This window comes from Phasianus colchicus, chromosome 7 (assembly GCF_987193195.1).
Source record: "Phasianus colchicus chromosome 7, bPhaCol1.hap1.1, whole genome shotgun sequence".
NCBI lineage: Eukaryota > Metazoa > Chordata > Aves > Galliformes > Phasianidae > Phasianus > Phasianus colchicus.
Window position 1 is genome coordinate 34,160,913 of NC_143442.1, and position 1,095,431 is coordinate 35,256,343.

Sequence of the window (1,095,431 nt, forward strand, 5' to 3'; positions counted from 1 at the left end):
CCTTCTTTAGTCCTTGACATCAAATATCAGCAAGAGTTTATAATGGCAGCTCAAGCCACTGTTGGTTTTTGGTTTTGTTTTTAATTTTCATCACTACTAAATCCCTGTTTTCTAATGTACCAGTGCTCTTGATATTGTAATTTCTCCCCCATTCATCGCTGTTCATAATTCACAGTAATTCCTGTATATATTATACTGGGAACCATCAGGAATCATTTTGTGATGTTACTGTCTTGCTCTCAGAGGAGGTGATGTTCAGTGAGATCAGATTGCTTTTAATTTGCTTTGATAAAAAGAGTTTTTTTGAAAAATAACCTTCACTTCTATCTGCAGGTGACTTCTCCACGTGTGTGAGTGGTTGGTGGGTTACTCATTCTCATGCAAAGCCTCAACTTTTTGGACTAGAAGGACAGGCTGAAGGACAGATAGCTGCTGAAGGCTCTTGAGACTTAAGGCTGCCATGTGAATTAGCGATTATTTCCTTTTTGTTTCCTTTGCATTCCAGAAGTCTTACCTCTGTAGTCACAACCCAACCCCATTTCTCTGCCCCTGGAGAAGTCGCCCCAGCAGCCCACGTCCCCTGAATCTCTTTCTGCACTCCCCCAGAGGTGTCTGCAGAAGAGGCTGGGATTGCTGCTTCTTTCTCATTTGATTTCTGTGTTCTTTTCAGAATGGAGGTTCCTCACTGCCCTGAGACAGCCAAGAAAGGGCAGTTGACACGTGGTACACCATGCACTGTGTCACTCCTTTACTCAGATAAATGTCCCAATATCTTCAGCCCCAGAATCCATAGACTGGAGAGGTAAACATAATAACCTTTGAGAAGGAAATTTAGAAGGTAGGTTTACAGAGCAGAAGGTTGTGTTTTATGCCGAGCTTAGAGGAAATGGAAAACGATCTATCAGGAAAATGTAATAACTGGATATTTTGGTGCAGGCATTAAAAGGATCAGGTTTTAAGAAATGGCCTCCTGCATCCAGAGTATGTCTGTGTGGCACCAACAGCAATGAGGGAATTCCAGCTGTGTCACTGGAAAACTCTGAGAAAAGGTTCTGGCCTTCTTAGGTAAAAAAATAAAATAAAATAAGTAAATTGGAGCCCTATTAATGGTATGAAAAAAATGAAGAAAAGCTCAGATCTGCTTCCTAAATACTTCTCCATGCTATTCCTTGTTTCTAGTTTACTCTGTGGTCTCTTGTCTGGAGGGATGCATCTGAGTTGATGTGATGCTGCTTCAAGTATTGTCTTAGCAAGGGATCACTTTAGATAGCAAAGCAGAGGTCCACAAGGCATTGGAGGGAAGGAACTTTTTGTTTCATGCTAATTCTACAGGCAGGCAAATCCTGCCAATAACAAACCAGGAGAAAAAAAGGTTCTGGGTTAATCATTGTAAAAGCCAAAAGCTGAAAATTGAACACCCTGTCACAGACTTATGTTGGCTTCTATACAGTTTAATCTTGGCTCCAAAGTCCAGGTTACCACTGGGGGCTGTGACCACCATTGTCCCAAGGACATGAAGTGCTGAAGTTGGACTACATTTCAGGAGATGGAAAGAGAAGATTGCTCTCTTTATATATGTATATATAGATAGATAGAAGACAATGCTAAAAAGGTCAAGATTAGGGCTGATCAAGGCAAGAATCTCAAACCTCTGAAACAAAAACAGCGTAAATTTTTCAATTCTCATTTTTTACTTGACCTGCAGGCAATGTCTGCCTTGCAATGTGATTCAGAGCATCGCTTTGCTGTTTGGTTCTCTGGTATGAGCAGTGCCCAGAAGAAGCAGCAGCTAAACTCCAGGTCACTGATAGGCAGTAAGGCAAACACGTACACTGATCTTAATCAGAAGTCTGCACTGCTGTTTGTTATAAAATATACATCAAACCTCAGCTGCATGCGACATAACCCACAGTGCTGTTTTCCTTATTGCTTGGCATGATTCTCCCAGAGTGGTCTGCTCAAAAACCGTCTGCAGTGATGTACCCATAACAACTGGCTACCTCTTAGTCAATACTGAAAGTATTCATGAAATTTCCTTCTAAGAGGACCTCATTAAAGCTGCACGTGGAAAAATGGTCTGAAATTGCCATCATAATCACCACAATCAAATTATAGCGGTCTGCTTTTTTCCAAATGGTTCACAGTAGATTCAAGTTGAAGTGTGCAGGAGGCAAAGCATTGCACATGGCAATGACCTCGTGTATCTTGCTTTACAGATCAGAGAGATTTACTTTTTCTCAGCTACATGGCCCTGAATTAGCAACTACAATGGCACAAGCACCATTGCTATGGTTACTGTCACATAATGTCATCTCCTTTCTGAGGCTCCAAAGCCATTTACAGGTGTGAGAGCTCAGTCAGTAATGATTTCAGTATAGAAGTGCAATACTCTTGTCTGAGAAAGGGTGGTGAAAAAGGCAGCAGGGGTTAAACCCAAAGAAGCAAACAAAGTGGTGGAAAGCAAAGACTGGCAATGAGTACATTTCCTGCCCCACCAGAAGATATCGATCCTGCATGTTCAACGGCTTCCTTCACTCTTTAAACACTGCAGATTGTGTAATATCACGTTCTTTTTAACTTCATACTTTAAATCAGACGTCTTAGCTAAAAAGAGTTGAACAAACAAGATATATCCTCAACCTGCCTCTGTATAAAGGCCTAAAAATGTGCAGCCTGACAAGGTTTAATTTCCTTTTCTTCTGTGGGGAAAATGTGTGATCTCAGTTCTCCTGGCTTGCTGAGCCCTTCTGAGTACAAATGTAGAACCAGCATCCCTCAGGAGATTGAAAACTTTTTAGGGAACTCAAAGTGTAAGTTGAAAGGGTTTACCTTAGTTTTCTAACAAAGAAATGAAAAAGAAAAAGAGGAGCTATTTGTTTTCAGTGCAAGCTTCCTACTAAACTGTCTCCTGTTCTCATACCCAATTTCTCAGACAGGGATTGGTGCATGGAGGTCAAAATATGCTGAATCAAAGCTCTTCTGACCCTGGAAAGTTCCCTGGTCTTGCAAAAAGAACCTTCATTTTCTACTTCTGAGAAAGACCCATTAAATTGTAGTAAAATTCGCTGTGGTTGAGTCTTGATTTTGCCTCAAGTTTGAAATGGATGGCAGCTGGTGTACCTTCTTGGAGGTATTTTAGTGATGTGACTGATGCTAATTCATTATTACAGTAACCTGTGAGGAATTATGTGTCCTCCTTGCTGGGACCTTGTCTTCTTGGACCAGATTCAAGCAGATGCACTAGGAGGATTGGCCCAACAAGTCCATGAGCAGCTGAGCAACAGATGGCCAGTGTGAGATGAGCCACGTACAGGAGCGCTCTGCCTGCTGAGATGACCACTGCACAGACCGGGGCCAAACTTCTTAATTATACATGAGACATTGTTGTCTCCTTACCTGCCGCTGTTTCCTGTTACCTTCCCTTTTCCCTAAGCAAGCGCCCCCAAGTGTTGGAAAAAAGAGTGGAGTTGCTCCGATTTCGCTTCTCTTTCAGGAAAGGCAGTTTATGCTTTGCCAAGTAGTGAGTAAAGATCCTTGCTTCTCTTTCTTGCTTCTCCTTTTTTTGCTTATTTGCTTCGAGTTTCTGTGCAGCTAGTAAAAGACATCTGCCCATTAAGTGAGAGGGTAGTGTAAGCCCTATCTCCTTTCTGACTTCATGTCACTGAGCTGAAGGAGTACAGCAACATTTTGTTGTCCGCATCAACAGACGCTATTTTGCAAAGGTTCATTCAGAGGGCAGCAATAGCAAGAGCTTGAGTATCACGTTATTTGCAAGGCAGTTTTTTTGTTTGTTTTTGCCCGTTTACAACCCATGTACCTCAAGGATCACAAATCCCCTGGGCTGGCTCTTTCACCAGAATATTCAGTAGAATCTGTCATGCTTCCTTCTTTGCCTCTTTTTTTCCCTCTCCAAAGGTAATTTTGGTTTAACTCGTTTAGCTGCCTTTGTCTTTTGAGCAGAACTGATTTTGCTTTATTGCAATTGTGTGTACAAGGCTCCTAAGGGGATCCTAAAGATCCAGAGAGGCTATGTTCCTCTTTAGAAAACAAGCTGACTCCTGAAGGCTGTTATCAGGAATACCAGAAGGCCAACACTGGTGGGTGAGTGAGCTGAAAACTCAAAAAGTTAAACCACTAAGGCACTGTGTTCTCCTGTTCCTTTTCATCTGTTGTCTGACATCAAAACAAACTTGCTTTTCTAACTACCTGTACTCTCTCTGTTGTGTGGATGGGAAAAGAATTGAAGTTCCACAGTTAATGGGGATGTCTTGGAAGCTGCAGACAAACAGGAAGGCAAATAGTGATAAAGTAGATAAAATCAGTTTTATGTCAAGAAGCAACCATGCTGCAGTCGTGCTAAATTATAATTTTGAAGATAAAACCCTTAAGAACTACAAGTCTGATTTTTGCCCCCTGAAATAGCTTGGTTTCAGTTTTGTTAGCGTTGTCTAATACACTGAGTATTGCCAATGCTGAGAAAATGCCAATAAAACACAGATCATGTCCTGAGCTCTGCCTGAACCTGCTGCTGCTCCAGGACTGATGACTGATCTCTGATGTGTACCTGCAGCAGGGACTGTGACTTCACTTTCCAATAGATGGAATGTGTTTGGATATAGAGCTAGTGTAAGAGCAACAGAAAATCTCCCTTTAATAGAGTCACAATGGAGTTTTAGGATAATGGCTAGTCTTATTTGTTCCTACTTCATACAAGAACCCACACAATTGCCCATTAAGGAAGGAACTGATACTTTTAATAAAAAAACAGGCTTCTCTGCTGGAAGAAAGCAGAAAAGTATGTATTAAATAAAAGCTTAAAAACAGACCAAAAAGGACATAAGAAACCATAGTTTTACATAGTGGGATAGTTTAAACGTAAGATGTTTGTTTCATCTCTTCAGCTTCGGGAACAGTCACTGCTGGGCAATGGCAAACAGTTGGGTAATTATCTGAAATACAAAAGAGACTAAGTCTTGATTTTATTTGACACACGAGATGATGTCTGGAACTGCTCAAATTTTTGCTGTGTGGAACATGAAATACTTTCCAGGTTAAAGAAATTGTGATGGAAATATGAAATGTGCATCAATGTGTTCTGTTAACTGTTTTCAGCTAGTCATTAGCATTTTGAAGTAATACTTGATACAAATATATAAATATAGCTCTAATGTCATGAAATTGCTTAATAAACTGCAATTATTTCCTTAGCTGCTTAGCAATTTGCAACTCTCATCTCTACAGCACCTCTGAAAATAGCTAGTTTTGATTGCTCAAATATGCAGTGTAGTACCTGATGTGGGGTACTCACTGGGAAGGTTTTGATGCTGAGTTTTGCTCTTCACAAATAAGAGGAATTGGCAGAAAGTGCAAGGAGACCTGTCACCATTACAGTCTGTGCTGGACAGTACTGTCTTGCCTTTAATTAGTTGTTAGTGGAGGCAGCAGTTTGTTGACAGCACCTTTATGAGTTGACTCTCAAAACTATTTTATTAATCCTAGCACAGGTCACAGCCACCAGACATTAACTGAACTGCTGTACAGTAGAAAAGAGGAGGATAGCTACTGATAAAATAAAGATAAAAATAGAAAGCCACCCTCCCTTTGGCATTGATGGACAAAAGAAGGAAAACTGATGTCATTTACCTGGACTTGTGCAAGACCTTTGACATGATCTCGCACCACATCCTTATCTCTAAATTGGACAAATATGGATTTGAAGGCTGGGCTATTAGATGGTAAGGAATCAGATGGATGGGCTGTTGTCAATGGCTCTGTGTCCAGCTGGAGGCCCATCATGAGTGGTGTCCCTCAAGGGTTCATTCATCCTGCAACCTTTATCATCTTTATCAATGATTCAGTGGGATTGAGTGTATGCTCAGCAAGTTTGCTGACAAAACTAAGCTGAGTGGTGCAGCTGACAGAATTGAAGGAAGGGATGCCATCCAGAGAGACTAGGACAGGCTCAAAAGCATGCTGGGGTGAAAAGCTGGACACAGCTCTCCAGATGGGGCAGAGCAGAGGGGGACAGTCCCCTTCCTTGCCCTGCTGTCAACCCTCTGTTGATGCAGCCCAGGATACTGTTGGCCTTCCAAGCTGCAAGAGCACACTGCTGGCTTATGTCTAGCTTATCATCCATCAGGACCCACAGAGTCCTTCTGCACAGGGCTGCTCTCAAGCAGTTCTTTTCCCAGTCTGAGATTGCCTCAACCCACATGCTACACCTTGCACTTGGTCCTTGTAAAATCTCAATAGATTCTGTAAATGGGTTGTGCTTCTCAGGAGAGAGAAATCAGCAAAAACAGCTGATAGACATCAGTATCTTGAGCATTCAAATTTCTCTTTCCAGGATGTTGATGTTATGAGGCAAACACATAAAAGCAAGGAGCTGCCAGCACTGTGGCTGACTTTGCAACCTTTGTTTGCCCCATATGCTCCAGCAGGTGTTATGGGATCACAGAAATGTGATCTCGATGCAGTTTGGACGCTCATTGTGTCTTGCCATCGTTAGCATATGTACACACACAAGGAAGCTTTTTTATTCTTTTGCCTTCTGCCCTGAAGCCAGAGAGCAGAGAGGAGGTTTTCCCAAGCACCTGCTTTCTTCCTTCATCTTTCAGTTACAGTCTTTTCATCTGAAGACACAATAAGCAGGAATTAAAACTGCTTTTCAGCCAATCCAATCTTGTACAATAAGCTCATGAAAGAGCTAGAGCAACTTGAAGTCTCAGAGAAGAAGTTCTATGTTGGATTAAATAGATTTAATTAAGCTAAATCCTGGTGCTTATTTATTTTTCAGAAAGGAAGCAATTGTGTTCCTGTGAATGTTTAGGAGCTGGTATTTTAGTTGCTACCTGCCGAACCTTGTGTCTGGTCTGAATGTTTGCTTTATAAAACCTTATAACTTGAATACCTCACTAATTGCTCAGTTTTGGTTCCCCTTTTCATTGCATGCTATGGGATGGAAAAACTCCAATGTATATATGTTATATATTATATATAGCTATATATCATATAGTTATATATCATATAGCTATATATGATGGCGACGGTATTTGAAGTGGCATATCCCAGACATTTTACTAAACGTAAGCTCATGATTTCACACAGATTTCAGCTCCCACTAATTTGGCGCAGGAATGGGTTAAAAGAGTACGGGCACAGCGCCCAAAATGGCGCCGGCAGATTCCAACCCCAACTCTCGCGAGACGACGGCGGGAGCAGGCAGAGCCCTTGTAACGGGTGAAGGGGAGGGGCGCATATAAGCCCCGCCCTCACCCCGCCCACTTCCGGTGCGGCGGGCGGGCGGCTGAGGGAGGAGGAGGAGCCGCGCCGCCGCCCCTGCCCCGGGCCAGCCCCGGGATGGTGTTGGCCGCGGGAGCCGGGCCCTGACGCCGCGCTCAGGTAGGTGCGAACCGCCCCTTACGCTTCTGGATCTGGATTCAGACCCACCTGCGTCTCCCCGTGTGGTACCGGCCTACTAGGCCTCGGGGCTCCGGCTGGGTCTGCCTGTCCCAGGCTGAGGGGCGAGAGGGCCGGCGTTGCGGGCCTGCAGGGAGCTCGTGCAGCCCCTGCGTGCTGCGAAACTCCCCCCTCCGTTGGGCTCCGTCAGCAGAAGGGAGGGCAGCGCTGGGGCTCGGCCCCTTGGTGCTCGCCTTCTGATTGCCGCAGCTTTCTAGGACGCAGGTAGCGAGGTGCTTAATGCCCGCTGACACTGGTTTCGGTTGGACGTGTTATCTTTAGGGGGCCGTCTGCAGTTCGCAGGTTTTTCTTTTCTGTTTTTGTTATTGTTGGTTTGTTTTTAGGAGCCCGTGTCACCGTTTTCCTGTCTCTTCCCTTTTCTCTTTTTTTCCCTCCTTTCGTTAAAACCAGCTGTTGCCTTTCTTTATGGAAAAGCAGACCATTTTGTCTGCTTATTTTATTTCTCTGGGACAGTGTGAGAGGGGGAAAAAAAACACAACTGAGTCTATTTCAGCTGGGCAACCTGGATTTATGTTTGCTCCAGATTTTACTGTTTTCAGTCTGGATCTGAAATGTAAGACATGTACCTGTCAGCCTCAGAGAATTTGACCTTCTTGAGTATCCAATCAGGGAGTTGTGCTATTGGGTACTGTTGTAAAACACCTGTTTTTCCTCTCTTTTAAACCCCATTACTCATTTATCTGTTATGTTCTCCTCAACACAGAAGGTTGGAAGGGATCTTAAAGCTCATCTAATTCCAGTCCTCTACCTTGAATACCCAAGTGTCACAGCAGTTGTTTGATTTCTCCTCTTCCCCATGCTGGTACTTTGGTGCTGATGTGGTTTGTTATGAATCCCTCAGTTTTCTCACAAACCTGAAGAGCAGCCAGGCTATTTCTGCAGATATGCCAAGCAGACTGACAGGCCAGGGAAGCTTTTTCTCCCACCTGATGTCTTTACTGCACAAACTTTACTGAACAAACACAATCTGCAAAGCAACTGCTGTTGCTGTTGACCTGCTGATTTCAAGGCATGCTTAGAAAGAAAGAAGCAATGAGAGGTGTAGAGCTGGAGCTGACATAAAAATCTTGTTTCTAGTCTTGTCATATTATGTTATGCTCAGCTTCATTTCAGTAGTTCCTTCACCTGACCATTTGCATTGTGAGTATCTCAACTGACGTTGCATGATTACCTATTTTGTGTCTTGGAAACTGCTGCACCATACCTGTCCAGTCTTCTGTTCACACTAGCTCATGTAAAGACCATATGGTTAAAGGGTAAACATTACTGTTCTAGTGGTGGTGAGGCCTAAAGAGTATTGATCTTGTCAGCTGGACTTTGGTTTTGGCCACACTTCTAATAAGAATGAAACTTCTTATAAGAATGAACTGCCTTAAAGTAGGAGTAGCATCAAAATTTCCAGGCAGAGCACTTTGCTTTTAAGAATTTGGCATTCTGTCCAACTCCTGCTGTGATTGATCATCATAGTCCTCTTCTGATGTGGAGGACTGACATAGCAAAAATTTCTGCTTCAGTTACCAAATGACCACGTGTAACTTTATGGCTGTGCTGTGAAGAGTGCACTGTGTCACTGTTGGGCAGTTTAAATCTGTTCCCATTGCTGTGTGCTGCTATCTGACTCAACGCTCACTTCCCAGTGCTGCAGAGTAGTTCCAGGAAACACTCCCTTTCCTCTCTTCTTTGGATTCAAAAAGCAGTTCTGAATGCTGTTATAGGAGATACAGATGAGGATGGTGGGAGCAGGTTTTCCAGCTGTGGCAGTGGGATTCTCGCTATGATTCTTTTAGAGGAGTGATGTCAGGCAGCGATATGCTGTGGTAGATGGTCCAGTGAAACAAGGTTGTAAACAGTGATGAAAGTCTGACCTTTTGCCAGCAAAAACTGAACTTCCTCCTCGCCTGACAGGCTGCAGCTCTGTCAGTGTTTTGGTCTGAAACAAACTCTTGTTCTTCAAACACTATAGTTTGTCCGTGTCTTTAACTGCAGTCAAGTGGTCTGTTTTTTTTGACTGCTAAGAATATGGCCAGAGCTGTATAATGTGGGTCTAACTATTTTTGTACTTCCCCTTCCCTAGTGCTTTGAGTATTGGTAATTGACTTTATTCTTATGTTTGTGTTCTAGACTGAAGACAGCAGTAATGCTCACTCTTGCAAGCAAGTTGAAGCGGGATGATGGTGTCAGAGGACCCCGTGCATCCAGTCCAGCTTCTGATTCCACTCGGAGGGTGTCTGTACGAGATAAATTACTTGTTAAAGGTGAAAGGAACTTACATTTAAATTTTGTGGTTTGTAGTTTTTAGATATGTTGGCAGTGATGCAATACTAAATGTTTATAAAATGGTTTCCAGAAGCATGTTTGAATTTGCTTGTGACTTATACGTGCACTATATTATCATAGAACTGTAGGATCTTTTGAATTGGAAGGGATTCATCTAGTCCAATCCCCCTACAATGAACAGGGACACCTGCAGCTCCAAATGATGCTCAGAGCCCTGTCTAGCCTGATGCTGTATGTCTTCAGGGACGAGGCTTCCACCATCTCTCTAGGCAAACTGTTCCAGTGCCTCACCACCCTTTCTGTAAAAATATTAAAATCAAAAACCAAACCAAAAAGCACAATAACAACTTCTTCCTTATATCCAATCTAAATCTCCCCGCTTCTAGTCTGAAATCATTTCCCCTTGTCCTGTCACATCTGACTCTGCTGAAGAGTCTGTCCCCTTCCTTCATGCAACTCCCTTTTAGATACTGAAACGCTGCTCTCAAGTCTCCCCAGAGCCTTCTCTTTTCCATATTGAACAGCCCCAGCTCTCTCAGCCTCTCCCTGTAGGGAGGTGTTCCATTCTTTGGATTGATTTTGTGGCCCTTGTCTGGACGTGCTCTAACAGGTCCACGTCCCTCCTGTACTGAGGACTCCCCATCTGGACGCAGTGCTCCAGGTGAGGTGTCACAGCACAGAGAGGCAGATCCCCTCCCTCCACACTGCTTTTGATGCAGCCCAGGGTATGGTTGGCTTTGGACTGTGAAGGCACAGTGCTGGCTTGTGTCCAGTTGCTATCCACCAGCACCCCCAGGTCCTTTTCAGCTGCTCTATTCTTACATCCCCCAGCTTGTGCTGATAGTGGGTGTTGCCATGACCCAGGTGCAAGACCTTGCTCTTAGATTTATGGAAATTCATGAGATTCACTTGAGCACAGCACTCAGCCTGTCAAGGTCTCTCTGGGTGGCATCCCATCCCCTGGGTATGTCAGTCACAACAGACAGCTTGGTGTCATCTGCAGACTTGCTGAGGGTGCACCCAGTCCCACTGCTGATGTCATTGATGAAGATGTTAAAGAGCAATGGACCCTGTGCTGGTCTTGGAGGGACACAGCTTGTCAGTGATCTCCATCTGGGCACTGAGCCATTGACCACTTCTCTCTGGGTACAATCTCACAACTGGTTCCTTGTCCATCAAACAGTCTACCCATCAAATCCATATCTTTCCAGTTTGGGGAGAGAAGTATTGCCATATGTCAAATAGAGAAAATGGAGGAAAAACTGTAGTTGCTTGTGAAAAGAAAGTAAATTCTAAAAGTAACATCAGTGTTCGTGTTATTAATGATAAAGATAAAACCAATAAACTTAAAAGTTTTAAAAACAAACAAAATATGTATTGTAAATTTTTTCTTCTACCTAGAATCGCTGGCTGTTGAATTAGAAGTAGAGAATGGAAAAATAGACCCCTTGTTTTTGTAGCACTGTCTCAGGGAGGCTAATTTAGGTTGTTATATCTGTGTCTGCATTGGTGAGTAAAAAACCTCTTACTTTGTGGTAGTTCAGGGCAAATGAGGTAGTTTGTGAGGCTGTATAATTATACTATTGTACAGTGAAATTGAGGACAGCTCTTTTCTGTAGCTCAGATGATCTCTAATAAACGTCCTTAAGTGCTGGTGCTTTGCAATTACAGTGGGCCTAAAGCCTGATTTACTCCCTCTGCTACTAGTTGAGTGCTTCAATGCTTGAGCTGTACAGCTTGATCTAGTAGACAGGAATATACTGTTCAGATTGATGTTTCTGTTAAAAATGAGCCAATGTGAGTATATTGCTGGTGATGTGTAAGCTGTTAAGGTTAGGATTTGTATGAGTCAAACAAAATATTCGTGTTTTCTGGGCTTGTATCAGTGCCCTGAAGTTGCTCTGAACTATTTGGTTGAGTGGTATTACTGAGCTATTGCTTTATATGTGGCTTTTTCTAATTAGGGTAGATTCTGATGGAGGGCTGTACATTGGAGCGTGGTTTCCCTGCAGTTGCTAAGGCTTCAGTGCAGTGGGAAGTGCCTCAGGTAGACATTATGTTCCCAATTTTCTGTCAGTTATAGTTCTGTAAGGACAGAGAGTTTCAATTCACTTTAAACTCTGATGCAAAAAAAAAAAGCTTGTTTGTGACTTCTAATTTGGAAGTCTGCACTTAGCTTCAATTCTGAAGGGGGAAGGGCATCAGACAAGTGAAGTAGGCTCTTCAACCAGAATAAACTACAAAACTAAAATGCTAAATGTGTATCTTCTGAGATTTTCATTAGCCTACAAGTGCAGACCTCAGAGAAAATAGCAGTATAATGTGAATACTCTTCATGCTATACCAGAAATTGTAGTTGAAGTGACATAAAAAATTCTACTGTACCCTTAGAGCATTTGCATTTTTCACTTTTATGACTAAAACCCTGTGCATCTTTCTTCTTTTGCAGGGAAAGCAAGGAGTGTAAGCTATAGGAAATCATTACAGAAACTGTAATTGCTATTACCATTCTAAAACTAGCACAGGCTAAGTATTGAATGAGCTGAGTGCCAAACTGACAGATATTAAGAGCAGGTCACTGGCAGCATCCTCTGACGAGCGTGAGTGTTACATCATGGTCTGATTGTGTGTATCACGTGGCCCTCCAAAAGAGTTGTAGGAGCAGCTGTCAGTCTGGTTTGAATGGTTGCTGGATTGAAATGAGAACTGGTGGCAGAATTAGATCAGTTCAGTATAACTGTGCTGGGAGTGAGTGGAATATCTAGTAGCTAGACTAGCAAAGCCTTTGGGGGAATATCATCTTTTATGGTTCACTTTAGGCTGGATGAGTACTGCTATGAGTGCAAAAGTTTCTAAAACTTGCTCCAGCCACTAAAGGTCTGTCAGCCAAAGCAGCATCTGCAGTATTGGAAGCCTGGCTGGTGTGTTGTGATGGTGCTGGTATTTTCAGGACACGTTGTCTAGGTCTGCAGGAGGAGTTTGGAAGTGAAGGACTGCCTGCTGAAGGTGTGTGTGCATGGTTGGTGCTTGCATCTAGACCAGTGCAGGTGCCTTTTGCTGCTTTCTGGTATGGAACTGAAACAGCCCTTTGGGTGTGCAACTTTACAGGGCTGTGCAGGACTGGGAGCCTGTAAGAGCAGTGGTAAGGAGAACTTGTTACCAATTTTCGTTATAGGCTGGAGGCATCAAACACAGAGATTGCAGTACAGGTAAAAGGCTAAACTTGATCTCCTGGATTGAAAAGTACTCTCCCACATAAAGGAAAATAAATTCTGGTGGAGGGGGAGGCAAGAAAAGGCCCAGCATATGCTGTCCTTGTTTACCTCAGCAGTTGTGCTGAGATCTGAACAGGTTCAGTTGTACCTCTTAATAGTGTTAGTTTCCTTAACATACCTGTATCTTTTTTGGCCTCAAATTAGGCATTAACTTGTGAGACAGCAGAGCAGCAGACAGCTTGTCTGTGCATTGGCTTTCAGGGTAGTACATACATATGATGGGCTGTATTGGAAGGTTAGGTGAGGATGATTTTGGCAGGATATCCTAAATCCCACCTAGCTCTGGAAGCTGGTAATGATGTATAAACCGAGGTGTGGAAGCTATTTGCCTGCTCAAGGATGATGCTGGAGTGATGCTGTCCTATTCCCAATCCATGGAAAGCTGGCAATGGTCTGACAGATTCTGCAGGCAAATGTCTTGGCCAATTTGATTACAGGCATCATCCAGACAGTGTTGTTTTATTGTGGGGTTTTTTTTTGGTTTTGTTTTGTGTTTTTATCTGGGAGTGAAGACAGCCTTACTTGTGATGATAGGGAATCCAGTCCAGGAACGTTTTATAGGATCTCCTTGAAGAGATCCTGCTGTCCTCCATGTTTTGTGTGCACAGACTGGAATATAGATGAGTGGCATTTTGTCTGTGGGCTGGGTGGTTTGACCACAGCCATTGGTAAGTGTAGACAGTGCTTACAAACTTCTGAAAGGTAAATGTAGACCAACAGCCTAACTGGTGCAGCCTTGAAATAGGGAAGAAGTGATAATGTAGGTATGATTTTTAGCTGCTTGCAATGTATGAGAAGATCTAGGCTGGGAAGAGACCAAGTAGTTAGTGATGTGTCAAGATGTTCTGTGCCTTGAGATTGATAGTGTGGACACACAATTTTTTTTTGTGTTAAAAGAACATTAAATTCATCTCTAAGAGATGGGCTTCATCAAGTTAAGAGTAGTGGCCATATGTCTGCTCCTGCAGGATGCTCAAAGCTTTGCAGTGCTGAGCTTAATGGCAGATCCTTTCTGAAATAATGTGTGAGCCAAAGTATTATGTAAGATTAGTGTTATCTAATGAGCATGACTATGAAATTGAATTGAAAACAGCAGTCCTGCCAGGATGTCAATTGTAGCCATGTGTTCGTGTATTGATCACAAATGCACTGCAAAAAAAGCAGTTTGAGCAACTACATCTAATTATCATCCAGTTTTATCTTACTGGTGCTGTCTACCTGATTGCAAATGTCAGGTTGTAATAACTTAACTCCTGAGACATTGAGTTATGTTGTTTATTCCTCAGTCATCTTCAACGTGTCTGAATTTACAACCAGATTTAGTTAATTCGAAAATGTTTCAAGTGTATTTGTACATCCTGAAGGGAAGGGAGTGAGAAACTGATCACAGAAATGAGGTGAATGTGCTCTGTAAATAAAAATCAGGAGAATCTGTATGTTGGCTTTTTCCAAACCTTTAGGTACTGTAATATCACTTGTCATAGCGGTAGATGAGAAAATTGAGAGATGGAGAATAGAATTTCAAGAGTGCTTAGAATGTCTTCTTTTAATTCTAAGAGACATTGTTTTGAAAATGCTGCATTCATGTCTTCACATTTTTTATTTTTTTTTTATATTAAACAGGGAACAGAAGCAGAAAGAGGGGCTTTGGGGCCAAAAGCAGGGAGAAGTATGTATTGCTGTGGGTGAGAACGTTCATTTCAGTTGAGGAAATACCCCCTTTCATTCTGTGCACTTGTGCTGCAGTGGGAAGCACGTGGCTTGACACCGTGGTGAGGGTAGTAAACAAACCATCTTATATCCTGCCTTGTCGAGCTGGGGGAAGGGGAGAGAGCAGAACATCTCGATTATGGTTTGTGTTACTGAATATAACATTCACGTGGGTCTATCATAAACCATATGCCTATATGCTTGTCAGGAATGTGTTCCTATTTCTGTCCTGAGAATTGTCATGACTAGGGAGAATTGCTGTTTGTGAAATCATTTATAAATAGCTCTGGTTACTCGTGTGTAGCTTAGCTTTCATAAAGTTCTGAGAGCTGTTGCTGAGAGACGTCACCAGTTTTGCATTCAGTTTGTCCAAAGCCTGTGGTAGGTTTAAGTTCAGTCCCTGCCTTTTCACCCTTTCGGTGTAGCATCTGGAACCACTAAACTAAACCACTCCATTGGTGTTGGAGTGATGTATGCCTGTGCAGTGAGATTCTTCGTTGAGATTCTTTCTTCAGCGAGATTCTTTCACTGCTGAAGCTTCAACTTGTCTGTGTCAGCGATGAGAGCCAGTTCAGATCCAGCTGTGTGTATTGCTTCTGGTAAGTGCTTGCTGAGTTGAGAGCAGGATGCTGCAAGTACACTTGATTTAGGTGTGCTCTTGCACCTGATTGATTAAGGTTTCATGGACATCAGACTGGCTGATGGGGAGCTAGTTAGAGTCTGGGCTGCCTGCACCATGAGTGTTCCCCTGAGGAGCTCTGGCACCTCTCTGCCTTTCAGACTTCCCTGGGATAACTTACCAGCATGGTAAGAGCCCTGTGCTGCTCCTGGGTTTGCTTCTGGTTGGCAGTCAGCCTTCTTGGCTATGAGAGGGCTTGAGATGCTCTGAGGTTTCCACAGCACTGGATCAGTAGTAGCAAGCACTACTCCAAATGTTCATCATTCCTCTATCCTGCTTTCTGGATGCTTGAAGAAATACATGAAGCATTGTGCTTGCTGCAGAGGTTTGGTAAGCATGGATGCAGGAAGAGCTCTGTAGAACTGGTGAGCTTTTAATTGTGAGATCTGTTTGAATTCTGTGTCTGTCCCTTTTCCTTTATCTTAAGCTCAATTGTAATTTTCTTTGGATGCATATTTCTGAGAGTTGGTGTTCAGATCTCTTAGATGTTTTTAGCCTAAATGAATCATTGGTTTCTGTGCAGAAGAGAAAGTGAAGTGAGAAATCAGGTGGAGGGAAAAAAAAAAAAAAGCCTACAGGAAATGCAAATATACACTTAATTAGGTTTCCTAGAACTGTAAAAGGAGGGGGTGCCTTCCTGCATCTTATTCATACTCTTGTGAAAGATACAAGTAGCTGAAAGTAAGGCTTCAGTATGGTACAGGAGACAGGGAGAAAACAGTGGGCCTTCCAGAGAGGGCAGTGTGACAGAGAGGGAGTTAGGAATAAGCTTTTCTAAGTGCTACACAACTGAATAGTGTTACTTTCTTTTTTTCCAAATGAATGACCTTGAATTTCTATGCGTGGGACATAAAAGTGAATGAAAAGAAACTTGAATTTATTTTTCAATTGGAGTGCATATCCATAGCAAACAGTACTCCAGGGGAAATTTCTAACAGGCATTGAAGCAAAAAGTCTGACTGCTCTGAGAGTATTCAACAGTGCTTAGGTTTCGGGGGGAGTTGTGCAATTGGAGCTGCTGTTTCTGTCTTGATTGCTGTGCCAAGTGCATCAATTAAGGTTTCTGGGTTTTGACTTTCTTAATGCTAGTTTATGCAGACAGGAGGATGTCTTGTATGACAGTGCTCTTGAGTAGAACCTCAGTAGCTGTTCCCAAGTGTGCAGGCAGTAGTGTTGTGCTTGGAGGCTTCCCCAAAGAAGCCAATGTATAACCTGAGGATATCTGTAGCTGAAGGTGGTAAAGAACATGAGCAGGTAGGTGTGTAGAGTGCTGCACCTCCAACAGACTGTGAGCCTCTTGTGCTTGTTTTCTCCACTGAGGTGGCTGCTTCCTGATGTTGGTCTGCTCCTGTGTTTTGGCCTTCTGTATTTTAGAGCCTTGTGAGTTTGGAGGTTAGAATGATGCCACCCTTTGCAGTGGCAGTGCTCTGTGTCAGAAGCCTGGTGCTTCTCTCTTGGCAGAGCTGAGCCCTCTCATTGCAGTAGGGCAGCTTTGTCTGCAGGGCAGATGAGCCTTTTCAGTAATGAATTGTGTGGCTTAAATAGAAATTTCAAGGTAAATCTTCCGTGAGACTTAATTATATTTTAAGTGAAATTTGATTTACAGCATGGTTTAAATTAGATTTGCCAATTTGGACTTCAATGCTTTATGGTTGTATAAGTAATGGTATATTTTTTTTCTTTCAACAGAGGTTGCGGAACTTGAAGCTAATTTACCTTGTAAGTACAGCATTCAATGGCATACATTTTAAGGGGAATAGGGCTGTTGATGTGATTATTTTGACCAAAGTATGAATGCTAATGATGTGTTAACTGTGGGGCAAGCTGTGCCAAACTCTGCTGGCCTAGGTTTGAGCAGGCTTACTCTGCCCTCTCTTAAGGTGTTGCAGAGATGTAGATCCTTGCTAGTGTCCTTTGGAAGCAGCATTGGTCATTCAGTTACATGACACAACTTGGTTGCTGGTAGAGTGGGAATTTCCTTCTCATAGAACACTCTGGAGCTGAAGAGCACACTTCTTACTTTGCTCCTGTTTCTCTTCTGGTCTCACCTTATTTCAAAACCAGGAAATGCTCACTTAATAGCAGAGCAAATAGCTCAGGTCTCAGGAAACACATCAACCTGGTGCTTTTTCATTTCACATACAAGCTGTAGCCTAGTGTGCTTCTTAAATAGTAGATGTATTAACAAAAATAAGAATACTAATTAAAAAAAAATATATTCCTTAAAAAAAAAAAGGCAAGATAATGTGCTTTTAGCCCTGAAATCTTACCTGCATTATATGTTATCTCAGCATTATAGGGGTTGGAAAGGACCTCTAGATGTCCCTAAGTCTAACCCCCCCCCACTAAAGCAGGTTCCCTCAAGCAGTAGAGTCCACAAACTCTCTGGACAGCCTGTTCTAGTGCTTGGTTAGTCTGACAGTAAAAAAGTTCTTCCTTATGTTTGTATGGAACTTCCTCTGTTCCAGTTTTTGCCTGTTGCCTCTTGTTCTGTTGCTGCTTGCCACCAAAAAGAGTCTGCCCCCATCGACTTGATTCCTGCACTTTAGATGTTTGTAAACAGCAGTGAGATCCCCTTTCAGTCTTCTCTTGTCCAGACTGAACAGTCCCAGGTTGTTCAACTTTTCCTCTTATGGGAGATTGCTCCAGGTCCTTAATCATCTTTATTTCCCTCCATTGGGCCCTTTCTAGGAGATCCCTATCTGTTTTGAACTGGGGAGCCCAGAACTGGGCCTAGTGCTCCAGATGGGGCCTCACCAGGGCAGAGTAAGGGGAAAGGAGAACCTCCCTCAGCCTGCTGGCCACGTTCTTTTTAATGCAGCATGGGACACTGTTGGCCATCTTGGCCACAAGAGCACACTGATGGCTCGTGACCAACTTGGACTCCCAGGGCCTTCTCTGCAAAACTCCTCTCCAGCAGGTCAGCCCCTAATCTGTATCAATGCATGCATTTATTCCTCCTCAGCTGTAAGACTCTACACTTGCTGTTGCTGAACCTCATCAGGTTCCTTTCTGCCCAGCTCTCCAGTCTGTTCAGGTCTTGTTGAAGGCAGCACAGCCTTCTGGTATGTCAGCCAGTATCCACCCAGATCAGTGTCATCAAACGTTATGCTAAAATGGTTTATGGATGCTTTAAGATAGGTTTTGAAGAGCACAGGTTAAATGGCATATTGCTTCTATGAGCTGAGAATAGATAGTTAAAAATCATATACATGTTTTCTGATCCTTAGCTTCAGAGAGTTAGTTCTGTAACAGATAACAAAACACAAAGTCCTTCTATAAAGGGCTCCTGCAGTTCTTTGTTTGTTGCTAAGGCTGAGTATTGGTGGCAAAGCTGAGCTCTCTTTCCTCTCAAATTTTGACCAGAACAGCAGCACTCTGCCATCTCTGCATCAAAGTTACCACCCAGTCTGCTTGAGGGCAGTTCCAGAGCCTGTCACTTGCTCTACGTAACTTCCAGCCATCCGTGTTCATATTTCAGAGTAATCTAAGACACTTCCCCTGCAGGGAAAGAGGTGTGAGCTGCTTGCTGCAGTCTGAAAGCGTGCATGCAGGCTACTGCCAGGCTGTGCATTCACATAAGGGTGAACGTGCCTTGCTCTTATGCTTATCTTTCAGAGAAAAGTGGTGAATATTCTCTTTGATTATGCTGGCAGATAACCCGTAATGTGTCTGGTCTTCTCCATCTGAGGGAAGCTTTGGCCATTTTTTTCCCTCTAGGTTAGACCTCTGCTGCTTTTCCTGAGCCTCCTCTGTTTGCTAATGCCTGTAAATCCAGATCAGCTGTCAGATCTCAAAAATCAGGCTTCTCAGCATGCAGGCTGCCTGATGGGAGGAATCGGGGGGGGAAAAAACACAGAATAGAAGCAGCTAAAAGGGATAATGTGAAGCATTATCATTTTCTTTCTGTATGCTTCTCTTTCTAGGAGACAATTATAGAGATTTTTTCACAGTAGTTTTTGGTTTTGTTTGACTTCTTGCTTAGTCTCTTCTATAAGATAACGAATGAGAAATGGATTAAAATAGGATAATGTTGAGAAATGTATATCAGGGTTTGTGGCTTTTACAGTGTGAATGCATTACTGGAGTGTGTGTGCAGCTGTAGGTATTTTTATAGGCAAATGGGATCTATGTATTTTTGATGCTGTGTAGCTTCTTAGTCAAGGGAGGAAAGTACAGCCAGCTTGGATGGATTCAGAAGCTAAAGGCTGCATTATATGGATAATAATGTATGCATGGTTGTACATAGCTTCTAGTGCCAGCTTGACAGCTTTTCTCTGCCATAATCAAAAAAGACCAGCTTTGTACATGAGAAGGCAACTTAGTTTGTGTCATCAGAGGCAAACAAAGGGCTGTTATGCTGTGAATTTGCATCTGTTGAACTGCTGCTGACTACTTTCATAACAGCCCCTGCACAACTTCACAGATGGATGTTTCCTCTTCTTTTTACTCTTGTTCTTCATTCTCATTATTGTCCTTAATTTCATCTAGTTTGAGAATAAAATCATCACGTTTGCTTTTTGATGCTGCTTCACTCTTAATAAGTGTAACTGCTGACTTAGAACTCAAATAGGACAGAGATGTCTGGTAGTTGCACACACACGTTTTGAGGCAATCTTTAATGTTGCATATGGCTGCAGTATCTGTTTGATTTCTAGTCATCTGCTGATTTATGAATGGTGTAGCAGCTTCAGTTGCAATTGCACTGTCTGGAGTGGTCAGTTCTCCACATTGAAGCAATTCCTGATTGTGAAGCCTTAGGTAGGGAGAAATGCTTGCTTCACAAGTTAAAAAGTGCACATTGCCAATACAGTGTTAGTTTTTCAATTGGCTTTTTAATGTAAAATTTCTGTAATACAGTTCACCATAAGGAGCACTAATGAAATGTAGATTCTTCCTTCTCCCCCTCTTCTGTGCAAAAGCCTGAAAAAGTAATTTACTTTCCATGAGCTCATTTTTGAAGGGCTAGGGCAAGGCTCTGGCAGCCTGTTATGGGTTTGAAACTTGCTTTTGGATGGAATAAAATAGGCTGGTTGTAGCACTCAGCTAGGCTGAGAAACAGCTTTGTTCAGTGTGACAGCTGAACAGCAGCTTCACTTTTCTTTTGGGTGAGGCTGTCAGTAAAACATGCTTCTAATTGCATCTTGCAGGTATAAATCCTTTCTAGCATAGAGCTGTGGTGGCAAGACTTCCTGGAAACTGCTTGTATGATCAAGTGTTAAAGATATGTGTTCCTGTTAGGGAATCTCTAAGGAAAGGATGCTGATTCTGTATGCTGTTTTCTCAGCTTATAGCTAGCATCCATATAGATTCCTTTGTCATTTTAGAGTATGAGACAACATGGTTTAGAGAAAGGAAATCAACTTCTCCCTCTCAGCTCAAAGAAGTTGAGTTACTGCAGGTAACCTATAACTGCATGGAGAAATGACACTTAGAGTGAAAGTGTGGGAAATCACTTAACTGGAACATAGGCATTAATCAGGGTGCTAATTCAGGTGATGTGAAAGATGATATATTTGTTTTCTCAACAGTGGACAAACAGTTATCTGATGCAAATTGTTCTTTTGCTTAACAGGTACATGTAAAGTGAATTTTCCTGACCCAAACAAGCTTCATTACTTTCAGCTAACTGTAATCCCAGGTAATTTTCTAAACCTATAGCTTTTGCTTCTGTATGTGTTGCTGTGGTGGAAACACAATTCAAGGACTACAAAATATGGTAAACTTTCTAGTCAAAGACAGCTATAATGCAGTGATGTTTTCATAGGGGCAGTGGGAAAATTGGGCTGGGTTTTGAGAACTACGTTGCAATAAGATTGCTATCAAAATATAGCAAGTTTAGCAAGTATTCAAGTCTTGTTGGCTCATTTTGATTGAAAACATTTTACTGAGCCTATTTCAAGTCATATATTTGAAAAAAAAAAAAAAAGAAGCTTGGACTAAGTCTAGAGAAACTATTTTATTACAGCTCTGTTGAACTCCAGATTTATTCCTATTTATATATACAGATTGCTCGATTCTGTAGTATTTAAAAGGCAGGTGATGTAACACTGCTGGAAAACTTCAAATCTGTGCATATCTGAAGATGCCTAACAAGTGGGAGTCTCTTGGTCTTTAAAAATTCATGTGGAAGTTAAATCTTTTAATATGACTTAGTACACTGCTGGCATATTGGTCAGCAAAAACAGTCACGAAATTAATTTGAGCATTCATCTTTTCCATGTGAGATTCTTAATAGTAATCAGAAATTATGGAGTTTGCTCATATTTTGGATTAGAAAACGATGTCTGTTGTGGATGGATTTGCATGGAAGATCATCTATTTAAATGTCAGGCATGCTTTTATTGCAAATCATCTTTGAGACTGTGCAGCAGTTCAAATGAGGACACTGACACAAGCAGTGCACTGAAATGCTTTGAGTTAAAAGCATTGCAACCGAGCTCTCTTGTGCCAGCAAGTTCTTATCGGTGTAGATTTCCTGTAGATATTTATCAACAAGGATTTGCATGTCGTATGACAGTCTTTGAGACGTCTTACCTATGCAAATAACGCTTTACAGTTTGTAGGGTTAGAGGAATATTTTTGGCAGTGTCTTGATAGGAAATGACCGCTAGATGTCGGTGTTGCTTTTTCACTAGCCCGAACCGACCGGCACTTCCTTGGCAGTAGGAATCCTGGGTGGTCTTTGCTAATGAGTTCATTCGTCTGACTTCTTTTGGGTACAGAAAAATGAGTGATTTTCCTTGTCACTATGCTAAAAAAATAAAATAAAATAAGTAGAAGTGCTATTACTGAACTTTCTAACGTCTCATTCTATGCAGGAGATGTATTTGCATTTAATTAGTGAGTGTAGCCTGTTTGTAACAACTCATTGTCCTTCAGTTTAAATGATACTTGCTTGTTATGTTTTGGAAATGAGATGATTTCACAAGATCATCACAGTGCAAGTCAGGAATGTCCTCGAAGCAAAAGTGATAGACAGCTTCTTTGTACTAATTTTAAGGCATCTAAATACATAAGGTTTTTTGGTCTATTAACTGCTGTGCAAGCTGTTGCAGTTGGAAGACAATTGCTGAATGCAGTGCATGGTTTTTGTGCTAGCTTTGTTAAACGATCTCGAGAATGAGATGATCTTAATGAACATTTTGTTGCTCCCAATATAGCTGCACAGCTGAAGTGGCTGCAGTTGTAGCCTGCCCAAAGTAAACATCTATTTTCAGCTGTGCATAATTCAGGTACAGAATCTTGTGATCAGCGACAGCTTGGCACAGCTCTCTCAGTGCAGAACACAACACATACCAAGGAAATCACTGCAGTTTTCTGATTACCTTTGGAATATGCTAAATCTCAGTTTTCTCTGAGGTGACAGAGAGGCAGCAAAGTTGTTGTCTCAGAATGTTTCTGGCTCAAATGGGGAAAATTCTAGATTGGAGACAACCGTTTTTTGTAGTGCCCAAACAGCGTTGCATGAATGTGGATGGGGAGAAGGGCTGTTCTTCCTCATCCTGCCTGGAAGTGTTTCTAGCACTGCACAACCAAATTACTTCTAGAAATCTTCATCGTATAAAAATTGTTATTTTGACCTGTGCTTAAGAAGTTCTGATTCCTTTATGATATGGCAGTGCACAATGAGAGAATGTATAGCAGCACGCATTAGAAAAAGAGTAAAACAGATTTTACAGCCACAATGGATAAACTGCTTGCTACTCAGACAGATGCTGCTGCTGGAATTGTGTCATATCCTTGTGTCATATCAACCAATTTTTTCTGTCATTGAAAAATGTGCTTGTGGCACCACTTGCCTCTGTTCCTATTTTGGTATCTGTACCTTATTGGATCAAATGCTAGGGAAAATAAGGAGATGGATATTTGCAACACGGAGTCCTGCCTCTGCACTGGTATTTGAAGCACGGAATTTGAAGCTGAAAGTGAAACATAGTAATGACCTGGGCAGAGGGGAAAGGTGAGTTTAGGTGACTTATACATGACGAAGACTAGAGGAATGCATAGAGTTAATTAATGTTGTTTCCCATGCAGTTCTATAGGTTAGGGTTAGCTTGATTATTTTAGTCACATTCTTCAGGGAATTAATAAAATGCCCATTTTCTGCTTTGCATACCATAAAATGACAAATGTCAATGAGCATGGATGAGCATTTCAGTGCTTCCGATTCAAGGAGCTGATATCAAATGCACATCCTTTGTGGCCTGTCCTAATTACCTTACATTTTCTTTTAAATGTAAAATAATTTTGTATCTTCACTGTGCATTTAACCATCAGTACATCTCATGAACACAGATTAGTATTAGGCTGTTAGTAATGAAACTTGAGACTGCAGTAGGAGGAATGTTAATGTAGCTTGAAGACATAAATTTAAGCAGGAGACACAAACTGGAGCTCAGAAATATTCAATTCTTGGAAAAAATCTCCTGTAAATGGACGAGTTATGAGCTAAAACTATTTTAATTAGCTCTTTCATTTACAGTGCTTTGCTTACTATTAGCTTTGCCAGAACTTTAGTTCTTTCCAGCACTGTTACATGGCTGAAAGATCGAGGGGTTTTGAGTCTGTATGGGGGCAGAGAAGGGAATAAAACTGCAGGTATTGGAAGGGACCTTGGACTATTGTCTAATCCAGCCCCCTGCTAAAGCAGGTTCCCTAGAGTAGATTACAGTAGGAAAGCATCCAGATGGGTTTTGAATATTTCCAAAGAAAGGAACCTCCACAGCCTCCTCGGGCAGCTTGTTCCAGTGCTCTGCTGCTAGTTACAGGCCTCCAACTAGACTGCACCATTGACTGCAGCCTTCTGTGCTCTGCCAGTCAACCAGTTTTCAATCCACCTCACTGTCAACTTGTCTGTCCCACAGCTCTGAAGCTTACCTATGAGAGTGTTGTAGGAGACAGTGTCAAAACCCTTGCTGGGATTCCTGAGGGTCAGTCTTAGTAAAGTCTGAAGCAAAGCAAGCATTCAGCAACTCTTCCTTCTCAGTGTCCTCATTACCAGGCACCCACCTTGTTCACCAACAGGCTTACATTTTTCTCCAGCCTTCCTTTTGCTATTGATATATTTAAATAAGTGTTTCTTGTTGTTCTTAATCTCCCTTTCCAGTGGGCCTCAGCCTTTGCCTTCCTCATTTCATCCCCTCTAGCAGCATTACTGTGTTTCTCTCAAGTAGTCAGACTCCTTTTCTACATTTCATAGAATTTCTTCCATTTGAGGTCTTGCATGAGTCCTGTGCTCATCCATACAGGTCTCCTGCCACTTTCGTGATTTCTTACTCCTAGGTTTATACTGATTTTGAGCTTGGAAGAAGTGGTGTTTGAATGTCAATCAGTTCACATGGGCCTTCTAACCTGCACTGTTAAATGCCACGTCTGGAGTGCTCTAGGTCTTGCAGAGATTTCTCAGAAAACAAAAGTAATACAATAAGAATTTCTTGTGGCCTGTGGAACTGCTAATATGTGGTTAAAAAGTGTTTGAGCTAATCTAAAACAAGCTTTTTGCCAAGGAAAAGGAATATTCTTTCATTGTCTGGTCCTGCTGTACCTCTTGCACTAATTCCAGTTCTCGTTTCACCCATTTGTACACCAATTTGTCTCATTAATCCAGTGGGACGCACTGCAGTCTTTTTGCCATGATGATTTCATGCAGCTTTGTCTGATTTCCACCTGCACATGGTTGCTGGGAGTTCCTGCATGGGCTGGGTGAGTGTGGAGCTGCCCTGAGCTGTGTCTGCCTGATGGTGAAGAGGTGGAGAAAGTGAAGAACAACTCTTCACCCTTTTTTTTTTTTTTTTTCCTATCCCTGTGCAGTTTCTGAGCAATGTCATCAGCAGTCTTGCTGCCCGTGCTTTTAAATGAGTACCAGCTTACATGTTCCTGCAGATGGAGGCTGTGCCTGGTGTTTTCAGTGAGCAGAGATGCAGAGTGTGGCTTTTCTCTTGCTGTTCAGCTGGCAGCACTCTGACAACCTTCTGGCAAGCTGTCCTTCCCTGGAGCTGTTCTTGGGTATTTTTGTTTTTGAACAATTGGATTACACTGAAGATTGATTAAATCAGAGGATTTTCTTTGACATAAGACACATGTAGACATACCTATTTTGCATTAGCAAGGGTAGAACGTGAAGGGCTGCTGTGTGCTACACTCCAAGGCCATGGAATCCAGGAACTATTGAAATTAAGCCAATGAAAAATAACTTTCTTGTGCTGGGCTTCGTGAGCAGCCTTCACAGAGGTGCTGTTTCTCCTTTGCCTTACAGCAGCCTTATTTCTCCCTGTGCAGACATCACATTGCATGTGATAGCTTCTCATGGAAGGTTAAGGCTGGAAAAGACTTCTGAGATCATATCATCACCCCCAAGGTTGTTTTCCTCTTTGCAGCTTTCCAGCCTCTCTGTCCCAAGCCTATAGCATTGCATGGGGTTGTTGTAACCAAAGCCTGGCATTTGATTTTGTTGAACCTCATCTCATTGGCCTTAGCCTACCCAGATCCCTCTGCAGGACCTTCCTACCCTCAGACTGATCAACACTTTCAGATGACTTGGTATCATTTGCAAACTTACTGAGAATGCATCAATCCCCTCGTCCAGATCAATAAAGTGATGTTGAGAAGTGATAGCTTGAGTGCTTGTGAACCAAAGAACACTGATGGAAGACTGATCTGCATGGTTAGGACTGTAGCAGGCACTGAAGAGATTGGTATTGTTTGTTTTGTCTCTGCTCAGTGAAAGACCTGTGCATTTATTTCTTCCAGCTGTGATTTTTACAAGGAGTGGCATCACACTTGGAAACAGTGAGGATTCCTGCAACTTGGTTAAATAGATTTTACAGTGTGCTGAGTGGTGAATGAAGTGCAGTCAGCTGCATCCTGCAGGGTTGCTCAGTGGTGACTGTGCTGTTTGAGCTCCAGGTGGAGCATTGAATCATTTCTATAATGGTTCTTTCTTAAAACAACATCTTGCTTTGAGAGTCCGGCAAATCTGACAGAGAGCAGTTTCATCAAAAGGATATTTGGTGTTATTCATCTTTATGTTTTATTCTTCAGAAACGTTTTGCTTTACTGATTTTTATCTCCAGTACATTTGAATGCAAAATATAAATGCTTTGACTTTTGTATTTTTTATCCCATCAAAACTAATGCATGTGCAGTTATGTGCTGATAAAGCATAGCATCATGCCTGAGAAGTCTGCTTAATAAATTAAATGCACTTCAAAATTGAATTGGAAATGAAGGATGTATTTGAAAAATGTGTACTCTCAGGCTATTAATGTGAGATTTGCACTGGGTAGGGCTGGCAGTTCCATGCAGATGTCTATGGGATGACCAAAGGTTTGGGTGGGCTGGGTGCTGGAAGCCAGCAGTTCTAGAATGGAGGCAGCCATAAACCTGTTTGGGATGGGAAAGATCAGCCATGCTCTGTTTCCATGCTCTGGTAGCACTAGATGTGGGAAGGGGACAGGTCTAGAAGGCACCATGTCATCCCAGGTGGATTTTGGTGATTTATAGTACAAGAGCTAGAAGCATTTTGGAAGCTAGACAGATAATAAGATAATAAGAAATGTCTCTTTTTAATCTTTCTCTAAAAGACGGATTGCTTTGCCAAGCTTTCCTTTGCAACGTTGTTTTTAAAAATTGCATATTAAACAGTTGTATGAGGATAACCAACCTCTCCTGACTATCAATTCTTTGCTATGGCTGCACGATGTGATGCAGAGAACAAGAATAATGACAAAACTCTGTAGTTGCAATGCTAGACGGACACATATCAGATTGCTTGCAAGCATTTCAGCATCCAAGCATAGCCATCTCAGGAATTACAGCCTGTTATCTATTGTCTCTGGTTACATGCAACTAGATATGTTCAGAATTCATATTTTACAATTTAGCACTTTTCATAATTCAGTATTGGATCTCAGGAGAAGCAGGCAGATTTTCTTAACTGGTGCATCACCCATTGTGAGATAATTGTCAGTCAAAAGACCTGAGTTGCTTTTTTATTGTAGTACACATGCTCTTAGCACACCATTATTCCTACTGTGACAGTAATTGCTGGTGCAAGTCTGAGGGTGCTGTGGTTAAAAAGGATTTAGAATGCATTAGCAGCAAGGTGTGTATCCAGCTCTTTGTTTTTGGAGTTGGAGGCAGCTGGTGCTTTCGTGTTTGGGTATTTGGTGATGACCTGAGGCTGTTATTTGAATCTCACTAATGACAGATAATTTGTATAACATAGGATTGGTTATTTTCTCTAAGTTAACTATTTTAATATTTGTGGTTCTTCTTTTTTACTAGATGAGGGCTATTACCAAGGTGGAAAATTTCAGTTTGAAATTGAAGTTCCTGATGCCTACAATATGGTGGTAAGTATCTTATCATTGGTCTGCAGGTAGTTACATTCCCTTTCTGTATATAAGGACTTCAGAGGGAAGTTGGCAATGAGTCTAAGAGAGGGTCTTCTCTCACTTGCTAAAATACCATCAAAATATAGGACAATCTGGTTACTGGAACTCTGGTAGTGCAGCATCTGAAACCAACATTATTCCTTAAAGAAAAAAAAGCTCTGGCACAGGATGCTTGGAAGTGCAAACAGGGAGTCAGACTGTTTGGCTGAGGTTCCACTCTCATCTGTTCTCCCCTGGTAATTATTTTTGAGACCTTATCTTGATTATTCTCACCAAAAAAAAAATAGTGTCTAGAAGAGAGAATTATACAACTGAACAGAAAGAAGTCTTTGCTTTTTATTTTTATGGGGCCTTCAACTTGTGCTTATATTTCTGCTATTGGACTGCAGTGCTTAATTCCCTTTTAGAGGGTGCAGTGGAGGACATGGAAAGTGCAGAGATGGTGGCAAGCGGCCTTTGGTGCACTCCACCAATTCTGCTGGTTGTCTCCCAAACTGCTTAGCTATCTATAAAAAAAAACAACTTATTTCAATGGTAATTAAACAAGCAGCTTTTCAGAGGACATCCACGTGATAACAGTTTCTTATTATAGACAAACAGAATGCCCCAAGGAACTTGCTCTTTTTGAATATGAGAAACGTTATTGCTTTGTTTTACTCTACTAAAATTACAGACTGTGGCAAGAGAGGAGGAGGTACAATTACAATAAAAATAACTTCAGACATTGTTTTCAGAGTTTAGCAGTGTGTAGGAAGCAGACTCCAAAAATGGAAACTCCAAAAATGGAAAACAGGTGGGGCATATGTCTGGTTCTCATGAATTACTCTTGGTCTTCTGTGTTCTGATGATATGTAGGGAAATTATATTCATTTGAGCATTTAAATTGCAATAATTGCATGCAGAGGTATGAATTGTGGAAGGAAGTAAGCCTCACTTTTAGTTTGAACATTTTTGATTTTGCTTGCATTCATAACTTTTTCTTACATCTTACATCTTTTCTTACATCTGACATTTGATGTTATTATTTGAGAGGTCTTCTTTCAGAGAAGCTGAAGAATGAGTAGGAGAGGATAGCAGAGAAATGTGTCTGAGAAGACATTTGACTTGGGTTCAAATGAACCAAGGCTAAATTCAGCATCATATATGTGCAGTGGCTGAGTCGCAGCACTGTTTTTTTTTTTGCAGTATACATATATACACAAAGGAGGAGCAGCAGTCTGGAATGGAATGGCCTGAATTCTCAGACTGAGCTTGAGGAGCTCCAGTGGGGTAGAAAAGATCTGTCTCTGGGAGTGGGGGAACTGGGCAGGCATTCCAGAACATGCCTTCATAAGTTCCCTAATATTCCTGGTGCTTATAATCAAGGGGGCATGCACTATATTTTTGTAAGTGGAGGACCATAGTTATTTCTGAATCAGCTCAACTTTCCATTGTCACTGGTCTAGAGATGAACAACCCTTAGCAGTATTTTAGCTATCCAGGTATCTGAGTTAAGTGGTAGCAATCTCAGGTCCTGCACAGCTTCAGGGAATGGGTTTTGATCTTTGTACACAGCTTTTTCTCTCCTTGATTGTTTTCCTGGGAATTATTGATAAGAATAAAGAGTTTTTCTTTGGAAATCGTGAACTCTATTGCAGTTCAGTGTTTTATTCCTTTTATTTTATTATATAACCAAACCCTGGATCCTGCGTGTCCTTCTAGGTAGGTTCTTTTAGTACATCTAATGTTTGCAGTTGCTTTTTTTATAAGTTCCCTATCTAACCTCACCAGACTTCCCATGGTGACACTTTCATACACGCTATGAACATACTGTAAGCACAAAAATTGCATTCTCCTTTCAATGTGAATGAACTGTGCCATCAAAAATACCTGAAGGTGGCATTCATGGCAGAAGGGGGAACCCTCCCATATTCTCATCCATCTGACTTTTTAGTCATCATCAATAAAGCAGTTTAACCACTGTGGCATTGCTGAGTACAAGGAGAAATACACAATACGTACTCATTTAAATTTCTTCTATTATCATGTTTAAGGCATTCATGTAAACAACTCTTGCAGGAAAGGACTTGCTTCACAGTAACGAGAGCACAGGATGTTAATTTAGTTATGTTAAATTGCTAAAATTGTAACTGAAGAGGAAAAACTTGGTAAGCTTTGTGTTGCGAACAGAAATTGATGCGTTCTGTTCTGTCAGGGAAGCAAAGCACTGGAGGTAATAGTGGATCTGTGAGCATAAGGCACTGACTTGTGTCACCTAGGCTGTGCAGTCCCTCAGGGCAAAGATTCAAGGGCTTGACATGAGGAAAGGATGCTTTGGGACGAGCTCTGCTATGAATTGCTGCCTCTTGCTTGTGCCCAGAGCACGCAGCTGGTTGATCAGGCACTCCTGCATCACTGAACTGCTGTATGTGGTACTGGAAATGTTTGTGATGATTATCTGTAAGGCAGTAAAATATTATAAGGGCTCTTCCGCTATATCCGTAATTAAAACTACTTAAGCTGTTGAAGAGATGGATAATTTTAGAAGCATCTGAGCTCGAGAACAGGAAAAGGTTTTCATTTCTAATCAGTTACTGGGTGTGCAAGAGGGATTGTTCAAATAGATCTGTGCTGCATTGCGAGAGGTAATTTGTGTCACACTGCTTCTGCAGGCTGACAGGATGCATTTCACTGTGCTTTGCAGGCAGGCTAAAGAAAGGGAAGAGATCTCATCAAGGACTTGTTTTACCAAGGACTTCCTTTAAAGCAGTGTGTTTCCCAAAGAGGGGAACTCTTGGGCACTGCAGATGTGCATTTTCCTGTTGGATCATCTCAGTGATGAGATGATGTTACTGAGTTAGTAGTGCTAACATTACTAGCAGTACTACAGAACAATTTTAACATTAGAAGTGTCTTTAAACTCCCACGTTGGAAATGGGGCCTGTGTAGGTAGTTCTGGTCATCCTTTTCCTGAGGCTTCTGAGCAGACGGTCGGAGGTGATGCTTCATGCAGCCCTAAGGAAGGAAGCAGAGCTGGTCACAAGGACACCAATGCATGCACATGGTCCTCAACTAACACATCTGCTTTCCAGGGACTGTTGGGGTGAAAAGCATCCTGAAAGGAAGAATTCATCCCATACGTGACCCAAAGCTATCTCCAAAAAGGATTTGTGCGTGTCAGATCTGTTCTTCCTATAAGTATCTGATTTGGGCTGGCTGATTTTTGGAGCAATAAGAAAACCCTCCATCTTCAGAATCCACGCTTGGATCCAAACTCTTGTAATCACTCTGATTTCCCTTCTTGGCCAAGATTTTCTCAATTCTTATAGCACTGTTTTGTGGGCATCACACACAAACTGGTAGTCTTGAGCTCTTGATGTCTTTCAGACTCTGTGCAGCTTTTCCCATAAATAATGCCAATGTTCCAAATACAAAAAAAAAAAAAAAAGAATAATTAATCCTGGGAGGACTTTCCCCCCTCTAAAGTTGAAGCAACTCTGAAAAGATACTGTGCGGATGCAATGAATGGTATTGATATTAGTTATAAAGGGTTTTTCAATGGCACTGGAAGTCTTTAGAAGGTTCACACTTAATATTACCTATTCTTTGAGCTGCTGGGATGTTGTGTAGGAGGAGAAAGCAACTGGATATGATGCAGGTGTTGCAGTAGTGTCAGGAGAGCAGCATAAGTTAATTCTTAGTGTCTCCTCAAACTGTGATGCTGTTAGAAATTCTGAAATCTGTTTGGTAATACTGTCACTTGGCATTTAAAAGGCATTAAAAAAAATGCCTTTTAGGAAATAAGCTGTACGCTCACAATCATTGCATGCAGCAAACAGAAGCTTGCCAGCGTTTGTGCCTACAAGACCTCCGGGAATGTTGTTGTCACAGACATCAGAGGGAGCTGTGAAGTGGCAAGCAAATAATGGAGTGCGCAGCAAAGCCTCCGGTGCCAAGTGCTGACCTCTGTCTCTGCAGCATCTGTTCCCCAAGCACTGCTTTTTTTGGTTGATCAGCTGCCCAGAAACGAGTCAGTAAGAGAGGGGATCAATTGTTGCTGTTGGTTGTTTTTTTTTTTAAATAATAGTAATAGTAATCTATTGATTGGGGGATGTCTTGATTTAAAACAACAGCAGCAAAGAAAAAAAACACAACAATCCTTTTCTTCCTTGAGGTGCAGCTGATTGCTGCAGGACTGGGGACCTGATGCTTTAAGGACTCAAGCCTAGTTAGTGGTAAAGGTAGCAACACAAAATCAGTTTTCCAAGGTTTTTATGACCCTAGGCAGAAGTTGGAAGCTGGGAATTTAACAGCAGAGCTGCTGCTCTTAGACCTCCTCCTTGCAAGTATCTCAGCTGTGAAACAGCAGATGGAAGGGGTTGGAATGGTGAAGAACTGGATGATAGTCCCTTAGTCATGACATTAATTCTCTTTGGTGTCCTTGCTGGAAAGGATTGGTTAGACACAGCATTCCCATGTTAGCACACTTGTCACATCAGTGTGATTTGGCTTGCCAAACCAATCAGGGTCTGAAACCAAGTTCACGTCCTGGTTGATGCTTTATATCCAACCTCTGATTCAGTGAGAATAACATGGGAGAGATTGTTAGCAACATCCTTAAAGAAAAGGGACAAACTTGATAAAAGCTTGTTCTATAAAATTAAACTACGGTGAAGTCAGTTGAGAGCAGTAATGGAAGCAAGGATGGTTCCATGATAAAAACTCACAAGGGATCCGAAAACATAAGCGGCTGCTGAGAACTGCAGAAGAAAATAACTCAGATTGCTGCTGTGCCCTGTGGTGAGAGTGGATCTGCACGTTATGTCTTGCAGAGTCTGAAAAGAAGGATGAACTTACGAGCAGTGAAATAAATGGATTTTCTAAGCTTTGCTGTCACATCCGTGACCTGGAGATGGTTTGAGGCATTCGAGTGAAGCATCTCAAGGAAAGCTTGTGTGGATTTGTTGATGTAAGGAAGATTCAAAGATAGCTTGAAGCAAAAACTCAAAGGAGAATTTGGCTGAAGCTAATTTTTATGGTAGTGCTGCTGTTGTCCTCGTCTGTCTGTAAAAGGAGAAGAAGGGGAGAGAAGGAAAACCTTTATCTTACTGTCAGCAGTGGGTTTCTCTTATTCTTAGAGATAAGAAGCACTTTGGTTTGTGGTGAAAGGATAAAAGATTTGTTGCTTTTTCCACATTACAGAAAACCAAGGTGCCAATTATTTCTCTCTGAATGACTGTAGATTTGGGAGTTTCTTGTAACGGTTTAGTTTGTATTAAACTTACTTCTTCTATTCATCAGTACATTCTCTGTTGGAAGGCACGTAAGGAAAAATCTGCTCTTTTATCTGGAGTCACCAGGTGGAATAAGTACTGCTGCTTTCCTCTATTTTTTTTTGAGGCGTAATCTTTCAAAACAATACGAGGGTGTAGCTGACGCTGTCAGAGAACTTCTAAGGTGAACGTTTGTGGATTTGGAAGGTAAAAAGTCAGACTTTTCTGCATCCCACTCATTATTCAGTATTACTGCGATCCGGCACTGCCACAGGTGCCTCCTGAGGGCTGAGTGTTGAGCAGCAGTTTGTGAATGTTTATGGAGAAAAGCTGATGTCTGTGCTACGAACTGTAGATGTGCTTTGGTGATGATTTCTTTAAGTGCTGGGCAGGCATATTCTCAGTAGGTTGGTATCACGTGTGCACTCTTACCTTTTCTCCAAGGAGCTGGGCTGAGTGGATAACATCTAAATACATTCCTAAGATGATGCTGGAGGATTGAGAACAAAGCGGTGAGACAAAACACAGCATGCTGCTATGCAGATACAGCTGTTAGAGCTGTTTTCTCTCTTGACTGAAGACTTCTTGGGAAGCAGTGGGGGAAAATAGCTCCACATTTATAATAGCAGATTTAATTGAAGTTCTGAAAGGTACTGGTCTGTGTTGGTCTTACAGTATGGCTACTGTAAGAAATCATCTGCCTGATTGAAAGCTGCAAATCGTAATTTGGAGAACAGGGATGGAATAAGGTGCTGTTGCTAAGCTACCAGCATTTTTATGACCTGCTCTTTATTTACTTCACAAAACTAGAGCTGTATTTTAAGAATCCTTGTCTCAGAACTCGCCGTCTAATTCAACATTCCGGTGACCTTACCTAAAAATAAGTCAGGTAGCTTTTACATTAGCATCTTCAGTTTGGATACGACTGCCCTTCTTTATACTCCTATCCAGCTCTGAACAGGAGCTGACATGCTGAAACAGTGCTTAAGAGACTAACCTGGTTTTGTTTTGTTATCCCTGAAGGAGACGAGAGGAGAATGAATTTTCTTGTCTTTCTTTTAAATCATTTTTTCCGAGGAAAAACCCCATCATTAGTAAAGAGTAGAAGGAAGCTAAAAGGACAGAGAAAGCTGGTGTACCTCCTGCAGTTACATTGTCAGGATCTTTAACTTATGCTGTGAGCAGCAAATATATTTCCCTTTTCAGTTCTGTGATTTGTAACCGTGATTTGGCTTTATTTTGAAGAATAACACTGTAATTTGTTTTCTGTCCTGGCAGCCTCCGAAAGTAAAATGCTTGACAAGAATCTGGCATCCAAACATCACAGAGACAGGAGAAATCTGCTTAAGGTAGCAACAGCATTCTTTTTTTTTTTTTTTATCCTGATGGTCTTTCTGTGTGATGAAATGTTGTATGTAATTTTCAAGTCACTATTACTTTTGTCAATGGTTTCTAGAAATCAGACCACTATGTGACCCTTAAGAACATAGAAAACTACAGAAAGTGTTGTTCTTGCTGTGCAATAGGTGCTGGGTAGAACCTGGCTCTTCAGTTTCAGACTTTTGTTTAGGATAAAAGTGTAACATCCAATCTGGACACAACTTCTTCCCTTTCCCCCTTTCCCTCTTGCCCCCCTTCCTCCTTTTTCCCCCTTTTTCCTCTCCTCATAGGTGAATAATTTTCAGGCCCTGAGAAGGCTGAAGGCTTTGCTCTATTAATGCCTATATGAGCTTAGTGCTTGGAAACTGTTTTTCAGAAACGAAAATCTGTTTAACTTTACAGTAACTATTCTATATTTATTTATTTTCACATATAACGTCTACTGAAAGAGAGATGCTGATTATAAGAAAACAGAGTTGGGGGAACATAAGGTAGGGTATGAAGCCCAAAAGCTGACCTTTGCCAAAGGGACACAGCTACACTGCTGGCAGGTTTTTCCTGATAGTAAATGTTTCCTCTTCAAAATCAGTTCCAGAAACTTTGTGATTTCAGTGTTTCATCTTGTGTACCCAATGGTGAAATTGGCTAGAAGCTGAACATAAACAGAAGTGAGAAGCAGGACTGTCATTTCTCAAGTTAATGGGACATGAAAGAAATACTAAATGAAGCATAAGCGATGGAAATAAGTAAGATTGAAAGCTGTTCTGAAAATCCAAAACAGTTGCCACCACATGTAGCAAAGCAGTGCTTAAAAAGATCCATTTTGTGTGTTTTATATTTTAGATTTGAAATACAAGGTCCTCATGCAAACAAAGCTTTCACAGGGAAGCCTTTCTCTCTTGGTGGGCAGCTCTGGCTCATTGGTTGGTAGCAGCTGGAGAGCTGATATCAGTGTTTTTAGCCTTAGTGGTGTGCTCCATGCTTCTGAGAAGCTGGTGCCATTGGAGGGTGGTGGTGGAAACTTGGTCAATGGAGAGAACCTGGATGCTGTTAGCCAAAAGCTGAAGTAAAGGCCAGGAATAGATGAAGTGTTTAGAACCAGTGAACAGGAAATACTGGCCACCAACAGATAGGTAAAAGTTTAAGCTTTGACTATAGTGCTGTATCTTTTGAGATTAAACAAAGCCTCCTCGCACTCTTGAGGATGTTTCAGTGTGTCTGTTCTTGAAATGATTTTAATTATGTCAGACAAATGCAGTGTTGGAACATCCTAATTCTGGTTAATGAAGTGAAGTCATTTCTTTGGCGTCTGCACTCAAATGTCAGCTTTATTTGATTGTCAGATACTTAAGCACATCAAACCTTTGAAATGTCTTACCATTTAGATGGGAAATCTAAAATAACCCAGACTGCTCTATGCCTGCTATAATGGAGAATACAATCTATATATAGTACCTGCAATCAGCTTCTGTCAGAGTCTTCATATAGAAATATCTTTGGGTACTTATTAAAGCAGAAGTAATTCCTTATCAGTATTTTTCCAGCTGTTCTCTTTTGAGCATACCTTACACCACGGTGTGTAATCATTCCTAATTAAAACACAGTAAATGATTAAACTTGAGTCAAGTGTAATAGATTGGGGCACAAAAAGCATTCTTGCAGTCACTCAAATTAGATCTGGACCATACTTGTGGATGTTGCTTGGAAACACCAAGATATCTAGAAAGAATATGCTTACTACATACACCAGTTCATGATTTTCCTAATAATAAAACTTCTAATACATATCCCTGATTTTATTTTAGCTCTGTTGATGTGACTTCCCTCTCTTTGGCTTTTTTTTTTCTCCTTTGTAGCTGTGCTTGTGCTCTGTGGTGAGAACACAAAATGTGGTTTCTCTAGGCACCCTGTGCTGGGGAAGGGCTTTGGTTAGGGGCAAAATGATTGTTTGTGATCTATAGGAGGAAAGAGGGTGCTGCTCTCAGAACGGGTTATATCAGCAAATCAGAAATACAAGGCAGAGCTGCACTTATCTGTCTGCATTGCTTTCCTGCCAAAGCTCTATGAGGAATGAGTGTCTTCTTTTCAATCCTGGCTGCTGAGCATCCCCAGCTGGAGATTTGCATAGAGAGAGGCTTTGGGAGCTGCAGGGGTGTTAATGAGGTTTGGCTGGTGTTCTCAGGTGCTTGGGAGTCAGTTGATACTTGCATGCTTTTTTTTGTATGTGCTCACTTATTCTTAGCTCTTAAGCTCACTGTGGGCTGTATGGTAAAGTAAAGGGAAGTACTGCAGCAAAACTTTAAGGAGAAAAAAAAAGGCTTATAAGGTGCATTATTTCCTCAAAACCTGAAAACCTTGGCTCTTCTTTGTTCAGCATCATTTTTGCTTGTTCTTTAATAAAATGAACAAAAATAAAAGCCCAAACGTTGTTTTTTTTTTTAATGTTTTTGAGATTAGTTTTGGGTAGTATTAGTGGTAGAGGCACATTTTATCTTTTCAAAGGCACTGAAATGGGATTAGCAACGTGGTTAAGATGGGATACTTGGTTCATTCATCTTCTTTCTAGACTCTTAAAGGGAATATTAAATACTGCAAAAAACCCCCCTGCAAAATGAATAACTTTAGAGTATTTCACTTTAACCCTATCATGCTAGCAGTAGAAGCTATTGCTACAAATTCTTGTGCTTTGTTACTTTGCTGTGTGAGTTTTCAGTTTTAGATTGCTTCTTAACAGAGGAAGTCAATTCTGAAATGATGCTTACAGGAGTTTCTCAGATTATTAACTTTGCTTTCATGCACATGAGTGGGACTTCTGCTTTTCTCACTTTTTCAGCACTTGTGTTTCTTAGTTATGCTCCAGTCTCCAATACTTTTACTCCTTGTGTCTGATGATGTTTTTACCTAAGAGCTCCAGGAGGGTCCGACCGACTGAATACACCTCAACTCTTTCATCTTGTAAATGGGTCAACAGTTTCAGTGGCTTTATTACATAGCACAGTGTGCAGGTCAGGTAAAATTCATACACGTGCACGTAGGAAAGACCAGAGCTATTTCATTTTCCTATCCCTGATTTTAAGAAACTGCAGTCCTTGTACAGAAGAAAGGATGATAATAATCCTCTCTGATAAATAGATATCCCTCCAAAAAATATCCTCTTAGAGGGATTGAGATGTGCCAGATGTGGCAGGAGGCAGGACATGCTACAGAACTGCCTGCTCACCACAGATGAGCATGTTTTGAAATGGAGCACATGTGTGAGTCATGCATTCAGGGGTAAATAAAGGCTCGGTGTTGGGACTGCCATAAGGACTGCTGTCACACTTCATATACTTAAAATAATTTGATTTTTGACCAAGCTGAGCTGTGTGAAGAATGTAATTCTTGAACAACATACCGATTTTTGTGCTTTAAAAAGTCCTGATGCTAGATAGAGTGCAAAAGAGGGATGTAATACTAACATGGCAATTTCTTCCAAAGTTGTTAAAGCTTTCTGAGAAGACTTCTGACAAAGTTTCTCTAACTAGAAGTTACACTGTATAATATGTTTGTCTTTTTTTTCAGTTTATTGAGAGAACATTCAATTGATGGCACTGGCTGGGCTCCAACTAGAACATTAAAGGTACTGTTTCCTTTTAGATACATACAGCAAACTACATAATCTTCTAAAATACTTTTATGGACTTGCAAGGAGTCAGATAAATGCAGTTTGCTCTAGGAAAAACTGTTGTGTTTTTTGTCTTTCAACAAGCTGGTGGCAATACTGAAACAATTACTGTGCTAACCAAATACAGAAATGTTGTCTATTTCTAGTGTGGCTGCTTTGAGTGATAACAAGTTTTTTGTGGGATGATATGATTACAGTGACCCTGAGAAACCATTTTCAGTAAGGGTGGTCTGATTTTTTGGTGGTCTTTCTACCCAGGCAACAAATAGAAGAGCATACTGTGAGCAGGACTAACAGTAATCCATAACCCTTCCAATTTCCATTGTGTTGACAGTTCTGACAAGCCAACAGGCTGTCTTAAGAACATTTTTTCCTTGGAAGACTAAAGGGCACAATGCATTTGGGAGAAACACCATGTGGAACATAGAATTAAACTGTACTTACTGCTTTGCCTTGAATCGTGTTTCATTCCCAGTGTTGGAACTGGTGAGAAACACATCCACACTTCAGTACTGCAAAAGCAGGCTGCTCCTGCCTGTTCTAGTAATTCCAGCAGGGAAATAACTGCCTCTGCCCTGTAAGCTTGCCTCGAAGTCACATTACCCGAGTCACCAAATGTAAGTAGAATTTGCCCCTTATGAAGTCGATGGCAGTTTTGCCATCATGATTGCAGAATGGCATCTGAGGTCAGTCCCACAACAGCTGGGCAGTGTTAAAAAATTCAGAGCCGTAGTTCCTGGCTGAGATACACATCTTTTGTGACAGTCTCCCCAGGAGTGCCTCAGTGCAATGAGTGCTCTTGTCTCGATACAGAAAGCACTCCGTTGTCTGTGTGCTGCTCCATGACCTCGCTGTCAGAAGAGTCTTGCAGAGCACTGAGTAAAAATCTCTGCAGCTTTTACTAGGAAACCTGCTAGAATTTGTTCCTAAAGAGCATTAGCTAGGTCGATAATGGGTGAGCATGTCAGCTGTTTGTTTCTTTTCAAAAGCCAGATTTAGAATTTTTGTCTAACTATGAACGAGATCTGTGTCTTCCTCCTTTTAATCTCTAAAATCTCCTTATGAACTGTCTGATTTCCTGCAAAGTGGAACCAGCGTGTGTTGTTTTGTGTTTTTTAAATACTCTTTGCTTATTTTTCATCAGTAAGCATACTTTATCTTCTTTCTTACATTTCTGTTTGCAAATTAACTAAAATTGAGACATCAGGTAATTCAATACACTGCTTCTGTTCTTGTTTCTCTATTTCATTCCCAGGGAAAGTTTTTGGACTACAAATGTTTAAGCTTAAGACAATTAGAAAATTCCTATACCAGTATTACAACTTGACAAGAATGTGCATACATTCTTATCTCTTCTCTTAGCTTTATTTATGGTATCTTAGGAGGATTAAAATAGTGTTTTGTGTTAAGACTGTGGGTAGGAATAATTAGTGACACTGTATTTAACTTCCTATGCTCAGTAAGGTTAGGAAGATATGTATTAATTTTCTTTTCCGCTCTGTTCTTGCATCAGTTTACTAATTGCATGTGATTAATTTCATAGAGAAAACATCCTAGTATCTCAGTTGCCAGAAGAGTCAAATTAATGAGCTTTATGAAGCAATTTAGGGTGTTTTTACCCTCCGTAAATTAAAACCTAGCATCCCCTCTGGGTTTCATTACTCCCCATGGGCACTGAAGCACCACAAATTTCATAGCTTAAAACTTGTGAAGTTTGTCTGACTTCAGGTTTTGTTTTCAGAGGGCCCATTTTAAGCATGCAGTTTCAGTCAGCGTTCCCTCACTTGTTCTGCGATGGCTTCGTGTGGTTTTGCAATGCCACCACAGGAAGAACCTGACTTCCATGTTTTGCCTCTGTAGAAACGTGGTGATTGCATGAAGTAGCTTCAGGAAAGTCAAGCAGAAATACCCATTTAGGGATGCTGGGAAGCTGCAAGCTCCGTTTCCAGAACAGTGCTATTAAGTTTGGTTAGTCTCCAAGTGCTCAGATTCCAGACCAGTTACAGTCCTCGGATGGAACATACAGAATTGTGTAGGTTTATCTCCAAACAAGTCACTTTTCCATAGACATGAATCATTCAGTGGTAGGTTCACTATAGACCAGAACATTATGTGGAGTTATGTGGTTTTCTAGGAAGGAGCAGTGCCCAACTTTGTCAAATACTCTAAAATGCTGCCACAGTGTTTTGTTGGAGAATGCAAGAGATGTATTGGATTCTGATGACAAATACTGTCAGGTGTCACCAGTGCAGCCATTTTGCATGCATTAATAAAGCCATTTAAATAGATAACAACAACAAAAAAACCCACCCAACTTCAAAAGCCACAAACCAAGCCAGCTTTGCCTTAGGTTGCTGCTGCATCCATCTGTATGATATACTCTTAACCTTTCAGGAGGCTTTGGAAGTTTTAGATTGTCTCATCTTCCATATCCTAGTGGTGGCAGCAGAGCTCTTACATGAAAAATCCTTCAAAATATGTTACTGTGACCTTTTTAATACTTACAGTATCAAATTGGGAGCAACTTGAAGAGGCATGCAGATTGCACCTTTTGACTTTCTGAAAACAAGCCAAAAAAAAACTGTAAAAATTACCTGATAAAATGCGTTCTGGCAGCATACATAATTCATAAGGGGGAGGGGGGAATAAAAGGCTCTGTGAGTTTTGTATCCTGGCATTTTGCTTCACTTGGTCCCATCTCGTTCACAACAGAATTCTGTCGGAGTTACCAAGTGTTGAGCATGGTGCTGTCTTCCAGTTCTTCCTGTTATGGGATGTGTTTCCATGGATCACTGGGAACTGCAGCCTGTGTGCTAGTGAAGGCACTGACGTGTGTGGTCTTCCTAAATTCCTGTGTTAGATGGAGTTTTAACCCTGAAAAAGGTTATGGGTAATGTTTTAAAAGAATCTCTCTGTATATTTTTTCATCACTACTGATGCAGTTGCAAATATTTTCTTTATCCATAGAAACATTCCTGAATTCTAAATTCTTAAAAAAAAAATCTGGAAGCTTGCTCCACAGACTGTGGAGTATACAAAGAGAGATGCAGTACTTCCAGACTGATATTTCAGTGCAATCATTCATTACTTTATGAGTTAGCTGCAGGCGCTTGCTTACCTTTCTGTCTCCATGCTGTGAGGTTTTTGCATGGTTTTACTGCATACTTTCCTCTTTAAAACAGAGTATCTATGAAGTTGAGGACTGCAGAAGTTACTTCAGGTTGAGTCTCTCCAAGTAGCTTCCTTTTCTTCAGTTTCTAGGTCTGACAGTCAAAGCTGGAGCTTTCCAGGTGGAAATCAAATGCATTGTTTTAATTCATTCTGCTCTCAGATTTTCATTTCACTAAAGGTAGCAGTTTTTAAATGCCTGTTATGAACAGTGTTACTACTTTAATATCTTGCTTTTTCCACCCTCAGGAGTTTCAGTTCTGAACCCAGAATGCTGCAGCAGCTCCTGCTGCTCCTCAGCACACACCTCCTTGTGCCTGGCTCACCACGACCCAGCTGCCTGGTTAAGCCAGGCCTCCCTAGTGCTCATCAGCTTTGTCTGAAATGCTTGTTTTGACTTTGCTGTAAAATTATCTCGGGTGATTGAGCTGAAAAAAAAAAATCTACGTATTGTGATTGCCTAATTGGTTCTAAAAGTCAAGCTGTTTCTTCTGCAATTATCTCCAACAAACTATAACTGGAAATTGGTCAGTGACTGATTTATGAACCATAAAAATAATCAAGGCACTGCTGTGTAACTCTGACTCTGCAGGGCAGAGCGTGATAGTGTTAAAAACAGTATTTTAAAATGTCTGATGAATGTCCACAAGGAGAATTTGGGTGGGTTCCCTGTTCAGATGGAGCTACGGTGAGTTTCGGATAACTGGAGGACTATTTTCAGTAGGATTTTCTTGTTTACTGCTCAAATTTTCATACTTTTCAGTTCTTACCATGCTTTAAAGTGTTGTTTTTGTCATATTTTATTTCTGTCAGTAGACAGGAACAGGAGTGGGAATTCTCAAGGTTCCCTCAAACTATAGCTGTGCAAACAGTTTCTTACAGCAACCTGCAGGAAAATGGTATGTTTTCCAGGAATTCATTTCTCATATCTTCAGATAGCTGCTTTTGTTACTAAATAATCTAATCTTAAGGTCTTAAAGGCTTCAAGAATCATTTACAATAAACTGTCATTAATTGAAGTTTATTCATAAGAGGCTTACTTATTTAATTAGCGTTTATGAGTAAATGGGAAAATATCTCCTATTTGTTGTATTGGTTTTGCTTTTGTCCATGGGCAGTAAAGATACTTTGTTTGAAGTCATGCAAATGACAACCTATAATCTCGTGGAGAAATAAATGAGAGGAACTTCACTTAATATTTCCATTTACCACCCTTTAAGCAAGAAGCTGTGTAGTTCTTAAAAGCTTTGGTGTGAGCACAAAACTTTCATTCATTGTCTTAATGAAAATGGGTGGTCTGCTGTCAGGATTTTATGTAATTAGTGTAGAGGAGTATTTTCAGCAGACAATAACTGTCAGTGTCTTCAAGATGAAGGGAAGAAGAGTTAGCCTGTATGTTCTGTGCCATTCTAATTTAATTCTTACTGCTGATGGTACCTCTTTCTCAGCCAGCATTATGGTAATGCTGTTTGCTGTAATGGCAGTGGAATCACTCCTGATTTGAGTTCCACTATTGATTTATTCAAATCCCACCTTGTAATGTGTCTGCCAGCTATGTGCAAAAATCTCCAAGCACATGCTTGTAGAGGCTGCATTCCTAGATGGAATGTGTTTATCCCCAACTCTAGCACAGCCAGTAGCTGATTTCCCTTGCACCAGAACTGCTCTGCGACCTCAATCAGCACACTGAAAGAAGGACGTGGGATTCTGCTCCATAATTCAGTTTGAACTGACCACCACCAGGTCCATCAGTTCCACACAGCTCAGACCCCATGCTGCTCTGGTGAGGACATTTTTGGTTTGCCCTTGCTGTGCAAGACCGAGCTGTTCCTGGCAGCTCTGCGGGAATGCTGTGGGGCTGATTAGCACCTGGGACTGGGGAAGCTTGGCACATGGTCACTGAAAGCCAAATTGCGAGGGAGATTTTGCTCTTAGAGTGTTTTCTGAGCATCGTGGATGATCAAAATTGAGGTAGGTAGCTGTAGCTATTGCAAAAAGGCACGACTTGCCACAAGGTGCCTTTCAGTGGTTCTTGTCTCCCTCTCTGAAGGAAGTCAGCTAAAGAAAAGAGCAGTGTGAATTGCTGGATTTTCAATACCTTTGCTCCCTAAAGTGCTTAAAATGTCCATTGTTGCTGCACTTGCTTTTTCCTCTTTCTTCTCCAGCTCTAAAAATCGAATAAGCTGCAGACAAAAACTTCACGAGCCACTGAATGTGATCTCAGTGTAGATCTGACATTATTACAGTTTTCCCATAATAATCTTTAGGAAGTTCTTCTGCAAGGGGTGAACTGTATTATATTTTGATTTTATAAATCTGCTTGTCAGGGTTTATTTTCTCTCTGTACATGCCAAAAACAGTGACAAAACACAACTTGGTGTCCTCTGATAACCTTTGCTTCATAAAGGATTTGCAGCAATTTTCTTTCTCTGCATTAAATGGCTGTGGCAAAGCTAAATCTCTGCTTTAAACACAGTTGCTGTTATCGCTGGCATGTTTTGTGAGTGATTTCATAGAACAGTGTAGTACACTGTAAGTCTAATTAAACCATGCTTGTTTTCCCCAAATTGTTGATTTCTGAATATGCAATTTGTGATGACTTTAATCAGTTGAGTAGACTGGTCTCCGGAGGGCGATTGCTCCAGTGTTCGTAATCACTGTAGCGTAGTTCATTAAGAACTATTGCAGAGTTCCCCTGGGAACGATTTACAAACCATTATCTGCTTGCTCCAAGGTAAGGCTGAGGACAGATGTCAAGGAGTCAGGAGCAAAAGTGGGGGATTTCAGTGAAGTGCTCCTGCGTGCTTGGTAATTCACAGCCGTCTTCAGTCTAGGAGAGGAACAAACCATAATTGTTCCTATTTTCTTCCATCCAGTATATTTGAACACAGAAGAAATCGTTTTCCAGCTTCCTTCTGTGTTTTTTCTTTGTTTGTTTTTTGTGTGTTTGCTAACTGGAGCAGCTCATGCCATTTAAATTACTAGAGCCCTCTAAGTGAGCTGCTGTTGTTATGTTTGGGTGGGAAGAATGAGCTGGGACTGCAGGCACGTGAAAACTAAGGTGGCCCTTGGGATGGACTGAAGAATACCACCTTACTGTGGGTGAAAGTGGTGTTTTAGCTGATGCAGCAATTTAGCAAGCTAATCAGCAGTGTTACATGCAAGGTTATAGAGGAGCAGGACAGGGAGAGGCAATGTTAAACGAGAAGAGGCTCAGGGGTGACATTATCACACTCTACAGCTCTCTGAAAGGAGGTTGTGGCAAGATGGAAGTTGCCCTTTTCTCCCAAGTAACTGTGATAGGACAAGAGGGAAGGGCTCTATGTTGTGCCAAGCAAAGCTTCAGGTTGGGTATTAGGAAATATTCCTTCTCTGAAAGAGTGGAGAGCTACTGTGATAGGCTGCCCAGGGAGGTGGTGGAGTCACCATCCCTGGAGATGCTCGAGAAGAGATGTGGCACTGAGGGATGTGGTTTAGTGGGGATGGGTTGGGGTTGGACTAGATGGTCTTTTCCAACCTTAATGATTCTGTGATTCTGTTCTGTGATTCCTCACTTAAAAAACCTGCTTCTTCCCTAAGCAGTCTTCTGCCAGATATGCTGTTTATAGAATCATAGCAACATAGATAGAAAATATCTCTAAGATCACCTAGTCCAACTGTCAGCCCATCCTCACCATGCCCGCTGACTGTGCCCCTCATTGCCACATCTACCCTTTATTGAACACCTCCAGGGATGCTGAATCCACGAAGAAGTGCCTACTGTCTCTGGAATTAGAGCATGCCATGTTTTTCTAACCCTGTAGACTGGCAGTAAGATTTCTTCAGACAGTAAAAGAGCAGTGATTCACTGGGAAGAATCCAGAATGGTTGTGGAGGCACACTGAAGGGGCAGAGGGTTTATAGAACCCTAAGGAAGATGGGCTAGCATACTTGGTTCTCTAGCCTGAAGTGAAGAGAGAAGGATGCTGTGCTTGGTTAAAACTGAGAGAAGAAAGGGAATGGAGCTGGAAGACCATCTTGGGCAGGTCTGTAGGCAGGAGGGAGCAGCCCCCAGATTTCAGCACACTGTTTGCAGGTGTGCCCCTTCCTAAATGCAGTGTCCAAAGCTTGCCATGGTGTTGCATTGGACTTACTACTCAATTTTTTAAAACCTCCCATCAGACATCTGCTCGGATGGATGATCACTGCTTCTTTCATTGATCTGAACAGATTAAAGTATTTGCACATAAGAATCGTTTAGCAACGAGCTTTAATTTAATTAGTCTATTAGATCAGAAATACTCTTTGAATTTCTGAGGAAGTTGCTTTTGATTGGAAGTTCATTAGCTGCTTTTGTCTGGCTTGTTCCCTGCTTAAATTAGTGTAGTAAATATACTTTGCCTGCTGGGGGAAAACCTTCATTTACAATTTACATGTTGACTCTCTCTTCAAAAGAACTGCTGTGTGGTTGGTTTTTTTTGTGGTGTTTTTTTCTTTTATTTTTTCAGACATCCGAAAGAACAGCTAAACACTTGTCTCTGACATGGTTTCAATGGCATCGCTTTTGTAAAGAGCTTGTGAGAACTGCCACTTGTGCATATTTGGTGTCTAACTGAATTAGGACCTCCTACAAACACAAGGCTTTGAGAATCCCAGGGCTGGGGAGAGGCAATTCCAAAGGCTGTACTTAGCGTTTTGCCTCTTTGCTCTTGACCTTTCAATGTTGCTGCAGGGTAGATTTACAATTCCCTCATTTGGTATGCTGTGAATAAACCTGGGGGAAGGGATTTCAAGCAAGGGATTCACTCAAAGGCAGCACAAAAATGCCCAAGAACGAAAAGGGGCAATTGTAAAGTGTTATTTCTAAGTCTGATCTGCTGAGTTTCTTACATTGACATCATCCTGGTGTGAGAGTGTATTTCCTTCATTATATCTTCTCCCACTTTCACACTGGATTTGACCATGCACTGCTCTGCTGGGGAGGTTAATCCTTGCTCTTTGATTTGAGTATGATAGTTGAATCTTCCCAATTAACCTAGTAGTGAACTATTTAAAACCCACCACCCCATAACCACATTAAGCACGTGGAAGAAAACAGACCAAAAAAAAAAAAGCATTGTAAAGGAAATGGTCTAGCCCAGATATTCTCAATGTGAGCATGCAGATTCCTATGCTCAATTCTCCTTTTAAAGGTACTTTTTCCATAGCAGCAAAGTCTGGGGAGTGAGAAATGTGTTACAGAAGTGGAGCAACGTAAAGCTATAAGATCCTTAACATTTTAAAGGTAATCCACCCTACCTGGATCATAGAATGCCTTGGGTTGGAAGGGACCTGAAAGGTCATCTAGTTCCAACCCTCCTGCTGTGTGATGATCATTACAATTCTCTATATAGGGTTAACTTTCTGCTTTCGGAGTATTCAAGCTGGAAGTTCAGTAATGTTTGTAGCCAAGGATAATGCTTTGTTACTTTTTAAGAGAAAACAGAAGCTTAGCTTTTTTTAACGGTTAAATCTGTCAGTATCTATTGTTTGGTAGCTTGCAAATCCTTTCAGATAGTCAAGGGAACATTGAGCATTCAGGCACGTTGCTCATCTGCATGCAGCAAGCAGCTCTGCTGAAGTCAGTAGAGCAAAGTGATTATTTTTGCAGTACAACAGTGTCAAGTTCCTCAAATATTAAATACTTGCTTCACTGCCTCTCAGCTGTTCCGTCCCACTTCCCTGTCTTAATATCCTGGATTTAAATCTAGGGGCTAGCCTCAAGCTCATTACAAATAGCATTGTCCTCTAGTAGTAATTTAGCATTATTCTTTATGGAACCACGCAAGGGTATAAAATGAATCCAGCACATCATAAAACTTGCATAGGTAGAAACAGGTCAGAAGTAATATTAAGATTTTCACACCATTTGTTCAGTAATAATAATAATCTTTGTACACTTTTTGGTTGCTAGAATGGCCATAAAAATGCAAAGCACTTTGAAAAGCTATAGCCTTACAGAGGTTTTTTCTTATTTTGTTGGGAGTTTTTGGATAGAATTCTCTGCAAAGCCAGCTTGAATTAAATAATAAGTCCAGGATTCCAGAGTCTTAAAACTGTGTTTCAGCAACTGAGAATTAGGAAGCAATTTAAGTAAACTTAAAAATACGGCGTTTATTGAATGACATGGGGAATGAATAATTTGATATAAATTACATTTCTGTCTTGAGTTGCAAGACTTGTATGAGGTGCAGCTCATAACTGGAGTACTTGGATTCGATGAGGTAACTCAGGTGTGCCCCTTTTTTGTAGTTTGTGCTGCCATTGAAGATGGGAAGTACATTTGAAAGAGTCGGTCTCTGCCACACCAGATGATTTCAGAGGTGCCATTAGGAGAAGATGCAGTAACTGGAAATGCTCTGATCGTTTCAGCTGTACTAGGCAGCATTGTGTCATTAAAAGATGTGCTGAGCAGGTTATTCAAAGATCAGGATCAAAGGAGAAGGGATTCATAGGAGGCTGTTGTCATAATGCTGGCATTGTGTCTTTTACGTAGGACATAACTGGATGTCACTTTGAGGGAATGCAGATTTCCCCAAGAGTTTGCAGTAGGGTAGCTTGGTTATGTGATTTCAGAATCCTTTCTCTTGAGAGCCTTCAAACTGGTGGTGGGTGATCCCTTTGAGTCTGCTTCTGTAGTAATTGCATCTTGTTTGTTTTCTTAGTCTTTGAGGCTTGTAACTGAGGATATGGGGCTCTTATGTCACGGACCCTTCTGGAGATGCATCCCCTCAAAACAGGCTGTGCTTGATGGCACCAAATAAGGGGACATTTAGAGTCAGTTTACTCTTAACCTTCTTATTTGCAGCACTTGCAAATCCTCTCTATTCAGTTCTTTTTAAATAGATGCTTATAAGCAAGGATTGTATCTCTGTAATCATACTACACCTAAATCTCGATGCTGTCGTGACACTGATTCAAATATTTGTCTGTCATTATTTTAATTCTTTTATTTTTAAGAACAGATGGCTGAATTAAATTGTATACCCACCATTTGAACTAAGCTGTGGTGGCGTTTAAGTTGCTGTTCCTCTCCTTGGGCAGAGAAGCATCAGGAATAAGGAAAACCTGAACTTGTATTTGAATATTCAGTGTTTTGGGGTTTGGAAACTTTGACATTTCAGGCATCCATGAGATGTGGAAGATTTTCCACTATTTTGATTTAAATTAGTAAAGCTTAACTCTTAATCTTGATTTGATTTCCAGTAAGCTAATGGGCTAGTAGAAAAAGAAAGCTTGTCAGCTTGTTTGGAACACCTGAAATGCATGCCTAACTTACTCTGCTTTTCCCTTGCAGGATGTTGTCTGGGGATTAAACTCTTTATTTACTGTAAGTAAATGAATCCTTTGCATATCCATGTTCTTTCTGTCTGCCTTGTGTGGTTTCAGCCTCACCTAATGTTGTCTTTTGAGGTCTTTATCCCTTTGGCCTCAGTAGGTGTTGTACAAATATAAAATCAGTTTGTGCTTTTGTTAACTGCAGGACACGTACAGATGATCTCTAATGACCGTGATTCTGTAGATTGTTTTTCCTTTTGGTTGCAATCTATTATGGGATACTTTGATAATGAGTTATATTATCTAAGGGACCTGCTGGTCAAATTGAAGGATAAGAAGGGAAAGCATAGGCAGAGGAAGTGGGGATGGGTGCCCTGGGAAGGAGATAGGAATGCCATCCAGATGTGCAGAGATGGGATCAGGAAAGCCAAGGCGCAGCTGGAATTTAACTTTGTGAGCAATATGAAAAATAACAAGAAGATATGTTGGTCAGAAGAAAAAGGCAAAGGAGAATGTACCCTCTCTGGTAAATAAGGAGAACTGGAATGAATAGGCATTGAAAAGACTGAGGTACTCAATGAGTTCTTTACTTTGATCTTCACTGCTGGTCAGGCTTCCCACTCCTCTCATTTCCCTGAACCTCTTGGTGGGGTTTTGGGAGGAGCAGAATTCCTCCCACTGTAAGAGGAGAGGAAGTCCAAGACTGCTTCATGAGGCTGAATGTCTACAAGTCTAGGGGCTAGACGGCGTGCATTCTGAAGGAACTGGCTGATGGTTTTGCCAAGACATTCTCCAACACATTTGAAAAGTTGTCATGTGAAGTCCCTGGTGACTGGAAAAAGGGAAACATCACACTTATTCTGAAGAGAGAAAGGAAAATCCAGGGAACTACACAGGTCAGTGAGCCTCACCTCTGTACCTGGAAATATCATGGAGTAGATCCTTCTGGAAGCCACATTAGCATGCATACAAGATGAGGAAGTGCTCTGAGACAGCCAGCACAGCTTCACCAAGGGCAAGTGGTACCTGACCAATCTGGTGGCCTTCTATGATGGACTGATGGCATTGGTGGACAAGGAAGGGCTACTGATGTGATCTTGCTGGACTTGTGCGAGCGTTTTGGTATGGTCTTTATCTCTAAATTGGAGAAATGTGGATTTGAAGGCTGTTCTGTTTGGTAGATAAACAACCAGTTGGATTATTGCAGCCAGAAGGTTGTTGTCAGTGGCTTTATGTCCAGGTATAGGCTGGTAAAGAGTGGTGTCTTTGAGGGGTCTGTCTTGGGTCTGGTGCTCATTGGCATCTTTATCAGTTATGTAGACAGTGAGATTGAGTGTACCCTCAGCAAGTTTGTGGACAACACCAAGCTGAGTGATGCAGTCAACACAATAAAAGGAAGGAATGCCAGCCACGGGGACCTGAATCAGCTTGAAAAGTGGGTCCATGCAAGCTGAATGATGTTCAACAAGGCCAGGTGCAAGGTGTTACACTTGGGTCACAGCAGTGCCAGACACGTGTACTGCCTAGAAGAGCTCATTGAGAGCAGCCCTGCAGAGAGGGACTTGTGGGTCCTGATGGACGAAAAGCTGGGTATGAACCAGCAGTGTCCATTTGCAGCCTAGAAGACTGACAGTATCCTGGGATGGCAGAGCAGTGAGTGTGTTCCACGCCATCAGCAGGAGTCACGGTGCATTCCTAGAACCTCCCATGCAGACAGAGCTTGGGACTGGCTGCAGTCACCTCACTTTCACAGCTGCTAAAGGCTTCATTTGTTTAGATGGCTGTTTCAGTTGACTGATTTACAAGGTTGGAGAGCAAAGAGTAATTGTGTTTCAGTTAGTCTCCCACTGCATGTTAAGTAACCAGAAGGAAGTGCAATCCAATGGAGGTACAAAGAAGTCCCTTACACAACTGCACATAAAAATAATCTGTTGGGCAGACAGTAGCACTTGATGGTCATGCATCAGAGACCACAGGGATTTGTCATGTCCTGGAAGAGCCATGCTTTGCAGCTTGCTCTTGGATTTCCCTCCCACATTGCTTCTCCAAATCAGGCTTTGTATAGCTGGCCTTTTCAGAGGGAACTTTTGTTTCTGGAGGGAAATGTGTTTCTGTGGTCCATGCAGATTCTAATGGGGTTTTCTTGAAGAAAGTGAGTGAAGATCAATCTGAGAACAGCATAAGCCTTACACAGTGATGGTGTGTCACTGCCCTCAGAGGCCAGCCTTCAGCTGAGGAAAGTGGTCCAGTCTGCAGGCAGAGGAGGGTTTTTCTGTGATACAGCATTATTTGTGTGATGATTCATGTGTTACCTATAGCTTGGCTTTCTTTGCTCTTAACTCTGGACACTTTCACCTTCCAGAGTTATTCATTGAGATTAAACTGATGGAACTCAGATCTATTTTTGACTCTTTCTGCTCCTCGCCCTCTTGTGCCATTATCTCATGGGGTCTTTGCACTCCCTTTCCTTCTGGGTCATGTGTTTCCCATTGCATTAAGCATTCCTGTCTGTTGCTCCAATTTAGAGGGAATGAAATTGTGTTGCTCTTGTAGATGACATCAGGGAAATTCTCCCTGCTTTATCACCAGGCTGTGCGCAGCTCTAAACTTAATTATGATTCACAGTAAAATAAACCCTAATTAATGAAAATCATCAGCAACTGTGCCTCCTGAAACTCCGAATGTTCCTTCAAAGCTTGTTTTAAAACTATCTCTCTTTTCAAACAGAAATGCATCAGTGCCTGAGGAGTGTGTCGTAGGGGCTGTATGTGGCATGCAGTCAGATGAGATCGAGTGTCTTGCTGCTGTTGTCCTTTAACTGATGTTTGATTCAGTTTCAACTGTCCAACTTTGTTTACCTTTGGCAGGGATCTGTACAGAGGATGTGAGATTATAGAATCACAGAATGGCCTGGGTTGAATAGGACCACAATGCTCATCCAGTTCCAACCCCCTGCTATGTGCAGGGTCACCAACCAGCAGACCAGGCTGCCCAGAGCCACATCCAGCCTGGCCTTGAATGCCTGCAGGGATGGGGCATCTACAGCCTCCTTGGGCAACCTGTTCCAGTGCCTCACCACCCTCTGGGTGAAAAATTTCCTCCTAATATCTAACCTAAACCTCCCCTGCTAGTCTTGTTTGCTTTGCTTCTTTTTCGTGTTTATTAGCGCTGGGGAAAGTTTGGAGGAAACCCTGTAATGTTCTCTGGTTCTTTTCCAGGATCTTTTGAATTTTGACGATCCTTTGAATATTGAGGCTGCAGAACATCATTTGCGTGACAAGGTGAGTCAGTGGTTTATTTAAAGCATTTTGTTCCTTAACACACACTGTACTCTGTGATTCCCAGTCAGTCCTTTTATAGCATTTGAGCTGGTACTTAAGGCAGTAGAGTGACTCAGTCTATCAGCAACCAAATATTCAAACAAAAATAAGCTTGATCTGGGAAAGTAAACTCAGCACAGTAGTGGTATGCACCATATGCTCAAATTGTTGACCATAATGTAATCACATCCCCAGAATAGATGGTCTTTGGCTTTTTGTTTCTGAGATTTTCCCTGAAGCTGCATATGTTCTGTGGAGCAAACGATAGTGATTTTTTCTGGCACAGCTACATGAGCAGCCTTTCACTTAAAGGCCAGCAAAAAGATCCCGTCCCTCTCTATCTCTTTCAAAATGCTGCTTTTTTGTTCACAAGCCTTACATGTTGCATGCTTTTATTATTTATATTATAAGAAAATGGAGCACATTCAAAACCCAGGAGTGGAAACTTTGTTTAAAATACTCTTTATGATTTACTGATTAGTGGCCTGATGACAAGCTGTGAATGTGCACCTCTCAGCTGAGTGTGGTGATAGATAAGAACAAAAGTAATAACTTCCCCCTTACCTGGATGTCCAAAGTTGCATCACCTTCCATTATATGGATGCATACCTTAAATGTATCAAATACTGACTTGGCATATTCAGGATTGCTTATTTTAATTAAACTCTTCTTATACTTTTGGCAAAGTTAACCTTCAGTACTGAACAAAATTTCCAGGTAAATGTTGGTTTGAGGAGTTTGTTGAAGATGCAGATTTGGGCAGTATATCTTATTTAGGTTGCACGTTCATCTTCCCAGCTATTATTTGTTTCAGTAAAACCTTGTAGCTAGTCTGGTATTCATCAGTATTTGCAGGGCTGGGATGAGACAGTTAGCCTAAAGTCAGTGAAAATTGGTAGAAAACTGATCTGGAAGTGGTTTTCATTCTAGTTTTGTTATATTGTCATGGCAAATAGTGCCAGGAAACCTTCCAAGCCATAAAACACCAAGTAGTTACAGACAGCCCGAGGAACAAAAGCAGTGTGGTGAGGTGGCAGGTCAAAGCATTTTCTTAGTTTGCACTGCTATACTGAATTATTCTCTAACATCTTGCCAGGAAGGTGTCTATGTGTGCTCTTTGGGAATGGTGAGGATGCTACATACCTGCTGCTGCATGTCAAACTCAGCACTTGTTTCTTCTAACTGGCAGAAGGGAGCAGTGGTGGAGTCTAGGTAGGTTTTGTAGGGAGTGATGCTCCTATAGCATGAGCACAGTCTTCTGTCAGGTCTTCTGAGGCTTAACAGTGCTGCAAGACATCAAACCAGCTAAAGAATGGCAAAATGAAGAAATCACTATCATGCATCTCCCAGCCTCATTCAGAAACTGGAAATCTAGGGAAGCTTAACAAGGGAAGAATGCTACCTGCTTTTAAAAACCCAGCTCCCTCAGAAAAGGAGTGTTGAGTGTTCAAAATGTGTCCTCCTGCCCTAGGAAGATGGAAGCTTTTTCAGATAGCAGTTATTGAGAAAAACGTTAAAGGGAAATTGAGGTTTTTCGTCAGTCTTTAAAGCTAAAGAATGTTTTTGCACAGACTATTGTTGTGGGTTTTTTTTAACTTACTAAACTGTGGAGTAGACTCATCACAGTTATCCAGTTATGTGAAATTCATGTTCTACTGTGTTAACTTCTTTGGTGCTTTATGTAGATTTCGTCTTCGGTGAGTTTGACATATTCATTGCTGAGTTTTTGACAGGAAGTGTTGGATTATCCATTGTATGTCTTTCAAGCATCACGAAAACAAAACCAATAATGCCTGCCTAGGGTTTGCAAGGGGGAGAAATGACTGCTTTTACAGTTAGCCTCAAAAGGATGTGATTGCAGGGTGCATTTTTGTCTCCCTAGGGAATAGATGCCATGTAGCGTCTAAGCACTTCATTATAGAGTGAAACTGCTGTGGTTCTGTCCCTCTCTTAAGAAAATATTGCATTGCACAATATGATTAATATGGGAATCTTACTGAATTTTCCCTAAGTCATTTTTATGTGCATAATACAATCATACAGATAATGTATATGTGATATGCATGCATGCTGTATATACACATAGCTATGCAAATACAACCATATACAAATAGTTCTGTCTACAAAGATCTGTGTATAGCAGATATCATAAGGAAATGCTTGTGGTCATTTGGCAGTGTGGGAGTATATGGCTTGTAGAAGCCAAAACAAATGTACATTGAGTGGTCTTCTGTGGTTCTCCTGGGGGAGATGACTGTTTCACTGATGTCATTTCAAATTGCAAATCCTGAGATCCTTTCACAGACACTGAGGCTTAGTGTGGCTGCTTGGGAAGTTAACAGCTAATCTGAAGCCTGCCTCTGGTTATTTAAAACGTGGAGCTGGAGTTCGTTCAGTTCTCTAGGCTGATATTAAGTCATCAAAAATGCTTCTCTTCCTGCACATTCTCAAAGCTGTATTCGTAGTCACATCACAGATAATCAGATCTCTATTTCTGATTCTCAGAGAACAGTCATACTGTGAATGTTTGCATTATAGATCAGGCTTCAAAGGACACTTAGGATCTCTCCCTGCATAAGGAACTTCTTAACTTTTTGCATTAGGTCCATGGCTTATACTGGAGTATATAGCTGTAGCTGTTGGGAAGGCAGTCTTGCTCTAAAAAATGATGCAGAATTCAGAGCTCGAGTTCTTCAACTAATTGCTGTGAAAAATCCTGTCATATTTGACACCTGTGTTCATACAGCTTCATCTTCCAGTCTTCAGGGTATCTGTCAGCTTGAGGAAGGAGCTGTCAGCTCCTACTCAGCCACTTCCCTGCTGATTCTTTCAGCCTCTGATCATCAGGTCACTTTTAAGTTAATTCTTTAAAATGCATACAATTGTTCATGCAGCTTTGGTAATTCTACACTTCCTTGCACATTTTGTAAGATCTCAGTAACTTTTTGGAAGTTGTACAACAAACCTGGCCAGTCATCAGTATCCATTTTCCTAAATGGTGCACTGAGCTAACCTCAGTATTCAGCCCTTTACTTTTCAGCTGCAGAAGTGATTTGGAGTCCTGTGTCACAAGTGATTGCTTACACTGACAGACCTTTTCATTGCTATAGGATGCTCTCTGCCATCTTGACTGAGCTAAGTAATTATTTCTGAGATAGGACCCCATTACTCGTCTCCTTTCAGGTGGTTTCATTGCCACTGCAGCCAGTTTGATAAGGCTTCCATTTTGCTAGCTATAAGTTTGTCTTATGGCTCATCATCAAGCGATGCTGGGTGCTCCCAAAGCTTAGTCACCCACATGGTTGCTTTTTTTTTTTTTCCCCCCCCATTCCCCCTCCTTTCAGCTTGTGAGCACAGTTCCCTATTCTCTCGCAGTTCACGTCTGTGAATGCTGTCTTCCTAAGCAACCTCGTTGGTGTTGAAGGACTGCTGCTGGAATAGGTTGCCTAGTGATGTGGTTGATGCCCCATCCCTGGAGACTTTCAAGATGAGGCTGGATCAAGCCCTGAGCAACCTGACTCAGCTGTACGTATTCATTGCAGAGGAGTTGGACTATATGACCTTTAAAGGTCCCTTCCAACTCTAAGAATTCAATGATTCTACTGGTTCCTCCAAAGCCTTCTCCTTCCCAGTAAGTCCTGTTCCCTCAGCCTCCCCTTGGACCCAAACCCTTCCCAGCAGAGGTGTCCCCAGCCAGGGGCAGAGCATGTCCCACAGGCAGAGCCTTGCCTTTGGCCATTCTGAGCCTCGTGGGGCTGCTCTCAGCCCCTCCTGCAGCCCACAAACCTCCCTCTGGAGGCTGAATTTGTCCCCAGCACGTTGACTGCATCCACTTCAGTGACTGTATTTTTGTAGACCTGATCAAACTTCCACACGCAGCCACTGTTTTCAAACTTGGGTCTTCTTGAAAACACTGACTGTGGCATTTCTTTATTTCATAAAGCATTCAGTAGAATTTGTAGTTCCCCATCGCTCTTCTTTTTCCCCTCTGCTTTTGTTTAACTCTTAATTGTTTCCAGCTTGGGCAAAGTTTGCATTGTTCATTTTTTTGTGGAGCTGCTTTTTGGAACATTTGTGGTTTCCACATTACACTGCAGTTAGGTCATGATCACTGGAAGATAATCATCCCCTTTTGTTTTAGAGCTCAGTAAATCAGAATTAAAAGATGATTGATGTCATTATATAAACTAAGCAATGTTTTTCCCAGCATTTAATCTTCTCGTGCCAATAAAATCTCATCAGTTTGATAGTATGAGATTTCTTGTGGATTTTGAAGAACAATTTACTGGCTAACAAGCTGCTTTGAATTTAGCAGAGTAGTCAGTCCATGATGGATGTGGATGCCAGAGCCATTGATCGCTGGTAGAATCAGCTCCAGGGATTCCTAAACAGTGAGGAAGTGTTCATGTTTTGAGGATTTGCTGTTTTGTGTAGTGAACAAACAGAGCTGTATTGATTCACTTTCTTTCATAGCCAAACAAGCTGAATAGTAAAAGAATAGAGGTGCACCTTGTTGAATGAGCTTAGCAGTTCAGGACTCATGTATTCCTTAGCTGGAGGTGCTGTGGGCACTGCCTGCAGTTTGTTAGTTGAAATCTAGAAAATGCTTTCCACGTGTACCTCTCATGATTGTTTGCAGATCCAGTCTCAAGCCATTGCATTCACTGGGTTCCTCAAAAGTTTCCTGCCTTATATTTCCTCATAGTGTCAGCATTTGCCAAAACCATTTGAAAGCCATATGTGTGCTACCCAGCAAGAAAATTCATTACACTCCTCACGTGGCTTAGAGTATTTAGTATTTCTTCTAAATTCTGTTTAGCTTTCTTCAACTCCCATACCCTGAGTGCTAATGCTGTGTCCTATTTCCTGCTGAATTTGGTATAGTTTCAGTTGTCATCTTGCAAACTAACAAACACTCATTTGGTTTTTCTCCTGTGTGTTGGCTTTGAGTAGTTTGAAGGGAGAAGCTGCATAATATTACCACCCTGTGTTGTGTTAGTGCAGATGTGAGCACGGTGAGGCTGTGGGTGGTGCCTTTCAGCAGTGGCAGCAGTGACAGCAGACACCTCTGCTAGTGCAGATTTTGATGAGTCAAGGCATGCAGACTCCGTGCACAGCTAATACTTGTGATGATGTTGAAAGAGAGTGTTTTGTAGCTGAGATTTAACTCTGTCAAACAGTGTTGTTTTGCTCTTTGTATCAGTTGTAGCTTCCATGGAAATAAATAGGATGCACTACTTCTGGAGCAGCCTTTGTAGATGCAGCCTTAGACAATCCACGTTAACTCAGTGCGTCCCAGGGGAGCCAAGAAGTCAGACACCCATGGTTTGAAGGACTTTGTTTGACTCTTCCTTGAGAAGCAATGTCCAACAGGTAGGAGTGCAGCCTGCAGGCAGCCAGCAATTGCATCAGGAAGTCATCATTAATGCCACACATCGTGGCCCTCCCTTTGCTTGCCCCAGGCAGAAGGATCACACTTGTCACTGGAGGAAGGCTGCTGTCAGACTCGATGTAATTATTGCTGGTAACATCCAGGATGTGAAGAGGCCAGCATGCTGCTTCCAGCAGGCACTCCAGTCTGATCCCTACCTGCCTTGTTTTATTTCCTGGGAGCTTGTCAAGCTTTAAAGAACATGCAGCTGAATACCCCTACAGAAAAGTGGTCTTTTTGTCTTTTCTATCTTTTTTTTTTCCCCCAATCATATTCTGCTACTGCCAGTGAAGGGAGACTTAATTGTTCCCCTGCCTTTTCCATGGCTACACTGGTTGTGAGGCTTGTGCTGTTGTTTTGGTATTTAACGATGAAATATTTTGCATCTGTTTGTGCAGGGGATCTAGTCCAGGTTTTAGGCATCTTGGGTTTTCACTAGAGCTGCAGAATTTTGGCAGTTCTGTTGTCACTGGCTATTTCTAACCCATCTGTTTTTAGGCAACTTTATATGCTGGGATGACTGCGTTCGTGGGTTGTGTTATAACTGCACGGGTGCTGTGCATTTGTAAGAATATTAATGAGAAAATTCAAGGGAGCTGGAATGCCATGCTGTGGTTAAACTTGACTCTGGATGGTTCATGACATCCTGAGGCTGTCTTTAATAGATCATCCTGACAGTAGCAGTTCCTATTCCTGTCCAAATCACATTTTTCTGATTCTTCATAACAGTAATGCTAACACACTGGCAAAAATCCTCCAAAAGACACCAGGGACAGGATTGCCAGCCTCATCTCACCTGGGGTAACAGTATGTTTTCATGAATAAATAGACATAAATCACACAGACAGTGCTAGCAGCAGGGATGCTTGAGGCCAGGAGCTGTTGGGGCAGGTTTTTACTATCAGTTAATATCTGTTTCTCCCCCCTCCCCCCCCCCCAGAAAAGAAAATACTATTTTGCTTTTGCATTTTGTTTTAATTAAAGGCTACTCTTGGTAATAAAAAGTTTTACTTTAGGATTGTTTCTGTGGAGATGGATTCATAGTGGTCATGTTTTTATGGAATCCGAAGCTGCCCATTAGGTTTCCTCTTAATTGCCCTACATAACCTCAGTCTTTAGGAAACTAAGCTTAAAAAATGTCCTCCTCCCAGTTGCGTGCTGTCTTTGGAGGCTGTTTTAATGAGTCTTCTGAGATGAATGTTTTCCTTGAATTGCTTGAGGAAAGTCTCATCCTCACAACTGAGCACGCCAATGTAATTCCATTAGAAATAGCATTAATAATTAAAACAGCAGTAGATAACAAATCTCACTGGAGAGTTTTCTTAACTTCGTAACTGTATGCAGTTTTTTGAATTCTTAAGTAGCAAACAGTTCAGCACTTCTATAGAACAGTCGTAATGTCTCAAAGTCTTCCTTGGGCTACTGTGTGAGAACCAGGAGCACCTGAGATGTCCCTGAGGGGACATGGCTGTATATCCTGAGAATAGGAAAGTCATCAAAAGAGGAAGTAGTCAGCAAGGGGCCTGCCTGAAAATAATGGTGAAAAGGTAAGAAAACAAAGATAGATCCTAGAATATCTCTAGGCATCCCTTTGGAAATATAGTAAACTGAACTGGCTGTGTGCAGGGTCACCAACCAGCAGACCAGGCTGCCCAGAGCCACATCCAGCCTGGCCTTGAATGCCTGCAGGGATGGGGCATCCACAGCCTCCTTGGGCAACCTGTTCCAGTGCCTCACCACCTCTGTTTGAAAGTCTTTTCAGACTTCACTTTATTTCCATTCATCTAATTTGATGTATCAGAAGACTAGACCATTAGAAATGTTATCTGATGCATCCAAATGAAAAGCATGATGTAAGTGTTGACTTTTACAGTACTTGCTTTGGAGACTAAGCAGCCAAGCAGTAACACAAAAATTAAAGCTTGAGAGCTTGGAAAACAAAATCATCAGCTCTTCCTCGTGTCTTCTGGTTCAAGTTAATTCACTTAGCTGATTCATAGAATCATCATTTAACTTCTCTATGTCTCTGTCACAGCTGTTCTTTTTTTACTGTACATTTTTATGTCAGAGGCATTTTGTGAGTGAGGCATCTGTCCATGCGGACTCTTGGTGCTCAATTTATGCTGTTAAAATGGTGATGGCTTTTTGGAGATCAGAGTTTCCATACTGACAGTAACCTGTCAGGATCTCTCCCACAACTCAAACAATGTTTTTCTGCTTTTGGATGAGATTTGCATGGAAAGCCCAGCCTGCTGGAGACGCAGTGAGGACGCAGAAATCTGTGCTTGAAAAGGGATTAGAATGCCATTGAGTATTGGATGACTTCTAGCATCACCAAAGTTTGGAAACGCAGTTTAAAACCATCATTTCAGGCTCAGGAGCTGCACTGACAAAGGGAGGAACTGAAGGATGACAGGTTTTGCCTCGCCTGGTGTTCTCAGCATCGTCCCCACTTTCCTGCTCTGTTGCTCATGTCAGAAATATGTGGTATGGGAATCAGAACCCAGGAGCACAGACAAAAAAAACCCCAAACATTAGAACAAGGTCAAGACAAGCATTCTATTTTCCAAATAATTAAGAATTATGTGAAACAACTCTTTTCCTTCGATGGTGTTTCTTGAAGGCTTTGAAAGCAGTTGAAACATTTTTATTTTGCAAAATATTCAAGACCATATGCATATGGCACAAGTGAAGCACCAGCTATACATCACACAAGTTATACCCTGATTGTATCCAAATGCTGTTTCTTAGCAGGTTGCTGTGGTTCTCAGCAGCACAGTCCATAAGATTTTATTGGAAAACTGTTGTTTTTTTTTTTTCTAATGCCTTCCCCCAGTGTGTTTGTAGAAGGTAATGCTTTATTCAGTTCACCAGTGTGCTGTCTATGCCCTGTTCTCTGTGCCAGACTTGCAGCCCTTGCCAGCAGTTGCCCATCACAGCCATGCATTTTGTTGATCTTCTCCTGTGTCCCAAGTGTTTGACATGTTGTATGCAAGATGTGCTGATGATATTCGAAAAATTCTGATCATGAATTGTAATTTTTACAGTTAATGGCAGTCAAGTTGTAATTCATTAATTTTCATTTCTTAAGCTTAGTGATGGCTGAAGACAAATAGCTGGAAAATACGCCTTGGAACAGAGAAATTATTTGAAAACATTGCCTCAAAGTTCATTTTGGGCTTTCTTTAAAACATTCCTTGTTGTTAGGAGCGTGTTTGAGCAGGTGCTGGAAGAGAAACCAGGTGTGGGGTGGTTGTGCTGGGTGTTTGTATGAGCCTTTCTCAGCTCCACGTCTGGCTGCAGATGGATGTGGTGGGGAGATGGGATGCAGCGTGCCTTAGTGACTTGTGTTGTCACCTTAGTGACACAGTGCTGAGAAAAAGCCCTTGCTTTGGCTGTTTCTGAAGGCATACAGGAGTTTGACTGGTTTCTGTTTGACTGGTTTCTCTTACTGCTTCCCTGGGGCTTTGGGTGCACAGAGAGCAGAGGAGATGCTCCTTCCTCAGAGCTGGAGCTCTCCCAGAGCTGGCAGTGCTCTTCCCTGCAGCAGCAATGGGAAAAATTACCACGATGAGACAGATCTGACCAGACACCTGGGCTGCTCTTTCTGCTTGGTGTGGGAGGCTTTTCAGTCCCTGCTACCAGATCTTGTTGAAAACCTTCTTGCTAAATTATCATTTACGTGTCTGTACGATAAGCTTGACAGTTCTGTTGGGTGGAAATGCTTTCCATTAAAACTGAAATGTTTTAGTTTGTGGTTTGGCTCCTGCTAACGAGACAGTTGTGTTTCTTGGTAACTCTTCTGTTCTGGGTTGTGCTCTCTGCTTTTTCATTTAATGATATTTCCTGCATGCACAGACCAAAGCAAAGCCCCCAGGTGTGGTGAGAACATCTGACTGGATGCCCGAGTTAGAAGAAAGCATTGCAGTGACCTTATGTCCAACCTGGAAGTCATCACCACAGCATCCATTTTTGCAAATTGAGGGCTCTGAGTGCACAATGTTACAAGTTACAGCTTCTGTTAGTGTACTGTGCAGGCTTTTTCCAAACTGTGGGTCTAAGTGGGGATTTAAAAGGTCAGTGTAGTTTTGTGATCTCCCACTGCAAGCTTTACACGCTTGCCTGTAGCAAGTCAGAGTACATTGGATCCATCTTTCCAGATAGCTGAGTGCCAGCATCTGTTCTGTAGCCCCACAGTGAAAATACCCAGCTGTTAGATGTGTTCTGTTCAGGAGGTTAAAAAGTGGGCACATTCTTGTACTGTTTTTCAAGTCTGTTCTCCAAATTCTGCCTGCTAGAGTAAGGGCATAGCAAACAAAAAGCTGCAGAAGTCTTTACAATAAACCCAGATTTCATCCATCAAGCCAGCTGAGTGGAGGCTATAGGTGACCAAAGCATGGTTTCATTCCCTCTAGAATATTGGGAAAGCATCCTTATCAATTTATTAGCAGGGCAGAAGGATCAGATTAATGTTTGATATTGCTTCTAAGCTTGGAAAACAAGTAAGTTATGCTGTGCATCTCGATGTGCAAAGTGCTGGATGCCATCCAGTTCTCTTTCAATTTTAAAAGCATAGAGAACATTCAGAATCCAGGTTGAGTCTTTTAATTTTGTGTTGATCGTATAGGAGCAGTTTCAGAAAGCTAACTGTGAGCTAGCTGTCCTTCCTGTTTCAGCATGACTCATGACATTGTAGTAATTATTCTTACAAGACACGGAGATGTAATGCAGACAGAATACAGCCTACCTGACGTTCTTCTCTGTCTCCTGTATGTAAGATCAAAGTATGGAAGGGAAAGGGAAGCTCTTAGTGACATGCTGAGCTAATGCATGCTGGTGTGACCTTGCATCAGTGAATGGAGATAAGAACAAAACGTGTCTTAGCTGTTACTGGAAGGATGTAACAAGGGATCTAGCTCCAAGGTGATGATAGAATCACTGAATTTCCCAAGATGGAAGGATCATCCAGTCCAGCTCCCAAGATGGAAGGATCATCCAGTCCAGCTCCCAAGATGGAAGGATCATCCAGTCCAGCTCCCTGTGGGTAATGGAGTTGCCTGGTACTTCTCTAATTGTGCAAGACTTACAAGATCTGGCACATCAGCTTATCAGCCTCTTTCCTGCTGAGTGCTTGTCAAATTTGTGACTGACAGCTCTATGCAGCTTGCTTGAATATCAACCTTCATGCAATTTATTTTGTAATTGATTGAGAGCGAATGAGTGGCTTCCTGTTCCAAAATGACTGGAGCTCCAGATGCAGGCACACCTGTCAGGCAGAGGCAGTGTGGGAGAAATTTTGTAGGGATACATGAAGAAATTGGGTCAATCAGCATTTTCCACGTTGCTTAGAGTACCTGCTGCTGGATGTTCCTTGATGAAAGGTGGCGATTGCTTGCTCACACTTTGCAGCATCCTGAGCATGAGCCTCTGCCAGCACTTCTGGGTGGGCAGCAGACGGCTCACTTTGGCACTGTGAAGGGATATCTGACAGTATCTTTAGCTACAAACCCAAGTTTGCATGCAATTCAGTCAAGCACGCTGAATATTTGTTGAAATAGTCTGAAATTTCACTTGCTGATCTGCAGTGTGTGGAGTAAGAAAGTGGCAGATAAGCAATGCAAAAATTCTCCTGGCATCTCTTGTCAGCACTATGCCAGCACCAACCTGAAATCCTGTGTCAGGAGAGGAAAAGGAGGGCAGTGGATGGGTTACAGCTGCCAAGTGAGGTGTTGTCAGAGGGTGGCTGTTCCCTGTGGGATCCAGCCTTGTGTTGGCAGGCTTGGGCACAACCTGCAAACTCAAGCATATCATACCGTGCCAGATACGTTGTCAGCAGTGTGAATATTCAGTAACAAAATCTGTAAAGCCAGGATATTTTTGCCTTCTGGAGACTAGAAAGAGCTTTATTTCAATACTGTAGACATTCACCACGTAACGTGCAAACTTCTTTCTGTGTGATGGATCAGTCAGCAGAGCCTACAAGTCAGCTATCACATGTGAGCCTACAGCATGGTGTTGAGTGTATGGTGTGTTCATAACCCCTGTTCTTGTAGCTCTGCAGTCACATGGCTGGCTGTGACCATCAAAGTCACTACTTGTTAACATCAACTGCCCATCCAGCACCCATTAACCAAGGACCCTACTGGATTTCCTCATCAGAGAAGGCTAGCAGCTGCTGTAGGTAACAGGTTTTCTTGCATTGCTCTAGCAGTAAAGCACTGCTCTAACACTGCTGGGGTATTAGCCTATCACCCAACTAAAAATAAGTCCTTTATAACTTCCAAAGTATTACGTTGCTTGTTGCAGAAAACAACAGCTGCTTCTGATTCTTTAATATCATTGAGCATGTGAACCTAGGAGCTGAAATCCCTCTTGAAAAATAAATAGGAGTTACATTTAATAGGAGGAATAGTCAGTAAACCACGCTTGGATGTGTTTTAGAAGGTAGGAACTGAGGGAGCAGTGCCCAAGCCATTGCAAGAGAAGATGAAGTTTGCAACCAGCTGAGGAATCTGAACATGGTAGGTCTGTGAGTCCCAACAAGATGCTACTTTTCAGAACTAAAATTGGCTTAAATCATCATGGTGCTGCACAGCTGAGACTCTTGTGCTTATGTTTTACTTTCTAACCTCTTAGCAGCATTACCCCACAGTCCAGTGCATGATGTGATAAACAGAGAATGGTCAGCAATGAAGACTGAGTTCCTAACAGTAACTCACCCTCATGTCTCTCCAGCTGTTGTAAGTATTGTATTCTTCAGGCAGTCCCAGCTGTAATTCCTTGGCTGGAGGAAAATTCTGTCATGCGTGTGATGAAAGTCAATGGCTGTTATCATGAAAGAAAGACTGCCATCAGGAAGGATGGCATCCTGAGCAGGGCAGTGCAGCACACACAGCTACTGAAAAAAAGGTGAAAAAAGAAAAGTCAGTTCTTGTCTTGATCATTAGAGCAATCCATTTACATGATTAGTGTCAATTATTGTAAGTGGGGAGAGATGCAGAATTGCAGGGCCCTTCAGGTTGTTTAAAGTATTCAGATTTACTAGAGTGTAAAATTGCAGCTGGGTAGGGGGGAGGAAGGAGGATTCATCCATAAGCTAAACAATCTGGTCTTGCACCTACTGGAATATGAGATAATAGTAATTAGGTGGAGAACAAAAGCATTTCTGTGGAGCTGAGAGTAAAGGAATTACTGAGTTGACAAGCCCAACAATTTTCTCCTCCATTTTTCAATATTAAAAATTATACTTGTAACAAATTATTCCTGTCTTTGGTGCGTCACGGTACGGGTAGATGTGTCAACCTCTGCCACAATCACTTCTGAAGGATTTCTGTTTTCCCTTGAATTCTCTGATAAAAGTTGAGCATTGTTTTGGAGACTGTCACTCTAATATTCCCGCGGCAGCAGCAAAATAATTGGAAGAGATATAAAATGATGAATACTGATGATAATGAGTAAGGAGATGCTGGGAAATTGTTAGGCAGCTGGCAGGTTACACGAGAAGCTTGTGGTTTTAATTTAACTTGAAGGTAAAGGTCTTGATACAAACATGTATTTCTTCTTCCTTGCTTACATCCAGTGTAACCAAGTAAACAATTCTGAATCACATTAGGAGGTTTGTCTGTTCTGTAACAGTTCTGAGACATTTTCAGGAGGCGTTTCACAAAGCAATGGAGTTGCTGAGAGAGGCACGACCCCCTGCATGGTCTGGTCCAGCTCCTGTGCTCTAAAGTCAGCTAGGGAAGGTCACTCAGCAGGGAAGCATCCAGTGGGATGTTGTCTTCAAGGCTGGAGAGCCCACACTGGCACGCCAGGTGAGATGCCCTCGGCCCATGAGGGCACATGGAGCATGCATTTTACTTTCATCCAACTGCTGGGGAGGAGACCAGAAGGATGAAGGAACTGGAGAGAGGAGGAATATCATGGAAGCTGCATTGTGGTGGGGTGAGGAGAGTAGCAGTGATAGTTTGCAAGTCTGCAGGCAGGCAGATCTTGTTGTCTTTGCTTGCTTGGATGTATGTTTTAAAGCCCTTTCTTGATTTTTGCTGGCTATTCTCCAGCTGTGTGGGTAAGAATGTGTGGGTTGCCAATAAGCACGCTGACTAAACGAGGCTTTATTCTGGTAGAGGTAACTACCCACCAGCAATTCAGACACCAAGGGGAGTCCCATTACTTCATACTGATCACAAGATCTGCATATTTTCGCATGCATCTGTCTTTTTTCCTCTTCCTTGTTCGGCCCTATTTGAATTCATCAGCAATCAGACAGTGGTATGCAGTAATTTTTAGGGGATTTTTGCTCAACACGCTCTTTGTCAGCACCACAAGCTCTTGCACTGATGAGAGAGACTTGTGCTATTCAGATTGCTATAGTGGTAACTGAAGTCAAGGCTTTGAAACGACTGCTGCTTCATCTTGTATTATTAATTCTCAAGGAAACAGTACCATGGTTTAAAAGAAAACAAACAAAAAAAACTCAAATCATTGTTGAATTCTGTACTGTATCATAGCTGACTTTGCGGTGTCGCTCATTTCTTATCAAGAAATTACAAGGAAAAAGAAAGTGCCCACGAATTTGCTGTGGGACGTGGGGCGATGGGAGAGAGGAGTTTGAGATGATAGGAGCAGTTCTATATATACCCAAGGAAACAGTAAGGAGATACTGCTATTTGAAACTTCTTATTGTAAGAAATGTTTTGACAAACGTTATGATTAATCGTTACAACACTTCAGGAATCTCTTGGTCCTCACTGATACTTCCTCTCTGGCTGAGGTATGGCAGGAGACTTCGGGACAGCTCTCCAGATGGTTCTTCCTACAGGATGATCCCGTTAATCTTTGCCTAAAAAGTGCATATGGACATCAGTAGACTACAGCTTGACTTTCTTACTACCTTCGCCCCTTGTTTCGCTTTATTTTGTTGTCTCAGTGCCTCTGTTTTACCTGGCATCTCAGCTGGCAGTCCCTGAAATTGCTGGAGCAGATTTGTGTGTTTGAGTTGCAGTCTCTTTCAGACTTGCAGGTTCTATGGAGTGCCAAACCTTTCAGCACAGCCCTTCATCCCACAAACACAGCTGACTTGTTGAGCCAGGACAGCCGCCTCCATCCCTTGACCAGTTCCACGTACATTTTATTCTGCTGCTCTTCCAGAGAGACTCAGAAAGAGTGACCAGAATAGATCCGTGCCTCCAGGAACTCTCCAGCCTTTTGATTTGTGCATCTAAGAATTTAGGACACAAATTAGTATGTTTTTATCTTCAGCTTGTTCAGAGCTGGACTTTGTCAACGGCTCGATTGATGCAATTGGCTCTTAGCTCAAGGAAGAGCAGGCAACAGAAAGGCTGCTTGTGCTCGTCAAGACAGGGTATTGTTGCAGCTAACAAGGGGAGGCATGCCCACATCTCGCTCTCATTATGTTTGCTTCAAGCTGGCATTGTCAGACCCTCATTTTAATGTTGTTTGCATTGCAGAATATTTGAGTCAGTGCGTTGCTTAGATTAGTGCAGCCTCGTCCTTGCTGTGCTGTTTTACATCCTCGTGTTTCAGCTTCTGTTGGACTGGGATCTGCCTTTGTCCATTGTTGGGTATAAGGTTTTCCACTTAACCTCATTCCCGTGTTTAAACTGATAGCTCCACGCTGCCCCTGGACATGCTGAGATTTCTCTCGCTAATAGGAAGAAGCTGGTTCTGAACATTCTCCTCAAGAATGGTACAAAACTGTGATGTGATGGAAGAGTGAGGGCTTTATAACCTTCTTCAGGTAAAAAGAAAAAAAAAAAAGTAGCTTGCATTTATTCCTGGATACCGAGCCAAGTATCTCTGTCCCAACATTTTCTAAGAGGGGTTATGAAACGCTGAAGAATTGCTCTAATTAGATGCACCCACAAAGTCTTCCTGAGGTATTGAAGCGGGTTTTTTTGGAAGCTGCTTAATTTTTGTTGTTTGTTTTTCGTTGCTTTGATTGCAGCTGAGCTGTCTTAGTAGGAACAACAGAACCATCCCAGTCCAAACCAATCTTTGCAAAAGAGCGCACCCTGTGAGTCATTGCATTTATTTATCTCCTTGTTTACTACAGTAAATCCTTCACTTCCTTAGCACGGCCAACCTCCCTGTTTGATGGTGGTTGTGCTGAAATTGCAGTAACCATGAAGGATCTGCATTTTGTTTTCCCCCAGCATTTGTGCATTTTCCTTGGATTTCCTCCCCATTTTGTGCTTTATCCATACAGCAGCCTTGAAGCCTTCCCCTGCTGAGCATAAAGTGCATTAAGCAGTGTGTGCAAACGAGCAACGACACAACTGCTAATTGTGCTAACAGATGGAAATAGCAAAAAAGTTCCTCTGTTAATTCTAATGGTATTTACAGAAACCATTACCCACCTTTCATAACGCTTTGATTACGGATGGAGCCTCTTTCTGCCCCCCTGAAGTTGGTGAAGCTTTTGCAGATGGTTTGACTGGCTGAGGTGATGGCAGAAATGCAAAGGAAATGCAGATGTTGGAAACCTTTTGATTTATGTGTGTTAGGCAGGTAGGTGGCTTAGAAGGAAAGCTTCTGTTTCACTTTCTGCAGACAAATGTGTGGCTTTGGGAGAAGTCTGTGCTGAGCTCCCCTTCCCTGTGCCTCACTGTGTGACCAGGCCATGACTTGTGGAGGGGATGACTTGCAAAAACTCTCTTGCCAGACCCAGACAACTCCGATTTCCTCCGCTGTGGTCATTTAGCCATTAAGATCTCAGATCCTGAAGACATATCCTCTCTTGGGAGTGAGTGGCATCCTCACAGGTGGAAGTGTGCATCTGTGTAATTGGGATGATTGAGGTGATTGTTTTTCAGGGCTGTTTCCTGCAGGCAGCTCCAACAGCTGTATCAGCAAGGCTTCCAGGAGCAGAGCAGCTCTGTGCTCGCCGGTGGAAGCATAAGTTTGCCCAGGGCCACGTGGAAATGACTCAAAGCAGACCCAGGTGGTTGTTCTTGTCTTCAGCAACCTGGCTAAAGCGTAAGCATTACGAAGCAGATCAGAGTCAGAGCAAAGCCTGAGTCGCTTGGCTCTGCAGCTGTAGGACCAGAGGACTCCCAGGAGCAGAGTGAGGGCTCCTCTTTGGAAGGTGAGGGTGGTGGTGAGGCTGTGCTTGGGCTTGGACCTTCCTCTGCAGGACTCAGCTGTAGGCCCTGACCACCTCAGCAGCTTTCACCTCCTAATCCATGGCCTTTTTGAGTACTGAGCACCTCAAAGTGCTTCACTCTGCACAGTGCACATTGGCCTCCTCCCTGAGCAGCAGTCCAGCAGGTACATCAGTGCCACCACTCGCATCAATTCTGTCACCTGGCTGTGAGTGCAGCAGCCTGGGTGGAAAAAAATGTCCAAAAACTGATGCTGTGGGGACTGCACCTACTTGGTGTGAGTGTGGCGGGGACACCTGTGCTGTTTTTCACCCTCCCTTCTCTCCAAGTCCACCTTCATGCAACTGAAATGTAATCACAGGGCTCAGAAGATTTGTGAAATGATGTAGAAGCTGAGCTGTAAATAAAACAGTGCCAAGAAAATCACAGCGAGGTAGGAATATGGATTGGAACAAGGCCTGGGACTGGAGATCTTTGTGTTTCATTCAGCTCCTTTCTAAAAGAGAGTGGGAGTGCAGGGGCTGATGGGTGTGAAGACTCATTTTTTCCTACAAGATGGAAAAGAAAGGTTGCTCTACATGTGTTCTGTGCGGTTCATAGGCAAACCTACCCAGTTCTTGTGTCCTCCTCCCAAAGCACTGAGTGGGGCTGAGCAACGTGAGCAGATTGTGGCTTGGTGACTGCTAGAGCCCAGTGTTCCACTAGCATGCCTTTCAGTGAAGCCAGAAAGAGGGTCCTAACAGAAATCATTTGGGATTTAACCCTGCTCATAAACTTTGGACTAAAATAACTTTGTGTTAAAATAGTGAAGGTTTTAATTACTATTTTGTGTTATTACGTGGGTCCATATTCTTAAAAAAAAAAAACCATCTCTGAGACCACAACTTTTTCAGAAAGCTCCAAGCTTGTTGTGTTCAAACAGAAGTTCAATGAGTGCTGAACTTCGGTCTGTGCTGTAACCCAGTTTTCAGCACAATGATATTGTGAAATATGTTGTGGCTCATATATCACACTCTTCATCTGTTGATTAATTCTGCATTTCCCTTCAGCTGATTGATGCCCCAGTATGATTCTCAGCAGATGAAGCAGGGATTTGGCCAGCATTACTCATGCAGTACATACTTCCCCATGGACCCATTGTGCTCACGTACCGCTCTGACCTCCCTGCAGCTCGGGGCAAAACTGCTTTAGGTCTGCTCCAAAATGGCTTTTTGCTCATGCGTGGGTCTGAAGCAGACACTGCCACGTCGTGGGTATCCACCAGCTCTTGCTCATCTCTTGCTGTCTTCTGCTCACCTTCCAGCCCAAGCAAGACAGGGCTGCAGGTGCTGCTCGCAAGTGCAAAGCCCAGCCTTGCTTCTCCCCACCACCCCCACCCCACTGGGAAACCCATGGGCAGCACTGGCAGCCTCTTGTTCCATCTGTCAGCTATCTCGAAGCTCGTGAAGGAAACGCTGCGCCGTGAAGTTGATGAAAGGCAAATTAAAATTAGATTTCCCCTTTGAAAAGCTTTAAAAAGTATTTCCAGCACTCCCTGATGGCCTTTCAAAGCTTAATGGCTGGCTGGGGTTGCTTCTGATGGAGTGTCGTGCGCTGCAGCATCCGTGCTGCTGTAGTCAAATGTCACAGCAACCATCAGCCCTCTCCCCTTACAGTGGCCTAACAGTCCCACTGAAGGGCACGCAGCTGTCCCAGGAGGGACAAGGCAGGAGCCCAGCGGATGGGTCCCTGGCAGCAGCAGTCACCCATTCTTCTCCCTCTCAGCATCCAGATCATGGGATGCAGGACTTAGGATCAGCCTTTGTAGGGTAAAACGGGGCAGAGAGCAGCAGGGCTCTCGCCTGACATGGTGTTGGGTGCTTGCATGCACTGCCTGCACCAGCCCCGCTCCTGCAGGATCCTGTGCTCCTCTTTGTCATGCAGAATGCAGACTGCTCTGACTAATTCCTTGCTTCTGATTATTCAGTGCTGCACACGAACAGATGTGCACGTAGGAAAGCGCACACTGTTAATCAGGGACTGTTGAGCCATATGGCATGTGAAGATGGAATATTACAGCTCCGTAATGAGAACCTCCTTCACACACAGCAAGGACAGCCGTAACGCATTCTCACCAGTGCTGTCAGTTCCTTCATCTGCTGATAACATGTAAGTGAGGGCGTGGAGTCCTGGAGCACCCCTTGGCCCAGGTCCAGCTCCTGTGAGTTGAGTTCAGAGGCCCCGTCTGTCCATTTAAAAACATGGGACTCAGTCCTGAGCCACCTGTAGGTACTGTAGTTACAGTAAAGATGCAGCTGGCTCTGTTGCATGTTCAGTGGTATTTCTTGGCCATGTTCCCAGCTTGTTTTAGGGCAGCAGGCATCAGGGAGCCCTCTGTTAACCCATTCAGCTCCCAGCAAACTGGGGCCATAAACAAGAGTGTCAGCAACCCTAGATGGTTGCAAAACCAGAAAAAAAAAATGTGTTAGAAAGAGCCTTAATTTGTATTACTGTCCTGAAAGATGGGTGGTGTTGCCTCCTTGCACTGATGTGTGGAATCAGACCTGATGGTCCTTACGGGACCCTTCCAACTCAGGTTATTCTGTAATCAAGCTCCATTCCTCACTAATACAGTGAGCCCAAGTCTTAGTGTATCAGGTGCAGTGCTGTGACTGACGTGCTCTGATGCTGTCATTGCCCAAGGAGAGTCTGAGTGCTCGTTTTGCTGCTGTGAGGGATCAGCCTGTAATGCCCAGGGTGCCCACCGTGACAGCAAATGAGATTTCCAGCATGGTTTGCCATTGTGAGTAATCGTTCCAGTTTGCAGCAAAGCAAAGCAGCCCACAGCTTATCAGAGCTGAACACAAGTTCAAGGTGTCACTTATTTTTGGTGGTGTGATATTTCTGCAGACTCGAGGTACCTGGAGACAGCCTGTGGCTCAGGAGCATGTTGTTTGGAAGCAGCTCCTTCACAAACACCCCAATGTGATGCACAGCTTTCCTATCTGCCGACAGAAGATTGGAGCTGGTGTTACATCCCTTCCTTTGCACACTTTGTGTGCGTGGGGTGTCTGTGCCTGCTGAGAAGAGCCATCAGTGGTGGGTGTTCATTTCGGGTGGTAATTCTGCCTCTGCTTCTCCCCAGGAGGACTTCAGGAATAAAGTTGAAGATTACATTAAACGCTATGCGAGATGATGAAGGGCGACGGCCGGCAGGACCACGGCTTCCATGCTGCAGAGCTGTCTTTAACTTCAACAACACCAACCAGAAGAAAACCAGCCCGGACTGTACCAGTCCCGTGTCCATGTTGTACCGAAGAAGAAACCTAACTTCATAACTTGTCCATGTTAAAAGGAGAGTTCAGCATAAATACAGCAAGAAATTGTGTTCGTTGGTTGAAAAAAAAAAAAAAAAAAAAAGAAAAAAAAAAGTTGTTTGCTTACTTTTAAAATGTTTACTCTTCTGAACTGTACTGTATATCCTGTTGATGAGATATGCTTGAGAAGTTAAAAGAAATCACTATTGGAATTGTAATTACACTTTTTTTTTTTTTTTTTTTTTTTAAACCTTATGCCTCGTTTGGGGAAAAAAAAAAGACAAAAGCAAGCAGGTGGTGTGGGTTTGGAACACTTCAAGTTGGCAATAAAATGGTCTCCTGTGAACCAAATCACAATCCTGTTGCTTTTGATGAGCAGGAACCGTAGGAGCTTTGTCCAGGAGCTGCTGGAGTGAGGCAGAGCGCTCTGCACAACACGTCCTGAGCTGCAGCACTGAAATTCCCATGGTGTTTGATGTAAGTCCTTTTTTGTCACAAGTCTGGAATTTTTTACAGTGCTGTTTTCAGCTCCTGTTTGGGCCACGGTGGTTTTTTTTTGTGTGCGTGTGAAGTAGTTAAAAGAAATATAAGGCTAATCTGGAACTTAAGTGATTGTGTAGTATTAGTAAAATCCTATATATATTATATATATATATATTTCTGTGAAAAAGTAATGAAAAGGAGATTTTTTTGGTTTAAGAAATCTGCCTTTGCCTTCAGCTGGGGGTGCAGTCGGGGGGGATCAGTTACCACGACCCTCAGCAATCACTCAGCTCCATGCTGTGTGTGGGCACTTTTCTGATCCTCTGCTGATGCCCTCAGCTCCCACTGCTCACCCTGACCTCGGGGGGATTGCACAGCAGCTTTTATACATACATAAACCCAGGAATAAATGTTGGCTTGGTTTCACACGGAGCACTTGTTGTGTTGTGCAGTGGCCAGGTCTCTCAGTCCCCTCCTCCTCTGTGTGCACAGGGCAGCTGCAGCGGGTTGCAGCAGCCTTGCTGGCTACATTTCCCTCTTGCAGGTGTTACTGGAGGCCCAGAAAAGTGAGGAGATGAGATGTGTGGATGGCACCTGACAGGAGAGCCTTGTCTTTAGATAATGCAGCCTTTGTGATAATGCATTTGGAATGAAATGTGGAGCAGCACGTTCCCTGAAGCAGGAGGTGACTGTGGCAGATCTTTACTGCCAAAGAGGTGATGTCAGGGAGGGTAGGGAGGAAAGCACACACAAGCAGGGTGGAAATACTTAGTTTTCACTAGTGCCAGGGATGAACCTGAACCCCTCCGTGAGGTGGCAGGGGGCAGCAGGCCTGCAGGGGTGCTTTGGGGCTGCTCTTGACCCACACTTGGCAAGTGCCCCATTCCAGCAGCCTCCCCACTGAAATCCTCATTCAATGGGCTGAGTGTAATCCCCTAGCTCTGTTTCCCCCCTCAGCTTCCACATCTCACCTGAAGATTCCCTCCCTACACACCATGCCTCCCTCCTCTGGACTTGGTTTGGAGGTGAAGTCCTACCCTGAGCCCCCAAAGGAGACCCACAGGGACACCCAGCGGGGCAGCAGGGTGGGGGTTTGGGGACCCTCAACCCACCTGGAGCCCAGCTTCATGGAAGGGAGATGCACCAAAGACTGCCATGTGCTTTACTTCTGCATGTATTTATTTAATTAGGAAAAGCACCTAATTCCCACTGTTCACTGACCCTGGGGTACTTCCAAGGCCATCAGTGCCACTACTGGAATCACCTGCCAGTATGAAGCAGTGACCATCACCCATCTCTCCACCTGCAATCGGAGCCTGTGTGCAGGTGGGCAGGGGGAGAAGGTGCTTTTCCTGCTGATACAAAGGGTAAAACAACAACAAAAAAAAGGATAAAAAGTGAAGGTTTTATCACCCAGTCTGTGCCCTGACCCATTGTCCTTGTGGTTACGGCACGTCCCAGTGCTGTGCTGGCACCACAGGCAGGATACAGATCCCTGCCTTGGTTTTTTTTCCCCCGATTTTTCCATTTTTTCCTTTTTTCCCCCCAGTGGATGCTGTAGGCTGCCGGGAGGGAAGCAGGGAAGGTCTGAGCAGAGCTGCAGCACACTCCCATTACCCAGCGAGCAGCATCCTCACTGCCACCAGCATCCCCAGGTTGTTAACGATGGATTTAATTGGAAGCCACCACCTGGGAATGGGCCAGCAGGGGATGATGCAGCGGCACCGATGGGGCTCGGCACCCCAGGATGCTCCTTGGCCAGGCTCTCCCCTAAAAACCATCCCTAAACGATGCCCTCGCTGCGTTTGCTTCGCCACACCACCAGCGCGGTCATCAGCAGGGTGACGAGGATGGGCACCAGGATGAAGGGGCAGAGGATGCCGTTGGGGGGATCACGCAGCGCCCGGCCGGATGGGGAGCAGTTCCTGAAGTAGTGGCTGTGGACGGCGACGAAGAACTCATCCACCAAGCGGTTGGGCCAGTAGCAAGTGAGGTTCTCAGCCACCGCAACCGTGCAGTTCGTCAGCTCCCCGTAGGTGCTGCAAGACAAACAGGGCAACGGGGTGGCAACAGTGGGGGCACTTGGGTCCTCACCAGCTTCCCATCGCCAGGTGCTTCCCACAGACCCCACTAAAATGGATCCACCCAGCCCTGGATACCAACAGAAAGGTTTGTGATGTTGAGAGTGTCACTGTGCGTGTAATGAAGGTAAAATATAACAAGCAAGATAGGATATGATATTTCATAATAGAAATACAGTTGTGTGTATGTCAGAAAACACTTTCTATCAGAGAGATCGTACTTTCTGTTGTAGAAGTGTCTGTATGTGCACACAGATACTTGAGACTGGGTAGCCAGGGTCAGAAATGGAAGGTTTCTCCTTCTAGTGAGCCCACTTTTTAAAGGAAGGGGGAGGAAAATAAAAGAAGGCAAAAAACTCACTTGTACTTTCTGAAGGAAAGGGAAAGAAAACAATGTTTTCTCCTGCAAGGTTGCTGTTCAAGACAGCACATCCCACAGACACTTGGGAAGCTGGCGAGAAATAGAAATGCCTGGGGTGTATTCTTAGCAGGGTGACAGCCTGGCGGCCCCTCAGCAGCCAGAGCTGAGTGACGGCTGCAGCTGCACTGCCATGCTGGCAGTGGGGTGGTTCATCCTCCTCCGTTCCCACCACGCAGTGTGCATGTAATTTTTTATTCAAATCTGCCTTCCCAAAGTAGGTGGCAGCTCACACAGCTTCCCCAGCTCCATTTCTTCATGGAGAGGGTGCTCAGGCTGTGGGGCTGTGCAGGGCAGTACTGGATTGAGACATGTGGATGTGGCACGGATGGACGTGGCTTGGTGGATGGTTGGACCCTCTGTTCCAGAAGGCTTGCAAGCATCAAAACTCCTTGGCTTGGGGGGACATATGGAGAACAAACAATGAGGCTCTATGCCTAGAACGTCATCTCCTAAATGACCCGAGGCTCATGTTCCCACGGAGCAAATGAACTCGTGCAATTAAATTAAACACTGTTGAGTTTATCAACATTTCCTCCAAGTGCCTCAAGGATAACAAGTTTAGTAGAAGCTATTTAGAAGAAAATCAGGATGTCAGAGAGAAAGAAGCAGCTCCCTAATACAACTCTGCTTCCTGTGCTGTGGCCTCACCAAAGATCTGAAGATGGATTGCACCTCATCCAGCTCACAGGTGGCACCGAACCAGGGGGTGCACTTCCTGAGGTGCCCCTTCCTCAGTGGCAGCAGCCTCAGCCATCATGAAAACAAGAGATTTCCAATGCATACAGTGCTACAGAAAAGAATGGAATAAGGCCTAATGCTGGTCTTGCAAACCCGTTGCCTCTTTCAGGAAGGAGAGTCAGATTTTGGGGCAGATGAGGTTACCCAGAAGCAGAACATCTCCCACACAGTCTTCCCCCTCTTTCTCTCATCCATTTTATCATTGATAAAGAGGAAGGAAAACCCAAGCTGTCATTTCTGTAGGCTACATATGTGTTTACATACACATACATGCACAGAGAGGAAGATACCAATTTGGCACAGAAGAGGAGGAACGTGCAGGAAATTAACCAGAAAACTGTACGTTTGTGCAACACACTCATGGCACGTGGCAGCATCTGCTCTCCCTTTTCAGCTGCTCTCCATTTCCAGCTGCCCTCAAACCCCAGCTGTGTTGCAGGAGCTTGCTTTTGTACACTCTTCTGTCTTTCAAGAGAAAGACCATGGCACAATGTTGGATGAGAGTACAACATGCAATGTGAGCTCTGGTGAGAGCAGCCCAGGACCCCGCTTCTCATCTGCCACAGATCGCTGCTAATTCCCTGACACTGATTACGAGCAGGAGGCTCAGCAGAAGGCTGCCATGCCCTACAAATAGCATGCCAACCTCTCCTTCAAGATGCCAGGAAAAATCAACATGCGACTTCTGGATGCGAAGGGCAAACCTGCACGACAGCCTGAGCCTTTAAATACAGAGGGTGTCTCGAACTAAGGGAGCGTGGGATCTCTGGGTCTCTCTGGCCCAGCCCCTGCTCCAGCACAGATACCCAGAGCAGGGTGCCCAGCACCACATCAAGGTGGGTCTGGAAGGTGGGTCCAAGGAGGAGACCCCATAGCCTGTCTGGGTACCTGTGCCAGGGCTCTGTCACGGCACAGCACAACAAAAAAGCAGAGTGAAGTGGCACATTTGGTCCGTTGTGGAAGAAAACCCATTGCTGAACTCAATCCATCCCTAAATCTAATATGGGTGCAGGAGGTCCCTGATGTGGTACCACCCACGCTGCCCCCTAGGCTCGCCAGCCCTGACCCTGCTCTCTTTTAGGCTCATGAGGTGTTCTGGAGAGGAAGACCCACACTTACCCCATGGTCTCATCCCAGTCGCACCACAGCTGCTGCCCGATGCCCTCCATGCTGAGCTTGAAGGGTCGGAGGCAGCGCTCGCGGATCTGCCTGCCGTACTCCGCCTCATGGCACGCCGTCGCCGCGATGAAGTGATGGGCTGAAAGACAGGCCAAGGGGTCAGGCTGTGGGTCACCACCTCCCCGTACTTGCCATGGGACCAATGGCACCCAGATCTGAGCCCTGCCCTGAGCCGGTGCTTGGAGCTAAGCCCATCTGCCAGAGCACCGCAAGAAGTAAAGGCATGCCGTGCTTTTTGTTATTTTCCCCTCTCCTCAGTCATCATCAGTTCCCTTCCCCATCATCTTCAGCTACTTGTCAAAGTGCCTGATGCCTGAATCAATTATTCACAGCATGTCCTCCCAGGTAAGGCATGAATAAGAAAGGACACAGCCTTATCCTCTGCTGATCACACGGACTTCAAATTCACAGCGTTCTTGCTAAGAACCAGCAGCACAGATGGATCCTGTGTGAAGAACTCCTTACAAATCACCTGCAAGGCGCTGTGCTTCCAAACAAATACCCATCTCTGCATGCATCGTGTGCACCAGCACCAAAATTTGTGTCACCGCTGGTCTGAGCTCTGCCACAGGGTGGGGTTGGGATCAAAGGAGAAAGATGCTTCTTGTGGGCTCCACCAGTGGAATCTGGGGCATGAAGACTGCATTGGAGAAAGGGCTGCAGGGAGTGACTGTGAGCAGCGCGACTGGGCTCCCAGACGAGCTGTGTTACTGGATGAATTTGTGCAATTTTTTCTATGGAAAGCAGCAGTAATGTTACAGAGGGATCAGGCTGAAAGAAAAACCTTAGTAGGAATGATTTACTGCAGCTGGCTATAAATAATACCTTGCTCTTGGTCCCAAAGTGCCTGCCGGTGCCTTTGCAGCTACTGGAGCACATTGCAGGCAAGCATCGCATTCCAACTCTATTTTTTGCTACATGTGAATAGCTCAGTGCAAAAGCTGGAGGGGAGGGGGGTATTTTTTATTTCATTTCTGAACAAAAGAAATAATTAGCGCATGGTTTAGCTGCAGAAATGTTGGCCTTGGGAGCAACGGGCTGCGATGGCCAAAGTTGTCCATGGGAGCAATGCTGAGCACGGGGTGCAAAGGGAGAAAGCAGGGCTTGGAGAATGGGCTGAAAAGCAGGCAGGAGAGGTGCCAAGGGGAACTGGGAGCAAAGCAGGAAGCGGAGCCATGCAGAAGCAAGCAAGGCACGCAAAAGAGAGAGAGGAACTGGGGAAGAGAGAGCCGCTCTGAGAAATTCAAGAGCGATACAACATGAGGAGAAGCAGAATTTAAGAGATCTCAGCCTGGCTGCCCAAAGCCAATTAGCACAGATGAGACTGAAGACAGGTCATCCACTTGTACCAGCACAACAACTATTATTAGCGAAGCCCCAGCATTTCCTGACATCTGTTCCTGAATAACAGACACCGTGGCCACTTCCTAGAGGAAAACGCCCTAATTGGCAGCTCCACCTTGGGTGGAAAGATGAGAAGCAACCACAAGCCATACCTGAGCGGCTGCAAGCTACAGCTATCTCGTATTCAGCACAAAAATGAACTCCAGAATGAGAAAAGTTAAAGGCACAAAGAAATCAAACCAAGTGAAAACACAAGCCCAGGGAGTTTTAAGTACTTGCCAATCAAAGCAACTCAAAGGCATGGATGTGCTGAGCATGGCTGTGAGCAGCTGGGGAAGAAGTGGCGAGGCGTACAGGGAGCAGTTCAGGTCCCTCAGTTTGCTCTGCTATTAAGGAAATGCCATTAAATGAATACCCCTGTGACACCCCTGGATGGTGCTGGATGAAACACATGGAGCACGTTGCCCATGGATGCGTTAGCAATCATCCCAGCTCCGGCTGGACTGGCAGGTGTTTCTGGTGCAGAGCACTCAGGGCTGCAACAGCTGGGAGCAGAAAACAGCTGGATATTCAGCTAAAAGCTCAGAGGTCTAATTAAACCCCCAAAGGCTGCAGACCACTAAGTGACAATCGCAGCAGGGCTAGCAGTGAACAAGCACACGAATCTACAAGCCAGCAAAGCTCTGGGCTTCAAGAATTAAAATCCCACTATTTTCTCCTGAACGCTACAAAACCATACGTGAAATCATTTGCTTTCTGAACAAGCCCAAGCTGAAAGCACTCTGTTTTCCCCTTCTTGTCTGCAGGTTTGCTCTGTTGCATTGAGAATGAGCTTTGTGGCTCAAACTTAGCAGCACCAGTGAGTGCTCCCAGCACTGCAGCTAAGCCCACAGCTTCCAGCCGTCCCCACTTGCAAGCAGCTGGGCTGTGGTCTGCCTGGCGTGCCCAAACCACCCACGGCACAAACTTGTGGTGGCACCAAAACTTAGTGCAGAGATATTGCTGAGGGCTTTCTTTTCCTTTGTGGTATCAATAAGGCCCTGCAGACAGCCTTCGTCCTCAAAAGAAACCCTGGGCTGAAGCTCTGTCCCACTCAGGCACCTCTCCACAGTCAGTATCTCACAGAGCATCTCTTACAGTGGTTTTCTGTACCTGCAGCCAACTTCTCCCCACGCAAGGGATGATTCAGGTTTGCACAGAGCAGCTGAGATAGGATTTAATCCAATCCAGAGTATTGGATTAAAATTAAAACAGGACTGACTTTTTGCCTGATAGCAGCACTCCTAGATGCTGTTAGCTAATAAATAAATGGCAACAGGCATCCCTGGGCTGCTCCAGTTCCTCCCCTGACCTCAGTTCCCCACGTGGAGCAGCAGGAGAGACACGATGTTCTTGTCAGGTGCTTGTGGCTGTCAAGCACATTTCCTGGAAGTGGACTTCTCTTGGACATCCCTGGACTTGACTCCATGCAGGACAGAGCAGCAAATGCTCTTTTTCAAAAACAAAACAAAACAAAACTGATTTTAGCACATAGATAAAATAAAGACCAGATGAAGAGGGGAGGGACAGGACTATGAATCAGAAGCCAGGCACGCTGCACACCAACTCCTGGCTGACTACACACCAAAACCTGGCATGAGCAGTTAAGCTATAATTACATCCTTAATGAATAGCGTGGGCTTTTTAAAAATTATCTGCCCTGGTTAAATTATTGGAGAGAAGCACGGGTTTTCATTACTCCCAAAGACCGTGGGGTTGCAAGGAGGAGGACAGAGGAACCTGCATGCTCACCCTGCTGGGCTTTGGGGTTATTTCTACAATGGAAGCAGAGAAAAGGATGCCAAAAACACAGGAGTCACTGAGGTGCAGCATGATGATGCCATGTGGATCCAGCAGAAGGATGCTGAGGCAACCTGTGCCTGTGTGTGTGTGTCAGGAGGAGGGTCAGCACCACAGGGAGAGATGCTGGAGGTTGGTTTGGGGACAGCAGTGCTCTGATCACGTTGCTTGGCTTCCCAAAGCATTTGTCTGCGTTAAGCTGGGTGCGTTCTGCTGTGCACAACTAGAGGCTGCTTTATTGAACTACCTTTGAGATCTAAAAAAATGGCTCCCGGACACACGTTACTCACTCAGCTGAGCACACAGCCTACAAAGAACAAAATAAATAAATATAAAAATCCATCAGAGCAAAGCAAAATAAACAGCTCCAGTGTCTTGCTGATGCATTCATCCCAGGCTGCAAAGAATTACGGCTCGCCTAAATACTTTCAACATGCATTTTCCCAGCTAGAGAACAATTTATTTCACTTTTTAAGACAGGTTTCTTGATGCAGGCTATTTTTCCCTTCTAGTTGAATAACGCACTTCTCTCCTGCTCACCCACACAAAGCACAGACAGCTTCCCACCAAGCCTTACCTAAAAAGATGTGGCAATGCTGACACTGATGGCACGGTGACCCAGCAGAGCACGAAGCAGGTTTGAGCCCAGGCTCACTACTGCCTTCTTGCATATGGAGGCTAACTTCTCTCCTCATGAATAGGAAGCTTCAAGTCCCCCCTGTTCCAGGACCTAATGCAGTCAAATGTTGCAGTAACCCTGCAAATCTGCTTGGGTTTAACAGAAATAATGTGGTTTTCTGACAGCCTTGAGCTGGGAGCCCTCGATCCCACTTCATCCATCAGCACCAGCAATAACCAAGCTCCACGTGCAACCCGGCCCATAGGGAACTCCACAAATGTGGAAATCAGGCAGCAGAACCCACAGAGGGTCTGCTTCTACCAACAACAAGCAGCCCCAAACTGACACAGCTGTTTCACCTCTAATGGCAGCAGGTACCTTGGGATACAGCTGGCACTCCAGTGTGGCAAGCAGGGCTGGGGTTATTTTGGTCGATCCCCCGGCTGCAGCCAGCTGCTTGGAGCACCAATAAAGCATTTTTTTTGCTAAGAGGAAAGCTCAGCAGGTGAGGCTGGCAGAAAGATGAAGAGGAAGGGAAGGTGCTCCCAACCAGCAGGAATGGCTGGGCTGATTTGACAAAGAAGTGACCAACTCAACAGAGATGCAACAAAGCGGTCTCAGCCTTAAGCCGGCTCTCCCAGTTTTATTTTGGATGCCATCCAGGCATATGAAGCAGTCTGTATTCCTTCAGTAACACCAAAACAGAACCAGCTGGCCTCCCTGAGCACTTCTCCATTGCACTGCACCATGAGACCACAGCTCAGCATGAGGAGCTGCACTGGCACGGCAGCCGGGGCTCAGCAAAGCTGAGCTCTCTGTGTTTGCCTCAGCACTCATACAGCAAGCTGCCAGCACTTCTATTAGCACAGCTTGTTTCACCTTTTCTTTCTAAAAAAGAAAACCCACAGCTGCTTCACCAGAAGCATCAGCAACCTCAACATTCACCACTCTAGTGGTCACCCCCAGCGTAGCCACATCTGCTGGTTGGGAGCACATCAGTGTGGCCACAGAGCAGCAAGGAACAAAAGGAACAAACAGGCTTTTTTTCTTTAAATTTTTTTCTTTCTTTCTTTCCCAACTATAGCAGAACAAAAAAAAACCTGCAAAAGGACACAGTGAAAGAAATGCATCCCCAATTCAGTGCCAGGATTAGCTGCCATCTATCACAGCTAAGTGGCTTACACAGAGACAGATGTCCTGCTGTGAGCACTGGAAGTGGAAAAGAGCAGCCTGGAGTACCACCAGCTCCCACTCTCTTATTTCCAAAGTCCCTGAAAACCAACCCACGTGGTGGAAGGTGCAGCAAAAGAATGAGCAAAGGTCCTGCAGCTGAAGCAGGAAAGCTTACAGTTAATGACAGTGGTGGGATGAGCCCCTTACGCAGCACAGCTCCATGCATTATTCAGTGGGGTTACGAGGAGAAAACCTGCACTGGAGTGCAAATGGGGGAAAAACAAGAAATCTACGTTTCTTCAAAGAGCACTTCAGTTTCATGCAAGAGCAGTTTCTTTTCCAAGCAATCTTAAACACGCTTCTTATACAAAAGTACCAAAGCACAATCCTAAGGTTTTTACTGGATATACTCAGGTTATAAGGCAATCCTCTACCTGTTGCACACGAAACCCTACCAAAATCAAGCCTTGTGAAAGCAGATGGGTGATGCAGGAGTTCCCAAAGTGAATGGCAGTTTCCCACCTGCAAATCCATCCCCAGCTCAGAAGGGTGGCCAGAAGGAGCGCTTTTGGCTGCGTCCTCTCCTCACGCCTGGTTCAGAAATTGGAAAATGGCAAAACCCCTCCTAGAGCAGTTTCCCCGTCGTTAATTTCTGTATTAGAAGCAAAAGGCAGGGGATGTGTCTTCTGGCACGAGCGCTCTTCAGTGCATCTCACAAAGGACCGCGTTGGACAGCATCACCGCCAGCACACGCGGAGCCCAACTTCGATCGTTTCTCAGCACTTGGGAACGGACGCTCCTTCCCGTTCCCCCCGCGGCCGGCAAAGCACGGGCAGAGCCCTCACAGCCCACGTTCAGGAGCCTCTCCCGGAGCCCCCGCTCCCCCCTGGCTGCCGGCGCAGCCCGCGGCACTCACCCAGCACGAAGCAGAGGAAGCGGCGCGGCAGCAGGGCCATGGCCAGCAGCGAGGAACCCGGCTGCCGCCTCGCCGGGAGCTGCCGCGCGATCGTGCCCGTCCTTCGTGCTTGTTTCGTGCTAACAGAAATGAAGCGAGTTCGCACAGCTCCACCTGCAGCCCAGCCGCGGCTCCTCGGGAATCGCTCTGTTAAAGACATCCCTCTCTCACATCGCGGCAGCACACCGCCCTCTGTAAAGCATCGCGCCCATCTAATTGCACAACGAGGAGGCACGGAGGGCAGCGTGTGCCGTTAGCAGTGTGCTAGGGCAAAGCCTGCCACTGCGCTCGGCTGGGCGCACACGGGGAGGAAACCAGAGACCTGACCTGCAGCTTCAGGATGAACCAGCAGCAGCGCCTGGCAGCGCAGCGCCGGGCCTTGGGAAGTGTTTGCCACCACGGTTCTGTTGAGGGGAAACAAAACGGGTGAGATTTGGAAACAGCAAAAGAGCGGCACAACTCTGTGAAGAAGGCATCTCAACCTTTATTCAGGGTAAGGCTGCTTTCAGCAGCACGGGCAGCCAGGAGCTAGGGCAAAGCACAGCCAAGGGACGGAGGTGCAATGTGATGTGTGGTACCACAGCACTCGTCTGTCTGTGGCCATCTGTGCTGGCTTCCACAGCAGGCACACACCTAAGGGGATGTAAAACCCCAGCAGCAGCTCCACACGCTCCCACATCAACCCAAAGCAGACCACAGGGAGAGTGTGGGTGGGAGAGGCTTTCCTCTGTACTGTGCTATAGCATACAAAAGGAAGGCTTACAGGCCCAGTTCTCCAGGGCATGGCTCTGCTTCGAGCAGCCACTGCAGCACTGGGCTTATATAACCACACCGCCAGCACTGCGCGTTCTCCAAGCCAGGCCTTGCTGCCTCCCCTGCCCTGTATGAAAAGGATACTTGACATTTCTGCACAATATTTGGAATCATTATCTGGAAGTCATGTAAGCATGCTGGCTGTTAGCATTGCAGCTATCACTGTGCCCGACACAGAGCACCACAAGCCAGGGGTTGTGTGCTTCAGCAGAGAGAAGTGCTGCTGCTATGACAGAAGTCTCATCGTGATGAAATGGGAGCCTTCAACCTCAGAGAAATGCACTGAACGACAAAACTGGGAAGAATTACTTAACATCTGCCTGTACACAAAGCCACTCTCAGAAGACCTTCAGGCAATGTTCTGTCAAACAAAACTGCAAAGCATACAGCAGTGCTAAGCGAGTTTTCACAACGCTCTACCAAAAATCAAACAAACAAGAAATACAGAACAATCCCAGAGTGAGCTGGACTGCAAAAATCTCTCATGTGAAGTGTTCAGTTCTTCATTAAATCATCTACACAGAAAGAAAAAAAAAAAGTAAAAGCAGATTAAGTTTTGCTTGAACACGTGTAAGGTGAAACAAAGCATCAGCAATGTCAGCATCCCAGAGCAACACTAGAGGCTGTGCTGCTTTTGCTATGGAGGGCAGAAGTTTGCACACAAGAGCGAGGTTTCCCAGCCCTGAGAACTGCACAGAAAAGTTGTTCTGATAAAATAAAATGGTCCCTGTAGAACAGATCACATCCAGAGGTAACTGAATCGCCTGAGTTAATTCAAAGTTCTCAAAAGTCAGCATTTAGAAGTGAACAGGCTCCACGTGTTTCCTGGTGGTGCTTTCAGCATTAGGCCTAACTTCCCATCTTTTCTAATGCAGAGACTCCTCCACAGTTAACAAATATATGGATGTACAGACATTGAGATGTCCAACTCTGGGCTAGCTCTGCCAAAGGGAAAAAATAATGCAAGATTTCCAGGCAAGCCAGTAGAAGAAAGGAACTATCTACAAAATCCTTCAATATGCAAAAACTAGAGGATGTACAAACTTATTCCGTTCAATATCTACACTGAAATAAATATCTCACAACAGGAAAAAATCATCAGGTTTTAAGCAAGAATTGAGTCTGTACTGGAATTCCTCTGTGAAATGCTACACAGGAACTGGCCATTAGATGTCACCTTTGCCCAGAACATTGATCACGTACTCAGTCACCAAGTTCATCAATAAAACCTGCATAATAAAACCCCCATGTGCCCAGTTTGAGAAGAGCTAGCAAGCTCCTGTGTTTACAGACATTCTACAACAACAGTTCATCTTTAGAAATCATTGTTTTAGTGATTCATTCTATTTTTTATGCAGGAAGAGGTTCCTAGGAAGTTCTCTTAGGCTACACAGCTAGAATTCACATCTGTGTTTTTATAGGCTAAATACTCACTGATTGACACTGCCTTTCCCTGTACCAGCAGGCGTTGGTTTCCTTAGGATTTCAGAGGTCCTTTGCATAATGGAACTGATGGACAAACCACTCAGGACACCATTATTGTTCTTCCTCACCTTCAGCAGAGCATCTACAATTTTGTCTCTATAGGAGCAACAGAAATAACTGCTGACATCACTTTTTGTGCAATTATTTAGCACTCAAGCTATCGTGGCTATGGCACTCATTACAAATCAGGGCAGAACTGCAATCCAAGCACTCTCACCTACTAGCTTCTGGATGAATGTCTTTAAGTTTCTTCATTAATTTGGCAAAACTGCTCAAGTTCAATGAGTTAGGAGACATAAAGGCTTCTAATGAATTACTGGAGAGAGGAGCAGCAGGTGCTTTTGGCAGGGAATTTTCTCCAGTATCCTAAAATTACATGAAAAGCAGCAAGCAGTGAATGGGCTATGTACTGCACAAGTCATTAGGAGCATCTTTACTACCAGTAAGTATTTGTGTTACAGAAAAAGGAGAAGTGAAATACAGATAGCTTATCTACAGTTTATCAGCCACTACTATTCTTGCCTTAACCAACCTGAGTGAATAAAGAAATGATACTTATGATACTGTGCAATTACATTTAAAACCTGGTAGTTTTTCCTCTGGTATCCCCAAATCTTTCCTGTACCAAAACCAAAAGATGTTATGGGGCCCTTCTCACCTTTCAATTCACATTGAAAATGTGCCAAGTAAAACGAAAAGAGAAGAAAAACAAGATAAAAACTCATGCAAATGCCTGGTTTGGGGATAAGAACTATCACAACTTGATGTGAGAGCAAACAAATGGTGATATCACTCTTTTCCAGCATGTCACCAATTTAGAACTGACACATTCTGTGCTTTCATACCCTAACACTGCTCAGTAAGCAATAAATAGAAGGAAGATAAACAGATATGAATAGATATTATAATAAATAGGATGTTAGAGGAAGGAAGTTGTAGGGCTCCAATCTGCCGCATAAAGGAGCTGCTGTAATCATTAATTACCTTTTGATTAACTGCAAACAGAAAACGTACAGAGTCTTCAGCAGAGGATTTGGGGCACTTTGCTTCTGAAGGCACTTGTGTAGAGCAAGGAGTTGGTGAAGAAGCCCTGGGCATGAGAGGCACCTTCTGAGAAGCAGAGGAGGTGCCAGGTGCTCCCACAGAACCAGAGGCTGATGGGAGTGTTTCATTCTGATCACTGCTTGCACTGCTAGCAACAGAGAGAGCTTCACACCAAAGCTTCTTCCCAAGGATTCGGGAAGCTGAAGATCTGTTCTCTGATGGATTATTGACAAGTCCCACACTTATTGGTTTTCCTTTAATTTTTGTCCTGTTCATTTCTTCCACTGCTAACTTTGCTGCAGAGGTGTCTCTAAAGCCAAGAACTGCGCATCTAAGACGTGAAATAGGAAACTAAGTGAAGTACATCTTCAATTACTACACAGTGTTGATAAGTATCTTGGTACTGTCAGTATGAACACATGATGACTCTCGTCTTTTGAACATTAACTACATCACAAGAGAAAATTCCAAGCTGCTTAGCTTCTCATAAGGTGAGAAGCTGCTTGGAATCACAGATTTTTGCCAACTAATCTGTACCTACATTACTTAATAGAACTTTATTAACATACCTGTGGTTATCAGAATCCGCACAGAGCAGAAGGACAGAGATCTGGTACTTCTGGAAATGCAATCTCAGATCACCCTACAAAAGCACACACGTTTTGTTTGCAGGGATATGGCACAAAAGCTCCCACGAGCAGTGAGACATCACTGCTATGGAAATGGAAGCAGGCGTACCTCTGACACCGAAGAACTCAAGCCACCAACACAAACAAAGGAGCACTCATTTGCACCCTCCGTTATCTTTGCTTCTGATAACAAACAGAAGAAATCAGACTCTTATCATTTTTTCAGCTCAAACTGACATCTCTAAAGTAATTCTCAAGAAGCCATTACAGGGAAGGATGCAGAAAGGAACAAAGAGTGAACAGTATCAATGCCATTATTTAGGTACATCACCTTAAAGCATGTGACCTCACCTCTCAAACCAACCGTGCCTTGTTTCTCTTGGTGCTTCCCCACTTCTTCAGATACTACTGTAAAGTCTGTTCCTGTGAAGTCCTCCTTAGCATCAAACCAACATTCATTCCATTCTTTATTCCTCACATACCCTTGACAAATAAATTTCAGTGTGTCAAACTCAGATGAATGAATATCAAACTGCTAGATGCTTAAGAGGATCCCAGCTACTTACATTATTTGCTGCTAGCTGAAGAAGAGGTGACACATACCAGACTTTCCTTGTGATTCAAGTAGGAAAGGTTTATTACTACTTTTTTCTGGATACAAAGTGTAATAGATGGCTGATAGATAGGGATATTCTACTGTGCCCTGTGTTGGAATGCTTACTGATATGTATTTTACACCACTCCCCCCACCTCACCCCTCAAACAATAAGCAGACACGCTGTATTGCACCAGAAGCAGTGAGCTTACCATGCTGCACGCCCTGCTCTTTAAGCTGCTCTTGGGACATCTTGGAAGAAGCAGAGTCACTGGGCTGCTGGCCATCAGTTAAACTTGTGGTCTGTGCACTCCCCTACGAGCACATTCCAGTTATATCATACAACTTGCACTTGATAAGCTTTTTCAACTTCAGAATATTAATCAGGTAAATTTTAAAAACCTGCTCATCTCACCAAGAACCCCTACGTTATTTTGCTTCCAAAGGACAACCCACATTGGTCACTCAGCAGCTCTTGCTGTTACTGGCAGAGAATCCCAGCTTGAGCCTTACAGCCCATGGCTGTATCAGAGCATAGCTGAAAAGAGACACTGCTCCACACAGCACAAACGTCTATCAAATGACAAACCCCTACCTACCACGTTGACTGGAGTTCTGATTTCTTGCAATGTTGGAGCTTCAAAACCTGCTTTTCTCATGCCTGAAACAGAACTGCAAAAGATCCAAGAACTTAATACAAAATAGAGCTCCACAAGTTTTAATTTAATTACCACTGCACAGTTCCCATCTGAGAACACTACAGAGTAGAGCTTTCCTTGAAATGAAACCACTGCACCCAAAGTACTATGCAGTCTGGAGCAACAAGATGCATCCCGAAATATAGGAATCCCAAGTTCAGCATCTTTTAAGCTCTGCTCCCATTTATTTGGAGCTTTAAAACCAGAAACAAGGACTACTTACCCATGGCAAAGTTCCTCCCTGAATAACTGTCAAAAGAGAAAAAAGGACTTAAATTTCAAGAAAGAAATCATCAAAAGCAAACAAACAGAAAATTAAAAAAAAATACCTTGCATGGGACATAAGAAGAAACAATTGGCAATAACTTTATCTCAACTGACAGTGGTGGGAGTGCGCTCAAAGGTGTGCCCATTTGTATTTTTGCTCTCATACTGCTGTAGTTCTTTTTTAGCTCTTCCAAAACTGACGTGACAGAGGAACCTAATTCAGTATTAGGAGAGGTATTTCCATGGTATCTGTTAAAATAGAATCATCATAGAATCATAGAACAGCCTGGGTTGAAAAGGACCACAATGCTCATCTAGTTCCAACCCCCTGCCACGTGCAGGGCCACCAACCACCAGAGCAGGCTGCCCAGAGCCACTTCCAGCCTGGCCTTGAATGCCCCCAGGGATGGGGCATCCACAGCCTCCTTGGGCAACCTGTTCCAGTGCCTCACCACCCTCTGAGTGAAAAATATTGCATCCCATAATAGGAAAGAAAAATTTTCCCCATCAGCAGCATGGTAAGGCATCCAGAGGCCATCCAGGTTTGCTGCAGGGCGAATATTTAGCAATTAATGCCAAGTTATCCATTTCACTCAGAAGGACATTAACATACATGCCTGCTAAAACATGCATTTTCCTCCAAAGCCAGTTTGTAGATCTTCAAGCAGTGTTGATAGCACATCTGATAGTGAGCGTTTAGAACCTGCAATTCTGCTTCAATAGCTCTCTGCAGTAGATTTTGACAGACAGACACAGAATCCTTCACAGTTTCTTTGTTGAGGTGTGCTGGCCTTCAAAATAATAATAAATACAATCTTGAAGCGTTTGAGTCAATACTACAGGTTAACTATGTTTTATTGGTTAATGAGCAGCTTTACAGAAGCTACATCTGAAGTGATTTAAGGAAAAAGATAATGCAATCAGTTCCTCCTGTTTGCAGGATTATAGAATCAGAATCCTTACAGTTGGAAGTGACCTTTACAGAATCACAGAATGGCCACGGTTGGAAGGGGCCTCAAGGATCATGGATCTCCAACCCCCCTGCCACATGCAGGGCTACCAATCTCCACATTTAATTCCAGCCCAGGCTGCCCATGGCCCCATCCAACCTGGCCCCGAACACCTCCAGGGACAGGGCATCCACAGCCTCTCTGGGCAGCTGTTCCAGCACCTCACCACTCTTTGTAGAGAACTTAAAAGAACTTTAAAGACCATCCAGCCCAACTGCCCTGCAACGAACACAGCCTCCAACCATCCATCTCCAACACAGAAATCTTACCCAGCATCTAGAATTCCGAACAGAGAACAATTCACAACCCACCTGTCAGCCTTTATCTTTAAACCGTCGCTACACAACTCAGTTTTGGATTCCCACTGTTCCTAAATAAAAATGATTACAAAGAAGTTACGGGTTAACATTTGTACAGACAAGTTCTGAGCAGTGTTAGGTTAACAAAGCTGTAATGCATCAACATTGTTATTTCTGGAGTTACCTTGACTTGTGAACTTCTTTCATTTGCTGCAGCAGCACTGCCATCCTGGTGCACATCAGCAAGCTGTGACCCCATTTCCTCTGTAGGACCAGCTCCAGACAGCCAGTCTGTACTGCGAGCAACACTGGCACAAGTTTCTCCAAGCCAACCCACATGTCTGAATTTGTTCATCATTGTCATCTCTGTATTAATTGCCCTGGATAAGAGAGGAACTCGAGCACTGGTACTTCTGCTGGTTGTAAAGCAAACTCTAAAATCAGAACTTGCATCGACAGCCTGGTTAACTTTAGAATTACTGACCACATTTACCAAGCTTTCACAACACTCCAAGTTGAGGGAGGCAGTGGTATTTGCACTGCAAGCTTCCTCCCCAGAACAGAGATCCTTGCTAGTGAGAACTGCAGGGACTGGACGCTGCTTCTCATCCCCCTTTGAAGCGCAGTAAGCACAGCTGGCACCACACATGCACAGGAAGGGTTCCTCACAACTGTAAAAATCAGAGTCCCCTGCACTTTTGCAGAACTGTGTGGCTGTTGCTAGGGCCCTTTCCCTTGCTGACAGTAAAGGGCTTCCTTGCTCCACTAAGTTGCAGTTGTTCTGTTTGGGCTGCATGCCATCACGTAAGGAAGCATCTTCCACCTCTGCATGGTCATGTACAAGCAGATTTGGATAACTCCTTTCTCTATTCCCATATGCATGACTTTCACACATACTTCCAGCAAGACCACTGAGAGATGCTGCCTGCTCCTCCTTACCACCACAAGCCCTGCCACTGCCAACAGGCTGAGAGTCCTGGAGCAGCTGGGGAAGCTCTGGCACAGCTGTGCAGCGCTCAGAAGTAGAGTCAGCAAGATTTTGTTCCTTTGCAGCTCCACCACCTGCAACGTCATGAACTGGATCTACCGCCACTAGGGCTTCCATTCCTACACCTTCCCTTTGCTCAGAAAGCTCGCTCGAGCTATTCCCATCATCAAAGCCTTCTTCGTTCGCACTGATGTACTCCAGCTGTGAATCTTCACCCACCTGGACGGGACTCCCACCACCACAAACCCCGCAGCTGCACTGCGTACCACCACCACACGCCCTCCTCAGCACATCAGCTTCTTTCTGGCTGTCATCTACCTCCGCACTGCAGGTTCTCATTCTCGCGTTATACACGTCGATATCAGCATCTAAAGACGTACTCAGGTAAGGCAAGCTTTCCTCTGGTAACGCTGCAAGGCCCCTGCCGGTGCTCTGCTGGGCTTCCCGGGGCCGAGGGCAGAGCAGCGAGCCGTGCATGAGGCGCTGTTTGCTTTTAGCATCGTCCTCCTGCAGCTCCATGGCGCAGATGGGGCCTTCTTAGAAGCGATCGACGCAGCTTCTCCTGCAGGCAGCCACGGCCACCTCCTTCACGAAAACAAGCCAACTTCAAGGTATTCGTGCGGTACAAGAGCGCCCTTTCCCCTCATCACCGACTGCAGCCCGCGCTTGCAGGCCCGGCCCTCACAGCGGAGCCCGCCCGCCAACGGCCCGCCACGCGCTCAACGGCCGCCGCGTCTGATTGGCTGAGGGGGAGCCCTCGTGCTGCCGCCGCCATTTTGCCTGAGGCCGCCGCCATTTTGCCTGAGGCCGCCGCCATTTTGCCTGAAGGCGCCGCAGCTCTGGCTCTGTACCTTACCGCTCTCCAAAACGCGCTTTGTTGCAAAATTGCTTTCGGTCCTGGCTGCTGCGAGGCCTGAAGTGCAAGGTCTGCTCTCCCAGAGTCCTTAAAATGCGGTAAAAACGCGTTGAGGCTTCTAAACAGTGCAGTGGCAGTGTGAACGGATCCACCCCCGAAGCACAACGGCCATCAGAAGAAAGCCGGCCCGCCCGCCCTCAGCCCCGCGGCCCCTGCATTCCCACACAGCGCTGCTCGGAGCCGTTCCCCAGCAGCAGCACGAGGACAGACCACCAAAATCACCCGACAAGTGATGTTTTTATTGGCAACTTCTGCTGATGAGTTTCCTTTTTCACGCTCCTGACATTTATATATAAAAAGGAAAAAAAAAAAAAAAACAACCAGCAACCAATAAACGTTTCGGGTAACATTCCATTCTGCAAACATTAAAATTATTTAACATTTGAAAATAAACCCAAAGGGTAGCAGTTTTAAATAGAAATTGTAGGAGAAGGCAGGTTTGGGGCCATTGGAGGCAGCCCTGCCTGGAGCCCAATGGAAACAATGTGGGCACATGCTGCTATCATCATCCAAAGCCCTGCTATACATTCTTCACAGGAAGACACAAACCAGTTTGCATTAAACCCAACGCTGCTTTCTCTTCCCTTATTCTAAAGCTAAGTCATACTGAAAGTTACGGGGAAAAACGCGGCTTCAACATCCAACTATTTCATCACACACAATGATTCCTACTAAGAGCATATCCAGGTTGAAATACACAGCTGATTTCTGTCATGAGGCAAATGCTTATGGGGTGCAAGATGCAATCTGCTTAAAAAAACACATCACTTCTTGATGAGCAAAACATTATTTTCAGCCTTTTGGACCAACTCTAATTGCTCCTGAATATTGCCAGGGGAGTTCTCACCTCTACCACACATAAGATGACTGATGGTAATCACACACTTCATCATCAGTTAGCAAGATGTAGCATTTAACATGTTTATTGGCATTCAGAAAAACCCTTAACTCTTTTTTTTTTTTAGGCCCCAGAGGCTTTGTACACCAGAAATTACACAAGTCACATAAAGTTGTAAATAGGTATCGACAGCGATTTTGAGGTATTCCATGAGAAACATGGATCTGCACCTGAATGTTCCTCTCAAGAAAAGGAAAACAAAATCCAAAGCCCTAGCTGGAGTGTAAATTAAATTATTTAAGATTCCTCCATTTCCCATGTTCTACCCCAATTGACCAACAAGGACATACTTATTTCCTCAGAGGCACAGCAAGCCTACCTCCTCCTCCTCCTGGAGTATTCACCTCATTATTTCATCCCTGAAGTTCAGGGCACTCAGAGGGACAAAGAAGAAGGTGTTATAACCTAGCCAAATCAGAGAAACACATTCAGATACTGGTTTTGGTTTACTGACCTTGTGAAGGTGCTCTAAGATACCAGCAATCCCCTGATGTTCCAAATAGCAGCAATTTAGCCTCTAACCTCCAGTCTATGAGGAAGAGGCTAGGGAAGGATCTGGACCAGCAAGTCCAAAACCAAGTTAGGACAACATGGTCTTCTGAGTTTGCATTTGGCTTAATAGAACCGTACTGACAGAAGGCTGCTCCTGCCAAACAGGAGATGCGGCTCCGTCACACGAGCAGATCCCTTAGGGAATGCTCACCTGCATTACTTCTGGGGTAGGGCTGAAGAGGAAAGGACAGATGTCATCTTCAGCTAACTGCTGTTCTCCTTGGAGTTGTACATTCAGAGTTTTTTTCCCCACAGACCAGAGCTATTGTGCTAGTTGTGTAAACTGCATCATTTAACTGGTTACGGTAGTTTTCATGAAAAGTGGAAAACCTTTACAGTGACTTGCAAAGGAAATATTTTGCTATCTCTGTATTTGTAAAGAACACAACACCCATATGCAGTAACATTTTCTAAAGTGCTTCTTATCAGTTACTTTTTAAAGATTAGACTTGCATTCTGTAGCGGCGTATTTTCCTAGCAGTTCATGGACCAGTAGATAGTTTCTGATGTAAAAAACCCATGACGTATTTTGTTTAAGCAAACGACACTTGCTTTGACAAACGTACTGAAGTCATGTAAGTGCAAAACCCACCACTTCTTCAAACATGGCCTTACGCTGGTTTATTAACACAACTTTACATCCTTAAGAAGTATTCTACTTCAATTCCAAGAGCTGGGATTAAATAATACAAATGAGATTTGAAATCCAATGAAGCTATTGCCTATTTACCCTGAAATAAAATAGTCTCATGATTTGACTGGTGCAAAAATCCCTCCAAACACCTTTGTTTTATTGGCAAAGTCATTTAAGGTCACTTTTGCTTCCAAGACCATCTTCTTCCACGGTTTCCACTGAAGGAGTTTTGCTTTGTAATGGCTTGTGGTTCCACAGTGATTTGTAAATGAAAAGCCTACTATGAATAACTCTACCGTAGTCACTAAATTACAGATACAGTCATGAGAAAGTCTAAAACTTACAGTGTTTTGTTGTTTTTTTTTTTAAATTCTCAGCAAGACACAAAATTCCAGTCCAGTTAAAGTGTTTTCTTTGAATGCCATTTTAAATGGCGAGAAACAGCTGCCGTGCCTTCTGGGAGAACTTAACGCGGCGCCCCGATGTGCTTCTTATATGGTATACAGATATTGTATGCCGAGTGTACCCACAGCAGTGTGTAGAAGGGCCCCGCAGGCACAGCCATTTGGATCAGCTACTCCTATGGATATAGTGCAGTAGATTTGAATCTGCGTAAAGAGAACCACAGCTGGGTGACACCTAGCAAATGTTGCAGTTGTCTGTTGTCAGAAGGCATGACGCAAAGCATCCCAGACAGCAAGACACAGAAGCATCTGTAACACCGTTCGGATTCTGTCCAGTAGTTGTTTCCACTGAGAGCTGGTGGTTATTGCTGTGACAGTAACGCACTGCGGTTGGCCTTCATCTTCTCCAAGCGTTTTACTAAGTGACCGTTGCTGACTTCGAGCTCTTCAGTTTTATCCAGTGCCGAACGAAGCTGAAGGAAAGAAGAATAAAAAAAACCCATAACTTTTGCAGTGTTTGCCCTTTCCAGCAATAAAGCAAAGTTTGTAGTTACCAACAGTAACTGACAGTATTGCAGGAGCTTCCTTACATGGTAAAGCAGCTGAAAATTCACGGTAGCGGAGTTAATGGTGAATGCAGCACTGCTGCTTTGAAGGCCACACACACAGTTACTAAGCACAGTGCCAAGAACACAAACTATTTACAGAATGTTGAACATCTGGCTCACAGTTGGCCTTGGCTTCAGAGGCATGGATGCTCAGATATCTGCTGGGTAATATACACCTTTCTCACAGTGCCTGACTTTTGCATTTCTGGTTCCCAGAGTTACAGAAACAGCCTTGACTTTGGTGCCTTAATTTTCTATAAAATCCACCAAGGGAGAAAGCACCAGACTGCACAGAGTAACAGCTACAAAACACCCTGCCCTAATAAGGGTGCCAATGACAACACAAAACAGATTTTAGGGCTTCCCTCAATTTGGGACTTGCTAATAGTTAGACTGGCCCTGAGAAAAAACAAGTGTCACTCCTTCTGACAGTAGGAACAGGAAGAGATGGAGCAAAAATGCCCTAGTCTAGAGCTGCCACAAGAGAGCACTTATTACGGGCAGCATAGCAGGAAGAGCTATTTAGTTTTTATGGTGCAGAGAGCCATACTGGAAAAACCCCTTAGGAGGCAGGCGTGAAAGCAGCTGACAAACGTATTTAAGGCTGGCTGTAGCAGTTGCTTAAAGATAACATGAAGTTTGGTAAAAGAAATAAGGTCGAAATTATGAAGAGCTTGAAAAGTGTGCTTTAAGAGAGAAATATGGGCAGAGTCTGGATGGGAATGCAACAGGAAAGAGGCATGAACAGATAACTGAGCAAGAAAAACATGTTTAAAAGGAACAATTCACATTCATTTACAGCTTGAGATTAACATGCAGAGCTGAGCATCTGAAGGCTGCACAGGCAGCACCTGAGTTTCCTATGACAGTTACATTTAAAGTTACCTCTCTCTGTAGTTTGCGCTTCTCTGCTTTCAGTTCATCTTCTACTCTTTCAGCATTTTCAGCAGCAGTTTTGTATCGGGCTACCTGACCTTCCAATCGTATTACCTAGTGCAAATGCAAATGTTTGGAATTAAAGATTACTCTGAAGCTTCACTCCTCTGCTAATAGTTAAGCAATACCCAGTGAAAGTTGGTAGATTTATTTCAATCAAAGAAAGGCATGTTTTGAGAAAAATATATCAAAGAAGCCATGGCATCTACCTTCAGACCCTTTAGATGTATCCATATTTCATATGCTTCCAGCAACAGAAATCACAGCCCATTTACTAAATCTAGCCATTTATACTCTGATCACGAGCAAACAGTTACATTTGAACAGCACTGCACAAAACCAACATATACTATCTCATGTGCCAGGAGCTATTTGAAAACTGCCAGCAGCTAGACACATGAAAGTATTCTGAGGAGCTCATAAAGTGCTCTGAGTACAGTTGTGTTTGAGAGCTTTTCATTTGGTAGACATGAATAATATATTGACTTTCCCCTAGAGATGAAAAAAAGTATTCTAGTCCTCGTGACTTAACTTCAAGAGCCTTGGTGCTCCAATGATCCTGCTTTTTATTTTAAGGGAAGTCACATTAATTAAGATTGCACTTTTCATGGAGTAAAACACACACTCTGCATTCTCATCAGGACTAAACAAACAGAACAAAACGGGAACTTACATTCTGCTCCAATGCTGTTATCTCTTGCTCAGACTTGGCTAGTTTAAATTTGAGATCACTGATCTGTCTGTTGGCATCTCCTAAAAGAATTGCAGATTTATAAGAGACGTCAGAATAAGGCTCAACAAATCTGTCACAACAGTGCCTTGGGTTTCCTTCTGTACTAAGAGCTGCCAGGTAAACTCACTCAGTGCCCAGCAGATAGTAGCTAATCCCAACCCTGCCTGCCTGCCTTCTGATCACTCAAAGCAGACATAACCAGGTGTGATATGGAACTCACCCTCAGCTCTCCTGCAGAACATAAAAGAGATTTCCCATCCCAGTCTTGTTCGATGGATTGTTCCCTCACCTCTAGAGGTGCCTCCTAACTGGCTCCCATTTTGAAATTCCCTTAGGACTGAAGGCTCACTCTTACTTCAGGACACATGTCCATTGTACAGGCACATTGTCTCACCTTCATTCATGACACAGAAGTTCTCTTAAAATGAAAACAAGCTTACTTTGGAGGTCAATCATGTGCATATCTGTCCCATTTTCCAGAACTTCAACTTCAGACTGCGCATTCTCCAACTTGCCATTCTTCTGCTTTTCTTCCAGTTGTCCCTTTAATTTTTTAACCTGAGGTACACAAGATAATTATCAAAATAAGACACTCGTTTCAAGACTCATTTAAGAGTTACGAGGCTTTTTTTTTTTTTTTCTCCAAACAAAATTAAAAATATGTATCTTTTCTTACATTTCTCAGAAATTCTTTTGGCAAGTGACTCACCATAGCTTAAGTATCAGTGCTTATGCATAAATTTGGGATCAAGAATAATACGAGGAAGAAGAATGTTTTATTAGAAAAGCCAGAAATGTTCTGTAGGCACAGTCGCATAAAACATCCTTAGTAACCCCAAACTGTGATTGACTGTGCACGAAAGCCCAAGGCCAAGGATACTGTCTGTAAATGGAAGCATAGAGCATAATGCAGAGAAACAGATCAGCTCAAGAGTTCTGAATAAAGATCATAACCACTGTATCATGGTATCAGCAATAATTACTTTAATTGTTATTTACCAATCTACTGTAATCCCACCAGCATTCTCTCCAAACTGCCTCCTGCCCACAGAACCAGCAATCAGGAAGGCTTACTCTCAGAGGTCAGATTTGCTTTTCTAATTTCTGGACCATATTTGCTTTTTCCCCCTTGGCCTCACTCAGTCCAAAGTATTACTTTTCAGACATAGAGGAGGAGGTTTAGGTGGCTACAGACAGCAGCCTGGAATACTCAGAGCACTGAATGTTAGCAACACGAAATGTTAGCCCCTGGGTCATCTGTTTCACACCCTGTGTTAATGCACAGGAGAATTCCAGGGGGAAGCAGCCGAGTCTTTGGCAATAAGAATGCAGCACACGTTCTGAAAGAACAGCATGTATGTTCTGTAGTCTGTGTCAGGGGCATTTTGGTTTCCTGAACACTGTATTGTTTTTATCATACCTTAAATGAACACACAGCATTTCAGTTCTCACGTGCTCACCTGGTCTAGTAAGGACTCTCGTTCACCAATGAGTTTTTTCAGCCTTTCTGAAAGAGAAAACTGAAAGCTCAGTGCTGATTTAAGTGAGCCATGCATTTCAGAGTCATCTGATACAAGAGGGACCCGTTAAGGTTAGTGAAGGTAATGATGAAGGTAGTTATGCACGTACCACGGGAAATGAGGCCACAACAGGACTGGGAAGGGGCTGCAGCCAGGGGAGGTTATGTCATTCTCACAGAGCATGCTTGTCACGGCACCCACTGCATGCAAAGAGGCTAATCTTCTACATTAGGTTAGCATGCAAGAACTCTAGGGTCAAACACAACAACTGCAACACAAAATCTCACAAATCTTTACAGTTTAGCACAATGAAAACACCACAAACACCTCTAATCATAGCTATGCACATTCTCAGCACTGAAAATCCTCACTTCAAAAGGAAAACTAAACAGCGTGACAATGACATTACGTTATCTTCAGTACTATGACAAATAAAACTTTTATCCATGAAATTATTTTTATTTCAAACTCAAGAGCCTGGTAAAGCATTCTTTTGTCTTTAACCCTTCACAGTCAAACATCAAGAAGGCAACAGGCAATCTAGACTCGCTGTGCTAGACTTGAACTTGGAAGTACAGCAAATCAGCAAACAGATGTGTGTGGCATTGTTTAATAAAGAGCAGTACAGAATGAGACAACTGGAAAACAGCAGTGAGTAAGCAAATCACTTGTTTCTTCTTTCCTAGAAATGCAAAACGTGAAAGTATTTTAGCAGGTACTGTGTGCAGCAAATGATAACTCACATTTTTTGTGATAACTGAAGTCGCTCTACCTCATTAATTGACAGCCTGAGCGTGTTCAGTCATCTCAACAAAAGTACACCAAACATCATCTTCCAGTATTCTTATCAGAAGAGGATATACTGACCTCAGATAAGTCTTACTCCACGTGTATGTTTATTGCAGTTATTTAGGTTTGACACACACGTTTGTTGCAGTTTTCTTTAGTTTCCCTCCCTTGCCAGCAGGCAGTCAACTGTGCAGAACCAAGGCAGTGAGCGTGCTCAGCTCCACCTCTAAGGTCCTGCCTGTTAGCTGCTCAATCATTAAAATTCAAAGGTCATACATGAAAAAAAAAAAAAAAAAAAAGACTTTTGTAAAGGTAAAGAAAGCAATTCATCAGTTACAGACTGAAGGCTGTTGGTTTTTACCAGGTGAATTGGTTGGATTTTCATGGCGGTAGACAAGTATTTTTGAAAAGCTTTAAAGACACAACATGCTGTCATCCTCATTTATTGTTAAACCCTGAACAGGCCAATGTTTTCTTGCTGACCTTTTTGTTTTCTTGTTAAGACAAGGAATTAAGGGAATAAACGGTCTGTATTCAATCACGTCGTGGGGAAAGCTCAAGTTTTCAAATGAAGCTCATGCTGACAGATGTAACGAATAGCTCATGGACTGCACATGGTAAGTCACTCCCCTCCTGCATAGACAAGTTCTCCATATCAGCAGTGATTCCAGAGCTTGGAATCAAACCTTTACCTTGACTTCAGATGCGACACCCAAATACAGATATCAACATAACATCCCAGTACAGCAGCTCTGTGCATTCATTTTGAACCTCCTCAAGTCCTATCCCTTTTCACAGCTGTTTGTAACACACCCAGCGCTCTCACACGTGAACATTGTCACAAGACAAAAAATACATTTACATTTTTGTAAACTAACGAGAAAAAAATACCAAGTGTAAAATGAGAAAACAGTTTCATCTATCTATATGGAAAGAGGCTGAAGACAAATCCTGTAAAAAGATGGCAGGGAAGGAAAATGAAGTCCAGTAACGAAAGCAAGGAGAGCGAACAGGAAAAGGAAGGTCACAGATACTCAGATAAGTGATGGTGCCAGAGCTCATCAGAGATAAAGCAATGGAATTACTAACGGTAGACAAAGAGAACAAGGACTGATGCAGAAGAAAATCATTAAGTCACTTGAGGGACTCCAAAGAGTTGAATAACTCATTAGCACAGCTGCTGCTGTGGGGTGAAATATTCCTGCCTAACAGAAGGACAGGTTTGTTCAGCCTGGAGAAGAGAAGGTTGCGGGGCGACCTCATTGCAGCCTTTCAATATCTGAAGGGAACTTACTCCCAGGAGGGGAGTAAACTCTTCATAAGGGCTGATAATAGCAGGACACGGGGAAATGGTTTTAAGTTAAAAGAGGGAAGATTTAGGTTGGATGTTAGGGGGAAGTTTTTTACTAGGAGGGTGGTTAGGTCCTGGAACAGGCTGCCCAGGGATGTTGTGGATGCCCCGTCCTTGGAGGTGTTCAAGACCAGGTTGGACGAGGCTCTGGGCAACCTGATCTAGTAAAGGTGTATGTTTGGTGGCCCTGCTAGGCAGGGGGGTTGGAACTACATGATCCTTGAGGTCCCCTCCAACCCAGGTCATTCTGTGATTCTGTGATTCTGTGATTCTGTGATTCTGCTGGTCACAGCAAGTAGGGCGCAGTGCCATTCTTTTTGAGAAGAGAACAGGACAGGTGGGATGGTGGCAGCTCTGTGATTACCAGTGTTTTCTGCCATTGCACAGGCTCGTTGAAGCCACACGACCATTGTCATTGCTTTGGTAAAGCAGCTGACTCACTGTGCTGCTTCAGTGGCAAAGCTGAGCTAATATTCCCTAATCACCCACAGATACCTGCTGCCTCTTCCTACGTTGAGGACAGCGTGCAGTGGGATGCAGCTGTTGATAACTTGAATGATTTGCATGGTCTACCACGTAATTAATGGCAGTGCAGCTGAAAAGGGTAAGCTGTCCTTAGAGGATGGGAAGGCAAGCAGCAAAGGCTGCAACCCCTGAAAACACACCAGCAGTTTCAAGCAGCTATTCCAATCAGCTTGCAGGGATCCAACAACAGGCTGGACAATACTACTATTCTGGAGCCATCAATTTATACTGCATCATTTAATAAAAGAATAATAATAGAACAGAATGCCTTCCACTCTTGCCCAGAAGAGGGAAGTTCATGAGCAAGCATGAGGATAAGCACGAGAGTTAGAAGGCACTGGCTTTACAGCACAGATTTTGAAGGTGACAGTAGGACCACTCTTTCAGAGGGACTGTTGACTGAGGCCTTTCACTGTTACTTGCTGAATATGAAAGTTATTTCACCTACTGCTTTTCAAAGCATTTGATGCTAGCTGTGAAGTCACAGTAATGCATAAACCCGGCACTCCAGGCTATGTGTGCCCCTAGGTCTCAAACACAGAACCCAACAAGTGTTTGAAGTTATTTTGAGAGATGAAAGTCCTCCACATTGCGACCAGTGCTCACTGCAGCAACAAAGAAGATTCCAGTAAAAATCGAAGAGCTAGAAACACCAAGATCACCTCCTTCTTCCTGGTACCTGTCTGACTCCAGAAGGCAAGGACCAGCTGCCGACATTGGTTCCAAGAGGCAGCATTCATGGGTAGATTTATGATACATGAGCTGTTCTTCATCACCTGCCCCATGTTCTTGTTCCTGCCCTAGTTTCATTGAGATTTGGCAAGGTACTGTGGGATGAGAGCACGCACAAGGACAGTTAAGGCTCGAGGTGTCATTTCTTTCCATGACTTAGCTCTACAGAGGGACTTCTCTAAGGATGCCGTATTTTCTGAAGTGGAAAAAATGATTAAAAATAGGTCTCCGTTAATTTCCCTTCAACAGTCAAGCAGCACTCCTGTTAAAAACAAACTTATGAAAAATAGAGGAAATGTTGGCAAATGCCTCATTTAAATGAGAGTTGTTTATAGATCCATCCACAAGTTTAGGCAATGTCTGGCATGAAATTAGTTAGATATATAACTGTATTTAACATTTAAATATACATACATTTAGAATACTTTCAACATTAAACCATACGTTACAGTTGAGTGTTGCAAAGAAAACAATCTTACTTAAACAATGCTATATAATAAGAAATGATGCTCTAGAGAACAATGACTCTTTAGCTTAGAATTAAGTGTAACAGTAAGAACAACTGCTAATACTTACAGAAACCATACTGTAGCTGCTCTAAGCTGGAAAGAAGCCATATGAAAAGAGTTACAGGCTTACAGTCCTGTCACAAGTGTAGAGCCAAGGTCCCATCAAACACTGAACGTCCTCAAAGGCTGCCTGTTCCTAACAGGACAGCTCTATCATCTATGTAGCACAAAGCAATACATTTAAAAAAAGAAAGCTATAGAAAAATGTTTTTGAAGTGAGAAGGACTTAAATAAATATTTATACAAGTTTATAAAGAGTGCTCCGGACAGACAATTTGAAGTATAAAATATGTTTATTTTAATTATATACAGCTCAGTACACTTTGATATACATCTTGTAATTTTGCAGTCTATTTGAACTCTGTCAACTTTGTAACATCAACAGATAGAATCTTCTGTAGCCCCCCAGCTCCTCAACTTGCATCCCTTTGCATGTTCATCACTTAATACAACCTCAAGCTAATTATTAATTATGCAAAACCCAATCTTCCTGCCAAGCACTATAAAAATGCAAGAAATACATCAATGGGTTGAAGGGTAATCCAGCTTTCCAAAAAAGGCATGGGGGCTCATATATGGAAAAACAGCCTTTGGTCTGACATCCATGAGGATTAAGACATCCTGAGTTACTTTCTCTCCAGAAAAAGAGGAGGGAAGAACTTTTCAAAGAAAAACATTCTTTCATAATATTTTGCAAAAAATATATATAATGCAGTAAGGAATGCAATATTAAATGCTTTGGTTTTAAAAATATATTTATATATTCATAGGTACAGTATTGGATAGCAAACCTAAGCATGTTACAGTGTGTATTGACACTTTCTTAGGAAAAAAATACAGAACCCATGTGAGACATGGTGCAGAAGGCCTGTTGTGCAAAGTGCCTAGATGAAGTAAACACGTACGTGCTTGCTCCTTTCAGCAACCCATATGTTGCATTTCCTTCAAATCATATATTGTTCCTCCAAAGTTGAGACTTAATTCACAGTGATCTACCAATAGTTTGGAATATGTCCATTTAATAAACATACATACAAAAAGTGGAATGAGGATATCTTTTTTCCTTCTTTTTCTTGCTATGGAAAAGGGCTCCTAGGCTTTAATCATTCAGCAACAAATGCTAGCATTAGATCTAAGTGTTGCTGATCTTTTGAGTTCCTTCATAACAAAGCATTAACATACTGTAGCCCTCTTGCACATACATTCAGATAATCTACTTTTATTCCAGGCTAGAAAGTAGGAATTTCATATAAAAGCTCCTCAGCAGCAGTTATCAGCACTAGAAGTATTTTAACTGCAAAAGCCTGATCAGTTCCTTTGTGAAGCTTGCTTTGTTTGGTGACACACATTTAACCTGAGACACAGCAAAACCAAACCTCTGGATGATTTTTTGTGGCTAGGTACGTCAGTGAATCATTTAATATCTGCATTATCACCACTTACATGACCAAACAGTGTATTAAGAGATCTACCTGCAAGGAAAAAATGAACACCTTAAGAGTATTCCTATATTCCTAAGGGCTGATTTATCGTGCAAAGTGCATGCTTCGGTACAGAGCCTGATCAAATGGCTTCTAATTCGTATGGTCTGAAATTCAGAACTTAGGACATCGTACAGTCATCTTTAGATTTACCCTTGCCCTTCCTACCACCTCGTAAATCCTCTTTGCTTTCAGCCCTGTTACAGCCAGCACTTTCCAAATCCTGTTCTAGAACATTTTCACCTGGTGCCTTTTCCACATCATTAGAATCTGATGCTTTGTTTTCATCTGCCAACTCATCAGCCTTCTTGTCAGTTTTCAGTGCTGATGCTTCCTCTTGCAAGTGCCCTGTTTCTTCAGACTCATTTCCTTTCTCATGCTGTGAGCTGTCATCTTCAGTCAAGGTGTCAATGGTTTCTATTTTGCCAGTTCTCTCTCCAGCTTCACCTGGTTGGGCAGTTTTTCTGATCACGCTGTTTGTTCTGTCATCCTCTTCACCCTGTGCATCAACTTCTTCTCCATCGCATTTTTCATCAGTTTCCATTGCCTGTTCTGAATCCTCATCAAAATCAAATGCATCACCATCATCTTCTTGTTCTTCCTCTACTTGGCCCTCTGGTCTAAGTTGCTCACTAACATTTTCATCCAGCTCAGCTTTCTGTGCAAGAGAATTATCTGCATCTTCCACAGAAGTAAGTTCATCACCCTGGTGGTCTGCAAGCTCTGACTGCTTTTTATTTTCTTTAAATGCTTCTTTACCAACTTGGTTCTCACTAGTTACACTATGACATACAATGGATTCCTCTTTAGATTCAGCTTCCTCTTGCTTGACTACATTCTGTGCTTCACTTTCTAAAGAAATATTCTCCTCATCCTCTGTATCACCTGTTGTTTCTTTAGCACACTGAACTGTTTGAAGCTCTACCTCTGGCTTTATGTCTTCTGTTCTATTATGTTCTAAGTATTCTGTTCTATTTTCCTCTCCTTTCCCAGACACTTCTCCTGTTCGCATTTCTATTTCCTCAGTTTCATCATCTGAAAAAGCTGGGTCTAAACTGGTTTCCTGAGATGCCATTTCTTTCACAGCATCTGTATCTGGCTCTGTCTTATGCAGTGCATTTCCTTCTACCTTGTTAGCAGAGCCCACAGACTCCCCAGATGCTTTCTCCTGCTTTTCTGCAGAATCTGAACACACCTCCAAGTTTCCAATCAACACTTCCTCCTGTCCATCTTTCTCAGCAGGTTTAAGTTCTGTTTGCTCCTGTGTATTCTGTTCCTCTAATAATGCTAACTCACCATCCTCTGAGGAAACTGGCTGGATGTGTGCCTGATCTCCTCCCTCTTCATTTGTATTTGATGGGGCACCACTTTCACATGACTCCTCCCCTTCTAAGTCTGTAGAATCTCTTTTCATTTTCTGTCCCTGAACTGCACTCCCAACCTCATTTTGTTCTCTAGCTCTATCACCTCCAGTTTCATCAGCTGTTCCATCAGTGCAGTCTTTGCTTTCAACAAGAGCTTTCTCCAAGACCTCTGTAACTTTGTTTTCAGCACTTTCTTCTGAGCACTGGAGTGTTTCAGCATGGCCCTCCACCTTTACCTCTTCACTTACCTCTTCACTATGTGAGCCTGCTAGCACAGGCTCTGCTAGCCCTGACTGGCCAGAAACCATCTCACTGCTGTCACCTGCACTGTCTGCTGCTTGCTCCACCTCATTAGGACTCAGTGCATGGCTAGCTTCCACATCCTCTCCTTCTTCCTGTTGTGGAGCAGCTTTTTCCAGTTCATGCTCTGCACCTAAGTCACCGTGCATTTCCTGAGGACTCTCAAAATCCTGACCTTGCAGTGAGCCCATTTCTGAGTTCTCAGTTGTCCCTGGGTTTAACTTACTGCGTTCAACTTCCTCGCTAACAGGCTGCTGGGCTGCTGTGTCTGCTGACTGTGTCTCCTTTCTCAAATCATCTGCATCACTATCATCATTTGAAGAAGCATTCCCTGACACGGGTTCTGTAAGGCTTTGAATTTGTTCTGTAAACCTACTATCTGGTAACATCACTGTTGACAGAGCGTCAGTTTCTTCAATCATTTTTTCTGCCTTTGTATTTTCATCAGCATGCAATGTCTGTACTTCCTGTTCCTCAGACTCCTCTTTGTGTTCCTCACGCTCAGAATTCTGCAAGATTTCTCTTTTCCCCACATCCTCCAAAATCTCATTTTTCATGTCCACTTCATTGGCTTTGCCTAAAAGACCATTGAGAAAGTTGAAGGGACCGCACCACAGCTCTTACCTCCCCACTTAAAACCCGAAAGAGAATGAATCAAAGAACAGGTTAATGGAAGATCAGCTTTTGCCAATTTTGTGAGGCAAAGCAGCAATTGAATTAGTAAGGGTGTGGGTTTTTTGATCAGTGAAATTCACCACCACCACCCTCTCAAAGCAAGAAAAGCCTTCAGTGCTGGCCTGTGTTTTTGTCAAGTAAAAGATTTATGCTCTTAGCTATGTGAATTGCAGCTTCTGGAGATGAAAACAACTTTGTTTCAAGCAATGCAATGTAACAACAATATCTGCAGATGTAACTTTGTAACTGTAAAGACTGCATTTTCTCGGCAGTATTTTCTACAACTTCAAGCCTACCACCACTTGGTGCATGCAAGAGTGTGTCTGATGCCAGTAGAATGAAGTAAGCAAGAGTAACTCAGTAGTGTTTCATCACAGGCATCATCAGTGTTTACGTATATATAAATCTGATTGGCAAGCAAATGTTTCAGCTGTTCAACATTACCAACACAGATACTTAGTGCCACTCCATCCACTCAAAGGGATGGGGACTTCTGTAGGTTGGTGGTTGTTTTCTTCCAACTTTATTTAGAAGCAACAGGTACTAAATCAACACTGTGGCTTCAGTAGTTAGCTTTCGAGTCTATGCTGTACCTGTTTTCAAATAAACAGAATAAGGAAAGACAGAAAACATATTACATTTAAATGTATACCCTTACCTTGATTTTGGTGCTCCATATTATTTCCATACAAAAACAGAGTGAGGAAAAAGCAGCCAACAGTAAGATAAATTGCACTTGCAACTGTTGGTTGCTTGTTGCTATTTACTATGATGCTGATTTAGAGCAATAACAACAAAAATCCCCTTTGCTATTGTAACAGTTCTCTGAGTGGTCACTCATCACAACTGGACAAGGAGGAACTTTTTGCCAACCAGATTTCTCCTTCCTCACAGTATCCGTCTCAGAGTCAAATTCATTAAATTTAATGGCTTTAATTCCATTATAAGAGGTTGGAATGCTGAAGTGGTAAAATGAACTGTTCAACAGTATGAGATACCAAGAATAAAGAATTCATGCACCAGAGCATTTTAATGGTGACCACCATTTCTGTTCAGCAAATGCTGACAGTTCTCAGGTATGCAAGCGAACCAACATACAAGCTTTTCATATAAGACTAAAATGCTTTTATTTTGATTCTTGAAGATATGTGCAGAAAAATGCTGAATGATGACACGAATTTGGGACAATTCAGAGTTTAAACAGTAATCCGAATGATTGCTACTTATCTGTAACATGTAATACTTGTATTCTTGTCCTTTGCCACCTCAAAAGGGGAATGAAGTCTGCTTTTGCAGGAAACTGCACAACACACTTGAAGTGATAATAAATATCAAGCAGGAAAATGCATAACGTGATGTGAAGCACAAGTGATTCAACAAGTGGCATGCTGCGTGATGTGTTAATTGTCCCACTAACAAAAGCCCAAACTCCAAGCAAAGATGAATGAGTGGACAGACAGACAGAAAGATACGAAAGGATAGCCAGCACTTACCTAGCATCCCGTCCCCTGTTGTCTTTAATGCCTGTGTTGTGCCTTGAACAGTTTTGGAAGAATCCAAGTGTCCTTCATTATCAAGAACGTCTGATGCCTCCCCATTGGTGGCTATGTCAGAATCTGGGATTATTCCATGTTTCTATGGAGAAGCAAAAGCAATGCTTTAAAGCCTGCTGCTCAGTAAGAGTAGGATCGTTCAGATGTTCTTGTCCTTGACATTCTGAACAAATAATTGCTTCAATTGCTCCATTAAAAATTGCTGGAAGTCAGAAAATAGCACAGAATATTACAGTTCCCTGTTTAGCCAGCATCACAGAAAGCATGTGATACCAGCAAGGCTTCAATCTTTAAACATAATTCTGCTTTGTCAAGTGCTCCTCAGAGATGAGTCTCCTACAAAAGCAACAGTTTAATGCTGAACATTACAGTCTATACTAAGAGCTCACAATCAATATTAGGGGGAAGGACTTTATCAGAAAATGCCTGAAATGGCAACTTATAGGCAACACAACAAGAGTTCTTGCTACTCAGCTACAAAAATGCATAGGAAGGAAAGGTTAGCAGTCAGTAAGCAGTAAGCTTCTCTTACTCCTCTTGCATACCTTCAGTTGCTCCTTCAGCATAATCACTTCATCTCTAAGGTCATCCCGCTCACTCCTTATGGAATCAAAGAAATCTTTCTGCCTCTCTAAGGCCTGAGTTCACAACACAGACAGAGAGGAAGGAGATGTGAAGAGAGGAAAGGAGAAAGGTAAAGATCATGAAAAGCAAGTGTAAACAAGAATGAGCAGATTTAAGATATTCAAAGATTCATGGAAGTGATATGTGAAAAAAGTAAAGTTCAAAGATTAAAGGACCAAGTTTTCAGACACACAGACAAGCTTCAAATCCAAGAAATGCACAGCTTATTCAGTAATAATCAGCTCCAGAAATTCCTATTAAAGACACTCGGAGCCCAAGCCTTCATTAGAAATCCTTCAAATGAGGATCTACTTTTCCCTCTTATCTGCTAGATGAGTTCATTCATATTACTTCAACCTGTATGTTGAAGACATAAAGTGATTACCATGTACTCAGACAAGAGGATGAAAGCAGGCCTGACATTTTAATGGTCTATTTTAGGGCTATTAATTGCACGGGTTACCACAATGGCTGCATTACATTTCAATTAACTTGAAAACTGCTATTAAGTCATCTTCAGATTTTGGGATGTACTGTGTTGCAAAGGTGTAATTTAGTATGGATCCCCCTTGATATTTCTTACATAAATGCACAAATAGAACAATAACAAACATCAGACACTTGAGTTTCAAACTGCAAGAAGTTATTGGATGTCAGCAGTATGATTTATTTCCCCTTCTATATTCAGAAATTCTTCCAGTATTCATTGCTAGAAAAGAAAGCAATGCTTCTCTTTAAGAGCGTGTTTCCATTTGGCTTTGATAAGGGGTGGTGGGAAGGCATGAGAAGCAAGGGAGAGTTTGGGACTTTCATCCCCACAGGCCACAAAGAGCTCTATTGCTTCTTGATCACACTCCAGTTTCTGCTCAGTCTGCAGATTGAATCCAAACAAGCAAAAAACAGCACTATAAATAGCATTTCCCTTCTCAATACAACACACAAATGAAGCACCATGGCAAATAAAAATGCCTAGGTTTCGAATTCAGAACAGCTGCTAAGTTTTTCTTGGATTTTATAGTGTTGAACAGAGACAAAATGTGCTACTTGCTAGTTCACTGGTAATATACTAAGCCAGCCACACCAAGCAGAGTCACTCAGGAGTATATTATTCATGAGGTTTTGCAAAAGCAGGATCAGCTGAAGAACGACAATGCCACTCTGAACACACTTCAGGAGTTGACAGTCCTACCCCTATTTTTTTGTCTTTCCACTCTATTGTCTCCTGAAGATCAGAAATTTCCCTGACATAGCTCTGCTGTTTCTGTTGCAGCTGTTGGATTTCCTGAGAGACAGGAGCAAAATGAGAAGACAGAAAGTAGGGAACAGGTTAACAAAGACAGTCGAGATTGCAGTGATGCCAAAGAACAAAAAAGTCAGGTGAAGTAAAAGGGTATCTGCATGCACAATATGATAACTTCTCACACGTCAGCTAAATCTATGCTTTCTAAGACAATCTTACTATTCACAAGCTGATTTATAAAGTTAGATGGTTCCACTGCTTTTCTCTACATCTCCACAAGCAGCTGTTGAGAAAACAGCTTATTTCACATCGTGGACAATGCAACTTCAGATAATACTTAGGAAAATACTATTTCTGTAAGTTAGCTTGGCCTGGAACACTAATATTTCTTCAGGTGAGAAACTTGAGAAGGGAATAAAATTCCTTCCTTTCTACACACCTATTGCTAACTGGGCACACAGTGATCAAATAAACCAGTAAAAAGAATGAAATTACTTACTGCAAGCATTTCTTCTCTTTGCTTCAAAGCCTCTTTGATTTCCTTAAACTGAAACTGCAATATGCTATGAGCGTGCTTCTCTCTCTCAAATTCCTGTGAATGATGAAAAATTCATGAGATGTAATCGATCAAAAATAGCATCCCATGAAAAACTGGAGGAAATAAGCCCAGCAACCAAGAAAATGCTTAGTGCCACGCAATTCTTCAATGTGCTTCTAATCACAATCCCACAAGAGTACATTTTTATTATTGTCTTGTTTGTACTTTTCCCAAAGAACTATTATTACATCAAACATAGGAGTGACAGACATCATTTAGCCAGCTTCACAATCTGAGCAGCAAGATGCCAGTGAATAGCTGTTACACCCAACTCCTACTGACTTCACAGATGAATGGATGGGAATTTAACCCACTCTTCCTATGTAAGAACAGTGAAAAAAATTCACCAGACATTAAGGACTTAAAAAAAAACCAAACAAATGAAAAGCCAAACCCAAATCAAATCAAAACAAAAGACAACCAGTGAACCAACCAAAACTAAACAAACCAACCACCAAATCTTCCAGGAACTGTATGTTTTGCAGCACACTATAGTAAAATGCCCACAGGCTAAAGGAGAGTTCTGAGAAGCTAACCCAAGCCACAGATTCATTATTTAACACCAGCTTACTAGCTCTCAGATGCTGAATTCATGCAAAACAATTCAATGCTCAACCACGTCGCTGCTTTAACTCTGTAAGCTGCACAACTCTCTTTGGAAGAGAGTTTCATGCGTTAAAATACTCCAGAAATTACTATGAACAAAATCTTTAAATTTACTTCCAATATACAGTACAAAAGGATGGATGATACTATAGTAGTACTACAGTGTATCCTTCCCATATTAAATATTTTTTCGCTTTAGAAATTGCTTTCTGAAACACAAACTAAAGGAAAAATTCTACTTGTATGACTGCAAGCACACAGCATGCTGCTATATAAAAAATAACTTATTTAAAATCTGGAATAGTAATTTGGTTTGATCCTCTCAAAGATGTCAGCCCCCCAGAAGTCTTTCACGCCGGTGCTATATACATACTTTACTCTTTTCTTCATATTGCCTCCTGGATTCTGCGAGCTGTTCCTCTAACTCTAAGAGTGCATCCTTCAGGGTATCTACTTGGTACATGAAATTTGTTTTCTCGTTGTCTAGTTGAGCATTTGACACCATAGCCTTTTTGTATTTCTCTTCGACTTCAGCTAGAGAGTCCTGCAAAGAATAAGCAACCACAGTGAGAGGTCGGTTACAAAAAATCACTCTGCCAGCCAAGACCTTAAGTGAGAAAATGAAGGTATAAAACCACAAGCCTCCTGAGTAGTCCTGCTGAAACCAGTGCTAATCATCTGCAGGACAGACTTAGCAGCTGTCCCAAGGTGAGGATAACCTCCCCTGTGTTTGCACAAGGCTTCTGTTAACGAGGAAGAAACCTTACCTTGGGATGGATTAAAATGCTTCCTGTTCTCTGCTGCTTCAGCTCCTGCTTTCTCAGGGTTTTCTTCCTTCTCCCTCCTCCCCCTACCCCTGAATGCTGGCAGCTCAAAGCAGCTGATGAAGATATGACAAGTTGCAAATTCTTTTTCTTTAAAGGTAAACTAACCTTGATTTAAGATCATTTTAAGTCGTCCAATCTCAGTGGGGTAGGCTTTAACGTAAGGCAGTTTAACAGCCACTTCAGGCAAATTTCAGTGTGAGGTAGGAGACACTAATATAACTAAATACACTAACTCAGGAATTAGAATTTGCTGTGAAAGCTGCAGCTTTTGTGATGCATCATTTTTGTTTCCTAAATTGCTTTCCATCTTAACAGGTTTACTCTGTAAGATACAAATCCCAGTGTCCTGAAAACCCATCTTAACAACTTGACCTGAATATAAGAGACTGAGATGTTTGTAACAGCAGACAATGGCAAAATAAAGATCAGGACCATTCTCCATGCTGTGCAATCAAACTTGCAGTACTTGATTTTAATACAGTGGTAAAAGTCTTACGTAGGCAAACAGTAAAAATATGCAAAGACACACATCATTTTAGTTTCCAGATGAAGCAGCTTTTCTAGGAACTTCAGCACTATTGGAATTACTCCTATAGCACGGGCAACTTCCATATACTTCCTATTCCATTCAATAAACAGAACTGGGGATGACAGAGTGAGATGATCACAACACTAATTCTGAACCAGTTTAGTTTATATGTCTATTGACAAATAAGAGCATTTGTCCTTGAGCCTGTATAGATTTATCTCCTGAAACAGAAGTTGTGTTTTGGCACACTTTCCAGCCCAAAGGTAAGAAATATTAAGCATAGGAAAACAGTCAGAATTTGGAAACAGCAGAAAGATTAGTCTCAGAAATTAGCTGGAAAGGAAGTATATGTAAGTAAGTTAAGGGAGTTGCTGCAGCACTCCTTCAGCATGCTACATTTGGTTTTATTAGCATCAAGTTCCACCACAGTTGGGCACCTGGACACCTTTACACCAAAGCAAAGCCAGAATTAAACACTGCTATTGAGACCTGCTGTGACTTAGGTACAAATCACCAGAGATGCATGTTAGTCGTTGCATCAAAACTCATTTCTAGCTTTGTGGAAGTTGTAAGTGCTTCCTTGGTGCCAGCTTCCAATTTTGGGAGGCTTCCTGGATTACAAAGCTATTTAAAAAACCCCCACAAATTAGTAACCTTCATTTGCAATCAAAATGATTACCTTTTCAGAACATCAAGACATGCAATAGCAATCAGCAGTCTTTCAGTTCGTATTTGGAAGCATTGCTCACCACAATCAACAGACACCAGAAGGGACACTTTTCCTGGTAATGCAATGCTTTCCACAGTTTACAACCCCTCCCAGAAGAAAAGTGTGCAAGGTCAGTGCTAGATCTCACCCTGGCTCTGTGAACTTTTAGCTGGTGTTAATTAGCACACTTCACACTGCAATACACCAGTACCTTCATTTCTTTCAGTCCCTGCATGTATTTGCCTTCTACATCTTGAATCTGCTCCTTTAACTCATAAATATCCTGAGAGAAATGGTGAGAAAGGTAAATGAAACAAATGGGTACAAATGCATATGGAAGAGCAAGTATCCAGAGTTCTCATGTAAGTATTTCTACAACACAAGTTAAGCAGTCTGATCGTAATCTGAAAGCCTTGCTAGAGAGTGAAATGTCTGGGTTAGAAGTTTATCCTAATTCTTCTCTTCTTGACTGGAAAAATGATGACTTCAACAATAAGGCCATGACACAGCTCCAACTTCTAGGTCTCCAACAAGGACATGTCCCAGACAGAACCCTTCTCTACCCTTTTTTACTATTATCCTTTTTGGAGAATTCTGATAGCTTCTGTTGAAGCTGTTCAAGCAAGTCTGAAATACAGGCTGCACTAGCACTCCAAGAAAAGACTGTACAAAATCCATCCATCACATTAAATGCAACTGTAAGGCCTATGTCTCTCCTCTTTGTCTTGGTCACCACCAAATGATTGCATTCAGCTGTTCTTATGGTGCTGAAACTGGACTGAACTGCTTGTATCTGAGCTCTCCAATGGAAATTCCAGATATTTTAACTTGCTGTAATGACTGAAAGTTAACAGAACGCACATTTCCAATTTAAAAATAGATTTCAGAATGCAGCCTTAAAACAATCTTCAGAAAAAAACCCAGAGAGTTTAGTTATGGACTACCCATACACTCAGATAAAAAAAAGCTATAGTTCGATACAGTTTATGTTGGCTTTAAGAACATCTCACCTTTATTTCTCTAATAGATGCCTCTGTGTCTGCTGAGATGGACGTATCCCCACTGCCTCTTCGTGAAGAAGTCCCACCCAAGGAAGCTAAGGTAGCTGCTGATAGACTTGAGACAGTACGTGCTCCCTGGAATCAAACAGTTAAATAGGGTTGTGAATATTTTTTTTCTAGATATTATTTTGAATACACATAATGTGGACTATTTATCTGTTGATAAAATAAATGACAAAACAGCAACTGTGTCTTTGGCACCTAACTGGTCTCTAATGCCACAAGAAACATTAGAAATGAGTGCTAAAACCAAACTCAGGGGAATAGGAGCTGTTGTTACTCAGTTCCTCAGCAAGGGCAGCTTTAACATCAGGCCAGGAAAGAAGAATCCATGCATTTCTACATCATGCAAGTTCCATTAACATCTCTCAGGAAGAAGAACTGAGACCAAGATTTAGCAAGAGGATGTAATGAGAAAAAGGAGACCAGTTATCTTTGTGCACAAGTTAACTTCAAAGTATTAACTCTCAATGAGACAAAATCCTTAGGGGCTAGTACCATCTTGCCAGACACTTTCAGAACTTGGATTATGTTGCAGATGCTTTTGACTACTCCTCAAACTCTTCTGCTTTCATTTGTATTTACCTACTTCACAGCAGTAGCAATACTGTGTTAGAGCAGTGGGGCTAAGGCCAATTTCTCACTGCTGCAGTACGATCTTCATTTCATTTATTTTTATGCAATACCATCATTAAGCTCTATTAAACAAAACCAATATTCACATGGCTTAGCCTGAAGCAATTTCAGTGCTGTTAAATGTCAACTATTAACCCGTGAATGACCATGATGGTTTCAAGTCTGTCTTCAATAAATGTAGGGTGGTGAGGCACTGGAACAGGTTGCCCAAAGAGGCTGTGGATGCCCCATCCCTGGAGGCATTCAAGGCCAGGCTGGATGTGGCTCTGGGCAGCCTGGTCTGCTGGTTGGTGACCCATTGTGGTCCTTTTCAACCCAGGCCATTCTATGATATGATTTCAGTAATTGAAAGCTCTGTTAATTCAAACTCACTACAAGTTCAGGTAAAAAAAATAGCTGTGCTATTGTCAGAGCAGTTCACAAGATCCTTCTTACCTTCTCAAAATCTTTTTCTGGCCGCTCCTCAATCTGTAAAACAAAGGTTTAGAAGGAATCATTAGATTATGAAGTATAAGAGAAGGCAATACAACGTCAGAAGGGTAATTCTTAAACCTTTGAGATACTTTTCATTAGCAATTTCTCTAATGAACCTAAAACAGCAACTTACTTAAGTAGAGAGATCAAAACTGTTCAAATGAAAGGTGAACGCACTTCTAGATCAAGAGAGCTTCTTGAAGGTACAGTTTTATGGACTTCAAATAAATTGAAGCACCTCCAGCCCTCACTCTAAAAATCAAGGCACCAACTTAGTTTTGAAGGACTGGATTGCATCTGCACCTGTCCCAAAAAGAAGAGGAAAAAAGTAAAAGAGAAACGTAAAGCTCAGAACCTCCAATAAGTTCAGTGTTCTCCTTCTGTGAGAAAAGGTGTCTGACTTCAAGCAAAAATCCACGTAAGGCTGAGACAACAAAACCTGACCCTGCAGCCACATATCTGGGACCAGCTCAAAGTCTAAACAAACAGCTGGTCTATGATTTCAGAACTTCCCTGGAATTTACTCGTTCAGATGATCTAACTTATGCTAAAAGCAGCCCAGAAGAAAAAAGACTGGAGCCAAAGCAACATTTAGGAGCAAGAAAATTACCAGGAACCAAGACCAGTTCAATGCTCAGAAGGCAGAGCAGAACCACATACAACCTGGGCAGATGCAAGAAGCCCAGATGTCAGCTTCTGGGAATGCTCAGTACAGCAATCGATATGGTTTCCTGAAAAGATACTTCTCAAAAACAAACAGCTTACCCAGATCAAGAGCCTATGAGAGCTAAAGAGAAGAACGATTTCGAAATGACTGAGATAGCAATAGAGATCTGCTTCAGAGGAAGGCAGGGCATAGCTGAGGTTAAGCTAATACATTTCATTGGAGAGAACTAACTCAAAACTTCCATCTCTTTCCAATCAGACAGCACTCATACTCTTTTCCTTGGAATTACACAGAACAACGTGTGGATGACCCCACTTGTTATGTTGCACTTTACCCACAGTACCACATTACTTCCATTTCTGGACAGCATAGGTTTCATTTGGCAGTTTTCCAGCCCAGCCAAACACTGCTTTGCTGTGTAACAAGAGAGTTGTGAAGGTATAAATACTGGCGTGTTACCACAGATTAATGCATACACACACACACAGTTTTTTATATCCACAAATTTATATACTGCCTTTCGCAAAGCCCGTGTTATGGCTTCAGGGCACAAATGAAAACATTGCTTTCCTTCCATGATTCACAGAATAAAGACGAAAAGATGTTTTTAATAAGATAAAAACATCAAGATTTACTCTTTTCTTTAAGTGAAGCATCACACGAGTCAAATAAAAGCCTCCATTTACAAAGTGGAAGACATTAAAGCTAAGTGTTGAAAGATATGCATGCAGTGCATTTTTCTACTCAGCTCTCATTCCCATACTATGATGTTTGCCGCAGATTCCTTGCAAAATAATCTTCAATAATTGAGATTTATGATAGGATGTAATCATTCAGAGCTATTAAGTAACTTTTAAAATGTGTGTGGTTTCAAGAGATTTCATTTTGCACAGCGATGCTCTGCAACACACGTCTATCTGGTGCCACGAATGAAACAGCCACAGCATCTTCTCCTTAAAGTAAGAATCACTGCTGATTATTTCACCTGTTTTGAGCAAAGCCATTTCCCTTAGCCCAATATAACTTCATTACAAAGATGTAATGTTATGTTTATAAGGCAGCGATACCACAAAATCTGTAACGAGTGTCTTGTGAATGACAGAAGCCTGTTTGATATGAATGTGTCCCACAGTCCTCATTCAGCTTGCTGACTGAGTGCTTTCCAAACACAGGCAGCCAGCAGGGGGAACCCCAGCTGTTCAGCCAGTCTCCAAGGAGCCCTTGGGCATCTGATCCAGTAAGAAATCAAAGGACATTCAGGAAAATCTCTTTATTTGAAGTCACGCAAAACTCTTGTCTGAAAAACTTACCTTCCATATCTACAAGTATCGTAAGCAGCTAGACTGAAAACAAATGCTCCAGTTTCACTGAGCTACACCCAGCATACTTGTTAAGAGAGAGACTAAGAGGAATTCACTTAATGATACATGACCTTGAATTTATGGAACACTGTCATCTTTCGTTTCTACAAAGGCACAGGTATGTCTCTCACCAGATTATCTCCTTCACTGTCAACAGGTTGGGCAATTCGTGTCTTAGTGTACAAAACAAGTTGGTAAAGGAGGCAATCTTCTGAGGAACCCCAGCACACACATCTTTGCTTTGGCAAGAGCAACTGGCTGCTCTTTGTAAAAAGAAGTGTTTTGGGATCAGAGTTCAGCCTCTTCTGAAAGCTAAATCAGAATAAATCCTGAGCCACGTTACAAAAATGTCAGCAATATCAGAAGCTTAACACAGCTGGAGACTTCACAAGAGCAAAATCATCCTGCAAGCCTATATATGGATATAGTGCCTATTTTTCACAGCCACTAAAATCATTTTAGCACAGTGTCTGAAAAAGTATTCCTCTCCACAGCACAGAGGACTGGCAGGCTAACCCTTGAAGCAGTTCTGTCAGTGACTGCCCAGGACTGAGCACTGCAGTTGTCTGACACAAGTGCTCCAGCACCTCCTGTGCGGCCCTGAGGCCTGGTGGCAGTTCTGCGTTACATCCCAGCTGCACACAGGAGAGGAAAGCAAAAGTTACCCATATCTTTAAGTCAATGGGCATCCCCCACCTCTCTGGGCAACCTGTGCCAGTACCCCATAGTCCATATTGTAAAAAGCTTCTTCCTTATGGCCAGTCTAAATCTCCCCTCTTCTGGTTTGAAACCATTTCCCCTTGTCCTATCACAGCAGCCCCGCTAAAGAGTCCATGCCCTTCCTTCTCATACCTCTCTTTGCATACTGAAAGGGCACTATCAGGTCTTCCTGGATCTTGCACTTAGATCACTTCCTCCTAAAAGCAAGGCCTTGGCTGTGACAGATCTAGTTAAGATCGTTTCCTGCTCTTGAAGCAGTGCAGCAGGGCCTGAAAGGAAAAGAGTGGTTGGCACTGAAGAGCCAGCAGAGCAACCCATCCAGCCACAACCGTACACCTCTGCCTGCCTGGCAGGGGCTCCGGTGGCTCAGGGATCCTGAGTGTCTGTCTGATAGGAAGAGCCACCTTAACTCCAGCAGTCAGCACTGAAAAACACTGCTGAACTTTGTCAGGTCTCAAGTGGATCTGTCACAACTATCCTTACTCAGGAATGCATGTTATGCCAAAGCTCGTTGTTTAAACAAACTTATCAGTGTCGGAAACACGAGTGAGCTTTGGAGAGGTCTAAGCAGATGCAGGGCCTGCCAGCGCCCAATGTAAATCTTTTGGAGCAAGGAAAAGGTAAAGCTTCAGCGCACAGATAACTGCTTCCATGCAAAATAAATCTGTTGCTGTTTTCATTTCATTGCTGGCAAGAATGTGATAAGCTTCTTCAAACGACAAACACCGTTCACAGCCATGCTTTAATTCACATCCCAAGGCCTGCCCTTGCTGAGTGGCACTACATCTCCAGCCACAAGCTGGCAAAACTACTGTAGCTTTTGGCATGCTGCTTAATGAACAGTGATAGGGGGAGAAACAGAATTCTCAGAGAGGATTTAAGTGACAGCATATCTTAAAGTTACATTCAGAAGTTTTCCCTTCTCAATATCCAATTCCTCACGAGAGTCAATCAAGCTAGTGAATGGTTCAATTCCATTCATCTGCCACACAAACATAAGAAAAATCGTATTTACCTTCAGTGTTAGGCACTGATTTTTATCACAGCACACAGATATTGAACTATCAAACCGGTAGGTGACAAAAGCTTACTGGAAACTCATCCTGTTCAGCCCTGAGTGCTTCCTGTCTCCTTGCACACCAAATTCGGCGTGGCATCTCTCCAATTTCTGGGCTGACACAACAAACCACCTCCACCCACTTGCATGCAAACAGTCCAAACTCTGAGCAGAGAATTAAAATAAGAAAAATCCCCTACAAGTCCCGGGAGGGACAAACTGTGTTTTGTTATTACTAAGAGCAACTTGCACTAACGACTCAGAATGTGTGCAAAAAAAACCACATAATGGAAGCTAATGTCAACAGAGGGGTAACTAATTCCTTAAGGGCCATAATGGCAGCCCTAGCTACACTAATTATTTTTTTGCCTTGTGGAAAATTAAAATTCAGTTTTAAGGCCTTTATTCACACACTTTATTCAGACAGAGTTTGCTCGATGACCCGAAGCCTTACCCACTCCCTGCTGAAGGTAAGCAGCATAAACATGTGGGCAGAGCTCAGGCACCCATCCCTGCTATGCTGCAGGCACTCTGTGCAGTTCCAGCTGTGGAACAAAGTGCCAAAAGTGCACTTCCAAACTGCAGGCTGTGTCTGGGGGGAATTGTGTGATGGAAGACACCAGATATGATGCCATTCATCACTACAGGCAGTCTGTGCTAGTGAAGAACACCACTCCAAATTTCCATGGTACAGCCTGCCTCGCTTCTTGCTGTGCTAGTTTGAGTATCCAGATATTTAAAAGCCACCAAGATAACAGATGTTATGACTAGAGAGGCATGTTATGTGTGTAAATTCATATCACCATCCTGATCACTCTGCATCCTGAGGATGTGGCAGGCAATCCGTAACAGGTCCTGCATCACCACATTACTGCTTCACTAAGAGGAGCACCAAAATGCAGCAGCACACTTCCAAATACTCAGTGTGAAAATACTAACTGGTTACAGATGAGTTTACTGTAAGCTGCACATTTCCTGTAAAAGGAAAGCTGTCACCACAATATCAGGCCTTGCTCTGAAACTAAGAACAAAGTATTCAGAGGTGGGAACACCTAGATGAAACAAGAGAAAACAGTGACGTGCCACTGAAAATAGGAGACAGCAACTTTCTATCAGTAAGAAGCAGGGGAAAAAGCAGATGTCTTGGCCAACTACAGTCACAGGAGTTTTGCACAACCTTTAGTGTTTATGTCTTGCCCAGCCATCACCACTCAGGAGTTCATGATGCTGTCCAAGCTAAGTACACACATTACCTCTAGCACTTCATGATGCTAGAGACTCTACCGTGTCTAGTAGTCTACAAGTATGTTTAATTTCCAATTTCAATAGCTCTGCAGCAACACCACTATACTGCTCATGGAAAGAAACTGGAACGCTGCAATAAGTTCTAGGGTTTCCTGATTGTAACAGTCATAGGAGATGCAGCACTATCCTTCAACAGTGCAATCTTTTCCTCAATATCCTTGCCAATATGCTTAAACTTCTATGCAATTTAGTGCCTTTACAATAGAAGTACCCTCTGTGTTCCTGTAAGAACGCTAATTCTATTTTCCCTTTGCTTTTGTAACTTTTCATCTGGTTCATCCCTTCTTTGTCTCTAGTATCACCTAGATGGCCCAATTAATAGAATCAAGAACTGTCTCACGAGGGACAGCGACCTCTTTGTGCAGAGAAGAGCGTGAAGGACAGAGAAATAGAACAGGAAAATAGAGGAGCTCACCACTGGACTGGCCCGAGCAGAGCTGGCTCTTGAGGACGCCCGAGATCCTGAACCGAGGTAACAGCTGTACTCTGAAGGCTGCCGTGAGCAATCCAGGAGCAGCAAGCAGAGAGGAGAGAAAAGAATTAGGACTGGGAAAGGAAGCAGGAGAGAAATAAAAGCATTGCATAGTTACAGAAACGGTTACATGCAGCTGGACAAAGGAAGAGCAGTTAAAGTCAGAGAACAGACACTTCAGGTGTTAATTTGAAAAAAAAATGAGGCAAACAGTAATTCTAGTTGAAGTTTATCAAGGAAAGAGTTTTGATTCAATTCAGAGTATGGCAGAACAAGAACAGTAACTTGTATTTAAATACCTTAGGATGCCATTCACAATCAAAAAGCCCTCAATTTCTACACAAAAGGCTCAGTCCTACTTGTCTTTGAGAGCTCTGAGGCTCTCCAGAAAGCCTTCTTGTTCTTCCAACATTGCACACATATAAAACGAATCCATGTTCCACAGGCCAAAGCATTAACCAGCCAGATCTACCGTGATTCAAGCAGAAATCAAGACCATCTCAGAGACTGAAGAACCTTCAGTCTGCAGTGAGAGCTACAGATTTTCCAGCACCTGCAGCCCTCACCTCCTGCCAAAGGAAGTATTTTAGCCCTTCATAAAAGCAAATACCAAAGCAGTGATGCAGAGCAGCCAGAGCTGGCTTGCTGCTGACACAGGCCAAGAATGCAGGTATCCTGCTTTCTTTTCAGAGCTTATAATGCAGTGGGTGTACAGAATGGAAATGAAAGTTTGAAGCAGCAGGGAAACAGACCTAGAACTTACACTGTATATTAATTTTAGAACTATTCCCAGTGTATTTCAATTTCCAAACAGCAGCTTTGTACTCAGTCTTGTATTAAAACAGGTTTTATAGATCATAAGCATATGTGAGAGAGTGAGACACATCCAGAACAGACACAAGTGAACCAAATCCCTGGGTATCTGCTAGACATATTGTTTCTCCTATTACCACCCCCCTTAGGCACTGTAACCTTTCCAAAGGGTCACGTCAGTGCATCAGATCTCCTACACAAAGCCTGGCACTGAGCAGAGGAAGCAGGCAGCTCAGGGCAGCAACAAGCTCGAGTTCAGTCCCCAGTACCTTGATGAGATATGTGACCTCTGAGAGTTGCTTTCACAGTCCTCTGTTCTGGGATATGAAATCTAAAGAACTATCGTACTTTCGATATGCATCTACTTTTATTTTATTTGGAGGTTTTTCTCCATTAGTTTACCTGGACACTACAGGAGTCCCCTAAAACTACTACTGAGACACCCAGGCCTTCACTACTGGAGGTCTGTTTTGTTGTCTTCTATCATGCACAGTATAAGTGAAACTTACAGTACTAACAAATTATATCAGAGTAAGTTGGAAATAACCCTGACTACAATCCAACACAGGCACAGTTACTGACCACAAAGCCACCCACACTGCATTACCCTCTGACAGCAGAGCAGTGCTATGGGCTTCAGTGATGCTGAAATGCCTACTGGAAACACCACAGCTGTGACAAAGCCATGCCATGTGAGGATGAAGTTGCATGCTTCAGCTCTCACTCTTGTACAGAGCACTGTGCAATACAAACAAACCAGGCTGGATGTGGCTCTAGGCAGCCTGGTCTGCTGGTTGGTGACCCTGCACATAGCAGGGGGTTGAAACTAGATAAGCACTGTGGTCCTTTTGAACCCAGGCCATTCTATGATTCTATGAAACCAGAGGGGTGATGATGCACAGGATCTGTGGCATGGTGCTGAATGGGGACAGATGAAGGGGAACAAGCACCGGAGTTGATTTCATCTTCAGCCCATGAGCAGTGGGGCTTGAAAACAGTTCTCAGGCCCACAGTCCACTGGGAATTATTTCTCCCCAAATCAGAACTGTGTCATCTGGAGCTCTGAGACATTTACCTACAAAGGAAGACCTGTCATACTAAGGATGCAACCAGCTTAGTGCAGTGCAAACAACAAATCCACTGAAATGCAGGCAGACCATTCCACAAGACAGCCAAATGCAAACAAGGCATAATTGGGAAACAAAAAGTAATTTGAAGCTTAAGATCAGTGGCAGTAAGATGCACAGTGCTCCTAATGAGGCAGCGTTATGCAACAGGAGGGCACTTTAATGGCTAACAAGGGCTCAGTGGGCATTCTTGAAAGTTTGTTTCCTCCTTCAAGCCAACCACATTGCAAGTTTTGAAACATTAAATTAACAGCTATGCTTGCGCACGTCACGCTCTGCACGCTAACAGAGTAATGCTGGGGAAACAAGATTCCTTTTTAATCTATATTAATCTCAGTTTGCAGAAGAAAAATGAGGTCTCAGTGAGCGAAGGGACTTTCTGCACTGCCTCAGCAAAGTACCTGAGCTGAAGCTAAGCACAGGGGCAGAGCTGAGCTCTCCTTGCTGCAGCAGTGACACCGCCTGCTGCTGGGCTCTGCTACCTGCAGCACACCAAGGCGATGCATTCATACTCCAGCTAGGTCAGAATTTAGGATTTGGTGCAAGCTCACGGAATCAGAGCTTGCACTTTGCTACAGCAGCAGGCTATGAGTCTGTCACAGTCCATCCTAAATACTCCCCAGCTTCAAAAAGCCTGCATTCTGGTAAAGGCAGTTACTGAAGGAGAGAGACATAACAAGGGGGAAATGCAGAAAACATCTTACAGCACGAGAACTAGAGGCACTATACCGACGACTCCCGCTGTAAACACTCTCGTCATACACAGATGCCTACAAGTAAAAGACAGAGTCAGAACAATCCTGGCAGACCTAAGTTTCTGCTTTCATTCTCTAGCATTGCAGATTCACACGCTGCAAGGACACAGGGGAATGAAGAACATCTCCTGCAAACAATCACAAGCAGCATGCAAGTGAAAAATTAACACAACCTGAAGTCAGCAGGCTGGGAAACCACACAACATATGTGCAAAACCTGAATGACTCCCCCATATCCATCACATATAGCCATGCATTTCTAGCAGTTCTTCCATCACCAATTCAATTGTTAATGTTACCCGTGACCAAAATGGCTACATCAATTCTTAAATTTCTTATGTCTGTTTGATTTTCATTTCTGGTGCTTGCAAAACAGTGGGAAAACCTTATGCCACATGAAACCCAATGATGTTTTCCAAACTAATAAAAAAGGAGGAAGATGCAGATTGGGTTCCAGTTCTCCCTGTCAGTGTCCAGTTGAGGAAGCAGAAGCAATTCTGCCTTTAAGTGTTGAGAACTAAAATGAGCATCACTCAGAGTTTAGGTTTCAACAAGAACCACGGAATTTGGCTAGCAAGGAAGAATTGATGTTGCCTCTCTCCAGTCTGCTTCTGTTCATCCCAAGGGTACACCAAAACGAAGATGCCTGCATCCCAAGGGAAACCCACAGAAGCTCCACAACTCCACGAGCAGCAGCTGTATAATTCCAATGGGTGCAAGAGGAAGGATCAGCAAGTCTGATGTGCAAACAGCATCACACACGTGCGTCCAGATGGATCAGACAGGTGAAACCAGAATGTGAAAGAAATGGAGCCAACGAGAACTAAAGAGGTAAAAGACAGTATGTGCATGGCTGGAAGTGAGTGGCTTCAGTATTTGTGCTTTGAGTGTTAGTACAACAAACCCTGTAACTTCTGGCTGGCAGGGCATCGCTGTACAGCAAGGAGGGCTGAGGAAGACAAGCATAACACTTTTGGGCATAGAAAATGAAACCAACAACAACAAAAAAAAGGATGCTTATAGCAGAATTGGTAAAAGGTTAGGATTATTACACTGCAACAGAAGGAAACCCAGAATAAAGAATGTTAGTTGTCTGATACATAAAAGCATTAGATCTCATCTCTCAAGACAGAATACCAAGCAGACATGCATTTCCTACAGGAAGGGAGGACACCAAAGTATAGAGAAGCACAAGAGCATAATTTAATTTTAGGTTATTGTTATCATCTCTCAACACATTTGTGTGCAGCAGCCAGAAAGGGTGTTTCTCCTCACTTCAACCAAAACCAGAAACAGAGCTACGTGCAAAGACAAGTATTTTAAGCTATGCATGGTAAGTGTTCCACCTCTTGTGTGTTAGTTACCATTTAGCACCGAGAAAGCCCAGTTATTCAGGATGATGTTATGACTACTTGAGTCAGAGCACTGTTAGTAATCACCTGCACACCTCAGGGCAGCAGACATGTACTGTTGTGATGCTCCAGCAGCAGTTCCAGCTCACAGGCCCTGTGCCACCCCCCAGCTGTCAGGAGCACAGTGACACTGCCTTGTCCTGCTCAGAACAATGCTTGAGCACCAGCATGCTGCTGCCCAGCTCCATCCGCATGCAGAGGACAATGCAACCTCTCAGGGTACTGGAAAGCTTTGGAATTTTGCTTCTAGCATCATTTCAGGCAAACAGAATTGCCTGAAGAACTTGAGTCAATTAACATTTCCCTTACTTTTGCAGAGCAGTTTAGGCCAAAAAGCAAGAAAAGTAACCGTTGGAAAGGGAGGAGCACCAAAGCAAAACTATTTCTGCCCACGTGAAAATGGCTTGCCATTACTCTTTCCAATCTTAAAACAAACATATTTTTTTAGTTTGGGATTTTTCTTTTTGGTTGTGGCAGTTTCACTAAGAGCTACAACAACTCCTGCCAATTGGTGCAGATTAATTTCTTATACAAGAGGTCACATTATCCAAATGAAGTCAGAATGAGAAGCACAGGCCAGACAAAACCAGCGGACAACAGACCCAGTTTCCATTTTGGGAAGAAGGTTGAGACGTGGAAGCATAGCCACTGTTGTGAAGACCCAGATCAGGGTAATATGAAGCCTGCATTAATTGCAAAAAGCCCTTGAGAACTCAATAACATGACTTTAAACTCCTTCAAGTGGGAAATAAAACGTAAATTAGGAAGAACACTGGAACTTAAGAACACTGAAAAGTCCACGTGATCACAGACACAAAAAGGTAACTGCGTTAAGGAAACTGCATTCAAGGTAAGAGGACATGTGAAAATGGTTTGTCCTTTCTATGTGTGAGGTAAATACTTAAATGAAAGGTCTGTCTTCTATCCCTATCAGACCGAGAGGATTTTCAATCATTTCAATGGAAACCAAGCAGTGTTTCCCTGGATGACTTTCTTACACACATTTTGCTCTTCCTGCACCTGGAATGTGTCATGGAAGAACAAGAACACCATTAGAAGTACTACGTAAGGCTTCTCGAACTCCCAACAGTTCAGCAAGCGGGCCAGCAGCAGGATGTGCTGTTTCTTAATGGCTTAAGCCACAGTATTTCATCTTCTCTTACCAACATATATAGGCCAGATGCATAAAACCATACGCACACACACAGTGGAGTTCCTAGTAAGCTTTTCTATGAATATTCCTAGCAACGTAGTACATAATGGTGATATCACACAGCTTAGTAGTAACACTTTCACTGGCTGTTCACCTTTGTGGGAACTTCCAGAACCTCTCTATATAAATTTATAAAACAGACAAGTGCTTTGTTAAGCAAACTTCAAATAAACAGCAAACGCTTTGGGAAAGTCCAAAGGCTGATTGCACTGCTCATGTGCAAATGCACACTGACTACTCCCAGGCTAGGGAGTCTCAGCCTTACAGCACGATGTGAGTGCATTGCACAGGCTGCAAAACAAGCTCTGATATGCAGCACCTGCACAGACAGCGCCTGCAAACCCTCCCTGCCATCACGACATTTCTTGCTACAGTTCAACTTTTACCCAATTTTGATTACAAGTTAAGCAATTCCGGCTTCCAAGTTCTACTTGTATCAAATGCAGAGACTTCCTTTCTCACTCATGGCCTAGTTTTATTTTTATTTTTTCTTTAAAAAGCTTATTGCTGCACCTCTACATCTGAGAAACTGCAAAACCCGCAACATGCAAGGCAGGAAAAACCTGCTTCACCACACGAAAGAATTCGCTAATTAGATTTAATCCCATTAAATACAGCAACAGATTTTAGAGCAATATAAATCATACTACAATATACTAACCCTGCTAGATTTTCTACTCTGGGACGATCCATACATGTCTTCCTCATAACCATTGGTCTGTTATGGAAAGAAAGGGGAGAAAAGGAAAGAAAAGGAGAGAAACTGATGCAGACCCAAGTTTGTCAGCTTGTGTGACAGCCATCATTTATGAAAAGCAAAAGCAGAAAGAACTTTTCAAAGCTAAACCAGGAACAGAAGTGCAGAAGTGGGTCAGGGTTTCAAACATGAGGATGTGAACACTTTTGTGTCCGTCACTATCTGCAAGCCAGCCAAAAAAATGTCAAGGATACTCCTGCCTGCCTTTTTGACCTTTTTCTTCTTCTTGTTAAGAAAAACCTCTGCTTCCCCCATTATTATAGCACTGTAACACCTGTAACTCTTCAAACTCTTTGTAAAGAGAACAGAGGATGAAAAGGAAACACAAGGGACGGGAGAGTATAATAAATATATCACAGTAGTTGGTTATATTCCTGGCAGCTGAACACCTTAAAAAGCAGCAGATTATAGCTAAGAACTTAATCCTAAGTTTATATTCAAGAAATTCTGTTTAGCTGACAAAGAATGATATATGAAATCTCTTTTTGGCTTTCCCCAGCTATACCAAAATGAACCCCAGACAGCGGCCATCCACCACCTGCCAACGCTTGGCAAGGCAACACAAAGACTACAAGGGGTTTTAGTTGGTTCAGCTATCCTCTGCATGCTCAACACTCTGCCTTGTTGCTGCACGTAAGCTTTCTCTAAGAGGAGAAAACACAAATGCACTCAGAATGAAGGAGAGATCCAGATTGAGACAGTTCAAGTCATTAAGCCCATTCAGAACCCATTTTCAAGCCAAAGAGATATCATATACTATACAGTTAAAGGAAAAGAATAACATTAAACAAATCTACCTATTATTCCAACCTTCAGGATACCTCCTTGCTCTCTATATGCAGATAACCAGGCACTACAGACTTCTATAGATAAGCAGACAGTGCTGTCTTAGATGGGAAAAGCCCAGATGAGATCCTTTCCAGCTGTTAGTTTTTCCAAAAGCTATTTTTCAACTAACTGCATCTCTTTTAAAAGAACTTGATCTTGGCAAAGGTTTCACTCAAGAATGTTAAGCAGAAGCACACCAAAATCCTTGGAGTCACGTTAGAGTTTCATCTAATGTTTCTCCTTTGTGCTCTTTAATAATTACCTTGCATTGGGAAATCATGTTGAATTGCCATCATTCATTTTTCACAAATCCAGGTTATCTATCGCTGTTAATGAGGCACTTCTCAATACAGTTAGTTTAATTTGCCCTATTATCTTTTAGATTTCAAACTGAAGCATTACAGTTCTGGTCATTTCCTTTGCCACTATGACCACTTATCACCACTGTTCCCTCCTCTCCAGGGACTTCTCCAGCTCACATTTTCAAAGGCAAATGCTCCAGTCAAAGCTCTGCCAGATGAGTTCCATCAGATCTTGCTGACCTTTTTTTTATGCTAAGCATCTGACCAAAACCTTTATGAAAACTGAAACAAACAGGATGGCATACTGGAGAGAACTATGAACTGATCCTTTTCTCTCTCAGTTCTTTGAATCTCTCCCCATGAGATTTCAGCTGACATCCTGAGTGCTACTCTTTACCATCCATGTAGATCTAGCTTTGCAGTGCAGGTCCTAGTAGGGCAATTCCAGGCAAGGTCAATGCCTTTAGGTTTCCTGAGAAACACTAATGTTTACCAAGTTACAGTAAAGAAATGTCAAAATGTCACTGAATTAAAGGAAAGCACGTCATTAGATAAATTTCCTTCCAAAACACAGGCAACTGAATTCTCCTGGTGTTTCACCAGCTCAGCATGCTGAGTACCTGGCTGGAAGCACTGCTATTCACAACATGCCATGTGTTGTACTGGATAACTAACATCCCTATCTGAAAGTAACCCAAGAGTTGTGCAACCAATGATCAATGTGGGATGGAAGCAAGCTCCCTCAGCCCCCTGAATATTATTTCTAACCAAAAGCTTCAGTACCCCTAGCTAATATACATCTAATTTGCAAATGTTGTGCTCTTGAAGCATTTCCCAATTGTTAGGTACTCAAATGCAGTTGTAAATGAAGTTGCTAAGCTACTACTTTCATACATGAAAAAAAATACTACTTCTTTTAGGTGAAAAGATTCAATCTTTACTACACATACTTACCATCAACTTTACCTTCTTTACATGTGTAATATTAAAGTTTGAGCTCGGTTTTGAGTGTTTCAGGAGGCTATGTACAACACTGTCATAGACCTTTGGATCATGCTACATTTTGCAGATAAAGCAATTCTAGGCATTCCTGTGGACACAAGTCCTGAGAGTTACACCGTATCCTTGACATTGGGCTGGTGATATGAAGCCAGTATACTTGCTTCTCTAGTCTCATCACAGCATTTTTGTATGCAAAAGCCTCAGCCAGACAGTGAAGATACATACTGCTTTGGAGTAGTTCTTCCATTTGGTCCTCTCATTCTCTAATCCAGCCTGCAGTGAGATTAAGAATGCAGGGTGAAAAGATCAGTGAATTTATGTGCACACACCAGAGCCAGGCATGCACAGCATCGAGCAAATCCATCAGTTCAGCATCACTCCAGCTCTATAAAACATGGCTCAGTAAGCACACATGAAAAAAAATCAGATCTCAAAGTCAAATGGTCAGTTATTAGACAATATTGTTAGAAGTGATGATAGCATTGTTAAATTTAGTAGCTACAGTTAAAATTATTCATGCTTGCTGGATTAAGTCAATTTACTGAGCTACCAGCTGTCTATACTTACTACATCAATACATCCATGCAAAATCCAAATGTGTTTGGACTATTTCTGTATATAGGTCACTCAAATAGATTCATTGCATTCCTAATCTGAAATAGGGTAGGGAACGAAGAAGAGTGAAAAAAAAAAAGCTAGAGTCTGTAAAACTGCTCTCTGCTGAAGCAACAGACAGACCTCCCATTACTGGCACAAAACAGCACAGCTAACAGTATGAGGAGATTTAAAAACTGAATTTGAAGTCCCAGCATCCATTTCCTCTACTAGGTCCTTCCTGTGCCCCTGAGAAGCAGATCTACCTCAATGCAGTCAATGAACATCCTGTGTCGAGTTGTATTATTGCTCATCCCTCACCTTAGATGAGCTATCACACTTGATGTTAGTTTTTTTTTCACAGTTAGTTTTTAGATACACAATGAAACTTTCAGGCTATTCTCACCACTGGATAGGCGCTGGCATACTCCACATGAGACTGTCAAAGCATGAAAAGAACAGAAATCAGAACAACAACAGAAAACAGCAAAGTAAATGATGGCAATCAATCTCCTTCATCCCCTAAAAGATGAAAATCCCACAAAAATAATTCTGGCGATGCACAAAGCCAGAAGCTGGGAACTTTGTTGAGTAGACAAAGCAAGGAAACGTGCCCAAATTGTGTCCTGAGTGACTAATGGCAGCAGCCTTACATGCTGGAGTCTCGGATGACAGCCAGCTGAGAAGTGGGGGAACAAAGGCGCTTGCAAGTAAAGACTGAAGGAAAGCAGTGTCTCAAACACTGTTGATGTTATTGAGCTTCCTTAAGAAAAACTGCATGGGAAAGAAACAAGAAAGGCAGGATATTATTGATGGCTTCAGATGTCCAATCTCTGCAGCCGACAATCTCCCTGCAGGAGGCACAGATGCACTAGGGATAGCATTATAACTCACAGGCTACAGCACAGCCCGGCTGCAGAGCTTCAAGCACTTGGCTAGTGTGCTCTAACCAACACCTCTGGTGCAGCCCACGTTGAGGGCTGGAAAAGAATCACTGCTTCAAAGAGTTATTCCTACTGCAACCGGCCCCACAGTGACCCAGAGTGCCAAAAATACAAAATCAGCTATCAGAAAGGGAAAGTCTTGAATGACAATCACAACGGAAATAGTAAGGAAAGAGTATTTAAATATCCAAAAATGAAGAGCAGTCACTGTTGAGTTTTATGAACCCTGCATGGACACAGACAGCGCTTCCCTCATGCTAAAGTAGCTCAGATGTCCCTAGAGGTGATTTTCAATTGGTAGTTGCTCAGTTATTTCTTTGTTTTACATGGGCACAGCAGGAGCCAAACTTTCACAACCAGATGTGGTCACACTTCATACAAGCTGCTGCATACCCACATTAGGAAAACAATCAGTGAGTACTCTCATCACTTCAAGTAAAAAAAACTAAATGAAGCATAAGGGTAACTCTCCAACCAGGCTAAATGAAAGTGCAGGTTTATTTCTTCCTTTCTCCTCCAATCCCAGTGGCACTGGATGAAGAAAGGAAGCCTTCAGATATACCAGGCTCTGGATGTAAAGCTTCAACCAGATCATCCTGTCAGAAAAGGACATTCTTTGCAGAAGTACTGGGTATTTATGGGCCATCCCCTACAGCAGGGGGGATCCCTGTTTGGCAGAAGAGCAGTGGTTATCAGACAGCCCAGTGAAGGACTGCTCCAGAAAGCTTCTCCAGGGACTGTGGGGAACAGAATGCAAGGCTCCTGTTTAAGCATATCAAAACAAATCAGGTGTGTATTATAAAAATGCATCAAAGGAATCAATAGCACATTTCCAGGAAGACAACAAGTCTTCCAAATGAACACAATGAAAAGAAATACAGACCTTGCTGCAAATAATATTGGTCTTGCGTGATCTATAAAAATAAAACTGACTGTCCAGCCTAAATCATCTAACTCGTACCAGTGATAAATTGGGAACAGCATCAGCAGAAGATGGAGCTTTTCTCATACATATCTGTTTGGCTCCATAACAAACTGGCAGCAGCTGATTTGTGTTCAGAACTGCTGGGTGCTCCCTCCACTGCCCTGCTGTTGTTCCTGTTGTGTTGCCAGCTGAATAGTTTGCACAGATCCCAGAAGCAGTGGGCTCTGACCATCTTTGAAAGACCATCAACACACACTGAGACAGCAGTATTAGCTGCTAAGAGCTAAACTGCTTAAGTAGCCCCACAATTACAAGAGCTGATTATGTTTACTCTAAGTAAAGATTTGTACACGTGTATTATATGGACAAACATTGTACTGATAGTTGGAAAAAAAGTGTTGCAGGCTTTTCTACAGATTAGCAGTGGTGCACTGTGGCACCGGGTGCCCTGCTAATCCCTCCCTAGAACTCAGTGTGGCACTTCATTCCCCAAATTCTCCACGTTGACTATCAAGCAAGGGAGCTTACAGGGCACATACAGCTGCACAGGTTGAAGCTTTGGCTAAGTTCTTCCTGTGACAAGACAATGAGCAGCATTAACCAGAAGGGTATGCATCACACGCTTTGCTCACGTTTCTCAACAGCGAGTAGAAATCAGACAGTTCCTTGGGTTGAAGGAATTATTGGCCTAAAGGTAGCAGTGCAAAAACACACATCTCGAGCACAGAAAACAGCATGACCTTGGAAGGAAGATGTTTGCAGAGGACTTAGAAAAGGTGCAGAACAGTGATTCTGTGATATGGGAGGACAGCAGCTTCAGTACACACACATGCACACTTAAATTGTACAATTTACCAACCCTCAGGCTTCCACGGCTACCCACTGACATGCGCTCATCTTCATCCGAAGCCTATCAAAAGAAAGTATAAAGACAAGAAAACAATGAAATGAACATAAATAACAGGCAGTGATGTAAATGCAGGTGAGCTTTGATGGGACAGGAGGAAAGAAAGGAAAAAAACTTGGAGAATTAAAAAGAATTGCATTAAACTCCAAGCAAAAAGTAAATTAAGTTGTATCCTGCCCATGAGACAGTCAGCATTTTACTACTGGACAAATTACAAACTTGCTTGGCTCCTCCCAGCTTTATGTTCACAGCCCACGGTTGAATATACGAACGTTACACACTCCAGGCAGGTTATTTCCCCATCCTCCACCCCACCCCTTTATTTTAGCAAGAGCTCTTCAGAATGACTGGAGAGAGGATAGAGAAGCCAGGATGTGGGTTTGGGGCTTTATTCACTTGGGGGGAGGGGGAGGGGAACATTGTGGGTTTTTTCTCTTTTTGAAAAGAAACTGCTTTACTCCCATCTATTAAATGAAGGAGCAATGCCTAGCTACAAAGGAAAAGCAAAAGCACAACATACTAACCGAGGCATTTCTTCGGGCTCTACGTGAATAACGCTCACTGTCTTCCTAGCGAGGCAGCAGAGAGAAACAAAGAATGAAGTGTTGAAAGGACAGGTCCACCACCAGAGTGCGTTCAGAAAGAAACAAGGAAACTTCAGAGCACCTTGGAGTCAGTAAGGTTAAGCCAAATAACGGGAGGTGACGTCTTGTTAAATCAGAAAACCCCTTTCCCTTCACTTTGACTCCAGCTTACTTCCCCTTCGTGTTACAAAAGCATCTGCGTCCCAAAACACAGCATCATCACCTTTTGTGGGACAGAGGCTGTGCAAACGCTGTAGCACGTGTTACAGTTCAGTCAACTGATTTGACATGGAATTTGGGAAAAGTGGCAAAAAGCAGGGGAAAAAAGTAGTTTCAACATTGGAATTGATGGTTTCTAGAGGTGAGCTAATTTCTAAGCAAGGAATTACTTGTAACATAGAGCTAAGTTCACCGTACGGCCTTCCAATACTTGAAGGGAGCATATAGACAGGAAAGGGAACGGCAGTTTATGAGGATGGATAGTGATAGCACAAGGGGGAATGGTCTTAAACTGAGAGAGGGGAGGTTTAGGTTAGATATTAGGAGGAAGTTTTTCACCCAGAGGGTGGTGAGGCACTGGAACAGGTTGCCCAAGGAGGTTGTGGATGCCCCATCCCTGGAGGGGTTCAAGGCCAGGCTGGATGTGGCTCTGGGCAGCCTGGGCTGGTGGTTGGTGACCCTGCACACAGCAGGAGGTTGGAACTAGATGAGCACTGTGGTCCTTTTCAACCCAGGGCATTCTATGATTCTATGTGGAGAGACTAAATGGCTCATCTATAAGATTGGAGCATCTTGAGCAGCTGGCTGCTCCCTAGGACAGCAGGTTTTAAGCGGGGATGCAGCAAACCAGTATTTATGCTAGCTAAATATCAAGGAAAAGTTATCTTCCAGACTGGAAGTCAGCTGTTCTACTGTGCCTCTTACAGCATGCACTACTGGAATTGCAGAGAAAGGCCAGAAGGGCAAGGAACAATAGTTTTCATCCGGCATCACCGCTAAGCGATGTCACGAACTTATGTCAGACAGACACATGAAGGAAATGTCTTCCAGCCCTTCAGCTGTCCTTTCATCTCATGTTATGGCTGTTAAAACAGACTGATGCTGCTAACAGCCACATCTGTGGCTAAGTTGGTAAGCCAACTCTAGCAGCTTAGCAACTAATGAAATCCAAGACCAGAAAAGGTGAACGCTGCTACAGTACCACTACTACTGCATCTAGAATGGTCAAAGCTAACAGCAGAAGCACAGATAAAACTTGCCCAGCATTTACCTGAATACAGTTTTGAAGAAGTTCAAATTGTAGCAAAATCCACAAGAAATAAAGAGAGTATATATATATATATATAAATATATATTCCTTGCATTTGTGGTTCTATTGGGTCTACATGCTCATCCAATCTTCAAGTGATAGGATGAAGATAGAGGTCTGCAAAAAGAGATGGCTCTAACCAAACTCATACCAGATTTAATCTTCGTTTCAGGTGCTGATGTGGATTGCAAGAACCTGAGTGCTAAGAGCATATTTCCAATGTATGGAAATAACTGCTTGGTGGGGTCTCAAACTCTACCAACTGCACAAAACTTCAACACATAAAAGCTGATGAACTATGTTGATCAAGGCCTACCATCCATTGCTCGATGTCGCCCCATTTAGTATCCAGACCATAATATTTCTACAGACAGAAAAGGGAAAAACTGAATTTAGATGAGAAAGGCAAACAGTGAACACTTAGTCATGCATTGCCAGAGCACACGGATTCACACATGCGGATTTCATGGCCATGCCAGTGACAGGATCCATTGGGTGCCATGTCTGATGCAGCAGATGCCCAGAAAAACTTCCCAGCAAAGGGACAGGAGCATTCACCAGGACAGTCTGACCCCTGCACAGCTCCTTATTGCTCAGCAGTGTAAAAGAAAACCAAACAGCACTACAGGGAAAGGAGCAAAGAGCATAATGAGTCTTGAATTTCTGACCCATTTAAGTCAAGACTCATTATAAGGGATCTGAACACAGAACACTTCCAGGATGAAAAATGCTGTCAAACTGTGTTCATGGTACAGATTTGTCAAACTGGGAAGACAAGTTGAATAAAATGCAAATAATCTGTGTATTCCTATTGTTTACTTAACTCCACGGATCTCATTTTCGCCTGTATTTTGATCATCTTGGCACTGATGGTAGAACAGAGCCTTGAGGATCCTTTACACCAGAGCAGCAAGGTCGGAAAGGTCTCTGTTTTAGCACCACGTCATATGTTTCCCTAGCAGGCTGTCCTACCTGAACTCATTTGCAGGTCATACGCTCTTAGCATAACTTTTGGCACTTCCCACTGACCTTGCATTCCCAGCAGACAGCAAATTGCTGAAGATCAACAAGTTCAACAGGATTTTCCATCCTTCCCAAACACACATTTGGAATCTAATCTCAGGAAGCTCACATTTATAACGGCAACCATAACATTCCAGTGTGAGGAAAATCACCAGGCTAAAGCACAGTAATGAGCAAATGGAAATCCTGCTCAAGGAAGTATTGGATGTATTTTAGAACAATTTAGGTTATGTATTTTGAGATTTGTGTATTTGTGGGGGAAAAAAAAGTGCCTACACTTGCCTGCTTTCCAGAGGCTTGAGGAAGCAGAGCATGAGCAGGTAGAACATTAACTAACAAGCAAAAGTTGTAATCTTGTTCCTCAGAACTCAGCATTTTGCAGCCACTCGATGGTATTAATGTATCTTGACTTGCAAAACTCCACTCTCTACTTAGTAACAAACCAGAAGAAACGTCTGAGCTCTCTGATACTGCACCAGTTTTCTTTCAACAAAATTATTTTCACCTTCAGGCCACCTTTGTTTTCACTTAACAGCTCCGAAGAGAAGACAGCCTGTTACAAAGTAAAATATGCACAGGGTTGCTGCATTAGGACATCAGGGAAAACCCTAACTGTTCAAAGACTTCTGACTGCTGACAGTTTTAAGCTGAAACTTTTCAGAAAAGAAATACTAGAAAGTATGTATCGAGGCCAGAAATTTGAAAAATGTGAAATAAACCTACTGCATTGCAGGTTTTAACAGTATGCACACATCTATCTGGAAAAAAGAGAAGAGACAACAGTTAAGATACTTAACCACATCCCTATGAGGGCATGGATGCCTTCCCCTCTTGTTCCTGCAAAGCATCTCAGTGTGTGCACAAATACATCCAGTATCTCACTGCAATGTCTAACCAAGCTGCACTTGAGTGAAATTTCTCTCTTAAACTACATGATTTAGAGAGTATTATAATAACTACTGTTTTTCAAGCATTGCATACTTCCTTGTATGTGCTTGGACCATTTGTTTCCAGGCAGAAGTAAAATACGTATGACAGCATGTTGTGAAATTAAGGTTTATGTAAATCACATCCTGAAAGTGAGCCCGGTTCTTAAAGCTATACGAATTCCAGCTGGCCAGGATTGTGTATGAGAGCAGAACCTACAGATTATGCTTTGTGGTAAATCAGATCAGGTAAAGCCTTATTAGAGGCTCCTTCTTTCCCAAAGAAAAAATGGGCAAGATTTTCTGACGCTACAAATTGGTTTAATTAAAACAAAAACACAAACAAAAAGCCTACACACATCCAAGGAGAAAGAAAGCATCCTAAAAACTCAATATAAAGACAGAGGACTCTTCCTCACACATAGGAAGGGCCCATTAGTACACTTATATTTCATACTGCCTGCCCTCAGCTCTCCTTACTTTCTGACACAGGCTTCTGATTTCAGTTCTGCAGAAGAGATGAGGAAGCACTCCTTGAAAGACTTGTATGGCTGTGTCTTTCTCCACCCATATGAAGTGACATAGCTACGTGTTTCACATCCCCTAAAGAAAATCATTAATGAAAGCAATAGCCTTGAGACCACCTCTATTTGAATCTAAATAACACATCTCACGCTGGACTGAGCTAGTAGCATCTGAAGTTTCAGCTATTTTGCTCCAGACACTTTCCAATCCTTTCTTTAAGTTGACTATTCTGCCATAAGGGATCTGCTGGGAGTGGAAAGTGAAAAAACTCCTTCGTCATTTAGCTGGATACCTCTTCCAGACTCAAGTTCTCTTCTACCCTGAAAACTGATATTAAAATTCAATAATTAATGACATTAATACCATTGAGAGAGGATTCCGGATCAGATTTGTTCACTAAGTGCCAGTGAAACTGCTCGACTTGCAAACTCACTATGGGATGCCATCAAGCTAACTCACTTATCTCCTCATCCATGTCAGGACACCAAGAGTAAACAACTTCTTTGTCTCCCATGGGGCTGCATACGTACCAGCAGATTAAATTAGCTCCCATACAGGAGATTGATACATTGATAGCCTGTTGATCCACAGGAAGACGTTAATTTGATTCACTCAGTACACAGGCAACTCCAGAAATAAATACAAGAGTAAGATGGGTTTGTCATCAAATTAACCAAGTCAGGATTAAGCACGAGAGCATGATTTCAGTGGCTGCTTTCATGCACATAAGCACTTGGAGAAGAGAGCAGCATTTCCAGAAGCACACACACTGCTATCCGAGCCAGGGAAACATGCAGTGAGGGCCCAGGAGTACCAGAGCAACACAAGCAGGCTGTGGTTTTGGGATACATTTCTCACTCAGCAAGCAATTCAAAAAACTAGGATAAAAATCATTCAGTATAGCAGAAAATGAGCAGGCTTAAAGAAATCCATGCTTTCTCTCCCCCTGTGAAATTTCTTTAGAGCTATTCTCTTTCTTTGTACTGCACAATTCACGTGCAATTTCACAGAACAGCAAAAGAAAATCCCAAACTTTTGTTATGTAGCAGGTGACCTCCATTACAGCTCTTATTATCATTAGCTAAGCCACCTTTTAGAGCTGTGAGAAGGGAACTGGGAAGAGATCATGACTTTAAATTGAGTGGACAGAGTATTAAACAACATAGAAGCGTTTGAAAATTTTTGGTACACTGAAAGAAAGGCCATACAGTTTGTTTACCAAACGATTGCAAACTCAAACACAGTGTCCCTGATTTACTTCAGTGACTTTGTGCATGCAAAGTCATCCGAAAGTCATTCCTGCTGGCACCCATTAGGTGCTTGCACAGCCTGAAGTATGTGCAACGATGCACTTGGCCTTCAACAGCAAAGTGACTTCGTGGCTCTTAGTGATGCACTGAGCCACCAAACTCATGGGATGGCTGCTTTGCAAAACTCTTCTTCTCCTTACTGCTTATTCCTTGTCAAATAGTCAGTGGAAAAGATGATACTCAGTGCCTAGGCAAACCTTGCTCTTCTCCCCTTTATTATCCACTCCACAAGGCTATGGGAGGAAAGGAAACATGAAGGCATGGAAACAAAGCCTGCCGTGCATCTTCCATTCTTAAGAAGTTTTTCTGAGGTGCAGACAGGACTCGTGAGAGGACACACACACACACGCAAACAAGAATGAACAAGCAAGCCCTACCTTCTGAACTTGATAGATCTAAGGGGGAAAAGGGAAAGGAAAGAAACAAGGAAACAAAAGCTAGCGTGAATGAATGAACAGCAACACAACAAGCCAGCCTAGGGGGGGAAAAAAAACTCATTTATGCAGAATATACAGCAAAACATGAATACAAAGAAACACATATTCAAATCTTGTTAAGTCGGGTAAGATGAAAGTAGAGGTTACACTCCAGGCTTCCTTCAACACAGCTTGCTAAAATACAACACTCCCATGTGCCTACCTGCTGGTTTCTGGGAGGTGCATGGACACCATCTGCTCCATGGACAGCTGGGCAAGAGAGCAATCCAGCTGGAGGGCAGGGCCTCCTGCTTTCCTATCACTCCTATTTCCACTGCCCAAATACTCACCTGGGATGGCAGCTGTGCATCTACCCTTACAGTAAAAAAACAAAAAAGCAAAAAAACAAGGCACTAACTACAGACAATCCATGCTTCTGTTAAGGACAAAGTTCTCCTTAGCTGATGAAACAAATATCATCAATGCTACCTATCTCTTAGCTGTGTACAGAACAGCATCAACTTGTGCAAGAGATTTTCAGAGCATTTTAACATGTACTGCCAGAACTGCAGAATCTCTGCAGGTTTTTTTTTTTTTAAGAGACCCCCCTCCTTGTTCAAAAGTTACCTAGCTGGTACCCAAATTCAGAAGGAAATTGCAGCTTCATTCTCCGCACTCCTCTGCTGAGCACCTTTTGAGCTTCGTATCTGTAGCAGAAAATGACAATGCTGTTCAGAACTGCCAGCTGTCTTACTGTCAGAGGAACACACTCTGAATGAATGCGACTCCCAGCCCTCTGCTATATGAATGGAACCTGGGGGAAGGGGACAGTGCTTGGACTCCATCCCTAATGCTGGTCAGAAGGAGGCAGGGCAGGCAATCCTCGTGCTTCTGGATATATACCCATGCATCTCTGCCATCCATGGCCCTCCTGGGCCACCTCAGGTGAACCCACATCCTAGTGCTGGGTGCAAAGCATGCTCCTTTCAATCACTGCCTCTGGGACCAGCTCAGGTTCACTTTCTTGACTGTGAAGGACAACTGCAGAAGCCAACTCAATACCTTCAAAGCGTTGATTCCTATTCCTACAAATGCATAGGGGAAAACTAAAACCCACAGTTAAAGCTAGCTTTCCCACACAACTAATCACCTCACTTTATCTTGCACTAAGAAAGCCTGTAAGAAGAAACTGAACTAAAGCCTCCCACAGTTCCCAGGAACACACAGCAACTCTAATCTGCATATGCAGGGTGCTTTTCATCCATTCAAGCACTGCACTTTTACATGTGGCAATTAGCAGGCAGCTGTTAACATTGCCATGCTGTTGTTTCACCCACAGTATGCTCCTTTTAAACATACCCTGCCAGGGCTTGGCTAACAGGTACAGCCAAGCTTTGGGGCACACTGACACCACTTGCACGTGGATGATTCTTTCTGATAGCTGTTCCGTGCCTTTGGGACAACACCATAGATCCTTTATTTTTCAAATGCAGTGCTTCAGGCTCAGCGTAGCAGGTGTCCCTGCTGTGTGCAGAAAGCCCTGTGTGCCCAGGACCCAGACTGCCAACAGCCAAGACAACAACGAGGCCCTTGTTTCAGACCAGACACTGCAAGCAGTGCAGAGCAGCACAGGGACAGAGCCAAGTGCATCATTAGAACTGCCTCAACATTTCAGAAACCTGGGGTTTTTTTGGTCAGCCCATAGCGCGGTCACAACAGCTCTGCTCCAATGCAACCCATCTCTAATCAGTGCAGTGCCATCTGCACCTTCACACCATTTGTGCAAGAAAGACACACATAACCTTCAAGAGCTCCTTAGTTTCTTCTCCACATACATCAGCACCAAGTTTCATGGTCAGCCTCCCGCCTCCCATTCAAACACCAATGCTCTTCTCTAGTTTTTCCTGCACTGCCTAGGATCTGAAATGGCTCCAAACACTTCCAAATGCCAGCTGTCACACAGGACCTGCTGACTCAGCTCAGGCTTGCAGCCACTAAATCCTAGCAAGGGAAAAAAAGGGCCTAAGTCATGATCAACAGGACCTGAAAGCAGATCAAGGGTGTTCTCACATTAGCTTGCCTTTAGTACGTTTACATTCACAGGCTGCAAATGACATGGGGAAAAAAAAGAAAACAACCACAACGAAATACCAGTAACATATTTTACTTCACCGAAACATGAATTCAAAGAGGGAAGTATGTGCAAATAAGTCTGTTGGCAAAGAAGGAATGTACAAAACTGCAAAGGCAAGTGTTGTGCTAAGCTGAAAATGAAGCGAGGAGACACGTACAGAGCACTTGCCCTGAACTAAAAGCAGAGGCTCATCTGCTGCATGAACTGCCATGCAGGAACCTTATCCTGCAGATTACAGAGTGGGAGGAGATCTCTCTCTCTTCCCTTCAGGCTTTAATATCAGCTTAAACAGTGGTCTCCCACTGTCAGTCCTCAAAGAGACAACTGAGTCTTACCAGCAGAACGCAGAACGTACTCCTGCATAAAACATTCTTCCCAATTAGCCATTAATGCTGAGGCTTTAAAGTGTCCTGATACTCAACAGTTAAACGTTTCTCAAAAAAAAAAAAAAAAAGAAAACTTCAATAAGTATTATTGCAAGGCAAAAATACACACCAAAAAATCTTCTCTTTAACCTGGTAACCCCACTAGAATTTACAGTTTGTTACTCGGAGCTACTGAGCCAACTCCTGCCTTGTTCTGCTGTGTGAATTAAAAATAAATGTCAGAATGCACACAAGTATTTGACTCGGTACCAAACATAACTCTACAGTAGGATCCAGATCGACTGACCTTTGACTCAGCAACTGTAAACCAAATGTTTAAAGGCCATGGCAGCGTGGCAGGGGAAAACACAGGGCCCAGCAGGGTGGGACCTGCAGCCTGGAAGCAGGCAGGGCATTAAGTGCCACCTATTGCAACCACCCACACAGCTGAGAAAGTGCATTGGCATTTGCCTCTCCCGCACAGACTGCGTGCTGAAAGATGCCAGGAAAACCTACAGCAACCTCCCTATTAATCATTTACATCTTTGGTGGAGAACAACAAGTAGCACAGAACAACAAGTTCCCGCAGCTGTGTTTAGCAGATCCGTGCCTTTCCTAGAGCCTCATGATGAGGAACCCTTTCTCTGCCAAATGCATGTGATGTGAGACTGACCACCAGCTCTATCTTCACAGATCAGTACATATCACATCACAGCTCCGGTGCTCATGTTATTTCAGAGCAGGCTCCTCATTTACCCAGCTCACATCTCTATGAAACTTGGAGGCACGCTCTCCCTCAGCTCCCTTTGTCTGAGAGCACCCTGGCATGCCTGCCCTTCTTGCTGCCTGTCCCAAGATGATATCAGGTGATCAAACAAAACCACCTCTCCAAACACACCTGGATTCCTGCCCCACCACAGAGACCTGCAGCAGCCTTTCCCTGGAGCTTTACCACATCTCACAATGCAATGCAGGGAGTTTTCTTTCAAAAGCCCCTCTGTGCCCTTGTATTTCAACCTGAATTTACTAAATCTACCCTTCTGCATAGACATTAAACAGGGGCTCATCCCATACCTGCAAGCAAACACGCTTACCACTATGCAAAACCAAGCTGACTGATAAATACAATTTTAATTTCCAGAAGAACCAACTATGCTGGAGCTTCTGCTGCCAGTTCTGTGTGCTGCATTAAATCCTACCAAACGAGGAGCTGGGCATGGTGTCACGTATCCCCACCATTTACTGATGAGCTTTATTATGCAGTTGTGACTAATCTTTGGTGCATTCTTCACATATAAGCTAGCCTACAGAACGTGGCCTTTTAATAGCATCCTAATAAAATGGTTGCTCCTACATATAGAAACATTTATGGGAACAAGAACAACAGATACCTGGTGTGCTGTTCTTGCCAGAAATGCAAACATTACTTAAATAATATACTTACACTCATGATGCAGAAGTTATCCCATTATTTTAAAGCTAGAAAAATAAGGGACAGACTAAGAAACATCATTAATATTAGATGGTGAGCACGAGGGAAGCCAGTTTCCTGTCCACATCCAAACATTACAACACCCTATTGCAGCGCCAGTGGGAGCTATACTGTTTTGTTTACAGCTTGTAACAGTAACATCTGGTAACTTGTAACCTAGACTAACAATATATGCCTATATTCCTGAGAGATCCATGCTCCACAAGAAGCCTGTCAGAGCAAGTATGCTGCTTTAAGCATGAAATACACACATACGCAATAAATTTACTTACTGCTTTTTAACTCCCATAACTGGCTCTAAAAACCTCCTGAAGCAGCAGAGCGAGTGCTTTAAGTTCTTCTTCTTTGACATGTGTGAATGTGCTATTTATTGCCCTGAAAAGTTTGAGAAGGACGGGGAAGATGGCAGACAACAAGCTGTACAGGCACCAGTATCACAGTCTGTTCTCTCCCAAGAAGAAGGGGAAAGTGCCAAATCTCTTGTGCTGCTTCCTACTTGGAATCTTTTTTATCTGTGCTCTCATTATTTGTGATATATCTGTGGCAACAAATAGCTTCGTGCAGACATCCTCGTTTGCTCTACCTTCTATCTGGGGGTTGAGATGAAGCTATGTGAAAAATTCAGGGAATATCCAAAGCTTGCGAAATATTAAACAATTGTGTAGTCATGTTTTGAGATCTATGCCAGTGAATTACAAAACAGATTGTAAGGAATATCTGAGTGAGCTTGCACTGAATTTCATACTTCAGAATGACATGTTGTACCATTCAAATTCCATCCACATAAAGCAATTTCCACCAAGTTTCAGATCAGTTATCTGCAGGAGCACGCACAGAATCTTTTCAAGCTTTAGCTTTCATACCAGCATCTCAATTTACAAGGATGTTCTTTGCAGCATCAGCTTTTAATCTTCAAGGGGTCATCAAGTCTCATTAGTATTATCTGCAAATTAGATGGTAACACCACTGTCAGCTGCCACAACACCCATATTTAGTTTGCTGCCCAAACAAAACACCTTGTGCTTGTTTGCCATGGAGCTTCCAAAGGCTGCTGAGCCGATCCCAGCACTTGGGCTACAGGCACACCACGATGCTTGATGGTACCAGTGCTTATCCACAGTCTGGGCCTCCTGAATGTGATCCAGGTTACAAGAAACATCCTTCGGAAAGCAGCAGCTGGAGCACTAACAGGTTCCTCTCTTCCACAAGCACCATGCTCGCAGCAATGCTCCTCAGCAGCTCTGACTTCTGGTGTGTCTGCAGGTATATCTAAACCTCACTGCAGCTGAGGGGTGTTAAGAAACATCCAAACATGCCTCAGCTAGATGAGGCACTTTGGCACAATGCTCAGTATGGGCAAATTGCCCACCTGCTTCTGCTCCAGGGTGGTTACTACAGTCTGCACCAATGCTGGTCTGCTATTGCAACCTGATTCGCCATTTTAAAGCTAAACCAAATCCTTCCCTGCACCCCAAAGCACACATCTACCTTTAATCTTCCCACATATACCTCCCAAACGCCTTATATCCTCCTTTGCCATCCAAACTTACTTCATTTGAAGTAATAAATATTGATTGTCGTTGACCTTGCTACATCTCTTCTGTTGTTGCATTCCTTGGTGTGCATTTAATGAAATTTTTAAACCCTGCTGGTTCTCATCACTGGTCTGCCTGTGCCAATCTCTGCTTGTAGCCCCATTCTGATTGCTTTAACTTGTACAGCTTCAGAATAAACCACTACTGTTTCCTGAAGTAGAGTTAACAACACTGAGTACAGCTCTGGCACGCCAAGGACAACAGAAGCAAAACAAACTGCTTGGGTCTTCACAGTTATTTGTGATGATTCCTACAACGGAGGCCCATGATTCTGCACATACTGCCTCTGCAGAGGGCTGTGTTTTACCAAATACAGTCCCCTTGCTTTGGTTACCAAGTTTTCCTCCTGCTCACAGCAGATCATCATTTTTCTAAACAGGGCAATCACGATGCTCACCTCAGTTTGCAAGCAGAGAGCTATAGGAGGGCCAGGAGTCTTCCTCGCTATTTCTAATAGTGCCAGGAATCCATTTCCAACACACATACAAGCAGTTCATGGATCTCCAAGTTTAATATTAAACAATGATTACAAACTAACCACCAGCGTTCTCTGTGAATAATTAAACCAGCTTCACTGAAACATAGTAGTTGTCACAATCCCAAATTTCGGTCATTTTCATTGCCGTGATCCACAAATGGAGCAGCACAAGCTCTGCACAAAGGCTTCAGCAAAGCATAGGTTAACCCTTTGCTCCAGGACCTGAGATCACCTATAAGAAAGCAGATGGGCCACCTGTCCCCCCACCCCACAGACGTACCTCTTTCTGCTGCCGCTCGAGTTCCTTCATCCGGATCTCCCGTGCCTCTGCCCGTGCTGCTCGCTTTGCCGCCAGCCTCGCTTCAGCCTGCAGATGGGAACACAGCAATGAGACCAAAGGCACACGGTTCAACGTGAGGCACGCGCGCTCAGGGTGCCAAATACGGAGGCTAAGCTCTGTAAGGATGTAAACACACCTGTAGGAGTTAATTCCCTACTGCTAGCAATGGCCCTGCCTTCCATAACTCGTTATGCTTCACCAGCAGGTAATACAGCCGAGCGTAGGCACCAACCCCAGTGAGCAGCTGCCTTGAGATGCGCCCTGTGTCTCTGTAATTACTATTTGTGCAGATAGAGAGGAAGTGCTGCAATGGAGAAAACAGTCAGGTTTATTTACTTATTTCAGAAAGGCAGGTCTGGCTTGTTTTTTTTTTCTTTTTTTTTTTTTTTTTTCCTTTCCCTGCGGTGCACATTATTTTTTTATTGATGAATTAATTAGACAAACAGCAAACACGTTACGTGCCATTTTCCCCAAGAGCTGATACTGTGCACACGCAGGCGCAGCAGCTCAGCACAACAACTACACTCAGCCAAGGCTGGAATGATCCAGGCAAGGAAACAGGGAACCTGAGAAAATACATCAGTTCAACTAGAGCATCCAGACGGCGGCATTCAAATCCAAACCTCTCTGGAGTGGATGCCTGCCAAGCACGGGCCTCCCATGAGATCTATTAAGCTTCCTCATTTCATCGGGTTTGGAAGTGCCAGAACATGCTACAAAGTAACAGTTTTAATTATCTGCTTTTAATACCAGGCAAAAACAGGAAACCTCATGTGCAAAGTCAGCTCAGGCTCTGTGCAGTGGGACAACGAGCCGTTCCCCCAGCACGAGGTAGGAGAGCTGGGCAGGGAGCACACTCAGCTCCTCTCTGCCTCCAGAGCCTTACTGTGTGGGGGCTGGACTCGATGATCTCTGGAAGTTCCTTCCAGCCCATTCAATTCTGTGATTCTGAGCGATATTACAAGGGCAAAGGGATTCACAAGCTTGCTAGCTGTATTGTAGAAGCATACATTTTCTCTCCAGCACACAATGAAATGAAACAACTTGGAAAATGAAGAAACTTTTAAGATGCAAGGAGAAAAATATGCTTTGTAAGTTATTCTAAGTCCTCCCTGGGAACAAGGCTTGCCTGTTCCCTGGATACTGACTGCAATAAATGAATTCCTTCTTTGTGGAACATCCCATTAGATGATGTTACATATACATATATATGATACATTTTGGTTTCAAGTGCCAATCCATGGGTAGTCTCTAATTTATTGTATTTTAGCTTTGAAGTCCTTGCCTGCTCATACAAAGCCAATTTTCGAACCCTAAAGACACGCAGGAGTAAAAATACATTTTCCTTCAGCATCTTTGGCTTGGCTTATATCCTGGAACTAGCATATGTTTTTTATGAACTTTGTCTTTCCAGGGCCACATGGTTCTTCAGCAGTTAGTATCTGTCATGACAAGCAAGAGAACAAAATATTCTGACTCCTTTTAAATAGCTTTTGAACTTCTTTTTTTAAGCTTATCAAACCGTGCCATTAGCACATACCCTACTGATACATTTGCAAGAAGTCAACAGAAACTTATTCCATCCAGAACACTCCCTAGGACAATATCACAACTCCCTGCTATCACATCAACACAGTACAGAGGCATTCAGGCTCCAACCTCCTCCTCTGAACATGGTCAGCATCCAACTCAGACCACACTGCTCTACACTTTGTCCAGCTGCCCCGTGGGATTCCATTTGGGCACACTTTAATTGATAAAATGATGGAAGCAGAATGAACATTTCTGATATCCCCTAAGTAGCCAAGTGACAAAACAGGTAACACGCATGAGATCAGTGTAAATAAATCAAATTGGGTGGGTCCTAATCCACACCTCACACTCAATGAGAACAGTTTTACTGAATTCCAACTCAAAGTGGAGAAGCAAGCCGAGCATGGAACAAAGCCTGCAGTAAGCATGAAGACCAACAGAAGCCATCACAGATTCTCCTGTGCGAAAGCACAGCACACCTGCTGACAGTGGCAGCCATCCCAACAACACGACACGTGCCACAGACATGCAAAGGATCCTAACATGTGCCAAACTGACTTCAGAGAAACATATAACAGTGTCACATTTCTTATGGACCTCTTCCTCAAAAGCAGGAGTGTGACTCAACTTGTCTGTGTTTATCAAACCACACACTTAGGTTCTGTTTTTGCATTAATAGTGTTCTGCTATAAATACTCTGATTTCTGCAAGGGGCAGCTTTGACTTCACGTTTCTCCATGCTGTCTACACCAAAACGGGCTCTGTCTGAATGGATCTGGCCTTCCTCCATTCCAAGCACCTGTCCAACACCAGACTCAAGTCACCTCCAAGGCAGAGGCGGGTGCCCAAATCCTGCAAAGGACTCAGTGCTCATCATACTGCACACACGAATGTATGCAGGCTTCTGTAACTCAGACTGCAAGAGCTGAAATGGAAGTCTCGAAGCTGCCAAAATAAATAGCTATTAAATGGATCCGAGATGGAAAATCACTAAGATAGAAAGAAGCAAGTCCTAAACCCATCTAAAATTCACTACTGACTCCATGAGCAATACCTCAATCAGAAGTGGCAGATCACTGGCAAACACACACGAATAAAAACACAAAGCCTAATTGCACTCATTAGAAAGCCTTTGTAACTTCCCTTTATGAACTATTGTGCATCTGACAAGGAGCGCTGGCAGCTTCAGCTGCATTGTGCATGTCATCCAAAATAAACCCTAAGGGGCTTCTGTAAAAGCCTGTGGGAAAAACAAGAAAAGAGACAGCACAGTGCTCAGAAGAACATGGAAACCTACACCAGCTGAAGAATAATCGCCTTAATTCAAGGGAGTTGCTCAAACACTCCAGCTACACATCCTGCATTTTTGTCATTTTATTGCAATTGCCTGGGGTGATTTATAGACACAGAGCCCCAAAGCAAACACCCCACTGCACTGCAAAACGCTGCCTGCTTTTGTTGCTCTTGTTCTGCACTCTTCAGCCCTGGTCGGTTTCCAAAGAAAAATCCAGTGCTGTGCAGATCTTTGTTGTGCATTAAGGAGTTCAGTACGTTCAGCTCAGAGCAGCCTAACATTGAGTAACCTGGCTCACTACTGATGAGAAAAGGCAGGTATTGGGTATGAGCTGGGTAGGGTGAGCAGCACTTCCAACATCAACCAGCCCACAGCTCCGGGCTGTGGGGAGAACTAGGAATCTGTGATGGCTGAAGCCATCCTGACCCTTTTCAGCCACTGAAGGGAACCAGTGAGGACTGCTCTGCATCCAGCACTGATGCTTGAAAGGCAATGAGGACCGAAATGAGGGCTTCCCGGCCTGGAGAAGATGTCTGCTCATTACTGTCTTGAGGAGGGAATTCTTTGGGTGACTTGGTTAGATAGATGCTAATGACACACATCCTGAAGGTGTGCATTCTTGGAGCTTTTTCTTTCTGAAACGTTCAAGGGGTCATTGTTAAACTGGAAGCCCCAAGAAACAGCCAACAAAGGCAGGAAATTATGCTGCTTTTCTGAGCACTGGAAAATGACTGTGTTGACTTACCACACAGCTACACATGTAATAGTTTGCAATCTATACAAAGCACTCCTTAAATCCAACATACTCAAAGCGATCCGCTTCGAAGACTAACAGGCAGGAGTTGGTTTGTAAGCACAAAATCAAGCTCAGAAAGCTCTCTGATCTCATTACCCAGAAAAATACACCTGCAAACTACACAGTAGCTATTACATATTCCTATAATAACTATTCTCAGGCTAACATAAGCTTCTTGCCTTATGCTTAAGACAGAGCCAGCTATTTGTTTGCTGTGAGCACAGTTTCTCATTGGTGCTGCCATTCCAGCCCCAGTACCTTGCATGGAAAAGCTTTTTCTTCAAGTGTTACACAACTGTTCACTCCATCTACATAAGTCACATGCTTCACTAGTCAAAAGAAACCTGGCAAGGTTTGCTGTACTCCTAAAGAGCATAAGGTTTATTTGCACAAGCAGCACCTGATTTGCAAGATTCTCATAAGGCAGCAGACACATGCCTACCAGCTCAACCTCTGCTAAGTGATAGCAGTGTTTTTCTTCATCTTGCCTTCACTTGGGCTCACTGTGAATAATCACATGCTCCTTGAATGCATTGAAACAAAGGTGTCTGTAGGTGATGATGCTCGGAGGTCAGAGCAGTGTATCCACCTGATGTTCTCTGCATCTGAGCTGGGAGCCTAAGCACACCTTGAACACTTACTCATGTGACGATCAGCCGATGAATCAGACAGGGATTGGTCAGCCCACATCCTGCCCAGCTCTTCACCTTTCTTTTACATGCAAATGACTTCTAAATATAAAGATAAGGATTCCTTTTTAATAACCACAGGCCACCTTCATCCTTCAGACACGGGGCGGACCATTATGGACACGTCTGACAGCTTCCATCTGCTCCACAGGGTGATGATGATGAGGGAGGAACCAGGAGAATGACATAAAATCAGCAACCCACATCAGCAGCCCAGTAACTCCTCTATTATGGCTCCATGGAGACACAGGGCTGCTTTTAAACTTCGCTTACAAAGCACAGAAGACATTAAGTTGGCGTATCTGCTCCCATGTCAATTTGAAAAGCAAATAACTCACATTTCTATACTTAATTTTTAAAAGGGCTCAGAAAACTCGAAGCACTGGGAAAAATTAGCTACTTGTGGGTGCTAGTCAGTGCCGACAATAAGCACCCCACTAGCACCCACTGCTGCAGAGGTGCTGTAAATTACACAGCACGTCCAAAATGAGACAATTCTCACAGACTGTTCCAAATCTTACACACACACAAGAAAAGAGCAGAATTTCTCTAAGCATCTATGATTATTACATTTGAATTCAGCCAAAGGCACACACAGTAGAAACCTGTAAGAAGCAACTTAAAGAGCACAGCATTGCTCAGCAGCTCGCTAAGTGGCCAAGAGCTTCACTGCACACGGTAAGCTTCACACACAGCTGTGTGACATGGGCTGTAACATAGACTGCAAAGATATCGTCCTGCAAGAGGTAACAAAACCAAACCCACTGTGGTTTAAAGTGGGGCAGGCACGTTCAGGGCAAGCACACCCAAGAGGGGACACCGCTTATTAAGCATTGTGAAAGCCGATTAAAGGCTGAGCAGCCCACGAAGGGTTAAATGAGCACAGGTGCTGCCCGGCTGCGATTTGGACCATAAGAGCCGCAGCACCCCCCCAACCCTCCCCTACCGCCGTACCAGTTTCTGAGCCTCTGGGCTCAGGCAGTCCGCTTCCATCGGCATGGCTGCAGTTGGATCTTCGCATGAAAGAAACGAAAAGCCCCACACGTCTCCGCAGAGCAGAGCGGCAGGTTCTTGCTGCTAAAGCAGCAGCACGGCGTCCCGCGGGGAACAACGCGCTGCCGGCACTTCCCGGAGCCGAAGTCCGAGCGCTGCTCCGTGCCCGCGGGCTGCCGGTGCTCGCTGTGAGTCAGCAGCACCCGCCGGCAGCGATGTCACAGCTACACGAGCTTCGTGCTTCCTTGGCGGTTATCAGCACGCTGGCTGCTGCTTCTATTGATTGCTATTCACGCTGGTTTGGCTTTTTTTTTTTTTTTTTTTTTTTTTTTTTTTTTGGTGAAGAGGCTTATGTACATAGCGTACTTCCCTTAAGCAGTTTATGTAGAGAAAGCAATTGGGAGAACGGTTGCTGAGCTTACAGCTTCCTTGATATGCTGGAGGGAGATAAACACCAGCAACAAGCACAACCACCCGCTTAGCCTATGGCCTCTGGGCAGCACAGCCGAGCTCCATCTCTGAGCAATGAATTAACATCCGGAAGCACACGAACAGATGCTTACATGCAGATGCTTACATATGGACATTCAAACCATCATCTCAGAAATAAACCACTCAACTGTCGCTAATTTGTTGCAATTCTATCTGCATCGGCTTGGTAGAGCTGAGCTCAGGACACTGGTGTAAGCTGCACAGGATCATAGTTGAAAAGGACCACAATGATCATCGAGTTTCAACCCCCCTGCTGTGTGCAGGGTTGTCAACCGCCAGACCAGGCTGCCCAGAGCCACATCCAGCCCTCCTGATTCTGCTTGAGAAGCAGAGGTGAGGGAAGGGAAGAAACCACCAAGCCACGAAGAAAACCCTGGGCAGCTCCTTTTACCCAAAGAGGTTTTGCAGCAGTAACAATAGCAGGCGCTGCGAGTCATCTCTTCCTGGCACACGGTGTGGGGCTGCAGACAAGCAAAACAGGGCCCTCCCTTAGCAACCAAACCCTGCTCTCTTTTTCCTGGTCACCAGCAACCAAACCCTCTTACTTTCCTGGTCACCAGCAAAGGTTGGGACCTCGTGCAGTCTCCACCCAGCAGCTGAGCTCAGTTTTTCCATGAGCTGCCCGCTCCGCACGAAGAGCCCAGTTCTCATGCTGGCAGAGCACCCTGTTCCTGCATTTTCCATGCTGCTGACAATATCTTAGCTAATTTGGAAGCACTGGCACTACTTTACATTCAGAAGGTAACCAGCTGGCTGCTTGTGCTGGCGGTTGCAGGACTCAGCCACATCCTATTGCTCCTGGACAGGTGAGACAGGCACACTGCTCCTCCATTACATTATTACGTCACTGAGAATTTCCCCCACACACAGCTTTTTTCAATTACTTCCAAAACCAATATAGAACCCAAGATGTTTGTTGTCACTTGGCTTACTTGAGAAAGCACTTCACACCTCAGGGTAAGTCAAAACACACGGCGTGCCGCAGACTTCCAGGATTAGGAGGTCTTTTTAATACTTGTGAATTTCCTTTCTTTTTTCTTTTTTTTTTTCCCTCGGCAATATACAGCTGACAGCATTCAAGATGTGCACTTGGATGTGTCTGACTTGATTCTACATGGAGCAAGGCACGTTCTGCCTAGATTTGCAAGCTGGTGCTGCTGGATTTCCCAGGAAGGGGGAACTGCTACAAACATGCTCTCCTCTCACCTCTCCTTCCTCTGGTGCTCTGTGTGGTTCTCCAAGCACTGAAATGAAAAGCAAGCACATGTGATGCTGTAACTACATAATCTGAGACACAAGCTAGGCAGCCAATGCTGCATCTTACTTGATTGCTCGCCAAAGCCATTCAGCACCACTAAGCTGACAGAGAACAACTGCTGTGAAACCCAGGGGAGCCCTCCAACACAGGTCACACCCAACTGATGTCTTCAGGACATGTTACACCAGAGTTAGTTACTAGAGATGCACAGAAGCAGAGCTTCAAGTTGAAAGGAAAAGGCCAAAATCTTGGCAGACAAATAGAAGCACTGAGAAAACCTGCAACATGCAGCCCTATGGCTCCAGTTTGGACCACCCCAATATTAGTTAGCCACACTGCAATGCTGCCCATCACCTCCATCTGCAACTCAGCTGCATTTCTATCTTAAAAAATTAAAAAAAAAAAAAATAATCTAATGTTTATTCCCTTTATCTTCAAGTAGTGTATTTTAGAATGCTAGCATTGTATTTATTACTGGCATTCCCGACAGTGAGAAGGGAAAATACAAACTGCAAGTTATGGATGAAAAAGCTGGCAAGCACATCATGACAGAAGAAAAATGTAGTTACTTTAAGGGGTTTTTTTTCCTCCTTCAGTTCATAATCTTGTTCTAATTTCAAGAATGCCTATAAAAACCTATGGAGTAACACCCTACTGAAGTCAGAAGACAGAAGAGACTACGTATGCAACTCACTTCATCGTGACTGCCTGCTGTGGGCATCCTGGCTCCCTCACAACTCAGCTGGCAGAGTTAACAAAACCTCCTTGTAAACCGTCACCAAGGCAATGAACTCAAGTGTACACAACTAAATGCTTCTTAGGAAAACAATGTCCAGTTTTCATTACCAAAGTGTACTGCCAGTATCAACAGATGACTTTTGATTGAGGCTAGATGGCGACACGGCGAGGAGGAGGAAGGAAACTGCTTACAACTAAATATGATCATGGTTTCACCTCAAGTATTCGACCTTTATATTCACTACAGAGAAATAAAACAGCATGTCAACTTAGATGTACAACGATCATTTCTTTACCTTAAGTACCTTTGCAGACTCACGTTGTCAAACATCTTAGCAAAACAACTGACTTGGGGAAGTGTCCAATTTTCCAACACTTAAGGATAACTAGAGAGACAAACTAACCAAGAGGAGTGCTGCTGTGCCTCTCATGATGCCAGCTGCAACCTAAGCATCTTTTCCTGAATTACTAACTCACACCACATGATCCTGCGATCCTGCAAGACCAAGGGTCTTGGTCTTAACCAAGACCTTTAACCTCCCAAGTTGGGAGGTTAAATTATGTTTTCTCATGGCAAGCTCTTCTTGTAAGAGTGTCCCATGAGTGAGTTCTTATTTTGTTCCTCAGAATTCCAGAAATCTGTTTTTCTCTGTTAACTTCCAAGTGCCAGGAGAACGATCAGGCAGACATTCCCCTTTGGCATGTTGATGGTGCAAGCACGAGTTATCTCTGTTTAACGGGTCAGCATTCTTGCTCTTCATGCTTAACATTTTAAGCCAAAGACCAAGGAGAAAAGGAGGGGAAAAACCCACAGCTAATGAGGAATTTACATATGAACAGCATCAACTTGAGAAACATTTGCCAGAAAACCCATCTCAGAGATAATTCAAGCATGTGACCAGAAGCTGGGAAGTCTTGTTGACAAGAACCCTTTCCCCATAAATGAAGGAAATGTTTACTTTGCAGAGTGCTGCAGTGAACACTGCGTACAGCTCTACAACATAAGAGACAATTAAGGAGTTGTGTCTTACTTCATAAATTGCATTGCCATGCAGTCACAAAGGGCTGCTGCTAAAAATACAGTCTAAACAATAACTGAACTCCATCATAAGATTGCATGGACTGCCAAAGCACATCCTACCACAAGGAATCGATCTCACCACACCTATATAAGGGGGGTACTGTGCAACAACTGCCATAGACCCTAGCAGTGTTTGAGAGGCGTTTATTCCCTTAGCAAAGCTTTTGCTTTTTTAAACCCCCCAGGGGGATGAAAACAAGTAGTGATGCTGTAAAACTCATGCATTACTCAGAAAGCTGATAGTCTCTTTTCTCTCCTACCTGTTCGTGTAGCTCATGCACGCTAACAATAAGGAGCTCACAGAGCAGTTCCACGGGGGCTGGCAGCTGGAGTGGTCTCTGGCACAATGCTGGGCCTGCCGTGTGTCCCAGGTCACTGGCTCACTGCAGCTGGTTCAGCTATAAGCAGGGCTCTGCTTTAAGGCATTCTGGACTAGTGGGAGGAGGGAAAGTGCTGAAAGCACCTCCTTCAATCTAAACAAACCCCCTCCACGTGAAAACGCTGCAAAGTGGCTTCAGAAGAAAAATGAGCGTGACAACTGATCAGTTCTGCAGGCCTTCCCATTAAAAATAATAAAAAAAAAACCAACGCTTCTGTGTAAGTATTGTAAAAAAAGAGCCTGAAGAATGGGAAGATGGTTGGTTACAATCAGACAGCGATCCTAAACTGGTTGGTTTGTGTATAGAGAGGGCATACCACTTTCATGGCTGTTTAGCAATAAATGCCTCATCTCATTTTTGTACTCAGATACAGCACAGCAGGGAGGCAAGAACAATCCCTGCACAGAGGCTGGGGGCAGCTCTGCAGGAGTGTATTGTGGCTTCCAACCCTGACCACTTTCCTGTAGGTGGTTGTACCTATCTGGCAGAGGACCAACACAGTATCAGCATTTCAGTCACATCTTCAGTTAGCATCCCTGATCAGCTCTGGTCAGTGAGTGACTGCTCCCATCAGGGAAGCATTTGGATGCCACTCTACAGCTGTTATCTCAAGGAATAAAGCCATGAGCTTTATACAGCCCATACAAGACTATTCACATACTTGAGCTCAAGACTGTTATTCATGTAAAGTAGTTTCAAGGGAGTCAACACTGTCCTTGGAAACAGCTGGATCATTCAGTCAGATAAGCAAATCACAATTGTTGAGTCTAAAATGACATCCAGTAGGAAAAATTCAAGAAAACAACCGACAGTAAGAGCAAATGCTGCAGTTTCACAAAAAGAATATAATAAGGTCCCCAGTGCTGTCTCCTGAAACACTCACTTGCAGGAAGTTGTGTTCAGTGGTCCCTTCCACTTGTTGTAATGACTCTGAATTCCCTCCAGCTTGACATCTTAGTACATTACTACACATAGAAAATGAGTGGAACTCTATTTCAGACCGTTGGCACTGCTCTGCTGCTTCTTTCCTGCAAAAGCCAAGCTGCAAACAGCATGTTTCCCAGTAGGGCAAGCACCCAGGGCTCAGCAGAGCTTCAGTAAGGAACCACGCATGCAAATTGAATTCAGCCGTTGGTACACATCAGCAAAGAGCAAACACATTTGTCTTGACCATGCTGCTCATGGAAGAAGCAAGCACAATAACCAAATTTGGAGCCTGCAATAAACAGCACTATTTCAGCGGTTTCTTTGTAGAATAAACACAGGTCAGGGAGGGCTCCAGGGCTGGGTGAATGCCAGCATCTTTTTGAACAAGAACATAAACAGAGCTTTTGTTCCTGACCAGTAAAAGCATTTGAAATATAAATAAGAACTGATATTCAGAGATTGCTGCAAGCAATATAGTCCGTGGAGACCAAAACGTGGTACCCACAGCATCCCAAATTTCATCTGAATAAGTCTGGAACACAGCCCTGCAATTTTAGCACGTTCACATGTTGATGCAAATCTCAACTTAAAGCAGCACCCGTAAGCTATTAATCGAGGAAAAAAATAATTAACAGTTACTAATGCTGTTTCGAAGAATAGGCTGAAAATACTGCAGACTAAGCAGAATACATGGTGGGATACATAGAAAACATTATATAGACAAAACAGATGATGAATATCAAAGAAGAGCAAAAGAAGGAACAGGTTGCCCAAGGAGGTTGTGGATGCCCCATCCCTGCAGGCATTCAAGGGGGATTCTGCAGGATTCAAGGCTGGACGTGGCTCTGGGCAGCCTGGTCTGCTGGTTGGTGACCCTGCACATAGCAGGGGGTTGGAACCGAATGAGCATTGTGGTCCTTTTCAAGCCAGGCCATTCTGTGACTCTAAGGATAGGAATTAAGATGCTTGTGAAAATAAAGGGTCAGGACGGTGAGGAAAAAAAATACAGGGGACAAGAGCCAAAGCCTGTAACACCCAAGATTTAACAGCCACAGTCCTGTTTCTCTACACAAACAGCTCTTCCATTAATTTTTAGGGATTAGCCCTGGAATGAAAGGAACTTGCTGCCCCTCTTTCCTGTTTACAAGGTGTCTGTTTTATTTCAGATCATGAAATGAGCAAAACAAGGGCAGCCACCGCTCCAGCCACTTACAGAGTGTTACTCCTGCAGCAAAGGAAAAAAAGAGCTTCAACACAAACAGAAGTTTTTTCAGTCCAGTAAGTTTTTCCTAAAAATTTAAATGAATTATTTTTTGTAATAACATCGAACAATAGGTAATAAAGAACCACCAGATACAGATTTTGTTTATTTTTCCTTCCTCAGTTAAACGCAATGGCTCAACCAGGCTGAGTTGGGTGTAGACCTATTTGTAAAAACATCATCATTCTGGTCAGCTGGAAAGCAGAATGACACCATGGTAAGCACAGCTCCCCAGTAAATGCATTACACTTCTGAATTTCCAGTGTGATGAAGAGTCAGATAGACAGACCAGAGGTCAGATCTGGTGCAGAAAAAAGTGGTTTCTGAAGAGGTTTTTACTCAGTGCACTGCATGGCCACACCAAGAGACTGAACAGCTTCCAAAGCCAAGACATATTGTAATGTTGTCTTTAAATGTCCCAAGATTGGAGTTAGGTCATGTGAACTGCTTGAGAATCACTCAGCATGAGACCTTTACATTTTGCAATAGGTCAGAACTATTTGTATCAGTGGGAAGTTCTTGAATCTTCATGCCAAAAACTAATCAGTAAGTTGCACCAGTCTTTGTCATCAATTAATACAAAATTTCACTGTGCTTCAGTTTCTTGCCCAGAGAAAAGAGATTGTGTCCCTCTGGAGGAAAATAAATGCAAAAGGTAATATTTTGAAATCCTCACACAACACATTACACAAACTTTATGCCAGCAGAATGAATGAGAAACTCCAGTAAGAGCTTAATCTTTTGCACAGCTAAGTCATTTGTATTTATTGGGTACACAGGAGAGCGGGCTGGAAGCAAACACAGCTCTTCTGGAATTTAGTTGTCAGAAGCAACTTGCATAGCATAGCAGCTCTCTGCAGACAAGAGCAACAGCCCGCAAACTGCAACTCAGAAGTGCTGACTGCAGAAGAGGAGATATGAGAGATCATAATACAGTCATGTATCAGGTGCTTGCCAAGTCTGCAAGAGAGAAATGCTACGACACAGACTCTCATCTACTTTTAGGAGAAAACAAGTTGTGCTACACACTAATGGCACAGAATTGCAAGTTTCTGAACACAAGTAGGAAGAAAATGCTTTTGTTTTTTTTTTTTAAGGCACCACCCAGATTTAATCTTCTTGAAATAAAAGAACGCTCTAATTCTCAGATGTATGCAGTGAGGCAAGTCTGAAGGTCAGCATCCCATCTAGCAGGTCAGAGGTGTAGTGGTGATGAATTGCTCCATATGGAAAGGCCAAGAGTGAACTTCTAGCTTGTTCAGTCTGTCCTGAAACCCACAAGAGGGAGTAACAATCAAACAAAGCAAATGTTCTGAGTTACCGAAGAGGCAGTACTTCAGTCACACAAAGCTGGGTCCCCAGATTTGCAGTCTAAGTGTTCCATTGCCTGAAAATTCTGTCATGGAGGATGTGGATGAAGATATTAGCACTTTTTAAGATGACCAGGGGATAACAGAGAGGATACGTGACCACTGTAGAATGCATATTCCTCTGTGTACCTACATGTTAATTCAGCCTTCCTTAAATTACCACCCCATCCAAATGCCTTTCAATCACCTATGCAAAGAATAAAGAAGGGAAAAAAAAAGCTGAAGCAAACCAAAGGTAGCAAGAGGATGGGGATGCTTCAAGTCTGTACTGTTTCCACATTTTCCTCCCACAAAAATATAATCCCTAGCTTCATTCTGCTTACAGTCTATGCTTAGTGTCTCCATCCTCAGGTTCATGAATGCTTTCTGAAGACCTCCAACAAAACCTATATATATATATTTTTTTTTTAAATACCAGCCACTCAAAAGGTATCAGGTATTCAAAAGGTTCTGGCACTCAGAACTTCACTGCAGCAGGAATAAAACAGAACATTAAGAGGTTTAAAGCGTTCATAACATTTTTTGCAGGCTGCCACAGCTGCCTGCCAAGCTTGTTTTTTAAGCGAAAGAGCAGGAATAAATATGACAGCAGAGCACTTTGGTGACAGTTACGCTGCTGTAAGTGGGAGCACCTTAGAGCTCCAAGGAGAAGTGGAAAACTGCACTAAATGTTTCTGTAGAGGCAGAGCCTCGTGCAGCATTTTGCCTCCTGCCTCCCAGCCCAGCATTCCAGGATTTGTGATTTGCTGTCCTGGCTCAGTTACCGGATCCCAGCTCCAGCCTGGCTGCCAGCCCTTCTTGCAGAGATAGTGGCCTTGGTGCTCCTACAAATGGACCCCAGGCATGGTCATCACTCCAACACAAACTTCATTGTGAGTTCTGATGGCCTCTCGTGCTCCCTTGGCTTTTTAATGCAGCTGCTGCTTATGTATAGACATATAGAACACCTGGCTTTAAAGACACAGCTGAGCACACTGATTTTGCCTGCAGTGACTGAAAAATATTAAAATAACAATCAGAAAACAGCTTGTTAGTAGAACTAGAGTAGGCTTTAAGGTGATACAACAAAAGACAACACAAAGTGATACATTTCTGTTTATTTTCTTAGATCAGTTAGCTTGCTTCTGCTGAAATTCACATCAGGTTCTGCCCACCTGCTCCTCCCTGGCAGTAACACGAGGTTATTGACCCCATGTATCCCCTATCTCCTATAAAACAGGGTGCTGATAAAGATCTACACATGCCAAGCCCATTTATTAAGAGTAAAAAAAAAAATCAATTGAGACTCAAGGTCATGAATGGTAAACTCGTCCAGCTGCTCACAGCAAACATCATCAAAGCAAGTGACCATTTTAAGTGATTCTTCAGGAAATCCAGGAAATAGTGCAATCAGAACATTGTTTAAAAACTGTACATGTAAGTTTCAGAAAGAGCTGCTTCCAGTAGTTATATATAACTGAATTATGGAGAGACTCGCTTATCTGTAAGCCCAGCACAAACCCTCTGTTAGAAGAGCATTTTAAATACAGCTATGCAAGATCTGCAAATGCTGCTTGAATCCGTGGCATAACATTTGTTAGGGAATGGAAGTGGGTAAATATATCATGCAGCTTGGACATGCTCCATCACAAGTAACTGAGAAAGCCTATTTTCACCTTGCAAAAGCATTTAACACTCCTTTCAGCCTAGCCAATGCTGAGGAACAGGCTTGTGAGCTATTTATACTCAGAGATAAAGGTGCCAAAAAAGGTTTAAAAAAAAAAAAAGTGTTGAGGTCATCAAGCCTCAGTCTATCTAGGAGATGTAGTGTTCCAAATCATACAGCCTGTGCTTCATATAGCTCCTAGCAAAGGAGCAGAAAGAAGTACGCCTGGAAAGGAATGCAGTTTTTCCTCTGAACAGCACATTGAAACATGTGAACACAGAAGCTGGACACACTGAGTATTTGGCCAATGTGTTCAGCTTGGCCACTTTTTAACAGCAGATTTAGGGCTTCCTATAATACCGAAAGGCAGAGCTGCATGATTTTACACCATCACACAATCAACAGTCCTTCACAAGCGGTTAGCAATGTCATAAAGATCACTGCTCCACTTGTACGGAAGAAAAGGTTGCAGAATTATTATTAACTCAACAGTGTCTTTGAATTTCTGACAGTGAAGGTTGTCTGCAAGCAACCTTGAATGTTCGGAGGACACTCCCCTGTCACGCTAACAGCTCTCTGACAAAAGCCACAGTCAGCAAAGTCATTGCAAGTCTGTAGCACCAAGACTGGAAAAGCCATCCAAGTATGTTCAAATCCAGTTCAGCACTTGTAGCAAGGTTGGGAACAGCAAAACTGATTCTCTTCAAATAGGAGAAGTGCTGTTATAAATCCAGCTACGTGCTAGAAGCATGGTGAAGAGTCAAGGTTCTGACAAATCTGCTATTATAACCACTGTGCTGCAAGCAAAATGCTCAGAGATTCTCACGTGGCTTAAAGAGGATCTATCAGATCACTGCCATATGCCACACTACACCAGAGACACTACAGCTGGCAGCTACCTGGACACAAGGAGACATGACACACCAAAACAGGCAGAAGGAAAGGATGCTCCCCTCTGTGACATTTCCAAACAGCAGCTGAGAGGCATAGCAGTTTCGGTGGGGGACGTTCACACATATCGATCTGCAGGAAATGACTTTGGGCTGCATCCCTGTCCGTTTACCATGCAGCAGTTTCTTCCCAGGGCATCTGGCAGTCAGCCCGGCAGCACGCGGCGCTGCTGTCCCACTTCCAGGCAGAAGCCAGAGTCACACACAAAGCATTGGGTAGAACACAAGCACTGAATCCAACCCACGCTGCATCTCCCTGGATGCCTTTCCCCTACCAGATACAGAATCCTTCTGAGCTTATCACAGGGATGTTTGCTTTGCAGGTGTATTACGTCCAAGGTTTACTTGGGAGGTGCCACTTTTAACTGTCAGGAAGGAAGCCCAGCTTTCTGGATGTCCACTGCAAAGGATGCAGTTGCATACACTAAGAGCACACAGAGATGATGCTTTCAAGTCTGCCTCTCCCATGGCCATTCTGAAACAGAACTTATTCATCATGATGTGGCCTACCTCTGACAAGAGATTTTCCCACTAAAAACACAAGGAAGTTAATTAATTTTAAGTGATCGATATGGAATTACCCTTGGTTTGCTTGCCAGGCTCAAGTTTAACACCTGTGGAGATCAAGGACCCAGATTAAGTGTAATGGAATATTATTACAGCTCTGACACAAAAGAATCTATTTCTGCTCCCTTATTATACAACATCCTTCTAATTGTTCATGTTTTGGTGGTGCTCAGGCACCAAGCAAGGTCACATCTCATCTGTATGAAGACGAGGGGATCAAATCTTTCAATAAATGAGCACATGAATCCTCAAGTAGTTAATGCTGCCCACAGTTCAGTGCTTGACTTTCACAGCACTCATACTTTAAAAAAAAATAAAAAGTAATCATACAGCTTATGTCCTAGCTGTACATTCTGCGAAGAAACTGAAATATATACCAACCATTTAGCATCTTTCCCTCCTTTGGCAGCTTTTGTTAGCCCTGCAAAATCATTTGGGTTTGTGTTGGAAGGGACCTCAAGGATCATGAAGCTCCAACCCCTGCCACAGGCAGGGCCACCAACCTCTATATCTAATAGCAGACCAGGCTGCCCAGGGCCCCGTCCAACCTGGCCTTGAAACACTTCTAGGGACAGGGCATCCACAACCAACTTGCTTCTTGGCCTTTTGGTTAAGATCAAGTGTTGTATGTGCAGATTTTAAACAAGTATGCTGCCAAGAGTACTGATCATCTGCCCCACATAAGACACAAGCTATTTGACTTTTCAAATTCTGCCATGGTATCGCATCATTCCAAGCAACAGCCATCCCTCACTGCCACTAAGCCCAGGGAAGGGTTTCTTTTCCCTTAACGATGCACAGGATTGAACTCCTGCCATGCTCTTACATCCATTTCACTGAAGTGGAAAGAACTCTAAATAGGCTGATTATCATCAATCCCATAAAAACGCCTGTATCCAGGCGATCAATGAAGTACACAGAGCAGCCCGCAGACAGAGGCAGCTGCAGAAGCTGAACTGGTGAAAGCAGCAACTTCTTTAAGAGGGATTTGTGCATTTCTCTTCTGCACGCTGCCTGCAGCACTCCCCTTCTGCAGCTCGTGGGCTCCTGAGCCGATCTCCTTAGGGCATTAGCACACGCTGCCAGCAAGGCAGCTGCTGCTTGTCCTGCTCTGTCCTCTGAGGGACAACGAAAGCACCATTCTTAATGGAACAGACATGAGCAACGTGGGACAGATGGCAAAGGAGTACTCACCACGTGCTTCCCTTTCAGCAGGAGATACACTGCTTCACGATCAGTTACACTAAGAAAAACACAACCTGGCTTGGACTGCTTACTGATTCCAAGGGATACTCCTATATGACAGATTACTGTCTGTTTGTCCTTTGCTCAGCTTTCAAATCCAGTAGCAAGAGAGGAAGAGAAGCAAGACTGCACACTGCTCTTTGCCCCACTCACACACTAATCCACAGGTTGGTAAGGAAGCGATTTCTCTGCTCTTTTCCCTACAGTATCTCAATAAGAAAAAAACACAAATATATGGTTATTTCTCATCACATTCATGCTGTGAAGTTTCCCTGTGACAACCCAGCTGATTTGCGCAACAGTATTTCTATAGCTAACAAAAGAAACAAAAGATCAGGAACAAAAGAAAAAGTGAGTAAGAAAGGAGAAAGATCTACTGCTGGAAATATGACTGAAGCACTAAAAATGGAGCCCAGCTTATAAAGAGAACAGGCTGCATAACTAATAATGAGAATGTTCTTTTGGCTTGTACAGTACCTGGCAGAAAGGAAAGAAAAGAGAATAAGTGCTGTTTATTATAAAATTTAAGACCTCACTTACTTGAGAGACTAATGAGGAACAAACAAATTCAAGTTCTGACCTATAGTTCTAAAATTAGTTCTGTTCAATGCAAATGCCATTTACTACTAGCAAATGCCATTCAAATGACACGAAACTCAAAATAGGGCTCTAGAAAGCCATGCATGTTTCCCACAGCATACATCATCCTCCAGAACTAGATTTCTTCACATGCAGAAGGTATTGATCCTCTTCACATACATACTACTGGGGTTTTTATGGGCTCTTATACATTGCCATAGCATAAACCATGCCCAACCTCGTAATACTTCAGTGATACAAAGCATGAACAGAAGAAGAACCGGCTCACAAAAGCAATCAGAAATGTTAAAGTCTCTCACCTACACTGCCAAAGCAGAATATAAGAGCTGTAACTGGGAGCAGTGCAACAAAGCAAAATCCATACAGGCTAAATTGGTCACAAATGTAGACTTCATCTGAAAGAGTGGTTTTATTCTAAACTTTGCAGTTGAAAGCTGTGAAATGCCTCTCAGAAGCACAGCAATGCTTCTGTTAGAAAAAAAGAGCACCTACCTAAATGGCACTTCCTTTGGACAGCAAAAGGGCTCTTCCACACCAGGCAAAGCTGAACACAAGGTTGGAACTGTTTTTCAAGTCATTTCCCTCAGTCCTCCTGTAGATGGGCTCTAGCCATGTTAGTTGGGGCTGATTCCAGACACAAAGGAATCTCAGATTCAGCCCAGCACATCAACCATAGTTCTTCTATGGTTAAAAGGCTATGACTGAGCATCCTGTACATTGACAAAAATGATATCAAGTAAGTCATATTTAACCCTACACCAAATTGAGTGATGTCTAAGGAACAAGACCAAGACAGCTTTACCATCAAGAATGCATGTTCCTCCCACCACAAAACCCCTACCAGCTCCAGGAAACCATCCCAAGGTTGACAGCCAGGTTTATTTTCTGCATCTGTTCCAACCCAAGCATTCCTGTAGGCATCTAACTGCAACAGCATCAGATGGAGATGAGAGCTTGCAGATCCCACTAACAGTTGTTTAAGGCATTAATTTCCTTCCATGCTATTATTTTAAGTTTAACACAGGCACTTAGATGACTAATTTATGCATTTAGACAGTTTAAGCTTTCTCTGTATCCAATCTGAAATCGAAGGTGAAGCAAGTGGAATACAAAGAGTAAAGTGTGAAGTTCTCTAATTTGGCACTTACTTATAGCTGAAAAAACCAACCTGTCAGCTGTTGGAAGTACAAACTGTCAAACATTTTCCCTGAAATCCTACTTGGTAATGGTCATCTCAGTACATGTGCCAGCACTGCCTTTCTCGTTTCCAGTAATCTGCCCAAAATCTGGATGTCTGGGTTCTCAGAATCCTTAATAATTTAAGTGGTTCCAACTGAGTGTCTAAAATTGAGTAATTATTCTAAATTCTAATGTGGTAGTAAGAGGAAAGCTATTTTTCCATGTGCTCAGATATTTATACAGCCTTATTTTTGGTATGGCAGGCTGTTTAAGGATTTACACTGAACCTATGGCAGAGGAAAAGGAAAATATGTTGCACCATACATTCCCAGTAAGCCAACCATGCCTTTGGATGCCATACCTGATATATTTAAACTCAGGCTGAAGCAATTTTACCTGAATAAGCTACAGCTTTTAGAAGAAAAAAAATAAATTGATTGTGTAGTTAATCCTTAAGACATTATGAGCATCATCAGCTCCTTTGTTGCCCTATTCTCACCTCACCCTGCAATCCCATTCCTTCTCATGCAAAGTTCTAGCATTTTGCACAATGATTCTGCACTGAAACAAGATGATCTTTAAGGCCTTCTAACTCAAGCCATTCTGTGGTCCTATAGCAAACAAACACATCATTTTGATATTCGACCTTAATGTGCAACCCAGTAGAGTAAATCATAGCATCTAAACTACGCTGTAGACACCATTTAGCAAGCAGACTGCTTTCTATTACAGCCTACACCACATACAGATGGAGCTCATTAAAATAAGCAGTGTGGCAAACAGCAAACCACTCATATGATAGCAGAGGGCTGCAGCTGTTGACCAACAGCCATCTCCACATAACTCTAACTACAGCATGTAACACAGCCCTTCTTGTTTGTCCACCTTGGAGAGGGGGAGAGTCTGCAAGAAACACTTTCACCCCTCCTTTCCAACAGGGAAAAGGGTAAATAGAGCACGTCAGATTCAAGGTGATGCAAGTAACTTGTCCTTGTGACTTCAAAATTCCAAGGAGAGACGGGAGGTGTTAGTGTTGACCAGTCCTGTAATGATGCCTTGAACCGAGCCTCCTCTCTCATCCACATCTCCAAAGACAAAGTAACACATTCACTGGGAGGAGAGGGGAAAAAAAGTGAAAGTTCAGTTTAATTTTAGAAACTGATTTCCACTTCCCTTCCATGAATCACAAGAAGCCTTGCCAAAGATGTGGGATCTTAAAGCCCCTTCCTTTTGTCAAGCACACAGTTTTTGCTTTTGCAAAGGGAAAAGCTGCTTTTGACTCCATGCCATACAATGTTCAGTGCTGAAAAGCCAAACACCATCACAAAAAGCAGCTTTGTATTGAGCACTTGACATGCTACAAAGAAACAGTTTTACAGGGATGAGAAGAGTTTATCTGAACACTGGTTTTGACACTCCAGAAATATAACAACATTGACGTATGTACACACAGCCTGTTTACTAGGATGAAAATAGACTATATAGCGATTAATTTTAAGGCACTACATATGCAAACAATATTATTTTCAATAAAACTTTACCTGAAAGCTGCCACTTTCTCTGAGGTTTGCCTATTATTCCTCACAGCACAGCAACTTAATCTTGACTTCTCCAACGTGTAATTTCCCTTAATTATATGTGAAGAGTATTTATGAGGTTATTAACACTAATTATAAGAGTCAGCGAGGTCTTAAGCATTAATTACCAGTAAAAAAAAAATCAAAGCTCCGAGCAATTTTTTCTCCTTTTAAAAGAAAAAAGAATCGATTTCACAATCTATCATAGGAGATTGCTCAGGGCAGCAGCTATTTCACCCAGCACAGTGAGCAGCTGAAATGGACAAACACTAGCACCTCTGCAGGCAACCTTTGGCACTCAGATCTTCATTTGCCCTACAGTTCCACTAAATCCTGAAAGTCACCCGGAGATAAAGAACAGACTTCCACTTGATCAAAGGTCAGAAAGAACAACTGCTCTGGGGCTATGAGCATGGCTGGCTTTTTAGCTGTACAGCCCATCTTTCCAAGTTGCACTGCATCCCTGTCAAGTGCAGCAGAGGTGACATCTGAATGCCTGCAAGCAGCAGGGCTCTACAGAGGCTGCTGCAATGAGAAGAGCGGATGCTGCTGTGTTTGATGAGGAGATGCATGGAGACTTGAAGCTGCAAAGGAGGGAGGCCACAGAGAGATTGCCAACTGCTAGCACAGAGCCTGTTTCACTTCTAGGTTTTAGACTCAGACTTACTGCTTCAACTAGGCTTGACAAAAGCACCTCACACCAAACTTGCAAAATTATCAGAGATAATGTTAGTATGGTACCTGTAACACACAGATGTCTTACAGAATCCAGAAAAAGCCCTGACCAAGGTCTGAAGCAACAAGCACGGGTCCCACTCTTTTAGATCGACTCTCAGCTCTCAACTGTCATTTTCAATGTCTTTTTCTTTGGGGAGGTTTCAGTTTCAGACAGCTAGTGATTGCAACATCATCTTATAAAAGACGGTAGATAAGCTTTCAGTCTACCTATGTGGGAAGAGCCCCTATAGCTACACTGTCAGTGCAAAGCTTCAGTCTAGTTTTCAGTTACTCAGTCTTTTTTTAACCAACTTCCAATCACAGCTCATTCAGACATGTAGGCCATTTGTTGTCAGCAACTGAGTTTCAACTTCGCCCCATCACTTGCACATATTTCCCACATCTAGATATGCTGCTTTGAGAACTGGAGGAACAGATGAAGCTGACAGTTCTGCTTCTTTGCTTTACCAGGACTTTTTTTTTTTTTTAAACAGCTCTTCCTTTCAATAAACTCTTTGAGACTACTGTTAAAGAACCACAGTCCAAATTCTCTACACCTACATCAAGAGAGGAGTCAGGGTGCCAAAAGTCTTGGATGCGAGGAAGCAACTCTGGTCCAAATGCAGAGATAAAAGGTGCGCTACATAACAGCGCTGGCTGCTGCTACAAGCGTTATCTTGGCTTGCCCTGTCTACTCTTTCAGCTCATTCATGAACTCATCAGTTCTGCTGATTCTCTTATCTGAGATAATTACTTCAATCATACAATTTGAACTTGCCAATTTTTTTTAAATCTTTTTTTGGGGGGAGGGAAGGGGTACAACTTCAAGATGAGTACTAGAAACTATACAGATAAGATGAGCAGAGAATCTGCTGAGCAGCAAAGCTTGTTTTCTCTCGATTTTATTAATGAATCAGTATTGCTTCTAAACATGTACCTGCTCTAGAAATATCATATTACAGTAGGCACCACACTAGGGAGCTGATATTTGCAATAAAAAGGTCTGGTACTGTTTTCTGCTAAACTTGGGCTGAGGTTAGTAAGGAGGGAGCTACTACTCTGGTATTAATGAAGAATAGCAGAACTGATACTACTCTTAAAGCACTTATTTGAACCTCATCAGCTATTCTGTCACAATTAGGGTATTCAGGACTCCATCCAGTGTAATGGCTTTATGACAGATTTCAGATGCCAGAAGACTAATACCAGATTAAATACCATCCTGACAAAGTTATAGAAGGGCTGGATGCATCAAGGCAAACCTTCTAGTCACTCCATCTCAACAGTAACCCTTCAACTTTTGCTCATTATTTTGCTAAATCCAGGTAAGAAAAGGCAGGTAATCTTATAAAGTCCTTTCTCATAATGCTTGAGCCAGTGTCCAGAACACTGAAGCCCAAAAAACTGCCTCAAAGCACTAACCTGCCCCAGATCAGACCTGCAAACCAGTCAGCAACCTGCATGACAAAATCCTCTGCTGTCTGTCCACCAGATCCGCTCTGCTGGGATCTTCCCCTCCATGAATAACAACAGGTGGTCTGTCTTACTTCTCTCTTTTAAGGGTTAACTTCAGCATTTGACAAAGCTTGAGTCAGCCACAGCAGGGGAAGAACAGAGCCGTTATGGCAGGAAGTTCATTCCCATGACACCCATAGCTAAACCACAGGCACAGGCCCTGCAGTTCTGCACACCCTTGAAAGATGGAACATAGCAAGGCAGGATTTAAGGAACGGGGGAAAAAGATGCACCATTACCAGGCTACAACATTTTTAAGGCAGGCATCTCTCCCCCTTTTCTCCTCCCTTTCTACATCACCATCTTATTTTTTCCTTTTTTCTCCCTTACGAGAGGGAGCATTGCAGTTGTACAGTGTGGCCTCAGAAGCACAGATCTTCCCAAGGAATTCTGCCAGGTTCACTCTGTTCTCGGTCTGAGTCAGTGTTCAAGTGAGGAAAGTCCACTCTCCATTTCCATTCCATCCTTCCAGCAGTGCTATGGTAGAAACAGACACCAGAGGAAAGCAGGCCTTTGGAACTTTCAGCACAGCATTAATTTGTTACAAAAGCAACTATGACTTTTAGATTTGATGAGCTTAGAATATTCCATAAAGAAGACAGCTGACACAGGAACAAGACGCATGAAAATAAAGCACAGTTGCCCAGTACACTGATTATCTTCTAAAAACACTAACACTAAAAAGCATTCAAGCAAAATAAATGCTGAGTGCTTTGACATCTAATTACTGAAGCATTTGATGGCATTACCATGATTCTCTCCCATGCCCCTGAACTAGCCCATTTCTAAAATAAGCACTGCTTGACAAACTAAAAAGCCTTCTAGGAAGCTATATTTTTTTTTCTTTTTTATCTTGGGGTTTCGTATTTATGTAGCATAATCTCACTGCATAAGCAACCAAACAGGATGAGGAGATAAAACCACCACAGTGTAACTTCACTGCTGTGCTCAGATCAGCCTGCAGACCTTTAATTTAAGAGAGACCTTTATACTAAAAGCTTGGGTTTATTATTATTATTTTAATTGTATGGCTGGCAATTCTCAGTACAACAATCTTTTGAGGCTTTCTGGCTCCAACACAACTTGAGAAAGCAATGAGGAAGTTCTGAAGGCAGCGTTGTATTGGCAGTTGCACAATGCCAGCCATGGCAGTGGCACAGCCAGGCTCCTGAATGAACTGCCTTCCAGAACCAAAGCATCACAGCATCTCATCAATGAAACCCCTCTCAATGGTGAGAAACATGCACAAGGAATCGTTTCTGCTCTTCAGAGATAAAAAAAAAAAGGTTGAATTCAGCACAATTGAGACCAGCAGCTGATGAGTAAGAGCACAGAAGTTGCCAGCAGCCATTACTTCAGGGAATACAAATATTTATTGCAGACTCCCACCCAGCCTAAGTATTTTAATGCATTATAAAAATAGATCTAGTTTAAAAACTGTTGTGCAAGACAAGCTACTTCAAATCAAGTTTTAAGAGAAGAATGTCAACAAGAACCCCTGTGCCATATAAAAACAAGTCTCACTCTTGTACTCTCCAATGAGATCCATGTACAAACAGGTCATACTGCAGACTCTGCAATGCCACAGAATTTGAAATTAAATCCATTTACGCAGTGGTCCTGGTTTGGCAATACTCAGATTAATATTATGTTTCATTACAGCCAGCTTGCTGTACAACTGGAGCAGCAGTTTGACACTTAAATATCTAATAATCCAATAAATGCTGTATCAGTCACTTCTAAGGTAAGTATAAACATTTTGAAGCAGTTCAACCCAGGATTTTAGATATCTGGACTGTCCTTATCTGCCACTCCACATTTTCCTTCTTTTTCCCAATAACCATCAATAGGGAAATCCAGTCTGAGTAACTGCTTCCTGCATCTCCAACGGTGTTCTGTCAAGCTTAGCATGTTAAAAAGTGTATTGGAAGAAGCACGTTGGTTCTACCTATAAAATGGCTGAGGGCAAACTGCAGGATCTCTGTGCTCTGAGGAAAGAGTCAAACTGCACAAGCTGAAGGAAAAGCCAGGAATTGAGAGAATGCATGACTACTGAGCACGTCATGGAGCATTAACAGTATCATCATCTCCAATGCTACATTCATATCCGGCCCCAAGCAAAAGACAAAACAGAATCTTTGTTACACTTCAACACTCAGAAGCAGTTATGACCTGAAGAGTACCTTTCCACAGGTGGAATGTTCTCAATCCAAATTAAGTTCAGCTCTTCAGACTGATCAGTTAGCAGAGCAAGCTGGTAATAAAGACAGTTTCACTGTGCTTACAAAACGTTTTGTGGGTCTGCAGCATGATGATTACACATTACGAGGCACTGTTTTTCATTACCTCTTTACATACATCAACTTTATCCTATTATTTTTAATAGATACACCACACACAAGAGAAATGTTGTAAAAATCATCATTTGTTTTCATGCCCATCACTACTTTATAGTGCTGCTAAGCCCTGAAACATTTGCTAGATGTGGAAATGTGGGGATGGTTAGCTGGGAAAACGTTTCATGCAGTCCTTCAGTTTACATCCTCTTCCTGCCAGTGAGACCATCCATTTAATTATGTTAGATATTCTGTTGTAACAGATAGGCTGGGGGCAAACCACAGCTTCTCTGCATTCTCACATCTAGCGACAACACTAATCACATCTCCTATGGCCGAAAGCCAAGTTCCACGTTGAGCTTGCAGGAAAAAACTACAGAAGAAATTTCACAAAGAAAATATGTATTAAAAAAAAAAAATCACTCTTTGAATCATTTTAAATAGACCTGTCAAAAAAACGAATGAAAAATCTCACTCACTATCCCACCTTTACAACTGAGGTGTTTTTTATTATTTAAATAGTACTCTTACCTGGTCAGTGGACAGGAATTATCCTCCCACGTTTGTTATTGCTTCACAGTCCATTTCCCCCATGTTAAGAAAGTTCCATTAGAGAGCCAAGGCCTTCAAGCTGACTTGCACCAAGTGAGACAGCACTGAGCAACCCATCAGCTCAGATTAAAGCTGAAAAATCGCCGTTGTTTAAGAAATGATTGGACAGCTTTGGTGTGGGGGTGGGATAAGATTACTGTATCCAAACTGAGTCTGAGCTATCCTGGATTACCTGCAGAGCTGCGCCCTAACCCTGACCAACAAACGTACTACCAGGTTACAGACACTGTTTTGTGGCAAAAAATGACCTTCGTGGCTATTTATCAGCATTCTAAAACTCAAGGCAAGCTATGTGGAATATGCTGAGAGCACTGCCACCACGCAGAGGTGCAGTCCTCCCCAGTCAGGTCCTTTCCCCCCCAAGAGTGATCACCACCCAGCAGATATCACTGGATCCTGTGACTTGCCATCTAAAATAGTGCCAACAGTTTGATGTGGGGAACAGCTGCATTAGAAAAAATGGCAAGTAACAAGAATGCTGAAAGAATGGCATAAAGCAGCAACAAAGAATCAGCCCTTTGAGAAACACTTTCTACCAGAAGAAAGGGCAACAAAACCCCAGTATCACAGAATAGCTTGGGTTGGAAGGGACCTCAAGGATCATGGATCTCCAACCCCAGCGAAAGCAGGGCCACCAGCCTCCCTATTTAATACTAGACCAGGCTGCCCAGGGCCCCATCCAACCTGGCCTTGAACACCTCCAGGGATGAAGCATCCACAACCTCTCTGGGCAGCTGTTCCAGCACCTCACCACTCTCTGAGGAAAAAGAGTACGTTCAGGTTTGCTTGGCATCCATCCCCTAAGCTGGCAGACATTTTAGAAACGTTGTAAGATAAGATTTTTATACCTTTTCCGTGCATTCTCAGACTCGCTGATCCTTATTTTCTAATGCTGCGTTTGCAAATTGCTTCGTTAGAGAGCAACCAATTCTGGGTTACCAGATGCCTTCCTGCTGGAACAACGACTTCCAGACTGAGTCTGACAGTATATACTTATTTCATCAGCGATATAAAAAACCTTTCCCCAGCACACAAAGAACCTTTCTTTGCTTGCTTTAGTTCACCAAACAAGGCTGTTATTTTTTCTCCGGGGTAATTAGACAAGAATGTACAAATATTACTAAAAACACTGCGTAACCATTTAAAAACAGTGGTATATTCTACATATACCAACATTATCCCTTATATCCGCATACAAGCTTGCTGTTTCCCAGAGCCCCTAGATTCCTCCACAGTTCATGTAAAGGTTAGGTCACATCACTGCTTCAATGTACTCGTTTCACATCAGGACAGATTTAAATTTCATATTTAACAGACAATGGAATAGCATGACCCTTGGGTATCACAAGAATGTCCCAAAAGCCCACTTCAATTTTCAACAGATGTTGATTCAACGTATTTGTCAACATAAATCCTCTTAGAGCTCAGCAACACATTCAGCAAGAAAATCAAGAGCAGCACGCACACATCTCACGTGGCAGAAAGGACATTTTAAACAGAATGGTGTATGGGAAATGCACAGTTGCACAGCTATGCAATAGAATGGCAGAGCACTCAAATTTAAACAGACATCCTTGAGAAGCATGTGAAGTTGGTTCTGGCATTTTCCTCACTACCCAATGAAAGCAGAAAGCAACAAGTGATTATATGGACACACACACACAAAAAGGCAGTAAGCCTCTATCTTTTACTGTTAGTGGCCAACAAAAGCAAGAATTATTTCATTTTGCCATGTTGCATACAGGCTCCAGTGTAAGCAGTCATATCATTGTGGACACTCCATCTTTGGAGGTGTTCAAGGCCAGACTGGATGGGGCCCTGGGCAGCCTGGTCTGGTATTAAATGTGGAGGTTGGTGGCCCTGCCTGTGGTGGGGGTTGGAGATTCATGATCCTTGAGGTCCCTTCCAACCCCGGCCATTCTGTGTGATCTTAACCATGCTTTCAAAGAGAACCTGAAGTCACGTGTTTTAAAAAGGAAGGGAAAAATGTGAAGCTAAAGGAGTCTGACAGGAGGCTGGAGCCTGGGGACTTCTCTGCGCATGAAGTACAGCAAGAGCCTTTCCTTACTCCCCTGTCATCCCGGTATGCCAGCTGATAAACGCTCCATAATTAGAAGACCCAAACGAGGATGTCTGAAATCCATCTGACCTGAGGGAATAAGTTCAAAAACCTGACCCAGCCTTCAGCATGCCAGATCCTCCTGTAGTCCGTTTTCATCTCCTGGAAGAGGCTGGCAAAAGCAGACAGAAGAGACAGACGCATCTAAAGTTAGTCTTCAAATGTGGGATTGAAGAAAGCATATTTTGGGACGTAGGAAGTACTCAAAAGAGGAAGGCAGAGAAAAATAAATAAATATTAGATTTAAATTAGAAACTGCTAGAAGTCAGCAGTCCGTAAGAGCGGAGACAGAGGGAAGAAACACTGTTCCTTGGAGTTCCATGTCTGGGCAGAAGTCTGCATTCAAAGCAATTGTAGGATTGCAAGTGTGATCTGCGAGGAATCACCACTGAGACCATTTGTGACAGATGCATTATCGCTTAATTACAGGCAACACTAACAGACAAGTCACTGACTAACCAAACACACGCACACTGCTTTTGTGGAAGTCACTTTCAGTAAGCTGGGAACACCCTCACATTCCTTTCTGGGAAAGATAAATCAACATGACACAAGTGACATTAAAAACTGCAAGCGGTGACGCTTATGGCAGGGTAAAACCAAGCTCCAAGAACCTATTTTTGAGGAAGCCAGATGTAATTGGTGATCCTATCCTGCTCGTTTGAATACAAACTCCTCGCTCTCATTCACATTAAACATAAGCCTTCTGACAGCTAAGAAAGAAAATTGCCACTCTGAAGTTTTAACTATTGTCTCTGCATTTCTTCACACGCCAATGATAACAAGCACTGCCCTGCCTAATCACCAGGTATCAAAAATAGGAACACATGAATGGTGATGCACCTGTCAATTTTGGTTTACCAAAGCCTCTGATTTCTTGTACAGCAACATATAATACAAAAATTCTAAATATTTCCTCAAAGAACACAGCTTACAAAGCACCAAAATACTAGTTCAGCACAAAGCAATCGTATTTTTCATTTTACCAGCACATTGCTCACTAAGAAGAGTTAAGAACTGAGCGCTCTGCTTAAAAACCTAACCAAAAACCCCACTCCTTTCAGCTAAAAACTGAGTTCTCACACCCCAATAGGGCCCATTTCTCCACATTGCCCCATTATTCAGCGTTTGGTTCCTCCTTGGAGTTGTGGCAGCATGCAAGCTACTTAAGAAGTCCAGTCCTTCCAGAGATGGATGTCTGACTGTACTAGCATCACAATCACTATTTTTCCTCACTTTTACAGCATATAGATCTTCACAGACACTTGAAGAGAAGGGGAGAGCAGAGGGGGAGATGCCATCCAAATGTTATTTCGCTGCGTTCACAAAAGTTAATCAATCTTCTGTTTGACCCGTGTCTGTGTTATTATGTATTTGGAATCCCCAGATCTCCAATAGCAATTAGTTATTGGCGCTGAACAGTATTTTAAGTTTGTAAATCACCAAAATTTATTTCAATCCATTCAGTAAAGCTTCCAAGTCAGAAAGAGCCACCCCAAGTTTTCAGATTGTGCCAGGTAGGTGCAATTCTGCTCAATACCCCAGACATCCATCTCTCCATAACCCACAACAGCTATTCTAGTTCTGTAGTTTTCCAGTTTTTATGGCTGACAATAAAACTCAGTTATTTCTCAGAGCTTTAGAAGAGAGCCTCTCTGCCCCGAAGTCCACAGCCTTAAAATGGCAGCAACTACTGCATCAAATTCAATTACAGGAAAACACGACACGGCTGAGGGGGCTGAGGGAACACAGAGCAGGACTGTAGCCTGAATGCTCCTGTATGATTCAAATCTGTCTTGCAGGCATTGGTTTGTTTAATCAGGGACACGTTCCCTTCTGCCTATTTGTTTTGAGCATGCATCCACATCCCAAAACAAGCACCTAGCAGTATTGGAAACAGCTATTTTGCATCTCCCCCTCTCCCAAAATTCAGCTGGTCAGGCCAGAAAGCTGCTCATTGGGAAACTACTTCCCAGGCTTGGCCTTGTGCACTTCATACTGCGTACTGACATCTGTTTAAAGGCAAAATTAGAAATCCACCCAAACAGAAAACATTGAGGTGTAACCAGTGAGGTCCAACCTGACTCAATGCAAGGACAGTTTCAAACAGTTACAGTGGTGAGAGTTGTGTCACATTCCCATCAATGTGAAATTATTACTTCTGTGCTTTCCCAGTCACTGAATACTCACATCCACAACCTCTCTGTAAGCTCCAAAAACCCCCAAAGTTTTTAAACACGTGACCAGACTGTCACATGGTCACTCACAATCTTCTCTTCCCAAAGTCATTTCCACACTGCAAGCACTGCATGGCAGGTAGTGTAGCTCCTTCTACACTAATTCAAGCCTTCAGATTACCAACAGTGAAGTACAGCTTTAGTTAGTACTTATTATGCCACACCAAGCTTCAATTTCAGTTGTTTAAAGCTTTGCAAACCAGATCTTTGAGAGTCCTTTTGCACTTCTTACTACCTACCAACAACACTTGTGGATCTCCATCTTTAAAAGATGGATCACAAAAGATCACAGGAGCCCTGCAAGTTATTATGTTGGGTATATACATATGGGATGAGCACTAGCACATCAGACTAGTCACTTTAAGAGATTACTGCCTCATTTTCCTGCAATATGTTACACTAGTGACAGGGCAGAGGACAGGGAAGCACACAGCAACTTTCCACCAGTGGTAATTTACCTAGCAGCATCTTACTGAAAAAGTTTTAAACAAGCTTACTGGCAAAGATGCTGCCCATGGTAACCCTAAGCAGCAGAACCAACAACTCACCTCAGCTGCCTACAGCATCAAGAGTACATCCATCAGGAACTGGCCACCCTTACCTTTCAAGGCTGTGGATAAGCTCACCCATATGGATGCTCTCTAAAGAAATTTTTGCTTGACACTGTATTCTTATTTCAGTGTATGTGCCAGGCATCTTTCCAGCTTCAGCTGAGGAATTTCTACAGCCTACTTTTTGTATCCTATCTGAAATATAGGAAGGGAGGAGAGAAGAGCTTCCCAGGAGTTGATGGTTACAGACTTCTTTCTGTCACATGTACTTAAGCACTTCCCTCATCTTTACTGCACGAGGGATGCCAAACACGAGCTATTTTTCTACCATGCACAAGGCCAGCTATTCATCTGTAGTAGATTCAGATCAGATTAACACCAGGAGCAGAGAGCTCCCAGATGAAATGCAAGTGTGACTGTGCCCACTTTCCCTTCTCAGAAGGGAAAAACTCTCAAAGCAACTCCATGACTATAAGTAGAATCTAGCTTACTGCAATTCCCCTCCCTCTCCATTCCATTCCAACAGTCAACTTCTCCCCTCAAAAGTATTTTCATAGAAGTGAGACAACAGCTGATATTTCAGAGCTGCTATTTTAAGTTTTACCCTGAGTGTGTACATCTAGCTAGACAGATCCACTGCTCCTGGCAACCTGCTGACTTGACAGGAGGGACACGTACCCTGTTTCACAAGCCTGAAATGCCATGTGGATTATGCTCCTTGCAACCAAATGATGAAGAAAAACCACAACAATAATGTGTTAAAAGCACCGCAAGTGCACTCAAGCTCCAACTTTGTTCAGCAACTGGCCTGGAAAAATATCCTTCTAGCTGAGGTAGTGATTTGTGTTACATACTGCAGAAGAGCTCAGCATCTGGGATTACAAAGAAAAAGGCTGGGCTTTCCATGTTGCTAATCCTAACAGCAGCCTCTTGCCTGACTGAAATAGGAATCACAGTTCCTAAACAGCTGTTTCCTCAGACAGTGAGAACAGCTGAAGAGGACTCAGGCCAGGCACGGACACAAAAACAGACATGTAATTACTGAACGTTGCAATAGGCAGACTGGGAGCTGGAAGGCAGGCTACAATCACTCACACAACTAAAATGAGATAGGTCTTAAGATTTGTGCCTCGCTTTTTAAAGCATCCAAAACTGTTCTTCCACTTATTTCCTTTGGGAAGGTTTATGGGAAAAAGGCATTTGCTTTATTTAATGTTTTATGGCTACATATCCAGTAAAAGGCATTAACTGAAGAGGAGCATAATCATGATATAAAACGGTCCTAGTTTTGGAACAGTTCTCCATAGCCTATTGGCAAGCATTTCCTATGAAGGCTTCTATCCTTCCTATATTTAAGTCAGCTGGGCTCAGAATCAAGCCCTCCACAGGCATCCCTTCACTTTATGATTTTCTATTCTAGACAGAGACCTACAGCCAGGCACGCTTTTGCAGGCCATGTGTTCTCTTGGGATCATACATTTGCACTATCACAAAGGCAAAAAAGTCAGCCAGGTACAAGCAACTGGAGTTAGACACAACAGACTGTTTCTAATGGCTTCCCTTGGAATATGCATTTGGTTTCAAAAAGTCTTCATGCATCTCTTAAATATCAAATTCTGCACAAAAAAAAATTCCACCACTGTACTAATGAGGCACACAGACCTTACTTGGGTGCACTACATAGCACACTCTTACAGAACACCCTGCTTCAAATGCTCTGACCTGTACAACAGCTTAAATAAAGTCTGCCTCACTTATGTTCCCATATGTATATACCCAACCTGTTTATTTCAACTTTAATGTCTACTAAACTGTTTTCATCTCCATCTATTACACAGGTCAACCAAATTGTCATATAGGCCAGAGCTCTCCCACAAATTTTCATCTCAGATCAGAAGTTCTGCAGCTCAAAAAGCAAATGGGCTCCATCAGAAGAGGGGGTGGCCATCAGGGACAGGGAGGTGATTGTTCCCCTCTACTCTGCTCTTGTGAGGCCCCATCTGCAGTACTGCGTCCAGGTGTGGAGCCCCCAGTTGAAGACAGAGAGCTATTGGAGAGGGTCCAGAATGATCAGGGGACTGGAGCTCCTCCTTACGAAGACAGGCTGAGGGAGCTGGGCTTGTTCAGCCTGGAGAAAAGAAGGCTGCAGGGTGACCTGATTGCAGCCTTTCAGTACCTAAAGGGAGCCTACACAAACAGGAGGGGAATCAACTCTTTGAAAGGGCAGATAACAGCAGGACAAGGGGAAATGGTTTTAAGTTGAGGGAGGGAAGATTTAGGTTGGATGTCAGGGGGAAGTTCTTTACTATGAGGATGGTGAGGTGCTGGAACAGCTGCCCAGAGAGGCCGTGGATGCCCCATCTCTGGAAGTATTCAAGGCCAGGTTGGATGGGGCTCTGGGCAACCTGGTCTAGCATTAAATGTGGAGGTTGGTGGCCCTGCATGTGGCAGGGGGGTTGGAGGTCCCTTCCAACCCTGGCCATTCTGTGATCTGTGAAAAGGCAGACCTTTAAATTCAACGTACAATTATCACAGCTCCTCTTCACTAGTCCTGAAGCTCCACTGTAGGCTTCTGATGTTAGCTGGGGCCTTCCTACCTCACAGAGCAGGTTGGTTACCCCCAGCTGCATGTTGAGCCATTTCTTATCAGCTACACTCTTAACAGAAAAAGAGATTAAAAAAATAAAAATCAAATGACGTCAAATGACTAACTTTTCAAATGAATTATCTGTGAAAGACTTCTGCTCTGTAAACTGATGAAAGAAGAAGTTTTCAGCACAGAGACAACATAAGGCAGGGTTGTTTTTTTTTTTTCTGAGCAATATAACACACACCTGTATACAAGATAACAGAAAAACAATGCTCACATTACCTTCCTAATAATAAAGAGAAATTTGCCCCAACCTTGCCTTCTTCATTCAAGAAAATGAAAGAGAATAGCTAATATTATCTGCCCATAGGAGAATTATCTCATTTAGATAGGTGGCAGTTCTTACTGTACTGGCAAAACTCTCTCTGGTCACGTTACACTTAGCTGTTTCTGCACCCTACAGAAACAGGGCACATCAGAAGTTAGGAAAAGATACTCTCCTAGAAACGATGTCTCCAGTTATAATGTCAAACCCATGTAACCACAGAAAAAAAAAAAAAAAAAGCTGGAAACCATTCCCTGTCAGGTTTACAAGCCCATGTTTAGCAGCCTTCCCAAACCGTGGGTGCAGGGACAGATGACTGCACTGCGTGCATACGCAACTCTTGCTAGCTGTGCTGGCACAGACCTCTAGGAGTATCAAACCACTAGGTTTTGCAAACACTGCTGGCATGTACTCACGGAGAGGAATAAAATAGTCCAAAAGTTTCCATTGACCTAAACACAGAATAATCTACTGGCGTCATAACACGAGTCTGAAAGCGGAGAAGCCTATCATCGATCAGCTTTGCTCTCATCTGCAAAAGCTGACAACCAGAAAACATAACCTCAGCAATACAAGCTGGGTGTAGTAACAGTGAATGCAGAGTGGCAGTCATCTGTCACCGTTGCAAACACAGAACGCTGTGTTCTTGGTTTAACTACACCTACGGAACTGCCAGCCCTCTAATTACCATGCCAGATTTAGTACTATGGCACTGCTCTTCTCTGGTGGACAAGCTGATTTACAGTAACACTACTACAGGCCTAGGCAACATGATAAGCTACTTGCAACCAAAATCACCCCAAACTTTTTAATCTTAATACTACTGCTGAAAGCCTGTCACTACAACATGCTTCACTTCTACAATTTCCTTCCGCTCACTTACAGTTACTTCCTCTTAACACCGCTCCCACATCCTGCAGGGCCAAGGGCTGCCAACCTCACAGCACAAGGCCCTCTTTCATAGACTCACAGAATGGCCTGGGTTCAAAAAGACCACAATGATAATCCAGTTTCAAGCCCCCTGCTGTGTGCAGGGTCACCAACCATCAGACCAGGCTTTTGGTCCATGCAAGACCATACGCACAGTAGGATTTGCCTGTCAGTTTTTCAAGATGTTTTGTCACAAGACACAACAGCTGGAAAGTGTCAAAGCAGCATTATCCTTCTGGAGGAAAACCAAAAGGAGAGATGACACATGGAGACTTCCATTTGAACACAACAACATGATAATCTAGAATCTGCTATAATTTGCAAGGTCTTTCTGGGCTTCTGGCTAAGAAAGAAAGGCTGAAGGAAATCAATGAGTGAAAACCTATGCAAGAAAGAAGCTTTGCCTCAACACCTGCAAGGAAGGCCGGAAAAGCTGAAATCTCAGTAACTCTCATGCCCTTCTTAAGGTAAGGACTCCAAGCATCTTTATTAGGAGGAGATGGAAGGCTTACATTATTTTATTTTTTAAGAGTTCTTATAGACATGTGGAAAGATGCAGACAGGAATCCCTGTGTGAAGGACATTTAAACAACAAAACCATCATAAGGTCATAAAACTTAAGATACAGTAATGCAAGGAGTTAACATAATATGGGAAAATGCTGAACCTTGAACTTTTCAGTTCACAGTTTTAGCACTCAAGGGAGAAGATAAAAGACATGCTTGTGAAGGAGCTTTCCAATAAATGCAGTTGTCCTCTAGCAGATCCTCAGAGAAAACGAATAAACAACACTACTCAGGCTTCAAACCTCTTTACCATACAGCAAAGAGTAGGAGAGGAACCTACAATAGAAAACAATAACCTAGGCCTCCTGCTACAGGTTTATGTTCAGCTTCACCAAGTGACAGAAGGACCAGGACTGTGGAATTTAAACCCTCATCCCAAAGTAATCCCTAGGATGTCATCATGACTCAAACTCTAGCAGAGAGCATAATCATTCAGATTTGCTCTCTTACATCTTGAACATGAGGCATTCCTGCCCTTCTACCTCACACTACCTCTGTAGGAACTTACCCGTTCCCAGCAATGCCCAAAGAGCATTTTCTTATCATGCTGACACAAACCTGACTCCTGCAAAGATGCCACCTAAATCTCTCATGTAGAATACGGCACATGCTCCAAAGATGCTATGAAATACTTCAGAATAGCATAGAAAAAGAGTAAGGACACCGCAGATCAAAGCTGCCAGTAGTGCTGGTACCTGAGAAGCATAAGACTACAGCACCAAAATAAGCCTGCCTTCTTTCTTTCTAGCTGATTGCATGATCCTGCAGTACCTGAGCTTGAAGAAAAGAAACCACAGAAGAGTTATACCTCCATAAGAACGATTTATCTCACCGAAGGTAATTCCTTCAGTCAACCCATTCCAAAGCCAGGCGGTGCTGTGCCACCAGAGGAGGGAGCAGACATGGGAACAGGATGCCCACCTCCAGCTGCGGCCAGCAGCACCCAGCTCAGAGGAGCTGAACCCCAAACTGCTGACCAGGGCTTGAGCCAGATTCACCAGCCTCCCCTCGGGGAGGAAGAAGGCACAAAATCCACATGAACTTAGAACCAAATGCACATCCTCACGATCACCACTGAGCCCACAGCGCTGGAACCAACAAGTCAGGCTGAGCAAGTAGAAACAAGACAAGCATCAGCTGGTTTTAATTGTTTCAAGTCAGATCAAAGGCAAACGCCGTGCTGCAGCGCTTACTGAACCGCGTGCCTACCCCAATAAACGCATGCAGCAAGTTACAGTCTAGGCTCACACCTATGCACCTCCATAAAAGATGATGGGGCCCTGGGCAGCCTGGTTTGGCGTTAAATGTGGAGGTTGATGGCTCTGCATGTGGGGGGGGGGGGGGGTTGGAGGTTCATAATCCTTGAGGTCCCTTCATCCTGGGCCATCCTGCAATTCTCAGTGACTCACACACCCTCACTAAGTGAAGGGGCCGTGGTACAGAAGTGAAATTCAGGTTTTGCAGACACAATTTCTGGCTGAGGCGAGGCACACGAGCACAAAACCCAGCGAGCTGCCTGCGACCCCCACAACTTCTCTCCTCTCCTCTATTCTCCACGGGGTTCCGCCTCAAGAAAAGCCTCCGCGCTGCTGCCGCAGAGGCACCTCCGTTCACCTCAGCGCCACACCTGACAGCGCGGTGCCTTCACCACGCCTCCGAGCAAACCCAACGGCTTTTTGTTCGGCTTCCAAACGGAACGCAGCCCCGCGCAGCCCCGCGCCCGCTACGTCCGTCCATCCGTCCGTCCGTCCGTCCGTCGCCCGGGGACGCGCGTGCGCGCCGAGCTGGGGAGCCCCGGGCGGAGGGAGGCGGGAGGCTGCGGGGTGGGGGTGCCTCCGCCGGCCGCTCACCTCACGGGCGATCTGGTTGAGCGCGTCGTCCTCCGCCGTCAGGCGTTCCCGGTTCGGCAACCGTTTCCTGCCGACCCCCTGCGTCCCCATGGCGGATGGATGGGATGGGGTCGGGGATGAGCCCGGCTCCGCGTTCCTCACGGCTCGCTCGCTCCCGCCCGCCGCCCCAGCCGCTCGCCGGCGCCGGCCCTGAGGAGCCCAACCGTCACCGCCCCCGCCCCGCGCATGCGCCGCCGCCCCCCGCCCGTGAGGGGCCGGGAGGGGCGCTGAGCCGCGCGGTGCCGTTTGCAGCCCCTCGGCTCGCAGCCGCTGCGGCAAAACTGCGGGTCTGGCTGGATACCGTCCCCCTCCCCTTGTCTGTAAAGCTGAGGACATCCCTCCCGAAATGAAGGAGCGGTGTCACAGCGTCATTAAACCGCTGAGATCCCGAAGTCCGACCCCGACCCCACACCACCGTGCCCGCATCCCTCAGTGCCACATTCCCGCGATTAAGGAACAGCGCTCTGACCCTACCCGTCCCTTCACACGCCCGTTTTCATATCAACCATCAGTAGACGTGATTAATTCCGGCCAATTGCTGGTGTCAAACACCTGGCCGCTTACCCCAGATGAAGATTAATTGGCATTGACAAAGAAAGAGTAGGGATTCCTGTCGTACCTCAGTTCCAGACCACATTAGCTCCATTCTCTGTATGTCTCAGGACATATAGAGACATATAGCTCAGGACAGCAAACGTGTTACACAAGTGCCTCACAGGAACTGGACTGCCAAACACATCCGCCTGCTGACAATTCAGTCTGTGCATTTAGTCCCTGTGACTTAATTTGATTACGAATTCAAACCCGATAAAGGTAAAAGGCAGTGCTAACCAGCTCTGAGCAGCCCCAGAATCTCCTCAGAGCGTAAAAGGATGTGGCACTGAGGGACGTGGTGGGGATGGGTGGAAGGTTGGACTGGATGATCTTAGAGGTCTTTTCCAATGATTCTATGTTGCAAGAGCTGATTTCTGCACTGCCCTGCGGTGACTGCAGTGTTCTATCCCACTGCAGCCCACCCAAGAGCCCCGTCAGGCTGCTGGTGGCTTCCACACATGGCCCAGCCAAACCATGATGCTCAAGAGGACAGCTTATACAGATTCTTGTTTTTCCAAGCCTTCAATCTTTCAGAGGCTTACATTCAGAAAAGACAGGAAAACACCCAGAGTGCAGGGCAGCTGTAAATTACAGGTCAGACCCGTTCTAAAATCAGAAATTGCCACGACATCACTGCCCACAGGTTTCTTCTCGGTCGGACTGGAGCCCGCAGTCCATGCACACCAAAGCCAACGTTCATCTGGAAGTTTTCACATACAAAGATTGAGATTTGGGTCATTTGTGCGGAAGACTGGTCCTCAAATTCAAAACCATGTCAAACAATTAAATATATCAACCTTCCCAAGACGGCGTTTATCAGATCATAAAGCAACTGGTTGCTGCTCCAGGAAAATAAACTAGGTCTAGCAGAATCCCTGTCCCCAGATGGGTATAGATGCCCTCCATACAATCCAGGCTGTTACTTGTTCTCCAGAAACTATTTAATTGTCACTTGTTGCTTTTTATATGAGTGACATCAAGGTGACTATTTATAGCTGGTGCCTGCACTGAATCTTTTGTCTTCATTCCTCAGCAGGGCAATGTGCTGCACTCAGAAAGGCTGTGCACAAAGCTTGGCGAGGCCTTTGATGGACAGCCACTGCCTTCAGAGGAGGAGAATAATAGGGAACTCTAAACTAAGCCCTGGGAGACACGCTGGAGCCAGCCACCCCAGTGAGCACAGCTGGAATGCACCCTATGGCCCCATCACCTGAACCGCAACCCTGCAGCCTTGCACAGGTTTATCCTGTTCAGAATCACTTTCAAGAGGAATCCCCAATCGCATCCTTTCCTTCACCCTGCCTCGGCTCCAGCTCTGCTTAAATGTCTATTAATTTCTCAGAGCTCGTGTTACAGCTGTAGGGGATGCACTGCTTTTCTCATGACTCAGCAGTGGTATTGGATCAATACTATTTCTTGCATCTGCTACCACTGGTCTTCACAAGGAGCAAATCATTTTTTTTTAACAGAAGCAGCAGCTACATGAGATCCTCGCTTTGCTTGGCCATTGAAAACAAACTTGCCATGTCCTGAGATTTGCAGTCAAGTTTACCCAGACTCCACACAAGTGAACCCCCCCCCCAAAAAAGCACCAAACATGCTCTGCAAGGCACTGCAGGGGCCTTAAAAATGGATTCAAGCCTTGCTATGGGAGCAAGCCTCACTGTGACTTGTTTTCTTCGCTATCCTGCAGGTTTTCCTTCTGCAGCCATCCTCATCTCCCTTGCTTAGCACTACTGCTGTTTCAGGCTCTACGTAACTTGTTTCCAGAGACCTTATCCTTGAATTTGCCCCTGCCCTTTGAGGAATTCTGGCTAAAGACACAGGGCAGTTCCTTATTTTTAGGCCGGTGTAACCCAGGGATTTCAGCCACCTGTGCAGCTGCATCACTGTATCCACGCAAGGAATTTCCAGTTCAGCAGTGCAGTATGATTTGCATTCTCGCTGCTTGACTGAAAGCCTTGGGCCCCTTATAGCCAATCTGAGATTTGCGTAGGGAAGATTTATGTCTGCAAATCTACTACTGAAAGGACTTCATAAACAAACAAAGAAACAAACAACCCCAATGACACAGAACTTGGAATAGAAGAAGCTATTGAATGACAACAGTCAGAATTCAAGTCCCACGTAGAATGTGCACTGTAGTTTAAGGAATCCCACTTCTTGCCTACATTCCAGACACTTATGGTAATTATTTCTTTTAATACAGTCAAAATAAGCCATCTTGTTATAAAACTACTATATATACAGAATTTGTCCAAATAAATGTGAAATAATGATTCAAATACATTAGTTTTGGCTGCACTACGAAGTGCAGTGTCTGCAGCTGAAGGTTAAGTACTGAAATATACATTTCTTATTTTAACAAGCAACACAAAGTCGAGACCCATTTTGTCTGAGAGTTATAACTGATTAATGATACTCAAGCAAGCCTGAGTATCCCATGCCAGTTTCAAAGGGCTTTATTTTAAGAGTATAATTCTCCAATATCCTGTGTACAAGGAGGCTGTTTCATGCAGAGCACATCCCAAAGATACAATTTTCCCTCTGTGTTGCTCTTAAACCAAACCATCTTGTAAAACCACACTCTTGAGAGCCAGAACAAGCCATCGGCTGTTAAAACTACTGCTTCTTGTGTACTCAATAGACCATTTCTACATAATAAAATGGATGGTTTTATGTTTTGTGCAGCAAAGTATGATTACATTTCTATTAGCTTTAAAACCTGGGGTAGAGGAAACCAGTGGCTAGCTGACAGCATAGAAAGAAAACACAGGGTCACCTTCTGCTCCACTGTAAGATCATGGCATCTGGCGAGCCAGAAAGGAAGTCTGACAGCTTTAACAAGATGTCCATTAGTCCAAGGAGAGTGGAATGCTTAAATGCTTCAGAAAATCTACACCTAAGAGGCCAATATTTCATATTGCCAAGATCCTTGAAAGGAGCAGAGCTCCATTAACGTGGTAACATTTTGCAAACATAACAGCGGTGGTATCCTGCAGAGTCTGTGGATTTAGTAATGGGAAAAAAATTACATCACAGACAAATATGTGCTGGTACTAAAGTACTTCAGAATGAAACACTGGGGCAACTAGAGGGCTTCTACTTTATTACACCTCCTAAGGAGCCTATGATGATCTTCCTCAGCAAATGAACCCTCATGGGAAATGCTTTCAGATGTTGTTAAGACAGAGTCCAGGAGACTGCTAGCGTCTGTGCAGATTTGTCTGGGTGAGATTTATTACTCTTCAGGTCAGCTGAGTCGTTATTTGCATCAGTGGAGCTCTGGCAAGCTAGGAACCTTGCGTGGCTTTGACTTTTCTATCCTGGGGCTTTTGGTTACGAAATGAGGGATCACAGCAAAGCCATAACTGATAGCAGCTTCCCAAGGTATGGAGCTTGGGAAGCTCCGGTATGGAGATCAATGAACTGGAGTTGACAGTCCTTAAAATGGTGGCCTTCAAAGATGAAATTCAAAAGGACTAGAGAAAAAAAAAAAAACTGTACACCACCAGCAGCCAAACACCTTGCTCTCTTTTTCTCTTTGGGGATCTTAAGGTCTCTAAATTGGGCCTCTTTCGATGTTGAGGAAGATTCTTCCTTCAGAGGGAGTCTTTCAAAGCCCTGGGCTTGATTTCATTTAGTATTTTCATTAGCACCCTACTGCAACTAGGATAGCACTAATGAAATACTTGGATGACAGTGTATGAAGCAACATCAGTAAAGGAAGGTAAACTCATACAGGAGAGGGAAGAGGTTAAGGATTTGAGACACAAATGGAAGGAAACCAAGCAGACTGCAAATCCCATGTAAAGGACTAAGCTCATGATCTCATCAGCTAGAAATGACAGAGAGGAGGAAGTTCTGAGACTATAAATCAGTCATGGTTTGGTTGTGTGCCATCATACAATAAAAAACACCAAAGAATTATGTTTAATGTTAGAACATCTCAGGTAAGAGTCTCCCAATGCAAATATTTATACCATTGCACAGAACATCTATGTGACCTTACCTAAAATGGTGTCCCTTTGTCTGCTTACCCATGTTAAGAAACATTCAGGCTTGCATATCTGCAGAGAAAAAGCCGCTAGCATAAGCAGCAGGAGGATCTTTTCTGAGATGAGCTGGCTTGTCCAGTGAAAAACAGAACAACTGCATTTCTTTTCTATAAACTCCTTTGGAGAGAAGATCTGCAGATAATTCTGTGTAAAGTTTGGAGCCAAGTTAGCAGAAAAGCTTACAGCTAAACAGGCCATATGTAATTGAAGCCTGGAAATCTAATGTTTATTGCCAAAGTTCTGGACACTAATCCAAAAGAAGTTGTGAGCATTATCATGAGTGCTTGGCTGCCAACACTAGCACTAGCCCAAACACACTCTCTCTTCCCTACCACAATGCTTGAGACATGAGTATCTGTTACAGGCAGCACCACTGCAGCTGCAGAGAGGTTGTCCTGATGCTCCTGGACTGGATGACACAATCCCAGCATTGCAATCTTGTATGCTCTACACTACCGTACTAAGCAGGGAACTCACCTGCAATTTGAAAACTCTCACTGAGCTTGTTGAAAACCGCCCATCTTGGACTATAGTGGGAGCCCACTCATGGCAGCCTCTGTAGACCTAATCTAATTAGGAGCAGACTCACCACAGCCCTTCTTAGCATTTTGGCACAAAGCAAAGTTAAGCCAGCTCCACAGCAGCTGTAGTTACAGGGAGCCAAATCTGTCCCGGGCTGCTGCACAGCAGCTGATGGCAGTGCCTGGCTCACACACAGATCAGTCACAGGCTGCTGTTTGTAATCTGTACCACTATCTGCTCCCTCCAGTTGCAAAATCTGGCTGCTCCTCCTCCGCTGGCTTCCCCTCTTGCTGTGAAGCTAAGTGTTAAGACAGCTCTAGGCTGTTCTTGGAGGAACCTTCTAAGAATACATCATGCATCAGTTCCACCTGGCCTAAAAACACTCACCTTTTTGCTTACCAGAAGTGCTGTGGGGATAAAATTCCATTCCAAACAGCAGGATCATGCAGCAATAAGACATTCAAGGCAAGAACTGCACCCCTACACCTTTTCTCCCAGAGCCTGGGCCAAAGGCAGCAAGAGATCGATAGGCACATTTCATCTGGGAGTGCTGCGTGTACATCTGTCAAAAAGCAGATGGGTTTTCCTTTAGCAAGACTAAACTGGGATAGCTTTGGCGAAAACAATGCATTACATCAGCTGGAGCTGGCTCTGCATCTCTTTGTGATTAATGTATGGAAGTATTCCTTCTGTCACTGCCATGGTGTCTTTGCTGCTCTGACAGTGAGTAGACACGAGAGCAAGGGGACACATGGACAAGGGCTGGATGCTTTCTTCTTCTTGGATTTCCCATGCTTTGTCTGCTCCATGCTGTGTGGCCTCATCCACTCCCATCTCAAACATTCCAAGCTGAGCTACATTTTCCACACAGGCCTTCCCAGTTTTCTTAAACTCGTGTTGTTCGGGACTGCAGTAACACATAGCCACAACATATGGTCTGAAAACACCAATTGTTTGTAGCAGATTGTTTCTGCTAATTAGTCGTACCGTCCTGTAAAATGGCATGTGAACACTGTTTTGGAAAAGCTTTATGTGAACACTGCATTGCAGTTCGATTCCCTTGCTGGAGTGGAAGAAGAGGAAGGAGGAGCCTTTTGTTGTCCCTATGGAAATTCATCCAGATTCATGCAAAGAATGCAGCTCAGAGCAAAAATGTGCAAGAAAACATAACTGTGCTTTGCTTCTGGAGATCTTCCATGCTTGTTCAGGTCTCAGTATCTTCCACTCACTTATTGCCATGTCTTCTGTCAGGGAACAGTTCCAACCACTTAACAACAGAAAGAACTGCTCCTATATCTGCTGCCTTGTGGTTCTGCATTACGTACTTAAAGCAGTGCATCAGTTACCTAATCTCCTTTCACCTTTCTGCTCATCCACCCAGAGCAGCAGCAGGCAGCTGGTAGTTCCTGGCTTACCTAAAATAAGCCATGCTGGTGCTAAAGAATTCGGGTTCCAGCTGTGCTAATCACCAGCAGGGCAGGAAGGCAGGTCATTATAGTTTCCTGAAACAAAGACATTGGCCTAAACTCGGAAGTGAAAGAAGATAACAGTAAGAAAACATCAGAGAATATAGAAATGAAGCACTTCAGACATTCCAGTGCATTAGAGCTAAGGGTGCCTCTGATCTTAAGCCATAACACATTTTCTTATCATCCATAGCATTCCTGTTTTTCCATGCTCAGGGAACCAGGAATGGTGTTTGGGAGTGACTCATCTGCTCAGGGTGTTTCCCCTGCCCCTGTGCACCCCAAGCCAACTCATCAGTCAGCTCCTGTACCCATCCAATTACCATCCTCTGCAATTTTCCTGTTGGCTGTTCCGCAGCATTAATTATTACGGTGTTAAAAACCTTCTGATCTTTCCCCATAGGAATGTGAAGGAATTATTTCCTCTATTCTCCTTCAATGAAGAGCCAAGAAAAGTCAAGCAGGAGCTGTCAAATTCTCCAGCGTTCAGATTTCTTGCCAGTTGTGAAAACAAAAGAAGATTTTTCTAAATTCACCAAATTGCCACAGAATGCTTTCATTTCAGCTACGCTAAAAAAAATATTCCCAGCTGGACAGAAAGGAAAACGAGTGCTTGGATCTACAAACCACCATTTCCATAGCTGGCTGCATGACTTGTCAAGCACCAGGCTGGAAACAGATGCCCATATGCAAGTCTCTGTTTTTCCTTTCTTTTGCCTTCTGGCTCTCCTAGCTGTACATTCCTCTAAGGACAGCTACTCAATATAAGCTTCTTATTGCAGTGTTCCCAGTTTGAAGTTGTGCAGGGCTGGGCACTGTCAGAGGGAGTTCCCCAGGAACTGGTCTGACACCACCTCTGTTGCTCAACCTCATTTTCTGCACAAGTTTTCATCCTCTTTGACCTTTCAGCAGTGGGTCAAGGCAGGAAAGACTGATTTCTCAGTGGTGGCCTCTTTCTGGGCAGCTACTAAAGTTTCTGAAACATCCTGAGCACATTAGTGCCTCGATAAACTAATTAGAAGTTCCCAAAATAATTTTTAATACGTTTTTCAATTATAAAAGGAGCTGCTCTAGGTAACAGCAGATAATGGTTTCCCCCTCGAGGTATCTTTGTTCCTTCCTGGCTCACTGGCAACAGATGAGTTGCTTCACTCCGTGTAACAGCACGCTGCTCTTCCTGCAGTGGCTGGTGTTAGGCAAGGCTGCTCAGGCTCAAACAGGTTAAACGATTTCAGTGCATTTCCAGATTGCACCCATCACACCCAAAGCACGAGGCTAGGAACCGGGTGAAAACCAGCCAACAGTTTAGACACGACTTGAAAAAAGTAAGAATACCATGTGGCCATTGGCACACTACAAAGCAAAGAGACACAGACTCCATCACACAACGCTCTGTGAACACTATACATCCCAAATCTGGGTGGGGATTCCAGCAAAAAAACCCTATGTTCACACCCACACTTGCTTTCCAAGCCTGTGCTAGACAACATGACTTAAATATTTCTCTCTCCAAGCACTGGCAAAGCACTGGCAGTTGCACACATTACAACTGCCTGGGGAACACAGAGAAGTGAAACACTTTGGGGTGAGATTACTGAGCTGGGAGACATTTATGGCTGTCAGCGACCTCCTCACTAGAAAACAAAGGTGCTGCCTACAGCCATATTTAGGCTGGTTTCCTAAGGGAACAAGCCATATGTGCTCACTCTTTGTAGCAGTGCTCCTGTCCCACACTCACAGCGTAAGCCAGCTGGTCAGGAGCTACCAAGTTTATCAGAGAGGCCAGGGTACATCTCCTTAAACTTGATACCCCCACTGGCAAAAAGCAGCCCACTGAGCAGCTCATGGCACGTGGCAGAGAGAGCTTGAGCTCTTTAATCAGGTAAAACACTGCAAAATCTGTCCTTTGTCAGATGACGTGTCTCTCATTTCCCACACTTGATCTCCTTGTCTCTGCATCCTCTGGGAGGTGGTTCACCTTTTGAAGTCCAGGACCCAAAGCAGAGCTGCATTACAGCCCTCTTGACAAGGTGGGCAGGAATCATGCAGTGGAGTTTGGTGGTAAGCAAACCATTCATAGCAAAATATTCCTATTGAGGAATCAGCCAGAAATCATAAGGGAGGAGGCTAAACAGGAGAGCAGCATGTAGGCAGTCCTGAACCACAGGCAACTCCTCTCAGGTACAAGGAGGTGAGTGGCTGGTCTCAATACCTCCAAGCAAGTTAAGCTTATTTCCATGCATGTAAAGGATATGATCAGTCTCTTTAAATGGATAGCAGGCAATGCTATAAGAAAGCACTAGGAAATGCTATAGGAGGGCATTTCTTGTGGTTCACACATGTATTCTCTTTGTAATTAATACTGAAAATGTTTACTGTATGCAGTAATTATTTTCCTCCTTGGTCTTTAACACATTCAAGTGTTCACTGTCATCTATCATCTGGGAGCCATTAATATTAAGCATGTTTGATGTTTCCAAGCCAATCTCTGGAGTGTTTTAGCACTGTTAATAATTAATATGAGAAGGCCAGCACTTCAGGAGCCCGAAGCAGTGCACAACAGGCTCGGTTTCGAGGCTCAGTGTGAACGATCTGTTCATCATTACAACTCCACAGATCCTCAGAATCTTTCTTAGCTCACCAGCAGTGCAGCAGTGGGGAGCACGACCTGTTTTTCATTAGTGAAGGGACAACACCTCCTCGTCTCAGGACTGACGGAACAACTTTTTCATGCTCTGTCACAGCAGTGACAGACCTTGCCTGTGGGATCATCAGCGGGTTACTGCTGGTCTCCAGGCTTCAGCAGGTGAACTCCAGTTGATCTTGTGGCATCAGTTCCAGACGTTACTGCAGGCACACAGGAGGAGAAACAGCAGAGACAGGGATTTACCAGCCCACGACAGTTCCCAGCACAAATCTTCACGCAGACACTGCCTTCTTTTCTGTTCAGCATGAGCTTTTGCTCTGAGTTACTATGAGCTGTCCCAATGGGTTGGCCATTCCTAGCCTAGCACATCGTATACCTGTCAGCATGGGCAGGGGGATTAAAGCAGTAAAGGGGCTAAACTAAGCTTTCATAAGCTTATACAGTGTTTTTTAACACAGTTTTTTTTTTTTTTTTTAACAGCACCTTTAAGGTGGTTTGATAGCAAATGAGCCCATTTGCAGGTAATAAACATAACTTCTTGTGACCTCTTGAGGGATCGGCTGTTTTGACTTTGCTGTACTTAGTGTGGTTTCAGATGTTTCTTCTCAAAACAAATTGACTTGCAAAAAAAGAATAGCCTCTCCCTATTTCTGAAACTCTGCATTTGCTGTCCTGCTCCCAGGACCAGGTTCAGCAATGTTCACACTGCATGCCCATCCCAGTGCTCAGGCAGCATGCCCACCTCGCTCAAAGCATGCCTCAAGCTCCCAAACCATTCATCTCTGAAACACCCAGGGCATTTGTGAGCCATGCTCAAAGGAGCACAGTATGGAGACAGGCTCTGCAAGTGCAAGCTCAGGACCACAGATGGACTCTGCTTATTTATAGCAGGACTGGCTAAACCAAAATAGTTATCCCAAAGGCAAGGCATGCTATATATACTCACACACAAGTGACTTGTTCATCTGAAGCTGGCAGTGCAGAGAGACAAGATGTCTGTTCTATAGCAGGTCTGGAAGCCAAGATCACTTGGAGAAGGCCATAAGGAAAGCCACATTTCTCTGACCCTTAATTCTGGGCTGTGCATGCCCATCACCAGCTAAATCAGACCATAGCCTCACTTGTGTCCAGCTAGTCAGAGCTCACAACAGACAGTGTTGGCTTTGCCACGTGTATGGGAACTATGGAGTCATGGCCTGAACCACTGATTGATCACCTGATGCAAGGACTGGGTCAGCCGTGGGAGCAGAGGTGAAGACAATTCACTTGTGTGACCCCTCCTAGACCCTCATTTAAGGGCTGACTGACACTGGAGAAGGATCTCTTTTGGGAGATCCCTCCTTTGTGGAGCTTTTCATTGTGAGCCTACATCTTTGGATACAATTGAGCATTCCTTCTCTGTTTGTTCCTTTACTATCTCACTACGGTGCTCTTTCCAACTGTACTTTATTGACTGTACACCACGACATCTAGATGATGGGTAATGCATGCTCTCAGAATGCCTGCCATTGCAGAGGCAGCCCATCAGAGCCTGTATATGACATTTTGGGAGTTTACAACAGATCAGCAGTGGTTTCTAGCCACTGTGGGCTTTCAGCACAGCCCAGAGCCATAAAGTCACCAACCTGTGGCTCAGGACAACAGCAGAATTCAGGTGCTATCAAACATGTGTGCTGTATAAAAGCACTAAAGCTGAAGCTAAGCAGTTAACAATTCCTAAGCAACTAATGATTTATAAGAAACATGAGGTCTTCTTGCTGTTTCAGTGACTTTTAGAATGGAGGTGAGACCTCTGCACTGGGCATCACACTGATGAGAACATGTGGACAGAGAGGAACAGCCAAGGGGTGCAGGAGACAGAAACTAAGGGCAGGCAGCAGGCAAGTTTCTAGTCTTGTTTTCAAACTTCCAGACATTGCCCTTAATAGTGGATGCTGCTGCTTTTTCAGTCCTGCAGCTCTTCCTTAAAGTTGGGGTGATTTGCACTGCTCATATTGATGAGCTAATATTTCCTTGCAGCAGTCAGAGTCAGGAGGAACCAGCACACACCACTGAAAAGGAGTCCTCCAGAAGCTCCCAAGACACTCCAGACAGGTCAGTGTCCTTGCACCAACTTTTACTCAGAGAAACAGGCACAGAGAGGCAACCTGCAGCAGTCAGAGCCAGAAATAAGAGATTATTGGAGTTATTCTTGCACAGTGGCTCTTAGGAGTTTTATTTCAACCTGTGCCCTACTGAAATGTCACAAGGTCCTCCAAGGAGAAAGGTTGAGAGCAGAGCAGTGCAGGAAGGTCTGCGAGTGGTTTTTGAGGTGTTCAGGTCACACGGTTGCAATATTCGATTCCTACCACTCCTGGGGCATCATTACATCAGGCAAGCATAAAACTAAAGGCAATCCCTATTTTCAAGAAAACTAGCAATGCTCAGTCTTAGCCAGGGAAGCTTATTTTGGGTATGAGCACAGTCGAGCAAGGTGCATCACAGCAGAGAAGCTTTGTGTCGGCTATTTCTTTGGAGGATCTGGAGAAAAACTGGTGATCTGGGTGCAGCTCTGGCGGCAGCCACTCATCCGTCTGTCCTGTCACTGCCTGCTGTCTGTCGGCTTCCTGGTGAGATTTAACTGAAACCATGGATGAACGATGCCCTCTAGTGGGTCTGGCTCACCGGGAGCTGGAGGAAGCCCATCCGTGATGTGCCCACCCAAGGGACGCGTCCCTGGGCTGCCTGGGAGCATCTCCACCAGCCAGTGCTTTGGGCAGGCACTGCATTTAAGTCACTGCCTTTTATCAAAGCTCTCAGCAAAAGCATCTTCCTCATCTCAGGCAGATCCTCAGGTGGGGAATGTAACTCCAAAAATCCAAATGAACATTGATGGTGTTTCCCAGGCCAATATGTATCTTGAATACATGGATATAAGCAAGTTTTGCTGGAGCCATTGGACTTATGTTTGTGATGAGAAACATCCTGCAGCATTCTCAGCTTAAGGTATCGATACCCCCTGCACCTCAGTCTTTCCCAAACCCTGGGAAAGGGTTTTGAACCCCTCTGCCGTGCCATTTTAAGCATTCACCGTTCACCTAAAGCCCTGAAAAAAGAGAACAATACCATAAGAGTGCTCGTTTCCCACCTGCTGTGGGCAAGGGACTGGAAGCCACTTCCGTGCTGAGAAAATTACAGCAGCCTCAGATGGTTTGTGATTTCCCACAGTTGTTGGGTATCTTCATCAAAGGCTTCCCAGATCCTTTCTAGCTGGGGTAGAGCTCACGGGAAGGAATCTGGGTAGGAGAGGCTCTTATGTCTTATGAAAAAGCAGCTTTGTTAATGGTGTACAGGAGCATATATGAGCCAATTTAGGGAGGACGTGTCCCCAAACAAAAGGAAATCCACTGTCATTTGGCCAGCAGGCCAACACAACTCATGCAGGCTTACAAAACTGATTCAAACCAGTGGAGGATTTCCTCCCATGTGACTTCTGTGCAGCTCTTGGCTGTCTGTAAGTGGTGTTTCAGTACAGATATGAGAAGTAATAGAACCTCAGCAGTCAGGCCTTGGAGATCACAAGACGTGCTCTTCATTGCACAACAGGGATAAGTGTTTTTAATCTGGCTTTTAGAATCATAGATTCACAGAATCTATCTGAGTTGGAAAGGACCCTTAAAGGCCATCTGGTCCAACTGCCCTGAAGTGAACAGGAACACCTACGGCTCCATCAGATGCTCAGAGCCCTGTCTAGTCTGACCTTGGGTATCTGCAGGGATGGGGCATCCACTGCCTCTCTGGGCAACCTGTGCCAGTGCTTCACTACCCTCACTGTAAAAAGCTTTTTCCTTATATCCAATCTAAATCTCTCCTCTTTTATTTTGAAAACATTTCCCCTCGTCCTTTCCCTTTAGGACTCTTCCTTTCTCCCTGCTCCCTGACACCATTAGGACTAGGCTCTGTTGCACTCCCAGAAAGCTTTAGGAGCTGCTGCTGCTTGAAGGAAAGGTATTAAATATCATGAGGCTAGTGCTAGAAATACAAAAGCTATCTTCATTTAGGTTGTTAATGATCTGCAGATCTCCCTGTTCTTGCCCCTGATGGCACATTGTGCTTCTTCCCCGTTAAGATTTGAACCAGAACTTCCTACAAAGCATCCAGCCCAGCCACCTGTGGTAACTATAGCTATTAGTTTAATTAAAAAGCAGGAGAAGCCCAAGTGCTCAGGTGTTTTGCTCTCTTTGTCTGCCCCTTGCTGGCTTGTCTGCTGAAGCCCTTTGCAGAAGAAGTGGGTGTGCTGCTTCCCACCAGCTCCTGAAAAACAATTCGCTTTGGCAGCCCCGGGTCCAAGTTATCAGAACCTACATCCTGGCATGAGACCAAAGGAAGCCTAACCCACGTCAGCAGAAACTGCTGTGCCATAACAGCCTACTCCAGCCTGCCCTGTACCCAGCCCTCAGTCTCTGCTGCAGGATGCCATGGAATAGCCACGGAGCTGAGTGACAGTGCGGAGGGCAGGGTTTACGTCCCAGCCTCTCCCTACCAGCAGGAGGGTTTAAGGTTCACCAGTTTCTGCTCACCTCTCAACTTTGGCACCACTCTCCGGGAGCTGCCAGCTTGCCTGCCTGAGTTTCACTTTTCTTTTCCTGCAGCGAGGAGGCAGACAGGGAGGTCGGACGAGGCTGTTCTCATCTGTTGAGGCCATTCCCATCCTCTGCGACCCCTGTGTAGGAAGAAAGCAAGGCTGCATACAGGTAACTCTTTCCTCTGCTTTGTATGGCTGCACCTGCCTCCTCCCAGCCACCTGTCCCCCCAAACCCATGGGATTTGCCTTCCAACCAAAAAGCAGCCCTTGATCATGGCTGTAAAGGCAGCCCACTCTCTGAATCCCCAGCCAGAGCGGGGGTCTCCACTTGCTGCTGGCTTATTTCTGTCCATCTGGGTGATTAACGACCTCAGCTCAGAGGAGATTGCGATGAGAAATCAGCACTATGTCACTCCAGTGGTGTTTGCACACGGAAGTGTTTGTGCAGCTCAGGTTTTTGTGTCTCCTGGTAAACTTTGCTTAAGAGTGCTTGTACACCAAGTGACTGCCACTGAGCTGAATGTCAGCAGCAGGAAAGTGGGGATGCAATGTGCTAGCACCAACTAGCAAAAAGACAAATGCAAAAAGGGCAAAAAGACCTCATGGCCCAAACTTGTGGGGCTGGGCACTGCAGAATTACAGTACTTGGGCAGAACCACACTCACAGAATTGTTGGAGTTGGAAGGGACCTCTAAAGGCCATTCAGTTCAACTCCCCAGCAATGAACAGGGACAGCTACAGCTCCATCAGGTGCTCAGATCCCTGAGCCCAGCCCAACCTGTAATACTGGGGTCCTGCTTTTTCTAAGGAGCTTCTACATCTCTACAGAAGGTCAGCAAGCATCTCGCATGGTTTTCGTGTCTTTTGGTTTAGAGCTTCTGGTTTGGAGAGACTCAGCTATATGTGGTGCTGTGTGGGGCCAAGGGTTGGAGATCCTTATGGGGCATTTCCAACTCGGGATATTCTGATTTATGATTCTATCTGTTTTGCTTTCTTGCCACTCTCCTCACATGAAAAGGGAGATGCACCCCCTGCACCCTCTCAACACAAAAAAGAAATTGTTTGGCAAAGCTTCCCATCCTTAATAGCTGTTTGCTTGTAGGAGAAGTTTGAAAGGAAATTTTCCTGCAATTGCAGTAATTGTTGAGTGAGTTTTATTCAACTATCAATGCAATCTTCTAGGGTTAAATTGAGATAGCTTTCGGGGGCATTTTAAGAGACAGCAGCATGAAATAATGAGAAACAGAGTTCATAACACAGATGAAATTCATGCAGCTTCTAGTGAAGACAGCCTGCGTTGATTATGGGGTCAAACAGGTGAGGCACAGAGAAAAATTAAAGGCCTGAAGCCTGCCAGATTGCAGGGGAGAGACTGAAATGAAGGGACAGGCAGCATGCAGAAACAAGGGGCTTTTGTAAGAGGAGGGAGACATGGGGGGCTGGGAGAAGGGCGTGGGGTGTGAACCCACTGCTCAGGGCTGCACTAGGGGAGGGTTAGATTGGACAATGGGAAGAATCTCTTCACAGAGGGGGTGGTCAGGGATTGGAAGGGGCTGCCTGTGCAGAGTGCAACACAGACCTGCAAGTAGTTATCCAAGGGTCAGGCTTGAGGCCACCACTGTTATTTTGGTCTCGACCCACATGATAGAGACACGCTGGGTGGTGCAATTGTCATGAGGCTTCTCCAGCTTTGATGCCCCAAGTTGCTTAACTCTTGTTAAGAATGGTGTTTGTAATGCAGCCAGAGGCAGAAACCCAGCTCTTCCCAGCTAGGAGCACATGCAGATCCTTGACCATATCTCAGAAGGTATGAAATCCCTCCAGAGCAAGTCAACATTTCTGTTCACCCTCATAGCAATGCACTGACTTGACGTGCTGCTGCCACAAAGCCCTGGCAACTCACACTCAGCCCCTGGCAAGCTGGGAGTTTGCCTCCATCTCTGAACTCACATCCAGCCTGAGTTAGATTATCCCAGTGTCACTTTTAACCCAATCCCTCAATGAGTGCACAATATCAGTGTAAGATATCCCAAGAAGGGTGCTCAGGAGCAAGGCACATTCTTAATTTATGTTTCTCTGTCATCAGCTCTCCCCAGCATGTCCTTAAAGAACATTTCTGCATCTTCAAGGAGATGCATGCAATCAAATCTCCTTGTCCACATGCAAGCATGCCTCTTGCATCAGATTTCTTCTTAAAGATTTCCACTCTCTGATCACAGCTGATATAATCCAAGACAATGGCAGATACTTTGGGCTATTATATTAAATTCAGCCTATTTTGAAGCCAAACCACGCTCACCCCACTGCCACTGGTAGCGAGTTCATGCTGGTGGACCTGGGATCACTGCTGACACATTCTGATGGAGTTGATTTCCTTGCAGGACATGGAGCAGACAGTGGTCCCAGGCAGCTCCCTGGGGGATAACCGTCCCACCTACATCTACAAGATGGTCCTGCTGGGAAGCACATCAGTGGGAAAGTCAAGCCTTGCCTACAGATACGTGAAAAATGAATTCAAGGAGTCGCTGCCTACTGTAGGATGTGAGTGAGCTGCTTCAATCCATTTCCTTCTGCCTTGTGCTGTGAGCAAAGCCACATCCAAACCACAGAGGATCGATTTACTTCTGCTTGTTGGAGGCAGCTTAGCAGCAAAATAAGGGAACCTGGGTTCCAAATCATACAGTCCCATCTGCCTTTTGCATGTTTGCTCCCTTACCTGTTCAGACACCTCAGAAGTGTCTCCTCAAGGTTCTTTGCCCAGGTGTGGGTCAGGAGCACACTGGGGCAAACCTCTTCCCCACCATCCTGCTCTGCCCAGCCATGCTGAGCCACCCCAGGCAGGGCATACATCAAAACTTGTGTGTCTACCCAAAGCTGCCAAAAAGAAGGGCCACCAGCCCTGCTTGGTGACATGCTGTCTCTTCAAGTGTTGCCCATCACCAGTACATGGCCATGCTGTGAAACTCTTCAGGTTCAAATAGCCCTATTAGAAATTGCTGGGATCTCCTACCCTACTGTCATTCACAGCAGCTGTGACAGCAGTGGGCAATCAAGACAGACATCTCCATGTCAAACTCCACACAGCACCATGTGAGCTGATTGGCTCAGGGTGCTTTTGAGAAACCCATCCAGCTTTGTGCATTGCAGCATTGTCACTACTCCTCAAAGGGGCTTTGATCCTACAGCAGCAGACCAGAGCTCTCCACCACATATCTTGCAGGCTCCTTCTTCACACAGACAATCCAACTAGAGACAGCCACCATCAAACTGGAGATCTGGGACACGGCTGGCCAGGAGAAGTACCACAGTGTCTGCCACCTCTACTACCGTGGTGCCCACGCTGCACTCCTAGTTTATGACCTCACTAACAAGGTGAGATGGTGGATGCACATCCTGTCCAAGTCAAAACACTGCTATGTGGCAGTGGAGCTGATGGGAGAAGCATCCGGATATATCCCTGATAGAGCAGAAAGGATCACAAACCCTAAGCAGATAAATGTCCCACTGGGATGCGTCAGCAACCACAGAGCCCAGGGGTTCCTATCAAAGCTTTCCTGTATCTGAATCATGAGTGGCTGTCCCTTTCTCCCCAGGAAACACTCAACAGAGCGAAGCAGTGGCTGATGGAACTGGAGAAGGAGTTCCTTCCTGATGAAATTGTCATTGCTTTGGTGGGCAACAAGACAGACCTGGCTGATGAACGGGAGGTTGCGGCTGAGGTGAGCACACATCATGTCCCCACTGCAAGCATTAAGACACATCTTAGCAGAGCCTTTTCTTCCCAAGTGGAGACCCTCCACCTGCTCTGCCAGGTGGTCTCCCCATTGCTGGGTGGCATGCAGGAGCCCTGCCTTGTCCCCATGGGTCCCCAGGGCCACACTGTCCCTTGGCACAGGGGAAACAATACTGCTTTTCTCCTCCTAGGATGGGGAAGAGTTTGCAAGGAGCAGAAGCCTGCTCTTCATGGAGACGTCTGCAAAATCCAACCACCAAGTAAACGACATCTTTGTGGCCGTAGGTAAGGTGTGGGGTGGCTCCAGGTGAGAACCAAAGCAGGGGAACCGTGGGTCCTGGCTCCCCCAAACCTCCTGTGCAACATGGGGCACAGCAGAGCTGCTCTGTCCCCAGTCTGATGCCACGTTATCACACTGGGAACCAGTGTGAGTGTTCTGTTTACCTCTTGCTATAAGAAGAATATTTGGAGAATACAATGGGCTCTTCTTGCCTATGCTTCCAGGCTACAGATGCCTTCTCCCCAAAGCCCAGCTTGCCAGCAAGGGCCACTTTGCAGCTTATGTCCCTCCTGCTAGGCTGGAGGAGGCAGTAGCTGTGGTGACACAGCACCACATGACCTAGGACAGACAGCTCCATGCCAAGATGCAGCATGAGAGGTGGAGAGATCAAAGCCAGTATGTTTTTTGGGTTTAGTACCTGACCTGGGCGTACATACCTGACCTGACCTGTGGCCCCATCACATCTGTCCTCCAAGTGACATCACCATGCTGGCTAGAAGTTTCTGGGAAGTACCTACATGGCACCAGTAGGGTGGGACAGTGCAGCAGGTGCATCCCAACATGCATTGGCTGACCCCATGCCCTGGCAAGACAGGTGATGCTCTGTGGCTTTGTGCTCCCCGTCAGCCCGAGAGCTCCTGCGGCGTGAAGGTGAGAAGGCAGCTGTCCCATCCACGAGTGGAAGGCAGCGTTTGGACCTGCAGGCAAGCGGGACGAGGAGGGGGTGCTGCCGTGTCTGAGGGGCCACGGGCTCCCACAGGATGTGGAACTGGACCTTGTGCTATTGGCATTGGTGGCCAAGGGGTGACAGACAACACAGCAGATATAGCTGACAGCCAATGTGGAGCAATGATCCTTCTGCCCATTTTCTGCCAGTGAATGCATGGAGTGCATGCAGACCCTCAACAGGGTCCCATGATGATGTTCTCCCAGAGGGGAGTGGGGATGTCCCCTGCCAAGAAGCAGCCCGGCTGGGGACATTCCCCTGCCCCAGCCATGCGTCAGCTCCCCCAGACTCAAGAGAGTTTGGCTTGTGGAGCACATCCCAACAACTTCAAGAGTTGACTGCCAATAAAGAGCAGCTCATCTTAGCCACATCCTTTTCTCTGCCCTGGGTGCCGATATACAGGAGGTCTGGAGATGGTGAGGACCAGAGTGTGGCAGCGTAGCCCCCATCAGCCACTCCAGTTGTCAGGAAGAGTTCTGGTTCCTATGGCCAGGAATCTCTCCCCTCTTGCCCCCCATACACCACCACCCTCTGCAACACCTGCCCAGCACTGAGACATGTGGGATGGGGGAATCCTTCCCAGCTTCTTCCTCCTCCTGCCTAAATCCCCCCTGTTAATTGGGCAGCTAATATGATAGCAGCTAATTGCCACTTGCCTCATCCCTCCCAGATTAACCCTTCCTTCTCTAGGCAGTTCTGATCCCTGCTGTCCATCCTTAGCTTGCATTCAGGATCCACATCATCCTCACTCCAAACTGGGGAATGGGTAAAGCAATTGAGACTTGTGAGTGGGGTGTCACAGGGTGAGTGATGGCCTCTGACCCATGCCATGAAAACAGGGCTCTGTGGTGATGTGGGGGGCTTGGTGCTGTCAGGGTTGCTGACACTCTGTGGGGATCCCATAGGATTCTCTTGTAGAAAGAGAGGAGAGCCCCAGAGCTTAATTTTAGGTGATACCACCATCGTTAGGTCTCATGCCCTGTCCCACCCCAACCCCCCCAAGCACTGGATTTTGGAGTAGAGACTCAGGGCCAGGTAGGAGGAGAGGAAAAAGGGCTTTTATTGGTGTTCCCCCATCTTCAATTCAGGCACTTCGCTGCTCCCGCGGGGGCTGGGTGTGCGGGGGGATGCAGGCAGGATGCAGGACAGCCCCCCTGGGTTGGGCACTTTCCCCCAGTGCTCGCCGTCGCCCGAATCGCCCCACGGGCCTGATGCCACGGCCGGTGTACCAGGAGGGGTCGATGTCTGGGTCTGCAAAAAGAAAGGCGAGGAACAGTTATGGCTGTGAGGCACAGCACGTGGGGAAGAAAGAAAGGGACCCAGGGGAGAGAGAGGAGTGCTCGGGGCTGCCTGCTGGGCTGCTGCAAAGCAACGCTGCTCCAACCTATGGGGGGACCAGGGAAGGTCCTGGGGGTTCCCTTACTCCTGCTCTCCTTACTCCTGATTTCCATGGAGCGCTCACGGAGGCGGCCGGCAGCGGGCAGAGCCATGCAGGTGAGCAGCAAGCACAGCAGGCAGGTGGCCCCTAGCTTCATCCCCGAGGCTTTCCCACGACAGCGGCTCGGCAACGGCGACAATCCCAACCTGCGGGCACACATACAGGGCAGTCGCGTTCTGAGGGTGTCACGAAACCGGCGGCTTCCCTTGGCTAGACCCTGATCGGGTTGGTAGGGAAGTGATGGAGAAAGCGCGTCCCCGCCGTGGGAACGCCATCGGGGAACGCCATCCCCATCCGGATCCCATCGCAGCATCCCCGGACCGGCGGCAGCCTCACTCCCAAGAGGTGGGAGGAGGTGAAGTTTGCAGCAACCCCACCTGCAGTCGAAGCCGTCGGCTCGGGGAAGCAGCCGTGAGAGCTCACGCCGCGCTCCCTTCGCCCCCCGCTTACCTCGGTCCCGCAGCGCCCGGTGCCGTCCCGCGGAGCCCAGCACTCTCCCTCTGCGCCCCGGGGCGCCGCTCGCCGCTTTTATGCCCGGTTCCGTGCTGATGTCAGAAACGAGCCCCGGCGGGGACAGAGCCGAGACATCTCCCCTCCCCGCCGCCCCCCGCGCTCGCTCTCGTCAAATCAGGAAAGGGATTTTCGTGAATCATAGAGGGCCATAATTTTATCTCCAGCCGACCGAGGCACATCGCTCGGGAGCGTTCTGATCTCCGTCCTCGACGTGACGCTGTTCGGGACGAGGGGAAGAATTCCACCCGTGCTGGGGGCGGGAGGCGTTGGGAGAGATGCAGTCCCTGCCCGGACGAGCGGGCGTACGGCCACCTCCAAGCATCCCCTGCTCCGTGGGGCTGGAGCAGCAGCTGGGTACCCTTAACCGTGCTCACCCCGAGCAGTGCTGCATTGCTTCTCGTGCTGCCCTCCAGCGAGGGGGCACAGCTGGGACAGCCGACCCCATATGGCCAAAAGGGCGTCCCGTGCAAGGGGCTGCGTGGGGGCAGGGTTTAACCACAGCACCTGGGCAAAGGGGAGGGCAGGGAGACAAAGCATCCTTAGCTGCAGCATGTTGAAGGAAGACAATGTGAAATAAACCTATGGGTTCTGGACCCTATGTTGGCTTTATTGTGTGATGTAGTGTACATATATAACCTCTACGCAGACCAGCAAATATTAATGTGGATAACTACAACCTGAACAATGCTTTATTTGTACGCTGCTGAGACTCACTGGGAGGGCTTCAGAGGGTCAAGAGTCTGCCTGACCACCTGAAAGGACTTGGCTTACTGATGAAACCGGGTACAGCAAGAGGTGTGTGGGGTGAGTGCTGAACCATGGCCCCAGAGCAAACCCACAGCATTGCCCAAGAGCTCAATGGAGCTGTGCAGGGATTTGTGCTCACCAGCTGCAAACCAGCATGGTTTAGAGCCCCCATGGGTACTCCAGGAGGGTGGACATGTGTGTGTGTACCATCAACTGCTTGCAAGCTGAGGAGAGAGAAAGCAGTTGCTCTGCAACGAATGTGGCTCTTTCCCCATTTGAACTTTAGGCCACAAGGATTTCACTTTAAAAAATGAAAACTGGTTTTGTTCCATCCATGGTAGGTAGGTTTCCAGCCTCCAGCCTCACACACCTGCTCGAGGATGACTGCAGGAAATGCCTAGATAGTGAGTTCTCTGCTACGACTGAAGCTAAACCTTACAAATTCATACTGGGGTCAAGGCAGATACTGAGCTGAAGTTTTTAACAAAAATCTCCCCCCCCAGTCTCCAGTTAGTGGAAGCAGAAGGTGGAGGAAAACAGGGTGAGTGGGAGGGTGCTAGCAGTGCTGTTGCTGCCTTCTAGGAGCTCAGGGCCAGTGCAGCCTCTAGGGAACACAGGCACACCTCCAGGGGATCTCTCTGCAGACTGGGGAGAGCTTGGGGCTGGGTTCCTTCTGAGCCTGCTGATGGAACCTTGCAGGGAAAGAAGGCACTTTTGGTCAGATTGACCCCAAGCCCTCTCTTCCCACTGGTCCTGTGAAAGCTGTTGCCTCTTCCCACAAGCCTCACCTCACTCCTGCCCCCACATTAGCCCAGCTGCTTCAGGCAAGAAGCCTCAGCATGTACCTACTGGGTTTAGTGCAAAGAGTCATTGGCCAAGAGCTTGCTGGGAGCAATGCAGTGCAGCTCCCACGCAGGGAAAGGAAGCGATGCCCCACAGATGAGGCAGGACCAGTGCTGGGCTGCACATCTGGCCCTGGGACACTGTGCTTTACCATAGGGACCCTTCCTCCGGCACCACCACCAGTGGTTCCCACAGTGTCCCTAGTGGAAGGGACAAGGAGAGCAGCATCCTGCCCAAACAGATGTGGTCCTCATGATTATCCAGCCATATGTCTGCACTCCAGCAACTTGCTCCTCTCTCTTCCAGCTTCCAGGGGGATGTGGCCACGGGAGAAGGAAGGGCAAGCACTGGGGGAAGGCTGTGTGCCGAGGTCCTGCACTGTCACTGAAATGCAGTGGTGGGTGTCTTCAGGACAAGTGGGTCATCACTGGCTTCTGCGAGGCATGAGAGGTAAGGTATCAGCACTGCTGTCCCCTGCCCCATGTGACATGGACAGCATATTCCCTGTCCCTCCTGGGGCTCTGTGGGTTGGAGGGGAGCACTGGAGGATGGGGTACCACTGCCAGCCCGGCCACGTACCGCAAAGAGACGCTCCACTCTCCTGTTCTTCCCATTGGGGTTCCTCTGCGTCAGCGAGCCGCGGTAAACCGAGTTGCGGTCAAAGGAGTCATCGAAGCCTGTAATGGAAGAAGAGGCATGAAGTGAGGCTGGGTAGTGCTCCAGCTCATGCAGAGGGGATTAGGCTTGCCCAGTGACGTCTGGCTTGATGGAGCATCCCTCTATCTTCTTTGCAGGACTGACGTGTCCTCGAGGCTGCCTTTATCCACCTGCCCTTTGCCATAGGAGAGTGGATGACTGAGGGGACCTTTCCACCTACCAGCCTCCGCCTGGGAAGCAGAGCTTTTAATTGTCTGCTCACATGGGGAAACGCAATTCCTTCTTTGCATTAAGTGATCTTTCCCCTCCTTTCCTCCACTCATCTTCTATTTGGCATTATCTGGAAGGAGAACCATTCCTTCTGCCTGTAAGCGCACAAGGCAAGATAATGGAAATAGAAAAGTCATTTCCTAATGGCATTTGCTGATATCTGTCAGGACGAAACTTTTCCTGTGACTGCCCTCTGCCACATGGGCTGCTGGGCTGAGTTTCAGGTCACAGCCTACCTTGAAGCACTTCCAAGCTGCCATTTTCCATGGCTTGGCTCTCAACCTCCCAGTGGGACCAGTGGCAGAGATGGGCAAATAGCAGGGCAAAGGATACTCTCCCCAGGGGAATCAGTGAGAAGTGGCTAAGGAATGAAGCTTAGATAGGGTGTTGAGGGCTAGTTTTGAAGGCAGAGCAATGGCCCTTGGGGCAGGCGGTTGTCTGCCATCAAGACCCATATGGCAGCCACCTCATCCTGTCCCCAGCACTGACCCTGATCCTCCACCACAGATGAGGTCTCCTCTGTGGCTGTGCTGGCAGGACACAAGCACAGGGAACAGAATTCCAAAAAGGGAGAAAAGTAGGGAGAGAGAGAGAGAGAGAGAGAGAGATGACCGAGCATCTCATGAGCTGAGGTCATCCCACAGACAGAGCCACAGTTCTTACCAGTGATTTCAAAGGGACTGTTGAACCTCCTCCTAAGGACCTGAGGCCCAGATATTGCCTGCAAGAGAGGGAAAGCAGTCTGTGGTGGGTGGGAGGACACAGGTGCCTCCAGAGGATACCCTGCTGCCCTTGCTGAGCATTCAAACCCACATCCTGGAACATGGGATTAAGGCTTATTAAACACATGCTAAACACACACCCACCTTAACATCATCCAAAGGCTCCCCTGGACTGCTGGTGGGGTTGGGGGAGCAGAGGTGGAAGGCCTGCAGACAGAGAAGGAGCACAGGTCTCTGGGTTTGCTTCACCCCAAAGCAGCCCCCCATCTCATCCTCAGTGAGGCTCAGAGCAGCTGGGAAGGAGCTGGGAGCAGCCAGGCAGCCATCCCTGTGCTCACATCCCCTCTCCTCCCTGCTCACCTGCCCATTCGATTTCTTCCTTGCCTTTTCCACCGGCTTCACCGTCAGCCCCGCAGCAGACAGAGCCGCGATTCGAGATTCGATATCCGATATCTTCAAAGGGAGGGAAACAAAACAGGTGGGCAGCGCGTGGAAGACTCCCAACCAGCTTTGTTAGCTGGGCTGGAGGTGAAGTAGCTCCTAATGAGCCCTTACCTCGCTCTCTGCCTGCTGTACCTGTGCAGCTGCCGAAGCCACTTTGTCCTCCAGCTCCGACAGCTCTGAGTCTGTTGTGCCGCAGTGCCGAGCCCCTTCCTCGAGCTCTGACAGGGTTGCCTCCAGCTGATAGGCCTTCCCAGCAGCCAGGTAGACCTGGAATAAAAATAAAATAATAATAAAAAAGAATAGATCACACCATTAAGCTTCCTGCTTGCTCTTCCCCTTCGTGTGACCACAGCCCCTGCTGCTCTTCTCCTGCCCTGCAGCCCTGGCAGCACCGCTCAGTTCTGGCAGAGCTCTTCGTCTCTGTGTGTCCCATTGGCAGCAAGCTGGGAAGATGTGTTCCTCAAGTACTGTTACCACCCCTTGGCTACTACTCAGATGCAAGACCAAGCAAAGCAATTCAGTAGAAGTTAGATTGTCTATAGAATAACATCAGAAGGCCACAGTTTTGCTGAACGATCCCAAAATCTCAGTACTGCTAATGCATGGCCAGCTTCTCCAGCCCTCTCTGCTGGCATGCTGAGCACCCAGATGTCTCATGTCCTATAGGTCCCCACTGACCCCATTGCAAACCCTGAGGCAGCGTGTCCATAACCAAGTGCAATCATTCAGTCTATGAGTCACAAGGGCACCGTTTGCTGCCGGGCCATTAAACATCATTAAGCATCCTCAAGGCAGGTGGCATCCCTTAGAGTGTAGCCAGTGGGACGTGACTCACCAGGGACCCGAGGGAACGGTGGGATGAGCACATGGCTCCCACAGCTATGAGCAGGAAAAGCAGGGAACTCAAAGTTGGCTCTTGCACCAGTCAGCCCTCCAAAGGAAGGAGCGTGGCTCACTTGGACAGCAGGAGGGGCTCAGCATCATGGGATGGGACAGTGGGGATGTCAGAAGACACGGGTGGTAGAGCACAGATGTGATTCCCAAGCTCAGATCTCCAGCTACAGCACTTAGCTAGGAGGACCTTTGTGTCTATGAACTATGAATAACCTACTGTTTGAAGCATATAAAAAAAACCATGTGTCAACCCTCAGTTAATCCTTATGAGGCAAACAGAACTCTTTCCTTCCCCTAAACTCTACCCTGAGCCTCACAACGTGCAGCTGGGAGGGTTGCATCCTTCTACATATATGCTTGCGGTGCCCATCCTTTGACCTCCAGAAAGCCTGCTAACAAGAAGCTTGGGGGGTCCACTGCACTCCCACCCCCAATTCCCTCCCTGCTCACGGAGGCTCTGGGGAACCTTACATTTTCCTCAAGCTCACGGTATGCTTCAGCCGCCTCTTTCCCATCCTCCATGCTGAGATGCAGGGCACAGCCACTACTGCCCCAGCTCTGTCCTTGCAGTGACTCAGAGGCAGCTCTCTCCGTGGCATTTATGGCTCTCAATGCTTTGGCCGTGATTTCACTCAAAGCCTGAGCTGAGGACCTCTGTGAATGCCCAGTCAAAGTGCAGGAAGGGTTGAGAAACAAACAAGAAAAAGGATTTCATTATTTTAACGTGTGCTTGTAGTGTACAACTCAGTGCAAGTAGGCATGGAGGGGCATCAGGCTTATAGCAGCCAGTGGAAGATGGAGAAGGGATAATGAAGGGGCTTAAGGGCTCTTTAGTGGGGCTGAAAATGTGGCTGCCCAGGGAGTGGTGGGGGTCACCATCCCTGGAGGTGTTCCAGAGCCATGGAGATGTGGCACTGAGGGACGTGGTCAGTGGGCATGGCAGGGTGGGTTGGGGTTGGTCATCTTAGAGATCTTTTCCAACCTGAATATTCAATGATTCTCTTACCCTTTCTCCTGCCACGTTGGCCCGTTGCGATGCTGCACTGGAAAAGTGTGTAAGTATTGCACTGCCCCATTGCCAGAACCTAGGGCTGATATCTTTACCTCCCACACCTCAAGGAGCACTGACAGTTGTGATGCCTTTAAGTGCTCCCTGCGTTAGCCCTTTTGCTAGGCAAGTCATAAAGCACACGTATAAACAGACCCAAGAAACTCATCATCCCTCTCTCAGCTGATAATTCCCTAGAAACCAAGGAGATTGGGGTGATATGTGCACTGGAGACAAAGACAAACAGTTTTGTTTACCACTGCACGTATTTCCAGGCAAGCCACTCTGCAAAGAACCAGCTAACTCAGCCCAGCTGACACTTTTATCACTTTATGGTGCCCTCATGGTACAGCAGTGTTTCACGTTTCACACCACAAACGTTGCTTTTATCTGAGTGCTCCTCCATTAGAAACCTTTTTTCCTGACTGGATGGGACTTGCATAGAAACCAACTGAAGATTACGTGAATTCCAGATCCAGGTCTGGATTTGGTCATGGAGATGCTGCTGGGTTTCATTAGGCTTTGTGCTCCCCGCTTCTGGATGTGCTCTGAACTCAGTTCTGATAAATGCAGCTCACTTATGTCAGAATGTCACTGGGTTTTCTCATGAGACATCTTTCAAACAAACCACGAGGCAGGTTGCTGTAAAAATAGGCACTGACACAGCCTTTAACCCAAACTCCTCCACCTGCACGTCACTGCAGTCACCTCTCACTCAGTATTATGGTATTTGTTGCCTTTGCTCTGAGTGTCATTGCAATGCAGAAGGCTGGATGTCTCTCTCAGCTTGGGAGCTGAACTGTGTAACCCCCCTGTGTTACCTGCCTGACCTTCACCTCTTTGTTTTGTGCTTATGGCCCTATTGGGGAATATGTGGGGGAAAAATGGGACTGCTGGTAGGTCTGGAAGAGACATTTCAAGATGCAGCAGGCAGCTGCCAAGGGCTGCCAATCCCAAATCATCACTGAGCTCTTCTCTTCCCAACAGGACCCTCTCCTCCATAGCATCCCTGTAATGGAATCCAGGCCCTGAAATAAGTGTGTAATACTCTACTGCATGGATGTGGATATGTTGCATCCCTTCCCACGACGGGCAGTAGTCTTTCAGACCTCTAAGAGAATTTATTTTCAACTCTTTGATCAGTCTAAGAGAGCCTACAAGTCTTCCTGAGGCGAAAGGTCTAGATCCAATACCCTGGGACTTTCCTATCCTGAGAGCTGGACTTGATCTGTGCGGGTCATCCTTTCCACTTTAGGATGCTCTACAGACAGCAGATCCAGACAAGCCACAGCTCTGGAGGCATCAAGCTGATGTGAGACAGAACAAGAGACCAGTCATGGTGCAAGTGAGGACACAGATTACCTTTCGAGCTTCACTGGCCATGTCATCACTTGAGGAGCTCATCTCAGGTCTCTTCACTCCCTTCCTCTCTTCACGCTCCTCTTCTTCAGAAGAGACTTCTCTGTCGCTGATGTTGCTGGTGAACTCCTCCAGCTTCCTCTTCAACTCCTCCTCCTCAACATCAGGATCAAGCTGGGACTCTGCGGCCGGAGACTGAAACAATAGAAGAAGTGAGTTGTTCATGCAGAATTTGATTTTTCCCATGGAAAATTGGAACAAAACATGAGGGATTAGGGACCAAAAACCACCACATTTTCATTTGTAGCCATGGTATGGCTGGCAGCTCCAAGGGCATAAATCCCCACCACCCAAAGGCAGTGCACCAGGCTGCAAGGAGAACCCCCACTCCCTCAGCTGTGCTGAATCAGAGCCTCTCAATACTGATTTGTGATGAGAAAACACTCAGATTTACCAACAGGAACAGCAAATAGCTGTCCCCATTACAAATTTTGGGAAGAATAAGACTGTTTCTCCCCCATGCCTGAGGGACTGCTCTGTAATTATTACTATCCATCCTACTGAGTCATTAGCAGCCAGAGCACCTCATTGCAATGGGTTCACATGAAGGAAAAGTACACAGCCTAAAATTAGAGACCCAAAAATCAATGTCAAGCGACCTATGCATTCACAGATTCTGCAGCCTCACCCAACTTTAACTTAATTTAGCTGTTTCCTTCAGAGTCTAATGGCATAGCAAGACAAGAGCAGCCCAGAAGAGATACAGAAGTCCTTCTTGACTCAGAGCTCTCATTTAAAACAACCAAATCGCTTTTCTATACGTACTGATTGATTCTCCTATGAGCACTCAATGGAGAATCAGAGTGAAACATGCTTTTCTTTATGCAGAAGAGGCCTGACACTAGCTTGCACAGGGACCCAAGTGTCCTAGGTAAGCTTGCCTTCATTTCTCTCCGACAATGCAACATCTTTGCTACCTGAATCAAGAGGAGTTAAGCCCCTTGGGGAGCTGGACCAAGCTTTTATTTTTTGCAGTCCCACTTTAGGGCTGCCCTTCCTCATCATGCTGCTTTTGGGGTGACCCAGGCTGCTGATTTCTCCCTGAAACCTCTCTGATAGTGAGGGGAAAGGGCCAGTGAAGCCCCCTCTCCCTCCCTGTTGCCCTGTTACCTCAGCAGAGCGCACCAGGATTTTTTCCTCCAAGCGGTTCAGCACGCGTTCAATCACTGACATGCGTTTGTTGAGCTCGTGAATCTAGAGGAAAGGAGAAAGAATAGAGAACAGACCAGCCACCATTGACAGGACAGTGGGAAAGGAGCTCAGGGTGCAAGCAACCAGCAGAAGTAAAAAAAAGAATCATAGAAACGCTAAGGTTGGAAAAGACCTCTAAGATCATCCAGTCCAACCATTGACCCATCCCCACCATCCTCACTAACCACATCCCTCAAAGCTAGAGACCAAGATACCAAAATATCACACTGTGTTGGGCATCAGAGAGTGAAGGACTGTTACCCTGGGCACCCTGAGGAGCTTCACGAGGTGCAGAACCTCTCCTCAAAACTCAAAGTGATGCTGCGTCCGTGAAGTCCCACCAGAGCATTGGGAGCTTCAGCATGGTGACCACAAAACCTTCCTACACTGGTCTTTTTCAACCAGCTCATCCACTTACCCCGTGATCCCCTGCTGAATACATCACTGGGAAAGGAAGGGGGAAGAAGGGAGGAGTTTCCCATGAAAAATTACAAATAGGAACACAAATCTGAAAGTTGTTCCCAACACACTTGGAAGTTTTTCTTGCTTCTCAATGCTTTGATCTGTCAGGATTCTCAACCCTCTTTTCCTCCTCCCCCTACCAGCTGAAAGGAGAGGAGGAATAAAGAGAAATAAAAATTCTGAAAGTCACAGGGAAATGGCTTTCTATGCTCAAGAGCCACGACAAATTTTTTTTTTGTGGTTAAATGACTGAAAGCATAAAAGGAACCTCTTCATTTTTCCTTCTTTCAGAAACGAATATTTTCTTCTTTTCAAGACCGGGCTTTCTCCTTTGATCCAAACAAATAAAACACAAATGATGTAAAATATTGCCCATTCCTTACAGATAAAACACTGCCTGCTGCATCACTCCTGCTCCGTGTGGCTGCCTCCCACTCAAAGGGGACGAGCAGCAAATGCAGTAAGTGAATGGAGCAACAAAGAGACGTGAGGGCTTTGCTTTGTTTTTGTAACATTTCCACCCTCTCGCCGAGTTTTTGTGCTGGCTGGTGTTTGATTAATTAGATCCTCACAACAGCCTGCATCTACTTAAGTGAAGATGGATGTAACAACCTGGCATTCGGGGAGAGCAAAGCGTTGCAATTACTGCCCTGAATTGAATGAGCCTTTAAGCAGCATTAAACCCACAGGCAGGAAGCAATCCACGCCAGCTCTAAGTGGTTTCTCAGTACCATTGGGCCTGACTCTTGCAGCACTCTGGTGACAATGAGAAGCCTGTGATGGACCATAAACTTCAGGAGAGGGGATGGATGTGAGCTCAGCACCCGGTGATGCCTGCATTTCCCGTAAGCAGCAGCTCAGAGAGGTCAGAGCACAATGCAGAAGTGGCTGTTGGCAGGTTACAGGGACAGGAAGAGCTGGTTTTCATTCTCCTACCTGAGCAAGGCTGGCTTTAGTGCCCAGTTATCCCTGTGCAAAGCAAGGTGCACCCCAATAGGGTGTATCCCATGAGGGGCTGGTCCACCTGCACTGCTCTCTGAACGACAAAGGATGGTGAATACATCTCTACTAAAACGCTTCAGATGAACCAACATCGGCTTATTTCTGTGCTCTGGCTTTCTCTTCCCTCTTGGCCTCTCGTGGGCAGCCATACCTGTGTTGCTGTGGGGTTAATGGGCCAGCACAGAGCCCTGTTTTCTCCTGCTGGGCAAGGGGCAGGCTCTGCTAGCTGTTGCTAGCTGTAAACCCATCAGCCACATAAAGGGCAGGAAGGATGAACAGCTAGTTAAGCTAATGAATGATGCTGGCATACAAACAAATGGGGTTGAATCGGGAATTAAGAGATGCCTTGTAACCATTAGGTGCCACCGATGCCATCGTGCTGTTGTGACAGAGCAAAACACCAAGCACACTGCTCCTACACCAGGGCTGGGAGAGGAGATGAAGGAAGTCATCTGGAGTAACGGTGGGAATTTGGCCCCATTTCCCCACTGTGCACATTTCATGCCTAACGTACTGTGGGCTCATTAAGAACAGCCAGGCTGAGCTTTTTCCATTTGCAGTGGGCTGGAAAACGAAGTGCATCCACCAATTTGAACGTATGCTGAGAGAAATAAAGGCCATAGGAAAGATGTCCCCATGGTGAGGCACAGAACGTGGTGCTCAGCAGCACCCAAGATGTGCACAGCTGTCAGTGGAACCAGCACACTTCTCCCCTTGGATATCTGTGTGGTCAGACACGAACGTGCATTTTGCTGCTGAAGAGGGTCAGGGGAGGCTTAACCGTTCTCATCCTTTCTCAAAAGGTGATGTCAAGAACTGCAGGTCCTCACTTTACAATTAGAACAAGCGCACAGCCTTCCTGACACCCTTCTCCAGGCTGTTCCCCTATTATCACTTGGGAGAGATGCATGACAGGTCAGCCTGACCCTGTCCTACTGGGGCTGGAACGCTCCATGCTGCCAAAGAATAGGATCTCAAGGCTGATTAAACGTTCCCCTCCAAGCCTTGATCATAAAAGCCATTCACTTGATCAATGGGGACACCTAAAACTATAGGTAGCGTGTAGATTAATGGGGGCAGGCTGGAAATTAACAGCATTGAGAGCAGGCTTGTTACTGCACCAACCGCAGGTACAGTTTCTCCCAGCCACGACCATAGAAGTAGAAGGGCTGATGTGAGGAATACAGCATAATATTAATGGGACAGAGAAAAGCCTCATCTCTTCAGTGGATGAGCAGAAAACACACTTTCCCATGCCCCATCCTGACTTCCCATTTCATGGCCATCTCTGCATGGCCCAGAGGGCTGAGCACAGCCTGGGCATTCATCCACCTGGTGCCATGCAACCACTATGTGACACCAAGCAGATGTGACAGCCCCCCAGGCCACCCCACGAGCCTTGGTGGCACTGTTTGGTACCTGACTTCCCGAGTTGTGGCTGATGTTCTCCTGGGAGGAGGCTCTGCTCCGGCGTTTCAGGTGGTGAGGCAGGCAGGCAGCGAGCTTTGGAGCTCCCTTCACATCCTCATCAGAGGTGTCCATGTCTGCAGAGCAGGGAGACCGGGACTGCTCCATCCAGGGGCTGCCTTTGGAGGGAGAAGGCTTCAGTATGAGGACCCAAGAGATTCACAGCCCCTAGCACAAAGCCCTGGACGTCAGTCCCATCCCTCAGACAAACAAATAAGCAGGTCAATTTAGTCCTTCTAGTGGAGTTGCAAGCAGAAGTTCAGCCTGCAGCTCCATCCATCTAAACAGAGTCCTGCTGAGCTACAGGAGGGTACAAGGAGCATTCTCCTCACCCCCTCAGATCTCAAGCAGTTGAGACCCTCAATAAAACCTGCTCCTGCTTCTTCAGTCACATTGCTGCCCAGGACACTGGTCCTCATTTAGTTTGGGTGCTGGGAACAGTTTATCCACATGGAGCATAAGTTATGAAAGCAGGGAGGGCATCTTCCCAAGGTGCAATGAGGGCTGGGAAGATCTCTTGGATGGCTCTTACAGGCACCTTTTCCTTAGCAGGATGCTGGAACCCAGACACCTACCAGACTTTGAACTTCTGTCCAGGCTCCTTCTGCGTGCATTGAGTGTGAGTCGAACCTCTGTGCTGAAGTGCTGCTCCGGAGGGCTGAGGTGCTGCTCCTGCTCTCTCAAGATGTGGAACACAGCTGCCAGGTCAGCCCCGGCTGGAAGAGGCTCTTGGGGGGCATCTTCAGCCGGGCCAGAGAAATCTGGGAAGGACTGAGAGACGGGGGCTGATGCTGGGACCACCCTCCCCACCTCCCCAAGCAGTTCCTAGCTTTGTCCTCCAACAGCTGCATGGGTTGACCCTTTGTAACGCTGATTTTAAGCAACCTGACTTACAGGGTTTTTAATCTTAAGGCTGAGCAATATTTCAGATGACTGCCAGGGGGCACTGTTAGTTTCTATGAGAGCTAGGCACGGGCCCATCTGCCAGGCTGACAAAGACTTGGGCCCCGAGATCCAGCCTTTAAAACATCACACACTTTGATTTGCAAACGTAGCAACAGCCATCTACTCCTCAATAACCAATACATGGACTTTGAATCAGCCCTCCTTATGCTTGCATTAAATTCCACAGCATAAGGGCAAAGCTTAAGTAAAGAATGTACGTATCTACTTAAAGAATGAATGAATCTGCCTGTTTGTCCCAAATCCTGTCTGTATTCTCCCAACCAGTTGGCACAAAGCAGTTGTTTGTGCAGTTTCTTGTGCCCCACGTTCTCTAATCCGACAGATGGGGACTTCCCACCCCTATGGCCGTGCAGGATTCCTCTTCTGAACCTCACACACGAAGCTGCCAGCAAACCACATCCCCAGTGCCACTGCATGGGGGAAAGCAGCCCCAAACTGGATGGGATGATGGGAGAGAAAGCTGTTTTCAACATTCCTTAAGTGCTGAACGTCCTGCTCCCAAACACTGGTTGGAAGCTAGGATGTCCCACAGCCCTGGGAGAGCACGAGAAATAGCCAGTAAAGAGATCAACCCAAATCTGGAGGGAGAGGTGCAAGAGAGTCCTCACCGCAGCCAGCTCTCCTGCTTCTGACTCAGGGCTTGAAATGGAACAAGAAACAGCAGGGCTCTGCACAGAGATCAGCATTGCTGCTTCCCAAAGCCACCCTGTAACCCTACAGCCAGAACAGCAGGAGGAGGACAGGGAGAAAGGCAAGCCCAGTACCTGGAAAGCATCAGAGCTGATGGCCACTGGAGAGAGCTGGGCAGACTGGCGGCGAGACTGGGCAGAGTAGTCCGAGTCCAGCTCAAAATCAAAGGGGTGCACGGACAGCAGGCGCTTTGTCTTGCGCATCTTGGTGTGGAAAACGTGAGAAGGGAAAATTCATGGAAAAGCAGAAGGGGCCCTCGTCTGCTTAGTTTGCAGGAATCTGTTTGTGGGAAGCTCCCAGTATGGAAAGCTCCCACTTTTCCTGGAGAACACTGGGTTCTCAGGAGTATCCTGCTTGCAAGGAGCCAGTTACGTGGGACTGCTAGGACTGAACTCAAAGGTTTCCTTGGTCTCTGCACCAGGACTGTGGCCATAAGCAGACAGCAAGATGCTCTGCTGGCAAGATTGCTCTGAAGGCAAGATGAGCAGCTGAACCCCTCAGAAAGAGGCTCAGGAACTGCTCTTGGGCCTGAAGCAGCTCCATACCTCCGATTCTGGGAGCAAACCTCCCCAGATATGGGAAAAGCCATGAGCTGGGCTAACATCAGGAAGCAGAGCAGAGAGCAGAACCCAGCCACCGCCACCCAAGGTAGGCGACAGTGCACCCAGAAGGGATGAGTGACTGCAGGGGAAGCCCTTACTCTGTTGTAGCACTCTGCTTCAGCTCCATGGAGCACATCATCCTCATCACCACTGTCGTCCCCAGTGCCACCATTGGCAGGGAGCTGGCATTCACCTGGAGGAGACAAGAGCATGGTGAGATTGGGCAGCTCCTGCACCCTGACCCTGGGGCAGGCAACACCCTGCCCTGCTGTCCCCCCAGTGCACGTCAGAAAGTCTGATTCTGAAACACCTCCTTCAATTTTTATTATTTGGCATTCTGCACTGTGGCTCCTATGCAGCACAAATAAAAGGAAGGGGACAATGGAAAGAAAAGGAACAACAAAAAAATCCTCTTGAAAGAGCAAAATGTCCAATGGTGAGGTTGACCAAACCCTTCCTGCAAGAAGAACACAGCCTAAATCCACAAATTCAGTGCATTTGTTACGAACACAGCCAGCTTCGAGCACATGACATGGATGCACTGAGATCATGGTGAGTACTCACAAGCCACAAATCTGGCAGGCAACAAAAAGCCCTGTTGTTTCAGAGTCTGCCCTCAGAAGCCCCAATGGTGCTGCAGGGCAGAGGATGAGGCTCCTTGTCCCAGCCACACCAAGCAGCCCTGAGGTCCCCACAACCACAGGGAGCAAAAAGAAAAACAGCAGCAACCTCCATCTGACTGCAAAACACACACTGCAGTTCTTTTTTTGACTTACTGTTGATGTCTGGCAGGCTGTAAACTCTGTCATGAAGACCTGAATAAGAAGAGAAAAAAAAAGGGGGGGGGGGGGGGGGAAGATAAATAAGTGTTTTCTCTACGTAGCTTGCACAGAACAAGCCTCAGAGCAACACTTAAACAGTTCTCAGTCTCCAGCCATCACAAGGCACAACCATCAAAGGCTCTTTGGAGAGAACAAAGCACTTGTGCTTGGAGACAGAGCTTAACTTGGAAGATCAAGCTGTATATTGGGCACAATATCTTCTCAGAAAGAGCAGTGATGCAGTGGCACAGCTGTCCAGAGAGTGCTGGGGTCACCATCCCTGGGGTATTCCAGAACCATGGAGATGTGGCACTGAGGGACATGGGCAGTGGGTTGGGATATATATACTGGGACATATATATATTGGGATATATACATAGGGATCTTAAGTCTTTTCCAACTGGAATGGTTCTGTGATTCTCTTATCCTTTTTAAATAGGAAAAGGAATCTCAGAAACGCACGCCACAGGAATTGTGCTGGTGCCAAGAAAGCAGACCAGCTGCAGAGGTGCCAATCACAGCTGGGCACACAAAACCTGGCACCGGTGGCAGAGCCGAGGTTCCAGGACAGTCTTTGAGCCTGGCAGTCAGTGCCACCTGCTGACAGCGGCTGCTGCACGCACAGCACCCAGGCTCAAAGCTCAGACCCTAAAATCCCAAGGACTCGGTGTGGCTGAGGCAGGTTCTGTGCCTGCTGGCTGTAGGTGCCAGAGACAGAGACGTGACAGCAGGGAGCTGAAGCTGCTCCATCTACCACGTGGCAAGCCTGCAGGCAGCCAGCACGCAGCCAGTTGTTATGCAAACTCCTCAGCAAGCTACGTAAGTCAAGGTGAGGAAGTTAACCCCAGCTGAAGACAGAGCTTGGACATCCCACCCTGCTGTTTTATGAGTATCAGCGCTAAGCTCCCAGGCTGGCACCCCTTCGGATGCCTGCCCAGCAGAAACAGGTGCTTGTCCTCACCTAGAAGAGCTGAATTCCCCTTCTGCCCTGGCTGCAGCCTGCCGTAGAGGGACTGCAGCACCTTGGCACTTCCAAACCTCTTGAAACGGGACCGCACGTGCTCGTAGTACCACTCGAGGGAACCGATCTTCACCACCCTGCCCAGAGAAAAGCACATAAAGGTGAGGCAGCCTCACCAAAGCAAACCCTCACCTCGCTCCCACCCAGCAGAATGGTCACCCTTAGGGTATGGGAAACAAGCAGAGCATGCAGAGAAAGGCAACCAGCACGAAGCTGTCCCTGTTCATCAGGAGGGAGTCGGACTAGGCGACCTTCAAAGGTCCCTTCAAAGGAACGATTCTAAGATGACAAACTGAGCGTGGGGCTGAGGCTGCAGAAACTCTCCATCCCGATGCCCCAGCACAGTGCCCATACCTGGAGAGGCGGCAGGGGTCACAGACCCAGCCCTGCTCCCTCTTGTTGTAGCGGCTGCAGCTCTTGCAGGTGTAGAAGCGACAATCCAGGCACTGCCGCTTGCTGTTCAGCAGGAACTTGAAGGGCTGCAGGCAGTGCACGCAGTGCGTTTCGTTCAGGTGGGACTGGTGGGTCAGGAACTCTCTCTTGCTGCTTTCCTGGTCTATCTTGCACTTCAGGTCCCTGCAGATGCATCCCAAAAACAGAGGGGCGTGCATTAGGTGGTGAAACAGCACCCAAGAGCAGCTCCCTCCTCTTCCCAGCCCCAAACACCTGCAGTAACCCCAAGGAAATCAGTGCTACCACTCCGATTTTTACATCACTCTATCCATGAGCAGATCCTCCACCAACTGTTACGTTTTCATCCTTTCCCCAGCACGCAATATCACTTCGGTGAGCTCTGCAGCCTCTCTCACATGGCAAATCCAGCAACACTCCATCAGCCCAGGGAATGATTTTCCAGGGATCACCTCGAGTCCCACAGCTGGTGGAAACAGCTGCAGGGCAAATCTAATCCATAACCTATCATGGGGTAAATCTGTGCCCAGCTGAGCAGGGTAGCAGGCTCCACAATCATCTGCTGCTGCCACATTTCAGATCAGATTTAAAACCTTTTTGCTGCATAGGGCATCTCTTTGCCACCAAACCTCAAAATGCATTTCAACCCAAACCTTTAGGGGATGGAGGCTTTACCCAAAGGCTTTCTGTTTGTTCTCTGTGCTAGCCCAGGTATGTTTGCCTTCTGGGCTATGGTTAACAAGATGGTGTTTGACTTGCATGAGGCCCTAGCAGGCTTGTTTTCCATCTGGGCAGGGTGAGGGAGATGCATTTTGCAGGGCAGAAATTGGCCAAGCCCAGAAAGCTCAAGCAACCAGGCGGCTTTGCACTGCATCTGGTCACCTGCACCACTGCAAAGCTTCCCTCTGGAGCTTCCTAATGGAGCAGCTTGCACTCACCACAGAACACAACACGTGAAAAATAAGCAGTAAGCTTACATGCAGCTACATAAAACAAACCCCAAAACACAGAACTCACCCAGCTGCAGGCTGTGGCAGCCTCACAAACCACCTTCTGAGCACGCAGGCCAAGAAAGCAGGTACTGCACAAACCCAAACTGCTGCCCTGATCTTAACCCCTGTGCCACAACAACATTCAGTCCGGAAGAGCAAACAGCAAAGAGCAAGGAAAAAGAAAGCTTCCCAGGGACACTTCTTGCCTTTGAACTCGTAGCACACTGCGTTCATCCATGGCTTCACCAAAAAGGGCTGCAGGTTTGGGTGCTGACCTGCACCCAGGTTGCTTCCAGCAGGATCTGATCTTCCCCTGGACTGCCCTTTCTTGTTCTCAGAGCCAGTCAGACCCCTTCACATCCCCTCCCTCACCCTTGAGAGCTGCTAAAAGAAGGACAAGCCTCAGCCCAACCGGTTTAAAACCTGCATGTCTGTCCGTCCTGTCAGCCCATCCTTGCGCTGCTCTGCTCAAAGTGAAGCAGCAGCAGGGATGTGGGGAGATGCCAGCTGCTCAGCCCCTAAAGCAGGGGGTTCTGGCAGCGAGCTTTATAGAAGGAGGCATTGAGATGCCCCGCAGAGGCTGCTCCTGAATTCCTCAAGCACATATTTGTGTGGTTTCTGGGGAGCTGAAGCCTTTGTCCAATTTGGGTGAATAGCTCCTGACAAAAAAAAAAAACACAGAGAGGAGGCTGAAAGGGAAGAAAAAGACCAAGTGGGGGAACATTCCTTCAAGGCTCGCATGTTGAGACAGGTCCTGGGAACCAAGTGGGGATGGCCAGAGCAAAGGGAGCAGGATCAATGGGATTCTTCCATCATGTCCCAGCTTGTCACATGCAGAAAACGCTCGCATATCCTCTTGTCCATCATGCAGGCACATGGCAGGCTTGTCCAGCACACATGATGGCCTGGCTTTATAGAGATATCTGCTGTACCATAAGTCTATACCAGCTTTAGCTGGGCTGGTGAGCCTGCACACACACCTCTGGCTGGGTGACATGCTTGTACTGAAAGATGTTGGTGCTCGGGATGCCTGTGATGCAGGAGAGGTCAAAGCACACTCACCCATTTTCACAGAATGAATTTCAATCACGTTTATCGCTTCCTGCTTGCACAAACCAGACAAACAGGACTTGCTATCCTGCCAGCAACAAAATGGGTTCCTCTCACTTGAGCTGACTTTGGAGCCAACCTTCCTGCTGCCTTCAGCTTTTGTTTGCAGGGCCAGCCCCTGTTCCAAAAAGCCACGTGCACCAGCAGCACCTTTCTTTGTGCTCAGAGCTCACCAAATATCTGTCTGTAAGCCTCAGCAGTGCCAGGCCCCACGGAGTTAATGCAGATCCTCTGTGGGGCAGGAAGCAGCTAATGGAGCAGAACAGGACATTTAAAGGTTGCAGCATTCCAGAAGCACCTCTGAGCTCTGCAGTGCTTGTCCAGATGGAAAGCTGAATATAAAAGCTATGAGTGCTGTGGCAGGGCATTGCAGCACTTTGCATCTCAGGTGGGAAGAAGAGGAGCACATGGGAATAAGCTGGGACCACAGGATAGCCCAGCTTTTCCCCTTATTCTTTAATTTTTCATTTTTTTTTCTTTATCCTACCTGAGTTTGGTGCTTTCCTCTGCCTCGTGCCAACCCTGATACTTTCCTCTTTGGAGGCTGACCCCAAGCTGCAGCTATGCTGACCCACAACCAGACAACACTCCCTATGGGATCCACACAGGGCACCCAATTAAGCCAGTCTGGCGCCAGGTCAAGTCAGTGAGAAATTCACATCGCCCACTGCTTTGCTGAAGGGCAAAGCAATGTCTGTCCCCACCTCCCTCCTCCAGGCAAAGCACAGCTCTGTCACACAGGAGACACTTTCCCTTTCCAGTAATCACATGTTTTCCAGCACCCTTGTCTGATCTGCGTCCTGCTTCAGAGCTACCAGCTACAGGATAGTGATGATAGGGAATTCTCTCTGCCTCCCACACTGTAATCAGATATGTAATCAGCAGGCTCCAAAATTTCCAGCTCAGAGCTCGTTGGTGAATGGCACACCCCACCTGCCCTGCTCAGCATCCTTAGTGCAGGCAGTGAATAGCATCACTCAGCCCTCCAGATGGGTACAAGCAGAAATTGAGCCTGGGCAAGGGGCTCTTGTTCCTGGTTAATCGCTGCTAAGGTGCCTGGCCAGACCGACAGGGAGTTCTCAGAAGCACAAGGAAGCCCACTGCAGCCAGAGGAACCTGTTTTCCCACCAGCTGTCACCGTATCACTGAGCGCAATTAAAGCGCAGCGTCTCGCATGCCATAGAAAGGGAACTTTAAAACCCACTTGCTTCCCTCACCACTGAAAACAACGTTGTTTTCTTACACACTTGGGAAAACCCTACTTTAAATCCTTGCTTGGGCTGCAACAGTGCTGTTAAGCCCTTTCCTTTTCAGCGCGTGCATCAATTTGTAGTTCAGTGACTTTCTGTTTTATCCTAATCTCCCTGAAGTTACCCCAGAATGGCACAAGCTGCCACAGGGTGTATTTCAGCCTCCTGACAACTGCTGTACTCCCCTCAGTTATTTTCCAATGGTCCTTCTGGAGTCCATAGGCTCCCAGGTCCCACTCCATTGCAGAGCATCATTCACCTGGGGTTGGAACTAGATGATCTTTAAGGTCCCTTCCAACCTAAGCCATCCTATGATTCCGTTCTATGAAGTGTATGAGAGCTCCCAAAACAACACAGTGGCAGAAGACCCCAGAACTCCTTGAGAAATGGATCCCACCAGCCAGCAGGATGCACTGAGCGGGGCCAGATAGGCTGCCCCATCACCCACCCTGGTTTACTCTGACACAACTGATAATCATTACATTTGGTTTACAGCCCTCTCCTCCTCGCCCACTGCTTTACCCATACCCAGCACGAGACAAAGGAGCCTATATCTCCCATTGGCAGGCACAGGTACTCACTCCAACCTCTCCTCCTCTTTCTTCCTCAGGTCGAAGTCACGCCGAACCACCTCCCAGACATGCTTGGCCTCCTCATCGGTCAGCTTGGAGAGATCCAGCTTCCTCCCCATCTTGCACGGCGAACCTAAGTGACAACCAGAGGCATTCCTATGGCCGGCCCCGTTACCCAACACACTGCTGGGCCCCACCTCCGTGACCGCCCCAAATAATGGGGCCGCGGGCAGGAAAGCTGGCTCCTGCCAGCCCCACACCTCATCCACCCAGCTGGGTTAAAGGAAGCATTGACTCACTGCCAAACCACTCAGTGTTGTGCAGGGAGTGTAGATCCAACCGGTCTTAAAGCACCTCCCCAAGGAAAGCAAGCATGGAGGCAGGGCATAAGCAAGGGCCAAGCATCCTGCCACCAGCACTGCTCTGTGCTGCACCTCACCTCGTAAAACCAGCAGCTTTAACGAGGGAAATGGGAACAGCTGGGTGCCCAAGCTATGCTGTCTGCCCTCCCAGCAATTTGGAGAATATGAACTGCACCGGGAGGCAAATAGCTTAATTAGCAGGCAGCACTCCCCTCATTTACTGTTATCGAGAGAAGATGGTTTAACAGGATTTAAAAAAAAAAAAAAAAAAAAGCCTAACAAATGCTAAGCATGTCATGTACCTGGAGGAATATATTTAAATTGCAATAATCCAATTAGCAAAGCTGGTCTTGTTACTGTATTTGCCATTCGCCCTCTCGGTAAAACACTCCCTGTGCCTCCAAGTGAGAATTCCTGTATTACATATACCAAAAGAAGGACAGAATGAAAAAGAGAATGAAAAGAAGCCCTTTTCTTATCTTCAGCAGAGAAGGAGGAAAACATTCTGCCCTAAAAAGGCTGGTTGCAGTGGGAGCAGCCAGCCCTGGAGGGCTTTGGCCACTCGGCTGCCGCGTTCTGTCCGTGTGGTGCAGGGAATTATCTCCCCCACTAACTCACTTGAAACAAGATTAGGCTAAACCCTACAGACAGAGCCAGAAAGGGATTTTTCAATCCAAACACGGATGGATTTTGTACAGAAAAAGTGATAATTACAGACGCTGGGTATCAGGAATGCGTGATCTCTGGATGCCCATACATTGATTTCCAGCCCCTCTTCCAGCAGAGATGCTGTCCTGGTGAAAGCAATTAGTTTTTTTGGCAGGGGTGAGATGTGAGCTGAGCCGTCCTTATGTAAGTATGTCTGCAAGCCTGTGCGCCCCAGTGCACCCAAACAGCACAGAGGGCTGATAGATCCCAATTAACATCATAACGAGACCCTGCTGGAGGACCTGCCAACTCAATTACCCAGTGCTTGGGATCGGAGTGGTGTGGGAGGCTTCCTGGATGCGGGCCCGTAGATGGCCATCAATTCCTAGTGTTTTATCTCTTTGGGAACTGCATTCCTTATGGGAAGCTCTCCCCCAGCTCAGTGATATGGCTATGGGTACGGTTAAAACTGGGGCTCAGTCTGGGATTTTTGGCCTCGCCAGATAAGGAAAAGAGCAGTATTTCGGTGGCAGCTTCTTGAAGAGAAACATACCCTTGTGGAAGCAGGGCAGCCCTGAGCATGTGCTGCTCTGCAGTCATCCCCGAGTCATGAGATCCCTCTGCTCTGTGGTTGCCCTCCATCAGCTCTTGGCACTCTTACAAAGACCCATTCTCACCCACTCCCATCACGCTGGTGCAGAACAAGAAGGGCAGGGAAGGGTTGCAAAGTGCCCCTGCTATTTCTGTACATGGCCCATAAGGGTTTGATACGGGTTTTGTCTATTAATACGACTGTGAAATTCTGTTATAATTCTGTTATTGCGTGACCGTATCTCATTTGGAGGCTACCAACAATCCCAGCAGCCTCCCCTAAAGAAAATGGCCATCGGATGGTAATTATCTTGGAAAATGATGTTCTGACATTGGTTGCAATTAGATAAACACAGTCACAGGATTAGGAAAGAATGTTTGCAGTGTCATCGTTAGGTTGGAAGCTGTATTTCATATAGGGGCATTTTTGCTGCACATGTAAACAAAGCAGATTCCAAATTCCTACAGATCCCTATAAATTCCACCACCTTTTTTTCCCCCAACTAATGCCTTCATAAGAAGAGAATCCCATCCTCTCACCTCGCTGGGAGAGCTCCCATCAGAAATTGATATTTGAACAGGAACAGCCCTCAAACTGTGGATTTCCTCTATTGATCGAGGCGAATTCGGTCCTATGGGAACGTCTCATTTGTGCTGATAAAAATGTAATTCTAACCACTGCCTGTGGAGAGGTGGTAAAATAGTTGGCAAAGGCTGTCGCTTGACAGCTCCCAGGAATTACCAAGGTAAACAGTAGCTGAACAAACAGGAGTTAATCACTTTCAGCTCAACGAGGTCACGTCAGACACAGGTGTTACAACCTGGCAGCAACACGATATGTTCAAGGCTAAAGGATTGTTTGGGGCTGAACTGAGTGCAGTAAGCAGGCACAAATCCCAGAGATGAGGTCTGAGAAATGCTTTTAAGGTCAGAGCCTGGAGCTGGGTGAAGTTCATCGCTCATTTTAGCATTAGTTGGGGAGTCATGCCAACGACCAATGGTCCAACACACCTTATAGGTGTAATGCTCATAGGTTTGTCACACAGAGGGTGGTAACACAGTGGAACAGGTTGGCCAAGGAGGCTGTGGATGCTCCATCCCTGGAGGCATTCAAGGCCAGGCTGGATGTGGCTCTGGGCAGCCTGGTCTGCTGGTTGGAGACCCTGCATATAGCAGGGGGTTGAAACCAGATCACCATTGTGGTCCTTTTCAACTCAGGCCATTCCAGGATCCTATGATTGGGCCAACAGTACTTCAATGGGTCACAAAATCCAAGGTGAAGGCGGCTGCTCAGTGACAACAGTGCTGATCCCACATCTGGTAGTGTTTCACAAGGAGACCAAACCAAGCAGAGGACAGATAGATTTCTACCCTTTCCCCCTGAGGATCATCCTAACCCATCTTGGAGCACTGGGCTTTCATCCTTGTGCTCAAATACTCTTGATTTCAAGTAGTGTCCCAGAATAGCCTGATGATTGCAGAGGTGGAAGTCTTTACAAACAGCTCAGATATGGTATAAGGTCATGTTAACCTTGTCTTGAGGCAGAGGATGGACTGTCTGTACCATTCCACATTTCATTTCAGCAGACTATTCTCTTCTAGCTTGCAGGACACCCGAAGGCTCTTCACACCATTTTGACAATGAGGAACTGCAAGCTTTGCTGCGGTCATCAAAATGGAATAGTCTCAGAAAATGCACGAAAGGGGTAGTCTAGTAGTATCAATGCATTTTCTTTTACTCTTTTATAATTTATATCACAACCAGGACTGCAACCCTGCAGCCGGGACTTGGTTTGACACTATCTGTATGGATAGCAGTGCTGGAGGATTTGCCAGTGGAAGCAGCTGGGCCCTGAGCACCTACAAAGATATGAAGGAGTTTACACTAATCAGGTAAGGACACCCAACTGGATGTTCTTGTTCAGACAATTACCAAGGTCAAAAATGAAACTGCATTCAGGCACGCAGACAGAGTTCTAGAAAGCTAATTGCCTGAGAAATGCAGGAGTCTGTGCATGTCTAGAGCGCTTGCTTTGGGCTGTCTGAAGGCACAGGCTGCTGCTGCTGAACCCATTTCTGCTTTGCTAGAGTCTCAAGGAGTTTCTCTGCCATGCTAAAAGCAAAGCTGATACAGCTAAAAAGAAGCAGACCCCAAGCATCCATCCTTCATCACTCCAGTTTTCTGGGATAACCATGGGCACACTTACTTGGCAGGAGTGGGGCGATGGGGCTGACTGCAAGAAGCAGAGCACTGGACTCAGCACGTAGGGTGGCTGACCCTGGGGAGGACATCCTTTGAGAAACCACCCTGGTGTTTATTCTGCAAGCTGGCACAATCTATGAGGAATGCATATCGCTAACTGAAGGCGTGATTGAATTCAGAAACAAAACAGAACCCCATCAAACAAACGACTTATTCCAACTCTGCCAGGAGGGAGATGAGTTTTTGAGTCATTAAGCAGAAAATGAGCCCGTTTGGCTCCCAGAGCTGTGACTTAGCAGTGTTTTGCATGGTCATGGCTGGGCCAAGGACACTTCCTCAGGAGGATGTACAAGCCCAGGTTTGGGTTTTCTACCTAGAGGACAATTCTGTAGGAGCCTGCATGCAATGAGGAATGATTTCAGGGCCACGGCTCAACCATTCATGGACTTGGAGGGCTGTCAGGGACCTCTAGGAGAAAACAAGCCCTTGTTGTTCCTGAGGGATGACTTGCACCCCGCCCTGGGTTACTCACGAGGAAGTAGGGGTGTAGTGGCAAGATAAGGCTCTGTGTGCAGTTAGATCCTGGTCCTGCCGGCGACGCTGATGAATGTGGTGTTGACATAAAAGCTAACCAAACACAGGCAGTGAAATCTCTAGCAAGGCAAGACCAGGCTGTGTTGGTGCACCAACCTGGTGTTCCATGCTGGGACGACCTGCCCCTTTGCTAAGTCTTCCAAGATGATGCTCTTTCCTAATCCTCTCCAGCCAGGATTTTCCAAGGTCAGAACTTCCAATAGTTTGTTTTCCAAGAGAACATTCGATTACAAAGGGCCTTGTTTTGTTCCTTTTGGGCTCCAGTATCTTCATGGGGTGCTTTGTCCCAGTGGAGACACTAGGGCCAGCCCAGCAGCACTGTGCTGTTGGCAAGCACCCTGGCACACCTCTGCCACCCACATCAGCTGCAGGTGTGTGCCCACACCGTGGGATGCTTTCAGACAATTGCTCTATTTGTTCTATGTAGATGTTGAAAGACATAATTGTGTTTCTTTTCTTCTGCTGTTACTCCCCAGTAAACTGCTCCTGTGTGAGATAGCACTTTGCCATTCCCATACCTGACCAGGTGCTCAGAGATTTATCTGCCTTTAACCCAAGCAAGGGCACGAAGCAGGACAGCATGTTTTTGGCTGGCTGAAGACAATTGGGGCAGACACATGATGGGGTAAATGCTGGAAATGAGGACGCAGAACCCAAGAGATAGACACCTAGATATTGAACAATTAGCTGGGTGGTGCTTTTGGCTGCTCCCAAGCATCCATCTCCATCCCTGTCCTGACAGAACTGCTTGGCAGCACTCGAGCTGAGTGGGTTGGGTGCAGGATTTGTTTCCTCCACCTCTGAGCTGCAGCCTTTTTTCAACCCACTGTCCTGCCCCAGGCTGTATTTTGAAGCTGCTGGGACTGGAGTTGTCCCCAGGCCCTCACGAAGCTCTCCCATTTGTTCCTCATCCTTATTTGAGACGTACCCTGCATTTTCTAGCCAGAAGGTGTCTAGCATTGACTCCCAGCCCTTGGGTTGCTGCTGTCCCTATCAGACCCTGGAGGCAGAGAAAGGGATGGGATGGAGCTGCGAACCGCTCCCAGCAAGGTCACATAAGGAGAGCCCTGCTGGCCACGCAGAGGGCTGCCGGTCGATCTGCTCTCTAATGAGTTTCCATTTGGCTGTTTCTGGGCAATGCCAGTATTTCTGTCCTTTTTTCAGTGTGCTGGAGAGAGGTGGCCTTCAGCCAGGGTGCAGAGCGAGATGCCCTGAGCAGAGGGGAGGCAGAGCTGTTTTGCAAGGCTTTTCAGATTGATAGGGAAACTTTTAGCCCATCCCAGCCTGAAAGCACATTTCATTTGAAAGAAAAACAACCTCTTGCAGCGGCTCCCCTTGGGATGTAACAGCCAGAGAGATGCTCCCTGCTCATCTAATAAGCGGCTAATGAGTAGGTTTGAGCAGGGATCTGGCTCTGATGCTTCTCAGTGCTGTTCCTGCCTGTCTGCCAGTGTCAGGTCTTATCCTTTTCCTGTTGCCTGATGGCTGGTGGGACCACTTGCACTGCTGCAGGATCCTGCTTTTGGTTGCATGGCTGCTCAGTGCAGTATTTCACACCAACAGCGTGCTTAGAATTATAGAACCATAGAACACCCCCAATTAGAAGGGACCCACAAGGGTCACCCGGTCCAACCCCACACAGCACCACCCAAACCCAACCCCTATGGCTGAGAGCTGTGCCCCAGCACTCCCTGAGCTCCAGCACTGGGGCTCTGCCCCCTGCCCTGGGAGCTGCAGGCTGCCACAAGTCAAGCTGAAGGGGGAAAACCAGAGGCCACAGAGCTGCATGTGTGCGTGAAGTCAGATGACACCCAAATCAGAGCTTGCAGTGATTAAAGAGAAACTTTCAACCCATTCCAGCCTGAAAGCATACTCCACTTAAAAGAAAAACCAACTCTCACATGGCTGTAGCAGCACTTCCTTCCCTTGTTGGTGTTTCTGACAATCCTACCCAGCATCAGGAGACCTCCCAAGCCACCCCTGGGAAAGACTAGAAACTCCATAGGGGTGGGTGCAGCAGCCGAAATACTGCAAGCTCCCTCTCCTCGCTAGTCTTGCAAACACCCAGCTGCAAAAAGTGCTGCACCTCACCCTGCTCGTTGCTTCCCTTCCTGGCCAAAATATTGCTGGAGCAAAGGGATAACCTCGGGGATGCTCCGGTTTCCTTGTGCCACCTTGTGGAATCCGGCAAAAAATACAAGCTGTAAACCTGGGAGGAGAGCGCAGGAAAAAAGCTGCTCTCAAAAGTACACCACCTCCGAGTTCTCCAGGGATGACGGAGCTGGGGGAGCCCCCCTGAGGATGCTTTGGGATGCCAGGATGATCCCATCCAGCTGGCCAAAATCTCCACGCATCCTATGGCTGCTGGCGCGTTGCATTGCGCAGGCTGTCCAAAGACTGCTGTGCACATGGCTGAGAAAACCACAGCAGGGCTGAGCACTCAGCGAGCTGGACCTCGGCATGGGGATAAAGCAGAGGGATTTTTCCCTTAGCTGGAGGCACCGCATATTTCTCTCTCACAAACAACTTTTTCACAGCTCTCTTGCCAGGTACTGCCGATGGAGAGATGCCCTCCCCGCCCTCCCAAGAGCTTAAACCATGGAAAAGAAACAAACACCGAGTCTAAGAGTTTGGTGCTTTTATTTTTTTTTGCCTTTGGAAAACTTTCCTGACCCCCAGGGAGTGCTTATGAGTTCCTTTTCTCCTCCCTGTTCCTTCTCTTCGCGGAGAAGGAAAATCCCAACTGCTGTCCCATGACTGCACTGACGTCTGGCCAAGCTTGGACTCTTAGAGGAAAAAAAAAAAAAAAAACCACCTCTTTCCCTTTGGTATCTCTTATCCTAGTTGAGTACAGGCCAAGCTGGCATTTCTTAGTGCAGTGTCATAGAATGTAAAAATCTCTTCTGCTCTTAGAAACCAAAGAAAATTTGGCCCAAACTGCAGCGTCCCCCTTTAAATAACATCTCCCCAGATTCCTATCATAGCGTTATTCAGTTTGGACCCTGCAGGGTGTCAAGTCCAACCATCACCTCCCATCACCAAGCCCTGTGGGCTGCCAGTCTGTGGCACGGGAGGGCTGCAAGCCACACATGTCAGAAGCAAGCCTTAGGGGAACTGCACATTAATTACTTAAATGAAGATACAACCAATGCCTAATGAAGCAGGTCTGCTGGCAACATCCCCCCCACCAGGTACGCGGTTCCGATGTCACATCCCTCCAGCTATTAGCATCTTCCCAAGGCAATGAGGCATCAGCTTGCTGCCCCCAGCTGTGAACCTTGGAGAGGTATTATTTCACACGCAGCGTGCTTTCATTTAGCCTGCGAGCATCCAGTTTTATCCCAGGACACGCAGAGCAGGTCGGTGGGGAAGCTCAGTGGCCAGATGTTTTCTGCAGGGGCTCCTCAGTTTGCACAGCTAGAGGACATTAGTGGCAGCCTGCTCGGGGCTATAGATCAAGTGAGAAATTAGTGAGAACACGCTGCTGTCAGCAGGAACCACGGACGTGCTGTACTCTGAACATCGCCGCACGTCCCTGCTCCAGCAAATCCTCCCTGCTGCAGAGCTGAAGACAAAGACAAGTTACAGAGATGTGCTTCAGATCAACAAAACCCTTTGGCATCAGCTCCACGGCACCGAGACCTGCATCCCCATCCTTTCCCATCCTCACTGCTGCTCCCCCTTTCTCCAGAAGAACGGTAAATGTGATGGACCAAGCTGCCAGTGACAGAGGACAGCAATCTTCAACAACCCTGGATTGCTCCAAAGGCTGAGGGGAAACAGAATGCAGGTTAGCTGTGAGGACATACATGAAAGCTCCCCGTAACATCAAGGTTGAGCAGTCAGAACTGCCAATGGTGATGCATGTTGGCCTCTTGGCACCCATCTCCTCTCTTTGGGGTGAAGGTGGTGATGGCACAACGTGCCTACTGGGAGCAACACATCACGAGCATCATCTGCCATGGGTTCAGTCTCTCCACATGCCTTCTCTCTGAGAGTGGCATGCAGGGAACACATTGTCCCCAAGGGATGGGCACAGGATGCCTAGCCAAGATGTTCAGGTCCCTCATAGTCCATAAATAACTCCAGGCTCTGCTGTCACTCCCCCGTTTGACCCATATGGGTCCCGTAAAAACAATCCCTGTTTTGCCTCACTCGTAGCCTACAGGTGGCTTCACTGCTGGGTGTTTTTAGGGACAAAGCGTGCCGTTGTTCTGCTTTGGGCAGGCCGTGTGATTTTTGTGCATCCGGCTGCAGAGTGGATGAATGAAACATTTGATGGACGACGCGTTAGTCAGGCTGGCAGGGCTGCTGGCTCCACGTTTTATGGGGAGAGCTGAAGGCTTTTTTCCACTCGTTCCTGCCATCAGCGGTTGGAGAAGGTGGTAAACAGCAACAGTAACCACGCAAAGCTGTCCCCACCTCTTCCTGCCTGGGGACAGGTCCATCTTTCACATCCAGGGACAGCCAGAGGCACTGTGGGCCGATTCCATTTTCTGGTTTGCACTTGGTACCCCAGCAGCACTAATGAACTGAAACCTCATTAAAGAAAAGCTATCTGGATGAAGGATGGATGCTGCATCGCTGATGCCAGTCTCCTGCAAGCAGATGCATTGCTCTGGGCATTGCCAAGACCAGCTAGCAAGGTACCCCATGCTCCAAAAGATCTTCTGGACTAATTTGGGCAAAAAAATTCACATTCTAAGGAGCTTTATCCATTTGCAGGGGAAAATTCAGCATCTCCCACACCATGCCTCTCCAACTCAACCCAAAGCCATGAGTGGTAGCACCGCCTCAGACACGCACCTTGAGCATGAGCTGTTCCATATGCTTGGTGCAAATCACTTACAAGCCCCCGAGGGATAAATACATCCCAACCACACACATGCCATTTCCTGTTGTGTTTTTTTTTTGTGTGTGTGTGCATTCTTTAAAATGCTGATTTTCCAAACAAAACAGCCACGATGTTGAGACGCTGTTTATGTCAGCTCCTCCTAAGTTTATAAGTGAGAGAGCACATAGCACAGCCTGGAACTGATACACTGGATACAGCCTGGAACTGATCCTATCCTAGAGGGCTTTAATAAGAACGTACCCCATGGGGATCAATGCATATGGTACATCTATACCAAACTTTACATTTTCAGTGCTCTCCCTCGTAGCATCTCTTGTAAGAGGCACCACCTGGAAGCATCTATGGAAGGAAACAGGAGCAACCCATTGCAACATTTTGCTTTGGCCCCCAAGCGCATTGCGCCTCCATTTCCAGACTCACACCTCTTATTCTGAGAAAGAGCTCAACAAGCTTCTTTCCTAGAAGTCGAGCATCGTGGCTCACATTGCAGTTTAGTGACCTACAAGCTGTGCATTGTGTTAGAGGGAAAGCATCTGCAGTATTTACATAACTGAGAGTAGTTTGTTCCTTGTCACTGGAAAGCTCTTGCAGCAGGATTTGTCTTTTTTGCAGGCAGGCACCAAGTTTCTTGAGTTATTATCTCCCCTGTAGTCCGTGCAAGCATGGATTAAAAGTATATACATCCATGCGTGCAGCCCATAGGCTTGTTTTTATTACTTCTGCTGGGGTTATCCTGTCACTGTGATTTATTAGCAGTATTAGCATCAGTCAAAAACACTGCAACAAAGCAGGCACGCTTTTATGGGATTCCTAAGTTGTTCTTCCTTCCACGAGGATTTTCCTTTTCTCCATAGGAGAGAAACAGGCCCCTGAGATGGAAATCCAGCGTGTGTTTCCCTCTTTGTGTGCTCTAGAGATGCGCCTGCCCTACATTTCTCCAGCTGCTTCAAAGCCAAGGGTGCCATCAGAAGTGGTACAAACGCCTCAGGAGGCATTTGCACAGAGGCAGAACCACAACAGAATAAGAACACGGAAAGTGCAGAGAAAAGCAGAACAGAACAAAGCCTCAGGAAATATTCCCTGGATTCCCAAAGTGGGGTGGTGGTTGTAGGGGAAGCGCTGGGAAAAAAGCAATGGCAAATGCTTTGGTGCTAATGAAAACCATCTATCAGCAAGCAGAATTAAAATGCAATCTGCAGCCCTGCCCCAGTTTTAGCAGAGCAGCCCTCAGCTCTTTGAAAGCAGCAAACATTGCTTGAGGGGCACGGCTGGACCGCATACAGAATCACAGAATGGCCAGGGTTGGAAGGGACCTCAAGGATCATGAATCTCCAACCCCCCTGCCACATGCAGGGCCACCAACCTCCACATTTAACACTAGACCAGGCTGCCCAGGGCCCCATCCAACCTGGTCTTGAACACCTCCAGGGATGGGGCATCCACAATACATCCAACCACATCACAGGTGGTTGGGTTGGTGGTGGAAGAATGGAGTGACCATTGGCTTTGGTGGAACCCATGAATTTTACCATCATCATAGAATGGGTTCGGTTGGAAGGGAGCTTAAAGACCATCCATTTCCAACCCCTTGTCATGGGCTGGCTGCCCCCCACTAGATCACATTGCCCAGGATGCCATCCAACCTGGCCTTGAGCACGTCCAGAAATGAGACAAACTTCTCACGACAATCTCACGGTAAGCAGCAGCCCTGCCTTATAGGAGCAGGCTTTATCCTAGGACTCAAAGGCCTGATGGATGCCCAGATAGTCCCTGGAGGAGAAGCCAGCAGATGGTGCTCAAGGATGGAGCCACAGTGGGATGCTACATCACAAGTGGAACAATTTCACAATTGTCCCAGTCGTTGCATGCTGTGATATTCAATGCAATGCCCAAAGCTTGCCATGGACATTATGTCTAGAAATCTGTTGAGCTCCAGCAGGTTGCAGCAAGCTCACTTGTCCAAAATAGGGAATAACAAGTTGCATTTGTATCTTTTAGCCCAGATATGTTTCTTGCTAAGCAGAGGCATAACTCCTGCTCCCCCCATGCATTCACAAAAATCAGTGCACGTAAAGCAGCCACTTAGGCAGGATGGAACCAGGCACTGTGTTCACGTGAATTACACCAAAGAAATCCACATGTATCCAGAAAAGTACTGCAGAATGTTGCCTCTCTGTTGAGATTTTGAAGGGCCTCAATCTGAGACCCTTATGGCAGGGAGACACCTTGAAGGTCCCCTTCACATTAGGGCGAGGGAGCATCATGCAGGGCTGTTTCTATCGTGGGTGGAAAGAAAATTCCTGAAAACCCTCTCCTTGACTCATCGCATTCAGCATGTCTGGTTATTAATACACCAGGGAGGAAATCCTGCTAAACTTAGTCACTGCCCTCCCTTGCTGTCTCTAGAAATTGCTGCCACGGTGCAATCCAATGACCAAAGAGAGCTGTCAGATGGCTGGGGACAGAACAAAGCCTGTCTCTCTGGGCGTCCCCTATATTTCCTCATGGGATGCTGCAGTGATCTCCTTTGGGACCACAGAGCGCAAGAGCCCAAGTTCCCTATTGCTCACACAAGGAAAAACCAGGGCTTTGCTAATTGAAAGTAGAGCAAACTGCTGCGGGGTTGATAGAAAAGCACAAGGATGGACAGAAATAAAACCAGTTGTGCCTGCACTGCACTGGTTTCCACTGGTGGCAGCCAACTGGACCTGCTGGGCTGTGCTCAGAGCGGGGCTGTGTGGTGCTGGGTCCCTTTGCAGGGCCAACTTTCTCTCCACGCCACCGCCAGAATGAGCTACTGCAGCGGTTCAAGACCTCAGCATTTTCCCAAAGCATTCCAGCTATTTTCTTTTAATGGGGCTGATCTTTGAAATAGCAGAAAATCTAGAGCAAACATCATAAATCCCCATTTGAAACAAAGGAAGAGAGATTGACTGTTTGATTCCCAGGACATGATTGCAACTCCAGCCTCACGCGGGCCAAAGAAAGGGCAAGAGATAAGAATTATTGCTTCTATACCACAAGCTCTTGCAAAAACACAACGTGAACCAGAACGAAATGTTTGATTTCAGCATGCAGAGGGCTAAAAACAAACCCCAAACCTGGTTAGTGCTGCCTAGTGAAAGGTTAACTGTAGCTATTCATGGCACAGAGGCGAAAAATCATGGATCGCTCACTCATCCGACTGATGTAGCACCTTTCAGTTCATCTCTAGAAAGCTTTCTCTGGGCTATTTGTGTTAGAAAACATAGCCTAAGGGCTAAATGCTGATTTCCCTAGGGGCACAGGGAGTGGGGAACCTAACCCCTACTGCATCTGATGGGAAGATGCATGAAGGGCTCAGCTGGGCTCTGCAGCATCCCAGAAGTGCTTCGAGGGAGCCCTGCGTAACTTGGTACAGCCCTTGGCGCACCCTGGCTGCCGCCAGCATCCAAGCCCAGCCCTTCTCAACTGAAAGGCGTGCAATTAAAATAATCCACCATCCCTCTTTTCGCCTTTATAGATAATAAGGAAATAGCGTTCTGGGAAGGGGAAACAGCGCTTGGAGGCGTCCCCGGGGAGCTCTGGTTGGGGCGGGGGGGGGGGGTGGAAGGGAGGGAAAGAGGGAGGGAGGGAAGGAGGACGGCGTGCGATGAGCAGCTCTGACCTCAGCCCCTCCGCCGCCGCCAGAGCACAGCATCTGGATCCCATTTGCAGCGGCCGGTACCGCGCCAGCCGCCTCCCCCGGCCCCGCTCAGAGCCGCGGCGGCCGCCTGTCGGGGAACCAGAGCATCCCGAGCGGCCCGACGAGGAAGGCGAAGGGAAGCGGGGACGCTGAGCGGCACCGGCGGGGCCACAGGAAGGTGCTTCGGAAGGGGAGAACCCCGGGATAAGAGATCTGTTTTGGGGGCTCACTCAATGGTAAGTGCCGCCGTGCGTGCAGGAGCTCGTAGCTTGCACTCGTCTCCCTTCGTGGCTGCTGCTTTTTTAACGGGGGAAAGGGTTCAAAGCGTTTTAAGCAAAACTCAGAGCAGGAAAGGCAAAAGTGTTGGATGAAAGCTGAAAGCTGTGTTTTCACTTTCAGTCTGCAGGGAAAAGCAGTGCTGCAACAGGCTTGTAAAGCAGGGCACCCCAGGAGTCTCCGTGCAGAGCCGGAGTACTGCAGGTGCACGGGGATGCTCTGGGGAGCACAGAATTGAATTAAACTCACTTAAAACCAACGGGGTTTCTCTACGGGTGTTTGCCTTCTATGCTTTGACATCACTGCTGCAGCAGCTTGGTAGGGTGGGAGCACAGAACTGCTTAGGAAGGGGTGTCTATGGAGCTGGAGACCAAAAAGGATGCTTAGGAGTGTGCTGCTGGGGAGACTGCTCTTGGGATGTGGTCTGTGGGGCTGTCTGGGCACAGCAAGGTGCCCACGGCATGCATGGGATCCAACAAGGGCTCCAGGAGGGATAGTGACAACCTAAGGGTGTTTCTCAGTGCATCTTCCCCAGGGTCATCCCCATTTTTAAGGCAGCCCTCATCTCTCCTGCCTACAGGTAAGAGGGATGCACTAACAAAGATTTGCCCACTCTACGTGGGTCCTGCTGCTGGGCTTGTCCCCTGCAACAGACCCATCATCTCCTGGTCATCTGCATAGAAATTTGCTAAAATCAGCTGTTCTCCCTAAGGGAATGGCTCTTCAGCCCAACACAGAGCCTCCCCCTCTTTCCCACCACAGTCCCCTCACCCTCAGCTCCCTGGGATGTTTCAGGCAGCAATGCTCTCACCAAAGGGAGGCAGTGACTAATGGAGGAGACATCCCACCACCCTCTCCCCTCTGCAGAGCCCTCCCTTCCCAGTCCCAGCCTGGTTGTGGCCAAACTGGTTTCCTGACCAGGCACAGAGGCCAAAAGGGGCTGGAGAGGAGGTGGCCAAAGCCACTTTCTTTCCAGCAGGCGCAAAGGGGAAACTCTCAGCTCATTCCTGGTGATGATTCATAGGGTCTCCCAGGGGAGAGACTCTGCATTTTTCAAACTTCTGGCTTTACTCCGTTACCGACTAATTAAAAATTATACATTGGTATGGATGGTCAGATAATTGCTATGCTCCACTAGTTCTGTTGCTGGGGAATGACCAGTTTGGGAGTTCTGTGGTGGCCAAACATCCCCAAGGGCACAGGGATGGAGCAGGACACCTCCTTAGCACCATCCCTCAACTCAACAGCGTGGGCCTTAGGAACCAGGCTTTTTAATCCCTTTCGGATACAGATTTGAACAGATTTGCCCTCTTTACAGAGAGGTTCACTAACTTTGGGAGGCAGGTGGTTTCTCTGCAACAGGAGCAGCATGCCCCACGTCATTCTGTTCATTCATTCATTCTGTACCTCTCCACTTTTCAGCAAAACCAGTGTGAGTTTTGAAACACGCTCACAATTTTCCATTCAAAGCATCACCTCCCCTTGCTTTCAGGGCAAGCTAAACCAACTCCCATCGCAACCAGGAGAGAAATGTTGTTTCTTTCCTAACTTCTGAGACGTGCCTGTTTGGGAACATCCTATTCCTTGCATCACTGCAAACTCTGGCCAACCTCAGATTATCCCCTTGTTGCTTTCGTGCTTGACTTGCAATGGGGACGATCCTGCTCTGTGCAAGGCCAGGCTCTGGCTGGCATTGCATGAATCATGGCCAGCCTGCTGCCCACGTGCCCATCACTTTTTCCACCTTTTTTTAAGTGCTCTGTGTTCCACATTAAGGGGATGATTTGTCTGAGCAGAGAGGCACTGGGAGGCTTATGTTACCCTATATAAAGAGTCATTGATCTTTGAGGGTGTATCCTCATATTTTTTTTTTTTCCAGCAAATACTGCCTTTCCTCTTATTAACAACCCTATTTTAGTCTCAGCCTTTAAGTAAGGGAAAACAAGCAGATTTTAAACCAGTTACATGGTTATAAGAACAGAAGTGAATATGCAATTCATATGAGACTTTGGCACGCTGGGTGTGATATGAAGGCAGCACAGCCCTGGAGTTTTGCTAACTGCTGGTCAGAACTAAACAGGTTTGCAAAAGCAGGAGGATTTTCCATGCTTTTGGGCTGGGTTGCTCAAGTCTACGTTGGTGGGAAGAAACATTTTCAGAAGCAGCCCTCACTTTTCCAGCACCACCAATGCCAAGCAGCAGCAGCAGCATTAAGGGAAACCCTCCAAAAGAAGCGACCCACCCTACACACACAAAGTAGGGATTTAGGGCCCCACAATTGCTTTTATTCAAGGGATTTTTTGGGGAAGAGCCTGAGGGCTGGACAGGAAAACGGGACCACGTGTAACTTGCTCTGGGACAGCATCCCAAAGGCTGGCCAGCACCCATCTGCATCTACACGTGATACAGGTTGCATTCCTATATGCACTGAAGCCATAGACACCTCCCCTCCCCTTGAAAGCCAGCCAGCCCAGCTGAGAGGCATATGCAACGAATCAAAGCGATATGTAAAAGCTGGAGTAATTCTTTCCTGCCTTTTATGTTTTGCTTTTTAAAGCCTACTCATCTGCTTCGAGCTTCTTCGGATTTTAATTATGCTCTGGTGAGAGAAACACACACACAAATGGATGATTTGTAGGAAGCTGGAAGCGCCCACACAAATATAGAATGATGTGAGACGTTCAACTTATTGCATACTTGTCTGTGCATAAAGCAGAAAATAGCTGCTGGGGAAAATATTTAAGGAAATCATTGCGTTAGTGGCAGAAAGGGCTGCCTTTTGAAAGCATTATTGGTAACAGATGTATATCTTCTGATGAAATGGAGGAGATGCTGTTGCAACCAGAGGTCACCACACGCTGCATCAGCTTGTGGCAGACAGAAAAGCCACACATTACTGAAGAGCACCTTTTGATCACAGGGGAATTATTAACAGATAGGTTCTCCAGGGTTCCTTAGCAGCTCTTTGCCCTCCCAAAAGCACTTCAGCTTCAGGATTTTCAGCCTTGCTTCCAGGCTTATCATGGTTATATCGAAAGCTCTGCTGGAGATTCCACACACCCAAGGCTGTGAGAAACTTTCCATTGAGAAAATCAGTGATAAATTCAGGATGAAAGTAAGCTGCCCAGATAGCAAACCAGAAGAATACATTTGCAGCAGGGACACCTGTCAGCAACCGCAAAATTAACTCTAATTGCCTTAAATTCACAGTCCCTGCTTTTGTCCTCCACCTCCTGCAAGCTGAATCCACCTCCAGCTTCTGTGGCCAGCAGGAGGTGTAGGAAGAGGGGTAGAAAAATGGAGCAGAGTAAGTTATACCTTGCATCTTGCCCAAACCAACCCAAGCAACAAAAATCACATCATCCACCTCTTCCACCAAGCAAGAGACTTACTGTTTGCTCTATCAGATGAACCCTGAGCGGTGCCTTTGCTTCTTCTCCATTGCCACCTCCTCACCCAGCACCTCCCCTTGCATTGTGGCTGGGGAAAAGGAGGAACCCTGTTAGGGAACACCTGTGCTTAAAGGCTCCTCGAGTGGTCAATCAGTCTCTAACGAACACCTGCCCCAAAACACTTCTCTGCCTCTCTCCTTTTAGCTAACCAGGATGTTAAGATGGCTTTGGGAGAGGGTGATGCTAGAGGGATTAATGCAGCTGTGTTAACCAACAGGGCTCTCTGCTGACATGTAACCAAAAATACAGCGATCACAGAGGGAGCTGGAAATAGATCCAGGACCCTCTAAGGATTAAAACAGAACAGAAGGCAATTAAAAAGAACAGCCAGCATATTACTGCTTGAAAAATATATCCTAATCCTAAGCTGGCTGGATCAAATCAAACAAACCCGAGACTGAGTGTTGCTCCAGCACAGTGAGCTGGGCAAGGTTATCTCACAGTGTCCTTTTGGGTGCTGCCCAGCTTTCCCATCCCTGGGGTCAAAGGATTGAGGTGTGAAAGAGGGGCAGTGTCCATCAGAGCAGGTTTTCTGTCACTAGAGGCACTGGGAGGTTTGGCTTGGGCTCCAGTAGCTGGGGAGATGGATGGTGGCCAGATAACAAGGCATTTTTTTTTTAGACTATAAATGATAGAGATACCCCAGCTGCAGCTGTTGCCTCTATTAATTGAAGAGTTGCCAATAACAGGGAAGCCTCATCCTGTCTTAAGTAATCCTGCATGCTAGCTGCTGGCTCTGGGTGCCTATTAAACAGCTCTCCATCTGGTGTTATTGCTGTCATACACAACAGTAGGAGAGTCAGGGCCTGCCTTGTACTACATGGGCTTTTGGTCGTACTCCTGGCCGTGCCAGCTTTGCCATTCATGCGTCTTGCAAGGCTCCTCTGAAAGGGCAGGCTGTTTAACTCTCTGAGACTCTCCTAGCTGCTTAGACTGATGGAGCTGGCAGCAATGGCTATGAGCAAACTGATCTTCTTCCTCCTCAGCGATGACCCGGTTAACAGCTTGGTGTATCTGAATCACTTTTGGCTCATTTGAATAATTGAGCTCTTTTTGGGGAATGAGAAGTATTATATCACCGTGCTCCCTTTTGGGAGGATGTTTTCTCAGTGAAGCAAGAGTTTCTTCATATCCAAGCCTCCAGAGCTGGTTTCTGCTCTGTAGGTTTGGATGTGTGGATTAAATAATAAATTGGCCATCACTATGACAACGGATACACAGCTTTCCTGAAGGAGGCATTATTTCAGAAGGTTTGCCAGGTGGATCAAAGATAAGAAACATCCATAAATTATATTTTGGCTCCGGCACATAAAATATTAATCTTGGTGCCTTTCCAAAATGTGGTCAGCCAGAGCAGGCTATTCCATTGCCGGGGCTGTGAGCTTGAGGGAGTCCAAGGGCTTTTTGCTGTATAGCCAGAACATGTGGCTCGCTTGGGTCTGGGATAATTAAGTTTCCATTTGTAGCTTTGGGAGAGCTGAAAAGGTGAAATGAGGCAAAGAGGGGCGTTCAGGAGGATCTGCCTTCTGCAAAAATTCAAATAAGGAGCAGCAGCAGCGGGAAAGTGTGCTTTGTCCAGATGTTTCGACTTGTGCCCTGTGGGCAAGGAGAAGGTGGCCAGATATTTTGGTTGTTGAATCATCAGAGAAGAAATCTAGGCTGGCCATTTGCCAATATACTCAGCATTATCTGGGCAGTACAGGCGAGAAGAAAGCCATCTATGCCCCACAGTGATGACTGGACATCAATGGTGGGAATGACTGTTCTTCTACAAAAAAGAACCTGACCAGCGTTAAAATAATTTTCCCCTACCAAAACATCACCCAAACATCATAAAACCACACAGTTTGACTTTTCTATCCCATCTCATCTGTTTCAGTCCAGGCACATGTGTGGAATCATAGAATATCCCAAGTTGGAAGGGATCCATAAGGATTGTCAAATCCAACTCCTGGCTCCATGCAGGACCACCTAAAAATCAGTCTGTATGACTGATCATAGTCACACAGAGGATGGTGATGCACTGGAATAGGTTGCCCAAGGAGGCTGTGGATGCCCCATCCCTGGAGGCATTCAAGGCCAGGCTGGATGTGGCTCTGGGCAGCCTGCTCTGGTGGTTGGTGGCCCTGCACATGGCAGGGGGTTGAAAATAGATGCTCATGTGGTCCTTTTCAACCCAGGACGTTCTAGGATTCTATGATTCTTTGAACCTCCTGCACTGACATCTTGTAGGAAGTGGAATGGCTACCAGTACTCATTAACAATTAGGTATTTAATAACGACCAGAGTATTAACCCCGTTCTCCCTCTCCCTTAGGTCTCGCATCAGGTGCTTTGAAACAAGGAGAATAAAAAGGAAAACTGGAACAAAAGAACAGAATGAGGAAGCACCGACATTTGCCCCTCGCGGCAATACTTGGCCTCCTGCTCTCAGGCTTTTGCTCAGTTGGTGCCCAGCAGCAAGCAGGTAAGACGAGACCCATTGCTGACCACAGTCCTCCACGAGCACGCTGCTCGCTCGCTCCGAGATGTTTGCACCGTTTGTTTTTTAATCTGCATGTTCGATGGTACATTGTGGTTTACCTCCTGCTCCTCCACTCCCGTTGGGCTGACCTCAGAGCCTGGACCTTCCCCAGCATGTCGCTAGCCAGCTGGCCAGCTCCAGGATGCTCTGCGTGGCCGGGGTGCGGGATGTGGGGTTTTGCCCCAGCGTGGCCCCAAGTGGGTTTCCTCCAGGGCAGGGCTGTTGTGGCCTCCTTGCATGCGTATGAGCGTGGGAAGAGGAGGGGAGATGAGAGATGAGCACTGCCACCGACCCGCAGGGAGCTGCTGGGTTTTTAGGAGGTGCAGGCACCCTTTGGAGTGGAGCTCGTGGCACTGGGTTGAGGAGGAATGCTTGCGCTGACTGCTAGAAAATCCTAAACCCCATCTGTTTTTTTAAAGCCGTCAGAAACGTTGCCGTGGCTGATATAATATTTCTAGTGGATTCCTCTTGGAACATTGGGAAGGAGCACTTCCAACTCGTTCGAGAGTTTCTGTATGATGTTGTAAAGGCTTTAGATGTGGGAGGAAATGATTTCCGTTTTGCACTGGTCCAGTTCAGCGGAAACCCACACACAGAGTTCCAGTTAAATACGTACCCCTCTAACCAAGATGTGCTCTCCCATATCGCGAATATGCCTTACATGGGGGGAGGCAGCAAGACTGGAAAAGGATTAGAGTACCTAATCGAGAACCATCTCACTAAAGCTGCTGGAAGCAGAGCGAGTGAAGGCGTTCCCCAGGTTATTATAGTGTTAACGGACGGACAATCCCAGGATGATGTGGCTCTGCCATCATCTGTCCTTAAATCGGCCCATGTAAACATGATTGCGGTCGGCGTGCAGGATGCGGTGGAAGGGGAGTTAAAGGAAATAGCGAGCCGACCCTTCGATACCCACCTTTTCAACCTAGAGAATTTTACCGCTCTCCATGGCATAGTTGGAGATTTAGTGGCAAGTGTCCGTACCTCCATGACTCCAGAAAAGGCTGGAGCCAAAGGACTGGTTAAAGACATCACAGGTAATGGCCGACTGCTGCGCTCTGTCCTGGCCATGCTGGTGGCTCCCGTCAGCATGGCGACTGCTGGTGCTGCACTGTGTGAAGCCTTTGTAAGAGCGGACTGAGATGGATGGTCAGAGGTTTAAAAACAAAGGTTTGAAGCGTATGGCCCTGTGCTTGTACTTGTACTCCATGGTTTGCAAACAGAGCTGAAATTCCTGTTGCAGGAGGCAGTTCAGGAGCCCTGGCGTGGGCACTGGTCCCTTGGAGACATCCTTCTGCACTCACGGCACAGAAATGAGAGCTTAGGGCTTCTGCAGAGCTCTTAAATCGCTTCATCCCTTACACTCCCCAGGTAGAGAAATAGGAGAGAAACACATCAGCTCTGATGGTGTCGAACCAAAGCCCTCTGTGGGCTGCACAGGTCCCTGCTGGCTGCAGGGACACGGGATGGGATGTCCCCTTGCAGCTGGTGGAAAACGAGGTCTGTGCAGGGGACCCTGGGGACATGGTGGGATGCAGGCATCACAACTGAGATGCCATCGTAGCCTGGAGCAGCGCAGAGTTGACGTGCCAGGGATTTGGTCCCCCCTCCCCTAGACCTCATGGGCCCTTTAGGTTTGGAAGATGTAGCTTCCACACAGCCCTGCGACTACAGAGGGGCCTCGGGAGACCGTATTCCCACTGACAGTATGGGGTGACTTTAGAAAGCCCCATTATTTTTCCTGTTTCAGCCAAAGACAGCAAAAGCAGTGCTTGCTGAGAGTAGGTTGGGTGAGAGCTCCATCTCAGACAGTCCACAGACCTCACTTCTCCTCTGCTTGGAGAAAGTGTGCGGTTTCATAGTCCCTATTTGCCATGCCACTCAGTTGCCTTCTATCCAAGCTGGTGACTCCCACCTGCTGACCCTTCTTTAACTTCTCTGCGTTCTGCACTGGCTTCAAGGAATCTGCACTGACCACAAGCTGGGGACCGAATTTGCCTGGAAAAGATAAGAGAGCCTTCCTCTTTCCCTCCTCTTGTTTATGAAATGGCAGTGTGTAAAAGGGCCTTCCGAGCAGCTTTGTTGTGTTTCAAAACAGAAGTCCAAGAGATCAAACCTTTCTTTTTATTCCTGAGACTCCATCTGAAGGTCAATAGCTTGTGGGGTGATGTAAGGCAATGGCAGTGTGATGAGGTGTAACATTAATCCTCTGTGTTGTCTCGTCTGATTAACCCTCACGCCACCCCACTGGGTGCTCTCCATCACTGCATGACACCGAGCAACACCAAAAGGCTGTGTTCACATGTGTTGTTGGTTTTTTTCTTGTTTTGTTTTTTTTTGTGCAATGTGCTTGACAGGGCAAATATCCAGGTCACGTGAAAGCCACAGGGAAGGAAAGGAGCTCCCCCTGAAAGAAGACGTAACATTCACCATTTCTAAGGAAAACATGCTGATACATGTGTTAAAGGAATGCCATATATGATGTGCTGACAGCGCTGCAGAGGCTGTTCAGCATCATCACTGTGAAGGGACACATTTCTTCCCTGCTGAAACCAATAGGGGAATTTGTCCTTGGCGGCTGGCTGTCCTCCTCTGGGACATGCCAGCAAGTAACAGATGTCCCAAGTCTCAGATGCTTCTTTAAAAGCTATAAAGGCAAATTCCCACTTCGTGTACATCTCTACTGAGAGATATCCATTGTAAGCCTTTCCACCCCCTCCTGTGTCACGGAATTTAAGCTAATCCTACTGTTGCAGTTTTGTCCCAGCACACTCTGCACGAGCTGTCTATGGAGTATCATTATATACGTGAAAAGATGTTACATTGCATGACAGTACGTGGTGTGCAAAGTGTGGTGCAATTAATAGTTTGCTTAAGAGCTGAGGAGATCATTCTTTCAGCTGCTAACTCCATGTAGCATTGATATGTGTGGAAATGCCATGGATGTTACCCTAGAAATGAACCTGAATGTGAAGAAATAATGTGAAAGAAAACCAACCAGTCCCGTAGTATTTCCGTTATAAAGTACCAGACCTGTTGGTCTGTGGCAGTCCCCAGAGCTGACTGGCATAAGTATGGAAGTCAGCCCTGAGTTTGCCCTGGTGCATTTGTTAAACCTGAACTGTCTGTCTCATCTGACCCTTCTTGCTTAGTTGTGTAACAAGCATGCGTTCATTTGTCCTCCAGCACCGTCCTGTTCCATAAATGTGCACTGAAGTACGAGAGTTTTTTACGGTGATGACAAATTATCCAACACACCTGTTTCATAAAAACTGTTTTCACTTTTGCGGGAGCAACCCGTGGTGATGTGATGATGCCCACTGGTGTCTGAAATGCCATTCCTCAGGGTATCTGAAGCAGCACTCTGTACTTTGAGATTTCCTTTCTCTTTGTGTTATAAAGTGGAGCGTGAGCATCCTAACCACAAACGGCACAGCAAAGCCAACCCTAAACTCTCTCACAGCTCTTGACTCAGCAGTGGAAAAGAATTCCAGAGCCCTTTGCGATTCTGAGCTGTGTTGGTGTTCTCCAAGCTGGTGTTGGCCACTGAGTTGGCCTAGGGAAACAGTGACTCCTTGGAGAGCCTTTCCCTTTGCTGCTGGGATCGCACAGTTGAGTGCATTGTGGTGCACGAGAACGTTTACTAGAAAAGCAGCCAAAAATGATGGATGATGCTCATTGCAATGACTGCAGGTTTATTCCTGGCTCTGCTAAACTATGGGCCAGTTTTGCTGCCAGGCTCACCTTCAGCTTTCAAAAACAGAGAGCTGGATTTCCAAGCATGGCTCGTCAGTCATTTGCAAATGATCTGCAGTTTGATTTGTTGACGAGATTGGAGAATGGTAGCATGGAACCACTTGAGCATGCTTTGGGGTCTTCTTCCCCTGCCTATCGAGTGCACACAGCTCTTGGTGATGTGGATGGTAAAGTCACCTGAGAAAAAGAAGGAAGAGCAGACACCAGGCCATTTTGGGTCTGCTTCGGTAAGTCTCACAGAAAAAAAAATGCCTACCCCTCAACAACCATGCTAATGCCATATAAAAGTGTTGTTTGGTGTGTGTATATTCTCAGCAGATGCTTGCGATCATCTGGGTATAGAGTCACAACGAATAGAGTTGGATAATTGTGTCATGACTGATTTCATCACCGTTTTAACCTGATTCTGCATTCCTTGATTGAATATGAAGTGTCCACATGAACACAGATCAGACGTATCTACTGATAATCAATGCATCTGTGCAAAGCAATTAACGCAAGACAGCGTTTGTGTGGCGTGTGTCGATAATTGCATGGGTCAGTTTGATGGACAAATATCATTGTGCATATGCTGGACAGCTGGCAAAAGAACTGCAGAGCAAGAACAGCAACCAAAACTTTTCCAGTTGTTTCTTACAGCTGCGTTTCAAATAACCTTTACACATGCCAATATATTCAGCCACCGTTTTTAAAAAGCAAAAGAGTAGAATTGAAAGAGAGAGGCTGAAACTTTCCATGTAACAGGCAAATAATGTCTTTTTCTTAAAAAAAAAAAAAAAGAAAGACTACAATGAGGAAAAGGCCCTGTGAATGTTACTGTTGTCCCCCAGTATCTGCAGTGTGAATTGCCACCAAAATCCACCGTTTCTTTTGATTCTGTCAGTTCAAATATTTTGACAGGACGGGGTACGGATGGAGTGGATCTAGATTTTCAACAGCAGTGTTTTGCTGAGTTTTCTCCTCACGTGTCAGAAGCACAGATGCCCGTGGGACAGCAGCCACGAGCTCAGGTTGTGTCCAACCTGGGGCTGGAACTCGTATTCAATCAGAATGCAGAACTAAGAGGCAAACGTCACCTCCTCATTGAACACGTGTTTTGTTTTCTCATTTTCTTGTTTCTTACTGGTTTTCCAAGAAACATGTCAGAACACTGTACGACTGCATGTAATCACTCATTTTAATGCTTTCACCTTTTGCATTTCTTTTTTTCAAGCTCAAGAGTCTGCTGACCTTATTTTCCTTATTGACGGATCAAACAACATCGGAAGTGTCAATTTTCCAGCCATACGCGATTTCCTTGTAAATTTGATTGAAAGCCTCAGAGTTGGAGCTCAGCAGATACACATTGGGGTGGTGCAGTATAGTGATCAACCCAGAACCGAGTTCGCTTTGAACAGCTACTCCACAAAAGCGGATGTGCTGGATGCCGTCAAGGCACTCAGTTTCCGCGGTGGCAAGGAAGCTAACACTGGTGCAGCACTGGAATATGTGGTGGAGAACCTCTTCACCCAGGCAGGAGGCAGCAGGATAGAGGAAGCGGTGCCTCAGATCTTAGTGCTGATAAGTGGTGGAGAGTCTAGCGATGATATCCGAGAGGGCTTGTTAGCGGTGAAGCAAGCTAGTATATTTTCGTTTAGCATTGGGGTCCTGAATGCTGACAGTGCAGAGCTGCAGCAGATTGCTACTGATGGAAGCTTCGCGTTTACTGCCCTGGATATCCGTAACCTTGCTGCTCTTCGAGAATTATTACTGCCCAACATTGTTGGAGTGGCCCAAAGACTCATTTTGTTAGAGGCCCCAACCATTGTGACTGAAGGTATGTATGCCTTTCTGGACTGTTGCATTTTGATGAATTTTGCACGCTTTAAAAACAGTTTTTATTTTTTGGGTTTTGCAATGCATCTCTCTGATCTGATTTTGGAGAAAATGTGCAGCTAATGTGCAGAAACTCGTTTGCTCAGGGGGTTATCTTTGGAAAAACCTGTGTCTATAACAGGCATGGCATGGGGTTTGAAAGAATACTGTATAAAAAGGCTCGTATAATCCTTACTGTGATATCTAAGGGTATAAAAAGGCTTATATAATCTCTATCATTGTATCTCAGCACTCCTGGAAGTAAATACTGCAGCGTGTTTGGCTCTGAGAACACTTATGTCACATAAGCTTACATTATCTGTCAATAGAAAGTGGCATCGGAAGGATGGGGAAGCTAATAGGGGTGTAAGGTGGATCCCTGCCTCCAGCACTTGAATCACCTACTTCATTGAAACTATGCACCAGCCTTGGGAGAAGGGTAAAAATGTGCACTGAAGCCTCTATAGAGGATTTTGTGTCACTGGGCATTAAAAGAAAAAGAACCCTTAGTTCTTCTGAAGTGAAATCCCTACTTTGCCTATCGTATGTTTCCCCTTCAGTCTCTAATCTGAGTTTGCAGCATTCCACCAGCCCACGGAAGAACAAAAAGTCCATATTCCACTGAGGTTGCTTTGTCACACCTTATGGCCATCATTTCTGATCCAGCGTGATCTTGGGGGCAGTAGAATAACAAATATCTGGGATTTACGTGCCTGATTTATGGAGCACGTATGCGATTAAGAGTTTCTCACCCTGTGATTTTACAGCTCAGCTAAATGTAGTGGTAGTGAGCCTTATGAAAGATCCAACACGTTATGTTTCAGAGGCCCCTGGGAAAGGCCAGGCTAGAGTTCCTGCACATAATCACCAGAATGCTTAATGCAAACAACACTGCTGGGATTTGCGTTCCAGTCTGGAGCTCTGTACATACCGTTCAACTCATGATGGATGTTAACCTATAAAGCTGCATCCCAGATGTCTTCTCTAATCTATGTTGAAACGTGTTTGCTATCTCGTGGCTCAAACCAAAGGGAGGAATTTGCCTAAAAGATCATTTTATGACCTTGCCTCCATTTTTTCTGGGAGGAACAAAGGTAACCTGTCCTCGTGGCACTCCACAAGTGTCATATTTACCTAAATAGGTTGAAAATGTGCAAGTCTAACTAAAATGCACTGTCAATGCATTGACACCCAAGCGTGTCAATGGAAATCCCCTCTTCTGCCCCACTGATCCTAACGCTGTTCAAATCCCAGCAACTGGGTTGTTTGCTGGGACAGGAATCTTTAGTTCAAAATTATTTCCAAAGCTTTGAGCTTTTGAAACTAAAGTTTTCAAATTGGTAATTGGAGAATACTCGGATTAATAATTTGGGCATGTCTGATTTCTTTTGCACTTGGGATATTTCCACTAGTTCGTTTGCAGAAGGCACTGCAACAGCCAGTGCAATCACACATATATAGGTGGATCAGCTAAATGGAGAAGGTGTTTTTCTCCAAGGAGCTTTGGGGAATTTCCTTTCCCTAGCATCCGTTTGGAGGGAGCTGCTCGATTCACATCGATGCCTCGGATGTCTGCAGTGTAAAGCAGTGGTTTGGGATGCTCAGTGCATCTGGAATGGGATACTAAGCCCACTGGAGATGCCAAGCATTCCTGTCAAATACACAAGTCATCTTGCTTCACTTTAGCTCTGGGGCTGCACACTAGTCTCCTGGGGATGAATGAGTCTCCCAAAGTGCCTTTCTGCCTCTCTCCTCTTTCTCTTAGCTGTACAGCAGAAGATGAGGCATTTCACCAAAGATAGCAGAGATGGCACTGAGAAGGAATCTCTGCAGGGTCAGGTTTGATAGGGACGTCTTCAGACATTCCTAGGGGACTGCAATAATCTTGAAAGTCCAAGGTAGTTCTCTGGTCCCAACCCATTTGAAATTCCTGGCAGTCTTGCCATTGGTTTCATTGGGTGCTACATAAGAACCCGTGAGAGGTGTACAGCTTTCCCTACATATTTTTGCTTTGTTTCCATTGGAATTAACACCACGGGGTCTTTCTTCCTGCTGGTTTTGGGGTCAGATCTTGCATTCCTTTTCTCTAAGGAAATGTATTGCAGGATTTGAGAGAACTGAGAAGAATTAATAGAGGAGGGAGCTGTTCCTTCGTGGCTTCTCTTGTCTTTGAAAAGACCCTTTGATGTTTCCCACAAACTTCTATATAAAGTCAAAAGTTCCCAGGGTCTCCATTTTTGGGTATCTGCTGCTGAAAAGCGAAGAAAGCACTATATTCATCTTTTCTGGATGACACAAAACAGGGATTTCAGGCGCTGTTCTCCGCTTGGAAAGTTTCCTGTACTCAGCCCTCTTCTCCTTGGGGTAATTGATGAGGAAAAAACCTGTCTAGGGGGATAAATACTGGATGTATCCTGGCTCTGGGAAGGGGAATGCTCAAACAAATCCTTGTTCCTGTGTGAGTAGCTCTGTTTGGACAGCCTGGGTGGTCAATGCACTGCTAGCCCATGGCACTGGCATTTCAAGTAAGGTTGTAGCTTGGGGTGGGAGCTCTCATTCACTTCACATGGAGTTCCATCACTTTTTTTTTTTTTTTTTTTTTTTTTATCTGAAACCACCACACCAGGCTATTCTATGCTTCAAATTTTGATGATCAGTCCTTCAAACAATTTCCATCTGGTCTCTGGGTGTGAGGGGCATTTGCAAGGCTCATGCTTGCCAACAGAGGCAAGTCCCTCAGGACAGGCACATTGCAGAAGCTGTCTCCAGCTGTAAATCACTCCTTGGGGTAGCCCAGTCCTACAGTACTTGTCCATCATCAGAAACCCGATGGAGACCAGCCTCCCCAGGCAAAAAATGGCCTTTGTGAGCACTGCTTTCTGCAGCCAGCTGGTGCCTGGCCAAGGAGGACTGCAGCCAACGCTTTGTTCTTTGTTCATATCCAAAGTAAATAGCCTCCATGCAGAGGAGCCCTGATGGGATGAAGGATTGCCCTTTTCCATCTGGGCAGGGCATAATGTTTGCTACCACTTACCCTGAGCAGTGCGAGGTCCTAATGGCTGGGTCTCAGCTTCCCTGGGGCTGTGCACTGAGCCTGGGAGATGATGGATAAAAGTGGGTTGTTTGAAAGATGGTGTTATCTCCCATCATGATCCCATATAATGCTTTTGTCATAACGAGTGTTGGTCTTGTTAAAATTTACTGCTGCATCACGTACGTCCGGTGTATTAAATATGATGGTGTTTTGGTTCCAATGCTGCACAAGTTTGTGTGTTCTTTTTTTCCCCCCCTAACTATCTTCCTTCAAACTAAGCCAGAGAACTGGAAAGCTAAACGTGCCCTTTCTTCATCCTATGCCATCATCCATAATACTGTTTCAGAGATTACAACCTAGGATACCTATTTTGCTATAAACATGGCAAGCAGAATAGAATTCAGCTCTTCCATGACTGGACTGGCTGTGCCAAGAAAAAACCATAGCTTGTTTTTGTTAGATAAGGAATAAGATGTAGGACACGAAAACCCAAAGTCCAGGTACGTTGAGTAAGCAGAGATTATTCTTTACTTGTGTCATTGCTCTTGTGAATCCAGTCCTTTTGAGACCAAACCACTCTCAGGTTTTATTCGGATGGCTCCGCCGCAGACTGAGGAGCATCACCATATGATTTTGCCTCACGTTCCAGCTAACTGCCAAGGTTTCTCCTGAATTTTTTGCATTTTTCTTGCTTTGGTTTGTATAAGCATTTTAGTATTTTTATAAACAATTTAAGTCTTGCAACTCTTCAATGTTTTTGAAATGGGAAACAACCAGATTTCTTGCTAGCCCTCTGCTGGAACTCAAGTAACAATTCAGGTTTTTTTTTTTTGTTTGTTTGTTTTTAAACTAAGACCCTTAAAAAGGTATGAAAAGTAACAGTCCCACAAACCAATAATAAGTCCTAAATCCTACTGGGCTGTCAACATAGAATTGATGCAGATAGCGTAGTGGAAGACTTCACTGATGTTATATTCATGTGTGTGTATCATTACTTGCAGTTATTGAAGTGAACAAGAAGGATATAGTCTTCCTGATAGATGGCTCAACAGCTCTGGGGACTGGCCCCTTTAACTCAATTCGTGATTTCGTTGCCAAAATCGTCCAAAGGCTGGAGGTTGGACCCGACCTGATCCAAGTCGCGGTGGCTCAGTACGCAGACACTGTGAGGCCAGAGTTTTATTTTAACACCCATCAGAACAGAAAGGATGTGATGGCTAACGTGAAGAAAATGAAGCTCATGGGTGGTACGGCCCTCAACACTGGCTCAGCACTGGACTTTGTGAGGAACAACTTCTTCACCAGTGCTGCCGGGTGTAGGATGGAGGAAGGGGTGCTCCCCATGCTGGTACTCATCACTGGTGGTAAGTCCATGGATGCCGTTGAGCAAGCTGCAGCAGAGATGAAAAGGAACAGGATAGTGATCCTTGCCGTTGGGTCGAGAAACGCTGACATGGCAGAACTCCAAGAAATTGCTCATGAGAGAGATTTTGTGTTCAACCCAAATGACTTCCGCCTTCAGTTCATGCAAGCCATTCTTCCTGAGGTGCTGTCACCCATCCGGACGCTCTCTGGAGGAATGATAATCCAAGAAACACCATCAGGTAATTGATTATCTTGTTCTAATTAAAGAGATACGATTTATAAATTTATCAGCTTGTATTTTGTTACACGCAGAGGTAACACGAAAAAGCATGGAGAGCATTTCGGCATAGCTAAATATTGTCTCTTTGATTTGCAGAATGTGCATGAACAGACAGATAAACGTGGTAGCATGCTTGTCGGGATAACTTTGCCATTCCTTCCTAGGGACTTTGTCCCAGACCATGTTAATTACCAGCCTTCAAAGCCTGGATGCAAAAGAGGAACATTACTAGTTAGGTACTCAGATCATACACTGGACGTTTTTCCTTTCCCTTAGGATGTGTGTATCCAATGGATAGGACACTTTGAATATCATAATCTCTTCCTCAGCTTGAAAATCATCAAATAGTGGATATACAGTCAAGAAAGCTTGATTTTTTTTCTCTTAGTGTAAATAAAACAAGAACATTTTCTCATGGAGATGCTCAGAGAAGGCTAGTCTGACACTGTTGGCCAGAAACAGCTGCTTCCATAATATAGTTGTAGTTTTCTTACCAACATTTATTCAGCCCATGCCTTAAGAGGCACATGAGACTGCTGCAGTGTTGACTTCAATTTAATCTGCAGTGTTGCCTTTAATTTAATCTGTTTATAAGAAGGTGATCCAAAGCCCCGTGAAACCAATGTATTCTTTTTACTTGCTATTTCCATTGACATCAGTAGACGTTTGGAAGAAATCCAGAAGGTAGAGTCACGTCTTCCGAGGCAGTTTGCTGGTATTTCAGGAGGTTTTAAATCTGTATAGAGATTTTATACCAAATTTCTCAGGGTTTGTCCCCAGTAGAGATGCTTGAGGTTGAATTCTTGTTGTGCTAGGTCACATTTGAGCCTTGCAATTCTGTCCCGTGGCATATGGACATCAGTAAAACAAGACTTTGTCCAGCTTCCAGTGAGGCCAATAGTGAGATTCCTGTTGGCTTAAGTGGGTGTTGAACCATCCATGCTGTTGTTTTTTAAATAATTTGAAATTATAAACCACAGATTTTTTGAAAGAGTCCAAAAAAAAAAAAAAGATCTTTAGGGAGAGTAGACATTTTAAAATCAGTTAGCTGATACTTGTCCTTAATTAAGATGAATATCACGGAACTCATCATTTAATAAGCTTTTCTCAGAGCATGATTCCTGCTAATACAGTTTTGCATGGCTGCGTACCAAACCCGACATTTTTATTTTTCCAATGCAAATTAAAAATGCTCCTACACCTTCTTGCTCTTCACAATTTATTCATGCAGCTTTTGTTTTCTTTTCTACTCCTTTTATCGTTCTGAACTCACAGCTACACGCATCCACAATAAGCAAATAAACATCTCCCACTCTGTAAACAGACCATCGTTAATAACGTAACTGAATTTGACATTGGGCAGTCTGTCAGATTTCAACTAGAGTACATAAAGTATCCTCTCACCCTGGGCCTTGAATGAAACTGTGCTGGGAAGAAAAGCCCATCGTCTCCCATCTGGAGATGATGTATTAAGAGCAAAAAAAAAGCACACAGGGAGAACCTGCAGCATCTTAATGGTGAGACGCTGCAGATCTGCGACTCTGGGCTCAATTACAGGAGGACAACTTAATCAAGGAGCTGAGAATCAGCCAGTTAAAGCCCAAAAAGGGAGACTTTTACCCCCTTTTACTGCTTGCTACGTGCAAGTCTGTAATTGCAGAGATGTAAAATGTAATTTTCAGCATCGAATGCAGACGTTGGAAGGCATGTGTCGTGGGCATTCATTACCGCCTCATCCAGACCAAGTTATAAAACCAATAGCAAAAGCTATTTTTAATACCCACTCAAAATAACAACCAAATTAGTTACTTGGCAGAAGAGTTTTCCCATGCAAGCAGAACCCTTCTCTGCACGACAGCCCAGCGCAGTGTGAGGGTAGCGTGGTCAGAGCAGGCACTGCAGGGCACGGCGTGGTTCTCTGCATCCCTATGGGATGGGGATTGCTTAGCAATGGTGGCAGAGCAGAGCTGGGTGTCAACAAATGCTTTGTGTGCCAGGAAATGGCAACATTCCCTCGAGTGGTAAGCCCTGAGGAAGTCCACGCTGACTTCCAGATAAGCAAAGTCTGTGAGTATAAATCAGCGTTGCTCGATTAAAGTCAAGAGAGCTACCTTTTGCCAGCTGAAGTATGGCCCAGAACATGCAGCTCTGGCATCAGCAGCCATTGAAATCATCTGCCTTAACAGAGGCTGAGCCCTATTGATGAACCTGATGCTTACAGGCTTTTCGATACGAGTCAGAAAGCTCCTTTGCCAAATTCAGTGATGTCCAAAGTCCTTGTTGTTTGTCTTGTGACCACACTCCCTTCTCTTTCTCTCCCCCACACCCCCTCTCCCCTCCTAACAAGGTTCACATGTGTGTACGGCACGTGCTGTATGCACACATGAAAATATCCATTTTTGTTTTCCATGATGTCTCATGTTATTTTCTGTGCTCTACCGCAGTTCAAGTAACCAAAAGGGATATCATCTTTCTTTTGGATGGATCACTCAACGTCGGAAATGCCAACTTCCCCTTTGTGCGGGACTTTGTTGTGACTTTAGTTAACTACCTTGATATCGGAACCGACAAAATCCGAGTTGGCTTAGTGCAATTTAGCGACACTCCTAAAACCGAGTTCTCCCTATACTCATACCAAACCAAATCAGACATAATCCAACGTTTGGGGCAGCTGAGGCCCAAGGGTGGGTCAGTGCTGAACACTGGCTCTGCACTGAACTTTGTGCTTGCGAATCACTTCACTGAAGCTGGTGGGAGCAGAATAAATGAACAAGTGCCGCAGGTCCTAGTCCTGGTGACGGCAGGGAGGTCTGCTGATCCCTTCCTGCAAATTTCCAATGACTTAGCTCGGGCCGGAGTGCTGACTTTTGCTGTTGGAGTTAGGAATGCGGATAAGGCAGAGCTTGAACAGATTGCGTTTAACCCAAGAATGGTATATTTTATGGATGATTTCAGTGATCTGACAGCATTACCTCAGGAGTTAAATAAGCCTATAACAACATATGTTAGTGGAGGTGTGGAGGAGGTTCCACTCGCCCCAACAGGTAATATCTACCTTCCTTCATCTTGACTGCATTAAATTAATCTTGTTTGTCTTGACTGTTTGTTCCCAATGTACACCTTCACACTTGTCCAAGGCCCTCAGTCAAAGTGTTGAAGACTGTGCCTAACCTTAAATACACATTTTGACACGGTCAGCTCTTCATTTTGTTAAAGTTGCAATTTAAAGGCAGCACGGACAGGTGGATCCTGGCTCCAGCCCTTCCAATCACTCAGGTACATTGCACACATTTGAGCTCCCCTGGGTTGGCCCTGCCTTTTGCCAGGTGCTCTATCACTGTTTCAGGCCATGGCTTAGCATTTCCACTACACTATGGTTAGGAGGTAAGGACTGAAGGGTGAACAGAGTGAGTCTATGCCCACTAGTCACTGTGTTCCCTTTTCACCTCCATAACAACGTCACAACCTGCAAGTTCATTGCTTGTACTAGCTCCAGCAATGGGAGCCTGTAATTTGTCCACAGGGAGTGTTATGTGAAGATAGGTGTAGCACTAATGAGCATGCAGGAGCAAAGATCTAGCCACATACACATAGCTAAATCGTTCCCTACAAGCACTCTGTAGAAGTGATATTATGAGACTGTCACAGAGGCTGAATTTGCCTTCAGATATTCAGTCAGGCTCTAACATTAAGCTTAAAAACTGCTGGTAAGCTTAACCTTTTATAAACTGTTGGCTCAGTAATTTCCTTACTATGGTGCAACTCTACAACATGATGGAAAACACAGCAATGACAGCAGGGTAGCAAAGTCTCAGGCTGCAGCAAGTGAGGATAAGCTCAAGTGCAGCAGCTGTGAATGCAGAAACAAAGGAAGAAAGCTGCTTACCTGCAGAAGGTCTCAGGCAGGCAGGGATCTCCAATGATACACCCTCACCTCCACTGCCAACCTTTAAATGAGGTCTGGGGTGGATCCTGGATCCATCCCTTCCAATCACTCAGGTACGTTGCACACACGTTGCTCCCCTGGGTTGGCCCTGCCTTCCGCCAGGTGCTCAATCACTGCTTCAGGCCATGGCTTAGCATTTCCACTACACTATGGTTATACGCATACAAAGACACAAGAATATCCAGTTTTATTTAGGCTGGAAAGGAGGCCATTAAGATTAACACAACAGATGTTAAGATGCACAGATATGAGGTGCTTGGTTTTGCCTTGATGAAACTAAAAGGGCCGTTGATAATGGGTAACAGAAATTTCCCCCTCTCAAAGTCATTACTCACCTCAGGATATGACTGCCTTGCGATGCAGTTGAGAGAAATACTCTAAGAGAACATGGAAAATATGCTACATCTGTGTGTATAAACTAACATATATTCATCATCTACCAAGCCTTTAAAAACAAACAAAAAAAACCCTTCCACTTCTGTTGTACTTCATGCCTCTGTTGTCAGCATGTTGTTAGAATAGATGTCACTGGTCTATTCTGAAATGGCCAATTTATGATATGACTGACATGATATGATACAAGTATATGATATGCTACACGATGTGAGATCCTGGTGCCCTTGCTTTCCTTTCCTTATCAGATAAACACATCAAAGGTACCATTTAATCCTATAGCCTCTGAATACTTTGGTAAATGAGAATCATTTGTTTTGCATATTGAAACCCATCTGATTTAGAGCGAAGTTTCTAGGATGAAATTTAAGAAGAAACATGCCTTCATATCTTTTCTTTCCCTCTTTTCATTTGTGAATTTATTCTAGAAAGCAAGAAAGACATTTTATTCCTGATTGATGGTTCAGCCAACCTCTTGGGTAGCTTTCCTGCTGTCCGGGACTTTATACACAAAGTCATTTCTGAACTGAACGTGGGTCCCGACGCCACGCGAGTAGCTGTGGCTCAGTTCAGTGACAACATCCAAGTTGAATTTGACTTTGCTGAACTCCCATCTAAGCAAGACATGCTTCTGAAAGTGAAAAGGATGAGGTTAAAAACTGGGAAGCAGCTGAATATCGGAGTGGCGCTCGATGAAGCCGTGAGGAGACTGTTTGTGAAGGATGCTGGAAGTAGGATTGAAGAAGGCATTCCTCAGTTCTTGGTCCTCCTCGCTGCTGGGAAATCAAACGATGAGGTGGAGCGACCATCGGGAGCTCTGAAGGATGCTGGAGTTGTGACCTTTGCTATCAAAGCCAAAAATGCTGATTTATCAGAGCTGGAAAGGATAGCTTACGCCCCACAGTTCATTTTGAATGTCGAATCCCTTCCTCGGATTTCAGAGCTCCAGGCAAACATAGTGAACCTACTGAAAACTATCCAGTTTCAGCCAACAGGTACAAAGCCCCGTGGTTTCTGTGGTTTCCAAGGGGCTGAGAATTACCAATGGCCCCTTTTCTTCAGTAACTGGGGCACTTGGGCCTGGTGATATTTAAAGTGATTATGTAGAAACTGCTATTGTGCTTGGATTTTCCTCTGGTCAGACCCTCATCCAGCAAACACTAAGGTCCAAACTGAATTTTAAAGACGAGTCATTCCATTAAAAAGCCTTTTGTTCAGCTGCAAGAGCTGCAATAGGTGCTGTTATTGATGTGTAAATGATGGTATAAGCATGAAGTAGCAATCACTGCCCTGGTTAAATACGTTGACCTACAGTGCTGGGCAAGGACTTGGAGGAGCAAATTAAGGCTTGTCTCAATTCTTCTTCCTATTCACTGCTTCCTGGAGGAGTGATAGGGTGTAAGAAGCACTGCAGAGTCAATGTGATCCCACAAGACAAACCCCCCTTATTCACTTTTTCTATTACTTAAAGGGCATAACAGCAGTCTTTACATTTTCTACCTAGGCACAGATGATCTTCACACAGTTACTATTAAAAGCTCACCATCTGAAAAGGGACGAATTAAAGAACATAACGTATCTTAAAAAAAGAATCACACAGCCTCTATCAGAAATTGAAACCTCAGTACTGGAAATTATGCAACTGTGTGATTTCCCAAAGGCAACCCTAATTGGAGAGTTGACCTGTCTTCCAACAGCAGGTGGAGACAAGGAAAACTGTAATGACTTCCACATCGTCTCTTCGTGAAAGTTCTGGGCAGATGGACTTAGAATCATAGAAACATACAAAAGAAATAGGGCTGGAAGAGATCTCAGGGTGCCATCTGCTACACATCCATTTCCCCAAGAGGATCTGCTTGTCCAGAATTGGCTGACACTTTTCTAACCTGTTCTGAAAATCTTCTAGTGGAGAAAATTCCCCTGGCCTCTCTAATCAATCAATGCAATTGATTGAATATCCTCGTTGGTAGATATTTGACATAAGTGTCAATCCTCTGCCTTTCTAGTCATGGCTTAATCCATGTACATCTCTTTCAACTCAGATAGGATACAGGTGACAGCTCTTTCTTGTGTTTTGTTTGACCACCTTCATTTGCTTTATGCTTACCATGTGTACAAGGGTGGTGAGGCACTGGCACAGGTGCCTTTAAATGTCCCTTCCAACTCAAACAATTCTGTGTCTTTTCTCAGTCATTATGTCTCTAGCTGTGTAACCTTCTCAGTCTCCTGGATTAGCTCATTAGGCTCAATTTGTTTGAAAAGTAGGGCATAAGAAAGGACATTTGAATATTCTTAAGTCCATCTTTTCTTACATGAGATAGAAACCATATCCTGTTGTTGCTGGAAGTATCTGCATTTGTAATGGAAGGTGGAAGTTAAAAGGCATTAAACATTTTGCCCATGTTGGCATTGTCTGCCTAGAGCCTTCACACTGTGGATAACCAGGCTATTTTTGGTCTTTCTTTTGTTGCAAGTTACTTACAAATCAGATCTCTGCTACTGCAGATGCTTCTTGCTAGATCTCAGTTTGTGCTTCTGGCCATTCTCATTTTCTCTGTGCTCATTTGGAATATTACTTCTTAGTAATCTGATCCCACCTGCACTTTTATGTCAATCCTCTGGTGCTCTATGAAGAGCTCTTGATTTACACTGTTTTTCAGAGGGATAGCTAGATGCCTTTAATGTTGTTAAGAAGCTTGCATTCTGCAATCTAATCCCAACAGACTGAGGGTTTAAAATTCCTTTGACAACAAGGTACTGCAACCAATTCCACTAGCTGCTCCCCAAGAGCTGCACCCACCTCCTTTTCCCAGTATTCTTGACCCACCTCATCAGAGTATGTGTAATTTTTCTTCTACCTAGAGACTTTAGTTAGGCCTCTTTTCCTCTGTTCCTGAGCTTCAGAGGAGCTGTATGAAACCAGGATATGCCAGACAGTGTCTGCTCCCCCTTCTACTTGCCTTGCTCAACAAGCTACTTTAATATTCCAGCCCTAAGCATTAATCTACCAAATTTCTGATATTCTTCCTACGCAATAAACCTTTCCTGAAGTCTGTATTAAGATTTCAGTTACCTTTGATAACTTTTTATGTTTCGAGCGTTCATAAAACATAAAATATTTCCTTCAGGGGAACAGTTCATGCTCCTGTTGTCCCATTGACCATTGCTATGAAAAAGCAATGGGGATGCCATTCTTCTGCTTGGTGTTTGAGATGCAGTGATGTTTTCTGCTTGGCTGAGCCAAAGTTTTGCAGTTCCATTAGCCAATAGCAGAACTCAACAGCAGTTTTCCTGATCTCTGAGTTATATAAATAATTACTGAGTGTTAGCTCACCGCTATTATTCTTTGCCCTTGAAGAAAGTTCAAACTTAAAAGAAACAAAAAGAAAAAAAAAAAACAAAAAACAAACACAGTATTTTGGAAAAGCATCTCAGCATTTTCGGTTGGATGTGCTTTTCAGCAAGTTCTTATTTTGTCTGGGCATGTGCAGGATCATCTTTCTCTAAGGTCAGCGATGCCTGAGAAAAGCTGTTGCCTCCCTCTCTGCTGGCTCCCTGTGAGCACCCTCTTTGCAGTAATCATAGAAAGACATTTCCTTCTGAAAACCAGATTTATCTGTCAGCCAAAATCCCTCGGGTAGAGGATGACACCTGGAGGCCCTTGGCACCCTATTTCCTATGTGTCTATGATTCTATGACTTGGTGGATAAGGCACTGCAGATGTTGCACTGTGGTTTCCACCAACTTCCACCCATCTGCCTCCTCACCAGGGACTGCACCCGATTGCAAAGTAACCGAAAAACCCATTCTGACACCTCGCTGTCCCCTCCTTACACTTCTGTACTCCTTTGGTTCAATGCATTCAGAGAACAATCACTTCAAAAGAGAATCTCACTTATTCTCCCTTCCCTTACTTGTCTCAAACAGTAGTTGAGAGAGGTGAGAAGAAGGATGTAGTGTTTCTAATCGATGGCTCGGATGGCGTCAGGAGAGGTTTCCCTCTGCTGAAGACCTTTGTGGAAAGAGTTGTTGAAAGCCTTGATATTGGCCGTGACAAGGTCCGCGTGGCCATTGTGCAGTACAGCAACGTCATACAACCCGAGTTCTTGCTGGATGCCTACGAAGACAAAGCCGATTTAGTCAGAGCCATCCAGGCACTGACAATTATGGGAGGATCTCCTCTGAACACCGGAGCAGCCCTCGACTATCTCATCAAGAACGTGTTCACCGTGTCGAGTGGCAGCAGGATAGCTGAGGGCGTCCCGCAGTTCCTGATCCTGCTCACTGCTGACCGATCCCAGGATGACGTGAGGAGGCCCTCGGTGGTCCTCAAGACGAGCGGCACGGTGCCCTTTGGTATCGGGATTGGAAATGCTGACCTCACAGAGCTTCAGACGATCTCCTTCCTCCCGGATTTTGCTATCTCTGTACCTGACTTCAGCCAGCTGGATTCAGTTCAACAGGCCGTGTCCAACAGAGTCATCCGACTGACCAAGAAAGAAATAGAGTCACTTGCCCCTGATCTGGTTTTTACATCACCCAGCCCAGGTGAGAAGAAGTTTGTGTCTGCACCAAGAGCCAGCGGCAAAATATGATGTTTAGTAACATCATGGTTGCAACACAAACAGAAAAGCAGAGATGGTCACGGCTCTACATCCACCTTGGTCTCACTGTCAGTGTATTTTCTGAGGTACTTAGGGCTAGTAGGAGCTGTGACATTAAGCTGACCCACCCTTAATCACAGTCCTACAAAGTGGTCCATGTTACATCAACATGGAAGACACACAGAGTGGATGCCAGGACTTTAATCTTATTTTTTAATTCAATGAACTGTTATTTCAGTCCGTACTATTCCTCTCGAAAAGGAAATGGCATCGTTTAGATGTTACAGGGATTCCTTCACACGACTACATACCAACGTCACCTTTCTGCTAAATGTAAGACCTTCTTCTGATGTGTCTAACATTTGCTACGCTCATTCACAGGGGGAAAGGAAAATGGAAAATAATCAGAACTTCCATTTCTGGTCTCACTTTGAATGAAATCCAGCCAGCACTCACCCGTCCCGAGGGCATGAAGGATACCCAACCCAAATCAGTCCCTTTGAAATCCACCATTCTGCTCTGTCTGTTCCTTCCCTTCAAAGTCAGACTGCTTCTTTCCCCCAGCCCCACTTATCAATGTAATATTCAGTGATAATTCAGGCTCTGACCTGAATTACTGAGAGAATCATGGGATAAAATCTATCTTAAAGGAGAAAGACAAGGAAAGAGGAATGGCTTGTGTGGCAGCCTGCCCTGAGTAAGGAGAATCACCATGCTACGTTTCCTTGTGTGTAGATCCCACTGGGAATTAATGTTCCAAGATTCCCTTGCTCTCTCTTGCTTCCTTTTCTCTGGAAACTGCTGTTCTTTTGCACTGACTCGGGATGTGCCTAGTAGACTGGCCCAGTCCTGGAGCTCCCATGAGAAATCATAAGGAAAGAAAGAATGAGCCTCTTCCCAAAGCACGGGCCAGTGATGTAGATGATGACGTTAGCTGCTCCCCATAGGCAATGCTTGATAACATCCTTTGACTCCTTCCTTCTTTTCCACAGCGGGCGTGAAGAGGGATGTTGTGTTCCTGGTCGATGGCTCCCGCTACGCTGCCCAGGAGTTCTACCTCATCCGTGACCTCATCGAGAGGATAGTGAACAACCTGGATGTGGGCTTTGACACCACCCGGGTTTCAGTGGTCCAGTTCAGTGAGCATCCCCATGTGGAGTTCCTACTCAATGCTCATTCCACCAAAGATGAGGTGCAAGGTGCAGTGAGGCGGCTGCGGCCGAGGGGTGGCCAGCAGGTGAACGTGGGGGAAGCCCTTGAATTTGTGGCAAAAACCATCTTCACCCGTCCCTCTGGGAGCCGCATAGAAGAGGGTGTCCCTCAGTTTTTGGTTATCCTCTCCTCCCGCAAGTCTGATGATGACTTAGAATTCCCATCGGTGCAAGTCAAACAAGTAGGAGTGGCACCTCTGGTCATCGCAAAGAACATGGATCCTGAGGAGATGGTGCAGATTTCCCTTAGCCCTGATTACGTCTTCCAAGTCTCCAGCTTCCAGGAACTGCCCAGCCTTGAACAGAAGCTGCTGGCTCCTATTGAAACCCTGACTGCGGACCAAATCAGACAACTCCTGGGAGATGTGCCAACAATTCCAGGTAAGACCCTGTCATTACCAGCTGCCTCTGTTGCTATTCAAGCAAATATTACACAACTGGGTAAATGACTTTCAATCCCTTCTTTTCTTAGTTATAAGCGAGGGCAGCACACATACTGCTTTTGGAGACCACTTCTAAACACGCAGAAATTTTTCCTTAGCACTTAAATATATCACTTTTTTAAAATTTTCAACTCAAAGACTGCAAGGCGCTTGATTGCATGTTTTCATTTAGTGGCTCACTAAGAGAAAGACATAAATCTGTGGCAAAACAGAGCTAGAAACATTGCCAAATCCAGACAAGAGTGTTGAAGAATGAAATGGATAATCATAAGATCAGAATGGCCTGGGTTGAAAAGGACCACAATGCTCATCCAGTTCCAACCTCCTGCTGTGTGCAGGGTCACCAAGCACCAGACCAGGCTGCCCAGAGCCACATCCAGCCTGGCCTTGAATGGCTGCAGGGATGGGACATCCACAGCCTCCTTGGGCAACCTGTTCCAGTGCCTCACCACCCTCTGTGTGATAAGGGTCTGAGTAATACATGCTTAAAATATTAGGCAGGTCGCTAATGCATGCATGCACTTGCAGACAAGCCCTTGCGGATGAGCTCCACAAAGCGCTGTGCCTAAATTTGGGTAAAATATACCATGCAGTTTTACATTACCTGAGAAGAGATAGCACAGAAATCCTGCAGAAAAGTCTAAGCAAAGACTTGGCACACAAATAATTTCCCCTCTTTTTGCTTCCCGGCAGATGTTTCCGGTGAGGAAAAGGATGTAGTCTTCCTTATTGATAGCTCCGACAGCGTTAGGTCTGATGGGCTTGCTCACATTCGGGATTTCATCAGCAGAATCGTTCAGCAGCTTGATGTTGGGCCAAACAAAGTACGGATTGGAGTGGTCCAGTTCAGCAATAACGTCTTCCCCGAGTTCTACCTGAAAACCCACAAATCTAAAAACGCCGTACTGCAAGCCATCCGCCGCTTACGGCTTAGAGGAGGGTACCCCGTGAATGCTGGCAAAGCCCTGGACTACGTGGTGAAGAACTACTTCATCAAGTCCGCAGGGAGCAGGATAGAAGATGGAGTGCCCCAGCATCTAGTTGTCATCCTTGGAGATCAGTCCCAGGATGATGTCAACAGGCCTGCTAATGTCATCTCTTCAACGAGCATTCAACCTCTGGGTGTCGGAGCCAGGAATGTAGACAGGAACCAGCTGCAGGTCATTACCAATGATCCCGGCCGTGTGCTTGTAGTACAGGACTTCACAGGACTGCCTACTTTAGAAAGAAAGGTGCAGAACATTCTTGAAGAGCTTCCAGTACCTACAACAGAAAGCCCCGGATATCCAGGACCTGGTAAGATTGCTAATGTATCCTGCAGGCTTTTCTGAATATAACACAGACAGAGTTTGTACAATGTGTAAATAGCTCCATAACTCTTTTTCATCCCCAACAGTTAAGTTATGTTGCTTTAAAGAACACTTCGAAGAAAATTTTGTGGAGCACAGGAAAGCATAGAATTTGAAAAGAGGCTATCATGAAAACACGAGGTGTAATAAAAACACTGTGTAAAAGGTTTTATCATGTATGCATGTAAAATCACTCCAAAGACCAACAAAACTTAGAAGTTTGAAAGGAGAGAGAAATGCGATGCTGTCTGGCATAGCACTAAGAACCATAAGTACTATAAATGTTGCAAACAATGATTGGCCATTTTGATTTCTTTGTAACTTCTTTTTCAGGAGGCAAAAAGCAGGCTGACATTGTGTTTTTGCTGGATGGCTCCATCAACCTGGGAAGAGATAACTTCCAGGAAGTTCTCCAGTTTGTGTATTCTATAGTGGATGCCATCTATGAGGATGGTGACTCCATCCAGGTAGGACTGGCGCAGTACAACTCTGATGTGACCGATGAGTTTTTCCTCAAGGATTACTCCAGCAAACCTCAGATTTTAGATGCCATCAACAAAGTGATCTACAAAGGTGGCCGAGTGGCAAACACTGGTGCAGCCATCAAGCACCTTCAGGCAAAACACTTTGTAAAGGAGGCCGGAAGCCGAATTGACCAGAGGGTGCCTCAGATCGCCTTCATCATCACAGGGGGGAAATCTTTAGATGATGGGCAGGGTGCCTCCATGGAAGTCGCACAGAAAGGTGTCAAGGTGTTTGCAGTTGGTGTAAGGAACATTGACTTGGAGGAGGTCAGCAAGTTGGCCAGCGAGAGTGCCACGAGCTTCAGAGTGTCAACAGCTCAGGAGTTGTCTGAACTGAATGAGCAGGTCTTGGTTACATTGGCAGCTGCTATGGAGGAGAAACTGTGCCCAGGAACAACAGATGTGACAAGAGGTAAGCACCATCCTTCCATAATGTATTCAGGTTACTCCCAGTTGGAGTGCATTTTGATGGACTCCTCCAGCTTGCCTATAGCTGAGTCCAGGCATGAGCTTGGACCTCCTCCAAGAACGTGGGGGTCATCCCTTTGTACAGGAGCTTCAACACATGGATGGCTTGTGCACTGTCACCTCAGGACTCAACTGTGGAAGAATTAAAGATAGGACAGGCTGTGGCACAGGAGATATTACTTGATGGAGGTGGCTTCACCTCAGAAACGGGCTAGCCCCAAACTACTGACCCCCTACTGCTATATCAGAGGGGCTCCTGCCTGCCTGATCCTTTTTGACCCAGGTTATCATTGCTGTGATGAAAGGAAGTCCACAGTGCTTGTATATCAGATAGCAGCACTTCTCCCTCCACAGACCATCTCCTGAGATCATAGAATTGCGATGGTTGGAAAGTCTGCTGAGGTCATCTAGTCCAACCTTCAACCCAATGTCTCACAGGGTTAGGGAAGTCTGAACATTTGCACAGGTTGCTCAGTGAGGCTGCAGAATCTTGTAGAGACCTTTGTAAGTGACTTTGATGTGATGCTGGGCACTCTGCTCTCTCTGCTGGAGCTGGGGTTGGGCCAGAGGTAGCTAGAGATCTCTTCCCACTGCAGCCATTCTTTGGTCCTGTCACTTGAAATCCTGTCTGTTGCTTGAAAATCATCTGTTGCATTGCTCAACGGTGACGCTCTCCTCTCTTTCCACGTTTCCCTTTCAGACTGCGACTTAGATGTGATTCTTGGCTTCGATGTGTCAGATGTCGGAGCCGGCCAAAACATCTTCAATTCCCAGAGAGGGCTGGAGTCCAGGGTCGAGGCTGTGCTGAACAGAATAACACAGATGCAGAAAATCAGCTGTACCGGCAGCCAGGCGCCCAACGTCAGGGTGGCCATCATGGCCCAGTCCCGGGGGGGACCCGTGGAGGGATTGGACTTTTCTGAGTACCAGCCTGAGCTCTTTGAGAGGTTCCAAGGCATGCGCACCCGTGGACCCTATTTCCTCACAGCTGAGACGCTGAAATCCTACCAGAACAAGTTCAGATCAGCACCCTCTGGCAGCACTAAGGTAAGTCAAAACCAAGGCTGATGGTGTTGGACAGGAAAGCTGCCCTCTGGTATATTTTGGTTGAGAAGGAAGGCTGCTCTTTGATTATGGTCAACAAAGTGACCGTGTATTCACAAGAAAAGCCCTGTCTTTTGGTCACCTACTTGTTCCCTCATTGTCAGTGCCCTGCTCTGGTCATTGCTGAGCAGCCAGGGCCCAGAGGCACTGCTTGGCCACACACTTTTCACAACTGTCTGATATGATACACGTAAGTCTAGCACAGAAATGCATAGATTCACATCCAGCAGAGTTGGGAAGGGAGGAACAATTCCCCCATCTCACCTTGGACAAAATGTCCCTTGGACAAAGTCCCTCCAGGTTGCTCATGATTGCATTCCAACTCTAAGAATTCGATGATTCTATAATTGAATGATTGCGTGACTTCACACCAGAAAATCTCCAGGTCCCAACATCAATTTGTTTCTCTCCCAGGTGATAATCCATTTTACGGATGGTACGGACGACTACTTGGATCAGATGAAGACTGCCTCGGCTGATTTGCGTAGACAAGGTAATTTTTACTTTTTGAGAAAGTGACGATGGAGCCCACGTTAACATCTCACGTGCTTTTAACACTGTTTTTCATGGATCAGCTGCATTTTGATAGCACTGAATAAGGATTTCAGTACGTCAGTGACTTGTACACACATTGCTGTTTTTTCATCACCTCCCCGTGATATTTAGATACCAGCTAGCACCTAAGCATGGGGGGAACTTGCACTGAGCGTATTTGTTCTTGGGCAAGCAACTTCCATTTGCAGCTGGAGAGGCTGAGAACAACCCAGCTTTGCAGGTGAGGGTGTGCACCGTGTCCCATTGCAGCTCCTTTTGCTTTCAGGTGTCCACGCTCTCCTCTTCGTTGGCTTGGATCGAGTGAAAAACTTTGAGGAAGTGATGCAGCTGGAGTTCGGGAGGGGTTTCACCTACAACAGGCCGCTGAGAGTTAATCTCCTGGACTTGGATTTCGAGTTGGCAGAGCAGCTTGTAAGTCACTTGGCACAGGCAGCGCTGCCTTGCAATGCTGGGGAAAAGCCAAAGGCTGGATGTGCTGCAGGTCTGGAGTGCTGCTGAATCACACCCTCTTGGCTCCGGCCATTCCCCCTCCCTAGCTCACGTCTGCTCTTTATACAGATGCCATAGCAAATTAATGAAAAGCAGATCCTGGTGCTGTTCTGTCCTGTACCATTCCTGCGGTAAGGCTTCTCCAGTTCAGGCTGCAAAGAGCAAAGCCCAGCGAGACTAAATCAGATGGAACAGGTTAACAATCCACATAGGTACCAGCACCGCACTAAAGGCTTGAGGGTGATGCATTGTCAGTGCTAAATCTCCTGCACAAACATAACTTTCTAGGTTTCTTCCTGGAGTTGATGCAGTGCCTGTGTGTTAGATGTGTTTCTTACAAATGGTAGTTTTTTCTTCTTTTACCTCCACTCCATGCATATACCCTCTCTCGAGCCTATTGAAAACTAATTTGCTATCATCCCTTACACCTGCAGCTCCCCCTAACTTCACATCTGCTCTAGATTTGTTAACCTCCTTTTCCAGCAGCTTTAATAAAATTAGGCTTAATCCGCTATTACAGCCTTGATGGGCCCTTCTCTGCAGAGCCAAGTGCAGCCACTTGGAAGTGAACCACAGTTTTTGGGATAAGAGCTACTCTTCAGCCCATCCCCATGTCGTTCCTTTGACCAGGAAAATCCTTTCAAAATGCAAATGTGCAAAGCTGGCAGGAGGGATCTGCAGCCAGCAATGTACTTGGCAAAGAAAAGGATTTTTTCTTGCTAGTGGATGATGCAAAAGCAAGCTGTGATTTCTCTGAATCCTTATCTTCTTATTTTTTCCTCTTGCTGCGTGCTTGCAAATTGTTCTCAGCCCGTGGGTTGCTGATGAACTCCTCACTGCAACAGCTTCCTCTTGCCCTATTCCACATCCTGGATTTGTTTCTACACAGATGAGATTGCTCTCTTCAGCCACAGGCACCATTTTGGGGACTGGTCTCCTACTAAATGCCCTCTGTGACTTCTGCCCAAGCAGAATGTTGATATACCCTAAGCAAGCAATCTAACCTTTCTGCCATCACACACCTCTTTCTCACACTGCTGTGAGTGTTTTTTGGTGGAGAGAACCCAACATTCAATTGTGCCATCTGTGTTTTCCCACAGGATAACATTGCAGAAAGGACGTGCTGTGGGGTCCATTGCAAGTGCTCAGGGCAGAGAGGGGACAGAGGTCTTCCTGGCCCCATAGGACCAAAGGTAGGTCACTTCATATGAAGAGGACAGCATCCTCATCCCATCATCATGGCGGTGATGGGTGGGTGGACATGCAGGTCGTGCACATTGCACTGGGTGGTGCTCACAGGGAGGTTGTGTTCCTCTCAGCCCCCCATTGTAAAATTGCCTCTGGGCCATCTACAGCAGTTGAGAACTGCTCTTCTTCCTTTTCCTCACAGCCTGTGTGCTGTTAGCCAACTGACAGGGAAGGGAGGGCAGGAGGGAAGGAGAGAACAAAGCGTCCCGTGAGACAACTTGGGGACACCAAAGTGGGACGGTTGCTTTCCTTGCCTCGTTTATGTAGGCAATCACACAGATGCTGAGTGCAGAAATCCTAAATGTTGATTTAGAGGTGCACTGGCAGCACTAGGATGAAAACAAAAACTGCTTTGTATTTTCTTCTAGGGTGCTACAGGTGACATTGGCTACGGAGGCTATCCTGGTGATGAAGGAGGACCGGTGAGTGACTGCTCTGCTCCAAGTGCTCAGTACTGCTCAAATCAGAGACCTCACCACAGCAAAGCATTCAGAGGCCTTTTTCTAAATACTTTCTGCAGGGGATGCGGGGGTGGGATGACAAGAGAGCAGGCAGGACTTTGTGTCCTCCCCATGTGATGGCTGAGTGCTGGTCCAGGTCCCGGCTGTTCATTGAGAGCTGTGGGGAATAGCTCCCATGCTGCAGGCTGACTCTGCTCTGTGCTGTTCCTGTGAGGCAGCTGGGGAGGTTTGCAGCTGGTCCCAGCTACCTCCAAGCAGGGCAGGGTGTTGTGAACACAGCAAGCACCAGCACAGTAAAATCTTCAGCTGCATATAAGCCACAGCCTGCTCCAAAGTACCCATATTGAATGCAGCTGGAAGAGCCGAGCTGGTCCAAGTGTCAGACCACAAAGGGGTGTTTCTATCCATCACAGTGACAGGCAATGCGAGTCCCATGATTTCTTCTTAGCACAGCTTCTTCCAAACTCTTACTTCATGAATCCCATGTCAATGCTGGAACAAGCAGCTCCCCACGCATCACGCCCAGGGGGTGAAGCCGAGGCCAAGGGGCTGACAGTGCACTCCTTTTCCCAATATCACAAGCAGGGGCCAAATGCTGTGGTCAGATAGAAGGTCAGGATTGGGTTAGTCATCTCTGTTGAGCTCCGAGGGGTTCTTGTCATTTTTCAGGAGGAGGAACATCTCTCAAAGCTGAGAGCTTGGCAAGGATGCATCTCTCTCAGCAGCAAAGATGACCTCCATATGATGAATGCTGAGGACGAGAGTTAGTCCTAGTGCATTGGCTGAGCTCTGACCTTCAAAACTTGATTCTCTGTGGCTTAGGACAAAGTACCTCCCTTGCTTGCCAATAAGTGCAATAGATAAAGATACGCGTGCAGAGGCAAAACTCGACCATTGTGTTTTCTCCTCTGTGCACAGGGTGAGCGTGGACCTCCAGGAGTGAACGGGACACAGGGCTTCCAGGGATGCCCTGGGCACAGAGGAACCAAGGTACGTCTGGAAGGAGCCTGCACGGCACAGATACTGCATCCAGCTGGGGGAAGTCCACAGCTGCTTTAGGATGTTGTGCAGCAGACACAAAGTCCACACCAGCACCCACCTGGCCAAGCATCAAAGCTCCCAGCGTGTATCGCATGGCTACTGGGACTCTTTAAAAAGCTGCCCAGCCTTGGACAAAGCTGATGTTCTATGCAGTCCCTGAGGTCTGGATCCATTTAAGATGGGGCGTAGGGAGAAAGCAAAGTCAGTGGTAATCCAACTCGTTATCTATGGAGAAAGAGTCATGTCTATGGAATAAACTATTTTACTGGGTCAGCTGGCTAAAACCCACGATGCACATATTTTATCTCAGTATGAGTGGCCAGAAGACAGCTGAAGGTTTGCACAGGAGAAGTGAGGGATGGTTGACCCCCTTGCAGAACACCTTGTCCATCCCAGCCCATCCTGGGCCCCTCTTCCCCACCACCACCCACAGAGGTTGCCCAGAGAGCAACACACTAACACCTTTTTCTCATCCCTTTAGGGTTCTCGGGGATTCCCAGGAGAGAAGGTATGGAACTATACCCTCCTCACACAGTGGTGAGCGTGAGGATGCACCAGCATCCCCTTTCCTGGTCCTCCTTTTCTTCGGTGAGCATTTACCCCCCACATCTCTTCTGCAGGGCGAACTGGGAGAAATGGGTCTGGATGGCATTGATGGAGAAGAGGTCAGTCATTCCCAGCACATTTCTCTTTATAATGCGATGTTCAGGTGAAAAAGCCATGGAAATAGAAAACACTCTCCTAAAATACTCCTGTTCTTTCACAGGGAGACAAAGGCTTGCCTGGTTCCTCCGGAGAGAAGGGGTTCTCTGGCAGGAGGGTAGGTGTTTGTTACACACTCTTACAAAGGGCAGAAGGGAGCCTGGAAAGGATGGAAGGTCCTCTGCTCCCAGGGAGCTGGCGGAGGCAAGGGCTGCTCCTATTAACTCTCCCTCCTTTCCCCCAGGGTAATAAAGGAGCCAAAGGTGAACGAGGAGAGCGAGGTGACCGTGGGCTCCGTGGAGACCCGGTAAGCATTGCTAAGGCAGCTTCTTTATCCCCCCCCCCCTCCAAGTCTTGGGGAGTCTTCTGCAAGCAGTGAGTGTGTGCTCAGAGTTACTGAATGCTGCTGGACCAGAAGCAACAGCTCTCATCCTCATAGCCTGAAGCCCAGATGCTGTTGGCAGTGGTTTATAATGCATGAGCTTGTTCAGTCTATGCACCCTGCCCACTTACTGTGCCACCAGAAGCCTCCCTGCCCTATAACCTATGGAGCCAGGACAATTCTTATCGTGAATGCTCAAAGACAAGCTTTCAGGCCAGCATGTTTGTGTGTAATAACCCAACCTGGTTGGGGAGGAGAGCTGTGTGAAATGATAGATCTGAGAACCCAAAGCCTTCTGATGGTGCAATGGTTTTAGGGCAAGACACCACCAAAGGTTATTTGCTATCAAATGGGCAAGGGGCAGGTCCAGTAACAGATGAAGGACCCAAAGATGGCACATGGGGAACACATGCCTCAGGGTACCAAGCTGTCACTCATTGCTTCAATCTCTTAGAAATCCCCTTCCTCTTCTCAATGCTATTATTTCTCAGCTGAAAAGCCATGGTTGCCTCAAACCACCAGAATTGTGCACTTCACGTAATTCAGTCAAAAAGAGGAAAAAGAGAATTGTTGGTTTCTGAGCTATCTCAGAGCAATTTGTGATGTCCAAGTTTCTTGTCTCGCTCACACAGCTGTTTCTCATTGCTCCATTGCTTTCAGGGAGATTCGGGAGCAGATAATACTCAGCGGGGAACCAGAGGCCAAAAGGGTGAAATCGGACAAATGGTAAAGCTTCTTTGTTGTCTTTTGTTGTTTTTTGTTTACACAATGAGATGGGACAGAGAAAGTAAGAGAAAAAGATGCTGCCAAAAAAAGGTGCGAGCTCCTTGAATTCATCTCACCCCTTGTGCATTTCCCTTAGGGAGAGCCTGGACCTGTGGGGCAGAGAGGCTCAGATGGAGGAGTCGGGAGGCAGGTGAGATGCTGGGTCTGCAGGGCTGCTGTTGTTTCAAGAACATCTCCATCCTCTCTTGGCTTCCCACATGATTAATTTCACAAGTGTCAAAAGTCACCGTTGTAGGGAGAAAAGAACCACACTCAAAAGAAAAACACATAGCTGGGACGTGTTTGCTTGCTTGGCAGAAGCAAAACACACTGCTATGCACGTGACTGAGCAACTCACCTATGCATGGGGACAAGGGGCTGCAATGAAGGAGAAAACATGCCAAAGCTTGGTTTGCAATAGCTGGCACAACACAGAGCACAGATTCCTCTCTTCCTTGGTCCCCAGTAAACTATTCAAAGCCAATTTTGCAATAAGAAGTGGAGATGTGCTATCCTGAAGGCAATAGAGAAGTGTGCACACTTACATCCTTGCCTAACATGTCCCATTGTTTCTGTACTCACAGGGCATGGCAGGACGCAGGGGGCCAATAGGAGTCAAGGTAAGGATCTGTATAGTAACACAATAGAAAACACAGCAGTGATACCAGGGTAGCAAAGTCCTAGTCTGCAGCAAGCCCAAATGCAGTAGACACAGAAACAAAGGAAAAAGTCTACTTACCCTCAGAAGGCTTCAAGTAGACAGGGACCTCCAGTGAGACACCCTCACCTCCACTGCCAACCCTTAAATGAGGTCTGGGAAGGGGTGGATCCTGGCTCCATCCCTTCCAGTCACTCAGGTACACTGCTTGCACCTGAGCTCCCCTGCCTTCCTCCCAGGTACTCAATCACTGCTTCAGGCCATGACTTAGCATTTCCACTCCAGGTCTGGCACTGGTGCCTCCTGCTGCAGGATTTGCTTCCTCTTCCCTGCCTCGTCTCACCTCCAAATCCCCCTACAATTCCACAGGTTCCCTCTTGCTGCTGTGAAATCAGTCTGGTGGCTGCTTCCCATGCCAGACCAGGCAGCATACTTGGGTCAAAGCATAAATGATGATAACATATAGATTGACACCCACTGATTGTGGCAAATCGCTCCACTATTTCCATGCTCGTTCCTCTTCTACAAAATAAACAAATAAAAACTGTTCTTCCTTGCCCTTCACGTAGCCATAAAACAGCTTCCCATGCCCTGACACCCCTTGCCCCTTGCCACGTGTCCCATGCTAACCTGCACTGTTCTGCACCTCCAGGGCACCAAGGGTGCGCTCGGCCAGCCAGGGCCAGCTGGAGAACAAGGCATGAGAGGACCACAGGTCAGTGAGAGAAGGCAAAACGTACATCTTGTGGCAGCGTGCTGTTGCATTACCCCCTTCCCAGAGCTCGGGCAGCGAGGTCTGGTGGGATTGGTGTGCAGTTCCCAAGGCGTGATGTATTCGGAAGCCATCTCTCGGATGCTGAGGAGTTTGCTTTCCCTCCCAATCTCTGGTTGTGCTGGTGTGCCTCTCTCCCCATGCGTGTTGACATCCCTCTCCTTTCTTCTGCACAGGGACCACCCGGCCAGATTGGCACTCCAGGCATCAGGGGAGAGCAAGGTGTCCCCGGACCCAGGGTGAGTCCTTCTGCCCATTCTCAGCCAGGGACCAACAGGGCTCAGCCTGGACATCCCACTGAATTTCCTACAGTGCTTTGAGGGGCACCAGCCCTAGCGGTTGACCCGTGATTCCTATGGCCATGCAGGTTGTATTGACGCACTGCCAACATTCCTCTCCTTTCTGTTCCAGGCTGGTGGTGGGCAACCAGGAGCACCAGGAGAAAGGGGCAGGATTGGCCCGCTGGGACGAAAGGTATGTCTTCATGAGCTCTGGGAATCAGAACTGAAATGGCAATGAGGAGCATAGGAATTTAAATAATACTGGAAGCGAACCTCTTGGAGCAAAATTAACTCATCTTCATTGGTTTGTGCGGTGCAGACATGACTCTCTGCTGCAAAAAACACTGGTTTGTTAAAAGAAACTGGTGGGCTGTATGATTAAACAGATGCTCCTGTTTTCAGGGTGAGCCTGGAAATCCTGGGCCCAGGGGACCAAATGGACAGCAAGGCCCACGAGGAGAGATGGTAAGTGTGGTCATGGACCAGCTACAGACCTTCACAGCAGAGAGTTTAGCTTGCCTGTGGACTTTATACATTCCAAAGTACAACATTAGAGAGGGAAATCAGCCCCATGCCTTCCTCTGGCACGAGTGTAGTTTTACGCCGTGTGTATGTATGCTAAGCGGACTTTAATTCATTCTTGTTGTTTAAACAGCACTTTTTTGGTACTACTTTTCTAAAAACTAATTTTCCAAGGCATTGGTGTTTTTTTTTTTCTATCGATACCACAGGCTCTGTGAACTTTAAGATATTCAAGTGTGACCGAATATTAATGCCATTTGTTTTCCAATTTTAGGGTGATGACGGACGAGATGGAATTGGTGGCCCAGGTCCTAAAGGCAGAAAGGTGTGTGTGTGCTCGACACAGCTGCCTGCCAACATGAGTTAGAAAGGACAAGGAAGAGCAGTCAGACCTCAAAAAGAGTGGCTCTTCTCTTTTTGTTAACTATATGAGGAGCAGAATTGTTAAGCTGAATTTGCGGTTTCTCCCATTTTTTCCTCCATCATTTTAATTTGTCGTTACTTATCCGTCTACAGAAACAGGATTATTTTCTAAAACCCTATTTTCAAATAAAACTTCATGGTTTTTTGGTTTGTTTGTTTTTTTTTCAGGGAGAACGTGGCTTCATTGGCTACCCAGGACCCAAGGTACAACGCAGCCCATGAACTATGGGTTCATTTTCCAATCAGTGTAGCCATGACCTGTGCAGGTTGTGAGCTACAATTTCTATTTGTCCCCATCCAGGGTGGACCTGGTGACCGTGGTGGTGCTGGAGGCCCCGGACCTAAAGGAAACAGAGGACGCAGAGTGAGTGTTACTTTGACGCAGTCTTTCCCCTATGCAAGAACACATCCTGGAAGATGTGTCCATCTCCTCCAAGGGTTGACTCATGCTTCTGGGATTCCTCCAGCAGACACTCACAGAGAGGACTTCTCTTTCTAGGGAAACGCTGGAAATCCTGGCATACCTGGTCAGAAGGGAGAGATTGGATACCCTGGACCATCTGTAAGTGTTCATTGCACCCCAGGAGTCTCCTTATTGCCTGCATGAGAACCATGACAGTCCCTATGTGTGCCAGGGGTTGGAAAATGTGCCTACTGAAGTTACATACTGCACTCAATTATTTTTATTATTTTTATTAACAGGGACTTAAGGGTGATAAAGGACCATCCATCAGTGTAAGTGTAGCATCATTTCAGCCTCATTTTGAGATAGCTTTGTTGGTTCTGTCACATGTTTATTTGCCCTTTCTAACTCTCTCTCCTTCTGTTCCCTAAAGCAATGTGCTCTGGTGCAGAACATCAAAGATAAATGCCGTGAGTACCTCAGTGCTTTGCTAATTCCCCATTGCTACCCTTCTATGCCAGTCACATCACACGAATGGCAACTGACTGAACTGCTTTTTTTTCCCCCCTTATCTTTTTCACAGCTTGCTGCTATGGTAAGTTACATTCAGTCTTTTACATCCTGATGTTGTCGTGTGCAAGAACTGTTGTTTTCCCCACACGTGTGATTGACTTCCCACTGAGCAGGTGGTTCTTGCATCGTCTGGGGCACATTTTTTCCCCAACCCCTGTTTTTGGCAGGTCCCAAGGAGTGCCCTGTCTTCCCAACCGAGCTGGCCTTTGCTATTGACACCTCCTCAGGTGTCGGGAGGGATGTCTTCAACAGGATGAAGCAAACGGTGCTCAGAGTGGTCAGCAACTTAACCATTGCTGAGAGCAACTGCCCTCGAGGTGCCCGCGTGGCCCTGGTCACCTACAACAATGAAGTCACCACGGAGATCCGCTTTGCTGATGCCAGGAAGAAATCCAGCCTCCTCCAGCAGATCCAAAACTTCCAGGCAACCCTGACCACAAAGCCACGCAGCCTGGAGACTGCCATGTCCTTTGTGGCCAGGAACACCTTCAAACGTGCCCGAAGTGGGTTCCTCATGAGGAAGGTGGCTGTCTTTTTCAGCAACGGGGAGACGAGAGCCTCCCCGCAGCTCAACGATGCCGTGCTGAAGCTCTACGATGCTGGGGTCACTCCTGTGTTCCTCACCAGCAGGCAGGATGCGGTTCTCGAAAGAGCTCTGGAGGTTGGGGCTGTTCACCCTTTCTTTCCTTTTCTGCTCCTGACCTCAGTTCAGTTCACTGGGAGATTGATGGCATGTTTCTCTTGGCTCTTCCAGCTGCTGGTTGGCTTCTGTAGGCCTTTCAAGTGCTTAGTGCTGAGAAGCACTGCTGTGCAAACTCATCCAGCATGTCTGTTAGAGAAATCTGAGATGCATGCTGCAAAACTCTAGCAACGTTGTGATGAGTTGTTTCCCAGACTATGGCTCCCATGTGCTTGGTGTGGTATGAAAAAGATCACCTCTGCAGAGAGAAGGAAAGACAGAAAATCAATGGGGGAGGGAAGGCAGAATTATGGTAGCATCCTTACTAGAGGGAGAGCTGAGGTATATACATTTAAATCAGAAAAAAGAGCCCTAACTGAGCGTGCTAAGCACTGCTTGACCCTTTTCATGTCTAAACTAATCCCACTAACTGACATCAGGTGTGCTAGGCTCCTCCAGATAGGACACACCAAAACCAGCATGCTGTGCAGGGAATCCCTTAGAGTTGGCTGCGAGGTTGCCCTCCCCTACTTTCCATTGAAAATAATAGAAGGCAGCAATGCTAACATCATGGGTTTGTTGTTTTTTTTGTTTGTTTGCATCTAACCAGATCAACAACACAGCAGTTGGACACGCGATCGTTCTTCCAACTGGAGGCAGCCAGCTGAACGACACCATCCGCAGGCTCTTGACTTGTCATGTTTGTCTGGGTAAAGCATCCAAATTCCCTTCTGGACTGTGCCAGATCCTTCTGGTTGCACAGCAGTTGGTTGTCAGTGGTAGAGGAGGGAAGCCCAGCTAGGAGCCAGCTCGTTTGCTGCTGAAGACAAGGGATCCCCGTTTAGGCTGAGCACATTTGCATTGTGACTAAGGCTCAGTGTTCATTAGGGGTGTTGTCCAAGTTGTAAACGGGAGCTCTGCTTTTCAGCTGATAGCTCTATCATATGACAGAGACTTTCAGCAGTGATAAGGGAGTGTTATCTTGTTCCTCCAGGTGATTAATCCGCTGTATTTCTGCCCTAGATGTGTGTGAACCCGATCCCATCTGTGGTTACGGCAGTCAAAGACCTGTATTCAGAGACAGAAGGGCAGCCCCGACAGATGTAGACACTGACATGGCCTTCATCATGGATAGCTCAGCCTCCACCACACCTCTGCAGTTCAACGAGATGAAGAAGTACATTTCCCACCTCGTGAGCAACATGGAAATCAGCTCTGAGCCAAAAAAATCTCAGCACCATGCAAGAGTGGCAGTTCTCCAGCAAGCTCCTTACGAACACGAAACCAACTCAAGCTTCCCACCAGTGAAAACAGAGTTTTCATTAACTGATTATGGATCCAAACAGAAGATCATTAATTACTTGCACAACCAAATGACTCAGCTGTATGGCACAATGGCTATGGGAAGTGCAGTAGAACACACAGTGGCTCATATTTTTGAAAGCGCACCAAACCCTCGGGATCTCAAAGTCATAGTTCTTATGATAACTGGAAAAATGGAAAAACAAGAACTTGAGGACTTGCGGGAGGCTGTGATTGATGCGAAGTGCAAAGGATACTTGTTTGTTATCTTGGGCATTGGCAAGAATGTGGATGTCAAGAATATCTACAGCCTCGCTAGTGAGCCAAATGACGTGTTCTTCAAATTGGTCTCTAAACCCGGAGAGCTTCATGAAGAACCCTTGCTACGCTTTGGGAGACTGCTGCCATCTTTTATCAGAAGTAAGTATAACATCCTGCAGCCAACGTGGAAAGGGCAACACCTGACCTCAGTGGGATTAATTTAGCAGGCTGTGCCCATCTGCTGGGTGTTCTCTGTCCTGACCAACTGCGCAGTAGTACCACCAAAGACGTAACCTTGTTTTATATGTTTTATAACTTTGGTGTTTTGTTACTGCCTGTAGGTCTGTCCAGTTGTCTCTGTCTTTGGGTCCTTTTGGGCAACCCATCCCATGCACCTTTTTGATCATAGAATGGCCTGGGTTGAAAAGGACCACAGCGCTCATCCAGGTCCAACCCCCTACTATGTGCAGGGTCACCAACCAGCAGACCAGGCTGCCCAGAGCCACATCCAGCCTGACCTTGAATGCCTGCAGGGATGGGGCATCCACAACCTCCTTGGGATCCACCAAGTAGAATCTGTGTGTGCATCTAGCTTGGCTTGGCCTCTCCAGGCTCACCTTGGAGATCTAACCTAATTGTGCCTGGCACGCTAGCTGGTCTGCACTGTGTCCCAATGGGTCTGGTTGTGCTGAGGCTCTGAATTGGAGCTCATCTTGCAGTAAAATAATAAGCCAACATGCACACATTTTCCCCGACAAATAAATGTTTAGTTTTTCTCATTTTGATTTTTTTCCAGCCACTGCTTACAGGGATCCTGGAAACTTCCAACCACACTTCTAGTATTTTACTGAGAAGTACTTTGCAATGAGAACACTGTTTACATGCGACTAAAACATACAGCCATCCAGTATCTTGCAGTTACTGCTTTTTGTATGTTGGAATAACAAGTCTCTCTGCCCAGGATGCTGCACTAAACATCAAAAGATAGTCCATAGCTTTTAACAAGAGCAAGCAAAAAGATTTTTAATCAAGAAGAAATACACATAATGCAGTGTTGGTAGGTAACAATCATGTTCAACTGTAGTGTTTAATGCCAGTCTTCCTCCATCTCTAGGTGACTTTGCTTTCTACCTATCTCCAGAAATAAGGAAACAGTGCAAATGGCTTCAGGGTGATCAAACACCCAAGAGCCCTGGGCACACCGGACAAAAAGCAGTGTAAGTAGACCTCCAAAATTCTGTTTCTATAGTATTCGGGAAAACAATGAATGTGAAAAACGGACATATGAACTGCTTTATTGCTCTGATAGATACGTGGCCCCCAATGCAACCGTAACCCAAACCATAAGCACCACCACCACGCTAAGAACCACCATCAAGCCTGCTGCAAGCACCACTGCCCATGCCAAGACCACCACTGCCAGCACCACGGCCCAGACCAGAGCCACAGAGAGGCCCACAGAGAGCACTACTGTCCAGGTGAATGCTACTGCACAGAGCCAAGGAAGCACTGCTGCCAACACCAAAGCCACCAGCCGCACCACAACGAGCACCACGGCTGCAGCAGCGAGTGGCAGGAGGAGACAAGGTGGTATGTAAAAGGCTGTCCACATGCCTCACGTCATTTTCTTGTCCGGGTTTGTCTACGCTGTAGTGAGTTATGGCTTTTCTTCCTTGGCCAAGAGGATCATCCTAATGGGAAACGTCAATAGGAAGCCAGGTTTTGCTCTTGAAGAAAGATGTTAAGAGCAAAGCTGGAAACTTGCACTGCTGAAAGAGAGGTGCTGCAGTGGAACAGCTGCCCAGGGAGGTGGTGGAGTCACCATCCCTGGAGATATTCCAGAACCATGGAGATGTGGCACTGAAGGACATGGGCAGTGGGTATGGTGGGGATGCATTTACAGTTGGACTTGGGAATCTTAAAGGTCTTTTCTAACCTGAAAGACTCTAGGATTTAAGAATGGGACAATCCATCACCAGCTCAGTAATATGGTGACAGAGCACTTCTCTTTCTAGCGTGGCCCCTTTGCTTTCAGTGTTTTTATCCCCCTAGCTATGTTTTGCTATTTATGGTGATTCATACCGCAAGGTTGTTTGAGATCTCTGTCAGCTAATATAAATAGTTGAAGTTCATTCATCAGTGTGGAGGCCTCGTTGGGAATGATAAAGCTCTTCCATATGAGCGCAGATCATGTAAAGAAGCCTTCCCACGTGCTCCTGCAGGCAGCTCTCTACAAGTAACAAAGAACATCTGTCAAAAGCAAAGCCAGTTGATGAACACATCTCCATGTAAAAACAGCCTTTGCAAGGTCAATGCTTTCATCTGCTTGCAGGGAGCAAGCTTTTTTTTTTGGGTATTTCTTGTTCCACTGTTGCTTCCAAGCAGTGTTAAGGCTTCATGCAATGCTCCTCCATAGCAGGAAAACCTCTCTCTAACAGCTCCTGTGACTTGCCTAAGGTTACGTTAGGTCTGATGCAAGCTTTGCTTTAAGATCCTCATCCAGGCCACAAAAAAGAAAGCCTCCCTGCATCACGCTGGGGAATCAACATGCCACAAGTAGATTCTCACCTCTCTTTGAGACTTTCCAGACCCTCACATAGTTTCTCTCCCTATTCCCAAACTGCAGCAAAGATGAATGACATCCAGATCACGGATGTCACCGAGAACAGCGCCAGGCTGCGTTGGGCCAGCCCTGAGCCACACAGCGCCTACGTGTTTGACCTCACCATCACCTTAGCACACGACCACTCTCTTGTGCTGAAGCAAAACGTCACCGGCACCGAACGTGTCATTGGGGGTCTCAGAAGTGGACAGAAATACCTCGTCTTCATTACCGGCTACCTAAAATCCCAGCCCAAAGTGAGCTACACGGGGACATTCAGCACAAGTGAGTTCCTCTCGGTGAAATACCAACATTCATTACTATTTTTTCCCCCGTTTTAAGACAACAGACGCAAAACATGGAAACAAACATGTAAGAACAGGGGATAAAAAAAAAAAAAAAAAAAAATCAGCCAATACAAATGGTCCCGACCCTTGCAATGCTCAGTCGTGTCACTGTTTTCCAGGTATCCTCTGTCCCCATTTATGAAACACTGGAATTCTTTGGCAAATGCAAAGTGACACTTCAGAGGTGTTAAACTGACCCAGATTGTGGAGAATTAAAGCCAGTCCCAGAGGGGTGTTTGTCTCATTGTGCTTGCAGAAGGCTTTGCACAATGGGTCCTGCTAGCGTCCAGACAGTAATTAATAATAAGAGCCAAACAGGGTTGACAGAGAGGCAATTCAGACCAGCCTAATTGCAAAATAAGCAAGAAAAGCTGTTTCTCTAATAATAATCTTCACGGTCACTAGCTGCTCCACATACCACAATATCCAAATGGAGCATATAGAAAGGATGAAATGGTGAATTTAGTCTTTTGAGGATCAAGCTCCACGTGCAAAGATCACATGTAAAACTCACCAAACCCTTTGGCGTGGCCAGAAGTTGCTCTATAAGAGAAAGCCAACTTTTTCCTTTAGTGGTTTGGCACAGAGGTGCCTTGGCTGGATGATGTGGCAAAGTTTGTACTGGCGCCACCAGTGCTGCCTCTGGCTGTTCTGGCACTTTAGAGCCTCCTCCACTGCCTGCAAGTAGCTTTTCTTTTGGTTTCAATGGCTTTGGATCAGGTCTGAAGTCTCTTACCTTCACCAGCAATAAACATGGCCACAAAAATGTTGAGAAAAGACATCAGTTTGTGGAAGTCACATTTGCATGTGTTGACTTAGAGCCTCAGTGCCCAGGGAGGCTTCATTTCCCATAGAAATCATGAATGGGAACAAACTGGGCAGGCAGCAGTGATACCACCTACGTGGTCTTAACACCAGGTAGCACTGTCTCCCTCACTTAAATCCATTCAAGACATTTCCCTCCAGCAATCAGTTCTCGTGGCTGCAGCCCTCCAGCCCTGGGGAAGGAGCATGATGCAACATGAGCCATGATCTCCTTTCCAACACAAGGGATATTTTCTCTCCCCTCGGTGCCAGTCCTCAATGACTGAATCCCCAGAGGGCTACAAGGCTGTGATGTGGGGTATGTGGGCAGAGCATCACTGAAACCCTTTGTGCAGTGCACAGACAATCCTTGAAGACCGCAGGGGAGCAAGAGAAGATCCATCACAGCCTCTTTGTTCCCTCGGATGTTGTCTTATTCCTCCCCCTCTAAGCCTAGAAGAGCAAAATTAAACCAAGAGACAACAACTGCTCCTCCAGAGCCTCTGCCCCATCTCATGCTGTGATGAGAAGAGTGGCTACTCACAGCTGGAGCTCCATAGCCACGACCATAGAAAAGCCCAATCGTGCAGCACTGCTGCTAAGCCTGATTCCTGCAACCTGTGTGTCCCCTGATCCCTCTGCTGGATTTTGCAGCCAGTGGGTTTGTTTAGCACCGTGCCTTGGCTCACCAGCATGGCCCACGGGTGGTGGGAATCCCCAAGGGAGTTGCTGCAGAACATGGTTGCCTTTGGCTGACCACTCTTTCTGTCTTCCCCAGAGACCCCAGCGCAGCCCCAAGTGGCCCTGGCCAACATGATGCTGAACACTGAGCCACTGGAAGGGCCTGAAAACGGTGAGTATTGGTGCCAGTGGGAGAGATAGGCTGGGAGCTCTGAGAAGGAACCCCACGAAAAAGAAAGCTGCAGAGCTGTTGGAGCAGGTCCAAAGGAAGACCACGAAAGTGATCAGGCCAGGTTGAATGGGACCTGGGCAGCCAGATACAGTGGTGGCAACCCCGTCTAAGCAGAGGGGTAGAACTGGGTGATCTTTAAGGTCTTTTCCAACCTAAGCCATTCTGTGAAGATCCTGACCGTTGGCACCAGTCTTCCCCTTGCCCACTGCCAAACATGGACTTCCTCAAAGCAAGCATAGCCTTACTAGGACCAAAGGATCTTCAAGTCCTTTGCTTTGCAGAGCCAATAGAGCACAGGCTAGATGAAAGCCTTGAGCATATATACTCTGCATGATGCCTCAGACCCATGCTGGATCCAAAGCCCGCTAAAACTACTGAGATCTTTTCAGGAGACTCAGATCAAGCCTAATTTCCATAATAGAGTTAGAAGATGAGCTAGAGCCCAATTACTGGCCACTCCCCAGGGATACACTGCAACCCATAGCATACCTGGTGCACGTAGACATTGCTGTAAGCAATGTTTGCCCCCTCTCTCCTGGTTTGCCACAAAGAACATGCCTTGGCTCCTCGGTTTATCATAGTTCCCAACAAGGACTTGACCCATAGCCAGGGATTGCAGGGAAGCTAGTACCAAACACTTGCTTAAATTTAGCTGATTGACAGCTTCCCAGCTGCCCTCCCCATTTTTCTACCATCAGTGGCTTATCACAGTAAACCACTAATAAGCACCCACTCTGCTGATAATCACATTAACATATCTTAGTAATCCTGTTAAATCACTGCAGCTGTTACAGTGTTGTCTCAATGCCTTTGTTGACATCAAGCTCGCTGTATCAGCCTTGTAATGCTATCACACCGTAAGTGCTGGGCTGTAACTCTTCCTCTACAGAACTGGAAGGGTCTGTGGCTTTCCTAAAGCTGTCACAGGCACTGACTGTGGATCATCTGACATCTAAGAGTCATCTCCATATAAGCACTTGTTTTTTTTTTAATAAGGCTCTTGCTCACACTATGGCTCATTACCTTCATCAGGATCTTGAGGAGGAGGGGGAGAAGGGCGTTTTAGGCTCAATGAGCAACAGGTGGAGGTCTCAAGGAACATCTTACCTGTGTCTTGATGCATGTCCCATCACTGCTGTGATGCTCTGAATGGCTTCTCCTGCTGCATCTGCAAAGTGCCTCCCATGCATTCCCACTGGCCAGGTCCCCTCCTGACAAGTCCCCTCCAGGTGACATGAACCCATGCCCTGGCTTTGCTTAACCCCTCGTGTGCCAGCCCTTTGGAGACGAGGTGTAGTGGATGTGCTGTATGCTCTGCACGTCAACGCACATCTCTGAGTCCCAGCTCTTTTCATGACCCATTTGCAGCAAGTGCCCCTGCCCTAGGATTTATGGCATCTGTCTCTCGGGGGAAAGCCTTTTCTGGAGGCCTTCTAAGATGCTGCTGCTAATCTGAAGTTTTTCAGCAGGCTGAGGATATTATAAACAGAGCAGAGCAGTGGGGATGGGTTGTTTAAATGAGTCTTCCCTGGTTCTCTGCACAATGGGAGAGACCCATACATAAATCTTCCCACAAACCTTGGAGGAAGCCCCAAATTGTGTTATCCTTATATAGGCAATGCAGCTGCTAGCACCAATGGCCCTTGCTAATAAAAACTGGGATTTGGGCTTAAGTTATCGTTTCTGGACAGGAAAAATACCTATGTTTAAGTCCTGAAGTCTACCAGGTATGGCTTGCCTTTAAAGATAAAATAAACACGCTTAAGAATTGAAGTTACTGCCAAGACAAAGACCTTTGGAAATAGACACTGGGTAGCTGTGTGAAGGCCCAATCCTGCCCACACCACCCCAGCACGCGGATGCGGGGTTGGGATGGGTTGAGTTGATGAGAAGGGGGAACAGAAATGGTGTGATGTAGAAACACCCCCAGCAGAAGTACGACCCACCCGCATGGTCTGATCCAACCCTCTTGGCTTCTGATGATTTTAAATGCTTTGGTGGTTTTATTTATTTTATTTTATTTTATTTTTCACTTTCCTGAATCTCTTTCCTTTTTTCAGCTTTTAACCCTTCCGGAATCATTTAACCTTTGCACCTTTTGATATATGCAGATTTGGCAGACCCTTGCTTGCTGGACTTTGACATGGGCATGCAGTGCAAGGACTATCAGGTTGTGTGGTTCTTTGACTACAAACACAAGATCTGCAGCCAGGGTTGGTATGGTGGCTGTGGTGGTAATGCCAATAGATTTGAGACCGAAGCTGAGTGCAATAGCAAATGCTTGAAACCATGTAAGTACCACAAGGGGGTTAATCCTTTCAATTTATTGAGACTTCAAATAACGTTTGGATCAGAGAGAAAACATCCTTTAAACACCAAACCAACACACTTTTTCCTCCAGCAGCAGCTGAGAAAGCCATGCAGCAGCCACCCCTTGAGAAAAGGTTATCGCCAGGTAACACACCCAAAAAATTCATCATAAAATAAAGCACATCCATCATTCACATTCACCATTTCATGGCATGCTTGTCCATTACGAGATCATCAGCAGGAGGACCTTGCTTTGTGTTTGTTCCCTGATGTGGCCGTGCCTCACCATCCGCTTTGCATGAGCGAGTCACCCGCATGCCTTGTCTCACCCCAGAAGTCGTGGCTGCACGACCCAAGTGCAAGCCATAGCTAGCACAAAAACACGCTGGATATTGTAAGAAGTGTGCAGCAGCGTGGTCCCGAAGCATCTTGTGTTATCACTGCATGTCTAAGCAATGCCATCGCTCATCAGCCTGCCTTTGTTGCGGTGAGAAGAACTGCAAATGCTTGGCAAGGAAGATTACCCCATGTGGCACAGGTCTGAAAGCTGAGGAAGGAGCCCGCAGGAAAGTGGTAACAAGCTCCTTTTCTCGGGGTATTTCTCAGCCCCTAGGTTGCAAGACCTGGGAAGAAAGCAGGGACTTGCAGTCACTTGTGCTGGCAAAGCAACGGGGTGGGAACCTGTCCCCCAAAAGTCTTTCCATTACGGCAGTCTCCCCTTCTCGCAATCTTCTGGGGCCCTTTGCAGAGAAAGGGGAGAAAGCTGGGAGCAAAGTGAGCTCTGAGGCTGAGTCTGGGGACTCACGCAGAAAATAATGGCTTGAGCTGGGAGCAGGATTTCAGCCTCACAGAGCGGGGAAGCCTTGCTGGTGGGTAGTTCTCCAGAACAACACGTGTTTCTGCTAACCCCATCCCAAAGCCTAGCCCCTTCCGTTCATCATCACATGCCTTGATGATGTTTCCAGCAAATGTTGTTCAGCTTAGATTGATATTTCATGAACTTGGCACCATTCTGCCCTGGGCAGATAGTCAAGAAAAGCAACAGAGGGGCCCTGGAGGGACACTCATGTCTCTGCCCACCCCACGAGGGTCCCCCGCTCTGTTCATCGCTTTCTCTCCCTTCTCTTTTTGTTGTCTGTATGCTGTGGAAAAAGAAACTGAGCTTTTAAGATGCTGGGCATTGGGTCAGGCTGTTGGTTCAGCCCATAGCAATGTCTGGAGCCAGATGCAACACTGAGAAATGCCTCAGTTTCCCAAAGCTGATGGTTCTTTGGGTGTGCTCCACACCCATCTCTCCTTGGAATCAGTGCTTGGTTATCCTTTAATTATTGCAATTTATAGGTCTATTTTTTTTTTTTTTTTTAAATTAAATGTGCACCCAAAGCTCAGATGCATTTTCTCTATGGGATGAATTAAAAACCCTGCTCATGGTGGCAGCCCCCATCTTTTTAACACGATGGAGCCCAGATGGCACTTAAGGCACATTTTAGCACCTTACCTCTTCAAAAAACGTGGATAAGGCTGGTTTTTTTTTTTGTCAGGGGGAGGTCTCAGACCAAATGCCATCCTGTCGTTTGGATGGAACAATTGGAAGATGGGGTATGATGACATCCCATAGTGCTCTGAGTCTGGAGGGTGGCACCAGTCCACACAGTATGCATACTGGGGCTGGTGAATGGAAGATCACTCTTCAGGGGAATCTTCAGCTAACACAGCATGGCAGCTTTCCTCAAGCCAGCACTGAAATCATATCTGCCTCCAATGCTGCTGTTGAATTTCCCCATCCATTAGCTGATCCTGAAAGCTCCTGCTGCCACGAAAGAGGACGATGGGGTGAAAAAGCAGGGATGTTTTGTCCTTGTGCTGAAAGAAAAAATACAGGATCCCTCCCGTGGAGCTGAGTGATGGCTGGCTGGATTCATGAAAGGGTGCACAGGGTTTGGAGCAGAGTCATTCTGGTGTTTGCATCTGCTGGTGTTTTGGAAGGCAGAACGGAAGGGAGAAGGGCTTTTAGCAGAATAAATAGAAAAGAGCTTGCCAAAGGGATGGGGAAGCTTTTGGCTGGAGGAGCCTGATAACAAAGCTGAATTGGAAGTTCAAATATTGATTTCAAATTCCTAGGAGAAACAGAGATTTAGAAAGAAATCCACTTTTAGATCACAGCAAAGCAAACTGTGAACAAGAAAGTCCTTTCCAACACTTCTCTCTCAGAAGGATGCATTCCCAGCTCATACCTCAAACCAGCCAACAAACCTCTGCTCGGTTTGACCCATGCAAGATCAGGCAGTGACCTGCTTAGCTCCATGCCTGCAGCACACAAAGAAAAGAGAAAATGCAATTAAAAGGAGAGGACAGGGAGAGTTTAGGCAGGGTCCTGCTCATCCCTGGGGTCTGATGGGCACGGGGTCCATGACACTGATTTCTCCCTTTCCCCGTCCTGCTGGCTGCAGCATTCCTGTGCTCTGGGCAGCTGCCAGCACCAGCTGCAATTTCCTTTCAAGCAAACCTGCCACCAGCACTTTCTTATTTTCTAGGATTTGCTGCCAGACCTACTTTCTAGTCAGGATTTCAGGGATAATACTCTGCATCCTTCTTCCCATGAACATTTTGAAAGGGTTTAGCATGCATTTTCTATCATCAAACTCCCAGAAAACTTGCTTGCAACTACGCCCTTCCATTAATTCACCCTTTATTTCTATATTCTTCTCTATTCTCCTTGTGGATATGTGGGAACTGTTTCTGGTAGGGCACGGTACCTTGATTTCTAGCACCTGTAGCAACTTACAGAGGGTATGAGGTTATCACAGGACAACGTCAGGAGATGGATTTCCTGGCCACTCATTGCTGGTATGTACTCTGTATACATTTTTGGGAAAATGATGGCAAACATGGTTTTCCCCTTGAGACCCAGTTCTGACACCTGCCAACTCATTTCCTAGAAGGGACCTGCAGACAATTGTTGCCATGTGGCACATGTCCTTCTCTCTGCCTTTACTCCAGCATCGTGCCACACCAGCAACACAGCTGATGGCTTGAAGAGCAGCATTGGCATCCTCCTGGGCTCAGTGCTGGGCAAAGACACCCAAAGATCTTCTCTTTGCCAACACAGAGACTGGGTTCAGCCACAGGAGACCAGGCAACATCTAGGCTGGTGTCACCCCTTTTGGTCTCGCAGCCCTGTTCACTGGCATTTCTTTACCATGCACATGTCTTGAGAGAGCCTGTCTTTAGCCCAGGACACCAGACCTCTAGCTGACTCTTCCTTCTCCTGCTTTTCTCTGCAGTCATGGACATCTGCCTGTTGCAGAAGGACGAGGGGACCTGCAGGGACTTTGTGCTGAAGTGGCACTACGACCTGAAGACCAAGAGCTGTGCTAGGTTCTGGTACGGCGGCTGTGGAGGCAACGAGAACAGATTCAACACACAGAAAGAATGTGAAAAAGCCTGCAGCCCCGGTAAGCACTCAGAAGTTGGCAAAACGTGTTGGGCCAGCAAGTGGGCTGAGGGTGGTTTGGGCTTCGTAGCAAGGTCACCCAGCTTGCCCTCCCTCAGCATCCCATGCAGTAACCTCATTTATCTTCCCTTTCTCCATCAAACTTCCTCAGGTAACATCAGCCCTGGCGTGGTGACGACGATAGGAACATAGAGCCAACAACCTGCCAACACATACCTCTGAGACAGCCAGGAGCATCCACCTTTGCCACCTTACCCCAATAGAAGCTAAGGGTATAGACTACCTTGCACTGTACTATTTCATGCTTTTAACTTCCAAAGCAAACCTCGATGAAAGGTTTTTGCTGCATGACCTATCAATATGGTGCTAAACTGTTTGTGGACTGAGTGCTACGTGTGTCCGGGATATATTGTATAGCTTCAACATTACAGAATATTTACCTGATTGCAGATTGTTATTGTGTCTGAACACGTCTCTAAATTACCCTTTCTTTCCAATTCCGGCAGCCTGCCTATCTAAGGCAGGGTAAAAATTAGCAAAAAAAAATAAAAATAAAAATAAAAATCATCATAATAACTTCACTGCAACTGTTACATGCTTGCTTTTATCATTTTCATATCTGAGCATAAGTGCACATGGAAAGCCTTTGTGTAAGGGAGTAGCTGATAAACAAGCAGTTCAGTTTTCCATCCTTCCTTTTTTTTTTTTTTTCTCCTTTTGCTGGATTAGATTTTCAAACTAGATCTCTTGTATGCATTTGTAACATATGTGGCCAACCAAACGAGCAAGGAAAAGGAAGCAAGGTTTCCAAATGCAAATGCACTGCTGGGACCAAGGCCTCAGTTAATGAATTGTTAAATTGTGGTGTAGAATGTCTCCGGCATTCTTCTCATGTTGTATGTTTTATAAAACACAAAGCAAAGCAATTTGGGGTGAGGTGGGTGGGTGGGAGGGGGGAATTTTATTTTTATTGTGGATTCTGTGTCAGGAAGTCTATACAAAGAACTTTTAAATAAAGTCTAATGGAAGTTTTGAGAAACTCATGCCTTTGTCCCTCTGTTTGTCAACGTCGTGGTGGGCATCGGTGGAGTGATTTTGGTTTGGAAACTATTTATTTGGAGGGCAATCCCAACGGCCATAAGAGGGGGGAGTTGATAAGAGTTGTAGTATGGACATCCAAGGGGACATCACTGAGATGCTGATGGTGACCAAGCTTGGGAAAGGAGGAAATTGGGATGACAGTCATGAAATCTCCTGGAGGACATTGCTCTGAGCAACACAGTCTCAGCTGGCCATGGTTTGAAAGGTGTTGGACCAGAGGGGCATGGAGGTTCCTTCCATCCTACACAACTTAATGACACCATGGGCATTTTCCTGTGTGTGCTTTGCTGTTGGTGGCCATGACAATTTTAACTCCATCCTTTATTCCTATCTGTCTTTGAGCTCACTCAAGGCAGCTAAAATTTGTCCAAAATGCCCCCCCAAAAGCATGAAGTAGATGAATACTCAGGAATACCAATTAGGCAAAACAAGCACCTGTGGGAAGGTGGATCCTCCAAAGCCAGCTGGGTCATTTGAAGTTAATCCAGAAAATGCTCTGCAAAACCTGGCAAGAGCAGCACAGATGAGAGGTTCCAGAGTGATAGACAAGGAGGAGCCCTCCTCTTATAACCATATAGAACTGGGACATGATGATCTCTAAGTTAGTTTCTTCCAACCCAAACCATTCTATGAATCTATGATTCCATGAAAATCCTTCATGGAGAGAGGCAAGAGAGCCAGCTGACTGCGTTGGCTTCAGCTCCTGGTGACTCACAGTGCCATGTCTGTACTCCCTGGTCAGCTTTGGCCCCATTTCATTGCCCTTTCCCTGCTTTCTCCCTGCAGCTTGCATTGCACTTGCTGCTTCATGCCCTATGCTTTCACTTAAAATTACTGAGGCTGCAATGAGCGTGACACACCCTGTACGGATAATGCAGAAAAAAGGACATCATGATGCAATTACCAGCTCAGAATTTGCTCTTTCCTCTGCCAGGTCGCCCTTTGCTACCACAGCCCAGTGGAGCAATCAGTACTACAAGCTTCTCATAAAATGAGATGCTTCACAAGTTGGAAGGGATCTGTAAGGATCACCGAGTCCAACTCCTGCCTCCACACAGGACCTCACAGGGCCAGGCTGGGGTCCTACATCTTGGTGAGCCTCAGCTCCAAGGGAGCTTGGCAATGCTTCCCATGGCCACGCAGAGGAGATGAGAAGGCACTTACAAGGCTAAATAGAGCTGGAAAGACACCTCCAGTTCCCTGCTCAGTGCTGCCTGTGAGTCCAAGAGGCTCACCCTGACATTTCTGGGAGTGTAGGCTTCATGGTAAGGAGAACATAGGACTGAGGTCTGCCCCAGGCTTTGTCCCCACGAGGATTCCCATTTGTAGGTGCTCCTATGTCATCCTCAGCTCACAGAGCAGCCCAGCTCATGACATTTCCCATCAATACCAAGCTGGGGATGCTGCTTCAGCTGGGCATGAGCTGAGCTCTGGCAGCCATGCTTGGGAAGCTGTGCTGTTTATTTGGCACATTGCAAGGGCTCCATTAGAGAACAAGGGAACAGGGAATTGACTTTTTATTGCACTTATTAATATCGCTGTTTCTCATAACGTCTGCACTCAGCTGGAGCTGCCTGGAGGGCAGAGCAGTCTGCCCTGCATTCCAGCATGCACAGGGGCCTGCTGAAAGCACCCTTTTTCTCCTTCAGGGGTTATAAGCCTTGCAAACTGCACCCATCCCATGCTCCAACATGCTGCCTCCTCCACAGCCTCTCCTTTTAGGTGCAAGCACGGAGGGTTAGGTGGGTTACAACGACCTGTGAATCATCCTTCCCAAACCCTCTTTCCCCATCACTGCTCCCAGTGACCCCATGTCACGCAGCCTGGGCTTTCCCAAGGGCAGTGGGAGGCTTGGAGCCCCCATGGCCACTCACCCCTGGGACTGGGCATCATTTTGCTCTCCCGGGCCTTTTAAGGAAGCACGCTACGCCCTGGGCCCCTGGCCAGTGCAGGGTTACACATGGAAGTCATCTGCAGCTGGGAGCACATCTGCCAGCGTGGCTGCGGGACTGGAGCAGAAATAAAAATAGCTCAGCACAGCTCTGCATCCCGACGTGCTCAGCGCAGGCGTGCTGCTAGATGCTGCCCTGCCGGAACGTCGCTGGCCTTCCCCTCCTCTGCTTGTGCTTCCAGGAAGAAACAAAACACTCCTGTGAGCTCTGCGTTTGCTATTTTACTTTACTTACAAACTCAATCCTAATACAGGTGTTCTTGCACGAGCTGCCCTTGTTTGTCCTATCTTCCATCCTCTTCCTGCGCTGCATTCTGGAGTAGGCGTTGTGTAGGTGTTGGTCCATCCTTCTCCTTTTGTCCCTCTGTCGCAGGGAGGTGGTGGAGACATCTCCCTGCATTTGAGAAACATTTAGATATTACACGAAGGGACACGGCTTAGTAGGGAAATAATGGTGGTAGGTGGACGGTTGGACTGGATGATCTCGGAGGTCTTTTCCAACTTTGGTGATTCCATGAGTCTATGATCACCCCTCACTCGTGTAGGCGACAGCCAGCTGCAGAGCAAGGTGGGGAGTGCTCACAAAATGGCCCTCCCAGCAGCAGAGCCCAGGGCTGAGCTGTATGCCGTGGGGTAAATGGCAATTAGTCAGGACTGTGCTCCAGCTGCAGGGTGATTTATGTGAGTCTTTCCTTCACTTAAACAGAGCAGATCCGAAACAGATGTCTAACCTTTATCTCGATCGCTGCAGAGACGGAGGAGCAGACAGGGGAGAGAGAAAGACATTTGAGTTTCCATTGGCTGCTGCTTCGCTGTCTTCCAAAGTCAGCTCATAAAGAAAAATGAACACCATCAGCCAGGAAACTTTGCTTTGGTGAACTATATGTTTTGTTTTGACGTTGGCTGCTATAGCGACCACGCTGAAATAAAAGTGCAGCCGGCTGTGATGACCTCACTCTGTTACTCCGTTAAAATCCCGTATGACAAAGATGCAACCCGGGAAGATCAGTGTCTGAAGATTTGCACATAGGCATGTCTGTCACTCTAGTCTCCTGGAGAGCAGGGCTGAGGAAGGGCAGGTAGGAGAAACAGGCTCTGGAAGCAGCCCTGTGCTGTGGGTGGATGTGGAATCATAGAATTGCACGAGTTGGAAGGGACCCTTAAAGGCCACCTAGCTCACCTCCCCAGCAGTGAACAGGGACACCTACAGCTAGATCAGCTTGCTCAGAGCACAGTCCAAGACATGAGGATCTCCACTGTAGGAAAGTAAAGGCCAAATACATTATCACTCCTAAAACAGGATAGGAATAACTTAAGCATGCAAGTAATCAATATATATATCATAACTCCTATGCATGGTATCTTCCAGTTTGAGCACGGCCAGTGAACTGGAATGTTCTGAATCTGAACAGCCACAGAGAAGTTGCTAGGGAGTAAGGCAGCAGTTTGTTATTTCTGAAATATTCGTCTAGTTTTCCAGAGGTGATTAATTCTGCAGATGGGGAAGTTGCGTTGGAGGTTAATGAAAAACAATTAGCACTGCATTCAATTGACTGGAACTTTGCAGAGGGCATGGAACAGCCTGATTTTCAAATAAGTGGACTGCTGCCACTCTTCAGCATCCCACTGCAGACCCGCAAACTCACTGCTTCTTCCAGCCCTTGGGGCATCCCCATACTTACTGAGGGTTTAATTGCAGCATGTGCAAATCTGGGATGAAAGTATTATTGCTTACAGTGGAGCAAGCAGAAGTTAAAACAAGGGCCATTTGGAAAGGAACATTAAAAATGCTTGCTCATTACTTGCGAATTTTTCCTTGGAAATCTGGCAGGTTTTATAGCAGGGGCAATTTCTAAGTAAATGATGATTGATGTTCTGAAAGAGGTATTTTTACAGCAATTCTTTCTCAGGCTATTTCTCTTCCAGGGTGGAAGGGGCAAACAAGACATGGGGGAAAGGCAGAGGAGCAGCTTCAAAGATGCTCCCCTAGGAGTACCCCTCCTTTGCACCTATACCTGACTTCAGATGCAGAACAGGATGTATGAGTCTGTATGGGCCTAAAAGCAGCAAATAACCCAAAGGTTTTTACCATGAAAAACCCCTCACCATATCTCTGAGGAGTTTCATTTTCCTTCATAGTGGTATAATATAGATGAGCAAGGATGGTGCTGGCTACAGCTTGGGGATGGGCACTGAGGTTACCCTAGGATGAAGAGCCCAGCATGGTGCTACCACCCACTCTTGGGACTTTGCTTCCAATCTGTCTCTTCTAATCACTTTCCTATCACTTGTAATTTTGTCAACTAGAGCCTTCTCCTTTCCAGGCTGAGCACCCCTGTCCCATTTGGCTCCTCCACCCATCGCTCCCAGTTTGAGACCTGTCTTGCTCATTTGCTAGGGTGCAGCATACTGAAAACAGCACCTGGTTTCCACCCCTTTCCCTTCTGCAAAAAGCTCCTTCTATTTTTTTTTTTTGGGGGGGGGGGAGGAAGAAAAAAAAAGAAAAAAAAGAAAAAGAAGAAGACATTTTTCATGTAGCCCAAAGCCAAACTCATTGCGAAAGAGCGCGCCGTGTTCTGGTCAGCCCCATCCATTGTCCTACAGCTGTGTTCCACCGCAGGACTGCTGCTAGTGGTCACGTAAAAAACAGGGCTGAGAACATCCCCTCTTGCAAATCTTTTTGACAGCCAGCCCCTGGCAGTGGCACTCACTCCCACGAGTGGGGCTGATGTTGGAAATCTCTGCTCCCTGTCCCATCGCCAGACTTGGCAAATAAGGTCATGCTGCTAACACTGCAGGGTGTGATGAGTTTTAAGCCCCTCTGATCCCTGTGCAAAGCCCAAACCACGAGGAGAGCTCAGGGCAATGTGAACCCCAAGGACCACACTACATTCAGAGAGGGCTGTAGGTGGGAAGAGCGTTGCTCCCATAGATGTAGACAGGAAAAGATGAGCAGAAAGGATTTGCTTCTGCAAAAAAAACCATCTCCTGAGCTGCTCCCTCTCAGACTCAGCTAACTACGTGTCCGTCTGCACCAGCAATCCCAGGAATTTCCACTGCACCCTGCTCAGGAAATCTCTGCATTTTTTAAAAGACGTGCCTATGGAGGGACACCAATTGCTCTGCTAGTGTATGAGCACTGGGGAAGGGAGAGCCCAGAAAAAAAAAAAAAAGAAAAAAAAACCAACATCCCAAGCAACAAGGCTGGTTGGAAAAAGTAGTCAGGAGTTTGAAGCGCATCCAGACCACTGCTCTGGAAATCAGGCTGAAAAATCTTGTGACATCAGGCCCTCTGCGGAGATGGCTGCTATTTCCCAGCTGGAAAGCCCTGGGAATGTCACTAGCAGCTCACAGAGCTGGGAAGATAAGACCACCCCACCAAACAGCAGCGTGCTGCTATTGAGCACCAAGGTAAGCTGCAGCAGTACAGTTTATAGGGCACAAAATGCAAACAGCACTCCATCAGCCATTTGAACCAAGCGCTCCCAGCACTTTGGGACAGCACAGGGGATTGCTTTTATGGAGGTATTGTAGAATTATTCAGATTGGAAAAGATCACCCAGTCCAACCCCAGCCCACTGCCCACAGTGCCACATCCCCACTGTTACAGAACACCTCCAGAAATGGTGACCCCTGGGCAGCTGTGCCACCACAGCACTGCTCCTGCTGAGAAGAAACATTTCCTATCCTTGTGAGAGATCTGGAGTCTGGCATTTCCTGCAAGAGAGAGGTGCTAGCAAGACGAAATGGTTGCAGCAAGCAGGAAATTGTCAGTCACTGGGATGTTATAGGAAGGTGGGATGAAAATCAAAGCCCCCCTGATACTTTCAAGTGCTGGAAAGCCACTCGTAAATGCCTTTTTAGATACCTATGCCAAGGGAGACACAGCAATCCAAGACTTGTCATTGATCACATCCCCCAGGAATGACAACAAATCTGGGGAGCTGTCAACAGAGAAAAGAGAAATTTAGGATTTCAATGTAAAAGAGAGGTTGACAAGCCCACCGAGCAGCTGGCCTCATGGGATGATGGATACAGCATGGATGTGAGTGATGGCAGCCAAGAGAGCAGTAAGCCTGGATCACAAAATTTGTCCAATTGTTGTGTACGTAGAAGCATAGAATTGAGTTAAATGGACCCTTAAAGGCCATCCAGTCCAACTCCCCTGCAATGAACAGGGACATCTGCAGCTGGGTGCTTAGACCCCCAAACAACCTGACTTTGGATGTCTCCAGGGATGGGGCATCCACCACCTCTCTGGGCAACCTGTGCCAGTGCTTCACGACTCTTATAATAAAAAAAAACTTCCTTATATCCAATACAAATTTCCACTCTTTCAGTTTGAAACCATTTCCCCTTGTCCTATCACAAAGCATCTGTCCTCTTCCTTCTTGTAGCCCCCCCTTTAGATACTGAAAGGCTGCTCTCAGGTCTCCTTGGAGCCTTCTCTTCCCCAATCTGAACAACCACAGCTTTCTCAGTATCCTATCCCCTGTGAGCTGTACAGTTCTTTATTATTATTTGCTCGCTGAGCTTGATTTTCTATTTATTTATTTTTTTTTAATTTTTGTTGTTGTTGTTGAAGAAAAGGTGCTTGCTAAGGGCCATTTGTTTGCAAAGGGACATTTGCTCACAAAGCCAATAGACAGCCTACAGATGAGCACGTCTGCAAAGCAGACTCCTAACACTAAAGCCGTTTGGATTCCCCCAGGCTCCCACCCCCCCCCCCAGCATCATCCCACCCCCCCACCCCACCCACCGGTTCCAGCCCCACGTGGCTGCCCCAACAGCCTCAGCATCCCCAGGCTGAGCCCCAGCCGGCGTCGCGCTGCCTCCCCCGCAGATCCGGGACCCGGCAGCGAGCAGCCTTAGCTCATTGCTGGGGCACAGCCAGCCTGGAGTGGGAGGGAAGAGAAGGGAAAGGCAGCACGGGGGGGGGATAGGAGGGCTGGAAAGGGGGGAAAAAAGGAAGAGAGAAGCTTGAGAACAACTCTAGATGAGGCTACAGTGATTTAGGGAAAGGACAGAATGAGGATGGGGAGGGGGAACCACTGAAGTAGGGTAGCAAAACAGCCTGCCAGAAAACTTGCCCAGAAACTGAGGGAAAATCACTGTTGGTTCAGTTCAGACAAGCCCTGCTGAATCATATGATGTGCTTCGAACCCTGCGTGTGTTTAATGCTTGTAGGTGTAGGTACAGAGCCAAGGGTCCCCCTTTGGGATTTCAAGCATCTCTTTGCTAACTGTGAGGTTTGCAGGGGGATACAACTGCAGCACACACTCAGAGAGCAAGGGATGAAAATAAATAGCATGCTACTTGTTGGATAAACTTGGAGGAAACTACAAACAGCAGACATGGCAAACTGTGCATCGGGTAAGAATGGCTCTAGCTCTGGGAAAGGTGCTTTTGTCACAAAGCCTTTGGCTTAAGGTACATTAGGTAGTTCCTACTGATGCTTGCCCTGCTTCTTTTCTTGTTCTGAAGTCCAGGCATATTGGAAATAAAGGAGAACTTAGCCAACAGAGCCAACAGGTTTAACATTATTGTGATTCATGCTGGGCTCATGCAGAATGCGGGATGCTACATGGAGGCATTCACCATGAGGACAGTGTTAGAGACATTGAAGGCCAAGCTAGACAGGGCCCTGAGCACCTGATGGAGCTGTAGATGTCCCTGTTCATTGCAGGGGAGTTGGACCAGATAGCCTTTAAAGATTCATTCCAACTCAAATGATCCTATGGAACCCTGCAGGAAGCCCAGTATTCCTCATCTGGATGTGGAATAGGTCACTGGTAAGGTCTCTTAACCATCCCCTGGGAATAGCTGAGACATCTATGGGACTGTATTTGTCCTTGTGGGAGACAGCTCATGTGGAAGAGGTGGGATGCATGGCCAGATCCAGAAAACCATGCAGGTAGTATCAGTGATGCCAACATGGGATGACCAAGAAAATCAAACCCTTGTTTGGAGACGGCCAGCCCACCTGCACTGCAGTTTCTGGAAGTGATTTTATTAATGAGGCAACATGGGTAAGGGGCTCTCCCTCCTGATGCCTTGCTGGAAGGTTCCAAGGCGAACCAAGCCCTGCTAATCTTTTGTAAATGTGAGAAAGGCAAGTGAGGCTTAGGCACACTTCAAGCTGTTTCTCATTAGCGTGGGAACCAGAGACATGCTGCAGAGATGCTCCTCAAAACAGGGCACTCAGCCCCTTTCTCCAGGAATGCAGAGCTACTTCTCTGCCCTTCTGCAGCAGAGACCCTTTCTATTTCTCAACACAGCCAAGGGGTCCTGCAGGGAAACCCAAACATTGCAGCTCATCACCCATGTCGGAGGTGAAACTCTGCTTCCCAGGCACCTCATCACCAGCACTACTGCATCCTGCTGGGGCCAGGAGCAGCCAAACCCTGGAAGGTCAGGGCAGGACATCCACAAGAAGGGCCGAGAGCGTGGAAACACAGGGCAGAGGGAGTGGAGCCGATGCACTTTGGAAGAGCTGAGGAATGAGAAACATGATGTGAGAGCAGAGCCAGCAAGTGGGGAAAGAGACGGGCGCCCAAGCTATCGGCCTGTTTGCAATCAGTGCAGGGATGGTAGCAGCCCGGCCGCCAGGGACACGTAAAGCAATTTGAAAAGCTGCTGGAAATGGGCTGCAGGCAGACTTTACAGTTCCAAAACATATTTCCTATTAAAAACACAAACTTAATCCTCGTAACAAGGAGCACCAGGTAGTATGGCCCAGGGAAGCATCACCTTTCCGCTCTCGCATGAATTTAAGAACAGCTTATCCTACCTCAATATCAAGGACAGACTCCAACAAAGAGTGAGGCAATGCTCTGGTTTGCTTTCAGCCTGGAATGGAGGAGAAACTCCTGTGCCCGTGTTGGTGTGGTGTTTCAGGAGGGTCCCAGGCTGGGTGGAAAATAGCAGCAAAGCCCACTCAGTTGCAGTGAGGGAGATTTGGGTTTGGTGAGGTCTCTGCCTTAGGAGAGCCAAGAAACATGCTTGGGAGAAATTGAGGCTGAGCACCTCTTAAACCTCCTGCAGCCCAACAAGAAGAATCACGACAGCTGGAAAATCAATCCAGCTCCAACCACGGCCAATGCTGTGCGAGTCAGATACAGTCTGAGCTTTGGGGTCCAGAAGGACAAAAGTCATCCCTGGAGACATTCAAGGCCAGGCTGGATGTGGCTCTGGGCAGCTTGGTCTAGTGGCTGGCGACCTTGCACATAGAAGGGGGCTTGAAACTAGATGGTCTTTGAGGTCCTTTTCAACCCAGGCCATTCTATGATTCTATGATTCATCTGGTGATGGTCACCAGTGGTCCTCATTCTCCTGTCCAGAGAAGACCTGGCTGTTGGCAAGGAGTAGAAGAGATGTAAAATGTTTTTTTAGATGGGATGTAGCATGAAACAAGCAACTTTCACCAATACAACTGGCTGGTGCAAAGCTGGAAGCTTTGTATTCTGTTTTTCTTTTGTCTCCACAGGGGTGTTTTGGCAATGGTTGATGGCTTACAGAGACCTTGGGGGCTAATAAGGCTGCATTTAAACCCCACTAAGGTCAACCAAAATGGATTTCAGCTACAGCGGGATGGTTTTGAGCACAGGCAAACAAGGATCTGCTGAATCAGAGTGGGATGGGTGGGGAGGGAAGAGGAGGAACAACTCTGTTTTCAAATGGAAAATATTTTAAGACCCCTTCTGAAGCCAACTGCACAAATCTCACTGCATCCTTGCAGGGCTACCAGCTGCCAGGGAAGCTTTCAGGTGTGCGAACAATTGGAAATCTCCTCTACGGGACTTTGATGAAGACCCAGAGGGATTCAGTTCCACCATAAATCACGAGGGGCGAGACCCTCCCTGCCTGTACCCTACTGACATCCTAGGGATGCACCTTTTCCAGGACAGCCTCCAGCTCACATGATCTATTCTTTGGAAAGACACAAAATAAACCACGTTACCCTGGACTTTCTCCTCCTCCGAGGGATTTGATCCAGCAGTTTTCCTGGCTGCAAGCTGTTTTCAGGAAGCTGCTTGTAACACTGGCACGGGGTCATTCTCCTTTCTGCTTTTTCTCATTGTATGCTTGCTGCATCCCCACTGCTGGATATATAATATATATATATATATATATAAAACTCTCTATATAATAAACAATATATCCATATCTGTATTTATATCCATAATATAATAGCCCTCTCAGCCCGTGGATGTGTTGTTTTCCAGAAACTCAAGGATAGCGACCAACTGATCCCAGGCAGAACTTCTATTAATTTCCTCCAGTTATCATCTTTTTCCCTTACTTCATGTACACCAGACTCTGCAGGAAGCTTTCCCATACCATGAGGTCGTTCATGTTTCACAGAAGTGCCAAACACCTTCTTGCAACAGAGACCACCTGCCTGTGCTTACAGAAAGCCAAGCACGGTCAAATCAGACTTTAGTCATTGCTGGAGACACGTGGGGTGACGTATAATGTTAATTAAGGGAAATCTAAGTCGTGTAATGGCTGTTTTTTGTACCTTTTCAACACAGCACACTTCAGACCCCCTGGGGTCCTGCTTTCCTGGGTAGAGAAACATGTGGCTAGACATGAGCACAGACTGGGTTTCATTTCTGTCTTAATGAATTTTGCTAAAATTGTCACTGCCATCAAACCTTTGGTCACATATTAACAAAGCCCTGGTCACGCATCCCATGCTCCCTGGGCTGCACATGTGGATTGGATGCTTCATGTCACCCACGTGGAGCACAGAAGAGAGATGCCCCAGGCTCTGCTTTGGCTTTGTCCCCTCTGATTTCCTGGGGACCCTCCCTGGGGGCTTTGCAATGGGAAGAGCTGCAGTGAGGCCTTTTGCTTTCCTCCCAGCAGCACAAGGTTGAGCACCGGGCTGAAAACGTGTCCTCAAAAGCTTGGTCATTTGGCTGTTTTCCCTTTCATTTTTCAGCAGAAAGGCTCGGGTGATATTTCACAGCAAATAAAAGCCAGGCATGAGAGCCTGACTTTCCTGGCGGCCGAAGGGCGCGGAGCTGGCTGGTAGCCCCATGCTGCTGGGATGCACTGGAAAAATCTTCCCTGCATGAAGGGAACCAGTTCAGAGCTGCAAATCAGAATTCTCCAGCCCCTACACCTCAAGAAAATAAGATTTTGTATGATACAGTTTAAATAAGAAAATAAAAAACTAGTGAAAGCTTACGTACACCTCACAACTTAGTGGCTGTGATTTTGCTGAAGAGCCTTTTTGCAAAGGCACATGGAGATATGTGATCATCCATCCTTCCTAAGCGAAAACCTGCCCTCAGGCTGAACCTGCTGTCTCCCAGGGAGGAAGAAAAGCTCTCTGAGTGATGAGCTGGCATGTGGACAGAAAGCAATAACATGGATGTGGTTGGGAAGCGGAGAGACCTGTGCTCCTGGGTTTCCTCCAGCTCCTCCAGTGTGTATGTTTAGGCAGGAACATGGGGTGCTGGGGGCATAAGGGGATGCTAAAGGGTAAACCACAACCTAAATTGATTGTTCGTTATAGAATCATAGCACTATAGAATGATTTAGGGCAAATGGAATTCCAAAACTCACCAGTCCCAACTGCTGCCATGGGCAGGCTGTCCAAAGTCACCCAGCCCAGCTTATAGAGGTGCTTTGGAGGACCCCCAGCCTCAGGGAGGTTGGGGGACGTGATCAGCCTGGTCAGCTAACTGAATGCTGAGTACTTCTGCTGCTTCAAGCTGTGGCTGCTCCCTCTCCCAATATGAGCCTGGCAGCAGACCAGGGAACAACGTTAGCAAAGGAAAAGATTCAATTATTTAATTCAGTTCCTTAACGCTCTGAAAATGAGCACAGGTTGCCAAATCAAACACTGGCACAAGTGGGAGGGAAAAAGTTAGGTGTGCTTTTGCTGGCTGCAAGCCTCCCCCTGGAGATGCCTTTCATTTAGGGCTGTTATCAGTTTGTTTCATCAAGTGAATACGATAACAAGGTACTCACATGCTTTTTGGATTTGCTTCTCTGTTTGTGCCGGATGGGTGACAGAGGATTGGTCTTCTTGTGTGCTCAGGGGGACAAAAGGAGAAGGCAAAGAGCAGAACGTAAGATGTCCAAGTCCAGGCTGACCTCAGCACACAGCTGGCCAAGGCACCACCCATGATGCTCTATGTCCAAAACTCAAATTATCCACCCTCCACGTGGCTCTGCACCTCCGCTTGGACCCACATGGTCTAAAAAGAGAAGAAAAAAAGAAAGTACAAGAAGAAACTTGTTCTTCTATTTACATTCTTACATTTTTTACAAGAAACTTCTAGTCTTACAAGCTGATACTTGTTGTTCTGTGCTCCTGCATATGAGCATCCAGTGCACAGTAAGGTAAGGGGACCAAGGCAAGCCCTCTTCCATCCACGTAGTAGAGAGAAAGTCATCCAGCAAGGCAGGGCTCATGGGGTGACGTGGGTTTTCTGTATCCCCATTTGGGACCTGCATGAATTAATGCACAATAAGGTCCTGTGTGATCCCTCACCAGCCCAATTTATCCTTTCTTTTAGCAAAGCTTGGAGCTTTCCGCAACGTTCGCTATGGCCTGAGCTGAGCTCAGCTGGAAGAAGCAGAGGTGTGAACTGGTTGAATGTGGAAGCCCAGGGATGGCAATTTCACAAACCTTTCATTTGTTTGTAGGAAAACATGAAGAAAAGGCAGAGAGCACAGACAACAGGCAGCAGGCCAGAGCCCAGTGCTGCTAGCATGCACCACACGTTCCTCTGGACGTCTCCAAAGCAATTTGGAAGAGCTCAGTCCTAGAAAGGCCACCAGCAAGCAGGGACATGCAATGCTTATTTTGTAGGTTTGCAGCTGGACCACGTCCATCACAGGGGTGCAAGTACTGATGCTGAGTGATGGACTGGGAGCAAAGTGATCTCTTTGCTCCACCAGTGTTTCTGTATCAGCTCTGGGTGCACCAGGACTGCCCCACAAATTGTGACTCCACTTTCTCAGAGTGGGAAGGAAAAGGAAACCATGGAACAAGGGTGAAGTGATGCCCAAGGCCTCACTGGGGGAAGCACAATGAGGAAACAAGCTTTACCAACAGCTCTGGAGCACGCCCTTGTTAATTTGTAAGGGAAGACAACAACTGCTTCTAGTGAGCAACATCCATTCTGAAAAATGCATGTAACTGCTGTATTTTTAAAACATATATATGTATGATGGTAACTACAGATTGAATCTTCAGCTCAAATTTTGAAGCCATCAAAGTGCAAGCCCTCTAATTTTCCATTCTGAAAGCCATGCTGCTACTTCTGTCCAGTACCAGAAAGCACTGGGTGTTTTTTGTGCCTGCTGAGGAGCAATGGCATTTGCCTGAATTTTGCCTTAGTTTACTCCCCTTCATCTACAGCCTGACGTGCAAGAAGCTGTAAATCTCTCTTTTCAGATGTAACTCTGCAGCATTTTCTTCAGCCTCCGAACCTCTCACATGATTGTGCTGGCACTAACGCCAGAAAAGTTTAGTCATGGCTTCTGTCCCTCCTGTGCCAAGGAAGACAGAAATGAAAACAACCAAATCCAAAGCTAGCTGATGGGCTACAACCCAGCTCAGAGCTGACAAGCTAGAGAGGCACAGAAAAAGGGGGGAATTTGCCCCAGGCAAGGTATCCACCAAGTGGGAATTTCTCCATAAATGAAAGGAACATCCAGTTCCATAAAACTTAAGATTTGAGCAAGTAGTAGAAACTCGTAAGGTGATCCCAAGGATCACTGAGGCAGATCCCAGACCTGCATCCTTTAGTAAAGCTGGGCAGCTTCATTATCCTTGTGACCACAGTGGTTTTCACTCCTAATTTTCCTATTCTTGAAAGAAAAGAAGAAGAAAGCAGAGCAAAAGCGAATCCCATCAGATGCCTCTCTTGTTTTTAAAGCAGAAATTCTGGTTTGGCTGCTGACACAATTTGAACCACTTTCTGCTGCAGTGCTGGAATGAAGTCTGCCATGGAGCATGGGCAGATAAAATTTGGGCCTCCCAACAGCTGAACCTCACTTTTCTGCCAGCCAACTTCATTGGCTGGCACTGTGCTGGAAGACACATCTGCAAATGCTCATGAATAGAGCACGAATCACGGCAAGACTTCATTTGTTTTTACTGCAGAAGAACCACCTTGGCTTTATGCAATGTGTGTGTATCTACCTGCACCTACAGACACAACCACGTATTAATCCACAGACCTCCATAACCAGGCTGAGATGCGAATGATGACTCCATTGATTTTTCTTCTGGAGCAAATTTCCCTGTTTACGATCCTTGAACTTAAAGTAAGTGGAACAATAATGTCAAAGCAGCCACGTGCTTCCTGTTTATCCTGCCATCCCTGCCTCTGCTCTGCTAGCAGCAGCCTGACCTGGAACTGAGCACAGGAAAACATGCAAAAGCAATTGGGCCACGAGAAATAGCTCGTCCTCATTCATTCTCCAGTTGATCTTCATGCATACCTTTTTTCATGGCAGCCAAGTCAGTCTTTCCAAATGAGCTTTCCAAGGCTTTCTCAAAACAGGCACAGCAGAAGACAAAGACACCAGGGCTCTTTAGAACCAGAGCTTGAAAAAAGCATTTTCCATGTCCACGAAAAAAAGGCTGAAGCAGCATCTAAGAAGCCATCCAGTTTTCTGCATGTAATGGTGACTAAGGCTACGCTGCATGATCACTCAGATGAGCAAACCTGGATTAGATCTGTACGTGCTCAGATTTGCTTGTATTTTACTTTAATTTTCAGGGCAGGAGTAAATGTGCACCATGCAAAGGATGGAGCTCACCAACTGGCTAACCTTGCTCTGGTTCAGTTGCACAGCCGTGCCTGACAACCCAGTGGGTCCCAATAAAGCCAAGACAGCAGGTGGTCACAGTCAGACACCATCGGGGAACTTTTGGGAAGAAAATGTGTGGGACAGAGAAACTTCTGAAGAAATGAAGGGCTGGGCAAAGAATAAACAAAGAAAAGTAAAGCAAAAATAAGAGCACGATCAAGAACTTAAGACTATGGGGAACATCACAATTCTAGCCCTTATGTAGATAAAAATGCTTAGATACAGTGGAACAAACATCAGGACAAATGCCATGTGGCAAAGGCAGAGGCTGAAAGATCGATAGATAGCTGCAGACAAGACATTCTCCCTGACTTTGTGTAGGCCAGGTTGCCCAAACCTCAGGGCAGGGCTAAAAACGATGAGAGTGGTATCAACTAAAACCCAGAAAGACCTGCATCTTTAGATCTCAAGCAGAGAGAGAGGTTAGTTGCTCTGGTCTTGTTGGACCAAACCATGGTGAAAAGTCCAACAATGGATTTGCAGAGATGGACACATGCCTGTCCTTTACTGCTGAAGTCTACAGTATGATGCAAGACTGTGCACATAAATTCCAACTGTAGGACTTCCCAAGCTCCCAGTTTTATCTGCTGCACTAAATAATCCCAAAACATTTGTTAAGTTCTAGGGGCATCAGAGCATCATGAGCAGGGAGACTAACGGCTGTATGAGGTTGCATGCCAGAAACCACTAGCTTCCTCAAAAGAAAGGCATACCACTTAGGCTGGAGGCTATTAGTTGCCAGTTACAGCTAAAAGAATGGTATTCTTTTAAGTGCAAAGTTCTGTGCTACTTGTCAGGAGATCTATGGCAAACACTGCTTTCTTGCTTCCCTTGCACCATGCAGGCCAGCAGTGGCAAGGGATGTTCTGCCGTCACCGCCGTCCGCTTGCTGATTTTGCCCCCGAGAGCAGCCCTTTGCCAGGAAAAACATTGGGATATTTCCATTTTAGGAAGTGAGCTGTTATTTCACTTTTTTGGCCAAGGCTGATTTACGCAATTTGATACTGGTAAGGGACTGAACCCTTTCACAACACTTTCTACTGTTCACAGCACTTTTAATTATCAGCAGATCTCCCCGTCTCTTTTGCACTCAGTGATTCCTGCTAAGAGGCCAGCTTCTCAAAATAGCTGAAATGCTGGTGGATGTGTGGATCTGAACAGAATATGTTGAGGCGTGACTCCAGGACCTCCTCCTCCAACTATGCAATGACATCCTGTAGACTTCTAATCAACGGTAGAAGAGAAGTAAAGCTAAGACACGTTAGTTTTCTATCATTGATTCCCATTATATTGCTATTTGCTAGGTACCTGAAAGCTCTGAGACAGACTATATCCTTTCCCTTGGCTTGATCAAAGATATAGCAAAGTATGTTTCTTGCTATCTGGAATAAGTAAATCAGGCATAGGAAGGAGAAAGAAGAAAAGAGAGGCCACACAGATCCTTCACATCTGTCTCATAATCACACTTATGGGCATCTACCCTGTAGCAACCATCCAACTCACGCCTAAATAAAACACTTAAGCTATCAGGTGCAAATTCAGTTCTTCTCACTCAGTTCTTGACTCTACTTCTACTGCAAGTTTGGATCTCAGAACAGCACAGGGAGCTCATCAAAACGCCACAATTACTTGTTGCCAAATTCAGGTGCTTCAAAACCACCTTTCCCTTTCTATTGCCTATAAGCAAGTCAGGAAGAAGATATAAATCCTTGGGAGAAAAACTGAGCTTTGGATGAGCTATTTTTCCATTTTCTCTGTTCCAGAGAATTGAAACCTCGGACTGAACTGCTGTGGTTCAGGTCATAGCACGGTACATCTTAACTCTCCAATTAACTACACACCAAAAATCATTCAGAAAGTCCCTGGCAAAACCAGAGGGAAAGTCAACATTTCTTGAATATCTTGAATAACGTCCTTCTCAAGCAGTTTTTCTTCCCTTGGAGTCAGCTGCTCTCAGTGTTACTGCTTCTGCAGTGGTTAGCTTTTGGCTATCTCCACTGAATTCAAGCATTTTCAAAGCAGAATCACGAAGCAATGAGCAGAATGCTGACAGATTTCTATCTGAACACAAAAATCACTCCAATTCCAAGAAATGGAATTCTACACTTTTCACTTATTTTTTTTCTTTTCTGCTTTCTTTCTTTCTGCTTTCTTTATTTGCCTCCAATCAAGCTCTTGCCCCTGAAGTCAATGGAAAAAGAATGGTTCGAAGTTGCTGGAGGAAAACCTGCATGGGGACAAGTTGTCTGAGCACTCACAGAAATCTAGAACGCATACAAATGGATGCATACTTGTGGGGAAAAAAAAACCAAAACGTGGTGCCATTTAACTGCCTTTCTAGATTTCCCTTCTTTGCTGGAGATCAGAGCTGGCAGAAAGGGTCAAGGTAAAAGTTGCTCTTGAAGACATACAGATAGAAAGGCAGGCACAAATACTGGTTCAGGAATAGTTTTCTTCATAGTTAAAGCGAAGAATTCTTGCAAATAGAAGTGACATACTGCTTTGGGTCATTTATTAGCTGGTAAGTGACAGGGCTTTTTATCTGAGCTATAAACTTCATCATCACAGTAAGCAACCACAGGGCATAGCATACAGAGATGGTCCTTTGATAAGGGCACGAACCCCCCTGAGGGGTAGTAAAGAGCCCAAAGACAAGAGGATGGATGTTTGGTTGACCACCATAGCAGCTCACATCTTTACTTGTGGAGGTAAACCACGTGCATGGAACCACCAGTCAAGGCCCTTGCATCTCAGTTGAGGAAGTACACAGATTATGCATGCCAGATATTCAGTCCATTACACTTCTGCTTTGCCTTAAAATATTACTGCAGTGATGCACGGAATTTCCCACCTTGCAGAGCCCCCAGCCAGCTTTCAAGACAGAGGTGCTGTGGCACATGGCTCTGCTCTGCCTTGCTGCACAGGGACAACCCTGTACAGAGATGCATTAAGAACATAAAGCAAAGGGAGACTGCAGCAATGGTTTCTAGTGACAGATATGGCTCACCAAAACCTGGCTTCGTGCTAGTGGCTGGGATTAATAAACCAATCTCCTGAGGCAGTGTGCCTGGTAGTCCCTTCTTACTGCTCTGGATTAATTGCCACTTGGGGCTGCCTTGGTGCTATTGGTGCATGGCCACCCTTTAACATGGGCCTCCAAAGGACAGCAAGGCATAGTGTTGATGAGGCTGTTGGAGAAGAGCTGCTTTTCTTCCCCTTAATGAATATCCCAAGTCAGAAGGGACTCCATGGGATCACCGAGTCCAACACAGCACCACTCAAACCCAAACGCTATGGCTGAGAACGGGGTCCCAATGCTCCCTGAGCTCCAGTATCAGGGCCGTGCCCACTGTCCTGGGAGCTGCTCCATGCCCATCACTGAGCCTCCCGACAGAGCTCTATCAGGTCACTCCCTCGATCTTCTCAACACAGAAAGGTCCAGTAGAGGACATGGCTTCCAGACCACAGAGACCACGAGGCATCATAAGATTCATCCATCAGTTTACACGCTGATGGGCAGATAGCCATAACGAGCTCCGGAAAGCTTGTGTTCAGCCTCAGTCCCGTAAGGAGGAAGATCAAAGGGAGCAGAACCTCAGGGATCAGGGCTGTCCTGAGGTAGGACATACACACTTGGCCCAAAGCACGCTCAAGGCGACCGCTCTGATTTCTCCTTGAATGCATTAAATGTGCAGAGCGGAAATATCTGGAGTTCAGCTGGGACAACATACAGCACAGCTGGGGACCCTAGAGAAATCTGAGGCTTTATGAACTTCTTCGAACATTTCCTTCCTTTTCTGCCTTTTTTGCCCCTCTGTTCTATTCCTTTTTTTCCTAAGAAGTGCTTCTTTTCCCAGGGAGAGAATATTAAGTTCTCGATTTAATAACCGTGGTGAGGGCTGCACTTTATAAGTAAATAGAGAGATGTGCGGTCACAGAAATAGGAAAAACTATGGGAAAAATACCTCTGTTAGAATTAGCCTCATCTCACTCTTCATGGTAGAGTACCAATCTTTAAAACCAAACTCTGCCTTCAAATACGATAATCCCCCAAATTTGCAAGCATCTAGGCATGCAGCAATGTGCAGCCAGCAGAGAGAGAAGCACGTCATGGGGAAAGTCAGTTTGTCTGAAGATGGGTTGGAGGGACATTTATTTGAGCCAGACTCTTTCCCTGGCGAGGCAAACCCCACTTTGCACTTTTTTTTTTTACATTTTATCCCAATGCCACAGTAATTTCCAAGTGACTTTTGCCTCTTTTTTTTTTTTTCTTGCAATGTGCCCACTGTCTCTGGGAGCCTTCTGGAAGAAAGGGCCTCAATCAGTGTAGATCATGAGTCACTTAGAGGGAAGGGAGGCTTCATTGGAACTGGGGATGTAGTTGGTTTGCAATTCTGTCCCTGAGTCTCAAGGAACCATGGGCACAGAAATCTGTGCAGGAGCTGGAAATGGTGACCAGTCAGGTCCCCAGCCAAACCAGGGTAAGATTTTTGCTCCATGAGTCTGATGACCACATCCAATAGCCAAGGGAGAAATCAGACAGGAATATCACCATGATGATAGCCATGGAAACTGCTAGCTGAAGGCACAGAGCCAAAGAAGGGAGAGAGTTCCCACAGAGCATACACCATGTGCTATCTTCCTGTCAGCAGCTATTTACTGGATATTCAACAGGCTGTGGCCAGGTTTTCCAATACACTCCTTTTCATCCCGCAAGAATACTCCAATCTTCTCTTAATTCAGCCTCCCTAGGTAGGAATTATAAGCTTAGGCTGCAAGGTAATAGCAGGCTAGAGGTTTTAGGGCACTCAAAATACATTTTACAAGGCTGATTGCCCACATGGTTGACACAGTGCCCATGTCAAGGTATTTCAACAGCATCCAGCTTCTTCAAACAAAACCAAGTAACCCACCTTTTACTTAGGCATGCTTTTTTCCTGCTAAAGCTCTCCCATTTTGTTGGCTTTGATAGAGACCTGATAAAACAGAGAAGTGTCTTCTGCAAGGTCACTTCCAGACACTGGCAACGGGCAGGAGCAGCAGGGAGCATTACAGCTGTGCTCTGGGCTCGTGGCTACACGAAAGCACCTTTGCCAAGAGGTGAGCACATCTCTCCATCACTGCTGGTGGCCCTCGCTCTGATGAGAAGCTCAAAGTTATTGAGCAACAAGAGATGGAGAAACAAACCACGAGGCTGGATGTGCCATCAGAAATAAAGTTTTCAGCTGCAACCAGCTTCCTTACCTCTGGTTTTCTGCTCTGTAAGAGCAGCAGCAGCAAACACCTCCCACAGCATGGTGCATTAAGGGGAAAAGTGGTCTTTGCTGTCCGGTTCAGATAGCTTGCCTTGCGTGTAGCTACCCTCATCATCCAAGGCAGACAGGCATCTTGGTGGTGCCAACCTGAAACGAGGACAGAAATACAGCTGGTGAAAACCTGGAAGAAGCGGGGAGCCCAGTCCATTGGGTCAAGTCCTGCCTGCTACCAAATATACAGGGCAGACATCCCAAAGGCAGGCAACAGCTCCTCCAGATAGGAACTTCACATGTGGGACTCCCGTATCAAATATCTGGGACACAAAATGTTTTGCATGCTGGAGTTATCCCAGTGAAGTGAAAGGGAGGGTGGAAAGTCAGCTAAAAGCACATGGCCATGTGCAGATGAAAGTGATATCAGTGATCTCTCTCTGGGAAAAAGGACAACAAAAAAAAACCCAGCAGATTATAAAACCAGAGGTTCCTTAGCTAAAGATAGCCTTGGCCTGCTGCTATCCAGGGCAAGCCTCTGCAAAATCACCAGCAGCTCCTCCACAGCCAGGTACATGCAAGCCTACAGCATCAATCTACACTCTGGGTCACTTCCCTCTGCTTGCTTCAGCTCAGAGGGAACATCTCCTGGAGGTGCCATCTCCCCCTCTGGCTGGAGCAGCGTATACAAGCTTTGGGCATTGCGACAGATTTCTAAGGAGCCCATGGGTACTTGAGACAAATCCCACCCTGACTACAGGGAGATGTGAAAATAAATCTACATTAAGCTAGGAAGACCTTGACAGGGAGAACCAAAGTGGCTTCATTTCCTGAGAAAGGCTCAGGCTTCAAAGCCTGGAGAACGCTCACAGAAAGTTTTCTATGCCAGTTAGCATGCAGGGAGTAGGGAAATGCTTCCCCTAAGATACATCCAGCTGGGTTTTAATTTCTTTCCATGGAATGGCTCCTGCCCACTGCACCGATCTCAGTGCCAGCAATGATTAGTACTGTCCTATCCTCTGCGTTTCAGTGTAAGTTATGGCTCTCCTGAGATACAGTAAGGGTGTATTAAAGATGTGGAATCTAAAATTCAGAAGTTCAGAAACAAAAAGACTTCGGGGACCAAACAGAAACACTGAAAATAGAAGTTCCACGAGCCAACACAAACTCAATTTCTTGTTCCATTCCCCTCCCATGCTTCTCTGCAACACTGAATGTGGGGGTCGAATAAAGTCATTCATAAATTTGTGCAGGACTAAGCAAATTCGTTTTGTTTGGGAAAACAATAGAGCTTTATCAAGAAAGTTGAAACGTTACTTTTGAACAATTTTTCGGAACAATTAAGTGTCAATTTCCAGCCAATACTTTGATCTTCCATTTGTGCATCTGCATTACCCTAAAATCAGCAGATACACACAGAAATCCTCACCCACCCAGTGCTTTCCCCAGGCTACGTGCCCACTGGCTGCCCCTCTGCAAGAGCAGCTTGGAGATTTCCAACAGGCTAAGCAAATCACATCCTCCCACCCCTTGACCAACGATGCAGCACCAGAGAGATGATGGAGAGCTACACAGAGAAGCTTGTTTTGTCTCATGGGAAAAGCATGGGTGGGAGCACCACATTCTGCCTTCTTGCCACCAGCAACCTAATCCTGGCCATTTTGGCCAGCTGCCCCAGGCCATGGCTTGCTTGATCACTAGCCATAGCATTACGCATCGTTCGTGGGAGGTTTTGCCCACAGAAATCAAATCTGTGTGAATCTTCCTAACATATGAACAGAAAGCTCTTCTTTTTCCCTTTCCAGAGTGGGAGGAAATAAAGCCATTTGAGCAATTAGCATTGCAGTCTGGCTGAATTTAATCCTGAAGGATAATACATATTGAACGTTATTGTTCAGGCATTTTGGTTATATGAGAATAGTCATAGAGCTGCCTCTCTATGCTGAGACAGCAGAAGACAAGAGAAGAAAGAAGGTTACTTAATGCAGGACAGGAGGGTGTGGAAGCCAGCTGTAGGTGTTTTAAAGCCCTGTCTTCTTTTCCACTGGAGATGTTACCTCCCTGGTAGGTATTGTCCAATCCTTCAGCTTCCAAAGTTTTCCTGCTGATAGAGGAGGTGAACCTCTCATCATCTGCTTCCAGACCTCAGAACATCTCACTTCATCATGAGCCTACAGAGAGAATTAAATACCTTGGATTGCATTCAGAAGTTATGCAGGAACCTTTGGAAACATTAAAAAAAAAGAAAAAAAGAGTCCAGGCCTTACATATAGACTGACAAATTCCCCTCTGCTATGAACCCACAGGTGCCATACAACACACCTGCACGCTCTCTCAAAAGACTATCAGGTGAAAACAGACAGACTTGAGAAAGACCTTTGAGTTCTTTTAAATACGCTGAGTTTTTCTGCTGCTCAAACAAGAGAGTTTGTGTCACTGCTGCCTTCTCCAACACGGTACAATTCAAGTTCTTATTGGGTGAAAAGCATAAACTATGATATCTCACGTTATAAATGGTTCTGTTACCAAAATGCTAATGTCATGGAATCATTCAGGTTGGAAAAGACCTCTAAGATCCCCAGTCCAACCCCAGCCCATGCCCACATCCCTCAGTGCCACATCCCCATGGCCCTTGAACACCTCCAGGGATGGACTGGCTGTCACAAATCTCCAGGCCACCAAGAGGTTAAGTATGCTGGTTTGGAGTTGAATTCTTTTGATAGAAAATAAAGAAATACCAGTTGACCCCTGGATAGATTTGGAAGCAGCAGGAAGATGTGGATAAATGAATGCCTTTGTGTAATCCATCAGTACGAGGCAGCTCTCTCTGGTTCAAAGTGCATCCTCCAAAGTGAAAACCAGGCTTTTCATCAGCATAAATTCCTCTTGGCTCTGACTAGGAACTCCAAAAGACTGAAACCTCTATTTAATCCTGTCGCTTGACCTCTTGTTTCTCCTGAGTTTCATTAACAGTATCCTGCTTGGATGAATTTGCTTTGAACAGCACATCAAAAATATTCATAGTGTAGGATTTAGAACTATATTTGGTTACAGGAACTTGTAACAAGAAACTTTTTTTTTTTTATTTCCCTAGAAAGCTCAAAGAATGCTGAAAGCTACATAATGAATGGAACCAGCCTAACTCTAACACATGATAGGTGAGACCTGAATAGAGCAGACCCCTGGCAAGCTGTGTGCTGTCCTGCTGTCCTAACAGGCTGTTTTCAGTCTGAGTAACTGCAATACGATTAAGGGCTGAGGGCTGAACCATGTTTTTCAGCCTACAAACAAACTTAAAGGTGAACCCTAAGATCTCTCACTGTAACGTTTTCTGTAGCACTCGATTTGCATCTAAAAGGTCTAGAAAAAGCCAAGCCATCACAGAGCATAAGCATCAGCCTGAAAGGTCCCCTGACTCCTGGATTTCCGTGGGAATCTGGAATTTGAACTGGGAAAGCCTAAGGCAGATTTCCTGGAATAAAGGAGTAGCTATTTAAAAAGCAATTAGAACACTTTGAAATCCGTAAACCCAAACAAATCACGCTGCAGGACAGTCTGTCTCCAATCACCACACCTATAAATCTGTCCTGAAGCATTAGCTGTGTCGTGATCTACTGAATAATACATCTTTATTACTTACTTGGGACCAAGGCACACTCCAGGGCAGGCAGAAGTTGCAGTTTCAGCTTCAAGCCAGACTCCACTGCAGCAGATCTCTGCTCTGGCACACCATGAGCATCCAGGCATTGCAATCTGGCTGCCCTGTCCTCCCTGCTTTACCCTGTTTCACCCAGATAGACTAAAGAAGTTTGCTGGAGGGGAAAGTCTAGCAATCCTTTGGATGAGCTGAAGTGCTGGTTATACGTGCATACAAGATGCACTCCTCCACCTTAGTAGGACCATCCAACCACAACCATCTCTTCAAGCATTTTATATCTCTCAGGTTTGATTTTAAGCCTAGAATAGTTCTGGCATGCTGCGGCCTCTGAGCAAAACTGAAGTGATGCTTGTATTCATCGTCTCTTGGGACAGCCTTCTGAAAATACAAATTCTGGATGGCACGGAGCAGTTGAGAAAATCTTATATAGGATCATATCAATCGACCTCCTGTGATGCTACAGCTGAAGACACCACAAGTTTCAAAAGGGAAGACAACTTCTGTTTCCTCAATGCCACAGCCAATCTTCATATATCATGACAGAGGAGTTGCTACTAAAAGAGCTTTCTCTCATTATAAAACGCTGGAATCTATGGAAACCTGCAGCAAGATGGAATGGGAAACTCAACTGGCACCTACTGGGGGCTCTGGTGCGATGATGTGGGAGGGCTGAGGCAGTGTTTACAGCTTTGTCTCTGTACAACTTTTGGAAAACAGTTCTCCTCTCCTTTCCCACATCTCCCATATATAAAACGTTAGGATTAACAGAATCTCACTTCACTGTTTTACATAATTATCTTAGGAAGGGGCTCTTTTTGCTCTATGTAGTGCTCAGCCTCAAAGAGTGTCAAAGCTCCATGGTGCAATAATAATTCAGATGCATCTAATAACTGACACATGGGTGGTAATGTTAAATGACTGCAGGTTCTTAAATAGCGGACTACACAGATGTTGAGATAGGCACTGATGCACTGGAACAGGTTGCCCAAGGAGGCTGTGGATGCCCCATCCCTGCAGGCATTCAAGACCAGGCTGGATGTGGCTCTGGGCAGCCTGGTCTGCTGGTTGGTGACCCTGCACATAGCAGGGGGTTGGAACTGGATGAGCACTGTGGTCCTTTTCAACCCAGGCCATTCTAGGATTCCATGATAGGCCAGTTGAGATAGGGATGACGTGTTCTATGGAGTACAAGGGTCTTGCTTCCTGTCTGGAGGCGAACTCTCGCTAAGCTCTGAAGCACTTCTCAAAGGGACAGCGTGCACATCAGCAAAGCAAGAGTCATTCCGCTGGCCAGGAGCCAGGTTTGCAGAGTGCAAATTAAATCCAAGGCAAACCCTCCAGCACTTTGTGGAAAGGTTCCCACTGACTCCATCAAGCTTTCATTGGAGTTTTTGAGCCGCAGCCAAAAACATTATTTTCTCCAGATCAGAGATGGGTTTGAGCAACAAGGTAACGCCTCCGTTACCCCCCGGCTGCAGGCAGAGGAAATCCTAACCTTATTAGAGAGCAGGGCTGGAAGATACCCCAGCATGGCACGCAAGAAAGCAGTCATGCAGATGGTATGCTGTTTTTGCCTTTGTCGTGCAAACACAAAGCATCTCCCCAAGTGTTTGACAGCTGGAAACAGCTGCACAGCTTCCTAAGGCAAAAGTGCTGGGAGCCACTTCACTGTAATACTTCATAAAACACTACACCCTGGTCTGCTTTCTTGCACATGTATATAGATTTGTTTGCTCTACACGTTCTACACTGCAGAAATATTTTCTATTTCCTGGCAGTCCTGGAAAACATTAAATGACCTCAGAGCATGACAGGCCAGATGCTCTTGCCCCGCTTGAGAGAAAAAAAAAAAGAAAAAGCACCAAAATTTGTAACACCTGTTCCAAGTCATATGTCCAGCTCTGCTAGTGAGAGCCCAGCGGTCCAGAGGGACCCAGCTGCTCAGTGTACACACAGGCAGGCTTCAGGGACCTCCCTCTCCAAGCAGAGACTGCCCTGTGTTTTTTTTGCAAACGTACCTGGCTAATGGGTGCTGTGCACCAATGCTTGTCCAACGTACATTGGAGGAGCTCCCCCCAAGCTCAAGCGATGGCTCTGCGTGAAGTCCTATCCCATTTAACTGCTGGAGCATTGAGACGGAAAGGAGTTTAAAAGAGTCATGTGGGAAAATCTCTGGCAGAGTGATGACTTGGACTGGCTGCCCAGACCTTTGTGCTATCTCTCTGCCTGACCCCCAGCACAACTCCTGCACCGGAGGCTGTCAAGCGAAGGATGCCAATAACACTGGGAAAACGTCTTCCTGTTGGAGAAGAAGAAAATAAAGGGTGGGGTGAGATGAGACCGACTATGAGGGATTTGGGGATTATTATTATTATTATAATCACTGCGGAGTTTCAGACTTTTTTTTGGTCTCTCTCCATTTTGAGCTTTGCAGATAGAAGACAACTACAGCTATCACCTCTGAAAGTTTTCCCTGGCACTTTGGTTGCTGCTCTGCCTCTGACCCCTCTTGGAAGCAGAGCTGGGAAGAGAGGAACCTGCAACTGCAGGCAGCCTCAGCCTAGCCAGGCATCTCCCCTTGCTGCTAACAGCACCTACCTGAAAGCAGGAGCTTCCACAGCAGCCAGGAGCCTTTCAGACCAACAGATCTCTGGGCCTGCACCCTCAAATCTGTAATTCTGAAGCTGAAGAGGTAACTAAAAAAAAAAAACTTAAGGGACCCTGTGTTTTCTTAGGTACTTTCTCCTGAAGGAGATTTGAGGTCTCAGCTTTCCCTGGGTCTTGAGGACAGGTCTTGGGAAGTTAAGTGCCTCTCTCTGTAAAAAAAAAAAAAAAAGGTAGGGGACCTGACCACAAAGGATAGGGTGACTTTTAGTACAGATAGCTGGACTAATTTCCTTTGTGAACAGTAAACTCTCTAGGAGCAAAGATCTCTTTGCATTGTTCAGGTAAGACTGGGAGGGGTGGGTGCTATCTCTACATAAATACATAAAGGAATTCCAAAGCAGAGCTAGGGTAGAGTCCTGCCAGATAGTAATGCCTGTCACTTACTGGTCGTTAGCATTAACATTAAGGCCTTGCTGCAGAGCTCTTTCACCACAGGGATGTAACAGGCATTCAATCATCTCCCAGTAGCCACCCCCAGTTCTCCCAACAGCTGCACAGACAATAAAATACCCATAAGCATGAGTCAAACAGCAATAACGGTTCAAAGTTTGATTTCCGATCTCATCTGGGGCTTTTTCTCAAGCCTGCTGACTGCCTGGGACTCTTCCCACTGACCTAAAAGGTCAGGGATTGGGCAAACACAACTAGTCAGGGACCGCATCCCTACTAGCTGCTGAGAGCCAGCTACTATGACTGCAGTTGGTGCAGCAGCACCGCTCACGTGGCTTTGCTGAGTCCCACTCCCCTGTGAAACAGGCTGCTTTTAGGGGAAGAGGTCTCCACTCGTTCAGGCTGTTCCTTAACGTGCTTCCTGGGACAAGGCACCACCACCAAGCACAATGGCATTGGCTCAACCTGTTTGCTCACCTTGTCTCTGCAAGCTTCCAGTAGCCCTTCAAACTCCTAGGGGCACTTGCCCCACTAAAACCTGCTCCTTTCTCTGAGACGAGGGTATCCTAAAAGCTGGAGCAAAGAGGAGATTGTTTTATCAGCAGTCAATATATCCCTCCTGCCTGCTGTTAGGGCCAATGTTTCATACACTTCTCCCAGGCTTCCAGAGCAGGAGGCTGCCCTGCTTGCCCCAGGGTTAATACCTGCTTCTTCTGGGCCACGCTGCACAACCCCATTCTCCACCACACAATAAGTTTTGGCAGGAGTTTAGGTTAAAAAGAACCCTCACCAAAGGTCATTTTGGTGTTGTTTTTCTTTTCGAAATCCCAGTAGAAAAAGCTCTCTCATGCTAATCCATCCCCAGACCTTTACCCTGATGATGCTTACCCACCCAGAAAGCAGATGGAGAGCAGATAAGCAGAAATGATAACACTTAGAAGTGTGATTCAAATGGCAGGGCTCACTGAGTTGGGGGATCTTGCATGGCAGGACCCAGCTCTTGCTTAGAGGAGAGCCTTCTTTTGGCAGTAACATTAAAGATGGTCCTCAGGAGGGGTGATTTCAGCTCCTGGCACTGACAAAGACCTCCTGCCTGACTTGGCCAACTCAGTCTTTCCCCCTCTCTCCAATGGCAGCGATATTCCTTCTGCTCCATGTTGTCTCTATATAATAAAGTTTTTTTGGAGGAAGGGTAGGATTAAACACGTGCTTTCTGGGCTTTGCTGGACCATGGCTGTGATTTCCCAGATCTGTTGGGTATAGTCCCAGTGTCTGCCTTAACTGGCAAACTGCAAGTGCCCCTTCAGCCCAAATAGGATCCTGGCCCTGCTGAGGTATTTTAAAGCCAATCAGTTATTACAGACACAGCTCTGCTATTAGCACATCATTAGCCAACATATCACAAATAGCTAAACAAATAAAAAGCTGCTCTATCCCAGGCCCTTCTCCAAGAGCCTGCTCTAACTGTTGACTACTCTGTGTTCTTGTAATATGTTGCTTTTTTTGGATTCGGTTTTCAACTCATAGAAAAACCTTGTTGTGTCAGAAAAATAAAATGCATTCTATTAAACAAATTTATCAGGAAAGGTGGTTTTTTAATTTATTATTCAGAGACAGGATAAGTTTTCTAGTTACATAGGCTGAGCTCAGCTCAGTGCTAACCTAGAGAGCAGACTAAATTTTCATTATCCATCTAATGATACAGAGCAATATCATTAGATTAAAGGCTTTCCAGACCTGATTAAAGGCTTTCCAGACCTTTCCAAAGGTCTGGGATCAGCTAGGAATCAAGATTTGGGATCATTCTCTCACCTGGGATGAAAACAAGACCCTTTCAGGAACATGTCTGAGATGGTTATTATGAGCTTTACCTCATTTTGTCATCTGTGCTGCTCTGGTTTCACAGTCCCAAAACACTCCAGAACAGACAGAATGGAAGCAGTGTAAGGTTTAGGTGGGAGACCTGTTTCACTGCCAGCTTTCCCCACCTGCGTGTGGCATCTCCTCTTTATATCACAGTGCAGCAGGATGCCAGAAGCCTTGGCTTCTTGTTTCTTCATCCCACCTGGGGGTCTTGCTGAGGAATGACCTTACACCAAAGAAACCCTGCACATTTCTCTTTGGGAAGAGGCCTTTGGTGTGGTTTTCAAGCAGTTGCTCTTATAGTTTTCCATCTCTCACTTCCACTTCTATGTTAAATATCCCATAGCTAATTTCAGCTCTGATCGACAAAGCAAAACAAACTACATTCATTCTTCTCATATTCCTTTCCCTGCTCTGAGCAAAAGCCAAAACTTTAGGAGTTGATATCTCTCCCTCTCACCTCCCTCATGCCCCAGTGTTTGCAGTATTTGCCTCAGGATTTGATGCACTCAGCCCACGAGGAGTGCTTGGTCTCTTACGCTATGTGTGCGATGCTGTCCAGGTCTGTACACTGTGATTCCCAAGAAGAGCAAAGCCAAGTATTGCATCTCAGCTGCTGATACGCAATCAGTTCCCACCAGCTTTCCAGCACACATCCCCAAAGGGTGATTCAGGGCTTGACAGTTAATGCCAAAAGCAAATGGCTCAAGACAGGCAGGAAAGAGAATGCAATTTCTTTTTAGCAAAGAGAATTCTCCAGAGACTGGCTGAGATGAGGAGGAAAGAAGGACCCCTCTAAGGCTCTACCTTGGTAAAAGAGGAACCCTTGGTGTTAACAGCACTGTACTCTGTCTCCTTGCCCCTGATTTCTGCAGGTCCATTTAACAGAAAGACTCAGGGTAAGTAACAGAAGTGAAGGCCCTCTGCTGGTTTTGCTAGCCTCCAATTTCTGTTGGCATCACCATAATCCCAAGATTAGTGCTTTCCCAGCATTTAAAGGCATGACCCTTGAGAGCCAGTGTGTCTTGTACTGTAAAACCAAACATCAGCTGAAGAGCAGCTAATTCCACTGACCAGAAGGGACACTAATAGCATTTATTTTCATTTACTGGCAATATCTAACCTCTTAAATAATATCAGATGGGCCAGCAACCTGGCCTTGAATAACGTGCTGCTCAGACTGCCTATAAATTAAGTTTTACCTTCCCTCTTTAACACAACAGCCACGCATCATCAAAGGATTGGCCAGGGAAAGACAGACACACGCCTGGGTACTGCAGGAGCCGTGTTCCTGCTAATCTCATACTGTCAGAAGGGCCATGACAAATACAATAGACACCGAGTTGCATTAGCCATGATTGGTGGCTGGGTGGTGCAGGAGCAGAGGACAGCAGCCAAATTCTTCGTATCTCCTTACTCTTGGCTGAACGGAACTCCAAAGAGATTACATCCTTAATTCTTCCCGTAGATGTAAAGTATGGCTATTTTTACCACACAGAGATGCAGAGCCAGGAGACGGATAGGGAGATGTAGCTCCGTTCTGCCTGCTTCAGCAGCTGCAGTCTTTGCAGTCATTCAGGAAAAATTCAGGAAATGGAGAACTTAAAGTTGGCTTCAGTGGAGTTTCCAATCAAGTATCTTGCCAAGCCAGGTGATACGGAGGACACAGAACCATTTGAATTGACTGTACTTCTTTTTGAGGAGGTTGTAGTGAAGCAGGGGTCAGACTCTTCTCCCAGGTAACAGTGGCAGGACAAGAGCTGGTGGCCTCAGGTTGCGCCAGGGGAGGAGGGATTCAGTTTGGACATTAGGAAGCATTTCTTCTCAGAAGGAGTGGTGAGACATTGGAACAGGCTGCCCAGGGAGGTGGTGGGGTCACCATTCCATGAGATGTTCCAGAACCATGAAGAAGCACTGAGGTTGTGGTCAGTGGGCATGGTGGGGGTGGGCTGGGGTTGGACTTGGGGATCTTAGAGGACTTCTGCAACCTGAATGATTCTATGATCGTGGTTTTCCAGTGGGGACTCCAGAGTCAGACCCAAAAGCAGAGAAATGGAAGTTGCTTCTTTTTCCAAGAACTGGGCTCAACTAAATATACCCAATGGCCCCCTGGTCTATCAAGCAGCAAAGGATGTGAGATATCTCCTACGCTGTCTGGATGATGCTGAGATGTTTGGAAGAACAGTCCATGACAACTGCTGATGGGGAGAGAGAGAGATCACATTATCAGGATAGAGACTGCTTGTTTCTCATCATACATTGGAAGTGCTGAAGGCCCAGCTCACATCACAACGCCCAGCAGATAATAGAATTCACCAGAACATGATTTTGCAACATGGAACAAATTCCCAGTAAGGCAGCACAAATCAATCTTTCCATATACACTGTGAGTTGGGCCGGGTGACTGACTCAGCTGGGAGTATAACCTTGGTCACTCAGTCATTTCTCTCTTGACCTGTTGAATGGGACCCAAATGTGTTCCCACTCGATTTGACAGAAGTGGATATAAACATAGCAAACCTTTGATAGCAAAGCAAATTTCCTTCCATTGCAGCTCAGGCAAGGCTGCAATAGAAATCTACACCACGGAATATAAATCAGTTGCAACCTATGGTTTGTGGGATTTAAAGATATAAAGCCATCATTATTTGGATTTATGCTTCTTTCCCGTCCCAAGGCAGAGTTCAAATGCATTACAGGTTTCCTCTGTTAGTCAAAGATTTCAGGAAGCATCCGACAGACCTGCAATGGCTACTGGCTGCTCAGTGAAATCCAGCTCTCCCAGGAGGCTGACTGCATGCCATTCAAACACTCTGTATGCACAGAATAGATCTGAGCTTTCCAGGCAAGCAGCAAACTCATTGCTGCCTAAATATGCTGAAAAATCTAGAGCAAACAGCAGCCACCCTAGGAAGGGGAAGCCCCATGTTGCTGGAGATCAGCTGGTCCAGCAAACAAGGGATTACACAAACAGCCAAGAAATCCCCAGGAGAGATGTGGCTGACACAGAATTTCTCACCATTATCAGACCTTAGAAGAGAGCAGGAATGAGCACGGTCCAGCTCACACAATCATTTCACGGAGCATCAGTTGTGTGATGATGGTGCTCCGAGGCACAGTGGATGGCACACGTGGTTCTACCTGGAAAGATTACCCCAATCCTGCTGTAGGATAGCCTCTCTCACAATTTGGTGCCATGTTCTTCTTGCCTTCCACGCTTAGCTACTTGCCTGCACAGTCTTGGCACTGCCTGTCCTCCAGCTCAGAACTAAGGCCAGCAGGAACCATCACATTATCCTACCAAACACTATTTTTAATCCAATTATCCTTCATCACAACCATCTTTTGACATTATTCTAAAAACCAGAGGGTGAAGAATCTACCATCTAGTGAAAAGTGTCTGAAGAGTCAAAAATAAAAGACAGTAGCAATGTTTTACTCCAGGTCTAAAACACTGTCCTCCCCTGATATAAACACAGTTGCTCTAGAAGGTGGTAACAACCGATTCTGAGCTCCACAGATAATTGCAGACCTAGATAAAGGCAAGGCAACTTGTCTTCTGAGTACCTAAGGGAAGAAGTGGGAGGCATGTCTGTATAAGGAGAAAGACAGACAGAGCTTTAGGGGCTGAAGAGCTGGAGATTTCGGACCAAGGAAACTGTTTGTTTCTCTTGAGATCATAGCAACAGGACATTGTGTGCATGTTTTGTAAGTAAATCACAATTTTTTTTCCAAGGAATACCTCTCTCCTCTTCTTAATGGAAAAAAAAACCAAAATCACACAACAGCACAAATCTGCCAGGCCAGGGGGACAGCACTATCCTCATCCAGCTTATCCCCTATTTTTCCAAAAGCACTTCCCAGCTCTAATCCCAAGGCAGTTAGTCCCCTCATGCAAACATATGAGCAGACTATTCAAGAGACACATAAATCAACAGAGAAGGTGACCTAGCCAATCCTTGGAAATAGTACAAAACCAAGGTTTGCTTTCAGTTGCTTCCTCCAGCCCATCCACGGGGCTGCTGCTGGGCCCTGCTCTGCCAGTTTCTGACCTGTTTTCAGCTCAGATACGAGCCATTCTCCCACTTCAGCTTCACAGGTACTGGTTACCAGAAGATTCTAAGCTTGGGTCCTCGTTGCTTGTTACAGTCCAGCAATTCCCCCCCTCAAGCCAAGGTTCATGAGGGGGATTTGGGGATATTGGGAACTCTCTTCCAGTCATCAGCTGGCTTCAGTTTCAGGCAGTGATCTTTGGAAGGCATCCCAGGTTGCTTCCCATCTTGTTAGGAATGTATTTCTTCTGTTTGAAGATCTCTTCTCCCTGCAGAGCACAACTGAAGACAGATTGTTACACCATTGTTTATCTGATTTGCAAGAAGCTGAAACACTCCAAAATTGTGAGCTACTTGGATAATGCAGAAAACACAACCTTCTCCAAAGCTAGCAGCAAAGTAGGTAAAAACTGCTCCAAGCAACTGTTTTGTGCTGCTAATTAGATCCTACACCAACTAGCAATTCCAGCACTGATTCAGAGAAGAAACAGAAGCAGAGACTAACTGCAGATACAAAGATGAGCTGGTGTAAACTGACACTATTTCATTTCTATCTGTCTCTACTGATTACTGAGGATCTCAATCACCAGACCGAATGCAGTAGATGGCTTGCACATGCAGGGAGCATGAGATATTGCTGGCAATCCTGAAGCACACAGATAGCAGAAAGCTTCCTAACATAAAGAATAAAGTTACTATCCAACTAGGGTTACATTTGCTTGCATTCTCTCTTTCTTCTCCAGTTTCTTTTGGCCTTGCAAGCAGGAAGAAATAAGCGTTGTAGCTATCACATTCCTTTTTCACTGCATCATTTCAAGTAATTCACTTCAAGGGCTTCCTTGGAAATACCTACAGGGGGGTAAATTCCCACCATGGACTAAGCAGCTGTGACCCTGCTGTCTGGGAAAACAGAATTAAATCACACTAATCAGAAACCTGAATCAATTTCTTTTCTATTTAGCCCAGAAGTATACACTCTCCTAGGGTATGTGACATCTAATACAAATTCTCAGGCAGAGACACAGTAGTAAAGATGTATGCATGTACCTGGAGATAAATGGCCAACAGTGCTGTTGCTTCATGGAACAGTTTCTCCCAAAATAGTGCTCTCCTACCCAGGCAACACAGAAAGCACAATTATCACTGATAAAAACTACACTGATTATCCCCTCAAGCAATGCGATGATCGAGCTGTTGTTGTCAGCACAGCTATTTAATACTTTGTGATATACAGATATCACATCTAATCTTAACAGTTCCTGAACTGAAAATTGCTGATTATCAGGAGATAAGGGGAAAGCATCAAATATACCAACCCTGTGCTTTGGTTCATGGCATCATTTCATAGCTGCTCCTGGAGACATCATGCTGGGCAAGATTATAACAGAAGAGGTATAATCAGACTCAGATATCAGACATTAAAAACACTGCTTAAAAAACCATAATAAGATTTTATAAAAGATAATCTTATTGAAGAGAAAGGCTGGGGAATGGTAAGTGATAAAGGCAAGTCATTTAAACACCACATCATACATTATTCCATAAACTGGTGGTTTAGCAGCAATGGAGATGCACAGCTCTTCATCCTGGACAATGCACAACAGGTGGTGTCTCAGGTTTTATTACTATCAATTGATTTTTGCCTTTTACTATTTAGAAGTAATTTAAAACAATGAAGAGTCAGTGGCAGATGAGTCATTTGGGACTGCACAGATGTGCTATTCTGCATCTGCCCAACCATTCTGATGTCTGTGAAAGGAGAGGGGGAAGTTTTCCTTAAATTCTCTATGGACTGTAGTTTTTTCCAAAGTTGAAGGCTGCAATAAGATAAAGAAGAGTAGTAAAAAGATGAGGGTGCTTGGGAATCCACATTGAACATACAAACCTATTCTCATTGCACAGATTGCTCCCTAGTTTATTTGTATGATATCCACGATGGCTGCAACTCAATTATTAGAGCACCAACAAGGTACTGAGAACTACACAATTAACATTCACAACTGCCAACCTATGAAGTGATTTAGTCTTAACACTTAAATTAAGCCTGGACGATAGAAAGTTTCTGGTTAAGGTTTTCCAGATGCTTTTGTGACTTCATAAACATAGCATGAAATTACACATCCAGCTTCAGCTCCGAACACGGTGTTAAATTAAGGCTTTCAAGACAGCATCTACTTAAAGAAAATCCTGAAATATAAAACAAAGGTTTATTATTATTTTCTATTCTAACGCTTTGAGTACTGAAAAGCCAGAAGACATTTCTCAGAAGAAAGCTGAAGATATTGTCAAGGAGGACTCAAAAAAAAGGCATGAGTAATTGGAAGAAACACAATGGTTGCAGTTGCTTTGGAAAGCTGATTGTTTTTACTCCTTGTGCTCATTAACACAGGAACTTGCCACAAACTCTAAAAAATCTCATTCTGGCATTCAAATGATTTTGAAATAAGTTCTTCTCATCTATGTGTCTTTTACTATGCATATACAATCAGAGAAAATAAATATTGGGGCATACAAAAGTATTTGCAGCAAGCAGAAATGCTATGGGCTCAGGTTGAAATGGCCAACTACAGTGCCATTCAAGATAAGCGGTTTTAGAAGGGGAAGGCAAAGCTCAGTTGTGAAGAACAAAAAGACAAAAACTACTTCTGGGTAGGAAAGAGCACGATCAGGAATTCACCCTTAACTCTCATCCAAAGCACTGCAGCAGGTGGATGTTCCAACCACCCTTAAGCAAACAGCATCACCCTGGCCTCACCTCTGCCAGGAGCTGTGTGCTTGAATGCCTGGTTAAACTCGAGGATGTTTTCATAGTGGAAACTTCTGCTGCTGCCCTGTCAACCAGCCGACTGCCCAGGGAAAAGTTGGTCTTAAGGCATCCCTGCTCAGCACGCTGTGCATCATCTGGGGCCATCTGAAAGCTCAGCATTAGCACTAGACAACATCTAGAGACTGCAGGTACCTTTTTTTTTTTTTTTTGGCTGGAGGATCATCCTTGCTATTTAGTCTGCTCTTATTCAGCATTCCCACTGCCTGTGAAAGGCTAGGAAAGAAGCGTGTTGGCCCTTCCTGCAGCATTACTCACAGAGGCTCCTTGGTATCTGAGTCACGGCTGGTTTGGGACTAAGGCCTGTGTGTGATTAGTCACTGGAATTTGGTGGGAGGCTATATTTAATAACACCCCTAGCTCTAGAGAAACAGGAAGCCAGGCAATCTTTAAGGACCGCAGATGCATTATAAACTCTTTCCAGAACCACCAGAAACGTAGCCAGCAAGAAAACAGTCAAATTAGCAAAAAAGCATGCATGTAGGCGGGCAGGCCATACTTCTGTACCCGTTCCATAATGTGAGCAGAGCTTTTGCCAAGCATCACATCTCTGGGCCAGGATGCATAGCTCTGACAGCGCAGAACATCTGCATGAGACCCTACAAGCATAGGCATCCTCAATACCTTTGGTCTAGACATACCATTGTGAGACAAGGTCCCATATAACGTATGTGCTGTTCATATGTGCTCCAGCTCCAGAACTGTAATTGCAGACGCTCCCAAGAATTTGGAGAATTAAATGCAAAAGGCACAGGAATCAAGAACAAGCGAGGAGGGCACTGTCAGGATAAGATGACTTTCTCCTTGACCATTAATCACCAAATGGTTTCGCTAAAGAATCGAGGACCTTTAATGAACTCAACTATTGCCAAATCTCTGCTTTGCTCCGGTTCCACCATCAGCTTCCCCCAAGTCAAAAAGATCAGGATCTACTCATGATCCAGCTTTCCCATCTGAAAGAGAACAATAACAGATATAACCTTCTTCTCCCGAGGCCACTGCAAAGACGTAACTATTAATGCTTGTAGATGCTCAGAATATGACAGAATGCCCTCAACCAACAGTTTCTGCACTCAAAGGAATACTTCAGCACGGTCCAGGGGATTTGGAACTTTTAGACCTAAACAGAGATCTGCATCGGCAGGGACACATCACAGTACCTTAACAGAACAGAAGAGACATCTCCCAGCCATTAACCTCACTCAACATCTTAAACAAATTTGGAATCTGTTTAGTCTGGAAACGATTCTTCTGCTTATTCAGATGCATTTGATGTTTGGCCACACACGGCAAACGTGGAACAATTCCAACTAAGGAAAAGAGATCAGTGGGGCATCACCAAATTGCATTACATAGGACTGAATAATATATCCACACCATAATTTAAATCCCACAAGTTAAACTGTGGAGCCCATGTTCTACGGTGGCTGAGATAAGCACGGCACACATCCTCCATTTCCAAATGCTGCAGTGTTTCACGATGTACAGCAAAGCAGATGTTTCTCATAGTCTGAGCTCTTAAAGATTATTCTTACAAACTACCACATACATTTGAGAGTGGGACACTGCTGCTAGGATGGATCAAAACGTTCCATTTGTCCTTACTCCAGTGGGAAATGTTTATTCTGACCAAAAAAGACACAGATTTACTTTTACCCAAAGCAGTCAGATAATTAGATGCAAATAAAAAGATATCAATTTGGGTTTGTTTTTTGTTTTCGTTTGCTGACTCCAGAGGTTTTCAAATAATACTTCTTAAAGAACCATGTTTGGGAAGAAGACTGACCAGATGGTGCACTCTCCATTGGTATTTTTCTCTTTTAACACATATGACTGCAATATAAAACTGTGAAACCCCACTGATCTATTTATCTTTGTCCCTAATGGTGCAGTTACTTCCTTCTAGACCACTCTTCTTGTTATACAGAACAATTCCATCCAAGGTGCTTCACTCACTATAACGTTGCCCAAGGTGACACAGTTTTATAGGCAGAGCACAAGCACTCAACCTAAGAAAGCTTTCAAAGTATGCGTAGAATGGGTTGATATTGGAAACCACAGCACAGCTTCCCTGCTCATCTTACATAATCAAGAAAGGGTGAAGGCCATTTTTTGAAGTATTGCCCCTTCTCAGAGGACACAGGCTGCACTCTCATCTCTCCTTCTGCTCAGTTCAGAAGGCAGCAATCCCTCCAGTTAAGCCAAAAGGCATCTTAAGAATAAGCAAGCAGGAAGCCATTTCCAAACTATGACCCCTCTGCCTCCATCTTCCACCATGTCAGACAGACATCCCATGTTCCCTGCACTGGTCAAAAGCCCCAGCGTGCATCTTAAACACACCTATACTGAAAGTGCAAAGTTGAGTCCTCCCAGTCTCTTGGGCACAGAGCATATCAGTCTGAAGGGACTACATCTACTCTGCCAAAGTCCTGCCTCTATCTTTGCAGGGAAGATGCTGCCTTCTCCAGCAGGGCCTTTGGTGGAGACCCTCAGCTATAAAGGTAAATCCTGTGCTCTGAGGTTGCCTTATTGGGCCCAGCAAAGGACAAAGCCAGGCTGTTGGGGTCTGGGGCCTCTTCTGCTGCAGCTGCATCCAGATCCTTAAATACAGCCTCTTCCTAAGCAGCCATGTGGGGGCACGTGACAACAGATTAGCAAGAATTCTAAGGATACAACATGAGAAGCACTGAAATCTCCTCACTCTTACTGAAGTAAGGCAGCTCCTGAACAGAAGGACTCGAGGATCTCAATTTAGTGTTCAGCTTGTGGTCTACGCATTGCAAGCTACTTGCTGGTGCACACAGCATTCTATAAATGCAAGCTCAACGCCACACAGGAGTAAGTTTTGCAAGTACTTGCAGAAGATGAACAGCTCTGGTGACACGGCACATACACCCTGGCTGAGAAGTGCTGGAAGTACTATGCATCACACCAGACAGCAGGGGCATTAAGTCCACAAATCTTATTTATTCTCACATTTCCCCATATTTAGGGTGAATGCAGGTCCTTATCTAAGCTGTCCTTGTGGAACACCAGATTGGTGCCCCATTCATTAGAGCAGCTGGTCCTTGGTTTCCCTAGACCAGAGGTTTTCTGTAAATGATCACTGCAGCTGGATTGCACAGAGAGCAATCAGAATGCCGCCCTGAGGGGCAATCTGCATAGGATGTAAGACATCAGTAATGCATCTGCCTCCCATGCTTCACCAAAGCTGTAATTGCATCGTGTGAAAATCCCATTAAATGCATTCCCTTGCTTTCCTCTGCAGTGACAGTGAGGAGGAAAGAACTGGCAAGGTCTCTGCTCCCAGCTGCACTCAAACTCCAGCTGAATTTTTTTTTCCACAGCAATTCCCGGAAACATTTGCTGTGGAAGAAGCCAAGCCTTTTACTTCTTCCAACCCCAATTATGCTGTTTCTGCATCATCCATTTTCTACCAGCTGTCTGAGCTCAGCATCAGAATAGAAACAAGACTGAGAGATGCAGGGTCTGTTGCTGAAAAAGTGAGCTAGATCTCCATGGAGAACACTGTGCCTCCTCCACCCCAGGAACCTTGGCCTTGCCTTTCATCTTCTCCACACTGATCCCTCTATGCCTTTCTGCTTTGAGTATCTCTTCCAGCCCACCGGCAGCTGCCAACTTGCCTGCAGCCCACCAGCTTGGGAAAGAGCATCACCTCACTCTTGCACAGTCAGCATCGCACAGCACGACCTGTCCTTTCACAGCACCAGCAAGCAAAGAGGATTTGAACCCTTGATCCTGCTGTTTCAAAATAGATGATCAACACCACAAACAAGGGGTCTAGGGTGACCTTGTAACTCAGACTATGAGCAAGCAAGGATAGAGGTAGACCCTTGTGAGATGTGGGCTCTCTTTTTCACATTGCTACTTCCCTGTTGGAAGGGCTTTGGGAAAAAGCAGCTCCTCTCTAAGAGCTTCTCTATCCTCCTCCCTTTTACTGACATTTCTTACCTTTATACTTCTGTTGCTCTCTGATGTAGAACCTGGTGTTCTCAGGAGCAAGATCTTCAGCAAGTTAAGAAGGCACTGTGCTCCCAGCTCTTTCTATGGCAAACTAAACAGAGCGCCTTGCTCTTCAGGCACTGCCATACCCAGCCAAAGGTACAAAGAGTTCTCTAGAGCACACAGACCAGGCTTCACCAACTTACTCATTCACTGGGAAATAACACCCATTGCTTTGGATAAAGAGCTGAAGCTGCTGGGGAAGGACGAACAGCAGTGATGCACTGCAAGGAGCTGTGGCTTCCCAGCAGCAAAACACAGGAAAGCTGTGAGGATCACTCTCTCACATTGTTGGCTCAGTGCTCAGCACACCTTCATATTCTGCAAGGTAGACAAAGACAACAGGAAAGGCAAGCTGCTGGTTACAGGGTCCAAAAGCCAGCAAGGCAGACTAGTTCCTATCTCCCAGCTATTCACCTCCACTTGTTGAATGAAACCCTGAAGTGGCAAATCATATTTTCCAGCTCTGTGAAAGTTTTTCTTAGCTAGCCAAAACCAAATAACAGCATGAATTATCTGTCTCCATTCCTGTCCTCCTGAATTCCTTCTCCACAGCTTCTCACCAGGCCTGGTGCTAATTAGAGCAGGCTGAAATTCACCACATCTGTGCAAAATGGCAGGGGTGGACAGACACATGACAGGAGCTATTGCAAAACCAGCAGGTCTGAAAGAACTGACCCATCTGATGCTGACTGCTTCTTCAGGCACTTCCTTTGGAGGAACGATATGGTATTTATCTTCCTGTGAAGTCTAACAAGAAAAAAAAAAGAGGAGTTTTTTTTTTTAAATAACCTCAGCCATTGGGAGGAGGGGGGTATAACTATATTTTGTTTGCAGGCCTTTCATTAATAATCCCCTAATAACAGGTTTTGTTGGTTTGTAAATGTTCCTTTTCAATCATTTGATGGCATCCTTGGCAGTCCACGATTCCATACAGCATGTGTGTTTATCTGCTGTTTGGAGCAGACCTAATTAAAACAAGGCTTGTGGTTAAGGCTCTAGCATTTACACTGATGAACAAGAAGGGAAGGAGTACATCCATTTTTAAAGCAACAGTGAGCATGGCAGTTCACCAAGACACTGAAAAAGAAAAATCACATAAGATTAAGTCATTCATACTGTGAAGTACTTCCCTTGATCTTCTTAGAACAACCCTGTATGTCACCTTTGAGGAGTAGATTCAAAACACTGACCCTGAGACCTTTCCATCCATTCAGATTTGCATCTTTATCCTCTCTCCCATCCAAGAATATTCAGCACTAAAACTATGAATGTATATCTGGAGGTAACCGTTTCAGTATTTTAGAGTTAGATAGATTGAATATTTAGTAGAATCGATTTCCCACTGAAGAAATATTACTCAGTATTCATACCTTGTATCTTATCACACTTGGGAGACAGAGTTTGATCTTGAAGTACCTCCTGCTCTCTTGGCTTGGGCACGTAGGAGACTTCTGAGCAATAACACCAAGATCCTACCAAGATCCTCAACTCCCTAACCTAGCATTCACTGGGAACATTTGAGTAGGAGGCCTGGCAAATAAGTTTTCACTCTGATTTACAAGGAAGACAGAAAAGGAATGTTTCCATCAGCCAAACCAGAGAGGGCTTAGTGGCATTCTTTAGTTAATACTTCTTTTAAAACTCCCTGTCAGTCCAAAACCCTGCCCAGTTCGGAACCCCCAAGTTGGGAGGGACCCATAAGGATCACAGAGTCCAACTCCTGGCTCCACACAGCACCACCCAGAAATCAGATTGAATGCTTGAGAACATTGTCCAGACACTTCTTGTATTCCGGTGCCATGAACACTGCCCTGAAGAGGCTGTCACTGTGCCCAACCACCCTCAGGTGAACAACCTTCTTCCTGATATCCAGTATGAACCTTCCCAACACAACTCCATACTAATCCCTTGGGTTCTGTTGCTGTCACCAAAGAGCAGAGATCAGCAGTAGCTCTCCACTGTGCTCTATTCTTAGGCTCACATTAAACCTCTAACCTGAACCATAACAAGATACCAGGACAGGCAAACCTGTGATCTGATTCAGCAGAGCCATCCTCATCCAACCCAATGTAGTCATCTAACCCAATGTAGAAAAGCTTCTGCTTTCTCCTATCATTGGTTCACACTCGTTTTGCTTTCCCATTACTGAGCCTGATTAATATTTGGCTAATTAGCACTTAAACCTAACTGTATGCAAGAAGTGGCCTGCAGAGTTTCAATCTATACCCAACTGCTGGTACCCAGACAGTGTATTCCCAGTTCAGAGTACAGAAAGCATCCCTGGCTGCACAGGGAGCTGCTTCCTCCCCAGCAGCTGGGACATGCGCAAGCCTTTCTTCAATGAGATCAATTCATCAGGCATCTTTAGTCATCTCAACTGCCTCATAGCATGACAAGCCCCAAGCTGGATCCTGCTTCTACCTCTTGTGCAATGGCAGCCCAATGGAAAGTTACAGATGGAGGCAGCCTGGTTTAGCCTCACAGCCATAGGCCCAGCATCTCTCAGACTTGTTGTGTATGAGCTGAAGGCAGAGAACAATGAAATCCCAGCAGGCTTCTATTCAAAACATTTTATACAAAACAGCAGGTTGAAGACGACAAGGTGAAATATTAGAAGAAAAAGGATGAACTGGTTAATGTAGCTCCTATTTGATGTTACCTTTGTACAACCATGATGTCAGCTGAACACTGCTGGCATGCAAACCAAGAGGGACGCATCTCAGCTGAATAGCACATTCACTGGGAAGCAGAGCACGTAAGTTAACCATAACAGTATGTGGCTGTCTTGTTTGTACAATATCAAATTCTTTCCTGTGCATGGAGCAGCTCTCAAGAATCACAGTCCATGACGTTACCTAGGAGGCAGTGCCAGATGTCTGCCTTGTGGCTTTGCTCTTAACAAACTGAGTGCAGGCTGGTACAAAAGTGTCGTGCTCAGTCAGCAGGGGGGCTGCAGGTGAAATCTTGGATGTCAACAGGGACGTTTTTCACCACTTCAGCAAGCCAGGATTTCACAGGGTGAATATCATCGTGCTGCTCTAGGGATCGATAGCAAGCAGCCAGAATTTCTCTTCAATCACTGAACAGAGAAAGACTGCTCCCCAGGGCAAGACACAGCAGAAACTTAGTTTGGATGCTCTGGCTTGCTCCAGCCAGCAGTATTTCCCCACAATGGTTCTAAGTAACTCAAGAACCTGAAGGCCAGGAATAGTAGAGTTCTATCAAGCTATGATCCAGGAGTGTTCAAAGCATGGCAAAAACGCAATGTCTACAGACAGAAATTAGGAATTAAAAACAAAGCACTCAGTCCTCAGCATTCAGTCTGACTCCAGCTTCAGGTGCTCCCTAACAGAAGCATCTCAACACATCTCCCTTCACTGAAAATATTGCTCAAATACTGTTTGCTTTGAAGGCAGGAGACCTTTTTTGAAGGCTTGGAAGTTATTTAGGAATACTTCACCAAAAGAGGGGAGCAGAGATCTCATGAAAGCACTCATAGGAAAGGGTTATTCCAGATGAGCTTTAAGTTCCCAATTTCTTCATTTTTCATCATAACATTTTTCAAGGGAAAAGTTCCAAGCTTTTGGAAGCCTGAAGTGGCTTTATTTAAAACAATGTTTCTTTCTTCTACAGATTTTTTTTTTTCCAAGTTCAGCTGTTGAAACTAAACCAAAAAAAGAAAAATTGTCATGTCCTCAACAGATCCAATAACATACTTTATTTTTTTTTTTTTAAATACGAGGTGTGATTTGTAACCCCTCAGATTCCACATGGAAAAAGAGTTACAGCTCATCTTTGCTCATTCCTATTTAAGAAGAAACCTCTTCCCCACCCAGACGCTGTGAAGGAAAAAAAACAAAAACAGTTTGTACCTCTGTTTCCCAGATAAATAACAGCATGTCTCCTGCTTTCCAATCCAAGCACCTACAATGTGCGACTCTGCCTGTGAGCAGGGGGGCACATCAGCCCACGGAGCAGAGCAGGTGTAGGGATTTAGGACAGTGGCTGTTGATTTGATTTAGGGAAAACCTACAACATTCCCCCCCCCCATGGCCTTCTTGAGCTTCCCTGCTCCCAGGAAGCCTCCAGCAATCACCACTGGACAGACTCAAAGCTTTTGCTGCAATGGCAGTGAGTAGCAGCGTTACATCCCACACCCAACGTAAGTACTTGCTGTATGTTCCAGGCCACTGCCAAGGCTGTGACTCAGTTCTTCCTGCGTCTTTAATTCCTGAGCAAAGTTACATTTCTGATCTGTACATACTGTTCAGCTTCGTCTCTTTGCAATTTATGGACTTTAGCACAGAGGCAATCCTCCTTCCCATTGCAAGGAGTCAACCTCCCCTCAATCCTTTCAGAAGATTAAACTCTCCCCAAGCAGACGCTCTAGTCTGGCCTCTTCATTCAAGAAAAGGGAGCAAAACACCTCAGCAACTGTCTCGGTTTGTTTCAAGCTGTCACAGATACTGCGTGAACTTGTGCAGATTCTTGGGATCTGACTGCAGCTGACACTGAATAAAGCTGTGAGTGAAATGAAGTTACTCCACAGCTGAGAAAAACAACATCCTAGAGTTCTCTACGTCTCAGTCCCAAAGAAGTTAGTTATCTTGAGACTTGGTTTTCTAATCCCAAACCCTAAAAGAAACTCTCCTGATGCTTAGCACCAAACTTGTTGATGGCTCAATCTCTGACCACAGCCAAGATGCAGCTCAGCTGACCACACACGTTGAGCTCCAATCCTAGTTTGCTCTTCACATGGTTAATGAAGAGACAGACAACTTCGTAAGGCAGTTCAGGTGTTGATTTAGCTGAGTCACCCCTTTTCTGTAACCTGAACACCTTGGAGAGTACTAGGCATGCCCATTAAGAAAACAACCACCATCTTGAGGGCCAGGGCCAACTTTTTATCCATTGGTTGCTGAAAGACCAGAGTAAAGTTGAGTAAGGGTTTGGCTCACCGCTGTGTCTTATTAAAGACCTGAAAATGAACAGAAATGCAAGAACGTTGCTAAGTTTTCCATAAATAACCTGAAGCCTCAGCCAGAGCCAACACAGCTAATTTCCGTGGAAAGCTTTAGCTTAAGGGAGGGGAGCAGGGTGGAGGCAGTAGTCACTTGGTGACAAACTCCTGCCTGGCATAACCCCCCCCACAAAGCATGAGCCATCTCCAGCCTCTCCTACCTTCAGCGTCATCAGCCACGCTAAAAAGCCACAATTCATATTTGAACAGTGCTCATTTCAGCAAGCAGATTCAGCCTTGGGAACCCATCTGAGGACAAGACATACCGAATGGGATTTGGTCAGTTAATACCCATACGTTTAACTGGGTATCCAAATATCAATTCCAAGCATAGAGAAAATACCCTTCCACCACATCTAGGAAGGTTTACAAGCAAGCAGATCACCCCAGTTTCATGGATGTGAGAAAAAACAAGGACTGCGGCAAGAACACCACTCATCTCTATGGTTGAAAAAGAGACACAGCTTCATGACTGATATCACAATAACTTTCCCTCCTCACCACTTCACACCAGCAAGAAAGCATTTCCTTCCTTCACAGGCTCCACTAACATAAGGTCACAAAATCTTCCATGCTCATCACGGTCCTTCAAACACCGTGCTGGGACAGACATCATTACCTGCTTTTTATCCTACATACAAAGCTCAAATAATTATGGAGAGAATATTTGACTTGACATTCCTTGTTTCCTAAAGATAAGCTTCCATCCCGTGCAAGACCAGGATTCAGACTGGTGCCACGTTTTGATACAGAACCTGGACAAGAACCGACTGCATGTCTGATCCAGCAGAAGAGTTCAGATCCATTTTTGTAGCTTCAGGCTTGGGGTTTCCAGACTGTGCTCATCCACACGTGCTACCTTCCACCCTGGATTTTATATGCTGTTTGTAAAAACAGCAATCACTCCATCCCCCTCACTCCTCAAGGGGTCACAGGAGAAATCTGCTTGCTTTACTGCACACTATACAGCCTCATTCCTGGTGGTCAGTTTTATCCAGAACCAGGAAGCACTGTATACCATCAGCAAAAAAATAGGATTTTAACCACTCAGAGCAGTAGCACAACCAGTGCAATCTGATTCACTGAATATGATTTTTATAGTCCTTAAGTGCACAAATGACCAATTAAATGGGTCCTGTTTTGGCATCAACATACATGACTATTAAAATCAAGCTACTTTAGAGAGTGTTAACACATTTTAAGGCACTTAAAATAGGCTATAGTACAACATATGTTTGCCAGTCCACAGATAAAGACCCAAAGGGAATATTTCTGGCTTAGTACTAAATATATACCTGATGAAGGATTAGCACAGTCCCACTGAAAGCAAGCAGAACTGAGGACTTGTCTCAAGACAACTGCTTTAACTGATGCTCCTTCTTGTTAAGCTGTAAGATGTTCCTCAAGCCAAATTACAGGGTAACTCATCTGTTATCCCTCCTGTATTGGTGATAGAAACTGGCATCAATAATAGAAGAGAACAGAAGTTAAACTAAACTGAATGTCTAATACAGACAGCTGTTTTTCTTGCTTCGGGTCAACCATCTGCCTTTCCAGAGAAGCCCCAGAACCTGATCACCTTTACACACCACAGCCTACAAGACAGATTGAAAAATAACTCTGAGCAAGGGTAGTATCTGGTGTTGAGTGAGGGTGAAAGCGTTTTTGCTGGAAAATAGCGGGATGCAAGAGCATGGGAGTTATGATTCACCAAAAATGCTTCCCTTCCCCAGCAGTTCCCCACCTCGAGAAGAACAAACAGTTGGAGCCCAGGAGCAGTAACTCAGCGGCGAAGCATTTGGCAGAAGTGTTTCTGGAGCAATTGCCAAGGCTGAGCTGAGTGCCAGTTAGAGTCTTCTCAAAGCAACCCTGATGGAGCATCACCAGGAACAAAACAACATTTCCTGAAACTACTGTGAAAGAAGACAAAGAATTCACTTAGTCACTGATCCAAAAAGGCAAAATCCAGAAGAATCAGGCCTTCTCTTATTCCAAATAAAATACCTAATACAGATCTTCTCAACAGGCCCGAGGAACAAATTCAGCAGTTGTTGTAGCTGAGATCTCAACTATGAAAAAACTAGAATGTAAGTTGGGTTTGAGCAGTATGGGACTCGTCTCTCTCACATCATGGGCGACCACAGCAGTGCATGCCATCAGCATGAGACTTGCAATGGTCTTTCCCAAGCACAGTGGTTTATGTTGTGTGTTTTGAGCTCGCTTCCCCTGCTACGGGATGCAGTAAGGACTCCAAGTGTATTCTATATACAGCCAAGATTTTAAGCACTAGGAAGCTCTCAGCAGGGCCATCTAATCAGCCTGGGTATCTTGATTTGTGTATACGCCTTGAAGATATCTAGTTTTCCATCAGCCTCTAAGAAACATCCATTATCATCAAATGTTTGAACTGGTACAGAAAACAAATAAATACCCCCAACACAAATCAACATCAACTTTTGCAATATCTAGGATTTTTATTCCAAATCCTTCTCCTGAAGTCATCTTGTGAGAAAAATTAGCTTTGCAGCTATATTCAGTAAGGTTTTGGTAATGTGAATGAACAAGCCCTGTAAGATTTAAAACCAGGAGATACAGAAATAAATAGTTTTAAGTTTCAGTTTTCAAAATTCTGACTTAGGGTTTCTGAAGCACTAGAGACTAACAATACTTAAGACTTTGGCTACAAAAGCATCAAAGAATGTCAAAGTTGAAATACCAGAAGCCAACTTCAATTGCTTCTAAAGGGAAACTTTAGGAATACTGAGAAGAAAACAAGTTCCTTATCTGAAGATATTACCCCATTGAGCTCATGTAGCCAGGTAGAGCAGATCACAAAGCAGTGAAACCAAGCAGTCTGAATTGGAAATGTGATATGCACTAAATGCAATTTAAAATGTCTGTAATTGACTTTGAGGACTGACTGCAAGTCCTAAGTGCAATCTTCTTTCACTTGCCTTTGGAAGCAAATACGTATTTTTCCCTAGAAAGCAGCAAGTTTTCTGCAAAAAACAAGAGGTTGCATCGATGCACAAACACTAAGTTCCATTCTAGCAAGCCACTGGCAAAAGGATTGGTCTTCCATGCCCAAATTAACATTTCCCCTACTATATACTCTTATGGTCCAGCACACAGGAGAGGTCAGACTCACAGTCACAACTAGAACTCGTGGATCTCTCCATGGAAATCACAGCTTCTGACTCCATGAGGTTATCTGGCAACCAGATAATCCTTGCTATCCTTTACCTCTGCAAGGCTCTCTTGTACAGAGTGAAGAAGTGTGGCTGCACAGCTTTTACAACATAAGAGATCAGACCAGTACCTGACTCCTGAGCCATGGAATAAACTACTGAGGTAACCTCCCTTCCTAGCATTCTGGCAAAGCTAGTGTAAGAGCAATTGCAGATATCCTGAACATAGGGCACTCTTGTGACTGGCACAAGTTTTACTGGCACTGCTCTTAGCCAAAATAGTACTGATGCAAGTACTTGTGCAACCACAAACCTTTTCTGGTATGGATTCATGAGTGGGCAGATGGTTGAGAAACATTCCTATACATGCATTCAGTGTGGAAAGAACAAGCAATACGTGTCATAAGAACAAGAAAGATCAAACAGGAGTAGTTCTTTTATCATTCGTTGCTTCTATTTCTGCATCTACTTGTTGCCTCCATTTGTAGTTGAGCTGCTAAGGTCAGAAGAAAGATCAGGAGAACAGCACAGAAATTTCAGCCCTTCTCTCTTCCCCAAGTCCCACAAGGGCTTCCTAAATTAAGTGTTGGAATAATTATAAAGTGTGAAGTATTTATGTAACAAAATAGAGTCAAAGTGCCATTATGACTGCTGCTGGAAAAGATGATTCAGATCCATCTGCTATACGTGTTCTAAGAAATTCAAGTCTGACTGAAACCAAAGAGAGATAGAGGTGGAACCCCTCCTCCTCCTCCTCCTCTTGTGATTAGGAATTCCACATGACAAGGCAGACCCCTCCTTTGCAGTCTTCTTGTACATCTCAGAAGGGCTGCTTGCATATTCTGATCTCCATCTTCCCACAGATCCTGGTCCTATTCATATAAATACATAAAAAAACTGTCAAAGATCTGAAAGCTACCATGCTCCAGTATCATCTCAACAGTTCAAAAAGAGTAGTGGCTCTTCTCTTCATTATGGAGTTTTGTTTTTAGCTGAAAATACCTCTGAATTTGCTAAGTTATACTTTTTAGTGCTCTAGGAAGAAAAAAATGTTAGTTCACCCACCGTGCAGAACCTTCCCAGCAGTCATGTATATAGTTTGCTACTCAGGACTAACAATGCTCACAACTATAAGCTGGCTGATGGTTTATCTGTTCCCAACATGCACACAAGTAGCACCACTAAAATAAAATCTTAGCCCTATTCTCAGCCCTCAGAAAGGTCTAGAAGAAAGCAAACTTGTCAGTAAACTCATCATAGTGCCAGTTAAATTCCCAGGAAACAGGTCCAAGACTGCCACGTAGTAATTGGCAATCAGCTTCAGGAGCAGGTTTCATCTCTCCAGGAGGCACTGGGTTGACACCTCACAGTACAGGTGTTGCAAGGTTACCAATTTCTCTTCAAGCCAAGGCTTAAGTTCCTCCTTACCTCCTCAGTGCACCAGAAGCAAAGCAGATGGTGCATTCAGAGCCAAACAACACACACTAATGGATTTTTCCTACACGCTGAAACCCATCAGTTGAAAGAAGCTGCTAGGGTTTGAAGCCAATAGAAAAGCTTTGCTACCTGCCTTGGAAAGTTTGCACCATGCTCTAGTGAGGACACTCGAGGTCACAAACAAAAAGCATCAGTCCAGGTTTTTGTTCAGCTCTGAGGAGGAAAACAGCAATGTTTGAAGCAGGCTTGTGGTACGAATATCGAGAGATCCCCAGGACAGAGGTACCAGGGCAGAGTATTACCTACAGGGTGAGGTTAGAGAATCTGCCTGGCACACACACAGCCTGACTGAGGGACTGCAGTCTCAAACAACTCCTCTGTGTGTCTCCAAGCTAGAATGGCTCGTGCTGTAAGCGGGCTGAAGTTCTAAGTGGTAGCAGATGTTGGCAGTACACTCTAGACCTCTGCTCCATGAATTCCCAGATAAACTGCTTTTGTACTAGCCCTTTTATAGTAATAACAATAATTAAGTATAGTTTATATAAGGTCTTGCATCCAACAGTCCCAACGTGCTCAATAAATTTAACAAAGCCATAATATTCAACAGATGGATTGCTTTACGTTTTGCGAGAAGCTGCATACATCTCAAAGCAATCCTCTACATTCTGGCAAATGGTAGGCACCAGAATTACCTCCAGTTCCCAGAGAGGAGCAGAATTAGGGAACAGCACTGCTATGCTAAAGGCCACAGTGCGCTCCGGTAATAACAAAAAGACCAACTCAGAATTCCTGGCTCTTAGCTCTGTTCCCACTGCGGCCAGGAAACCACCCTGCCTCCAGAAATTCACATGCACTGATAACTTCAGCATATTATTCAGAATATGGAACTGAGAAGAAAGGATGCGTTCCTAGAGCCCATGAAAAACACCAGTTAAAATAAATCAAGTTCAATCAAAGCAATTTTTTTCCCCCCCATTAACAACTTAAGCTAGCTAGAATCAATTCAGTGGATCAGGCAAAACAAAGCAAGCAAAACTTCTCACTTGTTCCCACTTATCTATTCCCCATTCACATTTTCAACGCTGCTTGTACCAAAAGCAGAGAGCTCAGACTATCCAAGTTTTACTGCATTTGTTCTCACTTGAGGCAATGTAAGGAAGCAGTTGCTGGAATCTCAGTTACTATAGCTGTATATAGACCTGTACTGTATCTCAGTTTGTAATTGCAGTAATTAGATTTTTTTTCTAAACTCTGCCTACACGTGAAGAAAACTGCATCAGAACACAAACACTTTGTAACTGATATGGCAATATAATAAGGCAATAAAATCTGGTACTTATCTCTTGCAATTTATGCTGGACATAGAGAGTGAGAGTACTCAGATCTTCTCCTAAGACCCCTTGCCTTGAAGTATTTGATGCTAATTTTGTTGGTATCTTAGTTGCTCTGAAATCAGAATTAGAATTGGGAAACATGGCTATTACAAGTGCTTCCTTCTCTAGTTGCTAGAAACATACCTTGAAAAACTGGCCAGCAATACAACCAGCTGACAACAGCCAGAGACACAGTCAAGCTCTTCTCAACTAAACTACACTAAGGAACATGAAGTCTACTTAGAAAGTTACAAGCCTTGCATTTAGACCTGATGGGGGGGGGGAGGGAAAAATGAGGAAAGAGAAGGTCCATCCAAGGTGACACCCAATTTTTTCCAGCTGAAATACATTGAATTTCTACCAAGGAAAGCCAGGTTTCACAACCTGCAGTAGGGGAAATATTCACACAACAGAGATTGTATGAATTCATAGAAGAGGCTAGACTAGAGCACGTTTTTTCATAATGCAGAAATGTAACAGCTTTTATTTCCTTTTCTGACTCAGTGTTCCCAATGGAAAGAGCACACGCATCATGGGTTTGGCACTACACACCATTCAATTTCCTACCAGCTCTATCTTGTAATGAAGCCAACACAGCCACTTGCTTAACCCCTTCAAAAAAAAGGAGCTATTCTGTTTTGTACCAGGAAAAGTTGTGCACCACAACAAGTTACAGCCCTTCTCCCCACTGATTCATTCACCAGCATGCTACTGAGCTGCAAGACACAAGGGTTGGTAATCAAACAGGCTCAGCACACAGCTTGCAACCAACCCTATGTGAATACAATCTAGAGTTTTAAAAAGAAGGTTGCCTTTCATGTTCCTTTGCATATTGCAAGCATGAAAAGTAACTCTGAGCTGCTGAACTACAAGGGTTTTCACTTGATGTACAACCAGCATGCATGGTTATAAAACTGGAACAGCACTCATGATGTAACGAAAATCTGCTCTATTCTGGATCTCAAATACAATGCAAGCCTCTGTTGAGTTGATAACCTCACCAAGAGATTTTTGGAAGCATACTGTCTCTTCCATTCTGAATTACCATCCCAGGATCCTTTGGCTATATCCATCTCATGGAAGGATGTACCTGAGATAGATAAGGGTCCAGAGTAATCAGTTAAAAAAACACATGTGACAAATGACATTTAAATAAGCGTAGAGAGAGAATAAGCGTAGAGAGAGAAGTGCTACAAAAAAGCATTTTAACCTCTTCTGTCTGTCAATCACAGACTTGGGGTGGGAATATTAAGCATCACATTTCACTCAGCTTCTCTCTGCCTTTGTCTGCAACTAACATGTTTAAGTTTTTAGTTATCTAGGTCTGCCTAAATAAACAATTCACCAAGATCTACTATATTGCAATTACAGGAGTTGAAGCATCACGAGGACTTGAATTTCCTCACATGTTCCTCCCACTGACTGATTTTACTGTAGAGTAGACCACTCCACTATGCGGGACAATGCAAACAGTGCAGTGGTGAGTGCTGAGGTTACCTCTGCCAAATGTAGCAATAATACAGAATACAAACAGCTAAAATATATTGGCTGTCAAAGACACATGCTGAAGAACCTCTGAGCAGCACATCAGGTTCTGCTACTGATACTCCATGGAAAAGAAGCTAGAGTTGTTTAAGGCCTGCCTGCTGCCTGTGACATGGAAGGAGAGTCCTCTGATAACCCTGAGAAGGAAGACTTTCCTTGGAATTGAGAGCTTTTTCTTTTAATTCACTCCTTCAGCTGCATGACTGCTGCCCATGGAGCCTTACTGGAAGAAAACTTATCTGCCACTGTGATGATGCAACAGGGAAGAAAGTTGTCTTGTGGCATGTCATTAAATTGATCTGATGCTGGATATGCCAATGTTTCTGAAGTTTAAGTGTATTTTTGGTTCCATGCCTGGGGACTTTACACATCTTTAGCAAGATTTAAGTTCAGAGGCAAAAAGGAAGAACAGCAACTCCTTCTCTAATAAAACTGAGAAATAAAAAAAGGTTAAATATGTCCTTTTCCCTTCCCTTTTTCCTCTGCTGTTTCATATGCTTCAGGCAGTCACTTAGCATACTCCAAACAGAGCCTGCACAGTTCCTTACCACAGTTCCCTCGCCACGTGGCCAGATGTGCAGTCTAGAAGTTGTGCTAGACTCGAGGTGGCTCCTTGTTCTCTCTGAAGCCAGTAGAGAGGTTCCCACTGAAGCTGTAGAAAACACAACTCCACCTTTTGTCTTGCACGCTCTGGAAGACGCACTGTACCTCCTGTCTGGTTGGAGCTCAAGATGTAGACTGCATGGCCAATTCCTGTTCCGTTCCAAGAGCACCACATCAAGGAGAAATCATAATATGGTCCTGTTTCATGATTAACTTGTTTTGCTTCAAATTACTGTGAAGAAAAAGCTACTTTTTGGATAAGATTTACAAGAAATTTTCACCCTGCTAAGATTTATTATGCCTGCTCCCTAAAGAATAGGGAAATAATCCGGGGAATAATGAACCTTGACATCCTAACTAACCAAAGGAAGAGAGTGGAGGGTGCTAGGAAGTGAGATAATTCAACATCTGGCTCCACACTGAGCCTAGGCAAAACAGCATTCAGTATGTACTTTTTTGTGCCCTGGTATAGCACATCTATTTCAGATAGCATCACATAAGTGAGTTCTTGTTTTCGATCCACGCATGAATCATTCTTGACATCTACCTTGTCTGTGTCAGTGCTAATTTATATGTATATTTTGTAAAAAGGTTTCTTGACTTTTGTTTATAATAGCCTAGATCACTGTAACAGAAGCTGGAGAAGATCCATGCTTCTAATGGGACACATCTTACAAAAGTCTGGGAACTCTTAACCACAGGAAAAATGACAAGGCTTTAGAATGACTCACAATTTGCAAAGATGTTGGAAGAAGCTGGGTAACAAAACTAATCACTTTAATGTACTTTCCCCAACTTTCATGGATTCCCATATGCTCTGCCTCCCTTCCTAAAGATCTCACTATACATGTAACCATGTTAGGTCACTTGGAGAGGAGGGAATACCCACCCCTATGGTACAAGCATTGCAACCACGTACCTCAATGCTTTCCAGGACACGCACTGGGGCACCACAGCTTAAAAACACACCTTCCTTATTGAACTTCTGTTTTTTAAAAGGTACCCTTGCTAAATGCAATGCACTCCCACTATGACTGCGCTTGCTGCAGCAGCCTTCCTATAGCCAGGTATTTTGAGTACTAACCACAGGAGTGCATGTCAAATAAGCTGGAAATACATTCTATATGACTTTTCGTTAAGATGGTATTATTTGTTATTATTAGTTATTATTAGACCTGTTCTTATAAATAGTCTTGCTCTCAAAAATAAAGCTACAAACAAAATACCCTAAACAATTACAGCTTCACAAAAGCTCATCAAATACTAAGTCCTGAATGTTAGATAGGTATAAGTTAGAGTCAGACTTTGCTAAAGGGTGAAAACACTGTCAGCTCGAAAAGACTGCCATATCCTTCCTAACTTGTCAGCCGTGGAGCAACGTCTCAGATGGGATCATAGAACCCATCTTGAAATGGGTTATTCCTATAGAGAAGTTGCTAAAATAAAGCAGTTAAGTCGCTTTAAATTAAACAAAAAGTATTGTAGTAAAGATTTAGATGCTTCTGTGAAAAAAATGGGGCAACCATTACTTTTCTAGTAGCCTACAGCAAGCATCAAGATTGATTATCTATTACTTCTATTATCTATTACTTCTAATGAAAAAGAAACAGTGACATTTATAGCCTCAAAGTCAATATTACGACTCATGTTCAGAGCAGCTGGAAGAACAATTCACTTAATTTGCCACATCAGAGCACACGTGGCTCGTTTTGAAGCATGAATTAGTCCATTCTATTAAACTCCTCCACATTGTTAAAATTACAATTGCTGATCCAAGTCAACTTGGACTAAGTCAGCAGAAGACCTGTAATTGACTACAGTGAGAACTGGATGAAACTCCTAGGAGATAAACTGAAGAGGAAATGATTTTTGAAGAGAGACCTCTTGCCCCCGAGGCTAGACAGTCCTAGGAAACTACAGAAACACACTGTTCTTTTTCAGCCTTTTGCTGAGGCCAAAAGATTTAAAACAAACATGTATCTAAGACGGCAGAAGATGCTTCCCTTCCTCCCTCAGACATTAGCTCAGCTGAAATATCCTACTGGCTTCTTGCTGCCACTGCAGAGTGTTTCCAGCTTCTGCTAGCAGAGGAGAAGAGAAAACTTGCATTTCCTAGCACATCTGGAAATGACATCTCTAATTTAACCCTCCCTTTAGATACTGACAGGCCACTATCAGGTCTCCCCAAAACCTCCTCTTCTCCATGCTGAACAGCCACAGCTCTCTCAGCCTGTCCATCTCTCAAATCACTTTTGTGGCCCTTCTCTGGACACATTCCAATGGGTCCACGTCCCTCCTGTACTGAGGACTCCCCATCTGGATGCAACGCTCCAGGTGAGGTCTCACAGCACAGAGGGGCAGATCCCCTCCCTCCACACTGCTTTTGATGGAGCCCTCATTGGGCTGTGAGGGCTCAGGGCTGGCTCGTGTCCAGCTGCCATCCACCAGCACCCAAGGTCCTTTTCATCAGGGCTGTGCTCCATCCTTACACCTCCCAGAGTGTATTGTTAGTGGGGGTTATCATGACTCAGGTGCAACACCTTGCATTTGGATCTGTTGAACTTCAAGAGTTTCACCAGGGCTAAATGTCAAATGACATCTCACTATGCTGACACAGGAGAAGAGAAACCTCTACACAGAGCTAAGTCGCTCTGACTGTACACAACCCATACCTTGCAAGTTACCAACAAGACCCAGAACTGTGCTATTACCTACTAAAGCTAGTGTTCAATGTTTTTTAATCAGGAAAATATTCTCACTCTGCATTCAAGAGCAAACCTCTCTTTATTTCCTTCAGCTGGGCTTGGATTTCTTTCACATCACGATCTCTTGAGCTGCAGAACAAACAAGGACTAAGAGATCTGGCTGCCCCTAAAATTTCTCATAGGAAAAAGAGCAAGTCAGTAAATACTGCATCATCCAACTGAGTTCAGAACTGCTCTCTTGCCTGGGCAGAATAACATCTGGGTGCCTCTTCTTCACTGAGCTGAACAGAACTACTCAAGAAAAAGCTAGCAGGTTGAATGAGCAGGCAGAACTTGGAACAATAGGTTCACTCCTTCCCTACCCATTGGCACATAAAAGCATGTTTTCCTGTCAGGTTCATCAACTGTACCATGACTTTTTCTCCTTTAGCAACATCCAAATGGGAAAAAAGAAATCTCCATGAAATTCCTTTTAATTCTCATCTTGCTAATCTTGGCTCTTTTACACTGGAGCTACTCCAGAAAGAGTCTTGTCTGCTTACAACTCCCACCTGCACGTTTTCTGCTTATCCTCTACATCCACGTCTGCGCATTCAGGAACAAACAAGACTAGAAAAAGAGTCTGCAGTAGTGCTTATACTTAGACTTGGCTCAAGTTGGAACGGACCTTAAAAATCTAGTTCCAACCATGGGCAGGGTTGTCAATCACTAAATCAGGTACTAGATCAGGCTGGCAGTCCAGCACCTCACCCAGCCTGGTTGTGAACAGCTTCAGGAATGAGGCACCCACAACTTTTCTGGGCAGCTTGTGCAGTAGCCTTACCATGCCCTCAGTAAGAAGTTTCCCTCTAGCATCAACTTAGTTTTTCCCTCTCTTAGTTTAAAGCCATTCCTCTTTGTCCGATCATTATCAGGCTGTGTAAGAAGTTGGTCCCCCTCCTGCTTGTAAGCTTCTTTTAAGCACTGGAAGGCAGCCATGAGGTCTCCCTGGAGCCTTCTCTTCTCCAAGACTGAACAAACCCACCTCTCTCAACTTGCATGTGTAGGAGATGTGCTCCAGCCTTCTGATCATCTTCTTGGCCCTCCTCTGGATTACAGTAATATGCCACGAATGCCACGATCTGTCAGAAAAGTTGTCCAGGAAGGGACGAAAAACTCCCTGACAGCTTCTCTTTCCAGATATACAGCAGCAGAAACAGCAGCTGCTGATAGCAATCTTACCAGTCCACACACAAATCGCTGCTTGTGTGACAGAACAACTATGATGACCTGCTTTAACATGAAGGAGGAATAAGCTCTAGTTGTAACTCAACTTACACAGTCAGGACCCTGCTTCTGGCACAGACCATTTCTCACACCAAGTCCAGCTATCCTGTTGTGTCACAGCACATCAACTGAACAACGTGCTCCAAAAGGTCTTGGTAGACCACAGGAGTCCTCATTCACCATCTAAAGAAAAAAAACTCATTACATGTGATCTCTATAGACTGCTTCCAACTATTAGACCTGGTTGTTCCCTCGGCTGCTAAACTAAGCAAATCAAACATTCACTGATCTCATCCCTCAGCAAATACTCAAAAGCCACAGTTTGGTTTTTGGACTGTTTTAGAAACCAATTTACTTGTGAATTAACTAACTGGAGTAAACTTAGTGAAGCTGCAATCTCATATCTTCAGGTAACCAGATGACCTCTAACAGAAATAATGCTGTTGCCCTAGTTGTTCTTCCACTACCACTTCCCAGTGAGAACATACAACAGCATCTTTGTAATGCTTACTTACTGCAGGACCTTCTGTCCTATACTGGACATCCACAGCAGACCACAGCCTGTTCTCCCCATGCTTCAGCTCTCATTTCTTAGAAAAAGAAAGCTGGTGGTAGCAAATAATCTCTGCAAGCCCTGGTTTGCCTTACTCTGCCATGCCATGATCACCAGAACTTGAAATAATCCATCCTTACTCAGATTTCTACATAAGTACCCTGCAAATTCAAGGAAATGCTTCCTATAGATGACGTTAACCCATAAAAAGCCTAAAGCTCCCTTGAAAGAGCAGCAGACTCACTGACATTATTTACAGCACTTAGCTGGCATTTGTCTGCAATCACCCACAAACCAAAGGAGTCAAAATCTCCTATGCACGGGGTAGCATGTTGCAAAAAAGATACATTAGAGCAGTTAACACATAATTCAGCATCCATTTGCTTCATGCACACGGACAGACTTTCCAAAATCGTATGGGAGTGATCCATCACAGCAAGTGATTAAATACTCCATAGCTACCTCCTTATGTGAGGAAGAAATAGAATGCTCTCACCATCAAACAAACAAAAAAAAAGCCATGATGAAGCCTCAAGAGTGTCCTCAGAAAGCTGTCAGTAAAATCACCTGTTACCTGCCTGCAGATTCTTTATAAACCATACAGCCTCACAGGCTACCAGAAGCATGCTCATTCTTTCCCCCTTTCCTCATGCTTTGCCTCTGACTCTCAAACAGGCCAATTTGAAAGGAAGCCATTAAGTGTGACCTTACCAGTTTTTATTTCTCAACTAAGAGCTTGAGCTGTAGTCTTCTGCAACAAATACTGAAGATCATCCATCTTTCAGATTCACAAACTCAGTGTGAAGTCCGCTGAGTTTTCAAAGCTTCGGTTGAATTATGGTGCTTGGACAAGTCTTGAAGATGGAAAAAGCTACTGGTTTTGCATTGTTTCAGGTAAAATTGGTAGTGTTCAGCTTACAGGCAGTGTTTTTTCCAAAAAAAAATTCTACTAAGAAAAATAATCTCAAGGGATAAAGTTCACTTAAGTGTTACAAAAGCATCCCAAAGTGAAGTAGGCATTTCACAATAATGGCCAATAAAGGCCAGCTCTCCCCCTCTTCTTCCCCAGCTGCAAACTGACACTGCTAAAAGTGAAAGCCCTAGATTTTTTTGCACCACACAACCGAAGTCGTGCAAAGCCATGACTGCTGCCTTCAATAGAACTAACTTTCAGCCCAGGCCTCTCACTTCCAGGCATCAAGAAAACAAACAAGACCAGAGACTTCATCCAAAGCACTTGGGTGCTAACAGTAGCAAGCTGTCAGCGTCAGCCTCTTTTTCTCTGCTAGTTTGCTGACTTCATAGCATCTTTTGAACTACAAGCTTGGGTCAAAGTACTAGTTGGAGATACTACAGTAAAGATGTATGTGTCTTAAGGTGGATAAAGTCACTGTGATTAACTTTGGGTATAACTAACCATAAAGCAAGCATGGAATTGTAATGCATCTGTCCCTCTGTAGCAAGGTTGTATCCAAACAACTGAAAAATACATAAAATAAACTTGCTTACAGGTTTTTCCCATGTTAACAGCTATCCAGGATTTATTCTACAAGTCTCACGGTCCTAAAACTTCCATTCAGTTCTAGTGCTGTTGGTGGTCTTTAGAAGCTCTTCCAAAACATGCCTAGAGGCAGATTTCATTCTTACATGAAAAACAAAGTTTTCCTTGATGTTCTAAAAGCACTCAAAAGCCACTTTCCCACTTCATGCTACTCCAGACCATCAGCTAGCTTGGAAACTTGTGTCAGCTGAGCCACATCTATCCAGCCACATCTATCCAGGTTATTCTTACTGCAGTCTTCAAGCTAACTTGTATGCATTAAAAAAGAAGTTCTTCTTCTCTTTTCCATTTCCAAAGGTGCACTCACCTCCGGTATTCAAATAGGTCTCCTCATGATCAGTTGACAACTCAGCTGTTTTCCCTTAAACCTTTAGAACAGCTGAGAGCTGGGCAAGCAGCCAAAAGCAGGAAAGAATGAATCTAGATAAAACCATCCTTTAGCATTTCAAAAGGCTGTATACCATGGGAATCAGCTATTGCAAAGCTAACTAAGGACTGGACACACAACACATGGTTTGGTTGAGTTACTTTGAGCAGCAAAGGTGGGGGGTGGGGTGGGGTGATGAGAACTTTTTGGAATAGACAAGTTGTTCCCACTCTCTCTGACTGCCCCTGAAAACTGCTCAAGAACTGGCGTGTCAGAAGGTTAGGAGACTTTCCTGTGGTCACAGAGCATTTTCCCAACATTAACGCTTAGAGACACTCCAAACCTTTGGACAGCATCCGAGGAATTCCCACTGACCTAAGTTTTCCTCTCTAAATATCCAAAGTAGCATATGAGAAGTTCTCACCTGATTTTACTTGAAGTTACACATCACAGCCTGCATTAATGACCTGGTTTAGAAATCTACACTAAGTATGTCAGCATGGGCCTGTAATAGTTAATCAAAGTTTAACAGTCCCTTATAATTAGAGATTTGTCTTGAAAACAGCCAGCATTTTTAACATGAAAGTAGAATTTGAAGTTCAGGATCTCATGGGAGCATTTACTAATCTTGAACTTAACCAGATGTTAAAGGGCCACGAATATGGAAGTACTGTGGGAGGCAAAAAAACGTTACAATACACCGCACAAATCAACGATTCACATCCTTTGTTCCAAAGGAAGCTTTTCATCCACTGACTGCCTGAACTTAGGATGCTTTTTATGTAAAATCTAGCAAGTAATCTAATAAATAACCTGTTAGAAAACAAGAAAGTTAGAAAACAAGAAAGGTTCTTGGACTTGTCAGAATGTAAGCACACACTTCATTATAACCAGCATCCCCCAAGGACAATAGAATTTCACAACTCATTTCCATACCACTTTTCACAAGTCTCAAGAACTCACATGCCATTACTGATACCAGCCAAGTAAAACGTCAAACAATGCTTGGAGAAGACTAGAAGATGGCAAGATGAATGTACTATTATGATAAAAGGGCTCAAAAGGACAGGAACACATGAAATACCACGCTGGAGTCAGACCAAAGGTCATTCTAACCTATTAGCCTGTTTTACATGGCATCAGAGATGCTGTTTATGCCTGGCTGATCTCAGTGGATCTTCTCAGACTCCTCCAGCAACCACTAGAATTGGGCAGTTAGTAGGCACACCTGTGTGTTTCCTGTTCACCAACTTGAATACCTGTAATCTTTTGAGTACAGATAAGAATTGCCTGCCTCTTGATTCACCTGCAGTAACAAATTCCCAAAGCTGTACCTAAGTATGCTTTATCTACTTTAAAAAAAAGTATCCAAGTCTTCCCTACCTCTAGGATTAGAGGTTCAGCAAACTTTTGGAAGCTTTGTATTCAGCTTATCCATGACCTTTATGGTTTTATAAGCCTCAGATATAACTCGTATACATTCTCTCCAAACTGGAGAGCATTTTCATTTGCTATTAGAAGGCAGCTGCCCCATCCCCCCCCCCTTTTTTTTTTCTGTAAACAGCTTTTTCTTCATTTTCATCAGCAATCTCACTCAAAGAGTATAAGTAAAGTGTGCCTATATGTTCTTTGTTTCAGAATTAAATCAGGTATTGGCTATTTCCAGAGGTACCAGCATTAGCTCTTTCAAGGGCAATGGAAGCTGAATATTCCATTGACCTTGCATCAGCTGCACTGCATGACAGGCTGAAAATACAATACGCATGAGTTGGAACAACAGAAAAATACTTACACAGCTCCCTGTGTTTGGTCTGAATGTGTTACACAATGAGACTTCCACTATGTACTGTTAGTTAGAAGTCCCACAAGTTTACTCATACACTCAAAGTCTAGGAAGTGATCCCAATTAATACAGGAAAGCACAGTGTGTGCCATCATCCTTTCCTGAGTTCATGAAGCTCAGAAGTAAAGAACTGTCAAAGCTTGTGTGCTTTTCCTCAAGCAGGTTTAGGTCCAAAAACAAAGACAAAGCAATAAAACAGGTTTCATATACCTCAAAACATCTGTCAGATTAAAAACATTGACAAGGGAATGTGTCCTACCTTGGGAATCAGAGGTCAAGCCCTGTTCTCTGCGCAGTCAGTGATCTACAAGTCCTTTTAACTCAAGATTCTCATCACATACTTTTACATCAATCTCAGTTTGGATGAGCTGTTACAATACAAAAAGTAATATACTAGTTGTGATTCAGCACTGTTTGTTCTATCTCAACAAAACAGAAGGCTCACACAGAACAAAAACTGGGCTCCTGCTTGTAGAAGCGCTTCTTTCTTGGCTGTTTTGAACATATTCTCAGGGCAAGAGTACAAGAGAAAGACATCCACATGTACTGCAGAACTTCAAAATCAGTTGTACACATGCCATTCCTACTGCACAAGTTCTCTCACGTTATTTACACTGAGATGTGGGGCACAGCCCTAGCAACCCACCTGGAATTCTTTGCTGTGAAAGCATTAACAAACAACTTTAAAAAATAGGAAACCAGGAAAGCACATCACTTTCTGTTGCTCAACACGAGTAGAGTAATAAAGTAGTCAGCCAAGCTAGAAACAAAAATATTTTTAAGCTTGTTTCCCATCACAGACCTTAAAGTCATTTGCCTTTCACTTGTTATTATCTATTGGCTGCCGACTGCAAAGCTATCTCTTTTCTTTTTCTAACATCTGCTTGACACTTGAAAAAGGCAAGTTTTATTGTTTTGAAGCAGTGTCTACAACAACCCAAGCTGGCGCTACAAAACTCCAGTGCATTGGATTGTTAAAGCAGCCAGGTGGATAATAACTAGCATTATTTTCCAGTACATCAGCTCCAAAATATAAAGCCATAAGGCTCACAACCAGCACCCAGTGCACTGTTTCTCAGATTTAAGATACCCATTGTCAAAGTACAGTAGACCATTACCTCATTTATGCACTCAGACTTTTTAGTAGAATAACCATTTCCTTTTGGTTTCCACTGCTTCTGACACGAGCATTTGAGTTGTAATAAACAAACTCAGGCTTCTATTTTAACTTTCATAAATAGACCAGAGAAGCTAGTCACTCATTTACTAAATTACAAAAAAGTTCCAAGAATGAGTAAATGGGAACAGATCTGAAAAAGAAAGCTTCACGGTGGAGCTGCACAATACCTTACAAGCTATAGCCTTCACAAGGCTAAGCCCAGAGTAAAATCTTGAGCCCTTTCTACTATTATATGAGTAAATACAACTAAATTATGTTTGTTAATACCAACATCATATAAAGACTTCAGGACTGCTTCTGTCAATCCAGGAAGACAGGCTCTACAGCAGATGCTTTGAATTGTTTGTGGCTATGGAAATGGAAGGGCCAGCCATGAGAGTTCCTCCTGGGTATGGAAGGAAACACCAGCAGATAATAAAGCAACATCAGTGCTTTCCAGGCAACACCAAGTATGGCATTTTTTCCTACAGGAAAATGAAAGGAGAATGCACTAAAATGAGTTATGAACAGCTCTGATCACATCCTAAAATATCTACTAAGCTTTGTTCTTCAAGATCAGGAAGACTTCCATGAGGATCTTCAGCAGGGAGAGACACTCTGCAGCCAAACAATTTCTTTCCAAACAGTGCTAATCTTTGAGTTAAAGATATTACAGTTCCATTCAACACAGAAAATGGAAAGGGATTGCTGACCTACATAAGAGAAGCTAATGCAACAACAAAGAAAAGTGCAGTTACATGTGGGATGCAGATGAAAATGGAAAACAAAGTTGAAATGGAATATTTTTTTCCCCAAATCCTTCAAAAAAAAAATCTCTGCTCCCAACTGAATTCCCAGTGGTTTAATCCAGAGGTCCTCCCACTCCAGACTTCCAGCTCTGCAGACAAAAAAGTGTTTGGAAGAACTCCAAAACTTGCATTACTTGCTTTCATTTTAAAAGTAAATGAGACCACAAAAACATTGCCTCTTCACTGTCAAGTAGCAAGCACAGGGTTAAAGTAGCTCAGGTAAGTAGTCAAGTGACAGAAGATGCATAGGAAATTATTTACAAAAGCTGTTTACCAGGACAGAGTTCTGAACAAAGCAGCACAAAGCTATGTTTGCCAAAGCAGTGAAAGTATGAACTGAAGTCTTTTAATGTAGATCACATCTGATGGACTAATTCCATTCAGCAAGATTATTGACCCCCCTGAGGCTGGAGTAATTTAGAACAAGATGGGCCCAAGCCAAGAACAGAAAGGAACTCTTTTTTTCAAACAAAGATGTGCAATTTCAACTTTTTCAGTGGCGTGTCATTTCTTTTTAATTACACCTTCAAAAAGTTTCTATAAAACCTTTCAAAAACGTTGATACACTCACAAACTAAAGAACATGGATTAGAGCAAGGCTAAAGTAGTTCCTGTACCAAGGCTACTTGCTGCCTTTACAAGAAAAGAGCTCCAAGCTCCTAGCTTAACAATAGCTTTAAGGACAACTTCCTCAAGGCATTGAGAAAACGCCTAATAGGATTAAGATTACAGAAGCACAGAACTACAGGAGTTGGAAAGGACCTCTTAGAGATCAAGTCCAATCCTCCACAAAGCAGGCTCCCTGCAGCAGGCTGCACAGGTGGGCATCCAGGCAGGTCTTGACTATCTCTAGAGAAGGAGAATCCACAACCACACCCAGCAGCCTGGTCCAGTGAAAATTAATTAAGCAATGATATTAACAGTATTCATCTTTCTACCTAGGGAACCTCTGCTAATATGCAAAAAAATTCCACTTGCCTTAAGCCACTAAACCCAACTGTCAATTTCATTACTTATCTGCTGTAAATCCAAATTTCCTGATCCAATAGCTTAAAACTAAATTCCATCATTTCATAGTACTCTGAGCTAGTCCTCTTCCCCACTTTGAGGCGTAGTTAAGCTCAGAAAACAAACCATGCATGACAGCACTAATCTCCACAGAAGACTAAGATACACTTTGCACTGGCTATAAATTCCCTACTTAGCGGTATTGTGAATCAGTTGATCACTGCTTTTAAGAGCACTTAAGTTTGGCTTCATTAGCTAAATACATGCCAAGCAAGTTCCTTAAAGGTCTCATGACAGTTATCAACAATATTCTCCAAAGGCATTTGTTTTAAGTTGTGTCGCTAGAGTAAATTAAGACCTATTCCAGTTTTACTCTAAAAAAAACATCAATTAGAATCACAGAATCCCTAAGAGTTGGATTAGATAACTTTTAATGTCCCTTCCAATTCCTCTGCAATGAAGGAGGACATGCAGAGCTAAACCAGGTTGCCCAGAGCCTGATCCAGCCTTGCCTTGAAAGTCTCCCAGGACTGGGCATCCATCACTTCTCTATGCAACCTGTTCAAGTGCCTCACCAATTCAGTAATTGGTACCATTTGCTTTGCTCAGATTAAGTACAGCATTTTATTTGGATCTAATATCCCTACCTCACCAACATTTAAGATTCCATCACAGAACTAGAGATATTAGAATTCAGTCTACTCCTCACCTGCTCACTTAAGCCTGAACAGCAACACAGAGCTAGTTAGTATCCATACAAGAGAATCAAATGGCATTTGCACTAAAGGGAAAAAGGAAAAAAGCATTGAGGAAATATGGGATTGTGTTTTGCAGGCAGCTTCATATGTACCTTTTTCCCCCCCCCAGGAAGAACAGTATAACATAGAAAAATATTCCCATGTAAGTAACAGATTTAGTAGCAGAGTTAGTTTTCATGATGGAAACTGCTATTATTCACCACAAAACCTGTTAAATTTACACTAGCAAGGCAAGAATGTAAACATTATAAAAATTAGTCAAGAATTTTGCTTGCAGAGATAATAACTCAAGATACTGAATTTTATCTACTTGTTCACTGTGCATTTGTTACCCATGCATGTATTACACTAAGTAGAGGAGAAAAACCCTGAACGTGCATTGATGCACAAACTAGTTTTCACTGTTGACACTGAAGATATTGAAATAACTGTCGCTATTGTTTTGAGAATAGAGCAGTGCTCAAGTGATGTTAGAACAAAGGCAATCTTAAAAAGGATTGGAAACAAACAAAACAGCCTGGTACTGTGGCAGTATGCACAAATAAGGGCAATGAAGATGAAAACTCTGGAGTCACTTAGATGGCAAAGATGATGAAACAGAACAGCATGGTGAGAAGCATAGAATTCCAGGCATGAAATGTGTTAACTGCACACCAAAAACTTAAAATCACCTTTACTTCTGCAGCAGACCAGACATTATCTCAAGATGATTAGCTTGGTAAGAATGGACAGAGCACAAAAATCCAACTACTACATTTAAGACACAGATTACCAGCATCCACAAAAAAACTCCAACAGTGTTGCCCAATATATACACACAGTAGGGAAGATTTTCACTTAGTTCAAGTGCTTCACACCTTTGTACGTTTTACGTGACACCTGAAGGCCAGTATTTTAATTCTCCACATAAACATGAAGTTGTTCTAAACACCTGTCTAGACAAAGCACTACACTAACCTCTAACTAGCCCTGTTCAAATTAGGCCAATTATAATGTTGAAAAAAAAAAAACAAGCCAAACCAGAACTGCACTCAGAAGAGAATTAAAAACGAGATACACAAGGTCAGTGTAAACACATTCTTTAATATCACTGAAGATAAGTTTGCATCATATTTAGCAATCCAGGTCTTAGGTTAGTTTCAAATAAATAATCATTTTGACTAAATGTTTACATATAAAGGGAGCTCTCAAAGCAGCAGTGCACAGTTTAGAATTCCTCCCTGCTAACACATCCCCCCAACAAGAGAATGTACAGTAGGTAGTGCACACTGGAAAAACAATCATAATAGAGCACACCTGACATCAACAAACCACTAAACATGATGTTGAAAAAGGGGGATTAGAAGTGAGTGATGGCATGCACTGCCCTTTCAAGCACCACTGTTTTCCACAGTCTTTACCATCATAAGAACAGTAAAAAGCCTGGGAATGCAACTCATCTTTTTGTTTCTAAAATCCACTCTCAGCTTATGCAGTGCTCTGGTATAGGAAATTTATTCCTCAAACTGACATTGCAGCACAAAATTCTCCTTCTCCTGACTGGCCTCCCTACTCAGGGAAACTGATCTGATTTAGGTAGCTGATTTTTTTTTTTTAAAGTCCTTTCCATAACTGCAGAAGTAATTCAGACAAGTAAGCTTAAAGTAGGTGAGAGCTGTTCCTAGCAGATCCAGGTTCACCGTACTGGAAAGAACCACATCATGACAGGCTTTGAGAAGGTATATGGTTTCCAAGCAAAAATACCTAGTGTCCTATGTGTACTGAAAAATAAAACCTTCAGAAATAAAACATTTATTCCTCAAAGCAAACCTTTGCCTTTCCTTAGAAGACTCCAATCATTCCACCATAAAAACATGCCAACATGAAATCTCAATCAAAACAAGAAGATTTAAACTACAGAGACCAACAATGAAAAAAAAGATCAACTATAAGAAAATTGTCAAAGACATACAAAAGAGTTACTGTAAGTTGCTTTGTTACTGTTTCATCAAAACATTCTCTACAAATGCAGGTAGAGCAGTCTGTCACTTTGTACCTTAGATGAACAGCAACTGACCTGCACTAAGCACTGCAGTGCTCACCAAAGAAGCATGTAACCAAGTAACATTAACCCCCCCATACCATTAACCTGTCTCATTACTCAAAATTTTCTTCTTCACTTTTGATACACCTGAAAAAAGTTCTGCATCTCTTGGCTACAAGTCAGTAAAAATAGAAAACCTACTGGGTAATACTGCTGTGTACCTACTAAACAAGTATTACAGAAGTTAAAGGATTGTTTCAATTGCTAGCTTGGCTTTGGCAAAACAAACTAGGATAACATACACTGTATACTTCACACATTTGGAAGGGGATGCTGCAACATTTAACAAATACAAAATAGGTCTTGGATTTCTAGAACTGTCAGTACACAGGATTCCCAAGTTACGCTAGACAAAGAAGCAGGTTCATCAATTTTCAAGGAAAGCCACATAGTCAGTCAATCTGGCCAACTGCTGTTCATTTGGAATTGGTGGAACTGGAGCAGGTTCTAGAAAAACAAAACAAATATTGCATTAATCAAATTAAGAAAGCAAATCAACCATCCATCACAGCAGCAAGGAAAGCTTAAACATGAGACACTGACAGGGCACATACCTAAGTTTGCTCTCTTAACTACACAGCTTTAGCTGACAGACTACTTTCCTGTCATCTGCAACACCAAGTTGTCCAAGAGTTACTAACAGCAAAGGTAACAAGTTCCAGCTTTCAGCATGCTTCCAGAAAACGTGTTGCATATACTGGAATCTGTGAATAATGAGGATTGACAGTATCTCCACTTGAGAAAAGACTCCTGGAGCTCTTCAGCAGCTCCTTTCCTTCCAAGCTGTCATGTTGAACATAATAAATCTACTGGGTTGTATGACTAACAGAAACACCTCACAGGTTGTGGAAAAAAGTATGTGCAGGTACTTGTATAAATGCTAGCTTAGTAGAGTAAGGATAGACTGGAAGACAAGTGGTTAATACCCACTAAGGCAAGTCAGGAATTAAAAATGACTGAAGAACAGTAAGATAATAAATGCAATGTAATTTTCCTTCTTAAAAGGCAATATTCAAGATGGAGTTAAAAGGAACATACTGCTTAGGTCTACAAATGCACATTAAGACAAGACTGGCAAGCAAAAGAGTGGTTTTGAGAAGACTAGCCCTTAAACTGGCTTGAAATTAAATCTCTACATTTTAGACACTTCTGGCAAACATTTTGGGCACTGCTTAAAATGTAGACTGATACATAGTAAGACAAAAAGACAAACGTGTAAGTAGCCCAATTACATTTATTTGTAAGGGATGGACGTAATTCTCTAGGATTCAAGAGATATTTTGTAGTGCTGATGAAACTCTTTATATTAATCATGCAAGTCTTCAACATGTGCAAGTAAACTGTACACAAACAGGAAATACCTGATGAAGGAATAAGTCTGTTAAAGGAAGCTTCCAGTACACCTATAGAAAAATACAACAGAAATTAACCCACTGCACTGATTTTAAACAATCATATACACCAAACCAAAACTGCATTAAAAAAGGTAATTAAAATTAGGCCTATTCAGGCCAAGGTTTTACTTCAGAGTTAAAACGCACAATACTCAACATCCAGTGAACACCACATGCAGCTTCAAAACAGACAACTGCCTCTTCTTGCCTCAATAGAGGTTTCTGCAACCAATTTTTAGAAAAGTACCAGGTGTAAGCAGCTCTTAAAACAGCTCATCTCGCAACACTTCAAGGAAAAAGAAACTGGTGGAAGGTAAAAAAAAGCTCAGGACTTTGGCTGGTTATGCTTCCCCAGAGAAAACAATTCCAGCACCTTGCCTGACACAAGTTTAATAAGATGTTCTGGGCTCTGAACACCTAAGAATTCTGCACATACAGAAGATTCTTCCCTCCTCCTGCTATTAGCTTTACAGATGTTAGCTATGTGCCAATTTGACTCTTATTTCCAGAGCTGTACCATACAGCTTAAGAGAAAACATCTCTGCCTTCACAGATGTTAATTTATGTTCATTTTGTTTCAGACAGAAATCAACCTCAGACACAACCTTAGGGAAAAGATCTTCTGCAGAAGTATCAATCCTGTTATTAACAGCATGAGAGTTGAAAAGCAAAGGAAATTACACCAACAACTTCAAGTCCTTGAATAAAGATCTACTAAATCCCTGCCTGAAGTTCAGCTTCTCCTAACAAAAGTTCCCAGGTTCGAAAATGGTATATTTTTTGCTCATCTTTATTAAATTAAGACATGTCATTTGAGGTCATCCAACTTATGTTCCACCGAGTCAGAGCCAACAGCAGAGGAGGAGAAGGAGAAACTGTAGCATATCCTGTCTGCTTTTGTTTAAAAATGTTAATTGGAGGATTTAGTTTAACCCAGACTGCTTGTAACCTTAAACTAAACTCACTAATTTGTACTTCCTACACTTTATAAACATTCCACGTTTCACAGCTGTGCAAGTCCACATAAAATATGTAAAATGTTATGCAAAATTTTAATTAAAAACTAGCACCTAGTTATTAGAAAATGTTAAATTCAATGTCTAGTGAAATAACAGCTCCACCTACCTGGCTTTTTAGGCATTACCATGCGGGTGGAGAAGTCTGCTTGCCAGCCCTGTTCTAATACACCTGAAAAGACATGTATAAGGTTTGTCCTTACAAATATAGAAAGAACTGCCAGAAACAAAACAGATGCACACTAAGACCAAAATAAAAGCACCTCAGTACCCTGCTACAAACCCAAGACACTTCTAAGGGGCATTTAGACATTAGATTCAGCAAACAAGCTCTTAAAATAACAGCACGTGAGCCTTCTCACCTTTCATTTTTGTTCACTGGTGAATTGCTTAGACACACCCACACACAGAAGAGGAAAACAGTGGTAAAGCATTTATCCCAAACTCCTATTTGCTAAGCAATTTACCACTATTTACTGCCTCACCAATTTTCTTTACGATAATTTCTGAGGTTGTATACATGTTGCTATTTACCACCATCTATAGTTCAGACCACCCGCAGAAATCTCAAGGAACTGATGATACAAGTACCTTTCACAGCTTCTTCTACAGGAAGCCCAACAAAGGCTGCGAAATCATCTGCAACTATTGAGGTATATGCCTGAGAAACCAGTCCAAAAGCTCGCCTCCTAGTCGCATCTAGAAAGAGAGAAATGCTGTAAACTCCATAGCTAAGAAATCTGAGATAATGTTTTCAATTCAAACAGCACAAAACCCCTTTGGATAACCACTAAAACCTCAAAGTTCTCCTTTCCAACAATTTATTCAAGTCTCAAGTGTCACAGATAGAGACAACAGCTTGCTTATGCCATGAGAAAACCCCTCAGGGATAGCATTTCATCTCCAAATGCAGTTTGGGCACAACCATTCACAGACAAACTGCACTTTGGGAAACTCAGCTTTGGATGGTATTTACCACTAGAAATAAACCTGCCTCAAAGTGTTCAAAACCAGAAAAATCATGAAAAAATCATTAAAATATAGCAATTAGTTACAACTATTCACGCCCTTTTTCCCCCCAGGTCTGCTTTGATAGCAAAGCAGTTCCTAAAAACCACAGAAAATTTATTATTGAAAAATACTTCAGAAGTTTCTTAGCAGTCTGTAGTGCCCTCTAGTAGCAAGTCTGGTTATTTGCATGTTAATATTACACAGACTATATGTGCTAAACTATTTGTTTAAAGCCACCTTGAAAGGAAACTTTTATAAGCACCACAAGGTTCTGAAATGCCAAACCAAACTGCCAACATTCTTGGTTAAATGAGTTTGACCAAGTTGTGTATCTACTCCTAGAGTAGTCCATTGTGCTATCACAATAAAACAAACTTTGAAATTCCAAGAAGAGCATACAACAACATGCAATAGAAAAAAGTACATCAGGTATAATCAAAAGCTTTTTGTAGTGAGCTTCTCTTTTACACTCAGTACCTAACATCCTCTAAGTAAAACAAAATCTTGGCACATTTCTTGACCAGACTGGATTATGGCAATCTCAAGTAGTGACTTGCCAAAAAACATCTACAGATAACTTCAGGTTATGTGCTATCTGCAGGAGTTCAGTTTGTACCTCTGAGTGCTTCCATGATCGGTTGAACAGTCTCAGACCACTGATGTGCACTGATTGTTGTATAGATTCCTGGGAAGTCTCTTTGCCAGATTCTTTGTCCTACTGACCAAACTGCACCAAGTTCAGCATTTGCCTGTTGTGACAAAAACAGTTAATCCAGAGTTGTCTATTCTCCACAGTGACCGTTCTGTACAAACTCATTCCTACTATCTTCCTTTCCCCATTGCAAGCAGATCTCAATACACGTAATGATGAAGAGAGGAGCACTGGGAACTCTTGTTTTAATAACTATTATTGCAAAGATTACCACCCACATGAGCAAAGAGATGTTTCCTTCTCTAATATAGGCTTTACAGAGTGCAGATGTTTACACAGTGAAAACAATTTAGCTTGAAAGTCTCAAATGTGGATCACATTTAAAATGGTACCATGCTCACTACAACTGCTTTCCCACTACTAGTTTTAAGGGCTGCTTCTACTGTGTTGCACACTGGTCAACAGGTTCAGAATGAACACCATTCTACCAGAAGAGTAACCAAACACCAGTGTGGGTAATAGAGTAATATCTTTGATTTAAGTAGCTACAGCCTCAAAACGCATCTTGGATCCAAAGGCAGTGCAAAATGAAGTGCCTTCAGAGAGTTAAATTTGATGGTACAACTAACATCAAACTATAATTCACTGCATAAGGTATTCTGCATCTTTACATGGAGTGCAACTGCAGCCCAGAATCAGATATTTAGACCAGAGTCACTGCTTTCCTCCAGCTGACTACTCTTTATCGTGAGGCTTTCCAATAATAATCTCTAGATTTAGAGAACTTTATGCCATGAGATTACTTGCAAAGGAAAAGCAGCAATAGTCAGATTTGCAACTTGAAGACCTTTGGAAGACACGAATGCCACCTGCTGGTCGTGTGTTCATGGCACAGAACCAAGCCCAAGGCTACTTAAACAGAAACCTCACAGAGGAAAAAAGTCATTGTTTTCAAGCTTACACAAAATAGGTTTAGTATCAACTGGAATTTTATGAAGTACTTACAGATTTGATTGCAGGAGGGATTCTTTTCCAAAGGTACCGTGCATTGTTCCTAAAGAAAGTTTAAAAGACTTCTCAGTGCCTTTCTTGAACACCTCCCCCCACCAGTCTATGAGTATTTATAAATATATACACATACTAATGTACTGATATATTACAAAACAAAAACAGAAAGATAGAGCATGAGCTAAAAATGAAACACTAATATTTATTAACAGTACAAGTTCTGTTAATGGCGCAGTTCTATAATATCAGATCAAAATTCAATTGAATCAACCTACTACACAACCTCACAAAGGATAGAATTTGCCCTGGGAGAATCATAGAATGGCTTAGATTGCAAGGGACCTTTCAAGATCATCTAGTTCCAACCTGGAAAAGAAGGGCTCGTCCGGGATTTGAACCCGGGACCTCTCGCACCCTAAGCGAGAATCATACCCCTAGACCAACGAGCCGACAGGCTTCATCTGCAGCAGTGTCATTTACTCTGCCTGATACAGAAACACCATTTCAATAAGATTTTAAGTGCTAAGAATCAAATTTTTACTTTTAATAATCCATCAGGGTACATTTAAAGGACTATGGTTTTATTCAGAGGGGTCGAGATACACATTTAGCTTGTTCAAACTATTAACATTCCTCATAATTTATGACAGAAAGCTTTAAGGTACCGCAGGATAACTTTAGACACAAGCAGCAGCTTCCAGTCTTACAGAAAAGAAATGCAGCCTTAAAAAGCTGTAATTCAAAACATGAAAACATTCAGCACTTTCCAAAGGAGCCAATTCCAGAAGCAACTTATATAACTCCACTTGTTTCCCTATGATCAGGGAGAGCAGTGAAGTGCCAACATAAGAGAACTCTTCCTGACAGAGTAAAGATTGAAAGACTTAATTTGGTTGTTGTTTTTTTGTTTTTAATCTTGTTTATTTTAAGATGACCGCATTTACTTCATGCATGTTATTAGTCACACCACTGTTAGTAATCTAGTAACCACATATCAATCTGGGTCAGGCTAATATTAACAAATCTGATATCTGAGGTTAAAGATTAATAAAAGCCACTTACATGTCATTATACAACAGGTATAAAGCTAGAAGTTGGCCATAAACGAGGGGTGTTGCAATTCCTCCAGGAGCCTAAAGAACAAGTGCAAATCACTTTGTTATGTATTTTCAAAGCAGCTGAGTAAAACAGAGCATTTCAAGGGAGTTTTTTTTTTTGCATCAGGCAATGGCTGTGGACAAGTCATTGGAAGTTTACATGCTTCATTTACAATAAAAGTTACCACAATACTTTATTAATACAGCTGTATCTTTTTGACAAATAACTTGCATATGCCAGGAGTTTTACTTATAAAGCTTACTTTTTTTTTTGCCATAAGAAAAAAATCACATACTTCAATACACCAACATCCTAGCTCTAGCTCACAGAAGCAGCAACCAATTTCATACTTTCTCAGAGCCACCTCTTCGAGTCAATAATGTCATCTCCTAGTCATCTATCTTAACCTCAGCTTCAGCTCCATTCAGGGTACACCATACCAGAAACTTGCTTTGCTCATTTGAACTTCTTAAAAATCCCAGCCAAGCTTTGACACTAAGCACACCTCAGCAGACCTCAAACGATACAAGTGAGAAAAAAATTGTAATAAATTCCTAAAATCTTGAAAGTCTACCATCATTAAAAAGCTGAAAAGATTGATAAATAGCTAAAAAGCTTATTGGAAGAGGACGGTGCAGAAAGGACTCAGAGGAAGGCAATTACACAGCCACTTTATTTATTTACACCTGCAACTCACAGGTTCACCAAAGCCAAAAGGAGATGATCAGCTGCCACTAAGGAGGCATCATCCCCAGCTATTCTGACACCATTTCCAGGGATCATTACCCACCTACAAATATAACAGCCTCTGCAGGTGTTGCAGCAGGGAAGCAAGGAAGGGATGCCAAATCTTTGGACGCAGCAACAAAGCCCCAAACTTCCAGGGCTCCATTGCTGACACCCAGAAGGCAGCCCACAGGCCAAAGCCAGGAAACCAGCTGCCCAGGCCAGACAACAACCACTGCTCTGAAGGCTGTTAAATTTGAATGAGAAGATAATAGCATATATAGAAATAAACTGTAAATGAATTGACATTTCCCACCGGGAATCCATTTAGTACAGCAACTTAACATATTGTCTGAGGAGCAGCACCATTTCATTACCCTAACTATCCCTCCCACACTTCCCTAATTAACATCTGCACTGTATGTGCTGTCCAGGTGCTACTTCGAGGATCTGCTCAGCTATACAGCTTCCAACTAAAACACACAACTCTTCCACATAGCACACAGGTACACTTCTTCATTATACACGTGCACCCATCACTCAAGGAAGTGGACTGCCCATATTTTCAGCACAGCACCTCCTCCATAACTTCATAATCCCCTTCCACTGAATTAGGGGCATACTAAGAAGCTGCAGCATCATGGCAGAAGCACGAGGGTGCACCTGGGCTCAGCAGAGAAACAAGAAATTGAAACTGCAAAATGTTTTTTTTTGTTGTTTCTAAGTGAGGCTCAGCATTGCAGAACTATTAGCAGTGCCTCTTTCCATTTAAGGATTATTCTTTTCCCTGTAAAACTCTGCTGTTCATCAACAGCAAGCTGAAAAAGCATTAAGTTCCATGAGCACAAGCAAACACTGACTGCATCCACTCTCTCTTTTCAGCTGAGAAGATAACAAGATCTAAACTCAGAACCACTAAAGAGTGTGCAAAAAGGGAAAAAAAAAACAGATTTCTCCTTTCTTTCAAATCACGACAGTAGGATGCACAAGCTTCACATTTAGAGAAGTGCCACAAGACCCCTCCTGAGAGGCCTGTGGATATCACCAGAGAACGGCTATTAGCATCACCATGGCAGCCCCTGCATTTACCACAGGATTTTGGTATTATGCTTATTAACACCATATTACGAGGTATTTGCCATAACACAGCCATTGGAGAAGGGGCAAGAAGGCAGAAACTGCTCACGTTTATTGGGGTTACGATGATTTGTATGTGGGAACTCCTTTTGTTGATCCAAGCTCACTAACACTGAGTGATGAATACTGATATATGCCGGCCTTAACGAGAGGCCAGCATTGCACGCAATCAGATTTAGGAATTCACACACCCAAACGTAGAACAGCATGCAGGAAGTTCCCAACGCAGACCCTCTAACCGAAGCCTCACAAACCCAGAAGCAATTCTCCCAGCCCAGCTCACTGCCCGCCTCCTTCCAACTCCTTCCTTTCCCCAACCACACGGCAGCCGCACACAACCGGACTTCCCTCCCTTTTCCCCTGCAGCCCCGCGAGTTTCGAGGCGCTTTCCGCCAGCGCAAGCGGCCAGCTCGAACCCCAGCCCCACAGCGGCCCAACGCACCTCCAGCTCCTGAGTCTCACACTGCTCCAGCAGCTTCCTGAAGCCGAAACCGCCCTCCGCCATCACCGCCACCGGCATCCTCCCGCGGCCACAACTGCCTCCCCTCAGGCGGCAGCCGCGCCTCGGCGTCACTTCCGTCTCAGACATGACGCACTTCCGCTGTCTCTCTCTAGCTCTCTTATGCTCTGGAGGACTTGGGGGCGTGGCCAAAAGCTCGGGGCCGCGGCGTGGGCAGCGCAGTGCTGATTCGGGGTTGGGGGTGGGTTGGCCTTTTCCTCTTATTTCCGTGGGTCTGGGTGCGAGTGGGTGGCTGGGTTCCACTCTTACGCGTTGCCTATGGGGTGATGTACAAGAGGTATGACACGTGGGATGTATAGCACGCTACAGCCCATATATCTGTGTGTAGGGTATAATATTCACGTGTATCTCCACATGTATCTTCATGTATATCTTCCTATTTACCTCCTCCATCTCCATACATATCTTCATATGCATCTCTCTATATGCCTTCTCCATATCTGCACACATATATTTATAGGAGATACACATATATGTGTATAAACAAGATATATATCCATATATCTTGAGTATATCCATGTAAAAACGGGGTATCTCTCTCCCTTTATATCCTCTAAGTGTATTCTAGATGTATATCCATTAGTGATATATAGATGCACACCTGCAAGAGAGGTAACACCATAACAATCCGCCAGGATAAATGTGAAGGAGAGCAGCTTTATTCAGATAGATGCCAATGCACATTTAGCTGTGTGCCCACAAAAGGGGTCCCGCTGGCTGTGCTGGGTTTGGGCAATGCCACGGCTCCCGTATGCTGCTGAACGATGCTCTCGCATTAGGAAAAACAGACAAAATTGAGTGGTGAGAGCTTTCCGCGAGAGGGCACCAGCTGCAAGGGAAATGCATAAAACCTGGGGAGATGGGAGGTTGGTTTTGTTGTTCTGCTCCACTTCATCTCCTGACCACCTCCAAGTGTCCCACTGTCCCCAGCATGCCAGAATCTCTGTTCTGTTTTGGGGCAGCCAGGCACCTTTATATATATTATTTTTTACAGTCTTTAATTAAGCTTTTGGGTCAAGGGAGAAGGTTCTGCTTTCTGATGCTCTTAGCTGAGCTTCCCAAAACCACCAGAACCACAGATTCCATGCAAGCAATATAGCTAGAAATGCCCCTTTCCTCTCCTTTTCTTGTTTTTTTTTTTTCTGCCCTCTTTCTCTCTGCTTGCTCTTCACCCTCCTCTTTACCACCTCTCCCATACCCCGCAGCCATGCTGGGACAGCTTCCACCCAATGAAGAACAGCCTCTGGAAGTGAAATATTTCATGGAAAAATACAAATCCGGCCCAAACCTGCCCTGTTGCACACCTGCAATGCTGCTTCTCTCTCTGCTCCAGCTTTTCAGCAGCTGCATGAAGATGCAATAGCATTTCTGGAAAGGAAACGTGCAAAAGGGGAATGTGATTTTTTTGTTTTTGCATCTTTTACACTTTTCACATCACCTCCTCTTCTCTGGGCTGAACAACCCTCCTCATTCGCCTTGCCCTCTGGAGAGCCCATACATCCCAATCTCCATCTCAGCTCCAGCAGGATCCATCTATAAATCCCAGATCCCACAGGCTGTCCCCTCCCATATCAACTGATGTCTTGGTGGGCACCATTTTGTATCTCCAGACCGTGACCGAGATGGGTCAGCCCAGTGGTCAGTCACAGGCTCATCTGCTTTTTTGGGGAGCTTCTCTTTGATCTAAGCACTAAAAATCTGGCTCCTGGCAAATCTGGACAGGTTAAATTAATGGGAAATCTCTTTGGCTTGAAAGGATCGTGGTTGTGCTCTTGGCCCGTGGGATTGGAAAGCACTTTAAGACTTGACTGCCAGCTGTTGCAGAAGTATAAAGTATATTTAATGTGATTTTTATTCAGCTCCTTATGGCGACGACGGCGCGAAAATCTCAGAAACTCATTTACGCCCACTATGAATCTTAATGCAGTGGTGGAAATGGGTTCGAGTTCTGCAGTACTGAGCATCCAAAGGAGCTATAGGTTGTTTTCAAAGGAGGCTCAGGCCATTTCCAAGAGCGATTGCCAGGGGTGTTGTGGCAGCTCTGTTTTTCCCCTGCCGCTTTCGTGTGCTGTCTGGGATCCGAAGGCACGCACTGCAGTGCTGATGACTAAAGGTTTCCCTTTCTCATCTTGTTCAAAAGCTTTTCAGGGGAACAAAAGAATGCTGATGGGAAAAAATAAGATGTAACACAGCGATACGGAACAATAGGGAAGTTAATTTAATGTGAAAGTTAAAGAAAACGGTGGTAAAGGGTCAAGTTGAACTTCTCCACGCCCTTCCCCATCTCCTCAGTACCCTGATTTATATTAGCTGTGTCTGACCCGAGCGAGGGCTGTGCCTAAATACATTATTTCCTTCCATGACATCAAAGCCTGCTTGATGCTACCCGCTGCCATCAAAGAGGACAAACACCTTGTTTTTATGGGCTGTGCGGGGTGGAGAGGAAGCAGCGAGTGGCTGATGTGCCCAGAGGAGGCCATTTCCTACACCCAACCCTTTTCCGAGTGCTTACAACCACTTTACCCTCTTGTAATATTGCAGCCAACCCAAACAGCTCAGCCCTGCCTTGGGAATGCCCTGACACAAAGATGCAGAGTCCTCTGCTCTGGCATTGAGGCAGAAGCATCTGAGGGTATCCCCAAGACTGGGAACACTGCTAAGAAATTCTTTTTCCCAATCATTAATTTTCTTCCCCCCCCAAAAAAAACCCCCAATATTGTTTCATTTTCACAGGACATTGTGAATTTAAGGTGCTGCTTTGCATCACATGGCGCTTTGTAGACAGGTGTTTACAGCAATGTGCAGGCATGGCATTATAATCAAAGGAACGTGCCTAAACCAGAGCTGCTGGGGAGCTGAGGGGGGACAAAAAGGGGACCCCACTCTATTCTTCCCACTATTCTCAAGTATGGGCAAGGAAAAAGTGGAGCAATTGCTTCTGCCAGCAGCTCTGCAGGCACAGGCTGCCCTTTCTTAACCTGCAAAGGGAAAAGGAGACCCCGTGTGTACTTAACCTAAACTTTGTTTTTATGACTCTCGAGGCATGTCTATGCATTTTCCTGTTTTTGCTTTGTTCCACGGGATCCTCAGCCAAGTTTCTGTCCCCTTCCAAATAACCCTGGCTCCTGAGCCAGCAATTCTTGCTCTCCACATACTTCAGTCCTCTACGGTGAAGACATTCGGTATCTTTGAACAACATAACATCTCTCCACCATCCACCACTCAACTCACTTGCTTAGAAATCCTCCAGGTTTTGAGGAAAGGAAAAGAGGAAATCCCTGGTCCAGCAGAGGGGGTTTGAGGGGATGGACAGGAGGATCTCCAGTGCAAAAGGGGAAATCTGGGGGGATGCAGGGGGATCCCTTGCCCAACACGAGGCATTTGAGTGATGGAGTGGGGCACTTGACTCCTACAAACCATCCCTGTGCAGGAGCCCCCCAGCAGTGCCTCTCCTACCCTTACCAGCAGGATGGGATGCATGGGGCACCCCAGGGGTGTCGCTGGCACTTGGAGCTTGGGGAGCTCCTCAGTGCCTTTGTTGACAACCTGGCCTGTGCTTGGCCAGCCTCTAAACTCAGCTCAGGCTCTGCCTAAAGCAACCCCACATCATCATCTATGTGAGGTGGGACGAGCATCCTGTACCAGCATGGGAGATGCTCTGGTATGAACCTCCCTGCCAGGTTCAGCATCCCACATCCCAACAGGAGCGTGATGCATTGCCATGCCTCCCAGGGCACGCTTTTAAAACTATTAATCTCCTGTTAAAAACACCTGTTCTCCCTATGAACCCAGTGGGATGGCAGGAGAGCATTTTGGAGAGCGTAATAAAAGACACAATAGAAAGGCAGGCTTTGATCTGCGGGAGGTAAGGAGTTCAGGCAGCTGTGCCGAAACCTCTCACACAGTCACTTCTCCTTCAGCAGCATCCTAACAAAGAGGATCTTGTGTCCACGATGCCTTGTTACAGCCCCTTCCCAAACCCCGGCCACCTGTCCATGATGTTCAAGGTTCCTCACCCATAACATCCAACAGAATCAGATTTCACGGCCCCAATGCTTGCAACCAGCTCCCGGGCTTTCCTCTCTATGACTCAAAGCCTCTTTGTGTGTTGTGGCTCAGGCTGCCAACAGCTGGTTCACATCCAGATGTGGCCCCACATATGTGGCTGAGGATTTGCTCATGATGTGGGGACCCTCCAGAGCATCCCTTCAGACCTGACTATGTGGGCCTACGAGTGGAAATGTGGTGCTCGTTTGCTCTTTGGATTCTGAGGATCAGCTCAGAGCTGCATCTTGTTGGCAGGATCCACCAGCCAGAAGTGGCACCATGACTCCCAGAAGCTGTGGACATCATTGTATCTAGCCCTGGGGACCTTTGGGTGTTGAAGTAGCACGAGTGTGCAATGCTGACATCCTGCTGCATCTTGCTGTCTGTTTTCATCATCAGCATTTCTCCCTTCTGAGCATTTGCACCATATTCACTTGAAAAGCTCAGCAGATGAGAAGCCAACGAAGCAGGATTCCAATCACAGTCAGCAAATGCCTTGCGCTGCACTTGCTGCATGCAGGTGGGTGCATTTCCACCTTGTTAATGCAGCTGCATGGTGCTCAGTCTGGAAGCAGACCCTCTGGTCAGCAGACACAGAGGCTTTAATCTTGTGTTTAGAAGTGGTTTTAAACAGGCCAGCCCTTCTTGCTGTGTTTGGTATATGCATGTAGCAAGGGGATACTCTCAGGTCATTACAACCAGGGATGCAAGCACAGGAGCAGGTAAGGGGAAAGCTCAAACTTGAACTACACCAGACCAGAAGTCCAAACAGGACTGGTGCTCACCTTGCCTTCCAACTGGGCCACTTTGAGGTCCACACATAATACAAAGGCCTCTCATCCCTCACAGATGAAATGAAGGTTTCATCTCAGCAAGACACCTGCATCATTTAAACCTGGAAGAGCTGACGCACTGAGGACTGCATTGCATGGGAAGCTTTCACCTTGGCAGGGGCACAGAAAGCAAACCAACAGGTCCTTTCTATCCTGATTTTCCCTGAGTCTTTGTAGGTAGGACTGCAGAGGAAGCACTTCTTGAAACAAGAACGGGAAAAATTAGCTCTTCTGGTCTGTTGCCACATACTTTCCATAAATGCTGGAACAAGGCGGGTCTGAAAAGGAAGTGAGATGGATACAAAGCAAGAGGAAAAAAGCTTGGTGACAGAAATCTAACTCCGCCAGACATGTCACACAATAAATATTTCACAGAGCAGGCTTTTCATCCAAGTCTCTGCGACGGAGAGGTCCTGTCCTACCTCTCCATGCATCACTTCCTCTGCCAGGATGAGAGGATGCCCCCAGCACTCCCCTCCCATCCCATGCAGGACATCTTCCTGGCTCCCCAGGAAACAGCAGGTAAAAGCAAGAGTCCTGCAGAGCCTCATCCTGCAGTCTTTTTTGCCAAATAGTGAGCCTGGGACCTCTCAACATGAAACAGAGTTTGCTTCTCCTAGCAGAAGTTTTTCGTTAGGGAGGTTTGGGTTTTATGACAAGCTTCATACATTCCTATAGATATTTTGTGATATTTGGTGATTTCACGTAAAATGAAGCTTTCTAAGAAAAGAAAAGACAGAGGAGAGCAAATGGAGAAGGCAGTACCAAAGAGCAGATAGGTGTGCACAGGTTGGATGGTAATGCTGTGCAACGGGGTTTGGGCATCAGGAGCCAGAGATACGGCAAGGATGCTCTCACAGCATTCATATAGGGAGTAAGCATTGTCAAAAGAGGTGCATGAGGCAAAAAGGGATTAGAAAGAGGTTACATCTAGGTCTGTGTAAGGGTGGGTTTCCCATTGCTAGATGCACATGAATCCACTGGTACTGTGGGACATCCAACAGGAGCAGCTTGCAGCGAGTTGGCATAGGGCCGAGAGATGCAGCCACCATAATCATGTTGCAAATTTGCCTCTGTGTTGGGAAGGATAAGGCTGGGCATAACCAGCTGGAAAAGATCCTCGAAGTGCTGATTTCAGGCTCGCCAGGCAATTAGCATCGCCATTGTCCACACTGGTTTACTCCTCTCACTGTGGGTTCTGTGACTTCTTAATCATGTCTTGATTGGCCTGATGGGTCTGCAGGATTTGGGGAGTGCTGACGTGGGGTCTGTGCTCTGCTGGAAACGACTGGTTTGATATCACTAATGGGGAAGTGGTGTGGGGAGAGGGGCTTCTAGCATGAGTTGGGACTTCAAATCTAAAAGGAGCATAGTAATCAATAAAGGCAAGTTGGTTAGAAGACTGGAACAATAGCATTCAGCATTAAAACAATTCCCAGGCTATAAAAAGAGACATGCACACTCCATAAATGAGGAACCGTGTGAGTTTATGACAACAACAGCAGGCAAGAGTGCAACTCATAACATCGCTGTTTGATCAGTATTCCTCAAATGGGTTCCAGGCTGACTATAAATGAGATCCCTACGTTCTGCTTTTAGTTCTGCCTGTAAGCCAAAACGAAGCATTGCACAACCCCAGCAGAAAGGGCCGGGCCTCAAGGGCACCCCAATGCCAACGTCCTTGGAAAACCAGCTATCTCCATCCCAGCACTCATGTTGGAAAAGGTGACCCATCCCAGCCCCAGAGGGGAGAGCAGAGCAATGAAAGCTTTGCTTCGCCTGCCAGACATCTCAAGCAGAATTACCTTCTGATGAAAGCATCTCTGCTGACATTTTTTCTTTTTCTTTTTTTTTTTTTTTTTGTCTTCCGGAATGCAATGAGAGCGGAAAAATCTCCATTCAAAATGAAACAGAAAGTTGCTCCTTTTCACCTCTTTTGTCTTCTGTGGAAGAGTTCAGTGAAGTTTCCTTTGCAAAATATTTTTCTTGCCCTTGCAGTTGTTTCAGCTCTCCCAGCTGCTCTGATTACTTACCACCTCCAAAGTTCCTGTGACATTTATTTAATGACCACAAGTGGAAGCTGAATGAAAAGAAAGTGTAATATTAGCAAATTATTACCAAATCATTTCCACCTTCTTTGAATGCCAGTATCACTGTGAATGGTTTTTTTCTCCATATTAGCCTAGTTAGTTAGTTTTGCCACACTGGTACCTACCAGCCTGGCATTATCATGCCTGTCAAACCTTGGCCCATTTGCCAAACTGGATGATCACTGTGGTCCTTTTTAACCCAGGCCATTCTATGATTCTACAACCTGTCCCATTCAGAGGGCTGGGATGTGAGCTGGGGGGCACACAGCAGCAGTGCTGCTCAGGATGGGACCCTGCTGGAGCCCTGCTCAGGAAGGTATTTTGGTATGGACCCAGCAGCTCCACAGTTCGCTGGCTGTTGGCGTAGCTATTTAATTTAAGCCACAAAGCTATTTATTCTGTCAGAACACTGCGCTTTTATTAGCCATTTATTTACAGTACGTGGCATTCCCCACGTGCACGACCTGCTCACGAGCACAGAAGGAGCCTATTTATTTTGGAGTCTTGTCTAATTTACACTAACTGTGGATCGGGGACCCATAAAAAGGCTGGCAAGCAAAGCAGAGCCAGGCTGTGGGCTCTGGCTACACGGCCACGACAAGGCACCATTCATCACTCACCCATAAACACGCTGAGATGGCCATGGTCTGGGAGCAGATCTGGCAAAGGTGGGTCTGTTTTTTAATGCTTGCTGCACAAATAGGTGTGTGTTGGCTGCCTTGGGTTGCTCCGTGTGCCTCAAAGTTGACATTGCTACAGCAGGGAGCTTTTACAAGCTGCACGTCACTGCAGCCAACCTCCTTGCTTTGGCCACGAAGACACAACTCCAAGTGCCCAAGGCAGTTTGGAGTTCAGTTCCCATCTACTGAAAGAATAGAAGGGGCAGAGGTGCAGCCACATTTCAACCTACGAGAGCAAAAAATAAAGAACATGATGATTAGGAACTGTTTTACAGCGTGCATTTCCTTCTGCAGCACCCCAAAGCATTTGCAGGGAACCCTGCGATGCCAAACTTCTGGGCACAGCAACAAATAATCATTGTTTAGCAGCCTTTTGTAATCCACCCAATGGTTTTTAAATAAACTGGATGGAAAATAATGGAGATTTCAAGCCCTGGAACCCATTATTCTTGCATGCCAAGAGCAATGCCACTAAGTGCAACAAGGACCCTGAAGTTAATGAAATTCCTGCCTGAGCAAACTTCTGTCATGCTGTTCAGTAAAATGACTTGTGCATCATAAAAGCAACATCACTCAAACTGTTAAAATGCCCTCTGTGTAACGTAAGGCGAAGGCACAGGAGGAATATATTTGTTAAATTACATATAACCGGTCATATAGACTTAAAATATATCTTTATTAGGTTACTGGAGGTTGTTGAGTTTAAAGCACGATGGTGAATTGATCAACTGCTGTGCCAGTGATAGAAGTCTCCCGTTTGAATAGAAGGCTGAAAAATTTTAACTGATTTCCATACAGAACAGCAATCCATCACCCCACCACGCCTGGAAAGGCTCCATTTCTAGAGCAGCTTTCTGTGAAAGTGCTTCATTGACAGTCAAATGAATAAATAGCTCAACCACTTCAAAGTCCCCGAAGGAGCATTTGTTTGAAGAAGGCATTTTTCGACAACAGCATCCACCCTGTTTCTAAAATTCCTCATAATCCTCCACACTGACTGAAGCTCTGTTTTGCGTGAGAAGAGAATTGTAGGGGGGGAAAAAAAAAAAAAAAAGCCTTCCAGACAGCTTTAATTAAGATTTATCTTGATTAAACACATTTCCAGAGCTGGATTTTTGAAGTCCTACCCTCTGTCCAAGTGGAACCGGCTGCAAGTTGAACTTGTGAGCTTTGCTGGCCTTTGGATGTCCATGCATGGGATGGAGTTTGGCTGCTGACATCTCACCTGCTGCATCCTGCACTATGCCAGAGGATGCACAGGAGTGATTTTACTTCTGCTGGATGAAGGCTGGAAGGTCTGGGAGTGCACATTTGAAGGGCTGACTGATTCGTTTCACCTCCACTCTCCCCCTCCTTAAAGTTTCTAAAGAATTTAGCTGGAATTTATTTTCGAGATCAGTGCCTGTGAGTAATCTACCCTGGCTAACTCCAGGTGTCATTTATCATTTTTCCCCGCTCCTTCGTTAATAGAGCTGTCTATAAAAGATCCAACAAGCCAGCAGCTTGTTGTGCCAGTTCACATCCATGGAGCAGGTGAGACCAGACCTTCATCTTGGGCATATTTGGAGCTTTCGTTGCTTTTGGATTAAAAACCCCCAGGATCAGCAGCAGCAGCAAAGCTGTTGATACACACTGATCACAGAAACAAAACCATTCCCCTTGGAGAATGCTGGTGTGCTGTCGAGCAACAAAGGCATGGAAAGCATTTCCAATTGCAGGTTAAAGGGAGGTTTCTTGGAAGCCATCACTTTGTTGTTCTGATTCACTGACATAAACCTGGAGGGCTCACTGTGTTTCTTCTCCCAGCTGCAGCTGTTTACCTCCTAGCTTATGTCTGGCTCCTGGCTGAGCATTGTGCAGATCCATGGGTGCAGCAGGGGCTTTGCAGTGATCCTAATGCATCCCACTGAGAGGCAAGCACCCCAAAATCTCAGCACTATGTGAATTGAATCTTAGAATAGAATCACAGAATGGCCTGGGTTGAAAAGGACCACAATGATCATCCAGTTCCAACCCCCTGCTATGTGCAGGGTCACCAACCAGCAGACCAGGCTGCCCAGAGCCACATCCAGCCTGGCCTTGAATGCCTGCAGGGATGGGGCATCCACAGCCTCCTTGGGCAACCTGTTCCAGTGCCTCACCACTCTCTCTGTGAAAAACTTCCTCCTAATATCCAACCTAAACCTCCCCTGTCTCAGTTTAAATCCATTCCCCCTTGCCCTATCCACTCTGTAAACAATTGTTTACATGCTCCCTGAGCTGTGGATTACTCAGCTCTCATTGCCCTCCATCCTCCATCCTCAGGCACTGCCCTATTGCTCTACACACCCATCCTACGGCTTGAAAAATACGAGCTGTCAAGAGCAGGCAGATGGAAAAACACCAGCAGGAGGGTGGCCAGCTGATGTCTTTAACACCTGTGGAGGTGTCAGCCTGGAGGATGGGTGGAGGGATGGACACGGTGTGCCTGAAATCACAGCACAGCCATCTCACCATGAGCCCCACTCCCCTTGCAGACATCTCTCCAACACACCATATTTTTTGCCAAGGGCTTAAGCCACTGGCAGTTCTTTTCACAGTCTTCTCCATCACCTCTGAAAATACCTGAGGCTGACCTTGAGCACATATCAGAGCTCAGAGAATAGTTTTAAAAGGCAGAGGAAGGGAGACTTTCAAAACAGAGAGAAACAAGAGTGGGGCAGGAACCTCCTGGAGAAGGTCGTGCTCAGGTGGTGGCAATTGTGGCTAGCACCTGTGACCTGCTGATGCCCCAATTGCATGGCCAAGAGGTAGGTCGCCCAGCCCACCCTCACCATGCCTCACAACCCATCTGCCTCCCCATCTTTTTGCAGGGGACTGGTGTTGCCTCGCTTGTTTCCAACACAGTTGCCTGTTCTTCAAGGCTTGCCAGCAAATTATGAAGTCCTTATGAGCTCAGTCTGCAGCTGAGTGTTAGGATTAGTCCAAGCCCGGGGCTGATTCAGACGTGGGTTGGAAATGTCCCAGAGGGAAAGTGAGAAAATGGGTGTGTGCTTGTGTAGAAATGAAAAAGCATCATTGCTTCTGCCTCTCCCAATCATTGTGCAATTGCCCTGCCTTGTGTCAGGCCCCCAGACGTCTCAGGAATGTCTGGGCTTGCAATGGCCATGGGATGGTCATGGCCCCAGTAAGCCTGCCAGGAGCCCACGTGCTTCCTCTCAGTGTGCAAAAACACAGATGAGGACAACTTGGAGACAAGAGGCTGGGAAGCCGTGATCTACAAGAGATGGTTGTGTTTAGTCCAGGCCAGGACAGCAGGCAGAGGGGCATGATAGCAACCTTCCAGCATGGAAGAGCTGTCATGGAAGGGCTGTTAGAGGGAGCTGGTCGCAGCTGAGACATGCTCTGGGTGTCAGCAAGCAGTGGGTTATGCCAGCTCATAAAGGCATTGAGAGTGAAGGTGTTTGGGAAGGCTGGGTCTGGATGAAGAGCAGCTGGGGACACTGTGACAACTTGGTATCCCCAGGCCCTGTCCCTCTCCCTGAAGTTATATCTACTGCTTCTCCTTGGTATAAAGAAAGTCTTTCCTTCTCATCTTGGGCTATGTCTGCCCTGCACCACTGGAAAGCTGCAAACAGCCCCATTTTATGTGTCCAGCTGTGCAGCTTTCTGCCTCATTTACCTTCCTGCCCCAACAACCAGAGAGCTGCAGCTCTTCAGGGCCGACTTTGGAGGACTTTGCAAACCGTTATCTCACGAGGGGTCTCCATTCCCTTTTAAAAACAGTGAGCACATGTGGCATTCTGTGAAGCAGATGGCTGGCTTGGCGCTCAGGCTGCCTGGACCCATCATCTCCCATGCACACACACACACACACATGTGCTTTCAGCAGTGCTGGGGATCACAACCTTGCAGATGGTCTGGGTGAGCTCTGTGCGGGACAGATAGATGGATGGACGAGGGGAATGCTCCAGGTCATTCCAAGTGTTTGGTATTCCAGGAATCTGGGGGGGATAAAGGGTTTCGTCTTGGGAGGATTTGTGATGAAATAACTGCAGGAGTTCCAGAGGGGATGTTTCACACCTGAGCTGAGAGTCAGCAGTGTGTGGACACTGGAAAAGGCTCCAGAGAGGGCAGAGGAGAGGGTAAAGGTGGTTCTGGGGAGCATCGAGGTCATTTGCTTTTCTCCTCCCCTCTCCCTTTGCTCTTGAGCTTGGCAGCCAGGCAGAGACGCCCAGACCAGATTTCCAAGGCTGCAGGATATGACCCTTGGCTGTGCCGAGCATCATCATCCACTCTGCCCCAATCCCCAGGTCCCCGCATCAGGGTCATGGACGGGTTGTCCTGATCTGGCCCAGATTTGTGAAGCTGGGTCCAGAAGGAGAGGCCAGCATGGGATGCAGCTGAGTGGGCTGCTGTCCAGGTGGGTGCAGCTGGGGGAAGTTTGTTTTGCAAAGCTGCTACTTGTCCCGAGGTTATTAAAGACACGCTTGGTGCATTATCTCCTATTTGGGACCATGCTGGTGGGCCAAGCATCACTGCAAAGCCAAGAGGAGTTGCTTTTGGGGCAACATAATTATATATAACATAATTCCAAGCAGGTCTGGGGTATATCCATGGCCTGAAGTGGGTAGCTTGTATGTATGTGTACACGGAGAGATTATATTATAATAGTTTCACAGATCACATTGCTTTCTTGTTTGTGTTGCCCTCTCTGTGTTTCATTCATTGCCTTGTTTTTCTTTTGCTTTCTGTCTGCAGCATCTTGGCTGTAGGGCCAAGATACCTCATCTTACCAAGAATTAGCCTTTATTTGGTAAGAATTTAAAAACACTGCATATTTTGCTGTTGCTTTTCCAGTAGCTAATATCCCCTGTTTAACTACATGCCTTTCAAAATAAAAGAGTCACAATGCAGCACAGCAGGTGGCTGGGAGGTAGCATCCATCCCCAGCCTTTGGTATGGCTGCAGTGCTTGGTACAAAACCAAGGGCCCTCTTCCCATCCTCAGTGCCAGGGAAATGAGATTGCAGGAGCTGGCCAGGACCCAGGGCTAAATGCAGCTTTAGAAAAGAGTTGAGAAGCTCCTGTAAATGAAACTCAGGGAAGAAGGCTGCCTCCGAGCCAGTCCTGGCAGAGAGGAACCTACCTCTGAATGGGGCTTTTCCCTCGTGTTTTCCTTCTGGCATCCTTCTAATATGACAGCAATTAAAAGCCCTGAAAAATGGATGGAAACAATTTAGAAGAGGTCTCTATTAGATTTGCTCTCATTAGCACTGCAGGCTATTTTTTCAGCTGCTAATTGACAGCTGCCTTCCATATGCAGCATCAAAAGACTCCAAGACATTACATCAAGGGTAATTTTAACCTGGACTGTCTCTTTGGGAACACTGAGAACCATGAGAAGAGCAACATGGAGCACACCACAGCCAAGGGAATGCCGAGTGCCTCGAGAAAGCCATGGGTCCCTCAAAACTTTAAGAGGAACCTTAAAGGAAGCGTTTTCCTAGACTGGGTTTTTTGCTCTAGGAGAGCTCCTAGAGAAGCATAATTCTAGCAGGAAGGTGAAAATCCACAAAAGTGGGTTGGCCAGCAGAGCCGAAGCCTGGATCTGTAGGAGAGACAGAGATGCTTGGATGGATGTTCAGACCCCAGGACGCCACAGAGCGAGCAAGAGAGCTTGGAAACATGATGCAGAGCCGTGTGCTAGGGATATTTATGCTGCAGCAGCCTTGGAAAGGAGTGGAAAGCTAACAGCTCTATATGCCAGGGAGGGCATTTGTTGTTTAAACAAATCATTCATGAGCTGCTTGGTTTCTTTTAGCAGAGCCTTCTTGGCACCCGACCCAGACTTGCTAAGAGAGCTGGCTCCAAGACTTCTACAGAAAGCATAGAAGACGTTCTCAGGTTTTGGCACAGGGTTACTTTTTAGCCATAAGAAGCTTCTTACGTTCAATGGCAGTTGAACTGGGACCTCCTTCCTTGGGTCAAGGATAAACCCAACACTGTGCTATAGCAGGATGCCCTGCGTCTGGCTGGCATCGCCTTGGATGGAAGCTTTGCTCTGGCTTTTCTTCTAGCTGGAGACTGCCGTGCACCAAGGCTATTTAGCTATTAGATGGAGATGCTATTGCTCTAAAGAAGTCATTCCTTGGGCATAAGGAAACAATGATGGTTTCCCCAAACTGAGGGCAGGCAGTTATCTGAAACACAAATAACCAGCACAGGCCACTGATGGCTCTGTTTCTATTAAAGATAAATATGTGAGAGATCAAGTTCTACAGCTAACTTAGCTAATAGTTGGCAACACAGCTGACATCTCTACATAAGCTCGCCCCTAAATAACTGAGCTTCAGAGCTGGCCAGGAGTTCTCCACTGAAATAGCTCTTTTGGGTAGACAAAAGCAATTTCTGCAGAGTTGGAATTTTTCTGCAGGAAACTGTTTTGGAGAGTTCCATTTTCCCTTGGGAGCAAACAGCAAAAGAACCCACAATCCTAACAACATTAAATTTCAGTTGGGTTTCTTTGGGATGAAAGCCCTGAAGCTTGAAAAGCTTAACCAAGATGTTGAGTTTTCGCCAGTGTACAATGAGTACAGCATTAACCAGAATCTCTAAAAATGTGGCCTTGCTGCTATCTGTAAGCTGTTATCCTGGCTACATTCAGATTGTTTCCCATGATACTTTCCATATTCCCACTTACCTGGGTGCCATAGGCCATGGACTAATAGCCTGCTGGGACAGATAGCCTTGACAAGACTATCCATAGCCTTGAGAAGACGAAAATCTACATCTAAATCAGTTGAAAGTTACAACACAGGAATCATATATTGGTCCAATATAGCTGCCAAGTAGGAAATTACTGTTATTTTGAAAGATATAAGCACCCAGCAACAGGAAGAGGAATCAGAAGACAATGTTTTTCAAATACAGATGGTTTCATTTGTTGTACAGGAGCACAGGATATCATCCCTCCACTGTGTACATGTCCATATGGGTCAGTTAAATGGATTTAGGATATGAGTTCTCTGTCTTCTGGATATCTTGGTGTAAATTCCCATATGGATGCTTTTATGCTGATACACAAGTACCTTTTCCTGTGCAGATAATCTCATTTGGAGGAATTTAAAATGAGACTCTAGTCCTGCCCTAGAATAACCATTCTTCTAGGGGAATCTACCCACACAATCCAACTGGGTTATCTGCCAGAATAAAAAAGAAAAGAGCTTTTGGAACTATGCTATGCTGGGCTGACTCATAGCCCACTGAGCATCCCTGGGTGTCCAGCATGGATATAACATGACAAATGTGCTAAAGCACAAGCCCTCACAGGCAAGAGACCTTAAAGTATGACTTCACTGTATATTGTAGTTCTCCAAATGTGAGGCTTTACAGGACATGCCATGGCATTTGCAATAACACGATAACGAGGTGCAACCTGAAAATCTTAGTAGCTCTCACTTGGCACTTGGTTAACTCTGCTCACTGACCACCAGGAGCAAGACCATCAAGTCCAATTGTCTACTGAGCCTCATCACCAAGCCATACATCTCCAAAGCACCTCCAGGGATGGGGACTCCACCACATCTCTGGGCAGCCTGTTCCAGTACCTGAGCACCTGTTCTGTGAATAAATTCTTCCCAATATCCAGTTTAGCTTCACTTGAGGCTGGATGGGCAGTGGGGGAAGGACTGGGCTCCATCCCCATCCCCATTGCTTGTGACTTTGGCAGGTCACCACCAGGCTGTTTTCCCATCTGTGATACAGGGACAAGAAAGTGTCATACTGGAGTTAGCTGGGTTTTTAATAGAGGCCTCTGGCTGAGATGTTGAAACAGCCCAGGGGATTGAGAAGCCCATTTATTCTGTACAATTCAAAGCAGGCAAATGACTCAGATTTCCTCGATGCTTTTGAACATTAAAGTTAGAAAAAAAGCTTTCTCTAAAGCATTTGTCTTGAGGGAAGCAGCCATTGGAATATGAGTCTTTCTTTTTCCAAGTACAAACGAGAGCAAATTACCAGTGGAGCCAAAATGGGGTGGTTTTCTTTCTTTCTTTTTTTTTTTTTTTGACTTTTATATTGAAACACATCAGATACAGATCTGAACATCAACTGCTCTGCATGCAATATTTGTGGTAGGAAAGCAGCCGATGCAATGGTCAGAAGGAAACATTTTGACTATATGGGATGGAAATGTTTCCATAATTTCCTGTTGAAACCGTAGGTGAAATCGATACGTTTTCCCAAAATGTTTGGATTTCATTAAATTGCCATTGTTGGCCAGCTCCAATAGTAGCAACGGCGTGGGTTTGGTTTAAACAGCCAATCAGACAGAAAAGATTTTCTCCAGCATTGCCACATATTACTTCCTAGGTTTGGTTAGGAAGGGAGTGAAGGACAAGATATAAGAAGGTCATGGCAGGATGTGGCCTGTCCTGGGCTGGGGAGCAGGGGAAAGCTGCAGGAAGGCACCTTGCAATAGGGCCAGGGATTGGGATGCTCCAGTGCAGGTTTGTAATTAATCGCGCCATTCTAATTCAGGGCAGCTGAAATACAGAGGCAGCAGAGGGCATTTAATGGGCAGTAGCAAAGCACTGTGAAAAGGGAGACTGCAGAGTGAGGAAGAGGATAAAAATGAAGCAGAAGGAACGCTAACATTTCTTGGCTTTTTATCCGTATGCCGAAAATATTTGATCCCACACAGGGGCAGAGAACTGAACTGTATAAACTCTTCCTTCACTTCCAGCCCTTTTTTTTTAAGGCAAAATGGATACATCTTGTTTTCATTCTGACTTTTACAAAATCTGATATGGTTCTACGACTTCATTAAAAAGACATTTGGAAACAAACAAACGCAAGGCTTGACCAAAATCTTTATAAGCTAATTTCTCTCCTGGAAAGATTTCATTTTGACAAAGGGGAGTTTACCAAAGGGGAAAAAATAAATCACTCCCTTGGAAAGCGTTCAAGCTGCTCTTGTTTTCCTCTGCTCGTTGTTTACTGCACTCTCAGACATAGCAGCAACACCACGGCTATGCTTTTAAATCAGAGCCAAGTTGATCCATTACCCCACCTATAGACCTTGTGGCTGTGAAGACAGACTTTAACCCAGGGTTGGCATTGGCTGAGTGCAGTAGCACTTCACCCAAGTCTTCACTTGTTATTACTTCCTAATCAAAAGTCCATGGCCAAGTAGAATCCACAGTAAACATTTCCTTCCAGCCAGAATGGGTGATGGATGGCGATAATTAGTTCTCACCTGAGATATTTTTTCTTCTGCAGGCCGTTGGTCCAATGTATTGGAAACCCTAAAAAATAGAGAGGGAAAAGGAGACCAAGAGCTCCACTTGCTGATGTGAGAGAAGCCAAACTGGGATGGATCACTTTCGCTTGAATGCAACGTTTTTAAAAGGAATTTGTGAGAGAGATACGCAGAGGAAAATTCCTAACAACATAAAAGGGAAGAAGGGATGGCTCATAAAAGAGCAATTCCCTCTGTTTTTTTTGGCAGCCCAACCAAGCTCCCCAAATGCAAGGTTGTAAAAGGACTCCGCTCTGCGCAGAAGACAATAACAAGCAGGTGTTATGGAAAATGACCCTTCCCTGAGCAGATTTATTCCTGCCATCTCGTCTGCTTCTTAAATCTGTTTCCAATGAGCAGATGCAGCCTCAACCTCGAGTCCAACAAACGTGTACAGGTGCTCTGTTTTGTGATGGAGCTCGTGTCCCTCTGCCAGCTCACTGCCAACAGGTGTCACGCCATGGACACCTTCCCACCACCTCCCTGAGCTGAGCTCCTCACCATCTGGAGCATCCAGCAACCAGGCACAAGAGTCTGTATAGAAGTCAGTGGCTTACCACCACAAATGGGATGAGCATGAGTTCCCCAGATGTCCTAAGTATCTTGCAGCTTACAAGGGTCTCAATCATTCCATCCAACGGGGGCTCTATCAGCTCCAAAAATCAGAAAGCATATTTCTCTGCTCTGCCATTGCAAGTGTAAACATGCTGAGATTTCTCCTACAAAGAAGCAGCCAGCCTTGCATAGGGGCTGGTTTGGAAACCAGCTCTTGATTTGCCTACATGCAAATGTTGAGGTGGCTGCCACTCAGGGACATCTTCAACCCAATATGAATAAGAAACATACAAAACAGACCAAAAAAAAAGCAACAACAACAACAACAAAAATGTGGTGGTGGGGAATATCCTGTCCTTGCACTGTGCAAAACTCAGTTATATTAGGTCATACTAAAGAATGGAAATCTTCATAATCTAGTTCGTTTTTCCTTATGTCTGAGTTCCATGTTTTGAAACAAAATGTAGCTTCAATTGGAACCAAGAAAGGCAAAGACCAGCCAGAATTAGCAACTTTGGCTTGGATTCATGCTGCTGTTTTCCAATAGTCTCTCCTCAAAACCACAAATTAGCGCTGTGTGACTTGAAAACAGGCTTTGCAGATGGGATCCTGGTTGTGGGGATTTTCATGCAGGCTAAGGGTGAGTCCTACAACAGAGCAACAGGTTGGGGGCTGGTTCTTCCCTCTTTCCCAATTCCAGGTCTCTCCAATGTTCGCTTCCAGCTTTTCTTGTCCTCCATCCTGGTTTTGCCAATGGCAATAACCTACACCAGAGGGAGAAATCCTCCTCAAAGCTGAACGCTTCTCTTCTCAGCTTTCTGGGATGGGTTTCCAACCACTTCCTACTCAGCCTGGGCTGCTGATTGTTTTCCTGCAGCCTGTGGAGGATTCCTTGTGCATGCGCAACGTGTCTCCTTCTACAGCTGAGCAGTGGAAATAAAACAATAACCTGAAAACACAACCCAAACCCGACCACGAAACACTTCTTGGAGACTTTTGCTGACCATAGCATTTCCTCAAGGTGGGATGAGGAAACGCAGAGAGGCTCCTGGTGGCACCTCCCCAGTTTCTCTGCAATCAAGAATTAAAATATTTGTTATCTCCCACGCTTGGTGGTTCTGGTTCAGGTTCAGCTGTGAGCCAAGTTCAACTTCTGCTGATGGGGAAAACCCTGCGGTGCAGCCTGTGCTTGCTTTGACTTGTTGCACTGACGTTGCTTTTTTGCATAGGCAGGAAATCAAGCATGAAGGTGCTCAGCCCCTCGGCATCAGTCTCTTTTCCAGCAAACAGCCCTAATCCTCTCTGCTTGACACAGTTTGGATCTGTTTGACACAGTTGCTAAGATTGCACTCAAGTCACATTTAAGCGTGTGCTTAAGCACTGCAGTGTACTTAATGTTTGCACAGAGGTGTTGTGCAAGAGCTACTCGCTCCAGGTCCCATCATTCTTGAGGATTTATGTGCTGACAGAGGTTAAATAGATGGAAAAGAAACCACTGGGCCATTGAATCTAGAATAAAGCAATGATAGCACCTATAAATTAGAGCAGTAAAGGATTTGGACAGAAACAGCGATGTTAATTGCTGCAAGCTTGGCTAAAGCACCCAGATGTAATGAGGGTTTTTGGTTGGTTTTTTTTTTTTTTTTCCTTCTTAAAAACAACCAATTTCTGACATTCTGAACTTGCTTTTTGCTGAAAGGGGGGTAAGAACCATTTAGGGCTTTAAAGCAATGAGATGGTTTCATAATGACTAATCTTTGGAAAACATGGAAAATTTTGTTCAAATAAACCAAAAGGCTGCAGTAAGCCTTCAAACAAAGTCGAAATTAATCTGTCAGAAATGTTCTCTTTGGCTCCAAGAACTCACGGAAATGAGGAAATTTAGAGTTTGGAACAAAAAGCTGAATTATTAGCCCAAGGTAAGTGGTTAATGAGTGCTAAATATACATGTCAAGGAAAGATATACAAACTGAAAGTGGCACTTCTCAGTGATTATGTAGGGCGGGAATGGCGATAAATTAAACCCATCAAGCTGCCCTTTGGCATAGCCCAGCACCATTAGAGCCAGCAAGCTGCAGTCCTGCTCCCATGGCTTTGCCCATTCCTCCCATTCTCATCCCCCTGTGCCCACAGCTGCCCATTGAATCCTACCTTTTGTGCACCCAGGGCTGAGGCTCACAGGTGGTGGCCTTTCTGCTGCTGTTTGTGTGTTTTTATAGGGGTGAGGGATGGGTTGGAAGCACGTATTGCCTTCTGCTGCTGGCTCAGATATCCCAGCTGCCACTGCATGGGTTCCTTTGAACTGTGATTTATCTGCAGAGGAGTATGGAGGGATGCCCCAGTCGCACTGTTTAAACCAGACCTGCCAACCAGGCTCTCCTTTCAGCTCCCTGTGCCCCTGAGACTAAACAAATTTGGGCTCAGCTGAAAGGCATTGCCCGTGCCAGGGGATTTGTCATCATCTCTTGAGCCTGGGGGATGCAGGACCCCAGCACAAGCACAGCTCCCGCTTGAAGGGGTTGAAGAACCCCAGGCGTTGTTTTTTTTTGGATGTTGGGAAATGGTAATAAATAAGGCCAAAAAGCAGCACGTGTGAGCACTGAGTCAGCTTTGGACACCAGCAAAAGAGATGATCTCAGAGTGGATGGGACCTCACTAGGGAGGTGGGGCAGGACGTCACATCAGCCTCCAGGGGAGATCTAACCCCAGACACAGAGCCTTGTGCTGGGCTTTGGGACCCTGATTTCATCCTGCTGCTGTCCTGTCCCTAAAGGAGTATTTTTACTGCATTTGGTTTTCAGTCATCTGATGGATGTGGTGAAAGATGCCTTCCCTGTGAGCAATTTCCAAGCTGGACAGGGTGCCCTCAGGCTTTTAACTTCTCCTTCCAGCCCTCCAGATTCATAGAATTCATAGAATATTCATAGAATAGCTTGGGTTGGAAGGGACCTCAAAGATCACCCAGTTCCAAATCCCTGCCCCTTACCTTTGGGCAATTTTTGGCATTGCCATGGAACATCTCCTGCAAAGCACTGCCCGTGGGTGTCTTCCAAGCTGATGGCTGTTTCTTGGGCAATCCAGAAAATATCCTTCAGTGTGTCCCCATATAGACTGCCTGCAGCTGTTCTGCTCAGCAAGAAGATGGGAAGCGTGAGAAAACCTGAGCTCTGGACTCAGGTTTCACAGAGCTGGGAGTGAGGGGGCCACGAGAGGGTGGGGAAAAGCCACCCAGTCCTTTAGATATTCATGAAAAAGGGGATGGAAGGAGGGATGCTTTACAGCCTGGATTGGGAGGGACTGAATGCCCCAGCACAGTTGTACTAGGGGCATGAAGTTAAAGGAAGGGATTTGAGGGATTTAACCTGCTCCTGCTTTATTGAAATCATGGGCAGCCTGGAAAGATACTTTATTTTTTTTTTAAGAAAGGTATGAATGGGGAGAAAGCACTACTCACTTTTCACAGAAGGGACACGCTGGATAGAGAAGAGCACATCTGGTGGGAAGAACCATAAAACACCCACCCACCATCAGCAGCATCACGATGCCATCCTATGGCTGTGATGTGCTTTGGATGTCACGTGGTGCCAGGCACGGGGCAAGAGATACGATCCAAGCCAACCTCGTGCTTCTGCCACGTATCCTTTTTTTCCCCATTAAACAGGATTTTGTGATTATTACAGTTTTCTGCTAGGAGGCGAGTCTTTAGCAGAGCAATCGGGTGTGCTCAGTGTTTAAAAACAAGAGCTGTGAGCCTGCACTTCTAATTTATGGGCAGGATTTTACCAGTTGGATGAGCTTGTGTTGTTCTCCTATCCCCTCCAGGCTGAGGACCCCAGAGTCAGCCTCTGTGTGAGCTGCAGCTGAGCAGATGTGAGCAACTCACATTTTAGGAGAGGGGGAAGAAGCGTCCTGATAGCTACAGAAAACAAGGGGTGGAGGATGCCATTGCAAACAACATGTTTTTTTGGAAGGGGCTGACCAGGATTCACTTGGAGGCCAAAATCCCTTTAATCAGTAGGCTGCATTTTCTTCTCCTGCTTTATTTCTTGTTGCACGACAATGTGCTCAAGTGAAAAAAGCTATAGGCAGACCATGATAAACTGAGTCTCCTCCATCTTTCTTCCAAATCCTCCAGAGGTATTATTTCATCCTCCTCATGATACAGAAATAATATTTACCTCAGCTGCAGCCAAAATACAGCATCCGCAGTGCAGTGCATGCGTGCACGTCTGTCACACATCTGGATGCCTGGGATGATGTAGAAGAGTGCAAACGCAGCCCTGTAATGTGAATCTAGCAGGAATGGCTGGCCACCACCCAAGGAAAATGGCCAACCCGTCAGTGAGGAGCGAAGGAGGTGGTCAGCCTTCACCCCATGCGCTCACACCGTGCCTGCCAAAGCAAACTGCCTGCCCTGACCCTCCCTGAGATTCCCAGCACCACCACGGTTCTGTAAGCAAGCCACGGCGATTCTTGAGTTATCTCAAAACACAAATAAAATCAGTGTGATGGGAAAGCCTTAAGACGGAGTGGTCTGTGCTGTTTCCCATCTCCTCCTCACGCGGGGGGATGTGAAGCTCCCAGGCTTCTTTCCCAAGGTCTGAGAGAACATGCCATGGACCCACCTCCTCCTAATGCCTTCCACGTAGAGATACATGGCTGCATAAGACCAGGGTCCCATCACCACTCAGTTCTGTCGGTTGTCGGTTGGACTAGATGATCTTATAGGTTGTTTCCAACCTTGTGATTCTATGATTCTGCCTATTTCTCCCAATTCTCCCAAGTAAACACATATCATGAGACAGTAAAGGCATCTCTAGAGAGACAAGAGGTAAACACAGGTATTGCTGGAGATTTTCCATTTTTTAGCACCTGAATTTCTCATTTTTTCCTTGAGAACATGGGACTTTTTCTTACTGTTTGTAGACTTCGCTTGCAGGGGTCTTTTAATCTGGTAGAGAGGCAGGCAAGAAAATCCAAGCCTACAAAGTCAGTCTGACAGAAGGGAATTATGCAGCAAGTTGATGTGATGGAGGTCTCTTATTACCCAGAATGGTTATTTTGACCTTGTTTGCAGCCTGAAAAAGAAAAAAAAAAATAAAGGAAGAAAAAAAAATTAAAACAATATGATAAATTTGGTCTGAGTGTTCGGATAGTCAGATTAGTAACTCACTCTGGACACATCATTGGAAATGCTCCTACCATTTTGATTAAGCGATTTCCGTAGCCAGTAATTTCCTTCCATCAGTGTAATAATTATAATGCTTAAGAGATGTTTGGGAAAAGGAGGAAAATCAACAAAATGTGGTGTCAGGCTGAGGACAGCCTCAGGTGACAGTTCTTTGAGATGTCCATAGCCTGTCCTGGTGGATACTAAACCACCTTGCCCGTGCCTGGTTGTGTTGAAACGAGGCCAATGATTGCTCTGATTTTAGCAAGAAGTAATGCTTAACTCCATTAACTCCAGCTCTTGGTTTGCTCAATCAGTCACATTCTCCAATGATATTAGCATAACCGGCCAGAAATAAATCCAGCAAATATTTTGAGCATTCATTCATATTTGCCTTCTTGCCATCGAAGACCTGTGGACAGGAGGCAAGAGACACGCTGGCTCATGCACAGAGTCTGCAGTTAAAATGAAACATTTTGGAGGCCTTCAGATGTTGGCTATTGGGAAAGCAGTAGATTTGCAGACTATTGGGGAAGTTCTGTAGTAAGAACTATTATTGATAGGCGAATGGTTGGACCAGATGGTCTTGTATATCTTTTCCAACCATAGTGATTCTATGATTCTCTGCACAAAAACTTCAGCGGGTCTTTGGTCACTGTTCAAGAGCCAAGATTGGAGGCAAACATCTCAATTTTCCAAAGGTAGTCCCACAACCACCTCCTCCATGTAGCTCAGAGATGTCTTTGCTTCTCCTTGCCAAACCTTGGGCTGGTTTCACAAGAGCTACGTAACCCTATCGATGGGAATTAATGCCCGTCTGTTTGAGGCACACAGTGCAGCACTCTTCATAAAAACTAAACTGCCAGTTCATAACTGGGTAGCGAGGGAGTGGAATTTTGAGAAGGGCTTATCTAAAATGCTAAGAAAAAGAGGATTTAATATCACAGCTGGTGATTTTCTAATTAAAAAAATCTGTTGAGGAAAAGGAACACAGGAAAAAGCACAGAGTAAATCCACGCTAATTCTTTGCAATGGCTCAGTTCCTATAACTTCTGAATTAGCTAAAAAGCAAAATAATGGATCATAAACACGATTCTGTCATTGAGTAACTGTGGACTGGTTTACAACCATTCTTTCCTGAATATAATTTTATTTTGTAAAGCAGAGATGGCAAGAACAAGACCCTTAAGATGAGAAAGCCTACACAACTCTGCAATTATAGTTTGTTTTTTTTTCCTCAGTGAAATGAGAAGTATTTGTAGGTTTTAGGATAGAAACAACATATCATAGGTTATTGCTGCTAGTTAATACAGGTCTCATTGGACAGTTTTCCACTGTAAAATGATGTTCTCTGAAGCTATTCTGCTTTCTGAGAGCACTGTGTTAGTACCTATGATTTTATCAATCTACCACTTTGATTTCATCAGCATATTTTATCTTCTACATTGAAGTCTAATGTAAACTTACATAATTCCTATTAACATAGTACAGTATAAATCCAACTGTTTTGACTGGTGACTGATTTTCTTTTCGCTTTAAAAATCACCGTGCAGGCAAATTTGAATTTGATACTCCGTTCCGGTACAAAAGGAAAACAAATTTTCCTTCAAATTTCTTTTCAAAATAAGAACATTTGCATAAAAGACAAAATCTGTTTCCCACGTGTCTCTTATTTTTAACACGATGATGCCTTCGGTATGGCGTATCTTCACATCATGCAAGATGATTAATTCAAATTGGCTCAGGAAGGAACAGTCCATGAATGCTACGAGCTAGATGGAAGAAAAAGCAAAAAAAAGGCAACCAACAGAGTATGTTGTTGGCAGAGCTGTGGATTCCATAGGGAGGTCAGAGTTAGGTCTATTTTTTTTTTTTGGTCATGTCTTTATTAATGACATGAAAATGCAACAGGATACAGTAGTAAAACAAGGAGAGGGGAAAAAAAAATTGCTAGTGAAGCCAATAACAGAAAAATAGTATTTCTATGAGGTTACTACTTAGATGACACCTGAAAAAGCACGTTCCTTTTTGGGCACCCAACTCCGTAATTTGGAGGGAGCTCATAGAAGAACAACAACAGTGGTGGAGATGGAGGTGTTGAACTTGGCTCAAGGAAAGATTGGCTGGAGTAACAGGCTGTAAGTGCTTAAAGAAAACAAACACCCTGGGAGAAATCCTGACCTGGTCAAAGCTGATGTTGAGACTTCCATTGACTTCAGCGTAGCCAGGATTTCACACCAATGAGGAAGAGGAATTATTTGGTGGTAGGGAAGGCTATATGCAAGGGAAACAAAGAGAGGAGGCGAAATATGAGTTTGGTATCAAGGGAAAACAGGGCAATAGATTTCAATTTTGTTTAAAGGCAGCAAAAACAGGGCGCCAGCAAAATGCTGCAGGAAGAGCCAACCGCGGTTGTGTAATCCTTTAATTAGAACAAGGTTAAATAAAACTAGCGTTACATATTCAGCTCTGAAGAGTGAGGAGAATTGAATGCTAACAAAAGCAATGCTACACCCCCTGCAGCCAAACTCCCAACTGTGGCAGGAGGCAGCGTCTCCCCAGTTTAGACACAGATGGTTTTATATGAGAAACGTAAATAAGACATCACCATCTGGTTAATAAAACACACATCTAAGCTAGATTTGATGGCACGTCCCCAGATGTAAACATTTAAAAACACAATTTTTTTTTTTTTTAAATGCTTTAAGGTTTTCATCCAAAATGGCCAAGAAGGAAGAATTCTCACTGACATCAAAGTGTTGAACAGAACTGCAAAACGTCTTCTCTGTCTGTCTATCCTATAAATTATGAAGTTATATTGAATCTCAGTGCTGTTTGTGCAGCAACGTAACCAGGTTTTACTGCCAGAACGTACAATATGCTGCTCAAGAACTGCTGAAATCTAGAGGCTATTGGAAAAGTTGTCTCCTGAAAACGTAAGGCAAAAGGCAAGCTATTTTCAGCAAACGGTAACTTTGTTGAGATGTTCCACTTTGGAAATGAAATCTATTCATGCATTTTGAGTTGAAATCATCAACTAGTTGTTTGGTATAGAGAGAAACACATTTTGGGGGAAATAGAAACATTGAGGTCTTCAAGAGACATTTTTTCTTTTAACTAGAGAAAGACACCAGACTGGGGATGCTGTCGATTTGCAGGCCTGTTGGAGTCATCTTGTTTCTTCCTCCACATAGAAGATACTACACATCTACCTGAATGTCCAGGAGCTTGAGGATGAATGCCTTCACGGAGGCATCTAGCTTTGCCTGCACAGTAAGCAATGACAGGAAACCACAGCCTTGCATGTCAACCACGCCAGCATACAACCTGTCAGAGTCTGTTGCCAATTTTTGTCTTTAGAAAGGGGTTGAGTTAGCAGGAAGATTGCCAGCATGAAAATGAAGGTAAGATAGCATCACTCATAGTCAGCATGTACACGCAAGGAGGAAACACCATTCAGCAACAATATCAAGAGCTTGCCAATTCCACGTGAGATAAGCAGCTAAAGCTATCCCCTTGCATGTGTGTTTTGGAAGCAGCTTTAGCACAACACACCATCAGCGCTGCATACTGTAAGACTCTTGTCATCTAACTCAAGCTTTTAATGACTGTAATTATTTCAATGTTTCCAACCATTGTGAATAGCTAACAATGGAACAGCAGTTTAACTAATATATCTGTCTCAAGAGTGCTCACTGAAAATAAAGGAGGAGAAATTGGTCTGTCCAGGTGGAAAAAGCAAGTGGAAAGACAGAGGTTTCTCCAAGGAACCATTAGGGAGGTCGCTAGCAAGGTACATGCATTTGGGACCTTCTATATATACATATATCTCCATTTCATCATCAGAACTTCAAGAGGAGATCTGTAAATAAGCGATCTCCCAGCTGGTCCCACAGTCTGTGGGGAAAAGTTGGAGAAACATCCAGTAATGCTACAGTTGTCTTAATGCATGAACAACATCCAGCAAGTCCATCAAGCATCAGGACCTGCATTTTTGGCTGGAACCTCGAAGAACCACTGCTACATCACTATGGATCAGGTAAAACCCCTCAAAAGTATTTTGCAAAGCCTTTTGCAGGCCATTTTGGGCTGCCTTTCTGGTAGAAACTTTCCTCAAGACCAGTCTGGTCTTTGAGTCACTGTACACTGACAGAAAGTTTTCACCTTTTGATTTAATTTTCACAGAGCTTTTTAAGAGGAAGCTGAAAATGTTTACTGACATGAACCTCACTTACCTCGCGATTTTTTCAAGTAGTAGAAACGTTCCATTTCAAGGCACTCTCTGAAACGTTTTCCCTTTTTTCTGAACTCTTTTTAAGGCTGTGTCAATTTCCCTCATTAACAGTGAGAAGTGATTCCTTATCAGCTGCCCGGCACGGTGAGATGTTCGCACTACTCAGCCAGATGGACACTAACTTTTGCTTAAGTCCTCAAAACTGATAGCAGAGGGGCAGGACTGGGGTCATTGGCATCACCATGGGGCAGCCTTCCTTCCTCGTTAATGGCCAGAGGTACATGCATTTGGGACCTTCCTCCCCATTTCTTTTAAATGCCATACCATCATAACACAGCAACCATGGTTGGACTGGATTCCCATTCAGGCTGCCATTTCCTGAATAATCCAACGAAATCAGCCCATCTTCAGCAGTCCCCCAGACCTGAAGACTTTTCTAGCTTCCTTCCCATTCTTCCAGAAAAATATCTCCATCCCCCTCCTGTCACCTTATACTTAACGACTGTGTGGTGTTACGACAAAAACCAAAGCTAATATGGAGAATGGGTGAACCCTGTCCCTAGAAATACACTGCAACATAGGGACCTTGGTAGCAGTAAGAGTTTTGCACGGTGACTTTTTGGAGGAGTTCAAACCAGCCCCCACTTTAACAGTTTATTTTGTTTAAATATTTATAAAAGGCTTCCTTCAAATACACCTTTAAGATAAAATAACCCTCAAAGCACTACTACCACTTATTGCTATCTTTGGCACAATATTTTCTTGACCTTTCCTGTTTTCAATCCTGGGCTTTTTGCTAGCTGAGCTAAGCTCTCTCCTCCTCATAGCCCAGCCTGCCTGCTTGGTGGCTAACAGAGTTACATAGGAGAGTAAGAATGTCAGGGTTTGGGGGCAGTAGGGAATGGAGGGAAGAAAAGGAACTTTTCAGATTCACAGACCTATCACAAGCACTTGATTCTCCCCTGCAAAAATCATCAGGAGCAGGAAAAAGTATACAGAGAAAAACAGCTTACGGACATGAAGCATATCTGACTTTCAATCCTAGGGATCTTGGCAGGACTGAAGGGCTCTTCTCTTTCCTCCTGGGTGGTTACTGACCCTGATTTGGGACCCATTTGGGAAATGCTTCTTCCCAACTTGACCATCTTCCTGCCATCCTACCCAGGGCAGCAGAGCCCATGGCCAATGAGACACAACACCTCCAACTCAATCTGCCCATGTGTCAGGTCCTTTTATCACCTGGGACAATGTAAATCATTTTATGTCCATTGCATTTGCCCCCTTTCCTTCCTAAAATTGTCTGGTGAGCAAATCCCAAGGCAGAGCTATCAGCCTGCCCCCAGCCATCTCCACTCCTGCACGTGAATGGGAACAGATTCAATTTGATGTCTTCCTGGGGTAAGTGTGACCTACTTCCATGGCCACGGTACAGTTCAGTATGAATTCCTAATGATCTCATTGTTCCATTAAATGAAGGTTGCCACCTGTCCCGAAGACTTTAGATCAAGCTGGGATTAACATATCTGCTGACCTATTTCTCCCTTTTGTAGGACACAGCCTCTTGATCAGTAGGTTTTTCCAGCCATCCAGGTTGAGCATCAGCATCCTCTGGAAATCACAGCATCGTTTGCTGCTGTGTGGCCTTCCAGGGCTCCCGCTGATGTAGGGCATGCTGGAGGTCCTGCCCATCCCATTTGGGCATCCGATTCCACCTGCATAGACAGCATCAGCAAAAAAACAGAATCCATAGCCTATGAATAATTTATCACGGTTTAAAATAATGGGGAGGGAATTGCTGAGGTTGCATTCAGGGCAGATTGAACGCTTCCAATTTAATGGAGTTTAGAAGAGACTCTATTAAGGGTCTGAAGGCTGCTTGCAGCTTTGCTCGGGGAAGTGATTCCGACTGTGATACTGTACTGAAAAAACACAGGTCCACAGCCCTTCTGTTCACAGCCCCCTGGTTCAACACCCAGCTGCTGGGGATGGCAGGTTGGGAGCACGAGCCGTGCAGCACCAGCAGCAAAACAAAGAAAGGAAGAAGCAAAAGAGAGGGATACATTCCCATGGATGGGCTCAGTGAGCGCGTTGCAGCCAAGTGACCTCAAGTGCCCCTCTTTCTTCTCTCACTCGAGGAAGGCAGAAGTACAGCTGCATTCTTCATAAATAGGAACACCCCAGCTTGATGTTTTTTAAAGCTGTCTAGACAGTAGAGCAAGACCTTATTTCAAGTCACATAATCACTTTCCCATTTTTTCTTTGTGGCAGAGGACGTTTTCCAAGATTAGATAGAAGCTGGTGGAGCAACGTGTTATTAACCTCAGGCGTGCCTCGCTGCCTTAGGCTCTCATTGTCCGAGCTGGAGGTGCCTTTCTGTCTGATCACGTCTCCCCTTGATCTCTGCCTTCCCCCTGGACAGAAGGGCTTCTATGGAGAAACTTGGAAAACATCACACGTGGCTTGCATGCAACTTGTAGGGTGCTGCAGAGCCTGACTTTGGGAACAATATCAGCTCGAGAGTAGCTAATATTTCTCTGCTCGTTAAAGCAAGCTGTTAAAATCATCCAGGAGAGCTGCTGTCCCTCAGACAAATTCCCTACTGCCACGCAGAAAGCGAGCACACGAGCTGCCTGATATTAATGCCTTGCTTCATAATTTACATAGCGAGTGCTTTAATGAATTGTTTTCAGTATCATTGTCACTGCCATGAATAAACTTAAAAAGTAACGGTTTTGTAATTAATTAAAATTTAATTACAATAATTTGTCACTTTATTATTTGCAATTATTACCGTAAAGGTAATAAAAATCGCGGGATCTCACAACTGAATACAAATCCCTAATCAGAAGCAATCAGCTCACGCTGTAACCTTGAGCAAGGGTGAGTTTATTAATGCATCTCCGCCAGGGCCTGCACTGCTGCCATGCCCATGATGGCTGCAGAATCCTCGCTCAGGCTTTGGGCAATGGTGGTGGCATCCTCTGGCAAGCTACTAAAGCACTCATCCGCTCCCCTTCTTCTTCAATTGCCAGCTATATTTTCCCCAAGGTCTTCTGGATAATTTTTTGCATTTCCATCGGCTGAAAATTAAATGTTAGGAGATGCTGCAGAAATTTAATGCAAACAACTGTGTTTAGTAACACACAAGGTGGTTCCTAAGCCGCTTCACCTCTGACTTGATGACCCACAAAAGCAGTTTCTTTGTTCTGAGGTACGAAAGACAAAAAGGCAAGGGTTAAACTCTATCTTTAACTCTGAACTCTTGCTGCTGTCGCTGCCCTATGACTATTTCCAGGACAGCAATGTCCCTGTTCACATGCAGTTAATTCTCCCTGCTTGAGGAAACAAGATATGCCTTTCCTCATCTCTGCATTTTGATAGGCTCCAATCATATCCAGGACTCCCTGGCATATTTCCTTTGGCTTGGACTGATATCTTAAAAAAACAAGTTTCAGAGCAGTTTTCCACCAGCCAGTCTCAAGGCATCTTCAAAAGGCATGAGAACTGCACCCACAGCAGCAATTAGGCTGCAATTAAGCAGAGACTTTCCAAGTGAATGCCCTCAAGGGGTTATTTTGTGATGAGGCCTTCAGGTTGGCTTGTCCCACCCTGCTAAATTTACCCCTTCTCACCATCCTGTGCCAAACCCATTCCACAGCCCAAGCCATCCCTCGGTTTCGCTCTTTGAAGTCCATTAATTGGTTGTGAAGGAGCAAATCCATTTTTAGCTTTATTTCCTGGGGAAAACTTCTGTACGTTTGCCTGTCCTCCCCCAGTCATTCCAGAATGCATTGGCCAAAGCCAACAGAAGTAGAGATGTCACATGGCTCTCTGCCTACAACCTAAATGGAAGACGAGCATTTGGGGAGAGGTGAGAGGAACCCATTCAGTGCCTCCAAAGCACCGGCACATCCCTGATCCCACATCCACGTGGGAAGGTCAGTTCTCAAAAACACTACCAGGTTCTGCAGACGAACGGAGCCTGGGCTGTCACATCCCAAATGCAAAACGTTTCTGCTGCTTCTGGTTGGGAACTCAGCCACCACTTCATAAATCAACACCCTGCTATCGCGTTTGCTCCGAGAGCAGACAGTTTGATGTGAAACAATGCAGTCCTGGAGGCGTCAGCTTCCTTGGGTTATCTTCGTGGGAGACCGACATCACAGATCCATTTTATCCACTGCAACGCCTGTGCTTTCAAGCTACCCCTCTCTCCGTCTGAAATACTCTTCCACAACATCTTGAGAGGTCCAAAACACCTCTATTTTTAAGCTGTGATACAAAACGTTGAAGATGCCCTGTGTCTCAGCACCTCTGCTTTGGAGAGGCTTGCAGATATGTTCGATCTCATGGCATTCCGAGAGCTAAAGGTCCTCAAAACCTCAGCGTGAAGGCTTGCTTGAGGTGAACCCTAGAATACAAAAACCACCATAGTCCTGAGGCATTTGCATTTCTTGTAAACAGGCTTGCAGAACCACTTAGCAAATGAATGTGAATTGTTCGGCAGAAATTCCACCCTGCTCAAAAGAGAAGGGGGAAAAAAAAACACCGAGGTAGAGGCTGCCAATTTCTTCTTGGACCCCCAAATAAAAAGCAGGTGATCTCATCCACTATTGACCAGCAGAGGCAGGAGAAGAAAAAGGAAATTACTTCATCTTAAGCATCCATTAACTAATGTTAGGTGATTAAAAAAGCCCCATAGGACAGGAAAGCTCCTATGAGGAGTGCATGGATGTCAGGACTGCTCGGTGTGACCAGAGCTGTCACGGTGACTGTCAGGAGCACATAACCACAAACCCTTAAAGGAATTTGAGTGCCTTCAGTGGGGTTTGTGAGACAATCACGCTGCTAGCTAACATTTACATGAAAAAGGCTGCAGACCCCTGCTTTTGTTGCTTTTCAGCTGAAGGCTGGCAGACCTGGAGTATTTTACACACCCCAGCCGCTTGGGTAGCAGAAAGAGATAAAACATGACAAATTAACACAGCACACACCAAGCAAATAGCGACCTTTCAACTTGTGCTTGCAGGGAGCCCTGCCTGAGCTACAGACCTACCATTAGCCTTGCCCTGTGCCTTGCCTTGTGTGAGGACATGGTGAGGTGGTGATGGAGAGGCATCCAACCAGGCCAAAAGCAGAGCGAGCCTCCACAACCAGGTATATCCAAAGGGATCCGGGGATTATCTAGATGGTTCAGAAAGCCACGCTCCTGCAATACCTTCACTTGCAATTTTTTCACGTGTGTTTCTGCCGAGCAAACTAATTATGCTGTATAAATGCTGACTAAAACGATTATCATAAGCCAAGGCATATGCAAGAACCAGGGTTTTCTTTGGGGAGAGTTCAGGCGTTAGCTGCTGAACTTTCTCTGACCCACTGACTGCGCAGACTGATGGATGCTCACGTGTGAGCATCTCCCCACCTCTTCACGTTCTTCCCTCGAGCCTTCCTACAAACTCATTTTTGAGTTTTCCTTTTGCCTTGCCCAGCAGCACCAGATCTGATGTCCTTAAGGTGGAAGGGAAGCCCCTTGCTCATCATTCAGGGATTTCAGAGTCTATACTACATTAGTTAACCCATTGGTCAAGCCACAACCATGGCTCTTACAGGGGAAGAAGCAGGAAATGGGGTGGCTTGACAGTTTTTCCCCCATTTTGCCTCCATATTTGATTTTCATGAACGATCCTGTTGAATCTACATCTTGCAATGTAGCAACACTAACTGTCAGTGGTATGGATTGATGACACTGGAGTAAAGACGCTTGGAAAGCAGAAAGTAAGACTTCAGGTGTTCAGCAAGTACTTCAGTAGAAAGAGCATCAACTGCCTACGCCATCAATATATCCACAAGTGGTCATCACTGTAGTTAAGCTCACAGCATCATCCCAGCATATCTGAGAAATGGGAAACCTTTCTCCTCCTTGGAAACAGCAAGCTAAGCACTCTCCTTCAGACCCCACTTCTTTATATGGAAATACTCATCAAGTCCCTTCCAACAGGAACAAACAGGAAATTCTTTATATGCCACTGAAATAGATTTAAAAATCTTCACTAGAGTGACACGAAGGTAAACAAAGCATGGAACATGTAAAGCAAGAAGTGCAGATCTCACTGCATAGCTCAAATTTAGAGTAAAAAATAAAACAAAAACCTTTCCTTCGTTTGCTCTACGTCGCTCCAGTGAAAGTACTGCTGAACTGACAGTTCCCATCTGAAGCTCAATTTCATGCTCGGCTCTCACTTTGAATCTGAAGATGTTCATATTTCAAGACTCTGCAGTGGGGGCATCAGGAGTTGGATGTGCCCCATTTACATGGCACCCATATATCAATGCTGTTGGTTTTTTGTTTTTTTTTTTTCTTCCTTTTTTTAAAGCAAGTTTTGCTGCCCTTCCCTTTCTGTGCTATCTCTGCTTCATTACCTTTGTCATCCAGTTTCCAGACAGCAAAAGCCAACAAGAGAAGCTGTAACCACGTAACTCTCTCCTGGCATTTCCTGAACTGGGAACATGTGAATGGGAAGGTCTGTGCAGATGGAGAAGGACCAGATGCAGAGCTGGGAAGGCCTGGGAGCATCCACTCCTCACGTCTCATTACATCTCTCAGCACTTAACACTTTCAACCCACGGTGATCATGCTGTGAGGCTCATTCAGGCAATGAGGACTCCATTGAGGGTTGCTAAATACAGAACAACTACACCCAGCCTGGGAAGAATATAAGGAGGAAACACCAGATATACTTCCCCTGGTTTTATAGCCGTTCACACCCGCAGACATCCACTTTTGGTTGCTCTTACAGGCAGGATCTTAGCTAGGTTGATCCAGAACAGTTGTTTTTGTGGGATAATGCTTTAAAAGCAACGATACCCCTTCATGGTCATCCCCACAAGTCCTACCAACATTGGCAGGAGCAGCACTGACTGGGGCTGGCTGTTTCTGGGAGGTCTCCCATCCCAATAATTCCATAGGGCCTTCCATCCTTCTCTTAAACACCATCACCCCATAGGGCCTTCCATCCTTCTCTTGTATCTGCTGAACCAAGACTACACAATGTTCTCACTTGCTTTCTATAGGGACATGGGAAGCAGATTCTCTCCACCATGGTGGGAGAGGGGAGATGATGACTGATGACTGACAGATTGAGACATCTCATGTTGAGAGCACCAGAGGAGGTACTGAGAGCGTCTGTCTGCTGGAAGAAGGTTAATTGCAGAAGCTCAGCTTGCACACGGGGCTCCCACCAGTCAGCACCAGATAAGCAGCCTTGGGAATATAAATTATTGCAGATGATAAAGCAGATGTTTCCCTTAAAAGGCTTGGTACATATGTTCCTCAGATTGACTCCAGAGATGCTTGTCATCGGATGTCAAACAAGAAGCTGAATGACATTTTCTCCCTTGTTTGGGTTAACTGAATGATTTCAGATCCTAACAAGACCAGAACCAACCACCAGCACCTGATGGGTGGCTGCCCAGCAGGCAGCAGGAGCTCAGCCCCTGCGATCTGTCTGCAGTTGTGGGGCTGGCCGTCAGCTCCAGAAATAAGATATATTACAGACGCCCATTGCTATAGGTTTTGTTGTGACTATCTCTCCTCCAGGCCCTGTATAAACAGGAAACCACAGCCACATGGCAGAGATCGGTCTAAATACTGGCAAATACTGATAGAAATCAGGTCATATTGACATCCTTTGTTTATTCATTGCTTTGTTAACTCTGTTTATCCTTCGTAGTTTAGATAGCGTCTTGGCCAGATAGTTGGAAAACGCCCACTTTGCCATCCATCTACTGCTCATTTGCCCTCTGAAAACTGTACCACTGCAAACCTCTCGCTGCTCACCATCAGCAAGACTTCTGGCCTTGGACATTTGGAGAAATGGATGCAGTTCCCAATCGCTTTACCTCCTGCCTTGACAATTTTGCACATTTTAGCCGTGTCCTCCAGCTCCAGCATCTTCTGGAAGCTCTCCATCCCCTCCAAGACGTCAGGAGGGCTTTACCCCATCCCGGGCCACACACCGTACTTTACTCGAGCTGCGTTTCCCATTCACACAGGAAAAAACCTTATAATAACTCCAGGCTGACGCTGTTTGGGGCAGGGTCTTCCCAGTTCTCATGGACAACCACACGCAGTTAAAAATATTGCAGCTGCTCAGAGCGGCCAGATGTTATCGATGCAAATTTCCTCAGCCCCGTGCTCCTTCGGTAAGGCGAAATCTCCAGCTTGAGATGCAGCCTTAAAAGGCACTGCTGAAGACATAGGGTGAGTTTTGCCATGCGCTCCTTCAAGCCCATACTGGTGAGAGCCAATGTGCAGATGCTTGGATGCTCTCAGCAGCATCCCAGCCAGAGTAGCACAGACTGGGATTGGAGCCATGGCCTCGAGCAGCCCGAGGGGTTAGGAAAGGCCATGCCACCGCATGGGGCAGGGCTTCATCCTGTCCTTAATTTGCCTGTGGGATCCAAATGGAATTTTTTCCTATTTCTCTGCCAGGCAGGAAAAAAAATTACTTTGTTGTTGTTTATACTGGATGGGATTGAAGTTTTCAATATTTGTTATATTTAGAAGTCTTTCAGGCCCAGATGATTCAGGGAAACGTGACACGCAATTCTCGTTCTGTTTACCCCGTGCTCCATTCCCTTGCTTTTATTGCTCTTTCAGCTTGTTTCTTTCCCAGTTTAGGTCACTTTGACCAACTTCCCAGCCCCAGCATCACAGACCATCATCTCCCAGTGCAATCTGTAGCTGGGCAGCTCAGCCATGTGAAACAAGTCATTGAATCTTGGAGTCATAGAATGGCTTGGGCTGGAAGGGACCTTAAAGATCATACAGTTCCAATCCCCTGCCATGGGCTGGTTGCCCCCACCAGCCCAGGCTGCCCAGGGCCCCATCCAACCTGGCCTTGAACACCTCCAGGAATGGGACACCCACAGCTCTGGACAGCAATGCCAGCACCTCACCACCCTCTAAGTAAAGAGTTTCTTCCTAATGTCTCAACTAAATCTCCTCTCTTTTAGCTTGAAATCATTCCCCCTGGTCCCATTACTAGTAGACCATGTAAAAAGTTAGGCCCTCTCCTACAAAGTTTTCATGGCAGAAACACCACTGAGGCTGAGCTGCCAGGTAACAGAGCAAATCACCCATCCTGAATCACAACCTGAGTGATTCACTCAAATTGATTGATTGACTCAAAAATAAAAGCTTCCATCCATTTAAGCATGCAATTAACGCATACTGCCTAGCATCCTCAAACCTGCCTTCTTTCTCCCAAATTTTGCAGAGGAGCGAGGCATATTCCTTTCTCTTTGCACACGATCTCCTGGGGAAGGATGGACGTGGGTCAGACCTGCAGGGAGCTGCGCACAAGCAGAGCCCAAGCTGCAATACATTCTCATAAAACTTCCCCGAAGATGAGCGTGTGAATGATTGCTTTATAGACCATTTGCAGCAGGGCAGAGGGGAGAGAAGTTTACATTCAGTGCTCGTTTTCCCAGTAAATCATTCGCTTCAGCGTGGCTGAAAACCTGATTTCTTGGAACGCCGTCTCTCCACCGCAGCTTTCCAGAGAGAACACATGTTTCGCCGCGCTCTCCCCTTGCCCTTGCACGCGAGGCAGGACGGAGCTGGTGATATCTGATCTCCCTGCCATGCCCCAGGTTCTCCTGCAGTAATGGAAAAAAGCTGCTCGCTCAGAATTGCTCTGATTTATTCGGTAATTATCTCCCCTACAGGGAGTCCTGACCTCCCCATGGAGGATCCATTAAGCATAGCCTGGTAGCGGGGCAGGGATGGGTCGTTATTGTCTCCCGATGCCTTGTTCTGTGCGCAGAGCAACAGGTACCAACTGCACTCTGTCAAGTGCCATTTCTGCGCATCGTCTTCATCTTAAATCCAAAGCAGCCATTGGGATGGGAACTTATTAGCTTTTTCAAGGGAGATCTGATCCAGAGCCTGTCATTTGCTTTAGCTCAAGCCCCACGCATCAATACTGGCAGAACTGTGTGTTTCATGCGAGGAGCACAGGGTGTCCCATGGCTCCAGTTGAGCTTGCACAGAGCTGCCGGAGGAGCAGGATGTCAAAAGCACTCTGACTGCAGCTAAGCCTGCCCTGTGCTTCTTGGCCACAGAAGACTGAGGAACAGATGTGCAGTGCTGGGATTCTTCTCCTAAAATTTGTCTAATGCACATTTTACGGACTCGTGGTTGTGATGCACAAAGCATGCTGCCATACTGGGGGATTCATAGAGGGGCATCGCCAGCTTTCATTTCCACTTGCATATAACTCAGTCGTTGTTTTTCTAAGCAGTGGTCAATTTTTCAAATCTGCTTGATACGATTATCTCAAGTCCTTGTTATCTTTTGCATTTAACGAAATGTTATTGCATCTGGAATAGCTGAGCACTGAGTGTTTATAGAGCGAGGTACATCTTTCATTAGCACACATGATGTCACCATGTAAAATAACCAGATGAGCTCCCAAGTGCCAGAGTCCTTCTGCCCATCCTCTACCCAAAGATCACCAGAGTATCTGCTGCTTTCCTTTTCTCCTTCAAGCTTCATGCTGCTCGCAGCCATTCAGCAACTTTAGAAGGGATAAGGCAAGACCTGTGCCAACACTTGGTTGGCACTTTTGGTACGTACGTGCACTCACAGGAGACTGTACAGCAAATGTGGCAAACGTGAAGACTTGCAGAGTCCATCTCCAGGCAGGCGTGAAGTGTGAGGGCGTGTGGTTGCTTCACTGCTCTTTGATCTCATAAGGGAACGGGGCTGTGCACACCAACAGCTACAGCACGGAGCCAGGACGTTCAATCAGAAGACAGATGACGTGCAGGAAATCTCTTAGGTGACCAAATATTTACAGCGCCAATGAAACTCCAAGAGAGGCTCCCACTCAGAAACACTTGAAGTTGCCAGATTTCCCCCAGTTTCTTTTCTTTTTTTTTTCCTACCTCTTCAAAATCTTTCCTCTGGGAAGCTCTCACAGCTGCATTCCACTCCTGCCAAACCAGTGCACCCAGAGCATCCCCAGCAGGCTCGGCTCGCATTGTGTTCTCATTTTAGGTTGGAGCTGGGGATACAAATCCCACGGATTCTACCTGAGCAAGGCAGGCTGTCTACAACCACAACATTTTTGTGGGGTATGAAAACCATTTCCCAGCCAGCTCAACACACTGGGGGACCCCAACCTCCATGTCCAAAGGCGAGAAAAATGGGGGCTTCTCTTTTTTCCTGGCTGCTCCCATTGGGCTGCTGGTCCCACCTGGGTCTCAGAGCCAAGGCTCGTTCATCATCGACCAGCAGACCCCAAATCATGGCATCTCATGAAAGCCACTGTGACCTGGATTTACCCCTCCAAAGTCTGCAGGCATGGCTGGAACCACCTGACCCAAAAACAGCCCGATGCCCCCAGAGCTGGAGCAGCTATGCCAGGAATGCTCTGGAGGGCTGCTGGCCAAAAAAACGTGAACTCCTCCTGCAGTGTGCTGGAGAGCTTGAATTGAGCGTTTTCCTCCTCTCATTGTAATTTATTTATTCTAGCTGCTTTTGCCTTGGTTGTGCATCCAAGCACGCTTATGCTTTTTTTTTTTTGCCATTCCTGTGGTGGACTCATATTTCCAGCCATCAAAGTGAAAATACAACAGAGCGGGAGCTCTTACAGAGCAGTGAGTAAATGCAAAGCCCAGAGCCAAGGAGAGCCTGTCTCTCTGCTTTCCTTGCTGTGACTGCAGGTATGGGAGCTCACGGCCAAAGCCTTAGAGCAGATCCTTGGGAAAACACAGGATTTAGGGGCCTAACTGGAGCAGAAAACAACAGGGAGGAACTGCAGCAGAAAGCCAAACCCCAGCTCTAAAGAGCTGAGCTTGAACCTGGACTTTTTGACAACCTCCCCTCCCAAAATGCAGCATTTCAAAGCACTTACTCCTGCCAGCATCGCTCTTTCTAAGAAATCAAGCACTAATATCATTTAACAACCCCCTCCCATTTTTTGACATCACCTTAAACCACACAGCCAAATTAAGCCTCGTGCACGTGACATCTCATCCTTTTCTCCTCTCCCAGCCACCACTGCTGCCACCTCTCAAAGGGCTTGAGTACAAATAACTCAGCCTCTGCCACTCAACTGGTTTTAATCAAAAGGTTTGCTGGGCTTGTGCCGCACGGGACACCTCATTAACAACCTTGCACCTTTCGGAGGGAAGAAATAGGCTTTTACCCTTTTCAGCATCTCTTTGCTTCACACCAGGACGTGGCATTTACTGGGGGTGTCCGACCTGATGCTTCGTGCCATCCTGGGATAGGATGCATTTGGGTGGGAACAAAACAACAGCAAAGCACAGTGGGCTGAAAGGGAGTGTTTGTTAGCAAGGAGCTGCCCGTCAGAGATTAGAGCCTAATGAAATTTGTCTTTGTGTGCGTGCCTGCTTCTCTATCTAGATTTCTTTTTTTTTTTTTTTTCCTGTAAAAAGCTGTGCTTGTTAAAATTCAGGGAGAGCCCCACACAAAAGACACTTCTTCGAGTCCAAAGGCGCGCTTATTAATGCGGAGATTTTGATTCAAATCGTACAGAGCACACCACTTTCGGGAGATTTCCAGTATTGTTTGGGGAGAAGAAAGCAAGCCTGGCTGAGCATTGTCTTCCTCGGAGTTAATCACTTCAGCTGAAGCAAGCAGGTGCTGCGACTCAGAGCTCTCAGCACAGGGGGAAGGGAAACATCACTGGGAAAGGCTCATCTGCATGATGGATTTTTGCCATTCTGGCTCATTAAGCCATAGCCTAGAGTTGTCATGCTCCTTGTTTCCCTTTGTCACAGCGGCAAGGGGAAGCATTGCATGGGCGTGCAACAGGTCAGCAGCCATCTGCGTTAACCAAGCGTAGACTCATGGAATCACAGAACCATAGAATGGTTTGGGTTGGAAGGGACCTCAAAGATCATCCAGTTCCAACCCCTTGCTGTGGGCAGGGCTGCCACTCACCAGCTCAGGCTGCCCATGGCCCCATCCAACCTGGCCTTGGGCACCTCCAGCTCTCTGGGCAGCGGTGCCAGCATCATGTGTGTATCTCAAGCTAAAACCAAACTGGTGGTTTCGAGAAAAACTGCCCCAGGCTCCCTCTGACAAGTGCTTCTGCTCATGTCTGCAGCTAAGCTTGCAGCTGAGCCCTTGGGAGTGTTTACTCCAGAAGAGCAACATTCAGAGTTTTTATTAACTCGTTTCTGATGCTTTCACAACAGAGCTGGGCCCACCCCACTGGCTTTTTTTTTATTCTCCCCTCCACATTGCTTGCATGTTTCCACCTGTTACGCTATGAAAGCTATGAGAAAACTGTGTTTTCTTATGAGATTTTTCTTTTGAGAAAACGTGGGAACGGGTCCCACACTGCCTCAGCCAGAGGAGAACAAGCAGAGAACACATCAGAGGATGGAGTCAGCACCCTTGGGAGCCCACAGAAAAGCATCCAGAGATGCACGGCTGCAAGCTCCCTTGTTGCTGATTTTTCCCTTAGCACTCACTCTAGGGTTTTACAAGGAAAAAACAGTGATGTTGAGGATAAGGTACCACTAGCTATTGCCATTACTGAATAATCCACCTAGATAGAATTGTGGAATTGAGTCAGAAGGGCCTTTCAAAGTCCAGCTTCCCTACATTGACCCAACCATGAGCAGACAAGCAGTGCCTAGATGAATCCAGGTTATTAAACCACAGGAGGCGATCGTTGCTATTGCATCCCTCATATGGCAGCACCCACAAGCTGAGGCCCTCGATTGCATTGGGTTGCACAAGCACCTCAGAAGATGTTTCCTAACAGCTGACGTGGAGGGAACACTGCTGGAGCAAAGTCTGCTGTTATTTATAGTATGACAGCACAAAAGAGGTCTGGAGGACTTCATCCCTCGTTGTCCCCAAACTGGGAAGGCAATAGAGCTGCAATGCTCAGGAACATATCTAATGTGTCTGAATGGGCTTTCATACGGGTCAAAGGAGAATCATCATCCTGGGGAAAACCCAGGCTGCCAAGCAAAGCCATATGATACCTTAGAGGACATTTCCTACTCTAGAGCACTCAGGCATTCCAAGGTTATGCCAAAGGGTCCACAAAAAGATTGTGATGTTTAAAAATGGCCCATAGCATGCATTGGGTTTGTCTACTTTTTTTGAAGTTGCATTTTAAATCTTTGTTCAGAAGAGCAAATGTATTTCTCCAGGCATTTCCATGGTTCTTGGAACACATCAAGCTCCATCTGTCTGAAGACAGAACCTTGCTTTGCTAAACCCTGCCATAGGCTTCTTTCCACCTTCTCCCTGAGGCTGCCCCACTTGGTGCCTAAGGGAAGCCAAACCAGGGGCCCTCAGCTCCTTGATGCCCCCCACCAGATGCTCATCTTGGCTGTTCTTTGTCCCAAAACCTGCCTCCAGCTATGTGTTATCCAGCCCTGCAGCCCACCAGATGGTGCTCTCGGTATTGACTACATGCAACTTCTGCACCTTTTGGCTTCTGCTGAGAAACTCCAGCACAGGTAGGTGTGGAGACACCTGCCCTGAAGGGAAAAAAGATTTTGGGGTTTTCCTGCAGCACCAGCCATATCACATCGTTTTGTCCCAGGTATAACACTGCCCTCCTTGGGACAAGCTTCTTGAGCTTCTCTGGAGTGACACCACGTAGCTGAGAGAGCTCTGTTGGCCTTGGCAGTTCTGCTTGGTAGAGATATCAAACATCTTCTATTAGAGTATAAATTTCTCATAGTGAGAGGCTGTATGTGACCATTGAGGATCTCCATCACCAGAAGTGATCAGCTCACACATACACTCCACCAGCTGTGAGTCTGGGGGCTGGAATAACAAAGTGAGATCCCTTTCTATCTTAGTTTCTCCCTCATTTTCTACTGGAGGGAAGCCTACTGCTCCCATGCAAACCGAGATGGACAGAATTATATCAAGCCTGGAGAAGTGGGCTGCAGTAACAGGGCCGATCCTGTTGTTTTCCTTCCGCGTTTCCAGCTTTGCAAGGCTCCCTTTAACTTCTCCCTAATAAAACTTGGGAGAAAGGGAAGCATTTAACGTGCAGTTAAATAAAAAACACAAAAGCGTGCCACATCGGCCGACTTCCTAAAAACTAAGTGCAGTGAAATAAAACCTCAGGAACAGGAGCCACGAGGAGAACTGGCAGCTAGCTCTGTGGTTGCTGGATTTTTTTTTTACCAATAAGGTATTTTTATCAGGGAGAAGCAGGAAAAGGGAGATCATTAAAGGCAGCCTGTGCTGGTATGCAGGAGCACTCTGGCCATTTACGCCCGTAATGAGTTCTGCTGCCTCTGAGCAGAGCACGGGTAATAACAGGTCATAAAGAGGGTTTACCACCCGAATTGCCAGTCTCTGAAGGTTACTAAAAGCCCGTTCAAATGAGCGTGGTCAAATCAGCTTGACTGTTGTGAAACCTCTGCTTTCTTAATGGCTTAGTGGAAAATTCAGTTTTTCCATTCAGTGAAAAGGGGAGAAAACTGGGAGTGGAGCAAATAGAGCAATCCCAATATCCAGTGGGTGGAAGCTGGACAGAAATCTGGCTGAAATCTCTTGAATTTATCAGAAATCTGATGCCGCCATTTGTTTGCTTTGTCCCATTGACTGCCTATAAAACTTTTCTGCTTTATAAAAGATGCACATAATGCATCTCCACATTGGAAAGGGTTAATTATACCCATTTTACACTCAAAGAGGCACGGAGAAGGCGAGCAATGCCCTACAAATAAAAAAAAAGTATCCATTATCTACAATGAGGATCATGGGGCCACCCTGCACAGCCCATACAGCACGCAGAACATCTCCTCTGTAGAGTTTTAAGCAACAGAAAGCCTGCTTGGAGCTCATATAGGGCCCAAAAGGTTTGGTCAAGCATTGGCACCGCTGCCCAGAGGGGTGGTAGAGTCATCATATCCCTGGAGGTGTTCCAGAACTGTGAAGATATGGCACTTAGGGATGTAAGCAGCAGCATGGCAGGGTGGGCTGGGGTTGGACATGAGGTCTTTTCCAACCAGAATGATTCTGTGATTCCATTATTCTTGCTGTGGTTTTGGTGCCATGTTTCCCAGCAGGACACAGAGCACGTCCCCAACAAAGCCAAGGCAGCCCATCTCTGCTTTGCTTCAGAGCAGGGGCCCCAGGAACAGAGTGGCTAAGTGCCAGCGATGCAATCACTCAGGTGTGACACATACAAAGTTCTTTGAAGATGAGTTAATAGTTTTAAGCAACACAAAGTCTGCTTGGAGCAATCTCCAGTCCTGCACGTTACTAAAGACATCCCAGTGGTGCCCAAGGATTTAGACAACCTCTGCAGCATCCCCTGGTGTTGCTGGTGCAGGGCAGGCTGTGCTCCTCTACTCGTTTTATTCAACAACTGTTTCATCTTCTGGAGAGCAAAAAAATCCATCTACTGCACATGCCTCTTCATTTACAGCCCCCAAGAAAAAAAAAAGGGTTAAAAAAAAAAAAGCTGTATTTCTATTGTTCCTCTTGCCCTTTGATTTCTCTCCATTTTCCTTGCCTTTGTGTGTGTGGGAATGTGCATTTGTGGGAACGTGCAATAAGTTTTAATGTTTTCTGCAGTTGTTTAGTGGGTCCCCTTCTGAAGCCTTATGGACCACCAAGGGCTGAGAAACAGGGATGGAAGATCCAGAGAGATAGTTTGTGCAAATCCAGTGTCGTCCCTTTGAAGTCCTTAGGGCTTCCACGGCAGCCAGAAGTAATTAGTGAGAGAAAAGGGCTGTAAGAGCCGTGCTGGCTTGCAGTCAGCAGTTCCTGCTGACTTTGAATAAAGCAGAGCTGAGCCAATGCTGAGCACTGCTGGAACTACGACACCAAATGTCCAACCTATTTATGGAGTGGCTGCAGGGCTTGGGGATGGCTCTCTGCAGCAGGACTTGCACTGCTGAGCTCACACCACTTTGGTACCTCTCTACAAATGAGAAAATATACCAAGCATTCAGGTGTTGTGGCTGAACTTATCACCCTGTCACACCTGATCCACCTTCCCCTTCATTCAAGGGCAGCTGTAGGGCCTGCTTCCCTTTACAAAGCAAGTTGAAGGAAGAGCAACAGCCCAGTTACGAGCACGAGGAATAATGAGAACTTCAACTGAGAATTCTCCATCCCCACCTCCTGCTCCAAGAAGGGGACGTTCCCAATGCCAGATCCTAAACCCTGCATATAGCCTAGGAAGAAGCAAACAGATAGGACAGATTTTGCCTTTGGGGCAAAATGCTAAAAATCCCAGAACAGTTTTGCAGCAGTGATTCACGCAAGATCATTTGACTTGCAGGATAAATTTGATTTTGAGAGAGTTGGACCTTCAGAAGTAAACCTTCAGAAATTTGAAAGCAAGAACTTCACTGCAGCTTTCTCACGTTGGTTAGTTCAGCCTTTCCTTTCATTCTGACACTCACACTCCACATTATTTTACATGGCATTGCACAGCAAAAAGAAGGCAAGGACAGTACTTTCAAACAGGATACAGGCACTATGAAGTAAGAGCAGGTAATAAAGAAGGAAAATGAACTCACCCTTTCTGATGGCCAGCAGCAGCTCAAGAGAAGTGCAATCCCTATCTGAAAAAACACTGCTCCCTCCACTGCTAACCCTTAAATGAGAGTGAGGGTGATTCTGGTTACTCAGATGCATTGCTTGCACCTGAGCTCCCTGAGTTAGCCGTGCCTCCTCACCTGGTGCTAAATCATTGGTTCAGGCCATAATCTGGCAATTCCACTGCAGGCATTTAGCCTGAAATGCTTCAAAAAGTCCATTTCAAAAATGTCACTTCCACATCTCTGACTCTTCACCAGAACTCAGTGAAAAAAAGTTTGACTTTTCTTCCTGATCTGGAAGAAAAGCAAACACACGTACATATAAAAAAAAAAAGTTAGAAAGTCTGATTCCATGTGATGGGAATTTGACTTTCTGGATGGCTTTCACTGCTGTCAAGAAGGGTGGCTGGCTGGGAGAGCTCATGAAAGCTTTGAAAATCATTACAAAAGCCCTAAGCTGGCAACACACCCGCCTATCCTTGCATTGACTGCCAATATCTTGTGGATGGAATTTTGGGGGTCCCCTCAAAGAAGTGAACAGACAGCTCCCACGATGCCTGAGGTCTCCAGTTCTGCTTTTGAAGAGTCCTATGTTTTTTTTCATTCCCCTTTTGGTAACCAGCGTGGGCCTCCCGCTCATGGGAAGCATTGCTAACGTGCCACCTCCCACCAAGAGAAGCGAGGAGCAGGGGAAAAAAGGCACACGAAGATGTTAAAACAAGAAACTGGAATGTCTACAAGCTGCTTGGAGAGTTCACTCCTAACTCAACTATCCCTATTTGCTATTGAAAGTGGTGATTTAGCTATTTATGGCATTGTAAGCAATCACTCCTGGTTTCCACTTGGCCTCAGATGGATTGTTGGCCCATAGGTCTCACGCTGTACTTAGGCAACAGAAATGAAAGAGGGAGTATAGAAGTGAATGAATCTTTTGGGATGGCCACATCTGGTCCCCATGTGTAAGCCCAGCTTGGTGGAAAGCCTGCTGACAGAGAAAAGTTGCATGCTGTGGTTCTAGACAAGATTCCTCATGCAAATGTGTAATATTTATACACACACATAATTTTTTATATCCATGTATATGCATCCACAGATAGATATTGAGCAGGTCTGCTCTGACATGTGTCTTTTCCACTTTTCAGCCATCTCTCCCTCAATAGATGGGGCCACCAGTTCTGAGTCCATTTTTTAAGGCCACTTGAATGTTGACACCCTCTTCCTAGGACTGGAAGACTCTCTTCCTCCTCCTCTGTAGCAGGGTTGGTGTCTTCTTTCCTTAGCACCCCAGGACCCCAGTCTCAACTGTGACTGAGCAAATTAGGCTGCTGGGATGTTATGGCTAATCAGCAGGACATCTTTAACCTATTACTGGTTTGGACAGCAAGCAAAATAAGCAGGAACAGAACCAACTTGCCTCCTCACTCCAAACATTCATCTCCCAAGGACCCGTGCTTGATGTGATATCAAGGAAAGAGGGAGTTTTGGATCCTGCTGGGACTGAAGTATGCTTGGACAGGATAAACCAGACCACGAAATGAGCACTTGAAGAAGTATTTTCACGTGGTGAGCTCTTAGATTTGCACGTTGCAAGGCCAAAAGGGAGCCACATGTTTCTGAAAATCGGGATTTCTGCAGCAGCACCGGGGAAGCAGGATTAAAGCCCTCATTTCCCTCCTGGCTTTCATGATGGAGGTAGGGGTCTGATGCCCCTGCACCCCTCCGAGCCCCCTGTCCTCATGAGACCTTCTTTCTGGACTCACCCAGTGACCCCTGCCGCATGGAGAATTCATCTTCCCCACCACGCAAAGGCAGACACAGAAACCCATAAACAGGCCCCGAGCTAGCAATTACATTTGGAATTGCACATCAAGCATGGAGCCAAGTGATCCCAAGTGATGGAGCAGTCTCCGGCCCCCAGGGCAGTTGATTCAAGAGCTGTTTACGCTCATGCTATCAAAGCCATTTCATCTCATCCCTCTGTTCTCAGTGTGCTGTGGCTTGGGGATGCTTCCACCCTCCCCAAGAAGGGAACCCCCAGTGCAGCACGAGAGGATAGCAAAAACATCGTCATGGGCTCACGTTTCCCTACTGCTACGTGAACAGAATACACTGAGTGTTTGCCACTGAAGATCATCTCCTAGTATGATGTACATAAGTATGGACAAGTTTTGAATATTGGCATCAGAAGTTCCCAAGTACTGTAGAAAAAGGAGAAAAATCCCAAATCTGTCCAAAAACAGAACCAAGTCGCCGACTGAAAGGCATGTTGTTCAATGAAAGTATTGCATTTTCTTCTCTTTAGATCACGCCACGACTCTTGCAGCAGGGGGGAAATTTCTGTGGCTAAAAATGATAATGAGAACCAGGGTCTGAGCAAATGGCCCCGATGCTGTTCTTTGAGGACGGTGTTTGCAGCATGCTCTGGGTGCAGCAGGCTTCTTTGCCAATCAGTGAGAAGCAGGCTTTGTTCACAAGCAGGTTGCTTTGCATTCCCAGAGAACACGTGCAACGTTTGCCACTCTCACCTGAATTTGACTCAGTGGAAGGCAGAAGAAATAGGATTATGTATAGGAGCTGAGCCGTAAAGATTTCCCCCACTTCATTCTATACAAGCTGCAAAACCCTTTCTCCTTAGCAAACTGAGCAAGCCTTAATTACTCCCATAATTCTGCCTCCAAGGGACGAGCCAGCCACATTAATCAGATCATGAGAGCAATTGCTCTGAGCATCATACTCCCAAACACAAAGGCCAGGGTATGATCTGAAAAAATAAACCTAAAACACTATTTGGATTATATCAACGTGCAGGAAAACAAAGGAAAAGTTACCCCAGAGCTTTCTCTCCCTAGCTAGTCTCCAGCTTTGGGTTTTATGTGACTGTCTGCATACAGTCCCATTATTTCCCTTCCATTCTCATCCCCTATCTCTGTAACAAGGACCTTTGCCAAATAGTACTTCTATCTGGGATGTCAGGAAGGCATTCAAAGATACAGCGCATTCAAATAAAGATTGGAAATCATTTCCTTGCAGGAAGGAGCTATCCCTTCTTGCCTTCTCCTCCTTTTGATTATTCTTCTCAGATTAGAGATAGTCAGGAAATTACATGGTGTTGAGAAAAATAAAAGAGAAAATAAAAGAAAGAGAAAACATTAAGGAAAAGGAAATTTTTTCATTTCCTGCCAAAAATAATCCCACAACTTTTGTGGGGTTTCAGATGCCTGGTTATATTTCTTTTTTCTTTTTTTCTTTTTTCTGTTTTTTTTATGTTGGGTTGTTCCTTTTTTTTAAAAAAAAAAAAGCTTTGCCACAATAAAGACCACTTTCTGAATTCTCTTTGTTTCTAGACCAAACAAGGGTCATTATAAGAGCATTGCATCCATTTTCTTCCAACGCAACTCTTCTAATATTGAAGAAGGATGGCTGGCGATGGTGGAACCACCAAGGGCCAACATTTGCCTTGAGTAGACCCCAGCCACAAGTGAGAAGATACAACTTGGCCCCATGTATTTATGACTGGGGGAAAGAGAGCTTTCCAAAGAATGGAGATGGAATGTAGCTGAGTTATCTGCTTCTAATATTAGATCAACCTCAGGATTGGAATGATGGGCTAAAGTACATTCATCAAAATGATTGATGTTTAGCTTTTGTAAGAAGATATTACATGACAGGCTATACCACGCTTAGTTTAACTCCACCTGAATGGTCTTTGCATTGTCTATTTCCTGCAGTTTATATATGTTTACAGATGCCAATGATATTGGTATCAATATGGGAATAGACAATACAGCCTATACATACACCCATATATATATATGTGCATATACACACGAGGGCTTTTTTGTACCCAAGTGGAGTAAAATCAAGTCACCTGCCTGCTTCTGCAGACCAGCCTTCCATCACCACCTATAATACTCTGCAGACATCGAAATCTGCCCATAGATGCCACCCAAATCCTCCTCTCCCAACTTTCTGATCGACTTTGCTAGCTTCATCTCTTGCAGCTGTACTCCACTGGAAAAATACAGAGCCCAAAGCTTTGACATTGCTTCTGCTTTGTGCTTTTGTGCTATGAACCCCTCAGTCCCATGGAAGAGCAGTGCCCTACCCCGCAGCACTGATGTGCTTATCTAAAGCCCATGAATGAGTAATCCCACCCATTGTGACTTTGGTAATGGTTCCTCGGCATTTTTCTGTAGAAGAAACAACAGTTGTGTGGCCATTGTGATATTAAGACCCATCTGAAGGGTGTTCAGGGTTGATAGGGGGATGCAGCTGCATTGAGGGGGCTGGCTCAGGGCTCCAGTAGGACATTTCAGTGTAGTTTGTATTTGGGGAAGGACAACAGCACAGAGACTACAGGGAGAGTCTTTTTTACCAGGCCAGCAAGCGTCTGCAGTACCAGGAGAAGGAGTAAGAGGGACAAATTTCACACTGGGGCCGCAAAGAAGCTGTTAAATCTTCACCATCCTTTTTTGTGGGGTGAGATTTCCCCCATCTGCTTCATTTTCTCACTGCTTCCAAGAAAAGGCTGTAATATTGTCACGGGCTCGGGAAAGCCACAAGATGGTTGTGATGGGCTGTAATGGGGCTGCTGTCCCCCTGATGTAATCCTGATGACAACCAGTGGACGCAAACTCTCAGTAGTCTATAAATCGTTCCATTGGCATAATGTGGTGTAGCTCAGCATGGCAAAACATCACATCCCTATCCCACCTCCCTTTCTCAACCTACTGTTTCCAAACCTGCTGCCCCATCCCACTGCTCCAACAACACCTCTTAAGGAGCTCCTGTGGACTCACATTAAATATCTCTCCATGGGGAGTGCTCATTAGTCAGCTGCCGTGATACAGATCTTAGAGCAACAACCAATAAAGCTTCAGCATGCAGGCATTTGGAACAAGCCGTAGAAAACCCATCCCTCATCCCTAATCTGAGTAACTTCAGACTGGGGATGCTGCTGACACAAGGCATCAGTTTGTTTTCTTTTCTTATTGCAGAAGATCAAAACAAAGCTGAGAGCGTGGCAGAGACCTGAAGGTCAGCAGGGAATAGGCAGGGATCAAAGCAGCATCATTAGCAGGGGAAGGCAGCACACGCCAGCTCGTGCATCCCAAATGGGGCAACCCAACCTGGTAAGCCCCTCTGCCTCCATGGAGAGGAGCCCCAAGCTGCTCTTCCCCTGGGTATCGTGCCTGGTAATCACCACTGCCAGAGCTGATGCTGCAGATTGGGCTGGAACTTCAGCTTGGAGGACATTGCATTAACTCATTTGCATGAAGCATATATCTACTTAAAAGCTGTAAGCTGGATATTTGTGCCACAGGAGGAAGCAGTGAAAAGGGTGACAGGGCATCTGGCATTGCCATAGAATCACAGAATCACCAAGGTTGGAAAGGATCTCTAAGATCATCTAGTCCAATCGTTCACCTATCACCAATGGTTCTCACTAAACTATGTCCCTCAGTACAACATCTAAAGGTCATGTTGTGGTGCAGAGAAAAGGCTGACCAAAAATCCCTGTTTTCCCACTGCTGGGACCCTTAGGACACCTTAATGGTGCCCACTGCAGCCCCATGGCTGGACATTCAGGGAGGGGACATGGAGGGGACTTCAGTTTCACAAACAGGATGGGCTTGGTAACACTTCAGAAGGAATAAATGCTATTTAGACTGACATTTTTTTCCCCCCTGAAAACTGAAAAACACCAAGTTAATAAAAGAGAGCTGAGCTGCCATGCCTCTCTCGGGGTTGCCTCATCTCTCTAAGCCTCCCACTCTGCAGTGAAGTAGAAATCTGCACTCCCGCTCACTCTGGAGCCTTCAGGCTTTCCTGCAGCACAATAGTATAAACCAAACAGACTAATGTTGTGGACAGAGGAGAGAATAAATTGGATCCCTCCGGAGCTAAATACTGCCTTGTGGAAACTTGCAGGGCTGTAAGCCTCTCGCAGTTCATTCACTCCAGAGCAAATGAACTAGTGCTCTCCATCCCACAGTGGGCAAACATCCAACATTCAGATGCTCCATCCCCGAACGATGGTGGTCATAGGACATCCTAGCAGTGTCTGCTGGATGGGGAGAGCATCCAGACACAAGGCATGTACACACAAGCCCTCGTTCATCTCCAAGGAAGAATAGAGAAGACCAGAAGAAGTCCTATTTCAACGGCGCACAGTATGATGAAGATGGTGCCCTGGATTCCTGCCAGCCATCCTTTTGACAAAATACCAGTGTTCATGTTTGTTTTTTTTTTTTTTAAAGGTCAACAGAGCTTCTCGGGAGAAGAGGATGTGTTAAAAATTAAGGATCAAGTTGATGTCGCATCCAATTGGACTTCAACCCTGGATGAGATGTGCCACACAACAATTCAAGGTTCAGCACATCAGGCGAGGCATCAACCCCCAGGCTGGTGCTGCCAACAGTACTTGGCCCAAGTTGTAGATGGCTGCTACATCCACTGCATCCACCCATGAGCAGCCACTGAATGGCTGGAGCCATTTTTTCAAACTGTTACAAATGTATTTCTCAGTGCATGGGGATTTCCGTAACTTTTCACGCATATGGAGATTTTATTTTTCCCTTCTTTTTCAATTACATGTTTCATTAACCGCCTGCACCTCCTGATTTGCTGCTGACTAGCTGAGGCTTTCAGACTCGAGAAATGAAGAAGGAAATAAAGCAATGATCTATTACCATTTACAGCTGCCACGGGATGCCACAAAACTTAATCAGCTGTTTGTAAAATGCATTCAGTAGCAAGGGGACAAAAAGCTGGAAAAAGCAGCAATCCCTTGCTGAAGATAATTTCCACCCCATCTCACCCCCTTGATTCTCTTTCAAAGAAATACCCAGGGATGTGGAATTCCTTCAAGTGCGCTCTGCTGATGACAGGTCACTGAGGAAGCATGGTCTGTGATGGGTTTTCAGCAAGACATGCTGATGGCTGCAGAAGACCCCTCTGCTCAGCTCTGCCCATGCCAAGTGGGTTTAGACAGTACTCCTGTTTTCTAAAGTCCTCCAAATTTCAGTTGGGAGAGTTTGCCTCTGTAAAACAGGCTGGAGAAAGTGATGTGACCCACTGAAGAGCAAACACCTCCACATCCAGCCCTAACCCCTTGGGTCAGCATCCTCATCACCATGGCTCTTCCAATGGGGTTGTGGGGACAAAACCATCGGACCCTCTTCTGACAAGACCAGTCCAATAAAACTGCTGACCTGAGGCAAATCCTGCCGGGACTGACAGCTTCACACAGCTCTTTCTCAAAAGGAAAGACAGCAAGCAGATAAATGCGGGCCCCTGATAGATAGGTGTGGGCCTCTTCCAGCTCTTCCCCATTGAACTATGCAAGGAGCAAGCACCGCTGCCACAGCAGCTTTAGAGGAATTTGGCTGGTCCCACGTTCCTCCTCATAATACCTCTCCACTCCCCAAGTCAGCCCACGTTAATTGTATACAACATCTTAAAGACCACCCAGTTTGCGCTGTAAAGCATTCAGTGATGGATAAAAATAACAATTGCATTGAGAGAGGCCAAGTTCCATGCCAAAAAGATTAGCAGTGGGAAAATTCCTCCTTTTGGGAGCTTTGCAGCCAAGGCCCAACCCTTAGGGTTCATGACCGGCAGTGTGCCTCACGTACATTTAACAGCTATTGGTAAAATCTGGGAAGAAGCCTAATTCTGGTGACTTCCACTAAATCTTGCCTTTGTCCTCATTCATAAAAGAGAGTCATCAGATCACTCACCCTGGCAGGACGATAGGCAACCAGCACTGAGTTTCATTTATCAGGGATGTTACGGGTGGCGGTACAGGAGGGATGTACAAACTGCAGCAACAGCTTTCTCTTCTACTCATTAAAAAACAAATGAAACAAAACAAAACGAAGCAGAAAACATTGAGGATGTTAGAGAAGAAGGAGGAACCACCTAATTTATTTGTCAAATAGACTTCCACTGGATATTTCCAAGGAAAGGATAGATGGACACCTCAATACATCAATGAATGGCACACTGCGTAATGAAGAGTCACGGAAAGGGCAGGAGTCTAACTATGAACTGCAGAGAAAAATATTCCTCTGAGGCAAAAGGAGAACACTGACCAACCTCAAGTTTTTTTCTAGATCTGCAAAAAGCAAGGAAGGAACAAGTAGGCCTGAGACATTTGCTAGATACAAGAGATTCAGCCCATCACTGTGCTGATAGATCTCGCTCTAATATGCAGAAAAGCTACCGTGGTCCATTGCCTAAAATGGTGAATTAGAGACCTCTGCTAACTTGGAAATTTTAGAAATCTTTTTAAAAGATTTTTTAAAACCTTCTTCTTTGGGTACCCCAAAGCCAAGGACCCAGCCTCTTTTGAGAAGATCTATTTGAAATAATTGTGCTAATGTTTGCAGTTTGAGTGATCCTTTTAGTACAGAAGTGAAAGATGTGTATTTGTGTAACCAGGAAGAATTAACGATGTATGAATCACCCTGGTTTACTAAAATAGTAAATCAGTAAAGTCCCAAAAGCTTATAGTCAGCACAGCCCCATTCACAAGCAGTAGTTGTCTCATCCAGGACTGCCAGGCGAGTCACAAGCATGAACATTCATCACAATCCAACACAGAAAAATGAAATTGAAGCATGAAGCGGGCCTTAGCTAGCTTACAAGTGAAGTTCTGTGGCACGCTGCCCATTGGAAGGATTTGGGGTGGACATAGAGGAGCTAGTCCTACGTGCATCCAGCTGTTGAGTGGAAGCTCTTTGACTCTTTGGAGTTCTGATGACACATTAATTCTTCAGAAAGACAGGAGGGTCTTGCAGAACTGCTGGATGGGGAAGTCACTATTTAGTTCTCCATGCACACATGAACTATTTATGGCTTTTTCTTTGTTTTCCCCTTTTCCCCATCTCCAGCCAGCTTGTAACCACTGCTAAGATGAAGCCTGTCTATAACCTACCAACCAGGATACAGCCTGACCAGACACTGTGTTTAACAGGCTGCACTGGCAGCTTGGACACTTAGTGAGGGAATGGGAACTGGAAGAGCACGTAACAGTAATATTTAAAGATCAAAATCATTTATCTGAATCTTGCTCTGCTAGGAACCTGGTGAATATTCTTCCAAGCGAGTTAAGAATAGCATGGGATAACAGCTGCATACAGACAGCCATGATGAAAAAAGGGTGCTAAAAACCTTCAAAATTAATTAACAAGTTCCATCCCTTCAAGGCCTTTTTCTAAGAGCCCTCAAGCACCATTTGCCTGGTTTTGATTGAATTATTTAACCACAGAGTCTGCTAGTCCCTAGCAAACACCCCCAAATAAATAGGGCTGCTGCTTTGAGCTTGACATCATTTGGATCCTGCATATGGGATTTGGTGATGGTGCCACCCAGCCAGATGTTTCCAGTGCTTTCTGAAAGAAACGCACCTCTCCTTTTATTGGACACCATGGCAAGAGAGCCCACATGGAATGTAAACTCTGTGTGCAGAGATATATGTTTTCTCTCACTGTTTATAAACACACAGAGCCCAGTTCTTCCCCCACTGGGGTTATATGAACCCAGAATTTGTCAATGTTGGAGAAGGCGTTCCTGATTTATACTGAAGTAAACGAGCAAATTGTTTGCAGGAGAAAAAATAGATCAGCAAGCGAACACTGCTTTTACATACAGATCTGAATACACATGCAGCACAATATTTAGATCAGCTGCAATAAACAAACTCGCCTCAAATCAGCAAACCTGAGACTCCAATGGGAAGATAGGGAAAAGTTGCCTCGTCTTTACCAGTGGGAAGGGAGATTGCTCAGACGTGAAAAATGCCCTTGGCAACATCTCATTTTGGCATCTGCCTTGACATCCCTGGGCCAGGCCTCACATTTTCTTTCCCGAAAGAGCAGAGCCAGGCTGTTACAGACCATGCAGCCATATATCCACCAAGGTGGTGCCAGCTTCTCACCAGCTTCTTGCTCCTCTGTGGGTCAGAGTTCTTTCTCTTCCACTTCTCCTGCCTTGACGCTTGGCCTTGTGCTGCTCCATCCCTTTTGCTGCCCTGTAGAAACACAGGCCAGCCATAAGAGACAATAAAGCCAGATTGGTGTTTAGAGCCTATTTTCTCCCACCCAAATGCTGTCCCAGCCTTTGACCCCTGCAAAATCATAGAATGGCTTAGGTTGCAAGAGACCTCAAAGATCATTTTGTTCCAGCATCCCTGCCATGGACAAGGTTTCCAACCACTAGATCAGTTTGCTCAGGGCCTTGAACACCAGGGATGGGGCACTCACAGCTCTTTGAGCAGCAGGGCCAGGACCTCAACACCTTCTTGTATTTTAACATCAAAAATTTGTAAAACTTGCAAGGCTAAGCTCTGATGGAGATGCATTTTCTCACCCCAACTGCTGTTACGGTTGAACCAACATGGACACACTCATACAAGAGCAAAGCACTGTATGTATACATCTGCTTACCCACACATCTATAAATATAGATGTACACATACACATCAGGAGGGGACACATAAATATCTGTAGTACACAAATGAGCAGTTTCAGGAAGCTACAGGACACAAGGGAGGATTTTGTTTAGAAAGCAGTTTCCCCCTTCCTCCCTGCGAGGCGAGATCTCTAACATCTGCTCCTCCAGCCAAGCCAAAGGGGAGGTGAGTGCCAAACAGAAGCCACACATAGAGGACATGCTTTGATGGGATGATCCCTTGATTTCAGACGGTTGAATAATGTCACCAATCTATCTGGAAACACCAGGCTAGGGACAGGCTCACTGCCAAGAGAGAAAAATGGATGTGACCAAGTGACCAAGATGGGATGATTCAACCAGGGGACATGTCTCAGCAACTGGAGTAACCCAGCATCTCAATGTGCAGCATCTGGTGCTGCATGGCAGGGAAAGGGGATGGCCAGCAGCCAGAGGAAGAGAGATTAGATTAATGGAGGTGGGTACGTGTTACACCCTGCAAAGCACAGAGCTATCGGAGTTTGACTTCCAGCCCAACCACTCCCTTGGGAGATTAGATCCTCATGACTGCAGGAAAAGATTGATATCAAACATCTTTCCCTGCTCTGGCATATTCCTTTGGGAAGGCAGTGCCAAGCCACATGGAAGCACACCCTTCCTCCACATCAAGCCATGCGTGACAGCCCTCAGCATTGCAACGGCTGCTCAGAAACCCCTGCTGGAGCTAAGCAGCAATCTGAACTGTGAATCATGCATACTTAACAAATTCCTATTGTAAAAAGTCTAGCAGTTGTACTTACGCTGGGCTTCTGCAGAATGAGAAACATGTGCCATTTTCATAGGAATCAATTCCCACAAGGCCTCTTCTCCTTTCCATTACTCCAAAGAAGGGAGTTCGACGAAGTACGATACTTGGAGCTTTCTGTTTCTGTTCCAGGCTGCCTGGAGGCAGAGGAATAGGGATAAACACAACCTCTGTATTTATGGCACCCCTCTGTAGCTGACTCTACTGATCCTAGCCTGAGACCCACCTTCCTTTCAACCCAAGAGCACCATCACAATGAACTCACGTTGGCTGGCCTGTTAAGAGCTACAGACCAGAAGATGATTTAAACAACATGGTAGCTTCTGTCACAACCATTTTGCCTGTAAGACTGCTTTTTCTCTACCACCTTCATAGATTTCCACACAAGAGCTAAAGAGAAATTACACTGGGATGTGTCCTAAGACTTTGGCATAAAGTATATACACCAGAAACAGGGTGGATGCTGCAATCTGGAGGGGTTTTTGTTTGTTTGTTTGCTGTATATTTGCTCTCATAAACTAGCCAGCCCAAAGTGAAGTATCTGGGGTGAGCCGTGCTCAGGGGCACTGCAAAACACCCCAGAGAGGTGGTGAGAGCACACTTGCTGTGAAAGCTGAAAGGTTCTGAAGGAGAATTTCTCCAGCTTAAAAAGCATAAAATCAAAATCTTTCCCCAGATGACTTCCACTTTGTTTAAGGGGAAAGGTCACTTTGAAAAAGTTAAGTATTTCTGTTGGAAAACTTGAATAGCCAAGCCATGGGAGTCTGTTAAGCTCACTTCCTGCAGCCATCAGGAAAAGGTGAAACTGAAATACTCCATCCAGGAAAGCCCCTTGGGAAAAGAAAAGCTACGTGTTCACTGCTGATCTTCCTCCCCTTTCTTCTTTGGGAGGAGGGGCCCCTCTACATACGCCCTCATCCAAAAGGGAAGCAGAGTCTTTTCTCTAACCAGCTTCACTTGGCACCAGTTTGCACACCCATGTGCAAAGCACTTTTGCTGCCAACACATTAAATCCATTCAACCCTCATTCTGTGTCATGTGAAGAGCTCTTCCTCTGCATCCAGCCATCCAACAGAGTGGGTGCTGCACACCCAGCAAGACAACCTTTCCCAGTTTAATTGGAGTGGCACTCCCATTCAAACCCTCTGACAACCAGCAGAGAGGAAAAGCAATCCAGAACAACGTGATGATTAGTTCCTCCCATGCTTAGGAAAAGCCCTTGGGAGGTTCAGTAGAGAGCTGTACACCCAGCCACCATAGACATTCCCCATGCTTTGAGCATCGTATGCAAGATTTTGGGGTGTTTTTCGATGGGATGAAAGAAACATCACCATCTATATACATGGTAGTTAACAAATGAATCTGTTTCTGGATGGGCTGAAGGTGGAGCTGGATGCATTCCTGTTCTGATCAAAGCTCAGCTTGTAACCTCAAAAGGCTTTTCCTTAAATCCAACCACACAAGGTGGAGGGATGTGGGTTTAACTGGAAGGGATTTGGGATGGCCAGGAGAGGTGTGGCTGAGCAGCTCAGCCTTCCTTGTCTCTCAGCACTGGGGGAAGAACCTGTGTTTTTGTGAAACCGAGCACTACTTGGCTGCTATTGATGTAAATCTGCCTTTAAGCCACACGTTGTGAAGAATACCCCAAAGCTCAACATGCTGGTCCAGGTGCTTATGGCTGCAAGCCCAAGGCAGACAGGCCTCACATTGCCTAATCCCAAAAAACAGGTATAGAAGAGCAAGAATCATAGCAGGAATGAGGCTGAGTGAGAGAAATGACCAGGGACAGATGTGGGCTTAGAAGGGCTTGCCCCAAGCATTTGGGGTGGCCCTCTCTCTGGGCTGAGGGACGCACTCTGTGGGTCCTACTCTGGGTCTGCTCTCACTGGAAGCAGGCAGGAATTCTGCCAGCGATGCGAGTAGCAACAGGCTCCAGAGACGGGAGCTGTTTTAACTCAAGCACCCAGCAGAAAAGCATTTGGTGTTTTTGTTGGATGCCTCTTTGCCAGGTTAGTGAGTTACATCAGAGTCCAAGAAGCACTGAAGCCAGCATTAGATAAACAGAGGGAGTGCAGGACTAGAGTAAGGATGATAAAAAGGGGAAATCTCCACTTTGTTAAGGCAGAGAGTGGTTAGATTGCCTCCAGCTGCCTCCCAGCCCCAAGCACTGGGAACTTGGAAGAAGCAGTGGAGAGGGAAGCCACGCATGAGTTGAGATGAAAATTGGATGTTATCTACAATATTTCTGTGCGTCGTAGCCTATATTTCCATGCAGACCATCCAGCAAGGATGACATGAATTGTCCGAACCACTGCCAAAAGTGAGAACAGACAAAATTCTCAGTTTTTTGCCTTAGAAGTGATGGGAGATTGGAGAACACGTGTGCAGTTGGCCATCCCAGTGCAGAGTGGCAAGAAACAGCTAGCTACCAAAATCACCAGCCAGTAAATCATAGATTCAAGGAATAACTTGGGTTGGAAGGGACCTCAAAGATCATCCAGTTCCAAGCCCTGTGGTGGGCAGGACTGCCAACCTCACCAAGCATCAGATCAGGCTGCCCAGGGCCCCATCCAACCTGGCCTTGAACACCTGGGGTACTATTCTGTGCTTATTAAGGTGATCAGGATAAAATGAGGTATTTCCAGGTGAGACCATAACTTGAAGAGACTTGAAGTGCCACATAAGAAAGAACATCGTTGCTGTCATTTCAACAACTGGGGAAACTGAGGCATGAGAGGCAACTACGACTTGCTGCTGCTCATCCTGCTGGCCTGTGGCAGAGAATCCATCTCTCCAGAGCAATTCAGCCTAATCTGAGACCCACAGGCCCAGCTGTGGGTCCATTTCCTACAGTTTTCTACAACGGCAGCCCATGGGGGAGCTCCAAAAGGGCTGCTGGAGATCGAGCCATGCGGATTTCTCTTTGCCATAAGTTCCTGCAGGGAGGATTTGCTGGATTTTGCAATCTCTGCAAAGCTCAGAGAGGCTCAAAGCTTACTTTACACTTGTAAGCTACAAGAGATATGATTAAGAGGAGGAAAAAGTAGTACTTAGAGAGCTTTTTCTTACCCTTTGACTTAGGGGATGTCACATAGCTATTTCAGCTCCCAAAATCCAACTTAAAATAAAGGAGAAAGGTGAAAAGCTAAACATCTCCTCCCTTAGCAGGGAGATACACAGCCTGGGAATTCCTGTTTATAAAACTGCAATCAGCACAAGTGCAAATTACGCAGAATCAGTCAAGTGTAGGAAATTGCTATCAGAATATCTGATATCAGAAATAGCAATTTAAAACTGCTCTGGTTGCTGAGCTTTCATAAAGTCTTCCCAAGACTGCATTTCTATGCTACATGTCACCATGGAAGACACCCGAGATGCAGTGAATTCCTCCCCCTCCTTCCCCCCACTTAATTTGAATTATGCCACAAAACAGATGTGCTCTTTGGTGCACAGAGAACCTTCTTCTTCAATTTCGTGTCGCATCAGCTCTTATTATTCCCTCTCTTTGTCTGAAGTGACATAACGAGTCGTGACACCCTCATACATCATCAAGAGACACGGTAGCAACTACACTCAAGTTGGGAAGAGTAGTTTTTTATATATATATGTCTATATGTCTTGATGGGAGAAGGTGTTTGTGTGGTAGGAGAGATTCCTCCTCCTGCACAGCAAGGCTGGCACAAAGCATCAGCACCAATTAAGACCTCACAACTGAGCAGCATGCAGGACTGAGGGTGAAATTAACTGGCGAATCGTATGGAATTTCACCCTCTGGGCTCAGTTCCCAACTTGTGGGAAACAATGCAGATTTGATCTGAAGCTTAGAAAGGAGGAAGAAATCATTAGAAATGCCCGGCCTAGCCTCTTGTGTTAGAGCAGGTTGTGCTTTTCACCCAGAAATTCCTACATCAAGTCCAACAACAAAAGGCTCACGAGGAAACCACCGCCGTACGACAGGCAGGAACTTAACAAAAGCTGAGAAAAAAGGCACGAGATCCTTTGGACGTCTATGCTAATGGTCTAAACCCTCTGATCTTTAAAAAACATTAACCTAATACCCATTTTCTGCCTTCAGACCCTGTCACTGGTTGGCTCTTTTTTCCACTGGGTTGCAGACATCGCTGGACACGTTGGGGATAGACAGCCATGACCACAAGAAATACACCCCTCAGCACGACTGAATGTTGATTCAACCAGTTCTCCCTTACTAGAGCCTCTGGAGCTTGCACAGAAGCCCACCTCTCACCATTTCTGCTGTTATCCCAACTTGAACTTACCCCAAGCATACAGGAGTTCATCTGCACGCTCACACCCACAGCGATGCACATGGATATGGCCATGACTGCCATCTCCTTTAGGTAAGCTGCTGTAAGAAGAGCTTAGTGCTGAGCTGTAAGGTAAATTTTCCAGATGTGAGCCATTCTCTGCATCAAATACAGGGGGGAAAAGTCTGATTTTACAGTGCTTCTGGCAAGGGAATGCAGAGAATGTGTCGTAAACACTCCCGCCATCAAATAGGTGGTAAATTGAGCCATGCATGCTTGAAACACTGTACTTTGAAGAACCAGTGGGAACAATTTGGAGTTTTGAGCTCTTTCATTCAAATTGTCTTTTCTGTTCCTTTTTTTTTTTTTTTTAATCTAAGATGATGTGAAATTTTTTCTCTCCTTTGCAGTGCCATGAGAGAGGAGGTAGAGTCACCACCCCTGGAGGAGCTCAAGAAACGTTTAGATGCTGTATAGAGGGACTGGGTTAGTGGGAAATATTGCTAGTAGGTGGACGGTTGGACTGGGTGATCTTGGAGGGCTTTTCCAACCTTGGTGATTCTATGATTCTATGCTGCTCACTCCTAGGAAGGCAAGCAGAACTAGCTGGCAAGAAGCAATCTGCAGTGACATTTTGCCATCGCCACTCTCCATTGCTGCACTGGCAGCCTGATCACAAGTAAAAGAGAACTGAAATGCAGCACCAGAGGCCATTTCTAACTCCTTGGCACTACTGGAGTACTTGGCCCACTACTCTTGGGCCACACCATTTGTTAGGCACACACTCTGAGTTAGGTTTTGAAATCAAGGACCCCCGCTGGCTCTAGGAAATCACAGCCCTGCGGTGCCAAGGAGCTGCCCCTTCTGTCAGATGGATAGGGGTGTTTTCCCACCTTCAAAAGATCTTTATCCATAACCAAGCAAACAAACAAACCCACCAGCAACCTTTCTTCCTCTGGAGAAAATATTTTAAGTCTCTCAGATAAAAGAGCCAAGCCTGACAAGGCATTTCATGTGCTTTCCATGAATTTTTGCAGGAGGTGGTTTCTGGACTGACTTAAGGAATGCACTTAGCATGCTGTTTCCCATATATAAAACCCTGAATTAGCATTTCTCCCTACGATTCTCAGTGTGATTCTGCTATGCACAGAGTATCACAGGATAAGTAAAACCTCATAAAAAGCCTCTCATAAAACCGTCCAGCGCTTGGTTTTGTTTTGTTGATCCCTTGACTTCATCGATTGTTCTGTCTGCTGATAGGAACAAAGTCTCCTCCATAATGCTTTTATGCAGGCAGTGCTTATCAAGGATGTCTGAGCATGCACACATATCAGAGCTCTGTCTCCCTGCATCTGATGCCTCGGGGGCTTTGTGTAGCCAAAACCAGCCACATCCCCATGGCTTTCCAAGACAGAAGCAGGACAGGTGACTGTAAGCACAGATGGGACATTCAATTCTCTTTGGAACAGTATCTGGAGATGCTCTCTCTGCTGGGTGTCAGAGCATCCCTTCTGATCCTATAGCAAGCAGACAGAGCATAGACGAGGAAGCATTAACAAGAGAAACATAAGCATTTTGTGCTATTATGGGAGGCCCAAGAATGCCTGGGAGTTGATCGTCAGGGTCGATCCAATTATTCCTTAAAAGCACTCTAATGTGAAGCTGGCTCGGTTCCCTTTGGTACCTGGTGTCTAATTTATGGGGTAATGTTTCTTTAAGACTGGCATTAAAGTGCAGAAGTAACAATCTTGGGTTAAGAAGGTTAGGCATTATGTCCAGATTAGTATTATCAGATGACCTGAAGCAGGGGTTATATTAAAAAAAAAATGCCTTAATTAAAAAATACAGGTCAGAACCAGTTTAAGCTCCAAACCTCCGGTTATACTTGGTAATTAGAAGGCTTGGACACATGCCTCAGAGTGATGGATGAGCTCTATCTGCCTCGTGGCATCACATGAAGAGATGGGACGTGGCTCCCCAGGTGCAGGTCTTGAGCTACACTGCACCACTTTCCTTCATTTAAATCTAACTTTCTTTTTTCTCTGCAAGCAGAAACATCTGAAATACTTGAGCTGAACGATTCCAAGCAAGAAACACGCGTGAAATTCCAGTTCCAACACAACTTCTCATGACTATCAACCAGACTGAAGGAGATCATGGAATTATAGAATGGTTTGGATTGAAAGAGACCTTAAAGCCCACCCAGTTCCAATCCTCTGCCATGGGCTGGGTGCCTCCCACCAGATCAGGCTGCCCAAAGCCCATCCAACCTGGTCTTGAGCGATGGGACACCCACACTTCTCCAGGCCAGTTGAGAAGCCAAAAAACAAATCAAGCATTCAATAAGAAGATTGTTTGGAAAAAAACGTACCCGCACACAAACCTACTCTTTTTTTTTTCCCACCGCATTCAATGTTATCCCAGTGAAAATTTAAATAATTTGCATGTTTCATTTGTGTGTCTGCTCCCTTACATGAAGTTTGAGTCATGGAGTCACCAAGGTTAGAGAAGACCTCTAAGATCACCCAGTCCAACTGCGTACCTACCACCAATATTTCCCATTAAACCATGCCCCTCAGTACAACATCTAAATGTTTCTTGAACACCTTTAGAGACGGTGACTCCACCATCTCCCTGGGCAGCCCATAGAGGTTTTCTGCTTGTAAACCCTTTGGAATAGCAAATTGGTAATCTGACAGAGAAAACAGCATAGGGGAAAAGGCCTTCTAATTCAGAGAAAAACACTGTTCCTTAGTTTGATAGGTTTTTCAGTACAGTGGGAAAGGGAATGGTGACAGAAATAGGGAACTGGTATTAGCTCTGTGTGTTTTTCCCTTAAAGGACATTATCGCTGTCCTTTCCCTACATTTAAACACTGAACAAACAGCTGCCAAAGCCCACATGGTGAGGCCTCTCGTTCCCTTCTGAACTGACGTGAGGAATAGGTTGCCAATCCAAGCAGAAGAGGGACAGCAGCCCACCCCTGTTAGGTGCCTGGGAGGCACCAGGCAGCCAAACCCAAACCCATCGTGCCCATTGCCCTCACTGGTACAGATTGCACAGAGAGTGGGAGCCCCATCCCTGGAGATGTTCAAAGTCAGGTTGGATAGAGCAATGGGCAACCAGCAAGCTGACCGGATGTAGGCAACTAGCCCACAGCAGGGACTGGAACTAGATGATCTTTAAGGTCCCTTCCAACCCAAGCCATTCTGTGATTTGATGAACTCAAGGAACAATTTGACTAACAGCTCCTGCATCCAACAGCGGTGGCAGAAACAAACCCCCCGCCGAGATGAACAGCGCGGCACCACGAGATCCAGAGGGCAAAGGACATCACTACGGGCAGCAATTTGTACAGCCCCGTGCACGGCACTGAGCACTGATCAGAGCCACGCGGTCTCAGACCTGACAGATATTACATTTCTCTGTAATCCTCGCTCCTTTGTAATGGCAACGCGCTCCAGCCCGTGCCTGGGGAGCTCTCTGATGCGTGACGGAGGGGGAATGCTGTTTGGTGGGAGCTGCTGACAGCTGAGTACGCTGCGACCGGGCGAGCTAGCACAGTTGTTGGCTCCTGGAAAATGCAGAGAGAGAAACAAAGAGGCACGGCGCGTCTCGGGGAGCGACATCGGATGCTGAAGCCCTGCTGCAGAGCAGGCAGAGGCTCTCCTCCAACTGAGATTTATGACGAGAGAGCACATCTCTCCTAGGAAGCCTGCGGGGTTTCTGGTTCTCATCTCTTCCTCCCTGCAGCTGCCACATCACTCAGCTCCGCAAACGGCATAAATCAGCGGGAGCGGCAAGGAGATGAAAGCGTAAATAGGCCGTCAGAGCAGTTACTGACACTACAGGGCAAATTCTGCCCTGACGGACACTCTGCGATCCTCCATTCACTGCGAGAGATGTGGGATGGGCATCTGTCAAGGGGAAAGCCATCCGGATGTGGGTTCCATCCACAGTGGGTCAAACCGACGGGTGCCTGCAGGTCGGGTCCTTTAGGCTGGAGGATGCCTCATTGCTTTGCTCCAGCTGAGGTTTTTTGGTTTTAACAGTTGCCCAGTACTTTATCACCATAAATCCAGTGCCCTCCCATCGATCTCAGGGATTTGTGTGCCAGCAGAACCTGAGCAGGGCAGTGGAGGCTGCAAGAGGATGAGGCACAGAGAGCCTCATCTATGGAGGATGGGGAAAGCCAAGCAAGGAGCACGGAGCCCTTTCATTCAGAACTCAGCTTTGATACTTGCGCTTAGATATCTGGAGTATCTCACAGTCTTCTGTTCTTGACTTGTGGGTGAGAAGCCCGTCTTTTTATGTGCAAGGAGGAAAAAAAGTCTTTCTAAGGCACCTCTTCAAAAGCTGTGAACTCAAAGGAAAGGACCCACACGTACTCCAGGATCTTAAAGACTGCTCCTGACCGAAGGGTGGGGAGACTGGGAGGGTCCCCAAGGGGAAGCAGCTCACAGGGCTTTGCAGCTTGGCTTCAGCTCACTGCAAACTCCAATGAAAATAAAAAATCAGTCGTAATAGGAACTGATTAGAAATAACCGTAAATATCCATATTTTCTTCTGGGGGGAAGAATAAACTCAGGGATGTCTGTAAAGTATGAAGTTATTGCTGGACTCGGAGAATGTTCAACCAAAGGAAGAAATTTCTAGGGGCTGCTTAAGCATTGGTTAACATTAAGTAATTTTGAAGGGTTTCCATCGAGACCAAATGTGACACTGGCAACAAACAGAGCTACTCTCAGACCTCTCTGCCTCTAACCCCAAAACCTAGTGATTTTATGAGCCTCACTAGAGCATTTGCTGACAACACCAGCACTGGGATACTTGCCCCATGCCAGCTTTTCCCAATACTGAGCACCTCCAGATTTCCCCTCTCTCCTATCTTGCTTCTTTTCACATCACACTTAAGCTTTCCTGGGACTCTTTCTCCACTGTAAGGCAGACAGGAGGAATGTGGCACACCAGGTTTGTTTGGATAACGTGAGAAGGGGGGATTAGGGTTAGCTTTCTAATGGAAAACTGGCACCACCATTAGCTCTTAGATTGGCACGAGTTTCTGTAAATAAAACTGTACAAAAGAGAGGGAAACCTTGAATTCCCCAGACAGAGTGAATTACCCATACTCTACAAGTCATTAGGCAGGATGCCAAGCTATAGCTAATGTTTCCCAAAAATAACTAAGTCAAAAGTCCACAAACACCAGGAATTTCTAGCACAGAAACTGTGTTCTCCAACAACCAGGAAAGAGCAAGCCCAGCAGTGCCCGAGGTGACAGTGGGATTCATGCCACCAACTCGGTGACTTGGTCCCAAGGAGCTGTTTGCATAGCCTGTGACAGACCTGAAGCAAGCCACCTTCTGCCCAGTGCCCTCTTGTAAAGAGTCTGTTGCTGGTGAAAAGCAAAATGTTCTGCGCCATAGGGAAGGGTTGGAAAGAGCTATGGGTGGAGTGCTGCTTGATCCTATGAGCCAGAACTTCAGTGCCAAGGGGAAACCAACTGGGGATGGTTGAGCCTACCGTAGAGGCATGCCATGCTAGCAACTGGTCTTGCTGCATTGGAACTATTATCTGCCTCTGCCATCCACATCTGGTGCTGCACTGGGGGAAAACTCTAAATAATGCAACCCTACTGTCATACAGTCAGCTTCAGCTTGCACAGGCAGCTCCATACAAGATGTGTGGCATGATGAATTTGAAACACTGCATTTGAAAGGCGCACATTTGTTTCTTACCAAGCCTCACTTAGCCTCTGGCACTGCGTGGCTGAGATGAAATTTTAGATGTCAAGTGGCTCGGGACTGTTGCTTGGAGATGTGGGCTTGTTGATGTGGAAGCATTCAGAAGGCTGAGTGTTTTCCCCTATACAATCTCAGAAGGTAGCATTTTTGCAGCTCTCTGCTTCAACAAGACATAAGTATGGGCCGCGTGTCCTCTGCAACTGGTTTGGTCTAATCCTCTTCTTTCTGTGCCTTCCTGTGTTGCAGCTTTTAAACTAGAGTGGCATGAGCAAGTTGTAAGATCCTCAAGCTATCGTTACCTGTGGCAGCACCTCCAGAAGCCTGGGTGATGTCAGTGCTCATGGCAAGGATGTGAAGAAGGCAGCCTTGATGAGCTTCCATCGCCAGCAAAAATGTGGAATGACAGCGGAAAGAACCAATACAAAGCAAGGAGAAATAAGGCTGCAGAGCCAGCTGGCACAAAGCAGCACTCTTCTGCTGATGGATCCAGCCTGCCCAGGTCAAAAGGGCCTTGTAAAGATGAAGCCATTGCTGCTGTTTAAGCAGGGAAAGGTCACAAAGCAGCTGTTCCTTTCTCCCCCTGCCCTCCTCCAGCAGCACGTGTATCTGAAAGCACACAGGCTAAGTTTCCATACCACACCCCAGCTCTGCATGCCTGCATCCTCCAAGCACTGCATATTGGAGTGTGAATTACAGCCAGCAATAATAATGAACTCACAAGATAATACCACTGGGGAGAGAACAAGGAAAATCAGGGCCAGAATACAGAAGCTCTCATCAAGCAGATGGAAGGATCTCTAACGAAGGATTTTGCAGCAGGGGTCAGCTGAGATTCAAGCAGACCAATACAGTGCATCGAGCCCCTTACATCTCTTGTTGCACACAATTCTCGCCAGAATTTTTCGGACTCCTCTTGGCAGAGAAGTGTTTAATCACTGTTCGGCCTCTTCATGGGGCTGCCTCTGAGGGAAAGGATTCAGGGAAGTGATAGCAAGTGGTAATTTTGGCCACTTAATTTAGATTGATTCATTTTAACAGGCTGCTCAACAATAGATACCACGTGGCCACGACCAAAGAACTTTCATGGTCTTTACTGAGATTTAAAGTAAGTGTGAAACACTCTAAAAATGCATCATGACTCCATGAGTGATAAAAGCTTTGTTACCCAAATGAATACAAGAATTGGCTCAAGCTTCAGAACAATTATTGCTGCTTTTCTCTTTAAGGTCGTTCAGTATCGCAGAATTGCTGAATTCCTGTTATAAAGTTGGAGAAGAGAACAACAAGCATCCCAAAAATATGGGAAATGGTGGATCCAAGAGAGTGTTTCTTGAGGTGACCCCACATGTATACATACTGAGTGGTCAAATGGCTCGGAGCCTCAGCAACACAGCAGGCAATCAAGATCATTGTGAGAGTTTGCTTTGCAGAATCCTGACCGCAAGCTGACTTTGGGGGAGTGAGTTTCTTTAAAGGACATTTTAAGGCTATGTCTATGAATGTCTATGAACATCCACGTGGCCAAAAGGAAGACCTGCAAAATCAAGTGCTGAGGAGATAGGAAATATTTAACCTGTCTCTTCCTCCAGTCTGGGAGCATGGCCGCTGTTCAAGGTTCAGCTAAAGAATCACTGGTGAGAGACTCCTCTTCATCCATCCAATTCAAAGCACGTCCTTCTTCCAACCCAGATGGGTTCCAACTTCCAACTCAGATGGGCAAAACGTGATGCACCTGATTTGAGGTTTGACACTCCGTATATTATTCCTGCATTACTCTGGAGCAGGGGGAGAGGGCGAGAGAGTGAGCAAGCATGCAACCATAGCGTGTCTTATCTCACAATATAAAGTATGACAGATGTGGTTCTGTAATACATTTTGCAATTCAGAATAACAGACGGTCAAGGGAAAGGTTTTGAGATGAGGTAGTAATAAAATCATTTCGCATTCCTAAATCAATGCGTGTACTGGTTCGAAATAACATTTTTTAGAGTGATCTTCACTCCAACAGCACAGTGTGCCATTACTCGAGTAACTCAACATGCGAGATCACAGCTGGCTCAGGCACTGAGCCCTAAGCCACGATGATGCCAACATCTCTGGAAAACAACGTCATCTTTAGTCCAGCTAAAACACAGAGAGCTCGGATACTTCTAAAACTGAAATCTCACTGTTGGCCAGCAAGACACAAAAATCCTTTTCCAACACTCTTAGCCATTGCTGACCTACAGCAGCCTGGGAGACAGCTACAGAACTGCTGATTTATGCTCCTGTGAACAATCGCTGCAGACTTTGACTTGCTCGTGAGTTCAGGATGTGTGCTATGTAATGAAGAACTTGTTTGCAGTGAAATACCTACGTGGCAGAAAAGCATAGAGGTGCATACAAAATCTTGCCCAATTGCTGCCAGTCCATGCACTGCACTTTGGGAATTACAGTTTCAGACCCAAAATAACAAGGCAGCCCTACCTTACAGCCTGCCCTACTGGAAGGATGCAAAGCTTTCAGACTAGCTCCTTTCAGGGGCTGGCTCACCCAAATGGGAGCTGTTCCTCCGCATCCTGGGGCATCAGCATGGACGTTCAGAAGTGGAACACCCAGCCATGCTCAGTCCCAGGGCAGCAGGAAACGCAGCTGTGCAAGAGACGAGGACCCAGCAGTTAGTTAGGCAGAAATTCATTTCCCATTCACAGAAGTTGCAGCTTTGATCACCACCACCGTGACACTTATGAGGATGAAGCCTGGAGCATTTGCTGGAGCATTACCAGCTGTTGATGACAGCACCATTTCAGTTTGGACTTACCCAGCCCACATTCAGTAACAAACCCCAAGCCCTAATGACAAAGTTGAGTTTGAAGTCCCCAGTGCACATCCACCTACAGGCATTCAAGTGAAGCATAAAATCAGCATAAAAAGGCATAAATTGGAAACAGGTCGGTCTTCCTCCACAGTGGGGTTTTGTTTTAGCACAGCCTTGTTATATTTTCCATCAATTCCGAGAAAACACGGGCAGAGTGCACACAGGCATGTCAAGAGAAGGAAAAATGACAAAGGAAGAAGCCCATCTCCGAGAAATCACTGATTAAAATTGCTCCCAAGTTCCCATTCCCTCCACAGCTTGCAAAAGTCCAAGTTGGGTGGATAAAGTATCAGCCACGTGCCTGACTTACAGCACTGGGACTGAGGTTTGGGCAGCACTTCAAGACTTTCCCCTAGGAGCCTATCCAAACCCTCTTTGCTTCTGATGTGGAATAATTTGGAAGTGTTTTTAGGCTGCTGACTGGGATAACACAAGGGCTATTGTAAACACACATGCAGCCAGTCAGCGTCAAGCCCACACAAATCTGGTACACACATAAATAACCAGTGAGTATTGTAAAAAAATTAATGGAATTTAAAAAGAAGAAATGACTAATTTGCTGAGTAGGTCTTAAGAAGGGCAGAGTTTGTTGCTTTTTTTTTTTTTTTAATGCAAAGGGTTTATGTATCAACTAATTTTATTAAGAGGAATGTACTTAAATGCAGGGCACTGATTTTGTAGGTGGCTATAGCCAGACCTTTTCACCATTCAGCCATGCTAGGAGATAGAGAGGCCCTTTCTAGGATTCCCAAGTAGATCTTCTGTCTCTGGTATGTCTCATGGCATTACTTCCATATCCTTCATTATTTCTTCAGAATTCCTCAGTTACTTCTGGGAGTTAAAGCAAACAGCAGCCAACCAGTCTGCCACATTTATAGATGCTGAGGTTTTACATCTTGCCCCCTTTTGAGCAGAAACCCATCGTATGTTGGCAGGGAGGGTGAGCCTCAGTAGGAAGAAGATGGGAAATAATACAGGAGAAAGATTGCTCTGCAGTAATAAATGCAACTTGATAATAATGGAGTTGCACACAGCCACACTGTGACTGCCCCAAAAACGAAAAGACGAAGATCAACCAGAAATACATAGGTGGAGAGAAGGACTTGTGGAGAAACATAGGAAAAGCACACAGGAAAAGCACCATTAAGGCAATAATCTCCTTGGGACCTGTTATTCACTTTGGGCTTCTAGCAGAACCACTAAGGAGACCGTTTCCAGACTTCAGTGACTTATTTTCATGTGGGAAACTTTAGAATCACAAGGCCTGCAAAGTCATTGTCACCATCTGCAGGAAGATAAGGAATTCTGATTGGACTCAAGGTTCAAGACAGTTGGGTATTGTACAAGCATCCTTCTCCAAGCCAAGGTATAGAACTGGTGGGGAGTGCCCAGGATTCATATCTATTGAAGGGCTGATTATTAAAATAGTCTACGAATATTCTCAAGGCTGGAATAAATTAAAATACGCGCTTCTCTGAGATGCCTGCGATGCTCTGTAATTTTACAGCTTCCAAAAGCTAAGAAAGGCAAGGAGCTGCCAAGATTTCATCACTATTCATGTGTCAAGGCCAAAGAGCTGCAAAAAGGTCAGTCTTGCAGGTTATGAATATCTGTAGCAGTTATAATCAAAATACATGCAATTCCTAAAGCTCTTCTTATGGGTAAGCAGCAGGCAAGAGTTAGAGTCATCATGTAATACACAATTTATGGCACCTACTGGTACCAACACGATACCATGTGAGCACATGAACGTGCCTGGTGCTACAGAAGTGTTGCAGCATACAAATAAGGCCCTGCTGCTCACATAGGTCATTTAACATCCATTTCTAACTTCTGTCAGAGCTGCCTCACCTAGACAGGGAACAGCAGAGATGCCTGCCATTCCCAGCAGCCATCCAGCTACTCACAGACAGCTGAGAAGTCACAGAGAGGAGAAAGAAATGGATATGGCTTCAGCCCATTTTCTTATAATGATCTTGCTATTTGATTTCAGCTCCATCCTCCTCTACTTCCATGTTTCTGATGGTGGGCGCACTGATGTGACCTCAGGCACATTGCTTAGCAGAGTACTCACCTGCTTTGCTCTAACCATAAGTTAAAGCCAGGTGTCCAAAGACAGCAGTCAGCTCTAGCTGTCACCCACCAGCAGCCCTCTTTTCTCACCTTGCAGTAAGGCAGCTTGGGTGTCTCCATAAGAAGAGATGCCAAGTTTTCATGTGGCCAAAGAAAGTTAGACTTGTATTTTTTGTTGTTTTGCTTTCTTTTCTTTTCTGGCATGATTTTGCATCAGCCCTCCAGTATTATAACATATTTTCAGCAGGAAATTTCAGCCTGTGCCAATCACTGCATATCCAAGTTGGGAAATTCCCTGTCAGCTCCAATTAATATCATGATTCCATTAGGAAGGGGTGTGGCGAACAGACTTCAGTTTAGACAAAAGCAGATGTGCCTCAACAATATACACTGCTAGGGCAGATCCTATTCTCTGAAATACACAGAAAATTCCCCCTGTCAATTCCAGCTTAACTCACAGAGCTTTGGATGCCAGGACATCAGGCCATCTGTGGATTGCAAGTCCTCACCCCACAGCCAGTTCTTTGCACAGCACAAAATGGAAGAAATTCTAAAAGTAGGAATTCATTTAAGTCTGAGCTTGAAGAGTTTGGAAAAAAAAAAAAGTCTGCCCAGGGGAAAAGCATCTGGCTTGTTAGCAGGACGGAAAGCACGGTACAAATTCTTCCAACTGCCATCACATATTTTTCAGTGCAAGTCAGTGCAAAGTGAAGTAAGTTTCCCAGGAAGCAAGAGGCCAGAGACCCAGTCAAAAGCATTTTAACAAGGTATCATCAGAAATCCATGTTCTCAACACACCAGAGGCACATTCCTTCTCCCTGGCACGTAGAAAAGAGTAAATTGGATAAAGCCAGCTTGACTTGTATATAGGCCAGGATTTCAAGTGCTGGATCAACAATAATTAAGAGTTACATGATAAACATCACCATTTTGAGCAGATCAGAACAGAGTATTCAGCAACATCTACATGAAGGCACTTGACTGTTCAGCCAGCCATTTTTCTCATGTTGTGATGGTAGTACAGGCTGTTCCCAAAGCTGGCATATCTCCATGATCATTAACAGCTAAAAATCCAAGCATTTCTGGGCTCATCATCAGAATATCTGAGAGTTTTCAAAAAAAAAAAAAAAAATCAGAAGTATTTAATACTTTGGTTTGCTTTGGTTGTTGTGAGCCCAAGCTGGAAATCTGTGCATTGAACTTGGACAGTCCTTGTAGGGAGAATGGGATGGGTTAGACTCTCCCAAGGGAATGTCCAAGCCAAGAAGCAGCACCTTTCTAAAGCCCAGGGAGAGGGAAGGTTCCCAGGTACTAGGATGATGAGCAGGGAGTACTGCAACCAATGCTCATATCATAGGTTTCAACACAAGATCTTACAGGGGGAAAGTAAGGGTATGGTATCCTGCAGCTCCATGGCCAAAGGGTAGAACCACAGCTGGCCTTTACAAAAAAATCTCAACCCATGAGTTTATACAGGGAAAGCTGATGAGTTGAACAGGCACATGAACACAATTGATTTCTCCATCTTGGTCAGCCTCAGCCTTTAAACAAACTCCAGAGACAGAACTGTAAGCCACCCTAAAGACTCTGGGATCAAGCAGGTTGAAAAGAGGTACTCACAGCATCAGAAGGGAGTTGAGCAAGGAGGCCTGGGTGGTTTCCATTCTGGGACTTTAGACCTTCATTTCCATCTCAGCCACATCTCCAGCACTCAGCTCCTTTGATGCAACACACTTCAGCCTCTGGCCTGCAGACCCTGGTGAGCTACGAATTACAGACAGGTCTCTGAAATGTGGGGAAAAAGAAGAGGAAACAAAAAACTCTTTTCAGAGGGTTTAAATTCACTGTATGGGAGTCAGCAAGAAAATGCCTACTGCTACGAGTAACAGAGCCACACGTAACACTTGCCTCCATTCCCGTTTTCCTCCTGGAGCTCACGCACATCTGGCAAAAGCAAAAAGCAAGGAACATACTGCACTAAATAAGATGCCTTTGACCTGAGTCACTGAGTGGGACGCAGAGGAAAAACATTCGTTTGGAGACAAGGTTACGCCAAAGAATTTTGCAATGAACAATGAACAAAACAAAGCAAAAACAAAACTCACGCCCATTGTGAAGCTGCCTGCCTCAAAGCAACCCCACAAATCAGAACTGCACATGACAGCTCCGTTATCTCTCAGCATCCCCATAACCTGCAGAGCCAAGACTCACAAGCACACTGGGATCCCCTGGAAGAAAATTCAGGGCTCAGTGGTGAGAATAAATCACGTCTTAATGCACTTATACTTAAATGTCTCCAGCAAAGTGGTTGATGGCATTACAGTACATCTCACACCCATTACCTGTGGGATATGCAAGTATCAGAGGCTTGGAAATGTAATCAGGGTGCATCCCTAATTGCTGCAACCAGATTCAAAAGGTAACAATCAGCCCAGACTGGAAGGTGAGAATTAGACTTGTGTTCATTGCAGAATGGCATTTCTACCCACTGCTTTCTAGGCTGTCACTCTATATTGAGCTCAGTGATACGGTTACGGTAACAACTAAGCACTACAGGCTAGTTTCTGAGGACAAAAACTGTGAGAGAGGAAAAATACAGCCATTGCACCTCAATCACGGCGCAGAGACACTCCACAAAGAGGAGAGTTCATCAAGCCAAAACAGTAGAAAAGCAAAGATCATACAAGGGGTGAAGTGGAGCACGTTAGCAACTGAGTGGAGGCAACAGGCATCGCCTTTTTCCTCTCATAAGCATGATGCTTGCTCAGAGGCAAGCAGAGGGAAGACAAAGGGAATAAAGGAGAGAAAGGTCTGATAAAGGTAAACTCATTCCAACGTTGTGAAAGGTATTTTTATTTCAGATTGAAGCAGCTTCTGAGTTTGCTTCAGTTTTTATTGGGGAAAAAAAATAATAAGTGGGATAGTGTCAAAAAAAGTTCAGGGCAAATGAAAGTTAATGGATCAAAAGCATTTTCATCTTTCCTCCCAAGAGTTCCCCACTAGCCTTCAGTAGGGTCAGCTGAAATTGCTTTTTGATTATTTTTTTTAGTGAGTCCAGCCAATCAACAAACGCTTCAACCATCTTCCTCAACTTTTCTTTAACCCACATTTCTCCTTTTGTGAAGCTATCTTCAGGCAGCTATCTTTACTAACTGCTATATTACCGTGAGCAGCAGCTCAGCAGACTTTAAATCTTCAGTATTAAGGTTTGCCAGACCCTGTCTGCTTTTGTCAGATGTTAATCTCATCCCTTTGAATCTGGCAGAACAAGCCCTGCTGCCCACAGGTTTACACAGGGATGCTTCACGTTGTCCTTCAACAGGGAACTCCAGCTCACCGGAGTGTATAATCAATTCCATGTGAAGGTCTGGGGAAGGTCTGTTATCTGACAGAGCTCTCCATTGCAGGAGTTTTTGCTTTTAATTTATGCAAACAATGAAGTGCTAATTGTTCTCGTGATATTTGGTGCTTTTTCCAAAGCTGCAGCTCAGAGAGGCTAACATGAGCATCCAAGCAGTTGTGCGTGCTGCTAAGCCTCATGTTTGGGAAAGGACATCTCAGTGATTCCCAAAGCAGAAACGGGTTAAACAGACTTGTATGAAGAATCACACAGGTATCTCTGAGCTTATGTTGGAATGAGAGGAATCTGCTGGGTGGGGGCTGTGGTGCCTGTCCCAGGGCTATTTACTCCAATTCTTTTAAAGGCTAAAACCACGCTGCTTTCAGCCCAAGTTTTGTTTCATGTGGCTTTTCATGTCCCGAGACACGGAGCGAACAACATCTATCATTCACACAAAGGAGTTAATTGCCTTTCTTCCCCACTCATTTTTGTCTTCTGCCTCCAGACAAGGGTATTTTCCCCCATGCTAATTATTAATAGATGGAGGAAAGTTCACCTTGAGGTTGAGAGTCTTATAGAAAAATTAATTACAGAGCCCAACTTTACAATTACCGGTTAAGACACACATTATCAGCCACACAACCCCTCAGGCTTTACCTGGCTTGAAAAAAAGTTTGCAGTGTGATGTGAGATTTACTTCGAAGCTGAACTCCAGAGGAAGCATCAGAGCATAGGCAGGGCCACCAACAGCCTCCATAATGATGAACCACGGCTGGGAGGCATCAACAGGTCAGAAGAAGAAAGGAACAATAATAGGTCAGATACACCATCATGTACTTGCCAAAATTTAAAAGAATGGAAGCTTAAGATATTAAGAAAGTAATGAGGCCACTGCACCAACAATGTGACATTCAGCATCCGCTGAGGGTGCTCAGTAGCAGTAAATCTATTAAACAGGCTGAGAAGTAATGAGTGGAAGACGATGCTCAATCAACACGGTGGGAAAGCTCTCATTACACAAAACTTGTAAAAATCTTGATGTGCAAACTGTGTGCAGGTTCTCCCATCAGCCTTTGGAGTCAGCAGCATGGAGCAGCTTAAGAAGATCAAGACCACTTGCATATTTAGACCTGCAAACACTTACATACACACTCTGGTATTTGCTGAATTGGTGCCTCATGCTCTCCATTCCATAAATCCTCTTCCATTTCAGGCTCATGTGATGGAAAATGCTCTGCGAGCACACAAATTACTGGCTAAAGTCAGAGGGAAAAGTATGACAGAAAGTCACAGTCTGGAGAATACGAAAGACTCCTCATTTATAAAACAAAACATTTAACAACCAGCAGAAGTCACATTGGTATTATGCAGCCAGGACTGCATACACTGCTATGTGTGGACTTCATCCCTACTCTGGGAGTTCCACTGAGACAACTTCAAGGGTGGTACACTCAAATAATGAATTGGATTCCTCTGAAGGAGGTGATGTTCAGGCACCGCTTACCTGTGCACATGCATTTTGGGGCTGTGCTTCCACTCCCAGCTTGACTTTCTGCACATCCCTCAGCCACTACACTCTCAATACACCTGAAACAGAGGGACATCGTTGTTTTTTAAGTTCACACAGCACATGACACAGCTGGAGTCTGTTCCTTACAGGCAACCTTGGGGATACATTTAACTCAGAAAGGAATTTAAAGTCAATGTCTTGCCTGAAAGGCTGATACAGAAGGACAAAGAGCACTGCTCATAACCTGGTAGTAATAATTCTACCACACGTCCGAGGTGCTCAGAGCACTTAGGAACACACCTCTCAGTTTTAGGAGGAGCCATACATTGAGCAGAAGCCAAACCACAGTATTTCTCAACACACCCAAGGCTTTGCTAGCCAGTCTGCTAATCAAGTTGGAAAAATTAGCAGAAAATAATCAAGTGTCATATCAGCAACCTATGCAAACAGCAATTCCCCATGATATCTAGTCCTGAGCCATTTTTACAGTTCTTATTAAAGGCACTTTTTTGCTGTGAATATATTCTTTAAAACTATCTTTAAAGCAAACCTATGAGATATGTGAGGAGAAGGGGAAAAAAAAGAAACAGTGACTGCCACAGGGAAACAAAGCAAGAAAAGAAGAGGAAGCAGGGAGTTGTGCATCACCATTGGTGGGCACTTGAATAGGAGCCCTGTGCTTGACACCACTGACTTGGAACAAAACTGAAGTCAAACAGCTATTTGTCAAGGGATACAAATGCACACAAGTGGTGAGAACCTGGCCCTTCTGTAAAAATGTGTCAGGGACTTTTCTGTAGGACTGCGCCGAGCTCCGTGATGGATTGTTGTACTCTGAGGACAGCATTGTGAGCAATAATAATAAGGCATCTGGTCAATGCTCTTTCTGAAAGAATATTTTGGCTCGACAGGAATCACGTGAGTGGTTCCATGTACAATGCACAGCCTCACTGCCACGGATCAGCAGTGCTGGCTCCATCCATCCATCTGCTCTCAGCTCCAGCAGGCCAGCTCCAGGACATGCAGCATCACCTTCATATCCTCTGGACACCTATGACAGTAATAATACCACATCAGCCCCTGCAGCCTCGATTCCCCACTGAACCCCCCCTTGTTGGTCTTAAGCATTCTTCTTGCATTGCCACACAACTGTGAGCAAGAAGAGGAGGCAGGCACCACTGCTACTCACAGGCCAAAACAACCCCTTTGGTTAACTCAGAGCTGCTTTGCTAGGCAAGGCAAGGAACTGCTTTGACATGGGACCATAGTGCACAACATCTCCTCAACCGAAGTGTCATTCAGCAGGGGAGGAGGGAAGGATGAGCTTCATGAAGATTTTAGCAAGCTGCCAGGGCAAATCTGCCCCTTGACTGCAGGTAAACTACCACTAACTCCTTGGAAGACATCCCATACCTACTCATTGACAGTGAGAACAGAAACAAAGAGAGGGAGACATGGGACAAGCACACAGTGCTGGATTGAGCAATTTAAGATTTCCTTAATCCATGCCCCTGAAACCAGATGGCAAGCCAAAGTTTTCTCTGACAAGCAACAGAATCAGAACTGACACGACTGGAAAAAACAAGCTCAATTCCTGTTGGCAGGATATTAATTTAGAAATCTCTGGTGTCACTGCCCCGATTCACAACGAATTTGAAACCAAACTTTCCTAGTGCCAGATGACACAGAGATTTGACAGAGAAGGTAATTGGAGGAAATGGCTGTGTAATCTAGCTATTGTACTGGCAAAATCCAGCTCTCCTAAAGAATAAGGTTCACTTTGTGGCATGGCTGATTCATTGTCCTTTATTTGTCCCCAGTGCCTCATGACTTTCCTCTGCTTGGCAGGGATGGTGGCACAGTTCCTTCTAAACAGTGTCAAAGGGTGGGCAAACCTGACCTTGAGCAGAGTTCTGGCCAAAGCTATCAGCCCTTGTAATCACATCCTTAGTGACATAGTGCACACACCCCTGAAAGAGGAGAGCTCCTACCAAGGGAGACCCTCACCAGCCAGATGCCTAGATCCTAATCATTGGGTCATCCATTAGGTCCTAATTGTTGGGTTATCCATGAGTCCTAATTGTTGGGTCATCCATTCTTCTTCTTCTGGAAAAGAGAATAATGACACTGCACTGTGGGAAAAAGGAAAACAAATCACCCTGCACTGAGAGACAAAAGAGATTGCTGTGGCTCTGCAAGAAAAGAGGAAAAAAGAAAAGGGGGGGATCAGAGTGAAGAAATTCCAAAATGCATTCTGTCCAAAACTCAACAGCATTTGCCTAGAAATGTCCACAAACACATGTACTGAATCATAAGACTCAGCATTTTTCCACTGTTCTAATAATAACCATTTTACTGACCTGTGTATCCATAGTACTCCACTAATCACTTTGTTTTTCTAACTGTCACTATCTAGACTGGATGGTGAGCTGCTCTGGGTGAATGTCAAATCTACTCCAAGCTGTACCTTTGAGATCTGATAACTCAGCTGCTGGAGCACCATGAAAATCTATACCTCTTAGCTGTGCATATCGAATTGATGGCAAGTCTCCTTTGGGAGCCTTGCTAAAATGTGCTCTTGCCCTTCAGAAGGCTCCTCTCTATTTCAATAAACAATCTGGAGAATGGAGTGTAACAGCAGTCTAACCTACCCTCATACCTGAACGCATCTTTTTGCTCCGTTCACCAATTAAACGAGCACCATATGGATATAAAGCATATGAATGCCAGTGAATGCATATGAAGCCAGTGATTTTGTGGAGGAGGAGTGAAAGAGCTCAATTATTTTTTCCTCATCTGCTAGCAAAAAAATATTAGGATAGTAAACAGAGCTAGCAATCACATAGGAATGCCCGGGAGAGCCCTTGCCTGCTGGTATGCAGATCCCTCATCTGGAATTCATTTATTCCTGTTCTCTATTCATACTATTAAGCTACAGCGCTGGACAGGCAAAGAACATATTCAAAAGAGACCTGAAGTTATTGAAGAGACTGCCAATTCCAATGTCACCTCTGAAAATAAAGAACCTGAAGAAGCAGACTGGTATTTCAAAAGAAGAAATGCCATTTTCAACAGCATCACCTAACAATCCAGTGTTACCTCACAGAGATGGCTCCCATCATTCCTGAAGGGAAGGATACTTCCACCTCCTGTCTGCAAATTCTGTTAGCAGAAATAGAAAGCATCTCTATTAGACCGCAAGTTAAAAAGGCCCAAATTTATCCTTAGGTTAAACCAAGATGAGCTAGCAACATGCTGTCTGGTTGTGCAGCTCCTAGTGGAGGCACGAGTTGGATTCAATGGGTCCTTTCCAACTTGGGGCATTCTGTGATCCTACTGGTCTGTCAGACCTTGCAGCTTCAGTGTGCTGCATCCTGGGGGTCTCTAAATTGGATGAAAGAATGCATAGGAAAATGGTGTATTTGCCTGCTGGGTCTTACTCTGCATCCCATTTCACTTCTAATTCCCCAGAAAGCAGAGGATCATCTCCATCTTGTTTAATTACATTCAGTAATTTAAACTGCAGCAGAAAACCTGCTTTGGCTGTAATCATTTAGAGGTCTACAGAAATCCCTTAGCCTGGTGGAAAACGTAGATGTGTAATTAGTATATTCCCCTTAATTGCAGCCTCATTTCTCTTTGCAACGACGCCTGTGCAGGTATGCACAGCAGTCCACTTGGCTTACCCTGCATGTGGTTCCTGGGGGGGTCTGAAAGGCAGAAGTTCTCGGGGGTGTGAGCAGAAGGTGCAGCAGGAAATCAGATGCCTCTGGGATCCCTGCACCTCTCTCCAGCACAGCTTCCTACAGACAGCTCCAGGGCTCAGCTTACACCCAGCAGTGCTCCAGGAGGGGACCACACATACTAGGGATGGAGAAAAAAAGCATACGTAAAGATCCTGGAAGTCTCAGGGCAAGTAAATTACTGTTAATTGTGAGATATTTGATTGCAAGAAGCACCAGATGGCCAACCATATGTTTTTGATTGTAAAATTAAACAAGATTAACCCAAACAGGATTTCCTCAGCATTCTTCTCTGACTGGCTCACAAATACATCTTTAACACCTATGCTACAGATATGGCACAGCCAGAAGCTCTTCCTGCCTCTCCCTAATCTACTTGGGCTAAATACTCAGCCAAGCAATGCCCTGCACTTAAAGATTTCCAAGAAGCAAGATACGCTTTTTGCAGGCTTTGGCCATTCTCTACTTCAAGATAGAAGAATTCTGAGGCAAAGCCCTGCAGAAATCAGCTCAACGAGTTGCCGGTCCAGCAAGTTTTTATGTCTCAGCTACCAAACCTGTAGAGTCAGCTGCCTCTCGCGCTCTCCCTGGAAGATGGACTTTAGCCAAAAAGGCCTTTCCAAGCCCACCCAGCTACCATACGCACACACACGTTATCGTATGGGATCTCACAGCTGAGCCCCTGTCTCTTTGCAAGCTTTTCTCATGCAGATTATGCACTTCGTCGTTTGTTTGGAGCAAATCAGTTGTGAACTGAACATAAAGGGTGTTCCAGGGGAGATCTCCCATTGCGCCATTCCCCAGCACAAATCCCCAGGACACCGTGCGTCCAGAAGCTATCAATAACACTCTACTCACACCCTCCTATCTTATCATATGCAGGCAGACAACATGTTTGGAGAGTTTAATTGCCCATCAGCCAACAGACAACGGGCCAGGGCTCTAGATCATGTAAACATGATTTTTTTTTTCTTTTAACTTTGACTATCTTCACTTTCAGGGTTTCTCTGGAGGGCAAAATGCATTTCTTTGTCTTTCTTTTGGCAGAAGAGCCAGCCCACTGCACTCCAGGCAGTCTTTTTCCCCTTACTGCTGCTGCTACTGAAGATGGAAGAGCTGGGGCAACGCTGGAGAGGATGACAGCAGATCTGTAGGAGACAAGAACAGAGCCATATAGAATAGGGATTTGTCCCAGCTGTAAAATGTGGTGGGCGATTCCAGCTTTCCACTTGCAAGGTGATGTGGCTGAATCCTCAGAGGATCTGGAGGACACATCCCATGGCTGTTGCTCCCTTGGCATCTCCTCTGGACACAGAAGGGAGTGCAGCTGGGCTGTGCCTGGCCACCCACCTGCATCCTGGAGACAAGTGCAAAGCAGGGCTGCGCACATCAAGTCTCAAGAGTGCGTATAAAACTTTAATTCAGCCCTGCTTACTGCTGGGCAAGCTCATGGTTTACATCTGGACTCAATCCTGGTCACATACAGCTGATCATGTGCCCAGAAATGCAGTTTGACTCCCACCTCAGCCATCTCTGTCCTTGCACTTGACTGTTTCGTGATCATTTCACACACACACACATTGCAGGATCCCTGCAGTTTGGGATGGAGTCTCTAATAAACAACACTGTTAACCTTCCTGCACGATGCCAAGCAAAATGAACCCAAAAAACAGCTGCTGGCAGAGCAAACTTCCCCACTTGCAAACGCAGAACAGTCTGGCTTAGCAGCGAGGTGTTAACAAAGGGGCACCAAGACAGGATGTCCACCCCTACCAGACTGCAAATTATAGAATCACAGAATGGGTTGGGTTGGAAGAAACTTTAAAAATCATCTAGTTCCAAACCCCAGACCCAGGCTGGACCCTGGCAGCCCATCCTCTGCTGTACTTTGATGCTTTCCATCCCACTGCAAGCTACCAAAAGAATATCCAGTTCCTCCAAGGACAAGCCATCCATCTGTCTCAGACCAAAGCCCTTGGAGCTGCATAAAGGACAGTTCTGCTCTGTAATCCTGGGTACGAGGGAGATCTTGGTAAAGTAAAACATGATCTATGGACAAGTGCAGTCAGCTGACAAGCTCTAGCAGGTCTTCTCCAAGCACTTGCAAACTCCAGATTGTTTTGGTCAGATTTGGAGAGACACACAGAAACTACAGCACCAATGCACAGACCCTCACCTCCTATCCCCCACCACCACTGCCACCAAATTTCAAAGCAACTGCTCCAAAGTACACTGCATTTTTTCCCCACACCTTTTCCACAGGAGAGAGCCAGGCTTGATTTAAGGCAGACAAATTTATCTGATTTTCCACTGTCTTATTCTTTGAGAAACTCCTGGGTCACTCCAAGCTGATATTTCCCCTGAAAGCTGACTCCAAGGCAGACACTTCAGGTGGAAAACTGCAGTCCCAAAAGGCAAAGCCTGACAAAGATATATGCAATTGGAAAGAGTATCCTGCCATAAGAAAGGAGCAGGGAATTACTATATAGGCACTGGTATATGACATAGTTATAAAGCAGAGCTGAAAAAGCCAGTTTTTAAATGAAGAGAACATATGCTTTGAGAAAAGCTCCATGAAAAATGTTTCTTTTGCCAAAAGAGTAAAAGGAAACCCACTTTAGTTGAAAATCCAGCTTTTAAAGGCAGTCCCAAGTTAATGAGGTATAAAACTGAATTCAGAGCTCTTCTACTACTTTCTTGTCTTTCCAGCAGAGCATCCAGTGCTTTCCCTGACAACCATTCCTCCACAGCCAGCTGGGGAGATGCTCCGGGAGGTGGAAGCACAAATAAAAATAAAAAATATATTAAAAAAAAAAAAAGAAAAAAACAGTAGAAAATTTACAAGCTTTTTAAACATGATTTATCCATGTTGGGTACTTCTCTATCTAACCAGATGCTTCCAAATGTCTGGCACTAGAGAAAAAGCTGTAATTTTACCCCTGTGATATACAACTTACCCATATTAGACTTGCAGAGAAACAATCCCAGCTGTTGCAGCCAGGGATGGGGATGGGAAGGGGGCTGTATTTGACCCCAGTTCCCATGAGCTGCCTGGGAAAGGCACCTCCAGGGATGCTCTGTACCAGGAGAAGAGGCAGCCGTGCCTTTGTAGGCAGCTGGCTGATGGAGGATGGATGGGCAGAGCCCACCTGAGCGTGGATCACCTACACACAAGGGGCCTGCAGAGAGAGGCAGGTTACTGTTGAGCTCAACCAGATCACAGGTTACTGCCAAACCCAGGCAGCATCTCAGTGTTGGACAGCACGGCGCATGTCTTTTATCAGCTAGTTCTATGCAATGCACAGATAAAGATGGGAAAACCAGTGCTGATACAAACTGGGAAAAAAAGAAAAACAGACAGGCTTTTAGCCTGAAGAATGGCTTGTCTGTTTTGTCTGAAATCTACAGGCTAATCTAACAAGAGAGATTGCTTCCTACAACCCTCGCCTCACTTCTGGGAGCACTTCAAGCAGCAAGAGCATCAGTGCATGGGGAGAGAACACACATAGCTCTTGTTCCATCAGCACTGCGGCCTGAAAACGGCTCTTACAGAGCATAATCACTTGTGCATGTTGGTGAAAGGACTGGAGAAATGACCCCTGGCAGGAAGCTAAGTCTGAACAAACAGTGGGGACCAGGAGTTTGGTCCTCTGGGAAAGCAACCACTGCTATAGGTTGTAAGGTCTGTCCTCATCCAGCCTCCTTTTCCTGAGAACAAGGGTAGGTTCTTCCACGCTGCTTTCCCCTTTGGTTAAGGGTCAGATGCAGCAGTGCTGGGCTGAGACCTCTGTCTGATCCAGCTCAAGGGCAGCGACCCATTGGCACAAACCAGACAGCAGAGCAAGTCTGGGAAACGCCAACTGAACAACAAGTGGGAAAAGCCAGAGAGCAGCCATGCTCTGAAGAGGAAAGCAGAAAGCTGTTGGGATTTTAGGCTGCTGGTCCAGGCGGGGCTGTGCCTGCAGCACCACTGATAGGACCTGGGTCCTCCCCAGCCAGTGCAAAGCAGAGATAAGGCCCTGGGACTCAGTGTGGAGCAAGGTAAGAATCAGCCCTGGGTTTCTATGGGGCAGGAGGAGGTGAGGGAGACAACAGAAGGCACAATCAAACTAAACCAGATGGGTTTCATCTATCCCAAGAAATACAGTGCTGGTATCCAAACAGGTGCCTCAACTGCAGAGGCAGTAAAGGGCAGACAAATCCCTTCCCTGTAAATCACATGGCCTAGATAAATCTAGCAGCTTCACTTCTACCTAGGGCTACATAGACTCTAGGAGAGCCTTTCCTGAGCAGCCTTTCCTTATGCACATTGCAGACAGCTCCAAATTACTTCTTGCCTTGCCTGCCCCAAACCCCTCCAAGCTCCAACACAAAACAGTCAAAAAGCCACTGGTCCCAAAGCAGTACATGTACAGAAGCACTTGCCCATGCAAGTAAATTCCACTCACTTCCACTGAATTATCTGGGCCAGGCTCTGCAGCCACATGAAGGTATATAACCCACTCATGTCGATGGGCACCATGCAATTTATACCTGTAGATACTCTTAACCCTTATAAAAACAGCATCCAGAGTTGGGCCTCGTTTGAAGGGCAGGTTTTCAAAAATACCCCAGTGAAGCACAAGACTTCTGTAAGTCAGCAGAGAGTGCGCTTACAGTTTCAGCGGAGTCACAGAGCTGAACCTGTCTCAGGGTCTGGTTTTTGTTCTTTATTAATCACTTTCATGGGCCTTTGCACTTTTGGATTCCAGCCTGACTGGAAGCAGCAGATGCTGGAAACCTCACAAAGCTTTCCAAGTGTGAAACCCCTCCCTGGAGGGGTGTAACGCACTTCAGGTTTGCATCTCAATTTTCAGGGGCTGAGCCAAGCAGTCACCTCTCAGGCATCCAGGATGTTTGCCTGTAAGAAAGCTTCCAGCCTTCAATACAGCTTTTTATCCCAAAGCACCTTTTTCCAAAGCAGGACTGAGAGATGACCTGGTGCAAAGCGGTGATGGCAGATCCATGGTGCTGGAAGGCAGAGGGAGAGCAGCTTATTATAAGAAGCCACAGGGGTTGCTGATGCTTTTCTTACTAAACACTCCCCTCTCTTCTTTACCCAGGGATCTCCTAGCTTCCACCACCCTATAATTCGACTGTACAAACAATGCTTGGCACTCACCTCCACCAAAAGACACAACAGTCAGGCGAGGGTTAGAAAGCCTCAAGTACTGCCAAAATGAAATGTGGCTGAGACACGCAGAGCAAGCCTGCCTCTTGGCCAAGAGAGCTGGGGCATGTCTGGGGAAGAGCCTCCCTCTCTCTTTTTGCTGTTTTATTCTCCAGACTTACAATGAGGGCCACTCTCTCCCGGAAGAAGGAATCCTCGGCACTCCAGCTTTGTAGTGATTCACTGCAAAAGAAGGTAAAGATGCTCCTCCGCCAGCCAGCTTCCCATTACAGTACTACTTTGGGCCCATGATGAACCAGCCAAGCTGAACCAAGAGGAAGCAGTGGCCGGAGATCCTCGAGTGCCTGCAGAATCAGTGTTTCCAACTGACTGCCTCCCTCGCTCCTTTGAATCCATCAACCAAGAACACCGCATTCACCAGTCCAGACAGGACGGGAAATGAGAAGAGAGATTTTCTTTCCATCACCACTCTCTTTATAAAAGCATCACCTCCGCCCCTCACCAAAGCAATGGGGTAACCTTGAAATCGAAGCCAGCCACTGAAACAAGTTGGCTGGGTTAGGGAAAAGAACTCAGGACCACGTCCTACAGGGCTCAGCATCCTCTGCACGGCACAGGATCCCCATACCTTTCATCCTGAATGGAAAACCAAATCCTGCGGCCATGCCACAGAGGAATTATGTCACACCCAAAATTCAGGTAGCAGATGTTTTTGATAGGGAGACAAAAATGAACAGGGTAACCTTCAAAAGAGGTTTATTTCTTCATTGTGGATAATCTGGAGTGAGTAAATCCACTTTCTCCCCATCATTACCCAGGACAGTGAGAGGCAACAACATACAACCCAAGCACTAAATACTAAGAACATCCAAGCGTCGTGAGCCCGTTGGACAAAGTCCCAGATCAATATGGAAGCAATGGGAACAGATCCCCACAAGCTGCTGCAATGGGAGCTGCAACCCTGAGACGCAAAGAGATCCAGGCTGATGTACGATGCCTGCACTTTGGCTCATTGTGTAAGCCAGATTCCCCACTGCAGAACACATAAATGTGCCTGTAGGTGGCCTAAAAACACTGACTTATTAAAAAGAAAGAGAAGGGGAGGGGGAATGAATGCAACGTCTGTCAGCCTTTTACCAAATTGGATTTGTGTGTGTGTAGTTGGAGCTTGTTTTGCAAAGATTTACATTTTTGTGTGTGTTGTCATGTGCTTTTCATGCATTTTGAGACCTCAGAGTTTAGAAATTCAAAACACCTGTCAGTCACATCAATCCCTCTGGACAAAACAGAGCTGCCACTTGGATGGGTAAAAAATAAAAACAAACAAAAAGCACTTTTCTGTCAAGCTGTGACTTGGTCACCCTACTCAAAGCGACCAAAACAATGTTTAGAGAGAGGAAAAAGAAAGATTTGAGTTTTCATACTCATCGGTGGAACTAAATTGATTAAGGGCATTTCCTAGGTAGGTTTGAAATCTTCTGCAACAATTTTTGAAAAGAAAAAGGAAAGTGCCCTTCTAAAAAAGGGAAAAGCCACTACTGCAAAAACATTAAATCTGCCTGGGTAACTCAGAATATATATGTTGGCAAGGCAACATATCACAGCTTGAACAGTAAACCTGCTATGTCAGAGGCTCTGCAACATATGAAAGAGACTTGGGCTTCAATATATCATGCTAAATTTACTTCTTTTCAGCCTTTCATGGCAAAGCATTTGATGTCTATCCTTTCACTGCTGCAGTCGATAGGGTAACCTTCCTTAAAAGTTTCCTGACCTTTGCTGTTGTCAGTATTGTTCTGTTACAATGTAATTTAATTCTTTTTCTTTAGTCTGGAAATGGCACTGTACGGATAGTAAACATGATAGGGTTTGGGTTTTTTTTCCCCTCTAACCTAGAGGGGAGAGGTAAAAGCATCCATCATCAGAGCTGGCTTAAAACCAGGCGATGTCAAGAGCCGGTTGACACACAGCAGCCTGGATCTTCTGCTGATGAGGACCCACTGAGCAGCACAGATTTCACACTTCTCACTTGCGCTGTGCCCCTTGGCATCAGCACATGGTCTGGGTGGTTTCCCAGCACTCTGTTTTGCAAAAACACTTGGATGCTTGCCCTCAAGGGTTGAAGTCTAGTGCCATGATACGGCTGCATTCTGACTGAACTGTAAGAGGGAGAGCATCCGGATGTGACTCCAGTGAGCTATTTATCTATGCTGCTGCCGTAAGGACAGACATACTTGTGCATGGAACCCTGCAGCAGACCAGCTTCTGCTGGGCTCATGATCTCAATTGGAAAGAGAACAGCTTACCGTGGAGGAGGTAGGCTCAAAATGAGCATTTATCCCCAACTTCTGGTCCTTTCTGGGCTTCCTGGCTGTGGTCACACTCTGCCCCTCAGGGAAAGGGCCCTGGGAAGCAGCAGAACTTAAAAACAAAGGCATCAAGGCAGGGACAGAAGCTCAAATGTTTATCCACAGTACCATGAGGCTTCCCTAGGTTCACAGCATTACAAGAACGTTGGCACCTCTTCGGTGCTATGAGGTCAGAACACTTCCAGAATTGAGGCCTTTAGATAACACCTTGCACTCCCATAATGCTTGGAAAACAAAGAGATTGAAACCAACTAAAGAACAAAACAAAGGGATTTGTTTTCAAAGAACTACCAAAACAGAAGGGGATCGATTTTTCCTCAGGACTACGGTGTTTAAAAGGCCAGGTTGCTTTGGGGATACAGCTGGATTATCCATTGCAGGATCTTTATAAGCCTGGTTTCAATCATATTACGGTCCTGTAATGGATATACTTTTGCAAAAGCAATTTCACATTGCTATTATCTGTTTTGTTGCCATTATGATGTCTTTATGTTATTGCTGTACATGCGTATTGCATTGCATTAGTGTTGCAGAGGCACACATACACACATGCACTTGCACAGGATTATTGCTAAAAATTCTGATCCTTCTTATAAAAAGCCCTATAAATCCCAGAGAGCTCCCTTCAAATCAGCAGCATTATCCAACAGTAAAGCCAGGGTGTAAATCAGAGCAGACTCTGGCTCAGATGCTCTTCAGCCACACACCATATGGGAGCAGTGAGCCTAGAAGCATGCTGGGATTTCCATAGTGGGACTGAATACAAGTCAGTTCCCCCCAAACCCATTCCTGTTTGCATTTCACACAGTGTTGAGCCCCACTGCTCAAGCACCTTGCACTAGTCACACTCGCCTCATCAAGCAGCTCTCTGAAACAGAATAAGATCAGGCTTTGGCAGCACTGCCGCAGACACGTGCTTAAATATTGCTCACAGATGAGTTATTTCTTGCTTCTTAGTAACTTTAAATAGCTTTTATGCTCAGTGAACTCATCAAAGACTAGTATGTAAAGTCAGAAGCACTGAAACTATGAATTAGTCAAAGGACAAACGGGCCAGTTAGCCTACGAGGTGTTTCTTGCAATACAATATCTTGATGGCTGCCAGAGGATCTGATTTAAAGTCATATGCTACACCTGAATGTCATTTATGGCTCATAAAAGGAAATCTGTGTTTGAGTAACAATAAAGCATTTTCTATTAAAAAAAAATACAAACTCTTTCTCAGGGAGCAGATGTATTTTCATTTGCTCCGTGCCTGCCTGCAAGGCACATGGGGGTACCTGACAGTGCTGGGATCCTTTCAGACCAACAGTTTCACAGGAGGACTTGTTCCAGCACAGATTATGACACCTCAGATTTGATTTCTATTCACTTTTCCACTGAGGCTTTTATCAAAAGCCTCCTGGAAAAGCGAGAACCTAAGTGTGCTGCACACCTGTAGCCATCAGAGAAGGGAGAGGATCTATGGGCACTGCTGGGACCCAGACCACAATCCTTCACCAAACAGCAGCACGAAGCAGGGATCCCTCGTAACACTCCAGCTCCAGGATGGAGACATTTGGCCACACAGTATTCCAGCAGGCATTGCATCAGTCACTGCAAGACACACTCAATTCTCCCCAAGGACGTGTGTTTTCACCCATCTGTTACTGCCAAAAAAATCCTCCTTCACATCAGACTCCACGATGCCCAGAAGCACCTTTTTGGTCCTAATACAAATGTTAGCTGAGGAACTGTGCCATACATTCTTATAAGGTAAACACCCTAGAACAGATATAGATAGGTAGATATATACATATAAAAAGAGATTTTTTTTTCCCCAACATACTTTTTTTTTCTATTATACCCAACTCTGCAACGTCCCTGTTCCTCAGGGGCAGGCAGAAGGACCCTGCCCCTGCAGACTCCCTAAAAGCAGTTATGCTTATCTGTAGCAGACCAACCCTTGAAGAGCACAGCAGTCAGGGCTGAGTTATGCTGTCTCTAGCATCCTGCACAGATGGGGCAAGGAGAAAAGTTAGCTGCTTAACCCCAGGGCCTTCCCCTCTGAGGAGCTGTAACAGACCTGGTCATGTAATGCCTGGAGACTTTACCTTCCAATTCATGCTGCAGGTCTTCTGGATCTCCTCGAATCTCAGCGCTACCCAGGATCTATAGGATCATCTTCACAAAGGCAGCAATGTACCATAAGGAAAGAAACAAAACACAGTCATTATAAAACTGTTCGCTATCAGGGTCTCAGAAGGACAAGGGCATGTTTTGTTCATAACAGAAATTTGACTGTAACCTTCACCAGCAAAACAGTTGTGCTGAAGTTGCAAAACACACAAACCAGCAGCAGCGAGTCAGCATCATTGATTTAACATTAATTACCTTATGCTGGGACGAGGATGACATGATTCAAGCACTTCACTGGCTTTAAAAAGGTCTGCTCCATACATCCTGCACCAGCTGAATCTTGCCCTGCACTTTGACAGAATAACAATGCAAATTTAAAGCAGCTCATAACAAAGAGAAGAAGAGAGAAAAAAGGACTTAATGCTTTCAGGACTGCTAACCTTTGAATTCTACTGCAACTAAAAACTGCAGAGGATTGAACCTGGATTACTTCAAATATTCATTCCACTTGTGTGCTTCCATATTTTTCTTCTAGATGCTTATATCTAAGCTACAGACACAGCTTTTCATTATTTCCAATAGCTTTAATCTTATAAGTGCATCAGCCTTACCTTCCCAAAAAGTACATCCTTCCACAGACCCATTCCTCCCCATTCCTTCCCCTCTTCCTACGGTACCATCTCACATTCCTTTCACACAACCAACAACCGACCTGTTTGTTCCCGCATCAAAGAGAAGCTAGAAGGCAGCTCTGTGATTTCTTCTTTTTGGCTCATTTCCAAGGAGAAGGATGACAGCACCAAGGAAAACAAGTCAAACTGCTTCTATGTGTAGTTTTTCCAGATCTTTATTTTACAAAAATAACTTACAAATAGAGACAACTCTCAGAAGCAAGATCATTCATTCTGTGCATAAGGATATAGGTTTGTGAAGTTCGGGCATAGGAGTTAACAACTCTTACAATACTGTTAATTTTAACATGATGGTAGCTATATTACAACACATACATTTCATGCTCCAGACACACGGGTATGACCACCACATAAAGCTATGGTCAATGAACCGTGCCAACGATGCACATCAGAGATCATTGCCATACTGCCTGTTATTGTCATCCTCTTACCAAGGAGAGTTAAAACCAAACGGCAGTCTAACACTCAGACTACAGCACTCTGGATACACTCAACAGCAATATACTTCAAATACATGATAAAAATATATTTCATTTTCAAATACAATTGTATAAGGTACACCAATAGCCAGAAAATAAAGTCTTGAGCTTTTAAATACAACACGCACTATATATAACATATACAATGAGACAAGAGGGAATCTACACATGGAAGGAAAAAGCTTATCCTGAAAACAAATGTTATCTAAGGTACACAATGGCTTTGTCTGCTAGGAAGTCAGTTCCATTTGCATAGCATTGTCAAGAAGTCCAGATTGGGCTAGGAGGAGATCAAACAAAACACACAAACAAAACGCTTAGTTTTGGTACCACTTCCATATTGCGCCCGATTCTACTCTTAAATTACAGTTTGCTATTTCTCTTTTGTAGGCTGTGATTCATGCCCCGTTCATAACAAGCATAAGGAAAGGGGGGGAAAAAAGTCAGAGAGTCAAGGAGGGTTCTTGCCGGAGTTGCAGTCATTTGGTATTTTGCTCCAGAGCAGAATACTCTGCTTCTGACACTCTGGAAGCATCAATAAGCTTAGTGAGACCAGTTTTGGCAGAGTACTTGAAAATAAAGGCTTTCATGAGCTCGTATCTGTAATTGCGATTAATGAAGCTATAGAGGATGGGGTTGACACAGCAATGGACTAGAGAGAAACACTGAGTGATGTGAAGCGTGGCGTACAAGAAGTTCTCCATTTGACAACTGAAGGGTATGAAATGAAGACTGTAGAAGATGTCGAGAAGGACAGTTGTATGGTAGGGTAGCCAGCAGACAAGAAACACGACGACATAGGAGAAAATGATCTTCCCACTGCTCTTCCTCTCTTGGTCGCTGGAGGCAGAGATGGTCTTCGCAAGGAGGAAGTAAAAGAGAGCAATGACTGGAAAAGGGATAAGGAAGCCCAAAACGACAGAGATGAGCTCCATGCCAATCAACCATTCTTTGAAGCTCTCCTCGGGATACAAGGGACGGCAGTAGGTTTCATTGCTGGTAGTGACTGTCTTAAGGAAATAGGTGTCTGGCAGAGATGCAGAAAAGGCAAGAAGCCACACCAGGATGCAGATGCAGCGGCGGACTATCTTCTTCTTGCGGTTACTAGAATTGGTGAAATAGGCAACTGAGAGGTAGCGGTCCACGCTCATGCATGCCAGGAAGAAGATGCTGCCGTACAAGTTGATGGAAAATATAAGGTGAGTTATTTTGCACGTGATTTCTCCCATGTGCCACTGGTTATGCTGGACGAGGGAGACAACCCAAACAGGAAGCGTGATGACAACGCACAGATCGGCGACAGCCAAATTGAAGATGTAGAGGTGGGTTTCATAGCCAGTCATTTTGGCTTGGAGATTGACCCACACCACAACGGAGTTGGCCACCAGCCCTATGACAAAGATAAAGATGCAGAAGAAGGACAGGGTGTAGAGAAGGGCACTTTTGTTGAGAGTGCCGGGGCATGCCGTCGCATCTACTGTGATGCAGTCGCTGTTGTTGCACATCCAGTTGATCTCCGTTAAGTTGGCCTTTTCCAGAAAATCAAAGATTGAAGTCAAATCAAGCGCATTCATGTTTGCTTACTTCAGGTTTCGAGTCACCTACGGAACAAGTGGGATCGAAAGAAAAGACCTGAGTTAATGGGTATATTTCTGCTGTCCTCTTCAGACCAAAAAGCGCATACGAGACACGCTGCTTCAGTGATGTCCTGCTCTGCTAATACATTTTCATAAAAGAGGTCTGTGGAGTAAAGGAAGCTGAACAGACACACAACAAAACTCATCTGGTCCACGGAAGAGGAACAGCGCTAGCTTTGTGTGGGATTTTTTCCTGCAGCTCGTGTCTGACATCATCAGGTTGGCTATCATCCCCGGGTGTGAAATCCGCAAAGTACACCGTGGCCAAATAAATGTCAGGCAACTAAATCTGTCTTCTCCAGCATAAATGATGATACTATCGCTTTCAGCAGGGGAATCTTTAAGCCATTTTATCTGCACTCCCTCAAGCATAGTAGAATTGATCCGGCTGATACATGGTACTGTAAAACATTTACTACAAGTTCTGCTAAGCATCTTGTCAAGTCCAGCTCCAGCTGCATTAAGCAGAAATGGGGAACTAAGGGGCTTTGTACCCTCATCCAATTTTAAATTTAAATCCTGCTCCATTCTCCCTCCTTCCCTTCAATTCTATTTTACAAAGCATCCCCTGTGTTTAACGATTATCACGTAGCTTTGAGGAAAAAGAATCAGAGCTTGACCGCTGTTTAGATCTGCCGGGCTTAAGTTTTCTTTTTAGAAGAGAGCTTTGATTTACAAAATACTCCCCCATCACAGCTGGCTCCACAACAACTGCTTCCTCCCCACCCTCCCTCTTTTCTAAACCCACTTTCTTGCCTCTTCAGCCCCTTCCCCCATTGGCAGACAGCAGACAAAGCACTGGGCTACTTGTTCAGTTCCTTGCCAGCAGAAGGAAGGGACCCAGCAGACCCACGCGGCTCACACAAAATCCGAGCTGGACTGCTAATTATCAATGTGCTTTTGGGGCAGCGTAAAAGGCCTCAGCCAACAATACCACCCAAGGCTGCTCCTGGGCTAGCCAGACACCTGCCAGCCAGAGTTTCTTCCTGCTTCCACACCAGGGGATGCATTCCTCTCATTCCCCTGGAGCATCAGGCCAGGTTGCAAAAGGAGGAGCTGTCCCGTTTGTGCCACCCAACCTGGGAGGACAGCTGGGGTCCGGTGATGCCACAGGTGGATCACCCTACAGAGTTCTGAAGGCTCTGGAGCCACATCTGCAGTACAGGCTGTGCAGCAGCTGTATCTCTTCCAACACACAGCAGTAACACCAACAAGCTTTGCAGCCCATCCTTTTTCCCAGTTTAATTGCAACAAGTAGCTTTCTCTTACTCTGCTGTCTGGCCACTACAAGGCGGACAGCCTGAGCAAGCTGTCAAGGGATACAGTAAGTAAAGGATCTGTCAAGAAAAGCATTTCTCGCTCGCTGCCCTTGTTAGCTGAGAGTTTCAGCTTGCATTTCTCTCATCAATCCCTCTCCTTCAGATATAAAATCCCTTAGACACTTTAACATCCTGAAACATAGCCAGAAGCCTCATTCTTCTCCACAATTAAGATGTAAATCCTGTAACTGAGAGCCTTCTGCTTCCTGCTCCCAATCCCAGGGCAAGCATGCACTGAGCAACCAAGTGACTGAAACAAGCCAAGCCAAGGAAAGCACACAGAGAAACAACTTACTCAACCACTTGTATCTCTCAATGTCCTCACCTCCCCAAAGGATCTCTTGGGTGGGATGCAGGTTTTGGTGGGGCTTATGAGATAGCCTGCATTATGGAAACTCACAGGGAACACTCAGCTCTGGGATGTTGTAACATATGAAGGAGACAACAGAATAAGGAAGAGTTGGGATGTGCTTCTGCACTAAGCAGTCTCTTCTTGTCCCCACAGGGGACTGGCACCTGGGCTGGGGAAACTTCATCCCTCTGAAAAGGGTTCACAAAGCATCTTAGTCCTCCGTCTGCATAATCAGCTCTTCCCAAAGCTCCCACCCATCCTGCCTCGCCACAGCCAGGCTCTGCCAGAGACAAACTGAGGAAGAAAAGGGAGATAAGGGGGGGGAGATTACAGGAGAAGATTCAAGGCACTATTGTCCCTCTGGAAGGAGAAGCTGGTGGCACTAACAATGAGGAGGGCCACGCACACAGCCTGGAGAGATCAAATCTCTCCACAAACAGGGCCCAAATTGGCCCCGTGAGGGCATCTAGCTCACTGCTGCAAACCTATCCAGCCTTCCAGTCTTTCATCTCACCGGCATGCTGAAAGACAAGGCTGAGATTCAAACCAAATTAACTGCTTGTTTGGCTAAGTCCTCTCACCTCGCCTCAACGCACTCAAAGCAACCTGAGCTCTCCCTGCCAGCACAGAACCTTGTGCAAGGGCAAGGCGATGCTCCTAAAGAGCTGTCACAGGGAATGTCACGCACACACCTGAGTCCCCATTGCTTTCTCTAGTGGAAGACGCAGGTTCCAGCGTCCTGACCCAGCTGTGAGACCCGCAGAGCGGCTGGGATCGGACTCGACCAGGGGTCAATCCGCCAGCACGAGGTGCTGCGAAGCTGCAATCTGAACCTGCGCAACCCCAACTAAGTTCAGGGGGCTGCATCCGAGCGATCACCGCTTCCCCCTACAGCCAGCAAAGGGAAATGAGATGCTCTGCGTCTGCTAGGCTCGAGCTGGGACGACAAGCCTCGCCGGTTAGCGAGGGAGAGAAGCAGACAGCCCAGCTCTCCCCGCCACCTGTGAGCGCCGAGCCCAGAGCGACGTTAAGCGAGCAGATCCCGCTCCGCACGCTTCGCTCTCCGCGGTCACACGCGGCAGCGCAGCCCGACCTCCCGCTCCGCTTCAAGCCCCATCTCCCACGCTCCGCACTCCCGAGGAACAGCCGCGTCACCCCATAGCACAGAGCTAGCCGCGCCACCGCGGGACGCTTTGCCACCTCAGCCCCGACCCGGCTCCCCCCGCGGCCGCCCGCCATGATTACCTCACCGCCCGCGCGCCGCCCGCTCCGAGCCACTGAGCGCCGCCCGCCGCCGTCGGCCCTTATAGCGGCAACGGGAGACCGCCTCCGGAGGGCGGCCCTGCCCGGCCCCGCCGCCCGCCCCCGGCCCGGGACAGCTCGAGGGGCTCGCCCAGCCGTTCGTGTACCTCAGGGCCGGCTCGCGTGTGGAGGGAGCCTCAGTCAGCAGCAGGGAGGGAATCAAATTCTCACTTCTGCTCGCAAAGCAGAGAAAAAAGTAACGCCAAGGAAAAGTGATAGGGTGTAAGAGACTTGCCAGCTACGGCTGAAATCCGTCCCGCTGCATCTCTTCTCGTTAAAGGAAAGCCGTCTAAGCACCTGTCCTGTGGGCTCCATCAGAAGAGGGGTGGCCAGCAGGGACAGGGAGGTGATTGTCCCCCTCTATTCTGCTCTTGTGAGGCCCCATCTGCAGTACTGCGTCCAAGGGTGGAGCCCCCAGTACAAAAAAGAAAGGGAGCTGTTGAAGAGGGGCCAGAATGATCAGGGGACTGGAGCTCCTCCTTACGAACACAGGCTGAGGGAGCCGGGCTTGTTCAACCAGGAGAAAAGAAGGCTGCAGGGTGACCTGATTGCAGCCTTTCAGTACCTAAAGGGAGCCTACACAAACAGGAGGGGAATCAACTCTTTGAAAGGGCAGATAACAGCAGGACAAGGGGAAATGGTCTTAAGTTGAGGGAGGGAAGATTTAGGTTGGACGGCAGGGGGAAGTTCTTTACAGAGAGAGTGGTGAGGTGCTGGAACAGCTGCCCAGAGAGGTTGTGGATGCCCCGTCCCTGGACGTGTTCAAGGCCAGGTTGGATGGGGCCCTGGGCAGCCTGGTCTAGCATTAAATGAGGAGGTTGGTGGCCCTGCGTGTGGCAGGGGGGTTGGAGATTCATGATCCTTGAGGTCCCTTCCAACCCCAGAGATTCTGTGAATCTGTGAAATCACGCAACCGTTCCGCTTGAAAATACTTCTAAGATCACCCAGTCCAACCCCCAACCCATCCCACCATGCCCACATCCCTCAGTGCCGCATCTCCACAGTTATGGAGCAGCCCCAGGGTCCCCCACCACCTCCCTAGGCATCTGTGCCACTGCATCACTGCTCTTTCTGAGAAGAAACGCTTCCCAGTATCCAACCTGAACCTTCCCCGGTGCAACTTGAGGCCATCACCTCTAATACAATTGCTGTTACTGCCACCTCACCATAGCCTCTCATCACGGAGCTGTAAAGGTCAATGAGGTGTCCCCTGTTACCCTTCTCTGGGCACGCTCTGTGTTTTTCTTGCAGCCAAAACACCATCAAAAAGAATGCATTTTGTTTACCCAATGATACTCAAACTTATTTCCGTGGGCAATCAAAAGCTTCCATTCAAACATCATCAAGCAGCAGAGTCCATGGATACATCAGATTTATACTCTGCAAAGGGCGTTAATCAGCCTCAGTTTCTCTGCCAGCAAGGAGGAAGTGATTAAGCTGTGGACATGACACCTCCCACACTGATGTTAGCCTATCCCACTGTGGTTTGGGTGCCAGGAAGGAGAAGGACAGAAGGATGAGACCCTCTCTGTCCCACAGATGGAGCAGGTGAGATGAAACATGCCTCACTCCCTTCCTTGGATGAGGATAGTTAGATCCTCCCAACTTCACAGCTGTCAATGAGCAAAGCATTTTGGCATTCACTTAAATTCTGCGTGCTCGCTGAAGCCCGTGAACGCTGGCGGAATTGAAGTATGATGAGTTCAGACAATGACAGGCTTCAGTTTAAAAATAAGTGTGTATTGAAGCCCTTGGCTAAATCAGGCACTGAAAATCCTAAGTAAAAAAAAAAAAAAAAAAGTACTGTTGCAGAAGTCCAGAGTCACTCAGATAAAAAAGCAAGCAGCTTTTCCTTACTTGGTGCACCAGAAAATAACATCAAGGATTACAGCCTCTCCAAAAATACCATCCAGCATCTGCAACCACAAGGCTGCTCGCTGTCCAGGAGTTGCAGGCAGCCTCATCTCTTGCATCTGCTGAGAGCAGGAGCAAAACCCTCGCTGCCCTCACTCCCCTTCCAGGTCCCTCCCTCCAGCTATCTTTTACAGGGAACACGTTCCACACGCAGGAGGGACGAGCCCATTCCCTTTCCATTATGAAAGCCAGATTTTGCTCGGTGCTCAGGGATGAAATGCTTGAGCAGTAAGCAAAATAACACAGTCTCAAAGAATTGCACAACACAAAACCATCCCCCTACAACACAGCGAGCAGAGCTGCGGAAAAGCTGGGCACCCAGATAAGATCAGCACAGGGCCAATGCTACTTGCTTGGTGAGATTAGTTCTGCTCTATAACCACTGTTAAAAAGGCAGTCCAACCACAGCCTCCAGGAGATGCGAGCTCTGAGGCAGCTCATCAAGCAGGAACTCCCTGCACAGATGCAGCAAGATGAGTTCTTACCCATCCAAATCTCCTTCTCTCCCGGGATGTGGATTTACACCATGAGAACCGAGCAAGAACTTGGTCAGCAATTGTAATGTGGCTTGACACCTGGAGTTTGCCATCCCAGACTGCAGGCAGTGAAGAGAAACTCTAAAGACTGAATCCTGAACATCAGGCAACTGCTTGACAAAGCAAGCTGCCCCAGCCTCCAGCTCCACAGCTGCATTTCTTGGTTTGAAGGGTGACAGCTAGCAGGCTGTCTTCAGCAGCAGGATTCTCCCAGCACAAGCCTCTGCTATCATGTCTGTGGGCAGCACAGGGCTTTGCATGAAGTCAGCACTCTGCTGTGTTCAGCGCTGAAGATAAACACACATAGGGGTGAGCTCTGACCAGTGGAGATAGGTATGACAGTTCTCTCTATGAGAGAAAAGTCAAGGAAAAGAAAACACAGCTGAATAACTTGACCCGGGGTATTTGGCACAACATGGTGCTGAAAGCTGGGTTATTATTTAACTGCCTGCTCAATAAGCCTGAATTAAAGCAGTATCTTTCTTTTCCTTCAAAAGCACAAGTTCTTAGTGCTTACAATAAGGGGGGCAATGGGCAGGAATAGAAAATCCAGGATTCCACAGCGTCCCTTGCAGCCTCTCCTTGCTGGTACTTGGAATGAGAGCTGAAAGCCCCCTCACTTTCTCTTAAGGCTTCCTTTTCCAACTATGAGGCAGATGGAAGCAAACACCAAGCCCTGCCCACTTAAGTCAATAGACTTAAAAAAAGCAATTTGGCAGATTCAAGTGTTAGAAAGATTGGAGGGGAGTGAGAGAGAAGGCCAATATGGCAAATTACATGCGTGTGTTAGGAGGGGAAGCATTAGAATTGCACATCAAACTTTAAAAGGGGCAAAGGGAAACGTTTCTCCATTGCATAAGAGAGGATATGCATGCAGCAGCAGCAGAAGACGGAAACAGCATCACCGAGCGTGTCTGAAGGCAGCAGCATCATGCACAGGCAGAGAACAATGTGCTGGCCAGGAGTGCAAACACCCACGTTGAGATGACAAAGCCAGGGATAGCTGAACAGACAGGCGCCTGCAGGAAATCAGGCTGTGATACATGAAGTGCACAAAGGTAAAAAGCTTCCTGCAGTCCTGGGAGTCAGTGCCAGCGGGCTGCTAGATGGAAACGCAGCACTCATTTCCTCTCCCCTTCACCAGGGTTCTCTGCCAGTCACGTTCCACACTCTGTAAGACATCTGGAGACACCTCTGTGAAATGGCAGGAAACAAGGAATGTCCAGCAGGCTGTGACTGTGGCACCGTCCAGTTTTGCTTCCCCTTCAACAGAAAACAATTAAGTCATTTAATGCCCACCCAGACATGTGCTGGTAGTGCTGGGTGGGACAGGCAGCGTGCCCTGCAATGTTGTGCTCACACTGAGCTTCTTGGGATGCCAAAGGGCTTCAGCATCTGAGGTAGCATACACCAATAGGCCTGTGAGAACCTGCAGCTGGAGATCAGCATTTTCCAGGCAGAGAGGATACTGCCTGTAGCATTTACCTCTTGACAAGTGATGATGAACAGTGCTGATTCAGGGAGACAATATAAAGCACGCACCGCTTCACATGTGTCTCAATCAATGGGGCCACCCAGGATTGTAGCTGCTCTTTGTCTTTCTCTTCTGAAGACACAGAATGAGAGAGGTTAATGCCAGTGCCCCTTGCCCAGCCACCCTGCCAGCGCTTTCTGTCGATCCCAGCAGGATTTGAAGCCACTGATCCCAGCAAGTTTCCCAAAAGCCAAGCACAGGTACAGCACGCACCCTAACAGCCAAGGGAAGCGCCAGTAAAGCAATCAGTTCACCATTTTCAAAGCTAAGAGAGCTTTCAGGAGAAATCAATTGGCAGCTTAATTAGGAATATTACCCACATAGCTAATAATTATCTATAACAGCTCTCTTCTTCACAGCTCACTTCTGCTTTACTCCTCTTCCACTAAATAAAGGTGTTACCTGCAGATGTTATTTGTGGCTTCATAATCTACTGTCAGAGGCATTATAGCAATTTATTTGAAAATGCACTGGACCGTGACCACGAGGAAGATAGAGTAGGACTATGAGCAAGAAATCCTGCCTAGAGCAGTCAAGCAGATAGCAACAAAGACTTCAGAGGCATTGATTTTTATATAAGCACTGCTCCAAACTTCTCTCCATATTGCACTGTCTCAGCCCAGCATCACAACCTGCACGTTTTAAGGGTAGATTCTGACAGAAGCCGTGGTACAGAAGGTTGGGTTTGACTTTGCAGCAGCAACAAGTGTTACAAGTGACACAGCAGAGCAGAGAGTGGGGAAAAAAAGGATTTGAATCAGGATGGTGGAACCCCCCTCTCCACCTTCCTTTGCTTCCTTGGGAAAAACTCTTGCTAGGTGTAAAATGACCGAATGCTACACACCGGTAAGAAATAAAAAATTCATTAAATCATAAATCTTTTGGAAAGGGGATCTACTGGGGAGATTATATTCACTTTTCATAGACATATTAATTCAACAGTGGCATATCATATTGTTCTCTGTGGGGAGAAGAGACACATTGTTTTAAAGCATGATATTTAGTGCAGTCCTTTAGGAAGGAAAGCAAATATAATCTTGGCAAGGAAAACTGACTACATGAGCACTGAATAAGGGACATAAAAAGCAAGGCCCAAGTCCCAGCTGCCGAAAGTCAGCATAACCTGACTGGAGTTACTGGAGCTAAGCCCATGCATGGGAGCTGAGAATGAAGGTCACCCCAATTGAGCTACAGTTCCTTGAAATGTTAAGTAAATGAACACAAAGGGTAATTTTTTACTGGGCCCATTGTGAACGCTGTCTAGCCTGCTAGCAAACACCAATGGCAGGTGAGACAACAAACGCGTTACAACCAAGTTCTCCACAGGTTTGATGTTTGTTGGGTGGGAATTATCTGGCATTCTCCTTTGGAACTCCAACCGCTGCTGGGCTCAGCACTAGAAATTGCCAAGCTCTCCCAGCTCCCAGTCCAGCCAGACTCTCAGGGTTTGGGTAGAACCGGATGGCCAGCTGCAAAACAAGGGCTCACTATAGCCCTGCTTCAGCTGCTGCCTCTGTCTCCATTCCCCAAGAGCCTATGGTCCTAGAACGTCGCATGGCCAGAAGTGTCTGCAGCAGATCGATATCCACAGGTCTTCCACTCGTTTCAAATCTTCCCTTTCTCCCTACCTTTAGGGCAGCTGCATAGGAGATGAAGGCTTCCTCCAGCTTGGCTTGAAGCGTGGAGAACGCTGGAATTGACTGCTGTGCATGATTCCACTCCAGATGACAGCTCTCTCACAGAATCCTACAAGTATCTTCATTTTGTATTGCATCAGATGCACAAGACTGAATCAAGATGGTGCTAGGCACTTGGGTGAATCAAAAACTTAGTGGAAAGTTATCAATAAAGCTGTAAACTTTTGCCCTTTAACAGCGGTAATTTTTTCCCATGCCAGTTGTAATCAGTTTCTTGTAACCTAGAGGAGCTCCCTTGGGAGCCATAGGATCCTCATACCTGGGAGGGGATGTTCCTTTCACCGCCAGTCACCTAAATGTTATTGCCTGCATTAGCCAAGAAGCAACGCTGCACTCCCAAATATCTCCAATTCACATGCCTCTATTTTCAAGACTGGCTCAGATCAACTTCACACAGCTCCATAAGCACAAGTCCAATCATCCCAAACAGGTTCAGTGTTGTTCTGCCGTACAGCTGCTCTCATAATAGCTATGGAGAGGTCTTCGACATGCATACAAATTAACATACAGTAACTGTTCATAACCATGACCTTTCTCTGCAAAAACTTGCTGTGCAAATTATACTCTCATAACTTGTTCTGGAGGAACAAGGGTAAAACACAACCAAGCTTACCAATGCAAAGTAACAATGACTGTTGGACAGTTCTTGCACAATACAGGCAAGTCAGAACCTTAACCAGCTCAAGCACAGGGAACTCAACTCGGTCCATCAGAAAGGTTTAATGAAGGGGCTTGCTTATCACTTGGATTACCTGGGACTTTTGGCAAAAATAAAAGTGCACACACATGCAAGCCAGCCTCGGGCTCTCAATTTCCTCGTTGCTTTTGCCTACACAGCTATCTCAGTCAAAACTTCCCCATCCATTCCAGTGAGGTGTGAAATTGGAAGCATCACTGCTCCCGCTGACAAAAGGACACAGGGGACTGTTCCTAGGTAATTAAACGAGTAGGTAAAATTAAAAGGGCTAATGCAACATCAACCACGAACGGTCAAAACAACAAAGTCAGAACAAGCAAACCACAAAGATTCTTAATGCAACATTAAGTCAGCTGTACATTATTTCCTAAAAACGTATTTAACTGTTGCTTGGGATGAGGAACACTAATAAGGCTGTATTTCTGCCCACACCTGGGCCAGGTTCCCAACCGAGACTGTTTATACCAGCCAAGCATTTGGATGATTTTCTTTTCCCCTGTAGGAACTCTTGTTGCTGGGGTTCTTAATGTTGGCTATAGGTGCAAGTCATGCTGGCAGCTGGTCACAGCCAAATGCTGTAGGAAGCCAGAGGGGTCTTAGACTACTCCAGAGCTCAAATTATCCAATGTGAGCACAAGAAGGCAGCCTGTACTTTAGCTTCTGTCCAGGGCCCCTTGGAAAGTTAATCCTATCCGATTACACCACTTTTTTTTTCCATAGAAGAAATAAACAGTCTTTTGTACTAAACATAAGGCTGCCTTCTTTTGAAGGAAGATTTATCATCCAGGATAAATTCATGAGTTCATTCCATTTTTGTCCCAGCTCTTCAAAGCAGTGTTCTTACTCTATGATGCAATATCATTTGGTTTTGCCTGTGTGCCAGACAGTCCCCAAAGGAGATGCCATTTTTTGTTCTCTTTGAGAAAAATGAATTTAAAAAAAAAATCATGAATGCAGAGCAACCCATCAGTTGTTTAAAGCCTGCACACCAAATTCCTCACACACACATCAGAGCCATGAGTACACACGTGCACAGAGCTGGGACCAGTCAGGAGACCACAAATACTAGGAATGCAATCAATGACATTGTTCTATGAAGAGCAGTAACCAGCGGATGACTAAATCTGCTCTGAAAAGCCCCGTGAGAGGTCCCAGCTCTGAGACAAGAAGGATGGCTCGCTTGCCTTCCCCACACCAAAAGGGACTCTGTTGTATACTGAACTGAAACCTTGAACTTATTACAATGTCACTCTGTCTTTGGAATCGATATCCTGTGGGGGAATCTTCTGGGAATGTATTTTGGTTCAGATGTGGGTCAAGGAGAGTTGACTTGACCTGAAAATAAATCCAGGCAATCTCAAGCCGAAGAGCTATTGACTACTGTTTGCAATACAATAAAGCAAGGAGATCAAACTCGGTTGAAACTCGGGGTTGACATAAATCCAAGGAGAAAGGGGAACAAGAATATTCATTCACTAACACGACAAAGGGGACATTTTTGCTTGCATTGGCAGAATACAGAACAGGGCCTGGAAGTGCTTCCCAGGCAGCACTTTAAGTCTCACATATGGTGAGCACTGTTTAGCTGGACTGATATCTTCAACAGACTGGCAGTAAGATAAGAGGCAATACACATACACGTGTGAAAAGGTTTTGTTGGCTTTTCTTTTTACGTCACTAGATGGAGTTTCCTCTGTTTGCGCACAGGGCAGCTTTTGTGAGAGGTATTTTATATGGATCCCCAAGGAAAGACCTCAGCAGACAGGCTCTAAGCACTATTGTTTGCACGTGTACGTAATAACACTCAGTTACTTGGTTTACAGGCCAGGAGAAACTCACAGCACTCGCTGCAGGTCCAAGGTCAGATCCTGCCCCAGCTCATGCTAAGGGGAGTCATACCACTAACTCCACTGCACCTAGCATTTCTCTACCAGGCACCACTCAATACCTAATCTGGCTTCTAAACATGACTAGAATTACTGTTTGTCCTAGAACTGCCTCATCTCAGGTTAAATAGTATCACGTGGTTTAGAATTTTTGCCAGCAGTAATTATCCACTCCATTTTGCTCAAGGATCTGGTCAAAGCCCCCTAGTCTTCCCAGTCTATTTCTACTCCACTCTCCCCCCAAGCACACAGAGACAGACACCTTCCCTTCACGTTGCCAGGAAAGAAGCAGAGCAGCCCAGTTCATTGCAGCATAGAGGACACGACAGGAGTCCCCTAAGGATGCATCCATCAAGGATGCAAGAGTGACCAGCGTAGCTACTTACAGGAGATGAAGTTACTCTCTGTGGCACAACTTGAGGGCCACGTCCCCCATCTGAGTGCAACTATTCCTAAGCAAAACCCAGGCAAAATTCTTCTTACTATTTCACAAAACCCCTTTTATTAACTAACTTGCACTCAAATGCAGATGATCCCATTGTTTAAAGAATAAATTACACTGCTCCTTCCCATCTCCCACAGTGATTGCACGATTCCTGGTCAGACTGTATAATGTTGGACCTAAGAATGCATACACTCAACTAAACAAGGCTGCAATAGGAAGTCAAGACTTCAAGCTCTCTAAGAGGGGAAAAAAAAAGAGTTGAATGTGACAAAGCAACACCAAGTCTGAGACCTTTTCAGATGAAATAAAGCATTTTAAGAGGGACTTAGTATTCAAACTCAGCATTTCACATCTGCACGCTTTAAAGCTGTCAGGAACTTCATCCCTGACTCAAGCAAAATCACCAAAATTTGGGATTCTTTTACTGCAGTGTGAAAATTAACACTTTCAACTGCCATTAGCAGTTCAACAGCTCTGCTCAGGCTTGCTCCAAAAACAAGTTGCGCATGAATATTCAGCCATCCAGTGCTGTTTGACAGTAGGCTCCTGGTAAAGATCTGTCCTACAGAGCAGGTATGAGAGAAGGAAGGCATGGATGGGTCTCACTGGAGTGTCTTTACAGGTGGGTGCCTAGAGGAACCTGCACCCTTTTAGCTGCTACCTGCCCCCTTCTTTGCTCAGATATCAAGTGCAACATGAAGCACTCTGAGCCCTTCTAGTGTGGCTTGACAGACAGCGTCTATAAAAATAACTGGAAGAAAAGGAGAATTATTGATTATGAATTTGATGTGGAGGAAGTTCAGCTCTTCTTTCAGTGCACCAGTTTGCAGAGTAAAGCTGCAGCCACGTTAATTCCATCTCTCCTCACCAGGTTCAGTCAGTCATTCCTCTGGTTCAGACAAAATGCAAGGAGGGGAAGTCAGTAAGGATAGGGGAGGAAAAAAAAACACAAAAAAGCAATCCATGACACTATTTCACAAATAATCACATTCCAAAGCACATAAGAAACGCCTGCAGAGTGGTGAAAGCCAAGCAAACGTCAAAGGAAAAAGCAATGAGCTCTGTTATAAGCTTCCCTATGCTACCAGATGGATTCTTACTGACGCCTAGAGCTTTAAAAACACAAGTAAAGTATCCCTTGGTGGTGATTCATCCCCACACCAGTATGAAGTCAGCGTGTGCTGAGGGCAGAGGCAGATGGGTGTCACGCTATAGGAGAGGAAGGCACAGGATTTAACACAGAACCTGCTCCACCTCTGCCTTTTTTCCAGGCAGGATGGTTCCATCCTTTCCTCCTGGAGGATCTTTCCTTTTGAGGGTCCACTCCAGCACCTTCCTGTGGCACTGAATTCCACAAGGCAGGAAAGAAACATAAAAGTCTTCCAACTGTAATATTACTGGCATTTGTCAGAGAGGAAAAAAAAAAGCAGATTCCTCAAGGCCTCTTTCCATTCTTTCAATAGCCAAAAAGTTGCTCATCACCTGAACAGCTTTCAAGTGAAAAGCAAGAAATGAATTTGGAGCTGATCTCAAGTCTACTGGTGCAGATAAGTGAAGTCCTTGCAACCCTCAGCACAGCCAGGAGAGCAGAAAGCAGAGAACCAAGCTCCTCAGAGTTTACAATACTTGAAGCAGGAAAGCCAGAAATGCGAACACAAAATAACGTTTGAAGGGAAATGGTGACTATGTAAGGGATGAAAAGGCAGATTATATTTACAGGGTCACGAGATAAATTTAACAAGTCTCAGCTGAAACAAATTGAAACCCAATTAGGCATCCAAAATGAACCAGACTCCTGAGCCATTTTATTAACTCCTGCTTGCAGCATTAGAGAAAAGGCACTTTCAAAAGTTGCAGATAGCTCTGGAAAAGCCCTCTCACATTGTAGCAAGTTTTATAGAGACAAATCAGGTACTAAAGTTCTCACCAGCAATTGTTTTGCTTGGCTGTCTTTAAAAATAGGCAAAAAGAAAACAGAGAAAGAAAGCTGCCCCGCATTGCCTAATGGAAACGTCAAGCTAACCCTGGAAAATTCCCTGGCCCACCAATAGAGCTGGTGGGGAGCTTTCCAACAAGGCAGCCTTTGGGTAGAGAAAAGCAGTACAGGAAAAAAAGTTGTGTTTCACGGAATAAAAAAAATAAAGCAATTTTCCAACAGGAAAAAAAAAAAAAAAGGAAAAAGCTGCTTCATTTTAAGGCAAGGTTAAGTCATCGTTTGGTCTAAATCAGCTGCTGCTCCCCACCCTCTGTGGGTGAAGCTTTCTGCTGGAGCTCCACCAGCATGCTTCATCCAACTCGCTCCTAAGAGAGACGTTGCATCATTGGCACTGCTGTTGTGTCTTGAGAAACACGGCCCAGCAAAAAGAAAATAAGGCAGCTGCTCCAAGCTGATTGCTTTTTCTTGCAGGGGCCTGCCATGTTTCTTGCACAGCAACAGGAGTTAATCTTCTTCTTGACACAAGAAAGAAAAGATACATTTGCTTTTTTAAGCAAGCTGCAATGAAGAGAGTTAAGATAGTGATGTCAACCACCACGGCGTAATCAGCACACACCCAGAGCTGGCTTCAGTAGCATGGGGAAAGAAGGGAGATTTATTTATGAAATACTGCACGAAGCCAGGAATCTGAGCTGTGAGCAACAGGACAGCAACCGGGCCAGCTGCGATGTCTGCTGGTTGGGTTAAACCCTCCGGATCCCTGAACAAGCTATTAGTGGCCAGATGAATGAAAGCAAGGTCAAAAGGCACTTCCAACCAGCCTGTGAGATCCTCACCAAGGAGTTAATTGCTCAGGAAAGAGGCCCACACATCAAGATTGGTCTACGAAGCTGACATTAGGCACACTTTAGGGGCTGTCCTGGTTTTCTAGGCAGGCACTTCCATCCTTCAGGACTCGGGTACAAGGTATGTGTTTGCATAGGCAGGTGTTTGGTTAGCAGGGGCAGGCAGCCACAGTCAGGCAAACATCAGGACCAGTGTCCAGCTGCTGCAGGACAACTTGTGTGAGTGAGGAACGTAGGTGATGAGGAAAAGGAGGATGGAGTTTAGAGCAGTCAATGGGACGGGGCTCGTAGCTGATCTCACAAGCAGGCCTAGTGTATTTACACAGAGCAAAACATACTTATTCCATCTGTACTGCACTGATCAATAACGCTTTGTGATTTAGCAGGAGTTCAGGGCAGGTCAATATGCCATGAACAATTCCTCTGCTACAAAGATCAATGCTCTTCAGCGACTGGTATTTACTTCATGCCGTGAGCAATACAACCACTACTGGTTCTGCATGAGCTAACAGGAGCAGACGGGGTGTGCTGATGATATCTCAAGCCCTCTGGATCTGTTTTGTCAAAGGACCAGCACGCCCTGCCTTACTACAAGAGGTTGTTGGCATTCTGTAAGCACGCCTGGAGGTACAGTTAGCCAGAAATCCCAGCATCAAGCGAGAAATAAAGGCCATTCCTTTATGTTTACTTACTGATCAGCAATCTTCTTGGCCTTCTCACCAAAGGAAAACACGCACTCGTAGTATTTCAACCAGCATTTACATCCCTGTAACAAATCCACACAGATTAGCACAGCACTTTGGGGAATACAGCCAGATTGAGTGGCTACATGTAGTTTTTACCCAGCCTCAAACACATGAAAGAGATCTAGAGCACTGGGAAAGCAAAAAAGGCCTCTTGGAGAAGATACAAACCTGATGCTGTCATTCAGAGCATCGGATGGTCAATAGCTCAGGGAGCTGCTACACATGGCTGCTGAGCCTTTTGCACAGTAAGCTCCCTTTAGATACTTCTCATCCTAATAATCAGCTGAGCGTGCTTCAAGCAAAGGTAATGCTGAGGAGAGAACTGTCTCAAGTGATGGAAAACAATGTGATTCATTTACATTTGGTTTGAGACAGCTGGAAATAGCATAAGTCTTCCTCAGCAGCAGGAAGCACTCAAGGAAAGCAAGGCTTTTCATCTCTTTCATACATTCATTGAGCTCTTTGAGTGACACCTGAAGCTTCAGAGTTAGGAGGTTGCTTCTGATGTCCTTGATTTACCAGTTCAACATGAAACAGCCCACGGGGCACTCATCAGAAGGAAGGTAAAACAGCACTACTGAAAGCCAAAACATGGCTTGGCTCAAGAGAATACAAGAGATGCATGTCCCAGCCATCCAAGTTCAGATCTGGACAAAAGCATTTCATGCCAACTGTAAGGAAGATGATTTAGAAAGCAAAATTACCATGTTTATAACTTTCTTAGAAGCTTCAGCTGCTCACACTTGTCACATAGGCTCAGGATAACTTCAGGCTTATCATTTCTATCTTCTTTTCCCTCATGCAGTGATGCAAGGACTTCCACGTGAGCCTGGTGCATGTCAGTGCCATCTGTAATGATCCTCATCCTGGGGTATTTACAAATGTTTTATTGCACTTGCTGAAAAACATGAGAAGAAATAAATTATGAAGCATCTCAAGTGATCAGGCGTTCCCAAGAGGCACTTAAGACACTTAGAAAAATAATTTACAACTGTATTATAAGAACCTTTGTCCTTTAAAGCAATGCTGATACTGCAGAAAAATATATAAATCAATGCTGCTAAGGGCTTTAAAATTGCTGTTACTTAAGGTTTATGAGGGGGCTGTGATGGTCAGGTTAAACGTGGGGGCTGAAATCCTACAAACCAGCATTCTGTGGGCTTTGGGCTGTCAAATCCAACTGAAGTAGCTTTAAAAAAAGGGTTAGAAGATGGAGAACCTGGGAAATTTTACCTGCTCTGACAGACACAAAGCCATCTGAACTACTGAGGAGCAGGAAAGCTTTAATGCACACAAGGCTCTAGCTCCCAATGGCAGGGAGATCTGAGCAGCTGCCCAGCCATCCTTTGATGGCTGTCATCTTGGGAAACAAGAACCTCATGTGGCAACAAGTGGAACCAGGGGGCTGTGACATTATATGGGGGACAAAGCTGAGAAGAAAAGCGTACGTCAGCAGCTCCAACGTGAAGGTAGGAAGTCCAGCCTTGGTTGAGCCCAGAATCCAGAATGTTGGACAACATCAGCCCAGTGTCAGACCAATGCCTTTTTATGAGCACTGCCTCCTCTCTCAAGCAGTGATAACTCGATACTACAGAGCATTCCTTCATCATGAGAACATTATAAAAAATAGAGGCGAGTCACAAAGCAAACGTGCCTTTCAGTGAGCCGTTCTAATATTGATCAACCCGAGGAATTTGTGTTAGTAATGGATGGAAAATAAAAGCTCTCAGCACATAGGACAGGACGGCTGTTGCTCAGTTCTTTGGATCTCTTTGTTGCCCTATCAAGCCACCACACCGACCCGCTGGGCTCGAGCCTTTCGATGCTGGAGGCTGGCTCCAACAGCTTTCCCTTGCTGTCTAAGAAATTATCACAGGAGACTTCATGCAATTAGGCCTTAAAAATGGGGATGTCAGTCCTCCAGAGGAACTAAGCCTGTTTCATGAAAGATCCCTCAGCCTTTGCTTTTGCTGCAAAAGGTGTTTTTTTACCCTGAGGATTTATATCAAAGCAAGCCACTATAGCAAAAACACGGCAAGCCACTGTAGTTTTTACCTCTTTGTAGCTTCTCGAGGTGAATGTCAGTGGAAAAAATCTCAGAGGTGATGAGGCACAGAGATGGCCATCTAAAGTTACATACATACCTTGGAACAGAAAAAACCCACCCCTAAGTTTTTACTAAAAGACAAACCTGGTCTCTCTCAGCAACAGGACTCCGTTTAGAAATCAGCAATGGAAGTGTAATAACCTGCACAAAGCCAGCAACCTCACACCTCACAATCTCTCCCCATGGACTGAAGCCTCTCTCAGAACCCGGTGCCTTTTTACAGCCTGACTGAACACAACCCATCCCAGGGCTGCTATACCTTTCCCAGTCACCGCTTGCACTTCTTTGGACCGGCCGGGTGAAGGAGTTTGTAAGGCAATATTTCTCATAGGCTGTGGGCAGCTCTGGCCCCTGATGGGATTCGAGGTACGCTCTGCAAACTGCTGATCCTGCACACAAGAAACAACAGAAGGAGGATGTACAGGGATAATATTTGTATTGAATGTATGTTTTTTCAAGAGTACTTGAAAACCAGCTGTGTAAGCAAAGCAAAAAGGGACAAGGATTGCACAGCTCTGCAGGACAGTCTGCAAGTCAGTCCAGGAATAAGGTGATGGAAATTTAGGGTTCTGGATGGTGTTCAGTTTTCCTGCTCCTTCCATTTCTGAACCTCTCTGATCTGTGTTATCTTAGCTCCTTTCAGAAGAGAGCAACCTTGACATAAGATTATAGCGACTTGACTGCTTTAAAGCTTGTGAACCCAGAAAACTGCTTTTTCTGGCACTTTCAACCTACCTGGATGTAAACTAGCACCCAAGCAATCTGTATGATGCAGCCACATCTCATACAACTTCATGGAAACCACAAGGCTGATGAGATCAGTGATAGGAGACACCAGTTCTCACTCGACCACTCCCTTAACGTATCTCTCTGAAGAGCCCAAGGGCAATTGCTTGGCCAAAATCAATCCTGCATCCACTCCAGCCATGAAAAAAAATCATGAACAAAAGAGAATCAAAGTCTCCCAGAAGATCCAGCCTCATAAAGCCCTCAAAAGCCGCAGCAGACATACCCATTAGATAGATCCAAGCCATTCTTAGAAAGACACCCCAAGGGAAAACAGTTCCATCTATAGAAAAAAAACTAAATGGTATATTTTGGACGGGCTGTACTCCCACAGCACGTATCGCACAAGCTATTTCTGCACAGTGGCCACTCACGGAGAGCATCCATCATTCCTCCAGTTACATGAGCATTCCAGAAGATGTGGTCTAATTTCTTCTTTTTGCTCCTGGACATGGTGTTTATCATGAATAGGAAACAGAGCAGCAGACAGGAGGAAAAAAAAAGAAAAAGATTACAGTGTCCCTTCAAAGTTAACTATGTTTATTGCTTCTATTTCTCTGCTAGTTTCTCATGGATTACTGTTGCTTCTCTGAAGATACCCTCCCTCCCCCATTTTCCTCTCCCCAAATAGGGAGCATTACCTTGCATTACAGCCCCACACTCACCCTGATACCTTCTCCATTTACAAACCCATCCTTAAGGCTTGCTTCTGCTTCTACAAAATGATGCAGCATTAAGCTCTTGGCAAGGGCATGATGGTGATGGGTTGGCTCCCACTGATGCACTGGGGCAGTCCCTTTTGCCAATTCCCACTGCCTTCCAGCACTTCCCCTAGAAGCTCAGAGCAAGGGCCTCCTGGTAAGGAATACATCCTGGGTGACCACCACGTTCCCATGGGATCAGAGCACGGAGAGGAGTTGGATCAGCTCTCTTTCAGTAACGTTTTCAGCTTTTCTCTAGGGGTGCAGGCAGCAGTAAAAAGAAAAGGTAAATACACAGTCGAGTGCCAATATCACAACCTCATAAATCGCTCTGCATGGAGAGAAATATAAAACCACTGTGTACAGTGGTGTGGTGGGCTCAGTAGGGAGTGACACTGTAGGAAAACATGAGCACCCAGGAAAGACAGGGCAACTGGAACAAACTGGGGTCACCAGCTCAACAACAGGCTGATCCTGCTATCCTCAATCATGGAGAACCTTGCTGAAGTCATGGGAAAAAGCTGGGACAGAACCATGGCAGTTCATAGAACCATGGAATCACTTGAGTTGGAAGGCACGTTTAAAGGTCAGTTCTCTATTTCTGACAGCTGGAAATCAGCCAACTATTGCTATTTACACAGCCCAAATGTAGAGCTACCTTTGACTTGCAATGGCTTTGCTGAAGAGAATAAGAGTCACCAAAAGCTGAATGCCTGTCGGTTTGAATGAATACATTTGTTTCTCCCCAGTTGTGCATTCTGCACACTAACAACAAAACTTACAGATAAAAACCATACTTAGGTTTGTGCAGGGCTAAAGCTCTTCATAGCCAGACAATTGTCTTGACCCAGACTTCTCCCTCCCGTGACTAATCCAAAAAATACCTGCAACGTTTTCATTTCATTTTCAGACAGGGTATGAAATGTCAGTGATAAAGAGCATATCAACCCTCGTAAAACATCCACTCTTTCTGGCCTCCCCAGCAAGCCGAAGCTGTCAAAAAAAAAAATAGATTTGTGGATGAACTACAATTGAGCTGTAGATCTCCCTTCACTTCCAGAGCTTTATCACATAGACTTCATTTGATGAAATCAACTATATGGTGGACTAGAGAGAAGTCACTGAATTAGCTTTGCTTATGCTAATGCCTATCATTAGCAGTGGCTTCAGGTGGTAGATCACTGCAGATTGGTTTCCATGTGTGAGAGAGCAGAGCTCCTGGCAGTCATCACCCATGGCACCGATAGAGGAATTCAGAGCACAGGAGATCTGCTTCTACACAATGATGCAGCATTAAGCTCTTGGCAAGGGTGTGATGGTGATGGGTTGGCAAATGGATTAGGTGATTCTTAAAGGTCTTTGCCAATCTTACTGATTCTATGATTTCCTGGGCAGCCTGGTCTAGTGGCTGGTGACCCTGCACATAGCAGGGGGACTGAAACTAGATGAGCATTGCGGATCTTTTCAACCCAGGCCATTCTATGATTTTTGTGCTGTCTGTTAACTATCACACTTGAGGTGACTGTGAATCTCTGGGCAGGAGGAGAGCCTTACAGTGCTCCTCCAACACTGGGCAAATGAAGGCAAAGCCCAAAGGCTTCACCCGATTTCAGGAGACAATTGTCTGCTAACGACCCTTGCAAGACACATCAACACTGGCACTAAAGACAGATGCTAGCTCCTCTGTAAACTTCATCACCCAGAGACCTCTGAGTCTCTAACAAACGTGTTCAAACCTCAAAAAGCCTGCTGATGCCACTGGAACAAAACACGCTGCTTGGTAAAGCAATAGCCACCACTGCAGCATATTGCAGAATCACACTGGTGACTAAATCCCTGGCACCAAACCTGTAAGAGAGGCTGGGTGTTCCATGCTCAGCTGACTGGAACCCACACCTGGAAACCTTTCAAAAAAAAAAAAAAGAAATGAAACTGCTTGAGTGTCTCATTGCCAGTCGAGTTTTGCAAAGCTTCCTGCACCTCTTGATGAAGGAATACATTTCCAGAAACAAACGAGCAAAGTCAAAACCAAGGTTTTGTTTGCTTTAGCAAATGAACCAAACCCCAGAAGTGAAACCTTATCCTGTGCCTCAGACAGGCTGGATTCCTGTCCTCACCTTGCTCCCAGTCTTTCCTCCAACAAGGTTGGCCTCTGCCTGTCTCCAGAGGATCCCCCCCAGCCACATGAAAGGATTTTCATGCTATTCAATGGCCCCAGCCTTTAACACAGCCTAAAATCTGACCCTTCCTGCTTGGTTCCAACTCTGGCTGCTCAACTTTAAGTCTCCAGCACAGACACAGGACACAAACTTACCGTGAAGAGACTTGGAAGCGTAGGAACTTAGCTTTTCCATAAATGGGGATTTATTTAATCTTCAACTCAACATCAGATTTGTGCTGTACCTAAAAGTAAATACTCGCTGTTAACGAAGGAAGCGTGGGATTTGTTCATAAAAATAAACACACAAATCATTTAAAAGCCACAGCCTTTTGCTTTCTTAGCCTAATAAATTGCACGCCTACCCATTTTCACACATGGAAGTGCACCAGACTGCAGAAGAAGTTTGTTCCAGAGCTACGCAGTCATTTACCCCAGCTTCATAGAGATCACGATGAGTTCATACTTCCCAAAGTGAAGAAGTGAGACTAGGGAAGTCTCTAGCATGGTCTTATTGCATGGCACCGTCTGGTCACTGCACCAAGAACCTCATACCTACCCACAGCACAATGCTGGGGTTTGTGTAAGTGGTGAATGAGACAGGTCAGGAAGGTAGAGAGCAACACTGAGAAGGCAGTGGAGATTAAGAGATGATTTTTAAAAATCATAAGTAAATAAAAGCTTCCTGACCAGGCTCCCAGCTGATACCAAATACAAGCACCAGCTGGTTGCTAGTGGATATAGACCGTATGAAAATGAGAGGTCTGGTTTCTGTAATTCACAGCAAGAACAAATGGACTAACCTCCCTAAACGCAATCACCAAAGCTGTCTTCAGAAAGAGCACTTGCAAGGCAAGGTGGCCTTTCTTTCAGCACACCAGCATAGGATGCTTGCTTATCACCAGCACTTCTGAGCTCGCCAGAGGAGGAACGTGACAGCGCATAGAGCCAAAGCCCTGCAGCTGAAGGCAAGGGCTGCTGGACACAGACAGGGAGCGGGTGCTCACATTTCTTCAAGCAACTAACATGACAGCAGAAAGCAATACAAGCCCAATGGGATTGCAGTTCCTGCATCTGCATCCATTCGCAAGCATTTTTCATCCCCCATTGCCAAAGTTACACGTGTTACCCCCCCACCATCTCTTTTTACCAACAGCATCCCTCCCTGACCTTTGTTATCCTTCTCCCCCAGCCTATATTTATGGATGCCAACTGTTGAACACAATCTTAGCCAGATCTCCCTCACATATCTATACCATAAAAAAAACCTCCCCAAGCTAACCAGGCACATTAGACACGCTTGGATTAGCAAGGAAATGAAAACAGGCCACAGGAAAGGAGTGGGCTGAAGGAAAAGCTGGAGATGTAATGCTAATCAATCACATCGAGTCGCATTTAATAGGAATTCAGGAATTTCATTCGGTATGAAAAGATTTGGAAAGTTTTGATAAAGTTATGAAAGTTCCTGTAAAAAAAAAAAATCAAGACTGTTTCCAAAACAAGTTTACTTTCCCCACTGCCAGTTCTAACACAATTACCAGGAAGGATTCCAGCAGTAATACAAGCAAGCCTCTTTTCCACTTCATACAAATTGTAGAAAGACAGAAAATAATGCAGAATTGTAGGATCATCTAGGATGGAAAAGACCTCCACAATCCTCAAGCCCAACCATCAACCCAACCTCGCTCATCACACTGCTGCTCCTGCATCTCATCAGCACCCTTTTGAGCTTGAGGATCTCAAGGGATAGAGCAGGAGTGAAGAGAATGCCAATAGCCCCATTTGAAGGTTGAGTAAATTGAGGCATTGAATAGTTCCTGTGATTTACCCAAGCAGAACCATAATCTTAACTCATTTGCATGTGAAATACTGTCTCCCATATTAACCCCGCCAGTTGAACACAACTGATTAAAATAGAAGCTCAGGGCAGAGGGTGGGAACTGTCATTTAGAATATGTATTTATATTTCCCAGCTCAAGAGGTTATAAAGCTATTTCTAGTACTCATTATGCCCATTTCATTATTATTTTCATTAACGCTGATGTCATTTGTTATTTTTTCATTGCTAATGTTCCTTATAGCCCCTCTTATCGATGCACCCCTCCAGCAGAACGTGAGCTACAGGAATAAAAACATCAGCCAACAGAGCTGTGGTCCTGAAGGCACATAGAATCATAAAATTGCTCAGGGTGGAAAAGGTCTTCAAGATCATCAAGTCCAACTGCAACGCACAGATTGAGCTCTTACAGTGATTCAAACCAGGGTCCAAATAACTCAGGCTTGGCTCTTCATAGGTTAACTAACTAGAAAGTGAGGAAGATTTGCCTCCCAGGACAGAATGCTTGCTTCTCAACAAGATAAACAAGGAGGTCCTTTTATGTTAGGGTGACTTTCTAACAGCTGCTCCTGCACTCCAGATCTGATAACATTGCCATACTGTTGTCTTCAAAGCAATACGGGGAGAAACAACATAAAGCAACCACCTCTATAATTGCTCCAGAGATTATAACCTTGGGAGAAGGCACTCAAGAAATATTACAAGTCAGATCTAAACCCACACGTATAATGAAATGCAGTTACAGATGAAACTCCCTCCTTCACGTACTGGGCTGAATTTGACCCTGATCAAACCACCCAGCAGACAAACCTGGCCCAGCCACTGCTCAGCACTCCAGTCTTAATGAAAGCTTGTCCATGCTTTGAACCCAGCAACAATTAACCTTGACAGGGGTAGATAAGATTCAGGTTTCAAAGGAGAGAGAGCTCGCAGGATTTCTGTATGCTTTCATGAGCACTTTGATTATTATTTTAATGAAGTCGTTTGTGATTTAATTTCCGTTTTGTGAGGGGTTGCTTTTATTTTTTATTTATTGCTTAATGGTCACACTGAAAAGATAAAAGCCTTTGGACTCACAGCAGAAGCCAAAGGATGGCCAAAGTCCAACCTACCTCCACCCAACAGCACTCATCTGATACACGTCCAGAAGAGGAGGAAATCAGACAAACAGAGGCAATGGATAGCTTAGGAACGACTTATCTCAGACTTTTTGGAAAAGGGAGAAGAACTCATTAGGATATAAGGAAAGCCAGAAGTTGTTACACGAGCACTTTTTTTCTTTAAGCAGACTGAAAATAAGAAGCCAGCAGATCTTTACATGCTTCTCAGCAGGAAGTCTACAGTCATCCATAACATCGCTGATAGTCCTTCATGCTTGGCAAGCCTTGCATTCGACCATATGGAGCTCATCCATCAAGGTGTAACTTTGAAGAAAAAGCCTCTACCAGAGCTGTTCCAGACAAAGCAGCCACTGGTGGTCTTCAAATAAGAGGGAAGGACCAAAGGTGGGGACCGACCTGGACAAATCAGATGGAAAGGAGATGTAGGGGGAAAGTGGGAGAGAGCAAGCATGCTGAAAGTGTTGCCATTTTCTTCCCCATGTCCGTTGGATGGCAAATCAGCAGTGGCATAAGAGTTCACAGGTGCTCTCAGTACTAAGAAGTGTCACATAGTAGGACCTGGCATCCAGAAAATGTGACATCAGCAAAAGAGGAAACCAAGCCTCAGTGTAACATGTATCTAAATACACACATTTATATCCCCTTGGTATTTTCTTGGCTGTGCTTTCAAGCACTGCTTTGCATTCACACAGCACGTACCAAAATCAATCATGAAGTTAAGCACATAGACTTTCCTTCCAGAGTCCTAAAGATAACTTGGAGGACACTCAGCTGGAGTCAAGGAGAGCAGAGGGATGAAAATAGAGGAATCAGAGACATTTTTTGCCATGAAGTCATCACAAGAGCCTAACAGCCATAGCAGCAATGAAAAGAAGGCCTAGGCTGAGCTGTTCCTCCCTAACACACTCCTCCATGTTAAGATGATGCTGCCAGGCTGCTTTGCTGTCGCGTGATCCCCCCCAGCTCATCACACCTCTCTACAGATGTAGATGCAAATCACCTCCTTTCAGAAAAGCTCAGTTCCCCAGTCCTTCCAGTACCTCCAGAACAGCTCATTAAGGCTTTTTCCAGTACTTTCACATATTTTATGACATGTTGGCACGCTGCTTGCACACTCCATTCTCTACTTAAAGAAGATCCCACAGCTTTCTGGCCTCATACCAGGAGCCACCGCTTGCTCTGATAGCAACATCAGGCCAGGAAGCTCATCCTGAGGGTTGTACAGAACCCAGGACTGTTACACAGCTTTCAAGCCAAATCGCTGAGATCACCAAAATTAAAGCACAGCCCATCCTCTGACTATCATTCATACCAGGATCTGCTGCTGTGGTTTAAAAAAAAAAAAATCACGTCACAGCTAATTGGGGGAAGAGGAGGGATGCACCCTGCCCAGCTCTGCAGAAAGGATGAACCTACAGACGGGGCTCAACCTCTCTTACAGAGTCCAAAACAGCACCAAAACCACAGCTGGATCACATCTTACTTCAGATTTTCAGTCACCGGATCACAGGACAAAGGCACAGTAATAATTGGCAGCCTGGCTTGCCCCAGATTTTTTGAACTACAAGTGCTTTAGAAAAAAAAATCCTCCCAGCATAGCTGAAGAGTCAGGTTTTAATATTGCATGCATCATATTTGGGCTCATAGCAGGTCACCGACCTTGACAGAACCTGGTTAGAGGGGGGAAAGCCTTTCTAGTGGGCCAGAAGCTTCTAAGGATGAAAAAGAATCACAACTCCCTAGAAACGAGGCACTGAAACACTGCAAACGGTGCCCAAGCCATAAACAAGCCATGAGCAGATTTGATTTGCATGAATTGTAATGGCTTAGTGCAGCCCTAAGAAACAGCTTCAGGAGCCAATGAAGGACCACTCAAACACAACACAGCTTGGAAAAAGCTGTGCAGCAGTGCTCAGACCTGCTGCTGAGCACAGGATGATTCAGTCCATCACATCTTCCTCTTTACAGCTTTAAAGCATCATCTGAGTACAGCTTTTTCCATTGCCTGATCCTCTCGAATCCTTGACCTGGTAACATCACATCTGCTGGGTATCAGAGCACTGGGAAGGCTCCCTTCCTTTCTTTCTCTTGGATGCAGGCTGCTGTGAGCCCAGCACATTCCCTCACGCAGTGCAACACGGTGTTGTGTCTGCAAGAGATGAAAGCTGTCAGGCTGTAACTCAAACAAATCAGATCCAATCACCTTATTGGAAGGGGTGATGAAATCAGCGCAACTGAGAGGCTATGAAAGCACAGGCAGCAGTCTTGTTTGGTGATGGGCACAGAAAGCTGACACCTCTGACAAGCTGCTTTCTTTGTAGAGATCCTGCACTGCAGAGGACATCTGAAGATCACAATGGGGCACTGCTGAAGATCAGGCTCTCTGCCAATTATTGCAGACCTAGAGATGCTACATCCCCAGAAAAATAGGATGCAAAAAAAAAAAAAAAAAAACGCACAGGAATTTCCAGGATCCCCTGCAGCTCCTAAATTTTAGGCAAAGAGGTCACAAAAATTGTGAATGGCCTAACACTGCATGGGCCAGATATTAAATAGGTGCAATGATGTCCAAACAAAACAGATCCAAATCTAGATAGGGTGGACCTCACAGCAACAGCAGGCTGATTTTATTAGCACCCCTCCCCAGCCTAGAACTGAACCCTTGTGGAGGCACAAGGATTGGAGATGAGGGTTGTTTTTTTTTGCCAGCTGGACCCTGCTTTGGAGGGCAATACAGTGCTGGCTGTTCAGAGAAGTACAGCAGGGCTGTAAGCTGCGAGCCTATATGCAGTTAAAGGGGCTCATGCTTGTGCTATCTGGAAGAGAATCCCAATATTCCCTCTGGCACAGATGCATGTATCCCCATTGATCAAGTCATCCCCAGCCCCAGATCCCAAGTGAGCCAGCTCGGCAGCGCAGTACCCCAATAGGAACAGTCCTTGGCTTGCTCATCACTGGAGTCACAATGAGTAGGGGATTTTTCTGGCCAGCTCCAGAGGAACCACCTGGAGTCCTTGGCCAGGCCAAGGAGAACCACTGACCTGGCATGACTCACCTTCCCACTGGCAGAAAAGCCTGGGAAGCATTTCGGGGAAGAGCACTTTGCAGGATGAGGAGCGTCCAGACAGACAGCCAACTTCCTGAAGTACATCCCATAACCGCCTGTTAGACAGGACAGCTGCCAAACCCTGACCTCTCTCCAGCGAGCGTGACGCAAAACCAAGCCCCACTTACTGATCTTGACACACGTCACGCAGCGATGGAAAAAATAGGGGTTGGAAAAGACCTCAGGAGGTCGCCTCGCCCAGCTCTGCGCTGCAAGGAAGTGTCAGTGCTGCATTATCATTGTCAGGCACCTGCCTAACCTATTCTGAAAGGCCTCCGCTGATAAAAGCCACATACGCTGGGTCTCTGCTATTTATATCGTAATTTTGGGTACTATGTGAAGAATGGAAGGCACAGAGGGGTGCAGCTCCATAATAGCTGAACTTTGCATTAGAGAAATGCTGCTAAAGCAGGGGGAAGCTGCTGAATAGATAAGTATATTTCAGCCACGTGACGGTGCAAAATGCGAGGGCGAGACCACATGCGAGGCAAGAAGGGCAGGAGAGAGGTGGCCAGGCCACCTGGCAGGGCTGTGACATCTGGCAGAGCTGGCAGGGCCACTCCTGCACCGTGCAGTGCATAAGCACAGCCCCCGGTGCTTCCTCCTGCAGCCCCCCTGCCCATCACAGAAGCTGCTCTGACATTGTTCTCAGGGATTAACAAACAGATAAATAAAAAATAAAGCTGTGTTCTCAGCTGCGTGGGAGGGCACGTTTCAGCTGGATGGGGGTCTGGGTGTATTGACCCAAACACACTTTTTTTTTTTCTTTTAAATAGAAAATGAACAGTGGAAGAGCCTCGCACAAAATCCCGTTAGCAAATAACAGGATTTCTGGGAGCACCATCTGTGCACCACATTGAAAACTCAACCCAGAGTGCAGAGACTAAAGCACGATGCTGTATAGAATCCGAGACAAAAGAGCATACAACAACGCCCCGAAGCAAGGAGAGCACACGTAAGGTAGGGCAGAAGCCAGAAGAGACTTTTTCCTCCCCATCCTCATCACACCCCACATCCCACTCTTTTCACAGACCCTGCAAGGACACCACAAACACAACTTGGCAAATAGCAGCTTGAAGTAGCGACCTTCAGCTCCTCTGAAGCACCCCTTTCCCTTTGCACTTCCAAATGCCTCTTTGTTGGCCATCCCGAGGGCTCTTCAACAGCCTCCTCCAAACCAGCTTCCAGCAATTACTGCAATTAATTGATTTGCATATCCCCAAAGCCCCATCATTAGTGCAACACAGCCAAGCGTGTTAGTGTTTAATAATATCAAATCAACAATTATTTGTAACATCCCGTCCCGGCAGAACTAAATATAGAGGCAAGCATTCATGCGAAAACAAAAAGGAGAGAAAAAAAAATCCACACAAAACCCAGCAGCTAAACAAAAGAATTAATTTAGAGCAGAATTAGGATCATAGAAACAAGAGAGGGGGCACGGTCAGATACGCACGCTCTCCTAACCTGCCTATTCTCAGTCTCTTAGCCAGCTGTAACTCAATAAAGTGATGTTTTTTCTTGCAGTAAATACCCAGCCAGCCACTGTGAGCATACAGCAGAAAAGGCAAGAGGATTTCCACAGCCTTTGGCTCCGCTTCAGGAAAGCACTTCAGCAAAAGCTTGAGATGGTGTCCATTTAGGACAAGACTCCAGCACATTCTGAAATTTAAGAACGTGGAAACACAAGGCTGTAAAAAAAAATACAGCCCCACAATGGCCATCATGTGGTATGGATCAGTCCACAGCATCACAGTGTCCCTGGAAGAGGACTGCTAAGGGTAGAAAACATAGGAACCACTGCCTGTACAGCTGTGGCCAAAAAGGGACTCCCTTTTCCCCTAGTTTTTATGGAGCTGCTCTAAATTTTTGATTATGGCTCGCACTGACAGGAATTTTTGCAGGAGGGAAGGGGGAGAAAAAAAAAGCAGAATGCCTTCAGTTTCCAGTTTTCCAGGCACTTTTAGCAATACAAGCCACACCTCTTAGGGACCATATGCTCCTTGCTAATCTCTGGGTTTGCAGCCAAAGCCCATGTGCTTGACGTGTAAGCCCTTTAGGACACAAGCTGTCTTTTTGTGCTCGGACTGCAGAGTGCCTCAGACTGCCCAGAGGCAACATCCAAATGGAAACAGTGGGCAAAAACCCAAGTCAGTGGGAAAACTATCTTCAGGGAGGTTTGGATCAGGGCTGCTCTTCTTTGTGGCACTGAGGGACGTGGTTCACTGGAGAAATGGTTGGACTGGATGGAATTAGTGATCTTTCCCAGGCTGAATGGCTCTATGACTATGGTTCTTACCCAACTAAACTCCTATCAGAGCCATGGGGAGCTGAAGGGCTGGGCAAGATAATCCCAACTCCACAGGTCCATCTACATCACACCATCCAAGTCTTCTTGACTGATGGAGTCAAGACCTGGACTGAAAGATGAACAGAGCTTTTATCAATGCATTTTCAACAGCCCAAAACTGAAGTATTTGCTGGTGGAAACTCTATGGGGCCAGACACCCTAAAGCTCCCACGAAGCTGCCTTTGGTGTGGCTCTGCCTCCCCATGCCTTTCTGGCAGGGAAGCATTCCAGATGCTGAGATCTCTACGCTTAACACTGGAGTAAATCAGCCCATAGCACCATGTCAGCTAGAAAGCAGCTGACCTGCCCAACCAGAACACATCTTCCAAATGTGCTGCTACCCCAGGCCTCATCCTGCCCAACCCATACAGAAACATGCTGTTATGAGGAGATGTCAGCTCCACTCCATAGCAGCCTGTGGAAAGACAGAAATCCATTGTAGCAACGTTGCCTCTCAAAGAAAAAAAAGGTTAACTGTGTGCAAAATTAAATTTGGAGGGTAGAAAAAAAAAAAAGCAAGAATGCATGAGGTTAAGCAAACATCAGGACGTTTTTCAAATTAATCCCAACATTTGTTGCTTGCTTTGCCCACTTAATCCCCACAATTATACTCGTGAATTTGCGTTTTTGCCTTGCAAGTAGACTCAAACTCTGGGCTCTAATTGAAAGCAGAGCCTCGCTCACAGGACAAGTGATGCAGTGAGGTAACCACATCTGAGCCATAGCTCCAAAGAGCCAAAACACGAGGAGCTGACAGCAACCTGCCACATAGCACACAGCAACAAGGAGACAGGATGGCCTCAGCTGCCTTCCCACCCCCATGAAGCAGCACCCAACACACGTGTTCACCAGCCCTATGGCCCCCCATCTTGTAAGACATGGAGATGCCCTCTCCAGGGAAAGCTTTAAGCTTCCTTAATCCTCATCCAGTTCATCCTAAGGTCCCACAAACAGCTCTGCCAGCACAGCCGTGGGGCCAGAGATGTTCCAAAAACAGCAGCAGGCAGTAAGACCCAGCTACCAAAACAAGCATCCCTGCAACCATCAGCACAGCTCTGTTCCACTGATGCTGAGAAGAGCTTCTACCACACATTTATCTCAGTTTGGGCTCTGCCTTTACCACCAATGCATCGCAGCTGTATTCCAATGCTGTAAATGGCACCAGCTCAAATCCCCTGTGAAGGAGAAGGAGCTTCCCAATTCGGCGCCAGGAGCACAAATGAGGAGCAGCCACCAGCTACTGACTACAGACTAAACAAAGCTTTTTGTGCTGCCCGCAGTCTGGATCTTTAATTGGAGAGTTATACAGCATGAAATCTGTTATTTCCATTTCTTTCACATCCCTCCTCGCCTCAACCAGCACTGATTTGGGGGGGCTACATCAGGCCTTGATGGTAGCAAGGAATAAAGGCAACATCTCATTAGCAGCATCCTAAGCAACAACGTTTTAAAACCCCCTTGCCTCTTGTTGGCCTTCTAGCTTCCTACCCTGCCTATAACCACACACAAAGTGCTGGTAGGTGCTGCCCAAGAAATAAACAGCAGACAGTACGAACAGGAAGCAAGAAAAAAAAAATTGCAATTACAGCAAACCACTTCAAAAAGGCTTCCGTTTTGCTCAGAATCTCTTGAGAGGCAATTTGCCAGTCACGGATGTTCATCCTCCACCTTTTACCCAATTCAGAAAACAGTAGTCTGATTTTCTTGTGTTTTCTTAGGTAAAAAAAAAGAACTTCTGGAAGCCAGAGTCTAAAAGCAAAACACTTATAGGAAATATAAATGCTTCCTTAGAACCATACTGGAATTCTTTGTAAGAATACCTAGCAGCTTTCACTGCCTCCAGAGAGCAATGGATAGATTTTAGGGGAAAACGAATACATCAGTGGCTATAGTGCCACTTCACAGCATAACATGGAAGGGGAAATTCAAAATAAAGCTCACAAAGACCTGAGGAGCACACCTACCATACCTGGGGCAAGCATCTCCCATCTGCTGTAATTACAGAGAACAGTTATTAAGCACCCCTCTCCCTACAAGAGAGATAAACTAATGCATTTTCTGAGGTTGATACAGCTCTTTTAGCATTAAAATTCAGCCATATGAGATGAGGAAGGAATCAGTGTTAGCATCTCACTCTCTCAGCATGATAAACGTGCAGTCATTTATGTTGGAGGGGACTTTTGGAGAACATCTGGTCCAATCCCCTGCCCATAGCAGGGATAAATAAGTAGCAGCATGCTTCCTCTGCTTGTGGAGCACAAGTAGACAGTGCATAAGAAGCAAAGATGCAAGTGACCTCAACATAAGGGCAGCTTCCTCTGCTCTAAAAAGCATTGCAGAAAACGGTCTCTTCTCTGAGAAAATACAGCTGAACCACCCTCTGATCCTAATTAAACATCTCATGTCCTCAGTGTCTTGCTCCAAAGCCTAGCGAGGTCTTCTTTTTCCCCCATAGCACATAACACAAAGCAAAAAGCAATACCTCATTAGAGTGGGCACATACTAATAATGGAAGATGTTGAGATTGAATCTTGTGCTTGGGCCCATCAAATCCAATCTGGAAAGCATACAGTCCCACCCAGCAACTTACAGCACTGTGGGAAGAAACTCAGCACTCCTGCTCATCACAACTCTGCCACAGGAACTGCCAGGTCAAGCCCTAATGACATTCTGAATTATATTGATGTAACACTATAAGGCAATGGAAAGCACAGCAATGACAGCAGGGTAGCAACATCCCAGGCTGCAGCAAGAAAGAACAAGCCCAAATGGAGCAGTCACGGACACAGAAACAAAGGAAAGAACTTGCTCACCCATAGAAGACCACAGGTAAACAGGGATCCCCACCAAAAGATGCCCTCACCTCCACAGCCAACCCTTAAATGAGGGCTGGGAAGGGGTGGATCCTGGCTCCAGCCCTTCCAATCACTCAGGTACATTGCATGCACCTGAGCTCCCCTGGGTTGGCCCTGCCTTCCCACCAGGTGCTCAATCACTGCTTCAAGCCATGACTTAACATTTCCACTACAACCCATATGGCTATAGGACAGCTTTCACAGCAATTCCATCTCATGCTGGAAGCATCTGTAGGGATGTAGATCTGAGTTCCACGCAGGAAGCACGCAGGTTTCTTCATCAGCAGTGCAAACTGCAGTTCAAGTGCAAACACAAGCTCAGGCAAATGGGATGAAGCTCCTGCGTGAGAAGAGGATCAAGGAAATACAGTTCTAGGACATGTTTTAAAGAGGTTCTCCCTGAACAGCGGGCTTGAGTCCTACCTAGAGAAACATTCCAGTAAACATAAGGTACATAAACCCTCTCCACCTTCACACAGTTGCCTGTCAATAGGTTGGACGTCAGGGGGAAATTCTTTACAGAGAGAGTGGTGAGGTGCTGGAACAGCTGCCCAGAGAGGCTGTGGATGCCCCATCCCTGGAGGTGTTCAAGGCCAGGTTGGATGGGGCCCTGGGCAGCCTGGTCTAGTATTAGGTGGGATGGTTGGTGGCCCTGCGTGTGGCAGGGGGGTTGGAGATTTGTGATCCTTGAGGTCCCTTCCAACCCTGGCAATTCTGTGATTCTGTGAATAGGAGAGCGTGTATGGTACCCAAAATCTAACATTCACCCCTCCCTTACAAGGACTGGTAGCATTCAAATCTATGCTGTGCTTTCCCCTGACTGCGATAGTTAGGAGCTGTTTTCTCTCTGGCTTTCTTTATTTCATCTCATCATACCGAGAGCAGAGACAGGCCTGCAAATAAAATCACAGCCACCAGTTTCATTCATAAATCTGGCTCCCTCCCTTGCACTGCAAAAGGGAACTATTGTGGTTATTTCTCACAGTTTACCACCTTGTAGCCAGAAAGCATTGTTTTTTATTGCTATTGTGGGAACAAGAGCAGGGAAAAAATAATCTTGAGCTTCCCTTCCCCTCCCCACTCCGAATCAAATATAATGGGGGGAAAAAAAAAAAAATCGGGCGGATGTCAGATTCTCAAAGGTTTTTTTTTGAGCTATCTACCGGAGCTCAGTCTGGTGCTGCAGGTTTCTGAGCCTGAATTTTATCAATGGGTTGTGCTGGGTGCGTTTTAAAGGACAGCAGGTGTTAGAACAATGAAGCCAGGCTGCCTTTACATCTGGGCTACAAAAGCCATCCCAGTGTTTACAAGAAACAGGATAATCAAGAAAACATCCTGTCGAGGCACCTAAAAACTACAGCCTCTTGTTATTCATTTTTCTCTCACACTGTACAGCTTTATTAATAGCACGAGGGGAAAAAAAAAAACAGTTTCACACTCATTTCCATGCAGAAGTGACGCACGTGCAGTGCAAAAAGGGACTGGGCACCATGCGCTCGGTTTGCATTGTTCCTTCATCCTAGGTAGGATATTAACCCTTGAGCTCTTGCCGTGACTAATGAATTAGCTGGGCATCAGTTGTTTTTGCTTCATTCACACAGCCTATCAAGTTGAAGCTCTCTTGCTCCCTGGGACACTCCAGCTGGATATTCAGTTGACACCTACCGACTATGTAATGTCCCTAGAGCCTAAACGCAAAGAGATGGGCAATTATGGGGGAGGGATCATGGAAATTGCTCATCCATCTTAGCCTTCAGCACTTGTGTTTGGGTCTTTATGGCCAGCAGAGTGATAGAGGCTCTTCTTCTTCTTGGAAGGGACAGAGAATGTGCCTCCTGGAGGAATCTCCTTCCCACCATAGGTGGCACTGGCTGTCCAGCCTTCAGTATCTGAAATAGGAATGCAGAAGGCATTGCTGAGGATGGGGAGCAATGACTTTGGAAGCTCCAAGGCATTTCCCCATTCCATCCCATTATAGCTTCCTCTCTCCTTATATGCTCCCTGCTTTAACAGGGTTTCACTTCTGAAAGCCTTCAAACCATGCTAGTCAAAACTCCCCCACAGAAACCTGAAGAGATGAGAGCTGGGTGGCCCAAGGAGTCTGACTTCCTCACTTTTGGGATGAATCAAAGAGGATTAACTCAACTGGTGCTTTACTGGAGAGTGGGAGGGAAAACAAAACAAAACACACTGAAACAACAGCCTACGTGCACAAATAACAGATGAACTCCTCTTCTGGGTGAGGAACTGCTAAAGCAGATGGCTTATAGCACCTTCCCCTTTAGACCCACCTCACTTTCAGTTGCTTTAAATACATCAAATCCCAGAACCCAAAAACTTCCCTTCAGTCTGATGGTGTGTCTGGAAGGGGATCTTACTGATCCAGATGTGACCCCTGTAAGGTTGAGCTGTCTTCTCTATCCTGGTCATCCCACCAGCTCTACCAGTCGAAACAATGGATAATAGCTTGTGCAAGTGAAAGGAACACAACGTGCAGACGTATCCAGTGCTAGAAGTCAAACTTTTCTGTCATTTTTCCATCCGAATCATAAGTTTGTTTTTGACTCTGGAAAACATTTCAGAATTTGGGCTTGGCCTTTTCTCCCTTGGTGGTAAAAGCAATGAGGCAATGCATGCTAAAAATTGAGGGAGGGAAAGAAAGCTGAAGATGGGGGGTTGGAGCTTGATGATCCTTGAGGTCCCTTCCAACCCCACCCATTCTATGAGTCTATGCAAAATAGAAACTGAAACGACCACCGGCAGCTCAAAGATGGGAGCAGCTTGGTGCCTCACCTAGCATGAGAAACAGGGATCTCTTTCCTGAGGCCTCCAAACCATCCCCACAACTGCAGCCACCAGAAAATACCAACTCTCTGCTGCTTTCTCTGCATGAGCCTTTTGACCAAGGATGGGATGAGGCAGCTTGAGTCCAACATCACTGGAACAGCTTCAAAAACTGCCAAAACATCCTACCCACAAGGTCTCTAAAGAGCTCACGGCATTTTCCCTGCAAACCACCCACATTTGGGCTTTCAGCTGCAAAAAATGTCACTGAGACAGCTGCTAAAAATTACGCTTACGTAATTCACAGGGACTAAGAGACATGTACAAACTGTCGTTACCTCCTAAATCCCATTTCAGCTCTTCTGAAACCCTCAACGTGAAGCAAAGCTTTCCTTTCTATAGCAGCAGACAGACCTATCACCATAAATTCTGGTCAGAGGCCACCACAAAAAAAACAAGTTATGGATATTCACCATGATTATTTCTGAAATCCAGCCTGGCTTTGAATGCCTGCAGGGATGGGGCATCCACAACCTCCTTGGGCAACCTGTTCCAGTGCATCACCACCTCTGTGTGAAAAACTTCCTCCTGATATCCAACCTAAACCTCCCCTGTCTCAGTTTAAAACCATTCTCCCTTGTCCTATCACTATGCAATCTTGTACCCTATATCTTGAAAGAACCAAAGTGGGTCTGTCCAGAAGTGCCATTTCACATTTGACAACGAATAAATCTTCACATTACACAACCAAAAGAAATGCTGCTTTTTTTCCAATATTTGTTTTCCAGAAAAGAAGCGGCCTTTACCCTCCTATGTGATTAAAGCTTGACAGAGTTTGCCTTAATTTATTAAAAATTTGCTAGCTGAAGCCAAACGTTAAAGCCAACTAGTTTCCCAAAACCTCTGCTAACAAATTACTTGGATAATCACCAGAAGCCCGAGTCCAACCCCTTTTTCTGCTTCTTTCTCACCAAAAAACATCTGGTATACGTTACTTGTTAGTCTGTATTGATGGCGAGACTTATTCTAGTAGACAACCTGAAGAACAACATCATTGATAATTAAAAGGCTGAATGCTGAGGAACAGTTGTCAATACAGAATAAAATCAATACACTACCAGATGTTTCCTAATGATAAGAGAGCTGGCACTATTTGCACTCGCTCTCTTGAAAGCTTTAATTTTATTGAACAACATCATTCCATGAGAGATGATTTGGGATTTTACTTTTTAACAAAGAGAGAAGTGGAGTGTGGCACGGCATTTAATATCTGGCTGAGATTTAAAACGCACACTCCTTATGAAGTATGACATTTTATACCTGAAACCACAGGAACATTTCCCACATTTAAGTGGTAGAGGAAAATTCTTCAAATTAAAATTGAACTTTATACCTTCTAATTCTGCTCCAGTCCTCCTCCTCCGTGCACCGTGCTCGGGCCTGATGAACATGCTGGTGCTATATCAAAGTCTAATAGACTTGACTACCGACAAAACCCCTTCACTTAGCCTTGAAGTAAGCAGCAAACCTCCTGTAGATGGTGGTTAATGCTAGCTGGCAAACAGCTCAGAGGCTCATCACACAACTAAATGAACTGGCCAGCACAACCTTACTGGCAGTGTCATTTCTCCTAGATATCAGAACACGCGTTGCTGAGAGCTAGAAGTCAGTCCTGGAGCTGCAGGGGAATGCTGTCCAGAGCCCCTTTACACACACAATCAGAGCCAAAAGGGAAACCAAACCTCTACCTGCACAGAAGCCTAGACCAACTGTTCCCCAGGCTTGACCGTAAGAGATCCTACTTCCCATTTTGCAGGCTCACAACTGCACCATGCAGCTGAATGATAACCAGGTCCACATTTGTGGACAATCCCTACCGGACACACGGCCCTGCTGCATGTCACAGCCACCACCTCTTGCAAGAGAGGTCCTGTATCGAGCCCCCTGGCATTGGGAAGGCACCCGTGCTTATGGCAGGACTCCAGGGGAAGGTGGCTGAGGCATTGAGCAACATGCATCCTCCCAGCACTCCTTCACATCCCCAGCCTCACCCAGAGCCCTTCCACTACTTTCAGATTGTTGAGAAATGCCCTTTTGACCATATCCCACCGTGCTGCACGCTCCCTGGGGCAACAACATGCACAAAAGCACTCCTCCCTCAGCACTGCACCTCGAGGCACAAACCAGAGCTCTGGAAATGCTTTGAAATAGGAGTTGCAAAGGCATAACATTTTTTCTATTATGTTCCTCGCTTCACGTTAAGCCCCTGCTCAATAAGAGACAGGTGTACTAAGCTCTTTGCCAGGGACCTGAATTTAGAGGAACAAGGCCCTCAGTTTTTTAGTTACCCTCCCATAAGCTCGCTAGTCGCCTATTAAGCTTGTAATAAAAGACTTAAAAAAAAAATAAAAATGATGGCACCTAGTTTCCAAGGCAGCAGAATTTTTCAACTTGCATTTGCAAGAGCCTAAGGAATTACTGGTGCCAAAAGGAATGCGCCGTAGAAAAACCATCACCTATTCCTGCTGGGTAGATTAAATAACACACAGCTTTATTTTTTTTAATGCGGCGTGATGGGGACAAGCAATGTCTCTATCAACCCTGCGTGAAAGTACGCAACGCACGGAATAACAGCTACAAATCCCTTTAATCTCTGGTAGGAACCAGAGGTATCAGCCAGCTGCCTGGAGGAATTGCTGGGAGAAGCGTGATCCCAAACTGGAAAAGACTGAGACACTTCACAGCATTGACTGATTGTCGACGGTCGGTTGGACTTCAATGGCAGCTCGCTACGTGCCTAGATCTTTCCTGCAGAAATGGATCAGAGAGGAGGACCTGCCCTGCCCCAGAAGGCTCCCAGCTCACACGACATGAATGAAGCTCGGAAAGAGGCATAAAACATGAAAGCAGGCTGCGGCAGCTCCAGGGGAAGAGACAAGATGGGAGATGAAGGCAGGAAAAGGAGAAGAAAGCTTGGAGAAGGGGATGGGGAGCAGCTTAGACAGCCCCAGGTGGAGATGCAGCCACAGCAGAAGATACACCTCAGGGCAATCGTTTGAGGAAAGCACTGTCGGAACAGCCCAGGCAAACCCGTGCCATTGCACTTCAAATCTTCACATGAAAGCACAAGGATTCGACAGGAAATCTACAGCAAAACAGAATATCTCACAGTCCTCAGTCTCTCTCATCATAAATGTGTGTTTTCTTACCCTAAACCAATTATTTACTCTCAGCTGAATGCTGCTCTCATTTCAGCTAAAAAGCTGAAAAGCTTCACACCTTTTAGTCTCGTGCACATGCAATGGGTTGCACAGCTTTTAACTTATCTTTGAGCAACAACATTGCAGAGTGCAAGAACTAAAGCAATTTCCTATTAGGAGTCTGGTTCTTGAACTTACTTATTGAATCACGAGTGCTTTTCACTTTCTCTCAGAGACCTGGGAACCAAGCAAATGAATGGAAGGTATTTTGAGGCCGATGGGAAAAGGTATATTGCTTAGGGGTTATGGCCAAATCACTCCTTAAAACCACATGCACTTATGGAAACAGTACTGCAGGGACTCTGCGGGTAAAACCCTGGGCTGAAAGAAATAGTTCAGCAAAAAAGTGCCTTCCAAATGCCCGTGTTAATGGCAATGAAAACATAAGGTTCCCATCCAGACCAGTTACCTTGATGAAGGCGTTCAATGAGAGCAAAGCGCTCTCAAAGTTATTGCTGTGGAGCAATTCCAACCTGCAAGCGGGTAAGAATCAAAGACAGTGAAAGGAAGCAGACAGATTTCTGATGGAAATCACCCCAGCATGAAGAATTGCTTTCAAATGATGCTGCTAATTACAAACTGATTTGACACAACCCCTGGCAAAAAAAAAAAAAAAAAAAAAAAAGGAAAAGAACAAAAGAAACAGGAACCAAAACACCAAACCCATGAGATAGGCACAGCCATCATGCTGCCTGAAAACCAATACATCTTAGAGGCTTTTTATTATGATCTCGGTACTTCAAGGTTTACATTTTCAAGCTTTTTTTTCCAAAACCAGAGGAGCTAGGAACTTTATTTCAAAAAAAACCCTATAGCCAAGATTGTCACCTAATTATATGAGCAAGGGCTTCAAGAGGAAAGAAAAAAAAATAAAAGAAGGAACACAGACATGCAGAGATTTATGGCCAAAAATGTGCTCGCTGCCAAATGCTCATTGTCCCAAGCTTCTTTCTTTTTTCATTCCCCACCCGCTCTGTGGAGGAGTGCATTTTTCCCCCAGAATGATGTGCTGCAAAACCTCTCTTTCTAGCTTTTATTTTTCCCCCTTTTAAAGGAGGCAGCCTTTAATGTTCTGTAATGGATGCTCCTCGTCCTGTATACATGCAATAAATTAAAACAGAATTAATTTTTTTTCAAGGACCCCAGCTTCACCACCGTGTGAGCAGCTTGAACCATTATTTGCAAGGAGATGAAACATATGTGCAGCCCTCACCACCAGCTTCTTACAACACCAGGGCTCCCAAATGATGGCTGTGATGTTACAGCATCGCAACGTGCCACTGAATCATGGAATTGCTGAGACTGGAAAGGCTCTGAAAGGTTATTTGTGATGAGCAAGGACACCTACAGCTCCATCAGGTGCTCAGAGCCCTGTCCAGCCATTGAGAAAACACCAGTAGGTGTGCTGGGTGACTGGGAGGGGGTCCAGCCACCAAATGAGCATCAGTAGATGTTTGCTGGGTGACTGGAAGGGGGTCCAGCCACCAAATGAGCACCAGTAGGTGTGTGCTGGGTGACTGGAAGGGGGTCCAGCCACCAAATGAGCACCAGTAGGTGTGTGCTGGGTGACTGGGAGGGATCCAGCCACCAAATGAGCACCAGTAGGTGTTTGTTGGGTGACTGGGAGGGGGTCCAGCTACCAAATGAGCACCAGTAGATGTGTGCTGGGTGACTGGGAGGGGGTCCAGCCACCAAATGAGCATCAGTAGGTGTTTGCTGGGTGACTGGAAGGGGGTCCAGCCACCAAATGAGCACCAGTAGGTGTGTGCTGGGTGACTGGGAGAAAAAGCAAACATACCAAACTTCCTCACAGCCCTCTGCTGCAGATGTGCTCCATGAAAGCAACGCAAGGGTGAAACCTAAGGGGATATGAATGCAGAACAGGTTTTCATCTGCTGGGCTTTTTGTTTTTGTTTGTTTTTTTCCATCTGAGGGGAAAAAAGAGGACAAAAAGCTGTTGAGTTTTGTAATTTTTTGTTTGGTTGTTTTGCGGTATGGGTTTTTCTGTTTGTTTTTAAGTCATCAGAAAGCCACTAGAGAAGCTTGCCAAGGGGGAAAATAAGAACAATGTGAACGCAACTGAAAAAAAAAAAATTCCTCGGGGAAGAGCAAGGCGAGGAAAAAAGATGGAAATAAAGGGGAAAAAGAAAGCAAACGAAGGGAGAAGGAAAACAGTAGAAAGTAAAGAGAGAAGAGAGAAGAAAGGAAAGGGAAGGGAGAGAGTACGAGAACGGCGCCGTCTCCAGGGCCGCCCCACGCCTCGGCCAGGCCGCGTCCCGCCCCGTCTCCATGGCAACGGCGTGGCCGCGGCGGAGCAGCGCAGCACCGCATCCGCAGCCCTGAGACCTGGGAGCGGCCGGCATGTCGCAGGCGTGAGTAGCACGGGGAAAGCACGGGCAGTTTTGGTACTGAGATGCTTAAAGGGATGCCAGGCGTTATTTATCAAGCGGTGGAAGCGGGTATGGCTGCCACATGAAGACACAGACTCCATCCAACAGAGGTGGGCACAGCAGTAAGCCACAGCCGAGCCTGCAGTATGGATATTTCAATGCTATACGGCCACATCCTGTGTCCTGGATAGAAATGCTATACAGCACATGGCTTTTTCTTGAGTTTGAGGCTGTTTTTCGGACATCTGGAAAAACAGCTGCTGCAACACAGAGAGGAATTGCACATGTCTCATGCATTGGACGTGCTGGATTTACTAAGTATGTGCACAGGGCAGTTGTCCTGCATGCACTGCATCTCTAAACGGACACATAGGCAACGTTTGCAGCACAGCATTACACTGCACACAGCTTCCACAGCATTCCCAGCCCTTTCTGCCATCCACAAGGCACTGTGAGTTTGTTATTTTTAATGGAAGGGTGGTCTGCAGCTCATGGAAGCTTTGTATCAGGTTATAGACGGGACACTCAAAGCACTCAGCTGCATTCTCTTAGGGCCTGTGTGCTCCATCAGCAGGCTAAAAGAAAAGTTGGCACGTGCAGACAGGCTTGACATTTTCTAAGTACAGTTGCAGCACTCACGAGAAAGCACGCACACTTTGCTGCAAGGTTGATTAAGAAGCAATATATCCCACTTCCTAAAGTACTCGAGCCCCAGCATTTGCATACAGATGTACATGTTGTTCCAGATACCGACCAGGAGATTTGCATTGATGTTATTGCGTTTATGTTTTCCTGCTGTGTTTCCTCCTCTTTTATGAATTTGCTTACCATTTAGTTGACCGATAGAATCTTGACCTTCACTTGCCCTAACAGCCCCAGTCTAGACATGTTCAGAGCTGAGTTCAGTGCCAGCAGCCCTGGCACTGCTCCCTTTTGTACCAGACTTTAATCGGCTGTAAGACATTTGCCACTGCCACCAAAGAGCTTCAAACAATCAAAAAGCTTTAAAAATTTCATCTCCTGCCACAAATAGAACTCACATAATAAAGGTAATGGTTAAATATTAATCTAAGAGTTTTTAGAGTCACCGCTTTCGCTTCTGACAAGAGCAACCAAAGGAAAGCTGCGTGTATTATATTACACCCCCAAAGCTTGGTTAAAGATAATTAAGGTTGCAAAACCAAGAACTGAAAAGGTAAGAGAAAGTCAGAACAACTTTTCATCCCCTTCTCCTCTCCCCTTTAGGTGGCTGCACTATGATGCTGCTTCTCATTCTGCGATCACATCCTATTTTCCTCCCGCTGGGCCCAAGGCTCATTCAGTGATTGGGCTGTTGTTGAACATTTCTTTTTTTTTCCCTTCATTCACCCTGTGGCCCCCAGGCCGTATTCTTCAAATTCCATTCAAACACCACAATTATTAACTTCCTCTGGGCATTGCTATCATGTTCTCTCCCAAACATCCACAGATTCATCTTCACCCCTTTTTTCCACCCCTGGTGAGCATCAGTGTGTCATCCCCCTTCTATTAAAGCAGGAGAAAAAGAGACAGAATCAAAACGACCATAACTATTCTCAAAGCTACAACTCCTTCCCATGCCTCCCTTCATCTGTAATGAGCAGGCAGGGAAAGATCTCATGTGTTACTCAGACATTTCCTCCTTTGGGAAAAAGTATTGTCAGTGGAAATATCCCAGCAGCACTTGTGCTAGAAAACAGTTGAAAGAAGAGGCCACAATTTCCAAGAAACCAAGAGGAGACAGTGTTAGCTTCAAATGAGCACAGAGCCTAGCAGAGGTAGAACAGCACCCAGACAGAGCATCTGTGCTTTATGCACGTAACCACAGGCAGCTGGATGGGCCTTTCCTTTGCTAAGGAAAGAAAGAAGAAAGGATCATTAATAGAGAAATAAACTTCATTGCCACAACGGTAAGCTGTGGTGTGGGCATAAGCTGCCTTGAGCTTTAGGTCTGTGCTTTAGTTCCCCAAATACTTGATTCTGTACGACATCCTGGCTAGGGGAAGCAAGCTGAAGGGAAGATGTCTGGTAGCTTTATCCCTACCACCAGCTAAGAATTTGGGCACAATTATTGGGCTGATGTTGTATTAGGAGCAAGGCCTGACCAAGTTCTATTCCATGAGTCAGCACTGCTCCAGACCACAAGCTAAATGCTTTTAAAGCAGGAATCGATTCGAACAACGTTTAAACCTATTTCTTTTCATTCTTACAGGCCATGATGATCTCTGCTTCTGTCCTATAATATATGGAGCTCAGCAGTCACCTGAGCAGGCTGTCTTGGGGGGAACAGGCACTCTGCTGACTGGAACAGACCAGCAGTCAGCTCAAATCTGGTGATTTTTAGATAGAAGCAAAGCAGCTGCATTTGTGCGAGCCTCTCTTCCTCTCGGGGCCTCACTTTCCCTTCCAACCTTTGTCTCCTGTTTCTTTATTTTCACAAACGCTGCAGGGCAGGGTTTCCCTGCCTCCTGTTTGCCCAGGGCTTAGCACAATGGCTGGTCTGTCAAGCCTCAAGCATCTACAGGAGACCTGAGGGCTGGCCCCTGCACACACTTCCTTGTTGCTTGGCCCATGTCTCAGTCGCCTGCAGCCCTGCACGGACACCTTGATGCTGTATACCTACATTCAGTTGAATTGCAAGGGACCTTTAAAAGCCATCTGGTCCAACTCCCATGCAGTGAACAGGACACCTACAGCTCTATCAGGTGCTCAGAACGCCGTCCAGCCTTACCTTGGGTGTCTCCAGGACATCCATTACCTCTCTGGGCAACCCTTACTTTAAAAACTTCATTATATTCAACCTAAATCTCCCTCTTTTAGTTTGAAACCATTTCCCTCTCCTTTTTCAGCAGGGCTGTGCTCCATCCTTACATCCCCCAGCTTGCACTATAGCAGGGGCTGCCACAACCCAGGTGCATTTGGGTTTGCTGAGCCTCATTAGGTTCACCAGTGCCCACTGCTCAGCCTGTCTAGGTCTCTCTGGATGGCATCCCATCCCTCTGACATGTTATACATGTTATGGGGGGCTGTGTCACACGCCTTACTAAAATCCATGCAGATGACATCAGCAGCTCTTCCCTTGTCCACTGATGCAGTTAAATATCCTGCTGGTTTGATCCATTCTGTAGTGAGCACATGTTACTGCTCCTGTAACATCCTCCTGTGCCATCTTCAGTCTCAGAAGTTCCGCTGGTCCTTCCTCCATTCCCTTTTATACAGGTCAGTCTCACCTTCAGGAGAGCTGACAGTCAAGTTGTTTTCAACAGCAGTATAGATGCTTCAAATGCATCTTCTAAAATAGCCACGACAACACTCAGTACAATCAAACAAGGGAGCTTCTTTGTTAGGTGAAGAGAGTCACCAGTTCAGAGTTGTTTCCCTTCCATCTCTTTACATTTGACCATCTATCAGAAAAATATAGCAGGGCCCATGCAGTGCTATGCTGTGCATTTCCATGGTTGGATCCAGAGCTATTTCTATTCTCAGAGGACAGCCCAGAAAAGCCAGGCATCAAGGAAGCCTGGGTGCAACCCATACATGAGTCCATAAGCCAACAGCTTGGAGCACAAACTGTACTGTGTCCTGGAGTAACAGAAAGCATTCCCTTTGGCTGCTAAATAAGAACAGGACAACTTGGGGGCTGGAGGGGGGGGAACCTCACAAAAGCAACCCCACTGATGCCAGATTCCAGTCCTGGCTCAAGAGTGGTCTGAGCACAGTCTGCATGCTCAGCATAAATCCTTCCAGGAGGCTGTGCTTAAAGTCTCAAAAGCAGTTGAAGGCAAGCAGGCAGGCTAATCTCAGCTGCACTAAGCACCAGCACTCTTAGTTATAAGAGGTGGGTCAAACAAACATGTGAAATTATGCACTGCCTTGTTTTAATATTCCAGGGCCCTATAATTTGGCAATATTTTAAACGTTTCTTAACTTAAACAAGAAAGTCTTATTTCTAAGCTTCATTTTGACATGCAGATCAGGCTTTATTTGGAGCAGTAGAAGTGGGGTTTGTGCTAGAAGTCATGCTACAGCAAAGGAGTATTCTTATCTACTTGTGTTACACCCTGTTTGTGGGAGCAAAGAGAAGGGATGCTGGCTGGGAGGAAAGGCCTGACCTTCACTCCATGCTGTAAGCTGCCAGAAAGTGCTCTGGGGGCTCTGGAGTTAAGTCACTTAATGTGCTTTTTCCTCATCCCATTACAACGTTCCTTATTTCCCCCACTGCACTCTTATTTTTGGAGTTGCTATGACAATTTGCAGCATTACTTTGCTATACACAGAGATCAAGAGACAGACTTCTTTTCTGGGTTTTAATCAACTTATGGCTGGAGTAGGAAAACTACATTCAGTCCTGCTGACTGCCTGTACCAGTGGGCTAGTTAGGTGCTCTAACCCATCTTTGATGCAGTATCATCCTCATGCACATATATAGCTCACAACCTAGCAAACCTCCAAGGTGAACCAGTAACAGTAAATAAAAAGCCAGTGCACCCGAGGCTGTGTTGTATCCCCCCCCCCTTCAGCATGTGGAAGCAATTTGAAGGAGTTTACAACTTAATGCAGGAGGAGACTGAGCAAAGAGGGAAAGATTCAAACAGGGATTTCAGGATCACGTGCTGTCTGATTAAGAGACAAGAAGAGTCAGTCCTATCTTTTGCTTTAAATGCATCATCTTGAGGACGTGCATTACTTCTTTATGCTGCTCTCGAGCACATTTGTCACTAAGCAAAACCTGACTGTTGCTCCTCAAGAGCCAAGTCCTCCGAAAAAAGGGCTATAAACACCACGCATATCTGATCCTTCAAACTAGCCCAAAAAGGCTTCCTTATAGTCGCAGTAAAACCTGAATAATTATTTTAATCCTGCTTTGAGGAGGAGAAAAAAAATGGTTGCATGCGTGCCCTCTGGTTTCTAAGCAGGGTGATCCAAAGAGACACTGAAGGCACATTTCTGCTGGCAGCAACCAGCTAAGGAGCATCTGCTGTTCCCAGACACCTGGCTAACCACACAGGGGCTCCATGGCCAGACCCTCCAGGGGTATAAGTCACCCTGACAGCAACAGCTTCATAGGAACAGTCCACTTCCCACAGCCAAAGATCCAGCAGTTCTACATCTATCCTTCATTTCAGAGCCTGGCTCTTCTTTTGCCCACATTTTCTCAGAACATCAGCACTGATGAAAGCTGCAAACGTAACTTTCCTAGTTTTACCATTCCTAGTTTTACCATTAGGCTCGTAGCAACGTGTTTGCAGTCAGTTTAGTGCTTATCTGCTAAGCAAATGCTTTAAGGAAACAATTACGTCCCATTTGTATTGCCTTACATTAACATACACTGAAGGGATACAGCTCTCTTCCCCCCACCTCCATCACGAAGTCATTCAAAATAGAAAAAGAAACTGGATATTAGTTGGCTCAGCAGGGGGAATCACTCAACATTCTTTGCTTAGAGGAGGAAGAAAAAGCAGTTATTGTAATTTGGAGTGGACAATTGCAGAATCAGTTGTTGTTGCAGTACAAACCTGTTGTCTCTATGCAATAGGCTGCATTAGAAAGGCTCTATCCTGAAGATACCTACTGCTCATAAGTTATCCATACAGCAGCATAGACAGCCTACAGAGCCAAGCTTCCTCAAAGATTTATAACCTTTCCACTATCTGTGGGTAGGCAAAAGCAAAACAAGTACAATACCACGCTGTTTCCTTCTGTGCTAATGAATCTCAACATATCCACCCTCCTGGCCTCAGAGACAGAGCACAAAACTCCCATTGACCAACCAGCCGAGCCACGAGGTCAAACCTAATGGTGCTCTTGTTTGAGGCCAGCTTGACCACTCTGCTGGTTTTATTTTGTTTATCTCCCACACCTGGCTTAATTGCTGCAATTGAGTGATTCACTTGCTGCTATGGGATGTAAATGAAGCAGGAAAAAAGGAAGGGGAAAGAACTGGGTGGGCTGCAGAGGCAGTAGGAAAAGCAGGACCAGCTGCATCCTGCACAAATGCAGGTCAGCTGAAAAGTATAGTATGCACTTGAAAAAGTTAATGGAGCAAATTCAATAGCAGAGGTGGGATTGGTGATGTTTTTGCTGACCGCTCCGGTGAGTCCTGGCAACTCTGTCAGCATCCTGGCCATGCAGCAAGCTCAAGTTATAAGCACATGAGCCTATGGGCTGGAGCACTGTCCTGTCAGCCCTCGGTCTCTGTTGCAGTGGAAGTGGGTCATTCTGTACTCTGAAGTTGGGACTGATAAGATCAGCTGATAGAGCTCCATCTCGGGCGTTTATTATCGAGCACAAGCAAAGTTAACAGCTGCCCAGCTTTCTTGTCAGAATGAATACACAAGCGCTGCTCAGAACAGCAAGAGACCTGCTCTGAAAGCTCATTTAATGAAGGCAGAGTGTTTTACTGTCTTCATGCTACTCCGTGAGGTTTTCAGAGCTGCAAGCAACGGCCAGGCTGAGTGCATGGTCTAGATTTTACCACTGAGCTCAGCAGCCTTATTTCTAGGTGTAGGAAACAAGTCAGCTTTCCCCTTTAGAAGAGAATTTGTGAAGCAGAACAGGACCAGCTAAAAGGATCTGTCATTACCGTGGATGTTTCCACCTTTAAATGACAAACCTGTCGTTTGGGCTTGTGTCTGAACACAAGTAATTCCTTTGGTTTGTTTCTTTATTCGGCATCCATCTGCTTTTAGGATGAAAAGCCACTGATGGCCGATCCATCAGAGCTCAGCCTATTCCCACCAAAAGTGCAGAAGTCTTTGGATAAACGGCGTCAGCATTTCAGCAAACAAATCTGGTGTGACATCTTCCATGTCACGTAGCCCTTTAGCCTCTGGACCACATGCTTAGCAGTTGTTTGGAGTGCAATGAAAAGAAGAATTCTGAAATAGCACACGCAGATATCCTCTTGCATTGGCACCAACACAGCCCTTTTCCCTTTGGAAATATAATGGTTTGCACTACCAGGCATTTAGAGTCCTGCCATCACTGTGTGTTAGCTGTTATGTTTCATTAACATGGTCTCCTCTTTTCTGTCAGCACCTACAATAAGATATGGACAAATGCCCAGAAAGACCTTGACACCCATCTCCAGACAGAGAGAGAACAGTTCCTCCAGCCGGAGAAGGACCGTGTGAAAGCATTCAGGATGCTGTCTGCTTCCTACATCAAATACCTGCAGATCTTCCATCACCTGGAGGAGGCCCACAGCCATCTCATTCACCAGCAAAAACGGGCAGCGATTCGGCAAGTGCTGGATGGAGCCATCGGCCGCATCCTGGAGCTGAAGAAAGAGATGGTGGAGCTGGAGAACTCGGAGTTTCATTACATTGATAACATCATTGAAGATCTAAAGCTTCTCCCGGTAGGTCTGCCTTGATTATAAGGCAAAATCTTGAGGTTGTGCTGTAAAAGCAGCGTGAGAAATGAGCTGTTAACAGCTGGTTACTTCTCTCGCAGACAGCTCCACCTATTGTCACATTCAGGTACCACTGGTAGCAGCTCTTCAAAAGAAAAAGAAATGAAGCTTCAAGTACAGCTGCTTTCTGGATCTCAGCTATAACTTGAGATAAACTGCCTCCTATGTAGCATTACCCTGAGATATGCAGCCATAGTACTGGTTGAAACTGCATGTGTATTTCACTCTGCAAATTTAGGCTAGCAATTGCCAAGAATTTCAACCATCCCTTCACTTTTAAGCACAGCAGAGCATTATTTTAAGCTATGAGAAGGCATACTGGAGTGTATAAGCACACCTGTGGGGGAACTGATCCTTCAAGTGGTATTCTGAAATCATTAAATATTGCTCTTTTCATGACTTATCAGTAAATCCACCTGCAGGGGAGAGTTGGCAAGCCTGAAAAGCAATGCTTGACATCTAGTAAAAGCCAAGCACAAATTGAAATCCCTGTGCCACACCTTCGTTTTAGGAAGGCATGAAGTGCCTAGCTACTAGAAAAATAAAAGTAAATATAAAATAAAAAGAGCTGAAGACGTTTTGTGCCACGTTTCCTCTCCTTTTTGCTGTATTGCTAAGGAGAGGCAGGGCCAAGTTTCATCTTCCTCTGATTTTTGTACTTCAGTTGCCTTCCAGCACTCGGTGACTCCATTTACTTGGGTAATTATAGAGGTATTTGGATACACACATCCCATACGGAGCTGGGTGTTGCCTAAAAGGCTGCAAATCTGACGTGAGGATAGACATCTTAAATCTGATCTTTCAGTGTTGGGCCTCAAAAAGAGATCATGAAGAGAAGCTGTCTCTGTATTACGGCCTGTTATGGCTTGGATTTCATCTTTGCATTCAGTAAAAGTCAGAATTACTGGTGATTAAAGCCCAGGTTAGCTACCAGAGCAGCTCCTCATCCCTGCACTGACTCATCATATGTGAGGTCATCCAGACAAACCACTTGCTTTGGGCAGCCTGGTCTGGTGGTTGGCGACCCTGCCCACAGCAGGGGATTGAAACTAGATGATCTTTGAGGTCCTTTTCAATCCAGGCCATTCTATGATTCAATACAATACAAAGAACAGGTTATGCCACTGCAGCATCTCCACTTTTGGGACATTTCTGTCTGCCTATCCGTGTCTTCTTCCAAATCTCAAAGAGTGACATTCTATAGGAGAAGAGTTGGTAGAAATGTGAATTGTTTACATCCTCTCAATGATGGAAAATGAATAAAGACAACCTCTTCTAATCAGGCCTGATTGTGAGTAGTAACTGAGATATCCCAGTCGTTGGCAGTGTAAAAATACCTGAAGGCAAACTGAATTATATGCTTTGGTTCCTTGTAATGGTTCCAAAAAATGCAGGAGAACTGATCTATTTTTCATGCTGATTAGAAAAAGAAGTGGGATGATCACACAGCCAGAGGTATTCAATTCCACAGAAATCATGTTTAAATTACTGGCAGCCCTGCCAAATGTTTTAACAGTTTCATAATATAATTGAGCCATTATAGAAAGCAAGATTTCTGGTCTGCTATGGTTCAGACACTGGGCTGATTTATTTGTTGTTGTTGAATTAGGCCTAAAGTAATTGCAAAGTAACAGCTCAGCAGCTGTAACAGAGGTCAGGTTCCCTAACACTGCAAAAATCCCAATTCAATAATCTCACTGCAATTTAATTGCTTTGTAAAGGTGTGCAGCTAAGAAGTAATATGATTTTCACACAGTTTTAAAAAGCACCTCACGACTATTTTTTTCCTATAGGAAGACACAGAAATACCTATCCCAAAGTATTTTATTAAGGAGAATCTGGAAGGCTTGCAGCAGAGAGAGAAAACTCTAGATGAGATTTTGTTGAATGCTGGATTGGCAATGCAGGTAAGCATGCCACATACCTACACAATCATGAGCTTAATTTTGTAGCTTATAGCCATGCGTGTCTGAGCGTGAGCCACTGAAGCAAGAAGTATTTTTATAGTAGCTAAGTCTATTTGCAGATGAGGCTCAAACAGAAAGTAGCATTGAGTTTTTCTGCCTAACAATAGTCGGTCACATCTCGAGCCTAAGAGTTAAGAAATGAATTGACTCTGTGTGTGCGAGTGTCAGTGCTTAGCCCAAGTTTAGTAGGTGCTTTATTTACCCAGCTAACTCTCATCACATAATCAGTCCTACTGAAATCAAGGTGGGCTTCAGTTTTACTGAGCCAGGGTTTCTGGCTGGAATGGGCAAAACTCAAAGAGTTCAGGTCAGCACAACAGCATTCAGTTGTTTATAACCTCCAAACAATGACTGCAGTCTCTTCTGTACAGCCATCGAGCTGCAGCTGCTAGGAGGAGTAGAAAATTGGGTTTTGGCAGAGCAGAAGTCATTATGGAGAAGTACATGAGTGCTCCGGTGAAGGCTGTTCTGGATTTGATATACTTTTGACCTCTTGGAAATGGCACGCTGCCTGCAAGCAGCCCCTCTCACCTCCTGAAATAAACAACTGGGCTGCTGTGTCTGCAGACTGAGGTTTTGTAGATGCTGCAGCCGTAAGAGAAGGTCCTGATCAGATCCACAGCCACCGAATCCTCCGCAGTAATTGTGCTGCTGGGGGAAGTCTGCTTCCCTGCTGGGTATGTGGTAGCACTGATCCCACAAAGAGACTGAGGGAAGGTTCCCAGGGACAGAAAGCAGCAGTCTGCAGAGCACAGATTTACTTTAATGGGCAGCTGCAGCCCCGCAGTAAATTTATGGGTAAATGGTCTGATGTTGGTCTGTGGAAATCCTCTGTTACTTCTTGGAGTCTTTTTGTTTCCCACAGTTCTGTTCTCATTCCTTTTTAGCATAACAGCCATTAGCAGGTGAGCCTTTCCAGCGTGCAGCCAGCTTACCTGGAAGCACCAGGCTCTGGCAGGGTCCAGGTTCCCTTTGCCAGGATGTCACAAAAAGATTCAATAAACACGAAGAAAACAATCTCATACGAACCCACTATGAATCCCATGCCTTGTGCTATACTCCAGTTCCACCACTGCTGCAATTGCTGGAGGGTTGTCAGCACCTCTGCATGCATCACAGCAAGCCATGTACACTCAGGAAATCCTGACTGCTGTGCAGCAGAGCGCTGTGCTGCTGAGTGTCCGTGGCAGCCCTGTTACAAACAGCTGAGAGCACACACAAAACTCTGGGGTTTTATCAGAGGACATGACTTTATTAAAGGAATCTGCTGCACAGACTGTTTGTTCTCCTGTGTATTTCCATTGTAGAAAGCCCTGCTGAAAATGTTGTATAGTGAGCTCCACACAATATATATGGAAGCACTGAATGTGAACTGTCTCCAATGGGGGGATTAATGTCAGGAAAGGACAATAATTCAGCCTTTCCATGGGGAGCATGAGGCATTGATGAGTTCTCAGAAGTGAGAAGGAGGGGTTCTCTCCAGCTGCCCTATTCTGACATGCTTTTTTCCCTAAGCCAGACCTTCTGACCAGGTCTGGCTGGCTGAAATCAGCCTGTCATTTCACTCAGCAAAAGAGCTGAAGATCCAGCAGCCCATCCGGAAACCCATCCCTACAGAAACCAGAGAAAAAAAAAACCAAAACCAAAAACATTGCACAGACCAAGGAGTTTTCTTTGAATGGGTAAAAGCTCTTCATGCCTTTTTTCCCCAAATGGGTAACGCTTAGCAGGTTGCATAAACCATCTGTGTTTCCCACTATAGCATCAAGAGTTCCTTGGTGCTCGGCAGTGTGCCCCAGAGCTTTAGCATCTGTTTTCTCTCCATCTTCCACCCATTCATTCTGCTATGTCCAGCCTTGCCACTTACCTACCTGGGATGCTGTAGAAACGACAGCAGCGTGTCAGGTTCACTTTGTGCTTAAGATCCGCTGAAAAATTCTCTCTGGAGATAGCAAATTTCAAAAACACACCACGTGATGGCCCTGAAAGAAGAGTCTCTGCTGTTTGTAGCAGAGACGTTTTGGCTTGGAAGTTTTCCACTAAAGGTTAATTTGCTGTCTCATTTGCTAACTGAGGTAGGCAGTTAACAAAACCGCTCTGCTTTGTCCTTTCCTCTTTGGCTACGCTGCTGAAGGAACCTGTCAAGGCCATGACATTTGAAGAAGCCATTAAAATGATCCAGGTGGCAGAACGGGCTCGCCAAGGCCGGCGTCGAGCATTATTCATGAAGCAAATCTACCTTGAAGAGAAGAGAAAAAGACATACAAAACTTCGGGAACAGACGGGTCCAAATCCAGATGACGCTGCCACCTGCATTCAAAAGGTGAGACCTCTGATGTAACGAGAGTTCTGCTGAGAGCAAGGGACAATATGTTTTATTCAGAAGAACAGCAGTAGAGAGAGCAACGCAGCTCATAGGGTGGGCAACGCTCTGAATGGATCGCTCTCAGGGTGTTGAGCAAGGTGAAATACATCATTTAAGCCACTTAAAGAAATGAGACATAACCCTAGAGGTGAGATCAATGGAAACAGTCCTGCTCCGGCGGTGCAGGATGACTCTATAACCTACATGTTGTTTTTCTGCTCTGATTTTTATGACCTCAATTGCTCTTTCTGGCATCACCTTGAAATCCAGTGCCTTTTCCTCTGGCCTCTGGGGAAAGGGTTCATTTCATATCTTGAGAAAAATGAGAATGGGATATCACTGCTAAATTCCAGAAAAATTCCTTATGCATGAGTAATTCAGCCCGATGAGAACAGGAATTCACTCTAAATCCTTAAACACCTTCTGGACCCCGATGTTGTTGTGCTAGAAGATTGATATGCCAGTGCAAGAGGATAACAAACTTAGGAATTTCTTTTTTAAAGAAGATAGCAGCTGCTAACCTGTTAAAGAGTAATAGTTTCAATTGTATATTGTGCCTTTCCTTCCTCTATTTGTTTTTTTCCTCTGTCTGCCACAGCGAAGGAAGCTGTAACAAGGCCCATTTATCTCATTAGAGTTTTGTTTACAATTCAGGTTTGGCGAGGATATATCCAGCGCAAGAAAACAGAGAAAATGAGAGAAGAGGAAATGATATTTCTGGGGATGGTAAGTGGTGCTGTCTAGAGAATATACAGCAGCGTAGCCTGTTTGTTCTTCAGACTTTTGTAATTTAACAGAAGACAAGAAATTAATTTCTAAGAGTCGTCCCTTTTTAAAAGGCGTCTCTAAGGAATAGAGAACCAAACAGAAATGATAGATGGCACAGAAGTACCTCAATTTGTCTTAAGCTCTTGTGCTATGTGTACACAGTGCAGAGCATATGGCAGGAGTTTAGAGTTTGCCCCATGAACGTGATGCAGGCATGGCAGAGAAAGGGAATTCTATTATCAGTTTTTAATTCAGAGTGCCAAGACAATGGAAGAATTAAAAGAGCAGTGTCTTCTCACAACCCTTTGCAACCTACTGTGTGTGTATGGCAGGAGAAGGGAAAAGGACATTAGAATTACCATATTGCAACGTCAGTATAGAATACATATTGCAGAAGTATAGGGAAGTCTGTGCTCAGGTAGATAGCATAGAGTGAAAGTGAAATGAAAGTGACCCTACTGACAAGGCAGACAGAGAGAGGAATCTCCCCAGAATCTCTCCAGAATGCACATCTCCTCCCACCAACACCTTCCTTCCAACAAATGTTTCAAGTCCTAGTGAAGCTGCTTCTGAGCACCTGCCTTGCACAGGATCCATCTTTGCTTTTCATGTGGTTTATTTATTATAGTTCTTAAACGATCATTTGAAAACCAGTGATTTAATTTTCAGTGAAAACACGCTTTCTGCTTCTCCCAGAGAGTTTGAATGATTTCCTCAGCCAGCACTTAGGTAGGTTATGGCTCTTATGAAAGCTAGCTGTACCTGCAGCAGACATCTGCCAAACATATGTCATCAGTTAAGAATGACCATGAAATCTTATCCGTAGGATGTAGCATGTGCATTTATCTAAGTTTTACCAAGTTAAATACGGATCAAATGTTAGGGATTATTGCCTTTCATATCTGCTAGTCATTAACAGTAAGCATGGCCAGCTTAGGTAACAGAGCTTGTCTGCCGATTCTGCCTCTCTTTAAGACAAAGATTTTAAGTGGCATAGAGTAAAATGAGGAATGTTTGGAACGTACTGAAAATAAATCAGACAATATACCTTCTGCAAAACAAGGGATCATTTCCTACCAAATCCCACAACGGTTTCTTGCAAGTCTTCACAGCCAAGCACTCCTCTCTTGCAGTGGCCAACGGAGGAGTAACAGATCGCTAGGGTATAAATAGCCACCTACTGCATTTTATGAGAAGGAAGATCTATTTGATCGTAGGGATGAAGGGAATTCAAACCAAACACATGGATTGAATTCGTTTCCTGACCTCCAGTTAGGAGCGAGAAAATTGATGTTCTCAGTTCTGCGCTCAGACTCATTACTCTTTATCAAGTATAGAATCAAAGTAAGCGGGAGAGGGGGGAAGAATACCTCTAAATAAAAATAATCTCTTCATATTTCTGCTATTTTTATATTTCCCCGTTGTGTTTCACTTTTACTTTTCATGCCACATTCCCATCCATGCTCTCCAAAGGAAATGAAAGGCAAGAAAGCATGGGTTCACACTGATAGATAGGCAGCGAGCTCCAAAGGTCAAGTCTCTTTGATGTATGATCATGTCAGCCCTCTAAAAAATGACCACAGATCTTCATGTGTAAATATGTTGAATTTGCTTTTCTAATGCTGCACGACACAGATAAATTAGAAGATCTAGCCATCCATTACTCCAAGTCCATCCCAAAGGAGACCTGACTTTTACTACAATAAATATAATTTCTCTTGTAATTATAGTTATTTTTAAACTCTGGGTGTTGCTTTCATGTAAAGAGTGCTTGACAAAAACAGCTAGACCATTTGAAGTTCTGAATAATTGATTTGTGGAAAAATTCAGTCACGTTCATCTCAAAAGTCTGGAAATACGTGCAACAAGGAGAGTTCAATCTTTTCCTTAACTCAGTATTATTTTCTTTACTGTCTCCTCACTTCAGAAAAATTTATGTTTGTTTTTTGGAATTTGATTCTATTTCTTTTGCTCGATGACAGAGTAGAAGTCTGTGTTCCAGAGATTTTTCTTGGCTCACAAGTAAGGCCTCATTATTATTATTATTTATTAAAGCTTAATTGCAGAAACAGCATGATTCCCTCAGCACATGTTTTTCTAAATCTCCGATAAATCACAATTTGCAATACTAGTTTAATTTGGAAAGAGAAGCAAGCCTCACTAAGAGCACATATATCTTGATAACTGTATCCTGACCTATTTCCTGATTTTCCAGACATTGCTGCCATGCTGTTTACCCCCAGCACCACCACTATAACCAATGCTGTGAACCAAGTCCTTAAGCCACACTGCTTAAGGATGCTGCAAGACGTGCTGTCTTGAAAAGATTCATATTGCCTTGAAAACATTCGTGTGTTCTACAAACCAACCTGTATTTTCTTGCTCTATTTTACCACTCTATTTGCCAATTCGGTGTGGCATTGTTGTGGTTTTCAAACTGGCAGACTTCCACTTGTCTGCTTTTGGCTTGTGAATCCCCTGTGCTCATGTTTTCGTGGAAGGAGCACATGTAATCAATCCCATTGGAGCCAAGTGCATCACATGCTTAGGCAGTTTATAGGAATGAGCCCTGCATGCTTTGGATGTGCACACACACAGGCTCCTTGTCATCTCAGACACACACCTACTGATGTACACAGCTCCCACATTGTTCTATTCCATCATTTCAGCCCTTACCAAGGAGTTGGTGGCACAACGTTTGCTTATCTGTGGTTTCCTCACAAAGCATTTCCACTGCTCTTCCTCCTTCCGTATCCTTCATATATGAGTGGACCAATGTGGTCTTAAATGACTGTTTTCTCCTGCTTACCTCTTTTAAGCATACCCTAATTTAGGCATGTTTTCTTGGCTAATGCTTTTATTTATATCTGAGAAAAGTCTGCCAAACATTGCTTGTTCTTTGAATTCCTGATAAATATAATTCATTTCATCCAGTTAGAAAAAACTCAGTGTTTCCTGGAATAGCCTTCAGTGTAAACATTCAAGCCTATGGCTAAATAAATACTGTATGGGACTGGACAAACTGCAAGCTCCATAAATGCATAACATTTGAAATATTTCAGTTCCTGGAAGTAGGCAAACACAGTAGCATTACACACCAGGCCTGTTTTTATCAGGCTTAAGATTACAGTGATTTCTGTTACATTTGCAGCTGAGAGGATGCTTAGATGTCAGCAAAAGCTTTTGTTATTTAGCCAGGCATGCAGATACATCTAAAGAGTGATAACTAGTCTAATGGTGCAGGCAAGCAAGAATCCCACTGAATAATTTGGCTTTCATTGATCAAAATCACGCTGCCTTTCAGAGTCCAAAACGTAGTTGCCAGTTTTAGTAGAAGTTTGACAGCATGCCCAAGTATATGATCTAAATAAACATAACCGTAATTACATAAACTTATATGGCCATGAATACAGATGCCTTTTTTCCACTTCTGATTCTCTTGGAGCTTATGGAAACTTGTCAATATTTATTTATAGGTTGTACAAGTCTACGAAGCAGCCTTTTTCAATATTTTTCTAACAAGACCTCTTACTACAAATGCTTTGTTTGAATGCATATGACAATTACTTTAATTGGGAAAGCCATTGAAGTGAATCGTATAGCAGGGAAGCTTTAATGAATGCAATATATTTTGTTTAGTTGTTCCTCTTTTTGCGCCTAATTTAGGAATTCAGCCATATAATTGATGTGGCTATCACCATTTGTGTAGCATGGAACCTATACGAACACAATCTTCATCTGACAGGAGAACTCTTCGAAACACATCCCTTCCTGCAGCCAGACAAAACGAGAAAACAAGAAAGGAAGAGCACAGCTAACACATCTATTAAACTTCTGCAGAGATTCTGGACCACAGCTTAAAATTCAGCAGGATAAATTAGCAAAGAGCAAGACCCCAGCTGTTTAGGTAGAATATTCCTTTCATCTGCTAGTAAGGAGTTGCTTGTCTGTGTAGCTCAAATGTAAGAATCTCGCTTTCACTGCTCATGAATATAAATGACCATTAAAAATACTTGCTTTGCTTGGAAAATAAAGTCCTCTGGAGAAACAAACTGCTGCTTCTGAAGCAACAAAATGCTACTCAATCACTACGTCTGTTGAAGGATTACAGTCTTGGACAATGCTGTCTGTAGCAAAACAATTAGTGAAAAAGTCCCTTAAAACCACGCAGTGCATCTTTCAGCTGTGCTGTTTCAGATCTAAGAAAAGAAACCGTTCTAAATTAAGCACCCAGTAATAAAAGCTGCAGTAAATCCACCTTTCAGGCATCGTATGAGTGTTAGCCTTGAAACGTGAAATGGAATGAAATGTATTTATTTCAGTGGAACGAAGACTATCTTTCCTTGTAAGTGCAGCTGTAATGGAACAATTGAAGAGCAGTTAGTTCCACAGTATGGGGCCTCCTAGATGTAGAACTCTAGCCTTAAGCATGTTCAGCCAGCCTGCACACCTCTAAGTGTTTTATAATGAACAATAAAGCAGCCTGTGTTGGGAAAAGTTGTTGAGCTGACTAAGCAGAAAGGCAGACATTTTCAAGCTAGGAAAGAATGATCTACGCAATTGGGCTCCTAAGTGTGAAGGAGAGCTTGCACAGAGGCTTTCATCACATAGGCTTACCTGGAATGCATAGGGAACTGCTCCTTCCCTCTGCTGGTGGGTCCTTTCACTTTGGTAAAAGCTACATTCTCTTTGTAGAGGAGAAGGGGAGAAGGAATAAAGAGCAGAAGATCAAACAGCTCTCTCATCAGCGCACTTGTGACTGATGAGTTGGAAATAAAATTCTCTTTTAGACAAACGTCCATTTTGCCTTATTAATTTGAACAAGGATTTTAAAGACAAAGCCCATCAAACATTAGATAAGCATTTTAAGTTAATGGACCATGTAGTCCTATTTTCCCAGAAACTCAAGAATCTTCCTATTATGCCCTATTTTCACAGCAACATCAATTATTAATATGTATACTTTTGCTGACAGAGGACCACACTAAAAATGTGAGTTTCGTTATCCAGTTCTGGGTCATTAACTGTGAAAAGCTTGTAAATATAATGGTTTATTCACATGGGAAGCCTTCATTAAGATGCATTATTCTACAACTGATGTGGCAGCACTGCATTATCAAGTTCACTGTCTCCATCTAATATTTGTAATTTGTTTCTAAATGAGTCGCTGTTTGCAGGGCAAGTTAACAAATTTGAATTTCACATGGCCAAAGAAATTTCTTAAAGATGGGAAAATACTTCTTCCCCCAAGGAAAAGCTATTTATTAGTGTCTTACTGTAGAATGCCTCCCTTTGATTCAGAAGCAGAAACATTAAAGGCGCTGAGAGAAGTGATGTTAGAAATAAATTGCCTTTTGTCTTCCTTAAGTATAGAGAGCTGCAAAGTTGCCCTCATCAAACTGTCTCATTACAACACTTTAGAATTCCAGATCAAGTACATGGGCACATGGAAAATGGGTCTGCAATGCTGCAAAGCATAGGTCAGAGACTGGTCAGCAGGAAAACACTCCTGATGGAGCTGTTTGAAGCCATCCTTTTGCACTGACCACCTGTCTTTTGTGATCAGCACAAGAACTGTGGTCAAAAGAAAGCAAGCTTAGCACATTTTCTTTCTTTAACTGCAAAGCAAGAAAATGGAAACCGTGTTTTCTCATACGTAGGCTCCCGGATGGACTTGGTTTTCTTTCCTTGGTTTGAGTCTATCTGACAAAAGAAGAAAAGCTTTCCTACGAAAATGCGCTGCAAATGCACAACAGATGGCAGAGAACTGACAGCAAAAACAATGGTACAATTACATCATTTTTAAACTGCTATCATCTGGACATCTTGTTATATCTCTTCAGCAGCTCCTGCAGCTGGAGTCTCTTATTTTTAGGTGATATCATTAAATTCACTCCAATTTTATCTATTTCATCTTCTGCTTAGAGCATAGGTAACAGTCTAACACTGATTCTTGGTCTTCCACACCCTGTTGTAATCTTGGATCAGTTCTTACAGGTCAAGGAAGCAGTTTTTAAGATATTACCAGTTTTACTTCTTAGCCCACGTGTACGTAAGTTCCTTTGATGTTTCCTCATGTTTCTCCTCCTGTTACTAAATGAAATTGATACCTTTCCTGTTCCCATTTTTCTGTCAGTTCTTCAGTCCGTTTTCATACCCCACCAGCTGGAGTTTGCTTGGGAAGATCCAGAGAGACACCAAATTCAGTTCAGCTTTTTTTGGCATAACTACATTGATTTCAAAGTAACTGAAGGAAGAGTCAGGCCAGTTGTATGTTCACCTGTAAAACTGCCCCTCACAGCTGTTCAGTGCTTTCCTCCTCCTCCCATAGAACAGAAGCCAGCTCTTGGTTCTTCATATGTGCAGGCCTCCCAGTCTCTGCTCATAAACACAGTGCAGTGCGTATTTTCTCCATTAGACTGCCATGAATCCTTCAGGACTCATTTGTCCTGACCAGACCTGCTCTTCTTTCCATGCTCTCCCTCACCCTTCTCACTCAGTGTGTGCTATTTCCAGAGCTTTGCTACCACGGAAGGACCCCCATTGGGCAACTGGATGTCCATCGCTAGACCTACTTCCAAGGGTGCCATTTGCTATCAACGTCTCTCTCTATCACTCCTCACAACAGCTTGCCTGCCAGAACTGATTCCCACTCAGATCAAGTGTCTTTTTGTACCTGCCGTGTCATACTATCGTGTTGGCTCCTTTCAAGCCCATAGCCTCCTCCCCATGAGCCCATCTTATCTGCTTGCCTAGGTCTGAGCTGGCTCTGCTCTCCCAGCAATGGATGCAATCAAGCAGCAGCACGTTTCACATCAGCAGCAGCCTTTTCGTCCATGTAAATAAACTCTTGTCCACGTGAGCAGTGAGCATACCTTAATTTAGAAAACACTAACAACAAGGAAGGAATAGGACTGGAAGAAAAGATGGTTGAATGAGAATGAGGCCACATCAACCTTCCTGTTCTTTAATGAGTTATTGGAGATGGTTAGCTGGACTGTCATTGATAGAAGTGGTTTATTTTGTCTTATAATAGTAAAACAAGACAAAGAAAAGAAAAAGATGAAGGGCAAATACAACAGAGCATCTCTTCGTAAACCATTCTGGAAATATATGTCTGTACTTCAGCCTGAGGGCTTTGTCTGATGCACTGATAGCTGTATGGAGACGAGACAGGTAGAGGCCTTGCATGGATTTTGGAGACTAAAGCTTGTTCTGTAGCTCTGTTGCCATCAGCATCTGAGTCAGCTAGTTTAGAGTTAGCTGGACTATGTCCACACCAGCTTCTTGACTTTGGACTCAAGCGTAGGTGTGGTCTGTATTAGTTCACTGGGAGATAAGAATCCCCTGCTTCTGGTCTTGCTCACATGGGCACGTTCTTGCCAGTTCAAATAGCTCTTACCTCATCTGATTTAGGCTCTGATGAAAGACATGTGGGCAGTAAGCTCGCAGTGATGAGCAGCTAGCCATCAAAGGCTCCCTCTGGGCTGACTGGAGAGCAGCTGAGAAGAGAAGCTGTGTGAAGGAGAGGCTCAGAGGTGGATGAAAACGGATGCTCTCCTGTCTGTGCTGCTGCATGACTGTCCTGCTCAGCACATTGTTCCATGCTTGCCCACCGCTTCCCTTGCGATGGCTCTGGCTCTCAGCTGCCTCCTTGGTTGACTGATTCACCTCATTATAATGAGAGAGAATTAACCTGGGGGAGAGAAAAGATAAAGGAGATTATTTCCCATTTCTTAGAGAGCTGGTCTGGTTCACTGCAAGGTCAGCTGAGTGCCAGAGTCCAAAAAGGAGAAGGCAAGGGGCCACACAGCCAGCAGATAAGGAGGAGGGGAAACTGGCCCTTTCCAGTGCCAATCAGCTGTTCATTCAATCAGCCATCTCATGAAAATTCACCCTTAAAAGTTCACATAACTCATGCAGAGAAGCCTGTCTTTCTCTACCACCTGCAAGTCAGCCTAAAGCTGAGGATACCCTCGTGCCTCTTGCACTGTGTTATCTCAGCCTGATCACTGGTTCTGTTTCTTCCAGCCTCCCAAAGCACAGGATGGGATCACCGAGCAGGACACCTCCAGCATTCACCACAGCTGCTCATGGAAATACTGAGTCCCTTTCTTCCATTCCCATTCCACATTCTTCTCATATACCTTCAGCAGGAAATGCTGGAAAACATACTTCTAAATAAACAGCCCTTCCCTCTTCTGTTTCCCTGGTGAGCAGCTAGTTAGAAAAAACTAGTAGGTTGTCTGAGCATAACACAGTGTCTGTTCAGACTGTGCCATAGCAGTGTAGAAAGACATGGGATAGCTGTGTTAGCTCTAGCTGGCTCATCTCTTTAGCAGAATTGGGACCAATACCTCTAATAGCACTCAGCTAGGAATGCACAGTCCCTTAAGCATGACACCAGTGAAACTAAAAGTTGAGTGGGAAACTATGGAAGGGAAGTGAATCTTGCTTCTAGATAACAATCTGGAAAGCAAGCCACATGAGTCCCCTTTGCTAGAGCTGGCTGTTCAGAAAATACAAATAAGTAGTGCTCACAGTAGCTGTGCTGTCCTTTAAAAGAGTTGCTGTTGAAAGTGAAGGATTGGAAATGCTTGATGACTATAGAAAGTGACAAATGAGTGAAGATAACATCTCAGGGTGAGAGGCAAACATCTTCGGGTCATATATTCAGACAGAGAGCAAGTGCAGCTGCCGTTCTGAAGCATGCTGCTCTTCTTGTTTCCGTCTGAATATTTTCTCAGTGGTGGCCTTGACCAATTCCTTTTCCACACATTGCAGATGCAGGGAAGGCAGTAAATTGCTTTCCTAAACGGGGCCTCTAACGCTTTCTTTGGACACTGTGCAAACCCGCTGTATACTTTCTGAAACCAAATTTGCTTGGCACTCGTTAGTGATTTTTGGAAGCTGGTTGAAGCATGGAAAAACACCAAATAACCGATCTTAAATGTAAGCTGGCCAAACCTTTGATAGAAGCTTTCTTGTCTTTGTGGGAGTCCTCTGGAATTAGGACTTGCTGCACAGTAGAAAACACATTTCCAGAGTCAGAGTGAGGAGAACGTGTTACTGAGTTTGCCTGACATCTGTTGAGTTAAAGACATGTTCTAAAGGTGGGAAGCCAGAAATGCAGTCCTGGGCTTTTGCTCACATCTGCTGCCACCTATACGTGAGCCACTGCCTTCGAAGAGGAGAAAGCACAGCATCACAAAAACAGCTTCTCACATTTTCTCCTCTTTCCCATTCTTCAGTTTGGCACACGCTGTCATATAACATCAATCCATCCCAGGTATGTGGGAATTATTTCGTTCTGGAATTACTGAAAAACTCAAAGCTAATTTACGTCGTTAAAAAAATACCCACTTTTCTTTACCTTCCAAGGTGAGAGTGGCTCATAAAACACTGAGAACACATTAACTTTATCAACCATCGCAAACTGAAAAATGCAAAGTTTCGGGCCACCCACACAGATGGTATTTTTCATGCTTCTGTATTTGCATACCAGAGAGACTTTCATTTTTATCTCTCTTAAAGCACACATGTAAAATCAATCATGGAGCAGAAATTATTATTGTAAGGCTGGTTTAGAAGTCCTTCTTGCCAAGGTTATCAAATCATGGGAAACTTGGGGAGCCATGATTTTTATTGCAGCGCTTGGGAGGCTGTTTATTCCTTTTGTGTTGTTTGTTTGTTCCTCAAAGGAAGTTGATTTCCTAAAGGAATATTATCAGCTGCAACAAAATACCAGGAAACCGATGACCAAGCATATAAAACTTTAAGTGAACAAATTAAAAACAATACTGGCAAATTAAAAAGTACCACTGGGAAGTCCAAACATTTGAAAACTCAATTAAAAACCTCTGGCACCCTTCTGACACGGATAAAGCTGGCATTTGCAGAACAGCAGCTTTCTCACCTGTCTCATTGAGAAACCGGGATCCCACAGCTGAAAGGGTTGTTTTTGTACATTGCAACGTTGTTAATTAATGCTGAAACGCTAACAATAGGCCATTGTGTGCATCCAGGCACTTCTTATGAGAGCAGGGCTTTTTCCTGCCTTCCCGCAAATAAATTCAGTCCTAAGCTCAGAATCACTGTCAACCTGGCATTCTGGTGTGTATTAAGTTTCCTCTCACCGTACCTTTTCTTTTCTCCTCTTGTTTTCAGAGCTTCCCCCCTCACTTGAAGGCCCTTCACACCACCCCACAGATGCACACGAAGCAAGAAGATGCCCTGCAAGGTGAAGCCCAGGGGAGACAGGAGGAGGAATTCATCAAGGACCAGCTGCGAGAAACAGAAGGGCTCGACATCAGGGAAACTCTCCAGGATCAGATCGGCCAGTGCTTCATCGAGTGTCGGTGAGCAGAGATAAACACACACCCTTAAGGAGACCGTTTGCTCCAGGGAGCACGGCTGTATCATTCTTACAGACTGCACACATCCATTCTACGACAGTGATCTTTGTTCTGCTGCAAGCAGCACCTGCAGAACTGAGATCCTGAGCAGCAGGGCTCATAAGTGAGGAAACCAGACCAATGTGTAACTCCTCATACAGTCCAGCTTTGTAATTATATGAAGCGTGTGTACACTTTAGGCACAGTGGCTTTTCACATGTCTGAATGCAGAAGGTTTAACAGGTGATGCAGTCTGCCATGACACAGAAATACAATTCTTTCTATAGCAAATCACATATCCAGTGCTGCAGCCCAGGTGCCTGCTGTCAGCCTTATCAAGCAGCCTGTGCCAACCTGAAGGACCTTTGTAATTGAGGCCTGTCCTCAAAGACGTTCCCCAAATGAAGCTTTATTTAGCAGTGCTGCTGATCTCAGTGAAACTTCACGTCTCAGCAGAGTTAAGCACATACTTACACCTTTCTAAACCGAGTGCTGACACCTACGGTTTCTCAGGAAGTTTACTTTAGCTGAAGCTGGAGATGGGCAGCTTTAATAGGGCAGTATTGTAAGGCCGTGTGCTAAGGAATATAGACTGTTTTTATGATGCAAGTAATTTTCTCTAGGATTTATACCATCCAATGGGTCACTATGTACGTGCAAATTGAGAAGCAGGGCCCCAAAGTTCCAGGATAAACCTCTCTAAAGACAGTTAAAAGATATTAAAAGTCAAATCCTCCCTACTAAGACAGTAACAGCAAACGATGCCAGAGAGCCTAACCAATCCAGACAGTGATTTGGAGGAAGCTAAAGCAAATGCTAGATGGAGGGAGGCAGTGAGAAATGCATCAAAACCCTCGCTGCCTAATTCATAGGCGTATCTGTGAAATACTCCCAAAATGTAAGATGGAGTTTGTATGCTGATCTTTCTTATTCAATAAGTCTTACAGGCAAAATGGGACCCTGTTGTTAAATTTATATCCCAGATGCACCCAGGGGCTCAACTTCAGATGAGGCTTCAAGGCTGTAGGCAGACATAGTCAGTATCCCAGCATATAAATAAGTGATTAAAGGAGTTCTTTAACTACCCTGTAGGTTGTCTGGTCTGATCTAGTCAGGTTCAGTAGTCCTGAATCTCATCTAGACTTGAAAATTAACAAAGATTAAAGCTGGTGTTTAAATATAAGCACCACATTAACTGCTCTTGGATAGCTTTATGGGTATGCTTTTCCAGAGCAAGTGATCCTATTAAATGGGATTAAGATACACAGGCATGCAGAGTTAATCAGTGACAATGCTGCTTGTACACAAGCCTTTAGACAGGCAAGTTGTTCTATTGCAATTGGGAAAGGCTGAGAAAACAACTCCCCTTCAGTCCTGCATTACGACCACAGCCAGAACTGCTCCTCCACCCACCCACCCAAAGCAATCTGATTGTAAAAATTAACCCAAAACAGCTCATTTTAATGGAGCAAAGTTAAAGAGAAGCTGTTTATCCAATTATGGCAATTATGTGGTGTGCCCACACGTGGGGTCATCTCTGATGGCATGGGGACGGTGACAGAGCTGTGGCAGTCAGCATGGCGTGTCTGAGCATAATCCTTGCTGCTCTCTTCTTTTAAATGAGCTGTCCCTCATCTTCTCTAAAAATCAGTAAGGCATTTTTCAGCCAAGACTAGACAGATCTCACTGATAAAATCTACTCTGATGACTTAACAACGTGGCAGATAGAATCCTGCCCCTATTGAAGCCAGTGGGAGAGCTGCCATCAGCTTCAGCAAAGGCTGGACATGGCCCAATATTTCAATTCATTTGAATCTGGCTGAGTGATGAGGACTTTCTGGCACAGAGAGAAGTCAGAGAACTGCCTGCTATGAAGCTCCTCTTCATGGGAGGCCTCCATTTAGGTGATCAAAATAGTTCTCCCAGCAGACACGTTTGCTTGCATCCAAAATAGGTAAAAGATCAGCACATGGGAAGCACGTGTGTCACACACAGCCAAGCTTTCAGCATGGTGAATGCCAGAGACACTGCAGAACTAGCAGGACTGGCTGTGACTTGCTCCTGCCTGGCCCAATGAATGGCAGAGCAGATCTGAAGTGTCAAGGCTGACATTAATTATTACCTGCCAGGATGTATTTTGGCTCTCCATTAAGCTAGCCTACGAGATGAACATCTAAATGAAGCTTATAAATTATTCTTTAATGAGGCTTTTTGACAGAGCTTAACATTTTCCATAGTCTATTAAATAAACAGATAGCTAAAAGGGAACAAAGATTCTTTTGAGTGAATTTTGCTGTATGTGCTAGAAAAATAAACCCAACCTTCCATATTTTATCCTTCAAGAGGAAAAGGATGTGATGGGAAATACAATTAGCAGGTGTTGTCTTTCAGCACAACTGCTATCAAGTTACAAAAGCAATGAGCCACGTATAAAGTTTCTCCTCTTGTAAGGATGACTGCTATAAATATTTACCACTTGCTTTGCACCAGGGAAAAGGAGTGGAGTCGGTCATTTCACAACCCAAGACGGAGTGCAAATGCTCCAAAAATTAATAGTTGCTGTGATTATACACCTCTGAGCCTGGATTTTAATCAAAGGACTCCCACAGACTCTACTCGTTATATTAATAACAGGGGTTTATATTAAAAATACAGCAATTGCATAGCTGGGGCTTTAGTTTCAATTTCCTGCAGTATTGCAGACCAGAAACATTTCTCTCTAATTTCACATTCAGGGTGTTGCATTGCATATGCAAAAGCTGTCCTCACTGTCTTCTCCACTGCATGTGCCCACAGTCCCCAGGTAACGAATCTTTCTTGGATTCATCTCTATATTAAAAACAGGGGGCGGAGAGAAGAGCACAGAAGGATCCCCTGATTACATGAAAAAATGCCGTAGTGCCTTTCTCCAAGAAAAGCCTTTGACAGAAATCAATATGAAGGATCAGAAATCAAGATGAGGTTTTTATTACCAGAGATAGCCTCGAGAATCACAGGGGAGAGCCTAACACGCAGGCTTTGCTGTAATGCATCTTATGCCCTCTAGCTGTAACAAATTACGCCGTGAATTTCTTGCAGGATTTATGTGCCTCTGCTCGGGGCTCTGGGGAGCATTTCATCAGTGGCATCACTGACCTAATAACAGGGGATCTAAGTAATAGCAACTTTTATGTACGTGGCGTGTTATTCCCACAGATTTGGGGATTGGTTTTCTAGAGGAAGGAGGGAGGCGAGGGGTAAATGCGCTTTCATAATAGGTTTACACTTTACTGATTAGCTTTGAATGATCTTCTTGCTCTGCCTGCTGACTCGAGCACTGTCAGCGAAGGAATTGGCCGGGCTTCACGGCGAGTGAATGAGACTCCGTCTGAAGCAGGGGGTTCCTGTGCTCTATTTATTCATTTTGAACATTCCTGACAGCCAGCCCGGCCTTTGATGCGGAGGAAAGGAGAAAGAAATAGGAAGCGATCGTGTTATATTTCCCTTTTTCACAAGGCTGTTTTGTTGAGCTGAACGTACTGCCAATGGGTCCGTTCACGGGACTCCCCAGGCAGCAGCAATGGGGAGACAGGAGGAAGATGAATGGAGAGAAAGGTTTTGCTCTGAAACCCCGCATAATGGGGAAAGTATTTGTGTCAGGCCCTGCTTGTATTGCCTTTCACACTCTGCACGCACTGCTCCTCATGAAGTCAATCCTGACGTGTTTGAAAGTTGCTTGGCAATTCATCAGTGCTGAGGTCCTGCCAACAGGACAGAGACAAATCACACCTCGGCTGTGCCAAGCACTGGCCTCACCGCCACGTTCCCTCAGCTCTGGGTTGCAGGAGCTGACATTGCATCCATCAGTCCTATCTGCCTTATGGTACGTGCACGCCCTTGGCCTGCCAGCAGTGCTTTCCAAGTAACCAAGGAGTACGGAACGCAGTCCCAACACAATATGGCAGCAGTTCACAAGCAGCTGATTGGAAAATTGCTTCATAACTAGGTTTTGCGTAACGAGCCACAAAGGCAGACAGTTCTTTCAGAGAGCAAGCTCCAGTCTGGAAATCCTTGGAACACAACCAACCAGAGATATCACCAGAGCCTTAATCAAAGTCTTCTGCCGTTACTATGCCCTGTTACTCTTGGAAATGCATTTCCTCCTTCTCTGCCACCTATGCAAAGGCATTTCTCCTGGAGAAACCTACCACGGAATCGTAAAGGCTGGACAAGACCTCCAAGATCGCCCAGCCCAGCTTTCCACCTACCAAGGTTGGACAAGACCTCCAAGATCGCCCAGTCCAACTGTCCACCTACCAAGGTTGGACAAGACCTCCAAGATCGCCCAGTCCAACTGTCCACCTACCAAGGTTGGACAAGACCTCCAAGATCGCCCAGTCCAACTGTCCACCTACCAAGGTTGGACAAGACCTCCAAGATCGCCCAGTCCAACTGTCCACCTACCAAGGTTGGACAAGACCTCCAAGATCGCCCAGTCCAACTGTCCACCTACCAAGGTTGGACAAGACCTCCAAGATCGCCCAGTCCAACTGTCCACCTACCAAGGTTGGACAAGACCTCCAAGATCACCCAGTCCAACTGTCCACCTACCAAGGTTGGACAAGACCTCCAAGATCGCCCAGTCCAACTGTCCACCTACCAAGGTTGGACAAGACCTCCAAGATCACCCAGTCCAACTGTCCACCTACCAAGGTTGGACAAGACCTCCAAGATCGCCCAGTCCAACTGTCCACCTACCAAGGTTGGACAAGACCTCCAAGATCGCCCAGTCCAACTGTCCACCTACCAAGGTTGGACAAGACCTCCAAGATCGCCCAGTCCAACTGTCCACCTACCAAGGTTGGACAAGACCTCCAAGATCACCCAGTCCAACTGTCCACCTACCAAGGTTGGACAAGACCTCCTAGATCACCAGCCCAACTGTCCACCTACCATGGATATTTCCCCAGTAAACTGTATTTGTGCACTGAAAGCCTGCCCAAAGTGAGTGAGTTCTTTAGAGAATGTCACGAAACAAGTTGAAGCTTCTTTTGAATCACTTGGCAGCCAGCACGGATTGTCTCCTCTCAGCTCTCTCCTTTTGCTCAGAGAGTGAAGACAAGCTCTGAACTGTGAAGATGAATTTCTGAGAAAGAATAGCAGGGGTTTGGCTGCTCCCTTCTGTTCCTATGCTTTGTCTACGTGCAGAACTACAGAGACATCAGTGCTACAGTAAATGGGCCCATTTGCTAAATTTTGGCTTATTACTGAAACTTCTAAATTGTTCTTACATCAGGCCTGCTGCAAACAAGAGAGAAGTCTCAGGAAAAGCAGAAAAATGGGCCAAAAAAACCCAACAAAGGTGGCTAAAATCTCTCCTCCAGGAAGGTAATATTTTTGTCGTCTCTAAATCAACTAATACAGAATTTCAGTTCAATACAATTTACAGCATATTTCACGTTGGGAGAAGACCTATCATTAACAAATCCTTCAAGCAAGAGATAGAAGAGACACCTGTTTTTTCCATCAGTAACATCTGTTTTCTGACAGAGGTAACAACTTCAGATTTTGCAAAGGCAGTAATCTCTGCTGTAATAATTAGTGCCAGTACAAAGTGCTCTCTGCACACCCTTCTCCAATGCCAAAAGGCCATTCTTCAGCAACAGCTTGAATATAACATCAATCTTTTTGGCCATGGCTGAGCCTGCACCCAGATGCTTGGCTGTTCTTTGCGTAGACAGCCAAAGCAACCTTCATGATCCAACAGGAGCAAGGCAGCCACGACAGCACACTGCTCAGGCAGCTGAACCTGTCCACCCCACATAAATAATGTGGCAGCTCATCCTTGCTGAGCTCCTTGCTGCAAGCAGCCACTCTGCTATCCAAATCTGAGCGCGTATCTGTGAGAACTAAACTCCTGCCTTTGGGCTCCGGGGTGAGGCAACCTCTAGGAGTGATTAATTAACATAATTAGGAGCTGTAAACATTAATGGGTAATGTTCAAGCTTTCTCTGACACGTTCTTAAAGCTTCCACTGTGTTGTTGTCTATTGACTAATTTTGGCAGACATCACCAGGGCTGGAGGGAAGCGAGGGAATGGAATGCAAAATGCATCACTGGCTTACCGGAGGAGTACCAGAACAAATAACCCACCAGGTTTCTTTGCACAGAGGGAAAATAAGTTATCATAAACAAGAGGATTGTTTGTGCATGAGGGGGAGAGCAGAGAGTGCGTGCCGAGGATTAAACAGCAAGATTAGCAGAGGAACAGGATGTCAGTAAGGCCAGAGCAGCCCACACTTCTGCAACCTGTGTTCCCTTTGAGTGGAATCAGCTATCCAGATCTGATAGCCATTAATAAAAACAACCCTCGTTCCTTCTGGCTCGTGAGAACTCTGCTTTTAAAAGTGTGAACCCCTCTAATTCCAAAGGAGGGGAGGCAGCTGATTAAGTCCATCTGCAGCGAATCTACTTTATTGGATGCCCATGGATTTACAGGAGGCATGGGACACCTCTGGGAGCTTCTGTGCAGTGGCAGGAGTTGCCTACTTCGGTGCAAGCAAACAATTTACGAGTGCACTGACATTAATGGAGGCGGCTTGATGGCTTTTGGGGAGAACAGGCGGAAGCCCCTGTGTCCATGTATTTCTCATACTTGGTGAAACACAGACAAATCTTGGCGGCGGGTATCTGAAACAGTAAGACCAGTTGAACCCCGGTGTCAGGCCTCCAGAGAGGCCTTGATAATATCGCTAGCTCTGCTTTCTAAATCATCACAAACTCTGAAATACGTTGCCTTCCCTTTCTCATAAGGCTCCTTGAATTTACTCTTAAATTTATAATGATTACCAGCTCTACACAGTGATTAAAAACACATGCAAAGGACTCTGCTGCCGTTCCTTAATTCCTCATTTTGTTCAGCGAACTCTCAAAAGTTTGAAATGATCAAGGAACAAAAATAAGATCCTTAAAGCATCTCAGGTACAAGTCGAATTTCCCAGTCCCAGTGTAAACAAATCATCCTTATGCCCCTATGAGGATGCTGCACATAAACATATCTGCACCAGCTCTCCAAACTCTGCTATTGCCTTCCAGATAGACATTCAGATATCTTAAATCACTACATTGTTAACAACCTTCCCTGGACGACCTTTCCTTGGACTGACAGTTTGCTGACTGACTTCTTGTTACCAAATATGCACTCAGATCCTGATATTGTTTAACACAGCTTAGTCGTTATTCTAAGCTTCCCATTAGCTTCTAGAGAGGGGTCCGTGTACTTAATGAGCAAGTTTGTCAGAATCAGAGCTGCTTGGAGGCTGTTACAGGCAGAGTTACATACTCTTGCACCACAAAGACTTGCTCTCCAACCAGTTCACCACCAGTGCAAGATCAGGGGTTTCTTGCAGGAGCATTCCAGGCTTCTAGCATCTGCAGACACAGATTCATCTTCTCACTGTGGCATGATTTGCATTGCACACCTCTTACCATGCTTGCATATAAATTATTCATTAGTGGCATTAAAAGCTCATTCAGATTTAACAGTCGCACATTACAAAGCCATAATGAACAAGGTTCTTCTTCAGACCAATCTCTCCTCTTCCACTTTTCTCCTCAACTTGCTCGCTTCTCAAATACTTTGTCCAGATAGACTTAACCTTTTCCTCACTCTATTTCACAACCCCAGTTTCTGCCTTTTCAATTGTCAAGCTCTAAACACTCAAGCAACTGTAGACTACAAGCAAAATTGTCTAGAGCCTACTGGCTCAGCCTGTAGAGGTAGAATAGCAAGATACATATAGATGGATATATAGAACCATGATATATGCAGATATATAGAACCATGGAGTTCATAAAGGTTACAAAAGACCAGAGAGATCATCTAGTCCAACCACTGACCCATCACCACCATGTTCCAAAGGACCCATGGTAGTGACCCATCACTGTCACACTGCAGCTCCTTTTGCTGTGTCTTGGGATCAGAAGGATAGGTCCAGTTGGACCTTTGTTTTGCACAGGCAAAACGATGCCTTCAACTTGTCCTCTTACTAGAAAAACTTGAATCAGTTGGACTGGCATTTTCAGAGCTACATATTTTAAGTTGAATGCTCAGCATCTAAACTGCCTGGTTTTGTTTGCTTTCTGCTTTTGGATTTGTAGCACTGCAGAGTGAAAACTGACCATTATAGCAAGTTAAGGTTAGATTCACTTTCCTACCTTCCTTAAATGTCTGAAAGGGACTCAAAGTCCACTGACCTTGAGTTTAAACCTCCTGTTTAGAATTAAAGCTCCTAAAAATATTCATTCCTTCCTACGCCTAAAAAGTCTGGAATCAGCTAAAGTAAATAGCATTATTCTGAGCTGGTCCCATTTGCAAGCAAGAAGAAAAATCTTGTAACTAATTAGTTCATTTTCCTAACGTAGTCATAGCCATCTACAGTCATACTTAGGAATTAACAGCTTGGAAATGCTAAGTGATACCAACACAATGCACAGCCCCCCCACCGATGTTCTCAAGGACACTTCCCAAACAGTAGATTTATTTGTTGTCATAGATACTCGTGCAGACACAAACATCAGTAAGATTCAGGGTTCACGCTTGCCAGCAGCTTATTATAACACTGCTCTCCATGTTTTAAAGGTTGGATTAGGCTTTTTCTGGGAAATCTGGCTTTTTCTGCGTATATTAGGTCGCAGTTCTCCGACACTGCTGTTTCTTTATTCCTTTCTCAAGAAAGCAGAGTCCCCACACAGCAGATGGGATTTCTGAAGGCAGGAACAGGCAAATGGGGTGTTTGGCATCGATAGCGGGGCCCAGATTTCCACTTCAGAGCTGGTTTCTGATCCAGCAACCCAACTCATTACCCGCTGTGACTGCCCCAGAGGGGTCTGCTCTGCCACCTGACCTGTTCTTGGTTTGACCAGCACACTACTGATCCATGAGAAAAAGGAAGAAGGGAGTGAATCCCAGCAGGAAGAGGAAGGGACCCAACCCAGCAAATTTTTCACTTCACTCCCTACTGGAGAGAGGTATCTTCTCCAGCAAGTTAACGCAGTGCAGGTGAAGGAACCAATTTTTCCACTTCCTCCCTTTCCAGCAGCAGAGTGAAGATGTGCTGGGATACAGGAACAAGGAACAGGCAGAGAAAAAAGAATCAGGAGTCCCACTGGTGCCTGATGGAAGGGCAGACAGGTACTGGGGAGTCAGTGTCTGGCAGAGGAGAGGTGTTTAGAAGATATTCTGGGAAAAGAAAGACTAAGGAAGAGCTCAGAAGTCAGGAGAATAAAAACGAACAGGAAGCACAGAGCAGTGGTTCCCAAACTTGCTCCACAGAAAGATCTCTTTGGAAAAGCAAGCAAAGGAGGTAGAAAAGACATTTTCAGCCTTAGCTCTGTGGAATGCAAAGAAGAAAGGAGGCAAGTGGGGAAAAAAGAAACGTGGCGTGGACTGTAACAAGAAGCAGAGCAAAAAGGGAGCAGAAACAGTCACAAGGAGCTAGAGAAGCAGAATCAGAAAAGGAGGGATGAAAGAGGCATATAACTGGGGGGAAAAAAAAAACCCATAAAGTACCAATCTGAAAAACAGGTACAGCCAGAACCAAAGACTGATGGAAAATATGAAGCATGTCCAATGCAGAGACAAAAAAGCAGTCAGTAAGAGAGCTCAGGTGGGTACATAAAAAAAAAAAAAGACTGGATGGTCTCCAGCCAGGAAGTCTGATTTTGAGTATGGAGAGGATGAAGGCATGCGAGTTATGGTTGGGAATGGGGCTGTGAATGACAGCCTGTTATTCTTTCTCACAGGATAAGGGGGATATATTTAGTTCTGAAGGGCGGTTGTTTCGCCCTTTTCACTGACAGTGGGTTTTTGGGAGTTTACATACTGGGGACCATAGCGGCAGAATGTCTGATGGAACATAAGGCTGAACGTGGCCAATGCGGTTTCAATATGCCTGCATGTTTATTTAACGAGCTGCTGACAAGTTACTTAAGTGCTGAATTTTAAATGAATCCCTCACACAGGGGATTTGCATCATCCAGCATAGAAAATCCAGGCTTCCGCTGGCAATCAGCGTAACATCTTCTGCACTTCTCAGACCGCTCCCATTCCGCTCTCATCTCTCCTTCACCTGTACCTTGGCTCATCTCTTTCTCAAACCAAAAATCAAAGTACACAATTAGACTCCAACTCGGCTTCCGCAGGGGCGGAGAGCACAGCTTCAGTGAAAGCAGATTCTTAGGTGGTTAATAAAATATCTAGATGCATTTAGTTCAAATGAGATTATGCCCTTCCATTTGGGGTATAAGTCAAATTCCAGTAGGGCTAAACAGAGGGAGATGTAGACAGCAGGTGACTGCATCCATCCACCTCCATGTCCCTATAGCAAATGAGCTGTGTGTAACAGCTGCACTGTGATCCCAGGATTTGTAGTATGCCCAGGGCAGGTGAGGCTTATTCATAAAATCACAGAATGGCCTGGGTTGAAAAGGACCACAATGCTCATCCAGTTCCAACCCCCTGCTATGTGCAGGGTCACCAACCAGCAGACCAGGCTGCCTAGAGCCACATCCAGCCTGGCCTTGAATGCCTCCAGGGATGGGGCATCCACAGCTTCCTTGGGCAACCTGTTCCAGTGCCTCACCACCCTCTGAGTGAAAAACTTCCTCCTAATATCCAACCTAAACCTCCCCTGTCTCAATTCTTTCCCCTTCCCTTTGCATTCAGCTCTTAGGTCTTTTCCAACCTTCGTGATTCTATGATTCTATGTCTCTATTCTATTCTATGTCTCCATTCTATGGTTCTTTTCTGGCTATTTCCCTTCAGAGCAGCAAGCAGCACATTTGCTACACGAGCATGTAGCAAACCCACTGCTTTGCAAGCGGGCCAAGCGTGCAGGTAGACACCTCCCTATGCAAAGTCAGCATGAAAGCTGGTCCATCCAAACCTATATTCCTTTTGAACCTCAACACTGAAAAGGTTTGGAGGTAGTATTTCTGTGGGCGGGATGAGAACTTGCCTGAAACCTGAGTCTCACCCATTCCTTCCAGAATCAATGTGTTTCAGTTTTACTGAGCATTTCGGCGTGGGGGTGATTGGTCAGACCTCATCAAGCAGGTTGTTTTTATTATCCAGGTCAGGGTCCAGGGCTTTAAAGTCAGGCTGTGTTTCAGCCTGGTACATTTACAACAGAAAATCTAATTATTTACAGTCATTTTCTCTAAACACGCCCAGCTATTAGCATCACCAGTTATGTTTTGTTTGCTGTGTCAGGCATCCTTATGCATAACTTATGCAACTGCAGTATTAAAAGTTACCATCCCCGGCTGAGTAAGGGAGATTTTATGGTGCTTACAAGGGGTTTGCTTGCTCTTGTTAGGCTTGTACAAATTAATATTTTCTACACAGTCCAATTTAGTATGACGCCTTAGAAATACAACATTGGTTCACTTGGGAAAAAAAAGTGTAGAATCATAGAAGAACTTAATACTTGCATAAAAGTCTGCTCAGTATTACACAAAAGGGTGCAGTGCTTACTGAGATTTTTATATAATATCAGGAAACTGCATCACTCCTAACTAAAATCTGTTCACATAACTCCCCTCTGTCCTCTCAGAGCGCCTTACTGACTCACTAATCCTTAGGTGGCTTGGAAAGGAAATTTACTTTCTTGTTTTGTACTGCCCATCACACAGGGAGACCGGGTCTTTCCTGCAGATTTTTTTTCTGGAAAGCACGTAATCCAACAAGTAATTTTGAAGATATTGGTTTAAAGAGTGGCTGTAAGTTAAAGCCTGCAGTCTGTGTAGCTGCAGGAGTCCTCAAAGTATTCCAAGTCAAAATACAATTGCTCCAAGGGAGCAAATTCCAGAGCCAGAGCTCTGCCATCTTTCACATTGAGTCCATGTGCTTCCCATCATTGGCTCAGCCCTGAGAGCTGCCGCAGACAGGGCAGCTCTGTGCCCAACGTATCATTTCACCTTCATCCTCTGCTGGGAAATTCTATCTAACACATGCTTTATTCTTTACGGTTTGCAAGGTCTGCAGTTGTGGGAGGCCTGGGAACTCATGGGAGCCAAGGTGGGAGAAGCTGACTGTAGCCTCTCCCACATAATGCCTATATTTCTTTCCTGTCCTAAACTAATCTTTACATTCCTCCCCCCTGGGGAGCTCTGCTTTCCTATAACGAAGCCATTCCAAAGAACTGATACAGTCTATAGGCCCATAAAGCAATGCAAAGTTTGATTTCCAGTATTAAAAAACAGAGGGAGAGAGAAAGAGAGAAGAAAAAAACCCTCTAGGGTTAATAAGCGGGTAAGCAGTTTGGCCTTTAAGTCTCAACCTTTCTTCTCAAATTGCACTTCCAACATCAACATACCTGACCTGCTGGTTGGCAACCCTGCCCAAGGCAGAAGGGTTGGAACTAAATGATCTTTGAGGTCCTTCCAACCGAAGCCATCCTATGATCTATGTTTCTCCTTGTCTTTTTTCACCAGTAAATTGCCAAAGCAGAGATTCTAAATTATTTTTGGTGCTATTGAGCCATTTAGTTACAGCAGTGACCACAAGCATTACGGACCAGGAGGAGTGCTTGAGATGGACAACAGCATTAGCAGAAGTAAAACAGGCATCATCATATTTGGTGGCTTTCTTAACTTGGGAATAGACCTTGCCACATTTTCAGCTTCTCACTCCCCACTGAAGCACTTCCACATCAGAAACACTTCTAAAGAAAGCACCATCTCAGCTGCGAGCAGCCCCATTCACACAACACTACACTCTTGGTCTGAAATGAAGCAGCAAGCAGTAATGTGACAGATGCTGATTGCACATCGCCCTTTACAAATGCTTAAAGACAAGTCGTGGCTACACAGCAGGTCAGCAGCACAGGGAGGCAAAAACCACGTCAGTGAAATCAGACTGAGCTGTGTTTCTGCACTGGTGACATGCACGTAAGGCAGGCTCAGAAGAGGGAAATGAACCACTGAAACACGCCAGGTACAACCTTCAGATTTACCCATCTTCCCCGTACTGCAAAATGATGCAATCAGTTATAAATCAGACAGAAATCACAAGGTTTTAGACATTGCCTCAGGCAGCTTTGCTCATTTTAACTACTGACACACGAGGATAACTATTACTGTTATTACTATTATTGCTGTATTTCTTCAAGTGTTTAAAACAGGGTAGATCAAAGCACAAAGATTCTCTGTTTTCAAGCTATTCATCCACATTTTCCCAGGATGCAAATGCTGCACGGGGAGCTTGATGTGCCCCAGGTGTGTTGCATTTACTGTGCACGCATACAACTCTCCATCCAGCACATGAACAATAGCTTCATGGAGGAGAACACAGTCATCTCAGAGAGTTTTTAGTCAGCTAATACCTCTAATACCCTTTAAATACTTCAAGTGCCTTTCACAGTCAAGTGGTGGCAGAAGACATCCAGCACATGCAAAAGCATTGCAAAGTCCATAGAGAGCCAACGCAACGCTCATACATGAGCAGCATCTTTGCAGCAGCTCAGCCCTCAGCTAAACATTATCTTCAGCTTAAAGCACGGGTTAGTGATGAGCCACAGCAAAACAACTCAAAGTTGCCCAGTCTGCACCTTCATTCTTCTCCATTTTGCTTCCCTGGCACCACGGCTTCTAGAAGCAAAAGCGATGGCTCGAATGTTTCACCAGCAAATCTGATGAGATAAAATGTTCAGTGCACTCCGTTTCACTCCGCTTCCCAAGCGATTTGGTGATGTTGGAGGGCAGGTTATTTCTTTTGGCTGGCCTTGCTACAAAATTGCATGCTTTTACTTCCCTCTTTGCAGATTTCATATTGTGTTAATAAAGTACTGTTGACTCCCTCTGGCTGACTCTGCAGGAAAGCTATTCTTGCAAAGCTTCTAGTCTGAGTTAAAGTAATCTTGCTTAAAACCGGCCATAATTGTTTCAGTCTCTTAAGTTTAATACTAAGCACAGGAAATATTGCCAATTTGAGTCAGGATTTGACATTCTCTGTAGGCAGGATAAGCTGACCAAAGGTAAGGAATTCAGTAAATGCACAGGGAATTTGACCTGGCCTTTCTTTGAGTCAGCTTCTGTATTTTTGACCTCACTCTGGAAAGAGTAGTAAGATGTACAAAAATCAAAACAGATGAGAGTTTAATGAGAGTTTTGAGCTCTCCAGTGTACCCATTACTCCAGTGGTCAAGTTCCCCAAATGTGGTGCTAGGCCCTAAGGGGCCTTTCTCTTCTCCATGTAAGGATTGCACAGTGCAGTCCCATTACAGCATAGCTGACAGAACTGCATTCTTCCGAAGGCTGTAGGCTGTCATCAGGAAGATGACACTGGAAATAAGCCTAGGGACATCTATCTGTGGAAGGTGATGAGCAGCCCTTCACCTAATGAGACAAACCACTGAGGAACATAGCCTGCATCCTGGCTCCAGTAAATACTGGGTCATGGAAACGTCCAAAATAGAATGAAGAACCAAAGAAAAGCGTAAACTCAAGCAACAAAACAAATGTTTGTGCCTGCAGGTCATTCCAACAGCCGTGATGCACCATACTCTGTTTCTAGAGTTATCAGTCAGATTGATCGAGTTTTTATTTTGCTTTTAGATCAGCCTTGTATGTTCTTGGTATCTCAACACTACTACATTCCTAATACTTTCTTCTGTAGTTTTCAGACAAGTAAAACTGGAGGATTTCTGGTTCTCTAGAGGCTGTTTCTGATAAACAACATTTTACCCCAATTGCATATAGTCAGTTTGATGAATTCCTCACTAATAAGGCAGCTGCTGACAGGCCTGGTAGGGCCAACAGCAGTAGAAATATTGCAGACTAGACTACCCTGCAAAAACGATGATGAGCCCTGCTCCTCATTCAGAAACCATTCCCTCCAAGGGCAGTGATGGGATCCAGATGTCCCTGGGTCCATCAGGAGATGCTTTCACTTCACATAGGCTCACAGCAACCCTGCCCAAGACTGTTTTGCCTTGCAGTCAAGTCAAGGAAAGTATATTGAATCAGAAGAATCTACTTTCCAGTCGCTTTAATTTTATTTCCATTTCTGTGCCATGGTGGGTAAATTTAATAACCAACTTCTCTAGACTTGTCTAAGCTTTTGTTATGGGTTGGATGTTATTACTAACTCTTGCAAGCAAGTTCATTTACTTAGGGCAGGGTCTGACTCACTCCCAGTCCTGAAGTAATTCAGGTCTGAGCTCCAAGAAAATTACTGGCAATCTTTTTTGGGGGTGCAGGCAGGGGCATGCAAAATCACCAGCATTGAGACATTTCTGTTAGTGTTGATATTGCCAGCTTTTTTAATCTGATTTTTTTTTTTAACTTAAGCTGAATTATTGAAGGTGTTAAATAAAACTTTTTGTTTCCCCTTAGTAATGTTCATTCCCACGTTGCCTTTTATTCTCGTTCAAAAACCCCAGTGGTGCTCGCAGAGCTACCTTCCCATGTTTCTGATAAATTTCAAAGAGAAAACTTGAGCCAGGAATATTTGGTCAGAATTCTGAAGTAACCAATAGGTCAAAAAATCCTTTTATGGCAGGAGGCAGGATAGACAGAAGTCATGGCACAGAAAACTTATGATGAGGACCGTCTGAACAGGAACAGAAATTCCCTTCTTTCCCGGTACACTAATTACCTACTGCTATCCTTAAAAGACCAGGAGGATTCTGGAAGATGTAAAATAACCTCTTGACAAAGCAGAAGAGCTTATTTCAATGTAAGAACTGTTCTCTGGGAACTCAAGAAGCTTGAGAACAGCTGTACTGGGTCAGCCAAAGGTCTACCTTTCCTGGCCAATAAAAACTACGTGTAATAAAACTATCACAAAGAATTACCACATTCCACATTTAGAGCTGTATCCCCCAACAACTGTTCCCAACTCTTACTTGTCTTTGAAGCTCAGTTCTGCCATTTCAGATCTAAGAAAGTCACTGGGTACCCCAAAGACCATCTATTGTTTCTCATTATGATAGTTACTGTAATAGAGGATATCACCTTTCCCACACTTAGTCCTCCATGGGAATGTTTCTTCTCCCACATTGCTGGCCTCACAACACTTGATCTTAAACTTAAAGCCAAATATTTAGCCAGAACAATAAGGGTTCCAATCTTCCAAACACTTCTCCCTGCAGGTCACCCCACTGAATTACTTCTCTGCATAATCCTCAAGCAACTGCTCGGAGGATCGAAACCATAGATAAAACATCAGTTGTAGTATGTCTGTCCAAACCCATTAAAGATGACAAGGAGCCTGTGGAAATCAATTTTGCTATATATGTAATTCTATATTTGTGTGGGTTATTTTTTTCTTGAAGAACTAACAGAAGCGCACACACAAAAGGAAAGAAAATGCTGCAGCAAAGATAGCTAAAATAAATCAACGTTTCCATTTAAGAGAACACATATCGAGTTAGATTACAGGAACGGGCAAGAATTACAAACTAAAGAGGGGTTTATTTCTCTACAGGACCCTCACCCTTTGTTTTTGTTCCTTTTCTGTGCAGAACACTGGTGTTCCTCCGTCTAGAAAGGACAACCATCATTCATGCCTTCTCTTCTGTGCACGGCCCGCATCCTTTCTTAACCTGAAAAGAGTTAAATGCTCTTCTTTTCTCCAAAGAACCATTTTTTATTTTCGTGACAAGGCCTTTCATGCAATTAGCTAGAGAAGTGGTGGCCAAAAAGAAAGAATAACACACGTAAAATCACGCCAGAGAATAGAGTAGGTAGTAACTTGTTGAGTCTATTACCAGACAAATTGTTTAAATCAACAGTACGTTCTCATAAATCAACAGCCATATTTAGCCTTAACTACAACCATTCCTGAGCAATGTGGAACGGAGAGAAAAGACGCAAGGAAAAACAGTGATGTTCCTGAAATGAGCAGCGGTAGAAGCACCAGATGTGATGAGCACAATGCATGGCCATCGTCCAGACAAGGAATTTATTTTCCAGGTTGGAACTGGGGTACCGTGGCATTCAGTGCCTAGCAGAGACTTCAGCAGGAGACTGCCGGTCATACTGACTCATACCAAATCTGGGGGTGATTTGGAGATGTTGAAGAACCATTCAAACCTCATTAAAACCTGGGCTGTGCACTAAAAGAAAATTGAGCCCAGAAGCGCCAGAAATCTATGCTATGATCAGAGACAAAAGATTTTACATTGCAGACCATAAAAGATCATTCTTTTTCAATTACAGTTGACAGATCTGAGTTATCATAAGAGGAATAATTTTGGAAACGGGGAGGGCAGTAACTGAACCAGAGAAGAGAGCAGGGTGTATTCTAGAGTAGCAACACAAGAATCTCATTAGACCCTTTCTTACTTAGCTGGACATTGAAGAGCATCTCTTTTCACTCCTCCATCTTTGTTCATCCCCCTATTCTTCCAGTTGAGCTGTTTTGATTTAGATTTAGGGCTTCCATTCACTCCAATTAGACGGCTTTTCTGTAAAGCTGCTTACCAAACCCATACCATGCTCCCTTTGAAAGGATTGCACTGCTTTCCTGAGAGGTACAGATTTCTCACATTCCACAGTTTCAAAACGTCCCTTCTCCACAGTTTTCCAGCAATAGAACATTGAGTAGTTCTGGTAAGCCGGTGGTTCTGACCCAAAGAAAGATATTTTGCCTGCCACAAACTCTGTTTGGCACTTACTGGTCTGATTTGCAGCAGTGCAGGCAATGTTCCCAAACAAGTTTCTGTTCAGTGGATGCACAGCAGGGAGCAGGTCACCCACAGGAGCCATCCTTAACTCCTTGCCTGCAGGCTTCCCCATGCTACTGCTGAAATTTGCCTCCCAGCCTTTAGTCTCGCCTTGTTTGCTTCTGTGCAGCCGCTTGAGTTGAAGTGAGCAGCCAGAATTTTCACATTTTACATCTGTTCTTTTAGAACTGCACCCTCCGTATGAAGTCTGATGGCTGCAGGAGAATTTGTTCCTGCTTTTGCTTCTTGTCCTAAACATGTTGTCAGCACTCCCACTGAAGCAAACGTGTTGAAAATAAGAGTTGTGTCTTCCAGTTCTGGCATTTGCACATTTTTATGCGATGCTGGAAAAGCACAATTAGATTCTTTTCCTGCAAGTCTCGAGACAATAATAAGTAACAGATCCACTGAGTTTTGACTTGCTTTGGGAACCAGGTGTTTCTGACGTGTGCTGTATCTCTCATACATTACATGCTCCAATAGTCACCCAGAGCTTAAATTCTCTGTATTCTCCACTGCTTGTCAACGTGCAACCAGACTTTCAGACTTCTTTGATCAACAGTTTAGTTCTTGTATACTGTTCTCTTTGTGATGATACGCAGAAAAAGCATCAGGGCCAACAACCTTTGCAGGTTATCTGTCAGCTAGGTATAGCGACCTACACAAAGGAAGCATCAAGGTACTCTGAATACAATGCTGAGCAGATTGGAGGAAATGCAGCCCAAGCGGTCTCCTTTTTCACTCAACCAAGAGAGCAACCTAGATAACCAGTCTGAAATTCTCACCTACTGATCTCTAATGGCCTAAGGCTTTACAGTGAGTGTCCTTACACCTCACCTCTCAGAATTAATGAACAATGGAGGTGCACATATAGTGCTCCTCATTCCACTTCAATTTTCAGGCTTGTTGCTAAATATGAGAACATACACTGCTCCACCTTCTGCAAGTTTGGGTTTTCTGGATGGTTGTTCCATTTTCAGAGTTGGAACTGAGAAAGGTTTCAACTGTCAAGCCTTCCTCCTACACCTCACCCTCCTGGCTCCATAAAACAAAACAGCATTCTCTAGTTTGGAGAAGTTCCTACATCATCTGGTTTTGTTTTCTTTCAGTGTTACTGCCTGAGAACTGGCTCTGATCATGAGAGCTTCACTGGTTGTAGGGTGTTTCTAAAAGGGAGTGCAGTTTAAAAGTATTTGAACAATTGTCACTCTAAAGCAACCTCAAAATCAGTCCATGTGTTTGGAAGATCCTCTTTGTTCAAGAAGTGTTCTCTCTCTGATGTAGAACATGACTGGTGGAATCTTCCTGGGCAACATCTAATGGAGCAAGGAACAGCCTTGCTATTTGCAAAGTGCCTACTGGTCACTTATTTCAGCCCGATGCTTTGTCATTATCAGCAACCATAAAACAAGCTTACACAAAATACAGCTTCGGGTCCAATTGAATCCAAAATAGCATCTTATGAGAAATGCATGAGACAAACCAGTGCAGTGGCATTTTGAGTAGGCTGCTGCCAAAAAGAAAATGGGGAAGAAAATTGTGATTTATTACATTTAAAATGGACTTCAGGTGAGGAAAATCAGTGGCTGAAATTTTCTGTACAGGTCAAGTGTTTAACCTCTGAACTCAGAGGGTTTCATAAGGAAAGGAATTTGGTTGTAAGGGTCATGCATGTGCACAATTTCCAGGCATTACAAGATTGAAGCCGTAGGCATTTAAACCTAGAGAAACAAGAGTAAAACCCACAGGAGGTCGGACAGGGAAGCAAGATGAGAATAATGCTCCGTGTCTGTTGGCCAACAGTTGATACGTATGAAAAGATGAAGTTCAGAAAGAACAAAGAGATGTCCCTAAAGAATCAGCATGACTGAAACGTGCGGTAGCTGCCTGCTCTCAGGTCACGGATGACCATGGGAACTTACATTCTGCATGATCCTCAACTAAAGACCCAGCCCCCAAACAGCTGACAGGATAGTAAATGGCTGACAATTTTTTTCCTATCACTTCAAAAGATTGGCATTAGCTTCTATTCACATCAACTTACTTTGCAATGTAAGCTCTTGCAAAGTAGCTGCTGCAAAAAGGTGAGTCGTGCCATCCCAAAGAGCTGCACCAACTACGAGCAGAAAGATCACACAAGAATATAGGTTATAAACAAACCAGATCCTGCTTCCAAATTGGAAGAACTTGATGGAATTTCATCAGCACTCAGATACACGCTTATCATATGTATCCAAAAGGTAAATATTTCTGTCTGCAAAGACTGTAAATATTTTTAAAAACGAAGAGCTAGTGCAAATACTAAATGTAACACTAATAAATATTGAAAGCTGGCACTAATACTACATCCAGTGGGTGGTGGGCTCCAAAATGATTCTTCACCCACAGTGCATATTGCCTTTCCTTCCTCCCAGCTGGCATCAGTAAAGTAGCAACAGCCTTAATATCAGATTTTGAGATTTCTTGCTGCTGCAAGCCAGATTTGTAGCAACGTTTAAAATAATGTCACATTTAATACTAAACTGAGCTATTTTCTGGCTGCTTAGAATAAAAACAAAGCACGATCTACCATCCAGTAAACTTGAGGATGCGGTTTTTTGAGGCCAAAAGCCCATTATCAAGGGGAAAAAAAAAAAAAAAAAAAAAAGACCCACACTAACAAGGGCACCCTTTCATTGATGCAGAGCAGTTTCTGGGAATACAATGAATAAAGTTCTAAATCTGCTTGCCTATAGAACTAGTAATCGCAGAACATGAAAGTCAGAGCTCACAATCACAGATGAATGTACGTTAATTCTTCTCTAATTGGTATTACATTAATAATACATTATATACATATATATATATATATATATACAATATACATTAATAATAGCTACAGATCCAAACCATACACACTCATCTCAGTTCAAAATTGAGTCTGCTGCTTAACAGTAGGTTAGGAAAGTCCCTTAAGATACCAGTTGTTTTAGAAGAATGAAAGCAATTTTTATGAATCATGTCAACCTTTCTGAGTTACTTTCTTCTCAAGGGAAATTTCATTTAAAGGAAACATTACTATTTGATTTGAAAGCAGCATAGGTACTTTTCTGAAACGTCAGAATTTGGAACGGAAAATTGTCTTGATATTACCAAACAGAAAATCTTACTGATGTAATCCAAAAAGCTATTGATGTGAAAAAAGTAACAGATTCTTATCAGTGCAAACGGCCTTTGGACTGTAATTACGTATTTTAATACTTGCAAAAGATCTGGGCACACCAATGCTCTCCTTCATATCACCCAAACACAAAGCCTCTCAATTTCCCCCTTCACTATCCATTGGAAACTTTTGGGGGCGGGGGGGGGGAAATCGTGTAGACATACAATCTGGAATTTGCAGATCAAAAACTGATTTAAACAAAATGATCCTTTTTACAAAGCTGGATGTTGAAAGCACAGCACAGAGCACTTCAAGCTGCATCTCTTGGCTATGAAGTCCTAAGAAATTCCCTAAGTTTCGATGCTTGATAGGTCACATAACGGGACAAAAAAACACCACTACAGGAGGCAATAACAGGTGAAGAAATACGGATTTTAAGTCCTTTTCCATCTTTTGTTTCTCTTGCAGGCATATCATAGGCAGGTTTCCAGATTATCCAGCAAAAGAAGCAGGAGGTTCAATGGCTATTTTTTCTCAAAAAACTCCAGAGCAGGTACTGTCACTCCTTTAATGCAAAAGTGTAATGGGATGGGGGAGGGAATCTCTGTAAAACATGTTGTAAGTTGCAAATTTTCTGAACAAAGTCCTCTAGTTCTTCAGGAATCTTGTGGTTAAACAACGAAAACAAAACAGTTGTTTTCTTCCAAGGTAAACCACAAAGCTTGACTACCAAAATTAGTTCCCTTTTAGACTATGTACCCACTTAGTCATGGTGGAAAGCACCCAGCCATGCAAATTACACACATAGGTGTCTGAGGGAGCCAGGAGCAATGGGTTCAGCTACAAAGAGTCACTCTCCTATAGTAAAATCCAAATGGTTCAATTGGTGCCAGCTGGGATTTGTGCGGTACCCATACTGGTGCTAATGGAATACATACCAAAGAGTTTAATCCTCACCTAAAAAACTTTGATTTAAATTGGCACCCAGGGCTGCCGTGTTTAGAAAACGCATTTTGAAACTGGTTCTACTATGTCTGCATCCCATGTCAGCATAATCTACCATTAATGAGTTTAAATAGAGTAGAGTTTCTTACGCAGGTAGGCCTAGGCCTCGATTTGCTACTGAGTTTGAATTAGAACAAGGGATGTGTTCAAGTGAAGGACTTCATCTGGGGCTGCCGTGTTTAGAAAATACATTTTGAAATTGGTTCTACTGTGTCTGCATCCTGTGTCAGCATAATCTACCATTAATGAGTTTAAATAGAGTAGAGTTTCTTACACGGGTAGGCCTAGGCCTCGATTTGCTGCCGAGTTTGAATTAGAACAAGGGATGTGTTCATCTTGGCTCATCTTATGCATCCTCATAATGATCTCAGTTGTTTTTCCCAGTTAGAAACAAACAAACAGAAGACTCTTCTGGTTTCTGTGCTAATGGAAGTGGCTGATCATCTTTCTCTGTCACGTAGGGAAGGTGATTAAGAGCATCTAGAGAAATGAAGGCAGCAGTTGGCACTCTGAACCTCTTCCACTCAACAGAAGTGCCTCCTTTGCAGGACAATGAGTCTGCTGAGGGAATTTATAAACAGGAAACCCTGCACACGGGAGCAGGATTTGGCCCCTGAGTGAACCAGTTGTGGTGGCTACCAGACTAGGAAAACCAAACAGCCACAGATTGACCTCTGCAGTCCTTAAAAGTTCCCCTGTTGAGAAAGGCTGTTGTATTCATTAGCCGCCTGCCACCAATGATCTTATACAACTATGGTAAAAACAATATTTTGGATTCAGTCCTTGGAATCATTGGGAAAAGCCTGGGGCATGCCAGCAGCATCCGCACGGTGCGGGGAGATGTAAATACAGCATAAAGCACAGTACTCTAACCATTAGTTACTTTGCTTACAAAAATACACAAGAACACTGCAACAAACAGCTCTCTGTGCCTTGCTAAAACCAAGCTCAGAGTACGCTCCTGTTTCCATCAAGTTCAGAGTACAATAAGGTCAACCCCGCGGGCCTCTGCATCTCAGTCACTCTGTTGTTCAGTCCCAGAGCGAAGGAGACCAGTCCATTAAGTTTTCAGCTTCTAAAGTAGAAACACATGCCAGAGTCAAGAAGGCATTGTTGGCTACCCTGAGCAGCAGGGAAGCCACCCAGCAAGCATGGCTCGTTGCTGCAGAAAGCTTTGGGGACACGATGCTGATCAGAGGTGCGAGCAACGAAGATAGGCACAATTCAGAAAGAAAAAGAAAGAAAAAAAAAAACCAAACCATTGCAAGGAATTACACTGAGCAAAACTGGGGATGGTAGTATGCACTGGAGAAATATTTTCCCCATCCTACTCCCAGCTTTGAACTCCCACCTTCAGCACTTTTGCTGTGGTTCCTGCGCATCTGCTTTCTCTTTGCATAAAATATAAAGGAAGCCAAAAAGCCTGCAGAGATTGTTCTGCTGCCTGCTTTCCCTGCATAAAAGGAAAAATACTTGTAAGAAAAAAAAAAAAAGGAAAAAAAAGGCACTTTTCTTGCAAATTTTCACTAGCAATTATCTGATTCTGAAGAAATCCCCAGAGCCATTTTTTTCCCTCCCTTTCTTTCCAGCACAGCTGAGAGCAGGAGGTGCCTCATATGCCCCATACAGGCATCCAGAATGCAGTTGGCGAAAGAAAGTTTCGTGCTTTTACCTGAATGTCAGAAAAGTAAAATATTTTGTGTTCATCCGAGCCAGCCTGCATTTTAAAAATCCCAAGGCTATCTGGTTTTGTTTCACTTTGGTCTACTGTGTAGCATTATAAATGAAATCCTGGCCCCATTGAAGTTAATGGGATTTTTGTCCTTGAATTCAGGGGAGACAGAAGGTTTCACCTCTTTTATGCATTACCTTCCCAGGATGGGTTGGTTGCTCCCAAGTTAGACTCTATGGAAAATCAGGGCAGAACTGCATTTAACAAGCGAGCATTTTATAAGGCTTAGGTAAAGACACGTTGGGGAAAATAAAATACAAATTAATCACTTCACGAACCATTGCTGCATTATTATACATTCGATATTTCTTTATCTTTTGACAACTCTGACCTTACTCGACTTTGTAGTGCCTCCCTCACAGTCTGCTTACAAGACATTTTACAAATGCTTTTCAAAAAGGTAAGCCAGACAGATCCCAATGGAAGATCCTCAGCCATTTAGTCAGAAAAATGATCTGTTCTCAACTGAACACGAGTTTTTCTCTACTTCCTACGCACTTTTCAGGAGCAGAATCTCCTGAAGGAGTGTAATCTCCCTGCATCTGTTCCAGACGCCTATCCCTAATGGCTTTTTATGTTTTGCTCCAGAGATAATCATCAAATGTGACGATTTTTGGCTTTCCCCCCACACTGCCGCCAACAGAACGATAATCTCTTCCTGTAGTTCATTAAGCCTCATCACCGTGAAAGTAAGCCACGAGAGCTGTCATTTAGCAGTCATTCCCTCGCTCCCAAACCCCCTTCATTACCAACATTAAGTCGCTTATCAACATAAGACTGAGATTTTGGTTACACGTTCAAATTGCTGCTTGGAGCTCAAAGTCACTTCTATATTACTGTAATCTCAGTATTTAATCCAGTAGCATCTAGAGAAGGGGTGAGAAAAAAAGTAGGCATTAGCTGCTGATCCTGAGCCTCATTTGGCAGTCTGTGAGCTATTAGTGCCACTAATTACTATTCATTACTGCCGACAGCTAAAGGTCCTCACGAATCCCAGTAATCAGTGGGATTGTGAATGGCAGTGCCAGATCCAAGCAGGTTTTTCACTGCCTCTTGGGTGTGATGAACTTGTCTCTGCTGGCTAGAAAACAATCTAGCTTGCGTGCCTAAAGCCAGGCAGCATCAACAACCCCTTCAGTGTCCTCAAGTTGGGGGAAAGAGAGATGTACAGACAATGCAGGTGTACAGATTGCTGTTTGGTAAGCTACTCTGGAACATGGGGATGGCATTTCTTCCTATCTCAGATGGTCTTGTTTCCTGGGAGAAGAAACATTTTTTGTTTTGTTTTGTTTTTTTGTCTTAGACATCAAAATAGCTTCTTCCTCTACACAGTTCTCAAAGAGAGCAAATCGTCTCTCCAGAGACCACAAGCTACGTGCCAATTAAGTGTTTCTGTTCAAAATGGTCTTAGAGCCAGAACTGCAAGGCTCCGAGGCTGTCTCACACCCACTATAGCTGCGGATCTGAAATTCCCAAGCTCTATTTATTTATGTCTACAACACTAATAAAGGCGAAAAGCTCAACAAAGGAATTCTTTCAAGGGATGAAGGAAGGGCTTATTCTTGAGGAAGAACGTTTACCCCAAATATCTGCTTGCCTGAGCCAACACCAAGCTTTCTGTGATTGAGGAACAGAGAACACAGGCAAGTCCTGCTGGCAGCTAGGGAGTTGCAGATACTTGGCTCATAACTCCAACATAATGCATTTCCATCCATAGGTGGCACTCAGTTTCACTGCCTCTTTCTTTTCCAATAAAGAGAAATTGCATTGAAGAAAGTTTGGGAACTCTTAAGCTGATGTATGAGTAGAAAAGTTGATTTGGCTTTTGTGGAAGATCAGTATAGAGAAAAATGCCTTTTCATCCTCGAGAGAAAAAGTTACAGATAGAAGTAATCACCTGGTCTGCAGGGCTCCTACAGCAAGACTAGGAAAACCAGAGGCTAAAATTCATCCACCCTTACTGATGTGCATTCTCTTCCCCAACTTTAAGAGTTCCCAAAGCACTTTTAGCCTCATTTCAAAAAGAGGCAACCTAGCAAAGAAAGGGAAGTCTAAAATAATTTAGGAAGACACCTGCTTTTATTTCCACCGTGAAGTTTTCTTCAGTGGGGAAAAAAAAAAAAGGTATTATAATGCAGGTGAATTGCTTAGTATCTCAAACTAACCTTTTGCTTGTCCTTTCCTTTCATTCCTCTTCTATTGTCAGATTCTTCAGGCTGCTTCTTGTAGCTGGAGGGGAAATTGTTCTGTATAGAAGAGTATGAACCATTCAAGGTTAGATACACAGCTGGTTTCACCCCAGCTCCCAGTCCTCTGCAATTATGAAGCTGCTTAGAGCAGAGGCGCAAGCAGAGCTGCAAAATCTACACTAAAGGAACATAGAGGAGAAGGTGTATCTGATGCAGAAAAGGAAAAATTATATTTGCCCTGTCGTGCTCTTTAGGGAAGCAGAGACTTCAGAGAAGTTAGGTTTCACATGCTGGCCACGCTGCCAGCCAAGTGATGCCTCAGCATCTCAGACCTGCACATGCACTGCAAGACAAAAGAATGAGGGCAGTTCAACAGTTCCATCCCATTATAGTGGGTTAACAAGCACAGAAGCTTGGTCTAACCCTATTCATCTGTATAAAAACACGAAAACAAGTTGTTGCAATCAGACTCTGCATACGCTTCAAGCATTGCCAGTAAAACTTGGTAGCACCGCCTAAAATGAAAACCATTTGCTGATCACATGCGTGCTTACAGGAATCCTGCTGGATCAGCCCACCGCTGAGATGCTGGAAGTGGTTATGGCTGCCCTTTGGTAGGCATGCAGAGCAGAGGTTGGATGCAGAAGGGACCAGGTTGGATTTCTGGCTGGGTATCAGCGCTACAGTATAGGATGTACTCTGGGTAGCTCTGTTGGTTTTGGATACAGCAGGCCTGCTGGGACACTAAAAACCAATTTTGAACTCTAGTCAATCTATTAATCTATCCAAGAGGATGAAATGCTTCGCTGCTCATCACCGCGAGATATGTCGGAACGGTGCTTGGGGTTTGAATTACCATATTTAATTAAATGTACAACACTGAAATGCTCGGGGAGATCCAGTAATGAAATTTCACTGACTGCAAAGTATAGCCCGTGTTGCCCCTCCACTTCCACTGTTCAATCTTTAATGCATTAAAATGCATTTCATAGAAAACAAATATTTCTACTGTTAGAGGAAACGTTTGTCTTAAACTTGGAAATCTATTTTCTATGCTTTCACGGTACTGGCAGTATTAATGATAGATTAATAAGTCGCACTGACCACAGATCTTTGGTTTTACACTCATCAGTACACGGTCTTACATTTCATCTCTGGCACGAGAGAATCAGAGGCATCTGGGAAGAAGGAAATAGTAGGAAAAGCAAATAATAGTAATGTGTAAAGGGAAGTGAGCTGATACAGCCCTGCCCAGTTATCAGCTGCTGATAGCTTGCTGGGATAAAGATGCTGGGCTATCTGCATATCTGTCACAGCTCATCACAATATCTCTATCCAATCCCATCCACAAGAACAATTTCGGTCTTTAGCCAAATATTGAAATTAGACATGCCTTGAGGCCATCTCTCAAAATCTCCCTCTATAAAATCAATCTGCCTTAAAAACGCTAAGACAAATCCATAATCCAGCCCTAAACCCAGAGGGAACTTTCAGTTGTATATCATTAGGATATTGTGCTTCTGGGTGGTTTTGGGAACCGTTCATACTGCATAAAAGCCCTGGTGGTTTGGGACATGAAAATCACCACTTTCTGAAAGATGTATTAGGATAGTCGTGCTGAGGTTTGCCTGTCAGCACAAATGAAAGGGGACTCTCTGTAATGGATCAGCTCTAAAATTCTTCATGCCATGCCCCGGATCTGCTGAAATGCAGATTTGTAGACTCATGAGCACAATTCAGGGCCTTTCTTCCTCCCTTTTTCACCTCTGAAGTGGTGCAGAGCTACACAGGCCCACTCCTCTACCCTTCATAATACAGAGAGGCTATTTGGAGTTGCCATCACCATCTGAATTACAAGGGGGGGGGGGAAAGCAGTAAGTACATCACAATAGAGGACTACCAAGCAGTGTATTGGATACTGGATTTCCTCAGTGTTGGAAAGGCAAAACCAAGGGGAAAAAAGATGTATGCATGCCTAACGCACCTTGTGTGTGAACATTCTGACACTCCTTTCCTTCTCTTTCAGGTTGCTGCAGAGCTGGCTGACCAAAGGGAAATGGCTTTGCAGAAAAAATCTGAAAAGGGAAAAAAGAAAAAAGAAGAAAAAGGAAAGGAAAAAGCAAAAGGGAAGACAACAGGAAAGAAAGTAAGGCTTCACATAGGAAAATTTGTTTGTGAAGATGAGGTATAGTAGAGTCTACTCAGCTGTATGTGGACAGAGGATATGAATTTGTATCAGACTGATACAAATACTGGGGTTTCAGCTTTAGGTTCAAGAGACCCAGGGAATGTTTGAGGCCAGTCCCCCTTAAACTTTCTACCACTACCACAGTCCTAGGGAACTACGGTTTACCTCTCCTGTTTTAGGAAAGGAGTTTGCATGGCTCAGTGGGGAGAGCTGACGTAGGTGGACAGACTGCCAGAGACACAGATGAGAGAAACAATACACTTTATGGCTTTGGCACTGTTTCCTTTTGTGCAGACAAAATGGTGGCCAGTTTCATAACCAAGCATCTACATTTTCAGTCTGGAGTACGGAAAAGTTGGTCATCACTACCCCTTTACATAGGAACTAAGGAAACAAGAACCTTAATCTCTTTCAGAAACCTATTTCCAAGTTTGCTTGGACATCCAGCTTAAATTTAAGTACAGTTTGCTAATGGCCAGCTGTGTCTTTTGTACTGCAAGCCAATATTTTGTACGCCTATAAATTGCAGTCATGCATTTTCAGTTTACATTCTTAGAGTATGAATTCTTTTCTGCTTCAAGTCACAGTGGACACCACTTAATGTATGAGAAGTTCCCTGAAGTCTTTGTTACACTCAGGCTCTGGTTACCCTGAAGGTGTGCTTCCAAGTTATTTCAGAAGCAGCTTTATTGAGGAAGGAACCTATGAAACAACAGCGCAGTGACTAGGGGCATCTTCATAAGCAAGCTACACAACAAAAATTGTAGGTTTTCACTCAAGCAACTACTTTTGCTTATTATGGTATAAACAAAGTTGAAGTGATATATATACGTATGAATATATATTATTTTAATATGGGTCATTAATCTTTCATTGAGTATATGGAGATGTCAGATTGTTCTGGCGCAAAGCTTACTCCTCTCTGCACATTTTACACAATTTGATTTTAAGTCTTAACCCTGGAAAAGCCACGACAAAAAAAAAAAAAAAAAAATCATCAACCATCAGTCTAGACAAATCTCATAACAGCTAGCCAGGAAACTAAATGACATGAACTTAGAAAGAACCAAACTAATTTGGATGAGGATATCAAAAGTCTTAGCTTGCAGCTTAGTTAGCTGTTTTCAACTTGTAAAGATGCTGATTGGGTCATTCCAAGGAGAATATGGGATTTTTGTCCTTCATAAATGAAGACGTACAGCAGGCTGAAGGAGAAGCATGCATAAATGTGTTTTCCAGGCTCTGAGCCTGATGTTGCTTTGCCAGCTAGAAGAGGCAGCGATCAGTCCAGTATAGAATGTGGAGAACTGGAAGCTTTCTGGTCACACATCTACAGATGTTCGTTTTCCATCAGGGTGACAGCAATAGGGAAGGCACCCAACTCCAAGGAGTGGGAAGTGAAATAGTGATATCTTAGCTGGCAGACCTGAGCCAGTCCAAGTGGAAGGAGGGAAGGAAGAGGAGCGTAATGCCTCCAGACCTAAGCCAAATAATAATGATACCAAGTTATCCATAAGATTTCAAGACACTTATGCTAGCAAGTTTGGTTCTGCTGGGTCACTTCCTACCGTGACCCCTTAAATCAGCACAGGCATTGCAAATCTCTGGGGAAGATCAAATAAAAATATGTGCAGTGAAAGCTATTGCTTTGAAAAGCTTTTGAAATTACAGACTTGAAAGAGCATTGCTTTCTGCTATGCAGAAAGGAGATGCTTTCATAAGGGTGTTCTCTGATGGCTTTGTCCTTGTCCTCTGTCCTCCCAGCTTTACTGGCCCAGAACAAAGCATCTGGTCTTGCAAAGGCAATGAAGAAGGCTGTTCCAGACAGTCTAAGTCAGTGAGGTGTATGTGCTAAAAATGCCAAAACCAACCTGAGCTCCTAAAGCTGGATGTCAGCTAACTCATCTGCTTAAAACCAGCACTTTCACAGGATACATTTGATTCTTTGTTGTGTTTCTTTCACCTTTTATTAGATAAGAGTCAACACAGTGCCAGAACTGAATCTCTTTTCTTCTCGTAGCCTCTGCAAGGTTGTTTTGAAACTGGGTGAAATAACAGCATAGAGTTCTGAGGCTTTACAACTCAAGGTCTTTCTCATCTCTTCAGCCATCACAAGCCCTGTCAAGTAAAATTCCGAGCCATTATATCAGGTTCTCTATGGTTCATTGAGAAAGAACAAAGGGAACATTCTCTCCAAGGTTATAATACTGACAGGGAAAAGTAGGTATTAAGAGCAGTTGGGAAGTACATGGAAAAGTACTAACAGCAGGACTCTTATTAAAATAAGTAGAGGCTATAAGTCATAGTGGGGCAGTCAGAAAAAAGCCTCGCTCGTAACTTCAGTTCTTTAAGAAAACAAAAGTTTGATCCCAGAAGGAAATTTAAATATTTCTGAAGCCTGATAGCAATCTCTAAAGAAGCATATTTGATATCAGAGCAACTTCATTTTCTTCTCTGGAAGGTGTTGATCTGATTTCCCATGGGGCACCTAAGAACAAAAGCAACTTCTGCACCGTATGATGCCTCATTCCAATAGCAGAACACATGCTAGACCAGCCTGAGCTGCTTCACCCAGTAATGCACTGCACTTTGTCTCTCTCACCAAACCTGAGTGCAGCTGAGCAATCCCTAGACTTCATCCTCAAGTGTTAAACAGTGAGACATTTTGACCTTAGTGAAATCCATTAGCAAAACCTCCGTAGCAGAGGCTCAGCACGGAGTCAGTTCACCATCCTGAATGAGAATATAAAGCCACAAAGCCATCTGACTCGGGCAAAATTGAAGCTTCAAAAACAAAAACGCTTATTTCCACGTTCAGGCTTAAATCAGAACGTGTGTTTCTGGTTCAAGGTGCTTTAGCACGTGACACAGAATAAGTATGGATTCCATCACAGAATCACCAAGGTTAGGAAAGACCTCCAAGATCACGTCATCCAGCCATCCACCCACCACCACCACACACAGAAAAATACATCAGCTGACTTCAAAGTGAAAGAATTCCTTTGTGTCACGTTGACTCCTATGCTGTCAATATAGGAAGAGGGAATTCGGAGCAGCATTTTCCAACTGTTGTTGGACATACAATGGTTTTGATTAAAGTCATTGAAACCAACACAGTATTATTTACATATAGCATAGAAAATCAGTTAAACTTGTAGTTAAAATGACTTGTCACATTTTTAGCAATAAAAGGTATGTTAATACGCATCCTTTCCCATTGAGGCTAAAAATGAATAAGTCCAATTTTAAGGCTCTCTCTTTGGGTTCTTTTATTATTATTTTTAATACTTAGCAGTTATGTATTTCTTTTAGACCAGCGCATTTTAATGATTTTCTAAAGGACGTAACAAAAAACGTTGAAAGAAGGCAGCAGAGTTGGAGCATGCCTACTGCAGATCTAAGAATGCATCTGAAGATGCTACCCTGCAGAAGCTGGGAATACACCAGAGCAACTGGGAATTTGAGCTCCAAGTGTCAAATCCTCAAATACTTGTTTATATTTAACTCAAATTGTTATCAATTAAGAAAATCTTGAATCTCTTTCAAGTATGCCTATGGATCATAGGATAGAAATGGTGAATGTTTTGCATGTCCTCCTTGGCCCAGACTTTAATTACTATAATACTTTAATTAAAAACATATTAAATAATTAACATGACCTCTCTGCAACAGCATCTCCTGATGTAATGGCACCTAGATACAGAAGCACATGTAAAGTTCTTGCTTTTTTAGTTATTCCAGGAACTAACACACTACAAATTGATTAGCAAAGCCACATACAAACTATGTTATCTTGGGTGAGTCCACATTTGGCTCTTCCTCCATTTCCCATATCGTTTCCCACGTATCTATTTCCTTACTAACATTTTGAGGACTCGTGATTGATTCAGTATGAAGAAACTTGGAAAATCCTGTCAGAAAGTTATCAACTCGAAATACAGATTCAATGAAAATAAGCTATTTGAGGAACATGTCAACATCATTTACTTTAGACTGGAAAACGTCCACATGTTTTGCTGGAGTTGAAACAAAATATTTTGTTTTTTCAAAGTGCACCAAGTTCAATATTTTTCTAATTATGGATTAAAATGAGGTTTCAACCATTCGGAGTTAACGCCAAGTTGGGAATTCCCTGGGGAGAGGAGGGAGGCAACCCAAGAGTAACTGAAAAACTAGCAAGGTAATTTAATTTACATGTTGCAAGCAACCAACAAACCTAAATTTAATTCTTGAAACCTCAGTAGATCAGCTGATAAACTAAAACTCTGCCCTCTTCTTCTTTTGAAGAGGATTGCTTTAGAGCCTGCTTGGGGAACTGTAGTTGAAATACTTCATGATGGTGTAATGAAACGGTGTGTCTTACTCCTTCCAATTGCATCAATTCTTTAAAAGCCCAATGAAAATTATGATTTTTTTTATATATAATGTTTCCATACATTAACATTCTGGTTTTTGTTTCACCTTCCACAAATCTAGGAAGAGGATGAGGGCTGGAAAATGGCTCCGAGTAATTTCCTTCCAATATTGGAAGAAGGAAACAGTCAATACAAAGGTCAGTACAAAAAGATAACAGTTACATATGGAATGCTCTTCTAATTCAGCTCAATCTGAACGTCATTCCTATAAGGTCAAACTGTGCAGCTGCCTGAACTGTGAAATGTTATAGAAATGGAGACATTAGTTTAAATGGTATTTAGGAAGGGAGTCCCTCAATACTTCAAGTATTCCTAGAGGTCTTTCAAACTCATTTGTGCTAATCATGCAAGGTGGCACATTTCTTGAACAAAAGTGGCCAAACTAGAACCAAAGAGCTTCACTGCACACACAGAGGCTCTCTTAGATTTTCTGAGGGCAACAGAAGCGACATTTCAATAGCAAGTCAATTAAAAGCCCTGCCAGAGAGGACTAAGTGATCTTAGAGGTCTTTTCCAACCTTAACGATTCTATAGCTCCTCAGCTTCCCAGTGCTCCACAGTGCTTCTTCTGCTGAGTCCCTGCAGCATCCAGTGCTCCTCAATGCAGTGTGAGCTCACAAAATCCTCATGTTTGTCCAGATCATGCTCCTGCAGGTTATGGAGTGACATGGCACTGGGTGTGAGTGAAGCTGATAAGCTCCTGTGATAGAATTCATACTCCACAGCTATCTCAAGTAACAAGTCAGGGGGCTTATGAGGGGAAGAGAAATGTGTTTGTCACCCAAACTGTAACTGAATCCTAGCTCGTGTGCTGTCATTTCTATCAAGATACATCCTTTGAGCACTGCAGAGATATAACATGTTGAGGTTACTCACACTAACTTTTTGTACAAGCAGGAGGGCTGTTCTCAGGGTGTTGCATCTCACAAAGCCTCCCAGGGATTATACAGCAGCACATTAGCTGTCTGGGGAGCTTACATTCCTATTCAAACACCAGGATTGAGTACCTAGAGCCAGTATGAATACCTCTGCCACCCCATTAGGTACTGACAGCACTTGCAGGCACACCACAGCCTTGTGCTCAGGCATAGGCAGCATCCTTTGGAGGCTGACAGAACGAGCTCCTCATACAAAGCTTCAAAGAATAGCTGCAGTTTTGTCTTACACACAGTAAGAGCCTATAGCCATCCAGTTAAGCTATTCAACACCATATTTATTCTCAGTTAACAGCTATTAATTCCCTCCATGAAGCCATCTCCTGCCCCATTCAGCTGCACTTGATGCTCATGTTGTGCCTGATCACACAGCTCTCACACCCTTCATTGCAATGCTACCTGCTGGCTGTTCAACAGAATGTCACGGATGAGGTTCAGGTTTTCAAGGCCCCCAGAAAGAAGTCTGTTGCAACATCTGACAAGGGCAGTGCAAGCCATTTCTTGTATTTTTAATTTCAGCCTGCTTTCATTTCCGCAACAGAATTCTTTTGAAAAAGCAGCTTGAGTTTGGTCTTTCCACACTGGGGCTTTTCTCTACTGTTATATCAAAATAGCTCAGTTACTGTCGCAGTCTTCACAGAAGTTCAAGTTTATTACTGCATAAATCTTGAAAGCATCACTGAAGTAAGGAAGCTGAGTTAAGTAAGATTTATACCAGGTGCCTGCAATCAATTTATTTCAAGACCCTTCTGGATGTGGCTGCAGCCTGCTGAAATGATAGCTGTCCAAACACTGAATGTTTTTTGTTCTGTCACCTCTCCCCCAGCTCTTAGAATTAAGAAAGTCTTCCCATCCTTTGAGTCTGGCCGACGCGTCCTAAGGTTGCTTAAGCATTTAAAAAGAGGCAGAACAGTTTGCTCAAAGTTCTAAGTGTTTCGTTTACAGGCGTCTCCATTCCATTTCCCCCCCTCTCTCTACCAAGCTAAACCCATTAAACAAACCTCAGTGGAACTCAGGAATACTTCTGTTCTCCCAAAACTGTATTTGTCAGTTTTACTAGTTGCTAAGCTACATTTGCCAAGCCCTATCTCCAACACTTACTTTACATAGTGTTGCTGGAAACAGCCAATTTCTGTGCAAGCAACATCTGCTTTTATAGTGGAACAGCAAAAGCATACGTGGAGCAAATGTAAGTAGCCTGAATCACCTCCTCAGCCTTCTTAGGTTTCATTTTTGCAACCCTTTGTGCTGTAAGGCAGCAAAGCACTATTTCCCTCATTTTACAGCAGCCAGTCAGTCCTTAACTTGCTTGGTGTTGTAACTGGAGTTCCACTCAAAGACCCACTTGAATATGGGGTGACACTGCGTGGTTTTGCCTCCTGTCAAAAGCTTTGAACCCTTTTGCCAGAAAGCAGTCACATTAAGAAGAAAAGCATCATGCTTCAAATAGAAGCGTTTTAATTAATAGTTGCAAGCTGCTCTGAAATTCATAGAATCATCATAGAACAGCCTGGGTTGAAAAGGACCACATGAGCATCTATTTTCAACCCCCTGCTGTGTGCAGGTCACCAACCAGCAGACCAGGCTGCCCAGAGCCACATCCAACCTGGCCTTGAATGCCTGCAGGGATGGGGCATCCACAGCCTCCTTGGGCAACCTGTTCCAGAGCCTCACCACCCTCTGGGTGAAAAACTTGTTCATTTGAATTACCCGCTAGTCTGCAAAGGTAAAACTAATGCTGCTGAAGAGGAGATGTCAGCAGCCCCACTAGAGCACTGGCCTGGAGAAATATGCATATAAAGCAATCCAAATATAAGCTTGCACTTCTTTAGAAAGGTTGATATGAATTGCACTGCACACAAAAATAGCTCCATAGCTGCATGGCTGTCTGTAACAAAACACCAGGCTCTTCTGACTGACCATTACAGACAACATCCTTCTGACCTCGCCTTAAAAATAACTTTGAGATGTTTTGTTGATCTGTGAAAGAGCAACGTAGCATCTAATGCCTATGAGCTATGCATCTCCCAAGACCTCTAACCCAGTGGCTAATATAGTGCACAGAACTCTTTGCCAGGTAATAGCAAAGACAGCTCCAAGGAGCATCACTGCTTTGTCTGCCATGGATATTAACTGCTAATCAATTCACAAAATGACAACAAACAATCATGGAAAGAACAGAATTAAAAAAAAAAAAAAATCTGCGGATCCCTCCATGAAAAATAAATACCTAAACCTTAGCACTCCTGTGAAAACATAACACTCGCAACCTGTTGACCCAAGCAAGAAAGTGTTTAAAAATTCACATCACTCCTGTGTAACATTCCCTTTCCCCAAGGCTGAAATTCCAACCTGCTAACCCTGGAGGAGGTACCTTGTAACGAGGGCAAGTCAGCTCTCCTTCTTGAAATATTATGTGACATCTGTCATGCTGCCTGATGACCCATGAGTAATTTAAAGAAATTTACGTCTATACCTTTGAGTTTCTTTCCTCGTTCCCTAAAACCCGCTGTCCTTCTCCATCTTGACCGTGTTTTCTGATGGAACTGAGGCTACTCACCTGCAAAAACTGTTCCCCACGTGTAAAGTTGCAAATACTCCGCACCTAATTGGGCTCTGAAAATTGGTCGAGGATGGAAATAGCAGCCAGTATTAGATAAACGGGGCTAAAACCAGAATGATCTCCTATGGGTACTGCGAAAACCTTGCTGGATTTATAGTGCCTTAGAAATGGCAGTAGGTACAGGAAAGGGTTCTCTTTACAAAACGGATTCATAAAGGAGCCTATGTCTTAAAGTAGAAAGCTGTCATTTTAAATCATCTGGAAATTGAATTAGTGCATACTGCTGGAGATTAGCTGTCATTTATAGAGATACTGCCGGGGCTTGAAATGCAAGGAAGTGAAAGTTATGGATTGTCCTCCTTTAAATTAGCTAAAAAAAAAAAAAAAATGTAGAAAGAGGAGAGGCGTTTCCATTAAAAAGGTACTTTCTGCTAATAGCAGAGAATTCAGACACGCACAGAGCTTGCCAGACTTCATTCAGTTTTCTTTCTGAAGACCGAATTACAGCTTGCATCAACAAAAATAAAAAAGCATACTTCCACATCACTTATCACTTCATTATAAATAAGAGGGTTTTTTTTTGATCATTGACCTGCACCAGCTTGCTCTGATCCTGGAGTTTGGCCTCCTTATTACTTCTGCTTTGGAGAACACTAAGAGATGAAGGTGCCTTATCACATGGGTCCTGTGTCTTTTAGGGAAGGACTTCAGCCACCTTTCAGCCTATGAAGCCCAGAACTCCCCAAATGCACTCTACATCACTCATGGGTGGATGCACGACATTGCTTTGTCAGGCTTGTTGTCCCATCTCACTCCTATGTCTATTGCATATCCCAGTGCTTCTGGCCCATATTCCAACTCCACGTGAATTCCTACAAGTGTTTGCAACAGCTAAAGTCCTCTTTAACTAAACATTAAAGAATTGACCAGGAGAAAACAAGGAAAAGTACCTGGAATAAACAACACTTTCCTCTGGTCCCCTGCTTTGTGCCAACCAAGAGCCACGCAGCAAGCACATCCCTCAAGACAGGAGCTGTCTTTGTGACTGTTTTTTGGTAAAGAATTGAGCATAATGCTGGTAAGCAGAGAAAAAAAGATGCCAAGATCAGACATGATATGCTTAAGCAACACTGCACTGTCCAGAGCAGGTAGTGAGCAACATTCCAGACATTCAGCTTTACAACCAGCAAATGACAGCTTCAGTGTCCCATTATTATCCTCCTGATACCCAATAGCAATTTACAGCCCAAGGCAAAAAAAAAAAACAACAAAAAAAAGTTAACCTCAAGATTTGCAGATCCTTCCACAATGGGGCTCTGAACTTGGTAATGGTCCCTCGAGTCTGCTTCTTTCATACCACTAATAATTTAATAAAAGCTGCCTAACTAACTTCTTTTTTAAGCCTCCAGAAGCAATTGGAGAAATCGGTGATTTCTGTAAGTTTTCTCCCCTTTTTTTTCTCTCTTTTGGATAACAGCTGTTTGGCAGAACAGAGACGAAGGAAGGGATTTTCTCCAGGATCACGACTCAGAGTTGATCAAAGCAGAGAAACGGGAAGAACTGGAGGAAGAGATCAGAGTGCAGGTGAGCTGACAGCAGTAAGAGGACTCTAATAACGTGCATTGCTTGTGTGTGTTTCTCTGAAAATGGAAGAACCAGTCCTGGCATGGACCTTACCTCCTTCCAGAGCGCCCACTACCTGTTCTCTGCTTTCACGCTTCATTGCAAGGTGGTGGCGGAACAGAAGACTTAGAAAGATTCAATTGTGTGTGTCTGGATAGGTGGATGAATTGATGCAACAAAGGCTGGAGAATCTCAAGCTGGCCGTGGATGGAGAGAAGAGTAGCAAAAAGAAAAAGGGGAAAAAAAGTGAAAAGGTAAGAGCAGCAAATTGTGAGAGTTTGGGGGTAAACATCGATTTCCTACCCGCAGCGTGATCAGGGCCAGAGTTAGACTCATGGATACCAATTGCAAAATGGTAATTGTACATCAAACAACCAAGTCTTGGTGAAACCTTTCACTTATCTATAGCAACATACAGCTGACATCCAGCCAGGTGCAACTTATTTAACTACATTGCTACTTACTAGGAGCTGGGAATGCGTGACTAAGCCAAGTTTATTTAAACATATCAAGACATACATCATTTTAATGTGTTACCCACACGTCACGTTCACATCTATTTGCACAGCATTGCCACACACAAAATACCATAGCCCACGGTTCCCAGAATTCCTTACCCAAGCATTAAAACTGGAGATCACGTCAGTACCAAATAACTGGGAGCTTACAGACCCCACCATTCAATCAGCAGTTCCATTTAAAAGGCGCAGGGCAAACAGCCAACCCTAATCTCGTGTTGTGTTCCATTTCTGTAATCCTTTTAGCGTGCAAATATTTGATTTTGCAGTACTTCTACTCGAATTATCTTGAGAAATGCTCTTTCACCCGACGAAGGCGCAAGGGCAATTCAATAATGAAAGACTGGAGCAACTCTGAAAAGTGATACTGATTGGGTTTCTAGGTCAGTTTCAAAAATAGCGAGGCTTAAGATGCCCAGACTGAATATTGCAGCAATCTGTGAGCTGTTCTGGGCAGACACGTTGGGCTGCTTCAGATCAGCTGGACAAAACCCTGCTTCAAAACGTCACATCGTGATTTCAAAGCTTTAAGTCAGTTTGTTTCTTCATCCGTGTTGGGGTGGTTTTGGGTGGTGAGAGTTTATTTAACTTTTGTTTTCCCATGTTGTGCCAGTAGCCAGAAAGAAGGGGGGAGGGGAAGAAGGAAAAGCAGTGCTAATTAAATAAGTTCCCAAAAGATTTTCTCTGAAAAATATTGGTTCAGATAGCTTTAAAAAGAAGTGGTGGGGATTGTAAGGAGCTATCCAATTCAAAACATGTTTTTTACAAACAGCTTAACACAGGGAAACTTTTGATTTACAACCTCCCAAACCATCAAACACCACTTAACTTTAAAAGCAGGCACTTCATCCTATCAAGAGTTACTCTCTCTGCACCTGAAGATAAAAAGCCCATTTGCCACCTCTGGAACGATAAGCTTGTGCAGAAAGGCAGATTGCTCAGCTCATCATGAACGGGTCTCCAGATCATTAAGGTAGTCTGGAAACACTTAATTAGACTGCACCTGATTTGCAACACTGTCATTTGAGGCAGAGCCCACGTGCTCCTGCCCATGCTGGAAGCATCCCACCCTACTGACAGTTCTGCTGTTAATAGCCATTATGGTCCAGAGACAAGTGTCCTCATTCAGAGAGGCACTGTGACTGAGCAGGACGTGTTCCAGGTGGCCCCTGATCCTCAGACACTCACAGGAAAAGGAATGAATATGCAACAGAAGCAGTGGTGCATCTTTGCATGACGCACAGTGGCAGCTCAGTGTCTGCAGGCTGTGGATCAGTGGGCTGAAGGTGCACAAGCCTCATCCACTGCTGCAGACCTGCTGTCTTTACATTGCCTTTACAGCCAGCGTAGGAGATAACAGATAGCTTTCTGCAGTCATTGACATGGAAGCTGCATTTGAGCGCTCTTTATCTCATCTATTACATTGCTTTTCCTGCTCTGGTCCCCAGAGGAATTAAGGACTGGCTTTGGATACAACTGCAGGTAAAGCAGCCCATTCTAAGTGAACACAAAAGGCATGGTTCAGAATGCCAGGGTGAAAAAAAAAAAGCCAGGAAGAGGGAACCTAGGTTGCTTCTGAAATAGGCCTTGCTTGCATCCCAACAGAGCTTTGGATGTCTACTTCAATTCAACCAGACAGAAGCAAAGCAATTAGAAGGGGGAATGGTTTTAAACTGAGACAGGGGAGGTTTAGGTTGGATATTAGGAGGATGTTTTTCCACACAGAGGGTGGTGAGGCACTGGAACAGGTTGCCCAAGGAGGCTGTGGATGCCCCATCCTTGCAGGCATTCAAGGCCAGGCTGGATGTGGCTCTGGGCAGCCTGGTCTGCTGGTTGGTGACCCTGCACATAGCAGGGGGTTGGAACTGGATGAGCATTGTGGTCCTTTTCAACCCAGGCCATTCTAGAATTCTATGATTCAATCCAGAAGAGATCGACTGTAGCAGCTGCTACAAAGAGTTTGACATCACTCTGAAGACTTGACAAGGGCAAAACTGCAGTAAGGCCAGAATTGAAGACAGGAGGGGTCTGAGGACATTGATTCACAAATCCCCATTGGATTTTTTGTAGCCAGTGAAGCTCAGCCTCCTATCCCAACACCACACGTGATCCAAGGAATCCACTCCCAACACTTCACAGACTGGGACACTCATCTCCCATAATCAACAAGAACACTCTTCTATTTACTTCCCCCCCCCACACTTGGCAGCAGTCGCAAACCAGGGCCATGTTTGCTCATGGCAACCTCTGAGCTACTGAAAACATTCTCCTGAGCCCACACAGCAAGACAAGACACTGCACTGAGCACAGAAGAGCCTTCTGTCATCTGCCAAGTAATAACAAACGCAGCTCACTACACAGTGATGTGTCAAAGCAGAAAATAACCGAGTGAATGGATGGCTGAACAGAAACCAGACTGACATTTCAGAGATAGGAACAAGGAGATTTCCATTATAAGCGATGAGCATGTTCACATTCATTAAACATTATCATTTCCTAAATAAAAGCAGCTCCCAGCAAGGCATTTTGGAGGGAAGCCATTGTCTACAATTCATATTTCCCCTTATCGCATCTCAGTGTTTGCCAGATTTCCCCTAAATGCCGATCCAATTAGGAAGGCACATTTTTCCACTGCAAAGTACATTTCTGCCTTGCATTTATTGGTGAAGCTGCCTCGAGGACACCACCAGTTGGCCAATAAATTCACCATATGCTTAGTATCTCTGCATAGGTAGAAATAAGCTTTTCTTCCCAGTCAGACCCCACGATAAGCAGCTTCTGACTTGCTAGAAGAAAGGTTAAAGAGGCAAAGCTGGAGGAACACAGAACTAAACTGCTGGCATCTCAGTATTTCCTCAGTCATTAAAGCAGCATGGCACGTGCCTTGTTCTTCCTGCTCCTTTTCTTTAGGAGAAAAGTCCACTTGCACATTCTAAGGAAAAAAATCTGTCTTGACCTACTACCCATTTAAGCTGTAGAGTCATCCCATGGTGTGTAGTGCCACTGAAGCACCTCACATGGACACCAGCATTGGGTGCTGATATATGGCACAAGGATTAATGATGCTCTCCGCTGCTAATTATCCCTAACTATATTTTATATCCCCTAAGCCATAATTAATGAAGGAGCTTGATGCTACTGATTCATGTCTTACTCTGTTTTCCTTTTTTTTATTCCCCCCATCCGTGTATAAAGAATGCAGCCACCTAAGACACAATATCTTCCCATAGTGAAAGCGTGTTGAAAATATCAAGAGAAGAGCAGGTCATGTTTTTCCAAGCTTCTTTCCCAAGGCGTTAGGAAGGCAAGGGCAGAAGGGATGTCTACTGGTTGGGAAGTCAGCTGGATGGGCTGGAGGATTAATCTCCAGGTCCTGCTCACACAAAGGACCTTAGGGATGCTACTGCATGTGTATTTTAACACAACATGAAAAACTTGAGCTGCGTCTAGAGAAGCAGATGGGATCCCACATCCTTCTTCTTCTGTAGGTACAGGCTATGCCCACTTCAGGAATGATGGAGAGAAGTTCCTATGGGTAAACCAGAGCTGCTTCACCTCTCCTGTGAGCGAGGCACTTCCAAATGAGAACATGCCCTGTGTTTTTATACACAGGGGTATGACTTCCTCACCTGATAGCATTCAGGGATATGATTGTTCCTTTTGGGTTCTTCGGTAATGAAAATCATGTCCAAATAGTGGATGCAGTCCTTATGTTACTTCAGTAGGTTCAAGTAGATATAGATATATCTGTACTAATGCCACTAATTCCTGCCTCTCACTGTGGTCTTCAGAAGAAGGCGGGGAAGAAGAAAATATCCGAGCTGGAGGAAGATCTAACTCCTGACAGGTAAATAAAGATAGGACCTTTCTACCTGAGACCACCACCACCTCTCCATTGCCCTCTAGAAAGGACAGTACCCCAAATAACGGGGCAAAGAACACTGCTTTAAGGGTACACAGCCCACCTCCAGCACCACACACAAATTAAGCGCATCCTGCAACTTGAGCTAGTCTCTGTTAACTTCAGTGTGGTTATTTCCCAGTCTGTAGAGCCACAGGTACATAACACACAGAGTATGGGCCCCCCAAGGCTATTAACAATTTGGTCTGCAGGTGCAAAAGCACCTGGTGATTGGGCTGGCTGGCAGATTTCCCATCTCAGCTGCAGTCTGATAAGGGAGGCTGCAGACAGCCCTGCACTCTGTAAGTCACACTTCAGAGGTAAAACACACATCATATAAATCAGTCTTATCAGTAGCAGTTCTAGTGGACCTCACAGCCTTTTGTGTATCCTTGCTCTCTTAAACCACCTTGTTTTACTGGGAGGATTTGAGGTTTTCTGTTTGCTTATTACGACGGCTGTATTAATTGTGCTGCTAGCATGCATAAGCATAAGGCCTCCCAGCTGAAATGGAAAAAGGCTACAGATTTCAAATATATATATATATATATATAGGGTTTATTGTCCAGCTGAGAGCTCCTATTACATATTCTTATTGCAGCAATACCAAGATGTACCAATGAGATAAGCAGCAGACAGAAAAGGCTTAGATATTGAAATGAGAGAACATGAAAAGCACGGGTATGGTAAGAGACCTAGAAAGGCTCAGACCTATACTGTTTACACTAAGAGTATAACAAGAGCTTCAGACAGCTGCATTCATTGCATAAAGTCCTTGCATCAGTGTCAATCTGTAAAACACAACGCCAAAAAATTGTCACTGAAGTTAATATTTAGATCTCCCAAAGAGAGACTAAGGAGGAACTGACTACAGATATAAAGCACGTTGAATCTCTACCAACCACTGGCAGAGACAGGAAGAAGCCTTTCCCTTGCACAAGTCATGTCATAGTTTCTACTGGATGGTTTCCCCCAACCCTCTGGCCATCAACACCCAAACACTGCAGTAGACGAATCACTGATTGCTTGAGTTGAGTCACTGCCAGTATGTTCCTGACTGGAGGTGACTCTATTGCAAACAGAATAAGTTCCAGGAAGAATTAATGAATTACTGCTAATTGGAGAGCTAAGTGAATAGGTATAGTAGTGTTAGGATTGCTATTATTGTATAATTTAAAAATAATTTCCCAGTAATTGATATTAATGAACAAGTCTATTGCATGAGTCATAACTGATCTCACATCACCCGGCAGTGGGTAATGGGAGCAGTGCAGGAGTGTGCAAGGGGTAGGAAAGGACTCTTTGCTGTAACATACAAAGCAACGCTTATTGGTTTCATATTGATGGAGCTGATCCCCTCAAACTCTGGGCTTTAAAGGTATATTTATAAAGCAGGGGATGCATAAATAACCGTGAGGCTAGCTCAGTTGCTGAAGGACTGAGGTTTTATTTACAGTGCCCCACAACTTCTGAGTGATGCCTCTTGCCCACAGGACCATCGATTCTCTGTACAGGGAACTGGCGGAAGAAGGAGTACTAATAAAAGCCAAGCCAGTGAATCTCTGCAACTATGTTGGTAAAGTATACATTTTACAGCTAATACGATGTTTAATTTGACCAAATCTCAGCCGTTCAAGGTTCACCAACCTCTGTTTCCTGTCAAGAATGAGTTCAAGAGTAATTGTAATTTCAGGACTTTCCTACTTGAATACCTTAAAGCAATGTATGCAAATTGTGTCTGTTCCTTAGGGGTGCCTCATGCCTTTCACTTCTGCTCCTGAAGCCTGGGTCTGCTTGTAGAGCTGGTGCTCTGCTCCAAGCACCTGGAGGCTTTGGCTGGTCGAGGATGGCACAAGCCATCTGAGGTGTAACCAGGGCATCATCCTCTGAGGAGCACACAGTAGGTAGAGAGAACTCAGCCCCTTCCCTCCACCTCCCTGAATCTTGAGATGTACCTGGGCCTTGGTTTAAATGGAAGGCTTCTGCCTAGTTCTGCATTTCAGAATCCTCTTGCCCAATAAGTATTGTCTGTCCTTCCCAAGCTCACTTCTATCCAGCAGACATCCCAAGTGCAGTTATTTGGAGAGCACATCTTGGCCAACAGATAACGATTAACAGCAGACAATATCAAACTGGGGAGCGAGCTGGGGGAACTTGGACCATCTTCAAAGTCAAGGGAGGTTTGAACCTTGGCTTCTTGGCTACACAAAGGCTGCTCTAAGTCACATCAATAACACTCCTTGCCAGCAGAAGAAGGGCACAAAAATGCAGAGTATAGCAATGCCCATCTGGTTGGCCACACTTACAACATGTCCTCAGCACATCGTAGTACCAAGGTGTCTCAGGCTGCCAGTGTAGCTATTCCAAACAGCAGTCATGCTGCTTAGGCTGCCAGAACAAAACACAGAAAGTATTTGAAGTTGGGCTAAGTTTTGGACTTGAAAGTGATTTTTTTTTTTTTTATTGCTGCATTTTTCCCTTTAAATATCCAAGGGCACAAAGCCTGCAGAAAAATCAGTCCTCATCTGCTCTGCTCCTACAGGGCTGCAGCCCAAGGAAGGTCACTCACTCCCAGCTCCTGGGAAAAGGACAAAGGGTGGATTTGTGCTTCACAGCAAGTAGAGACACCAAAACGTCCCTCTCTATGACAAACCGACATCGCTGAACTAATTTTCTTGGTGACCTTATCTAAATTAGTCAGAGAATATCCGCTGTGATTTATGTTCAGTTGCAATTAAACCCTTTGATGCCTTCTAATTAAATCTGTGAAGATTAATTCCTATCCGGTTCTTTTGATTTCTCCTTAAATAAAAGATAAAACCTGAAATGAATTTCATCCTTCGGAAGGGAGGGGCAGTTGCACCACAACTCATCTGCCTTTTTGCCCCAAATCAACACTCCACTTTTCTCACTTGGCCAACGTTGACCTACCAGTTCTGAAAGCCCTCGTGCTTCCCCTTTTTATCTCCAATAGGAACATAAATGCTGCTATTTTTCCACCAATATTCATCATGATTACACATCACTTACACTAAGAAACAATCACCAACTCAGTTATCTCAAGTATTCCTGCTTGTGGCCTGTCCTTTTGGGTCTTTGGTTTCCAACACATCTTCCAGATGGACTTTGACAGGTCAAGCAATGCGATCACAGCTCTGTAACAAGAGCTGTGGCAAGATTAGATCACTTCAGTAAATGTCAGTGATTTTTCGCTTCCTTGGGGTTGGTTTTGAACAAAAGAGAAGGTGAACTACGAAGTGAAATCCCCACCAAATGAGGTGAAGCACTCAGATGTCTCACACAGCACGAAGCTGAGATGTGCCACAGTCAGGAGAAAAGGTTCGAGTCTTTCTCCCTTTTCAAAATCCTTCCAATAGAGTGTAGCTCACCAGCATCCCAGCCCTGCAAAACCCCAAGTCTGGAAGCCAGCAGTGTGATTTGCAGCACTACTAATCGTTCTTCCTCACAGAGTTTCTTGGAAAGATTATCCAAGACTGACTGAACACCTACAGCCTGGTTAGCAGGGAGAGCCCACGGTTTGTTCAGTGCCATATTCCCCTTTCCAATGTCTTGGGGTCACGTTCCCAACATTGCCCCATCTGAGAGCCCATCCCATGATGGCTCAGCATTTCCTATGGCAGATCTGCATTCTGAGTTATGCATTTTATAACAACGCAGTGTCACGTCCATTAATCCCACGCTTCCTCCCTCCAGGTGAATACAGCTATCTGGGGACCACTCTGCATCAGGTGGACGTAGAGCCCACGCCCTCTCTTGCCAGTATCAGACAGCTAATAGCACTGTATGGAATACTGCCATTAGGTAAGAGCACTGCAGCAATCACTGCAGGGCAGGCTATGATGGTTTTGCTTCCTGTCGCTAACGTGCATTTTTAGTGGCTTTGACAGGGCTTGATTAATGGTAATCTAAAGCATTTTGCAGTATAATTGTTTTTCAATTAGGCTTTTCCAAGTGAAGACCGTATCGTTTTAATAGTGCATCGAGGAGCTTGCACATGCTATTGTCAGGTATTGCGTTTCCATAACCATCTCTGTTCTCATGTTAACAGTTTGTGAATGGCAGCACATAAAAGGAAATCACTTGGGAAAGATAATAGCTAAAACAAGCTCCAGTGATCAAAATTAATCAAGTTAAGGGAAGGGCCAAGGTTGCAATTTACCTTTTACAAGCTGGCTAATGTTACTCAGTACCAAACAATGCAATCATTTAAGGAATTAGTCTGAGTATGTTTTGGACATCAGAAAGAGCACTTAAACATGCCCTTGCAGTTTCAATGCCAGACCTAACCCAGCAAAGCTTTGCTGGATGCTGCTTAGGTTGTTTGCTTTTAATGCAAAAATCTGCTTCATATTTTGCTTAGGAATGGCAGGAAGCCAAGCTCCACTGATTGCAAGAAGTGCCTGTCTCAAGGGCCTCCTATACTTCACTTGCAACATTTTTGATTTGTGATTTGATTTCGGGGAAGATTTTAACTGGGCTTATCCACCCCCAGGCCGTGTCATTGTCTGCTCATCCCCTTAATATGTGCAAAATAACATCTCAGTACTTCCCATTCTGGCAAATGGAGCAAAGATGACACAGCCTTCTGCTTCTCCCCACCCTCTGCATGCCTTCCAGAAAGGCAATCGCTTGGGCTGTTTGGGGTGCACACACAAGAGGGACCCAATGCCCACCAAAAGGGTTCAGCGTGCCTCAAAGTTCAGTGCAACAGCCCTTCTTCATCTGGGATTTGGGAAGAAGCATCTCTTACCCCCAAGAGAATAGTGCTCATTCTGCTTATCAGCTCAATCTGAAGAGTCAAGTTCATGGAACACGATGCTACCAGCACCAATGCTGTTCTCCCTAGCCAAAGTCTTCCCATCTGGTTTGGGATAATGCTCAGGGGTTGGCCGCAGGCATGACTGCAGTCAGCTGGGAGATTTGAGCTGTTATCCCTCTTCTCAGCGACTCCATGTGGTTTTTCATATATCAGATAACTCCAAGGTTATGTTTTAACACCATCTAATCAAGTGAAATCAAGCCCCAAGACACTCCCAAAGCAGGGGGGGGAAAGAAAGCCTGTAAATTTTCTACCATTTATGAAATTGGCAAAAACATCTAAGGAGAAGAGACCCTGGACTAGTTAAGCAAACAGCATACTTGCAATAGAAGTTTGAAAAATGCCTTTGAATAATAATAATAAAAAATATTTCCCAAGCCAAGAAAGTCTCGGGAATGGTTTCACCTTCTGGGCAATACGTTATGGATGACATTTCACTTCACTGGTCTCAGAGCTAGTTAATCATTATATCATTGTGTATAGTTTATTCTTGAGGTTTTCACCTGATAGCAAGGAAAGTTCCAGCTGAAACAGCACTGAGAACACAAGCAGCTGAAATAAGCAGGAGACAGCGGTAGAAGATACAGTTCATCTTTAACCACAGAAGAGTTCACTACTCCCCTCCATAACACATCTATGTATAATAGTCATAGATTATTAACATTTGGTCATTTAGTACCAAAGGCTGGGTGGCTGACAACTTCACTGCATCCTGCACAGTACTGAAATAATGGCACTTATCATTGACATCCATGCAGAGCGTTCAGCCTTCAGGACACAGATAAGGAGCCTCATTGGATTTGTTGTTCAGTACCACTCTTGCCTAACTGGCTGCCTTATCAGAAACCCTTCTTTGAAAGGAAGTTCTTAAAACTTGAGTTTCTATCACCATCAAGCACCTGAACTGTGCTACAAGCCAGGTTTTCCCAGGTGATGGTGCAGATATCTTACAGCCCAGACTGAATGTACCTGGAGCAGGCAATGAGGCACACTTGGAATTGCTGAGCTCTCATTGCAAGCAAAGCAGAGCAACCAGAAATGCTCAACCAAATGAAGGAACAGAAAATGGATCCGTGTTCTCCAAGCAGACATTTCACATGCTTTGCAGCATGCAGCTGCCATGTTCCAGGCTGGGGGATAACACGTGCTGCTCTGCAGGTGAGCTGATGCCACCCAGCAGCAGCGCACAGGAGGAACACAGGCAATGAAAGATCTTGGAGCAGGGCTAAGCTAAGAGGGGTGGTCAGTTTGAAACATCACTCACTTTCAGTGGAGAGGAAAAGTGCCCTAAAAATGGAGGTGTGGATAGAAAGTAAACAAGAGAAAGTGAAATGCATGGTAACATCTGGTTTCACAATCACTGACAAATGCAGCAGTAATAGATAGTCCCATTAGCTTGTTTTTTGGGAAGCTGGAAAGCATCATTTCAGACAGCAGCAAGGAGGAGTTCTGCCAGTCCTGCGTGCAGCACCAATCTACACCTTTGTCCAAGTGCAGGAAGGCTTGCTCTGACAAATGCTAAGCTTAAAGCCACAGGTATGTCTCTAACTAGGCCTTTACTCAGCATTAGTTAGCAACTGTGCACTCGTGTGCTATTGCCACAGCTCTGGTTACACAGAAGTCAACTCCGCAGCTCTTGGGCCATATTAATGAAACAACGAATCCACATTATAAAATATTTAATGTGAAGAGAAGAGGTAGAATTGTTTCATTACCTTTATGGCAGACTTAAATGAAAGCAATAACAGCACCGTATGACTTTTTTTTTTTTTTTTTATACAGGCTCCCAAACAGTCCACGAGAAGGCTCCTTTGGTGAAAGCCTTGTTACTAGCTGGCCCCATTGGTGTTGGAAAGAAGATGCTGGTCCATGCTATCTGCACAGAAACAGGAGCCAACCTCTTCAACCTTTCCCCTTCCAACATTGCTAGGAAGTACCCAGGCAAGAACGGCCTGCAGATGATGCTCCACATGGTTCTCAAGGTACTGTGCTTGCATACTGCTCTAGAGTCATCCTACAGAAGATGTGACAATCAGAAACAAACAGAAAACAACCTTGTGATTGATTCCTGGTCCTGAGTTTTGTTTCAGCAGGTACACCAGTTACACCAGGTCCAAAGGAAAAAAGTGCAAATCCAGATTTGAAGTTCCCTTCTTGCTTTCACGCCTCCCAAACCACTTGCTGACAGCCAGGAAATCCCTTGTAGTAGCCATATTTTTCACATCAACGTTTCTGCAAGCTTTATGTTACCTCGAATATGAAAAGCATCAGATAAAAAGTTTTCTGTTTATGTGCACGTCAGTCAGGAATGCATTCCATGCAGCATTTAATCAAATAGCAGACCAGAGGTGGTCCCAAATTTCCTCCCTGGGACTGTTGCTGCAAAGCAGCTCTCCCCTTAAGAGAGAGTATTTCTCTCTGTTTACCTATCAGCAAGCTTTTGAAAAGAGAGAATCTCAGTTCAAGATGACATTAACAGAAACACACAAGAAGTCTGGAAATGAAAGGAGGCATATGAGCTGTGAAGAACATATCCCAAATCCTCACAGTAAGAAGAGATGCTATCCTGGCAGGATTTCTGCTAAGGAAGGAAGCTAGTAAACATTTCCAGAAGAAATGCACTTCAAAAAAAAAAAAAAAACACACAGCACATACATTAGGAATAGCCCAATGCAGTATTTCTCCCCCACCAAAAGCCTGCTAAGAGACTGAATTCAAGTTGGCTTTCCTTGGGATTCAATCAGATATACTTTATTAAAGCCAGCATTACAGCAGGCTTTGTGGCAGGTGCCTCCATCCCCACAAGGTTTCACAATTAAAAGTAATGCAGTCCCCAAGGAGCCCATTTCTTGCTGGTCAGAGCAGTGCCTAGGGAAAAGCTGCCCTTTGAGGCTGTAACACTAAGCCTGTCTTAGCATCACTCAAGTCAGCTACATTTATTTCTATTCCCGTTCCATCGGTCGCTTGACCTCCCTCCACCACCTCCATCCCCATGGCTGGGTTGCTAATTTGTCTAATCCCCTCACTATTTTGATTTGGATTGCATATGTTCTCAGAGTCAGGATGGAAGCCAGCTTGGTCAGTGCTACCAGGTCAGCTCCCACCTTTGTTCTGGTCTACATTACCAGCTGCCATCACTCAGAGCTGAATAAGGTGCCCTTGGCAGCTTGGAATCCTACCCCTTCCTTCAAGTTCTGTAACTGTGTGCTGGCTGCTGTTTCATGGAGACGCCCTAAACCAGTGAATAGCACTGGAAAAAATGAAGAGCTCATTCATTTCAGATTCAAGAGCCAAATCTGTTTCTTTTTTTCCTCTGTTATTTCTGGGAGGAGACAAGAAGAGACATACCAGCCCTGATCCAAAAGAGAGACGTGTGTGTTGCTCAAAGCATGCATTTTAGATGTCACATGAGGCTAATGACTTCTCATACCAAAGCAGGAAAACCCCAACATTTAAATCTGCCTATTCAAAAGAAACAGAAGGGAGGTTAATACAGAATGGGAAAGCTATTTAAAAAAAAAAAAAAGCTGGGAACACCAAGCTCCAGCAATTGCATTCTCCATAAAGACACAAAGCCTGCCAGGTCAGCTCTGCTTCTGAGAAGGGAGGCTCTGTCTCAGAGACACAAAGCTCAAACCAGAGCATCCTGGAACATTTCAGCTGAGCCACATTTCCAATGCATTGAGCCAGCTTGAAATCAAATGGAGTTCTCTGCCAGCTTGTACCAGCCAAAGGTCTGCCTGCCCATCAAAGCACAAACTGGTCCCCCATTAGCAGCCTCCAGGTTAATCACTACCAGAATGACACAGGTGAAAAGGTTGGGAAAGCTGGTCAGGAGGAAATAGCAGCACAGAAGGGTGGGGATTAGCAGCTCTGTGCAAAAGTTCCACTGACCAGTTCTGCAGTGCAAGCAGGCTGCAGGTATTTCATCACCATCGCTGTCAGCAGACTGCATTATCAGGCTCTTTGGTTATGCTATATAGCACATCAGAGGCAAATATCTTACACAAAAAAAGTGGTTGAGTTGATTTAAGATTAAATGGTATAATCCTTGCATTGAGTGGCAACATAATTTTGTCAGTGTTTCCCCCCCCCCCCAATAAATGAGTTCATTTGTTTGTAACCACTGCTGCACTGTCCCTCTGGGCAGGTTGTTTTTAAGACAATCTGAAGAACCAGGTATGGTTTACATTAGGAGTATTTCACCATCAAAAAGAGACTCCCATTACAGCTGAGATGTGGGAACAGCACTATCAGCCTTCCCTCTAGCTGTCCAGGAGCAATTCTTATCTTGCTGCAGCACAGCCTGCTAGAAACCCAAACCTTAAGGTGATAAATATCACCAGCTGCTGACACTGGGCAGGATTAGAAGGGTGAAGGAGCCATCTGCTGGCAGCTCCTCCAAACCAGGGAGAATGCAGCAAAGCTAACAACATTTCAGTTACAAATTAATTACGTACAGCACGTTTAATTATCCACGGATTCAAACTGTCTGTGGATAATTCAGATTAAGCACTTCCACGGGGACATACAGCATATCTGCCAACAGTGTAAATGAGATGCTCCTGGCTGCCTGATCTGTCATCTGGAGAAGACAACAGAACTCAGTGCACTGTGTAAATCACTGCCTACCAACACTAGAAAGAGAAAGGTATGAAGCAGCCAGCATCCGTAGGATCATAAAATGGCCTGGGTTAAAAAGGACCACAATACTCATCTAGTTTCAACCCCCTGCTATGTGCAGGGTCACCAACCAGCAGACCAGGCTGCCCAGAGCCACATCCAGCCTGCATCCAAGTCATTGCCCCAGCACAGAGCACACAGGGAAGCATCTATTTAAGAGGCAGCCTGCACCGAGTATGTTCTTAACTAGGGACAAAAAAAGAAGAGCACAGGTGTGAAAATAGTGAGAGCTCTTCCTTACGAGTTAAAATGAAACTCTAGGCTGGTTAAAGCCTTCAGGCTGTTTGAGAGCTGCTAACCACAGAACCACCTCTGAGCCAAATGGGGAAGATCCCTCCAGGCTGCAGCAGCCCTGCTGAGGAGACATCACAACTCCCTTTGAAGAGGGTAAGCAGAGCTCAGCTACTGCTAACAGCTTAATAACCTCCCCCAGCCTCATTCCCTGTGTCAGATTGTGCTGCAGCATCAGACATAGAGGTATAGAGGGAATACTGCAGGAGAGCTGCATTGCTCTCTATCTTCACACAGCTATGGCACCATACAGAGCAAAACCACCAGGATAGGGCTGTTCTCTAGAGAAAGAAAACACACAGCATTGCTTTGCATCAGCTGTAGCAGAAAAGCAGCCCACATCAGCATGCAGGTCAGCCACTGTTAGAAAGCTCCCCTTAGCAGTACTGAGTTTGGGGAGGGGTCTCTGACTCAGAGCTTCCACATGTCAAAACAGACTCCACATCAAATGCAAACATCATCTTCCAAGAAGACACACATTGCTTTCAACAAATGCAACAACCTACCTTTCTGATCTTTATGAGTCTGAATTATCCAAAGAATCCTCCCATTTCAGCTCCAGCACAGGATCACTGCCATAGCACTCTTCCACCTGCCTTCGAGACTGCCTATAAGCAGCTAGGAGCTAATTGAATTCACCTGCAGCAGGGCTGCTTGCATTTCTTGCAGGTATGTGAGCTCTGGACTAACAGGATGCTCAGCAAAAAGCCCTGAGCCTGGGAGCGCTGCTGCACAGCTCTGCTCAGTGTAACCACAAACCTGTCCCCTCTGATGTGCCTTGCAGAGTGACCGTGGTGTAGGAATATGTAAAACACACCTCTGAAAATAGATAAATAGAAGGCAGATAAGAAGTGTCTGACCTTAGGTGGGCAGCTGTGCTATTTCAGTCTGTCATTTCGCTCCAGCTTGCTTGCTCACTGCTCTGCTGGGCTGAGAAGTTACCCCTTAGGTCGTATGCATAAACGTTCACATTACTGCTAAGGCCCATTTCTGCAGGATTTTCATAATGCTCCTCACGACACCATCTATGGGTTTCATTATTAATGCTGAATAGCTCTGCCTTGCAACGAAGGAGAAAGCTCTGTTTTCCTCAATGAACTTGGAGGTAGCACTTGACATATTCTAGGGCTGACACGTTCCTGCAAATAACGTGCCACGTGCCAAAGATGGCATTGTTTCCACTTCACCCATCAGCAGCACAGCAAACAAGCCTCACAGCTTTCATCTGCCATTCTTTTCCCCTCTCTTCAATGCATTTTGTTTTTACTGCACGGACGCAGCCGTGCTCTTGGCCATAAAAATGAACTGTGGTGCTTTGAAGGAAGATGTTCGCATCTTAATTCTTCCTGCTCCAGCTGTCAGTCAAGTGCTGAGCTTACAGTGTATACAACTCGGTGGTTTTGTAAGCTTCCTTCCTGGAAGCAGCAGCTTCAACTGGGAGAAGGAAAAAATAATAATAATAATAAGCAGGACAGAAGAATGCTTTCTCGTTACCCGTTGATTCCTCAAGCCATCACTTTTGTTGCTGAGCAAACCAGCACAGCCCTAAGAGCCACTGGAAAGTGATTAAAATTTGGCAGCAGAATGTCTAAACCACTGGCGTTTCTATAGCAATAGGGAGAGTGCAAGATGTGAAGAAGCCTGTAGCATTGCTGCCATCCTGCTGTGAACCAGAGGTATAGTGCTCTGACTTTGGAGCTGGAAAGCCCGTTTCTATTGACCCCCCCCCCCTTCCAATTTAACAGGCTCCATTTTAATTCTCGGGCTGACTGCGGATTAAATGTTACGTTGTAAGCCAGATTGCCTGTTAGCCTATTTTCCTGAAGGGTTCCTTTTTGCAGAAGCACAGCCGAATTCGGGTTGGGAAGGTGCAGCATAAGCACAGCAGTCAGAATGGATCAATTTGGGATGAGTTCTCACCTTTAGCTTCCTAAACAGAATCCGTTTGATGTGCCAACGCTACCGAGCAGAGCCAACGCTGCTCATTTCTGGGGGGAAAAAAATAAACCCAGCTAATTGTAACTTGCTGAAATATGGATTCAGAAGCATAATTATAGGCACCCAGGTATGAAATTGTAGCCATTTTAATCAACTTCTCGCATTCCCTCTCCCATTTTCTCTTAGGTGGCCAAGCAGCTGCAGCCTTCAGTCGTGTGGATCGGAGACGCGGAGAAAACGTTCTACAAAGCAGTGCCGAAGGCTGAAGAACAGGTGAGGTGCTCCTTTCTCATTTTGGTGCTGATAATTTCCAACACAAAGGAGCAGGTGTATTTCTCAGCTCAGCACCTACCCGTATGAGCGGACCTTGCTTGATCATCGCTTGTCTCACTAATGTTTTTTTTTTTTCTTTTAAGAGAGTCTTGTGACCTCTCAGGGGCTCTTAAGAAGTCACATTTCTCTCCTACCCAGCCGTACTTGCTGTATTTAAAAATAGTCCAGTCACTGCTCATCAGTGCACCGAAAAGCAGGAGAGAATAATGGAGAATTTGAAAACGCGAGGCAAGAAACTAAAAGTTAAGATGAGCTTAAGCTGTTCGGGTCTATTAATTTGAGAAATTGGATGGAGCCAAAGTGAACAATAAAGTAACGAGGATAAATTTCCACTGTGAGAGCGAAGAGCATATATTAAACACTTATGTTTACAGATTATTTTCTCTGGGCTCCCCGGAGTCCTGTTAAGCTTCCATTCCTTCCTGTCTTGTGTAGCTTCCCCACCAGAAAGAAAATTAAAACACTGCCCAATAGGCACAGCAACCCAGCCACTGCAGCAGAGAGCCGTTCACCTGAAGTCCTGATTAGATTCATGCTGCTTGCAAAATAGTTCACAAAATCAAACCTTTCTTTTCTCCTATGGCAAATGCTTTGTGCTTGGGCTGTGTGATGGACACGAGCATGGTGAGTTGGAAGACCTTATCACGTTGGATGAGGCCATGGAGTGCTGAGAGTGCTGCGTGAGCTCATGGGTGTGCAGGGCTTGAAGCCCTCTAGTGGTCCTTACACTGGGAGCAAGTGCAAATGGGGATTAAAATGAAGACTGGAGGCCAAAGGTTGCCTGGAGTACTTGTGAGCTTTATCTGTTTTGAAAGGAAAAATAAAGAAGTAGTCTCTGTCCCATCCTCTGTAAAGGGTGCAGAGCAGTCAGGTATCAAATACGTTATGGTGACCCAGCTGCCAAGGATGACATGCAAGCAGTTAAGCCACTCCAACAAATAGGGGTCACCTTCACCATCCACCCCACTTTTCTGCAGCTCAGGTGCACGTGATGGCTGAGATCCTAGCTTCCCTCTGTGACAGGTTCTCTTGCTACTGATATATTTCTTTCGAGGTGGAGGAGGTAACATTAGCTTTCAGTACATATCCATTAACCGCGTGCGCTCTGGACACGCATTACCTTCAAAAGTGTAGCAGGAGCTGCTGACACACAAATGCCAGTCAGTAGGCTTAACACAAGAGTGGGATCTTTCCCTTGTCTCTACCACCAGTACAATTTGAAAATAAAGATTCCTACAGGCAAAGCAATGAGCACCCATAACAAAAGAGGGATTAATGGGTATCTGTGAACATCGCATCACCCAAAAAAACTGGTGCTCTAAAACGCATTGGGACTTATTTTTGTGAGACAGGAGTCAATTGCTTTAAAAATTCTCTGCATCTTCTGACAGAGCATGTTTTCCCAGCAGAAGACACTTTGTTAATATAAGGAAGGCTGGTGTGAAATTGAGGCAGCTGTCAACTGCATAGCAAAAAACACACGCCTAGAGTAAGGCTCTCCACTGAGTGTGATTGACTGGGGTGTTAAACCTCAGATATTTCTGGAGAGGCTCCTAAGTCATCAGACTTTTCTGAATACGTAGAATCATAGAATGGCTCGAGTTGGAAGGGACCTCAAGGATCATCAAGTTCCAACCCCCCTGCCACGTGCAGGGCCACCTTCACATCTAACACTGGATCCCTAACCCAGTTATTCATGTTTAGAGTAACACCTCAGCAATTTGATGAAGCTTCTTCCAGCCGATTTTCACTTGATCCTCATTAAACTTCAGTAGCCAGTGAAAAGTTTTGCTCAACGGTCATCCGTTCTGCAGATAAGAGTTGAATATTTATAATAAGGTCGAACAGCAATTGTCACAAAGATCTGAGTCCTGAGTTCAAAGAGCTGAGATTCTCAGCAAGGTGAAATCAAAGAAGGAATCAGGGAGTGTGTTTTTTGTATTGAAAGTACCAGCAGGGGTTGGTAGATGAGAACCTCCACGAGCTGTGAGAATTCCAGGCCAGGTTACATACCCAGGTGTTCTTTCTATTCATTAGGGATCACCAAGTGCACAGGTCCAAGCAATATTTCTTGAACTGAAAAATGAGGATTTCCTACTTTAAACGAGTTGTTGCTTCCTTCCTGCTTTCCAGGAGAGAGCCAGCAAATGCTCTAATAAAAAACACGAGCACTCAAACCCACAAATCCCTGGGCAGAAATCAGATAAGGGCTTTCTACTTAGGTTGAGCAGCTAGCCTGTTTGTACTAAGTTGCAAAGAAACTGGTGAAAAAGAAAACCCAAATCCCATTGCAGATAGCATGTCTATGTATAACACACATACCTACATTATTCATGTCTACAGTTGTTACTCCACCTCATTAACTCTAAATTGTCAGTACTGATAAGAACTCTTGTCTCCTTGTATTCACATGCGCTCTCTGAAGATGAATCCGAAACGTCTGGAAAAGATTCTCCCCAAATTCCTGAAGGCTTTGAAAGCAGAGGACAGAGTGCTGCTGGTGGGGACCACCAGCCGGCCTTTTGATGCTAAGATCAAACCTTTCTGCAAAGTTTACCAAAAAATCATCCTGATCCCTCGGCCTGACTATGCTTCAAGATTTGGCAAGTATCTCAAGTCTTTCTGACAACTGCCGATGCCCTTAATAATGTGAATGACTGCAAGAAAAAATGGTAGCTTGTTCACGTCCTTCAGAAGTGGCTGGTAGATGGGCTTTTGTTCCCAGAGGTATCATTTTCTCCTGATTATATCATGTGGTTTAATACACTTTTCTGGGTACTATGTAGTCTGGATGTGGTGACTCATAAGCAGAAGGGCTGTTGAGGTTCAGTCTAAAGACGATGTGGAAGAAAGATTTAGGACTATTCACAGTGATACCAAACACTTCTAAGCCAGGACTCTCAATGGTACATTTCTCCCACCAGAAGCTCCTAGCATGAATATCCCTACTGATCACCACATCAAGGAGAACAGACTCCTTTCATGCCACTGATCTCTGGTGGATCATATCCCAAAAGAATACAGAATGAAAAGAAACCACATTCAGTCCGGAGACCTCGCTGCACAACTGTGCTCTGAGTAAACCAGAAAATATTGCTCCACATCTTCATCTCGTTACAAAACGATGCAACTGTGTCTTGAAGTCCATTTCTGTGCTGTCTTTCAAAGGAGGCAGCCAAGGTACCGAGATGATGCATGTTTGGGCGAGCTCAAGACAGATTTTGACTGTCTAGCACATTGTAAATCTCTCCCACATCCAGTAATTTTCAGCGTGGATGGGAAATGGTCCTTAAGCAGGCTAACATGTGTTTCATGTTAGGTTACAGCTCTGATTAATTGCTAACAGATAAGGGACTTGAATAAGACCTAGAGAAAGGAGGTGATAGCAGCTGAATTTAGCTACGTTCACTCCCGGGGACTGAACCTGTCACATTCTGGGATTCTCACCACTAATTTGGAGTCAGAAGGGCCAGCCGAAGGGATTTCAGCTTGCAAACCTCAGAATGCCCAAAAAAGTTAACTCTTGACATATTGAAGGAGATTAAACTTCTAGCTTTAATTCTTTGACGTTGTCCCATTTAAGGCAGTGCCTGCCCTGGCATTCAATGGAAACAAGGTCGTTACAGCACAGGGCGCTCATCTTCCCATCATGGCAAATCAGAGACAGCCAATCTGAGAACTGAAGAAACCTTTTTCAGCCATGGCATAACAACCACATATAGCCACAGTGCACAAACTTTACCCATTCACTACAACCTTCCTTTTGCTGCAGACCAGAAATCTGGTCCGATCTGTGCATAGTGGCAAACATGCAGTGGAAACCATCAGGCTGGTAACACCAGCTTTCCACCCAGCCTTTTCATATCCCTCTGAGATAGCCCATTTGATTACAAATTGCAAATCATCAACAACATCCTATTGCTCTGATTACTTCATTTCTGTAAGCAGAATCTCAGTTCGGGTATCACTGGTCTGAGCAGTTTGCAGCTACAAGAAACAAGCAGGTCCACCGTTATTCAAGAAGCAAAATGCCAATCACAAAGACATTTACACCTACATACAACATGTGCCTGCATAGCTGGAGGCATTGGGCTTCAAAACCAGACTTCAAATCCCCATGGCAGCCCTATGCTCATGGAGGAACCCTAACTCTAAACTTACAGTGACCCATCAGGTCTCCCAAATAAAGCCAGGCTGTTAATGGAGGTGCTTAACTCTGCACACCCAAATGGGAAAATACTGAACAAGCTTCCTTTCCACGCATACTCACTTATTTAAGCAGCCCTTTCCATTTTTACCTTGTGTGCCCATAATGCAGAACTATTTCTCCTGCTTTCCTTAACACGTGCCTTTGGCATTCTCTCTCTTTTTCTATTTTGGACTCTGCTGAGCAGTGTTATGGAAACACGCCATCACACAGCATGGTGGAGAGATCACCAAGCTGCTGAGCATCAGCTGCCTGGCCAAGCTGTCGGATGGCTTCACCCAGGGCTGCATCGTGAGGGCAGTGAAGGCAGTGCTGAGCGAGCTGCGCCTCCTGCAGATGGCCAGGAAGCCCTTGTGCACTGCTGAGTTCCTCACCCCGCTGGCCAGCCAGGACCCTGTATACATTGAGGAGGAGGAAACACTGAAGGTGATGTTAGGAGCTGTGCTAACTGGCTGTCTCTTCTCATCCCCTGTTGCCTGGGCATATTTGACTTGGGGATCTGCTCATTCTGCTGGTGCCCTTGCATGGGTGGATAAATGATGCGTGTGCCATTCGTGCAGCGCATCCATCCTTGGTGGGAGCTGCCAAGTGTAAGCCTGGCTGTATTTTCTTCAGGAGGCAGAGAGCTTGGACATCCAGGATCCTCAGTGCGTTTCAGGATCAAATTCTAAGTCCTTTTCTTAACATTTTCTCAAATTAGAATTTTCTCAGACAAGTTTTTGTCTGTGGGATTCAAAAAGTGAGTTTCCACCCCCAGGGCCATAAAATATTGAAGGCAAACACTGGTGTGCTGCACGCATCTCAAATACACGTGGATCATGCTGCAAAGAGGTTGTCAGTGGGCATGGTGGGCTGGTGTTGGGCTACAGATGATCTAAAAGGTCTTTTCCAAGCTTAATTACTCTGTGATTCAATGATTCCGTGGACATGCTTGCAGACCATGGAGATCTCCCATCAAGAGGCTTCCTTTCCATTCTGCTCTTTGCACATCCCTTGGCTCTGCACCCCCATAGCACCTTGCAAACAAATAGGATGCAGTCCCTAGCAGCCTGGTCCAAACCAACTTCCACTGCTAACCTAATGATAGTGGATATTTCTCCCAGCTCTGCTGAATGCTCTCCAATTTCCACTTTGAGCCATTTGGCTCACTCAGCAGAAGCAGCATTTGTGATATTTGGCAAATTACTCTTGTTTTCCTCGTGCTTCCTATCTAAACCAATATCTTTCCTTAGGGAGAGGCTAATGGTTCAGTGTTGCAGCACAGAGAAAAACCTCCTATCATTCCCAGCTCCGAGCCGTAATCCATTTGTGCCCTGTAACACAAGAGCTAGCATTTAGCACAAGTTTAACTCACGAATGCTGTTCCACTTCCCACAACCGTGCCTGTTTTGTGCAGCAAGGAGCATGCAGGCAGCACTTCATTTTGAACACTGCTACTATCGCCCTCAGCATCCCACGGCCATCATTTCCCTGTGTTAATTACAGCCCTTAAGAAAGTGTTTCCTTTTATCTGTGTTAAATTTGTTTCCCTTTAAATGTCACGGAACCTGGCACCTGTAATATGGCACAGGGGAAGAGGACTGTCAAAATGGCCTCGTGCATCAATTAACTCAGTATCTTCATCTCTCCTCACACAGAAGGACCTTTTCCTGAGCCTCTAATCATTGCCATTGCTGGACCTCTTCTGTTGCTTTGCTTTGTCCCTTTTGAAGCGGGGTGGCTAAAACTTAAAGCAGCATTCAAAGTGAAGATTAGCGCTGTGATGAATCTTTGATTTCTATTCTCTGGAAACATGAATCTCCCTGTTTGACATTTATATTCCGCCAGTGTTCCGAAATGAATATAAATAATGCAAAAATTTTGTGATAACGTGATTTCTCTGTCCAATTTACTCCAATTTCTGGCCCAATTATCCATCCGCCACGTCTCTGAAATTAAAAATTATCACACCAGTGGGATTGATACAAATCCCCGCACAGAAATAACGGGAGTCCTACAGAGCAACGGGTGCTCAGCCAGCACTCCAGCTCTGCCTGGCAGTGGCTGATATGAAACACATGTAAGATGTTGGAAAACCCACACTGAAGAGCTGCGGATGTCATTCCTGAAGGTTTTTAACTCTGATCTGTCACATACTGTCCATCACTTACATCCCCAGCTCAGGTGCTGGTGGGCTGTAGTGATAAATCTTTTCCTTTATGTATATGAGGAGTTGGCTTCATTAAGCCCAGGTAGAATCATAGAATGACCTGGGTTGAAAAGGACCACATGAGCATCTAGTTCCAACCCCCTGCTATGTGCAGGTTGCCAACCAGCAGATCAGGCTGCCCAGAGCCACATCCAGCCTGGCCTTGAATGCCTGCAGGGATGGAGCATCCACAGCCTCCTTGGGCAACCTGTTCCAGTGGATCTTTCCCAGGAGTTTCCCTAAAGCATAAAGCTGTCCTGGTAACCAGGTAGCCACTCTGCTAATCAAAAAGTCAAAAGCAGACACACTTCTATGCCCATTAGCAGGTAGTTTGCTGCATTTGAAAACACAGATTCATAGAATCACAGATTCGTTCAGTTGGGAAAAGTCCTCTCGGATCCTCAAGGCCAACCCCAACCCACCATGCCCACATCCCTCAGTGCCACATCCCCATGGTCTGTGAACACCTCCAGGGATGGTGACCCCAAGACCTCCGTGGGCAGCTGTGCCACTACAGCACTGCTCTTTCTGAGAATAAATTGTTCTTAATATCCAACCAGAGGAGACAGAGCGGTGGCATTAAACAGAGCTTTATGGCCAGAGGAAAGACTTCAATTTCACATGGATGAGTACGGCCAAATGAGAACAAATGTGTTTTATCCATCATGTCAACACCTAGTGGCACGTTAATCTCCGGCGTGGGCAGGCCTTGCTGATAAAGTTCTGCGTATACATATGAGGATTGACTAATTCCCACACAGTTCTCATTTTAAAGCACTCCCCTCTCTTTCGTTTTACATTATTTTAACGTGGCCTTGTTGACATTACAGCCCAGGAGCTTTGGCAAGTGTGCGGAGCGACCGTACCAAAACCATTTACAAGTCACAGGACTGTGAACAGGCATCTGAAAGCAATAAACAGGTTTTTAATGTTCGGGGTTTGTTTGGTTTCTTAAGCTCTCTCATTGAAATAAAAACTGTCTGGGTCGATTTTGCAGAACCACGAGAAGCATATGCTTTGTCTGCTGCCAAGTTTCAGAGCAGAAAGGGTTTTGACAAGAGCTATACGCCTTGGAAATAGGGTTGATCAGAGAAGTTCTAACATTTCCATAACTATAGCAACACAAATGGCCCGGCTAAGTATTCCTGTTAATGAGACACACTTCAAGCAGGCAATCGCCATACTTCTTGTTATAATAATGTCCTCAAGAGATCTAAGGGTTTTTATTTCTGCTGCTCCACAAACCGGCCGGGGTTTTAAGAATTTTGTAAGGAGTGCTCCATTGTAGCAGTAAAAGGTCTCTTAACTGTTCTTTTTTTTTTTTTTAATATTATTAAAACCTGTGCTTTCTGGTTCTCCAGGCTTGGTATGCCAAGACACCGCTGGGTCGAGCACGAAGCAAAGCAGTGGCAAAGAGCGAGAAAGCAGGAAAAGGAAAAGGGAAAAAGAAATAAGAAGATGAAGGAAAAGAGACAACACCAACTTTCTCCAGAATTCTGTGTCTGGCAACGCTGGATAAGGGGGAGATATTAGGAAAGCAGGCATTCTGGAATAAAGCATCACAAGTTACGGCTGTCTCGGGAAAGAGAACTCATTTCTGAATGTATTTTTAAATGTTAAAGAATAGGATGAGACATCAATGTGATGAGTAGCTCTCAGAGGATAAAGAGTTAATGGCCATCGACTTGCTCAAGCATTATTTATTCCGAGAGGTTTTAGGGGGCAGAGGGGTTCATTACTCAGAACTGTAACATGCCATCAACTTTTAGGCTACCCTCATTTATTTCAGCAAGTAACTCTCCTTAAAAATTGATGTCACGTTAATGTCTTTCATTACTTTAATATCCTATATGCTTTATAAAACTAACTGCTTTATATATCTGTAAGTCTAATGTGTTACAGTTCTCAATAAAACTATTACGGCCGTAAAGACTGCTTTTTAATTGGGATGGATTATAAGACACTTAATGCCATATATTTACATAGCCGTGTGAGGACCAGCACTTCTTCACCTTTTGGTGCATCAGCATGGATAGATGAATGCACGCATTCACAGAAAACAACACTCAAAGCAGAGCCAAAGCAAAGGGCGATGTTGAAGTTGGTAGAGGAGGGGGGGGATGGAAGTGAGACTTTCCTGCTCGTAGTGAGAAATCAGCTGGAAAAAGATGCTCCTGGAAGAGGTAGGCAGAACATAAGCCTGGAAAGATTCCTGTAGGTACAGAAAACAATTCAGGTAATCATATCATTGAGCACAGCAGAGGGGTCTGGCTGGCTCTGGTTAATAAAGTGAGTTTTCTCCCTTAGAGAGGAGCAGGCTGCTGTGCTAACACAGCAAACTCCCTTTTCTTGTGGTCCTCATCTGCCAGCCCCTTTGGCCACCTGGCACAGGGCTCTCCTGAATTTCAGCCCTCCAGCCTTGAGGCTGCATCCCTTGGGGGACCCACATTACTGGAGAGGAAATGTTTGCCAGATCCCTGTGCAAAGCCCCAGGGTTTTGTGAGGCTGTGTGAGTCTTCCAGCAGCCTCCAGCCATCCAGCAGCAATCCAGCTGCTGGAGCCTCATCACGACCTACACAAGGGACTGGCTGAGTACAAGTTTCCAGGCCCTGATTTAATCATTTCCAACAGAGCAGCCTCAACATTTGGCTTTCCTTTCTTTACTCCTTCTTTGCAGACTCTGGCTTTGCAGCCTTTTTCTTGGTGGCTTGCAGCAGGCTGATGTGTGCACGGTGTGATGAAGAGGGGACAAAGCAGGCAGGAGGTTGGCTCCCAGGGCAAAGCCATCAGAAAGCAGGAAACTCTGCCATGTTTAGCTGCCTTTAGTCAAGCTCGAGCCCTCCTTTAGTCCTCTTGGGGGGCTGAGGAGCAATTGCAATGCTGTTTATAATTATTATTACAGAAAGTGCAGCTACTTGAAAATGAAGCTGTCGCATCAAGCAGAGCCAGCCCACAGTAATTTCAGTGTCAGGGGCTGAACTATTGAATTAAGTGGCTCTGGCTGGATCTGGCTGCAAAGGCTAACCATGCTGTGAGGCTAACCGTGCTCCCACATACCGTGCTGTCATACCAAAGTGCTGCAGAGAAAAGCATGGCAAAGCCCAGTGCAGGCATCACACAGCGCTTTGCAGGTGCAGCTTCCTTGCATGGCAGCCCTAACACCTGGTGAGGAAGAAAAATCCCCTTTCACAGAATCACACAATCATTCCAATTGGAAAAGACCTCTCAGATCCCCAAGTCCAACCTCATACCACCTCACCATGCCCACTGACCGCATCCCTCAGTGCCACATCTCCATAAGTCTTGAACTGGATGGTGACCCCACCATTCCCTGGCTGGAGAAGCACACCTCCATCCTCTGCACAGCCCCCAGCAAGAGGCCAGGTTGTTTTGGGGTTGCTGGCCCCCAAAGCAGGCAGGGCATTGGGCTGCTTTGTGGGAGGCAATCCACAGCAAAGTTGAGCAACGAATCTGTCATGCCCATTTATATATGTAAGTGATCTAGAGAATTATCAACTGAATTATTTAAATGTCCCATTACTATTAAATTACTGGGCATTCATTGTATGAACAGTCATAATACAGTAACTAATTTGGTATTAATGTGAATGTCAGCGTTTCATTGCAGTTATTTTGTACTTCATCATCAGATAATTTACCAATAAATTAATTGGCTTAATTGCTTCCTCCAAACCCAGGAAAACTACATATGACATGACTTTTAAAAAGTGCTCCTGCTCACTCCCTGCCTTTCTGCTCTAACAGAAAGCAGGACCTTCCCCCCTAAAAAAACTCTGAATCTAGGGAAGGGGTATTCCTAAGAAATCCTTGTTCTCATCAAAAACCTCATGAAAGCCAGCGTGCAATTAGAGAAAGAAACTGTCACAGAATCACAACATCATCTAGGTTGGAACAGACCACCAGCCATCCAACTGGCCAACTTGGCACCGTGTCCACCAAGTGCCACATCCCTTAAACACCTCCGGGGATGGGAACCCACCACCACCTTGGGCAAAAAAACCCTAAGCAGCTGGGAGCACCCAGATGCAGATTACAGACCCTAGGCACTATCCCTGCCCCTTAAATCACCCAGACAGCCCTTGCTGGGAACAGAGGCTGCCAGCACCGTGAGGTCATGCTTTCACAATGTGCTCGGGTATTATTAGCCCCCCTGGCTTATGTTGAGAGCTCAGGTTATGCCTCTGTGGCCAAAGCCCTTTAAATCAGGCGCTGCAGGGCCCGTTAAAAGCAATGCCAACACTTGTTGGTGATCCCTGCCAATTTCACGGGAGCTGTTTTGCCCTGCTAGCCTGCATGAAGTGATCCAGAAGCAGGGTTATGGGGAGAACCATGCCCCCAACGTGGGGGTCGTTGCACCCAGCACAGAACCTTGCAGTCAATGGCAATGAGTCTCCCTGACCATCCGCTCCCAGCAGCTTAGGAAATACTTATTACTGCTGCTTTCCCCTCAAGGAGATGGGAAGTGCAACCTTGCAGAGAGTTAGGTGCTTTAGCACATGGTCCTCCACCATCAGGAAGAAATCAGCCCAAAGCAAGGCCATATTGGTGCTGATTGACCCAACCCACCCCAAAGGGAGCAGCACGACATTTCAGGGCCCACCATGAATGCATCCACCAGCAACCCACCAACGTGATGGGAGTTTATTGTTTAAGATAATGTCAGATTTTTATTTTTTTTTTACCAGACATTTCTCAGCAAAACCCCCCAAATCCTGTAATACAAAGTGAAACTGACTATTCTATTAACTCCCATCCTGCATCAGCAATTTTCTAAAGTGTGGAAACGTTATAATTGACTTTTCTGCTAGTAGCAAAATGTCATTTTTTCTTAATACTTCCTAAGTCAGTAATGCATTTCAAAAGCTTCTGATGCCACTACCACAACAGGACTTACAAATTAGCACATTTTTAGCTTTTCATTAAACACAATACAAAAAGTCTCATCATATTAGGGTTTCTCTCCTCATTATTGAAAGTACTGCGACTTTGGAACTTCTGGCAGCAAATTATAATGCACTCAGCCTGGGCCCATTGTAAATCAGGACTTCAAAAAGGGTGTCACGTAGTTGGTCCTCTTTAAGCACTGAAAATATCAGAGTCTATTTGAAAACGCCTTATGTAGTCTCTCACTAGCCTTGCAAATCATCACAGCACCAGGTAGAGCTTCCTTTTATTTTTCCTCATGGCATCAAGCCATTTCTATTCTGAACAGAAAGAGTATTACTTCTTGCTGGGATTTGAAAAAAAAAAAAATAATAAAACACTGAAGATAACAAGCTGCACAAGATCCCCAAATCATTTAGGGCTCTTGTTGAGCTTTGCACGCTCTCAGCATCCGTGCTCCTCCAAGCACAGGGTTTACTCTGGCTGGACAACCCATTGCATCTACTGACTTTTTACATGGGCGGTGATAGCGATAGGGTGAGGGGGAAGCATAGAACACAGAATGGCTTGGGTAGAAAGGGATCTTAAAGATCATACAGCCCCAACCAAACGTGGGCTGGTTGCCCCCCACCAGATTGAGCTGCCCAGGGTCCCATCCAACCTGGCCTTGAGTGCCTGTAGGGATGGGGCACCCACATTCACCCACCTGCAGACAGCCCCTCACCTTGGAAGAAGAGCAACATCTGCCTTTTTACATCTTCCTTGTCTCAAAAGAGGCTCAAAGCGTTTCTGATCTCTGCAAGGCTTCCTGCAACGCCAGTGCTGTATGGCTTCCCACAGGTGGGCCGTTTCTCCTTAAAAATATGATCCTATAAATTGCAGAAAGGCATCATTAACAAAAGGACCCAGGTCCCAGGAGTAATTGGGACTGTTTTTCAGTCCCAGCTAAATCATCGTTTGTCCCAGCTCCTTGTGTCCTGATACACACTGGGAAACGAGGAGGAACAACCTAGGGGCCATTTAATGAAGTAGGACAATTGCTTCCTAAGTAAACAATTAATCATAATTAAATTCTAGAAAGAAGAAGGGTGGAGGGATGGAGAATGAAATGAAGAAAGAGAATGCTTCCATCCCTGGAGGCATTCAAGGCCAGGTTGGATGATCTCTAAGGTCCCTTCCAACTCAAACCATCCTCTGAACCTAAGATTGTATGAAAAACACCAAGAGAATCTGAGTATTTGTTATTCAGCTGGTGGGATCAGCCCAGCCTTGTGAAAAGCAGAAGAGGGCTTTAAGGGCTGAGTACAATCCTGTCCTCTCCATCAAAAATACCACTGTCCATTCAGCTCTCAGAAAGCCAAAATACACCCACGTTGGGCTGAAAGTTGACATCTGATTGGCAGAAAGACCAATCCAAGCCCACAAGACCACAGCTGGCCCTGTATCACACAGGCTGGAGTGTCCCAAAAGCTGGAGGGAAGGAGCTGCTGTCCTCTTCTGCTGCACAGCCTGGCTGAAACCACACCATAGCGCTGGGGGGGGCAACGTATTGGAGAAGGCGAGGGCTTAATTAGGTATAATTAATTCCGGAGGGGAAGCAGGAGCAACATGCCTCCTGCTCCGACAACACTTTGCCTGGGGAAAATTCCTCTTGCCCCTCAATCAGGCGGGCAGGATGCTGAGCACACTTCTATCAGTCATTGACAGGACAGGCCCCTCCCTGCCACCCCAAAGCAGCCATCCTCTGGGTTCCCACTGCCCCAGGCTCAGCCCTTCTGCAACCAGTATCTTCTCTTTTCTCCACTCCCTGCACAGGTGTGCCAGCACATCAATGCACTTCTGCATGGCACATCAGCCCCAAAGGCAAACCCTGCTGATGCCTGAGTAGAAGGATAGCCATCTCCTTATCTCCTTGAGACTAACTCAATCCTGCAGGTAAAACTGCTGCTTTTAACCCAAATCAGCCCCCGACTGAGGCCAGAGGCACTTCAATGGACTCACGTACCTCTGCACTGGTACCTGCTGACAGCTCACCCAACATGATGGATGGACCAGCCCCAAGGATCAGCCACTCCATCCTGATGCTTCCCTAACCTGTAATTTCCCAAGTGGGTGAGGGATGGAAGGGAGATCCTCACCCATTGCAGGAGCACAACCTGATGGGTGTGAACTAGCATACAAACCAGATGGCCACCTTGGTGAGCCACAGCTGTGCTAAGGAGAGGTCATACCGGTAATGAACTGGGCCTGGTCCTCACTAATTAACGCTGTCAGGTGAAGTTCAGAGGTGCCCACTGATAAGGAATAAATCAATCCCTCAGAAACGCATATGTACAGAAAGGGATAGTTGAGTTTGTTCCTCCCAGAGGGCAAGTAATTATTCCCTTAACTTTCTCATTACTGTGCTCTTGGGAAACTCTCTTTCCATCCTGTAAATACCTGCCCTTCCCAAATTCATGATGCTTCCAGGTGCTGAAAGCTAACCTAGCCTTGGAGCAAAACCAGAACCTCTCCTGCTCCCTGGTGGTGCCAGGGTCCAGGAACTCATCCTGGGATCCTCAATGTCTTCCTTCTGACCTCGTGTTCTGATACAACAGAAGAATGGGATGCCATCCAGAAAGAACTGGATTGAAAACTGGGCCCACGTGGAGCTAATGGGGTTCAGCAAGGTGCGAGGTGTTGCAGTTGGGTTGAGGCAATCCCAGATACTTGTACAGAGTGGGTGAAGTGCTGATTGGGAACAGCTCTTCAAAGAAGGACTAAGAAGACCTGGTGGACGTGAGCAAGCCAGTGTGTGCTGGCAGGCACACAAGGCAAGCAGGAGACCACGCTGCTGGAGAGAGAGACTGGACCGCTGGGTGACTGCTAATTAGCAAATGCCATTAGCAGCTCCGCACTGATCCGCGGCCACGTGACGCAAGGTCAGTTGGAGACAGCTTTCCCTCTCATCACTCCACGTGACATCTCACCACAACATTGCTGAGGGGTTAAATAATTGGTAGCTCTGTGCCAGCCAGCCCCCAGCCGATGGAAATGTGATTCCCCCTAAAACAGGATGCACACCCGGGCTGAATTCACACACTGTAATTAACGCCGTGCGCCTCTTCGGCAGGGGAGGGGACAGGGGAAGCCTGCATGTTGTATTTTTAGTGCAGCTAATAGCTGTAGGGTTTAATTCCCGTCTAAATGTTAATTGACAATCCTGGAGAAAAAAAAAAAAAAAAAGGCTAATTCCCAATAAAACCCAGAGAAAAATCGATGCAGCCTCCTGACGGGCGCGTGTTTCAGCAGGAGGCCAGTCCTGCAGGGCTCCCACCCATAGGACTTTTACAGGGGGGGGCTGCTGGCGTGACGCCCACCTCCCTGCTGCATCCTGCTTTGTCCTCCTGCCCAGAGGCTCAGCCGTAGAGGCTCTGCTGGGGGCACGGTGCTGTCACATGGGGCTGAGCAACGCCGGCAATATAAATGTGGTGACGTGTGCCCGGCAGGCTGTCCCCACATCGGGAGCACCCAGCCCTGCAGCAGGAGCTGGGGATGCCCATGCCAGCCTCACAGGGACCCGTAAAGCCCAGCCTGGCACAGCCAGCCTTGCACAACCAGCCTCCTGAGGTAGGTGGGACAGCAGGCGGGTTATCGCATAACACCGTGGGACAGCCCCACCTGGCTTAATTATCTCTGTTTCTTTGGTGCTGGGAGGGTGCAAACCTTAAATCCATCATGGGTTCAGCGTGAAGCCAGGAGCAGCTGGCCGTCCACCCTTCCATCAAGGGCTCCTGTGTGCACACACAGCTGAAATTTCCTTGGGGAAAAAATATATATATATATAACAACTTGTTTTTCCACTCCCGGAGGGCAGCTTTAAATCACACGTGCACATCTGGACCCCAATGATTTTTACCCTGACCAAAGACTGCATGTTGAATCTTTAGGGTTGGCAGAAGAAGCGACCGTGGTCTGAAGTCTCCCCAGTGCTATGGCTAGGTTGCTATGAGGCAGCTCATGGCAATGGCTTAGGAAACAAGCTCTTGCTTTTTTCGCTTTGATTTTGCATGTTGTGCTATTTGGTGTGATTTTCCTTGTATTGCAAAGCTGGTGAAGACAATTTAAGTCATTATTAATAGATATGCTTGATCTGGGGAAGTAAAATGCTTAATGTTTTGTTAAATGAGGTGTACTCTGCAAACGCTCGTATTCAAGGAGATAGTGAAGATGCTGCCCCACGTTAGAGATTAATGGTTGCGAGCCTATTGCTAATGGGGTGATCACCCTTTTCTCACCAGCATTTGGAATTTTGGACACGTAAGGTGATCCCAGGTTAAATTTGGGGCAGGCCCAGGCCCTCAGAGCTGGGCCTTGATAGCAGGGTGAATGGATGGCACAAGCTGAAGCTTCACAGCGCACCACGTAGACTCTGAGGTCTCAGCCCTCCATCATCCAAAATGCAGGCTTGCCCAATGGAGGTTTGCCCATGGCTTCTAACACATCACTACAAAGCACGGGTTACAGGTGGTAGATTTTGATTAGACATTAGGAAGAAATTCCTCACCCTGGGGGTGGTGATGCCCTGGCACAGCTGCCCAGAGAAGCTGCAGATGCCCTATCCAAGGCCAGGCTGGATGGGACTCTGGGCAGCCTGAAATCTCCCTACCCATGGCAGGAGTTGGAGCTGGGTGGGCTATAGGATCCCTGACAACCCAAACCACGTCATGGTTTTATGATTTACCTTCGACACCCAACCAGGGATGACTTCCCCACTTCCACTCAGTCTCGAGATGCTCTGCAGGTGTTCTGCCTGCCAAATCCTCTCTCCAGTAAATTATGCTTGCTTCTATGATAACATTACCCTTAAAAACATGAAAATACCACTTCATCCTGACAGCTTTCTCTACCCACACCAGTGGAAAAAACACCAGGCTTAGCTGGCTCCTGCATGAGGGAACTGGGAGAGGCCTGTGTGCTCGTACCACTCAGATACAAAAGGATTTTTTCTTCTGCTCTCACCACTCCTGACTATTTTTAACTCCCTGCAAGGGCTGCTGTTGAACCTGTCATTAGCATGACCCAAGAAGTGAGTGCTACGTGCAAATAGATGCTGATTACAAGGCTCACAAGAAGGGGTCACGGAGCATTTCAGTGTGTTGGCAGCATTTAATGCCTGAGATGCAAACACACACAGACACCCCTTGCAAAATTAGCCCACGTCTGCCTGAGAAATATGTGAGCTCCCCAGCACACACAGAGGGTGGTCTGGGGAAGGGGATGCTCTGGAAGGCTGCTGCTGTTGGGCAGGTGGTGACAACAGGGCACTCACAGCCAAGCCTCCTCAGCACCCTGCTCTTCCAGGGCCAAATAGTCTGATGTTACTGCAGCCTCACCAAGCAAAGCTAACAGCATGGGCGTGCTGAGCCAGGGCATGCACAGGTTCTCTAAGCAGCAGCCCTAAAGACCCCTCCTTGCAGAGGGCTGCAGGAAGGACCCGAGCACATGAGGAAGGGCTGGCAGGTGAAGACGTGGGGCTTTTTGTAACTGAGAGCCACGAGACACAAGTCACGAGATGCCAGCTCTATTCTTGGCCCCACCACGGACTTCTCCCATGACCTTGAGGGAGCGGATGGCTGCAAGCCCCCTCCTTGGAGCAGGCTGGGTCCTTTCTCTCCTATACAAGGCATTGCAGGAGAAGCAGTTCCCCCTGCCAAAAGCTCTGGAGGGTTTTACCTCAGTGGGCTTTGCCAAGTGCTTTGCATCCTTGAGAAGGCTTGCTGACACGCCAGCTGCACGGTGCTGTCCCCTGATGCAATGCATGGATTTCTCCGTGCAGCTGTGGTGAGATTGCCAACAGGTATGGAAAAGTGTCATAGAGAAAAACACCTTCTCATTTGGATACTCTCTTATACAGAGCTCATGAATGTTTATATCGGGTTGGACGGATGGGAGCTGGTTACATTTCCCAGCCTAAAACAAGGGCGTTGGGATCAATCTGCCACCTGCAATTAGAACAGCCATTGAACCAAAGGGGTCAATGCTAACATGCACAGCCCAGTGACCACCTGACCCTCTTTGTATCGGGTATCCATTATCATCTGACCCCTCTGGAGTTATAAATACCACAACAATAGAGCCTTAACTGGATTATAATTAGACAATGAGGACAGGACAATGGAAACAATGACCTATAAAAGCCCCTCTGCCCTCCCGGCTGCAGGGGAAGCACTGGCATGGACAAGTTACCAGGACCAGTGACAGAGAGGCTGCAGATTTCTCCCAAACTGGATTCACAGCATCCACCCACATCTCCTGCAGAGAAGTACTACCAAGCCCTGGTCACAGGGAACCTGAGGAGCCTGCAGGTGCTGACAGACAGATACTATGAAGATGTCAACCTGGTTTTTGAGATCAGTAAAAATGAGATGGAGTGGCGGGTGAAAAGCCAAGCATTTTATGGACTCTCAGGTACTTTTTCTTTAAAAAACAGCCCAGATCAACCCCAGGTATTTACTAACCTAACCAAATGGGAGGTGCACTGCACACCAAAGTGCCTGGTGCTGCCTTCATTGTAACCTATTCCTGAGATGCCTCCTTTCTGGCTAAAGGGTTGCCTTAGCCCTTCTACCTTAGCCAGAAACACTCAGCACTTTGGTTGCTTTCTTCTGTTCCGTGCATACTAACATGGAGGGGCTGGAAAGTGCAAGAAGCGTGTGCTCACATCATTTTCCAGGCTGGGATGGGGGCACCCTGTGGGTCAGGCATGCTTGCAAGAGGGCTTGCAGCCCAGATTCCTTAATGGCAGCTGGGAGAGGTCACCTCGCTCCTGTCTGGCAGTAATGAGATGCTGGGCTGGCTTTGTACCAGCAAGAACAGTTCCTCCTGCCCTGCTGTGGGCAGGAAACCCATGGGCTGGCTTTCAGCAGCTGCCCACAGCAGAGGGGAAGGAACAGAACCTGCAGCAGCAAAGGTATTTATCTACCTGGCACGAGTGTCTTCTCATACCATGCAACAAAATCATAGCATTACCTTGGTTGGACCAAAAACTTCAGGATAACCAAGCCCAACCATTAAACTTGACTTACTGACTCCCATCACCAAGCCGTACCCCTCAGTGCCACAACTATGTGTCTCCTAAATACCTGCAAGGCTGAGGGCTTCTAAACTTCTCGAGCCCATCCTCACGCATCTCCATCACCCCTGCAGGGCTGTGGTCGCTGGAATACAAGCAGGAGCTGAGCACACCGCTGTGCATCGCCGCCAGCAGGGGCCACACCGCCTGCCTGCGGCACCTCCTGCGTCGTCAAGCTGACCCCGATCTGGCACCGGGGGGCTGGGCCCCTCTGCATGAAGCCTGCCGTGGGGGGCACGCTGCCTGTGTCGAGCTACTGTTGGAGCACCAGGCTGATCCCAACCTCCGGAGCGACGAGGGGCTGGCCCCGCTGCATCTCTGCACCACCCGCAACTCGCTGCGGTAAGGGGAGGATCTTCCCCCAAACCCGTGCTACCACTGTCCTTGCAAAGATCCCCAGCCTGCTCCCATCGCTGCTCCTGGATTGGTGTAGCTGTCACATGAGGGCATCCTCTCCGATCGCATCCTCCTGGCTTGGAAGCGGTCAGAAGGGCTGATGCCATAAGGCTGGGCAGGGGGTTGGAGGATGGAGGAGGCTTTACAGAGCCCTTTCCAAGCAGCACATGAGAACCACCCATGCTCCTGGAAGAGGATGTCTCTGTGCCAAGCATTGCTCAGGTCCCCTTCCTGTGGCTGGGAGCATCCACGTGCTTTTTCTTCCTCCTTTAATGAATTGTCTCAAAAAATCACCATGCCCAGGGTCACACAGCTACCATGCTTCCACTTGGGGTTTTCTTCCCTGACCTTCAGCCCCATCCACATGAGATATCAGTGCCATTTAGGGCACTCGCTCTTCCTAATCTGATGCACCCTGCACCCTTGTCCCATGGGTGGGTCCATCCCAATTAGGATTATCTCAGTTTATCCTGGTTTCTGAGGCTCAGCCACGCGCATCCGCTCCCCTTTTCGGCTGCATCAGTCTCAGTGCTTCAGACACAGGCACGGATGTTGCATTTAGAAATACATGTGTTTGCCCTCTCCGTGGGCTTTGTGTGTGCATGTGTGTGTGTCTAGTTTCAGCCCAGTAGGACTTTAAGTGCCTGAATCATTAGGCCCGGGGAATCAGGATTTTAAAAAGAGCTCGGCCCCTTGATATCCTGATGAAACCGCTTAGGGCTGCAGCGAATTTCATTGCCTGCCAGCTTCAGTCAAAAGCCACCCTGGCTTCAAACCTCTCCCCTTAAGGCAGGCAGCGAGCTTAAATAGAAGTAGGTGTTGAAGGCAAGGTACCCACTACAGATCCAATGTATTGTGGGCCAGATGTCAGAGAGCTGTTCAAGCAAGAGCTCGGCAAAAGAAAGGCAGCCGGAGAGGAAAAGGTTTTCAGACATAAATATCTCAAACCCGTCATATAAATAAGAGCCTCTGCAATACAGCAGAAGACACAAACCATTCAGCCAAAATCCCTGTATTAATCAAACACAGCCTTGATGCGATGAGGGCTGTGTCGGCGCCCACAACACAAATTACTTCCCAGGCTGGAAGGGTGAGGGAGGATGGCACCAACAGCCCTTGTCATTAATAACAAGCTGCTTCTCCTTCCTTCCCTTGGGCTCTCCTGGACAGCCCTTCTCTGGTGATACACTGCCGATCCATCAGCCCCCAAACCATCTCACCAGCATTCCCCAAAGCCCCACCTGGTGCGTTTTAAGCCCCTTCAATCTAGAAACAATGAGGAAGGGGCTCAGGATGTGGCCGCCAACCAGCGCATCCCTCATCCCACAGAGGTCTGAGCAAAACATAAGAGACATCCCAATGTTAGAGCCGTCACCAATCTGCACGCTATTCCCCCCAAAGAGGTGGAGGGGGATGGCAGGTGAGCCAGCAAAAAAGACAACACAGGGACCAGGCAGGTGCAACGTGGAAACAGCTGAGTGATAAGCCCTTGAATATTGGAGCTTTATAATGGAAATGCTGAGAGACCCTTAACTACGCTACCCGGCGCTACGGGGGCTTCTACAATAACTAAGCCAACTCCCTTGAAAGATCAAAAATTAATAGACATTTCAGACAGGTTTTGAGGTTTCGACCACTGCTTTTCAATTGCAAAGACTTTGCTAAAGTTAGAGACTGAGGAGGTCAAGCTTGAGTAACACAAACATTTCCTCTTTGATTAGGGGGAGACTACTTTACCCTGTCTTTTTTTTTTTTTTTTTTAAGTAGTAGATTTTAGGTCATCCTTAATTTTTTACTGACAATAAAGAGCAGGTCATTGACCTACATAGAGAGCTATTTTATTTTTCTCCCTCTTGATAACAATGGCCAGAACACCAATGTGCTGGGTTCTTCTATATTCCCATATACTCGGCAATTCACCATGGGGGCAGGACTTAAAACCTTTGAGCCTCTCAGTGACTGGGATAAAAAAAATTATCTGGGCTTCCTTCCAGCCATTTGAGCTTCAGAATCCATGAGATTTCAACAAAAAGGATATCAGAGCTTTAATCTAGGAGCTTTTTGAAGAGATTTAAAAAAAAAAAGTTCCAGTAAAGTTCAGTCTTACCTTCTTCACTTTAGGAGCTGTTCATGCCAACGTCGTCCTATTTAGTAGAGTTCCTCTCCTTGACCTCTTTTTTACAGCAGAGATAATTAACATGGTGGGGTAAGATGAGTCTCTAAATTCACTGCACTCTCTCCCTGGCTCTCTCTCGTTTCCCTCTCAAGCCGGGATGATTAAAGGAGAGCGCCTTCATTGGCACCCCAAAAAAATAAAATAAAAATAATTGAGGGGGAGAGGAAGAGGCTCTGCTCTCCGCATGGGTGAGTGCAGGATGGCAAGCAGGCACGGGGTGGTTTCAATGGAGAATAGGATGCTTTCTCCCCCCATCCCATAGCAGTACCCCCAGCAGAAGGGATGGCAAACTCAACAACAGGCACCAACTGAGCCTCTGCTCTGCAGTCCTCCTTCAGATCTGCCAGGTTAGAAATGCTGTCCAAAGAGCACAGGATTCCCAATGGGCCTCTTTGGAGGTAAAGCCCCCCAGAGCTCCCCATCCCCAGCCTCTCGCTTACAGAAGAGGGTTTGCCATGCTAAGGGTGGGAAGAGATGGCACTCTTGGCTTAACGACTCCTTATTGCCCTGTGCCATGTCGAGCAATGCAATGCAAATTGTGCTGATACTGTGGGCTTCCAGCAATCAGACACATCTGTTAGACTGACCTTCCAGCCAGAGCCACCTGCTGGCATGACAAAAGCCCTCAGTCATCAACTCTTTTTCTCCTTTGTTGTGCTAATGCCACCCAAACCCCTTCAAAATTGTGTTTCTGGAGTAGGTGGCACACTTGGAAAGAAATTTATCATGCCTGGCTTGGATCTTTGTGTTCACTTTATTTTTCTCCACCCTGAGAGGTGGAAGAGAAATTGTCTTCTAGCTCTGACCCTCCAGCTTTAGGGACAGGAGATAAAACATAAGAATCGGTGAAGAGAGGATTTTGTGTCCTTGGGACTCCCAGCAATATAAAATGAGGCAAGGGGCAAGCACTGGGGCTCAGGGAGGTGCTTTTAGGTGATGTTAGCTCAAGCAAAAGGCAAGTCTGGGAGAAGCCAGCAGAAAATAGGAGCAAGAATGGTCTCCTCCTCCCAGAACTGTAGAATCATAGAATCATTAAGGTTGGAAGAGGCCTCTATGATCATCTAATCCAACTATCAGCCCACCCTCACCAGGTGCAGCCAGAGAGAGGTTGCTGCAAATAAAAAAAAGAGCATGGATTTTAAAAAGGCAGCATTTAGCATCATCTAGTGCTAAATCAAGTCCTCTGCTCCATTTGGCATTGCTGGAATACAAAACTCAGAGCATTCAGAGCCGCTGCTTTGGAAATGTATTCCCCACCCAAGGAAGGCCACCTCTGTGATGGACCTTGGGCAGGAAGGAATGCGCTCAGAGCAGACACAAAGCACAACCCAACAGGAGCCTTCTTTGGAAAAGAAAAGGGCTTTCAAGAAGAAAAAGGATGAGATGTAACAAGAATGTGCCAAGATGAGGTGTAAGACAGCTGCATACCCACTGCTTGTGAAGATTTGGCAAAGACACACTCAGGCACTGGGCAGCATCCCTCCACATCCAGCCCACGGCTCAAGCATCACCATCAGTTTCCAATGGGCTTTCTCCACCCAATGGGTGACATTTCATTTTAAAGAAAAGCATCTTCCTCTTCTCTTTTCTAATGGTATTAAGGAAAGTTATCCTTGTATTCAGGCTCGTGAACGTTTCCCAAGCTGCAGGAAATGACAGACAAGATCAAGAGCAGTTCACTCTGAGCAGCCCTTGCCATGAAAAACAAGCAAGTAAAGGACAGGAAAGCCTCACTTCAACCCTGGGGAGGGAAAAAGAAAAGCAGCAGCAGCAAAACAAACAGATTTTCATACAAATATTGAGAGCTAACTCCGGTTTTGGGACAAGAATTACCCTGAGTCTGCCCCTGCCTTCTGCTCCTCCTGCTGGCTGCTCATTGCATCTCATTTCAAACCAAAGCTCGCTTTCCTAGCCTGGCTATGATGTTTCATACCAATCTCTGATCACCATTCATCTCTGTGGCACCTTCACGATGTACTGCTAGGGCTATAGGCCAAAGGGGCAGAGCTGAGGGCACTTTGCCCTTTAGAAAGCACCCAAGGCACCAAGATAGGCACCAGATGACAGCAGCAGGCTGGTGGTTTCTTTTGCCACCTCACATCTTAAGTTTGGCTGCACTAAGCTCTTCTTGCAGTACTCCTGGAAAACCAAAGCAGAGAAGACTTAAAAACAAGTTTAACCCAGCTTTGTTCAATGGGATTTCAGCCTACCTTGATGGTAAACAACAAGATATGAATAGAAAAACAAGACGACAGACATGCTGGAGAAGTGTTAGAGCGTATGAGTTCATCAACAGAGATTAGATGCTAAAATAAGAGCATATAGCCAGCAAACATGAATGGCATCTACCCTATCTACAGCCCCAGGCTGGCTGCTAACCAGCACCTGCTTTTGCCCCATACATTGAAACAGGAGGCCCACAATTTCCACAGGAGATCACCCCTTATTTATAGCCCTTCACTGGCATTCCAGAGGGAAAACTCACCACCAGACAACTTGGGTTTCCTCCAGCAAGTTGAATGAGATGAAGACACAGAACTCAATAACAAAAACAGCATCTGGGGAAGGTGGGGTTTCCAAACCTGTGTGTCTGGAGCAATATTTGGGAAGTTGAAAGGAGTTTGACTTCCTGCAATGCCAGCTGTCCTGCAATACATTCCTGCTCCATGGGATGTGATCACTGCAGCACAGCCTCTTCCTCCAGACTCCCCTCCACACCTCCTAGCAAGGTGCTGGGCTGCTGCATGCTCTCACCTATGGCAGAAATATGCTATTGGACCAGTGGAAAAAAATTAAGTCATTGCTTGAAACAGGGGTTACTTGTGTTTTAGAGTAAAGTGGGAACTGCCCAGTACATGCAACAGTTCTGGGGCAAATTCATTCCTTCCCAAAAAGAAAAGCAGGGACAAGTATGCGTGACAACCAGCCCTGAGTTTATCACCTGCATTGTCAGATTGTGTTTTTCACAAAGCCTAAATTCAGAGGACTGTTTTAGGTCAATAGCCTCAAACATCAATTAAGGAACAATGGACACAGAGCACAGAGAAAGTGTTCAGTAGAAGATTCCTGCGCATTCTGCAGCCTCAGAACTAAAGAGACCAATTAAAAAGCGAGACCTTGGGGTTCTTTTAATGTCTTGTCGAAACACTGGCAGCAGATCCAGTGCAGTCTGGCAGTGTCTGGAAGCACTACAGCAGCAAAGGCTGAAGAAATATCCTGGCCACGCTGTTCTGCAGCAGCTTCCCCAGCAAACTGGGGTTTCATAAGCACAGGAGAGCAGCCCAGGGAGGTGCTGTCAGGTCCTGCACTGCCAAGGACAGCAAGTTCTTAGCAAGCCTCAAGAAGGAGTGCTGCTGCAGAACTAGAGAGCCTCAAGTAACCTTTGTTTTATTTATTATTATTATTAACACTTCTGTTATTATCCCCATGTATGTTACCATTCACCTGGGCCAGACAAAACAAGCACTGCCCTGGCACCATGCTTCTACCCCAAGGCTCCTCTTCTTCCCCATCCCTCTCTGTTCCCACTCAGCTTCCCCTCATTTTGCTTCTGCATCACTGCCTGACCCCGCAGAAAGCCCCAGAAAACATCTGAAATAGCTAAAAAACAAGTGCTTGGTGGCACAAAGCTCAGCCCCTGCAGCTTTATGGTGACATTGCCGTGCCTCACTGTCCCCACAGCACCCAGCAGGAAACATGGCAGCCATCCTGATTCATTAGGACTGGCTGATCACATCAGCTGACTCAGACACATATACACACAAAACCTGTGGCAGCATACCCAGCTCCTTCAGCTTCTATCTGTTGTCAGAAGGATTCCTGACCTCAGGTGGAAGAGGGTGTCCCAAATGGTGCCACTTGGCTCCAGTGCATGAATGTCAGCTGAGGATTTGGGTTATGTAGATCTGCTCCAAAGCACCCCAGGAGATGAAATTCCCAACAGATGGGCAGCGTGAAGGAACCCATCTCCCTACCTGCCCTCACTCTGGTCTTTTATTTGGAACAGAACCCAGCCCATGGCCAAGCATCTGCATGAGTACGGGCACAGCCAGGCTGAGAGCCCCCATCCCCCTGTGGTGTAGGGACAGCATGACCTTGGTTGTGATAGCAGTCAAAAAAATGAATGATATTGCTCTAAGACAAGAGGAAAACGTTGTCCAAACCACCACCAGAGTGGAAACATGGCACCAAAGTGCAGAGCAGCCCTGTGCCGCACCCTGTAACAAATGGTTGCCCCTCAACACCACGGCCCCATGGGATCCCAACCCTTCCCCATCCTCTCTGCAGGCCCCCCAACACACACCCATACCATGGCTTTACAGATGCGCCGAGCTGCTGCTGAAACATGGAGCCACCATTGACCTGCCCAGCGAGGACAGCGGGGAGACAGCACTGCACGTGGCAGCCAAGCACGGCCTCTATGACCATGCCCACCTCTATCTGAGGCACGGGGCAGACGTGGATGCCCGCAGCACCAAGGGTGAGACAGCTTTGGGCTTAGTCTGCAGGCAGGACCCAGATGTTGCTGAGGATGCCCTGCAGCTTTGCAGGCTGCTCGTTGTGCATGGAGCCAAGCTGGAAGCACGTGACGAGCTGCAGAGGAGCCCTCTGCACGAAGCCTGTGGGGCAGCCAACAACGTGCTGGTGAGGTTCCTGCTGAGACGTGGGGCAGATGTCAATGCCATTGACTACAACGGCATCTCCCCACTGGGCTGTGTGCTGCAGGCGGCTGCCTTCAAGCAGGAGCTGAGGCCTCACCTGGTCGTGCAGCTGCTGCTCAACTACGGATCCCAAAAAATATGGCCCCACGCCTTTGCCAAGGTACTGGTGTTGGTGGGTGCAGGTTGGGCTGTGGGTGGGCTGGCATAGCATGGTGCGTGGGGTTTGAAATCAGGATTCCCCCTGCTTGGTTTTGTTGTGACCATCAAGTCCAACCATCACCTGGCACCACTAATTGGTGTTCCTCAGTGCCACATCCACACATCTCTTAAGTATCTCCAGCAATAGGGTCTCCATCACTGCCCTGGGAAGCCCCTTCCAATGCTTGATCGCTCTGTCCAAGCATTAGTTCTTCCCCACAACCAATCTAAACCTCCCCTGCTGCAACTCGAGGCCATTTCCACACATCCTAATGTCACTGGCTTGGCACAGCAGCCATCAGTGCAGACTTCTTATGGCTGTGCATCTCATTGATTTTACATCAAACAATCAAGAAAATATTACCCAGGCTTAACACTCACAAGCCAAAAATGTAAACAGGAGGCAAGAGCCACATCCAAGTGAAGCACTGCCACAACAAGGCAGGTCTTCAAATGCACATCCAACATATGCAGAGGCAAATATCAACTCAGATCCATAAGGGACCGCCCCAGTCACCCTCTAAGACCACAGTAGGAAGGGATGAGCCTCATCCACAGCTTACAGAGAACATTCCACTCTGGGAAATGCCATCTAACCCCCCAATCACCTGTTCCCTCTTCGCCTATGGCTAGGTGCTGAGATCCTGTGCAGCTGTGCCAGAGATCATTGAAATCCTCATCAACTCCTACTCACAAATTCCCATCTCTGAGAAGTGGGTGGAGGCTGTGCCAGAAGAGGTCCTGCAGGTAAGGCTGGAGCAGAGGGATCAGCTGTGCAGCACAGCCCATCCCTATACTGGGCCAAAACAGGGGCTGGTAATAGCAAATCCTTCTCCAGGAAAAGAAATCAAAATGCTGTCATGAGCAGCTGGCTTCCAGGTGACCAGACAAACCAAACAGGATCCCAGAAAGAAATCAAAACACTTGAAGCTTCCCTTGAGAGTTGTAGTGCTATAATGGGTGCCACAAAAGCAGGGTGGCAAAGTCTTTGGCTGCAGCAAATGAGAGAGATGGGATGGATGGATGTTACCTTTAGAAGACCTCAGCTTACCTTTAGAAGACGGGGACCTCCAACAAAAAAATGCCCTCACCTCCACTGCCAACTCTTAAATAAGGTCTGGGAAGGGGTGGATCCTGGTGGATCCAGCCCTTCCAGTCACTCAGGTACATTGTTTTCACCTGAGCTCCCCTGGGTTGGCCCTGCCTTCCCACCAGGTGCTCAATCACTGCTTCAGGCCATGACTTAGCATTTCCACTACAGGAGGGAAAAAGAATAAAAATAGAAAACAAAAATAAGTGTAGCTGTAAGCATTGAAGCCCATTTTAACAGAGCACACCATCTCAGCTTTGCGTCACCGAACACCGATGGCGGATTTCTTACCTCCTCCCCTTACATCTCCATCTCTGGCTTGTTTGGCTGAACTAAATAATAGTAATAATAATAAGGTGCTCATTTATTTTCCCTGCCTCCCTTTGCAGCAGCACCAGCCATTCTATGAGTCCTTGTTCCGCCTGGCAGGCACAGTCCGGTCCCTACAGCACCTGTGCCGTTCCACCATTCGGAAGAAATTTGGCAGCCGGTGCCACTGCCTCATCCCATCACTGCCCGTGCCCAAACCACTGCTGGATTACCTGCTGCTGGAACCTGAGGGTGTCCTGCTCTGAATGCACAGCCATCCTCTGCATCTTCCCTGTGGCAGCATCCATTGCTGCTGGCCAAGCAGAGGAGCCACCGTCGTCGTCGTGACAGATCGCTGCTTTTCTGGGACTTCTAACACAACCAAAATGTGCTTTCAGCTGTAATTTGGTATCGATTTGTTTGTTTCTTTCTTTTCTAATTGTGCTTTCTGTGGATTATAAGGAGTAATAAAATGAGGAGTGGCTGCTACAGGCGTGCTGCAGGTGTGGGTGGCATTCAGGATCAAGGAGCTCACAAGGATTCTCACCCACTGCCCTGGCTGCGGTGCCACCTCCTGTGCTCATTCTGCCTGTCGTTGTCACCAGGCACAGAGGATGGTGGGTGTGCAGCCCTTTGGGCTTTGCCTGTGGTGCCTTGGCACAAAGCAGCAGGGAGCATTTGGATCCCCATATGATTGACAGGCTGAAGCAAAGCACGTGTGCACACACAGCCCTTGGAAGCACTCACCCAATTGTTTCACTGCTCAATGACACTCACTATCAAATAAAATAATGGAGAGGGGGAGAATCAGCCTTTTTTCTTGTTGGGCTGGATGCTGCACAGAGCTCTGCACCCATACAGCTCTCCTCTATTCAGTACAGTGATGGGTACAGGATGGGGGCCCTGATTCCCGCAGCCGGTGCTGAGCATGGAGATGGGGAAGGGAAAGAAGTTCCTCACCGGAGTTCTGGATGTGATCCCTGCCAGATGTGCACAGATGTGCCATCCATGCCTCTTGTCTCCAACTCCTGGGCCACGGGAATTACCCCACTACAAAGCACGTGTGACACGCTGCTCGGTCCCGGTGGTGGCACGGTTGATTTGCACGTTTGTTTCGGGGTTTAAGTGGGGAATTGGAAGCTGTTGGGAGGAGAGATGCCGTGCCCTAGCGGGGCTGTGCTAGGAGACAGCGGGAAGTGCGCGGGGGGATCCGCGGACACGCGTGGGACGCGGCGGCTGCGCGTCTGCGCGCGTCCCGCAGGGGGCGCCGTGGGAACGGCGGAGCGCGGCCGGTGGGAAGGGAGGGAAGGGGGTTGGGGGGGTGGGAGGTGGGACAGAAAGCGAAATAAGAGAGAGAGAGGAAAGGTAAAATAAAAAATAAAGATAAAAAAAGAAATCTAAGGACGTCGTAAAAGGCAACTAAAAGACAAGGGAAGAATGAAAGAAAGAAAGAAGGCAAAATTAAAAAAAAAAAAAATCCAAATCCCGACCGGGGGAAAAAAAAAAAAAAATCGATAAAAAGGATAGAAACAATAATAAGCACAAAATAGTTTTGCGCTGCTTTTGTTGTTGGTTTTGCAAAGTTGCGCGGCCGCGCAGTTCTCCGCAGCCGCGGAGGGCAGTGAGCGGGCGGGGGCTGAACGGCAGCCGGAGGCGGGAGGTCGCATTAACTTGTAATACGGAGCCACATAAAAATGCGATTATGACTGCTAAACAGAACGCAGTAGGCTGCTAGTTAAGACAATGAGATTTCCGGGAAGCGATGCATAAATTCTTCAAAAATGACACATTTTTCACGTTTCATTCCAATTAAATTACTGAGGCAGCTAACACACGATACATTTGGGTGAAATGAAGGCTTTCCGGGAGGCTTTTGTCGGTCTCTCTGGATGCGCGTGGTTTATGGAACGCGGTTCCTATTAAGCCGCTATTAAGGCGGAATGTCGGAGCCCCCGCTCCTCGCCCTGCCCCGGGGGGTCGGGTCCGGTTCTGCTCCCCACTCCCCGCAGCCGTAGGGGATGCCGAGAGCCCCGCCCGGCAGCTCCCGTCCCCAAAAAGCCCCAAAAGGTGGGAATGAAGGCGGCCGTGCGCTGCGCTTGTAGGGGGCTGGGAACGGAATGGGGCAGGGAGAGACCGGAGGGGACCGCAAAGGGGAGGGGACACCTAATAAAGGGATTCCAGGGGAGAGCCCGGAGGAGACCCCAGAGGGGACTCCGAGAATGATCCCAAATGGACCACGAGGGAAAATCCAATGGAGATCCCAATAGGGATCCCGAATTCTCCCATCGTGGGGTCCCTGCAGGGTCCTGATCCCCCCACCCCGGGCAAGAGCCGGCCCAAAAGCCCCGGGGGGGTCCCGTGCTCCTATCGGAGTCCCCCCCCCGGCCCCGACCCGGCCCCGGCTTTGGGTTTGCAGAGCGGTGGCAGCGCGCCGGGGCGGGCGATGCGCAAAGCGATACGAATCAGAAATGAGATTTTGAAGTCCTAATGAACCTGATTGCATGAGCATTTATAATCCCCCATGGCTTTAAATGAAATCAGATATAATCAGGAGCTATGGGGAAAGGGAGTGTTTACAGGCAGAGATTGGGAAGTGCTGCTGTATTAGTAAAGATGCTGTTCCTTCTATTGATGTCTGAAATGATGGATAATGTGAGAATGGCAAATATACTATTTGTCTAATGGCTCTGCAATTAAATTCCCCTGTAAATGACCCATGCCTCATTTCATCCTAATCTATGGAATTTTGATTGAATTCGTCAGCTCTAATTGAAAAATACTGCGCTTTAATGTCTGCGGTGCTGTTCCAGGACCGCGGTGGTTTTAATGAGCCGGTGCCCCCTGACCCGGGAATATTTGAGACTTTTCTCCGGGATTGAAGGCGGCGGAATTCCCCCATATGTGCCCGTGTGGGTCCCCCCGATCCGGTTCGGTCCCTCCGAGCGCCGTTCTCCGCTCCGATCCTTCGCCGCTCCCCAAATATTTTGCCTGCAGTTTTCTACATCCGAAAAAAGAATCAGATCCCGTTCCCCACCGCACACGTCCGAACGAATTCGGGGCGTTCAACGGTGCTGCCGGAGCCTCTCTTTCCTGATAAAGCCGTCCGCATGCACGCAGAGGATCGGGGGGGGGGAAGGTGAGAGGGAGGGGGGGGGTCGTCCTTTTTTGCCTCCTCTTTCCAACCCGAAAATGCAGTGGAGAGAAGATTGCGGGATGGGAAGGGGGGGGGATAGAGAGGGGGGGGTGGGAGGGGAGTTTGTTAAGGAAACAAAAATAGTAAATTAAAAGAAGAAAAAGCAAAAAATAAAATAAAAAGGGGGGGGGGGGGGGGGGGAAGTGGGGGGAAGTAGGGGAAGGAAGAAAAAAAAAGCGCACCAAGGAGCACAACCCAAAGTGCCGGATGCAGCGGCGAGGAGGAGCCCCCTCCCACTCCCCCCCCCCCCATCATGAGGGCTCTGCAGGGGCTGCCCCGACTCGTCTCCCGTTCGGAGCAGTCGGTGCCGCTCCCGGTTCCGCTGCCCGCATCCCCACAGCCGCATCTCCACCCGATCGGTGCCCGTGGGGTGGCTCAGCCCCGACCAACGCAGCGGAGGGCTGTGTGTGTGTGTATGGGTGTGTGTGTGTGTATGGGTGTGTGTGTGTGTCGAACGTATCCCCGGTGTGCTAAATCTGATGGGAATCATCTCGCCGGGTTCTCCCCGAAGCCGAGTTTTGCTTTTGATAAAGTCATCGGTTTGGCTGTCAGGAGCAGAACGAAGCCGAGCCCCGTACGCACATCACCAGACACCCTTCATACCATGCGTACCACACACCGTGTACCCCATGCCACGTACCCGTGCACCTCACACCGTATACCCACACCCTTACATCACGTATATTCGCTTTTTTTTTTTTTTTTTCTTTTTTTTTACTCCAAACCCCGAGTTATTTCTGCTTGGCTGCTCGTTTTTTGGGGGATGATTGGTCAAAAACACCTTCTACCGCTTTAGCCCACACGGTTTCTCCCCTCCAGCAACCAGCCCCAATTCACCCTCTTTAAAACACGACCCCAAAGCTCCATCCCTAGAAAGGATTTCGGGGCGAACCCAGAGCCCCCCTGACATCTCAGAGATGCGGGGACAACCGAACAGCGGGGATTTTTTGGCTCCCACCCCCCGGAGCCGCCCCGCCGGGGGTCCCCGCCCGCCGCTCCCGGCCGCAGTGCCGCTCTGCCCCCCCGGCACCCGGTGGTGTTTCCTAACGGAGCCGCAGAGCCGAACAAAGCCCATCTCCGGCGGTAGAAAAAGTCACTTTTGTCCGGGGGGAGTGTGGAATTTTTTTGTAGGGGGCCGACGACAAACGAGAGATGCGGGAGCGGAGCGGCGGGACGCAGCGGCACAGCGATACGGGGACGGAGGGTAAAAAGGATGAGGATATTCAATCCTAATCGCTGAGCGGACGGCCGAAACCCGCTCCTCCGATGGCATTCGGGTGGAAGAAGCGGGGCACCGTGGAAGGACGGGGATTTTGCCCTCGCCTCCCCCGCGCAGGAGCTTCGCAGCCCCACGGAAGCGGCAGTGGGGGGGGGACAGTGCCAAAGGGACGGCAACGGAGCGCCCGAGGGGGGGCGAAGAGAGCGGATGAGTTTTCCCGGCCCACGGAAGACGGAGCTCGCCCCCAAAGCGCCATAGAAGATCTCAAAGCCCCCCAAAGGAGCGCGCATTGGGAGGGGAGAGAAGGGGAAGGCCTGCACCCCAACACCGATAAACTCCATAGCGGGGTCACTGGGGCCGAAGTCCCACCGACAGCATAAATGGGGTTTGGTTTCAAAACCCACTGAGGGGCTGGTCGGGGGAGCACGGCCCCACACAGCCCATCCCGGGGGGAGGCTGCCAGGACCCCCAGCTCCGGGAAGGCAGCTGTGGGGTACGGCTCATCCACTGCCCACACCGAGCGTGGGCCCCCAAAGCAAGACGGGGGGTGGCCGAAGGCTGCGGCCCCCCCAGGCCGGGGGCGGTCCGTCCCCGTCCCCTTTTTCTCTCTCTCTCTCTCTCTTTTTTTTTTTTCCCGCTTTTAAATTTTATTTCCCGAACCGCTCCATCCTTGCTGGGAACCCCCCGTAATTGCCGGGCTTTGCCTCTTCTCCTCTCCCGTTATCGTTATTTACGGCCTTTTGGAGTTGCGCAAAGTTCCCTTCACGTTCAATTTCCAAGTTTGGGGCTTTTTCCTCTTCCCCCCCCCTCTCCCCTCCCCTTTCCCTTCTTTTTGTGTTCGCGTCCCTCCTTTTGTCCCCGCGCTCCGAGAGGCTGCGATGAAGGCGGCGGCCGCGGGGCCGTAATTCCGCCGCGGCGATGAATGGAGCTCCGCATAATGGAGGGGGGGAGACGACGACGACGGTCAGCTTCGGAGCCGGGGGGGGGGAGGTGTGTGTGAAAAAACTGATAAAAGTGAGGAAAAAAAAAAAATTGTAATAAAAAGGAGAAAAGAGGGAAGAGCGTAAGAAAGGAAAAATAAATATGAAAAAATCGGAAGAAATAGAAACAAACAATTCAAACGAACAATTCAAATAAAAAAATAATAATCATAACATGAAATAACAGCGATAAGAAAATAAGAATGAATGGAAAAAGGGAAGGGGGGGGGGGTCCGGTGCCGGGGGGCCGACCCGCCGCTCTCAATGGAAACGCCCCGTCCGGAGGCGGAGAGGAGTGGCCGTGGGAATAGTGGGCGTGGCCTCCGCGTTAGGCCCCGCCCCCACGAGTCGCCTGCCCAATGGGCGGCGCGCTCGGCGGGCACGTGGGCCGGGCCGTGTTCCCAGCCGGGCAAAATGTGAATGGGCGCGGGGGAGCGGGCGGGCAGAGGCAGCGCGGCGCGGGGCGGCGGGGGGCGGCCGGCCCCGATGTGCGGGCGGCGGCGGCCCCGCTCCGCCCCGGCTCGGCCCCACGCGTGGGCGCTGCGCGGCGCTGAGCTGCGGGAGCCGGAGCCCGAGCAAGAGGAGGAGGAGGAAGAGGAAGAAGAGGAGGAAGGTGGTCGCCGCTGCTCCTCCGCCGGCCCGGCATGAGCGCGGCTTTCCAGCCCTCGCTGATGATGATGCAGCGCCCGCTGGGAAGCAGCACGGCCTTCAGCATCGATTCGCTCATCGGCAGCCCCCCGCCGCCCGCCCCCGGCCACTTCGTCTACACCGGCTACCCCATGTTCATGCCGTACCGGCCCGTCGTGCTGCCCCCCCCGCCGCCCGCCCTGCCGCAGGCCGCCCTGCAGCCTCCGTTGCCCCCCGCGCCGCCCCCGCCGCTGCCCGCGTTGCCCGGAGCCTTCTGCCCTGGGCTGGCGCAGGGCATGGCCCTCACCTCCACGCTGATGGCCGCGCTGCCCGGCTCCTTCCCCGCCTCCCCGCCGCGCCCCGAGGCCGCCAGGAAGTTCGCCCCCCCGGGGAACTTCGACAAGGCCGAGGGATTGCCCCCCCCGGACGGTGGCGGCGGCGGCGGAGACGACGGCAAAACCGGGGGGGGGCTGCTGCCCTTCCCCGCTGCCGACGCCGTGCACGCATCGCTGGGTGAGTGCGGGCCGAAGGACGGGGGGGGGGAGGCGGGGGGGACGTGTGGGGAAGGACCCCTGGGCTGGGGGGGTACCGGGCTGCAGGGGCTCGGGGTGCGGGGGCGACGGGATTTCCTAATTTTCTCACTTTTCCCGGCCCGGAGAAGGGAGGTTCGGAGCCCCTCGGTTCGATTGAGCCGTTGGAATTCGGGGCTCTGAGGCCGGGGGTCGGCAGCAGCTCTCTATTAATAAATTCGAGCATCTGAATCGAGTGTCCGGGCCCGGGGGTTCGCTGCCCGCGTTTCGATTCAGGCTTCGTAATCGTCGGGTGCCTGGAACGGGGCTTCGGAGCCCCTCGGTTCGATACGGCCGTTGGAATTCGGGTTCCTGGGGCCGGGGGGTTCTCAGCCCTCGATGACATCCGAACTCCGGCCGCGGGGCTTCGGGTCCTGGCCCTAACGGGGCTCTGTGCTCGGTTGCAGCGGGGGCCCTCCGCGGCGGCCCCAAAGACGATCCCAAATCGGAGGAGGAGGCGAAGGGCCGCGAGGAGAACTTCTCCATGGACAGCGACCTCGACTACAGCTCCGACGAGAACGGCCCCGCGCCGGCGGCCCCGCGGGAGGAGGACTGTGGTACCGCGTTGGAGGAAAACCCCCCCAGCGCCGCCAACGCCGCCGCCAACGCCGCAGCCACGGGGAAGAACCGACGGCGACGGACGGCGTTCACCAGCGAGCAGCTGTTGGAGCTGGAGAAGGAGTTCCACTGCAAGAAGTACCTCTCGCTGACGGAGCGCTCGCAGATCGCTCACGCCTTGAAGCTGAGCGAGGTGCAGGTGAAGATCTGGTTCCAGAACCGGCGAGCTAAATGGAAGCGGGTGAAAGCGGGCAACGCCAGCTCCAAGGCGGGGGAACCTTCGCGGAACCCCAAAATCGTGGTGCCCATCCCGGTGCACGTCAGCCGCTTCGCCATCAGGAGTCAGCACCAGCAGCTGGAGCAGGCGCGGCCCTGAGCGCCGCTGGGGGGGCAAAAAGTTGACAAACGGGGTTTTCGCCGGACCCGCAATGAAAAGCGAAACGAACGACGGAAACCAACCTCTCCTCCCACCCCCCTTCCCGTCCCCCCCCCCCCCCGTAAAAAAAAAAACACCAACCAACAAAACAACTCAAACAAACACCTCCCTGCCTCCCCCCTTAAAATAAATCTAGAAGCGACGCGACCCCACCGGCGACCCGCGAGTGATCCGGCGGCAACGAGCGGCAGAACTGAAGGCGGAACGCCGTACGGAGCGGGGACCGGGACCGCACCGCCCCGGGGTAACGGCGCTGGGGGAGCCGTCGGTTCGGGGCCGCCCCTCTCAAAGCCGTTTTGAGAGGGGAAAGAGAGAAAGAGAGAGAGAGAGGGGAGGGGGGGGAGGAGAACGGACGGACGGACAGACGGACACCGAGGAAAGCACGAATTCAGCGTTGTGGTTTAATTTATTTCGATGTAGCCCGTTTCCTTCTAAGTTATGAAATTTAAGGAGCCAACTCCCGTCTTGTGAATAAAAGCCGAGAAAGAAACAAAAAAGGGACACACACACACACGCACACACACAAAAATACCCGCACACCCCCCCCGTACCCCCACCGCACCTCACCCTTCGCCCCGGCTCGGGCGCAGCGTGCGACTGTTGTCGGCTTTTTCCGCTTTTCGCCTTTTCTTTTCGGGTCCTCCCGGAGCGCCGTGCGGAGCCGTCTCCCCTCCCTTCCTTCCCCCCCCCCCCCGCACACCTCCCTGCGGGGTACGTTGCGACCCCCGGGGAGGGAGAAGGCGGGGGGGGGTGATGCGCTTTTATCCCTATTTCGCCTTTTTGGGGGGGATGGAAGGGAGAGAGGATTTGCCGGAAAAAAAAGAAGTGAGAATACGGGAAAAAACTGGGAAAAAAAAAAAAATTAATAAAGCAGCGCGGGGTGGAGGGAGCACGGGAGAGAAACGGGGTTCTGCGGCAGCATCGCGCACTTCGTTTTATTTTTGTCGTGTTGTGTTTTGTTTTGCTTTCCTATTATTTTTTTTTTTCCCCCGTTTTTAACGGGACGGCCGCAGCACTTCGCTCCTTTCCCTTCATTTTGAGATCGTTCCCGTGCGGGGTCGGGACACGCGTGGGTCCCCTCCGCTCTTCCTTTCAATTCATCCCGTACGGTCGTTGTTACCGAGAACGGACGGAGGGGAATCGCGGCCCCCCCCCCCGGGTGTGGGGGCACTTTGGGCAGCGGTGGGGGGGGGTCTCTTTCTATGGGAGCGGGGCTGGGGGCGGAGGGGCAGCCCCGGGCCGGGCCGGGGGAGGTAGGAGATAAACAACGCGGGGCTGATGGCTGTCATCATCGCCATCATCGCGGTTTCATTTGGCTGCCTAATGAGTCAGAGCGCGGGCAGAGAGAAAAATTGTCAATCGCCCGGGCTCTAATGAATTTTTTTGCAAATTGTAATCAAGCCAGGCCGTCTCAGCTCGCTGATTAATGAGACCCAGGAGGCCCGGCCAGCACCTCGGCTTTTTATTCCATCCCGTCCTCCCCGCACTAAATTAACAGCAACTTGTCTGAGCTTCAAATTAACTCCCAATGATTAATTCTGATGGGGGGGTCTGAAGAATAGCTCGTCCTAATAGGCGCTGGCCTCTGATGCTGTTTGAAATTAATACACTTCCCCTTTGGCTGCCGGCTTTAATCCAAGGTTGGGCTTTGACATCACTCTATTTGTTGTTCCAATAAATTCCTCTCGCATCTGCAGATCAAATAATTGTGCCGTGCGGGGAGCGCTGCCCCACGGCCCCGATACAGAGGGAAGGAGAGCAGCTGCCCCGGGAGCAGGGCTGTAGGACCCCCCCACCCCCCCATATGTGCAATATTATAGATTTTATATCGTATATATGCTGCATCCATCAGCAGGAGGATGCTCTCTCTGCTGTTCTCCCTTAACGAAGCCGTCACTGCTTTTTGCTGCTACCCACCCCCCCTCCTTCCCCAAACCAGGAGAGGGTCCCCAAACCTTTTGGGGTGCCCAGCTGCCTCCCCTCTTGTTTTCTTTTGCGTGGACCTAATCGGTGTCATTATTTCAGCTGGGGCTCTGTGCCTTCTGCCTGCCACCTCGATGTGCAGTTTGGGAGGGCCTATCCAACCTGCAGGAGCCCACATTGGGCTGCAGAAGCTGGTGAGGGCATCAGAGCTGAGCAACCCTCCCCCTACCCCCAGGAGACAGGCAATGTGCCCTATGGGGATCCCGCTGTGGGGTCAGCTCCCATGAATGGGGCTCAGTCCCATCCTCACCCACATCCCTTTCGGGCTGGCAAGCAGCAGCGGATGCAAAGCACTCCCTCGTAAAGCAGCCAGCACCCCAACGTGCAAAAGCAACACCGTATGCAGGAAGACAACCTGTATGAATTATAAATTGCCTCGTGAAGCCCGACTGTGGCTCCAAAACACTCAGAACCGTGTGTGTACGGGATGCAGCAGCGCAGAGATGGGGAAATGCCACCGGGCCCAGGACAAATTCCCTCCTAGAGGTTGGGGTCCTGCATCCAAGCCCCCATGTCCCCTCCTGCCCCCCGGCCGCCCCTCGCTTGCTCTTTTCTCCCTCCCGCTACGCCCGGCCCATAGAGAGCCTTAATCTATTTATTTCGAGCCACTTCATCCTCTCTCCAGCTTTTGTCCCGGCCTCAGCCTCCGGCTTTGTGGCAGGGCCACTGAGGTTCTCAAAGCCCCTTCCCCTATAGTTTGAGGTCTCCTTGCCTGCCTGAATTACAATGGATAAAACAGGATTACACTGACCCGATCCCATCGCGCCCTCCCTCCGGCTCTGCAAATCCGCTCACACAACTTTCCTCTGGCTCTGTGCAGCCCCGCTCGGGCTCAGGAGCTGCACCAAGGGGCTGCGTTCCTAAAGGACGGAGGGATGGAGAGTTTGTGATGCTCCCATCCCATCAGTTAATAGAGTGAAAGGAGAACTCGGGGCTTGGGCTCTTCCGAGCGATGCTGCGGCTGTGTCTGATAGTATCTATCAGGATGTTACCATCCCGAATAAGGGCTGATTTTAAGGCACACAGCTATATTCTTTATTTTTCCCATCGATGATGAGCTCTGAAGCCCACAACTGCTCTTTCTCCCCCTCCCCAATTATTTTCATATTTCAACATTTCCAAAGCGGCAATAAGTTCCTGCGCAAGAAGGGTAATAGGAAGGCTCTCTAAGAGAAATTGTTAATTTGGGATTTATAAAGGACTTTCCTTAATGAATAATAGTTGAGATCGATCTGTCTTCCTGCCTCATTCTGCAAAGTAACATTTGTAAAGCGAGCTGATCCCAATTACTCCCTCTAATAACTGTCTCCATTCGGTGAGCGGTCTCCGAGGGACGGCGCAGAAAAGCCCCTCTCCCGTCATGCTGCCTTATTTGAGGTCTTCCAGCCCCTCGTGCCCCGTGTTCCCCTTCTCCCTGCATAGCTCAGCTCTCACACCCAGTGGGAGGGATGCTCGGTCCTGGGGCTGCACACCCCTGGGAGGCTGCAGGGAGGGATGCTGCAGCCAAGAGTGGGTTTGGCCACGCTCAGAGCCTTCTCCACCTGCTTTGTCATTTCTTCCCTTTTATCTCACCCCATACTTTGGCAAAATAAATACTCCCCTTTGTAACGCCTTCGTGTGGCCAGAGGGAGCTGAGAAGGGGATGCTCCGGGTGCTGGAGATGGGGAAAATCCCATCATATTTGTTCACCTGGCATGAACCTCGGCGCAGCAGCCAATAAATAAATTGGAACCATCTCCAGACCTGATTAGCTTGCTAATTAAGCTCAGTTACAGGGAAATCTGCAGTCCATCAGCCTGTCTGTTACCAGGTGGATGTGCAGAGCAATAGGAGAGGTATGGAGGAAGGGCTGCACCAAAACGTGCTTTCACAGAGCCCAGTGGAGCTCACTCAGATGGGGCAGCTGACAGCCTCTGTGTCCCTATTGGGGATACAGCTACCCACGCTTGTGCCAAGGGAGGTTCAGGTTGGATATTAGGAACAGTTTCTTCTCAGAAAGAGCAGTGATGCAGTGGCACAGCTGCCTGGGAAGTGGTGGTGGGATCACCATCCGTGGGGGTGTTCAGGAACCATGGGGACGTGGCACTGAGGGATGTGGGCAGTGGGCCTGAGCCTCCGATCCCTTTGGCTCTCCTCATCCTCTCTTTGGCCAACACAAGGAGTCTCCCTGGCTTAAAAACAAACAGATCCGGAAATGGAGGAGCGCAGATTGGTCAGGGCAGTATGCAAATAAATAAGTGCTAATTGCTGGCAGCAGCGTTGCATGTCAAGTGCAGTTATTGCGACCGCATTTATTGGCCAATTAAGGGCTTTACTGGACATTAGGCGAGATAAATTACTGCCTGGTGGGTTTTCCAGTCCTATTGCTGATACAAAGTGGTTTGTGGTTTTCCAAAGGCACGTTTGGAGGTTTCCCCAGCAGTAATTGCATTTCCCTCAGACGCCGTGCAGTCCCTTCCTGGAAAATCGTGCAAGCTGTGCACTGCAAAGCCATGTTCTGGGGGAGATTCTTCACTCGGAGGGCAGTGAGGTCCCAGCACTGCTGCCCAGAGAGTTGTGGTTACCCTGGAGCTGCCCAAGGCTATGGATGGGACACTGGGCAACCTGAGCTGGTGGGGGGCAACATCTAAAGAAAAGTACCTCGTGGTGAGGATCTCTGATTGATTTGAGGCTCCTCTACCTGATTTTATGAGACTACAAGGGCTGCTCTGGAAGTAATGCCTCTTGTTTTATGATGTTGACCCACAGCATCAGAGGTGGATGCTGGTCGTACAGCAGTAGAGGCTGAACCTTCCCATTGTATCCCATTGTGTTTTGTTGCCGTGTGACTGACAGCAGCAGAGGCTGACAGAATGGCACCTGACATGGAAATGCAGGGCAAGCAAAGGTGTGTCACTGAATTCCTCCAGGCAGAAAAAAAATTGGCACCTGCTGACCACTTGATGGAGACCAAAGAGTGGATGTAACCATGGTGGGTGGTGCGTGGCCAAAAATGAGTAAGAAACAGCACAACAGACAAGGAGATGGTTTTAAATGAGAGCTAACAGCATGCAGTACCTCCAGTGTAGGAGTCTTTGGGCTCTGGAGCAGGTTTCTTGAGCGATTGCTCCCAGGATCCATCAAAGCAAAGCCTTTGTAGGCATGGGTGGAAACACACAGCAAGGCCTTATGGCAGTCTGGTCCCCACAGTAATTACTGCTTTGTTCTTTAAAAAAAAAAAAAAAGAAAAAAAAAAGGGGGGGGGTCCCCCTGCTCCTATTATTGGAGGCAATAGTTTTCCTTCAAAATCTCTTTCCGACCTCTGTTGCCTTCTAGTAGAATATTTCCTTTTCTTCCCAGGCATCTGTGAATGCCACCAGCTGAGAGTGTTCCAGGGGTGCGTGGGGGTGGGTTTGGGGTAGGTGAGAAATGAAATGAAAGAGCTGTAATGCTGTTCAGCACCCCCCCCCCTTCCCCCCTTCAGTGCCTGCATCTCCCGTGGGCAGCCGGGTCCCAGGAGGTAGTTAGCAGGAACAGGCAGCCATGCCCATCACCAAATCAAACACTGCACCCCTTACAAGGGGGAGGACTGGTGATGGCTGAAAGGAGTGGTTCCATAGCTTTACAGGCTGAGGAATCCAAAACAAGGGCTCGCATTCCGAGTCCCCGTTGAAAGGTAGAACACAAAAAGCACCCACCTCCTGCTTGGGTGATGGTTTGACACACGGTGGGGTTAAACATGGTGGAAAACCTTGTAAGAACAAAGCGGTACAGTTGCTGCGTGACAGAACGGTGATGCAGACCCAAAATACGCAGAAAAAAAAAGAGAAGGAAAAGAAAAAAACAAACCCCACAAGCCGTCCTGCTGTTTTTCATCCCACCGTTGCTGGTGCAGCCTCCTAGGGAGCACTGAGAATTAAAGAGCAGGAAAGAGGAAACCTCACCAAACCCCAATCAGACCCCACGTGTTGGTCACTGGACTAGGAAAAGGTCATAGAATCATAAAACCTTTCACCTTGCCTAACTCCAACCCGCCCCACCGTGCCCTGCATCCCTCAGTGCCACATCCCCACTGTTATGGAACACCTCCAGGAATGGTGATTCCACCACTCCATGGGCAGCTGTGCCACTGCAGCACTGCTCCTCATGAGGTTTCCCCTAATATCCAACCTGAAATGTTCCCCATCTGCTTCCTCTCCACGTTTTTTTCCATAGCTGCCACATCCCTTTCTTTACATCTCATCTAAAAGGAATTTCCCCGCTCTTCCAACCTCATTTCTGAACATCCCTAACTTCTTCACGGCATCCTCACGGATCTTCAACTCCTCCATTTTTTTTTCTTCAGCCCCATTGCATGTGAAGCCACCTCTTTGATCCCATCCATGGGCTGAAGAACGAAAGACTCAACATTACCCTCTATTCCCTCTGTCCCAAAGCAGCTGTGGCCACAGCCTTCTTGCAACAAGGGCTGTTATAGTGCATCCCTTCGGGCCTGCTGAGATTCCCTGTATCTTCTCACACGGTGCACAGGCAAAGATCTCTGCAGATGTAAATAAAAGTCAACCGGTTGCCCTTCGCTCGGCGCTCACGGAATCGTAATGGAGAGCCGTGATTTTCCTTCAAAGAAGTGATTAGACCATACCATACCATGACCTTAAAGATGTTTTATTATTCTTATTTTAAATGATCATTTCAACCAATTTAGCAGATACAGATGTAACCGTTACTGGCCTAATTCCTTGGATCTCCTCCAGAGACTCTTAAAGCCGAGGTGCAACGTTTACTGCTCTCCCCTCCTCGGGGAGAAAGGCTGTTTTTAATGAAAGCCCACGTATTTTTTTTTGCTGGGAGATCTGTCACTTAGTTCATAAGCGCTTTCAGAACTCTTAGATATACACCATTACAGTCCGGTGACTTATTGCTTTTTAATTTATCAATTTGCACCATTCCCAGCTCTTCTGACATCCCAGGTCTCGGATCATACTTCATCTTTATTGCTGGCGAGGAGTGACAGTATCTCATCATTAATACTGGTGGAGCAGGGCTGGGGCAGGTGTCCCTCAATAACACCGCAAAGAACAGAGCTGTGACGAACAAGTTTTCTTGTCTTTATTAGAAAGAGACTATACAGTATAGCAGTCTCCCTCTGCGGTACTTTACAACTTGTTTGTTTTTTTTTCCTTTTTTAATTGCCTTTTTTTTGTTGTTGTTGTTTAATTCGGAATACTGTACAGCTGACACAAAAATCTCAATGCGAAGAGAGAGGAAAAGGGAAACATAATACAAACTGGCATACGTAATCAAAACAAAATCATATGAAACAACGAGCAAAGTGAAATGTTTATCAATCGTTTTAATTACAGTACAAACAATATAAATAAAGCATCGAGTCATTGTAAAACAAACTTGCTGAATGAGGTAATATAAAAACAACAACAAAAGACGTATTTTTTTTTTTAATAATTTCCACACTGTCTCGTCATCATTTATACATTACTATTTACAGAAACAGAAAAAAAAAAAAACCAAAACAAAACAACCCAACCCAAACAAACCTTGCTCTAAAGCCTGCCATGTGCTAGGTATCTCTGCCTCTACCCCAAACACAGACCCTACTCACCTGGGTGCCCTTCCTCCCTGTCCTAACCAGAAACACAAGCATCACAAAGCAAAAAGAATGCGACGACACGGGGCTGAGCACCCCTGAACACCGAGTCATGGGTGTAAGGGGACACAGGGAGAAATGGGGCGCACGTCCTGGTGGTGATGGTTGACACACGGAGGTGCTGGTGGGGGCTGACACCCAACCACGATCTTTGTGCATCTGAGCCCAGTTCTGCCTCTCTCCTAATCAGCCCTGGATTTGGTAATGCCCATAAAGATGTGCTGAACCCCAGCCCAAGCTGCCCACCAGTATGAGCAGAACTGAAAGCAAGAGTAGAGATGCTGTGAGCACACAGGCTTCCCTGCACTGTCAGTACACATGAGGCCTTAGCACACGTCAGCTGATGGTTATGGCTCCCTCAAAGCACCATGCTAGAGTTCAATGGCCACAGGCACCTGGGTAAGGATGAGGAGGTGCCCTGCTCCTCACCAACATCTCACCACGTCTCCCTGCCTGATAATGCTGTAGGTGCAGGAAGGACCCAAAACACCATTGGATTGGCTGCAGGAGGGCAGTCCCTGGTCCCATGCATAAATTCAGCCACAAATTTGAGCAAATTTATAAAAAAGATAGGGCCTCTGGGAAGCAAGTCTTCTGTCCTTATCCCCATCCACGTCTCCTCCCCCTGTGCCCCCCTGGGCTGCAGTTCCCATCCCAGGCAAAGCGGCCAGTTCAGTCCCAGTTTCAGAATTCGAGCTGTTGCCATCTGAATGAGCTCAATTTTTGCTCTGAGCCAGGTATCTTTGTGAACCCTGAGCTTTCCAGAGCCAGCTCCTGCATCTCCCTGCCCTGCGTGGCACCGCGCAGCCGTCCTGCACTCCTGGAAATGGCTGGCCTGAGCCAAACTGGGAAATGTGCCCACTTATAAACATCAAACTGAAAACCTGGCTCCAGCTTCGGGCTGTGACTGATGTGTAAATGTGTGCGTGGACACTTGGAGGATGGCTGACAGAGGTATGTTGAGCACATACGTGTACACATACACACACACAAATGCAAAGCATGTTTAGTTAACCTGGTTAGTGACATCCATGCAGTACACTGCTTTACCTTAGGACTTCACTGCACTCGATGACCAACTCAGCTCAATCATTGAGCTTCTAAATGTGGGAACTACCTGACAAACTGCACCCAGAACCTTCCTCAGTCCTGCCTGGGCTTGGGGCTTGCCTTCAGCACAGCATCACTCCCTCTATCTGGCAATCAGAGACCAGGGAAGCGCTTCTTCCAGCTTCCTACGAGGCACTGGGGCTGCTCTGAGGTTCCCACTCAGTCGCCCTCACAGTATTCAGCTACCCTAACAACAGGCAGAGGGAGGTGGGAAGGACAGGAGGATGAGATCTCAGAAGCAAAACACACTGATCAGTTCTGTAAGAACGTGGCACACACAAAAGAGCGGATGGTGCATTCAACTGCCAGCAAGCAACACGGTCATCCCAAAGGCATGCCATTAGACCTTGATAAAGCCCCCCACCCCCCTTCACGCTTTGTACATAACACACAGGTAAACATTACTAGCTCCAAAGCATCGCAAAATAGGCAACTCTTAGGACTGGAAGCAAATACACGCCCCGAAGTTCATGGCCAAGAGAAAGCTGAAGCATTGCACATCAGCACGACTGACTGCTACTGCCTGAATACGCTACAGGGATTTGGAGAGAGGTGAAATGCATGAAGATGAAAAGATTTTTCCTCCTTCTGCCCCTAAGGAACGTCCCCCAAGCACTCAGGGAACAAGGGCAAACTGTGGGAGTTTATTCAGCCTGAAATGAAACACAAGGGCCAAGATCACCAAAAGCATGAGTAGTGGTTTGGGGCTGAGGGTGGCACTGAAGAAAAGCCATCTCATTTCCAGAGATCATGCAACCCTTCCCTCAAAATGAGACCTACTGAAAATCTCAGCCAAAACTCTCCTACCCCGTTTAAAACGTGAGACATATTCAGCCAAGTCAAAGGAACCATTGTGAGATGAAATCACCAAATATTCACTGTAAAAACTGGCCCACGATAAAAAAAAAAGCAAACAAAAACTAGAACCGATTTACCTACCTACAGCTTTGGATAGTTTGCTCTATTCCCTACTTATTCAAACAGGAGATGTCCTTCTAAGCAAATCATTTGAACCACTGTTGGTTTTGGTAACTTAGGAGTCAAAATTCTTTGCAGAACCTTTTAATCTGTGGTATTGAGTTTGCAATGCAGCAAACACAAGAATAGCCAAAAACATCCTACAAGAAATTTTACCCACGAATCAGCTGAAATGGAAGATGTCCAACAGAGGATCTGAGACTAACAGACAGAGATCTCCCGTGTGCTAACAGCTGTAGCAGGGGGAAGCAAAGAGTCCTGATGATGAGATGTGAATGGGCAAGTCCTCACGCATCCAGACCAAGTGCCCCACGTTTGGTCCCCAGCTCTCTCCTTCTTCCCCTTGGGTACCTCCAAGCACAACCAATTCCCTGTTAAGGTGCAAACACGGCTCCCCGAGACATTTGTGAAGGGCCCTAAGGAACCCTCTGTGAAATCTGTGCTTGTCTCCACTATTACTACTTTACACTAGAAACTACAAATTACTTCATTTTTCCCGATCTCCATACAAATATAAAAGATGAAGCTATCTGAAAACCGTATCATCTAATTATACTACATTACAGTGCTGGAGATCATTGCTAAGAATGTATCTGCACTCACACCTCTACTGCCTTCTTTACATTACACAGCTTCTTCTTGCCAGGGGAAATCTCCAAGTGCAGCTAAAGCTCCGTGCACTAACACACATAATTTAAGGAAATGGGGAAAGACAGCAGAGTAAACAATATTCATGTTTACACGGTTATTATACACTACACCCAAGTAGAAATGCTTACAAACCCTCTCTTCCTTTCAACTAGCTCTTTTGGTCTTCCCAGCTTGGGATATACCAAGATTCTCCAGGAGCAGCTTTCCTTCTGCTCCCTTCTAGCAATGAAACCAGAAATCTGGCAATGGGAGCCCTTGGCCAAATCTCTGAACTGGCAAGACTGTATTTACCCAAGAAAATAGTGAGGAATAAGTAAAACCCTACTGAACTCCTGGTAGGTGAAGGTTCAGTTGCCAGATTCAATGCGATAGGCTCACCTCTGCTCTTCAACAGCAATTAGCCCAATGTAAATAGAAGAAAAGTGCTGACGTTAATAGCAAACACTTCCATCTAGTGTTTTAGTCACGGTGGATAAAGTGCAGAGGAAGTGGGATTTAAAAGGATCTGGGATCACAAAAAGGGCTCCGTGGGGCGCTCGGTGAGAAACACGGCCACAATCTCAATTCCCTCAGATAACAGATTTAGTCAATGCATTTCTGCTGGGATTTCTTATTGACTGGATTTCAATTTGTTTTCAATTCACGTGCTCCGAGGGGCGCACGCAGTCCGACAAGCGGGTTCTGTAAAAGCAACAAGAGGGGCTGAAGGCAAAACGAAGACTTGAAAATGGACAGGTTAGAAGACAGAACAACTCCCGCAGCTTCTCAAAGCCTCTGTATGTACTGCCTGTCTCTGCACCTGGATGGCTTCAAGAACACCCTTTGCAAAGCGCAAACGCATCCGCCTGGAAAGAGCACGGAGTCTCGAAACCTCACGGCACAAAGCCAAGGACAGTGGGGCTCGGCTGATGGAGTTTTCCCCTGGGGAAGCCAAGCACAGCCTATGAGAGCACTGCTTTGACATCATCACTGCCAACGCTGATACGTCCAAGGGAAAGCTATGTTTAGGTTAAAAGCAACTGTGTCACGGCTTAGTTAAAGTATGAGGTTATTAGTTGGCTAGGCTTGATACATCGTTTTTCCTATAATGCAGTGGAAGTTCCTTTCCTAAAAAAAATTCTGTTTTCCAAGGTTCACCTGCAGAATTCTTCTAATGAAAGGAGCGTAACAATTCTTCTACCTGAAGCCTGCACGACAGCCTGGCTGCTGCCCTTGTTTCTCACATCTTACACTCAGAAAGGTGGCCGAAAGAGAACACTTCACCTACGTACAGAAAATATTTCCAATTAGGAAAAAAATAAGCTCTGAAATGGAAGAAGCATTGAGAACTTAACCGCGGCAAATCTGCCTACAATGTATTTGAAACATTGGACTTGATTTTCCAAGAGAAACACGCTGGGTGTTCCCAGGGGAACAGCAGGCAGCCTGCAACTCTGGGAACACGTGCTGCACTTTCCCAATTCACACCGTGCCCCCTGGAATGGGTGGAAAGCTTGTGAGCACCAAGACGTGGGGGCTTGCAGCATCCCATTCAGCTGGACCTTCAATGGGCCGTCCTACCACCCAGGGACCAGCCATCTGTATCAGAGCTGCATGGGAATGATGGAGAAATAGCAATTATCCCTCAAAAGTTTAAAAAAAGAAACAAATCCTGGCGTGAACAGAATCAGATGTAGCATTTATCTGATGCAGCCAGTCTAGGCTGGATGGAGAAAGACACCCCTACGGTCAGAGGTCAGTACAGTATCAAAGTATGTAATGACAACAGCACAGAACAGGGAAAGCCAGTCAGTATTCTCAAGCTTTCACCTCTGGGCTTGCTTTTCCTCTGTGACTTTATGACTTTATACCCAATCTGTAATTTTCTCTTTCTTTTCCTTAAGACACCCGGAATAATTTTTTTCCTTCTCATTTTGTGTCGACCTACATTTTGTTTAGCAATTGCTTATCGTCCTCCCAAACGAAATACAGAGCCCCAAGGAAGAACAACGCTGAAGGCTTGGGAAATACGTAAGGAGCAGGTAGATTTCCAAATTACTATGCTGTGTGCACCTCACTGACTTCACATAATTGCTCCTTTGCCATCTAATTCAGTTGAGTTTTCAACTTTCTCCGTGATACACCCTTCCCCCATCTCCACATTGCCATATGCCACTTCAAAATTACTTTTCGGTCTGCCAAAAAAAAAGTACAGCCTGCTTCCCTGTGCCAGAAACCTGGTTTTGAAGAAAACGGCACAAGCCAGGATCTGTCTGGTAGTACAAACAACAATAATAATAATAATAAAACAATAAAAATCAAGTCAAGTATTAAAACTTGGAACTCCAAAGAACTGCCCAGGCTACTTTCAACAAGCCTCTTTTCTCCCAGAAAGCAGCCAGGTTCAGAGTTAGGGCAGCCATGCCCTGCCTGCCTCGGTGAAGGCTATCAATCCTGAAACCAATCCAATCTGATCTGCACGCATCCAGACTATGGCTTTTCGTCTTGGCTCGTGAAAGCGTCGTGACTTTTGAAGTAAAATATATTTACAGTGCTGAGAAACAGCCTCTTTTCCTTTCTAAAACGGTCTCATATATATATATATATATATACTTTTTTCATGCCAAGCGTGCCATAATCTCATTCTGATATGTTCCTCAAAGGCTTGCAATGGAAACAGAGTTCACTGCTGGGGATATTTTCAACATACAGTGATCTGGAATCCACAGATCCTAACTAGTTGCACATTATTTAGTTCACATCCATTACAGTTTATAAATTAACAGAGGTGTCATTTTCTGTACAAAAAAAAATCAATGCATATTTATGATTTTTTTATTCAAATAGATTTTACATACATATAATCTAAAGACACAATACAAAATCTGTATAAGTTAGGCAATGCATCACAGGAGTGACCAAAAACTCAACACGTTTACCTTGGCAAAATGACAGAACGTATTTCTGCTGGCTGGAAAAATATTAGCCTTTAATGCATTTATTAATTTTACTAAATGTACTTGAAATGCTTTTCCTTAGCAGTATTCATTATTCCTTTTTGTGTTTCATAGTTACTCTTATTTATTTTTTCCATTTTGTTTTTACACCAAGGAGACTGCAGTCAAATAACACTCAGCAACTCATTTCCTCTCTTTGGACTGAAAAATTAAACAGATACTAAATTATGACAGTGAATTTAGAAAGGAGGGCTCCAAGGGCTCGAAAGAACATGTCTGAGATAATATGATGCTTCTAAGAATATTGCAATCACATCCAAGCAATCACCGAAGCGTGCCATGTAACTACCTCCTCAGCTAATATGCTTTTTTCTCCGTGATGACTAATCATGTTCTATTAAACAGCGGTAATGCTGGAAGAACTCAACTATACAAGTGTAATGAAGCCAGTATTCTCCCTGGACAGATTAGCTACAACTGATTTGACACATACCATCATAGGAGCTTCAAACCTGACAAACTCTGTGCTTGCTTCTGATTTATGCCGTCAAGCTCTTCAGAGAAGAGAATGAAATCCAGCCGTTCCGTTTGGTAGAGGTGAAATGTACTGATGTGCTTAACTGTCAGTTATGGAAAGTTACCATTTCTTCTTTCTTCTCCTCTCGCTCCCGCTCTCACCTCCCTCCACCCCTGCCTTCTGCACTTGTAGAGCCTGTGCCCAGGGACAACTGTCCCCATGGTCCCGTGCCACGCGCCGTGTCCTACAGAACCCACGCGCTCTCGCACGCTTCTGCTGTCCCGTCTCCATCGTTCGAGAGCTGTCACTGAAACAACTGCTTTCTCTGCAGCCCCTTTTGCTCCTTCTCATCCCCTCGTGCTATCCAGATGTGCTGTTTCTGGATGGGACAGGGATGCACCGAAGGCTAAAGGGAAAAGGGAAGTTATTGGACTCACAGAGCAGAGCCGTGATGGGAATGGAGGAATATGAGGCCGCGGATGTAATCCAGGTCAGCGAACACGCGAGTGAGCTCCTCAGATGATGGTGGGCATCCTTCCACTGCTGTTGTTCCGGTTGTTGTTCTTCCTGGACAGATTTGGAGTGGCCATGAGGACGAAGCGCTCGTCGGGGCAGCCGTACTGGAGGAGAACGTCAATGCACTCTTGGCTCGAAGCCTGCCTGGCGTAGGCCAACGCGGTGTTCCCATGGGCATCGCGTGCCATCACGTCAACGCCGTACTGGAGAAAGAAGAGATGCCACCTGAAGCTCTGGTGCAGACAGAGAGTTACAACAGAGGGAGCGAGCTCAAGCCAGGAAGGCTGGAACTGAGCTGAGGTTGGTGAAATGGAGGGGAGAGAGAGGGAAGTGAGCAGAGCGTTGGTGACTTACGCACAGAAAGGTTTCTACAGCTGGAACAAAATTTGTCACCGAGGTATTCCAAATGGCATTTCCAATAGGTGCTAAGGACATCTCTCCTTCCTCATTCTCATGTTTACTTTCTACCAGTGGCAACAGATGGAAAGGGGGGTAAGTTACCATCTTTACAGAGCGATGAGCAAGCACTCACCCAGATCAGGAGCTGCACCAACACCACGTTTCCCTTCCTGCAGGCCAGGTGCAGGGCCGTGCGCCCATCGCCGTCTCCGCAGGTCTCGTTCACCTCCTCCCGTGTGCCGTGGGCGAGGAGCAGGATGACCGTGCGCAGATCTTCCTCGGCTGTAGCCCTCAGGAGGTGTTGGCCAAGAGAAAGTTCCAGGCACTGCAGCGGGGCAAGGAAGAGCTTCTGCTCGTATTTCGCACGTATCCAGCGCTCTTTTTCCTCCCTAGAGAAGCCGAAGAGAAAACGTCACTCTGGTCTGGCTTTGCTGCCTACCAGCGTGCTAGCAAATAGAAATCAACAGAAAGAAAGAAAGAAAATAAATCAGGCAGATGGTGTCCATGTTAATGTGTGCAACAAAACACAGTACAGTAAATGTCTGTGTTTGAAACCTGAATTGACCAGAACGGCACTGACAACTTTCAGCTACCCCTCCTGCACCTGGGCTTGCATTTCAAATAGCAGAGCAACCCCTGCGAGGCACAGCCTTGCTTGCAGAGGTGCTTCCTCTTTCAAAAACCGAGTCGTGTTTCCAATGCAAAAGACATATGGAGGATTCTTCTGTTTGTTTTTCCAAAATGCAAACTATCAAAACAGTACTTTGAAGCACCATTTCCTCCTGATACGTCAAATATCTATCAAAAGCTTTCTGGATGCTATTATGTTACAGGATAACGAGGACTACAAACAACCGCCTCCACTCCCCGTTTCGAAAATTACCATACAATTATATGATCTAAGAGATCTAGCCCTAGACAAAGCCCCATTTGAAGGTACCTGGGGTAATCTGTGCGGCCTGTGAAAACCATATACATCATCTAGCAAGGCAACTTGTTACTGGTGACATATTTTTTCCTCCGGAGCACAAAAGGAAAAGCTCTGTTTACGCCTTTCAGCACTGTTTACACTACTCCCAGTAATCTAGTGTCAGGTTAGCCCTAATCTGTTTTTAAATACTTATGTAAACAGATCCTTCCAACAGCAAATCTGGATTAGTTTTGCATCATTTCCTGGTACATGCGGAGTGACCTTACTGTGACCTCTCTGGATGCTCTCATGCAGTGCTTCCCAAAGCATGCTCTTCTCTGCACCAACCACAATCCACCCTACAGACAGGTACAGGTTTTTTCAGAGAAAAAGTGCAAACAGATAATTAACACAAAAAGCGCCGCGCTTAAATTAAACCTTTGAATGACTCCTGCAAGCTAAAAGGCACACACACAAAAGAAAACATTTAGGGAACCGCAAATTAACCTCTGATGGCAGGATCTGATAAACAGGATCAGTTCAGGTACTCAAGAGGGAGAGGAGAAAGAAAATGACTTCTGTTACCACTGTGATCCTTAACTCCTCTGTTAGCTGTGTTGTTTTAAGGTAAAAATACAGTGGCAGTGCTTTGAGGAGGCTGAAGTGACAAACATACAGTTACTTACAAAAAAATGTGCACTCCTGCAGCATCACCACGTCTCTAGGACCAGTACCCAGCTAGTGTTTAATAAAGTTCTTGTCAGTTTTTTAAGTATGTACTGAGGTATTGAGAGTGTAACCAATACACCCACTCCACATTTAAACACTCCAGACTGAAAAATGAAGCGATTGAGTCAGCCCTGTTTCACACCAGTGGCACATGTCTGGGCTTAGGGGATTTATTTCTCATATGCCCACAGACCCAAAAGGCAGAATATACTTCATTTTCTGCCTGCATCGTAACTACCACAATCTTTTTAGTGCTTTTGAGTCTGCAAACAAACCCCCTCACCCCATTTTCACAGACCACCTCTGAGCAACTTTAGCCTCCAGCTGCCATATGACCACGGCTGGAAGAGAAGTCCCTTCTGTTTAAACTCAAGCTGTGTGACACCAGTCTCCCACCTCTAATCACTATTCATCACAAACTACTCATCATAAACTACTCTGTGGAAATAGAGACTTTAGGTGGAGCTTTGGAGTTTTAGGCTGTTGTTTTACAAATTTCTTGCAGCACATCAGCCCTGTGCTGCAATGGGAGCAGTGCAAAGAAAAGCCAGACCAAGTGGAGGGGAGAGCATCCCCCAGACTCCAGTGTTGTGGTGGGAACACAGTGAACACTACCAACAAAAGCCGAGATGTTTTAAAAGTCTCAGACATTTGGGGGCAGCATGTCACTGACATTGTCTATGGAATGAGATTTAGATCCTATTCAACTGTTCAAACTGAGTACAAGGGAAGATATGTTGTTTGGATTTTCTCACAGAGAATTGCACTAAACGACAGGAGGAGGTAGCTGGAGGTAGGAGGAGGAGCATGCCTGCCCATATCTCGTGGGCTGGTACAACAGAAATTTAGAAGGACCAGTTTTGAAACATATTCTGGAAAGCCAACATCCACAGACCTCCTCTCTCCATTTCTGGCACAAACCACGACAAGGGGACTTTCTTGGACAACAGCTTCAGCTCTGCTGCATGCATCCATCTTAGAACCTGACAACACAACATAAATGCACTCTGATGACACAATTTAACTTCTGGGGTCCACAGCTCGCCTTGGTTGAGGTTTCACATCCCCATAGGAAGGCCAGTCCAAGAGCAGAGTTGTCAGTAGTAGATCACTTGGCCTCATTCCAGTCCCCTGGAGGACCACCGTTCACATCCCCTGTTAGCTAATGAGCTAAAAAATGAATTATTGGAGCAGTCAGCAATAAGAAGGAAGAGGAGGCACGGTGTTTCGCTTCAGCCAGCACTGACATACCTTTAAATAAATCAACTGAGTAAGAGTACAAGGAAATGAGAGGAAGAGCAACTAATCAGAAGATACCGAACCGATCTTCAAAAATAAAGGGAATGTACAACTAAACACCTGCTGGTAAATATTTCTCTCATTTTCCTCCTTTTCTTGTAATTCTGGTAACTTCCACTCTAAACAACACCCTCAACAATACAGTTTCAGTTCTAGCTGTCTTCATGTGACATCCGTAAGCCAGAACAAGACTACTTTGCTTACTTATTGAGCTACTAAAATTCATCAGAATCCCTTTTTCAAGATCAGATTAAAGCCAGCGTATTGGAGAAGCATCATCATCAGGTGCTCGGATGGCACCTATGACACCTAATGCTAGACAACGTGTGAGATGGCAGTTTTTTAATGCAAAAGCACAGGTGAATTAGAGGAACTCCAGAGTAACAGATTACAAATTTATAGAAAGAAGAATGAAAGTAAAGTCGGGCTTTGTTTGAGCTTTCTCTCTCTGAAGCTGTCCATTCAACCTCAGACTTCTGAGAAAAGCTTGAAAACTTTCTGGCTATACAAGGGCCAAATAAAGAGGGTAAAACTGCAAAATATCCTGCAGGAAAGGAATATAATCCACTAAGCCCTGGCCTAAAACCATCACTGAGCTCTGCAAGTCTCCATCACTGGTACAAATAATGAAAACCCTGACAGAGCAGCGATACTGTACATAGGTAAGAGTTATTAGAAACAGATGAAAATTTCACTTCTCAGTTTATTTTCATCTCATTAGGTGCTTGCTTCTCAAGATAATGTCCAATTATTTAAATTACTCTGCCAGCCACATCACATCATTATTATCTTGAAACATAAATACTGGGCACTGTGAGGGGGAGGGTTAACTAGGTAGCATGAGAGAACATAAAAAGCAGATTTGCTTAGAGCACAGTTTCCTTTCAGACCTACTTTTCACTCTTTGCTTGTGAGCTTGCACCAGAGATGCTCACTGAGGAGCTTGGCCCTGTGCAGCTCAGTCCCTTCCAGAGCGGTGCCTGGCTCACTCATCTTGGTGAAAAGTGTTAAATATTTTCTTCTCTCTCACTAAAAAGAACTATTCTGCAACAGAGGAGGCCTCTAAATGTTCTCTCTACTGCCATTCACCCAAACGTCCGCGTTGTGCGGGTTCCATGCCCGTGTGCTGCCATTTCTGGATGCTTACTGAAGTGCAACATTTAACGCGGCAATAACCTGGCCGGCTCAGCAGGAGAACTGCCAGATTTTCTCTGCTGTTGGACAGCTGACAAAGTTAATGTGTCTGTTCCAACAAAATGAAGTAAATCTAACTCCCATAGCTCCCAAACTCTGGGAGCGTCCCAGAATATGTCATTAGCTTTGTGGTCCAGCACGCAAGATGCATACATCACCTAATGACCGGTGCAGCCCTGCTGTCAGGGCTGGGTGGCTGACTGTGCCAGGGCTTGCCATTTAAGGAAAACCCTTTGCTATGACCCCACAGATGTCTGATAAACAGCATCACTTTGGTAAGAGTTGGCGATGCAGCGTTGTGATGGGTAAAAGGGAAGCGAAACATCGTGGGGGAAAGAACTGAGAAGTTTGGAAAGGTTCATGATGCTTTTAATTGCAACTAGCAAAGGGAAGGGGGGAGATGAAGAGAAGGCAGGAAGAAAGGGCTAGCAGCAAGGAATTTCCAAAGTGTCTTCCTGTCCCAAGCAAAGCAGGAACTGGGAGGAGAGGCATGGAAGAGGAGCTGGGAACAATATGCTGAGAAAACACAGGGGCTTCCTCTCTCTGCAGGAGAAGACCCCACTCTATTGCAAAGTGAGTGCTTAGCAGTTGACTGCTTCCTAGCATGCATGCCTTCTCTCCCAGGCTGCGTTGCTAAGGGGGAAGGCGCACGGGCCCACGAGGGATATGTAGGGCCCTGGCAAACAAGAGGGCTCCAGACAGCAAACAAAGACCGATGGCTATTTATTCCTTAATTACAGAAAGCTTTCAAGAAGCAGGCCACTGTAAATCCCGCGTACCGAGAGAAGGAGGCAAAGAACCAAGATTTATGTGCACCGGGGCAAAGAGGAAATAAATATCTCCCTGGCTCCTGATCAATATTATGAGTGTTTTGCCAACCTACAGGGTGTTTTATGAGCTGTAAGGACAGAAAGGGATCATTAATAATTAAATAAAGTCAACCTATTAAGCTTATTACTTCTTTACAAGTTAAACAACCCCAACGGATGTGAGTGGCCCTATGGCACAGCCGCAGCACAGCCACCATGTGTCCCTCTGAGGCCTGGCAGCACGGCTGGCCTACAGCTCCAGCCTGGGGTCCTCAGGTCTGGCAAGGCAGGCAGCTCGGCTGGGAAATGGTTTATTCCCATCTTTGTCACTAAAGTTATCCGCCGAAGATGAACAATTTAATGCCACAAAAGCGTTCTGAACTCAAGTTTCTTCGAACTTTGGGCCTGCTCAAGCAAACTCCAAAGCAGATGCTGTTTTTGCACATCTTGGTCAGCTTTTTAGTGATGCCACAGAGCAAGCAGCATTTCCCCCTCAGGTGTTAAGACACTGCAGAATTTATTACTGTAAAACATTAATTACCAGCCTAGGTTTACTGACCTAAGGCTTTCCAGATAATTATCCTGCAACTATAGGCTCTGACTCAAACATCATAAATTATGGCAAACTTTTGTTTTCATTGCACGACACACAATATAATAATTTTTAAGGTACATCTGATAGAAGGTATCAAGTCTGAAACTACTCCATGTTCGGCTAAGGAAAAGCTATGTGACATACAGCTATGGGGAACACTGCAGATGCTAAGAAAAGGTTTGTTGAGAATGCAGATTACGCGGGGACAACTGTAAGATCTGCAAGATGGTTGAGTCTTTTCTCAGTACAAATCCAAGCCTTTTGGTTCTGTGCAACTGTGTGGAATGAAAACAGCCCCGTGAGATTGAAGACAAAATTTTAAGGACTCCAGAAATTTTCTTTTCTGCCAAATCCAAAAGCCAATCAAAAAAGCTCTGCGAACAGCAGGCGAGGATGGGATCCCTGTTAAGATGCTCAAGGAGAGACCTTATGAGCATCCCAAACAAAACAGCAATGGATGACCACCACCTTTCACCAACTGTTTACTGATCACTGCGAAAATGTTGTGTTCACAGCCTCGGTCCTTCTACCTATGCACTGATGAAGATGCACATGAATATCCTTGCAAAAGCTGAATCAAAATCTCTGACTGTGCTGGCTGCCAAACAGAAGGTGAGCTTTCACTGTGTGGTTCTAGACTTTGCATGGATCACACATAGCCCACTCCCCTTTCTTGAGTTGTCAACATCAACACGTAGGGGGAAAAATATGACCTACGACGGTTACCTAACAAAGCCAACAGCTGTTTTAGAACAGCTGAGTGAAAATATTAAAACAAGAGTACGTTTGCTTGTTTACTTGACACCAATATCTACAAATATGCGGAGAATAGCAAGCATATATATCTAACGGATTTCATTATTCATGTGTAACCATATTTATCCTGATGTCTTACGTGTAAAACCAAACTGCACTGTGCCAGTACCTAAATGCAGACCGCAGATTTCAATTTACAATCTGATACACAATCACTCGGGTTAAAAGATTCCATTAATTTGCAATTTGTTAACATTAATTTTCTCCTGTATTACGGATATACTACTGAATGCAATATTATTTTAAATAATAACTCAAGAAATCATAACAGACTTTTTTTCTCCCCTCTTCCACTGTAAAAACTGCACGTGAAATAAATTTTCACGCAAAACACGGAAGTAGTTCTGAATAGATAACTGAATTACAATGGATGATTAGGAAGAAAATGAAGGCAGTCTGTTATCTTGGTTGTGTATCTAGCTGTTTTCACCTCAAACTAGGCTCCTGCTTTTATGTTCGCATCTAGAGGAAGCTCTTGTACGGTATTAAAAAAAAAAGAAAGAAAGAAAGAAAAAGTGACATACAAATATTTCAATGCATAAATTTCAATAATCTGTGCCAGCTGAGAGACAGAGCGAGGTAGCCAAGTAAGGTTCCCACAGACTCAGAGTAATGTGGCATATAACAGGGACGTACATCAGCGATATGCTTTACAGCAGCTCCTCCCGTGATGCGACTATCACAGTGCATTAAGGATACCATAACAGTCGCTGATGTGATCTGCTTTGGAACGTATCACATCATAAACAGATGAAAGAAGAGAAATGGAGCCTTTCCTCTGCTCATAATGCTGTAAAGTGGGTAAGTATCATAACTAGGAGTGCACCAATGCTTTATAAATAATGAGATGGGAAGAAACCTCTAAGGTCTACCCAAAGGCCTGATGAACTTGCTGTGTAGACATTAAAGAGATCTTAAATGCCAGCTTGCTTAGATACCAAGGTGGCTTCAATGACCTGAAATGTAAAAGCACATTCTGGGCTGCAGAATGTGAATGTAATCTTTACCTGAGGGTCAGGAACTGAGAGAGGATAGTCTAAATACAGTACTTCTCAGAGACATTCAAAAATTTTCTTGACAGTTTTGATCCTTTGTTGCCAGTAACTCCCAAGCAACACTATAGTTTGGTTTACAAAACAAAAACCCTTTGAGGGGGTTTTAATATTATCTTAATTCAGCAGAAGCAGTAAGAAGACACTTTTTGGAGTATTTGGGAAAAAAAAAACACCCCACAAAACGCTACACCAAATTTATGTAAGACATAAAAGAGAAAATACAAGTAGTAAACATTGTACTTGAGCATAGACTTCAAAGAAAAAAAGAAAAACACATTTGGAACAGCAAGCAAATAAAAACAAGCGCTCTTTCTGTGCAAGTCAGCAATGGAAGGATGGCATGTTTGCAGCTAAAGGTTTTGAGGGCTGTATCCAACCATCCTGGAGGGCATTTTCCTTGACCCATGTTCTTCAGACACCACAGGGCCCTATTCACTTGGAGGTCTCCCTTCTGCTTCCTCTTGTAATCACCTCCCACATTCTCCACATCTAAAGTATCTAAAGTATCCCATAGCCTCCTCTTCCTCTCCAACACATCTTTGCCCGTTCTTCTGCATTACCTCTAATCATTAGTTCATCAGCTGCCTTGGCCTCCTCTTAACTCTTGCTGATCACCAGCCCTTAGCATTCACAGAAATCTTTGAGGTTTCCTCTGTACCTAAGAAATGAAAGTGCTGTACCAACACGTGGAAGAGCTTCTTTATGGTAAGGGTGATGGAGCACTAGAAGAGGTTGTCCGGAGAGGTGGTGGAGTCTTCTTCTATGGAGGTACTCATGGCCCATCTGGACGTCTAACTGTGTAACCTACTGTAGGGTAATGCTTTGGCAGGGGGGTTGGACTCAGTGATCTCTTGAGGTCGTTTCCAATCCCCGTGGTTCTGCCATTCTGTGAAATCTCAGTGCTTTTTTTTGTTTGTTTGTTTTTGATGGTTTAATTTTTTTTTTTTTAAGGGATGAAATGCCATTCCCGTTACATGATGCCAAAGGGAGTAGGGAAACAAAACAAAGACACCTTCTACTGAGTTAGAATATCACCAGTGGACAAAGCTGCCAGAAGGGCTACGCAACACCAAGGTGCCCAAAGAGGAGAGACTTGAAATGGGCTCAGCTTTCAGAAGATACCTGAGTGCTCAAGTACCGCTGAAGTATTTCTAATTGCACACCTACTTCTATTAATCGCTCGCAAACCTTTTAGCTTTTATGATTTACTAGCCATATGGTTAGTGCTTAACAAAGGGAAACCCAGATAAAACCCAACAGCAAAGAAAATATGCATAGGAGATGCCTGCCAAAAGTGACAGCAATTCCACTTCAAGGTGCAGGAATTAAAAGCCGTGTGCCAAAATGAAAGCCTCTTTGCTGCTTGCCAAAGCGCTGTGCCTGCAAGTGCCCTCTCTCTTTCAGCCATTTCCCTGCAATCCCTCTTCAGGACACATTTGGAAATTATTTAAAAAAGATAAAATATCCTGTATCTGTTACCAATTAGAAGAAATGTGAATATTATTTTCTAATTTGTGGCTCCAGCGTGCTTCTTAAAAGCAGAGTAACTGAAACAATTACACTGACTCCTGAATATTTCTATTATGCTCCTGAAAAATCCCCAATGTGGGTATGTCCTCCTCTGCCTGATGTGCCCCAGGGCTGCATGTATCAATAAGTACATCAAAGCCCTGAATGTGAACTGCCAAAACACTGTAATTTCTATGAAGCGTATATGCCAGTTTGTGGCAGCTGCAGCCCAAGGGCTGCCAAACTGATTAGTCCTCTCCTAATGGTCTTCGTGCAACTTGGATTTGCAACAAGGGGGTGGGAAGGAGGAATGACTGAAGGAGGATAAAAAGTTGAATAGTAAACACACGGCTCTCTGCTCTGGTCAAGTCGTCCACTACAGAAGCGACCAATTTGCAGCTGGCTTTTGATGTACAAGCTCTAAGCCTGGATTTATAATGGTATCGATGGAGGTTTCTTTTTAAAACCCCGACACAGTGCGACTTGAGTGACTACCTCCTGAAAATTGGTAATTTCCTGGTGGTTAGCAGGGGAAGGTCTGCCAATGAGAAAGCAGAACCTGCTAATAAATTTATAGTGCGTTATATGCCAATTAGACCCCTTCAGCCATTCAAGAGGCAGTGCCACCAATCAGGTTATCACTCCACAAATGTACTCTTTAGAGCTGATCTCATCACAAATCAATCCTGCATTTAGAGTGCAATTCTCATTAGTATTACTGAGGAATGCACTTGTGAAACAATGCAAGAAGGTATTTTTCTTCTCCCCTCTAAGCGTCCTTCCCCAATGCCCTGTGCACAGCTATTTACTTCTTGCACACAGTCACGTCTGAACTTCAAATGGTAAATAATCATGCTGAATACCACATTAATTCTGTGTCGAACCAGATTTATTACACGCGTCATACTCGGGAGTTTCACCGTCATTCACAAGCCATCCGTGAATCTGTTGGTTAAATTACATCCTTGTATCTGACCATGCACCATGCAATATTCTATCAATACAGTGACTCAGAGCAGATCTCTCAGCTTCCCACCCCGTGACATCCACAAGTGCGAAGACTCCCAGTTCTGTTTATCAGGCCATCACGGGCAGAAAAAGGAAAAAATACAGAATCAGAGGAAAAAAGGGTGATCTGTATGGTTTTACACGCTCAGCTGTATGTACATGTGCATACAGATCTACCTTAAAAATGTGGTCACAGCGTACAGACACAAACTTGGTGGCTACAGCCTATGCAAGTAACATTGTAGTTTGGACGCTTTGCAAAGGAAGCTTGCTTTCATCTTCTGCTGAACAAGGATGGAAATAGATTTTGGTTTCAGCTCTGCAGCACAAAGATGCCTATCAGTTAGGGACACGAGGTAGTCTGAATCACTAGTAATGCATTTTTGTTTTGGTAACTCCTTCCTTCTCGACCTAAGCTCAGACCTCAGCGAAGCACACTCCAGAAATCTGACCCAACCCTAGGTGGCCTCTTCAAAAGTATTTTGCATTTGTGCCAGCAGTTGTTCAAATTTGTTCTGATTGAGCTAAACGCTTTGTGATTTGCTCTTGTCAGCTGCCACAGTAAGAGCACCAGGAAGAGACAAAAGTAGTGATTGTGGTTGTTTTGGTGCTGAGCGCTGGCTGTGTGGCTCAGGAGAAGGGTCCTAGCTCATGCCAAGAGGAGCAAGCAGTGATGGCTTCCACTTGCTTCATCCTCCTCACCCTGCACTGGGATGCCCAAGAGCGCCGGTACGTGGCTGCAGCACTCTGCCTGCTCGACAGACAGAACATCCCATCCTACTGCTGAGGAAAGCTAACTCTGACACGAGAAACGTACCAAAGCAACATTCAGACCTGGAAGCAGACCATCTCCCTGCTTCCTCTCACGTGCACCTGGTAAGCTGAGTTTCAGTGACTGCTGTTTGCCAAACTATCACCCTCGGCTCGCTTTACATTCTGTAGACCTTTCAGAGAAAAAGCAACCTTAAGAACAGCGGTGCAAGACGCCTCAGCCTTGGGCTGTCACCTGCATCTTATTTCTCCTTAACCTCTTAAATAACACTGGAATTCGCTCTGTCCCCTGATGGGCACCGTAATGAGAACCACCTGTCAATCACGGCTCCATTAGCCTGGACAGACTTTCACTTCCTGAAACAATTTATTGGATTCCCAAACACCAGCGGGCCCTCTTCCTTTTGAGCAGGGTTTTTCGGGGAGCTATTCAGTGGGAGCGGGTCTCCCTTCTGCTCCCGCTGAGCGGCCATTGTTTCCCCTTTTCCTCATGCAAACAGTTTCCTGAGCCGACCCACCTCTTCTGTCCTGGGCAGGCCGAGGGCTTGCCAAAAACTTTTTTTTCTGACTGCTCAGTTCACCGGCGCGATACAAAACAAAACCTACTGGCTGTTAGCAGCCCTGGCTCGGGGCAGGAATTAACATTAACCCCTTCTGTGAGTTGGCGGCAGGCTCGGGCCCGGCGCTGGGCCGCACCGCCATGACTTTCGGGGCTCTGAGGCTCTTGGTGCACCCTACCACCCAACAGAACAAAGATCTGCTCTCAATTTGCATGAGACGGAAGAAAATTTTGCAGTCCCCTCCTCCTTCCCTTGGTTACACTCAAATTGCAGCCCAAAGAAAATCTTACTAATAGGAGATAAAACCGCTTTAGTTGAAACGTTAGCTTGAAAGGAGCATTTTCGTTTCCCTGGATGCGTGCAGTCCTTATGAGGTTCATTTGCAACGTGTACGTCTGCTTTGATGAGATAATAAAATGTATTTTATTTAAAAATATTTCCGTGCCCACCCCCCTCTCCCTCCCCAAAGGAATTTAAATGGTCAGTTAATCTTTCTGCTTCAGAACAACCCACTGAGTAAATAAAAGAGGGCTCCAGATTATATAAACCAATATTCTTTCATTCTAATGCTGGTCCTGAAGACTGTAATACACTGTGCAACTGTACCTGAGAGTTAGCTATGTGCCCTTTAGTACACATCACTTTTAACTTCTAGCCTGGTAAAGGAAAAAATGGAAACAAGATGATAGTTATCTGCAGCCTTCTGTGACTCTCGAGTCAATAGTAAACGGGAGGACTCGTTAGTGCCACAGTGATCCAATCAGGATGAAATTATGCAGTCATGTAAGAAATAATATCTATTAGGCTAATTTAATCAACGAATACTTTACAGATGAATTAGAATGCAGAATCCAATTATTTCAAACATTTGGACTGTCAGCCGCTGTGGTTTTTAAGCAGTGGAAGGGGAGAAAAGAAAGGTTTAAGGATCCTTTTCAGATGACAGAGGCTGGGGTATATTTATAACAGGAGAGCTTATAGCAGCAGCAAACTGACAACTACAATCAGCACCTTCCACTGCTCAGACAGCTCGCACCCAGGCGGCTCTAATCTAACCTCTCTCCATGGCTTCCGCGGTGTGTTGCTTTGGGATATTGGTATAGACAGCTTGATTTGCTGTTTCAGTGGCTGATAATTACTGTCTCAAGTCTTTATAATTTCCTCTTGCCAGTCACCCTTTTAAAAGAAGGCTTACACTCTAATTACAATAGGTCTTTTTTGTTTTGATGATAAGAGGTGCCCCTGGATAGGTGAAAAATACCCTCACGCTGCAGAACTCGGTTGGTTGTACCCAGTATTTATTCCCCTCGGAAAGGAAGAGCTTAGTTTACAGTGCCAAGTGAAGAAAAATGGTATGCACTTAATTACTACTAGAAGGGGAAATTAGTTTAATACGCAACTTGAGTCAAATAGGATAGGACAGAAGAACTGAGGAACAGCGAGTACACACAATGCACATCCTAGATGCAGTGCTACATCTACTTTGCCAGGTCACGAGATCCTAATACTGATTAGAAGACCATCATTCCTCCAGCAAGGAGATCTGTGGGTGGTGTGCTCTGCCCTTGATCAAAGGTACCAGAAATTCCACATCCACAGCCTCTCCGTAGAGAACCTTTCTTCAAACCCATTGGAACTGCCATTTTAGAGAACAACACTGCAGATGCCCTCAGGCTGAGAGATGAAGTAGTGTTGGTGAAAAGGTCTCCTCATTGATTTTCACCATTTAAGTCACCTAGCACTTCTCCAGAACTTGAGGAACACCTTACGTACGTGTCTACAATGGCCACAAACTGCTGAATGAGCTTGGTAATGCAGCTCGAGCTAAGGAAAATTCAGGTGATGCTGTTTGCTTATGTGCTCCTTTTGAATACTTCAGCAAAATCACGAAAACACAGAGAAAACATTTTGCCTGCTGCAGAACGTAGATGCCCCATTGCTCTGTAATGCCTGCACTGTAATTCCCAGAATACCTGCGATCCAAACATTCTTCTGCCCTGTCATCTGGAGCAGCTAATGGACTCTCTCATTGACTGTCTCTTGCTTATTTAAAAATTTAATGCTCTTCTGATGCCCAAATTACAGCTGTTTCATGTGATGGATTAGCGCAAAATATGGGAGTGACAATTTTCTGCAATCTGTAGAATATCAAATTTTGATTACTTCAGGAAGAAAAAGTAAAGTTAGAAGTAAACTGTTTTGATTGATAAGGAGCAGAGGAATACTTAATGCAGTGGTTCATTGGAAGCCTTGATGAATGCCTGGCAGGACTATGATGAGTCTCCACAGAAGACACGCAATAGCTCTGGGAAGATTTAGGGTATTTATCGCTCAAATAAAACAAAACCAAGTGAGATGAGTAGGTGAAGAAGCACCAGGTGATTGCAATCTGCTGATCAAGACCAAATATAATTCTGATTTTCGCAGAGCAAAAACAAACTCATTTGCCAGCTTCCCTATAGAAGAACGCTGAAGGTTATTTTAGGAATTTCAGGTACTGCCTTTCTCCAGCAAAAATCATTCCAGATTCAGATCTTCATAGCAGATTACCTTCAGTTAACTCTTGCAGTTGTTCTGCTTTTAGGATGTAAGTTAATTAGCTGTACATTTTACAGATAAAGATGTAAGTTACTTGTATTTTGTGATATGCCTGTTTTGAAACAATCTGTCACCTAATTTTTGGAATTTGTCAGAGTGGACCAACAAGGGTACTTCTTGGCCAATTCCTCTAGTAGTTTAGGGTCTGTAGCACCAGATCGTTTCATTGCTATACTTCTGTTTTTGATGAGACACTGTAATTGATGGTATTCATCAGCTCAGTCAAAGGAAGTATAATTCTGCAACATGCTGCCTGCCCTTCCTCCGAGCAAGCGGAGAATTTCTGATGCATGACTTTGTGGACATCCAGTAAGAACTGCAGCACCAACATCTGTGTGGGCTCTGCTCCTTCCAGTGGCATCATTTCCAGATATGAGACTATCAGCTTCAAGCTGAGAAAGGTTTTCCAAAAAGAGAGTGCTTAGCTATCTATTCAGGTTGGTACACACTGATGTCTAACTTTTGCTCCAAGGAAAGGTGCAGAGCCTCTGTCAAGAGACAGGCTGCTTTCAAATCTCTCCTAGTTGGGGCTTCAATGGCAATACAGTGTCAACAATTGTCCTTGTGTTCTAGTGATGGTGAAAGCAGATGTGATCCCTTCAGTCTCAAACACTTGCTGAACTGCATCTCTGTGAAACTTCCTAAAGATCGCTCTGACTGTGAGCAAGGGAGGGACTCTGTACTGAAAACATCTTCCCCAAACAATTCAGGCTACAGGAATCTTCTGAGAGATACAAAGAAGAAGAAAGCCACCGGTGCAGAGTATGATGCATTCGAAGGAAGGGTTGCATCAGAACACCTTCTCTTCCTTCAGAAAAGGAAGCTCACACAAGTTCACAGCAATGTTTTGCTATTACAGAAAGGCAAAGTTCCATAGTAAGAACTTTTTTTTTTAATAAATAATTTATTTTCAGTTTACTGTTACTAGATGGAGCTGTTGGACGTTTTGGACAGAAGAATCTGAAGGGAGACTTTGTGACCCAAGATTAAAACAGTTGTCTCGAGTGGAGTTTGTCTATTCTGAAAAGAAGCAGGGGAGACTCCAACTAATCCATCAGCAACCCGTCTCTGGCAGACAGATGCACTGATTAGAAATGACAGCTTTGCAACAGGTTCAAAACCAACCTGTACTACAACTCTCTGGCTCTTGTATGCTGTTGCAAAAGCTGCCTGAAGGCTACAGCTAGCCTGGCTATTTCCAGCCTTCCTAGCTTACCTATCTAAAGAATCTATACAATAATATGTGGTGAGATGGAAACACACTTTGCTGCTACTCTGAGGAAGATACAGAAGATCCTGTATGCTTACAACTGAATTTGCAGGCGGAGAACACAACAGCTTTGGATGTTGCTTTGGTATTTGGGATGCAGTGCAGAACCCAATGGCAGGGTTTGTTACTGCTGAGTACCAAGTCAGACCAAGGCAAGAATGATGACTATGGTCTTCCTCCACAAATAAATAAACCGACTTTTAAGGGCTATTAGGTTAGGCCATCACACATCCCAAATCGCACGCTATCGTTAATATCCTGGATGAGATTTTTAAGCAGGATGTAACCAAACTATTTTGTGTATGATAAAAGTTTCTTCCCTACAAACAAATGCCTAATCCATCCCAAACACTGATTTTTTCTGAGACCAAACAATATGATAGACCTAGCTGGTTATTTCATACCAGGTTTTATACTGAAAAAAAAAACAAAACCAAAACCCAAACAAAAACATTTCTATTATTTCACATTTCTATTACGGATGATTTGATGTTGAGAATGCATGCTCAGGCTGGATGTGATTCTGGGCAGACCGGTCTGGTAGTTGGCGACCCTGCACATAGCAAACTAAATGAGCATTGTGGTCCTTTTCAACCCAGGCTATTCTATGATTCTATGAATTTCCCATCTGACAAAAGCCATTCAGCTCCCAGAAGGAGTCAGAAGGATGCCTGGCCATTTTCTCAGCATTTTTAAAATTTTTAGCTCATGGATCAGGCCAGAAAGGATGGACCACTGAGAAATCCCAGGTTCTGGCTGGCAGACCCCATCCCACAACGTGTGTGCAGTGGGAATCTGCACTCACTCAGCACTTAAAAACAAGCTAAGAAAGCAGCTTGTGTGAGCTGCAGAACCAGGAATCAGACTCTAAATACTGCATCTTAGCAGTGATCTGATGGTGCTCCTGCCTCACCGAACCACTCCTGGTGTGCTAAGGGCCAGCAGTCACAGCAATCACGCTGTTTGCTTGCAGTACATCTTTTGGGAATCGCTTTTGCTTCTGAGGAATACAATAATGTGTCAGCTACCTCTAATCCTGCCTGGATGCTTAGAAAATGCTATCGCTCCCTTAGAGATCAAGTGGGCAGCGGCCCCTTAACAGGAACTGGTCTATGAGCTACCACCACATGTCTAATTAATGACCCTGCCAGTCGCAGCTGGAAGAGCTGAGCTGGGGGTGATTAATTAAATTAGCTGGCAGAGGAAATTACAGTGGAAAAGCCAAAGTTTGATTGCTCCATAATTAACCGCAGTGCAAATAATATCTGCATCTATAACTTCCAGCGATGAGATCAGAAGCCAATTGAATTTGGCACTGATTGAAGCTGTAAATATCCTGTGGTGAAAAATGATAGGTTTGTTCTGAAGGGAAAACTTACAGAAATGGACATCCAGCGGATGCAAAAGGGGAGCAGGGGACACGGGAGGAAAGAGCACTGGAATTAGGTTCTCTATTTCAGCCAAGAGCTGATTTCTGTAGTCTTCTGGCGTGGCGGTGGACTCAACATAAAACAGAGAGAAATCTAAACATTCAGCACTACAGCTGCTGAATGCTTTAAGAGATTCAGTGAATCTAGAAAGCAAAGGCTTTCTAGATCACCCAGCCCCTTGCCTTGTGTTTAATACCGATGAGATTTATTGCTGTACCCTGGGAGATAAATGCACAATTCGCCTCATAACCAGCCTCAACATTCCTTCCCACTTTCATCCTCTTCTCTTAGCAGCACCATCTTGGACCACAAGAACCTATTTTCCACCTCCCAACGTTCTTGAATTTCTACAACCCTTCACAATTATTTCACTAGCCCCTTCAGCATCTCCTCCCAAAACTACCCACTGAAGACTTGAAACCTTCCTTACAGCTCTTCTCTGAACTTCCCTTTCATTTTAGAAGGCCCTGGTCACATCAGGCAATGATCTCAAGCCCTGTATCACGCTGTGATTCTTATCCCACTTTCACTGCTGATGTAGCTCTGGCTAAAAGGAAGCTCACCTTTTTACTGATGCCTGAGAGGCACAAACCCGACACACGAGCCAAGTTTAATTTACAAGCTTTGTGAACTGTTACCAAATGTACTTCTGGACAGAAATGGCATATTTCAGAAAATATTTTCTTGTTGTTGTTGTTGTTGTTCGTTTATTTAAGCAGTGGAGCTGTCACACCAAATGGGAGACGACTGCCAGGTTTGGGCCAGGCTGCATAATTCAACATACTACTTTGGGTGGAAAACTTCCTCACCAAGTCTGCTCCCTTGCAGGAAGAGGTAATAAATGCAGCAATGCAGAACGCATTACAATTCCCCTATTTGCATGAAAAGCAAAGAAAAGTGCAATATTGATTGTAAACACAAAAATCCTGCTCTGCTCTCTCATTTCTTTTTGACTGATCTGAGAGAGCGCAGAACAACCATAAAAAGTCTGAGAAGACCTCTCAAAATACATTAATAAATAGCACATTTATTGATTGCTGTCAAAGAAAAAAAGGCACATTCAAATTTACAAGCTACCCTGCCCACATACACACTTAGAAGCAGTCCATTAAATACTGCTTGACAAATTGTTCTCATGATTAACTTGAGACTCAACCACTCTCCTCGTGCAGGAGCCAGGCACTGCTTCCTACTCCCCTTCTCACTCCTAAATTCACCATAGGCTTTGGCTGGTTTTTGATTTAGCAGTCCTGCCTTCTGCTATGTGATTGTGACCTCTGATGCTTTATTTTCCTTTCTGGGACTACAAGAAGCTCTGTTGCTTTAGATATTGTCTCAGACCTGGGGGATAAGAAGACCAGCTTCTTTTTCATTACACACCTATTTCTTTGGCTGTCAATTATCTTTTTTTGCTTTATCCTGAAAGCTTTCCCTATAGGCTGATTCCTCTATGTCCCACCATGACAGTGAGATGATCTATTACCTCTTGGCTGCCAAAAATACAAACCCAACCAACTCCCCTCAGGACGTCCCACGCACTTACTTTTTCACATAATATCACAGGAGATGTTTGGTCATTTTCTGGAAGGATATTTTCCTTATACTATTAAAACATCCTTTCTAAAGCTTACGGTCAAATTCACACAGCAGCAGCTCATATTCCACATTTTAACATCTTTTGGTATCCACTGGGCTGCCTGGCTCCATACAAATACATGATGCCAACACATCAGCCTTGGACACCATGCAATTTTAAAGTACGTCTTAATTTCTCGAGTCCCAAAACTTTTTTAGAGGAGTCACTTCCGAGATAAAACTCTTCTCCCATTTATTTGAGAGTTTCCTTCGCTCATTCTTCACATCCCTAAGCCCTGTATGCTTCTGAGGGAACGCTTGTATAAAACCACAATCCACTGGAGATGAACTGTTTTTCAGGCATGTGATGTACATTTAAATCACACGTTACTCCATGTTTCATTTCAGCAGCAGAAATGCCTGCGGCAGATGTATTTTTAGAGGGTGATATTTCAAAAGGCAGGTAGAGGAGTTGGTAACAGAACTGTACTCAGCCATACCAAAAGGGTACTTTGCATTTAAAAGGATCCTTATACAGCTCAGTTTAGCTAGCCTCCAAATATGCTTCACTGCATCATCAGCAAGCTTGTGTGCCAGCTGCATGCTGCCATAAAGGTCCTGGTGCTGATCTGTTTGGGATGCCACAGGCAGGTGTTTAACTAAGGAAAGGCCAAGAATTAGAGAGAAATTCTGCAACGTAATTAAGAAATGTCCCCCCTTGCTTTGTTCCCCTTCCCCGTTTTTTAAATTCTCCATTGACTTTAATTAATTTGCCCTAGGGCAATAAACCTAGCCATGAGGCTGGTGAACTCTTAAAAGTATAAAGCAAGTTGTCTCTACGCAGATCCTACTCCATTAACATTTGAAACTACAGGCAGTTCTCGTTTTTGTTTTCCTTCTTTCTTCCCTTCCTTTCTTGTTTCTTTCTTAACAAGGTTCTTTAACATGTAAACTAAGCAATATTTTACAGTTTGACTTCAAGGAGAAAAATCTATATCCTGCCTGCAAAATCCTTACTGCCGTTGGGTGTCTGTTTTAATAAGAAAGCGATCATAGACAGATCCAGCTCTGCTATAATCCAACTTAAGACTTGCAATACACCACAGAAGAAAAGGTCTAAAATGGGCCCAATTTTGACTAGAATGTGGACAGCTCTTAAAGCTCATTAGCATTTGGCAGGTCACGGTCTATCTGTCTCCATAGTCAGAAAACCTGACATCTAGCACAGATTTCACTGGAAATCACTGGCCACTCCCATTAAGGCAGCAGCCTACCTGCAGATCGTCTGAACTCGTGGAGCAGCCTTGCAAGTGCTAATGGAGGCTGTGATTTAATTGTGCATGCACCACAGGTTCCCAAGTTCGGCTGGTGTGTTGCAGTGAAGTGAAAATACAACAAAACTGCCACTTAGAAATTCTGACCTGGATGAGACCAGAAAGAAATTTAAATCTTTTGGGGGAAAAAGAAAAGTTAGCTGGGAGATTTCTAGGCCAATCATTTGTTCAGCATGAAGACTTTTTGAAGCACAACCCGTCCGTACCTTTTGAGGGTTACCAATCATTAGAGATGGCTTCTTCTCACTACTGTACATCTCTGCAGACTCGCACAAAAATGCCTCAGCTACAGGACTTTGCACTGTCTGCACAATCTAGTTAATAGGCACAGCCAGGCATTTCATTCCACTGTAATTCCGATTCTCTAAAGGCTCCAATTCGTCACCTGCGTTCACCTCAACACATTTGAGCCTGCTATTTAATTACTTTAAAGCTCGAGTGATGGTGGTCTCAGTTCTCCTGGTCACTTCTCTTTTTCAGGGGTTCACTGCTGACTCCCCTTCAGCACCCGCACATCTGAGATGCAGCAGTGAGAGCTCTGCCTCTGACAAATGGCTATTTTAGAACCGTGGGGAAACTGCATTTGGGCTGATGTGTATATCAAGTTTCAGTCCAGTCAAAAGCCAGCACCATCTTTTCACTGCTGCCCTTTTCATTTAGTTATCTTACTGAAGTCTTATCTCCCCAGTCCCTTGCCATAGGCTACCAGCTTCCTGCAGAGCCAGAAACAAAGCTCAGTCTTAAACAAAGGAAAAAAAAGGAAAAAAATCACAAAAGAGAGAAAGTTGGTCACAGTTACTGTTATGGAGCCCTGCGGGTTCTGTAGCCACGACCAAAGCAAAGGCATGCTGCTGCTTCTGTACCTAGTGTCACCGGCCAGCACAGCCCCCAGTAGCACGGCAAGGCACTGCCTTTTTTAAAGTACTGCTCAGCATCACCACTGCTGTTTTTAGGCCTGCTCTTTTCTTCACTACACCTCGAGCTCAAACAAAGCTAGCTACTAGCCAAACAACCTACGAAAGCAGAAATGGCCAAAAGCCACGCAGGAAGCTGAATTAACATCACTTCCACCATCAACAGTGAACACACTATTGAAAGCTTTAGGATTTTGCCCATGAAACAGTAGTTTCTGGCAACGTACCTGAGCTCCTGGTTAAGCTCCTGCGTTAAGCCCAAGAGAAAGACAATGTGAGCACCAACTGTGATGTGCTCAGCTCAACCAGTGACAGCCTGCCCCATGCATTTAGCCACAACTGATAAATTTATCTCTTTCCTTTAAGAGTAAAAACCTACTGTGTGTGAACAGAGCTTCGATCAGAAATAAAACTGGCTTCAGAATAATTTCACTTTTATGTTAGGTGCAGCAACCAAGTTGAGTTGCATGTGGAAACAACCTGTAAGACCTGACAGAGCCATACCTGCAGGCAAGAGGAACAAAAAGAACAGGTTAAGCACCAAGTGCACGGGAACGTTACGAATAAAATGTTTTACATAAAACCTATTTCTAACAAAATACCTACTTTTTTAATATGCTGGGTAATTTCCCTGCCAGCTCTGTTGAGTTCCTGATACGTACAGCTGTGTGCTCAGCAGCACTAAGCACTCAACTTCCAGTCTTCCCTAAACCAAACACATCTCACAGATCTGGATCTGACCCCATAGACCTCATAACAGCTGATGTTTGGCATTTGGCATTTTTTTTCCCTCAATTGCTTTTATTTTTTTTTTTGCCTTTTTATTATTACAAGCTTCAGCCCTACAAATGTCTGAATTTAGAAAGCGATACAAGTGGTGAATGATTTTCCTTTTGGAAATAATTGATTACATAGCTATTATTAAAGACAGCGAGGGCAAAGATCTCCTTGCTAAGGCTGCCCAAATGCTTTACACAGTACATTTAATTCTTGTATCACATTTTCCTGTGCCTCCATATATTTAAAACAGAACGCTCCATATTAATCCCTCAGGAGGCAGGATGCACACAGCCTTTCTCAGCATGGTTTGTTGTGAGCTATGACCAAGGTTCCCAAATGCTTTGCCAATGCAAATGTTTCTACTAACGTGCTAACCAAATTACTTGGGACAGCTATGGGGAACTCTGGGATATGCAATGATATGGTATTTAACACTTGAGCTGAGGACATCAGCTTCCTGATCTCTCTTTAACAGAGGCTTAATGTCATGAAACCATTGCTGCCTAGAAATTATGGAATTCACAAGGGTTTTGGAGCAAAATATTTTTGATCTAACTCTTTGCCACGTGAGAAGATGGGTTCTGCTTTTGGAAGCTACGACCTCTTTATCAGTGCAACGTTAACACGACTTGGTCTCAACAGTTGATTTTCATTCAGATCTTCACTTTTGTATCATCAAAACACTCAGTATCTTGTTATCTTAACTCACAGGCAGCCAAATAACGGCTGTCGCTTATTGATTTCCCCTGTCCTCTTCAAAGATATCTTGAAAAGGAAAAACAATGAATGGATGTATGGATAATCACAGAATCACAGAATGGCCTGGGTTGAAAAGGACCACGATGCTCATCCAGTTCCAACCCCCTGCTATGTGCAGGGTCACCAACCAGCAGACCAGGCTGCCCAGAGCCACATCCAGCCTGGCCTTGAATCTAATCTCAAATCCACTTCTGAGAAAAGTGGGAAAAGGATTAAAATAAAAAAGAAAATGAAATTAAAAAAAGGTAATTTCTTTGTCTTTTCTCTCCAAAAACTTCAGATAACACCAGCAATCCTTGGGCAGACCTTCCAGAAGGCATCTGGTAAATGGAATGTGGAGAATACCTGAGCGTAACTGGAAATCTCATGCACTGTTCATAGAATCATAGAACGGCCAGGGTGAGAAGGGACCTCGAGGATGATGAATCTCCAACCCCCCTGCTGCATGCAGGGCCACCAACCTCCACGTTTAATAGCAGACCAGGCTGCCCAGGGCCCCATCCAACCTGGCCTTGAAATTCAGATTGTGCCTTTTTCACCTCCAGTTTCTAACACAAAAACATTTCCTTTGCAGGTTTAACTTACACCGAAGAGAACGATGACTGTAATAATGATTGCAAAGCAGGCTTCTGTTTGCAAAGTGCTCCAGTTTTTTATCAAAGACAGATTTGCACATAAGAAAAGTGAACTAGGGAGCATTTTATCTAAAGTGCTCATTAACTTGGACAACTGGGGTCGTTATTTTTTTCTTGCTGCTGCTTTGTTTTTAGTTTTAATCATCCAGGCATCTCCCAGGCTGCTATATAGGCACCGGTGCTTTGCTGGATCAGACTCTGGATTGCAAGGTCTGCCAAGCAGCTCCAGGGACAATAAAATACACCGTACCACTAACCTTCATCTCTTGAGAATTGCATTTTAGGTTCAGAGGCCTCCAAATGGTGAAATACGAACAGCCAGCACCCAAGCTGACATTTCATTTGGCTCCGTTAGTTATTGTTATTATATGCATTTCCTGGAAGCTACTGGTAAGTGACAATTTTTTTTTAAATTTAATTTGAAAACAATTACAATTACTCTAATTCTGAAAGCATGCAATCTACCATGTCAGCATGGCTTCGTTTCTGCAGCAATATGGGGAAAGGCTTTAGTTTACTGGCAGCGGTGATTCAGTCTTCTTATTTATGTGTGTGTGTTTGGAAATGTGATACTGTTGTACTAATAACTTATACATTTTCCTCATTATCTATATGAAATATCTGCTGTCCAAAACACAGCTAATATAACTCCAGCTGACTGGGAGACACACTATTTAGTGTAGCTCAACCAGGAAGAAGACAGGAGTGAGTTACAACTCTCAGGGCTTGTCGGTGGGGTTTTTTTTTTTTTTGCTCCTTCCCAGAGATTCCCTGTTAATAGGATCTCCTGAAATATCTTAAGTAAAACCTTAGGTCCCCTAGCAGCTGTTTGGTCGGCAGAAGCACAGCTGTCTAAACTTTATTGGCAGTAAATGTCATTCTCGCACACAAACTGCATGCCTGGAAAACCCAAAGGCACATCTTGGTCCGTTAGTGCTATCACATATGATCACATTCCCTGACGAGATGTGAAAACTGAAATGGAAAACGTCAACAAACTCTGGCCGTGGTGAGGACTGGGGCATGCCCGCTGACAAGCGTGCTGCAATGACAGAAATTTACTTTGAGTTGCAATTAGTGGCACTGTCATTTTTGGGCGCTCCTGCCAATTAATTAAGCCTGTCAAATGGAAAAACAGCAGCATTCACATGATAATTTATATAGGGAGAGACTAGCCTAGCAAATCTGCTGCCGCAGCCAACAAAAATCCCCTCCGAGGGCTTAAAAAAATAAAGGAAAAAATATATATATAAAGAAGTAGAAAGGGGGACTGGGTTGTAGGGGGGAGAAAGTTAAACTGTCCTTGTTATAATTGTTAACTCTGATCGCTGAAGTAGAAGATGGGCTGATTAAAACTCCAAACGAGCCCCTAGCTCGCTTAAATCTCAGAGTCCGGAATGATAGAATCAGAGGAGTTTATTCATACCATTAAGCCCCAGAGAACTTAATTGAAAGAAGAGCATAGCCTGGACCTTGACAAGCGGGAGGTCACAGTAATTGCTGCCGGACATATTTAACATTAAGATAATCAGGCCATTAATTACCCTTTGGATCATTAAATCAGCCAGTTGCAAAATGAAATTTCTGCCTCTATTACTCACTTGAGAGACCACAGGGGTGGCTTTTAATTTATCAGTGAGCTTGAGATACAAAGGACCAGGCTTGGGGAGGAAGGAAAGGGGGAGGAGGGGGGGGCTGCTTCAGCAGAGGCAGGAATATCAATCCGCCATGCTTGGTGATCGTGGCAAATTAACTAGGTAAGATAACCTCAGCTTCTAAAGGCAGAAGCTGGGGGTATGTAAATAGATGAGGGCAGACAGGGAGATCAGAGCCTGCACACCACTTAGCAGGATAATAAAGGAAATCATCCTTGATTATCAGTGCTAATTTGGACACTGCCGGTAGCTTGTTATGCGTGTTCTGAGTAGCATTTAATTAATTCAATTGCTTGTTAATGAGGGAAGTGACATGTGGGGAGCAGATGCCACCCAACTGCAGATGGGTTCTGGTCAGCCCTTCACAATAAAATTTTCCTTTTTTTTTTTTGTTTTTTTTTTGAAAAACACCCTTCCCCCAGCTCTAAAATGGGAAAGGTGTCGGGCACGGAGGAGCATTCAAAAGGGACAAAACACTGACCTCATCAGGCCAAGAACTGCTACGGAACCAGACCTGGCAGCCTGTAGGTATTACTGTGTAGTGCTGCCAGGAATTGGAGACCAACAGCGGCCCTATGGCCAAAACGGCACCAAATGGGAGGGAGGCGAAATGGAGGCTCTTTACAAGAGTCCTTGTATCCTATAAAGCAGGGATCTAACAAAGTCAGCAGCTCCATGCTTGCCCTTTATCAAAATTCACTGCGAGTACAAATAATGAAGGAATAATTATTTTTATGGGAAAAAAAAAAAAAAGAGAAGCACAGCTTAATTTTTTTTCATAGAAGTTGCTCACCGGCATAATGGACGTTAGCCTTGAAACAGCAAGCCAGACTTCAGCTTAGAACTGTAGAAGTCTGCTAAATATAGTCCAACTGCATAATGTTTTTTCTGACACCATTAAATTCCGTTCATTAGCGAGTGAGGGATCAAACTGGATCTCACATCTTAGGGTCAAAGTCAATTCCTAACACTGCCAGCTCCCAACTCAAGGCTTCCCATACAGTGTTAAGAACCCTCCTGTTTTCTTATGACCTTTGTTAACCAGGATAAACACAATAACTGCTATGCAAACAAACCACCTGAGCAAAATCGCAAGGATGCTGTGGCAGGAACCTGCAGTGACTGGGAAGTTGTATTGTCCATCCAGACCACTTCTTCACAACAGGAAGCTCTGGAATGGAAGCATTACATACATCTTTGATTTTTAATACTAAAAATCTTTACATCTCCATATTTTTTCTCTCCTGACATCCATGTTAAACAGAAACTCTGTGTTTTCAAATGCATTTGTTTTTACTACATGAGCTGTATCAACCAGAATACAAAAACCAGGCTGTAGAGTTGACTGCAATGCAAACCACAACATCCAAGCTCCATTTGAAGTGCTGCATGGGGCTGCCTCAGCAGAGCTTAAAACTATGGCTGATGTGAGGGGCAGCTAACAGCCGAGCTTCTATGAACTGCTCATCCATCACTTCTGGAATACATTTTTAATGGAGTCAGAGGTTTCTTTCTACTTAGGAATATTCCCCAAAAGATGCTGAAACTGTGGGGAGCCCTTCAACTTCCAAATCTGCAGAGCTAACGCAAATTTCGAGCATCGCTTCAGCAGAAGAACAAAAAGCATGGCTGGGATATGGTATATATACTGGATGTCATGCTGCCCTTTCCTGTCCTCCTGGCCAGAAGCTTCCAGATGGAGGTGGAGGCAGCTTCGCTGCTTGTGTAACCCAGCACTCCCAAGAAGATGGAGACAGAGAGCTCAGAGAAAGAGAGGGAGGACCAGGGAGCAGATAAGCTCCTCCTGGAGTGGGCAGAGGGATGGTGACAGCTCAACTCTTTTAGGAAAGGCCACCATCGTCTAAGGAACCCAATGGTGCCAATGGGACTGCAATCTAGAAACCATATGGGCAAGAATAGTATACAGAGAAAGCAAAGCATATGAGGAGTGTCCAAAAGAAAGTTAGTGTCTGGCAGGAGTTCTACACACTGGTCCAAAAGGCCCAGGCAAAACAAGGCAAAGACAGCCCAAAAGCTGATCTTCAGAGCCTCACATCATCTCGGGCATTCCTCCAGACAGCAAGCTCGGTCTCAGCCCCAACTGAGCTGCCCAAACTACTCCTGTGCCATACTACTCAAAATCAATGTTTGAAGAGTGTGCTTAAATAGTATCAATAGCAATTACAGGGGAAAAATCTTGATTCTCATCCCAAGACTCAGTTAATTGTCGCAACATTGATTTACTCTAATTTGACTTCTCACTCCAAATTAAACCCACATTACTGAAGGAAGGACTACAGGCTAGCTCTCCTCATTGACCCCCTCCCGTCCAAGACAATAAATTTAATATTGAATACACTTGAAAAAATGGCAGTTGTTGCAGGATCCATACTGAAAGATCTCTTTTTTTTTTTTCTTTTTCTTTCTTTTTTTTTTTTTTCCTTCCTGCGAGTAATTAAAAGATGCTTTTCTTGACTAATGATCCCCCTGTTTAGAAATGGGAAGTCAATACTCCTTCACCAGCAGTCAGCTTCAATTTGTCACAGGGCTCCCGAAGTTTGAGTGGTGGTTCTCAGGGCTGCTGGTAATTGCTGGAACCAATTACCAGCCTTCTAAAGCTGACCTAATCAGAAGCCCACGGATAACACTCGGAGGCCAGCTGGTTCCCTTTTCCTTCTACATTCACATATTCTCCTGTGCTAGGTTTTTCCTCTGCTTTGCCAACTTTTCTTACCCACCAGGAGCTCATGTTAATTCCTCCTTCCTTGCTGTAGCCATGCGAACACCCGCAATCTGAACTTTGGCTCATGCTACTGCTTTACATTATGCCTCTTCCTTGGGGGATCCTTTTGCACCTGTGCTCTCATTATCTTCCAGTTTAATGCTAGATGCAATCCAAGGTGCTGCTTTTGATCCAGAGGCAGTGAATGACCCAGAGATCTGATTATTTTATAAACTGTCTCTCAGACTCTTATGAGATCTGGTGCAAGTTAACATTAGAGAATGCACCCGGCCAATATCCTTGATGAAAGTTGTGGGAGCAAGGACTTCTGCTACAAAACTTTCAGGCTTTGAGTTCATAAATTCCAATACGAGAGCCTTTCTGACCTTCAAAATACGCTTTCAGGTTTATCCTTTCCCACGATTTTCTCAGAGAAAGAGTTTTAAGTGAATATGAATGCACTAGGAAAGGACAGCAGCACGGTATGTTTGATGTGGTTCAAGTCTGATTGTTGGTTTGACTTACTTTTGGGTGTACAAAATAAAGTAAGCTGCACTCACAGATAGGCGTAGGTCAATTTTTGTACACACTGGTGCCATTTTCCTGGGTGAGATGCCTCAATTGTGCTGTGGCCTAGAGCCAGCCATTCGGTGCTCCTTCACACTTCCCTCTACTCAACAAGAACGCATGGAATTCCACTGCAGTGATTCTGTGCTGACTTCTCACGAGCAGAAAGGACTGCTCATGAAACCACGCTCTCTATATTTTCGGGTTCCCCTTAGTCTGATGTATGAATACTCCTTGAGCTTGCCAGGCCAACAGACAGAATATCTGTGGAGCAGTCAAGAGTCCTTCTCTGCCCTGGAAAGCCTGTTGATGGCTTCATCTTCAATAGAAAGAGACAACGTGAAAGAATGAAACCCTAAACTGCCTGATTCCCTCTACAAATGTCTATTAACAGAGGGTCCATTGTTGTGCAGACAACTTCTGGTGGCCGTGTGGGGAGGGGGGCACAGCAGACAAGAGAAGAGCTAAAATACATGCTTATCATAAAGACACACACGAAGGCTGTGTTTGTTTAAGGTCTTTTACTGATGCTTTGTGTTAAGGCCTTTCAATCAGTTGGGAGAAAGGTTATGAAGGTTCTTGTGTTCCCAATACTTTGTAGGCACTGACTCACAGTCTGAGCAAGCGTGTGGAAAACTATGGAGGTTAGATTAATGAGTATACGTAGTGCAACTGAAAAGGGGAGTACTGTGAGAGACGTGTAATAAGTGGGGCTGCACAAGGGAACAGGGATACCACCAAGTTCAGGAGAAATTCTGAAGAAAACAGAATTACTTCTCTCCCCGGTCTGATGGGGCTTTGGTGGGAAATCATTAAAGCAGGAGCACACTGAGTTACTGCCTCCTCACACAGCAGCTCTCAGACTTTGGCTGACCGAGCAGCTCAGCAGCCTGGGTAGGAACAACTCCCCAAGAGCAAGTATCAGCTCTCTTACCCATCAGAAGTTATTCTGCAGCTCTCTTACCCATCAGAAGTTATTCTGCACCTCTCTTACCCATCAGAAGTTATTCTGCAGCTCTCTTACCCATCAGAAGTTATTTTGCTCCTTTCCTTCCTGATCTCCAAACATCCTCAGGCTCTCCAAGTATCTCAGCTCCCCAGACGTATTTCTGCTTGCTTACTTTGAAACAAAAGAAGGACAGATGCTGGCAGGGACCTCTGGGTCCCTCTGGCCCAACCCCTGCTCCAGCAGAGATACCCAGAGCAGGATGCCCAGCACCACGTCAAGGTGGGTCTGAAGATCTCCAAGGAGACCATACAGCCTTTGTGTACCTGTGTTCTGTCACAGCACACAAGCCTGATGGTCAGATGGAACCTCCTGTGCTCCAGTTTGTGCCCAGTGCCTCTGCTCCTGGCACTGGGCACCACCGACAGGAGCCTGGCTCTGTCCTGTCTGCACTCTCCTTCAGGTATTTATAGACACTGATGGGATTCCACCGAGCCTCCTCTCCCTCAGCCTGAGCAGCCTCAGCTCTCTCAGCCTCTCCTCACAGCAGAGGACTCCACAAGGTTCCTGCCAGCCTGTGTCTCAGCCTCCTCACATCCCTCTGGGGCATCATTTGGGTGTCACCTACAGGCTGACTGAGGGTACCCATCATCCACATCATGATGAAATCTGTTAAACAGGAAGGCATCCACTGATTTCTGAGGTACTTTCTTGCCTCCTCACTTTTTTTGCTAACCCCACATCTATTTTCGCTGCTCCTAACAGGAATCCTCAGGCAAAACTTGAAGCAAAAGAGAAAACTGAATGCAGCCTGAGATGCTGGCCTTATTTTCTTGTCCTGTCTTGGGCAGGAGGATTATCAGGCTAATAGGAGACCAAAGTAAAGTACAAAGGGAAGCACACGCTTTGAAAAGGCAGAATTTCAGATATTCTTGTGCAAAGTATCATTTATGTCGTGCTCCAAACAGCAGGAAAAAGATGGAGTTAGTACAGCAAGATTGAAATTGCTCTGTGGGCAAATTTTCACATAATCTTAGCTTTATTTTCTCTATCATCTATCTTTTCCACTATGTAAGTGTGCACTTGAACACATAATTGGAAATATAAAATTAATCTTTATACCTTTTGTCCCTACAATAGTCCAGGAAAGAAAGAAAAATTACATCACTGACAAACTTTAACAGCAAAATATAAACATGTCCTACAGAAACAAAGGATTAAAATAAGCTCTGAGGAAGAAATGGAAGAAGGGTTGGTTTTATGTAAGTAAGACTCACCTCCAAACATGAAAAACTGAGTTATTTAATCTAATCTTCATCACAAGTAATTTCAACGTATCATGATAATGTCTTTAATTTACATTTGAATCCTAACATGGTGTTTTTTAAATATATCCAATTAAGTGTACGCCTTTCTTTTTGATGCATATTTTCTGCTCCCCTCAACAGTAAAGAGCAAGATAGTTTTGTTGAGTGCAGCAGTGCCAGGTATTTTTGGATTAAGCAGAAAGCAATGCTGATGACAGAAAGGCAATGAGAAGTTGATTTCAACCTAACTGATGAAATGACTGTATTTACTGTATAATAGTATACGTGTATATTAGCAGACATACAGTTTAGGTATGGATGAAGTCTCTGTGCAGGTCTCTTTGAATGCATTTATATGCACAGCCATTCCCCACAAGTAGCCTGATTAATGTACTTTGCTTCATTCTCGAAGACGAACCAAAGGTGGCACCACAAATTCATTTTTCAGTGCTAACGAAATAATGCAATAAGAAATAGTTGACTTTATTGCAGACAACAGCACAACCCTACTTCTGCACAGCAAGAGGTGGCACTGCTAGAAACTCCCAGGTTATAATTTCACTTGATCCAGCACGGGAAAAAGCAAAACCCATCCATACATAAGCAAAATAAGAATACAATTCCTTTTGACTTCTTTTATATGAAGGAAGCAAACACTGAGAGCCAAACCTCTGTCGTATCATTTGCTGCCTAGGGACTGAACGGTACTCAGATGCAGGTTGCTGCCCCAGAGCTCACACTCAGACAATTGTAACACACTTCTAAAGACAACTGAGAAGGTTGGGTGAGGTAGTCCAGAAAGTCTTCCACCCTTCCTCTGAAATACAGTCTGCCAGAAGTCACTCTGCATCCCCCAGGCCATGTGTTAGTTAGAACTATTAGAACCTACACTTAAAATCCACTAAAATCAGCAAGTATTTTTAAAAAAATCTTCCTTCCTTTGACAGCGATCAGATAAATTAAGCATAAAAAACCTTCAGACTTCAGTAGCATAATACATCATGGAAGATTTTCACTGTGCTGAGCTAAGACTGGTAGGTAAAATATTGTTCTCGCAGGAAACACGAGCTCCCCCATCAACTTACACCTTCATATATATTACATAAAGAAAGTAAGCAAGTCCAGCTGAGCAGGACTTTCACCACAGCTGTGATGAGAACCCAAAGACCTGACAGCCAGATGCAAATTGTATGGCAGTGTCCTGGGTGAGCCTGAACTACTGAAGGCAGACTATTAATCATAAACTGATAGTCCAAGAGACAGAACTTTGTGGCTAAACAAAACAAAGAAACTTATGACAGTATAATTTAGATTGAAGTATAACCAAGTGGGAGGGTTACATCTCCCACTGTTTTGTCAGTCAGTGAATTGTACAAAAAACTGTAGAGCTGCTGAGAAAACCTTCACAGGCATGAATGAGCATGAGGGTCACCTAGTTCTGACACGCATCTCATTTGATGCATGTTCTTCCTGGACTTGCAGTGAAGACATATACCCAATGATTTTTGCAAGTTTAAGTTTTTAAGTTTATGTCGTGAATCATAGAATGACCTGGGTTGAAAAGGACTGCAATGCTTATCCAGTTCCAACCCCCTGCTATGTGCAGGTCACCAACCAGCAGCCCAGGCTGCCCAGAGCCACATCCAGCCTGGCCTTGAATGCCTGCAGGGATGGGGCATCCACAGCCTCCTTGGGCAACCTGTTCCAATGCATCACCACCCTCTGTGTGCAAAACTTCCTCCTAATATCCAACCTAAACCTCCCCTGTCTCAGTTTAAAACTATTCCCCCTTGTCCTGCCACCTCTGACTGAGATGCCAAAACGAGGAATTAAGTGCTCAGGCTCACAGTTTACAGCTTACAGTCTTTGCCACCTGCAGAATTACACGCTACCTGACCACTGCATGCCACAATCATGGAGAAAGAAAGCATACCTTGTGGAATCTGATGAAGGTTTCATATGGCCTTGGCTGCTCTCCTCCCAGACGCTGTTTGCCAGCTCATTCCCAATTGAAGACATCACCTTGATGAGCTCTATAGGCCAGTCGTCCAGGTCAAGAGAGCGGACTCGGGAGAGGTGTGTGCCAAGGTTTCGGTGTATACCTGAGCATTCGATACATATGAGGGCTCCCAGATTCAAGCTGGCCCAGTCAGGGTCTGCAGAAAAAAGGACGAAGGCCATCATCAGTGCAATAAAACACCAACCAAAACTTTCTGGTTAATATTTGTGGGTAAAGATTTTGCCTCCAAACACAATGGGAAAAAAAAAATTCAGGTGTCCTTGTTCACAGCACAGTTGGGAAGTCAAGCAGAAGGCTCTATTTTGCCTTCTTAAGGCACTAATGAGAAACCCTAAGGGGGGAGGGATCACAAGAGATGCAGCCCAGCTTCAGTGAAAAGGAAAAGGTGAATAAGAAAGAAAAGAAGAAACAAAGAAAATATAAACTGAGGAGCAGGCAGCTTATGAAGAAGTAGTAGAAAAAGTCCCTCCTTGGGAATCTAGAGTCACTCGTAGCCAATTACAAGAGAAAAAGAAAAAAAAAAAAGAGTAGACACAATGTCTCTGTTGCTAACTATATCAACTCCCTTAATAACCATCTATATCATCACCTACATATGGCTTTTACATCTAACACACTATGGGGTATGTTTTCATCTCTAAGATCAGGGAGATAAGTACTAAGATGAAAATGTGATGCTTTGAACAGTCCCAGTTTTAGTGTACTAGCCAGAAGGATTCCACAGACAAAAAAAAAAAAAAAAAATAACCCTGCAAATGATAAGGCTGAGACAAACCTGACAAAAGCCGGGAAATTCAAAGTCATTTCCCAAGATGGTTCACTTTTTGTCACTGTCCTGTGTTATTTAAATCTAGGTTTGTATGAATATCCCTCTTCAACAAACATTCACTTCAACAAACGCAATGAAAGACTTTATGGGAGGAATTTTTGGTGGCTTTTTTCCCACCTGCTGTCACATCTTTTCTTCTCTCCTTACCCTGGGCCTCCCAAAGAATGAGGAGACTATCACAAATGACAAGCAGGAAAATCACCATTAATTGAGAGGGTAGGCACAATTTTTATTCAAATCTAAACAAAATTCTGAGCCGGTAAGAAATACGTTTCCAACGTCCCCTTCTATTCGTGCAAATGTTGTCAGAGGGCTTTGGTGATATTTCCAGTTTGTGCCACTGAAAATTAAAAAATTATTTTTGGCAACCAGAATATGCGCAAGGAATACATTTCTTAGTTTTCTGCCATGTCACAATTGGATAAAAATTACTAAAAGGATGCTTCAAATGGGTAAGCATAGGATTTCATTGAAAAAGCAGATCTTCTTCCATCAGTCTTCAGAAATGGAAATGAAAAAAAAAACCTGTAGAAATTAGTAGGAAAAAAAAAAAACCCACCAGAAGAAAACCCACCATCTTATTTCACTTAAGGAGAATAACACATCTTTTGTTTAAAAAGTTTCTGTCTAAGGTAAGTCTTACCCTAGGAAGAGACAGCAGGCATTTCAGATCTCCAGAAATACAGAAGACAAAACACCTGCCATGCTTTACAAGTCCTTGGGAAGATGAGCATGAAACATTCCCTTCCTGCATATTTGTCCAGGTCACCTCCATGAGTTACTTGCAGTGCCTTGCAGACAGAAGGGGAACTCGAGCAGTATGTGTGAAATACACTAAGGTGCTAATTTGTGTGTAAAAGCTTAAATGGGGCAGATATTCGTTTTGAATTGATAAACTGAGACTTGGAATGAAATCTCTGCCCCTGACCTGCAAAGGGTTATCTTCATAGATACAAAAGGTGTCAGGAGCTGAAAGAAGCACTAACTCGGAATGAAGCAAGAGAAAAATTACTGATTAATATTTTTACATGCCTCACTGTGTTAACATCCACTGTTTGGTCCCCATCAACATTCAGCAAGCTTTGGTACTCAATGGGTGCTATCTTTTCTGCATGGAGGAATTCAACTGCACTTTTTTTTGCTTCATATGCCCTTCCACGTCCGATGCCATTCTGTCAGCCTGTCCCTAAGCTGCCATCTGACACACAGCAACAAAACATGATGGGATGTGGTGGGAAGGTTCAGCCTCTACTGCCGTACCACCAGTGTCTGCCTCTGATGTTGTGGGGCAATACGGTAAAACAGGAGGCATTACTTTTGGAGCAGCCTTTGTAGATGACCATGGATGGCTCCTTGTGAAATCTTGTGTTCCTGTCTGCCTTTTCCTCTTATCCTATGTAGTCAGGGAAGTTTAAAATCTCATGCTTGAACATTTTAAGCTGTAACTGGTTTTTTTGGGGCCAAAAAAGGGCATTTTTACATTGTTGAATACTCCCAGATTATAGTTTTCTCCTGTAAGGACTTCCTCCCATTTTGACTTTAACCTCAATCAAATGGAATCACTTGAAGGCCAAAGCTTTGGAGACAACTGTTTTGGGAGAATCTCTCCATCTCCTTCATCACCGATGACATGAGGAGGCTGATGGAAGAGTTACCCATGTTAAATCATCTGGGTTCAGCATGGCAAAGAGTGCCAGTCTGAGCAGGGGCATCTTTGGAGAGAGGAGCAGAAGAGCGGGGAAAGGAGGAGCAGCAGTTGGTTGGGAAAGGAGGAGCAGCATCTTGCAGAGCTGGAGCAAAGAGAGAGAGGAAAAGGCCCAGCTTTTCAATCCTTTGAGAATTTTATTGTACATATAGAAAAAAAATGAATCTTGTGATGGGTCTGCTGAAATTAGCACTTCAGTGTTTGGCTCTCAAATCCAAAAAATACCACGGTAAGCTACTAAATAGACCGTTGGCCTGGAAAACTCATGATGAGACTCTCGTTTTTAGAGGAAAGCAAGATCATTGATATTCCAAGCTCCCCAGGCATCTGAAGGGAGTGAGCCAAGTTTATCCTCTGGCGTCATTACAACTGGAAGAGGCAGAAATGGAGCTGTGGGCAGAAATTCAGCCCCGGGGTAGGAAAGTTAGGACAGGAGTTTGACAAAGCTCAGCTCAGGACTGCTAAAGGGCCAGCAGGCCTGCAGCACGCCAGGACAACAAAGCAGAAATTCCCCAGTGAAACAAAAGTGCTGTAATGAAGTGCTAAAAAGCCAAACAGCTCTAGAAAGAGGAAGAATGAGGCTTCTGAAGTGGAAGATTGATGGCTCTTGAATAGAACCGAGGGACAGCAACATTCTCGTATTCCTTTGCTGTCAAACATCTGGCTTTGTGAGGAGGCAAATTACATCGGCTTGCCACAACAGTGCTGGTGTTTGTGATGCAAAGCGCTCTGGGGTAAGGCAGAAAGGGAGCAAAGGGAAAAAAAGCAAAGGCTGGCAACAAGAGCAGCGGGCTGAGGCTCACACCGAGCACAGCTTGACGTTCTAATGCACATCGCTTCGGAACTAGCCCAGATTTTTCAATACAGAGGCCTTAAAAGAAGGCAGGCCAAAAGGCAAGGAGAACCGAAGAGGATTTGAATCATCTCCAAGAATATGAACTACGACTTGAGTTTCCAGCTGAGGTTCCAAAATCACCCACCAACCTCCAAGCCATACAGCCAAGCCCTGCCAAAAAGGGCAGGCCCATCCTGCCCTCTGTCTGCAGCGTGTTCCTGGCACATCCCTCCTGCTGGCCAGCTTGACCCAAGGAGCAATCTGGATGAGGAACAACTGGGCTGACAGGAAAAGGAGAAAAAAAAAAGATTGGAAGGACACGTTTGCCTGCAGTAAATGAATCACATTTTTCTACTCTGTGTGGGGAACCAGTTAGCAGGGTGTAGGAAAATGCTACCCACATCTGTAAGACTGGAGCAGCAATCAGTCACACTCTGCTCAGATACTTCAGAGAAGCCAGGCGTACATCTTGGTCACTTGAAGACCTCATCCTTGTCATACAAAGCACAGCATCTTATACAGCTATTCCTTGTGCTATACCAAAACCTTGGAGTAAATCTGAGTGACTACCAGCTTAATATGAAAGAACGTGGAGAAATACGAGTCTTTTTGGCCTACACACGTTAAAACACCAGCCGAACTAACATTTTTTCCTTGCTTAACACACCCTGGATTACCAGCCAGTGGAACATAAAGACCTTAATTCATCAGTGTTGGTAAACCTGTGGTATTTCCAGTGGTGATCTCCTCCGAGCAGCTCAAAAAGCTGTTCTGACAGAGTCTGAGACCTGGTGCTCAAAGCCTAGTCCAGCCAAGGCTCGTATCCCTGCAGGCTGAACTGCTGGGGACAGAGCAGCTGCCTTTGTTCCTGAACCATCAGAATATGAATATCTGACAATTTTCAAAAGAATCAATTAAAATCAATCTGTGTGTGAAGAACATTTTGATGGCGTGGACTGGAAATGCTTGTTAATGTGCTAACCACCTTCCTTCAGCCCTTTTGAGGATGAAGCAGGGGACAATAGGTTTGCTTGCTCTGTGGATGATCGAATCAGCTCAATTGCCAGCTATGCAGACAGGAAATTAATCAGGCAAAAGCACTTGCACATCTGTATGAATGTTCATTTTAAATTTAACTGGGAAGTTTAAATGGCTTGAGACAAGGAGTCAAAATCCTAAGCAGTCAGTCTTAAAAAAAAAAAAATTAAAAAAAAGTACTCAAAGAAAAATAAATGAATATTTTTCCATTTTAAGCACATGTAAAATCACAAGAAAAGTTCTGACTTACAGATATCAAAGAAATAAAAATGCAGGAGTTCTCAGTCCTTCTGCTCCTACAACTAATTGCTTTAGAGCAAGAGTACTTCCTTTTTATGGCTTTGTTACAAACCTCTGGAACTAAAGAGCAACAGAATAATGACCTCAGCTGGGGTTAGTGAGGTGAAGAGCAGCTCAAAGTATTCTTGAGAACATTTCTGAACATTAGATATGTGTTAAAAAAAAAAAAAGAGGGAAAGAGACACAGAAAGGAAAAAACTCTCCAATCAGTTTTCTGGTATCCACATACAACAAGGAATAACTTTTGTTTCTTCTGATGAAACCAACCAACACACAAAAAAACCTCACAAATTAAGCTTTAATTCTCTGAAAATATGACCACAGTACGTATGTTTTCTCCACCCAAAGCAGGAAGAAAATGGAAGTAGCTGATGTCAAAGAGCAAACTCCTTTTCCCTTTTCTTCAAAGGAAAGCGAAGACATGTTCACATTTTAAGAGGTAAGTACAAGAGGGAAGAAAAAAAAATCAGGCTTATCTGACACAGTGTATATTAAATATAAATTCATATAAAATCAATCTGATTAAGCAAACTCCACAATGAAGAAGAGAGGTGAAAATAACATATGGAATGTAATACCAAAAAAGACAAAGCCCACGATGGACGTTCACCTATCTCTTGGCCAAGGAACCGAGGGCAGCTTTCTGAAGCACAGCACACCACGCTGCCTCCAGAAGCAGCTGTACTTACTCTGTGCTTCACAGTCCACGCAGTGGGAATTGCCTCTGATGTTCCTTATCGACTGAAGGGCCATGGCCTCATTCTGACTTGTCAGACGCGACTGGAAATGTGAAGAAAGGCGTATGGAACAAACAAGAGAGCAATAAAAAGGGTTAGATAACACCACTGTCAGCAAATGGGGGAAAAAAAAAACAAACAACAGAGCTCAGGTCAAGTCTGAATGAACAAGGATCCTGAAGTCCTTGGCCAATGCTCTTTGCTTGGATCCGGAGGGTCTGTCACCATGTGCTAGTTCAGCTCTTCCCAACTAAACCATCTGGTGGGCCTTCTGAGAATAAAACTGACAGCTGTAACAAACTATGGGCTCTCCGAACATAATTTTCAAATGAAAATCAAATATGGCCAGGTGTATTCCATCACAACAACATCTACTACACCCCTACTTGCTGTACTTACAGTATTTCAGTTAGTTCTTTCGACATGTTTTGAGACCGTGGACCTACTTTACAGAAGAAAACCTCTTGGAGCACTGTAGCAGGTTGAATATACTTAAGTATACTTATACTTGAGTATATATAATCAGAAAAGTCCCTTCTACAATCAAAATCTTAACAATGGATTCTTCTTTTCAGAATATTTAATACACACAAAAGCCAATCCTCTCTGTAGGCTCTGTGGATAGTGACTGCTACCAGCCATTCTTTGCCTCACTTTGTGTAAGTGCTCTAAACACAGGTGTTAGTATACATATATCTGTTATATACATATATAATATACATATTATATCTGTTCTGCTCCCTTAACATAAACATTACTACACGTGAATCCATGAAAGTCAGACACAAAAACAAATAGGCTGTGATTTTTCTCCATCTCAGAAATGTATAATCAAACATCTCCATCTCAAAAATGTATAATAGAATCAAACATTATTATCCCAATTATTATTGGAAACATATATTGGAAACAAACAACACACCTATGCTGGTAGGATGGGGTAATAAAGCAGGCATCATTGTAAAATCTGAGTTTTGCTTCCTGCAACCACATTGCTTAGATGGATAACGTGCAGCTCTAACACTACATGTTTTTCTCTAGGAGATGAGGTTTCAAGCTCAGCATTCTTGATTTTGCTTTCCTCAATGATCAACCACCTATTACTTCTTCTCAGTATTACCCCATGGACCATACCTTGTTCTTGCTGCTCTCACAGGACTGTAAACTGGCCAAGATCTGACTCTCTATGGCTTGTACCCACGCATCTCTTTCTTCGTATGTGGTAGCTTCAAAGTGCCAAGTCTGGCCAGTGAGAGAGACAATGATAAACTCAAAGTTTTCTTCTTGTTCTGAAAAAAAAAAAAAAAAAAGACATGCAATAGGAGAAAGTTTTAAATTTAAGGATATCAACAAATAGCAAGCTCAAGTCTGAATGTTGGAGATTTGAGGCTAAGTACATCCAACCCTGAGGCTGCACAATGCATCGAAAACAACTCACAGATCCAGCATTTTTCTCTCAAAAGACTACATGAATAAAGTACTATTTTGTTTAAACATACAGTTCTTGTGTGCATTTGCCTGTTCAGTGTTGAGCCTATCCAGTATCTGTATCAGTCTCTATCAGTCTCTATCAGTCTCTGTAAGACTAAGTGGCTAACACACGTTATTTAGACTTAAACCTGACATGCTAAGAGCTACACACTGTAAAAAAAAAACAACAAAACAACCCACAAAGTGTGTCCCAAAATAACTAAAAGGATGAATGCATTAGAAAGAGTTGACAATACAAAGTTTAACAGTTTACCCTCTTCCTTCGACCACGTCTGTACATGCAGAGATGCAAAATGCTGAAAGCAGATATATACATTTTTGGTCTACAGCACAGATTATAATACAGGATTAAAATCAGTTCAATCTATTCACACTGGGAGAGATGAGAAAATGATCCGAGAAGCTAGCAGAAAGGGTCAGTGAAAACCCCTCCGGGCCACTACAGAATAAGGACAAGTATTCAGGCCAAAGCACTGCAGCGTATGAAAACACCAACAAACCTAAACTAAATGGACGTGCTCTACCTACACATGGGATACCAAAATCAAATTAAAAAAGTCAAGGAGGCTGAGACGGAGATGGTGGAATCAGGAAGGGCAGGCATGAAGCATGAAAGGAGCATTACAACAGAGTTCTGGTGAGCATCAGACATGATGGGCTTTAGAAAAAGCATTCATTTGTCTACTGATGACTTATCAGATATTCAAGGCCACGAAACTCCTGCACTATCTCATCCAGAAGCATATAAAGATGTGACAAATGTAGAGCTAGCTTTAAATGCAGCACTGCTGTTCAATGGAAGTCATTTTTTCAACCTGTGGGATAATTAGTTTTCCTGCCTTCATAGTCAGATGTGCTGCCTGTCCTACTATTTAGGATAACACAATATTGCAGAACAAAAAACGAAGCACCTCCAGAAAGCCTTGCTGAAGGGAAGAGAGGCCTCACAAAGACCAGAGAAGGACATGGAAAAGTGAATCTCACACGCAGCAGCTTCCTGTAGAGTCCAATTTAGGAGATGTGTCATTCTTAGGCTTTTTAATGGCTTCTAAATGATAAAATCTTTGTACTTCCCAAGTCTTAATAAGTAAGAAATTTACAAATGCTGCCAATGAATCCTCCAGCTCAGAGCAATCTTCTACATAGAGTGCAACCTCTTCCATACACAGTCCTTCCCTGTGCAGGTATGTGATTTAGAGGCAAGCATGAAAAGCATGAATGCAAAGTTTTCAATGAAGTGCATATCAGGAGGAAGGAATCCAGGAACAGCAAAAAAGCCAGAAATGTTAAGCTCAAAGATTTTCACAGCAATTACTCATTGCAGGTGCTATTGAGGTGAGTGCATCAGTATGGTGGCCAGGAGCCCTCAATGTGCAAAAAGCAAGAAGAACACCTTGTTGGGATGCATAACAAGAGGAGACATTAGCATGGACAGAGTTAATGTATCTAATAATCAACAAGCACATACATATTTAATCTCTACAGTAATCCTGTTACAGCTCAGCCCAAAATTTCAGCATCCAAGTATGCAGTGAGTTCCCAGATTTACAGTTTCAGGACCTGAAAGAAGTGTATAGATCCAAGATATAGCATGACTGAATTCTCCCATCTAGTAATCCTGATCACATACCTAGGAATGTTATGAGCAACAAATTCTGCAATCCAACCTAGCCTGTAAGGGAGGTTTCAAATCCCATGCTCTAACAGTATCCCTGCAAGCTCTGCACAAAATGCTGCACCAAAGTCATTCCTCTGCTCATGGAAGACCTACTGCACAGTGCACAATGGAGACAGACATTTGGGACCACCATCAGCCATTTCCTCTGGTTATCCTGCACACAAAGCATCCTTACCCCAAAGGGAAGGCTCCCGTTTAATCTCCTGACCTTTGCTGCTGTGACCAGATGACACCGTGACAAAAGCTGGAAAACCTTCCAGCTGTGGTAACTGGGGATGGCCAAGTCCACACGTCAATGAGTTTGTCCCAGTACTGTGGGGATGTGTTAGGGCTGGGCTGGAAGGACGTCTTCAATTCATCAGCAAAGTTGGCTGACAACAGAACAAGTTTGCAGGAGTTCCCTGCTCTGTGAAACAAAGCAGCAGAGCCCACATCACATCACCTACAGAGCAGTGAGCAAACCAGACGTGCCATGCAGGTAGCAATCTGTAAATCCGGACCCATCACAAAAGCAAACAGAAAAATCCAGGCAGCAGAGTGGAATTGGTCATTTTTAGCCTTTAATAAAAATTACAGGTAGTGCTATTTAAACCCCTAGGAGCCCAATCACAACATTTTATTAAACGGTTTTCCATGTTTAACGGTTATTCATAGAAAGGTCCACTGTAATAGTATTTTAGCACCATCAACCTGTCGAAATCAACCTGCCCAATTACTCCAAACTACATTAATAACACCGGATATTACACTAATTGTGTCCAGTTTCTATGCAGACGAGGTCCTGTGGGGCTAATTTTTCATCCTCAGGGGCAAGCAACTCAGCCATCAAACTGATTTCACCAGGAATCCCTCCTCATTACACAAGTCCAGGCTGTCAAACTTTTTTGAAAAAGGTTAATGGGCCAATCAGTCATCAATTATTTCCTGGAGGCTCAGCAGACGAAGGGTTAAAGTGCTAAGAAACAGCTGCAAGTGATTTACATTTGGAAGTTATTATAGGACAGGAGATGTCTCAAATGTTGTGGGGCTGCTCCGTAAGCGAGGAGAGAGGTGGCTGAAATGGGAAATGAGCTGAAAGTGTTAAGAATGCGATATGGAACCCAAAGCATCGTTGAGCTTTGCTTTTACTAGAGGATGTGCAAGCAGTGAGGGTGAGGAAGGCTACACCAGATTGCATAGAGAGGCATGGAAGCCATCCTGAAGGGAGACTACATGGTGCTACTCTGTGCTGCTCTCACTGTTCTCTCTCTGTAGGAAGATAACTGTGTTCAACCCAAGTCAACATTTACTGTCCTCTGCCAAACAATGTGTGCTGCTACAGCCCACCTGCTCATGGAACACCGTACACAATTCCTTGGGAGCGTTCTGCAGGGGAAGCAAACAGGCATTCTGTATGCAACAGAGAGCAGTCTTAGAAAACGACCTAAAATAATCACAGGATACAATCAGTCTGTAACTTATTTCAGAGAGCTCAGGTAGGTCTGCTGAAACACAGCAAAGCACACATCCAGCAGCAGCACGCGTCTTGCCAGACCAATGAGAGCAGTTCTAAATGCTGGCCACATGTGTTTGCTGCTTCCTCTTCCCATTCCTTTCATTCTCACTATTACGAATTGCACAAGTAGCTGCACACCTCTGGTGTGGAGCCCTGGGCACAGCCTCATGCCAGCAGAAGGTATGGGTGTCATTCTGCCAGGCACCCTGCAGCCAGAAACTGCACCCATCCCAAAGGTTTGCCTTTCAGTGAAACACTACTGCTGCTTTTCCATGGGTATAAAATGAAGACTTGCCAGGATTAGGGCATTTCTCTTAGGCCCACATGATTATTTTGGCAGTCAGAAACAGAACTGGAGTTCTGACTTCTGAGGCATGGCTTTCAACCAGCCCCTTTCATGCCAGCTCATGCATCTGCACAATGTAGTCATCATCAGTGCTACCTTGGTAAATGAACAGCAAGTCGCTGTGCACATCTGGTGCATGATACCAGAAACAGTAAGTGTAGAACCAGAAGACTCAATGGCGTATTTCAAACACCCATAAAGCATCTTCTGGAGTTGAGGTTACAGCTTCAAACCTATCCAGTGCAGTCTGAAGTAACACTGAGACTCATCCCACGCCAGCATCCTTCCTTAATAACCCACAGTCTTTTGTTCTTGAAGATGATAATGAAAAACTTCCCTAGCAATCAACATTAGATGTTTACAACATACAATTTGTTCACAACAAAGGTGTTATTTATGTACTGTGTCATGAGAACCATCACTACCTTTTGCCACTTGGTGTAAATTATCCCTGTAAGTTGGAAGATAAGTATGTTTATTAGCAGCATCAATTAAAGAAATATTTGTGCCACGTCCCACTGGGCATGACTATGCTAATACTTCTCTCCCCTTTCCAAACCCAGTGTCTAAATCTAATTAGTTTTGAAAATCAACCCTATCAAGACAATATAGCTCTGCTATCAGTTGCCCACAGCTCTTGATAAAGGTTGTGTTCCACTGGAAGAATGGTTCAGTATCAGTGTTTTATAACTGCCCATCAATGACAAACTGATGATGAAAGGCTCAAGGGACAGATGCTCTCCCTCCACCATATGTACTTACTTTATTTGGATGCCAAGCCAACACGGTTCAGAGAACACCATGAAGTCATTTTTAAACTCAGTTCATACAGTATGCAAGTCTGTACTTGCAATAGGTGTTTCCTAGTGTGCTTCACTTTTTAAACCATCCATGTTTCAAAGATGAAGACCTTTCTTGGCTAAGCTGACCAGACAGAGCTCACCTTTGGTGCTCTAACATCCCCCCTCTCCATCTGCACTGCTTAAGCCAACATGAACTTTCTGCCCAGGTGAAACACTGCTGCAAGAGCATCAACAGCTTTTAAACAGACTGGCCACTTTCAGGGAGGACACTCAGCTTAGCATGGCATAGAGCAAAAGGTGACCTTGTGCAAGCAGAAAGCACGAGTGACCCAACCAAACTGAAGCCCATGCAGATGCTCCCCTCTGCTAAGCACCTATGGAACAGTTGCAGCACGCACATCTTTGCCTTCTCCATCTTCACTGCAGATTTTCCTACATGGAAACAGCCTAAAGACCGAAATCACAGTGCCAGAATTAAAAAGTAGCCAAGAAAAGCTTCTTAAAATTGTCCATGATGCTAACATCTTTGTTCTGTAACAATGCAGAAGTGCAACTGAGCAAGCACGTGCTAAAAACTAAAGCAGATTTGTTATTCTGGACTGTCATTTCCTATCAACATTTTCTTTTTTGAAGGCATAATTATCTAAACATGTGGCTTTTAATACTTACACTGCTCATTAACTCTGCATTTGCCAGTCTCACAACTGCAGCTATGGCACTGAGGGGAAGCACATGGGCCCAGAGATGCAGAACTATGGAGAACATCAGACCCTTCAGTTTTCAGTAGGGGTAAAACTTCCAAAAAAGATACACTTGCCTAACTTCAGAATTGTATTTCGATGGCATCTCTCAAATCCCTTTGGACCAGGGCTATCAGGAACCTGTTCCCATAAGGTTGTTTATTCAGTGTGCCTTCCATAGGTGCAATAGAAGATTCTTCAGACTAGACAGGCCTCAAACCCCAAGATTTTAGTACACAAGGGATATCTTTACACACATTTCAAGCTTACACTTTAATAACAGGTGCATATAAAGTCTCTCCAGGAGTAAACCTGTAACAGCAAGCATGTCTGAACATCGACTGAAAGAAAAAAGCCAGCACACAAATACAAAATGATATGTTAATAAAAAAAAAAACGACTTATTTTCGTGTTAAATAGCAAAAGAAAGCAAAGTATCAATGTCCAATCACCTTCTTCTCTCACTCTGCACTTGGAAGAGACAACAGCATGATCAAAACAGACCGCATTTGCAACTGTTGCTGTGAAAGGTAATAATTTTCCATTTACGACGAGAAATAAACCAAAATCATAATTAAAAAAGCCTCCTTAACAAGGCGCCGTAAAATCCCACTTTTGTTTCCCACGTACACTTTATTTGGCAGTGAGAGCATGGCATCCAGCAGCAATCCAGCAGTAATTGTGCAAAAAAAAGGACGGTGATATAAATCACCAAAGGTTAATGATCAGGATGTGAACAGAGGGACTTGTTTACAGAAATAGCATGCAATTTAAAATTTACAAGAGATTTAATGCCACTGCTTGGCAATCACTAAAACCAACAGCCCAGAAAACAGTGACATTAAGAAAAATATTACAGTTATAATCATTCCAAAATAAGTCAATTAGTGTTAGGGCATGCGCTCGCGATTACTTGACCCATTTGGTTTGCACTTAAGTGAAAAAAAAGAAAAAAAAAATCCTCCTTCCCAACATCGTATTGAGAGTACTGAGTTGTGACCTATTTTGCATTCCATATTTCTTACATGCTGCTGGAGATGGTGGCAAAGGTTTTGTTTTTTTTCTCCTCTCCCGGCTTCCGATTCATTCTGACCTTTTGACATTTTGTAATAATAACAAAAAAAAAAAAAAAAGGAAAAAAAATAAAATAAAAAAAGAAGGAAGTTTATAATTATGTTGTTCAAACGGAGGTGGTGGAGGGGAGAAAAATCCAATGTGCTCTCATACAAAAGCCACGCTGGCTTGTCTTCGGTGGGAAAAAAAAAAAAAATAAGAGCAACGTAAGTCAATTTGTGAACTTTGGCACCGCACGACCTTTAGAAATACAACAATATACAGAATTTACAAGCAAGAGCAGCACATGCAAATGACCCGGCACTGTCTCGCCTTTGGATTAGAGCTGCAAAGAGCATTATGGAGAACGCTTTCACAAAAACAAATTAAGACTGTTGCTTAAATGTCACGGCACACCATTGTATTAGGCTACAGATCATTACACCTGATACTAACACTTTTAAAAACTGTAATAACTTCGGAAATATTACATCGAGTGGCCACATGTAGAAAGGGGAAATAAAGAAATAAATAAATAAAGGAAGAAAATGGGTTCTTGAAGTAATTTAAACATCACCACTCCACGACTAGAGGGAAAGGTCAGAATTTAAGTAAGCTGAAAGGAACATGAATGGTAAAATAAAATGGGCAAAACAAAAAGATGAAAAGACCGCTGGAATGACTCTGCAAACATAAGATGAAAGCACACATGCTTTGGGCAAATTTGATTTCCATTCCTGCATTTGGTGGGAGACGCAAGGAGGACAACTTCCAGAGAAGCAGGGTAAAAAAAAAAAAACAAGGTTAGAGAGAGGGGGTGTTCATCTACAACGTGTGGTTTTGTTACCTTCAGTGTTGGTGCTGCTGCTGCTGTATATATTTCGCAGGCTACCAACACGGTTTAGTTTCCAAGCTTTGCGTTTGGCTGCATCCAGAGAGCAGAAGGGGGAGAGAAAACAAAGAGAATAGAATAAAAATAAAGAAAAAGGAAAAAAAAAAAAAGAAATGAAAAAAAGGGGAAAAAAAGAAACATCAAAATAGCATGTGAAGTAAAATACGAGCACAAGCCTGTTACGTGTGAAGAGCTACACACAAAGTGCACACGGGACTAAACAGCCTCTTAAATCCTCACACCGTATGGAAGGCTTCTTCTTTCTTGGGAATGATTTTTAAATCTCTAAAAGGTGACAAGATCTGGCAAGACCAGATGGACCTGCTATTGGAACAGACAAAAAGAGCAGCAGAAATAAAAAGGCACAACGTGTTTGTACAAGGGACACATAACCAGACAAAACAACTGCAGTACAGTGCTATTTCAGAGGGAGAATCAGCCAGACGAGTTGCTTCTTTACCCTGGGCCATCCCACATAGAAGGAGGGAATGATGTATCTGCTAAGTGATACCTCTACAAGCCTTCCAGTCACCTCACCTTGTCAAATCTGTTCTGCAGCATCAAGGAAGAGATCTCTGCAACCAGCAAGAACTGGATGAATATCCAGATCTCCTTCCCAGCAGCTCGCAAGGACCTTCATCATAGAATCATCACAGAATGGTTGGGTTGGAAGGGACCTCAAGGATCACGAAGCTCCAACCCCTCTGCTGCATGCAGGGCCACCAACCTCCATATCTAATAGTAGACCAGGCTGCCCATCCAAGCTGGCCTTGAACACCTCCAGGGATGTGGCATCCACAGCCAATCTGGGCAGCTGTTCCAGCACCTCACAGCTCTCTTGGTAAAGAAATTCCACCCACAGACAGGGGAAAGCCTTGAGCTCAGATATGAGGCTTCTAAGAAGGACAGTGCCACTTACAGTGCTATTAATTATGATTAATTTCTCAGCCATGTTTTCTCCCTGAACATTCCTCCACTCTAATTCAGCTTATTACAAAGAAACCCACGGTAAATCTGGAATAAGATCCCATCAGCATCTCATCCTAAGCAGGATATCACATAACACAGTGAGTAGTGTGAGAAAATATTTTCAGAATTTTCTTTCTAAATTTAACAGATATTTTTTAATGCCCCAAAGAACTCAGGCTTTACGTCTGCTTCCCACAGACCAGGCTGCCCAAAGCCCCATCCAACCTGGCCCTGGGCATTCATAGCAATCCATGCAGCCCGTGCCAGGGCCTCATTGCTCCCATCAAAGAAAGGCTATGTTAGATCTGTCTAATTTGTAGATCTAGATCTACAAATTAAGGTTCATCAAATCTAAAAATATTTTCATTATAAGCATCCTTCAATTTGAAAAACCTTCCTTTTTAGAAATGTTTAACAAGTCCCAGCAGGTACCAGCAACCAGAGAGGCACCATTTCCCAGCTGAAACCTTGTTTTTCCTGAAAAAAAAAAAGAAATTTACATATAAATAGGCAAAATCGAGGTTTGGCATGCTTAGAAAAGGGAGAATGTTTCCAGTATACAAAGACCTTTTCCCAGTCCGTTTTCATTTTTCATACTTTAATCACATGCTCAGGTATGGATATATAAGCAGGAAGTGAACTTGCAGCCTGGTTTCCCATTAACCTATTGATGAAATAATCCATTTTAATGTGTTAAGTGTCATGCCTTTTTCCTCTTTTTAAAGGAATGGATCCTTTTTTCAATGATGCTGAGGTCCTGATACATCCCAGTGTGTCCTTTAGCACTGATTAGACTCCGGCCTGCTTCCTCGTGGTGCTCTGCTATCTCTGAGAATTCACTAATATTATCACCATTAGGGTTTGGACAGTGCCAAATGCAGCTTCTGTGGTGTGATTGATGTATGTGTGACCAGCAGGGCCTGGCCCAGCCATCCTATCCCGACTGCCTTCAGAATTACAGCCTAACTATAAATTTCTGCTGCCTACAAACAAGGCCTAAGCAGGCACTAGATGTTGTTATTTGCTTGATCTGTCATTGGCTTATATACCAGAATATTCTGTTCCATACAGTCTGGATTCACTCTCAGGTTCAAAAGTTAGCTCAGCATAAGCTCTGGTTGCCAGCTCTGGTGATGTACGTGTGTATATACAAACAAAACCAAGGAAGGCAGGACTGGATTCCAATAAAAATCTATTAAAAATGCTTCATTATTTAACAGAAACAAAGCTTTGTAATTACAAAGATCTTTATGGCAGATTCATTTGCTGAAGCATTTTTCACACAGAGGTGGTGAGGCACTGGAACAGGTTGCCCAAGGAGGCTGTGGATGCCCCATCCCTGCAGGCATTCAAGGCCAGGCTGGATGTGGCTCTGGGCAGCCTGGGCTGCTGGTTGGTGACCCTGCACATAGCAGGGGGTTGGAACTGGATGAGCACTGTGGTCCTTTTCAACCCAGGCCGTTCTGTGATTCTATGATTCTATTTTCTGGAAGCCTATCTTCTTTACAAAGATACCAAGAAGCATCCCTAGTTAGAGCTCCAAAGAAACCCAAACACCTCTCTCAATGTCAAATACCCGGAATGTAGGTGTCTACACCCAAAAAGACACCAGGTGTTTGATTCACCTTGTCCTCAAATTGCAGCTTGTATTCCACCTGCTATGCTATGCTCCTACAATCTGAATGACTAATGGATTTTAATAACGTTTTGAGAAAAATCTGATTAACATCGACACTTGCCCTGACCTCCAGCTTCACCGTCGACAGCAAAACAACATCTAGCAGCAATCAAAGCCTTCCCCCATCCCGACTAGTGTGTAGGCATCAAGTGGGAGCACAGTTTCTGATCTTCACCAAGCTCATTAACTCCAGAATGTAGATCACCAAGATTAAGCTCTTACCTTCGCCAGACAAATTAATTTGTGCTTCCAAAACTCCCAATCTGGACTAGCACAATAAGTCATTACCCATCACCCAATGACTCCGAGCTCTGCTTTTAACAACCCTGCAAAACAACACCTTCATTGTTGCAACATCCAACTGCTCACGCCATCACCCAGCAGCTCCTCCCAGTAGTTACCATAGGAAGAAATCACAAAGAAAAAACTGGGGAAGCTTTGACTATTGGGAGGCTGGCGTGTGGTTTTATGACAAAGGGTTAAAATGATTTCTTGAGCTCTTACAGAGATGCTGCTCTCTATTTCCCCATCTATGACCTGACTCACGTGGCACACTCAGACATCTAGTTTGAACATACCAGTAAAAGGGACTAGAATCAACTGCACAGATCTGCGAGGAGGAAAGAATGATGCACTTCTACATGACAGTGTCAAGTGTTACAATGGGCCATATGGACGTTTATTTTTTATAGCAGGAACTGCTTCCCAGGTCGGACAGAGGTCAGCAGTTGTTGAATCATCTCCATGCACTGTAAAAGAAGCACACACTACCAAAAGAGACACGGCAGTCCCAGTTGTGTTTCTTTTCGTGTCATTCTTGTAATCCTAATTTTTGTGTGCTCAATTTCCATCATTCATTTGCCTCTTTTAAAATTTTGGCAAGCAAGACTCCCATTCTTTTGTTGTTGCTGTTGTTCTAAACAAGCTTTTCCAGCTTCTTTCTTAAAAGAAATGACCTCCACCAGTTCGTCTTTCTGTTTCACCAGCTGCAGGAATGACAGAAAGCTTCCAGATCTACAACCCGGACTTCAAAATCAAGAAAAATCTGGGTTTTCTATGAAAAGCCTCAACAAATCAAACACGACATAGGATACCTGGGGCTTAATGTGAAGAAATGCTACAGCTTGGAAACTGCTAATGGACAGAAGGTACCTGTGCCTATAAGAGTGCAAGGGAGCCACGATGACCTTGCTATGACTCTGTAGAGACTGGATGGACTCAATGTAGACGACCAGAGGCAATCCCACTCTTATCTGTCTTCCAGGTCCTTATCTTCACGACTGCAGTTTGTAAGGCATGGGCTGCAATCCACACCCACTGAAGTGGAAGCTGTACAGGCTATTTAATAGCTTAACAGGCCTTTGAACATCCAAATAGCATTGTAACAGAGCTTTACAAAACGACTCTAAACAGAAAAGCCTTTAAACTTAGTGGGATATGATGACACATTGGGTCTCCGTCCATTACAGTGAAACCTGATGATGAAATAGGGGCAACAGTTTGCCATTTCAGCTAAAGCTCTGGGATGGCATCCGGCTGTACCTGGAGGCACAGACAATCCCACATCTGCTGACAAATCCAAGTATTTCACTTCGTGAGCTGAATCACACTTCTTTAACAAACATGCTGCGTGCAAAATGAGCTGGAACACGTATGTTTTAAGCGTGCACGTCTTAAAGAGAGAGCTGGCATGCCAGCAGATGAAGAGGAGAATTAGGCTTTGGAACAGCCTTTTGTTAAGATACGGAGTAACTGGGAATCAATTAAGCTTAATGACTCCCAATTACCACACATCTTCGTATTTGTTCAGGCAATAACTTTACATCTGTGACCAACCCCTTGCAGACAAAATTTCAGTGTTTGCTTTCTTTAATAGAGATGCTATTTATACTGCGTTAATGAATCTACTTTTCCCATCTAATTTTGATTAGTTAGGTATTGTAGTAAATATGTTTACCACCCTACGATCAGACATCATTATTTCTAAAAGCACCTACTGTATTACTGATGTGTGTCTCTGATGGTCCATCTGTTTAATACCTATATTATTTTCTAAGGATGCTTCAGATACCAGTCACCTAAACACCACATTAATCCCCTTCAAGTTGCTCAAATTAAATTATTTGTGCACATTGCTAAGTAGAAATATGCTTTTGTTCTGAAGGGACTGAATGTTTCCAGTCTCACCCTACAAATCCTCCTCCACCGCAGTACAGAGAAACTACAGACTTGTTAATGTCACCTCTGGTCTCCATGTGACAGAGTTCTTTGTTGATTAGATAAATAGTCCTCAGATAGCTGATTAAAAAATGATGTAGCCGTTAGGTTGTGTGTCCAAGCCTTGTCAGCCATGTTGGATGTTAAAGTGTGCATGAATTACATCCCTGGAGTGTGCTGAACAGTGCTGATTAAATGAGGCACGCCACAGCCCTCAGCATCAATTATCAGAAATAATAGGATCTTTTCACCTACGCTGGAGGAAGGGGGCTGGGGATGGAGTCAGCATGCCACTCATTTCTCAGAATATCTCATCATCATAAGCGCAAAATAATAACACTGCTCATTCACCTAAGGACATTTGTTTATTTTCATTGTGCAACAATAAAGACTGAGAAGATATATGGGGATAAACCTTCTCCCAAAGCCTGTGCCAGGTGAACTTTTACATACAAAACCCGTGTGACATCTCCCTAGAAAACCAGAGGTATATAAGTCCTGGGTAAAACAGGCAAACCTGAGTGTCGGAGGGGTATTTAAGGATAAGCTCCAGGACAATCTACATAAAGTTGCCACCACACTGGGGGAAAGATTCCACAATTCAGCCCTCCTCAGGCTCATTTTCAACCCATTCTGCACCAGGAGTGGCGTCAATCGGCTGCAGATTGGGGACTTTCCTTTTTTTTGGTGGTCAGCAGAACAGCAATTTGCTCAACAAGATGATGCTCTTTCATAAGAGGGCTGAAATTACTTCATTGAGATGCAGCCCAGGAGATTCTTACACTACTTAAACTTGTTTCTTCAACTGTGAAGGGGCCTGACACCCTGCATAGAAGCAGCAATGATGAAAACTCCCCAAAAAGGGATTAAAAAAAATAAAATAAAATAAAATAAAGGGTATACGTACAAAATATAGAGAATGTTAAATAATCTCTATACATTTTGTTTCTATATGACCGTAAGGATCAATATACACGCTGCTCTTCTGTATTGACTAACAGCTCAGAGCTGCATGCAGATCTCTTACATCAGGCTTTTGAAGTAAAACACCTTTAAACACTTCAGTGCTACTCTGAGCTTTCCAAATGTTTGTTCTCTGTACTGATGTTAACAGGACACGTTACCCTCTGGACCCCAAAATGGAGCTGAAATGCAGAATATATAACCACTGCATTATTATTCCATAAAAACAGAAGCCAAAATCTGACAGTAATCGCCCATAATGTATTAAATTGAAAACCAGGATACTCAGAGAAGGAAGCTGATGGGCATCAATGGAAATGACTAAAAATGCCAAGTCGAAGTAGCTCATATCCCACTAACCCACTTTAGGCCTCTCCCAAATTAAAATCCTCTCCAGGACTCTGCTTCAAAGCCACAAAACACTCCAACAGCAATACTTCCATTCACATTAATACTTCATCACATTTGGCTCAGCTTTTGCGTGGAACATTTGAAATAGAGGAAAAAGATGGAAACGTGTTCATACTCCAACCCGTGGCAGGGAAGAAAGTGACTTTAATTAAACGCTTCTAAAAAACGTTTTAAATTCCTTCTCTCTCCTTTGTCTTTAATTCCACTCTGCCGCACTGCTCTACAGAAACTTTTGCAGTAGGCAAAAGGCTAACTAAACTATTCAGTGCATTTCCAATACACTATAAATATACCAGATCCAAATCGACAAAAGTAAATGTTAATTGGAAACATTTTTCTCAGTTTTTCATTATCTGAGCAGAAAATTATGGGTCTTTTATACACACACACAAAATCCTTTTCAACCACCTAGAAAAATTATCTTTTAATAAAAGCTTTAAATTATACTATCATATTTCAAAGGCAACGAACAGTTAAAGCAGCTAATCAAAGGTATAATTATTTAATGACTACTACTCATGCTATCTAACAGGGCCATAATTGCTTGGCTGTGATCACTAGACCACCAGCTTCAATACTGGAAAACAAGTACTTTGCTTGTAGCATTTGATCGACCAATTTCTGAGGTTAGTTTCTCCAATTGGGTTGACTTCACAAAGCTGGCTGACTTATTACGGGATGAGATAATCACTTTGTCACGCTGCCTCCATTTGTTTTTGTGCTAAAAACGGAGCGGGGACATAAAGCACCTGAGAGCGTGCAAAAATATCACCCTGACAAAATGCTATTTGTCAAAATCATCATTGATCTGTGTCATTTTTAAGGACACGTGACAGTTTGCTGTTTATTGTCCATATTAATCCCTTGTAACTAGCGTGGGACATGTGGGGAACACGTGCTGTCTGCAAGCAGCCTACCCTCTTTCTGCTCCCCAGACACAGCATTGACTCAGTGGAAAGAGAAAATGCTCCCCTGCCTACCCCATAGAGAACCACTGGTTTTATGGCAGGATGGATTTATTCCTGCTTCAGACCATCAGTTTCATCTATGGACAGGGAGATGAGGATTTTGTCTGGGGCTGACGAACAAGCAGCATTTAAATCCATTATCCAAAGATGCACTGCTCTACGCCCTTCTCCCTCTCTGACTGAATGAAGCCCCATTCTGTTGATAGCCCAAGCAATTACCGTCAAGAAAACAGTTCCAAAACAACAGGAAGAGCTGTTTCTGCTCAGAGGAGTGATATTTTCATGGCTCATCTTGGATTTATTTCCTTCTGCGTTTAATAAAATGATCTTAACACAAAAAGGGAGACTTCCCACTATACACTTCCCACTATACGCACTGTTATCATAGCAAGAACGTAAGTTGTCCATAGAAACCTTTTAAGGTAAAATTAAGACAGATTGGGCATTGGAGTCATGGTGCGAGTTCCACCTTTTACCTATTCTGCAATGTAAAGCGATTGCAGAATTGAATGGAAATCTCAATTTAAACCCCTACAACTGGACAACTTTTCATCGCGTTGAATCCGTGTCACCCGCGCCGCTATGAAACAGAAGTTGGTGCTATGGCAATAAAAACGTGAATAAAGGACACGTCTGTGGTAAGATTTCACAAGCAGACCACTCTTCTGAAAAGCAATCATTGCTCACATCAGTTCCTACGGGCCATAGATACACAGCCTAGGTACAGTCTATGCATGCACCCTACATAAAACAGAGGCAAGACAACTTTGCTAGAGATCTAAATCTTGCTCAGCAACACAAGCAACCTCAACTTGTGCAAATAACACCTTAGAAAAGGGTATCCATCAAGTACACCCCACCACCCAGTAAAACTAAGTCAGTGTTAGGCATTTAATAGTTCAGCACGTTACTCTGCTTCTGGTGAAACCTTTCATGTTAGCACAGGGATTCCTCACTAGAGATATTCAAGTTGGAGAGATTTACTGTGTCAAGGTCTTTCCCTACAAACTACCAGCCCATCCATAATGATTATTTCTCTACAAACCTGAATGCCTGTGCTCAAACAGGAAGGTCACCAGCTCCCCTTTTGACTGCGCTGACACGAGAGACAGCTTTCGACTCACCCCCCTTCACCTGGCTTCATTTAGAAAACAGAGACCCGTAGATCTGGGCCCTGCCCTACAAGGAGGATGACCTGAGGGTTAATCCCATGCAAAGTACCTCTGTCGTAGCACAACCACAAAGCCTGCATCTAGGCTTGCTAACAGGACATCTCTAATCATCAGTCGTATTTTGGGACAAAACCTACAAAATTAAATTGCTGACTCAAAGCTCCTAGCTCAAAATGGGCAATGGGACAAAGAACCTCGGACCTTTCACAAGCAATTTACGCAGCTGCCAACTTAACTTTCAAAACTGACAGCTCAACCAGTGGTTACCACTGTGACCTACAATGGGACACGAGGTCTCTTTGGGCAGGTCTCTCAACCCAGCTCTGCTAGGGAGAAGGCAGCTATTAAAATGGAAGAATCTTAAACTTGCTGTGAAAAGAGAAAAATTGGGACAATGGAAGATTCATCATTTTGTCTCTTCGCCATGGATGGCATCTGGATTTCAAGGGTACGATGTGCAGGACGCTACTGTACTAGATTGGGATCTTCAGATTTACAGAAAGCTGTTTGTTTTAACTTAAAAGTGAAAAAAAAAAAATAAAAACAATAAAATGGAGATGCTCCTGGTGTGGTATTACCCAACAACTGCCCAGGTACTGTTTTGAACAAAATCCAGCAAGATGAAGGTTAACTCCTGCAGCTGCTCTTACATGCAAGTTATCACGCACCTGTAATTTGGCTTACTCCTGAAGCTGTATTTGCAATTTCCCAATCCCTTGGGAGATGCTGCGATTAGAGTTTTAAAGTCTGAGAAAGGAGGGCGCCGTTTTGTATTTGCATATTTTAAACACTGTACCTTTTGTCAGCCCGTAAGCAATGATGGCGTGACAGCATGATAAAGCAAAACCAAACGAAGAGACCCAAATGAAGAGACTCCTGTCTAAGTGGCACTGCCTTTCACCCCCCCCACTGCAGCACTGAGTAACAACTGCATTTTATCCGGAAAGATAAATATTAAATCCTGCATTTACATCAGATGCTGGTGTCACATGCCTCCTCGCTAGCTGAAGATCTGAGTTGTTAACTACCAAATGGGTAAATGACAATGGCTGTTACTAATCGCTTATTGAATAATGAAACTGACACAACTGATAAAAGGTTTCAATCCTGGGAAAAAGTGATTTATAGTATTTCACTCTACTGGCACTGTTATTTGTATGACAAATGGTTGGACAGACACCAGTTAATCTCTGCACACCTCCAACTCTGATGTGGCAGCTTCTGCCGGAGCATCCAAATAATCAAGAACAGCTAACAATACAGCCGCGCCGTCGCGAGGGGCTGAATGCTGGTATTTTATCAAGGCTGATCCCCAAATCAATTTACGCAATGGATTTTTTTTTTTTTTTGGTGGGGGGAGGGAGCATGTGGCAAGCTTCCTTGCCACGCATCATAAAAACGATAAGCCACAGCTTGCAGCTAGGCAGATAGGCCATGCTCCTGCGGCACCGAAATGAAATCATCAATACAACGAAGGCGTTAATGATTCCAGAAAGCTGTGTATAGTTTATGGATTTTCTCGATGGTAAAATCTGAACTGTGGCATCATAGGGAGCTGTCAAGACTGCTTGTTATGTTGCAGTGCAATACTGTATTGCCTGCTGGGGACCGTGAATCCCATTCCCTGCTCAGGAGGGAGAGGGATGTGGCTTCTTTTGAGGCAGTATGAGACAGGGCTTTCTCCCTCTCTTGAGAAACAAATGAAGCTTGGTATTTACGAGCAGTTCATCAACAGCAGCTTTATCTCATTGGCTGTGTTAGCGACATCCTACTTCCTGCAGAAGTCAAATGTACTTCATCGAGCAAGTCTTTCAAAAGCATCAAACCTCTCCAAGTGCTGAGCTTCCATGCTTCCGTCATTTTCCAACTCTGCAACCAGAAGTTTCAACTTTTCATTTAAAAATAAAAAGGCTGCTTACTACTATTCAATTGCAGGAGCACAGAATCATAGAATCATTAGAGTTGGAGGGGACCTTCAGAGGTCATCCAGTCCAGCTCCCCTGCAATCAACAGGGACGTGCACAGCTAGAGCAGGTTGCCTGATCCAACCTCACCCTGGAAACGTCCAGGGATGGGACATCCACCACAGCACTAGGTAAGCTACCTGTCCCTGCTTCCACTGCCTGTGCATCTACTTCTCGCCCTTCAGTTTGACCAGCAGGTCCCAGTTCAGCCATGCTGATCTCTTGCCTGCCTCTCCTGATTGCTACACCTGGGGATGGAGAGCTCTTGCACTCTGAGGAAAGCTTCCTTCAAGATCTGCCAGCCTTTCCTCTCCTTTCCTGCCTCCCATTCTGAACAGCTTGTAGTCACTGATAGCCACACTCTAATCACGGGAACCATCCCACCAGGTTTCAGTGACACTATCTATATTGTGGCTTTCTAGCAGCACAGTAGCTTCCAGCTCCTCCTGTTTGTTTCCCAAGCTGTGTGCATTGGTGTAGAGGCATTTCAGCTGGGCACCTGGTCTTGTCACCATTCAGTGAGAAAAAACAACTTACAGAAAGACAAAAACACAGAGGGAGAAAAAAAGCATTCCAATCTTGCAAACTGAAAGAACTGACAGACCAGAGGGATTTATATTCATGCAACACAACTGGATTATTGTGTACTTCACTACAACTCACACCTTTTAAATGATTAACCCCAACACAATCCCACTTGATTTGAAAGCAGCTTCACGTACAGAAACAGTTGTTAAGACAATAACTTGCTTTCTTTTCTCATTTTTCTGTTAAAAAGCTAGACATAAAAACAAACAACAGCACCTCACAATCCAGCTAAATCACAGTAAAAATAAAAAACAGCTTTCATATGACTGCTGAAGGCCAAGGAAAAGCAGCATCTCACCTACGAGGAAACCACTGGGAAGGTTTTTTTGGTTGACTGCCAAAGCAAAGGTGGCACAGAAGAGTGAAAAGATGAGGGAACGATCCTTGTTAGCTTCTGGATGGACCTGCGTGGGCAACACATGGCACCAAGGCAAGGATAAAAGACTGAGATATATGGTTGGGCAGTGTAAACTTGTCACAGCTGACCAACCAAGGCTGGGAACAACACCAGAGATGGGGCACCACTCACACCACAGCCCACACGTGGAGATGAAGCCCAGATCACAGTCTTCAGTGACACCGTGGACCTAAAAATGTCATTTTCCTTGGTCACATTGACACTGAAGGTAATGGGTTGGCCTCCTGAGCACGTATAGCACCAGTGTTGAGTTGGGATGGAGAGTATGAAGCCACACATAGGTGAAGACTGTGAGACAGCCCCAGAGACAAAAGCTCAGTCTGTGCACACATGAGGCTGCTGAGAGAACACAGCCAAGAGGAGGAGAAGGGCTCCACGCAGAGCTACAAATGTTTTCTCCAAAAGATGCCAATGATTCCTAGAGAGGTAAAGAATTACAGGTTCACTATTTCAATACTTTGGATTTAAATTACATCGGTCATTTTCTAGCAACTGTAAAACTTTCTTAAAAAAATCATTTTTATACTCATTATTATCACGCAGGACTAACTCAATATATTTGTTCTTCAAAGATATTTGTGACAGCACAGCATTAAGAACTGCTCAGAGCTTGCTACTCCTTGACAATCTCCTGTGAGGCACTCAGATAACTCTGTTACTTATTCCATCACTGGAAATTATTTTCTGATTATATCACGTATCAGCTTTCCCATGAATTTGCCCAGGATCAGTACGAGATCAGAGTCCCTTTCTTAAGCATAGCATAGCAAGCATAGCATCCACTTTATTCTAGTCCTCTAAACCATTCTGGCTGCTACAAGATCCCCTAAAATTAAATGACAACTGATTGGAGAGCATCTGAGCCAACTTTGTAACACTCCTGAGTCTACCAATCTGGTTGTGCAAATAAGTACATAAATTAAAAGCGCTGTAGAAGCTTCTCAGCAGTCGCTTAACTGCTGATTAGAAGTACAAACTTGAGGTAAAATTATTTCCTACAAACAGGCATTTTTGGCTTTTTCTTTCTGAATTCAAGATTTATTACTGCATTCCTCTGTCAAGCATTTCAGCTAGAAGATCTTAAAGGTCTCATCCAACCCGAGCCATTCGTTCATTACACAGATACAATGCGTTGCTGATGAATTTATGAAATCCCTCTTTTGTCATCCTTAGACATTCCATTCTGCAGACCTTCAATTCTTTCTAACAGCTTTGATTTTCTGTATCAACTGACTCATATTCACTGCTGTTGCCTTCAGTACCCTTATTGCCCAGGAGGGGTGGGACTAACAATGTTGTTATTTACTCTGCATCTCCCAGGCATCCTAAGGTATTAGCATGACCCAACTGTATTCTTCTAAACCATCAATCAGTCCTCTAAAAGAAAGCAGAGGCTCTTTGACCTTCTACACGGAGTTAACATGCAGGTAGTCACTGTAATTGATAGCACAGAAAAACCATGACACATAGCAGTACAAGATTACTGTCAAAATACTGTGCAATCAAATATAATAAAGGTTGATGGACTAGCAGATTCTTTCTTCTACTGTGCCTACGTGTATGGATGCACAAGTTCAGGTCTGCTTGCTCGCCCAAAACCAGGAGGGGAACCTATCCCCAGGGATATAAACAAGGATTTAAACTGAAATTTGTCTATATAAATCTCTCATCCTTTCCACGGTTCTGATTTCAACCCAGTCCACTCCTTCCATCCTCTTGCAAAAGTGGCTGGACGTCTTGCATTACTGTTCTGGAGGCTGCACAGCATTTGGCAATCCCTTTTACTTGCAGATAAAATGTCCTCATCTCCTACCCCAAAGCTAGAAGATGTTCATTTTGGGTTTGTCAATCAAGAACTCAAGCTTAGACACTGCAGTGGTTGATGTGTTAGGACAGAACTGCAGTGCACTGAAAAATGAATATGTGGTAGGTGCTTAAAAGCTGGGAAGGGACAACTCTGAGAAGCTGAAGAGGGCAGATGCCCTTCAAATGATAACAGTTCTCTGCACTCCACTGGGTCTCTGCAGTCTGCTTCACTCCAGCAGGATACCTGGAACGAATCCTGTCCTCATCCACTTCAGTTTTTTCAGTGTCCTCCTACAAGCAGGACTAAAGCACAGAAGGATTTTCACAAGCAGAGCCTCAGAGATAAACACACTGGCTTCTGCATTGCTCAAAAAAACATTTAGGACTTTCTCTCAAGTGCCTCTTTCTTTTTGGAAGCAGTGAGAATGTTCGGGCTCTGGGGGACAGTTTATGTCAATCTTTTCTTCTTTTCTCAAAAGTACTGCAGGTTAAACTTGAGGCCTAACAACCTTGACAACGTCCCTTCACATTTTTTCGACAAGCCATTGAGTAGCATTATGACAAATTATGGGACCCAATGATATGTAACCAGAAAATCTATGCCAGCCAAAGGCTGTAGATGAAATAAAAACGTAAAAGAAGTATTTCTAGAAGAAAAAAGAGGAGAGGAGAGGAGAGGAGAGGAGAGGAGAGGAGAGGAGAGGAGAGGAGAGGAGAGGAGAGGAGAGGAGAGGAGAGGAGAGGAGAGGAGAGGAGAGGATTCTTCCTCTTCACTGGTATAAAGAATTGCAGATAGAGAAATCCTTTGATTAATCATGGGTTAATTAGTCCTCTGATGAACCAAGAGTCTCCTATACAGTGACCATCTCAACTATGGCAGCATGTAGAAGATGCTTAGCATGTCAAGGTCATACCCACTCTTCTGCTTGGGGAGCTGTACAGACAACATGCAAAAACCTTTACAGGCAAAGCTGCCTTCATGCCCTATTTTCTGTACTTCTTTCCATCATCAGTTTTCATCAGTATGGGATCAACAGTTCTATAGCAGTCCATCTCCTAGATGCACAGCAAGGACACACTGTGAGACTTAAGGCAATGAGTTACTGGAAATGTAAAATCCACTTGATAGCTTCTCATTTACATTATTTAGTTACTTATTTATTTTCAATAAATTGAAACCCTCCGTATCCTTTAACCAAACAAGATGCAAATAAAGCGTGCAAACCAAAGTTGTCACTCAATTAACACTGCTGGCTGTGAGACATCTACAAAATAATGTTTACAACCTGCAATGAGTAGAACAACATTTATTTGTTGCTGGCTAAGTATTGCCTGGTTTCCTCCACTAAATTCACCTTTCTAAGCTCAGATGGCTGCAACATTCATGTGATAAACAGCATGTTTCACCATAAAATCTGAACTGGTTGTTCAAAAAAAGTTATTTATCACTGACCATTCACAGCCTACTGACTGGCAGCCACCCAAGCACAAAGTAATTATGTGTGTGACAATGATGATATTAAGCCCAAAGTAATAGGATAGCTTCCAGTTTTAAGGCTAAGTAAATCACGGACTGTACTTTTATGTACAAACACGTTGGTTAAAGCATTCCAGCTGTCTGGAAATAGGCACGTTCTCTTTGGTGTTTTGTTTACCACTACAAAGTATTACCTTGGCTGAAAAGCACAAACATTTGGGACAATTTGGGATGGCTACAAACCAATCACCACCTCAATTTTTCAAGAATAATTTAAAAACTACAACATCTTTTTCTTTTTTTTTTTTTTCCTCTTGAAATACTACCTTGCATGACAATTGCTTTCTATGTGCACAAGCACTGAATTCCCAAGAGGAGGAGCTCTGGAAAGAAGAAATAACGAGGGAGCTCGGAGCGAGCTGCCAATTCTTTGTCAAATGAAGCAGAGTCAGAAATACTCCAGCCTGGTTTTGTAATCCATCACCATGAACCGCAGCACTTCCTCCCCAGATTAAAAAGACAGATTCAAAGCACTGGGGAAGGAAGTAAAAGGGAAGTCAAAGTCAAGTCAATGCCATATCAGTTAGAGATTACCAATGAAGAAGACGTGCATGAAGCACGTGCATAAAGCTGACAAGCTTTATACCTACTTGCACCCAACACAACTTCTCCTGGGATGTACCCTGAAAACTCAAGTCTACAGAAAGAATCAACGCATGGCTCCATCCTGTTTGATTTTTTAACAGATTTTTTGCACATTTCAGCACCACGTTCAATATGAAGCCTTCCATGGATGCTGATGTTACTGTACACATCATGACCCTATATACATGATGAGATGCCTGCAAAATATACTACTGAGGAACCTGTTCCATCTGATCCTCGTGGTTCCCTTCCAACATGGAACATTCTATGACTCTACGTCATTAAGGCCAAAGATACAGAGTTTCTTCCCAGAAAAAAAGCTGATCTTTCTAAGGCTTTCATCTCCTAGCAAGCTTTCAACAGACTAATAATCCTCTGCTGCCATGTCTGCTGTCTGTGGGGGCTACATGGAGCAGAAGGTAGGGTGTATTTTGTCATATCACAACAGAAGGATGAGTTTTCCATATTCAGATAGGAATCACAGCATTAGAGAAGATCTGGGTTGAAAGGCACCTTAAAGCCCATCCAGTTCCAGCCTCCTGCAGCGGGCAGTGGCACCTCCAACCCCCACGTTGCTCAAACCCCATGACACGGTGTTGTTCTAAATCCATCTAAGCAAGCTGACTCTCTGGTCTTGCAAAGCCTGATGAACAAACAGCAAGAGGCCAGGAATCAGTTAGTCACAGCTGCATTTGGTACGTGGCCGTGGTAATAACTAAACTGTTCAGTAGTGCGAGGCTTACCAGGTTCTGACAGATGTCCCTGTGATGCATGTCTTCTGATGGAGAAAGGCATCTCCACAATGAAGATGGACATGAATGATCCTAAAGGTCTCTTCCGACCCAAAGCACTCTGTGATTCTACAGTTAGGAGCTAATCGTGGCTCTTCTGTTTTGTTACAGCTTGGGAACTAAAGGCTTGGTTTTATGATGGGAATCAGAACCTCAGCAAGCAGGAAGCACACAGCCCAAAGAGCCCTCTCAGCACAGGCTGGAGATGAATGCACAGCACAGGGGTCGAGCACTCAGAAATCACCAAACGCATGGATTCAGAGGGCAGATTTGTCTTCTAAAGGGGGGAAGGAAAAAAACCAACAAGGGGAAACATGAGCTCTTCACCTGACACATGGTTAACGCAGTGTTCAGCCTGCTATGAGGTCCTCTCCTATCTCCCCAAGCCACACACGTGTGCTGATGTGCAGATGTTACTGGGTGAAGAGTCCAGGCAAAAAGCATGCTTTATTCCCTAAATTCCATATGCCATAGAATGCTCAAATAAGAGAAAAGATTTGCAGTGCTGAAACAATAAGCATGGCTCAGGATGATGTATTTTCTCATAGAGCTCTACGTGTTTGATGCACGTGTCTTTAGTGACTTTCCTCATTTTAATAGAAATCTGAATTAAGAAATCCGTGGCATTTTTACAGGTGAGAAATTAACGGAAGCCTCATTAGCTTCTAAGAGGAGAAAATCTAAACCATGCAGCCAGCTACTGACCCTTTCCCTCGCTTCTTTTAAAGGATGCAGATTTATCCTCATTATGGGATTAGAAACAGCGCTCGCTCTGCTTCGTCATGTCATCCTTGTAACATCTGCAGATAAACCGAATGCTCGCTAGATCAGGCACCAAAAAAGCCACGTTCCTGCAGTCTGAAGGTTAAACTGGATTAATTTAGAAAACCTGAAAATTGATACACCGTCATTTAACATGTGCTCAACATGTGTGCTCAGCAGCAACCGAAATGAAATATCTTAAACATTATCAAACGTTACATCATTAAATATAAATTAGATGGAAACGGGGGAAAGCTAAAAATTGACTAGGAGTTCAGATACTCTAAATGGCTAATATGTCCATTTTTCACCTGAAGCCCTCTCCAATAGCGTTTTGCTATTAAGCAAAACCTAAAGAAAGGTAATCAATTCCAACTAAAAAGCACTTATCCTGGAATGACTGTGCGTAAGGCACTTCAAACCTCTGGCTGGCTGCCAAAGCCCAGACAACAGCTATCAATGTTTCTGACTATCACAGGAGCACAAGGGGCCATGCATAATTGACTAGAAGATGGGCTAAAACTGTGCCCAATCAGTGTGTGATCAAAAACGCGTGGAATATTCAGCGCCACTTGATTACATGGAGGCACGTCCTTTCACTCTCCTCATGAAATCTCTTCAAGGTCCAGAGTACTGTAATAAGATCATTACTGTCAAGCGGTACGAATCGCAGGCAATGAGTCTTGGGATAGGAAGTCATACTTCACAAGCTCCTCTGGTCTCTCTCTCTCTTTTTTTTTTTTTTTGTATTTTACTGCGTGTTGAGGCAGCAAGGCGACGAGGTGACAGATAATGATCACATCACTGTGTGGCAACTAGAAAGGCACTTTTAAGAAAGAGCACAGAGATATCAGCTTAAGAGAAACTCAAACTTTTTTTTTTTTTTTTTTTGCTTTTTTTTTTTTTTTTTTTTTTTCCCCCTCTCAAAAAATTAAATAGAATTAAACTGTGCGGCATTCTTTCATGAATTATGATTTAATGTCATTGAATTTAATCATTTGATAGATTTTCATATTACACCAAAGCCTATTACCTCACAGACAAATGGCCAATTTTCTCCATCTCGCACTCACAAAAGAAGCCTTTATTAATTTTGTGTGTTGGGGGGGGGGGGGGATGGGGGTGGGAGTGGTGGAAAACGTCAATGATGAGGACTGTTGAAGTCTTCTTTTTACCTACTCCTTTCACTGGAGTTGCAGACTACATGCAATGCATAACAGCTCTCAGAAGTAACCCATCTCTATAAAGAGAAAAGTGGAGGGATTGGAAGCAGTAGATTAAAGCCCAGAGTATGGAAAACAAACATGCAGCAAGCTAACTAAGATCTCATGCACAGCGTGTGCATCTGCAGTATAGACTACAAAGACAGAAAGTATTTGCTCACTGAGTTTGGCAGCTGATTTAAAGCAAATATTTAATTAAAACCTGAAGAAGCAACACAGGGTTGAAGTGACTAACCAGTTGAGAGTTGGAAACACAAAGAGGTCTACGTTACCATTAAGGATTGCCTTGTAAATGCGTGCCACTGACACCACAGACCATAAAAAGTGGAACTGCTCCAGTTCTACGTTTTTTAAATGGATGAGGCTGCTACGATTGCACAAAAGGCTACACCTAAAGCAAGTAAATCTTGCATCATGACTCTCCAGCTGGCATTTCACCTACCAGAACCCCACTCTCCAGCACCAATTTGTCACCTTTCCAACGTGTGCCATTTGGAGATTAAACAAAAAAACCTATCTAACAAACATGAGAGGCTATAGAAAGGAAGGAAGGGAAGAAGGGAGGGAAGGAAAGAGGAAGGGAGGGAGGGAGGAAGAACCTTACCTTGGGGTAAGGTGAGAATGCCATGCTGCACCAGCACGAGCACCTTAGCTCAAGACTTCATATACATGGCAACCAGGAGAACAAAGTTACATTTACAATGACTTCATTTCACTTTATGTTTTTAAATTTTTACCACTTAGCTTCCTAGGGCATAATCATCTCTGTTCATCCTTTGGGTATTTTAAGTGAGGTGTGCAGATTCATGATGAAATCATGTGGTCTTGCACTTTGGAAAAATGGACAAATAACATGAAAAGTAAGCACCTAAGTGAGAGAATGGAACTTCTGTGATAGTATTTGTATCTCACAGGTACTTCTTGCCATCTTGTGAACCTTTTTCCTAACCCATGGTCTCTGTCTAAAGCTGACAGCACACTTCTAAGGAAGATGCTCATTACCTGAACCCAGCAAAACACTAGGGTGTCACTTGTTTTCCTTCACTTATAAAGCTACTTAAAACTTCTTTCTTCTCCCAAGAAATCGAGCCACATCTCAGCACAGCACTCGTGCTAAGAATACACAGTGTACAGCTCCGTACTCAACACACAGCACGCGTACTGCACTAAGAGTGGGACAGCTTTTCATCAGAATGTAGGGAAAAAATAAGCTTTATCTTCCTCTAGATATCCAGTGTGTACACCAACCACCAACTCTTTCTGGGCCTCAAGCTTTCCAGAATCCTCTTTGCTGCTGACCACCACTGCGAGACTTCTCCTTTCAAGCGGGGAGGCGGAACATGCAGCCTCTTCCGACCCCGAGCTAGCAGCACTTTGAAAGAGAAGAAGGGATCTTTCAACTTGTTTAGCCTGCAATGAAGTAGGTTAAAACAATAGATGAGCTTCACCTCCCTTGTCTTTCACTCCTCAGCATCAACATAAATGTCTTTCAGCAGCAAACCTTTCATGTCAAATAGGCTGTGACGACTAAGGCTGAAGGTTTCCCAACAAGTGACCTTTATGCCTTGGTTGAAAGCAAGTCTCTGAAGATTCGGTTGAGATTTTATTAATTTCTGCCCTCCTGTTTCTCAGGTGTATAGCAATTGTCCAGTACTGTATCTCCTGCAAAGGTACTGACGAATAGTGTAATTACAACTGAAGAGTGTTGTGACAGTGAATAGGTGCTGACCTCTGCGGTACGCTTCAAACGAGCACGTGGCATTGCAGACAACAAATCTGGTTACATCCTGCAGGTTAAGTTGCCATGTGGACAAAGGAAGAAAACACAGTTATTCATTTTGCTATTTTTTTTTGGTCATTTGAATGCCAAGTAAAATCTGTTGGGTTTTGTTTTTTCTTTTTTTTCATTCAATTACTGCTTATCAGGGAAACCCGTCCACATAAATGCTACTTTCCTTTACCCAACACTGCAGTCACAACGCCCTTTTTTGTACCAATCTCACTTGAAATACTGTGTTGTTTTGGAAAACTCCAGAACACTTACTTTGCAAACTCTTCCCAGCACAGGCCAAGTGCTCAGTCTGCAACCTCCTCACATGGGCTGCTGGAATATCTGCACTGCAATGATGCAAACTCTCCCCTAATGCCACACAGCACCAAAGCTTCATTTCGTTTCCACACGTTTCCCTATCTCAGTACCTCCAGACAAGTATCAAAACCTTTCCCTCTTACAGAAATAACAGCTGTTTTTCCAAAAATGCCTCCACAGCTACTTGCACTGTGCAGTTAGTTATAATTATTGATATCCACTGTCTAGGAACTACCTAAGTTAACAAGGATGACATGATTATCAGCAATAACTTACATGCAGTTCTCATGTGGCACTGTCTGTTTACTTGTACAACCTCAGTAGTACACCTAAGTACCTTTTTGCAGACTGCAAAGAGCTTTAACTTGAAGTTTTGGTGGCAGCATTACTTGAAGCAACACAATCCATCTAACAGATATGATTCCAAAGGTTACAAACTCTTTAGCAGGTGAGTAGCTCTGCCCTCGTTGCAGCTGCAGGTCAAGATATTGTATTTCACATCTTCCAGAAAAAAGGGAGTGACTTTTTGTGCTGGAAAGGTTTCTGAACACGCTGTCCTCTAACAGTGGCAGAAGGTTTCTTCCAGACCATAAAAAGCCCCACCATTAAAAAAACAAGTAAAAATAAATTCCTTCATCAGTGCCTAACTCAGTGGATCACAAAGAAGCATCACCATTAACAACATCGCGTCCAGCTGTCAAATGAAGGATCTACTCTCCCACCACCACCACAGCTCATTGCTTTCATCTGTTCCATGCAGCAGGTCGTAGAGGTGCTCCTGAACTTCCTAACTAACACTTCTGTGTACATTTCAACCAGCAGGTAAATCACAGGGAAGCGGGAGGGATTTCAATAAGGAAAGCTTAGGGTGAGAAGCTGCAGGTAAGATGCAGTTTTTTTTCATGCATCATATACTACACAGCCAGTTAACTGCTATATTGCTTTCAATTTATACAAAATGTCAATTTTTTTTCAGCTATTATACAGTTTCTAGCTATTATCCAGAGACAAACACCAAGAGCTGCGTTTCTGTATTTTGCTTTGCCATTCTGGTTTTGGAATGCCTGGAACAGGACAAGAAGTCTCAGGAACAAACTGGTACGTCCCCCAACTCTGTGCATCTTGTCCTGCCCTCCTGGACTCAATCCCCACTTGGCTGAGAAACAAGAGAACAAACTACCTTTGTGTTAGGAAGACAGTTCTAAAATGAAACATGAAAGAACCTTCCGTGCCCTTCAAAAGTTCTTTAGAAACCAGTGATAAAGAAGAACGTAGAACATGGATTTGCAGAGAAAATGCACTTTGGAAGTTTACTGAGTTGCTAATCACATCCATTACTCCATAATCAGCTCCTGTCTCTCAGGGTCCACTGGCACAGACAGGAGGATGAGTGCTATACTGGTTTTGCCTGCACTGCTGGGAGAGAACATAAAACAACAGCACCCTGCTGCAGCTGACTTGCATCCATGACCCAAGGAACACATCTGCCCTTCCACCTGGACACAGTCATGCTGATCCTATATCAAAAGCAGAGTTGGCCCTGTTGGTCAGGGTGCTCCAGCAATGACACTGTAAAGCACTGATCATCTACATTTGATACTGAGAGCACGGTCATGCCTTGAGCTTTTTACAGCTCTTAAAATGAGCTTTCTGCAGCTCTACTTGGATTGAAGGTTTAAAAACCAGGCCCAAACAAGAGTGAGAAAAATAAAACACTGGGAAAGACCTTCCTGTGAAGAGTATTTACAGGAAAACTTTTTAATTTTTCTACTTGTTTTCAAGCTGAAAAACCTTCCTATTATCACCGGCCGCTCCAGTAGCACACGGGTACCAAAGCAGGCCAGGCAGTGTGCAGCTATTCCTCTTTGAAACACAGCACCATATCATCCTGCTCCAAGCAAGTACAGACAACATGGTGGGAAAAACACTGCTGGTTTCTGGCACCTTGCCTAATGTAAGCATTCCTGCTGTTACCCTCAAAACCGGGGAATTTTTTGCAGTGACGAGTCCTGTACAGAGAGAACTAAAAAACCTTCTCTCTGGGTTTCATTGCACTTGTGAAAATTTCACAAGGACCTGATCTTCCAAAATAGAAACTGAATTTTAATTTTCACCCAACTGCAGCGCAGCTGCTTTAGCATTTTTGTTGCTGCAGCCATTGTCTTAGAAAACCAGGAGGAAGACAAATCCAGTAACATGAAAGAATCAATCCCAGAAAGAGAGGGCTGTGCATCTGCAGACAGTGTGGAGAAAGAAGAATCAGCATGATCTTTCTGGAATGTATAAAAGAGATGAGCATCGGTCCTTGGAGTTACTAACATCACTCTGGGCCCACTAGTGTCCATCATCCTGATATCTGAATACTTGGGCAGAGGTCAATGATCAAAGCAGGCATGTTCAAGGAGAAAGAGACTGAAAAATGTAGTAAAGTTGCTAGAGTTTGCTGAAGACCAGATTTAAACCTGTAGCTTTGCTACAGACAGAAATGTAGGAAGCCAAGATTTCTGTTTGAAAGCTGACACTTCAAACATGCCTGGATCCAAAGGAAACCAACACAAAATCTAGAATTACCCAAATCATTTAATGATCCACTGCACCTACTGCAGCAGAACCTTCCTCCTCCTAGTCACAGCGAGCTCAAGATTTCCAGAAGAAGGGAAGAAGGAAGATACAGCTCTCCCACTCTTCTGTATCCCACATTCACTAAGTCACCTGCCTTATCTCAAACACCTCGTCCAAGCTGCCAAGGCTAAGCGTGCATCTCTTGAAATACTCTCCTTTTCACTGCTTAATTTGGACTGAATCTCCAGTTGCAGTAATCCAGCTGAACACCTGTAAGAGTTTAGATCTATGCTTATTGCAAGTGAGGAGGAAAAACAAAAAGCAAATCTTTTGGGTCACTGGACAGAACACGAATTCAACTTTTCCTGATAAAAGTCTAAATTACTAAGCTAAGGATTACTTTAAATCAGAAAACAGTCTTGAAATTGAAATTCCATGCACAGGAGAAAAGCACTTAACAACCCAAAGCACCTCAGACACTCCCTGCACTTGGAGCAGACCAACTTATGACAGAGCTTGTCCCAGGGATGGAAGCATCCCCACTGCTCAGCATCTCAGCAAGCTGAAAGAGAGAAACACGCCCAGTGTGGTCAGCCACAGAGTCTACAAAACACAAATCTCCAAGGAAATCTAGAAGGGTTTTTTTTTTTTCCTGCATTACCTTTCTTCTAAAAGACACAGGAAAGTCAAGCAAGCTTCCTTGCTCCTCCTTGCTGCAGAGAGACGAGGCCTGCTCTGCTCACAGCCACGTGTTTCTCCTAACGTTGCTAAGAACTCAAGGGCCACTAAGATTAGCCTGGTGTTCCTCAAACGTGGCAACAACACAGTAGAGACAGATGCAACTCCATCTGCCTCACGGCCAACAGCTGCATTTCACCGGGTTGTGCTCTCAGATAAATGTTCTAAAAGTGAAGAATTTCCAACCACCGCGTCCCACTCCAAACTCAAAGCAGAAAAGGGTGGCTGTGTCAGCAGAAGGGGCAGGTCAAAGAAAGCTCACCTGCTAATGGCAGAGCTACAAAGACAGTGCAAGCAGATGCCAGCACTCGCTGCTACTTTTAAGGCTGCCCAGGTATCACTTGGTGCTGCTCTTCAGCTAGGCCTCATGCTCCTGCAGGCACATTTCTATGAAGTGGGACAGTTTTGTTAAGTCATTGTAAAGGGATTTTGGACTAGCATGCTAAGATGCTGCAAGACAAGGAGAAGAGCAAGAGAAAACAGAGAAGGATAAAGGAGCCACGCAGTCTCCTCTCCAGTTAATAGCAAGATTTCAGGGCAAGGTGCACAACAACTGCAAATCCCTGCCTGCTTGCTGCACTTCAAAAGTCTCCCTGCAGACTGGGACCACACAGGCTCCAGCTCCAGTGACTTGTGAAAATAAGCTCACCAGGAGAAAGAAAACATACACGTATTAACTACTTACAAAGAGATTTTCAAAGGCTTTTGATACCCAGCTGGTCTTGATTTATATTGACTTCCACAAAATGCTTGTGGACAAATGGTGAGCTCTCTGAAAAATCCCCTCTGTAACTTCCCACTGAGGTATGAAAATAAGTGGTGTAAAAAGGATTGTTAAGGGGAAAGGGAAAAAAAAAAAAAAAAGGAGAGACAAATTAAAAATGAAAGTTTAAAATAAAATTTGGCTGCAGGCCATAAACTAGGGGGAAACTAACAGTAAAGATAGTTAAATGACTGGAAACAGAACACAACAGGAGCTATTATGAAAAAAAAAAAAAAGCTGATGGCTTTCTAAAAAGGATTTGTATAGATAGCTGAGGAAATAAATTCCGTATGTGACAGAAGTGCAATTGAGAAATTAAATAAATGGAAAATAAGGATGACTAAGTAGTAGTTAACATGCCCTTTCTCAGTTGTATACTATTATCACATCTATTTTTAATGTCTCTTCAGCTGTCTGCAATTGTCATCCTTTTTTCAGAACCTGTTCCAACACTCTTTGATACTGAATTAGCTGTTTTTTTTTTTCACTCTCCAATGCTTACAACCACATCTTTTTCTTACTAAACACTCCCTTTTTCCAACGATGTTATTCCATTGTCTCCTTTTTTCATCTCCCCTTCTATGTTGACTCCCCAGTTTCTGAGCTTTCCAACTACCCTTGTTCATCTTTTTTCTGGAGCTCTTTTGGCTGAATCCTAGCATGTTTCTTTTCTTCTTTTCTAAAGATACAAGCATGTTTTATATCATATCTGGCCACCGTACACATTGTTACCCCTTCAGAAAGGCATTGAACAGCTACAGCAGTGTTCACATTGGAAACGGTAAGCTAAACTAAGGAGAAAAAGAAGTCCTTTTTGGCCTTTGCTTTCTGGTTCTTATAAAAGAACCCAAGCATTTAAACTCTCCCCTTTCCTTTTTATCCTCAGATAACAGCATCTTTCCCCAAGCAGCTGAATATTCAAAGAATAACAGGCATCAGATGATTCTAGAGCAGAAGATGTGTCTAAGCAGAAGAGAGAGCGCTAGATTTATTAATACTGAGCAAACACACAAATTCTGATGTGATGTACCAGCTACTGAGTGAACCCAACTTGCCTTTCTTTTTAAACCTTACGAGTATGCCTGTACCTTAACTTCCCCACTAACGATGCTCCGTATCACCTTGGGAAACCCTTATTTTAATTAAACAACCGGTTCCAAACACGTTTCAGACAGTACAATTCGCTGTCATGTGATGCCTCACATCTCTCAGCTCCATCGTGAGGAAGATCAGACTTTTAATTTCTCTCCTATCTCGTTTCTCTGCAATTCACAGCCAACAACAAAGTTGAGTCACCAGGTAACAATGATTAAACAGCATCTAAATTCCACCGTGGAGCACGTTTACCTTCAGCTGTGCCTGAGATACCGTCGGCTTTGAAATTGCTGGTGCTTTTCTTCCTGCGATGTTTCTTTCTGTTGGCGTGAGGCGAAGGAGGCGGATCGAGTTTGGGGCTGGTTGTACTGGATATACTTGGGCTTGAGCACACTGAATCTCCTAACCCGGTATCTGTAGTTTAATAAAAAAGAAAAAAAAAAGGGAAAGAAAATAAAAATACTGCATGATTTAAACTAATGATTGCTAGAATTCAAGATATAACCCTTTGCTGCCTGTTAGCAACTAGCCTCTTGAGCTCGTGGAAATACAGCAGGACAGCCTCCTAACAGCATCAATTACTTTTTTGAAAGGGTGCAAATAAGACCGGGCTCAAGTTCTGACTCAGGTCCTACCAAATGGACAGGATTCTCCATCAGCTTTAGAAGCCAGGCCAGCTGGAACTGACCAAAGAGGAAAGGAAATCACTATTATTTCCAATTGCTCTTTCTTACAAAAATCTTTCTTATCCTCAAATTTAGTCATAAGATGTTCCAATACAAAACAGAGATGGCATAACATCCACTGAATCTTATCTGCCATTATGCCTGTTTAGTTGCTAATACAAGTACTCCAGCAATCTTCAGCTACTATTTTCATCCAAAGTTGCCAACATGATTTTAGTTGAACAGAAATAGATTTTTCTGGCTATGGTTAATGACAAATGCCCTTTTTTTTTTTCTCTGTCCCAATCCAGAATAACTTCCTACTCCTCATTTGGAGTGACTGAAATAGAAGTGAAGCTGTGTCCAGAACATTGGTTAGATGTTAGATACCAACCCAGGGCTGCACTCAAGACAAATTCCCATCTTAGAAAAACGTAAGTCGGAGAGCATTTAAAAATCAGCTTTTGATTTCTTTTTGAGTAGTACAGTTGCTGTACAAATGCCTATTTGACAAAGAAACATGTATTTATTGTTATAAAGTTTACTTACTAATTGCCTGCTAAGCACAGTTGTTCCGCAAGTTAGTGATGAGGGACCAATTATAGCATTAATTGGCTGCCAGTGGAGACCAAACCAAACTCCAACTGCAACCTTTAAGGATTTTTGTTCTTTTTCTTTTTCCTATGCCCCCTATTTTGAAAACAATGATCAAGCATTAACCCACAAAGGGAACTGTAAGAACGTATTTAGCACACTGTGTGTAGCGTACAGGAGGTTTCTGAACAGGAGCTGCTGAAGGCAGTTATCCTGCAAGGGCTCAGTGTCTCTCCATGAGCAGAGGAAGGCAAACCCTGACAAGAAGCCAAGCTGATGCTCAGCAGGCATTTGGCAAAGGGGATATTGGTGCCTTTTAAAATCTCTGACACTGGAAGGAAAGAAGATTAAAAAGAGGACGACAGCAGAGGCACGGCCAAGAATGCAAGTCTGTCACTTCCACTCCTGAATACTTTCCCCCAGCTAGAGGCTTAGGAAGGTTTCCTATGTTGGGAACATGAAACAACAGGACAGAACAGCTGGCAGCAGTGAAATGCAGATCCTTGTACTGGGACAGGCAGCATCGGACAGATGCCCACCTGCTCTGCAATGGGGCAAGCTACTGAAGCCATGGGGTAAGGACAGCATCTCGTTGCTCTCTGTTTGCCTGCTCACCAGGAAACTGCAATTCATAAATATCACAGAAAGCATGCCAGCCAGAAAGGCTTCCTCACATACAATGCCATTCCTCAAAATGCTTCACTTTTTCCCCTCACAAAATATGAGGGCTGTAGCACGTGGGCAGGCCTCTAACTCTCAGCTTTCACCCTAAAAAGAATTATTCCATTTTACTCAAGGGGAGAAAAAAAAATAAAAGAACACACTCAGAAGCAGCCAGCTCGAGCCATGCCCTTCAATAGGCTGCTTGCAAAGAAGTGTGATGCATGCCTGAGTCTGCTGCAACCCACAGGGCTGGAGCATGAGAGCTGTGCTCATCACTGCACTACTGCCTTGGTGTCAGTGTCAGACACAGTGCCCTGAGCAGAGAAAGGTCCCTTCCAACCCAAGCCATTCTATGATTCTAGGAAAAACTGCAAATTCTTAACAGCTGCAAGCCATTTGGCAAGTGGAAGGGGAATTCTCCAAAACCTTCCCTTGTCAAAAAAAAAAAAAATAAATACAACTGTAAAGCTGCACGCTTGCTGCAGGTCAGTCCCATTTCCGGGCTATAAATTACATAAACAAAACCTGTTTGTGAATTCTGAAAAATGATGAGACTTAGAAATGCACTGCGCCACCGCTCGCCCCAAAGAATGAACCTGCTGCGGTAAATCCTGCTGAGCCACGGCCCCTGCGGGCAATGAGGAGCTGTCCTTGGGTCACACTGCTCCCAGGGGGAGAGCCGGAGGGATTCCCTCCCCCTGCAGCAGCAAAGAGCTGCAAGGCTCCTGGAAAAGGATGCTGGTGTCGTAGGGTGCGTGGTTATTACTATAGGGCACATCATTATCATTATCACAGGGCACGGTTGTGATTACAGACAGAGCACCTGGTTATTACAATAGGGCACGCTCTGGTTTTTGAGAGCACCCCTTGAAGATGGAAGTTGTAAACCATCCCTCTGCTTTAAAATATGAGCAATGGAAGGGCGCCAGGCTCACGCGCCGTGCTTTCCCATTTCCAGCTACTCCTCGTGCCTGACAAGGTATTCTTCAAATTGAAAAGAGGGCTCCTGAAAGCCCTGCTTCAGAAAACTGTAAATGAGTTCAGGCTTCAGCCCGCTGAATGCAATTTCATACTCCTGACTGAATACAAATAATGCATTTTATTTTGTATCAATTACCACGCGTGAGAACAGACGACCACTGCCGGCGCTATTAGATACATAAAAAAAAAAAAAAAAGAAGCAAAGAAAAAGGCATGCCAAATTAAAAAAGCCAGCGCCTCATTACTCCACATCTAAAGGAGCTCTGACGGAGGCACGGGAACTCATAAGACTCGTCTCACTGGGCTGGGATGGGCTGTTTTGCAGCCATCCCGCACGTTCAATGTTAGCCATTAGTTCTTCCCAATCGGGCATCAACGTTCAACGCACACCCAAAAAAATATATAATACTAGCAATAATAATAACAATCTGCAGCCTCTCCGAGCTTCAATACTTGAAGTATGAGTCAAAGAAGCAGTTTCACTTTTCACTCGGGAAGCTGACAAGCATGACTAGAGGGGGAATAAAATAACATTCAGTTCGCATAAATATCAAGCAGGCTGCTTGAGACTGATGGGCCAGGAATGTATTCTTAGCCATCATTCTGGCAGACAGGCCCAAGGACACTCATAACTTATTTTACAATCATTTAGTTTCAGCTCAAGTGGAAAACGTGACAACTTATCTCTGCTGACAAGATGGCATATCGAACCTTACAATTAACTCTCCCGCGATTATCTGCCCAGCCCATCATTAGCTTTGCAGTTTTTGATGGACTGTACGGGCAAGCTCGACTTGATGACGGTCATCATTTGCAGGGTGTATATCTGTATTAAGGACACCATTCTCTCCTTGCCATGGAGTTATCCTGGCCAGCACACGCTTTGCTTTGGAACTGCAGAGCCAGGTTTGTCAATGACGTGCAGCAGCACTGCTGCAAAATGCCTTCTCCTCCCAGGAGAGCACTGCTAGCTGCAGCCTGTGCTGCTGACGGCAGGGGATGGAAGTTCCTTGCGAAGGCATGCGGCCCCTCGTAGCACACAGCTGTCCCTTCTCCCCTCTGCCTCCCCCTGTGCATTAGGCAGAAATCACAGGACCTAAAAAAGCCAATGCAGCTGTTGTTATGCAAGCCAACTTCCAAGGCTGCCCCTTCTCCTGGATGCATTTCATAATTACAGTCATAGATGAAGCTCCTTTCAATTATGACACGTATTGATAGGAGAACCGAGAGGCGGAAGGGGAGAAATACATTGTCTGAAGCAACACCTAGAATTGAGATGGAACATTAAATGAAAAGAGCAATCAACCAATCCTCCAAAGAGTCTCAAGGGCTGTGCTGTTGCATTGCACCATATCTGCCATTTGAAACACGTCCGATATCCTCTCTCAGTATTACACGTTCATAAAGCTTAACATTCAACCTCATAGTTTTACCTTTTGGAACACATGCCACAAAGTTGCAGGAAGACTAGAGGGTTTGAAAAAGGTAAAAAAAATGCCATCCCAACCCTCAGTGCTCCTGCATCTGCTCAAAGCAAGCTGGGTGGAAGCATTTGAGACATCTTCCCTTCTCTGTTCGCTGTGCACGCTTTGTGGAGTAGCAGCAAATACCAACACAGGAATCAAGGGGGGAAAGAAAATCAGGGTCCAGAAGCAGGAGGGAGCCCCATGCCAAGACACCCAGATGGGGGCTAAAGTAGGAGGAGACAGCAACACATGATGCACGGGAATAGCACAGCACAAAGGCTGAGCTGAGATGCACAAACCCGAGAATGAGCCCCGTTCGTTGGCCCACGGCTCCTATTCTCTGTCACACACACAACCCTTTCTCTCCTGCGTAACCATTTGAAGCGGAAACAAGGCCATTCTGACCTCCTCTACCTTTGTGTCTTTTGATTTATTTTATATTTTTGTCAAATCACCTATTTACAAAAACTTGAAACAAACTCAACAGGTGATGCTATTCTCCGCAGACCAAAGTCGGGCTTGATCTGGTTTACATTTTTCTTGCATCTTCTCGTTAAAATTTTCCAACTGGCTTTCAAAGTGAAATTAGACTTTTTGTGGAGCCCAGCTCCCGAACGCAGCCTTCCTCCCAAGAGCCCGGGGATTGATTAATTTGGGTGTTTGATTTTCTGAAGTGACACGAAGTCAGACTCTGCACAAAAGCAGGAGCGGCGCGTGGGATCAATTAAAGAGCAGAAGCAGCAACACAATTAATATCTCCAGGTTCAATGGGAAGAGAAAGAGCCGATGACGAAAACAACAGCAACAGCTCCAACTGCAGCAGGAATCTTTGCCACGGCCCGAGGAAGGCTGAACCCAACGGGTGCGTTTCAGAACTTTTACTGTGCCATTAGCGTAGAAATGAAATAAGCCAAAGATGTCGGTAGCTGGTGGACTGGATAATAAAAAAAAATAGCTGGACACTTTCATCTTCTACACATGTGTTTTAAATAGAGGCGAGAAAAGCAATCCTTTTATTTAAGCAGGGGAAGCAATAGACTAAAACCATCTGTAGTTGTATTTCAGACCCATTTCCCTGAGCTGAAATTTTTCTGGCTGTGAAATCCAATGCTCTGCAGCTTCTCTTTACAGCTATTACCATAAACGTTCTATCAAGTTCTTTATATTCCTCCTCCGCCTCAAACTGAAGTTAAAGGGATGCTGCAATCGCACAATGACTGCGTAAGGCACGGATGTACAGGACAGACATTAAAAACCTGTCAAAGCCACGGCTCGGCAGAAGCCTGCCGACAGTGATAAACATTTGTGAGTGGGGAGAAGGGCTGGCAACAAGACTTCAGCGTGCAGGAAAAAAAGCACAAACATCTCCAGCACACACTCAGCTCGTCCCTTCGATAGAAAGCGGGCCCGTCCGGTCATTGATTAGCTGAATTTAGCTTGGACATTCAAGCTATTGAGGGCTTAAATTAACCTGCTGCACTGAAAGAAATTAAAAGGAAGCTCTGAGCCGAACTGTGGGATGGAGATGAAAGAGCCTCAGGAGTATTCTCTTTCCACGGCGTCTACCATTTTTCCAGCCTTATGTCTAGAGCTTGTAAATCACAAAGCTGTCCTGTCATGTACAGAAAGCCCCACTGAATGCCCAAGTTACCGTCTCCTTTCTCTAATGGCAATTTCAATTAAATAAGAAAAACAAAGGTTCCTTCTCCACAAAAAAAAGATCCCCCGACTTTTGGAGGTTCTGCCTTTTGATACATCTTAGCGTGCTTCAAGCAAAGCAGACCTGAAGGCATGTTTGGCATGAAAGGATCGTTTCCACTCGGAAGCCTAATAAGCCACTTTGTGACAAGCAAGGGATATTATCCAGAGACTTGAGAGAGAAACTTAGTCTCATGACACTATGGCATATGTATCGGAAGGACTGGCTTCAATAATTTCCAGGATAGTAAGACACTTGTTACAATCTTTCTTATCTAACGGAAAGACAAAGTTACCTCTAGTTCACTTCCTACTAACACACCGTATCTGGCCAGCATAAAGGAAGGATGAAAGCAAAGAACGCAACACAGCACTTTAGAAAAAAAAAAATAAAAAGAGAGAGAATGAAAGAGAAAGAAAAAGTATGTTGCTCACTACATTCTCCCTCCTAAGGAGCAATGTACTGCTGTGCTAGCAAAGCACATTTGCTCCCTAGAAGTTTACACATTGCTAGGAAGAAAAAAAAAACACCAAACATTTCCATTCAGCTTCCTTTCAAAGCTGTTTTACAAAGTAAGCTCCTTGTATCCTCCAGAAACTGAAGATCTGATACAGGCAGCAACTATTCCTGCTACGTTGCCAACACGGTGATGAACTTAAGCAGCAAAGACTATTGCATGAGAGGACCTGCAGGTCTCAGATCCTGACCTGAGAATGGGATGCGAGCCCTTCTCCTGCACATCCCACCTGAAGCAGGTTGAGGTCAGGTGCAGAGACATTAACTGCTTCCTGAGTTAACACAGCGTTCTAATTTGTCTCATCCTTCACTACACTGATGCATCTCTGTGCTTCCCTCATCTGTACGGTATGCTGAATGTGCCCTGGGGAAAGATCAAATGTGACAAGTTGTGCGAATGCAGAAGGACAACAAATTAGAAAGCCAGTCGTAGATGCTGCAGGATGGCACCACGTCCCAAGGCAAACTACCTCCGTGGCTCTCACCGAGCAGATCCACAGTCTACATCTATAAGGGATGTCTTATTCTCCAGTGCAATGTTTTTGCTGGGCAGCATCGGATCTGTTGAGAAGAGAGATGTGGTTCTTACGTGGTGTCACCCCGAATTGCTCTGAATGGCACGGATGATGTTATGGGTGTTGCTTCTCCTGTCCGTCACCTTGACACAAAAAGGAGAGGCAAACAGTGTTGCAGAAGATAACTGCCACAAGGGACTGGTTTATTTACGCAGGCTAACTAGTTCCTAGCCATCACAATGAGGAAGATAGATGGATGGCCCTTTGGAAGACAAACACTATGGCCAACGGAATGGTTTCAGCACCTCCTGGTCTGAGCCATGTGCTGTCTGCCACTGTGTGCCTCTATGGCCCTGGAACCATTGAAGGCAGGTAGATAACTGTGCACCCAGCTGTAATTACTGACTGCTGTTTGTGGTACCTAGCAACCCCAGCAAGACCAGCCCAATTAATGGTGACTGGCAGGAAAATAAGCACTTGGAGTACCACTAAAAAAATACATCCTGGATGAGCGAGCTGGATAATGATCAAGTACACACAAGACCGTGTGAAATATACTAATTTATATACTCAATCAAATCGATGTGAATAATAAACTCACTCGACTACAAGGAGAGGGTCAGAGCTCTGCCCTGATCTAACAATCAGCATTGTCTTCTGATTGCAAAAAAAAAAATCTCACGCATCAACATTCTGCTTTGAAACAGAGCCTTGAGGTCTCAAGGCACTTGGAAAATAATGAATGTATGCCTTGCTGAACCATTTCCTCCTAAAATATTTACCTTGTATTTCAACTTAAGCAAAATAAGACACAAAGGAAGAACTGACTCTCTTCAAAGAAACGCTCAGAGCCAGGAAAAGAGCCATGTAGCCTGTCTCTAGTCTCGTACTTTAACCTTCAGTCTGTATAACCTGTGGATAACTTCAAGCATCAAACCCACTCTCCGGTAATTGAGAAGAGGTTGGGAAACTCTCAACAATCAGTTCACAGGACTTCAGCAGCAAGCCTGAAGATCAGCATTTTGGAAAAACCAAGAGACTCTTAACATTTTTTCAATTAAAGATGAATGACTGCTGTTTATTAAACAGGCAGTGAAGCACACCATGCTAGGAAAAGGCTCAGGCTTTCCTGGTAACGCCTGCCATGAGCACCAGCAGCAGAAAGGAAAGCAAACCATGAAAGCAACACCCACGATACTCTTAAGGAAAGGCAAAAACTACAAGAGCACGTAGCTGAAATGTAAAACACACCTTGTTCTTCACATGAAGCAATGGCCCTGGTGCATTATATAGGCGCCAGATAATGCAAATGTCACTGACAAACTCTGCTGCTGTGCTTTTTAAACATTACCAAACACTCCTTCCAGGTTTTCCCAGCTCTTCTGAGGGTTTGGGATAACTGAAATCAGGGCCCTTCTTCTCCTGCTCTCACCGAATGCATGCATCAGATAAAGCACTTGCATGCAGCCTCGTGTAAACTGGATACTCCTTGCCAGCTTGGGCTGTGGGTGGCACACACTGCCACTGAATTAAGGAGCTGTATCAACTGTTACAAATGCACGGCCCGGGGACTTGAAAGGAGATGCTCTTCCACCTGCAGGAAGCCGAGCGCCGAGCTTCAACTGCTCCCCAACAATCAGCAGGCTGTGAAGGAGATGCGGATTGGGTTTAACACAGAGGCTTCTTTCACTCCTTGAACTGCATATGCTGTGAAGAGGCTTTGAAGTGTTGGATTCCATAGGTAAAGTATACACAACATCCCTGTACCCAATGCTCTGTGATCTGGACTGGAAAGAAACCGAGACTGCAAACAGACATGCTTGATGAGGCAAGCACTCATGTTAATTGGAACAGAAACTTCATTAAGCCTGAGAAGAAATAAAAGCATCATGTGAGTTTCTTGCACACACTTCACCCAGAAACAGGCCAAACAAAGCAGCGTGCTTCTGAACATACATTAAACGAGGAGTTTAATTACTACAAGCATCTGTTCGGACTTCAAAAGTGTGGACAAAAAAGTTCTGAAACTTGGAATTACTTCAATGGTAACTATATGTAACTTTTAACCCTCCCAACTTCGTATTTTCAACATTCCTAAATTTTACTTAACATTTCCATTATTGTTATTACATCTATGTAGATTATTAAAATTTAGGTAAATATCATTCCAGGTATCCCCAAATCACATGCAGCTCGAATAGCTCAAGCCAAGTCCTCCTGAATTTAGGCAACTCATTGATGCCTCTGTCACCATTACAGCAATCTATGCCACGGGTCACATTTATTTCTGAGACACGGGGAAAAATAATCACAGCTGATGGTACATCTCAGACCATCTGGTGACTCACCTGCCAAGAAAGATCACAGCAAAACTCATTCCAAAACTACAAACATTGAAGATTAAAGCAACGTTAAACAAGAAACAAACAAACAAAAAGTCTTTGGAAGGCTGAGCACTCTTTATACAAATGGGAATACAGGGCTGCCTTCCTGGTGAACAACTCACTGCCTACAGGAGTGTGCTCATCTGCAGTATTAACCCTTCCACTTGGACAGATACTGATGCAGAGAATCAGAGAATAGAATATTCTACAGATTTTTCAGTGCTGTGTCTATTAAACATCTGTGCTCCACTGAGGCAGCCTGCAGCTGCTGTTAGAGACAGATACTAAGCCAAGCTGAAGTCAGAAGTGCCCCATGCTTCCACTGCTATCAATGGCAGGGATCTGCTTTCTGCTTTGGAAGTACTGATTTCTGGGGACCATGTAACTGCCATGCACTAACCCTGCACCTGGAGGGTCAAAAATGACCTTCCTATTCTCACAATCCTGTCAGGCTTAAGTTTCTGCTCCAGAATAAAAAGAACCCCTTTGGTTTGGGATGTTTTTCTTTTCTCTTGGGTTGGGAGTGACTGGGGACAAAAGGGGAAGGTGTGACAATCAACCCTGGCCAGAGGCAGCAAAGCACCCATTCATTGAACAAAGCTAGACAGTCGAGTCAGATTATTTTTCCTAATAGAAGGAACATGACATCCACAGTCCTGTTTCAGCTTAAATTCAGAGCTAAACGGCACAATACACACTGAAGCATCAGTAAGTGAATGCAAAAAGCAAAAACTTCATAGTTCCACTCACCTCGTTAACTGAGTCACAGAAGCAATTCATTGACAGACATTTGGCACCTGGGGCCGTGAACAAGATTAAGATGAGCATGAGGCTTGAGGTTGCCAATGTCAAATTAGCACAAGATAAAAACTCCCATTCCTTACCGTTTTGGAACCAAGCATGGGATGTAATTGCTGAAAGCAACAATTCTTTATGTTTTAAGCAGGGGCTGGGAGGGGTCAGAAAGAAGAGGATCTTAACCAGGAAAAGCAGACGGGTTTCTGGAGAACAGCAGAACAGTAAAAGTCCATATAACAGCATTTCTACAGCAGCACTCAGCAAATACAGAAATATTTAGCTGAAAACCAGAAAGGTTGGGCAGGACTGCCCATGCTTCCAAAGCCCTTCATAGCCTTAAACTGAGCTTGCACGGAGGTTTTAGTTTTTTTGCAGGTGGCAGCTCACTGCCATTGGCTCTGAGTACATAAGCACCATCTCTCCCCCTTCAGCACAGATACAGCAACTGAAGATCTGCTCCCACATATTTCATTCTTTAAAAATCCTCTGCTGGTCATACGTGCCTTGCCAGACGTGAGCCCCAGTGGGATCCGATGGCAATGTCTCATCAATGGCTCCAAGCCCAGGGAACTACAATAACCCCAACCCCAGCCTGGATCCCATGGTAAAAGGCACAATTAGGGCAGAAAGTAAGCTAGCCATGTCTGAACCCTACTGCATGAGTAGGGGACTGCAGAGGTTTTGTGACTGTGTTCTTCATCTGTATGTCAGGATGGGTTTTCCCCAATATCTGGGCAACAAATGAACATCCAGAGAGTACAAAGCAAGAGCCTACATTCCGTGATGCTGGTGGGAAGCTCTGTGAGAAGGGCAATATTTGGGGATGGAGGGCTGCCATCAGCTCCCCCATTCACCTGAGATTCTTACAGTCTAACTAAAGGAATTCACCTATTGGCAACTGCAGGAAATACAAGAGCAGCCAGAAAACAAGAAAGTGATTTCATATTTGCTCCTCGGTTAACTACTTCCTTCTTTAAAAAGGAAGAAATAGCTTTTCCAGCCTAAACCATTTATATACACTTACCACAATTCTGAAATTCCGTAAATTTATTTGAAATTACATAATTTATCCTTGTCAAGAGCTGCCTATTGAATTCAAACCCCTCTCAAACATGCTTTCGGCTTCATTTCTGAGATGAAAGTGTTATGACAATGTACAGCACAAGACTCTGTGCTTCTGATCAGAGTGCTTATGATCAGAAAAGCAAGGCAAGTTGTAAGGTCTGCATTAATATAAACACCCCAATGACCTCTCGTACCCCATGGCACAGTGAAAACTCAATTTCACATTAACAAACCCTAAAATCAAACCGTTAGAAACTGAAAAAGACACCAGGTATTACAATTTATATAAATTACAGCAGAGATCAAATGGCCTGTAGAAGCAATCGTACAGCGATAAAACCTAAGTGGATGATATTTAAACAGATATTTGATTTATTTTATATCTGTGGAATTTTCCATCAAGCCAGAATTCAAAAGACAGTTTGGAAATCAAGAATAAAGAAATCCCCACCCCACACAAACTACTGTTTGAAGCACTGTTTCAGACACAATATTGTGACTAACGAAAGAAATGCCTCCCTCTGGTATGCTGTGGACACAGCCTTAGAAGCCAAAGCAAGAACTCTAATGTTGATAGAAGGGGAAAAAGCAGATGTGCTGCTTCCTTATCTTTGGAAGGACATCCATTTTCCTGGGGTGACGACTCCCAAACTGGATTTTTGTAACCTGGCTGTGGTCTCTAAGTTTGAGGGTACCTCTCAAGCTCTCGAAGTGATGTACAAACTGTAAGGGGCTGCACAACAGCCAGCCTTATCTTTCATGAGTGATAGCAACACTGCTAGTTAATACTAATTGCAAGGTCTGCTTTCCACTGGAAAGCTGCTTCCTACTCAAGTTTGAGATGCGTCGCAGCACTGCCCATCAAGATGTACCAAATATAAGAACCCAACCAACCCTGCAGCCTTCCTCCCGACCCGATCCAGGAGAACCTCTCAGCCAATAGTGGTGATGGCAGTAATCGTTCTGAATCTATCAATAACACTAAACTGCTCCTTCACTGACTGCAAACACCAATTTCTTTCACCGAGGATTATAAGTTGGTGTTCACGGTCTTTCCGCTGCCATTAGGGTGATAAACAGTTTAAACTACATCAGGATCTGACATGTAGATCAATTCTGGGTCCATAAAGAATCCACACAAGGGGTTCCTGGACAGGGATTTACTGCCCCCAGTTTTTATTCTCGCTTGCTGCTAAAATTACTTCTGTCAAGTACTTACAAGAGTAAGAAAAAAATGTAAAAAGCATTAATTTTTCATGTACTTCTGGAGCAGCCTCTTTAAATTCCCAAGTTTTAAGACAAATATGTTAGTGAATGTAAAATCACACGGAGCAGCGGGCGGCATCTCGCTAAATTGTGAGCCGTTGGCGTGGGCAGCTCACTATCTGGCAGACAGCAATTTGAAACACTGAACTAAGCTGTCTGGATTTTCTCTGAGGGCAGTCACAGGCTTCATGTTACCAGTGCCAAATTATATTAGACATTTAATTTTAAACCTCAGGTACTTAAATGTAAAACCTTACAACAGTAATAGTCATAAAGCAGTGGGGCATTCCATTTCAGAGAATGGATTTTTCTATTTTTCCCCTTTAATTTATCCAGCACCTCCTGTTTTGTGGCTCTGCCCACTACAAAGTAATTTATCTAATTAGGAGATGTTCACAGCTGCTTGAAAGACAGAAGCCCCAGGAAACCAAAGGTCTGCTTCGGAAGACTTTGAAAAGTTCTCCAGAGCCACACAAAGTATTAATTTAATGTGAAAAAAAGGTGCAGAGAAAAATTGAATCCCAATATGTTATTTTGTCTACAATAAAACCGTTTGACAATAAGCAGACATATTCTCCAGTACATTGGCATTTGAATTCCAAAAGATGCTTAGCTTCTCTCCGTACCTGCTGCTTTCACAGTATTATCTTTTTATGACTAAAATTCTAAATCTTTTAATGGAGAAAAAAAAAACCCTGAAATTAAAAAGGGTTTTTCATGCGTCAACTTGCTGGCATAAAGGACACATCTATGAGCTTCCCGAAAGACGATACGCTGATGGAAAGGAATGTTCTTGATGCTCTGCAGCCGTTTTATTACAATACCTCTGTTTACGCTGACATTCCGTTGGCTAAAAGTGGCCATTATCTCCATTTCCCTCACATATTAAAGCGATTTCTTATTGTTTCAGAAAAGTAGAACCTCTGCGAGAAATTAAGTCAGGCTGATCCAGAACCACCCACCAGTCAACTTCAGCTTTTTAATAAATATTTCACAGATGATTCTAGCTGTCATCTCTTTTGATCCAGAAGTAATCACATATGAATGTCAAGTCAGAAAAAGGAGTACAGAGGTTGTGTAGGAGGAAAGGTTCCCTTCCCCACTAATTTAGAACTAGCTGCAGTGCAGAACCAGGAGCCAGCGCAACTCCAGTGCAGAAACAGCACCACAAGGTCAAGGGGAAGGAGCAGGAAGTTGGGCTTTATTTCTACTTTTCAGCACATTAATTACACGTCACTTTTAGGGACTCATTGAGTTGTGCATTTGAAGATGTTCTTCCATTGCAGCCTTGGTTTTCACATCTGTTAAAGGCACGGCTCAGCCGTCTGCAGGCCTGGCAGGTGCAGGGACCAGGCACTGGCTATGCCTTGACTTTCACTTGCCTTCATTCCAGTGAGAACACGCAATGTTCTCCAACTTTCCTTTGAAGAGCTACAGTGTAAAAGAAGGGCACTGAAAAGCTGAAGCTCCGGTATAACCTTTTAAAAGCAAAGTAGAATCAGGGTGGGTGGAAATAACAGAGCAGCTCAGAAGAGAGAAGAGCATGCAGCCTTAACTGTGAAACTAGTTCAGTCTAAAGGAACCACTACATTAGCAATGCAAAGGGTGAATGAAAATACTCTCCTTGCTGGAAGGAAAACAGGCAGGAGGAGGAGAATGCTGACTGTCCTGAGAGAGTAACCAGGTCCCAAAGAAGCAGGTAAGCTGGGCTGACACTGCAGAGAACAGTGCTGAAGAACTTCACCATTCTGCCTGCTGCAGAAAATTCTTGATCCAAACCTGGATGCAAATATCACATTGCTGAAGGTGCTGCCTGCAAGTTCAGAGCTCCAGAAATGGATGTGCTTAAGCAACCATAAACTTGAGCATGACTCAGCCAGTGCTGAGGTGACTGATTTGAACTCTCCTTTCCCATAAGGCAGCACTGAAAATCTATCCACAGCTGCCTGAAAACCCCACACACAAACCTTAAACAGTGCACAGACACACATGGGACACGCAGAATAGTCTTTGTGCTCCTACCATTCTCCCTGTTTTTGAAACAGCCATCAGAAACAGTCCTCCCTTTCTCCTCTCTTATGAACATACTTCTTCATGTTAACCATAATCCTGTTTTATTTCTGTGCAGAGCTCTCTTTCACACACACCTCCCTTTCACTTGCTCCACTTGTTTCAGGAGCTTCCCATGGTTTCCCCAGTCACCTGGCACAACCTGCATGCCCCAGACCCACGTTTCCCCAATGCCAACCTGACCTGCAGCTCACTATGACAGAGCGCTCCGCTCTTATCCCCCATGAGTGCCATGGCTGCCCCAATGTGCCATAATCCTCCCCTGTGCAATGTTTTCCTGATATCTTACACATCCTTTCAAAGCAACAAGCTGTTTTGCTGTTACTCTCAATACAAAACACCATCTGGAATAGCGTTTGCTCCTTTTAGCACTGTTAAATAGTCTAAATACTAGAAGAGAAAAAAAAAACAGGTATGCCAGCAGCCTGCATCCTTCAAAGCAAGGCCACAAGGAAGAAAGGGCACACCATGAATAGGTCTGTAGGGCAATTTACTGTTAATACCAACCACACAGAATAAGAAAATAAGAATACAAAGCGAATAACCTACGTTATGTACCTGAAATTCAAATTAAGTGTCATACATTAGCTCTTCTCACTGAGAAAGTATTGTATTAAGCTGTTCTTTCATGCCTCCTTTTTCCCTCGGATGCTGGAAGTTTGGCTTCCAACAGAATATCTGGGTGAATAACATCTGGTTGTATTTTCACTTTAACCACGAAATACCAAATTCCCTTTTCACCCCAATGCAGGTTCACCCCCCCCAGCTCCAAGTTTCTTACCACTGCTAATGCCAGAGTTTGCAATGACTGTTGCCTCACTCCACTGATCTGCACTGGAGACCGAGTAAGAGCGCTGATGCATACCGTCCGGACGGCTGTTGAAGGAGACTAGACTGATCCCACTTGCCATCTGAGACACAGATGTGCTAGTAGTCACGTTCCCTAGACATAAATGGAAAACAAATCGTGTCAATAGAGAAGATTAAACTGATTGACATGAAGATGGATGGCATGAAGATCTTAACAGAGCAGAAAAAGAAAGTATTTGATCAACAGAAAAAGCAACGCAGCCCTCTCTGAAACTCTAAAGACTAGAGATTTCAGCAGCCCACTCCAATCTCACTAGGGGCCTCCAACAGAACAGCCTAAATTTGCCATATTTCAGCTCATCCTGTTCATTTGCCTCCTGGAAAGCTTGAGCCTCGACAACCCTGCTAGCAGGCACGTTTTGTACAGGTTCTGCACTGTTACAGCTATAACACAAAAGGGAAGCTGAGCATGAAAAAAAAAATACATCCTTGAAGTCCACTGCTGACACAAGCAACCAAGGTGCTTAAAATAATCTAAATCCAAACAAAACTTAAAATAATTATGTCCACAATTTGAGATGGACCAAAAGAGTCTGCTTTGGAGCTTCTGTTTCTGACCATATTTTGCTCCATTCCTGGCACAGGACTCGCACGTGATACAAATACATTTTATAATACTTGTTTCATTCTTCATGGCAGGCTCTTCCTAAGGGCAGCAGGCAATGCTGACTTTCAGAGACTGCTCTTGAAAGGCAACCTAGAGGTCTGCCACGGCTTTAAGAATATTCTTTAAAAGCATATGCAAAGAAACAGACGTAATTTTATAAGATACGATAACACTTTGGATTTCCATTGTACCTTCTACTGATGAGTTCAGAAAAATTAATGAATTAATTTTCAATGCTCCTGTGAGGTTGTTAATTATCTGCTATCATTTCCCCCATTTTTCAGAGGTTAAATGACCCTGGGCCACAAAGGAAGATTGTGGCAGACATGAAAATAAAACCCAGATCTCTTGACTCCCAGTTCTATCATTATGTCTTTTCCCAGAGCAGCCTTTGGGAAGACAGCAGAGCTCAGTGAACTACTTCGTGTTTATTAGAGTTGGCATAATTGTCCCTTTTTCTCCCTTCTTTTCCCAAGACTAAATCTCATCTTTAGTCCTTAACACGGATCCATCTCTCACTGCATCTGCCTGCCTGATGTTGGACGTACTTACTCAGTCTCGTGATCTTCTGTTTGACAATCTCTGCTTTGTAGATGTGAAACATACAGAGAAACTAAGTTGATCTGCTCAATTACACAAAGTCTAAGGTACACTTTAGAGCTGCGCTGGGCAGTCCCAAGGCAGGGCTTCAGCCACTGGCACCTTTTCTCTAATCACTTTCCCTGGGCAACTCTTTTTGTCCACAAGAAGTCCATGATCAGAGTATCACCCTCCAAGCTGTTGAAAAAATTCCTGTCTCCAAGCACTCCCTTTCAGGATAAGGTGTGCTGGACTCATCAGCTGAAAGCCATTTGCACCAGCTGGTGTTTTAGCACCTTCTAAAGACACTGTCCAAAAAAAGAAGTTTAAGAAGTTTAGCAAGGAAATCAGGCCCACAGAAGCAAAGGAAGTAATCGAGGCTTGAAGTCGTGGCCTAGCATTCTGAAGTTGCAATATACTACATGAAAGCACAAGCTAACATTTCGTGTTTTCAGTTCTCTTCTAAGAAATACCTCCCACCAAATGAATTTCAGTGGCGCTGCTGATGCTTACCAACAGAATTTTCCTCTACTTCTCACAACCCAGAAAACCCATGAACACAAATAAATTATTTTGATGAAGAGAGTGGCTGATGTGAATGACAGGTCCTTGGGATCTTGGGATTCAGGCCAACACAAACACCATGTGGGTCGGCACAAAGCGCTAAGCTTTTTGGGGAACAAGAAAAGATGCAGTGAAGAACTGCCAAGATGGTCCGAGTTCTACTAACACAATGTTTCTGAGTGCTGGTTCAGCCTGGTGAGCAGGAGGTCAGTGGCTGACTCAACCAGCACTTCTAGAGCTCTGCCTATGACTGTATTTTCTCTTTTCTTCCATCCCAAAGCAAAATCTTACTGAGCTTTCTGAGCTGAGAAGCTACACCGCATTCCCATTCCATTCAAAACATTTGCAACGATTTACACCTTGGTACATTTAAGCAGAAAAATGGCTTATTCTCCTTACCTTTGGCTTGTGGGCCTGTGATGGAAACTGAAGGGATCCCTACAGGTCCTTTATTTCTTTTTAAATGAGCTTACAGCAAAGTTACCAACGTTTTTCTAGTCTTGCTTCCAAATTTGTACATTTAAGTCTGCAATTAACTCAGCTGACTGAGTTTATCAAATCAAACTTACAGGTGACAATTACACGACAGATCAATCCAAACTCTTCGCTTTGCTTTATTTCTGCTGCAGCACCTTGAGAATATCACCAGTAAATGGCTTTAGAAGCAACTTACTTTTCACAAACAATTAGGTTTCCTAGTGGGAAATACACACAAGCCTCCTCCCCCCATCATGCTCCTGACAAATGGCATCCACCCTGCCTGACACAAGAGTAAAGCCACCAACACGCACTTCCAGCCTGTAGCTATCTTTCATTCTGTGCCGTGTAAGATGGGAAGCTGCATCTGATGAATTCCTGCAGGAGACTCTTTGTAACAAAGATCACGAAGGAGGAAGCTGGTATGTGAAAGCTGAGATGTAGCATTTCCCAGGTATCATGGGAAAATGGAAAACCAATTACAGGACATTTCTGCCTGACGTGTCCCCCTTACCCTGTGCTGGGTGGCTGAATTGTTAAGACCAACATATGTCCAGTTCACAATTTTTTTTTTTTTTTTATTTTCTAACAGAGGTGTCTGGTCACTTTCCAACCAGGATATAAATCTAAAATTTTAATAGGACACCTGGCATAACATCTAGGCTTCGACATCATCATGTCAGCACCAAAGGCATTGCTGTCAGCTTAATGCTGTCTTCTGAAGCTCTGCAGCCCAGGTTATGACATTCATCTGTTGAGGAAGCGTAAACCAAATAGGAATCCTTTTTCCACTTCATATTTGTGAAAGCTATGGGCTGTTAGCAACAAATAGCTGCCAAGTCCCATTTTTTATACTTTACTGATCCACAATGCAACCCAACTCAGCTCCTTCTGCTGCCAGTTTGATAACCCTGCTATCAGTTTGCCCCTTTGTGATACCATCAACTCAAGGTTACATTCCACTTTTTTTCAGATGCTGTATGATTTTCTCAGTGCATGAGAGCATGCAAGTCAGGGGGAAGTTCTTTACAGAGAGAGTGGTGAGGTGCTGGAACAGCTGCCCAGAGAGGCTGTGGATGCCCCATCCCTGGAGGTGTTCAAGGCCAGGTTGGATGGGGCCCTGGGCAGCCTGGGCTGCTATTAAATGTGGAGGTTGGTGGCCCTGCATGTGGCTTCATGATCCTTGAGGTCCCTTCCAACCCCAAGCCATTCTATGATTCTATGATCTACAGGTAGATATCAGAAGGGCTGACCTAGAGAACGCACGGTACAACCTGCATTGGTGTAGTAGGAATGGACATGCTCCAGCACAAAGCTGTTAGTACAGCTGTATTTAATAACCTCACTCTCTGAATCCGCTGCTGCCTTTTCCCTGCTTCTCAATCTTATTGCAGCAAGCTCAAGACATGCATCGCACTGCAACAGCATGCAGCAGTGTTGTCACAGTAAAATTGGAAGCCCCCTGCTGCTCTTGCACAATTGCAAACAATTCTATGTTTTTTCCACTCTGTAACAGGAAAACCCCAGTCACAGAATGAACCACAGAATGGCCTGGGTTGCAAAGTACCACAATGCTCATCCAGTTCCAACCCCCTGCTGTGTGCAGGGTCACCAACCACCATCCCAGGCTGCCCAGAGCCACATCCAGCCTGGCCTTGAATGCCTGCAGGGATGGGGCATCCACAGCCTCCTTGGGCAACCTGTTCCAGTGCATCACCACCCTCTGGGTGACCTCCTCACCTCCACAGTGCAACAGTACCTCATTTCTGCTCAAAGATGAAACCTCAACAGCAGAAATCATCTCAGTCTTTTAGCAGACAAGCCAGACAGATAAAAATAGCAAGCCAACAACACTTACTGAAAAGCAAACCTTCTACGTTGAGGTAGGGGTACAAAACCTTTCTATTAAGCAGTAATACAAGTAACTATGCATCCTGCATCTGCTGTCTGCCCCAGCTGTACCTGTATATACACACACATCTCCCAATCTATTAATATCTATCTGTATGTAGATAGAGAGATATAAATACATAACTCAACATTACCGTGAAATCCACGGTCAGCTACTTGGCCCACTCTGGAGTTCTGAAAGAGTGCCTCTTCAAATACATCATATATGCATCAGCTGGTCGCTTAAGTTGATTAGCAGGGGGCAGTTAAATTACTATGCTAATCCATGTATTCTCAGCACTGTTTCCTTGATATGGATATGTGTATATGCTTACTGGGAGGCCTTGATTAGTTCAAGCTTCAATGTGTCAAAGGCTCCAGATTCTTTCCAAAGAATAATTTTAGCTGTACTCACATCCCTAAAGTGTAGGAGCTGATTTGAAAAGGTACTTACCTCTACCATATGCTATTTTTCTTTAAACAATTTGCATTTCAAAGTGAATATGGCATTTATATTTGAATGAATATCAGTATGTTGCCAGAACTGGTCTCAAATGAGCAAAAAAAAGATGCTGGTCTCCTATTGAACAAAAATGTTTTCATCTACCAAAGGAGCATCAAAGGAAGAGTTCCTCTTTCTAGCTCTAGACAGCTTTATTAAAACTATATTTTCTGATTTGATAAAATACCCTGTTATGATCATGCTCACAAAAATGTTCAAACAATTAAGCTCTATTAAAACTACCCAAATTAAGATCCATGGTAATTTCCAGGTTTGGGCAACAGAAGAGCCTTTGAAGAAAGTGAGGGTGCTCGTAAAAAAAAATTAATCCATCTATTCAGTGCAAATAGCCACAAACAGTGACTAAAAACAATGGATTCAACATAAGAAGAATTAAGCAGAAGAATGCACACATATACATATATCAAGAGGCTGCTGCAAACACACACACAGGGCTGAGCATATCTTGATTTCCTGTGCACAGAAGGAATGACTTCAGCTTTTCTTATCACAGAATCAGATAATTGTAGAATGGCTTTGGCTGGAAGGGACCTTAAAGATCATCCAGTTGCAACCCTGTACCATGGGCTGGTTGCCCCCCACCAGCTCAGGCTGCCCATGGCCCCATCCCACACGGCTCCTATCACCTCCAGGGATGGGACATCCACAGCTCTGGGCAGCAGCACTCACTGCATTCTGAGCATGTAATTTCCTCCTAGCATCTTACCTGATAACCCCCTCTTCCTATCACTATCAGACCATGTAAAAAGTCAGACTCCCTCCTGCTTGTAAGCTCCCTTCAAGTACTGGAAGGCTGCAATGAGGTGTCCCCAGAGCCTGCTCTTCTCCAGGCTGAACAAGCCCCATTCTCTCAGCTTGTCGTCATAGCAGGGGACATTTTCAGGATAAACATTTTCAGTAACCTGCTTAACAAGAACAACAAAGCATTCTGGGCTTTTGTCATGTTCTTCTTGTAATGGAACAGGACAGCATTTCAGCAATTCCTCTTGGTGTGTTTCCACGTAACAAAAATAACACAGTGAATCACCACCGGGCAGCGGGTGTTTTAATGGACACATCACCAACGATGCTGCCCACTAATTACAACTGTACAACAGCAACTGAGAGAAACAACATGCAGATTACCTCCATTCATTGCTGCATACACATCTGTGAATTCCCACCAAACTGCCCAGTTGCAAGAAGTTTGGTTCAGATATGCAACCAATATGCTTTTGAATTTAGGAGACAAGAAGACACCGCAGGAGATGTGAAGCAGAGCTGTATTCTTTCTTGAAGCAGCAGCACATGAGACCTGCAGAGAATGGCTGCACAGAAGCAGAAAAAGACTGGGTTGGATGAACTATGCTGTCGCTATGCTTTCAGTGTGACCACGTTTTATTTGTGTTATGCTCTTCATGTTCACTATGAGCTTCTCTTCCAAAAAAGAAATAAACCTCTTAAGGCCAGAGGGCTCTGTTCACCAGCTGTTAGAACTAATGAAAAATACATTAGAGTTGTGGGTCAGGAAATCCTGACTCTTGATATCAGAGGGTTAATTGTTTCAAATCACGTTGGGTCAATTTATGTTGCAAGTACACTGCATATTCTTGAAATGCCCTCTAATTCATAAAAGGCACTGCAAGTAGATTAGACCAGCAGTTGGTTGCCTGATAAAAAACCAGACCCAATAGTGCTCCCTGAAGTTTCTTCAGGCATCAGGGTAAAAAAGAAAAGTGAAAGAGGCCATTTTGCTAGCTGCTGAAATATGAAGAGTATTCCCCTACCCCTCTCTTCAATTCTGTGCTAAGTTTCTGAATTAATTGCCAAAGCTGTGCAGAAAACTTTCCAGTGAACAAAACTTTTGCAAGAAGTAGCTTAAACTGTAAGAGGTGACACTTTTGCCTTCTTTGCCTTTTGCTTTCTAGCAAATATGAATGTTGGAACAACAACTGCTTTTAATGTGGAAAATTTGGGAATGGCTCTTTTGGGTTTTTTTGGGAATGGTCTTTTGGGGAAATTCTTTACAGAGAGAGTGGTGAGGTGCTGGAACAGCTGCCCAGAGAGGCTGTGGATGCCTGGAAGTGTTCAAGGCCAGGTTGGATGGGACCCTGGGCAGCCTGGTCTAGCATTAAATGAGGAGGTTGGTGGCCCTGCATGTGGCAGGGGGGTTGGAGATTCATGATCCTTGAGGTCCCTTCCAACCCTGGCCATTCTGTGATTCTGTGGGTTTGCTATCTCAGATCCCAGCACCCATCTCTTAAGTAAACATCCTTTTTTTCCTGCCCAGCACTGAGAAATGGTTAAACCACTACTTTACTCTCCCGGCAGATCCTTCTTTTCTGATTGAGCTGAGCAGCATGGAAAGGCAAGTAAGAAGTCATGCTTTCAAGGAGAGCAGCAGAGTGCCAGCGAGATCAAAATTCTCTAATCGTGTTCTTGAGTGAGGTTATTAATGTGGGATAGATTGCTCGAGTATTGCCACAGCTTCTGCTTCCCTCTGACTGCAGTGTTCAAACAGCACATTGTTTCTGCATTGGACTTGTCAGGGACCTAAAATAATTTGAGGCAACTCACGTGGTGACTGAGAAAAGAGTGAGATGATGGTATCTTTCCAGAACACATTCCCTGGTTTCAGAACTGAAAGCTTCAATACTCTGACGGCGAATGACTTGCTTATGGGTTTCACTCCTTGTTACCATTTTCTGTGCAAGTCCCCCAAAGACGAGCAGCTATTAATGGAGGAAGACCTTCCATCCTGCAGCCTGGCAGGGCAGCCTCTGAGAACCCGGCTTGATTTAGTAGCATGCAAACAGAGAAGGGTCACTACTAATGAACAAACAAGGCGATGCCAAGAAACATCCTGGCAGTGAAGGGAATGGTGCTGGGAGTATAACGAGAAAAGCTATTATTCTCAGAGCACGCCAAGCCAATGCAGAAAGTGGGGAAAATTAAGTCATCTGAGGAGACATCTCTTCTAAAAGAAGTTAAACCCAGCATCCCCACAAAATGCTCCTGCTCAAGATGCCAGACCTGTCTTGTAGGCAGGAAGTTTCCCCTTCCCAGCAGGCACGATGCCATTTTTGTTTTCAGCACTTTCAACAAATAGAAGTAATAAATAAGATGTGTCACTTTCCGGGGTCCGGCTTGGGGTTACTCGCTTGCTAAAAGACTGCAGCTTTAAGACCCAGAGGTGACCACTTCACGTTGATAAATGATTTACTTTGTGTTGCTGCTATTTGCTTGTTATATCCTGTTAATAACTGTGAATTTGACTTTGCAAAAATAACAGAAAAACAGTCAATTCTGAGATGTTATGCTGCTTGCACGTAAAGCCAACCACGCACAGGGCCTGAGGCAGAGACAGTATGTGTTCTCTGTAGCTTTGACTATCCATGGAAGTTAATAGTGGAAATGGGAAGCGGATGGGGACCTCACCTGCCAACAGATGTACCTGGAAGCTGAGTATGATTAACCCAAGCAACTCTGGAACCTTCTCAGAGGGCTGAAGGTCCGGCCCTCATCCTGGGAGCAGCACGTGGATCCTCCTCCAGGTGGAGGGAAGACTGGGAGTACCCAAGCATCTTCTGGAGTCTTACGAAATTGGAACAAAGAAACTTTATTTTCGGAAACGAGACAATAGATACGTGATATCACTCTTTTTTTTCCATACAGCTCTCGCCGCTGTAACAGCAGCTAAGTGAATGCATGTCTGCAGTGTGAGCAGTTTTGATAAACAGCCTCTGCGGGCCACACAACGGGGATAATGTATCCTTAAGTACTGCCAATGAGCTGCCATTCTGCACAGCCAATTACTTCTGTGCGTCTGTCACTCAAAGGAAAAATGACTGAGCCCATTAGATCAAACCTTTGTCACTGTTCCTAATGCACTCTTAGGCCTCATTAATCTGAGGGAGCAGCAACACAGCCGCCGGTGCCTCATTGCCTCCCCCACAACAGGCCCACGTGAATCTTCTCATCTCTCCCCCAAGTGCGCGGCGTTAATCAAGCTCTCCTTATTACCCCGGTCCCTGTCACGGCGGAGAGCGCTCTCTCTCCTAAATGCTCTCATTATGGCCCATCTTTAGAGCCGGCTGAGTGGAAAAAAAAAAAAAAAAAAAAAAAAAAAAAAAGAGCCAGAGAGAAAGAGAAGAGGAAAAAGCAAGTCCGATCGCATTAATATTCATGACAATAATTAGTATTCTAGGTCACTGAATATTCATGCTATTAGTTTGGTTTTTTATGGGTTTGCTGGATGTCCTGATTGCTCGAGTGTGGAGGAAAACAGCATGGTTGGGACTTTAGATGTCAACGGCAGTTCAATACTCAAAACACATTTGTGAATTTTTTTTCCCTTTTGGTAAATCAGCTTCAACCCTCCTGATGGCTTTAATATTTTAAAATCACTGGAGGAAAAAGAATGAGCAATTTCACAAAGGTCTTAACATCCAACTGGTTAGCATTACAACGTGTAACCATCAAAACTCGTCGAGATTGCATCGGATGGACAAGACAGGGCTGTGGTTTTTATTCCAGAAACGGCGTGGCAGAGGCATAAAAGCAACCAGAGTGGAGCAGGCATGGCCTGAGCAACGCCTGCCTCTTGGCTGGCATCCTCACTGAGGTTCAGGACACGTTCCTGCTGTCTATCCAGCTCATCAGCAGGAGATGGACACCACACACCCGCTGTACGAAAGGATCGTAACACAGCTCCTTGCCTCCTTCCTTCTGTGCTGCCAAGAAAACCCAAGCAAACTCGGTCTGTCTGAGGTTTAACAAAGGTAGGGTTCTCATCAAATACTTACTTAGGACTGCTTGCCTCGCTCCCTTTTTCCTCATCTGATGGAAGAGACGTAACTGGAAGTGCAAGTTTGTCTCTGCTTCTAGAAAGCACAAATCCTGGCATGAACAAAGTGGGCAAGACGACCTTGAGGGATCACCCTCTAGTGGGATGAGAGGGAAATCTCCATCACACTTACAGTCTGGCTTTTTTCCCCATGCAAACACGGAAAGCAACGATTTCTCCTTCCATTCACTACAGCTGTACATCACTGAACTAACAGCAAAGCAAAATGGAAACCTGACTTGGATGACTAATGCCAAAACGAAGCCATGAAGCTGCACTTGTGAGCTGTGGTAGAAACTCGTGCTCCATTTAAAGCACACAGAACATTGCAGGTTAAGCTCATGCTACAAAATTAGTACAGAGCACCGACCAACAATCACAGGTTTTATATCAAAAACCTGGAAGGCAGTCCACTCCAACTCAGCCTGACTCCAAGCACTCTGGTGTAAAGTAAGATTTCTTAATGACCGCTGTGTTGATTTGATAGATGACCACAATTAATAACAAATGGAAATTCCCCCATTTATAAAAATGTGAACACGTGGTTCTTCCAGCATGCCTGAAACGCCACACATACTTAGCAGATAACAACCTTTAACATCCTTAATGATGGCTATGCAGCTAACACATTTTAGGATGCTGAAAATACACTTACTACTGTAAGTAAGTTTAATAGCAGCAGATTATTTAAACGAACTGTTAATCAGGAAGCAATTTATGTCTATGCTATTTTTAGATGTGAACTTTCTACACCAGCAGCTCCTGCTGTGGCTCTGGCTTTGGGTACACTGGGCTTATGGGATGGAGGGTGGCCCTATAGTTTGGAGCCGTGCTTGGAGAGCTGCAGCTTGTGGGAAGCGCACACAGGATGGGTTGGGAAGGACAGCATCCATGGGAGGGACCCACGTGGAGCAGGGGAAGGGAGTGACCACGTGGAGGAGTGGCACAGGGAATTGCCCAGAGGCTGAACTGCGTGGTGCTGGCTCTAACGTGGCTGTGATGAACTGCCAACTGCTGGGTGCATCTGGAACTGAGCACGTCCACTAGTTATATCCTCTTCTAAAGTGCTTTATGAGAGATAAACCCACAGAATGATGTTCAGCACCGTGTAAATCTAAGTTAAATTTATATTAATTTACTTAAGCAACATTCAACAACTTTGATTTAAAAGTAAAACGTATTTAGAAACATGCATTAAAGGAAACAAGCTTTCATTTTCCCAGCTCACAGATTTCTCCCAAGTTAACAGAGACAGGCACCTTTCATAAAGCCTCAGTTCAATATTTGCTGTTTCAAACTTGCATGTAACAAACGTGGGACAGCCCCCATCCCTCTGTACTGAATTAAGAGCAGTGGGCACACAGAATCTCAGAGTCCAAAATCTGTCAGAGCCCAAACACAAAAAAAAACAAGCAAGCCCAGAGGCCAGTTTTTGCTTTCATTGTTTCATGGCAAAACATTCAGAGTAAATGCACCTTTTTGTGAGCTAGTTGCTTGGCTCTGCAGCAACAGGAACAGCCTTACTTTATACTCATCACAGCTCTTGTGCCAGTGTAGAGCAGAAAACAGTCGTCTTGGCTTCTCCTTCATATACCCTCATAACAGGCATTTATTTCCCTTCCACCTCTGACATGGAAACTTGCAGGAAGGGATGCAAACTGGCTTTTGTTGTTGACTGCCTCCCATAGAGAGCTGCTTCCAGATGTTTGGGATGTAAACACACTCACAGATCAGGCTGCTGTCACCGAGGTGGCTGTTATATGCCTGTGTTTATCAACTAGTCTTCAAACCACAAAAACAATCCTGTTCAGAGAGGTGTCACAAAGCAGCAGTAAGCTCCATGTGCTAGGAATGACATGCTCTTAAACTTCTTTTGCACGTGACAGCTATGCTAACAGATTTAAGAGACAAACTTTCCCTTGCTACTTGACCATTATAAATCCTATTGCCTTGAAACTGGGTAGATCCCTTCTGAATTCAATGGTAACGTCTCCCTAATCAGCTTAATTCTGTCTGCTATTTGTCTTGTATGAATTCCTGCATACAGTGGTCAACCCGAGACTCAAAAGCAGAGTACCAAAACCTTCTCGTGTTATTCCACACTTGGTTCTCTGCTGAAGTTCTGCCACTCACAAGGTGCAAACAGCACAGCCAAGCTCCTGTCACACCGCACTGCTGGGAAGCACCTTGGGAAAGGTCCTCACAGGGCTGAAACACTGGGGAATTTCATCAGGGAAATGCTTCTAGTGGGCCTGTGCTTATCACTTCCTATGTGCTAAGAGCTTCATTTCCAGGAGTGACTTCAGACATTCTAACCAAGTGCTGGTACACTTCTAACACCGTATCTTTTTACCTGTACACAATTTCAGAAGGAAATCCTGACCACATCAAACAACTCACTCCTAAGCATGGAGAATATTTCCGCATCCCAAGTCTGCAATAGGCAAAAGCACAGAAGAATACAAAGCTGATACTGTTCCAGGGGTGAGGTGCAATGTGATGCAGTGAGAACATTGCGCATTTGCTAATAAAAAGAGCAAATGTTGATTTCTTCTGGGCTTGGCCCAGGCCTCCTTGGCACAGCAGATCTGTGTACATAGGCCTGTCAACAGCAAAAACGTAACAGACAATTTCAGTCCTGCCATCAGTTTTAAAATATCACTTACAACAAAGACAACATTTTGTCAGTACTAGCAACTGAGAAAATGCTCTGAGACAGCATGACAGACAGAACAAGGGATAATTTGCAAATATTTTTAGCTGCATGACAGATGAGTGTGGATGCCAGGGCTCCTCCTGGCACACCAGGAGCTGAGCTGTAACTCCAGGCATCCCACTGAACAGAAGCCATGACCCCACTGCATGCCAGTGCATGTGAGAACAGGAAGGTTCAGGTTGCCAAGCCAGGCACAGCTTGTGACTTTGTTTTTTTACAATACTAACACTCCCAATATATTTTAGAATCACTGAGTGCAATGCAGCTCTTTCTTCAATCTTAACTGAATATGAGAGCACTGAGAATGACACAAGGACTGACACTCAGGTGAGCTGCTGCTGAGTATACTCCTGATCTGCTGTAATACCTCCAGTGATCACTGCTTGGACCCATCAGCTGTTGACTGATTTCAGTACAGCTTGGAAAACACGGCTTTCTTAATAAAGCTCCTCTCTTGATACTGATCACTCTGCACAGAAATGCAACCAGCAGACAGACCAGAACCAACCCTTCCATCTCACCAAAATCTTGGCCACCTCCACACCCTCAGACACCCAAAGTGGGCACAAAGCAGCAGGTAGGAACCCATCATCCAGCCCCGGGAACTTATAAAGATGTATCCAAACAGCCATGCCACCCCTTAATAGTCGGTTGGAAGCATCATTAATACATGGATATTTGCTTTATCTACGGGAAGAAAGCAATGCAAAGATAAGCAGGTCAGAATCTTGCTTAAGGTGGAAGATCAGCTGCACGAGACAGGAGGCGAAGGTATTCAAGTGGGTAATGATAAAGAAATTGGGCTCTCCTTTCCCTGGTTACACTCTCTCATATGCTTGGAAAGCATTAATTAGTTTAGAACATATGTAAATACCATATTAAAAACCTCTATTACCATGTACTCCTGCGTATGTTTTCTGAAACTTACTTCTCTGAAGGAATAAATAATTTCTGCCTGTTTCAAGCCATTCAACTGCCTTAAAAGCAAAAGTCCTTTTGCTGATATACTGACTCAGTCCAGCACTTCTCCTCCCTAAATAATAGGATATGCTGAAAAACAACCCGCTCTTCCAGTCATCTTGATTAGGAAACAAAATATAAAACATGAACCATGTATAACTTTCTCCTAAGAACTCTTCCAATGACAATGCCAGCTCCCCACCTCTACAGGCACAGGCCACAACTTGAAAAAGACTCTGATGAAATCATACTTTCAGACATATCAAGTCCCCAGCCCAACTAATAGAACGTGCAATGCAAGAACTGTTGTTTATCCACAGTGATGTCTACTCTGTGGCAGCACAGGAAACCTAAAAGGTTTTTTATTGTTATTATTTTTTATTTAAACATTTAACCTCAAAGAGCAGCATCAGAAGTTGGATGGAAAATCCTTCTTACTCCTAAAATAGGGTAATTTGCCCTGTAAAAAGGCAAAGGATCACACCATGGCCTGAAGCATAAATAAATGTTACTATCCAGGTGAAGATCCTTGAATGGGTCTCCTCTTGCCAAGTTCTTTCCTACAGTTGCTCACTGTACCAACTAGTGTGGACTGTACAGAGATAGAAGTGTGCTTGGATGGCTTTGTCAGCCTGTGCTGGAGATGCCTATGTTAGTCATAACTGGAAAAGGCACTTGGCTCTTTATGGATGTCATCCCAAACATGCTGACAAAACTTCTATACCAACGCTATACTGTTATGTGTTTTGCATAAGCCGTGTGCTTTGTAAAATAAAATGTCTTAAACGGTTTTTCTGAAAGCAATTTTTAAAATCCATTTAGCTGTATGGACAAGTACTTCAGCAAACAATAAAATTCTTCGTTTAGAGCTCACAAAGAGCTATAAACTCCTTCCATAAAGAACATAAAATGGCCTTCTTCAGAAGAATCTCACTGCTGGAAAGTCCAAAAATTATGCATCCTTCTGATGGTGGAAGCAAGTGGTGTGGGTGTCACCAAGAAGCCACAGCAGTCCTTTCAAATGACATCTCCTGTTTTTCCATAGTGTTAGACTTAATGAGTCAACAGTAAGGTCACATCAGTTCTAGCATTGGTGAAATTACATTAACTTTTAGCAAATATAACCTACCAAATATAGAAGAAGATGGATGTTGAAGGTTACTCAAAAACTTACAATCACTTGTGGAAGCCAGATCACTAGCCAGAGAAGGCTTAAAAAGCTGCACAGTAGCAGTCACTGAGATTTTTCCCAGTGATAGATGACAACTGCCTACACACAATTGGAAAAACAGCTCTTCCCTTGTTTGGCTGGTATTACCTGAATTCGGTGAGATGTGTAAACTGCTCATGTCCTTGGAAAGGCCATTTGTTTTGGGACTGGAGATGGGGGCACAAGCTGACGTAGCTCGAGGCGGCCTCTTTCCAGGAACTTTCACAGTGGTTCTCAGCAAGTCAATTTCTTTCCCGTGAACATTCTGCATGTAGTCCTGGTAAGAGGGGGAAAAAAACAACACAAAAAACAGAATCAAACAGGTAGTTCTGTAAGCATTACATCAACTAAAACACTGCTTAGTAAGAATGCAGTCTGCTATCATCCACTACATTGTTTTCCCTTTCCTTCCATTTTCTAGGTAATACAGTCCATGTTAGTAACAGCAAAATTCAGGCTGGATATTAGGAAGGGCACAGCTGCCCAGGGAGGTGGTGGGGTCACCAACCCTGGAGGTGTTCCAGAACAGTGGGGATGTGGCTCTGAGGGATGTGGGCAGTGGGCACGGTGGGGCGAGTTGGGATTGGACAAGGTTAATTTTATTGCTCTTTTCCAGCCTTAATGATTCTGTGATTCGAAGCCTTGAGCTACTACACCCTCCAACAATTAGAAGGTAAGTGGCAAGTCACAGTGTGGCTGCTTTTAAGCCACATATGCAACTTTGCCAGGCCCAAAGACAACGACAAGACTAGGTTGACTGCTTCTCATGGACACATTTGCTTGCACATCCTCTCTATTTCACCAATGTTTCATGCAGTTATTTCTTTCTCTATAAAACTTGGCAGAAGTTCATTGACAAACACAAAGTTATTAAAGGGCACTGGCTGACTGGTAAGGTTTCTGAAATTACAACACTGTCTCCTTAGATTATGAGCCTTCCTCCATACATGGAAAAAAAAAAAAAATCACAGCAGGAAGAAAATTATGCAAATCAGGTCTGATTAGAGAAAACACAGTAAAAGTTGGAAGCCAGAAGTGGAAAAGGCTTTTCCTAATTCTTGTTTGAAAAGCACACAAAGAGGGAATAACCAAATCCAATAACTCGTGTCAAGGCAATGGCCAACTGGCTGCAGCTGCTATTTTCCAAGAAACCTGGGAGAAAGTGAGCTGTGCTGATCTTTACACTGGAAGAACATGCTCAGGATTCTGCATTCCAGCTTCAGCTGCACACTCTAAATTGCCTGTGGGCTTCTTCAGATGAACACAGAGAAGCAAATGAGCCTGTTTTTTTTTTTTTATTTTTTATCAGAGGACAAATGACAGTTCATTAAGGTAAGACAGCCACTGAATCTGCAATCCTGTGTTACACCAGAAGAGATGCTTCCAGTAGAGACTGTGAATTTTAAAGCCAGAACACAAAACAAAATTTTTACCTCCCAGTACGTGCTGTTGAGGCTACTGACCATTTCAGAAGACAAATAAGTGAAACTGGAACAAACACAAGGACAACCACAGAAAGAGAGAGACTGTATGCTTTGAGAGGAAACGCAGGTCGTACAACGTGCCAAAATGAAGGACAAATGCTATATAAAAAATATTGTACAAAATACAATGTGGGTGGATGCGCTCCAAGAAGAAAATGGTAATGTGAACCAATGTCTGGGAAAAGAAATTAGCATAAACTCTGGAAGCTGGAAACCAAGGGAATGTTCCTCTTGAACAATGTTCTGTAGCAAAAAGCCTAGCTTCTTTACAGGTAGAACTTGATTGCTTTCCAGAGAACCGGGTGATGCTCTGTGCCTGCACAAGCAAAGACTTGCTGAGTGATATTTCTTTCAGTTCTTTAAGTGTCCAGGGCAAAATTTAGTCAGACTACACAGAAGATCACAGATATTAATTAGAACAGTTCCAAATCTGCAGCTTACAGGCGTCTATGTAGGACCACAGAGTCAATTTTACAAGTAAACACCAGCACGGACTAAAAGCAGACTCCAGATCTGAATCACTACTGGCACAACACAGGGAGCAATCAGCTCCTTCATAAAAATCCCTCCACCTCTGACAGTTTTTACAATACAAATTATAAATCCTGTTCAAAACAAATCAGAACCTACTACTCAAATGGTGCTCATTTCTTCACACCTAACATTAAGCTGTGGTACAAAATAGAAATGAGCTTTTTTTTTTTTTCTTCTTTTTTTTTTCCCCCAGCTGTTTGGGAATTAAGAGTGAAAAAGGAGAAGTCCGAGCAGTTCACTGAGTGAGGAAGCAGAGCTCTCTGCTTCTACAAGAAACAAAAGCAACGTGTTAAAATAACCCCCTTAAGTAGTTGCTAGATAGAAATGAACAAAGCAGATTCATCCATAAATTACCAAGTTGATGAACTTTCTGGCGTGGTGTCAGTTTTTCACAAGTTAAAATACAATGACCAGAATGTAACAGAGCATTTATGGCTTATGGACTCTAAAATGAGGCTGGATCAGACAGTGACCAAACCTCAGCATGCACTTTTTTAAAGCGATGCTTTATGTTTAACACACAACAACCACGCTGTATTTGATATAAATTTCACGATGAAGACTTTTGCCCAAGTTCTTCAGATGAATTTCCCTGCTACCACTGGTGAGATGTGACAGGGTGATATTAAAGCACTTTTAATTGAGAGTAAAACAGGCTTAGGTGAGCTATAAACAATTCAGGAGAGTCGGTCAGCGCTGGCAAGCAGGAAACAAACGCGCTGCAACCACATCGTGATGATACGGAAGTGCCCAAACAGAACAGATGCCAGGCAGGTATTAACGTCAGCTTAAATATTTATAGGGATATATCAAATGTAAACAATAAAGGCTCCTTCATTGTGCACGAGATGCACAGCGATAATCTCTGCGTTCCCCGAGGAGGAGCAGAGGAAAGCACCAAGTCTGCAGCCAGCTCACCATCCACCCTTGCACGTGATCCTTCAGATCTGCACTCAGGGAATAGAAGTCAAAACTACAGAATAATGTGGCGGCCTCAGAAGTGCAATGTATGGTTTGATCAGATTAGAACAGATGAGGGCCTTGCTGTCATCTGGAATATGCCGCGTTAAAGAGAAGACAGCAAGCCTGATTTTGATATGCAAATGTTACAGATATAACTCCCCTAGATGTTAGTTGTGGAAAATGCTGATCCAAGAAAAAAGGGGAAAAAACCCTTTAACAAGGCATGAGGGTAATTCAAAGCCAAGTACTTTTAAACAGCACTTAACAAGTCCCTAGAGCCTACTCAACAGCGGGCCACCCCAGAAGTGCCATCTTCTGCCCCTCAACAGCTTGAAAAAGTAGTAATTGCAAAGCCATTTGCATTTTTCTTCTCAAGTTGTCCACGTTCATCATTCAGCAAGGCAGGAAAAAAAAAAAAACAACCAAGCAGCACCACGGAGGGAACCCTCCCCAGACATGTCAGCAGCACGGCGAGCTGTGCATCCCCACGCCCTGCTCCCGCACCTACGCTGCGCTTGTTTTTTACATTTCGCTCCTAATTATGTTGCATCTATTGCCATACACTTAATTAGCTGCATTAATGTGATTTCTTTTCACATAGTCAAGCAATTAAGAGCTATGATTGAGTTTCATTCAATTAGCCTCAACAAACATGCTAATTGATGTCCCAGATGCAAATGAGGTGCAATGAGAGAAACCTGCTAGCAATTGAGAGCTGTGGCGGGGAGACCCGGGGCTCCGGGCTGCTGACAGAACCTGGCTCAACATGGCGGCCCGCTCTGTGGAGAAGGAGCGGGGTGCCTCGGTGTCCCCACAGGGGTGAGGGCAGCACCGCACCACGTTGTCACAAACCCTCACCACGACGGCTGGCAGCAGCACAAGCAGGGAAGCACTCAGCATCTTCTTACGGCTTGGCACCGCGAACCACAGTTTCTTTATCCCAGGCCTGTAGGAGGCTGCCATCTCATCTCCGAGCCTGTGAAACACTGCACAGGTGATGGCCTACAGTTATCAGCGTCTAGCAGCTTCATCTTAGTCAGCTGTGAGGCAATGCTGCTGCTCCGCTAAGGCCAGAACGCATCAATCAATCAATAAGCCCTAAAAATACACTCGCTATATTGATTCTCATTGCTTTTCATCCCGAGGTTACTGTTAGCGGTTTGCTCAAATACTGGCTTGCTGAGGTGTTAATTTGACTACTCAAGGCCATTGACCATTATCTTTAGGACTAAATAAACTGTTAAAGTATCACTGAAAGTCATAAAAGCTGCATTGACTGAAGATAACACAAAATATTATCTGACGGCACTACAAAATGAATTGCCTTGAGTAAAAAAGAATGATATGCCACGACACAGAAGAATGTAAAGTACTTCAGTTCTGGTCTTAAAACAGCTTTCCATTTACAACGGCAGAAATTGATTTAACCACCTCAATGAATAGAAGCCTTTCAGACATCCAAAGGGAGCAAACAGGTATTACATTTTCTGAACAGACATACCAAAAATAAACACTGCTGGTGTGGAGTTGTCCTTCTGTTTTCACTGCCAGCGGCTGTTAAACTAGCTGCCACGCATTGCAATGGCTTCTGATTGCCCAACACAACTCTCCACCATCAATGCAAGCTAAAACTTGGCTACGTGATGCGCCCAGTTAGCTGCCCACCTTCTCCCCGTCATGAAAGGGGAAAAGCTGCTTGAGCAGCAGCATCCACCAAAAAGCCAATAGCTGTTCTACAGTTATCCTCAATGCACGTGTGGCCCCTTTCTCAGGGGAGGAAGTTTGCACGGACCAGATGAAGGGAAAGGCAGATGGAAGCACAGGGAAGCTGAGGCTCAAACTTACCCCCATCCAAGTCTACCACACTGGCCTCAATACTTTACAAAAAGACATCAGAGAGTGCAACAGCACAGTTCCTCCCCAGAATGAGCCTGAAGTTACTTTAAATACATGGCTCACATTAGGTTTGTAACACTCAATATTGAAGTATGAGAATTTTCAGATGGCTCTAATACAAGAGACAGACCACACAATCATAAGGTTTGGAAGGGACCTCTGGAGATCATTTAGCCTTGTATTAAAACCACAAAGCATTTCATTGTCAGTGTACTGAGGGCAAGAATACTACATTTCTGAATATAATACTTACCAATTAGTACTCTGAGGATTAAATACCCCATGTTTTTCTATGGAGCTATATAAAGTGGGAGCAGAAGTCCCCCAGTTCTTTAGAGTAGGGATCATCTTCTCGATGCGCACAACTACAAAACAAGCACCTGAAGAGTAAGAGCTGAACCATTTTCCTCATGCAGGATTCTCCTGCACCAAAACACCCATGTGGTCAGGTTTCAAGCAGGTAAATTGGGTTCCACTCTGGGAAAGGCTGTGACTGGCCCTTTCTGACCACACTTTTGTCATGGGATTGCAGTGAAAATGGTGCTGTGCTGCAAACTCTTCTTCTTGGCCAAGGAACCCCACCAAGAAGACAGAAGGATCAGTTGCAGAAACTAGGATCTCTTCTGGCTGGGCTCAGTAAATGGAGCTATCTTGCAGGGAAATCCCTTTCACTGGAGTTGTATTTCTGCATCCTGGCACTAGGTGAACACGATTTAAAGTTCACCTCTCATCTCAGGCTTGTCCTCTGTCACATCACTAACTTGTTTTAAAAGAATCTGCTCTCTCCTAGGGAGCCTCCACACACCTGTCCCATTGCCACACTTTTCCAGTGCATGATGTACCAAATGAGACCCTCTCCCAGAACAGTATTTAATGGTACCAAAGTAAGAATATGATACTTTTTCTCCTTTGGAGTTATTAAAATAACATGCCTGTTTTTGCAATGCTAGGAACGTGTCCAACTGGATAGAAAGCTAGAAAATCCTTCTCCAATCTGTCAATGCTTTATCTCAACATGAGAAAAATACCTCATTTTCAGCCGGTTCCCATCCTTAAGTTGTAGAACACAGCCCCCAGGCTCAGCGTGCTGTGGTTGAGACAGTGTTTCCTGATCAGAACAAAACAAGAGACCCATGCTTTTGGAAAATCCTCCTGAAGTCTGAGGGCAGCACGCGTTTTGCACGCAGCTTCTGTTTGGTGAGCTGAGGGTAAGCAGCAACCCACACAACCCATTGTTCACCATCAGCAACAACTGCCTGGGAAAACAAAACCCCAGCCCTTCCTGCAGCCCAGAGCCAACCCCAAAGTGCAGGCAGACCGGCGATGGGCTGAAGCCCTCACTTCTGTGTGTGTGTGTGCAGGGCAGTCAGACATTTTTATTGCAAAATGCTGTCTGGAAAAGATGCAAAACAAAATTGCTAAACTGCAAAAAGAAGAAAAGGGGGGGAGAGGGGGGGGGAAGGGTGGGGAACAAAAGGCCCCCTTCCCTTTGCTTATTGAGTTCAAAGGCATAACATGCAGCACCCTGCAGCAAATGGGAAGCTACACTAATTTTAAAGCCATAAAACGCTATAAAGTGCCCTGCGGGGCAGGACTACACTGAAGCTAGTTGCACCTAAATAAGACATGGTTCATTTACTTCGCAGCTTAGCCTAATGTAATCATCAGTGGATTTCTAGCCTAGAGTTGTAACAGGCAAATAGCCGATACTGCGGAGGCGACACTCCCAGCCATTGAGGGGCCTCAGCTAGATTGCTGTTGATTAGAAAATTTTTCAGTTTTGACAAGCACTTAATGAACATAAATCGCTCCTTGATTGGTTTCCATTTGGGGCCACAGGCACACCTAAGAAGAAACAAAAGTCTCCAACTCCTCTCCCCACCTTCCCCGCACGGACCGCAGCAACAAACCTATCTGATCTGCTTATGAGCCACAGTGGAATATATTCATCAGATTTTCCTGCTAATGCAGCCATCCTCCCTTCGTGCACATAAACACGGGCATAATATCATTCTGCTTCAGAATATATAGTTAAGCTTAAGAAAAACAATGAAGCGTCGTTTTCTGAGAAGAGCACAGAGATGAGAATGCATTCCGGAAAACATTGATCACTAAAGCAGTTGTCCTGACAAACAGAAGGTCATCTTGAATCTCTTTTATTCAAACTGGGAGTCAGGAACATTACATTTCAGTAATAAAAAGCATTGACTGTATGCGTACTACAGTATCAATCAGTCCAATCAGCCATCTAGGGGCAGCAGCAACGCTTTCAACACAGAAGCAGCTTCAAAAAAAATATATATATATTTTTAATGGAGTGCTCATTTCCATGAAACGTTAACAAAACTCTGTCTGCACTTCACTCCTCACTCAGACTTTGTAACAAGAACTGCTGTAAAAGACAAATCGGAGTTTTACCATCGTGAGTAATTTATGAGGCATTTATATCCACGGCAGTTAGCTCTGCTGGACAGGAAGCTCTCATTTTATAAAACCTTGTGATTAATTAATAGCTTGGCTTTTGCCATTCGTTTGCAACTCGTTCAGACACCAAAGTTTTTCCCTGTTTGTTTGGGTTTTTTTCTTTTTTTTTTTTTTGGAGGTGGAAGGGAAGCAGTGGGATTAAGCACAAGAGTGAAATAAATACGCGCTTGATGTCTACTGCAAGTTTGCACAGCTCTGCAAGTAGCAGCACTGTTTGCTGCAATATCCCATGCTGACGATGTGCCAAATCTTGCTCTCTGAAATGACTGGACTTATGGAAAAGTGCTTCACGCTCTCCTTGTTTGTGCATTTATTACTGTGAGCATCTGTAATGAATGACAGATGTGACTGTAAGTTGCTCTGAACAACCAGTTTTCCTCTCTTTTAGCACAGACAGGGATTGCATATTTTAGGATAATTTCACACTGCTGACCATCCCTAAGTGGTTTTATTCCCACTGAAGACAATGGTGCAATGGCACTTCCAAGCAAGACGGTTTCTAGTCTGAGAGGACACAAAGCCAGGGGATCAGAAGAATTTGCCTTGACAGCTATCCCCAATTATACATCTCACTTAAGGACTGCAAACACATTCTAGCTTGTATTTTTCCCATCTATATTTATAAATCTCTCAAACTCGAAAGAAAAGAGTTTGCCAGGAAGCTACAAAGTAAAGGACCGACCTCTAAGTCTTACAGCTATGCCCCAATTTGCAAGCAGGCTCCCAACCCTCAATTTGTTCAGGAAAATTGTAAGGACTAAACACGGTGAGAAACTACAAGATACCCATGCACAGAGCATTTTAATCTGCCTTCTATTTCTCACCAAGGTTATTCTTCCTTAAGGAAGTGGCCAAGCAAGAAAGGCCAGGCCCCACCACACAGCTCCAAAGGTTTTTGCAAGCCCAGAGCTGGGTCTGGGTTACATCAACTTCTAAGATGTGTCCTTATTGCTTACTTTTGGAGCCCTATTTGCCAGGCTGAAATTTCTTTTGTTTGCTTGAAGTATATTCACTTTATCTGACTGCAAAAAGCCACTAATGTGACCTCTGAGGTGGTGTATGTGAGCTGCCCACCCAGTCAGCACTGCTGTGAAGAGTTTTAAAATCGTGGCTACTGTCAGACTAATTGAGCAGAATTACACGTGTGAATTCACACACTTCTCACAGAGATGAAGGACAGACTTCCCCCCTCAATCACTGCTACAATTCTACACCCCTTAGCACTTCCCCCCCCAAATAAAAAAAGGGGCAGCGATGATGATGAGGATGCAACAGCAGAAAATGGACGACCACAGCTTTTGTCATCTACTGACCTGGTGGCATGGTGGCAAGTGTCCGGGAGACAGACAGTGGTGAAACACCATCTATTCATCAGGATGAGGCTTAGATAAAGAAGCTGAGTGTAGCACTGCCCAGCAGGTATCCTGGCGAATACATTTCAGGAGCCCTTACACATGGCATTCTGCCATTAAAAGCCAAGAGATGCCTAGACAAATTCCCATGGGTCCCTTTGGGTAGGCTGACGCTGAATTTGTCAGCCAGAATTTTAGTCATCCACTCAATGGCTATACTCCAGAAGTGTATGATGAATAGGTAGCTATGGTGAACTTTGAAGCCTGCGGGTCAAAGTTCTCTCTCATTATCCCCACCATTTTCTATTGGCACAGCTCCTCAGCATCCCAAGGGAAGGGAAGGTTTAAGGCTCTTGAAAAAAACTGACATGACCAAGTCAGGGAACAGTAGGGTGCTTATGTACATACATTTTCTTTCCCCATTCTTCTCTTCCCCCACTTTCTTAAGAGGAAGGAATACGAATTTAGCTATTGTGTAAAATGTCAACCTGGCAGCATTCGTAGTTATTTAGCAGGCACAATACAGCACTCATTTCAACACGCTGTGCTGCCAAGCAGGCCTGACCCTTCCACAGATACCTCCTCTGTAAGTAGGATACCAGTTTGAATTTCACACCCCACCCCAAATCCTTTCATTCTGTAGCCAATCCTTGAGTGAAGAGGATAACAGCACTGATTTTTGCAACACAGACTATTTGCTATATTAAAAGCCACTGTCTTCATGCATGATGTGCAGAAAAGTGACACACTGTTGGCCAAGTCTCAAGCAGTATCTAAGTACAGTACCCACTAACAGCTCTTAAATATTGTAAAAGCTTCTTCCAAAGTTGGGGTTCAGTAAAATTCTGCATTCTGACTCAAGCTACGGTTTGGAAAGACTAAATTATGTTTTAAATTTATTCCTTCCTACCACCACTAGAGGCCAGATCACCACTCGCTTCGCAGATTTACAACTGCCAAATGTTGAACAACCAACATTAGCTGCAGACCTGAAATCACGCCTGTCTATCTCACAGGTGAGATTAGCACCACTTCTCTTCACGAGTTTAGATGGATGGCTAACAAAAGTTAGGATGGCTAACTCTTTATTTCATCCTATTTGATGGAAGGTTGGTAGGAATAAGGTCTTACTTTTCAAAAAGCAAACAGCAATGCAAGGACAGGATTAGAAATTCATCAGCTTATTGAGTTTGGTGTGAACAAATGAAAGGAGTTCAGCAAAATCAAGCCAAAAACACCTTATCAGAGTCTCGTTTAAGGAAAACCAAACGCTGGGCAATCTCCAAGCAGAAGTCCTGACTTTCCTGCTCCCTTACCCACAAAGCTTTGTACAAGTTGTACTGGGAGTCCAACTGACTTGGAACATCTGGTCCTACCTCTTCGTCCCACTGCAGTTTGCACAGGACAGGGGAAAAGCTACTCATGTTTCCAGCCCCAGCAGAGGAGGCTGACAGAGAAGCAATAAGGTGATACCAAGACAAAATTGCCAGGTCAGCCCTGCGCTGTTTTTCAGGTGGAGGCTTCTAACTCATAAGGACACGTCAAAGCAAGCAGCAACACTATCGGGAACTGCAAGGTGCAAAAGGGAAACATGGTAACTGATGGATGTACAAATCGTCCAGTGCATAAAGAATGCTCTGCAGGGTATATTAACAACAGCTAGCTGACACAAAGTAGTTCACTGGCAGTAATGAAATGCACTCAAGTAGCGTAGTGACTCTTGGAAGGCTAAAATCAATGGAATTAAAACATTAAGACGCATCATTTATAATACAAATCACATCACGGGAAGATTTTAACATGAATGAGCAAAAGCACAGGTATTCCTAGAGTGAGTTCAGCACAGGTGTCTGCAGAAGACTCAGAACAAGCACTAGGCTGTCCCCAGCAGCATCCCGTCAGCTAGGAGCTGTGTATGGTCCCCAATTACTACCCACCAAAATACATCCCAGGGAAAAAGAGTGTGTTACAAACCCCTGTGATCTAAGAAAGGTCTGAGCAAATGGAAATACAGAGACGTGTACCTTTTTCTTGGGAGTGGGGGGGGCACAGTGGGGGATAGAGGGAAACAATTACAGGCTAGTAATTACTTCTTCTTTAAATGGATTCTCTCTAATCTCCAATGGATTTACCTCTAATCTCAAAGTAATTACCTCTAATCTCAATGGATTCTCACTCAGGGGAAGACTAAGCAGCTCCAGTGAAGCCTAGAGAGAAGTACTCTATTGTCTGCGAGAAGCAATGAAAAACTAACATATGTTCCCAGGAAGCTCAGGAACAATAGAGCACTTACAGAGCGCGGAGGGGATGTGGGCACAGACAAGGCAGCCTGCCTGCTCCCTGCTCTGCCCCAGAGTGGCCATCACAGCCTCAAGGGAGCACATCTGGGGGATGCCTCAAAGGCACGCGGTGTCCGTGCTGCCAGCAATACCCATATGTGATTCAGGTATTTCTGGATTGCTTCTCAGCAGCATTCCCCCAGATTAAACAGGGTAAGAATGGTCAAAATGGCCAGACAGTCCTGGCCAGGTTCGTGAAAGGGAGAAAACAGAAACCCAACAATAACTTGCCCTGGACTACACAAGTTGAGGGGCAACATTTCAGATGGAAAGTAGCAATTGCTTGAATTGCTAGTTGTGTCACTTTCTAATTTTTAGGAGCTATGGAAATAATATGAGAAACCATAGCAAAGCATTATTATGGCAAGAAGTGAGACTGAATTCTCGTGGTAAGCCAGAGAAAATCCTAATATTCATCCCTCAGGAAACAGCAAGTTGGTGCATCAGCACAGCCACACTCCTGAGACACCATCTATCTAAAGCAGCTTTCTGACAGATCCACACATGCAAACTCAAGAACATACCCACAGAAATACATCCATTGAAAACCTGGAATTTTACTCCTTACTGAAAAAAAAAGATAAAATTGCCTAGGAACTCAAAATGATAGCAATGGGTGTCAAATGGCCCTAAAATGTTACAGCTGGTCACCCTCTGACTTCCATATGGGATATGGTGATGAAATATAAGACCCAGGACAATCCCAAAGATCTTGGCGAGGGTCATATTATGCTCATCCTATGCTTCCTGAATTTTTCTCCTGCCTGCAATACAAGTGAAAGAGCTGGGAAATCCCCACATTTCAAAATCCTGGGTGTCCATTTTGTCTTCTGAATTGCTCTGGCACGGAAGGAGCTCTGACAAATCACAACCCTTTTCCTGCTGGCATGGCTGGGACTCATGGGCTGGACTAGTCTTGAGTCAGACACCTGTGCTTCTTCCTCCCCCCCAGACCAAACCCACTGATGGTGTTCTACACACAGACAGGATCCTTGGGCAGAGACAACAACAGAGACCTTAATGTGAAAATGCTCTATGACACATTTTAATAACTACGTCATTTTCAAAAAGCTGCTCAGAATTACTTTCTGAATAAACCACAACCATTGCACAATGACAAATACCAGAAAACGTACTTAGTCTTAACCAGGTCTAGAACATTTTTCCTTATAAAATGCTTCCATAGTTTTCTTAATTGATAGCAAGTCCATAAGGACATCAGCACAAAATAGAGGTTAAATAATAAAATAACAAAATAGAGGGCAATTGGAGGAACTGGGCTGTACACACACAGAGTTTCACTGCAGAATTTGATTTCCAATTACACAGTTTTGAGTGGATGGGAATGGAATAAAGCGAGAGAAAGAACTTTCTCCACCAAACTGGACTCAACAAAAACATGCCCTTGCTAACACTGCTTCACCAGAGCTGGACAGTGTTGAAGGTACAGAAAGCATGGAGTACTTACATGTAAACTGGGATGATAGGTCAGCACACCGTTGTCGCACAACGTCACGTATTTCTTCTTCCACTCTTTATTCAATGACTTGCCACTTCGCTTTAGCAGCATACCCTGTCAGAGGAAAAAAAAAGAAAAAGCATTAACCACTATTTCATACACAGAAAAGAGCTGAATCCTTGTGCATTCAACACCATTCCTCAGGAAGGCAGATTTTAACACAAGATGCCTCGCAGTTCCACAAATTGTATTCAATCCACACATCGGTGATGGATTTCAACCATCAGTATTTGTTTAAACAGACAAGGACTAGTATGTGTACCAAGCTGTTCTCAGCTCAAAAACAGAAATCTGCTTAGAAAAGCAAAATGTAGCTTCTTACAGTACGAAGTGATGGTAAACCAAACCACTCTTTAACAATCTGCATTTCCAAACCACGTGAGAAGGCAGCTCCCTGATGAATTCATGCGGTGATCTGCTGCGGGAAGCCTAGTGTGGACATCTCAGCACACACAGAACTACCACAGGCAGCACTCTGACAGACCAGGTTTGCATAAAAGCATTCACTTACATCCGTTTCATAAATGTGTGTCCCAAGGCCAAGTGGACAAGGGGCACTTCTGTGCCTTTGCACGATGACAACTCTCCCCGAGCACATTCCTCCCTCCCTCAATGCCAGCTGTTGCAAGTTTCAGCTGAAGTCCCTTGCTACAGCCCATAGGAACTAATAACTCCTTCTCCAACCACGGAGATGATCCCTAAGGGAAATCAAAGTTCACAACCGCCTTTTCCTGGACACGGGCTTGGAACAGAACTTCGGTGAGCAGCCCTTCTCAACTCAAAGCGATCTGCGGATAGGACTGTAAATAAAAGCTTGTGTCAGAGGACTGAATTACAAACCCCGAACTTTCTGACCATCTGGGGGTCAGGTTCCTTTTTGCGTGCCGTTCTTTGCTACATTTAGGTGGCTCAACCTCAAACTTTTACAAAACAGAGCGGGGCTTCTGAAACTGTTTCTCACAAAAGCTTCTGCAAGTGTGAGTTACACATTCCAATTACTGCCTTCTCGTGGCTAGAGACGTTGTTTTCTTCCATTAAAAATGAAAGCTTATTTCTGCCTTTGACTCCTATGTTTGTCTATAGTAGGTGATCTGTCACTTCACCTTTCCCATCTTTTAAACCTCACCTATAGCACAGTCGCTCACATGTAGGGGCACCCAATTTTAGTTATAGCCATGCTATATGGATCAAAAATTACTCTCCCAAAGCTGTTTCCCTGCGCCGGTTCTGGCGCGTTTGTTCTTCAGACCTTTTAATGGGGAAAAAGCCATAAGAATCACAACTGTCTTTCCTTTTTCCTTGCCTCTTTTTTTTTTTTTTTTTGTTTTTTGAAGTCTTGAAGAAAGTAGAAATAGATCTCACACCTTTTTACCGCTCAGTGCTATAAAGAAAACATATCACTACTTACGTAATTTGGAGTTCGTGCCAATTATAAACTCCACACACTGCAGAAGAAACCACCTAAATGAATGGCTGCCATCCCCACTGTTTGTGGGAGGATGTTTTTTTAACAAATATGGTTTGTTGTTTTTTTTTTCTACTCAGAATAGAATGCAAATAATAGGATATTCACATAGAAAATTCATAATGATTTTTACTACATGGTGACTTTGTTAGGGGAAATGGTTTGAAGTTGAAGGAGGGAAGATTGAGGTTGGATGTCAGGGGGAAGTTCTTTGCTGTAAGAGTGGTGAGGTGCTGGAACAGCTGCCCAGAGAGGCTGTGGATGCCCCGTCCATCCCTGGAGGTGTTCAAGGCCAGGTTGGATGGCAGCCTGGTCTGCTATTAAATGTGGAGGTTGGTGGCCCTTCATGCAGCAGGGGTTGGAGATTCGTTATCCTTGAGGTCCCTTCCAACCCTGGGCATTCTGTGATTCTGTACCTAGGTGGGAACTACAAAATTCTGCTTTGGGATCTAAATAAGGAACTAGTTATTCAGAATGGGGTTTCCATCTCTCTTCTAAAGTGCAGTTTGGTGCTCTCATGTAAAAAATTACTCACTGTTAAATATGCACCATCGACTATTCGCACCAACCTAACCGATCAGACTTCCTGCTCTATTTCTTAAGGATGCATAAAATAATACAATTTTTGTATTATCTGAGAACCAAAATATATCCTCCAATATCTGTGAACAAAAGCACTGTGAATACACAGAGCTAACAAAGTGTTATGAAGCAGAGGAGTACATCAGCCACACTTCTTTCTTTATCCCCCCAAGGCCAGAGACTGCCACTTTGTCTGCGGTAATTATATAGAATGGTCTGGAGAAATGCTCTTAATATCAGAGTTTAGATCTGCTAGAAATGCACTTACATTAAACTTAAAAAAAAAAATAAAAAAAAAATAAAAATGGCCTAAATACAACAAGAAATGCTACTCATAGAGAAGAAACACAAAAACAAAACAAAAAAACCACCTTCTGTCACATTATGTCTACTTTTAAGTTGCATCAGATCCTCTGCCTGGAAGCAGAGTTGGCTATTAGGAACAATTTCTTCCCAGAAAGAGCAGTGCTGCAGTGGCACAGCTGCCCAAGGAGTGCTGGGGCTCCCTGGAGGTGTTCCAGAACTGTGCACATGTGGCACTGAGGGATGTGGGCAGTGGGCACGGTGGGGTGGGTTGGGGGTGGACTTGGAGATGAGAGATCTTTTCCAATCTGAGTGATTCTGTAAGTCTATGAAGCAAGAGGGACCTTGGTTCCCATTGACTCTTGGTGCCTTTGGCAAGCTGGTGGACCCCAGCCCCAGCACACAGCAGAAATCCCATTCTGCCTTACAGCTAGGCAGTAAGGGATTAAGGGAACCAACCCCATTCAAAGTTCTACGTTGTTTCTCAAATTATTATCAATCAGATAACATTATTTCTCCTAATCTGTATAAAACCTTTGCTTACATTCCTCCATCTGCGCTTCTAGCACTCAGCCCTCAAGATTCAACACTACAAATGTAACACCTCCAATTTGCTCAGAAACTGAGAAGAACTTAACACTTCAAATCAAATCTTACCACCTTCTCTCCAAAACTGCAATTCTGACTCTAACAGAGCAACGCTGCTCCTAACAGCCAGTGCTAGCTGTATTTCTAATGAGTGACAAGAATCACGCTCCAGTAGAGAGCACCAACTTCACTCCTTGACTTTTCCCAGCGAATGGCACCGCTCTACAAAGAAAACAGAGAACTGTCTGTATGTATGGCAATCTCTTTACTAGTAATGTGTATGCTACGTCTAGTCCCAGGAGGTCATTGCAAGCCAAAAGCAATGTTAAGTGTACAAGCTTTAAATAACTTACAAAGTTAATGTAATGAATGTAAGTGTTATCTGAAATCCATCACTCAGTGGCTTGCTGTAGCCTCAAGCTGTGATAAAACACCACTCATAAATTTATATTAAAACTCTGTTCAATAGCAATTATTTACCAACAAAGATTTATTGATTGCATTTGCTGTTAGAGACTGGGGCCCTAACTGAGTCAATCAGCTCACGTTGTTGAGCTTCAGGGCACCAGAAGTTGCAGACTGCAGTCAGGCTCTGCAGCCAGATCATTACTGGGACTACCAGCAGCTAATGAAGGGCCCCCAGCGTGGGATCACTTGCACTGCTGGCACCAGACCACTGGCCAAGGGACCACTGCTCATAGCACGCACGCATCACCTGGATGTGGGGTGAGCAGCTCAGTGCCCCAGACACCACCTTGCTTACAAACAAAGGCGAATGGGGAAACGATTTGATATTTGTTCCGTGGGAATATCTTTCTAAGCAGCAAATTATCAGCATTTAAAAGTGACCTCTCAAGGTTGTGTAACATCGCATCAAAGATGCTGGCAAGGGAGCGTGCAGAACCAATACTGGTGGGCAAAAACCTCCTTTGCATTCCCTGCTGTGCTCCATTGCGTTTCCCTAACTTTCTCGCATATTTCGGATTTCCCAGGGGCCACAAGAAATGAAGAACATTTCACAAACATTTGTGTTGCGTTTAACTGACTGCAGGTTTCTTCTGCGTTGGCTCCAGCTACAGCACGTGACTTTGTTCAGTGATTTTAAGGAGGGTTTGGTACATCTGACTTTTCCTGGCATGCCAAGTCATAATGTCAGGACCCTCTAGAAGTCTGTAGGCACAGCCAAGATTGTACCTGCTGAAAAAGAGCAATACTTACATTTCTGTTTTCTTGTGGGAACTTCTAGCACTGCCACAGCTGAGGTACAAGCATCACACAGCCTATTTTTTTCCTCAATTTTAAGCCAACCCCATACTGCTACCCTGATGCTGTTTTGATAGAATGAAATATGTAACCTTGCTCTTAATCATTAACGGCATAAACTCTTCATTTTCCACTCAGTGCTATGAATTTTCTACATGAATTTTCTATCATTTGCATTGCATTCACAGAAGAAAAAAAAAACATACTTGTCATAATAAAACAACCACCTCACCCAAATAATTGGGTTAGCAACCATTCACAGGCAGGATCACAAGCAATGGCTACGTACGAATTCTGGTTAATACAGCACTCCCTTCTTTTAAATTGCTTGACATCATAAACAAACGCTGGCAAATCATCCAGGTTTGTACCACTAACCAACACAGTTTGCCAGCTGGAAGCACTGGGACCAACACAGCTTGTCCTAAAACATGAGATTGTTTCTTACCTGATGATTTTTGCTTCTAGAATATTGAACTTCAACAGCTTCAGAGTCTTAAAGCTCATTCTTCACCATACAATTGGCACCAGCTCAAATACTTGCACACTACAGATGTAAGATCATGGCAGCTACTACTCTCTCCAGCAAGGTGGATGTGCAACCAAACCTCTGGAATATAAATGCATTTCAAATCCCTACGCAGGAAAGCAACTGTTCTTTTTTTCCTCTCCTGATTTCCCAGATTTAAGTCTTCTCTTCCCACACATTTCAGGGAAAGGTGGTTGGTCTTATGAATGACTAGCTAGGAAACTGTTTAAACTTTTTCAAATTGGAAACCTGTAGTAAATGCATCTGAACAGTAACAGGGCAATAGGGTTCAATGGAGCCACAGCTCTAACCCGGACCAAAAGACACTACTTTTGCTGAAGAACTGCAGCACAGAAGTTTCCAAGCTCTTGGTACACTGGCTACTATAAAAAAAATTAAAAAACCTTTACTAAGAAAATCATCCAAATGCAGACAAGCGAGTGTTAAAGTTCACTGCAGCTCCAGAAGTGAGGAGTGGTACTGCCAGCAAAGAATGAATTCCTCAGCACTAAAGACACAACAAATCAGAAGAAAAAGCACAATCCTTATTGTCATTGTCTTTGTACTTCTAATGGTTGATCCAGCAATGTAACCCAAAGGAGCCCCCAGTACAAGAAAGTCATGGAGCTGTTGGAGAGGGTCCAGAGGAGGGCCAAAAAGATGATCAGGGGGCTGGAGCACCTCCCCTATGAGGACAGGCTGAGAGAGCTGGTTTTACTACATGATGATTTTGTTAGGGGAAATGGTTTGAAGCTGAGGGAGGGCAGATTGAGGTTGGATGTCGGGAGAAGTTCTTCTCTATGAGAGTGGTGAGGTGCTGGAACAGCTGCCCAGAGAGGCTGTGGATGCCCCGTCCATCCCTGGAGGTGTTCAAGGCCAGGTTGGATGGGGCCCTGGGCAGCCAGGTCTAGCATTAGGTGGGATGGTTGGTGGCCCTGCATGTGGCAGGGGGGTTGGAGATTCATGATCCTTGAGGTCCCTTCCAATCCTGGCCATTCTGTTATTCTATGACTTAATCTGCTAACCACGGGTAATGGATGAGTTCCTCCAATATGCAGCCAATAATTTTAAGGCACAATCTTGCAGGCTGCAGCTCCAAGGCTGCTTTTTAAAGGGCAGGGTACGTATTTCCAACATGGCACGGCCAAACACTCCTGAGGATTTGGCTGAGTGCGGAAAGCAACTCATCTGTCCTGCAAGTGATGGAGAAGAGATGATCACACTGCAATCCATGGACTAGAGAACAGGAAGCCACCAACTGGCACACCACACTCACCTAAGGTGGAATTTTCTACTTTTATGAGGCGAACAGATGATCTTGGAAGAGCAGTCACACCAGTGTCCAAAGAATTTGAATGGAAAGCTGAAGAACCAGCCCTGCTGTAGCATCGAGACGGAGCAATAAACGCAGTGCTATTGCAGAGTACAGAGTACAGCAGGTCCAAAGGAATGCCTGCTTGCACAATGGATAGGAATACTAAACTTTGTAGAAAATATAAGAGTAGTACAAACTGTATACAATTATGTTTAGAGAATTAGATATTTAGGGCACGTCACTTGCTCTAAACCCAGTTATCACTCTGAATGAGGCACGCTCCTTAACAAGTCACAATATTTTTCCACCCTACAGTACACAGAAGCTCTGTTGCCTTCTAAGGTTTCTTCCATTTACTGGACTGTGAAAAAAAAAAATAAATAAAAAAATCACAGTCCTTAATAATCTCAAGTAGTCGGTTTATTAACCCCTTGGCACTGGCAGTTGTGGTTTATCCTGACACCAACGTCAGAGCGCTGATGTGCAATGCACCGAGATGCAAATCATTATCTTAGTGTGGGAGAAACCCGACAGCTGATGCCAAGGGGTCTGAGTCAGTAGTACAGCAGCCAGCAGCTCTGTTTGAACTGTTACCTCTTGCTGTGGCTCAGCATCGCACACTGTGCTCTAACGACGCTGGACACAAACGGAGTTAGCATCTATACAAACCAGCGTGCTGAAAAGCTGCTACCTAGGCTAGAATTAAGGGAAAAAAACAATTTTGGGAAACTGCTTTAGCACGAGCACACGTTACAGCATGGCATGGCTAATTCGGGAGGAGCTCGGAGAGCAGAACTGTTCATGGCTGTATGAAACGGCTGCATGGCCAGGCGTGAGAATGAAGCAGAATAACAGTTCATTTTCGCTGTTGTTGATGGTTTTTTTTTTCTCCCAGAAGAAACAAACGCAGCACTGAGCGGGAATGAAATCAAAAAGGGATTCATTGTGCACACACTGCAACTTCTGGGTAGCTGGTACAGCTCTCGTTACAGCATTGCTTCGTCTCCCGAACCCTGAAATTCTCTTTACCATATTTTATATAAAGTAGAGCTTTGTTAGGGGGAGGGGGGTCCATGGGAGAAAGCCATGAAAAGCTTAAAAACCAATTTTAACTTTCTATCCTGATACTATAGTGTTTCCATAGAAACATCAGGAAGACCACTTAAGAGAAGCTTTTTTTTGTAGCCATGTTTGGCACCATACCCCTCCCCTGGACAACCTATTATTTCACAAATGGATGCTTTCTGCAGCTTGTTCTGTGCAGGCTCCGATGAAGGGGGGAAGAAAAAGAATACTGGATCTTTAACCAGTTCCCTTGTGGCACCCTCCCTTTTTTGTTGGTAATATTTCTGTCATTCTGCCAGGGTATATGGTACAAAGGGTTACACTTTAATTGAGCTGTCAGCATCTCCAACAATCCTATAAAACTCCGATTATGCACGGCAGGGTTAGTGACACACTTGTTATTGTGGATGCCCTATTTGCTAAACCCAAGCCCCCCCCTCACAGGTCACATAACCCACGCGACCTTCCTGTCATTAGCCGCGTCTATTCCTACCTCACCGCTGTGAAAATCACACAAGCGAAGGCTTCAAAGCCCTTGCCAGGACTGAATTCGACCAGGAGCTAATCACCCACAAATCCAGCTCAAATGGCAATAATTGGCTAAACTGCTCACCTCTCCAGAGCTCAGCAGTAATTTGGGATAATAAAGAAAAGAATTATTCAGCTAACTGCCCTGAAATGTATGCTTTGTGACCGACACACTTCACATTTTAATAATGATGGACACAAAATCCAATTTAATGCAGCATCTCCTGAATAACAAAACCAAGAACGTCACCAGAAAGAAAAAAAAAAAAAAAAGTGGTGGGCTTTTTTTTTTTTTTTTTTTAAACCTTGTTCCTTATCATTGTGCAGAAAAGATCCACACTTTATCTTGTGAAATTTTGGGACCACAAAGGTCTTCATGAGCAACCCTCTGAAAGTCTGTGCTACAATGCAGGGTTTTGTTTGTGTTTTTTTTGTTGTTTGTTTGTTTTTAAATCCAAAGGAGTGTCCTGCATTAAAAAACATGATGTTATGGAGTGGTTATACCTCTGGTCCTTTTGTTGGGTAAGATAAAAATACTCTTTGTCCTACAGGAGAAGCGTACCTTCTTCCTTCTCCTTAACAGCATTTCCCAATGTCTCATTTTGCCTTGCTGTTACACCCTGTCCTCTACTCCCAGGATCCTTGGTATTGCTCACTGCTTGCTGGGCAGGCAGTGATGCTCCTCGGGCTGCTTCATGATGCAGCCATCGCTGCAGGACTCGCTGAGATGGTTCAAGACCCTCCATCACTCTTCCTCCCACCCATCCCAAATGTTTTTCCCCCAAATGCCTCCTAAAACCACAGAGCGAAATACATGTGTGTGTCCATGTATGTGTATACAGCCACGTGTTTCACTCAGAGAATGGGAATGAAGATGGCTCCTTCAGAGACACAGCTAATACGTCAGATAATTGGTATCCTCTCATCATTACAGCAGGCAAAACACTACGAAAGCCAGTGAGAAAACATTCCTTTAAGTGACTCACTTGATCTGCTAATGGAAATTGTACTAACTGAATTCACATCTCCCAGATGCAGTTATTGAAGAGTTACTCCTGATTCTAGAAGCACGTCAGTGATGTTCTGCTCCACACCAGGCACATTTCAAGGCTGGCCTCACAGAAAATGGCACGCGTGGTGGGATTCTGAGGAGAAGACTTGGCAATGACTTTGCATGCTAACTGCCAAAACAGATCCCAAAATGAAGTGGTGGCAATTCTGCTTGCTTTGGAGATGGGTCACAGAATCACAGAATGGCCAGGGTTGGAAGGGACCTCAAGGACCATGAATCTCCAACCCCCCTGCCACACGCAGGGCCACCAACCATCCCACCTAATGCTAGACCAGGCTGCCCAGGGCCCCATCCAACCTGGCCTTGAACACCTCCAGGAATGGGGCATCCACAACCTCTCTGGGCAGCTGTTCCAGCACCTCACCACTCTCTCTGTAAAGAATTTCCCCCTGACGTCCAACCTAAATCTCCCTTCCCTCAACTTCAAACCATTTCCTCTTGTCCTGCTGTCACTCACCCTTTCAAAGAGTTGATTCCCCTCCTGTTTGTAGGCTCCCTTTAGGTACTGAAAGGCTGTCACCCCACAGCCTTCTTTTCTCCAGGCTGAACAAGCCCAGCTCCCTCAGTCTGTCCTCATAGGGGAGGTGCTCCAGCCCCCTGATCATCTTTGTGGCCCTGCTCTGGACCCTCTCAAAGTCACAAGTGCTAGGTCTGTCTCAAGAAATTTCTTCAGAAACATTATAGCTCATTTGAGGTATGTACATACCTGCAGAGATTTAGAAGTGAATGAAAGGCAAATCAGAAAGAACAGTCCTAAGAGCATGTATGCCAACAGGCCTGGGTAACAGGGTTACCTATTAAAATGCTCCAGTCAGACACAGCGTTGCTAGTTTTAAACTGCATCCTACTTCCTAAAGCTCATAAAACCATATTTCATGTTCTGAAAAAGTCAGAAATAGAAAATGGGAAATCCCATTTAGTCACAGCTACGTTTCTTGTATAACCTGGATCATCTGAAGCATGATGTACACAGGGAGAGCTTCAGGAAGGATATTTTTATGTAACTGAAACTCATATGCAAACTTTTTTTTTTTTCCTCATAAAATGGACTGTATTATCATTTTTCATGTTTTGTGTAAAGAGGAACAAATTTAAAGCCTACCCATACTCCACATAGAGATGTCCATGCAGGATACATGGGGACTGTCCTGATGTTTAAGAGGACATAGGAGGAAGAGTGAAGGAAGAAGAACTTGTGACCATCCCTGCAGGCATTCAAGGCCAGGCTGGATGTGGCTCTGGGCAGCCTGGTCTGCTGGTTGGTGACCCTGCACACAGCAGGGGGTTGGAACTGGATGAGCATTGTGGTCCTTTTCAACCCAGGCCATTCTATGATTCAATGTGATGGACATTATGAACTACCAACTAACACTAGCATTCACATGAACATCTTAAAACACTCTCAGTTTTCTCCCAGGAGAGAGGAAAAAAGCCTTTAGATAAAGGTAGGATATCCCAAGACACAAGTGAGCAACCACATAACATGGCTGCTGCAGACTCATTTGATTGCTTCTCCTTTCCCACAGGAACCAAGCTTAACATTAATCAATGTAATTTCAAAATAAAGAATTCTGTTATTGTGTCAAAGTTAAAAATTTTAATATTGTTTTAATGTTAAAATCACTCCGGATATAATACTTCCTATGTAGTATATTTCATGCCTCATTTACTTTAACAGATATTAAGCTTCAGTCAACAATTAACTACTGACACTTTTTTTTTCTTTTTAAACCAAGAAGATTCAGCAAATAAACTCAGGCACAACTTGGATTTATTAGATCGATGCTAATTCAGTGTTGCCAGTTTATTTGCTTTGTAGGGCACATCCATTCTCGAGAATGATAGGGTCATTTAATTTCAGCTGAATTGAAATTCAGATTTGAGCCACACAGCACATACTTTAGTCCAAAACTGCTCTACGTGCATCAGTTTCAAACACAGTTTTAACCATTAATTGTTTTTCATTTTTGTTTACCATATGAGATCACTTTCAAACATAACCGTTTAAGTCAATACTTAATGCCCTTGTGCACACAGCACTTAATGAATTTATACTGATAGGAAAACAGGGCCCTTCACCAGCATCCTCAAAGCTCTCATCAGCTCTCCCTTACCTTTTTGCCAACCAAAAGTCTAACCAGCAGAAGATATTCTTGATCACTATAAAAACGAAGATAACAGTGACCAAATTCTTTTGGAAGCTTCACCTAGAATTAGTTAGGATGCACAAAGGCTGGATCACACAGGAGGCTCCAGAAACAGCATCCTATTAGCAACAGCACAAGGCCAATGGTGTGCTGCAAACATTTCTGGGAGTCCATCTGGTTGAGACATTCCTGGTACTATCAGATCTTTCACACGGAGCCTTGAGTTGATATCAACTCTTTCTATGCAATCTGTAATACAGAGTACAAACTGCTTTGTCATACCTCACGTATTTCATGCAATGGTCACTCAACATTTCCATGTTCCATAATACTCAGCAGGTACAATGCTTATCCTGTGCTATATATATATTTATGAATGAAAATTTAGGAGCCAATCCAAGACTTCCTAAAGAAAACCAAAAGGTATTTCCAAAACCAGTAACGTTCACTTAAAAAAAAAAAAAGGTCAAGATGCACACAGCATCTTTTTCCTGTAAGAAGAGCCATTAAATACATGTTGATCACTCTATTTTAAGCATGTACACACCATTATTAATATTTTAGTTTCACAGGCAGCTGAGATCTAGGAGATCATACAACAGAACTGCTCTCCTTCAGAGGTTATTACTGTTTTATGAAGAGTACCTGGAAACCAACTAGCTGGCAGGTGATACAGAAGAAGGCCGTGTTAACAAAAGGCAATTTATAAAGATCATTTATGGATTTCTGTGCACGGTCACTGGACTGTAGGCTAGGTATAACATGTTGGAAATGTTATCCCTCACAAAACGCAATCTGTTATTTGGGTAAGTAATCAGCCACCGACAAGACTAATTTCCAACCACCTTTTCCAGCTTCCTATAGATAAAGAATGTGTTTGTAAAGAAAAAGATTGTATAAATAAAAATGCAAGGTACACAGAGTGCGGCTAATGGGATTTGACGCTGGCTTTAATTTTAATGAAGAAAGTTGCCAGTAGCAACAAAACTGTCAGCAGCAGCCAAGCACCATTAATAAAGACCCAGACAACATTAGTGGCACGGCAACAGTACAAAAGGTTCCCCCCGGTTCATGCTGTGCTAAATTGGCTGCCCAATTTTTCTTAAGTGTCCATACTATTTAGAAGACAATTTATTAATTTTTGTCATCCATTGTCAGTTGACAGGCCATCATTTTGCATCCCGAATTTTAGATGAAAACTAATTGAAAAGCCTGGCAGTATTTATGAGGGGTATTATTTGTCAATTATGGCTGCTGCTGATACTTGGTACTACCAACTCCAACACCCCGTGCTCTGCTATGTCAGATGGACTATTCCTCTGCATTTCAATGCTGGTTCTACAAAAGTGACAAAAAGGAATGAGCAAATCAGTTTAGAAAACTCGTTAAGGGAGAGGAGTTCGTCAGTGCCCTCCATGCATGCTGTGAGATCTCCAGTGGGGAAGAAAGCACCAAAGTCCCCCAGGAAACCACAGCTTCCTCTTCAAGGTACCCTCCTGGGAGAAAATGCTCCCTTTGTTTTCCACTAACAGAACATATTTGCAAGTATGTCAAATTAAATTAGCCTTGCAACTTTATCTGGACTGCCTAGCGCAAAGACAAACTTTTGCTGTCTTATAGCTGGCTTCCTTAAACAGCCTCGTTGAAAGTCTGAATGCCTCAAAGGCCCTCAGAACAACCTGCAGCTCTAAAGGGGCAAACCTCGGGTCCAGTCATTCCAACTTTTGCCTTATTATCTCAAGTTTGCTGTTTAAAAGAAGTCTTGCAAACCTTTGAGTGGTTGGAAACTTCCATCACTATCTCTTGTACGGTCCAGGAGAATACCTGGATACCTAGAGTTTTAGAAACAGTATTCCAGAATAGCAGAAACCTGTCTGCTACCAGTGAGGCAGTGCAGCCCTCCAGTACAGCAGGATTGCGTGCACTGGGGAACTGCTACCCTCCTATTTGCTGTTACCAGGATCAGCGTTGGTGCATTATTTCAGGAAGATGCTCGTTTGCACTCATGACTGTTTTACCCAGTCATGCAGAAATATTTTCCTACCTGCCAAATACTGCAACTAAACACAGCACAGAAACAATGGTCACAGACTGCTATCATGAATTAGAACAGCAACAGAAAGAAAAATACTTGTTTGAAAACAGCAAAGCCACAAGCACTTACTCCATCCATCTCAAGGCCTTGTTTCTTCTTTCTTCTTTGCAGTTTTGCTTGTCAAGCATCCCAATGTTTTGAAGCTTCACCAGACTGTATCACCACAGTGAACAAATGACAGAGTGATGCACAATGGGCATAAGGATTCTAGATGTATGTGAGACCAGACCACCCCTAAGTGCAGCTTAATTTTGCAGTAAGTGTATTAGTTAAGTGCCAGGACGAGATGAATTCAGGTAGGGGTGGCATTAAACATTTTCTGAGGAACAAAGAATGCTGTTTTCCTTCACCACAAGCAACTAAGAAGCCTTGAATTGAGCTGATCTTCTACATATACAGTCTTCTCTGATTGCACAGTAAAGGAGTAGCAGAGAAGACCACACTGCATGGAGCTTTGAGCAACCTGATCTTGTGAAAGATGCCCCTGCCCATGGACTAGATATTTAAAGATCCCATCCAACTCAAATTATTGCCTTATTCTGTGTGTTCTATTCCAAACAAAAGATTTCCAATAGTAAGATGCATATTAATGCAGCACTGTTATTAGTCACATGTATTTATGATTCCATGATACCTGTATTCTTTTTTTTTTACAAAAAATGGTCGATAACAAAAACCCAGTTAAAAACACTAAGGATGTGAAAAACATTAAGGATGTTATTCCACCAAAAAACATAAATTCTATGTAAACTCTGGCTGTATCTACACTGAACCAATGTTTGCAATCCAAGCCTGTTTTTCCACAGCTTCGTTATAAAAATATTGTTCAGAGATACTTTCCAGCATCGTATGCTCCAGACTCAAATTTGAAGCAAAATGTGTTGTTTACTCCAGTCCTCATCAGTTCCCTTGAGTTCAAAGTAATGCAAGCTCAGTTATCCTTTCGCATGAGATAACATAATACAAGGTATCTGCATTGGTATTTCATTTGAAATACAAATTCTCAAACTTGGGAAAAAAAAATAAATAAATTGGAGCAGTTCTTGCATTACACAGATCATTATCTTCCTCTAGTGTAGTCGTGCTTTGTCTTTCACAAACATAAAACACAACTGAACGCCTCTTGGGGATGGGAAGGCTCTTAGCTCCATTCAATTCACTTTAATCTGCAAGATTCAAACCCACCCGTGTTGACTAACCACCAAGAGCAGCACATAGGAAAACACATGCATGTTATAAGTTCCTCTGGCTGTACTGAAAGAAGGCAGGAAGATGGCTCATCACCAGCAGAAAGATTACTGGATGCCAATGCAAGCTTTCACTTTTTCTTTGCATATTTAGCAAAGACAAGCCAGAGATGTTGGACAAAGCACTTTGGTCAGGCATCTCAGCACCTCGTCCTAGTAAATGTCATCATGGTGAAAAATGATGTTTCTGATTGGAATTTCCCACGACAGCGCACATTAAAAACCATAATTCAGGTAAGTGTTTCCTTTACTCCTCCATTCAATCGGTTAGCAGGGGGGTACACGAAATTTTGCTTTCCCTCGCTTGGATAAATACACATTTTGTGTAACTGTGGTGCTTCACAAACCACTGCAAGGCACACAAGGATAACCGCTCTGCTGTTATTCCAAGATGGAACAGGTTTGTTCTGACATCGGTATCATCTCTCATGTACTCAGAACTGCCATCTTAAATGGAGGTTAACTAATATATTACTAAATTAACTTTCAAAAAGATCCTAGGGGGTTACATACATATGCCCAGGGAAACCTCTGTTGCTCGAATCCACAGAGTCGAACTGAAAACAAATACTGCCACTAAAATGAGAAGAAAAAGAGAAGCTGTTCCAGTCTACTGGAAAATTAAGGTGACCACAGGTGAAGAACGCTTTGTACGGTTTCTAAAAGATTCAATCCTACCTTACATCAAGAGACTTAGCTACATTCTCCACTCAGATTAAGAAGAAACAGTGCTCATTTGAAGCCCAAAATCAATATAAGACAGAGCGGCTTCATCTCTAATTCAAAAACTCCAGATGAAGAGGAAACCCACAGACTTGTTCCTGAAAATTTTTCTCCTCCAGCAGGTAAACCCATCTAAAAAAAACCCAGCTGAATGCCACAACCTACGGTAAACACAGCAAGAAAGCTCCTTTTCTCCAACGCATCCACAAAGGAGAGCGCTTTGAGGATAAATTCAGAATCCAAACGCCCTTAATCTAGCTCAACAAGCAGAGACGTGACACCTCGATGCTCTCAAGATACGGATCTGAAGCGTGTGCCCCTACTGCAGGCAGAGCAGGTCAGCCCACTATGCAAGGGAGATAAGGCCACCAAAAGAATCAGCGAGGAATCTAATTTATTTCCTCCGCATTGTTACAGCGAATTGCACAGAAGGAGAAATTAAGGGCTCCTTTGTAGCACCCTAACTTTCCGGAGGCACGCGCCGGTTCCGCGCCGCGTCTCCCTCCTTCACCTTTTTTGTCGCGACGTGTCAGCGGCACGTCAGGGCCGCTCTCGGTGACTTGCCCAACACAGCTATCGGGAGCCCGATCTGGAGCTCACCTCCGCGTCCACTCCTCCTGCTAATTCATCATCCCGCGCCCGACAGCTGGCTGATTGGGAGCCGTGCAGGACAATGCGGGCTGCGGCTGACCACCGCGCCGCTGCAGGGGGAGGGCATGGCGGGCGCGGGCCTGGCCTAGGCCCAAGATAAGTGCTGGCTGTCAGAGCAAGGACAAAGAAGGGCAGGCCCTGGGGAGAGAAAGGAGATAAAAAAAAAAAAAAAATATCTCGACAACTGCTTTATCTGATGAGGGTTATGGCTAATTAATTATAAACTCAATTACCTAACCCTTACTTCAGCAGTCTCTATTCATTAAGAGATAAAATCCTGACTGACTGCTAACTTTCTCTTGCACACGCGCACGGCACGCTCACCATGAATTTGCACGCTTTAGAGCACGATTCCTTCAAAAAGATCTCCAAAAGCATTCGTACTTGTCAACCTTGTCCTCACAGGATGGAACATTTCTCTTTTTTTTCCCCCTACCACCCAAAGCACCCTCTGTGGCACCATGGGAGGGCCTGGCCTCCATGCTGTGCCTTGGCATTTAAAAGCAAAAACCAGACATTAAACAATAGACATTATGGACATCAAAGCCCCCTTTCACAGCCAAGTTTCTGCCTCCACTGGCTTCTGATCTATTTCACATTTCAAATTGAGCTTTTAATTTTGGGTGCTAAAAGTTGGGCAGTGTAGCTCACAGGTATCAACTAAACATTATTCTTTCGGAGAAAGCTCGAAGGTAGCCAGCAAAAATGAATCCTGCTTAAGGAACAAGCTCTAAAAGCTCTTAACCAAACTAAGGGCTGCTAATAACCCAAACTGAATTTTGCATGTAACGCTTTAAAAATCCCTGTTTTATCGCTATTCAGGTTCCATTCCATCCAGCCTCCATTCCTGCGGTGCGCGGCCTTTCCTCCAGCTGAAGTTCTTGCCCCCCCAGGTTGCACTTGACACAAGCTCAAACACCTCGCAGAATCAAGCCTTGCCAATAAAAGAAAGTGCCTCTTAATCTCCTTCCAAAGACTGCGGCAGACTTGTCTTTCTCACCTTTCTGGAATAAACTGAGATTCTCAAATCTCTGCTTCACTCTGGTTGCCCTCTGCTCCAGCTTTTCCATTTCGACAGAATGTTTGTTACGTATCTTTTTATATGGGGATTTCACATACACACATATTCACGTCCTTACGAAAACACACACACGTTTCTATGTACATACATGAAACAAAGTGAGCACATCCACACATTACTTCACACTGTCTCACAACTTTTCCCTCACAATAATTTCTTCCAACATGTAGAACAAAGGAATCCGGCTTTATGCCTGTTTCAAATTATTGTGCAGTAAATTTATACAAGTACATTTTGGTTCATTCCACGTACAATCTCAGGTCAATTTTTTATGCATTTTGCAGACATTGAAAGAAATATTAAATACTCTGCATTGCCTTCATTCTACGTGAGGATTCTGAAGATATTCCAAAATGTTCAATCAATGCAGCACTCGTTTAATTTCTTCACCCATAAACGTTACTACAAGAGATTACTACAGACTGAATTAAAACACAAGGTTTTGTTTTTGTATTCTGAAAGGTTAAAAAAAGGGCTGGATTAGGTTTGTTGCAAGTTATATATCTGAAGGCGCCAAGGTAGCAAATGCCTATGGTCACATCTGAAACTGCAGGCGTTGTGAATGGTAGATACAGTTATCAGAGAGAAGAGCAAGATGGATTTAACAAGTTCATGAAATTCCCACTCATCAGAAAATAAAGGAATGCCACGTTCTGAGCAGCCCTTCACAAAAACCAGAACATCCCATTGGCTTCTCAGCCCTGTTCCACAGTGTTTCTTCCTCTTTTGTAAGCCCAAAACCCTTCCTTGTTTTGACAGCACTCGAGTCCAGTTGTGTTCTGCCCTCACTTCTCCCTAATGCGTACGAAGGTCATTATTGTTTCTTTATTCAGCTTTACAAGCTGTTGCAAACACAAACCAATTTAAAGTCTTTCCCCCATAAACACTCACTTTTATATAGTCCTATAACTTTTTAACCAGAGGAAGACAATTGTACTCACAACGAATGAAAGATTGGAATAAAAGAAACTGGAACAGAAACAGTAAAAACTCCAAAGCAATTTTCCACCAACAATTTCACACTGCTATTTAACTTAAAAATATAAACATTGATTGAAACAATCACACGCAGTATAACACTGTTCTCTCAACAGCCTTCCCATCACACCAACAATATCAGGCAAAAAGGAAGACTTCTCCCATTCATCAATATAGAAGTTATTCATCCGAAGTTTATTATCTCAGGTAATTTGATCAATACACTTCACCTTTATAGTACAGTTGTCCTTGTGAGCAAAGCATTTTGCGTTTTATAGTGAGATGGTTATTATGAAGGCTATTCATAGGGAAATTCTCTGCAGTTAAAAGTTTTTCCAATTAACTACATTTAACATCGTTTAAGCCATAAAATGGTGGTTACATTTCACATCGTGTTGTTTAAGCGTGGCAGCGCTTAGCAAGCAGTTAGCATGCATTTGGCAAAGATACACCAACCAATACTTGGAAATGGAAATCAAGAAAGTCGTGCCACAAATAAAATAAGGCCTTTTAAATATGAAGTTGAAAATAGACACAAAAATCCACGTACTTCACAAAACCGTGAACAACAACCTCCTTGCTTCCATCACCCCAGGAACACTCCTCAACATCTATTCTCCTTTTGCATTCACACAACTGCAACTACTCTTCTGTCAGGCTTCCTTTTGAATTTTGGTATTTCTTTTCAATTCTTGTTTTTGTGCTATGAATTTAATGTAATTTAGCTATGAAATTCTAATGAATCATGGCAGAAAGAGTATCCGTTATTCTCTGGTATGTAGAACTCCCAAGAGAACTCTAAGAGGTAGGCAGTATTTGGGCTACCTTGTTGGCTGGAAAAGGCAAGCATTCATCAATAAGGTTCCACAACCTTATTGAAATCCTTAAAATCTGAGTAAAACAAATGTTCATAGATCAGTTATTGCAAAGCAGAGAACCCACTCAAAATTTGCTCAAATATTTAGAAAATAATAAAAAAAAAAATTCCTTGAGAGATACTCAGAATAAACTAGTTCATTAAAGTTAAATCAGCACTCATAATTGGCCCTTGTTGGCCAATAGAAGGAGACATTTGCAACTTTTCCCAGGAAATTATATTCTAAATCCTTCACGAGGTGGACCTTGTCCTTTTCTGAGGAAACTTGATAGCAGTCTTTAGTATTCACTAGCATAATTAGGGCTGCAGTTAATTTCATTAAATTCTCTTGCTGCTAAATGAAGCAGATTATGAGACATCTTTTATTGCAAGGCATGAAATTACAGCCTGTCAGCTGCCAATGGTAGAGTAAAACTAATGAATTACAGGGTAAATAACACCAGAATTAACCAGCCAATTTAACATAGCAGAGAACAAAGTCATTTTTACTTAGAGCTCTGGCAAACACCATCTCCAGGATACCTTTCAGACGAAGGGAGACCAATTCAGGGATCCTCCAAACTAAATAACCAGGGAAAAACTACATTTATTGTGCAGCAACATTATAAAGTGAACGCTACCAGTAAGTTATTAGAGATCTGTCAGATCAGTGTTGGATATCACATCACTAAAATATTTAAACCGTGGTTTCTCCAAGCAGTTTGTGTAATACATTATTCTTTGCACACCATAGGGAAAAGTGCAGATGTGCATTAATTTGTCACTATTATAACTAGCTTAATGGTGACAACTCTTCACAGACAGTACCAGACAAAATCCCTATTAATGAGGCGTTGGAAAGCGCTTGCACAGGACGGACAGATAATTAAAGAAAACCAAAACCAAGCCTAACTACTGACGTTCCATTTTCTACATCTGTCCTTCCAAACTTCTCAACATGACGTGCACGTTTTCTCTGCACAGAACCCCTGGCTGTGTTTCCTCTGCCCCTGCTCAGAGTCCAAACAGAGGTGTAAATACACACTTCATTTCAGACTAATGCTCTGTAACCCAAGGATTACGGTTCCTGCTGAGGTAAGTACCAATGTGAGGGATTGTGTTAGCTGGGGAGCAGCTGGACCTGAGCGCAGAACGGTGCGTGTCAGCATAGCTGTCTCCATCTCTTGGGGATGGACTTAAGGCTGCAATAATACCTGTGGCATTTGCAAGGAAAGGATCTAGGGAAAGAGAAATCCCACGTTATTACGTATATAAGGGCTTATTACTAACTCATTGTGGCAAATGTATCGTAATTGCATCTGCTGTACACAAATTAAAGCATTTTTAGAATGGTTTTTCAAGTTAGGTTTTCAGCAGGTTTTTAAGGTATAGCTCCTAGGGTGATATATAAACCTAACTGACCACTGTGGGTTTAGGCAGTGCTGATGGTGGGAAGACTGGAGATGGAGTGAGGAGGGCTGAGCTCGTTGGAGCTCAGATCAGCACAGTAGAAAGAGAGATGAATCACATGGGGAACAACTTGCCTGCCAGGGTTTCACTGCTTATCTTGATTATTATCTACCTTGAGGACGTGAGTATCTCAACTTCAAGTTCTATTTGTAACAACAACAAAAACACACAAAAAAATCCCAAGAGACATTTGTGCGTCTTCCAAAAGAAAATATCTAAAACTCAAAATCTCAAAGCATGTCGATAAAAATTAAAACAATTATGAGTAAATACGAATAACTGCACAGTAGAATCCTTTGGAGAATGCATTCGCCTATTGATTGATGTCCTACTGTCAGAAATACCACAAGAATTTCTGCATCATATTGTTGCTACTTCAAATAAAGATACAACAGTCACTGCTATTTCTTCCATAATATCAAGCACACAAAAATATCTGCGGTACCAAATTATTCAAATTCATGGAAGTAATTAATTGCAAGCTCTTAAAACCCAGCTTTGCTAAGGATACAGAGAACCTTTCTTTATATACCACCTACTGAAATTTGTTCTTAAGATGTGCATAGAAATGCAAACTATCTGGCAATATGAGTTTTCAACTAGCTGGGTCAGCTTAATCTTTTGGGATTTCAGAGGTAAGTAAAAATGGGAGCTGTCTGTTTCAGGGTTGCAGTAGGAGAAGCCAAAAGCTACAAACAAGGAAAGCAAATCAGATGCCTGAGCACTACTGTTATACAGGAGTAAACTCGTGCCATGTCTGCCCGCCCCACAACAGCGATCTCTCTGGGACCAGCACATCAGCAGCATTCTGACAGTACAGAAATGACCTACAAAAGAATAATCCTGCAGAAGACTAAAAACTAAAACAAGCATGATTTTCCAATCCCTGAACTAAGGGAGGCTCTATCTGCCGAGATACAGAAATGAGTTTTCTCTCCCAGACCTTCTCCAAATACATCTGTATTACACAGGGAAGACCTACTGCTTCCTGAAGCCTTTGCCTGGCATAACCAACCTCACCAAACCTCCCTGCTTAGCTCCACAGGACAGTATTCCTGCACGCTGATTCCATTCTGGAAGGTAGTCCTGGCCCACATAATGCTCTAGACAGAGATGCTGACTCTCTTAAGACACCTTGTTCCTCCTCCAGAAAGGGAAACCTCCATCTTACATATTTTAGGTAATTATTTTCACAACATCAGAATTGTTCTGGACGGATGCTGATGTTTTGCCTTCAGATTTCAACAGTGGGAAAACTCACACTCTGACATCTTGCATGTATCAACTCCAATGCATTTGTTACCAAAATCTATAGACTGAAAGCTCTTAAGACTGTTCAATCGGAAATAGCTCAGAGGCATCGACAATGTGCCGAAATAGCAGAGCACCAGGGGCACCGATGCATTGCTTCAAGTTGGCAATCAATCACCGTGCTTCATGCTTAGGCACCTTAGGAGCCAGGCACCTCTAGGGACTGGCGTGCTACTTTCTGAAAGATGCTTAAGATTTTTAGATGTTATTGAACGTCACCTGTTTTCTTGTTTTTGCTTCCTATCTTTGCTCAACAGCCGTTGTTCAATATTTCTCCTCCTCCCTCTTACCTGTTTACTATAGATTTTGTTTCCCTTTCATTTTCACCTGAGCTCTCACAGCAGCACTATTTTCCATGCGAGTTCTGCTTCTCTGTTATCCATCATATTGGCATGCTCTCCTATCCTCCTCTTACCTTTAAAGCCCAATGCTTTTGTCTGCCGCCTCCCCCTTCTCCAGAAGTTTGCCACCTTTGTGCTCCATAAGATTCAATAAACCTATTTCTTCACCACATCGCACTGACAGTAAGGAACGTCACTAAATTTGAATTAAGTGCCACTTAATCTGTATCAGGAATTACTTAAGAAATCACTAGGCTGCAAGATTAAAGCACTAACAGCTGTGATCACGCACGTTTTTTTTCACATCCACACTTGCAAACTGAGAGCAACATTTACCATGCGAAAGGATGATTCAGAAAGTACTCTGAAGAAGTTCCTTGCCACGCCATTAACATAAATAAAACCAACAAGTCAGGCTTCAGAATGCTTAGTACCAGCAGTAACGCTGGGATGCACTGTCCTCTTACAGCACCAAGAAGGGGTTGTGCAGCTCAGCTGCCAGACACAGCATTGGAAATCTGAAAAAACTACGTGTTTCAGGAGACCTAACACACACAATGTGCCCTGTTGGGTTTTTTGGTTTGTTTTTTTTTTTCATTTTCATTTTTAACAGCAAGAGCTGACTGTTTGTCATATGGGAAACACACCAACCATGTGCTTCTATACTTACTCCGTTTGCATCCCAGCAATTCTTTTTGTCCTCACCCAGTATGCTCAGAGCTCCCTTCTCTCCTTTTCTCTCTCTTGCAATTCACAGAGCATCACTTTGCCCACTGTCCTTTTTTTTTTTTTTAATTTGGGCAGGAAGCAGCTTTTCAAATTGATTCTGTAAGCGATGATACCTGCCCCTTAACCATCCCCTGTTCTCTTCTGTTCTGTAACTCACCTTCAGAATTTCTAAACAATTCAACTACTTGCACTGCTATTTTAATTGATTTTTCCTTCCAATACTTGCTGCACTCAAAGATTTCTTAATTTTTCCCTCCTGAAATATTCACACAAGAGAAGAGAGCATTAGACGTTAACCTAGCAGCTTGATTTGCAGTTCTCCAGCTCTCTACCCAACCATTTAAATACTGTCACTCATAATAGGGTGATATACTGTACTATAAACCATTCTGCAAATGGTCTGTCTTGGTATTTTTCTTTTGTGACAAAGAATCATACTTGCTACGAAGGGGAAAGAAATGAACTCCGTGCTCACACTTACAGAATCTGTTTACACATCTCAATAGCTCCCCCCACTCCCTTTTTTTTCTCCCATGAAAGTCCATGTAATCATGTTTTTATACTGTTCTTTCATACAAAGAATTTTAGAGTCTGACAGCCCCCAAAGTCCAGTAAGTTTCGCTTAGAATTAAGCCTGAAATAATCTTATAATCATTCCATAGCTGTGTGCTTGTCTCACAGTAGATCAGCAACAGTTTTTTTCCTGGCAAACACTCTAAATTCCTACATGTAATTTTACAATTAGAAGTCATTTCCCCTCTCATCTTCTAAGCAGTTGTGTGACACAAGAGCCTGCATCACTAGGGCTAGCATATACTGATTAGTGCTGTGATGGGCAGTGCCAAAGACCTTCAGACAGACCAATCTGGAAGCAGAGCCACAGAGCTGGGATTCTCTCTCCAGCACTGCCTTGAGCACTTTGCCTCATCACTGAGTTTAACATAAAAAAGTTGCATGCATCTTAGAGTATGTTTCTTAAATGGTCATTCCTGATGCTCGAGTCAGATCCCTTTTCTCCTGCGATGCAATGCTGTTTTATTCTCAAAGCACACCCACCGTTTCTTGCACTCATTTCCCAAATCTGAAACCACGCTGAACTTCCACGCACACTGCTGGGTCTGGTTTGGAGCACAAGACTGAAAATCTAAGTGTTCATGTTTGGAAGAGAAGCTGACTTTGGAGCATTTAATCCACTTGATCTGTGTGCCTTGTATTGCAAAACCTGACTGCTACTGCAGACACAGCTGCATTGGGACTGCCCATTCCAGGCACATCAACAGCTCAGTGCCACTGAGGGTTGTTAGAGAAGTGTCTTCCTACAGAACACACTCCAAAATTGGGTTGAAATAACAAAAATGAGGGCAGCTGGGTTTCAATTCAAATTAGCAGTTTCGGTTCATCTCCCATCACCCTGCCTAGATTACCCTACCATATTGCCTTTGATTTCACCATGAGTTTAACAGAGGATAGAAATAGACTTTTTCAAGCAGGCAGACAGCAGTGGCGTGTAGCACAAGCAACGATGAAATGAGAAGAACAGTCTGACATGCAACCAGTTTGGACAGAATAAGATTATTACGCTTCTCTTAACAGATCTGCATCTGTTTGCATCAAACCTTGTTCTATTTTATCACCATCTCTGGTCCTTGTAACCTTCAAGACGTGCCCCTGTCTACTGTTTGTAATACAGATCACAACTGTGGTTGCTGTCTGTTTGCTTCCATTCACAATCTTACTACTGATGGTACTGCTGCATGGAAACAGGCCTGGTGCTGCTGCTGTTGTCCTGCTTCCAGCCAGCCCCAACTGTGCTCCAGCTCTAACTTGTTTATGATCATGCAGACTGTTTTCAATCCACATCACAGTTTTTAGCCAAATGAATCTGAATACGTTTTCAATTAAGAGTTAGCAAGGCATTTTCAAAACGCTTTACTGAAATCCAAACATTTTGCATCTGTTACGTTTGCTTCATTCACTTATTCTGAATTTCTATCAAAAAAGCAATCAAGCTTTTCTGGCAAGTTTTATTCTATATATACCACACTCACACTTATATTAAGCCACTCAGGAAAGCTCAGTCCTGCAGCTTTGTGTTACTACAGTCTTCACTTCAAACATTGCAACTCCGGGACAACTGAACCTGAAATATCCCCATGTCATCTGATGACCTCCTTCATCTCAAATTAATCATCAAGCAAAGGATTCTGACGAACAGAAGGTGCAGTTATCTGATTTTTCTCCTTATCCAAACTTGAGCAAAATAAATTAGCGATTTTGGTTAGTTTTATTTTCAAGAGTTGTGCTGCTGAATTATTCCATTTAAATTCAAAATATTCAAGTGCCAACATCTGGCCCATCTGCCGAGATGTGCTGCTAATTACTGGAGTCAGAAGGGTTTTGAAGAATAAAAGCAGGTTTAGAGAGAAGGGCATTTTAACAAAAAAAGGCAGTGACCACCATAGCTGTCATGTCAGAGACCGTACAGAGCACCTACATCCCACAGACCCTACTGCCCCCCACCACCAGCAATACTCCTTCTTCACCCCACTGCTATTTGCAATTAGCCATCACTATTTACATTCTGCATAAACGGGCCCACAAACGTGAAGCACCAGTAGTGCCAATGCTTTTATTTTTTAAATGAGAACACAACAAGGGATGGTGGACCAACAGCCCCGATTCAGACTTGCATGCAATTACCTCAAAATTAAAGGGTAGCAAAAGAATTAGGAAAATATTTTGGATGCCCAAGGTTTGCCTCGTTCAAAAAATTAGGCTAAAGGGCTTTAAATGCGTGCTGTTCAGTTTACTCTTTTGATTGCTTTACCACTATGTAAATCAATTTGTTAATGTTCCTTACAAAATGCATGAGCCAGTTATACTGACAAACACACAAAGCTCATTCGTAATTAGCAGTTAATTAGTAAGAAGGAACAGATGCTGTTAGAGTTTCAGCAGGCGAACAGGTTCTGTAAACAATGCTTATAAATCTAAATGAATTTATTAACCACAATGCAACTGTCAACATTTTGCTGGCAACCATACAAATATGGCGGAATCCCCAAAACATCTTTACAACATATTAATAATCATCGTGTCAACCAAAGTCTATCAGGCAGTCTCACTTGGTAACTGTCATAAGCGTTCTACTTAATCTTGTTATGTCACTTCTTCCTCCTCATTCCTCACTCGTGCCCTCAGAGGAAGAGCTGCAGCCACCGAACTCAGCACAGACACATACAGACTCACCTCCAGTAGAGAGCAGCTCCTCGAAACAAAGACATTTGTGCCAACCAGCTTCCATGAAAGAAGACCCAACGCACAACGAGCACAGCTTTGAAAGCAAACCTCGGTCCTGAAGGATTTGCAGTAATTTTCTTTATCCCCATTATCACTCAATGAGAGATCACTAGCATGAAGGCATCAGCAGATCTCACGTACTAAAAATAACATAAGGTCAATTATTTCCACCCACCATTTATAAAATGATGCACTCAATAAGCCACTGGGTCATTCCACACTTTCAGTAAGTTGCTTTTTTTTTTTTTTCTTCTTCTTTTTTTTTTTTCTTAATTATCAAGGAGAGCTAGAGATGACTCAAATGAAAAAAAAACGCCTCTTGTAAGCATTTCTGTGATTCAAGATGGAGATAAACTATTAAAGCAGCCTCTACGTACAACAAGCTCAGTCAAGGCTTCTGGCTAGGGGCCAGCTCTTAGCCTAAGGGCAACAGTGAAGATACCTTAGTGACCTCCTTCCTGCCAATCTCTGCATGTCACATTGAGATGCCACCTTGATATATGACACCATTTCAGCACTGGAAAATTCTAATAAATTTTTTAAAGTCATATTATGGCTTTCTTTATTGATGTTCTTTTTTATACCTATATTGCTTTCGATCATTCCCTCCTCCTCTCCTCCAAAGCACTCTGACACCTCTCCACCACGTTCTGCTCTTGCCTCCAACGTGCACAGGTTTTGCACACTGAAGACCAAGTGGATTAAATTCTCCAAAGTTCTGCACGGGAGACTGCGTGGTTTTCCTTTTGCAGGCATGCAGTCCTACTTCTCCCTTAAGTTGTTTGTTGCTTTTCTTCTTACCCTTGCCTTACATTTGCTCACTTCCTGAAGTTTGGTCATATTACCTTTGAAATTGTGTCCATTGCCATAAGTGGCAGTAATAAACATTTAAATATAGTTCTTTATTAAGTATATTGAGCAATTATGTTTATAATGTAATGTACCATAAAGACAGATTTGTAAGCTGGGAAAAGTTATGAGTAAGCCAGTGCCTCTCTACCACAGCTTGATTCTGTTAGGAAAATCCAAGAGGCTCCCACTGACTTCAGCTGTAGCTTCTTAGGGTGAGAGGCAGTTATAACATTGATAGGAAGATAATTTCTCTAAAAACTGTATTACTAATGTCTCGTTTATAGATCCTTAGAGGTATGAAAGCAATATGCACATCACTATAGAATTCAATTTTAGGAAAATAATATTACTGTAAAGCCTCCATAACTCTCGAACATCACCTCAACCCCTACCAAACATTAATTGGAAACTGATAAAATAAGGACCTTTAACTACACAACCGTATGCTGCTCACTTTGTCTTTGCATGCTTGAGACTGCCACGACAATTTTGCAGGGAGTAAGAGCTATAACAAGAGCAATTCATAGGATGGGAGACAGAAAACTTGCATTTTAGAGCCTCGTAAATAGTAGGTGGACATGAATTAAAAGAAACATTGAAGAAATTCAGTCCTCATAACAAAAACACCCAAATCCCAGCTTTCTTCTGCAACCTTTGGACGACTCATGAAGGGAAAACAGTAGAACCCAGACTGTGGGAAGAAGTGGGACTTGGTGGTGGGAAGAGAGAAACTGTCCCAGTCTGAGGGGTGCTGGGGTTCCTACCTCTGCATGCTTCCTTTGGCTGAAGGCCCAATGGGGCAGAATCCCCCTGGATTGACACAGGTAGGAACCTTAACTTCAGGCAGGGAGGGTTTGATGCTCAGAGCTTTGAGGGTTGTGTCAGGTTTCCAACAGAGCAGTGCACTGAGCTGAACTGCACAGATTCACTGAGGATACCAACAAAATAGCAGGTCTTGGGCTTTACAGGTGACAAACCCATTGCAACTGGATACGTTGGGAAGAAAAAAAAATCATTAATGACAGCATCTTCATTCTAAAAGAAATCCAGGAACCTTTACGTGCTGTTTCATTTCACACAGTCAGCACTACTGCTTTTCTTGGGACGGTATCTGGAAACCACCACCAGCACAACAAAACAGCTTCCACAATCAAATGAAATGCTGTTCCAAGCAGGTGAATGCAAAGCTGGGGCTGTTCTTCTGACGTAAGGGCACATTTGATCTAATTGGAAAAAATATTTCAAGTGCACTGGGAATAGTCACTGTTAACTGAATGCAACAATGAAAAAGGAAAAAAGAGCATGCAGACCCGAGGGAATTACCAAATCAATTAACAACTAATTCAGGAACTAATTTCTGTATTGCCTCTTAGCACAAAACTGTATCTTTAATTTCTCCTGCAATAAGCATCACCATGATAGTCCTAACACACTCTGACGCTTTAAATGAGTTTACAAGTATCTCTTTTTGATTGGCTATATAACATTATTTCTTCACAGTTCAATGCAACCATAGCCAAGTGTTCTGAAATATTTAATTATACTGGTAGCTACCAGTTAACAATTTACAGAACCATAGTGAGCACAAAACATTTTATAACTAGTAATCAACTAATTAAAAACACGGCAAAAATGTGTATGTTCTGATTATAAACAATTGCAGAGGAATTACACAGAAGATTTCAGCACTAAGAGTATTTGGCTAACACCCATACTCTTGTGTTTGTACAAGCATATCTGGATCCTGATTACTGTGATTAGGCAGAAGTGTGACAGGGTAAATTACACCTCACGGTAGATATAAATAAATGAAAGTCTGCCATTTGCCAGTGCCTCGTCAGTCGTGTCATTTCTGAATTTTGGAAAGCCACCCTCCAGAGCCACCAATCTTGGATCGCAAAGAGCTGTTCAGAAGCCTCCAGGATCCTGGTAAGCCCTCTGGGGCAGAGAACAGAGCAGCAGCACATGGCAGTGCTCTGTCTGAAGGAGCCGTGAGCTCAGGCTGCAGGCAGTGGCTGTGCAGCAGGTCAGCTTACCGAGGACACGTGTGCCATTTAAAGCAAGTAAATCCTGGAGATGTACAGGTCCTCCAGACATCTGCTGTTGGCTCTCTTTTGAAACGCATTACTCCAGAACAGAGCTTGATGCTGCACGCAGATGGAAGAGCAATAGGGTGAGCTGTGGTGCTCAGTACCAGCCCAGGTCTGCTAACGTGCAAGCTGCTGCAGCAGGGAGCACCCTGCTCTCACTATACCAGCTTCTTTCACCCTGTCAAGTCAGATGAATTAAGCAGGACGAGACACTAAGACGGTTGCTTATTTGTACTCTCTTTTGGTCGACTCAAAGTAAACATTTACATTTACAAAACCTGCTGCAAAAAGCATTTGTTGTTCATGTCGATGGTGGCTCTCAGGTCTGACACTTGCCTGCAGCACTGCGAAGCTCTTCGGCTAGTGAGAAGGATTAAGCAAATCAGTTTGACTGACTGGATGTGGCACACCGTCACTTCTCAAGTCCTATTTCAAAGTCACTACCAGACTTGCCAAAATGAAGGACTGTGAAGCGCTGTTATTTCTGCAGAAAAACCACGCATGCTTGACTGTACACAGATATGTCCCACCTAGAGCTAAAGCTTAAAGGAAAATGAGGTCAGGAAGGGGAAAAATAGTAATCGAGAGGAGGCAGCAGGGCTGAGACAGCATTGAAGGGGGGAAAGGAAGGGAGCTGAGGGGCACAGAGCAGTAGACAGGCAGGAGATCAGAAAAATTAGGCTAGGCAAAAATCCCATCCTCAAGGGAATGACAATCGTAAGGAATAAAGGCGTTTGTCCCACCTATCTGAGCTAAAAGGTTACAAACTGATAACTGGAGATTCAGTGATAAGAAACACAGAAGGAAATGCAAACACACTGCCTGAGCCTGACATGCCTAAGGAAAGGTGATGAGAAGCTGCCCCTGTGCCACTCACCCACCACAGGACGTGTTCTTGGTGGGCTGCAGGAGGCAAGCTGCTGGAGTTTGCCAGCAAAGTTTCTCTCCAGACAACTATGAAGCATTGCCCATTTCCCCAAGCCTCTTTCCATGGAGTAGTACACAGATAATTGAGGGGAGTTCACTAGCAAACACTGAATTAAACACAAATTCCGTACCATGGCTTTTCTAAGAACATCTTAGAAATAACACAGATTTTTTTCCCTGGTTAGGAAATGTTTGGAATGTTGCTTCAGTGACACTTTAAGACAAGGACACATGTGAAAGCACTGAAAATTGACAATATAATGGCCAGGCTTTCAATGAAAGCTGAAATTCTTGGGAGTACACAACTCGACTTCAAAGTCACTTGAAAGAATTGCTGATAAGGGATTGCAAAACACAACACCTCAAATACTGCAGACGTTATGGGACCGGTGACATTTTTCATACAAACTCTGACATTTGTTGAAAGCATTTTAACATTATTTTTCCCAAGTTTACCTTGACCTTTTATAAAACACGAAGTTCTGGTTTTCTCTGTGCTCATCTTAAGGACAAAAGTGCCACTCATGCAACCAGGAACCAAGCTCTTCTTCCTAAAAGCAAAACTCCCAGCCAGTTTGCTGACAGAGCCCCACAGCCATTTCAGCCCTACAAATGTTTACCATTTTTATTTCGGAGTAAAAAAAGACAAAAAGCTTAATTTCATTCAAGGATTAATTTAATGTATTTAAATGTGCCACGCTAGTGGGCAAAGAAGGTCATCTGAAATATCACCTAAAAGTAAAGACTGAATAAGATATTCAGCTTTCTCCATTAATACAGCCATTTGCAAACAGAGAAGTGAATGGATTTTTGAAGTTCACCTTTGCAAGTCATGGATGGCAAATTTTTTGCTATGCCATCAGCTAATATTAAACACGAGAACATTTCTTCTCAAGCCAGGGTTTCGTGTTTGCTGTCCCTAAATGATGCACTGGAATCCAGGGGCAGAAGAAGCACAGCACTGCTCACTGTGAGCAGGGTTTGGGTAACCTGTCAAAATGCAAACCCCATCAAAGCTTCGGTGAGATGGCTTTTGGTAAAAGAGCAGTCAAGGTTATGTAGTTCAGCTATCCAATAACATGGGCATCTGTGATAAGTGCAAATGCCAAAGATGAGAATCTAGAAGCAGAAAGTCAAGGCAAGCTCCTGCGTATTTATTTACACTCCAGTCTGGGAGGGAGGGGGGAGAAGAGGGGAAAAAAAAAAGAAAAAGCACACAGCTGCCATCCCAAAAACAGACCTCCCATCTGCCACCCACGATTTGCATGTCACCTTCTCCAGGCTCATTTGTACTTCATTAACTGCCATTGACTTAACAAGATTTATGCAAATGACACCATAGGAGCTCGCTAACTCCCACTGCAATCAAGTGATTATGTATGTACAATTCTCCACAGCAATGAAAAATTAATACATGACAAGCCCACTCACCGCTGAGCTGAGCTTCTTGCTTTTATTTCTCTTGTTGTCATTTTTTTTTTTTCATATTATTTGAATATGCTCTACTGCAAGACTGCAGAAAACAAAGTAATCTTCCCAAAATGCTGCAAAAACCCCAACGTGTTAGAAAGTATGTCACTGAAATAGAGCCTAACACACACTTCAGAACATTCAACTCAGGCTAACAGATACAAGTCTTCATTTTCAGCCTACGTGGTTTTGAGCAGAGGATGTTTCATATCGAGGAAACCATTCAGCCTAATCTTCTCTGCAATAGAAAAGGTGTTAAACGCAATCTCAGCATTCTTTTTGGAAAGTTATGGCACAGCCAAAGTCCTCCAAGGATGCTGGGAGCACAGACTGGATGGCACGTTGATGTAAGTAAGCAAAACCCAGCCTCTCATTTTTCGAGCAGTTTTCTTTTAGTTCTCCCTTAAACTGAGCTTCCTAAATGTAACTGACCTTAGAGTAGCTTGGCAAAAAGCTACCACTCACATTCTGACAACACACCAACTTTTTGTTGCTTACATTTTGGGTTTCTGCTGAAAAACTGTAAGGTTCTTCGAAACAGTTTTAAATGGCTTAGCTGAATAAAACCACGTTTAGCAGCATAGGGAAGTTATGGCACTCAGAAAAAAAAAAGAAAAAATAAGAACATTAGCTCCCTTCAACTTGATTGCTTCAAATTAAAGTCAGGAAGGAGCGAGGTGTTCCCTTGCAAGGAAGCAGACTCCATTTATAACTATGCCTACTTCCCTCAGGAACTCAGGGGTCTATAAGAGGAAGGAAGGAACAGGTACAGCTCTGCTTCTTCGGATTGGAAGAGGCACAGAAACACACCTGCCCAACACCAGTCCTTCCCCTCCACCTCTGCACACCCATCTGTGAGTGCAAGCTCAGACTTACTCCCTACACCAGAGGTGCACAGCCAGCAGCTCTTAAGCATTACTGCCATGCACAAAGCCAAAGCACCTCCAAAGGGAAAAACAAAGCACTGACAATGGGATTAAAAAGGTCTGGTCATTGCCTCGCTTGGAAGATGAGGGTTATTGCATGAAGCTGGCAAAGGCACCTTGCTCAAGAGCAGCTTCAAGAAGTCATGGGATGTTTAATGTGACTGGAGATGACTCGTAATTGCAGCATGGGATGGTGCAGCAATGTGACTTTTGGGCTAATGGGAGGAAAGGCTGGAAAACACGGGGACGAAGATTAAAAAGACTCTTATAAGAATATAATAAGAAAGCTTTTCCACAGCAACTCTGTGAATACTACAATCTGCATTCAGCTCCCTGAAAGGAGATTTCTCTTTCTATTCACTGACCATTTGTCACTGAAACGTCCTGATGGAAGGGGTTTCTCATTGAAAGCAGCACAGCAGCATGACATATCACTGAAGTTTTTAGGTCTGAACGTTCCTTTTCACATCCCTCTGTCTTATTCACAGTTAATGCATTAAATGCAACAGAGATCATCTTTTCTAGCAGGAATTTCTACTTCCTCAGAGAGATCTCCAAGTGTCTCACACCTGTAGAACATACCAATAACAGTCAGATCAGCAATGTAACTCATCACCACCTCTAAGTAAGAGCTTTCTGAATAGTGCATAGGAGAAAGCTTCCCCAGTGCCTCATTTCAGAATCTTGTCTGATGGTGAAAGATGTACACTAACTCAGAACACTGTAATTTGTAATCAAAAACCACTTCAAACTTATACGTATATTTCATCTGCCATTAAACACTGTCAGTACACATACACATCTCCATTTCCTCTAGAAATTCTATTTTTCTCATTTAAAAAGTTTTGTTTTTCCCCCTGCTCCACCTTCTTTTATTCGATAAATAAAGCAGGGGTGGGAGGATGAAATTTTCAATACAGAACTTCAAAGTGATTGTAGAGGATGTCTTTAAAGTGCTCATCTCACCCGTCATAAACGTGTGTTTTTACACAAAATTAATTTCATGCAGTGCCATTTTAGAAAAGAAGAGTACGTACACCTCAAGGAAACACTGGGAAAAGTATGTTTCCCAATGCATTTTTTATTCTCAGCTGCACTCGCAGTCTGTTTTGTTTAATTAGCATTACCTGAAAGAATCCAGTTGGTCTAACCCATCTCATAGCACACAAAAGCTGGAGAAAAAAAACGTAGTTTGTTTCAGGTGCCTGCAATCTCCTCCTCTGAACACTGAGCCAAACACGGAGCTTATCTGGTGTCACACTGCTGTATTTGATTAAAATTTGTCTCCTAAAGATTCACAGACACAACTAGGCTTCTGCGGCCTGATGGCCCCAACAGGTCTAACTGCTTTGAGAAAGGAAATCACTACAAGCATGAGTACAAAGCCATCTCCTCTCTTCTCACCCCCAGCATAAAAAGATATACAAAGAACCTCCAAAACAGCAGCAATAAAAAGGAGATGGGGGGGCTCCTCAACAAGCTGAGCCGGGAGCTTGGGTAAGGTTTGGAAGCACACTGGGAAGAGGGAAGGGAGAATGTGGAAAGCAGCAAAGCAACCAAAGGGAACTGGAAAAGAACTGTGTGGGAAGAAAATAAGCTGCTTCACTTGGCACTGGTGCTGCCTGCAGCACGCTAGCTCGCATGAAAGCAGATACTTGCAAACACTACTGCAAAACCATTTGTAAAGCATCCCATGCAAATGCTTAGCGCAGAGTTCTTAACTGCATGAATTCAGCGTAATTTAATTTGGAAAAGTAAATGATCTCATTTAGCCAAACACTTTGCATTAGATCCCAGTATTGCTTTTGCCTTTCAAAGTGCGTTCAGAGCTACAATTCAGCATTCAGTTTCCGGGCTAATGAAAGTGCATCTAGGCTAGTAAAACAGACCAAAACAAATCCGTGAATTCAAGTCCTGTTGTGTAATGAGGAAGTTTAATTAAGGCCACACATTACAGCTGTAAATGTTCTCTTATATAATAAGGTCTAAATGAAACTGAACCTAATCAAAGTTACAATTCCTTCATTAGCAAATTACAAACAAGAGTGCACAGCTGACACACCGGCTATGATTATCACAACTAATTGCCTTGTTGTTACAAACCAGCCTGAAACTGTGTTCAGATGTCCGTCTGCGATAGCAAATTAGGGCCACATCAGGCTATTCCTGCCATCACAAGGGGCTCTTGTGCAGCACGCTGATCTCCCCCCTGTCAAATGGGCAGTGCACAGCCCAATCAAAGCCGGCTCTACAAAGGCAGCCTTTGAAGCCAGCGCAGCCGAGAAACGCGCTCCATATGCAGGCCGGCAGACTGCACTTCATTAGGCCTGTTGTCACATTTTCCCTCTTCTTATTCTAATGATCCTATTTTAATACACATAGGAACCTCTCCTAATTGATGTCAAGTGAGTGACTTCCACATTCATCACTGGAGCACATCAAACAAACCTTGGAGAGCGGGCCCGGCCTCGCAGCGCTGCAGACCCGAGGTGCATCTCCGAGCACGGCAAGCAGAAAGCTGGTTGCATACCTGCTTAATTGGGATCGCACGGCCGCTCCCGATGCTGTCCGTTCTGCTCTCCAGGACCTTCTTCTCTTTGTCTGGGTCGCTCCCTTTCCGAGACTGCAGAGCAAAAAGAAAGTTGGTGTTAGTTATTATTTATTTTTTATTTTTTTAAAGCGACTGAAAGAAGTGTTTTGACACTGAAAGCGAGAAGGGGGGGGGAAACCTACAAAAGTACACGGCAGTCCCTACGTTTGAATGAATCTGAATAGCTAATTACCATTTGCAATTTTCAGCCCTCCACTTGTTCGAAATGGGATTTGGGTTTCAAAGAGCGTCAGCCTCGCTGCCTGAAGAGCCAGCAGAGCACATTGCTGAAGTTTACAGCGCTACCTGCAGAAGGCTGCAGCTTCTCATTGAGAAAATCTGCCACATATACATAAACATATAGGTAATATAATTAACTACTGATATCTGTCGGTTTTTAGAAAGATCAGCTATCTAAAACCATGATTTTACGGCACTGTCTTTGATAACATTAATTTAACTTCGTTTTTTGATCATGTCATTCTCCTACTTTTCCACGCTGAGAAAGTTGGAATTTCAAGAATAGGTACCCGCTGAGATTGAGAAACAGTTTTCTGAACAGAGAAAAGAAACATCAACAAGAGAAAAATGAAATCAATGTTTAAAACTTGACTTGGCTTTCTCTAAGGAGAACTGCCCTATGGAGTGAGCTCACAGAGTTCCTTCGTGACTACAGGAGTTTTAAGAAGTCATTCAGATTCTGGTCAATTACTGTGAAAGAACACACAAGTATATTCCTTTTGACAGATTTATTTTATTTTAAAAAAGAAAGGAAAAAAAAAAAGAAAAAAGGAAGAGCTGAAAGTCATCCTCCTTAATAACTGATCTGACAAGTGACAACTTCACTCCATTACTTTTCAATAGGAACATTACTCACACAATATTGAAAATGGGAAAACATTTTCATGTGCTTTTCAAATCACAGATGATGTATGAAACGAATGCATTTGCGGTGTCCAGTGCCACAATGGAAAGCTAATGAAAACCAGAGCAATACAAGACACTGAGTTTGATTTCTGGCATAAAGGGATGACTGAAAGGCAACGACATCGGGAGTTAATACTCGTTTTCCATCTTCCCCCACTGAGCAGGAGGAGGGATGGAAGGAAGAAAATGCCCCCAGCATTGCTTTAGGGGGCGAGGGGAAGGAGGGAAGGGGAGGGGAAAAAGCCCACGGAGGAAGACTTGAAGTAACAGCATCCTAAGCACCACATTTACCCAGCGGGGAGGCTGTGCTTTTCCCGGCTCTGCCGGGAGCAGGCTCCTATCACTAGTTACTATGGTTAGGGGCAATGGAATGACATGGCAGGGAATTAAACAAAGAATAAATGAAAGAAAGCAAAACAAGTGGGAGGGATGAAATCCAATGTTCAAGATCACTATTGTTCCTCTTCCTTCAAGACAGATTTCTGAATCTGAAAGTGCCACTTCCCAATAATAAAACACAAAACAATACTTCAATGGCGCAAAGCGGCCGTAAGTGACATTTTAAAGGAACTCAATGAAGGTAGCCAAATCCTTGGGAGGGAAGTTGTCAACTTGAATGTTTCTTTTTGTCTTGTTTTAAAAGAAAGGATCCCGTCTCTGAAAGGCAATCTAAATACTATGCACTCATTTATTTATTTTTAAATCATCGCATCTTCTCTTCCAGAAAAGGAACTGCAGCAGAAAAGGACGCTGCACATAGCAGGGAAATGCTTCAAAGCAAAATGTTGTCAAATGCTGCAAGCATAGAAATCTGGGAAGGGATATTAGTCAGATCCTTTCTGGCTGCTGGTAATACATGCAATTTTCAAGGGGAGAATTCTATCAGGCTCCACTGTTTGTATCACGTAGTCAAATAGAGAGGTACCCTACTCTTTCATGCTTTTGCATTTATAACGTATCCATTTCATTTTAGATCATATAAATTAAAAAAACAGACACTAAACCACACTGGATCAACATTTGCTAGGATCTTCTTTGATGTCACGTTAACACTTTTAGCAATCCTATTTAAAACTTTACAGCGAACCAGAGAAGGTCCCAAAAAAATCAGAAACCAAAACAGAAACAAAACCTGCCTGAATGCCATTCGACCTATTTTCCCTTTGCACCAGAAGTCATCTGCAGCCTTACATCAGCACTAAACCTTTCCCAAATCAGAGCCTAGAGATGAGATTGCTTTCGACCCAGGAAAATACAGCAGCTGAGCTCGGGCACAAGCAGAATCCTGCACCCACAGCCCAAGAATACCAGCACTGATCTCTAATATACTGAACTAGAGAGGTTTATCTAACTTTTTAAAAGGTCATGACTGCAAACCTGCAATCATGTAAGACAGGTAATGCTGACATGTGAATGGAGCTGCCTCTCGCTGTACCTGAAGTTCATTCAGCCCATAAGAAATCCAACAAGAAGTAACAATCAGTGCTTTGCTGAAGTGTAAATCCTCACCCCTGCTGCACAATAGTTTAACCACCCCTATTTGTACCGTGCAAAAACAAAAGATATTTAACCTTCTGCTTTATTTTAAAGCCTAAGTAGATAATCTCCTATTGCAATGACAGCTTGGCAGAAAGTATTAACATCCAACAAAGTTGTAATGATCAGATAGCACCTATAATGTGCTTCAACAAGAACACGTTTCAAATGCTCAGTCCTATTCCAAATCAAAAGCTGTAAGAGATTTTTAAAAAATCACATCTTCTTTCTGCTTAACCCAATTTTCTTCCAGTGCTAGAAGAACTTCACAGAAGAAACCATGTTACTATGCTTTGTAACAAGGGTCAGTTTGCAATTAAACAAATGCAACGATACTAATCATATACGAGTAACAGCCCAGGAAACAAGCACAGCAAACTAAACACAGCTAACTGACATATTTTCAGTGTCACGTTTTGCTCTTAGCAGACAGGACATCTATTTATTTATAGGCATCTCATCTATTTGTTCAGTCTGATAATTCCAGATTACAGCTTGGCTGACATGGCATGAGACCTGTGTTACGAGCAGGGTCAGCAAACTCCAGGACAGGGATTCCAGGTCATAACATAAAAGACAAAACTAATTCTGAAAAGGTATTATTTTTTTTTTTCCCCACAGCACTTGATTCTTCCCCAAGTTATCTGACATGAAGGCAAATATTAACATCCTCTGGTGCCAGGCAAGAAGGTTCTCCCCGTGCTCTTAGTTATTGCAAACCTGTCTGTTCAATCTGTTTGTAACAAGCAGCTGATTTCATATTCCTCTCAGACCTCTTCCTCGACTGCAGATGCGTATGTTTCCCTTTATTCACTTTCTCAAATTTACACCTACTCCAATATAAATCACCCACAGTTTTCCAAATGTCAACAGCATCTGAACAGCCCTCTCAGCGCCTGATGCACACTCGAGGCAGGAAATGGTCGGCACACGTTCCCACAGAGCTCTGGTGGTCTGGGCTCCGCTCCCAGATTTATGGCTGTGCTTTCTGTTTCCAGGATGACACTGACATCTAGTGGAGTTAATAACTCACGAGTGCTGCTCAGCATCAGCCCTGAGAGCAGCACGGAGATGCACACGGCTCTTGCTGGAAAACCTCGGTGTCAAAACGTGACAGGTTCTCATCAGACACTCAACTTGCATTTTTCAGGAGGATTAAAACTACCTAAACGAAAATTCATCATTTGTATTCATTCCTAGGAGTCTGAAGATCTAAATCAAAATATCACTGACAAGATGGGCACATCAAATATGACCTGTGAGGCTGTGCTGTCACTCAGCACTCCAAAAGCAGGACAGAACTTTTTACTTGCTGAGGAATCAGACCTTGTTTAGATCACAAAGTTTTCAGCATTTCTCTTGGTGTTTCCCTGGAAATGAGCGAGGAGCCGACCAGTGCTGGGAAGTGAACAGGACATCAGGTTTGGAATACAAAATACACTTTTTTTTTTAATGATAACAGGGAAAACGTGGCTTGCCAAACGCAACTCCTGCATAGCTGCAGTCACCAAAGAGCTTGCACAAGAGTGTTTGTTAGAATGCACGGTTAGAAGTGTCAAAAAACTGATTACAAAACCACAATTACACACACAGTACAATCCCAATTCAGTGAGACTGCTAAAACAAGGGGACCATCACTCAAAGCTTCATTCTCGTTTCCCAAAGCACTTGTGCACAGCAAGGGTCAATCACTGAGGACCAGTTGAAGTGTTTTGGTTTGGGTTTTCTTTTGTTTGTTTTTTTTTGCCTCTCAATGAAGCCAAACCCATATTCTAGGAAGGAAGACAATAAAATGTCAGCTTCATCTCCATCATACCTTTTAACTCTGGGAAAGCAAATTGAGACAGAAGTAATCAAAGGCTCAGGGGCAGCTACTTTCCAGTACCCCACAGAATTCCCATGGCAAACACTGACAGCTCTCTACAAACACTGGATACCTCACAAGGAAGCCCCGAGCCAGCAGAATTATTCAGAACAAGGACAGGGTTTAGGAGCAGAGGCCCAGCTTTGTCTTCGGTCACTGAAGGTGGGAACCTAGGGAACCTGGGCAGATCTTATAACCAAAGTCACACAAAGGCTCCAGAATTCATCCGCTGGAATTCCCAGTGTGGTGACTTCACCGCTTTACATCCTCAAAGAGAACAGCCCCATTGTCATTCTAAAATGCTTTTTGCTTTCAAGCCTACAGATCCATCTCACCACTCCTGTCTGGATTAGACCAGCTCAACTCAAGAGGGTTGAAGTTCAGGCCATGGTCACAGAGCACGACTAGAAACACAGCAACAGTCTCTTCCTTGGCTCACTCACCGTGAAGAGGTTGGATCGGCGCTTGGACTGTTTACGGACAGGAGTTGGTGTGTTGGCAGTGGGAGGAACATCAATCCGTAGCTCCTTCTGGCTGGTGCTTGGAGTTGATGGGACAGAGGAGGAATAATCACTTAAACTCCCTCCTCCATTACTGGTCTGCAAGGATTAAAGTCAGTTTTAAACAGCGGTACACTGCTTTCAAGAAATTGCAATCCTCAGCTGCATCTTATTTAGTCCTGGCACCTGAGAATAGCAGCCTAAGCTCAGAAACACAGCAGCCCTGCCCTACTGCCACTTTTCCATGCATTTCCACAGCAAGCCTTTAAATACTTTTTCCACGCCTTCCTTTTTTTTTTTTTTTTAATCTGAATATTTCAGGCACACTATCATTCTACACAATATACCCCTAGATGGATAGAAACAATTTCATTTGTTGTGTTAGCGTAGGAGTAAGCAAAACACTGGGGAAAGGCTGTACATTTTACTTTTCTGCTTCAATTCTGCCTCAAACCTAGAAAAAATATCTTGAGCAACAGGACTGCATAGCTGGACTTAATCCTAGTCTGGAATCAGCCCGCTGAGAGCTAATCAAGGAAATGAAAAAACAATCCAACAAGGCTGTAAAATGGTTCCTGTAGTAATAGGTAGCTCTTAAGACATTTGCTGAAGCCATGAAAACCATTGGCACAGGGATACAGAGCTTAAAAGACATTCCAATTTAATCAAAGCAGCCCAAACGTAAAGTTACATCATAGTCTCCTAAGAAATTAAGTAGTCACTCAGTGAGTCTACAGAACTATTAATGAACTGATGTCACAAGTGACTAATAGAGGAAAGGCAAGGAAAACAGACTGGAAAAGTACCAAAATGTGATTAACGTTTTGATTTTTTTATTAGACATAACAAATGGGTATTAAAAACATCATTAAGAAGGATGCAGGGATAATTTACAGCTTTTTGTTGTTTTTTTTTTTTCTTTTTTTTTTCTATGAGGTACACGTGCATCCTCTGGGGACATGCATGCTATGTATGGTGAGTGGGGACTGAGGCAAGGCAAAGGTGGAGAATTCCAGAGGTTTTTGGAGAAGAGAAGCAGAAGTACTGGACAACAACTCCAAGGTAACTTATGGGAGGGGAAATGATCTGCAATGCTCATGAGAAGGTGAAAAGATGTACCTGAAGCAAATGAGTTTCCTATAAGAAGCAAGGAGAGAAGGGAAAATAGGGTACTTAGGGGATGCCTAAGGAGAAGCATTTTCCCACAGCAATTCATTTTAATTGCTAAAGCTAGGAATTCACCAGGTAAAGTTGCTTCACAGGTAAAGAAGGTAGTCCAATGTTTCCCCTTCAGCATTGCCCTTCACTACTGACACATGGAGCTGCCATACCCTGCTTGGGAGGCACAGCAATACAGCACTTCCATAACACAACCCTCAGAGGTCAGAGCAAGGATCAGGACCTCAAGTGGAAGGGAAAACCCCTGAAGGAGAACCAAGCAGGAGACAATTCTTCTTTGCATCATCCACTTAGCATTTCTTTCAAAAATTTCAAGGTTTTCTTTGGTGTTTAATTCCTTTCTTTTCTTTTAAAATTCAAGGTTAAAACAAAGAGGCATGAGTCCAAAAGCTCATGCTTGCACTAAAGGGTCAATCAACGCAGCCACAAATCCAGGAGTATCACTTCCAAAAGTCAATACATGCAAACGTTCCTCATAATCTGTCCTACAGGTTAGGAGTTAAAACACATGAAACAAACTTCCTGATGGAGAAAAGTGTCCTGTTTTCCCTTTAAGAGAAGGATATGAAATGTTATCTGCCCTTCCTTCTGAGTTAGAGAAGGGCTGCTGCCAGGAAGCCAGAGGTAGGGGGGTACTGGAACTAACAGATGATCTGACTGAGGTTTTCCTACAGTGTTTCCAAGCACAGAGAGAAAGTAGAAAGCAGAATGTGAAAGTAGCCCAAGTGACTAAAACAAAGCAAATACAAGAGTAAGAGCTGGAATTATCATTTTTAGTGTCCTATCAGCAAGCAATAACGAACAATGAGAAGAACTACCTGTGAAGAATTGGCCTCAATTTACCCCACATTCACTTTCCTCTCTTTCCTTTCTCTATGGTGTCTTGCTGAGATAGCAAGTAAAAGGTCAAATGGACAGGACAGTAAATAAGCTGCAGGAAAACACACAACAAACCTGTGAAAATCAGAGATCGCTCCTCCAAAGAATCACAGGAAGGGCTGTGGCAGACAAAGGAAGGTTTAGGAGAACATCTGAAAACTCAGCAGCTATGAAATGGCGTAAGAAAAGGAAACCAAAGATGCTGAAACTAGTAACTGGTCTAAAGGAATGGCTTTTGGACCACAGTGGTAAGGTCTTGCTGCTCTTTTTGCCAAACTGAGGAGGGAAAAGAAAGAAATTTAAGCAAGTAATGAATAACAGGAACTGAAGGTGCAGAACACATCTAAGATTAGAACCATGCAGCTGAAAGGCTCAGCACAGGAGGGCAAAAAAGATGACAACAAGTGATGAAGATGGTGGAAGAAAAGAACGATCGTGCCTGAAGAATTAAGAAGCTTTTCCTTTCTGTATGAGAAAGAACACTCAACAGTACAAAGGAAGGACTAAAATATTCTACAGTGATGACAGGACGCGAACCACAAGTTGTTGAAAACAAAGGGATGTAGCTATGTTCTGCTTCATGATACTGAAAAGCTTGACAACAACGCATCTGCACCTTTTTGTTAACTAAAACAAGGTAACTGTGATAATTTAGCAAAGCAGCTCATCAACACTACACTGCTCTTACTCCTTGTCTTCAAAAGATCAGGGAGAGAAAATACAAAGAAAAAGGCTCACTGGTCAGGGAGATCTGATCTAAGGACAGGGAGATCACTCACCTATTGCTGTTATGGGCAAAACAGGCTCGGTACAGGGAGATGAACTTAACACACTGCCTCCTGCTAACAGACTAAAGCAAACAAGAATACCTTCCTCCACCCACTCTCTCCTACCTTCTCCCCCCAAGTGGCAACGGAGAATGGGGTTGTGGGCAACTCATAATGCTCCATCTCTGCTGCTCCTGCATGGTCACTCCCTTCCCCTGCTCCATATGGGATGCTGTCCTTCCCCATCTGATCCTGCATGGGATGCAGAGGCTGCAGCTCTCCAAGCACAGCTCCAACACTGCTCCAAACCACAGTGCCATCCCTCAGGCATTGCTCCAGCACAGTTCCAAAGGCAGCAGCTCCCGCAGGCCTCCTGCTGCACTACAGGTTCCTCCACAGCTGCACAGGGAGATGTGTTCCAGACGGTCCCCACGTGCTGCAGGGGACAGCCTGCTCCATCACAGGTCTCTCCTGGTCTGCAGGGAACTGCTGCTGCATGCCTGGAGCACCTCCTGCACTCACCTCGGTGGCTGCAGGGCTGCTTCTCTCACATCTCTCACTCCTTTCTTCCAGCTGCTGTTACAAAGCACTTTCCCACTCCTTAAATCCGCTCTCTCAATGGCCCACCCCAGCATAACTCATAGATCAACTCTGGCCACCAGCAGGTCCCTTCCAGAGCAGTTGGAGCTGCTTCTGGTCTGACCCTGAGCAGTGCTAGGCTCTGCCATCCCAGCAGAGGAAAAACCTCAGCATCTAACCCCAGTACCTTACACCACTCACTTCTATGAGAAACATATTTAATAACCGTGATTAAAATAAATATTCGTCACATTAACGATACAACCTTCACAAACTCCACTTCCATCAACAAAGAATTCTCCACACCAAAGATCCATACAACGTCACCTCAGTGCCAAAGAATAACTTACTGTCCACCATTTGTCCCTTCACTGCACCACAAATTCTCCACAGCTGCCACAACATCTGGCATCACCCAGTCCAGGTTTTGCCCATTACCTCTCCTCCCAGTCACCATCCTTGTCTCCAATCCCCCAAGTGCCCCAGCTGGGCATGGCAGCTTCACATCCATGGGCAGCTCAGCTCTCCCACTTCTCCTCAGCAGGACCTTGTCACAGAAATCAAATGCCACAGCAAAGATTTCTATCCTAAGCACAGTAAGGATTCTGTAGAATGTTACCTTTTTAATATTTTCTCATCCTACAGGATCATCTTATACTTACTGCATTGATGTACAGCCTCATGGATTTTGAGGTGATTTGCTTTCCAGGAATAAATCCTCAATGATAACATATTTGGGGCATACTAGTTCACCCAGACACAATGATCCCATACAGCTTCTTCCATAAAGTCCTGCTGGCAGTGTTTCCCTTCACGCACACCTACCTCCACTTAGCTGCCAACAGTCTGAATAAAATTCTGATGCTGGTTCAAAATACACCATGTCTTCACTGGAGTCAAGCACTGAATTTAGGACACATGGCAAATAAATATAATTCACAGAATTTAGCATCCAAAGCCATAAAAATCAAGCTAGTGAATCTGAAGAACAGACTTGCTTATGACACACGAAACCCAACACGTATCAAATACAAACCCATCTACTAACTGCAGACAAACTGGCCAAATTTGTGGCAGTCAAAACCATCAAGTAAGTACTCTAAAGCCCATAGGGACGTTACACACCTTAACATTACCTTAGCAATGAAGTTTTTCCACTAGGCTGTTCTCAAGACATGAGATACCTGAGAAAGCAGCACAAGGGCCACTGTTCTGCATTGTGGCTTTAACCACAGTCTTGGTCAACCAGATGGACCTAGGTAGGAAAACTATTAGCCTCAGCAGAAACATTTATCTTCCCCATTCAGCTATCTTGGCTGATGGCTTTACTTTTCTGCCTGTAGCAAGGCAGCACATTTACTTTCAAATGTGCCAGGCTTTTGGATGTACATAATGCAACGTGACCTTTTTTTCCTGCTAGGGAAACACACAGCTTGATGGTGTCCAATGAACCTGTACATGTTGTTGTAAAAAAGCTTGAAAGTCCTTCATTTCATTAATATGTTATTTTGAGAATGCATCTTGCATGAATGGCCAATATTCCATTTGCAGAATACCTCTAGCACCTATACACATATCCATCTTCATCACCACGTGGATCATTGCTGTAAGAACCTCAGGGTCAAGGCAACAAACACAAACGTAGCAGATATTTGTCACTACACTGTTACAAGACAAAAGCAACTCAGATGAATCTCACTCTGGTATCCACATGTCCAATTTTGTCAATTCAATGCAGTTACCCTCAAAGGTAAACACTGCCAATAGGGACTAGAAGACTTTAAAAACCTGTCATGAGATTCCTGTTGATACCTTATTAAAAAAATATATACAAAACACTGTCCACAGTTGTGTGCTGAGAAGGGATCAAACCCATCCAAATGGCACACTTTCACAAATGCACGTTAGCTTTTACTTATTTCAGCACCACCAGGAAACAAACCAGTGAGTTCACCTTGCATGCCAGACTTGCATTAGCAGAAGGCTGGGCTTATTTTTGGGGCATGCTCCTAACCAATTACACAAAGGCTGCAAAATATTCACCTTATAACTTGCAGGGCCAATAATTCATAAAGCATACAGTAAAAACATCAGGCAAAACCAATGAACGACAGGAAGAATAAAGTTGAACTTTTTCTTCTTATCAAATTACCCAAAAGGAATGGAATCAGTGTTTTTCTTCCCTCCAGATATAACAGGACAACCACCAAGAAAAACCACCCCAACCTCTGCTTGAGGAGAACACGAAGGCAGCAGGTACTACATCTAAAACAGATGAGACTGCCAGAGCTTCAGGGAGCCTAGAAGCAGCTGGAATAAAGCAAACCTTGATCAAAAGCAGAGATTCCATACTCTATGACAGAACGCATTTGGTTTCTGCACCTTCCGTTCTTGGGGAAGAGGAAGAAAAAGTGCATTTCTGCAGAAATACAGAAAATTCCCTAGTCAGGACATTTTTTCTCTGCACACTTGTGTACGGTGTTGTTCTTGAAAGCTCCATTATCTCTGTCTTTTTTCTGACAACACTATAGGTAGGAGTTCAATCTACTCAAGGGATTTTGGTCATGCGCAGGCACACATCCAAAGATGGATTGAAGATGAAAGTGTTTAGTCCTTGCCTCAGCAAAAGCCAGAAAGCTTTGACTGTGTTGCCATGGAATACAAATTTCACACTGGATTTCAAACCTACACCCAGATAAACAAGTGCTGAGATTTCAGTACGTCTCACCCTCTGCACTAAGACCAAATATGGGAAAACAGTACAGTTTAACCTCATCCTTTGGGACATATTAGGACTTGTTAATCTAAGGAGTGTTTGCCTTTTCTTGTAATGAAAAGGCAGAGGAAAGATTAGATTTCTCTTGTCAGACCTATCAGACTGATAGAGCTCAAGACTGAGTACCAAGAGAACTTAAGACAGCTTGGCTAAAGTAAGCTGGCACATCCAAAAAAATTTATCAGTGAAACTACCAATGACTTTCAATTAACAAAATGTGACAACAGGCTTCAATACTGCAGTTGCAGCCACTGTTTTATGAACTAAAGGAAGATCAAGTCTGAGCCTGAAATTTAAAGTGACCTCAGAAAGGAAGAGATAAAAGCAGACTTTACAAAAACTAATAGGAATATGAATACGGTCTTGCAAGGACAAAGAAAGGAAGAAAAAGTGCACCAACAGATGAACTGAAATGTAACATCCCAGTCCTGCAGAGCACACTTCCCTGTACATGTGCTCTGTGCAGCTGAATGAAGGGGAATACATATACTTACAGATATATAAAACATTCACTTTAAATGAACATTAGAGATTACTTAAAATTAATCTTGCACATACAGAACATTATGATGCATGCTGCAATGGCACTAAATGCAATTTGCACTTCTCTATTTGATCGTGCAAATTATAACAAAACATTTCTCCCAAGTGATCCCCACTGTAAATAAGATAATGGTGCCCTGTTATTTACTACTTACCACAGTCAGGTCTCACATACAGTAAAATAATGGATGATTAATTAGACTGCACTTTTCTTGTAATAGTTTAATTTATGTATTTAGACCGTTGCTGTAAAAAACTTCTTGGAAGCCTAATGTAAGCCATAAGTAATGCATCTTTATGAGACTGCAGCAAGTAGCAAGCTCATATGCTAGCCATACCTGAGCTGCAGCTTAGCAGTATGTATGTATGTAAAATCCCATACCTTTCAGAGATGCAGTGTTGATCTCCTGGGAATGCCACACTGCTGACCAGAGCATGGAGAGTGGGACATTTAAGGCCCCTCTCTATCATTACTACAGGCATGTGTGGAAAAGTGCTGGTACACGTGGAAAGGACATGTTGTCATTTTAGTTCTCTCTCAGAGAACTTAAACAGGCAAAACCCATGAAACAGAGAAAGGTATCAAATGTCATGCGATTTTCAGATGTTTTATCAACAAAGTAAACTATGCAAAAGGTATAGGCACATCTTTGGGTAACCAATGGGTTATCAGGAATAGGGTCACTTCACATGACAGTTTCTGACACACCTTGATCCTTAGTAGAATACATAGAAGACTAAATGTCTTCATTAAACAGCAGTTCTTCCTTGCATAACAACTCAATCTAGTTCTTGAAGCATTCAGAAAGATCAGAATATGAAAAATCATGAATGATATCCTTGAACTTGAGAAAAAATATTTTGCATGAATTCTGTACTGCCCTGAAAGCCCACGTGTGGATGTGAATTGCTTGCACCAAAGGTTACTGACCCTGGCTATCAAAGCCTTGCAGGTAAAACCCTCACCTTGACAATATAAAAAAAAAGCTAGAGAAGGAAAACAAAAGCAGTACCTACTGCAAATACAAGCAGAGCTTTGTCACTGGGATAGGAAGCATCTCACATTCTCTGAGACAGCAGTCTGGAAATACATATGTACCCAAGCACAGGCATACCTATGATTATTTTCTGGCCAGAAATGTGACCTAGATGCTCACTAACTAGGACTACTAACGTAAGAGTAGATACACATCCAAACACACAAGCTTTTCACAGTTTGAAAACAGAAAATACTCAGTGTAAAAGTCCTTGCGTGAATTAAGCTTTAGTATTTACCCCAAGATATGCTAAGGGCTAGCCTGGGTATAGTGACACTATTCTTTTTCCTCCGAAGGTTAAGCTCTTGAACACAGAATCATCTGTAGAGTTTGAAGACGTTGGATTGCCAAAGTAATCCAACTGGAGAAGGAAAATCATCTTATCTGCAGTGATCTGTGTAACCACTACTTGTGAAGATCTTAATTCCTGTGGAGAATGCAGGTGACAGTGCCTTCTAAAGACAGCATTTCTGGGAAACCTCACTGAAACATCCTCACATCCAAAGAGGTGTTCTAAAGATCACAGGCCAATCCTCTTGTCAGGATCAGAGGTGGTAAATTCTCCCCAGAATCACCTAGAACTTGGAACTGCATTTGTAATATTCTCTTAAGTCTAGGGTAAGGACTCACTCTAAACAAGGTCCTACTGTCATTAAGTGCTGCATCAAGACAACGGGACATGAAGCAGGTTTATGGTCCAAGGCATGACAGAGTCTCAGAAGACAGGCATCTCTGGGCACAGCTGCAATTACTTCTGTTAATTATGTCAGCCAACACATGTGGTAAAGAACATAATTCCAAGATTACAGGAATAGATTTTAGGGATCCTTATCATGAGTTACCTTGATTTTCCCAAACAGTTCTTATTCCTGGCAAGAAGTATGTTCTGTAGGTGAAATACTTGTCTAGAATTTGGTATTTGCTGCTACTGTCCAAACTGTCCTCGAGTGGGAAACTGTTAAGAACAGAGATATTTCATGTTCTCCAAACCAAACAGGCTTTATCAACAAGAAGATCAATCACAACTGTTACAAGAAAATGAAGAACAGAGATGTATTTGGCTAAAATTGGGTTGTAAAAAGTATCACCTATCCCTCTGTAGGATGTCTTGGAAAACTATATGACAATCAGCAGAGGAAAAGAGCTCCTGATCAGATCCAAGAATAAGATCACAACTGGAAATTGTGCCATTCAAACACCTTGTAACACATTTCTATTACAGCAACTTCCCTCTTCGACCACTGAACAGGATGGGTCTTAGAACCAAAGTTCTACACAGCATAATTCATCTTGGTCTAAAAGTATGAGCTTATAGAATTGTCTGGAGGAATTGGATCAGGAGAAAAGCATTTTACACGGGGCTACTTCCAAGTGCTAAGGGAAATGACCTGGTCAGAAAGTGGCTGAATGTCATATACATGTAGAAACTGAAGAAATTCTTCCATATGAGGAACTTATTTCACCATGAAGTGAAAACTGTGCTACAGTTCTTCAGAAGAGTCACAATCTGAGGCTGGTACTTGGGTTGAACATGGCACTGCAAAGAACTCCACAGCTAAACTGGCATCCACACCTGCAGAGTTAACATGATGGTGGAGGCTTCCATTAGGGTACAAAAGGAGACCAGGAGAACTAGAACCTTCATCCAGTGGCACAAATTTTAAAAGAGTGTTTCTAAAAGACACTGACATGTCAAATGAGAGAAAAAAATTCTCTCCCACAAAGATAGCGTAATTCTTCACTATACTGGTTTTGCTAAAAAGCAGAAGGATTGATAGACAGAACGAAACGTGAAATGGATTGTTCAAGACTGCTGTGTAACCTCAGAAGACATTACTGGCATTTAAGACTTAAAAATCTGCCAGGAGAGATGGTGGGTATCAGACATTTCCAACTGCTCCAGTGAAAATCAGGACAGTAGGCCACAGTTCTGGTCATACACCGGAGGGGCTGGGAAGATGGCCTATAAATCTAACTATCAAGAGTGAAAGAGCACAGTGGGAAACAGTTCTTCTGTCTGCAGAAGTCTTGTATATAAACACTGGAGCTTGTATTTATCCACTCTGTGAATATACACAGATTATCAGTTGTCAGTAGAAAAAGATGCTGCGGGAAGATATCACAGCAGAAATACAGACGTCAGTATTAATGCACATGGGTAAAAACTGTGCACATTAGAAATGTTTAGTATTAGCCAAATGTTTCCAAAACCACAGTACATTGGCTTCAAGGCCAGCACGTTTTCCTGCCATAAATAAAAGCAGCTTTTTGTTTCATTTTCCTCTATTTACGTGTCATTAGTAATATATACTGCTAGGCCATTAGATGGAATCATTTCAACTGAGCATCAACAGAGACAGGCAATTACAACTGCACACAGTGGTAACCAAAGTAAAATTCTAGTGCCAAGCACTCAGATACACCAGGTACTATTGCTCATGCAACTGAATGAGACCAATGACCACAAACATTGTGAGGTGATTTTAAAAAGCTATACAGCAAATCCTGCTACTGTGACAACCAGTCTGCTCAGAGCAGCAGGCTGCTGGGCATAATCAGTACTATGAAAAGTGGTTTAAAGGCAAAGTAAGTCACCACCACAGTTATGTGAAACAAAGTAAAGACAATTAAAAATACTGCTTTAAACTACAGATCACTGATACCTTTCAAGAAGTGCCAACTACCTATATCAAGCAGGAAAATGAGCAGTGACATTACATACACTAGATGAAAAGCAACCTATTGGCTCATTTTTAAGGCAAGCACTGATTTTAGGCTGTACCTGGCTGATATGTACAGCAGAAACCTGGGCAGAACACACAGATGAGTGACTTGGAGAGTTTGGTAGGGATTTGCAGGGTCCAATTGAGAGCTGCTGTTTCTTCCTCGTTGCAACGATCTTCTGAGCAACTAAAAAACAAAACAAAAACAAATCATTCAGGCAGATAAGCTACAGATAACACTGAAAAACATGGCAAGTCAAAAATACACAGAATATACAAAATACAAAATAGGGTACAGCATGATTTTTCCCACTGTTGAAGGCTGCTTGAAAAACTGAGCATAATGCATCCAGTGAGGATGACAGATGCTCCACGGGAGCCAAGAGCTCTGCTCTCCACGTGGATGAAATTGCCCCAGTCCACCCAGATAAGCACCACTTAACCAGTAAGATTGAAACAGAAAGGGAAAATTCAGGTATCCCAGGAATTCACCCAAAATAGCCAGATGCACAGCAACAAAACATAACAGAATCTTGGTGGGGAAGTTCAACCTCTGCAGTCACCAGTTCAACCTCACCAACATCTGCCTCTGCCATCATGGGCCAAGGTACTAAAATAGGAGGCACTACTTTCAGTCTCTACATTTGCAAAAAGAAGCTATATCGTGATTTCTAGTTCATGCAATTATTGTCATTAATATCTCCATCTGCAAGTTAGCAGACTGGTTAGAAATATATACATACATAAATATATTATATGTATAGAATAAAAGGAAACAGAGCCCATCTGAAACACTGCAACATCCACACATCTCCTGCAACTTTTCCATTTTAAAAAGCCATACCATTTCAGATACTACAGAATTTCAGTATGCTGGAGTCTACTGAAACTTCAGTTTACACTAGGCACAGCTTAACTTTAAACCAAACGCAGGAATTAACACACACCCCAACTTTCAAACTCCACTGAGCATACAAAACTCATGCTGGACCACATTAATACTTATTTCTAACTCCAAAAATCAAGAAACTGCACTGACACTCTGCAACGGAGGCCACAGTCACTTGGTTTGTCTCTGCCAAACCAGGTCAGCGAGGCAGAGCTGCAATGATTATTGGCATCTACTTAAGAAGTCGCATAGAAACTTGCTGTGATTAAACTAACAGTATTCAATCTGTATTATTCAGAGAACATAAAAAGATAATTATGTAAATTCCTCGATACAGTGCAAAACAGGCAGATAATGTTTAGCAGAGTAAGCATACAATTTCTCCTCAAATGCAATTTTAATAACAAACTGGTCTATGGCTTATGTTCTTCATGTAAATGAATGATGGCACGACCGTGATTTAGTGAGAATATATTGTATAAAAAATGGCTTGTATATAAGAAGCAGCAGCTTCATTACTTACATTCCACCTCCAATAGGCCCCTTATCATCCTGAAAGGATGATATCAATTAATTTATTTTCCCCTGCCATATTGATCATAACCTTCATCAGCTAATCATGTTTAAATTACAGAGGAATATCGTAGCACTCTGTCATTTCAGAACCATTGGTTTATCGATCTGGACTCTAGAAAGCTATATATTAAAATATTTTAAGCCACATTAGTGAATGTAGAGAGCAAACCTAAGGTCAGACTTTAACATACATGAATGGATTTGTCTTCATCACGTTGTAAAGACCCAAATTAAGACCAAAACTGAATTAAAACCACACTACCTTCTCAGCAAAATCTTCCACTCTCCACGGGTGTGGTAATTAGTCAAGGAAAACATTTATTTCTTTCCTTGACTCTGAATGTAGGCGGTTGTAGTGTTACATTAACTAACATCATGCAGTCCTGCCCAAACATCTCTCCAGGAATTCACCAAAAAAACCCAAATATTCCCAAAGCAGCCTGAACTTACCTACCCAAATGGATTACTTGAATGCTAGCTGCAGCACTACAAAAGCAGACATGATTTTATTAGCCCATTTCAGTGCCATTTGCATGGAAATGCACTGACTTTGACTGCCAAGGAGTGTTCCTGCTTCTTGGAGGAGGTGAGAACAGGAGGAGGATGGGATGTTCAGCTGCAGTGCTCAAACTGCAAGTGTTGGAGACACAACCACAAAGGACAAGCTCAACAGCCGAGCCAAGATTTGTAATAAAGCAAAACGTCCATATAAATAATCCATATAAATACATACATAGCTAGGAATGGGAAGGGTGAGGCACAAGGTAGCTGGAAATGCTACTCCAAAGATAACAGAGCAGCACCAAGGGTAAATGATCCTGCAAAAATGGTAAGTAAAGTGACAGGCGGATCTAACGTTGCCTTCTTAAAATTGGGTTTCAGACTTTAAAAGAGACCATTCTTACCCTCAAATTTCACAGCCTTTCCCTCAGTCAGAAAGATGACATGCCCCCTAATGGAACTCCCCATCTGAGCTGCCAAACCTTCCCAATTCCTCCTCCATTTCGGCACCGAGCCCCACCAGAGCACGATCCTTCCCGCCTCTCCCCCTCCTTCATTAGGCGACCTGCTCTCCTTTCAGACACCAAGCAGTTTTTGCTTCTTTCATTGCAGTCATGGAGCCGTCACTCCATAATTAGACTGCATTCAATATTCAAGTGCTCGGGGCTACTTGCCCTTGGATATTAAGGGGATTCGAGCTTCTGAAGTGCCTAAAGGAGTACGGTGACCCTTCAAAGTTTGAGACATATGAAAGATGTGACTGATCATCTGCGGGGCAATCGCTGGACTGTCAAAAGACCCACTGTGCTCTTTCTAAAGCTACCTTGAGAGAAGAGATGAAACCTAAATCTTGCCTATCAGAAGTCAATAAAAGGGGTTCAGCGTATCTCTCCTCAGCAGTGCTGCTGCAAAATCACATTTTCTACACCTTCTATTCCAGAGAAAAAAGCCCCGAAATACACAAAACTTAAAATGGCTGGCAGTAAAAACCCCACGGACCTGCTAACTCCTGCTGCTGAGATCTTCAGACGCAGTAGTTAGGGAGGAAAAATACACAGTTAAATGGCTGCGTAGCAAAAGAAAAATACGCCGTAATTGTAAGAACACCAGAGCCCAGCTACACTTCTTGTTCAGCCCCCAAGCCTGTTGCTGTCATTACGTCTCTGTCCTGTCTCAAAGCAACAACTCGTTAAGCACTCTGCGTTAGGAAGAATCCTTAAACCAGCACATCCAGGTTCACACTGGAGTTACGAGCATCTCTGTCGAAGTCTTCCTAGATCAGCATGAATATTGTTTTCCCAACAGCAGCAGCAACAATAGAACGGTTCAGACAGCTGGGAGGCTGTGTGGGACCTCTGCGACAAACACATATCAGCAAGTGCTGCTCTTCAGGTATGCCTCTTGCAATCTGTGGTACATGCAAATCCTATTTCTGTTAATAAAAGCTAGCCAGTGTATTTCATTGGCCAATTTAAGACTACTTAGAGACAAAAGCTTTAGCTTGATACGTGTTTGAAATTGAAACATCAGTCCAGGGAAAGCTATGCAAGCAAATAAAGTGAAGAAAGAAAGGAAAGCAGAAATACTTTAGTCCTGGAGATATCAGGTGTCGTCTCACCCAAAAGATTATTCCATGCTTCTGAATTTAGTACTTAAATATATATTTAAGTATATTTGCTAAGGTATGCTTCTAGAACAAATGAATGCCAACTTAGCCTGCGTGGCAAGTATCAGAAATAAGCAAGTAAGAGACAAATATTTTAGCCATTCTAGAAAAAAACACGGACTGCATTCTCTCTGCTTTCACTAACAGAGATTTCTCCTATAAGCCATCTACATAAAGGTATAAAGCAAATACGATTTATTTCCAAAGTTAGGAACTCTTCTGAAAACAAATGGAGATATGCCAAGAAGATTCAGAGTTATAAACCAGGCATATTTACGTTTAGCAAATATTTGGTCTTTGGGGAAGATTGATGCCTCTTTGTTGTACATGCAAATTTAATTTCACCAACTAGAATAACGAGAAAATACATTTTGCTTTAAGGTCTCATTAATCAAAAGCACGTGAAATTCCTCATCTGGAAGACGAATAAAACGTGCAAGTTGGGATAGTGAGCTCTTCACTTGAATGTCTCTTCTTCCCCGCCTGACTCAGCTCACCACAACAAAACCAATCTCCCACCCCCTGCCACTTTCATCTTAATATGACTTTTTGTTAAGCAAACTGCTGTTTGCATGCAGCTCCCACTGACTTGATTCCCTCCGGATTGGAAGGGCAGCAAAGCAAAGTAGGAAGGCTTGGTGGTCCGGCAGCCTGTAAGTGGCCTCACAGCGTTTGCTTGGCCTTGCAGTGCTTCCCATGGCTCGACAGATCTGTATGCAAACCACCACGGTTCCTTCACAGACCCATTCAGTTAACTGTTGGCAGTGAAAACCTGTGCTGATTTCCACAGATGTCAAACAAAGCTTTCCTGTTCCCCTCTCAGCAGCACGAAGGGCCTTTCCCCTCCATACTGGGCTGCCTTTCCCCAAGTCTGAACGCGCTCGAGGTGGGGATATCAGGTCAACCCTCTCCCTGAAACCAAGAACAAGGCCTCCCTAATGAACCAACTCCTCATTGTGTGCAACTTCAGAGCTAATCACCATTAGAAACGCTGTTGCCAGAGTAACTGATCTGACAGAGTTGTCTTTCAGCGGTTCAAAGGCCTGTTCATATGTCAACTTCTGGTGCAGAAGCATCAGGCTGCTTTGGCAGGGGCAGCTGGGTCTCTAAAATCTCATTAGCGCAGCTTCATTCAAGTCTATACTCTGACAAGAAAGTCAGAGGCCTGAGGGGAAAACGCTCCTTCCGAGAAGTTTGAGACGTGAGGTAAGGTCGTCTCATCGGGATCCACCTTCCCAAACCTAAAATCCAAAGCTACCTCAGTGCTGTACAACGGGTTTCGTTTAGGGAAATCTCATCTCGCCTGAGAAACACTTTCCCTGTTTTTTCAGGCACGTCCTGGAAAACGTCCAGAGTGACCAACAACTTCATCACTGCTCTCCTTCCCCAAAGGCGATGAATAGGGTTACCGCTGCGCCTTTTACACCGCTTTTCACTAAGGAACGCTTCAAATAATGGAAGGCCATACAATCCCTCTGAAATTTCGTGATACTTCTCATTTATTACTGCTAAGAGAGCAGCATGGCTTTAAAGGAGATGAAAACAGCCTTCTCGAATTACCACTAATTTAAATAAAAATTGGTTTCCCATAAAATCACATCCAAGACTATTTATTTTGCACTGCATCCGAGTAAGAGAAAACACTGGATTCAGTTAAGACCCGAACTGTGCAAATGACGTGCACTAAATTTTGTTCCACTTACAGAAAAACCAGCTTTCAGCTCATGGATGACTGAAAAACAACAGAAGAGATAAAAAATCACCAATGCTTTTTTTTTTTTTTTTTCTCCCCAAAACTACTGGGAAAAACAAAGTTTACACAAAGATTACCTCCATCTTAATGCAATCCCTCCAACTCATTCATGGATCACCACAATGCCTGGACAGAAAGTCTCTGCTCAGTTCACATCACCCATTTGTAGTCTCACCTCATTGGCTTCATCCTGCTACCAAAAAACCTTGCCACGTGAGCCCAACACACTGCTGTAACTGATACATCAACATACTCACATTTCATCAGACGAAGAAAAATGATCTGCTTCTGCCCACAAGTCCTGCTGATGAAAACTCTGCTTCAGCAAAGCATGCTGTGGGAAGTTAAGGTACCCAGCAGCACACCTACTTAGAGTGCTGTATTTTAGCTTACTATGCCATGTTTGTAATAACTGTCTTCAATAAAAATAAATTTATTCCACAATAACAGGACAGCAGTAAAAGCTGTAAGAGCAAGCACTAACCACAAATGCTTTTCAATGGGAAGCATTAATGTAAGCATCCACTTTTAAAGCCAATGGACCTGTTACTGTAAAGTCATTCAATTTAGGGACTAGGTAACTTTTATACTTCTTTTACAAGGAGAGCTTGGCACACCATGAACCAGCTGTAGCACAGAAACAAGTATCGGCCTTCTAAACTATTTGGGATTTAACCTAACAATTATGCAAGTTATTTACTGAATAAAAGCAAACAACCCACGTGGCAAGACCTTTCATTTGGATTTGCTGAACCTCACGAGCCACTCCTGGGCCCACTGCTCAGCCTGTCTAGGTCTCCCTGGATGACATCCCATCCCTCAGGCATGCTGATCTCACCCCTCAATTTGGGTTTGCTGAGGGTGCACTCGATCCCTCTGCCAAAGTCACTGATAAAGTCACTAAAGAGCATCGACTTCTGGGGGACACCACTTGTCACTGATCTCCATCCAGACACGGAGCCACTGATCACTGCCTTTCTGGGTACAACCTCACAACCAGTTCCTCGTCCATGGAACAGTCCACCCATCAAATCCACGTCTTTCCAATTTGGAGAGAAGGATGTTGTAGGGGACCATGTCAAAGGCTTTGCTGAAGTCCAGGTAGATGGCCTCAGTGCTCTTCCCTTGTCCTCTAATGCAGTTATGCCTTCACAAAGGCCGCTAGTTTGGTCAGGCAGGTCATGCCCTTGGTGAAGCCACGCTGGTTATCCCACATCATCTCCCTCTCTTCCATGTGCCTAAGCATAGCTGCCAGAAGGATCTATTCCCTGATCTTCCCAGGTGAAGCTGGCAGGTCAGTAGTTCCCTGGGACATCCTTTCTATCTTAAAAACATATGCGACATTGCCTTTTTGTTCAGTCACCAGGTATTTCACCTGGCTGCCATGACTTTTCAAACATCACTGAGCACGTCTGGCCCCCACGTCACACAGATGTGGTACACCTCCTGTCTAGTACCAAAGCCATAAAACAAAGCACATTGGTCTGCATTTACCAAGACATTTTGGTCACAGTAATTCCAAGTGTTGGAATAGCTCAAAAGCCAGCGCCTCAGCATCCTGTAGAGCTCTACATGCAACCTAAACTCATCCTTCACACCCCAACCATAAGAAATCATGCAATAAGGAGCTAGAAAATGAGGTGGAACTGAGCAAGGCTCTTTAGAAACCACACAAACACAGGGAAACAGCACAAAGTTGAAAATTTCACTGCATATATTACACTGGCTCACAGACACACGGAATGCCCAGGGTTGGAAGGGACCTCAAGGATCACGAATCTCCAACCCCCTGCCACATGCAGGGCCACCAACCTCTCCATTTAATACCAGACCAGGCTGCCCAGGGCCCCATCCAACCTGGCCTTGAACACCTCCAGGGATGGGGCATCCACAGCCTCTTTGGGCAGCTGTTCCAGCACCTCACCACTCTCTCTGTAAAGAACTCTTCAAGAGATCTTAAAGTTGTAACTTATTACACGCAAACACAACTCTCTCACCCTATTAAATTGATCTTATAACTGGAGATTCAAATAGTTTTCAAGAACTACAGGGCTATTTCATAATGCAAGTGAATAGGATGCATACATACAATCACATGAGTTCTCAACTACGAAACGCTGTTTCAGTTATAATTAAGCTCCACTATAATGAGCGAGCTTAGTGTTAATTTTTATGCAATATTTTACATCAAAAATTCCCACTAAAATAAATATAAAATTGCAATTTAATGCTACTTTTGATATTTTTGTGATACTTCCACTGAAATTCACATTTTTACTTTGGCTCTCAGAGTGACCGCTCTTGTTTTATCAGGAATAAAAACACAGTCACATAAATAAGGCTCAGCATTTAATATCTCTAATCAATACCAATGCATTCATTTTTTATTTACATAGGTAACTATGATTAACACTGCATCTCTCTTATTCCTAATTTGATGCAAATCTCTATCTCTCGAGATAAGGTAAGCAAATACGCCAATAAATCTGCTAGACAATCTGGAAAGCATCTGGCATCGAAGGAAATTAAAAAATAAACTTAAGTTTTACTCACTACACAAACTGTGTTGCAAGCAGAAGCATATGGCTTGAAGATTTATTAAGGCAAACACAAATACGACCTTTTGCCTTAAATTTGTTGCTTTCAAAGTTAAATATATCGTTACTAAGACGGCTGCTAAACTCTCAGATGAAGCAACACCTTACCAGAATCAATGCCACCAATCCAAAATGAGATATAAAGCCATATGCTCCATACCAAAGGCTAACAACTTTATTTGCTTTGTGGCTATTAGGCACATTCAGCTGTCAAAGTCAGCAGTCCAGAGCACGGGCATCATGCAGCACGTAGCATCAATCTCACAAAACATGCCTTTGCACTTTGCCCCCCGCACCCCTTGGCACTTTAATCATTTGCTAACTGTTACAATAAGGTTGTATTAAAAATTTAAACTGCCCTACTTAACGCAATTTACCTTCAAAGGTCCATTTCCAGAGAATGAATTCAAATGATATAAACGTCGAACACTCGATCAGATTTATTGCGCCGAAGAATATTTCTCTTGATACAGATCTGACGAGTGAAGGCTAATGGCTTTAGTTTTATTACTTTCTAAGCACATAATGGGAAAATTTAGACATTTTCACAAGACCAGGCTTGGGCAAGAAGGGTACATTTCCAAAGTGACAGCACAGAAGCACGCTATGCCATCTCTTTAGAGACGACCGCCTCAATGGCATCCTTAATAGAGACGAACACTTAGTATTTGTCCAGACATTCCTTGCCCAGCAGTTAGGGCTGTGAGCCCCTCTGCTGACTCGAGGGGGTCCATAGGCTTGTGACACTACTGACTGCAGCCACACCTCCATACTGAGTTATGGCCAGAAGGCACGGTCCCATAGAGGATGTATTTTGGGAAAAGACAACTGATTTCAAGTTCACATTGTAAAATAAGGAACAAATAATACTTCTATGTGTGCAAATTAAGCAGTTCCTACAGGCAGCTAAGTTATCTAAGCACTGGCAAACTGTTACCAAAAAAAAGACTTCCAGCCTTTCACCTCTCCACTACAACCACATTTTTCATAAACATGAAGAGTGCTTACAAAATACCACGAGCAAAGAGTTTTGTTTGTCCAAAATGCTATCTTCTTATTTATTTATTTTTAATTGAAAGACAGCTGGGAGTCCTCAGATTTCAATTAACGTCTAGATACTTATCCAATCAGTCACCAAGTGCTATAAATTTCCTGTATTTCTCATTAGTTGTGCTATTGCTCAGCTTAAATATAAACATACATTTCTGTGAGACTGTAAATTATGAAGCCTAAGACACAAGCAACCGTACCAGCCATCAGAAGAGACATAAATGATGGGAGTAAGTCAATTGTACCTATGCTGAACTGAAGCTGATTTACTCCTCAGTTATAATTATCTTTTCAATACAGAAGTATCACCAACAGAGGCATCACCTGCATGCTCCCAACTCCTGGAGCTTACACATACAGATTTGAAGCCTGTAACGATCTGTGCCTTTACTAATATTAAAAAGTTTTATGCCCCAAATCCAATCTTCTATGGAAAAAATTTCTCAGCATCTGCCAATAACATTCCTTCAATAACTGCAGATAGGCAAGGGGCTTTGAAGCTCTACGTTCAGAATGGTTTTTGTAGCAATGAAAACCATTTTCAGCCTATCCAAAGGGCACAGCCCAGAAGGTACTGAACACAGCAGCATCCTGTGTGCCCAGATACCTCAAGGTCTGCTACACTGACACTGAAAAGAACACATTTACATGTTTAATTAGCAAAATGCTGTTGGTGTAAGGAAAAGACACAGAAGAGATTGATATAAGCCCAAAGAGGCTGTGGATGCCCCATCCCTGGAGGCATTCAAGGCCAGGCTGGATGTGGCTCTGGGCAGCCTGGTCTGCTGGTTGGTGACCCTGCACACAGCAGGGGGTTGGAATGGGATGAGCACTGTGGTCCTTTGCAACTCAGGCCATTCTGTGATTCTATGATTCTGTATGATAAGCAAACAGCACTCACGTGTGGAACATTCTTTTAGCATCGCACTGTCACCAAATCAGAGAATCTCCAAAGCTGGAAATGACCTCCAAGATCACCCAGTCCAACTGTCCACCTACAACCAATACTGCACCACTAATCCACGTCCCTCAGTACAACATCTAAACGTTTCTTGAACACACTCTGTCCCAAGAATCCAGGTGCCACGGAAGATCTCCTGTATCTCAAGTCTCCTCCTGCAATACCACAGTTTGCCACTGCAAGCCATCCCATCAAATCAAACACTAATTTCAAGACTGAATTCAGAGGCAAGCAGTTTTGAGAATTCTCTTTCTGTACAACAACAAAAAAAAACCACGCAGCTTTACAATCTGGCAGCAGTGCTGGTGCTCTCTGGCATAGGCAGGAGTTCAGAAAGGCTGATGCCACAATCACTGTGCCTTACTACATAACACACCGCCCCCATGTATTCATTCAGGCTTTTAAATTCTCAGGACACATGTGCACAGCCCAGAGAAGCAAAGTTTCAATGGGATTTGCATATGCATACGGATTAGTTGAAAGGGAATGATTTGCAATGCATTTCAGAAATCCCCTTTGAAGAACAATCAATGCTAATAACAAACTTTGAAGTTTAAAATGTTTACTACACAACAGAAAACATTACAAAGGGATGTTGATTACACGAGTTTGAAATGTTTGAGTGCTCTGACAAAATCATCCCTTTATCGAAAGAGGAAAAAAAAGTACAATAAGTGCTACTAAGTGAGATAAATATACAAGCAGGGATAGACAAAAGCTATAGAAACTAAGAGCCATATTAATGCAGTATTGGCATTTTGACAGATTTTTTGTGGTTTTGCAACTGAGATTGAAAGAGCTTCAGCATGCTACATGCTAGAAACAATGAATGCATCAGAACCACAGTGATTCTTTGGGAGATCCCAGCAGCCTGCCCAGGAGTGGTGATGCCTTTGCTCACAAAGCTGACAGTTCTGCCCTGGGCACTGATGGCATTCCCATGTGTTTTGTGGGTGTACTGCATCAGAGTCATTTTGTACCAGCTAAATTTACAGCTAAATCCACCAAAGTTAAAACTAATGACCAAGGGACAATGTACAGAGTCCAGCTGTACAGAATACCAGGTGTAAGAAGGCAGAAAAAGTGTTGGTACACTGCCTTAAAATTTGTCAAATCTAAGGAAAAGAAGCTTTTGATCACTATCAGATTAGAAGTGATAGCTAACAAAAACTGAGAGCAGAAGATGCTGTCATTTCTTTGGATGTGCTTACAGAATGCAATCCCTACCTCTGAACAATGGCATTCCTGCAGATTAACCCACATCAGCACGCTGACCTGAAATTTCAGACTGAAAGTTTGAAGCTACAGCTGGAATACAGAATCACAGAATCAGAATCACAGAAGCACCAAGGTTGGAAAAGACCCACAGGATCACCCAGTCCAACCACCCAGCCATCAGACACAGACATTACTGACACACACACAGCAGTTTTTAAACGTGTGCTGGAGGACAAATTAATATGGAGGAACATATGGAACACAAGTCCCAATTTGTGCATGGCACTCAGTGGGTAAGCAAATGATCCAGGAACAAAACTGCAAAGATTGAAACGCTCAGCTGTAGCCAAACAGGAATTTTCTAACTTTCTCCTCCTTTCAGAATTTGCATTCATGTCATTTTTTTTGTGTTAATGGCAAACAGCCCTGATCTGTTTGCAGACGTTCCACGAACCTGCTTGTACCATTTTATATCTCAAATAAAATTTACATGAACCTATAAAACACACTGTTTATGCCTCTCACCCTCGGGTCTATTGCCAATAAAAAGCAATTGACCACCAAACAACCATCATGCTTCCTGCCCCAGAACTTCTTCTCATATTTGCATTAAAGTATATAAAACTACTGGACCAATCCTCGATCTTCAGTAATAGAAACCTTGTTCTTTCATACTTTAATGAAATATACCAACACTGTTTCCATTCAAAGAAGAATTATCTCGCAGTGAACTACGTCCATTTATTCTACCTACTGCAGAACATCATAACTCTGCATCACCATAGCATCCAAGGCTTCAAGTAACATGCCTTACTGCATACATTTGAGTTAAAAACAGCCATATATACGTGCCCAATAAAATTAAGCACGTGAGAGGCTTTTCAGAGGTTGCTGTTTACTCCATATAACCTAACGGATGACACACTGCAGCTGAAAACTAATCTTCTCTGCAACTTTATTAGCAATACAAATTACAGTTGCACTGTCGAACTGTGAAGTCCTATTTCTGTGAAAGGATAAAAGAATGCCCCAAAATCCCAAAACCATGGCATGCTGCTGGCATTTTTAAATAAGGATGCACACGAGGAGTGCTAAAATAAGGAACGAAGAATAACTGAAGTTTGGAGACTCTGAACAGTAAGAGTTGAAATTTCACTGACATTCAGATTTAAGAGTAAGCCTACAAACATTGCTCAGCAATAGCAGAAACAAGGCTGATGGCACAACAAGCTTTCTGCTGTTCTGCAAACAGTGAGCACACGTGAAAGCAAGAAAAAAACCTCAAAGTTTTAATAGGCTGATCCAGGCCATCTTTGACAAGTCCAACTAATGAGTAATCAGAGCTGCTTGTCACTTCTGATGCCGAGCTGCAGCCAAAAGCACTCTGCAGAAAGGTCACAGCTGTATGTTCCTGAAATCACAGTAATTACAGAAGCCAGAGGACCTGCTCCCAAGCTCTGCACAGCACTTTGGGTGCACGCAGCTTCAGCCTCTGACTTCAGAACTGAAGCACCCCCAGGGCTGTATCGAGTGTATGAGTGAATACTGCCTCTTCCTAAAAATCTGTCAGCCTCGTAGGACTAAGGCTTTACTTACCTCCCATTAGACTGATTAATGTTTCTTAATGAAAATACATCCATAAAAACCGACTTGTTAATACTGATCACAGGCGACAGCCGTTCCCCGCAACCCAGGCCTGCAAGGATTAATTTGTCATCTTCCATCCTGTAATGGAGAATTTCTACTTCAAGGTACACCTTCCAGGCACAGCTGTTCCACAGAACACTGCAAACACTGGTTGGTTGCAGAATATCCCAAGCACAGCACTTGGAAATGAAATACCTGATAATGTTTATAAGCGGACATACCATTTAAATATTAGCTTAATTTGCAGAGAAAATAGGTAATAAAAGGCTGCACAACACCAATAATGGCACAAATATTGAAGCAGCACTGGCCTGCTTCAGACTACATGGCACAGTATGACTGATTCCTGCTCCATATTAAGAGATTTGGGAGTTATAATGCAAGTGTGACTAATTGGTAGATCATGAGCATCTTGCAGTGTTGTAGTAGTAAGACAAAGCAATGTGAAAGATCCCCACATTGAAACTTCATGCTAAAAAGGAACTATTTTCCACTTTCATCACTCGCAAGTGGATAAACAGAAACTGCTAAGCTCCAGTTACAGACTCAATATTGAACTGAAATCACGTCTGCCTTCCCCTCTGTAACATAAGAGAGCTGCATAGCACATAATTAAATGGGTCAAAAAAAAGCTGAACATGAACCAGGGAAAGCCGTGCAATTATGAATACATCATGAACAAAAATAAAAGCAATTCTTATGCATTAATGGTACATCAAGCTAATTCAAGAAGGCTAAAGTCATTAAAAAGGCATCCTGGGGCAGTACAGTCATTGCTATATTGCGCTGACAAGAAATATTAAAATAATCATTTCCAATGTCATTGATAAAATCTGTTTTGATAAGCAGGAAAAACCCCTAATTCTTAACGAGGCAATCTGAAGCAAGATCAAATACTAATCAGACCCATCTTTAAAGCTTAATGCTCCCATCCAACAATCTCAAGTTCCAAACACCAAGAGCTACGAACACATTATTGAGCTGGAATTCTCCATTTCTCTTTGTTTTACAAGTGAAATTCAAAGCCTGCTCGTGCAGCTCCAGCTTCAAACAGCATCAGAGATGAGACCTAAATGGGACAACGCTGAAGGCTACAAAGACCCCTCTGAAATGTTCCAAACTCTCCAGACTTTAGCATTCAAACTCTTAAAAGAACACTGCATACATCGCATCTCAAACAACTAAGAACAAACATCCTGACAAATCCTCTTAGAGAGAAGGTTACTTTAACTAGAAATTATAAAAAGGTTTTGGACACTCAAAGTTTATTAGTCACAGATTTAACACCCTACCAGCAATTCAAACTTCCTCAACAACAGAAGCTGGAATTGGGGTTGGCAGTGTTGGATGTACGGTCATTAGGAGCCTCAACTGTACATGCCAATCACAGCTGACACAAATCATTGCACAGTGTTGGACTTGACTAAAACAGGACTCAAATTATGCAAAATGAGACACTAAAGCTAAAATGAGTAAATCAAAACCAATCTCTCCCATTTCATCTGCTACACCACCAATATTCAATAGAAAAACATCTATTGCCATCAGTAAGTTCATCAAAACTATAAGCCAGCAAAATCAGTGGGCCCTTGGCAGGTGAAATACAGAGCTACCAAAGCAAAGCAAACACCTTGGAGCACTCCAACCCTGAGCATGAGCTACCCTGGAATTGTAACACAAAGCAATTAAATCCTAAACCCAAATTCCAAGAGCGAATGAATATCCATCCAGACACAAGCAAAGTGTGGAAATAATTCCAATACACAGAATGTTCTCTTCATAGGTATGGCAGCTCCATGTCTTCATACGGCCACAGTTGTGGGAGATGATATGCAGGCACTATTAACAAAGTGCTCAACAACTCTTTCTTTCTCAGCTATGAGCAAATAAAGCAAAACAAACCTAGAAACCGGTCTTGTCCATTCAAGTACAAATGGAGGAAGATGCCTGATTCCTTTAGACTACAAGGAAGAATAGGCATTCTGGTGTAACACCAGCTTCCTAGAAGATAAGATGGTAAGCAGAACCCAGCAGGGCACCAGACTGGCTGCACACAGAACAACTAAGAGCTAAAACTTTGTCCACCTGCTGTGCCACTTCCACACGGACAGGAAATGCCTGTGAACATACAAGGCTGAAACAACATTGGAGGATGTGTGTAAAACTGGCATATATTTCAGGATGTTAGCTCTTATTTTCTATTGAATAAACACCAACAAACTTATTCCCACTAGTCAAAGGCTGAGATAAAGAGCAAAAATGATCAGGAATTAGATTTGGCCCTAGATGTGCCTGGCAACTGTAGCTCATCTCTACAGAGGCATTCTTAATTACAGTTTGATTTCATGTCAGTGGAATAGAACTTGGAATTTCTTGAACAGGTTTTTTGATTCTCTCTACTTACTACTGAAATTTAGTAGAGACACAAATATGTTCCCTAAAACCTTACAAATTCATCACTTCACCTTTTCCCAAAGATAGTTCTCTCTCAAAAGAAATAAAAAAAAAAAAGTAGAAGGTACACTCTGAATATGTCAATAAAAATTTAACTATAGCTAGCACTCAAAAATAAATATACTTACAAAAAATCCCAAATGGATATTTGAAAGTCATATTCAGTGCAGAAAATTTTGGCAGTAAGAACAGTAATCCCTGCAAGCAGTTCAACAGAAAGCAGCAAGCAAGTTACAGCTACAGCTTTAAATAGTCTTCTCTGAGATCCTACCAGTAGGCTGGCTACACTTACTCTTATTTGGACTTAAGCATGACATTATTTTCCATTTTTATATCTTTTTTGATAAGTCAACTTGGCAGATACAGAACATCTTTGTGCTCGGATACACACTGATGTGACACTCTCATAATGCTGGGGGGCTTTGTAGGCGAACAACAAAACTAAACAGAGCAACACCTCCAGAACCAAAGACTTTGGAGAAGCAGTTCAACGTCATTAAGGTTTCTAAATGCAGAAGCAATATGCTCAGATACAACACTATCATCACTAGAACAGAAGGCAATAAAATCCCAAGACACATGGCTGAATTTCCACTAGAGGGTGCACTGATTTCACGTATGAAAAACTAAGCGTAGCTTCTCCAGCACAGTTCTACCTCTAAGTTAACTGTCCAAAATAGTTACTTGTTGCTCCTTTTTTAGATGGCACACAATGAGTCCTTTCACGAGACAAACTACAACACTGCCACTCTTCATCTGTTAAGTTATCCTTAAGCAGCCAATTTTACTTCTAAACACCTAGACAAAACTGCCAGCTTTAAACACTCCAAGAATGCCATGCATTACTTCTAATGACTATTGTGCTCCTATCAATTTTCTTGGTTTACTTCTGATTTCTACATCATGGAAGGCACAATTTGCAACTACTTATCTAAAATGCTCTTAATGTCTCCACGAGCACTAAATCAAAGCAAAGAAAACTTTGCTGATATCAAGCGAGCACCAAAGCAAGCAGAAAAACAAGGCTGAATTAAGAAGCTCAAAATGCTCGAGACTAAAAGAGTTATTAGTCAACAATTAGTCAACCACACTGCGTGCTACGGATGAGAAAAAGTCATCTTTACCATCTTGAAAGACTCTCTCCACGTTGAGCCCATAGGTGGCACAGGTTTCGTAGTAAGTGCATCTCTTGAGGTCGTTTGATAACTTCCTTGCTCTGGCATCATCTATGACACGTGGGTTACTGGAACTTATAGCATCTGCAGCAATGGGAGTAGAAGATAAATAGATTTTAGTATAACTTGAAAACTTTGTCTCATAATTATCACAGCCAATACAGTTGAACTACAAACCACATAATTTCTGGAATTCTTTTAGAAAACAGAGGACATCAATCTAACTTTATACTTTGTTACTAAAATCCGCACCTCACTGATGGATTCTAAAAACTACAGGTGACTGTGAGTTACCTTGAATATATTTGGGTCACCAGTTCAAAAAAAAATACATACTCATGCAAAAAGACATGAGGTTTGAAGTAAAACTACTAAGGAAAACAAGTGGCTGGTAAATATAAACACATCAAATGATTCTGAAGCCCCTAAAACAGCAACGCTGGCTTACGAGTAAACTTCATCTGGAGTGTGAAGCATGAAACATCTCATGTTTGTAAGAACAGAATGCTTTCAACAGGGAATCAATGGAATGGAAGGAAGAAACAGTACCATGCAGTACTGTAACACCTAGAAAGAGTGTTAGATTTGCACATACACAGATTTCTCTTCAAACACTAGCAAACAGCTGGGGAAATCTGTGATCATGCAATCAAATCTTAACTGCAGACTTCTTTTCTTAGGCAGCAGAGGGCGCTAACAACATTTAAGCAGAAATTAACTGAGAACCACCAACTCTGCAAAGCAAATGCTGGGCTAAGATGCAGCCTGGCTGATTTATCTGGGAGAGCCCTCATTTCAAAGATCATTTCAAACACCTAACAAAGCTGGTATCAAATGGATCAATTCCAGAATCAAGTTCTGCACAGCTTGATGGTCAGTGTAGCCACAAGACTGTTTTCTTCTCATGCTTATTCCACATACTAGCAGTATTTCCATTTTTAGTCACATTTTAAAAATTCCCTCTGCATCAGTGCTGCAACAAAAAACGATCTTTGTAAAACAAATACATTTTGGGTTGGAAGAGACCTTTAAGACCATCTCATCCCACCCCCCTGCTATAGGCAGGAACACTTCCCTCTAGACCAGGTTGCTCACAGCTCCATCCAGCCTGGCCTGCAATGCTTCCAGGGAGGAGGGCATCCACAACCTCACAGGGCAACCTGTTCCAGTGTCTCACCACCCTCACCGTAAAGAATTTCTTCCTGATATCCAGTCTCAATTTCCCCTCTTCCAATTTAAAGCCATTTTCCCTCATCCTGCCGCTTCCTGGCTTTATAAAAAGTCCCTCCCCAGCTTTTCTGTAGGAGGAACTGGAAGGCTGCTATAAGATGAAAGACCTCACTCCCAGGTGACAGAAATGTGTTGGAAAAATACCTCAGCTTCCTCTTCCTATTTTTCAGCTCCAATTTCAGGACCACGTGGCCCTCCAGAACCGTTCATTTCTGCTTTTGTCTGTAATTTCTGCTGTCCTAGGAATTTTTTTGTACCTACTTCCCTTTTCGTGTTTTCATCATCTGTTTCCACCCTAAGACCTTGTTGCTCTTCTTCCTTCTTCACTCCCCACACTTCCCCTTGCTTCCTGCAGCACAGTGCTGGTTTCACAGCTCTGCAGGCATGCAGCTGAAAGCGAATCACTGACTGTAAGATGGACAAGAAGAAAGCTAAGAAAGCAATGAAAAGCTTCAGCAGCACTAAGAGGGAGGAGGCCCAAAATCAAAATTGCATTACACAGCAAGCAATGCTTCACTGTGAAGGTACTCAAAAAACAACTTGTGCTACATTCCCAAAACAACATCTCTCTGAAGTAAGACATCTGAAGCACAGCACCTATATGCAGGAAGTTCTATCTGATCAGAATTTATTGCAGGATACCCACAAGACTAGATACAGAGACCTCCTGCACCCCAAGGGCACCACATGGCCATTTGCCTCCCCTCTGAAACCAATCCCTGCAGTGCCAAAGCCCTGTTGCAAGCCAGCCAAGGAAAGCCAGATGTCAGCAAGTCACCTTGCTGACTACCTGTCAGCTTAACACAAGCTCTCATGATCAGACGAGTGGGGCAGCACTGATGGAAAAGGACAGGACATGGCACTACCAGCTTGGAACAGTCTATATGTGTTTGCATGTAATAAAGAATGCACTTACCCTGTGTTCCCACCAGTACCATTGGAATCTCACTAGTGTTACGATAGTTAGCCATACGGCTGTAGTAGTGGTAAACAGTCTGGAAGCTAACTTCATCTTCCAAGCTGAAGACAAATATAACAGCATCCACCCACATGGCAAACTGCAGAATAAAAAATGGAAAAGGCATACTGAGAGCAATGCAGTGAAAAGAGGAAAAAAAGCCAACTCTTATCTTGCATAGTGGGAAATTGGAAGTAGAAAAATGCAGTGACTATAACCAGGTCTCAAAAAAAAAAAGAAAAATTGGTGTAGTATTTAAAAGACGATGAGTCAACGTTCATCACAACTTGCATCAATATGCAAGTATCTGGGATGCACAAAGATTTTCCCTGATGCTCACAAGTGAGCCACCCGTTCACTGATATATCACACTGCATCACAACTGCTATCAGTGCACACTGATTTTCATTAACAGAAGGTAACATCACAGTCTCAGTTTTCTGTATTTGTGAATTATATCTCCCTGTGCACCTGACTGCCCCATGGAGCGTGTTATTTTCCCCACTCTGTGCTTGGCATGCTTGCATGCTGGTGCTTCTGTGGGCAAACATGGCTGTGGATTTACAAGCAATGCTAATAATTCTCACATCTCCATGTCCAAAAATATTAATTTCAGCCCTCCAATTAGTCTCTGTAGAGACCCGTGAATTGGACAACCAGTACCAGCTGTCTCATTCAGCTTTCTGTGTGAAAGCCAACTGCTCTCTCCTGGCATCAGAACCCCACTAGAAGACATGCACACGCAGCCCAAGGCAAGGTGCTGGGTTAGTGACCATGCAAGTTTCGTATTACAGGTGAAATAAGACAATCTAGACACATTTAACATAGCAGCAAGTGTGTATAGCACAGAAAAGAAACTTCAGCTTACCTCACTGCCTTTATTTTTCCCTAAGTGATTCCATTCCTACCCAAATTTAGACCAACGGAAACAAGTTTTAGCCAGCAGTACTCATGCCTCTTATTACACTGCTACTACAACATGCCAGTTAGGTTAGGGACACACTGAGCATACAGAGAGCTGCAAGCAGACTCATTTGGGAAATGTTTATGTACATTTAGCAAGGTTTCTGGGTTTGTAAGCACTTACTTCAGCACTAACGGCTTGTGCAAGTTTTTCCTGCTCTGCTGACTGCAGTTCAGCTCTTTACTTTCTGAGGTTGGAATTCTATCCCAATTACCCACAGAATTATACTGTACCATTTCAAAATGCAGAACCTTAAGGCTAAAATAACTAGCCCTGTCTAAATTATAAGGGAAGATTGAGATGTAAACATTTTTCTCCAGCTAATGTTCCACTTCTGTTATAAATATTCAGTAGCCCAGAGGTAAACTTTCTATGGTAGGAATTAATAAGGAGATTAAAGATATTAAATATATGTGCAACTGGAAATTATGCCCATGACACAATAAAGAGAACTGACAAGTAAAACGTGTCTTCTGAAAAGCACACCAGCACTAAGACCTCAGGCCTTTCATTACTTCTCTGAAGAGCCACAGCGGGAATTAAACACCCCAATTTACCTAGCAGGGATCAAAGGCAACGCCGTGTCTGCTCATGAGTCTGCAAACAGTTCAGATACACTCTGGGAAACCAATTCTCCAGGTACCAAAATGTCTGTTAGATGGCTGTGTGTACTTACACAATCGCAGTATTAATTTTTTTTGTCTTTTTTAATGAGTGAATGCTCTCTGTGGCATCAAGGCCTGGCAACTGTTGTGTACTTCAGCCAAATTAGTCGCAGGCTAAAACAGAGAACTTCATTGAGGCTGCAGACGTGTGAGCCACACTTCCTTCCAGGATGTCCCTTCTGGTCTCCGTTTCCCATACCTCCTTTCTCTTCTCCTTTGCCCAGACACTTTCCCCCACGCTCCCATCCTCCTGTAGTTCATCAGCAACAGTGGAGCTCTGAAATCCAAGCTGCTGCTGCTGGCACAGCTCCCATTCAGCTGTTTGGCAGTGGTGCAGCTCCTGCTGCTGAGCTGCTACTGAACAGCTGAGCAAAGCAAGGCCAGCACAGACCGTGCACTTGAGAAACCCTGCTGGTCCTACCTAAGAAAAGGTAGGGGGAGAGCTGGAGGATGACTGAAGACAAGGATGCTGCCTGCAGCCAGGTGGGCAGAAACTTCTCTGGTTTCAGAATCACACAAGTGATAAGCAAAGACTTTGTTACAATAGCACAACAGTGCTAGGGACACAAACCCACAGCTGCCTTCTTCCGAAGAGCCAGCTGCCTTCCACAGGGCAAGGAGGTGACACAATAGACAGAAACCAGGTAAAAACCTGAGAACTCAACAGTGACCCAGAACGTGGACAAGTGAGTCTTACATTGGCTCACAGGGGAGGAAAATGTGGAAGCAGTAAAGAATACAGATTAGTACACAAGTATGAATGCTACTGAGGGTGCACCTATTTTACCTGTCTTTAATGAATGTTTATTCTGAATTAGAATCTAAAAATTGAAACAAAATTTTGTGCAACCATAATGATTAGGTATTCAGTGTAACTTACCCATATTACTACAGAATTTCACACTGTTCTTGAAATCACAAGTATTTTGTAAACAGAGTACTTTTCAACATAACATAAGCATTTTAGCAGCAGAAAGATGAGCAGGACACAGGAAAGGACAAAGCAAAGCAAGTTCTCTTATAGGAGATGATAACGTTTAGAAGAAATGGGAAGCCACGATGAAGCTCCATGTGCAATGCTCACCTGTGCCTCTGGAGGGCCACCTTCATCTCTAATCAGCAGCAGATAGCTCTGTCCATCAACTACAATCTCTTTCTTGAATCTCCCACCTGTTACACAAAGTGGCTCATTACAGAAGAGAAAAGGTACGAGAGCAAAACAGAAAAAGGCTTCGCTTGTGGAAAAAGGATGTCTAAGTCGTATGCTTTAAGGATAATGGGGAAAGAAAGCCAAAACTGCATTATCAACATTAACTCTCACGTTAGATGTACTTGTTTTTGATATAGCCAGGTAAAAGAAAGCAGTCTTTTTTATATAACTGTGAGAAATGCATCTCCAAAAAGGGCAAATTCGTCATGGTTGTATGCAGAAAGATCATCCATTAGCATTTAAATAAGTTTCCCATAGGTCTCAACTTTTCCTCAAGAGAAGCCCAGTTCTTACAGTACACACACAGTGTTATGAAAATGGTACTTCTATTGTCACAAATCACAGTTAGGGGAAAATAGTAGACACATGTTAGACAAAAAGCTACAATGGTGGTACCTGATAGAGACGTACTATCTAACAGAGAATGATGCACTCCTTCCTAGCAGGGTTTGGGGTTGGTGTGACCGAGCCTAAGTCAGGATTAGAAGCTTAGGGTGCTTCAGGATCTGGGTTGCATTCTGACTCCTGAAAGAACTCAGGTCACCCACTATGCCACAAAGGTCCTCCACGCTTAACACTGCCCAGCTGTCGTACTTCTGAACTTACCAGGCTAAGATAAAACATATCTACTATGATAAAATTATTCCCTCACTCTCACTTTATAGTTAAGAGTTACCTTCAGATTTCAATTCTATTTCCCAACAACCACATCAAATTTCTCATCCTGCCACACTGGATGTGTTTAAACACTTGATGGGTGAGTGAACAACTCGCTTGTTTTACAGATCAGCCCTTCCAGCAACTCAGCAAGCACACACAGGCTGATGCTGACCCCCCCAGCACTCACAGCAATAAGCAGCCTGAGACCTGCCAATTCCCAGCCCTTTAAGAGCAGGTTTCAGACCACCATCACTCAACAGTTCATTATTTCTCTATGTTGTCAATTAATTGTATACGCTTCATAACGAAGAGTTAAATAAAATGAATTACTTAATACACAGCCCTGCAGGGGGATACTTTAAATCTTTAAGTAAATGCAGCAGATTGAAGAGGGAAAGCTCTGCATAATCACCATTTCCTGATTGCTTTATCTAAATACTGAAAGTTCACACAGCTAATTATAAAATATCACGAACCAAATGCATTTAAGAAACCAACTCCTTATTCCCCTCTTGCCAACAGGATGCCTTTCAAATCTCACTGCATTTTCAAATGCAGAGGCACTAAGAACGTACAGAAAAAGTGAAATGGAAAGCTTAAACAGAGAATTGGGGGGGAAAAAAATCCATAGGAGTAGTATTAAAATGGATACAGATCACATGTGAGCAATGATATGAAATTTGCTTGAGAGCCACTTCAGGGTCAATACGATTTTTATTTATTTTAAGGGAGCAGCACTGAGAAATGTACCATGTTTAACTAAGATAGCATGAAGCAATTCAAGGCCTCCCTCCCTGTAGGAACCCACCTTAAGGGACTAGCTTGCTTGCACCTGATCCTAGCCTTTCCCAGGTGTTTAAAAGGATGCCCTAGAATGGAAAAGTTCATTTGGAAGGAGACCACAGGGCTCGCCAGGTCCAGCTTTGGGGCTAACCAAGAGCTTGTTACTGAAGGCACTGCCCAAATGCCTCCTGCACACTGACAGCCATGGGCACCAAACAGCTCTCCATGGAGCCTGTCCCAGTGTCTGTGCACACTCAGCAGGAAAGAAATGTTTCCTGATGCTCAGCCCAAACACCTCTGGTGCAGCATTCCATCGTTCCTGTCTGTCCTGCCAGCAGGGAGAAGAGACCCATCTAAGGCGATGCAAACAGAGAAATGACCTTCAAAAAGAATAATAAATAAATGTGTGAATGAATAAGGCTCAAAAGCATGAAAAATCATGTCAAGTAGTCCCAAGGGAGGTAGCTAGCTTTGTTCCAGTCACATTAGTATTATGATACGTGCAGGTTTTTAATGAGGAAATCTCTCAGCTCCCATATGTACCTGCCAAAAGAGGTCACTGGCATAAAAAGATGAGCAGCCTGGACCAGCTCTAAGGAACGCAACCATCACTCCTGTGCTGCCCTAACAGCCATGGCAAAGCACAGAGTGAAAGACAGGCCATCAACAGCTCAACTACATCCACTTGCACCCCCCAGTTCCACCTTTAATATCACAGAAAAGCCAAACAAGGGGATACCTACTTCCCTACGTCCTGGAAAATATTTCCATGAGATACAGCCATTCACGTAAAGGAATTACTCAAACTGCACGGAGGTTTTTATTTGGCAGGATGCTATTACGTGGTTTATTTTCTCTCTACATCTCTAGACTAAAAATTACTGCATTGTTCTCAGTTTTCCTGGGCAAGATCAGTATTGATTTCTACAAGCCAATTTTCAGACATGCTCCCAATTTTGCATCAGGAAGCAAATGTAATTTCTCCATAGGAAGCACACAAATACCTACCAGAAGACGCAGAGCAGCGCCTGGGATGCAACAAAAACACCCAGTGTGCTCTATGTGCCTTATTAGGTCAGATTCCAAATGTGAAATGCTCCAGATAAAAACCCAGCTTTGATCTACGCAAAGCTAAACAAAGTCTGCGCATCAGCAGTTTGCAGCCATGGCTAGAGACCTTGCACAAGGCAGAAGGCTGGGCTGAAGGAATCAACAAAAGCTCCTTAATCTCATTTCTATGCGTGTCACTCCTGCAAAGGCTGACGGTTCGAATCAGCAGCAAGGATAAAAACCACCCCTCTGTAGAAATTAATGCTCATTTCAAATTGCGCACGCATTTGTGATCAAAGATGCTCTATGTTGTAAACTCTTCCTACCACACGGGGAATTCCACAGGGTGAGGTTTTCACCCCTTTTGGAAGGCCTGGGCACCTCTTCCTCTAGCTGCTAACTGTTTCACTGAGCAATTGCTCACTGAAGCAACCACTGATTTTCATGCTATGTCCCCAGGCTCAACTTCAGTTGCCAGATTCTTTATTCAAGCAAATTGCCACAGGGATGGAGTTATCTGGCCATATGAGAAAGATAAATTTTGGGGGGCAGGCCATATGACAAACCCATGCAGCAGCTGACTGCCACAGCCATGAACTCATAGAATCACAGAATCATAGAATGGCCTGGGTTGAAAAGGACCACAGTGATCATCAAGTTTCAATCCCCCTGTTCTGTGCAGGGTCACCAACCACCAGACCAGGCTGCCCAGAGCCACATCCAGCCTGGCCAGCTGCAGCAGCCTATGCCCAATAACACCACCTTCTGAAGAATCCAGATTATTTCAAGAAGGGCATACTTTAAAGATGCTTTCTCTGCAACTCCCAATTAAGCGAGTAAAGCATACACAAGGCATTAAAATTAATTTTCACCCGCATCAAGTTGTGCTCAGTGCTGGATGTCGATTCATATTAGCAGCTGAGAAGCCATTATTCAGCCACACGTGAAGTTTGCTTTTTGGGAATTTCCTTAGTGCTAAAAATTGTGCTAGATAATACTTAAAAAACCAAATGTGGTTGAGCTGGGGTGACTGAATAACCATAGAAGTACAAAGATTGGGGAAGCATCGCTTTCGCTCACATCGAGAGCCACAAGCAGTTAACTGCACGAGCTTTCCAATAAAACACAACAGCAGAGCAACCAAGTCTGGGCTTTTCAAAACCCACCATCTGTTTCTCCTGAAATGCAGATTTCAGATGTGATTTAGGAAACGCGTGGATTCATCTGCTGGCTAGAATATCAGCGCTCTCCTTGAAGTACCAAACAATGCTCCCACTTCCATCAGCACGCCTTTTGTTCCCTCCCTCCTAACCAGAGCCCCTAGAATGGCTGCTGCCCAACTCCTCATACCTTGCTGTAGCCAGGAAGATGAGAAGTAATTCAGACTGTAACACGCTGCCACCAAAATTAACTGTTTTGATGGGTAGTAATGACTCACGTAGATGGATTCCTTCGTAACTCCTGTTGGTGATTTTCATCCCATCTTGCTCACTTTTAGAGTTAAAGCCAAGTACACGGGCACAAAGCACGCATTATCACATTATATTGATAATTTAAAAGTGACAGAAAAACTGCCAGTGAAGCACTAATGTATCATCTTGCTCTTCCACAAGGCAAGGTTTGGAGACCTTTGTAGCTGCAGTGACATTCAGCAGTGTAATTCTGAGAGGCATTCATTGACACACTTGCAGTACTTGTAGAGAAGGCTGTATCTAGCAGGTCCACAAAAGCAGGCAGCAATGTGAGTGGAGATGAACTGGTTTTAAAGCATTCAGAAAAATGGAGCTTATGCTTCTAAGCAGCATTAACTACTTGAGTTGCACAGAGTCAGAGACTGCAATTCATGCTATGTAATAAGGTTGGATAGAAACCAAGTGTGTGTGTTCATCTTGACAGCAAACAGAGACACTTATGCTGAAAGACAGCTCTGCAAAGGTACTGGTCTCATTCCCAAGAGGAACTGAATTTAACTATTAGAGTAGAGCAGTCCTGAACTGCAAAGTTGCAAATTAACAAATGAGAAGAAGCCAGCTGTCAGGGTAGAACTGGAAAAGATCCATCCCAGGTAGCTACAGGGAACGGTCTCTAGCTGCCTCTGCTGTGCTGAACCAAAGGAGAAAACATTAACTGGCCCTTCTTCATCTTAGTTATCTGTTACCTTATAGACATGAACGTTTAGCCCTCAGAGATAGAAGTCTCTGTAACTGAAACACTGCTTCTTAGCCAGTCCACCAGAACTCTGCCTGCCATGTTACACATACCTGGGAAGAACTTATGGCTGTCTCTCCTCCTAAGGAAGGAACACCAACCTATATAGGATTGTTCATTCTAACAAATGGGTTTGAGATTTTAACATCATTCAGCATTCTGAAACAGAGGTAAAAAAAAGTACCTGTGTCCTGCAAGTGAGCATTGGGTTGGAGATTCATGATCCTTGAGGTCCCTTCCAACCCTGGCAATTCTGTGATTCTGTGAGCACACAGACTTTTATAATTGCAAGATCAGACAGCCATCTGACTGTTGTGATGAAGTAACATGTTTTCATCCAACACTTACTGCACAGACAAAAACTTTGGCACTGAGCAAATAACAGCTGAATACATTTTATTTTGTAAGGATGCCCTCTTTTCACAGTTCATCCAAGTGAAAAAATATTCCTGACAGTTTATCAGGGGAAAACAAACAGCAGTAACCTGCAAGGAGCTCCCTGTGCCAGCACTCACACAGATCCCTGGTGCTCACCCCCAGCTCCCAAGTGCCAACAGAGCTGTCAGCAACACCTCTGCCACCACAGCACCTGCAGCACTTTCTCTGTATGCTAAGCCCTGTGATTGCAGCTTCAAAGGACTGTAAGACTGACTCACCACAGCTTCCTGCTCCTGTATTTCACATTTCTCAACACCACGATTTCTAAACTTAGCCCAACAAGGCACAGCCACGACTGTCATGTGTCCGAGATGAATCAGACAGGAACACTCTTCAGATGAAGACGCTGAGGAGCTTTAGGAGTTCTACCAAATTAAGTACTAAAATGTAAAGCAAAGAAGGTATCTGTACATTTATATGGGGTATGATTAAGCTAATGGTTCCATTTCTACTTTAAACCAGGCTTTTCTGAAAGCCTTTGCTTTTGATTTTTTTTGGTTTTACTTCGTTGACAGCAGGTGCAGACAGTCACTTGAACACAACACACCCACTAATTGCATATCTGCAATTACATTGCTGCAAATCTAATTTTAAAAGTTTATTTTTTTCAAGCCAGCTGGAGACAAATAACAAAAAGCAGCAATCAACTTGTTTGGGCAGGATCTAACACTGCTTTAGCACACTCCTACCTACCTGTTTCCATCAAGCACTTTTTCTCTCATTTTAAGTACACCCAAAATACCACTTCCCAAAAAGCCCCATGACTTAAAGTAACACAGCTCTCCTTTACTGCAATTCCTTACGAATTAAAGGAGCCTACCATACCTTCCACCTTTCAGACACCTGTCTGAATTCAGGCAAATATTCAGGCACTACTTTTCAATCTAACAAATTATCTCCAGCCAGGATCTGCTCAAAGTTTCTGTATGCAACTTTAATTTTGTTGTTGTTGTTGGTTTGGTTTCTGTCATTCTTTTTCAGTGTTCCTTGGCTCTTTATACTTGGGTTACAGCCAGCTTCCTTGATAGCTGTCCTTTCACTACAGTACTACAATGCAAATAGTAAATTTGTAAAAATAGTAAGAAGTAAAACCCTGAAACTAAAATTGGATCTAGCTACCTGCTACCATATGTCTAAACTAAAAAAAAAAAAACAAACCCAAAACAAACCAGTGAGATGCCCTAAAGAAACCTGGTCAAGCCACCAATCATCATCTCTGCTCTAAGGCTTGGGTTTTTGTCTCCCAGAATATTCCAAATAAGAAAAAGAATACAAGGTGGAAAAAAGAAGCAGCAGTTTGCAAAGTTTATATTTTGCTTTAAGAGCTAAATGTTGGGCTGTGGTTTAAAGATTACATCCAGAAACCAAATTTGAGAAGGAAGAAGAAAGGCTGCCCCTTCTTCCAGCAGCAGCCACTCCAAGCTGACTTCTGCTTAATAGCCACTTCTACTATTATGAAGAGACAGCAGCTATAAATCTAAATTCCAGTTTTTACCTGGGATGGAACTTTGAGAGAAGCCTGTTATTACAAGGGCACAAATCCCTCAGACATAAGTCATCAGAACCTTTGAGTATTCAGCCTGCAGTGCATGAAAGACATCATCTCAAAGATCACTCTGTCCTCAAGGCACGCAGCCTAAAAAGGAAGTCCCTTCGAGGAAACTGCTTCTTCAGCATCTTCTCCCCAGGAAAAGAACAAACACTAACCTCTTCCTTAAATCACCATCGTTCCTTATTTGTGTAACACTTAAAGCAGCAGCTGAGTAGCCTGCCGGAACAGAGCTTTTCAAAGGATTCTCTAAACCACACAGCTCGTCTCAGGGGGACGAAGAGGAGGGCTATGGAACGGAGATTTCAGAATACATAAACACACTCTTTTATGCTAAGCCTGAAAGGCTCCAAAGGCCCAAGAGAGCCATGTGCAGCAGTACTTAAAAATCATCAAAAAAGACAAGTGTTATTGTGTACCTGGCTGTCAGTATGAAACGCCAAACAAAAATAATTAGCTGATACAATGAAATACAGGAAAAGAAGTGAAAAGAGAGAATCTTGAAATCCATGTTTAAAGCTATCACTGTCAGTGATAGGGTCGGTGATGAGGAGATGAAAAAGGACTCTGATAGCTCTGGCTGCCCTGAGTGCTATGTAAACCTTGTGAAACATCACAACAAGGATTTGAATTCAACATGAAACACTGCAGCTTCACTGTGTTTCCAACCTGGGAATTCTAATGGATGCAATACCCAGTTACATGAAAGAAACAGGACTCTACGATCAAATACACACTTGCCAAGTCTCACTGTATGGGCTACATGTGTAAGGACAAGTATGATGATGATTTTAAGGAATTCCAGTAAACTGCAAGTGTTTCTCTTCACAAACTGCATGACGTTTTCTCTTCACAAAAAGCATGCAAGTACACACTCTGACAACAAATGTCAGGGCTTTTCATTTACATTTCAGCTGCCTTGCTCACCAGGAACAAACACAGCTTAGTCTAGAACGCATCCTCCTCTGCTAAATGTGAAATATAAATCTGGTTGTTTAGTAAATATGGCCTCCAGATTCCTGCATAGTTGGAAAAAAATTAACCAGATGATAATAGCCATTGATTTGAGCTTAAAGAGATTCGTCAAGTTCAAAACCTAATTGCTCACAGGAGGAGAAATGAGAGAGAAGCAGCCCTGCAGCCCCCAAGGTCAGTGAGAAGGATGGCAGGAGGTGCTCCAGGCATGGAACAGAACTTCCTGCAGCCTATGGTGGAGCAGCCTGTCCCACTGCAGCCCACTTATCTTGTTTGGAGCTTTTAAAACATCATTAATTCAATTAAGAAAGAAGCTGCACAAGAAAACCAAAGAACCAAACAAACCACCATGCCTCACGTGCACTGCAGTGTCACTGCAATCACAATATGCCAACTGGCACAGCATCTAATGAAGAACTCCAACCCATCCTACGAATAGAAACAAGAAATAAACCAGGCTACCATTAAAGGAAATGGGAAGGAACAAACAGATGGACGCTGAAAAACATGCTGTAGAGCAAAACATCATTTGTTTTCTCACAAAATACATCTGATTTAAAAGGCTGCCTCACAGCAACACAGTTACATCCACATTAAAGATATAAGGAATCTAAAAGTCAAATTTCTCCCTTGGATTGACTTTGAGAGAAATGATTTTCATGTTATACTAGAGACTAAAATTAATTCCAAACGGAAATAAAAGTGAGGCTAAACAAGGAGAGAACACTGCTCCATAATGTTGGGATGTTCCTCCTCTTAGTGGGGAGGTTTGGGGCAGCAAAAGAGCTGAAAGAATCATGAACCCATCTTTACATACTGAATACCCATTGACTGGAATGCTGAAGCTACCTTAAAAGCCTAGGGGAGATCTGGCACTCATCTAATTTAGGGCAGGTTTCAGAGTAATTGTAGCAATTGAGAAGGCAAAGGATAACAGAAATAGCGGTCCCTTGCTGAAATCATAATTTTCACACCACGTATGCATCAATCATTTTGCTAATTGGATACTAGTTATATGATGCCTGATAAATTCTGCTGTTTGTAATCCAGCCAGTTATTAACGTTTTTTCATAACCACTCAGGTAGCTGAGACTTTAATGCCAGGTATACATCGTATTTTTTAACCAATTCAACAAACCAGCATGCTATAAAGACCACAGAGAAGGACAACGAGAAGAACTGCACTGTTTGTATGAACTTATGACTAGATAAGAAAGCAACAGAACACTTTAACAAATCATTTTTAATGTTTACAAAGGAGAAGCTATATAGCTTCTCCTTTGTAAACATTAAAAATGATTTGTTAAAGTCTACTAACTCGATTTGAAATCTTGACCCTGTTGCTTACAAGGTGAATTAGAGACCTTTAATTATTTCAGTTTTTCTGCTGTTAATGAAATGGTGTCATTAATGAGGCTTGTCAGCTACACTTACGTGCAAAGAAATGATTTGACAGTGCTTTTGAAATCTAATCCTTCTGGGAGAAACAGCCCAACGTCACTCAAGCACTGCATATAAAAACCCTTGAAGACAAAGAGGACAGCTGGCAATACTCTCAAGGAACGCTGCCTAAAACATTCGTAGTTCAAGAGAACAGTGCTACCCCTGTGATTAATCAATATAGTTATGTTTTGCAAGATTTTCTTCTTTTTTGTTTGTGAAATGAGTGGGGAAAAAAAAAAAAAGTGGCAGAGATGGCTCGGTATTCTTTGCACACTTGCTTTTAGCAGCCCTGCATCACCGTTTCTCACTCTCAGCATCTAAAAGCAGCAAGCCTCAATGTCACTGAAATGCAGTTCTGTTGCGAGGCTGAATTATTATCACCTCATCCATCCTAACAAAAACGTGTAAGGCAAGGCTACAAACTGGACTGTATCGCTGTTACTGCCATTACACAACAGCAGCCTTGTCACTCACTCACTGCTTTTCCCTCTCCCATTTTTACTACAATTAGAGACTGTTAGAAAATCAAGTAAAACGCTTAATTACTACCTTTGGTAAGAGTTAATTCAAAACAGATGTTATCAGAGATGCATGAAGCTACCTACTACTGCTGAGAAGACAACTACAGCAAGGGACAAAAACAGTGAGATGTACTGAAGACTTGAAATCAAAAGAAAACAAAATGATACACAAAACAAAGGGAAAATGCTACAGTACAGAAACTGCCTTCTGTCTCTTCGAAACAAGAGCTGCCATGAAGACAATGTATAGTTACCTGCATCCATATCTGCAAAGAATGGAACAGCCAGTAAGGAAAAGAAGGAACCAGAAATTCAGTGTCTCAGAGATGGATATTAAAAGTTCATAAGGAGAATAAATAAAGAAAAATGTAAAAGTATTTAGTGTACGACACTTCTGTAAGGTATTATGATATTTTTGATTTCAAACTACAAACGTGGATTATTGCTAAGCACTACTTTTCAGGTACAAATTAATATTCTGGGGCATAACGAGAAGTTTCAGGGGGTTCATTTTTTTCCTTTTTTTAAACCTTCAAATCCGAAGATTTAATATATTAAACAAGGAAAAATTTACATCTTTAATATAGCTTGTTACATTTTTTACTTTCCCAGCATGACAAGGTGAAGGGCCCAGTTCTGCAGAAACCAAATACCAGATACAGTAACTCTGGCATCTAACAGCACTACCCAGGGCAGTAAACTTTTCTCAGTATGAGGCTACAAGTTTCCCATGCAGACAAATAATGGATGCAAAAGCATTGAGGGGTAATAAGAGGTTACAAAAAAAAAAGGTAAAATTAACTTATTCCACGTACTTATCTCAGTTTGGAGAAAGATAAAGGAATATTCTCCGTGAACAGTGAAAAAAGCAAACTGGATTCTTAACTGATTCATTTTTGCATGATTAAAAATGAATAAAGATGCAGTCTGGAAAGAAAAAGAAAGGATTTGCACAGCCACATACCTTCAGGTGATTCCTCCTGGACATACGTGCCAGTCAGATAGCGGTGTACAAGTGCAGACTTGCCACTAGCTAGGTTTCCTACGATCCCCTGGGGAAAAAAGGAGAAAAAGTTAAACTGCAATTAACTCCAAGAAAAAGCAGTATGTTTAAGAAAAATCATAACACTGCTTACAACTCAAACGGAGCACGGCATAGGGACACAGCATTATTTAGGTTGGAGAAGACCATCAAAGATCATGAAATCCTACCATCAACACCACCTGCCCAGTTCCCATCACTAAGCCATACCCCTAAGTGCCACATCCAAATGTCTTCTTGGCAACACCTGGCAATCTAATGTAAGGACATCTGAAAGCAACTGAAACAACTGCTGCTGCTTTGTCCCTGGCCTGCCCATCAGCCAGAAGTGCAGTGACACACACAGCAAGGCAGATACAAGCCTGGTCATCCTGCTCTGCCCAGCTGGGGGTCAGGTGGGTCTGCAGAATGCACTTTGTGTTCTAAAAGTGTCTTTTGTTCTTGCTCAGCTATCATCCACCCACTTATTCACCTCTCCCTGTGAAACAGAATCCTGCAGGCACTGCACATCCTCAGCTTTTGAGAGAGGAGAAGGGAACTAATTTCCTTTTTTAAACAAAGCCAGTCCTACTCTATCCTACATGTCTATCTTGACCCTAAGCAAAAGACTGAGAGAAGCTCCCTGCAGATAGGACCAACCCTCTGTTGATCTGCTTGTGGTTGCTGAATACAGGCAGGATGAACAGGTTTCATACTAACACAGTCTCTGTTTCACTTTCTTAATCCTAATTGGTGAGAAGCAATCCTCCTCATTAAAAACCAACAGGGTGATGTCACTTTAAAATGACCCAATGACAGCCTCAGAGTCTGTAGGTCGAGGATGGAGCAGCAAAGACCATCATTTATTCTTTACTGCTGTGATCAACCTTCAATTAAGACTAATAAAAGAGTAGTGTGGAGGATGTCCATCACTCTACAGCTGACATGAAAGGTCAGCTCAGATAAAGCAGGAGCTGAGGCAGAGAGCAAGTGGAAGATAATTTTGCATCACCTGTGATAGCACAAGCTTTAAATGTAATAAATGGTGTGGGCTACAGTGAAAGAAAAACAACCAAGAATCCCAAAGGATTTCAGAAGTAATGGCAAACAAGAGAAACAGATGAGCTAAGTTGGGGGGTGAGAGACAGGAGAGGGAAGAGAAGAACCAGATCCCATTCTGATGTAACACTGCAGGAAGCCTCACACTCTGAGCTAAAGAGCTTGAACAGGCAGAAAAGGGACTGTAATCAAAAAAAGGAGACACAAGAAGAAACCTGACTGTAAGTGCAGCTGATATCAAGGAGCCCCACCAAAATGAAAAGGAATCCACAGCCCTGGACGACGGACATCTGCCTGCTGGGCTCTGAGCTGACTTTGAAGGGCGTTTAAATGAGCAGACTGGATGTTTTTAATTTAATTTACATCTAAGAAATTGCAAGCCATGCAAACGTATGCCAAATGCCTACGTCTAAAAAGCAGTGCAAATGCCACCTCTGCAGATGACTAACCTTGCATTCTCAGACGCTGCTTCCAAGGAGCAAAGCTCCCTGGGAACAAAGCAGAGCTGCATTCACATCTGGCCATGACAAAGCCATTTATCAGATCTACCTTCCCCTTCAAGGCTAAGGAACAAACAACTTATTCCAGCGAATTATATGTTAGGTGAACAACTGCAACACTGAAATACCAAAATAATCCCTGAAACTCTGACTTCATGCATGTATACATGCTAAGAACATTCTCATTGAAGCTCCCAACTCACAGGCTGGCTTAAATTCAGGCTGTAACAATATTGTTTACCTGGAACATCATTTTTCTGCGTTACAGATGTACATCCTAAGATGTACTTTTGAAACCTCATAGAAACAAAAAAGTGACCAGTAAACTTTTGGGATGGAGGCTAACTTCTACATGATTCCATCTGCCTGATAAATCTCATCACACAGGAGGATAAATCCTGACAAGAAAAAGATACAGCTGATACCTGAAAATTCCTAATTATTGGTATGCTCCACATAATCTGCTCCACAAGCTGGTCGGACCTGCAAAGCCTGCAAGATGCTCACACTTAGATGCTGAAATCAAAGGTTGTGGAAGAGTCTAGAAAGAAGGTCTCTTGATTTAAGCAAATCAAGACTTGGGGTACAAGACAGTTTCAGTCTCCTAGGCAACTTACTCAAAAAGCAACACCAAAAACTAAGAAGGAATTAAGCTGCTTGCTAGTTGTCTGCTTTCTTCAGCAAGCGGCTGATCAGAATGCTATATTCACTGAAGCAGTAGCTTCACTCCTCAGAAGAAGCTAACTTCATATTCTCAATGCAAGCTTCTCCCTCTCATTCCCCATTAGTTCTGTGTCACAACAGAACAAACCAAAAATGGCAATCAAACCCCAAACCCCATCTCTAAGTCAGTAGATCAGACATACCACTTACATTGTCTCCTCTGCAGATAAATAGTCAGGCTAAAGCCCTTGATGAGCAACACAACTTCTGAAGACTTAGGAAGAATGCAAATTCTGCATGGTTTTGCTAGGAATATCACGACAGCAAGAAGTGTTTTGTGCTTTCACTTTAGAGCAAGAAGCTCTAAGCCTTTGGAAATGACATATTGAAGCTACTTCTGACCTGCCTTATAGCCACTGTAGCCACAAGGCATCCGTGAATCCATTTGATCGTGAGAGTCACACAAACTCAGACATCAGAATAAAAACACGGAGGGTTTGGGTTTTTTTTCCCTAAAGAGGCTGAAGAGGCCTGACAGCACTGAGCAGCACAGCCAGCCATGCCATGCAGATTGCTACAGCTTGCAGAAAACCCAGGTGCTTACTTTACAGCTCTATAAACAGGATCCAGGAACATCAGTGATGCTCCAGAAATTGACACGTCTCACCCAGCCAGCTAACAAACTCCTGACAGTAATAGAAGTCTCAACATCAGCTCTGTTGCAGTATTTGGCTAGCAGAAACAAATATAACACATGAGAGAAATCTAGCCTGATACGTATTAGAAGGAGAAGGGGAGACAGGAGGGAGAACCCTTATTCTTTCTGAAAAATATGTTGCAAAATATATTCACCCATTTGCTTTTTTGTTTATATTCTTGTGTTATTTTTACGAGCCTTTTTTCCCTCAATCCTGCATTTTCCCTGCCCCTCTAGACTCAATTTCTACTCCCTTAAAATGCCTGTAGATCCTAAAAGTAAAACCACCTGCTACAAAAATGAAATTTCGACTCCAGTTAAGGATTGCCCAGACATTGCAGTAAGCAGCCTCACCCAGCAAGCCCCAGACCATCTTTTCCAATAGAGCACAGTCCACTCGAGCAGAGGTTCCTTCTTAAACCAGCAGCACTAAGACTCGTCTTCCCATCTGCACTGCTGCACTCAATGCTGATGGGAGCAAATACTTCTCGTACCCCTCTGACATGGCCAGCACAGACACAACATAATGACAGTGCTGCAGCAGAAGAGAGCAGTCAGGCTTTCAATACTGCCTTTTAATTCCTCTCACACAGCCAAGAGCTGATGATGCCTCTGGACTCACTACACAGACCTCCTTCCCAAGGGCAGATTTACAGGAAAGGAGAAGCAGACTTCAGACCTAGTTTGCCCTTTCTGCTGGAGCACAAGTTCACAGCCCCCGTTGGTGCAATTAGCTTCAATAATTTGCCGCATATAATGAAATTATCATCTCTGCAATGGTAAGAGTTCTGCTTTTATCAGTATTACACAAACTAAAGCTTCAGACAGCAATCTTGAGGCTCACGCACGCTGACCACTTAAAATCAATTCTCTACAGCAGCTGCATAGCAGTTTATTTTCATACGGCTGCTTCACACAACATTGGGACAGGAGACCCAAGATGAAAGTGTTCACATAACGCAGCCTTAGGGTACACTTAGTTCTTGTGATACCAAGACTCTAATGCTCTGAGATTGTTTGCATTCTGTATTATAGCACAGGAACTACAGCTTTGGACTCACCTGCAAGCCACAAGTTTATTTCCAGGTGTTAAGAATTGGCAGGGCCAGGAAGGGGGTGGGATGAACAAAGAAACTGTCTGCACATCCTGCCCAGCATAAACTAGCTATTACCACAGTACACTGGACTCCATCCAACACTTCTCAGTCCTAAATTCTTTTTATTTTCTTCTGCCAGATATTTTAGGAGATAATTGTCTTCTAATAGCAGAGTTTTATGCACCAACCAATTCTCTTCTGCTTACCTTGTGCACCAGTGGAATTAAAACAGGAATGTAACTCCAGACAGGAGGAAGCTGTTTCCATTGGAATTGCAAGCTAGGGCATTTGTCATGTTAACTTTAACCTACGCTTCCTCCATAAACACTATCATCAATTCCAATTTGGAAAGAGAAATTTGCCATGTGAGAGCTGGACTAATGAAGCATAGCTCCAGCTGTCCATTCTTGAATTGATATGTTTTTGTCCAATTCACTTTGCCACTCGGCAAGCAGATGCTTAAGTTGGAGCAGATCAGACATTTAAAACAAGAAAGGAGTGATTTAAGCACAAATTAATCCAACCTTACGACCATCCGAAGCAGATCACAGGTGTCTATGGTATTACCAACTACAGTACCTGAAATACCACAGCAGTTTTTATAGACTGAGAAATTCATCGTATTTAATTAAATCCGGAATTTCATATGGTAAACATCACAGTGATGTTTGATGTCAGCAAGTAGGAGATTTCAGCCTTCATCTCCAGCCTTCGTGTTTACAACTTCAAAAAAGCAAACTTGGGAAATTCCCCCAATTTTCTGTGTTCTTTTGCCTTTACTTCCATTTATTTGTGGAACTGCTCAGCCAAAGGAAAAACTATCTTAAGCAGCTATTGAATCATTGTTCACTCTTTTAACTAAAATGTTTTTGATTCCTTAAATGAAAGTTCCAAATATTTCTTTTTTTATTAAGTATAATAAAGAGCTCTGAGAAATATAAGCAAACAAAACACCAGACAGAACATTTATTTTTAAGTTCTTTTAAGACAGGGAGTGAAGGCATTTAGTTCTTGAAGAAATTGTGCAATGTTCTTACAGCAAGATAAAAGGAGCTTTAGATATCACCTGCTAGCATTCAGCTCCCCCTCTTACAGGAGTGGAAGACCTCTCTATCCAGAAGATCACACCAGGAAGCTGGTGCTAGTAAGGCAAACAAGTTCAAACAGAAATAAAACACACAAGTGGATCTTTGAAGCATGCTAGCTGAACCAAAAAACACATAGGCTTCAGAGTTTTATTTTGAAGCAAATACTCCACTTCTTAAAATCACCTTCCATGTTTTTTCTCTTTACGGTAAATTTAATGAACCACAGAAGACTTTTCACTTCTGCACAGCATTTTCAGAATGGCTTTCAAGAGAAAGAAGTAAATACAAAACTCACCACTTTCAGCTCTGGTACAGATCGGCTTAGTGTCCATTCCTGGCTATTTACAAAGGCATCTGTAAAAGCAGAAAAACAGTCACCCAGTCAGTGCAATGACATTTAATGGTCTGCCACCCCAAATTCCACATGAAGGCTTTGGACGCTCCAAAGATCACAAGACTGATAGGCCAACACATTGATCAATTATACAAAACCTCAAGAATCTGCAACTAAATGTTATGCAGAATGGATGCACTGCCCGCAGCAGATATGGCTGCATCATCTCAGTTGGAATGAAGAAGACCAGTGCTAACTCCAGTCCTGTGTTACAGAAAGGCTCTCCCAGTGTGTATCTAGTCCAGCTGCTTCCCACCCACCATGCTACAACTTCTCTTCTACAAGGAAAGCCTTGGATGGCTCGTCATGTTCTATGTCAACAGCGGGGATCAGATTCTGACTTCTGGGCAGTGAGGCAAAAGATGGGAAAAAGATCTGAAAAATTCACCAAGGATTGGACTGAAGAAGAGCCATCTAGACTTCAATAATGCACAGAGACATTTGCTACAGCACTAACTAAATCTATTAGGGCAGAAAGAATTGATTTCTGGTGAATCAGCAAGTGAAGCTCCATCACTGATCCCAAAAGAAAGTCAGCGCTGCACCTCACTGAGGTTCTCACACACAAAAGAGAGAAATAAGGCTCTTCACCCAAAAACTTTTCTCATTTTGTTCCTCCTCTAAAGGCCTAGACGACTGAAAGCAAAAACATAAACACGTTTCAGTTAGGAATCCAAGCAGCATTATTCTGAAACATGAGTTAACATTTTCCAAAGCAATGCAAAACTGATTACATTACTGTGTGTCACAGACTACTCCCACCCAGCAGATTAGATTCAACTCTACAGTAATTAAAGAGCACTGAAGAAGTACCAGTGTAACAGATTCAATTCTCAGCGTTACCAGAAATAACAGGTGAAAAGTTATGCCTGCCTACGTTATCCATAAGCATGCAAAAGCTTTGAACACAGCTATTTTGGGACTGATACACCAACCTGCAGAAGAAGGCAACTGCATTCTCCCTCTGAATCCAGAATATGGAGTATTTGGAAGCAACTTTCTACCCTAAATGGAATCCTTACTGGTTTAAGAAACTGAGTTGAAAGCAATCTTTCCCACTGCTTAAATAGAAGTAATCTCAAAGCAAACTTGTACTTTGCATTACATCTCTGTTGCTCACTATACATCTTACCCTTGCTCCATATTACAAAGATGCATTTGACACGAACTTGGAAGCCTTCCCCAGATTTCATGCTTCATTTAATGTTTCAACTACAAGGAGGAGTTGTGTGTACTTAGCAGGATGTGCATTTAGAAGAAAACCTTTAAAAAAACAAGTATTTGGGTGTACTGTAATCTTGAGCTATCTCCCAGTCACTCACTGGAAGGAAGACTTGGGTGAAGATGCTCTGAGGACTGCTGCTCTGCCGTGTCATGCTCTGTATTTTCTGTTCCACTGTTTTATTCACTGCTTTAATAGCAACAGTCCAAAAATACAGGAAGTTGGAGCATTAACACTATTTGGAAGCTTGTGATTGAACTGGGATTCCCCAAATCTCACCTTCAAGAAAATAGCTCTTAATAACTAAAGCTCCATGAGGCAGCAGAAGTTCAGGTTAGCTTTTCAGTAAAGCTGTAAGAGAAGCTGTTAGGGTCACCAGGCTTCTCTTACATGACTTGAAGGAAAACCAGAGGTAATCAAAACCTGGTCTTCCATGTGTACTGGATGGCACTGCACACCAACTGAAACACCTCGTGGGAGTCAGGTGTGGCTGGTAAAGAGCACACAGATCACTGCAACACAATGCTTGCAAATGCTGCTTCAACTGTTAAAGCAAACACAGCTTAACGTTACTGCTTTATCCTTTGTGATCGTATCATTTATGGCAACATAGCTATTGGTTACGAAAGAAAGAACACCAATCATTACTAAATATCACAGAATCACAGAATCATTTCAATTGGAATGGATCTTTAAAGGTCATCTAGTCCAACTCCCAAGTGCATTTTGGTTAAGCAAACCAAGCATTTCTGAGTTTAAACATAACGGTTTCAATTATCGGGTTAGCAATGTGTTGAAGCAGAATGACAGGGTGAAAAATGAACAGCACGTTCTAGTTATCACCTCATCTTGAACTCAGAATGAGCTGTTTGTATCAAGCAGTAGGTGAGCATTTGTCAAACATGATCTCAGCCTCAGACCGAACTGCAGGCCCAGATGAGGACAGGGTAACAAGGGAACAAGGCTTCGAGAGGCTGGATGGAGAGAAATAAATGCAAGTCTCAAGAGCCATCACAAAACAGCCTACTCCAAAACATTCCTCGCTTTTAAGTAATTTGGTACAGCTGGAATACATATTTACTGCATTGCTTGGAAACTACCACATTAGCATATAAAAAGGCTGTAGGGGGTCAGGCCAAAGATCCAGCTCCGGCAGTATCCTGTTACTGCAGCGGAGCCCAAGAGCAGATACTTCAGTAAGAATTACGGTATTTAGAAAATAACATGTTTTTCATGCAGGCTGCTGGCAATTCAGTTTGATGACATCCTAAGTCATGTGCGTCCCTCCAGTCAGAGAGGTGTGTCAGGGGAGGTATGTGCCTCGAGTCCTGTTTTCTGGCATACAGAACACAATTTGGAAGCTAGAAACAAGAATAGTCAAGCCAGATGCAACATCGACCTCTCTATAGAGCACCTTGTGAAGGCCTGGCACTGCTGCCCAGAGAAGCTGCAGGTGCTGCATCCTTGGAGGAACTCGGGGACAGGCTGGATGGATGCAGTCAATTTCAGATCTACACACCTGATTTGTCACGCTGGTCTCAGAGTCACTCAACAACATTTAATTCACCTCCAGCTTTTAGATGTAAGATTAAATAAAAGTTAAGCTTAGGCTCCCTCTTAAGATATATTCACTGAAGGAAGATGTTTGCAGTTTATAAGATACCCTGACAAACCAGGAGGATCTCTCCTACAAACTGATGTTCACAGACTGGATGGTAACACGGCTCAGTAGATTCAAAGGACTTCACACAGAAATTGGTGTGTTTCTTCTCCTATGTTTAGCAAGCCAACTTTCTGGCAGGGATGAAGGATGACATTCCTGTTGCCCCTTTCCCCATAGCTGTGTATGCATTCTTACTTTCTCCATTCCTATGCACAAAGTTCACCAAGACTCTGCAGCGGCACAGCAAGAAGAACTAGCCAAACCTGTACAACACAAGGGGGGGTTCTGTGACCTCCAGATTCTCAGGTATCAGAGAAAACCTATCTCAGGCAAATATTATGCCTGTCTTTACAGAGAAGGTGGATTCTGAAATAGATGTTAACAAGCTTTGGCAAAAAGCAGCATTGTATTTTACCTCCATGAACGATTAGAAAAAGCAAGCAGATCCCCACAGCTGCTCCTGCAGAGGTCTGCAAATAAGCCAACCTGTCAAGCTGAGGGGTAGATTCACAAAGTGTGATTTACAGTGGCATTTTTACAAGGAATAATGAATTACAGTTTAAAAAAAAAAAAACAAAAAAAAAAGTCAGGAAGGAGTATCTGGTTTTAGCAAAGAGAGATTAATGTGCCATACTTGTATGAATGCTGATGAACCTAGCTAACGAATTTACCTGTAGAACAAATGCCTCACAGTAGTGATTTACTCCAAGTTAATCCCCAAACCCATGGAAGTTAAGGTGAAAAGGTCAAATACCTGCAGATAGAGCAAGACAAACAAGCCTGAGGTTTTGCTCTTTTTTCCTTCCAGGGGCTATTTGGAAGTGGGGGATTTTTTTTTAATTATTATTATTTTTTTTAACTAAGGCTAAACTACGGCATGAGAATGAACCATTGGACGCATCCAACTGCACAACACAAAGCATTTATTGGGTAGTTCACAATCTTATCCTGCTAAATAAAAGCCCATCACCAAATGCTGATTTAAGTATACTGGAACAGATTTGCGTAATGAATAGAAACACATGTATGAAGTTGATCAACTGCCTTGTTTGCATTGCTTTCCAACTCGAGAAGTGAACTCAACCTTCACATCCAACTACAGGCTATACGTACAAAAGGAATGATTTGTATCAATAATTAATCACAGCTGTATGTCCTCTTCATTTAACTTCCACGTCAGTGATCAAAAGCTTCAAAATGCACGGTGCCAATCAGCTACTTTTAAAACGTGCACCAAAAATGTGGCATTTTCTTAGCCAAGCTTTCCTTCCCACAACACAGCCTTCATTTTTCCCTTGTTATTTCCTCCCCTCCCCTAGCCCACCTTTGAGTATTCCTACTACATGCAGGTTTTCCGCTCTACTCACACATCGCTGTGCTGAAGCACAAACCACAGCAACGTTCTCAGCTGGTTTGAAGCCTCTGTGCAGGAACTCAGCTCCAACCAGAGGAACCTTCCCTACTAAACCCCAATACTCAGGCTCAGGTGTATGTGCTATTTTGGTTCCCCATTAACGCAGTGTTGTGGAGAAACACTGGGCTGTGATGATGATTCTTGTCAAGATTTATGTTCTCCATGGCTTAGTCCAATGGCAGTCCAGTCCTGCTTAGAATAACCTTTCAAAAAGAGAAACATCTTGCTGCTTTTAGGGCCATTAATGATCACTAAAAAACCAAAGCACCAGCAAAATCCAGTCTTAGTTTGTTGACAGGCTGAAGGAGCTGGGCTTGTTCAGCCTGGAGAAAAGAAGGCTGCGGGGTGACCTCATTGCAGCCTTTCAGTACCTAAAGGGAGCCTACAAACAGGAGGGGAATCAACTCTTTGAAAGGGTGAGTGACAGCAGGACAAGAGGAAATGGTTTGAAGTTGAGGGAAGGGAGATTTAGGTTGGACGTCGGGGAAATTCTTTACAGAGAGAGTGGTGAGGTGCTGGAACAGCTGCCCAGAGAGGTTGTGGATGCCCCGTCCCTGGAGGTGTCCAAGGCCAGATTGGATGGGGCCCTGGGCAGCTGGTCTAGCATTAGGTGGGATGGTTGGTGGTCCTGCATGTGGCAGGGGGGTTGGAGATTCATGATCCTTGAGGTCCCTTACAACCCTGGCCATTCTGTGATTCTGTGAACTCAAAGCAAGCAGTCTGAATCTTGCATCATACAATTTTAACTGATGTAAAAACACAATACGTTTCATTGTTTGCAAATATTTAAGAAGTGCACTTAAACACAATGATTTTAGAAGGCAACAGGATCAACAACTCAGTGGTCCATGACTCAAGAGATTACAAATGGAGAGAGAAGCCACATTCAGCACCATGGCTATGAGCAGGCTCTCAAAGGCTGTGGATGAAAGACTCAGCATGAGGGTGTAGGAGACAATTTTCAAGTACTTTATATATTAAAAGTGATAAAAGAAAACCTCGGAATTATCTTTTTTTCCTACCAAAATTCTTCGCTCCTTCAGCAGCCATACATCATTGCCTCCCAACACTGAACCAACTCAATACATCCCATGAAGGTGGTAAGGGAAGACAACAAACCACCTCCTGCAGGTGCTTACTCCTCTCCAAGCACCACAGACTAGCAAATACCATAATGAGATAAATCTCTTGCACAGCAAGCTGGCCACATTCACACTTCTGCTGCCTGCTTGCCTTCTTTCAGCATAACAACATTTCTAATCTGTCAAACTAATTCCACAAGAACCACCCATACAAAGCAGACTTTGGTTCACTGGTACCAACCAACCTTGAGCTTCCAGTCTCATTGCACAGAAGACAAGTATGGTCCTCAACTACTTCATCTAGTCATCGCTCCATTCCAGCATGGAGATGGGAGCCTGGAATGCATGGACCAGATATCACTAAGATTTACAGCTCCTATGGCAAACCTGAAGTTATTTCCATTTAAAAGGGGGTCACTATGTCCTTAAAGGGCTAGGAAAAAAAGTGTCAACTCAGGTCAGCCGTTCCCAGCTCAGCCTGCCTGTCATCATGCTCCAGACATGTAAGAAGGCTCCGGCTCACTGCCTGAATTGCATTACACACAAGAGCTACTTGGCTGTTCCAATGTAATATCTGAAAAAGCTATAGGCTAAAAGAGGGTGGGTTTTTTTCCCTCCCTTTTTTCTCCCTGCAGACACGATACTTCCCTAGTACTCTAGTAAGACGAGCTGAAACCAGGGAACTTTCTTCCAGTAGAAGACACACAGCCTCAGGGGTGCGACAGGAAAATAGGATATAGGTCTGATACAACAGAACTGTTATCATCAACTCAAAGCCAAACTTACACAAGAACCCAAAGGAATTATTTGATACAAGGAAACCTAGGTGAATCCCATTTACTACTAAAGGACACAGTATCAAGACAGCTAAACACACCACAATATTAATAATTACACCTGGAGCTGATTATATTTATACTACCCTCACCATCCTTGTCAATCCTATTACAAAAATCAACGATGACACATATAAAACAAACAACAACAAAAGCCAACAAGACCTGTTCATTAATACTTTGGGAAAACCAAATGCCATCGTGATCCCCTGCAGCCTGCCTCCATCAGAACCAGCACAGGAGTCTCTGCCCCATTCCATTCACTGCTCTGCTAACCTTGGTTTGTCCTTTATTATCACCGAAACATCTCACCCTTGACTGTTAATTTAAACCAAAGCCTGAGAAGCTCACAGATTTCTTTTCATCTCATCGAGATGAAAACCTAATGACAAACCCATCCAAAAGGGGAGCTGAGCGGAGAGCTGGCAGAAGTCTTTACAGGATGACATAAAAAGACTCAAATCTGCAACGATTCTTGGAAAGCTTCTTAATAAGAGTTTCCCTCAGGCTATCCCAAAGCTCCTTTGCTCTCCTTTTAAATGAGGAAAACCTATTAAAAAAAGCCAAGGGATTTCTGTGGAAACCCTCAGCAAAAGACCCTTTTCTATTTGAGAAGAACAGGAGCTCCCAAAAACACAGAGCGAAGCACTGACTGATGGCCTGATCCTACCCCCTAACAGCTTCTGCATCACAGGCAATGCTTTAAGAGTTAATTTCTACATTGAAGTGTAGGAATTAGAGAACAAACAAGTGAAAAGAATATGCATGCAAGTTCCTACTTGTTCGCAGAGATGGAAACAAACCCACACACCTCTTTTCTGGAGTCTCATCAAAGGAGCACTTCTAGAACGTATTTCCCCAAGCTTGCTTGCAAATTCTCTCAACAAAGAAGAAAATACACAACCTGTGGGATGAGGGTTCTGATATTAACGCAGCATGAATTTGTGAGAGCAGGGTAATCTCTCAGCACGCTCTCTCCAGCTCAGCCCCCAGACTTTAGCTCAAAGCACCTTCAGTTCCAGCACAGTACCACCCTCCATTTGGTACCGATGCACTCAATTCTACACAAAACTACAAACAGCAACACGAAGCAGTCAGAAATGTTTCAAGACCAGCATGCTGAAGCTGCCTTTGTTCCTCCCTCTCAGCCTGACAGTGCGACAGGCCAGCCGCAGCACTCCATCACTTTCCTTTGTATCCTGACTAGAAATTACCACTGCAACCACACAACTGGTGAAATATTCTCCCTGCAGAGTAAAGCTCCAGGCTTCTCTTCCTTCCCAAGCTGAAGAAGGGTCATTTATTCCTTTCTGTGTGTTTTAAGCAAGTGCAGGGCAGCTGATCCAGGCGCAGGCCCCACGTGCACAGTGCAGACCCCCGGCTGCAGCCCGGCTCTCACCCTCCTGTCCACACCTCACTGATCAGCTTATGAGCATCTTGCAGAAGAAGTCGTGAAAACTGCAACAAACCAATCCACTTGCAGCCCTAAAATGAGAGGTTTTCACCAACTGACAATTTAAAAGCCTTTGCCTGTTCCATCTGTCAGAGCGAACACAAACACAAATGCTTTACAGCGGTCACGCTTACCTCTGCTTACTAATTATCAGATGGGCACCTCAGCCCCCAAATGATCTGAAAAAAACATGCCGTGTAACTAAGAACTGTATTAAATGGATATTTAGGTCAAAGCCCAAATCCATCTTCCCCCAGCAGCCGACAGCTGCAGCACACTGCCTGCATGCTGCCATGGAAACAAAAGGAGCTCTGGCGATGGAAAGAGCTGTGCAACCCTAGCGGACAGCAAGTCAGCCTTGTCTAAAATACACCTTTGGGCTTACAAATTGAGCAGCTCTCCTCTGCCTGCTTTGTCCTTAGATGGAACAGCTCTGACCAAGGCCTTTCTCCTAGCAGTCTCATGGTGAAGAGCCTGCAGCCTCAATAAATGAGGCTTCTAGTGTGGAAACACAAGGCCCACAAAGTGCTTCAAGAGGCAGGACTCTGCAGCTCGTCTAAGGAAACATAAAATCCCACAGCTAAAACCAGGCTTTTCTCCTGAGGTAACTGCCATCAGATAACAGAAGCACACTTCAGAGAGTGAAGAGCAAAGACTGTCAGGATTAGACAGAAATTCCAAAGAAATGCAAATTCCTTCAAGCTCAGCACTGTTCCTCTGAGGAAACGTGGCACAAAACTAGCAGTCCCTTTTAGAGACAGGGCAATGACAACCACAAGAAGAAACTGAAAGGCATATAAAAGCAGACAGAAACAGAAAAATTAAAGTAACGTCGTAGTAAGGCCAGTCCCAAGCACGTTAACAGCAGGAAAGGCAACCATTGCTTCAAAACAAAAGATATCTTAGCAGCACTCCTTCTCTTTTTATTTGTTTTCAAAGTCCTCAGCCTCTCTTTTTTTTACCTGGCCCCACTGGCAGGCACTTCGAGCAGAGCCTCTGCAACCACCAGGCACACACGCTGTGCAGACCAAGCGATGCTGCTGTGTAAATGATCAAAAGTGGGGTAAAGTAAGACACATTTCTGCAATTAAGTTGGCTAGAACAACCTCCCTCAACAAAATCGCTTCAAGTGCTTATTACCTGCGACAGGACAGAAAACAGCAACCCCAGGTAGGGCTCTGGGTTGTGGGGGTGCCTCAAGGTAGGTCTGCATCCTGCCATGAAACTGTATCGCTATTTTCAGGCAATACAGAGCACTGCTTTAAGCACCAAAGCCCCAGAGAATGCAGCCAAACAATTAACCATAGCACAAGCCCGACTCCAGGAAAACAAACAAAGCCAATGCAATGAAACGCCTGGGAAATGCCTTGTTTTGCTCATCAGAAAGCAGGTCAGTGTCAGAGGTGAGCTCTGTTTTACACCGTATCTTTGGGGAAAGCCAGAGCCAGCACAGGAAAGATTACATCAATCGTAACAAATGAAAACCTGGTGATAAGATTTTAAGCTGCAAAAAGCCATGCTTGAGACGTCACGGGAGTGGTAAGCATTTTATAAATCCGTGTTGGAGGAGCAAAGATGCCCACGGCACCCAAATGGAGTAAACCATAGTCTAGGTTACCTTTTCTGACTAAAGACATAAACAAGGAATTAACCTTCATATCTGAATATAAACGAGAGATTTCCTTACAGCGGGTGACAAAGCTGAAGAGGGCCAGATGACACAGTACACAAAAGAAGAATCAGTGTCAAAACATAAATTAAAAAAAGATGAAGTGGGAGAAACATGAAGCGGGTTTTAAATGAACATAGAAAAGGCTTTTATTCGGCAAGCCAGAAAGAAAGCCAACACAGAGATGCCAAGTACAACCGAAGAACTGCTTGGCACAGTTTTATGTTTTCCATATAGGTAAGAATAGAAGACAAAGCAAAAAAAAAAAAAAAAAGAACCACAGAAAACCAATGACTATTAGGTAGAGAAGACAATAGGTTTTTATACGTAAAACAACAACAGTTTTCAATAAAATATTATTTAAATTACACTATAACGTAACTCACAAATGATCTGCATTCCTATTCTGACCCAGGTTGGCAGTGGGGAATTACAAGGTGTTACCACACCCCCTCCCCATGCACTCCTCCAACTTGCATCAACACGTAGTTCAACTAAAAGTACCCTCTTCAAATCAAAGCAACCCTACACATATTTTATCCATCAGCTAATAGCTGAGCCCTTAAGTATTGAACCTCACGCAGTCCTACAGGGGCTCACAGCCCAGTTACCTCTTGGATAGAAGAACAAAAGAGAACAGCATTTGGCTAGTTTTGAACCTGCCTCCTAATGAGCTGTTTCCTAGCTGTCATAAAGAAGGGCTCACCAACAGCAAGTCCATCTTTACCCTCTCCCAGGATGCTGTAATCTCTTTGTCTTCCCCTTCATACACAGCACAGTTCCTCCGCTCAGCTCGCTTGGCCCTTGCATGCACTGAACTTCCTGCTGTTCTCATGCACTTCCTTCTCCTATATTCATTTCCAGATGCAAGGACCACCACCACCCCCCCAGAGTCCCAGCGATGGGCACGCTGCTCTCTTTCAATGGCAGCATGACAAGGTGCCCTGTTTTCTGCCCCTAACACTACTTGCTTTCAGCTCTGCAGAGCGCTCCATTCATGTTTCCCACAAAGCTCTCACAGATGCAAAGATGCAGAGCCTTTGATGAATTATTTAGGACTGCTCTATTCCCATGCAGCTCTTTGCACTCTGCCACATTTAAGTTTAATCTGCCAGTTTATCCACCATTAACCATCCCAAGGTCTTTCCACTGCTCATTTTTTGACCTTGAAAAAAAAAAAAACAAAAAAAAACCAGGAAACCATCTCCCTGGTTCACCCCCTATCCCAGGAGATTTGCCAGTATCTCAACCCAAAACTGCTGTAGAACAGAATCACAGAACTGCCAGGGTTGGAAGGGACCTCAAAGATCATGAATCTCCAACCCCCCTGCTGCATGCAGGGGGTTTGCTGATGATTTTTTCAAAGGGAACTACTTATTTCCATATTTCCCACTTTTTCCATAACTATACACACAAGAGAAACCTCCCTTCTATCTGATGGCAGCTTAACTCACGTCTCTAGTGAGAGCAGCTCCTCCAGTCTTCAAATAAAATGTACTTAACAAATTTCCCATGTCCTCCTCTCAAGAACTCCAGCAAATTTGTGAGCTGTGATTTCCCCTATAAAAGCCAAGCTCGCCCTTCCCCACTACATCATTTATCCACACTTCTGAACAGCCCCTGCCAACCTGATGGCCACATGCTCAGCGTGATTAAAGCACACCGAGTCAAGTCCTACCACAGGCACACCCATGCAGCCACAATCAGGTCAGTGTGGTTACAGGGGTGTGATCCAGCCTCTCAGCTCACAAACCAAGACTCTGCTACACGCCTGCTTATCAAAATGCTCCTTTAAGTCACCTCCAAGGAAGCAGAACAAACTGTACAACCGGCGCAATCTAGGATGCTTCATTCTTCTACCAAGTATCAATGCTGTCCTGTACCACCTGGTGAAATCACAGCACTCAGATGCAAAAATTCACAGTACCAGGTTCAGTTACTTCCAAATAACTCTCACCCCAACTTTTCTGGTCACCACTTCAAGTCTGTGCTCTAGAATCATGGAAGCATTCAGATTCACTTTCTCACTTCTTTCAACTGCAGCTACAGAAAATGGGTCCAGCATGTTCGTACAGAAGTACATCTAGAAAAACATTCCCCCTCTCCGCAAGGGAACTTATGACTTGTTTATGCAACACATTTCTGAAAACATTTTTTAGAACTCGAGTCATGTCTCAGAGATTGCTATGCTGGTTGTCAAAACAGAGTATTTTTTTCCCTTACTCTACCATATGTAATGCTAAGTCCACTTTCCCTAACTTGATATCACCCATGCAAGATTTGGAGATGATTAGTGGAAAATACACAAATGAGACACTGTTCTCCAGAGAGCAGCACAGCAGGAACAATCTTAAGTTCTTCTATTTATTAGCCTGATGCACATCTAACTTGTTTAAACAAGGCTTTTGTCAAATGTCAAAAAAAATGTTAATGCAATCCAAGGCATGCTCTCAAGGGGAATTTATGCTGAGCTGGAACCAACTTGCAAGCCTTAGCTTCAGCCACAAGGAAACACTGAAGGGGGGCCCCTCTTCCCAACTGCAAATAGATCTGCTAAGATAGAAAGGTTTACTTCCCAATAGCTGTTACAGGGAACTTAAAGCAGGAAATCGGGGTGAGGACAGGTATTTGAAAGACACCAGTGTGAGGTCAAACACACCCTAATGTTCATGGGACAAAGCAGCACCTCAATGCTCCCCCTCTGATCTCCATCGCCTGCACAGTGATTGCGAAGCTGCACTCAGCTTCAGCAGCTTGGGGAAGCAGTGCAAATACTCACCTCAGATGCTCCTTCAGATGCCTTATTAGGTTTTGCTGTCTTCCCCCCCCAGAATAAGGATCGTGTCTACTTATGTCTATTTCACTACTGTTCTGCCTAAGAGAAGACCAAAAACACTGAACCACCACAAAATCAAAGTATTGCTAAAAAAAACTGTGCATCTCTTAGTGCCCCATACAGCTGAGCAGGAGAAATGGTCCTGAAGGCAGAAAGCAGATGAGAGTGAAAAGGACTCGGGGCTACCATTATCTGTTGCCTTAGAAGTACATACAGCAAATGTTAAAAAAGCTAAAGCTAAAGCAGCCCATTAGAAAAGCAGCTTTCTCAACCAGCTTCCTCCTTAAATGCACCTGCTGTTACAGGACACTTCAGAAAACAGCCTTATATAAAATATTTATATAAATATTTATTTTGGATACAAAGCATTTGTCAGATGAGGGTTCGACTCAGTGCCTAACTGTGGAACAAAGCCTTTCATCTTCCACTCACAGATCAAACATCGGGTTTGTAGGAAACCTAAAGAAAGCAAACAAATTGCCCAAACCCCTGGATCTGCAACCAGCAGCTGCAACTCCACCTCCTCTCCACTGCCCTGGCTCACCCTCACTCTTGAGTTGTTCACAAGCCTGGAACAGGAGCAGGAAAATCTGTTGAAAAAGCTGCTGTGAGCATCACGCTTGCTCACGTTAAATTCAGCTCCTCACAAGCCTCAGCAGCTGCTGCACACGCAGCCATGTCACATCAGATCTGAAAAGGGAAGGGAGAGCACCATCCCCTGGCTGCTTATCAGCTCTGTGCACACCCTGCTCACAACCCCCCTTCACCCTGCGTGAAGAATCAGTGCAACAGCTTGGATCACCCGGATCTACATCAGCACAGACCCACAGAGGTCTCCAACGCTGCTATGGCTTTTCATTGGAATCACAAAAATCCATGCTATGCACAAACATCAGCTTACTAATACTTCTCCACTCAATGTTTATGAAGCTGAATTTTAGCCTGTAAGTGGCAACGCTTCCTTTTTTAAAACAACATTCAAGCAGGAATTAAACTGTTCCTTGGTCTTCAGAGAAATCTCCCCCTCTGGCTATGTTCTCATTTGTGTTTCCTGGGCGATGCCAAAAAACTCCAGCTTGCTTCCTGAGCCTAGCAAGTCCCATCACCTCAGGCATGCACTTTGACTCACCTTACTATACTAGGAACGCTGCCTTTAAAGAAGCCTAGGCAGAGTTTGCAGAGGGAAACATCTCAGCTACACCTAAGGAACCTGCAGCTTACTTACAAACCTGCTCTCATGCTTTTAGCATCCAATACTTCACAGCATTTGAGTGAAACCTAGACCAGGTCTAGGAAAAGCAACTGGAGGACACAATGAACCAGCCTGCAAGATTCCCAGTATTTTGACAGTCCTGCTCCCAAGGATGGCAGTGATGAGACTGGTTTGACATACTTACCTGACTAGTGTGCTGATTTTTTGCAGTTAAAACAATTTTGACAATTTCAGTTCAACTTTCCACAATGCTACAAAAGAGAAACGTGTACAAAGAAAGGGAAACTAGAAACTGCCTTTATGATAGCAAATGCAGAGACAACTGAAGCGGTTATCACATCAAGTCAGCTACTGTTGCAGATCAAAATTGTTGGCTCCTCCCTGTTAAAAAGGAATCCTTTTTTCCCAGGCAAGGACAGACAACAGGACAACCACAGTGCACGCTGCAGCTGCTGCCAACAGCTGTACTAGATCTTCTTTGGGTGTTTTTTTTTAACTTTAGTTTTGAACTACAGTGCATAAGAGTTCACATTCCAAACCAAACACAAAGCAAACCCCCAAAATAAGCTTCACTGCCTTACTAATTAAAGGGATCCATTCTTTCAGGAAGGCTGACATAAACCACTGCTGTGGGGTTAAGGAGTATTTTTAGCACTCTGTTCCTTCAACATCTTACAGGGACAGGAGGAGCAAGCCAGAGCCTGACCATCCTCATGCAACCTCATGAAACACTCTAGGAAGTGAGCCATCATGTAAGTTCATCTGCAATGCCATGGGGCAGCTGTGTAACGCACCAAACCTTAACAACACAGGATTTCTTTTTCTCCAGTACCAGGGTTTTCACTCCTCGTTCCACTGCCAGGAAATGCTCGCAGCTGTATTCAACTGCATCGCCCTTTGCTGTGAGCAGGTCTGAGGGCTGCCTTGCTGTGCTGGGTCAGGCACCGACACCCTACGTGACAAGAAGCTTAACAGGCACAAATGTTATCAGCGATCAGCTAAGAAGGGTTCCTGCTTCATAATTTTCAGCTGGAGATTTAATACTCTGATAATGAATGTGATCTGCAGGGTCTGCGACACGGCAGCGGCGAGATGCATCTGAAATGCAAATTACATGAAATCTAGCTTTCTGCCACTACGAGACTCATAGAAAACATTGCTTACTGCATACAGCGTGCCACAAGGGTAATATCGTGTCATTTACAAGAAAACAAAGCCTGGTCTTAACAGTGAAAGGCATGGGCAGGAATGAGGAGGGAAAGGTTTTGAAACCAAAGGAAGAAAAGGTATTTCCAAGTGAAAGGTCTTCACCTAGCTCTAGGAAACTGTGTTCACTATGGTGTGGAGTAAGGAAATTCCATCTCACAAGCAAGAGTTACCTGCTAAGCATTAGCTGGAAGCCAACTCAGTAAGAAAGGCTCAAAGTTGCTGACACCACCAGGAGCTGGAGCTAGGCATGGCAAGGATGCCAGGCTATTACACAGCATTCTGCCACAGGACTAAGTGCACAGCCCCAGGCTGACCTGCCATACACTGCTTCATGGGTACAAAGAACACAGACTCACATTTGCAGAAACAAAACCTGACCAGAAAGAACTGAAAAAAAGCGTACAATAAAACCAAATAGGAAAGAAAATTTACATACACAATATAATTACCTCCAAGACACTTCAAGCAACAGAAAAGGCAAGCTGATTGCACTGGGCTACTCCTGACCAATACAGCAACAAAGGGAACCAATCCTACATTGCATAAGATACTATTTTTCCCTACATTCATGCAGAAGTTGAAGCAACAAAAAGCAATTTCAGCTGGAGGAAGCAATCTTAGGTACACAAAAGCCAAGCTTTCAAAGGCCTGATAACAACACAAGTACAAATACCTTATTAAGGGCATAACTGGAGCCACAATGGTTCCATAGGAGTTCGTGCTTTTAATAGGTAACTCTGAAACATCCATTTGTCAAATCTGTTCTGAAGATTTTCAGTACTGTCCACTGTTGCATGTAAGTGTACTCAACTACAAATTCCTCAATGCAGCCTGGGGGAGATGAAGAAAAAAAAACAAAACACAAAACCAGCCAAATTTCAGATCTAGCACCCAAATCACACTGGAAGATGAGCCTAAAAACTGCCCCAGCTAGAGGCCTGAAGTGGCAATTTCGTGTAGAGAAACTGCAGTCTTACAGGTTGGGCATTTACTTTTCACCTCAAAACTCTGCCCCAAGTAATTCCTGTAAGGTTGTTCAAACTCCATTCCAGATGTCTTTCACCTCCACAGCTCATTAACTAGATGTGCTTGTTGACCATATATGAAGGAGAATAAATGGGCAGAGCTCTGTCTCCAGTTATAATCCTAACAGCAAAGTATTCTCACTAGTGAAATCTCTCACTCTTCACAATTGCAATGTTTTTCTGTGCTGATGGATAAATAAATAAAACATGCTAGAACTAGCAAAGGAAACCTAAGTCATTTTGTAACAAGTGGGGGAATCACAAAATTTGAAAGGCAAGTCCCTGGAAGGCAGCAGCACTGCAGTCAGCTGGCTCCAATTAACACTTCACCTTTATCACCTGCAGAAGTATTTCCTTATGGGCTGAGAACCACCCATTATTCATGCCTCTGCTGACTCACCCCAGTATTAAATCGGGCTGGAAAGGGTGGTGCTCCTCCACATATGCAGACAGCACTCAGCTTACATGCCAGAATATCTGTTATAAAATCAAATCACGAGGAACGGTTCTAGGAGCTTGTACTTATGTTACAACCCCATTGTATTATTTTTTTTTCCAGTTAGTATAACGTACTATGAAAATATAAGGACTTTCAGATGATCTATACTGCATGCTTCCAGTCCACGTGGCTTAATGTGCTGAGCTTATCTACCAAGTGCCCCCCTATCCACTTGGTGCTGGGAACTCCTTGCAGAACACTGCTCAGCTCAGGCCAGATCACCAGGGCTATGGACAATGCTGCCTCCTCTAGGACCAGTTGAAGCTGATAGGTACAAAGCTAAATAAATTGATATTGAGTCAATAAGCTGATAGATATAAATGAAGTAAGTCACAAAAAAAGGTGAAAAGGCATGTAGCAATTTTATGCTGCATCACTTTGCTAGGCTGCATCACAAAACTGAATGGTGAACAGCAGCCTATTGTTTACACAAAAGAACTGGATATCAGACCATTACAACTGGAAGCATCACCTTCCAGGCAGGTCAACTTGCTCTCCTCTGTCAACTTTCACATCCACACAGACAGCCTGCAACAGATGCCTTCAGGCCCTGTGAATTCTGCCTCCCTGCCAGCCAGATGCTTTGTTGTGCTACTTCTCATTAGATAATTAATTAGATCTTCAGCATTACAGACGACGTATGTTCAACATTCCCTGCTCTACCCCATGCACTAGCTACACATATCAATAATAGTTTCTATTCCCAGTTTCTAAATAGCTACAGCATATATGCAACCAAAGACATGGAAAAAAAAAAATGGTGCAGGCTGCCTCCTACATCAGCCATTTAAAATATACACAGAAATACAAATTAAATGACCCTCTTATTCCTGAAGCTTCTACCTGACCAGGAGCCTGATGACCTCTACAGCTGCACTGCAGTTCAGACTGTATCTGCATGGGCTGTCTCAGCTCCAGACTGCATCTCTGAGATGTGCCTCACAACTGCTCCCAGCATCTGACTGGAAAAAACAAGACGTCAAAAATGAAAAATGCAGAGTGCCAAAAGTCTGCTTGTTTCAGCACCTCTGCATCTGCAGCTGATTTTATTGGACCCACTATCATATTTTCCTAGTGTTACCCTGTTGGGTGCATGTTCCACTAAGCAAATATGACAGTGGTAAAACTGACTTAAGTGATTTCATGCTCTGGAGTATAACAGAAGGGTTTTTGGAACTCAAAGCTTTCTTAGCTCCAAAGCACAGAAAAAAGAGAGCATGGAAGCAAGGAGACAAGGCACTGCCTGACTCCACGATCCCACCGGGCAGCTCACTAGCCTGGACACATACACATTATTAAATAAGCACAGGGGCTTGCTTGAAATTAACACACTGCAGTCAGAGTTTAATTTTACACGTGTTTATACGGCACATAAAGTAGCATCTAATATAGAAAGAAAAGATAGATAACAGTGCTTAGCCATGAAAAAAGGTAGAAGGGAATTTAAAAGTACTCCTCAGACAGGCTGGAAAGGATACAAGCTGACAGATAAGCTAAATTCCAGCAGAGTTTTGGGATTACCAGAGGGGTCCTTTGTAGAAGCTGTATACAAAGAATGAGCCCACTGAATTGTGCTGCAAACCCTTGCTTCACACATTCTGGGCTTCAGTGGGAATGAACACATCCCATCCTGGAAGGAGTTCCCATACAGCAGCCCCCAGAACCGGGCATTTTAGGAACACAGTTATGCATTAGAAGCACAGCATGTAGGGACAGGACACTGGCTTTGAAGGGAACTAGAAAACAAGCTGTGGTTCCATCTCATGCTCATGGAAACAGGATTAGGTACGTTCCTGTAAGTCAGCAGTATGCAGTAAGGAGCTCCACCACCCAGCACACTGAGCAACACTGAGCCCTCAGCTTGGAACTGCTTCCAGCAGCAGCAGCTCCACGAGAAGTAGGTGTTCTGCCTTGCTCACAATTCATCCACGCTATACATGGGCGACATTAAATTCACTGTAGATGGCGTTTCAGCCTGGGGCCCTAAAAATATAAACCAGCATGCCTGCCTGAAACACTACGCTTCTTTATTCAGGAATGGAAAAGGATTTCTTATCAGTCAATTCCTCGCATACTTTGCAAGGGTAGAGGTTAAGGCAAGCTGTGATACGTGTGTTCTGTAAGGATAAAGAAAAGGAGCCCAGTCCCAACACCTTCCTGCAGATGGAAGGCACAGAAGTTACTGCAGAAAACCCTGAGGTATGTTGCCTACACTTCTGACAACATTTCTGGAAGAAGTGACTCGAAAAACAGCTTCCTCCATTGCTTACTCCTTTTCTAATTGAGTTGAATAAGGGTATTTCCAGGTCAAGGCTCACACTGTGTCCACAGGCACATTAAAGACCTGCAGGGATTTCATAATCAATGAATGGTATCAGATGCTCACATTAAATACTAACACAGATCTGAAAGCACAATCCACAAGCACAACTGAACCTCAGTTTTAAAGGGAAAAAAAGCATATAGGCACGGCAGGGAGATAACAAGGTCTCATGTAGCAATTACTTAAGAGTAAAACTGTAATTAGCAAAGCAACTAAATCCCACTTCATTCTAAATTCCCTCCATTTAAATGAAGGTTTCTGCTTCCCTACCAGCCTAACCCCAGAGAAGACCTCCTTCCCTGATGCTCCTGAGCACTGCTGGAGGTCTGAGGACACAAGCAACAATCATGAGATCTGCAGATGCTCCAACACTCGTGCACAGTGGAGACAGATGTTGGAAGGCACCTGGCTTGGCAGCACCACCCGCTTCCTGCCACCGACATGGATTCACAGGCAACAGGAATTTACAGAACTGGCTGGTAGCAAGGGAGTAGAAAATGAAGCACTCATGAAAGTAACCAACAGGCTTTAAAATCTCCGGTCACAAACCATCACCTCACTCCTTGCAGACCTTGTGGTTTGATTCTGATGTCGAGATGTACTAAAGTGTCCCTCCAAGTCAGTGCTGAGGCTGGCAGGGACCTCCAGGTCCCTCTGGGCCACCTCTGCTCCTGCAGGGACTCCCACAGCAGGTGCCCAGCACCACATCTAGCTGGCTTTGGGGATCTCCAGGGATGAGGCCTCACAGATACCAATTTGTCTGAACATTTTCTCCCCTGCAGCCTACCCTGCCTCTCCTGACCCCTGCCTGCAGCCCATTGACATGGGAATCCCTGCAGGACAGTGTGGCTACACACATCTGGCTGCCTGCAGGATTTGCTCCATCGCTGCTCTGTTCATCTTTACTTAGAAATCACTTAAGAGGGAAAAGAAATTCAGCACCGCGTGAAGTTTAACCTACTTATCAGAGTTGTTTACTGGCGGAATTACAAGTCTTAAGATGACTGCAATGCCCTGTAATAAGCCTCTACTTATCATAAAGTCTCCTCCATGCTTCAGGTTAAAAACAGGCAAATATGAAGGGCTGGAGGCTAGCAGGTAATGCACTTACACACACAAAGCAGGAGGACCTCCGCCAAGCCGAGGGGCACAGCACCCATTTCCTGCAGGGATCTCAGGCACACTTCTAAGACTTAACAAACTGCAAACCAAAGCGACTTTGCTTTTGTGTTTCCCACCCATTATGTTCACAACACCAGGAGATAAGAAGGGAAAAGGAAAGGGAAGGATTCCCACATCTCAGTCTTTGCAGAGCCAACAGTCGTTGCAGTAACACTGCAGAATGGCACAAGGAAGGCTTACCTATAGAACAAAACATTGATGCTCAGCCAATGCAGCACAGCTTATCGTGTGTTCTGAAGCAAAAAAGAAATGGATAACACAGAACAAGATGCACAGACCTGCCCACATGAGAAAGAAGGGCTATGGGAACAAATTTCAGCAAACAGAACAATACAAATAGATTTTCAAACACGGTCGCATCACGCACCAGAGTGTCTCAGGGAAAGGACTTGGGGAGGTTCAGAAGCTGCTACCAGATGCTGAATTCATGCCCAACTTAACATCTCTAACACCTCTAAGAAAAGAAATCACCTTGAAAGTGACACGTGGACATTCACTGTGATTAAAACACAGCACCCACTACATAAAAAAGCCTATCAAATACAGCTAAAGGATTACTTGACAACAGATGTCACGTATATTTTAAAATAACAGTAATTACTCAGTTTACCCTAAAATTAATCAAAGGCTTAAAGCAGAGTATCTTTTTTAAAGGGGAAAAGCATTCCCATACAGCTTTTCCCTGCTCTTTGCAGGGAGTTGGACTAGATGACCTTTAAGGGTCCCTTTCAACTCAAACGATTCTATCATCTTCATTGCCCTGCATCTGGGCAGTTCCAGAAACAGGAAGGACAGACTGCTGTCCCTTCACCCCATAACAATTCAGGACACAGATGGATTTGTCTCTCACCTAAGCACTGCCACAACATAACAAGACTTGGTCCCCTTTAGCTATTTAGGGAAAAATACCACTCTCAACTTCAAGCAATACAGAACACAAATGGATGTCAGTGTGCAAGACTATGGATTGGCTGGAAGAAGTTCACTTATTTTCTACTTAAGCAATACTTGAGCATTTGAACCTCCTGTCCTCCGTGAGCGCAAAGTAAGATTTTTCACTGCAGGACTTCTGAGATTGAGGCAGAAAAGCTGTTGCCTTGCCAACATAAATATTTCTGTATCGCTCCTCAGAAGAGCTTCTGAATGAGGATGTTGTATAAGGAACAGTTAGGTCAACATTGCAGTTTCCCAGGCAGCTTAACCTGACACAAATGCAGTCCCAGTCCTGGAAGTGCAGATGTTTCGGACAGCTTGTAATTCTGATGCTCATCCCAAAAAAGGTTTCAGTTCTCAGGAGCTACAGGGAGAGCATCTTCGTTCTGAAAGCGCTCTGCAGCAGCAGCAGTAGAGGAACTGAGGGTCCCTGATTCTTACAGCATTCATTCCAAGTATAAGTGCCACTTTATAGCGACAGTAAGGAGCAACACAACATCACACCATGCCAAACACCACGCTCCTTAGACCCAAATGTGTGTACCCACAGCAAGAAGCAGGGAAGCTGTGTTATGGCTCCGTGCCTCCTGACAGATGCATTGCACATCCCTCCAATACAGCTGCACTAAGTGGTTTAGCACCTGTGTTTCAAAATAGTTCTCCCTTGTGCCTTAAACATAAGCACTGCCATTAAGACACTGTTCACATGGGAATACGCAGGGGGAAAAAAAAAATCACGTGATGGTATTACAATTTTCTCCTTAAAATGCACATGCATGCATGTATATACACAAGAAGCCCAGCATAAGTAAAACAGTATTTCTGGAATCCATATTCTCTAGCCAACCAGCCAGACAAGCCTACTAACAAACACATGCAAACAAAGAGAAAGCCATTATAAATAACTTGGAAATGCCAGGAGCTGGCAGCAGTCAGCACAATATTTTAGTTCCCCTTCAAATTTGATTGCAAAAACTGGCATTTAAAGCTTCCAGCAAGGGAAGATCTGCTATGGGTTTTCTCTCAAAAATGAAAGCTTAGCTCACAGGCGTTCAAAACTTCATTGCAAAGAACAAGAACCCCCTGCTAACACTAGAGAAGGAGGAATTGCAAAGTCTGTCCAACAATCGTGAAGATTACTTGTTAGGAAGCACGTGCAAAGCTGAAATTAAGTTCAAGTCCAGAAGGTGAGGGCACATTTAACCAGTTTATCCAAAAATAAAGTCTTGTTTGGTGCAACTAGAATTGAGGGAGCTAAACGCTGCCTCCAGACCTTATTTAACTTAGTAGCTCCTTCTATCCGTATGCTAGTGGAAAATGAAGTTACAGGTAAAAGGTCTTGGTTAATTAACAAGTAATGCTTCCTGTATTCATTAGATACAATTCTATATACTCCCCAAGTGGAATAGTTACAATCAGGAAGCACAGAAATAACGTACCTAACTCATAAATGTCAGTTTCCACAGCTGACATTATGGCCAGATTGTATGGGAAAGACTTCATAAAGACTTTTCTACAGTCTTAATATTGAGATTTACTCTGCTGTTTAACTTCAGACAAGTGACCTTTACGTCTTTGTCTGTGCAAGATGGAAGTCAAAGCACAGAAATAAACACTATCCATGAAGACCCTTCCAATACTTGAAGGGAACATATAAACAGGAGGAGGAACGGCTGTTTGTGAGGGTGGATAGTGATAGGACAAGGGGGAATAGCTTTAAACTGAGACAGGGGAGGTTTAGGTTGGATATTAGGAGGAAATTTTTCACGCAGAGGGTGGTGAGGCACTGGAACAGGTTGCCCAAGGAGGTTGTGGATGCCCCATCCCTGCAGGCATTCAAGGCCAGGCTGGATGTGGCTCTGGGCAGCCTGGTCTGCTGGTTGGTGACCCTGCACACAGCAGGGGGTTGGAACTGGATGAACATTGTGGTCCTTTGCAACCCAGGCTGGGGAGCAACAATGAGCCAGGCTGGGCTACAAACTAAGGCTCACTTAACGCACAGTAAAAACCTGAAGTTTTAATTGAGAAGAAAGACCGTGTGAAACCCCCTCAGAGGGATGAGTCTGTGCAGGCTGCAGGTGGAACAGAAGCTGGCAAGGCTGGGAGCAGCTGTGTGACCCAGAAAGCAGAACCTCCCCATCAAGGAGAACCTCAGTAGAGAACAAGGGCCACAGTTGAAGTCTTATCAGTGTATCCAGAGATGAATAAAATTGCACAGAGCTACAATGCACTGCACTGCTTGTTGTTTCAATGGTACTCACTGCCCGTGCTGTTGTAAGGAAACATTTGGTACTGTTTTGTCAATAAAGCAGAAGTATTATGTCAAACACTGTCATTACGTAAATCGGAAACATCAAAATCATTAAATGCTCCATTCTAAAAATTCCATCAAGATAATAGCTTATGTTGTATGCTTTTCATGAACAGAACAGATTATCATTTCTCAAGTTCAATACACTGACATTTCTCTTTCCTCAGACGTTGGAAACCCATTCTGCTTTTTTGGCAGAAGCCGCCTTTCGCTGTGTTTACTGCAGTTGCCTAGGGGAAATCCTAACACCAATTATCAAAAGCAACACTATTACATTAACAGCCTGCATTAATGGCTCTTTTATTTTTTAACCCTACGTGGCTCAAAGCGAGAATGAACACACATACACGCTAGAAGCAGATCTGCACTCTCCCTTTTCCAAAAAGCCATGCTAAAGAAAACACTATTATGTTATTTCAGTACCCTCTCACAAATCAGTTTGTAACCTGGAGGTTGAAAATTCAGTAATCAGTATTAAATTAATTCATACAGCAGCATCAAGAGTGGCTGTGCTCTACAGAGCAGACCCAAAGCATTCATTCAAATACCCCCAGCTCATTCCTCTGTGCTGACCTAAGAAGTCAAGATCTGATTGCAACTCCAGTTATGAGCTTCCACTCTGCAACACACAACATGGAACCAAATGCAGCCACTGAGAGTCATCTACTGAAGTCCTGAAGAGAATAATGGTTTGACATCTGGTACAAGCAATTCCATTTTTTTCATGCGAAAGAACTGTTAAATCTACTACATCATTGCCAATGGTTGAACTTGAGAAATCTGGAGCTCCTCTCTGTAAGCAGCATTTATGAGTAATTTCAACCCTTCCCTGGGTCTCAAAAGAGCCCACGTGCTACTCTGCTTCTGGAAAATCAAATATTCCTCCCTTAGCTTGACATCCACTGGCATTAGTTAATAATTTCAGCTTAAATTTACCTTTCCTGTCACACAGAACATCCCCAAATTCAGGACAAGCAAGAGCGATGAAGACTACAAGAACATCGCGTTTTAATCGCCCTTTTCCTCCCACAAATTGTGCTTCAGTCACCTACATGTGAGCTCCATTACACCAGTACAGCATGCTTCCCAACACTGGTAACCCAGGCAGCAGGCAGACCTCGGGCAGAGACAAATACATATGGTAACCTAATTTACAGAGCCAGGTTATGATGGAGCAGAGATGAGTGCCTCTCCACAGAAGTATTCATTGACATAGCAAGAGAAAGCCATCCATTACTGCCATTAGGAACCCAACTGCCAACTTATTATAGGCTAACATGGAAATTGAGTATTTCTTTTTAATTTTAAGACAAAGAGAGACCATGACTGCTAGCATCTGGCATACTCTTTAATATTGTGCAAACATCAATCCATCTCATTCCTTAATTCAGCTGGTGACCTTAATACCAGTTCAGTTCTTAATCATCTGGCTGTGTCAGTGCAGCTGGCAACCATTCTGCTCGACACGGGACCTACCCAATAAATTATAATGAAAACCCCCTCAGCCAATGCTTGACAAAGCTTAACCAAAATGCAATTCCTTCACCTTCTAGATTGTATTTTCATAACAACACCTGCAAAGCACTCATACACAGTAACTGAAAAAGCAAGGTGAGCACCAGAAGACTTTTAGATCACTTAAGGAAGGGCCTTCCCAGTGTTAAAAGAGAAGCACGGCACTAAAAACCTTCAGCTACAACATGGGAAGCTGGAAGGAATCAATTCCAACACATTTCCACCATACAGCTCAAGATTCCACATGTGCTAAAGCTCAGCCTGCTCATCCATGAGTTCACAGGGCTGGCACAGAAAGCACCAGCAGCACGCACGTGTAAAACCACAGCAGGGCAGCAAGGAGACGTTGCAGAGCTAACAAGAATTCTCAAATGAAGCTCTGCATCAAGACTGGAGGCCTCCAGCTGGTCACTCCTCAGTGTCCTTCTCCTTCCCACAGCCACCAACTGCAGAGAACACAAGACAAATGCTTCATCCCAACACACGGCAGGTCTGTGCCACGCTCCTGCTCCCACCACTTCCCCACACTTGAGCTTTCCTTCCCAAAAGTAACTCTTGGAAAGAAATCTGATCAACGCTTTTAAAGACAAAGACAGTTTAATGACCGTATCAAGAATAATTCGCCCCAAACCTACCTCCACCCATTTCATAGCAACAAGAAAAAATATGCAGATTTAAATATTCCTCGCTCTCGCTTTACAAATCTGTAGCTTCAGCTTGTTCTGAACAGTATTACATGACCAAGGTAATTAGGAACAGATTTTCAACATGCATCACTCAGGCAGCGCTGCAATATCTGAGCAATTATTTCAAGTTGAAAATGTCAAAGGCATGCTTTTCAATTTGTATGTTCTCTATGGACCTGAGGTAGGTGGTAGAGAGCAAGTGCAAAGTCAAATAACTCGCACAGCACCGAACAACGTCACGTGGGAAGCAAGTCTCAAGTAATAAACTCTTTTTACGACTGGTGACACGGGAAAACAAAACATTTAATTAAGGATTCCTCCACCATTACTCTAAAATCTAGGCGCAGGGCTTGCCAGGAGCATACCAATTTTTGCTTCAACTAAAAGAAGCCATACTGTTGACACAACAAGACTTTACTGAACAGCAGCTCATTCCAAATTTAAAACACTAAAATACATCTGGCACGCAAATCATAGCATGTCATGAGACTTTTTCTTCTTAAGAAATACCAGGGGAAATTAAGGACAAAATAACTTAAGCTTTCTGGAAAGACACCAATAAGTAACAGCTGAAACTTTGCACAGAGGGCTCTGCGTGATTTTGCCTTCTACAACAGGATGACGTTTTTCTAACAGCAGAAGCCTTAGCTGCACTTGTCTGGAAAAAAAGCAGCAGAAGATGCTGGGCAGACAGGAGCCCTGTTAGCCCCCTGCAGCACGTGGGACTGCAGCGCTGCTCCTGGGACACACACACACATCCTTCTGCAAAACACAACTGAAAGCTCACTTCCAGCAGATAGACATGACTCTGGCATGCCCACAAAAACCCTTCTGGAAGTCTTGGTGCTAAAGATCAGTGGTTACTGATTAACTCAAGTCTTAAACTTACCCCAGACTGACAGGACTGTGTTCTGTGGATATACAGCTGTATTCTCCCCTTTAACAGTTTAAGTGCAACGGCACGGGACAGGCATGCACAGCCATATGAAGCAACTCTCTCTTGTGGTTACCTCAAACTTGAACCAAGGTCAGACCACAATTTCCGCCAAGACTACTATGAACCCACATAAATGCCTCTATGTCAATAAAACCTTACACTCCTCAGTTACTGGCTCTAAATATCTGGCTTTGCTCCCCACACTTCATCTTTGGGCACGCTCCGAGCAGCACCAGTAGACTGAGGGCAGAGCTGGGAAGCAGCTCTTGCTCCAGTCTCGCCCCATGAACTCAGGGTGCAGCGAAGCCCTGGCATTGCTGCCCAAAGAAGCCATGGGTGCCGCATGGAGACCTTCAAGGCCAGGCTGGATGGGGCCATGGGCAGCCTGAGCTGGTGGGAGGCAGCCAGCCCACAGCACGGGGGTTGGCACTGGATGGGCTTTAAGGTTCCTTCAACCTCAAGCCATTCTGTGAAGTTCCCTAGGTGAAGCTCTCTGCTGTACCTATGCTCCAAGGGAAGCTCCACCTGCTGAAATGAGTTTTATGTTTAAAGGAGCAGCAACTTGCAGATGACTGTCTGTTCTGATCAGCTCTTAGCACTCAAGGTATAAGTACCATAGTTAAATGCTTGATCCCAGAGACCTTATAAAGATTTTAAAGCGCAAGTAGCGTCACATGCTCCACAACCAGCATTTCTGGTCTGACACATCCCAGCCACCACCACCAGGATACCTTCAGCGCCTCGCAGAGTGCAGACAGACACCCTGACTTCCACCCTACAGCAAGCGAGATGGAAAATTTTCAAGTTCTTCCTCCATCCTAGGGACTCACAAACCCCAGCCTGACTCCACCTGCCGTTAGCAGCAACTGGCTGGTTAAGTACTTAACGGAAAGAAGAAGGTAATTCAAAGAGTGTGGCTTCTGAGCTCGCGCTGCATTGTGCTCTTGAAAACACCAAGCTCAACCGAAATAGTTTGGAACAGAAGTGCAGGACTTACAACACGTTTACATCAATGTTCACCTGCTCCCTCATGTCAGCAGACATTTCCAGCCACTGTCACTCATCTTTAGGATTCCAGAGGTCCATACAGAGTGAGGGAGGCCCAGCGCAGTGTGGCACTGGGTCACCCAGTGACCTACATACTGCCAGCCAGCAGCTCAGCTTCCACTGCATAATTGAGCGGACTGTGCTTCTCTCACCCTGCCATCCCCGAGCACGGGGAATCCAAGTGCTTTTTCATTCATAAGATGCACCTAGCGTGTCCTCCTCAGAACCACACTGTGCATCTAAGGAGAAAACACAACCGAGCACTTAAAAATGTGCAGAACGGCATAAAGCTCCGTCAGCTTGCACCCCCGTGCTCCCAGAGCTGCGTTTCCCTGCCCTTATGCACAAAGGCCCCTTAACACCCGGCCTCGGGAGCAGGCACCTTTGCGGGGAGACCCATCGATGCTCTCCGAGCTGGACTCGATGTCGGCGGTGGCTCTCCGGAGGCTGCTGAAATACGCCCTGGACCTGGAGAAGCTGCCGCGCGGGGAGCGGCCGTGGGGGCCGCCGAAGAGCGCGGAGGTGCCGTCCTTGCGGGCGAAGATGCCGCTGAAGAAGCGCAGCAAGCGGTGCTCGTGTGCCGCCGGCCCTCCGGACGCGCCCTCCCGCCCCAGGCGCTCCGACAGCCGCTGCAGGTCGCTGTTATCCAGCGTGCGGTTCTTGCTCTTGCTCCGCTCCCAGCGCTCCAGCTCGGAGAGCGGCTCGGCCTTGCTCAGCACCTCGCCCACGTCCAGCGTGTTGCGCTTCTCGGCGGCGGGCGGCTCCGCGGGCGGAGAGCCGGGCGCCGCGGCCTCCTCGCTCCGCGCGGCCGGCGCCGGGAGGCAGCCGGAGCTGCTGTGCCTCCGCACCCGGCCCAGCGCCCGCGCCCGCAGCAGCTCCCCGCCGCTCCACTGCCTGAAGCTGAAGCTGCGCCGCAGCACGCCCGGCTGCCTCCGCGGGCTGCGCCCCGGACCCGCGGCCTCCGGCACCGCGGCCTCGGCGGGAGGAGCGCCGGCCGCCTCCCGGGCGCCGGGGTGCCGCGGCCAGCCGAAGGGCGGCTCTGCAGGGGGCTGCGCGCTCCTCCGCGGCACCTTGAGGCGGCCCAGCTCCAGCTGCCCGGTGCTGAGGGTCCTGAAGTTGCGGAAGCCGCAGGGGCTGGGCACTCGGTCCTTCTCCTCGCCGCTCTCCTCCTCCCGCTCCTCGCCCTCCTCCTCCTCCACCAGCAGCAGCCCGGCGCGGGGAAGGCTGCGGGAGCCCGGCTGGCCGCCTCCCCGCCGTCCGCGCCGCGCCGGCTCCGCGCCGCCGTCGGGCCCCAGCAGCTCCTTCTTCACCATGGTCACGGAGATGCGGTAGACGGTCTTCCTCTGCGGGGTGCCCCGCTGCATCCTCTCAGGAGAGGCGGCGGCGGCGGGCGGCTCGCTGCTGTCCAGCAGGTACATGGCTGCCTTCAGCCGCGCGGCCCGGGCCCCATGCCGATCGAAGCGCGGGTCGGAACCGTGCGGGGCGAGCCCCGCGTCACGCCCCCGCCGCAGCGAGGCTCCCGGCGCTCAGCCGCGGCGTTCCCGCATCGCCGGCTCGGCGCGGGGGGCGGCGCGGCTCACGGCCATTCACCGCCCGCACGCATCGCCCTGCGGATCCCGACGCGCGCCGCCGCCGGCAGCCAGGTCCGGTTTTCAAGGGATTAGAGCGGCGGCAGCCCTCGATTTCATTGTTTACGGCAGACCGCGCGTTTGCGTATTTTGCGCCCCCGGGTTGTCTTTTCTTTTCTCCCGGCCGAGTAAATCCGCTTAGCGCCGGCTGTGCGGGCAGGGCGCTGCCAGGGGACGCGGCCGCTCCGCACCGCTGCCGTTCCCGCTCCGGCGGCGGCACCGGGCGGCAGCAGCCCGGCCCCAGCCCAGGAAGCCGCGGCCCCGGCAGCCGCCGGCCGGCACCAAGAGCCGGGGTGGAGTCGGGCTGCCGGGAGCGGAGCGCCAGGCAGCGGGCCCGGCCCTAGGCTCTAGTTCTACTGTGCTAGAGCCGCACAGGGGGAGGCAAACGCTGCCCAAAGTCTCCCAGCGGGCTGCGCAGCGGCTGAACCGGTGCAGATCCTGATATTGGGGCGAACTGAGGACAACTCTGCCTTTTTGACACCCAAGAGTCAGAATTAACCCAGATCTAAAAACAAAGATGAAGGAAAGGGACAAGGTAACTGAAACAGAACTGAAGCCCAACGCTCTCAAGGCAGGAGAGCTTCGGAATCAGAAGAAAAAAGCTTTGCCTCAAGTGCATCGCAGCCAAGCAGTGTGCTGTATGTGTCCTGCAGTCACAAAGGGAGGCGATGCCAAGGTCACCGCCAGCCGGGTGGCTGTGTTCTCACCCCAGCCCCCTGACCGATGGGAGATGCTGCGCTTAGGGTACCGCAGGCTGGACGCACGCGGAGCCGCCGCCCGCTCCACGCCACGTTTTGCAGCAGACAGGCGCAGGCTCCCCGCTCCCAGCCGAGCCAACCATTTTTCAGCTGCCCTGCACGGCAGAGCCGTGAGGAGCCGCTCCGAGGCACGGACGCAGAGGCACGTTCATCCAGCTCCGCTCGGAGCCTCGTCCTCCCGCTCGTGGCCGCGACGGGATGGATACGTCGTTGCAGGCTCCTGTTAAGCGAAGCACCTCCTCGGTTCTCCCACCCCCCCCCTCTTTCCTCTAGAGGCTGTGCTTTGGTCGCCGTGCTGTTATCAGGTCCCAGCACGGACCTCAGGCTGCACCCATCCCGGCGACCCGCCCCCAGCCACGCCGTGCCCCGCAGGGCTCTGTAACTCTAGAGCAGAGGCAGCCGTGTGCAACCACTGTCCCCATGCAGGACGATGCCCTGGAATTCAATTCTACGTGGCCGCCAGCCGGGCCACTGACCACTCACCTACAGCAGAATGTAAAGGGGGGGGAGAAGCATCATTAAGGCAAGTCCACTGCCAGCAAGTAACGTTACCGGGAGCACAGACAATGGAGAAACGTGGCTTCTGCACCAGCAGCAGCTGATGCTTAGTTTCAGTCCCAAAAACAACGTGACGGGTTTGCCTGTTTCACTGCAAGCTCAACTCCTGCGATGCTGTTCTGCTTGTGCCCACACTTCACTTTCTTTTTTTTTTTTTGATAACTTCCAGCCATTCGAATCACCACCATGCTTTGTTTTCCAGCAACCCAGTGTCATGGGTTTGTTCAAAGCAAGTTCACCTCCAGGTGCACGGTATGATTCCAAGTATGTGTTCCTTTAACAAATTCTTCACGGAAGATGAAATTAGGTCACCTGAACAATTCTCACCACTATTTAAACACAATTTCACTTTTCTCTTCTAGAAATATTGCGTTCCATCCGCTCTTTGTCATTATAGATCAGTGCTCAACGAGGAAACGAGAGGAGGCATCTGGATGAGAACAGCATTGTGCTGGAGGGTACCGGCAACACAGAGACCAAACTCAAGGTCTCTCTCAAGCCACGGGGTTATTACATTAAGCCACTGATCTGTGTTCTTCTGTCACTACGCACTTATCCATTAAAATCTGCCCCAATTCACTGCAAGCAATTTTTGCTAAGACAAAGAACAGAGGCATCCCACAAGAGGAGCTACCAGCGAGATGTCAGTACTTCTGTCAATAACAGCCTGACTGTCAGCACAATGGGATCACATTCCTGCCCTCAAAACATCGGATGCCGAGCAGGAAATGGAAAAAGGCTGATGGGATGTGCACTGAAAATGCAACACAACTCTTTGTTACCAGGAGAGAAGGAAAACTGCTCTGAGTTCTCCCTGCAGTGCTAATCTGAGTTACCTGCAGCTCCATCAGCTCTTCTGAGAAAGAAGCAAGTTACTGGTTCTCCGCAGCCCTGCTATCTGCTCTGAGACGATTCCAGAATCTGGCTTCCACTTTGCATTGGTTTTTGTTTGTTTTTTAATCTAAGCTGCCAACCTGTATCATCTACCCATAAGAAATACGAATTCTGTAACTTGCTTCCACACATGCTGACAACACAACCTATGATTCTGCTCACCATTCTTTCCAGCTTTAAGACAGGACACGACAAGTCAGTACTGACACTTCACAACCTAACACAGCAAGGCACGCTCTGTTAGAGATGCTCAGAAAGCATGGAGGGCAGCATGAATCACAGAATGGCCTGGGTTGAAAAGGACCACAATGCTCATCCAGTTCCAACCCCCTGCTATGTGCAGGTCACCAACCACCATCCCAGGCTGCCCAGAGCCACATCCAGCCTGGCCTTGAATGCCTGCAGGGATGGGGCATCCACAGCCTCCTTGGGCAACCTGTTCCAGTGCCTCACCAGCCTCTGCGTGAAAAACTTCCTCCTAATATTCAACCTAAATCTCCCCTGCCTTAGTTTAAAGCCATTCCCCCTCATCCTATCAACATTCAAAAGGGGCTGAAAGGACTGCCCTGTTTGTCTGGTGCCCTTCAGCCACTGGTAGGTAAAGATTCCAGAGCTTCCATGAACAAACAAGATAACTCACCTTTTTACACACCCAGTGCTCCCTTATCAGGTTGTTAACAATGAAAGTTCACATGCAATGTCACTTCAAAACGTCAGTTTAAGTACACAGTTTGTAAAGGTAAAAGCCACGCTTGTCTTGACACACACAATAAAACACCTCTAAGTTTCAAAAACCTTTCCACCTTATTTTGGATATTGTTTTTGTTCAAGTGCTTTTCAGCTCATTCATTGCCTTTAAATCCTCATCACACCCAGTAAAATATTCTGACAGGCAGCATCAACACGCAGTTCCAACTGCTCACACTCAGGACCGACTCCTGCCTTGTTGCATTTGGTGCAAGAAGCAGGAAAAAATCTCTCAGGAAATGGGAAAACGTTTCTGCTAGCTATCAAGTGATCCTTATTTTTAGGCAGGCCACTTTTCACCTCCAGTCATTTCCATACTTCAAAGAGATTGTACTGCGGTGAGGAAAGAACCTATCAGAACTCAAACTAACATTTAATCTAACAAGGGTTGGAAGCATGTGAGTTCATTAATGGCACAACCCAATTCAGCACTTAAGATCATAGAATGGCTCGGGTTGGTAGGGACCTCAAGGATCCTGAAGCTCCACCCCCCTGCTGCATGCAGGGCCACCAACCTCCATATTATTTAATACTAAACCAGGCTGCCCAGGGCCCCATCCAACCTGGCCTTGAACACCTCCAGATTGGGGCATCCACAGCTCTCTGGGCAAAGATCAAGTTTACTATCTGCACCAAGTCTAGACAGACTTCTTTAAACGCTATAAATCCAGAGGCTTCAGATGGTAGGAAGATGTACTAAGATCAGGAATAGACAGCCTCTCAGCTACGGCATTTATAGCACAGCTATCATTCTCAGCACTGCTGTTCCATATTCCCAGGCCAAAGGGCACTCAGGGAACAGAGGCTTGTGGTGCATCTTTTTACTACTTCAGAAAGGAAGTGCTGTTTCAGATTCAAACTCAAGTCCACTCTAGAATGTGTACCCACACATTTTGTTTACTCGGCACAACAAACATCTGCATGCTAAGCCTATGATTTCCATACAAAAGCAGATGGATGGAAATGGCCCAGACCCCTAGCCCTCCAGTTACTGGATTCAATAAGCCACCTGTGCATTACAGAGGACTTGCATTAAAAGCTTGCTTAATGCCGTTCTGTAACTGAACAGATCATGGCATATGTAGAAGCTTTTAACATTTGCTGAAGCTGTTTAAAGCCCCCATTTTCAAAAAAACTGGTGCAGTAGTAAGGAATTCAGTAGAAAATGAACATAGTAATGTTTTCAAGCCACTCTGGAGCTAACAGATACAACGATGTTTGTGGTAGGTATTGTAAGCACCAGACCAAGCCAAGAGGTACCTAAGTGCCTACAAGTGGTAAAACTGACCATACAAAGCCAGCAATCCCAAACACTTCAATTCATACATAACTTGCTCAAGTCTTTATTTACCCAGCAACTACATCCTATCACCTAACTACTTCCACAGCTTTGCCACTTCTGCAGTTCCAGCTTGGTTCTGCTGTTCCAACAGCATCCTGAAGGAGCACAGGAGCCCCTCAGCAGCACCACAGTCCCTTTGGCATCAGTACTTCAAAGTACACAATGTGCAGTGGAATCCTTGCAAATTACTTACAGGCTTTGTCTCTTGGAAGTGCAGATCTCACTGTGTGAAAATTGGACCTGTTTTCTCAGCAGCGCAGCAAAGACAGAGGTGAGAAGCAAACCAAGTCATTACAAGCATCCACTTCAATCACCTCCAGCACTGAGTACATACAGAGCTGCACCGAGGCACAGATTTTGCTGCAACATTTGAAGAGGCCAGAGGAGTGATTGTGTGCGTAAAGCTGAGCTGTCACAACACAGTAGGCAGTTGTGCTCCAGTGCAGTAAGAAGGTCCAACACTCCCCTGTTAGAGATGGGCACCATTCCACGTACTCTTACACCACATCGCTGATAGGAAACACAAAGATGGACACCATCTACTTACCTGAATGTCTACCAGATAGTTTTAACACGAAAGGCTCGTCTTTGATCACTTCAGATCTGCCTGAAATAGGAATTCTTACTAATCACATGGAAATGCCACTCTGCCTATGGACTTTGACTAGACCAGTTCTGAAAGGGTAAGCGAGTTCTCTGAGCCTGTCACTCCAGAAGACCACAGCAACAGGTCATTTCCCCCCCACCTCCCCTTCCTCCACTCCTGCCCTCCACTATTTGTCAAATAGTTTCCATGCCATTAACAGGATAAAAAAAATCCAACAATTTTCTTACATGCAAAAAAAAAAAGAAAAAATGGGGGCTGGAAAAATCACTTCCTTGCTTCTGCTGTTTTAGCTCCAAAGCTAAGCAAGCCCAGCTGCTCAGGAAATACCATTGTAATGAACACATTATTGAACATGGAAGAATCTATCGAGATTTCTGTCAAAAATTTCACATGCAGCTAACAGGCCAGAAATCAAATGGCTCTTCCAAAATAATTCGCTGCCATGTTTAACAACTTCATCTTTCAAGACTAAGGAACATGATTCAAATTCCTTTTAAAAAAACGCTGTGTAAAAACTAAATTACAGCGATTTCAACAGGCACACGTGGGTGACTCCACTAATGTGACCAGGGAAAGAAGCTGGGAAACCTCCATGTGCTCAGGTGGCCCTGCCTGCCATGGGTGCTGCACCACGGGGCTCCCAAGGTTGCTTAGAATCTCTCCCACTCCTCATGTAAAATAATCATTTCACACGTCCTGCTTTCAGGCTGGCTGGCTCATGGCTTTGCTTTGATTTTCAGTGATGCACCAGTCTGATGAACGCATCTCCAGCAAGACTGTGCTTCCTTGCAAGAGCAGGAGATGGAGCACAACTGATATAGAACTCCTTTCCCAAGCAGAGTTGCTATCACTTTCACAATAAGAGCATTTTGTTGTCCTTCATGACGTCCTACAGCCTAGATCTTGCAACACAAAGGATGCTTTACAATTAACTTGTCCTGTAGACTACATATTCTTCAATTACTAAGCTGAAGTAACAATATTTTGCTGGCCTTTCCATTTTTCATCCTATTTATCAACTACATTTCCTTATGGAAGTTAGTACTGCAACATTTAATCTTGCAGTATCTTGGGGGGGCTAATTAATTTAGTGTATCTTGTGTGGCTAATTACTCACTGTACTCAAACAAAGTACCCTCAACTTACTACTTACTACTCTTATCTTCCTGCTTGACGACAGCATCAAGAAAAAAGGAAGTTTCGCATAAACACAAACATACCACAGAGCCCTTGGTGCTCTCTGCTTCTCTCTCATTGCCCCAAACTCTCTGCTCACACTGTTTTTGATGAGCTGTCACACCAACTTCACATTAACACAGACATCTCCAGCCCTTAAACTCCAGCACGCATTGGTATCTCATCCATCTGCTCACTTAATCTCAACTAAACCCACTGTAACAACTAAGTCAGTGGGCTTTTTGATTCTATGGAGCATGTTTAAAAGCAGATCACCATTTTCTCATCACAGCAGCTTTGTGACCTAACAGGTGCTTGAAGAGCAGCTTATAGAAGGATGATCTCTAAATAAATACAGATATTTGAATCCCTTAAAACACCATAAAGCACAGCCTTCTACATCAGCCATTAAAAAGCCTCACGAGATGCCAACTATCCCAACAGACCTAGACTAGGACATCAAATAATTCTGTCAACGCAGGCAATACTCAATTATTCCACAGCACGAGAAGCTGAGAAAACATCACCTTTTCCTGCTATTATTAGTGCTTTCATGTTTAGGAATCTAAGGTGAATATGAAGCAAGATCTAGAATGACACAAATGGGAAGAACACTACTGAACCACTGGCACGCTCCATTTTTGGCTACAACTGCTCATTTTATCAGCAGTACAAGGAAGGGGTAACAGATGTACAGTTCTGCAGCATTACTTTTGGGGAGTTCCTCACTAATGTCATCAAGCATGCATTTTCAGATTTTATTGAGGACAGATGAGGATCTCTTGTTGCCAACTAACATAAAAAATACACTTGACAATGACAAGGCTTTACTCCTGCCACGTTCTGTTCTACAACAGCTTTGTTACTGTAAGCAAAGCACATGTAGAAACAAAACTCATTCTATTACCTAATTCTCTTGATGCAACTGCAAGTTTTCAAGTTCATCCAGCAAGGTCAAGCATCCAAATTGTGTGTGCATCCAAGGGAAACATGCAAGTTGTGCAACACATTCCCCAGCAGATCCCAGACAGCAGGTCCCAGCTCTTGGGGTAGATTCTCTGCTCCAACACAGTGCCACAGGCTCTGCCATCAGGTAGGCACCTCGAATCACACCTCACCCCAATGCTGAGCTTCTGCTCACAAGCACATTCTATTCTGCTAATAAGGTAGAGGAAATAACTGAAGCAGACAGAATCAGCTAAAAATATTCCCTCTAGAAAAAGTTACTGGTTTTGTTTGTTGGTGGTGCTGTTGCTTTTAGTGGTGTGTACTTTCTTGTGGTGGGGAAGGGAAGGATGTAGTTTGCAGTATTTGGTTTTTTTTGTTACTCTGTTAACACCGTTTTTATCTCAAGTTGGAAACAGCTCATTACTATAAGAAAAATTAGAGTAATCAAATTTGTAATTGTGCCACATAAACCAAAGTACAGGTGGAACTGTACTTACACTGCTGCCAGTAAGTCCTGGCTCCGACTAAGGAGAAGGTGAAGCTGATGACAAACCCATTAGTGAGAAAAGTGCCATCTCCACACTTTGTCTTGTCGTCTTTAAAACACTATTTTCAGGCTTCCTTCCTTCATCAAAACATTATTTGTTATTAGAGAGCAGCAGTTACCATAAATGAATCTTCCACAGCTACAAGGAGACTAGTTTAACAACCAAGGGAACAATTCATATTAAGACAGTAGTCAATGACATCATCAGACAGAGGATGGATGCTCATTTTAACCAAGAGTTTCTTCTAGAGACTGCTGATGCATTTTGTTTTTCAGCCCCTTTTCTATATTCTCTCTCTAAAAATTTTGTAGAAGCTTAATATACTTTGTAAAGCAGTTTTAATAGAAGCCCATACCTCAACAGCTTCATTATGAGGCCCTTAAGGGTGACAGCCTGGGAATATCCACTGCTCTCTCCTCATCCTCTGGGCTGGCCAATCTGTAACAGAGCTCATCAGGTTGGGCAGGTATGACTGGCCTTGGAGAACCCATGCTGACCACTCCTGATATTTTTATTTTGCACGTGCCTGGTTCCTAGGATGCATTCCATCACATTTTCATCGTCTTGGGGCACTTCTCCCAATTGCTGTGGTCAAGCAAAGATTACAGAGCAGCCTCACGATGACACCTGCCAGCTTCCTCAAAGCTCTTCAGTGCATTCAACAGGACCCACGGGCTGATGGATGTCAGATTGCACAGGTACTCCCTAATTCTCATCCACAAAAGATGCATCTTCCTTACTTCACCTTCCAGCCTGGTTTCTGGAACCTGGCATTCCAGAGGCCAATCTTGCTGGTAAAGCTAAGACTAAGAAAGCATTTGATATCTCAACCTCTTTTCAACACTCATCACACAAGCTTCCCTTCCATCAACAAGTAAAATTTCCCACATCAAAAAATCAATTCAACACTGCAACGTTGACAAAGGTGAACAACGTATGAAAATGAACACATGAAAAACACTACAACCCTCACTCCTTCAATATATGAGAATCATAGAATGGCCTGGGTTGAAAAGGACCACAATGCTCATCTAGTTTCAACCCCCTGCTATGTGCAGGGTTACCAACCATCAGACCAGGCTGCCCATACTAAGGCTACAGAAATTCTCACAATTCCCTCTGGGAAAACAGACTGCTGCCTTAGAAGTCCTTTATTGTCAGACCTGGCAGCTCAGACTGTCTCAGGTAGCTTATACTAAAGCATTTCCAACTGCTGATCAAGGCTACCTGCAGCTAACGTGCATTTCATTGCACTCCAAATGAAAGAACACGTGCAAAATCTTGTTATTCATGGGAAGCAAAGCAATAGTACAGAAAGCCTACAAATAAGAAAATACGATGAGGACTATTTATAACATTTCTGTAACACGAAAAGAAAATCTCTTTGAAGTCACATTGATAGTGCAATGCTGTCTCTTGATGTAATTAAAAATTAATAAGCCTAAATAGGCTAATTTTGGAATATCGTTTACAGAAGAAGCACCGTGTCCAAATTAACATTCTTCACAAGACTCTTTTTCAAACATTATGGAAGTGAAAACAAACAAACGCTCAGTATCAGAACTACGAGGACTTTACATCAAGCACCAGATACGACTGGGTGGAAATAGAGGTCATTCAGTAACATGTCCACTATGTGAAAGGCTGCTAGGTTGAGTTCCCATTACTTCCCAGCCAGAACACAGCTCAGTGGAACAGCAGTACTACACCCACAACAAGACAATGTCTCAGCTACAAGTAATGTTTCACCCAGAAGCCTTTCCAATCTGCATGAGGTGTTTCCCATGCCATATACTGTGCTCTTTACCCGTGATAATACATCAGAAGTCACCTCCACACAATTTCCAGCACTTTCAAGTCATTCCTCTTATTATTTTATATACAGCAGAAGAGCATACTGACTTAAAAAATGATGTATATGATGCTAAGCCTTGTTAACACTCCTCCCAAGTACAAAAAAGGCACAAAGCTTCTGAAATGAACTAATACAGTTCTTTCTACAAGCTTAACCAATCAATTTTGATCTAATATTACCAACATACTCCTAATCATTCAAACATTTACATAGTCATGCTAGCAAAAAATCACCTTCTTAATTCCACTTAAAGTTTCATATGCAATCTTGTATTACTTGGAGGAGGTTGGAGTGGACAGGCTGATGCACTGCACCAAGCAAGAACAATTGCTGTTAGAGAACAATGGACATTTACAGTATTTCAAGTCAGCATTTGGATGAGTAACTTCAAAAGCAAAAAGATTCTTGAAGCTGGAGTTAACAACAAGCTTCGAGATGATTTCAGAGTATTCTGCAATTTACATCAAGATACACAGCATTTAAAAGTCATGCTAGAAGCTTGGGCTGCTCAAAGTCATCCCACCACACACCAGTTATCAGATCCAGCACAGCAGCCAAGAACCCAATAATGACTTCCCAGTGGGGTTTGAAGGTTGAATGCAACTGGAATTGCCACCCAAACCAAGATGCAACTTCACCTTCTACAAACAGGCTAACACAGTGATCAAGCAAACTCTCAGAGCAGAAATACATCCAAGATCTTCATCAGTTTCTGCCTGCACACGTTTCTCACCATTAAAGACAAGTTGAGCGTTTAAGTCATTCTAGTTTACTACCCTAAGTATTTGATGCACAAGGATCCAGTTGGAAACATGGAACAGGTTGTATAAACCTTGTCTCTGCTCTCCCCAGTCATACGTAAGACCTTAGGTCCTATATGGCTTCTAAAGATTACCTACTCTAACTCACTGCTCAAAGCTTTTCTGGGTATCTAATCAGAGCCTCTCTTTTTCCAGCTTGCTCTTGCCTCTCGTCCTTCTGCTGCATGTTTCCTCAGCCTGGCAGGGTACCTCCCATAGGAGCTATCACTGGGAGCTTCCCCAGCTGCCACAACCTTCCAGGACAACAGAACACAGCTCCACAATTACTCAGCATTCTCAGTAGCATCTTGTTGGGCCAGACGTAGCTGACAGAGAACCTCTGCTGCCAAACTGGCGTCAATTTGCTCTGCCAAGCAAACAAGTATTCTTGCTTTTAGCAGTGTAATTTCAGGGAGTGAAAATGAGTACATTGATATTTCAGGGAGCTTGCAGAACTAGAGGCAAAATAAGAAATGATCTAAATATTTACATTCTTCCAACTCCTTAACACACACAAACACTTGATTCTACAAACACCTCCTCCTTCTCACAGGCCTCAAAATGACCCACTGATAAAGTGACACTGATGCTCATACCTGCTATTTTCACGTACTGAAGCATCTCGTCTCATGAAGGATTTCACACAGATGCTTAAAGATGAAATGTTCACTGTTCGTTTCAAAAGCTCGTGCCTTTTCCAACACAATCCTAGCTTAGACATTGCCAAATATGTACATTGATTTTATAGCAAATTACAGTCTTGCTTATCTATCTTTACATATTTATATGCACAACGGAGAGAAAAACAACCAAGCAGTTTTGCATGCATTCACAATTTACTCTGTTAGGCAAATGTAATGCTAAAGGTTATTTTTAAGACAGCAAAACAGATGTTCAGTCCAAAGGCAGTTTTTCTCAAGAGGAGATACCCAGGAAGTTTGTCTTTCCAATCTGCTCCAGCCCACAGAATTTCCCACCACGCTTATACAACTGGGAAAACTACACATCAGCCTCCAACTGAACTGCATGCAACACAAATACCAGCTCTGAGGATCCAGCACTCACTCGTAACGTTATGATTCTCATGGAAGTGCTTTATATTCAGCATACAAACTTGATTTACAAGCTTGAAATCCAGTTTTTGGTTGTCCAAAATCGAGGCTATTGAACTTTTCAATCTTAAGTGACAATCATAGCACTGTTATGCTTCTAAACAGCATAACTTTCCACTGGTAAGTTAAATACTGTTGGATAAGCATGGAAAATGGCCCTCACAATAGTAAGTTAGACATCTGCAGCTGAAATATCTAGATAAATAAAATACACCACAAGTTCCCACTGCATTTATAAGATACAGGAATCCTCTTTTACTCCCTTCACACACCATCAGAATGGTTCAGATCAGCAGGAACCTCCACAGGTGATCTAGTCCAAGGAGGTCACTAAAATCAGGTATCCCAGGCCTGGGACTGTTTGGGTTTTGAGCATCCTTCTGGTGGAGGCTCCACCATCACTGGGCAACCCACTCCAGCATCTGATCACTCTCATGGCCAAGAAGTACTTTCTTGTGTTCAGATTACCTCCTGTCCCATCAGCAGGCACTAATAGAAGGAGTGTACCTCTACCAATCTCCACCCATCAGGTACTTCAGACACACTGGGGAGGTCCAAAGAGCCTTCCCTTCTCCAGGCTGAAGAGGCTCAGCTGTCTCAGCCTCTACCCACACAAAAGATGCTCCAGGTCCTGAATCATCTTCTGGATCTGCACTGGATTTGCAGAAGTGAATTCCTACCTTTCTTGTCCAGCATTAATACTAGGACTCCAGATATGGCCTCACCAGTGCTGAGCAGAGGATGGCTCACCACTCCCAGCCTCCTAGAGAAAGAAATGAGCTTGGGCCTTTCAATGCTGACAGCCACAGTAATCATTAAAAATAATTACTCTAAGGCTAAAGCTAAAAATCAAGGAATACTATGCTGTATTTCTTCCTATGCTTTTTTTTTTTTTTACATCCAGAAGAACATTTGTGTGCCAAATTTCATCTCTTACACTCGCCAGACTTTTCTTCACTCAGCATGAGAAATAAAATAGTAAGGTAAACCCACAATACCATAATGTTATTATAACACACATTACTTGCTTGTAAACACTAGGAAGTTATCTCTGGCTCACACGTTTAGTGGTTTTCCATTGCCAAAATGAAATATATATCAGGATATCTTGCTTGGCAAGCATCCAATTGCAGCTGCAAATAGTGGTTTCAGTTACATGTGGTAATAGAAGGCTATGTTTCAAAATGAAGGTAAAACATCACCGGAACTAAGAGCATTAGGTATTCAGCTAGGGTTTCTTGGATCAAAGCCTGATCTGAGATGGACTGCCCGCTCCAACAGTTCTAAACCCCTTTGCAGCTGTAACACGTCCTGCTTCCAAGATCTTTTGCAACCCAGCAGAAGAGAAGAGCTCCTCAACAAGCTGCACTGTCAGCAATGCATTTTCAGGTGTTTAAAACAAAAGAGCTGAAGAGGACAATATATGAGCAATAGAAATATGAAGTTTGCAGCTAATTATGCAACACATACTTGATTCCTGATGCTCAGCCAGACAGCATCCAATGGCACAAGAACTCCTTGAAAAGGATAATTATTTGCAGAATAATTTTAAGTAGAATCAAATAAGCTTAGAAGTTCTTTTGTATTTCACTTCTACACTGTAAAACAAAAACGGACAGCAGACTATAAAGCGTAACAGCTTGAAATAACAGCACCACAAATATTCTGGTACAGACAAGGGAGGTGCCAGCACGAAGCTTTTTGCTTCTCAATTGGCCAGCCAGTAACAATGCTGAGGGTGCACGAGGAGCTGGGAGGGGACAGAACCATGACAGCTGACCCGGACTGGCCAAAGGGATGTCACATACTGAGTGGCATCACACTGAACTATAAAACTGGGAGAGCTGTTTATCATTTGTAGTAATGACATTTAATAGTTGCTTGTCATGAAGCTGATTTATTTGCTCTCAGATTTGATTTAGGTAGACTCTTTCTTGCTGTATGTGCTCCCTGCTTTGCTATTTATCATCTTCGGGGCTGGTTACAGGTTGCTTCTGGTTCCACTCCCTTGCTGCGTGCTGTTTGACACTCGTGTAGGATATGACAGAAGCACTGGTCACGAGCCTAACATCTGTGCTCAGCACAGCCATCATCCCTGCATTTTGGGAACCACCTCTTGGAAACAAGTATGCTTTTTACCCTGCTCCTCCAAGAGCCAGCCTATGGAAGACGCCAGGAACAAAGACAACAGGGAATGAGACCTTCCCATTCTCTCTCAACTAGCAGAAATGAAACAAGCTTTCTTAAGCATTGTGGGTTTCTGGAGAACGCATATTCCGGATTGCAGTCTGACTGCTAAACCCCCTCTATCAAGTGGCCCAGAAGAATGATCTCATATGGAGCCCTGGGCAACAACAAGCCTTCGAACAAACTGAACAGATCGCTCATGCAGCAGCCTTTGGGCCAGCATGGGCAGGACGAGATATAATAAGAATGGTCCCACCTGAAGCCTCTGGCAGAAAGCCCCAGGGAAGACTCGAGGTCAGCCTCAAGGTTCTGGATTCAGGAATGAAGAAGATTCGAGGCAAAAGCACAAAAGGAAAAACCACTTTCATCATATTTACCGTTGGCATTAGCTAATACCTGTGGTATTTTGGACTTAGAGAAAGAAGGGGAATCCTGTGGCGCTGGATAGCTCCCAGATATAGATATGACTTTTTGGCTAACACGCTGTATTTTGGAGACACCAGCCTTAGATAGACTTTGGACAAATTAACATAGGTAACAGTATCAGCACTGTCAGCAATAAGCCTACCCAAAAGCTTGAGTTGGCTTATTTCTAGACAGTTTTCAGTCAAAACATCAGTCTTATGTTTTGTAAATCCACCAGTGGGAGGACAGGTATTTCACATAGCATCCACCTGGTACAACATTGGGAAGTGGCACTGTCATAATAAGGAAAGATGAGCAGACTCACCTGGGAGACAAGAATGTTTCACAGCCATGGGATCAGCTGAAAGCACTGAAACAATCCACTACTGCAGCAAAATCCCAACTGAGTCCATACAGCTAAAAGATTGCCACCAATATCACTGAAGACATGATAGTGTCCTTCCCCAGCCCAACTTTTAGATATGTCCATTTAAAGCTGTAGAGCTTAATTCCCAAGATCCCAATCTTGTATACTCCCTCACCATGGCAACGCCCACACATACATCTCCCCCATGTTTGTCACAATACTCAATTAAGCCACCATCAAGTTTGTTACAGCCACACAATGCCATCCGACCTTCATTTATCATTATCACAATATTACCCAGCACCCTGAGGACTTTTTTCAAGCCATGCATACAACAGAATATTTCTAGACGTGTGCAATTACTTCACACAGGCAGGACAAGACCTGCATTTCCCTTTGCATTATCAGTCAGGTTTTTGCCATACCAGAACACTGCAGGTAATTGATATTCTCCTTTAGTTCTAACATTGCTACACGGTGCACCAGGGAAAAGGATGCACTGATGTGCACACATCCTAGAATAAGAAAGTAGCATTTTGTAACTGCTTTCCAACAGCTGAGCATTCAGGGCTATGAAGTTCAGAGAAATACATCAGCTACCTAAAATTGCTTTCTCAGTTCCCTGCCCATTATTCAAACGGAAACCAATTCCTCACTTCATCCCCTCTGCAGTCCGGGAGCATTAATCTTATTTTCAGCAAATTAACTGTTCTCTGTCCTTCTCATGAGCAAATCAGAAGACTGCACTTCTGCACTGAATTTCTGATGGGAACATCTGCACATTTCCCTCCTTGTAGCTATTTCCCCCCCCTCCCTTCATGGAGTTTGATGGAAAGATTTCCCATTTTGTCCATGGTAGCAGATAAGAAGAGAAGTGTTAACCCAGTATGGTTTTCTTTCTCCCCTTCAAGACCATCAGCCCCATCACACCAAGCTTTCAAAAGCATCTGCAGAGGAAGAAAAATTGCAGATATTTTCCTATCTTCCTTGAAAGTATAAAATCCTCAGCATTCAAATGCATTTAAAAAAAAATACTAGTAAGCCAAACAATGGCTCTTTTTGCCAGCCACATGGGACAAAAGCAACACTCCTCCACTGTCTGCAGGAAACACAATTCGATTTGCTGCATGTTGATAACCACTGAACAAGAAGAAAAAGCTTGCTGAAAGCCACGTGCTTGCTGGAAGGCAAACGTGAGGATGTCAGCCAAAATAAACATTAACGCATGCCCATGGAGGAACAAATGCCAACAGCAGATGCTGAACAATGGGTAACATCATTAGGAGAACTGTTTCCTAGGCAAGAAAGGGTTTGAGGTTCCTGGATAGCAAAGGCTATCTAAGCAAGAAAGCTGACAGAGCACAGGCTCAGCAGAACACAACCCAAAAGCCTGTATTTGGAATTGTTTGTTTTGCCAATATGATGCAGTTTGTATCATTAAACCAAAAGCTCGACAAATTGATTTTCCTCACTGCTTACTATAGAAACACGGGGAGGTACGAGGAGCAAATGCAAAGCAGAGTAATGCACAACTCTGCACTGAGCACTGGGGGGAAAAACCAAGGTGAGGGTTGCAGGAGCTGCGTCAGCCTGCACAGAGGGGATGCAGGAGGGGCACGGAGGGAAGGAAGTAAAGCAGGCAGCTGATAAGATCACACTGCACTCAAGAATCTGAAGCGACTCCAGCTTTCAGCCCAACAAGGAACATCTTTAGAAGGCTACGCATGGAGAAAAAGCACAGAGCTCATGCTACAAGGCTGGAAAATTAACTCTCATCCCCTGCCCAGCGCTAAGACCGAAGGTGCCTGCTGAGGCACACTGATGAGATGACAAGTTACACTTAGGATTTATTTTCCCAGAGCAATTCCAGCGAGCAGTAAATACACTCACTTCATCTCCCAAAAGCCATTTAAGGCAGCAGAAAATACAGAAACATATAATTTCAAATATTAAATTGCCGTAACCCGGTGAGTTTCTCCGTCTCCACTCATCTCATCTTTCTGCAGGATCTCATCTTCACTGAGCAGAGCCCACTAGTGCTTCTGACAGGGCTGGAAGGGAGCCCATTGCCAGCCAGCTGCTCTGCTGTACTCACGTGTAGGCTCCCAGAGCCTGACAGAAGTCCAGGCCATACAGCAATGGTCCCAAAAACAAGCAGATGGCAGTTCTGGATGCAGAACACATGCCTTCACTGTCCTACATGTATTAGGATATTCTGTGGTTCCAGCTGTTTAACATGAGTGCAGATGTGTTTTAGTGGTGAGATTGATGTAGGTCGATCGATGGTTGGACTGCGTGTTCTTAAAGGTCTTTTCCAATCTAGACAATGCTGTGATTCTGTGCTATGAAACATTTCCCACTCCCCTTCTGTAAAATTAGATCACTAGCATGCCATACTTTTTTTTTTTAAACCTCATCCACACCATTTTATGACAGACAACACCCTTTACCCTCATTCCACACCTTGGACTCGTATAACTTGGTAATGACATTTTTTGCAAAGAAAAAAAAAAGTGCTGCCCTTACTTAAACAGCAGCATCTCACACTCAACAAATATCCATGACGTTGAACAAAAACACCACTGAAAGGATGGGAATTCCCCCCCCAGGGAATTGGTTACACGCTCAAACCCCTTGGGAATGGGGCACCAAAAACATAAAATGGCAAGATACCATCAGAAATGATTGAGTGATATCAGGAACTTCTGCTAAGGAAGAGCTAATGGGTAGAGGAATAGAGCTACAGCAGAGCTCAGAGTCATCCCTCAGCTCTAGCCAAAGATCTGTATGCTACAAGAAGCCAGTCTGGCCAAATCCGTGTCCTGAAACTCAGAGATGTAAGGTTATTGTCATTATACAAGAAACAGACGCTCACTAACCTGAAATAAAAGTGGCCCTAAACCAACAGTTCAAATCTTAATATATCAAGATTTTGCTTGTAATTATTACCTGTACCCAAGTAATTCAGCATTCGCTGAATTACTGCATGTGAAGCATCGTTATTCACACTGTGCTCGCTTCAGTGCTGAACACACTTCAAGAAGTACAGCAGCTACTGTATAGACAAGTGGTATTTTAGTTCCATATTCAAAATTAAACTTGTTTACTTTCATAGAGAATTAAAATTGAAAGAAGATTGCCTTTACATGTTAGGGATCTAGGAATTCACAGAGCACACAAAATAGCCAGAAGGCAAATGCTTCTAAAGAAGTAGGTCAATCCTGCTGCCTCAAAATTATTTACAATCCCCCAACAACACACTGCAAATGTAACAGGCATTAATGTTAGAGGCATTATGGTCAAACCAAGCTCACCTACTTAAGGATAAGAAACAAAAGTGTCACATTTCAAAAGCCATTCTCAAATAATGCTGGCTGACTTCAAGCAGCTGCCTCTCTGACAGCACTGCAGTTTGTGTTACATTTCAGCAAGATGCTGGTCAAACAAGCCACAAATGTCACAAGTGCATTATACAAAACATCTGTAATAGAACACATTTGTATGGAGATATACAATTTGGACCAGTGCTTTAGAGAGGCTACATTTGACCTCATACAACTTTGTATTTGACTATTTCTCGGTGTCTTGTAGATGAGAACCTCCTTCCAGCCTCCGCTATCAAAGAGTAGTGCAGACACTCTGCCAGCTCCCAGAGGCTCAGCTGATGCACACTGCCTCCTCTGCTCCATCAACAGCAGGATGCAAATGCCTTCACTACAACACCTGGCTCCATCTTACCACTGATGCAAAATCCCTGCTTACAGACAGCCACGATGTGCTGAAGGCATATTGAAGCCAGTCCTTCCTAAACCTGAAGTAACACTTGGCTCTCATTCAGCCCCTAGTCTTTACTAAGAACACTGAGCAGATGCATGCTCCAAAGCAGCAAACTAAGATCACCTCACAGAAGACACACGACTTCCTAACATTACATTCACCTGGCAACCCAGAACGCTTATGCAGCTGCAATGCCTTTGGAGCTCGGTCACGTGCATGCTTCCACTTCCCAGCCAACAAGCAGTATCTTTTCAGGATGTAGTACTAGCAACGAGGAAAAAACATGTCACCAGTAGCATTTATCATAAGTAGGATGTGCATACTGTTACCTAGGATGACCTCTCCCACCACACTCATAGGCACCAGATGGGTTTTAAACACAACACTCTCCTTAACCTAATACTACTTAAGCATTTCCCACTGTGGAAAACGGATGAATTAGTGCTTGCTAAGAACAGAGGAAACGTGCTTCGAGCCAACTCCTTCCTGAAATGATTTAAAAAAGAAAAAACCACCGAAACCCTACAGTTGTGCAAAAAGCATAGCGCGGAATCAGTCCGCAACAACGGTTTCAAAATAAATCCCTACTTATTTCATTAAGCAATACTGAACTCACAACTACAGGAAGCACTAAGAGCAGCTGTGCCCAACCTCAGAGCCTGCATCTGAGCCACACTGGGTACTGTTCACCTTGCACCTTCCCCAGCCCCACGCTGCACACAAGGCAGCTGGGCTACACCACTTATCACAGTAACAAGTCTGATTTCAATGCATTCAGACAGCCAGAAATGAAAAGCCTATTATTATTATTTTTACATATATATATATTTTTAAGTTACCAGGACAAAATCCAAACAAAATGATGTTCTATCAGTCAACTGATAGAAGCTGGCTTAGGCTCCCCCAGCTCCATCCGAAGTCACGTCTGCCTGTTCCACAATCACAGCTGTATGTTCTATTTAAAGAGCAGTTCCAAGACCCTGGGATGTCTGTTATTGTTTGGCTTTGTTTGTTTTGTCGCAGGAAAAATTAAGATTTCATTTACTCTTTAGTAGTAAGATTAATTTTCAGCATTAACCAATCAGCTCTTTAAAAATTTATTTATCAATTTCTAAGTTATAATTCTTGAGTGAGAACATGAGCAGGAAGGGCTGTATTTTATACTGAAGGATGTTAAAGCAGACAGATAATGCCCAGTGCATTTGAAAGCCAGGTATCCCATTCTTCTTTTAATGGCTGGAGGCAAGAAGGGGAAATAGCTCTGACCCACTTCTGTAGAAACCAATATAGCCAACCCATGGCTGAGGCTCGCAAAAACAGAATGCATTCCTGTTCTGTTAATTCATCTCTGCAGAACACAGTTGGTTTTCAATTCACACACGCCATATACGCTCAGAGAAGTCAGTTCTGACAAAATGCTTTCAAGTCATGCTACGAGCAGACAAGAGGTACCACCACACATGTTTTACTAGAACAGCCTGGAAGAATAACAGTACTACTCAGAACTGACTTTCGATCAAGGCTGGTAGGTACAATCCCTGCTAACAGCAGTGTCTGTGCCATCCCCAGAGTTACTGTGCTGCAAAAGGAACACGAGTAAGCACCAGCATACACAAGGAGTACTGCTAAGCTTTCATAATCTCAAAAGTTATCAGAATTACTAAATTACAATAGGAAAGGCAAGGTACTTACGTCTATTTACCCTCCCTTTGCATTCAGCTTTGTCCTTATTCTTTCAGCAACACGAACTGCAGCATTTTTAATTAATTACAATAGCAAGGAGCTACCTACACACATGCAACAGGTAGCTCAGTATTCAAGGCAAACATTTCATCTTTTTAAAACCTGATATGTATTAAGTAACAATTCTTACTCTGCTCTTTCAGATTGCAGATGCTGCTACACACACATCCTTTAAATATCTTGCATTCGTAGCAGAGCTTTCTTCTGTCTCAGAAGACAGAAAGCCTGACCCCTTCTTTCAAGGTCAAAAGCCAGAGCTGCTTTCCCTGTGCTGACCTCAGCTGACCCGAAGCCTCAACACATACAGACACTGAGCACAAACTCCATATCTCATCTAAACTGATGACCAAAGAAACTTCCCTGGGTTTCCCTCCCCATCACATACACTGTGCTGTGTGTGTAGATGTGTTTGTGGATATATATCCCCGAAAGCATTCTAACAGTCTGCGTGAAAGGCTAATTGGGAGCTGAACTTCAGAGCATCCAAGGGTACTGTTCCCAACAGAAGCCTACTATCACACACAAGAACACAACATTACCCAAGAGACATGCAAGGCACCAGCACAAACCCCCAAGCCAGTCCCCACTGCTTTAGGACAGAACACTTCCCACGACCTACACACTAGCAATCCTTCCCTGTATTGCTGTTCTGGACACTTCAGATCGATGACTCAAAAGCTCACAGTTAGCAACAGATTTTGAGCAAAAGTAGTTGCTCATCACTTCTCCTGCACACAAGCTCATAAGAAAAGCATGCCAACAGATGGAAACAAAAGCTTACTTCACAATTCCTTACCTCTACGCTGCGTTGGTTGTCGAACCTATTTCTCCTCCCACAGTTTGCCTAAAGGCAGAACCAAAACTAACCAGAGCCATGCACTGCTAAACACGTAATGGCTACAGAAACAGATGCAACCTTTTCCATCAACATTTTCATCACCCTTCCGAAATTATACGAAGTCCAACACTTCCCATATACCTTGTGAGTCTTCCTCTTCCCTTCTTCCAAGAGAATTTCCATTTTGATTAGCTGTTCCAAAACCACAATTCAGCTGCATATCCCTGCCTGTATCAGTCCCTAGAAATGCTAACCCAGGAGCAGCACTCACTTGCTCTACCAAGCTGTAACAGCCAAGGCTGTTTCAAAGCTGAGGCACATGGGGAAGGCATTGAGAAACTAGAGAAGCAACCAGAAAACTTAAGGAATGTCCTCTCTCTCAGCACACAAATCCTATTACCTACTAAATACTTGTCAGATTGAATGACTAACAGCAAAGAATATTTCACATATCATCTGGAAAGAGCCAAGCCCCTGAGATCTCATTATCAGGACTGAGTGGCCCAGCTGACATGAATTATTTACTGCAAAGCCATGCTTTTGATTATGCACATGCATTACATGCTGAAGGTGCATCTGTGCCCCAGTTTTAAAACAGTCATGTGAAAACAGACAGAAACCAAGCTAAAATATGACATTCCTTCCACAAAGCGAAATGATGCTCTTGGCTGATAAGCTAAGTTTACATGTGATAGTAACAGATGCTTTCAATAGAACCTCAGGTTAAATAGCAATAGGCTGGAGGATATCAGCATACTTTCTCCTTTTCTCTGATGCACTGACAGAAAGCAAAATTCATGGTTGTAAGCGCATGTACCCAAAGCATGGGGCAACGTTTCACTTATCCAAGTCACAGCATGTAGGGAGACAACCATTAAAATGCACTCATTCTCATCATGCTCACCTGTTTCTCTCCTCTACAGTGTGACTTCAGAAGAAAATCTGCCTGTTACAGGGAGACACTGACAGTCTGTGGGCTGCAGCACTGCAACACCAACGGGGCGATTTCAGGTGTCTTCACAGCACACCTTCATGCCTGTAGCAGCCATCAAGGTGATCAACACATTAATTTATCTTCCATTTTAGTGTTAAACCTATGTTTTCAGCTTAGATAGAGCCATTAATTTCACTTAAGGCATTTTAGAATACTTGCAATGCCAAAACAATTCAAGTATATATGGACTCAATGTGAAAAACAGATAATATTATCAATCACATCAATACCAGGGTGCTCATTCCAATTACTTTGTTATGCAGCTTTAAGGTACCAGAAGCTAAATGTCCATACAACCCAGTTCACTGATGAAAGTCTCGTAAGTTATAGCAATAAGCAAAAGAAATGCAAAAACAAGTAAAGGAGAGGTGACCTCTAGCCCCTCTGCATCAAAACCTAGTCCTTGGAAGAAAATATTGTTTAGATAGCATTGAGATTTGAAGAAATGAAGCAGATTAACTCTGCATTTCACAGAATTCAGACATTTTGCCAGTGTATCCATCCATTCCCTTTGCTTTTCACAGCAAACGCCCAGAGCTGTGGCACAAGAGAACAGGAGGAGAAAAGGGAAGCCAGCACTGGCCATACCATAGCTGAGCTGTGGAGGACCAGAAGGAACACCTGGTTACTCCTTCACAGCTCCTTACCACATCTGAGATATTTACAACCATAACACAACAAGGAACAGTTAAAGCCACTTCTTTTATTTTTGTCTCTTCCAGTTCCCACCATTCACTTTTGAAAGCCCTCCCCCAGAACAGCAGCTAACAGCCTCATGCCAAGACCTTTCCTTTTAGAGACTGGCATCACATCCTCTCCTGCTACAGTCACCAACTGTTTCCTCCAAGCCTCCTCCCAGCAGGTTCAATTAGCAGCCAGCTCACACTTCAGCACATTCGGAAGGTACACTGCCACAGCTGTTCATATGTGAGGCATGGGCTGTCTGTGCCCCAGCTCTACAGGAAAAAAGGAGACTGCTGAGCTCAGCTACTGCATCTGAAACAGCTGTATTTCTGTAGTGAACAACTAGCCTTGTTCAATGTTAAGAACACCCTGTGATTCAAGTGACTGTGCTTCTCAGCATTACTACATGTTAATGAGAAATATGATTCTGTTACTGAGCTCTGCTAGCCAGAGCTTCGTATCTATTACTGCAAGTTGACAAACAGATTTAACAAGTGCTACTAAAACAGAACTCTCAGAAATACCATTGCTTTCCACACAAAGTTTACACAAGCAGGAAGCAGAACTTGAGGTTCCCCTGACCACATCAAAATCCGCAGCTGAGACGCACAACAAGGCTGGTTCCACATAGATGCTCCCCTTATCAGAACACCAACCCAAACCCACACCACGTTCAGGTATCACTGGGGACTGCTTTTGCCTTACCAGCATCAAACCACCAAGCCCTAAGAGGCAAAACAGAAACAAAAATGAGCTAATAAAACAAAGCTACTGAAGTTAGAAACTGGAATTTCTATGCCAGTTTGAATTAGACATTCAGGAAACTTCCACGCATTAAGCTGTTACTGTGTTTGCTATTTGGTACAACGTTAAAGAGAAAAAAACTTGACAGGAAAGACTAATTATGTCTTACATTTTTATGCCAACAGCATTCATTTATGTCTGCCATTCAGGCTCATCTTAAGTAGCTCAAGTGCCCACAAGGGAAGCGTTTCCCTTGAGACTCCTCTTGGGACACCCAGGACCTGAGTGAATTCCACACCAAGATACCCACAAACACAAGTGTGCCCTGACATACATCAGCATGCTGAGAGCTGCATCTCTAAGGTAGAATCCATCTTTCCCTACTGGGTGAATGAATTCATTTGCAAAAACATGCCCAGATGCTACTCCCACAGTTACCATGATTCATCTCCAATGGGAACTTTCCACTAAGCCATTGAAGTCATGCAAGTCACAGGACCGTGTAAAACCAGGTAGATAGATGATAGTTCTACTTTTACATACAGTGAGTTAGTACTGACCCATGTAATCCACGACAATTTGAGGTAAATACCATTTCCTTTTCAGGCATGCACTTTCTCTTCACAGAAGGTCTCTGAAGTCACACTCACAAGCATCTCACTAATTAAAACTGGTCTGGGAACATTGGATTCCTTAAACACACAGCTCACTTGCTGCTCTCTAAAGCCCTGCCCTCTAACAGGGAGTCATACATTCCATAACTGCTCTCATGGAAACAGTTTTAATAGTGGGAGATGGCACTGGAATGTCCCTCCAAAGCATAAACCAGCATCTGTTGCAGGACATCAGTGCTGTACTTAATGCCATTGCTTTTCATACCTCTTGATCATTTTCCAGTGGCTCAAATCTCAACCTGTACAATTACACAAAGGGAGATAAGAATAACCTCAGATTTTCATAGAGAAAGCCATCAGTGAGGAACATGGAAGAGTTTTGTGCATTAAGGTATCCTAAAGTGCTCTGAAAACCTTTACAAAACTATGCAAGTTAGTTGGTTCTTGCAGAATCAATTAAAAGCATCTCCCCAAGACACAAAGCAGCCATGGAACTGCAACACACCAGCTTAATTTATAGCGTCATCTGCAAAAGTGACGTACAAAGATTGTCCTTTAAAAAAACAAGCAACACTACACCAGCATGGCTGCTGTCATCCCCAAGATTAAGAATGCCCAGCTATCAGAGAAATGGGGCCGTAATTTGATGTTTTTTAAGTTAACGAGAGGATTTTGTGCTGTAAACCAGTCACAAAGTCTTGTCCCACAAGCTCAGGCTCCTCACTACTCAGACTTGCAGCCTAAGAGCCTCAACTCTGCTGATCCCAGTTCCTTCCTGTTATCTAATTTTAAGAAGCTGGACAAAACGTTACAAACCAAGAGGCATGCTAGAAAATTGCTGTACAAGAACCAAGTCTCACCATGACTCAGAGTTCAAAGAGCTCCAAAACACAATTATAGCATCTTAATGACTTGCATAAACCAGGAGGGAAACAGAAGAAAACCTATAAAAATCCACTTACACAGCGGGTTGAGTTCAAGCCCTACTAAAAAACAAGCCTTAATTTCTTCTCCGAGTCCAATGAAATGCAGAGTGCCAGTTTTCATGCCTGCTGTACATACACTGCTTTGCTCCTATCCCATCCCCACGGGACTGGTTCGATTTAAATATCTCATTACCTCCACCTACTGGTAAGACTCGTCATTCGTATAAGGAAAAAGTGCAACACTAACAACAGAAAACAAAACAAAAACCAGCACTATTTAAAAAAAAAAAAAATTAATTTCAGGAAAATCGACAGTGAAAGTAGTAAAAGAGGAGAATGCAGAAATTCAAATAAAAAAACTAAAGACCCAGAGAGATAGTGGATGCCCCATCCCTGCAGGCATTCAAGGCCAGGCTGACGTGGCTCTGGGCAGCCTGGTCTGGTGTTGGTGACCCTGCACACAGCAGGGGGTTGGAACTGGATGAGCATTGTGCTCCTTTTCAACCCAGGCCGTTCTGTGATTCTATGATATAAGATGCACACTGCTACAGCTCACAACACACCTTTCTGATGCGTAGGATCTACTCACTTCTATCAGTGCAGGAAATTTCTCAGTTGAAACTTAACAGCAGGGGTCAGCCAGATGCTGACTCTATTTGTTCCACAGTTAATGCACACCTTGATTTAAGAGCTATTATTTAACATTAAGCTTTGCAGCATTTTCCAATAACACATTAGACATGTTCCTCTCCATATAATGCCACTAATAACATGGTACTTCCCTGGATAAGAAAGAACCATTAGCCTTCAGTGTTCTTACTCCTTATTTTCCTATGATAACCCACATGTAGTTCATTGCTTCTGTTCCAAATCCTACATTTTTTAAATTCACGCCTACATTTAAGGTAACAAAATACACCAATGTGCTGGTACTCCAGCAGTACCATACTAAAATGATAGACAACTTCACCACTGTAAAAAAAAGTCATGACATTATTTTAAGTAGTGACAAGCAGTTATCATATTTACTTACTGTGAATTCAAATCCTAAATTAGGTTTAAAATCACCATTTGTAGTGGTTTCTTTCTATAGAACTGAGTGGAAATATTCAATACCCATGCAAAGCCTCAAGATTGGACCTACTAGACCCAATCCTACTGTGCACCTGGAAGCTTTCTTTATATTTCCAGTATTAGCTGACTCCTAATTCACCCTCCTCCCATCCACATCCAATTCACAGTGCTGTCAGTAACCAGAAGGGGGCAACATTTCAAACAGTATATGAAAAGAATACCCATTTTCTCAATGAATGCTCACAGAATGAGCATTTTTCCAAGCAAAAGCGTTTCGATTTCTATAATGAAGTCAGAAACTACCACCTATGGAAGCCAACAAAGCCAGAACCTTGCTGCAGAACCTTGTTGTTTCTTGAGCAGCTCCTTGAGTTTATTTATCTTATGAAAGCATGCTCTGCCCAAGCCATTTCAGGATGGTACCTTTGGCTGATTCATCAGCTGAGCTGCAAAAGTCACCAGAACACTGCGATGGTTATGCCCCCTGATGTCCGAGATGTCCAGCAAAACACTGCAGAAAACAACAGTGAGAAGCTCCTCTGGTTTGCAAATAGTTTCATGAATTTGAAATAGGAGAGTAAAACAACTGCAAATGGACAACAGGAGTATCAGAATCTACGGGCACAAAGAATTCAAACACTATCACAAACTTTAAGCTCCCCCCCACCTATCCAAAAAATAAATCAGGTTTTATCCTTTCACCTTCAATTCTAGAAAGCATGATAAATGGCAACTGAGAACTTGCAATGGAGCACAGAGTTCCTTCTGAAGGCAAGAATACTGTTCATCTTTCAAGCTACTCCCCACACCTAAGAACAAACCTGTGCCAATGAATGACAGCTCTGACAGAGACACAGAGGAGCCCAGCTTCAGGACTCCAGCACCATTCAGCTGATGGCAGCTATGACAGCACACAGCAAAGCAGCAGAATGAAGTGAAGTGCACGTTTCTCAAGGCTCACAGTGTAACTGCAGACTGGGAAAAACTGACCATTCAGAACTGGGACCTGTGCTAGGCAAGCGCCTGGATGCATTCGGTAATGCTCACATCTGCTGATAATGATGTGAGAAAAACAGATGAGCTGAATTTCAACCTTTCTCAAAGAACTATTTTTAAGGTGTGCCATAAGAAAAAAATGAATTTCATTTCATACTTTCACTTGGAACAGAAGCCAACATGTCAGGGAAGCAGTCCACGTTTCTAGAGCTCAAAGTTCTCCTCCTGGCACAGGGGAAAGAAGGAGGCATCAAATGAGGTCACAGGCTGAAGCAAGCAGGCCATGCTGGTTTCCTAGTGCTGGTGTGGATGCTCAAGTCCTAGTTTCATCTCTCCCCACTGATCTAATAAGAAATTCAGAATACAAACTGTCCTCTTCCCTTCTGGCATTACACCAGTTCAAAAGCACCAGAAGCTGAGGACGTGAACTCACGTATTTTCCGGTGTGTCTGCATAAGATGTCCGTTAAGGCCGATAAGGAGACAGCTCTTTTAGGGAATAAAAACACCATGAACCAAAACTAAGATCAGAACATCTCAGTGTTGTATTTCTATGATCCCTTCCAGCTGTTTTGCCAGAGCTGCACTTCTGCTGCAAACTGCACGTGCGTTTACAACCAAGAGCAGCAAGTGACTGTTAAGGAATTATCAAGCACAGCATCATCTATCATAAGTGTAATATCTATCATATTGAATGCTAAACTACAGTCATTATTTTCAGCACAAGTAGCATGTCAGACAGGCACAAGGGGTGTATGAAATGAGGCCAACACTCCCTAACAGCTTCATCATACAGCTGCCACATTCCCCAGCAATTTTCTCCTGCAAACAACACTGTGCCAACAATAAGTTGTTCCATAAATATTGCTATGTCAGATATCAATCTTGACTTAAAAGGAGTCCTCTGCTAATTTGAAAAGAATTTTGTAGTTTTCACTGCTCCACCAGTTCTATACATTATTCTTCCTTTGTTAAATGAAGTATTGAAATTATCTTCTGCTTCTCTTGGCCAAGAGATTATCATCAATGTAAAATGAAAGCCTAGTAAGAGCTTAGAAATGAATTTCCATTCTAAAAAATGAATTCAAATGAATGTCAATAATCAGCTTCACCAAAAAACTCAGCATCTACAGTTTGCTTCAGCTGTGGAATCAGCCATTCCACTGTGATACACACCTGAAGTCTGTGAGCAATTCACTTTAGATTCAGGTTTTAAACTTGGTCACACAAACCTAAAAGAGAGCAATGCTGGAGTACACTGAACAACACACATCTGTGCTGTGGGCATGTGCTGGAAGTAAAATCCAGATCAGAAGGTTAAGATTTAATTCAATCTTACAATTTGCCTTTTAGCTAGGCAAAAAAAACACCTAGCCAATTTACTCATTCTAAAAGGAACAAACTTTCCCCTAGAGACCCATCTAAAGTAGTTCAAAGGAATTCTCCAGGACGAGAAATGGATGCTCTGCTGGAAGCCCAGCACCACCACTCATAACACCCCGTTCAAAGGTTGAAGTTCCCAGCTCCACCAAACAGAGTGCAAACTAAAGCTCAAAGAGGTCATCAGAACCAGCTTTTAATCACAGAATAGCAAGCCTGCTGAGGGCACACTCAATCCCATTATCTATGTCATTGATAAAGATGCTGAAGAGCACCAGTCCCAAAATGGACCCCAGGGAACATCACTCATCAACAGCCTCCATCTGGACACAGAGCCATTGACTACAACTCTATGGCTGCAACCATCTAATTCTTTATCTACCAGATAGGCAACTCTTCAAATCTGTATCTCTCCAGTTTAAAGAGGTGAAGGACCATGTCAAAGGCCTTGCACGTGTCCTGACAGATGACATCAGTTGCTCTTCATCTACTAATTGTCTATTGCATATCACAGAAGGCCACCAGATGGGTCAGACAAGATCTGCCCTCAGTAAAGTCATGCTGGCTGACTCAGAACACCTCCTCTTCTCGCATGTGCCTTAACATCTGTTCCATGAAGATCTGCTCCATGTTATTCTCAAACACAGACACAAGATGTGGCTCTTGATCTATTTTGTCCTAGCTCTACTTCAGCAGGGACAACACAAGCAGGGTGCCCAGCACCAATCCAGGTGGCTCTGGAAGATCTCCAAGGACGAGACCACACAAATCTCTTGGCAATCTGTGCCAGAGCTCCATTATTTTTACAGCACAGAAGTGCTGCCTGATGGTAAAAGAGAACCTCCTGTGCTCTCATTTGGGTGTCACCTGCTGACTGAGGGTACACTGCCTCACCATCCACATTATGAGCACATTAAACAGGATGGCATTCAGTATTTTTGTTGGACTTCCTCTATGTGAGAATGGACTACTCCTGAGCTTAGAAAGGTCATTCTTGAACACTGTCTACTGAATATCTCCCTGTAATACACACTTAATAGCCCTCCCCCCCAAGGAAGTCATACTCTTACCATACTGCATTATGCTACATTAAAGCAGCAAAGTTGTACTGCATCATGTGTATCTAATATGCTAGAAATCACTAAACTTAAATGTCTGTTTTGGAGAGTGTAGATTAGATGTTGGTTTTATTATGCTATATCTCCCTTTAAACAATGACTTGTTTGTCTTTCTCAATATTCTTTAATTATTTTGTGTCAGTTTTGTCATTACCAGCACCATACCTGCAGGAACATTCAACCTCAAATACAAGGTTGAAAGGATTAGCACAGTGACAGCTCTACACAGCCAGTCCTTGGTTGAGCAGCGTGGTGTCTTCACCTGTATGGATCTGTACTCTCAAAGGAATGGCCTTGAGAAATGATTCAGAAGAGGGTAGCTAGGCATTCTTAATCCACTGTATTTTAATCATGGCTGAACTAAATAATCTTAGTGGTCTTTAATGATTCTATCTGGATCAGAAAACTTGCTCTCCCAAGTATGAAAAATGGACTACACCTAAAAGAACTTTCCATTAAGCTGTGTTCTTTTCCACGACACAATCAGAAAAAGATTATGAGGCCTGGAGCCAAAGTGGGCTGTGTGAGTCCCACCCCACAGACACCCATTAGCAAATTATGTTCCCCAAAAGCACATTGCTGGAAGAAGACCTTAACCTCTACTGCTAGTTACTTTTAGAGTTCTACTACACTCATTCTACAAAGCAAGCCTCTCACCTGAACATTCACCTGCTTCCAAATGACATCAGTGTTATCAGTACTGCAGATCCTCTTGAACAACCCAGATGCAGTCTTTCTGCATTTGCTAACATACCAATGATTACTGCTAATTATCCCTATTTATAGAAGTTCATGCCTGAGGATACTGGAATAATATGAGTACACAAAGTTCAACTGAAAATAGATTCATGAGCCCTTCTGTTCACTTTCTTAACTGCATAATTAGCACGTTCCAACAGAAGCAGTGGTAGCTGCTATTTAGACAAGGATTCTCACCCTATCATAGTTCTTCCTCACATAAGAGATGCCTCATAAGAGGAATCAATATTTCACCATGACAGATCATGAGGCACGTTTGCCTTCCTTACTGCACAGGCACAAAATCTATTGAAGCAGTCTGACCTGCCTTCAGCACATCGTACATCTTGCCTCTGTCGTACCACTAGACATTACTTATATATTGTCCAATTAAGTGAGGAAAAAAAGCAGGATGACATTGTTAGTGACATCCTTACAAAAGTAGTATTAGAAATATTGCTAATCACAGCAGACAATTCTGTCCCACCTTTAAGCGCCACGTTTCATCTGTAATTAACACAAGCAATGAGTTTTTTTAAAGCATTAAACATAGAAAATTGCATTAAAGCTTTACATTAAAAACCTCCGACAATACTGTAATGCTCTGCTGCTCATTAGAGCTCCCTCTTTCCTTAGTTTACTGTGCAGATACCAGTATACAAGCACCCTCAATTAATCATGGAAGTTCCTGCAGAAATGAAATGCTCCAATTCTTCTGAATAGCCTGAACATCCAGAAGTTCATCAAAATTCCTCTCCCCATTTCCAGAGACAGGATGCTTCTAGCAGCTTGACAATATTCCTTTTGATACAACAGAACTCATAACATTCATTCGTAAATCCACTATTTATACTTGAGACCAGCCCTTAACACTGCCTCATGCCTTCAATCCTAGCAGGCATTTGTAATCTGCACAAGAAAACAAATGAAAACAACTATATAACTTACTTTTATATTGCTGTCTCATCATCTAAGCTTCTGAAAGTGAAGAAATTCCTTAGAAGTCTAAAGAACTCTGGTTGTTGAACTGATTTATCATCAAGATAGGAGGTACCAATGCTGCTGAGAGCTGCAGTGCCAAAAAGCTGATGAAAAAAAAAAAAATCAACAATATCTTTCATTCCATATCACAGTGGCACACAAGCTGACACTGAATCAGATTATCTAGCCACGCTACCAAACAGAGTAAATAGCATCAGCAAGTACTTACATTCATCCACAGCTCAGCAAAGAACTGATAACAGCATTAGAGCACTGATGGCTTTAAATCTCCTTTTTTTCCTCTTGCATTGTACCAGACAAACATGTTGTTTTGGCCAATGTGGCCGAGTGCATATTGTGTGGATGGTAATCAGTGCTTATTTCTGCCAATAACAGTAAAATGTGAAAGGTTAGGTTTCGGATTTGTTTGGGATGTTTATTTCTAAAGTTTCCATATTTGTTTTCACAAAGAGATGACTTGAAGAAAATACCATGAGAAGTGGTGCATTATCAGTGAGCACTGTTCCATCCTTACTACCCTTGCATTTACTCCCACCAGTCACTGCTGTGAAGAATCTCTGCACGTGAGGCTTGCACTGCATGTCATTCGATACCAAAAAGGTATCAAACTAACACCCTGACTTGGATAACTCTTGACAGCAAGTACGAATACCCTGCTGCTGACTATTGTTTAACCTGCTCAACCTCATTTACAGAAACATTCCTTTGTGACACAACCACTGAAATATGTAGAAGACCTGGGGAGGGGACAACAAAAACAACTTTGTTTTTTTCTTTCAAATATTTTCAGAAGAATCTTACCTCTAGATTGCAGTACTGCTCTCCTATCACACTACTCCTTAAGAACATGCCATTTTTTTTAGCATTAAATTAGACTAGGCCAGCCAGATAGAAACAAACAGTTTCAAATCTTCCGCACATCATCTCACAAGGAATCCAATGCTGGTGATTCCCCCTCGTTCCTCAACAGATCAGAGTCTGACTGTTCTCCTTTGGAAGCAATCATTGACAGTCTAGGTTTCAATAACATCTTCAAGTGACTTGGAAGAACAACAAGGACCTTTTAGCTAATTCTGCTATCAAATGCCTGTTCATCTTTGCTCTACCAAGGGAAGAAGCTGGTACCAGTACAACAGTGTCATGAATAGGAACACTTCACTTACCAGCATCTTATTACTTCAAATAACCCTCTAACACATTTCTTTGCTTTACAGATAAAGTTTATCTGAGTCACCCAAATAACACCCAGGTGACTTAAGGGACATCCAGCCTGAACAGAAACATCCTGCTTCCACTATTCTGCATAACAAACTACAGACAACTGGTTGGTTATCAGAGCTACCCACTGCAAAGAGATTCTGCTATAGAATCATGACTTAATATTTGGGGTAAAGCTTGGAAAATACAGCAATGTTTAGCTAATACATACCACAGCCATCCTCAGTACCAAGAATCACCCCCTCCCTACAACTGGTTCTGCTTGGCCACAGTATGCACAGGGTATGCCTTAACAGGGCACAATAGAAATACGAGCAGCTTTAAGAAGAAATCTTACCACGTAAATCCAATATTGTTTTCACTATTTCAGAAAGAAATGCTGTGAACAAATGGCACTTTTGAAACATTTCACCAAATACTGTAGTTTTTCTCAAGTTTGATGAGAAAATTGACTTCAGTATCTTTGTACAGTTCTTTCTCACCAGTGGTCTGAGTATTTCCCAAACACTGTCCATGCAACATGGTGAAGCCAAGCATCAATTTCATTTTGCTAGAATAAGGAGAGAAAAGGCTAAGGAGCATCAAACAGGAAGCTTAAGGCATCCAGAGCCTGAAAACAAGTTCCTGATTCCATGATTTTCTCTGAAAGCATCATGCTTTGAGAACTATTCGCGATTTGGTACCCAACTCGGCTGGCATCTGCCTGCACTAAAAGCCTTTTTTGTACATAAGGTCATGCTGAGGTGGCCTGAACACGTTTCAGCACTTGCTCTTCCTAAAGCTGTAAAAATAACTTCTTTGGCAATAAGAATCTCAACAGCATCGAGAAGCAAATCCATCTTACTGCTTCTTTTCTTCCAAATATGAGCAAAACAAGCACCGAGACAGAACACGATTCCATTTCAAATCCCTAAAAATTATCTGTTGGACATAGAGCTATATCGTAGTAAGAAGATAAGGAATTCCCCTAACCTGCCCTCTCAGAGCAGGCTCACAGAAATAGGGCAGGTCATGAGTTTTCTGTAAACTGAATTGTACAAGCCCATCAAATATTAAAGGGCACTGCAGATGTCTGCAGTCATTTCTAAAAGCTCCTTCAAGACAAGCAACAAGGACACATAGATTACATCAATTGCTTCCAAACACTCCATTTACCTTTCTCCAGATGTTTTTAACTGAAAATAAGTGTGTTTCTGAGTTTTTAAGTCCAGAGCTCTTTTAAAACTGCTAACAGTGCATTTCTTGTCCAGGCTTTTAAAAGAAAAGGCTCATCCAAGCTTCACAGAAATCCACTGCTCTCTGCACAACCTTAAGCAATAGACATATCCCAACGAAGCACTCCTGAAGGCCTCTAGTTCCAGACTGCACACATCAGCCACGTCTTCAGGTTGTCACTTCCACAAGCAAAAACCTCAATGCAAACATAAAATTACATGCACTCATGTATTTGACACGCTATCCTCTTAAAATCCCTTTGCAGAGTTGCATCCTTCCCAAGAAGAGCTGCAGAAGTCATGTTGTTCATCACCCATACAGTGCTGTTTCAAACACACAGTCAAGACTACAAATGACATTGTCAGAGAATTACAGAGCTCTTCAAGATTGCAACTTCAGCCACCCAATACATGCAGCTTCTTTTGCATTTTCTTCTTGCGTAAGAAAAAGAATTCCAAGTTATCACAGTTTCTGCCCATACTCCTGACCAGGCAGTCAGTCAGCCAGGTATTCTGCAGCCTTGCTGCATGCACACAGTGGCTCACACAAACTGACCTAAAAGCTCAGCAGCCTAGGAATTTCAGACCAAGGTTCTCCAGGAGATTTTGAAAACAGAACACAAACTGCTATTGGCATCCACGATCAGCGATGCTGGATATTGAGCACAAGTCTCACAAAAGGCCTCCTATTTACTTAATGCAATGATAAGCCAGCTTTATATTGCAGTCAATACCTCTTGGAGAACAGCTGCCTACTATCAGTGTAGTTCTCGGCCTGATGACCTCTATGAAAAATGCTTCTCAGCATAGCACTGCATGCCACTTGTCTCTACCTCAAACTTCAGAAGGAAGAAAACTGTGTCAGGCTTCCAGAAGCAGCCCCACAGGTTAAAAAAGGTGCAGGTTCCACTCAAATACCACCTGCATCACTGCCAAAGGTTATCATCACTGCACAGTCCTCGCACCGACTTCACACGTAGCCATTGGTTGACAACTCAAATTGATGTTTTTACACCTGTAACCTGAAATTGTGAATTTAGTTTTCAATTAACCAGACTTATCACCACAGCTGTGAATATGCAGTCTTAGGGACCTTACATTTGGACTGTGACCTACTGTTATCTTGCACATTCAATCCGCCAAACAATCCAGTACAAAGTCCAGGTAATTACATCTGCTTAAGCAGAAATCCACATTTGGCAATAAGCCTTCAGCATCTACTTTGTTCAGATGTTAGTTATGCTTCATTCAAGTAATTACAGCCTCTTCCTCTCTGGAATAGCACCTAATACTGCCAAGTCTCAAACCTCTGGAGCCTATTAGGTTCCTTGGTGTTCACAATTTCACAAACAGCAAGTTAAAAGGTACATACAGCCAGCATCACAGAGACTTACTACAGTTTAACCAGTTTATACTGAGTGTAATAGGGATATTTCATAAGCACTCACCACCATTGCTTGAGCTTCTTAATGCAGGTCAAGCTAACTCCTGATCTGTTAGCCTGTATGTTTCACCACCTATATCCTTGACAGAGAAGTTTAATGCCACTTCTATGTTTGGTTTTTCAGTCTTGGCTTCTTACACATCTCAGATCAGGCAAAGTAGAAAAGAGGATCCAGAACAGTACTACTGGACAAGCAAAGCCTATCTTCAAAGGGGCTGTTCAATCTGGGCTAAGTTAAGCCATTCAATTAACCCATTCCCTACTGAAACCTGCTTTCAATAGCAACAATTCCTAGAGTTTCTGTTATTTATTTCTGCATTTGCTCCCTAGCTAACAACCAATTCAGGCTACTCACTACCTCTTCTACTAGTGCAGAGCTACGGATGGAAAACACACTTACCACACGTAATGCTATAACCAGATGCAAAGTACAGCAATAATGGTGGGGTGGCACAATCCTAGGCTGCAGCAAATGAAGATAAGCCCAAATGCAGCAGCCATAGATGCAAAAACAAAGGAAGAAAAACTGCTTACATTTAGAAGGCCTGAGGTAGACCAGGATTTCCAGCAAGATACCCTTGCACCCACTTCCAACCCTTAAATGAGGGCTGGATCCTGGCTCCAGCCCTTCCAATCACTCAGGTACATTGTTTGCACCTGAGCTCCCCTGGGTTGGCCCTGCCTTCCCACCAGGTGCTCAATCACTGCTTCAGGCCATGACTTAGCATTTTCACTACAGCACATTTGTCTTCAATAATCCATTTTTAAGATCTAACAAGCTTCCATACTGATGTGAGCAATTCTATCCATCCCTCTTCATTAGCCATAGCACATCAGAGCCACATTAAATGAAACTCATTCTAAGAGGTGGGTGGACCACTGCAGTACCATGGTAATTGGTTGCTTCACCCTTTAGAAGGGGAAGAATCACTGACAGCAAAAAGGTACACATAAAGACAGCATGCCAGTCCCTTAGGAAAAAGTCTCTAGGTTACACCTAAACCTAAAAATAATCAAAGACATCAAATTCTTATTAACCACCTTAGAACCAATTAGTGTAGTGCTTCTAATACCAAACAAGTTGAAAACAAACTCAAAGTGGACCTTCAGTACGCTGGCATTTCTCTTAGATTGTTATTTTTAAGTAAAGACAATCTGACATTCCCCCACAGTAATTATTATTATTAAACTTAAGGAAATGCTTAATTATTAGCCCAATTCTGTCATTCCTGAAAGGAAAAAGAACACACAGCCATGAAGTTCCTATTAGTTATGGCAGTACAAGAGTCTCCTGATAGCTTGAATTTGAGCAACCTAACTGAAGTGTTAAAAGTCAATGTAAGCTCTTTCCACTGCACAGTTAGTTACTAATCCGTTAATAAAACTCTTCTTCTTCCTGCTCTGTCACAATGACTTGTTCTCCACGCCTCTCCCAGAATGCTACGAATTCAATAAATCACATACCAACTGTTCAGAGAATATAAAGGGATCCGGTTTCTTTGAGATATTTATTATTGCAGCTTTTATTGCCAGCAGTTACAGCCAAGTGTGCCTCTAACAAAGGCTCAGAATGTACCACTGTTTTGCTTACAACCTCCTCCTGCAAGCTGCTCAGTCACAAGCAATCATCCTTAGACATCTCTCTCTCAATAGCAAAGGAGTTCTCTGGATTTGCAGAACCTAATGAAAAAGAATAGCTCTGAGCAGCAGGGTCAGAGTGATGACTGTCTCTGATCTGCTTGTGTGATCCGCACACAGACCTGTAATCACAGACTAAAAAGGGTCTGAATGTTTCCAAGTAAGTTATGGCTTTGAATGACAGAATCCGATGAATGCCTGTAGTGATGGGATTTCAGTTTATAGATAGGTGATTATTCACTACTATTCCCTATCCAATCTGCCATCCAGAACCAAAGCAGAGTCAGAGTTCCAGCTCTGAATGAAATACCTCCACTAGAAAACTCTACTTCTGCCTGCCCTTCTCTCACACAGCCTAGCTGCTGCTCAGTTCACATTTAAGCCAAGAGAATTGTTTATCCTTCAGATCGTGTCATTACGAAAGTGATCCCCTTTTCAAGGCTTCCTGAAAGCAGCTGCTACACCCTTCCAGCTCCTAACCAAAGCAGAGATTCATGCAGGACTTCCATTCATTCCTCTCACAGCCAGAAGCCCACATGTAGCAACAGCACACTGCAGAGAGGAGAGCTTGGTGGAAACAACACTGCTCAGAGCCTGCACAACAGCAGCAAGAGGCTGTAAGCTCACAAGCAGCAGAGACCAATTCATGCTGTTTTAAAGCCTAAAAATCAATGAACTCCCTTAAGGGCTAACTACAGTGTCTGCAACTGGAGGCACGAAGCACCAGCCTCAGGGAAAGGCTTCCAAGGAGCTGAGCACATGCAAGGTGCTACAGCTTCCTCTTACAGTGGCACGCAGACACCAGAGCAGACAGCCAGCTGTCTCTGGTCTCACTGAACTGCTCTTGACCCTTGATAGCAAGATGATAGACCACATGCCCAGCTGTTCATCCACTGTGGGACAGCAGCACACGAGTTCATCCTGCAAACATCACCAGCTCCTGGGCATAGCGCAACCAAAAAAACCCACACACAAATCACTGTTTTCATCTCACCTAATACCTCGTGGCTTGCTCTCACTCTTACACCAAGTAAGGCATATTAAACAAACCTCCTGCAATGCCTCAGAATCCTATAAAGGCAGCAAAACAGGAGAACTGTTCCAGCCAGCACACACAGAAACCCAGCATACCATCCTCCAGGCAGGAATCACTCTTATTTACTAACTAAGACAGTAGCAACCTGCCATCAGCTTTTTTCATTGTTGCTCATGACAAATAGAAGTCCAATTCTTTTAGTGCAAACAACACAAGCTGTTGTGAAATCAAAGCAAGTTTACAATATGCTAGCTCATCTTTCAGAACACATGCACATATACTAATTCCTACTGCATTTTCATTGAGATGCCGACACAAAACTCATTTGACACACTGAACCCTTGTCTCCCAGGATCAGTTCTGGCATCTACTGCACATTCACACACAGTTGTGTTGCCTTCATGCTGCACAGGAACCTAACAGCAACACTGTCAAGAATTCCTGAGCATCAACCAAGACCGAATTTAGCAATTCAACACAAAATTCTGCATATACATGCAAAAGCAAAACAGAACAACCCCATACCAAGCATCTAGGGAGTGAAAAGTCCATTTATTTTCAGGTTTAGGAGGTATGTAGCTACTGCTGGAATTTCAAGAACACACATTCTAAAATTAGCAGAAGTGAATAACATGCATTTAAAGGCCCACAGATGCCATCCTTCCCCAACTGATCCAGCATGCCCAAGTCTCTCATGGAGTGGAAGAAAAGGCAGAACTAGAATTTATCCAGCCTTCAACTATCTTGGATGCAATGGGACAGGTTGCCCAAGGAGGCTGTGGATGCCCCATCCCTGCAGGCATCCAAGGCCAGGCTGGATGTGGCTCTGGGCAGCCTGGTCTGCTGGTTGGTGATCCTGCACACAGCAGGGGGTTGGAACTGGATGAGCACTGTGGTCCTTTTCAGCCCAGGCTATTCTATGGTCTTCTGCCACATCTGAAATCACCGTGTGTCACACAGATGCAGTCTGACTGATGCCAGTAAGAACGCTTGGAACTCTTCCACCTTACTTGAAGAAAAACAAGCATTTTGTCTATAAGAAATCAGATTAGACAAGACAAATTAGATTGGATGGAACTTTGATTTCTTGCTTGTTCTGATTTGATGCGACCCTGTCAAAACACTGACTGGACAACTGAAAAGTATTACAACAAGAAGGCTGATCTAAGCTGCACCCTTACTTTTTTTTCAGCCAGTAAAGTTTTTTTTGCAAACTGTTGCATGTAATGCATATGTTGGCAGAACTCTCTTCTCTAAAAGATACACCCTTGCAGAAAGAAGACAGCAGTTCCACAGCAAGCTAGTTCTGTAGTAAAAAGAGATGAGGACAGAGGAGGGACTGTGTGCAAGGAGACCAAGACAAACGTACTTGGTACTCAATCACTCCCCTACTTTGGGATAAATAAGCATTTCCCATGAAATGCTAACAGTCTAAAAGCTCTGCCCAACAGTTACTCCTGATGGCTCTTAAAAGCACTGCAGGGCTTACTACAGTCACCCTTTACATAAAAGCCAACCTGCATTATGCTGCACAAAGCAGTTAGCAACAAGCAGTATTTTCATAAGATAACAGTTTAACTTCAGAAAAGCGTCTCTTGCTTCATTCAAGCTCATACTTGCAAAATGCACGAGTACATAGTACATATTTACCAAGTCTTACAGACCTTTTGTTCTTCATTGCAGCAGGCATCAAGTTTGTACACCCTGCCTTCTGGAGGGGCCCGGCTCCCAATTCACACATCCCAGACAGAATCACAGAACCACAGAACTGCCAGGGTTGGAAGGGACCTCAAGGATCATGAATCTCCAACCCCCCTGCCACGTGCAGGGCCACCAACCATTCCACCTAATGCTAGACCAGACTGCCCAGGGCCCCATCCAACCTGGCTTTGAACACCTCCAGGGACGGGGCATCCACAACCTCCCTGGGCAGCTGTTCCAGCACCTCACCACTCTCTCCGTAAAGAATTTCCCCCTGACATCCAACCTAAATCTCCCTTCCCTCAGCTTAAAACCATTTCCCCTTGTCCTGCTGTCACTCACCCTTTCAAAGAGTTGATTCTCCTCCTCTTTGTAGGCTCCCTTTAGGTACTGAAATGCTGCAATGAGGTCACCCTGCAGCCTTCTCTTCTCCAGGCTGAACAAGCCCAGCTCCCTCAGCCTGTCTTCGTAGGGGAGGTGCTCCAGTCCCCTGATCATCTTCGTGGCCCTCCTCTGGACCCTCTCCAACAGCTCCCTGTCTTTCTTGTACTGGGGGCTCCAGACCTGGACGCAGTATTCCAGATGGGGCCTCACAAGAGCAGAGTAGAGGGGAACAATCACCTCTCTGTCCCTGCTGGCCACCCCTCTTCTGATGGAGCCCAGGATCCCATTTGCCTTCCGAGCCGCAAGGGCACACTGCTGGCTCATGTTAAGTTTTTCGTCTACCAAGACCCCCAAGTCCTTCTCCACAGGGCTTCTCTCAAGGACCTCTCGTTCCAGTCTGTAGGGATGCCTGGGATTCCTCCGGCCCAAGTGCAAAACTCTGCACTTTGCCGTGTTGAACCTCATCAGGTTCACCCGGGCCCACCTTTCCAGCCTCTCGAGGTCCCTCTGAATGGCATCCCATCCTTCAACTGTGTCAACCACGCCACTCAGCTTGGTGTCGTCAGCAAACTTGCTGAGGGTGCACTCAATTCCGTCATCAATGTCATTGATAAAGATGTTAAAGAGCACCGGTCCCAAGACAGATCCCTGGGGGACGCCGCTTGTTACCTGCCTCCACCTGGACACAGAGCCATTGATGACCACCCTCTGTCTGCGGCCTTTCAACCAGTTTCTTATCCAACGAGTGGTCCACCCATCAAATCCACATCCCTCCAGTTTGGAGAGAAGGATGTGGTGGGGGACCATGTCAAAGGCCTTGCTCAAGTCCAGGTAAATGACATCGGTCGCCTTTCCCTTGTCCACCGATGCCGTCACTCCATCATAAAAGGCCACCAGATTGGTCAAGCATGACCTTCCTCTGGTGAAGCCGTGCTGGCTGTCACGGATCACACGCCCTTTCCTCGTGTGATCAAGCATGTCATCCAGGATGATCTGTTCCATGATCTTCCCAGGCACAGAGGTGAGACTCACCGGCCTGTAGTTCCTGGGGTCCTCCTTGCTCCCTTTCTTGTAAATGGGAGTGACGTGACCCTTCCTCCAGTCATCCGGCACCGCACCAGACAGCCACGACTTCTCAAATATGATGGAGAGCGGCTCGGCAACCACCTCAGCCAGCTCCTTCAGAACCCTGGGATGCACGCCATCCGGCCCCATAGACTTGTACACATTCAGTCTCATGAGGCGGTCTCGGACCTGCTCTGTCCTCACAGCAGGGGGGGATTTACCACCCCAGTCCCCACCCAGAGGTGTAGGGATGCAGGGCTCAGGGACGGAAGGAGTACTGGAGTCCTGGCTGCCAGTGAAGACCGAGGCAAAGAACTCATTCAGTACCTCAGCCTTCTCTTCGTCCGTTGAAACCAGTTCTCCTTTTACGTTTACCAAAGGAGGTACACTCGCTTTGGCCTGTCTCTTCTGGCCAATGTACCTGTAGAAAGTCTTCCTGTTGTTTTTCACGTCCCTCGCCAAGTTCAGTTCTACCTGCGCCTTGGCTTTCCTGATCCCACATCTGCAAGTCCGGACAACATCCCTGTATTCTTCCCAGGTGGCATGCCCTTGTTTCCAGAGTTTGTACAAACAACTGCAGACAGCCAGGGTCCACCAAGAATTCAGAACAACCCAGAAGTACTGAAGATGACCGTTCCTTAATATTTACAAATATTAACAGATACTTAATGAAGGCAGAGACACTCAAGTTAGCAATAACTTCAGCCATGCCCCATTGTGTCCAACTCAATATGTTAAGTGTCCAAGTGTGTGTTTTACTGTTTTTTGGCACTTTCCTGAACGTTAGATCTCTTCTTGCTGAAAGAAAAACTGTGTTTAGCTGCATGACTTAGCATCATCATAAGAATAATATATAACATACTAGCCTTTGGGAAGATAGATTGAAACTTTAGACTGTTAGTTATACAAGCAATTCTGTTTCAACACATGATTATTTGCAAAGCACACAAATTCATTACAAGTTATTTTGTAGCCTACAGATCAGCTCAGTTGCAATAGCTTCTGTGTAGCATTCAGCTACCTTCCCCACTGTTGCTTAAGGAAAATAAGGCTTAGGTGTAGGCTAATAACAAACTGAACAGATCCAACAGCTCTCCAACACCATAAAATGCTATCCCAAATCTTGCAATGTGATCCCACACTTGCAATAGCTCTGAAGCTCCCCATTTCTCACATTAAAGCTTTAACCTTTGCAAGAGTAAACACAGACCTAAGAAGTTCATTTGGTTAATTCCTTTTTATGCAAGTCAACTTGGCCACTGTAGGAAAGCCACCACATTAAGATAACCTTCATACGTTACCAGGAAAGAGTCTTATATCCAAATAAGCACTGAGTTCTTTGCTCACTTTCAGGCTGGTCTGGCAGCACAGACCTACAGATGAAGTGCACTGCTCCCCAGTACACAGAATGCTTCACCCAGGCTGCAGCAGACTCCCCTGCTGCTTGTCATTAGCTAAGTATTATACACAGCTCTTCATGCAAATATGCCCATCACATTTCACTTCAATACAGCATAAATTACTGTTTTTCTCCCCCAAAAGTTGCATCACACCCAAAGTCACCAAATCTTTTAAAGCAATTTGGGAAGCACACTGGTTTGAGTGCCTCTGATTTATTACAGCAAGTAAAAAAAACATCTGGCTCCATCCACTGACTAGAATTAAACAAACCTAAACAAAAATATACAAGTCAGGAAGAGCCCTACAAATGTACACAGCTGTGCTGTCACCTGTTTGTAAGCACTGCTCTTAGGGATTCCCTATGGTCAGGGACTACCCCACAACTCAGTGCCACCTCCTCATGAGATGACAGCATAGCCATATCCAAGCTTCTAACAAAGAGCCACTGAGCAAACCTTCCTATCCACACACTAATTCTGCTCCTCCCCCCAAAATAATCTGACACAACACCCACAGGCTACCTTGCTGCTCTAGGCTCTTTACAAACCCTGGCAAAACTGATTTTTCCCATTTGCCTCCAAAGTGCTTTAAAAAAAAGACACCACCTATTGGACTGGCCTAGTTAGCAAATCAAGGGATATTTATATATATACATATATTTGTGCTTTAATTCTAGTAGCATGCCATTACCTAACATCAAGTAATCCCTAGTGGGGCATACTTGTATTTTTTAGGTCACTGAGGTACTTTGTCTCTTGCTGTTGACAGCCCCCATTCAAATTACAGTCAAACAGCAGCATTTAAGTGCATTATTTTTTCCTTCCAATTAAGTAAGTAGTTTCAGCTGTCTGCAGTCTCGTTTTAGTGATTACTGGCTTGTTCCCACAGCAAGCCTCAAATTAGAAAACTTCATATTCATTAGTGTCTAAATCACCTTGGAATATTAAAGTTCAAGGTAGATGTAATAGGTTTTGTCAAACAGATTTGTCAGGGATTTTCAACTAACACATCAAGGTATTTTGATAACATCACAAACATTATCTGACAGAACTACAGGTACAGAAGAGATTCTGTCCAGCTATCCCATACACACAGCCAGCAGCATATGCAGATCTTGACACCAAAGAACCAGCTATTGCACTGCTCTCCTCAACCAGGTCTTTCCTTATTTAGGTAAGAGTTGTCTCTAAACTCCCACATCCCATAATCTAATATTGGAAATAGTTTGAAGTTGAAGGAGGGAAGATTTAGGTTGGATGTCAGGGGGAAATTCTTTACAGAGAGAGTGGTGAGGTGCTGTAACAGCTGCCCAGAGAAGCTGTGGATGCCCCATCCCTGGAGGCATTCAAGGCCAGGTTGGATGGGGCCCTGGGCAGCCCAGTCCAGTATTAAATGGAGAGGTGGTGGCCCTGCATGCAGCAGGCGGTTGGAGATTCATGATCCTTGAGGTCACTTCCAACCCAAGCCATTCTATGATGATCCTATGATTCTGTGAACATTTAAATTCCCCCACCAGCCTAGAAATGCAAAGATCTTTCAGCTTAAGAGCTGATTGATTTGCCCAGTGAATAGTTAGCACACACTTCCTTTACCAGAATCAGACACAGCCAATGCATTCTTATTGCCTTGACACCACTAAATAAGTGAGCCTTCTTTTATTCTGGTGTTTTACCCACGGCAGTTTCTGCTGTACTGACTGCCCTATTTGCCTGAAGACAAATTCAAATGCAACATCTTGTCTTTTGCTACCCAGAAATGCACAGTCGTGTACCATATGCATTCTATCTTTACTGTAAGGAGAACACAAATAGACAAGTTGGAAAAAAGGTACAAAAAGACTTCCAGTTCTTCATGCTGTTTAAACAACCTCTACTGTGAGGCTGCAATAAAACCACTTCACTTTCCCTGAAATGCTGCAATGACTAAAATGGACCACATTTAGGCATTTAACAGCTGGTGGTTTTTGTCTTGCTCATGTTTGTACACTGACCAGATTTACAACACATGTAATGCCCCACTTTAAAAGCTTTTACACAATAATTTGGAGTTGACCAGCAAGTGAGTATTATGTACATACAGTTCACAGGAACTCTCTCCTCAATTAGCATAATAAAGCAACCAGCAACCCTCTAACTGAATTCACTCCATTATGCAGGAAGCAAGATGTTCCAGTAAGCAAAACATACCCAGAGAAGTTCCATCATTTCATACATGCAAATGAGTCTGTTATCTAGGTCTCCTGATGTCAGCTTAAATACCAGCTTGAAATGGCATTACACACTTATCACAGCAGGTGTCAGCTGTAAATATTTGTACCTCTAACCAGGCTAGCACTGTTACTCAGTGGATTAATGCACATCACTTCCCACCTCCCTTCCCTGGCAGAGAACACAAGGTTATGCACCTGTGCATCCAATACATCTCTAGCCTCAAGCAAGTTGTGCCCTTTTAGCCAGCTCCACCCTACACAGTTTAGCAAGACGAGTCCCATCCGTCAGCTAATGCATCACTGTACATCTGAACACTAAACACTGCAATCCCGTAGCAATGAAGTATTTTCTAAGATTAGTCGATACAGTTTAAAATTAGAATCATCTTTCACATCTGAAAGTAATGACACAGACGAGAGGCCAACAGGGTGCAGGAACAGCTTCCCACAATCTGCCTTCACGTACTCATCTCCAATGGTGAGCCTACAGATTCACACCAGTCACAGAACTGCCACGGGAAGATGATAAATATCTATAGGAAAGCTGTAAACGCAGGTTCAACGTATATCAGCTCCTCCTGATACTTTGAGGACTGCAGTAACATTGTTGATTTTGATGATTTCACACAAGGCAAAGCAGCTACGCACTGTTAGCATCCTATGCAAAGGGATCCAGTGCTTGCCCAGAAACCCACAGAAAGTCTTTCAACTCCAAACTCAAGCAACAAACACACAAATTCTCCAGAGGCTTCTTTCACAGCAACCAAAAGAAAAGAAAAAAACCTGATTGTAAAACTTGAGGGTACACTGGAAATACTACCAAAGTTACAAAGCTAGATTCATCACCTAGTGATCACACAGCTCCTACCTGCTTCTTACCAGGACTAAGATAGGAGGCTTTTCCAAGAGCATTCCACTTTTGCCTGATCCTAAGTACCCACCAGTTCTATCGGTACTCACCAGCAATACAAAGACCACAGGAGCTTACAGAAATATTCGTTATTTCCCCTTTGTATGTCATGAAGCACCAACATCTAACTCATAACATTACATTAGGCCTAAAGAGAAGATCTATCAATATTCAAATCTAAGCAGAATATCACGTCAGCTCAACTGCCCCTTCATACCCTTTCAAAATACCTAAAGGTTTTGTTTTCAAGAGATCTTTTCTGTGTTGTTTTTTTTTTCCCCATCTCCATGACTGATTGTGTGTTCTTACCATTCTTGCAGTTTTAACAATAGTAATTAAGACAGCTAAGCCCCTGCTTTACATCTAAATACAATTAGTAACATCTCCAGAGAGCACCATTCATTACCTTTTTAGATCATTTTCTATCTTAGTGCAAATCTTAAGTTCCCAGTTCCATCCATCTGTCCTTCAGGACAAGCACTGCAAGGAGCTGAGCATCTATCCTCTGTCCCAGGGTAATCCCACTGCATTAAATGATGCTTCCAAGAGTCAAGCACTTTCAGATAATATCTGAAACGTCTCTTTGTATCTCACTTACAAACCCAGAGAAAGTCTTCGTGTCATCAATTATGGATCTCAAGAATAAGACATTAAGCGAGCAGAACAGAAGATTGCAACTGCAGTTCTAGAAGGTCATACTGGGTGATGTAACCATTCCAGGCTTTTGCTATGGAGGCTCCCAACTACCCACAGATGACCAACCTCACCCATGCTACACTTGCCATTCCCTTACCTTCCTTGCTGTCCACAAGTTCTGTTTTCCATCAATACCATCTTCCCATTTCTTACTACACCCTTTCAACCACCTACGTACAGCTCTTAAATCTCAAATACTCTTCAAAGAATCCTCATGAAAGGGCTGAACACTCTGAATTGCTTTTTCTCCATCACACTGCAAGCTCACCTCATATGCAGAGAGGAAAACCAGAAGGTTTGTTTCTTCATAGTTCAAACGCATTCAAGACCAATATTATGCAATAATGCTTTCCATACTATCCATTATAAAACTTTTGTATCCTGTTCATGTGTAACTGAGAACTTGAAGATATTCTCAGTGAATAATCTTTATTATCCCAGCCCAAAGGCAGCACGGCTTTGATTTGAGATGCTTGAAATCTATTCCAGGCCTTAAAGATAGCACTCCACTTATCACATCAGTGATTTTATTCCTGTGCCAGACTGTCATTTCAGTATCCTAAAACCACCAGATTCATTCTTATTAGACTCTGATGACAACGTAAGCAATTCTGCACTCAAAGGCAACTACTTTTCTGTGTCATTAATGAGGAATGACATCTGCTGTCCAGTTATCCAAGAACTACTATTCTGTGTAAAAGTTGTCTTTCAAAATTGTAATATAAGCAATTCAGATAAGGCAGCTGAAGTCTAACTAATTTATCTCATGAGTCTGTCCACTACACTTGTTTTCAACATTAATTAGTACAAATGCCAGTCTTCCTTATTTAAGAGCCTATGACATCTTTTTTGAGTTACTGACCAGGTGATGATTGCTTTTCATACAATCATTAAGGTTGGAAAGACCAATAAGATCATCCAGTTCAACCATCAACCCATACCTGCGTCCTGCAGACCACAGCACTCAGAGCAACATCTGCCCTCTTCCTGAACACCTCCAGAGATGCTGACACCACCACCTCCCTGGGCAGCCTGTTCCAATACATCACCACCCATCCTGAGAAGAAACGTTTCCTAATATCCAACTTGAACAACTCGTGGTGCAACTTGAGGCCATTCCCTCTCATCCTATTGCTTGTTACATGGGAGAAGAGGCCAACCCCACCTCACCACAACATCTTTGCAGCAGTTATAGAGAGCAATAATGTCTCCCCTGAGCCTCCTCTCCTCCACACTGAACAACCCCAGTTCCCTCCCCATCAGACTCGTGCTGCAGACCATCACAGCTCTGTTGCCCTTCTCTGGACACACTCCAGGTCTCAGTGTCCTTCTTGCAGTGAGGGGCCCAACTCTGAGCACAGCACACCCCAGAGCTGCGTACAAGGGGAGGTCACCTCCTGCTGGCTGCACTATTGCTGATACAAGCCGGGATGGCACTGGCCTTCTTGGGCACCTGGGCACACTGCTGGCTCGTGGTCAGCCAAGGTTCACAATTTCTGGTTCACGATTAGTTAACTCAGATACAAGAACTCATGAAGATAAGTGGCATACGTTTAAATGACTGCTGCCTTGGCAGCCGGTGCCATGCTTTTAGCATATTTCCCCTAGAGAAGACAGTTGCTGTGATACCTAAAAGACAGGCTTCCCAGCTTTTCTTCTGAGCATGCTAAGCGGAAGCAGTGAAATAACAGAATTCGTACATTCTCACACTACCAGTTACCACAGAATCCTGCAATGATGACTACCTTGTGTCTGCCCTCCTGCTGGTTGTGTTACTGGAAAATGTAGAATCAGAGCGATTTAAAACAGAAAAGAACTTCAATATCACCAAGCCCAACATCAATCCGATTTATCAGGTCCCATCACTAACACATATTCCTCAGCACCATATCCATACACCTGCTAAACATCTTGCTGCTGGCCATGTGCTTTTGGATATAAGCCAAAAGGCTGGGATGCCATCAGCCTTCTTGGCCACACATTCCAGTCTAGAAGCAAAATATAGACAGAGGTAAAAATTCATAGAAAACATCCTAGCAGGAATAATAGTTCAGTTTAACAGAGTATAAGCACTACCAACTTAAAGACAAAATGGATTTTTCTCCAGGTTTTAATGTTTAATTACACCGAACAGATTTGGTCCAGGCTGTAAACAGCCCTTCAAAATAATGCAAAAAAACAAAACAAAACAAACAATCATCCAGTATGAGTCAGGAGCTTCTCATAAACAAATAAAAAGCCCACAGACATACTGCAATACAGCCAAAGCTACGCATTCAATTCCAGTAGTGCTAAGAGTCACTTTCCTTGCCTATATTTACTTTCTTAAGTAAAGGAGGGGAAATTAGCAAATAAAATAGCTGTCTAATGATTAGGCTTACATTCATTATCTGACTATGTAAGCAAATAAAGCTGCTAAACAAGACAATTTATACAGCTCATTCATACCCACCCTGTGTTTCCACACTTGCTGCCACAAGCGGTTCACTGAAGCAATAGGGGAGGGAACAAAACCCACCAAGTTATTCAGTGTTAGAAATGCACCGTCATCTTAATAACCCTTCATTTGTGGCATTATATAGGCTTCAGGTATGTCACATTCCCACGGTAGCCCAAACGTGTCAAAGTAAGAGCCTGTTGTTATCTTATTTCTAACAATAATCACAGGATTCATGCTACATCTATATCCTTACCATAATTCAATCAGAAATACACATTCACTGCAAATAATTCTGATTCAAGAGCCATCCAGAAGCCTAAAAAGTTGTTGGAAAAGTTACATTCCATATATATTCTTGATTTTAAGATCCTTTAAATTCAGTTTAAATCTTTTAATTCTAAAAGCTGTTCGTCACACTCTGCTCACAGGCTAGGGAGTTTACAAATACAGCTGAACTTTACCTTCTCATCACATTTAAACACCCTATTTTACAGGGCAGCAAAAAGGTTCAATATCAGTGTAATGCTATGACACAATGGAAAGCACAGCAATATAGCAGGGCAGCAAAATCCTACGCTGCAGCAAGTGAGAGTAACCCCAAACGCAGCAGCTACGGACACAGAAACAAAGGGAGAAAAACTGCTTACCTTCAGAAGACCACAGGTAGAGAGGGATCCCCAGCAAGAGATACTCTCTCCTCAACTGCCAACCCTTAAATGAGGTCTGGGAAGGGATTGATCCTGGCTCCAGCCCTTCCAATCACTCAGGGACATTGCATGCAGCTGAGCTCCCCTGGGTTGGCCCTGCCTTCCCACCAGGTGCTCAATCACTGCTTCAAGCTGTGACTTACTATTTCCACTACAGTCATGTACTCTTCTCATTAGTAAAGACAAAAATTCCCTCTTGCAATGCTGTAGAAAACTGAATGTTGTTGAGGTTTGGAGAAGTTTTGTGGGTTTCTTTCTTTTTTTTTTTTTTTTTTTTTTGCACCTCTCAGGCACTGTTCCCAAACTCCAACATACTCCAAAATAGAAGGTGTTGTTTTTCAGTCCCTTCTTCAGCTTCACAGACCTTCTCTGAACCCATCCTTCCTGCAGTGAAAGCCAAAACTAAACACAATATTCGAGGTGCAGTCTCACCAGATTCCCTACATCTGATTCATCTGACTTAATCACATTAATTTAATCCCCCAGAACAACAACAAAAAAGCCCTTGCCCTTTCTCGCACAAATCTGAAGAAAAGATTGCTGTGCTGTGAAACTGTTCCCCAGACACTGTCTCAAGAAGCTACCCTCATGTCATCATCAACCTCCAAAACCATTCTTAAACGTTTTAGTTCCCAAGCCAAGTGATTTTGTATCTTTAATTGGAATGTTGGAAGCATTAGTTTTATCACTTTGAATCCCATGGAGTGATTCACAGTTTAAAAAGTCACAACAACAAAACCTCTTCAATACTGTGAGTGCTACTGAGGTTTAAGGGTGCCATTGTCTTACATAATACTCTCTTCCCCAGGCTCAATTATTTGCTTGCACGGAGATCCATAGATACAAGATCTCTTAAGTCTGTTTCAACAAAATAGCTAAGTAAAAGCAGTGACTGGTATTTAGTTTTGAGCGTGACTGTAATTGTTTTCAAGCTGCAGCTTTGCTACAGTTCTTAGCAAAAGCTGATTGTAGTACAAGACTTGGCAGCTTCCCACCATGCCTGCAGGAAGGCTCAGTTTATTAAAGAGAGTGGACTTTACAGTAGCAATTCACCTCTTTATCACAAAGTTGGTAAGTTAAAGAAAAGAGCCCATACTTTCAATAAATAATCAGAATCATAGCATTACCTAGGTTGGAAAAGACCTCAGAGATCACCAGTCCAACCATCAGTCTGACCTACTGAATCCCTACTGAAGTATATCACCTAACCACGTCCCCAGGTGCCACATCCACACGTCTCACACACCTCTGGCAATGAGGACTCCACCACGGCCGTGAGAAAATGCCACGGCCATGAGAGAAAATGCCACAAAGTCAGAAGGCTGCAAGGAAAGCACGGCCTTGGCAGGTAACAAAACCAGACTGGAGTCCCAGACCAGTCGGTGGCAGATGCTAACTACCATTCACAAAACATTTATCATTTATTTAACAGGAAAGTTAGCAGAAATCTCTGGAACACAGCTCTTCCAGGCTGCATACTGCTTGCTCTGACTTCTTGATGTTTCACAGCAACAATCCCCCAAAAAAGCCTCAAGAAAAGAAAAGAAAAAAAAAAAACAACAACCCACAGACCATAAAGGAGATCTTCAAAACATTTTCAGGGCTCTCTCAAAACAGTTATCTCGAGTCTGGTCGCTGAGGTTTTGTTTTAGTAGTAGAGAAGTGAGATACTACTTGCCCTCTCTCTAGTTAGACAGATCTGCTCTGACCTCACACTGCAGCAGGATCTGTTTTGATGGGCTCACCACTGTGTAAAAGGATGCAAACTATCCTTGCTCAACACCCGAGGTATCACTATCTGTCAGTAACAAGTATATCAGCAAAAGTATTTTGATGGACTCTCAGCCAAGAAAATGTTGACACTTCAAACTGTTTTAAAGCCTCCTCGTGAAGGATTAGAAATTAAGTTTTCGGACTGCTTCACTTCCTTGCTTTGGGTTTGAATCATTCTTTGAACCTCACAACAACACAGCCCTATCTACGACCTGCCCTTACACATCTATATACACAAACCAACAATGCAGCATCTTGAAAACCCAAGAGGTTTCTGTCAGTTTAAAGACTGCTGAAGTCTATTCATGTGTTTGTTTCTTCTTCCTCTCCATTCTTAAGCACAGTGCATATTTGCTACAAGAAGCATCAAATGCTGATCAAGTGTTGATGCATCTATTTGTGGAATTAAACTCACAAGCCACAGAATGCATGAAGACAGTTTTTACTTAAAGGCAACAGCCTAAACGACAGCATCTAAAACGTTTCAACCACTTATTATACATTTCATACAAAGGAGCATGTTTCTCAATTCGATTTTGCAGCTCTGAAATGCAAAAACCTGAAAGTAACTGCTTTCAGAATGTTTATACATGGAACAACTAGTGAAGCAGCCCCACGCTTCATACATGCTTCTACCAGTTATCACAGCTAGGTCAGAATAATACAAGGAAAGAAACCTCTGCACAAAAAATAACAAATAAAAAATACTCAGGTGTCCATTCAGGACCCAATTTAGGAACAGTCGGCAGCAGCTGCTCTTTTAGGATTATCACCTACAACTCCTGTATTTGAACACAAAGAACCGCTGCTGCTGTAAGACCCATTTAACACTGCATTATTTCAACTGCCATTGATCCAGCCAGCGAGCCCAAACACTCCTCTGACAGAGCTCGAATCCTAGAAAGGAGTTTGCACTGCCAATGAAACTTTTTTTCTTTTTAACAGAAGGCTAAGTAAGTCGATGACACCGTAATGAAAAAGAAAAGCAGTAAATAAGTAATAGTGTCTTTTCTTCACCAGAAGTCTCAAACTGCTTTAGATTCCAAGCATGTACTCTTCCAGATCTGTAAAACGTCTCTCAAGCACCGAACCATTACTTGAGCTGATCAAGGAGTTGGTCGGAGTTACAGCTTAAAGCAGCCCGAACTAATGAGGCTACATTCCTTAAAGGGTACGTTTTTTTTTTTTCCCCCACTGGAAAAAACTGTTTCAGCACTTTGTATTTTCTCATCTCAGCCTGTGCCAACTACACCGCGACTCCTCGCTATCAGTGAAAAAAGCGCAATGCCCTGAGCTTAAAGGGCTTTGCACTGCTTGGGAACCATCGCCGCAACATCAAACTCTGCAAATCAGCAAGGACTTCCGAGGCAAAGCAAATTGTAACTCCCAAGTTCTCCCCGCATGCAATAACAAAGAGGTTTAGCACAGCATGCAACTTGGTGGAGTTATAATCCAGGAGCGAGGAGGATTTTTTAGGGCTTGTTGTTGAATATATGCAATTTTCACGCATTCAGAGTTACTTGAAGAGCTCTCAGAACAAAAAAGAAGAAGAGATGTAAAATGGACACTTTTTCTAGATAAATCTTTCCCATGAATCAGACCTACTGGTTCCATGACTCAGTGTACAACACAAGTTTGACAGCAAATTGTCTACAGAAATTTTACTCATCAGCTTTGCCTTTGAAACACATTTGCAGGCTGCTATTTTGGTTTTACAGCTTCTGAGACTGACAAAGGAACCAAGTTACGGTTAGGTAACAAATCAGTAATACATGACAAGGCTGACAGCAGTCACATGCTGTGAAGATAACTACACACAATGCTTCACATCCTCCTCCCACTTCAACACAAACCTGGCTGCACCGCTACATCCCATGCATCAACACATCTAAAAGCACAAGAACACGCATTAATTACCACTAAATTGTTTTTTTTTTTTTTTTTGCTGAAGGACATCATTCAGCCCACAGAAACCCAAACACCTGGGATGCTAAGAAAGGAACAGCAGTGCCTGTGTTGTACTTCCCACAATATAAAGTTTCCAGCTCCTTGGTGAAAGAGGAGAGGGGCAGGAAGGGCTCCCAGGAGCTGACAGCCGCTCACCATTGCTTCGAGGAAGTAAAAGTACAAAAGCAACGGGCATAAACCTCCAGTGCCCATTCAGTCCCAGCGCAGCGTGCCTCCAGCTCTGCTGCTCAATGTGTGACAGGCACTGCCAGCCCTGCTGACCCGCTGTGTGCGATGCTAAAGAGGATTTCAGCCCCCCTCCCCCCCTCCGCAAAATGTTGTTGATGGTATTAATGTTTAATACCATGCTGTCTGTTTGTTCGTGCTGCGCTGCTTACCAGCATCCAGATGAATAAAGCAGTCTTTCAAGCAACAATCTCAGCTACTTTTTCATGACATATGCTCTGAGGACAAGACAGGCCAACAAATGGAGATCGCTTTAACCAGCTCTCCATTTCAGATGCCGTGCATCTCGAATGATGCCTGCTAGCTCGAATACCAGACCTGGGCAAGCTGGTCTGGTATTAAACGTGGAGGTGGGTGGCCCTGCCTGCGGCAGGAGGGTTGGAGATCCATCATCCTTGAGGTCCCTTCCAACCTGGGCCGTTCTTAATTCCCAAGCTGCCTCCGCGCACAGCTTTCCATCACTATGCAAAACAACTCCAATCCCTTTTAAAAAACACGTGCTCCTAGCCAACCTCGTTCACTCTTTTTACCCGCAGCTTCAGTTAAGAAAAACACCCGCAGACTCCATCGCGCAGGCGATTTATTCCGCACATGCCGAGCAGTTCTTCGGGGACAGACGCGCGCAGAGCTGAGCTCACAGCTCAGGCTGTTGTCTGCCTCCTGCTTTTCGCAGCCGCCGCTCTGCAAAGCGGCCGCACACCTTGTTTACCCAACCGACCAAAGCGCGGCGGCGCGGGGCTCCGAACCGAGCGCCCGACGGCCCCCCCGTTTTCTCAGCGCCATCCCGACAACTTCGCGCTGCCCATCCCCGCCCGCAGCAGGCCGAGGACCCCCGACGGAAGGCGGCGGGAGGGCACACGGGGGGCCCCCCCCGCGACTCACCCTCGATGGCGATGACATGCTCGCGGATCTGGTTCTGCAGCACGGGCTCCTCGACGCGCTCCAGCAGCTCGTAGATGGAGTAGATGTTGGGGTGCACCGATTCGAAGCGCTGGATCTCGGCGCGGATGGCTGCCGAGTTGGCCAGCTGCTGCTGGTAGTTCATGGTCCCCCCACCCCCCCCGCCCTTCCTTTCCTTTCTTTTTCCCTCTCCTCCCCGCGGCCAGATCTCCGCTCCGGCTGCGCCCTCCGCCTCGCCGAGGGGCTCCGGGGCCGCCCGCGCCGGCGCGCCCCGCCCCCTGTCACTTCACGGCGGCGGCGGGGCAGGGCGAGCCGGCAGCCCCCGGCCCCATGGAAGGCAGCGGCGGGGTGGGGCGTCTCGCGGCTGCGGGCCGGCCGCCTCCTCCTCCAACTCCCCTCCCAGCCTCGCCTTCGTGCGCTGCGCCGGATAACGGCGGCGGCGACAGCGCGCTCCCGCTCCGGGACCGGTTCCCCCACCCCCCCCGCTCTCGCTCCGCCGCCCCCTACGTCTTTCTCCTCCGCCTGCCTCACGCTCACGCAAGCCGCGCCCCTCGCCTTACCTCACCGCGCCGGCCGCACCGCCCCGCGCGCACGGCGTGCGCGCCGCCAGCCGCTCTGGGAAATGTAGGCGGCGACCGCCATCTTGGCTCCCCCCTCTGCCGCCCTGTGAAGCGTCGAAGTTGGCTCAAAAAGCACGCCGGCCTAATTACTGATGGTTACAGTAATTGTTTTCCCGCTGGCGAGGCGCTGAGCGGTGTGCTTGCAAGATTATCCTCACGCTTCATCGCACCGCAAAGCTTTATCTCGGCCCCAGCAAAAGAGAGAGCGATGTTGAAAACAAGCGTGCTCAGTCAAAAATCACCCTATAATAGTAATAAATACCCCGTCGTGCCAATTCTGGTGTAACAAAACAGCGCTGCCATTAGCGCTGACGAGCATTAAGTAAAACAAGCAGTATTACTTTCACGCCAGCTGTATGCGTGGTTGGGAACACACCTCAGTGAGTTCATTCCTGCGATCAGTATTTGATGGATTTCAGTCCCAAAGCTGTAAAATGGAGAGTACAACTATCCACCTGTTTCACCAGCACATACCACAGCAGTTGATAGAATGACGTCTATAACAGACTTGTTTTCCCCCAAGTGCTTGAGCAAATTATTTGCAGGTACGACTCTGCGACAACAACAGCCTTGCAGAGCTGTTCAGATTTTCAAGAGAAGTTTTCGTCTTTGGAACCATCTGTGAATTTGGGCTGAAGCTGATACTTCTGAAACAGCTCTGAATGCAGTGCAATGAAACATTAAGAATTGCTGGTGTCTTTGGTGTCTCCCTCGCGTGAATATGACACAAACTGCCCTTATGTCAGCAACCTGTGAAGGCGACAGGGTTGGGGACAGAGAGGAGAGACCTTGTCCCTGCTACATGGGGGTGAGGAAGCAGCAACCAGCAAGCTGGTTCAGTAACTTAAACCAATGTTTTTGTTACCAAAGAAAACTTGGTTTCCCTCAGACCATCACATACTGCCAATTTTCTCATTCTGATACCCAAATAGGGAAGTCTTTAATTCAAGATGAGGGACTAAAGCCTTCTCAGTGTTTGCTGCTGCATGAGTTGTCTTCTGCTCATTTGAATAGCTGGGGGAGAGAGCGCATATGTTCATAGCTATCTGTGTTCTCTTCCCTCTTCTTTCTCAATAAAGAACATATTTCTCGTTAGATTTCTTGATTCTGTTTTCTAATCCTGCTAGGAAACTCCCACTATTTCCATCACTTAATGGTTTGCAGAAAGCTACGAAATGCAAGCTGTAACACTCGTTTTCTTCCCTCTGTCCAGTTCTGAACCAGAAGCATTATCTCTTATCTCTCCGTGCTTCCAGACATGCCAGAGAGCAGAGAAAACAGTGAGACAGCAGCTTCCATTGCATGTGAGGCTGATCATTTCCACCGCCACCATATATCTTGTGTTCTTACAGCTCTAAAGTCTATGATCGTCCAAGACTTGACGATAAACAAATGCAATGATTACACACACAAATAATTGAAACATGAGAATCCTGTGTTAAAACTGTTTCCAATCGTATAAAGCAATGGGTACTATGAAGGTCATAGAATCATTCAGGTTGGAAAAGACCTCTAAGATCATCTAGTCCAACTGTCAACCCATCCCACCGTGCCCTCTGACCATGTCTGTCAGTGCCACCTCTCCACTGTTCTGGAACACCTCCAAGGACAGTGACCCTACCACCTCCCCAGGCAGCTGTGCCACTGCTCTTTCTGAGAAGAAATTGTTCCTAATATCCGACCTGATTCATAGACCTTCTACAGAGCTTTATTTATCCTGATTTTTTTTTTTTTTTTTTTTTGCACTGCAGCATAATAGCTTGCATATAATCTGTATAAAATTAAAGCAAATAAGCTACTACTGCAGTTTACTCAGTAAGAATGTCATAACAGTAAATGATATTTTCCTGTGCTTGTAGCTTGTTTAGCTTTAAATGCTGCTTGTGTTGTGCAAAGTGATGCTGGATACATTCCTTAGCCATAAAACTCTGCTTTAGGGAGTCTGGCATTAAAAGTTCTCCATCATCCTTCGATGTGGGTTGGGCTTTGGCAGCACTGTGTGAACATTAATAAATCTAGATGTTTTTCTTTGGTCTGGGCCAAGGCTAGCTTAGGTACTTGACAGCTTTTCCTGCTCCACTTTTGCCAAAGGCAATATAACCACTGAAACTGAGGCTCATCTCTAAATCTGTGGAGGTCTTGAAACCCAAACAGTTTTTCTACACATGTAGAAGGGCCAATGGGCTTTCTATAGACTACAGAGTATGCCTCCCAAGGCAGATTAGTGCTGGAGATGGGGCAGGGCCCAGCTTTCCTTTCTGAGCATGAAAGCTTCCCAAGGATGGTCTTCCCATTGCACCATGCTCCCACAGAGCTGGCTTCATGGTTAGATACATAAGCAAGTGCCATCTGTGCCAACCTCCTACTCCTCCTCCCTATCTGACAAATCCAGTCATTGCCGTGACTACAGAAGGCTAAATCGCATGGTTTCGTTATGATTTCAGTACTGAATACCTTCAAAGAACAAACAATAAGCAGAAAGCAGCATTGAATCAACATCTCAAACATCGTCTCAGATGACTTTGTTTATCTACTTCATTCTATTCCCTGCAGTCTAACTCTACAAAAAGTATAGGAAAAATGTTGAGGAGACGCAATTAGTAAACCCGGTCTTAAAACTTGTGCACAATTGAATTTTGCTTTTGGAAAGGAGCCAAAACATGTTAGTAAAGACAAGCAGCAGCAGGACCTTAATGAAAATATGGTTGTAGGAAGCCTCCGTAGAGAAGTTACAGATTGGGCGCACAATCCATGAAGCTGAAGTTTATGTACATATAATGAAGAACTCTCATGGAATTTCTCGTGGAACACTGTTACTCTAACACTCCGTTACATGTTAACTGAAAAGAGTTGAAGCATCCTGATCTGGTCTGTAACAGGATTTGAAGTAACTACACTCAAAAATCACAAATAAGTAGAGACAGGGCTGTTTGCAGACCCATCAAAAGGAGATTTGCTGATAAGTGGAGAGCATGAGAACTCCCAGATCATCCAAGGGAGAATGGCTTTAAGGGAATTCTAGCTGACAGTCAGAAGCAACATTTCAGTTAATTTGGACAGTTTCATAGCTTGCTCATGGTCTCACACCCTCACTGTTCACGTAATGACCATAGGCATGAGCAGTGTTGTTTTTAATATGCAGGGTGTTAGAGATGCATCTTTGTGCCTGCTAATACTGATGCTGCCATAAAGACTGAAATCAAAACCAACTAGAAAGCAGATATGGAAACATCAAGTTTTCCAGAATTATTTTTGTCATATTCCACAGTGAAATGTCAGTATGAAACTTAAATAGGTTAAGCATCCTCAGGTAGTAAATTATGTTATTTTACTGGGTGAAGATTTGGGTTAGTCAGTTACTATTACAGAGTGATTAGATTGCTCAGGAGGCTTTGAAACAAATGTAACTAATGAATTAACCTCACTCAGCGTGCAAAATCTATTCTAGGATAATTGCCAACTAGTTCAAACAATACTAATTATGGGGTAGCAACAACAAGCATTTTTCAAAGCAGTAGCTCATCCCTCAATGTTCCTGTCGTAAAGGGGAAAATGCTATTCTACACTAAATCTGCTTGGGAAAAAAAAAAAAAGATGGGATGGTAAATGTAACCTGCATTTCTTAAAGTTGGAGCAGGAATCAAATTCGTTGTGATGTCAAGTATCACCCCATAAGTGTCTTCTACACAAGTGAATGACACACTAGCATTCTGCTGCAGAGCAATGAACTAACAATATCCCTGTGCATCCACCACATAGGGAAAGGTGCAGCAGACAGGACAGAGCCAGGCTCCTGTCAGATATGCCCAGTGCCAAGACCAGAGGCACTGGGCACAAACTGGAGTACAGAAAGTTCCATCTGACCATCAGACAGCACTTTGTGCTGGTGACAGAGCAGTGGTAGAGGCTGGCTGCCCAGAGAGGCTATGCAGTCTCCTCCTTGGACATGTTCAAGAGCCACCTGGATGTGGTGCTGGGCACCCTGCTCTGGGAGTCCCTGCTGGCCAGATGGACCCAGAGGCTCCTACCAACCTCAGTCATGCTGTGACTGTGATTCTTGTTAATCTAAGTCTCACTGTAAAACTAGCTGCAGTATTTACAAATTTACACAACTATCGTCTGCAACAAATCAAAGACATTAATCAGATCTGGAATTGTGCTGTAGCTTTGCTCAGGCTGACGATCCCTGTCTTAAAGCAAGGACTTGCAGTGTTCACATGGAAATAAGCGACTTCTTCAGATAAAGAAATATTGTTTATAAGAGCTAAGTTCTACCCATGCCATCTAAAGCATAGACAGCTTCATTTTAGCAAAGACTTAAATCACAGTAAAAGACTTGTTCAATTGCAGGTTATGTATCCAATGCTATTTGTACCTTGGAGTCAGGTCTCCATCAGCGTCCTGAGTTTTTTTACTAGGATGACTTCAGTGACAGCCTCACGTCCCAGTTCCAGGATACTCAGCACACTACAGAGCTTTCACCACTTTATTGAGCTCTTATCGTGCCTAAATATGATTACTCTGGAAGTATCTGAGTTTGTTCCTGTTGTCACATTTGTTGACAGACAATCAATATTTGATTCACCACATAATTCCATGTTATGCTCTGATCTCACTTCAGTGGTGTACATGCTGACAGGGCTTTAAATGTTAAGGAAACTGTAGGCTCAGCTGTTACCTTCGCACTTTCAAACACGCTACTGAGAAACAGAAACAACAGGGGGGAGGTCACTCTAGATAGATTGGAAACGATCCATTAGAAAGTTTACCTTGATTTTGAATAGCATGTACATGCATAAGGCTGTAACATCGTGTGATAAGGTCTTCCTGGCTGTCTACCCCTCTCCCACCCCTCTCCAGAAAGGACGGTAGCACAGAAGTCTTCACAGTCTTTCTGCTACCATAAGTACTTATTTTGGTCTGAGGACATGAGAGAAATCAGAACCATGTGCTCTCTTGCCAGTGAAGATCACATGCAATTTTGCATGACACTATGAAAGTGGCTAACTCAGTATTGCTTAACATGAAGCCCAGGTGACAGATTGCACATTTTAGATACTAACTTGAAACATACAGCTGCAGAACACAGCTATGCCTCTCAGCATTTGTCATATTCTTTCTGTCCTAGATACTTGTGTGTGCTGCTCATCAATATTAATACCAGAAAAACACCCAGCAATGAACTGAAATTATCAGGCACTTGGCTGTAGTTGTACAACAGGCTGCCTGGCCAAGGAGAAGAGCTCTGTGTCAAGCAACCCCAAGTCCTGTGGGAAATCACAGTAGGTGAGCAGAGACACCTACCTTGGTGCTTGTGCTCTCAGGGTGGCTATGGACTCTGAGCAGCAACACCAGAAGTACACCCTGCTGCTTGTCACAGATGAGTTTGGCCCTGTATGAAAAGCAGTAGCTTATAGAATGGCTTAGGTTGGAAGGGACCTTAAAGCTCATCCAGTTCCAGCTGTGGGCTGGTTGCCCCCCACCAGATCAGGTTACCCAGAGCTCTATCCAGCACAACCTTTGAACACCTCCAGGGATGGAGCACCCACAGCTCTGGGCAGCAGTGCCAGGGCCTCGTCCCTCTCCAAGTAAAGAATTTCTTCCTAACATCTAACCTAAACTGAAAGAGGGACGATTTAAAGCCATTCCCCTTTGTCCCATCACTACTGGTCAGCCCTCCTCCTGCCTGTAAGCTCCCTTCAAGCATTAGAATGTTGCAAAGAGGTCTCCCCAGAATCTTCTCTTTACAAGTTTTTAAAAAGCCCATATTCCTCAGCCTTTTAGTTCTTTTGCTGGTATTTATTCCTGTATGTATTTGACATCAGCATAAATTGCAGTAGTCTTTATGTGGAACTTGCCCTTCAAAATCTACCCTGGCACTGTAATTCCAGTCTTTTAGCTTTTCAACGTGAGAAACTACTTCATGGAATGACCTGCATGCTCTATAAATGGCACCTCATTCCCAGCACTCAACTGGGAATCAGAATCATGGAGTGGTCCTTCCAGGGCCATCAGCTGTAATCTAGGATGCGGTTGCCACAAAAACTGATGGGATTTACTGTGTGTGTCTGTCTAAGTCCTCTGAGCAGATTAACGGCTCAGTGGTAACTACTCACATTTTGGCTGTGAAAGGGTGTCTCAGCAGAGACAGGGCTCCTGTGGCTTGTTTGTACTGCAGTGCGGTCTGTGCAAAGATCCTGGGAAGAATTCCCTGAGAGGGGGCTGGTATTCATTGCTTTGTGCATCACCTTATGTGCCCCCCCTTTCAATACCTATCTTTTTCTCATAAAGACATAAAAAAATGTCTTGGCTATTTGTCTAGATACAAGGAAGGGCTGTTGGCACATTTTCACCGTCACATTTTGCTTATGGTTTGAGCAGGTTTGTCTGACCTAGTTCTGTTCATGCACTGGGCTTAACAGTGGAGTCCTGGAAATGTTCCCAGCTGCTAAAGTCAAGCTATTCCTTCAGCAGTAATTAATTGCAGTTCAAAAGTCCTTCACCAGCCATGTATCATAACATTAACATAAAAAACACGTTCTCTGTGATTCTAAGCTTTGAGCAAGCTTCTTATGGCAGCAGGACTTACATTCACTGTCACAATGGCACCATAGGACCCTGGTTGTCAGTTTCTTCCCACTAAGTACATAGTGAACTGGAAAATCTGTTTCCTGTGTACCTATACTGAACCGTTATCACAGGACAGAAGGAAGCCTCACATTGGTTTTCATCAACTGGGCAAGATTTTTCATTCCAGCGTAACTTGCCATCGTTTACAGCAGAAGTATTCAGGAAAAAAATATATAATGAATTGAAACACAATACACAATAATAATTTAAATGCCATGACACACCTGCAGAGTGCTTAGCAATTATTACAGGTAAGAATGTTCTAAACAGTACTAAACAACTAGCAAAGAAGGAAACTTTGCTTGGAACTAAGGGTACCTAAATCACAATCATTAGATCGAAATCATGTAAAGGATGTACTACAGAAATGCCCTGTTTTCAATGTAGTGTTGGCTTTATCCAGACCCATACAGCTTTCAATAAGTTAAAAGTACACAAGGGACCTCAGGTCCTAAACTCTGACAGATTCCCTTGCTCTTACAGTTTACAACCCAGGTTTTCACATTGTTCTTGCTGTTAAGAATATTCAACCTGCAATGTAAAATATTGTGTGATTCCTCTAAATATTTGAACATCTCAGTATGCCATTTATTAATACATCCTTAGCAGGCAGCAGGATACTACTCTAATACCTATTGATTCTACTGCATTATAAATAGCTAGAGGTTTGCCAATAAAATTCTACTGGAGCTTGTATGCTTAAATTAGCTACCAGAAAATGTGAACCACAGGGGAACTTCCTTTTGGCTTTGTAGGTCCCTGATGGCTCCTTGGAGACTTTCCTGGACCTGAACTGCATCAGCTGTCCTTGGTTCCAACACACTGACAGCCACAGAGCCAATACCACAAGCTGGCACAGTGCTCAGTCTGGAGCTGGTGGTTACCTGCTCTAGTGAGGATTGATTTTCTGAAAGTTGCATTTTGAGGAAGGTCAATTGCTCCTAGTTGAGGTACACAGCCTGAGATATGCATTTGGTACAATGGAAAACCAACTCAATCAATGTAGCACCTAGCTTCACAGCAAGTGCCAGAAAGCCTATGCAATGAATACTTCTTTACCTGTGAAGTGACTAGGACTGAGATAATTACTTAAGTAACAATGAATCCTTCCCTTCATAGTTTATATCCCTTCCTTTGAAGGGAACAGCTTAGTTTCCTTTATGCCCAGGCCTAGCCTCTCAAAAACCAAATTATTTCCTTCTCACAATTATTTGCTCGTGTACAATCAAAGCAGTAAGCTACAAAACAAGATTTTAGAATCTAGTGTTACAAAAGACTACATTAGCTATAAGACAGCTTCTTTTTGAGAAGGTCTGAGCTCTGGCCCTACAGCCCTCCAATGCAGAGTGCCCAAGGGCACCAGACACCCTTCACCAGAGAGGTCCTATGTAAAATAGAGTTGTCCTACTAGCTAGCTGCTAATAGAAAGGCAAAAAATACAAATGACCTAGTAGAGTAGTCAGAAGGATTTTCTACGTGGATTGAATGTGTGTTAGGAGAGAGAAACTCATTAGAAGTTATAACACTATAACGCAATGGAAAGGACAGCAGTGACAATAGAATAGCAGAGCCCCAGAATGCAGCAAGCGAGGAGGAGCTCAAGTAAAGCATCTATAGACACAAAAACAAAGTTCAAAACAACCAACTTACCCTTAGAACACTTAAGGAACACAGGGATCTCTAGCAAGACACCCTCATCTTTATTACCAACCCTTACATCTGGTCTGGGAAGAGGTGGATCCTGCTTCTACCCCTTCTGATCACTCAGGGACACTGCATACACCTGAGCTCCCTTGGGTTGGCCCTGCCTTCCCACCAGGTGCTAAATCACTGATTCAGGTGTGACTTAGCATTTCCACTACAGAAGTGAAGAGGAATAGAAAAGTTTGAAAAATAAATAGAATCAGGTACTTAAGGAAACTGTTAGCAATTGAAAAAACTACTAACACTCTATATTTGAAAAAGAAAACTCCCAAAAGCTGAATGTTGCTCATAGGGAGTTTCTGTAAATGCTACAATAATCTAATACAGTAATTTGTCAGAATTCAAATGTACAGATTCAGATGTATTCTCTCTGCTGATAAATGTTTCCACTACTTTGTAGGGGCTGATTAGGTCATTTTTGCTGCCCTTCAGTTGTTTGCAAGAACTGTTTCAGTTTCCTGACACTCACAGAAGGAAGGACTTGTCTCCTTTGCCTGCATCTGAAGGTGGCTGGTGTGTTAAAAAGAGAACTCAAATGTAGTCCAGTAGCTGCCAAAAGAGGTCTTAGGTATTTGAGGCACAATGCTTTAGTTGAAGTCAAAAAACATGTGTTACAGCCTTCAAAGAAAGCACAGTTGTTAATTTTAGAGCAGCTCCTGTGGCTCTATGGTCCTCAAAGCGTTCCTAAGGTGACAAAACTACTACATATCCACAGAGTGAAATGGTTTTATTTAACACAATAAAAAGCTGAAAAACCTCAAAGCTTGGGTTGGAGGGGACCTTAAAGATCATCTAGTTCCAATCTCCTGCCATGGACTGGGCTGCCACCCACCGGATCAGGCTGACCAGAACCCCATCCAACCTTGTTAAACTTGGCCTTGTTAAGCCTTAGATTCTCATGTGCCCACTTTTCAAGCACATCCAGGTTGACAAAACAGGATGGCATCCCTGCTTTCTGTTTTGTCAACTGCACCACTCAGATTGGTGTCATCAGCAAAACTCCTGAGGGTACGCTTCATCCTAACGACTTTGTTGTTGATAAATATATTGAAGAGCACTGGTCCCAAGACAGACCCCTGAGGGACATCACTCATCACCAGCCTCCTCCTGGCCATAGAGACCAAGGTGCTGCTGCAGCCTAGGCCGTTTCCAATCTTAATCTCTTCTATGATCTTTTTTTGTGTTGGTGAGAAGCAGGTCTAGCAAAGTATCAGTCTGGTGAGTCTGTCCAACCCTGAACCAGTCATCAATGGCTTCTAGGAGTCTCCTAGATTATTTAGTTTGTTTTCTTGCTTTCCTAGGAGGTATACATGTGGTTGGAATCCCCCTCACTGGGATGAGAGCCTGATTGTGACTCTTCTTGCAGCTGAAGCTCATCAAGAGGATCCCTTAATATTAGGTGGGCTGTGGTAGACCCAGACTGCCTTTATTGTTCCAGTCCCCAATTTGAACCTATGTGCTCCTAGTCGTTTATGATTGTTTCTTAGAGGCAGCTCCTTGCAGTCTACCCCCTTCCTAACAACTCCTTCACCCCTCCTGTCTTGCCTATCTCTTCCAAATAGTTCCTAGCCTTCCGTCATGGTGTTCCAGTTGTGTGAGTCATCCCACCATGTTTCTGTGATAGCATAAGATTACAGTTTTCCAAGTGCACCACAGTTTCCAGTTCCTTCTGCTTACCTATGCTGTGTGCGTTGGTGGGCTTTCAGCCTCACTGTTTTCATGGAGGAGCCCTTACAAAAACCTCTGAGACAAATCTGAAGCTTTCCTAAAGTAACAGTGTTCCCTGACTCTTTTCTGTACCTCAGCAGCATGTCCCCATCAAATGTACCTTAAAGCCCTGGTGATGAGCCCTGCCAGCTTGCTGCCCAGTATATTCCTGCTTCTCCTGATCAGTTGTGTCCTATCCTGTATCAGCCTTCCTATTTTATCAGAGTTGTGTTCTAGATCATAGAAACCAAAGCTCTAGGTGTAACACCATTCATGCAGCCATTCACTTAACTGATCTATTCTGCTTCTGCCTGGATCCTGGTTTCCAGAGAGACTGAGGAGAACGCTTCCTGTGCTCCTGAAGCCTTCAGTCTATTCCTATGTGATGTGAAGTCTTTTTTTATTTCTTATAAAATTTCCTAGCTGTATTTTATCCTGGCTTCCTAGCTTACTTAGCTTTATCTTGTCTACAGTTTTAATTTGTGCTACTTTGAAATGAAAGATCAAATGTAGACTTGGTCTCCTTGAACTCAACTGACTTCAGGAAACTACTGACAAAATGGAGTTGTATTTTGTAGGTGAGGGGCTTGGGAGCAGATGTGTGCCCTGACTTCAAAGTAGAAGGCATCAGGCTTCTATTGACTCAGATCTTAGGGCTGAAAACCAGTGAAGTTCTGGCAGTAGTTCTCAGAACAGTGGATGGGATGAAGTAAGAGAAAAGTATATTGTGAAATGTTACTTTTTTTCAGTTGCCTTAACTTCCAGATAGCCCAAGGACAGTGATGTGATGATATCAGTTGAATTCTGATGATCTCCATAGGGAATGTTTGAAGCTATCACTGCAGGCTCCTCAAAGCTCCTGGCAAGGCTGCAAGTCTTGGATCAGAAAGGCTTGAAGTCAAATCAGCCACCATAAAACTTAAAGTGAAAAATATCTCTTGTGGCCTCTAATAGCTTCAGGTGTGCTATCATAAGAGCTGTAAACACTTAATTATCTTATCAGTATTTGATTTTAAAAGGTGCAGTGGACTTTAGGTATTCCCTGAGCCAATATTTTTTTTAGAGATGACTGTAGTGTTAAGCCGTATGCAAGGAACCTGGGATAAAGACCTTAAACATGGGATTAGATATTGCAGTAATTCTTTTAGTTCTTCAGACTGGAAGATGGGATTGGAAACCCAGTCCTCTTACAGCTGATAAACGCTTGCACGCTTGCAGGAACTGTGCATACTAAATAGACCTGGAATTGCTGTTGTCTTGAGAATGTTTAATCTGGATGGTGAATGCTAATCTAACATAACATACTTGGTTGAAGTCTCAAAACTTAATTTCGGCTTTAAGAGAAATAAGTTTTATTGGAAGTAAATACTTTTGTTAGCAGTATACTGCTCAGAAGGACAAGAATGTTGCTATTTTCTAGGGCTCCTTAGGTTCAGTAGTAGTGTAACTAGTTGGGGTGGGCATATGGTGTGAATCAGTGACCCCTTGTTATAAAGCCTAGAGGCACACTGTGCTGTAAATACACTGGTTTTTGAGTTACTGCTTCAGGAGTATGGTTGCTCACCAAGGATCTCTGCAAGATGCCAAGGTGTGTTAAGGTGAAGGAAAACGTAGAGCACATTTTCAATGGGGATTACGGATGCATGGTATTCTGGATTCTTTGACTGAATCAACTGTTCATGTGTAAGTAATCTATAGACTTGTTCCTGGGATTCATCATCTGTTACAGAACTCATAGCAGCACGTTCTTTTTTAGGTGCTTAACATCAAGAAGAAAGCATGATGCACCAACTCTTAATCTTAAGCCTTTTGAAAAGGTACCGAGAAGTCCCTTCCAACCCCTTCAATTCTGTGAAACATGCCTCTAAATGAAAATGGGGAAATAGCTGGGGGAGACAGTAGAGCAAAGCAACTTCAAAACAGCAGTGTTGTGAAGAAATAAAGAGAAGTGGGAAGCCACTTCCCAGAAGGGAATTCCCTTTGAGACAGTCAGGTTTTTTACAGGAGTGCGTGATCTTAGAGTGACTTGAAGCTTCCCCTGTCAAAATAACCAAAACTAAGATTAAAATAGTGTTCCTAGTTCCTCTAAATAGTCTGCTTAGAAACCTTTCAAAGGCATTTTTTTGTTGTGTTGCAGTAGGGGAATCCCTACTACCTCTGACCTTTATAAGCAAAGTTAAAATCAACTTGGAAGTGTGATATTTGGGAACTGGAGCAGCTAATTGTTGTAACTGGTAACATGGGGCTGTGTATAACTGCTTTTTTTGTTGATACTCTACCAGGTCTGGAGAGATGTTCAAAATTTGATCCAGAATTCTGGTTCTGTGTTTTGTGAGAATGCCCACAAATATCTAAAAGTGACAGGTGTGTAATACATGGATCTGTACTGGCTCTGTAAGGTAAGAGCTTGGCCCATAAAAAACATGGCAGTGTTCTGGTGGCTATGAATCTTCAACTGCAATGCATGTCTCATGGATCACCTGGCACAAGTGTGCTGGGAAAGAAGTCTGAGCTGTTGTGGTCCCTTGTACAGAGCTCTGGATGATGTTTACCTTTGGAGGGCAAGCTGACTTCTGTCACTGGACAGCTGAGTGGCAGTAAGCGAATTGCTGTTATTCCCTTTCAACACAGGGAACACTGGAATGCTTATAAAGTGTTTTAAAGTGCACCTGACTTCATGCTGTACAATGTAGTTTGCAGGTATGGTTTTAATAGCACCTATCATATTTGATATACGTGGGAACATGTGGCATGGGAATGGGCAATATAAGGCATGAAACAAAGTGTTCTCCAAGGGGGAATACCAACAGGTTTGCTTCCAGCTTTCACCTGTCTACTAGGACAATTGTCTGGAAATAGTTAATCAAATGCTTGTTGGAGGTGTATAAAGAGTTCAGCATCCAAACTGTGTGGCACTTGGGTGTTATAAATCAACATAATGTGAAAGAATTTACTGTAAACCAGCCAGGAGTGCTGTAACCTGCTCACAGCTGCTTCAAAGTACATGTGTAATAGCAATAAAACATAGCATTGTTGTGGAGGAAATCACCCCAGCAGTGACTAAAACATGGCTGGTAACAAGAACAATATATATATAAAATGAAATGGTGCAAAGTGGGGAATGCATCCACATGACTTCTTCACCCCGAAGAAGTTAATTCTTTTCCAAGAGGTTACTGGCCTCCTGACAGTTGGCCTTAGTAGATTGTGTGGGTTTTTCTGTGACTAAAGTTAAGGCTGATGTTAAAGTAATGGCCAACTCTTAGACTTGCTTTTACTCATGACCCAATGGGCTGTAACAAGGCTATGAGTTTGTCAGATATTTGGGACTGCAGATTGATCAACTGTGCAACTGTAATGAATTGCCATCATGCACGTGACAGAAGAGCAGATTTTGTCTTGTCAAATTGCTTGTGTGGTTTTAAGTATAGGGTATCAGCTGTCACTGTGTGCTTCAGCATAACCAGTCCTGGTACAAGCTTCAGTAGGGTGTCCAGTCAGTGGGCTGCCTTCTGTAGTGTTCTGGCAGTGTTATTCACTTCAGCATTTGTTTCTTAGGAATAAAGAGTAAAATTGTGTTAAAAGGTTATGGGGCCACTTTGAGATAAGCTGATGAGCTCTTCCAAGTGAGTACTTATCCCCCTGAAGTAGGGTTTTCACTTAACTCAATTGAAAGAAAGCATCTCTGTACTTTACATGAGCTCTTGCTTTGGGACTTTCTGCTTTCTAATGATAAACATCCTTGCAAAGACCAAAAGAATAGAGTTACTTGGATAAGTCATTTTTGTTGTTCCGCATGCTTTGATGTTTTTTATGGGTAGATTTTATTGCAAGAAAGTCTGTTGTGAGGATATAATTTTACACCTGGAAGGAGCAGATTTGGAGAATACCAGAGCTTTGTCACAGAAGCTCTCTCTAAATATAGCAGAACCTTATTTGGAGGAGGTTGTCACTGATTTTAGTTCAGGCATTATTCTGTGCCTATCCCTGGCAATTATACTGCTGTTTAGGCCTCAGTGGCACTGGTTGATATTGAAGGCATTCAGCAGCCATCCAGGCCAGGAGCCTTCACACATGTCCTGAGCTGAGCTGATGACTTTGACCCCAGTGTATAGATAGCAATATTCTATTGCAGAGGTTATCTCACTTTTCAAATCTGATGTTCTTCCTGATTAAAGATTCTTAGTACATGTAAACCAAGAAGCCAGAGTGGTGAATTTGCAGTTTTGTCAGTGAAATTTATCACTGTATTTTTATAGCTTGCTTCAGATCACTTATGAGACTGGGAGAGTGAGAACTGAGGTTAACAGCTGAAGAGCCAGGTTAACCACCATGCTGCATGAACAGGAAAACAGACAAAGCAATGCAGTCTGGTTACCTACTTTACTCAGTTTTAGTTTTCATGTGTGATGAGCTCTCTTCAGATGATTTAGCATTCTGAATTGAGCTTATGGTTAGTTCTATGGGAATGCTAGCTCTCTAGCAACCAAGCAAAAAAGGAATTGAATGGAGCATCGTACTGCTTTGCATAAATCATTGTGCATGTGTATTTCAGTACTGCATCTTAAGACAGGAAGAGAAGTTGCTCAGTGAATGAAGCTGTTAACCTACTTCAATATGAGTTTGTTTTTTTTTAAGTTGGGACTTATGTAAGTTACTAAATACAGAAAACCATATCCGAACTGAAACTGGATGATGGGGGAGTCATGATGTAATTTCTTTGTGTTCTTCCCTGGGCAACTTCTTTTGGCATCAATGAATTTGGATGTTAGGAACAGTGACCTTTTCTGTGGCCTGGCAGGGGTGGACAGTGATGCAGTGATATGTTCTTGAGAGCACATCTAAGGGTTAAAAATGATAACTCTTTCTTGGTGTTGGTGTCAGGTTGGGTATTGACTAAATTGGGTTGGCTAAAGGAATAGCAGTCATGCCTATTTAAAACCTAGCAAGATGCAGCTTGCCATCACTAGTTAAGAGGACATGCTCATTTTCTGCAGGCTTGGGAGGAGGGGGTGGCACTACAGCCATGTGCAAAGAGAAAAATGTGCTGTATGAAAATGTATATACTTAGTAATGCCCTGATAAACTCATCCAGGCTGATTAAGCATACAGAAACATTTGACTGACCTTGTCTGCTGGAGGGGTGAGTGGATAGAATAAAGCAGATTTAAGTCTCTGAACTGAACATATTTAATACATTGGATTGGAAGTCAGTATCAGTTATCCTTTCAATTTACTGGATGACTTGGTCTCTCTGTAGGGAAATATCTGTCTCTCTGAGGGTTTCAGGAGATGCAATGATTCTTTTTATTTGAATCCACTAAAAGCTCCTTTCCAAAGGGATGCCTATTTCTGTCAGTTTCTGAATGTGATGTAGTGCAAGGAATGTGGTTTGGGTCCTACAGAGCAAGCATCTCCCCTATATGTTATGGCCAGTAGCTGATGGCATTCCTTAACATGCCACGGATTGCTGCAGCTCAAGATCATCCTTGTCTGGGTTCTGCATCCCAATCATACAGTTGCTGTCTTGAAGGTACTGTAACCTGCTCCTTAGCTAAATGACAATGCCCTGAATGTGGGAAGTGGCATGCAGCTGTTGTGCATAATGAAACACTGCATCTGACTGAAGGAGATTGCCTGATGCTTGACTTGAGAAAGGTAGTGGGCTCAGTGCAGGTTTAGTGCTGTCCAGGTAAGAACAAACTGAGGAGAAACAGTAATCAGCTCTCACTGAAAGTATGCCTCAGTTTAATAACCTGCTTCTGAGAAAGGTCCCTGAGGAAACAGTAAGTTGTGGATGCACATCTCTGTAGGAATTTAATTAGATGTTGTCCTTCAGAGAAGCATAGTTGCTTTTTCTCTTTAAAAACTGGGCTTCTACTTCCAAATTATCTTGTTCTTCCTGACTAGGACTGTTAAAGATGATCTAATCCAGGTAAATGAATGCAATAAAGAGATGTTCATAAATGCAATTAGCCACTCATTACTTGGACAAAAAGTGTAATTATATAATAGCACAGGTTTGCAAGAGACTGAATGTAAGAATGGTCTAATTCTTTCTGTAACAAAAATTCTTTTTACAAATTCTAGCCTAGAAACTAAGTCACCTTTACCTTTTAAGGTTAGATAGGTCCTCCATGCTTCAGCTGGAGCTTCCAGTGACTTCTAAATGAGCATAGCATCAAGTGAGCAGCAACCTAGTCTGTAATTAATAGATCTAGTTGCATGTCCCTGTCACCTTGCTGTCTCAGATATGCAGACCAGATTGAGGCACTGAGCCCTTAATGCAGCTTCTAAGTAGCTTTAAGTGTAGTGGAGGGATGTTAAAGGTTTCATTATGCTGGCACTTATGGAAGCTGAACTGTCCAAGTAGTGTGATAATACAGAAGTCAAAATTTATCCAGCACCCAAGCCTTTATTAGCTGGCACAGGAAGGCAAAATGGAATAAGGATGACCAGAAGGATTACTGTATGTAAATAGCTTACTTGTTTCCAGCTGTCTAGACAGATGCTAAGGTATTCTCAAGGCACTGATTGTGAGATGTTCTAATTCTTCTTTCAGCATGTGTGTGATTTTTCCCAGACTGCCTTGTAGTTAAGGGTTCTACATCCAATGCACTTGAAGGTTTTATGAGGTTGTGTCATTTGATAAAAGTTAAAAATGTTCAAGATTATAACAGGCTTGGTATGTTTCTAAAGTGGTGCACCACAGAGAGAGGTAACTAAAGTTTTCAAAATAAAAGCACAGTGAATCCCTTGAATGTATTTCATTGAATGATGGCTCTAAGTGTGGATTCTACTTCTATTAATATAAATGTTCTTGGACTTAAAACTTGGAAACAAAACAGAAGGAGAGTTCAGAAAAATGTAATACCCGACATTAAGGTACACACATACTGCATTTGGGGTGACAGCATAAACATGAGCATATTCTCATAGCTGTGCAACTGTCTTGCTCTTTTCCCTTCCAGTCCCACTGTTCATGTCAGTCTTCTCCAATCTGGTGCATGAAGTGTTTTGTAGGTGTGAGAGCAAACACCAGACTTCACCAATATGTTTTTGCCATGCCTTATGTCTATTGCTTTGATGCCCTGCTTACAGCTAGCTAAGGCAACAATCCTATTTAGGTCTTAGTTTCTGCCCCTGACAGATTCTGCCAGCGTTAGCATAAATGATGACTGAATGCAGAGTTGGTGTAAGAGACAGCTTGGCTTGCTGAAGCATCCAATTGAAGGATGGCACCAGATATTTGCAGCACACACTAAGTAGATGATCAGGTTTCATACTCAACTAGAAAGTATTCTAGGAAAAGCACTCCACTATCCTTACACAAAAAGAAAACTAATACTTGAGTACAGAAAGTAACCCTAAACAATAACTTTCATTACTGCCATAGTGCAATACAGGCACAGAAATGCAGCAGCCTGACCTAAATGAAATGACATGCTAAGCTGAAAAGCTTGTTGTGTAGTCCGTTCTGCATCTGTCTCACTGAAACTTTCTGTCCATTTCTTTGTGTGGGTTCTGTATTAAGGATCTTTCATGTGAGATGCCACCTGACCTCACCTGTAGGTGTTAACATGTAATATTACTTGATATTCAGCCATCCATTCCTTCAGCCTTTGCCCCCATCACTTGCTTCCACTATTTTCAGTGAGCCTAGCTTGCACTTTAGCTGGAGTTTTGTGTTCCAGCTGTATTCCCTGAACTGTTAATAATAGCTGTGTTCTGAATAGGCTGACTGTAGTGGAGCTGTATGCTTTTGGCAGAGGGAATTTTCTTGCTTGGGGGCACCCAAGAAATTAATTTCTTCCATTCTTTTTCATAATCATCGAGTAGAGGCTATTCTAAGTAGGAGTCTGCCATGGCTTACAGGAGTTCACTTACACTAAGGGAAGTAACGTTTATTACTCAGTCAGGAAACAACTTAATCTCCCATAAAGATGCTTGAGTGATGTGAGCAGAGAATCTAATCTCTTGTATAGGAATGCTATGGTGGTAGCATAGCTTAAATCTGGCTGGCAGGCCTGCCTCATAACTGCATCACTAGTTTCCTTTCAAGAGGGATTAGTAAGTGAAACTACTAAGGGTTTATGAAATGCTCAAAACTGTCTGTGTCTAAAGAACACATCTGTTATCCACATTGGTTGGCCAGTCTGACTGAAGTTGCCTTTTCTTTCTTTGGCTGCACCTATTTCTAACCAACTTTGCTTGCGGTGGGCATGTCAACTTCAGTCTAACTGAATGCTGAAAGTATTTTGCAGTTATCAGCATCTAGTCACAATTTCATTTGGATACTTGCTGCATTAAAAGGACACTGAATGAAATGGACTGGTACTAAGTTTTGGTGCACTTAGGAATCTGAGCACAAAACTCTTCCTTTTCCAGCTTTCTTTCTCCTGACATCATCTTAGAATCAATGATTCTTCTCTGAATGGAACCATCCCAGCTGACAGCCCTTGCCTGTGCTATCTCTTCAGTGCTCTTGAAATGCTTCTAACTCACTTCCCACAGCCATATGGCTGTCAGGAGGATTTAAGCTCTGTACTCAGTTGCGCTTTCACTTCCATGGGCTGAAAAGAAGCTTGCAGTCTGCTATTCAGAAACAAACAAAACAACCACATCTTCCTAATATCAGAGAAGGTGCAGGCTGATTTCTCAGAAATGAGCTGACTAAAGGGCTAACTACAGCTTGTGGAAAACAAAACGAGAAAAGGCTGCAGAAGAAAACTGAAATGCATCTCTGGCAAAAGCAACGAGGCTCTCGTCTTCAATCAGTGGTGGAAATACTGATCAGTAATTACTGTAACTGATGGTTCCAATGTATGAAGTCAGATGGATTGTAGTACCCTGGATCTGCTGCTATCTGGTTTCTTACAGTTCCATACCATTTTTTAAAGGGCATTATCACAGTACAGCTCTGCATACTGATAGCTAAGCTTTAGCCACTGCAGTGGGGGCTTGAGGCAGAGATAAGTCGCTTTATATCTTTAACTCTTCAGGCATATGTTTGTTAGGTAACCCTCATGCTGGGATGGCATTAAGGCATATTCTTCCTTCTGTTTGGGGCTGTAGTACAGCAGGAGGCTTCAAAGAATATATTACCAAGTAGGGGTGTCATACCTCTGAGCTCTGTAATCAGTGAACTGCGCTGGTACAGAATGCTACACCTTAACAAGGCTAGCATTGCTTAAGGAAAGGCAACACTAATCTAGGTTTTATGTAATAGGTTTTCCTTAATGTTGGAAGTCAGTGAGTTCTAAGAAGTTCTGGGTGCAGCATTTTGCAGGTATCACTGTTGTTGCCACGTAGCTGTGCTGTAAAAGAAGCCACACAGCTTTGGGTTTAGGTTCAGGTGAAACCCAGCTAGGTGCTGGCAGACTGTATAACACAACAGTGTTCTGCTTTGTCTGCACTGTTTATATGGGCTGGGAGGAGTGAGAACAGCATGTGAGTGGAGAATGCCATATGTTACCTATCAGCTGTGGTGTTTGCTCACTGCGTATTTACTGATAACACAAGTTATTTACTGATCAAATGGTAGCCTTGAGTATGAGATGATCCTAGATGTCGCACCAGAAGCGAGCAGCAAGAAGAGCAGTCCAAACTCTTACCAGTGACTTCCTGCAGTTTAAAATTTATTGTCCAAGACAATGAAGAGCAAGCATGACATACAGCCACACAATTGTCAAGGCAAGAAAGCAGCTATCCAGAAGGCACTTGATGTAGGAAAGCTGTGCTATTCAACAGCACTTAATTGTTCTATTTTTTTAAGCTTTCCACAGCCCTTTTGCAGAGACAAAGATAGAAGTAATGTTTGAGTTTGTCTAGTAATTTCTTTCTTGTGTTGGAAATTTCTTTTCCTGCTGGGGTTCCCCTATGTGTGTATAAGTGTATGTTTGTGCACATTTATTTTTTGATAGTGACGTGTGACTACTGTGCTGGGGACCTACTTCAAGTGATTTCGTGTTGACTTTGTTCAAAGTCCAGCATATGCTGGAGAGAGCTGCTTGTTGGTACTTGTTCTATACAGCAGGATCTGCCACTTGCAGAGAAAATGGTATGTAAGATATGGACTGGAAAGATCAAAGTAGAGATGGCCCGCTGATTTGCACCATACTTATTAAAAAGACAAATTCTATGCGAGAAGATGGGGCAGAACACCTAAGAGTCTGCCTTAGAGGAAACAGCAACTCAGCTTCCTCAGGCCATTTTTCTTTCTTATTATCTCACATCAAGATGCTCTCTGCTAATTATAACTTCAATTCAATCTTTGCTAATTAACGTGGGTTCCAGTGTTGCAAGATAATGAAAACTTTTCCTTTATGGCTCCTAATTCTTTGCAATTTGCTTTTTGAACCATACCAACTCCACAACACCAATGTCAACTGTAACATCAGTTGGGAACTGAATCACAATTAGGATTCAGATGCATAGGACAAAATAAATGTGTTATTGAAACTTAAATTTAAGAATAACCAAACGACACTGGTTAAATTGAAAAAAATTCTCTCTGAACACCCCTTTTTGTGTTGCTTCCATTAGAAAATTTGACTTCAGATGTGTCTAAGCATCATATTTTACACGAAGTAACAGCATGATAGATTTTCAGATTTGAAATAGCAGTGCTACTCTTCAGCTGCTCTTGGAGTTCCTTACTAGCTTTTCTCTTGAGACTTAATTAAATAGAATTATACTGTCCATCTTCATAGGAAAGGAAGGGTATGCTAGAAACATCAGTTTGCTTTGCTTTGATTGTTACTTAAAAGGCTGCAGTATTCAGGTGTGACACTTATTTAATACAAATTGTTATAAGAAATCAGCAGTATTTATGATAACTCATGATTCTTGCCTTTGTAGCCCTGTGGAGCTGAGCTGCAGGAGGTGCAGCCTCAGTTTATGAGCTTGGAAAGCATATCTACAAGAAGTAGTTCAGTGTAGTCGGTCACTGCAAAGAAATTCCTCTGCCCACTCCTTCCTGTTGCCTTCTGGATGGGAGATGATCCCTGTGAGATGTGTTGCTCTTAGCTCTTCCTGACGATGCTTTTTCCATCTGCCCTTATGCTATTGCTGCGATACACGCATCTGGTCATGTAGATGCATGAGGCATGTGGCTCATAACTTGGTGTGCCCATGGGCCGGGCCAGAACTGCCTCTGCAAATGTGGTGTGTTAGTGTGGGTGAAGTAATTGGACACCTCAAGCTGTTTTTCAGTCCCAGCTGTGATGCTCTCAGGATACTTCTCACTTTCCTGCTCTCCTGCTGTGGCTGGGCAGATTGGAAACTTAAGATGGCCATATCTGGCAAGTCTGTTCTGCAACTTTGGTGTGCTTGAGGAGTTCAAACCTTATTTGGCCTTAGAGTATGAGCGAAAGACTTTGTCCATCAGGCTCAGAATTATGAATAATGGTTCATGTGTTCATGCTTCATATTAGGAAGTCCTCAAGTAATCAAAGTCTTTAAACAAAAACGGTAAGACTGCCATCTCAGTTGTTCAGTACCTCTGTTAATGCTATGCAGATTGCAAAAGTATTTATAACAACCCTTGTGGGTGGATCTGCAGAAAACCACAGCTTAAACATAGATCATTAACATTGAATTTCTGGCAGTTGTTCACAATACGTTTATTTTTGTATCTTCTGATGCAATCATTGAAAAACTAGACTTTTCATGACCTTTCTTTCCCAGGAAACTGCTTAATCAGCTTTAGTAACAAGTCTTTTTTTGCTGGTGGGTGGTGTGAAGGTGTTGTCTGCTTTTAGTTCTTACTGCTCTAGTCTGGTAGTAATAGGCAATAAATTACATTAATCTTCCTATGCTGAGTCTGTTGCCTCATGATGGCAATTGGTGAGTGATTTCTCTATTCTTATCTTAATCTACAAGCTTTTTTCATTTTTTTCCTCATCCTTTTGAGGATGGGAAGTGAGAGTGTGGTGTGGTAGAGCTTGGCCACCCATTAGCATTAAACCACCCCATATATAAAAGGTAAATGGAATCTAACCTTTCTCAGCATTCTGTTACCATCTAAACCTGAGATCAAATACTGCTCTCAAATCTTTTTGTGTTCAGAAAGACCTTTTAAAAATCTGTTAAATTCAAGTTCCTTATCTGTGTCAACAGGACTTCTTAGTAACTTTTCTGTAGTAGTTATGTTTCTTTCACACTTAAAAATATAATGCAGTCCACGATCCAACTTTAGAAGTATATTTGCAGAAAGGGGTGAGAAGGTGTATTTTTCCTGTCTGGACAGGACAAGGATGGGCCAGATAAATAAAGTAAAAAATTAAAAAGCAGTCTAAGAGCTTAGCAACCTTTGCTTAGTAACCTTTGCTCTTGGTTTGGGTTTCTTGAGCTGAAACTCTGCAACTTGATAGAATGAGAAAGCTGGGCCTTGAGCAGAGATGTATAATCCTTCTTACTGTCCTCAGAGGCCTGGCACACTGTAAATAAGCAGACAACTTGCTTGGGTTATGCATCCCAAAGTAACTTGGTGTTCTTGGCTATCTGAACAGCACAGCTTGTCCTCACTTGCACTGAATGGTTTAAAACATGCCATGGATGATGATAGCTCTCTTCAGTTGGCCAGACCCTCAGGTAAAATGGCCAGAGCTTGTTAATCTTTTATCTTAATTATCCTGTGAGACGCATTGTGCAGTTGTTTTCCTGATTCCGTCTGGTCTTCTCAAGGCTCTAAAACTGTGTGATAAAGGTTATGTCATGGACCAAATGTATTTCTTGGGTCAGTGCCCAGGAAGCCACGTCTGGCACATCCTGCCCTTAATTTGGATGAAGAAATGGAGAAGTTAGTATGAGGAATTGTCTTTTATGTGAGAGACACAGCAATATTCATCCAATATTCATAAAAACTAGAAGAGAATATTCTGATTCATCCTATGTGTGTGAAAGGAGAAAATCAAAAGACAAAAGGGTGGTTTGTGCTAGCCTTATTTTTCCTCATGCAGTCAGTGCTGGAACTGGGCTTTGCATTAACAAACCTGTCAATAAAATATTCTGTAACAGCTAGAGCAGCTCATACTTAATGGAAAAACATGAAATGTTCCATTTGGAAACAACTGCCCTTTATGTAAGACACATTTCTTCTCTTCCCCTTTTGTTCAAGGAACCTTACTTGAAGAATAAAAAAAAAAAACCTTATCTGTTCAGACATCCTCCGTTCATGCTGCTTATTCCCCCAGACCAGGATCATAATCCCTTGTTTGGACAATGCAATCAGTTACACAAATATCAGTTGAGATAGCACGGACAGATTATAGCTTCCAGCAGGATCATGGAAGATGGGTCAGGCTTTAAATACCTCTGCCTTTATGCAACTGTTTTTTTTCCTAAGGATAAAGCGAGAGGGATATAAACAAGAATTCTTTAGACAGATGGCCTTTAGTAACCTCTCCACGAGGCATTGGTTGCTTGTAAATAAGGAGTGGTCTAAAGAGCAAACCCTGACTGAGAGGGTTTCCCAGACCTGGGGGTAGGAGGTCTTGCTGCACAACCTGGGCAAAGCTTTGAACTTTAGCTGACAGCTGACTCTTGAGGCTCTTTAGTGCAATGGTTGTTAACTTGGGAAGAAGGGGAATATTTGTAAGAGGTGTTAACCATTGGTTGTTTTATTTCCTCATCATTTGACATGGCAGGAGGATCATCCAGTTGTGAGTTAAGTATGGGGTGCAAAGTAACATGTGACTAGCATGTGTTTCTAGTCCAGATTCAGGAATAGATCCTTGATGGTTTCTAAAAGTCCAGCCTATTTCTTGACAGATATGCTATCTCTGGATATGCTTCTCACTTTCAAGTGAGAACAAAACCTCTAGATATACCTTCAAATCTTCACCTGGAGTGTGCTGCAGCTGGTATGGCTTTAAGCTAGTTCACTTCAACTACTATCTGTTTGTATAATGGTGCTACCCTTGTCAGCTCAGCTGCATCACTCACTTCCAGCTTTGTGGTAGAGGTTTGGGGTCATAAAACAAGCTATGAAGATTTCAAATATATTTCCTTTATAGCAGCACTGCTAGAAAACAATCTGCTTTGCACTGGTTGATGTGAATTTTCTGATAATTATCTGAGGAACTAATACTGCTGCAACACTTAGTTGAAATGGAATCCAACTGGGCAGACTACTCTAGGCCATTTGTTTGCTGACTTGAGCTTGATGATTTTTTTCTTTCCGTCCTCCTTAAAACCACAGTGGTTTAGGAGGTAGATCTGGGTGCTGGCTGCGTTGCTGCCTCTTGGCAACTCATGCAGTAGGTCTTCAGAATACAATAGAAACCATTTTTCAAGATTATCAGGTATCCAGAACTTCCTTCTGTAGCGCAGCTGTTTGACTTGCTACTTCATTGTAGGCTTCTGGTAGATGAGGGAAGGGCTGTTGATGTAGTCTACCTAGACTTCAGCAAAGCCTTTGACACGGTCTCTCACAGGCTTCTTCTGGGGAAACTGGCTGCCCGTGGCCTGGACAGGTACACACTGCTTTGGGTAAGAAACTGGCTGGAGGGCTGTGCTCAATGGGTGGTGGTCCAGCTGGTGACCCATTACAAGTGGTGTCCCCCAGGGGTCGGTACTGGGGCCTATCTTGTTTAATATCTTTATTGATGACCGAGACGAGACTGGTGAGGGGTCTGGAGCACAAGTCTTACGAGGAGCGGCTGAGGGAGCTGGGATTGTTCAGTCTGGAGAAGAGGAGGCTCAGGGGAGACCTCATTGCACTGTACAACTTCCTGAAGGGAGGCTGTGGTGAGGAGGGGTTTGGCCTCTTCTCCCAGGCAACGAACAGGACCCGTGGAAATGGCTGCAAGTTGTACCAGAGGAGGTTTAGGTTAGACTTAAGGAAGAACTTTTTCTCTCAGTGGTCAGGTGCTGGAATGGCTGCACAGGGAGGTGGTGGAGTCACCATCCCTGGCAGTGTTCAAGAGGTGTCTGGATGAGGAGCTGCGAGATCTGGTTTAGTGCTTGTGGTAGCAGTGGCAGTGTGAAGACGGACTAGATGATATTATAGGTCGTTTACAACCTTGTGATTCTATGATTCTATGATTCTGTAACTGTAGGAGACTGTGGAAGAGATCCTGGTCCTGTGCAGCAGCTGAGAGCAGTGAGTGATTTCAGTGCAGACCCCACTCAGCTGTAGAAGTGCCTGTGAGCATGGGACAACACCAAGGAGAGCAAGAGAAGTGTGAAACTGAAGCAAGTGGGAATGTTACAAGAGGTGGGTATGCAATGAGTAGCACAGCATGGGGCAACTTGAACATTCGCTCCTTCCCTTATAAGAGGCAAGAAAAAGATCAAAAGAAGCAGATGGGTCTGACCTCTCAGTTTTCTGTGAGATGACAGATAAAAGCTAGAGTGGCAAGATGAAACTAACCATAAGTACAAAATGCTGAAGTAGATATGACTGCGTTGGGAAGTTAGTTGTCAGTGCTTGGCTACAAATGCTTTTAAGATTGTAAACTTAGAAGTGAAGAATATGAGTTGGTAACAGAACTTGCTTTCTAAAGATTACTTGCCTCTTTTGGTACTGTCTTGCCCCAATGCCTGTCTTGCAGTACTGTTTTGTGTTAATGAAATCAGTGTTCTTGAATACAGATGGTGAGCTAAGTGACTCTAAATGCCAAAGAATGGTACCAGTCTAGACATGGCATGCAGAATTACTCTAGACTGTGAATAGACTGCTGGTAGAGGAAATAATGTGGAAAGGAGGGGGTTGGTTAGGATGAAGAGTAATGTGTTTAACCCTTCAGAGAACTAGTGTGGGCAGAGCTCTGCAAACACTCATTCAGTCAGCAGCAGATGTGAATGCAAAGCAGGTAGCATGCAAATTGTCAGCTTTGGGTAGGATTGCTGCAAGCAAATGCCTTGTTACATCCTTAGATATCTTGCTGGGAAAAGGATGTTGTTCTTTGGAACCTAACAATGAATTTGTTTGTGGGTATCTAGCAGCTGTTAAAGCCATTGGCTTTAGGTACTTGTACAGCAAGCACTGCAGGTAAAATGAAATATCATTATTTGGTCTTACTGATAAGCTCATCCCCTAAGCCTCATACAGGAGGCATTGATAGAATATAGTCAGAGGCCAGAAAGAAAGAACATGAACTACTTGTCTGATAGCACAAGTGAAATCAACTGCTTTTGTATAATCACTGAGGGCCTTTTGCTGCACAGGACTTGGAGACAACTGCTGCATCTTTAATATTGGGGTCTGATGTATACACAGCTCTGCTTGCAATTCAGGTACTTCAATTAGATAGGAAAAATGCAGCAAGTAACCATTGCCCTGTTGGAATGATTGTCACTGGAAAAGAATTAAATGCATAACTGCATGCAGTTAAATGATCATTTTTGCAAAGTGCTTCTGTACTCAGTCAAAAAAACTATAATGAGGAAAGATACTCATTTTTCCAGGGGGAAAGTAAAAAAAAAACAAAAAAAACAAAACAACAAAAACATGGTTTGACTACATTTAGTTAAGTCTTCATGAGATGTAGTTCTAAAGATGCCTTTTTATCTTCAGCATGTCATAATAAAATTGGGCAAATGGGGAAGAGATTATGAGAAATGAATTAGGAAACTTGTCTGGCAAAGCGTTTTTTCACCTCTTACCAACACACATGTAAATTGTGTAGGCTGCATGCCCGGTGTGGGTGGAAGGCTTGGAGATGATTCAGCTAAATGGAATGTAAATGAAGTCCTCTGTAGTGAAATAAGTGGGAACGTTTGGGGCTTTCATTAACTTTATACTGTAAAAAGATCATTCAAAAGCTGCTTCTAACTCCTGAAATATAGTTCTCAAAAACCTTATTAGAGATGGATAGGGTTGAGGCTTTTGTTAAACCTTCACCACAAAATATTTGTAAATCCTTGTTGCTAAGCGTGACTTGTGAAGTGAAATCTTGAGTGTCTGAAAGGCACAGCAATACTGAATTTAACGTGGAAAAGTTGATGGCCCTAAACCAAAGGGCGATTGGCAGCTGGCTTTTAGTAAATTCAGTATTTGGGTAATGATGCTTTAATAACTTCAGCTAAGGACTAAAGAGAATAGTGAACAAGATGGATTACTAGAAGTTGAGTATGAGTCACCCAGGCTAACTTGCTGCCCTTGTAGCTCTGAACTAGTGATAGGAATTCAGCCATGAGATTTACCCAAGGCAACAGTTGGATATCTGTCAATGTGTGCTCAGCAACTAAACCATCAGTGTGTTATCAGCACTGCTTTATTCACAAATGCAAAACACAGCACCGTACAGTTATTATGAAGAAAATATATTCCATCGCAGGCCAAACCAGTGCAGATGGTTAGGTGAAAGCATAATGATCAGCTCTGGTTTTGGCTGTCAACATAATAAAATGTCTTGGGCTCCTGTGGGTTGTGCCTATGCAAGAAAAAGAATTCAAGCTGGACTAGACATGATGAGTTCTTGCTCAAGGGATCATCACAGTGCGTACACAAGAGAATACCTTTAAGTGAGAGATTGTTTCCTTGCAAACAATGCTGTGTTTTGCAAACTCCTGGAAAATAAAACAGTGGTGTGCAGCTCTGATGTAGGGTAAGCACTGGGAAGCCAACACATGTCCACATAAGATGTGCTGATGCAGTGATCCCCATCAGTCAGTATTCATAAATTTCAGCAGAGCAATGTGGGGAAACAGATCTGGGCAGAGCAGATACAGGAATTGAGTAAAAATCCTTGATTCTCATTACAGCAATACCCACAGAACAAATTCATAGCTCCTTAAAATACATTATTTTTCACTGGACCCAGTGGTTGATTACCAAAATGTTAAAACTTCCAGAATATGAAACTTAAGTAATGTTCACAACATAATGTATGTTCCTTGTGGTATTTTCTTTTGGCACTGGAATAATGTCTTATTCTCCAAAAACTGCCCCAATGTTTTCTTCCTGTGGATTTCTGAGACCAGCTGGATCTGGACATTAAACAATTGCAGCTTTTGAAAAGAGAATGGGTTGGGAGCACCAGTGTCATGAGGCACAGCCGGAAAAGAATTTTTGCAGCAAAAAAGATCTGTTAATGAATTCTGGGTATTTATAGCTCTGCAAGCTTTCCTGCCGAGTTTATCTCCATGGGAAGTTATTAGCTCAAAAGTGAGCTTAGTCACAAGCTGCTTATAGGGAATATTTCTATTTATAATATTCTTATGTCAGTAGATGATGCTTCTATGGATATTTACTAGTTGAGGTGGCCAGCACTGCTCAGGTCAAAATTCAGTCCTTTTTACATAACTGCCTTAATGGGGAAAGAGCTACATGGCTGTGCCAGGTGGAGAAACACGTGCCCTGTGAGGCTGGCATGGAAGTTGAGAGAGACTGAAGCTCTCCTGCTTGCCCAGTAACCCTGTATTTACACTGAGCAGCAAAGCAGGGGGTTCCCATGGCAAAGGGTGCAGGATAATGGGAAATCTATCAGTGCTGATGTTGTGTGTGTTATTTTCTCATCCATTTACTGCTTTATCTGATTGGTGGAGCAGATATTCCTTTTGCAATGCAGAATGACTGGGCTGTACATATGTCAGTGGAGGAGAATGGCTCGGAGCATGAACTGATATTTAAGGCTGTTCATGCATGAAATAATTTGTTTTATAATAGTGGTGGAAAGCCTGCTTATGCATCAGTGAGATGCAGCAAGCCTGTAGTCATAGAGGAAATAAAATACAGTTGTGACTGTATGTTCATAAATATGAATTTAGGCCCAAATGGATTTTGGTGGGTTTCTGTGTTTGCAGAACCTCCTGAATCCTTAAATTTTTTGGAAGCTTCTTGCAAAAACTTGATTCTTCCATCCTAATTCTAGCTTTAGAGCTCTGCTTCAACTTCCTATCTGCTGGCTCCTTTATGTATCTTGGTGAGACTTCACAGAATCACAGAGTTGCCAGGGTTGGAAGGGACCTCAAGGATCATGAATCTCCAACCCCCCTGCCATGCAGGGCCACCAACCATCCCACCTAATGCTAGACCAGGCTGCCCAGGGCCCCATCCAATCTGGCCTTGAACACCTCCAGGGATGGGGTATCCACAGCCTCTCTGGGCAAGACTTGATTTAGAAGAAGACCTTAGGTCAGTGATATCCTGCCTTTCTACAGAATCTCCTGAAAATGGGTATCAGTGCCTCCCTGCTAAATGCAGTGGCAGACCCAAACACACAGGTAGGTGAGACTTCCCGACCCTGAGGATGTGTCTAATAGGTAAGGCTGGAACCATGTCTAGATTTCCAGTTACCAAGGAGGAACAGTTGTCGTCTGTGTCCCCAAAGCTGTCACAGTTGGCTGCATGTCTGGCTATTTAGCCTCCAATGCACCCAAGTTTTGGAGCCATTTTTCCACTGTTTGTTAAATACCAGATGTAATTTAGAAGGAGGCTTGGTCTCAGAAGGCTTGCTGGGCACTGCCAGCTAGCAGTAGAAAAGCAGCCTAGCAGTTCTAGGAACTAAAACAGGAAAAATAGAGTGGTATTTGGAATGCTATATTACATGTGGCTTTTGATTTGTTAACCAGTCTGACGGTTACTGCAGCTGCTCAGCTGTGTGCAGGCAAGCAACTGCTGTGCTAAGCAAGAAAAGTCAACACCTGGCAGCAAAGCCTGGCTTCCAGAACAGCACTGAGTGCTTCAGCACCAAGTCCTGGGCTGCAAAGCGTGACCCTCTCGGGGAGGACATGCCTCAGGGTTTCAGTACCTCTGTAATGAGAATGTTGCATTGAGAGCACCAGGAATACTGTGCTGGGCACCAGCTGTTGCACTGGATTGTACTGAACAGAAGACTCAATTAGCCCTTCCAGAAGGTGCAATGTCACAGCAGGCTCACCTCCAATTCAACTCATAGCAGTCTCTGTCTGCTGTGGTTAAAGTCATTAGTTGGGCTCCCTAACCAAAACCTCTAGAATGCCACTCATTTACTGTCACTGGTTAGTATTAACTGCTGCTCAGGACTCTGGAGGGGGTGTTTTTCTTCTATTGCATATGCTAACTGGCATTCTAGGGAGCCCTTAAGGAAGCTGAGGTTAACTTGAGTTCTTTGCTGCTGATGCAGCACTGTGATTCATGTAACCACAGCAGTTCACCTAAAGCGTGCATTGCAGTGCCTGAGCTTTATGTTGGCATATCTCTCAAAGAGATGTGATTCATGAACCTGAGATACCCTGTGCTATTATCTCCCATTTGAATGAGCCCAATTGAGATGTTCACAGGAGCCTGCAAGCCCTGCTGCCAGATTGTTGGGCTGTAAAGCATCAGTGTGATTTATTTTTGTTTTGATGTAGGCTGGGGGCTATGTGGACTCTTAAGCCTCTTTGAGGACAGTGATTCAGCCTTATTTCAGCAAGAACTGGAGCTGTAGATGTCTTCATAGTTAAAAAATCACTGGGAAGCACTGACTGCCTTAGATAAGCCCTGTCATAAGCAGACCTTACTTGTGATGTCTGTACTGATGAATCCCTGACTCCAGACAAAGCTTGATCTGCGAAGCCATTGCTATGATGTTCAGCATGAGAAATAAGGCTTCTAATCCCCATTTATCTACTAGATATTTCCTTCTTTCAAGACCAGAAGAAAGTTGGTACCACGTGAATGAGTGCTCTCAAACTACTCCATTCCCATACCCAAAGTGCTGGGAGATGTCTGTCAATCCACACCAAGCATGCAGTGTCAGTCCTGAGAGCAAGGAGCTAATGGCTCCAAACAAAACAAGGCAGTGACAAATATCTAATGCTGATGTAAACTGCTTTGGAACTAACCATGTCAGTGTGTTATGTGGAAAAGTACAGTGATGCAAACAGGACACAGGAGCTGGCAGTATTTCATGGTTTATTACACTCCTCCCGCATGGAGCTGGCTTTAATTCTTAGCTGCACATGCAGTTTTTGCCCCCCAGCCTCTCTGGTGTCTCATGTTGATATCAGCAGGAGACTTTACCAAATACATTTGTCTTTATAGTGATAGGTTTTATAGAATTTGGCTGTGTGCCACTGAAGGGACCTCGTGGTTTCAGAGGAGTTCAAGTGGTTCCTCTGTTATAATTACTTCTCCGAGGAGATTAAGAAAAGCTTAAATCTGGCAGCATGAATGCCTTGTTCAAGAAGCAGTGGGTCTTTCTTACCCAATCTGACAGAAGAAAATTCCACTGAAACCAGAATGCTGCTAAATATAAATCCAAGCTTTAGCTGTCTTCTGCAGAGGAGAAGCATCTCAGTGTCAGCTTTAGATAACTACTGTTATTTGCCCTGTTTAACCCCGAGCTGAATTGGTTTGGACTTCATAAACATGCAAGAGGACTGCAACTTGTTTATTCCCTCTGAAGAGGAAGCTATGAAATGTTCCCTTGCTGAATCACACTGAAGATGTGTGTGGAGGAGCCCGGGGCAGGCATCATCAGACAACTCATAGTTCTGTTTTCCAGCGGAAATGTAAGCTTAAAGTGAAAGTTATCTGCAATCCATCCAGCCCACGAAAGATTTGACGATGCTTTAATTAGTGCAAAGCACAAATTGTGTAAAACACTTGGTGCAGAATGAGAGTTTAGGCACAAAAGTCAAGCGTTCCTCTCTTGCATGCTGCTACTTCTCAACAGAAGGATGTTGGTACAGCTAAAGGGCAACTGCTAAGTTATCACTTGATGGAAAGGAGAAGGCTTGTACTAGCAGTTGATGTTTCCTAACTATTACCAACAACAAATTAAAACTGCTTGTAAATTGTTAACTTATAAGTAACTTATCAGCTTTATGATATTGAATGGTTGATATTAGAGACAATTTGTTGCCTCCAGAAACAGACAGTGGTATTGAACTTTTACTTCTCCAAATTTTATCGGAAAGGAAAAAGTATTCTTCTGTACTATTCCAATGTTCTTGTGCTTTTTGCCTCTTTTCCGGTTGGAACTGGAAACTTAATTAGGGGACTGCCTTTTTTTTTTTTTCCCCTGCAGAGATTGTTGAGCTTTTAATTGCGACAGAAGAAAAATAGTCTGTGCTGCCACGTAGAACCGTCCCAAATAATTCAAGGAAGCGGGGTAATTGTTTGCTTAGCTGACAGCTTGAGGAATGGAACCAGTCTCCCCAAAAGCCAAAATAATGCTTCAGGTGGTGATGGCAACCAAGTAAAAGCAGGCCTTAACTGTTCATAGGCTGGAAGAAAACAGTAGAGAAAGGGATAACAGGAGATAGAGGTGGTATTTCAACATGACATTATATGAACCCCTACAGGGTGTGATTGTCCCTCAAAGGCTAACTGACTGCTGCACTACTTCACTTGAATAATTTCCTTGACAGAAGAGACTATCAATATACCAATCTTGGAAGTACTGATTTAACTGCAGGACTGTTATCTTGAAGTTCTTAAAGACCTAACCTCCTGTCTCGCATTCTCTGATCCTTACATAAAGGCATGCTTTCCTGTGAGCTAGCTGAGAACTAAGCCCCAGGACTACTTTGTAGAGGCACTTTGAGCAGGACTTGCAAATCCTCAGCCACAAACATGTAGCACTTGCTTTGCTCTAAATTTCCAAGGATTTCAACATTTAGAATATATTCAGTTGGAGGGGACCTGCAAGGACCATCAAGTTCAGCTGCCTGACCTCTTTGGGGCTAACCAAAAGTCAAAGCATATTATTAAGGACATTTCCCAAATACCACTTGTCTGGCATTGGTTCCAGATATAGACCCTGACATTTACCCCTGTTGGAACTTCATACCATTGATGATTACCTAATGCTTCATTAGGTAATCATCTAATCTAGATCTCTAAGTTCTCTCATCTTTCCAGGGTCTTGGCAGCACATCCCAGTTCAGTATCATTGGCAAGCCTGCTAAGAAAGCACTCTAGTCCTGTATCCAGATCATTTGTAACAGTGTTGAACAGAACTGGCTCTAGGATAAAGCCTGGGGAACACTGCTAACTAGATGTAGCCCCACACACTATAAGCCTTTGAGGGCTACTGTTGAGCCAGTTCCTTGCCCGGCATCATATGGACCTATTTATCTCACAGCTGGTCACTTGTCAAGAAGGATGCTGTGAGGGATGGTATCAAAGGCCTCCCTGAAATCCAAAATGATTACACCCACCTCTTGCCCTTTATCCACCTAGATGGTGACCTTATCACAGAAGGAGATAACATTACTAAGGCAAGACTTTCATTTCATGAACCCTGATAAAAGGCACGCAGAGAACAAAGCTTTTAGTATTCCCCAGGATAATTTCTGTAATGTTTCCAGGGACTGAGGTTGAACTGACGTGTTTGTTGTTTCCTGAGTTGTCTATGTGCCCTTTTTGTGGATGAGAATAATGCTGCCTAGCTTCCAGTCAGCAAGGACCTCCAATAACTCCCAAGGTGCTTCATAAATTGTTGAGAAATGTCCAGCTATAACATCTCTGAACTCCTCTAACACTGTGGCATGAATGCCCTTTGGACTTTTTAACTAATATGCGTCCAATACAACTGCTCTCTTACAACAGCAACCAGAGATGGAAAGTCACTGCTCTACCAGTCATGGACATCCTATGTCATTACATTCTTTGCCATCTGTCACCACAGTGGCCAGTATTGCAGCTTTGTATTCTGTCTGTCAAGTCTGCCCTAGCTTCTGGACATCATATTTTCTCTTTCAGCCCTACTTCTACAAGGAGTTCCCTGTTCAGAAGGTAGTTCTTGAGAAGTGACCAGCTCTCATGAACCTCTAAACCTGCTTCCCAAGGGATGCTGCTAACCAGCTCCATGAGAAGCTCCATATTTCCTCTCTTAAACTAACCAGCTCCATGAGCAGCTCCATGTTTCCTCTCTTAAAGTGTGTTTACTCTGACTTTTTCTGTTCTTACAGCTGAAATTTTGAGCTCAGCTATTTCACAATCACTGTGCCTGGGACCATCACCTGTCCCACAAGGCCATCTCAGATCTAGGAGAGCATCCTTCCTAGTTGGGTTCACTCAGTACTTGTGACAGTAAATACTCTCCAATATGCTTGAGGAATCTCCCACACCTGCTTATTGCAGTGTGGTGTTTCATGTTTATGTATAAATACACAACACATTTATTTTGCATTCACAGGGCATGGCTGTAGGGTGAGCACCGTGTCGGTGCTTCCTTGCTGCCACGACAGAATGTTGTTAAATGTGCTGCTGCTGGGTGAGGAGATCCTCAGGGCTGTGGCCTGAGTCTGCTGGTGGCAGAGCAGGCTGGAGCAGAGAGGCCATGTCAGAGGGGGGCAGATGGGAGAGCATCCATAAATCTGAGACACAGCACCAGTGCCCTGTCACAAAATGAAGGCTGATTCAGGCCTTGCTGAAGAGTGAAGTTGCGTTATACTGCTATGGGAATCAGTTCACAGGCCTTTAAGACTCTGCAGCCTCGCTGTTTAAAAAAAGAAAGAAGTGAGCTAAACTGTGCAGAAGCGTAGCTGTAAACAGTGGGACCATTGAGCTGGAGTGCTTAGTCTGTGGCACGATGAAGTTCAAGCCTGGCTCATTTCATAACTTGTGTTTTGTCCCTTCTCTCAGAAGAGGTTAAGCTGGTATATTCTCTTTTTTTGGCATAAAGAGAATGGAATCGAGCAACTTGTGGATGGGGCGGGGGGAAAGAATAAGTAACTCAGTTATTGCTCTTTATTTCCAAACACCTTGACAGCAAGGGATCCCCAGATACTCTGGGTTCTTGCTCCATGCCTAAATTTGATCAAATCTGCATGTGCTTCAGCGTGGCAGGTGACACCAATGGGGCACACAGGGCACTGCTGTGCCAATGCCCAGGCCACTGAGTGCAGTTGGACTTCCTACAGGTGTAGGGTCTCTGTGGGTCTCTATGGCTCCCCAGCAGCCTGGTAGAAGCACAAGCAAATAAAAACATTTGTCCTGGCTTTGATCTATGGCCAGGGAAGAGGAGCATGACTTTTATTGTCAGTTCAGAGCGTGGAAGAGAAGCTATAAAAATTTTGTAGTGAAAATAATACATGGAGCTGTCATGATCTGTGTTGTAAGAAAGCACTCACTGCACACACAGAGCTGCTGCCTTCCCCTGTGTCATAAAGAGGCTCTTGTTACAGCTCAGGCTCTCTGATTGGGCTTCAAAGAAGCTGCTGAGCCACGAACAACACAGGTTAAGGTGACCCTAAGATGAGAAAGCTCATAGTCCCAACATCTGACCTGCTTTTATCTCATTATCCATCCATGCAATGTGTGTGACTTTCTGGCTGTCCTTGGATGACGTGCTCTGATGATGTGTTCTATCAGTTGAGGGTATCAACTGCATGGATCTGCACTGCCTGCAGTACAGCTTGCATTGTGAATCTTTTCCCATCTATGGGTGTTAGGTTTTAAACAGGAAAATAGGGGAAAGAAGGAAAGGAAGACAGAGAAGTACAAGTGTAGTAAAGGATGATGACAGCAAATGGGGGAAGGGAAATGTTAGGTAACTATTTTCATCTAAAATGGAAAGGTAACTAGCCTGCATGGCTTCCATAAGATAATATGGAACCAACAGTGTGTGTTGCAGCTGGGAGGGCAAGAAAAATGCCAGATCAGAAGCATAAGATTCTTGAGGACAGCTTGCTGGGATCTCAAGTGTGAACCAGGAATGGAACATGCTAAAGTGAAGCCACCATGTCTTTAAACTGGAATGGATGGTAAAGGGAGGGGAAAAACCCCAAATGAAATTAAACAGAGTGCCCAGGTTGGGCTGTGGTCCAAGTTTTTGCTTTTGTCTTCTAGTCTGGATGTATTAACGACTCAGAAAACAGATCTAGGAGGGGCACACTGTGCTTTTTGTGTCTGGGGAGGCAAAACCAGGTTGTTATCAGTAGTGAGCTTGGATAATTAGCGTTGCAGTGAGCAGATCAGATTTAGAGGGGAAATTTTCCTTTTTGAACAGAAATGGTTATTTTAACTGTATATATCAGTTGATTGCACTGAAAAACAGTTCAGTTGCAATGAGGAGTGGCTGGAACATGTCCCCATACTGCTTGCCCTAAGTGACCCCAGGGCCAGTGCGTGGGTTGGTAAGAGCACACTAATTAGCCTCCTGAGTGACAGAAGATGCATCTAGAAAAATCAATTTAGGCTTGTGTGAAACAGATATTGATGGTATGGAAGGCAGCAGAAGGCAGAGGTGTAGCTGGAGGATAAGGGCAGGCAGAAAATCATTGGTATGAGGATGGCAGACAAGCAGCAGAGATGGGTTTCCTGAACTGTGGACTTATGTGGCTTTGCTAAATGCAAATGTGCATGTTTTGCTGCTGAGAATTCTGTTTGGTTGTTACAGGCTTTTTTTTTTTTCTGGACAGGAGGAGGAGATGACTGTAAAGCAGTTCGAGAGACAGAGGATGGAAGGCAGGTCAAAGCAGGTCATGGGTAAAATCTGCAGACCAACTGAGACTGAGCGGAGGAGAGCTGGGGAAAGAAAGAACAACCGACAGGAAATGAAGCTACAACAACAAACCTTATCCTGAAAAATGCCAGATTGTTTTTCATTCCAGAAAGAATATCTGTCTCCGTTCTCAGGGTAGGACTTCATTTGGTGGGATAGTAGAGAAAACAGCTAGTTCACTGGGGAAAATGAGACGTGCCAGATGTTCAGATGCTGGTGAAGTGCTGTGCTCATCCTGCTGAAGTCAGATTTAGCATACGTGAAAGTTAGATTTCTGGGACTAAAGATCTGAGATAATAAATGATTTCTGCAGACAAAAGGATGTGCTAGTCACTGCCCTTTGCCTGTGAAGCTGGATAGGCTGGAGCTCAGCCCCCTTTGCACAGACTGTTCTGCAGGCTCGGTTATATAGAGAACAGCATTTGCTTCACCCAGATGTGCATCTTGTAGCAAGAACTATCCCTGTCTGCACTCAGAAGGAAAATACTTGCTAGAGGAATACACTCATGAAACTGAAGAGTGAGAGAACTGCTGGTAGTTCCCAGAGCTCTCTCGAGTCTGAGGTTTACTTGCTTCCTGTCTTGATGTAGCAGCCCTGTGGTTTCCTTGGGCTGGTTTTGGTGCATCATATGCCTTTTTGAGGAATAAATAGTTATGTGTTAGTTTGTGTACAACACAATAGTAACGGTTCAGTGGATTTTAACAGCCTTGTCAGCTGGAGCACAAAGCCCTTTAAACTTCACGTTTCAATTCTAAGAACTTTTCAGACCTTGATACCTCGCTTACAGCAGGAAAAACACAAGATTCAACAGTAATGATTTATAGCACAACAGTGTTTTTAGACTCTGCCTGGCTTCGTGCTAAATGCTTTCTTTCAATTCAAAGGGACTAAGACAACTAATGTCTTAGCTTGGTCTTTGATGGTCTTTCCATGAGTTGTAAGGATTATGTTTTGATCACAGTGTTGGATTAGGGACTGAGGTTTGCGTGTGAAGATGTTCTGGTGGATTTGATAAGAACTAGAAGCAATAATATGTAATAATATTATTACATAATATTACCTATGTAATATGGTCATGGCAAGACTTAAAGGCTCTGAAAGCTTTGCCAAGTCAAGCTTTGCCTTGAAAAGGTTGATGTACTTTCTGGTAGGTGACTCTTTTTGTCTCAAGATTTTCTTTTGGAGAAAGGGGAGATGGAGCAACTCACGTAGTGGGTCAAGCCTCCTTTATCCATTTGGTTGTTGTCTCTGATGTAAAATAAGGACATTTGAACTCCCAGGCTGACAAATGATTTAACTATCTGGCCTTTAGACAGAGGGCTGTTTGTTCTGCTTTGCCAGCTATCTGTATATTACAGATGCAAAACATTGTGTGACAGTACACTTACAGAAATGTTGAGTCATTTCTCTTTGCCAGTCAGCTTTGGTGACTTTATAGCTTTTGCAATAATGGTGTGACACTGGGAGGACTGCATCTTGATTTGCCAATCTTTGACCCAGCCTAAAATGTATGACTTTTGGGATTGAGGCTTAAAGGGTGTCATGCCAGGACAAAGAAGCTCTAGGAAGATGAAAATATTTGTGGTTTTATGAAGAAACGTAAGGAATGTGGAGTATTTTGCTTCGATTAATGTCAGTCTCCAGCTTCCAGCTCCCAACAATTTCCTCTAACCTGAGCAGAAGTCTGGCAGGATAGCAACCAAAGTAGCAAATGTTGGCTCTCAGCCTCTGTCATGAGGTTATGTGTTGTTTTTTCTTTCTAGAAATTCCATCATCTTTGAGATAAACTGGTTAGTTGTCTAAGATAAAGGTGACTTAGCCTTTCATAGTCCAAACCTCACCCTAAACCCCAAGATAACGTGCATTGCCACAGAGTCTTTTCTACGGATGGTCAATGGCAAAATATACAAAAAAAGGGCCCAAACTGCAACTGCAAAGCATAAGCAACTTCTGCAGAAGAGCGAGCTGGGGCCAAATTGGTTGGAAGAGAGGATAAGGTTGAAAAGGGAAGAAGGAGAGCAGCAGAGGGATGTCACTGAAGTAAGCTGCCACCCCTTCCCTGCTGATATCTTCAGCCACAATGCTGAGTGCCTTATCCTCAAGGAGCAAGAAGGATATTTCCCTAGGTCATGGTGCCCTTCCCTAGCTGCTCAGTGGAAATTTTTTTTTGTATTTATCATCCGTTGCCAGAATTAATTCCCATCATCTGTTCTCAGTGCTTACCTACTGCTGGCTGTCAGAGCCAAATACCTCCTATGGGACTTGGAAATGGGGAGGTGCCTCTGTAGTCCTGCATGTTGCAGAAGTAGTTGCCCTGCCAGAGTACTCGAGGTTCTGGCTTTCATGGCAATCAACTAGAAGTTGCCACTCTGTGGTCAAATGGTACCCAGACGGTGAAGGGCATTTTAATACCAAATCCACGACCAAATCAATTTGCTGCAGTAAGCTACTTAGTGGGCCCATCTGGTAGTTGCTAATTTACAGACTGGGCCATCTGCCACTGTCACAAGCTGGTAAGACTAGGAAAGTTACCCAACACAGCCAACAGTTTAGCTTTGTTTTCATTTTTTATTCTCCCCAGTGCCGTGTTCTGTTTCACTGCTAGCTGATGGGAATGGCAGTGGTTTCTGTTCTGAAATTGGATTTCTCAGACCTTGGATAATCTTGTGCAGCGGGGAACCGCTGCTGCTGTGACTCAGCAGCTGCTGCTGGTGTGTTTGTGCAGCATTCAAGCTGCTGACAGTGGAGTGCAGTGGTTTAGGAAGCTGCGTCTCTACGCAGTGCCAGCATATTTCAGCTTGCTGTGACAGGATATGTGGAAAACTTACTTTAAATACGTGTTATTAAAGCTGGAGTCTTCTCAGCTACAGAGTGACTTCTGCTCTAATGGAAACAAAGAGATAAGGCTGCTGCGATGTGGAAAGCAAATGAATTAAAAGCTGCAGATGGGATCTCCAAGTTGGTTTTGAACATGTGTGAGGAGTGAGAGATGGAAGTACGTTGCAAATTCTTCAGTAAAGGTCAGCTGTGAGAGAGATGTTTCTGCAGTCCCTGCAAAAAGTGCCATGGCAGTGCAGAACCAAGTGCTGCTTGTGCTTTGGAGGCTGCAACAACTTCAGAGAACAGCTGACCGTGCTTGGAGTAGGGTTGTGTCCCCCAGCTTTGTGTGTATTGCCACTCGTGTTCCACAAAGTAGTCAGCACTTGACTAGTTTTCCTTCAGATAAGAAAGCAAAGCAAACAGCAGCTGCTGGGTGTTAGCATTTCTCTGATGTTGTGCCTGTGCAATACTTAGTTAAGGCCAGCTGATGGGCACTTTCCACAATGGGAGTGAACTAATGGTCATTTTTGTTCAAGGTCTGCATGGCTAGGTCTTGGCAGATGCCGGCTCCTACAGTGCTTACAACTTGGATTTAATTTTCTATCTGAAGATAGAATGGTGAAGCTGAGCTAAATCTCTAATTACAGTAGGCTAGGGTTAAGGTTAGCCTTAGTCTGAAAGCTATTTTCCTTTGAGAACATCTTTAAGCGCCCTTCAGAAAGGGTCAGAATTTAATCCACGCTTGTTTCACTCTAATTAACTAACATTCTAGATTCTGACAATCTGAGCGGTAGAAATGGAGATGCACAGGATTTGCAATCATCAGCTGTTAGCTATACAGACAGTGGAAAGTGAGGCAGTGCAACAGAGCAAACACTGATTTTCTGAAGGTTTGACCCTGGGAACTCCTTTGAGCTTCCTTAGATTATGATGGTAACTCATCCTAGAAGGGAAAAGCCCTCAGCAACAACAGAGCTTGCAAACCTAGCTGTTCTATTGACAAGGTGAAGACACAAAGCCTTTCCTTACTGCCAGAGACTAATAGTACTCTCCCTACTGGGACAAAAGCTTTCTGCTTTGGAGCTGGGATTTGTTTTTCATCCGAGCATGTTTTTCGTCACTTACTGTTATTGAATGAGTTATCCTTGGGGGGAATATTAATTGAATTCTCTGTCAGCCTCTGCTTTAAGAACTGGGAGGACCCAGAGGAAAGACTGCCAATAGGGTTCCTATGTCTAATGTGATTAAAAAATATTTGGCTGCAGAAGAGAGAATATTGTTGTTCTTGCATTGTATTTCTCTGTGAAGAGATAACGTGGATGCTGACTGCTGAAGAGACAGGTCATACATGTTTAATTTGAACAGCTATAAAAAGAAACTTGCAGTAGGGCTGCCTATTGGAAATTTAATAAAGAAAAGTTATTACCATGGCTCAGTATAATCCCAAGGATATCTCTTCATGTACTCTTCTTAGAAACTAAGCTGTCAAAGAAGTTAAGCTAGGAAGTTGTTGTGTGAATAACACATTAGATCTGAGAGGCAGAATAATCTTTTTTATGATGGGATTTGGGAGCTGAGCACTGATCTTTGTTGTATTCACAAAGCTCACATATCAGTGCTGCTGGACTGTTTCATGGCTGGGGACTAAAAGCTCCAATGAAGCAACCAGCCCAAGGCTACCACAGGTCCTTGCTGTGGTTATGATGAGTGCAGCGATCATTAAGCCCTCCTTATCTCTTACTGAAGACATAATAAACAGCTGTAAGACTACCAAATGCCTTTCAGGGCTTTAGCTTGTTTTTATTTGAAGCCAGGGATGTGTTTTGGCCAGGGGAGAGACACCATGCTTCCAGCAGCGCCTGAATCTGAGATCAGCCATAGCACCAGAAGCTGTTATGTCCTCTCCTTGTGACTTTTCCACCTCTGACTGTATGTTGACACTGCCATCGAGGCTGTGGGCAGTTTGGAAATGATGTGACAACCTCATTTGCTTATGTATTCTGCTTACTTCCTTCAGTGAGAGTGTATCGTCATATGGCCCTGCATTTCTTGCTCTGGAAGATGCAAAAATGCTTAACAATACTCCTCTGTCTTCAGATTAAGTTAATCATTGACTTATTTTTGTGGTTATTGCTGCCCTTTTGTAAGACTGTTTTCTCAGTAGAACTTCAGGTGTGTCTCTAACCGATGTTTTTCACTTACAATTTCCAAGAGGTAAAATCTTGGCATGTTTTAAGTATCTTCAAAAGTTCTGAGTGGAGTGTATGCAAGCTGTGCAAGTGCAACTTCAGCTTCTGAACAGCAGAGAGTATTTCAGAGTGAGGAAAAAGATGCTTGCAAGAAGTGATGTATGCCTTCAAAACTGCTTACGAAAACAAGTAATTTCCTCATACTGAGCCTGGACCTCCTGTTTGATTTTTTGAGAATTACTGCTGCTTGTTTGTCATTGCTGCTGTGTGTAAATAGCTTGCACAAGCCTTTTTTACAGTAGCTTGTAAAATAAGCACATAGAAGCTCAAGTGATAGGCAGTTAAAGTCAGTCTATGAATGTATTCCAGGATATTCTTGAGGCTAAAAAGTTGGGAGAACTTGAACACTTGGTTGGGCATTGGGTAATAGGTAAGCTCCATGGCAAAGCTCCATGGATGGGATGGAAGTCCTACACACAGACCCAGGTGAGAGGTGCCTTGTTCAAAGGCTGGACTGGTGGGGAAATGGTGTGCATCATTTGAGATGAAGCAATGCAAGCTGCATCAATTCATCAATTCATCAAAAGTCAGCTGAGTCTGAAAGAGGGAGCTGGGAAAATCTGCAGTAGTTTCTTATCTTCCTCAGTTTGACACAGGGTTCAAACACCAGTATGGGAGGTTGAGCCTTAGGAACTGGAAATATCCCATTTTCTCTGACTTGGATACTTGGAGACATTTAGTGTGCCTTTCTACAGGGTGGAGTAATGCTGTGCAGCCCATAGTAGAGCTGGGTAGGAATAAGTAGGGGACAGGGCTTAGTTGAGAACAACCAATTTGGGAAGCTGGCACTGCATTTGTCCAATAATATTTCAGAAATAAACCTGTTATGACATAGCTTTTCAGATTTCTAAATACAGACATCTCCTGGGGGTCACAAGGCTGTTTGTCAGAGGCAAAGAGCAATGAACTGTTAACCTCAGTCATGTTTAGACATTAGAAAACATTTCACCCAGTGTAGTATAAAAACATCTACGTAAGAAATTGACTTATCTTAGGGTTTATGTAGATCTTGAAATGAAATTATTCAGCCTAATCAAGCGATGTAATGTTTTGATAAAGCTGCCAAGTAGGAAGTGAGGACTGTGTTTGTATTTGTATTGAATAAATCTTCACAGCTCCCTGCAGAAACAGGGGCAGAATAGAAAACAAGCTGACTATTTCTTGGCTTAAGGCTTTAAAACTGGCTACTGCTTGCAGCCTCAAAAAAGTCCTCTTGATAGGTGAGTGGGGCTGTGGCTGGTGGTATTTATGCGTTTCACATGGCTCATTAAGGTGCCATATAGCAATGCAGGTGTTTGTGCTGTGCATCATGTTGTATTACAAAATGGTGTGTCCCTGAGCAGTGATGTGAAGGATGCACCTACAGTGAGAGCAGTGTCTTTCTTTGCAGTGCAGAGCTGCAGTTGATAGGGACAGCAGCCAGGTTTTTGGGGGTAAGAAGGACTTTACCTGACAGTTTGCCAGAACTTGGGTTTGCATCTGAAATCTGATATATAGCAGCATCCAGCAACATATAGATGGAGATCTCATAAATCTCAGAAAAAGAGGCTGGATTTGAAAATCAAATACAGAAACAACAACAAAACAACACTGAGGGTGTGGATGCCTCTGTTTTCCCCATCAAAATTCTATCAGTGACAGCATTCATAAACTGAAGCTGTTCTCAACCAGCTCTTATCTTCATTTATGTACCTGCAGATAATCCTGTGCTCTTAGGAGTCCACAGTGAAACTTTCTCTGAAGAGGAGAAGTGATGAGGTTCTGCTAACATTAAACATACAGTTGGTAATGAACATAGTTGTGCTTCAGGGAAACGTAGCAGCAAGGGTGAGCAATGCTTCTGTAGCATAGAGCAAAACTCTACTCTGTCTTTGCTAATAATGGTCATCTTTGTGTGTGGTCACTAAACAGAAGCGTTGTGCTGATCCTGCCAATATAAGGCAGAAGGCCCTTGGGATGCACCTTCCTGGCATCAAAGCCTAGCACTGCAAACCAACCAACCTTCCTGTTTTATCTTCATATTAACCCGACAAAATCATGAGCTTGGTTTAGTCTGCAGATCTAACATCCTCCTCCAGTAACCTGTAAGTCTCTTCACTGGGAGGATGATAACACTAGAACGGTTTTCTGTGTGTCCTCCCCATTCTGTTTCCTCTTTTAATAGATTTCTCACTAGTGCCTTTTTTCTACAGGAAAGTGTTATGCTCCCCAACAAACAAGATCAGTGGATGGCCATGACATTTTTTACGCAGGGAAAGGAAACATTGCTTGCCTGGTTGACAAGGCTCTCCTTTCCTGCTCTGCTCTCTCATCAGCTTAGCCTGTAAATTGGCAGCCCTCCAGGCTTTAATTTCTATTTAGCTACTGTGTTTTGACATTGCTGTGCAGTGACAAATGTGAAGCTGGTGGCTTCTGATGAACTCTTTCAAGTCCTACACTGACAGGTGGGTTCCTGGGGTTTAACTTGCCCATTAGTTTTCCCTTTGTTAACTACCAGATGGCACTAGAAAACACAGAGGAAAAACATGATAGAACATCTAATGACCTGTAATGTCACTGAAAGTACCAGAGAGTGATGTTAGTACAGGGCTAACACATTTGTGCAAGGACTGTGAACTGTAAATCCAGTAATGTGTCGCTCTGATTAGCATAGTGCATTGGGAGACGTGTTATTCTGCAAGGAATTACTATGAATGCAGTGTAAATCCCACTCAGGTGGAGGACTGGAGCTTGAAGCACACCATGCTAGCCCTTAGGAGGGCATATGTGCACCACGCAGTGTTGAGCAGGCTTTCCTGAGCAAAGCCATGCAGAGCTGCTCGCTGCCTGCAGCCAGGTGTGGGCAGCACCTTGCTCATGGCCTGGAGGGCAGCAGAGAGGGGCTAAGCCTGAAGGCTGAGGGCTGTAACCTGAATTCTTGCTAACCTGTCCTAGCCAAGTGCTTTTGTGTACTTACAGCTTTTAATCATGTCTCAGAGATGGAGCTTTAAAGGTAGAGTCGGCTATTTCCAAACTGCAGTTTGAAAGCAGTGTTATATGTAGCTGTTTTTTTTTTTTTTTTTTTATTACTAGCAACTTCAGCAGTTGAAATTGGACCCCAGAGCTTCAAAGCAGCTGCTCAGCTGAGGAAGTGCTGCTGAATAAAAGCTCCCCGCTCTGCTACCCTCCCCCTGCTTTTCTCCACTACCAGCTGTGTGAGCCCAGCAGCAAGGAAGAGAGTCTGGCCTTGAAGTGAATCTAAAGAGGAAAGAGAGAGAGAAGAGGAGAGGTGGAGTTAGCAATAGCAGCTTGCAGCATGGGAAGATGAGAAAGCAGAAGCAAAGAGAGAGATGCTTGAATCTCTGTGTGGGTGAGCTCTGAGGAGCAAGGTCTGAATAGAGGGGAGGGCCAAGGAGTTTAAAGAGTGAGCACACTCAGTGCAAAGGCAGGGATTGCGTTCCTTTTTCTTTCTGGAGGATCAATCAAAGGGAAAAGGTAAGGGGGACAAGGAGAAAGCGAGTGAAATCAGTGCCAAATTCCAGTTAAAATATGAACCTTTAACAAACAAGGACTGTGGAATGGGAAGAAATGCTGACATCTGTCCAGCGTAATGCAGGAAGTAAGGAAAAATAAAGAGGTACATTAGAGTATGGTAGGCATGATACTCCTGTTTTGTGACAATCTGGGTGTGCAGCTCTGTGCAGCTATCACTGGCAATACTTCTCTTAACCCCTAACGCAGCTATTAGTGCAGTGTCAAGCATTACAGCTTTCAGAGGATGAAACTAGCTGGCAAATACAACGTTTTTACTTTTTTTTTTTTTTTTTTTTTTTTGTAACCTGGAGACAAGAGGATGGCATTTACTTTTGATAGCGCTGCTGGCTTCTGCTGAGAAATGTGGCTTTTAGCCAGGTTTAAGAGATTCAAGTTGAAGCTTGAGGCAAACAAATCAGAACCAACTCTTAAATACAGGGAGTAAAAAACTGTCAGTTCCCTTTGAGATGCTGCAAATGACCTGATTGCTTTTTGTCCTGAAGTCCCAGAGGGGATGGAAATCAGGGGGCAATCTTGTTACCTCTTAGGGTAATGCCATAGCCAGTCTGCAATCCCATTTTGCCAGAAGTGCTGCTGTGATACATGCAACTTGTCCCCTGCTCCTACTTTTTGCTAGAGCAGAATTTGCTCCCATGGGATCTAGGGAACACAGAAGCAGCTGGCTCAGCTTTTCCATGGTGGTGGAGCAAGCACTCAGCGTGGGGTCCTGTGCCACAGCCAGCATCTCACCACGAAGACGTTTTTATCTGATGCTTGTAAGGCTAGTAGAAGGGTTGGGGTTGAGTGGTTGTTGGAAGTGAGTGATCAGAGGGCTGGGGCCATTTTCTTGTCATGCAATGAAGCAGCCATGAATAGAGCCCCTCCAGTCCAGCTGTATGAAGCTGGGGTTACCAAGCCCACAACTGCTTTGGTAGTTCTGGGTAACCACGATGCTCTCCTTACCCTTTCTTTCCTTTGGCAATGGCAACAGACCAGTGACTCACTGAAAGAAAATACCAACATTTCTTTAAGTATTTTGAGGATTCGATGTGCCTCTGGATTATTTTGTTCTGTCAGGCAAGCACTGCTGAGATGTTAATAGGAAGGGGCTAAACCTCTCTGTTATTTTGCTGTTTTAAGTGAGGAGTGGAGAAAGACAAGGTTAGTGTTTAGAAGTCAAAGATAACGGGATCTTAAGGTGCACAGTGCTAGCGAAGCCATGAGCATCACATCCTTTTGGAAGAAGGTTAGCTTTTTACTAGCTTCTTAGTGAGGTGGGAAAGCCTGGGGAGATCTGAACAGGAGTGTGAATGGCCTTGAGTTACACCAGGGGTGGATATTGAGAGGAATTTTGTCTCTCAAAAAGTGGTCAGGTGTTGGGTGGCACTGCCTGGGGATGCGGTGGAAATGCCATCCCTGGAGGTGTTCAAGAAACGTTTAGATGTTGTACTGAGGGACGTGGTTTAGTAGGATTGGTGATAGGTAGATGGTTGGACCGGGTGATCTTGGAGGTCTTTTCCACCCATGGTGAACCTCTGATTCTATGAGCTGGTGCTGGGAGGTGGACTCCAGACTGCAAAGCTGCCAGCTGGAGAGTGGATGGATCTTTGCATTAACAGAAGGAAACAAAGCCATTCCTTCGTCTAGGTACAGCTGTATATTTTCCCCTTTTTAGCAGTTAGTTCTATTTTCAGAAAGGCTTGCAGTCCCTTGCAGTTTATCTGTTTGGTAGGTGGTAGACACAATAAACCAAAACATATTACTATCTTCTCGCCTCCCGGAGCCTGTTGTATGACAGTCTCTGGGAGCAGAGTAACTAAGCTGTAAGATCTGCTTTCAACATACTGAAACTGTAGGCTTACTTTTAATGTGGCTGGCTTAAAAGCAGCACAGTTTTCTTTCTGCTTTGTCTAATGGCAGGACGCCAGGGCCCTGCAGGATTCTGACTGTGGTTGTGGTGGCTTTTGGAATTACAGAATAAATCTCCATTTTTCCTTTCTAGCTCTTCCTTAGAGAACTCCTGAAAACTCTGCTCTCTGAAAGGCATGTTAGAAGCCTTAACATGCCCCCATAAGAGTATCAAAGTGTGACGTGAGAGAATAATCTGCATAATCAGATTTTTGGGTTTATCTGGGCTTTTTGTTTGGAAAAGGCCACGTTCTTTGCTGAAATCTGGACTCTGACCTCTTACACCCCTTCTTCTGTTTATTTAACGTGCAAAAAAAAAGTCTCACTCCTAAACAATCTGTGAAATCTTGTGGATTCTTGAAGTTGTGAGGGCCTGAAATAATTGATCTTAAGGCAGAGGTACTGAAGGGGAAGAGCAATAATTCAACTTGACTGATAAGGATTCAGGAGTCACTGGATTGTCTGGGTGAGGTGTTTCTCTCTCCTGTAACTTTCTGTTTCTGCCAATACGTGTCGTAGGTGGGTTTGCATCATCTCTTGGTTTGCTTTGGCAGCTCACAGCTCCCTCCTTCTTTCCCCCCCAGTTTTATTGCTCAGTATGATGCCATGTCATGGCCCATCCCTTCCCAACCCATTCTACACCCCCAGCCCCTTGCTAGCAAAGCAGCATGAGGAGCAGCAAAGTCACTGGCACTGTGTAAGCACTGCTCAGCAAAACCAAACCATCTCTGTGTTAGCAGCACTGTTCTCACTGCAAATCAAAATCATGGTGCTGTATGAGCTGCTGCAGAGAAAACTAACTCAGTCCCAAGCAAAATAGGACATTGGGATGGAGAAAATAGGTGATAATGGATGTTAGCAGGCTTGGTTGATATCAGATTGTGGTAGATTCCACTTTATGGGAGATGGGCAAAGGGCTCTGTGAAACATGGGTACATACAACATGCAGCTGAGGCTGAGCCTTGCAGTTCTTTGCCCATGAGGTCTCGAAAAAAAGATGGTGATCCTGGTTCCTCACAAAAGGAGGGCTTTTCCAGTTTGGAAATAAAACTGCAGTGTGATTGGACACAAAATTTAAGAAGCAGTAACAACATTTTGTGCCATCTGTGGCATGTTAGGCAATATAGAGACAAGGACAACCAGTATTTCATAGCTTATTGTCTCAGACAGCCTGGGAAATGGTAAATCCAAGTTCATACTTCTGTGCTTTGCTGTAGCTTTTCGTAGGGAGCATCCTAGAAGCTGTATGTCTTCAGAGGGAGCAGCGAAAGAGCATACAGTGCTTTCTGTGGTTAAGCATGGTTGTGAAAGTATGGCTTTTTCCAGGAACACAGAAATGGAAGCCTGGCCATGAACACAGCTCAGCTTTGAAGCTTACCCTCTGCTGCAGGTTCAGTTGCAAAAACAGCATTTAATCTTTTGCTCTCTCAAGCAATGTATTTTTCTGGGGAAATGTGGAGTGAGTCCTATTACGATACTAACACTAATCTGTATTAATCTAATATAAAAATTAGGCTGCCCAAAAGTTTGCCAAGGGGCAAAGCCTCCTTCTTGCCATTAAAGTTTCTTAACAGATGACCTTGGTAGGTACAGCCGTAACGATTGGGTTTCCACTGCTGCAAACACTGTGCAGTAGGATTTACACAGGCATCCGAATTCTGGGCTGAGTTCAGTTTCCTTGTTGTAGAAGTGACCTACTTGAATATACACTGAGTAATGTAATTACCATCTGGAAACAACTCACCTTCTGTTGCTTAATTATATTTTCCAAGTATACTTAAGTCGATTTCAAAGGAACTGTGTTGGTTGACATACTGGCTTTCCTCTTCACTGCTGTATGAAAATTGCCATGTAATTACATTCTAATATAATGTGCACGTATTATTATGGGGCTGTGATTTGGGTAATGTCAGTATGTTTTCAAAGCATTATATATGTTCTCCGCACAGAATCAGCAATCCCTTTAATGACAGTAGTCTTTTACAGCTATTCATTACTTTAATTCTCATACGCTTAAGGTCCATAATACTCCTTCATCATCTTGTTAATTTTCTGGAAATTGCACTGGCTGGTTGAGGTGAGGTGTCTAATGATTGTCATCACGCTTGCAAAAGAAAATTGCGCTGCTGCAGAAGCAAGTCAAGCACACTAATAAGCGGGTGAAAACTTCAGGTAGTGGTATTCTGGTACTAGAATGTGCTTCAAGGTGTTTGCTACGTGTTGATTAAAAGAAGAAATTGTCACTAATCCCATTACTGAGCTGATATAGGTTCAATTAAATATGTTAGAGCTCCACCTGTGCACACAGGAGCGGCAGCTCTTTATGTAATCTGCTTCTTCTGTTAGGCTTACACGAGAGGTTTGCCAGGGCACTTCTCAAAATTAAATCTAGCCTAAAAGGATGAAGAACCTCTGGAGATTACCTTTGTGTGGATTACTTTCCTAAATAGGCAGTGACCCCAGGCAGAGCTCTTCAGTCCTTTGCTGTGATGAAAATGTGTGGCACTAAAAATCTTAAATGTAATTTTTGCATTGCTAATCTTGTTGCCAGACTTAAAGGAGAGTTTTGTTTGTCTTTTTTTTTTTTTCTTCTTTTTTTTTTTTTTTCTCCTCCATGATGCTTAACCTGCTACGTGATTTCCCTGCTGTTAACATGTTGCATATCAGCCCCTTTTCACTCTTCCTGTTGAGCAGACCACTTCTCAGCAGTGTGTCACTGTCTGCTTTGGTGCAGGTGTGGAGCCGAGTGTGATCCTTACTTGATTCAGCTTAGGTGCTTATGCACTGTCATCTTCTGTATGCTCATATATTAATACAGTTCTGTGCTGAATTCCCTGCATCTGGGAGAAGAACACAGTGGCAATGCAATACCAGCAAGATTCTTCAGTGAACAGGATGAATTTTAATGCAACACAGAAAGAAAGGTAGAAAACAGAACCTCTAGTTCATCACAGGATTTGCGTTTCTTTTTAAGGTGCTTTTTGACTTGCTGCAATTGTAGAGACAACTAAAAACTGCACTGTAGTGTGTCTAAGTGCTGCCCATTGAAATAGCAGTGCTAGCTCTTGCTGCCCTGTCCTCTCTGAGTCCCAGAGATGCATGGCTGATGAAATCAGTTGCAAAGAGAGAGACGGGCATCCACTTGCCAAGACCTTTTGCAGCAAATACTTTGTGATGACTGATAGTAAATTGCCTGGGAAGGGCTTTCTGAGCATCACAGTTCCTGGAATTAAGAGCTGTACTGTCTTATTTTCATCCTTCCAGATTTCTGTGGCACATCCTGTGTAAATGAAGATGTTCTAGGAAAAATAAATCTCTAGTTATGTCTTTGTGCTAATGAAAAAATGCTACTTTTGCCATATATTCCTAAATTTAGCCAAACTGAAGTGACTGGACAAAACAACATCTGCTTCTGAGCTGCGCAGAGCCAAAGAAGATGAAACCGAGCAGGACTGAGCCATGCAGTGCATTTTTATCAATTTAAACATCTGTATGTGGCTTTGGCTCAGTGTTATGCAGGCAGAATGAAACTGGCTGTGAAGGGGACAAAGGGCTCGTCACAAACACGTGTGATTGTTTTGTCATGCTGCACAGCAAGGGCAATGGCTTTGCTGCCACTGGGCCAGACAGCTGCATCAGTTGCCTTTCTGCAAACGTGTAGCTAATATCATTCATGTCATAATATCATTACAAGCTTCTGTATGGTTGTACTGCTGTTTTTGTACTGTTCTAGTCACAGCTCAGGCACCAGGCAGATGCAAGTCGGATGTTTGTTGTCTTGCTGTGTGGTTGTTTGGAGCTGGGCAGAATATAGCAAGGGATGCTTGGCAGCACTGTCACTTTTTCCTGCCTCTTAATCCTGTAAGGCCAGCTACTGTCTGTTTTGTATCTCTGTACCACTTTCATCTCTCATTGGAAATATGACTGCAAAGATTGATTAATTAATATCTTTTAGTCTTAGACCTCCTGGGAAACTGTCCTTAGGGGCACAGGAACAGAACAGAGCTGGCAGTTCTTTAAGGACATGCTTCTGAGAGCACAACAACTCTCCATCTTCCAGCAAAGAAATCACGGAGAAGAGGCAGGAACCAGCAAGGCTGAACAAAGACCTGCTGGTCAAACTGGAGGATAAGAAAGAAATATAGAGGCAGTGGAAGCAGGGATGTGATGCCTGGTAAGAATACATGGATGCTGTCTGTATGTGCAGAGATGGATCCAGGAAAGCCAGAGCGCAAATGGAACTGAACTTGGTGAGTTATGTGAAAAATAACAAGAAAATATTCTATGGGTATGTTGAGAAGAGACAGGCCATGGGGAATGTATTCCCTCTGATAAATGAGAAGAGAAAACTGGCTTCTACAGACATGGAGAAGACTGAGATACTCAGCTAAGTCTTTGCCTGGGAAGATCATGGAGCAGATCCTCCTGGAAGAGATGTCAGTGCACATGTGAGATGAGGAGGTGAGACAGCCTGAACAGCTTCACCGAGGGCAGATTATGCCTGACCCATCTGATGGCCTTCTATGATGGTGGAACAGCATCATCCTACACAGGCAGGGCAACTGATGTTCTCTGCCTGGATTTGTGCAAGGCTTTTAACTTCTGTTAATGGGAAAAAGATGGGTTTGAAGGCTGGACTGTTAGGTGAATAAAGAGTTGGTTGGATTGTCCCAGCCAAAGGGTTGTTGTTGTCAGTGGCTCTATGCCCAGGTGGAGGCAGGTTACCAATGGTGTCCCTCGGGTGTCTATCTTAGGACTGATGCATTTCAACATCTTTATCAGTGACCTAAGCAGTGGGATTGAGTGCACCTTCAGCAAGTTTGCTGATGACATCTAGCTGAGTGGTGCAGTTGATACAACAGAAGGAAGGACATCATCCTGGGTCTGGATATGCAAGGTATTGCACTTGAGTCGGGGCAATCCCAGATATGTGTACAGAGTGGAAGAACTCCTTGAGAGCCCTGCAGAGAAGGATTTAGGGGTTCTGGTGGACAGTAAGCTGGGCACAGCCAGCTGTGTGTGCTCTTGCAGCTCAGAAGGCCAACAGCATCAAACAGAGGGGGTGGCAGCAGAGAGTGGGAGATGATTGTTCTCTACTCTGCTCTTGTGAGGTCCCATCTGGAGTACTACATCCAGGCTTAGGGCCTCCAGTACAAGAAAGATACGGAGCGAGTCCAGAGGAAGCCACGAAGATGATCAGAGGGCTGGAGCACCTCCCTTGTGAAGAAAGGGTGAGGGAGCTGGACTTGTTCATCCTGGCTATGTCAACCTATCTGGAGGAAAAGTCTGGGGAGACCTCCTTGTGGTCTTCCAGTGCTTAATAGGAGCCTGTAAGGAGGAGGTAGACTCATTTTATACATGGGCAAATAGTTGATAGGACAAGGGGGAATAGTTTCAAAGTGTAAGACAGGAGATTTAGGTTAGATGTTAGGTAGAAATTATTCCCTCAGAAAGTGGTGAGGTCCTTGTGCTGCTGCCCAGAGAGCTGTGGCTGCCCCATCACTGGAAGCATTCAAGGCCAGATTGGATGGGGCCCTGAGCAGCTTAATCTGGTGTGTGGCAACCCTGCCCATGGCAAAGGAGTTGCACCTAGATGATGTTTAAGGTATTTTCCAACCTAAGCCATTCTGTGATTATATGTACACAGTATCATGACTTCCCTCCTGGGCAGAGCACAGAAAAAAAACCTCTGAGCTTCTGTTTATTTGGTGCCTTATTATTAAGGCAATCCTTAAAAATAGAGCAAACCTTAAAATCCTTTAGCAATCCTTCCCTGGGGAGAACTGCTTTCTTTCAAGCCATTCATCTTCATATTTGCCTTCTCTGTTTCTGAGTAGAGTGTTGTTTTCCCTTGGGGTGCATTAACCACTGGGGTGCATTAACCACAGCCACCAACCTGCTGTCTCACTGCCCCCCAGCAGGACAGGTGGAGGAAACAAGATGGAAAAGCTTGGTCAGGGTAAAGACAGGGAGATCCCTCACCACTTATCATCATGCTTTGGTCTGCATATCTCCTCTGATCCTGTGATATCTCCCTTGCATCTCCCTTGCTACCAAAATCTTGCCATGTTGACCTATCTGATCTTAGTATTAATGTAGCATCCTGGCAAGGATGTTTTTCGTGTCTTTGGTCAGAAGGTATGGAAACAGTTTCTTAAATTCTTTCCTGCTAGGAAGGCTCATTTTGAGCCCCCCCAGGCACACACACCTCATGCTATGACTCTATGTACTTCTCTCTGAGATACGATTGTCTCTTCTACAGTCATTTCTGTTTCTGTAGAGCGGATGTTTTGCCAATGCTGGGACAGTCATGGCTTCCCTAATGACTGTTTTCTGTGCTGCAATTATGTCAGCTTGTGTAGGAGTGGCAGAAAATAACAGCTATTTAACATGAGATGATCCATTCAGCTGCAGTGTCAAGAAGTCTTAGTGGTGGGCTCAAGTTGATGAAAAAGGAGGTTTTCACAGAGAGATGAAATGGGTAGGAAGGTGGGGGGTAAATAGCATTTTCCAAATAATCATTTGTCTGTTCCCTTTTAGAAACTGAACACTTGGCTTAAATAGCATCCCTCCCACAACATATTTGCAGTAGTAAATACTATGCTATGAAATCTTATGCCTTCAGAGATGATCGCCAATGCTATTGTGATTGCAGAAACTTGACTGTTCTGGTCAGCTGTCTTTAAATGAGGCTGCAGTCTATGCTGCTCCTTGCTAACAGTCTTAATCTTCTGTTTACAGTATGATCTCAATCATCTGTCACAGAAATAAAAATAGAGTTGAGAGGAGCAGGAAAGAAACAGCTGTTGGCTTTACACTTGCCCTTTTGTGCTCGTTTTGATCCTTGTATCCTGCTGTTCATCGTCATCCCACCCCTCCCAAACAACTATCAGGCTTTCTCAGACTCACACATGCAGATTATTTCAATAGATTCCCCATGTAGTTTGCAAATAGTTGTGGACGTTGGAGTGAGCCTATAAAACTGGAGTCTTTTACTCCTCTTGCAGAACTGGCTCTTGTAGTTTATCATATTAAGTATAGAATTTACTGTAGAATTTAAGATCTCATAGCACTTTTTTTGACCTTGTGAAATTACCCTTAGGTGCTGTCTTCTGTATGATAGGTGATGCATTTTGATCTCCACAGTGGCAAGGTGGCTTACCTGGCTGAGCTTACTTTCTCAGTATCCAAAAGTTCCTGTAATAGCCTTCTAGAAAGATGCTAGTGGTTTCATATTATCTGTGTTGGCATAACTTAAATATTTAACTTTTGGAAAGTGTGAGGCTAGTTGCCTTGCAGTGAAATAATCAGGGAGAATAAGACTCCATGTAGAGTCTAGCAGGAAAGAAAGAACATGGGAGGCCTGGTTCTCACGAGTGTCCTGGATCAGTCTGAAATCTGAGGTTAATACAGCTCAGTTAGACTTCTGGAAATATTTTTTTCTTTACCTGAGAATACGAAAGATGAGTTCAAAACAAATCCTTTAATGAAAAGCATTATCCTTGAGTTGTATGTCTAGATGAGTGGTATAAAAAAACAAAACAAATCTACTGTACTTACGTTCTGATGTATAGTGCTTGTAAATAGAAGTAGCTGTGCTTTAATTAGATTGTAGAGCACTCTGTTCCTGGTGCTGGACCAGGGATTGATGCATAACCATCAGTGTGCTCTGAACAGGCCTTTATGCCATTAGGGATAGATGCCAGAACTCTACAATGAGCCCTATAAACCCAACAGGAGAAGCTGTTCCACCGTACTGCACCCCAAATGGCTGCCAACTGGTGGCTGTATAAAGCAGCCATCACAATGTAGTTAGCGTGGTTGGCTCAAACAGGCTGTTTGGGCCAATGGATGTGAGAATTTTACTGTAATGCAGGTTGCAAATATGGATCAAGCCACTCACAGCTGAGTAGTCTCCGAATCACCTTGGTTTCAGTGCATTTTAGATCAGCATCATCAGTTCAGTAGGAAGAGCTGAGTTCCCATCGTTCGGCAACGCAAACAGCTCTAACCTCTGTCACCTTTCCCTGTTGGGATGTACTTTTGTTTTTTTAAGTCCATATGGCTGTTTCACTTAAACTTGTGGTCATGAGTTCACAAACTTTTATGGTCTGAATGTTCTTTGGGGATTTTGTTTATGTTTTCTCCTAAGGAAAGACATAGCTTGTTGGATAGCTAAGATGAGAACCTACAGGATGCTTTGAAGAAGGAGCTGTGATGAGATCAGTGTGTAAATGTTGAGATGAGAATATTTGGAGTTTGAGGTTAGGATGCTTATTATAATGCCAAACAAAGAAGACTGTGCCTGGGATTGCAGAGGTAATGGCACTGACTAAGCTTAGCTCACATTTTTCTGTGCAGAATTGCTTGGAGATTTAAATTACGCCTGCTATTTGATCAGCTTTTGTATTTAATGATGTCTGGGCTAGGTCAGACCAAGGTACTTCTGTGGCCCAGTGGGTCTGAAATTCCTTACTGCGTCTTCCTCCCCTATGCTGAACCTGGAGACTGACTTCCCCTAAGGTCAGCTGGCTCAGAAGGCTTGTGACAGCACTGCCTCAGCTCTTGTTTGGAGTGCAGCAGTAAGAAATCTCCTAAGTGCTGTGTGTGTCAGACATGCTTTGAGTGGGGCTCCATACTGTATCACTTCTGTACCCAGGCGAGCATAAGTAATGGTGACCAAGCTGAGCAGTTTTTTTTTTTTTGTACTTGCACTAATAGATAATATAAAGGAGGGTGGGGGAAGTGAGCAATGCTGAGTATTGCTATGCCCAAACCAGGGAGAAACTAAAACATGTAACCCATGTAACCTGCTTTTTGGCTGTTTGGTGCTAGAGAGAAAAAAGAAAACAACAAAACAACAAAAAAAACCAGTTGCTAACCTTCTTTCCCTGATATGCATTGGACACTTGATCCTTTAGCCTGCAGCTCTGGAGTATTCGGTATGACTAATCATAGAATCATAAAATTTCCTGGGTTGAAAAGGACCACAATGCTCATCCAGTTTCAACCCCCTGCTGTGTGCAGGGTTACCAACCAGCAGACCAGGCTGCCCAGAGCCACATCCAGCCTGGCCTTGGTTGCCTCCAGGGATGGGGGCTTTAAAATAAAATTGGCAATAGATTAATGGGGACTACTGTGTCCTCTGTGGGTTAATTACATGTGATTTAAGGTGGGTGTTTGTGAGTTTTCTTTTCCTTCACATGTGAATGAACTGTCTGGCTTTGTGTACGTTTCTACAGTAGGAGAAGCAGAGTTCAATTCCTCGTTTTAACCAGAGTGCATTGAATAGGGTGGCTGTATCAAGGTTTTTAATCAGCTTTGGCACACTCTCTAGTGGCATGGCTAAGCACGATTTACTGCTTTGAATGGAATAACTTTGCTGAGTAATCGCTGTGTGAGCTACACTCATAGTCAATAGGTTTGATGGCACGAATGCTTTCCTTGGAGTGTGGATCCTAAGCAGCTGGAAGGCTAAACCATCACGAAATCATGTCATAATAAAGCACACGTGGTTCAGTTGTGGTGAACTGCAAGCTTGCTGCCAGCTAGGTAATCTTTGCTGTTTGGTGTGCATCTGATGAAACGTTTGCCCATCTGCTGAGGGTCCTCCAAAAGGCTAAGATGGAGGATTAGAAAGAAATGCAAGTGGACTTTTATCCCAATTTATTGTGGCTTTCTTGTGTGGTGTTCCTGGCAAGATTTACGGAGGAATAATGTAATTGGATTTCCAAAGAAGGCAGAGGATAAAGCAGGCAGGAAAAGCCTGTCTGGGAGTGTTATATTGCTAGGGGAACTGGAGGCAGTCTGGATGAAGGCACATGGGGGTAAGTTCTCTTCTAAGACCTCAATTCAGGATTTGGCATTTACAAAGTAAGCATCTTTCCTGTTGGGAAGTACTCTGGACTAGAAGGCTCACAGTAGAGAAGAAAATATCTTAAGAATGTTCAGAAGTTTTCCTCTGGGAATGCTTCTTAAGCAGGATCTCAATTTGAGCTGTAAGCACATTGGTATAGGTGGCAACTATTCATTCCTTCAGGCAGATGTGTGGCACGTGGTTTGTCCAAAATGTTGACTGGCTAAAATATCAGCAACTCAGTGAAGGAAAGCAAATGGCAACTGTGTGGAAGGGAATTTAGGCTTTCCTAATGGCTGCCTGTCATTACAGTCTGATGGTATGTGAGCAGATATCAATCCAGAATGTTCTGGGCTCACTTACTGCCTCAGAGCAGGCTCTGAAGTTCCAACACTCACTAAGACTCCTCCTTTTTGGACTGAAAGACCACTCTCTGCCAGTAACATCCTCTGCAATTATCATCCTACGCCCAGCTCAGTGAGGTAAGTGGCATAGGAAGCCTTGTGATGCCAGGAAAGTGCAAGTGCTCTGTAGATGCAGGCTCTTTTAAATTGGGTCTAAGCTACCGAGCCCATTAGTAGGAGGATGGCAATGATGTTCCAGGTAGCAAATGAGGATGTGAATTAAAGGACAGATGCACCTGGAGGGGTCTGGGCTTCTGAGGGGCCACTGCCTTGTGATGTGCTTTGCCCTGTAGAGGATGCTCTCTGGAAGAATAGCAGAATGCTACAGATAAAATTCCGATCTCTACAAACATGCACCTGGCACCAATTCTGAGCTTAAACATGTATTTTCCACGAATTGCATTTACTTTTGGAATGTGTTAAAACAAGAGGTCTTGACTTCTCAAAGAAGAAATAAGATCATCCATGCAAATATATCGTGTTCTGTGGGAAGTACCGGGCTGCTCTCTAGCTGCAGTGGCAGTTTCCCTGAAGTTGCAATCCTTTCTTCAGTCCTCACTCAGGCCTGTCTGTTGTATGTTGCTGTGTTCTACAGAAACAGGCTTGCTTCCTCCAGTCTTAGGTCTGATGAGTTGGATGACTGCTGACAGCAGTGTCGTCAGCTGGCTTGCAGTCAGGCTTCGATAAGCCGAGGCACTGCCACCCTTTCATTTATCTGTTTGGCTGCACGGGAAAGGCTTAAAACAGCAGGCTCCTAAGATCTGCACTAGAATTGTTTGCAGATGTAGAGACTTAATGGTGAAAAATAGTAAGCCATCCCTTTAGAGCCTGAAGAGTGGTATCTAAAGCCGTGCCCTCAGTGCTTTCAAGCCATAAATAAGAGTTCGGGCATGTTTGGCTAAGGAAGATTATTAGCTTGGCAGGGGAGGGAGGTTGTTTTCCCTGTAATTTAAAAGATTGATTCCTAATTACCTGGTTGAACATTTGCTGTCGTGCATGCTGAGTGCCTGAATGCAGTGGCTGAAGACAGAATAGTTCCCTTTGGAAAGTCATCATAATTGCTTGGCCAGCAAAGTGCCTGATCTCATCACCTTTTGCTGTGGGGAAACATTTGAGTCCTGGAGATCAAAACAATCTTTTCCACAGCGTGGGAAGGAAACGAGAAGCAAAACTGTTTGTTTCACACATTCCTGGGCTGTGCTTGCTTTTGCAGTATCCCAGCACTGCCCAGCAGTGTGTTAGGTGACGTGGAGAATGTTTGTCACGTGCTGTTTGTTCTGTCATCTTTTTCCCAGGGGTGAGCGCGTGCTTGAAGTGTGTAAAGACAGGGAGGTTAAGGAAGTGCATGTTTTATCCATAGGCATAGCTGTGCTGAATGGTGCTGCTGTTACAGAAGGAGGACAATTTTTGTGGCTACTTTCACTTTAACGTGATTTAATTTTGACTAGGTTTAGTTTGTGGTGCTGTATGGTTTTCTTCATAGTAAAGGTTTGGTGGGGGGGTTAAAGAAATCAAATCAAAGTGAGCTTTATTATAGTGATGGAAAGCCCTTCTTCTGGTGTCTGCTGTCAGATCCACTTTCTTTGTCCTTAGCTTATTGGAGCCAGCCTGGCACTGGTGCCTTTTGCTCCAAAACCATCATATTAATGGGATGGCAAGATATTACAGCAAATCCCTGTTGGACAGGCAGCTTGTCTGGCAGCTGACCCCAGCCTGAAGGAACGCTGTCCTGGGGATTTCAATTGTGTGTGGCACCACAGTGGTTGTCAGGCAACATCGATCACACTGAGCTGCAGAGTTCAGCAGTTCATCCTGGAAGGGCATCCATGAAGGTGTGCTAATGCAGCCACGCTCTGCTTCAGGTGCTAAAATGCTTCCTGGGAAGAGTTCCTCAAGCAGCCGTCCTGAACTTTTGGCCTCCCAGCCAAAAGTGGAGGAAATGTGTGGTGATGTTGACAATAGAGCCTAGCATTTTTCAGATGGATGCTTTAGTCCGTGCATGACTCTGTGCAGCAAACAGAAGTGTTTCATTTAGAGATGGTCTGAGGCAGTGCCTGTTCTAGTAAACTGCATCTTAAACCAAAACAATTCTCAGTGAAGCTCACTGAGGTTGAAAGGTTTGTTCAGTGAGAGCAGGAGATGAACTGGGAGACAAGGAACACTCTGAGGAGGCTGTGCCCTAAGCTGCAGGCTGGAGTCCCACAGTCCCTGCACATGGCACATCTGCACATGCACCTGTTAACAGCACTACTGAGGGGCTAGCAGGGTCCCTGGCAGCCCTATGTAAGGTTAGGGAGTGAAATAGGGAAATCCAAGAGCAGTGGGAGCTGGAGTCCTGGTGGATAACAGGTTGGCCGTGAGCCATCAGTGAGCCATCATTGAGAGCTGATGCTCCCACTCTGCTTTGCCCTGGTGAGTCCACATCTGGAGAACTGGGCTCAGTTCTGGGCTTTCCAGTTCAAAAAAGACAGGGCTTTCCTAGAAGAATCCCAGCAGAGGTTCACAAAGATGATTAAGGGCATGGAGCATCTCTCTTATGAAGAAAGACTGAGTGACCTGGGACTGTTCAGTCTGGAGAAGAGAAGGATTAGGGGGAGTCCTATCACTGTTCATAAATTTCTAGTGGGTGAGATTTCAAATTTCAAGTGGATGAGACCAAGTTCTTCAGTGGTGTGCAGTGATGGTCTTTGGCCATGGGGAATGGACTCATCTTCCAGTGCAAAGAAATTCCTTGATTTAAACGAGTTTCACTGACTGGTAGAAATGACAAACTTCCATGTAGGTGTTTGGCTGAACTTGCTATCAGTTAATTCTTGCTTCCTGGAATATTTTGGTGGAGAGTGGGGTGTGCATGTTTTCAACACACTGCTGAATCTGCTAGTTGGCTTTTGCTTGATGATGTAGTAGAAATGTATAAGTGTAGTTTGAGGTTACTGAGGGTGCTTCACAGCTGAATGGCAAAGCGTTTTGCTCATCATTTCAGGTCTTTGCTCAGAGCAGAATGTGAAGTTTACCCACACCAGCACTGTGTTGATCTGCCTTGCTTGCTAATGTCTGCTTACATTTTTTTCACTTGCATGAAAAAGCAGCCTCATAAATTAGAAGCACTCAGTAGACAATATGCTGCTCCTAATTATGTGGGAGCACAGACAACAGTCAAAACAGTAACAGGAAAACTACCAAAGCAAATGCAGCAGGCTGCTAACTGCCAAATTAAGGTCTCAGCTCTTCATTGTAACTAAATTTGCATGTTGATGAGATTTGGTGGCACGCTTCTGGATTACTGTCCTCCCCGAGGAGGAGGTGCACTGCTCCTGCTGTGTCAGACCTGCACAGCCTGTGGGACACACAGAAGGGCAGTTTGGAGGTTGCTATTAGCACACAAAAATAAGTTCAAATTCACATTCTGTTTGGCTAGTTATATGTCTGCAGTCTGAAAAGGCACGCCATTACTGGTTGCTACTCATCTGTGCTCCAAATCCTTTTTAGGATCGAGGCGAGGAGTTTGAGAAACGTTTGGATGTTGGTTTAGTGGGGAAATACAGGTGGTGGGTGGGGGGGTTGAACTGAGTGATCTTGGAGGTCTTTTCCAACCTTGGTGATTCTGTGTGGCATCTTTATTTTTCCCATGAGAAAACACGTTCCTTGGTCTTCAAGTACTGACAGACAGCAAAAGCCAGGATTTAAACTGAGACAGGGGAGGTTTAGGTTGGATATTAGGAGGAAGTTTTTCACCCAGAGGGTGGTGAGGCACTGGAACAGGTTGCCCAAGGAGGCTGTGGATGCCCCATCCCTGCAGGCATTCAAGGCCAGGCTGGATGTGGCTCTGGGCAGCCTGGTCTGCTAGTTGGTGACCCTGCACATAGCAGGGGGTTGGAACTGGATGAGCATTGTGCTCCTTTTCAACCCAGGCCATTCTATGACTTCTCCCCTTGAGTTTCTTTTTCTCTCTATTACTGCTGCGTTGTGACTCCAGCTTAGTGAATTCTGCTTCTTGCAGTTTTAGATTGGCCCAAGCCCTAGGGATTGCTCCTTGCCAGTGCAGTTTCTAAGGTTTGCAGCTCAGAAACACTGGGAGCTGAAGGGAGTGGCAGCAAACTGCTCCTGAATTTTTGTGGTGTGTGAGACAAAGGGGTTAAGGAGAAAGCAATCACTGCGCTGCATCTTTGCATGAGCTGTTTGGGCCATATCATCTCTGATTTATGTTTTTCTTCTCCCTGTAACACTTAGGTTGATACTTAGTGACGGTGGTGGGGCTGGATGGAGTTCTCTTCCAACCTTCATGGTTCTACACTTCATGATTAGTATATATCCCTTAAAGCCTAGTAGGTGTGAAAGCTTTCAATCTCAGAGCGAGGTCTCAGTGTGTCCTTGCTGCTCTGTGTCGAGGATTACTTGGCTATGGCACTACAGTAGCCACTTCTATTTTCTCTGTACAGCCGTGGCACGGGGCTGTTTTCTCATTCAGCAGCGTGGGCTTTGTTTTCATTTTGGCTGAGATCTGTAGCAGAGAATACTGCCTGGACAACGTCCTGGAGGAAACTTATTCTCATTGCAGTCGTGCTTGCCAGGATTTCTTAGCATGAGGTTCCACAGTAGAATGTACATTCTTCATTACGTATCTGTAACGAGACTTAAAGTATGAATTAAAAAGGACTTGAATTGAAATGCTAAAATGTCCCAGGGCAAACTAGAATTGAGGCACATATGCCTCTTGTATGTTGCTGGGCATTGCAACAAAACAAGAACCAAGATGTTTTGAATGGAAACCATAAAGCATCTTGTTGTCATTTGAAGACCATAGCTGTGATAATTCTGAATGCCCTGATTGCTATTCTTTGTGCACCAAGGTATGTGTTTAATTACAGAGCCCTGTGGGCATCAGATACGGTGGGTTCAGTCCTGAGCACAGCACACTTGGTTTGCACTTACTGCATGGGGCACCGTGTTATTCAGCACTGATTGCACAAAGCTCCTCTGACAGATGGAGGAGCTCTGCCACCAGGTATGCAGGGGAAGATTTCCTCCGTGGAAAGCAAGCCTTATTTTTAGCATTGGAAACGCTATATTTCTTAGATCTCCCTCTTTGAGATGGAGACTCCTGTGGTCTGGCAGGAGGTAACTGTACACCTGCCCAATTCCTCCCCGGCTGGCCAGGGAATGCTGACTCAAGGAGACCAGATTAAGTGATATGGTGCTGGGTGGCTGAAATCAGCTGTGCCTGTTTCCACAGTGTCAGCTCGCTGTATTCTGTGTGCCTCAAGTATCCCCTAACGCTGGGTGTGAGCTTCCAGCTCCGGGCTCTGGTTTCATTTCATCTCAGACTGTCAGGCTCCTGATGTGAGCAGCTGTAACATGGGCTTCAAAGAAAATGGGTGTGATGGCATCTATTTTGGTCTCCGCTAATGTCGTGTTACTACTGGATTTTTAAGCGACTCCTAAGGAAAGGGTATGGCTGTATGGACCTACATTTTCTTATTCTCCTAATCCCGACAAAGAGAATAAAAAATTACAAAGCAGAAAACTCCTCACTGCTTTGTGGAAGGAGAAAGCTCTACAGAAATCCCTTTGGCCCTTCAGAGATGGAAGCAGATAGGAAGGTTTTTAGTTTTGGATTTAGAGGGAGAGCACTAACAAAGACGTGGTTACTACTAAGCTTCTTTGCATGTATTTTTTTTCCCTCTGGTTTTGGTTATCAGTGCTGTACACGCATGAAAATTCGCTTATATTTAAGAAATGTAGATGGGAGGCAGTTGTCAAACTACTTCTTTGTGCTTTGGGAAAGTGTCCATGTCAAGGTGCTTGTTAGAATGGCTCAGAAAGGACTTAGTTGTGCTCTCAGAGCCTTATACGTGACCATCCTAAACGTTGGCATTTTGATTGCTTATTACTTCCCTGTAGGGTGAGATGGGAGAGTTAAAAGGACCAGATGTTGGCTTTGTATGGACACAGAGCTCTTACAGCTCGAGCTGTAGCTGCCTCTGAATGGACAAAATTACATCTTGCTATAGTCTGAGTTTTCTAGAAAAAATAAAATCCTGCTCTCTTTGGCACTTCTCCATCTGTTGCACTGCCTCTTTTCCCCACCTGGAGGGGTGTGTTTGTCATTGCTGCTGCTACATCAGCACCAGTGTTTCTGTGTGGCTCAGGAGGTGGTGTTAAGGAGGACACTGACGTCTCTGCATCTGTGTTTGAAATGCTTTGGCAAAACTGTGCGTTTCCTCTTTTTTAGTGAAATAAATCTCTGGTCTCTCTCTCCTGCTTTGCTTACCCCGAGGAAGGCTGCTATTCTGCTGACATAACGTCTGTTCTGTGGTGTTTGTCAGCTGTTCCCTCCGCTGCTGGTTTATAGAATCATAGAATCACTAAGGTTGGAAAAGTCCCACAGGATCATCCAGTCCAACCCATCAAGATGCCCAAGTCCAACCCCAACCTCCCCCATGGTGCCTTAGAACCACGAAGGTTGCAAGAGGTCATCAAGAACCCCAACCCATCCCACCATGCCCACAGAACCACGGAGGTTGGAAAAGTCCACTAAGATCACCAAGTCCAACCCCAACCTCCCCCCACCACGCCCATAGAGCCATCAAAGTTGGAACAGACCACCAAGATCACCAAGTCCAGCCCCAGCCCATCCCCACCATGCCCATAGAGCCACAAAGGTCGGAACAGACCATCAGGTCCGACCCCAACACGTCCTGCTATGCCCACAGCATCATGGAGGTCAAAAAAGACCATCAAGAACCCCATGTCCAACCCCAACCCACTCCACTACGCCCACAGCATCATGGAGGTCAAAAAGAACTGCAAGACCTTATGCATAAACTGCAAGGGTTTATGTGTTGAAGCACTTGTTAGGGTTCATTAGGAGTTGAGTGGTTGTGTGGCATTGCTTAGTGTGTGTTTGCTGGACAGAAAACCCTGCTGCTTGATTACCTGTGAGTGTGGAAATGCTCTGCTTGTTTTCTATGGAGGTGAGAGCTGCTGGGACGTGGATTGCAGCGAGTAACTTCAGCCAGCAATTGCCACCTGCCTGCAGGATCTCATTGTAACATCTAGAGCAAATTCAGGGAGGTTCTAACAGAGCTGTTTCCCTTTCCTATGAATGACAGAGACCCCCAGGCAGAGCAGTCGTGTATATGAGGGCTGCTCTCAAAGTAACGCCTCCTATTTTATGATGTCAGCCCACGACATCAGAGGTGAATGCTGGTGGTATGGCAGTAGAGGAATGGTACTACGAGCCAAAGTTTATTAAGGGGTCCCTTGTGAATTCTCCAAAGCTGCATTGCAAGTGCATGTTTTGCCTGAAGGTGGCAGAGTAGAAGGTTTTGCAGTTACTGTGCTGGGAAGTCAGCGCTTGTCCCCAAATAATTTGACTCTCAGCCACGTCAGGTGTTGGGCAAATCAGAAAAAAAAATCAAATTTGGGCCTTATGGGTTAAACTGAATTATGCTTAAGGACTGCCAAGTTGGTGACTTTCCCCAGCACGCAGTGCTATCATAGAATCCCTGATCATCTAGTCCAACTCCCTGCAGTGAACAGGGACACACAGCTCTTATCAATGGAGGTGAACTAGTCCACTGAAGACATTACATTTTTTTGTTATAATACAATGTCTGTGTGTGTGTGAAAGTGAGAAATGCATGCAAGGGTTTTGGAACTTCAATCGAAGCACTTAATTTGAATAACGCTATGCAGAATAATTCAACAAGCCAATTTGTGGCCTTATTTCAATTCATAAGGAAATGATAATGGAAAGTACCTTTTCCTGTTTAAATGCTTCATCAGATTGTGCTGAGACAATCTCTCAGGTATTTGTCCAAATATGCACTGCCTAACTCTTTACGCTTTATAGAGCCAGCAAGAGAAGCCAAAATATATATTCAGTCTGTTCCTCTTTCTAAACACAGTGCTTTTATCTGTCTGTAAGGCAGGCAATGATCTAACAAGTGCTTGAGGTGATGCTTGTCACAGATGCATCTGCTTTGGCATAACAAATACAGAGCTCCTCCTGCTGTGCCTTTCTCCTGTGGGCTGGGAGATGGTCTGTGAGCTGGTTCATCACATCAGTGCTTCAGGGGGAAAAATGCACCTGCAAATCATGTCAGACATAGGTTATGTACATGCAGTCAACTCTGGATACAGCACTTGGCTGCCCATTAGGCAAGGCAGAGTCTGCGCATGGCGAAGTTGAACAGTCATGCATGAACCATGAGCAAAGCTGCTTCCAATGGCAGTGGCAGATGGCTCTCAGGAGAGCATTTTGGTGATGGCAGTGAGTGCATTTGCAGGTCAGCAAAGGAGGAGGGTGCTGCACTGGCTGTGAACAGGGTAAGATGGGAATCCCTTAAGGGATTTCAGCATTTGGAAGTCTTGAGGCTGTAAGCAAGGTCCAAGGAAATGGGTGTCCATAGCCCTGGGGGAGACTGCAGCTGGATGCTCCTGGTAGGTCTGCTCAGGGCAGTTCAGGCCTGTTTACCCTCAGGGTCCTGGTAGTCCTCAGTATGATGATCTTTGTGGTTGAGTGCTTTGTGGTTGAGTACCTCTCGTTCTTCACACAGTGTCTTCATTGATTTTTTTTTTTCCCCCATGCTGATGCTACCTGGAAAGCTTGCTGCTCCAACAGCTTTGTAAGAACGGGAAATGTTTTCAGAGATAAATATTGACTGGGTGATGAAGCCCTGGTTTCTGACTATTCACGTTCAAGCAAAGTTCCCAGTATCACTTTGAAAAGAAAAGGCAAAATACGACAGGCAGCCTTTTCTGTTCCTCACATGGGTCAGCAGTGGAATATATGATTGCTCCAATCTGCTGTTTTAGCAATAGGTGGTCTTCTGAGGGCTAAGGTGCTTAATTGAAGATGCTTTTGAACGGTGGGGGGGTGTGTGTTTTGTTTTAATGCCCTATAGCTAGGGCTGTCAGCTGAGGATTCTATTGCAGAAACAAATTCAGGCTTGTACCTTGTGCAAATGTGGAGTTTGTAACATAGACAGCCTGCTCCTTTTGCAACTCCAGTTGTAGGATCAGCTCTACCCTCGCTCCTCCTTGTGGCCATTTAAAAACATTGTACTTTTTTAGTTTTCAATTTGAATACATTTTTTTTTTTCCCCCAAATTAGGCTTCTGTCACTGGGTGTGTGTGCCTGAGTTTGTGACCTGGCAGACAGCTGCTTGTGTAATGGTAGTCTTGCACAACAACAAATTTCTGGGCATCGTTTAGCTTCTTCACTTCTTTTCTATGCAAGGATTGTGAGAACAGTGAGATGTTTTATCTTTTTTTTTTCTTTCTTTCTTTTTTTTAAATTTTATTTTACTTAAATGAGTAGAAGCCTATGCAGGTAGTCTTCTGTGATGGAGCTGGAAGGACTAATCTGAATTTTCAGCTCTATGGCAGAATTAGGTCTGTAGAATGATGTGGCTGGCTTTAAATCTCTGCTCTAATGATGTGCTTTATATCACCTTTCTGATACATGAGGTTGTTTCGTTGCACTTTTATTTCCTCTCCATTAACAGCACAGAATCCATTTAGAAAGTAAATTGATATCCCTCTGACCCCAAGGTTTGGGGGTTTAGGTAATAGGATCCTGTAATGGAAAGATGAGCTGAAGTACAAACACAGTAGGTGTCTGCACTTGAAATTGTGAAGAAGCTTATGGTTCTTTCCCTTGGAACCAGCACGTGCAGCACTCAAGCATCACTAAACATGGGCTGATGTGCACTTTGATGCTGAGCAGTCTCTTCAGAATCATCATTCTCTATCTCCCTCAAGCAGGCAGATGCCTGGCCAGTCTCTAACAGGGATAACTTTCCCCACTGATCCCCCTACCCTCTGTATTACTGAGCACGACACTCCATAGCATGGTGTAGATCCCTTGGGTCAGTTTAGCTCAGTTGGCCTGGATGTGTCCCCTCCTAATCTCTTATATGCTCCAAATGTACTCTTGGGAGCCAAAAAAAAAAGAGAAAACCTCGACTGTGTGTGAGCACTGCTTGGTTACAACCACAACATCACTGTGTTTGTTATAAACACCAATTCAAAACACGACAGAACACGGGCAAAATAAGTTGGAGCAACAATTATGTGCCTGTCCATTCTTCTTACCTTGTTCCAGTACTGAAAGATGGGGGTTAGAGAAAGCAATTGTAGGAGATGAACAGAAGTTGTCTGTGGGGAAAAGGGGAAAATTGCATGTAGGAAAGAGGTGTGCTGGGGAGAGAGCAGGCTTGCAAGGGCAGGAATTGTATGAGGACATGTGGGAACCATGCAATACATTTCCATTTCAGTAGGTGTCTTCCTGATACTTGAGCTGTTTTTTATCATGGGGATGGTCAAACACTGGAATAGGCTTCTGAGGGAGTCAACAGCACCTTCTAGTTTAATATCATCAGCAATCTTGCTGAGGTACCACTCCAGTCCTGCATCCAGATCATTGATAAAGATGTTGAGCAGAACTGGCCCTAGAATTGACCCCTGTGGAACACTGCTGGTCACCAGCCATTCACTACAACCATTGGAGTGCTGCTATGGAGTCAGTTTATCACCCAGTGTAGCACAAATTTGTTCAGATTGCAGTTGGATAGTTTTTCCAGGTGGTTGCCATGGAGGATGGTATCAAAGGGCCTGCTGAAACCCAGAATGATTCCATCCACTGCCTTCCCTTCACCTACCAAGTGGGTGACCTCGTCATAAAAGGGAGTTCACCTTATTAGGCACTTTCCTTTATGAACTCATATTGACAATGCCAAATAGCAGCTTTATGCTTTAAGCATCTTTCAATATCCCTCAGGAAAGTTTTCTTCATAACTTTTCCAGGAACAGAGCTCAAGCTAAGATCTCTCCAGTTTCCTGGGTCTTCTCTTATGCCCTTTTTTTTATAGATGGGATAGTGGGATTGAGGGCACCCGCAGCAAATTTGCAGATGACACCAGGAAAAGCAGTGCTGTCAATATTCTAGAGAGGTAGGATGCCCTCCTGGTCAAGCTAGCAGTTGGACTTCATGAACTTCATGAAGTTCAGCAGGGCCATGTGCCAGGTCCTGGGACAATTCCAAATATCAGCATAGAGTGGGTGATGAGTGGATCAAGAGCAGCTGGCAGTACTGGTGTATGAAAGATTGGAACACCTTTCCTATGAAGCTGAAAAAGTTGGGGTGGTTCAGCCTAGAGAAGTCTCTAGGGAGACCTTATTGTGGTTTTCTGATATATAAAGAGGGGCTAATTAAAAACAAAAAACAACCCACAGACTTTTTGCTAGGGTCTGTAGGGGCAGGACAAGGGACAATAGTTGGAAAGTAGATTCATATTGGAGATAACGCAGAAGTTTTCATGATGAGGATGATGAGATCCTGGAATAGGTTGCCCAGCCAAGATAGGAATGTCCTATCATTCAAAGTGTTCTAAATTGTGTTGTCTGGAACAACCTGGTCTAGTTGAAGATGTCCCTGCCTGTGGCTTCAGGGTGATCTTTAGGGGCTACTTCCAACACAAAACATTCTATCCTGCTGTGGTTCAGTGATTTTTGAATTAGAGGAGAAACTCCTTTTCATTGAGACCCTTCACAGTGAGCATTTCTTCTTTTCATAAGCCTGTAGTGAACTGTTCCTCTCTGTTGTCCATGGAAAAACTAGGATGAAAGGCAGCTTTCTGCCTGTCTGAGGGGAGTAGGCTGTCTTTTCCTTTAATGTTTCAGAAGCAAATGTCACACAACTGCCTGGATAAAGAATCTTTGCTCCTCTACACACGTCCTTTTTTGCAAAAGTATTTTCTAGGCAGTGCCTATAAATATCTGTAATTTCCAAGGCTTCATGTCTTTCAGGAGCCATGTTTCTATAGAGGAGAATCCTTGCAGACTGGCTTGATGAAAAATTCCTTTTTTTCCCCATCCTTAAAGCTTTTGGGCCTACAACTTACCCTATGCACCTCTGGCAATTGGTGAAAGGAAACGTGTTATCTTCTGGCACAACCATGAAGCAGCATGCTCAGAGCTGGCTGGAGCAAAGTCTGGACTGGAGAACAGTTGGGCTTGATGCAATAGAGTCCATTTATTTTAATTGTAAAAACAGCCCTGTTGAAAATCTGTTCAGCCCTACGCAGCTCTGATAATGGGACAAGTTTGTAGAGCAGCTTATGGGCTCTGAGAGGAGGAAGCAATCTTTCTGGTCCTGGAAATCCAAACTCATGCAAAGACAAATGCCTGCCTCTCCCATCTATCTTCTGCCAGGGTGTTGATGGTGAATCAGCTCCACATGGCTATGTTTGTTTGCTCTTGGGTTTTCCTCCCTTGCCCTTAACACTGTGACAATGGGAACCTGTTTAGAGTTGGATTAGAAAGGGAATTTCCAGGACTGATAGCTCAGGGGATGAACAGGATGATGCTTAGAGCTGGCTGCTGGGAAGGGAGCAGAGAGCATGGAAGGGATTTGAGTAACAGAGGTCAGCGCTGCTGCTGCTTTAGAGATGGATTTCATCTTCTGACACCAAGTGTTGATCTAGCTCCTTCACATTTAACCTTGCTTTCTATGCGGTGGAAAATGATTGCCCTCTTATTCTTGCTTTGTTCTGTTGCAATGCTAAATACTTTCTGAGAGCTGCTTCTCTGCGCTGATAATGTGTGGTAATGGGATTGCTATTTTAAAAAATCGATACAAATATCACACTAAAAAAAGGAAGGGTTTATCAATTAGTCTGTCAAGGGCTGTTTTAATAGATCTGTCTGACATTTGAGACACTTTCCCCAAAAGTCTGCTTTCAGTTTCAAATTACTTTTTAAATGCTGTTGGTTGCAGATTCCAGGCTAGCTAATACAAACTGTTAATGGTGAAAAACTTTCTCAGCAGTTCCAGAGAAACTGGAAATCATAAATGCTTTCATTATTTTTTTTTTCAATTGATCAAGAATGTGTTCTCTCACAGAGGAGGGAGTGGCAGCTCCAAACCCTGCCTTATTTTTGTGGCTTCAGCTTTCTGGTAGACCAGAGAAGCTGGAAAGTGGAAGCCAATGTGAAAGTTTAGAACAGATCTTTCTAATATTTGCATTTGCAGTATGGAAGGTTGAATGATGCTGGCTTGATTGAGGCTCTTTTGAGATGCAAAATAATTTGCTGGCAGCTGCGTTTGTGAGTTAGATGTTTGAAGTTGTCTTTATGTCCATTTTGGTCCACGTGCTGTTTGTTATTTGGGGAAGTATTCCATTTTTACAGACCTTGAAATCAGTGGAGGAGAAGTAAGATTGTGTTAGGATCCATCTGTTCCCTCATCTTTTATATGGCATTTCTGGCTTAGTGAATGGCTGAAGTCTTGGATGAGGAGGTGGTTAATTGTTTTACTTAAGCCCGTGCTTGAGGCTTTAGGGCTGGACCAGGTGAAAAGGATTGATTTGTATAACTACTTTGCTGCTGGTCTTCTGTAATTCTTAGAGCATCATTTATTTGTAGCATTTACTGAAATCTTAGAACAAATAGGTGTTACAGTGCGAAGAGTAATGACAGTCTCTCAAAGAATCCCCAAGAGCACAGTGTTTGAAACAGAGCTTGTTCCACAAGGAGGAAACTGTATTTGAAATGCTTGGCTCCCTGCAGAAAAAGAAGGGAAGACTATGCACGTACGCTCTGTAAAACATAAAATCCACAATGACCAGTTTAAAACATCATAACTCTGCAACTATACTGTGCTGTGTTCATTGGGGAACATGCAGTTCAGAGATACACCATCAGATTGGCTTCCCAAAACAGGTTTTGGTGGATCTTATCTCTCCCAGGCAGATGTTGATCTGCAAATAGGAGAAACCAAACGGGTTTAGAAACCAAAGCCCTGTTGAGCTCTGTGCCATCTCAGCGAACAGTTGCTGACCTTCCTCATCAGTGCCCTCCTCACACATTTCCCCCTCAACTTCTGGATTGAGAACCACCCCACACCCTCAACTACACTCTCTATGGTTTTGTAGTTAGTCAGGTGGCTCAGGTCCTTGAAAGAATGGTGTATCTTCAACTTGGAGGGTGGTCAGTTTCTGTTAAAGTCTATTCCAGACAGAGAGGTCACTAATAATGATAAGAAACATCGAGGAAGCAATGAAGGGAACAGTGTTATCTTTAAGGCTGTAGTTGACAGGAATGACTGTTATGTTAATGGTGGCAGTGAAGATGCCTTTTGTTAGCCTTGTTGATACCTCCTTCAGTACAGTGACTTCAGTACCGTGAAACTCTTTTCTGTAGGGAATGCTTCCAGCTGGCACCAAGATTGATAGAATACAGAAACTGGAAAACTGTTCCTCACATTGCTACAGCTGAATGATGGACCAGGGACTCGTGGCATTCCCAGGGAGAAGGTATCCACCATAGATATAGTACAGAATAAGCATAGCACCCAACTACATCACTTGCTGCTCTTAGGAAGAGACCTTCTGGTCTTGGGGCTGAGTCATTTTTTAAGCTTGTGGATGTGGCATCTTGGAGGAAGATATACTGGTTGTGATGCAAGTGTGCCCAGTCTTGGAGAAGTTTGACAGAAGTTTGAATTCTGTATGCAAGACCAGTATGTTCTAGAAAGTCATTTGTTGTCAGGATCGATTGGCAGCGTGGTGTTTTTAAGCGCATAGGCTTGATAGTGGCAGCTGATGAATAATTAACAGAAAATAATGGTCAATGGAAGAAATATATCTTTGCTAATTTATAATGACTTGGAAACTTCTGCATATATTTTCCATGAGTGTCTTTTCCTTGGAGGACTCTGAAGAAGGGTTTTTAGGGTTTTCAGTGGATAATGACTGCAACTGTGTCCTGATCAGTCTGACCATCCCCAAGTAGTTGCATTCCTTTAGCTGTCTCTGTCTCCTTGCCTCTCTCTGTGTGCTGAAATTCTTGGCGCAGCTGGTTGCTCTCTCTATTAATGCTGCCTTTAATGCTTCATATTTTATGACTGTCCTTAGCTCAAAACTTTTCTGAACAGTCTCATCTAGGATGGGAGTTCTTGCTCAGTTTGACCTCAGCTAAATTTTCTTGAAAAGTTTCCTCCCATCAGTGGGGAGAAGGAATTGCTCCCACTTTTCTCCAATTGACTTTCCAGTGGCAGTAGAGAATGATGGATTTCACCAAGCTTGGTTGAACCCAGCTTCTGTATTACAAGAGGTAGAGATGTCCTTGCCTTCAGACATAGCTTAGTGGGCACGGGTTGATGGTTGGACTAGATTATAGTGGTCTTTTCCAACCTTAATGATCCTGTGACTCCTTCTCTAGTAAATCTTATTCTAGGTTAATGAAAGTGTCATTAGCTGTATCTGACTAGGAGCCAGCAGTAGGACAAACAACTGTATTTTGTTGATGGCAACTGGGATGTAGATATTGGTACAACAGAAAAAGGCCACTTCTCATTAGACTCGTGGAAACTTTGCTTGCAAAAACTGTGCTTAGACCTGGGAAAATGTGTATATTGCCCCTTCTGCTCTTGGAATCGATGGTTATTTTTATTGCTTGAATAAACCTGTGTAGAGTTAGTTCTTTGTGATGGAGCCACTTAAAAGTGTCAGTAACTGCCCAGCATGGAAAGAATGAATGGGAAACATATCCAGGCTGTTCTCAGAGGTGTGTAGGAACAGAGCAAAGTGCAATGGACAAAAACTGGAAGTCAGAAAGTCGCAGTTAGATATTAGAAAACGAATTTCAGCATGAGTGTGGTCAGATGCTGGAAAGGGAGTCTAGGGAGGTTGTGATACCCCTTGCCTTTGTGCCGTATAATTTTACGTATGTGATCTCATGCAAAATCTCTCTTTTCCCTCTTCTGTCCCTCTTCTCAACATTTCTATCAAATTAAGTGCCTAAAAGCCTGAGGTGCACAATCACCAATCGCTCTGAATGTTCGTAAGCTGAAAATGACATTATTTTTTTGTGGATTTATTTCATTTTTAAGGCTTTTACAGAAAGAATCTGATAGTGTTCTGTTCATAACTATTAATATTTCACACAAAAATGCGCTTTTAAAGCTTTCTGGGCTAACATGCACATCAGTAATTTCACCCATTTTTTCTCCAAATGCGCCGCGCTCTCACGCTATAAATAAATATAAATGTCTGCATTTAGGAATTGTTAAAAAGGATTTTAAATGCTTGTGGAACAACAGAATAAGTAATGAGTGAGGGTAGCTCTACAGCTTTCTGTTTTGTCATAACCATGTTTTCAAATTCTGCTATCAAGAAGTCTTTGTATCCTTGCAAAGGAGCACCTGGAGTTATTCAGGAGAGCCGTCCCCTGTCAGTGATCCCGACAGCACGCTTGGAAGAGGGATTCTAATAACGTTGGGCACTCTTGGTAATCCCTTCTTGAACTGCTCTAGTATCTGTGATTGTCACAGCACTGTAATTTTGCACTGGTGTGTCGTTTATGTCACTGTAAACTTGATGGACCAGTGTGTCGCATCTTGGAAAAACAGCGGGTTAAAAACAACAAAATTGCTTTTGGTAATTAATATGAAATCCTAGTGACTTGAGCAGCCAGCTGGAAATATGACTTTCCACTGGAAAGAAATAAGAATCACTGGAGCTTAAAATCCTTTATACAGTTTTGAGTGATCTCCAACAGTGCACTTGCCTCCCTAAATGCAGGGAGGAATGAGTAAGTTCGTTCTTAGAGCTGTGCCTTTACTATATTTACTATTTCTTTACTATGAGAGTGGTGAGGTGATGGAACAGCTGCCCAGAGAGGCTGTGGATGCCCCGTCCATCCCTGGAGGTGTTCAAGGCCAGGTTGGATGGGGCCCTGGGCAGCCTGGGTTGCTCTGAAATGTGGAGGTTGGTGGCCCTGCATGTGGCAGGGGGTTGGAGATTCATGATTCTTGAGGTCCCTTCCAACCCTGGCCATTCTGTGATTCTGTATCTCTGGAGCAATAGTCTCTGCAGGGGCAGCTTCAGCTCTTTAGGCTTTCCAAGATCCATAAAGACACCAACCTGTTACAGTTTGAATAGTTTAACTGACTTTTCTTGCAACGAAACCACCTTCTGCTGCTGCTCATTTTAATGAGCCTTCATATATTAAGCTAATTAAAGCTTCACCTCAGGAAACATAATTAAACTGTAAGGCCCAGTTAAGTATAATTTCTGGTTATAAATAAGAATTGAAGCCAACAAATTGCCTGTAGTGTCCAAAAACAGAGAAATTTATAGCTGTGGCTGGTAGGTGTGCAGAGCATCCAAGTGCTTAGCTTGGAGGTGCCTCATTTCCACACCACTTATTTTGACTTCCAACCCAGAAGCTTAAGGTTTGTAGCTCTTATATAGCACTGGTGACCAAGAGAAGTGCAGTCCATGCACACAGGAAGGATTCAGATCTCTCTTGGTCACAAGCAGGATGTGGTTTGGGGAAAATCCATCCTCATCCATTTGCTTAATCTGAAGAGTTTACTTTATTTCAAAGCATTTGTGGGATACTTGTTGCTGTTATATTGACCTTTCTCCTTTCAGAGTCTTAAGAAGTTTCTCCTTAGCCATCAGTAAGAGAGATGCAGGGGATGAAATTGAAATGACAGTTTATCCTTCTTTTTCCTCAGGTTTGACGTGGAGTTTGTGCCAATTATATCCAGCATGCTTTTGAGAAAGTGCTCGAGTCCTGTCTCACACTTTACAATTTTAATTGCTTTCTCTCCCTCTCTCACAACACTTCAGAAATGCTGTGTCTGAATTGGAGACGTGATGAAACAGATTTGTTTTCCCCAGAGGAGAATGGGCTGTTTTCTCCTCCAAACTCACACTATTAAAAGGATAGAGTCATGCAGGCTGTTACCCCTGCTAAAGGTGAATTTCTGCTGTTTGGATAAAAAGGGAAGAAGCAGGTCATTATAGAAAGCCATCAAAGAGGGAGGGATACAGAGGGCAAGGCAGACACAGAAAATGAGCTTCTATATGAAACTGCATCAGCAGAAATGCGTTAGCCAAGGCAAAATAAATCCAAAAGGGACTTCTGTGATAGAAATATATGTTTAGTGAATCTCCATGCAACACTTTGTTTTTGTTTCTGTAATTAGAAAGTAACCTGGCTGTTCCACAAGAGTGGCTGGCATCTTGTTCTCTCTGCTGATCCATGGGGATAATTTAGATGAGGAAAGGATGATGATGGCACTCAACAGAACCTTTCTGTCCGTTTGATCCATCGTGCTTGGATAGTGCTGCAAAGCCCATCTGTATGGTTGGTTGAGCTCTACTGTGAGTTTTGGGTGAAAACAGGTGACCTCAGCCATTGAATGCTGCAGCATGGACTGCACTATGAAACTCCATTAGCAAACCAGTGACCACCACAGGCAACTAGCATCAAACCAAGGGCTGCCATGGGCAACCAGTGTCAAAACCTCCAGTGAGATGTTGTTCTTAAACAGTGTTGATTGCATGTGGCTCAGAGCTCAGCTGAAACAATCCCTATTATGGCTTTCATTGGCCAATGGTTGGTAATTTTATTGCTGTCAGCCTGTGATACTACTTGACATAAAAGAAACTGAACTCTGCCTGGTGAAATGAGGTTAACTGTGTTAAAACCTACAAAAAATAGAATTAATATATTGGTCAGCTTCACAGGTGCACTGCCAGTGCTGCAGTAAAAAGCCCCATGAAGCTCTGATAGGTCCTGGGTTGGAAGATGATTTACTGTTAGCTACTGAACCTCATTGCACCAGACTTTCTGCACATTAGAGACTGCAGGGTTCAGAAATCCCTGCAGCACTTCAGGCACCATTTGCCTTAGATCTGCTCATTCCTTTACACTTTTTGTTTTTTTTTTTAAAGAATCATAAGGTTCATTTGTGCACAGAGAGATCTTTCTTCCTTACAGTCTTTGGAAAAATGGAAAATACTTTTATACTTCTGTTTTCTTTTTGTGTTTTAGTAATTTAAGTGCTTACTTCCTTCATAGATAGTGGCATAGGTAGTCTTTAAATGCTGATCCTGAAGATGAGAAATTTTATGTCTTTGGTCATAGGAACACAGCTCTTTAGCCAGGGTTCTGAAGAAGAATCCATAGTAGCACCTCTTTTATTGCTCAGAAATCCCTTAATTTAGTCCAAAACAGGACTTATCTTGAAATACTCCTTGGTATGTTCTGTGGAGTGGGAAGGACAGCAAACCCTATAGAGTTTGGCACATTCTCATTGAAGTCTGGTGGAAATCGAGACCTGTTTTACTGGAATACAGTAAATATTAATGTATTTGCTACCACTTGAAATAATTGGTGTGGGTTTAGAATATTTAGAGGTGTATTCTCAGATAAAGAATGCAGAAATACTGGGAAGTACAAGTTGTTGCCAGGGAAGTAATTCTTGTCTTTGCAAAATATTGTCTGTCTTATGCTTGGGGCCCGCTCCCTTACTTAAGGTAGAGGTAAATTTACTGCATTTGAGAACCATAAAGTTTTCCTAAAACCTCTTCACCAATTTTCCTGTACCTAGGACCAGACCAAAGGGTTTGTTTCCCAATTCTGAAGTTGCTTTTTCAAACAAAGGATTGAGCTCCCCATTTATCTACTCATTAGTTCTTCATCTTGAGATCTATCAGTCAGCTGGGCTGCTTTCTCAGGGCTGTGGCTAAGGGACTCAATGCAGGTATAAGCCACAGGTGAAGATTCATCTTCACTACTACCCTATTATGGATGCATGACCACGTTGCTTCTGGCTGCCTCTGAAAACTGTGTTCCTGTGAAATGTGATTGTGAATACAGAACATCACCAGGAATGGCTTTGAGAGCTGGGCAGAAGATGTACAGAAGTGTTGTAGCTCCCTCTGAGAGTTAGCTGCAAGTCTTTGATTTGTTTTCTTATCCTTCTGATGAGTAGTGGATCACGATGAATTACGTGCACACGTAGAGCAAGCAGCCTTAAATCCTTCCTGACTTAAATAAAAGGTCACTGGCCTGTGCTATTCTAGGGGAAGTTTCTCTCATGGATGGTGAAACTGCATCCTACATTTCTGGGAGGAAATGAAATAAAGGAAGCATTTTCCTTCAGTCTGACATTGCTCAGAAAGTAAACTGAGAACTGTAGTTGTCTCCAATGGTTTCAACTCTTAATCATTTTTTTACTGCTAGCTTTGGGTAGTCTTCATGGGGTAACAGGTCTTAAAACAGGTGAAGTAGCATGCGTGTGTCATGATTACAGGCTGTATGGCTTTAGTGAGGTCCTGGAGTTCCACGTGGTCATCATTTTGTGATCCTAGCAGCTTTTAGTGTCTAAATGTTTTGTTTCTCCTTCTCTTTTGTTCCTTGTTTTGTGGGTGAACACCAAGTCAAGAAGGAAAGAAAATGGAGCAATGAAGTCCATGGTAGCTGCCTGTTTGTAAGTCATTAATTGCCAGCAATGTGTACTGAAGGGCTGACATGCTGCTTGAGGCCAGGTTGGATGGGGCCCTGGACAACCTGATCTACTACCTGATCTTGTGGTTAGCATTCCTCCCCATGGTAGGGGGATTGGAAAGAGATCATCTTTGAGGTCCCTTCCAAGCCAAGCTGTTCTGTGATATGATTCTATGGAACTGCAGAGTGATGTTAAGCCTCTAAACGAAGACCTCTGCAAATGCAGCTGTGCGTGTGCCAAGGTAACACGAAATTTTGGATAAACAAATCTCCATCACAGGTTGCTCCGGGGCCGGGCAGCAGAATGGAAGAAGCAGATCCATTCCTTCTGCTGCTGCTGCCTCCTGGCAGTCAGTTTGCTTCCTCCTGCTTCACATCCTCATCATCACCACACGACCACTCCCCACCATCACATCTGTCCTAAGTGGGTGGTTAAATAGGCACACTGGGTACCTCTGGCTTTCCAAGCAGTTGCTGTGAATTTCAAGCCAGTAGAAATGACTTCTACCGAAGTGGATAGTTTCATGGGTGTTGATTTTAGAACTGTATTTTACACTAAAATCTGATTATTTATTCTCACAAGCGTTTTCCTTACATCTCTGGCTTTGTAGTAGTGCTGCTGGTAGGAGAAATCAGCTGCAGTACTGTTCTCAGTTTCTGGAATCCATTGGCAGCAGGTGGAACAGAAACAGCTCTCCTGCAAATAACCTGCAGCAGTTATTTATTTCCTGCATCCTGCTGCAATTATGCCTTTCTTCATTATTTATCAGTGAATGAACAGGTAAGTAATCCTGCCATTGATTATTCCTATGCATTTTCTCGTTGTCTGTGCTCTCCCTTAAAAGGAAAGCATGACACAGATTAAAAAAGGTGGGGCTTTGCAAGCTGAAGTATATCAAAACCTTCCTCTTTGAGTAATGATTTCAGTAGAATTGCTGGGGCACGTTCTGAAGACTCTGGTAAGTGCTCTGCACCACTACATGATGAGGCTTTGTTTTTCCTTTGCTTAAGAGTGTGTGCTTTTTTATATGCTGAAACTGAGGTGGCTGCACCTCTGAAGTTTGGCACTACTCTGATCTGTTTGGAAGACTTTGCTTAAAGCCAGCTGTTAGAATTCTGTTGCTGCAAATAGTGGTTAGATTGATCTGAAACCTTTCTGAAAATGGAAGCGAGTCTTTTCAATTGCAGGCAATATTTTTAAAAGCCTGTTTATTAAAACCTCTATTAAAATTTATTGTTTACCGCTTCTGTCCTATTTTTTTTTTTTCCATCAGTTGCTTGCAGGCTGGAGATTTCCTTGGAAAATGCTCCTTTAAGTGCTGTGGGAGCTGTATACTTAGCTGTACAGCTTAGAAGATGATTCTGATTTTTCTCTAAGAGCTATTATTCTCTGAAACGTGCTGATTCCAAACAGTTACACTTTCATGCAGTAGTCTGTGCTGTAAAAAAAATGCCTTCCTATTCTTTAGTGGGTTGGAAGCATGATGAAAAGTGAATTGTGTTTGCCTGTTGCAGAGGCTATAGCTGTCACATCTCTTACAGTATGTGCAAATGCTGCTATTTCTGATGCTCAGGGAGTTAACAAGTCTGTCCCCTGAATATCAGCTGAACGCTGTGCTATCAGCACAGCTCTTCAGTACATAAGCTTACAAGCAAGTCCGTTTTGCTTGTCTCTGGTTTTCAGGGTTCCTTTGCACCATTGCTAACTTTGCTCGCTTTGTTTGCAGCACGTTCCTTCTTGTCAATTATTTACAAATGCAGCAAGACAAATCTGAAATTCTTTAGTGCTCCGAATGAATAATTTAATGCCCTTGTTTCTATTTAATCTTCTCTGCTTACAGTTATGCCCACGGTCCGTTTTCTGATGTTAACTTCCAAGGCAAATCAACAAGTGAAGCAAAGCTCGGCCAATAAATGCTTCACAAATCCAGACCAACACTCATTTCTCCCCGTGGATCTTTTATCTTGAATTTTACCCTTATAAACATTTTTGACATCAAAAATAAAGCACGTGAAATAACGAGAATTGCACGGTGGATTCTTTATAACTATGCCTCCCAATGCAATCAACTGGCACACAGCTAAATAAGTGAGGTGCTGTGCATTTGCTGTTGCTTTAGACAATCCAGTTTTGTGTTTTCTGCTTTTTTATAATGATAGTGACATAAAATATAAATGTTTCTGTGAAAACTTGCCTTTTTTCCTTGCTTTGGAAGGCTCTAATGATGACTACTCCTTCCAGCTGCCCTTGACTGGTAGTCAAGGTAAATCTGCTTTTAGTCCAAATCTGTGAGTAAATGGTTTCTTTCCCTCTGGGTAGTTTCTGGTCCTCAGAAATGGTCTGTTCTCACCCAGGGGGGCTTTTTTAGAGCTGGAGGATGAGTGCTGCTGCATCTGGGAGGCAGCTTTTCTCTGTGTGGTGTCACCTGAGCCCAATATACACAGCAGGAGGAAAGGCAGCATTGAAAGCAGTGAGATTTCAGTTCTGTGCCTTAGCTTAGCTTCCACAGAGGGAAGCCAGCACCTTTACACGCTCTAGAGGGTAACTGCAGTGTGTTTGGTACTGAGACTGACGTGTTAATGAACTTTAAATCCACTTAATCTCCTTCAGGTTGCATCCTTTGGCTGTCGTTGGTAGAGCAGGTGACAGAGATGCGAGGGCTCTGAATTGAGGTGCTGTGGTGCTGCATCTGCTCTGAGTTTCTGGTGTCCTCCTGGACCAGAGGACCACAATGGCTCATTTTCTGTGATTGGAAGTGTTGCTTATTAATATCACGCACCAAACTAGGAAGCTGCTTGTTGTATGAACACTCAGTAGCACAGTGTGCCCATCAGAGATGGCAGGGAAAGTGAGAAATATTGGGATGAAGCGAGATGTATGCGATGGCATATATGGTCCTTTCTCAAAGCATGTTGACTTGGAATTCTTTCTAAGTGGGGAAAGAAAGAGGAAAGTCTTCTTGTGGAACGAAATAAGAGAAAAGATTTCCTCTGAGTGCTAGTTTCACCTTTTAGCAATCAATTCAATGTAAAATTTTTATGCTGAATTTGAATAAGCCCTCCCTTTACCCCCTCCCAGGACGCCTTGTCCTTGCTGATTCTTTCTATTGAAGGAAATGACCACAGCAGTGAGCTTTTCCCTTCTGCCATGCCATTCCAGGTTTCTGCAGGCACCATGAGGCACCGAAGAAATGGCAATTTTGAGAGTTCCAGACTCCTCAATTCCAGCATGTCTCGCAGCATAGATGTGTCGTGCAATGACAGCGTGAGTATCAGGGCATGGCTGATAAAACTGGGAGTTGTTTGATTTATGTGTCAGCTTTGCTTTTATGGAGGTTTCCCAGTCAGATGGACCAGAATTAACCACTGTTTGGAAAGTATCATCAGGTTTAACCTCTGTAAGTTATTTGGAAATTCATGCAATCTGTGCAAATGGAGATGTTCTCTAGTCTACAGTTGACTGTATAGTGCCACTGAAGTCAAGTATGATGTTTTTCTGTGTGGGTCTTCTGGATTGCAACTGCTGAAATTCAAGTAAGCTCTCCAGCAATTCATAGGGTATAAATTCTGCTTTGGTGTTCAGGTTTTTTTATGGGGTGAAGTCCCACCTTCTGTTACATTGTGCTTGATAGAAAAGTATTGATATCACTTTTTTACTTGAGTGCCTGCTTGTGATGTTTAGCTGCCTTTTGTGTTTTGTCTGTTTCCCTCAATGCCAACCACTTTGAGAAGGCAGACTTGAAAAATCACACCAATTTCACTTTGTGCTTGAACTGACTGTACTGTTACTGAGGTCTGTGCTGTTTCATAAGCTATTGAAAGTAATTCTTTTTTTCCCCCCAAAGGATTTGGTCAACTTCATTCGAGAAAACTTTAAGAAGAGAGAATGTGTCTTCTTTACAAAGGACAGCAAGTCAGTGTAAGCAGCCATTTTTCTCTTGTTTTGCAGATGTTGGGTGTCAGGAGCCTTCTTGCTAAGCCATGTGGCAGGGGTTGTTTGGGATGCAGACTCAGGAGTCTGAATCTAGCAGTGCAACCTCACCTCAGTCTTGCTCGTACAACTCCTTTGGTTGTCATTGCTTGTTTGGTCTGTTAGCATATGTCTGGGATATTGTTCAGTCATGGTCAGAAGAACTGGAATTCTAATGGTAGGATAGGTTACCCTGGGATGCTTCTCCCAGCCCTACAAAGTGTTTTGATCACACGCTCTATATATTGTAATTTATAAATCACATAAATTTGCTGCTGTGCTAATATTACATACATTATAAGATTGATTTCTATAAAAAAGAACCTACAAAGAAAATCAGGTCCATCTGCCTGCTTCTGAGTTATCAAAAATTGAAAGCATGTTGTTGAGGGCATTATCCAATGCCTTTTGAACACTGGCAGGCACAGAGCATTGACCACCTTGCTAGGAACTGTGTTCTGGTGTTTGACCCACCTGGGCCATATCCCTGATATTTGCCCAGTATTATTTATGTCCCTGCCTCCACTATCTATACATTTCCTTTTTGTGCTACCTGGACCAGTACCTCTGACAGAGAGGAGTAAGAAGTGTATTACCTGTGCTGCCAAACTTATATCCCTCCACACAGTGATGAGTTGGTGATTCTGAGTTGCCTTGTTGCTACTCAGTAGTGAAAGAGCAGAAGCAGATGTCCTTTCCCTCTCAATTTGAGTATGTATTAGACTAGTCAGCCCCTGGATTTACATTGAAAGTGATTATAATGAACAGAATAGTAACTTTTTACTCTTCCTACCTGGTTAAGAGCACAGAAAGGAGAAGAAACTATTTGTACCCTTAAGTTTAGTGGCTGATAAGGTCATCTGGTGGTGTCCGATGCTGAGATCTGCTCTGACTCTGCACATGGTGGTGTCTGATGCTGAGATCTGCTCTGACTCTAAGCATCCTGTAGGCTTTCAAATTAAGCTGCTGTTGTTTTAACTTGGATTTAGGGTAAGGAAAGAAGTCATATAGACCCATTCACTCTTCTTCCAGGGGCAATTTGTGTAAGTGCGGATACCCTGAAAGTCAACATATAGAGGGCACTCAGATCAATGATGATGAAAAGTGGAATTATAAGCAGCACACCAAGGAACTTCCTACCGATGCCTTTGGAGACGTTCACTTCGAAAATATAGAAAGAAGAGGAAAGGTAAGTGATCTTCTTAAAGGGCATACATCAGACCCCTATGGGAGCCCTGAATCCAATGCCAGTGGGGGCTCCTAAAAACAGGGAAGGTGAAGCTGAAGTAGATTTTATTCTCAAGGAAATGGGAAGAGTTAGGCTAGAAAGGAGCTGAGATGGTTTCTTAAGCTGTGATAGCTGTAACAAGGAACAATTTCTGCTATGTTATTTATTTTGTAGGCTGATATATGTGTGTGTGTGTAGGTGTTTCCAGGTGTGACAGAAGAACGGCTGGGTGAAGGTGATGCTTGTTTGCTCTTTGTTTGGAGTCTGGAGGAAATAGTTTCAGCTTGACCTGTGATGTCTGTGATGAGTGTATCTATGTGCTGTTGCACTGCCCACTCTGTGGTCCTCACCACTCCTGAAAAGTGATGGTGTTGAAGAACAACTCAGCACCCTTTTACCAATCTTCACTAGTGAACCCAGCACAATAAGCTTAAGTGCCTGAATGACTGAGCTCCTGATAAAGAAGCTTTTTTCCTGTCTGACTTTAACATTAAGGCAGGGTTGTTACTTAGAATACTGCTCCTTTTCAATGCGGATAAACTTATGCTTTAGAAAGAAGATGGTGTGAGAGTGTGCACCAGTGTGACTCCTGGGGCAGGAGCATGGGTAACATGCTTTGCTGTTGAAGGTGCAACAGGATTTCACATCTGGAAGGACATAAGACCTTTTTTTCTGAGGATCTGTGCTCTTCAGTACAGAAGCTGCATGCACATACGTGGTTGGTGTTCTCCAAAATCATCACTCGTGTTTTTAATGGCTTTACCATTGCATGTCATTGCTGCCTACAGAGCTTTCTGTCCGCTCACCTTTTTCTCCCCCCCTCTCCTTTTCCTCCTCCTCCCCTGCATCTTTTTCTCCTTGCCCCCCTCCCCCAAATCTGAGGTAATTAAAGACCCTCTTCAGTGAGGGGCAGGAAGATTTACACTCTGCATCCCATGGACACGCCATTATTTTGGTAGAGATGCTAGATGTGAACAGGCCAATAAAAAGTCTACCTTTAGTAAGTCCTACTTCAGCTCGTTTATTTCTGCAGTACTGCTCAGAACCTGTACCATCCAAGGACATGCAGTTTCTGTATTTAATGTTCTGGTGGCTTTCAGTCTGAATAAAAGCTTGCTTTGCTGAATACCTGCCTGAATTCAGCTGCAGAGACACCTGTTATTGCCTGTGTGCGAGGGTCCGTGAGTCTGTGGGCATGCATTAGCTGGGTGCATCAGGCAGATGGCACTGTTGGATTTTGGAAATAGCAAGCTGCATTCAGCTGAACGGCTTACAGCCTGGCAAGGACTGGATGTGGAAAGTGCCAGGTGGATCTTGGGGTTCAGAGCCTTGTACAGGAGAAATGCCTTCTAGCTACAGAGCTAATAGGAGCTGCAGGATGCAACCAGATGCAGGAACTAGGCTTGGGAACCTTCCTAGAACATAGGAATGTGTTATTTGGTTCAATTTGAATGCCTTTCGAGGTGTTTTCTTAGCATAGAAAAAATATAAATGAGCTTATTTACATAAAATGGAGAGATGGTAGGTCTATGTGAAACTAGTTATCTATTTAATGTTCTTTATGGCATCCTTGTAGACTGTTCAGACTTCACTGTGAGTTTGATGTAGTTAGTTTTGTTACAGTTGGAACTGCTGTATCACATGCTTGTGTTCCTCCTGTGGATCCAAGGTCCATGATTTGGGAAGCCTCACAGTGACTTTTCAGGTCTCTGAAGGGAGTATTTCAGTATTGGTCAGGGGGATCTTTTTCTCCTTGGGCGTGAGATGCTAGGAGTTGTTTACATAGCTCTTTTTCAAGACAGTTTGCTTGTGCTTTTTCTTCTCAATGCTTCTGAATTATGCAGTTATTTCAGTTGGATTTGTTAGTTCTTTAAACTATTTTTACCTTCCTCACACATTTACACTCCAACATTGACTGTTATTGCCCACTGATTTCTTTCTACAGATTGTTACCTGTGCCATCTGGCGTCACCATTCTTCCACACCACCCTTCTTGTGGTCATACATCATTCAATCTCCACAGAATAACTACTTGTCATCATTATAAGCTAAAGCTAAGACAAACACAGACAGTGCTTACCAGACGGCTGCTGTCACAGCTGTAATCAGTTCACACCAAACAGATTCTTAGAATCTCGATTCGGTACAGAGGTAATGAACTTCAGGTTGGATGGTAGAGAAATTTCTTCTCTGGAAAAGTAGTCAGGTGCTGGAATGGGCTGCTCAGGGAGGTGCTGGAGTCACCAACCATGGAGGTGTTCAAGAAACATTTAGATGTTGTACTAACAGATGTGTTTTAGTGGGAAATACTGGTGGTAGGTGGATGGTTGGACTGGGTGATCGTGGAGCTCTTTTTCAACCTTGGTGGTTCTATGATTCTATGACTCAATGACTTTCATTAGTAGTGGCAAATATCACATTTCCTGGGCTATGCAGTTTATCTTCCGTGCAGTTGAAGATGTATGTGGCAGAACACAGGGTACGGTCTCGGCACTGCAGCTCATCCAAGTTGCAGTTTGGGGGCTGAAAAGGCAGAGCTGGGAGACTTGAGATGAGCAGTCATGTTCTTCACGATGCTGCTGGTCGTGAACTACCACTCAGTGCTCCGCTTTAAGGCTATCCCTTATCTCTAGACCTGATCTATAAATAAAGGAAAGCACCTCAGAAATCCTAGTAGTGGTGTCTGGTTGTAGGGAGAATATAAAGAATGCCCTAAAGGAAGAAATAAATACTTAAGCTCCGATTCTTCATCAGTTCCCTCGCTGCCCACCAGCTGTTGGAATGGGACGATAGAGAAGAAAATACAACTCCTGGTCTGTTTCCAGCTATCAGTGTTTATCTCTTGTTATTTTTCTCTTATTTTTTCTCACTGAAGTACATCCGTTTGTCATGTGACACAGACCCTGAAACACTCTATGACCTCATGACACAGCACTGGCACCTGAAAACCCCTAACCTTGTCATCTCTGTCGCTGGAGGGGCAAAGAACTTCGCGCTCAAGCCCCGAATGCGCAAGATATTCAGCAGGCTGATCTACATTGCCCAGTCCAAAGGTAAAGACCTACGTCTTTACCTACAAAGGTAAAGATGCTACGTCTGCATAAGGATGATGGAGAGAAAGCAGCTGAGAGGGTCAGCACGGAAGCAGAGCGTTCGCTTTGTTTCTGCTTGGCTGGTGAACGTGGGACAAATGTTATCTATCAGTTTGTAAGTTACGGAGTTGAGAACTGGTCATTTGGATGCCCATGGCAATGTAAGGTAGGCTGCGTGGCGTGTATTTTATGTTTAACTGAAGGATAAATGCCTCGAAGTATCAAGTTTTGAGTGGGAGTGGGATGGTGGTCTTTGAAAGGGAAGGTATTCCACTGTATCCTCCCATGCTCTCCCTCCACATTGTCCCCAGGGGCCTGGATTTTCACAGGAGGCACGCATTATGGGCTGATGAAGTACATTGGGGAAGTGCTCAGAGATAACACCATCAGTCTGAGCTCTGAGGAGAATGTGGTGGCTATTGGCATAGCAGCCTGGGGGATGATTTCCAACCGAGAAAGCCTGATTCGCAGCGGTGATAACGAGGTAAGAAACAGGTACAGTCAGTGGGGAAATAACGATGGGGCTCTGCTCTAAATTATGCAAATTACATCCTTGACTGCTGCTCTGAGCAGCGATGGGTTCAGCTGATGCTATCAGTTATGTGATGATTGACTTGAGCAATTAGTAAAGAGATCATCTTATTATGTTCTGGTAGACCTGATCTTGCTGGACTTTTTTTTTTTCCCAATGAAATGAAACACAACAACAACTTAGCAACACAACAGTTAGCTTTTGTGTACCTGAAATAATTCAACTTGAGACCAGCTTTTCTTCAGCATGCGTTGCAGTGAGATGAAATACCAAGTGCTCTTTCCAAATCAGAAGGGTATGAAGGTGTTCTCATGTGCAAGATGGTCTCAAACATCAGACCTGGTGGGGGGGAGGACCAGCTGTGATGCCAGCTGTGGGCTTAGCAAGCCTGCATGGAAGTTCAGCTGCTCTAACTTCATGTCTGGCAGAGTAATGGAATAACCTCTTCCACAGTTACTCTAGCTGTGAAATCCTTGCATAGTTGACCACAATGGGGATTCCCATTAACTAAGACACCCTGTGCCACCTGTCCCTGTTGAGGCAGTCCCATCAGTCAGGTACACTGGCACATCTCCTTTTATATCTTGTGTAAGCTAGCTCTTACAAGCATACCTAAAATTCATCCAGCTAGATAAGAAAACTGATGAGTTTACTGAGGGCTCTGAGATGATTTGGGAATTGGACTAGGTGATCTCAACAGGTCCCTCCCAACCTCGAAAATTCTGCAATTCTCTGATGTGTTGAAAGTAAGTTTTCTGCACATTTAATCTTTCCAGTGGCTGAAGGAAGCATACTTGCCTCTTGCATTGCTTAACAGAACTTCTGAAAGGACTAAATTGTTGCAACTAATTTCATTCTGTTCCATTACCTGAAATGAAGTTATGGGAGGATCATCTCAAATCTGTACTTGTAAAGAAAACAAGATGTTTGTATCGTGCTCTTTTGATGATGTTTCTCTCACTACCTTTTGCTGCTGTTGGGACTGCTAGTGTCTGGAGTCAGGAAATATAGACCCCTAAATGATAAAGAATAACTGGTGTTTGGAGGTTCAGCTGCCACTGGTTTGACCTTCAAAACTTGTGCATGCTTTGCCCTTGCTTTTCTGTTAAACACTGTGCTTGTGATTCTAGGGGTACTACTTGGCTCATTACATAATGGATGATCTCAAGAGAGATCCCCTCTATTGCCTGGATAATAATCACACCCATCTCCTACTGGTTGACAATGGCACCCACGGTCACCCAACGATAGAGGCAGAAGTACGAACTCAGTTAGAAAAGTACATTTCGGAGCGAGTTATCCCAGGTAGGTGTGGATGTCAGGTTGCAGACCTCCTCCTCCTTGGAACTTGCTTGCTTTGGGGCTCAGTGTTCATTCCAGGGAATGAAAAAGCAATAGAATCATCCCTTGAATGCTAAGTGGGAGGAGCGTGTTATCTGCATTACATCTCGAGCACTTTCAAGAACAGCCAGGCTTCTTCAGAGCCATCTCTTTCCCCTCATTTCCATTTTTTATGTGACAATAGTCCTCTGTAGGACACAACAAATAATCCGCTTCAGCAATGCAGCCCTTCTTACTCTTCCTTCTGATGGAAGCTGACCATTGACTTCTGCAAGTAGCCCAACTGGCACCGAATTCCAGGTTGCTGAAGCACAACTACGCAGGAGCTGATATTATGCTTTTAAAAAGAATATCTGTGATGATCCATCTGCGTCCTGCTTATAAACAGTTTCTTCTTTGGCCCCTTCTTTGCTAAGAAGGAAAAAGACAAAGGCCTTGGCAGCTGTTCTTAACTTTGTGTCTCTTAAAAACCAACTGGAGTCATGTGGTTCTTAGCTTTCCTTTACCATTGAAAATGTGGAGTTCTGAATCTTCAACTTTTGATGAGAACCTTGCATCTAGACTCCAAATGATCAAAGCAATAGGTAAATAGAGTGAAATCAGATGTTTTGGGCAGAGATACTAAAATTATGATTGCTAGGAAGAAAAAAAGCTGGAGAAGGCTGAGATTGTCAGCTTAGCAGAATGTTAAGCAAAACTGAGTTTTCATTAAAAACGAGAGAAGTTGTTGTTGATAGATTTGCCCAAATCAGCAGTAAACTGGTATCGAAATGAGTGCACGAACAACTTAGAAAAGATGTTGTTGAACTGAGGAAAATAGATTGGTCAAACTGCACTAACGGGTTGAATCATTTTTTCCTCTGGCCTGTTTCACAGAATCAAATTACGGTGGGAAGATTCCAATTGTGTGTTTTGCTCAAGGAGGAGGGAAAGAGACTTTGAAAGTAAGTTTATTCCTTTCATTTGTTTCTTTCACTTTTTCCAGGAGTGACATGGGAACGTTGCTCTTCTATATCAGAAGAGTCTTTGTCAGCCGTGTCACTGTTGACCTTCTTTAGCTTATCTAATGGTTTGGTTTGCCAAAATTTGCCTTGAACTTGTTCAGTGGAGATCAGTATTTTCATTTCGTACACAGAGAAGATGAGCTTATGTTGGAGATACTCCAGTTTAAAGCCTGCTAAAGCCGACCTTATTGCTGATCCTATGAACTGTAGGCCGTATCTAGTTTAAACCTGGAGAGCTGAACAAGTTAGCTAATACTGAGGCTAGTCAAGCTGGGTGACAAAAAGTGTTCCTAATAATTCTAAGCACAGTCTCTGTTACCATTTCATTGCTAACATTAATCAATTAGTCTCTATCACTCTGTGAAATCATTACCCCAGCCTTTCAATAAGTTTCCTGGTGTTTGATTCTACTTGTGTGATTAATTTAGCTTTGCCCACAAGCATATTGTAGATGAATGCAGATGCAGAGTTCAGTGTGCTAATCAGAAGTCCAAAGATAAAGATGAGATGAAAGCATCCACTTTTTGCTGTAAGTGCTATCTTCTTTTAGTTTCAAATAGCCAACTTTTAAGAGAGGATTTTACTACAACTGAAGGAGTTGTACTGAATGCTATGTAAGAACAGCATTATGATTGCCTGTATGGAGAGACATCAAACTACCATGATGCATAACACATTTACTAGCTATCTAATCAGTCTGATAAAAGCCATGTCAAATTAAATGCTTCGTTCACGGAAGGAGGATCCTCTGAAATGTTACTGGATGATGCTTCAAGGATGGGTTCATGCCAACCATGGGGTTTACTCATTAGTGTTAATAATACGCTCAGACATCTGTGTCTGCCTTCTTGCTCACTTCTAGGTAAAATCAAAACCTATCTTCTGCAGGTGTAAACTGAGTCTCTGACCAGTGATCAACAGGTTTCATATTGCAGAAGTCTGTCTGTATAAGACCATTGGTTTTTCCTCTAACAAATAAAGCTGGAGCCCTTGTACTCACCTTCAGTGTTATTTAAGCAATGCTTGTCCATAAAAGAGTAGTGACTGTCGGTTTAAGTTGGATGTTGAGAAAAATACCTTCACAGGAAAGGTGGTCTATACTAAAATTATTATGCTTTCTTCCTGAATATTATTCTTGAATAGCACAGTTGTCCTTCAAGTCATCATCTCTCCTCTTTGCTCCCCAGTCTATTCATGTGGCCATCAAAAGTAAAATTCCCTGTGTTGTCGTGGAAGGCTCTGGACGGATAGCTGATGTTATAGCTAGCTTGATGGAAGCAGAAGACACCCTTACTTCCTCATGCGTCAAGGAGAGCTTGCTGAGGTACCTGCCTCGCACCATTTCAAGGCTCTCAGAAGAGGAGACTGAAAGCTGGATCAAATGGGTGAGTGGTATGTGCTGTTGTAGAGAGCTGGTGAGGCCGAAAGCAGCAGAAGGTTAGAAAGGAAACGAGGTCAGGAGCAGCCAGCTTTTGGAGGAGCAGCATGTACTGCATGCATGGAATGCAACTGAAGGTGTGACATTGTACATACATCAGCAAATTCGTTTGCCTTTTTTTTTTTTTTTTTAATCTTTGACCACAGATAGAACACTCAGAATTCAGCTACCATGCTGACTGTTTATTACAAGAGTGTTTTTTGGAGACTGGGCAACTAAGGAGAGCATCTGCTCTCTTATATTACTCGAGCCAGACTCAGGAAACTGTTTTGACTCTCCATTTACCTGATCTTCTGATTGACCTGGTTTTAGATATACTTCTGCCCTCCTAAATAGGGACAAAAAAAAGTGGAGCTGCAGGAAAATCTTAGTGTGTTATTTTTCAGAAGTCTTTGTTCCAACAACACTTCTGCCCAACAGTCCGTTAACTTAGGTTAATTGATTTCCTCAATTAAAAGCCAGTGCTTTATCATAGGGTCTGACTCAGTTTTCCTCTTCTGTTTAATTATCTCCTGCCTTCATGGGAGGGAGCAGAAGGTGGAAAGTGATTACGTGTTCATAATGGGGGGTGGAAAATGATGTGTTGCTTCCTGTACGTTTAAGTCCCCCTCACTCACTCTTCTCCCCTCTTTATTTAATATTAGTCATTTTTAGTGTATGTACCATTGTAAGTTGTTTGCAAGCTCCAGATAGAGATTCAGTAGGTCATACCTAAGAGTAGTTTCTTATTTCTGATGCTGTGTTTTTTGGGATATTTGCTGTATTCAGAGGAAAACTAATCTTATACTTTGGCAGCTTAAATCTCATCTGCTTCTGTCTGGACTTGTGTAAATTTTAACTGTACTTGGAAACAGGACTGATAAGGAGGTTGGCTACATTGTGATGGAAGATTTCTTTTAAAGAGGCTCTAGGAGATCAACTGCTAAGCATTCTAGATTACTTTGAGTTGAAACTTCTTTTCGTAGATCAAAGAAGTCCTTGAGAACCCTCATTTACTGACAGTTATCAAAACAGAAGAAGCTGGAGATGAAATTGTGAGCAATGCCATTTCTTTTGCTCTGTACAAAGGCAAGTAATTGTCTTTCTGTTCTGTCATTTTGTGTGTGTGTGTGGTATTTTTGTGTGCTGCTTTTTAAACAGGCGCACAAAGATGGGTTACTCTGGGATTCTGAATAGTGGGGTTTTGCCCTGTGCAAATGTGTTTTCATAAATTGAGTGATATGCTGAAGCTGGAAACCATCAGTCCTTCTGCATGCAACGTTTTTGAAGTAACTGTCCCTGGGGGAGATGGGTTTGGTTTTAGCATTTGGTTTTATTTGTGCTAGTTTAATTTTCTCCTGTGAAATTCCCTATTAAAATTAGTACTGAAGATACAAATGAGTATAAAACAAATAATAAAAATAACAAAATAGTACCCGATTTCTGCATGGTGTGTGAAACTGAAGATGTGGTATGCATGCATGAGGTACTAGGTGTGTCTGTAAGCTTTGGAAATCCTCTAAAACCCAATCGGGAAGATACAGATGAGTCTGGGGAAAGAAGCTTGATATAGAGCTCTTGTTGAGTAGAGTGTGAAATCAGAGATGAATAAATATGCCAAGAAGCTCTTCTGTCTCTGGTCTTTTACCTAGAGGATTGTTCCTCCTCAGCAGCTTTCAGCACCAATGAACATAACAGAGATAACTGGAATGGGCAGCTGAAGCTGCTGCTGGAGTGGAACCAGTTGGACCTGGCCAGTGATGAGATCTTCACCAATGACCGAAACTGGGAGGTACAGATGGTTTCTGAGTACAGTGATATGGGCCAGGGGAGAAGGGGGAAGAGAGACGTGGTAACAGCAGCCAGTGTCTCAGCATCCCACCTCTGTGAGGATACTTAAGACCACCTTTTCCTCCTTGCACTGGTATCACAGACGGCTCATGCCAAAAGTACTCAAGGCCATCCAACAAGTGCAATGTGAAAAACTGTTTCTCATGAAATTGTGCCAGCCTGAAGGAAAAATGTGGCAGTTAGCTACAGGTATCAGTCCCCTTAGGTAAGCTTTTCACATCCCATACGACCCCTGATATTTACTCTTCCATTTCTTCCTAGTCTGCTGACCTGCAGGATGTCATGTTCACAGCCCTAGTGAAAGACAGGCCCAAATTTGTTCGTCTCTTTGTGGAAAATGGTCTGAATCTAAGGAAATTCCTTACCACAGAGGTCCTTAGAGAGCTGTACACCAACAACTTCAGCAGCTTGGTGTTCAAGAACCTGCAGATCGCCAAGAACTCCTATAATGACGCGCTCCTCACGTTTGTGTGGAAGATGGTTGAAGACTTTCGAAGAGGTCTCAAAAGAGATGATAAAAATAACAAGCATGAGCTGGAGATACATCTTTCAGTAAGTGATGCACCATCTCTTTCCGTTTTGCATCCCTGAAAAAAGAAAAGTTATGTTTTATTTCTAGTATAGCAGGATTTACTTTTAGCGGTCTCAGCCTTATTTTAGACTTAACATGTGGTCCCGTTTTACAAATACATGTAGGGGTCATTTTGCTATGAGCAAAATGGATGGATGTATTTGGATGTTGAGTTATAATAATTTCTATTGCAGAGCTTTGGTCTGAAGAATTGTTGCTTTTTTTCTTTTTTTTTTTTTTCAGACTGAGTGTCCTATCACGAGGCATCCATTGCAAGCTCTGTTCATCTGGTCTGTTCTTCAGAACAAGAAAGAGTTATCCAAAGTCATCTGGGAACAAGTAAGTTGAGTTGTTCTTAGTTCCTGTTTGTGAACAGCACAGTGATGTTCCTCGTCTTTGGGTCGTTGGCCATATCTGGTAGATAATTGCAAGGTGATCCAGTAAGTATGTTTACTGTTACCCATTTTGTGTTTGGGCACGGATTTCATACTTTCCTTCCATAATACTAGATACGTGTCAGCTGTCCAAGCTAGCATTTACATATAGCTACATTTTCTTGCCTGTTTTCAATCTCGAATGCTAAGTGCTCCCCATTCTGCAATATGGAAGTGTTGTGATTCCAGGTATTTGATTGAAACCTGTTTCTAACTTTGATTAGACATTTAGATATAATTGCATCGAATGCATAATTCACAGACTGCAAATGTGATGCTAATGCATGCAAAGCTAACGGGTGCTCCTGCTCACATTGGTCTGTGTCTCCAAAGCAGAGTGCTTCCTCCCTGGAATATACTAACATAGTCAACTGGTCCAGATGGGTGTACTGTGAGTACAGGATTGTAGTTCCTGGCAGAGCAGACCCTCTTCTGTGCATCTTCAGCCAGAGATGCAAAGCTGATATCTGACTAAAAAAAATAAAAGAACTTTTCAGACTGGTCACAGAGTTGTTACCAACCCAGTACAGAGATAGTTACCATTTGTTTCATGGAACTAGGTCTTCATTTGCCAGTCTTGACTGGGAACACAGCAGCTGCAAAAAGAGGGGATAATGTTTAAAGAATATATCACTTTCCCTCTTCAGAGGAGTTTCAGTGACTTAACTCTCTCTCCACAGACCAGAGGTTGTACTTTGGCAGCTCTTGGGGCAAGCAAGCTCCTGAAAAGCATGGCAAAAGTGAAGAATGATATAAATGCTGCTGGTGAGTCTGAGGAACTTGCTAATGAGTATGAGACAAGAGCAGTAGGTAAGTGCCTTCTTAAGCCCTTTAGAAATTTAAGAGAAGGGTCAGAGATCAGGAAACTGTTCCATTTCTTTGAATGTTACTGGCTTTAGCAATCTCCAGATCTGATGTACAGCAGTGCTTGCTTAACAGTGTTTTAATTTTGTGCAAATAATGCAGAATGAAAACCATGTTGATTTTCCTCAGCAGAAAGCGAGGAATGCAATTCATTCAGTTTGCCTCAATACTTCCCAGAAGTCTAGCCTGATTTGTAAAGAAGAGTATGACGTTTCAGGAAGAGGTAGAAAAAAACCTTCATTTAGAAAACTAGTTATCCAACATGAAATCATAGAAATATAGAATGGTTTGGGTTGGAGAAGGGACCTTTGAAGATCATATAGCCCAAACCATCCCACACTATCTTTCACTAGATGAGGTTGCTCAGAGCCCTGCCCAACCTGACTTTGAACACTTCTAATGATGAGGCACCCACAACTTCTCTGGGCCACCTGTTCCATTAGCCTTGTGATTTTCACTGCTTAGAACTGTTTTCCACACCATCTGTTCCCATTAGAAGCTGTGTTCTGTCTGAACAGCTTGCCTCCAAATCTGAGTGTTCAGGGATTATTATTATTATGGGTTTTTTTTGTGGAGAATTTCTTTCCTTAGGAAGAAAAGCTACCTGGCTGTAATGGCAAGGCTGAAATAGCAAGGACAATGTAGAGTAAGAGAAACTTTCTTCATGAGGGCTGGTAACGTTTGGGTTGAGAGGAGTTCTCTCTCAAATTTGCAGTAGTACTGCAAAGTAGGAGTGAGAATAAATTGCAGATAAAAAGTATATTGAATTCCTGAATTCTTAGCAACAACATCATAAGCCTTTGTTATTCTGAAAAGAAAAGCAATACTGTCAGTCATTGAGAATGCATTCTAGCTCAGTCATTTTTCTTTTTGTGACCTCTTGTTTCTCCTGTTAAAAGGGTTGTCAGTGATCCAGAATTGAGTCCTGCATCTCATGAGCTGGAAGTAATGAGTATTTCCTATTTAAAGAGGCTAATTGGTGTCAGATAGTTGGGGTAGGGCCCATCATACCATAACTTGGAGCAAAATACAATACACTGTTACCTCCAAAGACTTTATTACAGGTCATGGCCTTGTTCTCTTGACTGATGTGCTTATACAAATGGTAGGTCTGTAACTGCATTGTCAAGCAGTTTGCTGTCATATCCACAAATCACACTAGATGATGGTTAACGTGTAATAACCCGTGTTATACAAACGTTGCTGTGCATCAGATCTGGAGATCAGATCTGCAAAACTTCTTGCTTGTTACCAGAAAGTGTCTCCTGCTTCACAAGGTGAAAACTGCTTAGACTTTCTTAAAGGTGTCTGGGTCTCTTGGGTCTGATATAGAGAAATGACCACTGAAGTCTGTTTTCAGAACCTGGTAACACCAGCTGAAGGTATTGCTGTATGTGTGTATCCTTGCAGTTATGGTTAAAAGCTGTTTGAAAAACACCTAGGAAAATATATTGCTGGAGAGGAGCACTTCCTCAGTTTTTAGTATAGAATTCACCTTAACACCATCCCTGTGTAAGGTGACTTTATATTACAGTTTTTCATCCCAACCCGAATTCTGCATGAAAGCTTAATAGGTGCAAGTCTATTATGTGTAAAGTGTATGCACACGTTGTTTTATCGTGCTGAAAATTTGGAAAGAACTCTTCGGTCTGCATGCTTTAACGTTCCATTTTTTAAGTCAGTGAGGGGGAATTGCATCCCAGTTGGTGGAAAACTGAGTCTGATGTTGGAGCTCAGTGTGTGAGTGATCGTGCTGGAAAGTCTATGTGCAAGTATGCAGCAAGTGCTGTATGAGCAAGTGTTAATGCTGCAGGACAGGATAATTCCTGCTCTTTGAGCTCTACAACTGTTTCCAAATGGGGGAGAGGCTTGGAAGAGGTGCTTTCTCTCCTTATGGACCTGCTTCTTTCCTCCAGAGCTGTTCACCGAGTGCTACAGCAATGATGAAAACCTAGCTGAGCAGCTGCTGACCTATTCCTGTGAAGCCTGGGGAGGGAGCAATTGCCTGGAACTAGCAGTGGAAGCAAAAGACCAGCAATTCATTGCACAGCCAGGGGTGCAGGTAATATCAGTGCAAAGGTGGTGCACATATTGCTGTAACTCTTGTGATCTGGGTGACCTTAGGAAGAAAAGCAAATATTCTTGCTGTCAAAATGCTGCATCCACATAAATAGCCTGTGGAAACTCTACTGCTCAGGCACTGTCTTCATGGAAGTCAGAACCTATGGGAGTGCTGTGAAATGCATCCCTTCTTGTGGCTTCCATCCCTCCTGGAAATGGCTGCATTGCCTACAAATGCAAAGTTGAGAGGGGAAGATTATTTAGAGCAGTAAATCATTAAAAAATAACAACAAAACCCTGATGATAAAGTCTGCCCAAAGTGGTTTCTTCCTTGGCACAACTTCTGTGCTCTCACAGTGTGGATGTACTGCCTAGTGTAAAGTGCCTCATAAATCAGTTCAAGGCCTGTTTAGGCTCACATTCAATTCCCTGTCAGATAAAACTAAAGGATGACTGGATTAAGGAACCAGCACACTGTTACTGATGCTACTGTATTGTTGATATAGAAATCATTGTTATTTTGTTTTAAATCTCAAGGTTTTTTCTTCCAAATCAAACGTGCTCTGATAGCATTCCTAAGTTATTTTGTTGTTCTTGAAACAAATGAGAATATTTTCCTTTTCCCTGCAGAATTTCCTTTCCAAGCAGTGGTATGGAGAGATTTCAAGAGATACTAAGAATTGGAAGATTATACTGTGTCTATTCTTTTTCCCTTTAATAGGCTGTGGTTTCATTTCATTCAGGTAATCAATTGGATTCTCATTAACAGAATTAAAGCAAGTCAATTAATCATAGAATCAGAGGGCAATTCAGGCTGGTAAAGATCTCTCAAGATCATCCCCCTGCTACAGCAAATTGCCCAGGATTGTGTCCAGTTGAGTACTGAATACCAAGAGTGGAGCCTCCACAAATTCTGTGGATACCCTGTGTTCAGTTACTGTCATATAAAGACATGTAATGGCTGAAAAAGCTTTTGACGGGTTGTTTCCTCACTCTGATTTAAGTTAGAGTTAAGATGTGCCAATACACTTTGTGTGCCTGAAGCCAGTGAATGGCTTTTACCTGGTGCAGGGAACCTGCTTTGGCAGGGGGGTTGGACTCGATGATCTTTGGAGATCCCTTCCAACCCCTACAATTCTGTGATTCTGTGAATGCAGAATAACATTATGAAGGAAAAGGATCTGGGGATGCTAATTGACAGCCAGCTGACCACAAGCCAGCAGTGTGCCCAGGTGGCCAAGAAGGCCAGTGCCATCCCGGCTTGTATCAGCAATAGTGCAGCCAGCAGGAGGTGACCTCCCTCATTGCTCTCTATAACTGCATGGAAAGAGGTTGTGGTGAGGTGGGGTTGGCCTCTTCTGCTGGGTAGCAGCAATAGGACAAGAAGTAATGGCCTGAAGTTGCAGCAGGGGAGGTTCAGATTGGATATTAGGAACAACTTATTCTCAGAAAGAGCAGTGCTGCAGTGGCACAGCTGCCCAGGGTCACCGTTCCTGGAGGTGTTCACAAACCATGGAGATGTGGCACTGAGGGATGTGGGCATGGTGGGGTGGGTTGGGGTTGGACTTGGGGATCTTAGAGGTCTTTTCCAACCTGAATGATTCTGTGATTACCTTGACAGTGCTATCCTGTGCTAGACATCGCAAGCTTTCTAATTTTCACTTTGATAAAGAGCACAAATATTTCCAGGCATGAAAGCTGTGCTTTGAGACCTTTTCCTTCTTTTAATTCCTCAGGAAAAAACCTGTGGAGAAGAGTAAGAAACTCTTCTTGTATTATGTGTCGTTCTTCACCTCGCCCTTTGTAGTCTTCTCATGGAATGTTATCTTCTACATCGTTTTCCTGTTGCTCTTCGCCTACGTGTTGCTCATGGATTTCCAGAAGGAACCTACCGTCCTGGAGATCATCCTTTATGTGCTGGTCTTCATCCTGCTTTGTGATGAAGTGAGACAAGTAGGCAGCTCTTGAAAACCAAAAATGTTCAATGCTAGATTTAAAGCCTTGTCTTGACGGTTTCCTCCCTCACTCATAGCTTAAGGCAGTGCTGTCTGCTTCAAAGTTATAGAGTTCTTCCTGGGTTGTACGTTCTGTCCAATGTTTGATTCCTATTTACATCCCAATGGCTGTAGGCTTGTGGGCTATTGAGCTATTTTACACACAGCTTTGGGGCTGTGTGGCTATGTTGATGCCACTGGAGATGCTTGATTGAGGTTGCCAAAGCAGTTGAGAACTTGGAGGCTAGATTGAACAGAAGATAGACCTAGATACGCACCAGTATATCAAATGATTCTCATCCTCTTTTCTCTACATTCCCCCTTCCCCCTCCTTTATTTATTTATCTATTTTCTTGAGCTATGAGCAACATCATATCATTATGTATTTCTGTTTGGCTTCACTGTTTTTGCTAGTCACATATAGGCCTGCCTAGGACTGCCTTCATATTAGTGCTGGTGTTGTGTGGGAACAGTGTGCAGGATTGCCTTGATAGCCAACCCACAGATGATATTCTTCTGCTTTACATGCAAGGGGACTCCCTTTTTGAAGAAGTTCTGGCTTCTACTAAACAGAAAATACTTTCTGGGTTAGATGAGTATTCCAGATGAGTTTGGTTTGTTTGTTTTTTCTTCCTTCCCCTGTGTGCAGTGGTTTGGCCTCTCTACGAAGACACTGGTTTTCAAACAAGTTCAGTATTTTGGGGACCTGAATTGCAAGGTGCTGGAAACATCAGTGTGGTTTCAGTGTACAGCTGCTTTCTGCTCATCCTATGAAGCAAACAAGAGCTTCTGAGTGATGTGTGAATCAGACCACTCTCCAGCCAGATCTCTCTCATGAACCTAAATGACTTTACTTAGTGTTGATGCTACGATGCTTAAATTTCTATGTAGCCTTTTTCCTTTTTAATAGTCATGGTAGTACCCTATTTAAGCCAGCTTTACTTGCTAAGAAAAATGGGACAAAAGTAAAAGACTGTCACAATGAAAGCACCAATGGTGTTTGTTTCTACTGGTTTAGGTTCTGGTGTCTCTGGACCTGTCAGTGCATTTCCTCTGTGTACCCAGCAAAAACCCAGGGGAAAGGCTTAGGGGTAGAAACCTTTTTTCCTCCCAATGCCACTATTTCTCACTAACCCGAGCAGTAGAACAGCTTCAGATCCTAATGATTCTTTTAATAGCTAGCAGCCAGACTGTATCAGCTTGATTATCGGAGTGGAGGCAGCTAAAACAGAGACATTATTGAGGATTTAAACTTGATGTTCTCACTTCAAAGCTATTTTGCTAAGGAGCAGAAGGCAGAACAGTGTCCCAGCCCTATTGGCTTCTCAGGATGCTTTCTTCCTAGCTTCCTCTGAGATAGAATGGACAAGTATGGGTCCAATTCTGCTGTCAAAATATTATCTGTGTCCTTAGTAATTAAAAAATAGGTTTGTATCAGATTTTGCTTTCACATCAAAGGAAAAGTAAGAATAATGCTGCATGTGGTCCAAATGTAGATGCTGCCATCAGATAACCATATGGAGGAAAAAATTGGTCCTTTGATAAGAGTAATGTGACTACGGAGGTACCAACTACTAGAAATGTTCTCTTCCTGCTGTCTTCTTTGCCTCCTAACGTAGCCTCCATCCAGGTGAGTGGGTAGATGGAGGCGTCAGGCTTAAGCCTGCTACATTTAACGCAGCTATAGGGCAGCACTGTGCTTATTTCTTTGTGAAAGACATTTGGACCCTATGCATCGTGTAAAACACCAGTTCACTGTCATTTCTAGTTGTTGGGTTTTTTGCCTTACTGAAAGCAAGGCAACTTATGTTTGGTGTCGGAAATTCTTAGAGTCAACCCAGTGTCACAGGGTTGCTGTCCTCCCTCTCCACTCAACATTTGGTACCTTAAATAGTAAGAAAGGGGTACGTATAGGTCCCAAGATGCTGAAATGGTATCTGGTAATATCTTGAGCCTTGCAACCTGCTAGCTGCCAAATACTTGTCTATCTTTAGCAATGCATGAGCCACCAAGTGTCAGAATTCTGCCTTATGAAGGGCTGATGATCTTCCAGGACTCAGGAGACTACGCTCCACATAGGCTGCAGCGTTGTAAGTGCTTGTTGAACCTCTGCCACTGCATGAAACTACTTTCAACAACTGCGTGTGAATTAGGGGGTTGGAGTTGATTTTGTCGATTACACAAGTCAGATCATTCCAAACATGAATAAGGTTATGGAGCTAACATTCTGTGGAGCCTTTGTAATGGAATTTTTTTTTTATGATCAGAGCTCAGGACTGGTGGCTTAAACTATCTCTGCCTTGAATCCAGAAGTTGGTTGCACACATTTTCAATCCAGGATGCACTACCAGTCATTCAGTCTGGGAAACAGTAGAGATTCTTAGTAGCATTGTAATTTAGAATTGGAGAGTTTGGTTGTTAGAAGAATTAATTACATCAGCATCTTTGTTCTAAAGCACATGCATGTAGCTAGGGACAGGTTACTGAATGAGCTCTGATGAAAGAGAAGCCTGAATACTTCAGTTGCCCCGAAGCAGTGACCCTCCTGCCTCCCCACATTGTTTCATCTGCCCCTGGTAGGTCAAACAAGACTCCTTTGACCCAATTGGCAGCAGTTTGCTGGAGCATACTATGATTTACTCAAAAGCTCCCCGAGGTGCATTTGTGTTCATTCATGTGATCCTTAAGCACATTGGTCTCAGCCTTCATCAGGAGCATTCATGTGATTGGGTTGTGTCCTCTGAGCACAGGAACCCACATTGTGGTGCAGTGTCTGTGCTCTCACTGCAGGAGCATTAAGTTGGTGAGCTCTAGACATAGGAAATCTTGAGATGTAAGCAATAAAAAACATGTTGCCAGTAGTTTTTGGCATTGCTGGGTTCCTAAAAAACTCTTTTTGGGTAAATTGGAAACAATCTGGTGTACCTGTTGTGTCTTACAAAGTATTACCTGGGCAAGGAAGCGTACCTTACTGTTGCATTGACAGAAGATTTACCCATCCAGTGGGAGAGGTGGGGGGAGGAAGTACTTGTGTATGAGCACCTCAGGTAACTGGCCAGTGCTGTGTGACTGTTACTTTCTGCTCTTTTTCCATTCTAGTGGTACATGAATGGCAGTAAGTATCTCTCAGATCTGTGGAATGTTATGGATACCCTAGCAATCTTCTACTTCATAGCAGGGATTGTGCTCAGGTGAGTAGCATCTTGTGGCCGTCCTGTGACATCCCTTTCTTTCCAACTTTTGACTACAACTTGTCACGAGATTTTGGAAAACATGTTCCTGAAACTCCCTGTTCTTTATGAAGGCAACAAATACAACAAAGTCTTGACTCTAAATTGTGAAAATCAATTAAAGAAATAAAATAAGGTGATCGTAGGAGCACCTGCATGAAACATTTTCTCTTTCGTTTAGTGGGGGTTGAGTCTTCCTTGAATCAGAGTCAACTTCCCTAAACTCAGGTCTTTCTGGGCCATTGGAACAACCATTCTTAATCTGGATTTGCATAAGCGTGTTTCCAAGAAGATGGCTTAAATGGACATAAATTTAAAGACAGTGCCTTCAAGTCTGGCAACACAAAGCATAATAAACTTTCAGGATAAAATGACGAATGTCCCAGATAATCAGAAGTACTTTGGGATTTTTCCTGGCTCCTGTTATTGGCTATTTAGTATGGTAAACTGGACTCTGATCTGTAGCATGTTGTGTTTAAGTGAACTGTAATTTTACTTACAGAGGTGTAACAGAATGTCCTCAGTTCACGTAAGCTGCTTGACATGAATGGGTGGGTTAACAACCATGACAAAGATCTGATGGTATTGTAATTGTTCAGTCAGCTATAACTTAGTTCTTGTTACCTCAGTGCAGCAGTGGTTGTTGCACTGTGATGAGGCTTAGGGATTACCTAAAGGTACCTTGCTGCTAATATTAGGAAGAGACAGGAGACAGCAGTGATATAGCCAAGAGAGAATGTGTGTAAACAGCAGGAGTTAACAAGCTTGATGATTAATATCAAGTGGGACTGGGTCAGAAGGGGCTTGAGACCCCTGGTAGCTGTGTTGTTTTCCATTATTCACTTTTCACTCCCCATTTCAGTGTCCCAGTGTGTTTTTACACAATTTTTGTGTGCTTTACCCAATGCTCATCTTCGCTTTCTTTTGCTTGTCTCCATCAGGCTTCACTCATCTGATGAAAGCTGTTGGTATTCTGGGAGAGTCATTTTCTGTTTGGACTACATAGTTTTTACTCTGAGACTGATCCATATTTTCACCGTTAGCAGGAATCTAGGACCCAAAATTATTATGCTGCAGAGGATGGTAAGATTCTGGCAGCTGTTCAAGAGCGTTTAAATAAATGGTGTGACAAGGTGTCGTATCACCACTGTTCTGCTGATGGCAGCAAGTTCACTCCTTCTGTTAAATCTGCTAAACAGAATTAATTAAGATTTGAATAGGATCTAATTAAGAGCAAGGCCTTTTCCTCTGTGCAAGATTGAATTTCAGACTCAAAGAAGATCAGATTAAAGAACAGAAGAGAAGTGTTTCTTCCTCGTAGCTTTTGTCTTACGTGTTTCAAATGTTTCAGTGGCATATTTCAGTCACTGGAGGAAGGCTGGTCTGCAACAACAGGAAGGCTTAACTAGGATATTGCCATATCTGTCTGCTACTGAAAGCTGGAAATGTATGAAACCACTAGCTGGAGTGCTGGGAATATTAATGCCAGACTTAAGGCACCTGGGCTGGCATTTACAGAAGTGGTGGCTGCTTTCACCTGGCACTTGGCTGCAAGGCTTACTGCTGTAATTGTTCCACAAATGGCTTTTACATGCGGATCTGTTTTTTGCGGAAGGAGTCTGTCTGATGATGGTGGGCCAATCTGTATTCTGAAATTTCTTGTTTTCATAGTTTTGTAAACGTTTTTGAAGTTCTCTCGTGGGAATAGTCAGTTATTTCTGTTGGTGGCTGTAAATTTGCATGAAGATGATGCTGACCTCGTAGACTTTTCTGATACGTGCTCTCCACTCTCACATCATCAGGGAGCAAAATGAAATGTGGGACGCCGACGCATTTGCTTGTTGTCCTTTTTCAGATGATAGATGTCTTCTTCTTCCTCTTCCTCTTTGCTGTGTGGATGGTGGCCTTTGGTGTGGCCAGGCAAGGCATCCTGAGGAAGAATGAGCACCGCTGGGAGTGGATATTTCGATCGGTCATCTATGAGCCATACCTGGCTATGTTCGGCCAGTACCCCGATGATGTTGATGGTAGCTATCTTCTGTGGTTGGTGGAAAGTTCTGTCCTTTCAGTGGTTGTCCAGTCCATTGTTTGTGTGGGAGAGGAATTCTGTCATCTGTGGTCTTCAGGGGGTCAGCAGCTGACTGGTTTCCCAGGCGAAGGCCTTTGAAACAAGGCCTACCTTGAGAAATTAATTCCATGTCTAATAATTTCCATCTGTTCAGTTCTTCCCTGATACCACGTATGTCTGTAAGTGCCAGCCTTCTTTTCTGCCTAGATAGCCAAAGTACCTGTCTATATCTGTAGCACAGCATCTGCCCTTTTGTCCCCTTTTCTCCAAAGAGCAACATTTTTATGTTTGAGAGGACACAACACGTGTTGTGTTCAGCCACAATATCTGGGGCTGGACCAACAGAAAGAGAGGGAGAAGTTTCACTGTTTGCTCTCCTCTCTTGCCCTTTGAGGTACCACCTACAACTTTGACCGCTGCACCTTTTCTGGGAATGAGTCCAAGCCCTTGTGCGTGGAACTGGATGCCAACAACCAACCTCGCTTCCCAGAGTGGATCACTATTCCCCTTGTGTGCATATACATGCTCTCAACTAACATCCTCCTTGTGAACCTACTCGTGGCCATGTTTGGGTACGTAGTAAAGGAGTGATCATTTGCTTGCGGTCACTGTATCAGTCTCTCTTTGAGAAAGGGAATAAAGTCCTGGAAAGTGGCAGGAAGCCGTGCCTTGGAGAGTGCATGTCTCATTTGCAGATGTGGGAGTAGTCTGTGGGTTGTCTGTGGGATCCAGCACTTGTTGAACCTCATCTCATTGGTTTCAGCCCATTGATCCAGCCTTCCAGATCCCTCTGTAGGGCCTTGCTACCCCCAGGCAGATCAACACTTCCTAATAACTCGGTGTCATCTGCAAACTATTAAACAGCTCTCAGTAATCACCAGCTGGAGGGGGCCACCATGAAGCCTCTCCTCAGCCTCTTCTGCTCCAGGCTGAACAAACCAAGGGACCTCAGGCACTCCTCACACATCACACAGCGCTTCCAGTTAATAAAACCACATCTTTATTATCATAAAAAGGCTGCTGTAATAACTCATCCACGTGGTCTAACATTACTGATACTTCTGAAATTTGGGATTGCATTTATCACGTAAAAAAAAAACAGATAATTTGCACCAGCACACTTGCCAGTTAAGGTCCTACGTTATCTCATGGAAGGGTCCATGATGATCTCAACACCCACTTACCATTTAATGACAACAACAGAAGTTCAGGCACTCTGTGAATTGTTTGCTGTTGTGGCTTTGGCTGTGTTGGGATCATGCAGTATTTGAATACAGTAGGTCTGATCCATGCCAAAAGCTCTCATTAATATCTCTACAAAAACTTGAATAGCTTTTTTTTTTTTTTTTGTGACCTATTTTATTTTTATGTTTTTGCTTAGAAAAATATGTTAGCTGGTGAATTAATGAGATGTAGTATCTTGCAGTGAAGCATTCTGTTCTCATGTGTTTCATGTGTTTAGACTGAAAGAAAATTGCCTAGAGCTAAGGTAGTGAAAACGTGTGGAGTATTTTCTCCCTTTTTCTAATTTTTGAGTTTATTTTTGACTTCATCCTTTTTTTTTTTTTTTTTTTTCCTCTGCTGTCTTGGTTCCATACATTTTCAGATTGCTCAGAAAAGGATTACACAAACTCAGTAGCCTTCTGACCAGTGAAAATGACTGGCTCCAGGATGACCTTACAAAAACACGTCCTACTACAATAGAGAAATATTGTTCCTTGGTGAATAGCTAACGACATCTGTGTTTTTTTCTCCTTCTTTTCCTGTCAGTTACACTGTTGGATCAGTGCAAGAGAACAACGACCAGGTGTGGAAATTCCAGCGTTACTTCTTGGTCCAGGAATACTGCAGTCGCTTGACCATCCCCTTCCCTTTTGTCATCTTTGCCTACATATTCATGGTGATGAGGAAATGTTTTAAATGCTGCTGTAAGAATGAAAGTAAAGAGCCATCTATTTGTTGTGAGTAGGACTGTTTCTTACTCCTTGAAAGTCAGCTCTGGGGCAGATGCGTTGCAATTTTTTTTCATGATGTGCTGTGCTTAAACCACATACTTTGGGCAGGAAATACTCAAGGGCAGCGTAGAACCTCGAGGAGGTGGATGGAGTGGAGATGAAAGGCAGCTCATTTGTCTTCTCCATCAAATGCAAAACCACTGGAGACCTTTTTGATAAGATACAAACCAAAGCCTCAGCTTCTTCTCAACTCTAATCTTCATTCAGCTCAAAGCTGTGCTCTGTCTGGGATATGGGAAATTATACTGCTAACATGCTAAAATTCTAACAGGAGGTTTCAAAAATGTTGCTTTTGTCGTGATTCTTACTCCCTGTCCCTCGGTAGCTTTGGGTTTGGTCTGGTTAGAGAGCTTTTGAGTTCTACCATGGTACCTGCTCCACTTGAGTACTCTGAAGTTATCCAGTGCTTTCCTGTCTTCTGGGGCAGAATTAATGTGTATAAATCAATTAAGTCTTCAAATTATTTGTATCATTTTAGGATGCTTGTGATACTTGCTAGCTTTGAAAGTTGTTTGTTTTTTTTTGTGTTAGAGCGCTGAATAAATTCATTCAGAGGCTGCAGCTGCTGAAAGCCATCTGCATGTTCTGCACAAAGAAATTAAAATAAACTTTGTGATCAGCTTCTGGTAGGGCGTTCCTCCTGCACGGTTCCCATCAAGTGCACTGATGCCTGACTTGGTACACTCTAAATATTGAGGTAACTTGTACAAGAGGTGGCCTTAGTCTCCAATTACTACTCTGCCTCCTGGAATTTCTTTTTCCCTTCCTATCTACCAGCTGACACAGCCATTGGTTGCAAAGACAGCTGTTTTCTTCATGGGCTCTTCCATCTGCTAGCGTGTGATTGAATGAACTACAGAGACTTTCCTGGCCCTCTGGGCATGGACAAGTGGACAAACCACCTGAAAAACAGAGGAATGGTTTAGTCCCTTAGCAATCCCCTTATTTCCTTTATCAGAGAGCACAGATATGAATTGTTTTAACAAGCTTTTTCCCCCCAACTAGTGGAATGTCTTCAATAATTAAGTGCCATTTAGAAGCAGAGGAGAGATAAGTTGAGCTAATTGACAGACTTATTTCCCTCCATCAGCATCCTGACTTTTGCCGTGCAGCACAGGCTGGATTTGTTACCTCATTAGGACAAAGGCTATATATCTTAGGGCTATAAAATTCCTTAGTGCTGACTAAAATGGTCTTGGCTGTCCACTTCCCTTTCTGGGAAGGTTGTTTAACAGATATTTCTGCACAGATGATGCGCAGTTGTGCATCTTGCAGTGACAGCAAATATAAGAATTAATTAAAGCCAGAATGTCACTTGAGTTGTCACGTCGATGGGAACTGAGAACTGCATGGAGAAAGCACGCTACTGAGTTGACTTGCTGTGTAGAGGAATCAGGGCTGAAATCATTTGCTGGCTCTTGGCTGCACACCTCTGTGACTGAATTAATTGCTTCTGAGGTTACATCAACCCTGGTGCTTCTTTAGAGAGTTGCAGTTGGTCTGGAGTTGCCAACAGATAAGAGTGTCTGTAATTGATATACAGGCTTTATGCTGGCTTTTGAAGGGGAAAACTTAGCTAAGTTTTGTCGTTATTAAGACCCATATGGTTTGGGCTAATCCAGCTGGAACAAGATAAAATGCAGAAATATTATCCTGGAGGACTTTGATGCCTCCAAGTTTGTCTTGCTCTTTGTCATTCTTTAATTCACAGCATCAGCAGGAGATGCTTTTTAGAGGAGTCAGTATTACAGCATTTTGAAATGTTTGGATTGAATGGTAGGTTATACATGTTCCTAACAGATGTTATTCTTAACAATCCAGTATAGGAAAACGTAGAAGCAGTGAATACAAACAGAAAGTTGACACCCACATAGCAACTTTCCTATGCCTGGCGGAATGGGTGCAGATTCACAAAGCACTAACAAAGACTCAAAAAAAAATCAGAGAGGCTTTTGTTTGTTTTTGTTGCTGTTTTTAACCAATTCTGAGCATACACTCTGATGCATTAGGGTCATGTTTATCAGAACGTTCTCAGAGGTGGAAGCAGGGCTGTGAATGTTCTCTATGCAGAGAAGGTAATAGCAAGCACTAAGCCAGCCTTTGTGCATCTTGCCAGTAGGGACAAATGGACTGAATGTTGTATTTTCTCTGTATTTTTGTTTTTTTACCTACGTTCCCCAGGCTCAAAAAATGAAGACAATGAAACCCTGTCATGGGAAGCTGTCATGAAGGAAAATTACCTTGTCAAAATCAATACCAAAGCCAGCGATACCTCAGAAGAGTATGTCTACCCTGCTTTGTCTTCATTCTGTTGAGTATTTTTAGTTTTCAGCCACTCTAAATTTTTACAAACTGTTGTGTGTATGAATAAGCCCAGTATGAACTCGATAAATAAACTCCAGTATGGAGTTGCCTTTTCTTTCTTTAATAAGACGATTCCTTCTTTTTTCCTTCCCCCCCCCTCTATTACTTGCTGCAAGTTGGCTTCAGAAATAGTTGATTTGGCTGGTTGGTAAAATGCTTAGACTACCAAATTGTGATGCATTGATTATTTTGGGGATCAATCCCAGCACTTTCAGACTAATAGTATAAGAGGAAAGATAAAGCTAGAAGCTAGAAAACAGCTAGAAAACATGACCTGCTATGTATGATGGTTTAATTTTGTAGCCAGCTTCCAAGAGCTTCAGAATATCCCTAAATCAAATGTAAGGGAAGAGCTGATAAGAATAGGTGGGGAAAAAACAGAGCCTTCCATACTTCTCTGTCCCTGCTGTGGATATTGCCATTTATGAAGATGCTAAGTCTACACATAAGAACTCAGCATTGAATAACTGTGTTAAAAACAGCAGTTCATGTTTTAAATTTGAAGAGTCTTGACAAGAAAGATGTCAAAGTGCAGCATTAACAATAATTTGTGTGTAGCTGCAATAAGTGCTTACTAAATATAGGTAAACACTTTTTGGCCAGTGAGGAGTAGATGGGGTGGTTAGCCAAGACTTCTTCAGTATCTGGATTCATTCCTCTCTTCTGTGTCTCTTTCTGTTTTCAGGATGGTGCATCGATTTAGACAACTGGATGCAAAGGTACTTGTGTTCCATCCTGCTCTGGGGGATGTGCCTGTGTCTGATAAAGCAGATAGTGACTCACTTGGAAAACGAATCATTTGTATTCTGTGTTGTTACCACCAGGATATCCCATTTTCATGGTGCTTTTTTAACCTGCTCCTTTGCACCCTTGATTCTATATGCAGCTTCCTATTGTGCTGGCAAATGAATAGAAAGATGCTTACATAGCACTGGAGAAGTGTTTTGCAGTACCCTCGATTGGATGGGCAGCAGTAAAGCCAACTATCCACAAAACTGCAGCATTCAGCTGTTTATACGACCCTTATGAAACACTGATGGGAAGAAGCAGCATTACAGAGAATATACCCTTCTCACACACATCTTCTGTCAAGTTCAGCCTCTAGGCCAGGTTGCAACAGGGATCTCTGCCAAAAGCTTTGGTCAGGGTTGTCTAGTGAATACCACCTCTGGGGCTGCTCAAGATGGCCTTTATGCTGTTGTTTCTCTGACAGTGCATCTGCATTGCTGTAGAATTTGAAGGCAGCTGCATGTGAGAGAATGATTTCTCCAAAGTGTTGTGTTGTTTTTTTTTTCCCCTGAAACATCCCAATGACTTCCCAAAGGAATAAGATCTTACTCTCCCTAAACTGTGGCGCTAGAAACCATTCCTTGGCTTGGCAGCTCTGCAAATTTGTATTGCAGGTGGTAAAGGAAAGGGATATAAAAAAAAAACACAATTTGGTGTGTCCACAAAATTACATTGATCGTCCATCTCTGCTTTGAAGGAGCAAATAGAGATGGGATATAGTTTGGAGCTTTTAGCTGTCGTGATGCCTGCTTGTTAAATAACTAAATTACATGTGTATTAGGGCTCACTGCATTAACTGAATAGCTGAGAACTGTAATTGGAAGTGTCTTTTCGAGTACTATTGTATTTGAGATAATATTTTGCGAGGCAATTGCTTGTAACTCATATTACTTATTAGCGTTACTTCTGTGTGAAAAGCAGTATTAACACTGCTTCATTTGCTGCCATGGTGTGACTATTGAATACAAATAGCAGTCAATTACTGCTATCTAACTAATGGCTGGCACCCACAGGGTAGCCAGGTAAGCAGGAGTTCAGATTAGGGATTTTATGGTCGTTATTGCTGATGTTGTATGACATTTTCTAGGGCATGTTTGTTCTATGTTGTTTAAAGGTACTTAAAACTGCTCGCTTTTTCTGTTCCCTTTCTACCAACCTGAGCTGCAATCATCTGCTGGAATGAGTTAGATTGACTTGTTTTTTTAATTCTTAAGCTCTCAGATTTGAAAGGCCTCCTAAAAGAGATTTCCAGCAAAATCAAATGAATGTGGCTGAAAAGCAGCTATCTGAGCAGGGTAAGCCCTCTTTAAATCCATTCTGTGACTTGAATGATTTATCTGCATTCATGATATTAAATTAATGTGCTTTTGGAAGTCCAACTAGAATTAATCAATTAAAAATATAACTTCCTACCGTGGTTTCTAACAATTTTGGGCAAGGTTTAAAGTAGCTTATTCTGCTTTCTTGGTTGTAGAATAGCAGACTTCTGGAGATCATCTCATCCAAGCTGCCCAAACAGCACCAGCTCAGATCAAAGTTAGCTGCAGTTTGGGACATTAGATACATACAACATCCAGGGTTAGCACTAAGCTTCAAGGATGATGATAGAGTGGCTGGGAGAGTGTTTGAGTGATGAGTGACTGGAGGTCTTAATGGCATAATTTAGAAAGGAGGGAATTAATTAGCCTAGGAAAGAACTGAGAAGATGACCATTATCTTCAGCAGCTGTAGTATCATGGGATATTTGTGGTTGGAGGAACACTTTGATCCAAACCCTGCTTAAAACTGGGCTAGCTCAGATCAAAGCTGCAGGAGGAAGGAAACCACACATTCTTCATACACACAACAGGCCTAATTCACAGCAGGGCAGTTCTAAGTTAAGTGACAGGAAATGTTTTTGAGCAGCATCACTTGTGATGCCATGAAGCAGTCTGCTCTGGGAGCTTTCGAAACCCAGTTGGCTAAAAGCTGCCTACATTGTTTTAGGTATATTTGGTCTTCAGAATGGTGGATGGAACTGGTCTCTGAGGAGGCCTTCCAACCTGTTTACGTCAGGGCTTGTGGAAGAGACCTCTTGTTGTTACTAATCAGTGTCTTGAAAAGATGGAGTCTCTTTCCAGCTTATGCCCACTAAAATGTCTAGCTGACATCCTGGATGTGAGCATCTGCAAAGACATATTATGTGAGGCACTGGCACAGAGATGTGATGAATGCCCCATCCCTGGAGGCACCCAAGGTCAGGCTGGATGGGGCTCTGAGCACCTGATGGAGCTGTGGGTGTTCCTGCTCACTGCAGGGGAGTTGGACCAGATGCCTTTAGGGGTGCCTTCCAACTCAAATGATTCTGTGATGATAGGTGATGCAGAGAGTTCATTGATTCAAAGCATTGTGCGAGACATCCAAGATTCCAAGTGGACATCATGAGGGTGAAGGCAAATCTGCAATCTCAACTCTAAAATTTTTATTTTGCTCACACAGGTTCCAGTTCACCAAGAATCTCAAAGCTGGAGGTAACCACCACGCAAACAATCACCAACTCACCACAGTGTCAGTGTCTCAGTTTTGTTTTCAACAAGACAACCCTTTCACCTTGTTGGATGATGATGGTAAAACGTTAAGACCGTTTCTCTCCTGTCAGAACTCCTGAATTACTCAAGCTCATTTTCCCTTGCTTTCCCACAAATTCAATGACAGAAGATAGTTCTTATCAACTTCTGTTAAAATTCACTCCTACTTCCAAGTGCTGCTGCTGTAATCACTCTGCTTTTGAATTTCACTTGAAGGAATCTATTTGTGGGTTTCCTTTAGCTTCCAATTGCTTGTCTTAATAAATCTCCATTCCTCTCCTTCACGTAGTAGCCATCTCTAGCCTGTTAATTGTACAGCCTGTCTGCTGAAATCTGTAATGCTGGCATCCCAGGTCCAACAGCCTTACCTTGGACTGCACGTGAACTTCCCTCTTCTACCTGTAACTGTGTAGCTATCAATGCAGAAAATCAGTTGTTACAATCCTGCTTGGAAAGGATGTAATTCATACAGAAATACTTCTGAAAAGCCTCGTGTGTAATCCTTACTTATTTTTATGGGTGGGATTGGAGCGCTGTAATTTGTTTTTTCTTTCAAGCATGTTTGCATTATGGATTTCAAGTTGCGAAGAGATTGTTGGCTAGCTTTAAATTTCGTTATACTTCTATGATCTGGCTGCTTTTGCTGTTTTCTTTCTAAAATAGCAGCTGATTTCTGTGGCATTTGTGTGATCTAACTGGGCGCATTACCAGCTGTAGGGAAACTACTCCAAATGCCATTCATTTACCTTGCAATATGTATCCATCTTCACCTCCAGCATCTAGGAACAATCACCCAGTAGGTTTGATTCTGAAGACTTAGATACTTTTCCTCACCTCACTATGGCACCTTTAGTCCATATGCTTTACCATACAGCTGGTCTGAGGGGCGTCAGGCAGAATATCTGAGGCAGGACATATACAGCTAGGGAAGTGGAAGCAGAACATTTCCTATGGCAAATCAACCCATGTAGTGCAAAGAGAGCCATTTGCTGCCTGGCTAAAAAAGCACAACAGGGCAACAGAAGGAGACAAAGCATGGATGTTTTGGGGGAATGTTTCTATACCTCTGAGATGCAGCTGACTGAGGTACAGCAAAGCTGATCAAAGAGGCCAGTACATGCATGCACTCTGCAGGTAGACCTTTAAGTCGGACCTCTTTTTCTTACATACCAGAAAACACTCCAGATCATCCTGCTTCATTGTTTGCAGAAGCTGCTGCTCTGTTTTTTTCTGTAAAAGCAACAGTTTTCCAAGGAAAAGTGATGAAGGGTTACTAGTTATTTTTTGCTGCTTGACCTTTCCTGATGTTACTTACACCCTGCTTTGTCCTGGGGTATAGAGCATTACAAATAGTAGTGTTCCTAATTTATATATATATAAATACTTTCAGTATTTTCCTGTAAAAAGGATTAGGAAGAACTCAGCAAGACCTTCATAGCACTCTGTGGTATGTAAATCACATCATAAATGATTAAATCTTTACTTTCTAGAAATTATTTCTTGTTTGACGTTTGTGTATCTAGGATGTGAAAAAAAAATATGCTTTCTGTACGTAACTTTAATTTATAAAACCTGCAGGATACATGCCAGAACTCATAGTGAATTATTCCTTTGTGAAATGGTGAATGTAACTTCGAGACAAAGTCTGGAAGAACAAAATGCTGGGGATACCTATTCCTGCTTCTCCACCTTGTGTGTGTGTGTGTGCCTTTCCTTTGTGGCAATGAATCCTTGGACAACTCAAGGCTTGAGCTTGGCTTCCTTCAGATATGGCTCCCTGCTCTTGGCAGTCCTCAGCTGAGGACTGGGAGGAGTGGGGATCTCCTCCAGAAGGAGGAGGGGAAGGAAGGAAGGAGCCTGGCTCCCTCCTGCCTTGCAGAAAGGAGAAGGACATGGCTGAAAGAGCGTGGGCTTTGCATGGATGGATGGAACCCTGCAGCAAGAATGGGGCTGCCACGGAACTCAGTTTCATCCTGGTTAAACTTCTCCCAAAAAGAAAGTGGGGTGGGGTTGGCTTGGTGTTTTTTATGTTGTTAGTCATTTGGTTGGGTTTTTTTGAGGAGTGTTAAGAAGGGAGAGAGCAGGGATTAACACCAAATCAAGGTTCTCTCCTGCACAGTCCCAGGTTCAGCTGGGACAGCCGCTGTGACAACAAGCAGGTTGTCTTCTGATGATACATTCAATGGACATAACAGCACAGGACCACAGTGCAAGCAAATTTCAGTCTCCCCATCCTCCACAGGATGAAACAATTGCTGAGACAGCTCGTTTAGTAAGCAAAGATGGAGCCCTAGTGTTTGTGCTCAAGTGAAACTGCAAAACTGAGTGCACTAACGCACATGGGCTGCAATGAACACCAACTCTATCTCAGACAGACCCAGTAGAGCAAGATGTGATTTGGAACAGCGTGCTGCACATTTAAATAAACTTGATGAGATAGTCATGCACCTAGAAGAGCTTGCAAGTGATGAAACACAGAATTCACTTGGAAATATTTGCTCAGCTCTGCTGGAAGCTGATGGGCAGATATTTGCGGGTGAACACGTACGTGCAATGTTTGGGATAAGGAAAAGAGCCTTGAAAGTTGTCAGCAAAATGTAAAAAAAAAAAACCAAACATAACAAAAACCAGGAAGATGTATCTCTCTTTCTTTAGCTTTCCAGGTAATGGTCTTTGAGGCTGGAGGTAACGTTTGTCTTGCATCAACTACAGCATTTTACCAGTGACCCCATAAGAACTATTACTGCTGAGCTGGCAGAAACAGGAAATATAAATATTTAACGTTTCAAAGGCTCAAGGGAACAAAGAGAGACCTCTGAGGTTCTGCTGCAGGCTGTGATGTTTAAGAGCAGCCACCCAGTGTTGAGGTTTTGCTTGCTGCAATGTGTGCTTTCTATTGCTTCACTCTCAAAGTCCACAGCAACGACAGTAAAAACCATGCAGCTTTAGGTTGCATTTCTTAGACCAGCATGGATGGTGCACCTTAGGAGTACAGTGCAAAGGGGTTTGGGCACTGCCTCTACACGCTTATAGAATTTAATCTTTGTAAATTGTTGTGATGACCTCAGTTCCTACAGCTTTCAGTCCTGAGATGGAACAGCTCAGCGAGTTCCCTGGAACTACAGCAGAGATTGCACAACATGAAACTTCCATAGTACAAAATCTGAACTTACAAGATGGATCTGTTTCCATCCTTTCCATTCCCACTGTGGGTGTGGGGAGCTGAGGTGTCACTGTGTTCCTTTGTTTTCACTTCACTGTCCTTTTGGCCATCAAATCTTTTAGTCTTGCTAGTGCTTTAGTAGAAAGCTGAGAAATGGCACTGAGAAATGCAGCCAGAGTGGCATAGGGTACCATTTCAGGAGGGCGTGTGGGCAATTAGAGAAATTGGAAAAAAGAAAGACTTGTTCTCCTCCATCCCAGCTGCCCCAAGTGGGCAAGGACTGAATAACTTCTGACAACCCATGGACTGTGCACTGGCTGGACCATTGCCTCCTAGTTTCTCCAGGGACAAACAAGATCCAAAGGGAGTCAAAGTTGAGTCTTTGAGTTGGTGTCTATGAACTATGGCTCAGGTCTCAAAGTCTTTGTTAGTTTGAGCAAAATCTGGAAGACTTTTTCCTGTTGCTGTCACCTATAGTCGATACAGCAATTAGGCTTCTGCATAGGTAAGAAACAAGTTAACCACAGAGAAGAACTTTTAGGGAGACTTTTGATTTTGCCAGTGCCAGGGCTAGGAAAGAAAAAAAAAAAAAAAATTGCAAATAGCCAGCTTATATTTTATCTAGAGAGACATCATTAACTTTTATCTGCCAGGAAGCAAGCCATGGGGAGTAGTTCCTGAGTGGCTGGGATGGTGTTTGGACTGTTTTCAAGAGTACAGATGGAGCAGTGCTGCACCATTTACATTTTTAATGCAATTGTATATTGCAAATAATCAGAATTTCCGAATGATTGTTCTCCGAGTAGTCTGGGAACAGCTGGGAGTGAAAGTGGTCAGAAAACAGTCATATGAGAGAAGTTATTAAACTCTGATGTTCTCTTTTCTTCAATGGTGCGTAACTGTTTTCAAATGTACGTTAAGTTGGATATATCTCCCTGCCCTAAGGTGCTTAGCATTGCCTGGTGTTGTTGTGAGCAAAGTGCAGGACCTGGCACTTGGTCTTGTTGAAACTTGTACAGTTGGCCTCATCCTAGCAATCCAGCCTATCCAGGTCCTTCTGTAGGGCCTTCCTACCTTCTTGCAGAACAGCAATTCCTCCCAGCTTGGTGTCATCTGCAAACTTACTGAGGGTGCACTCATTCCCATTGTCCAGATTATCCATTGATCTCTACTCTTTGGAGATCTGTCCAGCTTGTTTTCAATGCTGTCTGCCCTGTTGGATAGAACACAACAGACTGTCTTCTTAAGGATCTTGAGTATCTCCAGCTCAGTTTAAATCTTCAGCATTGTGGTGCCTTGTCCTGGCTGTAGGGGGAGGAATATTATTGGCCTTCCCATGGCACAGACAGCAGTTAAGGAGAACTGAAAAAGAGGAAGGGCAGGCTTTGCTACAGATGAGTGTGTCCAAGAGCTTGGAGGGAACGTCTGTAGCTGTAGTGAAGAAGGAGGATGGATGTACAGACGAGGCTCTGATTTCTGATAAAATTTCAGTCATTATTTTGACACGTTCTCAATGCTGAAGTTTAAGTTGGCTGGCAAAAAAAAATAATGTCAACTTCAGTTTGGAAGATGCACTCACATCTCAGCTTGGGTGTGATGGCACATACACATATGATGTGGCACTACCCAGTAATGTGGCTCTGATAAGCTTTCCTTTTTGCACTTTCTGCTTATCCTCCCTCCCCCCAGGCATGGCTTTTTTTTTTCTAGCACGCTCTCTGTTTTCATGTGTGCTTTTAGCAAGTGGCACATGAGCCTTTTCCTTGTTTGTAGCATGACTTTTTTTCTAGGATCTCAGCACAACAACATGGAATGAATGCAGTGACATTCAAGGCTCACACCTGGGCAGCTGTTTATTATCATGCCTTACAGCTACATGGCCTTTATGGGTCTTTGTCCTAAAGTACTTTCAATATTAGTGCTACCTACCAGAATCCACCCATCTGCCATCCGAACAGATTCCTGCAGTGTGCAGCCTTGCTGTTCTCTGCCATCCTGCAGTCTTGTGAGAAGGAAGGAGCTCCCAGCAACTGTGTGCTTCGTCCAGGAAAGATGAATAAACTGTGGCAACGCTGTGAAATAAAAGCTGGTGTGGGTTTATGAGCACTGTTGAACTGTCACAGCTGTGAACTGCATTTGGCTCATCTGGAAGATATCCCTGGTCAGAGCCAGGGACAGAAGGAACTCTTCTGATGACTTTGCTTGGCTTAGCTTTGCAACATCATTATTTATCACTTTTGGAGTGCAAAGCCCAGACTGAGGAGGAGATGAATTGCTTGTTCTTTCAGCGTTGCTTGGAACATGACTTGCTTTGAATAAAGATGGGAGTAGCTTTCCTTTTTTGACTGCAAGTACTTGGAGGTTTTTCCCAAAAATAAGAATATGTAGCCACCACTATAGCACAAGCTATGAATGTAGCAATGAGGAATGGCAGGGAGGTGTGATATTGGCATTGCAGAGTATTGATAGGATGCTGAAGGCTACCTTAATCCTAATGTTGTACACCCAGAACAAGCAAGTAGACACAGTAGTCTCAAAGGGGCAACCTGTAGTCAAGAAAGTATAAGCAATCAGTCACAAATATGGGGAAAATGGAGCAAAAAAGCAAATAAGGGAGGATGAGGAATGGTCCTATAAGTGATGTTTTGGTTCATCTGCATATTAAAAAACACACTCATCAGTATTGAGATGAGGTTAAAATGAGACAGCAGCAACCTCATGCCAAATGCAGAATCTTTGAGCCCCATAATACACGCATGCAGCAAAGTTGCAATAGAGGAAGCGATTAGAAAAGGGAAATAGTTTTGTAAACAGCACTATATAAATAACTGCACTCCTGTTAGGGGTTGTGCTTGCTTTGTGAAGGATCGCCAAGGACCTCACTCCACTCAGAATTAACATAGAGGCTCTGCATGGATTCTGAATCTTCTTATTGACTGTGTGCATTGGGCCTGAAGCCCACTAGGAAGAGCAATTCTTGGGGCTCCCAAAGCAGCCTTGTCCAGTCTAGCTCGTTGATGTTGGCAGTGGAGGACAGAATGTCTGGTAGAGCCATTAGTTACGTTGCCTGCACTTGGAAAGTGAGCCTAGCAAGTACTGAATGCCTTGTGTTGGAGTGGGTACAGAGAGCAACTTGCCCAGTTGCAGCTTGGCATCAGTTAGCTAAATGCTAAGGTGTCAGGTCTGCCCTGTCCCTGTGATTCTTTACAAAGCTTTCCATACTGAAGAAACTTTGTAATTTTTCAAAAAAATCCCATTCATTGCTGTGCAGGGAGTGAGTGCTGAGCATTAGGAGGATCTGATAGGGGAAACCAAGTGGTCACAGACGCTTGTTTGGTGAGCTGGGCTCTGGTTTGGCAAAAGATCAATGTGGGACTTCCTCAGGTGTGTGCTAATTAGCAAAGGGCTTAGAAGGCAAATGGGCCTGGGGTGTCCCAGGGGTCTGCTCTTGTGACTGGAGGGTGTGTTCAGTGCTTTGTGCTGATGGGTCATGGTGTCAGCCGTGTCCTGGTGCACGGATTCCCATTCTGTTCCTAGGAAACTGGGGGGTTCCAGCTGCTAAGTGCTTTCTGTTGTGCCTGGGACACAAAAGTGCTGGTAATGGACTAAGGAAAGCGTTGCCTCACCAGCTTTCAGGTTAAAACTCATGGCTAAAAGTTAAAAAAATGCCTACATTCTGCCACTGCCTTTGGAGCTATCAGGTATCTAGCACTTCTTTTTAATGACAGCACTAAGGAAAAATACAGCAGTCCATCTCTTATCAGAGAACTGCTGCTAAATGGAGAAAAGCTGACAGCAAATATTTACTCTCAGATCAATTCTGTTTAAAGTGCAATGTTTGTAGCAGAGCTTGAACACAGGAAGGTCAGATATAGTATCAAGGCTGCATGTATATAAAGACAGGGATATGCAGTGGACACTCTTGCTTAGATGGGGAAAACACGAGAGGATTTTGAGAGGCACACTATGAGGAGCTTGATTTTTGTCCTCACTCTGAGCGTTTTCTCATGTTCAGGTAAGCTGTTCAGAATTTTTCAGTCCTTTTTCATATGGCTCAGTTAAGAAAAAGAGTGAACTCTAATGGAACTGTGTGTCTGCCTCAGGGTTTCCAGTGTACGATTATGAACTCCCTGTCACAGAAGAGGCTCTCAATGCTTCTATTGCAAGGATCAATGCTCAGTCTTGGGGGCCAAACCTGTATGGTGTTGTCAGGAGCCACGTTAGACATGTGAGTGCACAGAACAACTGAGATCCTTTACCTTCAATATGCTTTGCTGACTTGGAAAACTCTTTTATTTTGCCTGATCTTGGAAATGCACATTTAGTTGGAGTTCTCTGATGTGTCTTGGAAGAGGGTGGTCTGAGGCATTGTACAAAGCTATGGCTTTAAATATTCTTTGTATGTGCAGTTTTAATTAAAAGCATGTTGGGAGCTCAAACTGACCACCCCTAGAACAGAAGACTTTGATGGATATCCTTAAAGATTTTGCTCAAAAATTAATTCAGAAAAGAGCTGGTATTTTTCAAATACCTCCAGCTCACTGTTTTGCTTTGGGCATAAAATAATCTGGTTTCCATCTGATGGAGGTATTCAGTGCAGCTGAATATTTGCCCTCTGGGCGAGCACTCTGCATAAGGAGCTGACAAATAGTGATCCTACAAGCTGCACCAACTCAGTGTTTTGCAGTTCTGTGATTTGCTTTCCGGGCACTGCTTGATTTGGCCTTTCTCTTACCAGGTTGACACGTGGAACAGCAATGATTATAGACTAGAGCTGCAGCTCAGTATTCGTGAAACCGAATGCACAAAAGCTTCAGGAAGAGACCCGTTTACATGTGGCTTCAAAGTAGGGCCTTTTGTGGTAAGTGCCTCTGGTGTAAATGGGAAACTCCCCTCAGTGCAGGGTGATCTCTGGACAGGTTGAAACATTACTGATTGGTTCTCAGAAGACAAAAAAAAAGCCCAAATACAACCTGCAGAATAGAGTGGGTATTACATGGGAAGGGGCCACGTTGAGAAACTCTTGTTTCTGACCAGTGAGGAATACATGAGATGCTCTGAGCTGAAACAAGAGGATGCTTGCTTTGGAATGGCATGAGGTAAAAGTGTCTGTGTGCTTTGCAAACAAATCCTGGAAGGAAAACATAGCTGCTTTTCCAAGTTAAGAGGATGGTAAAACTGGTACTTGACCTGATTTATTTTCTACCATGCGTGTAGGCAAGAAGTCAGGAAAACAGGAGATGAGAACAGAGTTGGCAGTCTGGATAGGATGGTGTGCAGCATCCTCACAGCTTTGTGCTGCAGCATTTAGTAAGTCTAGTTGATGTGAGGTAGGGATGTTATGCTATTTGGAAGGTTGCAACAAGGAAGGATTTGGCGACTAACCTTGTTCTTTTACTCTCCTGAATTCTTGTCTCTTTTCTTCTGTGAATGACTGCCAAGTTCATCGATCCTTCCTGGACACAAAGTTTAGAGGAAAGGAAGGATTTGGGGAAGGCACTGAAAAGGTGGATCAAAGGCTTTTCTGGTAGATAATGAGTTGTGCTACCAGCCACTGGAGGCAGTTTATGCCCCCAAGAGAGAGGCAAATGTCTCTTCGGGTATTACTACTCTTGAGTTGAGTGGCTTGTGTGTGCGTAGAAGGAGCAACACCAAACTGATGAATGTTACTAAGTTTTCTTCCAAATCAGAGGGATTGGTGGCTGTGAAGTTATTACTGCGTCCTAAACGGACACTATCCCATAGGTCCCTCAAATCCCAATCAGAGGGCACCTGATTAGATCTACCTCTTTTAGATTAGATTAGATTTGAGCGAAGGCCTGGAATAGGTTCATCTTGATGTGTATACTGAGCATATTCATAAAGATTGAATGTAAAGAGATGTGACCCCACCTTAGGCACGACAGTTGTGTGATTGAGAGGACATGTCCTGTTTCTCTTCTTGTTGGTGCAGTACAGCATGAAAGAATGTGAGGATGTCACATTTCCAAACCTGGGTGCCAGATTTCCAAATCAGAGAGACAGCTTCTTTAATGGTTGTTCAGCTTCTAGAGGTGGAGCTGCCATCAGCATCGCCCTGGGTAGATTTTCTGTTTGTGATCGGTGATGCTACAGCCATTAAAAGGTTGGGAGAACTTTTTTCCTAACACTAGCAGGTTCAAAGCTTCACGCAGATAATATACAATTATGGATCAATAAATTGTGTGAAGTTATATACTGCTGGAATATATTGACCTGGCTGCAGACTGCTCCCAGAATTTGTTAGGCATGTCGCTTCAATTTTGTCCTTTTGGAATTTGATTAATAACTCCCTGTAAAGATTTCCCACTTAAACTCCCATGAAGTGCTTTGCACTGTAGCTTTGTTCCATCAGATTCATTCTATTTTTATCTGTTACAGCCAACTGCTGTCTGCAAAAGTGTTGTGGAAGTCTCCGGTGAGCAGATTGTGAATGTTATTGTGCGATGCCATCAGAGCACATTCAGCTCTGAATCGATGAGCAGTGAGGAGGTAAGGAAGTGAAAAACTGCTTTTTTGCTACCTGGGAACATAAAAATTCTGCTTATCCTCTTTCAAGGAGAAGTCAGGTATTTAAGTGTCAAGTCAATCTTTGCTTTGACAGTCTGAAGCAGCAATTCAAGGACTTTTACATATCAAATCACTTAGCGGTGTTCCCACGTTGGCAGTGGAAAAAACTGAGGCGTGAGGGGGCATGGAATTTGCCCATAATTCACCACTATGTCCCACCCAAAATAGAGCAGGCACTTAAGTCTTGAGTATTTTGTCTATGTGCTGTCGTGTTGCCAGAGGACACTCCATCCCAATGGTGGCACGTGCCACGGTGTCTTTATTCTGTCCTTACTCAGACGTCTGGTAACCTCCTTGTTCTGTCTTCTGTGCTGTGGAAGCTTCTGATGTCTATTTAGAGGCAACTGGAAGTTTTCAGCATAAAGCTGGTTGTGATTTGAAGTCCAGCTGCCTCCTCTAATGCTTCACGTTCCTTCCTATGAGAGGCTTGACCTTGCTCGATGGATGCCTGAATGGAGTGTGAATCTCTGTGACAGTCTGGCACACCCACCAAATGTGACACTCTTTCTCCATTGAAATATACACCATGCCTGTGCCTGGAAAATAGTGATTGGCACATCTTAGAGACAGAAACAAATTCTGGCTCTGTTATCAAATCCCTCAGCTGAGCATGTAATCATAGTATAGGTGAAGAGAGTTTGCTCCTTTGAGATTTATGATCCATTCATCTTTACTTTTGAGCTCTCAGCCAGTTTCTAAGGTATGATTAAATGCTGACCCAATCAGTAAATCCCTGCTAGCTGCTTTCGGATTGTACCAGTATCCAATTTTTCCTTGAATTTATTCTTGAAATTGTATGCCTGCACTTACAGCATAGGCCTGCAATGAGTACTGTGCTTGAGGGTTATATTCAAGGAGTGAAGCTAGTTTCACAAGCAAGGTGGCACAGGATCTATGGACAGCATTTTTGTTTATGGAAGCTGCACGTGGAGAAGGATTCCATGTCGTGTTCTCCTTATTTGAATTGCCAGCTTTTGTTCAGAATCTCTACTCAGATGGAGACAGTAAATGCACCACAGGAACTCTTGATTTGCAGAGCAGAAAGACAGTGTGTGAAGTACTGAAATATGTACAGCAGTTTTGCATGTTCAGTCTGTCCTCTGTGTTAAGCATAACTCTCATTTAATTGGGCACTAACTATAAAAACATGCTTCTATAAGCAGAGCTCTTCCTGCAAGTCTTCTTTAACTGTCACTTAAAATTCAGTGCTTCTGCCAATATTCCTGCTGGGGGATGTATTTCCTACAAATTTAATAAGGAATAAATGCTAAAGAGAATTATTGCACATGAAAAAGAAAGTCTTTCTGAACAGGGTTGCGCTGCAGCTTTTGCTCTGTGGGTTGTAAACTCAGTGAAAGGGATCTCAGGTTGGCTCGCTGTGAATGATGTTGATGTAGTGCTGGTGATATCTGGGTAGGAGATAAAGATAAAGGAGATGATTGGGGTCGAGGTCATACTACTGTGATAGGAATCTATAAAATAAGAATATGGAGAGCTTTAAAAACAGTAACTTGATGAGTTGAAGAGGTGCCCTGTGTAGCTAGAACAAACTCATTCAGCTCTCTGAGTCCTGTTCTCTTGGCTGTATCTGCACTAAAGCTCAGGTCAAGTCTTAGGTACCAATTTCTTTTTGAACAAACTGCTTTAATTTACAGATGATGCATATGCTGATGACAAGCCCAAGGAAGCGAGGCAGCAGTCGCTCTGAAGGTAAGCCATGCTGGACACTCCTGGCACAGGTTGGTTTGCCATTTGCATTGGCCACGTGGAGGTCATCTGTCTGAGAAAGAGGAAAATACAAAATGCCAGCTGTGTGCTCAGGTCACATCCAGCTTCTGTTACTGTGGAGGGGAGCTTCTCACTGAGAAAATGGTGAAGGCGTGGGGGTGCAAGACAGGGCAGTGCTGAAGCTATAAGCTTGCAGCCGTTTTCAGAATTGATGGATTTGTGTTTTCATAACCTGTACCTGTGTGCAAACTTACGGTTGTCTTGATGTGCAGAATGCTGAAGAAACATGCTTGACAGCATGCAGCACTCATGCGTGTCTCCACGTTCTTTCCATTTTTGTTTCTGAAGCCTTCTCATCAAGGGGAAGAGGCCGCATCAATGGTGACTGGCATAAACCTGATTATACTAGCCCTGGCAAGATCGAATAATGCAGTTTGGGTGAGTATCAGAGAATCCTAGAATGGCCTGGGTTGAAAAGGACCACAGTGATCATCTAGTTTCAAACCTGCTGCCATGGGCAGGGTCACCAACCATCAGACCAGGCTGCCCAGGGCCACATCCAGCCTGGCCTTGAATGCCTCCAGGGATGGGGCATCCACAAAACAGCATGCTTGGAGTATAGCTCCAAGTGAGGATTTTATGCATACCAAGTTTGCAGGTTTTGAGGCAGAGTGGGAAAGAGACTGCTCAGCATAAAAGACTTCTTTGGGAACATGCTTCTTGACTGGGAGCATGTTAGAAGCCATTGCAACCTGAGGCTTGCTTATGGGGAAATCAAGGTGTATCACTTGGCAGTGGGACTTTGGACAGGGCATTAACACAGATAGAGATGAGCAAGTCACCTGCCATCTTTATGCCAGTACTATCTTCTCACCCACAGCTTGTTCCCAGCTCTTAAATGTCTTTGTGCTGACACTAACTTAACGGGGCCTTGAGGCTGCATAGTTCAGAAAAAAAGAAGAAAAAAAAAAATTAGTAATAAGGTATCCAAAAGAATGCAGTTTGCCCAGGGCAAGTGTTTGTTGTAGAAAAGCTGTGATGGAGGTGTTTGGAGCTCAGGTAATGGAATGATAGTGAAAGGTACACAAGATTCAGTGGAGCTGGCAAAGCTTAACCTACACAAACCACCTTAGCAGACCCACTTCTGAAGCTCTATGTGGGAGAAACTCTCATTTCTGCTCATGTGTTACCGACCATTTTATGGAGTGAAAAAAGGGGAAGTGTCTTTGAGAGCATTTTAGCAATAGAGAATGAATGTCATGCTCGGGCATGCTAAACTGATTTAAAATAGTTGGAAAAAGGAGAGGAATTATTTGGCACTATGTCTGTGCAATCAGAAGGGTTTCACACATTCACTAGCAGGTGTTTGTCCCTGTAGACTGACTACAGAATGGAATGCTGCATGTGTGGAGCTCAATTCAAGCCCTCTGCCTTTGAAACAACAGTTTTAGATGTTATTTAGCAGCAGTGACTCACCAACAGCATGTTGTTCATAAACATATCCGAGGCAAACCTGTGTGTGCTGAAGGAGACGCGGCCCTACTCTCATAGAAAATAGACATGAAAGGAAAACACAGTCATTTGGTTAAGTCAGATCTTTGTAAAAATGCTTTCCTTAAATCCGTATGCTGCTTTGGTTTAGCCATGAACCTGCAAAGGTGCTGGTTTTATTCCTCTTACGGGGATCACTGACTTTTCTGAATGCTTTTGAACTTCCTCGATGATACGCAGTGGCATTCTTGGCATGCGCTCTGCATCCAACACATACCAAAATTATTTCATGTGTTTGAGGTCAAGGAAACTTGTTCATGACTTTTTTTTTTTTTTCCTGCTGTGTTTTGGTAACTGTGTGATCATGGCAGGCAGCATTGCAAGCCCATCTACGATGATGGTGTTTGCTAGGTCATGGGAAATACTGTGCTGTGCTTTGAGATAGCAGAAGCTCAGCTGGCATATTCTCTCAGATGAGAATATTTTGGAGGAGGCTGGGGAAACAGATTTAATGACCGAAGGCTTTCATCTCTTACTCAATAAACCTGTTGTTGACAGGCAAAGCTAGACGAGTTCAGGTAAGAAATGAAATGTGATTCTATTTTATGCAACAGGGTGGGTAACTGACCCCTGCAAGAATTGCTAAGGCAAGCTGCTGAAAGAACATTTCATGCTGGAGTTATCATTTTCTGAAGTAGATCATCTTTTTGGCTACAGGAATTATTTCAGGAGAACCCTGTGCCAGAGTGTATGCAGGAAGCTAGGCTAAATGGTCTCACAGGTGCTTTCTGTCTCTCTGTTTTTATTTATTCGAATGTGCCAAATATTCAAGAGGAAAAAAATCAGTGCAACTGTTATATAAAAGATGTTTTCAGGTCTGCAGTGTTCAGACCTACCAACCTGCTGCTGCCAGCCAGGGGTTACCAAATTGCATATGAAAGAACCACACCAATGACTAAAGAGCTTATTTCATTGGCAAGTGCTAATCAGATTTTCTGAATTAATTTCCTAGTGCATCCCTGGAACTGGGGAGGCTGTGAATATTACTTGTCGTGCTGTGGACTGGCCTCTCCAACAAATCATTTGGGCACGTGAACAAGTGACAGCAGGAGAGCCAGCTGCTGTGCAAAGCTATCACAGCTTAACAACCTGAGCCTGCAACAAGTGTTAAGGTCGTTGGTTAGATATAGCACATATCTAGCTCTGCCAGCCTTTAGTGCAAGGTGCAGTCCAACCTGTGGCTTATGCCTGTGGTCACCAGCAGTGCTTGGTTTGCTTGGCCAGGAAAATAAAGCATGTCATTGCTTGCATTAGATGTGTAGGTTGTGAGTCGTTAACCACGCAGGGAAGGTGTTTTGTTTGTTTTAACACGCAGTGGGGTTCCTTCTGCACAAAGGGCTGTGATTTCTTCCTGGAGTTTTCTACGTGTTCTTAAAATGATCCTCTGGCTGAGTTCTCATGTGATGTAGCTGGAATGGTGGCAGTTGGCTATCAGTCAGTAGACTGTCATCCTTGGCTGTTAGGGCTCTTTCAGTGAAAGAATAACTGGTAATATTGGGCCTCTTCCACTCATACCCAAGAAATCCAGGATCCTGATCTCAGAGTGAACTTTGTTTCTCCTATTTCCAGAAAAGCAGCAGTGCAGCAGCATGCATAGCCCTCCTGGGGCACAGAACTAAAAGCTTTTATCCCCAGTGTTCTTATTACAAAGCCATCAGAGGGAAGGGAAATCCTTGCAGAAGGGGATCTTTTGTGTAGTGCATGAGCTCCATGTCCTGATCAGCCCTGAGAGAGAAAGCGAGGCCCATTTACCTCCTAATGACAGGCAGCCATTGTGTTCCTCTTGCCTTGGAGTCTGTGATTGCAGAGCTCTGGGTGTTACCTGGCATTTATGACAGCATGCTCTCCTACGTTCCGACCCTTTGTCACTACCACATGTGTGAGCATTTGTTTCTGGCACCAATCTCACCCATAGAATTGACTTCCAGAGAATTTTCACATTGCCATGGTTACAAACATGATGGAGATACGGTGCAGGCACTCACGTGTCCTCTTAGAAAAACAGATCTCAGATCCCTTTGTGCATGTTTAATTCAAATGCATTTCTCAGAAGACCATACAGCTGCTTATAACCTCAACCACCTCTGCTTTTGAGACTCTCCAGTATGGGTTGGTTTGTATCCACTGTATTGCTTATGCTTTTTCTAACAGCTTGGGTTTATCTCTCTCTTTTTTATTTTTTAAACGCTAATTAGCAATTAATGTGACATTTTTGGACACGTGGTTTTTTTGTGTGTGTGTGTATGCAAAACAGATTCCTCACTATATGATTGTGATGATAAATAAGAAGCAATTCAGTGAAGTTGAATACCCTTTTTTCCTGGGCTGTGGATGTTCGGTTAATTCTGCTAAGGAAGCAAATTTTGAGCTACAACTTTTCTCCCCCACCTCTTTTTCTTGGATGAGATCAGAGAATGAGGGATATCAAGATTCAAGGATCATGGAATGAATCATAGAATGGCTTGGGTTGAGAAGGACCACGATGATCATCTAGTTTCAACCCCCCTGCTAAATGCAACCGCTGCTAGGATGCAACATGTGAAAAGCAAACCTGATGCATTTCCTTCTCTTTTTCAGGAAAAAAAACTATTCTGTGCTGAAGTGAGTCTTTCCTTAAAATCACCTTCTGCTTTACAGCCAACTGGCCATTGGATGAGTTCATCAGGTGCTGAATGGGTGCCCTGCTCAGTCAGTAGTGTTCTGACACATTACAGCTCATCAGGAGGACTGTCTCAGACACCTAATGTAACTCTGTATATGTAGTATGTGTTGTACCATCTCATAGCAATGATATTAAAGGATCAAAGGACTGCTGTTGCATCTTTGTGTTCTGCATTGCTCTCCAGGCACAAGTCTTTTCAGTCCTGTCCCTTTCTCTGCACTCTGTGCATGTGTCCCCCTTCTGCAGTCCTATAGGAAGGGACTGTGCATCTTGGCTTTTTTTTTTTTTTTTTGGCTTTTTTTTTAATATCTCTGCCATGAAGAATGAAAATCTAGTTTGCTCTCTGGTTATAATTAGGACACATTAGTGGCAGGGATCTGTCCATCACTCATGGGATACACTGCCAGTCCACTGTTATTGCGGTGCATAGGATATTTAGATTATACATACACAGTTATTGTCTGAGCTAAAAAATCCTACGTGTTCAAGAATGAAAAGTGGGGTTGCCTTTGACCTCCAGATGTGACCCTCATGATGAATGAGTAGGAAAGGTCTTCTGATCCTTTAGCATTGATGTTATGGGTGTCATAGAGTCATAAAGCCATGAAGGTTGGAAAAGGATCACCCAATCCAACCACCAGCCCACCCCCCACCATGCCCCCTGACCACATCCTCAGTGCCACATCTCGATGGTTCTTGAACACCTCCAGGGACAGTGACCCCACCATGAGCAAAAACTTCTCTGAAGGCAGGACTTTGTCGTCATGTCTCTTGGTCATGAGGGCAGGATCTGCAGTCAGGCATCATGGTAGCATGTCCAGGGGCTGTAATATTTCTTCTTGACTGATGTATAAACTGCAATGAAAGGCCACCCCTCTCCACTGCACGTGGGTCACCTGTATGCTAATCATCTATGTGCACTTCTCTGCAAAGTTTGCAAAGCAAACACTTTTTTTTTTTTCCCCAGAAAAAAATGGATTTCAGGTACTTGAATCTCCTTGCTGTATGTATACAAATACCTTCACACCCAGAAGCTGATGTGACATCTGCTGTGCAAATGTTGCTCTGGGGCTGCAGAGTAATATTTTGTCTGCATTACTCAAGTCTTCTGTGGTCTCAGTGCTGACTCTAGCACTTGTTATTCCAACATACTAACGATAGTTGCTATGGGTGTTCCCTTCCAACTCCCATATCTGCGTGTCTGTTCTGAGAAGCAACATCCATGTCCAAGAGCAAATCTCACTGGGACTGATGCATGAAACCATATCAGGGTCCTGATTCTGTTTGCATTCAGTCATGTCTTCACTCCAGCGAGCTCCAAGTACAGTGAAAGACTCCAAAAAACACCCATGTTGCAAAAAGAGCCAGCCCTTTTTGCACTCCAGCACCAAGAAATATTTTGACATACTGTCAAATTCTCTGTTCTGCATCTGCATGCTCTGCTCTCCATGGCCCCTCTCCACAGCATCTCAGTTCGTCCCCGTGGAAGAAAGAAAACTGTTGACTTCTTATTCTCAACGAAAACCTAATTAAAGCTTCATTCGTGGCAGTTGGTTCTTTTAGGATTGCAGAATGTCAGGGATTGGAAGGGACTTTGAAAGATCATCTAGCCCAGTTCCCCTGCCAGAGCAGGAACAGCTGGATCAGGTCACACAGGAACACATGTATTATCCTATATAATAATAGGCTTAGAGCATGTTACCCTCAAAACCATGTTTATAAGCAAAGAGAAAATATATATAAAGACGAGAAATTGTTAGTATTATTGAAATCTTATCAGTTTTAAGAATTTATTCTCATCCAATTATTATAGAAAGGGAAATATATACATACATACATACATATATAATGTTTCAGTGAAACAGTTAACATATTATAGTCACCCTTCCTAGCATCTTCCCCTTTTTTGGTTCTATGCTCACTCTTCCACTGATTCTCTGGGCCATTAGGTTGGTGGCTTCAGCCTGGTAACAGGCATGCTTAGGCCATTTGCCAGCATCTGGGGGCATTCACTAGGATGACTGTTGGCTGCTGCTGCTTTACCCCACTGTGATTCATCTGGGTCTTTACATGTTTTTTGCTTTTACAAGCCAAGTATTCTGTGTATGATGTACTCTACACATGTTACTTGGGGGGGAGGGGGGGAAGGGGTCTCAATGCCCTTCCTGCCCTTCCATCAACATGTGGGGAAACGTGATGTAGTGGGCATGGTGGTAATGTGTTGATGGTTGGACTAGTTGATCTTAGTGGTGTTTTCCCACCTTAATGATGCTGTGGTTCTATGAGATACGTGGGGATTTGTGCTCCAGGGCACAGCAGCATTTCATTTCCTGGATCTTCTCTTTGCCATCATGTGCTGGAATTACTGGCAATTGTGAGGTGTTTGGTGCTGCATGAAAATAGTCTAGAAATGTTCTCAAAGGCAACAGCTTGCTTCTCTTGAGCGACAGCTGGGGGAAATAAGCCCATACTCAGAAGAAGCTTATTTCTCATCGTGAAGGAATGTGAAGATTTCCTGGCATACACCTTACTGTCAGCAGCTTAATCTCAGGTGAGTGACAAACTAGGTTGACCTTTGGACGATCTCTCTGAAATGAAGGATAGGCCTTCATAGCTAAGCCTATTTCCTAATTTGGGGCAGTGAGATGTCGGGACTCAAGCATTTTTCAGCCTCGACTCTACCACAGAATGTGCAGTTCTCAATACATTTACAAGTGCAAATTCAGCACAGAGGCTCGGGAATACATAAGGAAACACAGCTGTGCTGAGGATGGAGTGCATCCCTTGCAGCAGCCAGTTGGTAGATGATGCTGAGCTGCTGTTTGTGAGCCCAGCTCTCTGCTTCTGCATCCCACTGGTGGCAATGCCCACTAGGTGTCAGGATTGAAGCAAGGCTGATGCAGTGGAGAAAGGGTCTGAGTTTTCAAATTCTTCTGATTCTTAACGTTTTTTTAAAAATTCCTGACTTCTACCCCGCTGTGCCATAAAGTAAATAAAGGGAAGAAGAACCTGTTTGTTTGAAGGCTGGTGAGAACAGGGGAAGAGAAAGGAGAGAGAAAGGAGAAAGCAAAAGAGTCTCAGCCTGCCCAGAGTACTTGCATTATGTGAGCTTATATTCTGCTCCAGGCACAAAGTTAATTTTCCTTTTTAATGCTGAAGTCAGTAGACTCTTCTCTTTCCTCCATGACAAACTGCTGCTTTTTGATGAAATGGTCATTTGTCACGTTATCCATCCGTGAGTTGCCTTGAACTATAGGCTGTAAGATGCCTTTGGTGAGAGGAGGATGCTGGTTGTGGAAAGGGCTTCACTGTAGGGCTGCAATTTCTAGAGGTTCAGGTTTGATAGAGGGCTGTGGGACCTGGAGATTTTCTGTGCCATTTGATGGAGGTTTCTGCAGCTGGTTCTACTGGATTCATGGGTCAGGGACATGCCTCTTCACAGCCTTCAAGTGCTGCTTGTTCTTCAGACTTTGATGCTGAAACCAGATTCAGCTGCATGTACCCACCTTGACCACCAACATGTGGTTCTAGGGATTCATCTAGATAGATGTCAGAATATGTCAGGGGGAGGTGAAACTGGAACCAACAGGGAGAAAGTTGGAAGCTGAGATGTTCTGTTGGCTTCCAAGAGCCTGGAGAAGTTCATGGCATTAGCTAGCTGTGAGATCTGGGGCTGAAGCAAAAGACCACCTGGAAAACTGAGTTTGGCAGGATCCCAGGGACCACAGACAGTGATTAATGACAATTTTGAAAGGATCTTATGTGTTTTCTTGAGGCTGAATCTTTTTGTAGGCAGTTGGGTAGGTGCTGCTGCTGGCTGAGCCTCCAGATCTGGGATAAATAATGAAGAAACAGCCTCCAAAAGTGAAGGCTATTAATTTAAATGGGAAAAAAAAAAAAAATAAAACAAAAAAAACAGAAACCAGCCTGTAATCTCAGTAAAAATAGGTACTGAGCAAAGGTGGTTAGAAATATTAATCCTGGAAATTAAAGCAGCCAGCCTTGTGTCCACACTGACCATATTGACTGAAATGATATAGGAAGTACACTTGGCATATAGCAATATCATGAAGTTTTACCAGTGTTGTTTTTGCAGAGAAAATTTTGGATGCATCAGGAAAACAGAAGCCTGGTCTAGAGTTCCCAAAAGCCTCCTGACAGGCCTTTGTGCAGAGAATGCTAGAGGAGTGACATAGGCACGATTTAATGAAGCATCATGGCTCAAAAACAGGCATGGACAAAATTACAAAGTGAGTGGATGGCACTTGACAAGTGCAGCTGGTTGGTTGTTGTAGATAACCTCTGAGAATGCAGTGAGTGGCTTTTTGGTGCCTCCACAAGCATCATGTTTATTTACAAAAGGGCTGCGCCTGTGGGCAGCAAAAGCCTCAATACCAACCATGAAGGAGGTTGAAACTAGATGAGTTTTGAGGTCCTTTCTAACTTAAGGCATTCTGTCACTCCTCGTTACCCTTGTGTGTCTTAGAGGTTTTTAATTTTCCTTGGTATTTGTATATTGAAGGCAGTTTTGTTCAACAGTGAGGCATTGTCAGGTATTTTGTGAAATACAGAGGGGACAAGAAAATGGAAAAAACTCTGGGATTCACTGATGCAGGGGCTACGAAGGAATATCTTACACTGTTCCTGCTCAGCACAATGGCCTTAAAGAGTATTTTGAGGGGAAGAAACACTGAATTTATGAAATGTTAGAACTGATAGCAAGAGCTATGATAGCAAGAGCAAGAGCTTTTGATTTGATTGGTTTTCCAAGTTTAAAAATGGTATTTTATGAACTGTAACCCTTTTATCTTGTTGGAAGGAAATGAAATGAACACTTTTCCACCGAACTGTTTCACCATCTCGAGTTCCCTACGTGCTTTTAAAAGATTTACCAGTCCTGATGGTGAATGGCCAAAGCAATGCCATTTGCTTTCTGTCATTGGAGCAAGACAGCAATCATTTTTCAACACGTGAGCATAACCAGAGCACTTTGAGCTAGGCTAGGGGACAATATCTGTTGAACCCAATGGAACCAATAAAGTAGAAAGATGAGAGGATTGCCAGGGCTTGCATGGCAAGGGCACAACTGAGCTCAGAGAGGTGTGTGAACATATATAAGAGATTCTTCTTGGCTGCTGTCCACCTGTAGTTGAAAGAATGTCACAGATTTTAGTTCTTTCGCTGCAAGAGAGTAGAAAAAAAAAAGCCTGTGGTTAAAACACTGGGCCTTAGCTTTCTGCTTCAGTGCATTGCTGAATCTCCTTTAGAATAACTATTCATTGTGACTGTGTCATAGTGAAGGGGCTTTCTCACTGCTATCTGCAATGAGAAAGATTTTTCAACAGGCAGTGTTCTGACACTTCTGAATTTCTTGTCCTTCTCTGGCTGAAACAACTCCCCTAGAAGTCGCCAGTGATCTTGTTTCCCTAAAAATCCCATCTTGAGGATAGCCTGGTATATATTGAGAATATTGCACGGTGAACAAAAGCAGAGATGCTCAGTGTGGTGCTCCTGCCCTGCCATTGGCTGACATTTGCAGTGCTGGCTCTGCTGGAGAGCAGCTTGGAGCAGGAGACTGGAGTTCCACTGGGACGCACTGGTAGGCTGCAGCCTGCCATGCTTTGAATGTGAATGCTGCCAGTGATTCAGGAAGCTCCATCTGTTTTGTATTCGTACCCATGCTTGGTTTATGCAGCAGGGCTCAGGAGCTTCAGAGGCCACTCTGCCCAAAAGCTTGGCTTGGGGGCTCCTAGAGGAACTGCAAGACTTGGATCTGCGTCTTAAATCTCTGGAATTTAGATCTCTTTTCTGAGGATAGTTGATGCATCAAGGAATTGGTGCAGCAGGAATATTGGGTCTTTTGGGCTGCCTGGTGCTTTCTGGAACCTCAGGTTTCAGATCCTGTTCTGCTTTGATGCCAAGGCATCAATTCATAGAATCACAGAGTGGTAAAGTGTGTTCTGAATGGCTGAGTCTAGCATGGGCCAACGCTCTACCAGTTTCCCTTAGGTGAATCCCACCCATATAATGTAACCCCAGGACATGGTGTTGCATGAAAATTCTGCTTCATGCAGCGAACAAACGCTCTGCAGTTATTAGAGAGCCATACCTACTCGCCAGCAGGGAGTGCTGCCCAGTTGGCACTTACTTGTTCTTTTGAGTCCACTTTTAGAATAGAATTGAGCAAGTCAGTCACCATCTGGTTCCAAGACACTAAGTTTTATGGGGGGAAAAAAAAAAAAGAAATCCTGGCTCCCCTCTTCCCCCCCCCCTCTCGTCCTGCTCTTCACTGATTCACAGCCAGTTCAAATGTGCAAGTGAAATGCAAGCTGAAAACACAAAAGGCAGGGAGACCAGGCAGTTCTGAAACTAGGTTAGAGATTAAACGAGCCCTGATATTTGGCAGTTGTAGGCAAGGTTGGATTACCCTGGGGAAAGGGCTTGAAATGATTAATGGAATGGTGTTATTAGCCTATCATGGGATTGCATTACTGCTTGAATTCTGAAGACAGAAATTGAGAGGAGCTGTGTGGGTGTGAATGATGTGCTGTGGAAGAGAGAGCACAAGAACAGTGCTTCCCAGAAGGCAAGTACATCCCTTATGGCAACCTCATGTTTGCTTTGTTGCACCCAGTGGGGTCTAAAATATGCCCTTCACTATTACTTCACTATTGATTCATCATTTAGTATTGGGTAAATCCATTTGCACAGCTCTTCTTTCTCATTCTAGGTGGCTTGGGAAGCAAAGAAGGCATTTCATTTTACAGACTGATATTTGCTCTTAGCTTTGTTGCCATCCAGAGAACACCTGAACAGAGCAGATCTTTTATTTTTTAATTGGGTCTGCTGGTCTTCCTACTGCCTTCTGGAACCTCAGGGTTCAGATCTTGTTCTGCTTTTTTTTTTTTTTTCTGGCAGATTCTTATTTCAGTAAAGCAGAATGTTGGTGTAAGTTGTTCAAATAACAGCTAATGCTGTTAAGTGGTGTTGTAATCCAATAAGAGATTGATCTTTGCTTATAACTGCTGTCAACCTCTTGGGGAGGGAAGCTTGGAGAGCAGCTTGCAAGAACTCTTGGTGTCTGCTGTTAGATTAATAGATTGTGGCTTGGAATAACTTAACTATGCTCTTAAAGGTTTGGGTTTTTTTTTGCTTTTTTTTTTTTTTTTTTTTTTTTTTCCCCACAGTTAAATATGCAAATACAGCACTGCTGATTAAGTCCAAATGTTTACAACACAAAATACTGCTACTCAAACTCTTGTTCAGCAGGAGTTAGTTTGAAGAACTCTTTGTTCCCATCAAATGACTTCCATATTTTCAGAACTAGAGACTCATGCGTGAGATTTCTGGGTCTCCTGTGTCCTAACAAGTGCTTGCCTCCTATTGCACGAGCCTATAGCTTGAATTGCATCATGAAGATGCAGTCTCCCAGAAGCTGCAGCTAATGGGAGCAGCTGGAGACTGAGTATGGGTGCTCATGTACACACATATGGTCATAGATTTAAAGGTGGCTGCCTTTAGAACATTTTCTTTTCCATTTTTGCTCTGAAAGTTCTTCATCTGTTGTCAATGAGGAGGATGATGGGCCTTCTGCAGGGCACTGGCAGCACCATTCAGATTAGACAACTGAGATGGCCTTTGCACTTGCAGGTCTGTTGGAGAGATCCAGCTCATTTTTCAGCGTAAGGTTTGTCTTGCCTTCTTGGTACTCTAATGAGAGCATAAACAAAGTTGGTTTTTCAAAGTCCTCAGTCAGGTATGTTAATGACTGCCACCCACCCCATCCCTCCTCCCCCCAAAAAAAACCCAAAATAGTGGTATTTCTAGGATTGTTTCCAGATGCAAAGATGTTAAAGAACATTTTCATTGATGATCTGTATTACATCTCCTTCTAATCAAGATCCCAGTGATATTTTGATTAGGAGAAAAGCATATACAGAAGTATTACTTGAGCTGAAAAAGAGCTATTTCTCTTGCTAAGTGGAGCTCCTTCAAATAAAGTACCTTTTGATGGCATGGGATGTTGGTCACAAGGAGTCACATCCTACCCCAACATGGAGAATAGCTTCAGAGCTGCCTCCTCAGTGTAGGAGGACAGCTATGGCCATCCTTGCCTTCTAACAGCATAAGAACCCTGTATAACCCTGGTGTCTACCCATGGGAAACTGCTGTACTTGCATTCATGGCACAGAAAGAAAGCAGTGAAATTTGTGTTTGGCATAAAGAGTGTTGCCCTGTGAAGGGCAAACACCTGTAGCACAGGTAATAAGCCAAGCAATGGCTTGGGAAAAGGGAGCCATGTGGTCTGCACCCACCTCTCCTGACCCAAGAGATAATTCCCCAGTCTACAGAAGGAGTCCTATGGCATGAATGAGGTCTGAAAGGCCTTAGTGCTGCCTTTTTCTCTCCCCCCAACCTGTGTTAAACTCCAAATTCCCACAGCTAGACGAGAGAAGATAACAGCAAAAGAAATGACCTCTAATTCTTAAACCCACTGAGTGAGATCTTTACCTGCTCCCAGAGGTCCTGCTCTCCTAAACATTGCCAAGCTACAGAGAGCAGTGAGTCTGTATTTGAAAGGAAGACTGCAGAATGGGCAGCCAGCTGGGCTGGCTTCATGCACACAGCCTGCCCAGGGCTGCTATTCATGCTGTCCAGACAGATTTTCTCCTGTCTGCTGTCAGCAGCGCTGTGAGTTCCAGAGGCTGCCTGTGGCACTGACAACAGATGTCTCTAGCAGTTCAAAAGCTTGCACAGTGCTCCGAGTTTCCCTTTCTGTGGCGTAAGCGGAAGCACAGGAAAGATGCTGCTAAAAATATGTGATAAATCTTCTTCTCCGTGTTTTAATACGTCGCCTAAAAACATCAAACTTGGCAGCTTCTCAGCACTGGAAAAAACCTCAGCAGCCTTAATAGCAGATAGGAGAGCACAGAAAGGCAGAGGCACAGCTAGAGCCTTGCTGTTGTTTTAAAGCAGGGATCTGACATGAGCTGGGTCCTCCCTCACAGACTGCTCACAGCAGCGTTTCCTAATGCTTTTTTTGGTAAGATTGCAAATCCTTTGCCTGCAATTTTTAATCTAGGGTTTAAGATTTCTAACGTTCATTCCTGTAGGGTAGTGAAAATCCCACTGGTATTCTCTGATGCTTAAATATAGGCAGCGTACTGAACGTCTCCCATGAAACAGTTTTTTATATATAATGGAAAGCACTGTGTTTGGTGACCTGACTTGTAGCCCAGCCAGCTCCAAAGCTGTGTGTTCAAGCCAGAATCAAGCCAATGCTACAGCCAGCTGACATTCAGCTCTGCTTCCCACTTGCTTCCTGCAGTGAAGCCTCTACAGAGTGACAGATAGCTGTCATGTTGGAAAGCAGCAGCAGGAAAGTCAGGAGCAAGTTTGGATTGGTGTTAAAGCAGAGCTCCTGCAATGCATATTGTCTCTATGCAAAATAATGGTGCAACTGGTTCTGAAGAAGCAGTACCAAAATCATGGTTGTGGACCATGAATTGACATTGCTCAGTGCTCTTTGGGGATGCACACATGTAAGCGTTCCTCCCACTGGAATTTAGTATAGCATACATGAGGTGGCAAGCTTGTCCTGCTTGCCAGGTTATCACCATGAAGATAAGCACTGCAGCTACAAAAAGGCAAGGTTTTTGAAAGCAGTATTTCTTTTTTTCTTAAAAAAAAAAAAAGGTGAAAAAAAAATCTAAATCTCAGGCAGATTTTACAACTTCACTCATGCAAAATCCTAGCAAATCAAAGATGATGACAAGATTCCTTACAGGCCATTCTACATTTGAGGCCTGCAGAATTTAAGTTCCCACAATTACTGCTGCAAAGAAAGCTTCCAAAATGCTATCCAAGTGGGTTTTATTGCCTTGGCTGAGAAGTGACAGGCAGCAAGCTGACTCAGTTCCAGACTTAGTCAAGTTTGAACTCTGGAACTTCTTTTTATTTTCACTTCCTGGGAAAATGGCATTCAGTCATATAACTCAAAATGAGTGACAAAAGTGGTTTGCTTTAAGAAAGCTGAAATGGAACTGGGCCTGTAAATGTAATGGGGTGTTTGACAGTCGCTCTTCAACTCCATTTCCAAACTGGAGTAATGATGAGTATTACAGCTCATTAGAGCTCAGCCTGACTCATCCTTGAGAGTCCACCAAAGCTGGGATGGTATTGGCTTTATCCATAGCAATCAGCATCTCTACTGCTGCAACAGCATTACTGACTCGCATGCAAAAACCCCAGCAATTCTTAGTTTATATAGAGGGAAGCAAGTTCAGTTTGGCAGAGGTAAATTGTAATTGGGTGGTGTTTTTGTCACATAATAGGTGTGTTGCTCCTGGCAGAGCTACCAGTTCCCAGTTCTAGGAGAACAGCAAACTCTCTCTTCTCCTTGCAGAGCTGCAGAAAGGCCACACGACAGCCATGTGTGATGGTCTTATCAGCAGGTGACTGGAAAGAAAGAGCAATGACTCAGATTGTGTGGGTTTTCTTGAATTGTTAAGGATGCGAACGATTTGCAGTACGTGATTTAAAAAAAAATAAGAATTATCTTCGGGCAGAAAAATCAGAAGGTTGCTGAAGACAGACCATACACTTGGCAGATGAAGTGATAATTTTGCATCAAGTCCAGCTGTGTCCCAGCTATTAGCTAAAGTTACAGCAGTTACAGCAGCCACCATCACCCGCTCCTAAGAGTTGGAGACATGAACGCTATTTGAATTGACTGCTCATCCAACAAAGAATTTGGAGAAAATGAACTACAGATGGAAATTTCTAGGGACTCCTTAACCCCCCTGCTGGGAAATGAAAACCAGAAGGCCAGGTTCAGGTTGAAGGATTTGCTCCTGCCAAAAGAAATTGCTTGGGTGCCACTTCTGACTGTGAAAACACCTCAGTGCTTTATTCCAAGGGTGAGGTATATGTTCCCCAGGACTACTGATCTGTTCTTCTGATCTTACTGATGGATCTGCTATTTTGGTGTGCAGAATGCTTCAACCTGAGGCTGGCTGTACTAGGTTAGATCCAAGACCTATCCATTTTTGTACATCTTTTGTGACAGAGATCTAGAAATACATACAGCATGGGACATCCCTATGCTGTGGTCCCTCTGACTTGGCCATGGGAGTTTTCCTTGCATAGTGTGTTCAGTTACAGACTCACAGGATCATTAAGGTTGGAAAAGACCTCTAAGATCATCTAGTCCAACCTACCACCAGTGTTGCTCACTAAACCACGTCCCTAAGTGCTACATCATTGAGCAATTTCTGCTGTACATCCAAAGCCACATCTCTCACCACACAGTCAAGGTCAGCCCTTCCTGCTGAAAGCTGGGAACACCTTACTATTCCTGTCTACACAGCAAACCCTTTCTCAAATTGCAGCCTGGTGAGATAACTATTGGAGAAGGCGACTTCTGAGAGTGACCCTAGTTGGCAAAGCAGCAGTAAATGCCACCATTCACAGTGTTAGAGGAACATTCCTATTGTTCATGCTTGAAGAAGGATAGCAGGATGAGAGTTTTTTTTTTCTCTCCACTAGCAGCTCAAGCATTCAGCAAGATTTCCATTTTCAGGCAGGGAATGATCACTTTTCAGTTCTGCTGAAATACTTTGATGTTCCAGAGCCATGGAGCTTTTGTTCAGTGAGCCATCCAGCTCAACTTGGTGTGATGTGGCATGGGGTATTTAACAGAGATGGTGAATGGGCTCAGCTCTTTTGGAAGAAGATCTCAGCTGGCTGAGCTGAAGCAGCAGCTCCTATAGCTGAGGCCCATGAACAGCTGTTACTGCTGTCATATCTGCCAAGAAAGAAGGGAAGTGTCAGGACCATAGACTTGAGTTTGTTTCATATATACTACCCTGGCTGAGTAAAAAAGCAGCCTATTTTTACCAGCATGGAGAACATTCCTGCCCACCTCACAGGAAAACAGACCCTGCTACAGATTTCTCTTGCTGCTTCCCATTGCTGGGTGAGGCAAGAAAACAGAACTTCTGCAATGGCTTCGGGTGAAGTGCTAAAATCATGAATGCAGTTATGCAAATGTTGAAGTAACATGTACTCGAAGTGACAGCTTATTAAGCTGTTTTAATACTCTGTGTTGTAAGGGATTTAATAGACGTGACAATGCAAAACCAGAATGCATAGGTGGTCAAAAAGTCTCAGGGATTCCCAAGGCATTCTGGAACAAATATGGGATATATTGACTGGAAGAGGTTACTGTTTAGCATGATATTTCTTCATGCAATATGGTGACTTTTGCAGACAGTTACGCTCTACTAGCAGAATAAATTTCAGTGAACAGTTGATAAAATTCATAATTAATGAACTTGGCTACCACAGTTCTTACACTGTTCAAAAAGAAGACTGCGTTTCACACTTGTTTTTCTAAACACTAATGAGTTTGCCATTAATAGAATAAAATGGCATTTAGACATATATTGCCTAGGGGGAAGCGCATTCTTCAGCTATTTAGTGTCTGTCCCTGTCTGTTTTCAGAGATAAGTCAAATTTGGCCAAGAAGAAGTAGGAAGACTATCAACAACTTCCTCCTCTATTCTACTTTATCCAAAATGTAATCTCGAGAGCAAGACAAACTTACGCCAGGTGAACACCCAAAGCAAAAAATGGGTGGAACTCTCTGTGTGAACGAGCTGCAGTAGTTTGTATGCCTCCTACGACTGTTCCCCTGGAGAAAATAGACCTTTGCTGTGGTTTGTCTGGAGATAAGCCCTGTCCCATCCAGATAGCAATGTGAGCGTTGGTCTACAAGCTTCAGAAAGGCTCTGACTTCCCTATGTAATGGGAGAGAGAAGTTTTGAAGAATGTTCCACCATAAAAGCTTTGGTGGATACCCACAGAAATACCTGGCTGGTGACCAAATGAAGGAAAAGCAGTAAGGAGAAGAAAAGGGCATCTTCTATCAGTGAAAGATCATCACCTTTCCTCTTTCTGCTGTGGTGATGAGCAAATATTGTCAACCTGGACTTCAGCTAAGGCCTTTGTAACTGTCCACAGTAAGATCCTTATAGACAAGCTGTTGATGTATGAAATGTTTGGATGTGGTACTAACAGACAAGATTTAGTGGGGGAATATTGGTCGTAGGTGGACAGCTGGACTGGGTGATCTTGGAGGTCTTTTCCAACCTTGGTGATTCTGTGATGGGTCGAAAACTGTCTGAACAATTGAGGACAGAAGGTGGTGGTCAGTAGCACAAAATACCACCTGAGGGCAAGAAACTAGCATCAGTGTAGCTTGGTTCAACTCTTTGCCCTGTGTTTTCTGAGAAAAGCCCCATGCAGTGTCCTATAAAGGTGAGCTCAAACACTGGTGCAAAGCTCCTAGTCCACAGAGAGCTTGCTGTCTCACCGAGTAGAAGTTTGAGTTTCTCTTAGTTGGCTAACACCAGGAAATGGAATGGGATGCAATAATGGAATGGCAAATGGAAGAATGTATGGGCTTTAAAATGGCAACAGTAAAGACTTGGGACATGGGTTTGGCAGCATGAGTAGAGCTTTGTGAGATTGCACTGAGGTCAGACAGATTACATGCAAGGTTGTAGAGTGAGACTAAAGGGAACTGAGTCAAAGCCACTAAGTTGACTAGTACAAAATTAATTTCTGTAAGACTTCTTACCTCCTGTCTACCACTCTAGGGTTAGAGACGAGCCCTGTCAACAGCTGCCTGCCCTTCACAAGACATTTGCAAGGTAAAGCACTCTGCCCTCTTTCTCGCTGTGTAGAAGCAGCATCATTTTGGGGGCCAGTGGGAGAAGGGGAGGCTGCATTCATGGAAGGAGTGTTGGAATACTGGCAGATAAAGGAGCTCTTGCAAACCTATACTTCTGGGTTTCCTTGGAAGCCCGGGCTTCCAAGGAAAACACTGAGCTTTATCAAGTTTATAGTTTGCAGAAGAACTCATGCATCAAGCGAGCCACTCTTACAGACAGCATTTTGGAATAGGTTTGTTTTCTTGCTGGCAGGTTCAGTGATCCAAGCAGTTGTGTTTGGAGGATAAGCAGTGGAGCCAGTAATTTGCTCCAGGGAACTTCTACCTGGCTGAAGAGTCACTTGGAGTAGTACAGTGCTGTCCAGTTTTTGCCTCTCTTGATTTCTCAGGCTAGCATTAATGGATTCAGTGCTTACTGAAAACCACAGAAGGCTATAAATTAGCTCTGGCTGCTCAGGTATCCAGGAGAATGTTAATGAAACAATCAAAACTGGGAAAAGGTGACCTGGGAAAGTTTAATTAGTGAAAATGAAGGAAATTTCAGAAGCCAGCTCAAGGAGGGTAAAGAATCGTAATGTGATTAGATGCTCACATCTGTCAAGCCAGAGAAAGGTTTTTAATCTTCAAGCCAGCCTTCAGATTAGCTATGCCTTGGCAGGGATATCATAATTTATTATTTTTCATCTAATTGAGTGAGATGGTTGCCTAAAGTTTGGCAAGTATATATCACCCAGGGACCTATCAGGGAGATCAGAGCATTTTCCTTGCCTTCAGATCTTAGGGTCTGCGTCTCAGAGGAAATAAATCTGTCTAAGGAGGCTCAATTTTTCCTAATCAAAATTACTTCACTTCTTCCCCGCTGTATCTGCTGTACTTGCCTATCTTTCTCTTGCTTCCTGTTGTGCTGAAAGAAGATGGCTATGCAGTTTTGCACAGCAGCAGGTAGGAGACAAATAAATTCAGGTGCTGGGTCATGCCCCGTGTAGATGCACGTGCTGCCAATCTCAGGAAGATTTGGTTGTGGTCACTGAGGTGCTGTAACTTCCATTTGCTGAGCTAAGGTGAGACCAGGCCAGGACTGGTAAGAGGAAAGAGAAACAAAGGAGCTGCCTCATAGGTGGGGGCATCTAACATGGGTATATATGAGCACCTGGCTACCTCCCTCAGATTTACATATGTTGGCATAGGGTTTAATATTCCTCTAGTATCCTGATCCTCTTACAGTCTAATGCAGCTTGCAAGGCATAAAGGAAAAAAAAAGCCCAACGGATTCAAAGCAGGATTCAAAGGAAAAAGAATGACTCATGGACCATTTCAAATAATTAAAAGATTCAGATATGTAGAGCTCTATCAAGAGGTTGGAAGGAGTAATACAGCACTGTCAAATTTGTTTTAGAGCTGGAGTTTGAGCAGCCTCGTATAAAATTACAACCTATGAATTAAGCACAAAAAAGATAACACTATCTAGGTCAAGTCCACATCTCAACTTCCAAAAAACTTCAGCTTCATTCAGCTTTTTTAGGCTTATATTTAATTCCGCTGCCTCAGGGGATGAAAAATTATTTTATTTTTAAAAAAGCCTTTTTTTTTTTTTTTTTTCAGCTTCTCTTTAAATTCTTTCCCCTGTCCCTCTCTCTCTCTCTCTTTTATTTTTAATGTAGTGAGCTTTTATCTTTGAAAAGAAAAAAATATTTGCCCAGCACTGCATGTATTTGAGTCTAGTAGAGAAGATGCTGTGCTGAACAGCCACTATCGTGTTTGAAAAGTCATGGCATTCTGGTGAAGTTGCTAAGTGACTGGAAGAGGGCAACTTTTGCTTTCCTTTCCCCAGCTGTAATGCAGGTACAGCAATTCACCAAGCTTGTCTGCACTGGGCAGCAGAGGCATGAATTGCATGGAACAATGTGAATGGTAGAAAGAAACCGTATTCCACACACATACTAGCGATTGCTTTTCATTAATAGCTCTTCAAAGAGCTTGAAACTGGCCATAAAAATAAGAAGTGAAACAAGACGACGTCTTTCAGGGGTTGCTTCTGCCATCTTGTAGGGCAGCCGTTAGCGATCCTGGAGACATAATAAGCAAAAATAACAATAAAAGACCAATGAGTAGAAGGTAGCGCCCTCAAGCTCATGTAGAAATGAGTAGCAGATGCGTGACCACGTTGTATTTGTCACTGTGGCTTCCTTTATTCAGCCAGCTCGTTGAATAGCAGAGTGGCACTTCACACATTGCTAAGCCAACAACAGCAAAAGGCCAAGACTTATTTGTGGCAGCTTTCTTTACCACATATATAGCATTGCCCTTGGTCTTACATTTTTGACCCAGGCCTACAAAATGTGTTGGGTTAGTTATACAGCTTCTCTGGTTCTCAGAGCATGAATGCCTGCCTTATTTTCAATGCTATTCTAGCTTACATGGGCGATGCTTGAGAGATTATGGAGGTGTTGGTTTGGTTCTGCTAACCACAGACTATGTATATTCATATACATTAGTTTCTCATCACACAGGCTTGTGCCTAGGGATGCAGAAACAACAGCATTCTCTTGCAACTGTTTTGTTCATCTTCACGTAATGAACGCATCCTATCTAGTGTAAATTCTTGCAGCTGAGGTTAAGGCTTTGAAGAGCACTAACTATAACTGGATAGATGGTCAGATTAGCTCCTGAGGCTCAGGCTAGTTGACAATGGACGGAGCTGAAGCAAGTCACGAGCAGAAGTTTCTATCCTACCATCCTACCCTCCCTTGGTGACTGTGTGGCCATGCATGATGCTATAAGCCCAGACCATTGCAGGATACTGATGGCTGTGCACTGCAGTGGAGCAGTGGCCAATGCCAGTCATCTTGACTGCTCGTATGCCCTCTGATGGTCCCAATTTTCCCACATAAATGGTTCAAAGCATTCACTGCCCATTGAACTCGCACTTAGGTTTGATGCCCAGCTAGAAGAGCATGAAACACATTTGTGTTGTATGACTGAAAATAGCAGAGACACAGCCCCTTATGGGCGTATGCAAGTTGCCTACTGCACAATGTATTTTGGGGTTTCTGGTTTCAGACACGTGCATCTGCCAAACAGCAAGAGCCCTTTGTCCTTTGGCTGTTGCTGGTCTGCCAGAAGCCTGCTCTTATCCAGGACTTTTTGTGTTTTCCTGCTGCAGTTCTGCAAGGCATTGCAGGTATAACAGCCAGTGACCACCTGGCAGTGAGAAATTTGTACATTGTCTTTTTGGGCTGTTTCTTGGACTCCTTGCCCATTAGTAGACAAGGAAATGAGGTGTTTCTGCAGGGTGCCAGGTGTCGCTGCTCCAAGACACACAGCTGATTAGGTGATACTACACATCTACTGGAATCTCACCCTGGATTGACTGATCCTCCTCCTCCTCCCCTGCTGCCCTGAGATTTTCCTTAAACAAACAGCTGAATTTGAATAGTTTTCTCCTTTACCATGCTGCTACAGCCTTGCAAAAAATAGTCACTTCAGTTCCACTGGCCTCCTTTGGCCATATATTCATCTTCTGCATGCTGCTGCAGTGAGCTGGAAAGGACAGATACAGATTGTTCTGTGCCTTTCCTCATTATTTCTTTGCATTTGCCAGGAAAAATTAATTTCCTCCCGTCTCTTATGGATCTCTGCTCTCTATTTTGGTAATTCCAGGCTCTAAATTTGTTTTTTTTTTTTTCTTCTTTTTTTTTAAGCAGTAATGCTGCAGAAAACAAAAACAAAAGACACAAACACACAAGACCTAGACAGGAAAATGGGATGTATTTCTATCCTGGTTCTAACCATATTACTTATAACTGGCTGCACTAAAACACTGACTTAAAACACCTCTTTCTTTTTACTGTTTCTAGAGATTGCAATTTGAGACAGGCTATAAATTTATCCGATTGCTCTACCTTGGCTTGAACTTGATCTCTTTGCATCAGGCTTTGTTTCAGTTTGCTGATCAATGCAATGAGGCCTGAACCTTTCCCTCTCAAAACATTCTCATCTTGTTCCACGATGCAGTGACAGAGCACATTGCTCATTGGGAGTCCAGGCACAGCCCCTGCCCTTTGCTGAAGCTGCTGGCAAGTGCAGGCATAGGCTGACTATATCACACTTCCTTACCACCTTTCCATTTTGATTTTGCTTTCCCCTGTGACATGCATTCTCTTGCTCCAACCAAGAAAACACATTTATTTTTGAAGTTTCAGCTAAGCTGGCAGCACAGTAACAGCTTTTCAGCTCTCACTTGATATAAATTATAGAAATAACTAACTGCTGTCCCTGTCTAGGCCCAGGAATATTTGCACTTCCTATGACCTTTCGGTAGAATTTGTGTTGTAAGTAGTTGTAGCCACACATTGTTTGCCCCTGGCCTGAAGGCAACGGTGAGCTTTTTATTGTTCTGGAGCGACAGCTACAAAGGAAAAATGAAACCTCTGAAGTACAAGTCCCAGTTAATCCCCTGTCTCAGCACAAAGGCACTGCAGAGAGGTTTTCTTCTGCAGTGAAAGCGAGAACTAAGGAGACCTCATGGGCACAAGGATGCTGCAGAAAACCCAGGGTGTGAGCAGGGGAGCTGGGATGTATGTGAGGCAGGAAGGGAAAAGCAGTGCCTTGTTTCTGCTCCCTCTGACCTGGGGCAGTAGCAGAGGAACTCATCATGGTAGTGCTGGCTGTGGTTGGTCACTAATAGAAGGAAAATGAGAGGCTGAGCGTGCAGTCAGGGAAATACCTGAGGCAGGGACTTGGTTTGGCCAGTAGTTGAAATTGTTAGCAGGTTTGGTCATAGCGTTAGTGAATGGAGTGTAAAACCACGTGGTTGGGCTTGAAAGAAAGATGTAAAGTGTGGCTTGCTAGCAGGAAGATAGTTTCAAGTTGAAAGGTAAATGTTGAAGCAGTGGGAGGATCTAGCAGTCTAGAAGCAGTGGGCAATCTGGCAGTCAATGAAGAGGTTGCAGCCAGACCTTTCAATGCCCACATCCCCAGAGGCCCCTTCCCCCTTAGTGATGGAGCTATGACCTCTGGCTGCCCCAGTTTGCTGCCTCCCACACTGCTCATCTCTCAGGTGATAGCAACACTACTGAAAGAGCAGCTGGCTTCTCCACACTCCATGCTCCCTTACTGCTGCCCCTCTCTGACCTGCTCCACCACCGTGGCGTAAGGGAAGAAAACCATCATTTCCCCCTACCAGACCTCTCTGCTGGAGCTGTTCGCTGTGGACTACCTCCACTTAATGAAACAGGAGGCAAAACAGCCTTTTTGACTGCATTTTCTAGCAGATTTCTGGCGTTTTTCTTTCTCATCCCTCCCAGGCTTCCTACATGGACAATAACCTTTCCAACATGCAGATGGCAGCTTCCTTAGGAGAGCAGCAGGCATGTGCAGAAGGCTGTATTTTACTTTACTCATGGAGCATATGTATGTGTCATTTGCAGGGTGTTACTCTCACTATTGTATTAAAAATAACCTCGGTGTTAGAATTTTGATTTTCACCATTTTCTTGCCTGATTTCGGAGTCATTTGTGTTTTACAGCATAAAGCCGTAGTTGAGAGAGCTAGTCTAGCTTTCTAGGAAATGTGTAAAATCAGACTCTGTGTTTCGAGTTGATCGTTAAAATCACAAATAGACTTGACTGATTCTAGTAGGCACTGGACAGTTACATCCTGGGTTGAGTTGGTGCCTAAAGCACAGCTAATCTGCAATGAACGGTAATTGCTGCTACTACATAACCAGCCACTCAGGTCATAAGTGGTACAATCTGTCAGCAGAACATCAAACTGCTGAAAGTAGGAAAAAAAAAAAAGTTAGGAAAAAAAAAATGTATATTTTTAAAGGTTCTCGTTTTACTTCCGTTGTTTTATGTGACAGCCTTCTGCCCTGAGTGCTGCAACACTTGGAAGGGCTGCACATCAGGACTGCCAGCCTGTAGGGAGCAGAAATGAAATGGGAGGGAGAACAGAAAGAAAAATGAGCTTTTTGAAGCCCTTCGTGTTGGCAGTGAACAGGCTCCCAGTTCATGGTCCGTGGCTCTCCTCAACTGGCAGCTTGGCATCTAGCTGGCAAGCATTGAGACCCCATGGTAACAGAGTCTTGTGTGTCATGGAATCATAGAATCATTTGAGTTGGAAGGGACCTTTAAAGGTCATCAAGTCCTGATATCAGGATGCTTGAAGGCCCCCAGCAGGATGGGAGCCTGCGATTGCAATGCCTCTTGTAGCTGGATGAAGAACTTCCTGCCAGGTGCCCTGGCACCCTGGTTAGCTGGGGCAATGATATCTGGATTCCCAGAGCCAACAAGGCACCCAGGTGCTGTCTCTGTGGCTATCATGTCAAAGAATATATAAATTCTAGCATCAACTTTACCGTGGAGTTATTAATGGAAATTATCACACTCATTTAGTAGCTGCCATCACTTAGTAGATTAACTTTTATCATGCAGCTTTGCCATGCCAGCAAAATAATTACTTTTATTAGAAGCTGCCCTTGATCTAAAGCCATGGGGGAAGCAATTAAATTTAACAAAAAGCAAAAGCCGTGACTTCTAAATGAAGATGGATGGCTTTTGTTATCTGTTTCATAAATTTTATTGTGTACAAGTATTAGAAAATAGTCAGTCATCTCGTGTTTGTTTGGCTTTGTAATATGATATTAGACTTTTCCACTCTAGGGCTCGGTTGAATGTCAGCAGGGCTCGCTCAGGGACTCAGCTCAGAAATAAAGCTTAGTATCACTTAAGCTCGTCATAGATGACTTGCAGGGAACTTGAACTGCCATTTACTTCTCAAACCTTTGACACTTGTGTTCAGCATGAAGCTGAACACTTATAATTTCTTGCATTGCCTGATCTCTTCCTATGTCTAGCTGATCAGGTAGCGTTTTACTTTAAACCAAGATGCAGTTTTCCTAATTAAGCTTATCTAAGTGAAAGGGTTGGTCAGTGTATATCACATGTACTTGCACTGTATGTTAGTTTGCAAACAGTTCACAAACAGCAGATACCAAATGTGTATCTATTCTCAAATTGCTACAGAGTCTGAGCTCTTGGGGAGAAAATCCATCCTAGATCTTCCTTTAAGCTACTATTGTGCGCGCTTGGAAAGATTGACATGAATATGGATTGGCATTGTGGCTGCTGAGATCACTGTTCTGAGCAACAAAAGATTTTTTTTGTTAGTCAGATACTCATATCTGCTGGGGAATAGTTTCCTCTGTAATGGAGATCCATGGTTGCTGGAGCCTTCATGGACTTGCATAGCGTGATGGATTGCACAGAAAGACAGATCAGGCTGCCAAACCAATTCAAACTCAGGCTGTAATAGTGGCACAAGGACAGCAGAGTGCTGCAGTGACTCCAGGCTGATTCCTACAGCCCAAGCACTGCGCTGAGATAGCTGGCATGCAAAAGTGCACACACAGCATCATAGCCTTCGCATAAACAAATTGCCCTCTGTGATCTGTCAGCACAAGTTTGGGAACATCAGTCCTCAAAGAGCACTGTTCCTTGGAGTGTGTACCAGACAATAAGCTACAGGTTCTCCTAAGACAGGTGAGGGTGTCCAATTGACTGTGATACTGCTGGAGGGGGAACAGGACAGAGCTTTGTATTACTTTGTTTTCATCTCTGCCACAGAACGCTTGTGTTTGCTGTCAGTAATTCAGTGTCCGTCCTTATTTTTGATCCGGTGGTGTCGTTCTTCTTGGGGAGGTTGATTGCAATGGCAAGGATGCTCTTTTACTCAGTTGTTTCAAATGCAAAGAGCACTTCAGGCTGCTCTTGTAGCTATCTTTTGAAGAAAAGGTGATACATGAGGTTCTGAGCAGCTCTTCAAAGCAGCCATAGTGTGGCAGTGAGCAGCTGGCTGCACATATGCAAGGACTCTTAGGGCTCAGCTCTGCTTCAGAGCTCGCATTTCCCTTTAAAACAGACTTCTCAAAAGCAGGAGAAAAATGTGTTTAGCATGGAAGGGGCTGGAGGTAGGATGCAGCCTATCTGCAAGTTCTTGGTACCTAGGAAAGACTTGGAAGTGTTGTGTAATGTGGAGAAATAATGGCCTTTACCATGCTTATGTTGATAAAGATATTTTTACTAACTGGGGCAATATATTGACGTAAGAATGTTATAATTTATGTATACAGTGAAAATTAATCTGGATTAATTTAGAAACTAAATATGAATAAAGTCACTCGTTTGGAAGCAGAGTGGCTTTTTATTTGATTTAGCTTAATGGGCTTACAGAGTTAAGTGGCTGTTCTCAGAAGGATGTTCATGTCAGTAGTGTCTGTGGAAGCACACTCTGAATGAATGCTCTGCTCTCTGTCCTTGCTGTTGATGAGCCCTTTGGACTCGACCGTGAACAGAACAGTTTGTATTACCAATATTATACCATGTGGGTAAAGGGAAGTGATCTCTGGGCTTGCTCTCACCTAGAATGCTGTAAGTGGTGACCACTGTGGGTGACAGCATCCACTGCATCAGGTGATGGGAGTGCAGGAGTTGTTCTCAGCCTTGCGATGCATCGAGGTCATCTCCTCTATGCCTTCAGTTTAAAGAGTGGGGGAAAAGACTCTGTCAGTCTAAATGACGTGAGGAAAAGGGCAAGAGAATCCCTTGTTTGCTTCCCCTCTGCTGGGAGAACAAAGAGGCAAACAGCAATGCTGGAAGCTGGCAGATACCCCTGATCAAACGAACTTCTGCATTGTATAACCATCCTGTGGGATTTATCACTGTAAGACTCTCTGACAAGCCAGGGCTTCAAGATTCCCAAGAGGATTATGTGCATAAACAACAAGAATATCCCTTGGAATAAATATTAAAGTGAACTGGGGATTTGAGAGGGATATAAGCATTCATGTCTGAGGCCCTGCACCTTCAACTGCTCGTGCTTAAGCAGCCAGATGGGAATTCTTCTCCCAGAGACACCAGCCTCTTCAAACACAGAGGCTGGAGAAAGCTGTGGCTGCTGGAGGGGCTGGAACCACATGGCTGGTATCTCTGAGCCCAGATGGCACTGTCTGTGCATCAGCACATCTAGTGCTGGATGTTACCCCAAAGAGCCATTCCTAGCCTGAAGGGATGGATGGCCTTTCAGGTCGTGGTCTGTGGCTAGAAGGAAATTGAAGGTTGCAATAGTGATGGGGAAAAGAAACAAATCTAATCATTCCCCTATATAAGGACTGAAACATCTCTTTAGATACCACAGATCCTGAACAAGGGAACCCATGTAAACAGGACTGTATAAATGAAGGAAATAAAAAGGTCAGATCTCAAGGTTGCACTCAAGCCGGATCCCTTTGAGATCCAACCAATTGTAAAACAAAAAACAAAAAAACCCACAAGATAGACTGATGCGGGTGCCCCACAACCAGGAGCCTCCCACCCAGACTACATTACATATAATGGTGTGCCCATACAGGGCAGCTGAACTTATGGAAATGGTGCAGTAGTATAGACAAAAACCAAGAGAAAGTGTACCAGCTGCTCTGGTTATGGGACATGGGAGCAGAAAGTGTCGTAATAAATGGACCAGAAATTTCAAAACTGGCATCCATTGCTACTCACCCTGTCCTTAGGCAAAGATTGTACACAACACTCCAACAAAAAGAGGAAAATCATTCATTAATTCAATAGCTGATGGCTGCGTGCTGAATAAAACCGATAGAACTTTAAACACAAGTTTATGGTCATCTACGGAAGACTTACAAAACTGTATTGGAGAATTAGGTTTGAAAGTGGCAATCTATGCCTTTGAAAGTCTAGATCTGATAAAATTTTCAGCAGGAACAAGAGACCTCATCCTGCAACAAGATCCAACACACCAGTATGGTAATTTGTTATCCGTACTGAACCTGCTAGTGGCCTACAATAGGAGGATCTGGGGGAAACAGGCTGCCTATGGCCAGGTGCAATGTCTGAATGGTGGTGGAGAAGTCAGAGGTCCATCCATGACCACAACCTAGGAGACCAGCCCCTGAAGTAATCCAATCTGGACCTATTAGGGTCTCAAGAAAACAAATGTTCTATGACCTGATTAGGGCAGGGGTTCAATTTAAAAATGTTGACAGACAGCCTAATCAGGTCCTGTTACAATTATGGTGACAACTGACCAACAAACATTCCAGCCATCCCCTAAAAGGGAAGGAATTAGAGTCATAGAACGGATTCCACAAGAAATGTGGAATTTCATAGTCCCATCAAAAAAGTATAAACTCCTCAAGTGGCCTGGGCAGCTGTGGCCAAGCCATCAAAGGAGAAAGACTCAGGGATTGGCAAGCTAATGGCATGATGGGAGAGCCAAAATCCCCTGGGACGAGGGCCTCTAGAGGGGACCTGTGTTGAAATGACAACTCACGGGTCGTGAAAGAATATTCAGTAGGTTATGGCATTAGTAGATAGCAGATAAGAAGCATCAGCGGGTTGTGGCAAACCAAATAAATTTCCAGGCACTAAGGCAATGATCAGCTTGCGTTCATGTGGGAGGGCAGGCAGTGGACTTTTCAAGTCCTTCCTCAAGGGTGTAAGCATTTGCCTAGCTTTTGTCTTAAACTGGTGGTGTATGGCTTGGCAAATTGGAACAAACTGTCTACCATCAAAATGTTCCAATATATTGATGATCTGATGTTAACATCTGACTCCGTGGAGTCATACGAAAAGGCAGTAACCTCACTAATTGTCCATTTACAAGAAAAAGGATGGGCTAGGAACCCATGGAAAGTACAAGGACTGGGGCTTTCAGTCAGATTTCTAGGTGCTGTCTGGTTGAGTAAGACCAAGGTCTTATCTAGTGCAGTCAAAGATAAAGTCCAAGCATTCCCAGTCCTCAAAACACCAAGAAAGTTGCAGGAGTTTTTGAGTATATTAGGATACTGGTGATCCTTTATACCCCACTAAGTGCAACTGTTAAAACCTCTGTGTTGACTAACAAAAGAAGGCCAAGTATAGGATTGGGGTAGAAGGAAACAAGAGGCCTTCCAAATCAAAAATAGCCATTAAACAACCCAGGTGCTGAATATATTCAGTCCAACCCTTCCAGCTGAATTAGATATGTACGTAACTCAAGAAGGGTTTGGCTGAGGGTTGTGGTTCTGGTCACAGGTCTGGCATGGAGCAGAAGAAAGAAAGTAGGGTTGAGAAGCAGCTATTGGCTACCTACTGTGCACTGCAGGTAGTAGAAGCAATAACAGACTGCAGAGGATATTCTTAAACCAACCCTGCCAATCCAAGGTTGGGTAAAAGATCTAACTCACATTCTTAAGACAGGGGAGGTCCAGTCACAAACAGTGGTGCACTGGGTCACCTTAGTCAGAGGAGCTGCCTGTCATCATCTCCATTAAAAGAAAAATTGCAAAAGATACTTGGACCAGTAATGTATCACAGTGAGAAACCTGAGGAAATGATGGTCACTCGTCTGGAGAAGAGTCCCATACAGGAAGGGAAATATCCTGTTCCAAAAGACACCTGGTACGTAGATGGATCCACCAGAGGGACCCCAAGCAGGTGGTGGGCTGTTGCATACCATCCCTCAACTGAAACGCCGTGGTTCGAAGAGAGGAGTGGAGTGGATGATTATAGCTCAAGAGCTGGGTGAAAACACACCAAACATCTGCACAGGTGGTTGGGCAGTCTGCTGAGGGCTCACACTCTGTATAGCACAGTGGGCCACTCAGGATTGGACAATCCACCTATCTGGGGTGAAGATATGTTGGTTGATAGATGAAACGTGGTTAAACACAGGACCATACAAGCATAGCGCATCTCCTGCCATCAACCCTTGCAGTTGCCAGGCTATGATGAAGCTGATACACTGGCTCGAGTTAGATGGCTGGAAAATACATCAGAAGAGGATGCACACCAGCTACACTGAAAACTACAGCATGCAGGACAGAAATTCACAAGACCACAGTAGTTGAAGCAGCACCACTCCAGCATGCTCCAGTGTCCATGAGGAAACATCGTGGTGGACTGTTGAACTTTTGGGAACTGACAAGCACAAACCTGAGCTGTTAATGATCTTTCCTTCCTCCTGAAGGAACGTCAAGTACTGGCCCTGCAGACCCATGAAAAGGCTATCAGCAATCACCATCAGTGCCTTGACACCCTACATCATGATGGGTATTGTACGTGCATCACAAAGTACTTTGGGTCACCAAAATAGCAGGAGCTTACCCCCAACCTGCTCAATCATTGATTTGTGCTGTGAAGGAATGGAACTGCCAGGTCACAGCCTGGTTGTGCAACAGGTGAGAAGCCGTGGCTAACGCAGGGAGCTCAGGTGCAAGCACCTGAGTGACCAGAAGCAATGCAATTGGATCCTGGTTCCACCCCTCCTCAGCCTCACTTAAGGATTTGCATCCAAGGGAGCAGATTCTTTCTGGGCTGAGATTATGTGCCTTTTGGGTTGTTACTGGTCATTGGAAGAGGTGAGTCTATTTTTCTTCTTTGTTATTATTGTTCTGTAGTGGTTGTATCCCATTAGAAAGCACTGTCATTGTCTTCTTTTGCCATGCACAGATGAATGACTGTGATTAAGAATGTGGACACAGCATGTCTTTGTAGGAAAATACCTGCTAAGCTCTCCATGAGCTGACATCTTCAGTATTGTTAGTGAAACACAATTTAAAGCAATCTGGAGTGGGAGAGATAAGAGTGCTTTGAACAAGCTCATATATGAAAGAAACAATCAAGCTCATAGACAACCTGCATAATACAAATTGGGTAGTCAAGTACGTGTGTGATAAATCTTTCTCTGTGAGCTATTAAAATAATAGACCTCCTTCATGTCATCTCCTTTTTATGTGAAGGGACAATATATAGTCTTTCTGGAGATGAACAATGAAGCACTGAGCATGTAGTTGAATTAACAGTATATTGGGAAAGAACTAAAGTGAAAAAATGTCTATATGTGTTTTTCTTCTCTGTTTCTTGGGTGTTGAGCAAACAAGCCTTTACTTGTGACTAAGTACTTGTGACTAAGTCTGTCCCAGTATGATGTGGACAGTGTGGTGGTACGCACTGGAAATGGCTACACGTGAGACAAGCTATTTTAGAATGAACATTGACTACTATTTTCTGAAACGTGGGGTCTTTTGAGGTTGTGTTTTTTGTTGGTTTTTATTTTGCAGCAGGCTGTGTGCTTTGTGTGCTTCAGATATCACCAGCCTTACACATAGCCTCATTGAGACAGTATGCTTTTGGAGAGGCTGTATGAAGGACTCTATCTCGTCTATACGTGAAATGATTTAAAACTTTTTTAGCTTGATTTTGGTGGTCAACTTATTGGTTGTCTACTTATTCTTTTGTTTCAGTAGCTGGGACAGTTGTGTTTTGTGAGAAGGCCAGATTGGATGGGGCCACGGGCAGCCTGGTCTAGCATTCAATGAGGAGGTTGATGGCCCTGCATGTGGCAGGGGGGTTGGAGATTCATGATCCCTGAGGTCCAACCCTGGCCATTCTGTGAATGGTCTGTTTTTCTAGATCCTAGATAAGAGTTTATTTGAACATGTTGCTGTCTAGCAATTTGAGCCTTGAAAGTTATTTTTTTATGCACTATTTGCATTATTAATTACCTGCAAAGCTTTATTTGTTTAGCACAGCAAGCTTAACCCCACATAATTTTCTATACATATGTCATCCAGTAACTGGTTACCTACTGATGATTAAATGTTGAGACCTGTTGATCAGCTGTATTAAATTTAATCCATAGCTCATGTTATTAGTATTTAAGCACAAAAGTAACTCATGTGGTGGGTGATACCCAGCTCTGCACCATGCTTTCAAGATCTTGAATGTATAGAACAGCATGAGCTCTCTGAACTAAATTTATAAGTAGAAACTAGTAGAAATTGTGTTCTCCTAATGAAACCACTGTAATTAATGTCATTGCTACCCTTTAAATGTTTTTAATGGAGTTTTGTCCTCTACAGCGTGGCATCCAGGATCGATACTGAGAGTCTGTAGAACAGTGAACTGAAGACTGGGTGAGAAGTGTAAGGTATCCTTAAGTTACATTGAGACTACTTTTGGTCAAAGGCTTTTTCAAGAGTCAAACTGAGCAGTCTGGGGGTTCTTTTAAAAAAAAAAAAAAAAAGAACTTCAATATTATCAGATCTTAGTAGCTGGCATTTAACCTTAGAATGGAAAGATTGTCAGCATAACTTCAATGCTTCCTTTAGCTTGGTTTTCTAAGCAAATGAGATATGTAATTAAGTTGTTCCTTCTCCTTATACTTCAATAGCTTTCAAACTCAAATTGAGTCAAAATTTACTAGAAAAGTGATTTTCTCTGACATGAATCTTGTGAATACAGGCTTGTGTGTGGAGGAGAAAAAGCTTATCAAGTATCTCTATAGGGGGGCACTGTGGTGTGGGCTCACCACTGACATCCACTTTCCTGCCAAAAAGTTGACTGTTCTGGGGATGGGAATGAATGAATAGGGAAATAGGGCTTGGACAAAGAGGATTATTAGATCTGAGCTATTCCTCAGTGCTGGGGGGCTTTCCTTGTGGGCTTTCTTGAAATGCCTTCTGGGGTGCAAGAACTGGGAGTGGTTGTATTGAATTAGGCGGAAAATCAATGACTGTTCAGACAGTGAAAAAGATATTTATCACATTAGCTATTTGCAGTGATGTCAGCCACAAGGATGCAGAAAGCAATTCCTCTCTTCATTATTCTTAGCAGTGTTATTTTTGGCATGCCATTGTGAAGATTCTTTAAGCTCTTGTGAACTCTGCTGGATACTGAATTATCTGAGTCCTTCTATTGTCAATCAATATAAACCAGGAATGGAATAACTGATTGCATCAAATCCTTCCTTGCTCTTCGTTTGCCTCATGAAGACCACGTCTTACCACTTATCACTGGTGTTTCACCCCAAACTTCTCAAACCAGTCTCTTCTTGACTATGTTCAGTCTGAAATTTCCCCCATCGAGCATGCAAGTTCATTAATTTAGCTTTTGCTTTGTCTGTGCATTAAAAGATCACAGAATCACAGAATTGCCAGGGTTGGAAGGGACCTCAAGGATCATGAATCTCCAACCCCCCTGCCACACGCAGGGCCACCAACCTCCTCATTTAATGCTAGACCAGGCTGCCCAGGGCCCCATCCAACCTGGCCTTGAACACCTCCAGGGACGGGGCATCCACAGCCTCTCTGGGCAGCTGTTCCAGCACCTCACCACTCTCTCTGTAAAGAATTTCCCCCTGACGTCCAACTAAATCTCCCCTCATCAGTGTGATTGCTTGCGTGGCTCTCCTTTCAGTTGCCTTTTCATATTTCCCTGCCCACATGAAGGTCTCAGTCAGCACGGATCTGCAGGGAACTCAGCTTTGGAGGCACTTTGGGTAAGTTCTTTAAGATAAGGCTTACAGTCCTGGGAAAGCTGTGGAAATGTCAGGATGAATCACACGGACTGCTCTCCTGGTAAGGATTTATTTCACGTTTTATGGAAGAGGAGCTTAACAGCCATCCTGTCAGACACTCATCATTCAAGAGCAGGCAGCACGCGTGCTGGAGATAACAGCCCTTCAGCCCTCTGTGTCTCACAAAGATAATGCCATTTCAGGGTACCCCCCTTCCCAAACAGGTTATGAGCTTTGATTTCTATACTCTAATCATGCAAATTCCTCCCAGAGGGTTTCAGTGATATCAGCTAGGTCAAATTTTTGTTCTGTAAATGAGCAATTCCCATTTCTCTTGTTTGTTACCCAGGCTTCTCACACTGGTGGAGAAGCAATTACAGGATTTCTGTCTCCTCCCTCAGTGACTTAATTAATATTATTCTTGACATCTTGGCTTCAATGTACTAAATGAAGAGTCATCTGTTGTCTCTTCTTTTCCCCGTTTGCTCTTTGCTTCTCCCTATTTAAAGGCTTCCTTCCCTGTGCAACTTGACAGTGTACCAGAGGAGTGGAGATGCAGCTGTTTTGGCCAGATTTGCTTCTCAATGTCCACAAACTCAGTTTGTCCTCCACAATTTTGTGCCCACAGGTCTTTGTAACACCAGCTACCAGCAGGCTGCTAGAACCTCCCTCTTGATTTTTCCATAATACCTCCGGCTGATTTCAGGGTTTCAAACTGCTTTGATGGGAATTCAACCAGATTTTGGTATGTGCTTGATCAGTATTAAAAAGCATTTTTATTTTGATGTTTTGTGACTTGCTGATTGAGTGTTTTTTGTACATCAGCTGGCTTCTGACCCACGTGAGCTACCGCTTTTAAAGGTTCCTCTAGAGAAATCCTCTCTCTTTTAAATACATACAGGTAGCCAAAGCAGCCTTGATCTCATGCACCACTGAATTGTGATTAGAAAGTAGGGCAAGCACAGAAATAGGATCTCTTGCTTTAGCCAGTGAGCAGTGAACCTGACTGGAGGCTGTCCTGCTTTGAGTGCTGTGCAGGTGTAAGTGCAGAGATGAGTAACCTCCACTGACTGATGCTTGAAGGACATTCTCAGCACCCCACTGTGGCTATGATACGGTGATGGACAGCAAGATGAGGATAAACTTGGTCTTGCAGCTGGTTTCCATTTCAGCTGATAGCATGACTAGGCTCTTGTGGGGAAGAACAGATTTCAGAGAGAAGGAGGTGAAAGCATTTGTGAATCCAAGGTGAAAGTGCCCAAAATAGCTGCTTTTGATGGATCTGGCAACAGACTTGTCTGGACACTGCCTGGAAAAGAGAAACCGAGGCTGAGGTTGTTCAGTCTGGAGAAAAGAAGGCTCTGGGGTGACCTCATTACCATCTTTTGGTGGTGAAGAGGGGTTTGTAAGAAAGGTGGGGAGAGACTTTTTATTAGGACCTGCAGTGATAGGACAAGGGGTCATGGTTTAAACTGAAAGAGAGGAGGTTTCTGTTAGACGTTAGGAAGAAATTCTTTACTCAGAGGGTGGTGAGGCCTCTGGCACTGCTGACCAGAGCTGTGGGTGCCCCATCCCTGATAGTGCTCAAAGCAAGGCTGGATGGGGCATGGGGCAGTCTGGTCTAGTGGATTGCAGTCCTGTCCTTGGTTGGACTGCATAACCTTTAAAGTCCCTTCTAACCCCAACCATTCTACAATTCTATGATTCTATAAAACAATCAAGTCCTGGGGCTCATGAGCCAGAACAGTCAGAAGGGAAAGAGAGCATCACAGGATTCATATTAGACACGTAGGTTTTGCAGTTTTCTTTTGAAAGGGACGCTTATCAGGAGAGAGGGATTGGTTTTGCTACCTGACCTATTCTGTTGTCTGGATCAGCTGCACTGGAAGACTTGCAGGATTCAGTTATCTTCTATAGAAAAGTGGCTGGAATGGGCCTTTGGGTGTTACTTGTCTTGTGTCCTCCACTTCAGTGAGGAGAGCTGATCTTTTGTGTCAAAAAAAAAACCCAAACCAACCTAGTACTGCTGTTCTGCCTCCCCAAAACACAAAGTAGTGAGGATCTGTATGTGCTGCTCTGTGTTTGGGTGTCCACTCAGGAGGCTTCTCATTGTGTTCCTGCCCTTTAAAGTAGCCATCTGTAAGAGATGAAGCCTTGAGAGAGAATGGATTGGCTCCTCTGCTGTAGAAACAGAAATACAGCATTAAAGACTGTGGCTTTCTTACAAGGAGGCATATAATTTTCATTCCTACAAAGCAATTCACCCAGAGTAGTGTCAGGCAATCCGACTCGAAAGTGGAAAAGTTTATTTTTCCCCTCTCTGGCTTTGATGGATGCTGTATATTAGTTGCAAGCTAATACAAGGCTTGTCAGGCACCCTGAGGTTTCAACATCTGGGTGTAAATTTCAAAACAGAAGTTTTTAGCCAATAAATATAAACCTCTCCTGAAGTGATTTCTTCTGAGCTACAAACCCGAATTTCAAGACATCACTTTTAGTGCTCAGTGTCTGGTTTTATGTAACATTTCATAACTGGTAGTTGAGTGCTGGCTGCGCTATACTGAAGTCCTAAAAAAGAGCTATGCTCAGAGCTCAGCATCTGATGTGAAATTCATAGAGTCGTAGAAGCATGGAATGGCTTTGATTGGAAAAGACCTCAAAGATCATCTAGTTCCAACCTCCCCACTAATGGAAGGATTGCAACCACTAAATCAGGTTCTGCATCAGGCTGCCCCGGGGCCCATCCAGCCTGGCCTTGGACACCTCCAGGGCAGGGGCATCCACAGCTTCTCTAGGCAGCAGTGCCAGGGCCTTATATTTACATGTGTGTTGTGCTGACATGCTACGTACATCTCAAAGATGTCTCAGAAGGCTGAGATTGCCTCAGTGTGGACATATGGGCAGGGTGCCTTCCCACCCCACTGCCTCTCCTTGGAGGAGAAGGAAAGATGGAAGGTGAGGTGGTGGAAGCTCCTCCTTGTATGCCTACTGTTTTCCTCAAAGATGGGAGAAGAGAGTGAGAGATGACACCACTGGTGCTTGCTAATGTACAGAAGAAAGTTGCTCACTTGAGGCATCTTCCAGGACTATGGGGAGATGGGAAGATGAGTGGACTTTTGGGTCAGACTTGCAGCCTGAATATCACCTTGTTCCTCTCCACCTCTGTGCTTAGATGCAGCAGAAGATGGGGAAGCTCCTATCCAGGTACAGACCACCAGGCTGCAGGTCTCAACCTATACATGTCTAACCAATCTAAGTCTGAATAAATAAGCACTGGCTTCGCACAGTTGAGGAACCTGGACCATGCAGCTGAATGCTCCAGATTCTTCCCAGGTTAGGTGGATATTCTGCAGCGTAACAAGAGCTGAAACAGCCCAGAAATAACAAGCCATGACAATGACGTATTTTCTCTCACGTCCTCTTTATTTTTTCATAAACAAAATGTATCATTTCAAAACTGAGAGCAAACCTGTTTGCATAGGACTATTTAACCAAGGGGACTGAGCAGAGCTCTTCTCACAAGGTCTCTTTCCAGGTTTTTCATACTGTGGTTGGCTGACTATTCTTTTCCCATGTGGCTTCAGACTGTGGGAGAGCACAAGCTCTCTGCAAATGGGGCTCAGATTTGACAGGTGCCATCATTCAGATTATATATAGTTTTTGATTACTAGAGTTGGTGGCTTCTCTTACTGTTTCTAGTTTACTAGGAATCACTAGCATGTACAATTTTTCCTGCTGTATGCATACAGTTCTGCCATCTTTACCTGTGTTGTATGTAGTAGTCATCCAGCACTATTTTCCATTTCCCACATGAATGTCTAGAATCATTGCAGATTGTAGTTTTTCACACAGATGAATGGGGTGCTCTGTTAATATGGATCAAGTAATGCTTTGGAAATAATGGGGACATGACAAAGTTTCCATCTCTGCTGAGGACTTCTATAGCTACTTAAGTGTTTCTGTCTCACTTTGGATAGTAGTTCCTTTCCCTTTGGTTGTACTGGCTATTAGGGCAAGACAAATGGATCCTGATGCTTTCTTAGGTGTCTTTGTGTCTCCATATTGCTCCCTGCTGGTTTAGCAGTCCACTGGACAACTAGTGATGCTGGACTTGTTCCCAAGCAGTTCCCATATGCACACATGTGTTTTGAAGGGAAGATGCTGGGGTTCAATATAAGCGTAGTAGATGAGGGAAATGCAGAACACAAAGGGCAGCAGTCAACCAAGCACGTTGGAAAATTCATTTGAGAAACCATTCTGCAAATTACAGTCCTGAAATATCCTAATTAGGAGCTCCAAACTATCTCAGGAGGATCACAATTAAAATATTCATGATAACTAGGAAAGCAAGCATGTCTTCCTTTCAGCATGCCTGGCTTTTTTTTTTTCCTTTGTAAAACTTCAAAGGCATTTTGTTCCTGAAATACAGGACGCTTGTTCCCAAAGGGATACACTTATATTTTGGTGTCCTCCCAGGTTGTTCTGGTTAATTACAGACAGCAGATTTCTGTGTGGTTCAGAGGCCCATATGTAATCATGTGGAGAGCTCTTTATCTGTCCTGATGCTCTTAAGGACAGCAGAAATGAATGCTGTATAATCAAGGCAGGAAGCAGAAATTCCTTGAAGGGAATCTATCCAGAGATGTGTTACCCAGCAAGGGGCTGCAAGGAGGATGGAGGGATGAAGGCATGAAATATTCTCTCTAAGAGAGGGGAGCAGTCATCTCCTAAAGGCATGGCCGAGACCCTGGTGCACTGGGCTCAGAAGAAGGGACATTTGTCAGAAGTGGCGCTGATATTCAGCGTCGACAAATGGTGTGATATTGGGGACTGCATGTGGGAATCAGTCATTAATGGTGGAAAGGAAGAAAAACTATTGCGGCCCCTTGACCCCTTGTGGAGGTCTGTTATTAACTCTTTGAAAGCTATGCAAGCCGAGCAACAGGCAGCTGCTGCAGCTATGCAGGCACTGGCTGGTACAACAACTAATTTGGCTTCAGAGTTTGACATGCCTATTCGGGGTATCACACAGCCTGTGTGTTCCTCGGTGGGTCAAGTAAAAGCATCAGTAGGGGCTGCAGCTCCTGATCTTTTAAATGACACTGCTACTGAGTCACCTGCAGTAGCGCAGCAGGAAAAAAGGACTATATCTGACATCACCCCTGATGGACACTGCCAGGAGCAGCCTCCTGCCGAATCAGAGAGCGTCGGTGAGGGTGAGGGATTAGAAAAACTGGATTGCAAGGTTAAAATATTAACAGAGCGATTATGTAATCTGGAAATCTGTATGTGGTAAAAAATAAGATACGGGGCCTGACCGAGGTTCTCAACTAGTGCCTTCTACGGGTCCTGACCTACAGATAGTGCCTTTTGCTCCACCGACTCATCCGGCAGCGCCGCCCAACTGAACTACGGAGAGCTCGTTTCGCGCGCACCTGCACCGTTCTGCGGGACAGGGGCTGAGCAGTTGGGATCTGTGCGGAGTTCATCACTGGCGAGGGAGCAGCCGGTAAATCTTGCAGCGTTACAGTTAGTTGGCGTTTCAGAATCAGCCTGTAGTTACCTTAGCGTTAGTTACTTTTCTCAAATGGTAAAGCAAAAATGTTCCTGAATTTCCGAAAACTGGATTCTCTTTCTATGGAGAGTTTTGGGGCAAAATTGGCGCAAAACTCCGGGAGGTTTTTATTACTATGACAGCACGGCTGCTAATCTTTTTATCTGTTTGGAACCAAATAATGGAAGGGCTTAAACAAACTCGACAAGGAAGAATTTCTTCCGATTATTCCCCATCGCCCTCCCTCCCACCCCCACCGCTACCCCTCGGTGCAGAAAGCAGCCCTGGTCCGCATTCGATCCGCAGCTGCTGCTCCGTGCAGTTTTTTCTTACGTTCCCACACACAGGGGATGAACCTCTGCCCCAAGTGGTGAAAGTGGCATCACAAATCACAACCCCTGACTGCCCTCAGTAGAGACGTCCCTCAGTTTCTCTTGCAGAAGGGACTGATTCCTGGTAGCACACATGGAGCTGTTTTGCTTCCAGTTCCCTCCCAGTGTTTATCTGTACTTGCTCATCCCTGTCTAATTAGAGACCAAATCTTCAATATCTTTCTTATTAAAAAAAAAAAAAAAAACTCAGATAAACACAGACTCTGTATTAAAAAATGACTCCAGGTTTATGTTCTGAAATGGCTTTGTCTTTTTCCAGTGAAAATGTCTCCTGTGCCCAGTCTGTGTTAAGGGAAACAGTTTTTCCTAGTCCTTGTTCTGGAGGACACCAATATGTCACTGAAGTCCCAGTGCTCATGAGCAGAGGGAAACTTCACCTCTACATGGGTCACTGAAGAAAGGTGGATTTGCTAGAATGGATGGGGTCTGTATGAGATGATATTGGGCCCACCATGATGCACTGGGAAGAGGATCGTTGTGATAGGAGATCAGGAGGGTTTGAAGACCAATGTGATACACTGCAGTTAAGCTCAAAAGCATGGAAGACTCTATCAGCCATCTCAATAGAGCTCAAGGCAGAATCTCGTTTTTCCTTTAAGTGCAACTCCTTTTTCACGTCCTTTTCATTAAGAATGTCCTCTACAGGTAGCAAAATCCTTAAGCAAAACACCTACTGCATTTTAAGTGCTTTGTTCATACGATGAATTTTTTATGCTTGTCTGTCAGCACCTTACCAGATAGCCTTGTACTTCCAAAGCATGGTTCATCTTTTGACTGAGGTCAGAGATGCTGCTTAGCTATGGACTGCTTTGAGGCAATCCTTTTCTCACATTCTGGTGACAATTGGAGTAAATGTCTTGGCTCTATTAACCTCAATTTTTTCAAAAGTCGGTGGTAAGCTGTAAAAGTTTTGTTCCAGGATTGTTCACCTGGAAGTGCTGTGTTTTGAGTTCACCTTCCAAGGTGCTCCGAAGAGTTCTGGTTCCAGTCTGAGAACTCGAGTTTCTCAAAGTGCTTCATTTCCTAGAGTCTTTTCATGGTTAGTTTAATGCGAGCCACTCAACTGAAAACTAGAAAATGACTTTTTCACTGGGTTTATTTTACCTGCTCCATTGAGCCTGCCTACTGTATGGTAAAAACTCACCTGGCTGGGATATTTCTAATCCCATTCAGGCACAATAGGAACTTGGAAAAGAGTTCAGAAGAAGCAAGATAATTTCCTGCTGCTTTTTCTTTCCAAATGAACGATGGGCTTTGACACATTGCATCCTGGAAAACTCTGAAGAGACGATGGATCCACGGCGTCTTAGCCTCATCTCTATTGCAAAGCAGGTTGCCTACTTGTCATCCTCCCCAAACTAGACTTGTTTGCTTTAGAGGATACCTAGTGGATTGATTTGCCGGCAGATGGTGCTCAAGAACACGCACCAGCCGGGACATGGAGGTATGCAGAAGCAGAGCCCTGCTTGTGTTGTCCCTTCAGCAGCTCCTGCTTTCCTGGAAGGCTTTCCCTCCCCGTGAATGTGTTTCTGTGGGTCCGTGCAGAGGGCAGCAGACTCAGCTGTAGTTCTGTCCCTGCTAAATTCCGGGAGCTGCCTTGCAGAGCCATTGGCATCACGCTGCCGGGCTCCTGGCAGCTCTGTGAGCTCCGCATTTGAAGTTTGCTGCTTATTTTGGTTGGTTTGATTGTTTTGTAAGAAAAAATGGGGTGTGAATTGTGCTTCCAGAAGTGTTATTCCAAATGTTGCAGATGAAATACTGCAGGGTTGCTTGCTATCAGTAACCCTAATCTGCCCTGCTGGTGGCTGCTTCCTACCCTTACCTTGGAAATCAGATCTTACTCTTTGCTGTGGACTGAAGGACACACCAAGGTGATTGTCACCACAGGAAGACTGAGCAGGGGGATGGAACCCTACATTAATGATTTTGGGGGAGGTGTTGAATATGAGGAGCGGCTGAGGGAACTGGAGTTGTTCAGTGTGCAGAAGAGGAGGCTCAGGGCAAACCTTATAGCTTTTTATGACTCCCTGATGGGAGATAGTGGGGAGGTGGGGCTTGGCATCTTCTCCCACATAACTAGCTCTAGAGCTAGAGGGAATGGCCTCAAGTTGCACCAGGGGAGATTCAGGTTGGATATTAGGAGAAATTTCTTCTCATAGAGTGGTGAGGCATTGGAACAGGTTGCCCAGGGAAGTGGTTGAGTCACCATCCCTCAAGGTGTTTGAGAAACATTCAGGTGTTGTACTAAGGGATATGGTTCAGTGGGGAAATACTGGTGGTAGGAGAATGGTTGGACTGGGTTATCTTGAAGGTCTTCTCCAACCATGATAATTTTATGGTTCTATTTTGTGATGCAAATCCACCTTCTCCCTCTCTGTACCCCCACCTCTTTTTCATGCCCGGGGAGGGCACTACCTTTTGTGGTGTTGAAAGTACTGATGTTTAAGATGTGAGAGGTCTGGATAAGAAGTTTATCCTAACAAAAGGAACACACCTTTCAACAGAAAGCTGTGATGTATTCAAGTTGGGATTGTGGCTACTGCAGTGCCTGCAGAGGGGGGGATGAAATGACGTGGCTGTTACCCACTTGCTCTGAGCCACAGGAGGATGTTGGCAAGCCAGGAGCTGTATTCCAGCCACTGGTGTTAGATTTGGGCTGAAAGATCTTTTCTTTGCTTGAGGAACTCTGAAGCTAGCTCACAAAGCAAGGATAAGCTTCATGAGAATTGAGTGGCAAACACAAGCCTGGCAGATCAATATTTCTTCTTTTAGGTGTAAATGACTGTCTGGAGTGAAATCTAAATAGAGAAGGTGAGAGGTGAGCAACAGGAGGTGCATTGTCAGGGAGGTGGCTGACAGGGCAAATGCCAATGGTGGCAGCTGGGAAGCACTGTGCCTGGCACTTCTGTGTTTGCATACAACAGTCCTGGAAGGAACAGCTTGTTAACTCTTCCCTAGGTTTTGGGAGACCCGGAGTTGTTGTCTTGATGCTGGTGACAAGGACTCAAAGCCCTTGTGCTGCTTGTTGAATTAATGTTAGCCATGTCCTGGAGCAGATGGGGAAATGGTGTGTTACTAATCAACCATTCTGTCCTCTCTTGCCACTGTTATCTGCTTGTTGGTGGCTTTTGGAACACACCTGCACTTGTCTGAAGTGACACTGCAGCACAGGTGACAACCAGTACCATCATTAATGAGTCCCAAGCCCACTGCCCCTTGCTGTGCCCTCTAACATTGCATGCAAGGCTGGAGAGGAAATGTAATGTGCAATTCAGTTGTGCCAGGGAAGGCTCAGGTTGGATATTAGGAAAAATTTCTTCTCAGAAAGAATGGTCAGGCAGTGGCACAGGCTGCACAGGGATTTGGGGGTCACCATCTCTGGAGGAGTTCCAGAACCGTGGGGATGTGGCACTGAGGGATGTGGTGTTGTGGGTATGGTGGGGATGGGTTGATGGTTAGACTAAATGATCTTAGAGGTCTTTTCCAACCTCAGTGATTCTGTGAAGTTTGCTGTAACTGCCCACAACACCAATGTGTGCCGCTTCTGCATTTAACTAGTGATAAATTGTCTTCCTGCATTGCTGTGCTCCTCAGAAGTATAGAGCTGCAAATGTGTTCGTGTGGATATTTGAGTGTGCATAGCTGTGCTGGTAGTACTGGACCTGCAGAGATCTCATGCTGGCCCAAATAGGGAGAGAAGGATTTACTTGGAGTGAGGATCATGTCTTGTGACTTAGGAAGGACTTTGGTAAGCACTGCTATGCTAACTTGTTAGTTTCACTTCCCTGGAATACTTTGATGGAGGAGAGAAATAAAAAAGACATTTTGATATACTTACATAGGGTAAGATTTTAAGTGACAAACTGCATTGACTTTAAAGTTTGAAGTATGGCTGTGGTTTGTTATGGTCACAAAACTCATCATGCCTGGAACCTGGACTGGAAAGTCAGCTTGGATTTCTCCTTATTAACTCACAAAATGACAGAGCTAAGGTGCCAGCTCATGCAGTAAAACAGAAGGTTGATAGCAGTGCCAGCCATGAGAAAGCAGAAGGGCTGAAATGCTTGTGGGGATTCCACGGTGTTGTAGAAAGAAGCTGCATGTGGAAGCTCCACTTCCCCAGTGATGAGATGCTTGTAGCAGTAGTTTCTATGTGGTTTGGGCTGCTGGCATGTGGCGGTGTTGTTTGAGCAAGTTAGAATGTAGCCATAGCTGCATTTGCTGTAATAGACCTGATAGGAGAGTCTGAATACAGCATTAGCTGAACACACTGATCTGCCAGCTCTAGGCAGCCTGTTCTTCCCCTAGAAAGCCTCTAAATAGTTAATGTGTTGTTTCAGTCTCCGATCTTGTACTCTTTGATGGTTTAGCAAATTTTTCTAAATATATATATAAGCTTTTCTGTGTGCATATTGAGATGGGAGGGGAGAGGGAACCTAAATCACAGCAGGTATCTGTAAAGCATTGCTGCCTGCAGTAGGTGGTAAAATCAAAACCATCCAGGTGGCCAATTGAAGATGAGAGGGATCAGCAGAAATAGACCTGCAGCTCTCTTTGCAAATATGCCCAGATATGCTTGGATGATAGGTTTGCTTTGGCAATTACAAGCCATGGGAGGCAACTGCTAAATTTCCTGATAGCCCTGTCCTTTGGACTCAGTGTCTCAAGCAAACCTTCAGGAGGTGGGGACTCGCAGCAAACAACAGTTTAGAACTCATGCTATGGCTTTCTTCAAGCATCCTTGAGCAAGGTTCACACAGAGCTGTTCCCATGTCAAGGGCTTGCACTAAACATCTGTGCATTCAGTTGTTGCAAGATAGCACCCAGTAGCCCACATATCCTTCATAAAATCTAGCTTAATTTGAAGCCACAAGGAAATAAGAGTTGAGTTTCTTAGGACACAGGCTCTGGAATGCAACAGTTGTTTTTGCCATGGGCAGACAAAGTGCTGAGGCAGTAACCTTCACATTAGGACCTTCAGGAGAGTAAACCCAGAGGCTCTGCAGAAGTGAGAGTCTGATACTTCATGCAGGGCCACCCCGAGTGGCTCATGAGAGAGAACTGGAGAACCATTTGAGTTGGAAGAGACCTTTAAAAGTCATCTGGTCCAACTCCCCTGCACTGAACAGGGACACCTACAGCTCCATCAGGTGCTCATAGCCCATCCAGTCTGACCTTGGGTGTCTCCAGGACAGGGCATCCACCACCTCTCTGGGCAACCTGTGCCAGTGCTTTACCACCTGCATTGTAGAAAACTGCTTCCTTATGTCCAATCTACATCTCCCCTATTTTATTTTGAAACCATTTCCACTTGTCCTATCACAACAGACCCATCTATCTATCTATCTATCTATATACACACACACACACACCCCAGCCTGCAAAACCCCCTTGACAACAAAGACAGGAGCATCCATTATGTGAGGTTTATTTCTGTGCACATCAAATCTTCCCTGAGAGCAGATTTTGGATATGGTTTGACAGCTATTAGCCTGTCTTCATTAACAGACACAGAATACAGGAAGCGCTGCATTCAGACCCTGGTTTAAGTATGTAATGCACATTCAAGAAATGAATTGCAATTTATGATGAATCCTGTACAACCCAGCAGGACTGCACCATTTGGCTGCCTTTCTATGTATTCATCTCCTAGAGTTTCTTTATAACTTCTCAATGTTTTATTTCACACTCCACATTTCCCTGCTGAGCCCACCAACCTGGAAATTAGACTCCGAGGAGGCTTACCCAACCAGGCTCTATTGATGCTATTCCTAGCCCATTTCAAACAGTCTGCTCATTACTGCACACTTTAACTACATCACTCATGAACGTCTTGTCTACATCTCTTCCTTGGACTAGGAGTTAAGTAAGAGAATCCATCTCTGTCACTTGGCTGTGACAGATTGAAGGTGAAGCTCCCATTCTCCTTCATACTTCTGCCTCCATTTGTGCTAGGTCCTTGCTCTGGCAGGCTCTCTCTCTCATTATCTGGCCTGTAACAGTCATGGGCCAACTTCCTCTCTCTTAAGAGAGACCAGAATCTGGGTCACCTCTTCTTGGCTGATGTATGGAATTAAGCAGCGCTTTTTTTTGATAAGCTTGCTCCCTGTAATGAGAAAACTAGTGTGAAGCAAAAGGTGCCTTTGAAGCCTCAAGAGATCCCGGAGAGAGGAAAAGGCAGAAAAAATCCAATCCAGAATTTAATTGACATTAAGAACTTGCCTTTTGTGTATTAAAATTCTGCCACCTTGGCTGCTCTCCTGTGATTATTGCTGGAATGAGCAAGAATCCCTGTATGTTCAATTTGCTATCAGCTAAGGATGCTGGTGTCGGTTTTCTAAAATGACACAGATCAGTAGTTTTCCTTCAAAAGTAATCATATTTCAACACAAAGACACGCAAAGTCTCCCTGCCAATGAGGAGCTTGGAGGTGCAGAAGATGCTGAGAGAGGACAGAACCAGAACAGCTGATTCCATATGGCCAAAGGGATGTCCTGTACACTAAATGGCATCGTGCGCAGCCACAGAAGTGGAGATTCCTTTGAGTGATGGTGTTTATCTTCCCAATAAACCATTATACGTGATGAGCTCTGTGTTCCTGCGAATGGCTGAACATCTGCCTGCCAATGGCAGCAGTGAATTCCATATTTTGATTTGCTTGTGCATGCTTTTGCTCTACACAGTGAACTACCTTTATTTCAACCCAAGTGTACTCATGCTTTTGCCATTCCAGTTGTTGTCTTCATCCTACTTGGAAGAGGATAAGTGAGCAACTGTGTGGTGCTGAACTGTTTACCAGGGTTGAATCTCAACATTCATGGGCTCATTTCAAGAAGTTATAAACTCTGTGGAGTGTTTAAGGTTGCTTCAGTTCTCTTTTATGCTGCATTCCGCTGCATTCCACTTCATTCCAGAACACGAAGTTTATTGACTACTAGAATCAAAATCTTCCATTTCCAAGATGATCTCCCTTCTTTTGGAAACCTGCATCATTTTTCTTTCTTTGTAAGAGTTTACAGGTTCAGGTAAGCTCAATGTAATCTCTTCAGATGTTCCAGGCAGTGCTTCATAGAGATGTGTGAACAAAGAGTCTATCAGTTTGGGTACATCAGAGTTGATAAAACATTTGCAAATCCTAAACTAAAGGCCAGGTTTTAAAACCTTGCATGTGCAAGGAATGGTGTTCCTCTTTGACTGTCATATCTGACAGCTGAGTTGTTTATTCAGATGGGAAAAAAAATCTATCTTGTATATCCAGCTGTAGCAAATATTAGCTGTGACTCTGGGGTAGGGTAGCCTTACAGTATCAGCACTTTTGTTTCTGTGCTGTAAGTCTGGAGGAGTTGCAGCAATGAATGTATTTTGTGACTCTGCACAGTGTAGAAGCTGAATGCAATGAGAAGAAGGCTCAATTATGGATGGTCACTTTGCAAGTTCTTCCCTTGCCTGATTTCCTGAAGAGATCTGAAAACATCACCGCCATCCCCCAGCTTGTGCAAATGGCCTTCTGCTCAAATCACCTTTACAATGCTCTCCACGTGGCAGTTTCCTTCAGACTCTGCAAGCCTTTCCTGTGTAGGGCTCTCTGCAGATCCTAATATATGAGGCTCTGCAGCTTAGGGCTTCAGTAGGTTTTCCTGTACCATATATAACTGTGATATATCTGTATCAAGGAGAAGGCCTCTCATCACTTGTCTTGAGCTCTCTTTGAACCACGGTCCATTCCTATTGCTGACTTTCAACTCCACCCCCAGATTACTTTCAGTACATAAGACATACAGCTTCAAAGAGTGAGACTACTCTAAGTCTTGTTAAACTAGGTACAATTTTAGTCAGTGGTGATTTCATTGATTTTACCATATATTTTATCACAAAGCACTGCAGGCTACACACATTAAGCAGCACTCTCTAAAAGAAAGCATTTGAAGGTAGAAACAGATATGCACATCTTAAGTGAACGTCCATCTGAGGAGGAGGTGAAGTAGAAATTTGATCCGGTTGTTTTCTTATGCTGGCAGCAAGAAGAAGGGTGGTGCCATGTAGTGGACTTTAGCTAAACACAGAGCCTTGCTGCATCAGGCACTGTGACAGTAAAGAGCACGTGCCTCCAATATAATGCATCGTATTGCTTTGTGCCAGCCTTGGGTCTGCTGGACCCAAATCTGAGGCATGCTGCAGTGTTGTGGTCTCCATGAGATACCACTGCTCCACTCTACAGCTTTTCCTCTTGTTCCTTGTTGCCAAGTGTCCCATTTGCCCATCCATCCTCCTGGGCCAGCCTCCATAGCTGCTGCCTGACTTCTCATGGGAGTAAAACAGGCTTGCTGCCTCCTGGGCATCCTTTGGCCAAGCATAAAACCCTCTTCATCCTGCTGTGCAAGCAGACATTAACAGCAAGGACTTCTGCAGGGTCGTGCCACTGCCTACCCCAGTGTTTCTACCCAGCATGAAGCTCTGGGGGACTTCTATTGTATTTCTGCTCCAGTGGGTTCAAACAAAATGAGCTTTGTGTTTGTGTCTGGTGTCTTAGTTTTAATGAAGGCATGTTTTTGCCTGTGCTTCAGTCAGTCTAGCAAAGAGCAAGCACAGTAAGAACAAATGGGCCAGGTCCTCCCTTCTGAATCACATTTAAGTGCAATAAATAAACAGTGGCTGCTAAATGCTTAACGCACCAGAGAGCATCTTGCCAGCTTGGCTCTGGGGGAATCTTGCCTTCCTGCGGGTCTGGGGAGTCAGCTGAGGGGATGGAAAAGTTTCACAGCAGTGCTTACAAGCCTTAAATGCTAACAGTGATGCCACTGCTGCGCTTACATGGGGATCTTGGTAATGAGATGGAGCCACGTTTCCTGCAGACAGGTGGTTGTCTTTGTGCTACAAAACCACTGTGCTTTGGTAGATCGATGACAAAGCCTGACCTGGGGGGACTTGTGTCCTCGCTGAGATGATTCATGGTCTCCTCAAGCCCATGCACGTGCAGCTTGGCACTGAGATGTCACGGGTTTGATATCTCATCGGTATTTCAGCAGGATTAACTTTTTTATTGCGGGGTACTTACTAGCTAAAACCTTTCAATTAAAACAAAATGCGTGATGTGACTTGAATCGGATGTTAGAGCAGATCACTTAAATCTTTACATCAAGCGCTGAGCTGTGAAGAAGCACTACTCACTGTTATATTCCATATCCATTAGCTCTGGCATGAATGAGACGGATGGTGGAATTGAGCCAACAGAGGGAAAAGGGGAGGGGAAGAATTCACATGAAGTGAATACGTAGCGGCTTGAGGCATGGCCTGGCTGGGAGGGTTTTTGTCAGCTCTTGCAAGAACTGGGTGTCTTAACAGAACTAAGATTCCGAGAACAGCTGAGGAGGATGCTCCAAAGCACAGACAGGTGTAACTTTGGCCTTGGGTGTGATGTATATTCTCTATTTGTTCTGCTGGACCATTGGCTGAAGGCTGTAAATCTTTCTGTTTGGCTCTTTTTTGCAAGGTCGTGGACAGATGTAGCATGGATGCACGTATACAATTAGTTGCAGTAATTGTGAAATGTAGGTGGTCCAAGCAGAGCTCAGACACAGACACTTCTTCTTACTGAAACAGCAAGTAAGCCACTGTCTTTGCAGGCTCTGAGGCAACATCTCCCAGACGTATCAAAGCCACAGAAAACAATGGGCCGTGTTTGGTGTTGGCTTCTCAAGTAAAACCACTTCAGACGTGTCCATGTTTCTTGGTGCTAAAAAAAGAAAGGCAGATTAGCATCTTCTTGCCAGTTGGGAATTATGGACTTTGTGCTGGGGACCAGGCTGCCAGACCACCATGTTCTATTTATTTCCCACAGCAATTTCCTTGGCTTTTAAGAAGCAAGATGGGCAGACTGAACACTGTAATTACTCCTTAGGTTACCAAGGCACTTTCTCCACCCTGCTGAAAACTGTTACCACACGTGTACTGTACCCAAATCTTGCAACAACCAGGCTAAATAATGCTTTTAGAGGTGATAGTACATCCACCATGCTTCTGCTTGAAGGTCAGCCATGAATTCTCTGCTAATAAATAGTAGAACTAAGGAGAATCCCTTATCAAAGGTTGGTGTGCTGGTTCTGAAGGTTCTGAAATGCAGTCACAGATGCACCTCAGTATTTGTAGGTCGCTGCAAGCTGGAACTAAATAAACTGAACAAGCTGCCTGCATACAAAGGATATTCTTTGGTGCTATGCAGTGATGACTGAGGGATTGAGCCAGCCCAGAGGCACTTGAATTTCTTCTCCCATAGGCACTGTTTCATCCTTTCTCCTCCTCACACTGCATGTTGCCCCAGCAGAATCGTTCTCATGTACTATCCCAGGCCCCCTGCAGGCAGAGAGAGTGTTTCCTCTTCTGTGTGTTGAAGAAACAATGCATGGTGCTTACTACCATTCTGCAAAAGATGAGTCATTACAAGAGTCTCCTTACGATAACTGGGGAGAGGGAGCTGCTGCTGCTGAAATATAGGTCAGATTTTCTGTGCATAGAGAGATGAGAACTTGAAAGACAAAGATGGTGTCAGGGAATGTGAGTTGGGTTCAGCTCTCTTTGTCCAAAGCAAAAAGGTGCCTTCATCCTCAGCCAAAGGCTTCCCTGTTGCAGGCCTCATGGTGCTGATAACTTCCTGATGCTGGCTGCAGAATGTGCAGGACACATCTGCTCCAATTCCTTGGGCGGGTGCATCAAAGCATGGGCTGTGTAGAGCTATGCTTGTGTGCACGTGGGATAAATCAGTGCTGAGTGTGTGCGTGCAGTGAGATGCTCAGCAAAGTGTTCAGCTTTCTCCCTGCCACGTGGGGACATCTCTCTCTGTTGTGGTATTGCTCTGCGTGCAGATGATACAGATGTAGTGGGGAAAATTAATTTGTGAAGTGCCTTTCCTTCACTGCCACAAAGCAGCAGCTTCTGAGACACGTTTTGTGGGGGAATTCAATCCATCCAGGGAGACAACAAAGTTAACCTAAAGAGGGGCTTGAGAGAAAGAGAGAAGACAACATCTCATTAACAGTCAGCTGGAAAAATCTGCCCAAGATTAGCTGCGTATTTTGCAGGTCAGCTTGTTGTCATTAAACCTGCTTGAAGCCAAAGTACAGGCAAAGGTCTCTCAGTCACAGAGGGGGGAAACAGATACTTGTACATATTTAAATACATTTTGTATGTATATATATGCGTGTGTGTGTGCATAGATACCCAAAAGTGAGGTCCAGTTGTCTGTGAACATCTCCAGCAAGAGGAAGAGCTACATGCAGGTTTTATCGACTCTGCCTTCCCTGGCACTTGGTCCTCACTGGAAAGCTATTTGTGATGATGGTCAGGGCAGGAAGCAGCCAAGAAGCCTAATTTAACAGCCTAATTTTCTAGGGAAGGGGTGAGACACATGCACATACAAGAGAGGAAGGACAGAGTGCATTTCCATCGCACCTTATCATGTTCGTGCAGAGCAATGGTGGGAACCAGCAGGCAGAGCAGCTGGAATGCAGAGGCAGCAGATCAAGCAGAACAGGCTTCAAACAGAGATGGTTTATGTTTGTTTGCTTCAAAACCCTCTCCTGCCTCCCTGCTGGGGATCTAAATATCAGCAGAGCTCCTCAGTGACACTTGCTGGCAGGAAATCTTCAAGCCCACTTCCCTCTGCCTTTCTGGAGTCCTCTTTAGCTATAGGCTCTCACTTTTTGTCACAGTCCACAGGTGTGCCCCAGCTCCAGCATCACAGGTTGAGAACAGTGGTGACATGCTGCAAATGGCTCATGCTGTGCTCTTTCACGAGTGTGAGACTGGCCTCCTGCTTGCAGGGACTCTGCTGACATCTTACTGAGCTCTACCTCCATATTGCTGTGTCTTGGAGTGTTGCTCTCAGCTGCTCCTTGTAAGTTTAGTGTTCAGCATTTTCAGGATTTCAGATGTGTGTCTGCGTGTTTTCAGAATAGAGCAGGCCTGAAGGAAGGGAAAATAAAATGAAACATTTATTGTTTCATTTCCTTCCTGCCACTCTCCATAGGACACCATTCCCTTAGCTAAATAAGCCATAGATAAAAGTTGCTCCAACCTAAGCAGGGAAGTTTTAAGAATTTTCAGACCTGAGCAGAGGAATACAGGTGTCTTCTGAGTTCTCAGGATTTGGGAGCTGGATCTGTCATCTCCCTCTGAACAGACCTTCATTTTGACCCTCATGCACACTGTATCTGCATGTCTCCTTGGCTGTAACAGCACAAACCTGTAATTATTGAGCTGGAGAATGAATTGTGCTGATGTTTCACACATAAACTGGCACCGAGGAAAGAGCTGGAATGGTTCCCACAGTTTTGAGATGATGCCAATGTTTCAACTGCTGGTGGGCTGGGGCCTTCCAAGTAGTGCTCTTTTTAGAGGGGTTAGGTAACCTATTTTTGTCCTGGATGCAAGAAATCACATTTAGTTCAGTGCAAGGAAAGGGCTGTGGACTAGCTCATCCTACCTCAAGATGACTTGAGCCCCTATAGCTGTGGAGCTCTTGTTTTCTTTTGCCATTCCAGCTCACTTGTTTGATTGCCTGAAGGGATGTGGCAGTAACCGGTCCCTATAAATGAATCTAAAAAGCAAGGTTGGAAGGCCTTAGCTGCATCAGAATTTGATGGGCAATTTCCATTTTTGGGGAAAGGAAAGGCAGCTTGGGATCCCTTCCATTGTGCAAAGATGAAAGCCTCCTGGTCCCATGGAGACAGAAAATCTGCATGAACTTAAGAAGAAACAGTCTGGAAAAGCAAACACTTCTTATGTTGAAAATGGATGCCTTGGAGGAGTCACTTTGTATAATGGAGTATGTAGAATTATGCAGAGGAACAGTGGCAAGGTTGAACTGGGAGTGTGGGCTGATGTATCACATCTGCATGCTGCCCCATTCATGGTTACTCCTTGGAGAACAAAGCCATTCCCCTTCTTGTACGGCCCTGGTTATAGATTGGCAGCTTTATCACAGGGTCTGAAAGCTCAGAGCAAAACGTAATTGGTTTCTGATGCAGAGAATAATACAGCATGTTTGTATTTGGGATACAGATGATCCCTTGTGGTGCAAGATTGCATTTTTAATTGTCACAGTAGCCACATGGTGATGAAATATCTGCAGTTCAGAGACTCAGCTCTCAGATGGTGTAAATTAGCAATAACTGATAACAGCTTAAGGACTGGCTTGTATGCTGCTTGCATGTCTAGGGGAAAAAAGTAAGAAACATTATTTTTGGAAAAGAGGATTGGGCATGGTGGAGAAGGCATGGTGCTGTCTCATCTGTACGTTGAAGGGTTATTTGCATCCTGTTATCTATGGGGTCACTTTTTGGCACTTAGGGACAAGGTTTAGTGGGTGTCATAGTGATGGGCTGGCAGTTGGACTAGGTGATCTCAGAGGTCCTTTTCAACCTTAATGATGTATGGTTCTGTGGTTTGTGTCCAATGGAGAGTCCACCAAAATCCCTAAAAGTGATCCCTAAGAGCAAAGGCTGCTGGTCAAGTACTCAGAAGGAGGAGGCCATCACATTTCATGCAGCTGTACAGACATCCTCTGCCATGGCTGAGCAGGCCAGTGATGTTGCACTACTGCTACCAGTGCCAAGATTGTTATGGACAGCTTCAGGGTGGTGCTGGGAGCAAGAGCTTTGGTGTCTCCTCAAGTAGAATGAAAGCCAGCCACTGTGAAAAGTCATGGTCATAGGTGCTAAGCTCACTTTGTTCCATGAACTGCAAGCGTGGCAGTGAAAGAACCAGTTCCTGCTTTGTTGCTGTCTTCTGGCATGTAGCAGTGTGGCTTTACTTTTAAACTGAAGGGCTTCTCTTCACTGCCAGTAGGTTCATCTCTATCTACTGCTGAATTCTTTATTGTCATTGCTATTAAAGGAAAACATTATTAACAGAAATCAAATGAGCCTGAACTGCACCTGTTCATAAGAGCACAAAGCAGAGGAGCAGAGCTCAGCAGGTCTGGCTGCAGGGATGCTTGTGCATTGCTGAACAAGATCAAGCGAGCTGTCCATCACAGAGCTGTCTGGGTGTGATGAGTTCCCCACAAAAAATACATGGTGGTGGTGGTGGTGGCTGGAGAACATGCTGAGGAAGAAATATCCCTGGGGGCGAAAGCCTTGGGACATCAGGTGAAGAGAGAGCCTGAACTTGGTTCTGGACAGGCTGCTTGGTGCAGAAGGTAATCCCTGAGCAGCCCCACCACCACTAACCCAGGGAGCATATATGCTCTGTGAGTTTTTTCCTCTGGGGAGAAAGGCAGGAGACCGTGCCCCATGTTGCCTTTGTTGTGTGCTTTGCTCTTATGCTCACAACACTATTGAGAGGGCTGAGTGCTCCCCAGACAGCCCGACTCAGTGTCTGCTGCTGTGTTTTTTTGTCCTTCACCCTCTGCAGAGCAGTGCTAAGCAAATGTGAGTTAGAGGTTATGAGCAAGTGGCACCTTTTTACAGTGAGAAGCCTTCATTTCTGAGTCTGCATAAGGAAAACTCAAACCTCCAGGCTGTTCTTCACTCCAAACCCTTTCCTGCCTCTCCCCACCCCTGCCTTCATCTCCATCCCTCTACTGAGGGATGTAAATCTGCTAAAACATTCATGAAGATGACTGCAGCTTTCCGCTAAAAAGCATGGCCCAGAGAGAGGTCATATCTGCAGATAGTTAAATCAATATGTTGTTGAGTCATTGCAAATTGAATCGGTTGCTGGGGAGAGGGAGCCCTCTCAGGTCTTACTGATGCTTGATGGCTTGGAGCAGGCAGCACTGATCTGCAGCTGGCCAGCTGCTATGGGGGACCCTGCATGAGGAGGAGGAGCTGGGAGAGCCCTAAAACCAGTATGTCTACTCAATTGCTCGTCACAGGAATGCCTAGCTTCTGTCCCTGATGTCTTCATGCAGATATGCAGCTCTCCTGGGGCTGAACAGAAGGTCACCCCTGGCTTGGCCACTTTGCTTTGCCTCTTGGGTCATGCACTCTCCTGTGAACACTGCTGTGGTATGCGCGTTTAATCCTCAGCATTGCTGAGCCTAGTGCAGGGTCACCCTGATACACAGCAAATTTCATTATCTCCAGGCTTTCAGGCCTTCTTAGACCCCAAGTTAACCTCTGGGCACTCCCACAATGATGGGTCATCAGATTTTTAACCCACAGGTATTTCCAGACTTTTATCTCCTTTAATCATCGCTTGGCTGAACAAGCCTTATTGAACCCTTGTGAGTCCCTCCACATAAATCAGTCCCTCCAGACCCCCGTTGTTTGTTGTTAATCAGCTTTGAGCTTGCTGTGGTTTGTCAGCCTTTCTGGGAATGGCCTGCCTCGAGCTCAATGCAATCCAGATGCAATTACCAGGGTCCTATGGAGAGGAAGGATTACTTCCCCACTCCACAGGTCAGGGCCTGCTCTGGCTTTTTTTTTCCCTGCCATATTGCTTTGCTGTGTGACAGATCCAGGCTAATCTGTCAATGACTCATGCTTCATGTGGAGCAGAAGTAATGCTCAGAGGTGCTTCAAAGGGAAGGAACTGTCTGCCTTGTACAGCTGGGCAGCAGAAGGTAGGCAGCAAGGGTGGCCCTGGTTGATGCTGCTAATGGATCTTCCTCAGGTGGTTCTCGTGACAACTGGGTCCACCTCACAAAAAGGACATCAAGCTATTGGAGAGCCTCCAAAAGGAGGGCTGCAGAGATGGGGAAGGGTCTGGAGGGCAAGGTGTGTGAGGAGTGGCTGAGGTCCCTTGGTTCGTTCAGCCTGGAGAAGAGGAGGCCAAGGGGAGGAGTCATGGCGGCCTACAGCTCCTCACAGCTAATACGTTTTGCTCCATACAAAATGTTCTGCCTCACTAAAACAACGTCTCTAGCGTGTGCCCTGTGTATAGCCATGCCAACAGGTGTCTGGGATGTGGTCAGGTCCAGGGTACCCAGCAAAGGAGGAGTCTGCTGAGACGCAACAGGCTCACCAAGATCTCCCCACCAGCAGGTGGATCTGAGGACTTGGACAACAGTCCAAGTGAAAAGTCCTCAGAAATGGCTACCTGGGGTGGTAATTAGGTAATGGGAGCACTGGAGAAAGGTGAAGGAGGTCATCAGGTTAACTGACCCTTATCTCATACCCCTCCTGCAGCCTCCTCCTGACTCCAGGCACTCCTTGTACACCCCAAACCTGCCGCCCTAGCAAGCTTTCTCAGATCCTTTGCCACCCTGTCTAGATTTTCAGCATAATATCTTCACAGACTGAAGTGCTCAGAACGTGAAGGACTAAGGGCCTCTCTTTAGCCAGAGTCATTCTTTGCTGTCACCTGGTTCGTTTAGATCGACACAGCTGTTTGCTATCTGATCTGACATGGCTGAGCCTTTAAACTGATGGTGCTGTCTGACAAGGTAGGCTCTGCAGATAGGCAGATGCTTTTCCTCCCTTGTGGAGATAAGCAACGTAACTAAAGCTTCCCAGCATCTAATTAACTTTCATTGACTCCCTGCGAACAGTTGTTAGTGGTGCAGAAGGCTGTTAACTTTATCTCTGATTGAAGAGCTGACAAAGTGAACATGAGCCTCTCCTTTCTGCAGGCTGGGTCTGGCCATTGAAATTGAGCATGTATTTAGCATCTGGACTTGTGGATTTTCTCGACTAGGTATTGTACATGTTACCATTCATCGGTCCCAGTCATGTTTCACCCACTTATTTATACTCTGTCTAAGCTTTGTTTCTGCTTCCTGGGATGTTTTTAAAGGGATAGAGTACCTCCACTCTTTTGTTGCACGAGGAGTTGAATTTCTCTAATCAGAGTTTGCTTTTATTTGCCCCTTGGAACGAGACTCACTACAGGTCTGAAATCCCTCCCTTCATTCAAACCTTCCTTGCAGCCAGGCTGCATTTACAGCTTAGCTCAGGCAGCAAGCCGAAAACCTCAGTGAATTGTTTTCCAGAACAAGTTTGGCATTTTTGTGGTTGAGCGCCTGAAAATTCAGGTAAATCCTGTTCCTGGTAAAGCAAAGCCTGCACAAAGTAGCAGAAAGGCACCTTGCACAGTCCTGCTCACGTGCATAGATGGAGGTGAGCAAAGGACAGGATTTTGGGGGCAGTTTGAATCTCTGGAGGTGCTCAAGATCGGGTTGGATGGGATCCTGACCTAGCAGTTGGCAATCCTGCCCATGTCAGGGGGGTGATATGTAAGGTCCCCCCCAAACTAAGCCATTCTATGATTCTTCGATTCTCTGACTTACTTAAAGGTGCTCTGTTGCTGCATCACCCACTGTGGAGATGCTTCCCTTGCAGGCACAGCCACGCTCTCAGAGGAGTGCCTGTCAGCATTGAGTGTCCTTGCTGTCTCCTCTGATTATGTTGTCAAAGGCAGGAGCTGGGTAAAGGCAGCCAGCTCACAGGAGCAGCCAGCAAAGAGACATGGACATGAGAGCCTAACTGTGCTCATCACCACTTCCAGGGCTGCAGCTCCCTGAAACTGCCCTGAGCTCTATAGATTTTGCAGCTTCACCCTGATAGTGTTATTAGCAACTCATAGCTCACCCATAGACCTTGGTGCCTGTGACCAAGCACATCCCTACCTCAGAGTGCCAAAGCAGTGCAGGGCACTATAGGTGGTTTGGGCCCTTGTGGGTTAGGGGAAGAGGTGACTGTTATCAGCCCCTTTGTTTGGGGTTTGGGACCTCACACCTTGCTTTTTGTCCAAATCAAGCCTGTGCTCAGAGCAGCACAAATCTACCCACTCCCAGTGGTTATCTGAGAAAACTCTCAGGACTGGGAAATGTTTAACCAGAAACAATAAGGCACGGGTTCTGTGTCTCCAGCCCTCCAAAAAGCACAGCTGCTGTGTGCGTGAGGGTTCAGGCCCAGGATGGAGCAGGAAATCAGAGCTGGTGCAATGTGTTTGCTCTATTCAACAGGCAGGAAGCTCACATCCAGAGCACAGAGCAGACAGCATGTATGGAGCTGGAATGGCCATTTCCATTCAAGTACTGCATGGTCTAAAAGCAGAAGCAAGAGAGAGATTATGGAGAGAGATTGCAATACCTCTATCAGTATCTTTAGAAGTCCTTTTCATCTGGGGGGTGGGCTGGGGGAGGCTGTGGAAGGTAGGGAATGCCACAAGTCAGTAAATGAGCTTAAATCAGGACAGAAGGGTTTTCATCCATTGCCACTTACTTATCACCTTGTCCACAGCAAAGATGGAATCTGCCAGCCCCCTCAACCAGACTTCACACTGCCCTGTAGGACGTGGCAGTGCTGGGATGCTGTATGCATTAGGGATGTCTCATCCAGGCTACAGTGCCATCAGGATCTGCTCTGACTTGCTCAGAGCATCCACAGTCCAAAATCAGAATGGGTATAAATCTATGTGCTGCTGATGCCTGCTTACATTATCCTAACGTAAAGAGAGGATTTTTCTTTTTGTTTCCCCCTCATTTTTTTAGTTTTTTTGGTTTTTTTTTTCTGGGTGGTGTTGGGATTCCCCCAAGCACAGGAGGCCCAGATGGAGTGGTAACACAGCGAAAACTTGGGAGATAGGAGGGGATGGAAAAGGTGCATCCGTGAAGGAGCTGATTTGAAAATAGGATAATGTAAAAGCAGCGTTGAAAAACATTTTCAGTGTTGATTCCAGAAAAGGACAGTGTGGGGACTGATATATAAAGCTATCCCTGAAGGCCAGATGTATTTAGGTTGTGCTCTGAAAGGTTAGCAGGTCTCACCTAGAAATGCTGAGAGGTGTGCTGGGGGGCTGCATGTTGAGCAGTGTGAGAGCCTTCTGCCTGCTTTTCTCATAGGCACTGCTCCGGGCTACTTTGTGGAGGCTCAGAGAGGCAGCAAGTTCACCCCTGAAGCCTTCAAACCTCAGCATTGAGAATTTCTCCTGACACATCTCCCACAAGGCGTTAGGCAAACCGGCTCTCCTGCGTATCCATTCCCTGTGATGCAGATAGGGGAGGACATGTAATTAGGTAACCATTTGTATGTGACCTGACACGGGCTCGCCTTGCTTTGAGGTTTCACAGCTGTGAAAGCCCCAGTGGCATCACCAATGCCTGGCCATTTACCTAGGTACCTGCTGCATTGCTCACATCTAGCTGAACAGCCAGCAGGGCATGTGGCCTCTTATACCCCATATTATCATCTGACTAAGGCAGATTGCTGTGAAGAGGGAGGACAGTGTGATAGATACTGCACAAACAAAATGAGACACTCTGTGTCCTAAGGGACCCTGTAGAAACTCAGCAAGTGCACGCTCTGAAAGGCATCCCAGGCACGGAACTCCCATGAACAGCATCAGATAGGGCTGCTCCTCAGTGCTTTGAAAACTGATCTCACTCTTAGGAGCGGTGAAAGGGAGGGAGAGAAAAAGTCAGTAGGAGAGTAGGATTAAGTGTGTGCAGGGAGCTGTTGCTGCACACAGGGGACAGGAATGCAAGCAGCCTCGTTACACAAATATGCTCTGATGTGGTCTCTGCCATTGCTGCAGAAGCACAGCAGAATTCATTTTGCCTTTCTGTAATGCACTGATGTGTTTTATGCGGAGCTGGCTTTGACCGTACAGCAGGAAACTTCAGATTCATGGCAGCTTCCAGCCATGATGCTAGGAGGAACATGGGCTCAGTACAGATGTGAAGGACACTGTTTTTCCTCTGAGCAGGAATAACAACCCAGCAGATCACATATACAGTGGGAAAAGCTCACACGCACAACACACAGCTTATGCAATTATGCTGTGATAGCCATTGGCACAGGAGCATGGATTTATGTTCCAGCCAATGTCTAAAACAGTGAGTGCAGGAATTCAGTCTCCTTGGTGATAAAACCAACCAACAGAAAGCATAAAAAGGAGCTAAAACCTTCCATGGGACCTACTTTTATGCTCAGAGCAAAGGACCATGAATTAGCATGTCTCTTATCTGCTTTCTTACCTACAGAAGTGGGTGAATAGCAGAGGATACTTTGATTCTTGGTTGTACAGGATGGACAACCACGTATCCATGATATCTGCTTTTATGGTACCTGTCTTTATGGTATCCGTATTTTGTGGTATCCATAAAAAAAAGAGAGGACTTTTGATTGCTGCAGACAAAGATGAGTGAGAAATCTGGGCTAGGGGGAGAAGAAACAAAGCAGCCCTTCAGCTTTTGGTCACCGAGTCCATATTTGATGAATGCCCACAGATGCAGCCATTATCAGTGGGAAGTCACTTGATGACCTGGGTGAAACGAGTTGCCTTTTTCCTTTCAAACCAGATGGCTGCTTTCATCAGAGATCGTGCTATTAGCTGACATTAATGGGAAACCCTCAGGGGGCTTCAGAGCAGGAGGAAGTGAATGGCAGACGGAGTGGAAAGGCTGATTTCCCCGCCTGTCCATCTGGAACAACTCCTTGCAGCTCACTAGTGTCTGACCACCATGGGCATCCTCTGGCTATGAGCAAGCCTGGCATAACTCCTGCCTGCTCTTGTATTTCAGCTGTGTCGAGAAGCAACCCAAGGCATCCCAGAACACACCAAGAAAGCATCCCTGCAGGTATTTAAAGTGGTATTAAATCACCAGTTGGCTGTAGTGATAGACCTCGTGAGGAGAAAAGATGCCAGCGTAGCCCCCGTGTGAGCAAGGAAAACAAATTTGGAAATGTTCTGCATGTTCAGCTCCCACCTGCAGCTCCTTGAAGCTCTCTGAGTGTCCTTGGGCACCATCCTTAGCATGCAGTCTCTACCTCTAACCTCACAAGGAAGATGACTTTTGCTATAAAGAATCATTTGCCCTTCTTACAGAGCCCTAAATTAAAACTAGCACTAATTTGAGAATCTCTGATGAGAATACAGACTGGCCACGTTGACACACTAGGCAGGGAAAACAGCTTCCCCTTGTGTAACAGCATCCCCAGAGAGCCATACAGCCCATGTCAGCGCCCTTCAGAGCACAGGGAACATCACATAGCAGAAGTCATCACAGGTTGTTTATTGCATTAACACTCATTCTAATTGATCACTGGGGGGGGGAATTTCATGCTCCTTTTCATGTGCTTAGAGTTCTCAGGAGGGAAACACATTCCCAGTATGGTGCAGCTATTTGGGGTCAAGCCAGACCTGGCTTTGGGCTGTTGCAGTATAGGATGGGCAGCAAAGCCAGCATTTTGCTGAGTGGTGGTGGCCATCCTTACCAGCAAAGACTTCCATAACAGTAGTGAGAGGGATCTGACATTTACCCACTGCTTACCCACATCTTACAATGAGGGTCTGGTTCAAGGTGCCACTTGATGGAGGCACATGGTTGAACCACATGGGGCAGCTCTTATTGCCTCCTAAGAGGAAAGCATCCCAACAGCAGTTTTGTTTCTTACATCCCAGTCCTGGGATATGGGATATGTATGGGCTCTATGCTCTGACACTGTGAGAGCAGTCCTGCTCTTCTCACTGCTTTCTGGAGGTGGCCATAGATTCAGCCCTCTGCTGAAAGCCTGCACCCAGAGAGCTGCACCACATCCTCAGCAAGCTTTCCTGCAGAACAAATGCCTTGACAATGCTAATTGTTTTTGCTTTAGTTCAACAAGCTGGAAAGAAAAATTAGTTTTCCCAGGTGGAAAATTTTCCATAGAAAATGTTGGAGCCCTGTGTTGTGTGTTTTTTTTCCCCAATAATGACTGCTGTGACCCTTCCTTCCCTGACTTATTCTAGTAATGCCCCAGGATCCTAATTAAGACTGAGCCCAGCGGCTCTTGGTATTGTGCAAACACATGGGAAGGCTCCAGCCCTTCTCTAGAAAGCTTCTCATCTAGTTTGGTTTAGGCAAATGCATCCATTGATACTTTCTTTACTTTTTCAACAGTGCTACAATGGAGGCTTTCATCTCTATCACTTCTGTGTATTGCAGTGTCATGCCCTCTGCTTTCAAAGGCTTAGGTTTGCCTTTAATTGTGTTGAGAACTTTTGTTTCTAAGCCTTTATTAATGGATTTTTCTCCTCTGCCAAAAGAGGAATTTTGTTTCTTTACTGGCTTGTCTTCTAAAGCTGAAGTGACAGTTCCCTCTTCTCTGCGAGATTTACAAAGCTTATCTTTTAATTTCAAGAGCCAAAAGCAGAAAAAGGAGGGAGGGAGGGGGCTGGGGATAAAGCATCAGCATGCCTTTCAAATGCTGTCGCTAGGAGAAGGCTTAATGATCTAGAAATATATAAACTGCACTTTCAGGGTTGCTTGAATTCAGTTAAGAGGCTGCTCTTGACGGACTCCGGCTAAAGGATGGAACTGGGAGGGGACAAAGCCACTGATTTCAGGAAACCCCATTTTGCTGTTTGAGAGTACCTAGCAGGCAGTCCTGCCCCAAACCCATTGCCATCGTGCCTTAGTGCCAGGGGCACAGCAGGGCTGGAAGTGTCTCACCTCTCTGAGGCTCTGGATGTGGCCAGGGACAGAGCATGAACTCATGCACCGGTATTTTTGGAGGAAGGATTTACAAGTGCTCAGTGTGGGGTGTAGGTCACAGTCCAGCAGTGTCTTCAATCCCATTAGATGTGACGCATTCAAGGATCAGAAATCAGAAAGCAAGTATGGTTCCCATATTCCTTTTTCTTTAAATTGCAACCCTAGAAGCGACTGCTGTTGTGTTGCATCTCATGGCTCAGAGGATTTGGCTCAGTACGGGGAGAAAGTGCAGTTGAGACTTTTCCAGGGCTCTATAGAATAAGCTGGATCAAGATGCTGTTGACTGAAATAGACACTTACAGTGCAGTGTTCCTAAAGACACTGCGGGATGTCTTTCCTTGCCTTGGCAAATGTCTATCAAGCCTAAGACTCCATGAAAGAAATCTTTCAGGCTGAACCATGCAGTGCTTTCTAATGATGCCCTAATTTGGACCTGTTCCTGTCTCTGGACCATGCTGCAGGGCTGTGTAAGTCTAGTGTACATCTTCAAGTGGGTCACAGCAAGCGCCATCCTTAATACAAGTCCAAGCAGCACTACATGCCAAGAGATCATTGAATCCCTCAGGTTGGAAAAGACCTCTCAGATCCCCAGGTCCAACCCAGCCCAGTCCCCCATGCCCACTGACCACATCCCTCAGTGCCACATCTCCATCATTCTGGAACACCTCCAGATGTTCAGTCCTCAGCCCTAGAGATGAAGGACAGGAGGTGCAGAAGCCTCTGTCTAGACTTTGGAGTGTATTAAGGAATCCTGAGCTGAATCACAGAGGCTCCATGCCATGCAGCAGAAGGAAAATGGCTGACTTTCTGCGAGCAGCTTGTTTTAGCATCATGTGCAGCTGGTGAATGCATACAGCTCATCTCTTTCAGCAAGGCCTTCCATCCTCTTTTGACTCTATGTAGGCTCTGATACTGCAGCGAGCAGCATGGCATAAATCTTCAGGCAAACAGCTGAATGTTGTAACCTCATTTGGTAAACTGGGGGAAGTGAGGAGGGGAGCTTCACTTTAATTATTAAATAAATAGGAAAACAGCCTTCTGTCTAGCTCAGCTGGCAGGTTCTGAAGAGACCCAAGCAAAGCAAAGCTGATCAGCTAGCTTCTCACTGTCGGCTTTCCAGCCTGTTTGCTCCTCTCTGGAGCACCCTGATGTGTGCTGGGAGCTGTGCTCCTGCAGGGCTGGGGGACTCATTGCCTTGGGGAAGGAAGCAGAGACCCTCCTGGGGTAGCACACTGCTGTGCCTCCAGGGCAGCAGAGCTGAGTTACAGGCAGTACCACGTCCCTGTCCTTCCTTTCTTGAAAAGGATTTAGATTTGAATCCCAAAGTAGGGCATTTCAACAGAATTCCATTTTTTTTTATTTTTTTTTTTTTGCAAACATCCAAAAGATGCAGCTTTCATTTCAGGCAGCGGAAACTCATTTGAAATCTCAAGAGCTGCCATGAAATGGGATCATCATTTGCCAGGGAGCTCCAATGTCTTTTGTGCCTTACAGCAGTCATAATGAAATCTCATCCCAGCCTGGCATTTGAGCTATATAGTGCCATTTGTGAATATTGGGATGCTAGCTGAAGTCCTCATTTAGTGGAGCAGGCTGCATTTGCAACTCTGTGATGACTCCGTGGTGGGTTTAGTGCCAAGGATGATAACTCTAAAATCAGACAGCAATGTTTAGCAGAAAATGTACATTCCCAACCAAGGCTTGTCTTATTTTTTCTCATCTTGCTGTGCACTATTTTTCTTTCTGTTTTACTTTTCCTTCTCCCCACACGCTGTCTCATTTTGCTTCCATTCCCCTGAGCAGGAAGGCCAGCAGAAGATCAGCCTTTGGTCTTCTCCAGCATCAGTTCGAGACCCAGGCACTAAGGGTATCAGAGCACATCGGTAAGGATTGCTCCACTCCATAACCATCTTCTCATGCTTTTGTGGGCTCCAATAAGCCTGAAACACCCTGTTCCCAATTGCCTGCCCTCCCCTTCTATGCCAAATGTGGAGGAGAAGGGAAGTCTGAATGAAGCAGCTCATTCAGCAGCTCAGGCAGATGTTTGCTGCAGGGCAGTGCAGCGGCTTACATTGCAGTTCTCCCAAAGATAAAACGTTGCATCTGAGCCAAGCAGCTTGTACTAATCCAGACTTCCAGCTTTTGAAACTATAAAAATCTCACTGAAAATGAAATGATCAGAAACCAACAGCTGCTGTAATTCATCCAATTCAGCTCCCGGTCTCTGTGCTCTCTGGGTTCCCAGTGGAAACCATCAGAGAAGCGTGACTCATGCTGAAAACAGGTCGGTTCCCAGGTAGGGAACTCAGTGATTTCAGGGGCTTGGGGTGAATAGTTATTTACAGTTACACACATTGGTAGAAAAGCAACATCTTAGCTCCACGCCATTCAAACAAATAGGTTGTGCTTCCAGATAGATTTCCTTCTCGTGCTGTGTCTCTTTTCCAGCCTTTGCAGAGCAGCAAGCTGTTGTCTCACTTAGCCTGTGTGTTCTATCACTCCAGGTGCTGCTGATGTGGACAAGGACACAGCAATTTCATCAGATGCACAGAGCTGGCCATCATTCAGGGCCACTGTGATGCTGTGTGGGTATGGCAGGTAACCACCTCTTGAGGAGAACTTGGAGATCTGCAACTGGATCTTGTTGCAATGTCAGTCTGTATCACATCAAGACAGATCAAACAGCATCAGACTGGCTTACAAGGCCAGCACCCCCTCTTGGCATAATCCATCCCCCTGGCCATGCATATGAATGAGAGAAGGAAATGTTATTTCTATAGTGACACATCCCTGAGAGCACCAAATCTGGATTTATTGAGGTCACAAAACTGACTTAGCGCTGTGCTACCCAGACTGTAGGATAAATAGAAGTCTTCTATTTATAATGCTGCCAATCTGACGCTGCTCGCAAGCACTAAAAATAAAACTTAGTAAAAAGTAAGTTGAATTAATGGGTGCTCTTTTTGCACTGTCTATGAACCAGCTCCTGATCATGCAGCATGCTGTCTGCTATCAGTGTTTGGCAGAAATTCTGCACAGCAATGCTGAAATGCCCTCTTTTGAGGGCAGGACAGCAATGCCCCTACTCCTCTGATTTTCTTGCCATGCACAAAGCCTGAACTGTCCTCATGTCTGGAATGAGGAGCCCTGATGCTCTCTCCCAGCACCTGATTCACAGCAGTGCAGGTGGTCCCACTGTGTGCCCATCCCTGTCATCTCCACAAGTCTGGGGCAGCAACTGTTAGTCCTGGCAATTGAACCACACAGAGGAAGCCCAACAAAAAGGCAGTTTTTTTCCTATCACGTGCTTCTGGTTTGCCTGCATGAGGCCAGATCAATGCAAGCTAGCACAAGTCGCACCCTCTTCTCATTACCCTTGCACAGGCTTGCAGCTGGAGCATATTGCAGGGTGGTTTTAGCTGGAGGCAATTCATTTACAGCTGAGCTGGAATTCAAGTGGCTGTTTCCCCAGAGCCTTGCTAGTGATGTTTTCCTCTCTCCTCCTGCTGGGTTTCAAAGAGTGGTGGGGTCTGTTCTGGTCCTGGTAGGGCTTGGACTGAGCTGGAGATTTGGGCAGGATACTGGGCAGCTCTAAGAACAAGATCTTGTATTAGGGCACCCTGAGAGAGAGGGTCTGGATTAATAGTGATCTGTTTAAGATGAAATTAACCCACTATGGATCTTCTTTCCTAGAACTGTAGCAAGCTGCACCTTCCCACTACATTGAATTCAATACCAAACACTTTTTTGTTGTTGTATGAACACTTCATAGAATCATAGAGTCATAGAATGGCCTGAGTTGAAATGGACCACAATCCTCATCCAGTTCCAACCCCCTGCTATGTGTGGGGTCACCAACCAGCAGACCAGGCTGCCCAGAGCCACATCCAGCCTGGCCTTGAATGCCTGCAGGGATGGGGCATCCACAGCCTCCTTGGGCAACCTGTTCCAGTGCCTCACCATCCTCTGGGTGAAAAACTTCCTCCTAATATCCAACCTAAACCTCCCCTGTCTCAGTTTAAAACCATTCCCCCTTGTCCTATCAAAGCTGTGTTTAACTCACTCGTGTATAATATGTATTTCTAGTGGGTATAGTTTAGCTTTCCACATCAGCCTGCTCCCAGACCTTGTGACCCACTTGGGTTATAATGTTTAACACAGTTTCTCAGTTTTCTTCTCTTTTGTAGGGAAGCAGAGACCTTGATTTTATCATTGACACTGTTTTAGACAAGTTCATAATGCAGATAACCTGCTGCTGTGCTTTAGCATCAGCCTGGCTTCGTCTACAATGTTTTCTGGTTTTGCATTTATATTCAAAGCTGACAGGGCTCATCTATCCTGCAGTTCCCAGCTGTTGAGGCCTATGAACATCACACAGTTGGACATTCTTGTGGCTCTGCTGGAAAAGCAGCAAGGGTACAGATGCCAGGGCTAGCTCTCCATCAGCCCTCTTCTCAAAATGTCTGTCTTTAAGAAGTGATCTAAACAAGATCAAAAGCTTCTTGCTGACCAGTGGCCACCCAGGGCTGCCAGAGACCTGGCACACAGGACAAGTCCTGAGCATCAAAAGCTCCCATTTAGTTCTCACTTGTGCCCAAAGGACAGGCTGAGTGCCTTGGGTTGGAAGAGCAGCAGCATACAGCCCTTGGAGCTGGGAGGCAGCAGGGCTCTGGCTTCATTCCCAAATGCAGAAGAGGGAGGAGGATGTCAGGCTTTTGGGTAGGTCTCACTCTGAGGGACACACTTTGTGCATAATAGAAGTAAGTCATCACATTTTCCAGTTTCAGTCTCAATAACAAACCACAGCTCACAAAGTCAGTTACTCCTGTGAGTTTGCAATATCTTGGGATTCCCAAGGGTTAGAAGCCTGCTTAGAGCTGGGTCTGCATTTCAGATGCCTTGAACCCCCTGAGACTCATCCCTCTTACAATCAGCTGTCAAGCCTTTGAGACTTGTCCACCCTCCAAGAAGGGATGATTCTTCAGCTACAGTTTCTTCCCACAGGAAATCTATATGGTAGTGCTGGCACAAAATGATCTAGGGTGTGTGCATCAGGTATGATGCAGCATGGTGAGAAAGTAACAGATCTTGACGTTCCCGTACACTCGTGGTTAGGTTTGTTGGCTTTCTGTTTTGTCCTTTTTGATCTGCGACTTCATCAGTTTGCAGAGTGCATATGCCAGATATACATATAGTGGAAAACTCATAACCAACTGAACTTGTCCCAGATGGGTTCTCATGCAATTGCAAGACCTCCCAGAGAAATACCTAACACGAAGAGATTGTCTTTGACTCATCCTTGCTAAAGATAATGGTAGAGGCATGTTCCAGGATTTAGGCAGGATCTCAGGATCAGCACTGCAGATCCCAACATTGGGAAAGCATGGAATCAATGCATCTGTGCCATGGAGATGGCCCAGGCAGAGGTGGGTCCTCTGCTATTTTTTGGCCCCGAGCTCCTCAGTAGGTTCTCATGACACTGATAGAAAGAACCCATTGAGGTAAAGCTCAGTCGTCTCC

At 44.4% G+C, this 1,095,431-nt stretch overlaps 15 protein-coding genes, 10 long non-coding RNA genes and 1 other non-coding gene across 110 annotated transcripts; 12 read left to right on the forward strand and 14 right to left on the reverse strand.

The window, feature by feature from the left end:
* Positions 1-7,253: 7,253 nt before the first annotated feature.
* Positions 7,254-72,099, forward strand: UBE2F (ubiquitin conjugating enzyme E2 F (putative)). 3 transcript variants are annotated; one of them, XM_090144501.1, is made up of 10 exons: positions 7,254-7,401; positions 9,601-9,734; positions 17,110-17,139; positions 20,996-21,061; positions 27,709-27,776; positions 34,349-34,419; positions 38,012-38,069; positions 48,598-48,630; positions 51,797-51,859; positions 67,297-67,442. In XM_090144501.1, exons 2-10 carry the CDS (start codon positions 9,617-9,619, stop codon positions 67,405-67,407), a joined length of 618 nt encoding a protein of 205 aa, XP_090000627.1. In that variant the 5' UTR covers positions 7,254-7,401; positions 9,601-9,616; the 3' UTR covers positions 67,408-67,442. The 3 variants fall into 3 exon arrangements, with proteins under 3 accessions (XP_090000627.1, XP_031460422.2, XP_031460421.2); XM_031604561.2 differs by lacking the exon at positions 67,297-67,442 and adding an exon at positions 71,577-72,099 and having other exon boundaries at positions 7,258-7,401; XM_031604562.2 differs by lacking the exons at positions 17,110-17,139; positions 67,297-67,442 and adding an exon at positions 71,577-72,099 and having other exon boundaries at positions 7,255-7,401.
* On the forward strand, positions 55,430-58,259 carry LOC149917320 (uncharacterized). The gene is made up of 2 exons (XR_016468471.1): positions 55,430-57,271; positions 57,361-58,259. It is a non-coding gene; the product is annotated as an uncharacterized LOC149917320 (long non-coding RNA).
* A 173-nt stretch (positions 72,100-72,272) lies between the features above and the next one.
* RBM44 (RNA binding motif protein 44) lies at positions 72,273-92,144 on the reverse strand. 5 transcript variants are annotated; one of them, XM_031604548.2, is made up of 17 exons: positions 89,605-92,144; positions 89,433-89,491; positions 88,729-88,902; positions 88,174-88,360; positions 88,068-88,093; positions 87,746-87,818; positions 87,359-87,461; positions 86,903-87,034; positions 86,661-86,734; positions 86,492-86,565; positions 85,863-86,253; positions 85,096-85,244; positions 84,828-84,974; positions 82,908-82,984; positions 82,542-82,727; positions 76,591-76,729; positions 72,273-74,270 (listed from the first exon to the last, which is right to left on the reverse strand). In XM_031604548.2, the coding sequence occupies exons 1-17, from the start codon at positions 90,925-90,927 to the stop codon at positions 74,015-74,017; spliced, it is 3,570 nt and encodes a 1,189-aa protein (XP_031460408.2). In that variant the 5' UTR covers positions 90,928-92,144; the 3' UTR covers positions 72,273-74,014. The 5 variants fall into 5 exon arrangements, 4 of the variants coding, with proteins under 4 accessions (XP_031460408.2, XP_031460409.2, XP_031460410.2 ...); XM_031604549.2 differs by lacking the exon at positions 86,903-87,034; XR_016468468.1 differs by lacking the exons at positions 82,542-82,727; positions 82,908-82,984 and having other exon boundaries at positions 74,131-74,270.
* A 1,225-nt stretch (positions 92,145-93,369) lies between these two features.
* LRRFIP1 (LRR binding FLII interacting protein 1) lies at positions 93,370-181,066 on the reverse strand. Of its 23 annotated transcripts, XM_090144498.1 has the most exons (26): positions 180,834-181,066; positions 143,851-143,937; positions 137,468-137,485; positions 133,623-133,670; positions 131,938-131,982; positions 131,366-131,416; positions 129,044-129,076; positions 128,269-128,316; positions 125,816-125,872; positions 124,544-124,624; positions 123,434-123,478; positions 122,479-122,544; positions 119,778-119,855; positions 114,214-114,246; positions 113,092-113,217; positions 112,293-112,364; positions 110,390-110,560; positions 109,312-109,404; positions 108,762-108,854; positions 107,494-107,586; positions 106,889-107,030; positions 97,550-97,596; positions 96,530-96,647; positions 96,030-96,109; positions 95,306-95,410; positions 93,370-94,285 (listed from the first exon to the last, which is right to left on the reverse strand). In XM_090144498.1, the coding sequence occupies exons 1-26, from the start codon at positions 180,921-180,923 to the stop codon at positions 94,175-94,177; spliced, it is 2,031 nt and encodes a 676-aa protein (XP_090000624.1). In that variant the 5' UTR covers positions 180,924-181,066; the 3' UTR covers positions 93,370-94,174. The 23 variants fall into 23 exon arrangements, with proteins under 23 accessions (XP_090000624.1, XP_090000625.1, XP_090000603.1 ...); XM_090144499.1 differs by lacking the exon at positions 123,434-123,478; XM_090144477.1 differs by lacking the exons at positions 93,370-94,285; positions 95,306-95,410; positions 96,030-96,109; positions 96,530-96,647; positions 97,550-97,596 and adding an exon at positions 101,917-105,297.
* An 11,112-nt stretch (positions 181,067-192,178) lies between these two features.
* RAB17 (RAB17, member RAS oncogene family) lies at positions 192,179-204,040 on the forward strand. 7 transcript variants are annotated; one of them, XM_090144508.1, is made up of 7 exons: positions 192,179-192,253; positions 194,791-194,892; positions 197,105-197,264; positions 197,944-198,095; positions 198,317-198,442; positions 198,648-198,741; positions 199,332-200,530. In XM_090144508.1, exons 3-7 carry the CDS (start codon positions 197,108-197,110, stop codon positions 199,613-199,615), a joined length of 813 nt encoding a protein of 270 aa, XP_090000634.1. In that variant the 5' UTR covers positions 192,179-192,253; positions 194,791-194,892; positions 197,105-197,107; the 3' UTR covers positions 199,616-200,530. The 7 variants fall into 7 exon arrangements, with proteins under 7 accessions (XP_090000634.1, XP_090000635.1, XP_090000637.1 ...); XM_090144509.1 differs by lacking the exons at positions 192,179-192,253; positions 199,332-200,530 and adding exons at positions 203,311-203,454; positions 203,799-204,040 and having other exon boundaries at positions 194,376-194,892; XM_090144507.1 differs by lacking the exon at positions 192,179-192,253 and adding an exon at positions 194,378-194,698.
* PRLH (prolactin releasing hormone) lies at positions 200,523-202,037 on the reverse strand. Of its 3 annotated transcripts, XM_090144514.1 has the most exons (3): positions 201,352-202,037; positions 200,887-201,047; positions 200,523-200,714 (listed from the first exon to the last, which is right to left on the reverse strand). In XM_090144514.1, exons 2-3 carry the CDS (start codon positions 200,996-200,998, stop codon positions 200,548-200,550), a joined length of 279 nt encoding a protein of 92 aa, XP_090000640.1. In that variant the 5' UTR covers positions 200,999-201,047; positions 201,352-202,037; the 3' UTR covers positions 200,523-200,547. The 3 variants fall into 3 exon arrangements, with proteins under 3 accessions (XP_090000640.1, XP_031460407.1, XP_090000639.1); XM_031604547.2 differs by lacking the exon at positions 201,352-202,037 and having other exon boundaries at positions 200,902-201,345; XM_090144513.1 differs by lacking the exon at positions 201,352-202,037 and having other exon boundaries at positions 200,887-201,345.
* Positions 202,171-221,553, reverse strand: MLPH (melanophilin). 8 transcript variants are annotated; one of them, XM_090144502.1, is made up of 18 exons: positions 221,455-221,553; positions 221,025-221,148; positions 217,035-217,256; positions 216,621-216,757; positions 215,615-215,653; positions 214,937-215,031; positions 214,311-214,439; positions 213,156-213,351; positions 212,533-212,699; positions 209,569-209,652; positions 208,402-208,593; positions 206,463-206,645; positions 205,209-205,364; positions 205,014-205,106; positions 204,798-204,860; positions 204,595-204,652; positions 203,584-203,681; positions 202,171-203,438 (listed from the first exon to the last, which is right to left on the reverse strand). In XM_090144502.1, exons 2-18 carry the CDS (start codon positions 221,132-221,134, stop codon positions 203,412-203,414), a joined length of 2,049 nt encoding a protein of 682 aa, XP_090000628.1. In that variant the 5' UTR covers positions 221,135-221,148; positions 221,455-221,553; the 3' UTR covers positions 202,171-203,411. The 8 variants fall into 8 exon arrangements, with proteins under 8 accessions (XP_090000628.1, XP_090000630.1, XP_031460402.2 ...); XM_090144504.1 differs by lacking the exon at positions 221,455-221,553 and adding an exon at positions 221,315-221,428 and having other exon boundaries at positions 209,584-209,652; XM_031604542.2 differs by lacking the exon at positions 221,455-221,553 and adding an exon at positions 221,315-221,428 and having other exon boundaries at positions 205,230-205,364.
* A 12,335-nt stretch (positions 221,554-233,888) lies between these two features.
* On the forward strand, positions 233,889-287,042 carry COL6A3 (collagen type VI alpha 3 chain). Of its 10 annotated transcripts, none has more exons than XM_090144515.1 (46): positions 233,889-234,168; positions 239,977-240,126; positions 240,603-241,220; positions 245,153-245,755; positions 249,829-250,431; positions 252,917-253,516; positions 255,240-255,806; positions 258,739-259,359; positions 260,408-261,007; positions 261,763-262,365; positions 262,752-263,354; positions 264,111-264,457; positions 264,929-265,007; positions 265,335-265,480; positions 266,659-266,751; positions 267,175-267,228; positions 268,186-268,257; positions 268,790-268,816; positions 268,929-268,973; positions 269,075-269,128; positions 269,255-269,317; positions 270,053-270,118; positions 270,255-270,308; positions 270,742-270,777; positions 271,468-271,530; positions 271,764-271,826; positions 271,999-272,061; positions 272,271-272,333; positions 272,665-272,715; positions 272,982-273,017; positions 273,115-273,177; positions 273,313-273,375; positions 273,516-273,548; positions 273,650-273,686; positions 273,800-273,811; positions 273,957-274,450; positions 275,079-275,178; positions 275,492-276,190; positions 277,146-277,248; positions 277,341-277,621; positions 278,658-278,918; positions 280,563-280,637; positions 282,809-282,988; positions 283,102-283,152; positions 286,292-286,462; positions 286,613-287,042. In XM_090144515.1, the coding sequence occupies exons 2-46, from the start codon at positions 240,039-240,041 to the stop codon at positions 286,651-286,653; spliced, it is 9,645 nt and encodes a 3,214-aa protein (XP_090000641.1). In that variant the 5' UTR covers positions 233,889-234,168; positions 239,977-240,038; the 3' UTR covers positions 286,654-287,042. The 10 variants fall into 10 exon arrangements, with proteins under 10 accessions (XP_090000641.1, XP_031460399.2, XP_090000642.1 ...); XM_031604539.2 differs by having other exon boundaries at positions 233,890-234,168; positions 283,099-283,152; XM_090144516.1 differs by lacking the exon at positions 282,809-282,988 and having other exon boundaries at positions 233,890-234,168; positions 283,099-283,152.
* Positions 277,630-281,297, reverse strand: LOC149917321 (uncharacterized). The gene is made up of 3 exons (XR_016468478.1): positions 281,187-281,297; positions 278,114-278,261; positions 277,630-277,722 (listed from the first exon to the last, which is right to left on the reverse strand). It is a non-coding gene; the product is annotated as an uncharacterized LOC149917321 (long non-coding RNA).
* Positions 287,043-287,592: 550 nt separating the features above from the next.
* LOC116236042 (uncharacterized) lies at positions 287,593-317,102 on the reverse strand. 5 transcript variants are annotated; one of them, XR_016468476.1, is made up of 9 exons: positions 314,795-317,102; positions 313,859-313,956; positions 313,279-313,559; positions 309,660-309,773; positions 307,601-307,758; positions 299,498-299,727; positions 299,090-299,267; positions 297,474-297,615; positions 287,593-289,907 (listed from the first exon to the last, which is right to left on the reverse strand). It is a non-coding gene; the product is annotated as an uncharacterized LOC116236042 (long non-coding RNA). The 5 variants fall into 5 exon arrangements; XR_016468474.1 differs by having other exon boundaries at positions 313,859-314,076; XR_016468473.1 differs by having other exon boundaries at positions 313,859-317,102.
* A 36,238-nt stretch (positions 317,103-353,340) lies between these two features.
* On the reverse strand, positions 353,341-363,008 carry COPS8 (COP9 signalosome subunit 8). The gene is made up of 8 exons (XM_031604531.2): positions 362,845-363,008; positions 360,504-360,574; positions 359,439-359,487; positions 358,398-358,530; positions 357,362-357,469; positions 356,880-356,942; positions 355,722-355,763; positions 353,341-354,807 (listed from the first exon to the last, which is right to left on the reverse strand). The coding sequence occupies exons 1-8, from the start codon at positions 362,989-362,991 to the stop codon at positions 354,728-354,730; spliced, it is 693 nt and encodes a 230-aa protein (XP_031460391.2). The 5' UTR covers positions 362,992-363,008; the 3' UTR covers positions 353,341-354,727.
* Positions 359,819-359,890, reverse strand: TRNAP-AGG (transfer RNA proline (anticodon AGG)). Its single transcript has one exon. It is a non-coding gene; the product is annotated as a tRNA-Pro (tRNA).
* Positions 363,009-364,907: 1,899 nt separating the features above from the next.
* Positions 364,908-452,592, reverse strand: LOC116235995 (uncharacterized). Of its 12 annotated transcripts, XR_016468481.1 has the most exons (16): positions 452,089-452,592; positions 451,809-451,878; positions 442,120-442,297; positions 441,533-441,595; positions 439,194-439,484; positions 438,428-438,510; positions 438,068-438,179; positions 437,581-437,695; positions 435,204-435,368; positions 418,640-418,781; positions 417,328-417,420; positions 387,758-387,850; positions 385,032-385,484; positions 375,700-375,767; positions 370,513-370,798; positions 364,908-369,882 (listed from the first exon to the last, which is right to left on the reverse strand). It is a non-coding gene; the product is annotated as an uncharacterized LOC116235995 (long non-coding RNA). The 12 variants fall into 12 exon arrangements; XR_016468484.1 differs by lacking the exon at positions 418,640-418,781 and having other exon boundaries at positions 385,324-385,484; XR_016468479.1 differs by lacking the exon at positions 418,640-418,781.
* LOC149917322 (uncharacterized) lies at positions 374,657-376,551 on the forward strand. Its single transcript, XR_016468491.1, has 3 exons — positions 374,657-374,723; positions 374,865-374,974; positions 376,378-376,551. It is a non-coding gene; the product is annotated as an uncharacterized LOC149917322 (long non-coding RNA).
* A 53-nt stretch (positions 452,593-452,645) lies between the features above and the next one.
* Positions 452,646-486,861, reverse strand: ACKR3 (atypical chemokine receptor 3). Of its 6 annotated transcripts, XM_090144527.1 has the most exons (6): positions 486,830-486,861; positions 475,759-475,847; positions 475,293-475,348; positions 470,555-470,748; positions 469,797-469,870; positions 452,646-454,605 (listed from the first exon to the last, which is right to left on the reverse strand). In XM_090144527.1, the coding sequence occupies exon 6, from the start codon at positions 454,576-454,578 to the stop codon at positions 453,484-453,486; it is 1,095 nt and encodes a 364-aa protein (XP_090000653.1). In that variant the 5' UTR covers positions 454,579-454,605; positions 469,797-469,870; positions 470,555-470,748; positions 475,293-475,348; positions 475,759-475,847; positions 486,830-486,861; the 3' UTR covers positions 452,646-453,483. The 6 variants fall into 6 exon arrangements, 5 of the variants coding, with proteins under 5 accessions (XP_090000653.1, XP_090000650.1, XP_090000651.1 ...); XM_090144524.1 differs by lacking the exon at positions 475,293-475,348; XM_090144525.1 differs by lacking the exons at positions 475,293-475,348; positions 475,759-475,847; positions 486,830-486,861 and adding exons at positions 472,217-472,346; positions 472,693-472,875.
* Positions 486,862-495,063: 8,202 nt separating this feature from the next.
* On the forward strand, positions 495,064-580,550 carry DRC11 (dynein regulatory complex subunit 11). Of its 2 annotated transcripts, XM_031604527.2 has the most exons (19): positions 495,074-495,287; positions 502,359-502,683; positions 504,531-504,644; positions 506,839-507,027; positions 507,724-507,795; positions 518,005-518,195; positions 539,550-539,634; positions 546,034-546,153; positions 550,672-550,747; positions 555,586-555,692; positions 555,890-555,985; positions 560,041-560,096; positions 561,644-561,726; positions 563,865-563,972; positions 566,773-566,972; positions 572,089-572,175; positions 574,661-574,838; positions 576,630-576,868; positions 579,992-580,550. In XM_031604527.2, the coding sequence occupies exons 1-19, from the start codon at positions 495,277-495,279 to the stop codon at positions 580,082-580,084; spliced, it is 2,430 nt and encodes an 809-aa protein (XP_031460387.2). In that variant the 5' UTR covers positions 495,074-495,276; the 3' UTR covers positions 580,085-580,550. The 2 variants fall into 2 exon arrangements, with proteins under 2 accessions (XP_090000654.1, XP_031460387.2); XM_090144528.1 differs by lacking the exon at positions 576,630-576,868 and having other exon boundaries at positions 495,064-495,287.
* On the reverse strand, positions 513,343-546,083 carry LOC149917323 (uncharacterized). The gene is made up of 4 exons (XR_016468492.1): positions 545,992-546,083; positions 544,562-544,751; positions 543,984-544,064; positions 513,343-515,533 (listed from the first exon to the last, which is right to left on the reverse strand). It is a non-coding gene; the product is annotated as an uncharacterized LOC149917323 (long non-coding RNA).
* Positions 580,551-586,951: 6,401 nt separating the features above from the next.
* Positions 586,952-600,277, forward strand: ASB18 (ankyrin repeat and SOCS box containing 18). 3 transcript variants are annotated; one of them, XM_031604464.2, is made up of 6 exons: positions 586,952-587,144; positions 589,836-589,985; positions 590,724-590,991; positions 597,544-598,042; positions 598,714-598,827; positions 599,560-600,275. In XM_031604464.2, the coding sequence occupies exons 2-6, from the start codon at positions 589,943-589,945 to the stop codon at positions 599,743-599,745; spliced, it is 1,110 nt and encodes a 369-aa protein (XP_031460324.2). In that variant the 5' UTR covers positions 586,952-587,144; positions 589,836-589,942; the 3' UTR covers positions 599,746-600,275. The 3 variants fall into 3 exon arrangements, with proteins under 3 accessions (XP_031460324.2, XP_090000655.1, XP_090000656.1); XM_090144529.1 differs by having other exon boundaries at positions 589,738-589,985; positions 599,560-600,274; XM_090144530.1 differs by lacking the exon at positions 586,952-587,144 and having other exon boundaries at positions 589,738-589,985; positions 599,560-600,277.
* A 5,090-nt stretch (positions 600,278-605,367) lies between these two features.
* On the forward strand, positions 605,368-607,740 carry GBX2 (gastrulation brain homeobox 2). Its single transcript, XM_031604463.2, has 2 exons — positions 605,368-606,011; positions 606,475-607,740. The coding sequence occupies exons 1-2, from the start codon at positions 605,516-605,518 to the stop codon at positions 606,999-607,001; spliced, it is 1,023 nt and encodes a 340-aa protein (XP_031460323.1). The 5' UTR covers positions 605,368-605,515; the 3' UTR covers positions 607,002-607,740.
* A 5,913-nt stretch (positions 607,741-613,653) lies between these two features.
* Positions 613,654-905,805, reverse strand: AGAP1 (ArfGAP with GTPase domain, ankyrin repeat and PH domain 1). Of its 6 annotated transcripts, XM_090144531.1 has the most exons (20): positions 850,179-851,646; positions 822,643-822,701; positions 817,187-817,274; positions 816,477-816,488; positions 806,470-806,555; positions 803,715-803,856; positions 801,518-801,652; positions 785,141-785,268; positions 774,542-774,697; positions 769,712-769,804; positions 735,227-735,331; positions 722,815-722,983; positions 708,267-708,428; positions 693,056-693,217; positions 667,460-667,537; positions 660,141-660,295; positions 658,959-659,049; positions 653,476-653,698; positions 621,929-622,184; positions 613,654-621,599 (listed from the first exon to the last, which is right to left on the reverse strand). In XM_090144531.1, the coding sequence occupies exons 1-20, from the start codon at positions 851,212-851,214 to the stop codon at positions 621,396-621,398; spliced, it is 3,540 nt and encodes a 1,179-aa protein (XP_090000657.1). In that variant the 5' UTR covers positions 851,215-851,646; the 3' UTR covers positions 613,654-621,395. The 6 variants fall into 6 exon arrangements, with proteins under 6 accessions (XP_090000657.1, XP_031460382.2, XP_031460384.2 ...); XM_031604522.2 differs by lacking the exons at positions 667,460-667,537; positions 816,477-816,488 and having other exon boundaries at positions 850,179-851,644; XM_031604525.2 differs by lacking the exons at positions 667,460-667,537; positions 816,477-816,488; positions 850,179-851,646 and adding an exon at positions 905,267-905,804 and having other exon boundaries at positions 613,656-621,599.
* LOC149917324 (uncharacterized) lies at positions 633,530-650,995 on the reverse strand. The gene is made up of 3 exons (XR_016468495.1): positions 650,275-650,995; positions 649,283-650,214; positions 633,530-647,171 (listed from the first exon to the last, which is right to left on the reverse strand). It is a non-coding gene; the product is annotated as an uncharacterized LOC149917324 (long non-coding RNA).
* LOC116236036 (uncharacterized) lies at positions 650,855-653,511 on the forward strand. 2 transcript variants are annotated; one of them, XR_016468494.1, is made up of 4 exons: positions 650,855-650,938; positions 651,376-651,497; positions 652,490-652,576; positions 653,422-653,511. It is a non-coding gene; the product is annotated as an uncharacterized LOC116236036 (long non-coding RNA). The 2 variants fall into 2 exon arrangements; XR_016468493.1 differs by having other exon boundaries at positions 651,376-652,576.
* A 61,197-nt stretch (positions 905,806-967,002) lies between the features above and the next one.
* Positions 967,003-970,195, reverse strand: LOC149917325 (uncharacterized). The gene is made up of 3 exons (XR_016468049.1): positions 970,002-970,195; positions 969,337-969,406; positions 967,003-967,687 (listed from the first exon to the last, which is right to left on the reverse strand). It is a non-coding gene; the product is annotated as an uncharacterized LOC149917325 (long non-coding RNA).
* A 16,331-nt stretch (positions 970,196-986,526) lies between these two features.
* Positions 986,527-1,018,170, forward strand: TRPM8 (transient receptor potential cation channel subfamily M member 8). Of its 2 annotated transcripts, XM_090144533.1 has the most exons (25): positions 986,527-986,643; positions 987,224-987,297; positions 988,381-988,537; positions 991,452-991,629; positions 991,980-992,152; positions 993,331-993,505; positions 994,418-994,485; positions 995,733-995,930; positions 996,949-997,051; positions 997,615-997,754; positions 998,075-998,365; positions 998,628-998,723; positions 999,499-999,628; positions 1,001,599-1,001,744; positions 1,002,374-1,002,486; positions 1,003,480-1,003,696; positions 1,006,837-1,006,928; positions 1,007,909-1,008,050; positions 1,008,823-1,008,994; positions 1,009,430-1,009,607; positions 1,010,806-1,010,996; positions 1,013,232-1,013,331; positions 1,014,100-1,014,133; positions 1,015,418-1,015,498; positions 1,016,682-1,018,170. In XM_090144533.1, the coding sequence occupies exons 1-24, from the start codon at positions 986,527-986,529 to the stop codon at positions 1,015,466-1,015,468; spliced, it is 3,336 nt and encodes a 1,111-aa protein (XP_090000659.1). In that variant the 3' UTR covers positions 1,015,469-1,015,498; positions 1,016,682-1,018,170. The 2 variants fall into 2 exon arrangements, with proteins under 2 accessions (XP_090000659.1, XP_090000658.1); XM_090144532.1 differs by lacking the exons at positions 986,527-986,643; positions 987,224-987,297; positions 988,381-988,537; ... (4 more) ...; positions 995,733-995,930; positions 996,949-997,051 and having other exon boundaries at positions 997,630-997,754; positions 1,003,480-1,003,687.
* Positions 1,018,171-1,023,823: 5,653 nt separating this feature from the next.
* SPP2 (secreted phosphoprotein 2) lies at positions 1,023,824-1,032,609 on the forward strand. 3 transcript variants are annotated; one of them, XM_090144535.1, is made up of 7 exons: positions 1,023,824-1,023,948; positions 1,024,037-1,024,161; positions 1,024,672-1,024,794; positions 1,026,333-1,026,443; positions 1,028,177-1,028,231; positions 1,028,598-1,028,687; positions 1,032,438-1,032,609. In XM_090144535.1, exons 1-6 carry the CDS (start codon positions 1,023,864-1,023,866, stop codon positions 1,028,675-1,028,677), a joined length of 579 nt encoding a protein of 192 aa, XP_090000661.1. In that variant the 5' UTR covers positions 1,023,824-1,023,863; the 3' UTR covers positions 1,028,678-1,028,687; positions 1,032,438-1,032,609. The 3 variants fall into 3 exon arrangements, with proteins under 3 accessions (XP_090000661.1, XP_031460322.1, XP_090000660.1); XM_090144534.1 differs by having other exon boundaries at positions 1,023,827-1,023,948; positions 1,032,378-1,032,609; XM_031604462.2 differs by lacking the exon at positions 1,032,438-1,032,609 and having other exon boundaries at positions 1,028,598-1,028,688.
* Positions 1,032,610-1,087,956: 55,347 nt separating this feature from the next.
* Positions 1,087,957-1,092,579, forward strand: LOC149917326 (uncharacterized). The gene is made up of 3 exons (XR_016468500.1): positions 1,087,957-1,088,015; positions 1,091,715-1,091,794; positions 1,092,416-1,092,579. It is a non-coding gene; the product is annotated as an uncharacterized LOC149917326 (long non-coding RNA).
* Positions 1,092,580-1,095,431: the final 2,852 nt, after the last annotated feature.

What these genes read in the sequence shown, in the direction of transcription:
- UBE2F (XM_090144501.1), top strand. Translation starts at nt 9,617, where the DNA reads ATGCTCACTCTTGCAAGCAAGTTGAAGCGGGATGATGGTGTCAGAGGA. An exon ending in AGATAAATTACTTGTTAAAG is followed by an intron (nt 9,735 to 17,109) that starts GTGAAAGGAACT and finishes TTCTTTCAACAG; the next exon opens with AGGTTGCGGAACTTGAAGCT. An exon ending in CTCCAACTAGAACATTAAAG is followed by an intron (nt 38,070 to 48,597) that starts GTACTGTTTCCT and finishes TTTCCCTTGCAG; the next exon opens with GATGTTGTCTGGGGATTAAA.
- RBM44 (XM_031604548.2), bottom strand. Translation starts at nt 90,927, where the DNA reads ATGGAGCTGCAGGAGGACGATGCTAAAAGCAAACAGCGCCTCATGCAC. An exon ending in TTAAAGATAAAGGCTGACAG is followed by an intron (nt 88,903 to 89,432) that starts GTGGGTTGTGAA and finishes ATTATTTTGAAG; the next exon opens with GCCAGCACACCTCAACAAAG. An exon ending in TCAGAACTCCAGTCAACGTG is followed by an intron (nt 87,462 to 87,745) that starts GTAGGTAGGGGT and finishes ATGTGCTCGTAG; the next exon opens with GGGAGTGCACAGACCACAAG.
- LRRFIP1 (XM_090144477.1), bottom strand. Translation starts at nt 180,923, where the DNA reads ATGGGGACGCAGGGGGTCGGCAGGAAACGGTTGCCGAACCGGGAACGC. An exon ending in GGAAGAACTACTCCAAAGCA is followed by an intron (nt 125,873 to 128,268) that starts GTATGTATCTTC and finishes TTTCCATAACAG; the next exon opens with ACCAATGGTTATGAGGAAGA. An exon ending in AGGGACTGAAAGAAATGAAG is followed by an intron (nt 110,561 to 112,292) that starts GTACTGGTGTAT and finishes TATTCTTTGCAG; the next exon opens with GACTCTCTAGCTGAAGTCGA.
- RAB17 (XM_090144508.1), top strand. Translation starts at nt 197,108, where the DNA reads ATGGAGCAGACAGTGGTCCCAGGCAGCTCCCTGGGGGATAACCGTCCC. An exon ending in AACGGGAGGTTGCGGCTGAG is followed by an intron (nt 198,443 to 198,647) that starts GTGAGCACACAT and finishes TTCTCCTCCTAG; the next exon opens with GATGGGGAAGAGTTTGCAAG. An exon ending in CGACATCTTTGTGGCCGTAG is followed by an intron (nt 198,742 to 199,331) that starts GTAAGGTGTGGG and finishes CTGGCAAGACAG; the next exon opens with GTGATGCTCTGTGGCTTTGT.
- PRLH (XM_090144513.1), bottom strand. Translation starts at nt 201,214, where the DNA reads ATGCTGCGATGGGATCCGGATGGGGATGGCGTTCCCCGATGGCGTTCC. An exon ending in CAGGAGTAAGGAGAGCAGGA is followed by an intron (nt 200,715 to 200,886) that starts GTAAGGGAACCC and finishes TTCTTTTTGCAG; the next exon opens with ACCCAGACATCGACCCCTCC.
- MLPH (XM_090144502.1), bottom strand. Translation starts at nt 221,134, where the DNA reads ATGGGGAGGAAGCTGGATCTCTCCAAGCTGACCGATGAGGAGGCCAAG. An exon ending in AAAGAGGAGGAGAGGTTGGA is followed by an intron (nt 217,257 to 221,024) that starts GTGAGTACCTGT and finishes ATGCATCTGCAG; the next exon opens with GGACCTGAAGTGCAAGATAG. An exon ending in AAGCAGAGTGCTACAACAGA is followed by an intron (nt 214,440 to 214,936) that starts GTAAGGGCTTCC and finishes TTCCACACCAAG; the next exon opens with ATGCGCAAGACAAAGCGCCT.
- COL6A3 (XM_031604539.2), top strand. Translation starts at nt 240,039, where the DNA reads ATGAGGAAGCACCGACATTTGCCCCTCGCGGCAATACTTGGCCTCCTG. An exon ending in AAGGCATGAGAGGACCACAG is followed by an intron (nt 271,531 to 271,763) that starts GTCAGTGAGAGA and finishes TCTTCTGCACAG; the next exon opens with GGACCACCCGGCCAGATTGG. An exon ending in ACTGGAAGGGCCTGAAAACG is followed by an intron (nt 280,638 to 282,808) that starts GTGAGTATTGGT and finishes TGATATATGCAG; the next exon opens with ATTTGGCAGACCCTTGCTTG.
- COPS8 (XM_031604531.2), bottom strand. Translation starts at nt 362,991, where the DNA reads ATGTCTGAGACGGAAGTGACGCCGAGGCGCGGCTGCCGCCTGAGGGGA. An exon ending in TGTAGAAGAAGCTGTGAAAG is followed by an intron (nt 356,943 to 357,361) that starts GTACTTGTATCA and finishes ATGTCTTTTCAG; the next exon opens with GTGTATTAGAACAGGGCTGG. An exon ending in GGTAATGCCTAAAAAGCCAG is followed by an intron (nt 355,764 to 356,879) that starts GTAGGTGGAGCT and finishes ATTTTTCTATAG; the next exon opens with GTGTACTGGAAGCTTCCTTT.
- ACKR3 (XM_090144524.1), bottom strand. Translation starts at nt 454,578, where the DNA reads ATGAATGCGCTTGATTTGACTTCAATCTTTGATTTTCTGGAAAAGGCC.
- DRC11 (XM_031604527.2), top strand. An exon ending in AAGATCTAAAGCTTCTCCCG is followed by an intron (nt 502,684 to 504,530) that starts GTAGGTCTGCCT and finishes TTTTTCCTATAG; the next exon opens with GAAGACACAGAAATACCTAT. An exon ending in CTGCCACCTGCATTCAAAAG is followed by an intron (nt 507,028 to 507,723) that starts GTGAGACCTCTG and finishes TTTACAATTCAG; the next exon opens with GTTTGGCGAGGATATATCCA.
- ASB18 (XM_090144529.1), top strand. Translation starts at nt 589,751, where the DNA reads ATGGACAAGTTACCAGGACCAGTGACAGAGAGGCTGCAGATTTCTCCC. An exon ending in GGCCCCACGCCTTTGCCAAG is followed by an intron (nt 598,043 to 598,713) that starts GTACTGGTGTTG and finishes GCCTATGGCTAG; the next exon opens with GTGCTGAGATCCTGTGCAGC. An exon ending in TGCCAGAAGAGGTCCTGCAG is followed by an intron (nt 598,828 to 599,559) that starts GTAAGGCTGGAG and finishes CTCCCTTTGCAG; the next exon opens with CAGCACCAGCCATTCTATGA.
- GBX2 (XM_031604463.2), top strand. Translation starts at nt 605,516, where the DNA reads ATGAGCGCGGCTTTCCAGCCCTCGCTGATGATGATGCAGCGCCCGCTG. An exon ending in CGCCGTGCACGCATCGCTGG is followed by an intron (nt 606,012 to 606,474) that starts GTGAGTGCGGGC and finishes GCTCGGTTGCAG; the next exon opens with CGGGGGCCCTCCGCGGCGGC.
- AGAP1 (XM_090144531.1), bottom strand. Translation starts at nt 851,214, where the DNA reads ATGTACCTGCTGGACAGCAGCGAGCCGCCCGCCGCCGCCGCCTCTCCT. An exon ending in CCTATCATCCCAGTTTACAT is followed by an intron (nt 722,984 to 735,226) that starts GTAAGTACTCCA and finishes CCCTCTTACCAG; the next exon opens with GACTACATGCAGAATGTTCA. An exon ending in ACACATCTCACCGAATTCAG is followed by an intron (nt 708,429 to 722,814) that starts GTAATACCAGCC and finishes ATTTATGTCTAG; the next exon opens with GGAACGTGACTACTAGCACA.
- TRPM8 (XM_090144533.1), top strand. Translation starts at nt 986,527, where the DNA reads ATGCCATTCCAGGTTTCTGCAGGCACCATGAGGCACCGAAGAAATGGC. An exon ending in TTCTTTTGCTCTGTACAAAG is followed by an intron (nt 997,052 to 997,614) that starts GCAAGTAATTGT and finishes TCTTTTACCTAG; the next exon opens with AGGATTGTTCCTCCTCAGCA. An exon ending in CTACTCGTGGCCATGTTTGG is followed by an intron (nt 1,009,608 to 1,010,805) that starts GTACGTAGTAAA and finishes TTTTCCTGTCAG; the next exon opens with TTACACTGTTGGATCAGTGC.
- SPP2 (XM_090144535.1), top strand. Translation starts at nt 1,023,864, where the DNA reads ATGGGGAAAACACGAGAGGATTTTGAGAGGCACACTATGAGGAGCTTG. An exon ending in TCAGGAGCCACGTTAGACAT is followed by an intron (nt 1,024,162 to 1,024,671) that starts GTGAGTGCACAG and finishes TTCTCTTACCAG; the next exon opens with GTTGACACGTGGAACAGCAA. An exon ending in AGGCAGCAGTCGCTCTGAAG is followed by an intron (nt 1,028,232 to 1,028,597) that starts GTAAGCCATGCT and finishes TTGTTTCTGAAG; the next exon opens with CCTTCTCATCAAGGGGAAGA.